General features: G+C 35.7%; 19 protein-coding genes, 3 long non-coding RNA genes and 1 other non-coding gene across 39 annotated transcripts; 10 read left to right on the top strand and 13 right to left on the bottom strand.

The window, feature by feature from the left end:
- The first annotated feature begins 7,563 nt into the window (after positions 1-7,563).
- Positions 7,564-261,953, top strand: LOC110384389 (kinesin-like protein CG14535). Of its 4 annotated transcripts, none has more exons than XM_049840490.2 (10): positions 7,564-7,633; positions 30,998-31,113; positions 52,101-52,173; positions 87,249-87,634; positions 209,613-209,784; positions 248,501-248,704; positions 254,960-255,053; positions 257,396-257,593; positions 257,795-258,010; positions 258,345-261,953. In XM_049840490.2, the coding sequence occupies exons 2-10, from the start codon at positions 31,034-31,036 to the stop codon at positions 261,020-261,022; spliced, it is 4,101 nt and encodes a 1,366-aa protein (XP_049696447.2). In that variant the 5' UTR covers positions 7,564-7,633; positions 30,998-31,033; the 3' UTR covers positions 261,023-261,953. The 4 variants fall into 4 exon arrangements, with proteins under 4 accessions (XP_049696447.2, XP_021201339.3, XP_063893644.1 ...); XM_021345664.3 differs by having other exon boundaries at positions 7,571-7,746; XM_064037574.1 differs by lacking the exons at positions 7,564-7,633; positions 30,998-31,113; positions 52,101-52,173; positions 87,249-87,634 and adding exons at positions 170,355-170,487; positions 177,944-178,093.
- Positions 26,162-27,336, top strand: LOC135117733 (uncharacterized). The gene is made up of 3 exons (XR_010277094.1): positions 26,162-26,247; positions 26,625-26,717; positions 27,141-27,336. It is a non-coding gene; the product is annotated as an uncharacterized LOC135117733 (long non-coding RNA).
- On the bottom strand, positions 37,659-37,742 carry Trnal-cag (transfer RNA leucine (anticodon CAG)). The gene has a single exon. It is a non-coding gene; the product is annotated as a tRNA-Leu (tRNA).
- A 43,810-nt stretch (positions 261,954-305,763) lies between the features above and the next one.
- On the top strand, positions 305,764-314,323 carry LOC110384435 (nidogen). The gene is made up of 7 exons (XM_021345718.3): positions 305,764-305,985; positions 308,573-309,066; positions 309,152-311,202; positions 311,286-312,281; positions 312,365-312,539; positions 312,640-312,924; positions 313,090-314,323. The coding sequence occupies exons 1-7, from the start codon at positions 305,803-305,805 to the stop codon at positions 313,316-313,318; spliced, it is 4,413 nt and encodes a 1,470-aa protein (XP_021201393.3). The 5' UTR covers positions 305,764-305,802; the 3' UTR covers positions 313,319-314,323.
- On the bottom strand, positions 314,247-316,834 carry LOC110384437 (transmembrane protein 50A). The gene is made up of 4 exons (XM_049840502.2): positions 316,612-316,834; positions 316,078-316,209; positions 315,211-315,346; positions 314,247-314,962 (listed from the first exon to the last, which is right to left on the bottom strand). Exons 1-4 carry the CDS (start codon positions 316,705-316,707, stop codon positions 314,853-314,855), a joined length of 474 nt encoding a protein of 157 aa, XP_049696459.1. The 5' UTR covers positions 316,708-316,834; the 3' UTR covers positions 314,247-314,852.
- A 1,630-nt stretch (positions 316,835-318,464) lies between these two features.
- Positions 318,465-343,070, bottom strand: LOC110384340 (chitooligosaccharidolytic beta-N-acetylglucosaminidase). 2 transcript variants are annotated; one of them, XM_049840493.2, is made up of 16 exons: positions 342,933-343,070; positions 337,833-337,894; positions 333,962-334,095; positions 330,918-331,048; positions 330,172-330,277; positions 328,273-328,436; positions 325,530-325,638; positions 324,370-324,491; positions 323,424-323,558; positions 322,188-322,293; positions 321,527-321,702; positions 321,119-321,217; positions 320,591-320,711; positions 320,302-320,394; positions 319,685-319,832; positions 318,465-319,168 (listed from the first exon to the last, which is right to left on the bottom strand). In XM_049840493.2, exons 2-16 carry the CDS (start codon positions 337,886-337,888, stop codon positions 319,084-319,086), a joined length of 1,785 nt encoding a protein of 594 aa, XP_049696450.2. In that variant the 5' UTR covers positions 337,889-337,894; positions 342,933-343,070; the 3' UTR covers positions 318,465-319,083. The 2 variants fall into 2 exon arrangements, with proteins under 2 accessions (XP_049696450.2, XP_049696449.2); XM_049840492.2 differs by lacking the exon at positions 342,933-343,070 and adding an exon at positions 342,387-342,516.
- On the top strand, positions 342,892-349,460 carry LOC110384341 (general transcription factor IIE subunit 2). Its single transcript, XM_064037582.1, has 6 exons — positions 342,892-343,033; positions 343,388-343,492; positions 343,800-343,962; positions 344,247-344,356; positions 348,432-348,609; positions 349,185-349,460. The coding sequence occupies exons 1-6, from the start codon at positions 342,972-342,974 to the stop codon at positions 349,443-349,445; spliced, it is 879 nt and encodes a 292-aa protein (XP_063893652.1). The 5' UTR covers positions 342,892-342,971; the 3' UTR covers positions 349,446-349,460.
- Positions 349,461-350,029: 569 nt separating this feature from the next.
- Positions 350,030-353,206, top strand: LOC110384388 (protein abrupt). Its single transcript, XM_064037581.1, has 7 exons — positions 350,030-350,279; positions 350,512-350,652; positions 350,787-350,918; positions 351,496-351,638; positions 352,016-352,209; positions 352,546-352,735; positions 353,035-353,206. The coding sequence occupies exons 1-7, from the start codon at positions 350,199-350,201 to the stop codon at positions 353,186-353,188; spliced, it is 1,035 nt and encodes a 344-aa protein (XP_063893651.1). The 5' UTR covers positions 350,030-350,198; the 3' UTR covers positions 353,189-353,206.
- A 436-nt stretch (positions 353,207-353,642) lies between these two features.
- On the bottom strand, positions 353,643-381,508 carry LOC110384385 (phospholipid-transporting ATPase IF). Of its 3 annotated transcripts, XM_064037580.1 has the most exons (19): positions 381,369-381,508; positions 381,203-381,293; positions 380,950-381,030; positions 372,267-372,471; positions 369,069-369,194; positions 365,383-365,604; positions 364,390-364,569; positions 363,835-364,140; positions 363,292-363,539; positions 361,858-362,283; positions 361,368-361,539; positions 360,549-360,739; positions 358,950-359,231; positions 358,289-358,425; positions 357,781-357,916; positions 357,391-357,536; positions 356,465-356,632; positions 355,895-356,050; positions 353,643-355,548 (listed from the first exon to the last, which is right to left on the bottom strand). In XM_064037580.1, the coding sequence occupies exons 4-19, from the start codon at positions 372,352-372,354 to the stop codon at positions 355,356-355,358; spliced, it is 3,177 nt and encodes a 1,058-aa protein (XP_063893650.1). In that variant the 5' UTR covers positions 372,355-372,471; positions 380,950-381,030; positions 381,203-381,293; positions 381,369-381,508; the 3' UTR covers positions 353,643-355,355. The 3 variants fall into 3 exon arrangements, with proteins under 3 accessions (XP_063893650.1, XP_021201331.2, XP_021201335.2); XM_021345656.3 differs by lacking the exons at positions 380,950-381,030; positions 381,203-381,293; positions 381,369-381,508 and adding an exon at positions 379,935-380,119; XM_021345660.3 differs by lacking the exons at positions 365,383-365,604; positions 380,950-381,030; positions 381,203-381,293; positions 381,369-381,508 and adding an exon at positions 379,935-380,119.
- Positions 381,509-381,551: 43 nt separating this feature from the next.
- On the bottom strand, positions 381,552-382,252 carry LOC110384386 (ubiquitin-like-conjugating enzyme ATG10). The gene is made up of 2 exons (XM_064037546.1): positions 381,951-382,252; positions 381,552-381,753 (listed from the first exon to the last, which is right to left on the bottom strand). The coding sequence occupies exons 1-2, from the start codon at positions 382,250-382,252 to the stop codon at positions 381,552-381,554; spliced, it is 504 nt and encodes a 167-aa protein (XP_063893616.1).
- Positions 382,253-384,478: 2,226 nt separating this feature from the next.
- Positions 384,479-387,797, top strand: LOC110384371 (spermidine synthase). Its single transcript, XM_021345634.3, has 4 exons — positions 384,479-384,984; positions 385,246-385,469; positions 385,692-385,817; positions 387,083-387,797. The coding sequence occupies exons 2-4, from the start codon at positions 385,266-385,268 to the stop codon at positions 387,614-387,616; spliced, it is 864 nt and encodes a 287-aa protein (XP_021201309.3). The 5' UTR covers positions 384,479-384,984; positions 385,246-385,265; the 3' UTR covers positions 387,617-387,797.
- A 744-nt stretch (positions 387,798-388,541) lies between these two features.
- Positions 388,542-392,086, bottom strand: LOC110384370 (UDP-glucosyltransferase 2). The gene is made up of 4 exons (XM_021345632.3): positions 391,180-392,086; positions 390,635-390,857; positions 389,231-389,447; positions 388,542-388,941 (listed from the first exon to the last, which is right to left on the bottom strand). Exons 1-4 carry the CDS (start codon positions 392,011-392,013, stop codon positions 388,674-388,676), a joined length of 1,542 nt encoding a protein of 513 aa, XP_021201307.3. The 5' UTR covers positions 392,014-392,086; the 3' UTR covers positions 388,542-388,673.
- A 607-nt stretch (positions 392,087-392,693) lies between these two features.
- LOC110384377 (protein abrupt) lies at positions 392,694-396,402 on the bottom strand. Its single transcript, XM_021345643.3, has 7 exons — positions 396,210-396,402; positions 395,992-396,132; positions 395,624-395,755; positions 395,375-395,541; positions 394,767-394,912; positions 393,274-393,457; positions 392,694-392,848 (listed from the first exon to the last, which is right to left on the bottom strand). The coding sequence occupies exons 1-7, from the start codon at positions 396,285-396,287 to the stop codon at positions 392,713-392,715; spliced, it is 984 nt and encodes a 327-aa protein (XP_021201318.3). The 5' UTR covers positions 396,288-396,402; the 3' UTR covers positions 392,694-392,712.
- Positions 396,403-397,546: 1,144 nt separating this feature from the next.
- Positions 397,547-399,076, top strand: LOC110384387 (uncharacterized). Its single transcript, XM_021345662.3, has 4 exons — positions 397,547-397,822; positions 398,019-398,190; positions 398,386-398,517; positions 398,773-399,076. The coding sequence occupies exons 1-4, from the start codon at positions 397,710-397,712 to the stop codon at positions 399,001-399,003; spliced, it is 648 nt and encodes a 215-aa protein (XP_021201337.2). The 5' UTR covers positions 397,547-397,709; the 3' UTR covers positions 399,004-399,076.
- Positions 399,077-399,265: 189 nt separating this feature from the next.
- On the bottom strand, positions 399,266-406,343 carry LOC110384352 (uncharacterized protein CG5902). Its single transcript, XM_021345605.3, has 4 exons — positions 406,010-406,343; positions 405,395-405,480; positions 404,238-404,468; positions 399,266-403,345 (listed from the first exon to the last, which is right to left on the bottom strand). Exons 1-4 carry the CDS (start codon positions 406,201-406,203, stop codon positions 403,191-403,193), a joined length of 666 nt encoding a protein of 221 aa, XP_021201280.1. The 5' UTR covers positions 406,204-406,343; the 3' UTR covers positions 399,266-403,190.
- A 5,735-nt stretch (positions 406,344-412,078) lies between these two features.
- On the top strand, positions 412,079-439,942 carry LOC110384395 (remodeling and spacing factor 1). Of its 4 annotated transcripts, none has more exons than XM_064037524.1 (25): positions 412,079-412,451; positions 412,520-412,707; positions 413,132-413,328; positions 413,612-413,738; positions 414,035-415,596; positions 415,708-415,781; positions 416,020-416,273; positions 416,811-416,979; positions 417,290-417,388; positions 417,492-417,655; positions 423,475-423,652; positions 424,270-424,400; positions 424,946-425,065; positions 425,306-425,424; positions 427,084-427,205; positions 428,179-428,290; positions 428,685-428,907; positions 434,326-434,578; positions 435,012-435,081; positions 435,406-435,497; positions 437,334-437,371; positions 437,451-437,756; positions 438,060-438,135; positions 438,425-438,509; positions 438,667-439,942. In XM_064037524.1, the coding sequence occupies exons 1-25, from the start codon at positions 412,307-412,309 to the stop codon at positions 439,802-439,804; spliced, it is 6,042 nt and encodes a 2,013-aa protein (XP_063893594.1). In that variant the 5' UTR covers positions 412,079-412,306; the 3' UTR covers positions 439,805-439,942. The 4 variants fall into 4 exon arrangements, with proteins under 4 accessions (XP_063893594.1, XP_063893593.1, XP_063893592.1 ...); XM_064037523.1 differs by having other exon boundaries at positions 438,422-438,509; XM_064037522.1 differs by having other exon boundaries at positions 412,080-412,451; positions 435,418-435,497; positions 438,410-438,509.
- Positions 439,943-440,828: 886 nt separating this feature from the next.
- Positions 440,829-447,605, bottom strand: LOC110384407 (uncharacterized). Of its 3 annotated transcripts, XM_064037525.1 has the most exons (7): positions 446,579-447,605; positions 446,218-446,358; positions 445,717-445,921; positions 444,741-444,935; positions 443,822-443,884; positions 441,196-441,413; positions 440,829-441,061 (listed from the first exon to the last, which is right to left on the bottom strand). In XM_064037525.1, the coding sequence occupies exons 4-7, from the start codon at positions 444,871-444,873 to the stop codon at positions 440,945-440,947; spliced, it is 531 nt and encodes a 176-aa protein (XP_063893595.1). In that variant the 5' UTR covers positions 444,874-444,935; positions 445,717-445,921; positions 446,218-446,358; positions 446,579-447,605; the 3' UTR covers positions 440,829-440,944. The 3 variants fall into 3 exon arrangements, with proteins under 3 accessions (XP_063893595.1, XP_049696588.2, XP_049696589.2); XM_049840631.2 differs by lacking the exon at positions 445,717-445,921; XM_049840632.2 differs by lacking the exons at positions 443,822-443,884; positions 445,717-445,921.
- Positions 447,606-447,736: 131 nt separating this feature from the next.
- LOC110384432 (retinoblastoma-binding protein 5 homolog) lies at positions 447,737-453,226 on the bottom strand. Its single transcript, XM_021345714.3, has 11 exons — positions 453,050-453,226; positions 452,923-452,948; positions 452,457-452,651; positions 451,970-452,176; positions 451,409-451,590; positions 450,924-451,043; positions 450,371-450,564; positions 449,697-449,872; positions 449,160-449,273; positions 448,539-448,659; positions 447,737-447,828 (listed from the first exon to the last, which is right to left on the bottom strand). The coding sequence occupies exons 1-11, from the start codon at positions 453,066-453,068 to the stop codon at positions 447,752-447,754; spliced, it is 1,431 nt and encodes a 476-aa protein (XP_021201389.1). The 5' UTR covers positions 453,069-453,226; the 3' UTR covers positions 447,737-447,751.
- Positions 453,227-453,387: 161 nt separating this feature from the next.
- Positions 453,388-460,426, top strand: LOC110384430 (poly(ADP-ribose) glycohydrolase). The gene is made up of 12 exons (XM_064037430.1): positions 453,388-453,544; positions 453,623-453,909; positions 454,163-454,324; positions 454,569-454,678; positions 455,121-455,264; positions 455,484-455,572; positions 456,002-456,158; positions 456,437-456,567; positions 456,994-457,181; positions 457,883-458,126; positions 458,647-458,780; positions 459,218-460,426. The coding sequence occupies exons 1-12, from the start codon at positions 453,496-453,498 to the stop codon at positions 459,638-459,640; spliced, it is 2,118 nt and encodes a 705-aa protein (XP_063893500.1). The 5' UTR covers positions 453,388-453,495; the 3' UTR covers positions 459,641-460,426.
- Positions 460,419-1,019,705, bottom strand: Bru3 (bruno 3). 6 transcript variants are annotated; one of them, XM_049840306.2, is made up of 14 exons: positions 1,003,667-1,004,212; positions 1,000,480-1,000,536; positions 958,809-958,891; positions 609,640-609,688; positions 586,382-586,507; positions 499,604-499,683; positions 472,117-472,275; positions 470,832-470,946; positions 470,280-470,456; positions 469,235-469,327; positions 468,185-468,262; positions 467,244-467,420; positions 466,784-466,950; positions 460,419-466,566 (listed from the first exon to the last, which is right to left on the bottom strand). In XM_049840306.2, the coding sequence occupies exons 1-13, from the start codon at positions 1,003,683-1,003,685 to the stop codon at positions 466,823-466,825; spliced, it is 1,341 nt and encodes a 446-aa protein (XP_049696263.1). In that variant the 5' UTR covers positions 1,003,686-1,004,212; the 3' UTR covers positions 460,419-466,566; positions 466,784-466,822. The 6 variants fall into 6 exon arrangements, with proteins under 6 accessions (XP_049696263.1, XP_049696260.1, XP_049696259.1 ...); XM_049840303.2 differs by lacking the exons at positions 1,000,480-1,000,536; positions 1,003,667-1,004,212 and adding an exon at positions 1,018,244-1,019,705 and having other exon boundaries at positions 467,244-467,402; XM_049840302.2 differs by lacking the exons at positions 1,000,480-1,000,536; positions 1,003,667-1,004,212 and adding an exon at positions 1,018,244-1,019,702.
- On the bottom strand, positions 538,506-539,434 carry LOC135117726 (uncharacterized). Its single transcript, XR_010277089.1, has 2 exons — positions 539,241-539,434; positions 538,506-538,978 (listed from the first exon to the last, which is right to left on the bottom strand). It is a non-coding gene; the product is annotated as an uncharacterized LOC135117726 (long non-coding RNA).
- On the bottom strand, positions 693,502-697,823 carry LOC135117722 (uncharacterized). Its single transcript, XR_010277078.1, has 2 exons — positions 697,405-697,823; positions 693,502-694,280 (listed from the first exon to the last, which is right to left on the bottom strand). It is a non-coding gene; the product is annotated as an uncharacterized LOC135117722 (long non-coding RNA).
- Positions 808,606-816,197, top strand: LOC110384397 (parkin coregulated gene protein homolog). The gene is made up of 5 exons (XM_021345675.3): positions 808,606-809,124; positions 809,609-809,763; positions 811,287-811,458; positions 812,522-812,671; positions 815,353-816,197. Exons 1-5 carry the CDS (start codon positions 808,989-808,991, stop codon positions 815,511-815,513), a joined length of 774 nt encoding a protein of 257 aa, XP_021201350.1. The 5' UTR covers positions 808,606-808,988; the 3' UTR covers positions 815,514-816,197.
- Positions 1,019,706-1,121,475: the final 101,770 nt, after the last annotated feature.

Genomic DNA, 1,121,475 nt, shown 5'->3' with positions numbered 1-1,121,475 from the left:
AAGCCCTAGCCCTGTAAGGAGGGTTTATTTATTCGTAACTTTTTAAAGGATATTATTTATAAGAGTGTTATTATAACAATGCATAATGATAACCAGTCAGCATTAAAGTTGTGTAAAACCTCCCTTTTTCATGCAAGGACTAAACATATTGATGTTAGACATCATTTCATAAGACAATGTGTCAATGATAAGATTGTAATGTTAAAATATTTGTGTACAAGTGATATGCTTGCTGACATTCTAACTAAACCTTTATGTAGAGTGAAACATAATAACTTTGTATCTCAGTTATTGTTAACTAAATAAGTTTAAGTTTGCTATATAAGCTAATGTTCTGAATTAAGAGCGTGTACGCTCGGCGCGCGATGTCAACTTTAGGTAATTCAACGCAAAAAACCGCGCAGACTAGCGTCGCGGCTGTGTGCGTGCCTATCATACTTCACGTATAGTCACACAAACCATTTTGATCCTTTCGAGTGAAATTGGTAGAACAAAAAATATATTATTTAGTAAATAGTTAATAGCGGGAAAATAGTGTAAGTCTATGGATGTCTAAAATATAAAAGCATGAAAATAAGTCGTTAATACTTACACTCTTTTGCAAAAAAATCGGGCACCTATGAAAACCTTGGTTTTGAGGACTTTCTGTATATTACATACAATTTTCAACAGTACCAAATAGTCATCTGATGATTAATGACAATGTTAAGAGTTTCTGTATTTTAACCGATTTCAAAAAAAGAAAGGAGGAAGTTTCAATTAGATTGTTTTGTGATTGTTCTCAATTTGATTGTTCCCGATTTCTCAAAGACGCCTGGACCGATTTGAAAAATTGATTGTTTATATGAATGGTCCAGTCCATCCAGACCGAAAAATTGTGGTCAAATAACAACAATTGCCGGAAAGCCAAATATTGGTGAAGAGCTTGGGTTTACCATTGCAAATAAAGTTTTAAGTTAACTATCCTATATGCTTCAAAAGTTATTCGAGATCAAAAGTCAAAATTTGGGTACATCCAAAATGAAAAAAAAAAAATTATAGCTCGATTGGTAACAGACATCTGCAATAAGTGATTTCTGGCCTAAGGAATCCGCCATATTGGATTTAGACTCGCGACACATTTTTTTCGAGTTATTCATAGCAAGCCCTTTCATTTGATACCCATATCGTAGGAATGCATTAAAAACATTTTTCTCCATCTTGGGTATACCGCCATATTGGATATAGAATCATACATTGTCATTAAAACTGAACATTCAAACAAAATTTCAACTCAATCGATAAAAAAAATATGCTTCAAAATTGAGCTTTAAATAAAATAGTATCTAATGTATCAAGATTTGTTGGTCGCGCTTGAAATGTACTCTATTCTCGGTATCCACGGCAGAGGTTATTCACCCTACGCGATGTGACGGAGCGACACGTCCTCTCTCTGTGAAGCCTTGCGGCGGTCTGGTTTGAGTTGACTCGCGTGCAGCGTTTTATAGTAGTTTTAAATAATTTATAAAAAATAAAACGAGAGATTAAATTATAATATAAAGTTTATGTTTTAAAGAAAGAGTTATATTACTATAGTAAATAATTGTTATATTAAATTAAGTAAGATAGATAGGTAAAAAAAGCATTTGAAATTCACAATTTTTCACATTGTTAAAATATTTTTTTCTGAAAGATAGAGACCTAAATCAAAAAATGTTTTCAATTAACTATAGGCATGGGGATTTCGTCTATGAGTAAAAAAATAAATATGATTAGATTTGCCACTGTTTTCACATGAATTTAAGCTTCGAAATAGACGCTGAACGGGAATTTTATAAAACATCTGTTACGTTACAGGGGTTTTAAGTATTTAAACTACACAAATTGAAATTTATGTTCAATTAACTATATAGACAGTGAAATTACCTTGCGTTATTAAAAAATAACATAGTTATAGGATAAGTAGTTACTGAGAAACAGTGGTTTGAAAAGTACCATTTTAGGCCAAATGGCGCGCGGTTGACGTACACGCTCTTAATGTTTTGTTTTTTGGATTTCATGAACTGAGTTATTTTTTTTTTTGTGTTTAGACTCACAAAGCTTTCTTTTAACATAGTAGTTATTGTTAATTAGGAAAGTAAATAATACTTGTTTTGTTTTTAAAGAAAGTTTATTTCTTTGTAATGTTACAATTTTTTTTGTCACAATGATACTTGTGAAACTGTTTGCATTGCTGGTATGCTTATTTGTTTATATGCTTATTGTAATGTATGTTCATATAGACAGTTTTAGTTATTATTTTTATTGGTTTAAGGGCCAGTGTTAGAAAGGTGTCTTTATAAACGCAATAAAAACTAACTTTGTAAACACTCCTAACGTGTTGACACTTTATGTGAAACGTCACTCGTCCCTGTTCGTTCTGGTTCTTGGTGATTATGTACACGGTTCTAAATTTCTCCTCATTAAAATCAGTTGTAATCCTCATTATTAGTTTTCTTTTAAGCCCTAAACCCATCAAAAAGGAGTTTTGTCTAGTTATCTTCTTATTGCATACGTGATCCTTTACTTATAAAATTAGGTATAATGAGATAAGTCGACTTGTGCCTAAATTCATATTCGTCGTTCCGCGTTAGTTGCATTTCGCGCGCGAAGTTGACGTCTTTTTACTAGTGCAACGGTGCAAAAAATCCTAAAATTATGGTTTACGTGGGTAATTTGAGTGTTGAAACCTACAGAAATGAATAGGATTAACAAGTTCGATTTAACGTAAGTATGATGAATTTAAAACCTTTAAATTATGAGCTGATTCGGATCTGGAGGACAACCAGTATGGTTTCCGTAAAGGGCGTTCAACAGTTGACGCTATACTGCTTCCTCCACGCATACGCGTGAGGGTCCTGGCGGTCCTGGCGGAGGAAGCAGTCGACCGGGGCGAGGTGGTTTCGGCGGTGTCGCATGACATCGCTAACGCGTTCAACACCCTGCCCTGGAATATCATAAAGGAGGCGCTCCGTTATCATGGAGTGCCAGGGTACCTCCGTCGCATAATCGGGGCCTATTTATCCGAAAGAGCTGTCGTGTACCTGGATCGAGAAGGATGGGTTCGTCAGAACATCTCTTCCTCAGGGGTCGGTTCTTGGCCCTCTCCTGTGGAACATTGGCTACGATTGGGTCCTGCGCGATGCGCTTCTCCACGGCGTCAGCGTGATATGCTACGCTGACGACACGCTAGTCACAGCACATGGGTAGACGTACCGGCAGGCGGCCATTCGGGCCACAGCCAGTGTCGCGCAGGTCGTGGGTAGGTCTTGGCCTCGAAGTGGCCTTGCACAAATCCGAGGCCCTTTGCTTCCATGGGCCAAGGAAGAAGCCACCTCCGGGGTCCAGTATCGTGGTGGGAGGGGTTACCATCGCTGTGGAGCCGACAATGAAATACCTGGGACTCGTTCTCGAAAGTCGTTGGGACTTCGGGCCACACTTCCAGCGGCTCGCTCCTCGGTTGTTGGTCGCAGCTTTAGCGCTCTCACGCTTGTTGCCCAACCTCAGGTGACCCAATACCTCCTGCCGGAGGCTCTATATGGGGGTCGTGCGGGCGATGGCCCTTTACGCCGCGCCAGTGTGGGCGAGCACCCTGACGGCCCGCAACCTTCCAGTGCTGCGAAGACCACAGCGAGCGATGGCCATCAGGGTTATAAGAGGATACCGCACGATCTCCTTCGAAGCTGCATGCCTCCTAGCCGGATCGAGACCGACAGCCCTCGCGTCACTCTATACATGGCGCGAGGAAGCGGTGGGGCGGGCCGAGCGCCTCGTGCCTCGGCAAGTTGAGTTGCGCAGTTCAGAGCTCCGCCAAGACCTCATTGCGGAATGGGAGCAGCGACTTGCGCGACCCACGGCATGGCACGCCGCTCTCGCGGCGGTAAGGTCCATACTGAAGGAGTGGCTGGAGGGACGCCACGGCGCCCTCAGCTTCCGGCTGACACAGGTCCTTACCGGACATGGGTGTTTCGGAAAGTTCCTGTGTCGCATCGGTCGGGAGCCCACGCCCGAATGCCACCACTGTGGCATCTGGGGCAACGCAGCGCCGTGACCTAGCGGCAGCAGTAGACGCTGCGGGAAGTCTTTCGCTGCCGGCTGTCGTGTCCTGCATGGTCGGCAGCGAAGATGGATGGAACGCCGTCGCATCCTTTTGTGAGGATGTGATGGTTTGAAAGGAGGCGGCGGAAAGGGAGAGAGAAGCTGCTTCCTCTCTCCCCGCCCGCAGCAGACGTGGAGGACGTCGCAGAATGACTAATCTCCGGCCACCATAGGGCGCGGCCTGCGGGCGACAGACTAGGGGCGTCTGTCGTCCGATCAGAAACAGGCCTCGAGACGGTGGCGTTGTGTTGCGCGCGCATCTCTTAGTGGAGTTTGCTGTGGCCGCTGGGTGACGGCCACAGAGGTTGACGGGGCCCGCCTTTGAACATCTGGGGGGCCAATACCTGTCGGGGGTGCGGAAGAATGCTTTGGCGTTACCCGTGCCCTCGACAATAGGTAATTGAAGGCAACACTGGGTGGGTTTTTAGCCGGTAAGAGTTTGGCACACCCCTCACCGACCCCAGGTGGAGGGAAGTCCATGAGGATTTCCCCCCTGCCAAAAAAAAAGGTATATACGTAAATAATAATAGCAAATAAAGAGACGAGTCGTTCTAGGATTTTTTTTTAATTTTTACCGTGTTACGGAAAAAGGAGATATGTCAATTATTTTAATAATTAAGAAATAAAAATATTTTTCGGGTACATATAAAAGACGACTAAATTAATAAATGAAAATTAAAACAGAGTTGTGTTAATTATTTCTATACACTTTTGATTAAACTGCATTTTTATTACAAAACAAACACGCGTTTTTTTGATTAGCCCCTGGTGAAAAGTTGTGTTTTTTGACTCATCCCCTTTTGCCTTAACACCACAGAATTTATTCTTATTCTTTGTATGCGAAGCCCTAAAGGCCAACAATGTTTACGGAAGCTTCCGTAAAGGCTTCTTTTAAAATTCTGAGTTAATATTATTAACTCGGATATCATCATCTTCCTGCCCTGTTCCCAAGTCATTTGGGGTCGGCGCAACATGTCTTTTTCTTCCATTCCTCTCTGTCAGGCATCATACTTACACTCCCTTCTGCTTCATGTCCTCTTTCAGGCAATCAATCCATCTTTTCCTCGGTCTACTATTAACTTAGATACTTAGTTGTAAATCACACAGTTTGGTCGAGTTTTGAACGAACATGAATTTACAAATATAAGCATGCCCTACCAATATTACATACAACTACTACGGATAGCTAAGTATTACACTGTATATCTATAGAAGTCGAAAAAAATCTGTCGTATCAAAACTCGTTCAACCATCACCAACAGCCAAATATTTCCTCTCAATTAGCATATCAGCTTTAAATACCGAACTCATAACTTGAGAGGCTGATAGTTCTTACACAACAGCATAACAGGGCCAGAGTGCCATGCCCTCCATACAACAACGAAGCGTGGGTGACCCGCTATCAAACTGACAGATTAATATTTATTGTGGCTTGAGTGACCGTGGAGAAAAAAATGATGAGCGGAGATGTCATAACGGACGATCTTCTAAGAAAGTAGCATCGCTAAAATTTGGAGGATGAAGAACGTTGCTGGCTCCGCCCTCGTGTGTCTTCTTTAGAAATCCGCCCATTTTTTATAAAACCAAAAATCTTTGATTCATGTGCCAAGTAACCCGAACGCTTTGTTAATTCACTCATACATGACTGATCGTTTTGGGTCACGCTCACCGTATGTAACTATTTTAACTAGAATCTGAAGAAGGCGCCTGAACTGTCTCGTCGTCATCATCGTTTCAGCAGAAAAATGTCCACTACTGGAAAAAGAACTTCGCCAATTTTTGCCACTTTGCTTGATTTTCAGCAACCTGCATCCACTACTTCTCAGCAACCTTAGCCAGATCGTCCATTTAGGGGCGGAATTGTGGCATCTCCGCTAATCTTTCCTTCCTCCATGAGCCTGACAGTGACATGTGACGTCATAGAAATATGACGGCAACAGGATATTTCGCTCTGATTGGTTCGAAGATGGAAGGTTAATGGATATGGGAAAGGAAACAGATGTAAGGAAAGGTATTGTAGATAACGGTTGTGATAACATAATTAATGATAAGTAGTATGAGGTAGAAATTGAGATAATTAATGTTATTTGATTTGTGGACGCAGAGAAAATTAATCAGAATGACATGGAGCGAGTAAGATATACAAAAACAACACTAAGTAGTAGATAATGATATTGCATATTTAAATTGCAAAGAAGCTCTGTATTCGTCTAGTCAACTATTGTCATTTGTTAAAACTTTCAACTTAATTTATTTAATTGAAAGTTGCAGCGTTTAAATAGTGTAGATAGTGTATTCGAGAAATCATGAAATAGAGAAAAATATAAAAACGGTAATAATATAAGGAGATTTGAATTGTCTGCTATTCAAAATAGAAACGAACCAAATCATCATAATATAATACAGCAGTTCTAGTTTTTGTAATTGATCTCATTATGGAAATTCAAAGGTTGGATGATTACGGTGATATTATGGACAAAAATCATACAGAACTTACATTTTCGGCGTTTGGTAACAGCGCCATCTATTGGCGAACTTATCAAGCGCCAAGCGCAGCGCTTAGATGTTACTACAGCCTCATGAAGTTCCAACCGAGCTTGAGAGATGTCATTTCTGTAAGTTTGAAACTAGAGCTTTTTTAATTTTGCTGATTATTTTGACTTCGATATCAATATTTTTTAACTCGAGCAAGTTGTTTGTTATTTATGAATTTTTGTTTTGTGTATCATACCTTCTTCTAAGTGTACTCAGGAGCGTTTAAATATTAAGTACTTACAACTTTTCAAAATTCTTTTTCGTTAGCCCAAAATTCTTTTATGTCTATGTAAGCGTTCATGTAGTTATACTTACTCGATAGCCTCTCGAGTTACCTATAATTTCTGTCTTAAAAAGGGAACTGAGTTCCTTTTACATTTATAACAATTAGGTACCTATTAGATAGGGGTGGAACTTTATCAGCTTTTCCTTATTGTTTTGTTGTGCACATTTGTATGAATTTAAATATCAAATAATATATTATCAGGCATAGGAAATACTATTGTTATAAACGAACCATAACTAATTGCGGTAATTATACTCCTGTAGTACCTACTTTCCTACTTAATTCTATTACCACTACCGCATAATAATCCAGTAAAAACGTTCACAGTTGCACTTGTAAAAAGTGCAATTTATTGCAACTACAATATTACACAAGAATAAAATTGTTTCTAACTTACCTTCAATCACAAACATAAACAACGTTTAAAAAAGAACGTTATTATTCATACCATTCATACACCGCCTCCAACGTCCAGTGACAACACAACTTTTTAATCTGCATAAAATGGCATCGCTATCGGAATTAAAAAAAATAAGAAAGAAAAAAGGTCAAAGGCATAATGCCTGTGCCTATACTTTTTTCCCGCTTTCCCCGACCGTTCCTGTCTGTTATCCCGCCAGAGTTCGTGTGGTGTCCGACGGGAGCGCGCGTCCCCTTGCCGCGTGATCGATTGGCGCGTAACAAACTTACATCGAGGTTCGAAATTCGAATTTTGAATCGTTCGGTTCGAATAGTTCTTTTTAAATTTTGTTTCGTTTGTGCTTGTGATGTTTTGTGTTCTTTTTTATTTGTTGGACGTAAAGATTTAGGTAAGTTTTTTGCAAACTAATTTATAAGTACCTTATAGGTAACTAAACAGAATCCATTGAGCTTTTAAAAGCTCTCGTTCTTACTGATAATGACTTAAGCATGAAATACCGACCCTTACGTCACCCTTATCAGTAAGAATTCCAATACAATCAGTCTGATAGTTTTCTGACCTTGAGAAGAACTTCAAACAATGTAAACTTTATTATAACAAACAAATGACAGTTCATCAAGCTCAAACATACTTTGATAATGATGACTTCATATAAAAATGCTACAATGTTGAAGATATAAAAATGTCATACCCTGTATGACAGGAAAAATGAATCCCAAACAAAAATAACGTAATAAAATGAAGTCTTAAAACCTTCTTTATTATGAAAAGTAATATTATTTACGGCAATAAGCTGGAAGTCCTTCCATTATTTAATTATGTCTGAAGGTAAAAAGTTAATGAATTTTTCGAAGCGCTTTCATTACCATAGATTAAAATCTTGTACGCTGTCGATTCTTGAACGCATTTTACGATGCAAATTATGTCAATTTAGTTATAAAAGTAATGTTTCGCAGTTTTATAAGTACCGTAGTGGACGTTTGACAGACTTGTGATTACTTTTTTTGTTTATTAGAAGTTACAGGACTGCCTTTCACCTTAAAAAAAAACTTTTTTACCCTGACAGCATAGCAAAGAATTGAAACCAAGACTTATGTGGAGACTAAGAACATTACAAGTACATAGTAACAGATGATGTTAACACTTAAAGCTCATACAAAAAGACACACCATAATGAAATATGTACAATTTCAAATACCAGCGGGTACAAATAATAATCTGGCAAGGTCAGCTGCTTCGCCAATAATTTGGCGGGAGACTGAGACCCCGTCAGTCTCCCCCATGTCTCATGTGCAAGTTCACCCCTATAGAGTGCAATATAAACAATATTAGCGCTCTCTCTTATTGTATTGAAGTTTCGCCAATAGAATATTGTTTAGGGAAGTTAGATTACTATAGGTATTAGAGTCGGGAAAAAGCTGTTATAATTTAGTCTTATATAGGATATTCATTTACATAGATATTAACATATTTACAATACCTATAAAAAAACTATCCTAGTAAAACAAACAAACACTACCTATAACAAAAATATTCGTCCCCATCGCTGTCAACTGGGAGCGTGCCCATGAGGCTGGGAGCATTACCTCGTTGGATCGTCATGCTGATTCTTTGGATAACATATAAAAAAATTCTTTGATCTGAGTACCTATATAGATAAATAAACTTTGAGTCTCTAAAATTCTGAGCGAGATTCAACAACTTTGAAGCGAGTTTCATGAAAGTGAAAATGAAAAAAAAAGTTTCTTCTGCTTGATTAATAGCTTTTGTTATACCTACAGAGAAGTTAGAAAATTAAAAGACACTTATTATATACTGGTGCTACATCCCTATACAAGTTACTATTCTCTATTATATTTTTTTCAACAAAAAATATAATTCTTTAGGTTTTTTAATCATCAAGCTTATCGACATCGCCAGTTTTGCTTACTACGCCAACGTGGGTACAGATCTCACCCCCAAACTAGCCCCAAGGCTTTATACGCACTGCACCCCATCCGAGTGCAAGATAAACAATAATTTAGCAGCTCATGTATGTCAATGTTCTTATTCGAAGTTACTTTAATGTAAAGCTGGTTCATTTATTTTGCTTATCCAAATACCTTATGATGAAATAAGACGAACATAATAAAACGTAATAAGAGTTTGGAGGGACTTGTAGGTAAATAGTTCTGTGGACCTCGTACGAGCAAAAACTTGTACAGATTTTGATGAAACTGCGGCAATGCGTAGGTAACTCAATGATTTAAGGTTCAGCGTATTTTTTTTCCATACTGCTTTGACCAGCATCATTTAATACATGATCATCATCATTATAATCTTTCCAGCCATTCTTATCAACCAAAAGAATACTAAAACTATGATATATGTTTTAATGCCCATTAATTCTTCACTAAATGGACATTCCTTCTCACTAAGCTTCCTTAATGTCGTATTATGTTCCTCATCAGTATCACTAAACAGTTACTAATTACCGATGTATGTTCTTCTGCTTTTTCGTATTCATTCATTGTCTTTGGCCGTCATGTCATTATCATGGCTATCAGTGTCTGCACTACTCAATTAGTCACTGATTTCCATTTTCTTTAATTAACAGACACGCATTGATAATCAAATAGACGTTGCGTTAAGAAAGACGGAACTCTTTTTTGGACCTATACATTGCGCAAATAGAGATACCAATGAAATATAATATTTCAAAACTTTTTTGACGAATTTCTTTGACGAAAATGTCATAGGAGGCCTACAGTTTATATTCTCCCAATTATACAATTGAACTTAAATAAAGCACATTTTTCATTGCAAATGTTTTAGCCGACTGGGAAGAAGGCTTAAAGTTTCGCGCGTACCTAAATAGTTTTGGAGTCCTTTATACCACTCCGTAGATTCTGAAGGACAAAGAAATTAATGTCGATAAGTCCCTGAAAAATTCGAACTGGTCTTAAGGAGACATGCACCCTAAAATTCTTTAGTAAGATTCGGTCTTTAACCAAATCCGCCTTAGAAAATAATACCCACCCATTAAAATGTATCTCCCCAAGGTCATCTGCACTTAAGTGGGAAGTGTGGAGTTCTCTCCCCTCACGTTTGTGGTCGTCAGACGGACCCCGCAGAGCATAATGTAAACAATTTTGTGGTGCACTGTAAAAATATCGATAGGTAAGCACTAATTTATTTTTGTATTTATTATATTTATATTTCGAACATTAATATTGCTGTGGAGTGTGGTGGAGAGAGCCAGATGAGTTTGTGGAAAACCTTTTGAGTTAGAAATCATTATATTATTATGGTTAGATCCATTTATTTAGGAGATGTCAAATATGGCACACAGAGGTCATAAAAAACGAAATTTTTAACCAACGTCCAAAAACGAGGAGGTTCTCTGTTCTTCTCTTCTATTAAGTTGTTTTATTAAGTTTTATATTATGTAGGTCTCTCTTAAGAGTTGAAGTTGACTATACATGTTATGTTAAGCACTAAGTGATTGTAATGGGCAAATAGGTAGACCGGTTAACCCTTTAAGACCTGTTATTGACATCTTTGAGTAGTGGATCATGTCTTTGCATATCTTTGATGTTATCAGCACCCTATTTTTAACAGCAAAGATAGATATCGGAACTTGTATTATGGAGCTCCAAGGAAAATATATAATGTATTACTAATTTATAATGTAATAAGTATCAAAATTGTAAAGTATAAAAGTACCATAACGAAGACAGAAGAAGTCAAAATCACTTACGTACCTTCAAAAATAACTTCCAATAGTTGAATTACCTTACAGAATTCTGTGTATCAAAAATGAATATACCTGTAACACAAGCCATTTAAATAAATGCATATAGAAAGCAATTTGTCTTCACAAGTTGCTTGGTCCGGCAATAATCCGGCAGAATTGAATCTCCCCTCGTCTTTGTGGTACGCCCTACCTACGTATAGACAATTTAGGACTTACGGGTAACATTCATATTGATTATATGTTTAACGATGAGCTAGGAAATGAATTAGATTGTGCATTATTTATTTATTAATCAGATTTAGTTTGGGGTTTGACTTAACATAATATTTGGTTCGGACAGACCATGGCTCCTGTCGTTATCGAGTTCTATCTATTATTTCGTATATCTTGATTGTGTTAAATGGCGATTGCAGGGTTTTTTTCGGGATGAAATATAACGCGAATAAAACAGTTAGGAAAGAGGAAATCCTTAGCGTTTTAAATCCTGGGATCCTTCTACTGATAATCCCGTAATCCTCGCAGTAATTAGCAGCAATTAGTCTGATGCCAATGTTGTTAGGGATAAAATACTACTAAAACTTGATAGACACGGGATAATACCTACTACCTCTACAATAAAGGCACTTTTCTTTTTAATTTTATGTCGTGTAGGTAGGATAAAAATCTCAGAAATATATTTTTGCTAAATTTCTAAGAAGATCACGTCGTAAAGCACCTTTTATAATCACAAGGTTTTCATTCTGTGGTATCCATTTTTTTCATTCTGTGGACAACCAAGTTTGAATCAGATACTTTTAATCAACAACACACCCTCTACATTAGTGGCAAAACTCCCCACATTCACAAAATAAAGCTTAAAACACACGAACGGAAACCTAGTACGTACTACACACAATTTACAGATTAACGTCAGTATAGATGCGCTGGTACCAGTCAAACGCTGTAATAATAGCGTATTGCACCCCACCCGCGAGCCTCACCGTCCGTCATGTGCACTCGCCCTTACATAATCTAAAACAATTTAGTGCTGCGTATTAAACGGAATTCTATACTGTAATTTGCTTTGAGGATTTATGCGAAGGATAAGGGGTGGAAAAAATGAATTTTTAATTCGGAAGTTTTATTTGAAGGTGGGAGATGAGGTTAGATGGTTTCTCCGTAACAATCTGAAACTATTCTGTCATCTCTAAGAATCTATTGCAATGGTCAATACTCACTTCTTAATCATAGTTTTCAAGTCGATTTCAATTTGTATTCTATCTATTAGAAGCCACATCTTATTAGAAGTCCGTTCTTACGTATGCAACCCAATTCCAATATACTACAAAATTCTCTAATTGTTCATTGTTCCCAATATTTCATAATAATCCATCAAGCACACACGACCATTGAAACGTTGAAAATAACATTTTCCATAACAAACTTGCCCGCCGTGCTAACCGATATTCCACAGATTTATGACTTCCTTAGAAAGCAGAACTGTGGGGCATTCTTTGATTTCCATTCATTTCCGAAATACACTATGTTACCGATTTAATATACGGTTCCTAGACTTTTAAGGATATTCTGTGAAATAGCATAAGGAAATTTATATGCCGAATATTGAATATGAACGACTAGCTTTTACCCTTGGTGTCCTCGTAACATTACAATTGATACTTTTAAAATTAAGTATGCCAGGAATTATTTAAATGGAGTCAATTTGTATGTCTGATTTCAGATGTCTGTTACTCAATACTATAAACAGCTAAATTGATTTCATCGATATTTAGCACACAAAGAGCAATTACCTTAGATTAATACATAGAATACCTTTTAAACATAACATAACTTCAAATAAAATAGCACTGACAGCTAACCCTAGCAATACCAAACCACCCAGTCACAAACACATCACAGATCTACCAATACTAGATGGTGCATAATTTTCGCAGCCTGCACATGACGGCAGAGAGCGCAGTCGGTCTAACTGCCGCTAGCATTATTGCGACCACTCGACCTTGATGAGATAATAATTATGGTTGACTATGTGCCGTAGTGTAGACACTCCAGAATACTCATAAGTCTGTGTAATTTTTTTTTTTATGTAGCAACTGAGAAGCCGAAAATCGATCTCAGTGGCGTGCACTTGGAGAGGCCTATGTCCAGCAGTGGACTGCGATAGGCTGATGATGATGATGATGATGATGTAGCAACAACTATTAAGAGGATAGCTTACATCTTACAAGTTAACTGTTTTTTTGACTTTTATTAAAAGATTGCTTCAAGTGAACATACTGATTTATTTGCGATATCTGTCATTCTATGTTGACGCAACTTTCTTCTAATTAAGGTCATTGGGAGTGAGTGATTTTAATTGTTATGCTGTCTTAATGTATGAGCAGCTTATTGATTTTCTTTACCATAGTTGGAAACCAGGTTACATACGTTGAAGAAATTGCTGTTGAATCAATTAAATCGTCATTAAAATAACGATGGGAGTATTTATGATAAGTTTAGTTATATTTTTTTTCCATTTTACTACTTTTCACTCTTTATTGAATTAGGATTTTAAGCATGACTGGTTTATCTATTTCAGTAAGCTTCTGTCAAAGCGCACATCCGCTTTACGACTACCTACTTTTGTCATATATTTCTCAGGAGCAATTGAAATTTCGCCTGCTTAACACTCTTGAATTCTTAAAATAACAAGTTCCACCCCTACTTACCAACTTTGAAATTCTTTGTTCTGTTTTAGCCAACATCTCCAATGAGACAGTCATCAATGGTGCGTCATTTGCACAAAATGCACAATAATTAATGACGAATCTGTCTCATTAATTGTTTCATACATCTGAGTAAAGAAACTAAAGTTGGGATCGTTAGCAGAACCAGCTACAACAGTTAAAAAAATAAATATTTGGCGCCTATACGCAATTAAAATCCACGAAACTTGTAACGGGAGATTGAATACGTCACGGCAACACTAATTAAACAATTTGTAACGTCTGGATACCCAATTTGTGAAATGTATGAAGTTTATTTTTTTCACGTTTACTTGGTTCGTTAGTTATAATGTTTTGTACTTAATGATGGTGTTGTGTTGGACCTAATAATATCCTTAAAATTCAATTGAGGAAGAGATTCGGGCTATGCGGATCAGTATGTTAGTATGTTCCGAAATATTGTGTGGATGAAAATTCTAAGAATAAGGAATGCTTCATATTTAATTACCTTATGAGATACTTACGTAAACAAAGAATAGATACAACAAAAAAATCAGAGAACCCCAAAAATAATGGAAAAACAGAAGAGGTTTTCTATTGTAGGGAATATCAGTTCACTTTGTAAATAATTTACCAAAGTAAACGAATAAAGGTAACAAAGCAAACAAACAAAGTAGAAAACATTTACCGGAAAATATGACAATAGTTTGTGAAAAAGTTTTTAAGGAGAACTTCTAAATTGTCCTGTATGTGAACTGAAGCGTTTGCTTTCGTAACTAGTGTATGTACGCTACACACACTAGTTACCTACAGAAGTTAGTTGTTCAAGTGAATAATGGATATTTTTTGGTTTTGAAAAAAATACCATTGAAATTAAAAGAAAGTAGCTGAAACATCTTAAGTCTCGAATATTGATCATCATCATGCTATTTTTTTGTCAAAGTTACCGAATGGCATAATTTTTTTTTTTAATAAACCGCTCTTTAAAAAATAACAATAGGTTGGTACTTATAATGAATCTGTTATAAAAATACCTGCGTATTTTACATGCTTTTACATTTAACACAAAAAGTATAGCAAGTAGGTAAGTACATAAGTACTCGGACGTTATAGGTTCACTTCTCGTTTTGTGTCAGTCGGTAATGCTTGGAGGAGGGTTCCGTAGCAAAACAAATAATACAAACTGGAGGGAAATATCAGAATGAATTGGCGGTACAAAGAGTGATAAAAAGATAATAAAGCTTCTGCCGTGTTATGTAGTATATGAATATGCTTACTTCATTACTTATAAAGGGTTGATTTAATTAGCTATTATTTTTTACTTCTTTTTATTGACTGAGATACAGGTTTAATCACTTAACAAGCCCTAGGGTAAGAGTTTTCTCAAATCTGTCTGATAGCCTCTGATGTGGTATTGTAACAACGACTGCTTCTGAAAAACATTCGGTAAAGTCAGCTTTACTTTATGTGACCACCCAAGCACGTCGATGTAGCATGGCCAACTTCAAGACTTCATGCTGCTTTATGAAAGTTTCTAGAATCCACAAAGCGATTTCGGCCTGACCCACAAATTCATCCCCTGCATGGAAGTCGCAGTAAGAAACTGTTCGAAAGAGTCACCGTAACTCTAGAACACGAAGGGCTCCATAAGGAGCATCCTACTACAAAATTGTCACCACTACAAAATCCTCTTACAATACACAGTGTGACCGGTTACAAAATGTGTCCAGCCGAATATAGAACAAACCCATTACCAGACCTAACCCTAGGTGTGGCGAATTCCCACCACGGAACGAATCATTTTTACAACCTTCAGGCGACGGGAATACACGGTATTTCCTTGTGGATACTAAAATTTCATTTCACGCTACCTAGTAAATTCTCTCTAACGTAGTTTTAGGTACCAGTATGAAGGTTTTAGTGCCTACAATATATCTTTTGTACCTAAAGTTTTTGCAAACTTTGTATGTAAATTGCGAGTTTAAGATGCTAGAGAGGAACGTGTTATCAGTAGTTTATTGCTGAGGAAAATTTAATGAATGAGTACACCGGTGTTGGTACACAATATTTTGAATGTTACTTGTGGAATATTTTAAGGTATTTCAGCATCAGTTGCTGAGATTCAATCTCGATGTCTCTTTATTACAATATTTACAATTCAATCAATCTTCGAAACTTATATTTGGACCGATGAAATTTTTATGTAAATAAGGTCATGATACCCTCATAATGTTATTCTCATAATCTTTCTAACACGTACAAAGTGTCTTTAGACACTAATAAATAATTTAATCGCTTCATATTTCACTTCTGACAGTAAAGTCACTAAAACTTCAGACAAAACTGCGCTGTTGAATGTTTTCCTTTGAAACTTACAAAGCATGTAATTTATAAATTATGCGTTCCTACAAATTGGTAAGAGTTCGTTGGAAAGCAACCTCTGGCAGTCAGCCAGGATACCGTAAGATAGACTAACTTGATTGTAACAACTATTCGAAGACTTTACATTATGTTAACATAGCACATAACATTTAAAATGTATCCTCTTTAAAAATATCCAAATACATTATTTAAAGGCATAAAGCATTTACATAGAAAAAGTCTCTTATTATCTACGTGTATTTCAATTTCTGAAAATATAAATAGAAAAGGCATCCCACCTAAGGGTGTTGGTATATGGGTCATAACCCCATAACTTCACTCAAGTTGCATTAAGGAACTAAGTCACAAAAACTCAGGATTAATAGTTGTCCATTAAGTAGCAAAGACGCCACTACAAACTTAGAGACATTTTCCCCTCGAACATAGGGCTAGGAACAAATTGCCGGCACACAATAGTTTCGACCAGCACGCACCATTACTGCCTACCCCACAATGCTGCGTCGGCTTCCACAATGGAACTATTGAAAAGTCAGAACAATAGTTAGGCAGTGTTTACATTCGGATTTTTCGACAGCGACAGCTTGCGATCGAGAGAATCGCGTGTATGTACTGACTTTATCATGTCATGCCTGCACCGAAAATCTAAAAGAGAAAAAAATCTTGTAACTATTTATTAAGTCCATAGTAATATTTCAGTAAAAAAATTACAACAAATTGCTTCATTAAATAGCCTTTGGCACAATAAAACTTTTCAGAAAAGATCAGAATTTTACCAATAAAAATGTATGTAAGCCAAAAAAAAGCCGACACTCGAAACTTTTCCAAGAATAAACAATATCGGAAAACCGTTCGGAAACCAGAAATCTGAATAATGAAAAAGGCAACGTATTGTTGGAATCAATAAAAGGTGCAATTTTATCAAAAGCAATACTTTTCTTTTATATTTTTTACAATTTTGCATTGAACTCTGAAATATAAATATTACGCTTTTATGTGAGGGGATTTTTTGCTAGCATTACTTTTAACGAACACGCCATAAGTATTAAATACTTTTTCTCGTAGATACTTTGGTTTTAACTAGGTACTCTACTAGTGAATAGTGGCACTTTACGGGTGCAAATATAGACATTTAGCAACGCCCTAAAAGCTTGCATGTCTCAAAAAAGATTCGGGCGTTTGACAAGGCTTGAGAAATGTTGAGAGTACTCTATCGCGCGCCCTCTTATAGGCTAGCATTGACAACTAGGCACTTTCCTACACTGGTGCAGTAAAATTCTTTTACCAGGTATGTTCAGAAAAATAAAAAGAAACTTTCAGTAATAACTTTGAAGAATAAAAATAAAATGGGATGTAAAATATATCAAACATTTTTTGAAATTTATTTATACAAATGTAACTTTGTTTACAATATTTGAATAAACATATTTCAATAAAACAGTCGACAATTTATACCAAAAAAATAACACACTTTTTTCCCAACATGTAAGCCAAAACTAATTTACGCACGCGACCAAGTTAACACGTCAATCATCGAGTGGGGTGCATAGTACCCCACCTCGGGCTTTTGGTAAAAACTCTTCTACCCTCACATTGCAAACAAAGAAACTTAAATTGGATCCCACTTATTGTTGTACAAAATCGAACTTTGAATTTTTTATTAGTTCCACTGTACATTATACAAACTGTGAAGGGCTTAAGTGGATTATTGAATATTACTTCTTTTATACGCCTAAATACGAGTCCCGAATTTGTATAGTCAACAAAGGGCTTCATTAATTTCAATTTGAATTTATATTGGATTTATTTAATAAAAATGTTACACACTAGTTATTAGCTCTAAATATAAAAACGTCGATAAAAAGTTTACATGCTCCAGACTTAAAACTTTTTATTTAATTTAAAAATTTAAACGAAAAATAGAAACAGAATGTGGCCTTAAAATGCGGTTCCCTGCGGCCCTAGTTAACGAGTCGGAGCACCGCGTTCCACAGCACTTGCCAAAAAGCTGCCGAGTGACAGGGAGGGCAATACAATTTCTTACATAAATACACGCCACCGTCTCACTTACACGGTGGCATAGGAATTAAGTTGCCCAGCATTCCCGCTGGAGGTAACAGCTACATTCGCTCGTTAGGCCACAGTTGCTCGCACAGCCGTATTTTATGTTTTTTTCTCTGCTACTGAATTTCAGAACATACATATTTAAATACAACGTGATTCTTGTACAGAGTACATTTTTATTTGGACCAGTGGCATGTTCATTAGTATCCGGCGTGTGTGCCTCTATAATAGTTATTTGTGGGTTTTAATCCTCAAAGTGCCTCATCCTTTCTTGTGTCGAGCACATTTTGGACATGTGAGCCTTTGGAATGTGAAAAATAATGTTATTCTTTATATTTTATATAACTGTGTATAATGTTTTCATTCCCCAAATTCTTTATGTGATTTCACTGTGATTTGTTACATACATTGCTTTGTTTTGCGATGAAAGCCTTTTGAATCCCATAACTTACTAGCTCAGTTAAAATATTGTGCTAAAGTTATAATTGCTTTTAATACTAAAGTTGAATGCTGCACTGGTACTACAAACCATACCTATAAATTCAACAAATGATGCTACGTAACGATATTACTTCTGCATATTTCCCGATGTCCAGCAGAATTCCACATTATGCTGAACGAGGAAATTTTATTCTTTTATTTTCCTACACGTTGAAGCTAAATTCAAAAATTTGCTGCCCTCGCATACCGGCTGTCGCATGCATGCAATTTTAAATAGCCATTGTCAGAACTATGTTTTATCGAATCCTATTTGATAGAGGACTTTATTTTATTTCCTTTGATGCACAAAAAATGCTTTATTATCCTGCCTGAAAGTTTTTCCAATGTAATATTAAAGTACCTTCACAGGTTCCACGAATACGGTAGCACGTCTGGAATTTTTTCATTTAAATATGGATGTAAACTTTGAAATAAAAATAGTTTTCTTTTGAGCGAAATTCCGTTAGAACCATGGCTAGTTAAACCCTCAACAAACACGTTTTGATGCTAAATTAAACCTTAAGATGACGTGTTACAGTTCAGATTTGTTTATCAGAACAAACATGCGTGTTTCACCGTCGGCTGTCAAGTTGTTTTGAAAATAATTCACGCAGAAAATTCCTAAAAACGCCATCCCTTGAGAAATAAGAGTGTATCATCTAGGAAGCGCATAGTTAGCAATAGGTTCCTCATTTTTTTATGTGTGGACGGAAAGTGAGGTTTTTCAGTTTCAGTTCACTTACTGAGATTACTTACTTAACTTATTAGTTTCTTGGAGCATCAGCGTTGATGTTGTTACATTGATGAAATGACATTATAATCATGTTGCTGAACAGATCTTAAGAGATTAGAAGTAATCGGCATGATGATGTTCTTGCAACGGGAGATGTGTGTATATTGTCACTGACAATATGTCGAAGACTTTGAAATATTTTCATTTGACCGTTCGGGCTCTTCCCTAGGAAAGCTGAACTTATCAAAATACCATGAGTAGGCACAAAATAAGTGATAACATGACAATAATATGAAGATCGACAATAATATATTTTATCCAACAATAATTTGGTTTGATCTTGCTATTTTACAGATAACACACAATAACTTTACCAAGAAATCCAATACCTATATTCTGAATACGGTTCTGTTTTTCCTCATTTGTTACATCAGACGTTACAACCATTCATTCGTTCCAAACGTAAAGTTTTCGATACGGACATCTAACGCTAGTCCATTTCAACTGTGGATCAATCGGCACAAGACTTTGCGTCGGCGCAGCTTGTAAACAAACAGACAAACGGATCGACCGTGTTTATATAGTCGATCTCTATCAAGGTGTAACAATAACATTTGAGTCAATGAACCTCAGGTTACTTTGTAAATGCCGCTTCTTGTAAACTAAAAGTAAAAACAGTGCGTGTTTATTATATTTAGACTTTTTAAAACTATTTTTTCTGGTAGGTAGCCCTTTGAAAGGGTTTGGTTACGTCAGTTTTGTTTTTGGAATTAGGATGTGGTTGTTAAGACCCCTATTGATCAGAATTTATTCGAACAATTCCAATGAAATGTAATCCAAAGTTTTATTTATGTGGTATTTCGCTATTAAAATAATTATCTCTCTAAAACTTGAAAGATTCTGTAAACGACTAAAGTACATTTAAGTTTACAGTTTCAGATAAAAAAACCATTATCAAACCAAACTGATCACCGAAAGCTCAAAATATTACAGTTAAAATAGCTAAAAATCAAACACTAATATTAGGCCACAGGAGCAAACAAACAATTGGACATCGCCAACAAATATTGTTCTAAAAACAATATAAAAGTGAACAAACACACGTATTTGCGAACACACATAGAAATTCCTCTTTACGCTGATTTTTGAACAAACATGGAAGAAAATGGCCGCTTATTGACGTGCCTAAGCAAATAGAGGGGGTGCTATTTGCTGGCAATAATATTAATATGTACTAACTGCTTTATGTTAGGAATAGGGTACATTATTAGGTACTGCACTGTTTGCAATTGATTGCGTTCAGATACAAGTGTGAAGAGTTTTTGTTCATATCGGTAAATATCATTTATAAGTTAATCTACAACTGTGAATTTATTTGTCTGAAACGTTAACTTGAGATATATCATAATATATCTACTTACCTACAGAGCTAGTATAACCTACCATATGGCATATCTTTTTTTATGGGAAATCATCAAATGACTCCTCCTGCTGTGATCTCTTTCTGACTAAACCCGCCATGTTCCTTCTTAAGCCCTCTACGTGCCAGAGCCGCGGTAACTCTTGCGAACAATCCCGCAGCCCCGAAAATGTTGCATATCTATGACAACGCTTGGAATGAAACTGAAAGTAACAAATTAAAGCTGAATAGGTTCTTAGGCAATAAAGTCGTGATTGTCGCTGTGACTTACTGCGAATGTCGTGATCTTTGACCACAGCATATACTTAAGCGGTACCTAACTGTTAAAGCAATTAGTTGCTTTCGCAATTCCTTGAAGTATTTGTCCCGTTGGAAAAACTAATCAGGCAGGGTACTGGCAATTGATTAAAAAATAATATAGCTCCTTACCTAATCACGCAGAAAATGTATTAAATTAACATGTAGGTACCTAATTTAATATAAAATTTTATATCATTTAATTCCGAATTTTTTACCAAATGATGTAGCCAATGCACAGAAACCTCGTGAAAAACCTGTACATATTAGGTTTAAGTTATCAAAGACACCAAGTTTAACACTCCGGTAAAGTCGATATACTTACCTCATGTTAAGCGGAAAGATATGTATTGAGTCCTTACCGTGGTAGGTAACCCTCCAACGGCTACGAATCAACCGCGACACAGATACTTCAAATACCAACAGTTCCGTCAATCAATGCGTGACATTTACCTAAGTTGTTTTTATTTACTGAGGAATTCCTTGGCTGGGTGCCACCGTACCTACTTGATTAAACATCAAGCTGTAGGTCAATAAGCTAGCGAGTTTATTGCACACCTTTTGTCGGCACTTTTGTTCACTTGGTTTAAGACCTATTTGTCACATTATTCACGATTTGTCATCAATAAAATGCCTTTGTTATTTTAGGGTTAAGTTACTGGTTGAAATGAAGCTTGTATTTGTTGGATGAGAATTTTCGATGTAAAATACGCAATCAGTAAATTATTTAAAAGTATTTTTTTAACATGTATAGTTTTGATAAGTATGTGAGTATCAGTGCTTATGGAGAAGTGGCAGATAAACAATAGCAGATGTTCGATAACCATCAGAGTCTAAGTGGATTGACTAATTAATATGGGCCGTAAAATGCTGTATCGAGCACAATCGATCAATTAATCGCGTCAGCTTATCACTCACTGTCTAGGACATAAAACTCCATAGCGTCCTTCCTAGGCAGAAATATACAGATTAATTTGTCATTCACAGCTATGCGTCGGTAGAAAAATAATGACAAAGGGAAATCTTATTACGAGGAAAAAAATATTTTCTTCCCGCAGTGATGCATGCAATGATTGAAAAAAATCGACTAATTAGGATATTTTATTAAAAAAAAGTGTAACTGACTTCAAATCGTCTTTATTTGCCTATCCGCGCTTTCTATTCCTACTTCAAGTATAAACGCGCTAATCTCTAGAAGCACTGGTTTGGTTTGAAAAACTATTTGAGTTTTATTTATTTGTTTTATCAGAAAAGGTTATAGTATACTTTCCATTCGGGTGCGAGAAGTAGTTCTTGTAGGTAGTGGGTGAAACAACTGACGTAATGGATAATGAACTTTCACTGAAATAACAATTTTCCGATTCAGGTCGCGCGTTGAGATAAACAAACTCTTCAGCTTTAAAACCTTTGTATCTGATATAGAGGTACGATAGACGAATGATATGATAAGTAGAGATATCTGAATATAAATCTATGTGTATGCCTGTTCGACATAACAAAATTACGGATGTTTATTTAACGAAAATGTAAATACAGGGTTCTATGAAACGCAACATTGTTCGTTTTCCTGCGTTTTAGATGCACTAATCATTTTACTGTGACTTCGGTGCATACAAGCCGCACTTTGTTCCCGAAGGAAGTAAACGATAGTAAGTACAATTTAGAACGGGCTCAAGTCTGTTAGTGGTGGCTCATGCGTGTTAGTTCATGGTTAAGTTAGGATACTATAATTAATTGATTGTTAGTAGGTACATGGGTGAAAAATAAGATTTTGGGTACGTATGTGTGCCAAATTCTGGAGTTTAATTATGTTAAATGAATTACTTAAGCTGCAATGATTAATCAGAGCTACAGTGTAACATTACGCTCTTTTTAACTGGAAGACTGAGTAGATGATAAAAAAAAAATACTAAATTCCATATTTAACTTAACCTACATCCTATACCTAAAAAATATAAACGAGACAGGTTGTATGGATGTTTGTTCCTATTTGATGTAAAATCCACTATTAAAATTAAGCACTAATAGGTATACCTTATGTATCAGAATAACATTAATATACTATTTTTTTATGCAGATAGGGGAAGTACTTCATTCGGGAAGCGGGTGAAAAAACTGAAGGAACCATTTTGTCTTGGGCACCTAACAAGCAGATAGACTAAGTAACTTTCGCATTAACTAATATTAGCTAAACCCTCTATCACAGATAGATTAGACTTGCTAAGGAAATGCACGCATCACATTGCAATATATGAATACCGGCCAAGCGCAAGTCTCGCACGATTAATGTTCTGCATGATCTATTATTCATTTACAGTGCTGGAATGCTATGTTAATATACCTGCTAATTTTAATGTAATTTGTTACTATGAACATATATTTGAGAAGAAAAAAATAATGACACTTTTTATAAGTAATTAAACATTAAAATAATAATCAAAATCAAAAGTAATTTATTCAAAGTAGGCTGAAAATCAGCACTTTTTGAACGTCAAATAAATGTGAATTCTGAAATTTTAAACATTTTGTACAGACAACATGTCAACTTTCTTATCACGTTTTGATAATTTTGTACTACAGTTTTTAATTTCATACCTCAATTGAAAAGTGCCAAAGGAAACGCGACTGACAGCCAGTCACCACCGATAGCGTTCGCGCAACATTTTATCAATTACAGAGCAGAAAATTGAAAAATATCTCAAACACCAAACCCAGACACTTTTCAATATGGCCACTTAAAAACCAATTTTCTTCGCATTCAATCAGTGCATAAAATACTGAGACAAAAGCTTTTAATATGAGAAAAAGACCTAATCAATGTCTAGGATAAAGCTCTTTGCCTATAAAATTTCAATATCCCCGTTTAACAGACTAGACTTGGAAAGCGGTATTCTCATTTCTAGTCAATGAAATTGCGTATAATTCCCTCGCAATCGGCCGTCTCTTTTGTGTGGGGAATGGGTAAAAAGGACGGGTAATGAGCTCGATATTCAAAGGTAATGACAGCAGGAGATGAATAGGACCAATAATATGAAACAGGCGATGTATGTATGTTTGGGTGTTAGATTGCAGAACTGTAAATTGGTTTCGTTGTTATATTGATTTTCGAAATGCGAATGCGAGTTGGTGATGCTAAACAAATCTTGAGACTTGCGTGTATACCACATTTTAAAGTTGAAGGTGGTCTTGAGATAAGTCTGCTTTTGAAGTTTTACTTTGTTTTAATATCATAATTTTTAGTACAGTCGTTAATTATTAAATGTTTTGTGTAAAATAACTGTAAGACAACAAAAACAGTATAAAATAAGCTAAAGTATGGAGACGATCTTTCAAGTGTTCGCTAGTTTTAAACTCGTAACATTATTTTAGACAAATTACAGTTTAGTTGACACGAGGTTCTTGGTGTTTTAAAAAAGTTTAAAAGTTCATGTAACTCTTCTCCAAGAGGTGCTCCTGGTCCTGTTCTAATAATATGTTAACATCTATGCTAATGTATATTAATAGCGTTACATAATATGTATTACTTATAAAGTTTGTTTAATTATCTCAGAAAATACGTACTGATTGTAGGTATAAAATTATTATAATTACAGTGTCAGATAGCCCATTTTTCGAGGAACTCTTTTTTCCATCCACAAAACTTGTTTTCGTATACCTAATGATAAATACAATAAAAATGGTAATTATAACAATATGGTTTTCAATAAAATGCGTAAATCATTATGTACCTGTTCTATGTTTTAAATATCTATTAATAGCCGCGTACCCACCTAGCGCACAGGCTCGCGCGGCAGCCTCGCGAGCCAAATGCCTCGGCTGGTGCGGACGTGGACGGCCTGCCTCGGGCGCGCGTTTGCTCGACCGAGCACGGCTCGGCCCCGAGCCATCTGTTGTCGGTAAACTTGACGCGCTCAAAGGTGCCTCAGTGAGCGCTGTGCGTTAGGTGGGGACGGATGTGTTTTGGCTCGCGCGCGAAGCTGCTTCAAGTTTTGTCTCTTGCCGTGTTTGTCTTCTGTTATTTTGATATCATGGGCAGTCAGGAGGAGTCCATTCGCTTAATACAACTGTACAGCACGTACAATGCGCTTTGGGACCCCAAAGATCCAAAATATTTAAACAAAAATCAGCGTTTTATCAGACAACAATGAGCACAAATTTTCGAACTCTCGTACGGACATTCGTGTAAAATTATGTACAGTCTGATCATATACTAAATCTCCAAGTAATCTATTTCCACATTGGTGGCGACGCTCATAAATTTTTCTAATCCAGAAGCGTCTAGGTTTTTTCTTGATACGTGACTGTTTTCGTTTCTTTAAACAATAAGCAGCTAGGAAAATAGCTGCAGCTGAAAATACACGACTGTCCATTACGAATACTCTCGGACTTATGATGGCTCAGGCTGCCTCGCGAGGCGGCCTCGTGTAAATTGAACAAAACTACTGAGGCTGCCGAGGGAGCCATCGCTCGCGATCCGGACACCGAGGCTGCCGCGCGAGCCTGTGCGCTAGGTGGGTACGCGGCTAATAACCCATAAGTACCGAATAAATGCGTGAAAATCAAAATGAGTTGGGCACAGAGGAAGGAAAGGTAGCAGAGATGCCATAAGCAAGCTAGCACAGGCGCCTTCTTGTAGGTCAAGTAACGTACGGTTCGCGGGATCGTTTACTAGAACTAACGAGGCGTTTGAGTTCCTTGTCAAATCAAAAGCAATCTCTCAAGATCTTGAGTAATTTGTGATTTTATTTTGTAAAGAATGAGCACGTCCTAAGGAAGGCGTACGAGGGCGGAGCTAGTAACGTTCCTCATCCCCCGAATGCTAAGGAGATTTTGCGTTATGACATCTCCGCTAGTCATTTGTTCTCCATGGTTTTGAGACTTTGTTTTGACCGTTTCTAAGATTTTGACCTTGTAGAGGGCCGAACAATCTATTAATAACAATGACTTATTTAAATTGGATACAGAACTTGAATTTAGAATAATTTAAATAGAATATAAATATTTAAGTACCAGAAATACGTTTGAATGATTATCATAATAGTTGTGACTTCTTTGACGATAACACCACACCACTGGTGAGTAACCAATACAAAACAAGAATTAAAAAAAGGTTTAATTTTAACTTTTCAAGTTACATAACATACTAATATTATAAAGCTGAAGATTGTAGCTAAAGAGTAAGTTTGTTGGAACCCATTTATTTAGCCAAGATAAAAAAGTATAAACTATTTATCAAGGAGGGCTTACTTATGATACTTTCTATCCTGTAGTTAAATAAAATAGAATGCAATAATTTTGTACACTTAAGGGAACTAAAAGTTTCAATATTTTTTTTTTGAGATTATTGTCATTGCCTACCTATATACATTTTAAAACAAAACTACATTTTGTGCAAGAACTTTGATTTAATTTACGTCTGTGATTTATTAATTCTAAAATTATGAATTTCCAGAAAAACAAAATGGTGCGGTTTACATTGATACTGAGTATTTTTCTTATTGGCAGCCTCGTTGTTTTAGCCAAGCCTACAGAAAAGAGTTTTGAGGTAAATGCTTCTTAATTTTTCCTTGCAATCAAATATCAGATCTACCTATATTACTTACCAATATTGTTTGGGTTTATTGATACTATCCCAGACAGACCCATTCGCTTGGCCCCTGTTATGCCGCTTAATGACGATGGAGCGAATAGAGAGTTCTGCTGTGTCTGCGCAAATGCTTGTGTATGACCTATATGACCTACGTAATTGGCTAATCTTCATAGAAAAAAGTCGCCGAAAATCAGCCGTAAAAACCATGATGATTCTTTAATAACAAGTTAAAACGGCACAATTGCAATTTTTAAAATTATTTTTTCTCCAAGTAGCAAAATTACCCTTTTTCAAAATTTTCTTTTTCTCCTAGTGACCTGGACAGCCAAGTGTGTGTGAGTGACCTTTATAATATATATAAAATCTTTATTTTTTTAGGAACAAGTTAAAGAATGTGAAACTTACGGGGGCAGGGTTATTTACGATTCAAGTGTAAAATGTCCCACATACCAATGTATTCTGGATGAAGGATCCGAATGGCCAGACTTAAACCCAACTAAAAAATGTGAATCCTAAACGCGTATAGTATTAATAATATGCTTTTTTTGTTTCAATAAAATATTAAGTAGTAAAATGTTTCCTTTATTTATAGACCCACATTGTTTTGTCTCATCTTGCCCTGTTCCGAATTTTATTAATTGTTACCTTCATAAATGTTATTATGCTAACTAAAATTCGCTCCCTTCCACTCACAGAGGACTTCATGCCGTATATCAAACAATCCATTCATCTTTCTTTGGTTCATTTCTTTTTCTCTATTCAACCTTCTTTAGCAACTAATCCGACAATCTGTCTGATCATTTATAATAAACTATATCACTTAAAGATTTAGACAGAACTGTAGCAAGACAAGACAGTTCAAAGGTTCAAGGGTCACCCCACCCCCACTTCTAAAGTGCCAAACGCTTAGCTTCATACCTTAATAACAACATAATAATTAAGATTCAGGTCATGAACCGTTTCTATTACGAATTCACCGAGGAACCCTATTCATTATTTAAATGATAATATCTAATTAAGTCTAAACTGCAAAATAGGCACATCTATGCCTAGTCACGTCCACCGAGGTGTCATTTTAACAGTGATTAAAGTAACTGTTAAAAGCAAAAGTGCTATATTATGACGTAACAAGTATTTGGTTTTAATGAACACTAGGGAATTTATAATATTATGCTGCTGAGGACAGGCTTTTAGCATCTCATTTGTTTTTTGCATTTCTCTTACAAGTTGAGGTTCTATTTGTTCAGGGATATTTTTTGAGCGATGCTGTGGAAATGTTGCCTTTTGTCTATGTTTGTAATTGTACTTTTCTATCTGGAGAACGTAGAATGACGTTAGTATAGCATACTAAGCAATACGAAAAATAGTACCTACTTGTTAGCATATTTCGCCCCTATATATCTCCAAGAGCGTCGATATATCTCTCTACATCTCAGTATCCTTTTCTTGTAGTCTAAAAACAATCTCAGTTCATTTTCTCATCCTTTGGAAAGCAGTGATTAGGTTCAAAAATTCTGATTTGAAAAAAGCACTTCTTTATTTGAGCCTTTCTGAAATGAATATTTGCAACCATTTTTACCCATACTACTTACTAACGAAACATTTGACATTTTGCTCAAAACATTTTTCACGTTTTTTCCTCCATGACTTTTCTATGTTTAAACTGACGTTAAGAAGTCGGTCAGTCAGCCAGAGCTTCATTTAGATGTCCCTGATAACATCTGCAGTTTCACATCTTTTCATAGTCGCTGAATGAGCACTGAATCAAGACTCTCTTGTTTAAGTACCGTGGTTTTCAAATCAGAAAAATCTAGACGTCTTCTTGTATGAAATAGCTGGAGTATGAATATTTTTAAATAGCTGTTTGGGGCCAAGCTCAGTATTACGCACGAGGCGCTTTTGTAGGATATATGTAAAAGGAAGAACATAAAAAGAGTGGGTACATAAGAGACTATTAAGGGAGTAGGTATATAAGGGAGAACATAGGGAGTGTATAAGAGAGTACCTAAAAAGAAGTAATAAGTATCGCAACGTATCTAAACTAGGGTTCTTGGCAAAGGACAATGGGCAGATTGGTATACCCCACCAATAGCAATGTCATATATATCATTGGATAGGCCTTTTTATGTAGAACAACATTTACTATGACAGCTTTGCTGAAATGTTTGTCCGTTCTGAGATATAGATCAAAAACTGTGCAAAAGTTAGAACTAAGTAATCTATTGATAACTCAAGTTTTTAAAGGAAAATCTAAGTACTACCAAGTGTAAGTCTTGTAAGTGCTACCTGCTGTGCCCGTTAGGGTCCATAATTGTTACTATTATGTAGCATTTCAACCTTTTATTGTATCAACTGGATTTTGGGCGTAATGAGAAACCGCACCAATAGCAAAGTCATATATATCGTTGGATAGGTCTTTTTAATTGGAACAATATTTACTATGACAGCTTTGTTCTATTGTTTGTCCGTTATAAAAGGTTGAAATGCTACATACCTAATAGTAACAATTATGGACCCTAACGGGTACAGCAGGTAGCACTTACAAGACTTACACTTGGTAGTACTTAGATTTTCCTTTAAAAACTTGAATTATCAATAGATTACTTAGTTCTAACTTTTGCACAGTTTTTGATCTATATCTCAGAACGGACAAACATTTCAACAAAGCTGTCATAGTAAATATTGTTCTACATAAAAAGACCTATCCAATAGTATATTTGACATTCCTATTGGTGGGGTATACCAGGTCCCATATATTTGTGCCCATTGTCCTTTACAGTGCCTACAGCGACCTGCCCTTGGAAATTGGAAACAGTTGGTACTCAAATAAGTTGAATATAAAACTCTAGTTTTATTAGGTAGGTAGGTACTAAAACATAGTAACTGCATCAAAGTATCTGCCCGTATAACCGCTGGCGGGTAATTAACATCATTACCGCAATCGCTTGATAGTTTACTTTGTGCTAACTTCATTTAGGAAATTAATAGCCTAATTCAAAATGTCATTGCCTATGGCTGTTGCTGAATTATTCTACTGTAATTACATTATAGTATTATTAAATTAAGGCTTTAGTACAACTGCAATGAGTCATTCAGATCCTTCTTTAAAACTAAGATATTTTTCCTTCCTTTTGTGTATGTTCAGTTTCCATTCTTAATTAAATTGCGGATAATCCTAATGTACTTACATACAAATAAAGCACAACAATATTATGAGTTTGCCACTTGTCTGATTCTGACCTTTGTCAACATTGTAATTTAACATTGTAAACTTAAAGTACGATGACTTAAAAAAACAACGACTTAAAATCTCCTCAAAAATATCACAAAAATAAGCTCGAACTTCCATTTCCATCGTCACAATAGCAAAGCCATCATCCGCATCCCATAGAAAAAACTAAACCAGAGGCAACAAAAACGTTGCCTATCACCGTAGAATCTAGGTTCCATACTTGTTATACCGGGACAAACCTCACGACTCCAATGGCGGCTTTGAGAGCCGTCACAATGCTCGTTCCAGCCAGGCTTTGACGGATGCATCCTAGGACATTGCAAAAATACAAGCAAAAATCCCCAAACGAATTTCAACCTTCGGTACTCGCAATAAGGACGCTGTAACATTCCTTTTCAGTATTCATCTCGTGCTCGACAATTAGACGGGCGATAGTGGAAGATATGAAAATAGGCGTTATTGTACTAATATTAGGTCTGTATTGATGTAGAACGCTTTGTCTGCGCGTATGTATTTCGGTACGTGAGTGAAATTCGAGAACTTATCAATGGATTTAGACTACAATGGACGCTTAGTGAGATACATGATTTATTAATGGAACTGTATCGAATTACTAGGAGTTGCGCTTCGATAGATAAGACTGGGGTATCTTTTGTTTTCGGAGTGGTATCACTATGTATAATGGATGTTCATCAAAATAATCCTTTAAAGTTTCCGAATTAATTGATTAATAAACACTCAGTGCTATACATTATCTTTGATTCGTCATTATACGACAATCCAGTCCCCTTTTCGGCAAACGACACAACAAAGGCTATTTCAGCTCCCGTCCACGGCTCTCTCATTACAGCATATTTAATTGACAAAATAAAATCAAAAAAATACAAAAGCCGCTTGATGATAAAGGAAACACAACTAAAACGTGTTTCGCGACAGGATTTCAATACCGCCCCTTGTCTCATTCGTTAGAGTGTCCTAAAGAATTACGTTTTTTTTTTCGCAGTTCCGCCTAAGGACAATCGGGGCTTCGTAGGCCAAGATGAGTGGCAGTGGGATGAAGGGAGGCCGGAGGATCCCCACTCCGATGCCTCCGCCCAAGGAAACTATACATCAGCCCAGGTAAAGTAATACTCGTGAATCCTGCAAGGGTAAAACGTGTTAGTGCGAAAGCGAAATTTATAATAGCACAATGTGTGAACTGTGAAATTATTGCGAGGAGGGAATTGTTTCGTTGTAGGTAATTGATTTTGCTGGTGTAAGCTAAAGTTGGTGTGAGATTAACAAAATGTCTAGCGTAATTTCTATTATGTTTTAGAAAGTTGAACTGAGATAACACAGTTGGATAACGCTAGATTCAATTTACAGGAAAATGAAAAAGTTATTAAACTTTAAGCAGTCATTATATTGCTAATTTATAAAACAAAATAGAAAATGAATTGCGCCTTTATCAATAGTGCCTGTTAAAGGTTGGAAGTTGGCAGCTTTAGAGTTATTTTATTTCATTGATAAACACAAAACAATGAAGCCAGCAATAAAAACAAAATAGACGAACTCTTTTACGATACAAAAATAAAATCTTAATGAGAGATAGCCTCCAAAATTCTAATGCCCTTTATAATCCAAATTGAAAACAACAGTTGATAACAAAGGTTTCTTTGAAGGTACTCCTTGAACCATTCCTCCTCGTTGAAACACGTTAATGACACTTACCAAGGAACAACCGGAGATTGGGAGGTCCCTCCTATAAGCTGTGAACTTTGGCCCTCATTCCATGTAAATTGAGACCCTGTAATAAGGCCTTAATTTGAATATTTTATTTATTTCGTGTTTCGAAAATCTAATCTACATTAGGTGTTGCCGGATTTCGTTTGTTGATTATTGAATAAGTTCATTTGTTTATTTGGGTTCGGGAAATGGAATTTTCGAGTAAAAATTTTCATTACCGACCTTTGCGAATTGAGGGTTTTGTTTTAAATTCTGCCTATACAATTGGGTGATTTAAATAACTCTCTTGAAGTTCATTACGACATCATGATTGGAAATTGGTACCACCAGAATAATCAGAATCTTTATTTTTTTATATTTTATATTTTTACATCACATCTCACTCAACATAAATGATGTTATTAACTTTTTTTTCACCGATATTAGAAAAAAAAACACTTTTATTTCTGTTTTGAACTCGTAACGAGGATAACGTTTGAAAATTCCCAGTTGTAAAACAGAATGGGAGTTGGCACATTCAAATGTTTGGGTATTAATTTCGCTGACCCTACTAGAATTTGCATAACGACCCGGGCGTGGCCTCAAAATCATAGTAATGACTACCGCGGTAGTGAGGTGTTAAAAGCCATTTATAATAGTTAAGTTGTCAGATGCGACATTGCTCTGTAAGCGATATGCTTGTGTTCCAAGACAACGGAATATCGTGTGACTGTGAACCCACTTCTCAACGTAGCGTGTAGGCTGAAAAGACAGACTGTCACATCTGCGTGACCTTCTTTATTTGATCTATGAACTGTTTAGGGTGTTTTTTGTGTTGTGACTTTCTGACAAGAATAGTAAAAATATAGTTTTTGGTGTTGTTCGCCCACCAGTTGTCCTGTTTCTTGATATAAGTGGCCTTTATCAGATCGATGCGAAAATAGTACGCAAAGAATTATCAGTAAGATCATAATGCTTCAAGTTCACGTAAATTAACATTGATTATTTAATAGTATTGTGCAGCTTCTGCTTTTTATCTCCAAATCTATTTTCCAGATGAAGTGAAAAAATTATGTTTAGCTACCTTATTTTGTGTGTCATTTGTTTTATATGTAGGTAAGAGAGAAATATACAAAAAATATTTGCTGAAAACAAAAGGTCGTATGATAATGCTATTGCCTGAAAGAACCTTGGAATTTGATAGGAAGCAAAAATATGCAACCCTTTTTATCCCAAAACCAACAAAATGTTAAGATGTTAACATGGGTTAGCTGAATATAAATAGAAAGTTTTTACAAAGTCTACATTGTTAGTTTTTTTTTTTGGGAAACATATTTTTACTCATTCTTGCATATTTCACCTCTTATTTTAAAACCACTGTGATGATGGCTAGATACGTACGAACGTAACGTGTGAGCAGGATGGGTCTTAACCCGACCGTGTTCTTTCTGAATCCCTTCTCGGTCAAGGGCTTCTTGCAGCCAAACAATCCGACAGCCTCTTGTAGCAAACACTACTAGCAATACTACTGCATGTACTACTACGTGAATTATTAGCATATTTCAGATTCAGTATCGTGAATTCACGACACACTATCGAAGATATTGCAAAATAAGCATCATCCTCCGAGCCTTTTCCCAACTATGTTGGGGTCGGCTTCCAGTCTAACCGGATTCAGCTGAGTACCAGTGCTTTACAAGAAGCGACTGCCTATCTGACCTCCTCAACCCAGTTACCCGGGCAACCCGATACCCCATGGTTAGACTGGTGTCAGACTTACTGGCTTCTGACTACCCGTAACGACTGCCAAGGATGTTCAATGGCAGCCGGGACCTACAGTTTAACGTGCCATCCAAATAAGCATTGATATTGCAAAATAAGCGACCTCCTAAAAATAGATAGACAAATAACAGGTGAAAACATTGTAACCTTTATTTTCCTCACATATCGTTATTTCATGACATAGCTCGAGTAAACGTGTAACTGTATCCAAGAAAGTTATTAACTGCACTCGTATAAGTGCTCAGCTTATATTTCAAAGAATTCGGTGGAGCAGACAATACGTTTCTTGTAAGTGAAATAAAGAATACCTAGTGGGATTAGGTTAAGTTTATGTTGCTGTTAAAAGGGAACAAATGGGGATTAAGCTAAGTGAGTGAGGATTTGAGTTTTAGTCCTTTATTTGCGTTGAAATCAAATGAGTGGATGCTCATTCTATACATCCTCTTATCAAATTATTTTAAAGAGAATAAAGAAGCATTTCATATAGAATGCTAAAGTGCTGCAAAAGAGTACTTGTCTAGCTCTTTTTCTTATTACATTTGGTCCAACGAACTACAAAACCACAATAATTACGAGCAAGATCATGACATGATCGAAACAAATCAATATACAAAAATAAAATATTAAGATAAACCACTCCACAGCTAATAAAGCAACAACCCTTACTCAAAACATAAATATAGCAAACAAATGCTTCACAGATGCTGTTTAATTAAATAAATAAAAAAGTCTATTGGTTGTTAAAACTGTTGATTCACCCTCATCATTATAGCTTCCTGATGCTACCCCTCGACCAAACAGACAGTATCTAGTGAAATAAGTATACTTACAAAATAAAACTATAGTTTAGGTAGACTTCTTAATTACTTTTGTTTCTTGAGGTTTAATAGCATTTTTTCTGCTTTCCAGTCCAGTTCAAATCACCTCTTATTTAAATGGGGGTTTAAGCATGGCTTGAAACGTCGTAAGTCCGGTCATACATTGCTCTAATGCCACTTCAAATATATTTCGTTTACCACTAATTATGTATTAAGTATTAGCCTAGTTTGAGAGGTTAACAAGTGTATCCATCCAGCATTGCCAGCAAAATTTTGCAAAAAAAATACACTCTCAGTCAAATATACCCTACGTCGATAGGCATTTGTCTTTACAGTAACTACATAAAACCCTATAAGCTTTGAATACTGTACCCTTTTACACCAGATGTGCATACAACAACCCTTTTAGGTAGCTCTTTTAAAATAAATATTTTAACTCTGACCGCGGTAATGCGTTTAAAAAATTAATGGCCACATGAGCCGTGAAGTAGGTGTATTCCGTGCATTTTCGATGACAGCTACACACAAACATGTGCACGTGTGTTGGGAGTCTGCTGTGGTGCAAGGTGGTAGCGATAAACGAGAATAGTTTCAATAACTTTATTACGCTATAACAGTCTGATGACGTAGCGTGAACCTTGAGACATGAATTCAATGTCTAGGTAACATTTACAGTGTTCAAGACTTTTTCGTGTGCTTTAAAATTATGTAAATAGATGCTTACTATACAGACCTACTCGTATTTCAATAGATGTAAACTTAATCTTTATGCTTATATTAGGAAAGTTGAAATATGTGATGAAATATCATCATGAACAAAAACTGAAGAATTAGAAATGGTGCTGCACTACAAACGTGACATGATATTTGAAGCTTATTACACAAATTAAATGTAAAACCAACCAAACGCTTTCTCTCATCCCTTGTACCAACACAGACTGCAACCGTCAGTCTATTAATGTTTACTGTGTCGTCCGCGTTAACCGTAAATAAATCTCATAAACAAGGTATTCATATTTCGACGCGTTTCATCGCGTCACGCAATCAAAGGCGTACTTTTTCAACTGTACCGCAGTTTTTGCTCTTTCACCTTTGAAAACCTAATGAAATGAATATGTTTGAAAAGACGCATGACTCACGTGGTGTCAAAGGACTGACACATGTGCTTCAGTTAGTTTAGTGATACATGGTGAAAAGGGGATTTGCAAAAAAGTTCGTGTGGTCTGAATATCCCACTTTTACCTAGGTGTGAAATTGAGAGGGTTATGAGTTTTTCTCTATTTACTTTCTGCCTAGCTGGACCGATTGAATAAAAAAACATCTGTGTAGTCTAACACGACTGAGTTAGCTTTCAGTATCACTATGTAAGTACTCCTCTGAATACGAATTATGTGTAATGTTAGCCAATCTTTTCTCTACATACAAAATACTAAGAATAAATAAACAAAAGGCTTAAAAGAATTAATTAGAAGCAGTAATGAGCACACACAAGTTCACTCAAAACAAATTCACTCAAAAATCCGTCCATACCTACGTCCAGCCAATCCCCTTATTAACTTCCCTCAATTCCGATAGCAAAGATGATTCTGAACACAGTAGCTGAGGCGAAGGATGTTGAAGTGGCATCGTGGCATTGTTAGTCGGTTTGTAGTAAAAAATGCACGCCCGCTCCAGGGCAGCTTTCAAGTGCCATCAGCAGAGTCACGCGGTCTCCTCACTGAGGGTGCAGAGTTATGGGTGCTAGATGTGGTCCTGGCTGGGTCCTATTTTTGTGGGATTTACGAAAAATGGGTTATATATCTTGTATCATTATATATCTTGTATCAAGTGATGGTTCTTTTTTCAATTTGATATTTGGTAAATAGAGGGCTAAGATTTGGTAGGTTAGGTAGGTAATTTGGAAGGTACTTACTCATATTGCCCACATTCTACTAGACACAAATAGCACCCTACAACGTTGTATAGACGATACTGACGTAGATGACGTCGTACCTACGTAGATGACGATGACGACGCCCCGAATGCGGATGTAGCCACGGGGGAGTAGCTTGCTTAGCTTTGCGTACTGATCCAAAAAAACCTGTTTCCATCGTCATCAGAAGCCACATAATCTCGCCCCACCCTAAATACAACATATTTAAACAATCTGAAATATTCTTTATTCCTAATCGCAAAATCATAAGGTAAATCCCATACCTAGTAGGTAAACTACGTTGCAAGAGTTAGGTTATCTTATCACCTGCCTAATACCCAATGATTTAAAATAGGTTCGCGCCCTGCGCCAAATACCTAATAAATAAGTCAATGCCACATCTAGTCATAATACCCTACATCGTACTTTACCTAGCATTAACCATTGAAGCGGTCATTACGCGGCATTCTTCGGACAATGCCGGCTATTAATGGCTGGCTCGGTTTGAGCTCAATACTATCAATATCATATTGACATCTCTAGACAATAGCTATGTTATGTTTGTGTGTATGTCTGTATGTGTGCTTGGAGTTAATATGTAGGGATGGAGATGTAAGGGTATGTATGTATAAGTAAAATACTGGGTAATTAACTCTTAATAATTAATAATTAATTTTGTACCCATATTTGCAAAATAAATATATCTTTATCTTTATCTTCATCTTCCATACTGTTAAAGTAGTACCTATACACATAGAGTTAATTACAAAGAAATACCTTCTTGTATGTGGTTGATTCCGTGATTAATATCTCTATTGCTTTTTTGTTGATAGTATGATAAAATTGCTTCTTATGTTTTTAGATCTTTGTAGCTTAGTGAATAGGTACCGCGAAAGATCTTAAATACCTATATTTAAACAGAAATAAATATGTAAAAAGGTGTGTTCAAGCGTCACAAAATTCCTCCTCATCGCTGTAAGTAAAATCTAATAAATATTCAAATATTCATTCACAACATACATTCAATTAAGTACCTGTCTACACTTAGACATGAAAACAATAAACGGGCCTTGGTTAACTTAATTTAAGTACTTATAACTAACTATATATTATTATTTATTGCGTAGGCGTTGATAAGTAAAAACATGAATAATTCCAAGACTTATTTAAATAATTATGTTAATTACGAATTATGACCTGCTCCATATAAAATACAAACGTGGTCAAAGATAAAGTTTATTTAAACTAACTGCACAAATGCATCATTGAAAGTTGAATAAAAAGAACCATTCATGGCAGCAGATAAGAAATACGTACAAAGAACATTTTATCTTAACGTATGATAAAATAAATGCACTGTTATGTAAGAAATAACATTAAACATAAAATAAAAATGATTTACTAATAAATAATATTATTTTCGGTAACATAAAAAGTCAAAAGTTTCTTGTCAGAAGTGGGATTCGAACCCACGCCCACAGAAGTGGACTGCGACCTGAACGCAGCGCCTTAGACCGCTCGGCCATCCTGACGATGGAAGAAGAGTCGAAATAGTGGTATCAATTCAGCATTACTTAATATTACGTTATTTTTATGAAAAACAAATTCATAAACATTTTTTTAGGGAATTACTGTTTTTTTTTATAAATTCATTTACATACAAAAAGTGGTCGACAGAAGCGCCACCTATCGGAATCCACTGTAGTTGTGATTTATTATCAAGGTGACCTCATTGACCAAGATGGTAGAATAGTATCCTCACTAAATAATTATTACAAAGATTGAAATACTTTTTTTTTTTTCAATAACCCTTAGGTACATAATAAGGTCTACCTACTCTAAAACATTTTCAATCACGTGTCCCAAACCACGTTTTCAGAAACCCTAAACAAACACACAAAACAATAAGAAAATGTTTCGTAAGGATGTGGTAAAGTTTAAGGGAGAACTTTAGGTTACTCAACAAAAATACAGACAGCTGATGTTGCAATCAATAATGTAAATTTAAAGTTTTTCCAAACCAGTCAATTTTGAATGATAAAAATATTTTTTGAACTAACTTTAAATTTATTGATTTTACTCCTGAGTAAGATATACCTACCTATGTAACTTCCTGCAAACCGCATGGAAATAAATGTATGCCTACCTTAGTTTATCTCAAAGAGAAGAATTTACGACGATAACAATAAAGTCGCTTCATGTCTGTCTGTCTGTTACTGTACTGTTATGCTACGCAAACGATTTTGAAGCGGGTTTTTTGTAAAAATGAATTCAAAAGGCACGTTTATGTAACTATACCTAGGTAGGCATTTGTTGCTAGCTCTAGGTTTGCACGGGACAACTGTCGAAAAGCCAAGAATGGTATATAAGAAAGAAAATGACATCTACAGGTCAACCACAGCCAGGATAACTTCATCCTTTTCATATTTATAAACGCAATGTTATCTATAAAGGTACGATAACTTTTTTTTACACGATGTTTCGTCCGAATCCGAATTGCACCGATCGTGGCCACGGGTGGGACTATCCACATAATTTTACATTTAAGTCCCGATTATTTATAAATAGTTACCTATGCAAAGTTACTATCGTTCCACCTTTCTACTAAGCCACAAGCCATCCAAAAACTCCTCATCTAAAACTGCATACAAGTGCAAATACGCTACTTGTTAACAAGGCAGCACATTAAGCAGACAATATGGCGGCGCATCCGGTGTTCCGTTTGATCTCGCCATGTGGTTCCGGTTACGGCGCGAAAAGCGACGCGCGCGCAACACGTGCGATTGTGCTCTTGTTTTAATGAAATCTGTGTGTTGAGATTGCTTTTTTTAGTTTTTTTTTTTTTGTATGTGTCTCTTTTCTACATAATTATTTCAATTAAGTATTACACATTAAGTTTCTCGAGGATACCTAAGCTACTCAAATACCTAATAAAAGGTAAAGCATGTTTTTTTTATTCATATAAACGCAGCAGTAGGTGACTTTCCGTGTTATTTTGAAGCAGGATTTTTTCTGATAAACAGATCTATCTTTACAATTTGTAATAAATAAGGTACATCTACACAAAGGATTCTTTATCGAAATTTTTTGAAAAATCTAAATAAATTATAAATAGAAGAAACATTAACTTAAGAGGAGGTAGGGGAAAATTGCTACCTGTGCACTATTTTCTAATAACTTCGAACTTATAGTGTAAAATAAGCGCGGTCAACACACAACAGTTAATTTGAACTAGCTTCCAGCTTGCTACCAATATTACTTGTTGTTTTATACTGCAGCTGTTACTAAACTTGTCTTAGAGAAGAATTTTTAGTTAATACAGAGAGACAATCAAAAAAGTTTCAGTGAAATTAAAATTATATTTTTATGTGCAATAATCATAGGTATTTAAGTTTATCACAAACAATATGGCATAATTCTATATCTATTCAATGACCATTTCTTTATTTACACCACAATTTATACTACAATTTATCAGCCACGCGTCCTTACAAGTTATTTTTAAACTTCAAGAACTGAACTATAGATAAGGCAGCTTAGCTTTAGAAAACGAATGCAACTTAAACGACTGAACCATTACCCAGTTAAACGAAGATAAGATTGCTTACTTAATCTAGTTACTTTTAAGCAAGTCGCATAGTTGCTTAAAAGTAGAGATATTTACTAAAGCGACTCGCTACTCTAGACAATCTCGTATACTGAGCTACTGACTCAAATTCTTTATTCAGAGCCAACTCAGCAATGCTTTGCACCATTAAGATTTGAGCTAATTAACTACCAAAGAGCTCTAATTAAAGCAATTCTAGTTGACGTTTGCAACTTTACTTTAAAGAAGTTTTATTTCTCTCTCGTCCACTATTTTATATGGATTCATTCAGTTTTCTTTCTTCTATTTATAAACTTGTTTGAGACTCCTTCAGAATTTTATGATGATTTAAAACTATTAGTGTTTCATCGGACCGCTATCTTCGTGTTATTTTTAATATTTTTATAAGCGCTGTAAAACATAATGTGGAGTTTTTTTTTTGCTTGCGATATTTATAGACTGCGACGACATGAAAATTTGAAAGAGAAGGAAGAAGGTAATCTTTCAGTTCCGTTATGCCTTACGTAGGTACCTATGTAACTAAATTAGCAAATAAACTTGTATCCTTTTCTATCAGATAAATTGCACTGTCTTCAAGGAACACCTATACCTATGCGTAAATTATAATCGAGTTTTGCTGCTTAAGATCAATCACCCACTTAATGAGCTCAAACATCTTCAGCACACCAAACATCCTTTTCCTGTCAATCATAAAAATCCGAACATAATATCCAAAAAGTACCTACTTACACTCGTTTTGTTGTAATCTCCGAATCCTGCTAAAATCAAAGCTGATCTAATAAAAGCGATCATAACTTTCGGCACCTGTTTCCTCTTGATATCTCGCAGGATTCGAGAGTTGGAGATCAAAGTCACCGGACGCTGACTGCGAACAATTGTTACTGTGAATCATGCTTCAATGGTTATTGGTGTTTGTTCCTTTTTGTTCCATCGACTGGCACGTGCATTTATTATGTACATGCAAATGTGTGGGATAAATTAGCGGTGATTTCGCTGAGAGGTTTGTTAACCTGTACGGGACTTGCTAGAGCTATGCGAGACTGTTTGGTAATATTTTTGCAATTAAGTTTGTAGCTATAAAATTATGGTTTTCAGTTTATATTCATATATCTAGCCATAAAATAATACCTACAGATTTTGCCAAAAATCTACGAATGTATACAATCGGACAGCATGACAGGCCACAGTATCAAAAAAACATCCAGGACACTAGAACACAAAAGCCACACTAAAACAATGGGAGCGAAAATACTCGGAAATCTAGAGCAAACCAAACCAGAGGACAAGCAAAAAGTATTTAGTAACACTGCACGCGGTCACACCGTCGCAGCGATCATTGGGTACAATGAGACCACGGAAGAAGGAAAGATGAGTGGAGATGCTATAAGGCAGGCGCTTTCTTGTAGGTCAGAGTAGCATTCAGTAGGCGAGACCATAAAGTTACTAGAAATAATGAGGCGTTCGGGTTCCTTGTCTAATCCCCATCCCAAGGCCCATCAATTGTCAAAGATTGGTCTTGTTCTCCGTGGTCTTGTTTGATTTATTAATAACTAGCTTTTGCCCGCGACTTCGTTCGCGTGGAATAGTGGCATCCGGCAGATTTTTGGTTTGAACAATAGATGGCGCTCGCTGTATGTCCGGAATAAATTGTATTTTTTATTTTTTGTAATAAAAACTATCCTATGTCCTTCTCCTGGCTCTAAACTACCTCCCTGCCAGTTTCAGCTAAATTGGTTCAGCCGTTCTTGAGTTATAAGTGGAGTAACTAACACGACTTTCTTTTATGTATATAGATTGTAAAAATAATAAGCGGGTTCTAGAGAATGCGTATGAGGGCAGAGCCGGTAGCAATCCTTGTACCCCGAACACTCGCAATTTGGCTCGCTACTTTCTTCAGAGATTTTGCGTTTTGGCATCTCCGCTAGTGATTCTAGTCTCCATGAATGAGACGCAAATAGAGAATGGGAGGCGACACCGAGGGTGCGAATGTATGTCTAATTGCCTGCGGACGTGTCTCAACTCGGTTTTACGTACAAGTGCATCTATGCAGGGCTGCTGCGAAGATTTTTTAGGGATGTTAGGAGAAAAAATAAAGCGGATATTAATTTAGAGTACGCTGTGCCTTAATACCTAATCTAATTGAATTCTAATCGTTTGATCAAAAATAACCATGATGAAAGATGAAGAAGAGCACCAAACCACCACACAAAATAATTGAGTATGTAGGTAATTGATGAATCTCACCGGACGACTTATAATTTAGTAGGAATATCTTACAATAGGACCTATTTACAGTATTATTAACTGAAATACAATTATACTAAAACATACAACAAAACAACCACTCTGCCTGGAGCAATTATAGAAAAACCTCTAACATAAATCTATATTAATATTATAAAGCTGAAGAGTTTGTTTGTTTGTTTGAACGCGCTAATCTCAAGAACTACTGGACCGATTTGAAAAATTCTTTCAGTGTTAGATAGCCCATTTATCGAGGAAGGCTATAGGCTACTTTATATCCGGGTTCGTGCCGTGGTTCCTACGGGATGCGGGTGAACCCGCTGACAGAAGCTAGTCTCGTAAATAAAATTCTTTAAAAATAAATGCAAAAAAAAACATATTTCTTCATCAACCCTAGCTACCTGTGGCGTCATAAAGGCTACTGCATTGGGGTGCAAGCTCAAACACGCACTCACACACAAACATCTCTCGTATCGCGTGCGTGCACATAGTAAGCCGAGCCGATTACTGCGACTTTAAAAACCAAAAGATAAGTACCGGCGCGTAGGGTGAAGATATGAGAAGGTAAAGTGCAGCGTTTATGCGTTTGAAGTCAAAGGGATTGCAGGAATTCGCTTGACATTGCATTTTCGTCGAGATACCTAATGCTTATTTATCACTTTTGTAACGAAATCCATTTAGTCAACACGTTCCTACACTACATTTCTAAATATCCTAACATTACAAAAAAAAAAAAAAAATTATCATCATTTAAAATATAAAAATAGTGTCCTGACGGCATCGGGAACATAATTAGGTATACTGAAAAGCCTACTTTCCCCTAATGTATGCCAAGAAACATTTAATTTGGTTGGATAGGTAGTTCTAAAGTAACAAAGAGATAGAAACTTTAACCTCTTTATATATAGATAGGCATTATGTATTTTGACGATGATTAACTAAATTCGATTTTTTCACAAAATATGAAATTATTTTTACTACCTATGTAATTAAAATTACACCTACCCTTGAATTTTTCATACTTAAATCCAACGAATGACAATTATGAACTAGGATTATATCAGCGCCATCTATCGACTTGACTTATCCCTTGGTACAGTCAGTAGTACACATACGGTCCAATAGATGGCGCTTTTACAAACCGTGCATCGTTCCCGACTATCCCTACTGAGCGCCACCTAGCGGTCAATATTAGAAACGTGGACTCCAAATTTTTTGAAGACGGTATAAACATTTTCTGGTAGATTGCACCATCGTCACTTCGAAAACATTTCACAAAAAGTAGTGACTAAATAATGTGAAAATAGTTGATGTGTTTTCGTAAGTAAATAAAGTGTTTTACGAACTTCACCAGTGAGACTCATTGAAAGTTTATAAGAGTTTTAATAATCATTTGAAAAGGTACACATTACCAAAATAAGTGGGGAATAGCACTTATTGATTGCCTTATCAGCTAGAATGAACCGATCTAATCAAAAAATAAAATGCAAAACAGACTCCACCTAAGCAGAGTGTACACTAACCGCAATATAAACTATCTGTCGCGCGTAGTCACAACCTCATCAGTTACAAGATGCTTAGCTGCAGTGAATACTCTACTTTATTGTCGCATATATTTACCTTGAAAGCTAGTAAACTCAGGACCATTTCTCTGGCTTAGATACTGAGAAACTGTGCAACAAAAGACACCGGACAAATAACTGGAGATGCAAATTATTTCAATACCTTCTAACTGTGAAGTAAACAAAAATGCTCACTGTTTTTTTTTTTTGATATCGTACTTTATTGCACAAAGTAAGAAGTCGGTAGAGGTACTATTTAATGACTTTCAGAAATATGCGCTTTAGGAATGATCCACCAAATGAACCCTTACCTACTATTGCGCTTAAGAGACATTTCATGTTATTTATTTGACAATTAGACATATCTTACAGCAGACACATTAATAACTTTGTGGCTAGTTGTGACTGTAAAACTATGGCATATTTTTTCCAAACAAAATATACTTAAAGGATATTACGTAATGAAATCAACCTACTTACTGGCAAAAAATCTAACCGCCAAGTCCAATACTATCCAACCAAACTCCAATCTATCCAGACTTCCTCAAAAACTATCCGTTAGTAACACTCGGTATAGCTAACTACCGCCATTACCCAGACGCCGATAAGAGCTCGTTGTAACGTACCAATGACGATGCTTCATCATACGCGGCCTATCTGCCGATCGGGGATACCATCGACGCTGTGGAGGTTAACATTGTACTGTCAGGGTTAGGAATATAACAGGACGAAATAAATAAGGCTTTTAGTACAGATGGTGCTGTGTAAAATGATAATGATTGGGATAGTTTGTTATTTTGGACTGCAAGCGGTTTGGACGTCGGGGCGAATCACTCGAGTACTACCTATTTCTGAGTGGGACCATTTATACCGCAATAGTTCACTATTCATATACTGCAAAAAAACTGATAGCTACAAATCTGCACCTCTTCACCTCTGGTTCTGAATAGCTTCAATCTCTTATCTGGATATGATAAAAAAGAAGAATCAATGTAAACAAGTTCCCAATGGTAAATGGTAAAACTTACAAAATAATATCGTGACGGTAATAATTTTAAGGATAAAATCGAGAATGTTTAAGTAATTGAAAATGCTAATTTAATTAACTTAACAGCTCAAAATCACTTCAGTAGAAACACCAGATTCTGCCATGAATTATTGAAGAGCTGCACAAAAGAACTGAAAATCACAGAACTAAAATGTTAGTCTAGACTTTGGCTAAAGTCACAATTCATATGAGGTACTTGCCATTAAAATCGCCAATAACCATTAAGTCAATGGAAACAAGCCAAGTACTACCGAATGCAATACAATAGCCAGTATTAAATCTAACCAATAAATTATTCAAAGACATTTCAACCGCAGAACTGTTGGAGTGATCCCAAATTACATTTACAACGAGGACAAATCTCACCAGCCTTATAGTGGTGTTAATAGAGTTGAAGTTCCTGTAGAATTAAATTTGGGGATGGCAAAGTTAAGTTGGTAGTTTGTAGTGTAAAGGAGTACCTATAATTCAACGCCCAACGGTGACCGAGTGTACGTCAAGATGTGTGAATGTCTATATTAGATGCTATTTTATCGACTCGTATGAGGAGAATGGATTATTAAGCATGGTGTGAAGGAAGTTGTCGGTACAATAAGCTTTAATAATTTGATTGATTCTGGACAGTGTAGTCCTGCATTGCTTGCAACTTAGTTCACATTGTTGGCAACTTCGAAACAAAAACGGTTATCTAAGTTTTGTGTGATGTTAGTTATGTCAGTGAATTTGACAGTAGCGTTTTCGTTATGTGAAAAATGCTTGATGAAACTATTTATATGTCATTTTTAAAACTATTACTTTAAATACAAATAACCCTTTATACCACAGTTAAATGCAAGCCAAACACATCAAGCTACGATTTCATTCATAAAGTTAAGTCATCATAATGAATCCAAGTAACCCAGATATAAAATAAGGGCAAGAAAAGTAATAGAATTCAACACTTTACCCGAACAATAACTTAGCAACGGCAATAAGAGACGACAATTTGTAATAAAACCGTATATCATAATAAAAATAAAATAAGAATACACACTTTCGCGAGAAAAAAAAACGATTACTCGAGCTACGATAAAGGAGTATATTAAGACGATAAAGCCGTCCTCATAAGACGACCGGGGACATAATATGTGTAATAACATATAAAATATATCTGGGAAATGCTTTTCGGCCGTATTGCCAGGGTCATGGGTTCGCCATATTGTTGCAAAGAAACTGTTGAGAGAAATCACTTTCTCTACAATATTTTCTGCTGATTTAGATGCGTTATGTATGGGGGTCTTGAAATCAGGTTGGCCTTTGTAAGTTTTTTGTTACCATTCTCTGCATCTGGAACTCCCAAAAGGTAGGTAAGAAATCAGAAAAAAAATACTATCACAACGTATTGCAATTCTTGTTGTCTGTTGAACAACTTTCGAGCTTGATATAAATAACGTTATGTTGTGTCATAATGGTAAATAGCTAGAGCAAGTTCAGAAAATTTATCAGAGCAACCTTTTGCAAATCAACTTTAAAAGATGTTTTTCAAACTAGGTACTTTTAGTTGGAAAAGCATCTTATATGACACACGTGTGTAAAATTGCAACACAATCTTATTCTATTTGAATGGTCCCATTTCTAAAATAACACATATAGGACACTTGGATAGGACCACGAATGACCCACTAAACACTTACCATAACACGCGAAGATTCCATCCATCCGAACCCTTCAAACGATTTGTTAAGACATCCAAAAACGTATTTAACCCTCAGAACTGTCATGGGATGGTTTGCGGGACTAAAGGACCTTTGGAAACTGATCCATAGCACAATGGGGTTGCTATAAAAATAAACTGAAACCCTTAGGAAGTTGATGCTAATGTGAAACCGATATATCTATGTTTTCCCGATATAGATGCTTTGTTAGTGTTTGTTAATGTAAGACTTCGACAGATGGTGGATTAGGGTGCAGTTGAAAATCAGTGCTAAGTCATCACCTGTCCTTTCGTCGTATAATTGTATCAGTCATTTTGAAATGTTTATCAAAGGAAGAGACAAGGTGCCGCTGTCCGATGTAGGTATATAATGTTATACATACATACATAGTTCTTTTTGTTTTAAAAGTTTTACTTTTTGAGGTTACAACTTGAAAAATAATGGTGATTGTATTGGGGTAAGAACTACTTATAGCCTTCATACTGACTAGCTAGAGTTAGGTGGGTATAATTATCACAGAGGCGGATCTATCTACCGTAACAGGCACTGTAGCCACCCTTTTTGTCATTTTTGACAAACAATAATGAGTACAATTTATTTGACATCTGTAGGTGCCCTTTTCTCGTTGTTTATGAGTTTTAATTTGACGCGTTGTTGGTCAACCTCAGTTTGTGGTTTCGGGTCCTCAGTTGTAAGTAAGCCGGAAGATTTTATGAAGGCTGTTCTTGACGTGATAAGACTATTATATTTATATTTGCTTGACAGTTTTGAGACCTTCATGTGAATTTGTTATAAACAAAGTCTCCATACTTAAAGATTTTTTTTGTAAAATAAATATTCCAGGGTAACTGTGGGTTTATAAAAAATCGCAGTCCAAATTATAAGATCTATCCAATGCCATCATGACAAGCCAACGGAAGGGGTTGGTAAACCTGAGATGAAGAAAAGGTAGACAAACAACTACCGTTACACATAAAAAAAAACAACCGAGTGCTGATTAAGTATACCATTCACCTCAAAATAACCACTTCAAGCTTCTACAATACCCCGCAAAAAACGCCCAGCTGTTCCCTCCACATTAGTTACAATATTCTGCAGTAATTCATTACAAGCGACAAACAGAGGCGATGTTTTGACAGATGTTCATCTGAAATTGTTATTTTTGTCGCCCGGGGCGTTAATTTGCGTTGCCTGTTTAAACGCCAGTCCCGCCTCAATTAAGGGATTACTAAACGTAATTTGCATGTAATAACTTGAGGTGATGTTGAGGTGAATTTTGTCATCTGTTTTTGGTGGTGGGGGCTTTAAGTAGGTTTGAGCCATATGTTGAAAGCATATGTTGTTAGTTGTACCCATGCATATGTTATGGTCGAAAGCTGACATTGATTGGCACAATAATTTGGCCAAATCACAAGGGAACCAAAGAGCATGATAGTGTAGGCAATCATAGTACTCTTTTACGGTGGATTTCAATAACCTATCCGTAGATTTTCTGAGTAGAAATACTACGTTACGTGTATGACACTGACACTTATTTTGAAATTCTCCAGTAAACAAATCAAGGGATAAATTATGGAATAAGATGGGTGATAATGATTCAAATTATTTTATTTACAAAGTCTCAAGCAGCTTGCCTTCAGCCAAATATTTTAACATAATTGGAAACAGGATATACCATGCAGTTTGTATATTCCGTCTTCCATGTGTCAGCAAAGCATACACAAATACTATCGTAGCCGGCGTGTCGCAAGCGATTATTAGTCGGATGTTAGTCGTGACGGCTCGGTGAGACAGAACAAATACTGCGATTGTCGCGGTGACTGTGTGGTTTTCAATAACGGGGACATACATAAACTGTATGGGCTTTTGTTTTCTGTTGTGTAAGGTTTTAGGAATATCTTTTGGTGGTGGATATATAAATAGACTGAAATGGTTAAGAAAACCTGCCATGCATTTTGACGATAGAGATGTTTATACTATTTTGTATGTAGATTTATGTTCATCCATCAATAAGAAAGGGTTATAGGTATTGTTGTTTTCTTGGTATAAGATGATACATCGTGCCAAGGTACTTGTCCACATACATACAAAATGATGTATTAGGTAGACTCATGCTCATCAAAAAGAAAGGGTTATTATTGCAAACCTGAATCAATCATATTATTGCGTCTTACATTATCCTGAGATATCATAGTCACCCTACCAAACACGTGTGCTCATTTACTTATGAAAATATTTCGCTGCACTAATTTTACGTGTCTTCCAATCATTTGCCACTTCATTCTGAACTTTAGCTCCTTCATCATAAGGTTCTATAATACCTTTTTAAGCCAGTCCATAGGGTTATGGATCAGTGTTGTAAGCACGATCGGTTGGCCCGTTCATTGTTTTCGTTGACAGCGAGCTGTGTTGCAATGTTCAAATGTCGAACGATGAATACAGTTTGACCCTAGTACTTCAAAGGTCATTGTATAAGCAGGTAAAAGTACCAGTTAGAAAGGGCTCGAAGAAAGCATAAAAAACATGGCATGGGCATAGCGATATCTAGTAGGTACCGGAAAAAGTCAGTACCAGTCTTTTTATGCAAAGAATCGCATGTAAATATGCTTACAAACTTTTTGCTGGTCGAATTGAAAAGTTTTACTTGTACAGATTTTACTCCTTGAAAATGATTCATTATTATCAATTTTGTTGAAGTTAACATTAGTTTAGATATTCTGTTCGTACTGGTCGTATAACGTGATAATTATCTATTTAACACCTCGCTAGCCTGACCGGCTAACTGGCAAAGGTTATAGCATCTCTGCCTACATCGTCAGAATATTAACAAGAAGTGTAGACAGCCTGGGGGCTAGTAGACATCTTGAGCGTTATGTGCGCCTGGTACTCTTACTATTTGTTCGATCATACATGATACATGTGTGCAATGTTGATAAAAGATGAAGCTCCTTATTGGTTCTGGGCGCCTGGTACATTTCAAGAAAAATATTTGAAGATATTTAATTGCAAATATCTGTCAGAAAATAGTGAAAGGGAGAAAAGGTAGTGTTATTGCACCGCTTTTCACAATTTAGCTTTTACCAAAGTTCGCTTTTAGAAAAATATCTACGTAAAGCAATATTCACCTAAGCATACAATGTATCATCATATCTAAGCATACAATGTATGCGAATAGCGTAAGATAAATAGAGGTCAGTCGTTCTTTGATTTTCAATAAAACAATTCATACATTCTGCATAGGAAACATTATGAACTTTCCTTATATTCTAAACAGAAGCAAATCCGTACGAGTTTAAAATGCACTCATGGTACCGTATGCGAGTCCAAAAGTATCAGAATTCAACTAGCGGCTCTTTCGTCGCGACTAATGCATTTAGGCGCCTACCTGCAGGCACTTTTCACTTTCGGCTGGATCTAGACGGGAGCATGTTGCAATATATAGATTTAAAGCGCTTTACTTTTGTTTCGAAGTTTATATGGTAGTGTAGGAATAAATGTGTTCTTTATTTAAAATCCAAGTTGAGCATAGAATTTTGTTTTTAATTCGTTGTTTGTCGCAGCGTAATACGCGAGACATATTTGATTTTCTATTGTTTTCTAATTAGCGACATACAAAGGTGCCAAATGTGTTATTATCGTCTCTGATTGAATGATGAAAGTAAGTAACAGAAAGTAGCTGGATCGAAACGATTGTATTTTGATGACCTTTCGATAAAACTAAACAATTTTATTGATAAGTAAAAGCTGTCTGACCTTTCTTTGTTTCAAAGAAAATCTGTTCAAAGTTTTTTTATTGTGAATACTATTATGAAGTTTTCATATTCCTTAGATTTTAAATAGAACTAAAGTTTTTCAATTTTGAACTTTACTGAAGTGACTCAAACATAAGTACTATAAGTTTGCTAAGGTTTTATGCTTTTTGGTCTATTAAATAGAAGTCTTGAAGTTTGCATGTGAATTTGATAAGTAATAAAAATAAAGACGATTTTATTGGGGTACGTAAATCTTTTTATGTGGTCTACATGCAAAGCATGTGAATAAGGTCTTTCAAATGAGTTTTCTTTTCCACAAAAGAATTTATAAAAATTACCTACCTATATTATTAAAAAAATCATTGATTGGCACAAATACCTAATTGATAAAATCTGAGGCAAGGATTCCGACAAATCCTTTCGGCGTAAAAGCAAATCGCTGGACGATCTGTCAGAGGAGGCGAACGGCTAAAAAGTTGAATTTCTTACGGCATAAGCGTCATAAATAAAAGGAGACGGCCAACTTTCTGCCGTTACCGGTGCGAGGTGGGTGAAGACTTATTCTGGGGCTTGAATGGTGGGTCTGGATTTGTGGATATGAATTGCTGTAAAAGATAAATATATTTTATGCACATAGTACCTGTTTTGATTTGGATGTTGGAATTAAGATGGTGCAGAAACTAATGTTGCTTTAATTATTGGCGAAACTACTTGCTTTATATTCATAGTTTCTATAGTCTATATAGATTGCTATAGTCACTACGATACAACTCTAGGGTTTGTTCAAATGAAGGATATTTAATTACAGATCATTGGTGCAATTTTTGCATACCCCGAGAATTTTTGCATTTAGAAAACTGAATTATTTTATCAGAAAAACAACCTTTTTTATAGATTGGTAATCAAAATTAGTCTAACTTGCCATTTTCATTAGTCTTGAGTCTTGAAGTGGAGAACATTTACTTTGTTTCTAAATATAGACAAGAAGAAAAATATCCTCCAATACGTATCTACAAACAAATAGAAAACATCCAGAATAAGGTTATGTGGGCACAATTTGTCGGCGCGGACGTTCGGCGCGCTCTCCGCAGGAAATGAGCGTATTTGTCTTACCTGTATGGGGTGGGGTTTGAAAGTTAGCGTTTTAGTAATATAATAAGTGTTACTTTATCTTCTGGTAGCTGGGCTATTTTAAGCTTTAGTATTTTTAAAGTTAAGGAAAATCAAGGAATTGTTGCCTGTTTCAAAACCATTCTGTTTTTTAAATTTTACACGAAACAGATAGACACTAATTTACACGCTATGGAAGTCGCTAAGCGTGAATGTGGGTGGATATAGTACAGAGGAAGAGGACGACCACAATAGAAGGATGGAGTGTGTAAGAGATGATATGGCTGCAAAGAGTGCTTCTTGTTAGAAGACGTCAGGTAGAAAGGTGTGGCAAAAAGACATGCTGCGCCAACTCTAAATGATAAATTGAGATAAAGGCAGGAGATGATAATGTATCGAATATTAGTCCTGTGGTACTCCCGCTGCCATTAGCACCTTACTCAGCCTAAAGCTAGAGCCACACATTCATAAATTCACTTACCAACATTTATGAATGTTAATAATTAAAGTCAGTATAGCTGTGTGCGATTTATTTGCCGCTTCAACTGCTTATGCACCGTTTGGCTGCGAGTCTTGAAGTCATGCGACGTCACAATGTGGTGAGATGCATGCGGAATGAATGGTTTCGAAGATTGGTATGAAGGAAGTAAGGTAGTTGAGGTAATTTTGAAGAGGTTGCTACTGTGTGTCTTGGTATTTAAGGGTGGTAAATAATGAAGAAGACTTTAGTTGTTCAACTTCTTTCTGGCAGAAATAAAAAAAATAATATCATAAATATCAATGTTGACAGTGTACTAATATTGTATAAAATTGTCTATATTTTGAACAGACTTTTGTAATTGAATAAATGTTCAAATTGACTTCTCTTTGCAGGTCAACACCAAGATTGGTGGGCTCCGATGCATCATACAAACTCAGCTCGTATGAAAAGGAAGCTTTGAATGCGGTGAGTGACATAATTATCATTTCTCTTTTTACTTTACAAAATAATTTTTATTTGTTGTTTTGTTTTTTTTTTATTCGATAAAAAGGACCTCTAACTTTTTATTCGATTGTCAAATGACAATTGCGAAAAACAAACGACTGTTTACTCGTAAGCAGATGTATTTACCATATTCATAAGTTCGCAATACCCATCGCCGCTAAACCGTAGATATCAGTGGATTAACTATGCAAAGTAAACACAGTTATCTCGGAGTTATTGCTTACTAGACAAATAATAACATAATAATACACCACGCATGTGCCCTTGCAGATTAGAATTGGCACAATCAAAGAGATTAAGCGAGGTTCTCATTCGTTTGTGAAAACAAATAAGTTAAGGAATTGTGTCAGTAACTTTTACTTTCAAACACTGACCAAAAAGCTCGCCGTTCTGCATAATCTATCTGTATTCTTTATGTAGTAATATTCAGCATACAAGTATTTCTGTGTGCAATAAAGAATAAAGCAAAATACTTAAAGTAAAATAGTAAAGTGTTTAGTTTTCATCGAAATTTGTCCCGGTCTTACGCAGCCTGCATCCATCCACCGTCAGCCCAATTTCTTTTTATTTTAAAGTTTTCGGTCCACCTTGTAGTAGACTGGACAATGTAATAGATACGCTTGATGAAATACAAAGTCAAAGAATACTGTATCAATGTTTAGCTACTCTTAAGTTCATAAACGTCGCTCACGCGACCGCTCTTGCCACACACCTCATTTCCGTACGTTCAAATAATTTATGGATCAATTACGTATTCTATTAATAGGAACCGAATGGCTATTCGTCTATAGCAAATTGTAGATAACATCTGAATAATATTGAAACTACGCTTGCTGCAAATAATTTCTCCCAACGATGGTCAGGCAATTTATTGATTTTCTCTTATCAATATTTAAATATCGTAAGTGCGTAATTTTTCTCCATAAAATAATTTTCTCTTTGAGGAGTTATTTCTGTGTCTCTATTTTCTAACTGGAAACTTGTATTTTATTGGAGCCATTTGCAATAAACAAAGTCTTGAACATAGCTAAGTACTTATTTTACAGAAGACTTTCTTACCTAATCAGTGCAAAGGTTAAAGAGTGTACGAATTTACATAGATAATACTCTTCCTGTTTTTAATGGAATATATCTTGGAGAAATATCCGTGCTCTCGGCAGTCGGGTAAAAATAGTAATCATCAAACTTTGCTCTACCAATTAACACTAATATAATGTCAATAAGTATAACTATTTTAGTAGTGGGTACATAATTCACAAAGAGACATGTAATATCCAGAATTCGGTAAATAACGAGAAGTAAGGACTCCGCTGCGTCCCATTTGTTAAACAAGCTATATTTGTTTAATGGTATAAGTTTATTAGTGAAACATTATTTGTATTGTATATTGTGTGTATGAACGAGAATCTATAAATGAGAATGAAGGGCTTTGGCTGGTAATTATAATGTGTGTTTACTAAAATTATAAATGAAGTTACTGTCAGTGTGTAATGCAATGATATCGTAACGGACAATTTAAATGAAATTTTGAACAGAGGCTGCTTTAACTAATATAATAAAATCAGTTCTATGTATGTACAATCGCCGGTCGGTCATACATTTCTTTTGTTTACGTAAGTGTAGCTTACATAATTAACTTTGTAAGTTGCTTATAGTAATTTCCTGAAACTTCTTACAAGTTTAAGTTACTTACATAATTTTTGCAACTTACCAATGTAAAGTCGAGGTTATATAATCTTTTTTGTCTAACAAATGAGTGATCGCCAGTTTTTCAAAATGCCATAGTTCAAAATTTATCACACACAAATTACCCCGCAGTTCTCTCCTTATTATTCGTAATACGCAGCTTTATATAAGAAACATTTGAGCTAGTCACCGAGTCGTATAAGAGAAAAGCGGCCAAGTTAAGAACTAAGTTAGTTGACCTGTTGTAAGGGTCGATTAACACGGATACGGCGGCTGGCGCCAGTTTAGCTCACAGGGTTACCACGAGCTGAACATAGGCTTTTTTCTTACAATATTTGAACACAAACTACTATGTTCGTATTCAATCGATCCATATTTTTTGGTTGTAAAATATAGTACAGGGGAAAGTTCTTCAATATAATATAGCCATGTGTTTACAAATTATTGTTCATTTTGAGTCTGAGAGGAAATTTATTGCATAGAACTTTTGGAAAACTTTTTTTGAGTTCTCTAAAAAGCTGCCTTGTTCACTCTGTTACAGATATTAAGAAGGCAATGGCGACATAGTTTTCAAATTACATAAAAAGACTATTTATTTATTAAATGCGCAAAAACAAATCAAATTGAAACTTATCAAATAAAAAATAATGTTGTTATGTACAAATACTATACAGTATTCTCATATTTACATTGCGACAACCCTACGTATCCAGTTAGTGCACTTTTTCACGCCATTCTAGTGCATAAAATTAGTTTCGCACAATCCCAAAGTTCTGTAGCTCACCTTTTACAGTTGGGTATTGTTACGTTTAAGTATATAGCCTACAGTGGTACCTATTCAGAGAGGCGCCGATCCTTACTCGTAACGTCTTTTGTATTTTATTTAGACATAGTGCAGGTTAATTCAGTGGGTTTTTTAAGAAGTCGGATAGAGCTTAGCTTATTATAACGTAACCACAAAGAAGTTATTGTGAATACCAATTTTTTTTTGTCGTCAGAAATAATCAAAATGATACTAATTTTCGTCAATTTTAAACTTTCATAATTTGTTAACTTCTTGATAGATCACATCTATCATAGATGTACCTACTTTGAAGACGTGTTTTGGTCGGTTTCCTCCATTTGTATTAGTTTATAAGTTTTCTAAGTGCTTGCACTTTCAAATATTATTTTTAGGTGACATTTTATGAAATTGACAAAATTAGGAATTCCGACTATCGCTTGAATTCTTTGACGGAGTCAAGTTGGTTTACTGGTTTATACTTTTTCTGTGTCATTACATGTAATTAAGGTTTATTTTAAGTAAAAAAGGATTCAGTTACAGATGTCCTTTGTACTGTTCCTGACCATTTGGGAATGAAAAGGGTATCTGGCCTTATTTAAGATAAGTTTATTTTATGTAAACTTTTCGAGCAATGTATTATTGTATTAGCTCCCGAAAGGAATAACCTGCGTCCGGTAGGAACTACACCACTGACGCGCTTAAAAAGTACTCGTTAGCATTAAAATTTCTCGATAAATTGGGTGAATGTGGGTAATGATAGTTTATTTTGTTATAGAATTTCGTGCTAATTGCGCATTCAAATAAAAAAACTCTGTAGCTTTAGAATTTAGAATGCATAGATTTCGAAGAACCACGTTAGTTTGTTACATCATATCAACATATGACCATCTACTGTTGCTTACTTCGTAAAATTCACAATGTTTTCCAAAAATGTTGTTTTGTACCATGAGCGCTATACACTCCCAAAAAAGTTTTCAATTTCCTACCCCATGTGGGTGTGCAAATACAAAATTCTGTGAGAGCCAGACAAAGGTAAAACAAGCCGAATAGTAAGGGATACTATACCTACGAATTTTACAAAATTACTAGCAATACCCTCGGCTTTGCATGTGTAAAATGACCTTCAAAATCCTGTATAAAAATATAAAACTTATGTATGTACATACTTATACCTTGTATAAGTAGGTTCAATGATTTTGAGTTTGTCACGAGACAGACAAGGGTCCTTAATTTTTAATCAACTTCTCAAAAAGGAGGAGGTTATAAATTCGGATATTTGCAATTTTTATGTCTTATAACTCTTGTGAACCTTATAAGAATAACATTTTTGAAATATTCGTATGTTGGTGTATCCTATTTATCATAGTTTGATGCTAAACAAAACATGTATATTCTGTGGTACAGTCGCACACAAAAGTCTGCTGACAATTTGTGCGGTCGCGGGCTTCCATTAGCTCATCAAGACGCTTTTGTAGGCAGACGTGGCGGAAACAGAAGGGATTTGATGTATAATCTGTGAGGACACCCTAGCATTACTATAGAAAGTCGATTCAAAAATTTTCAAAATTTATTTCGACATGTTCAAAATACTTTATAAATGATTTTTTTTTAATCGGAACACCTGGACATAAAAACTACTTTCATTTACCTAATATTACTTATATGTCCAGGTCATAGACAATCGCTCCTTTTATGTCAATCAAGAATTCATGTAGGTAATGTAACGAAAAGGGTTAACGTTTCTGACGCTTCAAGCTATCATATTTAGGCACATGTTCACAATTCGTAAATTGCATAATCTGATTAATTTATAGTTTAATCAAGGTTACAATCAATACGAGATACAATGACATATCAAAACTGAAAATGTACGGTCCTTAGTAAGGGCCATAGCGTCAAAAGATACGTTTGAATAACTTGCAGCAATAATCGTTGATTGTGTCGTAACCAAGTTCGTTGTTACACCGGGACGAGTCTTTTGTGGTTTAATTGTACGTAGACCTGTAGTTAATGTTTAGCCTTTAACGGAAATATTTCAGCCGTGTTGGGGAGGAAGAGTAAAAAAAAGTTGTAATGGTACTACATCACCATACACATACCTAGATAAATTTAAATATTGAAGTAGCGGTTGGTCGATGTTTCAATTATATTGTCAGAAGTCATTTTTCAAGACAAAGAAGTTGGTTGTTTACTCATCCTTACATTTAGTAAATAGTTTAAAGTTTTACCCATGATGAAGAAGACAAACTGAACTGAGAATTGCAACTTCTTACAGATATCAAAAGCCATCAAAAATAGAAGACAAGAACAAATAAAACATATCAATACTAATACAAATCCACAAACACATACGAATATGAAACACGACCCCTCAGATACATTTCACTCAAACCAAATCATTGTTATGCCAACAACCGCGAAACGATAATAGCGATTAGTATAATGAAATGAAAACATTAGCACCAAATAAAGACAGTCACGGGGTAGCCAGATAAATAAATTTACACTCTATTAAGCCACAGTGATTCAGCTAAGAGGGATAGGAGAGGGACAGGGGTGATGGCGCCGTGAGTCGCACATATTATGACGAAGAAGGGAATGTTATAATCTTAGACGATCTACCATATAGTGATAGAGATCACCGTTTTGGGATTGTGTTGAAAACAGCTCATGATGATAAGGTTTTATGTTGTGGTAATATTTGTAGTTTGATGGACTGACTTGATGAAGATATGGAAGAGGTTTAAAAACAATGTAATTCAACCAGAAGAAAATGAATCTGAGTTTTGCCAAATACACTAGGTACTGTTTAACTAACTGTAAAGTGGCTATGTAATGTATTTACTAGGAATGTTACCAACGAGACCAGTTTTTATGAGTCTAAATGAGATAATCCTTATTGTTAATCTGTTCTCATTTCCTTAAAACTCGGTCAGAGGCTAGAATGTGGATTATAAGACAATCACTCAATGTCTTTTCTTTATTCGTTTTTACGCCAATTGTAAAAAGACGATAAAGATCTACATAAAATGTCATCGGTTCATGTTTCATATTGAGTGTTGAAATGTTAATTTGCTTTAATTTCCTGCTGTATTGAGTTTAATGTCAGGCGTCTTTTTGTTACTTCTTTTATCCAGTTTTACTGGTCGTATATTTGTTCTGAGGTTCTTTTTTTGTCCTGAGGAAACGTTTTTGGGTTTTATCTGTCAGCTGCTTCAATATCCTGAGATTGTTTAGCGACAAGGTGAATGTCACCTTTTTTTAATAGTGCCAGATATACCTTAATTTAAAAATTTTATACCAGAAGCATACTTGATTCTTTTTCTTCCGATGTGAAGTTTATGATGTTGTAATTAAGTTGATGATCTAAACCAACCGACAAAAATGTTTCACTAGTCGTTATTAAAGTAATGCGTGTAACTAATTCTAGTTTCAAAACTCCCTTCTAAAAAAACAGAACACAAAAAAAAAATACTGTCAACCGCATATTACGCCCAGGTCTATTAAGCCTTTATAGTCATTTTACTCACATTTACCTTGACGTAAAAAATATATTTCAAACGGGTAACGTTAATGCATCGCGTTGGCAATCTCAAAATCGAGGGGTGCATAATTTATCATACAGAGCCACTGCCTCATATGTGAAGTTATTTTTGGGTTGCGCAGCTGGAAAATTGTGAAATGAGAACGCTTTAAAAGGTCCTTTCTGAAAGGTGTGAATGTCTAATGTAATGATCGCTGTTTTGAGGTGCTTGTTGATAACACATGTGAGAAGGTTTTTGCGGGTAAATATAGAAACACAAGAACATCAAGTGTGATGGTTAATTTCTAAGAAAGTTACATTGTACTTAACTTATAAATTAAAGTTGAGTTTTAATCAAAACAATTTAATTTTTGAGGATTTTAAACTAACCTTACTCGCCATTCCTATATACAGGCATTACTTTGGGTCTTTACTCATCAGTGTGAAAGTAAACGCAAGCAGTAAAATGATTTAGTGCTTAAATTATAACTTGAATGAGTGTTTTGTTCCAAAATTATTATTATTTTTATTTTACTTTTAATCAGCCTATGATGTGGTACCCCGTAGCCTTCCAATGTTGAAAAATGATGATAAAATGTTCTAAATGTACGGAATTACACGAACGAAATCGCAACACGCTTGTCACATTTTTTTATTACATCACACGTTTCTGTGAAGAATGAATTTCAAATGGTGTCGGAAGTTTGTGTTGGGGGAATAAATCCTAGTTCCCTACTACGAGAAACAATTAGGTGATGTCTGGGTGTGAAACTCGTGAATCCTTGTGAGATTATATTTAGTTACTCGGATTAGAAACTGAATTCAAAAATACATATATAAAAATATACACAAGAACATAACACACTACTGACTCGAATCAGTTGAAAATTATTGTGTTGAGTAGATTCTTACAGAGACTTCGTTTCATCCGTGAGCGTACACTACTTCTAGGATATATGGCTAAATAGATCCAAAAAAAAACGGATTGTAATAAAATGCAGATTTCTAGGGATTGCGACGTTCTCAATCAATTTTAATTCTAAAGAACATTAGCTTGTTCATAATTTAAATTAAAATAAATAGACTCACATAACTGTATCATAGTCTAAGTTGAAGCCAACTCACGAGTTCGATGAATCATCGAGTTGAAACCCATAGTAGGATCCACAAGGTGTTTTAGGGTGTTAGAAACTTGAAAGAAATATAAGCCTTGAATCGGCCTGAAGTGATGTATGATGTACCATTATGATATCAAAGACGACTCTTATATTGAATTACACAGTTGTGTTGGATCGTTGCATTTCGTGCACTGATCTATTGAAATTTTTATACATGAGCTAGAATAGCTCCTGTTGAATATTTTATTATAAGTTTTTGCAGATAGTTACAGAGAAACTTGTAGCTTTAGGCTATATTATGTTAGAACGCTGTGCTCTGTGTTTAACAATGGACGAATTTAAACTTGTTTTTGAGGAATTTATACTATTTCACTTAACATTGTAGAGATCTGATGTTAATCCAATGAAACCATCAAAATAACTGTCTACACTTTGCACAGTTACTGACTTTTACAACTATATTTTGTCCATAATCAGATAAACTTCGCATCAATCTAATTTCAACCTTTTCTCACCAACATAAGGTTGCATTTTCAATAGCAGATTTACACACACAAAACGACAACCGGCGACATTTTTTTTTTATCAATCCCCAACCGCGGTTTGAACATCTATCAATATCGTAAATTTGACTATAACAACGTATTTCTGGTTTACCGGTGGCGTATGTCTGTGCGTGCCGAAGTACTAGGGGAGCAGAAATTAATAAGAGGAAACGCGATTTTAACGACTTCCAGACAAATTGATGCGGAACGATCATTTGTTATGTTCGAAGTTCGCAGCTTTATTCTGGTAGGTTAAGGTATGGATACTATGTATTTGGATGGATAGGAACAATAAATGTAATTTTTAATTTAGGTAAAACTTTCCATAAGTGCCTTAAGTAATATGTCAATTAAGATTTCAAAACTTATTTTTTGTGTTCGAACAACAGTAAGTAGGTATCAAACTAAAAACTCCTGTTCCTATAACTAGGCAATTTTAATAATTTTAATCATTTTGCAAACAAAAAAGTAACCAAACTCACAACACATACACTAGAATCTGAATCGATACACATATGTAAATACTTTCAATTTTCAAAATTATATTCGACTTTCACTAGCTACCTATGTAACAGAATACGCCCATATTTGTCAGCTGGCCCTCCCCAACTATTGTAAACTTGATTTGACGTCCAAAACAATATGGCTTCCATCTGGCAGCTGACAAGAAAACAATTTAGCTGCTAACTATTAGTAAGTCCCTTAGGAACAAGTCGTTGGAAGTCGCAAGAAAGCAAAAACAAAAATAGTTACACGGAAGATATTTTCACGCTACACGCTAATTTAGAAATGTAGGAAAAGAAAATTAGGCGTCTTGTATCAGAGCGTCATATTTCTTAGGACACAGAAATTCTTTAGGTATGTTAAACATGTCCCAAAAGTTGATTCTGCGCTATTAAAAACTTCACTATTTTATAATCCTTTGTAGACTATTAAATATTTACCATCTCATTAACTGATGACAAAAAATTAAATAAAAACTAAAAACTCATAAAATACAAACCTTTTAATCAGTCTTTTCTTTAAATGTTTACCTGTAAACAACGTACTGTACTCAAAAGAGCTAGTACAGTGAGAAACAGATGAAAATGATGCAAAAAAAAAATAGTAAATAAACAGATGCAAGTTATTTACATACAGCAAAATCTCATCGACGATGCGGGCAGCCTCGTAACACGAAGGAGGTACTATAAGTTCTCATACGTACTGAAACGCGAAAAATAATCGTAAAGCTTTTTATGTCAATATGAATACTACGATTTTCGAAGTACTTACCCGTTATGAATGAGTCAAGATCAAATTCGGTGTATTAAAAAATAAACTACAAATAAACACATTTGAAAAGTATAACTTTTGTTTCACCAAGTCATAATTACTTAATCGTAAATTACAAGCTAACAACTATGACTTTTACAAATAACAGTTAAAGCACTAACCGCTTGTTTTGCTACGGCATATATTTTTACAGTTATTTACTGCACACAATCACGCCACAGTAATCATACACGCATTCTTAAAATCACATTCAGCGTGCTCGTTTGAACAGAAACAAAAACCGATCACAGATTACACTCAGAATTGCCAGGGCTGTGGGATTGTTCGAAAGAGTTACCGCGGCCCTGGTACATAAAAGGCCTTCGACGGAACACGACGGTTTTTAGTCAGTAAGAGTCTGTACACTCCCTCACCGCTGCTAACCCACAGCGGGACGTCATTTGATGATTTTTGACGTCGTTAAAAAAATACCTACACTCACAAGCAACTCGAAAGCGAGATTAAGTTTGTTCGAAATTTTAATGTGAACAGTTAGTAACGCCACCCAGCTCTGTCATAAATGATACAGAATCAACTCAGAATTTGCATGTGGACGGGACATGTTTGCAAATCATATGTTGCGATTTACCAAGACTAGGTACATATGTGCTTAGTACGTTTGCTTTCCCCCGAGCTGCTCTGCTATTCGTGCTTAATATCGGGAATCTACACCTTGTTTTAGTTATTGTTTGAACTGTTGCTATCAGTTTTGGTGGAGTAATCAGTTTCTTTGCTTGTTTGGGTTTTGTGTGAGTCTGTTTAGTGTTCGTCTGGAGGTTAAAATGCTCGCTTAGACTTGGGTTTAAGTTCAATACCTAAGCACTGGGTAATTTTCAAGTTCATTTTGATTTTGTAATTCTTGATGGCTGGTAAAGTGAAAGAAAGGTACGATTGTAATTGATTAATGTTGAAGATTTTAAGCCTTTTACAGAGACTTTGGAAAAGTGTGTATCCTAGACAATAACCGTCTTACCACAAAAACTTTTAAACGTCAGTTTATGCCTTGTCTAAAAAAATGACAAATTATGACGTTGACATATGGTTCATTTTGCAGCCAAAATTTTATTAGACAAGTGTAAAACAGGGTTTAAAGTTTTTGTAGTAAGGCCATAAGTGTGTTTAATTAGAAGTAGGTATCGTCTAATTTTGCGGCAGTGAAAATTGTTCTAATCCTACAGAAATATGGTTGGGACAGAAATGTGGAATTTCATGGCCTTTAATACTTCTAATAAATTTTGTCCCTTTTGAAACTGTAATTAGGGCTCGTAGAAACTAGAATTAGGAACTAACATTGTGTTGAATAAAGGTTTCATGTAGGTTGTATACTTTTTATAGTTCATATGATAACGACGTTGACCAGATGAGGGTTTTAAATGATAGATCTATTCTAAATTTCTGTTTGGCTCACTTGGTTTCGTAAAATAAAACATAGGTTATTAATAGGTGCGCGAATTTCTGAAGTATATAGCCTTTTCTAACTGCTTATCGAATAGTCTTTTCCTTCTCGTTTCAATACATGCTAAGGTTGTCTGGAAGACATTGATCGCCCGTTACGACACCGTTATTTTAGTTCTAACATATTTTTTTTTTAAATTGGTTTGCCTAATAAAGTATAGGTATCTATTTATTTATCTATTCGACGCATAAACCATTCCAGATCATTATTGATACAAACTCCTGCCTTTAACACCTTCAAGAATCTTCAATAATATACACAGCTAATATAAACAGTGTTCAATCATACGAACCATTGCTGGGAACACTTGAACCGACAGACAGTCGTCTAAACAGAAATGGCGTTGGATATACACATGGACGGCTGTTACCAGTCGGTAGTTGACTAATGAACTGATGATATTATACAGGTACTCTGCTTGTATAATGTGTCCTTATTTGGTTGCCAAATTAATTAGGATTTTTGTTTTCTAAGTGGATTTTCTTGCTATAATTTGACTCGTGAATGCCGTTCATATTTTCATCAATGGTTTTTGGGACTGTTGTCAAAACATCAACAAAGTTGAATGACGATTCGTCAAATAATTCTCTACTTTTTTCTGCCAGGATCTGCAGGCAAGACTAATCTATCAAGCTTGTTCATTACAAAGATTAGAGAAAATTTTGACAAAACATACATAGACTGTTTCCTTTTCTGCATTCATTAGGTGTCAGTGATAACTCTTTGTAATGTTCTACTGTCTGGAAAATGTAGTATTTTATCAATCTTTTAATTAAATCATCTCAAATGCTAAGGACATGGGGTCATCCGGATCAAAGGACCAAATAGTATGTAAATCCTAAATTCCAGTCCATAGATATACTATAATAATTGAGATATAGGTGTGTGTTCAGCAAGTTGCAGAGCCCTCTTTGTGCAGTAATGATGACGTGGTGTCGCCACCGCACTTATTAGTATAGATATATCCAGGGTTTAGAGGTTGCTGGATGTGATAAGAAGTGATACAATGGTGACTGGCAAGTTATGTGAAGTCCAAAGTTGAGATAAGATGAATGAATCTTATTTAAAGGGCAAAATGCTTTCTACCTCATTTGAGGACTACTCAAAAGATGGCATGTTTCATAACTCATAAAATACTCGTGTTATCGCTTAATTGAAACGCTTCAATATTAAATCAGCGTCATTATTTACTCATTGCATCAGAATTGCAGTATTACAGAGCAAAAACGTATATCTCAGTTAACGTAGTCTAAAATAGAGGTAGGTACTCAAATTGACGAAACTGTCATTTGTTACATTTACTACTTTTACTCAAATAAGGACCTAAGCTCTGTAACAAGATGTCTTCTTTATATTATGAGCGATCTCATTATTCTTTTTCTCATTATAGACTTTTAAAAACTACACAAAGTGACCACATCCAGCATTTTCAACATCTACCACAGAATCACCTAGACAAATTCACCCTCCGACATTGTCGCTTTGATCTGGTACTGATGTTTTGGTTTCCACTCGGCTCCCATGCATCGAGGGGACACGCTACCTAGCTATCGATGTCGCCTACAATTTGAGACCTCTTCGTCGGTGATTAATTCCTGGTACCTTTGTTTGGGTGTCGAAGTATTTGTGGGCCTGTTTTGTTTATTTGTGTCTTTGTGAATTTGTAATCAGTTCTTTGGTGTTTGAATATTGTCATTATTAAGCTTTAATATTCACTGAACGCAGTTCCAGCTATGTACAGATGATTTTAGATCCAAAATTTTCAAAACCATTGACTAGTTTTTAAATCGAAATATTCACTTATAATACCACAAGAGCTTCAAAATGCCAGATAATTATAAAGCTCGTGTGGTATTCGGGAGATTATTTTTCCGTCCCAAATGTCGGCCACAACCTGTCAGTTTGACGTAGCAACGACCAGAGAAAATATTCAAAAAATTTTCAGTATAATACCATGTAGGTTGTACCACGTGACGTCGAATGGTGCAATTCTATTGGTCGATATTTGGGTCGGAAAAATAATCTTAATAATTTCTTTCAGTCATTTCCTGACAAAAATCGGGCACTTCTCGTAGCATCAAAAACAATTTTTTACTTTTATTTTTATCAAACTTTTCATTTTGAGACACCTCATATTTTAAAAATTGTGTTCTTCCATACATGCAGGTCACATTTATTACGTCCAGGTCATGTTGAAAGCCTCTTAAAGACGTTAACGACTGAAATTCACTCTGTTTCGTACCGCAGCTCCTGGGACGTTAAGTCTTAATAAACTGTAATAGGAAACTGTGGAAAATTATATTGTTTTAAAATATAAGGTAGGAGATAGTTTTATGGCTGTGAAGAAAACGTATATTGTGTATGAGTCAACAACTATTAAGAAACTATGTTGGTCTGAATTATCAATAATTACGTTCATCTGTAGGGTATCGTCCCATTGCTGGGCAAAGCTATGTTATATGAGTAACTTGAGCAGAAAACCTTAAGACTAAAGAAACGCCTTAAAGGCAAATAAGTAGACATATCTACATTCCCAATTCATCAAGCAACTTTTACGAAAAAATCCAACGACTTACACAAAATATGCACAGAACATTTCATAAATAAAAATATTAATCCGACTACCCCGCGGATAGGGGATGAAGCCCACAAAAACTAGATAGAGATCGCTCGCCAAGTGACGCGTGGCAGTCGACTGAGCGCGAAGCCGACGAGGAAATTATCATGAGGGAACTTGATGGTACAAATGTGGTACAGCTATATGTTATGAGGGAATTTGATGGTACATCAACTGTGGTACGGTATGGTACAGTCGTTATTGACGATGTTTATAATATACGGTACTGGATTGTGGGGGTCGTCACCATCGTTATGGAAAACAATTGAGAGCAGTCACTGTCATTTGTTTATGATAATGTGCAGTAGACTAGTGTTCTGATAAAGACTGTTTCTCTATATAATGAAGAAAGTTCCTAGGTGCAAATCTTGTGGGCTACTAATAATTTGTAACTATGGTTATGTACCTACCTATAAACATTCACAAAACATTTTTATATAGCAAGCTATCAAACTGTGACTCGTTACTCGTGTAAAGTTCATCCACCGAAAGTTGGCTATCAATAACACTTAAACTAGAATTTATCATTAAAGCATCCTCCACCACAAAAGCATGACATTGAAAAATTAACACCCAAACGAAACGAGACGAAACAGATTTCTCGAATTCCATTACGAGACCAACATTCCATTTCCCATTATCACTCCCACATAATGAATAAGGAAACATTCACTAGTAACCATGGAAATACATCATAACAGCCACATAGGGTAGGCGCGTGTTTTTTATTTGATTTCGCATCCAATTTGCTCTCTCAGGCGCCAGGAGCGGTTGGCCACGTGATGTGCTATTACTTGTCGGTGTGGTAGTGTTTTTCGGAACTATTTGATGGTTAAAGTATGAAGTTTTGGGATTGGTAAACTGGTGTTTGAAAAACAAGACCTATAAATGATGTATGTTGTCAGGTATTTTAAAAGTAAACCTCCATAGCCAACCTTGCTAACAATGAAATCATCTACATATTACAAAGGAAAAATCATAGTACTTTATAATATGGAGGAAGAAGAGATAAAAGTATAGATCTAAAATAAAGTCAGACGTTATTATATAAGAGCTGAGTTTAAAATCTAGAGTTGCGTAAAAAGACAAGATTAGAAAATTTTACCCTTTAGAAAAATTGGACACAAATATGGACACGAATATTATAAAACGAGCGAGGATATCTTTATCAAATCCACTATTGGTAGAACCAAACATTTCCACTGATAAAATTATTGGAAGCGAAGATAATCGCGGAAAACTTTTGGCCTATAAGATAAGCCGTATTAAGTCGGCTTACAATCTGAGTATTCACCCTTCATACCTTCTTCAGATGTATTACAAATATTTACAAAACATACCAAATTCAGAGGCACATGTTTGAGTTAAAATGTGCTAAAAGTTCAAATAGGATGTAAGTAACAGGGACCAATCAATTCTGTCTCAGTGCAAAGCTAACATCAACTTTTAGACAACATTTTACATATTTTGCCTACTTCAAAGTTGGTTACAATAATCTCTCCTAGAATTGACAAGACGAACCACTGTCATGTATAAAATCCACATTCTCAAAACATTTCACAATTCTACAGGGGGATCTATAATGAGCGTAATGACGCCCATTCAATATGCTTCTCAGACGCAAATCCTCAAAGAATGTGGTACATGTGCAGCGATACTTAATTGGGTCTCAGGTGCGTTCGCGGAAGCAATAACTGGCGAGAATTACATGCTCGCCACATTTGTACGCACGCGTGTAGAAGCCCTTAGTTATGAAGCGGGACATTCATTATGCGACTGAATTGCGATTAATGAAATATATATTTTTTTGAGAATCAAAATATAAGCCTAAAAATAGGTGCATATTTAAATGAGGGATAGACTCCGTTTTATTCATTTTTTTTCGGTAGGTATTCACCTGTTACTGTTAGGGTAATTTTAATTTCTCCCTAACAGTGTCAACAGTTTCGTTGCTAATGGTTTCGATGTAGTTGTTGGGCTCTTTAAACATAACTATTTAAAATAAGTAGACACAACAAATAAAGCGATTCGTAAAAAGAAAGAAAAATTACTTTCGTTTTCTGTCAAAAGTCATTATGTCAGTTTTCGAGTTCTAAACTGCGCGTCAAAGTCGAAGCTTGTATGGGCAACTTTATATTCATACGTAGTCGCGTAGTCGCGGAGCCAGGGATTAAAATATTACGATTCAACACAGGATCATCATTAAGGGGATTGTGATATCTGTAAAATATTTTTATTTTTACTGCTGTTCCCTTACTACGATTTACCATTGACTATTTTGTCACAAACATGTACATAAAGTAGCAGGATAATGATCAATTTAATAATTATGATAAGAAGGTTGGTACTTTTATGTAAGAAAAAATTTAAAAAATACTTCATCCTATTTTGACAGTATAACTGGACAATATTAATGAATTGATCAATCAAACTATATCACTCGAGATATCTTTACCGAAAAGGGACTCATTACGCAAAATAAAGTTAATGCATTGTTAATATTGGTCAAAATTATAATTTGAGTGAAAGTGCGCAATGGGCTTGTAATAACTTGATTGATTGGGACTGATAGCGGCCCCGCTTTTAGGGTTGCCAGTCGACATGGAAATATTAATATGCCAGCTTAATTTTTTTGTTGCGAGTTAATTTCGAAAATTATTAAATAATTTATTAAGGCTTAATTATAATTTATTCTGTACTTAATTTTAGAATGATAATGAAGAATGAACAGATGGTTGTTAATGTGGGTCGTATTATTCAGTTTTTATACTGATTATGATAACTTCATAACAGAAATCCGGGAGATTATAACATTTATAGTAATCATCCACTATTTTACATATGATATTATTTTTGTTAATTCACCACTGCAGTGTTTCATCACTAGTCAGAAAACAAAAATTACTAAAAGAAAAAAAACAACATTAATATCCCCCTAATAAAAACATGTTTAAACCTACCAGCCCTACAACCCAACTCCGTCCAATAAATTACATCGATAATATCGCGAAAAATCACATCAGAAAAAAATACGTACATGGGAGCGTGATAATTGCGCCGATACATAATTACAGTAGCAGGAATTATTGTCGACCGCCGATGTGTGGACGGCACCTCCCCACGGCCTCATTTCCAGCTTCGGATGCATTTCATCATTAAAATCATATGTTATTTCCATAATTTACACTATGATTGGTCGGTAGTGTATTTTTTTTTGGTACGACACCTGGAAACATTTGCCTCGCCTTTTTCCCAACTATGTTGGTGTCGGCTTCCAGTCTTACCTGATGTAGCTGAGTCTTATCAGTGTTTTACATTGAGCGACTGCCCTATCTGATGTCCTCAACAAAGTCCCCAAGTTACCCTCGCAACCCAATACCCCTAGATAAAACTGCTTGCCAGTCTTACTCGCTTCTGACTACCTCTAATGACTGCCAAGTGCCACGGATGTCTAAATTGCAGCCAAGACCTGCAGTTTATAGTGCCCTCCCTAATACGGTCATTGATATCCAAAATAAACCTACTTAGAAAGTTGGTACATATAAACATAGAAACCTTGCATCGGTACTTGCCTGACCTGGAATGGGACCTACACTGAGAGTTTAGTTCTTTACCCAGTAGATCACAACGACTCTTACAACAATTATTAATAATCAGATTCATATTAAAACAGCTAACTGAAAAATTACCTGTGGATTAACCTAAAAGAGCAACCACTAGGCACAGGGGTATCATAACGTAAAACTTTTGATCAAAAACATTTTATATTTTTTCACAACTCAAATAATATCGCTTTCACGGTGTATAAACACCCCACTTAATGCTCTATTACTCTATTTACATAATCAAGGGCGGTAAGTGAGACGTTCATTTTATAAGATGTTTCTTTAAGCCTTTTTATCTTTTAATAGCTCTTCTGCGTAAAGTTTCTATTTGGTTTAAAATGTGAGGGTGCTTATTTGAATTATTATTATTTGCTTAGTGAATTAATTTACTTTAATATTGTAGGGTGCATTAAGTTCATATGGTATCGCTGAATCTCTGTAGGTTCTCATTGGATTTAGTTAAACTTTCATCTAATCCTTCTCGTGTTATGCTTCACACAGTCTGAGACTCTACGCAAATGTGCTGTGATTGTGTCTCATGTTTCCGTTTACCATCAGGCGAGACAAAAGTCTGGTTAAATAACAAACCTAAAGGAAAAATATTTTCACCTATTCATTTAATTGGTTTATCCGGCTCTTTATTGACGGAAATGAAAAATTACCTATCTATCTATACCCTATAAACTTTTAGGGTTAAGAACTTATTTTATGAATTTTGCTTCACATTGACATAACCTTAGACAAACCATAAACATCTAGTTACATCTTTACAAGGTCAAACTGCACTAATATTGCCAACACTATAAAGAACTTACCACAAAACTGATCTCCAGCTTCAAAACGTCAGTTCCCTGCCAAACATCACAGGTAAACCCGATAGCTGCTCTCAAAAGCCTCAAAGCCACTCGCAGCTTACTGATGGCAGCATGCGTTAGGGTGCAAGAAGGGGGATTATGGCCAAATTGAAAACGTGTCTCAAGCGTTATTTTGGAAAGGCCAATTAATACGAAACCAGTCTTTGACAGGTGATGATGGGTGTTCGATTTTTAGGTGCGAATGCGTTTTTTAATCTGTGTTTGCTTTTATGGTTCGCTGCATTTTTGGTTACATAGCTTTAGTTTTGGATAGCTAGAATATTTTTAATATTTCAATAAAACCGTTTTTGTACAATTTTATGACATTTCTACTTTAGAAAAGTAGCACCGGGTAACGTCGAGCAGATGCGGAATTGTGTAATACCTATTCAAAATTAGTTACAAAATACAAGCAAAACAGTGTGTTAACGCATTATAACATTTCTTTTCATATTAAAAATAAAAAAAAATGTCAGTAATATTTTCGAACTACAAAAAATAACATTCACTTACCAAGCCAGGGGCCTGAAAAATGACCAAATAAAAAACTACACCATATTTATTATAACATCCACATGTCATGAAGTACTGGACAGTGATGTAACGAGTGCAACTCGCGCCGTGGCAGGTGCGACCGATTATATCAGCCAGGGGAGAATTTACCATGAATACGGGAACACGGTACTGTGTTAAGTTTAGCGGTGCGGGTTTATGGGGGAATATTTTGTCAAGTTTTGGGTGATGACTCGCCAAATTGAAAAAAAAAATCTTTGAACCTTGTCTTGAAGTTGCATATCTAGTCATTATTCATCTTTCTCTGGCGGGCTTTGTGAAAATTTCTGAAAACACAGTGATTTTGGTCCAACCCCAGGAATCGAACTCGGGACATGTAGCAGAGTCACTCTAGCTTCTACTAACACAACAGAGAACACGTCATTAACTTACTGGATCAGAAATCAAACTTCATATGCGCTAAACGAAAACAAGATGGGTAACGGATCATCTCACAATCAACCATAACAAAACACACTCATGCAAAAAAGCGCAACAATAAAAATGCCATTTAAAATAATAAAGAGAAAAAAATAAAACATTATTTTCATTACAGTTGGTTCGTCACGTCAGCTTTCACGTCAATAACGTGAACATCTGACGTCACTGATGTGCGTAACGTGACAACGGTCAATTACGAATTTATATGATTTTTTTTTGCAGTTTTCATTGCGAATTTTAATGTATGGTAAGTAAAGTTTTTTGGGAAGTAAAATTGAGTTTTATTTTAAAGTGAAACGGTTTGCAGTTCCAGCTCATTTTGATAAGGGTATAAAAATATCATTTCCATAAAAAAGTTTAAAAGTACTTACAGGATGTAACTATTTGCCGACACAAATATTTTCATATAGGTTTCATAACACGGTACAGGTTCCGCATAAAAAATAAACAAAAAAACTACAAAGTAAACGAAAATATTGCACTGCACTTGAAAAAGCAGCGTGTCACAATGTTGACCTTTCATTACCTCGCGAATGAAAATATTTTGACAGTTTTTTCACCGAAAATTGAACCTCGCGTGACGTCATATGACGTCATGACGCTTCGTAGTCGACACGGTCAATTTAATTGATAAATTAATTGAAACCCAACGTCATTTGCGGAACCCTATTCTCTATGTTTTGGGGTGATTTTTTGTGCACTTATACCAAATCACTGAACATTTATAAACGTCCGACGAAATTTTAGTAATATGTCACTTCAATATGTATACGCGTATTTCAGGACATGCAACATTAGGCTGGGGAATTGAATTAATAGAGCCATTTTTTACGGGTTTATGCGGTGATCAAATAAAACAATACATGGTGAATTTTACGTACGACCTATGTGGTAAAGTAATTCTATTAGTGTGTTTTTTTTTAATAAAACCCACCATTCCATTGACCCAATTACGTATATAATTTTTATGGATCTGATATTGGTCACTTTTAGATTTAAAACCACCTCAAATCTATGAACCTATTTATAAACTAGGCTATCGTCTACAGATACCGTAACAGGCCACTGGCAGCATATTTTTCTAAACAACCAAATTCAAATTTCGACCACATTAACGGCCAGTTTCTTCATCAAAAGTTAAAGTTAAAGTTATGGCTAAAGTAAAAGTAACGGTCAAATTCGTTTTTCAAGGCTAAAGTGACAGCAAAACTAATAGAAAAATTGAATTTGACCGTTACTTTTACTTTAGACATTACTTTAGCCATAACTTTAACTTTTGATGAAGAAACTGGCCGTTAAACACACAAAACTAAACAACAATAGAATAACCACAACACATTTGCAGTTCAATTACATAATGTTATTGCTAAAGCAATGAATAAACGATCGCGCCCGTCACCGGGTCCAATTATTCGCATAATCCCGGGCCTCTTTAAAAGCAATTAATATTCCATTGATCCGAGGGATGGTCAGTCGGGGTGACACCTCAGGTGTTTCTGTCGTCAGAGTATGTGGTGGTGGACTTCTTTGTACCTATGTATTGTTTATTTTTATGCGTCAATTGACAAGGCTGTTGAATAAAGTGGTGGTTGTTTATTAAAAAGTTGTTACATATATAGAAGAAGAGACGTATCCTTTTTTGACGGATAACTAAATGGTGCCATAATGAAGAATATATGGGCTCTAAGGAGTAGCCCTAAGGTGGCTTTGATTGGTCTCAAACATTATGCAATCGTCTGATTTTTCGTCCAGAAAAAAGAAGAATACATTGATGTAATATCATAGATGCATAGAAGAATTTACTATCCGATTACAGGACCCTCTAAATATAGGTATATAAATGGCATATCAGCTATGTAATCCCCAACAAAAAAAGTAAACAAACACTTTAATTTCCACGACATTTACTACAGCCATAAACTGTAAAGCAAACAAAAATCCTATAATATTCTTAACGGCCATCTGTCCCATTGTTATCTGATATCGATATGATCGTTCAAATGTCCGCTGTCCGATATTGTCCGTGGGGTTCCGGACAAGTGCAGTGTCCACAAGCATGCTTGCACCTAAATCCACACTAGGGAACTTCGCCCCTACTAAGGTTTAGTGTAAATTCGACCCAGGTGGTGTATTCGATGAAAATATTCGATAAGTGGGGGGTTAATGTTACGTATTGTCAAATAGTTGTTGAGCTTCGTCGACAGTTGTTATTCTGTTGAGTGGTTGGGGATTAGCGTGTTGATTGTTTTTTGTTTTTCGATGTTTACTAAGCATTTTGTGTTCTAAGTTTGAATGGTTTACGGGGATTATCGTATTGATCGTTTTTTGTTTTATCCTAGTTACTAGGCATATTTGATTTTAAGTTTGAATGTAGCTTTTTGCTGAGTAATTAAGCATTTGCATTCCTGTATGGAAATGATGTACGTATAGTTTTCGGTACGTAACGAATGTTTGTTCAGTTTTGCATCAGGTACTGTTAATATGCAGACTAATGAGTTTAGTTTTGGGAGGGAATACAGAATGTTTCGCGAGCTCTTACTTCGCAAATAGCAATCCAGTGAACTATTTTAGCAGATGTCTATATTATGCTGTAACAAACCCAATCATAGATCTAAACTTCCCTTAAATCTATCATAGCCTTCTATTATAAACATTTGTATAAAAGCATGTATTTTTTCCTCATTCATAATTTATCAATCTTCCCTTGTTCTGCAAAAAAAGATAATAGTTTTTGCCACCATTCATCAAACAGCTTCATTTAACCGCCACTACACACAATTACCTTCAAAAAGAAATACTTACGCATAAAATTCTTATTTATGAGCATCTCATGCAAATCCCCTTAAAACACTAAGTGCAGTTCCGTAGTAGGGTGTTCAAAGAGCCGGAATTTATTTGCTAGGTAACGAGTAGGGATGTAATTCGAGACCCCGGCGGTTTGTTGGCATTAGTTCATGCACCTATTGGTCCTGGCTGTTAACTACATCGTGGACACCTTGTTTGATAGCCCATTGATACGGTGAAGATGCTGCAATCTATTAGGGATGTGATGATGTGAATCTGATGGAGTAGGGAGTTGAGTTTGATTGGAAGTTCTGTATTACGTCATTACATATCAGCTGTTTTCCTCAGCTATTTATTTATTTATTTATTTATTTATCAAAAACACAGCTAATTTAATCTTCACAGGCACTTAGCCTAATACGACAAAATTAGTTACATTATCTAAATTTCAAATTTACATTATACATACGAAAACTAAACATAATATCACAAAAATAATACCACTACTAAAATTTTAAATACTGACAATACTATAGGTGGCTCTTGTGAACTCATTCAGCGAACAAGTAAACAAATCGACCCTACTCGACACTGCGTTGAGCGTGCGCAAGGCGCGCGTCAGTGGCGCTCGCTGCAGCAGGTTGGTGCGCGCGCTCGGCACCGCCAGCAGCTGCGGCCGCCGCCGCCTACTCACATACCCATCCGGCACGCACATGCGTAGCTCCATAAGAATTGTGGAGTTAAATAATTTACCTCGCAATATTTTAAATAAATAAATAGCCAGTGCCACTTCCCGCCTAGTCTCCAGTTTGAAGTATCCCACCATACCCAACACAAATAATGTTGGGTATAGTAGAGGATAGCCGGGGTATACCTTGTATATTTTTAAATACAAAAATCGGGTGAATTTATTTTGTATCCTCTCAACCATGAATTTGTAATTGGCTTCACTTGGTCCCCATATCACTGCACAGTATCTCGCTAATAGTAGACAGTTATAAAGTAGCACGTACAGAGAAAGTCGATTCAAGACAGAACAAGAACTTAGAGTTGGGTGATGCACTACAGCACTATTGGTATGTTTGCCCAATAAGCATGGTAACAAAGGAACTTATCTCACTCGTATAAATAAAACAAAGCACCAATCAAAACTAACAAGACAAAGAGACCCAATACAGATGCGCCTTTCCCAAACTCTGCAACTACAATCACAGCGATCGTAACTACCAATGAAAAATCTTACACCCCATGGCTTTCCCAATTTGTCTCGTCAGCTTAGTATTTATAGCTATACATATAACGCGATAAACATCTGAGATCATGCACGATTCTCGGAAGGGCGGCTGAGGGTGCCCTAACTCGATAATCCACCCCCAGCGCGGGGAGATTTATTAATCAATCTGCAAAACGTTTTAACTGGGCAAATTGAAAAATTATGTGTCGACGTTGCGACCCCTGCTTTCCATAGTATGGGAATGTTAGTTTAGTTGGTGAAGAGATTTTTGAAATATGTGATGCTTTTTGTCTTTGGGAAGCTTCTGTGTTTGCGGGGTTTATATCGCGTGGAATCAGTCATGTTGTCTCTTAGTTTAGAAACTTCCCTGTTCTTATTAGGACCTCAGCTGTCCTTATTGTAAGCAAAGTCAATTTGACTGTGATTTGGTGAAAGCGTTTTGCCAACCTTCGCGTATTTTTTTCTGCACATCTTTAACATTCTCTCTAAATATTTAGAGAGATACTACACCACTATCAAAATCCTTATCAAACGGATAAGTTACCCTAAAAACATCCTGCACCAAAACACATGCCGTCAAAAATATCTCCTATCTCTCACGGCTAATTACCCTCGGAACATTATCAGTGACCCCAGCAAACTTTGACAAAGCGTTTCAGTCATACAGCTACTATCACCCGCATTTGGGACCCCCACTTTATTCTTCGTAGGATGTTTAATTTGCGACAATGTTTAATTAATCAGCGTTTGTCTTGTTGATTGCCTTCCCAATTATAAGTTCCGCCGTGTGTGGATGACGTTGATTTGTGAGTTGTGACGTGTCTTTGGGATTCTTATTTCGAATCTTGGGGATGAAAGGGATGTATCTACACTTTTCGTTATTTAAATTAATTTTGAACATAATCTAATCATACGAATCAGATGTTTTCTATACGAATCTAAATGTTAACATTGTACTCTTGTCAATGTATCATTAACTTACGTAATTAGACGAATACAAACAATAAATAAATGAAGATGAACCTAAACTCACACTTTTCTTCTAAAACCTACATAGCATGAGGTAAATATATATATGCTGACAGAGCTTATTTTCTGGAGTCTAAGCGGAGTTACACAATAATATTTTTCCTATACCCGAAGAAATTAGGCAGAGCAAATATGAGGGGTGCGCGAAGAAACTCGAAGAACTTGTTAATACATAACTTAGAATAAACAATAATAGGTGCAGATGCGACGCTTGTTATTATTACCTATACTTGGGTACAGTTTTCGAGTCTTCTTCTACGTTTGACAGTCATCTGTGTTAATTTTAATGGAAGGCTTATTGAAAAAGTATATTTAACGTAAGCCATTCTAATAGAACCATTAGATACTACAACTTTTTAGTGTATATTAGTCTGTGATATACATAGGTTAAAATTAACAACATGACACAATAACATAAAAAAATACTTGCATGCTTACCCTGACTACCATGTACAGTTCACGTATGCATAAAATCATGTTAGAAAATGCATAATTTTCTCAGTTCCAACATGTACATTGATTGAAACACATGCTTACATGGCTTCCAACTTGTTTTAAAAAAACCTGTACTACATTACTGGAATTGTTACCGTTCCTTGTTATAAAAGAACCCACACAATAAGCACAGATCACGAAAGCCGCTGAGCTATACTTGTGTATGTCAATGTACATGCATATTGACTTAGTACGCGTATGCTTAGGAGCTCTCAGTAGCGCTCAGTAGTGGCCAAGTCATCGAGTCATAGTATCTTTGTATGCTTATAAGAATGGCTCAGCTACTTTTGCTTTAGATAAAACATCCAAACCTAGTCAAATAAACATCACCCTTTTCTCATTAGGCGATTACTACTGCTGAAAAAATTACACACAACAAGAGTTTCGCTACAAAACCTAACTTAATAGCTTTGTAGGTTAAGTTATCAAAAGTTAGTCCCATCTGCCATATTTCTTTTACTCTCAGTCTTCCCACACCTTGTGCTGAACAAAAACTGTTCCCTAATTGATTGACGAGCTCGGAATTAGTTGGCGTTCCTACAGAAATACGTTGCATTCGAACTTCTAACTAATGTGTAAGTTTGTGTGTCCCACGTTATTGATATAGTTCTTATGTTTTGAGGGTGGATTGCTGGAGCTTTCGTTTCTTATTGATTCGGCATCATCAAAATATCAGTGCCCAGACATGTTTTTCTTCGGGCATTGCATTTTTTAAATTGTACAAAATAAATGACAAGGCTATAAATTAACATAACAGAAAATACTCAAGACATTTGGTTCTAATTTATTTTAACTAAATTTATTTATGGTTATAGATATAATTTAAATATATTTATAGATTTAACTAGTCAAAAGTTATTACCGTCGGCAATACTTTCCTAAGAGCAAGGTCTTTCTATATGAGAAGAGGCCAGCAGTTGAAATTCAAAAGGTTCATGGTGATGATGATGACAGAACCAACTTAAAGGTAAATTAAAGCCCCAGTAATAAGCTTTGTTTACAACTCATTATGAAACAACAAACCAAGTTCAAACATCACATAACATTCAAGTACAAGCTTTATGAGCTTTGCAATTTCAGTCACATTGTTTGTTGCAAGTAAATTTAATTAATTACACCAGCTCTGAGAGCAAAGGGAAATTATTTGGCGGTTATTCTCATTCTAATATCTCATTATCTACCTTCTATCTTACAGCATGTAAAAGAAAGGGAAAACGCTATGTTGGTTTGGCAACGATGATATATGCAATTTATGCTTTCGTAAATCAATATTTGAAAGCGACTGGTGGTTGATCATCCGCGAAAAAACAAAACACTGTCAGTGGTAGGCACATAGTAAGCATGACTTGCATTTGTTTGATTATGCTATGCTTCAGTAGATGAGAATAGAACAAAGAAGTCTGAACATTTTGATAACCGTGAAATATTGTCAAGGCAGGTAGTCAGGACAACATCTCATGTAGCACAGAGAGTTTCATTCTATAAAATCTGTTTTCAAGTATTTGACCGTCTCTTTGAGCTCACCATCTTCAGAGATCATAATTCTCGACATAATTTCTTGATCCTTCCTCGCGCTTTGGCAGTCTAATGATGCATCATAAGCTGTTCTCAAGGCCACGCATACCATAACGAGAGCCGCCACGCGTGATACCGCGGTTCCGTATAAAAAAGTTGTTAAGTAAATATGAGAGAGGATTGAGCGAAGCAAAGCCGCGAGCGTATGCTTGTATGTGTCGTAAAAAGAGGGTGATACCTACTCGAATGTTCGTTGCCGGGAATTTTATTTTTGTGTCCCAGGGTTCGAAAATCAAATATTATAGGAGTAACATAGACAAAAATAAGAGTTCAGTCATCGTGTTCTTCATTCAGAATTTATGACCTCTCAAGTAAACGTTTAATATTTATTCAGAATATTTTACCCTTATCATTTACAGGATGTATGAGTTATGACAACGGGATACGTAGGTCAAAATAAATTCTCCTATCTTTGCCACACTTTCTTTATGAAAGAAACACTTTTACTAACAGTTGAGCATTCGCTTCTAACAAAAATTTTTATCGCTTTGATTCTTTTTAACAGCTTTTATTTCTCTATTACGCCTCTTTCATGTAAATCGATTAAACCTAGTCTCAGCTCTTAGCTTTGACTATCAAATGCATTAACGTTATAATACCCATTTTATGACATCATAAACTCGGCTCGTAAACCACCACTTTTCAGTGGATATAGATTTTTCTAACGTTTTTGTGTCCGTGCTCGGTAATAAAGAGAATCACTTATAAAATGCACTTTCGGAGGGACCGTTGAGGGCTGAATCCTTACATTGTTGTGACATACAGGCAGAGAGGTAATAAAACTTGGCACTAAAAAGGCGACTCATTTTTTTCGTTGCTTTATATGACAAGGTTCTGCCAGCGTTATACATAGTCTATTATATGTACAGAGCAGATCATATGGGGCGCCCAAAAGGATAAAAAGTTACCAAATTTATTCAGCAAATTATATCGGCACTGAAGCTCAAAAGTTATAGTAACTGGTATTGTCTTTTAGTATCAAAATTTTCTTCACATTTTGCACATGGTCACCTTAGCAAACATTTCAAAGTTGGCACTCCAATTCATCCGTATACCACCCAAAGGAAACAATCGTATAAAGAACAGGGGGTCGGAAGGAAATCTGGATGCAAACTCTATGGGGTGCCGGCCGAGTCGCAGGTTGTCTCAATAGAAGATTAATACTGCCCCGCCTTTGTTAATCCGTAATAAACAGGCTGCATGACGTTGATGCATTGATCTTGAGGATTTTTCAAGTATTTTTTGAAGTAATTTTGATTTTGGTGGTTTGGTGCACGTGCCACAATTCGTTAATGTGAATGGATATTGAACAACAGGACGACTAAAGAAACGATGGACGGATTGTGTGAAGCGCGATATGAAAAGAATGTTACCTACTCATAAGATGTCGTAAGGTATGGAAGAAGGAAACATGCGAAGTCTTCTCGAGTTTGCAAAATGAGGAAGATCATAGGGGAATCATTAAATGTTGACTCAATTTATTTTCGTCGTAGTTCCACTGTGTCTCTACATAGGAACAGCAATGAAGACAAGAACCTTTTGTCTTTACCCTTGCATGTAGCAAAGCAACCATGACGACTTTGCATAATTTCGCTATGATGGACGACCAACGTATGGCCACAAAATTGTATTGTCACGCCGTGTGCTGTAAGAAATATGCCTTAAGAACCTCCTTCTTACTTAAGATGACGATTAACACAGACAGAGTTCTTCTCAAATGATAAGAAGTGTACCAATATTCTATAACTTTTGACTGCTCAGTTGATACGTTAGGGACAAATGAACACCCTTCATGTGTTCATATCACTTTTCTTCCACTTCTTCTCCCTCTTTATTAAGAAGGACCATTAGTAGCTTCACAGCACACTATAAGATCCTTAATAGTATTTTGCGTCCTATACTTAAGAACGCGTCTCCTACATAGTCGACATGAGCGCAAATTGAAAATTAACGCAAACCGCCACAGTTAATAAGTCACTTGGCACATTAGAGCCACTTAGCCGTCATTTTCCGCGACTTAAGTGACTTGCGTTACTTACATCGAATTGAATAAGCCGCATTCATTATATCATGTTATGTATGTCCTTACTTACATGTCTTTGTACGGAATTACACTTATAATGGCAAGAGTTTTAGGACATTTGACCTTTTTTGGGAAATTCATTCAAACCCACCTTCGTTTCTTCTGGAGACCTTCAAGTAGTTAGCTTTACATTTAGTTACTCTTTCGAATTATCCCGCATCAATCATAATGATTCAAGATATTGAAACTTGCATGTCAAGAAGTTAGAGAACATATCATGGCGACTGTTGAGTCTTTTAACGTAAAGCATGTTCCTATTAATATCTCGATATTCAGTATATTCCCCTTTGTAAAAGTACCTACGTATGGCTACAAAAGAAAAGTTCACAAAACTCCAAACTTCACTCCTAAAGCTCTCCTAACGCAGATAATATTGCATTTGAAGAAAAACAAACTTGTGAATATTTTCGCCTCTTTTTTCCTAATAAACGAACATCAAAGGCCATTAAGGAATTTAACGAGTAGTAAGCCGTTCATAATTCGGTAGGTACGGGCCGTTTCAAAGCTCGTCATAAACAAAGACTTCTGTAATTGGACTTGTTAGGATTTTTTTCTGTATTGTTATAAATATGAGAGGAGATGGAAATACTATAAGTACTGTAGGTATAAATTGATTAAGCACTGCAATGCTTTCTATTTCAAAATCGTGGCTACTCAAAAGGGAGAATAACTGGAGTTATGAGATTGTTCGAAGGGGCTACAGCCCTAAGAACTGGTGGTTTCGAACAAATAAAAATTGTACCTCGCGCTCCACCAACTCCAGACGCTCCAGACAATAATATCGTTTCATGATCCAAATTCCTGATTAGTTGTTAAAAATAGATTCTACCACTACGACAGGGAACTCAAACAATTGACTAAATATAGAAGTCCAATTGTCAAAACTCGGCACAAACCCTCAGGCTGGATGTAGGTAGTATTATGTTTTGTTATATAAAGATTAACTACCTATTCGTACACGTGTAAGAGGAAAATTATTTATTTCCTGACTTTCGATGTGTTAAGAAGCCAGGAATAGATTTACACCTACTCACAGGTTTTCTGATAGGTCAAGGCGATTGAGTGACAGTCTTGGAAGTTGCTATTTTTGTTAAGCTGAACACATACTTGCTTGGTAAGAAAAATGTTTACTTAAGTTAACACTGTTTTTTCTCTGTTGCACTACTGACAAAATGTAAAAAAACAAGAGATAAAACCCTACCTCAACCAAGGAAAGTGCAGTCAGTCTCATAACAACGCTGAAATAACGGGGCCTTTAACATGTTGTAGCATTATTTATAGAAGAGAATATTATTTCTCACCTAATTTTCTTTCTAGCTTACATAGATTTTCCAGCTACCCAATTACAAATCACGTAATCCAACATTTACGCTAATGCACAAAAAAGGTCCGTAACTTTAACACTGTTGGTGCAATTTAAGCACATTTATTAACAAGGCTTTAAAGACCTGGTGCAGTGAGTAGGTACAGTCGGGTACACAAGTTGCAAATCACTCTCGCAACGCATTAGAGCCGTCGCTCTTCCCTCATAGCCGCGAGACGCACGCAAGAAATGCATTAACATACATGAACATGGAGTAGTGAGGTTACAGAGTGCCTTGTGATTGTGGTATCAACGAATCGGGATAATATGTAGTTTTTTGCAGTAAGACAGGACGTGATAATACTCGGTAGAACCTAACAAACTAGCAAATGATTTAAGATTATAATTTATGTAGTTGGTTTTTAAGACCGTGGAAGTCGAATAAATAAATGAAATAAATAAAAATATTTTTAGGTACCGGACACTCATTTACTACGCAATAGGAAAATCATCCATAATCTTAAACTGACAAATGCTTAGTTATTATTAACTTGATACTTTATATTCCCTATTTCGTATGATGTGTTTTTAGCTGCACATGTATATGATATTCGGAATATGTCATGCAAATTGTCATTGAACAATAATTTGAGTTCGGAAAAGGAGCTACAAAATAGCTTCGAGCCTTCTTCAAAGTGTGCTTTTAACTGCTATCGAGTAGTCTTTCCCACCAATAGTGTCCAACTGCGTCATCCATTCACTACATAATCCGTGCCATCACACGGTGTACACAGGAAGTGCATTCACTTGTCACTAATTAATGGATCACGAACACTTGAATGTGATTATTGTGGAGGCTTTTGTTCTCAATCGTTTTTCTCCCTTATGAGGTTAAGTGATGAAGAGCTCGTCAGCTAATGAGTTACTCGATACAGGGAATCATCGTATCGATTTTGAATGAAGATGCTGTCATGTAATTTGTGCGATAAGGAATGTGATATTTTTTATGCATGAAAATATAATTTGGGTTGGAATTTACTTTGATGGGTACCTATATATTATTTGAAAAACACTTACAGAGCTAACAACAAACTGACAGAGCTTTCCTTCAATTTCAATTCATATTTATCACCGCTGTACCTTTTTGTAATACTCCTTATTGTTATAAATGGTCCATATTATCATGATCTAGAAGACTTCTCCATATACAAAACAAATCTTAGGCTAGAGAAAGATATAATGCTTTTGCTGCAGCTTTTCTTAAATACCTAGTCATAATCGCTACTAAAAACTGTATCAATTCTATTTTATTTGTCAATTCACCGTCCATTTCATTTTCATTCCCATTTCTTACACACCATTAAAACCAAAACCCGCATTAATATCTCATATCATTTGCACTTCAAACTCGCAAACCACAACACTAGTATCAAAGGAGGATGCATGCCAATTACGAGTCGAAGGATCTTTGTCCCTACCTTCGTCTCTTCGAAATGTTTGTGCGGTACTGCGGCAAATATTGACGTGTTCCCGAATGAAGGATTGGTTCAGTCTACGCTGAAATTATTTGCAATTTGCTTTTGGATTGGAAGATGTTTTGTTAATGTTATTTTGTGCACCTAATATGCTTTTTTTGTGAGTGTTCGCTAGAAAAATTACGATATCATCAAAGGGTTTGTGCATAAAATGTCTGCTTTGTAACCAGGCCTTTTTATGACTTCATCTAAAGTTTTTGTGGTATGACATACTGTAAGGTTACAAGCAATAGTAACTTCTATATTTCATAGATTGTTACTGTAGTTTCCTATTATTTATTGTCAGAAAAGAAGCTACCAACTTAATATTTTCGTCCATATAATTTGTTTCCAAACTATAGCCAAGTCCTGTCTCCTGAGCACTTACTTCTCAAGTCCTTGTATGCTGTGGTATTCGCCGAGCTCTTGTAAACAGACTTTTGTGTTCAGAGTGCCTAGTGCGAATTGAACAAAATTTTGCGAATGACTTCACTGTCGAGTTTAGCGAGCCAACTTCAAACGAACCGAATGCAATATTTAAGCGAGTGCGAGTTGCCATCTCGCAAATTACTCGCATCACGTTTCCTCACGGCGAATAGCGATGATCATTTTTGTTAGGTTGGTGTTCCGTTCGCTTGGTGGCATAAACCTACCAAATTTAGAAAGACGTCATTTTAGCATGTAATCGTATGGGACGACTGTCTTTCAAAATTTTTGGGGTTATTTTTTGGATGTTTTGTTTATGTTTGACGCGACGCCCGAAAAAAGTTTTTAGTTGTTTTAAATTAATTAATTTAAAATGAAGACAAGTTCTTGTCTAGCACCTGGAGTGCTAGGGAAGCTTATATATTTCTATGAGTCAGAACCTCGGTTACTTGTTCTAAATACATACTGCACATTTTTTGGGATACGTGCTTTGCTTCTCTAATTGGCCTTTGATAGGATCCAGTGGCAAAAAAGAATAAAGCGGTAAGCACCTACAAATAAAAGAAGGAGAAAGTTTCTTCAATCATATACATACATACCTAGTTTTGTTTTGGAAATTGATATTGTAACTTACATGAATTGATAAATAGGTACCTTATGTTCCAAGGAAACACGAAGAGTGGATTTTAGATTTGTGCTTTGTCTCAGTTAACTGCACAAGAACTTAAAAATCTTCTTGGACAATCTATATCTTAACTAAATTGCGTCTCCGTGAGGTGAACTAACGAATTAAAAAATGCGCAAGCCCTTGCCCCAATTCTGGCGCTTTTGTTGCGTTCATCTTGGGCCTTTGCGGCCGCAAACATCCTCCGAGCAAAGAAAAAGCGTCCTGCAATATTTTTTGTATTATTTTCACTAAATAAAAACTTATTTGTTGATATACGAATATCTCCTCACTTCACTTTCACAACAAAAATCTTCGTGAGAACTTTTTGGTTAAATTCGATCGCGTTTGTATTTATTTACTATTCGATCTGTCAAAATCTGAATCTCGCACTCGCATCACGGCAGAAATAAACCAATCCCGTGCCTGTCACGTTCACTTGAGAGTCCGAGCGATTCGATTTCGAAAATTTGTAAACTGGCACTCGCTACTTTAGGTTCCAATTTTTGACACTAGGCGGAGCTGTTTTTGTTCCATACAAATCTTAGTATACGCGCTCTCATGTGAGTCCGTAAATAAATTCACGAAAACTCGCACTAAGCACTCAGATTGCAACGTGTTTGCTGCCCCCAAGCGCAGTTGTTTAAATTAAACTCAATTTGTTACCAAGTATTTATTGTGTGGCTTCAATGATCTCGGGCTTGTATTTAATCTACGGCAATGTATTGTTCGGGAGTTGTGTAATATCAGTTTGAGTAGCGTTCATTATAAAATTTGAAATTATTCATACTAGTATGGTAGGTATAGAACATAAATTAGGGCATAATCCATTTTCGGTAAGGACGAAATTATAGACATTATGATTTTTGGGACTGCTTTAAAGTCTAAATGAAAACTTTCCCAAAACAAAACGTTGTTGTAACAAAGAACTAACCCGAAATGTCAACAAAGTACTTAAGAACATTTTAAAACTATTGCTAAACTTCTAACCATAAAACTACAGAGCAAAGCTCCAAAAACACCACCTAATTAAAACAACGCAAAGCTTTGTTAAACACTAAATAAAGACAGACGGCAATCTAAATCGCACAGAAAAATACCTGGAGGCCAGCAGGCCGGTATCAAAGTGGGGATCCGTTGTAAGGGCACAGATGTCGTAGATAGTGCTTTGCCAGTATTCAGGGTCCAGTTAGCATTCAGAAAGACGCCGCGGGCGTAGGCGCGATAACATCTCTTCAGTGAGCTGTGACAGATGGGTATGTATGGGTAGTGCGAATGGCGAGCGTTTGTAGGACAGCAATGTACGCTTTTATTTTGTGTGCCTAGTTTTTAAAGCTGCATACATGGGGTTTACATTTCAATTGTTTTTGTGTAAAGCCTTGATATCTACGTAATTGATTTTAAAAGGTTTTTTTTTATTTTAAAAGCAGTGATTTAAATAGAACCTAAGATACGATAAATCAAAGCACGTACAAAAGTTACCAAGTTACTTACAACATTAATAAATTGACCTATTTTCTATGTTTCTTACGTAGTTCCGTAGAAGTTAACGTTTTATTGCGTCACTTTCGCTTGTTATTCTCATCGCCCGTATGTCGTCCCACTATCGCTATTCAACCAACATCCTACAAAGGTGAATTGGCGGCAAAAGCGTGTCAGATTCATTGCACTCCTAGCTGCAGCGATGTAAAGATCGCCACGATACGTGCCAGCAATGGACAGGGTGCAAATGATTTCATGGAATTTATCCACTACGCGCCGCTTTTGCGTATCAGGTATTGTTGGCAAGACTTCAATGCTTATCTGAAGATTGGCAGTATCACGTATTGCACTTTAAGATCTTTTAAATGTATTCTATTTTGCCATTTTTTGCGCACTTTTTTTAAGAGAGCTACTTGAGCAGTCCTGTTTATAAAGTGCTGAATCATTCTGCAACTTTTACTATTATACTCTTTCTCAACCTGGTACAAGGTTTTGGGTTTGATTCTCAAATTAATTCCTATCTGTGAAATAGCAATAACTTTATCACCCTTGATAAGGGATGGCGCTTCAAAGCTAACTTCTAAGTATCTAACTTTATATGAAACCGGATATTCATACAAAAACATAATTTACTACAGTCTCTTTCCGACCTTGTTCGTCTCTTCCCTACTTTGTTCCATAATACTTCAAAAGTAATTCTAGATTATCCAAATTCTTGTTATTATTATGACTACACAACTACACAAGGTTATAGTAATGATTTCGGAGAAACCAGAGTTATTTTCCTAAACATGTCGTTATGACTAGTTAGGCATTGCGTGGGTGAGGATCGAGAATGTGTATCAAGAATGTTTTGGTTAGTCTAGCCTAAATATGACATAAATATTTTCAGTAGCTAGGAATTCGGTTGGAACGGCCTACTCTACTATGTAGGCTGGATGGCAAGGCAAAACTTTTTGGCCAGGGATGTCTGGTGATACAAAATAAATATCAGGTTTGAATTTGGAATTATTTGAATGTAGAACAAAAATATGTAACAGACAATTGAGTTCATAGAGGTGCATTGAGAGAAAACTTTGAAAAAAGAATATAATGGTCGTCTTAAAAGTAAATAATAAGACGGTAGCCAGCGTAATGTTATTACATTTCTTACCTACTCAAAACTATTTAAAAACGGTAACAATATTCGTATCAGTATTGTTTTAATTTAAATCCTATTGTGTCCAAAATTCATCCTAATACCTAAAACAAAATTACACGGTATCTCTTTTGCATAAATCATTCGCTTCAAATCGATCGACTCGATACAAGCTATCGCAAAAAGCGAATTCGTTTTACACCTTCAAAAGTCCGATAATAGCGCTATTGTTTTGACGGCAGCCGGAACCGGACCGGACACAGAGATATGCAAACGTAACTATCGACTCGTGATGAGATTCACTGAAAAAATATTTACAAACGCATCGAAATGACTGAAATAGCAGTTTCCTGGTGAATTGGATTTTTTTTATAAACTGTTTGGTGTAGTTTTTGGCGTTTGTTTTTGTTTTATTTTGAAGATTCCATGACCTGTTGTTTGGTGAAAAACTGCTACGGAATCAGAAGTTTCGTTTCGTTTTCGTAAATATTCAGTGGGATATTTAAAAAGCCTACATTTTTTGGCCGTAGTTCCCATCAGTTCCTATCTCCTGACCAGCCCTCTAGCTGGATATACATAGGTACATAACATAACTTTGTGATATCCCCCTAATACGATTTCGCTTTATTCAAAGACGACTCCTTCATCCATAGGTAGAAACTGCATTGAGCATACGGCTTTTAGGAAGCGAAGCTCCAAACCTTTCAAAGTTTAACTTTCTCGTAAATAAATGTCGAAATTGTCTGCCCAACGAGCATAAACACCCAAAAAACAACCCTCAAAACACGTACTAATTTGACTAAAAACTCCACAGGTTAAAGCAACAGCACCGAAAATGGACCGCAACGGGTACTTTTTCTACGTGACATCCACTGCAAAGAAAAAGAAGATCAACTTGATGCAACCAAAGCCGCCTCGAGTGGCGTTCGTTGAGGAAAAGCGTCGGCCAGGGGTGGCAGAGAGAATTCACTCAAGCTACGCCAGTGTGGCACCGACTGCCACTGAGAACGGTCGCGGGGACTCCATGACGCAGCGAGGCCCGTCGCCCGCGCCACGCGCGCGGTTGTATACGCAACTTGAGAGTTATCAGCCGCGGTACCATACGATTCGTGATAACAGTGATAAGAGAGTGGAGAGTGAGTGTAGGAGGAGGAAGGAGAAGAGGATTGTTGGATACCCGCAGCCACAGCCGGTTGTCAGGTGAGTTTTTTGTTTTTTTATTGGTCAATGTAGATACCAAAGAAAATCTTTCTTTTTTCATTTTTGATAGTCAAAATTTTAAAATGTACCCATATTTTCCTGTACTACAATTTATTATTAGGCGAGCAAAGTTTCATAGTGTAAATTGTAGCTTACCTAAGTCATAGGTCCCTGGTGTAATAAAATAGACATAAAAGTTTACTATTCTGAAATTCGAAATAACATTTTTGGAGGCATGTTTCAAACTGAAAAACCAGGAACTGGTAGGCAGTTCTTTGACGTATATTTTACCGTACTGAAAATAGGTGAAAAGGCTGAAAAATTGGAGTGCATTACATAGTCCTGTTTCAGTTTAGAAATACTATTTTCTTGTTGAATTAAAATAAATATTTCATTGAATTGAAATAATAAATAAAAATAATCAGAGTGGCAGATCTAATATTAGACTGAACTTGCTTAACAATCATCATCATCATCATCAGTCTATCGCAGTCCACCGCTGGACATAGGCCTCTCCAAGTGCACGCCACTGAGATCTATTTTCGGCTTCTCGCATCCAGCTCCTGCCAGCTGTGCTTAACAATACTGTGATAATTTCTTCTTGAAAAATAATTTCAACCAACCAACCAAAAAGTATTTAATTAATAATGTAAACGATTAAAAATTAAACAAATACCTACCTTCACGCAGGCTTAACTCAGTCTTTCCCTTCCTATAAAATATTGATAACATTAGAAGGTAGCACAGTCTAGCTTTGAGCTGAACCCTTTCAGATGAATTACATAGAGCTGTGATAGTGATGAACATACAAACAAGATATGACAGGTTATCTTATTATCCTACCGTTGTTATTCTATCGGGACCTGTATGTAGTGAGGCTGAAATAATATGTGTTAGGGCCATTTACAATGTATAAGTAGCGGTGTAATTGGTTAGATAAACGCGTGTAATGATCAATTATCTAGACACACGGCAGTGTGTCCGCCAAGTTCGAGCAAAAAAAGCGACACACCGGCCGTGGGTTATATTACACGAACCATTTCGGGCCAAATTCGACCCCCCTGTAACTCAAAATCTATTTTATTTACGCATATCAAATTTCTAGTATCTGTTGAGACCCCCTCACTTATCTAAAATACAAAATTTCATTAATATACCTATTGTAGGTCTTGAGATATTGACGTCAGAAAATCGCTATTTTTACTATACACTTATTCACTTATTCACTGACTCACTCATCAAAAACCTAGACCACTTCCAATGGTCGTATTGACTTGAAATTTGGCATGGAGGTAGGTCTTTATGTCAAGGTAAAGGGAAAAATCTGAAAATGGCCAAGTGTGAGTCGGTTTCAAAACAATGAAGGTGTTTTATATCCGGTGTAAATTTATACCCCTAAGGAACTAAAACGAACTAAATTTATCTATATTTATATAATATATATCTTCGAATGGTACAAAGGTTTGTATTTAGTCAAAGTAAAGTAAAAATCTGAAAACGGCCAAGTGTGAATCACTTTCGAAAATAACGAATGTGTAACTTTGATCCACGAACATAATATATGATAACACGTCATGTCAGTCAGTTGGTAAATCTAGTCCATTTAGTTAATCTAGTTAATTTCTTTGTAAGAAACATAGTGCATATTAAAAAATCTAAAAAATAGTACAAATGAGACTTTTCTTTAACTAACTTCATCATAAGAAAAAAATAAAATAAACAACCTTACAAAAATAAATGAAATCCCACCCAAAACAAAAATGTGAAAGACTGCCAAGTTCGATAATATGGGAATGCTTCGCCTATAAAAGAAGTGAGATCTGAATAAGTACCAAGTTCCATACACATACCTCAGTTAAAAATAGTTACTTTTTAATGATGATTACTTGGCAAGTTTTAATAGAAAATTAAATACTTGATTCATTGCGTTTAGTAGGTTTATAACAAGGTGTATGAAAACTTGCCAAGTAACATCATTAAAAAGTAACTATTTTTAACTGAGGTATGTGTATGGAACTTGGTACTTATTCAGATCTCACTTCTTTTATAGGCGAAGCATTCCCATATTATCGAACTTGGCAGTCTTTCACATTTTTGTTTTGGGTGGGTTGGTCTTACAAAAAATTTCAGTAGTATTTTAATTGGTTAGATAGATGTGTGTATTCATGAATTGATGTTAAAATATTGAAATTATTGAGTATTTCTGTGGTTGTAGTCAACGTCACAGTCAATTGTTATTCTTTCAAATATGCCTTTGCAGACTCTTATGAAAAGTTACACTAGTTGCATGGTTTAAAAAAGTTGGTCTCATGGAGAAGAGAATGAATGAAATACGTTTTTTTTGAAAGGTCGGTAGAGTTATAAACATATTTTTATTTGATCATGATCTAATCTAAATCTGTAAATAAGTCAAAAGTATAAACATGCTTCTTCGATTTTGTTTCTTATAAGGCAATTTTTATTCTGCTAGTCTTTTCATCGACGAAAAAGGTTGTATTGTCCGCAACCTGCGTTTCAGTTCAAGTTAAAACTTTTACAACTCTTTAAACCTTTAGAAATCTTTTGTTAGTAACTTTGAAGCAAAAATTATTATCTGCAAATTACATACAGATCGTCGACTTAAGTTTGGAAGCAAAACAGTTTACAGGAAAGTTCAAAAAACTTTCACAAAAGATTTTTATCGACCCCTCCTTTGTTAAAGTTGGTAAAAGTTGGTAACTTTTTAACGTTTTTACAAGTTACCAACTCCTTTCATAGTTTTTTTCTTGTTATTGCTTTCTTATTCTGTAGTGTTTCAACTTTTTGTTTTAGATTCTATATTTAAATCGTGATTCTTGACTTATTTTCGTAATTTAGAGTTTCGCGGACTTATTTATTATTTTTACGTTAGAAGATAATTACTTTTTTTTTTCAAGGGAACTAGATAGTGACTGAAAGAAAAACCTAGTAACGCTGTACTGAAGTAAGTCGGAATCCAGGTTCCCATATTAAATCTCAAGTACGAACGATCTATTAGGTAAAGCAACACGGCAATTCATGTCACAGAGCTTCTAAATCCTCAAAAATAAATAAAACGACGGCAAAAGACGACGCTTTAAGTTTTCTTAGAAGAAATTAATCTTCTTCCATTGAATGTGTCAAGGAAAATATAATGATATCCAAGAAAATAAGTCGTGAATACCTGCTTAGAGAGAAGTGTCCCACAAGTGTGGGAAATTGATAAAAACGTGGAATCTATTACCGGCGTGTTCTCTCGCATGAATTCGAAGTAAAGACTCATTATGCGTTGTTTTTTAGCGGCTTTTACGGTATATGTAATTTTGAAAATATTCTGCTGTTTTGCACGGAAAACTATATACAGACTTATGTTGAGTAGTACATACCGAATATTTTTTAAATATACTCAGCCATTGTGCTGAGGAAGAGTATAAATATAATCATAATTTGTTTGGTTGCAAGCGGAGTCTTCACCAAGCAGATGCTTAAATAACCAAGTTCTTAAGACTTTCGTTGGCTGTATAACTACTTACTGGTGTCTTAAGAGTTGGGCTCTGTTTAAGTAACCAAAAACATCTAACAAATGGTAACCAAGACGGGGTTTTAATGTCTCGTAGAAGCTAAGTTGTTAGTGTGAAATGGATGGCTATAGTAAGTCTGCTGATGCTGCAAGAGTTGCCTTATCATGATCGATGGAACCTGGAAGTTGTTAAAAGTTGTAGAGATGTTTTAGTGTTTAAAAAGTTTACATAAAAAACATTCAGAATAGTATCAGTCCTTGTGGAATTGCCTACATTACATTGCTATATTAGGCTAAGTGCCTGTAAAGATTAAATTAGCTGTGTTTTTGATAAATAAATAAATACATTTTTATGGAAATCAGTGCACAACATTGAATTATTTCATATCTTTGTGTACTTGAGTTGGTTAACTTATCATGTTAGTGGAAAATACACAAGACGTATTACATGTCAACTTCACCAAAATATCGCGTGCAATCACACACAAATAAAATACAAAAACTTCCCCATTTTCGTGTTCTCAATTTAAATTCTTTAGCCATTAATTTATAGTGCATAAACTAACCTTAGTTTCTAGGTGTTAAATATCGTTGTTAATTAGTATGAAAGGTAGAAAAACCTGACATCTCTTTACACCCGAGGTTTGTGGTCACGAACGGTGTTACTGGCCATAAAATTAATGCATTTTGTGTAAAAACAAAAGCTATATAGTTCTAGTACAAGGGTTCATGGCCGATTCTTTTAGTTTGAATTTGGAATTAGGTATTTTGTTTTTAGTTTGCTGTGATAATGGTCGTTTTATATGCAAAAAGGTTTGTATTGGTATATACCTATGCATTTGTTTGTGATATCACAAACAACATTCTTACAAAAAAATTCTTGCCCTCTTTCTGTAGAAAATAGATTTTGGAATAAATTCATAGATTTATTCAATATTTGACAAATTGCCCATACGTGTATAAGTTAGCCACATGCACCCCACAAACCACTGTCAGCCTCCTATATTATAACAATATAATCTGTCAAACAGACTCACACCATTAATTCCCTCACATTCCTTCACCATTCATCTTTTGATCGACCGTTACATAACTGTCGATTAACTAGTAACAGATCGTTAGTAATTGCAACCGACTCGTTTAGCCATGGTTCTATAGAAGGCCTGCTTTATTGTAAGCCTCTTTGCCTTTTGGGGACCGATTGATATTTCGACCATTTTAGGCGTCTATATGTAGGTATGTATGTGTGTAACTGGTGTATCAATTTGGACGTACCTAGTTTCGAGAGGTACGTTATAGGTACGGTTGTTGAATATCTATTGCATATACGAGTAGTTAGATAGATAATTGGTTTTCGTGACCTTTGACCTTCGACCTTCAATATCTTGGGACGCGCTTGTTGAGCTTTAATTTAAAGGTTAAACTGAGCTTATAAAATATTCAATTCCATTTATTTTTACTATCCTTCCTTTTTGGAGGTATCCAATAAAAGTAATACATACCTATAAATACTGTTTAGGTAAGTACTTCTTTGTGATCAACTCTAAATGACCTTGAACTTGACCTTTGAACACAACAAAACATTAGCGTTTTTCCAGAATATTTTCTTAACATTACATACAATACCAGCTTCTATTTACTTGGAAACTGTATTTTGATAGAAATACTTATTATTCTGCTGAATAAGAGGTAAACAACATGTTTTTCTTATGTACGGTTAGGTAGTTACTAGTTTATGGACATAACTTTATGTAGTTTTAGACTAGTTAATTTAATGGTACCTAAGTATTCCCAATCAGCGTAACTTTGCGTAGCGTAAGTTTATAGGGCATTAAGTAGGTACGAAAAAATGTAAGTAAGATGTATGTAGGTACGGTCGAACACGGGCTTCTGAGATATTGTACAGTATGTAATTCATCATCCATAAATTACTGTATCATTCACAATAATTACGAATATGACATCATAATTACATTCCCGCATTAGATCATAATTCCATACTTGACCCGCTTTACAAATGCAGCCGCTTTAGCGCTACAAATGAGTTCTTAAAGCGCTTTGATAACTTCACCAAAGAGATTATTGTTTGTGACGTGAACGCTAGAACACGATTTACACAAAACACTTGAACTGTCGAGCATCTATTCTGTAACTGAAACAGAGAAACAAACTTTTGGGGACCTTTAAAACGATAAAGGACTCTAAAAGTGAAGGCATAAGGTTGTAATTTGCGTGGGTTATGAAAGAAAAATATATGCGGGCTGTCAGGAAAATTGAATGAAAACATTGGGAGTGATTGACGAAATGCTGGAGACGAATGTTTTGATGGATTTTTTTCGGGTTACGCAGCACCCAAATTGAATGTTTTTTTTTTCGGCCATTGATGGGCGAATTCGTCTCTTTGGGTTGACGTCTAGTGGATTTATGAATGAATTAGCGTTTGGGGGATTTAAATGTATAAATAGGCATTTGGTCCCTTTTACGATTTCGTTGTCAGTTATGTTTTATTTTCGAATTTTGTTCAGATACTAGTATTTTTGGTTTTATCGTAGCGGTCTAGTAATTAAAGGTACGAGAAAAAAAGCAGTACCATCTCAGAATATATTTAAAGTCATAATTTATTGGCATTTGTTTGGGATATTCACAATCCTTTATACATAACGAGCGCGCGCCAGCGGCTTCGCCCGCGTGGTGTTTTGATAAAAAGTAGCCTATGTGTTAATCCGGGCTATCACCTATCCACATACCAAATTTCAATCAAATCGGTCCAGCCGTTTTTGCGTGATTGAATAACAAACATACATCCATACATTCTCACAAACTTTCACATTTATATTATAATTATATTATAATAATAGGTAGGATATGAGTAGGATTACCCATCATTGTCACAGCAAACTAAAAACAAAATACCTAATTCCAAATTCAAACACTAAGAATCAGCCATATAACCCTCTTACTAGAACTTTTTAGCTTTTGTTTTTCACAAAATGCATTAATTTTATGGCCAGCAACACCGTTCGTGACCACAAACCTCGGGTGTAAAGAGATGTCAGGTTTTTCTACCTTTCATACTAATTAACAACGATATTTAACACCTAGAAACTAAGGTTACTTTATGCACTATAAATTAATGGCTAAAGAATTTAAATTGAGAACACGAAAATGGGAAAGTTTTTGTATTTTATTTGTATGTGATTGCACGCGATATTTTGGTAAAGTTGACATGTAATACGTCTTGTGTATTTTCCACTTACATGATAAGTCAACCAAGTCAAGTACACAAGTCTGTGGATTAATTCAATGTTGTGGACTAATTTCCATAAAAATTTTGGCAATTCCACAAGGACTGATACTATTCTGAATGCTTTTTTATGTAAACTTTTTAAACACTAAAACATCTCTAGAACTTGTAACAACCTCCAGGTTCCATCGATCATGATAAGGCAACTCTTGCAACATCAGCAGACTTACTATAGCCATCCATTTCACACTAAGGCATCTTAGCTTCTACGAGACATTAAAACCCCGTCTAGGTTGCCATTTGTTAGATCTTTCACGTTAGTCAGAACCCTGATAATCAAAAAGTACCTGTGCCAAATGATAAGAAGATAATCTTATTTTTTGTTCTGTTACTGTTACTGCCTTTTTCGTACCACTGCTGGGCACAGGCCTTTTCCTTCACCTCAGCCATTGTTGTCTACTACTTACTTAAATAAGTATATCTTAGACACCAATTCTTCTGTGAGTGAACGAAAATCAAAAATAAAAGTTAAGTATTTAACATATTTTTTTATCTGTTACAAATGTCCAACATGTTTAAACAGATAGCTAGCGGGCCTGTAGACGTTCCAATTTCACACTCAATTTGTATCGTACGAAAATCGGCAAATTCAGCCTGTGACTACGCATGCTTGATTTTCGTGCGAGAATTTTCGTCACTACTACAAAAGAAATCTCCATTTTTTATCTATTCATGTATATTAAAATATTAATGACTATGAAATGAACATTTAAGTGTGAAAATATTAATTAATTTTATTTGGAAGCTACATCATTATCATCTGCGACCAAAAAGCTTAGCCTTTTCCAAACTATATTGGGGTTGGCTTCCATTTAACCCAATGCAGCTGATTACCAGCCTTTTACAAGGAATGACTGCCCATCTGACCTCCTCAACCCAGTTAACCAGGCGACCTAACTAATACCTTAAAGTATCTACCAGTTCAACCTAGTTATCAGACTACAACCTACTCATATGAATTGATCCATAGTCATGCCACATGGACATTCTATCCTCGATGTGGGACTAGTCGCCAAATTGCTCAGTTTATACGAAAAATAGACAACAATTGGTCCTTTTATATGCCAATAACCATTGATAACTGTGCCAATTGGCGAACAAAGCCTCTAAGATTACCTTTTGCGTCTATGTACGAATAAAAAATATAGGAAAATACAGTACTTACCTAAGAACCTAAAAAAGTTTTCAAATATCACTTCAAGGACAAGAGTCTTTAATGGTATCGTTAAAGGTCTCCAGGGATATAAAATGCCGATTGAAATTGGCCCTTTTAAGCAGTTTTTGTATAACGATAAAAAGAGATTTTTAAAAAAGAACGGCAATTTTGCTCGCTGTTTTCTGAATAAGAAACGATTTTAGACAATGAATGCTTAAACGTATATACTATATAAGACATGTATTTTATTTTTAGTCTTCTAGAAATTACCCCTTAAACATTTACGCATATTACTATCACAAAAGAAAGCCTAAACCCCCAACGATTAAGTTCTAGCACCCGACACAACAATCTCACAATAGTCCCACCTCTTCAGAAACTATACCTCATTCCGCTCGAACAAGAAACATTAGCCATAAAATTACCAGCTATAATATTCCTCACAAAGACGCGGAACTAACTAGATACCTCTTATATAATATTCCATTATTCTGAAGACGTTTTAGTGAACAATAACCGATAGAAAAGTATCTGAAAGGAGCGCCTTTAATGAGGCTAGGTGGGAGGGCCACAGGCTTCGATAAAACGGACAAAGGTCCGCTAACTTTAGCGTAAATGATTTTTTGTCCAGTTATTGTGGTTTGTAAAAAAAATATTAAAATATATTGTTTTTGAGCAAAAAACATCCACGAGATAAGTCCTAATAATCTTAGGTAAAGAAGGGTCTTAGAATCTTGACCTTAAATAATCCGGATGAAGGCATTAATATGTACTTAACTAGGAAAGTTCTCTTCTGGAAAATAGATAGGAAGCACTGGTTCAAAGAGCGGTTGTTAAGTTTATCAAATAGACCATGTTATTGTCAGTTTGATGACGAACCCAAATAAAATTGTGATAAGGGCAGGAGAATGATGACTGTCGATGTTAATGAAACCTGAAAATCTTAATAAAGTAAGTTTTTTAGACTGATCCAAATACGTTGTATTAGTCCGAAATTACTCCAATATTAAAAAGCGCCCCAACTTCATCTTTTAAACACATAATATTTTTTGCTCAAAGTCTTTCACTTTCACCCCAACATGTTTACCGCCAAAGAAGATTCAAACTCCATTGTGCCCCACCCTTACGTGCCTGTATCATAATGGCCCACATTCCACCTCCTTTCAAAGGTTTTCCATCGAAATTAAGAAAGTTTAATGAATTGTGACGTCATTTTTTTTTATTTTTTAAAGATTCCCTGTATGTATTAGAATATTTTAATGGAAGGTAGTCTTGTGGTTGAATATATTTTTTTTTAACTTAAAGTAAGTTCATACCTACTTATGTTAAAAATTCGTTGTATCATTTTGATTCGTCTCCTCGGGGACGGTAAAATTTTAGACCACTTTTAAAGAATTGAGTGGGACGTATAAGTACCTAGCGACTTTGATTTTTAAGCCTTGAGTTTGAAAGAAATAAAACCATTTCTGAAATTCTAGACTCCAGGGAACCTTTTGGACCTGAACAAATTTTTAAATAACTTCGGTATAAAATTGCGAAACTTATTTTTACTATCAAGATTCCAAACTGACGGACCTCTATCAAAACAATAGGTTACAACCGTAGGTAACTAGTTGAGCCTACCACTACTTGCGCCTACCAACCAAACCAGTTAAAAACCAATAAATAATGCACGCGTCAAATCATCGGCTAATGTGTTAGATTTATACGTATTTATTGGACATAAACGGCAATTTATTACAGATAAAGTGTGGTTCACTTATAATATCGTAAATCGTTCATAATCATGCCGCGAGTGTCGATTTATGAAGTCGCCTGCAGAGGTCGCTTTACGTAATTCTTGTTTTTGGAAACATACGTGAAGATTTTTTACGTACGAGTCCGCTTGTTGTAAAGTCATGGTTGATTTTTATTATTTTGAAATAAGTCTTTTGAAGATACTATAACATATTAAAAACGTAATCATTTAAGTTCGTCAGCTAATATTTTCGGTCTTTGCTTTTATATTGCTTAAATACGGCAATGTACTCCATACCCTCAACAAAAGTATTCACTGTTTAAAATCCATTGGTAAGTTGAGTTTAAATTTTAGCTTTATAAATAGTCTTATACATTAAAAACAGATGCGTGCCTGGAACACACTTATAATGCAATAAATGTCATACTTAACAATAATAAAATATACTATAATTACAATACTAATGAATTATGGATTGCGACAGACATTCCCATTCACAATTCACTACAGGCAACCAATCACTGATTGACATGACATTTACTGCGAAATTCAACGTCCGGTCGTCTGGTGATGAGGAACAAAATACTTGTATTAATCACGTGGTGTGAATAGCATTGGTGATTTGAAGTCTGTTGCTGATTAGTAGTGTTGAAGGGTGTGAAGGTTTATAGATACAGATTAATTAATCGGTGTTCATAAATGGGAAGAGACCCTTTGCGATATGAGTAGAAATAGTGGGAGTATAAATTCTTCCTATTTAGCTTGTTCTATTTGTTAAATAAACTACGTGACTGATAACTAAGGTATAGTTAGAAGGAATACAATATAATTAATGATATAAATAAAAAATATATTTTAAATTCTAATATATCGTATTTAAATACCGAGTAAAATTATGATTACAAAACGTATGAAGTAAAATAGTAAATACCATACAATACACGACACCAGATAGATACTTTTCAAGATACTATAGATACGATAAAAGAATAATATTATAAATTATTTTTTTCACGGAAGTACAAAAAATCTGTTGCGTGCTCGTGCCAAATAAAAGGTCGTATGTTTTCCCGCTAAAGGTTTCATGAGAAGACAATTTCGCCTTCTCGCGTCGGGTCGTCGTTGTAAATTTCCCGTAATAATATGTCCAAGTGACTTTCGGCTACCTTTCCCAAAGATCCGTGATTTCTTTGTAAAGCCTTACAAAATTTATGAAAGTGACTGTCAAATTATACACTTTGGAACGTTAATAAAGTACAAAAGGGGCTTATGGTTATGTGTCATTTTTTTTAAATAGTCCCGTAAGGTTGTATTATGGCCTCCTTGGATAATAATGGATTGGATATCAATAACGGTGTTTGTGAACTTTTTGTATTGACTGGGGATATTAATGGATCTATGGATTTCTTTTGATTTATTTGTAATATTTTATACCTACTTGTTTTCATTTTGAAATATTTTAGTTAACAATGTGGCGTGCCATCATAATTTTGTGTATTACTTTAATTGATTATGACAACTGTCAATAAAAAGATTTACGGTGACGCTCTGCAGGCCGTTAGTTGCATTGCTTATGCTAATCTTTCCACTACTAAGATAATAAAATATCGATGGTTTATTACGTCTTCCGTTTACGATTATCTTTAATAGACGCGGTTGTTTATTTGTATGTATTTATTTTTATTGATTTATTTCTATTTATTTTAGCAGTTCAAACACAAAAAAAAAAAGATTCCGTCGTATTGAAAACCTCCTCTTTTTTTAAGTCGGTTAGAAAGAGCTTTTACTAGCTTTTTCATATTTCAAAGTTTAGCTTTTAAAATGAATTTCACCACCAAACTCTGAAACTTAAAGCCAACGTTTAGCCTTCAGGCTAATCAGAGCCACAAAATTTGTTAGCCGTAATAAAATAGATAATCCGGCTAAGGTTCGTAAAGTAATTAAAAAAGTTTAATTGCATGTTATAAGACGGGCTCCGTTCAGTGAATTTCGTTTTAACTAAATTGCTGTATCATTGAGGGTTTTTATATACATATGTATGTATTGGTTACTGAATCAGTGTTTAATTTTAGTTGGGTTGAATTTTAGTATTATGTCGATGAAGTTAATACTGGATTTTTCAGTTCTTAAGCTTTTAAGATGTTTTGGTTTTAGCAAGTAAATGTAATCTCATATTTTTACTGATATGAAAATATGTATATTTTGGGGGTTTGTACAGATTAAATAAGTATACCTACAAACTTTTTTAAATTTTTGATTCGCAATAAATTTTATTCAAAACTTTAAAAATTTTGGGGTAGGGTACTAATTTTAATATTTTATTACCTTTAGCCAGCGGTTTCACCCCGTCCGTTGAATTCACTTTGCATATCCGGATAAAAAAGTAGCATATTGTAGGTAACCTTCGTCGATAAATCCAACAAAGAAATATTTTTTCAAATTGGCTGCTGAGATTAGTGCATTCAAGCAAACAAACAAACTCTTCAACATTATAATATTAATACAGACACAAACTGGATAGGTGATGCATGATTCATGTTTCACGGGTACTTATAGGCGCATAACATGCCACTTGACGATAACGAGGTAGGCAGAGTGGCAGCTGGTGGTCAGACACTCGAAACTTCTAGTTACAGGAGTCTAGATATCAAATTATATTGTATGGGTGGGATATCTGTGATTATACTGGTAAATGTCCTATGTTAAAGTCCGTATTGTGTTTCTATTAAATAATCTTATTAGTTAAGTCAGTGAATTAATGCAAGGGATTCAGTCTTTTCTGCTTACACTAAAATTAAAATAAATAATCAATAATGGTTAATTTCCGAACATGAGTGTAATAAAAAATTGCTGGAAATTATCTGCACCATAACTGCTTACACTTAAACCCTGTAGGTATATGTAGCCATCGAAAGTTTCACAAACCATTCTGAAAAACCTTATTTTCTTCAAAACACTTCAAACTTAAACGACATTTCCCCTTAACTGACCAAGTGTCCACAATCATCTTCACATAATCGTACACCATATTACCCAATAGAATCACTAATGTAAATAATATCGAATGAAGCATCAATTAATTAGCAGCTCTATTCACGTCCACTGATTGACGTGACAACGTCCGAGAGAGACACCTGATAGGACTCGATATATGCCGGCAGTAATCGATTCGAACGGACATACTCGCTTCCTGCGATTCCTCAAAGGATTGGGATCTGTGTGGTTGAGTATAACGATTATTGGTAACTCGGTATTCGATTTATTAGGAATCTATGGATAGATTTTAATCGTGTAGCGTTTCGATTTGGTACATAAGATTTTTTTTCTATTGTTTAAAGAGATAAGCTACAAAAATAAATGGTTAATGGACTCCTTAAAAATATTGATCAGTAGGAAAGTTAACGTTTTCCATTGCTGGTCGATGATTTTATACCGCTTTAGGTAAGTCCACTTAATGGAATTGAATTTAATATTCAACACAAAACATATTCTGTTTTATTTATCGGTTGTAAAAGCCGCAAAGCTTTTTATTTTATTTTTGTGCCAATTAATAGCAGCTATCCCACATTTATTTCTATAGCTCATTCATTTTTCTCGCTCAAATATTAACTTTTCACAAGGGAAAAACCATGATTGTAATCATCTCCTCAGAAATAAAAGTACAATAAATAAGAGCTTAACTAAAGTAAAGAAATAAAATACACTAATTAAGTAGGTACCTACAGACTGCGACTTTAGCATAGGTAGGTAATTCCTGCTGAAATGTCACAAGACATCCACATGACATACATATACCAAAACCAAACAAAATAGCACTCCGAATAATATATTCTCGACATAACTCAAAAATAACACCATCTAAGAAATACCGAGGAAATTCACCATTCTCTTCGCTAAAACAAACATCGCCTGTGTTTATTCACCCGATGCCTAAGATTACGAAGTAAGGCCAACTTTTATAGGGACCTACAAGTTCAACTGAGTTTCTTAAAGAACCCGCAACCTGCACACTGAAGTCTGAACAGTCAGCCAACAGTTGCCAGATGGTTGTTTTTTTTTTTCAAGAAAATCCTGAATTAATCAAAGTATACAGTCGGACTGATACCAGCCAAATACCTGATCGCTGTTATCTGCGTAGTATAATCATCGGCAGCGGCACGAATCTTGAGCGCTGACCTTCACTGACCTGGTCCCTTTTGTGGTATGAAGTGAGGTGCGGGGGCGGCCTAAAGCGGCGGTTCTTTGCTAATAAATCACTTCTGCACCAGTGAAGGTCAGTGCTCAAGATTCGTGCCGATGATTATACCTACCATTAATTTCAATACTGATCTACGAGCCCGAACAAACTATCGGCGGACTAAAAGTTTGTAGTATGTTTGTTGTGTTCAGTTCAACCCACTTTAGGTACATACCCAATGACATAGAAACGAAAAGCCATACATTTTTAATAAGGTTCGATGGAACATATTTAATGGAAAAAATATACAAAGGGAATTGGCAAGTAGGATTATGATCCTCTATGCAGTATTTTGGGGAGAATATGATAATCTTTGGGAGATTAGAAATTAATTTATAAGTAGTCATTTTTAAGTTAGGTAAGGCGATAAAATAAGTAGAGTGGGTTGTTAATAAATATAAATTAATTTTAAGCAAAAGTCCGTAACCACGTATTTTAAATCTTCAGCGTAAAAACAAGAAAAGCTTTAAAAACTTCAGTTTCCAAGACGCTTAGCATTCCAAATTAGGAACGTTACTCATTAGACCGTCCGACCGGCTGTTAGGCTTAAAATTAATACCAAGTAATCATTCATTTAACAGCCTTCAAAAGGCGAAAGTAATTAGCGAACTAAAATCCAGGACTGTGAGTGATTTCTAAAAGAAACATTTCATTGCAAAGTTACTGTGACAAGGACCTAACGATAAATCAACGGAACAAAGTGTGGACAAGAAAAAGCCAACTAATGGCTTTTCTCTGATTGAGGTTCAACCTATTTTTAATTTAAGCGATATTAGTCCCTACCTGTTTTCCTGTAGGTATATATTCGTAATGCTTTTGGTAGAGGTCGTGTAACGTGGACTATTTGTTTTTTTATGCCTGATATAATTAGATTTGTGAACCTTCAGCATGGTGACTAACATGCTAACTACTTGATAGATTGATTAGCTCCTGGTAAATGAAAACACCAACAGATTCCTACTAAATAAATTCACCAACACGATTAAAAACACTTCGAACCTCAAAAAAAACAAGCAACACCCCGAATTTTTAACCAAACCAATCTACGCATACCACAGAGATGAAACGCGATCATCGACGCCAGAGGGCTAAAGTATATCGAAGTACATGTATTCTACCTATATACAGGTATATGTATGTAGGTATAAATATAATGCTGCCATCAGACTTCAAAGGTTCTGCACTCGTTTGTAATGAGAGCACTCTGTGGGTTGGCGGTAAATTAAAAATATTTTCAAATTGCAACCCAGTGTTTGGTACCTTGACGTTTTAAATTTTTATTATGGTTTGTTTTGGAGATAGGTGGGGAGAAGATTCTCTTTTGTGGTAGTAACTAGTGACTGATTTATCAATGTTTAGAAAACTTTGATTTTGCATTTCTTGCTCACGCGTTTCAAGCTTATAACCTCTCAAAAAACCTTTTAAGTGCTTGCTTCAAGCATTGACATTCTTTATATTTTTCACTTCAAAGAAACCTGGTAATCGAGGATCATGTTTTGGTTCAAAGCAATCCGCAGTTCCTTCGTGGACGAACTCTTGCTTAGTCGATAACATTATGTAAGGTGTAAGTTGCTGTATCTACAGATAAGTTACACTGTCCAGTAGATTCTTCGTATATTATACTTGTGTTCAATCCCGTTCCATTATTTTTAAGCTCGCTTTAGCATTATAGAATACTGACTGCCAGTCCTACATCCTCATTTCAGCGGCTAACATTGTTTTCAGCGCTTTAGGCGCACTACGACAATTTTAATACGCGCTCGACCGTGTTACGAGTGTGTTTATACTAACGTAACATGAGTGTGTTTGTCGTAACCGTTTGTACGGAATTTTCTCGATTTTTATTTTAGCAAAGGCGGTATGTAAGCCGCATTTAATTGCGAAAGTTGATTTTTTATTTTAATTCCAGATTTTTTCGGCAAAACCGTATTTTTATTACGCGGACGGTTTTAATGACTGCATTTTAAGGCGCGGGTTGATACTTTTGTTAAATAATTTTGGTTTGTAATTCAAAATGTTAAGTAATATTTTGATTAGAGAATTAATAATTGAATAGCCAAAGTTTTCAATTGGAATTAAGTTTGTAAATTCACCTTTCAAATTAGAATATTAAATCGAGATTGTATATAAATCTGAATCTGAAGTTCTCAAACTCGAACTTGAACTCAAACATATAGGCTGAAGCTTTAAAATTTGTCTTTAGCGTTTATTTACCTTAACCGAAACGGGCATTATTATGGAAGTTTTTCTTTGAAAACCAAAGAGTCTCGTTAAAACAAGTCGAAATAACAAATGGTGGGGTTAGATCCTCGGCACGTGCTGTCGTGGGACTCGCTTCTATCGGTTTTCCCAATAAAACTTGGCTAATACACTTTTGTAAGAACGGCAAGGTTGGGAACACACGAATGGTTTTGTGCTGTTGTCAACTTGATTCGAGTTGATACTACAGATATTGTTTGGAACGTTATATCATTTTCTCATAATTAAATAAGTCAATTGGCCGTTGCAATTGTTTTGTTTTCTTTAAATTAATGAATCTTTTTTTGACCCTGGATTAGGATACTTCGGCTATTATCGTTCATGTTATATCTCGAATCGTAGAGGATCTATACCTACAACAACGTATTTTTTTAATAAAAGATACTATTAATTTGTTTCTAATTTATTTTATGAAGTATCAAAGTTATTTTTACGATTTTTTTTCTCGTTATTTGTATTTAATTTTATCTTCGAAAATACCTTTATGACCAACAGGACCTCAGATGTATGGAGTATGTATGTATACTTGCGTAATCTAATTTACAGATCATGTGCATTATACAAATTAGGTAATAAGACACGTAAGGACAATAATCGAGTCATTGGACAATTAATATAATTAGCTAATCAAACCCGTGTTTGTAAAGAGAGATAATAATTATATGTAGAAGACAAGTAATGTTCTAATATCTAAATGTTGTTTCTGGATATTACATAACTTTGCCTGTCGCTGACTTCAGAGCGGTATTTTTGTGTGCACTGGCTTCTTCTCGCGGTTTCACCCGCGTCCCGGATGATGACAATAACTATGCCCTTCTCCCTGGTCTAAGCTATCTCCCCTCTAATTTTCAGCATAAACGGTTAAGCCATTCTTGAGTTATAAAATGTGTAACACGACTTTCTCTTATTGAGAAAAAGCTTACGTTATTGATAAAAAAAAATTACACCTACAAAAGAAAATTTGGTTCATATTAGCAAAACAATATTTTAATTATGATATATTGTAGGTACTCACATACCTAACTAGGTAGGTATTACATAAGCTACATTTTTGATACCTACGACAGTCAAAGTCAAAATAGTTTTCACTTTTAATCTTAATGATATATTAAAACGTTATAAAATAAAAACAACAATGGAAATACTTCACAATTTCCCAGCTATTTAATCCAGGCAGGTCGGCAGTAAAACTAGATATTCTGAAACAATGTAGTTAGCGATAGAATTTCAGCTACGTTGATGAATTTCGTAATAAATGCTGAATGCTCCGCTACTGGAATAGCTTAGATTTTTGTTTGTTTACGAAGGAAGGTAAATAAGTGCTTTATTCTGATCTCGGCTAATTTATAAAAATTACGTTGTTTTGTTGTCCTGTGCAAAAATGTGTGACTTATTTTTATAGATGTCTACAAACACAGTAAATTGTATTTTCCATACTTACCTATGGTTACACATACCTATAGTTTTTGCTTCTGCTAAAAAGGATATTTTTAATTTCTGTTAAAATATTTTTAGTTAATTATTATTCAAACAATTAAAATCTTGAACTTAGCAAGACTAAATTAATCTAAGAACTTACTCATAGTATGTAATTTTATGACTGTTTCCTAATACATTTACGTAATAATACCTAAGTAAATTAAGCAACTTTATTCCTTGGCCCAGTAAAATATTCACATACGTACTTCGCGAAACTTGTTCGCAAATTCGATCGTACTTAGTAACGACTTAGAAGTAACTTTTGTATTATACAAGTATTAAGAACAAAAGCTTTGAATTCGCATACTTTTCCAATTATTTTACTTTGTATCGGATTGGATTTTGTGGAGGTAAAAATACAGAAAATGCTTTGTATTTTTATCCCACATTCGTATATGCAGCATATGTTTATTCTTAGGACAATGTCCTTGGCTACTTAAAATTACTATTACCTAACCACAAACTAATTAAGCTTTTAAGATTTTCTTACAGTGCTTCCTTTTTTTTGGTTAAAGTTTGGGTAGTTATACTAAAGTATATGAAAGTTATTCTTTGGTATTTTTTTCTCATATTGCAAATTTTTATCCAAATCTGTTTCCCGATGTATCGAGTGTGTAAAATAAGTAGGTGTTAACAGGTTATTATATGTAATCAATTACCATATCTCTTTTAAAAGTTCAATGGTCTTGTCGTATTATTGAAATATTTATCTCTCTGACTGTACATGGATGTTTTGACCTACTCAACGTTCGAGAGTTATCGATAAACTTTTCAGACTAAAGTTAAGTGTTGTGTTACATTATTCCCGTCGCTAGGGATTTATTTATTCCATTTGGTGTAGACTGTATAAGTAGTTTATATTGTTCGTTTTAATTCATTTTTATTTTTGCATACCTAAACTAGTTATTTCCCACGGTTTCAGCGGCATCCAGAATGAAACACCTCCAGAAAAAGGGGGTAAAAAGTAGCTAATAATAGTAGTCAGAAGCCAGTAACTCTGACACCAGTCTAACCAAGGTATATTGGGTTGCCTGGGTAGCTGGGTTGAGGAGGTCAGATAGGCAGTCGCTTCTTGTAAAATACTGGTACTCAGCTATATCCGGTTAGACTGGAAGCCGACCCCAACATAGTTGGGAAAAGGCTCGAAGGATGATGAATGTGAGTGTGATAATCAGTTATCAGTACCTACATTACAAACTCTACTTAGTTTGGGGCTTGATGACGTTTGTGTCAAATCGCAACAGACAGATACAGTTACTTTCGCATTTATGATATTAGCAAGAATAAACAGTTCTGCTTAGAGATAGAATACCTTTAGGAGACTGCATTATAATGTAGCGTCTGTGTAAACCTTTAGACTCCTGGGAATACAAAGCATAATTGGCTTAATTAATCACATATTAACGTGCATTGTACCTGAATGTAGATAAACACTAATGTATAATAGTTACGAGCATATTGCGTGTTAGTTATGAGATGACGTGTGACTGAGAAGTAAGAAGATATGAAATAAATCTTGTAAAGAGATGTCATAATTTAAAACATAGGCAAATCTACTAAAGCCAGCGACAACATAAACGTCACTTTTCATTAAACTGCTTTTTACTATAATTTTCACTTTCACTTTTCAAAGTAAACATTTTTTACGAACGCTTATGTAAAATGAGGATTAACCAACCGATTACAATTATTCCTAACACTCAAATGTTCTCAGACAACAACCCAAAAAGCTCTAAAAAAAAAACTCCACAGCTTATCACAATTTAAATTCCTATCAAAAATCCCAAACTTCACAACATAACAAGCAATTACAAGTGATCGCAGACATATTAATCAGCGACCGTCATAAACGAAATATGCGTCATGAAATATCGTCCGACGAACAAAAAACCTATGGAGCGGCCCGCCAATTTGTTGATTTATTGTCGCTAAACTCCAGAACAGCTGTCGTCGGAAAAAGTTGTGTTACTGCCTGTTAATTGTACCGTAGTCGTGGTTAAGTTTTCTACAAAGATTTACAAGTTTCCGCTGTGTTTTATGTTCGTTTTTTTTTGTTTGTGTGCGGAGAGAAAATAGGCCACTGTGTATGTTATTGGTTGTTGCGGAAATAGAGCAAAGTATTAGAATGTTATTAGAGAATTAATTATTTGTATAGTCTATTTATTCTAGAGAATTTGTTTATGAAAAAAGTTCTTGTTTATTAAGAGTAAAATGTATCCCCTAATTAATACCTACTCGGAAACCCGAAAAGTTTTAAAGAAACTAAAAAGGATACAAATACCTCTTTTCTTTTCTTTTTAATTCGAGCAGTAACTACCGCAAAAAGGGCCGCACATTTACTTAGAGCCAAAGACGATAACCACAAACAAATGACAGCAGCTTCGAACTTCAAACTTCAAACCAGTTTGACAGAATGCAAAACAATAATACTCATACAAGTTCACAATGTTAAGATTTCACACTCAATAAACTGGAGCTGTGGAGTCAAAAATTCCGCACTTCCATACCGGGACGCATAATAAAACTTGCGGAACAGGAAAACTTGACAATAAATCAGAGAAAGGTCGAATATGGCCCCACTTGGGGATTCGGGGAAATGCTTTTTTTTTCATTTTTGATAGAGAAATGGTAATTTTGTGTGCTGTATAGCGTGGTGAGTGATATTTTTTTTCAAAATATTTCCCTTTCCCCTTTTCGTTACTCATAATCTTTTGCCACCTTTAGCTAGTAAAATCATCGTTTTCTTTCGTGCAGGCTATTTATGTCATAGACTTAATTTTTTTCGCAATTATAATCGGTTTATTATAATATCTCCAGCATAGAATACCTAATTTCACCGTCAGAATCATTTTCCGAAAGACAAAAGATTTCGCTTTCAAATATTGAAAGCTTTGCTTTTTTTAAGCTTTTATTTAAATTGCAACGATTTTTATGGTGGATTCTTTGAACTCAATTATGAAGTATATATCTTCAACCGATTGCGCTTTTTTTCAAAGAATACTCAACGCAATACTCAAAATACGCATCATAAAAGTCCAACTAAACAAAATGCACATACATGGAACTCGTATATTATTCTTACTAAACCTATAAAACCAACAGCCACAAAACGAACGATATTAGTTTAAACCAATAGACGATAGTAAGACATAGGTATTCGGCATTTGTCATACGGAGTTCAGGTGGTAGGTATAAGACAGGCAATTTATAACACCTACTTTACCACGACATTGTTTGAAGACCTACCATATTCGCAGCTGATGTTACCACTTGATATATCTACTGGAATTACCTTTATTGTACGTCTAGGAGGGGTCTTTGTAATGAAAATTAAGAGTATATTTTTTGTAATTCTTCTACTGTTTCATATTTTTATCAATTACAAGTTATTTTTTATGATCGTTTTTTGCGAATAGGAGCGCTTTTCAGACTAACAGATTGTTACCTTAATACGCGCGGCAAAAATCTGTCGCGCGTGTTCAAGTGTCATCACTCAATCTAGTAGATAGTTATCACACTTTTTTAGGCTCGTGGAAAGTCGCAGACAATATGCGCCGAGAAACAGAAAGGAAATTCACTAGTTCCAAACCACACTTATGAAGCAACGCCATATGTTCATAACAATGAGCATTTGAAATACCGAAACGATTTAAATTGCAAACTGGTAAAATGTTGTCCATGAAAAAAATATCTTAATAGCTTCCACTTCTAAAATAAATGACGAGCAAGACAGAAAAAATCTCAAGAATTATAAAACCTATTGCCCCGGCCGCCAGGTTTGCTATTAGAAAATTAGGCCTTAATTATAACTGAAGTAATAATTTGCTTCACCTCTCTGGAAATTAACTTCAAACGTGTGACTCGTAAAATGCGACTTGTAAGAGCTCTAGTCGTAATTCACCCACTAAAAACTAGTTTAGTCTTAGGGTGCGTTTAAGTTAAACGGCCAAATACTCATTTTGACCTCGTGTCGTGTTTGACGTGTCGAATCTTTTAGAGAGGGCAACCAAACTATGCTTTACGCCTGTTTAGATTAAAATTATTTGTTAGGTAGACATTGGTAAAATTATCATCATCAGCATTTTTATACCCTACTAGCTGGTGCCCGCGACTTCGTCTACGCAGGTTTAGTATTTCGAACAATATGTTTACAAATTGTAGCCTATGTGTTATTCTGATGTATAAGCTATATTATTGTAAAGTTTCATTAAAATCCATTCAGTAGTTTTTGCGTGAAAGAGTAACAAACATCCATACATCCATACATACAAACTTTTGCGTTTATAATATTAGTAGGATCTCACTGAGAGGCAAAATCCTTTTCTATGTTATGAGAGAGGATTTGCGATTTTTTCTGAGAAGGAATTAGCGTTCCCACGGAACTAATTAAAAGTAGGTAAAATGCTGTGAAATAATGCTCTTATTCTAACTCTAGCTCTTTATTATAGTCTAAACGCATCCTTAGTAATAATCTAGTTCAATAATTTACTTAGAAAAAACTACCAGTTAAGTCAATTTATAAAACCAGCAAACTACAAGTAATTTCAAATCAACTCGTTCATAAGTAAATACTTTAAATTCAATGTTCATACACCGGTCGAGTGCTCCGTAAAGGTTTTAATCAAAATAGTTTTAAATTTTAATTAAATTACTGAAGTGGCTATCTTTGGGCCGCAATTAGTCAGTAGTGTTTTTAAATGAAATATTTATTTTTGCCTTGAGTGATTTTGTGGATGTTATATCAATATGTGCTATTATTTATTTTGAATAATATGAATAGGAGTGTTTGAATATTATTTTAATTAAAATTGTATTGATACAAACTTTGTTTGTTTGGCTTTATTTTTGCTATTCGATGTGTGTTTCAGGATCAAAATTATGTTTGATTAACTGAGGTGGACAAGGGTTTCTTACATTTCCCAAAGTCATTTTTTTCAGATCTGTTCGTTTATCTCTTTTACTATTGTTTTCGCTGGGCTAGAAGTCTTCAATTTTAAGAAATCAATTACCACGATGTTACTTTTCAAATAGTACGTAAATTGTTATCGTATCTAGGAGTTCATGCTCACATTCTGGATGTAGCCATTAAACCAGCATTCATAACCAGTACCACAGAAAATTATGTAGTAAACAGATTCATTGATTTTCAAATTGAGCCAAATGATAGGTAGGTACTTATATTTTAGCAAACACAATTAACTTTTACACTCGACTTTATTTCCACAGTAATAATCCATCCCAATTCATTGTCAGTACTCAAATTAATATTCCCGAACCCGGCCCAAAGGTCGCTAGCCTGAATAAATACTATCCCAAACGTTACATAAAACGGCGAATATAAAGCCAATTAAATATTTATTTATCTAGAACGGTTATACCTTCGGGGCGTAATGAATAAAAGGTTATATTTTATTCATCGAAGGCAGGTCAAGTTCGAAGCGCGTTTAGTTCAGACGCTGCAATATTTCAGACGGGACGTCTCCTATATATTATTCTATGAGAGTAATTTGTCTGAGAACAATGAAAGATTTTTCGCTTGGAGCCAAGGGCAATGTCGGTAAATAGTTGTAAGTCGGCCCTTGGACTATACTGGTGCTTGGTACAAAGGAGAAGAACTCGGTGGTTACAGTAAATAATAAATTGTGTTATTTCGCATAAACTTATTCGTGAACGGCATATTTGTTCATCACTGTCGTCAACCACATTAATAGATTTTTTTTCTTAATAGTTTTGCTCATTTTATTTCACTCAACAATTTTGGTTTCAACAAGGGCTAATATCGTACATGGTCACCCATTTGAATAATATAAAATTGCCAGACTGACTTGGATATAATAACTCGCTCCGCTCATCGCTGCTCTTAAGACTTACACCACATCTCTAGTGAAGAGCTTACACGGTCATGCTCAGATAGCATCGAGGTATCGCTCCTAATCGTCCATTGTGAGAGGATAACGATCGCTCCTCCTGCTCAAGCCACAATAGAGTCTGCCTTTCCCACGTGGTGCTCCATCACTCATGTGTGCTTTCTAATGATTGTCGAGCTAAAATCGCTTTGTCTCTCGCTGGATGCGATTTTATTGTGATCGCTGTGATCGTGGCTGTCGTGCGACTGGTTCTTCATTTGTTTCCCAGACTATTTGTAACTGAATTAGTTCTAATGGCATTGTGGGAATTTATAATCGGGTGCAACTAACCGAATAGTATTTTTCTCAAATTGGTCTGATCTAGTAGGGTAATTTGAAAGCAGATTAGCTTCCCTGAAAGTAGTGACGTTCTCGCTATCATCATCAACATAGCATCCATGCACTCTGAGAAAGTTCTGAGAAGTTTTTCACACCGATCAGGACATAAATGCTAGCTCCTTACCACACTACATCACAAGAAGTACCCCCAACATCTTCACGACAGACGATATAACTTCCAGCACTCCAGAACATACGAGGGAACAGTAAAAATGTGAAGGAAACCGTACTATCGTAAAGAAGCTCGCGTTTTACTCATAAATTTGAAACGTGTGGAAGTGTCCGGCGAAAGGCATTTGTCATGGCTATGTACTGGTGCAGATACATGTCCCAAACATTCCACACTGAGAATAGAAAATTCTGCCAGTTGCATTATTCATGCAGGTATTGGTTCCAGCTGCAAATAGCCAGTTGCTGTCCCGTTGTATGGTAACGCTGCTTCTGATGCGAAGGTATAAGCGTCAATGTTCAAGCGTCAAAGCTGCGAATTGGTTATTGCGTTTTGTTAAGGTATTGTGTTTCTTTGTTTGAAGATTAGGAAGTACAATACAATTCGGATTTGGCTTCTTTTGTTTAGGATGGAAAATCATCAGGTGATGATACGGTATAGGATGTCTTGCTTCAGCAATTAAATTGTCTTTCGATTAATAATCTACTAGCTGCACAAACTAAAACCTCCTATCATATACCATTAGGACTTGCACTGAGACTTATGTCTAATACCTAGATAATATTTCTCCAACAAAAAATACCGAGGGAAAATATATTTCAAAAACCTACCTACTTCTAATCTAACTTATAAACCTTTACCAAAATTAACTTCGATAAACACAAAACCGTTAATCCAATTACGACACGAAGAGGAACGAGAGTACCTACCAGAATTAGCTAAACAGTAAGGATGAACAGTAATGAAGTATCGAAGCTTAGGGTCGAGGGCTCAGCTAAGTAAACATTCGGTAATTACAGATTAGTACAAATTAACCTTGGCCTTCTCCTACTGTGATCAGGGTATAAGAGGGGAATTTATTTTAGTCTTGATTAGTGTGTCTTCCTGGTATTTTCGTCGAAATTCATCGTGGGTGTAAGCCCTATTTTATGAACTTGTGAAAGACAGATACAGTATGTGTTTGTGTATGTAAGTGTGAAAAAGAGACTTCATCACACTCATCTCCAGACACAATATTATTAGTAAGTATTTTAAAATAGGTTAGCTCTGTAAAGCATTGAGAAAACAATTAACTTCCAAGCCACAGGTGATCCTATAAGAGCGTCTAATATCCTTTGCAATATCCCAATCTTGTCAGAATTTCATTCAGCAAAATACCAAAGAGGTCAATAAACCTGATTGCAACAACGATAAAACTCATTGTGAACTCATAAACCAACACAATCCCCAGACATTCCCACAAAATTAAAAACAAAGAACACAATACAAGCTAACAGCACTACATTATTAGCATCGACCGACACAATAGCGAGATTGGAACAGAAATTAAATTACTATATAAATTATTGAAGCGCCTACATAAGGCTTGTTTCAGCGACTGAATTATGTAGTGGTTCCCTGTTCATATAAGCTCGTATGTTGCAGTACCGCGAACCAGAATATTGCACCTGTTACTCCAAGAGTATATTTTTATCGGCGTTTCTACTCCTTAAGGCTTTCGTGGCCTGATTAGCTTTAGGCTGTGTTGTTCAACGTTGAATAAGGAATTTTCTGGAGAGGTATTTTACTGAGCGGTAAAGGAAATATCGAGCGCGTGTGGTAACTCGTTGCTTTCAAAGAATAAATTGTGTATTAGTTACAGCGTGTTGTATATACACGATTTCATATGTACAAGTCAAATAATATAAAACTGTGCTATGCTTGTAAAACGTGGTTCCTTCAAAAACCAATATCTTCAAGTTATAATACTTTTGCTCCAATGGAACAATACATTTCTAATACCTAAAACACGATGCAGCGATTTCTCCAAATGCACCGGAAAATTTTAGAAGCCAGGTAAATTATGACACCTGTGGGGTACCTAAGTTAGCAATATACAACAGCTTTTATTCTGGTGCAATTTTCAAAGTTCTCATACATATTTCACTGAACTACGTGCTAGACTCAAATATAGTACCCTATTATAAAAGGCGTTATGAGAAACTGAAGTCAGAATCAAGAGACTGCAAAATTACTATTGCATCGCAGAAATAAAGGCGAACTGCAAAAATATGTAAGATAAATTAAGCAAAAACAACAATATAAATTCAAACTCCTCTACTAATGCCACTTGAGTCCAATTCATTCCGCTGCTAATTTACCTCAGTGGTGCATTGCAATTACAAGAGGGCCTGTTTCGCGAGGCCTCACGAGGCCGGGCCTCGGTCCTCGCCGAGCTAATCTCGGTGTCACCGCGGGGCACGCTCCAGTCTGTTTAGGTATTAATACTGCTAGCCATCTGAATGGAACACTTGAATTTCCCGAGGACTTGAATTAAAATGGCCTAGAATTTTTCTGGAGTTTCTGGCTCTTGCAATTTGTGCTGCTGCATTGGAACTGAATTTTACATGTTAGTGTTGATTTTGTTTCTATTGTAAATGGAATTGTTTATTAGGTTCTCCTGGGTGGAAGAATTTTGTAAGACTCCGTTGTGGTTTTTGAAAATTTAACACATTCAGTGTTATAAGGAATTCTCTAAGATTGTAGTAGAATTCGTACAGAGCAATGGCTTAGCTAGCTAGATGGGATATCTGTTTTGCCTTAGACAGAATTTCATTACGCCAAAACCTTGGAACCAAATTAAAATTAATACTCTTCCTCAATCTAGTTACTCCAAATAGTTCGGAGTCTCATCAACAAAATTATTCCACACTCAAGCCTTCTCATTCATCTTCAATCAAATCAGCATCCTCCCTTTGCTCATTACTGCTAACATCACAACGAGGAACTTATACGTCTCAGTTTTACATTGCGCCGAGTATTTGTGTGAGTATATTTGAGTATTTGACTAAATTACGAGCTTTGCCGTCTCGGAGGCTAACTGGGACTAAAGATCTGTAGAGCTCCTCTATTTATGAGATGCCTCCTAGATAGTTTATCCTCGCAGTACGTAAACACGCCAGCTTAATTCGGAATACGGCTTTCTAGGAAATTCTCAGGGGTGGTGGATTTTATTCTGTATGGTTTTGTGGCTGCATGTGTAATGAAGTGAGATGAATGTAAGCAGGGTTCTGCAATGTTCAGTTTATTCGTGAAAGTGAAATATGTTTTTCTTTTGTTTTAGGTAAGGCTGGAGGTTTTCTTGGATAAGGAAATTGTGCACTAAAGGTAAAATGAATCTGGTTTTGATTAACTGTTCTTATATAATTAAACGTGCTTGGACAGCCTTATTATATTAATTAGTCGTAATTTACTGTTTATCACTGTGGAAGTTAAATGAAATGATTATTTCCTGGTGCTTTGTAATGGTTCATCTCCCAAAAACGATGTCCATTGACACAAAGACTGCTCTAACTAAGAGATTACATTTTGGTTTCTAAGAGAAGGTATTTTTTTTGTATTCAGAGAACAAGGAAATACAAATAGAAAGTCCTTACTTTTTATACCTTTAATATTTAATGGCCTGAGAATGGCAACGAAGTAATTTAGAAAATGACTTCTTTCCTTTTTTGTGAACAAAACATACATAATGCAAATGGTAAGGTCTTAGAACCTTTTCTTAAGAAGAAAGAAAAATTTTGATCAAATTAATATTTTATTCACAAAAGAATATAATCCAGCAAAAATCGTATATTTTTGCCACCTCTTTTTTCAAGTCAGTTTTGAATAAACATTTTTTGCCCCTATGTTGGTGGAATTATTTACAGAATTTACCACAATATCAAACAGTTATTAGTGTTTAGCTACATGGAGGTTGTTTCCTACATTGAGGTTGATAATAATAAAAAAATGATGTTATTCATCCTTAAGAATGTACTTACTTCTCCTTGTATTCAGTCGTGATTTTCGTGCAAAAAATCCAGAAGATGCTTTAGATTGTTCCAACTAGGGACGAAGCTGCAGTCGTATCTTTTAAATAAATTAAATCGGTTGCTCTTTTGTTTTTTAATCAAAGAGAGAATTGCAGTGTTTGTGACTATAGAACGAGTAAACTATGTTCTTTAAAGCTTAAAAGAAACAGCAAATAAAGGATTTCTTAAATCACTGCTTCAGAACTAACGCTTCTTATACTGACCATATTGGTCAGATTCATTAAGTTTCATAAGGCGCTTTGCACATCTAGCAAGTACAACTAGCTTTTTACATACTAACAAATAGGATTGCGTATTTATAGCAACTTAACTTTACAGAAACCTTTTAAAAAGTTGATAGTAAGTTGCCCACACAAAAGTTGCTTTGTATGCGCCTATTTTAGTAGTGAGAAAGAAAAACGTTCTAGATGTCTACGTTCCAATATCATTTGTATATAATAATTATTCCAAGGCCTTATGCAATCAACCTATATTCAGTTTTACTTACAACTTGGCTTTCAGAATATACAGAATGGCTTCTAATCAAGCTATATTTTAAGGAGTATAGTGCTGCAGAGTATTGCGTGGGTCCCATGAGCAGAATAATTGCTTGTGCATATTGTACGGTGCTTTCGCACTTGATTTGCTAGTCCGTCTCTGTGTTTGTGGGTGTTACGTCTACTTTTGGGAATTGCTTTATGATTGAAGTCACTAGATGTGTAAATTGGTAGTATTGGTAGATGAACATGAGAGTGATTAGATTGACATAAACAGAGAGTGCATGATTATAGTCTGCAGTTTAGGAATCGGATGTTTGTTTTATAAACTTCAGAGCCCATAACTGCTATATAGGATCTACTATTTTATAAACATTCATCCTCATCCTCATCCTCCGAGCCTTTTCCCAATCACGTTGGGGTCGGCTTCCAGTCTAACCGGATTCAGCTGAGTACCAGTGCTTTACAAGAAGCGACTGCCTATCTGACCTCCTCAACCCAGTAACCCGGGCAACCCGATACCCCTTGGTTAGACTGGTGTCAGACTTTCTGGCTTCTGACTACCCGTAACGACTGCCAAGGATGTTCACTGACAGCCGGGACCTACAGTTTAACGTGCCATCCGAAACACAGTCAATGGTGTCTAAGATATACTTAGAAAGTACATACAAACTTAGAAAAGTTGCATTGGTACTTGCCTGACCTGGGATCGACCCCGCGCCCTCATACTTGAGGTTGGTCCTTTACCCACTAGGCCACCACGACTTTTTTTCAAAATTATAGAATCATTTTTTTAAAATTATTCATCATTCATTAATCATCATTTATTAATCATTTTTTTTTTTTTAATTATAGAATCATTTTTGCTACCGATAAAATCCAAATAGACTCCGAACTGTAGAATTTCTCAAAACGATCTACAGAACTCACCAGAAACTAATATTTCCCTATTATAGATTAATATTGTATATAAATGTTAGCATATAATCTGTATTCTTCATATAAACCAAAATAAATAGTACAATAAGTTTCAAATATGTGACCAGAAACTTGGAAAACTTGTACAACTACAAAACATCATTACGGCAAATCCTTTTGACCCGAAATTTCGAAAACGTGCCTGTATAGATTAACAAAATGTCTTTCTCGGCCGATGCGATGGATCAAGTTTTTTGAACTAGAACTTTTTGAATGTACTAAGTTTTAACTTTTATTACTCAAGAGTTATCTGGGACGGTCGACCCCATTCTGATTTGCGCATAAACGATCACTTTTGTACCTGTAAGTTTTGTTGCTGGACAGCCAGCTTTTGTTCCGAAACTCCTTTCTCGAGATGGAATATTATTTATTTAAAGTTATGAATAATTTTGGTTTGATTAATCTGGTTCACATCTATACTAATTAAAGAGAATAGAAATATTTTTGTTTGTTTGTAATGAATAAACTTAAAAACTACTGGTCCGATTTTAACTCTTTCAATGTTGGAAAGCTACACTCTTCCCCAGTAACATTAGCTATACCCTTTTTTATGACAGGGGCAGTAGCTCCCATGGGACACGGGTGAAACCGTGGGAAGACGACTAGTAGTCCATAAAATTATTTAGCAGGTAACTATACCTATAAGAATTACAAGGCAATCAATTCATGATTTTGGTTTATGTCCAACTTGGATTTCTCTCTTCAATTGGTTGATGTGAGTGTATCACAAAGTAGATACCTTCCTAGTTAACTTTTCAAGGAGAAAATGGTGTTATGTTGTTAAGTAATTCAGCACGTTTAAACATTTTATGTGTTACCCAACAGGGTTATAACCCTTGGAATGTTTTACAACTAGGCAAAACATAAAACATTCCAGACTAATACGCATACCTACGAAAATTCTAAAATTGTACATTATAACTTTAACAATAGCCATATAATCGCTAATATCATCATTTAACAAAGGCGGTGAAATACAAAGCGAACGTCATATTTATCCGTAATCATAGACTTTGCTACAGTCGTTTAGTTAGTCGTTTTACTACTCAAACGTTCGGCCGTAATGCGGAACGTTAACTGTGTACGTAAAACGGAATGAATCGACGGTTAAAGGTCTTTTAGTGATGGCGACTCACGACTTTGAATCGTGCCACGAAATTGGACGAGGATTTTGATCATAATATGATCTTAATACGGATTTGTCTAAATAGAAAATCTGAATCTGATCTATAGTGAATGATTATCGATAAAAATAAATATGGAAATATTGAAACTTCTACATATAGAAAATATTGACGCTAAAGTATACACACTAACTGTGATAAATTCAAAATATTGACTGACTGAATTTGTTGATGCTACAAGAGAATAATAACAGGCGGAAATACTTCTTCATTAAAGAGTAGATACCATTTTATGCAAGCCTGTAAAATGACTAAACGGCCTGACTACTGTTATTTCCATTAACTACAGCACCTATAATTATCAGCAATCCGACTAAACGCTTGATCGTATCGTAAGCTATAAAAGAACATAATACGCCATCCGACAATCAAGTAACGTTACGACTTCGTAATAACTATATAAAATACGTTACGTTATCGCTGAAAGACTAATTACATTCTTTACTGTATAACGACTGTTAAAGTTTATTGTTTACAACTGTCTTGGAGCTTAATCGGAGATTAAGTTAACTGTGAATGAGAAATAATTGGATAAATTGAATAAAATTATATAAATTGATAAAATGCTACCCAAAAGTTATAAACGTTCTCAAATTATAGGTACGGAAGCAGATATCCGCAAACACATAGATGACAATGGGTCAGATATCACGCATACACAGAAATTTTTGAACTCATTCATAACTCCAGGTTTTACGATACGCCAAAGAAAGTTGCAATACTCAAAGCTACTCCAATACAATATAAACGCAACATATTCAAAACCCATTCAAAAACGAACCAACAAAAATATGACGTCTAACAGAAACACCCGGATCAAACGATTATGTAAATGCAAGTAACTTGTTCCTGCAAGCGTAAAGTCTTCGCAACGTACCCTGGACCGTATGTGGAATAGAACCGGTTAAAATATTACACTTACCTGAATACGGGTAGTCGGAGTTATTCAGACTCACGGAGAATTAGTCAAATAGGACGGATGAACTTTGGCTGTGTAGCCGGTACTATGGGTCTTAGTCGAATTGTAGGGTGATGTTTAAAAGAAGCCGGTAACTTCGAGTAGCCTTCTCGAATTGTAAAAGGTTATCGAAAAAAAAAATAGTTGAAATGTTTAAAGCGTAGTGAGAAAATAATAATGTAAGAGCTGATATGGGAATAGGAGATGAAAACTTGAGAAGAAAAGTCCAATGAATTGGACAGGAAGGGGAAGACTTCTATGACCGTAACGACAAAAATGAAAGATAGTAAATCAAGATGATTGTAATTCTGACGCTATTACTGAAAGAACATTTGTTAAGTTTCTGCCAAGGATTTTCAAAACGCAAATTCTTCACAACACCGAAAGTATGAACAAAAAGGTTACCCTAGTACGGGGCTCATTCGTATCAGTCAAACATTGTCCGGCAGTTTGTCACGGAGTTAGTAGTTCCATACCGAGATGAGTCTAGTTGAGTGAATTAATCTTAGTTTATGTTGCCAACTTGACAGATCCTGTATTAAACTGTTTTTATAGCTTTGGGAGCTAAGTTCTAGATTGGACCCCAGCTGTCTGCAGCAAAAAAGGTATTCGTCAGCCCTACAAATTGTTTTCAGTAAAGTTTTATTGTTTTGGGTCTAACATTAAAGGGATGGAAATTTCTGGAGAATTTGAAAATTATTTCGCTTCCCTAATTAAGACAGTTGTTGGTTTAAATTAGATTGGTTACCGCTAGTTAAAAATAAAATTGGAAGATAGTAATTTACACAAAAGTACCACCGTAGGTTTGATGAATTGGATCTTGCAAAACTTAGCACAACTTAGCACACACACCATATCTGTTTACATTTATCTCCCATACATCATTAATCAAATAAACATAAAAAGTCTAGAAAAGTCCCCCTACGTCACCCTAACTCCTTCAGACTTCAGTGCTTGCAGAAAATCATTTTCTTTTTTCCATTCATATTACTCAACGGGCAGGGAATAGGCTTATTTATACCACATTACATAGCCAAGCATATAATATGCAAACTATTCAAGGTTTCCAACTTATTCTCCATCAAAAGTTCCACATCTTATTCAGAAACGCAAATTATACTCGAGTCAAGTGTCGCCTCCGAATGGCGTACTTTTTCTATTATTTTATAATTAAATAAACTTCAGGGAGTCGCCTTATTAACATTCAAAAGACATCCCTCATGTTTTTTTTCTCTTTTATTTGAAAAATTTTGCAAAATGCGTAGTGTAGTGTAGGAAAAGTTGAATGAGATTTTTTAGTACTGGTGAATATGCTTAGTCTATACTAAGTTAATATTATAAAAAGGTAGCTTGTGTAGCTGTTACGGAAAGGGGAAATACATCTCTGGATATAATCGAGATACTCAACGTAATTTTTTTTTGGGATACAATGAATTGACGGGAAACAACAACTATTCTTAAATAAATCTTAGAAAGACTTTTTAAAATGTTTCCATTCAGTAATTTTTCGATTAGTAATACTCAAAGGTACATTTAAAGATCCAAGAATCATTATTTAATCGTTAAGAGTGGAAATGCCACTTGCAGTCAACTTGACTATTAAACTTACCTGTCGTTAATTTGTGTCGTCGTGAACTGAACTTCGATTAGTCTGAGACTGATTAATCGAACGTTGAAGGTAACGTATTAAAGTTCTAGTTTTATGGCTGGCTGGATATTAAGAAAAATATATTTTCTTAGACATTTTTAAAAGAATTTTACCGCAACTTTGAAATTACTTCTCTCTGCAGGGTAAAAAGTGTTCTTCTGCGGGGTACAGTTATCGGCATGGATATTGAGCTCTCGGCGGAAGAGTGGGGATCGCTTTGCGCATTGTACACATAAGGCAATAAAGCAATAAATCGCTTCTACGCACGTGAAGGTCAGGGATCAATATCCGTGCCGATAACTATATCTATCCTTTTGCTAAATAACCTATCTTTTTTCTAAAGACCCAATCGGTTCACCTACAAATATATACTGTGGCTGTGGTGGCTATACCTAAAGGTAAAAAATATATTTTGATGATGAATCTGGAAAAACACAGGGGTTAATTCTAAGACACATTTTATTACTCCTTCCCAATTTCTAATAACTAAAACTGTAATAAACTTGAAAAGATTAGTGTAACATTAGTTAGCAAATAATGGAGTTCAGTTTGGCTTAGCTAAGTTCTACCTGGGCGGTAACTAACGACAGCTCGCAAACTCATTGAGGAAGCTAAGTAGTGCTAGTTAGTTTCTACTGGTTTAGAGGACTTTGGGGGTAAAATGTGGCGTAGAAAATTGGTTATGATATCTTAATTAATGAGTATTGGAATAGGGGTAGAGTAATGATGAATATAATAGGTACTTTAGATGATAAACATGAGTTAGGTTTTCTTGTTTTTTGGACGTTAAAGATCAATGTGGCATGTTAAATATTTAGATATCATGGTGCTTCCTTAATCCTTACTAATGTTAGAAAGAATATAATTTATAAGGGGCACGCCGGGCCGAAAAAATTTTTGTATCAATAATGAATTTTCAACATTCATGTAACAGAAATCAAGTTAAAGTATGGAATAGTACACGACTCATATACCCGAAAAATAAAGGACGACCAGTACCTACATCAAAAGAAAAAGGCCGAACTACTAAAATATTAAAATCAATTAGGCCATGCTCTCATATTACCACTATTAAAATTTTCCCTTTTTAATCTGATCTGAAAGATTATGGCATTTTCAAAGGGCTCGTGAAGAACAATTAGCTAACTACTGAGTTTGTTTGTGTTAAATAAATCTTTATATTAATGTGTAGGATACCAAGCCATGTAATAAAAAATAATATAACAGGACCATGTTTTCTTACACAGTTTTTTATTTCAAATTATTATTAATAATTTATGTATTTTTTCGGAGTCATCATTGAATGTGTTTTTCGTACACAAGTTTATTCGTGCTAAAAATTTTCTTTGATTCATTGGGAGAATCATTTATGCAAAACAAAATAATAAAATTCCTTAACATAAAATTCTAAACACAAATTCATATACCACCGAGTAACTTTCATAACAAGAATGGTATGTCAACTATCCTACCGTACCTCCCAGTTTATTTAGGCGTCTATCTACCAATTCTTTGTCAGCCTCTTACCTTACTGAATAAAATATTCGGGATATCTTCAGTAGAACACCCTTGCTATATGGGCTATATTAAAGGCCTTTGGTGGCAAGTTATTGATAAAGCCAACGTAAAAGGGAACGTTATCGGCTATCGGTTCACTTATTAATGTTATATGTTGGGTGCTTTTTATTAATATTTTTTGAAGGAAGTGCCTTTTTATCGTTTTTCTGCACCTATGGCCTTTCTCAATATTCTATGTATACGTTAATTTACTTCCTAAAGATTAACAGCCTTACTTATAAACGCGAATTAAATAATAAGTAATACTTAAGGTCTGTTTAAGAAAAAATCTTATTTATATGTATAAGTTGCTTTCGCATGTCTTAACTAATGAACCCAATAATCAGTACTTAAGGCTCTAAGTAGTTAAAATTATGCTTAGAAGATGATTTTTATAAGTAAGAGTGTAAAACTACTTTGACGTGAATGGGGCTAATGTCAAAATTCTTTCTCTTATAACCAAGTTAATTGGTAGATAGAATATTTTGAACGGTAGTGGTGTCCGTAAAATTTTCTAGCTTTTACGATCTAGAAAATTGGGAGGACTAACATCAGTTTTCTGTTATTCTAGCATCAAATTTTATGACTACGATTATCGAAAAGCACTTGGTCCACACTCTCAGACTAAGCATTAGTTTTTATCATGAGCTTTTAACTTTGGCGAAAGTAAAAGTAATTTATACCATTACCAAACTTGTTACCCTTGCTTTACTTCTAAACTGAAGGAACAACCCCTTTATGTTTTGATTAACATTTTGATACCTAAAGTATTTCATATAAATCCCTCCACTTTTGCAATAAAATCATAATAAATAAAACAGAGGCACTTGCACTTATATTTATTATGCGAGTATCGATAATAACCTGCTCTTAGCTTTCAGCCCTTACCTCCAAAAATATCGATGTCGATTACAGTTCATACGGCCAACACTTTGGCCTTATATTGTGGCCTCAAGTGCGCGTATCAAGGCCTTGTAGTGTTGTAGTAATGGCCTCTCAACCTCTCTATATCGATATCTGCTTCGAATAATCGAACATTTCTGCTGTCCAACCGATTGGAATGTAATAAAATTAATGAGGTAGAAAGAAAAATTGCTTGTACATGAGCAGTAGTACAGATCAAGGTTAGGCTTGTATTTCTCTTACTGGGTATCTGTTACAAATATTCCCGTGTGCAGCTACCTACTATTCTAAATCATGACAAACGTAAACAATGAGTGTATGCTTATGTTTGTCTTTTTCGGTAAAATAACTCAATCAAATACGGTGGTTGACTGCTCTCATCTCGGCACCCATATTTAGGAGTCCATTGTAATCGAGGGTTCAAAATTAGGTTTCACGAGACGCCCCAGTAAGTGGCAAAAACAACTAAGTAGTTTACCTAAATGCCATTCATTTTCCATTTGCCAAAACTTTTCAATGTAAACAGAATGTAAAAGTTTTGGTGTTTGTTAATCAATCACGACTGAAAGGCTCAAAAGATTGGGAGCACCGACGATGACCTAAATTAGAGCTAGGATTTTCCCATTTTTTATCCGGATACACGAAATAGTACGAATAAAACTGTTGCCAAAAATAGTAGGCAGATACAAATATTTTATTTTTTTTATTGGAAGGAAATTGAAATGTAACCTACTTTCCTGTGAATAAATAGGAAGCACGTCGCTATATTTAAAGAGATAAAAAATATTTACCCCAAGCATTCATGGGGAAACCATGAGGGAATTCCTATCAATTTCTTTTGATCAGGATTCAGTTTCGTCATACAAAAAGAATGTTATATTCATTGTTATGATTTCGTATTCATGGTATGGTCTACACGTGTGTACCTTGAGGCTACATCGAGGTATGGGATATCAAACCTTCATTTGGAAGAGGTATGGAACTCCTTTCTTATGTGAGTGCTAGTCCACTATAAGACAGTAGATCAGCAAATAGGCTCCGATAATAAAGACTGTTGCAAAGTTAGTCCATTATTTGGTCCCGACCGTTTTTGATAGAGTTGATCAAAGATATTTTTTCTTTTATTCTTTTCTATTAGAAATTCAAAAACCTGAATACCAGATCTATGACCAGATAGTTTGAATATAACTTGCAAAATAAATGTGTTTCCTGCACTGCTGCTAAACTCACTGTTATATAAGCACCCTGGTATCAAAATACTTTAAACTGTAAAAGTGGAAATACATTTTCGAAATACACCGTACTTTATCGTTCGTTAACTATTCATTAGGAATAGTAATTTCACTAAAGTTAACCATGATTTATATCCCAAAAACCTTTGGAGGCTTTAAAAGGGTGAATAATAATGAACATACAATTCATCCTTGGAATGTCTTTTATTTTTATTTTTCTATACATTGCGTGTTTTTCCTTATCAGCATATCTGAAGTGTTGGCATTTTGATAAACAATGTTATTAATCGCTTTAAGTAATTCTGGGTCGGATTAGTGCGTGATACTGTGGAAGAAAGTTTTGTTCATGTTTTTGTTTTTTAATTGTATTTAATTAATGTTGTTATGGTTAACTCCATTTAGAATAAAAGTATATAGAAAGCTGAGTATTAATCTTTGAACGTTAAAGTGTTGTAATGATATTCTTTCATTCATATACTACAGAATGTATTTTCATAATTTTGCCAAACCCACGTAAGGACTACATTAAAATTAAAAACAATCGCACCCTTTTCAAACATATCTATAATAAGCAGCAGGACTTAATATTTCGTCCACATTTCATCCCTAAACACACCAGGTAAATAAAACGATTTATTAAAGAATCCAAAGAAATCGTATTGTGTGAACTTTAATTACAAATGGAGCATGCCACATTAAAGCCTTAGTATTGAGTCAGTTCCGCGGAACTGGTAATAATTCTTAACTCTTGGAATTGCAAGCCAAAGGTGAGGGCAGAAATTAAATCGTTATTAAAGTTCTTAGTAATTTAATTCCCATTTTGATTAAACCCATTTGGAGTTAGAATGCCTGTGGAAAGAATGAAGAATTGAAATCAAAATTGAGTTACTCAGAATGCTAATCAGGTCAGAATTAAATATGAAAACCAACAGTCGCATGTCCCATAAATTTACCCGCCGACTTATCAGGACGAACAAGCCATTGTGGGCTATAAAACCACCATAACTGTGACATCGTAAACCATGGGGACTGTTACGTCATAACGGCCCTCATTAACAATAATCCTTATCGCTTCATACAAGTTTTAATGATACTTTAAAAGGGGCGTGTGCTTGAATCGGTTTTGTACGAGAAGTAACAAAATTGCTTGAAGTCTTGTGAAAGGCATCTTAAGAGAATAATGGTTCTGGTGATATATTTATATTCAATAAGTTCTCAATTATTCACGTTCAAAGAGTGTCGTATCATACATTAAATTAATATCAGTATAATGTCAATATAGACTTCAATTTGCCAATGTTACCGATGAAATTTTAAATGTATCGATCTTATCATAATGTCCTATAAATCACTTGTTCCATAGGTATACTTATTATGACACCTGACTAACATATTACATGACAAAATAAACTACAAAAATAATTTGAAGTACCCATAAAAAGTTCATCAAACTACCATCGGTGGTTCAGTGGCGTCCATATATCAAAGGTGAGACTTAATGAACGTGGACACGCGAAAAGTTGGTGATTAAAATTAATAAAATTAGTTCGTGGACTGACTGTAAATGTTTAGAGGTAAATAGGACATGTTTATATGGTGTTTATAGTTAGACTGATGGAGGTAGACAGTTGACATTCCAGTGGTGACAAAACGGAATTTATTGTTCGGGTTTTTGGAAGTTAGAAGTGGAGTTGAATATTTGAACTTGGACCGTGTCTAGTTAGAAGTGGAGTAATATTTAAACTTGGAACTTTGGTGTTTACAAATAATATTGGATGCATATAATTTTTTCATACAGATAATTTTCAAAGTATTGAAGTGGGTTTAATTTTAATAACTCTTCCACCAGTACGTAGGTACAATATTTACCAAAGAACCAGCCATTTAAAGTGAATTCTGCAAATACGATTCCAATTGTAGGTATGTAGGTAACACCGCTTTGCAAATACAATTCCAATGTTATACAACCGCTTTATAAAAGGGTTATACCTCAAAGAATAACAATGAAAATATTAATTATATTTTACAATATACTTTTCATAATTCAAAATTTCACATGTATGTATAATCCAGGCAAAATCCGTTCGCATAAAATGACCAACGTACCAACCTATACTTTTCGGTAGATCCTCAGATTATGTAGATTATATTGTACGTTTCATTTCAATTAGGTTTTCATACACGACAATAGGGCTGGTCCTCTTTGTCCCGGGTGGAAGCCCGGAATTCTCCGGTATCAGACTAATAATTATTTCTATTGTCTTATTTGGCTCGGCTTCGGTGGGACAATTAAGGTTGAGGCGTCAGCATTGTCGGTTCAGCGAGGAATGTTGTGCTGACCGCTGAAGCTAGGGTTCGAAGTTAGGGTTCTATAGTGGTGTTTAAATGGTGTGGTATGGTAGGTTCGTTTACCATGCTTTAACTAAATTGGTAGAGAATATATAATTATCAGCGTATGGTATTGGTTCCATTTCTAATATTAACGCTAGAGGCAAGAAATCCCATGTTTTTATTTTAAAAGATATTTAATACACAATCGAACTTAGTAATCGATTATTCGAACACTGCAATAAAATTATTCTAAACTAGCTTTTGCCCGCGACTTCGTTCGCATGGAATAGTGACTTCCGGCATATTTTTGGTTTGACCAATAGATGGCGCTATATGTCCGGAATTTTTATTTTTTTATTTTTATATATTTTTTTTCAAATAAAAACTATCCTATGTCCTTTCTCAAGTTCCAAACTATGTCTGTACCAAATTTCACACAAATCGGTTCAGTAGTTTAGGCGTGAAGAAAAGACAGACAGACAGACAGACAGACAGACAGACAGACAGACAGACAGAGTTACTTTCACATTTATAATATTAGTTAGGATAAAGCACAAATAAATTTGTTATATAATCTCTCAATCCATGAAGGATTTAGATGAGTAGGTACATCCAACTCAGCTAGCGTTAAATCCAGTGAAAATCTTCGCTCTGAGGCGACAAAAGAAAATTATTTTAATATAAACAACAATGCAGCCTCTGAATAAGAGTTATTTCAATATTTTCGCCGACTTTGACGAAGCAAAGGGAATTCCTAAATGCAGCGAAATAATTAGTTGCGAAGCTTGCACGTAGTTCCGAGACATACGGACAGAGAGAAACGAAAGCAAACCAGGAACAAACAGTAGCCAGCTTAACTATTAAATTAATAAATATAAACTAGATAGGTAAAAGGGCTGTGTCTAATCATTCAGTAGGCAAATAAAAAAGTTAAGGTAAAGAGTTTCTTGCTGGCTCTTCTCCATGAGACAAACTTTTTGAGAACCGCGCAGCTATTGTGACGTTTCATAGGAGCCAACAAAGAATGAAACAATTTGAAATAACATTTGACTTTGTCTTTGAAATGGATAGTACAGAATCAAGCATTCAATCGTCCTGTAAAATTCACATGTTAATTCATCAAATCATTATTTTATTTTATTATGTAAAAAATCATATAAAATAACTGTGCGTTGTTATGACAATTTCAACATCAATAATACAAAAACTACTTGCACTTCTTGACTTTATTTGCCGTTCTCATCACCCGTGCGTCTCCTGTAAGGGATGCATTAATAATGCAGTGACGCGACGCGAGACGGGGGACGGCAGCCATGGCTGGTGGAAGGCAAGGTAGATGGCAGGGATGGTAGGATGGTGGCCGCGCCAATCACATTAAAATAACCCCACTACGGCTTAACTCGCACCTTATTGTTGGCTATAGCAGTTCTTATATTTTTGTCTAGTCTGGAAGCTTTACGGTGTTTTTTGTAACATTCTAATAGCAGCATGGGATCGTATATAGTTTCTGTGTTTGAATACACAGCATGTTTTGCCACCATTTTGAAAAAATCGCATTGGTTCCTGAAAAACGTGACATTAAATCAATCAGTATACCAATACCAACAAATCACGAGGAAGTAACCACAAAGAGACCGCTTAAAACACCATAAAGATTAAAAATCTAATCATGGTACAACAGTCTGTCATTTCTAAGAATCACCGAATTTACCGCGACCGGCCACACGCAGGGCTACCATTGGTATTCGAGTCGCGATCTTGTCTCGTGCTAGCTGGTGAGTCCCACTGCACGTGGCGTCCGCAGCCTTTGACACCGCCGTTACTGTCACGATGCGTGATGACGTGAATTTTAAACAGAACTCGTGGTAGGCCGCCATGATAATCAGCGTGAATTAAGCTGTGTTTTGAAGCTTCTTCGTGAGTTGGTCTGATATTTTGTGACGTAGATTAAGAAATCGGGAAAACGTGTGTGATAAAATGATGATACTCGTAAATGTAGTAACTGGTGATTCTGTAAAAAAAAAATAACTTTCTGTCTTATGTCTTTTGTTATCAAAAGAAAAAGTAACTTGCAAATCAGACATATGTCACACTTCTAGGCTGGTTTCTATATAAACTTACTAAGTACTTAGGCTCCCAAGACAGACTTTTTGACCAGTTTCCTCCTAAGTATTATAGTATTACTTCAATATTATTAGAGACAGACTTTAAGAAACTTCGATATAATTTACCTGAATTCAAATAAGCAGAATTAATTACTAAATTAATCCCATTACAAATCGATCTCTCCATACTTTTTGTCACTCATAACGAAGTCAGAAGTTATTAAGTATTCTTTTATCGTTTACTCCCGATTTGAAAACTTGATTAGCCCTGATAAATTTGACAAAGGGAATTACCTGATCAAAGGAGACTGATCCTAATAATTTTGATAAAGGTCCTGTCGTTTGATTTCGGCCTGTTTCCTCAATGAATTTGCAAATTGGTGTTCTACAGGATTGTACTAGGAATAGACTCGAAATTTACTTTATTATTGACACTAGAAATCGGAATAGTTTATGATGGTTAAGAAATAAATATTTAAGAAAATGGGCATGTCCGTTTGTAAACTTAAAATAAAATCGAATTTGATAAAAATGGGACAATTAAATACTCAATTCATAAACATGGATGAATACATCTGTAAGAGGTCCCTTATTTGCTCTGAACACCAAACCTGGCCATGTTTAGAAGTTAAGATGTCACCACATCAAACAAGAAAAAAAATAATATGTATGTCCTGTTTATTTTCATGATTAATACAGCCAACCATCACATTCTTACGACAGCCGTAAAAATAAGTACCGTATTAACAAAATATAAAAAAATAATCCATTTGTGAAAAGTGGGTCAAATCTTTTGTAAGAACAGGGTGCTGTGACGAAGTTAAAGCTCCTATTAATCCAAGGGATTTGCTGTATCTTGGCTCAGACGAGATTGTTCCGAGAAAAATGTAATGCTTGACATTAAAATTATAAGTATCTAGGTCCAGATTAGGTTTTCTAGGTCAAACTCAAACAATATAGCAAGTATCAAGAGAGTGACTCAATATTGTTATAAAGTACTTACCATTTATTTCATCATTTCCAAATCTATAAATTTTAAGTAACTAGCTTATCAACTTCAAGTTAATGCCTTGAATGATTTATGGAAAATAAGTACCTACGTTAAAAGTGAAAAAAAAAAAACTATTGATATTTAATTTTGAAATAACTTACATCTACGAACCAAGTAGGTACTTGACTCTTCATAATAAACTCAATAGAACAGTTTGCTTTCCTATTTTCTTACAAATGTACAGGTGGTGCTATCTAGCGGGAGGATTAGAAAACACTGAGTTCCCACGGGAGCGAAGAAGGATAGGAGAGGTAGAGTTCCTGCTTTGAAACATAGATGGCGTTGGAATAAAACTTAGCAATATTGTTTTCTTATTCGTTTTTTATATAAAAGTGAGACGGATACGAAGATATTTTTTATTTGGTTGCTAAACATGTAAAAGCAAACATTGGTTCCAGTTCAATAAGAATTTTCTCTAAAAGGTCATTTACTTACTTAATTAAATTCTTTCAATTAATTTTTGATTGCATCAATTTCAAGATTAAGAAGCTCACGGTATTAAATTATTACATGGCAGAAATAATTGATTTTCTTCCCTTTGTAGCAGATGACAAGTTGACACCTACCCATAGGGTAAATTTGAGAGCAATCTCACACGACAGACAGACAGACGGAATGACTTGTTTATATTAAACTTGTGCACGATATGCATGACATCGCTTTCTGCCATTTTGTTTGCAAAGTTTATATATCTTATTATTCGAAAGCTGGTTTATCTGTATAGCAGTTGGTAAGAAGATTAAAAAAATAAACAAAGGTAGGTCGGTCAATATACAGGTAGGTATTGAAAATCAGAGATATGCAGATAGGTAAATATATGAAAAATAAAGCAAATTTCTGTAGAAGAAGTACGAAAATGTCTGTGAAGAGGGATATTTATAGCTAGTTGATTTGTTTAGTTTTAGGTCTCGGAAAACTGTGAAAATATGCCTATAAGTAATATTATCTTTTTATGTAAGTAATTACTTTTTCACTATAATTCTAATAAACAAAACTAAACATTAATTTTTATTTAGACAGAAAAATGTATTTTTTTTCGTAAAAGTAATCTTAACGTGTAAGCTAACTTTAATAAGGAAAAGTAGCATTGCTCGCTTTTTTGAGAACGTGTTAATTTAACTGTCGCTTATTTACCTACGTACAAAAAACAGCCGGTAAAAAGTCGTCACACGTGCCTAAGCACGTGTCGTAATGTCGTTATTAACTTCGGGTGTCGTTTGGCTTTCCCACAAGATTTTATTCTTATTCTTATTCTTTATTGCACACTTAACAATACATAATAAAAATAATAAAGACAGTTTATGTACAATGGCGAGCTTAACCCAGAATTGGGTTCTCTTACAGCCAACCTTAAAGCCATGGAGAGATTTGATAGTGGTAGGGTAGATTAAAAAGTGCACAACAAACATTGAAAACTAAGCAAAAATATCAAATAACAATATACTAAACATATTTATTAAACATATATTTATGAGTATTTTATGAGTATTCTTTGCTTTGTATTGTGTTATTATTTGGTTCAGTAAGTCATTTTTAACAATCATGGTTACGTATTTAACGGTTAACTGAAAGATTTAGACCGATACTTAAGTTTAGGAAGAAACGCCAAAAATAACGTCGTGGTCAATTGTTTACTCATAATACCTACTCATATTTTTACTCATAAAGAGACCCTATCTCTATCATGTACGTAAAAAGAACTATTAACATTCTCCCACCAACTCATTTCGATAACGTATATCCTATTTACCTACGACACCATTTCAAAACATACTTATCCTTATTTAACTTCTCAACCGATTCAAAGCATATCCCTTTAACAACTCAAGTTTAAGCAGAAAACTCCAAGAACTTCAAGCGTCTAACACTAGAACGTCTAACAACAAGTAACGCAGACGGTCTTCAGGGGGAGGGCCGTAGCTTCGATGCCGTGCCGTGACATTTAGTCTAACCTGCGATGCTCTGGGGGGACACGGGAAAGGTTAAATGCTATGAGTAACGGCTATGTTTTATATTGGTGAATATCGGGTTAAATTGTAGTGTGATGTTAGTTTTAAAGGAAGGTTTAATTTTAAGACAGTACCTAAGTGTGTCATAAGTATGTAGTAGTAATACACAGGAAGTTATTGTCCACCAGTCTCATTTGTTCATGAATAACAAAACTTGTTGATGAGCATCTCAAATTATCAGAGTCAGACAACAAGAGAGGATCATTCAAGACCCTTATGGAGACTATTTTAGAACCTCAAATTGTTGAATCACGATTCGTGTGATGTGGTGAATTATAATGAGTAGGTAATTTAAGCGAAAGCCTTTTGCAAAGAAATCGAAGAAACTGTTTCTTAAAACCAATCGTAAACTTCCCGCCTAACCTTTGTGAGGAGCACCTAAGACCGTTTTCTCAGTAACGCAAAACCACACATGGTGTTCAATAGTTACTTAATCCAAAGTCCGCCAGTTAAGTGGGTGGCTGTTAAACTAGTTAATTAAGTATCGTACAAAGGAGAGTTAAGTGTTCGCCGCTAACCGCACGCCACTTGAAAATTTACCATAGTTACTGGGTACGTCGATGTAGTGCAACTTGCAAGGACAATGTTATTGGGATATTGGGACAGTATTGAAATATTGTCTGGACACCGCAAACCAGGTTGTTTTGGGAAATCTCTGCACTGCGTACTGAAGGTATAAGGAAATAAGAAGGACATAGGAAGAATAAATAAAGTTGATTGACTAATGGGTGATGTATTAGTCCAGCTATTACTGATATAGTAGACGCTTTATATAAATATGAAACAATGAAAGCAGGACATATGCTATTGTCGACCATAAAATACGCAGGAGACTTCAACAAATCAATTTCAAGGAAACTAAGTCTTAACGCGAGTGATTTATTTCAAACTTTCCAAGCTACATTGAGCATTAAAATAAATAATGAGCGAGCCCAAAAATAACTTTTATAAAAAACAGGTTCGACCACCAAAACACAGATCGGCCCCGACATGAGGGTAATTTGTAAATTATTTCTGGCGTACGCTACGCCTATTAGGACATCTTGATAGCTGTCTGTCGACTTCTTTCAACGTCTATTTAAAAGCTACTGTAAAACAAACATTACTTACAGCTAGTATTATAAAACGCAACCGAATTTAAACCTTAATTCAAACTTATAGGTACCTTTCCAAATTTATCGAAGAGCAGATGAAAAATTGTCGATGCTTCAACGAGTATTTATGGCACCAAAACACCAATTTGCATTGACCTCCCGCGTCGCCTTCATCTGTTTTAAAAGCCAGGTTTTTAAAGGAACATGTTGGAGTTTCGGGGGTCAACTTTCACTAGCTATGGGCTCGTTCAAAACCATTTTGTTATGATGGCGGCATCAAAAGCGCAGGATAAACGCTAACTTATTTTTAAGTGGTAGATATGCAAGTTATTTATGGCGGATCGGAAGCAAAATGCCATGTTAAATCTATAAGTGATTTATTGGAGAGAAATTATCGTTTCGAATTTTGAATATTATTTCTGTAGAAGGAAGTAGATATTTTTGGGTGTGTGTAGGCGTTTGGGCAATTTGTACTGAGCGCTTAAGTATAAAATCTGATATAATTTGAAGAGGAAAAAGCACTCAATCATAAGAAGACTGCCCGCGAGTGGTAGGTACTTTTAATTTTTGTCAAAGAAAAGTAAATCGAGTCGTCGTGTCAAACATCGTTAGGAAATTCTAACAAAGACCTAATACCAAAGGTACCTTAGGTCAGGTTCCTTATTGGAGAATATTAATTACTCAAAGTTTTAGACATCCATAAATTCTCAGAGACTTACAAAACATCTTCTCGAAACATAAATACAGTACCGATATCGATGTTGAAGGGAAAATCGATACATTTGCTGTGTCTTTGTGCGGTCGACAGTGCAATTATCATCCTTTGATATATTACTATAGCTTCGAGATTATATCTAATGGTTAATTCTCTATTAACGATAACATCTGTTTGGTCGTCAACGTGTCGTAGTGTAATAAGTTAATACTGTTTTTGTGCGTGATTTATTATTTTCTGGTAAAGTTGTGCTGTTGATGAAAAATAAATTAAATATGCTTATAGGTTGTGTCAATGAGATATTTTTGTTGTTTTAGCCTTGTTTTGTTCTGATATTTTACAGCAATGAAACTTGAGTAGGAGTTTATCCGATGAAGGAATAACGTTTACGCTATTTATAATTCAACTATAGCGGTATTTAGTCACATAGATACGAAATAAAGAGCAAGGCTTACTTAAAGTCAAAGTCAAAGTCAAATCATTTATTTCATTTAGGCCTTTACAAGCACTTATGAACGTCAAAATTATAACTAAGTTTGATTCTAGATGCCCATTCCAAAAGTAGCTTCCTATGGAGAAGAACGGGCAAGAAACTCCATGGTTACTCTTTTTAAAAATAATATAGTATTACAGTTTGTATGTATTGATACATACAGTAAAAGCATGCGAAGATCATGTAGAATCGCAAAGACAAATAAATAAGTGACAATTAAAATGCTACATGGTGTTCACATTTACAAATTGGTTTATATTTTGGTACAAAGTTACAAACAAATAATCAAAAGATGAATACAATTTTATTTGCTGGTGTAGTTTTAATTTGTTAATTAATTAGATATTGTCAGTATGTCCTATGGAGCAGGACCAGCATGTTTCCAAGCATTTTTATCTTGAATGTAATCTTCTAATTTATAATATGCTTGCTTACAAAGTGTGGCTTTTATATGAGTTTTAAACCGCAAGTCATTCAATTCCAGAATGTTGTCTGGTATTTTATTATAACATTTGACACAATATCCCATGAAAGATGTATGTACTTTAGATAATCTAAACTGCGGGATAGCTAACTTATTTTTATTTCTAGTGTTATAATTATGTCTATCACATATTTTATCAAACAAATGTAAGTTTTTCCTAACATACATGATATTTTCATAAATAAATTGGCAAGGTACGGTCATGATATTAATTTTTTTAAACAGTTCCCTAAGAGATTCACGACCACGTAAGTTGTACATAGCTCTGACCGCTCGCTTTTGTAAGATAAATATGCATTCAATGTCAGCAGCTCGTCCCCACAGCAGAATGCCGTACGACATGATGCTGTGGAAGTAACTAAAATATACCAGTCTAGCTGTTTCTACGTCCGCTAGCTGCCTCATCTTTCTAATAGCATAGGCGGCCGAGCTAAGACGACCCGCAAGAGATGTTATGTGGGGTCCCCATTGTAGTTTTTTGTCAAGAGTGATTCCCAGGAAAACTGTCTGATTTATAAATTCTAGTTTTGACTATTGAGTATTATGTCACATTCACTACTTTTACATTTGGCAATGAAAATCGAATGCATTTTGTTTTTTTTTCATTAAGAGCCAAGTTATTTGCGTTGAACCAATTTTGAACCTGGATAATGGAATTGTTTACGTCGTCTAGGTTCCGTCTACGTCGATCAATATTAAAAATAAGAGAGGTATCATCGGCAAACAACACCATCCTAGGTTGATTATCAAATAGATAGGGCAAATCATTAATATAAACTAAAAAGAGGAACGGACCTAATATGGAACCTTGTGGTACGCCCATTGCCATCATTGAGCCCAGTGAATTTACGCCGTTTACTTGAACTTTAAGTTGCCGATCGTTTAGATACGATTTTAATAACTGGAGGGATGTATCATTGATTCCGTAATGCTCTAGCTTCTGCAAAAGCGTTTCGTGATTTACGCAGTCAAACGCTTTTGAGAGATCGCAGAAAATTCCAATCGAGTCTTCAGCTTCCTCCCAAGCCTTAAAGATGTGCTTGATCAAAGTTACACCAGCATCGGTTGTACAGCGACCTTTGGTGAAACCGTATTGTTCGTTATGAAAAATGAAGTTTTATTGAAATGGCGCAACATTTGTGCAAGCATCAACTTTTCGAATACCTTGCTGAGAACCGGTAAAACAGAAACGGGTCTATAGTTGTTTGATTCTTTGCTATTTCCCGATTTAAATAAAGGTACTACTTTACTGTGTTTCATTAGATCAGGAAACACGCCTTGGTCTACGCTAGCATTAAAGATGTAAGCTAAATAGGGTGCAATAGTTTCAATAATTGACCTACACACCTTGACAGACATACCCCAAAGATCTTCTGTTGATTTTATTTTAAGATCTTTAAAGGCCTTAACAACAGCCTCGGGGCTGGTATGTTGAAATTTAAATACTGAACAGCATGGCTTTACATTTGTTTTGAGTAAATCGATAGATACGGCGGTTGAAGAATTTAATGATTTTGTAGTTTCGAAAGGTATTTTGGTGAAGAATGCTTCAAACTCTTGAGCTACTTCAAGGTTACCGTTGATGAGGCCTTTATGAGTTTCTAGGCTAAAATCAGTTTTGCGAACTTTTCGCCTACCTGTTTCGTTATTAATTACTGTCCAAGTTGTTTTTATTTTAGAATTTTTTATTTTATTTCTAATATGAATAGATTTAGCCTGTTTACAAACGTTTTTAAATATTTTCGAATATTTTGAGACGTGGTCACGGAAACTTGGATCGGTGCTATAAGGCTTTAAACCATAAAGTTCAAACAGCTTTTGTCTACTTTTACGAATACCAGGAGTTGCCCAGTCACTAAATAAGAACTTGGACTTAATCATTTTAGTTTTAACTGGAAAAGCTAAGTTGAATTGTTTGTTTAATATAGAGAAAAAATCGGCGTAAATATCACTTGAATTTTTAAGATTTAAGCTATGTGCACACAGTTTATCACCTAAAGTTTGATTGAATTTATCGATTTTTTTAAAAGTATATTCCCTAAATTTTATTTGTGTTTTCTCTGGTGGAGAGTTAGTGCGAAAAGTGACAACTTGTCCGCTGTGATCAGAGGGCAAGTAATTCACTATTTCCTTATGTAGGTACTCACAGCTGCAAAAAACATTATCTATACAAGTAGCAGTAGTTGGTGTTATCCTAGTAGGTTCTTCGAAAACGTTACGCATATTAAATGAATTTTATATTATTATTTTTTTATGTACCAAAAATAAATAATTAATCATCAGAAATATTTCTCATTTGGGCATAATACAGCAACGCACAACAAAATTCAACTCCAGAACACTGAAGACGCAAAACTCCGTTTGTTTTTTGTCTGTCCCAGTTTAGCCCAAAAAGGCAAAACATAAGCACATAAATTATCACGTATTGTAACTAAGTTCAAAGGGCTGATAGCGAACAAATGTGCGTTAAACGCGATAAATCAAACAGCTGTAGGTATGAGAAGAGACGGACGGTGGCGGGCGAAAGTTTTATTTCGTTCAAGTGCACTTTGCTTCAAACATTGGGAATTACTAATGGTGCTCGTTCATTTGTTTTTGTGTCTTTTTTCTGGATGTCTTTGGAGGTTTATTTGCAGCCATGATCGTTGAACTGAAATAAATAATCAGTGAAATTAACTAATGTATCAACTGCACTGAATTAATAATTTCTCCTAATTTAAAACATATAAGTAATAACTTCAGAATGTTGGTAGCTAAAATCAAAATGAACTTATTTTGGGCATTAGGTAGATAGTACATCCAAAACTTATTTGTTGTAATTTATTCATATATTCAAAAATTACTCTACCCATTTTCCCATAACTACTCTACCCTCTTTAAAACAATACTTTTTCGAAAACCCATAGTACTAAGTTCCACAGTCCGGTGCAAACATTACCGGGTACTCCGGGCCATGTGGCACACAGCATTAACCCGGACTGCGTCATAGATTGTTTTTAACACCCCTACAACACCCGCATACTGCAAACTTTTAGTCGCCCGACAGTTTGTTCTATATCCGGGGTCCTATATCAGCATGAACATGAATGCTAGTAAGTAGTACGCACATTACAACGATCAGGTATGGGACCGACTAAATACTTTGATTAAAATTAAGGGTTTCTTAAAAAAAATGCTGATCATCAAGTCAACTGTCGGCCGACTATTTAGTCTACAGTGAAGGTACTCTAAATGGTGTACAACAAACTTTATCCCTTCGCGCGACAAAAGAACGCTTTCAAAGACATCCACAACTTTTCTTTCTGAACTTTAGATTTTCACTCTCGGAGTTTGATGCACGAAAAAGTTTTCGCTAATTTTATTTTTCCGTTTGTGATACTAAAACGTTGCTTTTAACAAGTTTTGATGGAACTTGCAAATGTTTTGAACCGTTTTTGAGTTTAGGTCAGGAGAATAAAGAGGTATTACCCTGAGGGCTGGTTTTAGGATTACAAGAGAATTTTACAGCTTCAGAACATTTTAAAACTGCAATTCAATATTTTTTGTGTGAATGCCAAAATTATTGCTTACCTTTTCACGAGTATTAAAGCTGAACTCATATTTATAATCTCTGGAACAAGCCATCAAATATTCAACTGTTTATTGAATTGTAAAAACAAACGCAGTTCAGTTTTGGATTTATATTGCTATGCAAATTGACTCTCCGCCAACCTGAATTGATAATTGGGACTAAATAAATACTACATCAAAGTCTGTCATGCAAATATGACATACGGACAGTATTTTCAGCAAGCAATAATTATATACTAATGTATTAAATTATTTTCAAATTAATAAAATAATAAAAACAAAAATCCAAAGGAATAGCATTATTAAATCAGGTTGAAATTGACGTGTCTCTTTCTTGTAGTTCGTTCTAAAACAAAGGTATTAAAAGTCATTTTGTGGCAAAGTTGAAGTGAAATTCAGGGGGAAATCTAAAAAATAAAAAAAGTAATTCTTAGTCACATTTGCAATATCGTTGCTTCTAGGAAAAAAATCTTTTGGAAATAATGTATTTTGAACATTTGGAAAATCCATTACAAAAGCAAAATCTAAATGCTCCCAAAACAAATCTTCCCGTACATCACGACCATTGCGATTCCCGTCACATTTGCATGTGAAAGCCATAACTTGGCGACATGGAAAATTTAATATTTTTCGTAATTAAATGAGGACCCCGCGTCACGCTGACCTAATTAGATGGGAACATAACCGTTTTAAATGTTGTTTTTTATTGCAGGTACGTGGCTTTGAGGGCAGTTCGTGAGTACATATAAATATAATTATATCAAGTAAGTACGTGTTGTAAGAGAAAAAATAAACAGGCGATTTTGGGTTCGAATATAAAACCAGTACTTACAAATTATCTTAATAATGAAAGCAGAGGATAATGCTGATGACATCTGTCCTAAGAACATCATCGTCTAAGTGAATGTATATGTAGCAATAAATGTAAATTGTCATAAAAATAATAGCATTCATCATTAATATTCGTGAACAATGACTAACACAGGGGCATCTAAAATAAGTGACATTTAAAGTCCATCATCAGAATAGCTCGGAGTGAATCACGCGACTTATACTCACACACTTTCTTCTTGTTATAATTTCATTGAACTATCAATTCGCGTGCTGTCACTTTTTCTATCATCAGCCTCGTTTCAAACGGACATCAAAGTCCACATTGTAAAGCAATGCGGTGTTCAGAAAACTATGCAACCATGTACTAGGAAAGCATTTTACCGAGAAGCGCTAAGAAGCTTGCCACCATCTTCGCAGAGACATAAAGCTTGCTGCAAGGACAGCTATGCACTCAGGACTCGTCTCCTACTACCAGGATAACATAAACAACCAGGAAGCCCACAAACATATTGACAGCGACCTTATTTCATAGACACATAGAATCACTTTTCATTGACATAATTTTTCCCACGAGTAAACTTTTCAGTGTCGCATTGTCATCCGCGCTGAGATAATTTTACTGGCTCTAAATACGATTTTCACCTTTATTTTCTTGGAAATAAAGCTTATAACTAATAGTTGGGCTACCTAATGGTATAGGTCGTTATAGTTTATGGCATATTAAAATCCTAGTACTACTTATTTGTTCTATCTTGAGATCTGATGGTCGGGAAAAATTGCACCGTCAACGGTTTGATGGGCAGTTAAATTCTTTATTTTTACCATAATTAAAAGACGTGGTTTGCGAGAGTCTTCAGTGCTGCTCGTAAATGTCTGCTGCTAAGACAGACATACTCTCACACCTCGTTTGTAATAAGGATAGACGGGATCCTTGTGTGAGATCTCATCTGGACTTTAATTTATCTAGAGTAGCTTGCTAGGAAACTGTGCTGTTTTATTTTATTTTTATCGCACACACTAAACAAAGACTGCAAAGAACCCATTTTAAAATCCCCATTAGACACTAACGTATCAAAAACGACCAAATAACAAAAGAAAGATGGCGTACTCAGTCTATAAATTGAGTCCGCGTTCAGATGTTCCTAATCGCGGCCTTTTATTTTACTGGGAGGCTAGGCTTTGTTCTGTTGCTGTTATCGGATTTCTTCTATTTTTCCATTGGCTGAGGATCAGTGGAGCAGAAACAATGGCAATGAACATTAGTAAGGGGATCGCGCCGTCTCGAGGAGCTCTCGACCATCGACTTCTTCGATAAGTAGTGTAAGTCAAAGAGTTGTGACGGTAACGGATTGCAATTTGTAGAGTGCTCAACATTATTTATAATACTGTTTAGAATTATCTTTTGACATGACAATTTAACAATTCATTACTCTTAGGCAGGCAGAATCAGTTCCCTACTCTTTCAAACCATTTTCATTCTTTTTCTTTAAATAAGCCGAAACTCATTTCAGACCACTTTAATTTCATTTTGATCGACAGTTTGCATCGCAATATGTTTCAATTTCCCGAATACTCTTAAAAAAATACCAGGAGTGATGTTTTATTTAATTTGAGTAAGTTTTACACGTCATTTAATCATTTGAGCATTTGTTAGAGTTTTTAACAAATAATTAAAATGCCAGTGGCAATGCGATTGAATATTGGACTCTTTCAATTCTTTAGATTGTATTGGCAATGCTCCTAGCATTGCAGTTGTTAAAGCGAAGATCTTCACTTTACTGCAGTATCGGTAACTTTTAGATAGTGTGGTAGGTTTTAATCATACCATACGTTGTAAATCTACTGTTTCTATAGTAACAGGGTGTTGATGTGAGATTCAATTTTAATAAATGGGTTTGAGTAATTAAAAAAATATTGACTATATTTGGTATAGACTACATAACACATACCAAAAGTTGGCCTAGTAATATGGCATTAAAATTATAATTTCAACTTCATTTACGAAATATAAACATTGAAAATACCTATTCTTTCTGTACCTGCACGTATTTGTATCAACTCGTCAAAATAGGCAGACTTTTTTACAATCCATTATCACATACTTAACAAAATTATCCCGATTTTCCTGTTTCAAACAAAATTATGAGCCGCGAAAATAAAAACATGAGAATTTTCGAGAGTTTGGCCTTAACTTATCGTTCATACTTAAAAGATCTCGGGGGAGCGTCGTGCCAATGATTAAAGTTCTACCCCCATTTAACTTAACATCCTGCCTGAAATAACTTTATTGAATGTTTCAGATTCAATCATACTTTTATTGTGGTACTTGTATTTTGTTTATGATTTTTACCGCTGTAGGCTTGTGTCCGTATCAGACGTTTACTGTACATTTTCGTCTTTTTACAGAATACTTAATTAAATGATTGGAGGGCGTCAGTCGAGAAACATAAGATAATCCGTACATTGAATTTAAAATAAACTAAATCCACATTTACAAATTTTAATATTAAATCTATATCAACTGATTGGTGAAATGAATGGTTTTATATTGATCGCCAGTCTCCTCTAAATTCTGCAGTTGTTGAAATATTTTTTTGTTGATGACGCAAATACTATTTTCTTATCACTAGGCGCCATTAGAATTATCACCATTTTTCCAAGAAACCATTTACTACTCAAATTCATAACGCGACCCAAAAAACGATTATCAGCCATTACATAATATTTAAAAAAATGAAATAAAAAAACAAAATTGATAACATAACGAGTGTTAATAGGTTGTTACATTAAAATATAATTTCCCTAACAATTACGTTACATCTTGTCTAAATGGTCAGAGCAATTTTCAGTGAAGTGTTACGATAATGTAAGTAGCCGTGCTAAATGATAACTGTTACAGCTTATAGCTTGTGTTATTGTTATTATGGGCTGTTATATAATATTGGGATGCTTGATATTGTTGTAGAATTATGGCTCTTGCTTTAATTTTGCTGAAATTATGAAAGACAGAGGGGTACGCGTTTCAGGAGTTACGTTTAATACTTGTTATTTTTTGTCATTTTTTGTAGAAGCTTTTAATATAAGTAGGGGATAAATAAACGGACCTGTTAACTGCAAAGCAGGCCAAATGATTTCATTTGTCTTGGTTACAATTTTTCAAAATGATCTTGAAGATTACCTACTGATCGGAACATAGTTACGTATTTGCTTTGTAAAGGCAAACAAAATCATTACTATACTTAACTGAAACTGTGCTTCTAGTATACATATGTTTTGCACCATTGCATTCAAATTAAAATGACGTGCATGTAGGTATTTACTTCCGAATTTCATTCCCGCACTCGCTGATAAAGGAATTTATTTACACTTTTTACAATCGCTTGGGATCCAAACAATACTGCTGGACAATAAAACCTCCTTCATTTAATTGCTACAAAAAACCACGTGTCAATGTAGCAACGGTCACCGACAACCCTCGAGGACTTCGGTCACAGAGTAACTAATGTACAGAAGAATGACAAAACCGCTGCAACACATTTAAAATTAAGTACCTTTTCCTTTAAGATTTAAGTATGTTAGGTTCATAATAATGTAAAATAATGTAGGCATCTTAGCTGAAGTACACATATCACATGATCTTGCGTTGAATATTTATAGATACCTACGTCGATTCATAACAAGTCAATATCGATCCATAGCTCTGGTTCATTTCTTAAATACCACAATAGGAATTATACTTACTTATCTAAAAATGTACCTATATATGTATGGCAGACTGCCGCAGACTCTTAATTAAGCATCCTCTACAGCCCTGGTATTTTTCAAAAACCAGGGCTATAGAGGATGCTTCATTTAGAGTAATTTCTTCGGCAAGTACCAGCACCGCATGCTCTCACAATCACATTCTCACCGTAACTTCTGCCACTATCTACTCCATGTCCGGACAGTATCAACAGCTAAATTAATTAAACGGGCACGTGCGTGTCGCAACCGGACACGTGTCGTGTCCGTCACGGGCATGTGCTATAAATCAATCAAGAGGACCACCGCTTCATTTGTGCGGTTATCCTGCGGTATTTTAATAATGTGCACCAAAGACCAGCTTCGATCCAATTCGTGCTTTTTTGGTCCAATTTTTGTGATGAGTAAAACACTGGTATAATTGAAGAGTTTTCAGTGGGGAGTAAAATTATTGAAGTGTATTTTTAGATTAATTTGCGCAGTCTCGACGGGTTTACGTTGCTTTTAAATGAGTATGAAATTGTGAATGGAATTGTTAATTGATTGGAGCTGTTGAGAGAAATACTTTCTCCTCATGCAAAAAGCTTATAGTGAATCGTCATTGTATTTTAAAATACTTTGACGTATAACATCTCTATGTAACTAATAATAGAGAAAGATAAAACATAACAAAAGATACAACAGCAATATCTAAAAATATGTTCAAACTCTATCCGATGATTCAACATATTACGCGGCATTAATCTTCAAAAATGCTCTGGACTCAGACAATATAACTACATAACAACGGAACGTCCAATTTTATGGCTTATTTCGTAAAAATGTGCGATAGATCATTGCCCCTACCACCGTCGTTCGATCGTCGAGTCGAAGTCACGCGAAGTCGAGACGCGACGCAAAAAAAGTGACATTTGGTGACAGCAACAGTGTGTTTTATGCAAGTAAAGGAATGAAGTTTGAATTTCGAAATGTTTTTCCGTTATATTATTTGCTCGTTTTTGGTGGTACTAAAAGGTTTTAATGCTGTTGTTTTAGTCGCTGTTTAGTAGACAAGGGTGGGTTGTTATAGTTATAGCTACTTGAAAATGTCAGTGCTTTGTCCTTTATGCCAGTCCTTCGTTTGTCAGGTTATTTGCATACATGCAACAATTTGTTTTCTATTGAACGTAATAGCATAAAATAACATAGTATACGTTAGCTAGGTGGGCTATAACATGAAATAATCATCAAACTTCATGTTCCACAAGTTACTTTTTTACATCCTGGCATCAAAAATAAAAGTAATTTCTAAGAAAACTCCTAAAAACAATGACAATAATTCCACGTGACGTTAAAGTAAACCTTCACGTGAGATAGCAATCACGTTAGTAGGGGTCATCGCAAGTTTTTTTTTAACTGGACCTTTATTTATGCACCATTTCCGCAGAGGGGACTTTGACAAATGCCCGCAATTTTTGCTTCCGCTACTTTTCTACCTTTACTTGCCCGTAGGCAGACGCAACTACATGTAATTGCTTATCTATCACATTTTTCTTTTCTATGTAATGTACCTATTATTAGAAATTCTCAGCTTCTGCTTGAAATACGAAATGTGCTATTTATATAGAAACTGAGATTCAAAATATACAGTCTAATTTTACTTAACCGATCACCAGTAAATCCAATTAATTTCAAAACGCTTACAAAATACCGCTGTCACTTTGACAAACACGAAATTAATTACCAACATTATTTAAACCTAATACAAAATTAAACGCTTAAATTATTTAGAACAAACAATAATTAAACATTATCTCTGATTGTTATTAATTATAAAGTTTATAAGGCCGACATCTGGGAGTTTCTGTGCGAATGAAATTAAAGCTGGGACAATGAATCTGAACTTTAATTAAAGTGTGGAAAGTGTCGCCGGCGCCTGCCTCGGCCGCGGGATAAGCTTGTATTGTCCGACCACTTTATTGCGTCAAAGAACCTATTTATTTTATAAAATCAAATATTATTTTTGTGAGGAAGTTTTATTTTAAGAAATAAAATAGGAATTAAAAAAAAAATTATGAGGAATTTTTGTTTTTGTTGTGCTTGGTTAGGTCGTGATTTTATTTTTAGTGTCATTTTACTATAAGGTGATCAATCGTCATCCTGCTGAACTTATTCTAATTCTGATCCGTCTATGTCTCCTTCCAAACATCCTTGATACAGTACTAACGTGGTCTTTACTTGTTCTTTGAATTGCTTATATTACTGTAACCTTTCTATACAGCAAAATGTGTGAACTTAAATAATTCCTTGAAAGAAAGGCCTTGTAATCTTATATCTAATAATAACTTAGCTTACCTTTATAGCATCCACTACTTTGTTGCAACGGAACCTAACCTTTTCCAACCAGGTTGAGGTCAGCTTCCAGTCTAAATAGATGTAGCTAAATATAAATATTTTAAAGCTGACCTGACCTCGAAGACCCACTACAAAGTAAGTTATTTTTTGAGCTTCTGACTATAGGTAGGTAAGCATGAGTCATATAAATGTCTGCTATTAGATAACCTACAGTTTGACTTTATTTAGTCCACTTGAATTTATTATGCGTCACGATAAATCATATTAACAAAATAAAAGCGTCATTCATAGTTGACTTTGTAACATTTTTTTCCTTGTAAAACAAAGACCAACTTTGTACCAATCCCAAAAAAAATTGACGATCACATAAATCAAACCGTAAATCGTTCGAATGGAATTATTACTTTTTAATTTGAAACAGACGGAAAAAGTGAGTAATAAAATGTGGCACAAAAATGTTCCCTTATTCAATTAGCTTCGATCACCGATGTTATTTTGAGTTTCTTTACGACTGTACCGCGGAGTAAGGAACGATGAGCGGAGATGCAATAATGCAGGTAGGTCAGGTGCCTTCTTCTAGGTAAAAAAAGCTAAGATGGGCACGACCAAAACGATCAGTTACGAGTGAAATAACGAGGCGTTCGGATTATTTAAGATACCTATCAGTGACTTTTGGTATTACGATAAATTTTTGGGTCTCAAGAAGGCATATAAGGGCGAAGACAGCATCGTTTCTCGTCCCGAACACCCGCATTTTGGCACGCTACTTTCTTGAGAGATTTTCCGTTATGGCACCTCCGCTTGTTATTTTGTTCTCCATGGGCTGTACCTACACGTTTTTAATCGTAAAGATGGATATTTTACGAGCGAAGACGTATCGCTTACTTAGTGTGTGGAACGTTTTAATTCTGTTTTTATGGGTTCACTTATTATTCCTGGATTAAGAGAGTAAAGACTTCATGTATTTATCTGCCGTCTATAATTTGCAATTAGCTTTTTATCCGTATTAAATTATGTACGTATGTTTTAACGTTTCACTTTCCATTGTCTTAATTATGTTTTTTTTTTTGCGACTAATTTTAAACCAAAACATTCATTCCAATGTCAGTTACAAGAAGTTTAAGAAGCCCATTTTTGATAGGTTGTTGTATGTATGTTATAAAAGCAAAAGTTTGCGTGATTACTTTTTCACGGTTAAAGGATTTTGTTAAAAAAACTTAGCAATAATATAAGTTGTCTTATACAATTGCAAATAATTTCTATCAGGGAGACTAAAATTACTCCTTGATATCAACACATTTTTTGAACCCAGCATAAAAAAAACACTACCACATAACGTGCTTCATACCCATTATTGCTAAAACACTTCAAGAGACATAAAAAAGTAAAAAAGCGCGAATATCGCCAAACACATTGTGTACCTACAATATTTGAAGTCACATCGTAAAACAAAACATAATCGCAAGTAAAAAAGCTGTAAAACAAGTGAAACAAGTGAGTAAACAATTTGTAATGAACAAAGTTAGGTTGTAAGCATCGTGTAAGACGGAAGGTAAATAAAATTTAACTAATATGAAAAGATGAAGTGTTTTTCTGTTTGTCTACCTAAATGTATTATCACGATAAACTTCGAAACTTCTAGTCAGATTTGAAAAAAATATTTTGAATTTAATAGCAGCATTTTAAGTTGTACATTTTGACTGCGACTCCATCCGTATCCTGTGGAAGCTATGATTCGCATTCGGATAAAAATAAAAAACTTCGTCTCCCGTTGCCCTATATCTATACTTCAAATTATATAATATCAATCGGTTCAGCCGTTTAAGCGTAACAAACAAACTTACTTTCGCATTTATAATATAAGTAAGGTAGTAAGGATATACCATCACCCAATGACCCTTAGAAATCGAGCAAAAAATACCAAACTTCAACGAACGGCTTCGAAAGCCACGGACGAGTGAAACCGCGGTACAAAACCAGTATATTATAATGATGCGGTAGGTTCTTGTTCCAAGCTCACAATGGTGGTTTGACATGGGACCCGATTCAACGTTTTTTGTCCGCCTTTCATACCTTTTAAACAACAAACTGTTACACGTAAAAAGTATGTATTTTCAGCATTAATTGGGCGACATAGGTACTGCGTTTGTTTTGTTAATTATTTACGCTTGAGAGGCTTAAAATGTAGCTATCAAGATCGGAGATTGGATAAATAATGTTTTCCGTATAAAGTTTGAGAACCTAATTGGGTACATAAATATGATTAGATTTTTATAAAAGTTTTATTAATTGTGTTTTCGGATAAAATCTATATTTAAACATGTAGGCAGCCATTTTATTTGTTTTAACAAAAAGTTCTTAATCTAGATTTGAAAATGGAATTCCAAATCTTTCGAAAGAGGTTTCATGTAGCTTTAAAAAAAAAAAGAAACAAAACGTAATCGATTCAGCTCGTAATATTCCATCACGGTACTTCCAATTTTAAAATCGAAAAACAATAAAGCGATCCGTACAATATTAATGAAGTTGCCGAAATACGTACGTTTTCGGCTGTGGATTTCCGACGGATGGCTGCGGGCGTAAGGGCATGAGCACTTTAAAATTTATCGAGTTTTCATGTTTCGCGCTGCCGTCGCGCCGACCCCCTCTCGTTGTGACACTGTCATACAAAGTTCAACGAATGTGCCCAAAATTGTTTCTGTTAATGTCATTTTGGATGTGGATTTTAGTGTTTTTGTATTTTTGCATTGGTTGATAGAGAAAGTGTTTGTCTAGACTCTTGACTATTTATAGCCTAATACCTACATTATGACGTGAACTAATGAAGATGTTTTCAGTAGTCTATCCTCTGTGGTAGGTAATGCAATCTCTTTATATATTTGGTCATTTTTTCCGCGTATATCTAAACTTCAGACATAAAATACTTTACGTAGGGACTCATTTCAAAAACAATTCTATTAAAAGGCACATACTACGTATAAACATAAAAGAAACCACATTAGAATGAGGGATCTTTACTTAGTAGTCTATGACGGTCGCATTTGCACGGTCGCCAGTTTGCCGCAACGCCCCCGGCTATTTCAGAACGACTGTTCTAAATTCAAACTTATATTTTTATACTTTTTCAGCAAATGCGGTTTTAGTGGTTTTTGGTATGTGTCTTTTGGCACGTGCTGGCATTAAATAGAATGAAATGAGGTAGGTTATTTTTAGGACTTTTTGGTTTATTTTTCACTGAGTTTTAAAGGTTTTAAAGTAACAGTATCATAAATTATCTGATGTGTCCAAAACAATTGCCAAAATAAAGTGACTTGTCAGAATTTCCATAAAAATGCTGGTCGACAAAATAACTGGAAAAATTCCAACTCCCATACAGGATCCCATGTTGTTAATGAGTGCTGAGTTGCCAGTGTTGGTAAAAAGCCGGGGTTGCCAGACAAATAAAGATTTATACAGGACAATGTCTCTTAATTGCGCTGTGTCAGGTGGCCCGAATCATAGCGATTGTGGGCATGTGGAAGTTCAATGTCGAACCCTATGTGATCAGGATTTGGATAATACTAAAAGGTTAACCTTAGTCTGAAACAATATTAGTTCCATACAAAAGAATTGTATTCAATTGACCAATTCAATGGGTTAAAACAAAAATCTCAATAAATTTTATACATACCGTTTTCGAAGATGAGTCAATAGTAATGAAGTGCCAATAATGGACAACACAATAGTCATATTCATCCAAGGTATTCATCTAATACTCGAATAATAGCCAAACTGAGCTACAACAGACTTCTAACAACAAATCTGTCAATTCCAAGATCTATTGAAAACTTATACTATCACCGCTTGCAAAGTGCCAAACTTTGACAATATCTCATTCATCATTAACGTTGCTACCATTCAAATCTATACCTTATAGTGGTACATTAAGATTGAAATCTATTCAGAAGGTTGTCAGTCTTTGCACAAATGTTAGGACACGTCTAACTCGCTCTCGTTAGGTAATCAAATTTGTTTGCAGTGCGCTAACGAGGCTGCAACGGTCAGAATATAGTCGCCGGTGTACTCCGTGATTTGCCTGTTAATGTACTGTACCTGGAGAAATCGATATTGTTTGATAGGAGTCTGCTTAGTCATTGTTCTTGATAGATTGTCTTTGTTTTTGTTGGGTATAGTTCGATTTTCAATAGGAAAAAATAATGGATTTCAAGTTTTATGGAGATGAAACTAAATTGAGTTTAACAAGCAGAAGTTTATGGTTCCAGAAGAAATTATGACTTATCTTTATATCAGCTTCCACATAATGATTTATGAGAATACTTTGTGGTATATCACTATACTTCCTGCTAATTCAAAACTGCTTGCATCGTATTGTTCAATTAGTCCCCCTACGGGATCCATTCTTTTACCAAAACAATTGCGCCTAAAAATAAAATCACAGCAGCAAAAATACAGTGAATTTTAACCAACACAATCCATATGCAACGCCAATTGTATTCTTTGAACGCATCCGCTTCCACACACGGAAATTAATAAAAGACAAATTAACGGGAAAACAAAAAATAGTGTTCCAAAGTCAATGACACAATGACAGCCATTGTAGACCACTTGTGCCTCATTAGGAAGAAAAAAAACAATTAAGCTGCCTCCACCTGGCCAGGGTTATCATGCGGTGCATCGGAACAAATTTCGTCTTTATTACCACAAATTAGAGGTTTTATTTGTGTGATAATTTCTTTATCATCAGCAGGTTGGTGTGGTACCCCTTCATCGTCATACATACGTCAGTCGCAAAGTACTGGGGCCATTCCTTTATGAGCATTGTGAACTTTAATCCGGTCGTGAATGGCATTGTTTTAAATCACCTACGGCCCAAAGGATCGTGGATTCTCATTGTACTGTCGAGTATTGTGCGATGGGTACTTTGATATGGGCGTTTAGGGAGCCAACGGTACGTATGGGGCTAATGGACTTGTCATTTCTCTGCCGAATATGTGATGGGCCATTTAAGTCAGGATTCTGTGTTGATGACCTCCCAAACATCTTCATCTTGCATGTATAATTAATGCATTTTTGTGATGCAGCCCGATGCATTTTACATGAAATTCTTTCGCGTGAATTAAAAGTATCGCAATCCTTAAACATTCGATATTGGATAAAGTTGAATACCGTTTAGCCTTCATGGAAATTATTTCATTAATTTTTAATATAGAAATTCCGAACTACCTCATAGGTAAAAAATTTAATCAAACTTTCCATTCGTCTGCTATGGAAAAGCTTTGAAATTGAAACCCTATATACGGTTATAATATTAAATTACCGCTAACTTTCTTTACTTAATTACGCCAGCCTTTTAATATAAACATCGATTTCATTTATCTCGGTTCTCCATCGAAACGACTCTCGCAACTTGAAGGTAACATGTTAATTTACCGGGATCGAGTGATTTGTTAATCTCACAATCGATTTGATCGCTCGGTTCGCAATTAATTCGGTCTGGTTAACATCGATTTGCGATTCGAAATTCGATAAGCGTGGGACAGATTGTCTTGAAGAAAATAAGGGGTAACTTTCTTGTTTTATTTTTAGACACGGTACCTATGTATATGTATACCTTCAAATATATCCTATATGTTATTGTTGTCCAAAATACGACAGTTACTTATATACGCAAAACCATAGATCTTTTGAAATCATTCAGCGTTCCCGAAACGAAACATTAACAAAATAGGCCGGTACCAAGAAAGGGCGACCAAATATCCAGGGTCGTAAATTGCGTCGGTACATTTTTCAACACGAGAATAGTTTAAGAAATCTCACTTAACTTAGTTATATGCTCCTTAGAAACGCTCATAAATATAGGGGCGCCCTGAAAAAGGTTTTTTTCCTTGAATTTAAAAGATCGCTGTGTACTCCTCGTAAATTTTAGTAATAGTCACTTGTATTTTTGGAGTGAATTTGAAAGCAAATGCTGCTTCAGTGAGTGCTACTGAAGGAGGACTGATATATACAAATTTTGATAAGAACATATTACTTTAATAGCTAATAAGTAGTTTAGACGTAGCTCCAGGTGCATTAATAAAATATCAAAAAAATCTATATTCATCCGAAACAAACCAGTTCATTCATAGAAATAACCGATCAAACTACAGAATCACACCCTCAGGTTTATAATTCTCACCTGCATCCTACCCTTAACAATGATCGGGAAAGTCATGCGAAATCCGACGACATATTTTCCATGACCCTCGACCCGTCTATAACTGTCACAATTCATTAACAGGACAGCTCGCAAGCTGTATAAAATTCATGCTAATTGTGAGAGGGGGGCATCAATGGTGTCACTCGGTAATGGCTTTTAAGAAATGTAATAAATTATTCCACCCGACGCACATAGGGGTATTTTGCATTTTTAGCCGGGCGAAACTATTAGTACGGGTTTTTCTGCTGTAAAGTAGATAGGTCTTACTAATATTTACAGAAAACCATTGAGACGGCCTTAATTCAAAAGTGAGTATTATGGGCTGATACGATGATAAAATAAAGGAATATTCATGATTTGGAGAAGGTTTTATTGACTAACTAATTAGATAAAAATCATATTGAACAGGTATTCTCTACTTAAATGTTTATAGTTAGAGCTCCCTGGTATGCCTAAAACAATAAATAAGCGTATTAAAAAGAAAACATTCAATAATTTGCTTGAAAATAATGGTTAATTGTTTTTAGTTTACACCAGCAGTAACATCTAAGTTCTGTCAAAAGTAGCAAAAAGTAGCACCTAATGTGTGTAATATCTATCATCTGATAGTGTTTGTAATACGTTACAACAGAAATCATTAGCCGGAAGCACTCGGAAGATAACTATATTCACTGTGGAAAGTACAATTCATTAAAAAACGGTTCAAACATTTTGAACTTTAAGAATTGATTTTGAACCTTAAAAAATACACGTAAACATTATTAAATCCTAACAAATAAAACTGTTCTTATCTGTATTATAATAATCCATAGTCGTTTTGGTTAAATAGCTGACAATAAAAAAGTTCTGAGGTTTCAAACACGGTACGTTTTTAATGTAGCCAGAACTGACGCGAGTGCATGTCACAATGATCAAGTTCCGAGAGGTTTGTGGCTGGATGGCGAGGGAGTAGGAGCCTGAAAATGGTCGGATTTTGTTCAGTAGTTACCTGGCTTTCTAACAAGCATAAAATTTTTATTTTCTATTGAAGTTTGTTTTTCTAGTTTCGCCCGGCTAGAAATGCAAAATACCCCTATGTGCGACGTTGCCAGGTGACGCGCGCCGATGTGTTAGGTTGGTACAAGTTATAGGGGAGCAGAAACGCCTGTGAAAGGATTTCTAGGTATTTCTAATAGAAGCAGAACGAGAAGACCACATGACTTCTGGAAATAAATGGTGCAAGTAATATACTTTAGTTGCATAGCCAAAGAAACGAATATGAAGCATTTAGCTATAAAAACTATTGTTTCTATAGATTCAATAGCAAACTGTGTAAGATATGGCCTTTTAAACTTAAAATTGCTGAACTTGTTGCTGTCATTATTAAAATGATTGTCAATATGACAATAATCTTATAGTTCACTCAATTCGCAACAAATTCTTCGTAGATTAAGCATTTTCTATTTGTTGGACCGAATATCGTCCCTTACGCCACACTTTCTTTTCAGACGAACGTCGTACTCTTATCGTTCCCGGAATTCGTCTTTTACTAAGTAATTTAAAAAAAAGATATGTCTTTTAGGGGCGACATTGTTTGCTTTAATCATTGTGAGCGATTTACTGTGTACATAGATATTTATGTGTGCGTTCAGATAAGGTATACGCTACTTAGTAGCAATGGCTTCGGTGGGTTTTAATTTAGAGATCATGGTTTGATCTAAATTGGTGGGGCATTTTATGTGTTTACTTCACACACTTTATTTAGTTTTTAAAGTGATAAAGCGTTGGGTCTTTTAGTGAATTTACTGGCCCATTCACTATGAGATGGATTTTGTCATCTATAATATCATTTGTCGTATAAAGAAGAATGCGAAGTACCAGTAACGGAGGTACAATCTTAAAAGACTTCTGGGTGTGAGTCACATAGGATAACATTTAACAATACCAGTATACCGATTTTACGGAAATAAGGTCCTCAAGTTAAAAACGACTGATGTAAAAGAGCATATAGGAATTGATAAAAAGCTTTAAAGGAAACCACAAACTTGACACTGTAAAAATAAACACAACATATACGTTACGGCATTAGCTTTCCCTTCCGAGATTATAAGCTCATGTTCACACTCAATTACCACCATTCTATCAAACTCCCTCAGCCAGCTACCGTACAAATGTTTTGCAGCAAAATAAAGACCTACTCACACGCGTACCTGTGGGACGCATCAATTCTATTTAATAATTAAGCCTGTCAGGTTGTGTGTATCTCAACGAGGGAAGAGATCCGTGGGCCTAGACCTTTGTCACGCAGCTAATTACCACCAACTTGGAGATGGATCCATTTTATATGAGTTTAGAGGTAGTTGTTGCAAAGTTTTGGAGTTTCTGATTCGGATGCTTTACTTGTAAAGGACGAATATAATTGTTACTGAACATTATGCTGCCTCTTTTACGTTTTACAGCTTTATATTGTCAAAGTAATATAACATCAAAGGGAAAGCTCAGTCTCAAATGCCACAACAACACTCGAAAAATCCCCTAAAAAACATTTAAAACGAAATGCAATAGTTCAATGTCTCCCCCAGTTCCATTTGACCAAGCATTGAGTTTCACGATGGTAAATCATCACCCTTCTGCTTACCTCCATTTGCGAAACAGCCGTCCGCCTATTAAATGTCGATTTTTCAAGTAAAGACCGAAGTCCCTTTACCCTGACGTGCTACCCTCCCTTGCCTTGAAGGGAAACAGTTGATATTTGAAGGCGCATTTTAGGGTTGAATTTTCTTTCGAAAGTTTCTTAGAATGTTAATGTATTGAGATTTTAAATATTTCTTCGGACCCTCTTTGGGAGAGCTTGAAATGACCTTGTAGATGTTTTTCCTTTTTACTTTCTTTTGAACTTCCTAGAACCAACATATATGAAGCAGTAAATAGATGTAAGTACAATACTCGTTTGCATCATAACTCAATAGACTAACATTCCTCTAAACCCATCTCAACTACAATAATTTTCAAGCACCGAGCAAAAAAAACAAAACAATACCGAATTCCGATGAAGGAAGCACAGATTTCCATACATGATTCATTTGGGCTGTGCTCAGTAGAACTGGCGTGCAAAGTCACAACGTCACGGGGAGGCCTGTGACGTGTCAGGAAGTGGCACGCAGGAAGTCAAGGGAAACATTCAGAGCTTGGATGTGGTGTAGGGGAGAGAAGATAGCGTGGACGTTTTAGGTTTTAGCGGTTTTTGAATGAATTCGAAAATTTTAGAGCGTCCTCAAACAAGCAGATTTTTCTGTCTGTTTTTCCCGTTGATCCTGCAGAGGTTCTTGTATGTCATTGTAAACTGACAATCACTTGGTTCAAAAGATGACTCTTGGACATACTGCGCCCAGCATTGTTACTTGTCGTCATCGATACCAACTAAAACATAGTTGGCCAAATGAGTGCTACTTCGAATTGGCGATTTTTGTGAATTCGAATGAACCAGACGCATTTTCTTCTATTTCCACTAACAACAAGTTACCAGACGCCATACCCCCATAACTCAAAAGTAAAAAACCAGAAGTATTAAGTTCGCCGCCATTTTGAGATTACCAGGACTGGCGCGACTTAATTTATTGCCCACCAAAGTGTTTGAATTGTTAATACTACTTCTACTTACAATGTCGGAAGTGCACCTTTAGTGTATTTATTTATATATTTACTTAACGTTTTATATTGCTGTGATTTAGGTGTAGGATATCGTTTTTTATTGTCAGCTTATTGGGAGAAAGGAAATGTGGTGATTTATGAGGTGTCTGTAAGTCCATAAGGCTAGTGAATTTTTGAATAGCAGACATTGTGAATGCTTGTTCTAAAATTGAACTTTCAATTGACTCTTGATACTGTAATGTATCCAGGAATCCATATGTTCCTTGCAAATTTTTACTATCCCGGTACTGACATAAAATAAGTCCCACTCCCAACAAAGTTCTCAAAAATTTATGAACTTAATGCCTAAGCCTAAACTTTACTTTCAAAATATTCATAAGTCCCAAACATCTTACAAACTTAGGGGTCACATCAAACGTCAAATTTGAGTCAAAACTAACGTCACTATGATCAAGTCATGACGGAGCTAGGACTATGTTTTTAATTTCTTAATGGTCTCCTCCGGGATTGCCCTCGGAATACAATAGTAGTATACTAGGGACGCCGCGGGGTTTCGCTCCTTTTATATTATTATTTTGATTTGTGATTGAAGATTTTATGTCCATTTGTACATTACATACAGAAGTGAGTCTCTTACATTCTTAAATGATAAAAGAGGTGCTAAATTAGTCAGTTGTGAAGGGTAAAAAAATTTGCATTGACGTCTAAAATGTTTTGTTGATTTCAATGTAGTTCCTTTGTGATTGTTTTAAATGTTATTTTCATGGAGTCAAAAGTCTATTAGATTCGATATCAAAATTAATATTATTATGAAGCTCCATATTTTGTCTGTTGATGACATACGCCCCAGCAGATAGATTTATTAAACAGACAGATACATAGGTTTTTATTTACCTTTAAGCGTTTTTTTTGTAAGATTTCCTAGTCATTAATTCGAAGGTAGTATAAGTAAGTAATATCAAATCCATAAAACAAAAATATTACAAAGAAACTACACGAACAGTCCTACATAAAATTAATTTTCTATATATCTCAATTTGAGTGAAGTACAGACGTGGCTCGCCTGAGGGACTTCAATAAAAAACCACTTTATTCCTGTTCCTTTTATGTAATAGGTATTTCATTATACTGATAATTTCCTTAATATGATTTACTTTACTTATGTAGATAGGTCAAAGTAATTGGGTCGCTGTAAATGGCTTGAGATTTACCTACGTAATAAAATTTTTTAAAGAAATCGTCGAGTATTGCTAGTATCTAGATTTTTTATCTTGAATGTGTATATAATTGTAATATTCTATTGCAAATTGCCGTGCTAATATTATAAATGCTCTATCTGCCGGGCTTCGATGACCAAACCACTGAAGCAACACAGGTAGTCTAAAGCCTGAGAAAAGACGTGTAAAATACTTTAGACCAATTTGAGAATTGGTTCTCCCGGGACGTGGGTGAACTTACGAGGAAAAGCTAATTTTCCTAAATACTAATTTAGTCATGTATCTTTGATTTTCATTCTCTAGGAAACTATAGTCTTTTCTGCAAGAGCTCTAAAAACCTAAAATAACTATAAATTGAAGATTCGACGCTGTCACTTAATAACATCAGTTACATAGAAAATTAATTGTAATTTGTTGTATCAAGAAGCCATTTTGGGCGTCCCTAATTATTATCTATAGGCTTCTGTAACGAGAATATGTGATACACACGGAGATATTAGTAGGGCAACAATAAAGTCCTTCAAATAGAAAAACTGTTGATCGAGTTCACAACATATGTATACATAACTGTCATTCCAAAATCTATTCATGAAAAGTACATATTTGCAGTCCTAAAGTATTTGGTGAATATCAACGAAGAGTGATTGAGTGAAAATATTGAGCATTTAGATAATAGGTAATTAGGTCTTTAGAACGAGCTTTAACAAAACACATTTTTCTCAACAGCTCATAACAACAAATCAGGTGCACAGCCCAACAATCGTCCGGCCCTTATGTCCTCAACGAAAGGTAATTGGGCCATCGAAAATTGATCGCGTTCTCATCGAGATGCGGGCATTCGCCTGCCTGTTGATATCACGGGACATTACTCTTTATTAACTTGTCGCTTTTTCTCGCCATTGACAAATACCAGCCGTTTGATGTGATCATTGATTTATTTATACGGATTCGTCAAAGCAAGTGTGTTATTTTCGTTACTTATACGAGCATTGCAGAACAATGAGTCATGTACAAGAAAATGGCTTCGCATTAATATGAGAGAAAGCTTTTGCCGTACCGATAAGAGTACTCACAATAAGGAAAATGTCAACCCATTTCAGAAATACTTTAGACAAAGAACTAGGTCGTTTACTGTTCACCCCGCTAGGGACTCACCGTGATAAACGTCCTTATGCAAATGTAGCCATTAAATAAAGCATCGAATGACCCCTAATGTTTTACTTTAAAAAAACGTAAACAACTTGAATTGGGTGTTTTATAATCACGCTATATTACAATTAACGTTGTTCACGGCAATACTGAATTAATACGGGAAATGGGAACACCCTACTGTTAGTATTAGGGACATACCCACCGCTTGAGGGACTTTTGTGATTATTAAGGCCTTATCTGAAATTGACGATTAAATTCCGGTACGGACGATTGTTGAAACATTTACCTCTTTATTTAGATACAAGATTTTGAGTTTAAAGGGTCGTTTAGATAGTGAAATTAATTTTATGTTCTAGTCTATTATGTTCGTTAGGTACACATTATTTTGAATATCTAAACAGAATATTGTTTTAAGCGTGATAGTTAGACTATCTACTACGCCTTTAGACTCCCGTGAACATTAATAAGAGGCAGGTCATACCTATAATATTATTTAATTCATAGTAATAGTTAATTAGTAAAATATTTACCTCCACTACAACATGAGAATGGTCAATAAATTGTAAAGATAATCACTTATCAAAAATTTCAGTGCACTAACGACCCATCCCTCGTATTTCATACACAACGTAAAATACCTTTTAAGTTTTATTACTACGATGATAACACCACATAATGACTGTTTTATTAATCATAAATTTTACACCTTTACGACTTAATGTTTGGACGTCGCCACTGTAAATATTTTCCGTGACTATCAACGAATTTATGAACATTAAAAAAATATTTCTTTAACAATCAACAGGATGGTAACGGTTGACTTAGGAATATACTTTATGGTGTAATAAATGCTGCTGTGATGTATTAAGATTCTATTGGCTGTGGGTTTATATACAATTTATATTATATGTACAAAATGTAAAGAAATAATTTTTATGATGATTACTCATAATTTCCAACAAAGCCAAATTCAGTTACATACTCACGGACAAAATCAGCATGCATTTTGTACTTGTAATTATCTGTACTGATTATTGTAATGTCTCCTCAATAACAATGAGATTTCGAGGGCTAGTTCTATGTAATAAATGCATAAATAAGTGGACGCTGTTCTGAAATCCGTAGTTTGGGTTAAGAATGATCTTTATCACAAGCTTTTTTTCAGTGCAGGCGATTACCTACCGTTGCAGGGCAGTGTAATCCCTATTATTGGACCAAATATTTTAATTTCTATGAAGTCCTTCCGAAAAACAGCGAGATTAGATTACGTTACGTATATTTAATAAACATAAAAGTTCAACGACTTATTTACTCGACTACATCCACGTGCGATATTGAGGCTATAAATACTCAGCTGTCAAACTAGAATTTAATATTTAATTCGATGTAGGAGTAGCGAAACGTCATTGCGTCGACTCGGCACGTCTCGAAGCCGACTTGAATAATGAATTAGATCTATAATGGATGGGAATTACTTTGTTATGTCACTTGTATATAGATGTGATAGAGTAGGAAATGTATTACATTTGAAATGAAGTTCCTGTAATATGGGTAATTGAGTTTGGAGTCTGAGATTGATATGGTTTGAATGTGTGTTGTTGTGTGGCTGTTGAGAAATTGATTCTCGTGTTCAATGTGTACAAGTAGGTTCTTATCACATATTTAAATGGTCTTCTCTTGATCTCTTTCACTTCAATGCTAGCTTTTCTCGTATTATGTGCGTGAATAAACATGGCTGTTCTTCATATTGTTTATCGTCGACGGTCTCCTGTTTATGAAATTAACTAAATTGTCTATACCAATATTGAGGTTGTCTAGAAGAGATCGCTCTTAGCGATAAGACCGCCCATTATGTCACCTACTTTAACTAGTTTAAGATCAAAAGTGTGAAATTGGTGTACCTAATAAAGAATATCTATCTATCTACTACCTATCTATCAATATTGAATGAATTCAAGATCTCTTTATAAGCACTGTCCACTATTAGAAAAGGTCTCTCGTCCACCACAACAGTAGCACACACATTTTTCAGTAGTCTTAACAGTAGTTCAAAACAGTAAAGATATTTCCTAATACACGTCGTAGTTTTACTGCCTTCAAAGCAGTGAACCAACTGTTATCTGCTCAAAGGCACTTTGCATGACAGTCTAAACAAACATACAACGCTTACATTTTTATATAAACACGCTTATTAATGGATGTGGGCCAGTACTGCTTCAGTGATCACTGAGAACAAGACATTCAGGAATTTCATAAATACCAGAAAAAAATGATAATGATCTATATTATTTAATTTTAAGGGTGTGTTGCATTATTATGCATAAAGATAACCAAACCATAGCTACATTCACCGTCCATTGGTCGAATTAGCGATTTAACAATTTTAAATGGTTCGGTTATCAATATAGTTAGATCGTGCACAGTAGGATTTAGCCAAAATGAAACTTGCGTTGATATCTACGCATACCACAAGTTCTTCAAAACTTTCAAAAGATACATACCGTATACCAAAAGTGGTCTCCCTTGCAGCCGTCTATAACATAAGAAACCCATCTCCCATGAAGTGTAATGTCTATATAATTGTAGGTACAGTCGCGCACTAAAGTTCAACTTAAGTAGCGCCGAGGGGCGTCAATATGTCGGCGTGGTGCGGAACCGTTTCGGATCACCGCGCCGAAAAATGACGCGTTCCTAGCTGGTATTCAAGTTTATTTTTGGTGTAATTTTGGAAAGTTCTAGAAACTAAAGCATCGAATATTTCTGCTTAAAATTGTGTTTTTCCGTGTGGGGATTACAAGTAGGTACCGTTAGGTAGGTACAGTTAAGTTAAGAGCAATAGTAGTATGAAAGTTTTCTCGATTTCTTTGGATACTGCAGCTTTGTTTAGGAGCACCAGGAAAATAGAAACAGTTATGCAGGAATATGATAAGAGGTCCTAATTACTATACTTAGGCAATTTCTCACAAAAACTTTTATCAGAAATCAAGAAGATAGATAAGATAGAATAGATACACAGCCTTATCGCATTTACATTAAAAGTTAGTTCTGTACACATAATTCTAAGTATAACGTTAATTATAGGAACAATATATTATCTACCGTATATCCTCATAAAACAGAAATAAAATCGTGCTCTGTCACGAATCAGTGAAGTTTCCGCCCTTGTCATATAAACTCATTAAGTTGTTTAATCAGATGTAACGAGTATATTATTTTAACGTAAGGACATCCTGTTTTGTATGAATGCGCTTTATTGTACTTTTATTATGATTATTGTTCACTGCTTCCCTTTAATGGAATATTAACTTCTACAATCCTTACTACCTTTAAATATGAAATATATACTCTGTTTTGACAAGATCAATTAATATATCTACCTAATATTGGATATGGAAATGGACATGATATACTTTTTTGAAAATACAGTGGCAATCGTTGGAAAGTAGAGCAGTGGTAGAGGAATTTGGGTAGTTAAAAATCGTGTAACGTAATAGTTACTTAGACGCATTCATCTTTTTCACAGACGTGTGAAAGTCAGGCGCTGCGTCATTCATCATTAGACCCTAAACAAAGCAGAAGCTAGCTTGAAACGGCGAATGCTACCCTTTGGACAGAATAGACCCCCACTTTGCTAATCAACCCCCAAGAGTAAACTAGCTCTCAAAGAATAAAAATTTTAAGAGAAAAATATTCTTAACAACATAAATAGGATGCGATGCTTATCAATTTCTTTCAAGACACAAAATATGACACAAGTATTAAAATAAGAATATTCAATTTAAATGCAAATAGAAAACAAGTGAAAAGCTAAAATTCCAAACAAAATTCTGCAGCAGCGAACTAATTTCAAATAGTTTGAAACTCGTAAAATAGCCCCGTAGCCATTTTATAGACAAAAGAAGGCACTAAAAGCGAATGTAACGTTCACAGCACACATCTAATTTAGATAAAGAGTTTGAGATAAACGGTACAAATCACTGTACACAAAAACTACTTTGCATAGGTCTTTTCAGATGCAAATAGCTGTATTAAATTTGCAATTTAGACCCCGACAACGCACTGGGTTGTGGTACAAGTTGTAAGAGTAGACTTTCATTAAAAAACTATGTAGGTAAATCTTGGCTCTGAGAAGCGTTTTTTAGTAATGCCCTTATACCAATACGCTTTGAACAAAACCCGTTGTAACTATTGCGAATCGAAAATAAGTTAACATCTCATATCTCTATCAAAGAACACAGCTAATTATGTAGCCGACGGGTGCTGGTTTTGCTATTTCCCAAGAACTTTTATTTTAACTGGCATATCTTTTTACCCATCCTTTTCTGCATTCTTCACTACATAAAAGTCATCAACAATATCGATTTAACAAGAAAAATTCGCTTCCTCCTTTGCCTTATACCATAAGATCTGCTGGCAACGCGTCGAGCCGCCCGGTACCTTCAGACAATGAAGACATCCCATTGTGATGCTATACGTTTTATGCCTCCCTAGTACCCGCTGACAGGACTGACCGTAAAATTGATCGTGCTTTATCATAGCTGTATGTTGATTTCCAGACAGACAGGCCTTTAACATAAAGCAATCTTTGATTGCGGCCGAAGTGTGGGTACGTCTATACGGTCTTTACGCTGTTATGTTTTCCTGGTACTCGTTGCCGTTTTTGAATGTGTTGAGGTTTTAAAAAGTGAGAACCAATATTAGTTAATATCAATATTTAAATATCTAGACTTAAAGATGAAAATAATAGAAGAGAGTCAATAATTCTTAGTCATATTTGTATAACATCAATTTGGTAACTTAAGAGGTAATTGTAGAGAACCAAGCATTTGTCATCAACCAAACATTTTAAGTGATAACATAAATTACACTCCCCTTACATGGAAACAAAAATACTTCTGAAAACTCCCATTATCTGAGAAAAATAGCAATTCAGTTAGGCATCGGAAATGGAGAAGAGAAATGTTACCATAAGGATAATCTACGTAAGATAATTTCCACTCAAGTGGCTGAATGTCTTCGGCCGGAGGTCAGCGAGTGACGCCACGGGGCGCGCTAACTGATGGGGACTTAGCAGGAATCTCTTAATTTATAGCCTCGTTGAGATTTGCGGGCCAAAGTTAGAGTTGACGCGGGGAATTAGACGAATCTCTGGGACTTTGATATTGTGCAATTATATTTTCATTGCAACGGATTCAATAGAACTAGTTATCAAAACAGAAACCTCTTCATCAAATAAATAATTATGATTTAAGATATTATTAATTCTGCGGCTTAAGACAGAGCTTCAGACATTTTTTTTGGGATGTGAATTTAACTTCATGTGGTCATTAGAAGTGTGTAATTTTTATTAGACATACTGCTTCAGAACCACAGGTACCATCATTATTCCCATTTGTTTGTAAATATACCATTCCCAACAGAAAAAAAATACTCTGTGCGAGAAATACCATTTCTCTCTACACTTGGGCCGTAACACACTGTTATCTACAGACTCATAGTGGGTGAAATAATCTGATTTGTCCATTTGCTGGTCACAGGCACGTAACAAACGGCCCTATGTTCGATTAACACGATTCCTTTTTGTACTTAATTGACGATACATTTATAATATTAGGATTTAGGAGTATTTTTATCTCATACGCCTAACACTTGTTTGCTATTTTTGGTGTAAAAGTTACTCGTATTAAGAAGGTAATTATAGCTTATGTCAAAATGTAGTCACATAATTGTAGCTATAAGTTTGTTAATCAGTAGTATGCTTTCATTTTGAAAAATATGAAATTGTAGTCTTATCTTTAAAGAACTTGTAGTTATTATAGTTATAGGTACTTGAGTAGCATATAACAAAAACTATCTCAAAACAATACACAACAAAGATGAATTTAACAAGTCGCTAACATTACATTGTCATAACATCTGCGCACGAACTGTTTACGAGCACAATAATCTCGTCCCAAAATTCATTGAATTATACATCATCAGAGGGCCTTTTTTACGCGTCTGTAAGAGCGCTCTGAAAAAACATGACAAAGATTCTTTGACATCTAATTCCTTTGTCTTGTCCTTCAGCATAATAAGGCAGGCGCACACGATACGACTATAAATCTATAGCACGTTATCGCGTCATCCCCCTGTGTGTCGCAAATCCGGGAGCATTTGTTACAGACCCGCGGATTATCGGTTCGCCCCGGGCAAAAACAAGAACCCGGACGAAGTAGTACCCGTGGACATAAATTCGCGACAATGATTCATGATAGCGGCATTCGAAAGTTTTTGCACGAGCGATTAATCGCAGCGACTTTTAGGGAAATCGCTGCAACGCTTAATGTGGGTGCGTATTATTTTAATGACAGTGCTCCGAGCATAAAAGGTGTTTGTGATAAAAACTGTTCACTGATTTAAAGGTTTATCCTTTTAACTTGAGGTATTATGTTCTTACGAAATCAAATATCAGACTCGTCGTTTTTGGGGATGTCGTTGTTTTTATCTTTTGCAAAATTCGTTGTTTAAAAATACGGATAGGACGATACACATAGACTGCGACGTATTAATGACATGTATTATCTTATATTACCTTTTGACTTATCAAGCCAATGTAGTGTTTAGAGTTCATCAATTATTATTTGTCACTTCTTGTTTATCAAACAATACTCCGTTTCTTTCTCTAGGTCTCTGTATATCTTTCTAGCCTACATCGCTATCCAAATGATTCTAAAATATACTCTAAACGGACTCCAGAAAGGCAAGCAAATCTTCCTAATGGCAACAATTGTCAATCCCAACAACTTCATCACCCAACTAATCGAATTACATCCATCCTGCACTCCATAAAACATACAAAAAAATAAGGCACGTTCCACGCTTTCGACACATGTTTATTGCATTCGTACTCGCGACCGCACTCGCAAGTCTCAAACCCATCCATTTGCCGCGACAGATCAATCACGACTCAACATCAAGACCAGAATAATGATCCCTTCAACACTTTATGTACACACAGAAATAGAATTTCAACCTTATGTTATAAGTGTTAAGGTTGGAGTTTTCTTAGCATGTTGTTGAGTGAAGTAAAGAGGCAATGTGCGTTGTTCCTTTGAGCTATTTAAGCTCGCGCTAAATGATCGACGCGTCATGTTTCTGTAGAACTAGAGAAAATATACAAGTCCAAATAAGATCTGTCGTTAGTGAATAATGGGGAAAATATGTCTGTTGTGTTCCTTATAGGTCGTTTACATTGCGTGAAAGCTCGGCTTACACGATTACGTTTACTTTGACTAAGATGGGTAAGTAGAACGAAAGGAAAATGGTTTATAGACGAGAGGTTTTTGTAAGAGCATTGCTCAGATTTAGGTAAATTAATATGACAAACTTCCTCCTTTTTGGAAGTCGGATACATTCAAAAATAATAACAATAATGGCAGCCAAGGCTGATTTTGGCCACGGCGGCTGTTTTCATGTAAAAAGTCCAGCCAGGTGCGCAGTAAAATTAAAGTGCACAAGCATTTTGCAAAAATAAATGGTCACTCAACAATATTTATAATAACTTTCAGAAAAGTTTCTGAAACATTTTTATAAACCATCTTATCTGCTTATACAACTATCTTGAAAGTAGAAGTAGTGCTCCAACGTAGAAATAAGAGACTGTTAAGACGAACAAATTGTAAGAGGAAACTATAATTCGTAGCCCGATCAAGTTAACGCAATAACGTTTCTGAGGTCAATTCGATCTGAACTGTGGGAAATGATATCTTTCCTTTCCTCTCAGATAATCTCGTCTAACTTGAGTAATTGTAGGATTAAGTGGTATTGAGAAGGTATTATTTAAAACTGTTTCGGTGTTGGGACTGATTTGAATTATGAGTAAAAGTGAACATGCTTTAAGGCGAGGAATTGGTCAACAATAATTCCATAACCGGCACGTGCATCTAAGGCGCCAAAAGGGGTCGGAGCGTCTGAGCGGGGCGAGGATAACAATACGCGCGCTAGCTTATAACTAAAAGTCGTAAGCGACAAAATGGTTTTGTAATTTTAATATTTAGAAATGATAATTTAATAAAAATTCCTACTACAATTTTAAAGAGTATGTATATACTCAACTACTAAAAAAGTTAAGAGGCTTAAATCGGTCCCGTTTGCCCATAATATGTGAATCTCTTTTTAAAAAGAGGTATGTTTGATATATTTTTCTCTGTTATAAAAGTTACCTAATCATGTTTCTACAACTAACAAAATAAGGCTTATATCATGAACTTTCAGGTAACCAAGTTGTATTTTGATCCGTTTTGTATTTACTGAGAAAAATTGACATCCTTGGCTCCAAAAATTCCAATTCGTCCTCTTAAGGCAGCTTTGGTGCATGTGTGCTATGCACTGTGCTAAGATACTCCGCTTCCTTAACGTAACGTAATACATACTATACTTATGAACATTTTATTTGCCAAAGCCAAAGGGTGTCGTAAAGCCAACCAGATAAATAAATCAGTTCTCATTCAGAAATGTATTATTTCCATACAAGTTCAGTTTTATACCCTACGATAGAAATAGGGAAGAGTGTAATGGTTCCGCAGAAACCAACTAACCTGACCCGAATTGGACCTTTTTTCTTCAAAATATCAAGTTGACAAAGAATAACTCTTGGTAGGCGCCTCGCGGTCGTATTTATCCAGCGGTTTGCATAGCATTTATCCTCGCACGGCTGAATAGTGGCTCGAGGCGCCTCGGCGAGGCACGCACGCGCCTCGGACGCCTTTTGTCCTCGCCTCAAGTGCAAATAGCCTGGCGTTCTAATTTCAAAATGCCCGCCCTTGAATAGAATGAGCTTATTTTAGATTTTGAATTCAGATTGTCGTGTTGATGTCGATGATTTTTTTTTCGTAATTATCCGCCTTTATGACTGGCTGGTATCGATTAAATCCTCTTTAAAAGTTAATTTAACTGAATTTAATGTATACTTACCACCCATATAACCGAAATATTAATTAATATAATTGCCATCGCAAACCATAATTTTCGGTACATTTATTTTTAATTTGGAACAGTCAATCAAAACCTCAATATGTTATTAATCAACATAAGGATATTAATTATTGATCAAACGATGCTCCAAAGGGATCATTACAATCGCTCAGTTAAATAATTACCTACGTATTCAATAAATATTAAACATTTATGATTGGTGTACATTTTAATCAAGTATCACAAGTAGCAGTGATTTATCAATTGATAATGGCAATTAATTAAAAACATTAATATCATATTTTAAAATGTACTTACATAAAAAATGCAAAATAAAACTGTAGCCAACAAATAATCTCTTCAATTTGACTGTTTATTTTATTAAAAAGTTTTTGAGACTTATGTACTAATAAGGCTTCTTATTTTGTTTCAGGTACTTTGTAACAGCACTCATTTAAGAAACTTCTGTCTCAACTGATTTACCAGGTATCTATGGTCGTGAAATTATAAGCAGAAAGCTTCAAGAAGCTTGTACAGAATTGAATACTACCAAACTTACATAAAATATGAGTTAAGTACCAAAATCGATCTTTACCTTTGCATAATTACATCTAAATCTAATTCCATAGTCTATTTTAATCAGTAGTTCCACACCTAGGAATAACTGGCATGCTTGAACACACCCTCATCATTACCCCTGTTAGTACAACTATAAATAGTTATACTGTGACTTTAACCTTATTTTAATAAAGTCACTTTGTAACAACTACTTTCATATCCCCAAAGATAATTTATTTCTGAAAAAACAACTTCAGACATGACTTTCGTACGATTAAAAGCTCCCGTCGCCTATAAAGCGTTCAACTTTAATCTATTCGTCTTTATTCATTATATAAACCGCCCATAAATCTTGCATTCCCACGAGTTAAACTGTATCAAATTACTAGGGAAGGGAGCATCCTAGTCAAAGTATGTTCACCCCTCATATTAAATACCAAGAATTCTTCTACCGTCACTTTTAATACCAGCAAGCGAATTTCAACCTTATTGCGTAGGTGGTAAGTTGAAGAAAGATTTTGGGGGTGGTAAAGTTAAAGTGGTGGTTATAAAAATCAGTTTCAAGAGTGTTTGAAATGACGTGCTGTTGCATTACAGGGGAGGTCACGTTTTGCCCCGAGGGTCAAAATTAAACGGGTCAGTGGTCAGGTAAATATAATGGAGTAAACAAATTAAACTCACTTTGATGCACCATTGATATTTATATTATTTCTAGGGGAAGTTGCAGTGGGGTTTTTTGAGAGTTTTATTTCTATTATCGTGGGTGGTTGATTTTTGGTTGGTGTGTGTAATTTGAAATTTATCCCCTTATTTATTCTTTCAATGCTTTCGAATTTTGTTTTTTCTTTATTTTTAAGTTTTTTTAAGAACGTCAGCCACTTAAACCATTCAGAAACAGTTAATCTACGATGTTAAAGAATATTTCATTGCAGCGATGAATCTACTTAATTCTAAGCAAATTAAGCCAATATTACGTTTCCAATAAGCGCACGCGATCCATTTATATTCCACCAACAGTACACTGTCAATTTAATAATTCTAATAGTCCAAACAATCGCTTGCAATAATCTGACATCTACCAACAAATGACAGTCGGACAATAAAATCATTTGGTCCGATTGTCCAAGCGCCCAAATATGGTACAAAATCTTCGTTTCACATCACTATTGGTACAAAACGCTCAAAAACACTTTGTACATTTCACTGGTTATTGTTAAAGCCAATTAGGATGGCGATACACGGTCCAGGAGCTTTGTGACGTCACTTACCTGCCAACTTCTTGGGCCACAAATGGAATACTAATAGAAACTTTGTGGTACACTATCGTGAAATTAGTTTGGTTTGTCGGCTGCGTCGAATACTGATTGTACCTAGTGTAATGGTTTTATTTGGTGATGCCGGAAAAGGTACTTTCCAGAAAGTAATAAATTGCATTGAAGACGACAAAAAGTATTAGGTACTTGCTTATGCTTAGGTTTATGTACAGTACTTTATATAATTGTGTAATTTTCCTTATTCATCACTCTATTTACTTATTGGTGAAAAGTGCATGAAAATTAGTGCAATAGTTTCTTAAAAGGCCCAAAGATCGAGCAGAGGTCTTTGTCATATCATAATGGCTAACCCCTACAAAACGAAAAAAAAATAGAAATTCAAATCAATATTTAACCCTATTCAATTAACTTTAGCGCATCCAAGACCGTTTTTACATAGAAAAGGAGTATAAAGGATTGCAAATGAGTCTCTCCCCCGAGCCTCTTTAATTATAAAGAAGATTGTTTGTCCAAATTCCGAGGGCCACCTCTTTGCTCTAATTACTCGGCAGAAATCTTCCTTTAAACTGTGCAATTAGATTTTTTTATACTAGTGCATACTGTCAACTTTTAGTCGGCTGATAGTTTGTTTGGGTTCATAAATCAGTATGAATATTAATGATAGTAGAAACATTACAAAGATCAGACATTAATTCGGCATCAGATCGCAGAGTTACCTCGGCCCTGGTACATGAAGGGCTTAAGAAGGAACATAATGAGTTTTAGTCAGTAACTCACCTCACGCTGTTAACTCACAACGGTAGGGGTCATTTGAAGACTGGCAATAGTCGGCTGACTATTTAATCTACAGTTTGCTGGTACGTTTAAACTGTACAATTACATTTTTTGTACCATTACAGTGAGTTGTTCCAGCCTTGATTTCGGGTTTCAGATTTCGTTTGAAATCAGTTTGACCTTCTTAGGTTTTTTGGTTTAATTAGACGGTAATTAGGAACTTTTTACGATGTTCCTTTTTTGTGTTTGAAATTGGTCCAAGTGCCAATTTGGTGATGTAACAGATTGTAAGTTCGAGTTCGTAATACTTATGTTATTCGTTGAAGTTAATCATCTGAATTTTATGCACCTAACGTAAAAGCTGTACAGATATTAGTAAGGAGTTGAGCTTGAATGTACTTCATATAAGAAAAAACTGTATAAAACTACTTATAAAAGTCTGAACACGTAGAAAACAAGTCTGAGCGAAACCAAAAGTTATATCGCATTTGCCCCATTTCCCTTCCATTGGATAAAAATATTCATAGTGTATGTAACCCAAAAATTTCTTCATAAGCCCCAAAGTTGAGCATTACACAATAAAACTAAAACTTTTCCTTTCCTAACTAAATATTCAATACAAAAAGTAAGCCGACTGATTTTTTGCAAGTTTGGCAATTTCTAAGTCCTTGAGGGCAGATTTTGAGCAAACGGAGAGCACTTAACCAACTTTGATTTTAGTACCAAGAAAAACATTCCAAGTTTAACGTAATGGACGTTCGGAAACAAGGTCCCCGTGATAAAAGTTTCAGAATTGGCTCGGATAGTTCCTTATAAGTGCTGGATAAATAAGTAATCAGTTTCCGAACTGTACTTTAATATTAAAGGTATATTGACTTTGGGAGTTGCGATATTTTTGTATCGTTCACCTTATATAAGATTAAGTAAAAGTGATTTATACTTTACTGAGTGTTCTGAAATAAGCAATGATTTTCAGATTCTGAATGTTTTTAGCTCTTATATTACTGTTGGAAAATGCATACTAAAAATTTCCATTAACTATAATTTGGTTAATTAATAATTAAGTAATATTCAAAGCTGTAATGTACATGTCAAATCATTAACAAAAATCTAATTTGATTTTGGTTCAATGTTTTTTTATTAAAAATAATTTTCAATCACTAAAACGATTAGAACGATCCATTTGAAGAAATAACTTTTTTAGCGAAAATACGTAGTTTCCCGGAAAATCGGTTTTTTCAACGAAAAACGCGAGCCTGGTACTAGGCGCCCATCGTAGCGAGGAGGTATCGTAGCGAGATGCAGTAGATAATACGCTATGAAACTGAACTTCAGTAGCGCGTCGGCGTTCGACGGTGACGCACGTGCTGCGTTCTTCTCGCATCGCTGTTGTCGTGTTTATTTCGTGTTGTGTAGTGTCACGGATTATTTTTTTAATTAAAGTGAGTTTGATCATGTTTTCTGAAAGGTTTGTAGAAGTTTCATTTAAAATTAATTTTAAAATATTTCCAAAAAAGAAATTGCTACTACAATTAAACATATTTTTTACTATAATTACTACTTCTATATTAAAGTATATCTAACTTAATATTTTTGTCACAAAATGAGCAGATAAATGGGTATCAATATTAGGAGTTCAGAACCACATGGAGCAAGCATGTCTACTCGTATAATTATGTCAATTTCTCTCCCATAGGGTTGAATTCTCCGCGCCCAAGAAATATCACATCCCGATGAGATAAATTAGATTTATTGAAATATTCTAGTGACATAAACTATGACATGAATGGTCTTATTGATTGCATTCGCTTCCTATAAGTGCACCTTATCTGAAAGCGTGTGAATGGAGACTGAAGTTTCTAAGGCTATCAATGAAATTATTGTGACACTGTTTAATATGTTGGTCTTAGGAATGTGTCATGTTAATTTGTGGAGATGAAAATATTTTAAGTTGCATTTAAGTATTGATCAAATTTTCATAAATCTACCTACCATCTATCCATGCCTACGGACAGCTCAACTACTGATTTTGATGCAATATAAGTGTTGTGTAACTTGAGCTTTTGACTATGTATATGCGTAATGTGTTATGTTCAAAACAAGATGACAGCAATAAGCGTTTTTTTACTTAATGTCTTTCTAAATATTGATTAAATTACTTCCAATAGCACTAGTACCATTATTAGTAGATACTACTAGTACTACACACATACATATTTACTTAAAACATAGTTCGTACAGTCGGACTTACTCCAGGGTTCTATTATTTGGCATGGAACTTAAATATCATGGCTTAGTGTTTGAATACTCCTTCGTAGTTTGAATTTGCGGAACCTTAGTTAACTTGAACAATATCGTATGTTCATTGACCCTTTTAGTTCATACAGTACCTACATTAATGCTGAGGCAATCTGCACGATTCAAAGCAATGTTTATTTCCACAACTCTATACTTTTAATAAGTTTACATACTGAAAATGAATATGTAGTATGTAAAATGAGTAGTCATGAAAATAAAATGCACTAAAATAATTTATCTTCGAAATCCTAAATCAGGCCAATTGAAACTAAACATTGAAGCTTTTAATCAAACTAAAACGCTTTTCAGCACTAAATAAAACAAACATGTAAAACGGAACGCGGATCAATCATTCGAATGAATTCCCTCATAACGTTTACACATTGCATTCCGTTTTACGCAGAGTAATCCCTTATTTTTATTTGATGGCAACAATTATCGTAAGTGCTGTAGTAGGTAGTAGAAAAACGTGGAGACTATAAAATAAGTATTATGTTAAAGGAAATTAATATGTTAACAGCATGGGGTTCCTTTTGTTAGAAATACGTAACGTATGTTAGGTGTATGGAGTTTTTCTGGCAAAATAGTAATGAAATACAGAAGAATGTGTAAATAGTAACTCAACGCTACCTTTGGCTTATGTTTACAATTCATACGCTTACTATGAATTACTAAAAAGGTAAGTAAACTCGTAATTAAATAAAAGGGTGTAATTTATTTAACTAATACCTATTTCAGATTAGGCGTTCATATGTTCGCGTTTTCGGTTACGCGTACACAGGAATAATAGTTCAGTACCTATAGTCTGCGTATATAATACCCCCGTGCAATATACAAAATGTGTGTTGTATACATACACGTACGTCTATGATACAATTTAATTAAAAAAACCGATATCAATAGAATTTGAAGTATTAAAGTAAATAAGTAGATCATACGCACATATTATGCAGTAAACAAACCTATCTTCCATGCACATATAACTGCATTTTTCAATAATGTCCCCGCTATTTGCAGGTGCCCATTCATTAGGCAGGTGCAATGTCACCTGCTAGATAACGCCCATTATGTATAAACCCACAAGCTGCGTATATCTGCGATATGCCAAGATTAAATAAATTAATGTTAATGTATGTATCGTGAACTAGAAATATTTGAATGCAGTTTGATATAGAATTTTCATATGAAGTGCAAGAATATTTTTATAGTTTTTATTTAAAGAAAATCCTATTGCTAAAAATGAATACGTTTTAATTTAAAAACCAGGTTTCATGTTTGATTTAGTATTTTGGTTATTAATTTCACACAGTATAAAAAAACACAATGTTTGCATATAATGAAATACTAAAACTATCTGTGGTTACTTAAATAACCATTAATATCAAGCTAGTTTGCCACGCCATGAATACAAAATAAACCTTAAACTCTAATAACCGAATCAAGCACGAAAATAAGTCACGAATTCATTTAAATTCACTTTATCTTTACCTTAGCATACTAAAAAGATTTTAATACAATTTCACGGCTTGGCCACCATTAGTAAGTATACGGTTATATTTTTATTTTTTCACACTTTCAACAACCGTTAGCTAATAAAAAAAGTAATTTCATGGAGGCATTAAAACTGTTTATAGTTTCAGATATTAGGGCTTACACGCAAACATACAAATGTATACTAAGCCAGATAGGAAGCACAGGATGAAATTGTAATGTATGTTGTACCAACCCTGTACTTTAGGGTAATACTTAATGCAGATTTAAAAAGATTAAGTTTTTTTGCACTTGTTAAAAAGTTCCGGCTTTTCCGGTACCGTGTAATGAGGATAGTTTTTAATCAGCAAGACAGATTATACGAGTTTTCGGAGGAATTATTATTTTTTAATTTTACTTGTGGAAATGAAATGTGTAGACTTCCCTAAGTTTAATTAAGACAGCATTTTGACAAGTTACTTTAAAAAACAACTACCGATAAAATAAATTTAAAGAAATACGTACATCGACTTAAAGTTAGTGCTACTTTTTATTGCCTTTCCAATAAAACAAACGGGCGTAAATCCGTCTTTTTTACGCCTTCCCCATCATGATTTATTTGTACCAACAAAAACGCCGAACCAATACAATCTAGTACGTTTTACGGCATAATTTGAAACAAAGAGAACATCTGAACTGATTAATTAATGTAGCAACTGGTTTACTATGTAAATAGTGGTCGTAAACCACCCAGTGTGCATTAGAGGCTTACGTTGAGACATACTACTGGATTGTTCGGTGAACTAAGCTGAATAAGTATTGACAGCAACATCGATACATACGAAAAATATTGACAAGGCTGTTGTAATGTTATTCATATTTTTTGACTTAAGCTTAATTAAAATCATGCAATATTGCATTAACAATATTTTGATATATTTAAGGACACTTGAAATAAAAAATGTGCCACTAAAAATGCCTGCACTTACCACGCCGATTACAAACGACTAGAAACGCCCATTGCCAAAACAGCAAACATTTACGCGAACAAGTCAGGTACAGTGTGTAACAAAAGTAATAAACGCGATCGTCCGACAACATACGCTAATGAAATTTATAATCCATAAAAGCGGTCCCGTTGTTTTATAAAGTGTAATAATCATAAAGGCACGTCTCTATCGCATGGGCTTATTTAATAATGTGAACGACTGTACTAAGCTTATTGCCCTTCAGAGAGTTACGAATTGGATGATGCGTGCAACGTTGTTTTTGGGTTTTGGGATACGTAAATATTGGGCGGGCTATTTCTGGGTTTTATTGAACGGGATTAAAGTAAAACGTTTGTACTCTTGTGTTGAGCGAAGCTAAATATGCAAGCATTTAGAATACATACATGTAGAATCCATTTATTTTATGCGCACATTGTTTATCGTGAAGTCTTTGTTAAACTGAATTACATTGTACTGGGTTATGCGTATCAGCTATCATTTGAACATTTTTGGCAGTCGTTACGGGTAGTCAGAAGTCAGAAAGTCTGACAACCATTCTTGCTATTGGGTTGCCTGGTTAACTGGGTTGAGGATTTAAAATAAGCAGTCGCATCTTGTTAAAAATTGGTAGCCAGCTGCATTAGGTTAGATTTTAAGCCAACCCCAACATAGTTGGGTAATGGCTGAGCTAGATGATGATTTTGTCACCGCTTTTACAACTATTAACTTCAACACCGTGCCATACCATGTAGGTAACATACCTACCTTTCTCAGCATACCTAGATACTTTACACGTTTACAGGAAGGCACTAAACAATCTCCCACGATATTACACAGAGTATTAGTACTGCTTACGTCTCCCCTGCGGCTCCCAACTAAGTTATCATAAGGTATTACAAACGTTTCAGACTATATGTGGAGTTCCTAGCTCAGTCTATTGTAAATTGTTCGAGAACTTCTCTAAGATTATAAGGTTCGTTATTGTAATTAGAGGAATTATGTAATGCGGTCCATAATTTAGGTAGGTAGGTACCAGATTTAAGTACTTGAAGGGAAGCTAAATAGTGCAGAAAATGAAAGTATAAAGGAAATTTTCACGATTATGTAAAAGGGTTTATGTCATTCACATAATTTTTAATAACTCTTTGCTACTCTTAAAACTATGATGCGTTTATAAATGATCGAATCCTACAAACGTATTGTAAAAAATCCACAGCATAGGCATAGTAACTTCTAGATACGTTTTACCTTCTATATAAAATACTACACTCATAATGTGGTCCTACATTTTTCTAGTTGCTTAGTAATAAAGAGTTCTCATTTTACTTTATTACTTTTTTTGCTCGTACGGCATTCCTCATAAACACCACTTAATTAAAAAGCATTTCTCTCCCAGCAAGAAACATGTGTAAGTCATAACAGATTTTTGTCATTAACGACTATATTAGAACATTCATCCTCACTAAATGCACTTAAGCATTGTATAAATAAATCTTCTTTTTTCTGACTGTGACTATCAACTTATAATTTGAGTTTTGTGATGTCCATGTATGTACAGAACATACACACACACAAAGTATATCGAACTTCGCGTGCATTTCTCTCTCTCTCTTCGTGCATTAGGAATCTCAAAGTCCAAATAACTCAATTAGCAGCCAGCACCTAATTAATAGTTTTAGCACAAACTTTCGTACGACAACCAACTAAAAAAACAACCTCAGCTCAACTTGATCAAAACTACCAAAACTAAACAAGAAGCCACGATGAATCGGAACCCACCTTTAAATCCAACTGAAAATTTGATAGGGACCGGCTTTAATTTATAAATTAATTAAAGTTCGTAGCTTTGGAAGACAAAGTTGGCTGTCATTGCGAATGATAAGCAGGATTCATTTGGATTCACCGGGTAGGGGCGAGTGACCCGGGCTAACGAGTCGGTCACTACAGATTTGTCTCCGTAATACCCGGGTATATTTGTGTTTATTTAGTCCTGTCAGGTTGTTAGTGGTTTTTGTAGGCTAGATAAACTGTAAGTGTGCTGAGTCTAGTTTTTGTGGGTATTTTGTGCTAATGATGACAGATGCAGTAGTTTGGAATAAACTTTTTGGCACCAAATCTTCCTTTGTTTTATGAACTTAGCATTAGATACTCACTTATAACGTAGTCAATAAAATTACTACGAAATGTCACGAAGAAAAATAACATACAGAGTCATCAGACAGTCTCTACTACTTAAAGATTTTAAGTCCCAAAATGAAATCCTCTTCAAAATTTCCCGGCGCTAATACTCAAAGGAGTTTTTAATTTATTCAGTATAGCAAGACATAGTTTAATTATTACGTTGGGCTACAGTGTGACGCTCGACAATAAAAGCACAAAGCGAAAAGGCTATAAATTTTTAACGTCTTCACGAAACAGAGTTCATTTAGTCCCTTTGAGACTACGTTAACAGTTGCCTGCAAAGCTATTGTGCATTGTCTATCAAAAATCTTGTTGAAGCTCCCGAGAATGCTAAACTTCTGATACTTTTGAAGACGATAAATTAAGGATAAGTAGAAGAATATTTTGATGATGAAAAAAGGAACATGTAGGGTATGAAAAATACACAAAGATTTGGATCTCTATTAGTACTAAGTACCACAGATGTTGATTTTCAATGGCGAAAGACTAATAAATAAACCACTTAATTTAGTTCACATTACAAATCAATAACTTTAATCCACTTTAATTACAAACAGCAACTTAATCTGAATCAATCGTAAACCTTTAAAGTATTTACAGTTTGCTCAGTAAATCACGAATAAAGACTTCGACTTTGATTGCTCAATCCGACGTCAATTTACCATTACTTGTCAAATAAATTCGCAGGCTATCGCTCGCTTTAACGACTTCTACGCTAACATTTTATAGCTTTCAAATTGTAGCAAGCCAAGTTCACGGTGTGATCCTGCCTTTATTAATAAGTATAATATGCACTGTATGACTTAATATGAACTTTAATTGTTATGGAATTAATGACTTAATATGGACTTTAATTGTAATGGAATATTAATGTCGTTAAACTGGAGCTGTTTTATGGTGACCATAAAATTTTCCTTGATTAAGGGTTACGGTAATTTTGTGCTATATTAGCTACACTTGCAGTGCGTAGGTTATGCAAATAATTCATAACTACATAGCACAGATATTACTTCATCTCTGAAACTATTGGTGCTTTGCCTTTCAAAATGTTGTTTGATCCAAGGATTTTTTTTCGGTTCATTCGTGACAATCCTAATACAGTGATATTAATGGCAAGATTCAAACGTAGTCAATTAACTAGAAAAATGTATGCTTTTACAAAGCTTAAATTGAAAAATTATCTAACAGAAACGTCCAAAAATAATAAGAAAGTGACTAATAATGTAAAACTTCTTACAAATACCAATTTCAATCACTCCAAATACAGTGAAAGTGTTATTAAAGACGTAACTAAGTTAGCACAAACTAAGCGCCATTTGCATTGTTACCAACTAATTAGAAAATGGCTTCCTAGACCCTCAGTGACTGGTTAAACTAGTTATTTAATAACTTAGACAACTCACAGACTTTACGACGCAGCTGGGTCGTTTCTTAGTTTAAAAGTGAAGGGTTCTTTCTAATGGCCCGGTTGAAGTAACTTGCGTTTTGTATGAAAACAAGTGAATGTCGTCAGATTGCCGGACGACAAACATACCGTTGCCGCACCGCTGCCGGACCTACACGAAACAATCTTTTTGAAAAAACCATAAATACTTACGTTGATACAAGGTATTCCTACTAGATGCAGTGTCTAATTTTATGTTAAGTTCAATATGAATAAAACCGCATAATATAAATCAAGTAGCGAAAACAAATATTATGTATGATGAAATTCGTCATCTATTAACTGACAATAAGACATTATACCTACAAACTTTTACAACCTGAGTGTTCGAGATTGATGATTATACAGGAGTCATTAATTTTAACACGAATGCTGCTCCAATACAAGTATGATTGCCGAATTTATGTTGAAATAACTAAAATAATTACTTTAGTTACTTACACTCCTAATATCGATACCCATTCTACTCACTCCAAACCAGAAAACACAAAAATAACCGTCCCTTATCTTCCACAGATGTTCCTAATAACAATTCCTATAGTGTCGGTGCAGTAACTGTGAACTTATCAATGTTTAGTTATAATGAGTGCGGAAACTGTTGAGTGAAGACATGGCGTCGTATAATCATCAGGAGACACAGTCCAGTCCGGCTAAGGAGGTGCCACGGTAAGATTATAGTATTATTTGATGACTTGGAATTAGTGTGTTTGTTTCGGTGTTTCTTCTCAAGGTCAGATAGGGAATACCGACTTTATCTCGATTTTAATGAAAATTTGACGTATAATAGTGTTTTCGACCTATTTGCAAAATCAATATCATTTATCACTCTTCAAATAAGCTACCGCATAATTCTCCAACTTTAAGCTGCGTCCGATGGAATGCTTATTAAGAATTCAGTTTAAGTTTAAGTTAATTTAATATACCCAACTTAAACGTGCTGATCTCATATACCTTATACTAAATCGATTTAAAGAAATCTTACAGTACTGGATGTTCTATTCAGCGAGAGAAAGACCATAGGATACTTTTGTCCAGCTACGCTGAGAATTTCCTATGCGAAGCGGGAGAAACTACCTCAGCTAGTGCTGTTATAATTATCATGAAGTTTCATGTGTCTGTAAACTCTATGTGTTGATTATGTGTATTTATATACTGGCAACAATCACACACAAACAATCAAAAATTACACCAATGAACTTACAAATGGAATTTACATTACAACAACAAAAATAAAGCGCATTTAAATGTCGATAGCCTGGCAATGGTATCAAATGACTTTATCACAAACTGTTGGCTCTATAATATCTGTTGTACTGATAAATTCGTTCAACTCATGTTACTATTTGACATGTGATTGACTATTGTAATTAGATAACGATGACCTTTTTTATTGGTGTTCATTTGTTTTTTTGTTGTGAATTTGGGTGGTCTGGGGGAATTGATTGATAATAATGGTGATAAGTGCTTTGACAATTTATTTTCAATCAATATACAGCTGTGACAGACTGTATGATTCAAATAAAACGACACCAAAGTTTTTTCACACTAACGGTATTTTAGCTCGGCTTTTCCAAGCAACGTCGCACGGTTTGTATGAGCGGTAGTAACCAATTGACAACTACCAGTGCAAAAGGTTTTTATTAAACTTGACGGAATTTCAACGGGTATACTCAGAATAGTCTATTATTGCAATGGAACATTTTCTTTTCGTCAATCTCCCTATGACATCTCCCACAAAATCAACCACCATTTAAATTTTACCACAATTTAAAAAAGAACACACATTTTTTATCCATCCCCACGACCACCATTCTGCTTCTTTCATATAAAACCCAACAAAATCATGAGAGTACAAAACAAAGCGAGCGTGCGAGCTGTAGTGTGAATGTTGCAATTCGTCCGTATATACTAGTTCTTCTAATGTTGAATCAACCCCTTTAGCTATATCTAAGGAAAAACATCGAATGACACAGAGAAGGATTTTTGTATGTAAATGCCAGTTTTGTTGCCTGATTCTTGAGCTTGGAAGACGACCTATTCAAACTTAAATAAGTTGGTTTTGTGTGCATTATTATTTAGAATAATTGTATGTTTCTTATATTCTTTCTTAAATTCGGCCCATATTTATACTTGATCTTTCAAGTTAAAAGGATGCAGTTAGCGAAGGAGCATCATTGATATTTAAAGAGTAACAGAAATACAAATAAATTAGTCATGAGTCAGATCCAGATTGCCTATATCCTTGTGATCCAAAAACATTACGAAATATTCATTCGAATTATAATCGCAATAGCATCGAGTTACAATAGTGAGGGACGCCCATTTTAGTTCGGAGCCGGATGTAAAATCGATACAATGAACACACAGAAAGATCGCAGACATTTGGTGTACGGACCGATGAAAAAACGTTTATTATTTTAACGTTCCTTTTCACACAGCACGTTTGTTTTTTAACAAAAGTGATTATTTATTGGAATCGTATGCCTTTGTGTTCGAACAACTGTTAACTTTTTTTTAATTGTAACGAAATTGAATTCCGGCTTTATGTAGGTTTTTATTGCAGCTAATTGAGTTTTTTATACATATGGCATTGTTAAAAAACTATTTTGATTGGTAATCACGTTGAATGTAGAATTTCTTTTCATATTTACATTGGCATGTATACAAACTGCTCAAAATTGTTTCAATATAGGTATACTTAATTTTAATACGCCTGAAAGTTTATTACAAACCATTGAAATTACACGAATCAATAAATTCAAGCAAACCTCATTTAGAAGACCTACCAATTACCCATAATGTAATAAAACAACGTAATGCTTGATTAACTAGCAACAGATTCATCAACAGTTAATCATGTAACAATGGCCGATAGTGAATACCCAAAATAATCATCCCAAATATTTTATGTAAACTTCTGTCGGTATGAAATGACAGATTAAATTCCACACATGGTTTAATTATCCATGACCGATTATGTTACATGTATCACTATGATTTTGGTGTCAACATTCACTCGTACTATTTTCACGTTGGAGACACCAATTTGGAAACGTAGGTGAAAAACTACAAATTGTCAGACTTTTTTTCAATACTTACATACATAGAACTATTATTTATAGAACTGAATTGAAAAAACCGGTCTCTAGAAAAAAAATCCGATCGTCTTTTATTTAGGCCAACATGTTACTAGCAATAATTCTAAGTCCCAGTTGCGTTCGTAAACCACGTTCTCGCCCTTTCCATTGACACAAACTCCAACGTTTATTTAAAAGTAAATCTAAACAATATAAATGAAAATATTCGTTCAAACTTCGCACAGACGTATCCCTTTGGGACAGTACTGTATAATACGTTTTGTTGCAATGTCGCGTCGGTCCCTCAGCGATGTCGTTACGTCGCCGTCTCGTGCTATCTAAATGTATGCAGAATGATACTTTTAAATTGATCAATTTGAGTCTAGAAGTAACTCTTTGGTAGTCCTGTTTATTCTCAAATAACTTCAAAGGAAATGGGAGCCGTGGAAGTGGTTGCTTCTAGTGGAAAACTGTTACGGTTTTCCAATATTTTATTAAGAAAACCATATTAAGTTACTTTCGCTGTACTTTATGGAATTGAAGATGTTTTGCTATACGCTTCAAAGAATGAGTAGTACACAAACAAACTCCTTAATTTTATAATGTAAGTAGTTATAGGTGAGTGGGTATAAAACAAACAGACACATCACCAACCACTCTTTGAAGTTCTAGTAGTTTAAAAACGATAAATCTCAACTATTACTCACACTCCTTTATCTAACACCAACATACAAAAAAACACTCAAAAACAACGAACCGAACGCTCATAATTTCCATTTTTCCATTCTATTTCCCAAAGGAGCACGCCATTAACTCCAAATTGCTGAGAACATCTCAATTACCATAAAAACTTTGGGTGAACTAAAAAATCGGCAAACAAAAGGGGTTTTAAATCAAACACAATAAAGTTTCCCGTCTAACTACCGGCGTGCCATAACTCTTCCCGTCGATAATCACACCATAACTTATATAGCTCGTACCGCGTACCCGCCCGCTAATATTAAAATGGTGTAATGTCCCCGTGATCAGTTTTAAAATGTAAATTTATAGCGCGACGAGACGTGTGCCCAGGATTTATTTCCCCTTCAATATCGTTGTTATGATGGAATTTTATTACTTGTATGTACATATGTAGTTTTCGGGGAAGTCGATAATGACGCGTAATCGGGTTGTCATGGTGATTAGGATGAAATTGGTACTTAGTGGCGATATTTGGAGCGTCGCTTGTCGTTTATGTTTACATACGAAATTGTCTTTTGTTAACAGACATAGTGGTTTTTCCAGAAAATCAGGAAGGACGACATGTCTTTTTTGGAGAAATGCAATGGATAAGTTAAATATGAAAAATAAAAAATTAAATTTAAATATCAAAATCCATTTACAAAACTCGATTTAGAGCCATATTATTTCTGAAAATGAAACAGTAAAACAACGTTAGCACTGATTATCTAAACCTGCATTGTAAACTACGGAAATACACCACCATTTGAATATTCCACGTAATATTATTATCACTAAAACTATCCGGGATCGAGTTAAGTTTAAAATTGAACTATCGTTTCGTTATCCATCGATAGATTTTGGTCACGCAAAATGTAAATTTTGGAAAAGCGAATCGGATACGAACCGGAATGTAGCAAACGATAAAATATTTCACAAAACAGATTGACTTATAAATCTCGTGCTTTGCTGTTCACTGTAATAAATGGATTTTAAACTTTTGAAATTTTGACTGTATTCTGCTGCTGTTATTATGTCATATTTTTTGTTTTATTTTGGTTCAATACAAAATGTATCCTTTTTTAAATACTTTTGTTTAATAATTCCTTTTTTGGTCGGTTTTGTATTAAGTAATTTGTACACAGACTAGAAATGTTATGAACTTCCAGCCTTAGTTCACAATTTCAAACTGGGATATTTTAGTCAAAATTATATCCACCATTTTCTCCAAAGTCTAATTAGCAATAATTACAACGTGTAAAAATGTATTAATTGTTATTACTTTTACTCACGAACTTTCGATATTTTTAGCCAAATTATATATCCACGTACTTACCCTTTTAGCTTGAAATATATTGCTACATGGGTATCATTATGGTCTTGTAAGTTATACGAATGTTCCAGAAACATGCCAAGTTCGCTATTATTGGGCTGATTAACCGTGTTTTTAGCCTTGGTCAATTAATTATTCGGGTATTTGTGTTTATAAAAAAGAAAAAAATATTGCGAAGACCATTATTTAGGTTTTAAATGTGGCAATTTGGCTTGTTAGGCATTTTTCCTATTATAAATTGCCCAATTTGAAATGTTTTTTAAGTACAATGGACGACTTACAACTTTTAATTTTGGACATGCCTTATTTAGTAGAATATTATTGTGTTGGTCTACTTTCTTTTTCTACGGGACTTGTTTTGCCAGTAGCCTGTACTTGTTCTTTCTATTTAATCCCATTATCATCAATTAACCACGTTAACAAAACAACACATTTATGGATCAAGTATTTTATATTTATCAGTATTTCATCATCTATTTAGAGAAATCATTCGTCCTCACGTCAACACGTTCTCCTGATCCTAAAACTTTCTATCACAACTAATATTCACAGTTTCAACCCAAATCCTGGACGTCAAACATACGTAAGTCTTCACCGCATAAATCTTGAGTGTTCAGAAACTTCCACTTAATTCTGATTCAGACCACGGCGTTACTTCAGACGTGTCAAATATGGGCGACATTTTTGGTAAGTTTGAAGCAAAAATTCTGACATTATGATTTGCATCACGTCATCTACATGTGTGTAATATTTCCCCTTTGTGATAAGATTTGAAGCTATGGGCTTATAAATTCTTCTTGATTTGGGATTTTTCGGTGTTACCTACAGCGATTTTTTTGCTGTAGATAATGTTACTTAATATTCAGGTGTGAATCCTTCAATTTAGCTATCGAAATTGTTACTGATGAACAGTGAAATTTAAGACAGCAGAGCTCTCTTTTTTCGATGTTTGGTATCAAACGAAAATACTTATGAAAAATCCTATAGTTATGGTATTACCTATGTATCATTGCGAAAACTTTCAATGGAAACATACCAATATTTACTTACTGATTACTGAACATTCAAGATCATGTTTCATCTGACATAATTAATGTAGGTACTATATTAATTACAATGTACACGTGTGGTATTTACCCTTTAGTTTCGAACAACTATTAAACGAAAATAACTAATTGGTTATATGTCACACTGGTTAATGACGTAGGGTGATATTTTCGGGACTATAAAAACGTTACCCTTAAACAGTAATTATGATGAACGATATTGGTTTCATTGATCCGTGAACACATTTCGTTACGGCTTGAACATTATTATTAATTTATTTTAATGGAAGTTTATTTGTATATTAATTGAATATAAATTACATTTTATTTGCGTAACCAATTGAAGTGACGACAAAATACCTACTCAACGAGGTTGTAAGAATACAATTATTCAATAAATATTGATGAAAACGAATCGTGCCAATAAGTGTTGCCATGTCATCGCTAAGCAATCTCTGAAAAGCAATAAAAAAATCGAAATCCAAAACATCCGCACATCGGATAAACGGCCCAAATTACCGAATCACCGTTCGTATCTAATAGCCGTAGGTCCAAATAAGAAGGTACACGCTTCGCTGGCCGCCCCAGGCAATATTCGCATTTCGTATTCCTGTTCCGAAACCTTTCCGCTTTTCCGGATCTTTACGGAATTGGCGCGGATACGCGGATCTGCGGATATGCGGATACCGACGTCCAACACTGGGCTTATTGTTGTCGGATGATGTGACGTCATGTGTAGTGTTGTAATAAAGAGTGTTTGGAGTGTTGTGCTCATGTGGACTTAATCTAACGTCTACTATATTGTTTCGGTTCCTATAGTTTTGGTATTAGCATATTTTTGTATCATGACCATGTATCTGGACAGTATCCTTAAGTAAAAGTCTTGTTTAAAGAATTTTCTTTCCTTCAAAATATTTGATTCGTCGAAGGCATTTAGTAATTATTTCCGGGATGGGTCCACTTAAAATGATTGGTCAAAGTGAAAAACAAAAGCCAATAGATCAAAGCCTCAGAAAAGAGACAGTACTAAAATAAATTGATTACCTCCTTTTTAAGTGAAAGTGAGGGACGGTTCCAGTCAGTCATAAACTCTCCCCATAGTATTGTTTACTCGTAAAATAAAACATGGTACCAACAAGGAGGAAGAAACGATAGCGGAGATGCCACAAGGCAGGTAGATCTGGCGCCTTAAAGTCAATGTAGCTCACGGTAGCAAGTATCAGTAACCAGAACTAACGAGGCGATTGATTGGTAATTTTATTTTGAAAGTAATGTGTGGACTCTAAAGAAGGCATGTAAGGGCGTTGCTAGTAAAGTTCCTTGTCCCCCGAACGCCCGTATTTTGGCGCGCTACTTTCTTAGGAGATTTTGCGTTATGACATCTCCGCTAGGCATATTATTCTCCATGGTACCATCTCATTGCACGTATTTAGGTCAACTCGAGGATTCGCATCACGTTCCTCCATTTGTTCCGATGTATTGCCCAGTTGATGCGCGAAACACCTGGCTAGTTTGGACAGTGCCATTAGTTCGCCGATTTCATGGGATTTGTTTTCATATTGAATTTGAACAGTGATTTCGAGTTTTGTGGAAAATATTTTTATTGGTTCGACAGTTTTATTAGTTTTTGTAAGTCTGTGTTTGATTGGTTTTGTTAGTTTGTTGTTTTAACCGTTTTATTTTATAGGAAGATGCATTTAACTTATTGCGCTTCAATAACCATACACAAGGAGATCCTGATACTTTCTTAATCATATCAAGATATCAATTTTCAATCTACGTCCATCTTTGTCATGTGACGTAAGTCTTAAACAGCCTCAATCATCTTAATTTTATACCACCACATAGGCGCATGTTAATTTTCATCAATACCTCATACTCAAGTAACATCCAATCCGCCTTATAAATGAGATAGCATAACAATATTTTCACGCTTATATTCACGGAACCGATTTCCATGCGAGGCTGGGACCCTTGGTGGAGCAGACGTGATCCAATCTCGGCAGATGATTGATATGTCGAGCTCCGTCGGACATTCTGCAGATACAATTTTTTATCTCGAGTTTTTGACAGTCCAACTGTATTCCGTGCGAAATAATTTATGGGGTTTTTCGGCGAGGTTCGTCCTATTTTTGTTTTCGTTTCGCGTAGTGGCGGATTGTTTTTGGAGTAGGAAGTGGGCTTTTTAGTGAAATGGATGATAAGAATAACTCTAGAGACACTAATTTCGCTGAGATTTTTTTGTGCGTGACACAAATCAACATAATAATCCTTCTCTACAATCTCATTTCATGACAAACAAGTTCCTCTCAAAACAAGCAACAATTTAGTTCAAAAATACTCTCTCGAATCCCAAAAAAGTTAAGGAGCTCATAAATTGAGGCATCAAATCCCTTTCTAACAAAAAGCGGCAGTTTCTTTATCTCCGATCGCTTAACGACAAACCCTACATCGTCTGGGATTAAGTCGCGTTGTCGCTCCTCAGAATTAACATTCATGAGTGGCAACCAATCCAACGCCAGACGACTTTCAGGCCACCTAGATGCTCAAGTTGTTTTCGGAAGCAAATTGAACAAGTCTGCAGATTTTGTACGTGATTTCAATGAAGCTTCAGTCTTAGTGGGAGACTTCGGAATTTATTAGTTTAATTTCGAGTTTTGAACAAATCCAATTGATAGTTTCTTCTGTCGCCTGTGCTGATGCTAGAAGTATCTCGTCTTGCCTACCGTCAGGGTGGTTTTATCTACTACCATCAATGGCACAAGTATTGAAACAAGGCTCCTAATTTTTTACCCGATCAGATAAACCCATATCAATTCCAACATTTTCAGCCATTCCAGAACTCTGGTAACCCTACTTCTCGTACACGGGTTCGTTAATATGCGCCCCGGGCGAGCCGCGTCGACTTATTTCCCTGTTCCCGGCACTTTTTTAACAAATTTCTCCAACTTGGGATGGAAAATGAATGTTGATTTCTTGAGACTTTTGGATTAAAATTTCGGGTTATGAGAATTGTTATATCTATACTTTCGTACGGATGTAAGTGAAGCAGGAATGTTAAATTAGAAATGGTAATACGTTCTGATGGAAAGGCCTGGGAAAATGTTACGTCTTACGCTCTTGCCTTTATTACGTGAAGATTAAGTTCGTGAAATTAAAGGTATGAAACCTTTTCTGATTGAAATGAAGATTTTTTCCCTCTATAAATTATTGGAAAATAGGCACTCGTAGAGCGTAGTATGATTTTGCGGTCACAAATCTGCATCTTATTATAAACTTTAGACCCGCGAGTACTGAACTTGGCAGAATTTGAAAGGACATCATCTCAGCCTTTTGGCGAAGAAAGTAAAAAGGAAAAAAATACCAGTATTTGTGATGCAATTGAATAGATTAATACATGGTAAACACATGTACTCTAGGAATGTATCAGGCCGGTTATTACCACTCATATTTTTAGATTAAAAGCGTATCATTCTTTCCAAAACCATGTGTTGACTTACAATGGTCTGCGTTTAAAACTTCCATTTGGGAGCCTTAAATACGTTGGCAGGGGTCCAAGTTTTACAACTTACACCCGAGTATTGTGTACGATGTGTAATGTGGAAAATTAAATTAGTTCGCTTTTATAAATTGATAAAGTTTAGATGAAACGTGAATGACTTTAAGCCGCTTGGAACCTCATGATTGATTTTCTTTACCTCCGGATCTTCTCGTATCTACCTATGTATTTACGGTTACCAGTCTTACTAACCACATCACGCATAATCATTCGAAATCAAATTTCATACACCTTAACTCTTAACATGACTGTCCTCTAGAGCACTAACATTACCAGAATTCTCAGTGAAACCACCACACCTCAAAACTTGACAAAATCTGAATTCCTGCAATCCATCGTTCCGATAAAATTATATAACTTTGAAACGATATACCATGGCTAGACCGAAGAGACAGCTATAAAACAAAATCGATCTGAACGTTAAACGGAACGAAGGTTAGCGCTTGTCAACCTCAGCTGTGCGATTGCATTTAAAAAAAAAAGAATTTAACTAGAACCATTCTTCTTAACGGTAATCTTCAATTGTCCCAATACGAGGGCGTCGAAATGCCCTTGCTGAGATCTGTTTGAGGAAACATTCGTGGTGAGTTGGTGATGTAATCATAATGGAAATGGCTGATGTAAATGTGTCAGAATTTAATTGGGTGACCTTCGCGTATGTATTTTAATGTGGACATAAGGGCCAACCAATCAAACCTTATGTTATCAGGTTTCGTATCAGCTAAAACCAAAACGTATAACGTGCAGGAGTAGACGGCTGGCTTCCATTTGTTGTTCACTTGGCAGAAACTTGAACTATAGCATTCCCGACTAACGTACAGAAAATATGGCAGAAATAAATGTCAAAACACCGAACCACATCCATTCTTTCAACATCTGGGTAATATAAATGACAAGGAAGCGAGGGTACGTTGCAATTTACATAATGTAATCAGCCAACGGCGGATCCGATGACTCGCACCGACTCGAAATCGCGAAAATTTTAATTTATTTAAGTCGAACATCTTTGGGGACCTCCCGATCAGTCCTTTGAGGCCGTTGATTGATGCCAAATGTTTATTATTGGAAAATGGACGGAAAAATCGTTCTGCTTAGATAAATGGGAATTTTGGAAATGAGTCGCTAAATCAGCGGAGATTGGAGATCAAGTTGGTTGGGTAGTCGTGTGATGGGAAATGGTGCCATTTTGATGCCGGACCCGATAATGGCCGCTAATTTGGGGAAAAGGCTCATATTATTTTCATGACTTGGAGGTACTTTGTTGACACACATTTCACGCAAAAATAATTTATTTTTAAAACACCGCAACGCATTAAAAAACCCAGTAATAAAACGCTGTTAACCCAGTACCTAGCTAGTTTATTCATCTAAAAACGGTAAAATGTTAACACATAAAATGTTCCTTGTTTTTCCAACGTTGGCATAAGCTTTTTCCGACAACACAGTTTTCGAAGGTAACAGGGGAATTCGCTAGCGACATCCGTATGCCGATCGCGATAAGACATTGCATAAACTTAAAGATCTTTAACCAGATCCTCTTTGTATTCATGGGATGAAGGAAAACTTTCTCAGGTGCGTTGCGGAACCCCCCACAACCTCAGCCCACTTCTTCCAGTCCTTTTGAAAAATTTCGAGCATTTTTAAATTACTGCCCGCCTTTCAGATGTGGCCATGAAGTTTGTTGTTTTCTTTTTTTGTTTATTTATTTTCTTTATATTCTTCACAATTTTCATGGATTTATTTTACAATGTATACTTACTTATATTATACTTACTTACTTATATTATTATGTTTACTTACTTATCCCGAATTGATTCTAAGGTTAAGCAAATATAAAACAAAACTACAATGTGGTTTCAATGTACCTATATTGTTTATTTAATGTCTATGTAATTTTTAAAAGAAAGTCAATGCCATTGGCATCTTTGTTAACTTTGGTATTGTATAGTTTGTCAATATCTATGATTGTTAAAAATAAAACACTTAAACGTATTTTTTTTCCTCTCCACTTCACACCTTAATTACATATTTTAGCAATGCATTTCTCATAGCCCGTTCCTGTTCATTTTATCTGCAGTTGTACTTGTACCTAGGGAAGGTTTAACGTCTACATCTTGTGTCCCTCGTTATTAATCTCTGAAAGAGTGGGACAATAAGACACTGGGATTTCAACGTTACGCCTCTACGCTTCATGGGTATTTTAATTAAGATTTTTTAACGCACCATTTGGATTTAGGATCGTGTTTTGTTTTATTTGGACATTTCATTTATTTATCGTTTGGTATTCAACTCGATCTCTGTTCTTTATAAAAATAAATAGGTACTTGAATTAGTATAAATAAGAAAAGTATGGTTTGGCTAAATCAATCGTAATTTTTAGTGTCTTCAAACTGCTGAGTTCAGTTTGAGTACAATTTCATTAAAATTATTCTACTCCATATCTACATTTAAATATCATATTTTACATAATTGCATACACAATATATTCAACAAAATTATGAAATCATCTGAATTACTGCATACCTACAGGTCTATAATGGGTTAATCCAGAATCACTATCAATACCTATTAACATAATATGCAACTAATATAGGTAATAACTTCAATAAATATAAACTGTAATCCCAACCCGCAAACTAACGTTAATTACAATATTAACATCGAAACATTTTGAACTAAACTACCCCCTGGCGGGTATTGTCCTGAATTCGATAATAATAAACTAACAAATAGACATAAGTCACTAATTTTCACAATCAAAGTCGCCTTTTGGTGGTTGTTTCAGTTTTGTACTTGCAGGCAGTGTAATGTTGAGGCCAAAAGTGATGTGGAAAAATATTGAAGGTATAATACATTACTATTAAGGCTCTATAATACATTACTATTAAGAAAACTTTTTACATGAAATCTTAAAATAACCAGCTATGCTCTAACATTGTGGAATTTCAGCCCAGTAATCTAGTCGTATTGTCTGTTTACAAACGTTGATAGGCTTAAAGAACAAAATTGTACCTAAGTATATCTAATCCAAAATACCCATGTGATTAAATTATATTGAAACAGTAGATACCTACAAAGTCCAAAGAACTTTCAAATCGATTTTCCATAAGATACAAAATGCAGTGAGCCGGATCCCCCGAAAGCATAACGACTAAAGTTGGCTTTAAAGATTACAATTGCAGATTGTTACCCCATCGCACAGCTTACGAGAAAAACTTATGTCTCTGTTATTTCAACCAAATGGGAGAAGCGATAAACGCAGTAAGTATAGGATATAGATACTGTTGATTATTTTGATAGTACTTATTACACTAAAAAACATATACCTATCCTAATTAAGAACCTCATCCTTGTTGGGAAGCAGGTTAAAAATGCTATAAAATCATTATCAAAATGTGAAGACAAGTGTAAGATACAAGGATCATAGATTGATTAGATCGCAAAATTAAGGAACTACAAAAATTAATAAAAGGACCTTATACACACAATATATAATAATAATTAATGGTTATGATTACATTATTTACAAAACCCAATATGATACAATTCTATATACCCGAAAGAATAAAATAAATAAAAAAGGAAGCCAAAAATACCACGAAATCCAAACAAAATAATTACCTCAAAACTTTTCCACTCCACAGTACCTCAAGTTGTCACAAACTTATAACTCTTAGAAAATATACGGCTTGTACCCATCGCATGTGTAATGATGTAAAATAGTGTCTACGATATTAATTACACCATAACACGACATTAATGTAAGGGATTCTCTAGGGGAGGATTACATTGTGCAGACGACTCGCAGTAATCCAAGTTTTAAGTAATGTCGCGGGTTGAGTTGAAAGTTTGGTCGTGAGAGTACGTAGTGGTAGAAAGTAAGGGTTGAAATCAGTCAGGTGTGTTAGAACTATTTGGTTAATGGCTAATAAGAGATAAGATACGTGAATGCCACTTTAGGTAAAATATTTAGCTTTTGCTGGCTTTGTTGGAAATATGCTATTTAAAAATTTGAGAAAATTCTGACTCTGGGGATTGTTAGGTGACTAAAACTTCACTTTTTTATTTCTTTTCCCTTCACATAATTATAAGCCTTATCTACCTCTTTTCTCTATTACGATGCGGCAATGAAAAGGGAGCTGACATAGTAATATTTCGTAAACGTTGCCACGCTACCTATTTTAGTTATCCCATTATTTAATTATGTAGATACCTTTATTACACTGTATTCACATTTCTACGCTCAATTTCATATCCTCTTATCTTTTAATCCCCCACATACATCAACTGAAGACAAATTACGTACAAAAATCTTGCCCAAATTCTTACGTGCCACTGTAAACAGAACTAGGTCGACAAGTTGCCGGTAATAGGATGAAGAGATTAACTTTGTTTGCCCAAATGTATAGCTGAATTAGCAAAATGAACGCTGGTAACTGGATATAATCGTCACTTTGTCTTGACTACGCTCAAATGATGGAGATTTTGTCTTAAGTTCCGCTGTGAGTGGCGGTAATTCGTAGGATTTTTTGGGATTACATTTTTTTTGCTTTTGCTAAGATTTGTATTTAGGATAGAAGTGACACAAGTCTACGTAATCAGATGTATGTGTTTGCTTATTACATTATTTTCTCTTTCAAAGACAACTCATTGTTAAAAACGAGATTCATAAGAAAATCACATTTTGTTACTCTTAAATGAAGGTACAATAGGTATCCCAAAGCTTTGCAGTAAGTTTCATTTCTGATGTCATGGCGTGATTTAACACAAACAAAAAAACAAAAGCATTCCTAATTCAAACATTCTACCATTGACAAAGACTAAGCACCTCAAAGACTCGTCACGTCGAAAGCCATTCCATCAAATCCCCTGGTTGGTTAACCGCAAACGTAATGTAGCAGAGAAGACGAATTTAATGTATTTTACCGAGATAGATACGGCAATGTGACGTCATGTTAATGTTCCGTGCATACCACAGATCTAAAAGGATGGATACGGCTGAGTGGGAAAGGAAGTTCAAGTTGACTGTTGAAAGATGAAAAAAGATACGTACGGAAATAGTTTGTATGTTTATTTTGTGTGAACTGTTTTCAAAATATTTATCTACTGATTCATTGAACTCGACCATGTATACTAGATTTTTTTGAAAAATTGCTAGCTGTTGTCACACTTACATAAACAATTCACCAGAGTTCTCACTGCATAAAATGCCTAAGTATCTTGTCACATCTTGTCTCAGACCTTTGTCCACAAACCCAGACGTTGAGAAAAACGCTCTAATGACTGTAAAGCAAAGAAAAGGTTTTAATGCGCGTCCCCTCTACCAAACAGACGAGTGTCTCTTCTGCTTCGGAGGACACGGACACAGAGTAGAAAATTACTCTTTTTATTTTATTAATACTGACCAGTGTGAAAAGATATGCTGGAGACATATGCCTGGTAGGAAAGCAAAATCCTTTAGAATTACCATTTTAGATTGAGCTCTCTTGAGTAGAAAGTATGTGGCGATACAAACCTCTTTAGATTGGTTGTTGAAAAGGTTTATCTAGTCTTTAAATGTCTGTTTTTTGTTTAAGTTGGATAAAGATATTGCTTACTTGTTGTAGTCGTGTTTTAAATGTCTCTTTATTTAGTTTATAGCTTAATGATCGCCATTTCAATACAAATCATTGGTGTTATTTTGTGCTTTGTAGATTGAACCTCGAAACGATTAATATACGACGATAAAAACGTAATAGTTGAAGTGATTGTAATATTAATATTCATTCGGTAAAAATGGAAAGTAGTTTTTGCGTGAGAGTGTGACAGACAGACGGAGTTACTTTTGTATTTTATTTTATTTTAATCAAAAAAGGAACAACAAACAGCTACACTATGTGATATTACAAAAATTATTATAGTATTCATAATATTAGTAAGAAGCTCTCCAGGAACTTCTCTCCGATATTTTAAAACCGCCCAGATACTTACAGCTTGAACAACACAACTTACTAAACAACCTCATTTCATAGAAAAACAATTTCTTCCAATACAAAACAAAATAAATACTTTTCTAAAAATACAAGTACGTATAACAATTGGAGCAGACATTTTGTATCCGCCGCCATCTCGATCATTAAACGCGTGTAATGAAACACCCGCCCGCCCCGGGCAAAGTGCGTAAAGCCGGTAGCTTCGGATAATAACCGGGTAATGTATGATATATATTATCATGGCTTGGTTATCTTAACGGATGTAATTTAGTGGGAAGTGACCGTGATGTGGGGTACCTAGTGTTTTTGGGTCACCTGTATATTTATAATTTTCGAGGACTTTTCGGCTCGTTAGAGCGGTTAACCCCCTAGAAGCTTAGTTCAATGATAAGTTCTATATTTCTCGGCAGCAGAGCTTTCGGCTTTACATAATATACATAAGTTATTTAGTTTTCCTTCATTTTGTAGCTTCTGTTTGCAGTATTGCAAGCTTTGTCTGTGAATTAAATATCCGGCACATTACTGTCGGACTTACTGATTTCGGGGAAGCAAAGGGATGTGACTTTCTTGGTTTTACCAAAATCAATTCAAGAATTCTCATGACTATTTATAACATTCATGTTAGCAATCATATTTATTCAATAACGAATGTTAAAAGTAAAGAGATTGAAATATATTTTTTCTCAGAAATTCTTAGAAATGAACAAGAGCACCGTTTGAGAAGTAAAGCACACTCAGATGCACTAGACGTTTAATAAGGCATTTGCAATAGCAGTCAACGTTTCGAGCCGATTGGAGACAAATTAAAGTCTTCTTTCAAGATGCTGTGTGCCACAAGTTCTAAAAGGGGTATTTTTTTAGGAGAAATATATGAGTATGTCACATTTTCATATTTCTTGTCAATTACCTTGGTTGTAAAAACATGCTATTGCTAATGCTTGTCATGTCATAGAATGACCTCCATTGTTATGAAAAGGAATTCTCATCCTTTTCTGAAGTTTACTATCTTTTTTGTTAAAATTATACTGAATTTGAAATTCCACTGAAATGACGAATTATAATATAATTATTAGACCAAAAGCAATCCACACAATATTACCGTACCTTTGTACTTACAGACAGTAATATACAAATAAAAAGTCAATTCAACACACACATAAAAGACTTCTAATTAAATTCCAACAAAGCACTTCCTACAACATCGACTTGATAACACAAACTGGTTATTAATTCCTTATAAAAGCTGGAGCAAATATTTTCCTGTATCGCTATCTTCTGAAGTAAATATTTTCTTACAAGTGACCCGCTCCGGTGTCACACGGGATAACAGTATGTCCCCACTATTTAATGGAAGTTATTATACATTTAAACCTTCCTCTTTAATTACTCTATCTATTAAAAAAAACGCATGAAAATCGGTTGCGTAGTTTTGAAGATTTAAGCGTACAGGGGGACATAGGGACAGCATAAGCGATTTTATAGCTTTGTTTTCATACTATGTAGTGATATCCTGTTTTCGCTGTTCTGTTTTAGCTTGTACCACAGTCTAAAGTGTAACAAGGCAGGAGAGAAATGAGCTTCAAGGCAGAGACTGTCTCATAATGCTGGTGTTTACAGCAAGGATTTTAATATGAACATCGCTTCGTGCACTTACCAACGTGTAGAATGTTCGCGTTTCGACACGCGGTCTTAGGCTGTTGGTGTTTGAGTGATCGCTTTTAACATTGGTTATTGTTTTCGTTCTATATTTAGGTACCTATATGTTTTTATTTATATTCACTTGTATTTTGGACGATAGTTCGGCTTTGTTCAGCAGTGGATGTTTTTAGGATGGTTACCCAGTTACCTCTATCCTAGACGTACCTACCGAATTTGATTATAATTATGCTATACTTTAAACCTAAAATCTTAAATCCTGCTTAGGCATCAGATTTTTTTCCTATCTCGGCTGGACCTCATAATCATAACTAATAAATACACTAATTTTTGCTCCATTCAAGTAAAGCTATGCCATATCCATATAATTTTTTTAACATTCTAATAATTTACGCATGCAATTTTCTACACATCCTCAACTCTCATCTCCCATCAGCGACGATCAAAATTTTCCACAGACGTGCGTTCCCTCCGACAGGCTCGCAAGTAGTGAGCTGCCGGCAATATTTCAAGCAACAACAATACCTGTCAGGGCCACACAACTCAATTACGTTCGATCTACCGTCACTAATGCCAATGAAAAAATTGTATTGCCGTTTTTAAAACGTTCCATTCGATGGGTTTTTGTTTTCCTTTTTTGTTGTTGTTGATGTTGTTTTTTTTTTGTATGTGCTTACACAGGTATGTGTATGTCATGTATCCTCCTTTAGGAGATAGTAGACGTACTTAAGGAAAATACAATGGGTGTCCCTATGTATGTGTGTACCATATAAAGCTTCCATGATTAGAACCTATGTAGTTTATATTCGAAAACGGCAAAAATTGGATAAGAAACAGGTCAGGAATAATAGGAAGTTGATTTCAAACTAAAACTGGTAAAAATATTCCTAACACCACATTCAATATTCTATGCATTCTAACGAACTGTTTTGATTCATTTATCGAATGATCTGTATGTGCACAATGTCTTCGCTTAAATTGTATCCAGAGCTAGTTCTCGTACGAGGAATCGATCCTGGGATCCTCTGTTTGGCTTGTTGAACATTGCGACAACCAGGTTATAAGGCGTACGAGATTATTACCATCAAAACATAGCTAAGAACACCATGTAAATAACCAATATTCCCACAATTTCCTATATATCCCTGGGAACCAACACCTTCCCTAAACCGAACATACAAATCCATTTTTGCGTTCTATCTGCGTAATAGATAACGGCCAACAACAAACCTAAAGCCGGTGGCACACTATCGGCTGTTCGCAAACAACAGCTCGCAATAAACGTAGCATTTGCATTTCCCATTACGGTTGTGTTTGCGTACTAGTCGGTGAGTACCGGTATTTGTGCTCCCGATAACAGATTATGTATGGCCAGTAAAATCACTTTTTATGGTAGTCCTGTGTTCGCGTGTTGTGTGCACCGGGCTTTAGTTGGATTAGTTTTAATTGAGATTTGGTGAATTGTAATTTGGGTTTTGGATGCGAGCGGTTATGAGAGTGTTGTCATTTTTGGTGTGTGGCTGTTCTCAATGAAGGTGACAATAATTTCAGGGCACTGAATGTAACGAGTACGTAGCATAACAGCTTAGAACATTCAAATACTTAATTATCTGTGACTCTCCTCTTAGCCTTTGTCTAGTTAGTTATTTACAACTGAGAATACAGTCTCGGGTTTTTCAAAATGTTGACATGCTAGTTGTTTTACTTATGAAAGACCCTTTTCTCACAGCATTTCTCTTTCGACGGAAACATTTATTAGGTAATTGGAGCCACAAAAACTTCTGTTTGAAAAATACTCTGATACGGAAAGTAAATTTTTATATACTGCTCAGGAAACCGTAAATTGAATTTAGCTTTTATCGTAAAAAGTAGCTATCTTTGACAAAAATGCAAGTACCCCTCGAATCAATTCCAAGTAGTCCCACCATATACTCTTACATATCACCTGCAGAAGAGCCACACATACACTCAAGTGCAAGTATAGTGACCGCACGCAACAAAGAGACATCGCATTTGCATGCCCATTAGTGCCCCGATGCCGCGGCGATGTGTTGACAAATGCAGTTCGACACTACATGCATATTTGGACGACATATTCGAAGGTTCGATGTGTCGATGCTTAGGTTTTGGGGCTGTTTAGAACGTGAAATATCGGAGTTTGTAGTTTGAAGTGGTAGCAAATATCACGCGATAAGTACTTCCAGTAATTTTGCATTTGAGGTTAACACATATTGTTTTTGAATTAAAGCTTAAGACTTACGGTCTTAGTAAAAAAAGTTATACAGGCGTTTGTCACGTGTTAAAGAAAATATTCACTTATACGTGACGAAAGCCTATTTAACTTTATTGTAGTAAGACCATTTAAGTATATAAAATGATAATGGCATTATTTATCCTACATTAAATTCTTACTTAAAGGTGCTATTATGTTAATGTAGACTCTTGTTACAGCTAAAAGTTTACATTTGCTCAAGTGCAGGAAAAAATACCTAGACAGATCTATTTCTGCATTACGGTTACCAGGAAAGCTCGTATTAAACATGCAACATGCACTTTGTATCAATGTCAGTACTCGCTAAACATCCGTTTGCACACACTCCATTAGACTCAAAGAAAGTTAAATTACATCGCAAGGGAGAAAACTCGTAAAAATATCTCGCTGTGAAATGTGGATGTTTGTCAAAAAGTCCATTTCTACAAAATGCTTGCACATGTCGGACCGTCCTTGATGAAAGCCTCATACGTAGAAATAAAGAGATCTCATTACACTCGAGTCCCAAAAAAACTACACATCTTTAAATTTTCACAAAATAAATACATTTTTGTTGAAACAGAACTAAAAGTTGTAAAAGCTCTGGACTTGTTGGTAAACTGCAGTAGTTGTTTATCGGAAACAATTAGTACACTGGAGCTCGTTAGAGTAGCCTAAATTACATGCTTTAAATAGTACAAAAGTGCGCCATACATTTTTGCAAACCTTAATTAAAAGCATTATTTCCTTTGACTATTCTTATTTTCTTTTGTACACAAAAAGCAAATGTATTCTTTGTATTACCTGACCAAGAAAAACGAACACAAAACAAAAAATAGAGATAATTTAGGGAACAAACAAAGCTTACAACAGTGCCAAGCTCGATTTGTTGCGATTATCTAGCTAGTTAATCAAGATTAACTGGGCCCACGCTCAGAACTGACGTTTAAATAAATTAATATCATTACGTAACAAATAAACCACTTTATGCGGCCAATTTCGTTTCGAATACCCCTAAATTTGACATGCGATCCAGTTGATAAATGATACAACAAAGAAAGAAAATGTTCAAAGACATTTAAAAATACTGGAAACCGCAATAGTACAATAAAATATTTTTATGGTGTTTTTAAAATAATAAATGTGTCCGTATTAAAACACACATAACAGTAATTTCTATTCATAAATAAATATCAATAATTTACGACTTCCAACGTTTATTTATTTAGCAATGCAAATTGCGACAACATTATAAAAATATTTACATGGTGCGCTAGTAATATTGTCCGGACGTGTATTTATCGCGTCATTGCACCATTCCCTCCTTTTTAATCACTGCAGCGTAAAAAAACAGTTTTTACAGTTGGTTTCAGCAATATTGCTTTATGTAGTCGACGACATGTGTATCTGTTTGTAATAAATGTATCCGTAGGTATGGTAAATATTTTGCTCCGTGATTTATAAATGGAATTTATTTTTAGTACGATTTTGGTATGGATGGATTTGGGCCCATTTTTTTTGATAAGCAGATTAAACCTTTTTGGTGATTCCGTTTTTCAATAAAGTAGGTATCAGGTACAATACATCACAGCATTTTTAAAAGAGTATTATGATTCATAAAATGTAGTCTATATTTTTGGTGCAATTTTTGTCAAAATCCGCTTTTTTATTACAGAGATGAATGACTATTTACATTATAGAATAACGTTCTCACCTAACTTCTGAATAACGATGAACACCAACAATTTCAACAAAATCTATTGACTCCAATACTTAAATATTTACCCTCGCTATAAATTATACAACTCATTGAACGAGTTATTAATACTGTACAAAATTGCTCAGTGTCCCGCGAAATGTTTTGGCAGTAATGAAATAATATTTTTGATGGCCAAATTGCTTATTATTCGCGCTATCACTGGGCCGGAATTCACGCGTCGGAATTCCGGATCGCGGAGTAATTTCATATTGATATTTTGCGGATTTAACGACGGTAATATTAGGATGATATCTTTTTAGTGTAAGTAGTTTTCTGGTGATTAGTTATTATTGTCTGCTACTGATTTTTTTGAGATAAACAAAGTTACTGAAAATATCTAAAAATCATCGTACATTCTATTATTTTATTATTGAAACATCACATAAACTCACTGCTAAGATAGCTTCCGCCCGCGGAAGTCAGTCACATCACATCCCAAGTGAAAAAGTAATAGTAGCATATGACTTACCTTTGTATAAGCTATGTTGCTGCATGCATAGTTCTATCAATATCAGTTTTGTAGTTTTTCCATACATCCATTCATTTAAGTATGTCTAAAAAAACTATTAAGTTTTGCTTAACTTTTCTTTACATTCTCGTGAAGTTTCCCCTAAATCTACTTAAAATAAACGTACAAAAATTGCCAACAATAAAACGGAGTTTCACAAAGAAAAATACAAAGGCAACATCAGCAATTTCCACCACCTTAGGGTCGCAACATATGTGATTTATGTCCAATACTTATTCAATACAGCATTCGTAGTCGCGTACTCGCGCGACTTGACGCGATAAATCTGAGGCAGGCGCGCGACAAAAATATCATTATTTGAATTTACATAGAAATAACGCTTGTGCGTCGCGTCGTATGTGGTGATTTTATGCGCGCGTTTTATTGATGCTTTCAGTAGGGCTGGCAGAGGAAGAAAACCAGAGGATTTTCTTTAGTGAAATATTATGAAATAAGTTTCTCATTTACTACATAGTTAGAATTTTATCTGAAAATAGCGTATTTATCTAAATTCGATCAGTCGCAAAGTAAAATCTACAGCAACACTTCCGTTAATCTTATCCCGGCTCTCGTCACGGTAAAGTTCACACGAACATTAAAACCAACAAAGCATATCGCGATCCTTTGAAAATCAACAGATCTAGACAATACCGCTTAACAAACAAGACTTAAATGCACTCCATCCAGCCAAAACTCCAACATCTTTAATCCTTTGTCCCAACTTGCTATGTGACAGACAGACAGACACGTAATAAGCTCAAATGCTATTGTTTAAATCGCGGTTACTACACTGCGTAGTACAGAAACGGCTTGATTACGTAACTCTATGGAAATTGTGTTGCTATTGTTTATGCTTGTCTAATTTGTAGAGCATGTTCTTGGGTGTCTCTGGTAGTATTGTTATGGTAGAAATATGATTTTGAGTGACGTGTTGGATACAAAGTTAGTATATTATCTCCGCTTATAAACGCATGTTATTAAACCAGTGACGTAAAATACCAATATAGCTACCAAACCAAGATTTATTATTTGCTGTCAGGTTTATACCAATAAGTCCACATATCTTTCAAATCTTTCAGACTAAGTATTTTGACTAAGACTACTATTATTTTATGGAAAAAAAGCTCATGGAAAACACGTATTCTCATGCCATCTATCGAAAGTCTTTTCAATTACCAGAAAGTAAAATCAACGCAAACTCTTTCGTGCCCATTCCAAATTCAAAACGACACGTAGTACAGTCGCGACACAAAACAGAGGCACGACCGCTCCAGTTAATCCTGGTACAGTCGCCGCCACAATCTGACAGGCGACCACATCGCTTCTGCCTGCACTGTGGGGCTAAGATCCAGTGCTACCGTTTAAGGCTGAATGTTGAATGATTGAATTGAATTGTAGGACTTGAGATGACGCTTGCAAAATGAGTTATATTGAAGGGTATGTTAGATACAAGAAGCTTTAATATTTTTATTTATAACTCTTTAAAAGAAACCTGTTTCATAGCTTAACACTTCCTATCCATAGGTACTGCACAGGTTTCTTAAGTCTTTGCGAAATTCTATGTATTTAAAATAATGGCGTTATAGAGTCATCGGATCAAAGAGACCACAGACTGATGCCTGCTGACAAAAGATATTTGTTTCAGTTAAAAGTATATGATAAAAATAAGCAAACTCATAAACATGGTAAGTATTGCGAAAATATCCCATTCTCACAGTATACGGTACACATACAGACTGTTTAAAATATAAGGCTGGTTGCATATTTGGCACCAGATGTATGCACGTCGAGCCGATAAATATTCAACGGAACATACGTGTCTATTGTAAAATATTTAGTGACACGGAAATGCAGTCGATGCCAGCATTATTTTCATACCGTTAGGTGCCTAATGTTATACCTTGTAAATATGTATTGTTGTTGAAAGTACTACTCGAAGTATTTACCTATACTTACCGTTACCTCCTCTCACACGGAGAAGGATTGGACATTAATCACCACGCTTGCTCAATGCGGGTTGGTGATTTTACCCATACTTATCCGGAATTTAAACATCAACTAAATTGTCGTATCTATTTACTACAACAATCATTTAAGTAATAATATAAATTCAGGCAGGAAAGTTAAAATGATTTCTCACTAAAAACTTGGGATGGATATAGCTTGAACTCCAAGTGACGACACAGCACCTATCTAGATGTAATAATTACTTTCTTTAAAATGCCGTGAAGTAGGAGGAATTGTGCAGTTCTTGTACACAACTGGACAAGACTTTTGCTGAACGATCCGTGAAACGCGACCAGTAAATCATTCAAAAGAACAAATACCATAACAGAAAACCCATCGAACTTTCACATCTCAGTACCTTTATACATACAACACTATTCGTCATTACATAATTCAATATACGTTTTTCATTACTGGCAGTGTATCAACGCTCAACCCTACCGCCGCGAATTGGGGTTCTACTGGAATATGGTATTTCTCATTTCCGCACACTGCCGGAATTCCTCTTGTACATTTATTTTTATTCGTATTTGTATTCGTTTCCTGTAACGCAGTATATTTTTGCACGACGGTTCTATTTGTGCGATCGGGAGGGTGCGTTTGGTGTCACGCCTTGCTTGGTGATGTAGGGTTAATTAGTTGGTATGCGAAAAATTATACATTATTCCATTGCAACATATTGATCTATTTGAACACCTGAAGTTATATATTGCCTAATAAGTAATCAAGACCACAAAACTTTGTGTGTAAATTACAACAAAAACAAACAAACATGGTATTTAAAGAATACTTACTTTATTCTCTTTGGTAACTTATCTTTCAAATTGATTCACGCTATTCTGTGGACAATGGCGTATGTCGATGTCAAATATTTTTAGGTATTAAAAAAGTAGCCTTTTCATGCAAAATTCACAACCACTTATCCTCCGCATACGTTAACACTTCCTTCTCCCTAATAAATCAAAGTTTTATTTAATATAAAACACCGATATATTATACTTATAAAGAGCACGTGTAAATCAAACGCACGTGTCGACTACTAAATCTGTCGTGAATAAAAAAGGCGCACGGGACTTGTCGTAAACCATGAGAAAACTCCACTTTATGGTGGCATGAGGCCAAAGGGGGCACCATTGCTGTACGCATTTTATAAACGTCAAAGGTAAGGAAGAATTGTGGCTAGTGGAAGGGTTAGCGGATTTAGTTTTCTGTGTTCCTTTTTTGAGCAAGTAACTAAGATCATTACTTATTACAACGAGTTAACATCGTTCTTTTCTCCGAAAGATTTGTATGATATGGTATTGGAAACAAAATATCAATTGGGGCCAAACCCATACTCGCAAAAATAATTTACATAATAAGCTGCCTTATACATAGATCCTGATATCTTTTTCTTAGTAATAGCGCTTCTAACAACGAGTTACGATTACCCGTCAATTTTAACAGCTTCTGTTGGTTACCTAAAACGGAATCAGACTCATCTTTGCTCCTCCGGACAAAAAGAAACACCATCTACGTTAATTATTCCATCACCCAACTAATAGCCAAAACTATAAACAATACCATCCTTATTATGTTCCCTTCACAATAAAAGACGATAACTTCCTCAAGCATGCAAGCCATTAAGCCTAAGCGCACTAATCACCAATGAAAAGCACTTTTGTCTCTCGTAATACAAAAATCAGAACCCCTTGGCCAAACTTTACCGTTGGCCAGACAATACAAACATGCGTAGACGCGTTTAGGGGCAGAACTCCTCAACCGTAAATAGCTCGTATGTTATAAGCTTATTGCTTGTCTGATAGAACTGTTGACTGTGTTATTTGAGCGGCGAACGTATGTTGGCTGTTTGGTTTTACAGTACAATCAAAATAATGGAGATATTCTTTAAAGAAAATCGAGTTTAGTTACTGTTAGTATGTTCATAAAACCACAAAGATCCGTCGTTTGGTGATATGAGATATCTTTTCATCACATTTAAATTAATGGGTAAGCTGGGTGGTGGGAAGAAAGTTCTTAACACATTTAGATCTCTATACAACCTACACCAATATATCGACAAAAACAACAAAGCGAACAAAAAGTACCCTTAAAAAATATTATAATAAAACAAAAAATAAACCCGAAAACTTTTCTAAAACACCAACAGACCCCTTCAACTTAAGCCAAGCCCTGAAAGTTGGGAAAAAAGGTCCGATTCTCAACAAAAGGAGCATCCACCGTACGCAACAATGCTGTGATCTCTCTAATGAAGAGTTTTGTACACAAAGGGAACGGCCCAACTCTTTTATTAATACCTCATGTTATGAGCCAACCGTTTGCCTAACATATGGACTTTATTGCTGGTGAATAAGGTGTATTTTTAGCTAAGTTATATTATTGTTTGCGCAGATATACATGTAACAACTATCATTACACTGAAACTAGACATTACTCTTCAAAACTACATGTTTTTATTTTCCATTTAAACAAAACACGCTCAATATGAATCTTTACTACATTGAACAGTGTCTAAAGTACAAAATATGTCCTTAAAAATGACTGATGCTTTTAAAGGTTAAAATAGAAGTTAGAGCCTAAAGAGATTCAAACACTGTCCTATGAAGATAGTAATACGACTTAAAATATCACTTTTAAACGTAGGCCTCCCCAAAACGCCAACATTTCTTGGACAGCTCGCATCTATCCACGGCTCGCCACGTTAAACATGTTTTTTTTTGCTAATGCTATTTTTGGGAAAATAAACCGCCCCTTATCAAAAACGTGATGAAGTATTATGCTAGTATAGGTACCTTCTCGAAATCAAAATCCACACGGTCATCTCAAACAGCTGTTTTATTTTCCCATCTACATGTATATTTATCAACCGATCCGCCACTCATAACGTGGGTAAACAAACATTCTTTTGAAGTACATACGTTGAAAGCATTACGGCGGCGTTTGCAATTTTTCACATAAAATATTCACATACGGATGTTGCGTGAGGGAATGCATCAGTACTACGGTCGACGGTGGTTCACGCACCCTGTTTTATGGGGTAAGTAGGACTCCAGCTGGTATATGTGATACTTGACATATAAACCGCGTAAGTACATCGGTGATGGCAGCAAATGGGTTAAACAGATTTAAAAAAAAAAACAGTCCTGTATTTATCTCTATCTTTACAGATACACACTCTATCTTTAAAGATACTCTATCTTTGTGGTCAACGTTCAGGCTTAACCAAATTGCTAAAGATGGAAGAGAAAATTGCTCCAATTGATTTTACAAATATAAAAGGATATTGTTCAGAAATTTCGATGTAAGCAAAGGAAATGTAAAGCTCACCTCCTGTGCATCCAACGGTAAATTCAACCATAACCCCTCCCATCATAGTCAGTTAAAAAGCACGCTTGAACGCGATTTGATAGTTCTAAAGGCCTTCCTTTATATTTATTGCCATCAATTTACCAAACAATACTAGTCTCGCAAACTTAATTCTACAACCAACCAATACAAAACTGACTTTAATACAACTCAATAGAGTATATAATTGTATGCAAGTGAAGCAAAAAAGTTTGTTCATGTTTGGCTGGTTGCCACTACTGGCTAGCTAAAAAATCGCCAACGAATGAAGGTGTAAGCTGAAATGTTTCGAATTCGGTTAGTTTTAACGAAAAATAATGGACTGTGCATTAATATTTTTGGCACTATTAAATGTATCATAATGTTCCTTTCAAAATGCATTGTGCATCGAAATAATCGATGATTGTCATTAAAAATTTAGGTGCCGAAGCTCCAAAGTTATAAAGCTATATTTCTAACACGCAAAGTATGTATTTTTTATTGCACTAAAACATTTAATCTAGTAAAATTGCAATATAAGTAACTTTTTCGTTTCACAGATTATTTTCAAAATGGTACAATAAACGAAGCGAACGAACGAACTACTTTCGAAATTGAATAGGTACAATACCTTCTTCAGGTAGGAATCTTAAAATAACAAATCGTCCGTCGTTCCAAAGATACTGAAAATGTTTGTTTATTATTTTTGCTTCAACTGCACTTCAGTTAAGTGTTTCCAACACTTTCATTTTGTAATAATTTTATTTGCCACTACATTCTAGCCACTAGTTTCTTATAGAAAGCTTAAAATTTCTAGAGTACGTCCAGTAGTTCCAAACAATTATCACATAGAAATCAATTAAATAAAGTTAGTTGAAAATATTTGTATTTAGTCAACTACATTTTTGCTAGAAGTAATTAAACCATATTTTTTATTATTTACATAGTTATATTTACATAGATATTTACAACACAAAAAACATAAAAACATAAAAATCAAAACATAAAAATCTTCGAAGTAGGTCTTTATGAAGCACTCAGATAATAAAGTCTGTTTAAGACGACACGAATGTTACTCATGACACTTTTGCATCTTAGCACTTAGTAGTAAGGTAAGGAGTACCATAAGCTGGAAGTTATGGTGTTAGTATCTCAGGTAGAGGAATATATATGGTGCTTTCTAGCAGCAATCGCCGAGTTTATGGCAACCCGGTAGATATTAATGTTACTGTTCATAGTGACAGATTACCAGAAATAATAATCTACATATAAAACATTTTATCAAACGCCCAAAATTTCAAATAACTTCACATGCCCAAATCTTGCTTCTTTAAAAAAAAAACAGTAATTTCATGTTAACCCTCAAACGCATCAATCTAATTTCATACTTATCCAAAGCACAATCTTATCTTTCGTAAAATATACTGTCCTTGCAACGAATATATGACCCGGGGAGCACGGGGTCACCCCATGCAATACCCCATACGATTTCCTCGATTCAAATCACGAAAACAAAGCTGTTTTTACCGCCATTCAACTGTTATGACGTAATGAATTAAAAACGTTACAACACTGAATGCTTTACGAGTATTAATTGTGAGTGATTCGAGTGACCTGGACACGCGATGCCTGTTCGCAGTACTGTTGAAGGTGAAAGAATGTCTTTTTACGCATGTTTGCCAGTTTTGTGATACCGTAAAGTTGGTATTAAGAATGTTATTGCTGATCATGATGTGCTGGGACATGAAAATGGTGATGGTGATTAAATGGATGACATACAGTAAAAGCTGAGTAATTATGTCTAAATTACACGTGTATAAGCAGATCAATTGATTAGATGGTCTTTTCAATACACTGAAGCACAGGACAAGAAAATCTTTTCAATCCTAAGGCACAAATACTCCAACAAGATTTCGCCATCAAATTTCAATTTTTCAATCCAAACAATACGGAAACAGTTTCAAACACGAACATAAATCTGTGAAATACAAAAATAAAATGCGAACAACAATACAAAATTGAAAAGAATCAAGAAAAATGCTTTCATAAAATTCGGTTGGAAAATAATAAAGCGACATGACAAGCTAAGTCTAAACCCATAGGCTTATTCATGCTCCGAAGGGCATTCTATCAAATGTCAACCGTCGACCTTTTCGGGATTGTTTCCAACGTGGCCGTCGTGCCGTGAAATCAACGGTATCTTTACAATATAAACATCCTTTGGAAGATCTGTCTCCTGTGTATCGCATTTGCTATCCTTTGTTCCGAAGTGAACAGCCTTCGTATCGGACTGGACGGCGTATGTAGTGTATTAGATGACGTGACGTTTTGTAGCTCTTTGGTATTCTGTGCGGTCTGGTCTAGTTACTGGTAGCGACCTATGGTATAACTTATACATGTTCGTTTTTTGAAGAAAACCTTGGTTCTTCGTTCCTATATTTAAAACCTAACCATACCTTTTACTATAGAAAAGCTATCACTCCATAGGAAAACGTCTACGCGCATTTGCACGATAGCTTTAAAGTTTAGGTTTTCATAGTTTATCAATAGCAGTAAAAGTTTCCTATATTTTGCTTCCTAAGCTAAAGAACACTCCTAGAAAACATCCAGATTTCCAACGGCATTATTTACTCTATTTACTCCATTAAAAGCCTGACTTTAACCATGAATGGTCAATAACCATTCCGCTTTGCTAAAGTATCAATTAGAATAAGTTTCGTCCCTCTATTCGGTGAAATCTCTTGGGAAAAGGAAATCGTTTGGGAAACTTGGCCAGTTTGACGATCGTTTTGTGAAATACAAACGTAAGCGACCGAGTTACCAAATATCCTATAGAAACTCAACTGTACCAAAACTTCTAATTTTGAAGATATGCCAACTTACTGGTAAATAGACTTTGAAATTGTTTGGTTGGAGACAATTGTTCTAATTTAATTGACTGAACTCAAATGGCCTGTTTTCCAGTTCTGGGTCTGAATTAACTATATCAACTGATTTGTAACAGCTTCGCACAAACTTTCAAGGATCAGAAGTTGGTGTGTAGCATTTGGTAAAATCATTCATATCTTAGCCCATCATTACTATTACGAAAAACTTTTCAACCTTATCCTTAATTCACTTCAAATTGTGAATAAAAAAACATTGAAACTTTTGATATACATATATCAAAGTAACAGTCTAATTCTGTAACATTGTAGATTATCATGGCAAATTATCTCCAAAAGAATTAGACACAGTAGCTAACAAAACCATTAACCTAATAACGAGTCCAATGAAGCCAAAACATCACTTACCAACTTACTTGACGTGCACTCTATCAAGTGAAGTACTAGGCGCCCATAAGCCACAGGAGGCAAACGCAAGAGTTATCTAAACAATCCCATAGAAGAATGTTAATAGTTCGGAACAATAAAGTATTGGCGGTCACGCGACCGCATCACGCTACGGCCAGGTATGCGGGGGCACGGTATTACGTACACTTTTTCTGGGAACCTGGTATTAACATGATTGGACTAACTGCATTGGTTTTATGCGTCTTCAGGAATTTGTTTGGTCTGTTAAATTGTTTGTGGAAATTAGAAAATTCTTGCAGTTGCATTCTGATGTTCGAACACGCATTTTCTTCTTGAATGAGTCTTGGAACTAATGTCAATGTTCTTCAAAATAAAATAGTTTTACGTAGTCAACATCACGAGCCAATACGTGACCTAAATGTTTTACCATCTCATACCGGAGAAAATATATTCATTTTTCCGATACCTAAACATGGAGAATTTTCAATTTTAAGCCTCTGTGAGACGGGTGTTACGCCGATGGCATTAAAATAAAATACGAGCGGTGTCGTCCGTCGACACGTAAGCGCCATCCATCACTAGACCGTGTGCAACCCTCTTTACAATACAACGTAGACGGGCTGCAAAAACTCAAGGAATTTGAGCTGTTATTTTTTATTTTAAATTAGGAACACATCTGTCAAGAGATGACAGCGAATTATTTTGTTTTAAAAAAGTTGAATATCGAATTTCGGAAAGTAGAAGAAGGTTGAATTTAAAAGTAAAACTGGCCCTTGTAAATGGCCATCCTTTTTTGTCATTACTGGTCATAATGCTTTTGGATTTGCTTTTTTCAAGGAATAATGAAAATAAAACTATAGAGGTAGGTACTATATGTCGTTGGTTGTTTTATATTGATTGCAACTCCTACACAGTACCACTTTACTCACAAATCAATTAACATTCCATAACCGAGTCCCTTTCACACTTTTCCTATTTGTTTACTTTCAAATAAGTATTCACAAAGTCGTCTGTCTGCCCCCTATGCATCACAGCACTCCGCCATTGACGGCAGAGCGAATTTTTGAAAAATGTAAAAAGGTCACTTGGGCCGTCACGTAAAAGGCATTTATTTCGACACCGACTCTGACTTCGGGTTTGGCTCCGACTTCTTCGACGGCTTTAACACGAAACGGACGTTATAAATGGTTTTTGCTTATTTTTCAATTATTCCATCGGAATGTATGAAATATGATCGGAGGTACGATTGGACCGGAAGATGGGTCTTTCAACATTAATTTTTCTGTCGGAAATGGAATCGGAAGTGAATTCGATTGAATAATGTACTGTTTTGTTGTTTTGTTTGGCGATAGTAAGTAGGTACATATTTGTAAAGGTTTTTTTTACAGATAGTAGTTAAAAAAAATTCTTGCTGTTTTATGTTTAAGCGGACTATTTGTAAATTTTGTAAGAAACAATTTACCTTTAAATATGTTTAAGAAATAAATTAGCAATAGCAGCTTAGCAGCAATTCACGATAACCTCGATTGTAACAAATATTTATTTTACCATATATGTACACACTAACTACACATGAGAACTTGGTGTTGCTTATTTCTACGTTATTCTGCGTTACTCCAACAATAATTTCTTCGAATCTCCAAAATTACCATTTTCAAACCTCTTTTCTCTTGTCAACAGGACATCAACAACAAAATGCTCGGGCGGTTCCCCGCACCGCGAGCGACGGCGACGCGACGACGACGCGGCGACGGCCAGCGGGTTCAGTGCGGCGCTACACCGCAACCCGCCGCCGCCGCCGCCTGCGTTACTGAGGAGGCTGGGAGTGAAGGAGCCTACTGGTGTTGGGAAGGTCAGTTTATTTGTATGAAAGAATTTGGTTGGTTGACCAGGCATTTTGTCACTACGTAACAGGCGTCTTATCACGTACGGTGCTGATAACTTCTTGGAATGAAAATTCAGAGACTTTGTTCCTGAATTGCGACAATGACAGTATGACAAGTGACAGTATTCCGTGTAAAAGAAGTATTGTGGCATCTTTAGCTAACAATGATAGGAATCAGAAATACATTCTTCGAATAATAACATTTTCTTGAAACAGTTTTCGCTAGCTTTCAAACTTTTTAGGCGAGTTCTTTCAGCATTTCCAGTTTATCATCAACTCAAGATAAGTTCATAAGATTTTTTGCAGTCTTTACTTATAATCCATCCTAAAAAAAAAAAACACTCAAAAACGTTAAAGCAAAATATCACAGACAAGTAATTATACTGAAAACCCAAAAACTCAAAGTTTAACTTAACATTAACTCCATCAACCACTAAAAATATTTACCAAAGTACTGAACAACGGTACCAACTTACCGAGTCACGGTGCAATGATTTAAGAGCGGTTTAAGCAACACTTTAATTGGTTGAACCTAATGAGACAACTGATGATCTCGCTAATGAGCTCCTTGACGATGCCAAGGGGATATCGCTTTGTTCTGATCGAGAAGTACCTACGGGAGATTTATTTCTTAAGCTACGTATAAGATAGGAGGTTTAAGAGCTTTTTTAGTAGATAAATTGAGTTCTTTATAGTCCTTATAGTATTAATATAATACAATATTAACGTTATAGCTATATACACTTATTTACACAAATACATTCTTATAACAAATTAAATCACCACATTTCCAAAGGCTATAAAAACTATGTAGGTATCACAAAATTGATTCACATCGCTGTCAGCGAGGATCGTGCCCGACTGCATTGTCACTGCGTGTTTATAGTTCTAGATGTTAGTTCTTAATATTGTGACATACTTAGTGTAATTTTCATTTGTTTAGAGACTTCGCTTTGTAGCTCTAGGAAAATTGGTCACTGTTTTCTATACTTTATTATTTTCTTCTTAATCTACACCAGCAAAAAGTACATTAAAAATCTTCGCTCACAATTTCGGAACACCAGCCGCTATATTACGAACTTATCGACAAAAGACATCGTTACCCATCCCTTAAGAGATAACACGAAACGGGATTTATGTCACATTAATGCGTGTCTTAAATGGCTGCACAGCTACGTATCAGAGCCGGGAATTAACCTTCACAATGCCGGTAATGGTCTTTACGACCGTCTGGTGAACGCACATAAAATGCTCGCTAGAAGACGGGTTAATTAGATTCGAGTGCAGTTTAGTCTTTTGCTTATTCGTTATTGCTTTAGTCGTTGTTAACGTCTTGCAATTTTCTAGACAAAACTTTATAGTTGTCGTTATTCTAATAAATACACGTTAATTCAAGAAAAAAAAAAAATTGTATTTTTCCGTCAACATGACAAATTTTTGTCATTTTATATTAAATCTGGCTTCAAGTCCTGCTAACATTGAGATTATAGAAATTAAAATGCACAAAACTTCCACTGATCTTATTACAAGTCACAACTACGCATACACAACAGTAAAATTTTCCGATCACTTCCAATAAACACTTTAACACAAAAACACTAGACAAACAACTCTTTATTTAGTTAACCGTCGAATGCTAGCTCGGTCTAAAAGACCAATGGCCGATTGGAACGCGAAACGTGCCCGTCGGACAGACCGCTAATGTCATAAGACAGCGGACTAACGAGGCGCACTGCGGGAATCGCAACTGGAATCCCGGGCATATAGCAGACTACACGTGCAGTGTAGGTTTAGGTATTCGACTGATCATCTGTCTGAGCAACTTTGAATGTTGAATGAACGTCAACGTCTGTTTGAGCTGCTGTTTACGGTGCCTGAGTGTGTCGTGATTAGTTTTAGATGTATAAGCTTAGGTGATTTTAGTCAACAGATCTAAAGTACGATTGAAAATGTATAAACTATTACAATTTCGTGACGAACTGCTTGTTTTGTATGGCTTCATCTCAACGGCTCTATTATCAACGGTTACTTGTTGAGCCTGAAAAGTCTGACGCACCAAGTCACCAAGCGTAGAAAACTCACTTAAGATTACTTTCTCAAGAAACTATGGGAACACGATGCAAATTCTTTCTATAGGTAATTATTTCAGCAGCACCACCATTCGTTCTTATCTTTTCTTAAACACCAAAAACTGCAAGCCTCCCAACTACTTCAGTACATTCACGTACTTACTACCACCACCATATACACTCAGTTGTAATATTCCGCAAAGGCGTGCACCGTCGCGCCAGTTTATTTAGTTATTTGCGCGCCGCCAATTACCGCGGCGTCGGCAGGGTTAATGTGATAAGTGACGCGCTAACAAGATGCAGGTGCTGGGATATCGCGTCAAAGGGTTTTATGGCGAAGAAAGAAACGTTTAAATATAATTTGATCTTAAAAGAGTTTTTTGAAGAAACAGAGAAGAATTTTTGAAGTTTCGAAGTTATTGTTACAACTTCTTTGAAACTACTGATTACTATAAGGCTTAATATTTTTTTAGTTTAAACGTTCCAACCTCAGAAAGTACGCCAATCATTTAAATAGTTCTTTCAGTTTTCTATAGCCCAAATTATCTAGGAAGGCTACTTTAAATAAGCATCTATCCTTTTGTTGCTATTGTTTGAGATTCTGAAGATGTTTTTGGTAAAACAGTAGTAAGTGAGTTCCATTGCAGTAGCTTAATGTTAAACATAATACGATAAGTATTAGTAATACCCCTTAAAATGTAACTACATTTTCATAAATACGTAAACTATTGTCGGACGCAAACAAACATGGAACAATAAACAACAATTCAGTAACAACGCAACAATACGATCTATTCAAAACAACAACATATTAACTACATTCCAAAGCCTGAAATAACGATAATTGCTTCGTAAATTAACAAAATAACTAACATTATTGTAAAATATAATTAAGTTTAACAACACAAATAAACCCACAGATACTGTGTAGTTATTTTGCTTTGAACATAAACATTTGAATAACTGTAGTAATAACCGTATCATTAAATGTACATGATACATTCATTTTGTGGTCTAATTTATAGATGATAGCCTGTAAATTAGTAAAATTTCCGTTTTCAGCGGGATTTTGGGTAGAATAATGATCACCATACTAAAAGCATTTTCCAAATAAAATAATTCGTTTGAAAAAGCAGTTTCTAAACTAATGTTCATCTTACATAGATTCTATCATAATCTTTTATAATATTAGTGTAGCTAAAAATAAAGCCAACATGATTTTCTTAAGACCACCAACACGGAAGCAACAGTTAATCCTATTTATGATTATTCTATTACTAGCTTCTGCCAGCGACTTCGTCCGCGTTAGAGTCGGACTTCGTGCAAAGAGAGGAAGAAATAATAAACACCAGCCCCTCCAATTATCTAAATCTATGCGTACCTACTTTAAGAAATAAAATGTAAACTATTAATAATTTGTAATTTGAACGAATATTTAAACACTACCAAAATAACTAATAGGTACTAACCTATTGTATAAAATAACAACAAAAGAAAGTTAAAAATACATTATTTAAAACCTAAAAGTCGCGCAATAAGGTTGAACACTCTGAACGTCTATTCGCATCAATCGCACCAAGAGCCAAATATTGTATGAAGCTCGCGCAGCCGCCGCGTCGCGAGCCACGTCGAGCGCGGCGACAGTTGCACAAAAATGATCCTTATATTATATATATATATACGAGAGTTTTACGTGTCATTGTGAGTCAACCATAAAAGATAGATATATGCTGTCATGGGATATTTTTTACATAATTTTATGAAGAATATTTCCGTCATACGTGGTTTCCATGTAGCTGTAACCATTAGGGCTGCACACGCGACGGAAGCTTAAAAAATGGAGTAACTTCTCCCGTTTTCCCAACATTTACCTTCACTGCTCTGCTCCTATTGATCGTAGCGTGATAAAAAGTATCCTATAACCTGCTCAGGAGTATGAAGAATCATTTTTCAAGTTTCATTGAAATCCGTCAAGTAGTTTTTGTTTCCATAACGAACATACAGACAGACAGACAGACAGACAGACAAAAAAAAAATCTGATTGCAGTTTTGGCATCAGTATCGATCACTAATCACCCACTAATAGTTATTTTGGAAATATATTCAATGTACAGAATTGACCTCTCTACAGATTTATTATAAGTATGTATAGATAAGCTTAATCTGTGAGGAAATAAGTAGGCTAATAAATTGCTAATCATGAATATTGTTAAATTGAGTGTGGAAGAACAGTCAATTTATTAGTTTGGATAGCGCATCTTATAAACTTCGATAAAATTAATTGCATTCTTCATTATTATACGTAAATATTTTGTACAGCTCTATTTTGATACATCATATATTTATATCTGTAGGTATACAAAATTCCAAAGTGAAAAAAGTCGACCACCACATCATATCGATCAAACACATATTTAAACGATTATATAAAATATCGATGCTTTTTAAACTGAAACTGCTGATTTCCCTGAAAAATTCTCATTACAATTTGCGCCCTAAATAAGTGTAAAAAGAAAGTACCTCCTTGTCAATTTACCAGGGATTTCTCGTTCCTATTAATAAATAAGAAATCCTTTAGCTACATTCAGCAAAGACGTATGTACCTACTAAGTGGGAATCTTGATCTTCCCGACAGCTAGTGACGTGTGACTATTGACGCGCATCTGCGGCTTCCAGCTAATACTTTATTCATAGGACTACGCTTATACGTGATGCTAACCTTACTCATGGAGCATGTCGATGTAAATAGGAATTACCTCTGTAGCTAGTGGGTTATATAAGAGTATATGGGCCACTAGCTATTTACAGCGGTTTCACTCATGCCCTCGGAGAACCGCTTTCCGCAACCGGCTAAAACATTCCCTATGTCATGTCTTAGGCTCTGGACTATCTCAGTTTGTCTCACTATTGGCGTGAAAGCCTGATAGCCAGAATGACAGAATGACAGTTTTTTTTTGTATGCAGACTGTTAAGACATTTTTAAAACTGCAAAGTTATTTAACGTGAGCTATTAACAGTCTACGAGTGAGAAGTTATCGTAAATAAATTAACAAATCTCCTACAGGTAATCACTCGTAGTAAGGATAGTCAGATATACTTGACGGTTCCGTAGCAATATAACAGAATAGTTTTAAGAGAAGCAAGGGTAGCAATTTGACTCATAGCGGTCTAAAGTTTTAAGTGTATGTTACTCGGAATAGTTTAAGTTGAAACTCCTAGTTCTCGCCCGAACGTTATGGCCAGTTTTATTATCTCCGTATAAGCAATGCACTAAACTTATCTTCATCACATAAATGCGAATTAACTCCTAAACATTAATTCAAAAATTATTCCTACTTAAAATTATACATACACTCCTGAATGTCGTCTTCAATTGTTGCGAAAATTTCATAAAAATTATGCATGATATTTTTTATGCCTACAAAAAAACTAACATTCATAATTATTTTTTAATCAAAGCCATTTTCATACGGTACTCTAAAACTACGTACAAAGGTGTTCCATCCCGAATTGTACGTACGACATAAAAAACAGTTCGTGTTGGTACAAGTCGAGTGAAATTTGCAATTCAAGGAGCTACGTAAGCTGGATGGAGTGGAATGTGGGGGAAGGGGGGAGAAACAAAAAGTGTCCTCACGGTTTACCCAACTACCGATAAGACGCGCTACTTTTGACATTTAGTGAGGCGGGTAACGCCATTGTTTTTAAGGGAAAATAGGCTTTTTGCTCTGTGTCTATTTTATTCAGTGTGAATTTCACTTTTTTGTGGGTTTTGTGGAAATTGGACACGTTTTTTATGTTTTCTTGGTGGTGGTTCTCGTGTTTTGTTGGTAACAGCTTTAGTGTGCGTTAACTGGCGCTTTTATTATTGTTACAGCTTTATGAACTTCTTACATTTCGATTACAAGTTAAGGCGAGTGATGAACTCTATAACTCCTTCGGTCTTCTTAACTGTTATTTAGATATAGACTCTTTCAATATTACTAACAGCATTTTGGCAAGTAAAAAAATGGAGCATGCACAAATGCCGCCTCAACATCGACCTAATAAAAAACAGCTTTAATTTTAGAACTTACGAAAACAATAGAAAACAAACGTCAAGCTGTCAATCCAAATAAAACCTTCGAAACTAGGTTACCTTCACGTGTGTAAACAGACAAACAAACGTGTCTGTATGAATGTGTCAAAACAATCTTGCGCATTACTGGCCCGTAATAATATTGCTTGGCCCTCGTGGGACCTGTGCGGTAGACGGACCCATGCAGGTTTTACTAGAAGAGCCCTTTTTCCTCTTTGATACTAAAATTACATAGTTGAAGAGTTTGTTTCGTTAAGCGTAGGAACTAGAGATCTGATTTTAAAAATCTTTCAGGTTTAGATGGCCCATTTTTCGAAGAAGCTTGTAAGCTACTCTTTCCGATGTCTAGGTTATCTTCAGGTAGGTAAGTGTATTATTTTCATAAATAAATTATGATTATTTAGGAATCAATTTACGTCTGGTTAAAGTATATTACCTACGTGTAGGTGTACATAAAAAGAAATTGATCTATGGGTAGGTAATTGTATTTTGTTTCTTCGTAAGTAGTTCTTCGCATCTTATATAAGTCATATCTAGAACTTATAAAAACTATCAATGTACACTTCGTTTCCCCCACTACTTGTCCGTCTGTCAATTTGTTCGACCAATGAGATCGGCGGCCGCTGCCCGCGGGATTAAGCTCCTTATTGATTATATCGCTCCCTTTTTATATAAACGAATATACACAAGGTACAGATAAGTATGATATATTGGACATAATGAGTCGGTACACGCAAGTCTTTGAGTAATGTGCTGTTAATTTTATCGCAAATTGCTTATTGTTTCCCGGTGGGATTTCGTCTGTTCTTGACTGTGAATGAAAATTAATTTAATTACTTTGATTTAACTTAGGCAAAGTTTTCTAACAGCTGGTAAACAATACTTAGTTTAATTTTGTGATTTCATTATATTTTGATAAATGAGTAAGGTTGAATAAGATCATAACTCTTGCAAACAGTTGGGAACTATTCTTTCAATTTTATTTAGGACCTGCTTCCTCCAACGGCTTCACCCGCTTCCTGAGGAAACTACTTCCCGAACTCGGATAAAAAGTATATGAATAAACCACATGGTTATATAAAAAAACACAAGTTTCATAAAAAAATTGACACAATAACAAACATGACACACAAGCTTTAACCTTCGTAATATTAATGTGGAAATACATACATACGAAAAATCGCTACAACTCACACTTTACCCCACATTCCCAAATCATCCCAAACTATAGATGATTTATACAGCCAAGGGTCCGTTATTGGTACCACTACAGACCCAGTTTCCCCTTTGATGTTCGCGTGATGAGACCCAAACATATCAATTTGGGATTTGTTGCGACCAAAAACGGGGAATGAAAATGTAGGACGAATTGTACGAACCCAAAGTTGATTACCTGGTCCGAATTGGAGTTTGTTTTGTGTTTTGAAATGGGTTAAACTGTATATTAATATTGGGTGTATATGGAATTTCAATTAGGATAATCTTTGGAGAGTTATTGTGCATCAATCTGATTGATTGAGATTAGGTACTTGATGTATTTTTTGTTTTACCGGATCTTATTTTTGTAAATTATTAACTTCGTATTGAAACTTTAAGCATCTCAATAAATGTAACACTACCGATTTTCAACTGACCCTCAATTTCATTTCTACCCCGTTTTTAATACATCTGAACGAAATATGCGATGCACTAGCCCTGCGTACCTTACCTTATCCTACTTTGAATTAAAAATGCTCATAAAGTATCATACTTCTTCACACATAACAAAACATACATACATAACAAGAATAAAAGCTTGCAATAAAAACAATATGGGTCGCGTCTCCTCTAATATAAGAGAAAATATTTGTCTCTCTCATTGTGCGGATGAAAATTCCGTTTTGGACCCAAGGGATGGCGATTCACTAAATTCTAGGGCACTTGTTTATATGAATGTCACACTAGAATAAAATAAGTTGTATGAAATACAAAAACCGGGTGTTAAAAAGACTTATCATAATAGTTTTATGTCAAAATATAATGACTACTTCACAATATAATAAGCCACATAATATCATAAATTCCTATTTCAAAAATTGTTGCAGTTATTTCAGGTTACATGATAAATATAAACGCATACTATGCTATACTATCTATTGTATGTAAATATAGGCTGTATAAGTGTATACGTTTTGATAAGGTCATCGATATTGATGTACTTGTAATACCTGACTAGCTGCTGCCTGCCTTAGCCTTTCTCGATAAATGAACTATTTAACAATGAAAGTTTTTTTTTCAACTGGACAAATTTAAGATTAGCGTGTTCAAGCAAAAACAAAGTCTTCAGCTCTATAATATCAGTATACATTAAACTAAAACTTCCAAAACCAAATAACCAATATTCCCAATCCCCAAAAACAAAAACAGCATACAGAATCCTACACTGAAATGAAATGGAATATTCACACGATCTACAATTAGCACACTACACATCTGACTACTTCACAAGTTGCGCAGTACAAAGCATTCGTAATCTGGTTAAAACTGGAAAGCGCGAGAGCTTAGGTAAGCCACGTATTTATCGAATTAGTGCAAAATACGTGAGCGAATTTTGGGCGGGCTCGCCAGTTTTATAAATACAGGATAGTGTCATTGGCTTTGGGTTGAGCTATATGGCTACAATGCATTTTTTTAATGTGAAATATTGTTATTAATAAAATTGTCATCGCAAGTTATACTATTGGCACACGTTTGGAATTAACTTCTACAATACGAAATTTAAACACACGTATGTACCACTTTAACTACATTCATGCGTTGTGCAGACTTACTTACTTCTAGACTCATGCCATTTTATTTTTGCTTCTGTACTGTAAACATTATCAAAATTGCAGTGTTTAATTAAAAAAACTGCCAGCATTTTATAAACTACCTAATAATTTGCTAATTTTGTGCCTGAACTCGCACAAAATTGCGGGCATTACCAACTAATTATGACAACAGCGTGCCGGGTGACAAAATTGTCCCCTATGTTTTCAACACACGCGAGTGGAGTTAACTAACTTGCATTTTTATCCAATTACCCACGCCTTTGTGAGGCTGTGTTCTGGCAAAATAAACCGCTATATAATAATTAGAGCAATGAGAATAATTTCATAAGTGCCTCTCCCGTTTGCTTTTGTTGATAGTACAAAAAATATAGGGTATTATGAATATCGTATTTAGCTTACGATTAGGAATGAACTTCTGCACTAAAGATTCTATTAGTCTTATGCTATTTAAGAATACAAGAGTGTTACTAATACTTATATTTTAGCTTTTCAACTTGGAACAAATTAGGAATGTTACGTATATATTATACGTAATTTGTTATTTTGAGTCGTGTTTTTGACTGCAACTTCGCAATTTGTGAAAAACTAGCTTCGAAACCTCGGCTATAAACCACCGTTTTAGCAATAAACTCACCTATTCTGATCCACTACTGCTAACAATACATTTTACTACTAAAACAAGCCAGCCTAATCATAAAACATACCTAATATGAACCAGCTAATAGAGTGAGCTAGCCTGTCCACAGCGCGTTTTTATCAAATTATCAGCAGCTTGGCAACTTGCCACGCTCGTGCATTGTGCGTACTACCCACACTGTTAAATACTGTTTTGTTTATGTAGGAGAGAAACTGTATTATTTGTATTTAGGTGTACTATAAATCTAGACGTGTAATCATCACGTCATAATATGTTCACATTGTTGCAAGCCTCTCCTCTTGTAGAGAATTCATTGATGCTATGTAGCTCAGGGCAAGCTGATGATAACAGGATTTTTTACAATTTTCCTTCAAGTTCAAGGGTGTTCGAGATACCTACATATTATTTCAGAGACTCACGTTGGTACAGTTAAATAACTTTGCGCCTGAGAAACGACGTCTCACGCATGCGTCGTAGTATTTTATTAATTTAGGATAGTCAAAATGACACACTGCATCGTGAAAATAGCCAACTTCGGAGCGCCTAAATGATTTGGCACTAAGTTCAAAGGCACCAAAATTCCAAATAAAAATACAGCGACGATTTAAATAGCAGCCCCAAACTTAGTTTCCTCGCAAAAGGTGGTTTTGTAGTACCTATGTGTATCAAACTTCCCAATTTACAAAATAACAATAATGTTTAGTTTGAAACTAAGATTTTTTAAATAAAATAATCCCACAGCTTGGCACGCTGCCACGAGTACATACTATCGGCAGTATTAAATACATGGCGCTTTTTTATGTGAATATTACCGTTATGAATAACGTTTCTATTATGTTGGTAGAAGGTGCATTGTGCACTCTGCTTTATGTATAGAAATAGTTGGTTGAAATATTGACCGTGAGTGGGTGAATACTTGGCTTAGAGATTCCAGGAAAATATTATCTGATCGATATTGATAAATCTAAATTTAATACATACCTACGCCAGCGGTTTCGGTCGTTACTGAAGGAATTATGAGCCTTATCCGGATGAAATTTAGCCCAGGTATATCTTGTTCTGATGTGTCAGTTGCCAAGTTTCATAAAAAAACCTGTCCAGCCGTTTGATTGTGAAGTAGTAACAACCATACACACATGAGCAGGTATGGAGATAGATAAAAAAATGACAGAACGATTAAAATCATAGTTAAAATTATTCTACAATTGTGTATGGCTGAAATAATAAAAAGGTTTATTTCTATGCTCAAAACAACGCAGTTACGCCTAAACAACATGCTCCAGGGCTACGTCAACGTATTGCCATTTTGAAGCTCGAACAAACCAAATATTTGCTGTCTGGGGATTGCATCCTATCTAGGTGTTGTAAGATGGGTATGTGAACATTCCTTCTTTATTTTACCGCATAAATCGACATTAATACAAGAAAGAGGAAACATTTTTTTGTTTAACTTTTCACTTTTGAAAAGTTAAACTTTTTCCGATTAACATAGGCTATTCCAATACGGGTAGTAGTTCCCACGGGACGCAGGTGAAACCTCGAAGAAACGGCTAGTCTATACTAATATTATATCTATACTAATATTATATCTGTACTAATATTATAAAGAGGATAACTTTGTTTGTTTGGTTGTAATGGATAAACTCAAAAACTACTGGACCGATTTTAAATATTCTTTCACCATTAGATAGCTGTATTATCTGCGAGTAACGTAGGCTATATTTGATCCCGATACGGGCAATAGTTCACACGGGACGCAAGTGAAACCGCGGGAAAACGACTGGTATCGAATAATAGCATATTTTATAACACTGCATTCCCATAGGATTCTATATAACATAAATTAAACAAACAAACAAACAAATCGATTAGTACAGTCACCAACAAAAATAAAAACTCTAAAGCGAATAAACAGAAGTAAAGCACAACATAATCAGAGTTTCAACGCGATAATTATTTAGTTAGCGACTGTACGGTCCGGCTAACTAATGTACGCCATTACACCGCTCGTACGCTCGCTTTAACTGTATGTAAGGGTCATGTCATAGTGGTGAATGAGCGGAATTAAGGGGAATGATCTAGAAGTGTTATAGCTATAAGTTGTTCTATTAGTAAAAATGTGATTTGTTAGAAAAATATTAGGTACATTTAGCAGCATTTTTATTTTTGTAATTAGCAAACCGACCGAAAATTGAAAATATTTTAGTTTTTTTATACAAACTAGCTGGTAGATATAGGTATGAAGGTTAATGTAGACAGACGAAAATCTTCGGCTATTCCTCATATAACCTATCGTGCAGACATTTTTTTCTTTCCGTATTATTTTCAACAAATATTTCTTTTTTTCTATCAAAATGCAACAAATCAAAAATTTCAGAATATTCATAGATAAGTACCTACAACGGAATAACACACCGTTGTAGCACACTCTTCTATACTCCTACAAGTACACACATACTCACGAGAACGTAGTCAACCGAGCCCAAATAAACAGACCCGCACCCGCTCTCAGTAGCACCCAGCCCACATACAAACGTATTCCCGCGACCCCGCCCGGGGTAGTTTGTCACTGGTATTTCAAAAGCTATACTTTTTAACCTTCAATATTGTTGTATGCAAAGCAAAACTTTTGTGGTACCTCGTTCCTGGTAGCTGTCTTAGGTTAAGATTTATGCGCTCGAGTGCACCTAAATTCTTTGTATTTTTAGATAGTTCAGGAGTTTTGCGTTAGTTTTTTTTTATTATTTACTACCTCACTTTGTTGTGTATGGCTGGTTTTTTAATTCTCCTGTTAAAAGTTATACGAATGTAGAAGAATGTAGCGAATAACTGTATATACATTTTAAGTAGGAGCTGAATGTAGATACATATATAGAAGAGTAGGTGCTAGTTACCTATACTAATTAAATAAACGTCCCTCGATTAGTATTTCTGGAAATATTGTGTAGGTCTAAGTACATAATATTTATGTCAATAGATATACCAATGCTTGTAGATAAGTACGTCACCATGCGAGTGAAAATCACGTCTTAAAGAGTAGAAAGAATAAATGTTGAACAGATTAATTGTTGAAACGTACAAACTACGAGAATGTTCCATAGCATCGATTCGACAAACCATTTGGATGGAAACCTCAAACCGTGTACACTGAACAGTGCATTGTGTTCTGCATCAAGAATCCATTTAACATTAACGAACACACACTCTGTTGCAGGGTTGACACCATAGGCATCAAAATCTTTTGATCTCTAAAAAACAAATACCTGAACTGGATTTTAGACCAGTGTATAATCTTACCCAAATACCTGCTTCAATCTTGAAATATGTTTAATAGGAAAATAAACAAATAAAACAGTTCTATTCAAATATCTTTGCCGTTCAGAAGTTACCAACTATATTGTCTCTAGTTTGTTTAATAGAGAGCGCACTCTTCAAAATGAACGAGAAAAAATACTCTTGGCTAAATCTAGCGACAAACTTACTTGATGACGACTGTACAGAGTAAGAAGTATTATAAACATAACATATGTATAACTAAACAACTACACTACAATTGTACACTAACCAAATAAACAGTAAACAAAACAAAAGCAAGAACCAACCAACCCTAGCATAATGTCAATATTTGTACATTTCCCTTTGTAAAACACAATATGTGGATTTAATTACTAGAGCTTACCTGCGGCACTGCGCGGTATACGCGCGACATAGCGACGCTCAATGACGTCATTTCTAATACGTCATTAGTAATTACTGGTTGGTACACCTAATTAATGTTGGTTGAATTTATGTAGGTATGTTATAAGTTGTGTTTTGATTTGCAAATGTGGGACTAACTTTATGACCATACAAAAGCATGGTGCTGCCATGTTGAAAGGTGCGATTTTCTCCTGCGATTTTTTAAATATGATACGCTAGGTTAGGCGTAGGCAAAGTTTCTGGCTTCCAATCCGTCCATAAAATGAGAAGGTATTTACAAATAAACCCCAGTCTATTTCTGGTATCTCAGCAAAACAGGCAGTACAAATATAATGGTATCAAAATTCGATAAGAATCTTGGTGTCAAGAAAATTCTACTTTAACATTTCAACATCTAAAATTAACAAAGAATTTATCCAAGTATTTAACCAGCAATTCAAGCACATTCTAAAGAGGTTACGTCCCTAAAAGACTATCACCTAAATAGTATATTCACTTAACAAAAGGGTAATTTCAACAAAATTAGCTCAAAGGGAATTACTTCATAATATTTAAGCTAGATGTACGTCTCAACGACTTATCTTACATAATGGAAGCGGCATGTAGAACAAAATGACTAGCGGAGGTGCCATAACGGAAAATCTCTTAAGAAAGTAGCGCGCCAAAATGCGAATGTTCGGGGCACGAGGAACGTAGGTAATAATCTCGGCGTTTTTTGGATCCCGCCCATTTTTTTATACCAGATATCGTGGACAGATGTCTTAAGGAACCCGAATACCTTGTTCGTTCAATCGCCACTGATCGTTTTGATCATGCCTACTGTACGTATTTGACCTAGAACAAAGGCTTCTGACCTACCTGCGTTATGGTATCTCCGCTCATCTTTACTTGCTCCGAGGGAAGCGGCTAATGCGCTCCTGAGACGCATTTAAAGTAATGATATCTTCTACTTTAATAATATCCTAGTTTCAGTGGCATTTTACGGTGTTTCTCGTGAAAGATATGATTGAGTGTGTTTGAAGAAAATCGTGCTGAAAGTTTCAGTAGATTTGGCATGAATTTTAGTAGTTAATATTGTCATTTTGGTGTAGTGTTTGCTTGTTAAATTATTGTTATTATAGATTGTAAATAGACGGCAATAGCTTACGAGAACCTTATAAATTAACTAGTAGCTACTAAATTAACTATGGTTAAAATAATTTAGTCTATCATGTCTCGAGTTATTTTATCACCAACTTTATAATTGATACAATTTAGTAATAGCTTTCTTACATACTACTAGTTTGTAGAATACCTTGGTAATTTCTCAAGAACAATCACCTATCTCTGTCTTCTTCCTCATATCTCGCTATACCGAAATGACCTACTCTCCCAGTCCATTAAGCACTTAGAACAATCAAATATGAACGTCCCAGTAGTAAGCAAGACGCTTATGACCAATCAGCGGCTTGACAGTGCTTTGAAGAGCTTGGCCTATATCAGTCACATATCACATATAGAATGAAGATGAGACATAATCTAGCGAATGATTGAGTCGCTCAAATGGCATAAATATTTGAATCGTGTTTTTAAACTGTGGTAGTAAATAAATAGTAGGTATTTTGGTACCACTATTTTATGACGGCATTTACAGCGTGTAAATTATCATTGTCTCATGTATTTAGAACAATCAAATATGAACGTCCCAGTAGTAAGCAAGACGCTTATGAGCAATCAGCGGCTTGACAGCGCTTTGAAGCGCTTGGCCTATATCAGTCACATGTGGAATGTAGATGAGACATAGTCTAGCGAATGACTGGGTCGCTCAAATGGCATAGCGTATTGATGGCTTAGGTGACTCGTGTTGGTAGACTGTGAAAGTAAATGCAGTATTTCGGTGCCATCTTTAAATAGTTAAATACAACCAGCAGTTAATAAAACTGCTACGTATTTTTAACTGTGAGGTAGTTTTGCAAGAACAATCATCAACAATATAAACATTTTAGAAAATATTCGTGTGTACTAAAACTTTTATATTGTGTAAATTGTATATGAATTAATATTGTGGTATACAATTTTAATCTATGACATATAAAGCCTGGTAAGTTCATTTCATAGTGTTCAAAAACTTGACATTAATTGTACTTTCTTCACGCACCAATCAAAATTTTAACTTACATTAACAGGCCTCTACAAAAATCGTATTATTATTTTCCAATCTTTCAATTAGAAACACAATTAAACCACATTTGTACACTCACAACCGTACAACTCACAAAACGTAACCACAAAATCATTCACTTAACAAAAGAGCCAACTGTACAAGAATGAATAAGAATAAAGGCAAGCAAGGTCGCGGCGCGAGCTACTGTGACCGACTCGTTTATCAATTAGCCGCTTGTTTCCACTCAAATTAACGCTACCGAAGCTTTTACTAGCCTTAAAAATGGCGATCTGGTAGCCATTTATTTGTATTGATAAGTAATAATAATTCATTTGTTCGGAATTGATGGACATTTAAAAAATTGTGTAATAACTTGTAAATCAATTTTAGCATGAATATTGCTGTACCTTTACATACATATAATTCTGTAACAAAGATTTGGAAAAAAAAATATTAAGAATTCATGTTTAAAAAACACGCTTGTGCAAAATTTGACCCTAATCGAAGACCGGGAAGTGGGTCAAATAAAGATTCCAAGATTATCTTACATACATACGTTAGTTACAAGTGAAGTTAATATATGTAGGCATGTTGAAAAATAATCTCTCTATTTATTTATTTGTTTACTTGTGAATGTATATATGTACTTCTTAATAAAAGAAGTACATTTTATATTATATAAAGTATACAATGTACATGTGTAATTTGCTCATGCATAGTACTTTATATGCTTTCTAATATAAAAAATACACGTGATTAATATCCACGATTTTCATTTACCAATAATTGAAATCATTGAACAAATCCCCGCGTTTTTCCTAGCCCCAGACACCAATGTTCCGGATCATATAACCCTTCACTGGTCACCCTTCCTCCTTCGTTTGCTTTTATTCTAATCAACTGTTGATTGATTCTTTCGTTAAACAAATCAGTCGTTTAACATTCTTTGCTTGTTTTTGAAAAAGCCTTTATAGCTTGATTTTGTATAAATGTAATTGACGGTATAATTGTATTTTGTATTCTAAATTAATTTAGTGTACAGTCTATTTACTAAATCTTTTGTAATGTTATTCGATTAAAGTAATAAAGCTTTAGTCTGTCTCTGTACCTATTAAAATAAAGTCTACACTAATAGGGCTTCAACAATGCCCACAAATTCAGCACTAAATTCTATTGATAATAAATTAGATAAACACAAACAAACGGTGTTTAACAACCAAACTCAACATTTACCCAATCAGAACAGTCCTCAACATTCAATAAAGCGTTTAGTCCACAAAAGACTTTAAAAGCCGGCCATTAACGTACAAATTAAAGGACTTTATTCATTCGAAAATTGCTTTCATACTTGCGCACATTAAATCGAACGGAGTCCATTGTCCGAATCAACGTTTGATAAGCTTATTACCACCGCAAATGTCCACGAAATTAATTAGTCTCGGGTCACGGCGACCCGCAGTGGCCCATTGACGGTTAATGTTGTGGAACAACTTCGGAGCGAGCGCGATTTATCACGTGCCGAAGAAGGGTTGTGCTAACCTCATTTGTTGCTGTCACATTTGATTTTGGAATCGTATGTGTTTTGTTTTTACCGGTGTTGATTGGTAGAATTTCTTTTTCTAATTGTATGTTACTTTTACTGACGTTCATTCTTTATTTGTATTAGAAGAGGGTTGAACTCAGCAGTGGATCAAAATATGGTGATGGTGGTCTAACTTTAAACTGATTTCATATTATTCCTTATTTATCCAAGGAAGACAGATGAATCTCTCAATATGAAGAACTTTGCTCTCTATATTTTTCAAGATTATGGTAGCAATAAGTTTAAGTTCGCTATCACCCATACCTTGTCACCCACCAATCAGATATAACCCACAGCTAGTACGTGAAATTTGTGCTTCGTTATTCAGCTTTTAAATCAATGTGTAGTTGATAAAAAGCCAGTGGCACTCACTAACGACCTATCGACACGACAACGTAACTGGGGTTGTTCGAAGAAACCAACTTGTGAAAAACTAGCTGTTTCTTTCTGTTTCACCCGCTTTTCGGGGAGATTTTTTCCCGTACTCGGATAAAATATAGTCTATGTCACTTGGGGATAGTGTAGCTTTCGATCAATGTAAGAATTTTTCAAATCGGTTCAGTAGTTTTGATACCAATTCAATACAAACATACAGACAATTATTTCCCCTTTATAATATTACTTCAAAAAACACTAACGCGACCTCTTTTCTTGTTACGTACGTTAAGTAATAAAGTGTGGTTTTTTATTAATTATTTACGTGCAGGCTTGTGTCGAAGGAAACTATTAGTGATTTTATAACTTAGTGTAAGTTTAAGTGCCGTGACTTATGTTACGAGTGAATTTACTTTGTTGATTAGATTTCGCAACAATGGAATACGAGTACGAGAATTGTTTTTGAATGCAAATTAGAAAAACTGGTTCCTTTTCTTTAATATACCTAGGTTCATGGAAGACTTTTTATGGGATGTTGAGTTTTATGTGTAGGCAGGTTATGTGTGATGTCTCAACAAAAATGGTACTACACAACTTTCTTCTGAACTGATTTCAAAGTGAGTTAAAACTTTTGACTTGTAACTTACATATATGTACCTATGACTACAGCTGTCTACTTAATCATTATCACCCTTACATATCTATCCCGATTTATTTGGGTCCAGTACAGGATAACATAACCAATACAAAATCTATAAAACATGTAGATAATATGACATTTACACCTATTAGAGTTACCCATTAGATCATCAGCCAGTCTATTTACCCGGTAGCACTTAACCTGTCACCCGCTACACAGCCACTTTACATCCAATCATAACCTATTATAAAGTATCATCATTGTCTTGACTTTAACTTCGACATCATCATCATTGTCAACCAGCTTTAATCAGTTTCTTTTTCATTTGCAATCAGCGCAGCATGTTTTCTTCTATATTTCTGTACCTGTCCATACAGAACCTACTAAACATAGATCATATATTATTAAACTATTTACTTTAACACCTATGAGAGTCACAAAACCCTTAGATCATTAGCTACTCTATTAACTCGCAGCACTTAACCTGTCACCCGCTGCATTGCACAGGCACTTTACATCCAATATTAACCCTGCAATAATTTGGCCAGCCGACAATAATTGCGCTCTCCACACTTTATTATTCAACACTTTTTCATTAACCCTTGCGATGCGGCCACTGTATTTATTATTACGCATAATCTGGGTATATGGAGCCTTTTTTGGATGGTAATAAAATTGTTGGGGGTTAAAATTATTGTTGTAGTGCTGTTGTGAATTTAAAATTATAGGCCATTTCTGGCTTCTTGCAAGGAGTGTAACTACTACTATTATACAACAATGTCACAAAAGTTAATTTTCGTATGTCTAAAAAAAATATTAATAAGAAAAGTGATAAAGTAGCTCATTTTAACATTCAACTTGATGGAACAAATGGAACAAACAAACATTGTAGTATAAAATCAACCCCCACCATTTAAATAGAAAAAAAACATTAAAATCTTTTAACTCGACTATTACAAAAACAATAACCCACGTGTTTAACCTCTGACCCCATGAATCAAAAACATGAACCCTTACGTACGTAATTAAAATAAAATTCCTATTAGTCCATTATCTAAATAAGGCGAAGGATCATTAAGTGGGCAGTGACGACAAAACAGCTATATCTGACCATAACGCCCATGGTTCAGACACCGTGTTTATACCCCATCAGATGTGGGACTGGCTATGGGGACTGGCTATGTAGAAAGTGGAGCGGATTATATAGCGTTTATTGTACAACTTTGAGTTTTATAAGATTTTACAATTTGGTCCAATTGTTCCTGAGATTGACGCGTTCAAACCATCAAAATAAGATCTCAGCTTTATATTAGAATAGACTAGAGTATAGACACTAGATGGACATTTTCCTCTCAAGTCGTGGTGGCCTAGTGGGCAAAGAACCAACCTCTCGAGTATGAGGGCGTGGGTTCGATTCCAGATCAGGCAAGTACCAATGCAACTTTTCTAAGTTTGTATGTACTTTCTAAGTATATCTTAGACACCAAAGACTGTGTTTCGGATGGCACGTTAAACTGTAGGTCCCGGCTGTCATTGAACATCCTTGGCAGTCGTTACGGGTAGTCAGAAGCCAGTAAGTCTGACACCAGTCTAACCAAGGGGTATTGGGTTGCCCGGGTAACTGGGTTGAGGAGGTCAGGCAGGGCAGTCGCTCCTTGTAAAGCACTGGTACTCAGCTACATCCGGTTAGACTGGAAGCCGACCCCAACATAGTTTGGGAAAAAGGCTCGGAGGATGATGATGGACATTTTCCTCTCGATAATTTTGTTCTTACAATTATAACAGTAGTTCAACTACCGCACTTCAAAGAAGCACCTTTTATAAGAGTAAAGATCGAGACCCTACCCATATGGGTACAACTTCTTTCTTAGAAATGACTTGAAGAGTATATTTTTGTGCACATATTTTGCTAATTCTTATTAGAACTCTTAACACAACTACACTTTTACTGATTGACTGAAATAATACTAGCCACTGACACCCTTAACTTACTCGCTAACAACACAACCGATCCCAAAGGGCCCAGTTCGTGACTCCCCACTATTAATTCAATTAGTACAATAAATACTTTGAATTCACCCACTCCGTAAGAAGCATTATAATAATCGTATATTATGTGATATACAATATTTTTTAACGCGAAACAGTCGTAGCTCAACGCAGCTAAAGTGTGGGATGACACGCTTCTGAAATTTTTATAGTATTTATGTACGAAAGGCGGAGTTTGTGAAAATATGGCAGTATTGATACAATCTATTGTGGTGTAAAAGTCGAGTATGGACGTATTTTTCCCTGGAAGCGGTTAATAAAAATATTTTGTCCTGTTATTAAGTCTGTTGGAAATGTGGCTTAATATTTATATACTTACTAGCCGTTGCCCGCGACTTCGTCTGCGTGGGCAATTTAGAATTTCCAATTTCGTTTATTTAATCGTTCATTGCTAAATCCCCGTAGGTGATAGCGTGATAATATATAGCCTATGTGTTGAACCGGCTCTCATGTAATAGTCATGCAAAATTTGATTTAAATCCATGCAGTACTTTTTGAGTTTATCCGGGACAAACATACAGACAAACAGACATACAGACAAAAATTCTAAAAAGCACATATTTGGGTTCAGAATCGATTATGGACCACGCCCCAAGTATTCTTAAAAAAAAATATTCAATGTACAGTTTTCACTTTCCTATCATTTTATTATATGTATAGATATAGATTGCAATATTGTTCTTACAATAATCAGACTCAGCAATATTATTACTAAATGTTTGTGAATAGACTTCTTAGAAACGTCACCCTTGAACAGAACCTCATTAGAAATTCAACTACAAGAAAACATTGTACAAAACACACAACAAATAAATTCTCATTCCGCTACCAAAATAAACTCCTATAACAAGAAATCTTCAGAAGCAATACACAAAAATATAACTAGCATGATAAAAAAACGTTAAGCGCTATTCTCATTACTTACATAGCGTTACCCGCCGATGTCGCTACGAGGCTACGCGGCTACGAAGCTACGACGCTACGAGCTACGATCGCGCCTGACCTGCTTTTGTGAAAAACTAAATAAAAAGTCTGTGGACGTACAATAGGAGTTAAACCGTTTAAGTTTTGAATGAACCGTTTTTTCTTTTTTTTGTATTTTTTGGTGAAGGCTTCTGTTTGTTTTTAATAATGGGTAGTCAGATGATGGCAGTTTTGTTCAATGGCTGAGTGTTTTAGTGGGCCAGTGTATTTTTATGTTCAAGTATTTTTTTAGCCATCATATTTTTTTTATTAATGAGCTTTAAAAATATTTTAATAGGGCAATGCAATTACGACAGCACATTTTGCACATTCTCACATATCCTTCACATATTTGACAAAAGCTCCAAAAAATATTAATGTATGAAAAAACAATAACTTCATAGGTACTCGAAAATTTCACTAACGTTAATTACCAACATTAGAAACTTTACAGTCATATTCCTAATTCACAGAATCCCAGCTCAAAGGAAGGAAATCGTTACTAAAACTATACTGCAAAGTTTCAGGCTTCAGTACCTAAGGTGGTTACAAGTTTTCAATGATATGCGGATTATATTCTGTAGGAAACTGTGCTTACTAACCCATGTGAATTCTGAAGGCTTTTACAAAAGCGTTACACTGGCTGGTTTGTATTTGAATGCCCAAGAAGATTGTAACAATAATGTTAGTGACCTTTTTGTTATCAAACTTCATTTGTCTATGACTCAGGTTGCTATCTTTGGAATTTGAACTCAGTGGAGAGCGTAATTATTATATCACGAATAAAAATTGCCACTCAGAATTTTTTGAGTCCTACAGATAATTTACTCTTTTCATTTCGACTTCAACAAGAGAAACGTGTATTCCTAGGCAAAAAACTTTAACTTAATCATATCTCTTCTTCTTTAACTTAATCTCTCTCTTAATCAGAACTCGACGTTTTGCCTCAATTAACCAATCATTCAATAGAACCCAAATGAACCTAACCTCAGAATTGAAACCCACTACATAAAAACATAAATTCCCCACACACACACAACCGCACACAGATACACACACACACACACACACACACACACACACACACAAACACACATTCCCAGACAATCTGACTGTCGTCCCACCACAAAGCCGTGCCTATAAGGCCAGGCCGCGGTTTTCATGGCCCCGCCCGGCGACAGTCGGAGGCGGCTATCGATTGCGAACCCCACGTAATTGCCTGCCCTTTCTTCTTATTGACAGCCAGCCTTCCAGAATCATGCAGTGCACCCGTTTTAAAATGAGAACTGCCTTTTTGTTTGAGATTTTTTTTTTTGTGTGGAGGTAATTTTTTTTTTTGTTTATTTGTTGGTAGTTGAGATGGTTATTGAGGTTTGGTTGAATTTGTGACTAGGCTGTATTTAAGTATATGGCCAGGAAAGACACTTTCTTGATATATTTTAAAAGTAATTAAAATCATCTACTTCTTGTTAATAATACTAATGATACTCACTTCATTGATGCATACAGAATCTTACTTACCAATCTACACTTTATCTAGAAATCGATATACATACCTACGTACACTAAGACCACTATATCCCGACCATCCATTAGCAAATACCGAACGAAAAAAACCCCAAACCCAAAAGCACATTTCAACACGAAAAAACTCACACTCACACGAATAGTTGCGCAAAATTCCAATATTTCCCCCACCCCGTCATAAATAAACGCAGAACAATGACAGTACGAGAAAACAACAACAAAACCGTTTACACCACGTGCCACGAAAAAGTGCACACAAAGAAAACAAAATCGCCCGTACAAGTTGCCAGTTGCACATTATTAGTTTCGCAGAAGTGTGAACTCCGACCGCAGAGCAGCACACTCCAGGGAGCGGAATAACCGGGGTTTATTAAACTGTGGAACAATAAATTTAAATAAAGGATAGTTATGCGGTTTCCGTGTCCGCCAGTGTAATGTAACTAATAGCCCCGTGACATCGTACGTAATGCTATTTTAAAGTTGGCTAGCCAAGTTTTTAAGAAGATTAAAGTGTCTGTGTTAATAAATTTCGCGGTTTATTAGTGAAATTACAGAGGCTCTTTTTAACTTCATAATTATTATACTTCACACATTGCTTTACTGAAAATTAAAACCATCCTATACATTTTAAGTTGTGCTTTTATTCCCATCGCCCTGCGATAACATCGTGGTCCCCAGAATGAAATGTAGATAAGCAAAAATATTGCGTTTCGCAGCAATAATACACTGGCATATGGTAGCGTGTAAATGCTGTAATTTATTAGCCAATGTGTAACTTTTATAGTCTATTGTTTATCTACGCCCATCGATATATTTTAGGCAACCAAAATAACATTCGGTTCAAAGCATTGCATTCGTTAAATAGCATTTTAAGGAAAACAATATTGAGCGATAAATGTATAAAGTAGCGTACGGAAACAGGCGTACTATGGAAACTATGCTTCGCACCCGGATAAATATCACACTGAATCAAATTTTAAAATCGATTGAGTAGAACAAAAACCCTTCAGCTTTAGTATTACTTGACAAAACGTGTAGATAGAGTACACTCATTGGCATATTTTCTGAGAAGAGTAGATAATTTTACTTTCATGTTAGATGATCACCATAACACTAAAAAGTTAAAGAATCCTTAACCCCTTAAATGTCACCTTAACAATTTCCTCCATCTCTTAGAATTCTCAAATTTCACATATAAATTACACCAAATTAAGGTCCGGCACCATAGTAAAAACTTATCGTAATGTAAGAACTTTAGCAGTATCTTGTCGCGTAACTCCGGCTGTCGAGTGGTCAAACTGATGTTAATATCGTGAGCAGCGCTGGTAAACGGCTGTCCCTTCGCATAAACCACTGGGCTGCTGTCATTCCGTGGGTTTGTATAGTCGAGGACATCGGTGGTAACAGATTAACTTAAATGAATATTGTTGTTCTCAGGAACTGTCAAAAGGTTTATGAAAACTTATTTTGTCCAGGTGATTTTCTTTTTAACAAAAAAAAATCGTCTCGTTCTGTAACACCAAGTAAAAGTACATATTTTGACGATATTTGTGTGTAAAATTTTACATTTATATGCCAGAAACCTTCATACATTACGTCGAACAGGTAATAAACTAGGATACTTATTTTAATTACATACTATAAACTCATAATTACTCAACTTTGAAGTTGAAGATTATAATAAATTTCCGTGATTATTCTTCATCAACTTAATACTGGAAGTAAACACCTCAGTACTTGACTGTACACAGTGCCATAACAAGTTACGCGTCAACGTAACAGCAAATTGTTGCGGCGACATATTGTCGAAGTGAACTACTTTTTACTGACGCTGTAAATCCAGAACATGTGCTGAAAATGGCGACAGTAAGTGTAGTTCAGTGGGTATGGATGGCTTTTGTTAAGTAATTGGTGTTTATTGTAAGGCAGAATTACTTCGAGGATATTCTCAATATTACACGTTTTACTTTGAAATAACAATACGCCACATAATCTTTAGCGTAAAAAAATCGTAACCTGCAGCATATAAAAAGTTTGAGAAACACAACAGGTTATTTAATGTAAATAAATAAAATATAATTAACTGATTTTCACGTCATTGTCTTAAGTCTGAAAGTATTGTGGTTATTCTCCAACTATCTGAGTTACCTTTAGTCCAGACACTTAAAATTATTATGCGAGATGTTCTCACACGTCATGTTGATTAAAAACCTCAAACACTAAATACCAAACCTCACCTCTAACAAAACAACAATGACTACTCCAAAAAGCTGAAACAACACAGCATCACTTGAGAAGCCAGCGACAACCACTCGACGCCACTAGAACAAACAGTCAACTAATAATTAACTTTGAACACTGACTTCAAATCGCGAACTTGTTTAATTTGCGCTGAAGAAGTGTCCCCCTAACGCTTAGTCACGTAATCGCAGAACTGCTTTCGGGGATGGGGGGTTCTTTGAAGTTTTCGGGTTTGTTTTATGGTGTTTTGTTTTGATTTTTAAGTATTAGTCATTTTGGGTAGTTTTTTTTAGAAAAATTATACGTAGTAACGCAGCAGGTGAATTCCACAAGTCTAACTTAAATTAAGCTTAAATCTGTCTGTTCAAATTATATAGAAAAGAAGTATAATCCTACTAATATTATAAACGCGAAAGTTTGTATGTATGGATGTATGGATGTTTGTTACTCTTTCACGCAAAAACTACCGAATATATTTTAATGAAACTTTACAATAATATAGCTTATACATCAGAATAACACATAGGCTACAATTTGTAAACATATTGTTCGAAATACTAAACCTGCGCAGACGAAGTCGCGGGCACCAGCTAGTGTTATATAAAATAATACCTTGTACGCTTTATACATAACCCTTGTTTTTCTAAATAAACGAAACACCATGATCGACCTACTTCAAAACAACTTGACTGATTAAAAACATCCCGAAAACAGAAGACAAGATAACTCTAGAAACCTTTTAATACATCCCCCAGAGACAGTAAAATAACATGAAGGAATCCGTAAATCTGTAGCGAAGTACAACAGTCCCAGGTGGGTTTAACGTTCTGTTAAGTACGAACATTTCTTTAACGATCCGTCGTCCGTCGACGTGCAGCGATTGTCTGCCCACCTGTTCGTGATTCTCAAAGTTTTGAACCCCTGAACCCCCTGAACCCTGTGGAGTACTTTTGACGCGTAATGAGCACTTCGCGCCCCACTCTTAAATGTTTGCACTTTTCCAAATTTTTTAATTCCATTTTTGTATCTGATGCAGTCTGCCTTCCTTAAGTGCTTCCAATTTAGTTGACGTTAATTGCAGCTTTGAGTTTGTTGGTGCTAATTGTTTAAGAAACATGAAGTCGCTTTAGTAACTCTTTCACTTTGTAGATTTTAATAAAAGCCGTTAAAAACAATTTTAACACAGTTTTACCACTATTTACTTAACCTAATTTTGCAAAGTAACGTTAACATTTCAATCTATTCATTAAAAGCTTGCCTGAACTTTATGTACTGGGATTCACAAAATAAGTTTTCCTCAACATCAAAAGATAACTACGTGTGAAAACATTTACTTAAATCTCCCTCTATTTACACTCGAAGTAAATTCTCACAAACTTGAGTTATAAAGTTTTCGCAGTTTGATAAACTAGATTGGATGCTAAGTAAGGATCTCTGAGCCAAGTCTAAACTTTGTCCGTACCGAATGACCTAGATAAAATAGAAATTTCACTCGACTGATATAAGTTTTATGGACGCAATTATTTAAGAAACTATTCCTCGAGTATTCCATATGAATCTTTCAGGCTTCGCAACAATTTGGTAAAGTTACAGTGTAGCAAATCCAGCACGTCAAACTAGCCAATACGGCCACAGTATACAGCCCTGCAGTAATCCAATTTGCAGTAAGTTTCAGTAAAGTTGGCCCAACTTGGTAGACTTAGTGATTTAAATTTACAACTTCGTCCATCCTAGCACACTTGCAATTTTAACGATCAGCCGACCAACTTTAAATCAGATTTTGCTTTTAAGATGTAGGTAATAGTGTGTAGTTTACCTTTGTGAATGGTAAGTCGAAAGTCGGACGACTTTTACTGTTATACACTTCGTTGGGTGGAACTGTTACAGTAATATTAGGTAATGTTACTTGTATTGTTTTTAGTTCAGTTTCGGGATGATGCTAGCGTTGGGAAAACATATATATAATTTTAGTACTTTGAGATTAGTTTTGGGTTTTATTAATACCTTCTTTGTATTATTCAGCCTCTTTTGTAATAAAACTGCTAGCCAATCGGAAAAGAAATAGGTAGGTACTCGATTCTACATAAAAAAAAAAATCTAATATTCATTCGATCTGGGCATCACTTAACAACTCAGTCTTAAAATAAAAAGCTTCTTAGACGCACTATTAAAGAACGCTCACACTCAAGTCATAAAACACGCTGTTACATCAGAAACTCCGAGTAAAAATTACAAGTTTATCGGCCGTAAAAACTGTGTGAATTAACGAACGAAGAAAGTCTTTAAAGTACATCCCTATTTCAAGTGTCACCATATAATTTAGCGACGGTTTTTATTTCAGTTCAGTTTATGAGGCCGTTTGTGGAAACCTCCCTTTAAATTTACTAGCTGGGTAAAAAGAAGTATATCACTTTGATTCACAACAATTACTCTTAAGAATACCTATTTAAAGTAAGCATTCTTGGGTAAATGTTAATTAAGTCGCGATGGAGTTTGGGGCACATTTTTTGGTTTGTATTTTATATTGGCAGTGGAGGGTTAGTCGCAATTCCGATTCTGGAATTAGCATACCATTCTAGGGAGTTTCTATTGGATATATAATATACCAGTGAACATTATTTTGTCTCAAATACATAAGTATTTAGTAGCAATAATGCTTCTCATGAACATTTTAAAAACTATACGACATATAAATAAACTCTATACGCTTTCCTATCTAAATCTACTAAACCGTCTTATAAAATACCTTGCCTACTTACTTACATCTTCCATTCCCTTATCACCAAAAACAGAATACAAATACAAGCCACCAAAACTCGAAACATATATCTCCGAAAAATATAACCGTCGCATGTAATAAGAAAACAGGGAAACACCAATTCTGTGTACATTCGCGTACAACAGTGTACTTGGAACATTGTGCAGATGGGGTAACCAATGTTTGGTTTAAATCTGAGGGCCCCTTTTCTGATAATTTTCACCTGCAACCGAACGGCGCTGTCCTGGGGCGCCCCTGCCAATTTATGAGCGAGATATCATCCGTATAAGAACGGTGAACTGTTTAAATAAGGAGCTAAGTTTAATGGAAGGTGCTATCTTCAGGTTTTTGTCTGGAAGTTTGTTACCACTTTGAAATGAATAAAGAATTAGGTATATGAGTAGATACTAATAGACGAAAGGCGTTTTTCAGGGTAGACGTTGCTTTTCATGTAAGTAAACTTGAAAGTTGGCAAGGTAAGCGAATCATTTTAAATGCCTAATAGTAGAAAATGTTAAATAAACATTCCATTTATAGAACATAGATAGATAGTATGTGTGTAACAAATATTCACCCATGTTCCTAACATAGACCATCTGAAAAACACGCATGTAGATGTAATCCCATGTAATCTTACGAAAATGTAAGTCCATATTACATAAAATACCTTCAAAATTATTCATAGCACATCCAGGCTCCTATATCCCGCAAGAGGGTGAAGTGTCGCTTACAATATTACGATGTTAACCACAGCGGACGATTTACATAATTCATTCAGCCGTGATCCGAACCCGGTACCTTGGGCTCGCACCCCTGAGCTCGCTGGGCTGTTAATTGCCCTTGTAAGATAAAGGTGTTATGAATATGGATGTGTGATGGTGTTTTATGTTATTTAATTATGTTTTTGTAAAAGAACTGCAGGTCTTGAAAGAAGTACTTTACTGAAAGTGGGTAAATGTTTGTGTAGGTACTCGAAGTTTTAACACTTGCAGTAGCCATTAGTTTCCAATAGTATTACCCTGAAAATAATAAATGTTACCCAAAACAAAAGAGGTAAAACTTATTTCCGACATTTCATTCAGAAAATATCCGCTTACAGGATTAAATTAAGTATATGCAAGCACATCTTAATTATTCGCAACTCTCAGACTTAACCCTACACTCACTCATGCTAGCTTTACGCGAACTATCCTAGCTTAATTTACCTAAAAACTATCAAACTAACCTCGTGAACTCCCAGCTTCTTAAGTTAAAACAAGTCTAACTATTTTCTCCTCACTCAGGACTCACTTAGAGACTTCTTGACACATCCAAGCATACATTATTCATGTTCTTGCGTGCTTAGTTTTCACCCACTGATGTCATGGTGCACATAAAAATATGACGGGATGTAACAAGCTTTTGTATCCCAGTGGGATTTTTGAATTCGGGCCTTCCCGTGCGATAATTTGTCTTTGTGTTTTTTTGTTTGTGTGATCATTAATCAAATTATGATAAGCAATGTGAGTTAGCGGCGGCCATATTGGATTTTGTGGGAAGGATGTCGTTAATTTGTCTGTTGTGTTTGTTTTGGTTATAATAAGATGAGTATTGCCTTTACAAATGTGAATTTTCTTCATTTTGTGGTTGCTATACATTGTTAATGTCAAAACAATTGCTTTAAGGAAATATATCTGTCACAAAAATCGTAGGGACACATCGATATATTCATAGCTTCTAAACAACAATATTTGCCCAGGTGACACCGGTTATATTTTTCAAAAACATAAACCGATTTTATGCGAGTCTAGGGATATTTCATCGGAAATTTACGACGCAAACAGCATCGGTGCAGGCTGTCGATCGGCTGCGTTGTGTCGATAAAATGTCATTTTGGCGACAAATTCCTCAGTGTTGTGCTGACGGGTCCCGTGTTTTCCGGGACTAGCGATGTCGTGTTGGAAGTTCGTTAAATTTAGTGTGTGTCTACGTTTGTGGACACAGCAGTTTACTGGTGTCGAACATTTTTCGGATTTCGAATTTGGAAAGTGAATCGTTTCTCAATTCGAAATAAATGTTTGGGAAGAGATTTATGTACGTGCGCAACAAGGATTAGATTTTTATCGATTTAATCTTGCTGTTTGAACATGCAACGTTTCAATATAAAAGCATATTATATAGTAGTATATATAGATAGTTTAAATATCCTTATCTACAACCACATTATCACATAAATAGGCATAAATAATAACTTCCAAGTCGAGATATTCTCGTACAGTGTGATTGCTCTAACAGCAATTATTGGATTTTAAACTCAATACCGCACCGCGCCAGTGCGTAAGTAATGACAGTTTGCATTGATTTCCGCGGATTTCATCACGGATTTAGCTAACAAGATGTGGATCGTCGGCAAGCTTGTATGATTAGTAATACTAACGAAGTCTTACAAAGTAAGGCGAAAACATAACTTCGATAATGTTTATATATTATCGTATACTGATTCACCCATGTCCAACTGGCCAACCAATTTGGAACTGATCTATTTATCGTCTATTATTTTATGGCGCTATAGCTACTATTTTATAAGCTGTAGGTCATTGATTAATTACCTGATCTAAGAACTAAAACAACTTCAGTTTGATCATGCAATTTCTCATCTATCACTTTCAATTGTAAGAGAAATCATTTGTAAGTATCTAATTAACCTGACCCCATGAACCGTCATTACTTCACTATTTACGACAAACACCAAACAAAAGAGCATCGATAATGTCGGCCATTCCCGGGATCACGTGGCAATTTATCGTGTCGCATCACTAGTGATATTTGCGGCATATTTTACGGCGGCGTCGCGACGCTCGTTGATTGATTGGTTCGCGTCGTAAACGCGTTGGGCGTGATTTATCTATGGCTAGCTAGTCGTTACGTGTTATGATATGGCTAAAAATTCTAGATGGGCTATTTGATTAGCGAAGTTAAATAAGCCTGTTTTAATAACTTCGGATTTATGTATGTCTCTTCATAAATAGATATCGATAACATCTACCTAGAAAAGATTTCAATCTGTGGCTGCAAATAACATACGCCAGTCCATTACACCAAATAATCTTACTATGAAAATGAACGAAATTCTCATTTAACGACTTCATTCCTTTCATCCCCCAAAAGACTAACATCCCAATTTTTATCAAAATCATTCCCGAAAGAGAAAGTTATGGCGCAAATTTCTCAGCTTAACACATCGAAGGCGCGGAAATACTCGACGGCTCATTATCCAAGTTTAATTTTATGCATGGACGCCCGCGCATCGTCACGATCGACGCGCCCGCCTCGGAAACCATTCGAAATTTAAATTCTTCACGAATATTGCCGAAAATATACGACCGGTGTCGACAGAGTTGCGGGGTCGTAAGATTTGCGCTGTTCTTCTTTTAAATGTAATTTGGAACTTTTTTGTTCTTCTTTTGTTTATGGCCTGGCAAGTAGATATGAAGTAGGTTCATTAGTAGCCATAGAGTACAATATGTATAATCGTGTGGGAAGAGAAAAAATATAAATTAGATCAAAAGCACATTTTATATATATTTAGATAAATTAAGATAAAGTAAAGTAGTAACTTAAGACTCATCTTTGTCAACCCCACATACAAACCGTACCATTCATAATAATGATAATTGAAATAAAACCCTTAAGTTACTCATAAGTTTTCACAGGTCCTCCTCAGAGACACTTCTCATAGTGTTTGTGAACAACAGTTGTGAAGTTGCAGCACATTTGCAACTTAACACTATTAAGTCTACTATAAACACTGCGAGTCTTACAAAACTGTTGAACAAAGTTAGTAAGGAGAAAAATGTTATGAACTTCATTCGAAGATTAAATTCTTTTTATATCTTATCTCGTTGGAAGTTGAAAGAGTTATGTTCCAGTTACGAATTAGTAACATTTTATACTAGATCAGCTATTTCAAAAATATAGGCTCTACTATCTATGCCTTTAAGTTAAGTTTCTCGAACCTTCCTTGTCCAAAAAATCGTCTAGCAGATACCATTTTTGACATTATCCTTCCTTATTTAAATATAGAACACAAAAGCCATTAACTTAAAATAAAACTATTAAATCAACAAGCCTGTATTTGTGGTAACAATTTCTTACTCTTCACTGGTACACCAATATCACATGAAGGGTCCCAAAGTCACATTGCTTGGGGCTCCACAAACATATAATATATGCCTATATAACAATTATATATATTTATAGGTGACTTCAAAACAAGGGAAACTTTATTTCCCCTATCTAAGATATACGCAATATGCAAGATATAAAGTTATATTGTCAAGTAGCGTATATTATATCGTGTAAGTTTTACATACATTACCTGTAGACGGAGGGAGTTGGGCCGTTAACGTAAGTTACGGTGTGGTTACATATGGTAGTACCTATTATTTATGTTGGCCCAGAAATTAAAGGACGAAAATTGAAGTAATTTTACTAATCAAACACTTTTGCAAGGCAAAAATTTTATCGTAAAAAATACAGTGGTGAAGAAGATAACAGAAACTGCTAACAACATTACGTGAAAACTCTTTTTTTTTATAAATGTCATTCCCGAAAAGTGTACTGTATACAATTCATCATTTTGCCAAAAACGTCAACACACAAAAGCCAAACAAGAAAAAGAATAATACCAGAAAAATAAAATCCTAATTACAAAGGTATACAAACAGGATATTTGCATAAATTATCCCTCCGTAATTGAAATCCTTATCATAAGCAAATGAGTCTGGGTTTACACAGGCTGGAAGAAAAAAACGGCCAAGTATGAGTCGGACTTGCACGAGAAGATTCAGCACCATTTATCTATGGACATTTTTTTATTGTAGTTTCGTTATTTTTAATTATAGCGGCAAATGTAATAAGTAAATTTATCTATGAGAGCCCTGTAAAATATTTATTTAATTCTAGTTTTCAGTTGTTGTTGTTGTTATAGCGGCAAAAATAATGCGTCATCTATTAAAATTTCAACTGTCTAGCTACGACGGTTCTTGACAGACGTACAGCAAATTCGTCGTAATAGGGTCCCGTTTTTCCCTTTGAGAACGGAACTCTAAAAAACAAATGACATCTCCTGCCAACGCTTATTTTGCCAAGATTTTGTTTTCGCCTTACAATCTCAGGCTGTTTGTCATTTCGTCCCGCTGAATAATATTTCATCTACATATTATTATTTTTTCGGCATTCGACCTTTTTTTGGGAAATCATGAATTTCTGTGTTATCATTCTTATGCATGGTTTTGGCTAGTTGTTTTGATAAAACCGTATGTTTATTATGAACATGTAAAGGTTCGATATTATCATTGTTATTGGAATCCTTGATAGTTCAGATTGTAATAACAAAAATGTTGGCGTATTTTTCTTCTTTTAATGATGATATTTATGTTTGAATTATTTCGTATCAATAACATCAAAGGAAAAAACAACTTATTATGTAACTCAAGACTACACAAAATACATATTTACCAGTATTTTTCTGTGTCCTATGAAAATAACGACGTAGAAATTGCTTCTAGGCTTTTCCACAACGAAGTTTCGAGATTTGAAAATGGTCTGGAAAAAAAGCTTCGAAATCTGATTAGCACGGTTTCCCTTTTTTATTTGTCTCGAAAAAGTATAACAAGCATAATTTAAAAATATATTTTGTGTACTGTACTTTCTCGTTCTAATTGCTTATCGCATTTGAAAACAGTACAGACCACCGCTATCATAAAGCTAAGTGCACACTACAGAACGCGCGTTGTGCAGCCGCGCGATATCGCTCGAATAGGGTCGCGCGTCACTCAGGATTTTAGGATTTAGCCGTCAGCGTCACCCGCCCGATCTGATACGATTAGCTCGAGCAATTGCTATGACTTTCAATTAAATAAGTTATCATCATCCTCCGAGCCTTTTTCCCAATCATGTTGGGGTCGGCTTCCAGTCTAACCGGATTCAGCTCGAGCTCGATTAAATAAGTTACTGTAAACAAATTACTATTTGGCTGAAACCGGTTCAATTTTTGTTTTAAAATATTCTATTCTGTATTGAGGAACTGAAATATATTTTTATACGCAATGTAAAGGGGTTAGACTTAGTTGCAAATAATTTTTATCCTTATTATTCCAAATAATACAATCGGAATATCATGCACAACAAACAAATACAATACACAAACACGAATTCCAAATTAATAATAAATCAACTAATTTTAATCTGAGACGAAAGCGAAACAGACAAGTAAATAACAATTAATATTTAATATTGACAATTTACATAACAGTCCTTGCACATCAATATTAATTTGTAGCTGTGTAAGGGCCGTGCGCACAGTGGCGACGGCGCGGTATCGGGCCGGGTCCGTACGTCAGTCAGCTTAGAGGGATTTAGTCGGTCTGATGCAGGCTCGAATCAAACGCTCCATTGACTCCAAATCCTTACTCTAATTGAAATTTAAAAGCGTTTTTGACAGTTCTCTGTGTTGCCATTTGCAAATAATAAAAGGGATGTAGCGATCGTGTGGGGATATTGAAGTGGAGTTTTTAAAAGGAATTGCTTTTTAGGGTTCCGTAGCCAAAATGGCAAAAACGGAACCCTTATAGTTTCGTCATGTCCGTCTGTCCGTCTGTCCGTCTGTCCGTCTGTCCGTCTGTCCGTCTGTCACAGCCGATTTACTCGGAAACTATAAGTACTACAGTGATGAAATTTGATGGGAATATGTGTTGTATGAACCGCTACAAAAATATGACACTAAATAGTAAAAAAAAGAATTGGGGGTGGGGCCCCCCATACATGTAACTGAGGGATGAAATTTTTTTTTTCGATGTACATACCCGTGTGGGGTATCAATGGAAAGGTCTTTTAAAATGATATAAAGTTTTCTAAAAAACATTTTTCTTAAAGTGAACGGTTTTTGAGATATCAGCTCTCAAAGTCGTAAAAAGTATGTCCCCCCCCCTCTATTTTTATAACTACGGGGTATAAAATTCTAAAAAAAATAGAGGTGATGCATGCTAATTAACTCTTTCAACGATTTTTGGTTTGATCAAAGTATCTCTTATAGTTTTTGAGATAGGTTGATTTAACTGTAATTTACGGAACCCTTCGTGCACGAGTCCGACTCGCACTTGGCCGGTTTTTTTATTTTGTTTTAGTTTGGGATTCGGTTTTATTTAATAGTGTTGCCATGTTTGTGAAATAAAATGTCTACACAAGTCAGTTTTTAAAGAGTGTTAGTAAATTGAAATAAGAAAAAATATCCTTGTTTTGGTCACTGGCTAGTAAGACAAAGTAAAAATTATCAAAAACATCTCTAATTTCAAGTCTCAAAGTCTTTGTTGTCCATTATGAATATGCAGAAACATCATGAAAAGAGCATTGTGCTCTACATAGCTTTTAGACCCCACTGCTATCCCAACAGAATTTTATATCAAAGTACCTACTCCATGTTTAATCCATTATTCGAATTGTTAATCCTGGTTGGAAAATAACATATTCCAATTTTCAATGTAGTACCTATATTTGGTTGGTAACTAATCCATGCATAATTCTATTGCTGCGATTTCATCCGCGTCTATTTATGATTTAAAATCTAGTATTTCCTGCCAAGTTTCATAAAAAATATTTTTAACTCCAAGTTTCATCAAAATCAATTGAATTCTTTTTGCATTAAGATCTTAAAAACACACTGAACTTTTCGCCTTCATAGCATCAGGTGACGTTGCGGTCAAAACTCGTTCAATGCCAACACATTTATTCATTTACTAGCTTCCGCCAGCGGCTTCGCCCTACCTATCTTCATACAAAATTTCAACCAAATCGGTTCCGCCGTTTTTGCGTGAAAGAATAACAAACACACATATTAAGTAAATCCTACTTCCTGGATTTAAACATGCACACTATCAGTACAGCTTAAACAATACGATAGTGGTGTCCACATTTAGTAACGAACCTTCTAATATAAATAAGATAATTCCAAGATAATCTACACCTAATCTTACTAATGATCCATTGTAACGTACAGGGTGATGTAAACTACAATCAGTGAGCTAATTCAGATGAAGTTGCCGTCAATAATTCAGGCAATGGCCCGCGCGGCGAATTAGCGGCAATTCACTTGTATTAGCGGTCAGGGTTGCGATAAGCGGTTTGGAGAATCGCTGATCAGAATCAATGACGATTAGATTAAGCTAGAGATTAAATGAGGTTTTGATTTCGAGGTCACACAAGTCATGTAAGGGCTGACGTTCTGGATGTTTCTTGAGTTGGGAAATCATCGGCTGACTTCTTACACTTTTAAACGCGCCCTTGTTCCTTCTAGAGCCATTTGTGTTAGTACCAGGGCTGCGGTAACTCTTTTTAATAATCCCGCAGCCCTGCCAGACACACAGTGATGGCCTGGTAACTAAAACTGCTTATTCCTAACCTGACAGGTTTGTTCGGTAATTAATGTAATTCTCATAATTTTATCTAATACGTCATTACTAGGGCATCAGCTTAACAAATCTCTCTGTTGCCTGTAATTTTAATAGGAAAGCATTTTCAAGGAAAGTATCGCACAATCGTACCCCATACCTAGTGACACGCATCTAGAAAGTTATATAAATTAAATAAATAGTTTGCCAAACTCCTCTATCAAATACACAAGTAAACTAACATACAGACAGGTATCATTTCCTATCAGTGAGAATAAATTAAACAACATCTAACATCGAGGAAGCAGTAGATTTTGTGACTTATTGATTGACTGACAACGTATCCGAGCTATTGCACTGTGATATCTAAGGATGTAAAAAAATATTGACGCGGAACATGTTCATAACGGAGTTGTAAATACTATATTAACAAGCGAGTTGATTATTAAATATCATCAAGAAACTATTCGTTTTACGTACGGAAGGCAGCTTTTGATCAGAAACCGTATAGAATTAACATGATAAAAACTTCTTCTTCAACCATGAACAAAACAGCTGTCTCTGTAGAAATCGGACATAAGTAGCTACATCACTTTTCAATAATATTATATGCAAAACAAACCAAACATACCTGTGTACACGGAAATTGGATGACATCGAGCAACCCTGTCACATAGTCACTCAACTAATCACGTAATGGAATCCGCGGATCGTTAATTAAGGACCCACGCAGATACATTGTCACTGTGACTCGCATGTTAAGTGAAAGCGATTAAAGTGTTTTTTTTTTAAGTTAAGTAAAGGAAAGTAGGCTTTAGAAATTGTGTCGTAAAGTAAAGAAGAACAGCCAGTAGAAAAATCTACAAGACACGTTTTTAAGCGACAAACATACGTACGGGCTACAAAACTTTACTGAAATATGTTGTAGGTATTCTTATAAATAATTTTCAGGATACCTATATGTTTCAGACCATCATAATTTTGTCTAATAAGATTCTGTGACACCTTTTAACGTTGAATAAATTCTACAACACACATACATCTGTGATATTACTTCCGAATTCCCATAAAACGATACTCCAAACTTCCCAGCTACACCTGCAAATATATCACCGAAATTACCACTTACACAACTTAAAATAAACAAGAAACTATCGTTTAATTTAAACCATCCCCCAAATCAGCGAATCAACGACGTTAGACAACGCAGGTGTAATTAATTCTAAACTAATTATATCTCATGATACGCGAGACGAACTTACCAACAACTAATAGTAAGTAGTAGGTATAACTATTCGTAACTAGTTCGAGGACGAAGAAATACAATTTAGTATTCGGGACGCGTGGAGTTGTTTCTAAGAGACTTATGTTGGTTTATGGGTTTAGAGATGTTCCTAATTTTGTTGCAGCTATTTTCTTAGGAAGTTGTTAGCTTAATATAATGAGCTACTTATAAATAAAAATCTGTTGTATGTGAGAAAATTATCGTGTAAGAAGGAGCTTTGAAAATTTTTCCCTTTTCAATTAATTTGTGAAAGTATTGTTAAACTGAGTGGGATTTTTTTGGATGTTATTATTGTATGTTGGTCTACCAAAATGTTACTTATTTACAGATGCTGAAAATCAAGCTTTTCTTCAACAATGTTAACTTCATAACACTTCAAATTAGTTACGCTACATGTATACCGCACACTATAAAACGCAAGCCGTGTTCTACAAGTTGTTAAGTCCTGATTGGTTAAACTTTCATATTGTCATTAAAACGGAGTTTGGATCGAAAACTTGTGTCATATAAGCACTATTTTTGTTCACCTTTACCTATTTTGTACTTTGTACACTCATAATAAAATAAGGCTTATTTAATCTGTGAAAGATATTGTCAAATTACTGATAATATATTTCTTTATAATAAATGATTTATGGTTTTTGAAGTGAAAATACTTTATAATGTAGTAGCAAAGTAAATTAGTGATTTCTATCATTAAAATACTCAAATGTAACAATCCCAATTCTTGACCCAAAAGTCGGAACATTTTCAATATCTGCACCAAACAACACACTATCGTTTAACACACCGACTATTTCGCGTTGCTCGTCATCCATCGCTCGCTCCCTCGGCTTTGACTCAAAGCTGTTGTCTGTCCACGGTTCGTTAGACACAGATTTAGTGCATGCTCTCGCTAGTCGTGGTTAGTTTGTGAAACTTTACATCTAACAGAATGGACTTTTGACAGAGAATATTCGGATGTTACAAAAAGAGAAGGCCAGACAAAGGGATATCAGATTTGTTTGGAAAGCCATTTTTTCGTTAGTTATTGCATTTCGTTTTGATTAGTTTTAGGTCTAGGTTTTTTAATGGTTTTTGATGTGCGCCTGTTATTTCGACTGGTAATTAAATTGATGTCACCAATTACGAACTTTAATGCAACTTTTTTTAATAGTTATGCTATCGACATCGGCTACTTCAAACAAATAATTATTTCTCGATAAGTTACATTTAGTTCGATAAATTAAACATATGAAAACCACCCGCCAACCTCATTATTGCAACATTTGTTTAAAGGAGCAATAGTAATTACTTAACAAAACATTACCAATGAGTGATCAGAAGCCCAAATCTCTACCAGTTGATTACATTTCCACCCAAAAAATACTACCCCTATCTAACATCAACCTTCTTCCACAGGTGAAAGTGATGCTCCGGGTAGGTGCATCAGGCGAGGGTCCCTTCACGAGTGGCACCCAGACGTTCTCGATGGACAAGCGCAAGAAGCAAGTGAGCCTGTGTGAGACAGCCCCGGCGGCTACGGCACCTGAAGATAGGAAGGTCGGCGTGGCTGCACCTAAAATGTTCGCCTTCGATGCCATATTTTCACAAGATGATGCTCAGGTTAGTTTTATAAATATTAATTGTTTTATTTATCTTACTGCAATAAGTTAGCTAAATGGCCTTTAAGTTTTCATGAAAATAATGTAGTTTTCACAGTCAACTACGATGATTTTTTTTTTATTTTGATTCATTTCCTGATTTAAAAACAAAATCAAGGTTGCCGTAATTACAAAACTTACAAAACGCTTATTTCGTCAGCCTAGACAGATTTTTGGTATCTAAATTACGCTTCCACACTTAACGTAATACTTATAGATACAATACTGCTTTCAAAAGGCAAATTATCTCATCAGCCACCTTACAAAAGTAAAATCGCGTGTAAACCCAGCATAATTGCCGACAATGACAGATAGCATCGTGAACGGAACGATCGCCATCATTAGCGAGCCACTAACACAGCCATCAGAGAAGACCTTTGAGATTAACAGGACAAAAGATCAGATTAGAGTCATTATCCCGACCAATTATTGCAACAAAGACAAGAGAGGTCAATTGTTTTGTCTAAATACTTTTATTTTGAAGGGTACAATTTAATTTGTTACATTTTCAAAGATTGTTAAGTGTTAAGAAACTATTACATAGCTAAAATACATGAATAAACTCTATATTTTCGGTCATATGAACTTAAATAGACCATCTTACATTGAAATATTTATTTAAACCGAACCAATAGTTCCTGAGATTCCGTGCATTTAAACTTAATAACAAATTCTACAGCTATATAGTATTAGAGTAGCTAAACCATACCGTACTGCAAATAAAACAAATGAAAACCTAAGCATTCTAAAACTGCATTCAAAATAGTGACGTGAGCCTCTTGAAGAAATTTCCCGGAAATATTTAAAGATTATTCAAGGTATTACCATTATAAGGCAGCATATTCTTAAGGCACTACTAACGTCTCATGTCGCATGCCTCGAGGCGGTCCCGAGGTAAAAATAAGGGAATACTTACATACTATTACATAAAACTTTGCTCTTAAACTAATGACCCAAGTTATGAGCGGGTAGCGGGTTTGAGATAATATTTGGTTGGTAGACATCTTATGTATATTTGAAGTCAGATTCTTAGACACACTTCCTACTTATACTATAAACGTGAAAGTTTGTGAGAATGTATGGATGTATGTTTGTTATTCAATCACGCAAAAACGGCTGGACCGATTTGATTGAAATTTGGTATGTAGATAGGTGACCCTGGATTAACACATAGGCTACTTTTTATCAACACACCACGCGGGCGAAGCCGCTAGCGGAAGCTAGTATGTTATATTTTATTTCTGCAGTCGGAAAACTGGCCTACAATAAAATTGCCTATATTTATCAAATTATCCAGGAACGTTTCAAAGACAGAAAATCTAACTTGTATTACCATCTGTTTTATACGAATGACGAAAGATTGGATTCTCTGGAAAAGACACAACAGGCAAAATACAACTTATCAATACCCGATATAAATCAAAACACGACATCATCCAAACCGCTACCTCCCATACCTTGTAACACTTGCACACGGTGTTCCATACCCCCTGAATTTCATGCACCAAAAATGTCGTCGGCGAAGCGAGTCGCGACTCCTCGTGTTTAAATTGTTAAACGGCGAGCAGTGCGCGACTAACGCTAACTTTCTCGTTCCCCTTTCGAATTTTCACATTTTTGCTCCGAAATTGTTAGCGGTTTTAACGAGATTTTAGAGCTTATGAGAAGTCACTTTAGTGTTATGCTCAAGGAAGTGTTGCTTCAGTTGTTTTGCTTAGAGGCTCTCGTTACGGTAAGTTTTGAGATGTAATCTAGTGTGGTATTAGCGAAATGTGTTTAAGAAAATGTGAACTTATGCAAGTAAGTTCAGGATGGGCTATTTTCTAGTGATGGTATCAGTTTTTTAGCTAAGCATTTCTGAAGCTACATGCTCCTTTATAAAATAAAATTTCCTAGAACTACTTTTCAGACATTAGAAATTATCTTACAAATGTAAAAGCTTAATAAGCCAAGATTTTTTCCAACTTAGTATATCCTGTATCTTCCAAACATAATCGACGTAAGCATCATGCTATAGCGTGCGCGAACTAGAGCAGATCAAACATGTCTTCAAACGTAGTACTGTAAAGGCAGGTAAATAGCCTCAATACAGTTTTATTACGTGTCTATACAAATAAATACTTGGCGAAGCTTCGTAACTTAAAAATTTATCTAAATCTATAGCTACACAAATCACAGCCACCGATTAGTACAATGTACAGTTGACAATGACAGTGAACAATTCACACAACAACTGCACCAATGCATTTGAATGCCATTATGTCGGTGTAATCGCCGTGTCTATGTGAAGTCAGTTAGGAGGCTCCAATTGTGTGCATAGAGCACTATGCTGTCATCACAACCGCAGTCTTGTTCAGAACCAAAATCTATCAGGAAAACACGATATTATAAGTCTCGCAATTTTGAGGGAACTTCTTCCCACTCCCGGAAAAGAAGAGAGAGGGAAGAAGGCTAGACTATCTGTGTACCAAACAATTCAGTGGGTGTAGAAGTTTGGTGTACAAAAACGCAAGACAGACAGATTAATGGATAGACATATAAGGACACCACACGTTATTCCAAACCATTTTAGCAGAAGCGCAGTAAGCATAAACGAACAATCAGATCCTCTTTACCAGAACCGCAACAATATTTGAAGTAGAATTCGAGAGTTTACTTTCAAATTATATCAATTACAATCCAACTTAGACAATAATTCTCAGCTACGCACAGCCTAATCTTAGCCACACATCATTCGCGCTAAGACCTGAAATCCCGATCAGAAGTCACAGGTCCATAAACGCAGTAATATATCACTTAAGCGCGTAACGCGTTCTGATGTATTTAGCAAACGCATGTGTAAACTTGCACTGTGGCCGAAGATAGGAAAGTGAGTCTTAGGGTGCTAGGGTGAGGGTTGATATTTGTTTGGCTAGTATTAGGAGTATGTTTGTGGCACGCGAAGTATACAGTTTAACATGTCTTCTTCTGCTTCTTATAGTATCAGTAATAATAATAAAGTAAAATAGCATAAGTGCTATTTAACTTGTAATACCTAAATAGATAATTTTGGTGGTGTCGACTCTCGTGGTCACCATCTTTGAGCAGATTGTCTGGCCATATTGCTACTTAGGTTTTGACGTTTATTTTTCCTGAAATTGCGTAAATAATGTTTATTTTATTTAATTGATATAATGAAAAATGCAATTCATAGCCCTTCACTTCACTCCAAACAAACGGATAAATCAAAAGCGCCTAATCCCGATAGAAATAATTAATAGACCCATTGCGTTACAATATGAACCTTACACGGATGTAGTTATACAAGCGTTGATATAAGTTATCCGTGCAATAACTCACCGGACGCTGCCGGACAGAGGCCGGACAGCGGCCGGACGGCGGCTTACGCAGGCTTAGCGTCCGACGTCGGGACCCGCCCGGATTGTCCGTAATTATGTTAGTAATCTACCTTTATGACTTGTTTGTGTTACTATCTAAACGGGTTTATTCTTTTTAATATACTGTGGATGTAAGCTGACGACATCGGTGAATCGCAACGTGAGATTTACAAGCCTGCCAGTGATTTTTTGTAGAAGTATAAACCATTATGAATTTGAACTTGCTGAATAAGTAAGTTGTACATGAGATAAACAGTGTTTTGGATAGACCAAAAAAAATGAGCAAAGCGAGCGTAATGCCTGTCTTTTGAGTTGTCTCCTGGTAGAACTAGTAAGCTTCGAACTATTTAGTCTATTCTTTCTACTCTTAGACTGATCCTCTTATCTCTAGGTAGGATGAAGCGTTCACTTTAGCTACATACAACATAAAATGTATGAATGTACATGAATGTATGAGAATCTACATATTTATATGTATTTTGTTCCATAATCAAACAGATACAAACAAATGAAAGCCTACGGGTTTGTAACTGATTGAAAACTACTTTGATCAAAATTAATTTTAAAGTTACAATAGAATGGATCAAATTGTAACTATTCGCTATTATTAACTCTGAAAGTTTTACTCACTCGGTCAATAAGGTTTAGGGTAAGCATATAAGGAAGTTATAATTTAAATTACTCATATTTTAACGGAATAGACCTCTGGTATTATCAATGTAGTCCTTCTTAGTTTTACTATCGACGTGGCATCTCACGGCAATTTTTGAAAAGCTGCCTACTAAAATCATTGCCCTTACTTTTTCAGAAAATAGTTAGGTACTCTTTGCAAAAACGCCTCTTTAAACACTTCCACAAAAATATCATAAATGAAGCATCAAATAGAATAACTGAATTAATTAATTAATTAAAATAAAATAGCAATTAATAGCAAAAATTGTAATTGACTAACGGTACCTCCATCTCGTACTAAGCGCTCTCAATTAGCGAAGCAAGGCGTGGTCATTAAAATTTTCATTCAAAACAATTTCAGTATTTCCCAGTCGATGGGAACCCTTGCTATGTGATCGTGACACCATCAAGTTAGGAGAAAAAATCATCTGTAGCAAAAAAATATCTCTGACTAGCTAAGTGATTCATTAACTCGTGATGTTCGTTTGTTTGGTTGAACGCGCTCATCTTAAGAACTACTAGTCCGATTATCTTAAGCTCCACCCTTTCTCATTAAATTACATTTAGCTAAATAATTTCACGTCCGATACCGGACTGAGACTGCTTATATTTGGGTCAAAACATTGATCACATAGTGGTTACAGTCATATGATTAAAAGTAAAGAGTATATAGGTAATACATGATATAGATGCATACTTATGCACTTCAGTAGATGAACAGGAACGTAAGATAGTTTACTAAGCATATAGCTATTTTATGAGCCTACGTTAACAACTCCAATAAACACTGAAAACTACGTTAAAACACTGAAAACTAGAACAATCACTGATGGAAGAGATAACCTTTACTCTCATTACAGCTAAACTTTTCATAAAAAATATCTCAAGAAAAACACAAAAGAGGGTCACCCTACCGGCCTGTAATCTCGCGGCTCTCACCTTAAGTCCTTTTAATTATCTGCCGAGCGACTGAGAACAAAAACACAAGGGTCAAAGACAACACTAAATTGTTTAGATAATTATGAAAATGTTAAATAATATTCAGAAGAGGTTTTAATATTTTTAGTTTAAATAAAAATATAAGGCTCAAGGCCACTTTGAGTTTCTTTATTGAGAAATCTTTTTTTATCTATTGGTGAGAGTTTAATTTTTAAGTCTTACGAAAGAAAAGATTTTAGTGTTTTAAAAATCTTGAAAAAACTCGAGGATTTTTAATAACAGCTTTATTAAATAATTAATAACATACGGCAAACCCCTCCAAAGTATAACTTCAACCTATAATTCCTATTATTTAAACCCCATCAAATACTTACTAACACTACTTTATAGAATCAACCACATCATTACATCTATTTGCCATAAGCTGGTACTCCCAACCCCCTAATCCGCGTGCTACCTTAAGTCCGCATAATTATCTCCGATCAGGGTGCAAAAGAAAACACCTTAGTTTCAGACATAGACAACAAAATAACAAGCGGCGGTGCCATAACGGAAAATCTCATAAGAAAGTAGCGCGCCAAAATGCGGGGGACGAGGAACGTTACTGTCTTCGCCATTATACGCCTTCTTTAGACACGATAATTTATTGTAACACCAAAAATCGTTGACAGATGTCTCAAAGAACCCGAACGCCTCGTTAGTTCACTCGTAACTGATCGTTTTGGTCATGCCTACCGTACGTATTTGACCTAGAAGAAGGAACCTGAGCTACCTGTGCCATGGCATCTCCGCTCATCTTTCCTTACTTCGTGGTTTCAGAGCACGGGGCCAAACACCCTGAGTGCCAAATTTGAGTAAATTATTCAAGGTATTAAAGACACTTTTGTTTTAAAGGGTTTCAGAGTTGGGTACTGAATAGAGATTTTATCGTGTTTAGTAGGAGATGAGTTTGAATGTGTGGTGCTCGTTATATGGTTAAATATTGGCATGTTGCTAGGTGATAAATAATAGAGATAGGTAACACGTTAGGGTAAAATATAACGGCTTACTGAATGACGTGGATGAAGATAAATTCTTCTCAAGTTGCCTAATAGCGTTTTTTACGGAAGTCTTTTAAAAGAAACTTAAATAATACGTTCTTAAAAAAGATGCGTGTAATTAGACAAATAGTTATTAGTGATTGTCAGTGGTGTTTGCTAAGTGTTAAACAGTTTATCTTTTTGTCGCAGACGGAGATATGTTCGAGCGCGCTGACTGACGTCATCCACGCCGTCATCAACGGCACGGACGGCTGCCTCTTCTGCTTTGGACACGCAGGACTTGGTAAGTAACAATTAGTACCAATTTACAACACAAATCCTCAGGATTGACTGTACGGCCACTGTGCTGCAAGAGGGGCGCGTGGGAAGAATACCTACTAATAATATTTATTGTAATCGCAAGGCCATAGTTATAAAAGGGTTGCTGCAGAACATATGTATATCTAAACTGAATAGGTTAATGACTATAATTTAATAATCATAAAGATAATAGATAGATAATCTAGGCTCTCCCAACTCTGTGGTTCTTAATTGGTTCACAGAAAAAGGCATTCATTACAAAAATAAGTGGTTCACTTAACAGTACAGTGCAAAAAAAAATAACCACCAAAAAGAAAAATTGACGTACAAAAGTGTATCTCAAGTTACATGTTTACCATACAGTGAAGTTGTGAGATAATAATCAAGTTCTCACGTTGAATCCACAAGCGTTGATTAAAAACGACGAAAGCTACCCAAATAGGGCTGGCAACCTTAATTTAAATAGTATATGTTTTAGGAATCTCTTTCTAGAATATAGCTAAAGAAAACAGTTAAGTTTAGACAATTATATCTAGGAAAATTAAATTGCATTGAGACTCGTTCACTGTCTGAAAAATATATTTAAAATCTGTATATAAAAATTATACAAACTGGATATTAAGCAACTGGAGAACTATTCATAACTGCCGCAGGAAAAAGTAATTGCAAGTGTCAAACTTTCACCACACTTTCAATACGGGAACACAACTCATCGCGAAGGTGGTAGCCCTAATTATGCACTATAAAGTATGAAACTTCTCACTCGGCGCGGCGGCAGATTTGCATCTAAATGGCAAAGAGTCGAGAGAGCTCTTAATTGAAAGTTTGATAAATACGACCTACCCATGGAGGAAGGAAAGGTAACGGAGATGACATAATGCAGGTAGGCCAGTCGCCTTCTTCTAGGTCAAACTCGTACCGTGGGTATGACCAAAACGATCGGTTACTAGTGAACTAACGAAGTTCGGATTCTTTGAGATCTGTCCACGATTTTTGTACTTATTACAATAAATAGTCGAATCCAAAGGATACGTTTAAAGATGGAAACAGTAACATTCCTCGATCCATGCATGCCTGCATTTTCGTGCGCGAATTTCTTTGGAGATTTTCCGTTATGGGACCTCCGCTAGTCATTCTGTTCTCCATGGATAACTACGAGCTACCTCTGTCCTTCCCGCATACTCGTCATGGCAAAACTTTGATATTAAAACTGAGATTCAAGTTAACACTATGAATGTTAGGCTCTATAGTTCCGACTCCGGTTTAAATAATTTATGGATAACATCCAACTTTTGTTCGAGGGAAATAAGATTTAAAAGTTTTTCTTGTAATTTTCATGATCCTTATGAGGAATTTTATTTCAAGTTTTGTTGTTTTTACATGCCGACTAACTACTAGCTTTGTACCAGGACCCAAAATTTGAAATAACTACCGCCAATGTTCTCAAAATAAGGGAGACAATTCGATGCAATTAAATTAAAATGGAGCAATTCGTAAACAAATACGATTCTAAAACAACAAGGCTTTATAACTCGAAAACAAGACAAAGCCAACGTTAACAGTATTACAAACCTATTAATAAGTTCCAAGACACGAAATCAATTTAGCAAGTAGCGCCGGATTATCCGAACGATGCGATCAAGATAATACCACAGACAAACAATTGCGAAATGGGCTTATGCTTTCATTAACACAAAACAACGACTAAAAACGAAAGAGGTAATTTATCCCAACCTCCCCTCATAGATTAAGGTTTCAGATGCAAATTGAATGGCTCGCGGAATGAAAGTTTTGGGGAAGCGCGGCAATGTTGGCACTAAAGCTGAGCTTACTCCTACATCCCGCTTATTCGGGATCGTAGATCCAACTGAGTGAATAATTCGAACCTCGTTTTAATTATTGAAGGATTTCGGAAGCCACGTGGAGCTAAGTGAACTTACCAGGTATTAAAAGTGATTTCTTGTGTTCATTATGGTTTTGTTGGGAATTTATTCGGCGGCTTGCGGTATTTGAGGAGTTGCTCGTACGGACTTATCATTTATTTATGTTCTACGGAGCTGACTTTCAGACGGGGGCTGGTTGAATTTCGGTTTAAGCGAGAATGGCTCGGTTGTTCAGTTTTAGAATGATAGAAGGATCTGCATAGCATTTTACAGAGAAGGTTCTCGGATTTAGATTTGAATATTTGACCGTGTGTATTTGTGTAGTAGATTTGTAACGTATTTTTCCCAGGCAAGAAACTTAAGGGATGTACTTCTACTTTAAGAATATTTAATGTGTGATCATTTATTTACTTTTGAAAATCTATTTACTTTTGTCCACCAGGTAAATCCTACACAATGTTGGGGCGACCGGACTCACCAGCCGCGCTGGGTGCGATCCCATGCGCCATCACGTGGCTATTCCGAGGCATCGCGGAACAGCGACACAAATGTGGCACGCGGTTCTCCGTCCGCGTCTCCGCGGTCGAACTGTGCACGAACACCAACCAGATCCGGGACTTGTTGGCACCTTATCAAAACGGTGAGGGAATTTTGGTCACATAAGTTATCTTTATTAAATCAGTCAGCTGGTGACTGTGAATTAATCTACATAAAACAAATATAATTTGGTCATTCTTAAAACCTTAGATCAAAGATTAGTAACGCAACCGTTTGACAGTTTACATTTAATTCATTCATAAGTCTGTTATATTTTTACTGATGTTATATTCTCATCACACAGACACGGAGCAATCTCCAGGCGTATATCTTCGAGACGACCCCCTCTTCGGAACTCATCTACAGAACCAGTCCGAGCTTCGAGTACACAGTGCTGAGAAGGCAGCCTTCTACCTCGATGCTGCGTTAGCTACCAGAGGCGGCAGGGAAGAGGGGAAGGATAGCCATCTGCTATACACGCTACATGTTTACCAATACAGTGTTGGAGGCAAAGGCGCAGGTAAAGGCTCTCTAAATATTTGAAGCCCAAAAAATAAGCAAGCAACGTTCATTAGATTCTTATTGAGATAACTGTCGTCGTATAAAAATAAATTCTTCATAAAGAAAATTACTGACATAAAAACGCTTTGTGATGTCCCAACTAACAATGGAATTTATTAAAAGAAAATTAATGAAGATGTACGCCTACATAAAGTGGAGCTATTTCTGGAATGTTCATTGAAGACGGTCTTAGGAAATGTTTTAAATAAAAGTTTCACTATCCGCCTCTACTCTAAACGGGTCACAAAACAACAAAGTTCTTGAATTAAAAACATTTCTCTCTTTGTTCACAGTTGCCGGAGGACGCAGCCGCCTGCATTTAATCGACCTAGGAAACTCAGAGAGAGGAAAAACAAACGGCGGGATTCCACTATCTGGTTTAGGAAATATATTACTAGCAATTTTCAACGGACAAAGGCATTTACCGTACAGAGACCATAATCTCACACATGTTTTAAAGGAGTGTCTAGGATCTCTAACATGTCATACAGCTATGATAGTCCATGTTTCACCAAATTCACAAAATTACTCGGATACTTTAACAACACTACAGTTAGCTTCTCGAATACATAGGCTTCGAAGGAGAAAGGTTAAATATTCATCAAATAATAATGCAGGATCTGGAGGGAGCTCCGGTGAAGACGCCTCAAAACCTAGCAGTAGTGAACCAGATCCTTCGAGTAGTGACCTCTCAGCTGACACCGTTATATACGTAGGTCCTATGGACGATGCAACAGATGGGGAACACCCACCAGTTTATATACCTCATATAAATTCAGGTGACAACAGATGCGTACTAAGTAAAGCATTACGAGGTTCGGCAGCAGAGCAAAAACACAAGTCATCTTTATCCAGGGTCGTTGAGGAAAAAAGCCCAGTACACAGATTACATGGATCACCCAAATCATCTCCATTAAAAATTGCACAACCCAGTCATACTCCTAAAGCTTCCCCGGTACACTCAGCTACATCGAAATCAACTCCACTCAAAAAAGCAGGTTCAAAACATGCAGAAGAAGGAAAAAGTACTAGCGATGAACAATGGATCGACGGACCGAGAATATCTAAATCAAAGTTAGTTGAAGCTAGACATATAATCAAAGAAACACAAGGCAAAAAACGTGAGACTTGGATTGACGGTCCGATGCAAGAACCAAAAGTACCGATACAATTTGAATCTGTGCCAATTCAACCTGGTAATCCAATACCACTACAACTTGGTATTCTTGGCGCTCTTGGTAGCGAGAATCTAGGTTACGGATATATGGATAATCACAAGAAAAATATGATAAGAAAATGGGTTGAAAATCAAACTTCACAAATACATAAGTCTAGGCACAACTCACCAAGTCACAAAGCAACGGTTCTACACAAAGAACCTGCAGGGAGAGTTCCCGATGAACCCGAAACTGCTCATAAAATGGAGCCGGTCACAAAAGATTCAGTCAAACGAATACACGTTGAAGAATCAACTATACGAACCGGATTAAAAGCTGGTTCGAAGGGAATGGCAATAGAAGAAGAAAATATTGGACCTCCAATAGCAGACCAGAATTCAGCGGGTAAGAAATGCTCTTCAAAACAAAGTAAACATGATATAGATGATGATGACGATAGTGAAGAATTAGCTGAAATACCACCCGCATTACCAATAATGCAACCCAGCAGTCTTAGTAGTAGAGAAGTTTCAATGGAAAGTTTAGATAGTAAATATAAAGAGCGATTAAGAATGGATGACGAATTAGTATCTAATCATAGTAGGGACATTGATTCTCATGGTATGAGTAGAGGCATGAATGATGATGAAGACGAAATTTTAGAAATAATCGAAGTTGAAGAACCCTTAGAACCTGTTCCAATGATGGACTCCTGCCTACAAGTAACTGAAGAAGATATAGCATTTTGTATGGGATTCTCAGAAAATCCGTTGCCAGAAGTAGATCAAGAAGACGATGATCATCCGCTTAGGATTTTGAGTCAAGAAAATTTGACAGTGGCTTCTACTTTCACAGATACATTGTCTTTGTACAGTGAAGTCGAACGCCAAATTAGAAATGAAGCTTACTTGAGACAAACAATAGGATTTTATGCGGAGAAGTATAGCGGTGACCGCGGATTTGATATCAATCCCCTTGAGAGTTTACCTTCATCTCGATCAAGAATCGACGACATAATGAGTTTGACTGAGCTTTACGGGTCTCGACGTATGCTAGATACGAACGATATGCCAATCACGAGGATAGCACCACAGTTTCAGTCACTGTCCTTATCTAACGTTCGAGATACAGAAGAATTCGGAGGTGATGGCTCTGTATACAGTGAACCCGCTTACAGACCTAGTGACAAAATATGTAATAGTTGCAAGCGATCTATGTCCAGACCCGGAAGTGCGGTAGGAGAATGTGATGCATATCATGATTTAGAAACCCATGACTGTTATGGCCCCTTTGAAAGGTATCGAGGCAATGATATAACAGACGCACGTATAGCATCTCTTAGGCATCCTGATGGGGCATCAGACCCGAACCTAAGAGAAGAGAAACGAATACCTGGTAGTGGAGCTCCTTCATTTAAGGAACTGAAATCAAACTTACACCTAGAGGTGTCACCCCCTGTAGTAACAACTGAACCGCGAACAGAGAAAAGTGACAAAGGAATAGCGAGAGTAGTTGCCAGTTCTAAGCCTGATGGTTATGATAGTGGCCATGAGTCTACACCTCGGACAGGCAAACACAGTCCAGCAACGACATCAAGACGTGCTGAGTCTGGATACGATTCAGTTCCACGTGATTCGGATGCGTCTTCTCTAGATTCGTATCCAACGCGTCGCGCGGCTGTCGCTCGAGCGCACGCGAAAAAGCACACCACAGCAAAATACAAACAACATAGCGACCGTTCCTTCTGTTCGTGGCTACGAAACCCCTTCACTTGCAAGTACGCCGACACAGACCCAGAAATCAGCGATTTTTAAAGCAAACTGTATTTAAATTGTAAAATTCTAAATAGATATCGTTAAGCTACGTTACCGAATTTAATCTGGAGACTGCTTTTGTACTCTAGTACTCGTATTTATAAAATAAATGCTTCGACACTGTCAGGTTACCACTGTATTTTTCTAGACTTACGACAGCTTTTAGCTCCGCGCTCTGAATATGATAATTTAGATAACATTATAACTATTGTAAATACAGATGTTACGCGAGGATTGCTATGACTTGTTAGCGTTTATCTTCTGCTCATTTTTGTACTTTTATACTGTCATCGTGAGAAAACTATTCCCAATCTATTGTGAAATAATTTTCAAGAGTTGGAGTAGCTTTTGTACTGAACCCACTTGTAAATTGTTCAAAGCAAGATGTCTTCCTCTGTCTTCCCCTGTCTGTGACAATTTCATATCGAGGAAATTATTTTCTATATCTGCACTGGCACTGACCTCATTGTCGTAATGTTATGACACGCCTTTATTCCGATCACTGCTGGCGTACTAGTTTCCTAATCCTCCATTTTGTATTATAAATCCAAAGAAAGTTTGTTGCGCTGTTATAACTTTGTATGAAGAAGACTTGTATGAATAGATAGAAGCCGAGTGATTGGAATAAATTGCGTATAATTTATATCAATGTAACTAAAAATCTCGTTTCTAGGATCTAAGACTGTTGTCATTTAATTGGCCATGTTTTATATAGCTTTAACATTTTGATATATTGTAACAATGTAATGAGAGTTTGACGAGCGCGAGGACTCGCGGGATCTCGTCGATTGTCAACTGCATCGAATGTTGGAGAACTAAGTTAACGCTTTACTGTCAATGTTTTGTTATTGTACTATTAATATTACAAATATATATATCCTAAATTCTACTATGCGTTCGTATTAGTTTACAATAAATTGTTCGATTTCGATTAATCTTCGTTTTATTTTGACTGCCTTGGAAAACAGCAATATGATCCATCCAATTTATTTTGGGATTTTTTTCCACCTGAACAATGTCGATAACGACACTCTAGCAGAACTGTAGTTTTAATCAAAATAATCAAAATAAGTACACCCGATGCTCAGATTATTCGCATCCTTAATCGCTTATGCTGTAGTAAAGATATCAGCAAAATAGAAACGACTATACTCCAGCACTTAAAACAAAAAAACCATGAATAAATAATGTGATACGGAGCACTCTGGCGCCCCAGGGCTGGGAATTTCAAAATCTTTTGGGGATATAAACTTTTTTCCCTCGTCAAAAGTAGCACAAGTTTCCCCTGTTAAGATGCAGCCCTATTATCTTTCATTTCGCCAGTAATTTAACATTCTCGGAGCGCCCCGCGAAAATCAAGCAATCAAATAAGACGTCTACCCTTGGTGGGGTGACAACTTTTTTCTTGGAAATCTCCCAATAATTTGTTAAAGTGGCAGATGGTTAGCCCATAACGCTTATCGGGTTCTAAAAAGATTTTAGCGTTTTTACATTGGATGGGGTAACTTATATTTTCATCGGTAAAGGCAATAAATTCTACTTTTTATCGTTGATTTTTCGAATTCGTTGGAAATTGCCAGGAGTGGGGAGCTCGTACTTTTTAATGGTGGAAAGTGTGATCGACTGAAATTGGGGAAGATGAAACTATTGAGATGGAAGCGAACAATGGGGTGGCAACCACTCTAAAGTAAATTGCATTTTGCTCACAATGTAATCCAGGAAAATCTTATACATTGGCACAGTATGTATTATAATAAGGACAGCTTCTTATACGTTTGTCAAGCGTTTTTTCTAGGAACCTAATCATAACCTTATGGTAATCCATCAGTCTTGAATTCAGGCTAAACACAAGAGCCAAAATATATGATAATGACCAGGAATAAAATAGCTACCACTCTGTTATTAGAAAACATAATTTGACATACAGATTCAAATTTTCTTCTAACAAAATTGCTTAGTTTCTGTTAAATAGTAGATTATTACCTACCATTATTTATGGTACATTGTTTTCAATCACTAGATACGATTCAAAGAAAATGTAACGCTTAGTTACAGATATTTGCGATACAATATTATTCTATTTATTCTAGAGTCTGTACCTAAGTGCCAGTGTATCTAACGACCGTCTGGCAAACTCCTTATAATATTCAGCAAGTATTTCATTGAGAGCCCCTCAACGTTCTGCCAACAGCCTTAACTAAACGAACAGCCGATTATTTAATAACGCAAACGCTGTCACATAATACGGCACCAATAAGTACAAAATGCGGATAAAAATAATAGCTTCGAAGAAGGCACACGCGTCGACCGGCGAGTCGAATGGCACGTGACAAGCACACAGATCGCGAAAACATACCAACTTTATTTCACACAATTATAAACACTACACACCAAGTTATAAAGCCTATTATTCCGTGATGGAATTTCCTATACGGCCTCTGAAACATTGGGACGCGATACATACTGAAATAATAACAAAACGGATAGGTATCAGGGGTAGGTATAATGGCGTATCAATCCTGACTCATACGAGGAAACACCGAAGGTATTACATTTGTCAAGGAACGTCAGCTTCCTGTGGTTGGGGACCAGCATACAAATGAGGATTGTTAACTTAAAGGACATGGAAAAGCCCTAAACTAGCTTAACATTATTTTCTCGTGCATTTGGACGATGAAGGAATTTTCATATTTCTAAACTGAAGTATACTAATGCTTTGAGAGGTGAAGTATGTATACTTAAAGTATATCGTCACATACTGAAGCTTGCTGCTGGGATGATCAATTTTCCGAACGAGCAAATTCTCATAGAAACCTTTTTCATGGCTACACGTTGAGAGGTATTCATACCTCATTTAAGTTATTTTGACTTACCTGATCTGAAATCGTGAAGTAGAATATACAGGCAACCTTTTCAGGTACCACCAAACGACAAAAGGTTTACGGATTAAGCAGTTCTAAATTCAATACAAGACTAAATTGAATTCTCAACGAAATCGACTCTCGACTCCAGCGAACAAAAAATGCCCAACTTCTGTCGAATGTAAATGGGCATTTTGACCAGCCCGCGTTGTATGTGGAGCAATGTGGGACAACTTGTATTGTATAGCAAGTTTTGTTTCTTCAAAAAGCCCATCCGAGGAACATTTGGGCGACGAGAACGTGTCTCGAATGAAAACACGCAGTTTACTGAACAACGCACTATATGCCTTTTGCAGGCGAAGAATAAATTCTCCGCGACCCTTTGAATAGATATTCTTTGTTTATCCACCATTATTCAGAGCTTAGGTCTAGGAGTTATGTTAGGACCCCTTTTTGGGACTGGAAGATTGTAAAGTATGACCGTACAGGGGTTACAGCTTCAGTGATGTTATAATCGTAGCTCTCCGAAAACAATTTCATCGATCTCCGTTTAGTAGCTCGTTGGTCCGAATACGAATTGTCATATTATCTAAAACCAAGATTTAACAGTATTGACTGCCGTAGACAGTAGATTGCAATAATATAGCCCCCTTTTTATACTCGCATCAACTTAATTGACGTAAACATAGCTCATAGATGACCAGGTAATATGTTGAGTGGTTGCGGATCCAACACCGTATGTTTGCCGCATCATGACAAAATTACCATTTAGAAAGATTTTACTACGTATGCTCATAAAAATATGAAAAATGTTACTACCCATAATACATAGGCAAATATCTTCAAAGGACAGAAATCCAACTTCAAAACCGATCTCCCGAAACGTCCCATCGTATGGCAGACTGCAAAGTGCAAAGGTTTCAACAGTCTGAACCGTTCTGCCAATAAGAGTTCAACAGAGTAGAAAAATAGCAGCGCACCAAGGCAGCTGCAATCTCTGCGCTGAATCTGGTATATTTTTCAAGGCGTCAAATCTGTGCGTTACACCGCACTGTCGCAAATCGAATTTGTCTCCTCCGAGTTGAGCCGAATCAATCTGCATTATCCCTCTGACATTCCGCTGCAAAAAGTAAGAGACAGCGAAACTGCTTTTAAACACCTCTTTAGTTAGAATGAAGAGAAAAAAAACATGATGCAGTTTTTATTTATAAAATAGGATATCTACGACAGTCCAATAATGCCCGCATTCGTTTATTTCGACTGGGGAAAATATCGAGGTGACAAAATTGGCTATATTTCAGATTTAGGTATTTTTTATGATAATGTATCGAAATAAAATCTAAAGGAAAAAAGGTGGCAATAGGTTCACCTAGTGTATCTTCAAGAGTTATTAATTTCACACAAGAAACTGAAGAAAATGATGAAAACGTGCAGCCCATACAGGATTCATCAGAAGCTGTTTACAAAAACACACCACCCGACCCGCTGTTTTTCCCAACTTGTACCAATTCCGAAGACGTGTCGAGAGACGGCCGAAGCCGCAGCGATTTCTCAGGATTTGAGAGCGCACTCCAACTTAAAGCACACGCACTTTAACCATGTTTACACTTCACCCGCAGCCATCTTCGACGAGATAGGATATAGCCAGCCGTATGGCTTGGCAAAGATGCTACGTAAAATTTTGTATTAAGAAAATATGGGAGAAATGAATATCAAACATATTTTATGAAAATTCCTATGCTATAAACCTTGCTCTGAAGATCAAAGTTCAGAGGCTTGTCATGACATGGCCTATACGAACTGTAATGGATTTGCAATGGACTGGCATGGGTTCACGATGACGACTAACTTTTTTTAGAAAACAAAAAGGGCCATTCTCATGCTTTATTTCGCATTTCAACTCAATCTTGCTCATAGCGTTTATTATAAAATTGGCCCTACTGAAATATCTGTAAATTATTTGGATAGAAAAAGTCAAGTAACGAAAACAGAGGAATTTGAGCCAAGCATACAAAAACACAGTATTGTGCCAACTAAGATCGCTGACTTGACAAGGTGTACACTTGGCTAGCTCCAGCTTTTGCCTGTCTTCGTTAAGGTAAGTAGGTAACATAAATTGGGAATCTTTAAAAAAATATCCCTAGGTCTAACGTCAAAGCCATGTGTTATATAATGCTATGTATGTGGCAAAAAGGGCTAGATTTATGACCGGTACATGATATTTTAGGAAATCTGGTACCTTCAAAATTTATTTACGCTTTTCAGGATGTTAGGCATGAAACCCGAGAAGCATAAGACTGAGAGTTGCAAGTTCCAAAAAATCCTGATTGTATGACTGATTTCATCATAAGTTAAGCTTTATTTTGCTTTTACTTAGATTCCAAAGCCTTATACAATACCCACTAATGAAAGTAAATAAGACTATCGACACTTATTATCGGCTTACATAAATTCTAGTGATTATCCCTGAAATAACGCAGATCTTTATGTCGTTTGATTGTATGTAGGTATTTGTTATAAAGTATTTGTAATCTGAATAAAGTAATTATTGTTATAACGATAAAGGATTTTACGTGAGTGTAAATGAAATGAATAATTTCATTTTCAATTTTGTGGAATTATTGAAGAACATAAATGTTGGTAGCATCATTACTCGTAATCTTAACACATGTATTTTTTTACGATGATATTAATCGTACAAGCATAGGCACCTACATCTACATTATATAAACAATGTTAATTTCTAAATGAAGAAACATACCATAAAATCTCAGGTAATTCTTATCGACGAGGCCACGTTCTCAGCTAATTTACCATCCGACTCTTGATCCGAACAAATTGGCTTCTCAGTACATCTCCTACTGTGACACGTTCCTGTGACTTTGCTATAATTATTTGCGTAGGCGCTAAGTAATTTTTTACCTCCCGTGTTGTGACTCGTGAGCTTTTGTACGCTTTATTGTACAAAATTAATCTTTCTGAAGTATTTTGTAGAAGAAGCCTCGAGTTGATTGATGTTATATGATGTGATGGTTTAATTTCATGAGGAAGGTCACCTTTACACGCGCAAAACGTGTACATAAGTAATTTAGCTGGAGTTTTATGAACGAACTGTATATAAGCTTATTTGGCTTCCTTTCAAGTTTTGAACAACATCGGATTTTCAAAACTAAAGCTACAGTTGCAGGACCTGATAAAATGATATGGATAAAAAACCTTTCTTTCTTCCGTCTCTAAATAAATTAGCTAACACATATTACGAAAGTTAATCCAAGCTTCCCCTAAATCTAAAACCAGTATCTCAGCGTATCAAAGCTAACCTTTGAGCTAGGACCGAACTGAACGGACTGAGCCGAGTTCAAACGCAGCACAGGAGCATTTCGGGCCATTAACCGTGTCTGAAACGGGACATATCGATTGGTGGCGCATAAAATATGTCCCTCCGACCACGTAAATAAGCCCAGCCGATATAAAGTATGCGCTGTTAGAGAATGCATTGCGAAATTGCATGAGCGTTGCAATTTTGTGTGTGTACATGACTTGTAGGGTTGTTGCTGGTGAAGGCACTAAATGCTCAAGCTATGGAAAACCTCTTTAGAAAAATAGTAGGTATGTACTTTTATATCTTCTAAACGAAAGAAAGAAAGAAGGAAGTTTTTTAGCATCCCTTCGAAACTGAGTTTTCCTGAGTAAGACTATTCTTGGAAATCCACAAACGATGAAGAGTATCATATTCATGACACATTTACGAGCTAATATTCTTGAATTATAAAATACCTATAAAGCCGTTCTTATAACACAGATGCTACCCTCTCATTTTATTAAGCTCTTATTGTCTTCAATAAAAATCTGGCAGATGTAGTATAAAGAGAGTTATAAGTCAGCGAAAAAATGATAAAGCCAGTAAATCAGGAGCGACTCGGTCGAAGGAAGTGTTTATAAGAATTTATGCGTATTTAAACGACGACTTTCAACGTCTGGTTGTATTAAGTACGCCATTATGCGTTGTATTTTACGTAAAGGACGTGATTCTATGTGACGCCTGCGCTTTTTATCTTAGCAAGACGCTGGTGAGTTACGCGAATGTGGAAATACATCGGGAGAAAAACTTTACATTCCTACTTTGTGTATTGCACTCAAGGAAATGAACTAACTAGTTTCAAGAATTGCAAACAATTAGTACCAGGAATTTTCTGATCAAACAATTCGTAGATGCATACTACGGCACTTAATTTAATTGGCTCGTAAAAACTAAGCTATTCTCTTTGGTTATACTGAAAATGATAAAGTAACACAACTTGCATATAGAACCTATCATAATAAACACACACCCTAAAATTCATTTCAGCACATGCATAACAAACAAAAACACATAAAAAGCATATTGCTATGCAAATGACAACCACAGGTGTATCATCTCCCAATCTCGCATACGTCATAAACTATACCTTCTCCCACACATAAGACTGTTCTATATATTCTTGTGTCTCTATAAAAAGTGACAGTTGGCAATTTAAATAATATATACCGTTCCGTTTATGTTTCAAATCCGAGCTTACGGTTTTGTAGTGCTGAGAATACGCACAGAGCGGCGATAAAATTTATTGTCACCCGTACGACATCTGGTGCCTTCCCCCTTGTTGTGGCTTAAGAGTAAGCGGCAGCGATTTGATAGAACTGCATTAGTACATACATAGCTAGCACAATGATACAGCTAGCATCTATAATTCTAAGAAACCTCAGTTCTGAAATAGGTTTTATTGAATAAAGGAAAAGCTAACATTATGCGTAAACATAACACCACACTTTGTTTTCAGTGAAAGAAATTGCAGGTTTTTGTCTGACTTCTTGGTTATTGTTTTCTGATTGTAAATTATTTTCTTTACTTTTTCATGTGTATTAAAAGTACTTACTTTTATATAAGAGCTTCCTATATTACCAGATATTTCAAATAACTTACGTACCTACTACGCTTCAGAGAACACCGTACGTTTGCTAACTCGCTACCGCTTATGCCTCAACCCACACAAGGGGAAGACGAACGCAAACTGTTTCCTGAACGTACTCAACATTCTGAAGAATAAAACCTTCACAATCTCGTTGTGTACAAGTAAATTCAGTTAAAAAGTTACCCTCTATATGTATCCTTGGCTCTGAGTAGGCTTTTCGGGAAATGGCTTTAAACTTCTTTATAAGCCAGTTTTGGTTTTTATCTCAGTATTAGGCTTAGACTGCATTCATGGGTTATAAATATTTACAAAATATTGTCTATGTTCTACACACTTTCTTCTTGAGCAGAAGGGACGTTATCGTTACTATAGAGCATGAGGATCCGGTTTCGATTCCCATAGACATGGACTAAGAGACTTTTTAGTCCGTTCGGAGGTAGACAGTTTAGTCTACCTCTATATTTGCATGTGTTTAGGAGTATCAATGAGATGAGTTCATAAAATAACAAAAAAGTATAGGTTCTCTTTCTTCAAAAAACCTCATCAAATAGACAATAAAGTCGTCTTTGCATCTAAAATCTTAAAGAAACAAAGTCTCTTTCAAAACGTTGGAATTAAAAATTTTATGTTTGAATACCGTAAGCCTTGCTGTAAGGAGATAAGGAAAAAATATTATTTATTTCAATACGCTTTGCATTTTAATTGAATTTGTTTTTAGTGACAGTAAAGGGGCAAATATTCAAACGCTGCAAATGCAAATAAAAATATAAATGGATAAAGTTGAATAATTAAAGAATATTTTGTTCATAACGAATACATGTTTGTTTCGTTTTATCATTTTTTTAAAATGTTTTTATTTTAATCAAGTTCGGAGATTCACGAAAATTAGTGTACCTACGTAAACATTATTTAACATAATGTAACATTTATTTTTATTGTAATAAAAATCTCTAAACTCAAAATTCATTTGTCCAAACTGCAGCGCCCCTTCACTTAAAATTAAAGCTAATTAACTTTTTAACTTTGCCACCCCTGGTGGCCGCTGGCGTATAATTAAAACGAAACAAAAGTCAACTTTATACCACCCTAAGGAGTTGCCTACTGCCTACGTAGGAGTAGGAAGCTAGGAGTTTTTTCGCGTTCCCCGAGAACTGGGCCGCGTAATTAATTAGAGAAATTAGCGTTAACGTAACGTTGTAATGAAAGGGACAGCGGTTAGGAATGTTGAAATGATTGTGTTTGACAGTTTAGAAATGTTTCTGGCAAAAAAAATTACGGAAAATATTTTTGACCCTGGTTACATGAGCTATACTTACAATAACTAATCTTTCCTCTCTTAACCATGATAAAAATATAATTTCTTTTTCTTACAATTAAATAAGCATGCACCTTCTAGGATCTGAGCATCATTTTCCATCAATGAAAATACTCCACATTTTCTATTTTAATCTAACGTACCGTTAAGTGAAAAAACAAACAAAATCAAAATAATACAACAAAAACAAAACAATACACACTATAATCCATAATCGAATACTACCATCTGCTACCAAACTGAAATCCGCGGTACTTACATCTAAGGGCATCTAGGGGTTTCCCTTTAAAATTGGCCTCGGCACGTGACAAGAAAGCAAGATCTCGATGTCCATTATTTTAATAGTTTCCCTTGCTTTGTCTTACCCCTGCTATAAAATTAAGGAGCGGAAAACTCCTGTATCGGTTCTTTGGTCGTAAGTCTTGATTCGGTTTACGTGCTTCTGATTTTCGCGAGATCTTTAATGAATGTCTGTGACAGTCGTGCGTGGAAAAAAAAATAAACCTACAAATAGAGGATTCATATAAGAAGCTTATTTTGAGAGTCCCCATATATTGCGAATGTTTTATCAGTGGATAGTTTTAAGATAACGATCAGAATTCTGGTCGCTATCAGACCTACCTACTAAGAAGCTTAATTCACGATAAAACCTTCAATTTCTCAACAAGGTTTCATTGGCAAGAAATAACTTCATAAAACCCAGGCATGAAAAATATGCATTTCTACTTTTAGTGTGATTCTACTCTTACCAAAATAAATGTACTTTGATCTCGATTACATTATTTACCTACACGAAAATACATGCTCTATTTTATATGAAACTCTGTCCAATTTACATAGTATGCTACTGAAATTACTAAATATCCTGCCTCGAAAATATAATATTTACATTTATTTGTACTACACAGAGCACGTTCATTCATATTTGCAATTTACAGTATAAAACAAATAAAACGTTATGTATTCAGACCAAATATTATTATGTATCTACAATAATTAATGTTTCGAATTTAATTTGATTATTTATCTTTCAGTGCTTGTTATTCTAATCGAGGTTTTGTTTAGTTTAAATCAGACTGCTAGCCTGTGTAGCTATTTTTTTATGATTGTATGAGATATGTAAAACGAAATACATATGTGTTCCTGGAAGTCTTGTTTATTTCTTTTCTCTCTACTATTTTCATGACGTGGAGCACAGGTGCCCGTTAAAGTAAAATATATGGAAATAATAGTGCTCATATATCATATCATATAAACATTTCACCTATTATTTAGGTATTATTGATTAAACCTAGTCTTCAATGTACTGCCTACAGCAGCCCAATATTTACACGCCGGTACAGTCACTGGCAGCAATAATCGAACCGCTCGCAGTTTAGATAAGGAGCTCGACTGAAGCACTTGAGCACTTCATTGTACACAGTGCATTAGCTTTGAGCGTATTAGCATAGTAGATAAGCTCGGCTAGATTGTACTTACAGCGTGTCGACTGTTGCTACGGATAACGTGGTGCCAATGTATAATTACTAGGTTTGAAATGGTAGGTAGTTGATTTTGAATCGTATGTCAATTAAATTAAAGCTTTTAGTAGCAAATCCGCGCAAAAAATGGACAGTTTAGTTTCCACTTAGGTATATTTAACCACCCTCAAAATTGTGCCTATTGTCCTGTTATTCTGTAGTACACAGAATCCCCGATCATAAAATTTCACGGAACAGGTGCTTTATCCGAAAAAAACATTTATTTTCCTTATTACGAAAACCAATTTATCAGGGCATTACCATTTCAAATGACTCGTTTAATATTTTTCTCCAAAATAATCCTTTCAGCTCCGAGGCAAAGGAGAAAAAAAGATAAATCCACGTCGCAGGAACGGGGCAAAATCGATATACGCAAATCAGTGATAACAGGGGTCTCTAAACTTTTACCGTTTATTTCCCGAGTCGGGTCTCCCCGCGTCTTATCGCCTCCGATCTACAAATCCAATTTCCTAAAATAGGGATCGATCCGACAAATCATCTGGCCAACTCTATTATCCCCCATTCAGGAGGGATATCGCACGATGACTTGCTTAGTCGAAAACGTTAGTGGACACTAACGCGGAAAAAATATCGAGTTACGATTCGATACTATCGGGACGTAATCTATAAGTGAATATCCTCGCAAATTGGACTTTGCACGTAATTTTATCTGGCCATTTTACGGGTGTAACGGGTCACATTTACCCTATTATAAACTCGGATGAAAACGTATCTTATTAATTTTTATTAATGCTCGCCCGTATACGCTGTGACGCATGAGACGTACAATTTATATTCATAACAATACCCCTGCAATCCGTAGTAATTATAAACATCATTACAGTTAGAATAACAGCCGAGTGACGAGTGGGAGCGGCAGGCAGAGGTCATAAAGTGCCTCCGAGAGCGTCCCACCACTGGGAATCTATGGGAGCGGGCTAAGGTATGAGGGTGAAGCGGAACGTAAGGATTTTGCGGGATGGCCACCTTATGGCAGAAAATAGAGCCCAGATTTGTTTGCTTGCTAAATTAGCTGTCGATGCTGGCCTCTGATAGATACCTGGAATGCAAAGAAAATTAATCACCTTTTAAAGTCCTACTTAGCGGTAGCACTTTTGCTCGCTATGATTGGTTTTATGTCAAAACGCGACCATCACTACTACGCTACGAGTAACTTTTACATCCAGACTTTTTTTTAATTTCTTTTCCACTTCATCGCCTATTGAAATCGCTCCACAGTTCATTTGCACCACACAACAATATTTGCATGTCGTACCTACAATAGCGACCCTTCTGAACCGGTTGAACCTTAGCCAAATGGCACCGTACCTGGATTTGGTACACAACCAGAATAGCAAGACCCTTACCCATATGCCACTGTTCACTATATAGTTTAAAGTCATTGACTCCGTGTATGTAAGGAGAGGTCAAGTTAAGCTGGTTAGTAGGACATACATCATAATCTCTGTAGATTCTGGTCGCAATGCTGATGTTAGGGTCGCATAAGAAAGTGTAAGCGATTTTTGGTGTCGTTTAGTTACAATTTTAATGGTGTACCGTCCTGCTGGGATAGAAAGGATTTATTTCCATTAGAATCAACAGTTTTGGGACTAGGTGTAATAATAATTGTTGAAAACTTTTAGCTCACACTCTCAACTGTAAATTAAAAAGTTCAGAAACTGTTTTGCTGATATATTAATTTATTACTTCTGATAAAATCAAAACAAATCTAGAAATGAGGTTGTTAATACCATAGCAAACATTTATTCTATATGCAATGGTTAGTATTATTCATGAATACTACTACATCACTAACCTAGAACAAACAAATGTACAAAGTTTTATCACTACAAACTATCACAAAACTGGAGTCCTGCAGAAAATCTCATCTAAAACAGAAAAATCTAACAATTCCAGTGTATAAAACTAAAAATAACGTAACATATCGCTTCTATTTGTAACTGCTGCGAGCCAAATGATAAATATAGAACAGGACCATCACTATTGATCCAGAGGATTCCCGGAGTAATAATAGAGAACATTATGCCCCATCCCTATTCTGTGCTGGACTACGAATATTTCATTTCAGTTGAATAAAGTATAAAAGGTAAAAGTTGGTCTGTATAGTAACTATACCATTACCATCACAGTTGAACAGAAGTCAATCATTGATGAAAAGTTTGGTGTGAATTCAAAGTTACAAAATAAGAATAATAATTTTTATCTGGACACATGAAGAAGTTAAGAACGCGAATAAAACTTGAGATAAGTTCTTTTATATAAAATCAAGTTCAGTTTGCGCCACCTGTTTCGACCTCACGTGCTCCTTTGCTTAGTCCACGTTACTTCATAATCCTGATCTTTTTTCATGACTGTGTTTGGAATTTGGTTATAATATCGCTTTTTTACAGTAGCGTTTTTAATCATACGTAGGAACAACAACGCTCCGTAACACTTTTTATCTAAATGAAAGACAACGCTAAAGTAAGACACTTCAATCCTGTTTTTTTTCTTAAAAGATCTGTACCAAATATAAAGGTCCTTATTCATCATAGAACTGCATCAAGTATCATAGCAACCAGAATACACCATTGGAAACGCCGCGACAGTTATCCGGATGTCAATTAACAACACTTAGCGCAACGCCGGTGTTAATGCACCTTTATATTATACGGATTTGTTACTGCTGTCTCTATAACATGGATTATCATCAGGTTATTGGTTATTTACCATTGGAGTTACCTGGTATTGGTTAATTGAGAATCTAAACTAGAGAGAGACTGGCGGACTACGTTTTTTTTTCTGAGGTGGGAAATCATCAGATGACCCAAACCAGGGAAACGCACTTTTAGATACTAGAGAGAGTGTGAAAATCTAACCAAATGACAGTTTTGGGCACTATTCGGCTACTTTTTGTGCTACGGCTAAGACTGGGTATCTACTATTGGTTGGTCTCTTCTCAATGAAAGGTGTGAGCATTAATCACCTATCCACGCAAGTTGACACACCATAACCAAATTGAAAAAAAAAACCATCAAAAATCCAGCAACCATTAATTCAAATTAATAAACCACTTTAAAAAATCATTAATACTCTTCAGTTGTCACAACATGAAAAAGCACGCAACGGCCAACCCTTCGCGCGCTCGGGCCGTACAACCGTGCGAGTGTGCGACCAGCGACCGTGCGAGTGCGAGTATCGATTGAGCGCGAGTGAATAATACACGGGCCGTTCGTCCGCCGTCGACCGCCCGTCGACGTCCGTCCGACGGTCAATTAGTCGTTACTGCACTCACTGTTGCTGTATTGTTTTTGATGCAAGCTTTATCTTGCTGAAGTGGGTTGTTAACTTTGTGACTTCGGTTTTATAGTATACTTTATAACTTTAGGTTATGTCCCCAGAGATCAGTAGCAGTTTATAAACTCGGTTAGTTATTTATGGAGACGAATATTTTACGACGATACTTATATGTACTCACTTAGCCATGAGCCACTCTCTTGACTAGACACAAGTAAAGTATTAGTAAGACTAGATTATGCTAACAAATCAATCATCGAAGTTTTCTTTACGTTAAGGTCTAACACAATTTTGTTAAATATAATGTCACAGCCAATCCTTATCCTTACTTATAAATAATAAGGAAGTAGCTATGTTTATCTGTCGGTCGCTATCATGTCAAAACTACTGAGCCAATTGAAATGAGAAGTTTGATCAGTAGGAACATTTAAACCATTCAAATTGTAGTTACAACTGCAACAGTGCTATTAAAGATAGATGACAGCTTCTGCCACATATTGAGCAAGTCATTGATTGCGGCAGTGCGTCAATATTCCCGACCGTATACATGCTTGTCATGTCCTAACCAATGAGAATAGACTTCTATAGTGTTGTAATACTGTAATAACCACCCACTTGGTCTTTATGGCACATTGACTATTTTGCAACTTAAAAAAACCAGTTTGATCTTAAAATTTTGAGCGATCTATTGCTTAAACCTCTTACTAACTCATACCACATAAAAGGCCCGTTCATCCGAGAAGTGCTTTACTACTAGAACTGAAGAACTACAACATCCAACCTTATTTTCTCTATCCACAAATAACGCTATATAAAACATAAACAACATTCTATAAATAAGATCACTCTACCAATATAACTCCATCACACTTGACTAAGTTAACCAACTTGCTTCCACTTGCCCACGCAACTGCAGTTCTGCAGCTCACGCGTCATTGAGCACGTCGTGACGTCACTGCACCCGTCGGTCACGTGCATTGAATGTGAGAACGCAGCGTGACACGGTATTAACGTGAGATCAAAATACTAGCGGTACTGATAAGACTTTTGTTAGTCCGTGACCGTATTTTGGTCCGTGGTGGAGCAAGTTTTGATTAATCCTTTCATATTTTGGCAATTTGAAGATAAGTTCATATATATTTATTTATTTATTTATTTATTTATTTGCATCAGGCATCTAAGGCCCATAGAAAATACAATACCATACTTAAATATAATAACATTAAATTATAATACACTAATACATAATATATAAACAACTTAAAAACTAATGTACACGAAGCGTCGGCGTCGTGTTACGCTGCGAGGTGTCGCCCCTATATATATATCCTTATATATATATCCTTATGTCATTAGTTTTGGAAAATTAGACTATCATCATGCTCCAAGCCTTTTCCCAAAGTCATCAGTCTGACCCCTTGGTGTAGTGTCATAATTACTGGCTTCCGACTACCCGTACCGACTGCCAAGGATGTCAGCCGGGACCTAACAGTTTAACGTGCCATCCGAAACACAGTCATTGGTGTCTAAGGTACTTAGAAAATTAGACTAAAGATTGTTAAAAGAGAACATGAAGATTAAGCTCTTTAAATTAGCCACATTATTTATTTACACATTTATAGCTTTATAGGGATCAGTTTTAGTCATTACGTTACGAACCATCACACATTTATGTCACCCCATCTCTAATGATATATCCCTGTTCTACCCAAAACAGAATATCTGCTTGTGAATTTATAAACAGTTATATAGGATTATTGAATAAACGAGGCTTCCACGCCGAGGCGGGATTGATAAGGCTTGCTAATTAATTTTTCATCTCGGCCATGTGGTATTGTCCCTAAGCCCCTATTTAGTCATTCTGTATGTACAAAATTGCGCGTGGCAGCCGGGTGGGTATGCCACTGTTCAGGCGTAACATCAATAATAAATGTTTGGCTTATTTTGTGGTTTTTTAATTAAATAAACATTGTAAAATATTCCAATAGTGCGGTATTTGTGGTAATTTTACTACAGGTATAGCCAGATTTTTTTATAGAGGTAACTTTATCGGGCTACAACCAATATATCGAGCAGCATGTCTACAATTTCGCAATTTATTCAGGAAACAGTAGCTTTTTACCTGAAATAACAGAATAAAACAAAAAAGCGTACAAAAAAGAAATATTTGCCTACCTTAAATTGAATTAACAAGTTTTTCGAATATCGAATTTTAAAAACTATTTACCGAAAAATTCGTTAAGGAATTCACGGTAGCCTCGATGGGCGGTAATCAAGAGTAGGTGCCTACATGAAAAATGCGAAGTGTATCGTATGGGAGGTAGACAAGGTGCTTCAAAAATGCTCTATCAAAAAGTTGGACGTGTCAATGGTTGTGCAAATTAGATTTGTTAGTGGACGCTTCGACTGTTTCGTGTCACGTCACCCACGAAAAATCGAGAGGGTTAGCTAAACGCGTTTTGGGCGTTCACAGGTATGCCCGTGGAGGGTTCAAGTTGTGTAGACTGTATAAAGTGACGAAGGTATAGGTCTAGTCTTCTGTCCTCCGTGGTATAGGTATTGTGAGTTACAGTTTAGCTGATTAGATTATACACGGAAAATGGTACAGGTCGCGAAAGAGAATTGACATTCATGAAAATCTTTTGAACACGATTTCATGCTTTTTGAATTGAAATATTCTTTTATATATTTTTTTCCGCCTTGAATCAATTAACTAACTTTCGATCACTGGTCACATTCTATTTAGCTTTACTGAATGCATAGACGAAACAAAATCATTGATTTTATAGTAGAAAAACTTTCAGTTTGGCCCCTTGCCTAATAACCAGGCTTATTGCTAATTACTGGCCATCCAGACAATGCATAGGACTATATACTATATACTATATACTATATAGGTGCATACTGAACATATTGTGCAGGGGATTCCGTTAATGAGGGTTATAATCTTTAGCTCACCAGATGTCGCTAGTCTAGACCTGGTTTATCGTCAAGATGGTATTATCCTCTTAGATGAACAGAAAGGCATAAAATAAGGTTAGTTGATTATTGACCTTTTTGGAACCAATCTGTCTGATATCTTAAACATACTTTAAGATACGTACACCTTTCTCAATATTATTTTTAACCATGTCTTTCAAAGTCATCTGATTAATCAGCTCCAGCAAACTCTGAAGCTTTCATATAAAAAAAACTTCATATTAAAAAAAAGTTTTAAATCAACATGAACGCTAGTCCTTCGAACTTAGCTTGATTAAATCTAGTCCTTCCGTAGTCTGCGTCGTAAAAATTGTAATAAGTTTTTAATAAATAATATTAAAGCAAGCAACGTCAGAATATTTAATAAGATTCTCAAAGTTGATAGCCTTTTGCTTGAAGCAGTAAAAGTTTTATATATTTTTTTATTAATGTACGCTGTTTCCTATAAAGTATGTTGTGTTTACGATATCATTACCGCACCTGTGTGCATATCATATTGCTGAAGGGGAATGAAAATTAAATGGTAACTTTAAATACCTACTCAGGAAAGTGAGAGGGAGATCTCTTGAAAATGTGTCTTAAAATCTATCCGAGGTTTTTGATGCAGCTTGATTAGAAAAAACTTATCAAAAATACTCATCGAAGATTAATAAGGATGCACCTCAGATGCACCATATTTTTTTTCATGTCATAATTTGCATAAGTCAGCTCCTCAGAACATTTTTTATAAAAATCCTTCAAAATATTAATAAAAGTCCTAAACATTAGGGTCGTGACAGACCCATGAAACAGGCGTTGGTCATCATGAAAATCTTTCACTTCCACCGTTTCGATATCATCAAAACATGCTTATCAGACGAACTATCCTTTAAAAACATAACCTTAAACCACTAGGTTCATATGTGTGCGTGAACAAAGCGGGTCCACACAAGAGCCACTCAGTCTGACTGACGTTTTAATGGAGCCCCATGTATTTATTCAGAAGGCCGTCGCTTCGGACCGCGGCTGAGGAATGACGGAATTCACGCGGCCTGTGTCTAATGTGGAGTGACGGTACTTTTTAAGGTTTCTTTTTTCATTTGTTTTCTTTTTTTTGTGTTGGTTGTAAAGGGATGAAGTTTGGGTAGTGTAAAGTATATTTTTGAAGAAATTGCACTATTTTAGAGGTAACACGCTTATGTGTGAATGCTACACGTATGTATGTAGTTTACTATAAGAAAAAAAAGATGTTGAGGTACTTACATAACAATTAGAAAAAGGTGAATGGTGGTTTTGAAGGAAATTAAATAATTTATCTAATGTTTTCCTACGAGAAAAGAAAAACTTTAACCACAGACAATTTCCTCCCAATCACAACTCTGTTTTTTTTTGTCTATGACTCACCACCTGGCCACAAAGATTCGCGACCACAAAAACCTTATTCAAATGAAACTCTTTTGAAACATTTCAATTCTTTGCAGCAGCATGCAGATTGTAAGTTCGTCGAGGGTTCAATCTCTAGAAGGGCCGTTATCTAAATCAAATGCCCTCGACACAGCTTGTTCGGGGAGATTTTTAAAGGGATTTCAGTTAAATGGGTAAAAAAAGGGTGGACTTGTACTGTAGCTAGGTGTATTGTTTATATGAATATCAGTTCGATCCTTTTTGGATTTTTCCTTATTATGTTTCGTAGTTTTGTTAGAGATTTTTTTGTTCTGTTTGGTGGTTCGCTATAAGTTTCTGATCGATTTCAAAATTGAAGTCATTGTGTAAATATGTAGGCCTGAAAATTGTATATATGTATTTTGAGTTACTACTTTGTTCTTACCCGATTGCAAAGAAAAGTTGATTTAACTTATATAGTGGGGATTCTCAAATCTCCATTTCCTTTTTTCTGATACTGTCTCTTATATTCAGAAAAACTCGCATTCTATAAACTGCACCTACCATAAACTTGCAGTAATACGCAACTGCTTAGAATAAAAATATCCCGCAGCGCAACTTTTAAAGGATTTGCCCAAATCTCTTATTGAATTGTCGGCATCTTAAGTGGCGGTAGTTGCACCTAAGTTGGTATTGGCTGAAGTTTTTCTATCCCCACCCCTGCTTGTTTTATTATGTAAATAGCACCGCATTGAGTGTGTGCCACCATTCTATCTTGGAGGCCTATTACGGTAACTGCCAAGGTTAGGAGGTTTCAAATGTGGAATTTAAAAATGGGACTTTACGTTAAAGGTAATCTAAAGTTTGAAGACTGATGACTTATTTATCTCCGAATAATCCAAATATTTTATGACTTATCCACAGGATATTAAAACTTTTGTATATTATCTATAGGCAGATCTGTATTAACTAATCGTGCCTTTATCGGCATTCCACACATCTAAACTGAAAATTACGAGCTTCATACGTCGTAAAATATGATCTACTTTCATAATGATACTAGAGCTCCAGAACAAATAGGTAGGTAGGCGATCCAGCACCAAAACATTCCAATAAAATCGATACAATCGCAACAGAATCGACATTTGGAAATCGGAATCGGTCTACACTAGCTCCATAGACAAGCGCTTCGGGAGGAGATTTCCTCAACCACATAATGCACTTAGGTCAGGATAAACGTGGTAATGTGAACGGAGGAGGTCTATATATCGTGTCGCCGGGGAACTTGCGAATACGACCAAATGGGGAAAGGAGGTGTAAATGGTACTATGCTACTTTTGAAGTTGGGGCAAACTGTTTCGTCGGTTTTATATTTGGAATGGGTTGTTTTGTTTTTAGAACGATATACAATGTTCTGGATGTTATTAGACCCTTCTTTTGTTACCATTATTTTTTCTTTAAATTAAACACATTTTTAAGGAACTTCACCTTGAAAAGTAGATAACACTTATTCACAAAATGATGTCATAACTAACACGCATATTTAGTAGTATTATATAGTTCCTATTCAAATACAAACATTTGGCAGTATAGGAGCAAGCATATACTCTTCATCCTCTCAAAAGAAAAACCTAAATCTGAACAACGAAACGAATTTGTTCACAAAAATCCTTTACGGCCAGCAATAACGAGTCCTAAAGCTTTTACCAATAACTCGGATTCGGAATATTTTATTCAAGAACCGAACAAGAATAGAAGTCGTTTTTAGCATTCACTCGTCTCCTACCAAATACACTGAAACAAGCTCTAAATTCTAAGGGACAATTGTACCAACAGTCGGTTGTATAATCGCCCATTTTAAAAAAAAACTTAATCATGTTTAATATGGTATATTTTCTTGTAAGATTTTAGACTTCTTGGTCAACCTAAGTTTGTCAATCAATTGTTTAAGAATAAAAAAAATTAATTGAAAAACTTGAGCCGCAAATGCTGGATGTTCGATTGAACATCTGTTTCCTTAATCGGTATGTTATCTTTTTGGTAGAACTGAGCCTAAATCGTAAGCTGCGCTCGAGCGAGTTAGGTCGTTTACGTAATAAATGGATTTCTATAAATGACTGCGACATGCTGGGCTAGGGCTGTCGTTTTTGTCAAAAGTATCGAGATGTCTCGCGTTTGTACCTACGTTAGATAGTAATTGTCTGTGTTGTTTGTGTGTGTGATAGTTGATAGATGTTTAGAAGAGATAGGTTGTCTGTCTGGAATGCTGATCAATGCCGTTAATTTAATTAAAGTAATGGATTTCTTTTTGTTTAAAAACTAATGCATTTTATTTGCACCGAAATAAATAATGTTAAGGATGGATATACCTAATTAAAATTGTATTTAAAGAAATTACTTCAGCGCGCGATTTTCCGACCGTACCTACATTTCTTTATCCTGTTTTACGATATTTGTATTGGAGCATAACACCGAACCTCGGGGTGAAAAAAAGCGTACGGGACCTATTGCATAAGAGGCAGTACTCTTAATTCTAGTAATTACAATATGCCTACATAAAAACGAACATCTAGCCTACACGACTAACCCATTCGCCTAACTCAAGTCCGAACAACATCATCTTAAGAAACAGCCCATAAATCACTACTACCCAATAACTTGGAACTCCAAGACATCAATTATTAAAGCCCTGCCAGCCTCACAAACTTTGACAGTTCTCGATATTATAACATCGCCAGCCCTACCATGTATCGCATTGGTAGTTCGCACCGATGTCACGTGTGGTACCCCCCTAAGAGATCGGATTTCGGCGGCCATTACGTGCTTATAGTGCCTACACGAGAGATAGTTGAAATCGTTTAGGTTTTATACATGTCTACTTTACTTGAATCGTCATACGATGCGTTTTGGGAAACGTGATCTGGGTCCAAAGTCTCTGTATATTTTTTTATTGTAATATAAATGCATATGTGTTGCAGTGGGCGGTTATTGGTTTGTTATACGGCTGAAATTGCTGCAATTTTCCATTTTGAAATGACTCATAAAGTATGTCGTCCACGTAGACGATCTCTATTGTGACCACAATCAAGTCTCAAAAGAGTAAGAAGGTTTTACGTTTGAAATTAATTGAATTCTTTCAATTAATAATTTGTATCATGTCTCTGTAGGTTTTATAAAAGGTGCTCCCAAATTGGATACAGATCTCAAGGGCAATTCCAATACGTGCCCAATAGAAATTACTAATAGGCCCAATGGACCAGCCTAATTGATTTTATTCTATTAAAACCAATCGCTTATGTATACATATTTTCAAAGCAATTACATAATATTAATTAACTAATTAGAATTACAAGGAGAATCCAATAGCTACAGTTGTTTATAAATATATGTAGTTAAGATTACCTACACGTAACTTGGAGGAGGCTTTTTACCAGCCGTGAAGTTCTTCCGCTGTAACGACGATGAATACGTAAGCATTATAATAGCCAAAAATTTCCATGGCAGACAACATTTTCATCTTAGAGTTTCCACACAAAATGTATTTGACCCTGAAAATATCCTCTAATTTATAAAGTATCTTATAACCGTTAGTTCCGTGTGACTCGCCAGCTGTGAGCCCTCAAGCCGTTTCAGATACTTTTCTATGAAATGTTTTATTTTAGTGCCGCCGGCTAAAATAGACCGGTGACGGTACACGGTTCAAGTAAGAATTATAAAGGATATCTTTTGAGGACTTAGACTTTCTTTTGTTTTGTGTTGCTTGTTCTTTACTTGGTCTTTTTATTTTGGCTGTTTATTAGACAGAGGACAAGCACCTTTAGTCTTGCAATTTTTGCTTGATATTGTGATTTTGCATCTAGTCAAAGTCACAGGTACATTTTCACAAAGAATTAACTGCTTTGCTGTCTATACCTAATCAAAAGTGTTTACATCCATAGCTAAACTTTTTAAGGTATGGAAAATTCCTATTAATACTTTATTTAATTTTTTAGTTTCTTCTGCATTCCTATTATGTTGTGAAATATCTGTTTAGTGCTGTTATCTACCTAAAAAAAAAACCAACACAATCAGCACAAATACTCGTAATACGCAACAAAGAAAAGTCAGCTTATTATTTCCTTGCATTAGGAGCGCGGAATATTGCTCGGGCAATTTACGAGCGACATTCCGACCGCCTTATCTCTGATATTAAAGATTTCATTAAATCATAGAAGGCAATAAAACAGTTTGATACCGCATTCATGCTGCTACCGCGTCGGGTGACCAACTTAATGACGTGTAGGCTTTGACCCTTAGCGGGTGGCCTAAGGGTTGGGAGGTGGGAAAAGCAAAGCGGTAAAAATAGCTATTTGAAAAATTATCAATTAGATAAAAAATATTTTGAATAGAAAGCCGTGAAAACGTTGATTAAGAACCACTTTTGCGTAGCGTGGCCATATACATATTGATTTACATTTCGAATGTAAGTTAGTGGAGGTATATTTTGATAAATTATTCCATTGAAACCGGCCTATTTAAGCTGTATTACCGCTATTATATAAAGATAGACAACCATGAAAACATAATCTTCTACTGCATGGAAAATCGAGGAAAACCACAAATCGCCTAATCCGTTCAAAATTATAATTGTGTCTATTTCCGTCTCGCTAAAAGCTTGTAACTTACACTCGCCAATAAAATAGTTACAACTTGAGATATTCAAGTAGGATTTGCGATTCGTGCGTGACGCCCTACGACCTTGGACATAAGGCTCAAAATACATTATAATTTAGTTTTCGCAGGATCATATTTAATTTATTGCTGAAATAGTTGGCTAGTACTAAAATCACGATCACGTTTCAAGTGGCCGTTACTAGATAGGGCTAAAGATACGCAGTTTTAGATGTACCATAAATTCTTAGAAGTTTTTAGGAGTTTGGACGGTGTCCCTAAACTAAACAGTAGGGAACGTAATTTTAATGATCCAATAAGATCATGTTATTATCATTTGGGTTTATGTTATGCTTGCCTGCTTTTAAGCAGTTTTTTTTTCTAGGGATAAATAAGTAGGTACTTACCTGAAACTCGATTTTGTTCTGTTGAGTTTTGTAACAAATGCTTTATAGCTAGCTTTGTGTTGAAAAGTTTCAAATATGCACAATTGTTTCAAATGTCCGTTTTTAATAGCACTTCAAAAGTTGCTCAATATACAAAATGCAATTTCCTCCATCATGAATAATATTTTTCTTACATTTTGTTTACTCACAAAATTAGGTTAAATAAAATTCTCTTTTTAATACACTTCGGAAAATTAAGGAAATTCTTGCTATCAGAGAGTGGCTGGAATGTAATATTATGACGAAGGAAGACATATTTATTTTGAAAAAGATAAAATTTGGGTAAAGGTGCTTACCCTCTCTTAAAATGGATAAGTAATGAAATTTCACCTCGGAGGGGCACGACCGCAAAAATATCTATTTATTTTCCTCTAAATATTATGATGTCGCGGAAAATTGTTGTTATAGGCAATATTCGTGAAAATGTATTATTTGTCAAAATGAAAAGTTTTTTCTCATTTGAAAGCAATTGACACGATTATAATAAAATGTAAAGTGAGAATGTAAACTGAAATAGATTTTCCTGTAATCAGCCTTTCTATATTTCTTTCAAATGAGGAGTTTTTTTTTTTATCACACCACTTTCGTTATTCTCTCTTCTTATGTTAATTCATTACTTAAATATATAGTACTTAAAAAATAAATTAAAGTAAATAACGCTTAAAATAACTATGTACTTAAAAATGCGTGTAAATGTAAAAACAAATGAATGTAACATCACAATAGCCGGTTAAAGCGTTGAGCACTAAGTGCAGTTACAATAAGAGAGCTCCCACAAACACGCGGTAATGTGCCTACAGAATGCCCGGATTATGTGCGAAATGCCCGATATAACGTCCCACCTTTATTCCCACCAAATTAAATCGCAAACTATAGAGTCCGGTGCGCTGTAAAATGCAAATAGAATACCTTTTTCGTGAGGAAGGGCAACTATGTGGTTACGGGGTGTATTGCCTATTATTTGTTAGATTATTTTGTGAGTAGAATAATGTTTATACGGGACAAATAAACACCTACGCATGTACAATTTATACAAAGTGTGAGACAAAAAAATATATTCGGGATGGGTGAATCAAAAGTTGTTAGTATGTTGCGTATGTGTAGTTTGAGTGCCTAGCTATTACGAGTTTTTTATGAAAGTCTTTTCACACCAAGAAAAACTGGCTGCAAACAACCTTGTAAGAAAGTAGGGACTTTCGAAAGAACACTTTGACTATGATTACATACGATTTTGAAGATAACACCTTATATGTAGTTCGTCGTACGTACCTTTGCGCATTTTAAACATAACATCACGAATACTTTCCGTGCTAGGCCGAGCCGTCCACCAGCCTACTCCAGCAACCCTACAAAGGGCAGGGGTACGGTACCCCGAGGGTACATTGATAATTATTACACGGTAGCTGTTCAACCTTCTTCGGCTAACAGTCCCGTGGGGAGTAGAGGATTATGCCCGTATTAATTAACGAGGAGCAGCTCCAACGTGACTCTCTTACTTATTTGTTTTGATGTTCAAGTTATGACGTATGCTGGCGATGTTGAGATAGTTTTTGAAGGGGGATTTCCTTGTGTGGCGTTGTTTCTGCCTTCTTTTTAATTTACCAAGTATACCTGGATGGAAGATATTACAGTGAACTATGTAAATCCAACTAGATTTTTGATTTTGATCGCATTTTGATTGAAACAGGACGACATTGCGGCATTTTTAGCTTTAATATTAAAAGAATGTCAACACTATGTCCAATCACAGGATTACTATACTCCAATTTATGTTTTGATGAATTTTAATAAAACATACCTGTTAAAATATTGCTTTTAGTTCTATGTTGTCCAGTTAGGAGCCCATACAATTTTATCGAGTAAGTTTGCTTGTTCGAAATTGTCTAATTACGATGTCAAAATAAACAAACAAAATACTAACGAGCTTCCAAACAGCTAACCTTGGAGAGGTACTTATTTGACGGGAACTGCACCAATTCGTTTGACGCTTCCAATAAAACCTAACCTAAAATACTAATAGGACCGTTAACCCATCTACAACACAACAAAACTCAAATCCAGTTGATCCCCAAGGAGAGAAAGTGGTGAATAATGAATAATGTGAAGTAAAACTAACTCGCACATAGTTGGGTAGGTATGTAGGTGGGTAGTACACTCACTTCCCAAGTCACCACAATCTGTGTAAGCCTTTTCGTTTTCCCTTACATTTTTACCGAGTGAATATTTTACGAGCCGAGATTCTTTTTTTTTTGTGGGGAAACTGTATTTCAAACTTGTTGGGTATGTACAGGGTGTGAATATGTAGGTGTAACTAAATGAGTCCCGGGTTTTGGGTATTATTTAAGTTGAAGTTTGTATGAAGACTCTCGAGTTTCGCTTCAATTAGGAGAAGAGACCAAATACGTAAATTTCTTTAGAATAAATCTCCATGTCTGGAAGTCGCTAAGTTAGGTTAACCACCCAAAACAAAAATGTGAAAGACTGCCAAGTTCGATAATATGGGAATGCTTCGCCTATAAAAGAAGTGAGATCTGAATAAGTACCAAGTTCCATACACATACCTCAGTTAAAAATAGTTACTTTTTAATGATGTTACTTGGCAAGTTTTCATACACCTTGTTATAAACCTACTAAATGCAATGAATCAAGTATTTAATTTTCTATTAAAACTTGCCAAGTAATCATCATTAAAAAGTAACTATTTTTAACTGAGGTATGTGTATGGAACTTGGTACTTATTCAGATCTCACTTCTTTTATAGGCGAAGCATTCCCATATTATCGAACTTGGCAGTCTTTCACATTTTGTTTTGGGTGGGATTTCATTTATTTTTGTAAGGTTGTTTATTTTATTTTTTTCTTATGATGAAGTTAGTTAAAGAAATGTCTCATTTATACTATTTTTTAGATTTTTTAATATGCACTATGTTTCTTACAAAGAAATGAACTAGATTAACTAAATGGACTAGATTTACCAACTGACTGACATGACATGTTATCATATATTATGTTCGTGGATCAAAGTTACACATTCGTTATTTTCGAAAGTGATTCACACTTGGCCGTTTTCAGATTTTTACTTTACTTTGACTAAATACAAACCTTTGTACCATTCGAAGATATATTATATAAATATAAATAAATTTAGTTCGTTTTAGTTCCTTAGGGGTATAAATTTACACCGGGTATAAAACACCTTCATTATTTTGAAACCGACTCACACTTGGCCATTTTCAGATTTTTCCCTTTACCTTGACATAAAGACCTACCTCCATGCCAAATTTCAAGTCAATATGACCATTAGTTCCTTAGGGGTATAAATTTACACCGGGTATAAAACACCTTCATTATTTTGAAACCGACTCACACTTGGCCATTTTCAGATTTTTCTCTTTACCTTGACATAAAGACCTACCTCCATGCCAAATTTCAAGTCAATACGACCATTGGAAGTGGTCTAGGTTTTTGATGAGTGAGTCAGTCAGTCAGTCAGTCAGTCAGTGAGTGTATAGTAAAAATATCGATTTTCTGACGTCAATATCTCAAGACCTACAATAGGTATATTAATGAAATTTTGTATTTTAGATAAGTGAGGGGGTCTCAACAGATACTAGAAATTTGATATGCGTAAATAAAATAGATTTTGAGTTACAGGGGGGTCGAATTTGGCCCGAAATGGTTCGTGTAATATAACCCACGGCCGGTGTGTCGCTTTTTTTGCTCGAACTTGGCGGACACACTGCCGTGTGTCTAGATTATGTGAGTTTATACATTGATCTGCACATCTTAGCTTAGATTTTTTAAACTTAGAACTGTAAACTTCGTGTACTGTAAGCATCAGATATCGATACAATATTTTGTTGTAACACATCCTGTAGTGGTTCAGTAAGTCGTCGGTATCGCCGAGGCTTACTGGGTTAGCGGTCCCGAAGGTGTTAACACAATATAGGTTAACGCAGATTGTGCCCGTTACATACATAACTGTCCTGGAAAAAATACTTGTAGAATTGGTTGTGTCTTGTTATCCTATTTGTGACATACTTTAAATAAGTCTAAGCAGATATTAATGCTCTTTAAAACACAAATTTATCCAAAGTTTAACTGCGTAGCGTTATCTTTGTTCAATGAAATTCAATGCGGTCTAACTTTCAGTTGAAAGTTCCCAGTCACATTCAGCTTATAATGAATGGCCACATTGTTAAAACGTTTAAAGCCCAATAATTTGTAGGTATAATAACGAAACTTGAAATTTTTCAATACAAAATTCCAATTAACCGTACAATACAGGAGCTGAGAGAATCTGATTAAATTCATACAAAAGGCAAGTTAAATACACAGTGCGATCCGCACGGCGAAACCTCGGGCGCGCCACTCAATGTGAAGGTATTTCCAATTACTCTCGAATCCTTCCATTTTCCAGTCGCAAGGAATTTTATTAACGCTATCCCTTTCTGTTTTCCCTTTCATAATGAGGTGGGAGAGGGACGGCACACCGAGGATTTGAGCCATCTCATGAGGCTGGGTTAATTTCCATTCGCCCGAAGCGACGTCTCGGGTTCACCTTTCATACGTAAATTGAAAAGATAAGTTCAACTATTTGTTTAGTATTTGGCTGCAGTTGACTGTGTACGCGTAATTGTAGTTTCCGCTTCTGCAGTGGCTGCAACAGTTGCTCCTTTTGGAAATAAAGTGGCAATTTACTCGGCGGTAATCTCAGACTGGCGGTAGTTGCTGCTTATAAACAATAGTCTCTTCATATATTTTACTAACAGCTGAACACATTGAGATGGTTTTGAAATTGAAATTTGAATGACCAAAGTCTAGAGATGGACATGAGAAACATTTAATTCCGTAAAAGTAAAACCGAAGGAAACCCAAGTAAAACATAAACACACATTATCAATTTGGGACCCCTTCGATCCCATAATGTGCGTAAGGCCACCGAAAATGCAAAGTAAGATAAGGCCCGCTAATAAGTGGACAGGCCTAATGCCGACCCGCGTCAGGCCCCCGTCAGGCCATGCTGAGGAGTGATGCTCGCGTGATCAGCTGTTAATTACTGGGGTCAGATTGACCCGAGGTGGACGAACTATGGGCTATATATATGCCCGACATATGCTTAAGCACAGTTATACATAGAATTTTTTGGGAGTAAATGCAATACATTCATATATTTAATTTGCACAAAAGCCGAGCATAATAATATTCGTATCAAAACCTGGAAGCAATAATTATTCTCACAGAAAACAAACACATTACCTATTCAATTCTTGAACATTTTCTCGCCTGAATTGGTTCTATTCGTTTTATTGATATATATCTAAGTAAACATAAAAGGAACGAGCAAAGAAAGAGTCGTATCGAGACTCATATCACTAATTACGGTACCTGTTAATTATGGTGAAAGAGTTATTAATTAATTAGGATCTGAGCAAATATTTTGCCAGTCGCCACGTTTTCACAGGGACTAATTATAGGGAAAAGATGAAAGGGAAAAATTCTTGATTCATTTACAACGTATGTGTATAGGTATGATTTCGTTTACATAAACGCTTCTCTGTAACACATTATAATTTTGTTTTGATGTTGCTTGTAATTACTATGGGTATTGCATACCTGTATGTAGGTATGTATACAAGCTGTTGATTTGCATCCGTGTCATATTCAAGGACGTAATTATGCTAATGATTCTCGGTCCAAATCAACAAAAAAATTAGTACGTAATTATTTTTTTTTCGGAATTCCGTCAATGTCATCTAGTCGTATTTCAACTTGTGTTGCTGGCTTTAAAACCGTACTGCGCCCTCGATTGCATACGCAACGATCATTCAAAAAATTGGATTACTTCTGAAATACTACGACATTACAATGACACAAAAACCGTAATTCCCCAACAATGTAAAAACAACCCTTAATATCATTAGTGAAAACTGAAGTGCCCACGACTAGTTCAGCTACATGCTACACAGAAGTACCTCTTAACGTCACACGCATTACGTCATCACTGTTCACTGTAGGACTCCTTCAGTTCAAGTACAGCTGTGTTAGAAGAAGCTGTTGACTTTCGAGGTCATGGAGTCTTGGAGACATGTATTAGGTGCATAGTTATTTTCTTAATCAGTGAAACTGATTTTGGATCCATATCAAGCTAATAGTGGTAAATGGGCAAACATAATCTTTATTTTTGTATATGTATAGTACGTAATCGACTTATCTACCTACCAAATACCTATGCATTCGTGCATCTACACATGCACTTCATGTCTCGTCGGTATAGAAGGAATGGAGGATCACTCACAGGGATCACTGAATATCTACCAGCTGCTAACTAGTCTCAAAAATGCGCTTTAGGTACCTACTTCCGTGCTACACGATTTTCGTTTCATGATTATCACAAACTCTTTACTTTGAAGTACTTAAAGCGAAAGAAAATTCAATAAAATTCTTCCAAATATTTTTTTCAGACCACCAATTAGCCAAAAATCCGGCGGCTTTAAAGCAAAACAAACCATAGCCGTCAGTCAGAGGTCACTGACATTATCATTAAGACTGCTACCCACGGTCCCTCGGCAGAAGTACTGACCGGCAATAAAACCTAATGTTACTGGTTCAAACTGGCACAAACTGGTACAGATGAACCTTTTCAATTAACTTCGTCTTAGGATTTTAATCCGCGTCAGACGTCTTGGATGGAAATGAGGGTTGTGATAAGTTAAGACCTGATCGTTAGTATTTCTTCTTGGCCCCTAATCCTGGGTTTGGAGGGTCCGAATGAAGGTACTGGTATTAAAGTATGTTGTGTACCTGTGAACAGTCTTGTTCGATTTTGGACTCCTCCTAAGAGCGCTCATCATAATCCTCATGACGAATAGCCATATTTTTTTATTACTTACTAGCTTCTGCCAGCGGTTTCACCCGCATCCCGTAGGAACCTCTGTGTGAACCCGGATAAAAAGCCTATAGCCTTCCTCGATAAATGGGCTATCTAACACTGAAATAATTTTTCAAATTGGACCAGTAGTTTCGGAGATTAGCGCGTCCAAACAAACAAACAAACTCTTCAGCTTTATAATATTAGTATAGATTCTTTTTTACACTAACTGATTTGATAAAAAATAGATAGCACAATTAACGCAAGATTATCAAGAAAACAGAATACAACCATTCACGACAGTATTCCAAATCTGTTGTCTACCTGCATCATATCCCCAATAATCAAGCTACAAATAACCTAGCAACTACGACCATGGGAACCAAACCACCTGAGTCTATTTACTAAAATCCTACACTGTAACAGGTCCCTCTAAAGATAAGCGCACATAGCCAATTTAATTCAGAACCACTCTGTTCACTATATTATATTGAGTCGGCGATATTTGTCCGGGAAACGCCTACGGCCCTGATGAACTTTAGTCCTAAACAAATATAAACAGCAAAACCTGCCAAGTGACCGTCGCGCGACGTGCGGGGTTCCGCTGACATTATTCGACAGCTACCTAATTGGAGGATTTGAATTTGATTTTCCATTTTATTGGTCAATGTGGCTACTCTGGTCCTTGTTAATGCTACACAAATTTCAGATGCCTGACGATTTTAGTCTGGTGATCAATGCAGTACAAATTCATGGAGTTTCGTTCACAGGTACGCTTTGAAGGAATTTTGTTTTATTTGTATGTCAGTTATCGTTTAATAGAGTTACATACATATTTTTGTCCTGAAACGGTCATACACCGCATACGTACACACAATTCGAGAAAGGATAAGTTGTTTAATTCTAAATATCGTTCGTCAGCAGATCCACTGCTTGAACACTGTTAAATTATCGAAGACTGAAGATTTTGTCTATTTCTTATTGGCAAAAACATATTCATATTTCACGAATCCCATCTACCTACATATTGTAAAAGTGCATTAAAATCAAATTTTTATTTTCCGAAAAAGGTCAAGAATTTTATTACGATTGCTGAACCCTAAAAAACTCTGCGCATTTCAAAGCTGAGAACAAAAGTTTACCTGACCCAGTATTAAGCCTTCGTACGTATTTGCCAACATAAAGTATTTCTCGTCTGTTTTCGCATTAAACATGAGCTAAATCAAATTCTTCGTTTGTATACCGTTCAGTGAATTAACATTCGAAATCATGAAACGATTGTAATTATTGACATAATTTAAATATCGCTGCGAGCAGTTGATTCGCCCAAATTATTTGCTTTTACCGCAACTGTTTATTTTAGCTTACAGTATATAACAGGTGAGTAAGTACCTATGTATCAGTAGATTATATTAAGTTTTTTGGCGTGATATTCCTCATTAAGGAGATTCGTAAATAATGCTTAGGTATTTCACATTTCACACAGATTGTAAATATGAATTGACTAAATCCTCATTTAAATAAAACTTCACTGAGTATATGGTGCACCGGCCAGCGCTTTTACTTTTGCCGTAGTCGAGAAAAAATAAAAAAAGTTCAAGGTTCAAGGTTTTCACGACTCAAAGACGTCTTTATTTTTGAAAAACTTCGGCGAGAGGACATCATTTCCCTTAATCCCAAGTCTTTATACATTCCGGGAAAGTAATCATAGTTTTCAACTGTTTTTCTTGGAGTTCTTCAAAGAGCTTTTCATTCATTTCCTCGCTCAAATCACTCTACATTTGCCGGAAAATTACTCGACCTGTGGACAGTTTTTATTAATAAAGTTGGCTTTCATATTTTCGTTTCATTTCAAGTTCAGGCAGTTAGACTTACCTATTTCACATACTTCATCACACCCATTTTTTTCATTTCATGCTTTGTCTAATGCCATCATTTGAGTCCACAAATAATCCTCAAACTGAAAGTACCTACTCAATTTATTGTGAACTTTGGTTACTTTCACTTTGCATCACAACACAAACGCCAAATCCCCCACTAAATCTCATCATCACTAACCACTGCAGCCCAACATTACATCGGCCCAAAAATCTCGACCAACATACCTTACCGTACGTCGTGTAAGCGACTATAAACTGGTTTACGAGCCTTCAGGAACGCCAGCCGAGCACAGATTACTAGCACATCAAGCGTCCCCCTAAATTATTATCTCAACACATTTTCGGCCACATTCACTAGGTTTATGTGTGATTTAAGAAACTATAGTGTATGTTGTAAATCTGTTGGGGCTGTTGTTTTGTTGTCATCATCATTACGATGTTCTGTTGTGAGTTACTTCTATAGGTACCTACTATGGTACAATATTTTATTTGTTTTGTCGACTATGATTTTAAACGATGCATGATTTTAAAGGACTGGGGCTGTAGCCTACAGCCTGTAGGTAATACTGAAGGAACGATTTATTGACACTGATTAATTGGTTACCAGATACTATTTTTAATATTAAACTCACTATTTTGTAAGTAGAAGGTTTAATTTTGAGTACAAAAAAATACGAAAGAAGCATGGGAACTTCTAGCGTCGTTCTCCCAAAATATCATTGCCAATCAAAATAAGGAAAATATCATCGTACTTATACAAAATCTTCTTTAAAAAAAAACAGTAAGAAACGTTAACGTCACATAATATCTTGAAGATAAACCGAGTTGCCACTATCGTAGCCTGACCTTGTCTATTATTGTAACGATATCGCTACAATTTCGCGGGTTCGACACCCGACCTTACTTATCTTGTTTGGGCGTTCATGAACTCGAAAATCTGACGTTTAGAGCTAGCCTAAGCATTATTAGATCGGCTAGAATAAAAGTTAAGTAGGTCCTACATTTTGGAATATCGTATCAGTAAAGAGAAAATATACACTTACTTGGTTAATACTTTCGTTGAGTTTCTTTGGTTTCAGTTTTATCTTAGTCTAATATTTATCTAACGAGCTGAAGAGGTTAGTATCGTTTATTCATAAAGCCTGCAATTCTCTATATTTCTTACTTAAAATACCAAGTATTGATCTTCTAGCTTCGACTCCTGACGACATGAACTAATTAAAAATAAAATGCAGTTGATTCACAAAGTTTCATTAACACAAATTGTAATTTGCAGACTGTTTAACATTAAGAACAATAGTTTATTTCACTTTCAAATATTTCAAAAGTAACTATTTGACCAAATTCCTGTTATAGGTAGGTACTTCTTACAACTGTGTAAGTAGGAACAACGCATATGTGTAATGAGGAACATATCTACATACATACTTAGCGTAGTACATACCTAATGTTCCATATGTAGACTTATTGACAACTAGCTGTTGCCCGCGACTTCGTCTGCGTGAGCAATATAGAATTTTCAATTTCGTTTATTTAATCATTCATTGCTCAACCCCCGTAGGTGATAGCGTGATAATTTATAGCCCATGTGTTGAACCGGCCCCCAGGTAATACTCATGCAAAATTTGATTTAAATCCATGCAGTACTTTTTGAGTTTATCCGGGACAAACATACAGACAAACAGACATACAGACAAAAATTCTAAAAACTACATATTTGAGTTCAGAATCGATTATGGATCACACCCCAAGTATTCTTTAAAAAAAATATTCAATGTACAGTTTTGACTTTCCTATCATTTTATTATATGTATAGATTTACATATGAAACTACACCAAAATACAGAGTTTTTGGACAAAAAGTACTAAAACATTTATCTTTTAATGGGCACCGCAGGACGTAAAAAATTTCATAGTGGCGAGATTGTTCCAAATTTTTCAGAGCTAGCGTTGTATACCGTCGAGCGTTGCGGAATAATGACGAATAAAATAAATGCATGATTTTAATCTCCACCAGCGGCACACTGTCGTAAACTGTTTACGAGCGACCACTTAGCTGCAGATGCGAGTGAAGAGAGATGGCGAGTAAAGAAAATAAAATAGAATTGTCTAACTAAAAACTATTCCATAGAATGGCACATAAAAATACGCAAGTTGTAGTTGCATTCTAGCGCTCCATTTTTAGGAGTTAGCAGTGGTCGACTAAAAATTACCGTAGGTGGGTACGTGGGTACCTACTTTCGGATCCGGGGCTACAAGATTGGGGCTGCGGGATTGTTCGAAAGTTACCGCAGCCCTGATACACAAAGCGCTCCAGAAGGGGAAAAAGTAATAACTTAAGCAGGATGGTAATATCAGTCCCAGTAACACCGACACCATTTGAGATAAATTCAAATCTCCAACATAATGGAATCAAAAGGACTCCAGAAACGTAGGTCCATGGCTGTGATTAATTGAATTGCACCCATGTTCCTGTGTGAGAGTGAATTTGACTAGAGTCCTTTCGCCCCAACAACGCAAATTCTTCCGAAATCTAAAGTTCCACTACATCGCCAATTTCCTATAACTTGCACCGCACACCGCGATACCGCAACAACGCGCCATCAAACGGCCTGCTTCGTCCAACCCTTTGCTAATGTGATTCCTGTTTTATGAGTTACGTAACGCCGCCGAATGTAGCCCGTTGATTAGAGCATCTTGTAAAACGCACAAAACTTTACACTGTTCACTCTTGAGTATTTTGATGAATGACATTCATTTGTTTTCGTGATGGTGATTTGGTATTCGGTAGGATGAAGTTCTGTGAAGAATGACAATTTTCCTCTGGGCGTTTGAATTTAGAAGATGCTACATTTCACTGTTTCTGCTAATACCTACCCTTACAGATTGTCCAAGTCCCTAAAAACATGAGCAATAAGTTTACTCTTTTTCACAACGGTAACAATACAAACAAGTACTAATAGAGATGACAAATTTTCTTAGAACATATGTAGAAACATAATAAAATATGTTAACAGTGGTTACCAATAGTTAATCGGCCGAGCCTTATGTTCCAGGAATGCTAACCACATATTCATGTTTAACGTATTCAATATAATTACAATAATAATAAACCATTTGTTTTCAATGAAATCCTGTAACTATTTATTTTTACCTTGTTTTCCGTTTTATTAATTAATGCCCAGTTGAATATAATACAAATACTTATTTGCTTGATTCTAGGCACTGGTTGTTAATGAAAAGCATGTTTAATTTGCTTAAAATCTGCCATTTTACAATAATTGTAAGTAACCTAAATGTTTAAGTACCGGGAACGAAGAATGAAAAAAAGTTTGCGATAGTAAGCAGGCCCGAAGTTTATCCAACTAACTGATAATTAGAATATTCAGGGTAGCAACCTGACTGAAAACTGTTACACTTATACATACATGCATATTCATGAAAAGTCGACTCATACCTACTTCCATACATAATATATGAACAAGTATATAATGTGTGACCACCGGACATTTGACAACCGCATGACAAACAGGGAATTTAATTTGTGATAAAAATTATAATAATAATTTGTAATCTCTTTGTATTCCTTTGTTAAAAATGCAGTAATGCATTTTTTTATCAACGTGAATATACGAACCAACCTACCTACAAAAGGATTCATACGAATTTGCCATTAAACTTCCAGTGTAACGTCATGATTCAAGTTCATAATTGTTCAAACTGTACCTACCCAACTTTGGCTCTCTTTTGGAAGAATCCTGATCAGTGGCATGCTATTAGCGAAACTAAAATTTGTAATTTCATCGTCTATACAGATGATTATAGGGTCATTTCGCCTGTTGGCGACCATTTAGTGCAGTTGGCAAGTTTGACGGCGATAATAAAAATGCTCCAGCACTCATTTCCATGTCAAATTTGTGTAATGTATTCCTTATATACTCTATTTTAAGATTAACTTTCAGTTGTATTAGAAATATCTTACGTTTTCTATTTAAATCGATAAACCTCAAAATTAGGCGTTTTACCCAGTTTGCGTCCACAAAATCCAATTCGCGTCCACCCATGGTCCAGTTCGCGTCCAGTAGCTTAGAAAAGGAATATAGGGGTGATTTTTTTAAGAATTAATAAAGAAAGATTGTATTAGATCAATTTCTTTATTTAACAATAAACTTAATTATTAAAAGTCAACATTATCATCATTTAAAATTCACTTTAAAAAATAAAAATAATTCTTCTCAACATTGGTTTAAGTAACTTAAAATAAGATTAAACAGTAATTTTTTTTATTAAGATATATACGTGGTTATAATTAAATTATAATTATAATTTAAATATTTAATTATAATTTAATTATAACCACGTATATATATATATATATCTTAATAAAAAAATAGAAAAATTATAATTTAATTAGAACCACGTATATATCTTCATAAATAAAATATAATTTAATTATAACCACGTATATATCTTAATAAAAAAAATGTACTGTTTAATCTTAATATATTAAGTAATTTCATTTAAGATAAGTTCTTCGGATACAGGAAAAAAGAAGGAAAAGACAACATTCACAGAAGAAGACTTAAAGAAAGCATTAAATGATATTCGAGAGAAGAATAAATCGATAAAAAAAATATTCAAAGAATATGCCTTGTCTGATAATTTATTGACTCAACAATTCTTTTAGTTGTATGTTTAGACAAAATTGTTATATTGTTTTGTTAATTTAATATGGCCAAAAACTTACTATAATCAACGCGGGTCTTTCCCTGTGATTTTAGGGTAAAATTAACAGAACTGATTACTGTTTATTTTTCAAGTTGCAAAATTAATTGCCTAATTTTAAGTTACTTAAACCAATGTTGAGAAAAATTATTTTTATTTTTTTAAAGTGAATTTTAAATGATGATAATGTTGATTTTTAATTTAAAATAACAAAAAAAAATTAAAAAATTTACTGTTTAATCTTAATATATTAAACAGTACCCATGTTTTAATTATTTTTTATAAGCAAGTACTTAACGAAAACAGTGGACGCAATTTGGTTTATTAGTATAGAGGATAGTTTTAGTTCGCGTCCATTGTGGACGCAAAGTGGAAGTTTTGTAAAATTCGATGTAGTAATTCGCGTCCACCTTATTTTATTCGTTAAATATAAAAAACATTACCAAATTCATAAAAAACATTATACCTTTATTCATCATTAAACTGTAGAAATAGCTATCTATCCTAAAATTCACATAAAACAATATAAAACTTACCATCAAACACGCCGCTGCACACTAATTTTTATCTAAAATTCAACGTGTTTGCGCTTTCTTGATGAAGAGCCTAGACTAATTATTTTTTCTAAAAGGATTGGTTGGACGCACAGAACTTTTGTCTATCTGTGCGTGCCTCTTATACATTAACGTATTAGCGGTAATGATCTTTCGTTTGATTGGTGTGTTAATTATCTTGTTTTCGAAGTTTTTTTAAAGGAGATCGGCAAAATGGACGCGAACTGGGCGATGGTCGCGAACAGGCGAAATGACCCTACCTTCATTTGATACGGTCATTCTTGTTCCATCTCTCCCGTTTTGAGCTAATCATAAACACACTACTATGAGACATTTCATACATTACTATGTACGATGTCTTATTTATAAAATCCCATTTCCTACAGACTAAATCTTAAAATAAAATCCTAATTATCTTTTCAAGTGGGACATCTCTTACACAGAATCAGTTCAGCGCACTATATCTGCAAGGAGTTAGTACATATTTCAGCGCGCTACATACACGTAGCTACATGCACGCGATAATTTACGGGCCACGTAGGGCTGTCGCAAGTTTATATTAATTAAGTGACGCCTAGACGCGGTCACGAGCGGCACAAAGTAGATTATTTGCGGACACCCCTGGAACTCTTCATTATTGTCGACTTTCCTTATTGTTTTGTGCATTTTGGGATAATATATGAGCTGGTTATGACTGGCGAGGTGAGGGGTAGCGCAAAATGTGTTTTCGAAATCCAGATTGGTTTGCAGGTAGGTATAGTTGTTTTTGCTAGATGTGGAGGTAGCTATCTATGTCTATATGTGAATACAATTTTAACCGTGTTTATGATTAAAACCGCATTTCAGGAAATGTCCATTATAAAACGAATGAAGAACCAGAGCTCTTATACATTATGTCATTTCATAAAATGCTAAATTACTCGCACAAACACTACCATTTTCACGTTAGTAAAGCCACCCCATTTAAAACAAAGAGCATCACGGTAGCTCACGCGACATCCTTGTCTCTAGGCATTCGGTCACTCAAGGCTATTTATTACTCCGTCTGCATTTCCCAGCGTCTAGACTTTCTTAAAATGTTACCTTACGACTGTCACTTACGCAGTTTAAACCCATCAACGAGGCAACGACTCACAGAACAAAAAAATAAACTAGACTATAAAAAACTGCACTTTAAAGTGCTATAACATCATAAATTGCAGAACTATCAAACAACCTATCAGGGTAGCTCCCCTTATACTAATTCCTGGAATAATATTTCCCTGAAAATAATTATAACACGTATTAAATTAATATCAGGTTTCAAAACAGGATCCCAGAAAATCATTAAGTAAGACAAAACCATTTCATATTCCCCACAGCACGCGAAGAGAAAAATGGCATCAAAAGGCAGCAATACACAGCGGTAACTTCGTCATCTTCTTATAGACACCATAAATAAGGGTGCCACCACAAAGGTGGGTCGCACAAAGCGTATCGTTAGCAATACCACGTCCACCGCCACGGGACGGAAACGGCCCGGAAGCGGGAAATCATTCGCCGACCGGATCCGCCGAGACGCCGAGCCGAAACTACCCGCAACCCTCCACCATTCAATTAATCTCGACAAAAAGCGATAAATAAATTTTCGAGCGGTCTTTGTTTTTAAGAAAATGCCAGTCTTTGAGAATTGAGATAATTTCGGGAGTTGCCCTCGGCGGTCGAGTCATTACCTTTAGTCTCAGGAAGGTTTGTATACAGCTTTGAAGATAATAGTGTTCTAAGGACCGGCGTCGCTTTTTAACTAACAGACGAACCTGCAATAACTCATTTTGAGAGATATTAAAGACCATTATCGCATCGAGCTTTAAAGAACCGCTCCAACTTCTATATTTTAGACAGCATTATGTTGAACGTTGAAGCTTCTATTGTTAGCACCAAGTTGCAAGCATCTCAGATACGTTACACGTTCATATTTCAGGATACTGCTGCAACATACTTCCCCTCGTACATAACATAAACTAATCTTATCTACACAATACCTAAAAGTAAATAGAGCAATACTTCAAAACTATAGTTATCTTCAACATCACTATTTTCGTCCTATCGTTAAAAACCAGTATGCACTCCAATGTACTTAGCTTCTTTCCCAGATTTTAAAAGGCTGTCCGGTCTTGCAGGGCTCAGTCCGGTCGTCCGGCGTCCGCCAGTGTCCGTCTACTAGTACTGCCGTCAGATTTAGATCTCGTCCGGCTGGATGCTGAGCTGAGTCACGGCAGCATTAATTTCTTGGGCAAAACCACTACCATTTGTGCCTTAAATTAAGACGTCGACAACGCAACGCAATTACGTCTATTAACATATGATTGTACGGTTTTCAAAACTTAAAGGGCATAGCAGGCTGTAAAGAAAATTCCAATTTTATTATTTTATTTAACATATGGACTGTGTTAGAAGCCATAAGAACATAAAATTTTTGACAGAACATGAAACAAAGTTCTTTCTATCCTTCTAATTACAAGTTCCTTTAATCTTATCATGGTCGTGAACTGAAAATCAAAACTATTGACTGAAACGCCAACTGGAAAATCGATTTGTTTATTTAGGTATCAAAACACTCATAAAAGTAATAAGACAGGCCTATGGTAGTGGTCCCCGACTCGGAAGTGAACATTTTTCATCATTTACTCGGCAATAAGCGGTTTAGTTTTTACCTCGTCTGCCGCCAACAATATATTTCTGTTAATAGCTTACTAGACACTAGACTTAATAGTGCCACGAAATAGATTTTTTGATGATATATTTTTTTTCATTATAATTATAGGTAATTATCATCTTAGATTTTTTTTGCAACGTTGTCACGTCGTAGCCGTAGCCTACACCATAATAACACTTGACGGCACTAAAATAATCTAAACTACCATGTATTCAATAAATTATAAAGCTAATTATAATTTACAAATCGTCAATTAAAAATGTCAGCAGCTGCTTATAAAATCTCCGAGACATTCCAATGATCACTCACTGCAATATTGCAGGTGATGATACTTGGCTAGACTTGATGATTACCTCCGACCCTTCCCTTGTCTCTTCACATGCCCAATATCCTGCTCCTTGTTTTTCCCACCATGACTTGATTCATTTATCCTATCTCCTAAAGCCTCCAAAACCTACTCCTAAGGTTCTGCACATGCGTTGTTTTGCAAAAATGAATGTGGATAGGTTACGCGAGGACGCTTCGAGACTTGAGTGGGAAGCTGAAGTAGACAACGCCTCCTCTGTCGATGATAAAGTAGCGACGCTGAACCGGTTATTGCAAAATCTCTATGACATTCATGCACCAGTTAAGTCGGTGAGAGTTAAGCGTCCGCCAGCTCCATGGATGTCGAGAGGAGTACGAATGGCGATGAGACGGAGAAATCGGGCCTTTCGCAGGTTTAAAAAGGATCGGTCAGAGGAGAATTGGGTTCTGTTCAAATCAGCAAGAAATCGTTGTAACCAGATGATACGTAATGCTAAACGCCGCCACATTCTCGATAATATTACGTCTAGCTCCGCAGCCGATATCTGGAAGTTCCTTGGTTCACTAGGTATCGGTAAGTCACGTCAATCAGAGTTGCCTAATACGATTGGTTTAGATGAGATCAATTGCCATTTCTCTACCACTTTTAGTTTGGATCGTCAAACCACTCGTCAGAAGGTAAACTTTATTGCCAGCCTTCCACATCCTTGCACTGATATCTTTGATTTTTCTCCGGTGTCTGCGGGTGATATCAAAAAGATCATCCTTTCGATAAAGTCCAAGGCCGTGGGCTATGACGATATCAGTCGTAGTATGGTCATCCCGATCCTTGAGTATATACTCCCATCCATCACTGATATAATTAACTACTCCTTATACTCGGGTCAATTCCCTTCCTTGTGGCGTTATGCTTACGTCCGTCCCCTTCCCAAAATTGCAAACCCATCCCTCCCCACCCATTTTAGACCAATTTCAATCCTTCCTTTCCTTTCTAAGCTTCGGCACTTCTCAAAGTGACTGGTGACATTAGGGAAGGGATCCAAGACACCAAAGTTACAGCTTTGGTCCTTATTGATTTCTCTAATGCCTTTAATGCCGTCAGTCATGATATCCTAGAATCTATCCTTTCCCATCTTATGATTTCACCCAAGGCTCTGGAATGGTTCTCATCTTATCTTCGTGGGCGCCAGCAAGCTGTTCGAGTTGACGAGACATTGTCTAATTGGCGTGATCTAGTGGCTGGTGTCCCACAAGGCGGTATTCTTTCTCCATTATTATTTTCTATTTTTATTAACTTCATTACTCCTAACCTTCAGTGTGCGTATCATTTGTATGCCGACGATCTTCAGCTTTACACTCAGGCTCGGCCTGAGGATCTGCATATAGCCATTGACAAACTGAATGTAGATCTGTCGGTTATTAATCGATGGTCTAACCAATTCGGGGTGTCAGTAAATCCTTCTAAGTGTCAAGCCATAGTCGTGGGTAGTCCTCGTATGGTAAGTAAGGTGGATATTACGAACTGTCGTCCGATTATCCTAAACGATGTTGTTGTTCCGCTTAGCCTCAATGTTAAGAACCTGGGTCTTTATATGGACAGTACGCTTAGTTGGCAAACTCAGGTCGCTAGTGTGAGTAAGCGTGTAATTGGAACCTTACGTCATCTAAATCGGTTAAGAAACTTTTTGCCGCCGAAAACCAAAGCAATGCTTGTGCAGTCCCTAATATTTCCTATTATCGACTATGGTGACGTGTGTTACTTCGACCTCAATGCGGACTTGCTCAACAAACTTGATCGGCTCATCAACAACTGCATAAGATTCGTCTTCAACCTGCGGAAGTACGATCATGTTTCTGAGTATAGGAAGCAATTGAAATGGATGTCCATTCGTCAGAGAAGATCGATGCGTGCCTTGACGACCCTTTACTCTTTACTTAACTCTCCTACTCCCCCCTCGTATCTAATTCCTCATTTTCAATACCGTTGCTCCGGTCATTCCAAAAATCTTCGCTCTTCTCACAATCTTCTTCTTCACTGTCCTTCTCATACTTCTGACACTATCCACTCTTCTTTTCACATTCAAGCTATTCTTCTGTGGAATGCGCTGCCCTCAGAAACCAGGAAGTCACCCAGCAAACAATCTTTCAAGAGTGCTGTGCGGAAGTACTTGCTTAAGAAATCGTTGGCAGAATCATCTTCATAATATTTATTGGAATATTATATGTATATATGTATGTATGTATGTATTTATTGTTATTTGTATTAATATTGTTGTATTCAATTAGTATTAGCCTTTTATTCATGATTAAGTTTTCATTTTATTTACTAATGCACCTACCATGTTTTTCTCTGCATCACCCTAAGGTTGACTGGAAAGAATGCCTATGGCATTAAGTCCGCCTATGTAATATTTTTGTTGCATAAAGTTTAAATAAATAAATAAATAAATAAATAAATAGAGCTCCAGAGTTCCCTGCACTTAAACAACACAAAAATAGCTCTCTAAATGCAAACTCAAAATAATACGACATATTCACGTTATTTACGGCAATCTCTCAAAAACAAACGCATGACACCCGTCCCGTTCCACTTCGTGCATCCAATTGGCCGCAAAGTACGTAAACTGTTTCTATCTTTTAGCAAGAAACTTAATTATAACCCAGTTTATCTGAGCATCAGAGGCAACTTGCCAGGAGTTTCGTGCATTTGTTCGGGGTCACCGACCTGGGAATTGTGAATTATATTTTGGTTTGCGAATTATCTAAAGTTAGGTCAATGCTCACTGATAATCGTTGCGCGCATTGTATGAAGCGAATTGCGACAGTATTGTGTGAATGGTTCAATGGGATGAGGAGTATTGAGTGTCTATGTGGAGTATGGGTTCTGGATTGTTGCTTGAAGCAATGCAAGCTAGCGTTTAGCATATCTAAACATGTTATCTTCACCTGGTCGCAAATTTGTTCTGCCTCATGAACCTAAATGGCAATAGTTCTTTGGTCATCAAAAGCCCTTAGGCTGGCCCTAAACTTTTAAATTATAAATGACCTGAGAAACGAACTCATCACTTATGAACTGAAAATTATTTGTTATGTATGACGTCCAAAAATACCACTTGAATCCCCCTTAAATCATAACGTTCACACAAAAATATTGCATGCAGTCTCCCATTGACCCATTAAACTTTAAGAAGAAAACATTAACGAAATCGTCTTTGAAATTGGTCGTCTGTCCCCTGGGAACTCGTGCCAATATGATGTTCTCAGAAGTAAGAAAAGTTATCATGTCCTTTTAAATTAATGGCTTGGGTGATAAAAACTACGATAATCGTTGGATCGTGACGATACTAATTTGACCGACCAACGAGTTTTAACTTTTTGATTACTTAAAGCTACTGAAATAGGGATGGTTAACATTATCTACAAGCATATTGTGGGAGCTTTGAACGTGCGAGTCATTCATTTGATATCTAAATTGCTTGCAATAGGTAAGCCTACTTTGTAGGACTGTTATTTCTTCCAGTGGCATCCGCAAGCTTTAACCAGAGATGTGTTTATACCCGTGGAATGCAGCTGCCTATTGCAATCATAATAAAAGGAATATCTATAGCTATGTGCCTAATTATACACGCATATAAACTTTCACATTGATGAACTTTTTCGGTAAAATACAATATTATTTACATGATACCCAAAACGTGAATACAGCCAATCATTATCTTCTAAACATCTAATACCCAATTCTCAAAACATCATTACTTAATATTAGCGGTAGGTAATGAATGGAGTAGTAATCGCATGGTTTACGAGATAATGCGCTCATTAATGGGGACAAACAAACAAACGTTTCTAACTTTGAGGAAGATAAGGACATTCCCGCACTGTGTTCTTACTTAATTAGCCTAATTCATTAAACATTATTGTTTGTTGTTTTGAATTAAGAATATTTGTTACCCAAAGACTTCATGGAAATTAAAATAATGCACGCCTAGACTGCTAAATCATGCAAATTGTAAATGAAAGAAAAGCTTTCATTGGGCATGAAAAGGAAATGTTATAGATAAAAGCTGAAGAAAGTAATCTGGAACTTCTTTACCAGTCCACGTCTAGCGCCTAATGATACTTTCTGTGGATCTGTAACTAAGTATCTTACCGAAATTACAAAAAGGTCATTACTAAATGACGAAAACAAGATCATCCTTAATCTGCACCAATTACGAAAATCTTCATCGACCCAAAAACTGAGGAGCAGATTCCCTGCACCTTACGAAACAAAGCAAAGGTTTATTTCCGTATAGTGGTACTTGTGCGACAAAATGTGCGTCCCATTAACGCGCATTCCAGCGATTCCAGTGTTGTGTGGATCGTGGAGAGATGTGGACGTGCGCGGGAGTCCTCGCGCTGATCGCGTGCGCGAGCGCAGTGACGCGCGACCAATTCTACCCGCACGGGCTCGGGATCGACCAGAATTTGCCCCGCGGCGCCGAAGTCGCATCCCCTGAAATAACTCTCAAAGTACCCGTCAAGTTTTATGGAGAAACTTACGATACTATATTTGTGAGTAGATTTTTTTATAGCTTGATGTGTGGCGTGGTCTTTAGTATAAGGGTTTGTTCAGATGATACTCGTAGGTTTGAGATTTTGTGTATCAAGGAATGGTGGTTCCTGACGCGATTTTTAGGACAGTTTTAATTATTCGTGTATCAAGAAGTTTTAGTTTAATAATAATTGTAGAATAATTTGGCTTTTAAATTTTCGTTTGCTCTCGTGAAACGTTTAAATATGAGGCGAAGGCACTGAAATTAGTTCTAAGATATAATGAAACCAAACGCGAAAACCATGTAATATTATTTGCGTGCGTGCATTTTACTCCCGACCTAATTCCATTGCACTGGCAAGCGGTTGAGTAGTTCTTTCATTCATTAAAAGGTATTAAAGGCCTATGGCTTCTTTCCGCTTCGGCTAATACCTGTAAACGGCCGCCCGGTTAGATAGCAGTTAACGATAGGTATGTCTGTGCTTAACAGGATTGCAGGATTGGACCTTAACGGGATAGCTTAGAAAACTATTAATATAGGAATATTTAAAGTAGGGACGTAAATGCTACGACTTCTTCCACGTCGAATTTATACAACTGCTTCCTCGGATCATCAATGTATCTAGAGATAACTACTACACATTTCGCGAATCACGAGCCATCATGGATAGATCACTTGCTTGCACATAACTCAGGATTTCATGTCTAGGACTTGAGGCCTAGAAACGTACATTCTAAACAATTTAAGTTGATTTCAATGAAGTTTTAAGGATAGCAATCAGGATTCATGAAATATTCATCAGTCAGATCAAACAGTTAATAACTTGAAAAGAATAGTATTAGGTATGCCTACTAAAGTCCTAGAATAAAATTGTAATGAAAACATACCAACAACTTAAAATGTAATATTGTGTACTTTGTCTGGGGTCTCATTGCGTAGACCAGACACAATTGGTACAGCTCACGCGATCTTAATGACCACTACTTTAAACTCTAATTCCTGCTTGCATGAATTTTGATAGTACCTATACATTCCTACTACGGAAAATGCAGTTGGCGAACTATGTAGTAGTGTACAGCACATTGTTAAAATAAATGCCCACGTTGTCCAAATAAGTTAACAGATTCACGATTGAACTATACCTTTAATCAGATCAAAATTCCATATATTTTTACAATGTGCTGTAACTAGTTCGTCAACTGCATCTTAATCAACTTAGGTTATAGTGACTAATGCATTTAGCATTATAAATAGAAGCTAGGTGTAGTTTGAGTGTCTAAACTATTTAAATGTCATGTCAATAAATCTTCTGAAAAGTAGGAACTCTTGCTTCCACCAGAGGTATCAACCAACTTTAGTATCAACTGTACTTGATCTGCTGATCCCGGCAGCACTAATTCCACGATCTAAGATATCCAAACCATTCATACAGCTCAATGACCCCAACCAATCACACCTTCAACAATGACAATTAACTACTAATATTGAGTCACAATTACTTTGTTCACTTACCTATTGAATTAATAGCACCAGTTCAAAATGTCACATTTGGTTATGCACATAATTATTTGATTTGTGATTTGGGGCCACGGAAATACTGAATGAAACTCGTTAATCAACCTACTCGAAATAAAGTAGATCAGAATCGTCAATTTTGGCAGCAAAAATAAATCCTTCGCTATGCCTTTCTTGAACTGCGAATAATTTCGCGTTTTCTGATCTTCTAATTACCTTAGGTCTCACCCAATAACATTGTATAAACTGAAAAATCTGGGTCTTTCAGTGTATACAATGTACAACTTAAGCTAAGCTATAGAAAGGTGAATCCTATTTACAATATCCAAATCTTTCATACCTTTCAGTGCAGCTAAGTTTCGAGATATTTTCTCTGAAAATCGTATCTATTTCCATCTAGAAAAGGCATCCAAAGGTTGACCCAAATATAGCTATTGGAAATAAATATACGTGACAGTTGCAGAAATGTTTGCAAAAAATGTATGACATTCTTCGATAGTGCATTTTGTGCATTTATAGAGGGTGTTCGGTCGAGCGAACGGAAACGCACGTGGGTGGGTAGCGATAGCAACGGTCACTGAACGGAGCTTTTGTTTTTTTTAATCCTCGTACCTATACCTAATTTTTTTGATAATATTATTAAAAAAGAGGTTTTTACCTGAAAGAAACCTTTAAATAATCAAGTTTATTGAAACACAATTTGCACAATTGCCAAATTCTTAACTTGTTTTTCTTGTACGGTACAGCGTTAAACAAAACGTGTACCTAATTATCTAATCAGCATTTTATAGTTTCATTGTTATTTTAAAGAATTGAAGTTATAATTTTAATATAATAACTTGTCATTTCGTTAGAAATTATAACAATCAACACATTATCGTTGGAGTTAAGCAAGTGTCGAGACCTTTACGTAGAATTTACCTAAATAAGTACGTGATACCGCACTATCGCCCACCGGGTCACCGCCGTGTTTATATAATATGCCTAATCGTAATAAATAGCCGCTGACTATGTATTACAATGATGTACAATACTTATAGAAAATTGTTCCATGTTATTCTGTAAGTTCAACGACACCTTTGTATTCGCAGGTAAATAACTATGGAGTGCTGACCTTCAGGGCCGACATCCCATCGTTCCTGAACATTGAGTTTCCGCTGCCGTACCCCTCCATCGCTGCCTTCTACACGAACATCGACACGACAGACGCGGGGGCCGTCTACTACAGAGAATCCGACGAACCGCACGTGCTCTCCAAAGCCGAAGAGAGCGTGCAGAACAACTACCATGACTACTACGACTTCAAGCCAACCAGCGTGTTTATCGCCACTTGGGAAGATGTCACTTATTCCTCAAACGGAGTGCCAAACGACCGCAGAAACCGCTTCCAAGCAGCCATCATCAGCAATGGCACAGAAAGTTTCGTAGAATTCCTATATCCCGAGAGAGATATCCAATGGATTCAGAAGGAAACACAAGTATTAAGCTTGCCCGATGCAAAGGCTCAAGCTGGCTTTGTGTCCGAAGACGGACGCATTTATACCCTTCGTGGATCAGGCAGTCATCAAATCAGAAATATCGTTTCGTAAGTAGTATTCAAAACACAAAACATTTAAAAATGATTTACCTAATATATTTTTTTCTAATCAATATGTATATCTATATTTCAGATGGTCAAACGTCCACGAGCCTGGAAGATACGTTTTTCGTATCGGCGATATACCATCGGAAGGTAACGTAGTTGTCCCCGACCAGTACAACCAAAATGAAGTGGAAATCGAAGAGGAGACCAAAACGTGTGCCCAGAGCGGCCCCAGCGTGTGCCACATTCAAGCCAGGTGCGTCGACTACCAAGCCGGAATATGCTGCGAGTGCGGGGAAGGATTCTACGGAAATGGAAAATCTTGTATCAAGGACGATGTCCCACTACGTGTTCACGGAAAAATAAATGGTGTTATAAATAACGTAAATCTGAACGATGTAGACATTCAGGCGTATGTGGTTGTAGCTGACGGCAGAGCGTACACAGCCCTTTCTCTAGTGCCAGGCGGCCTCGGAAGCAGTCTGCAGTTGTTACACGTACTCGGAGGTGTGGTCGGTTGGCTTTTCGCCAAACCCTCAGGATCGGCCAAAAACGGATACCAACTGACAGGCTCGTGGTTTAACCACACCGCAGATGTATGGTTCCCAGCTTCTGGTGACAGAGTTACGATCAATCAGGAATATCTCGGTCATGATGTGTTTGACCAGATCACTGTAGAGACAGATGTCAGAGGCTCCTTGCCAGTCATACTTGCAGGCACAAAACTTGAAATTACTGACTATGAAGAACAGTACACTCTTGTAGAACCAGGACATATACGCTCCGAGTCCACTCGAACGTTTACAAATAAGATCACGGGAGAAAAGTACGAACAAAGAGTTTCTCAATCCTTTTTCTTTAACACTTGTCGATTTGCTCCCCCATCGCCTGAATTCAATACGCCATCAACCTTGAAAATAAGCAAAAACTACTTAGGTTATGAAACTAGGGAGAATATAGTGAGATACGGAATGAGCAACAAGATATTCCCTCTAGGCGAGGAGAACCCATGTAACAAAGGACGCGATAACTGCGGCCCTCACAGCACATGCGTGGTTCAAGGAAATAACTTCGCTTGTGTATGTGAAACTGGTTTCACGAACATTTACCAAAACGATGCTCTCATTTGTGTTGACGTAGACGAGTGTGCAGCTGGTACACACAACTGTGACAATAATGCAGAATGTCACAACCATGATGGCGGCTTTCAATGTAGATGCCGTCCAGGATTTTTAGGCAATGGCATAACTTGCAAGCCACTTCCGACTTGCCAAACCAAAAAATGTGATGTCAACGCCAGATGTATAGATAACCCTGGTGAAGAGCCGATTTGCACGTGCAATCCCGGGTACAATGGGGACGGACAGTTCTGCTATCCAACCTACGACGAGTCGCCTTGTGGTAGGCCTTGTGGCTCGCCATACGCCTCTTGCGTCTTCGTTGACGGCAGTTACACATGCCAATGTAATTCAGGTTACTCCGGTGACGGTGAGACTTGCACAGAAAACTCACACTCTTATAACATCGAGGCTGATTACAATGAGACATTTGTTCTCCCCAACTGTGATGCATTCAGCTGCACGTGTCCACCTGGTTACACGGACTACAGAGATGAGCTTAACAACCAGCTATGTCGACTTGACTACGAACCACAACCACCCGAACCCCCGCAAAATAACTATCAGTCACCTACTTATCCTTATTATAATCCTTCTGATCCATTTTCACAAGCACAAACAGACACTTCGTCTACAGCAACACAACCCACGTACCCACCACAACCCACTTACCCACCAGCTACCGAGTCCAGCCAAGGGTTCCCAGACTCCAGCTACTCGAGAACCCCTGATAATGAGTATCAATCTCCCACTGGAAATGAATACCCGCCATCCTCTGAAAATAACTATGAAGATACATCAGTGAACCAGTATTCACCATCACCCGATAACAACAATAATCAGCAACCAGACCACAACTACCAGCAAACCTTAGACGAGAACTATCCATCACCTCCACCGAATCAATATCAACCGCCTACGAACAGCTATTCAGACCCAAATAACAACCAACAAACTTCCGAATACCGCCCGAGCTCTTCCGAGTATCCGCCACAAACAACGGACAACAACGACCCTCTGAGTAAGTTCCCTTTCATTAACGCTAGAGATCTTTTTATTTGCAAGTTTAATTGAAAGAAATAACACAAAGTATTATATTTTCAGTCAGATGTGAGGAGGATGCAGACTGTCCGCCCAACGCCGTCTGCTCCTACACATCAGCAGACGCTTCAGGAGATTGGGAAGGCAAGCACTGCGTTTGCCCAGAAGGCTACGAAGGCGATGCGTTTGAGTGCATCGAGCGAACCAGCAGCAGCTGCGCATGCGGCCCCAATGCACACTGCATCACTACACGTACCGAGGAACTGATCTGCGTCTGTGACCTCGGATACCACGGCGATGGTTACTCCTGCCGTCCGAACTTCAGTTGCAAAAACAATTCCGACTGTGAATACAACGCCGAATGTCGTCCAGACGCAAACAGCAACGAGTACATCTGTCAGTGCGTCCAAGGATACATGAAGGATCAGAACGACGCATGCATTCCTGACGCACAACTATGTAACGGTGCGTCGTGTACTGAGCACTCCTCCTGTCTCTACGACGCTGAACTGGACCTGAACTACTGCCATTGTGACGAAGGCTACACTGGTGATGGTATCTCTCAGTGTGTACCAGAGGGACACACGTGCGACGTTGCCAACGACTGCAACATCAATGCCATTTGCACATTTGTGGACATTACGTATCAGTGTGTCTGTAGAGACGGCTTCAACGGTGACGGTTACACTTGCATCCCTGAAGCGACTTGTAGAAACGATCCTAACATGTGCGATTTGCACGCGTCTTGCTTGAAGAGGCATGATGTTTACTCCTGTGAATGTAACTCTGGCTACAACGGTAACGGAAGCCACTGCGAGTTGAACCCGAGGAAGGCTGGAAACTTCTTGGTAGCTAGTGATGGCGCGTCCGTATACAGGGTTCCCTTCCAAGTGACGCCGAGAGATTTTGCAACACCGTTCAACAGTGCCATATCGCAGATCGCTGTAGGCGTTGACGTGGATTGTGAAGTCGGCAAGATATATTGGGGCGATGTTGTTAGTTTCGCCATCAAAACCGCTGCATATGACGGCAGTGACTCCGGCTTCTTCTTATCGGAAGGTTAGTTGCTTTCAGTTGTCTCAATTATTAAATTGTCGCTATTAATATTTGCTGACTACTTATTTTATTTTTTTAATTTTTAGGTATAAAGTCACCTGAAGGTATAGCCGTGGACTGGTCTTCAAGGAATATTTTCTGGACTGACTCTAGGAAGTTAACTATTGAAGTAGCAAACTTGGACACCAAAGCAAGGAAGGTGTTGTTTGCAGTCGACAATATATCCAACCCCAGAGGCATCGCCGTACATCCACGAAGAGGGTAAATAAATTATTTTTGAATTAACTTCAATGCTAAAGAATTTACATGAGTTTTCGAAAAGATAGAATAAAAATGTACTTACCATTTCCTTTTCTCTTAGAAAAATCTTCTGGTCAGACTGGAAGCGCACAAACCCAAAAATTGAATGGGCAAACATGGACGGGTCTCAACGAGGCATCTTCTTGGACAAGACTGATGTAGCACTACCCAACTCCTTGGCCATTGACTGGTTGAGGGACCGTCTTTGCTACGCCGACGCTGGGCTGGCCAGCATCATCTGCGTTTCCATCGACACACAGGAGAAGGAAACCATTGCTGCTAACTGCTCTTATCCCTTCGGGCTTGCCATCAACGGCAACAAGTTCTACTGGACCGATTGGAAAACGTGAGTATCGTAAACTGCAAAAAAAATCAATATGCCCCGTGATTCTCGATTTAAAAAGTACATTTTTTGCTTCAGCTTTCAGTTGATACAGGTATCTTTTCAGTCATTATGCCGTCTCTTTACGGGCCTGGCCCGAGTCTCATAGCCACAAAAATCTTCTTTCAGATTGAAGATCGAATCCTACGACCTTGACAATCAAATCCGCAGCCAGGTTCCCATAGCAACGGCTTCAAGGAGACTGTATGGAGTAGCCGTAGCCCCCGATCAGTGTCCACAGGAACAAAGCATTTGCGCGTATAGAAACGGCGGCTGTGGCGTCGACCAATTGTGTCTGCCAGATGGCAACAGTGGCAGAACTTGCGCAGACGCAGATAAGACTCTAAGCAGGCGTTAATTAGGTTAGGTCAACGGCATCAGCTATGATAGATAAGCGACTTTTGCACAATAAAAGATGTGTTAGAACGCCACTTTTACGAATACATAGTTATGTCTGTGTTAAAGATGTTTTCAATATTATTTTCGATAGCACAATGTCACTAATTAAGTTTTTGGCGACCAATTATTATGACATCAAATATACTAGAATGCAGCGCATAACAGATGAAGAATTTAATTATGTTGAAATTAAAGGAGTAAAGTCAATTAGATTCATCACAACTTTAACGTAAATTGAGCTAAGTCGCTCACAAGTAGTGGTGTCGTTGAGTTAGTTATAAGAAGGTTTTGATTATGACCAAAAAGTACATAATTTAACTCTTAGAGAGTTGGCATGTAACCCAAGTGTGTGCAATATTTTCTTGTATTTTGTTTTAAAATATAAACGATAATATTTTAATACAATAGAAATGGTTGCTGGTAATTTTGGTCCAAAGAAGCATGAAGATAAAAATATGTTTTAAAGAAATCTATGATTGCATTACTACGAACGGTGTGTGCACTTTCAAAACTACTTACTACGAAATTATGAAACAAGAAATTATTATTTTGTATCATATTATTACCACATAAATACTGAACAAGAACTAAGTTACAATTGATCAAGATTATTAATAATTTCGTAGTAAACCTACTTCCTAAAACCCCTAGTTTAATGTTACCAATTAAAAATTTTTAACCAGTTTGACTAACCACTAAATAATATACCTCCCGCCTAATTTTAACCAAGATTTATGAATAAATAGTTACGCGGATTTTTCAGTATTTTGTAGATTTTGCATTAAACAATTATTGTACTACATTTATAAATATTGAAAATATGAAGTTTGTACCCAAATGATATTGTTCCTTCTCATAACCAAAGTGTAGAATAAAATAATAATAAATACTCTTATTAAGATCTTTAATGTACTTCAATCAATGTAATTTATTAATGCCAAATCAATAAAGTTATTTATTTATACAGACATTTTTGACTGGTTCCTTCCCACAATATTAGCAATACAAATATAACATAATATTAAAAATAATTATTGGAATCTAATGTGTTCTTAACAGAGATTAATAATTATGTAAAATACACTAAAAAGTTTACCTATAATTTTAAAATATTTATAATTTAACCTAGATTATATAAATCCTTTTTGCATGCCTAGTTATAGTATTGTTTTTGATGGAATACAACAAAAGCATAAAATAATAAAGACCTCGCCCGCATTATAAAAAGCATTTCAAGCGCTCTCATATAAGAATATCATCACCAATTTGGTATTAACTTCATAAAATATTGATAACCAATAACTATACGCACATCCTTATTTTCATATTAATAATCATGGGTCAAAGTTACACAGAGATATTCATAAGTTTAAACTTGGACTAACTTTACTCCATGAATATAAATAGGAGGCTATAAGACTGTTCGGTTTATCGTCACTTGGCACAATCATAACTAGGCATGACAAACACGGACCGTACAAGATTATATAGATTTACCCCCACAAGTCCTCTGTGCGGCCAAACTTAAATACTAACGAGCCGGCAAAGATGAATGCGTTCTGCATGAACAAACTTACACCTGGCCATGTTGCCTTGGAACTACCTGAAAAGAAAAGTCATACATATTTAGTAATTTTCTTGAAAATTGCAAGAACAGTTGTGAGAAAAAGTATAAGAAGTTTTGTTCATATCAACTTGGCATAGCTTAGGTAAAATATAAATTGCTTAGGTTATCTAGACTCTATAGATAGGAGTTTGTAAAAACATAACATTCAGTTCATTTTATGAAGTCAAATAAGGACAAGTGGTTTATAAAATTTTACACATGTTTTAAAATAGAAATATACATACCAGCATTAACATAGTTGGCGAACAGAATCCAGCAGGCTGCAATAAGTGAAGCAAATCCGACAACAAAGCCTAAGAACAGCCACAGCCGTGCACCGCGGGGACCCATGCAGCCTCCTGTGTATGTCTCACCTCGAACCTGGAAGTTTTGGGAATAGAGTTTGTTATTCAAGGATAAAGAAATAAAATATTTGGTAGATTTTAGGTATTTCTGTCTTCTTTCTTTATAATGTGTGTGTACTAAAATTTGTAAATAAATAAATATTTGGGTAGATGAGTGTGCATTAAAAATGTAGGATGTTCGGTTGTTGAGTACGAAATTTAATTTAATCATTAACAAAGTTAAAGTCAAATCATTTATTGAACAAGCCCTAAGAAAGTCAAAACAATTTGATAAATTTTGAATTTAGTTGCCCAGTATAGTGTATGGAGATGAATGGTAAAGAAACTCCATGGTAGAAATAACCAAATAAATAGTGGATTTCTTTTTTCTTTACATGCTCTTTCTTTTACAAGTTCATTATTGATTCTGAAGCTACACATAACAATAATAAAATTCTGTCTACACTGCTTATTTCCCAAAACAATGACTTTCTTATGAAAAACAATTCTCAATAAAGAAATCAGATCATTTATTAAATCATATGATTGACAATATTTTCACACAATAGATAACATTACCTGTAAACTCAAAACAATAGATATCTATATGCTTTGTTTTGAATCTGATAAGGTGCCTACTTAACATATATTTGAAGTAAAAAATTATACAAAAGGCTTTGTGGCAACCACCATCATAATTAATGAATCACATGCCCTACAATATACAGTCGCAGCAAAGATACTTTATCTACCAAGAAGGTCACTAACCTGTGCGTTTGATACAGAGTTGACCATGATGAGGGATAGTGTGGCCATCACGCCGCACACATGAGCAGCATTGGGCAGGTTCCCTGGGTACACTGTCGCTGCATCGATGATAAACCACCAGCCTGTGAAGAACTGCAGAAAAAAGAGAGTAAAATATCTTGCACAGATGTTCTTTGTAATATAGGTACCTACTTTTCTTAACTACATTTAGAATATAGGTTCTTAAATTTATATGAATTCTGCATCAATATTTGACTGCTACTGCTACTGCTTGTGAAATATGTCGAAACGGTATCAAAATCATATTTTATCAGTAAATAAACAAACTGAACTTTTATTTGGTAGCTCGAAAAACATATCCGAAGTACAATCGCCAGTCATTCGTTTCACAATAGCGCAGAAACTTGTGATCAGATATACGCAATATAAGCTTCATACAACCTTAAATGCTCATGATTATGATTTTAAAGAACTTATTGTTTGTACCTCAATATGTAATGAATAGAATTAGTGCATGATTCATCAAATACAAACCAGGAGTCCTGATGATATGGAAGCAAGAATGTTCCTCTTCTCTCCACTTTCGAACCACACACAACTCGGCATTGTTAGATTTTCAAAACAGCTCATGTCGAAATTGATTTTTACAAGATTTTACGTCAGTTATTGGTAATTTTTCTACTGAAAAACAAATCGTCGAGATGGTAAATAAAATGTGACAGCTAGCCAGCCCACAAAAGTGTTGCCTAATATCAGTGACGTTGCGTTCCAATCAGTTCCAATGTTGCGCAAGATGGATTTTTAGCATCGGTTAATAATTATCACAACTGGCAATGCGATCTGGAATCGGCAAACGATAAGTTTTGATAAATTACACCTGATTTAGCAATACGAACACATTGGTAATCGGAAGGTATAAATTGACAGAGGATTTTTATTTATTAAAAGTGAAAAACTTATGTTTAGTAAATAGAAACAATTATTATTCTTCTTTAGGACTATCTTTTTTATGACTTATCCATTCTTGGCTAACCCATGACCTAGGTCTCATACTCGGCACGTTTTTTTGAACGTGCCGTGACACCTTATTCATGACACGTTTTTCATAGTGACCCATACAACTCTGACCGCCATGTCTACCTACATACGGTGAACTCACAGTAGATTTTCACAGCAAAAACGTATCTTTTACAAAGAGCATAAGTATGGTATTGCTCCTCCTGTAGCCCAGCCTACTTAAACAGATAATACGTTAAAGTTTACGTTTTAAACGGTCGTACCCAAGCCTGTCTAAGAAATAGGTTTTGCAATTTTAATTCATGTAATAAATAATTTCATCGTGACATTATGCAATTCTGTTGCAGTCATTGATAAGCCTACTTGCTATAAAACACTAAGTTTTGATACTCATTAAACATAGTTATTTTAAATAGTAGCAACGTTTGACGACACGATGTTGGTTAAAAGCATCCTCTGTATTTGCATTCAAGCGCTGCTTTATAAAGTAAGTACTTACTGTAACAATCCTTAACTGTTCCTAATAAAATCAAATTCAAATGTTTGTATCTCAAAACCTTCTCTCCTTTACACGGCCTACATTACCTATATGGATATTAACCATGTCCGTAGATTCATGTCTTTCATTGTTGTAACCGAATCAATATTTTTTCAGGCAGTCGTCACTCAGTGCATTCCGCCATGTGCAATTCCCCGAGAACCGTTATGTGAGAGCAACTATCCAGCATTCGAAGGGCAGAACATTGCCGGCCTTGTGACGCCAATGTACGGCCGTATAATCGGAGCCAACCTTATGGTAGACACATCAGCTCCATACGCACCTATTGGCCCAGCCGGCGTCTCAATATTCTCCGACGATTTAATTATTGAGGGAACAGTTTTTGTAACTGGCAAGCTTCCATTTTTGGGGACCGTTGGTTTGGAGGGAATACTGCCAACTACGGGTACTGGTTCGGTAAATTATGAATGTGGTGCCGGAGATATCGGTATTGTGAATGACGGTATTACCGGTTCGGTAACTGAAGTATTCTTCCCGGTTGATGGTGCGGGTTTGTCAAGAGGTAATGCTGGGTGCAACACCGTTGGGTTCGTTGCGAAGTGAACATCTAGTCTTGTCGACAAATGGTTGTGAATAAAATGTTGTTCATGAGATCTGTATTTTTATTTATTGATACCCTATTTATCTATGAGCTGGTTTCCAGAGTGTGTAGCACAGCCAGTAGTCAAGATGGACAGCAGATGGACCGTCTATCATTTTACCTATGAGGCTGGTAGGTACATATGTACCCACCTATGTCGCTAGCTACTGCTTAAAAATATATATTTAATATTTTGACAAGGCTGTGTATTTGGCACAAAATAAAAAAATCTTGCTCATTTTAAAATTTTATTATAAAAAGGTTGTATAATACTTAAAAATAAAATTTTATCGTAATTATTACTGATATAATTAGCACATCCGCGTTCAAAATATTGCGGTATGTGTTACAATATAAAACTACGTGTAAATGAGTCGATCACAGTGATTCAAGTTGCCTTGTTACGATGACAGAGATAAGCCATGTCTTACTAGGCGATAAAATGTTGGGCAATCGGTCACTTGGCCAATAAACAAACCTTGGCTAATTTACTAGGAATTTGTCTGCCAACATGGTGACAATGTTGGTCCCAACGTTGGTTTATAACACGGAGTAAACAATTAATGGAGTGTTAAGATGTAATGAGGGTGAGAGTGATAATCCTTAATCTCAGTATTACCAATAATGACTATGATAATGAAGCCCTCCATTTATTAGATACTCCATGTATATATCATAAGTGCTTTCATAAGTGTGTTTCACCTTCATAAAACAAATTAAAGGCCCAAATAAGGCGTAAATAATTTCAAAATTAATGTCCTATTATCGCCTAGTAAAGCCGGTTACTTGTCGATACGTGACCAGATCTATTATTATGACGTTACTGTAGTGTTGTGACGTGTCTCAGTTCTCATCGGTAACAGTATCCTTCGTTCTGGTAACACCACTCCGGCTCTATGGATTCTGCCTGAATGCCCATGCGTACGAGACGTTCTCTGTGGGAATAAATTAAATGTGTTATAAAGATATTTTAAATGTGGTATAAAATAATTTATATAAAAGATTGAAAAATAATTGGTAGTCAGTGCCCAGGTACCTAGGTTGGAGGTCAGATAGGCAGTCGTTCCATGTAAAATAATGGTAGTCAGCTGCATCCAGTTACACTGGAAGCAGACCTTAATGTAGTCGGGAAAAGGATAGGCAGATGAGTTAGTTCCTACCTAAAAGTCAGACTTTTTTATCTTCCCACTTAAAGACCTTGTTTTATATGGAACCACCTAGCCGCATGAATCGAACAGGCGAGCAATATAATGTGTACCTAACACACAAGCCTATCTTTCCTACAAGTATGCGTTCATGATTTTCCTATCAAACTGTTCCATTAGACGAACCCATAAAACATAAAAGTAACATAAAAACCACCTTGTCCTTCAAAATGTGCTGATTTTCATCCAACTTTGAAAACATGACTTTTTCTCTTTGATAAAAACCCAATAAAGCTGAATACCCACCGTATATGCAGCATGCGATGTTCAGCGTCGTTCCACTTGTGCTGCGGCTCGGCCCACAGCCGCTCCGCCAGCGCGGCGGCGCGCGGCCACAGCCGGTTGTCTAACGTTGATGAGTCCGACTGTTCTGACCATAAGGCTGCTTCTCCACCTGGGCGAAGAATAGTGATATTTATTGGCAATTTTTCTGACTTGATATAGTAGCAAGTTGGACTGATATTCTAAACATCCCAATACATGAATAGTATGGTATCAATCACCATAAAAATAAAAATTGGGAAAACACATCATTTTGCCTATGTAAGGTAAAGCCTAATAACGGTGATAAAAATTCACAATTTTGATTTGAAATGAATCATTAAGCGATAATAAATACCCTATATCTTAATGAGATACTTCACTATATCAACAATTCTCAAAAGTACCTCCTCAAACAGCCAAAAAACACATTAATTAAAATCAGTAAGTATAGGTACCTACTCCATTTGTTCATAATCCCTGTCACAGATTTTAAGCATCAATCAAAATACACTTAAGAAAGTAGGTTAAGTTTATTTTAATGAAGTGTTCTCATTACAATAATTAATGTAGGTAGGTAGGTGGTAGGTGTCGCCACTTACCAAGAATCAGGTCCTTATGATCGCCTGCGATTTCAGCGGGACTGTTGTCGTATACTTTCTGCCAACCGATGTAGGGGGAACACCAGTTGTTACCTGCGTATTTAAGATAAAAATAAAAAAATAAAAATAAAGAATAGTTATTTACTTTAGGCTGAAAAATGAGCACCTTCGAACGTGGACATAAGAAGGTGAAAAGTGATACTCTTCACCACTTTGCATAGAAAAAAGGCGTTTTTTTTTTTAACTGCCTATTTTTTTTGGTAAGGAAGATGCTTTTTGGTTTACATACCTTCACCAACCCAGGCACCGAACCCGCAGTCGAAGTACAATGCGTCGTAGTTAGACATGATGAGCCGGTAGCCCTTCTCTAGAAGACCGCGGACCTGAGGGTCTGATCCTGTCGTCCATACCTGAGAAATTATGACACATAAAAATATTTTTTTGATATGGTAAGAAAGAATGTTACTTGTGAGATGACGGCAGATAGAAGAATACGGAAGAAGAAAACATGCTGCGCCGACCCCAAATGAAATTGGGATAAGGGCAGGAGGATGATGATGATGAAAAATATTTTTTTGATGAACCTTTTGGGCACTTGGTCATTAGCTTATTTCCTTAAAACTTCTGAAGGTTTCAGTACCTACAGCCTGTTTTCTAGGATACAAGTAAATATGCATTAATTTACAACTCACGACTCCAATATCTTACCCAGCATACGTTTGGGTTCATGTCTTGCAGAGGAACTAATTTGACTTTCCAAAAGATTTAAATTATTTTTTAAACATTCAGAACTAAAGGAATTATAAGTATAACAAACCTGGATAATGTAGTCGTCTTTGTCCAAGAAGTGGTCAATGTGTGTGTGGTCTGTCAGTGTGCTCGTCCACAGAATCAGAGGCAGTCTTTTGCCAAACGCCTGCAAACAAAAAATAATTAAATTTTAATAAGGAGCATAAAGCGTAGACGAGCCATGAAAAGTTAATAACTTTATTATTGCAACTGGATATTTTCATCTCAGATTTTATTCGAAAGAAGTTTAAACGTTTAAAGTCTACTTTCCTATATCGATGGAGAATAAGGCCGAAATTATACCAGCATCCTGTATAAAACGAACAAAAATTCCCCTGATCTGGTCCCTGGTGAGAGATGATTTGTAACTATGTACTTCCAACTTTCACTAAAATCCCATTAACATTATCGCAAAACTCCCTTAAAACTAAATTACCTTATAAGCCTTATCCTGAGCCTTAGTCTGGAAGTAGTTCCAGAGCTTCAAGAAGCTAGCCTTGTCCAGATCCCAGCGGTTTTGCAGCATAAAGTTCTGAATTTCCTCCGAGGAGTTCCAGCAACGTTCCGACACTTCGTCTCCTCCCATGTGGAATATATCCGTGTTGAATACGCCTGGAAATGTTTAGGGAGAATTATTGGATGGTAAACTTTAAAGATACAAAAAGTATGGTGGAGTAGTAGTAGTAGTAGAAGACCGAAAGACGTTTCTTGAAGACTCAGACTCAGAAATTTGTATCGTCTCGTAATAAATTAGTACTTTTTATGGCTCTGGCGCTATTGCTTATGTTAAAATATAACAAAAATGAGCAGTCGAAAAAATTAATTTTTATAGAAGGCCACAACGCTGGGGAGACGCAGAACAATCATCCTAAACATCTTATCTCAACCTCCCGAGCCTTTTCCCAACTATGTTGCTCCTTGTAAAACATTACCAGTGTTTATAAGACATGACCAGTGTTTAAAAGGAGCGACTGCCTATCTGACCTCCCCAACCCAGTTACCCAATGCCCCCATGATTAGACTGGTGTCAGACTTACTGGCTTTGGAATATATTCCCTAAACTGCTGCTTTATTTCATAAGGGAGATAGTCACTCACCAGCCATTTCCTTGTAGATATCCTCGAGGTACTCGTACAGCTCCTCCCGCGTCGGGTTAAGCTGACCACACGGTGGCTCCACGCAGTATCTTGCCCATGGTTCCGCCTAGTTACCAAAACAAGGACTGATTTTACTAACAGTTAGTTACGTAATCGCTCGACTAAACGAAAAAACTATATTTTTTTTAACAAGATACGAAATCAACATTGAAAATTGAAATCTGAAAAGGGGGTGCCTTCTTCGGTCCAACTTTGCTTTAGTGCCAAATGTAGTGACCAGTGATAAGTGTTAGGCCCTGACTCCACTAAAGTGAAACAGACTGGAGAAGTTTTGAAAAATCCAATAGAATTTCTCCTCTAACTGCGCTGACTGACATAGTCGATCAGAGGCTATCTAGGAAAATTTAATAAACGAATAAATAAGGATTATCAACCACCAACAATGACTCGTTTTCTATGTTAAAACTGCTTTTTTTATCAACGCAGTCTGATCAGAAACTGGTAATAATAGTGGCTAACAGGCTTAGTGACTTTTACCGAAATAACCATTTAAAATGTCACAAAGAGCAGTAAATTGTAATTCGCATAAATAAACCAGTCACAGACCTCGTTTTAGCAACGGAACTTTGTAACTGTATTTAAATAACAACATATAGTATTATATAGCAAAAATAACTGTTTTTTTTATTTTGGAATTGACGCAAAATAAGAACTTAACTGTTTTTATGAGGTATAGGTACTGGAATTGTCAAATATATCGTATTTAATTAACTGATATCTTCATCGCGTGTAATGCGTTAACTGCCATAAAATTATTAACTACCTTATTCTCTGAACTATGTAAATGCTTATTCACTCAGTTCTACGAAATTGGTAGACGTTTTTATAGACGGAAAATCATATTTTTCACATTCCCCCTGTCCATATTTTTCTTAAAACTCTACTTTGGGCATTACCTAAACGTAAAATTCTTGGACAATCATTTTAAGAAAACTGACGCCTAGACCTGTGAAATAGAAGAAAGAAGAAGCATCCGGCTGCGAGATCGTTCGAAAGAGTTACCGCGGCCCTGGTACTGGTACATAAAAGGCCTACAAAGGAACATGACAGATTTTTGTCGGTAAGAGTCTGACACTTCGTCACGCTGCTAACCTACAGCGGGAGGAGTCATTTGATGATTTCCCCTAAAAAAAAAACCTTTATAGTTTGTTTCAATCAATTCTGCAATTTTCTTACCTTGAAGCAAACAGTGAGTCCAGTGTCCTGCCAGCCTTCGCCCACGTGCGCGGGCGCGTCGAACTCCGGTAGCACTCGCACACCGCGAACCAAACCATATTCTACCACTTCTTGGATAGCTTGCTTTGTGTATACCTAGAAAAAAATATATAAAAATAGTTTTAATACTTTCAGAAACAAAAACTGATACATAGCTTAAAGTAACAAAAAGGACCAAAAGGGGGAACGGGATCTTCTTTTCACAAAGGACACCAGAAAAGTGATTTTTGGAAGCAAAAGTCTGACGGCCAATCCCAATAAACAATAAGGACCAAAATGGAACCATGTGAACCATAAGAAAAGTAAACATCATTAGCTTGAGAGTTAATTCGAAGATAAACCAACTTAAGACCAACAGTTCTGCCCGAAAGACTGGTAAAGTGACTTCTCGGGTTCTTTGGTTCGGATGTCAAGTTTATATTCATATTCAAGTTCGACCAGGTAAACGCTCTTAGCAGTAAATCTCTTATTAATATTGAGGTCTCGTCCTCTCTGTTTACTATGTAGTTGAAGAGTTTATTTTCCTTATCGACGCTCGGGATCAAAAATTATAGATCCTCTTGGCATGTACAACATTTATTATGTGGGTGTTTACACAATGCAAGGTTTCTGACCTCACCAGGTTTTTTTTACAACTTATTTTGCCAGGGGTCTTTCTTGCTAAACAAGCTAAATTCCGTCAGTACCTACCTACTCTCCTACTCCCGACACTCTCAATACCTTAAATTAGTTTCTGCAGCGGCTTTCTCAAACTTCAGTGACGACTAAAAGTTTGTCGAGAACTATATCGGATTGCGAAGGTCTAAAGTAAACAAATAATTCCTGCAAAAAGCTTAGGTTACGTCCAATAATATTGAAAAATAAACAAAAGATTGTAAAGATTAGCCTTTACAAATAAAATTCTTACCTTGGCAGGAGAATAAGCACCGATCTTAGCCAACTGCGGCCTCTTGGCGACCTCGAATGGGAAGCTCTGACTGTCAGTAATGTGCCAATGGAATGTGTTTAACTTCACAGCCGCCATTGCATCTGTGAGAAATATGTTCCATTGTATTGTTTGGAAAGGCTGGTCATTAATTAAGGTAGATTTATGTAAGTTGCAACATTTTTGTCATATAATTGATGTTGTAACTATGTTTTGTCTTGGTATTTATTGCATATAAATACTGTTTGACATGGCATTTGAAGGTTTTCTCAGTCCTCTGAAAAAGATCTTATGGAAATAGTTAACCAAGTTCTGACTGTTCCATTCTAGTTTTATGGAAATCATATATATTTTATTACATACGATGAAATTATTAAAACATGTGGTACATAGCAAACTCACCTTATTATTTAGCCTTATTACAACATAAGTTATCCAATCTTATTCTGAACTTATGACTTCAGATACCTGAGATCACAATAAGCATACAACCTAAATCATGCATTTAAATTGTTAATTTGCATTTTAATGTCTCTGAGGACGTTCATACATTCGACTATATTGCAGTGCGTTTTCTGAGCTGCATATTAAAACCAAAGTGATCGATTTGCACAGAAAACATTGCAAAGAATGTTTTAAGCTCAAACAAAGTGTTTCCTTGACAGTGACGAGCATTAACCGCAGACAAATAAGGCTAAGACAACTTTGTAATTTCCACGAACCCTTCGCCAAAACCATTCAATTTTGAATTCTTATTATCGTATGAACTAAGTAGATTTAATCACCTAACAAGCCCTAGTATCAGACTTTTCTCAAATCCACCTGGAGCTCTCTGAGTGGAACCTACTCCATGTGCCCTCCCAAATACAGGGGTTTAACACTGCCAAATCCCAAACTCCGGGCTGCTTTGTGAAAGTTTCTAAAACACCTAAGGGCTGCATGGCTAGTAGAGAACGCCTTAGGCGTTAAGTCCATCGTTGTACAGTGTGCAAAAAGTATTAACACTTAAATAAAATACAGGACTCAAATTTGCTGACTGCCAAGTTTTGCGAAAACTGTTCCCTTATTGAATTTACTACAAATCCATTCAAGAAGGATCATTAATTATCTCTTTTCTTTGGACAGGAAAGTGATATATTTACCGATGGTAGCCTTGATGGAGTCGATAGAGTAGAAGTTGCGCGCGGTGTCAAGGAGAACGCCTCGGTACGGGTACACTGGCTTGTCGCTGATGGACACATCACGTACGATCTATAAGGAAAACATATGGTCAGGTTCGATCATTTTTGAGGCAGTACGACTGATTATTGATCTGGTACTGACTGATTTGGAGTCAAGAAATGAAGAAAATGGAGGAAGACGGAGGTACCTACTAAATACCAATCTAAAATTTTCTTAAGTGATATGAGTAGGTACTTGGCTTGAAAGGAGAAGATAGAAATGTGTACCAATTTGGATATCGTATGTAGTTCAACTAAATGAATCACTTTACATAAATACTCTGCCACATAAAAAAAACTATAAAACGAACTATGAAAAACAATGTACGACAATCACAAAATATGTTTTACATGTATAGTGTGTACATTGTAGAAATAAATTTATTGTTTTACATAATAACACATAATCACGTGTAAGTGTTTAACAAACTGTTTATTGCATACATTTGCGTAACATAGCATGCGTGTCATTAATATTGCTATGTACAGTTCAGAACTATTGAACCGATTGAAAGTGTCACTTTACTAGGTAGCGATTCCACTTTCACCGGGAAGACTGTATTGAATAAATTAGAATATAATGAGTAATAAGTACTAATTTTAACAAGGTATTGTGAGGAGCTCATGTGTGTAAAATGCATGAAAAAAGAGTTCCTCCGTGTTTCAGAAATCATGTTAAATCGTGGGTCCCGCGACCGTCATTTTAACATATTTGGGAGTCCTTATGCGAAATCAGAAGCTAGAAAGATCAAATAAAAGATCCGAGGTAAGATAAGCAGTCCTATCATGTGCGGGTATTAACCCAACTAGGTACATCCAATTGGATTGAAAGACGTCCCAAATATCGTCAGGAAAAGGCTAGTAAGATAATGAATGAGTAATAAGTATTCATGCTATGTTTATCATTAACAGAGGCAGTTGACGACCTAAATAGCGCAGCAGTGAGGCTTCTGCGTTCTCACTAAGTAGGTATTACTGTATTAGACCGATTAATATACGCGCCCGTTTACAGAAAGCCTTATAAAAATCTGATCCGATTTAAAAATATTTTTCTTTTCTTTTGTATGACTAATAAGGAGCTAAAATACGATTTCCTTTTACCTAATACCAACATTCTATTTGCCAAAAGCACATGGCAATAAAATTTTTAGAAGCCTTTAAAAATTATCTCATTTCGTTACGAAAATAAATAGCAAACAAAAAAATATAATTCTTATGCCTAGAAAAAATATTCATTAATCTAACCTACATCCGAATCACATATTAGCATTTAAATTAAAAAACCATTTAGTCTAACTGTACCAAATACCACATTAAAATAAAATATCTTAAACTCGTCAGCGTTCAATAACCTCAGTGCGGTGATTAGCAATAAATGCAAACACTACCTTGAATCTTGAATAATCTTGATCCTGAATTCTTTATGCAAATGTGAAGTAGTGACAAATAATATTATTGAGGCGGACGCAACCGGTCGGTTTAAATATATCTCGACTTGGGACTTGGCACTAAATTGTTGGTTGATGCCCTTAGATGGCAAAGGGACCAGTATTACCTATGTTGCACTAAAGATATAAGGACCAACGGGTACGGAAATTTCTCGAAGGGTCTAAATTACTTGTTGGATAAGATTTTATTGCTGGCTTGTGTCGTAAATTAAAGGCTGAAGTGGAAGTGATTAGGACCATAAAAATACTCGACTGTGTATTTGTAAATATGTAAGGAAATGTAACAATTCCAACGGAATGTTCATAAATGGCAAAAATATTGATAAACTTTACTGCTTAAGTATTTTGTTTTTTTAAATTGATATTTTTGGGTCTTACCTAATTCGGGTCTTTTCTTGGTACCTATTGTTATCTAGAAGTGTGAACAACAGAACAATTTTTTTCTTTGTACTGTTTTGAAATGTGTAAAAAATATTTTTTCCTAGTAATGCACAAAATAATAACATCTACAATTCTCCAAACAGAAAAAAAACACAAATTACCGATAATAATAAAATCTAGACATCCGTGTCGCACATTGTAAAAACACGAGAGGATCGTGATCAAGAACGACCCACAACGTCACTAGTAAGTTAGTATGTATGACTAACCAACACCCGCGATGCATTTTTCATATGTATCGTATTCATACGACACATATTTATTTATTAGTGAAGGACATGCATCAATATCAATGGAGACCTACTTCCTCGATACGAGACAACAATGACGTAAAAATTTATGTGAAAATAAGCGGTGTCAAGGTTTGCTCGTTGCTTGAATAATTTGTTTATTCGCAGAAACTGTCCACATTCATCTTTAAGTTAACTTCAAAGAAAAAACAGTACAAACAGTAAAAGTTCCAATGAAATATGAAAGAAAATAAAAATTGTATCGAAAGATAACAACAACAAACTCACTTCTCTTAATTATTTATCAACAATTTGAATCGCGAATCAGTCGCAGTTTCTATCTGTACTTTTAGAAATGATTATAAATCCACAAAGTACAGTAAATTATAAGTTAGACTTCCTGGAACATTTTTACCTTAGCTCTCGAAAACTGCGGCTACTCCTGCAATATTTTCTATCAGCCTATGGGCTAACTTAGTATTATTAGTAGCTATGGGCAACTCAAAAAATGTTACAGATAAAAGAAACTTCAATATAAAATCTTACCAGCATATGGTTCCTGATGTCATCATACACGATGAGTTGAGAGAGGGTTTCAAGGCCGTGCCTCAGGCCGAAGAAACTGCCACCCTTGATAGTAGCGTTGATCCTGTCACTCGAAGCAGCTTGCACTCGGATGAAGTAGCTCTCGTCCATGTCCAGGGAGAATTCTGTACGAAAATATTCATCACATGTATTGATTTTTAGTTATTATGGTCCATTGATATGGATAAGTCAAGAAAGTTGGAGTGACGATCTTCAAAAGATTGCAGGAAGAATTTGGAAGTCTGAAGCTGATTGGACGCATAATAAAACGTTAGGTGAGGTAAGGAAATGTTCAACTAGTCTATCTTTGTAAGTACATTGAACAGGCTATAGGTAATAATGGAGTTAAAATAACGTGACGAATAATTCTACCTACGTGACTGCCGAGATATTAAAATTCCTACCGTTAATTCAAGTATCAAGCATATTCTGTCTTTATTGTCGAAAAAAACTTCTTCCACAAAAATAAATCATGCATCCAACAGATTCAAGACAATCACACATTTGAATGGAGATTCCTTCAGTCGAGTTACTGGCCATTGTCGCCTACCATTGTCATGGTAATCATAAATCCTACGCGTGTTTTTTCTCCATTCTGTTTTCATACACCATTAGACGCGGTCATTGTGTTTGTTATACCGGTTTTATATGTTATATATAAACATTATGTCACCTTCAAGGATATTGACCTCACTAGCGGTACTTACATGTCGTTTAGTATTTATATAATACCGGCTATGTTTACAAGGCGTGTAGTAAATAGGTTCGTTCTTCGGCGTGGAGGTAATATTTCCGGAAAATGCTACTTCGACTAATATTTTATTGTCGTGAACTTAATTGCTGCGTGTGAAGTCTCAAGTTCGATTCCTAACACACGCAAACTATTTTTTACTAGTTGTGTATGCCCATAGGCTCGATAGAATGGTATGGAAATAATTTTCGATACAAGGCTAGGTATTCAAAAAGTAGACACGTACATGAGAGAAACAAAAACTCTCAAAATAATGTAGGTGCAAGATCTGTTTCTATAACACCTACTCATCGAAACCTAGGGTGCTGTGAGAAAAAAATAGAACAACGTGACGTGTGATATCTATACAATAACTTTGATATCCGTCGCTTACGGCAGTGACGAACATTCCCACATATGCAAGGGCATATGTCGTAAGGATGTATTGCTAAGATATCATCTTTGGCATAAGTCCAAAACTGCACATATGATGATGCCATTAAGTTTATTGTTTGGGAGATATCCGTACTTCCATTGGTAGGCAATAGAGATCGTTAATTGAATAAACCGCTTCAAAAATAAATCAAGTTAATTAATAAGAAATTCAAGAAGTAGTCAGCTACACCTCTAAGATAAATGTACCTAAAACCAAACTTAATAGCTGTTTACAAACACAGGATCTACTTAAACCGTGTGACAAATTATATATTTCGCAAATGTCGCTCGTCATGCTTGCGCGCGGTTTCCTTTAGAAAGTCAACAAAACTTGGAACGAGTTTCAAGAGGAGGTTGCTCAGGATAAACATTAAAACTTCGCAGTGTAACGCAAACATTTAAAGGGGCTTAAGATGAAATTATTGATAAGAAAATTTAAGATGGATTTCATGAACATTAACAAAGGAGATTTTGTACACGAAAATGGCACGACATGTTCTTTGTTTTAATTCACCCTTCTACTCAGATTATGCTTATCAACCATATCATCATCACGAACATATTATCCATTGCACTCAAACACATGACCTAAGGATGGATCATAGGACCATTTTTCCACATTCACACTACAGCCAAACAATTCTTGAAAATATAAATATTTTAGTTTGAAGATTGATTCCAATAAACCAACTCACCTCTGACATCAGGGTTTTCATTGACCAGGAGTACAGTCACCGCCTTCCCGGTAGACTTCGGGGAGACACCACGGGGGATCGCCATTGACACCAAATTCTTGAACCTCTGTGAGGAACGTTGCCATTAGTCATCATACATAGGTATGTTGTCTAGTAAACTTGGATCCTAGGATCAAAGGTTAAGTAAGATAATACAGTAAACAAGATTGATAATAGGATTTTCCATAGAGATCACGACCACAAAGTTTCGATAGTCACTAATTATTAGTGTGACCTAGACAAAACATGTAGTGGCATTCTTGGTAGTTATAAAGAGAGACTGGATGTCGTTGTAAAAAACAAAACTATTATTGAAGACTAGACCAAACACTGTTCTAAAATTGACCTTCATTGTGCCATTGGCAAAAACAACGGGAATAGGAATAGCTGTATATGTCAACTGATGTCGCTAAGTATCTTTCCCGTACCCTTGGAACTAAGTATGCAGGATTTTCTAAATCGGTACGATGACGAACAGATAGATCTCCGGATGCTATTGTCGGTTCAAACGAAGTTTATTCCTCAATCCAATGAGGTCAATTGAAAAGCGACACTAGATCATAATATTAATTTAGATAACAATTATTATGCTTGTTATAATTATATTTACTTGTTATGATTGTATGTATCCAATCTTAACACTGATGGACATATGGTCTGTAACAGTAGCTATAGAAAAATCTATTTTTTCGACATTGAATACTCACGTTACCAGCGTCTTTCATAAGATCAGCGGACCGTCCTTCATTCGCCAGCTTGATGTCAATGTTGTTGATGTTGATCTTGGATAAGAAGTTGCCAAGATCTGTCTCTCCAGTTGGCTTCGGCCATAGTAGACCTGCAGAAGAACATGCAAGTGGTTAAAAACTTAAGCGAAAAATAGTGATGAGGGTTCTCTTGATACCAGATATCACTAGGCCCTGGGACACATCTTTGGAAAGGCTGCATTTAAAGGATGTAGGATCCATGTTGTAAAATTTTCGGCATGATGTAAAAATACGCAAACCAGTTCTTGTTTACCCAAACTCAAAAATATTGACATCCTGCAGTGTCAACATTTAAGGAATTCAATATTTAATGTTTAAAATAAACCCTAAATAAACACCTGCATTAAAAACCTGTAAATTCTCAAAAAATAAGACCCAAAAATAAGGTGACAGGAATTTAATTGCTTATTGGCGCTTCCCGGACCCAAAGACCATAAAAATACCACTCTTATTTTCTTTATTGCAAAATTTGCATAACCGAAACTCCCGATTCAGGTTCAAAAGGGTCAAAGCACTGTGATATTTTTGCGACTTTTGGGATCCCAATTTAGAAATGGTCATATCTTTCCTTAATATATCAGATAACATTGAGGCCCATTATCATTAAACCTGACACCAGAAATTTTAATCCTCAAAAATTTTAAATGTGCAAATAAATGGCTCTTAAAATGGTTATGGTTCTTAAAATACCATCATGTAGTAATGTATTTCAAAGGTCCTAAATCCTTGCTGACATCTGCCTTAAAACACAACGGTGTTAAATCTCACACGCAGCAAGAGCAGACAAGTACTGTTCACATAAATGTAATTAATAATTAATAAATTGTAATTATAATGCTAAGTACCTAAAACAAATGCATCAGCTGCTTATCTCCTAGCACAATCAAAGGAGGGAAGCGGGTCATTATGGCGTTCCCGATAGGCAATCGGTGCACTATGCAACACTGCATGTCCATAACTGCGTACAATAAATCATTCAAAACAGGGACAAGCTTGGTAAGACTTGCTTCTTAGAAGAAAAGTTAATTCATAGAATACTGGCTAGCTGTAAAAGATACCATATTCGAATACTGGTAAAGAAGAATTAGGTATTTTTAAACTAATGAAAACAACCTCACAGCTTTGGGCCAGTGTGAAAAATAAATGGCCCAATAATTCAGTCTACCTTGCCATGTTACGTGCCAGCGAGTAAGTACCTTATAATATGCTACCGTCGTTTGATCAAGAAAGCGTAAACCTTTATCGTAGCAAAACGATCGAAGATGATTGATAGACTGTAGTAGGTACTCAGTACCTATCGGCCAATGAACCTAATCAAAATCCCGAAGTAAACAAAACAGTCAACAAAGAACTGCATGCTGAATGTTGATAGCTTTTAGCAAAAATAAACACTTAAATTAATACATGTTTTGCGGATAACAGGTTTATGTCAGGTATTCCAAAACACCTGCCTAACTATGTATAAGTGTGTAAGGAGCTTCAGGTGCAGTCCTATCCTCTTTATTGGGGAAATTGACAAATTATCCTTTGAGGCAGAAAGGAGGTGTCAAACTGAAACCGACCCATGTTCTTTTTGAAGCCCTTCGTGTTCCAGAGCCGAAGTAACTCTTTCGAACCCTCCCGTAACTACAGATTACAATTCGATAGGTATTCACATACAACAATCGTTTTAATTTCACGTCACATAATCGATTAGATTGACTGACAGACATTTTTTTGTCGTCAATAAGGTATTGAACTCGAACCTTTAGATGCATAATGGAAAAACTATGAGTTCATATTTATGTATCATAAGGCCGTAATCATTTTATCGATACTTTTTATCTGTTTACCTTAGCCTGTCCTGTATTGTTTTCAAAACAAACAAGGTGTATAATATCGATACAGATATTCAATATAGGTACTTTAATCATTCGCAATACCTCAGGATTGAGATAAGATTAGCAGATAGCAGATAAACCTAGGTCTAGCTATTGGAGATTTGTTTAATAAATCAGCCTTGGTAACTGTTATTATTTACACTGGAGAATAATAAAAGTGAAAAAGTCTGCTGGTTCGATTTTACAATGCATATTAGTCATCACTAGCCTTGACACTCCCTCTCAAACCGTTTGTGCTGAATGTCAAATAAAACTGCAAAGCTGCAGAATTATGCGGTCTTCCCCTCTTTTTTGTGTCGTTTGGGTTCAGAACAAAATATTTTATACTTAGTTAAAAGACGAAGACATTTTGCAGATCTTACAAAATGCTATTCAATGCGAGATGGTGACAGGATAAAAAGGCAAAATGTGTCGCCCATCGGGTCAAGGGCAAAATATAATAAAAGTCATGCAATTTAGGAATAAAAAAAAATTCAAGCAATTGTTCCAAACATTCTTGAAATTGTGCATTTTCCAATCACAACAGACGAGGATGTAAACACATTTTCTCGTGAAACCAGGACAAACATTGCGTCTCTTACGCTTGCTGAGAATTGCCAATGGGAGTTTTTTCAGCAAATTAAATAAACCTCCTAAATATTATGTATGACTAAAATACGTCCAATAACTTTATAATTGTTAAAAAAACTGTACATAACCCATGAAAAACGGAGCAATATCATAAATCTGTAACTTGTCCTGTAATTGGCCGATAAAATGACGTATTTCACTTTCGGTGTATATGTGTTCAGCACAATTTATCGCGATTTATTTGAATGCTTATGTGAAATGCGAATCACTTCTTATTTTTAGGGTTGCGTACCCAAAAGGTAAAATGATACAACAAACGAGATTTTATTGTCCGTTTTATAAATAATGGTACGGAACCCTTCGTGCGCGAGTCCGACTCGCACTTGGCCGGTTTTTTTCATATGCGGTTAAAAGTGGAAGATTTATACCCACCCGCAAGTAGCCTTCGCGTGAGGTTAATATTTTGGTGATAAGGACAATTATATATTTACACGAAAAAAATATTCTCGTTACAATATAGGTAAGGAAACTGACCATATTCAGTGCAAAACATCTTGCAAGCCTCCAAGCTGAGAACAGGGTCCTTATTCTGAGGGTCATTCCGGGTCTTCACACATTTTCTGTCTTCGCAGGACCACCTCCACGGAGAAGGGTCTTCGGCGGTAACACTATAATAAAAACAACAGTTTAAATATGAAAAGAAAACTATGACATCACGAATGACAATGTTTATTGTGTCTTCACTCAAAAACTAAAGAACGGATATTGATGAAAATATAACTTAAACATCAAAAAAAGATTTAAATTTCTTTTTATTCGGATAGGGAAAGTATTTCCCCAGGGGATACAGGTGAAACCGCAGGAAAAAGGTAGTAAAGTAAGTTGTATAATAAATACAAGGTCGGGAAGTCGGGACATAATTATCATCGATTCGTTTATGATAAGTATCTCCAAAGTTAGATAAACCTAAATGCTAGACTCCAGTATAGGAAATGTCAGTTTTTTTCTGATTCACAAAATCTGTACTATTATAAAGCTGAAGTGTTTCTCTGCATGTTTCTTTTAATCTCAGAACCTATTGAATAGAGCGATTTGGAAAATTATTTCAGTGTTATCAGTTGCCCATTTATCGCAGAAGGGTACATTTTTTTTATCCGGGTGCACTTAATAGTTCTCACGAGATGTACCTAGGTGAAACGCTAGCGGAAGCTAGTATGTATGTGTCATACGTAATAGGTATACTTTGCAGTAACCACTATCAGTGAATCGATTATCCATTTGCGTTCAATTTAAGACTTAAAGACGCGTCATTATAATCGAATAATACCTAATGCTAGATCATAGACCAATTTTAATAGATAGACCTTCTTAGCTACCTAACAAGGCATCCTGCCGATAAATCCGCCCACTTCTGACATTGAAACGGGTCACATTATATAATTGAATAAGTTGTGGGTTGATAATTGTATGCAGACGTCTATGGCGCTTTCCCACCGTTTTTAAGTGCCATAAATAAGCCCGAGTCAGGATATCCCGGGATCGTTAAACTGTTTTGTGACCCGTAGGGACACTAACGGATGTAGGATACTTTCAAAACTGGTGGAGTGAAACGTATCACCTTGGCATTGAAGTTTGTGAATGTTGGGTATTAACTGGTGAACCCGACCAAGGGCGGATCCAGCTTCGGCGCCAGGGGGGGGTCACACGGTCGTAGTCGTAGCGAGCGCGAAAATTTTTGTTCAGGTCGAGGACTAAGGTTAAAAAAGTGTTTTTGTGTAGAAAATGGTCCGAGCTGAGCGAACGCGATTTCTTGGACATAATCACAGCAGCGAAATTGAAAGAAGCGCGAGCGAAGCGAGCGCGAAAATTTTTTTTTCAGTTCGAGGACTAAACGTAGATGAAAACGCTTTCTTGCCGTATAACAAATATACACAAATACAAGAAAGCGCGAGAATTTTTTCAGGTTGAAGACTAAACGTTTGAAAAGTATTGTGTACGCAGAAAAGGGCGCGTACGTTTTTTATTGCAGCAATAGTAAAACATTTTCTGTGAAAACTTCAACTGTCTTACTATTGGTAAGGGTTCATGAGATCAGGGCCGTCTCTAGCTCATTTAACGCCTGGGTGCAATCGTCACCCAAGTAGGTAGGTAAAGGACTTAAAAAATGTTTCCAAATCATTGTAGGCTCAAACTGTTGGCCAGATTTAAGTTATGAAAGTCGAGACAGGACAACGTAATTGTAAAAATTTGCGCGAGCAAAGCGAGCGCGCAAATTTTTTAATTTTGGGACACAAAAAGTTCATAAGTTTTAAAGCGCTGTAAAGTAACAACCCGGAAGCGCAAACTGTTTTGTTTTTGAGGACTCCATTAATATTTTTTTCTCCTATATTTGACTTATGAAGTTATCAAGGCAAGGCAGATATAATATTGTGCGAGCGAAGCGAGTGCGAATTTTTTTGAGCCTACGACACAAAAGCACCTGATTAAGTACATTGTAAAGCAACAAGTAGAAGCGAGCGCAGCGAGCGCGAACTTTTTTAAATTATTCGTTTGAAGACTCACAAATCAGACTGGAAATAACGTACAAATAAAAGGGAACCGTGAATAGAGCGAGTGACATTTGTGTTAGTTGTTTCGGTGCGTCAATAACAATAATAAACAATCAGAAATACAGTACAGACATAGTCATTTTCTCGCGAGCGTAGCGAGCTAGAATTTTTTCACTTAGTTGGAGGATGTTAAAAGTTAAAAATAATCAAAATGATCAATCCAATAAAGCGAAGGCGACTTTTTTGTCAGTATCATGATACAATGTGAAACTTCCTTATCGAACGGGTGTAATTTCTTCGAAATTTCGTAGTGGTGGGGCGTCCCGCGGCGCCCCTGATATCGAGGCGCCCAGGTTATTCGCACACCCTGCACCATAGGTTAAGACGACCCTGCATGAGATGCTGATGTCTGATGTAATGTAGACAACCCGGACAGCGGATTCTTAGTAACAGGGTCCCGTTTCCTCCTTTTGGGTACGGATAAAGAGTAAATAAAGAATAGAGAGCGAGCGTTGCGAGCACGAAGTCTTCAGCAAAACTACTCTACCTGTAACTATGTAGGTATCTACATACCTATTCACTCGGAATAAAAATTATCTTATACTTATAACAAAAACATAAAACATCGTGTTTAATCATTTCAATTATTGGTCCTCTTAAGTCCTGAACCTGGCCCAGGGGGGGGTCATGACCTTGTGACCTACCCCCTGGATCCGCCGTTGAACCCGACAGCATGCTACTACATAGTTTATTTTTTACTACTTTTTTGGGAATATTTTTGCTCCACTTTAGTTTTCACTTTTCAAGCAAGTAAGTAACTAATACTTATTTGATATAATTAACACGAATTAACATTGCATTTGCTGTGTGTTACCCATAAAGTCTATCAGATCATAATAAAAGGACGCCAAGCCAAATGCTACCACACTAGTACCTACTACAGTATTTCAAAATCCTAACTGAATTTCAGAAACACAGTTGTATAAATACATTTCTACGTTCGCTTTCATAAGTTTTTAGTAACAATGCGTTACGCGCTAGATCTATTTTAGTTGTGAACTTTCGCAACTAACTAAGCCAGTGTCATTGACTGTAAGTATTACGTTTATTTATATCAAACGAACACAGATTTAAACTAGGTCCATATAGCGTGTTGTGTTGAATCGAAACTGCAAAATTTTTATTGGACCTCCCAAAAAATGAGGTTCTCAATTCGACTTCAATTCATGTAAATATTTTTTGCTTATATGTACCTACAGCAGTATCTACAGCTGAAGAATTTGTTTGTTTTGTTGGTTGAACGCGTGAACCTCGGGAACTACTACTGGCCCGGTTTGAAAAGTGTTTTAATGTTAATAATAATCCATTTATCGAGATAAGCTTTAAGGAGTGTTTAGATCAGAGTCCTATAAGGAATTCCCAAACCACAAACCGTGTGAAAGCTTGTACCATCTAGTAGGTTCTAAAAAATAAATTATTTGTAGTGAGAAAATATTATCACCAACCGGTATTACATGATTACTGATACCCTGTTACATATAGAAAACTAGAATAACTGGTAACGAGTGGAGAAAAGTCATTCACTGCGACGATCGATTACAAATACAAAGTAAATTATGTAGCTATAAGGAAAAGTATTTTCTTTCATATTAACTAAGAAAGTTAATAGCGAATTTTTTTATAATTATCGAATGTTTGTCTGTTCACGAAAAATTGGGCTTACTTAATTTTGTGTGAAACAACCAATAATACATACACAATAATACATAAAAATCTAGAGAGCATATCTATCATAGAGTTAAAGCAAGTGCAAGTGCAAGTCATAAATTGTCTTCTTGTATTAAAAAAACACTTACCATAGTGAAACCAGAGCTAAGCACACCGTGTATATGCAGAAATTTTGAAGCCACATCTTTATCTGCAAAGAAGAAAAATAAAGTTTAAAACTTAAGTACCATTAATTAACTAAGTAGATAAATACTGTTTTTGATTTCGTTTGTCCCATTCATCCCTGTCTTCGTCCCCTACGAACGAGAATTTTCAATAATACTAAGTTAATCATTTCCGAAGACAACAATTTCCTGAGATTCATACCATCCTAGGCTGTACAAACTTCACCCGGAAAAGTTCAAATTCCGGTTTGTTCCCACTAGTTCTACCGTAGAACTAATGGGAACTTTTTTTCCCACTAGTTCTACTATATGAGATGTAACAAAATAGTAGAACTAGTGGGAATTATGGTTTTTATTGGTATTCCCACTAGTTCCACTGAACATTGACAGTAGAACTAATGGGACATTTTGTTCTACTAGACAGAAGAAGTACAGTCGACGGCCTGGGTGACATCTCGCCGTGTCCGGTAATCTGTAGTTGTGATTTTTTTCAGAGCTCAAAATCGATAGCAGTCAGAAAAACTTAGATTTTTTTCATAACTTTCAGCAAAAGTCAAATGTTTTTCTTTATAAAAGTACTAGGGCAGCAGAAATAATCCTTTTGTTCATCTGATTTTATAACACCTCTGTGGTGTTGTTTAAAAATCAGATATTGATATTCATTTTCAATACTACATTAAATTATACAAAATTAATGTAGTATTGAAATTATTTAAAAATACTTGTTGATTGACTGTTTGAATTGCAGCCCTATGATTAAGACAAATAAAAACAAATAAAAATAATAGCTTGAAAACACGCTTTAAAAAAATACAAAAAAAAATTAAACACTTGTCAATTTTTTTTACAAATTATGACGTTGAACTAAAGTCCATTTTGTAACCACACTTTACTTAGACAAATGTTCAACAGATGTTTAACTTTTTGTAAAAGACTTAGTTTCCAACACAACACTCACATTAAACTAACTTTTTAAAGCGTGTTTTTTTTTATCAATGTCTGATTATTAAACACCACCACAGAGGTGTTATAAAATTAGATGAACAAAAAAGATTATCTACTCCTCTCTAGCTCCTCTTCATTTCTGCTGTCCTAGCACTTTTCTAAAGAAAAACATTTGATTTTTGTTGAAATTCATGAAAAAAATCTAAGTTATTCTGACTGCTATCGATATTGAGCTCTGAAAAAAATCACAACTATCGGCCGTCGACTGTACTTCTTCTGTCTAGTAGAACAAAATTATGTCCCATTAGTTCTACTGTCAATGTTCAGTGGAACTAGTGGAAATACCAATAAAAACCACTAGTTCTACTATTTTGTTACATCTCATATAGTAGAACTAGTGGGAAAAAAAGTTCCCATTAGTTTTACGGTAGAACTAAGCAGTAGAACTAGCGGGAGCAAACCCAAATTCCTACCGCTTGCAACCACAATACGTAATACAATTTGCAGTTGACAGAATTGGGCAATGCGGAGGTATCTTTCAACTGCTACAATAGGTTTCGAAGGATCTAGGTGCTTACCAGGATAAAAAGTAGCCTATGTCTCAGGTCTCAGGTACATATAGGTATACCCATTTAAATTAGGTCAGTATTTCAGCAATCATAATATTAAATTAAGAATTGTAACTAGCGCTCACGTTTAATTTACATTAAATTTTAAATTTTGATTTAAGTGAACCTAAATGAGCCAAAAGCAGCTCAAATCTCAATGATGACAACCGACCGAAAAGAATGAAATATGCAGACATTTCCTATGCTGATTACATTAAACAGCCATTAACGACATTGGCTTTGAAAGATTAATTAAAAACGTAAGTATAATCGATTTACTATCCTAAATCAATTAGCTAGAGCATACTAGCACACTGCAGACTAAACAGTCAGCCAACAGTTGGCCCAATGGTTGTTTTTTTTTAGTTTTTAGTCGATTTGATACCGGTCAAATACATCATCGTTGTTATGTGTGCTCTCTCATACATCTCCGTACTTATCAAGCGCCCGACTATACTGTCGGCCGACTAAAAAGTTTGCAGTGTGCCGGTACCTACTTTAATGTGCTACTTGGATACTAACACTTTTCACTGTTTTTAAACAATGTAATGTCGTCAATGATGTAGTAGGTACATCAGTGTGATACAGAAAAATTACGCGAAATATGAAATTCACGGTATTGGTATTATTAATAATTTTATATTTAATAGTTAGTTTATGCATGAATAAATAACAGTAAAACAATGTTATGATTATATTATGATAACGATGATATTTAATAAATGCACATAAATAATTATATTGATATTAAAAAATATAGGTAGGACCCGAATTAATCTACGAATCTAAAGAAAACACGTTCTACCGTTATCAATGTAGCTAATATGACCAATTAAAATAGTATTTTAAAAATATAGGTAGGTACCTATTCCGTTATTTTCCGCTTCAACAGCTTTTTTTTTTATTTCCATAAAACGATATAAATATAAGCATCGGAATTTACTTCTATTAAACTACTCGTACAACGATCACCTACTAATCATCTCAAAAGATTAATCAAAGGAAATAATATATCAAAGGATTAATTGAACTAATTGAGAAAGATACTCCGTGTGAATAGAGCGGGCCTTATCTATTAAATAGAATCTGAAGGTGGGCACGAATCGTATACATTTGATCCTTGGAACCTTCACAACTACTCGTGTTACGGTGGATTTCTATAACCTATCCACTGATTTGCTAACAGAGATCAATTTTTACAAGTTATTTTAAGATCTCTCTGGAATCGAATCCTTCTGTGGATATGAGAAATTTTAGGGCTCGAATGACGAACATTAATGGTGCACTTTTATCGGCTAGCAAGTCCAATTTGACAAATTCTTTCAGTCATTATTATATTAGGTAGCCTATTCCGAGTGTACCTACACAACAATTCTCACGGAACGAGGGTCGAGCAACTTTTAACTGGTTTATTTCAAACCCAAAAAAGTTTTGCGTCTAGAAGACAAAATATCGTGGACTTCGATTTTTTTAGGATTTGAGTTCTAGGTTCAAAGTTAAAGCCTATTATTATGAAATGTGTTTCACGATAGTCTTGGCTATTCAACTGACATAAACAATAGACATGAGGTAAACCTAATTGCGTTAGTTATGTCATTCTTAAAATATTTTTTTTAACATTTGAACACCCTATGCCGCCCCCAACATCGGGTGTACCTAAATATTTAGTAGTTTTTGAGATTTTTGTTTGCGATCCACGGACTGAGTGCAAACTGACTTAGTGCTTAGTTTCAGTAGGGATATCTTTTTTAACGCGGTTTCCAAATTTTTTCCTAATATATAGGTATCAAATGCGAAAGTTCGTAACAATGTATGTATGTTTGTTACTATTTCATGCCAAAAATACTGAATGGATCAGAATATCATATACTTAAGCTACTTTTTAGTCATTTGCGGAAAGTAATTCTTGCGGAACGTGAGTAAAACTGCAGGCGGAAGCAAGTACTTATGTAAGTACCTATATCTTCTCTTTAGTGCAATCTAAGTATTTATAGCAGCTACATTTAAGATAAAATGTATTATCGTTTTAACTGTTTTTAACGCAGAACAAAGTTACACGTGTCTCCATGCGCATTTAAATATTAGGACATTGTTTCGAATCGTGTATTGACTGTAGCACCGTTTAAAAACTCAATCATAGATAAGAATAACGACCTTATGAGTGTCGTGAGCAAAAGTAAAAGTAACAGGAATCTAGGGCGTCTAATGTATACTTGTGAACTTACAAAAAAATCGCGGCACGAATATATTGCATAGTATTGCTATGACAGGGCTATGAAATATGTAGGTAACAACTTCATTGAAATGGACATTTTTAAGGCTTAATAAAATTTAAGCAATTAAAAATATTTAAGTTGTTCTCTTTGCACAATGTTTAACTCAACTTATAAAATAGGTAACTTCATGGAATACTGCAATTTGGGTTTTTTCTTATCAAACGTAGTGACGCCAAGAAACACTTAATTATTTTTTTTTATGTTTAGTTAACATAATGTTTCCCGCCAGTTTTATCTTTAACAGTAAACACGAAAAAGTGAAAAAAAAACCTGCGTACCAAATAGATAATAAATAATTATGACGAATTCCGACTATTTTATTTTATCTCAATTTTAGCAAAAACAAAATTTATTCACAAAAAAAATCCACTTCTTTGTTTGTGCCAGATAAAAATAAATAATTATCTTATGGCATAATGTATAAATGCTACTTTTCTTTAATAAAACCTATAAATAAATAAAATCAACGAATACCTATAAACACCATTAACACTTAAGTAAATACTAAAATATATAAATACTTATGCAAATAATTAAGTATTTTAATTTTCCCGCAAAGATAATGAGTGCAGGGGTATTAAAGACCGCCCCTTACTTTTACAATCTTTCAAAAACATAATTTAAGAAATTAAGGTAACTTTAATTTATAAAATAACTTCGTAAACATAGCAATATATTCGAATACGCACCAATTGAGCGGCAACGTCCACACTGCTCCGATACAGCTGGAACAGTGGCTGAAGGAGAAACGATTTACCGCTCATGCAAACCGTCAACAAAACTTGTTTGTTGCTTCTTGTTTTTGTCGAGCAACCAATTGCAGCCTTTGCTTCCTTAACTTATGGCTTACGGGTTATTCATATAATAAATCATATGTTTATGAGGTCAACAAACTTTCAAAAATAATATGTTTGTACTCTAAAAATGTTTCAGAAAAAAACAAGATTATACTACAGAGTACAGCTTGTACGTTTTGCTTTTCAGGGAATAAATCACCACAAAAAATCGAGCTTTGTAGTTGAGTTACCGAAAATTCCCATATATTATAAGCGTGCCTCGATGCTTCGAGCCAAAAGATGAGTTTTCACGCAACTAAATTTAAAAAAACACTTACTTCAGTTTGACAGACGTCAAACAAAATTGACAATACATTGATTAAAATCGAAACAAAAGTGAAAGATACGAAGTTATTAAACTTTATTTTAGTGTGTAAACATGACAAGTGACATACTTACGTTTTATTAAAATAGAAGGAAGCTTTTGCTGAAGCTACAATGGATCCTGCTTTGCTTCGGGAACGTGAAGCTTTTAAGAAAAAGGCCCTTGCTACGCCGAGGTACGCTGCATCCTTGTGTTGAACACGGTTAGCTCACGGGTACTACTCGCACCGCGCCGTCACTCGCGTACTTTCTCTCGCTCCCACACGCGAACACCAACAAACCCAATCATCAATTTACTTCATAATAACTTTGGAAAAACTATTGAGAATGATTGTAAACTTTTATGTGACCAGTTATTGCTCAGCATCTTGATGCAAATGTGACGTGGTTCGTTTACCCTCTGTAGCAGCGTTGTTTACTAATGTCAATATCAATTTTGAGTTTTCTTAATTTTTTAATTTCATTTTCATTATTTGTCTTATTTAAATTCCATTTTCATTATTTGTCTTATAATCTATTATTAATTTCAGTATCGAAAAGAAGAAGAGAGATGACTCCCAATTTAAAGATGACAGCAAGAAGAAATCTAAGTCATCAAGCTCGGTCAGCACTGGCCCGAAGCTTGATGCCTCTAAGTAAGTACTAATATGTTCTACACACAATTAATATAGCATATGTTCAGCACTAATATTTACTCATGTCTTAGTTGTGATTGAAACATAAAAGAGATTTGTAACATGTGTTGTTTATAAAATAGATTATTTCTTTAAACTAATTGCAATTGGCAACTGTGAAAGCCAACCTGCTTGTTATTCTTTTGTTTTGTTAATTTATACACAGAAGCTGTTGGTGTTCTTTTGCTAATAAATAGATAAATAAATAAACTATGCTGTACAACACTATAGCCAATTACCCATATGAATACTTATCTTTAATTTCCAGTTACAAAACGATGTCCGGGAGCTCCTCCTATCGGTTTGGAGTGCTCGCCCGCATAGTCAGACACATGAGAGCAAGACATCAAGAGGGAGATGATCATCCACTGACTCTCGATGAAGTCCTTGATGAAACTAACCAGCTGGATGTTGGCAATAAAGTCAAACAGGTTTGTAATCCTTTATCTATATATATAAAAATGAAACCCGCTTTCCGTTGTCAAGACATAACATGAAAACGGCTTGACCGATTTGGCTGAAAATTAGAGGGGAGGTAACGTAGACCCAGGAGAAGGTTTTAGAATAGTTTTTGTCACCATCCGGCTACAGGACGCGGGTGAAACCGCGGGCGAAAGCTAGTTGTCTATATATTCTCTTACTTAATAGCACACTGCAAGTCACTGTGACATTTTTATCATTGACCATCCATACAACTCAATTATTTTATTTTCAGTGGCTACAAACAGAAGCACTCCAAAACAACCCTAAAATAGAATGTACTCCTGACGGAAAATATAATTTTAAGCCTGTTTATAAAATTAAGGATAAAAAGTCTTTATTAAGGTAACTTAATTTATTTATTTATTTATTTATTGACACACCAACGACTTATTCACTAACACATTACATTAGGTATTAAGTTATATTGAATGGCGTTGCGGTGAATTCGTCACTTATAGGCGTGCACAGCACTTCTATAATCATGAATGAGGAAAAAATAAAAAATGGAATTACATGATGAAAAAAAAATTAAAACAATAACAGATACAGTAGGACATCACATTAATAGCAACAATTAAAATTTAGAGGATAAGATTGAAATTGGTAACAAAAAATATACATTATAAATTACAAAAAAAAAAATAATAATAATCAGTTGTACAATATAAAATGCATTAAATAAGGTCACACAAATTACCCTTTTGTGAAAGAAATGAACAATTAAATCGATTAACAACTGAGGATGTTACGTATGAATTCATTCAGACTGTTTGAAAATATGTCTAAATTGTTAGTACGCGTGATTAGCTTGTTGTAGCTAGACAAAAACCGGTATAAGGGAGCTGAACGACCAAGATTAGTTCTTTTTTTTTTTTTTAGGCATTTTAAATGTTTCTGTTTTAAAATTGGATCTAAATGAGGTACGGCGGGGCACAATTAGACTGATCTCCGATAACAACTCCGGTACATTCACCAAATTGTGGAGGGTCTTATAAAGGAAAACTAAATCTGAGCACCTTCTTCGTTGCTCCAAGGAGCTCATCCCAAAATGGCGGAGCCTTTGAGGATAATCAGCTTCATGATCACAAGTCTGTGATCTGAAGCGGAGGTATCTCGTAAACTTTTTTTGGATGCGTTCTATTCTGTCAATGTGGACACGATACGCGGGATTCCATACAGGAGATGCATATTCCAGTATACTCCTCACCAGAGAGTTATAGAGAACCTTGAGTGTGCCACATGAGCGGAATTCCTTGCAAGTTCTCTTTACAAACCCCGACATTTTATTTGCTTTGGCGACAATAGTGTCGAAGTGATATATAAAGGATAGTTTGCTATCAAGTTGGACTCCCAAATCACGAATGGTATCGACTTTTTGAAGGATTTTGTCGTTTAAGTGATATGCTGAAGGATGTATCAACTTTTTTCGTGTAAAAGTAATATGATAACACTTCTTAACGTTGAGAGTCATCATGTTACTTTGACACCACTCGCGAATTGCGTCCAAGTCCTCCTGTAGCAAAGCAACGTCAGTACCTGATTCAATTTCCTTGTATAGTTTTAAATCATCCGCAAACATTAAGCATTTTGAGTTTTTAATGGAGTGTATGATGTCGTTCACAAAAACAAGGAAAAGAATAGGACCGAGATGCGATCCTTGTGGCACCCCAGATGTTGAGGGATAAAGTGGCGACTGATAACCCTTTATAACAACTCTCTGTTGACGTTGTGAAAGATATGATTCGAACCAGTACAGCAAATGACCATGCACTCCGTATTTTTCGAGTTTTTGAAGTAGAAGCACGTGATTTACTTTATCGAACGCACTACTAAAGTCCGTGTAAATTGCGTCCACTTGCACACCGTAGTCTACGGCTCTGCTGATATCATTAATGTATTGGATTAGGTTGGTGGCAGTGGACTTATTGTTACGGAAACCATGCTGTTGCGTAGCCAATTGAGTTTGAATGAGTGAAGTTAATACAGGACAGACTAATGATTCGAACACTTTCGAGAAAATTGAAAGAAGTGATATGGGCCGATAGTTCCCAACATCATTAGGCTCCCCTTTTTTAAATATAGGAACTACGTGTGCGATTTTCCACTGCTCGGGGAACTTAGAAGACATAAGGGATCTATTAAAAATAAGTTTGAGCGGTAATGCTAAATGTTTGGCACACTGCCTTATGAAATTCGGTGGTATACCGTCCGGCCCTGGACCCTTGCAGATATTCAGTTTTTTAAAACTTTTGAGAACGTCTCGCTCTGTGAAATAATGGCTTCCTAGCGCAAGCTGAGGGTACTCTTTGGACATTGTTTGTGTCGCAGCTGTACCGGTTGGAGATGCAAAGGTGGCAGAAAAATGTGAGGCAAACAGTTTACTTACTTCTTCTCCAGAAGTTGCCATTTTCCCGTTCCAATACATCTCAGATGGGATGCCATTAGATTTGGCTCTCTTCGCCTTAACGAATGACCAAAATGCCTTCGGATTCAATCTGATATTATCTTCAGTGTTAGTGACATACGTTCTGTAACAACTTTTGATCATGATTCTAGAACGTTCCTCCAATATACGGTACTCGTATTTGTCCCTGGGATTTTTGTATTTTTTAAAACGAAGTCTTAATTTTTCCTTTTCGTTGAGGAGTCTAATCAAACATTTCGAGAACCATACAGGAAATTTGTTATTTTGCCTATTATGTTTAGGAACACATTCATCCACTATTCGATTCAATTGTTCGTAAAATACGTCTACCATTAAGTCCACATCTGCCAGACCCGAAAACAAACGTGCCCAATCGATGCTCCTCAACCTTTCATTTGCAAGTACATAATTGGCCTTCCAGAAGTTGTATTTGACAGAACACTTACTTTTTAGTATTGCAGGCGAAATATTTTTAATGGTGATATCGAGAGGAGGGTGATGAACATCGACCAGCGACATTGGATTCTTACATTCACTGACAGATCCACCCTGGAAGTTACATAAGATAAGGTCTAAAGTTCTATTGTAACAGTTCTTAACAGTATTTATTTGCGTAATGCTGTTTGACGACATAAAATCAACCAGTGTGTAGCCTAATCTGTTCGCAAAGTTTCTAGCAATTGTACACGGTGAGTTGCAGAGTGTGTTATCCGTGCTCCAGTCGATGAAACCGAGGTTGAAGTCCCCAGCGATTATTACATCTCCTCGCGCTGATTCCATCACTGCCTCCACGTTGTTCAGGATCGAATCAAGAAGGCCAAGCTGCACAGGTGGTGGCAGATAGGCTGCACAGATGTATAGATCGCCAGTTCCACTGCGGGTTTTGAGCTTGACCCACAGATCTTCAGCATCTGATTCCCATTTTGCCACCCGTGATGAGTCTATCGCCTTAGAAACAGCGATCAGTACACCCCCTCCTTTTTTACTACCAAGAGGAGTAGAAGCTCTGTCTCTACGATAAATAATGTATCGGGAGTCAAATAATTCGCCATCATTCACGGTGTCATCAAGCCATGTCTCTGTTCCAATAATCACATCATAGTTATTAAGTAGTGCGGCTAGCTGGAGATTCTTTAATTTAGTCTTGAGACCTCTGAAGTTCTGATAATAGATGGTGAATTCTGACAGCAAGATCACGGGTTATGTGCGATTTTCGTCCCTTTATAGTAAAGAGACAGCCTCTAGGCTTTTTATTTGCTTAGCTTGTTGTCCGTCGTCCTTCCGTATCAAGATCTTGCCATCTCGAACCCATACATATTTGTATCCTTTTTCTTTCGCGACTTTTCTGGCAGCCGCATGAATTTTTTTGTTTAGGGGTGACAGGTGTTCGGATACGAAGACAGGCTTAATTGAGTTGGCGTACCCAAGGTGTTGCGAGTTAAGTTTTTTGTCGGGGTGCGCTTTGTTGTAGTTCATCACTGAGGTTAGAAGAGTATCCCTCAGGAGCATGCTGCGCAACTTGACGACTACAGCTCTAGGATTACTGCTTTCTGGATCCAGCTTCCTTACCCGTACTACCGACAGGATGTCATCGTCTTTGATGGAACAAGAGATGACATTGCCAATTTGCTGAACAGTTTTAACAAGATTTTCTGCTTTGCTTTCTGGTATGCCATTGATTTCTAAGTTCTGTTGGCGTGCGTGCTGTTCAATCAAGTTCATTCTTGATGACAGTTCAGAGATAGTATGTCTGAGAGAATCGTTCTCCTTGTGAAGAATTTTATTGCCGTTTCTACAGGTTTCGAGTTCGGCTTTCATTCTATCGAACTCTTCACTCATGAAGTCGACTGACTGCTTAAGGTCATTGAACAGTGACTTGATATCACCTAGTTCAATAGTGATACTTTAACTTAACAAACAATATTAGCGCTTTGTTATTCTACATTAATGTTTTGTTAAATTTAAGTTTTCTTCTGCGCCCTTTCCTTACAGATTATTAAAACAACATGATCTCAAAGGTCTTGGAGGCATATTACTGGAAGATGTTCAAGAGTCCTTGCCTCATTGTGAGAGGGCCCTGAAAAGCTTAGCTCAAGAAATTCTCTACATAACTCGACCTACGGATAAAAAGAAAATATTGTTTTACAATGACAAAACTGCAACATTAGATGTAAGTTGGTCTTCAACTTTATTTGCAAAATTAAGTACAAAGCCTGCAAATTGTACCTAAGGCACTTGTCTCACCGGCAACGATTAACGAGTAACGAGTAGAGCTAGAACTAGAAACGAGTTAGTGAGACGCGGGGAGCGAGTGCGTAGTTCCGATATTTGTGTAGCTCGGCTATAAGCGAGTGTGCGAGTGAGGCGGGCGATTACTCCCATCACTCGCTCGCTAGATACGCACTGTAGAGACATGACCACTGGTTGCTCTCTCGGCGTGAGTTCTAAACGCTTGGCGAGTGTCGCCGAGCGAGTGTTATCTTTCATAGCTTTTGTCGCTCAGCGACAAACTAGTGAAGCGAGTGCTCGCCGGCAGTGTGAACAGTCAGCGATCAACTATTTGTATATGCATCTCTTTTGTTCACTTGGAAAGTATATCTATTGTACGTTTCTTGAGCGAGGAAATAGCCGATAGTTAGTCGTTTTCTCGTCGTTGGTGGGACAACTGCCTTATTGTGCCTTTACTTAGTTGTTTTCTCTGAGTAAATAATTCCCCAAAAGTGATCCTAATTACTTGGATTACAGGTTGATGAGGAATTTGTTAAATTATGGCGTGCAACTGCAGTTGACGCGATGGATGACGCGAAAATTGAAGAATATTTGGAGAAACAAGGCATCAAATCGATGCAGGATCATGGCCCTCGAAAACCAGTGGTACCCAAGCGTAAGAAAACTGCTCAAAAGAGGAGGCAGTTCAAGAAACCAAGAGATAATGAGCATTTGGCTGATGTGCTCGAAACCTATGAAGACAATACTTTGACTCAAAAAGGTGTTACTATCAAATAAAAAATATAAGACATATTTTATTTATTACTTGATTAGCCTTTGGGTTTACCAACGTTATTCCGAACTATAACAAACCAGCTGTTTCCCTCAGTGTCGACGTCCCTATACCTACTTCCCGCGCTTGATTGAACGCAGCCAAATGATTTGAATGTTGTTATTCCCGCTCGGTTATGTATGTGGTTTCGCGTAATCCCCGTTCGGTAATACCTTTCGTTATTGTCGGCAACACTATTGACGATCGGGAGAAAAAACTCGTTCGTTCGCAGTGTCCATGAATGCTGGTTTTTATTTGATTGGTTAAAAAAATGTTTTAATGGATTATGTTAGATCTTTTAAAACACAATTAGCTAGAAAATAAAAAAAATGGCCTTATCATGTTCATAATAGCCATTTTAGACTTTAAAAATCCATGACATGTTTTATTTTTATTTCTATATTTTAAAAATACAGCGATATGTATGCTGCTGTATTTAGTATGAAAGGTAACAAAACTTTTTCGAAGGATTCTTTGTGTGCGTTCCATGTATAATTTATCTCAAAAGGATATTTTTAGCATGAAACTAATGATTTTTAGGCATGGCAATTTTTATTCAGTAATGTCACTGTCAAGTAAGATGTTATATCCGTCAAATAGATAAACACATAGAGTAACTTATATATACGGTAAGATAAACATAACAAATCGGTTTGTTTGTTTGGTGCTCTCCTAAAATTTATTATAGATTCTTAGACAAAGTACAAATAAAGTTAATTATGGCTCAAAAAGAACAACTGTCTTTATCATGGTGTGGTCACCAGAAGAACATTTGCAGTGGATTGAGCGTTTTGCAGCAAGTAAGTGCTTTATAGTTTTCTCGCCAATTTACCAGCATCCTGTGGCGAAATAATACAAATAATCGCACATTCGCATACATAATATTAATAGAAAATAGAATAGAATCTTTGGCCCTATTTAAATAACACCAAATTTGAGTTTTTAAATAAAAAACAGTACTAATACCTGTTTCATCCCTATTGTATTCAAACTCAAAATAATTTTTATAATTGTTTTTTAATGGTGTTCCAGCGAGGAGAGTTTGTAGATATGACACTGGCAGCTGATGGATACCATGTGAAGGTCCATCAAATGGTTATGTCACTAGTAAGCCCATATATCAAGGAACTAATATCTACAGCGCAGTGTCCACATCCAATCATATTTCTTAATGTTCGTAACATTTTTTGTATTGACTACTTTATCTATTAAATACATAGTAACAAAAATAAATATATTTTTGAACTATTCATTATACCAATTAGCAATGTATTTGAATGAAAAGGCCTAAATATTTATTATTTCAGAACATTTCATACACAACGCTGCGTTCTATATTGGAGTATGTGTATACGGGAGAGGTGCTTGTGCCTAAAGACAGACTGGATGATCTATTAGCTGCAGGAAAAGCATTGCACATCAAAGGCCTCAGGGAAATGGTTAGTTTTACCTTTACGCGGTGTCCTGCGTGAGCGACGAACGCGACGCGACGCGACGCTGCGAACGCGACGAACGCGATCAACTCAAAGGAATTCCCTACATGCGGCCTATGTGACAGTCTGCGGCGAGACGCGACGTAACGCGTACTTGTTTTGAGGGCGACCAGACGCGACACCGCGAACTATTCAGAAGCGTTGATTGTTGTGGGACAAAAAAAACATAAATATTAAAGAAATCGTTTATTAGTACAAACAAGTTGGAAGATTGTTGCTGTCTGTACTTTAAATATGAACTTTCAAGCAAAATTGTAACACAACTTCTCCATGATTTGAGAAGTAATGACCAAAATCACGTAGGACATCTGTCGCGTATAGCATCGCGTCGCGTCGCGTTCGTCGCTCACGCAGGACACCGCGTTAGTCATTGTAAATTAAAGACTGACAGATATAGATCCAACTTACTTTATACATTAAATTGACAGTTATGGATTCCTTTTAATTCTTATTATTTTATAAATTTTATTTTTGTTCTTCACATAAAACCTTCCAACAGTAAGATTTTTTTATATTTGTCTAGAACAATGACCAGCCTCAAGAACCACCAGAAACTCGCATAAGTCCACAGAAACCGCAAAATATGTCTGAAAATTTGAAAGCTTACAGAGATAAGAAAAATGCAAAATCTGTTGAAAATATTGAAGCTCCACAACCTGTACATGAGTACGTATGCAACCAGAAAAAAATATTTTGCGAGTAATTTTATAATAGACAGACGCTTTGCTTTGGTAAAAAAAATATTCTTAACGAATAGATGATACCCCACCTCATAAAATAAAGGGATATTAAAGCTATCAGCTCCTGCATTTTATTATTGCTTTCGCACTTGTTGATTTTCCACTATACCCACTAGGTATAAATAACGCGCGGCACATTCCGTTCAGAAAAAATCATTCGTCGGCGTCATTTTCATTCGTATTTGGAACTGCGGTTTTTTTCCGAGCTGATTGGACGGACGAAATGTGTCGCTCGTAAAAAAACCGCCTCTTGTTTAGAAGTGCTGTTATTCAGTCTTAACTCCTACTCCTACAATTCTACAGAATATTCCTCAATGAAGATGAAGAAAATGGTACAGAACAAGATAGTATGACTATGGAAACACAGGATAATTCAACTGATGTATGTGATTTTACTATGGATGCTGATATCAGTGAGACTGAAAATAAACCAGACTCTGATAATAGGAAAGAAATTATCGTTGCTGAACCACCAGACACGGCACGGAAGGCGTTAAGTAAGTTAAATATAACACATTCATAGGAAATATGTAATTGCTGTGGTTCAGCTATTTACAACTAAAAATAAAAAAATAACAGTGCACAGTGGTATTTTGGACCAACTTCAAATCTTTTATTCTTAAATTGAGAATTACGAGAACAACATAAGCAAAGCAAACAATTTAATGTAGAAAAATAAAAACCTGAAAAAATGTGGGAAAGTTATTTTGATAATAAATAGCTGTACATAATTCCCAATCACAAAAAAGCTCTTTCCTAACATTTGCTGCTTTTACCGCAAAGGACATTGAACCTTGCGCGACGTTGCTAAAGTACAAATTAAATTGTTACAGTGAGCCAGAAGTTGCAGTACTCATTCTCAAACCAGGGAGGTCTGCAAGTCATTCACAATAGGTTTATATACCATTTGAGATATCTTCGCAAAACGACCCGACATAAATTCTGGCGTTGTGTTGACTATCAAACAATGAATAAATGTCCGGCAAATATCACCACTGATGACAATAATCAAGTCTCGAAAAGGTATATATATTATTATAGCATATTGGTTTTTTACAGCTACAACTACCTACATGTCCTTCGCTCTTTTACTTGACTTCTATGAGGTCTCAATACATTTTATGGAAAGATTAAAAAACATTTTCTCGGATGAAATTGGTGGTTCTTAGACAATGTAAACTTCATCGGCGCAGCCGTTTTGATAATAAATCTTTTTACAGATTATTTACAGATTATTGTTACTTTGAAAAATTATCTTTATTTCAACGATAGCATGTTCTATTTAATCTTCATTGCCCGATGTATATTGTCTGTTCTCTCAGGTCCTTCACACACAACCATCCATTCCACGACAATAAAATTATAAAGAAAATTCGAAACGGTACCATTTATGCTGTATATCAAGAAGCTGAAAATAACGCCGAGAATAAAAAGAAACAGCGCAATGTACCAATTCATATATCCGAATCTGAATAATAAAGGTTTCTATGGTAAGCAATTTTTTTTATTTCTTAATTCTTACCTGTGAATTCGCCTGTCATCTGTAAATAGTGGGTTATAAGGATCTATGCAGTGGTGGATCTGGGGGGTGGCGAAGGGCAGGAATAACTTAAAAAGGTTATATGAACATTGAAACTTCATCGTCGAGATTCACTTCCTACCCTTGAGTAAAGTTGGGGACAAATTAAAATGCGTCCATAAAAAAACAGTCGACTTTAACAATCAACTTTAGAGCTAGTTTGTTTTTTAAAGTATTTTATTTATATTCAAAAAAAGCTTGCTAAGCTCGGGCATTTAGTTCCCCCCCCCCCTCCCATAGTTTTTTTTTTGTTATTGAAGATCGTGGTCACAGCGTTCGCTCATTTTGAAAACTATGAAGCGACTCTGTGTGTAAAAACCAAAATATAATTATGCAAATAAAACACAAAACTATTAAAAAATAAATTCATTTAATTTAAAATTATTGGTCAAATAATATAATAAGTATTCTTTAAATAATATTTACAACTAACTATTACGTAACTTTAGCGAGGATAATCTTAATTTAATTTATTGCTACGAAAGTTAAGTGTTTTGTCATAAGAGAAAAATAAAGTGCATATACTTATATCTATTTTTAATGTAGGTATTAGGTATTGTTTCTGAACAATCTCTCATAATAAATGCACTGCTTATTAATAATTCTTAAGAGTAGCACTTATACTAGCTAATGCTAATAAATATCGACACAGAAAGATAAATAAATCTATATAATTTATACCAAATAGAACATATATCTATCTTCATAACCTCAATTTTTACAGTATAGAATTTACTTAAGTTTGTATAATGTTGTTTGGCAGCAAAATAAATAGCTATCACCAGTAGCATTTTATAGTATACTGACTTCGTGTATACTCTTACTTATACCAAATCACATTAGTATTTGATAAATAATAAGAAACTCAAAAGACTATATTATATGACTAGTCAACTACTTTATTTTAAGAGCACCAATTTTCAAATTATTTCCCCCTAACATATTTATTAGGAAATAATTAATCAAGGCTGTGCCTATACATACAAAGTAAATTACTAATTACACTTATTAATTTGCTATCTAAAGTAGATTTAATTCAAATACACTGAATAGGACTATATAATATTTAAATACAGGATTCACTACAACCCCCAGTTTGTCGGCGAAACAATTTGCTTAAAGCTGCTCACCTTAATTTGCTCACCCGACTCAAAGGGCTAAATTAATTGTATTTAATCTGTTACATATAGAAGAAAATTTTATAACAAATCAAATTCTTACTTAATCCATTTTATAGTAAACATGAATATTTAAGTACCCTTAGGTATGACGTTGCAGCCATCGTATTACGGTATTTTTTCTATTACGTATTTTTTCTATATAATATATAGTACTAGTGTATATTATATATACCTACGAAACTACACCCTGTATTTATCACAAGAGTTCCTCAAACCATATTGTACTAATTTTGTAATATTTACTTAGAAACATATATTTTCTTTTAATTCCAATACGTAAATTATATTAATTACTACCTACTTGTCCATGTAGTATTTCAAATATTTATCGTGATATGTTAATTCTATTATTTACTAGCTTTTGCCCGCGGCTTCGCTCCCGTCAACTGACTTCTCTACTTTACCCTATTTTTTTTTCATAAGAACCTTCTCCTGACAATAACAAACACAACAAAAAAGAATTAGCCAAATTGGTCCAGGCGTTGTTGAGTTATGCGCTTACCAACATATTTTGCGATTCATTTTTATATTATAGATTATGACTTTATCGTTATTAAATTCACTATTAGTTAACAGCAATTTTATTCATCTACAAAATTGGATAACAAATTACAAGGACTTTGTCTTAGGAATCCGCGCTGCTTTCGATCCAAAACAATATATTTTATCTATCTAAAACTAGGTTAAACCCACAATTACACCCACGTCCTGAGGGATCTGCCGGATAGGGATAAAAATGCTTTTTACTTATCCCGGGTTTAAGCTACCTCTCTTCACCAATTTTCAGCCGTTCTTGAGTCATAATAAGTATTTTTGACCGACTTCCCAAGAAGAAGTTTTCAATTCCTCTATTTTTTAAATGTGTTTGCTTATAAACAACTTATCATAGCCTGGTAGTAAATACAGATGGTCTAGTGGGAGTTCGCTGCACGGTTTTGAATCCCCACCGATCCGATAAGATTCTAACTACGAAGTCAGGTATAAGACAGGCTAGTATCGCCAAAAGATTCAGGAACCAAAATGTTGGAGCTGCAAGCAGCCGTATGTATGTTCCAAGCACGTCGCCGTCTATTGGACTGGAATTAAACAAACACAATTTTGTAAAGATGTATATTTTTTTAATATGGTGCTGTAGGACTGTATTCCGCGAGTTACCGCGGCCCTGGTACGTAAAAGGCTTAAGAAAAAACATGGTGGATTTTAGTCAGTAAGAGTCTGATACTTCCCAATGCACCCACAGCGGGAGAAGTTATTTGATGATTATTCAATAAAAAAGTTTGGGTTGAACAGCTTCACTCTAGTAGTGGCAGCAAAATGAATAAATTTAATTGCAAAAAATTATTAATCGAAAAATTAATAATCTAGCACTAATGTCATAAATCAAAGTTAATCTTATAGAAATGAATGAAAAAATATACTTACAAGTATACAACAGAGTAGACGACATTGAAGCCCATGTATAGCAGTATGGAGACTAAGATGGACGCCACGAAGATGAGTGTGTGGTACCGCGTCTGAAGCCACAGCTTCAAGTTCACTACTATCGTCATCATGTGGAATATTATCGCACCGAAACACCTGCAAAAATGTACTATCGCTGTTATTTTATCAAATTTTCATATTATTTATTTGCATTCCACAATGTACTGAGTCAATACTGAGGAGTTCGTGGCGACAAGTAACTGCCGCAAGGGTTGACCGGTTGATATGGGTGACCATCTTGACAGGACAAGTTCCTCCGTGTTTCAGAAGACATGTTAAATTGGTGCATACTCGTGGCATTCAACGACAACCGGGCCATTTAATATATCTATCAATCGTTACGGATAGAAGCCCGAAAGTCCCACAAGCAATCTTAAAAAGGACTATCGGGTTGCCCGGGTAATTGAGTTGTGGAGGCAAAATAGGCAGCCGCTCCATGTAAAACACTGGCACTCAGCTGCATATTTTAGGAGCCCCAAAAAAGCTATGAAAATACTACCAGATACTCACCACAGATCGACGGGGCGGCCATCGATGCTGATGACGGAGTACTGTATGACGGCGAAGGCGAACCAGTACACCACCAGCGAGTGGTAGGTGGCCGACAGGCACCACGCCACGAAGTACTGCCACGACATCAGACGGTTGCGGCTGATGTCGCGGTACAGGATTGGGTTGCTGGAATTATAAAATGAAATCAATATTTATCATTTTTTGCAAAACTAGTATATCTTAGACACCAATGACTGTGTTTCGGATGGCACGTTAAACTGTAGGTCCCGGCTGTCATTGAACATCCTTGGCAGTCGTCACGGGTAGTCAGACGCCAGTAAATCTGACCAAGGAGTATTGGGTTACCCGGGGAACTGGGTTGCGGAGGTCAGATAGGCAGTCGCTCCTTGTAAAGCGCTGGTACTCAGCTGCATCCGGGTAGACTGGAAGCCGACCCCAACATAGTTGGGAAAAGGCTCGAGAGATGATGATTTTGCAAAACTAGTGGTTGAGCAGCAGGAACAACTTGAACAACGTAGGTTGCGTGTGGTCAGAGAACTCCCAACAGAAAGGGCCCGAATCCTCTTTTCCTTCAGATACGTCGACCAAGTGACTGATTGACTGAATTAATTATTTGATTCAATCATGAATGCACTGTGGCTGTTTGATGTGTCGCATTGACCAAAGTCAGCACACGAGTATTAGATGCCACACAACAGTACTAGAAGTTTGTCCGATGTACCGCAAAATGACCTGATGCAACAACTAGATTTTGGAAACTAAAATAAAAATTGTTAAGGCTTTGGTCTGGGTGTTTATCTGTTGAGTTAGCATCTATCGTTCTATCGTTAAAAAAAAGTGATCTATATTGTCCTTGGCGAGCGTGTATGAGAGTGTACCATTACCATAATTATTATTATTTAATGCCAGCTTGAGATACAAACCTGGCCAATAAGCTAGCAGGCCACCGTTGCTCGGTGACAGAGAGAACGAGCACAGGTACGGATGTGAACACTAAGTTGTAGAACGTCAGGTACATCGAGTCGAAGATCGACTGCGTTGAAAATACTGTGTGGATTTGAAATAGGAACTGTGGAACAAAAATCATTATAACACATTTTTTGACAATATTAACATCCAAATGGAAAACCTCATTGGCTGTGGGAAGTGGGTTGTAAAGCAGCACAGGTATAATTTAATGGCAGTCGGGTAAAAATATACATAACAAATATGGATTTTTTTCTTATATACCACAGTTCATGTGACCCAAGAATAATTTTAAATCCAGCCAATTTATCCAATTACAAAACTTAAAAAAAAGGAAATAAACTCACCATAATATTCCCTAAGACTAGATTCTTATAGAAAAAATACTGTATAAGTGTGGCCAGCCTCTGATAGTACCAGTGCCCCATCACTAATAACATTTTCTTTATCATAGAAAACTTTGTGATGGCAAAATCAGCGGATCTGAAAACCAAACAGGAATTTAATTATAACAGAAAGATTGTCAGGGATAAAAGTACTTACATAAATTAAAATTGCTATTACACAGCTTTGTATCTGAAATTTCAACCGAATAAAAGAAACTAAAAACATTATCTTATTACAATCTATCCCCTCGCTTCTTCACACACACTCTGTGGACTTTCTCTCACACATAGTTTCTCTCTATCTTCTCTGACTCAATCGCGTATACTCATTTTTCTCTTTCTCCATCTTTGTTCCATCATAGTTATCTAGTGCAGGTTTCACAAAAGTCATTGTTAGTCCTGAACTTAAAAACACCTTCGTCAAAATGTTTTCTTTGATGACAAAAAGTTTGGCGACAGGTATATTTACCTTCCGGCCTGATGTCCCTCTCTCCCGAGGATGCCGAAGCCGACGTGAGCTTCTTGTATCATCGATATATCATTCGCGCCGTCTCCGATAGCTGCTGTTATCGGCCTACTTGGACTGTTCTTTATTAATTTTACTATCTGAAATTATAACAATTTGATGTATTTTTTTTAATTTTCACCTTATTGAAAAAGGGACAAACAAGTTCTCAATTAAATTTTAAAAAATCTGATTGAAAGTGCTTTCATATTTGATCATACCTAAAGTAATAAAATAGATAGGATTATGTATTTTTTTATCAAAAATATCGTACGAAACCCGATAAAGGTCTATAAATAAAGACTGAATCCAAAATGAAAACGAAAATGAATCTATACATATCGGTAGAATATATCATCATTATGAAATAAAAGTAAATATTTATTGTTCCATTGTTAAGAGTAGGTCTCTTCTCATAAAAGTAGCATTTATCACTCATATGTCATTCATTCACAACCGCTTGTATGCCGCTAATTACAGAACAATATGTACAAAATATCTGTTGATATCAAAGGGGGAGGCCTATGTTCAGCAGTGGACCTATGGCTGAGATGATGATGATGATGATGATGTACAAAATACATCGCGTACACAACGGGTTAATGTATTTAATGTTAAATCTTACCTTAGCCTTCTGTATCGGCGACAACCTACAGCACAACACGGCATGACAATTGACAGCTATTTCCGCGAAAGCAGGGGCATAAGGGGTGTCCAACACCAAACACATACTAGAGCCATCGACAACTAAAGTCAAGTCTCTGTAACTAGGTTCGCTAATAATTCGTCTACATTCTTCAAAATGGGCCTGTAAAGCTATATTGTCGGCTACACCTATCATAAACATTCTTCGGTCGTTTTCTGATATGTGGGCGCAGGATTGGGCGACGTTGATCGCTGTTTCTACCTGAAAATTGAGAAATGGGATATGTTAATATTTGATCTTAGACACCATTGACTGTGTTTCGGATGGCACGTTAAACTGTAGGTCCCGGCTGTCATTGAACATCCTTGGCAGTCGTTACGGGTCGTCAGAAGCCAGTAAGTCTGACGCCAGTCTAACCAAAGGATATCGGGTTGCCCCGGTAATTGGGTTGAGGAGGTCAGATAGGCAGTCGCTTCTTGTAAAGCACTGGTACTCAGCTGAATCCGGTTAGACCGGAAGCCGACCCCAACATGGTTGGGAAAAAAGCTCGGAGGATGATGATGATATTGTAGTTATTGATCAAAGGCATAAAATGAGATAATAAGGACTTGAGGTTGGTATGATGGGAGACAGAGAAATCCAAATGAAATTGGCTAAAATACTGTGACAACCGCAAATTGACAAAAAGCAAGAAAACACTGATGACAGCAGCTTTGTGTTATATCTACACAGTTAAGGGTGGTCAATATTTGTAGATTTCACAACGGTTAGTTTCTTTTGAAATCATTACAATTAATTACATCCTATTACGTAGGCACTTATGAATCTAATAAAAGGTAAAATGATCCTTATCAATTCATTGCGTTGATATTAAGTAATAGCTAGTATTGTCACAATGAATATTGATATCGCGTGTTTTCGCCTATCCGGACATCAGATATAGGGGCTGTACTTTGATTAGAAATTCATATATTTGCGACGTCAATAGGAAATTAGATAAGCCTTTTAATATCAATATTTAACAGTCAATATTAGTTTTATCAGCGAATAAATCTGTTTTGTTAGTTGGTTCTTTGGTACGAAATATTTTGCTAGAGGCCGTGTAATGTTGGCGCACATAAATTTTGCAATTCAAAATTTTCTTTTTTTTTTTAATTTTGTCTAGCTGACTGCCTGCAAGCAAAGTTCAAGCCAATATCTGTACGTACAAATGCCACAAGGAGTCAAATTACCAACTTCAGAGATGACTTCGCAAAGTTATGTGGCTTGAAAAGTATAGATACTATATTGATATGGTCTGTTTTTGCAATCTTCCTGTTGTTTTGTTTGACAATCTTTTCAATAAATACTTGCAAGATTTTCTTGATTAATTTTCCCTAAGCTTTTATTTATATACTAGCTTTCCGCCCGCGGTTTCACCCGCGTCCCGAGATAACTGCTTCCCGTAGCCGGATGGTGACAAAACTTCTATGTCCTTCTCCTGGCTCTAAACTACCTCCCTGCCAATTTTCAGTTAAACTAACACGACTTTATTTTATATATATAGATTTGGATTCAAAGAAACTTCTAATAATTTACCTTATCCCCGGTAAGCACCCAAGTCTTGATCCCCGCTCGTCTGAGCGACGCGAGCGTGTCAGCCACATCGTCTTGCAAACAGTCTTCAACGCCAGTAGCTCCTAACAACGTGAGGTTTTTCTCTAACACCCTGTATTGTTGTGTGACTAGTTGTAGCGCGTCTGCGCTTTTACCGTCTAAACTTTTTATTGCTGGAAGGGAAAAAAGAAAAACTATGTCAAAAAAGACTGAATTATTTTTGACAAGAAACTAAAAAAAATATCTGAAATATTTTTATTTTTAAACCCAACCCTGACTATCAACAAGGTTGCACCATATTACAAATTTTGCGTAATTGACAATTAATATTGAAGATTATGCAATCATTTTTAGCGGAAAGAAATAGTATTGCATAAGATTTTTTATTGTACTGTTGTGCAATTGAATTGATCGTCTAGGTGTTCCCGGAAGTAAAAGGAATCATTCAGAAAAAGCGTAAATGCTGATTTACATTGAGTCAGTAACTGACGTCAGTGTAGGCGCCGAAAACTGACGCGAGCTATTTACACGAAGTCAGTGTAGTGTCAGTGTCTCGTCAGTAGTACTGTACTGACTTCAAATCAATTTACACGATGGCAGTGCCGGGTCAGCACTGACTTGTCAGTGGACTGACGTCAGTTACTGACTCAATGTAAATCAGCCTTAATTCACATTCAAAGATTCCTTTCGATCCTTATAAGTATTTTAAAATAGCGAGAATAAGCTCAATTTAAAATTTTTCAAAATATCACAGTACGTTATCCAAACTAGAAAAAAGTGGCTTCACACAGTTTTACTCACCTTCATTAACTCTCTCATATTCATCTTCAGGAATCTCTCGGTACGCAATAGCTAAAGTCCTGAGACCTTTGTTAGCGAATGTGTTAATATCTTTATCCGTTTCCTCGACTAATGTACTATTGGTACACAGAGGAAATACTGAACTTTCTGCTCCTTTGCAGAACAGCCAAATCTGGACAAAAAAAAAAACAATTAATTTTAATCAATCATCATTTGAAACATTGATTAAGAGGGATTTCGAGCTATTTTTGTCGCGGTCATTGCATGGTAGAATGGCTATAATCTAATCAGTATTCGGAAATATTAAGTAGATTAAATCAAATTGATAGCGAAATGTTAATAACCGTGCCAATTGTTAAGGTAACTTGAACTTTCATTTAAATTGATTTTAATCTACATTTAGGCAAAAACTAGCTGTATTAGTGTAATAAATATCCTTCCTCAAGTTAACGTCAAGTTTTATATTTCCTACTAACTATGTCCAGCTTACCTTTCCATCCTTATCCCTCAATATAACCGACATCCTCTTCCTCTCCGAAGAAAACTCAATCACTTGCAGTCGCTCATACATCTCCGTTAATTCCCCCACTTTTATCACCAAGTCATTCCCCTCCTCCCCTAAAAACGTAACCCCCACTCTTTCGGCTACTTCGACAAGAGCCTTTTCATCCGGACTACTTGCTTGATAATCCATTTTATTACCATTCTCATTTATTATACTGTTCCAAGTAACATTGTCTATGACGTTAGTGGAAGGAGCGTTAGTCCTTGCTTTGATTTTTTTTCTTCTGAAGAAGTTTAGTAGTTGCAAGTTGCCAGTCCCTGAGAGACGAGCGCTCAGTTTCTTCATGTCTTCGTTCGAAACTTGAACTGAGTGGCAGAGAGCGAGGATTTTGAAGAAGAATTTGATGTCTGTCTGAAGTAGAAAGGGATTTGTGTTATATGATTGCACCTGTACATACATAATACATGGTCCTGCGCCTGATCTCTCTCCGGTCGTGTCGGATTGCCGTCCCATCGGGCTATGAGAGTAAAGGAATAGTGAGTGCACCTGTGTCTGCGCAAATGCTCGTGCACTATAATAAGTCCTACGCAGCTGGCTGATCTCTGTATATGAGATCAGCCGCCGCGGCCGAAATCGGCCGTGAATGCCATTCCATAAATTAAAATTCAAATAGCGGAGAGACTATGTTTTTTTAATCGGACCACTAGTTCCTGTCCATGCAAAAAAACGCTTCAGCTAAGCTTCAGATTATATTAGTGTGATCGATTTATTTTTCTAATAAAAAGATAAGAATACATTTATCAATTTAATTAATCTTATCAAAGCATCTTTGTATATTGTTAACTAATTCATAGTTTTACTAATTACATTAACTAGGAGATTAAAATTCGTGTGGTCTGATGTGGCTGACTGATGAAATTACTTACAAAGGAATTTTAGTTATAAATAGTTTACCTTATCTAATGATAATTATCAAGGAGTGGTTGACACTTAACTTCGAAGTTAAACCAATATTTACTTTTAAGAAATCCCATAAAACAATTGTTGCTGAATCATCATCTAACACTGCGTTGTGCAATAATTATTTGAAGACAAATACCTAATATAATAATTATAAACTAGTGTGTATGTCTTCAAATTGAAAAAAAAAAACTATTGTTAACCCAGGCAAAACCAATCGTTTAACCACATACCGCTTTGGAACCATATTAAAAGATACGAGGCATTATCAAAATAATGACAGCAGCTACTCAATAAAATAATTAAGCTTTAAATAGATTAGTAGTATTATTATGTTTAATGGAGGACGTCATTTAAATAATTTAATCTTTATACCGAGTCTTTTTACCTCAAATGACCGAAACATTCCATCAACATTTACAGGCCTTCAAAAAATTCAGGAAATGACAAAAAACTGACCTGACCAATATCCACAGGTTCGTCCAACCTTTCGACATCATAAAGTCTGGAACTCCTTTCTTCATACATTCTCCCCTTTATGGAGCATGATTTGAACACCATAAGGTTTTTAGTAAGAGTGCCCGTTTTGTCGGAGAATAGCACTTCCACTTGCCCTAACTCCTCGTTCAAATCTGACGTGTTCGCTACCGCGGGTTTGCCTGTTTCCTCACACCGGAGGTCTTCATCCCAGGCGATGAATAATGACCCTGTGATAGAGAAATGGATGTGAAGGCTGTTTTTGCAAATTTTAACCACGGAGGAAATGAAAAGTTAGTTAGTTGACTTTACGTCGACACTTTTTCTTGAAGTGAGATACTATTTATCCACATTTCAAGCTATGCGTGATTCGAATCTCATTAAAAGTTTTTGAAGGGTTTTTACGTCTACTACATAATGTGTATTATTAGGAGGTAGCTAATAGGATATGCCGTTATCACAATAATCTGATCACGTATTTGCCAATCCTTTGTGTATAGAAACGTCATAAAACAAACGACTTACCAATAAATTTATACAGCTCAATAGTGACGTATAACGACATTGGTATAATGTAGTAATACAGCAGAAGAAAGGAGAATAGATCTTGCAGAATATAGCTTAGAGGGGCCGGGTATGGAGTGCCCGGGCCCAAGTATTTGTCTCTCTCGGGGTGCCGACGTTCAATAAACAGTTTAGCACCCAAAGAGATTACAATTTCAACTATTAGGAGAATTATAAAGTATAGGAGGGACTCGTTGATCGCCAGCTCGCTCGATGAGAATTTGTTTCCTGAGTATTTTGAGTTGAGTGCCAGTTTTGTTTCTTCGCCTGTAAGGAAATTGCATTTGAGAGATTCGATTTTATATTCAATGGAATGTTCTGGAATTTCAAGGTTGTAGAATAGTAGGTAAGGTCAATTCTACAAACTTGTCAGACTACAAACTTTTGGAAAAAATTGAATTATAATTTTAAATTGATATACTTTTGGACCTCTAATTACTTGAATGGACCGTTATTGGAAATGATTTTTCACTACTTCTAACCTTCTATCGTCTAAAAAAATATTACAAAACTTACCAGTATAAATAGCACATCCTATCGCCCACTCAGTATTCTTGACCCTGGACCCCCTCAGCATAAGATGGTCGGTCGTTAGCACCAAGCTGTCCTGGTTAGGGATCTCCAACCGCCCAAAAAACGTGTAGAGATCTGGCACATTGTGCGGTACTTCTATTCGCATGCCTTGAGGCAGAATATCTAAAGGAAGATGAGCATAAAATGAAAATATTCGAACTATGAACATAGAGACTGATGTCTTAAGTTCAATGGCTCCTTTTCTTTTACTAAGCTAGGAACATTGTTGTTCTGTGACTCTAAAGAGTCTGAGAGCATAAGCGGGTACCTATAAGATGGTATTGAAGTTATGTAATATTCCAATTTATATGATATTTTGGCATTGATACTACCTCAGATAAAACCAAAAGATTTATCTGCCTATCTATTTGTATCTTTGAGCAGAATTACTCATTCTACCAACAGATGTACTACATATATCATCGTCATTTACCTTATGTCAGCAGAACTAAATCTAGTCAGGATGACAATGAAATTTGAGATTGCTACGTTCGCGCAAATAAAAGCACATGTTATGGACCAAATACCTTTATTACCACAATGACAGGCAGAGACATGTATAAAACACACACAAATGGATGGCTTTTAATTACAAAACATTTTATCTTAGACACAATAATTATGAATGGCGATATATATGAAATTATTTTTATTCCGATGGAATTGACTTGCAAGGTAGAAAATTCTAACAAACTTGAGACAAGACCCGTTTTCTTTAAAGACACCTTGATTTCGTAGGTATAATTAAAATCTACAATCACAATTCACATTAGGACAAGAAGAATACATAAAATAATAGATTTTTTTTTTAAGAACTGGTCCTTCGAAACAATGTTAACACATCACAAACACAGTTAACACAAATGAGAACACAAGCTATGTAGAGGTATATGGTCAATGAGTAACACACACAAACACAAAATATTCCTTAAATACCTGGCGTGAAGGCCACTAACGGAGGAGGTACCCTCAGAGTCTTCAAATTCGTTTCCCCATCAAGATTAGCTGTAGTGACGTAACACTTTCCCTTTTCGCCAGCTGAGCAGAGAAGGACCAGGTCAGCTGGGACCTCTTTGCCTCTCTTCACGCGAACGAGGGTGCCGGGCGCGATCGAGGAGTTCCGGACTTCTTTAATCACGCCTTTGTGGACTATTTCCACTGTTGAAAGGTAGGTTTGTGTTAGGTATATTTTTAGAACTATTGGTTTTTGTGTTTTGTGGTTAAATGAAAGAATATGCTTTTGGTATAGCATCTTTAAACATTTTCTATTCTGGTTAGATTTGAGAGTACACACATTTATCAAAGTTTTATTTTTTTCGAAAAAGCAAGTAGAATTGATTATAGTTTATTGGCGTGTAAGAATCAAGGTAGTGACTAGTGGCTGTAGTTACCTATTATAACATGCAATAACTTTTCCTTGAAGGAAAAATGCTCAAGAATACACGAATTTTTCTTTAATTTCGTCATGGTTTCAAAGAAGTTTGAAAGAAGATAAGATATATACAATACAAAGGTGGCATGGTATAAGCAATTTTTTTGTAAACTTGATAAAATTCAGTGTCGCAGCTTCTATCTATGGAAATATAAATATTGTAGTTTTCTGCACAGATCACTATGGCCTAGAGGCCATGAGAACTCGATACTGAAGATAAATTATAGATAATCGATATTATCTATAACATGTCGGATTTCATCTGATCAAGCGTTTTATCTGGTTATCAATATTATGAAGTTCACTAGATTAGTTAGGAAATCAATAGCTTTATTTTTATAAGGATTATATTGTTTTACTGAAGCCGACGTTAATTAGAAAGGTTGCGAGAGCTTTATTTCACCGCACAGCTAATAAATACAAGTGTTATAGGTTCTATTACTTATCTAGCTATGCTAATATGTACATATTTATTTCTAGCTTCCGCCCGCGGCCTCGCCCGCGCAGAGTTCAGTTATATCGCGTTTCCAAGAGAAATTCTTCAAAAGTCCGGGATAAAAACTATCCTGTGTTCTTTCTCAAGGTCAACTCTATCTCTGTACCAAATTATTAAAATCAGTCCAGTGGTTTAGACGTGAAAACGTAACAGACTGACAGAGTTACTTTCGTATTTATAATATTAGTAGGAATAAACGGGAAAAAAAATTGTTTGTACCTTCCCTAAAGGCTTCAAAACTACTGAACTGATGTCATAAATGATTTCACCATTGGGAAGCTAAAACTCATAATATGTAACTTAACATAATATGATTCAAAGTTCAAGCAATTTCGCAGTCGCAATATTATTTGAGAATGTTTTTTCCTCAACTGATAATATAATCAATAGATAGTAGGTAGGATAGCATGCTGATTAGCAAGTGGCAATACTTGTAAAACATAACCTCTGCATTAACTATGGGTGGTTGGTCACCAACAGCTGTTACTATTACCTACCCATAGATAGATATAAGTGTTATCCATATAATTATAGTTACCACTTAATTCTACTGAAATAGCTTCTAGAATTTTCTTTCACTCAGTCAGGTAATATCAGAGTACCCCTGTGTTTACCATAGGTTCTTTAACAATCAGAAGCTCCATTCGGTCAAGGCATATCTACTCAATATTTTAAGAAGATTAACGTCGTTTAGAGTTTTACTACATTCAGTTCTATTATATGTAGTAGCAGTATTCAAAACTCAGGATGAAAAAAAAACGCAGAAGAAGTCAGAGATTTTCGTTAAGTTAGTCTGATAATAGGATAGATACATCTAGGTATTGGTTATTATCAATAATAAAAATGTTATCGTATTCAGATAGATACGTGGGGCTAACATTTTTCAGGGCTCATAATTCCAAGCTCATTGACCGTAAACTTTAGGTACCTAAGACATGCTGATTTTAATAAAGATTACGTGCAATCAATATCAGGCGATAATCCTTATTCTGTACAGTTTTAATTCTATAATTTGTTTATTTATTTATTTTTAGTTTGCCTGGATACTTCTCTTTTCATTAGACGTCGGTTCATGTGCCTTAAATAAATTTCGCAAACGGTGTCAGACTTGTAGAGAAAGCCATAGGGACCAACTTTGAGTTTTCCCTTGGTATCAAGATAATTTTAAATAATGAGAAATATTTAAACTTCTCAAAGATTTATGAAGAAAAAACTTGTTGGGAAAAACGGTTTTTTATGTATCTAAACCTATGTAGGTAATATTATAGAATGATAAAGATATTTATTATGAGGAAAAGAAAGCAAAAAGTACTTAAAACCTACAGTTTAATGTCATAAAGTTAATAAAATTGTATGTACATTATCCAAACTAATATTATAAATGCGAAAGTAACTCTGTCTGTCTGTCTGTCTGTCTTTCTGTCTGTCTGTCTGTCTTTTCTTCACGCCTAAACTACTGAACCGATTTGTGTGAAATTTGGTACAGACATAGTTTGAAACTTGAGAAAGGACATAGGATAGTTTTTATTACAAAAAAAATAAAAATAAAATTATTCCGGACATATAGCGCCATCTATTGGTCAAATCAAAAATCTGCTGGTAGTCACTATTCCACGCGAACGAAGTTGCGGGCAAAAGCTAGTTCAAAATAAACACGCTGATAGATTTTATTGATAACAATTTATAATATTATTCGAATCCGATTGGATCCGGTATTAATGGTATTATCAACTGATAGCAAATTCATAAGAAGGAACAATTTTATAAGTACATATCTGACGTATAAGTAGGAGGTAAATAACTACCTGCTTAACGTTGAACGCTATCATTAAAAAACTCTCACAACCTTTATAAAATTGCTTTGACGTTTCACTTTTTAAATTATTCAAGGATCGCTCGTAGTTGAATTTAAAAAAATATATATTTAATTTAGTAGTAGTTAAACGAAGAAATTGTCAGTTACCTATCTATTCTCATAAATTACATAATTCAGTACTAAAGTACTATTTCATGACATTGAAAAGAAATGATTCACATCTGACTAAACCCTTATTGGCAGAAAACCCACCTTTATTTATATACCTATTGACTTTCCGGAAATCCCTAACGTATATGGTACTTACTGATTAAATGGATCGCGAAATGATAAAAGATATCAACTATCGCACGTATACTATACAAGGTTCATGTACAATTGTACATGTATGGAAATAAGCATTTATTGAATATTTTGCCTGTACATTTGCCGTGTAATAAGTGTCAGAGATATAATGTCTGGCCGCTAGAATTAGTTTGATTTGTCCTGCATTCATTGTACAAAAATGCAGGACATGTTCAGCTTACTGATTGATACTACATGCATAATTCCTAATTAACACGCTTATATTCTCTAAATAATATTATACATGACAATTACTCTGCATAGTGAACCTTTTATTTGTATTAAAACACACGGTATTTAATTTTCATCCAGGCCTATATTTTAGGCTTCTTTTTTCCGTGAAAGGAAGCTAATCTATTTATAGAAATCTGTCTATCACGAGCTTTAAGCAAGCGCTGCAAATAACCTCCAAAACAATTGAATCTCGCCTATCTCTGCCCAAATAATCCCTGTAAACCAATACCAAAATACGAGAGATATTTCTCCCAATGGTGTTATGGTGCGTTATCTGCCATTATCTGCGGTTATCTTACCTATCTGATTGTTGACCTTGTTGTCGGCCTTGTGTCTCAGCCAGTCTTCATAGCCTTGCTTTATGGCAGTCACGAGCACCACGAAGCTTAGGGGAGCTATGCTTGTTAGTGGTGATACCGGACTGTCTGCAAAGAAAATGAGGAATAATTACGGAGACATCAACCGGTTGAAACTGAAAAATGTGCTGTGACAGTCGGGATGTGGTAAGAGCCATAAAATCAACCGAAGCTTTATGTCTTTACTGTGGAGTAAAATAGCGCTAATTAGTAGAAGTTAAAGCCCTGGAGCTATACTGAACTTATATAACTCCTGTATGAAAAGCCCCCGTCCCCCTCCCCATATGGAAATTGCACAAAAAATACCCACCATAGTTATCAAACCTTAACGGAAAGGCATGGGTAATAACTTGGAATATTATTACCCATGCCTTTCCGTTTATGTTAATTTATGTAAATAGCGACACAAAGTTTGTAAGTCTGATTTCTAGAAATGTCCACACGTGGGGGACATGAATCCATTTAATATTAGCCTTATTCATTTGATTAATTGAAATTAATAATTACCTACACGAGTTACCTATGGGTTTATTACAGCTGCCAGCTATTCGACTATCCGTTATGTTAATGATAGGTGAAATTGAATGTTCAGCCTATAGGTGACTGTAATTTTCAATTTGACCACCTTATTAATTTCGTTGGCTGTAGCGATCAGCTAACTATTAGCATACATTAATTAATTTAGGACACCTACGTATGAATTCTTGTTTCCTACACTTAGGTTAAGTTTTTTAGGTTCCTCAACAAAATATTCCGGTATTGAGACATGAAAAGCGATTATGATTAAAAAGAAAATATGGCTTTGAGATAATTCAAAAAATACATGACCAGATAGCACACCTGTGTTTCAGTAGCATGTTGATAGGCGATAAAATGACCCTAAAAGCAAATGGCCCTAAAATGACACATTCGAAGCAAAACTACCTATATCGGACACTGTTACAATTCTCATGATAAGATAAATAAAAGTAAATACAGTACGTAACTAAGTATCCATACCTATAATGATTGAAACAAATATTCCCCGTGTTTTTGTATGGCTAAGAAAGTATTTGGATTCTACGATATCAATATCCAAGTCTCAAAATTAATAACTTCCCTATCCAATGAGTCATTATGTGATACATACCTATTGTTTTACTATTGTGACTTCATCGTGGTCATTGAAGTGGTTAAACTAACGAAATCAAGATAAGAATTACAATTTCGTCTTCATCTCGATTTTGACGAAATTCAACGTTCAAGGATTAGGTGATAAGCTAAAGGTATAAAGATTAGGTGCTAATAAAAATAAAAACAGATGGAGAGGACAAAGACTGGGTGTTAATTCACATTTATATTAGGTATGTAGACTATAAGACGATTCTCTGTCCATTTTTAACGGAGCACTAGTTTGACCTGTTTCTAAGAACACCCATTGAAAAAAATCTATGAAATTATCCTAACTCGTGACCCGTTTTCATGTACTTCAAAGAGTTGTGGCTTTTTACCGTGAACCTATTTAAAAAGGAATCAATGTTAACATCGACTCACGCGATCTCGATACGAGTCAGTTAATTAATTGTATCTTAAATCATTTAGATGGACATACAAATACAATAAATGATAAGATACACAAACATGCTAAGTTAATGGGCCGAATAGCCTAACTACATGTAGGCAGGGGTAATATAAACTAAATGAAATGATGTTAATACAGTATCCCATTTTACGAAGATACTAGTCCAAAGAATTCGGTTAAAAGGGGGGTCATTGGTGCTCTATGGGCTATGTTAAAGAGCATATTGTAATGTTCTACCCAAGAGAGGGGTCTCTTGGTACATCCTTTGGCCGATAATATTGTATGGAATAGAAAATAAGTACCTACCTATTATACATGCAATATATAACATTCTTTTTGCCATTTTCTATAGGTATACCTCCTACTTACTGCCTACCCCGATTATATAATTGAGCAAAGAAAAGCCAAGCTGCCTTCTAATTAATGTTCAATACAAATTGCAGTGTTCTTTGATCGGGACTGGAAAGAATTCCAGGTATTGCGATCGATTGCCTGCGAGCTACTGCGAAAACGCTTTATTATGTTGCTTTGATGTAGGAAATAAACCAATTTTGTATTCTGTCCGTTATAGATTTCATAAAATCGTATTACAACCCCAAAATTGTTCCTTCCCCAAAAGTTTTCCATAAGACCCGCGTCTCGGACTGTGCAATTTTTGACATAAAACCTTATTTGTACCTGATAAATGCAAAATAACGATCTAGTTTTGATCACGAAATAATTTGGTAATCTTGTTATTTAATTAAGAACGCAAAATTTTCTTCAATGACGCCCCGATAGGCACACAAATCTCGTCATACTCAGGACTTTCAATCAATGAATATATTCATTGCTTTATGTTTTTGTGAGCATGTGTGATTTTTATCCTCACACATTTCGACTTGAAGTTAAGATCACTTATTATTTATTTTGCTATATAGATTCAAGCCCCTTTAGGCACATCTTATATCATGAACTTCGCAAAAAGTTAAGATATCCAACACATATGAACTTGGTATTCTCGCTATGGTCACGACAACAGCAAGAATGACGGTCATGCCATCATAACATCAGTTTAATAAAGAATTAAATATTCACTTATTCAACTTAACATGTGTCACAACAAAATACAGGTCCACGAAGGTGCATACATTCCCACGTTTTTTCCCCCGACCTTTAAATATCAATTATTCAGAGCACACTTAACAACTGTAACATCTAATTTAGCCGACTATTATAATTTAGCTTTTATTGTCTTTATAAGCAAATAAATTGAATATTGGAATGGGGAAATGCTTTATTGGGAACTGAATATCGAGAACTTATATTGCATTCTGCTAAATGGGTTTCATATAGCCTATAAATACCTACAGTGAAAAACTTGAAACCCGTATGTGTAATTTTTTTTTTAACTACGACGAGTAATTAGAGATGTCTCAAACAGAAGTTGAATCAGTCGGAGCTGGATATTTAACTTCCTATAAAATCCAATCCAAAGACCGTTCTGATAAATTCAATTTGACTGGAATGACTTGTGCCCTTTGATACTTTTATCTACCTTCAGAAGTGTACAGCGATAATTCCTTTACTACTCAACTCACCTATAATGACAGCTATAATGGTGACGATCAAGAAGTAGAAGTTCACCACTCTTCGGAACTGTTCCATCAGGTTCTTAGGCAAGAACATGAGCACAGTGTACTTGGAGGTCTTGATCTTATTGTGTTTCTTCTTCTTGCCGTCTTCCTCGGGGGACCCCACATCGATCTGCCGAGTTTCTTCTCTTGTTGACGATACTCTGTTGCCCTGTAAGGAAAAGCCACATTGAGTAAATAACACGAACCCTAGCTTTCTTTGTTATTTATATTATAACTGTATGCTTGCTGCGATCTAGATGAAACGGCACTAAAGTAGATGGTATCCTGCTGACGGAGTATGTTTTTATCTACTACTAGCTTCCCCAGCAGTTTCACCCACTTTCCGAGATAACTGCTGAGATAACTGATGGTGACAAATGATCCTTCTCCCGGTCTTAACTATCTCCTCTCAAATTTTCAGCTTAAACAGTTCAGTCATTCTTGAGTTATTAGTAGTGTAAGTACTTAACACAACTTTCTGTTATATAGTTAGATTCGTCTTTAAATATGTTGGTATGGATGTTAGTGATCTCACATCGTTATCAATATTTGCATTATCAGAACTCGAACTAGATACCTATTTGATCTGGATCTGAGTAAAATAAGTTTTATTGTATACGTGAATATGAAAACTGATAAAACGAATATAGAATACTTTTGCAGTATTGGTTATAACCGCTTTTATCTTTTTGTGTTCTGTTAGTACCGATAGCCTTTGGAAAAACCAATCTCGAAATTGGTTTGGCCTTTTTTGCTGCGCCTGACGTTATTTCAGAGAGAGAGACTATAGTTCTAAGTTTTGGTCAGAAGTACATTTTTAACTCCCGACGCAAAAACGACGGGGTGTTAAGTATAAGTTTGACGTGTCTGTGCGGACCCCCGACACGACAAAATTTTGGCTAGTCTGAAATGCTTTAGTTGGTACTTACGTAATGTTAAAAGATATTTTTTGCTTTTAAGAGCGTGTACGCTCGGCGCGCGATGTCAACTTTAGGTAATTCAACGCAAAAAACCGCGCAGACTAGCGTCGCGGCTGTGTGCGTGCCTATCATACTTCACGTATAGTCACACAAACCATTTTGATCCTTTCGAGTGAAATTGGTAGAACAAAAAATATATTATTTAGTAAATAGTTAATAGCGGGAAAATAGTGTAAGTCTATGGATGTCTAAAACATAAAAGCATGAAAATAAGTCGTTAATACTTACACTCTTTTGCAAAAAAAATCGGGCACCTATGAAAACCTTGGTTTTGAGGACTTTCTGTATATTACATACAATTTTCAACAGTACTAAATAGTCGACTGATGATTAATGACAATGTTAAGAGTTTCTGTATTTTAACCGATTTCAAAAAAAGAAAGGAGGAGGTTTCAATTAGATTGTTTTGTGATTGTTCTCAATTTGATTGTTCTCGATTTCTCAAAGACGCCTAGACCGATTTGAAAAATTGATTGTTTAAATGAATGGTCCAGTCCATCCAGACCGAAAAATTGTGGTCAAATAACAACAATTGCCGGAAAGCCAAATATTGGTGAAGAGCTTGGGTTTACCATTGCAAATAAAGTTTTAAGTTATCTATCCTATATGCTTCAAAAGTTATTCGAGATCAAAAGTCAAAATTTGGGTACATCCTCGAAAAAAATTATAGCTCAAATTATAGCTCGATTGGTAATAGACATCTGCAATAAGTGATTTTTAGCCTAAGGAGTCCGCCATATTAGATTTAGACTCGCGACACATTTTTTTTCGAGTTATTCATAGCAAGCCCTCTCATTTGATACCCATATCGTAGGAATGCATAAAAAATATTTTTTTCTCTATCTTGGGTATACCGCCATATTGGATATAGAATCATACATTGTCATTAAAACTGAACATTCAAACAAAATTTCAACTCAATCGATAAAAAAAATCATCATCCTCCTCATCATGCTTCAAAATTGAGCTTTAAATAAAATAGTAATGTATCAAGATTTGTTGGTCGCGCTTGAAATGTACTCTATTATCAGTATCCACGGCAGAGGTTATTCACCCTACGCGATGTGACGGAGCGACACGTCCTCTCGCTGTGAAGCCTTGCGGCGGTCTGGTTTGAGTTGACTCGCGTGCAGCGTTTTATAGTAGTTTTTAAATAATTTATAAAAAAATAAAAACGAGAGATTAAATTATAATATAAAGTTTATGTTTTAAAGAAAGAGTTATATTACTATAGTAAATAATTGTTATGTTAAATTAAGTAAGATAGATAGGTAAAAAAAGCATTTAAAATTCACAATTTTTCACATTGTTAAAATATTTTTTTCTGAAAGATAGAGACCTAAATCAAAAAATGTTTTCAACTAACTATAGGCATGGGGATTTCGTCTATGAGTAAAAAAATAAATATGATTAGATTTGCCACTGTTTTCACATGAATTTAAGCTTCGAAATAGACGCTGAACGGGAATTTTATAAAACATCTGTTACGTTATAGGGGTTTTAAGTATTTAAACTACACAAATTGAAATTTATGTTCAATTAACTATATAGACAGTGAAATTACCTTGCGTTATTAAAAAATAACATAGTTATAGGATAAGTAGTTACTGAGAAACAGTGGTTTGAAAAGTACCATTTTAGGCCAAATGGCGCGCGGTTGACGTACACGCTCTTAAGGATTTAGCGTTTTTAACCTTTTGTTATAATAATGACGTACTTTTTTGGGTCAGGGGTTTTTTAAATTTATAATTTATTTTTTTAATTCTTGAAATTTTTTACAACACCTATCATGTAATTCTTCGTTTAAAACAAATGAATTATAAATTACCACCCCTATGCCTGATACCAATACTTAGAAGTTGTAATACAGCAATTACCTTCGGTTGACAACCCCTTCTTAAGTTGTCGAAGAAAAAAAATACAAGGCATGTGTTTAAATATGCATAGTGCTATCAGCACCGTGGGACATTACGCAAAATGGAGTGTGAATCCAAGGTCTACATTTTTCTATGGGTCACCAATCGATAAATAGGAGCTCTAGCTTCAATAAACTGGTGTTCCGTAGGCCCTGACTTTATTGAGAAGGATGTCTTAAGATAATAGCCAGACTTATATCTAAAAGATTTGTCAGACGTGTGTACTGCGGGCAGCAAGAAAACAGATGTTCACCATACACTAGCAGTTTTGCCAAATAGGCACGCTTTTCAGGCCAGTGCCCTAAAGTTTTAACATTGAAGATCGCAGTTTTAAAATTAGTGACGATCGCGTCGTTGTAGACGCAGCGTAGCAGTCTGAATTAGAAGTTAAGAGCTAATAAGCAGTCGTGTTATTGCTGTTAAATAAATTGCTGACGAAATGTTTGATTGAGCGGATATTATTGGGTGAACAACTTAGGTTTATCGAGTTTCCTTTAATTATATTTACTGTTTCCACCAGACCGTAAAGAATTATTTTGATATTGAAACTTTATCGTGCAACGTGCTGACACGTATAATTTAGGGCTTTATCTACGTGATCAAATAATGAAACATAGGTATATTTTTTATCTTTATCATATATTTGCTGAACTAATATTTGAATGAATTCATTTAATAGGTAAGTACCTACAGCATGAATGAAGTAGTCATACCTAGTAGTAAAAGTGTATGTATAAAGTGGACACAAATGCGAAATGGAAAGTCATGTCTTAGTCATGTGGCCACACACGCTTAGCGTATCTATTTAAATCACTATAATCGCACTCACACATTTATTAAACATTTTGGAAATAAATAGGAAGAGAGAAAGAAAAGGTCACATATAAAATTTCCTTCAAGTCAGTCATCCTACATCACAAAACGCATTAGGGAAATTCCTCCAAAAAGCATGATTTACTAATCCCGCAAATGGTCTTTATAGCGTAATCTAAGAAGATGAATGAGATAACCCAATCTTGAGACAGCCGTCTAATCCAATCGACCAAGTTTACAAGTATCTTAGGTAGAATTTTGTCTACGGCATGAATCATCCATCTATCATGTGCATAGGTTTAGCTCATATTTACTTCAAAAATATATTTTATGGGGACACAGACCGTGAAACATATGTGCATAATATGAAATGAGGGTGTACTTTAAACAATTGTGGAAGACATTTTAGGGATTAGAAATCATTAAATGACTTGTACCGCTGTGGTCCGAGCCGAAGACAGAATCGAAACCCATTCAAATCTTTCTCCATTCTTATGTTTCAGGGTAACTTTTTCTTAATATCCCGTAGGTCAAACACAAGGGGCCAAATAGTTTAAAACACTTTCCAAGTAGTTATATGAACATGATTAAACAAATCAGTAGAAAGATTGAATAAATTACCTTCATTTGTCCATCGGATTGTAGTGAACGTACAACTATAGAAACTTTTTAATGGATGCCATTAGGTGGGCGCCTCATATTGCCGGCCTGCCGGGCCACTGTTAGCGTGCCATTGGACAGACGTCCAATGTCAGGATCGGCCGCCACCAGCGCACTGCTGCAGCTAATCGTGAGAAGGCTAGCATCTGACTATAAATTAGCGCTTCCCTTGGCATTGAATGAAGATTACCGGGGTCGATATTTTCAATATGTTGTTGGTATAAAAACTTTTTTCAACGGTTTAGTTTAAACTCCTTGCAGAGTTGGAATCTATGGTCTAGCTACATCTTTTGTATATGCTTATTAAGAACCCTATTTCATATTTTGAACCCCTTCTTTTAATTTGTATGATCCTCATGTTACTTAGGGTCAGTGCATACTACGCAACTGGCATATGCAACAATCAGCCGTGGTCGCTAATGGCCGCGTCAAGTCTCAATTCTTCATTCATAACCTACCTACAATTTACACGCACACGTTTTATAGTAGATCCAGTTAAGATTCGAGACGTCACCACAACACAATCTATTTATTGATTAAATCATTTAGAAATCCCTTTATCAAAATCTATTTCGTTTTTTGAGGCTCCATAAATTACAAGTGGAGTTATAACTGATAGGGTGCAGGATATGCTTCTAAATCATGATATCGACATGACCTACAACAATATGGACAATCTCTGCCGGACGATCATAAACGCTAATGACATAGGTTCCATCGATGCATGCATCTATACCTAATCTAGATCTATTCGTTACTTTGTATTGCATCAATATTTGCTCACTTTGTTGATCAATTACAGTTTACGGCCAGTGTTGTTTTTACCCGATTGTGCAAATTTTTTTGCCGATTTTTGCAAAAATACATGGTGGATCTGGCGTATTGATGCAAATCTGTAGTATACAAGTTCAAAAGTGATGAGATATTGAACGAGAAGTCAAGGGATTTTCATTTTTCCTCAAGTTACCCAACATACCTATGTTTGTGATTACCAATTAATTTTAAAATGTTCCTTTAACTCTTCCGTCTTTTAAGTGGACATTTGAATTAAAACGCCAAAACTACTATAAATCATACAGATAACATTAATTACAGATTAAACAACTATGCCCGCGAAAACTTTATCACATGTATCGACAATCGTTACACGATCAAATCATATTATTTTTGATTGTGATATAAGTAACTAATGGACTTGTCCATTACCTTATTTTATATTTATGAGACGTTCTATTGTGACGTAAACATCAACAAATCTGTTTTTCCCCGAAGCCGTAGGGGATTTTTTAATTTATTTATATCTAAATTACAAGTTATATCTAACAATAATCTAGCTCACTGCGCTAACTCCGCAGCCGTCCTACTTATTACTTAAATATTAGGTACACTATCTTTTCAAATTTTGGGAGCAATACGTAGGTATTCAAAGACGTGAAAATCGCTCTCGAAATTCGAAAAATTTACATTCTTTGCAAACAGTTGCTTAGTGTGTAACGGCCATATAACAACCTTTTTGTAAAACTACTACGTCTTTAGGTAATCAAATACTATTATGTATTATGGATTGACAGGTCTAAGGTGGGGTGGAGCTTTTTACTGCGAATTTACAACTACACGTGTTCAGGATTTTAACCCTGGACAAACCCGGAAAAAAAGCATAATGATAGCTTCTGAACGGGTTAAAATTCAAGGGAAATATCAAAAAAATCTTCTTCATTAGGATCGCTGAACAATTTCACACAATTATTTTACTTGTAATGTTCCAATGGAAAATGCCATTCATATTTCCAAGTCGTTAATTATTACATGGTTTCGATTTTGTATGTAAAGTTATGTTCTAGGTGTCCAAGTGTATTTATCGAAAGGAAATTGTTTCCGAGAATTTACACGCGGTGGGAAATGTTTCATAAGGTGATGTAATTAGTCATTTCACTTTAAAAGCTAGACGCGTTTTGAAACTTTAATTAATCTTATCATTTTAACCAATATTATAAAGCTATAAAGAGTTTGTCTGGTTAAACGACTGGAAGCCGACCCCCACATAGTTGGGAAAAGGCTCGGAAGATGAAGATGATGCTGGTTAAACGAGTCAGGAACTCAGGTCTAATTTAAAAATCTTTTCAGCGTTGCCTCAATAGTTTATTTATTGAGAAGGACTACATATCTACCAGGAAGGCATTATCTCCTTAATACTTAGAAATAATTAAGGTACTGGTCCAGCAGCTAAATAAAGACTATCTATGTTAATCAGACTATCATAGCCTGATTAATTTTCCTAAATACGCAATATTTTATTAATGCAGTCGCAGCTGTTAATAACAAATGAATACCTATGTACGTAGATTGGTTTGATTTGGGATTCCCTGGCCACCAAGTAGGTGACGTATTATGTGCTATAAATATGTACTAAAATAATAACATCATATTATTTTTTAAATTACAGGGCATGATCAAATATAATATATAATAACTATGGAGACACTATGTGGACATACATAGCTTCTCCATAGTTATCGGTAAAACTTTGAAGTGGAGTTTCAGGAGCTTTAAGTATCGAGAATATAATTCAAATTAAAATAAGGCTTTTGCCTATGGGTCTGTTCTTTTAGATTCTAAATGATCGTGACGTTCTAAAATTTAGAACGTCACGATCATTGGATATTAATAACCAGAACTGTGTTTTTTAATAGGCTTCATTATTTGTATTCATCCATAATACTGAGAAAATACCTACTGAGATAATCATTACTCAGTATTTTGCTTATTGCCTCTGACCAGACAAACACATAAAGTATACAATACGACTTATTTATTTGACCGTTTATCAATCGCGACATAACATCACATAAACATGGTAACATAATTATACTGCTTTAATCTACGTGTCGTCATTATCTGATAAAATATTATTTTTGTGTATATTCTCGACTTTTATGGTAGTGACAAGTGCATATTTTGCTGTACAAGACAGTCGCTATGATCTTGCAGAAATTAGAATCCTGAATGTAAACGAAACTTTGAAGGTGTTTTAGTACGCGTACTGAATCATGCGTAAACATTTCTTACAATTTACAATTCTATCAAAAATACGTAGAGATCACGAGGGAGGAGGAACATCCAAATATCTGCACAGCAGGCAAGTGCTCGTGCACTATAATTTGCGTATCAATGTACCAATATGCCGTATCCTGATTGGTTGAACGTCCGATTAGTTCAATCACGGCCTCACACATGACCAATACGGTAGCAGTAATTTTACTTACATTGTAAAAACAGAATATCCACGCTACCCACGAAAGTATACACACGATCACTCGCTGTATATAATTGTATATCGCTGAACCACACTGTCTCATTTTATATACACTTGACGCACATTTTTATTCAAACACATACGCGTATGACCGTGTTAGTGAAACTCAAATACAACAATGGATGTAAAACGGCTAAGCTGATAGCGAAAACTATCTTATCGTGTTCAATACGATATCAATAAAAGTTTGACGACATGACACCGGGTGACGTAGGGCCTAGACCTTCCAAGTTACATTTAGATTCTCGGACACCTGTTATCGACGATTCCGAAAAGTTTATAAAAAAATATAGAGGACAATAAACCTATATGTACAGGTGGTAACATGAGACGACATTGAAAACTAACTAGGTTCGTAGTAGGTTAATATTAATTAGAAAAGGCATTAATATCTGACAGCTGTGATTAGTATAATTACTCACGTGTAGACAGGGTACCTTCTGTGTTTACATGTCCAACTGAGGAGTATGGACTACTTTGTCAGGTGATAAAGTGATTTACTACAATGGGTCCTCTGAAGGTTGGGTTTAAAGCATGCCAATATTGTTTTTTGATATAGATACCATATATACTATCCTAATGTCCTATCCTGATATTATTTAAGATCTGTGCAGCATGTCTTCTTTTTCGATACCTACTTCTCTATTTATCTCAGTCATTTGGGGTGAGGACAGGAGGATGATAGATATAGATACTTTGGTTCTCTTACTCGAAGGAAATTCTGCTGTCTTGACTTGAGCCTTATTTTTAGCAACAATAATGTCGGCGCGACAATTAAATAAATTCTCGAGTTCCTTTTCGAGTGAAGGCTGACGTCACACAGGTACAATTTTACGAAAAAACTTTTAGGGATCCTTATCCTTCCAACATTACTGGCGTTATTGGGAGCTATGTGTGCAAATATTTGTAACTTCTCGAGGAAAATTGCGCAAAAATCTACTTAGTAATTTTAAAAAGTTATATACCTTTCAAGTGAATGATTCTTGAAGCTAAGACGAGGGTGACCCAGGGTTTCGCAATGCCGCGGCGTAGTTCATATTTGTGGCCTAGAAAAACATACATAATTATAAAAAGGAAATACTTTATTAGTACACTGAAAAATGAAAAAAAAATTCTGCTTCTTTGTCAGAAGGTGATGAAAATAAAGTACATAACACAGAATACAGTGTCTTGTTTCTTTATTATAGTTTTGGATATTTATATATTCTTGGTACTTACATACAACTTACAGTACGCTTTCCATCCGCAATGAATTCTCTGTGCACACACAGCGTACCCAGCAGCAGCATTGGTGCAGCATATTGTGCACCTGTAACATATTGTGAATTCAGATAACACTATAGACATTGATTAAACCATGTATTAAAGTTACTGTAGATCTTACCAGTCACAATTTATTAGTGATATACTGTTCTTCTAAGTAAGTAGATACAGTTTCTTTTTTTTATATCATCCTAGTTCTCTTTGGTCATCCAGCAACTAATTATAATTACATGCTAACTTAACAATAATTGCATTCTTCTATAGTACACTTCTATTAAGCTATTGATAAAAAAAAGTTTTTACATCATAACCCATACTCCAAAGGCATATTCAGCCTTATCAGTGGTGTAATAAGGCTCAAAAAGGTTACAATAATGTTCTTGGATTTGTTCCTGAATTCTGCCAGCAATGTCTCAGTGTGACACGGGTGTACAATGAAGTATGGTCGCTGGAATATTGGGTGTTCTTGCTGAGTTATTACTGAGTAGAAATCTTTTTCATTTATCCTGAAAATAGATAAAAAATATTTAAAAAATAATAATTGTGGTGTGCAGTTGCAAGAATATAAACTGTAAGTAAATGTACTATTGTCACTTGTCAGTGAGGATATTGGATATATTATGAAATAAGTGTCTTTTAGAAGTTTATATTGGGTTTAAAATATGTCTATCAAAACTAATTATAGCATAAATTGGGTACTTACTCTATAAAAGACATTTTCCTAACATCTTCTAAAGAGATTAACATGCCTGAAGAGTTCCATACGTTGAAACTGAACGAAGGAACTCCATAACTCAAATTGTAGAATATCACAAATTCTACTCTCAACAACTTTCCGATATTTTCGTCCTGGCACTTAATAAATGTCTTCTTCTCTATGTAAGTCTTGAGAACTTCCTTTTTGTTTTCTTTCATCGTCCACCCATCACTAAGTTTCTCAGATTTTCTTACGAACTCTTTTCCCGCCTCAAGGAATTCTTCAAACGTTATTGTTGTCGTATCCATTGTAGCGTTTTGTGGAACCAGTTATTCTTACTCAGCGTGTCATGTATTAAGTCTATTTTACAGTTTTAGTTATGTCTTTAATTATATTTATAATTTTCTGAACAGAAAGAAACTGGTGTTTGTTTACAAAATGCATTGACATTTTACGTCAAAAGTCAGTTGACAAAAGTTTTTATCAGATTGCCATTTTTATTATTGTATAAAGATACTAAATACAAAATCATGCATTACAAAACATTTAAAAAATGACTATTTAGATATTTAAGTTATTGCCGTCACGTTTCAACGGGGCAAAGGCTTGAAGTTTGAGATTAAATTGAGGTTCGAGAACAAACGGGTTTCAGAAAGGAAAATCAACTACATTGGCAGCATACTCATTAGTTAGATCTATTACTGAGAATATAGATAATAAACGAACAGTCACTGTAGTTTTCCTAGACATGAGCAAAGCGTTTGATCTTGTAAACCATGAGAAACTGCTGACAAAATGTGAACAATATGGAATTCGGGGTCCAGCTCTGGAATGGCTTCGAAGTTACCTAAATAATAGAAAGCAGTGCGTAGAAATTATAAATATGAATAAAAATTTCGTCTTGACCACTTACAAATCTAAATTCAAGGTAAATATAGCAGGAGTTCCCCAAGGTAGCATTTTAAGGCCTCTCCTGTTTCTGTTGTATATTAACGATATACCTAATGTTACCCAACATAAATGCGTACTGTTTGCAGACGACATTTCAATTGTTATACCAGATGATGGGAAAGATAATCACACTGAAACAGTACTTACTACTTTACATAAGATCTTTGATTGGCTAAATGCTAATAATTTACAAATAAATCTGTCAAAAACGAATTTCATACAATTTTCTAATTATAAGCAAGTGACACAAAAAATCAATTTAGAGTTCAATGGTGATCAGTTAACAAAAAAATGCAGTGCTAAATTTTTAGGATTAATTCTGGACCAAAACTGTAATTGGAAATTGCATATTGATACTGTCTGTAAAAAACTTAATAGATTTGTATATGCCCTGAAGAAACTAAGACAATGCGCTGATTCTCACACTGCCCTTACCGCATATTATGGATATGTTCAATCTATTCTAAGGTATGGTTTGGTTCTCTGGGGTAATTCTACAGACATAAACAAAGTTTTTGTTGTACAAAAAAAGTGTATTCGTGCTATTTGCGGTGTTGGCCCACTCGAATCTTGTAGACCTCTTTTCAAAAAACTACGTGTAATGACTCTAATATCCTTATATATAGCTGAGATAGGTATGTTTGTTAGAAACCATCCTCACCTTTATCCCAAAGTTAGTGATGATTGTAAATTTAGGCAGAGAGATCCTACTAAATTAAGAATGGAAAGATGTAGAAGTACCTTACATAAGAAAAATAGTCGAATGATGGTAATTAACATATATAATAAAATTCCTAGAGAAATTAGAGAGCTACCTAAAGTAAAATTTAAAAAGAAGTTAAAAGCTTGGCTTATTGAAGGGTGCTTCTACACAATAGAAGAATACATTAATTATAGAAATTAGCTTTTATATATAAGCGTTATAGTTTTAAGCATGATTTATGTTATAATTTTCGCATGCCTACTGAAGGCGAGATATGTTGTGACTTTTTTTGTTTTTACCACCTTTTGTGTAAACCATATCTCGGCGAATAAATATTTTCATTTTCATTTTCATTTTCAATCAACAAAGTCACTGCAGCCAAAAATTCCGAAACGTATTCTCCCATGTCATCCATCTGTCATTTATTTGTCAGTGAAATTATTGCCATCATCGCCAACTTGTCACTTTGACGTTTAGCCAAAGAGTAAAGTAATATATAGGGAAAAGAGAGCCCTCTTGCGTGATAATCATGCAAACCTATTTGTCAATGCGCCATCTCTCTCTAAATTGGCCCCGAACTACCTACATAGCTATAGCTATAAAAATATATATGCATTATATTCATAACATTTTCTATTAGGATAAATAGCACCATGTAACTATAACATTGGTTATCGTTATAGTTATATTATGCTACTTACCCTAATAGAAAATGTCATCGTTAATAGAGTAAAAGGTCGAAGGAAAACAAATAATTATTATGTATTATTACTTTTTATACGCGTGTACGCAGAATGCAAAAACCGCCATATTGATATTTTGTTTGTTATGATCGATGATCGGTTTTGTTAAGTTACTTGGAATACTGACACCAGGTCTTTTTAGATTAAAATTGATATTTGTGCTTTTTCAAACCGTATTTAATTTATTCGCCTATTTTATCTTTTTTTTAAGTGTCTAATATTTTCCTCATACTTTTCTCTAATTAATATTGCATAAATAATTTTATATTGACAAACAAAAACGATTATAGTGTAGTGCCATCTGTTGGTAATTTAAAGTATCTTTTAGATAGTAAATAGTTTCCGGGCCAAATAAAAGGTGGCGACTCTTCATTCACTTAGCTGTCAAAATGTACGGAGTGTCTCCCCCCTGCGTTTAGCTCAATCCAGCAGAGCACAGTGAATACATTGTTTCCCTTTTAAAAGTAATAAGAAATCGAAGAATTAACAAATCTTATCAGTAAAGTGATAAAAAATATTAAACAACTCATTTGGAGCTGTTAGCGATACGACCGCAGCTTGTTTTATTCAGTCTCTCTCATACTTGTGACGACTCGTGACTTGTTGGGCCAGTTCGAGAAATTAGGGATAATTTATTACCTTTGTAAGTACAACAGGACCCTAAACGGAACTGTGACGAAATACCAACCTGCTCGATGTGTTGTCTTACAGTTGACAAATAAACGTACTTGTGCGAGAAAAAAATGTTTTGCATAGTAATTACTTAAATGCTTCTACAATCTCGATAAATTTTATTCGTTAAATAAAATAAGAAGTAATAAATCGTGAAAAATGCCAATGACAAAAAAGAAAAATTAAGGAAGCTTACCTTATTCTTAATTTGAAAATATATATTTTTTTCCAGATTAAAAACAGCAACAAACCATGGACAAACTGAAGAACAACTGGTTCACAGAAACATGTGAGATGTGGCCTGGTGGCACATTCTCCATTGAAGTCAAGGAGGTTTTACACTCAGAAAAGTCTCAATACCAAGACATACATGTATTTGACACTACTAGCTTTGGCAAAGTTTTAGTCCTTGATGGTATTATTCAGTGCACTGAGAAGGATGAATTTTCTTATCAGGTATGAACCCAGCACTTGTAAAATAATAGTAATACTTTTTGTTAGTGTAATGGCCAGTATCTAAGATACCATTTATTCATTTTAAAAGTTATCATAGAGATCTAATCCAGAAGCAGTGTAATTGGCCCTAAATAATAATAGTGAATTCTTTGCCTACCAAGTCTTATTTTGTCATCTTAGCAATAAAGTTCAAAAAAGTTTCAACAATAATGTTTCTTTCAGGAAATGATCTCTTTCCTGCCCCTGTGTTGTCACAAAAACCCTGAAAAAGTGCTGATTGTCGGGGGAGGTGATGGTGGAGTGGCTCGTGAAGTAGCCAAACATCCCAAAGTTAAAGAAATTGTACAGGTAAGCTTCTTTATGTGTCTATTTATTATTTACCGACTATTGAGGATAGGTCTCTTCTCACCATAAGGTAGTAGCATAGATTAATTTACAACACTTCCTCACAAAGAAAGAAAAATCATTATCAACACAAGACCACACAACAAGTTATTGTAATGTTAGTCAGTCATATCTGAGGTCAGTTACAAAAAGTTGTAAAATGCAATTAGGCTTATCAGGTTTCCAAACTTAATGCTCGCCCATAAAGAGCCTCTCTGGACCACCACTAAGGAGATAGTATTTAAAATATTTTATTTACTATTTTGTACAGTAGCTTAGCAGTATTTGAGTCTAGAGTTATTCTCATACAGTTGCAGTGTTTATAACTGCAATAATAATGTAACAATAGTTGAATGACTTTGTTCAGGTTGTTATTATTAGCTAAAGCAGGTAGTAGTTACCTGTATTCAGGTAGTTATAGCCTACGAATAATAATTATAATAGTAGGATAGCCAACATTATGATGAGATATTTTGAAATGCATAAACTGTAGGATAATTAATTTATGTGTGACAAATAATACTGATATTTTAAGGGTTATGTTAGAAATCATCTGTCGTTATGATTTTGACATATTTTTCATGGCACAGTTCTAATTAACAAAACATGGTTAGCCATGTGATGGTTAACAAAGTAACCATCATTAAACACACCAGTAATTATTTCAAACAGTCTTTAAAACACACTAAACATTAGTTACGGCGTCGAGACAATACGGAATTGATAAGGAAACAAACTATAACCTTCTTATCAGCACCCATGCCCATATAATATTATCTACAGTTATTTAATATACTTATGTGATAAGAACTTATCGGGTCCAATGCAAAGGGTAGTTGTGTAACAGGGTCTGTATGTAATAATAATAATATTTAGTAGCTAACGTCTATTTCAAAAGCATTCATTCGAAATCAGCGCTTTATGAAGGACTTAAAGTACATAAGACATGACACCAAAACGCCACGCCTTTTACAACCTTCTCCCGTGTTTTTGCTGGAAATAAGAATTGATGTAACAAAGTCCAAGGCAGGATTTTGGTACAAAAAATATTGAATGATCTCTAAAATGTCTGAAGACACGTTCAATGTGGTGACGACAGGCGACAATTTAAGTCTTATTACAGACCTCTTATCGCTCTTACTAATGATAACATTTGAACTAAGCCTTCCTGCCCCTTTGAGAGGATTAAATCGCAATATAACCCTAAAGTGTTCTGTTTCGCATTCTAGGTGGAAATCGACGAGAAAGTCATCGAAGTATCGAAAAAGTACCTTCCATTTATGGCAGTTGGTTTCGAAAGCCCTAAGCTGACACTCCACGTTGGTGACGGGTTTGAGTTCATGAAGAACCACAGCAAGGAGTTTGACGTCATCATCACGGACAGTAGCGACCCCGTCGGACCAGCCATCAGCCTGTTCCAAGAAAACTACTTCGCGCTTATGAAGAGCGCGCTCAAACCTCACGGTATTGTATGCTCTCAAGCCGGCACCGTATGGAATGATCTAGAACTAGTCTCGAATACATTGAACATTTGTAGGAATCAGTTCTCTAGCGCCGCGTACGCGTACGCCTCAGTACCTACGTACCCATCCGGACAGATAGGATTCGTCATCGGATCTTTAGACAAAGATGTCGCCTTCGATAAGCCCCAATTCGTCTTTTCTGAAGAAGACGTAAAAGCTATGAAGTTAAGATACTACAGTACTGATGTTCATAAAGCCGCATTTGTACTCCCAACGTTCGTAAAACAACATTTAGGTTGATATATTTTTTTATGAATTGTACTTAAATGTGCATTTATGTTAGTTTGTAAGCGACTTATCGATAAGTGGGCAGGGGGCGTATCGAATCAATAAATCGTCCGTTAGTTAAATTTTAAATTGGTAGCTGGTATTTAACTCCTGACATATTGTTGGTTTGTTGATGGTTGTTTTAAATCTAATTTTGAAAAATATGCAAAACTTAGCATTATTTATCTCCACTAAATTATAATATCGATAATTAGAAATAAATTCCACTTATAAAGATTTCGTTATTGTATGTCTCACGATATGTACCTAATTTTATACTGACAGGACTGTAATTTAAAACCACCTGAACATAGATTAGCTATTGTCTCGTTTGTCAAGTCTGCAATTTTTTAAACTCGAATTACCTTTTACGTCGATATTAAAATCGCTATTAAGCATAATGTACTAATAACACAAATATCTGACTCAGCGGCCTTAATGAATATGATATTTTTACTACTGTTACTGCATTGAAAATTATATTAGTATTTAAGTGTTATTTGTCTATAAATATAGATTATTTACATGTAATACTCGGCTCGAACTGAAACTATCATTCCGTTACATTCCTTATGAATAAAGAAGTATTTATTTATAACATTTTCTAGTCCTAGTATTGTATGAGGTAACTTATACTTGTATACATTGGCTAGACTTGGACCATGTTAGTGTTGGCATAAGAATTTGTCTGTTTTAAAAATAAGTTTTGGGCTCAACTTATGACCAATGACTGTTGAATGAAAAATCCGATGTCGACGGGATGTGTGCATGATATTTATCAATGAATAATTTCAATAACCTACATTTCACTGAATGTACTCATTTATCATAGCATTCCATACAAACTTGCTCATATAGCAATGTGATACTGATAATTAAATAAAGAAATCGTCATAAATATTTTTGTACAATGTTTTTGTATATTTTTTATAAATGTTAAATCAGGGACAATAAAATGTATTTTTTATAAAAATATAATCTTTTGTTCTATGTACCTCCTTCCTAACAAAAATTTTCTAACCAGCTACACCTAATTCTGTTTAACTTTGACTTTAGTTGTTCTCGAACAACAACAACAGTTTACCAAAATAAAAATAATGAAAACAATTCCTATTACAACTATATACTCTATGGAATAAAAGAACAGGAGTTCTGGCTTGGACAAGAGGCGGCTTTGTGAAGACATGTTGAGTTGTCCGTAGCGAGCCGCGCGTTCTATGTAGTGGATGGCTTCGTCCATCGGTGACACAGGCCGCTCGCGCCATAGCTGGCTGAAGGCTTTAGCACGAGCCCGCGTTCTTAAACAAAGCAATGTAAAAGATAGAAAAAAAATACATTGGTGCAATATCTTCTAATCCAGATAGTACTAAGTACCATACTATTTTTAAAAAGAGTAACCATGGAGTTTCTTGCCCGTTCTTCTCAATAGGAAGTTACTTTTGGAATGGGCAACTAGAATCAAACTTAGTTATATTTTTGATATTCATAAGTGCTTGTAAAGGTAACAGATCCTTTCACATAGATGGTCTTCAACGAACTATAGACCATTTAAGATACATCACTTATGCTAATAATGCTCATACTTACTCAGGCGTCAAAACCTTAACGAGGGCCTCATACAACCTCTCTTCTTCGAGATCATGAATGGCCAGGGCCTCAGCTATTCCCGCCCGTTTAGCGTATGCTGCGTTCCCAGGCTGATCTCCCAGAACTGGTATCACGACTAATGGTACTCCTGCTTCCACTGCCTCTGTCAGGCTCAGAAGGCCCCCATGTGTTATGAAGGCCACGCAGTTCGGGTGATCTGGAAACGGCAATGAGCATTTTCTTTTTTAATTATTTTCGTAGCGGATGTCTAGATGGCGCTACTAAACTTGGTACGTGACTGCAAGGAACGGAGCGTCATATCTTTTCAACGTTATATAATTTTCAGGTCGTATAACGGAGCGTAGATAGATAGATAAAACATTTATTCAGACAAACAAAAAGACACCACAAAGATACACAATAAGAAAAATAAAACAAAACAAGAAGTGGGTAGAAAGAGAAACATGAAATATGAAATACAATCAGAGATTAACGGCGCGCTGCAGTGTCTTACGTTTGCACCGAATGGGAGCAAACGTACGTTTTATTTTTCAAAATCTCTCTGGACATTCAGATAATAATTTGACCTCCTATTCTGGGTCAGGTTTTTGAAGCTAGGTTATTTGGGTGGTGGTAGGTACTCATGTACCTACATGGCCCACCCGTTATTCTGATAACAGACAGCGAGTCCTTTGACCCTAGCATTCATCATTCATTATATCTACCTACTTATGAATAACCTATGGTTCTAATTAGATACTTAGCTACGTAGATTGGTTACGATTGCGTCAAAGATAAGATTCAAAGGTACTTAATGCAGGAATTCAAGTCAGTTACACGTTGTTGAACCCGTGTCCGTTCTATTTATTAAGTAGAAGTTGCTAAAATATAATTATGAACCAAGAGCAGACTCGAAGACTTCGGAATATAATCCCGCTCTACCGTAGCTAAGGCCTAACCTACGGAACGTAGGTTTTTGGGCCACTAACGACTGCAACCAGCCAAGAACAGCTTTTGTAGCTTTCTAACCATATAAATGCCACATTATTTGGTACTTTGTTAGCAGGGTAGGTTACCTACTAACAAAATGAGCACGCACTAATTGATTTTATTTATGACACAATTTACCCAGTTACTTCAATTCACGGTCACTTCGCAATCTTGGATGCACAGTAAAATAAGCGTGCATTGGATGGCTTTAAAACAATGTCTGTACCTACCTAGTCTGTATTATAATTGAAAATTTTAATAGTACCTACCTAAGTAGTTTTTGTAGTAGGTATTTACCTGACTACCTATTAGGGACAACTCGCTACGCCCCATGTAGGTATACCTGTAATAGGTATCTACATTGAGACGATAATGGGAATAGGTAAGTACCAAGATAAAATTATAGGTACTTACGAAGTAAATCATATTGTGGCAACCATCTAAGTACGAGAACGTTTTCTGGCAACCCTTGGATGTCTTCCGTTTCCCATTTCCAAATGACGCGTTGCGGTAAGCGCGCGAAAACTTTCAACAAGGCGTCCAAACGTTTTGCCGGCAACGATGAGCTCCGGATTAGAGATCCAAAGCTGAAGAGAATAACTCCGTGCTTCGATTCAGAAACCCATCGTTCGATATCCTGGAAACCATATTAATTTATTCGTTCGCTGCCACGGCTGTCTTATCTTAAAAATAAGTACCTAGATCAATTCAGGAGGAAAATACAAATAGATATATGCCATTCTTTGCTACCCGTGTCTTCTATGATTTCCCTCAAGAAGTGGGGATAAGTAGGTACATAGGTACCTAATACCTAATTTACTTTGTAATAAGTAAGTATTTGAAATAACTTTGTTTCTGTTAATGGGGCGGTAACAAAGGCACAAAGCAGCTCTATAATTAGGTACCTAACAATAATAGGAAGGTACAGTAAATGTTACCTACACATAAAGTTTCTTTACCTCGGGTAATGGTTGCACAGTTTTGTTGTGAAGATGAATGCCTCCTACTTCGACCACGGACGGCGATAGCACCCTGACTCCATTCAAACTATAATGAGTGTTCACAAGCATAACACTAAAGTTCTTCGCTATTTCTTCCAGCGGAGGCAACTTACGACCGAGTCTTGCTTCTACAACACTCTGCTCATTCCGATTCATATATTTTTGCCATAATGTGTAGAAATGCAGATTGAAAGCGTTCTCGAGTTTCTCGAGGAACGTCATTTCGTCAGTAAAAGGCAGCATTATGGAGGGAAAAATTGCAGGGTTGCCGTCAGCACCGACCCTCGCCGGCGTCCAAGGTACGAGGGCACACGACATCAAACCAACCGAAGGTGCTCCATAATTGTGAACTATACCCATCATACAGTCCGTTTGGAAATGTTCCGCCAACACCACATCATAAGCACCTTCAGCATCAATGAATTCTTTAAAAACGTTCGAATACAGCACCTTCTCACAAAGTTGAAGATTAAAGTCCATAAGATTTGTCATTAGATGGTACTGAGTGGAAAATTTTCTCGCGAAAAAAGAGGGGTCGTCAAGGTATTGTAAATCCACTACCTCTACGTTTAATGGAGCTAGTCCCACTAAGCTGACATCGCGGCGATTCTTAATAGGCTTCGCTGATGGGAAGAAGGAAACCACAGTCACCTCATGACCACGATTGGCTAACTCGTTCAATACTGGTTCAAACACCATGTGATGACTCTTTCCAGGATACGGAAGCAGTGCCAATATTTTATACCCTTGAGAAACACCCGCGAATAACATAAACACTATAGGAAGTAACATCGTGTGTTATTTTCGTACACGTCCATGCATAAAGATAGCGGGTGGACAACTGCAGTTAGCCAATACATAGGTTTGCACTTATACCTATGCAATTGTGTATCTCTACACATCTATTATTGGATAGCCAAGAGTGGAACGACAAAAGATAATAAACACTACGATCGTAACTACTTGCTTCTGAAGGATGTCTGTCGGTCTGTACGTCATATCGCAGTTTAAGTGATTGGAATTAGACCGTTATTAATTAATGTTTCATGTTTGCTGACAATTTTAGAGCTGCCTTCATAATCCTAGGGCATACATAGAACCTCTTTCTATTCCCAATGCACAAAGTTTCTACTAAGTAAATATTATTAAGGTAAGTCGTGAATGCTAGCAGCCAACCACACATGCCGCGACTGCATCTCAGACAGTCTCTGACTCGCAGCTGCCGAGGTACGCCAAACGGTGGACGCATTCCACCGCCTCCGTGCCGATGACCGGCGGGAACGAACTCTATGCCCTGCACCACATTTCCTGTGCTGGGTCAAGAAAAGTGGCGCTTTCGATCAGTTACCAAATATGCAATCTAAGCTTGTCAATGCCTTATATGCCTCAGCTGTCAAACTGGATTCAATTACTTACGAACATAAATTACGGTTAATTAAAAAAAAAAACGCTACGGTAATAAAAGACAAATATATAAAATAACAATTTAATTCAATCACTATTGGCGTTTTCTTCTCTCTTGTTCTTCCGTTGTTGTTCGGCCTCGTGTATAGCTGAGAATACGGCGCCCGCTTTTACTTTCTTCAATATTCTTTTGTCGTGGAAAGGATGTACATGAGCCGATATCCTGAAAAGAAATTAAAATTAGAATTTATTGATTGTTAGGCACAACTTTAATGTTAGGCTTAAAAATAATAGCACATGTACTGAATCTGCACAGCTTAAACCTTCGCCTAAGGTAAGTTATCGACGACATAATAGGTGTTTCCCTCGATTTTAATCTGTCGAAGAATACTTTGAAAATGTACTGTCATCATCATCCTTTCTACTCTCTATTTGCAGAGCACAGCGATGAGTCTAATAATAATCAGTATGCTTGCTCAAGTGAAACAGGATAAGATTACGGGGTCTTTTGCACCCCAGTCTACCAGAGGCTGGTTTTAGCCTTTTTAACATGAGATAATCGCGTGCATACATATAACACAAATTGAGAGATATTTTATTGGAGTCTTTTAAAAACTGATATCTTCCATATTTTTTTGTAAACCTCACCTTTGTACAACAACATCATCTTTGGTGAAGACATGCGCGGGACATTTAACGCTGTTGAGATAGTCGACGCACCGCCATTGTCGCGTATTGTTCCTATTCGTATGCTTCAGATAGTACACGTAGCGGTTCAGAATCATCTGGAGCGAGCCCTGGTTCGATACCGTAAACTGCATTACGCTGAGATCTGGAAATATTAAGACATCACATACTGCAAAGGAGATAATGATATTTTGTGAATGGCAGAAGCAATTTTAATATATCAGCAGGCCAGCAGGGGCTTTTTTTTGTAACAGGGGGAAAATCCTCATGGACTACCCTCCACCTGGGGTCGGTGGAGGGGGTGTGCCGGACTCTTACCGGCTAAAAACCCACCCAGTGTTGCCACCAATTACCTTGTGTCGAGGGCACGGGTATCGCCTAAGCATTCTTCCGCACCCCCGACAGGTATTGGCCCGCCAGATGTTTGAAGGCGGGCCCCGTCACCGTAAGTGGCCATCAGCCAGCGGCCACAGTGAACTCAACTAGGAGAGGCGCGCGCAACACTACGCCACCGTCTCGAGGCCTGTTTCTGTTCGGACGACAGACGCCCCTAGTCTGTCGCCCGCAGGCCGCGCCCTATGGTGGCCGGAGATCGGCCACCCTGCGACGCCCACTACGTCTACTGCGGGCGGGGAGAGTGGTACTAGTTTCCCTCTCCCTTTCCGCCGTCTCCTTTGCGACCATCACATCCTCGCAAAAGGAGGCGACGGCGTTCCACCCTTCTTCGCTGCCGACCATGCAGGACACGACAGCCGGCAGCGAAAGACTACCCGCAGCATCTACTGCTGCTGCCAGGTCACGGCGCTGCGTTGCCCATGCTGGGCACTCCACCAACGTGTGCAGCGAGGAGTCTTCGCTGCAGATGCCACAGTGGTGGCATTCGGGCGTAGGCTCCCGGCCTATGCGACACAGGAACTTTCCGAAACACCCGTGTCCGGTAAGAACCTGCGTCAGCCGGAAGCTGAGGGAGGCCAGCAGGGGCTGAATTAAGTCCACTGAGGATTTACTTTGTTACAGCTGCTAACTACTTAAAACTACATATACTTTTGACTTAAAAAGGGCTTTTGAAAATAGTATTGGTACTCTCTTACACTAAGAAAAAACATTTTTTTTTTTTATAACTTTTCTAAGTTTTTATGTACTTTCTAAGTATATCTTAGACACCATTGACTGTGTTCGGATGGCACGTTAAACTGTAGGTCCCGGCTGTCAGTGAACATCCTTGGCAGTTGTTACGGGTAGTCAGAAGCCAGAAAGTCTGACACCAATCTAACCAAGGGGTAGCGGGTTGCCCGGGTTACTGGGTTGAGGAGGTCAGATAGGCAGTCGCTTCTTGTAAAGCACTGGTACTTAGCTTAATCCGGTTAGACTGGAAGCCGACCCCAACATGATATTATATGGGATACAAATGTAAAACTGCAGAGAACAGAAAGGAGTAATAAAACATTACTTACTAGATGGTTCGGTACCGTTTTTACTGTCAATCTTGTCCGTCAACCCTTTGATTTCATGTGATCTGTGTTCCTCTTCATCTTGCTCATCTTCATATTGTTCCTCATTTATTGACGTTGTACTTAATATGTTTGGACCTTCAACCTCACTGAAATAGCAAGAAAATTGAATTAATTTAAAAATAATTAACTTGTGTTATTTTATTTTTAAGTGTGTGCTGTTCATTAAAATTCCATCCATTGGCTGTATAGTTATATTGGTTGAGTGAAGATCAGATAGGCAGTCACTCCATGTAAAACAATGGTATGCTGTTGCATCAGGTTACACTAGAAGCTGCCCTCAACAAAGTTGGGAAAAGACTAGACTAGATGAGGATAGCTATATAGATAAGATGCAGCTATCGGTAGCATTGGTATACAATCAAAATTAGCCTAAAATGGGGATAAACCTGCTAACACCTCATCCAATATTTTTGTGCTTACAAAAGTCCAAATATGAGACCAAAACCAATGGGATTATATGTCTATGGGATGGAATTATTTCCATAAAAAGACCTTTCGTCCTTAGACATCTGTTCTCTTGTTGAATTCAGCTAAAAATGACTACTTACACAATAATATTATCATTAATGGTGTATTTAGGATCATCAACGTCATTGTCTTTGGCACTGGTCACTTCAAAATAACTGATCTCTTCGTCAAGACTCTCCATGTTGCAGTCCATTTCAGTCTCGTTGTATGTTACTTGCTGGTTTGTACTCATTGATTCACTTATTTTCTGAAAAATATTAAATGATCCATGAGTATATTTATAATTTATTGTGCCTTATGTGAAAACTTTTCTATTTAGTTATACATACCATATCTTCAAGGCCTTTTATATGGAGTTCTTTACCAGCTTCTAAAAGTTCATTCAAATTCTCTATGGAGACTAATACTTCACCAGTGTAAACATATTCCAATAGGGCACATAATGTTGTGTAGGATATTTTCTAAAACAAAAGAAAGGATTTAAGTTACCACCTATAAAACAAAGGATAATTCAATGATCATTCTTGAAATGCCATATTTATCAATTTATTGTTTGAAAATAAAAATATTTTATATGGCACGAAACTTTTTTAATTATAAGCAGTTCTCTTGTAATGTTAATACTTCTTTGTAACTTGTAAGTTGAAGCGGCCCAGGAATAAAAACCAATTATTTGATTTATTACTTAACTGCTTACATTCAAGAATATCACAGGATGAGGACATTGAGCCGAAGAGATCAGTTCTTTAATATACGGGCTAGCCAGCGCGATGATCACTTGGTGCACCTTCACTAGATGACCGTCTGCAGCGATGGTCATGTCCACAAACTCACCATTCTGCAAGAAATGCGAATAAATCAGTAAAATAACAGTTAACAGTGATCGCCTTCTGTTTATTTTGCGCAAATTGTAACCTGTTGCAAAGAGCTTAGTCCATGACATATATTCTTCTTGTGCGCATTCCATAATAGAGAAAATTGTGATTGAGCCATCACAATTTGGATTCCTGCGCCAGTTGTAATAAAATGTATTTATTTACGAAGTTCTGTTTTGACGACAACGACGCTTTTCTTCTTTCCTTCGTCTCAGTTGACGTTTTGGAGTGAATTTTGTTTTGACATTCGGATTTTTAAACGCCAAAGGGGGATAGCTTTATATTAAAAAGAGTATGACTGAAAGAGATGGCGCAACTACAAAGTGGTTAAGATCCTAAAAACGATTATCTGGAACGTTTCATCTCCCTGTGTTGTAAGATGAGAAAATTAATTGATCAATCAAAAAAGTATTTTACATACAAGTAATGATAATAAAGAAAATCGACAGATTAAAAGATTTTATTTTAAGTTGAAATAGTTTTTTTGTATTTACTAACCCATATCAAAATGAACTTTAGGTCGATTCTCGATTGATCAACTTCTTTCATATATTCTATGTATTTATTCACAAAATATTTACATTAATTGAAAATAAAATAAACTTATATATATATACACAGCTTAAAACTAATACAGGGCATCAAAAAATTGCTCCTCATCGCCGTCACTGGGTAATGTACCCAAAAGACTGGCAGCATTGCCACGTTGGATGGCAATGCTCAACCTCTGTGCGAAATAAAAGCCAGCCTTTGGGTCCCGGGAAGTGTCAACCAGGCGCTGGGAAATATCCCTGGCAAGAAGGTGGGCGCTCGGACCCCACGGCCCTAGAGTTTCAACCCCAAACGGCTCAAACATGTAATTGCCTATAAGGTTACTATATTTGCGCCGCTTGAGGTTCTCTGCTTGTGCAGCGGCGGAGCCAGCACGACATGCAGTTCCGGGAAGGTGAGATGGCGCAAGAGTGTCGACGCATGTCGCGTCCCACACTAAAGTCCTACCCACCTTCCACGGAAATAGCGACATGCCGTCTGGTCTCTTGCCATCGTCGCGTGCCAAGCCATTTGGTTCGAGTACGGCTGGCACGCCGACGGCAACAAGAGCGCGACGGATCACGTCGTTTATGTTGGCATGTCGTGGTATGCGGCCCGCACTCCGGCTGCACGACAGGCCGTGGTGACCGAGGCTGTTGACAGCTTCCCCGCAGTGGCAGCGATGAGGAGAGCAGCATGGAGCACCTAGTCGGAGGCAAACGGCGAGTCTGAAGGTGGTGTCATCAAACATGGTGCCTGTGTTTGAGGACGGAAGTGCAAGAAGCATATCAATAAAAAATATCAACTTCTTGATTTAGAAAAAAAATTATCTATTTTTGGTTGGCAGCACTATTCACGGGCCAGCTGTTTTTGACATTAAGTTAAATATAAAATTATAGGTTATCCGACCCATAAAAACAAAACAAAAAAAAGAAACTTTGGGGTGTTATTACAATATCGGCAAATCTGTTCGTTATTTTAAAGCGTCTTTATTAGCAAAAACTCTGTCATGGCGTTGATGAAAGCCAAAGATATCCCAGAGGGTGGGGTGGCTTTAGACGAACTCGAAGCTACTGAGTATGTTTGGAATCTGGTGTTTGATTGGGAATCTACATCTGATACGTAAGTTACTAACTTAAAAGATAGAAATTGGAGGCTGTTATCTTCAGTCTATCTCATATCCTGTATGATGAGTCTTTCTTTTGGCGAAATAATTTTCAAAATCAGTCCAGTAGATTCAGAGGTTATTTACTCACTAATCTTCTTCAAAATAAATAGACCTGAAGTAATTAAACCTAATTTAATTTATAAATTTCAGCTGGGCCTTAAAATATGCACCTATGATCCTTGGAGGTGTGAACGCAATGTGTGGTGTTCTGATAAACAGGCACTACAGAAATAGGCTAAAGTTAGGCAGCTATGGCTACTTCGCTTCTGTTGTTCCTATCACTGTGATGCCTGCGGTTTTAACTGCCTTGTTTCATAGACAAGTGAGTATTTCATTATGTACTACACAATGTAAGGAAAAAATAACAATATGCACTGTGTCCAAGTGCTGTCATTTAGAAATTCTATTACCAGTACCTAAGTACGAAAGCAGCAGATTAATTTTTATATTGACCCAGAATATTCTAGACACAGTAAAAATATTAACCATCTTATAAAATTCTTGTTGGAATTTTCAGTTAATATCAACAGATTTGTTATTAATGAAGAATCAGGGATGTCCTCTATGTTACGAGGTGAGGTCAGCAGCTGTCCAATGTAGTTTGGGAACTCTGTACCCAATGTTATTGGCCCCCACCTCTGCATTGATGGTAATTTTTTTGTTTATTCTGTTTTTTTTTTTAGTACATTGCAAACTTGGACATATTTTGGCTAAACACCATGAATGATCTGTTTTCAAGTGTTGTGATGTGATATCAACATGGCTGCTACCATTTCTTACCAAATACCACAATTTAAAAATCTAGCCATAAGTTACATTTAAATTATCTCAGCTAGATCTATCTTGGAAACCTAAGTAAACAACTTTGTCCTTTTTTTACTGAAAAAATATATTTTTCTTTCAGTTTGCAAATCGCTACTCAACATACAGAGTTCCGAATTTGAATGAGGGTGCTAAGGTAATGTTTCAATTCTTAAGGAAAGTGACAAGACCCTACAATAGCACCCTGACACTTATGGTTGTTGCCCAAGTACTAGCCTCGTCTATATTCACATACTACGAAATGGTGAACAATTTAACTTTAAGAGCAAAGATAATGGAGATTGAAGCTAACATGGAGAAAGAACAGCAGTGAACATTGCTTCAATGCTAATGTAGATGCATTTTGTACATAGGCTATTTTATTATTAAATTGTTATGTTTAGTCATGTGGCTCTTTTCTTATTATGTAATTGCTCCTTATTATATGCTTTGTAAGATTAAGCTAGTAAGAATGACCATCAGAGTCTTTAAAAAGCTAAATATATCAAACCTCTTCTCCAAAAATTGAGATTATAAAATACAAAGTCACAACTTAGTTCTTCAAGCAGTTAAGAATTTAAATAAAAATCACGAAATCTCTTCAAAGTTACCTATATTATTAGTTTAATCATGTTTAAGAAATACAAAAACGAACAACAAACTATGCACACAACTGTTGCCAGATATAGTACAATTTCTATGTATGAACACATGCAAAACTGTTCTTTGAGACTGTACCGACCATTCAGTGACTGTACAGACCATAAGTGAATACATGCGTAAGTTAGTTATTAAAACTATTCCTTACTGTACATACTTGATTATGGATATGCTTCATACACACTAACCTACCGTCTTTCTAACTAAAGAGTCAGTGAGATAGTCATATTCTTTTGCAGTATCTCGCTCACTCGCTGTGTTCCGAATGGCGCAAGTTTCGTACAAAACCGTTGCTTAATGCTAGATTTCAAACCTATTTGTGGCTGCTATAGTTACATCACGATTATATGACTTTTGGCTAGCTTCAGAATATTTAAAGCACTAGTAATTTGACGGCGTAAGTCCTATTCTTGTCCTATGTGTTCATTAACAAAGTCTTTTCGAATAGCATCCCATCACGCGTATTTATAAGTAACTCGATTAACTTTCGTCAGTCACAAGTTGAGTAAATGCAAGGTAAAACAATAATACACTGTAAAACGTAGCAAACGGACACATTATTCACTCAAAAACAACATAGTAATAAAGAGTATTTATTCCAAGAAGTTGAGGTGCAAGCGTTAGTCAATTAAACCATAGGGCTGAAGGGAGCCAGAAGTCGGAAACAATTGAGTTTACAAAATAAAACATAATGTATAATTCTAATAAAATAATAATATATCTGCTTAAAATTATGATACATATTGATTTTCTATATAAAGTCACTCATATTGCTGAAAGTACATGTATTTGTTTTTCTAAGCACATACAATGAAATAGCTGTGTAAAAAATTAAACGATACTTTATTTACCCACTCCCGTATTTAGCTTTTAAGGAAAAACAGTTTAACATTAAGGGGAACTTTAGAGCGCCGAATGTTTCAACGAGCTTATAATAAAAAGTGCAACACCACTAAGTTAGCCTGTATGTGCTTAGTTCGTCATAATGTTAGTGCCGTTCTTACAACAATCGTACAATAATCTGCCACGAGTCAGTGAACTACGGTATTAATATTAACTTCTAGCTGTTCACTATAAAGGATAACAATTTTGTACGGACTACGATCAGAAGATGTGCTGACCACATGAAAAAGACCCTTAATTTGTGACGTTATAAATGTTTAGTTGGCAAAAAAAAGAGTAATGCTTACTCAAGCAGCTCAAGACGAGATGAGATTCATGATCAAATATTTTCTGTATACCTATCTGCTGTTGGAGTTCTATAGGTGTAGGTAAATCTTTCTTTTACCGACTGTACAATGAGAATAAAATCTGAGCGAGTGGGCGCCGAAATAGTAGGACGGTGACGTACCTCACTCAAGTGGGATTTTGATAATCCTGTACAAACCAGTTTAGTATGCATTTTGCTATATTTTTAGTAAGTGACCATACTGCAACAAATATTACATTCGTAAAGTTATACAAGTAAAGGATTCTGTATACCTCATTGACATAGCAATGTCACAATTATAATCGCGTGTAATAACTTCTGTTAATGAATCAATTGTTGACACAATCTGAAGTCGCATTGTTAAATGCTACACAAAACATTAAATTGCAAGTCATGTTCCGTCATTTATTCGTCGTACCATGCAGTTTAACACATCTTCTCATCGGATCCGTACATACGATGAATAAGCAGAGAAGCGATACATTTCTCAGAACATTACACTGCCACAACGCATCGATCTCTCTGCACCAAACCATTATGGTTTACATTATTGAGACGTGTAAACAACTCGTTTATATTTACATTATTCATGATACATTTCCAACAATTCGTGTGTCATTTGTTACCTTGGTATATTTTACTTGGGTACACAACATCAGAACTTATACCAACAATCCATAGGGTTCAAATCTGTCTATACTATCAGAGCAGTTTCCTAAGAATATCTTGTTGTGCCCATATTAAATGTAAATAATGTTAATTCATTACCAAGATAACGAAATGAACACCATTCCCCCATGCCCCATCAACAAACATGATACCAATATTCTACCGATTCAACAACTTTGAATCACATAACAATTTGCATGATTACAAAATTAATAAAAGTAAGACACACTTACATTCTACAACAAACGAATTCTTAAAGTAATTACTTTATTAAACCTTTTTTTGTTCACTTTAATTCTTATATATTTTTTTTAGAATTTTTCTTTAAAATATTTTGTTTTTTTTTTCGAGAACAGTCGATCTACATAAAAAGTTCTTACATGATAGGTATAGGGGAGTGCTTACCCAAGCGTAGCGCGATTTCGCATGTAAGTACTTTTGTTTGGTAAATTAAAAAATCTAATTATTTGTCGTAAGATATTACATTGAGATCCTGATTACATATCATGTTCGATGTGTATGTGTTACAATTTCACATAAGGAGCGATTTAAGAGTGTTGATGTGACCCAGACACGAGTGACAACTCGTTAAAGGGACAGCCATATCGGAGTTTTTAAATCCATTTTGGGCCCTCCATATCAGGTCCAAGTCGTAGTGTTAATAGGCCTTTTTTTTAAGATCGATAAAACAACCATTTCGATCCAATAGAGTTTGGCGTTTGGCGTTGAAGAGTCAATAAAACTTGGCACATCAAAGTTCAATTAAGCGCAAAATGACCTGATTCGATTGTTTTTACTGCCTAGGAGTGAAATGACCCCTTTGAATACACAGTGATTTATTCGTAATAGAAAGTAGGGTAAGGTTAACGAACACAAGTCATGCGACAAGTAGCCTTGTGAACAGACAATACTTTTACAATTTATGTAATCGCAGACTCGTGTAGAGTATTATAATGCATCGAGCTACTCGACTAGGCTTCGCATTCGCACGAGTGCACAATCTAATAATGCGGATCTTATATAGCATAATCGCATTTGTAATTCCCGAGAATCTGGTAAATACTTAGAATACACATATGACTTGAGAATTCAGTCTAGACAGGACCTCTGGGTCAACAGCATAATGAAACAGTTTGATAATATCATAATATCATTGCTGTAGATAGCATATTGACTTGTCACGTTAAGCGATTCGTGTCGAATTACCGACAGCCAAAATTGGTCTGGACGACATTATCAACATGTGAAATTGTAACCATACCACTAAATATTAAGATTCACTCAGTAATACAAGATTCATCAAGTATGGAAGCATGGGCAACCCTTAACTAGCCAACCATGAGTCAAATTACAAATTATTCACTAACCAATGTTTTTTTTTTTTTTTAGTTTTTAGACCCACGGTAACATATTCCTACAACAACGAAATAACCAAAATACAAATCGTGCTTAGTCAAAATTTGATCAAAGTGTATTGCCGATACGAAACGAAAAATTAAAATCTTAATTTTAAATTAGCTCTATTTTTATTTGTTGCAAATAAGTATACAAATGTGTAACACTATGAATAAATAGTATACTCGTGATCAAGTCGATATTAATATAATTCATAAGCTTTACTGATTAGATGGCACTTGATGTTCTCCTCAGAGGAATGTCGTTGGCAGTGATGTATCTTAACGTTAAATGATTTGAATCAAACAGGACCGTTCGCTGGGCTCGCTCGCCAATTCACTTTGAGCATAATCCTGACCGGCCGCGGTCGCAGGAGCCTCCACGTCACATTGCCTCCTCGCTAACTGATTCTGGACACTAGACGTACACTTACAACCTACATTATTACTAACACAATATTTGTAACCACTGTGCCCGCTCCAACTCCGATATATTTGCTTATTATTATGTGTGTATGGTATAGTTTGATACACAAGTCTCGTGTTTTTATTAAGTTGGGACCCGTGAGCGGGTTCGTTTACTATTTGCTAGCAGCGCTGGCTGATGTATTCGTTGTAGGACGCTGAGATCTCCTCGGACTGGTAGCGAGTGAGCTTGATGCTCCGTCTCATCTCACCGGTAATAGCGGCCTTGTACCCGCCCTTTCTCAGCAGAGAGTCTATGGTCTGAATTTGGTCCCAACCTGAAATCACCCCGTATGTTTCGTAAGTATTTGAATAGGAATTTTCAGTCAGAGGATGTACGTACCTATACCCTATTTTTTGCGATTTGTTTAAACAAGACTAGTAGATTACAAAGCGTATAAATAGCTTTGAAGACTGCAGTGGTCGGTTGCTATATTGAAAGATGCAACGAAAAGCCAAAGAAATCCTTCAAATTCTTCGTAAATTGAAAAAAAAATAGTGTATTGGTACAATCGCCTGTTATGGAATACATACCAATAACGGTCAGTACCCTCATGTCGTGAGACATGGGGCCTTTCGTTCTTGGCCTCTAACCGCGGATGCTGTTAGAGACAATTCAAACACTGGCTGCTGCAAAGACAGCTGTACAGCGTACTAACTTTCAGGCTGCTTTCAACAGAAAATACACACTTCAGCATTGGTTCGAGCATAACTATGGCATAATAATCCATAGAACATCTATGCACGCCAACTGTTTAGGTTTTTTTTTATGGAACAAAGTTCCTTAGTGCTGCTTGTTGTAAAATTATGATGTAAGGAAAAGGCCTTATGTCCTTTCGATGCCTTTTTCTCTTATCCATCTTCTCTTAGATATGAGAGTGTGTGTGCGTAAGGAACTTCGTTCCCCTGGGATACACGTTCACCAGTACCTACTGTCACTCTGTGTCAGCTTCAGTCGCATTTATGCCCGATAACTATAGTACCATATGACATTTTAGAGCTGGTCAGAAGTTGATGTCTTGTATGTATGGTACACATAATACCAAAGTGCACATTCCCATGAATATAAACATCCATCGGCTATATATCAACCAGTTTTTCATTTAAAAGACCTGAATAATTATTTAAAAAATCGAGAAGCGCATATCGATTTACAGTAACAAGACCCACCTTGCTCAGTAGCAACTTGAGGTAAGTAAGTAGCGGTGCGCTTGGAGCCTCGTTCACTGATGAACTCGATGCGGATGCCGTGCTTGCCCAGCTTCCAGTCCAGGTAATGTTCGGCTTCCTCGAAGTGCTGCAGGATGGAGACTGATACAGTCAGCCGAGGCACCTCTTCGCGGGTGATTGGCGCGAAACGGGAGTCCTTCAGCGCGCTAGTTATCGCGTATTCGCGAAGACCTAGGACAAGAGGTCGTTCAATTTATACACGTAAAGACGAAAGTTTTAATTATGTAAAGCATAATTCTTAGCCAATCTTAGATCTTACTGGTGAATGTATGTTTTTATGGGTAATTTTGTGTTTATAAAGAAATCTTAAATTGAACTAGTATCAGTCTTATAAGAAGGAAGAAAAGAGGCACTGTTTTTATGAATTTTGCTGTTAGGTAAGTGCAAGTAACTTGCTAGCAAGGTTGGAAGAACAGTTATTTAGCTTTTGAATCACGTTGATATTATGTTTTTATAACTTCCACACAATGTCAGGAGTTTCTTTGTTTAAACTTATTGTTTGTATTAAAAGTCAAACAAATTATTTCTCAAAGTCAACATAGGACACTGTGTAAATTGTTATTTCTGTTCTTATCTTGTGTATTAAGAATGAAACCATTTTGTGCATTTCATTTAAAACGTTGGCTTAATTGCTTAATAATGACTCATTCAGCCTGATAATGTAGCTCGAATTTTAGTTCTATTAGCCTAAAGATTCGAGTTATGGAAAAAAATCAGTGGAATTATAATTATTATGTATTCAATTTTTATATTAACACAATAATTGAAATGTACTATTCAATTGACCAAATAATTGACCCTTGTTTTGACTGAGCCAAGTTATAGGTAACAACACAGTAGGATTTTCTTAGGCAGGAATAACAGGGCAATTCAAATAAGATGTATTTCATTTATATTCAACAACTTTGTTGGAATGTTTTAGTACATAGTAACAAAGTATTACTAAGTTAAATACACAATTGTTCTGGCAGATGATCGCTAATAAGTGAACAAGGTCAGAACATAGATATAGGTATTCTTCTACACTCAAGAGATTAAATATTTAATCTTAGTAAAACAAACATGGCCAGTAAGTAGGCATCTTTTGTTGTTCATACCTGAGTGTAAATGCATTGCATTGAATGTGCCGATGCACCCTCGCAGGCGATGCTCCTTACCAATCTTCCAGGTCACAAATAAAGGACTGAAAAAAAAACACAAGCAACTTAACACAATGAGAAAAATAAATCATTCCATAAAAGTTCAAACATTAGTTAAAGTCTAGCTTTATTGCACATTAGACATTCTGTAACAGTAGTTAACACAGCAACACAATAGCAAAACAGTACACAAACTGTTTACTGCATTTTCAACTTTATGCACTTTCACATAAAGAATGTATTAGCATGCACATTTTCGGAAGGTGATGGGAGTGGAGGTGTATTGACCGCGAATAAAAAACAAAATTGCCTTTGTGTGGGTGTCAAATTATGAGCAAATAAATCATTTATGTTTACTTTCATACACAATGTAAATTGAGTGAAAGTGGAAATGTGCAGCTATTTGTGGCTGATTCAAGAGTTCCATACAAAAATCGTAAAAGGTTTTTAATTCATTAGACTGACCTCATTCGAAACAAAAGATGTGGAGGTAGCTCAACAAAGCATGTCCAACAGGATAGGCAGTAATATAATGATAAGCTATACTTGTACTTACGAGGGTGAACCACTTACTAGGCATCGTTAGTAAAGTTTGGCGTCTGAGGAGGGTCCATACTGTGCAGCTGACAATACAAAACATCGAAACAAAAGTAACACATATCAGGAATAGCCACAGACTCTTGGTAACCATTCAAAGGTCGATCTATATTGTTACTGTAAGAGTTGTTTAGTTTCTGTTTTTTTGTACCACAACATACTGAAGACATCTTGGCTGCTAATACCAGTTAATTATCCTAAGACTATGAAACAAAGCAGTCACACAAATCTCAGAAGTAAACGAAACCAAACACTCGTTTCACTCAATGGGGTTTTGTAACCACAGGTTATAAAACACCAATGAGCCTGTGGAACTTCATTTGACAGCCAAAATGACAGATAGTGATGGCCGTATGTACGGTGCACTTGGAATTAGTAATATCAAGAAAGTTTTTTATAATCGCTTGTTGTGTTGTTTGTTATTGTTAAGATTAGCTAGTTATTAAAACAGTAGGCGACTAAAACGATAACTGATACACAAATGAAGAATGTATAGAAGAATGAAGACGGTTGCACGATACGCATGCATTTTAATGCCACCGCCCGCCGCGACGGTATTGAACTTACTAAAGTTTACATAAACATTGCATTTTGCTAGAAAATGGCTTTGTGTATGGATGATTACAATTGTCTCATGTGTCATCGTATTATTGTCAGAGGTATCTAATGGATTGCGTTTTTGGGTTCCGTGCCCGAAGGGTAGAACCTATTGTAGGTATTCAAACTTCTGGTCTTCTTGAATATCTTTATTAATAGTTAAAGAAATACACTCACATTTTGTTAGGAATTATAACATTGTTCTCACTGGTTTTTACATCATGACAATTCACACCACAGTCATTCTTTTTCATAGACTAACAACCCTACATTTTTTAAATGTCATAGACTATAAATTCCTAACACCTTCTCCTATTTTTAATATATGAACATAAATTAAAAATACCTTATAATTACTTCAGAGACACCATCAGTTTTCAAAACATTAACTTAAACAAGTATTCAAAACATTAACTTAAACACTTCTAATCATAACACTCAATAATTCACACAACAACTTTATCGCAATGAAATTTAAATTTTTCTTTATATAGTGGTTTCGTCAACATATCCGCTATCTGATAATTTGTAGGACAATATATAATATCTAAATATCCTTTCTTATAATTTTCGTGTATAAAATAAAATCTCACATCTATATGTTTAGATCTCTTGCTGAATGAACCTGTTTTTATCAATTGGATAGCACTCTGGTTATCAATATTCAAACTAATCTTAATACTGCTACCAATTAATTCACTTATAAAAGTCTTTAAGTATAAACACTCTTTAACGCAATCTGCTGCTGCTATATATTCAGCTTCAGTTGACGATAGACTTACTATCGGCTGTCTTTTGGAGCACCAAGCTATAGGTCCACCTGCCAACATTATTATGAACCCTGTTGTACTTCGTCTGGTCTCTGTACAACCTGCATAATCTGAGTCACAATATGCATGCAATCTTGTAATATCTTTCCCAGCATTATACAAAATCCCTTTATCTCTCGTTCCATTCAAGTACTTCAACACCTTCTTTACTGCTAATATGTCTTGCCTTGATGGATTTTCTACCTTTTACTTGCTTCATTCACAGCTTGACTGATATCTGGTCTTGACCTGGTTGACAAGTACAATAATCCACCAACTAGTTCTCTGTATGGAAAATTTGACGTAGCCATCTTAGATTCATTTTCCTTTCCCACAATGCATGGAGTATCTGCAGCTTTGGAATCATACATATTATATTTTCTAAGTAATTTTTCTGTATAATTCTGCTGATGCAACAAAATGCCTTGTTCTGATCTTTTATTTCAAAACCTATATAGTTTTGAGGTTGTTCATATGTTTTAAGATAAATTCTTTTTCCAATTGATGCAAGATCTGTAATAACTTTTCCTTGTCTTTTGATATGGCCAAACCGTCATCAACATATATAGCCAATATTATAGTTTTGTCTTCGTTAAAAAACACACACTGATCTGACTTTGTAGCTCTCAGTCCAAGTTTCCTTAAAGTTTCTGTAAATCTTTTATTCCATGTCATTGGTGCCTGTTTTAGCCCATATAGTCCTTTCTTTAAACGACAAATTTTATTAGGCTGTCTTTCATATCCTTCAGGAATATACATAAATATGTCTTCCTTTAACTCGCCATACAAAATGCTGTTTTCACATCAAAGTTATCATTTCATATTCCTTTGAAGCAGCAATTGCTATTAATGATTTTATTGCTGATTGACTTACTACTGGACTATATATTTCTTGATAGTCAATGCTTTGCTGTTCGAAGCCTCTCGCTACAAGTCTTGCTTTGTAAGTACCATTTTCTTTTATACAAAATACCCATTTACTTGACAATATCTTGTGTCCTTTTGCTCTTCCTATATCAACTATTTCCCATGTATTGTTACTTTCCAATGATTCCTTCTCCGAATTTATGGCCTTCTCCCAATTATTCTTTTCAGCAGACTTCATGACTTCATCATACGTAAGTAATACATAATCTTGCAGGTAAGCTGGTTTTTTCCGTTGTCGTTTTGTATTTATAGTTTCTATAGTTTCTATCTCTGCAGTATTACTTTCTTTATTTTCATCATTTTCTACTTCATCAATAATATCTGGGATGTTGTCTTCTATTACATTCCTTTGTTGTTCTAACTCTTCTATTTCATAATAACTGTCATCACTTTCTTCTTCTTGATTTATTTCTTCTTCATTATTACCTGGTATTATTTCTGTTATCACCGAACTTCCTGTTTCTTCATACTTTTCTCCAATTTTCTTATTATTATTAATTATAACAATATCCCTTGCTATTTCAATTCTTCTTTCTTCTTTATTCCACAATCTATATCCATTATTAGTATATCCAATCATGATTAACTTTTTGCTTCTTGGATCTAGTTTCTTAATATTTGAATGTAATTGTTTAGCATATACTATTGAACCAAACTTGCATATATTAGATATATTAGGCCTTTTACCATGCCACATCTCATAAGGTGTCTTATTCTTCAAAGATTCACTTGGTAATCTATTTATAATATAAGTAGAACAGTATACAGCTTCACCCCACATTTCTTTATCTAACCCTGAATCAAATAGTAATGCTCTGGTTTTATCTAATAAGGTTCGATTTAGTCTTTCTGCTTTACCATTTAGTTGTGGTGAATATGGTACTGTATAATCTAGTTTTATTCCCTTTTCAGTACACCATTTTTAAAATCATTGCTTGTGTATTCACCTCCATTATCGCATCTTATGGTAGATACCTTTTCTGTTCTCTCTCTTTCTGTTTCTTCTATATAATGTTTTAAATTTTCTTTAACTTCATTTTTATATTTAAGCAAGTATATTTTTGTAAAATGAGTATAATCATCCATGACGGTTAAAACATAACTATAGCCATCATAAGTTTTGTTTTCGAACGGTCCACATACATCAGTATGTAATAATTGAAGTGGTCTACTGGCTCTGTTTCTTACTGTGTTAAATGGGAGTCTTGTTTGTTTAGCTTGTGTACAGATTTCACATTCGTCTATTTGCCTTAATCCATTTATTTTTATTCCATCTGCCACATCTGGTAATATATCTAGTATTTTCTTTCCTGGATGTCCAAGTCTTTGATGCCATTCTAAGGCAGTGCCATTTTCTTTCATTAACAGTGTTTTTTCTTGCATATTATTATCATCCAAATTAATTTTATATAAACCGTTTTCTTTTTCCTGTTAATATTAATTCTGACTCCTTATATATTTTACATTATCTTTGGTAAATATAACCACTCCTTGATTGTTTGTAACTGCATTAACCGATAATAAATTTTGTGATAAGTCAGGAACAAGCAGGGTATTATTAAGAGTACATTTATTGCCAATGACTTTACCAGTCCCTTTCACCTCTATTGTTTCTTCATTTGCAGTCAAAACAGATGATGGTTTACATTCAAAAAATTTTAGTATGTCTAAATTTTTGGTCATGTGTGCAGTACACCCAGAATCTACAACAAATTCTTTCAGTTTTGGTTCTTGAATTTCACCGTTTGTAAAAAATGCCTTTTCTATTCTTTTGTTACTTTTTTCTTCATTCTCATTCTTATTCTTATTTTTGAAAAACAATTTTCTTCTCTGTGATTAATTTTTTACAGATTGAGCACTGTTTATTTTAAACTTACAGTCTTTATCTTCATGGTTGTCCCTTTTGCAGATACTACAGGCTCTACAGTCTTTCTTCATGTGCCCTGTTTTGTTACATTTGAAACATTTTATTGTATTAAACTTTTTCTTAGATGTAGATGAAGATGTAGCTTGAAATGCTAGCTGCTTGTCACTGTCTTTTGCTTTCAACATTCGATTTTCTTCAGCCAGAAGTCTGTTTGTTAAATTTTGAAGGGTTTTTTTATCGTCTGCCATGCATTCCCAAGAAGTTATAAAATAGTTTAAATTATTTGGTAAACAGCTTAATATTTTGGATATGACCATTTCATCATCTATTTTTGTTCCTAGCTGATTTATACGAAATTGTAAATTTTCTATTTCGCTTATTAATTGGGAAAGCGATTGACTGTCCTGTTTCTTATATGTGAAAACTCTTGTAATAGGGCATCTTTGTTTCTTTGCTCAAAACCTTCGAATATTTCACATAATTTTACGTACATTTCACGTGCACTGTTGCAATTAATTATGTGACCTTTTAGTTTCTTATCAATACTGCTTATGATAATTCTTTGCACCTGAGCATCTTTGATACTGAAGTCACTTTTCTTGTCATCTTCTTTTATTTGTGCAATTGTTTTTGCAAGATTTGCCGCTTTTAAGTGTATATTGAATTCAAATTTCCACAATAAAAATGTTTCCGCATCTTTTAATTTTTCTATCTGTATTATCTCAGGTTTTTCCATTTTTTAGTTTTTCACCGTTTTTTATTTTCTTCCTTGTTATTACTGTTTTTTAGTTTTTTTCACTTGTTTTTCATGTTGGGTTTTTCATTACCCAATCCCGGTTTTTAATTTTTTCTTCTCGGGCGTTCTGGGCCCATAACCTATTGTAGGTATTCAAACTTCTGGTCTTCTTGAATATCTTTATTAATAGTTAAAGAAATACACTCACATTTTGTTAGGAATTATAACATTGTTCTCACTGGTTTTTACATCATGACAATTCACACCACAGTCATTCTTTTTCATAGACTAACAACCCTACATTTTTTAAATGTCATAGACTATAAATTCCTAACAGAACCGAACCCAATTACTAAGACGTGCGTCGCGTCGATTACCATCTGTCCGTCTAATGGAGAACAAAATGAATTTGGAGATATCATAACTGAAAATCTTCTAAGGAAGCTAAGACGACTCATTGACCGTAGTAGCCTCGTCAAAAAGCGGAGTGCAAACTCCTCGCTAAGCAACGCGTGGTGCTCCAGTATCTCCCAACGATGATGGCGCCATTACCGCCACCAAAGCGAAATAACAAAAAATAGTAACAACTAGAGTAGAATAAAATATTTTTTGTAGATCCCGAAACCATAATTTTTTTGACCGTTTTAAGTCTGACTTGACCTTAAAAGTTTTATGAGTTCCAATAAGTTGGAACAATGAAGTATTCGGATAGTAAGTAAAATTAGGTTATTACCTAGATAATCTTATAAGCCAAGTTTAATTATTACAAGTCCGTCGAAATATGGCTGATGTAGTGAGCATGAAAGAAATTCTCGACAGTTAAGAGCATAATTAATAATTATTCAACTGATACATTTTTGTTTTAATAAAAATCTATACAACATGTAACGTTAAATGCGCAAAACCTCAGACACCCCAAATATGAATAAAAAAAATGTTTTATGAGATAATCGAATATTGCGCGATTATACTGACCGCCAAGGGGAGCGCCGATAAATCCCGATATCAATAAATCTCCTCACATTTGTTCACTATTTACATTTACAAAATCGGCTTTCTTGTTTTATTGTCTTTGGATTAAATAATTTTACTATCTGTCACTATTTCTATGTTTATAGAAAAAATAAATTTGTTGTTTATGGAGCGATGGCTGTCATCGAGTTTTATTTTACTATCGTAGAAAATAAGAAAGAAGCTTTCAGTGCACATAAATGAAGATATTTTCGTGAATCATGTACATGTTTTACAACTTCCCTTTAGGTCTAAGTGAAATTATGATATATCTGTATTTAGAACCATTAGTGATGTTTAGTGAAAAAGCTTGTTAAGTTCCGACGATGGCGTCCGATGGTGAAATTTCGTGTGCGAATGATCCTAATTTCGCTGTTATTTACTCATTTCTAAAAACATTCGGTAAATTGTACGGCTTAGATGTTCCTACGCTAACTAAATTACAAGAACTTATAGAGAATACACAAGAAGGTGAGATATGTTCGTAGATTCGTCATTTGAAATCATAAACAAACATCTTATAAGTTTTTTGTTGTTAGTGTTGGATCCATTAAAGGAGTTACACTTGAGACTTCTACGCCGTGCTCATAAGACGGTAGCGAGCAACAGATGGGAGAGGTTCATGATAAAGTTTTGTCATCAACAAGGTCACCATCAGGAAGCCTGGGAGATCGAGAGGTTCTCTTACAAGAAAGCTAGCACTCAGGTTAAATTGAAAGTATTGAAGGTAATTACGCCTACACGGTTTTTTTCTAAGATGATGTGCAACTAATCTCATTGATAGCTGGCATCAGTCACTTTCACAAATGATTCATACTTGCTAAAGTGTTCTGCTGTCAGTTTACTACTTGTAATGGATATGAAGGATGTCTGTGTTTACTTATCAATAGCATAGAATCTCTTTTGGCATCTTTTACTGTGACATGTGCTTGAACAGAAATATTTTAACCATTGAATCTTTCTCTACATATTTGTGATTGTATTTATTTAAAAAATCTGTGGCTAGCTGCCAAATGTTTCGGATACCTTCATGTTTCTGTGTCAATTGTTTTGGTCTACATACATTATTCTTAATTTTAAAAATATTTCACTTTCTCATTTTCATATTATAATTTTAGCAATAATATTTAAATTATTTTGCACTTTAACAGCTTTTACTAGAGTACCAATTTACTTGCCATCCAAAGTTCAAGAACGCTGTCAATGCAATATCATGTAAGGAGTTGAGGTTGGATCCTATTGGCCGAGACAAGAATGGTTGTGTGTACTGGTTGCAAGTAGATCATGAAGCTAACCTCTGTTTGTATAAAGAAGACCAAGATGAGGAGACATGGCAGCTTGTAGCTAGGTAACTACTAACTAAACTATATTCAAATTAATGAAGATAACGTTGAAATTGTATACAAGACCGAATACCTAATGCCCTATTTTGCATACAATATAATGAGTTTTTATGATAAAGATAGTCTTATTTGCATTTAGAGTTAATTTAAACAATGTGAATTCATGAATGAAATACTCTTTTATGTGCTCATTAGCTTAAAATTTCCATAAAACTAATAACTTTATCATTTTCTACTTTTAAGTTATGTGGTCAGATTTGAATGAATTTGTTTTTCTTTAATGTGCAGAACTCGAGAAGAACTAGTGAAAGTAATATCTCAATTGAAAAGTGGTGAGGAGGTGTGTCCATTATTTGCAACAAATACCAATGTTAATGAGGATTCTAATAGTGCTGAGATTCCACCGCAGCTGGAGGTAATTATTGCATGAAGTTACAACTATTGTTTGTCAAGTTTTGGATTGTTCTTCAAGTTAGAGATTAATTTTGAACTGGTCCTCATATCCTGGTATGACTAAAATGAGCTTAGATTTATATATACAAAGTCAGCATTTATAAAAAGTTTTGTGAGTGTAAAATATTTGGGCTCATTAAACATGCTGTTTCAACATTTTTTCACTGTATATACCTAGCTTATTTTGACAAATATTATTTGTAATCAATTTTTTCATAACTGTAAATGTGACTTACAAAGTACAAAACATTTTTACAGTCCAATAAATCAGAAGTAGAAGAAGAAAACGAAGAAGAGTTCCTAAGTCCAGAATCTGAATCAGAACATGAACCTGATGAACAAAAGAATGAAGAAGAACCACCACTTGATAAAGAAGAGAGTAAACCAGAAGGTCCATCTGGTGATACAACAGAGAAAGTGGAAGAAGAAGTGGAAAGGAAAGAAGTTGCTGAGAACAGTGAACCTGTCTCAGAAACACCAGATGAACAAGAAACTGTTGATACAACAGAAAAAGAGGACATAGCTGAACAGCCAAACAGTCCTCAGAAAGAGGAGCCTTTAGAATCCACTGACGAAGTAGAAAAGGAACCAGTTACAAGTGTAGATAAGGAAAGTACAGATGAACAAAAGCCAGAAGAAGATAAAGAGGAAGCAAGTAAAGAACAACCTGATGAGGAAGTTGGTGAAGCAATAGAAGAACCTCTAATGCTTGTCACTGGTGAGGGAAATGGTGCAGATTGCGATAGTTCCTATATCATTGGTGAAGAAATTTCAGAACCAGTCATGTTCTTCTATGGAGAAGGATGGGGCTATGACAATGACACAGGTAATCCTGACACTATAGAACAAGCACAAAGTCCAGAAGAAAATTCCACAGAGGAAAATGGCGGTGAAGAGTGTATAAATGGGGAACATCCCCATGAATTGTCTAATTCAAGCAATAAAAATAATGTAGTTAAAAATGTAAAATTAAAAAGTAGTTTACCTTCTGTAACTAAACGATCTTTGAAAAATCAGTCTAATGATGCCACAGAGGTGTTAAATACTGACTCTAAAAAACATTGTGTGCGCGATGTAGATCAATCTGATGGTTCTAATTCCACTAAACACACTGAAAATGAACTTAAAAGAGAAGCTAGTGTTAATGACAAGAGCACTACAGATAGTGAAAGTCCGCAAAAGAATAATGCGAAAAAGGGCCGAGGTAAAGTTAAAAAGAAAAGTAATTTAGCCAGAAACATAAAACTAAACACAAGTACAGAAGTAGTTAACTCAGAGACTGATAACTGTCACGATAGTAAAACAAGTATTATAGAAAAACGAAAAAGTAGTGTTTCCTCTGTAGATCAAGATGATACTGTTAATACAGAAAATGAGAAAGAAAAGAGTCCTGACAAAGAACTCAAAGTAGAAGACCCTTTACCTCCTAAGAAGCTACGTTTAGAAACTACTCCCGAAAGTGACGTAAACACACATTCCAATGAAACAGGAGATAGTGTAGAGAACAGTGAAACTAAGAAAGACAGCTTGAATAACGTTGAAAGCAATCCTATAGAGCAGCGGAAGAAGATAAAAGCTAATAAAGGAAAGTTTAAAAGAAAAAAGATAGTTAAGAAAGATGACGAAAATGTAGATAATAGTGACAAGGAAGCTAATGACAATGGTAAGAAAGAGTGTAAATCATTAAAAAGGTCTCTATTAGACGCTACGATGAGCGATAAGAATAAATCTGAATCTCAAAGCGAAAGTGAGGATGACGAGCCGATCACAAGCGGCAAACGCCTCAAAATTAAACCTAAGAAAATCAGCACATCTACCAGGTATATCCATTTTTTACGGCCTTCTAGAATTAAGACTGCTTCCATATTACGCGCTCATAATATGAGTAGATATTTGTAAGCTTTTGTTTTATGAAGAACATTTTCTTTCAGGAAAAAAGTAGAAGCCAAACTTTTAGAGAAACATTCAAGTGATGAATCTGAGGAAGAGACTCTCTATAGTATAGGTATGACATACTTTATGGTTTGGTACTTGGGAATAAGCTTTTTATATTAAATAGTCATTTTGCTTTCTTTCAAGCATTGTAAACATATTTTTTTTTCCAATTGTCCAGATGTCCTTCCAACAAAGTCCGACATGATCAGAAAGAAATTAGTTTTCTAGTTCAGTGTTGGCTTTCAACTTATGCAATGATATTCCGTCCTTTATAAGAATTTATTAGTAAATAATCGCCTTACTTTCAGCCGGCAAAAAATCGACAAAAAAACTAGTGAAAAAGAAAATCAAAGTGAAAGATAAGGGTAAATCAAACGACAAAGGCAAGTCGCACGACAAAGGGAAGTCGAGCAAAGACCGGGGGCGGGCGTCGGACGACTCGGACGTAGCGCCCGTGCGACAGTCGCGACGGATCGCGCAGATGAAGATCAAGGAAGAGGCTGATAGACGGCATTTAGAAGAAGTTGCATTGAGAGAATTGAAGAAAATACATAAGAAAAAGGTATGGATGAATAAATATACTTGGTTTACCTTATTTCCTAGAGTTACAGCGGTTTGTTGTAATCATTTGCGTGCTTGTGAAAGTAGTAACGCAATCGAAGCTATAATAGACGCTTACTTCACATATCAATATGCATGCAAAGTAATAAATTAATCTGTCTTTATTTTAATAATTTTGTTTCTGTTCGGTTTATTCTATTGGTACTTGGTTTCACTCTTTGGCTGAGTCTTCCTTAATTTTAACATGCGTAGTAGTTACAATCATGTTTGCTATAAAATCTCATTATCTTTTGGGATCACCAAATAACGCAAAAGTCCCCACTGGCACTTAATCGTGTAGTACGACACAATTAAATATATTCAAATTGTGAGATGTCCACAAGGGGTTTTCGTGGCGTGTAATGTGTTCCTCTGTCCCAGGAACGCTAGCCAAGTAAACATGTCAAGACCAAAGCGTCTCATGCATTTTGCAAGCTATGTCTCGATCTGAGCATAAATCCGCCTTTAAATTTAATATTTCGGCTTTCAACCACCTCAGAATAAAGAAGAAGAAGCAGAAGAAGAAGAATGGAGAGCCAGTGGTGCCAGCAGCTCAGAGGGCGAGAGACGTCGGCGGCGCAGCTCGTGGCGCTCCGACCACTCGACGGGGCCGGAGCCCGACTCCGACTCCGACGAGCCGCTGTTCGACATGCCTGATGAGCCGCAACGTATGTGTTACTGCCTCATTTCTTTAGTTTTGGCTGCAAATATTGCAATTTACCGAATGTCACAGTTTACTTTGGCGGCCGCTCTTCTGTAAGCTTGTGTAATCAAGAATAATTGTAAATTCTTTCTTTCCTGTCGTATTTCTATATTGTGTGTGTACAAAAATTTGAAAATAAATATTGACATTCGTTTTTGAACAGCATAATAATATATTTCCTATTGACGAATTTCTCCACAACCCTTTTTTACTTAAATTATGTTTTGTGTTATTTTCAGAAAAAGTAACATTTGTATTTTTCTATACTTTTATAGTGGTTTTCGACAAATCTGATCACGAGTTTTCACCGGAATCTGACTTGGAGAGTGGCGAACCCGTCGAGCCACTCAAAAGAGCACGTACTTTACAAGAAGGTAAGGTTCATTTTCCTGTTCTCTTAAAATGAAATAAAATCTTCATTTCTGTTGCAGAGATATTTTGCTATATAAGATGATAAAATTATCCCACTAAAACCAGGTAAAGAAGACGCCGATGGGTTTTGCAAGCGTTGCGGCAGCGGGGAACAGCCGGAATGGATCCTGCTGTGTGACAAGTGTGACGCCGGCTACCACGCGAGCTGCCTGAAGCCCGTGCTGTTCGTGGTGCCCGAGGGCGACTGGTTCTGTCCGCCCTGCAACCACGTGAGTGACAGTTCACCTGTACTATATGTGCCATACTGCTGTGTGACAAGTGTGACGCCGGCTGCCTTGACAAAAACCGGCACACACACTTTAGGATTCCTTGGTTTGTGAAGTATTTTCAAAATAAAAAAAAAGATTTTTTTATTTAAGGAGTCGAAATTCGAATTTTGCACATGCCACTGTACGCAGTTTCCGAATTATACAATAGCATTTACACATTTAGCTGCTCAAATATGCCAAATAAAAAATACCAAATATACTAATAAATTATAATATAAATAAATAAATTTAATAAAATATATATATATAATAATAAGACAAACACAAACTCACACAAGACCCATACACACCATATTACAAATATTCACCAAAATCGGTTTTAGAGAATGAACGATATAAGATGTATTATTTGTGTATTCGATCGCTTACGCGTCGCGAGACTAAGCGGACGTGTGTTCTGTTTGAGTAAAATGAAATAAACAATTACAACAAATAAATATATTTTTGCTCCGCCAGCATAAAATCTGTGTCGCGTGTGATTTGTAACCGATATATGAACTTTAACAACATGTACTAAATAGATCTATCGATATCTATAAATAGTGTTTTTCGGTAGTATGTCTACTTCCGAAGCGAGCCCGTTTGGTCGTAGCCAATTACTCCAGAGAAGTCCTCCACCGACACCTACCCAACCGCCACCCCCTAGCGCCTCAAACCCACCAGCACCTACGGAGAATGAACAGCCAACTAAAGTCATCAGTACCTCGGAGATACAGAGTTGGTTAGTATCTATAGATACTATCCTGAATGAAGTCTGCACCATTGTCGAAGGCAAAATGAACTCTGAACAGAAGCTTCGTGTCTCCACTCTTTGCCGTAAGGTCCAAAATGGGACATCTCAGATGGCGGTCTTATACCAATCATTGAAGGCAAAAACTATCCAGGCCCATACTACAATCCAGCACCTCCAGGATCAGCAGAATGTTGGGAACTCACTCCAGCAGTTCAGAGAGCTTGTAGAAGCAAAACTTAACCCGCCAGAAAATACTTCTTATGCTGGCATGGTTAAAAAGGGTAGCGACATCGTCCGTCCTGCGAACTTGAAATCAGTCGCCATCTATCCCAGCGATAAAACCCAGACAAGTGACGACACCAAGTCTCTTGTTCAAAAGATCATCTCCCCAGAACAACTGAAGCTGCAAGTTCGTGGCATAAAAAAAGTGAAAAATGGGGGCGTTTTGATTAGCACCGAAAACATAGGCGATATTGAGAAACTTAAAAGTTCGGATAAAATAGTTTCATCTGGCCTTAAAATAGAAGAACCCTCCAAACGCCGTCCCAGGATTGCTGTTATTGGTGTCCCCGTCGCTCTTACTGAAAAAGAGGTCTTTGAATGTATTTACGAGCAGAATCTATCAGATAAGTTGCCAAACTTAACTCGCGAGTCCTTCTTAGAGTGCATCAAATTAAGCCATAAATCGGGTAAGAGAGACCTTTCTACTTGTAACTACATCCTGGAACTACCGGCTAGCATAAGAAAGGTTATCATTGACCAAAGCCGAATTTTCATCAATTGGACATCATGCCCGGTGAGAGATTTCACTATCGTCACCAGGTGCTTCAATTGCCAACAATTTGGACACGCAGCCAAGTTCTGCCGGGAAACCAATCCTACCTGCAGCCACTGTGGAGATAGCGGACACTCCTCCAAGGAATGCAGTAACAAACCTTCCACCCCTCTATGCGCATCGTGTAAACGCTTCAAGAGGAAATGTGACCATCCAACTGGTGATGTAAGTTGCCCTGCCCGTAAACATGCAGAAATGAATTATATTAACTCGATAGACTATGAAGGCGCCTAAGAGCGTCACCGAACACTTTAGTTAATTAGCAGATAAATAGGTAGTTTATATTTTAGTTTATTTTTCTTTTGTAAGTGTCATGACAACTCAGCTAATTTGCGATCTAGATAGTTTTTCTGTGTCAGAGTCTAAAGTATGTAATGTTGAGGATTGTAAACAACTTCTTCCTTCTGATGACAAAGCACTAACCTTACTAACACAGAATATTCGCAGCATAACTCGAAATATGAACGGTTTTGAAGTGTTGTTACAGGATCTCGACGTAAGCTGCGATATTATTGTCTTAACAGAGTGTTGGCTGTCAAAACAGAAGGATAACTTACCATCTCTTGACGGTTATTACTACTACAGAAGTGACATAAACATAAACCAGAACGATGGTTTAGTAGTATACATCAAGAATAATTTAAGAACTGTAAAAGAAGAACCAGTTACTCTGGATAGTAATTGTTTAATAATTAAAATCATTCCCGACACGGTAGTCATAGCCATTTACAGGCCTCCTTCTCAAAACATAGATAGATTCTTAGAGTCACTCGACACAAATTTGAAAAGTTTAACATCCTTCAAAAACATAATACTTTTGGGCGATATTAACATTAACATTGCTTCCGGGAAAATAGATGGTAATATTCATAATTATCTGAATATTTGCGCATTTCATGGACTTCTTCCAGCTCACTACCATCCCACGCATCAGAGTGGCTCATGTTTGGACCACATCTTTATTAAGTCAAAAAATCCATCCAAAACACTAGTTACTAATTCTACGCTTACCGACCATCACGCTGTTTTACTAACATTACAAATAAGTTCACCTAGAAAAAACTGCATGCGTAGCTACACTAGAATTAATATGACTAATCTTGAGAATGACATTCGCGGTTTTGATCTCGACCCAGTTTATAATTCAGACGATGCAAATAGTTCTTGAAATTACTTCGTAAATTTATTACAATCTGCGATAAAGAAAAATACGTTTGCTAAGACAATGCCTAGAAAGTACAGTTGCATTAAACCTTGGATCACCCCTGGTCTCGTTCGATGTATAAGGAATAGAGACAGACTCCGCCAAAAATTGAAACTAGATCCTGATGACAAAGCACTTTCAATAACTTATAAAAGGTATCGGAACTTTTGTAATAATCTTTTGAAAAAATTAAAAAATCAGTACGACAAAAATGAATTACAGAAAGCTGGAAAAAATAATAAACTTCTGTGGAAGTTTGTAAAATCTCATACATTTCGATCAAAAAAATCCGAACCTCCGTTTGACATATTATTGGCAGATATCAACCCAAATGAAGCAATAAATAAAGCAAACGACTTCTTTATTAACGTTGGTAAAAACTTGGCTGAAAAAACACTTTACCCAAGTACCATTTCTCAACCCAACTCGACCGCGACGCCTTCCAAACTAAATTCTTTTGTTTTATTTGATACCGACGTTAATGAAGTAGTCAGAATTATAAGCGGGCTTAAGAATGCGTGTGCCACTGGGTGGGATGACATACCTAATAATGTTCTTAAAACATTTAAATACCTGCTTGCCCCTCCTCTAACCCACATCTTCCAACTTTGCTTATCAAAAGGTATATTTCCAAAACAACTTAAAAAAGCAGTGATCACACCTGTATTTAAATCTGGAGATAAAACAAGTGTAAATAACTACAGACCCATCTCAGTGTTAACAGGCCTCTCAAAAATTCTAGAAAAAATTATTAACACTAGATTGATTAAATATTTAGAAGATAACAGACTATTATCAGATAGTCAGTTTGGTTTTAGGGCTAAAAAATCAACCAGCCAAGCAGTCCATAATTTGACTAACTATATCACTACTAACCTAGATAATGGTATGCACACAATAGGGATCTTTCTAGACCTTGCCAAGGCCTTCGACACTATTTCTTGTTCATTACTTTTGCACAAGCTTGAATCACTTGGGATAAGAGGTAAACAACTCTTACTATTTTCTGACTATCTCAGCGATCGTTATCAATGTGTAAAAATAGGTCAGTATATCAGTTCTGAGCTTAAAAATAGCTGTTTTGGCATTCCACAGGGTAGCATTTTGGGGCCCACATTATTTTTGATCTACATAAATGAGCTATGCAGCCTTTCGCTCCAAAATGGAGTTATAATGTCATATGCGGATGACACTGCTCTATTGTTTTCAGGCAAGTCAAGAGCTGAGGTGTATGATATTGCTCAAAATGGTTTTGACGTTGTGACTAAGTGTCTCCAGAATCACCTCCTAACATTAAACGCAGATAAAACCAATTACGTTTTATTTACAATTAGAAACAATAACATACCACTTAGTAACCTAAACATTCACGCACATATTAACTGCACGTATGCTGACAATGCATGCTCTTGCCCCACTTTAGCCAAAGCTGACCAAGTAAAATATCTAGGTGTTACGATTGACTCAAATCTAAATTTCCGTAAACATATCGAGTTACTATGTACGAGAGTACGCAAATTAATATATGTATTTAAAAATTTACGTAATATTGCCGACTACAAAGTAATAAAACAGGTTTATTTAGCTTTGTGTCAATCTATTCTTACATATTGCATAACTTCTTGGGGCGGGGCAGCTAAAACAATTTTACTCCCATTAGAACGTGCTCAAAGAGCAATTCTTAAGGTCGCTACCTTCCGCCCTTTTCGATTTCCTACGCACCAACTCTACACAGCATGCGATGTGCTTACAGTGCGGCAATTATTTATTTTAAACATAGTGCTACACCAGCATACTGCACTTCCTTTTGACCCTCTGCCTTCGGACAAGAGAAGGAAGGACTTAGTTTGCATAAAGCCTCAAATCAGACATGCCTTTACTAAGCGTTTTACGTGTTTTAGGACCTCTTCTATATAATAGGCTTAACAAAGTACTGAGTTTCTATAGTTTAAGGTATAAAAAATGTAGTAAGATGTTGTCAGAATACTTAGTGACACTGAATTACACAGACACAGAACAACTTCTAGAAATTTTGTCATAATATTTAGTCTGTTCTACTTGTTAATGTTTATTTTTGTATTATTCCATAGATATAGTTATATTATGTGTACTATTGTATGCTAAGCTTAGTTGTGTAGTTATTTATTGTAATAGAATATATTCTCGTTTTAACTAAAACTTTCTGCCATAATGAAACTGGATTGTAAGTGATGACCTGAAACACAGGTTTAAATTAAACCTAGTTCGGGCGGTCCACTATCAAATAATGCATTTTCCGAATCTATCGTTATTCATATTCTAGTTCTAGTATATTTGTAAGCACATTAATTGTATCATCCTTGTAACAGGAAAACTTGTTTCTGTTGGATTAGTGTTCTTTTTTGTAAACATTATTTTTTTAATAAATTTTATTTATTATTTTATTTATTTATTACGACCGCACTATCATCACAGATCACACCATATACAATAATAGACCCAATATAACACTAACAGACAAACAAAACAAACACACATACATAATAGATATAGCAGTACCAAATACAAATAACATACAAAAAACTATCACAGAGAAGATCAGAAAATACACAGAACTACAAGAAGAAATCACTAGAGTCTGGAAAATGAACCGCGTAACAATAGTCCCAATAGTTATTTCAACTACAGGCGTCATCCCAAAACAAATTTTTAATAGTCTGAATGCCCTAAATCTATCAAAATACACTTACCTAACATTGCAAAAAGCCGCTATATTAAATACATGTCGCATAGTCAGAAAATTTCTACAGCTAGATCTTGACAATATTTTCTCACTTTGGCCTACGCCCGTAAGATACTACAAATACCAGGTTTCAATAAACCTGAGAAAAATAAATTTGAAAACCAAAATAATAATATATAATACTTTAATAAATTATAAATATATAATATACATATTTATGTATGTATTAAATCCGATGACTAATCGTAAGCTTTGTCTCTTCTAGGACATGTTAATAGCATCACTAGAAGCCGAACTGGTGAAGTATGACGAGTTACTGGTCACCGTCGAAGCGGAGAGAGAACGCAAGAAGTTGGAACAACCCGAGCCTAAGAGCGAGAAGGAGTCTGAAGACGAGAAGGAGGAACGGCAAGGAGATGATGATGATGATGATAAGTCTAGTGGTGAGATGTGCAAATATTCATTTTATATCTGTTAATTTCTATCTGAAGAACAATAATTATTTCTACACAATATTAGTTAATTATTTCTTAATATTATTTATTTGCTGTTTGGATATACAAGCTGAAATGAATTAATATAGGGATGAGATTTAAAAATATATCGACAAATATTTTCCTGCCTGATTCAATTTTCTGGGCCAATGCCGCCAGTCTCTTACACTCCCGGTGGGCAGCGATGAGGACATGCGTTGGTTTCATTTAGTTATAGAACGTAGATTCTAAGTAAATCTTGCGACATTGGAGAGATTTTTTTTGTGTATTCCTGTTGCCGCTATGGCAACAAATACTGAAAATTAGAATACAATATATATTTTGGGGAGCTCCCATACAACAAACGTGATTTTGTTGCTCGATATCGATAACGGCAACAGGTAGATGGCCGAGGCGCTCGCGTCGCCTCGCGTTCGCTCGCATGCCTCTCGCTCAAGTACCTGTTTTGGCGATGTTGCTACCCGAGCCTGCTGGCACGGCGAAGCCCGAACACGTTTCATAGGAGCCTACAAAAGCTTATTCAAAATAAAAAACTTTTCATTTTAATGTTATGCAACTCCCCGCAGACGGCAGCGCGAGCAGCGAGTGGTCGTCGGACGCGTCGTCGGGCGGCGTGTACCGGCTCCGCGCGCGGCGCCAGCTGCCCGTCAGCTACCGAGCCCAGGAGTACGACCGACTCATCAGCTCCGCCATCAAGGTACATCATCATCCTCCGAGCCTTTTGCCAACTATGTTGGGGTCGGCTTCCAGTCTAACCGGATTCAGCTGAGTACCAGTGCTTTACAAGAAACTACTGCCTATCTGACCTCCTCAACCCAGTTACCCGGACAACCCGATACCCCTTGGTTAGACTGGCCATCAAGGTACATACACCCACTATTATATTCTCTTCTTCACTAATATAGGTAGCTAGATTATCCCCGAGTAACATGGGCTATATTTTCCGGATACGGGAAGTTGTTCCCCCGGGACGAATGCAAATCCGCAAGAAATAGCTAGCTAATAACTCTGACTTGTATGGTATCGCGAAAAAAATTATGTGCAGTAGTAACTTACTATTACCAATCTTTGCCCTCTACTCCATCTACATTGTAAATACTTGTGAATAATGTCGTCGTCATTTTACTGAGCAAACGGATGTCTCGTGATTGATAAGAACCATTAAATTATTTTTCTTGTGTAGGGCCCCTCACCGTGAAAACATTACTAGCTAATTGTTACTTATATTATTTGTTTAAACAGGAGGAATACGTGGAAGCGACAACGAGTGCAGGTAATCAAGGCCGCGGCAAGGACATATCAACCATCATCGAGGCAGCTGAGGAAGAGAAGATGAAGGCAGAACGAGAGGCTCTTGAACAGGTGAGATACGACAACGTATAATTATTATACTGATCTAAATGTAGACCGCAAAAGTTTTGCTCAATGTATAATAATGTAAATGTTGAGTTTGTTTTCTGTGCGCGCTAATCACAAGAAATTCTGATAATAAAATATTTTTTTTAGTTTTGTTATATTTAAGTGAACTGAAGTCTGTGCCATTTCATGTAGTGTTGTAAGTATTTAGTAGTTCTTTCAATATCATTTGATCTTTGTTTGCAGGGTAAACCAATAGAAAGGAAAACTAAGAAGAAGCAGCGACGGAAGCCGCGGAAACTGAACTCGCTGGAAGTGCCCTCGGAAGACGATGACGAAACTGATGAGGACTTCAAAGATACTGGGTACGTATTTTGAAAAATATATCGTCACTAATAAATTGTAAATTTTTTGATTACTAGAAAGGTTTATTTTATTTTTTAATGCCTGATATTTAGTACACAAAAAATCCTTACTATTAATATTATAAATTGGAAAGTGAGTTTGTTTGTTTGTTTGTTTGTTTGTTTGTTCCGCTTTCACGCCGTAACTACTGAACCGATTGCTTTGAAATTTTGCAGACGTAAAGTTAGAAGTCCGGATTAAATAATAGGGTACTTTTTATGACGAAAAAAATAGATATTCCCGAGGGAAAACAAAAATATTGTTTGCTTGATGGATGGATTGTAGATGGCGCTGTGTGTCGTTTAAAACAAGGTAATATATTGCAAACGAATATAAACATGCAAATTTAGAAGCTAAATGATACGATAATGAATCCCCGAAAATGAGGAATTCCCGAGGGATGATGTACAATTTGTTTAATCGTCTAAACTGTTTTTTTTACATCTACTTATATATTGCAAACGAATATGAACATATAAATTTAGAAGCTAAATGATAAAATAATGAATCCTCGAAAATGAGGAATTCCCGAGGGATGACGTACAATTTGTTTTATCGTCTTAACTGTTTTTTTACATCTACTTATCCTGAAATAACTATAATTCAACGAATTACTAATTGGTATAAGTATTAGTTAAGTTATTTACTTCTTGAGGTATGCGATAGATGGCGCTGGGTGTTTTTAAAACGTGGTAACGATGTGTTTTTAAAATACGTAAGAAGTGGAATGATAGCTTTTTAAAACGTGGTGACGTTGTTTTTTTTTAAGATACGTAAGAAGTGCAATGATATCTCGTGCCTACGCGTACCTACGTACCTGTAGCTCATTGTTCAATCGCGAGCTTCCCGATAGCTCGATAGATGGCGTTGTGCTTTTCTGTATCGCGGTGTTAAGGTTCGCCGCGAATTTGTCTTAAGGTGTTTTGAAGTCAGCGGGGCCCAGTAGGGCCAGGGCCAGCCGGGGCTGCGGGTTGTTCGAAAGAGATACCGCGGCCCTGGTATATAAAAGGCCTAGGACGGAACACGACGATTTTAGTCAGTAAGAGTCTGACACTCCCTCACCGCAGCTAACCCACAGCGGGAGGGGTCATTTGATGATTTTACACTACAATAAAGCACAAGGCCAAACTCTAAGGGTTGCTGGAGAACACTTAGGAAAACATTGTTTTTCGCATGGTCAGCTCTATGTAGCGTGTTCCCGGGTTTCCAGTGCCCAAAATCTGCATGTTTTTGCTCCACAAGGGAAAACGTATAATATAGTGTACCATTCAGTTTTGGTTTAACAACTAATCGTATCCAGCGTTACATATTATCGCGCTTCTTAGATTTTTCCGTGGGAATGAGAAGTTTTCTTATAGTTGTGATTTATACCGCAATATAACCGAATTCCACGCGGGCGAAGCCGCGGGCGGAAAGCTAGTACATAAAATAAATTACACTATTTATTCAGAAAGTTTTAAATTAGTGCCGGTTTCCGGCACGTCGATTATTTAAATAATTTTTGCCGACCAAATCACATAAAGAATCAAGATACTTATGATTTGATCAGTGCAATTATTCTGCTGATCAAATTACATATAGAAATTTATTTTTTTATTATTAATTATTCCATTTGTCAGTGCTTTAAGTATGGACTCGTCATCGGAGGACATATCGTCATCAGCGGACGGCGGCAGTTCCAGCGACTCTCGGTCCTCAGACTCGTTACCCATACGACGCACTTGTCGGACTGATAAGAAAGGTAACCCAACATACTTGATACTAGAAGATTCATACTATAAGACATTTGTGATTTGCAGTAGTTTCTCTAATACCCTGATTGGATAAATTCATGCGTTTGGAAGATCATTTTCGTGGATTTCATTATATGTCATCCATTAGCAAATCATCAAATCCACAGCACCATTTTCGGTGAAATTGAGGAAGACAATAATTAAGCTTTATTTCATATTCTTTGTATAGTGTCCGTACTAAACCTGTTATGGTAGATTATACCTGGCGCGGCGAATGATGATCCCTATGACAGTCCGTTAGCGTTCAACATTGTAGTGACGTCCTGTCACAACAAATCATTTACGGGCCCATTAAAAATTCGAAAAAATCATAATTGTGTACATTTTTAAATTATAAAAATGAATATTAAGAAATTATTACGTAATGTTCGGAAATAATGGAAAAAAACTCAATGCAAATGTACATCGTACGTGCTGCAAAAGTTACGTCGCCAAGCTGTTATCGAAAAAAAGGGACACATCGATAAACAAAATATCGATAATTTGTAGGAATTAATTTACAAATGCTTTGAGTAAAGAAAAACACAGTATATTTGTATTTTATTTCATCAATCTGAATCTGACATGACTGAATTAAAAAAATACGGTAGGTCTGTGGCCTCTTTTTAAATATTTTTCCCTTAAGCTGGAAATTATGAATTCTTTAAAATTGAATTCAAAAAGAATTCTAAACTCTTTAAATTAAGCAATTTTAATAAAAAATAATGTACAGTAAAATAAAATATAATAAAACCGTTGAATGACCTGGCTGAATGACATGACCTTTGCCTAACAGAATTTTATCGAAGTTTCGCAACACTATTACTACTGTCAGTTGAAACGTCATACGGATCATGATTCGCCGCGCGGGGTATAGAGGTGTAAATAAATAAATGACATTGTTTTGGTACATGATAATAATACATGTATTTTGATAAACAGAACGGCCGAAACTGGCGGAATCGTCACCGGAAGTAAAGAAGAAGAAGAAAGGTGTCTTAGAAGATAGCTCCAGCGAATCTGCGGGCGCCAAAGAGTGGTCCTCTAAATCTAAGTAAGTTTGTTTATGTACAAGCAGTTAACTATGTATTTCATAAGTGTATATGAAAATTGATGAAATATTCGCTGTCATAACAGTTTTGTTCTCATTCCGGGTTCTTCTGAGGCATTAAGGCCCAGATTTTCAAACTGTCGTGTGGACCCCGGTGGTCGAAAGATTTGTAAAGTTTCACTGTACTGCTCTGCTCTTGTAAAGTGTAGGCCTGACTTTCATATTTATGTTAGAAACTCAAACTCAATTTTTTTTATTTCAAATAGGCCTATGAAAGCTCTTTCGAAACGTCAAAGTTAGGTACACGGTTCCAGAGAGTTGGCCTCATGGAGAATAACCGGCAAAAAACTCCATGGACACTCTTTTTAAAACCAACTCTTACTCAATTGATTCACAGGTCGAAAAAATCCCGACCGCCCAAAACGAAACGCCGCGACAAATCTAAAAAGAGTCGCAAACGCAGCGCCCTCACACAATACGACGCACAAGGGAATGTTATACGAGCTCGCGTCACGTACGGCGGGCTCAGCGGGGACGATGATAACGACTGGTCGCCCAAGCACAGGACAAGGCAGAAGAAGATTAACTATACTGAGATGCCTAATACTGAGTCGGAGGATGTGAGTATTGCTGTAGAATATAGCTTTTATAACTTTCATGAACATAGTCCCAATGGCTTTATGTATTGCTGGGGAGTTTGTTGCGCCACTTTTGCTTCCCATCAGAAGCATATAGGAAGTGGTGAAAAGTGGGCGTTTTGGGGGCTGTCTTTTGTACATTGTTTTGTTCAAAAAAATATTTTGCAGCCGACTTTGAATAAATGATTTTTTATTTGATTTGTAGGATAACAGGCTACAAGGCATGCTTCAAAATCCTTCTAAATATCTTATTATTTATACGTAAAAATGTACTGTAGTCTGTGTAGCATATTTAATATTAGTGAAGTTGAGGGTGTCTCGAAATAAATCAGTCTGTGTCAAGCTATCTTGTTGTTTTACTACATGGTGACAGCGGTGCGTGAAATAAATTAAATAATCGTGTAATTGGTGGTTAAAAGTTGTTAATATTGATTGTATTTGCTGTATAAACATATTAATCATCGAGTACAATGGAACATGCGCGACCACCAGCGGAATTGAGCCTGGAAGGAGGGCCCGCCAACCGGGCCGACGCATGGCGTAAATGGTTACGTCAATTTCAAGTGTTTTTGAAAGCGTCAGGTGTTCATAAGGAGCCGTCGGATGTTCAAGCCAGTTTATTGATAAATTTGATCGGACCGGAGGGATACGACATCTTTACAACGTTTAAATTTGCAGCGGACGAAGACAAAGACAAACTAGAAAAAATTGTTGAACAATTTAATGCCCATTTCGGTACAAAATCTAATACTACCATGGTGAGATTTAAATTCTTCACAAGATGTCAAGAAATTGGTGAGAGCATAGATGAATATGTCACTGCTTTGAAGCTGTTAAGTCAGCGTTGTGAATTTGAACAACTGGAGGATAGCTTATTGCGCGATCGGATTGTGTGTGGGGTCAAGGACACGAGTGTACGCGATAGATTGCTGCGGACAGACGAATTGACTTTAGAGAAGGCGGTAAAAATATGTCAAGCAAATGAAATATCCAACGACGGTGAAAAGCAGATTGAAGGTATTAAAACGGAGGCCTTAAAAAGTGCATCGGTGGACACTATTTGGAAAGGTGGACGGCGAGACGGCCGCCGTAGTGTCAGAGGCGCAAGTTTGAGTGTGGAATCACGGCGTGGGCGCGGAGCTGTCGGCGGCGGCCGGGGCAGCGGCAGCGCGGGCGCCGGCTTGCGTGGCGGCGGCGACGGTGGCGGCGCGTTTGCTGACATGCGCAGCGCTGCAAGCGGGCCAGGCGAGGCGGCCGGGCCCAGCGCGCGCCCTGCGGCCTGCGCTTCGGTACACTGTGATAGCGGTGAACGTTGTGCGGCGCGTAAAGTGAAGTGTTTTAATTGTGGTGGCAAGGGCCATTTCAAGGTAATGTGTCCAGTGCGTAAGTCAAGAAAGGTTTATGAACTGTACGAAGATTACGATGAAGATGATAAGAAAGACTTGTACTACATATCATCATTGGAATATGTGGATACGATTGTGCAAGCAGAAGCCTCGAAGTGGTATGAAACTCTTTATTTATCCTATACAGGCATCGAACATCGTTTCAAATTAGACACAGGTTCGGATCTTAATGTTTTATCAAAAAATGATTATATAAAATTAGGTTTATCTATGTCGAATGTTATTAAAGACCATACTCGTGCAAAATCTTTTTGCGGCAATTTCTTGTCAATTATTGGGTCTTGTATAATCAAATGGATGTATAAGAATGTTACTTATAATTTGAAGTTTATTATATCGGAACAAAACTGTCAGAGCATATTAGGTAAAGATGCCCTTGAACAAATAGGCCTTGTAAAAAGAGTGTTTTCATTGAACTTGGACAATTATAAAAATTTATTTCGGGGTCTAGGAAATTACCCGGTACTTACACTATTCCTATTGAGAGTAATGCGAGCCCTTGCATATGTCCGGTCAGAAAAATCCCATTGGGTGTGAGAGACCAACTTAAAGAGGAATTGACTCGCATGGAAAGGTTAGGGTGATACGAAAGGTTCATCATCCTACATCCTGGGTTAATGGTATTGTTATGGCAGGAAAAAAAGATGGTAGCTTTCGAATATGTCTAGATCCGCGGCCACTAAATCGAGTAATACGACGTCAACATTATCCTTTGCCTACATTGACTGAAATAGCGACCAAGTTGAAAGGTGCGCGGTATTTTAGTAAACTAGATGCAAAATCTGGCTTTGGATGATACAGCTGGATGACAAGAGTGCTGACTTGTGTACATTTGGGACGCCATTCGGCCGGTACCAATATTTACGTTTGCCATACGGCATAAATTCGGCTTCTGAGGTGTTTCATGCTCGAGTTAGGCAGTTGTTAGAAGACCTGGAAGGCGTCGACTCATTCGTTGATGACGTCATCGTCTGGGGTTCTACTAAGGAGGAGCATGATGAGCGCCTTCGAAGCCTTCTGGAGAGAGCCAATGAGGTAGGTATAAAATTCAATCCAGAAAAGTGTGAGTTCGGTGTGAATGAGGTTACTTATTTGGGCCATAGATTTAGTATTGATGGTATGAAAATAGACCAAACTAAATTAAAGGCGATTACTAATATGCCGAGTCCAACAGATCGTTCATCACTCGAACGCTTCCTCGGTATGGTTAATTATGTTAGTAAATTTATTCCTCATTATTCGGAAAAGGTTGCACCGTTGCGTAATTTGTTGAAAAAAGATAGTGAGTGGTGTTGGGGTGAGTGCGAGGAGGTCGTGGTAAGCGAGTTGAAGCGTGCGTTGTGTGCGGCGCCCGTGCTGGCGCTGTTCGAGCCGCGCGAACCCGCCGTGCTGTCGGTGGACGCGAGCGCGCGCGCTCGGCGCGGTGCTGCTGCAGGCCGGCCGACCTGTCGAATTCGCTTCAATGACGCTCACGGACACACAGCAAAGATACGCTCAAATTGAAAAGGAGATGCTGGCAATAGTTTTCGCTTTGGAAAGGTTTCATCAATACATCTTTGGAAAAAATGATGTAATCGTTGAAACCGATCACAAACCTTGGAGGCTTTGTTCAAAAGTCACTTGACTCTGTGCCGGCTAGACTTCAGCGAATGATGCTTCGCGTGCAGCGTTATGACTTTCAGGTAAAGTATACGCCGGGAAAATATATGTTTGTTGCCGACACTTTATCTAGGGCCCCGCTTCCTGATTTATTAATAATAAGGTATCGGAGGAACTCGAAGAACAGACATGTTTCTTAATACAAAACCTAAGATTTAGTGGTGGTCGGCTTGAAACTGTAAGGGTGCATACTGAACGAGATGAGGAATGTCAAACTTTAATTAATTATGTATTGAACGGCTGGCCCATTAACAAGTACAATGTGAAAGAAATAGCTCGCCCGCATTGGAGCTACAGAGAGTGTTTGGAATATGTTGATGGAACGTTGTTAATGAATAACTTGGTATTTATTCCTAAAACACTCAGGTCGGAGATGATAGAACGCGTGCACGAGGGACATCTCGGTATAGACAGGTGCAAGAGGCGTGCGCGTGACGTCATGTTTTGGCCAGGGATGTCACGCGACGTGGAGCGCGCTGTGCGTGCGTGTCGAGTGTGCTCGCTGCATGCACCCCTGCCGCAGCGCGAGCCGATCATAGCACACCACATACCTGGGTTACCATGGGCAAAGATAGGCTCGGATATTTTGAAGTCAATAAGAAATATTTCTTGATACTAGTCGATTATTTTTCAAATTTCGTGGAAGTTTCGCCGTTAACAAGTATTTCTTCAAAGCAGGTGATATTAGCCATGAGGGATCAATTTGCCAGGCATGGCATACCCCAGGAATTGATATCTGACAATGGACCTGCCTATTCCTCTAAGGAGTTTAGAAATTTTGTTGAGAACTGGGGATTTAAGCACTCGACATCGTCACCTAATTATCCGCAGTCAAACGGACGTAGTGAGCGTGCAGTGCGAACAATAAAAGGCTTGATATCCAAGTCAGTACATTCGAATGAAGATTTCTATTTAAGCTTGCTTAATTACAGAGCAACGCCACGAGATGGCATAGCGAGTCCTGCCCAATTGCTGATGGGCCGAAGGTTAAATACTCGTCTTCCGTGTCACCATAATAAACTGTTGCCAGAAAGGGACAATACAGCTGATTATAACAACTTGATACGAAATCAAATTAGAAGCAAATCGTGGTACGACTCTCGTGCCCGGCCGCTTCCTGAATTAAAAGTAGGCGACAACGTTGTGGCGCTGGAGGGGCCGCGCCGGGAGTATGCGCGAGTGCTGCGGCGCGCGGCCCAGCCTCGCTCGTACTTCGTGCTCGATGGTGCGGGCAGGGTGCTGCGTAGGAATCGTAGGCACCTAGTGAGGGTTAGTTCTCCTGATCCTGAGCCGTCTCCCGCGACATCGTCGCAACAGACGACTTGTGAGGACGATGTCACCCAGGAAGATACTGGATTAAACCATTCTTCTAGCGAGTCGGAATGTTACGATTCCTGTCCTGAACTATATGATAATATATCTCCAAAATCATCAGTTGGCCAAATACAAAATAAGCGAACTGAAAGGGCAGCTGCAAGGGTAGCTAAAGAAAAGTTAAAATTTATGAATTAATTACCTAAACCCCCATATTTACCTACTTATTATTATAATATTAATTCATTGAATAATGTCTTGATCAGGTTGATGAGTAGGTATTAATATGTTCATTTTGCATGTTTGCTTATAATTGAAACCAATTTACTTTGTGGAAAGAAAAATATATCTATTATTGTTGTATCGTACTTCTATTATTCTATTAATATTTTAGAATGTGTGTAATTAATTATTATGTAGATATTGTTACACTCTTATTTTGTTTTAAGATGGTTGTAAACAATATGAGGGATATGATAATTATATGTAACGTGTATTACTGATTCCCATTTTGAGTGTAAAAGCGATAAGGTAGGTAATTAGGTATATATGTATAAATAACTTGCAGTATTAAGTTTAAATTAAAATTGTATTGCAACTAAATATAGCTCCTATTCCTTGGGTCACATCATTGTTACTGTACTTACTTATGTTTTTATTTTGTTGCAACTTGTATGGTTACTATTTAAGTATGCTAAGCTCAACCTACATTAAAATGTTATTGTTTAAGGAGGGAGATGTAGCATATTTAATATTAGTGAAGTTGAGGGTGTCTCGAAATAAATCAGTCTGTGTCAAGCTATCTTGTTATATCTTGTTGTTTTACTACAGTCTGTACATAGTGTACATAACTACACAACATTTCTAATGTTATGAATATGACAAATAAGGAAAAGCCTCTATTACAAAGACCGTTTGAGTTCTTTTGCCATAACATGCCTATATTTCTAGCCTTTAACAAGTTAAACAGTCCTCAGAACTCCACAAATAATTGAAATTATGAACATCCCTATTTTCACAGGAAATGCACAAATCCAGCGGCAAACACATGCCAGATAGTTCTGACGAATACAAGATCGATACGGACGCCTCAACCGACTCGGACGACGAGCGAGCCAAACGGAAGAAACCAGAGGATGAAGACTCGGAACAGACTTCCGAAGAGAAACGGAAAGCCCTCAGCGATCTGATCCGGAAGACCGCTGTCGTACCACTAGAGAAGTTACCAGAAGATGTTACGAAAGCCAAAACTGAGGAGTTGCAAGCTCATCTCAGTAAGTACCTGAAATATTGTTTTTTTTTTTGTTGTCGTCACAGTCTGGAATAGTCCAACGCTGGACTGCTGCCTCCCCAAAGTTTTGGGGAATTACCCACAATCACCGCGCTTGCCAAGTGTGTTGGTGAGGTGAGGTATTTTTTTCTATAGATTTTTTTTATTTACAGTTAGCAGTTGTAAATCGATCCAGATTTAAAGGTAGAGGCTACGTCAGACATTTTAGCGAATAAGCGTAACAAACAAAACACTCGCTTTTTTGTAAGGATCTGTTGTTGTTTGTTCTTAAAGTCAGTTATATGTATGTTCGGACTTCGGAATTGAAATTGTGTTGGCATACCTCAACAAGGCTATACCCCTTTGCAAAGACTGGCTACCTACCAGTCGACCTATCTTCTGACTTCCCGGTTATTAATTCTGTTTTTTTACTCTAGACGCTCAGGCGGCGGCGATGAACGCTCGTCCGTCTCGCGGCAGAGGCAGTAGAGGCGGCCGCGGTAGCAGGTAACATTCCTTACATCCTTCCACGCACGCTGACAGGCAGAGTACAGTGACTTCAATATTTTAAACTCTTGCCTCTGTAAAAAATATTTTTGTAACAAATAAATGTTAAAATAATTAATCCTATTCTCCACTAGAGTGGGCTAATAGTAAAGTAGCTGTTTATATAAATTTTAATTACGCTCAAATCTAATTTCTTAAAAGCTTTTTGTATTTATCGTATACAAACAAAAAAAACTTATTTTACTTTTCCCATTTTGTGCATGCCAGCTATTTATTTGCTTCGTTAGTGCAGTATATAAGAGTAAAGCCGTGGTATGCATATAGTGCGGATTGCAGGACGCCGCGCGGACGCGGCCGCGGCGCAGACCCGACCTCCGACGACGCTCTCGCCAAGCTTATTGGAGTCAAGATTAAAGGTAACATAGTTATTTTGTTACTAGCTGACCCAACAAATGTCGTATCGCTTAAACCTTCCCTGGACCTCTACAAACATTTGAAAACCAAAAGAAGCCAAATCGGTCCAGCCATTCTCCAGTTTTAGTCAGACTATCGAACAACAATTCATTTTTAAATTACATTATGATTATTCATCTTTATAACACCTAAATACATTACGACATAAGGAAAACAGGCAATTTATGGACAACTGCGAATTTAACCCAATGTTGGCTTCTGTTGTAGCCAACTTTAGAATGATTGTGATTCGATGGGCTAGTGTAAATCATTATTAAAAGCTTTAGATTGGATTTGGACATTTTTACTTTAATTTAGCATTTGGTATTTTATTCTTATAGCTTTATCTTTTATCCTGATCGAAAAATATAATTTCTGTCACGAAATGATTGATCATCGATTTGAGGACTTAAAACTATCATAGTTATTACCACGATTTCTGCCTTAGGGTCAGTTCACACCGAGACGCGACGCGACGCGACGATACTCAAAGAGGCCAATGATTTCGCGCTGTGCCGCGCTGCGCCGCGCGGCGTTGCGAGACGCATCGCAACGCCGCGAGGCGCATCTTTCAAAATCGTAGCAGGACGACGCCTCGCTGCGCAGCGAGGCGCCGCGAGGCGCAGCGGAACGCATCTACAAGCCGCGGGCTTCGTTATTTTTGTACACTTCATCCTCTTCCTCTTCTGCAAGAAGTCCGATTATAACAAGATCCCAGTCTATCATTATATTTTCAATTGAGCACTCGACCGAACTGCATCAATTCTAAATGAATTCTGGACGGAAATAGTAGAGAAGTCGCCACAGCGGCCTCAGGCTGCACCTCGCGACGCCGCGCTGCGCCGCGCGAGGCGCAGCACCGCTCTTGCACGTCGCTCGTCCGGCGATGCACAGCTACGTCACGATACGTCGCGCTACGCCGCGAGGCGCCGCGCGGCGCCGCGCGGCGCCGCGAGGCGCAGCGCTGCGTGGTGCAACGTAATCTGAATTCTCACAATGTAATGTGTATCTTTTCGTGTAGTGAATAAAGGTAGAATTCCGTGGATAGCGGCTACGACAGCCGCGCGCGGCTTACGACAGTCGTCGGCCGCGCGCGACAATAGTCAACCTATGAAAATGTATGGCACCGCTGCCGAGGCTCGCGACAGTCGCGCGCGGCCGACGAATTTCGTAAGCCGCGCGCGGCCGTATGCATCTCAACATGGTCTAGCGCTTAGTAACATCTATATAATTTTAGTAAAACCAGAATTGAATTGTTTTTTATTTAGTCGGCAAAACTTCCTTTTGTTTTCATTACAATACAAATGCTTTTGAATCAGTATTGGGTAGTATCCTTCATCATTTCCACTTTTTAAAAATAGGGTCGATTGGTAATCTATTTTCATAATACAGCCACAACAATACGTCATCCTCTTCTTCTTTAAGGATATCAATTAGCACTTCGACTAGAGGGAACGGACGAACAAAATCTACTAATTTCAACACAATGCCGCGCGCGGCTTACGAAATTCGTCGGCCGCGCGCGACTGTCGCGGACCTCGGCAGCGGCGCCATACATTTTCATAGGTTGACTATTGTCGCGCGCGGCCGACGACTGTCGTAAGCCGCGCGCGGCTGCGTAAGCCGCGACCCACGGAATTCTACCTTAAAGTATATTCTGAGTCGCTCTGTGAAAAATGTGCGCGCAGCGTCGCGCCGCGTCGCGTCTCGGTGTGAACTGACCCTTAGCCACTGACTCCAATAGCGTCTAACCATTATTGAAAGTATGAATCGTTATAGTTATATTTATGTTCATACAGATCTGAGAACGGACGGCTCACCAATGAAACCTAATCAAGTAAGTTGTAAGACCATAGCAAAAGAGAACAAATATATTCAAAATCACGAGTATTACTTACGGGTATATAAATTCACAGGTGGAAAGGGAAAAGAAGAGACAAGAACGCGAAGCCAAACGAGCGGAACGCGAGGCTAAGAAAGTCGAAAGGCTGCAGAAGAAAGAAGAAAAAGAAAAGATGAAGGAACAGAAAGCTAAGGAGAGAGAAGAGAAGAGATTGGCTCGGTTAGCCATGCAAGAGACGAAGAGGATTAAGAAAGAGAAGATGGAGTTCCCAGTTGGACAAGTTCCGTATGGCAGTCCGCCACCGCATGGCTATGCTGGGCCTAGGATGCCCAATGATTTCCATGAACAACCTCGGTTTCCTGCTACGCCTAGGCTGCAGGTAACACTTTACTATAGCCTCAGAAATACTAAGAAGCCTTTTTATAAGTTATTGCGCAATTAGAATGTTTTATTTCTTCGTGTAAAAAGTTTTTTAGAAAAGCCTCTTAAGACACGCTTCCTTTTGTTGAAGGTGGTCTATTTCTGATTGAGTGATTTCATATGCCGTTATTCTTCACCTATATTTATTTATTCAATTTTAGCGGTTCCGGTATTACTGCCTTAACTGGAGGACCCGATCATGCCGAATGTTTTATTTATTTATTTATCTGGGTTTTTATTAAAAAAATGTATATTTGTGTAGGTCCGCGCGGAGCTGCGCGGCGTGCTGTCGGCGGACGAGCGAGCGCGGCCCGACCACGCCGCCGCGCTGCGGGAAGGTAAATATGTGACCTTACACGACAAAAGGACTGCCGGAGATCTCATAACGCAAAATTTCCTAAGCATCTCTCCTTCCTCCGTGATCATACCTTACTCTCTTGCAAGACAAGTATCAGTATTTTTTTGACTTTCTAAAATTAAATCTTAGATCATTGTTAAAAATAAAATTAAGAAATCTGCACCTTTTTTATGTAATGTAAATAAATACTTCTCTTCAACTTTTAGTTGTGTCTACTAATTGGGGTGACTCACAACTCATGTCATAATGTCCAGGTACGCTTTCAGTAGCCGGCTCGCCGCAGCCCTTCAAGCCGATCACAGAGGAGCCCAGCATCATCACGCGGATGCCGCACATGATCAACCAGCAGTACAGGTCAATATCAACAACATTCCAATGATTAGTATTATCCAATAAGTAACAAACAAATTCAAACTTCTACGTTTATAATATTGGTGTGGTGGAGATGTCATATCGTTCTTTTTGTTTAACTCTGCTTGTGCAGAAGTGGTAAATATAGTGTTTGTTTCAGGGGTCCGATGATGTACCCAGGCGGAGGGTCGTATGGTCCTCGCGCCGCCAACATGTCCATGTACCCCCTGCACCCCGCGCTCGGGCCCTCGCGGCAGTACCCGCCCTACTACCCGCACCACCCCGCCCATCCCGCACACCCCGCCTACTCGCGCCCGCCCTACTCCGCCCCCGCGCGACACCCCATGCCGCCCGGACACGGGCCTCCGGGACACGGGCCTCCTGGACACGGACCCCCAGGACACGGGCCCCCGGGTCATGGCCCGCCCGGACATGCGCCGCCTGGACACGGACCTCCGGGGCACGGCCCTCCAGGTCATGGCCCGCCCGGACATGGACCGCCTCCATCCGGACACGGTTCTATGCCCCCGGGACATGGGCCGCCCGTCAGCAGCCATGGACCACCGGGCCATGTACCCTCACCTCCAGGACACGGGCCGCCGCCGCATGGCCCTCCGCACCCTGGACATGGGCCCCTCGGCCTGCACCGGCCCCACGCGCCCGGTCCCCCCGGAGCCATGCCGCCCGCCTCCAGCCCGCACGGCATGCCCAGTCCCGCCCCGCTGGGCATGTCCCGCCCCCCCGCGCCCCGCGCCGCCCCCTCCCCCGCCGCGCGCCGCACTCCCCCCGCAGAGCTGGACCCCGCCGTGCGCATCAAGGCAGAAGTCAAGACCGAGCAGCCCGAGTACCACTCCCCCGCCGCCTCCCCGGCGCGGGATCCCTCCCCCACGCCGCCGCGAGACGAACCACCCAGACATCCCAAGATCAAAGTCACGGAAAACAAGGACAGACGGCCGCGGTACCCGCTGGGGCCGTACGCGCCGCAGTACGGACCCTACGGGCCCTACGCGCCGCCGCCGCCCGCCCCCGCCGAGCGCGGCGCGGCGGCCGGCCCGCGCGGCCCGCCCCTGCAGCACCCCGCGCAGCCCCGCGGCGCTGGAGGCGGGCGCGGGCTACCTGCCGCCGCACCTGCGCGCCATGCCGCGGCCGGCGTACGTGCCGGCGCCCAGCGGCCGCGGCAGTCCGGCCGGGCCGCCGCCATTCGCGCCGCACTACCCAGATGTGTCCCGCACGTCGCCGGCCGGACCGTTACCTCCCGCCGGCTCTATGCCTCCCGGTGGGCCTCTGCCCTCAGGTAGTCATCTACCCCCCGGCGGCCCCATGCCTCCCATCGGGTCGATGCCCACCGGCGGCCCGATGCCCCCAGGTGGCTCGATGGCTCCAGGTGGCTCGATGCCTCCCGGTGGATCGATGGCACCTGGTGGGTCAATGCCTCCTGGTGGATCAGTGCCCCCTAGCGGACCATTGCCTCCTGGCGGGCCGTTGCCTCCAGGCAGTCATCTACCTCCAGGTGGGCCTCTACCCCCTGGCCATATACCTTCTGGTGGGCCGTTGCCTCTTAGTATGCGTGAGGCGACAGCAGGCTTGCGGCCCGACCGGCTGACGTCACCAGCGCGGCTTGAACCACTAGGCGTGGTGAAGCAAGAAGTGCTGGGCATAGTGAAGTCGGAGTCGCCGGGGCCGCCGCCGGGCCCCGCGCCGGGCCCCGCGCTGGCCCCGGCGGAGGGTTCGGTGTTCGGCGGGCTGGTGAGCTACTTCTCGAGCCAGCACGAGGACGACATGGACGCGTGACTACGTGTACATACCGCGCGATAGATAATTATATTTATGCTCCGCCCGCGCGGCCCACCCTGTACGATATTATGTGTTAGCGTAGGAGATTTAGTTTAGCGATAGGGACTAAATATATATATTATGAGTCTTTTTGGTCTCGAATAGGCGAATGTATTATTATTTTGGTTATGTTTAAGTGAGATTTATTTATATACGACCGATAGGTACTTACAGTATACTCTGAATACGAATTTTATTAAAGAGATCGATGACATTTTTTTTGAAAAAATAAATGTTTTCTCCTACAAAAAATTGTATTATTTAAAAATCCTTTCATAAAAATAGTAATTCATCACCATCTCAATTTTTCAATGCGTAGTCTTAAACTGCATGGTGTAGTAGATACAATATTACACCATATTTAATTCCGCTATGCGCTTTTATTGCATTGCTATTGTGATCGTTGACACCGATCACGTCTTTGGGTCGAAATAACTTAGCGCTCATTCAGCCTCTAAAATACAGATATTGTAAATAATTGGCGAATAATAAAAACTACACGATTCTTTATTGAAAGAAAAGCATATTATATCTTCATAGTAAAAATAGAGTTTTAAAGATCTAAGTAATCTGTTACTAACATATTAGATATTTTTTTTTGCATTCTATGGTCTTAACTCTCCAATGACTACTGCGTATGGCGAGTCCTGATTGCTTATTGCTGGTTGATGCACCGTTCTCACTAGATCCAGTTCTGCATAAAACACATGTTTTGTCGTGGTCTGGAATACAAAATGGATAAGTAATTATAAATTCTGTTATTCACAAACTTTCGACATGTTCCGAAAAGTAGATCAAAAATCTCTTGTTTCTCTTGGCAGATAATAAAGGAAAATAAAAAATAGTAGATACTCACATCTAACTGATGGAAGTTCCGACGAAGATATTTTTTTACTGCTATCGCAATCACCAGTATTATTATGCAGGCCACTATAACAGATGGTATGACGTATAACAGAACTGGGTTTTGTGTTGAGCCCTTAGACAGTTTACCAGCCTTTCTGACTTGCACTTTATTCTTATAAGGTTTTGTGGTGGTCAAAACTGAGTGCCTTTTCATATTTGAAATATTCTCTGTAACACAATCAATATGTAAAAAATTAAGTAGTTTCATTGAATATCATAACTGGGGCCAAGGGAGGATCCAGCTTCGGCGCCAGGGGGGGGTCACACAGTCGTGGTCAAGTCACAAAAAATAATATATTGCGTATTATACAGCGTATACTTCTTTTAATATTAAAAGTAGTAGTATAAATACAATAAGCGCGATCGTAGCGAGCTCGAAATTTTTACGAATGCTAATAAAGTGTTTTCATGTAGAAAATGGCCTGAGCAGAGTGAGCGCAATTTCTCGTATTAATACTACACACACGTGCCAAACAAAAGCGAGCGCGAAAATTGTTGTTCAGGTCGAGGCCAAAGGTTAAAAAAGTGTTTTAATGTGAAAAATGGTCCGAGCTGTGCGATAGCGATTTCTTGGACATAATCACAGATGCGAAATTGAAAAATGCGCGAGCGAAGCGAGCGCGAAAATTTTTATTCAGTTCGAGGACTAAAAGTAGATGAAAACGCTTTCTTGCTGTATAACAAATATACAGCACAAATACAAGAAAGCGCGAGATTTTTTTCAGGTTGAAGACTAAACGTTTGAAAAATATTGTGTACGCAGAAAAGGGCGCGTACGTTTTTTATTGCAGCAACAGTAAAACATTTTCTCTGAAAACTTCAATTGTCTTACTATTGGTAAGGGTTCATGAGATCAGGGCCGTCTCTAGCTCATGTAGCGCCTGGGTGCAATCATCACCCAAGCGCCACCTATGTATCTATTGAAAGATGTTGAGTAGTACATACATATTGATCGAAGTACCTACTTTACAAGGAAATATAACAACAACGTTCGAACGAAAGTCACTTTTTTGGTAGGTAAACACTTAAAAAAATGTTTCCAAATCATTGTAGGCTCAAACTGTTGGCAGAACAACGTAAAAGTAAAACTTTGCGCGAGCGAAGCGAGCGCGCAAATTAATTTTGGGACACAAAAAGTTCACAAGTATTAAAAGGCACTGTAAAGTAACAAGCAGTCGGAAGCGCAAACTGTTTTGTTTTTGAGGACTCCATAAATAAATTTTTGCTTTATTTGACTTATGAAGTTATCAAGGCAAGGCATATATGATATAGCGCGAGCGAAGCGAGCGCGAAATTTTTTGAGCCTACGACACAAAATCACCTGATTAAGTACATTGTAAAGCAACAAGTAGCCGCGAGCGCAGCGAGCGCGAACTTTTTTAAATTATTTGTTTGAAGACTCACAAATTAGACTGGGAATTACGTACAAATAAAAAGGATCCGTGATGAGCGAGTAACATTTGTGTACGCTGATTCGGTGCCTCAATAAAAATAATAAACAATCAGAAATACAGTACAGACATAGTCATTTACTTGCGAGCGCAGTGAGCTAGAATTTTTTCACTTAGTTGGAGGATGTTAAAAGTTAAAAATAATCAAAATGATCAATCCACCAAAGCGAAGGCGACTTTTTTGTCAGTATCATGATACAATGTGGAACTTCCTTATCGAACGGGTGTAATTTCTTCGAAATTCGCGACGCCCCTGATAACGAGGCGCCCGGGTTATTCGCACACCCTGCACCATAAGTTAAGACGGCCCTGCATGAGATACAGCATGTAATGTAGACAACCCGGATAGCGGATTCTTAGTAACAGGGACCCGTTCCCTTCTTTTGGGTACGGATAAAGAGTAAATAAAGAATAGAGAGCGAGCGTTGCGAGCACGAATTCTTCAGCAAAACTACTCTATCTGTGACTATGTAGGTATCTACCTATTCACTCGGAATAAAAATAATCTCTTAGGTCCTGAACCTGGCCCAGGGGGGGGTCATGACCTTGTGACCTACCCCCTGGATCCGCCGTTGACTGGGGCCCGATTCTCCTAATTTTACTTAAGCGACATACTATTCACGTTCGACTCGGTTCGACTGAGATTCAATCCCGACTCGATTACGATTGAAGCGTAGGTATGTGGCATTCCGCTATTTTTTCTTTGAAATAAACGTTTTTATCCTTTTCTGTCATTCAATAATGAATCATTTTGTCTGCAAATGATTTACGATTGCAAAATGATTGTACAGCAAACTACCGTATAGACCAAAATCACCAAAATAGCTGACCAATCGAATGTCATTGGAATACGACTGGTCTTATATTAGTAGCAGTATGCCCGATAAGGTTAAAACTGCTATTGCGATCATAATGCGATTCAATTTCTATTCGATTTTGACAATATTAACTTAGGAGAATCGGGCCCCCTGTACTTGCTTTATCTATGTAGTGTCGTAATCCGTCAGGGCCGGATTTAGGGCGTCGCCGGCTCTGCAACCTGCTCTCTGATTTCCCGACAGCTCTTTATCTTATTTTTAAATAAGAAGCTAGCTAGTGAATATCTGTGGCATTATAGGTACCTACCTGAAGTTACGTTTTGCAAATCCACCACAATGTAACATGAACAATTATTTTGCGAACAAAAATCTGAAAGACAATAGAATCATATAGCTTTTTAACCAAAGAAAAATCGGAAGGCACAATTTTATATGAGGTTTTAGAATCTCAGATGTTGATGTGATGTGATCTCAGGCCAGACAAGTGTGCCTGCAAGGACTATGTAGGTATGTACCTATCGTCAATGAACTGGGTGACAGGAACCTTTTTATTTTATTTTTTAACGACGTAAAAAATCATCAAATGACCCCTCCCGCTGTGGGTTAGCAGCGGTGAGGGAGTGTCAGACTCTTACTGACTAAAAGCCGTCGTGTTCCGTCGTAGGCCTTTTTATGTGCTAGGGCCGCGGTACCTCTTTCGAACAACCCGCAGCCCCGGCAGGCCTTGGCCCTGCTGGGCCCCGCTGGGGTTGCTGACATCTCTTTGAGGAGCGCGTGGAACAACGCGCGCCGCCGACACGGGTCTGTTGTCTAAAAACAGACTTGAGCGATGAGCCACCCGAACTCACCGCCCACAGACCCACGCCTACGGTGGCCGGGAGTCGTCTCGCGACACCCGGCGCCCGTGGTGTCTACCTGGTCCAGCGCGGCGGCCGGGATGAGAGGTGCGAACCCTCTGACGTTCCGCCGCCTCCTTCTCGAGCATGACTGCTTCGCAGGAGGAGGCGACGGCATCCCATTCCCTCTCTCCCCGGACCATGGCCTGAACCAGGGCCGGACGCGAGAGGTCGCCGCCGCCTAAAGCCTCGACGAGGACCCGGCGGTGCCCTTCCCACGCAGGGCACTCCTGGACTGTGTGGTCCACCGTGTCCTCGGGGCTATCCGCACAGTGGTGGGTGACAGGAACCTATCGTAGATCTAAATCGTGCTATGGTACTTTTACCTACCGGTTGCGCTGTTCACTACACTTGGCGGTTTTCCTTCAGCAATCATCTTTTTGGCACAAAGTCCTGTTAGTTCTGAACACAATTTTACATAAATTGATGAAACTGTTTCTGTGTAACCACTGATCGTAAACATTTTTTGATCACTCGTTCGGAGTTTATGTTCATATTGTTCCAATTTTGAATTATTGTGTTGTTCTAAAACACAAAATGTTAATTCATTAATTTGTGAAAAAAATGGTTCCTTAAAATACTTTATTATATTATATTTATATCCAATAGTGTCAAGCATTCAATGAGGCGCTAAAGGAATGCAAACTAAGAAACGGTCTACAGACCATTCACCACAATTCAGCTAACCTGACCAGTTAACAAATACCATAACCACATCCACATACGCACATTAGAGGAAGTGAAGCATATTTGGAATACCAGTTTGTTTTTTGAAAATAAATTGAAGGAGAAACGGGATAGCTCAATAAAAAATACATTAAATTATTGTCAAAATATTAAACTTTAATAATGAGAACAATCAAATATAAAAAATACCAGATATATTATCAAAATGCCTATTAAACTAAAAATACTCCAAAAACGTGATTTGACTTAGGGTGCAGATAATTTGGAATATAGTATTCCAAATTATATTCATTTTTTTTTCTTTGAAAATTGCTAACACTTTTTCTTAGAAACTAATAGAATTCTAATATTTTTATAGTCATTGGCTCTTTACAAAAAAAGAAACTTTTACAAATAAATAAAACCGACTCCCAAAAAAACTGAAAAGCAAAAAAAACACGGTATTCCAAATTAACAACACATCAACCTAACTTAAAATTGCATGTCAAATTTTTTATTCTAGAAATATTCACAAAGTCATAGTAATATCTTAAACTAACAAGGTCACTCCGCAATTGAAATAATTACAATAAAGATTTAGAGTATTACAGCAAATGATTACCACTTATTGCATTCTTACCGAAAAAGTTTTCAAATCAGGCGTTTCGTTCGCTGGGGGCTGGTAGCCGAAATGTCAAGATGGCGTCCTGTTTTTAATGCTGTATGGCTTTGTTTATCGTTTGACGTTATGTTTACGGCATAAAAACTCAGATGTCGTTTATATATATTTAGATAGCGAAGTATTCCAAGTTACCTGCAGTATTCCAAATATGCTGCAGTTCCCCCTTAAATCAAACCTTTGTTTTAAACTAAATAACTGTCATTTAACACCCTTGGCAGTGGATCGGGTAGTCAGAAGCCAGTAAATCTGACGCCAGTCTAACCAAGGGGTATGGGGTTGCCCGGGTAACTGGGTTGAGGAGGCAGTCGCTCCTTGTAAAACACTCAGCTGCATCCGGTTAGACTGGAAGCCGACCCCAACATAGTTGGGAAAAGGCTCGGAGGATGATGATATATACGTATATATTTATATTATGGTTATTTTAATTTAATAGTAGATGGATACAGATATTATAGGTACCTGAGTGATTCCAGGACGTCGAAGAATTTTTGAGGTCTGTGCGCACATTCGGTTGTATATTCATTATACATACAAATAAGTCCAGATAATTATTCCGGCCATAAAAAAAGGAACACTTGCTCACATGTTCAATTGGTTTATCTGCAGGACAAAATCCGAAAAAGAAAATGCTTTAGGGTACAAAAAAAATGTTTCCTCTTGCTTATATTAATAAGTATTACCTATAGATAAGATGGCATAAAAGAATCTAACCCATAAATGGGATGGAAATACAAATGGAACTAAAATATGATAAATAAGTTGGTACCATTATTTATTAAGTTTAGATTCAGATAGCGAACAAATAAAAATATAAACTTACTAGTATTGTAATCGTTAGGAGTTTTATATACTGTTACTTTCACTGCCGCACAAAGATGAAGCAACAAAACAAAATAATTTAAAATCATATTTCCCATAACTGCAAGTGTTAACGTTATAATTCAATCTGTATATAATTTGCGTATGATGGTTAATGACTAAAATACATATTTACATAAATTATTAATTTGAAAGTTTTCCTGTACCTATTTTGTATCTACGTAAAATTTCCTCATAGAACAGATTGCTAATGCTATTAAACTCTTTTGCAAAAAAAACGGGCATCTGTGTTTTTAATGACTGTAATGTATTACTACCATCGGCGTTAGCCAAGCATTCGTAAGAGCGTATTTAATTTCTAAGAAAGTGGTTAATCCTTGACTTATTCTTTATTATCTGGACTTATTCCTGGGTAGAAAGTTACTTGGCATTTTGAAAAGTATTTCATGTAATTTTCAGGAAACTGATTCTGAACTCGGATTTTGCATCGGTGCCGGTTTTTTTGCAAAGGAGTGTATAAAAAAACTGTACAGACAATATTGGTTTTATGAATGTGCTAGATTTTAAGAGCTCTGAGGCCCTATAAAACAAACGCTTATATCCTTCTCTATCTATGGTACCTGCTACTCCATGCTAATTTCATCACAGTTGGTTCAGCTGATTGCGCATGAAAGCGTCATAAACAACAAACTTACTTTCGCATTTATAATACTTAATAAGTTCAAAGACCGACAGATATTCTGGAGTTATTATCGTTATAGGTAAGCAGTTGCACCCACCGTAGCAGAATGCCCGACATGGTTAAAACTGCTATTGCGATCATATTGCGATTCGATTTAATTTTCTATTCAATTTTGACATTATTAACTTAGGAGAATCGGGCCCCTGCAAAAATCTAAATTGCAAAAGTTGTGCCATTCCCATGTTTGGTACGACAAGCAATATAGTCACAAAAGGTATCGACTGGAATATTATGCATATCAATGATCAAATGCGTTATTAAAACCATTTCCATTGCTTGAGGAAAGACTAATTGGTTTGCTACAAGCATCCAACATACCTATATTTTAGCTTATTAATTAAATAAGTGTCGACATCCGTTTGAATTATAGTTATAAGAATGGGATTTAAAGGAAATGCAGTTAATAAAAACTATAAATTATAATAAAATACTTTATTTACGAGGTCTACCGGCGACTTTTTTACTTCCCGCTGCTTGTTTATTTTTGCCGCCAAATGATAAAGGTTGTTCTGAAAAGGAAACAGGAAAAATTTGTTAAAATAAACCCTTTCTGGGAAGATTGCTAAAATTACCGTTTATGGGACTGTTGGCAACACCGCTGACAGAATGTACCGGCCGCAATGACGCAAGCATTGTACTTATTATGCCTACTATTTTCTAAATGATCAATGTATTTCACAATGTATTTAGGTTTACACGATTTATATTGGCGATCTGCCTCTTTGGTGTAATAATGGCGTCCACGGCCGTCGGCCGATTTCGGACACGGCGGCTGTTCACATTTAAGGAGATCAGCCAGCTGCGCAGGACATATTATAGTGCACGAGCATTTACGCAGACACAGGCGCACTCCCTATTCCTTCACTCTCATAACCCGATGGGACGGCAATCCGACACCACCGGAAAGAGATCCGGCGCACGACCGACATTTACGTGCTCTCAATAGAACATATCTCTATAGCAGCCCGTAGTCTGGAAGTTGGTGATTGATTCACCCGTGCATCGGAGAGCACGTAAATGTCAGTTCTGCGCCTGATCTCTCCCCGGAGAGTGAAGGAACAGTGAGTGCACCTGTGTCCAAGCAAACGCACACACACTATTATATCCTCTGCGCAGCTGGCTGATCTCTCTACATAAGAAGAGCCGCCATAGCTGACAATCGGCTAGGACTTTATTGTGTAGATCAACAATATGGAAAATAGAAAGTATTTCAACTTGCCAGGTGGTGCGATCTTGAGTGATATATCATAGGTTTTACTCTTAGGTCTTTTAGCTGCAGGCTCCAACTTCTCAGGTGTTTCCGTAGGAGTTACTGTCTCTTGAGTGGCTGCCCAGCCGTCCTAGAAATTGATTACATGATATTGTTAAAGTTATTCATTATAAGGGGCGTTAATTTACCAAAAAGTAAAACCGACTTCCATTATACACATAAGTCTGACAAGTACTATGCTCGAAAGAGCATCAAAACGGTCCTCCGAAACGTGAGATAAATAATATAAATATACATACATACAGGTCAAATACAAATCCTAATTTTTTTTAAGTCGGTTAAAAATACCCAAACAAAAAATGTCGGGTCTATTCTAATTTTATGAATTTGCATAACTTTTGTGTTGCGATACTTTTATTGGTCCCAAATCCCTTTGAGTTTTTCACGTAGTGCAATACGACACCGTATACTCGTGTCAACATGTAAGCAGACTATTAATTTTTGTTTTTTATTTTTATATGTAGATCATAAGTTTTGTAATGTTGCCTGACGCAAAGTATTAAAAAGTAGTAAATAAACAAAGTAAGTAAGGAAGTATATAAATAAATAAGCAGAAACTTCGTTTCTTACCTCTGGGTCTTCAATCTCGGGTGCGATGGGCAGGAAGGATAGCATATGTTCGTCTTCGCCCTCTTCATCAGAACTGCAGAATGCGGCGACCGGCTCGCAAGTCGTTACGTCCACCTGTTTCAAATGGTACCCCTGACTCTAAATAATTTAGTTTTTTCATTACGAAAGGGGTCATAGGCTGTCATTTGAGCATGTTTGGTAGTTGTTACGGATGTCAGCGACAGACTTACTAGTCTGACAACCCATCTTCTTAGGGGTGTCGGGGTGTAACTAGGTTGTCGCGCCAACACAGTCGAAAGAGAAAAAGCTGGGCGCTTGATATTTGTAAATGGTATATTATGTAATGTCGTAAGGTAAACCTCGAAATACTCAAACGTTAACATTGGCTCAACAATGTTATATGTAATGGAGATAGAATGTAAAAAACGCTTGAGATCTTTAAAATTTTGTGGGGCTTCAGAAATATCAGTATCAGTATTTGTAGTAGACTGTTAGTTTTCTTAGTATTGTATCCTACATTTGATGTATCATACATACCTCAACTTCTTCATCATCATGACTCTCCCCGGTCTGGTCTACCGACCTGTCTTCATCTTCCACATCGAACTCACTCTCTCGTTCCTCATACTCCACGTTTTCATCCAACTCCTTGAAATCAGGGGCGAAGGCCGACCAGTTCTCCACTTGGTTCTGAGCCCATATTGATACAACTCCTGTTAATTTAAAGGTGTTTTAATTTGAGCCTTAAAGTCATGGTTGTAAAGTGTGTTTTCGCAATGGTATATGAGAATATGATAGATTTTAAAATTAAGTATAATAATAATGTGGGGTCACAGTCAATCGGATCGCTATTGTATACTGTGGCCATATTGATTCTACATCAGCAAATGAAGTGTTTTAATTTGAGACTTATATTATGGTAATAGTGTGTTTTACAAATGGTTGCTGTAAATGCAACAAGTTTGATACTAGACCCTAAACATACAAATTGACAACTGTGCACCTATAAATGGGTACATTATTTCGATTTGAAAAGGTTACCATACTCGATAAAAAGAAGCTCACAATCTACAGCAAATAGATTCTTATGAATTAACAATCACAAATAATACGAAGGGAAGGCCTTTGGCTCAGGAGCCAGGATCACAGGTGATATCAGTATCATTTTTAAAGATCAATATTTACTTTAAATTAATGTTCTCACACATTACCTGCACTAATACTAGCAATGATAGGCCTGATGGGATGCCAGACGACGTCCAACAGCAGTTCTCCCTTGGTCCCGTGCAGTATCTTTACGAGGTTCCCGATGGATTTCTCCCAGATGTACAGAGCATGTTGCCGAGCTGACCCAGCACAGATGTACTCCCCGTCGCCGGAGAAACAGCATTTCTTCCATGTTGTTCTGGGAATATGTGGTGAATAAAGAATACCGGAAAAATTGGCGTAGGTAATATACCTATTTTCTTGCTGATACTTTTTTGATATGCAATTATTTGGCTATGATATAACAATTAAAACATCATCAATTCAAGCTTGTTGGTAAACTATGTGACATCAACATCAAGATTCTGAATAGAATCTGTAGATAGAATTCGATGTATCCAGAAAAAAAAAACACAATAAAAAGTTTGTATTAAAATATAATAATCAACATAGATAGAAAGCTACAAGGGTATTTATTTAGGCTGTGTTATTTGGGTGTTTAGGGTGTCCCGCGAAATATCGCGATTAATCACTAAAAAGCATAGTAAACTAACTTACTTATTGACAAGATCCTGTAATTTCTGTATAGGTTCAGGTTCGCCGTTTACTCCACATTTGAGAACTGTGTTAGTGTCATACACTCGTATGACTCGATCCGACGTGTTTACGAGAAAACAGCTGGAAATAAATACATGAAACTGAGTACAATAAACTTTGACTCACTAATACAGTCCAGGAACAAACTGTAAATTTGTACAAATTCATCTCTTTTATGGCAGAAGTACAAAACATTATTACAAAACTAGTGACCCGCCCCGGCTTCGCACGGGACAATAGTATTTCCCCACTATTTAATGTATGTTATTATACATATAAACATTCCTCTTTAATCACTCTATCAATTGAAAAAAACCGCACCTAAATCCGTTGCGTAGTTTTGAAGATTTAAGCGTACAAAGGGACATAGGGACAGAAAAAGCGACTTTGTTTTATACTATGTAGTGATAAATAATAGTTAGTATTGACATATTATGTTCACTTACTCTCCTCTTCTTGCAAATTCTATACTTTTGATACTAGTAGTACTGGACGTGCCAACAGTTATTTTGAAACTAGCCTTAATTGCTAAGCTTTGCGTGTCTAATATTAATATCTTTCCTTTTGCATTTCCTGTGTAAACATGGTCTCCTCTTCGATCAAATGATGCTATTACATTTATGTCACCCTGAAATTCAAGAAAAACATTTTATTTCAAATAGGCAGTTTGTAATGTTTGAGTTGTTCTAAATAAATTGGTTATCTAATAATGAATTCATTATTGAAATCTGTCTGGTAGTTCCTGAGATTGGCACATTCAAGTAAACAAACAGATTCTTCTGCTTTATAATGTAGGTATAGTTATCGGCACGGATATTGAGCCATGACCTTCACCTTAGAAGCGATTTATTGGTTTATTGCCTTATGTGTACAGTGCGCAAAGCGATCCCCACTCTTCCGCCGAGAGCTCAATATCTGTGCCGGTAACTATAGGTATAGAAATTATGTTTTTTAGCCTACATGAATATTTTATACTTTTTTGTATTTTTTTTGTATGTCTAACTTACATCGTCATCAATAGGTAATATTTTATGTTCTCCATCCGTATCTACCAGCAACGCAGCATGTCTCATAGGACACACTAGGAATCTCTTGTCATTTCTTGGGTCAAATTGTACCCTTAGTATTGGAGTGGGAAACCTGTACCGTTGTTCACACTCTCCAGAGAGAACATCCCATATACATACATTGTGGTCTGTTGATGCTGAAAGGAGCTGAAAAGGAATAAGGTATTATTACAGTTGATAAATAAAATAGCATTAAAAAGTTTTTCACATCTTGCTACCATTAAGATCTTGAAAATTAATTAAATTAGTAGCTTCCATCAGGCCTTACATGAGTAAAATTTTAAATATAATTTCAAATTCGAAATTTTGTTAGTTACAACAAGTATCTTACATTCTGATGTTACACTAACATAAACAAGAAACAGAAAACAAATAAGATTTAGTTTTACTTAATTATAAAAAAAATAAACTAATTAAAGAAGCATACCTTTTTACAGTTTCTCGACCAGCTAAGACTACAAACAGGATAGACATGAGCAGATATTGATTTAGCTATCCCCCTCGTAAGGAAGTCCCATATGAATATCCTGCCATCATTGCAGCCCACGGCTAAAAGAGTTCCTCTTCTGTTGAAGGCGCATGTAGCTGCCAGTGATATTGAGTCTAGCGTACCGTCGAATTCCTGAGCAGGAGCAAATAGGTTTTAGTTGTGAATTGAGGTTGGTTTATTTTTAATAGGAAGTTGGGTTAAAAACTACGTTGATACTTTTGTTGAATCAGAGAGAGAAAGATAAACTAGAAATACATGTGCATAAGAGCTGTGTTTATAGAAATGCTTCTCTCTGTTTACTTCAATATAAGATTGTTGGAAAGTCAAAGCTAAGTAGTATACAAACTAATTCAATTTTATCTTTTAAATGTATAATTATCTATAAAGAAAAAGAAGTACTTGCCTCAGGATAGTTTTGACCAAATGATTCTGAAAGGGAGACACAGAATTTGTTTAGAAAACATTGTAAACAATAACAAGATCGAGAAACGTCTGGTAAAAGTGCCGCAAATGAATTTACATTAACTCACCCAGTAATTCCAAATTCATGATTGAATAATTATACTTAGTTTATACTCCTTTAAATAGATTACTTAATAATACAGTTAGATACTACAAAATACAATTTAATTTAAAAATAAAACTTTTTAGCGTTACCAAACCAACGCAACCCGAATGATTTCAGTTACGTTCCGGGTTCACAAATAATGTACAATTTTCGGCACTCTTTTCTCCTATTGAAAATGTTCGCATTCCCTCAGTACTTCTATTTCTTCATGCTAAACTGCGACGTGTTAAGCCCTGAAGCGCCGGTTTCCCTGCCAGCCAAGTGCCATCCGTCACTTGTGTTCTTAATGTCACTGTCAGTTTAGTTGACGATTTATCTGACAGTCAGTTTCAAACGGGGGAAATTATTTTAATTCAGTACTTTTTTGGATTATAATAATTATATTGTGCATGAAACAAATTTTAATTAATGTTATTTAATGCAACATCACAATTGAAATCTTTCATAAAGTTATTAAGTGCGTATCCATCGATAAAACGACACGAAAGCCGTTATCAAAGCATTGTGTTATTATGCAGTTTATTATTATTTACAGCAAAAGGTTACAAAATTCGGCCGTACACAATGGCTATGGACACAGACAGTGATAACAGTTGGCGAGGTGTTCCTTTAACGGAGTTATATGGCTCACAATCGCCGTGGGGAGCTCCGGAATTCCCGCTAGTTTCGCCGTCATACAACCATGCAGTTTTGTATCATGTGCCTAGTAGTGGATGTGTTGCGGCTGATAGGCCTCCAAAGCCGCAGATCGGACAGGACAAATGGGATTCTGAGCATGTGAGGATGCCCTTCTCGAGCCACAGTTTATATCCTGTGGAAAATGTGAGTATGGATTGCATTTGTAAATCATTGGAAGTGAATTAAGTATAGGCTTGTTATGTGCTTATCACAAGACGTTCAGTGGGTTATCTTAGAGGCGGATTTATGACAAGTATATTCTTTATTTACTTGATTGGAATTTTATGTTAATTTTCATGCAAAGAAGCGAGACATTATTTGTTTTCTTTTCTTTAATAGAAATAGCAACAAATATAAATTATAAGCAATCTTTTATCCATTTATTATTGATTTCCAGGAGAATGGTGAGACACGATTGAAGAAGCGTTGGGAAATAATAGAGAATGCTCTATCTAAGCCAATAAGGAACAGTCAGGACCTTGCCAATGCTATACTGAGCTATAACACTAAGTTCAGGAATAGTTGGAAGTTCAGAGGCTTGCATAAGCTCTTTAATGAGGTAAGGTTTAATATTTATTTCAGAATTGATGGCCATTTGTAATGATTAAATACTTTTAAAGATTCTAGATAATTGATGATAAGTTCCTGACCAATGCCAAGGAGTCTTTGCTTTAGACTTAATTTTATGACAATCTTTCTAAGGACCTCCATCTAATCTTCAATCTAGCTAATGGGGGTCATTAAAAAATAAAATTACTATGCATCATTTGTATTAAACTGAATTCCTTTTGTTATTGTTTTAGTATGTGGAAGAAGAAGAAGCGCAGTATTTCTTTGATGTAACTCTGCCAGAAATTGCTAAACTTGCTTTAGCTCTACCTAAACTAGTTCAAGCACCTATACCATTGTTGAAGTAAGTTCACCTTTTTGTTGTATAATGAATTATTAAGTTTATTGTTCATTAACTGCTTTAAAACTTAAATCAAACTCATCATTATTGTATTACTTTTTGCTACCTACAAGAACTTTTGGATTCGGGTAGTGACAACTATGCTTGTCACTGAAAAGTAAAAAAATACACCTTCATAAAATAATAAAAAGCTACAATAAAACTGTTAGGTGCATCAATGATGTATAAATGATTATAATATCCTGTTTAACTTCGCATGTGCAATTGCAGGAAAATGTACTCCATTTTATTTATCTACATGCTATCATTACAGGATATGCTACATGCATGCTCAATGCAGTAGCAGTAACTTAAAAATACCTTGATTAAAATACATATAACATAAACATATTCTATTAATTGTTTTTATTGATTCCTGATCTTTATTGTGTATCATATATTGCAGGCAACACAAGAACCGTTCGGTATCTCTGTCACAGCAACAGATAGCGAGTCTTCTGGCCAATGCGTTCTTTTGCACGTTTCCCAGAAGAAATTCGACTAAGAAAACGTCAGAATATGCCTCATATCCTTTCATTAATTTTAACACGTAAGTACATATTTTTGTATTTGTATTTTATGGACTGCCTGAAGTGATATTATAAATACAGTCTGAGTTACTGCCACCAAGAATATCTTAAATCAAGTTTCTGTTTTTGTGGTAATGATTGTATATGAATTGAAATGTATGTGCAATTCTACACCAAGGAAAATAACTTGACCTTATCATACAATTATTCAATTGTCATTGTAATGTATTTCTTCACAGATACAGATTTTACGAGATTACAGATTCAGACTCGAACATGGAGAAACTGAAATGTATCTGCCATTACTTCAGGAGGGTGGTAACTAAAGGTGACATTCTTTTAAATATTTTTACATAAAACTTTATCAGGCAGGGAAATTATAAAATGTCAAAATTCGAAACTAAGTGGTAACAATGAGGTACCTACCATGGGGGTAAAACCAGGAATAATCCTCTTAGAAACATTTTTCTCCAGTTCTGATTCATTTTAATGTTAAGGTGAATGCTTTGAGTGATATGGCAAAGAAATTGAATTTCCCTCTCCCAGTCGAAGCATTCACTTTAAGACAGGGTTGATATCCTCCAAATTGAACCTTAGTGTAATTAGAGCTCACGTAAACTTGTTTCAAAACTGAAAGACAACTTATTTGCCAACTGGCTTATTCGACTGGATAGTGACACTAGTAATTTTGCAATCGGTCAAAAAACTAGTTTTTCTTAACCCTTGTGGGTACAAGTAGTGTGTGGTTGCAGTACAGTACCTGTCGGGACGATGACGTTCACGCGCCGCTCGGTGCGGGAGCTGCCCGTCTGGCACACCAGCGACCGCCTGCTGGGGTCCTTGCCTCTACATGTAGACCCCAAGCATACCATTGAGGATGCCGAGTCTTTGATACAAGTGGATTTTGCTAATAAGTGAGTTGAAGTTTCCTCAAATAGTACTTAGTTTTTATTTAATTTGTAATTTTCTTTTTTCTTAAAAAAAAATTACTGTGAAAATTAATAGTAAACAGCTGATGGTAACAACGGCGACGGTTATGATGTTAGTGAACAAGTGCTTTAATATCAGTAAAGCTAGCTACGAGACATGCCCCAATACCTATTTGTTCCCTATTCACCTTTCACATAAAAACAGTAAATTTCGTTGAAACAATATTATTTCAAAGGTATTTATTCAAACATTATTAACGTAGGTATCTAGGCGGTGGCGTCCTAGGTCACGGATGTGTACAAGAGGAGATCCGCTTCGTCATATGTCCTGAGCTGATGATATCTATGCTGTTCACTGAAGTTCTCAGGCCCAATGAAGCTCTTATGATGATTGGTATGTCGCCTTTTTGTAATGTTACTGTTAGTTTTGAATTTGTATTAGGGTTTCAGTACATTTTGTCAATTACATTTTCTTGGATATGTAATATTAATTTTACAGTCTTGGAAGTATTTACTGCTACAGTGTCTTTCTTAAAAGAGTGATAAACAGTCGCATGTTTTTTGAGGGTAGGGGATTTATTCCTTACCAGAAAAAGTGAAACAAAAAAGTTGCCATTTAGTTCTCATCGCAGATGGTTTCGACTGAATAAGACTTCCGCTTCCTGCACCATGCGATGTGAAGTCGGGGACAAGTAGCTCTGCTTGTTCGATGTTGGCCACTGTGACTTCACGATAGTCAAATGTATGAACGAAACTTTACTGCGCGTGCACAAGTCAGTACATTGATGACGATGAACTATATAAACACTTTCTCCACCAGGTTGCGAGCGCTACAGCCGCTACACAGGCTACGGACACACGTTCCAGTTCGCGGGCGACGCCACTGACGTGACTCCGCGCGACTCGTCCGCGCGGCGCCGCTGTGCCGTGCTCGCCATAGACGCCGTGCCTTACGCTGCGAGGCTGCATGAGTTCCGCAGGGATGCGGTCACTAGGGAGCTTAATAAGGTTCGTTATGTACCCGGTAGAGATAGAATAGAGGGATAGTGGGAGTAAATAAGGGAGTACATAAGGCGGCACATAGAGGTGGTAGTACATCAGGGGACACAAAGCGGGAGTATATAGGGAGGGAGGTAGTATATAAGGGAATACATAAGTGAGTATCGAGAGAAGGGCAGCATAGGAGAATACATAAGGACTACATATAGAGCGACTACATAGGGTTAGCATCTACATAACGGAAGTATACATAAAGGAATATCTATATTAATATTATAAAGAGGAAAACTTTGTTTGTTTGTTTGGTTGTAATGGATAAACTCAAAAACTACTGGACCGATTTTAAATATTCTTTCACCATTACAAAGCTGTGTTATCTGCGAGTAACATAGGCTATATTTTATCCCGGTAAGGGCAGTAGCTCCCACGGGATTCGGGTGAAACCGCGGGAAAACGGCTAGTATGGTATATGGTAATTAGAATGGGAAATTACATATAGGACACGAATCGAGTAATGTCCTTAAACAAACACCTAATTTTTTTCTTGGCATGTAAACTATATTAAAAACTGCTCCTACCACTGCTATTTTCCCACCACGCAAACATAGACTGGGAGAAAACTCTTAAGGCTTTAAGTCCGCCATTGTACTGTTTGTGCAAAAAGTATTATAAATAAATAAATAAAATAAATGGCGACTTTTCACCAACAGGCATGGGTAGGCTTCTCATTCGACACGGACCCCACTTCAGAGGGCCTCCAATACCCCGGCGTGGCGACGGGGAACTGGGGCTGCGGGGCCTTCGGCGGCACCCCGCACCTCAAGAGCCTGCTGCAGCTCATGGCGTGTGCTCAGGCGAGGAGGCCTATGGCGTACTTCACGTTCGGAGATACGCAGTTACGAGATGATATCGTGAATGTCTATAATTTGTTAGCGAGGTTCAATGTTACTGTTGGTGAGTGTTCTTATTTACTAATCTAGTTTAGAGTCTACTCTAGTTGTTAAAACTAGAGAGAGAGTCATCGTTGTATAAAACCTTTTTAAGAATGTGGAACAATTTTTTTTAACGTAATGTTCTAATAATATAATTAAACCTGTTTTATCAGTAGACACTTTTTGTATAGACAAGTCATCCATGTTCATTTAATAGGCTCCAGTATTTTTTCTGATTCTATGGATCCAGTAGAAAATAAAAAATGAAATATTATTTTGACGTCACATGTTAGTGTTGGCCATCGCTGAAAACCAGCGCCGCGACTCTGTCTCGCATAGGGTCGCTGCATATGCTGAGCGGGGGCCATTTCGCGTGATTGTGACGCATATTTTCCTGTTTCCATTCTCTTTTTTTTCGTTCTCATTCCTGTTTTGTTTTGTTTTATTTTTGTGAGCGTTTTATATATATTCGTTTTTGTTTGTGCATCACGAACGCGAATAAACGTTTTGATTTGATTTGATTTGATTTTCCTATAATTCAGGTCAGCTATACAAGTACATAGTGAAGTTCGCCCAAGAGAAGAATGTTCTGACGTCTCTGCATCAGTACTTGGAGCACGTCGTTAAGGATGCGAAGGAACCCTCGCCGCGTGTCAACAATGATGTTATGGAGACAGTAAGTTATAAATATCTTTATAGACTTTTAAGAACTGAATAGAAATGTCAGTCATATTCTGTAATCTTTTACAGTTAATTTAATGATATTGGTGTGGGATCTAGGTCAGTTGAATGGGAGTATTCTGAATGGAATCACCTTGTTGTTTAATTAATTGTGAGAGCCAAGAACTTTATGAGTTATGAAGAGTTATTGTGCAATCTCTTGTATGAATTTTCAGGGATATTTTTTGATTTATTATAGTAATCTTTAGATCTAATTTCAGATTTATAAATAAAAAACTTAATTTTTTTGTATCGAAATCATTGTCAGCCGTTATTGAACTGCTTTTGGCAGAACATTATTTTTAAAATATGAAGTACCTACCTATACCACCATTTTATGATTAGATGGATTATGCCTAGTCTTTTTATTTATTAGACCATCCTCTATTTCAGAGCATATCAGAGTCCGCACCGGTAACATCAACGGCTTTAGAAAGCGAGCTCTCGAATAACTCCCCCGACCTATTCTCACAAGACGAGATGGACCAATCCTTGATAGAAGTCACCATGCACTCGGAACAGACAGCCAAACAGACAGACATACAAACATTACCTGACACAAACAAACAAATGCCAGACGCAAAGAAAGAAGTGGCAGAGACAAAGAAAATTGAACCTAATCCCCAGCCCAGAAAGTCGTTATTCGATGCAATGTCAGAAATGGAAAATGGTGATTTAAAGAAGGTCCAAGGTAATGTTAGAAGGAATTCATTGTTAAGTGATAGTAACTCTTCAATGGATCATCAAACTTCTGAGCCACTTTCGGAAAAGAAAAAGAAGACTAAGAAAATCACGGATTTTTTCAGTAAGAAATAATTTTACTTTTTTTCTTTTGTAGTAATCCAAATTGTAAGTTGTAACGCGATAGTGGTAATGCTATGGTATTTTCACAGTGTAATGTGTAGTTTTATTCCTATTTTTATTTATTTATGAACTAACCAGATGACAAAATATAGGCACTAATATTTTACGTGTTCACTATTTCATGTAATTTGCATTTACATATTTATTTATGTTAATATCGGTAAAACCAATGTTACCCGTTTTTGCAGGACATTAAGGGTTCCGTAGACTTTATGTAATATATCTTTCTAGGTACACTTTTAATATGTATTTTTATGTAGTTGTATAGATATGTGTAATTCTGTAAATGTGTATAGATATGTGTTAAATTGTTATTGAAATTCTAGAATTTTGCATAATTTAGTAAAAAATAATCCTAATGCAACTCACATTGAGTCAAAACTTAGTTGGCAACTTAACTTACCAAGTATTGTAATCGATACTTGATACATCACTATTATTTAGACATGTGCCTAATTGCAGCTTTAGTTTAAAACTCTAGTGATTTTTGAAAAAACGATTTTTTTTAATGATGTCATAATATTAATTTTTGTATAGTAGCAAAGTTATTTACTTATACTGTAACAACACTACACAATATACGCAACCGATTGTATTATTATTTATTACATATTTATATTTAAAAATATTCTGAGCGTTATGAACTATATCAATGTATTTTTTCTAAAACATTGTACCTGATATTTTCACTGTTAATGTCTTAGGAAAACGATAAATAAAACACGTACCATAATATAATTAAAATTATTTATTATCCTTCATCATATTTCTAGCATACTAAACGTAATAAGTGTATAATAATAAATAATTGAATAGTAATTTAGTTTTAAAATATTTCAGCAATATACATATTAATAACTCGATAATAGGTTTAAAAGTTCATTAACTAAATTAGACATGCAAAGTAGGCGAATTATTATTGTATTAGTTCCATAATAACGTGTATCTAAGAACATATTCCACAATTTGCTAATAGTCTGTCTGTTAACTCTACACTAATAATAAAGTTCATAAATATAAAAATTAAAAATGAACGATTAACTAGCGACGTTTCAAAAGTGATCATAACACTCTTTATTTATTTATTTTTTTTACAAATCTTTGGCGAACTATAACAATATATGAGAATAAACATTTCAATGGCTAGCTATCAAACGCACTGGAGTTTATACTCTGTTCACAGTGTTGGGAACATAAGGTTACATCACTAATATTAAACGTGATAAGATGCAGCCCGCCCAGTCGCAGTCACCAAATAATAACTCCAACCTATTCACTGAATATTATATAAAAGTTAAATAGTCGACGACTTTAACAAGCCTATTAAAACTTTCATTAAATTGAACGTGTTTATTTGAGTGTACGTACAACTGGGCAGACTGGTCCAATGATCGCATTAAACGACAATCATTAAACAATATTTGTCTAACGTATTAAGTTAACTAAATTGTTATAATACAACAAGTTGGGGCTGAGTGTTAGCGATGCCACGAGGCTGCTTCGCGGCAGCCGCTGTACAAACGTTACATATCGCGAACATCCGGTGTTGTCGATAATTAGCCTACTATCGATAGATAGCCTGAAACTCTATCGACCTCGATAGATCAGTTGACAGCTGACAGATATCTCTAAGCCTTATTCTATATGTATATTCGAGACAGTTATATAAAGTAAACCATCGTTGCGCTGCGAGAGAGAGATAGAGACACAATATCGATATCGCCTTCTCTGTCTTCAAGCGGAACAACGATGTTTTATTATCTTAAATTTTGTGCTCAGTAACCCTTGTGTTTTCAACTAGTCTACCGACGTCAATAGTAAATGTCTTAATACTAATAATAAAATTAATTCGAGTTAGTTTAATAAAATGATATAATTTATGGTATGAATATTGTACAAATTGGTAACGCGGTACGACTTAAGGACAGCAACATAAAGCCCAGAGTCTAGTGTCGTATAGAATACATAGTGTAGGTTGATTGGACGATCATTACAAGCGTATATCACAGGCACCGTGTGGTGTCCCTTCGTAAGCTATATATATATTTAAACAGACGGACGGCGTCTCCAGGATCATTCGGGGAAATATAAACACATATTCTGGAGGCATTCTCATATATTTTTGTTGAAGTGGCTGAAACAAGACTACTTTAATTTATACATAAGATTTAGATGGTCTTTTACATAGCGTTAGGTATATTTTTATTTAATGGCATATAATTTATTCTTCACATAATATTATACAGTTTATGAATGTACAATGGTGGATGGCATCGACTTTTTAATCGATGGTTAATTAATATATGATCATCAACAGCTTAAGACCTTAATCGTAGTTTACAAGTGTCAGGTCCCGAACAATCCTGAACACAAACCGTGCATGTTTACTCTTAAACTATTCCAATATAAGTTATCCAGAACAATGTGAGGGACATAGTTTACGAGTATTTAATTGGTTCACCATTTTTATACATTTTGGGCTTTTATCAGGCGACTGCAACTAGTGGAAAGTATTTGAGAAGTTAACACTATACAATGAGAATTTGGCTAAAACCTATCTTAAACTCGATATTTACGTAGGCTGTATTTAATCTACAGTTAATGGTTGATTCAGTCCAGTCGCCTGTATAATTCACCCTTACACTTTAGTAGCGTGTAACCATTCTAAAAAACGGTTAATGATTATGATTTCCACTTAGCATTAACACAGCGACACCCTGTCACCCGCCCGGGCGGTCCCGGGGCAAAAGGCTAGTAAGCTCCTAAAGATATGACGTCATATGTATGTACAAATCGAGTTACTGTCCAACTAATATGCACACGTTCCACCGCGAGCCGCCGGCGTCTGCCAAGAGGACTTTCTAGAACAACTAGTTTGCACTAAGCAGTGTTACGATGGCAGTTCAGTTCAATAGTCTACACTACAGTATGCGTTCAGAAGTCACATCTAGCAGGCTCCAGGGCTCGAGGTGGACTCAATAATTGAGAAACAAACCTGTGACGTCTGGCCAGAGTCGATAACCACTAATATATCCAGTAGGTAGAAGCGAAACTATTCAGAGAGTCGTATCGGTTACATATAGTGAGATGTTTACGGACGGCGCGATATAGTCCCATGCTGACTGTACTCCACTCGGACGTACAGTCAACATACTACTTACTATCTTTAGCAGAACTATGAGAGTTATATCTTCTCTACCTATATCATACTCCTTTAACTTGTCCTAAGGTAACTTTTTAAACCTCTAACTTAACCAAACGGTTATACCATTCATAACTCGTGCTCTACCTTTCTATACCGATAAAATTATCTCAATTAACCTTAACTAATCTAAAGGTAATGGATGCTGCGTAACAGTATTCTGGATAACTTATCAAAAAATTAAAATTAGTAGTATATTTTCATCTCATATAACATAGTAGGTTTATGTGAAAATATTGATCTAATGAAGTTAGTTAGGAAGTTAGACATAGTAAGTAATAGTGACTGCTCTATGGAACAACTGGTTCTATTACACCTCAGGAACGTAACAGTAACGGATAGACGCTCTAAGTACACAAATAAGATACGTGACAATACGTAAATAAGTACGAACGTGTGCTTGAAGCTAAACTATGCTAAGCGATAGAAAAAATAAATAACAGAAAGGAGATATGACTAGATCGTTTGTTTCATTACTAGAACCTACTATTCATAAAAGCACTATGCGCCTCTCTCCATATTTTATTATATAAATAGATATAATATGATTAATAATTCCCAATTCTAAGGTTTGTTTTTTTTTTCTGATTAAAATATTGGCATTCATCTTATGTACTAACTAGCGCCGGACGGTGGCCGGCAGTCTGTTGTGCACTGGCGAGTGACGTCACTCCCGCACCGTCCGACGGACTAACTAACTATATCGCCTTACAACGAGCCGCCTTCGATTCGCATACCGCATACCAACGATTCTAACGTCCTTGAGTGCATCGATCATGTTCACGTCTGCGCGAGCGACGTATTGGAGTATGCGAACGATTTATAAATATTTTATAAAATGTCAGGAGTTAATAGTTTTAGAAATTCGATTTCGTAATACTAAGAATGTAGTGTTTGATGTGTCGCGAGTGTGGTCGTGACGAGTGAGAGGATACGCGAGAGCTGCCGAACGGAACGCAAGCGGACAGCGATGAGATGACTCGGTACGTGCGTACCACAGAGTATAAAATGCGACAGACTAGTGGACCCGAGAGCGATGCGGGCACTGCGCCACTCTACGGCAGGCAGTCGGCAACATCTGCCTACGTGACAAATTATTTAGATACATTTAAATAATTGCAAAGCATACCCTGTATCCTAGAATCACTTTTATGGGCGATTGTTTTATACATTCTGAGAGGACTCATTAATCTATTACAAATGTTCGCGTTTCCGCAATATATTTTTAGGGAATTTTTAATTTTAATCAGTATAAAGATATAAGTACACAATATTATTAATCGTCCCGGGCGGTGCCCGGGCGTATTACGCCTACATTACCCACGAGGTGATATTATCGATAATCGATTTACTAAGTATACGTGTTCCGGTTTGGCATCGATTTGTGTAACCTGTAACCTAAGTCGGTCGCGACAACCTCACGCGGCCGCCGGCCGGCGAGCAGCCGCGACCGCGCACTACAACTAGACCCGACGCACGCGCGCGTTGAGGTCGGCTCGCAGTCGGTTTACGAAACGAGACCACGTCGACGAATTATCTACAACGGTAACATAAGAAACATTCATATTTAAGAAACAAATAAATACTTAATGCATTAAATAAAAACGATGCTAAAACAATTTCAAAAAGCGTAACAACGTATTGCACAATGGTGAGACAAGATTTAAGAGAAAAGAACTAGAGACACTTAAAACGATAGACTTGCATTTTTTTTACGAATATCGCCTTAACACACTGCTTACTTGTAAATCATAAACGCCTAAAACTAGAATACTATATCAATATAATATAATTATTTGTGTAAATATAAAATTCTATGTGTTGCGGTGAGTGTAATATTTGACTAGAGGCGGGCGCTGTGCACGCACACTGCGCGACTCGCCGCGCGCACACAATATATCTAAGGTATCTCAGTATTATTTTATATTTATATTGGTACTTTTCTTGATTATGAATCTATTTTTTTCAGTAGAAATTACACTAGTTTTGTATTCTGGTAGTTCGCGCACCACTCACTGTTGACTCCCCGGACGCATTTAGTCACAGTCATTGTATTTAACACCTTAACACGAATAGTTTTTATATATGTATAATGTACAGACACACACACGAATGCTTGAAATAAAGTAGGGGAAGCGCGCTCCTGGAGAATTGACATCGCGACTTCGCGAGCAGCCGCCGCCTGACACGCGACCTCCGCCTTGCCGACAATTGTACTATCTACAGGGCTTAGCCATTTAATAACATCTGGGTACGACGGCGCGTACGAACAATCTGTAGCTTGGCGAGCGAATATTGTCATGTTGAAAAGACATTTTCTGAAATTTCCTGCGGTATGTACAAAAATAAATAGTGATTTTTTCTTTTTAGGAAATCTCTGAAAGTGTCTCTTTTCATGATTAATTGGTTTAGATAACTGGCACTCGCTTACTATGATAGTTGTAGAACAATGTATAGAAAAGTAATGTCCTGTTGATAACAGTGTAGTGCAAGCCAGCAGGCTGGAATGTAACGCGATGGAGATCAGACTCGACGGGCGGGAGTCGCGCGGCACGCGGGCGGCGCGGGAGCGGTACACACATATGCAATACAGAGACGAACGGCCTGTACAGTCCATTATGTTGATATTATATTTTTTATATCACAGCCCATATTGGAATTTACAACACATAATAACACGATCTTTCGAAACGAAGGCCTAAGTATTCGGTCTTATGTTGGAAGTGCACTTTCATTTGTACACAGCGTTAAATACAAACATTTAATTTTGTCAACAACATCGTCACTAACATGTAGGTTTGTGAGTGCTGGCCGTACCATGAACAGACCGACGCGTCTACAACGCGATACTGAATATATTACATGGTCCTACTTACAAGTTATATTTTTACAAATCGCCGTTGAACAGACGGAGTACGTAGTCGTCTCGTGGGGAGCCTTCGTGTACAATGTGCTCTTTCTATATTACAATTTGTGATTGCCCGCCGATTGCGTCGAAACGAATGTCGTGTGGTACGAGCCAGCGACATAGCTTACAGACACACACACATTAAAATGTAACAAAATATAGGACATTATATAAATACTCCAATAGTGATGCATGCGAGCACTTATATGATGCGATCAGTTCGGCGGTGGGAGACAACAGTGCCGCGCGGACTGCGCGAGCGCATGCATCGCCGAGGCGCTGCAACTCCTTGCAATATACAATCATTAAAATACATTTTTTTTCTTACATTTTCAACTTACTTAATAAATTCAGTTTGGCTTAGTTCAAGCAAATAACTAGTATAATAAATTTATGTTAAAAGTTTCAGTTAAACGTTAAGTACTTAGAAGTAGAAGTATGATTACGAATGACAAAATTTTTATAACGTGTCATTTTTTATAATAATAATAATAATTTAATCAAAGTTAATAAATTGTATATATAATAATATAATAGAGTAATTTAATGATTAATCGATAATGATAAGAATGAAGCATTCCTACGCGCTGATTTAATAAATTACTTTTAACTAATTTAGTATACTCGCCGAGTGGGCTTGCATAATTCTTTAGGTAAGTATGTAGGTAATGATATTTGCTATACAATAAATGTGTAGTAAATTCCATAGAATTGTTGATAATTCGCGAACAGGCGCGCCTCTGGCCTGCCGTACGACCCGGCCGCCACCTGCAACAAACATTCACGTTACTGTAGCTGAACACCAAAACTCAGACCCATCCACCATTATCATTTGCACATTGAAAAGGCCTCTTCTCATACTGACAGTACAAACATCTACCCTTCACCACTTCGCTTTGAGGAAGTGGCGCAATAGACTCCCCAGCAACAAATGTCTGTCTGTAGAGAAAATGCCTATTCTAAATGTTCATGATGTTCTACGTACCACGGGCACGCGATGAGCGCGCAGGGACGGCGTCTAGGGTTAGTAAGGCCTATTGGCATCCTTGGGCCGCTTCAGTTGGACCTTCAGCCGCTTCATGCCGATCTGGAAGCCGTTCATCGCTTGGATCGCAGCCTGCGCCGACGTCGGGTTGTCGAACGATACGAAACCTGGAAGAAAAGACGTGTTATATAAGTTATCTGTTGTACAAGCAATTAGAAGTAAGCTTTTCAATTAGAAGTAAGTTGCAGGACGTCTTAAACATTCAAAGACCCCTCCATCGTTTTTCAAAGGACTGGTTGAAAGCAGCCTGTACCTCATGATAGGTAAATTAGGGATTATATATTTTTTCATCCCTTGTTCCCAATAACTATTGAGTCTAGAAAATATCAACATGTTTCCTGGATTGTCATTCATTGAAATGACCACACAGTCAATGTAACAAAGAAAAAGCCAAACTAACCAAAACATTTGCTCTGATTAGTGGCACGGTCGATAAACACTTTGCTGCTGATGACGTTGCCGAAGGGCAGGAACATTTGCATCAGCTCCGCGTCTCCGAACTCCTGGGGCAGGTGGTAGATGAACAGGTTGCAGCCCTCGGGGCCCGAGATCGAGCAGCCTGGGAACATAAGAAAATCTTTAAAGAACTCACAAATCTGCCTCTGAACACCATCACGAAAGGGTTTTGTTAAAGAGGGGAAGGTTCGCTAAGGGACACATTTTGGAACCAATGCAATTGATTCCAAAACGTCTTGCATTCATTTAGAAAGGAAGATAGTATGAAAGGTTGATGTTAATGATTTTTTGAGTTCTAAATGATAAAGAAGTTAGTTAAGCTGATGTAGATAGTTGTTAAAATTAAGTTAAATACACTTGGCAAACAGAGATACGCACCCATCCTGCCTTATTTCGCTAGGAGTTACCTTTCTCTGTTAACCAAGTGTAATTATCGAACACAGAAGTACAGCACAACACACATAGATGCACATGACAGAAGTTTACAGCGACAGACGAGGTACAGTACAGCACAAAAGCGTTAGGAGTTGGAGTGGAGCTGATCGTAAGCCATCTGTGTGTCACTGTACACTTGAAAGAACAACGACTAGCACGATAATGCACAAGTGAACATACAAACATGAAATTAAAGGTTGCTATCCATTCAAAAACGAATGAGGAATCTTAGAAATATTAATATGATAGAAAGGACCCTTCGCCTTGACTAATAAGATCTATTTTTGAATGAATAGCAAATGGAAATCCACATAAACCAATCAAACTGAATCCAAAGGTTCTTCAGTTTAACTGATCATCAATGATCGCTGGAAAGTAGTTAATGGCGGTGTATGATATCATCTGCTGAAGGACGGGGTTATCGTGGCTGTTCCTCGGGGCTCCACTTACCTTCTCGTTGCGCGGGCGCAATCGTCGACATCGGCGGGGGGATCGGCTGCGGAAACTGCCCATAAACCGCTGGGTAAGCTGTCGAACATTAATTTGCACATTTTCACAATGAACACCTATTGTCGCGTACATACATGCATGTAACAACAATATTATTTAACAGTTATGAAGCTAAAATCATATCCATTGATAATATAATAAATTTACCTAATTGCCAATTTGTCTTAAAAAAAGTTTTTTTTTCCATGAAAATTTTGTGGTGGTCAATAAAATAATATTTAGACGTATAACACTGAACACAAACTACTGTTGAGTACTAAATAACCATAATATCGAGTAGCGTGATTTCAACAGCGCACGGTACCTTATAGGGGTACAGACAACAAACTCATATCATTTACTTGCCATTGATCGATTTGCTAAGCAAATTCACCCCAAAAAATAACGATATCTTTTTGTAGAATTACAGGTATTTTTGTAAGTAGCAAGTCCATCAATGGTGGATAAAATATATGGTAATAATATAAACATTTTACAAAACATCCGTTCTCCTTGCACATCGACATTGTAACAATATGTACCATCCATTCAAAATACATAGACTTAAGTAATTACCCAATACTCATTCTATACATTACTTTTAAATAGCTTATTTGTTGCTGAAAGAAATACATTCCATGTCACAGATATTTTAGTCTTGTATGTAGTAAAATTAGTATGTCGGTAGGTACATGTACTTTCTTTTGGCAACAAATTGCCAACATTATTTAACTTGACCAATAGTTCCAAGTTCCAACCATGATTTTTAATATTAACTTTTCCCCCACGATAATGTATTTTCCTTTTCTATTTCAGACGGTTTTTTCCAAACCAGATTTTTTTGAAAATTTTCTGGACACATTTTGCAAAAAAAATGTGTCAAAGACATCATACTTTTCGATCATGATTTTCCCATTTATTTTCCCCTATATTCCACAATTACGTAAATTCTCATGTGATCTATTGGTCAAGCGTGAAGCGTGTGTAAAGCGTTGTGTGTGTGCCACTCACCGACTCCCGGGAAGGGTTGCATGCCGGGATAGGCTGCGTGCTGCAACGCTGCCGCCTCGCCGTTCGGCAGGCCTTGTGCTGTTACTGGTACCGCTGGAAGTGCACCTTTATCTTTTAATAGAGAACTAGGTTTCGGAGTAAAATTAGTGTAGCTTATCAACATCATGTCAGCCTGTTGCCGTCCACTGGTGAAAGTCCAACCATTCCGGTTTTGGGAAGGCCGCATTTAATATTCTTATATTCTAATATAAAATAGTCAGCCAGTCAGCAAAATAGTCAATAAAAAGTAGTTTTGAAAACGGTCAGCTAGTTTTTGAGTGAATCAATGATGCAGATAGATTATTTGAAGGGTGGGAGATTTTGGGGCTATTTTAAGTAATCCTTACGTTCGAAAAGTGCTGTTTTCCGCCTTCTTTGAATAAACGATTTTTTTTTCTTCTTTTCAATACTAGTGCAGTTTGCTAAAGAAATATAATTTCCTTTTACGACCCAAGAAAAACCTCTACGTAGCGCCCATTCGCAGAATGTTAAGCCAATTATATATCTTGCCTTTCCTATTGGCCTGTATTGTATAACGCCTCCCGCTGTGGGTGGAGCGGAAACGAATCTCAGATATTATATTGGACCAAGAAATTTAGAGCAGTGGACTAAATTCATACCTACATCGAGTATATAACTAAGATTTTTCTTCATCATATCGGCCTACTAGACACCAGAATGTAGGCCTCTAATGAACGTCAACTCTCCCGATCATGGGCAGCCTACATCCAAGATTATTTTTGTCATTTATCTGTCCATCATGATATCATCAAACCTAAACCTACTCTTAGATCATTTGAAAATACTAAACAATATAAATAAGTACCTGTCAGCTTCATACTTTTACTAGCGAGCCGCTTCGGCTTCGCACGAGGAAACAGTATTTTCCCACTATTTTAGTAGTTGCAGTTTTTAAGATTTAATCGTACAAAGGGACAGAAAAGCGACTTTATTTTACTCTTTGTTTTACTCTATTACGGCACAATAACTCCAAAATTATACTCACGTCCAGTAAACGTCTGATGTATGCCATTAGTATAGACGGCGTCCTGCGGCGGCGGCTGTCCGTTAGCGGTCTGAGCGGCCATGTTGAAGCCAGGCATGGTCGGCGAGGGCAGCGACGGGAGCGCGCCGTTCAGAGGCTGTCCCCCGCCCGTGCCTATCGCCAGACCTGAGAAGTTATCTGAAAAACGGAGAAGGGAGTGTGTTATAAATCATTAAAAGAAACAGGGGTTTACATAGACAAGGTTAGGTCTTGGAAAAGTTTAAAGGGAAATCTTGAAAGAAATATAATCTTAGCAAAGGTACGACCTCTTTTAAAATTTTGGCCAGTAGTATCATGCAAATCGTAGCTGTGCATAATGGTTTGTTTAAGTCGCTTTAAATGAAGGTGCAAAAATATAATACTGATTTATGAGGTGTTAAACAAAATGGCGAATAGAAATAAAGTTGAAAGGCTCCATTTAGAAACTATTAAGCGGGAATTAGGAAGCTCCGTTTTTTATCTCACGGACTTTAAGATTTTGTGTAACGTTAGTAATCAGGTATATTTAGTTACCCGAAGAGGGCGGTACGACGGAGTTAGCCATGCCGTTGAGTGCGTGCGAGGCGAGCGCCGTCATTGGACTGATGTAGCCCTGCGCCGTCGCAGCAACCATCAGCGCGGCTTGTTGCTGTAACATACATACAAACATCACAATAAATTAATTAGAAGAATATAGACTACGCCGTAGCGCTACGAATCCCCGTAGCACTTGCTACGATACGTAACCATACCATTGTTTAATATTACAATCAGCGTACATACGCAGTTCTAGGTTTCTTAGAACTACATTTATACAGCTTCACAGAAGCGTTACAAGGCTATTGAGATTAAACAGGATCGAGTTAATGTCCGCTTTGTAGTATGTACGTAGCAGCGTAGCACATTGTCTACGAAGCGTAGTAGTTGCTACGCCGCGCGATTATTGTTATATTGCCGACATAATCGTGAACTACATAATTATATTACGGTATTGTGTGGCAAATCTCACATGAATAGGTATATGTTTCAACAGGTAGGTATGGTGACAGTTGTATTGTTTATACATTACAGCTTAATTACCCTTCTGAATTGGTGTTGGCACCTACAAGGCTAATTATTGCAAATACTAGGTACGCTATTATAAAAAAGAAAACTGATTCTGAAATTCGATTTTCGTCTCCAAACTATTTGAGGTGAACGCAAAACTTTTTCTTCAATATAAAACATGTTACGAAGGCATTTCTGAAAAAGTCTAGACACATAACGTGGGGTATTTATGAAGTTGGCTGTACAAAGTTTTGTAACTGAGGTTGCAATATTGCATGCTGTACGCCTATCAATTTTCATCAGCCCAATGGTATTAAAACTTTCAGTTTATGAACCAACGTTGAGGTGAAATTGTTTTTGAATATCTTTAGGTAATGTATTTTGTATCGGTGTATCTGAATTATGAAATCTGTCTGAAACTAAGGAGCCATAACTTAATTTTCTCAGTTCTTATTTTTTTGCAAGGTCGCGGTTCGGCGCATTTGTTTGCGGTGGTCTTTATCTAATGGATTGATAATCTAATTTTTGCCAACGAAATCTTTTCGTGGCAAGTCTTTCACTGGTATTGCAATACAAATATGTGGATACTAAGTTACGCGAGTGGTTTCGCGTTCCGTGGGAACAAATTCGATCACCCTGATGAAGAGGAGCCAAGTATAAGAGAACCTTTTTTGATAAATATAGGCTTATTAACACTGAAATACTGCTTCAAATCAGACTAGTTGAGATAAGCGTTTTGAAGCAAATATTAATATTGTTGTCTCCAACTGACCTGTTCCGTGATGACTTGCGCGTAAGTGCTGTAGGCTCCGAACTGGTTGAACACGAAGGGGTTGAGCAGGCTCATGTTGCCTGCCATCTGTTGCATGCGCCGTAACTGCCGCTCCTTCTCAGTGTCCGCGAACTTCACCACCAGGCTCGATGATGCGCCCTGGGGGAGATCAGACACGTGTGTTATTGGGTGGACACAGATTAACGTGTGGAGACAAGTGTATGGGACCATGTGGGAGTGGTTTTGGGTGATTTATATGGGTATTTTAATGGATAGGGTGCGTGCAATTTTTTTGGGATTCTAGACACGGTTTTGCAGTTTTTAACGCAAGGATTAAGAGCGAATGGTGTATAAATTCCCCATAAATTACGACTCTAAAAAGCTTAAATCAACCAATTTATGTCTCCAAAAATACCCCTAACAGAGAGAAAAATTAATCCCGACGCCGCCGGGACGCACATACGGCGCTGACCTCTTTAAAAATGCAGCAACAAAGCCCTCGTGAATATTAAAACTGCAATAGCAGACGCGTAAAGTGCTCCCCGGACTATAACAACGGCAATCCCACAAACTAGGGTACAACAAAACGGTCGGCACAATACCGCCAGCGAAACGTTCAGCGTTCGCATTCATTATGTATTTGCAGTCGGAGTACAGGCAAAAATGGGTGGGAGTCGGTAGGCCCGGCACGAGCGCAACAGGTTTCCTCCCCATAGTTGCAACAAGTTATTTGGGCTCACATCCAAAAATGCATCGGCCGAGACGTTCCGCGAACTTGGTCGGGAGGCTCTCAGGCGGAAAACTGGCTTCCTTCCTCCCGGGCAGTATCTGCGCCGGCCGCGCCCGCCGCGCCCGCCCCGGCCGGTGCTAAGTACGCGTTAATTGTTGGCGCGTGTTTGTAAAAGTATTTCACAGCAGAGCGAGCGTGGCCGCGCATAACGCTCACTATTCAATTATTCCATCACGCTCGTATTTTGGGTCCGATTCCATTGTTTGATATTTTCGATTTCCGGCTTATGTAAACGTCGCGGTGCTTAAAAGCTTTTAGCCTGTTGTGTTTTATTTTATTTTCACAATAAAAATGTAAGTGTTTGTAAGCACCATTCTATCAAAATGATTGTTGCGATATAAAAGTAGGATAAGATACTTTGGCAATTAGTTAGCTAAACAGCGCGCGACGTTTACGAGTAAGCAAGTTTGTAATTTAATGGAGTTGGTTAAGTCATTAAATTATTATTAACGTAAAAGATTAATGGTAGTATTAAGGCTGTGCGAAATTTGCTTTAAGTAACGCTTGATTAATGTTTACTTTGTGAATAAATATTTGAAAAAGTTTTGTCATGAAGTACTTAAATGCCCTAATCAATATTACAAACAAATAACAATAAAGTTGATTTCATCCGAAACTATGAAAAAACTTGCCTCAGTAAAGTTAAGAAAACGAACCAAACTGCAAAACCGAATACCTATCTATCAATTTCTCTATCACTAAACCCTTCCAATGATTATAAATTATAACAAATGACAATCACGTCACATCAAATTAAGAACAATGACACACACAGTATATACAGGCTGCGTGATTTAAATCAGTGTTCGTTCTGGCGACAAATGGCGTCGGCGCGAAGTCGCGTGACGCGTGGGCGAAGAAGGTGACGGGAACAAATGTGGTGACATTACGCAAGCCATGTGAGAGCATTGAGAAACTCCTACACGCTGTATATACGACACGCAACGATATTATCGAAGACATTTTTAGAAGGCTATTGTTGTATAAAGCTAATTTTAGCAAAAAGTTGTTTTAAAATAATGACAGTTAGCTTTTAAAAGAAACTCGTAATCTAAATTGAAACATTAGTACCTAATACTTTATTAGTAATTAAAACATTAGTACTCACTGCTTTATTACATTTAAACCAAAGAAAAATAATTTCAAAGAAATATCTTCAATCATCGTAAGCTCCAACTGCATTACTCTTGTATAACAGACAAACTCAGTTCAAAATTATTCCAGAAATCTAAGCATCAAACGATTGCTTAGGCTTTTCCTTAAGTATGGATCCGCATCCAGTCTGGTCTGATGTAGCGTGTCAGTACATACCATCCGCGAGAGTGCTTCATATAGCGCCTGGCCTCCTCAAACCAGTTACTCGAACAAAACTCGAGTAAATAGTTACTTATTATGAAAACGATGGCATTAAAGACTCATTTACAACCTATTCAGTACAAATTGAAATCCAATATAAGTAAAACTACTCCTAAATTGCTAATCTTCATCTAGTAATTAAAGTTCTTTTCACCTACAATCTCTGATCTAAAACTAGAACGTCATTGGTGGTCTCAAAGCGTTTCCCAGATATCTTTGACGGGATTGCAACAGTTGAACTCAGCAGGATCCAGGCCAACCGTTCCTTTACACGCAGCCTCTGAAGTCTTACAGCAAAAGTAAGCTTAGTAATAGCAATTGATTTCTATTAATAGACTTAAACGTTCTATTTGATTGGAGTCCCATTTTATTTGAATGTAGGTCAAAAGGTTTTGCGTTTTTAAGACTTGTGATTGGAATTTTGATTCGTGGTTAAAAGAAAAAGAACCAACTTTCTTTGATATTTAAAACTCGATAGCTGGATGGAATGACGAGTGGATTAAGGTTCTAAAATAACTAGCCTTGCATTTTACCACGAAATAAATAGAAAAGAAAAGCCTTAAAAAGTCTTTCTTTTAAAAAAATATGCTGGAATAAAAAAATACAAGAAATTACGCATTATTTACCACTACACAATTGACCTTGACACCTTGAAACCATGCAAACTACTTTACCATAAATTAAATAGATCTTATTTCTTATAACTGCTCTATCTGTTCGAGTTTCACACGCATCCAAACATCTCTATAACATCAGCAAGCATACATTATCATCTTCATGTAAGCTAAACTTTATTGCGTATTTTATTAGGCAATCGCGTCGCCTCGCGTCGCTTCCTCACCAGGGACACGGGGCACACTCGCTACGTCTTCCGTGCAATTAACGGAACATTATTAAAGTCTTAATTGCTCTTGTGTAAGTTCAACTCTCGCTCCTATAATTTATATGTTTATGCTATACACTATTTGTTGCTGAAAACGTGTAGTTTCGCAAAATTTACTGGAGCATTCATAATTTAGTGTTTTAACTTATTAATAGGTTATGTAAGTTTAAGTGATGAAAGTGTCTCGAAGGTCACAACTGTCACAAGAGTTTTCAGTTACCAACTCGTGTACGATGAAAACTACAACCGGAATAATATTAACAGCGCTTTCACACTAGCACATATTTGTCGCGCGTAGGTATATATGCTTGGTTGTACGTGCGGCAAAAACCTGTCATCGTCATCAATCTACAAACAATTGGTAACTACTGGTTAGCACAAGGCATACAACAAGGTTACCGGTAGTTGTCAAATTGTTTGTTGTCACTCGAATATGTGAACTGGAAAATCTATGAACTAAATTCAATCTACTTAACTTTTAAGAATCATTCATTAATACTCAATTAGCCCGTTAAGAAACGCTCCCATTCCATAACAATATTTTTTACGTACTGCAATAGATACTAATCAATAAAATATCCACTACTTACGGCAATAAAATTTTAGTGAGTGCCGAAGTGCTGGCAGTATATAAATATTGTGTGAGTAAACACGCCTCGGCGGCCGGTGTAAACAACACACCTACTGCGATTTAGTACTTAAGTCTAGCTGTAAATATTCCCGACTAACTCACTGTCTCACATAGCTCTTATAAATGACTGCTGTTTGAGGAAACTTATCTGTAAAGTTACTGTCATTATGTTATCTTTGGATAAGGCTTTTAGTAGATATTTATGAATAAGTCCAAGACCTACTTAATTATGATCTCAGTATCATAAAGTTCTTATTCAGGTAAGTGAGTCTCACATGTTTGTCATTAAAGAATGATTTTAGCCGACCACTCACATGACGTTACAGCCTATAGCAGGGGTATCCGCTTCTGCTAAGAAGAAGAAGAACGCAGCTAATTGAACTACAAGTCCTTATGGCAAGTAAATGCAAAGTTGTAAAGACAGTCTTAGAATGATTATCAAGTTTTTAACCTCCTTAAACACCAATTTCAAAGGCATATAACAAAGCGACACCAAAATTAGGTACTCAGTATGATATAAAGTCAGTTACCACTGGCACCTAAACAAACAAACACCAGCTACGTAGATGCCGGCGTTCAGATCGAGATCAACAGTAAATAACCGCCAGAGACATAGGGCTTCCTGCCCAACTGACACTTAATGTGAGCGCCACAGGGACGGACTCGGGCCTGTAACTCGGACCCCGGAAATATCTCATAATACGGGGCATTACGGAGACAGTGTGCGCTGAAATACTGCCAGAGTAATGGTTATACCTAATCGTTGCTGGGGAATTTGGTTTTTAAGTTATGACTGTTTTGGTGGGTGAAAGGAAGTAGGCAGTTAGCTAATTCGCCTTGTTCCAGGGAAGCGATGACTAAATTATTATTGTTTTGTTATTCCGTGTGAAACTATAATACTGAATATATAATTAGCTAGGAAGTTTTATTTAAAATCAGTCAATTATGAAAACGTATAATTATTCATGTATGTAAGTTTCTCGTCGTAGGTTAAACTCCGCAGCTTTTGAATGAACGTGACATCATTTTATGCAGCCGTCTAGACCAAAATTTTGACAATACCTATGTGTCAATTCTTGATAAGTTTTCTCCAACATATTATATAATACCCCAGTAATTACATTACAAATGTAGTATTTCCGCCCTAGTGCGGTCCTATTCGGAAGCGCGCGGCCGGCGAGGACGGATGCGCACAATGCCGCGTTCCTACTGCCAACACTGTGCCTGAGTTCTGCCCTAATGTCCTATTAGTACTACATTGTTGGGAAATAGGTATTATTGTGGCATTATGAAGCCGGATTCATAGTTAGATACAGAATTTTTAATACCAATCTCAAGACGCTGTAAAAGATAAAATATTTTAAATAGGCTATAACTTGGCCGTCAATTCGATTCTAATGTCACAAGCATGTAACCCCAGTAATCACTATACTCGTACAAATGAAATATTCACGCTCTAGTACGTTACATTACAAATATATAGTAGCTACCTATTTACTCCCTAGTGCGGGCCTGTTCGGAAGCGCGCGGCCGGCGAGGACGGAAGCGCACAATGCCGCGTTCCCACTGCCAACACTGTGCCTGAGCTCTGCCCTAATGTCCTATTAGTACTACATTGTAGGGAAATGGGTATTATTGTGGAAATTATTAAGCTGGATTCGTAGATAGATATTTAATTTTCTTTTTCTTTTTCATTTTCGATAATTTTGTACACATGGGAAAGACATCTCAAGTTGGCTATAAGTTGGCTGTAATTCAGGTACATACGGAATACGAAAGAATCTTGGTAAAATAGATTAATGGCCAATACGTATAATTCATTCATATTTCTGCTACAATTGGCATTAAAGGAAATTAACCTTAGATTTACCTACAAAATACCAAAATGCTTACAGTTTAGTCGGGTAAAAAACCTCCAGTCAAAAAACCATCCAGCTCTAACACTTCTCAACGTCCGTTTTCCAACAGCAAACACAGACACACACACACAAACACGCTACCATACAATAATCAGCACTGATATAACACAGTGTCGGTCTGTGTCAACCGGCAGTCCGGTCTCATGATACGGTAGATAAATTTACCTCTCAGATTATCAGATATTACCAAATAACTTTAAATCTCACTACAAAACTGCTTTAAAGAACAACCAGGCAAAAAAAAACCTCTAACTCTTAACACTTCTCAACGTCCGTTTTCCAATAACAAACACAGACACACACACACACAAACACGCTAGCATACAATATCAGCACAGATATAACACAGTGTCGGTCTGTGTCAGCCGGCAGTCCAGCCTTACGATACGGCAGAAAGATTGCCTCTCAGATAGAATATTGCCAAATAACTTTAGATCTCACTACAAAACTGCTTTAAAGAACAGCTTAGTAAAAAAAGCACCTAACTCCTAACACTTCTCAATGTCCGTATTTCAACAACAAACACAGACACACATATACAAACACGCTAGCATACAATATCAGCACAGATATAACACAGTGTCGGTCTGTGTCAGCCGGCAGTCCGGTCTCATGATACGGCAGATAGATTGCCTCTGAGATAGGCGCTCACATCTGCGCGCCGTGTCTCCGCTGCCCAGCTATTGAAATATAGGCGCGCTAATTAACTGGCTGATATTACTTAGTTGTTTTGGAGCCAACAATTGGTAGTACTTGTTTGATTTTGGATCTAAAGTTCTCGTTTTCTCGTGAGAAAAGAGAAGTTGATCAATGTCAAATCCCATTCTTTCGGTAAGGTGTTCTTGATATAGAAATGTTCAGCGTATTCAGCAGTGATTTTAAATGTAAAAAATGAATTACAAAAGACACATTAACTACCTACACAGTTTTGTAATCGAAAAATTATGTAAAAAGAAAAGCCAAAAGTCTTTAAACCATTTTTGAGATACTCCGTCCGAACCCATTTTTAATCTCCCTCCACCAATTTAATTAATTAAAAGTTATTCAAACTCAAAACGAGTTACACAATCGCGAACAAACGCGAATTTCGAAGTAAATAGGGTTAAGTTAATTTAAAACTAAATTCGCCCACTATAATGGTGTAATATTGGATCATTTATATCTGTTTGTGAAGCAGATGTACCGAACATAGGTACTTGTAGATATTACTTGTATTAATCATCGCAAAACCACAGAATTCGGTCTGGCTTAATTGAAACACAAATAGCTAGGTGTGATTGGAGCGATGGCGAGATTAAACTAGTTCAAACCGGTTTAAGGCCCGACAAAGGGTGCGAATGCTAAAAGGTCGAGCGGACCTTAGGGCGTTTTTATATAAAGTTTAGATGTTCAAAGTAATTAATGAATAATTTATATATTTGAATTGTGTTAGATAACCAGTTTTGTTCAAAGGAGCAGATGGTTATATCTAGACAATGTATTACACAAACTTATGAACATTAAATAAAAATTAACATTAAACGGTAAATATTGTAAACTTGATAACAGAAACAATCAAAAAAAATATTTGAACAAAAAGGCACTAAACGTAACCAAAACTAGGGTCAAACAAAACCAGTGTGGTCCAAACAAAAATGATCTGAACCACTCAAAATTAACGAGTAATCCTTCCACAAACGGCCTCCACTAAAACCTTTCTTGGGACTATAAAACTAGCTCAATATATACGTGGCTTTACCCTCGTTTTATTAGAGTATAGAGCGGCATAGATGGCCCGCCGTAATTCCTCCATACAGCCCGACGGTGTCGAACGCACCGCGGCGTGCTTTGTTCCCTAAGAGGGTGGAATGGGTTAAAAGCCTCACTCTATACGCCTCCAACTTAATTGGAATCTTTTAAAGTTTACTCGGGCAATAAAGGAGGCTGAATTACTTAACGACGTTCCGTACGACGCTGGATTTACCTTGGATCTACTCGCAACTTGTAACAGATGTATGTCTGTTTTATGTGGAAAGGAACGTTGTAATATAGCTTGTGCGATAGTTAGCGGATTATTGTTAATGATTTAATATTGCGGTGTTGCCTACTTTGTGAGTTTCATCGCTGTTTGAATTTAGTTACAAAGAGAAAAAATTAAGTTACGTTACGGCTTGTTTGCGCTGTTTATCTTTAATGAGCATTTAGTGAGGTAGCATAATTTATTAACGTACCGTTAAAAGTAATATTGTTTTTATCACAGAATGTCATTTTAAAAGTTGTTTCTATCATAAATAGTGAGAGAATTTCATGCATTATATTTAATTAGGATACCTAAAAAATATACTAATCTCTCAGTAATTCCATATTGATGACGTAATAAGCTTACAGTCTCACCGCACAATACACAGAGTTTACTGAAAGGTTCTTATTTTCGAGTTTGGGCCATGCAATAACTGGCTATTGTATTATTCATCGGCCAATTATTGTAAAAGCAGTTTTCTGTTTCTTGGGTACAGTCGCCGAGAGCAGGTGGAGTGTGCTTGTTTAGCTCAACAATTGGCTTCGGCCCTCTCAATGCCGTATTTTCATTATTGAATATTAGATCAAATGTCGTCGAGAAAATCTCGTTGTTTAGACCGAACCGTTGAACGGGAATGAATACCTTGTATTTATTATTTACGTACCGAATCGAGTCCGTTCGGGTATTATTTTGCTTTTTATTAATAGAGTGGGACGGGGATCTTTATTGCTTCTGCGGATATTTCCTTTTTCATTTTTTGGGAAATGTTTAAGAGGCATCTTGGAAATAAGTAGCTTTTTAATATTTGTTTTTTTACGACGATATTTTTTTATAAGTACATCCAATGTATTTGTTGTATAATACAGCTTAGAACGGTAGCATCGAGGGTTTTATTATGAAAGAAAATACGCACAACACAAACTCATTCGCACAAAATAAATATAAAATAACATTCCCAGACTAATGTTAACACGATTACCCAAACGGAACACACAAGTAAAATAAATCGTAATGTAGAAAGTTTGAAATTTTGTGCTCATCGAGATTTTGGAAGGGTCGCTGATTACACTGGCGGCCACGATGCCGGGCAGTCCCCGGGGCGAACAGTAAGGGTTCGTTAATACGAGCACATCTCTATTATATGAGTGTGTCTGTCAGTGTATGTGTGACAGCCTCTTCTGTACTATGTTGGGAAGGCTTGAGTTATGTTCAGTGAAGTTGAAATGATATGAGGATGCTAGCCAATTTATGTGGGTATCTACAGAAGAGAGAAAAGTTGTCATATAATAGATACTTGATTCTTTACGGGTGTTTGTTTTTAACCCTACTATATTTAAACTAACAAAGCACATTTGTTACTGATACTCGAGTATAGTGTGAAGATCTGTAACTTACATATGCCCACAATAAAGATACTTTGACTTTGTTAAGGTGATAGTGTTTTTTTTTATTTAGTATTAAAGTCTGAGAAATGCACGTAAATTCATCATTGTGACTCTTTTAAATTATGCTCGCCCGTTCTTAAGGAAATACCTTCCTATCAATAAAAACACAAAAAATATAATAAGATAAATTGCATCAGATCACAAACTTTCTAAACAAACTCCAAATAAAATTGTATCCCATTCACCTGTCACAAAAAGTGACTAACAAACAAAATTGATTACTCCCGGTCATTAGGACTCAATCTAAAAGTAAACCCATTAATCAAAAACTGTCACTCATTACAATATTCTAATAATAAACGAAAGACCGCAAAGAGAAAAGGGGAAAAAAGGAATAAGGCTGGCTACAGACTACAGGCTCGTTTAATTTGTGTAGCCTGTCGATATTGCATCCCGCACCCCGCGCCGGGATTAGAGCAGGCCTTATTTTATCTTTTTTTCCACGAGACCATGTAATAAGCCGAATTAATCCACGCAGTGTTGGGACACGACAATAGGTTGGCGGTAATACTCGGTAATCCCCGCTCTATTACGTAAAGTTTCGCTAATTTATAGTGTTCATTAGAGCGCGCGTATTTTTTGCTAATTCGAGTTTAGTGTAGTTTAAAATAGAGTTAAAATTATGGTTTCTTTTTATTAAGTTGCTGTTAAATTGCGTGTGAGAATTTAAGTGGTGTGTTGAAACATGATACTTGGTAAGAAATGTACAGTAATTTATAGGTACTCTATTTTAGTTCATTGTACGTAATTCAAGAATGTGTTTGTATCAACGTCATTTGCTAGGGCTGCCTACAGTTCCTGCAATGACTCTAATTTTCTAACTTATGTCAGTGTACAATTCTTCCACATCAGTGTCGTAAATATCCAGACAGATTCTCCTACTCATAATATTAGTCACAACATCTCCCCAACAGTATCCCACCCCTTAATCTTAAAGCGATAAATACGAAATCCAGGTGTAGCAGGTGACCGCTTCGCAAACTTCTTGCAGCTAATCCTTACTAAAACAACTCGCCATGATAAATGATACCAAGACTTAACAAGCTCCGTAAATTTAGGTTTCAACTTTTATTTATTAATTAAGAAAAAACGCCACTTAACCCCGCTCGAAGGCGCTCCCATATTTTACTTGGATCAACTTATTTTTTACGATATCGGCCGCGTTTGGGATTAAAATCGGTTAAGATTTTATGAATAATTTATTTTGTAGGTGTGTTTTTTTTAAAGATTTTAAGGTACTTTTTGCATATTCGATGACATGACATATTTCTAGTATCCTGTTATTTTCCTCTGTCCTTTTCTATGAAGGGAAAACATACATAATTTTCCCTGCTTTGTACTCCTCCTGTCACACATTCTTTTGACGTCTGTCAGGCTAATTTGACGCATTCACGGTCTATTGTTAAACTTGAATCGTTTCCTCACTCAAAGTATCAACAATTGAGCTTATCAAAGGATTGATAAAAACAAAGTCTGGTTATTTATCTGGGCTATACATCAAGTGATTGGGGGGCAAGCAAACAACGCAATCAGTTCCGCGTGGTGGGGTAAGCGGAGGGGGTATAAATCATTCACAGATCAAATATACGCTGCTTTGTTTATGTGGTCAAGGGACAACACTAGTTGGAGTGTGGCTAGTGATGTACTATGTTGGCTGAGTACGACTAGAATCTTAGGTAATCTGCAAAAACAGAAAGAAGGTGATGATCGGATTGATAGAATATCCAATAATACTTCATGACATCCTAAACAACCCTTACTGTTTTAAGTACAATACGTTCATCAAAAGAATCGCTAAGGATTACAAATAATGATAAAGTATTAACCTACATTTCCTTATTTACCAACCAAAAAAAATGAGGCCAACAAAGTTATTACACCAAAAATAGACAAAAGAAACATAGAGAAAATCTATCATTGATCAATTGAACACGCGTCATGCGTTTACGGTCACAAGCAGACATGTGTCACTGCTCAGATGTACACAAATTACATTACCGATAATATTGTTGATGCGTACTCGAATAGAAAAGGCCGGTAATATTAGATACCGACTCGCGATCCGTGAAAGTCACGGCGGAATAGTGATGTCACTATATCGATATAAAATCGAAGACGTTATTTGGTTACCTGCTTTTCTCCTGTTTTTTTTTTGTACCAGGATAGTAAGTTTATTATTTTCTGTTACACAAGTAACGATCAATTTCCTTCTTCTTAATAAATAATTTGGGAGCGCAGATGTGTCGGACATTTTGTTGAATGCCTATAAGATGAATAGCCATGTACAGAACCCAAGCTTGACACTTTCTTATTTACAAGTAAATAGGCTCAAACATACATCTCATAACCGTAACATATCACTTTAGTAAAATACATACATTACAAAATTAAAATCGATTCAAAAATATCGAGTACTCGGATCAAAATCGATAGCCTGATAACTTGCATCGTATGATGAATAGGCTCGGTATCGTGACAGATCGCCGACGTCCCAACACTCGGGTTGCTATCACTGACCCCCCCCCACTCCCTAGAGTACGCACAATGATGTCCTTGTGTTTGTATGGCTTGCACACTGACCCCTATTTGACTGTTTCGGGATCTTAGTGGGTCAGACTGAGATGTATTAAATAGAGTATTGTTGTTAATTGTTTTGAAGAACAATAGTTTTGGTGTGAGCAAAATACGTATTATGTAAAATTCTGTTGTGTTTGAAAATATTTGCATACATATATAAAACAGATTACAGGTATACGTAGGTGTGAATGTAATAAATCTCTCTAACTATTAGCACTATAAAGCGTCTGAGTCAGACCACTGACTCTGGCTCCACGCTGCGCTGGCTACATTTTAGTAGCCTCATCTTTTGTCTGTGCCCGCAAATTGGATTCATTCGCCCAATCAATACAGAGCGCCCACACTTTTCTAAGAAAATTTTACCTGCGCGACGGAACCCGCCCAAGAAAATCGAGTTCCCTCTTCATTAGCTTGTACAACTTGCTAGACGGGATTTTAAAAAACTTTTTCATAAGGCATTTAGGCCCGAGTCAAGTTTTCCATCAACAAAATTAAGGTACGCTCTTAATATCAAAACTTTGTCTTAATGGATTTGGAATTTTATATTTATTAGGCCTGCGTTCGCTGAGTGCACATTAAGTTATCAATTTGTGCTAAATGAAAGACTTGGCTTGTTTCATTGTAAATCGGGATGTAATGACTTTGGTTTCGAACTAAGTTTGTCCTACAAACTCACTGTTGCGAAATTAAGTATTTGCATTTTAAAAGCTTAGCCATTTTGCATACATATTAAATAAGATTACGCATTTTTTTTCAAGCAGGATACATTTCATTTGTACCATGATATATTAAATGATTGTTTCCCGGTAGTAACGAGTGTCGTCACTTATCACCGCTGACTTTTATTGAGTACATGTCGATTTATTTTAACAGCAAATTGAACGCACGCCGCTCCCGATGGGAAAGAGCGTCTCAGTTTAAATACCACTCATTTAACACTGAAATTATCCGGCGGCGACAAACGACCTGGCGGCCATTAATTCAGCGGAGCAGCTCGCTGCACTTTACTACAAAAAACTTAAAAGAATCAAACAGCATTAACCGCTTAAGTTTCGCCCGCGGGCGTCGCATCGCAAAACTCACTTTTAGCTCATTAATTTTCATCTTTTCGCGTACAACCTAACATAATTCACCCTTGAATGCTCCCATACTACGTGATAAGGGTACTTTTATACTGGGCAACAGAGGAGCGCTCCGTTTTTATTAAATCTCGCGTCAAGTCGCTCGAGTGTCGACTACTGATAGCGACGCGCTGTTTATTTATAAAACAACGCTTTTTCCGCTCAAAGTGTTTCAGTTTTTTTTTCATCCGTGTCGGTGGAGTCCGTAATACGTATTGTTTTCTCCTTTTGAAATGTAGGGACGCGTTAAAAACGTCTCTGGCTACACAAAGGGTAGGGCACGTAATGTTGACGGCGCGCCGAACGGTCGCAGGAAGCCGCGCCGCATTAACAGCGGACACAGAAAATGACTGGACATCATAAATCCCGGAGTCTTTCATTCACCAGTGATTTATATGCGCCCCTTAATTGTACGTATTAATGTTACGTTTTTGTTTTAAAAGTTTAAACCGTCTGTGACGAAGGAGGAATTACGTGGAGTTGTACTCGTATTTAGAGATGTAGCCATGCGTGCGAGACTACTCGGAACTGTGAATGTATTACGTTCTCACAGCTCGGTACAATCCGACTCGCTGAACATACTGTCATCCAATAGCTCATGTACTCGTATCACGAGCATATGTATGGAAAAATATGCCGACAAGCAGACGCCCGAATACATTCCCGTTGTTTTTACGGCAATAATAATGTATCAATCAATCAATCGGCAGTCTGCTACTCGCTCGTGTACCTGCGCCCTCGTATTCTTGTTACGGTCACTGAGTTCGCTACAAGTTTTTTAATCATACTTTTGGTGCGGTCTCGCAAGTTTGCGCGGACTGAGCCGTAATTTTCACAACACTACGAACAGACATGATGTTTTCATTTATGTTACAGTAACTTGATAGTAAATAAAATAGTGTTAACTATTTGTTTTTAGAGTTTGGTTAAAGTTTGTCGAGAATTTTCTTTTTAATCTCGTATTTTAGTTTGTATTTTTAAGTTGCAGCTCTTTATTGGACTGTGCAATGTTTTTCACACTCAACTCGTAATGTAAACTGTATAAAAATACACAACAAAGAAATATCCCGCAATACGAAACGAACATGGAAATACAAAGCGAACTAATTTCGTTATTTAAATTCTCCAAAAGTTAAAAAAGCAGTGCTTATAAAGGTAATATCATTGCAAAGTTAGGTAGATTATCGGCCACTACAGTTACCTACCAATGATTGGGTCCAAATATCAGGGGCTGAGATTTTGTGGCGAAGTGCTCTTTATTCGGAGCGCCGCAAGCTTTCTCTTGTTATTCTATGCAAATTACAGGCCCCCGCCGAATGTAGACTAAACGGGCATTTCGGAGATTCGAGTTTTTATGCAAACAGACCTAAGTTATTCAAGTGCGCGCCTTTGCATGAAACTTGCATACAAAACTGGTTGAATGCGCTAACGTTCATGCGCTTACCGGCGGCGGCTTGTTTCTGTATTTTCTAGGAATTCTGTTCTCTGAGGCTGTATTTCTAACTAAGTGTCGCGGTTTACCTTGATTTACTTATCAATTTAGTTAAACAGCTTTTAAGATTTTAATCTGGATTTTATAATACTCAAATCTTTTTAATCGAGAATAACAGATCTTATTGCCAACGGGTTGTTGTTTTAAAAGATATTCAAAAAGAATCTTCACGATTCGAGAGCCGCTTGTTACAGCTAAATGAAAAGTAAATATTATTACATCTCTCGAAAGTTTTTTAAAAGGCAAAAGAATTGAATAATGTCTGCATACATTTGAAAATGAATTTGGAATTAATCACGTAGTTTAGATTGTATCATAATGATGCTTTAAATTATGTATATTCTGAGCGTAAAACTTAAGTAAGTTATATCAATAAAACTCCTCAGGGACATCGGGAGAATGGAAAAGATTTCTAAGTCGCTAATCTGGCACGTCTAGACCATTATAAACAAGTAGATACGGATCTAAGATCACCAACATCTATAAGATACGGTCGGTAGAACAGCGGAGGAATTAGAGTCACACACACACGTACGGACCTCACGCACACACGCACATGTCGTGAGTTACCGTATATTTTTGTAGTCGTCTTAACGTGTTAGTTGGCGCGTTGCCAACACGATATGCCGTATCTTACCTAGTACCTTGATTAAATCAGATAGGTCCCGGAGTGGAAACAAACAAACGGTAAGGATATAAAACTCCTTGATGATTCGCAAATACACTGTGTTTTATTGGGCCGGGAAATAAATCCGAGTTGACGGATAACGATGTCGACTTCATTACACGCAGAACTGACAGATATACATATTTCTTGGTTTGTAGGTATATAAATAAACGGAAACATTAATCATTCCAAGTATAGTAAATGTCATAATAAACCTCTTTACTTTTAATTTACAGGTACAAATATTGCCCACAGTCCATGTCTATCTTTTTGTGATTACTGCAGAAGCACATTTATTTCACAAGCTCGTCCAAAACTGTAAGACATTTATTATAATGAAAAGCTTTGAATAGCCAGTACATAGCCTCAGAAAGTAAGTGTCTCACTAAAAAAAGTCTGCCTTGACTTTCACAGAGCATAATTGGCTTAATAGCCTCTTATGCCCACGTACACACGTTCTATTCTTAGCCACAAGAATGGTCGGAAAAGTTCTAATTTAGTATGAGAGACCCTCTCACCAGCGTGTTTATTTTAGAGTTGAATAGCCTTTGTCTTATAATAGCACCTTAACTGACGAATATCATCATCAACAAAGTAGCTTCGTAAATTAGCAATGTTATATCCTTTAAAATTACATCTAAAAATATCTCGAAACAGTGATATTATTCACTGTTTTCTCCCCTCTATTAGGTAGAATATTCTCCCACCTGATCATTTAAGCACCCGCAAACCAATATAATATATAACTTATTCAAAATAATTCTCATTTTAAAGCGAGAGCGTCTATGCCTTAGATTGGCGCACTAACGACTGAATAATTACACAATGATCCCTATTACAAATGCAAAAATGAGGATCCCTGATGCATACATAATGTTCCCTTTTTCTGTGGTCCGAGTTATGAGCATACCTTTCCTTGCGATTTTTTACGTTCCTTTGTTTTGGGTTTATGAACCTTGTGAAATATCGTGGGGATGCTATGTTGATTTCTGACCATGTTCATATTTGGTATGAATTGAGAAGTTCTGTTTCATGGTGGTTTCTGATGTATAACAACGATTATCACAGTTCTAAATTGCTATCAGTATATGTAAAACAATCTAAATTATCTTCAACACGCGTATTATAAAACTAAGTTCGATACCACGACGATAACAACCACACCACTATCCCAATATCAATTAAACCACATCGCCATCCATATAGGTTAAGTAATCAAAAGAATTCCATTAAAAAATCTAGAGTACGCAAACAGAGTCCTTTAATTTCCGCTCGTCTATTTACAAGTAAGTTGCACCAAGCGGGCTCCGGCAAACATCCCGCCGGTAATGACTGGACAAACAGAGATCTGCATACGGTGGCCTCCGCCTCAGAAATGCCCTTCAACCCTCCCAACCATGCACCCACTGAATTTATTACCTTATTTTACCCACTCCTTATTTTTACGAAGATTTTTTAGCATTTTAGGCAAACGTTTCTACCAAAGTGCTGTTAGTTTCACAGACCTTTATGGAAGTGGCGTTGAGTTCGGCGGATTTTATTGAAAGAGCTCTTGTCCTATATTTTTGTGTTCGACGTGCTTTTGTGTCAGTTTTTTTTTGGATGTTGATAAAGATTGTAACTAGGATTAGATATTTTGGGTCATCGACATAGCCCACCGAATCAGCAAGCTGAAGTGGCAGTGGGCTGGCCATATTAGCCGAAGAACCGATAACCGTTGGGGTAAACGAGTTCTAGAGTGGAGACCACGCCTCGGCAAGCGTAGTGTAGGACGTCCTCAGGCACGGTGGAGTGATGACTTGCGCAAGACGGCTGGCAGGAGCTGGATGCGAGTAGCCGAAAATCGATCTCAGTGGCGTGCACTTGGAGAGGCCTATGTCCAGCAGTGGACTGCGATAGGCTGATGATGATGATGATGATGATAAAGATTGTAACTAGGATTAGATATTTTGTTCTTTTGTTGTTTTATTTGAACTTTTTGAGTGTTAAGTCTGGTTTATTTTACAGACGACAAAATCCCACACTCTTAATAATCTTTTTTAATGAATGTATGATAAGGTTATCAACTCAACAGTTAAGTCTGTTTATTCACATTGCTTGCCTAAAATTAAATACCGTAAAAGCCAATATAATCTTTCACAAACTTCGACATAATCCCTGCACCTTATTTTAAAGTTCACCCCATGTTCAATTTTCGTGACGGAAATTTTTCGCAGCCCGTATTACCATATTGAAACAAAGTTGTCTATTCCCTTTATTTTGGCGCGCGTGATGATATTTCGCCTTGTTGAAGCGTGCCGTGTCCGGGCCGTGGAGAGCCGGAACTCTAATCAAGGCTCCGTCACGGCGGACAGGCAGCGCCGGTCCGGTGTCTGCGGCCGGATAGCCAGCTAACCTGAAATGACTGGCGAAATTTGTTTCTTCGGCCGACTGTGTGATTTGTGCTGCGAGCTGTGCGTTTGACGATTGCTTTTGGACGCAGAGCGTAAAGTGCACGTCGTAGCCTATATTTTGGATAGCCATAAATCTGTGGTGCTAATAACATTCATAAATAACCAGTTATTCAGACATAACCTGACTGAATAACGTTAATATTAAAAGTTATAGCTGTATCATCGCACAGTGCGCAGAAATAAATTCGTATCATCGAATAATTCAGTGAACGAGGTGTCACCTCTAAAATCTGCTCAATAACATTGAGCAAGTGTAATAACAAAACTTGTTATAAAAGCCTTATAATATATGTGGCATATGCCACAAGATATTCAAATGAACAAGCACCATCTGAGCAAACATCTCAATGAATGAATGCTACCAATCTTGACTCCACCAAAAACTTCTATCTCAAAACCTATATTCAAATAAGCTCATAGCGAACTTCTCGCACGCTCAATAAACTATGCATTTATGTATTCGCTTAATTAGCAACAGAGCGCGTTCGGGGGTAGGCAGAGAGGTCGGCAGTAATGGTATGCGTGAGCCCCCGGATAATTAGCCTTTGTTACTCTATGTTAATAAAGTTATACTGTATTTCCATATCGATCTGCGGGGACTAAGAAAAACAGTGAATCAGCTGCTCCGAGATGCTCGCGTGGGTGCCTTATCTCTCGCTATTCGACTTGCTACTGTTGAAGGCTATGGTAAACGTGAATATCTCAAGTCATATAAATTAATTCGAGTTTTCCCCATATTCACTTTTCCCTACTTTATGAAGATTTTATACATTTTAATAAAATATTTTCCGAAGGTAAATTCCACAAATAAGGTATGATACCTTGCGAAAATGCTGACGAAAGCGGAGATAAAATAAAAACCAAATTGCCATCAAATTCAAACGCTCACAAAGTCGAGAGCGTCAATTTCATGTTATTATCGCGTCTCATACTCGTAACAAGTTGAAATACAAAAACCGGATCCAAGCGAACAGCTTACACGACAGTCAATCTGTTCTCGACATCCCGCTTCCGAACCATCGGGGAGCCATTACGATGATTCCATAGTCTCGATAAAGCGTTCTCGAATATTCGACAGAGTCGATCGAAAATATTCTATCATTACCTTAAGCTGCGTAGTAAATCGTCGATTTCATCGCTAACTTTGATAATATTGGAGCGTTCTCGTTTACAATATGCGAGGGCGAAGCACGTTCGTCCCGGTGATACCTACATACATATGTAAATGTTTTCAATAAGGGTGCTCGGCGAGAGGGCTTCGCGCGTATACAGATGATAATTCAGACCGTCATGGACTGCCATGTAGCCACCCACGCTTTGCGATATTTTCGCATCAGTTTCTAGGTTACCTATGAATGCGATGCGGTATTCTTTAATGTGGTTTGGATGGCATTGTAGTCTTTAATGTCAACAGCAGTTTATGTCTGGATTTTACTTAGATACATTTTTGCCTAGCTAAAACGTATTTGTTTAAGAGAGTTTGCTTTCTAGCACGCGTAGTCTTTTGGCAAAAAAATACAAGTACAAGTTATTAAAACCACCGATTACACATCCACACCAAAGAAAAAAGGATCAGATAAAATTTCGAGCAAAAAAAACGGGCCAGTAAAATAAAACGAATCCGTGGAGCAAATAAATATGGCGGCACACGGTAGGTCCTGTGACAATAAAGTGTAGGCGTTATACCGAGCGCAATAATCTGCACCGGCCCTATCTGACTGCACTGTTACACGTACTATCAGGTTACGGGAACAGATTCATGTAATTCGGGTAAATATACCCATACGAAAATATTATTGGAGGCGAGAAAAGAGATCCTAAGATGTTGTGAATGTTTTCAATATTAAAATAGTCCAACTTTTATCCAGCGATAACACTTTGTAAATTCCGAATAATTGATGTCCAAGAAGCCCAAATATTGTGTCTATTTTAAATTCTTTTTATTGAATTACTTTAAATATTTTTTAAACTTCTTAATAACAAGACTTTTGACAGTAAATTATGGACCATGATATTATTGTGTACATTTGATACTAATGAGGCTTATGTTTTTTTATTTGAGAATGTTCCTTGCTATATGGCTTGCAGTGTAAATTTGTGCACAGGTCTGCGTCGCTACGATAGTAACGCGTTACAAATGTCAGCGATCGTTGTTCTAACTTACATTTACGATTTCTCTACAAAAAAGAAAAATACTATCTAAATTCAAATTCATACAGATTTATTTTTTTATCCTATCTGAAGCACCAATTCAAAAAGCATTTAGTTTATTCATTAGTCTAACATAAAACCTTTTTTTTTATAGTTAAGTTTGTAATCAACGCGATTTCGTAAAAGTTAATTTAACATTCAAGTCAATGTAAGCTAAGCTCTTTTTATTTTATTTGGCAACGATGCTATAAGCATCGTAATTAAAATCAAAATTTAGAATTAAAGTAATAACTGAGATTTAACATTTTATTTTTGAAAAATAATAACGAATTTAAACTACATTTAAATATATTTAAAAAAGCGTTTAAAGACTAGTCAAAACACTGTTTATATATAAAATTATTTACAGGTATTAATATAAGTTCCAACTGGTAATACATGGTTATATTGGCAAAGCTATTAATAGCGTAGTAATATGTAATGTTCAAATCTAATTAAGTGTATTAGTGTATCATCATATCCTGTTCAATATTATAAATATAAATATGGGTTTTGTTGTTTGTTAACACATATATTTATAGACATTTTATCTTTAATTTACTTGTCTCAAAATATGTATTGAGTAAAGAGCCTCAATAAAAATTCCGCAGTCACTATGCTGTCGATATTAAAATTCTAATTAAAATAATTGAATAAATCCAACGTTAAAGAGCTCAGAATTAAGCAAAGTAATATTACTCAGCCGCGAGACAGATACCTAAAGTCTAATTACTGTGCTACGAAAGTGAAGTAACTTCGTAGCGTTTCGTAGCAGCGTAGTCACCGTAGCGAGCGTAGCATTTGTCTCTAATACATTTTGTGATGAGTTATGACTTAATTTTTAAGCAAGGAGTTCCCTTGTTATTAGAATTTTTGTGCGTCATTTTAAAAATATGTTAATAAGACGAGTTTAAAATGTGATGGTTTAAAATATTTTAATATTCATTCAGGTATTTTTATAACAAAGAACTTTTTAGTTTCAACGTGGTTTAATCAAATTTCAAACAACATAAAGTAGCCTAGCAATTGCCAACAATATTCTGTATTAATAGCCCTGCTTTTAAACGAAGAGGGTATAATCTCGGCCATTGTAATCATAAAGCCATATAAATATTAGGTGCTTTAGTAGAAAGCCACAATTAACAATATAAAAGAATCTCGTTAACATTGTAACATGTTAGAGTATTTATTAAAGGAGGGAGGAATAAAAGTCAGTTTTTGGATTCACGTTTTAATCATGGTTGGAAACACGATCTGTGTCGGCCATTTTTGTGGCTTCGCCGAAAATATAGTATTTTTGAACATGAAAAACGTGGCCTTAATTAATTTTCGTGAGTTATTTACTTCGAATATCATGTTTTATGTATTTAACGAGGTGATTGGGTATCAGGTGGTTTAGGTCTCTGATATATTAGACTAAATATGTTATGAGCAAAAGGTCTACTTAATTTAATTGGAGCAGACTCAAAAATACATCATAATAATGACGTGGAGTAGAATGACTTTTACTATTGTTACTACATAATTTTATTTTATTTTTTTATCTAATAATGCCAATCCCAAAAACAATAGTCACAACGTAAACTAAAGAAGGTACAAACGATTAGTCTCAACACACGATCAAACACCAAGCAAGTGCAGACGCGACACCTCTCAAGTCTCAGATCTTACCTACACGATATGTCCATAAAACAATAATAACAACATGTTTACCCCAGGTCGGAGGTGCGACATAGATTAAGCGACAAACACGCTGAGACAACAGACTCGACACTTAATTGAATGACGCGTTACTGCGAAATTATTTCGTCACACAGTGCGGTTAGACTGTCGACACTATACTTAGTGTTGTAATTATGTCGGCTATGAAGGAATACTGTTTGTACTGAGATAGTGAGGGGTCGGTTTCTTGGAACGTGAGTGTAAAATGCTATGTGTATGTATGGTGAAGGTCATTGGTATCGTGTCTGGTTAATTATTTGAATATGGGATCATTGGGATGATATCAGTAAACTTCTAAAAAGATGAAGATGAAAAAGTTATTCTAAATATAGCCAAGAAACATTTACGTCAACCTTATCTTATTTCCCAACAAAATAATAACGATAAGTTTAAAAAGTAAATAACATTTCCCAAGTTAGCACAGTCGTCACTTCTTGTTGTCACTTTGTACCAGATTTCGCTTCGGCTCACATTTAAAACTGCTAACAACGTTTAATTCAAGAGTTTCATGTTTTACTTGTATCCACGTTGCATAACGTTTTAGTTAGGTTTTGCATTGTACTTAAAAATAACAAAGTTAATTAATATTCGCTTTTCTAAGGCAACAGTTTTACGTAGTTCACAGAAACCATGTGAAGCTCTCCACTTTCCAAAATGCGCGTACTAATACAATCAAAACAAACGCTTTGGAACGTTCACGTAAAAACATAATTAAGGTTCTGTTGACTCGCATATTAATATTGCGCGCACTCACTTTTAATATAGTAAGGTCGATGCCTAAACAAATACCGCGTCATCGTCGCGTCTTCATTTTAAAATACACGGGATGCTTTTAATAAGGGTCGTTTCACACTGTTTGTACTGGGGCGGGAAAATCTCTTAATTTTGCGCCCGCTTCGCCCATAAGCTGAGTAAATAGTTGGTGGCGCCCTCTGCCGGCGGTTATCGCGGGCCCCGAGTTCGGAGCTACCGGCTAATGTGCCTTTTGATATTACTCTCCAAGAAAAATATAGTGGAGCCACTTATCTAACCAGTTGACTTAAATGTTACGTTATTTTAGTTTTTCGAGATTAATTTTGTTACTTCGAAAGTCAAATTGCTGAGAAGTTTTTAGTTCACTAGAAATTAAAGTCTTAAAACTCAAGTAGCGAAGAAATTAATTTAATATTTTTTGTGCAAAATTGAAGGTGAGGCCACTTGTTTTCTTTAGATGAGTAAGTACTTTTGTGGTACAAGTAATTAAGATTCTACTTTTATATAATTTCGGTAACTTAATGAAGATGAGCTACTTCATTTTTTGAAGAGTTTTTATGCCGATAACTTTTGAGACAGATGATGACATCATATTCTATAAATCTATTAGGTATACAAACGTTTTCTGCTGGTATCATGAGTTGCTTGCAGTGTTACCAACATTATTCAAATGCCTCTAAAGTTACGCAGTAGTTAACAGCAGCAACAGTATACATTATTATCCGTGTAATATCTCCATATTACTCAGGGCTATGTCCTGTTGAGTCTGCCCTTGTGACGTCATTACATCATGCAAGTATATGGAAGGGATACCTGGGGGTTAGAACTATAAGATGATGATTACCTTGAGAAACATGTACAAAACCAGGGGCTTTTCAGTATTTTGTCGACGCATTGATAAAGTTAATTTCCATATCAACTTGAATGTCAATTTGTTATGGTTTTAATCCTTAGTTTTAAAAAACATGCATTTACGTCATAATAAACACATTGGATAATCTCGAAATTTGTGTACAATGATACAATGACATTAAGTACAAAGAGTCAGTTTCGCTAACAGCGAACCTTATATCAATAGAGTAGAGAGTTTCATGTATTCATGAGAACATATTTTTATTAAAAGTAAGATAAACAACTTGAGATTTATTCAACATACTGTCAAAGAAGATCCTCAAGCATAAAATATAGTGAACTACAATGCAAAGCCTTCTTCAGGTAAATTTCAAATCCAATATCCACACTATAGTAAGAAGCCCTTGAAAATCTCAAAGCGAAAGAATATGACAATATATTATTACTATGCTGGTGCTCATATAATAAGGCCGGTTCTTCTACTAGGAGCGTGCTTGAAGCACTTGGAATTTTCTCTTAATAAGCCGAAAGCTGAGGCCAATTATTAAAAACAACAATGTTACCTGACCGTCGAAGTTCAGTGTTTTGTTTATTTTGAACCTTCTTTTGTGAGTGTGGGATTTTTTATGGAAAGTTCTGGTTTTTGATATGCATATATTCTTTATGCAAGCGTATAGGTACATTTAAGTTCTATTTGAAAGTTCAAAATCGATTTATTGTTCCAGAATCTCCAAGAGAAATCTTTGCTCTCGTCAGTATTAAAGAATGTGTGCCTTTAAATAACATTCACTCCTAATAAAATATGCTAACTTAATATTAAATTAAGTTAAAAAAAGACTGTTTAAATTACCCACGTTCACCTTTACCTAAGCACATTTTTCGCTTTTTAACATAAAAATTATCTACTTCATCTACATACGCAACAAAACAAATAAGGTCAAAGTAGGACCCCTGTATCACAAATGAGGTTGCGACCAAAAAGATAAAAGGCATAATGCATGCGACCTTCGACAAGATTATCTCTACCCGCAGACAGATTTCAATGATTTTTTTACGTTACTGCGATGAATAGGCTTTGCTGAAGGGGTATTTTATTTATCCGGATTATTTGGCATTAGGCTCGCCCGATGGAGTAGAAATTAATTTACCTTAAAGGTCTTTTAGTAAACGTAATGTTGACAACAGTTTAATAATGTTTCAACTACATAAAACGTCTCAGACAAAATAACTTTCATTTTCACATGCTGATGTCATAGTTTCTTCTAACAAACTTATCTGTGCCTCGACGCTTTCAATTACTACACTAAATTAAACAATTATTATAAACTCAAACAAAGTTATCGAACAAATTATTTTCGCAACGAATTTTAAAATGAATCAGTCAAACATTTCACGACGGTCAAATAATAGACAAACTAAATAGAACAACTAAAAATAAGGGCTACGAAATTTGTACAACGAAATACGTTTTCAAACGAAACGCCATACAAGTCAATCAATATTTGTACGGAATACAAGACTAGAGGTAGAGAGGGCCAGACAAAAACGTCATTAGGAGGAGTTGAGAGCAAATCCGGGGGGCGGGAGTGAGCGAGCTTTTGTGTCGTCGCTCGGCAAAAGGAATTATCGGGCTCGCCGAGTGCCCGCCGAATTTCTATTCTGACTCCAACAAAACCTCACTCGAGCTGACTGTGTTCGGCTTGTCAACGCTCCAATGCTAGTTTGCACTTGATTACAGGACACCATTTTTACTATATTCACGATTATACAGAGGAAACTTTCACGTCATTAATTTGGTAAACATACATATTTATTTTACTTACGATTATCGTAATTGATATAAGTGTTAAGGATCAATTAATCTAGACGTGTAACTAATTCAACGTAACGACAGATGCATAACCGTCCACAAGTGGATGACGTCACGCACAGCGATGATGAATGTATATCAGATTCCTATTAATCAAAGTGCACTGTTTCAATGTAACAAAATACATTCGCAACCAAATTGTGACTGATTACGAATTGATTGAAAATTGATATGTTTATTATACACTGGCGATTTATTTTGTGATCAATGTTCCAATTAAATTTACTGCTATTCAATGGTCAGCGAATAAAGTCGGAGCCAGATAATGGGCGGTACATTTTGGCCGTGTAATAAGCGTAGGACGGCTTCTTTCATTTATTGGGACGCTTTTACCCCAAGTTACCTTTCGTAACAATTAATATAAGTGGATTCCTGTCGAGGGTAAGCGGGGGTAAGTTGTAAGGCTCCTAATTACAATTTACTGAAACACGTGTAGTAGGATTATGAGCCGTAGACTACAGCTTTTTATGGGTCATACTCTAATGAAATTTATAGAATGTAGCTGTACTGTATTATAAGTGAAATGGTTACCATTTCCTAGTGTAGAATTATACTTCAACTAGTGTAGAATAATCAAGAGTCTCTTTCTTACTTCCACAAGAAAACTTTAGACTAGTCCTTAAGCAAATTAGCATCAAAGCAATTGAACTGCGGAACATCAATTAAGGACATTAACTTAAAGATTAGCAAAACGAGTCGATTATTCGAATTAATGCGTATCGATGTTTTATTCTCGCTCGTAGGCCCCGGGCGTCCACGGCCACTAATTAAAAAGTTAAACTGCTGGTTCGGACAGTCAATTTTACTACTTTTTGCCGAAAACCGAACTTCACAACCTATTTACAAATGCTGTACTTGTATGTGTTTTGTTGTGTACTTCGTTTTGTATTGTCGGATTGCTACGTGAATTTGAAGTTTTAAAATTGGAGCTCATAAATTGGGTGAGTATTTCGGTTATAAATTAAAGCTTGTAGAATGTTTGGAAGACATACACATTGTATAGATAAAAACAGTAATGAGTAATTGACAATTGCCTATAGATTCTAAGATGATTTAGTTTCTACCCTTTCAGACCGAGATGTCAAATAATAAAAAGTAAGCGAAATTAAATTGTCCATATGATCGTATGCTTGTCTGACCATATGATATTTTGACAATATGCTGTCTATTTATTTATTTATTTACTTTACTCCTTTGTAAAGTCTAGATCTATTCTTAAGTTTCAAAAACACCAATAACCCTTCGTATTACAACACTCTTGACCTACGTATCAACTACACGACCTTTGCGCGACTAAATCAATTTCATCTCAGAGACATCTTTTTACAATTATATGAAGGTATGAAAAGGTCAAAACCCTTTCTTAGGACTAAATATAAACTCTTTAATACCACCCACGTTTTATTGTGATGTCGCTAACGTTGAATTAAAAGGATATTAAGTTACAATTAGTTTAGTTTTTGGTGACTTACAAATCGCTACTATTTCAAGAAGGTACATAAATATTTTTGGCATTATCGAAATCAAACTTGTACGTAAAATTATTTTCTGAAAAAATATTTCAAAAATTCTCGCTTATTTTCTTCTTCTGAAAGAATATAATTCAAACTACGTCCATCAAGGCCCATTGGAATGGCTCGTCAATGTGAAATCAGCTCCATCTTTATAGTAGCAGTAGGGTTGCGTGAAGCCAGGGCTCACTCTGTTTGCGTTAGTTCACTAACTATTCTATCAGCGTACGTACGTAGGCGAATAACTCAATGCTTTGTCGACGTGTTACGTGTCTTAAGTGAGAGCGGCAGCGGGAGACCGTTTATACGTCATGAATCGACAAAATAATGGGTACCTATGAAGTCGGTATTATAGACTTAATAATAGTGTACAAAAATATCGTATTCCATCTTGAAAAGTACGAGATAGAGGCGGACCTCACCTAAAATCTGTAATCACCAAACCGCATTGATCAGGGGTGGTGATTAACTCTCAATCCTCCTCTGTGTGAGAGCAAGCCTGTGTCTAGCAGTGTGACAATAAAAAACAGGCTGATGATGAGAGGATGTAAACCAGGGAAAATTCCTATCATGTTAACTAGGACCAATCATCTCCGATTTGATCCGCAACCTCCCTTAACCTTGTAAATGAACAAATATGTAGTTCCTACCAATTTGCTCCTGAAACGGGAGCGGAAAAATGAAGGAAGTTAAATAAAAGTGTGACGTAGAAATCTGACGGAGCCTCGGAAAGTAGTTTATTGAAAGCGAATAAGTTATTTCCGTTGAAAAATGTTTGTAAATAGTTTGACGTTGGAGATGAGGACGGAAGTCGGAGAGACTCGCTTAGGACCAAAAGACCAAAATTGTTGACGGAAAAGCAAGAACGATTTATTTATTTAGAAATACGTATATGCTTTCGTTTTGAAAATGTAAGCTACATATATGGAGTAGAATAAATTCAAGTATTTGTCAAACACTTAATAGTGATACTAATAAAGCGAATATAGAGGATTTTTTAAAAAAGAACGCCCTTAACGAGCGTCTAAAATAATTTTGACATCCAACATATAAATACCAAACACATAAAAACCAGCCCCAATCTTTACACTAAACGTAAATAAAATTCAGTTCCTTATGTACGGGACTTACAACCAGCGTTTGGTCTTGTACTTAGTCTATAAATAATTAGGTGTGAGACCGCGGTCTCTCGTATCTTGTCATGCGACACCGCGATTTCTCGTGTCTTGTCGCGCGACATGCGGTTGCGTGCTTACCGGCATAGTTTGACTTCCGTGCAGGCTCGTGATCGCTGCTTGCGCCTCTTGGTGCGAGCTGAACTTTACGAACGCGCACCCTGCAACAATACATCGAAAGTTATTATGGAGATGAAGGTTGTTGATTAAGGCTAATAGTGTACGGAGATAATTATAGACAATCTTGTTCTTAAAATAAAAGTTTAAAAAATTCTTGAAAAAGTTCCTATAGGTAATCCACACCAATGTACTCAGTTGTTTATTTCAGTTCAGCTGTTTACACTTTATGAGTTACAGCGACATAGAGTGTAACCAATAGAACATTTTGAAATTAATTAAGCAACTAAAAAGATTTTGGTAAAAAAAAAATATAGCAACATTTCACAAAAACAGGTTTAGAAATTGGTCCTTCAATCAACGTAATCCTCGCCCAAAGGAGCAAAGAGCAGACCATCACACAGATCCAATCACTTTCCACAAACAAAGATTACCGAAATAATGCGATGGAAATTATTAAAAATGTGTTGCGGGAAAAAGGAAATCTTAAACAAGGCCTGGTCGCACCGGGATTATCGCTCAATTTTTCAATAACAAGCTGTCAGAGGCTTTGGCCGTGGTCGTATCAATCTTGCGCCCCTCAGGTACAAGGGACGGGCCGGGGGTAATCGCGGAGGTGTGTAATCAAATAACCATTGTGTGCCACCAGAATATTTTTTTGGGAGGTATCGATTATTTTGGGTACCTATCGATTTTGTGACGAATGGTGATGTTTTGAGGGAAATTTTGAAGAAATGTAAAAGTAAGGTTCATTTAAATATTCATTCTAAAATATGAAGGAACTGAACCATACAATATAGGTCAGAGTTTGTAACAAACAAATACTATAAATTCAATACATAATTACTTTTGTCTGCCTTGAAATAGTATTTATTTCTATTTATTGAAAGTACCTAATTTATTTTCGTCAGACAAAATATAGACCGTGCCTATTACGTGAAGAATCAATCATTGTTACCTGAAGGCGAAAACAATACATTAGTATATATTTTTGGATTAATCTGTGTAGATGTTAAAATATCGACGAGGAGTCTGTTCGACGTACATCGATCACTGCGGCGGGTCGCGAGCGGCGCCTATCAGCGTCATGTCGGCCTAATGACGACTGATGGAGACCTTTATGAGGTTACCACCACCCCGACCCGCCAACTTGCTTCACCAACTAAATCAGTTACGCGGTTACGGGTTGATCTCTCAGATATATTGAGAGTGGCAGGTGCCATTCTCTCCCCAGTAATATCCCAAATAAATCATTATAATGCTCCCATAAACTTGACCAATTCCAAGTTGAACGTTTTAAATAGCAAACTGTCGGACGCCTCGGAATACACAATTTGTTTATTCAACGAAACTGGTAGGTAAGACATCGCGCCGAGTCCCACATTGATTATGCAGATAGCTCCGTTATTATCATCTGAGATGTTTTAAGAAGCGAGCTCACAAAAGCACCGTCGAAATTGGTCCACTGGTTTGGAGATAATCGAATATAAACAATCAACAAACTCGCCCCCTTTGTTACATCAAAACGAATATTATACATTCCTCTCTCCAGTTGAAACATAAAAACTGTACACACGAGTGTTATACTCGCTAAGTACGCTCGTAACTTCTTATTGAATCAGCTTTGAATCCCGCAAAAAAACCGCGCCACCGAAGGTAAAAACTGTACCGGGAAAATTGTGGTGACTATTTTATCTTTCGCAGAGCTCTCCACGAGAAAAGTACGATTATGCTCGACTGGCTTTTATTCGTATTATCCTTTGTTCAACTGGATAAAGGACCATAGCTGAAACGTTTTCCGAAAAGGCGCCTCAAATAAATTAGGACGCACTTTTAAGCCCCTCACCATGTTTACATCCCCGCCTCCTGCAAAAATAGAGACAACGCAGAATAAGCGCCGATATAGACGACAGAAAAAAACAATTTGTACGTCGCGATCGACGCGGGACTCGCATAAAAGAATAATAACGTGGATTGTACGAGGAACACAATTTAAATGGCGACAATTGGTGGAGCAAATTGAGGAGCGACTCCGACGGACCGCGCGGCGAGGTGGCGCCGCGGGCGGCCGACTCCCGCGCGTTACAATGAAACGCCCGCTCCTACCTCCGGAAAAGCCATTATGAGAACGTCAGTTGGCGAGTGAGAAAGAAGTCAAAACTTCGCCGGCAAACATGGAACTATTTACTGCTTCCACATTCGGCGACGTGTGCTTGGAAGTTGGATGCAATTTGTTAACCCTTTATCGCGAGTGCAGACTCGACTGGTGTGCAGATAGCGCACGCAGGGGGTGCGTGGCGCGACGCGAGGCGGCACCAGGTAACCTGGCGGCTCGCCAAAGATCTGTTTTCCTGTTGTTGGCGGACAAACTCACAGATCAGTTTTTATCGCGCGAAAGGCCTTTATAGCCGACCGATAGGGGGCGCCTCGGAGCAAAATGTTTTCACGTCGCCGTCGAACACAAATATTATTGGATGGTTTTATGTATCGGAAGCATTACACGCTAAAAACTTTGGCACTCGACGTCGGATATGGCGACACTTAAAATCTGACGATAATGTAAAGTGTAGCGGTACACTCGGCTACTTGATTTTGCGATACGTCTTTATTTCTTGTCGAACTGACAATTCAAAAAGTAGCAATTCCAGCGACTCAATAAGAGTGGGAGCGTTCGTTCGCGGAATATTTTTTACTCGACAACTTAACAGGATAATTTGTCAAAGGTTCTTTGACGACGACATTTTTTGTGTGAAGACGCACCTTTCATACATTTGACAGACGTCATGTAATGTAAACAGGAGCGTCGCACACGTCGACATGTGGGCTCTTCAAAAGAACATCTTTGTGCGTCCTCTGTGTGTTTTTCGTTAAGTTATTTTTTTATTATGATTTGAAAAATAATGTTGTCAAAACATGTCTTTATTCCTCAAGTATTACTTGAGAGGAGGTTGTCGAAATATTTGGTGTGCCAACATAAGTGGAATGAATGATCCCCATAAAGTTAATATTTATTGAGTATAAGTTTTGCCACGTGTGTCGGCGGGAAAGTTGCGCCCGGGTGTAAACATAGCAATAAATTAGCTTTGCTAGCTCATCGGTTGTACCGTCATAGTGGGCCATTTCCTACATGTGAATGCACCTCATGCTGAGAAAAAAGCTTTGTATTTATACGGAAGAGATGCGAACAAATATTTTATACAATGTGTCGACGTAATCTTTGTTTTTATGGAACTCTGGAGCACAGAAGCAGCTTACTGAATATATTTTTATTCTTTGAAGGAACATGTTTTTAAAAACATACATTATTAAATTATGTTTTTGCTATTTTCATAATTAGAAACTACAAAAAACACAGAGATCTAATGTAAAAGTAAATACGTATATATATATACGTATAATAAATTCTCTTATTGGAATAACACATGAAACATGTGAAGATACCGAAGTTTCTAGACCTAGTACATAAGTTACTGTTGTGTATCGAAGTTCATAATCAATATCGATACAGGTATGAGTTTATTTACCTGTGTTGTCTATTGACAGTAATGTTATGTGAGTCACTGAAATGTTCTACTAATATGTTGTGATATCATGTATGTATGTGAAAGTTTTCAAGGTAATACACATGTTTGGGACCGTGTCAATAATATTGAATATATTTAGGTGGAACATGGTTTCATATTGAACGGACACGCAGGTTACTTTGACAAACATTATTCTGCATTTATTTAGGGACCTATTTATTTAGGGATTTAATTGATACCTAAATACCAACAACACAGTAGGCAACAAAAGCAAGCTAAATAAGAAACGTTTCAATATTCAAGAACGTCCAAGTCAGTCACAGGCGCGATAGGTCCGAGATTGTCTCGCTAAGTGACTTATTGTTAGCCTAGCCCACTAGAGTGACCCATTTCCACCTTACCCATTAATGATTACACGTCAACGCGAAGAATAGAACTGTCTGTGACAACCCTAACTTGATGACGTCATCAGAAAAGGCGCGAAGCATAGATGTAATATACTAAATATTACGTCTATGGCGCGAAGTAACTAACTTTACTTTTTTTGCGCGCGTTCGCAATGAAAGTAATGCTTACAGCCTGTTAACGTTCGTGTAAACTGGATTATGCCTTATTTTATGAGTACTTAGCCACAATTTTGTGGGTCTGCTATATAGTTTCCTGGTGTATTTGTGGAAATTATGTGAACGTAAATATTGGTTACATCCAGGAAAGTTCTCTTACTTATACATAGCTGGGAAGTGGTGTGGTTTCAGTTTTTTTTAATGTGCGAAGAAAAACATGAAAATAAAAAAACCGTTTGTGGTATAAAAATTGATTGTTACTTCTGTCTTTGTAAAGAAAAGTTTAGTGGATCATAACAATAAAAAATTCTAATGCAGAAACCAACTTTATTCACCATACAATATTCTAGTAAATAAATAGGTACTGTGAAAGAACTACCTAACATTGCTCTACAATTCTAAAAATAAAATACAGATGTCTTCAATATCTTCGCTGCTATAATATGTAATATTAATCACACATAACTACATCTAAAACCCATCGCGGTGTACGTGGTTGAGAATTCAATATTACAGGGCGCACTTCGAATCTTTCATTTAAAAGTTGTCCGCATGAAGTTCACCGCTCCCGTTGCCAGCGGAGAATACCGGGGAATAGTGAAGAACAATGGAGAATGCTGGGTAAACAACGTTCGATCTATTATAACCACATTAGCGCGAGTGCTGGCTGTAATTTTGTGTTATGTAGCGTGAAAGTGTGAGTTGAGAGGTCGCTAGAGATTTTGTTTAAATTGTTTAATGAGTTTAGTTGTTGTTAATACACGGAGTATTATTGTTTTATGAGTACTAAACTTGGAACTGCAAGTTACTGTAACAGATTTCTTATTCTTGAAACTGGTTGTGTCAGTAAATAAGCCACATTCCTCATTCCATTATACATGACAATCATACTGATTTTCACTTTGTTCTTTTTCATAAATGACATCGAATACGGCGCACTGTTCTTGTTTCTTCGTACCCAAAAATACCTACACGTCTAAAATATTACGCGGATATTGGAAGTAGGCGGTGCCGACCTAAAAAGGGGTTCGTGTATTTTTACGTATGTCCCAAGGGTCTGATGTTTCGACGAGCAATACCTAGCCGCATGCACACTTTTAGCTTCTACGACTTTTTTCCAATGTGGCTTTACATTGAGTTCACCGAAGGTTCACGTTGGCATTCGCTTCAAAACAACGGTTCAATGAAGTTGGTGCAATTTTTCATTCGATTTAGTGATCGCGACGTGCGCCGTTGACCCGTCGCCCGGAGTGCCCCGAGTGCCCGCAACTGATAACAACTCCAGTGAAACACACCCTAACTTTTGTGACGTTCTTATCGCCACAATTTGTTCCCGCCTTTGAAATATCGTTGAAATTTTTGACATTCCGAATGAAAACATCACATAGTTGTGGGGAAAATTTTTGTGAGCCTTCGATTAGGTACCGAAAAATGTTTTATGCAATCAAATTGAATATTGATTTTTGTACGGTTGAGATTGCTGTTATTGGATTGCGTAAGCAATTTTTTATTCGGAGAAATCGTATTTATATGAAATCGTGAATTATTTTCTGTATCAGCCTGTTTCTGTGGCGTGAGTGCTGAAAGATTTTTAATTAAAATCTGGTACGAATTCAGTCAGTTTGTAAATTGGGAATTTATTTCGTGTGAATATTACATACACTTCGATGATAGCCTTCTAGTCTAGTGGATTAAAGCTATTTACTTTTAGAGAAGTTAAATGTAAAATAAGTCTTTTGAAAAGTGATACCTAAGTGATGACATGGCTACACTATTATTATTTAAATGGATACTAAATTAACAATTGTGAATTTATAAGCTCCTAATATAAAAACTTAAATGATATCAAAACACGAATTACACGGCCCTAATGCTCAGTGGCCATATTTGAGATCGACAAGCTATATCACAGAAATAGGACCGCAGAACTATGTGAATTGAACCATGAATTTATAAACGATTGAATGAGCTTTATTCCATGTCTTATGAACTACAAGCCGTTTAAGATCCCCCCACTTTTTCCTCCACTTGGGCAGAGAAATAATAGTCACTGCAATAAACATCAGACGATTTCCCGAAGGCATTGAATGAAAAGCATTAGTAATGATTATTATGACAGACGTTTTTGTAGTTTATTTTGTCGGTTACTTCTTGTGAATTGTTTTTGACAAGTGTTTATAACATTTATTTAAACCTGAACTTTATATAACTCATATAACACATGAGTATAGAACACAGTATCTTCTGTAAAGACGTAACTTTGCTCATGCGCTTAATTTTACTTACGCATTTGATTAATACTCATTAATAATGCCACGAAGATGCTCAATATCTTCGATAAGAAGGCACATTAGCAGTTGCCAGTGTTTTATTCCCAAAACACATGACGAGCTAAACTACACTTATTATTAAAAGGCATCGCGCAGTTTCGTTTAATATTTAACATGGCCTCCGCGCCGGCGTATCACTTAAAATAATAAGGATTTCTCGTTGGAGATTACGCAGCAACCCTCCAGAGGATAATTAATGTTATACCGTGAATATTAGCTTTTCAATTAGCCGTCTTTTAGTACCTCAAAATGGGTCTCGTGTTTCAGAGCGCGGAGAGGGTTATTTCTTTCGCTTGTTACACCTGTAAGACGTAAGGCGATAGTTAATTAAAATCTGCTCCCGTGGGATTTGTTGCGGCCCGCTGCAGCCTACGGGTTAACCCTGCTTTGTGCTCGTTTGTTTTCTCGGCCGCTACTACTGCGCTCGCGGCGGTTTTATGTACAATCTTAGCTAAAGTTTAGTGATTTTAGTGCTGTGCTGCAACTTTGTTTAGGTTTTCTTCGTCTTTGTATTTGTTCATGTTTTCATTTCGTTATAGTCTAAGCACAAAGAAAGACTGCGTACAATCAAATTAAAAAATATATAAAATTCTATCTGCACTCGGATAAAAAACTAGCATAATATTCTTTCTCAAGGTGCGTAGCAAACATTTAAATTGCTTGAGTAGTTATAGCTTAAAAGCCGATCATACTGAGAGAGAATTTCTCATTTTTAATATCTGAAAGTATTAGAAAAATACCTAATCGTTTTTCTAATATTTCACTTCAAACATACGGCTACGAACAAAACGTCTTTCTCAAACGGTTTTTAAAGTGAATACGAATCGGCTTCTTCCAGACAAAAGACTGTCGCTGCCAAAGTTTATTAGGGAGTTTAGCGAGGCGTCTTTTGTTTTACAATCAAGTTACATTAGAACAACGGGCCCATCGCAAAGTCTTCGACAATGCCTTGTTCGAGTCGTTTTGTACGGTCTCGGGGTGAGTTTGCGTGTTAAAATGGTGAAACGGTACTTATGGTTGGTTATCGTAAACTGTTGCAGATGAGTGATTTACATGTGTGTCATTACTGTCGCGAAAAAGCATGAACATTGGCGATTTTAGCCCAAGACTAAGGTCTTAATTGCGATAGGAGACAAAGATCGCCGTACTTCATTTTTACAATCGTTACACATATAATTAACATTGCTTGGTTGAAAGTTTCAGAAGATTTGTTACAAAACGTAAACAGCTGTACTACACATAGCGAATTATGGCGATCTCCTCATAAATAGCGTCAGAAGCGCAAATGTCAAAATACCATAAAATGCAGCTTTGTTTTTGGTACGATCTTTTTCTTTCCTAAAAACAAGTGGTGTGCACAACACATTTGAGCATCACGACTTTGAAGAAATTTCATAGGGCATGGAATTCAAACCGTATATTTGCATTTCAGGTACAGACACCACCAAGACAATTTGAACCATCGGGGGACGGTTTACATGCGTGCGGGTAATACCGTAACTTATCGACATTTTTACGGTTAAGGTTTTTGAGCTCGTCTCTAGAGAAACCTTTTGTTTTCGTTCGTACAGTTTTCGGGATCACGGACGTAAGCATTCTTATTTGGTTTGTTGAACAATTTCAGAGACTTGTGAAATAATTTGAAACGAAAAATGATTTCAAAAATTTACATTATACTATTACGAAGTCAAATTATAATAATGTAAAATGAGTGAAATGAATTAATTAAAAAAATCTGTTTCAATCAATGTAGTTTCAAAGTGATCAAAACACAGTATGGCCACAAAGTTGTCAGACCACAAAATTTCTATTAAAATCAATTAAATTACTTTGTTACATAATTTCCCGTTGCGCTAGAGCGTTTTATATTAAATTACATAACTAAAATTGTATACATTTTGTATTCAAAATAGATTTTAATTTGCTATCAATATTAAATAGTTTATTGATTGTATTGAACTATGTTACAAAATTGTGTTACACTTCGCAACTAAAGTTAATAATTATATTAACTTTGATGTATTGAGTTAGTATCCAATTACATTAGTTTTGAATGATTAGAAATTGAGCCGTTGCTGGTTACAATACAGATGTTTTCGAAGTTTCGATCGACAAAATTTTCATAAAGATTATAACTTTGATAACGAAACTTTTTAAGTAATAAACACTTAAATTATTAAAGTGCACGAGACAGCTCTAAAATGATTACCAATTTACTTGAAAAAGTACAAAGTACCTGAATATGTAACACTCTTTTGGTTTTGAAACTAAATTAACTCCAAAAATTAACTGACTTAGCTAACTTAAAAAAAAAATAGATAGCTATCAAAACATTCGAACATTCACGCACAAACTTTTTACGGCCATCCAATTTTTAATTTAATTAAAGTCCGATAAAAATCGCGCGTCCACAGGTTTTTACTTCGTTTCAGATAGAGGCGTCACTTCGATAGTAAGCACGCGATCGCGGCGAGTGGCGCCACGCTATCAGGCTAATGTCTTGATCGGTCCGTAATCCTACTTTATTTGTATGGTAATCTTGGAGAAAAGGCACCGTTTAGTGCAACTTGCAATGTTTATTGTTTACTGTTTACTTACTTTGTTTTTGGTTGAATGTGGTATGTGTTTTGTTTCTAGCAGGGATGACGAAATACTTAGTTGTATTTTTTTATAAGTACGACTAGATGTGTCTAGTGACTAGAAGCGGTTTGTGCCAAGTCAGTTCAAAGGAATGAAAATTCAATTTATTAATTCTGCAGATTATAAGATAACCTGATTAGCTAAGAAATGCCTATTCTGTCGATGAATAAGTCTATGTTAGATTTAAATATTAAAAAATTGTGTCAAAAAAAATATATGTTATTAAATTGTTGTTTTAATATTTCTAAAACTTTAACTATTTAATATCGTCTAAATATTCAATGAACTCTTTAAAATGGATTAGAAGCTTTTAGAAGTACTCATATAGAAGTTTTAGTACCACACAAGTTGTCTAAGTACCTTTAAATAATTAATTAATGGTTTCAACTTGATAATAAGTTAAGCAATAAATAGTACACTAATTAAGATCAAGCACTTATACATGAATTAATTAAAGTTTGGGTTGTGTTAAGTTTTGTAATATTTTTGGTTTGCATTAAATAAGATTTAAAGTTATAATTGAAAATAAATTACTTATAGTAAATATTGCTGAAATAAGTCTCATATTATTCGTTTATAAAATATAACTACAAAGTTTTAAATTATTATGAAATCAGAGCAGGTTGCGTTTCTCCAATGCGTGGTCTCAGGGGCCGGATATTTAGTCCCAGGACCAACGAAGCATCAAAACTGCGTACCTTAGAAATCGTAAAAGACATAAAAGCACTTAATACGAAATAAACAAACAAGAAACGCCCCGAAAATCGATCCAATAACCTTAATCGCGTCGAGCCGCAATATTAAACGAGGCATAAAAAGATAAAGGGCGCGCCACACGTATACTGTAAGTGTGTTCGCGTCGAGCGGCCCGTGCTGCCTTTACTAGCAGTTTATAACTACTTTGCAAGCTCACTGGCGCACGCCAGCCCTTACGGAGGCAGTCAAAAGATATAGCGCCGACTTACGGCGCGCCTACTGAATACGAATATCGTGTGAATGGTGCGTACCGATGGACAGAGTTATAGCGAATCGTTTGCTTTTTAATATTGAGTGTTTTTATGATAATACGAGTGGGGTTTTATCGATATCGGATGTGGCTTTGTGTGCAAACGTTGAACACCTCTGCGTGTGACTAGTCTGCTGAATGCCCTTTTCTTTTTATATGTTCCGATAATTCGATGGTCGTACAGTATTTCGGTTTCATAAAAGTGTGGGTGTAGGTTACCGACTCAATAAAGGACTTAGGAGTTTCTAAAATGGAACGACCCGACTTAGGTATTATAGTTCGTGTTATTGGTAAACAAAAGCTTGATGTATAAAAAATAACGCGTATTCGATAGTTACTGGAGTACCTAGAATACTTCAATTTATCTCCTAAAATAAAATCGAAAAATTCACAAAACCTTTATTCCCAACAAAAAAATAAAGCAACTTTTCCCATTCAACAACTAAAAGATTAGCATAGAAAAAAAAACCCGAGAAATACAGAAAAATCGATATAAACCGTGGCTCAACCGGCGACAGGCCGGTATCTATTCCGCACAATTAACCGTAGAACCGGCCACGTCTTATCTGCTCCGGCAGGCCTTCTTAGCGCGAACTTAGCCACAAAATAGGTCAGTGCAGACCCTTATTAACGCCTATTGTGGGGAAACTGGCCTGTTATTGATTATTATTGATGGGAAAAAAGTTTGGGGATTGGGAATTTCGGAGAGTTTGTATGGTGGTTGCTTTAATTGGTTTTGGTGGGGTGATTGTTGTTATGGTAAGTTGTATATTTGAGAGGCAAATCTTTGGTATTATTATTTTCTATAATATAAGGAATAGAGGTCCTATAATATTGAAGTATGACGTATAGTGTAACTTCACTATAACAACTGTAGGTTTCATGAGCGTATAAAAACTTTAAGAAATAATAATAAGAAACTTTCAGGTTTATGTGTGTTGCAGGTATAAATTAAATAAAAACTGAACTATCTAGGTTTTTTCTTTATAGCGTTTTTCTTATATTTGTAGTAATATCTACGGTTATCGTTAAACCGTATAAGGAAATCAGAAAGCGATTTCCCAATCAACATTTACAGCTTACAAAGTAAAGCAGATCTGATCGAAAAAAAAACATATCCAGTGGTAATTTCGGGGCACTAGTTGCAAGACCCAACTAACAGAACTAGGTTACTTTTACGTTACAAAGTGCACCGTATTTAGCTAATACAACTAGCGAAGTTACTCTCACGAACTTTTGCAACCGAGCTAAAATATACGACCATAGCCCGCTGCCGAACTGAGGAAAAACTAAGTATATTTAGTCAAATAGTTTTTCTTTGGCACTAGTAAATAATTAGTCTAGATTGTACGTAATTAAACTGTTTTACACAAAAACAAAACAGTTATTATATGAGTGAAAAAACACACCATTTGTTGAAGAAGCATTCCAAATCTTGCTATAGACAAGTTATTTCTGCCTAGAAAAGACTTCTCTATATTACCTGTAGACTTTCACTCGCAGAGCAAAAGTAAGTATATTTAGTGAAATAGTTTTTCTTTAGCTCTAGTAATTAATTAGTGTAGGTAATAGATTGAAAGTTCCATTGCAAAGTGGAGCATCATTTAGATAGTGTTGGACGGTGATAGCGGATTGCCTGCTCTTAATAGCTCGCGATAAATACTGCCAGTTATTAATTGTGGGCCGTAAGGTAGAAGAATTAGCGGATCGAGTTGGGAATTATATTTCAATTAATATGATATTTTATAGTTTTGTAACCGTGTCACCTGGTTTATATTTTGGGACCATAACATATTATAGATAAAATAAAATATAGACAAGTTTTAGGAATCGTCTTGAATGCACATTTTAAGCAATTAATTGTTACATAAAATGCAATTATAAGTAAATTTATTAACTTACCTATTTACTGTTTTGTGATTAATTTATTTGTTTACTGTTTTATAGAAATTTGTAAAATAGTACATGGAAGTAGCGAAACAGTCTATATTTATCCACTTGCACCACAGACAAAGGCCGGCTCGTCGCACGCAATACAACGATTTTTTTGCCTCTCACCGTTTACAATCGGCTGCCTTAAATTTTGATAACAGAATTAAAACAATGCAAAACCCCTAAAGGGCTCGCACCCAAATTACTATCGACACGAACTTTAAATATATATTTAAAGTTCAGACACTTAATTTAAATAACAATATGTTCAGAAGATTTATAGTAAAATTAATAGCAAGTAATTTATTTGTGCCTCGTTACAGATTTAAATATTGCTGTAATGTTTAAATGTTAATATTATGTTTAAAGTTGTGGCCGTCTAGTTTTATAAGTAAACCGAAACAGATTTTAATATTTATTTAGTAGTCTGTGTTGCAATAAAGTAATAATTTCACATAAATGTGTACGAATAATAAAATTTGTATTTGAGAATACTTTTTCCAATGTTATTACGTTTTGCATAATTATTTTCCATCCATTTATTCTTAAGTGAGAAATCCAATTCCATGTTTATGTCATTCAATTAGTGTGAATTGTCTTTTGTTTTTCGCACACTATTTTTTCAATTTATTTTCTCTTACATAAAAGATAATAACAGCTCATCGTATCTAATTATGTAGATATTTTTATCTAAACTTTTTAATAAACCTCGACCAATCCACATCTTTCAACTGCAAACTAATTTCACATACCCGAAATTCAATTGAAACCGCAGATACAGGCGTCCATCTTTAATTCTGTATAATCCGCCGAAGCCCAGAGGTTATTAATTGCTCCAATAATATGCAAATACGTACAGCCGTTACGAAGTTACGCGTCTGTTATTGTCGAACATTTTTCTTAATTTTTATTTTGGCGTTACATTTATTGAGGCTGTTATTGGACTTTGGGGAAATGGGGCGATGGCTGGTTGTATTTTTTTGTTAATTGTGGGCTGTTTTGGGGTTAAATATGTGTTAATATGATGATCATTTTGTATATTTTCCGCTGTAATTATTAAATGCATAATTTTGTCTAAGCTGTGGCTTGTTTCTTTATACGAATGTAGCCCTGAAATGTGCACAAGTTTCTTACGCTTGTGGTCATAATCTACATTGCAAGCACGTCATGTATGTATGTATGAATGTGCACTAATGTTCCAAGCCATTAAATATTTACATTTCTATTCATTTCTCAGAAACTTATATCAACGTTTAAAGTAATGAATACCTTTAAAAACTAAGTTACTTTCCATAACAAATCACTTGGAAACTATAGTGTAGTATGCACTTATGTATTTGTTTTAACAGATTTTTAAGAAATAGGAAGTACTCAATTTGACTACGTATTTCTTATAGGTATGCGAGGGATATTTTTCAGATAATAACAATTGTTAAACTAACTGACTGACATGCTTCTCTACTGTACGTGGAAAGGTAAATAAACATTGCTCATTTTCTTTAGGCTAAATATAAATAGGTAGGAAGATAAGCTGTCATTGAAATATATTTTTTTTAAGCATTCGGATATAATAAATTACCCATGAAAATTTCTACAAACGTTTTGGTAAGGTAAATCTTAATTTTTGACACCCTCAAATTGACCACATTGAAAACCAAATATTCTACAAAACATAACCCAAATAAAATAACAATTTCCCATTAAAAAAGCCGAAAAAGATTAACATGCCTTTCCACCATAATCCACATTTATAGCGAGACGCCAAGATTAATCTACGAAAGCCGCATAAAGCCGCGTTCACACAGCAGATCGCGATGAGTGGTGGTCGGCGACCGTAAAAATAATGGGCGGCAAGCAATCGCGCGTGTGTGCTAGCCCTGTTTAAATCGTACGAATATATGCTGTTGTTTGGTAAGCATTGCTGGTTTACGAAGGAAGTGTTTTAGATTGGTGTTAGGTTTGAGCGTGAAGGATAATATGGGAGTGAAACTTCCCTCATCTGTGTAGCCTCTTCCCATGTATGCTAGAGTCGCCAGTTTTGTTGGATGTAGTTGAGTGCAGTTGTTTACATGGAGTGACTGCCTGTCTGACCTTAACAACTCACTTACCTGGGTAAGTAGGTACTACCTGGTAAGACTGGTTGTCAGACGAAAGCCAAAGATGTTCATAACTTGACATGCAAGGTGGAATAGAAACTTCATTGTCGCATCAAAATAGTGCAAGCTTCATAGCAAAGGGTTTAGTGAATCATTTGATTTTAATTAGATAAATGTTTCGTATTTTTGTCCAAGAATAGCAAAGGGTTAAGTTCAGTGATATTTAGTCAAGGTCAAACCGCCTACAGTGTACTATCAACTTCGTCTAAGAATAACTTGTAATTCATCTTACAGAATAAGATTCATTATATAATTTGTTTTAAAACTTAAAAGGCCCTTACAGCACCCAGTTTTCTCCAGACTACATTAAACAGTGATTCAAATATTATCCTAGTGAACTAAAGGACAATGCCAGGGTGTGGGCTCAAAGTTTGCCCAGCAGTGGGAGTAGTTCCAGCTGGTTCCATAGTGCACTCTGAACACGAAATCCAAATATTTTTGAAATCGGTCCCAAAGGTCCCGAGAAAAACCGGTTCAAATGTTCTCCATAGATAGTCACTTAACAAAGCCTGAGCCATTTGCCCAGTAGTGAAAGTGGTCGAAATAGGTTCTTTACTGCACTGTTAACACAAAATCCAAATATTTTGGAAATCGGTCCCAGAGCTCCCGAGAAAAACCGGTTTTAATGTCAAACTTGAACAGTCACTTTATAAAGCCCAAGCCATTTGCCCAGTAGTGGGAATGGTTAAAATAGGTTCTTTACTGCACTGTTAACACGAAATCCAAATATTTTGGAAATCGGTCCCAGAGGTCCCGAGAAAAACCGGTTCAAATGTTAAACTTGAACAGTCACTTTATAAAGCCCAAGCCACTTGCCCAGTAGTGGGAATGGTTAAAATAGGTTCTTAACTTCACTGTCAAGACGGAATCCAAATATTTTTGAAATCGGTCCCAGAGGCCCCGAGAAAAACCGGTTATAATGTTAGCCAGCCATTGTTAGCGAGCCATTTTAAGCAGCCACAAACCTAACAACCTCTTTTCTTAAATAACATTCAGATAGTTAGTGGTTTCACTGTTAACAGGATAAAAAAAAACAGAAATAGACGTTTAAAGGTAATTGCTGTTTCTCTTGCTTTTCAGTCTCTATCTACCACAATCAGTCCTAAGTTCGAGTAGCGTCATGCAATTAATATACGTAATGGCAATGAAAAAATCTTATCAAGACGAATAAAATAAGCTCAAACACGAGGTAGTAAATAGATACCGTTGAGGAGTTCCCTCGTCTCACTGTCGTCTCCATCGTCAGGTCAGGTCTTAACCTCCACAGTTTTGTGGTGTCGGAGACATATACCCGAATGACAAGTTTTTATTCGATATGTGCTTATAATTTCCGAGAGTTCCCTATTGTTTTAAGGTTTCTATCACCAGACCCTGGACTCTGGAACTATTTGGAAAGTAAATCCTTTTAAACAATAAAATGATTGTTTAAATCGGTTGGTAAACGACGGAGTTATGCACGTACTTACGTAAAAAGAATACAAACGAACTGAGAAACTCCTCCATTTTTTGAAGTCGGTAAAAAAAATTCTCGTTCAATACCTCGTATTTGTCGATTAATATTATAATGCATTTCAATTAAGGTAATAAAAGTGCAATAGTTAAGAGTTCGTAAGCATATTTTTCGTAATATTGAACAAGAGTCAAACCAGTTTTTCTCAGGACTCCTGGGATAGATTTCGAAATATTTCGGTCTGGGACCAATTTATAAGCCTATGGAACATAATACACTATGCAGTTACTGTGGGCCACTCTTGAGCCCAACTTCCATACAAAGATTAGCATTGTCCGGATTTAATTTAACATGTTAGGCAATAATTGCCATAGATAAATAAACAAGTCTATATAGATATTTCAGTCTAGGCCACATTTTAGAACTTATTCATGTAGAAAATCAAACATTTCACAAATAATGACACTGTGTATTAACGTCAACAAAAATTTTAAGACATTCTATAAACACGTATTTTTATTTTGATATGTCACAGCTAAGCCCTGCAATACATAATACAGTTCAGTTATACATACATAATATAATTCCATCCGTATATCTTTTATCTTTTGCTCGTAAGGTTCTCGAGGTCTCGTCAATATCTGTAGGTAATGTCATTACGTTGATGGAATAATTTATTACTCCCCATTAAGCCGTTTATACTTATACTATATATTATGGGAATCAAAGGAAAATATCGAAACTTATCTTAAGTCCATAGTTTGTAGTAAAACTTGGAGAATAAGTCAGCAATTTTGTTGACTTACATTCCATAAATAGTGTAGATGAGATAGGGTGAATGTGATGTATAAATCTGATAGTTTATATATCAGGATTTACCCTTCCCATCGATAAGGATAGAACTTTGAGTATTTTGATGAGTCTCTGATTTTCTTTATATCAAAATTACACATTTTTCGTTTCAAGTAGGATAAATAAGATCCCAATATACCTACAGGGTCAAACTAGACCTCTCTTTTAACATCCAAACTCTTTGACAAAGTGCAAAAACTTTCAAAGAATTGGAGCACTGAAATTTAACGATACGAAGACTGTATTTTAAATTAAGTACAGTACAAGGAAGTATTTCTTCTACTTTATGTACAAGTAGAGTGAGTAACTCGGTAATGGATATTGTGCATGGGGCTATTATCGCTAGCGAACATCAGAAATTGAATTTGTGTTAGCTAATTTAGTTGTAACATGTTCTTTATTTTTGCATGCTTGCCTGACGTTATTTTGCTATTACCTGTTTTGCTACGGTTAGCTATATTTCTGTAGAACGAAACAATTGTAAAAAAATGATCATGTTTTGATTGCACATCCCTTTATACGAAGCAGGTTTCATTACTAGATCCCATAAATGAAACGAACGATAGCAAACATGAAATTATGTCAAATATTAAAGAAAATGTTGTTTCAAAGAAATATAAAAGCAATATATTTATATAATACATGCTTTATACACACTTATCAAAAGGAAAAACATTTTGGCGTGACGCAATAAAGGCATAAAACCCCTCTGTTTAAATAAGCCAACATCAAAGGTGCCTCAAAATATTGCCTTCTATTGAACTCAATGAAACAACTTTATATATTCACCGTTTTCTCTGTTTTTATATTACTTACACAGCCGGTCTCTCAAACATAGGTTTCAGCGATAAAATTATGAAAGGTTTCGAGAACCTCGTATAGATAGAGTTTATATCATATTAACGATTGTTTCTGCAAGTATACAGCCTGTTTATATTCCTAACCTATTAATCAATTTCAATTACGAAGAAAAACAAACTCCGCCATCGCAACACAACTTGCCTAATAATGAGATTCGAAAAGTTCCAAACTAAAGTACGAATAATAAACAACGCGTAATAATATTCCAAACATGATTACGCTATTAAATCGAGTGCTATAAGCAAATCGATTCGAGTAATCGAGTCAGTCGAGTAAACAGAATCGATACGACTCATCGCATTCGGATCACAAAGTGGATTTCAGTTTTTAAACGTCGCCAATTTCGGGGATCCGGCAGGTGATCGGCCGGCGCAAAGTGATAGGTGCTTCATCGAATCTTCGGAGCGGCAGCTCAATCTTGTCTTCAATCGAATCTCGTTGATTGCGTCAAGCGCCGATATATAGGGAAATTTCATCCGTGCGCCTAATAACATTGACACGACGCCGATATCTGGCCGAAGGAAAAAGCCTTTCTTTTAAAACAATGAAAGCAAACATGAGACTTCACTTTATTACTCCGTTTGCAGCAGACTTTAATTAATTAGTGTAAGTGCCGGTGAGTCTCGGGAGATTGGTCATTAATTAAATGGGTCTTTGGCTATCGATCTACTGGCAAACAATACACTTTATTACTTTTATTACCCATTTCATTCGCTGTCTACCCGGGCCGTGCTGAGCTGCGGTTGCTTTTTACTATTAATGAGTGGCCGGCCACTGGCCAAGGAGTAATGGGAAATGTATAGTTTTCTTTACTTTCTCCGTACATTGTGGCACAAAGTTATGTTGGCTGGCAATTTAGTTGGAAGGTTGTTCCGTCAGCGTCGCTAACACAATCAGGCTTGTAGACTATGGATTTAAGTGAATTATAACAACATGGTAGGCATGTTGGGCCTGTCGAAGTAATTATACAAAACAGGGTTTGCTCACAGTAATTATGTGGGTTTTAGTAATGATGTTGTTCATGAATCTATTAACATTATTGAGTTGCGTAATATAAAACTAACGTCGCTAATGAAATATCTATATCTAATGATTAAAAACACAATGATATAAAATCTACATAAAATGACGAGAATAAATTACAGCTGAATATTATTCATAATCGGCGATAATGTTACCTTAACGATTGGGTTATCGTGAAAACCAATAAATGTGGAGGATATCCGTTGAATTAATTTTATAACATTTAAATTTCATGGCGTTCACTTTTAAATATTCATTTGGCCATTAAAAGTGTCCATTAGGGCAAATCGCGGGCAGCGGGCGTTATTAAAAATCGCCGGGGAGCGCTAATAATGTGGCGCTTGATCGTGACAGCTCTCGTTATGGGGATATTGTTCTTGTTATACGTAGGGCACGGCTGGACGGATCAATGGGGGAATAGAAAGGAGGTTTTGCTGCACTCGAACTCGAAAGGTATGAAACGGGTCAGTTCTTATTTCTTATCAATGTAAAAACTCAACAATTTGGTAAAATATCGTGTAGTGGTTATGATATGGACATAAATCAATCAGGTATTTTTTTATAACTAATCTGAATACATTGATTCTTGTATAGGTATCTGTCGTAACTTATCGAATCGTATATATATCGTAATCAAAAAGCCTTACATCCAAATTCTAAATTCCACACCTATGTAATAACTTAATGAATGAAAAACTGAGAGCAAAACCCTACTCAGAAACTTATCACCAAGTAACATCGCATATGCACTTGCAGTTAACACTTCTCGCTTTCCCATTCAACTTATGTTACAAATAATTCTACACCCGCTAACAGGCACTTTAATCCGATCTTATTACAGTTTTAGAATGCCAATTAGCTACAATATTTCTCCATTAGCAGTCGACGGAAATGTTGGGAGGTTGGCAGAATGCCTGCCTTTAAAGTGCTCAGTATTTCGGGTCAATTGTAAGAAGATACAATTGTTTTTAGGTAGTAATTATACTGTAATTAGGATTGATAGGTGAAAAGTAAGTAAGACATTAAAAACAGTTTTTTTCAAGGTACAGAATCTTATAGACTTGTAAATGTTACTTGTTATGGAAGCAGAAAACATGATGGGCTGACAATAAATAAAATTAGACCAAGGGCAGGAGGATGATGATGATAATAGAATACTGAAGTGATATAAATAAGCTATGTAGAAGAAGATATGCCATAAAGACAGCTTAGGATGTACATAGTTCTAGATTTTTATTTTTCATAGAAATAAAGGTCCCTAAGTTGTTGGAAACGCATTTTTTCTAATGCAATATAGATGAAGCTGTGGCTAGAAATATTTTAAATGAACAGTCGCGAATACACGACAACGTCACAGTAACTGTTTGACCTCATTTGAATAAAGTGTGAAGTTCCCCTATTACTGTCTTTCTAAGAAATAAAATATCAAGTCTTCCATTCGTTGTTTTGTCTTGTTCCCTTTTTTGTGGGGAAACAGTTATTTAAATATAACAAAGTTGTTGTTTTGTGGCCTAAAGTTAAGAGAGCTATAAGAAAGTAATTTAATTGTCTCTTCTTGGATTAAGAAGATATTTTTCTCCTGCAATCAATAGCCAATTAAATTAGTTACTAAATCACTAAGGACGTCTATAATTCAAATAAAATGAGGTCTTTACTGATAAGTGAGTCTTCTAACTTCAGTTCTTTATCATGAACTGAAACCTTAAATCATAACCAAACTCCTTAGAATACTCGCAAACATTTCTGTGCGACAAAGAAATACTTTTTGTGGGTAATTTCTGAGGGAGGGACCTATTGTGGTAACTGGCCGTTGAGAAGGGTTACCGAGTTTGTTCCGGGTTCACTTCCATTGCAAGGCTTTTGGCTTCAACCGTTTTATAACCTGGCGAATGTTTTTTAAAGTGATGCTACGTTTTGAGTTTTTAAAGAATAAAAAATTGAGAATTGTGGGTAATTTACATCTCGTTTTAACAGTTATTATGGGGGATTTAGGTACTAACCTAAATCCGTAGTACTCTATAGTTCATTGACTTCCAAACTGAGATATCTGACATCCGTAAAACATTTAGAAATTCCATATAACTTCATAGAACGCTCAAGTTTCTGTAGATACGATTCCATGTTGAAGTAAAAGGTCACATTGAGAACTAATATTGCTTAACCTTCTCAGGTTAAGTGCTTGCATCGTCTGATAGATCCGTGATAAGTCACGTTTAAGTTGTCTATGAGAAAAATTGCCGTAGGTTATCTTTATGACGAGAATTTAATTCTTATGTAGGTACGTAAAATTGCGTGCGTTTTATATTATAAAATACTTGCACACTTCAGGTGTACTTGTAAATTACAGCTTTATCTTTAGGTATATTGTGCTGACATAAGATCGAAATTAAAGCTACCAACTTGAATTTAGGATTTTCCTTGCCAATCAGCCAGATCATAAAAGGAAACTTCCATAAATTAAAATTATTGTTCTCCCAAAATAAATCCTCGAAAACAAAACAAAAGCCTGACTTTGACCAATATCCATTAGTGACTAATTAAAAAATCACCTTTATAATTTTCTTTGAACGCCTTCGGGGGCGCTTATCCTCCTTTTGCTTGGCTTTTGAAGGTCCTTGATTACAAGAAGTCGTGTTTGGTCGCGTTTGGGCCCCAAGCGAGTGCTTCCGCGCCCTTTTCAAAAAGCCTGGCATAAGTGCGGTTCAAATGCCAGTTAAAGAGATTACGGCTCAAGAGTTCTTTCTCTTTTGTTTGTGCTGCATGGATATTTTCCTTCTTAATTTCTTTTGGTTTTGAGTGTTTGGATTTGGATGTTGTTTAATGGGCGAATCGATTTTTTGCTTGTTGGCTTAAGTGGCGGATTGAGTGTTTATTTTTAACTTCAATGTTTATGTTATGTGTGATGGGATGATTTTAAAGGTAAGTTAAAAATAACGACATTATGTTGTGGGAGTTATGTATGTTATGTACTAGACGAAGCAATACAGTTAAGTCGGTAGCTAGCTAATATTCTTTTCTATCAGAGAAGTAATTCATAATGCAAGACTCATAAATAATAAATGACGTCTTAACAAAAACAATAAATAATCCTGCATCTTACAAAATATTCGTCTTGGCAAACCAATCAAAAGCCTACTTATAGTACTTATACGTATGCGTATAATAAAGGAGTCTTATAGGGAATAGTTGGAGGTCGCCGCCGGTGGTCTAATCTTGGCGGATAATCCGTTATCAATGAGACGTGAGACCCCGGTTATACCCGGCCCACGCGCCCATCGATCCCGCAGACGTATGTAATTAATATTTCGTGCCTTTATATTATACGTATTGAGGGAATATTTATTGACTATGATAAAATTGAGATCTGCCGAATCATAAGAGGATTAGTTCATTCTCAGTGGACGTTGCATTTGTTTTGATCATATTGTGTTTTTTTTTTGACAAATGAATGTTCAGGGTGTTTGCTTCTGTTTTTTTGTCAGATAATGTACGAGTTCAGATTACATTCACGACTTGACAAATAAACGACGTTTTTAACCCTTAATTAATCTACGGAAGTCCGGAAAACATGGCAACCTGCCGCAATATCAAGGCGATTAATTGCCGCTTTTAAAAATACTCATTTGGCAAAAAAATCGCATAAATTGCTCATAACACCCCCACCGCGCTGAAAACATTTGGGACGAGATTTTAATTACAGAAATATTATTAAGTCAGTCGTCGAATAAAAGCAATTTAGGAGTAAAAATACGAGCGACCACCGGCGGGACAAAGGCAGAGATTTCCATATATAAAAAGCATAAATAATTTCGATTGTGGCCACCGAACACATAAATATAGTACGTTTTGGCGCCCTCACACACGTGCGCAAACAGCCGGGGGCCGAGCAAATAATGCGAGTGTCACGTGCGGGGGACGATACTCCAGGACTTGGGACACGAGGCTGCGGCGGCGCGAGGGGGGGATGCTCGGACGAAAAATAAATAGGTACACAATCTCTGGCGCACAAATACACACATTTCAACGGTGTAATGTGTTTGCGGTGCTACAGAAAATTTTATTTTCTTGTGACAAAAACGCGTGTTGCGCGCAGCGATACTCGAATTATGTGACGTTTGTTGTGACAAGAAATCGGAGGGATATTGTCGGCTGCGGTACGAAAATATTGTGAGAATCGGGATAACATAATCTGGGATACTCGGGCGACATGAAAAACGAGACAGTTATTTTCTGGTGTATTTCGTACCATATTGACTGAAGCATTGATACACATTAAATACATCTTCAGTGTAGTACACAATTTGTGTTCAAAGTAAATCAGAGACGTCTTAGAGCAAAACATATTAAACAATCTCTTACATTTACACAGACGTCAAAGTCCGTCCGTCGTGTGTACGTCTGAGGGAAGGCACACATCTCATAAGATCCTCTCACGTTAGTATATCGTCCTCTCAGGTCGTCACCGGCCGGCCGCGTCATTTACATAGGGGCCACTCTCAAATCCGCCTGTTTGTTTTGGCCGGCAAGGCACGACCGAATCGTAAGTAATTAACTTTACACTTTAAGCTGAGTGTACTTAACTTAATCGTGTTGTGGAATGTTAGGAAGTTGAAGAGTTCCCAATTCCAAAAGAATGTTTTTAATCAAAACCAATTAATTAATTGTTTATTATTCGATTTTGATTTACTTGGAAGTGGGTCTTCTCTTTAATTAATTTCTCTGCCTACTCCCTTGGCGAGTTAAAATAGAGAAGCTCGATCCCACATTTATTTACAGAATGTTAACTTAAACCGAAATAGCTTTGGATAATGTCAGATAGGTAATCCTATGACCTTTTAATTGTAATTGTAGGTACAGACAATAGTTTTGGCTGCTAATTAGTAAATAGCTTTTGAATGTAGGTACGCCGACACAAAATACACACAATTACATAGACACGCGATCATGTACAAAAATTGAATATACATCGACATGAGCATGATAGATCGATCACATTCACAAGGCAAGGCTTTTTCATTGCCACACGAAACCAAACCCACACAACACTGGCCTTTATAATTACGCGGCTAAAATAAAAACGCTTTTATAGACCAATATCTCATTGCTAAGGTGGGCATATGCGAGCAGACAAGCGACTTTACGACCAACATAAAGCGTCGCAGAAAGGCGTGTATAACCCTATAATGCGGAGGTATAAGGCTGTTACTTAACACCGTAACTTCTGTTTAGAGCCGCGCCTCCGCCTACATTGTCGGTAAATTCATGGGTGTCAGTTTAGTTCTATGGACGTCTCATTCCACAGTCTCCCTGGGGCATCAGTATATTAAGCTATTGTGGTACTGGCCTACTTGGTTGATCTATGTAATTTGGGTTAAATGAACCCTGTAATGCGGCGGAGTAAAAATGTTTGTGCCTTGAATATGATATGTGGATGTTATTAAGTTGCCTTGTTTGATGTGGGTGTTTGTTGTTTAAATTAAGACAAATTACGTATTGCCGAAAGCTCTGTTAACTTAAAAATAACCCAGGAAAAGTTATTTGGATGAACATGAAATATTGTTGTCATAAAATATAAGACACATCATATCAGATTTCTTTGTGTAAATCTTTGACACAAGATAACAAAGACATCCCAAAAAACTGCTGTAAGTTTTGGCTCATCTCCAAAATCTTGCCATAAAAATTTTGAATGTTTACAATAGATTGTACTTTCGATTTCTTCAGCCACGGAATCTTGGCTCGAGCCCCCTTGCTTCGTTCGTGTACAAACAAATTTGGTAGGCCAATGTCTTCTAAACTTTCACTGTTTGGCGGGCCGCCAACACCACAGTTCCACAGAATGGTGACTTTCGAATAAACCGAATAAAGATAATTTATTCGTATGATTTTGGCCGCGACGCAATCGCTTTCGAATTATTCCCCTTTCCAGGTTTCGTACGCCGCATTGAATTTTAGAGGGTTATTTAGAATGTGCCGTTTTTACTTTTTTGAAATAAGATTATGCGATTTTATTTGGCAGTTCATATTTTTCTGTCGTCCGCTTACTCTCAGCTTTTATGATAAATAATGGATATTTACGTGTGTAAGCGAGAGGAACAGGTCACTGAATATTTATATGAGTAAGTGAGCCATACGTTTGGGTCTCCCGAGGCTCTTCATCTTGAAGGATATGCTTGACACGGCCAGAGGTTGAAATAAAGACCACTTTTAATTTTAGCAGTATAATTACACAATACACGAACTGTAGGTACATTTAGATCGTGTATCCAAGAACGTGATTCCGCCAAACTCCCAGCGGTTACTGGGGTCGGAGTTGAAACTAATTCGAAGACAAACTAAGAACAATCTTAACAGTAGGAACGCTTCATCAACCGCCACGTGGCCTTCTGCCTTTATAAATTTCACGTTTACCCACTATGTATCTTTATCTGGCACTTGAAACTGTTTTATGGTGTCTAAAGTTACCCAGTTTAGCTTAGTGGGGTTAGGCCTACATACGGATTTGGAAGGCGGTTAGCTAAAATTGATTGCTTGACCGACCGTTTGTGGAAAATATAGGCTTAAGAGTTTGATTATTTACCTTATTCTGTGATTTAGAAATTGCAACTATTTGAGGCAATTTTTTTTTCTTTGAATGTTTTTGTTTGGCAATGTAAGCGCCCTGTGTAAAAGGTTGTGTAGGTTTATTTATTAACTTGCATTTTCATTTTCTAATAATTTATTTAGGTTTTTAGTTAAGCATTAAAAAGTCATCCTTTATAACAAAAATAAAACCTTCAAATTATTATGGATTTTCTACTTTTTAATACTAATTAATTTTTCTATCAATGATCAGCTCTCATTCCTTGTTATCCGTATGTCACAAGAACTTACAGGCATTATTAGCTACGTGATACTAGAAGCTCCACCGAGCTGTTATCGCGGGCTATTTGCCTCTAACGTGATATTAAGGATTACATCGTAATCAGATACGCTCGCTTAACGCGACGCCCGTGTTTAGCCGGTTTCTTAACAGTTCAGCTCATACTGATAACTCGGATTCAAGTATGGAGTTTGTAATCGTTAAGCATTAAGCAAGTAGGTTATATGATGTGAAATGATAATTATTTCTTGTATTATAAAGTCCATTTAAAATGAACGACAAATAAAAGACATGGAGGATGGTGATTTGTAAACGTAAAGAGAGAAATAAACTGTTTGTTTTTTTTAATAAAAATACAAAGTAAAAACATGTACTGTCAACGTGAAAATAAATTGTCGTTTGAATGCGACTGTGGTCGTAATTTTTTATTACTACACAAGTAATATCCTCTCACTTGTACTATTACAAGGACGTCGTAACTGCTTCGGTCCATTGTGAGTCTCTTTGTGTTAAATGTACTTAATATAGGACAATATTCCATTCTATATGAATGGAGTTCTGTCGTTACTTTTTTCATGAGTCGTAATTGAAGTTGTAACTGGTTATCTCGCGGAGGAATAATAAGACCTGCTATATAAAGAGATATAAACATTTCGACTGATACATAACGGACTAAAATTTAACAACTGAACAATGCATGGACGAATAGCAGTTGTAAAATTTTGACTGAGCTGTCTTTTACTGGTAGAATTTTAGTGCTTTTATCGAGTAATATAGTTTAGGAATACTGTGGAGATAAAAAAGAAATATATTTTTTTTTGGTCAAACGAACCATAAAAAGATTTTGAGACGATATGATTTAGTAAAACGATATATATTATACTATATTATATACTATTGCTATACAGTCGTAGGGACTAATTGGTGGCTGACAATCATAGTAAACACTTAACACACACTTAATTTACTACTATCCACCATACAATATCCGAAATTGAACTTACATAACAGCATACGACCGACTTATTATAAACTAGCTTGACGATAAAACGCACGCGTTCGCATTATGTTTATTATCTCACCTGGCGTATCTCTGCGTAACACAGTACGCGCTATGGGACACGGCGTATTAACAATACGCACAAAATAATGGTTCACACGTTTGCGTATGACACGACTCTAAGCTTTGTTTGTTTTTGAAGGCACGTTCCTATGAATTAGTGCGGTTTACGGAATAGTTTTCTTGGGATATTAACTTATGGGGGTTGGTTTAGAGTTTTAGAGGATTATGTCGCTTTGTTTTGATCCTTCTTAGTTTAGTTTTATTGCGATAGTACAGCCTGAGATTTACAGTTGCTAGTGTAGTTTAAAGAATAATATAGTAGTGTTTAGTGACTTGATAAAAAACGTATTTGCAATAGGTACATTACACGAAGCAGTAAATACGAAGTCAAAACGGCTTTATAAAGGACGAAACGGGAAGAGGAACACAGTGAATGACAGAATTACTTGCCGAAAGAGACAGACGAGCTACCAACAGTAAACTTAAAAATATAAATGTTGTGTTTACTTACAAGTGAACGCGATTCGTCGTTTACGACATCGCCCTCATTCCGGGCATTGCGCGAAATTACCGTGCCCCATTGTTCGGAGCCGTATAAAGACATAAAACGCAAAAATAACTCGACACCAATAGAGATATTGGTCCTTCGGTACATAAAATTTTGTTTACAAACCTTTCTGTAATCATTTTGCTTGGTAATGTGGATGTAAAGGTTTGGTAGTCATTAAACATTTTATAGACTTGCTGCGTGTGAAAAGGAATTTAATGGATTGTAAATTGTATCAATGTACCTGTGTAGAACTCAGGTTTCTGATTCTGTTTAAAAATATCTAGGAAAAATATAAAAGTAATTATTTCATTTTCAGTGTCAGTTTTTGAAGAGCATCGGAAAACGAGACCACCGGCTATCGTATTTATTCAATACCGAACATAGAAAAACAATAAACAAAAGCATGTGTTCTATATTTAAACCGCCATTATTAGAAAAGACAGATGATATCTAATATCTATCTACTCATTATACGAACTAAAATGGCCGACACGCCGCGGACCGCGCTTTCGATCAAATTATACAGCGTACATGATGAATGTAGGGGGAAATTACATGAGAGATGGCATCACTCATTATAAGGACGCTTGTTCACTGTCACAACGCGGTAAACGACATTAAGAATTTTACGAGTGCTTTGTACTAGGTGATGCTTGATGACTATAACGTGGTATGGTGCTGTAATTTTTATGGTCATCACGAAGGCGGTTGGCGTAGAGCTGTAATTTTTTATGTTCATTATAATAAGTCTATGGTGGTAGGTTATTATTTGTGTAATTATAATTTTCGGTAAACACATTTAATGACTGTTATATTACGTTTCTGAGAGAAGTTTTTAATTACCTTCTATCTACCTACTTAATCCACACTGCAAAACGAGTGTACCTACTGTAATTCAAATTCATACATAATACTCCTGTTAATAGCATTAAAACATTCCAGAAACAGTAGCGTCCTATTCAGAAATAACTTAATTGAGACGGGACAAAGTCGGAACTAAAAACTGCAGCACCCGAATAAAGTTCAAAATCCTGGGGCTTATTGAGCAAACGCTAAGAGCGAAAGGGACGTACGAAATTCGTTTTCGACAGAATGTTAAGTGAGTTAAATCTCCAAATAAAAGGTGGGTTGCCTACTCAGCTGGCTGTAGTTGCTGACGCCGACTTGCTATGGTAATGAAGTTGTGTCCCTCCCTCCTCGTCCCCCGGTAGTGGGACAAAACAGTCGTTATCTGAAGCGATGATCTAAATGTAAGGGTTCTGTTGGTCGTGATTGTGGGCGCCTCAGGACATACGATTGTTTCTGATAACAAGGCACAGTTGTAAACTGGGTTATTGGTTGCGCTGACTGATGTTTAGAAAAATGTTTGCGGGTGAAGGGTGTTGTTGCGTGTTACGGAATTTTTCCGTTGGCAGTTGTTTTTTTTTTCGTGTTTTCGGAGATGTTATTTTTTGGTGTGGGCTTTTGTGTGTTAGTGAGTTTTTACAGGAATAGATTCGGCTAAAAATAGCCCGTAAAAATACCAAAAACATAACTTTGTTTCATTGAAAAATCTCTGATATATGTATGTGAGCACTACTCAAAAGTACCCTTAAGATTGTTTAAAAAACTTCCTCCTACCTTCGAAAGCCTAAATGATTTTTGAGATAAAGCACTTTTATACGCGTACTAACCATTAGCTTTTATAGGGAGGCTTCGTAATGAAAAGTGTTCATATTTTGTAAAGTTTGGGGAAGTTCATAAATTCCGTGTAACTGTTCTGAGGCCCTAGTTCGTGAAGATGGAATCTTTATTGACGATACGATATTCAGATAATGTTACTTACAGCCTTTAGTAATTATTACAATGGCCGGTGATCATTTTTTGTTGGCGTTTCCTTGAGGAAGTTGGCTTAGAAAGGGTTTGATTTTCGTATTAGAGGAAAAAGGTAGTGTTATTATTTCCTGGATTAGTTTGGGCTGGTAAAGCTTGTTTGTGTCGATTGCTGATCCTACTATTTATTTTTTGAGCTTTTTTGTTCTATAAAATATCAACACACAAATATGTTTGACTTTATGTTTCGATTTTATGACTGATGAATTTTCAAATAACCCTAACCAATTTATATATTGTCACACTATACGATTAATCAGCTACTATTCTTTAATTAAGCTTCAGCTATATCAGCCACTCCAAAAATAGGTTAACACCCCAGTCTATTCCTATCTTGATATACAAATAGTCGAAGTAACCGTACGGTGATAAAAATGTCACGCGTAGTGACCGCCGCTGACTTGTTTGTGACCGCTCAGTCACCGATAGTCACGATAAGGAGAATTAGCATAAACGTCTGAACTTACGGAATCAATGGGTAGGTACGTGACTAGTGCGAGTAAATTAGTAGCTTTCGTTTGTTTTTTAGACACATGGCGGTTAAGGTGGCATGTTTATAGGTTAGTTTTGTTTTTAGAACATGTTTGTCTTTTTAAGTAGGTAGTAAACTTGGAAACTGTATATCTAGATAGCCTTTTTTGCTACGGTTAATTTAAGGGCACTTGAAGTTAATTATGTTTACTATTCGATGAGAAAAGTTAAGTTTTTGGTATCTTTTTGTTTGTTTCTTTGTTAAAACATAAGCATTGAGATACTCGAGAAATAACTAGATTTTTAAAACTGAATATGGTTTGGTTATGTCGAAAAGCAAAAACTAGCCGTAGCGTGGTTTAAATTGCCCCAAAAAACGTCAACCACGACCCACCAGCATCCAGCCTCTCACCACGACAAAAAGAGGTTCAAAACTCACATCTACATCCAAAAAAGAAAAAAAAATGCGGACAACTTGACGTGTTTATGATACAACCAGAGAGAGATTCGTCGAGTTCACATTCCTCTAACCAAATTTCTATCGAAGCATGATTGCGAGCCGAGCCTCGAAACAAATGAATAAACAAAAAAAACCTGATGAAATATTATGTTTTGGAGTGTAGACAAATTACTGTTCCCCGCACTCCCGTCAAATATAAAACGGATTCCAGTCTCCCGTTTATACGTTTTCGTTGAAACTTTGTTCAGTGGTTAAATAAACCTTTATTATTTTGTTTGAAGCTCATTTTCTTAACCGGAGGGGAAGACGTGTAGGCTCAAGGCTTGCTGAAGCTTGTCTTAGAATATTTTTTTTTGAAAGTTGTAAGAGCAGTCATTTGTAAAAAAAAATATGCATCCAAAAGGGTCAATTTAATTGACAAAGACCGTCGTAACATTGAACTACTTACCAACTTTTTGTACAGGTTTTAACCTTATTTTTACCAGTTCAACAAATTTTCAGCTCATACTATGCACTTTTATAATTATTCCTGTCTCTGTTTTTAATTGTCTCCCTTTATTAACTACTACTACATAATTACTTCAACACGCATCCATCTCGTTGTTTCCAGCTCATATAATAATTTTCTGTACGTTTCTCTCTACGCATTACACACTCAGACATTATTAGGTTTGTTTTATTAGCTCCTCTGAAATTGGCAGCCTAACGATACGTTAGAACTAATTTTCATTTATCAAACTTAGCTGGAGTTTGTGTTCGCTCTAGACTTTCAATTTATGTACGCTATTTGATAAACATGTTTCGAAATGCTGACTTCATGTTTATTGAATTAATTTTACTTATCTGGTGGTTATTTGTTTTGTATTCAGTGGATTTATTTTCTGTGTTTTGTCTGTTAGAATTTCACTAAATGCGTTTCTATTTACTGTTTTTTAGCGACGTTGAAAAAATTCACATAAATACGCACAAAGGCAAAAGCGTTTCTAGAACACCATTTTCAACCAAATCTAAATTCAGCATTCTACAAACGTGTCTATCTACCAAACCCGTAAACCCAACACGACATTTTTACCAACTTAACACCCAAGCCATAGAAATAAACGTCTTAATATGACACGTCGGAACCCATAATTAGGACCAAACACAGCAGGGTTACCCGAATTAGAACTTTAATAACAGGGGCATATGACCTAAAATAGAAGTTAATGTGGCGATAAAAACTTTCATATGGTGGATATAACGTTGGCGGAATGTAATCTGGGCTAGGAGTCGTAAAGGAGACGGTCAGTAACATCGAGGATTATGGCAGCAATTTGGTTGCGCGATTGTCCGGGTATGTGAATGCAGTCTGGCTTGTTGCTGTTCCTACGCTTGATGGGGGATCAGATTATCTTGGCGTATTAGGGAAGTTTCGGTTTTTGAATGGATTGTGGATGTCTTGACAAGGATGTGCATGGTCAATGCAGAATATAATGGTCGAGTTTGAATGCTATTTTCTATTCGGGCGATTTTGACTGTAGTGGTATATTTTAGTATGGGGTGGAAAAAGGTTCAAGATAAAAAAGTCTAACTACAAACTTTTAAACGACGCATAAGCGGCCATTTTCAAGAATCGCCCTTCCACAACACTTCTATATACTCAACAATCTATTCTTAATTCAGCCGGGTCATGCACGTGCTGTTTATGCGTTAGACGCAGACGGTCATCGTTCGCAGTAGCACGGCAATTGTGACGTCACAACGTATCCATTTGTGTCAGAACACATCAGAAACATACGTGCCCGAGGAGATTCTAATATGGCCGCCGTGATTACTTTGAAGAGCGTGATTTTGACTCTAGTGGAGCCATTCCCTTTTATACGCCAAAGATGTTGCTTATTTCTGAATAACTACACTTTATGTACGCGAAGAAAGCTAATATAGCGAGCGGTACATAAAAAGGTACGCATTAACGTAACAAAGAGTTCATATGAGAAAAAGTTTGTCTAAAAATCAAAAGAATTGTATTATTCTTTTATGCACAATTTCACTGATCGACTAACTTCGTTCAAAGAAAAGAAATAAAGTAAAGAGTTAAGAAAATTCAGTCAGTTTGAAGAAACTTTATATGTAGATACGTAACTATTGCAAAATTGATGAAATTCTTGAGCTTTAATAAAAACTTTTCTTACAAACAATTTTCACCCAAAGTTGCAAAAAAAAAAACGCATTCAACAAAAAGGTTTATTACTAAATAGTTTTCAAATATGTTTAACATTTAGTTTTTTCTCTCAATTTGAAAATAGAATAAAGTTTTTCATTTGTTTTGTCTGCAGTTTATGTTGTCAGTTACTGTTATTGTAAACGTAATTCTTTCGTTAAGTTAACAATTTATTTCAAAATTGACATTTCGAGAAAAATATGTAGATATGTATTTATTATGTGGTTCATCACATCATGAATTTTAAAGCAGACTAAGACTGCTATTTGCCCATGAATATACCAGGTATTTTAAAATCCGTGAATAACCAGCTGAATCCAAGCTAATTGATATAAATTGTTTGCATAAAATTTATAAAATATTTATGTTATTTAACATCAATTTGCCGCTTCGTCGCACACCAATTGTTTCATATTTGCAAATGATTATAGTTTGGATATTTTTGCTCGTGATCGCATTTGTTTACATTTTAAATTATTCATACATTATAAAATGTAAATAACACTTTGGAATTATGATCGTGGTTTATTTGTATTCATTATGCCGAAGTTTTTAGTTAGTGCTGATGTATTCATAATGGCGAGCAGCTTGATAATTTTATGCATTGCATTAATTTTGAAGTCTCGTGTCCATTATTGGTTTGGGATAGGTTTAGTTTCATAGATTTGATAGTAAATTGTAAATAGTAATTTTAATAAAATCAGCCATGAAATAAATCAACATTATATTTGTTTTTATTCTACCTAAGTTGTTCAAGTAATTACCCATTGAAAATTAAGCTTCGTAAATTATAAACACTAAAGTAACTGTAAGTAAAAACGTCTGTTTGTGTGTTTAACGGACTCTTTCACAATATAAGACGAAGGTTCAATAAAGCGGACCATGACTCTAAAACCAGTTAAACGGAGCGACTTATCCATTACAAAGATCCTACAGTACTACGCAATAGAGTGGTATACACTTGTTTATCCTAGTTCAAGAATCGTCATAGTTTCTTTTCTTTTCAAATTTTAAACACATTTTCGAACACGATCGGCTAGCCTCAAAGTAAGCTAATTATATTCTACTTCTCTACGTTCTAACACAACTGATAAACTCCAAACTTTAAAGCAACTATAAACAAAACATTGCTCATCAAATGATTGTTGACCATACCGGGAATAATTCCGAGACTTTCAGTTCGGCAGTCTAGAACTTGGTGACCATTGCAACAACTGGGTCGTCTATTGTCCACAATAATATTGCTTGCAGTCATTTTGATTTAAATGTCATTAATGATAAACCCTTGGTATTCCAAAATATTGATCAACTTGCCAAGAGACCAAAATTGAACCAAGACATCTGACATATCCTACCTTTACACTACAGAGTCTAGATGCAATAGGTACATGTCGCAGTCGATGCATCGCATGTACAAGTCCAGGCACGCCGATGCGCTTTGAGGACACAATCACCATTAAGTTAAAGGCTAATTAAACCCCTGAGAAACTTACTGGTGTCCCGCGGTAGCGCTAACTTCGTGAGGTGTGGGGTAAGGCATATGCGGTAGCGTTTTGGATGTCTGTGGCTTCGTGTTTTATGAAGCTTTGGTTAGTTATGTATTTTTATGAAGTTTAATCCAGGTGGATCGATTTACCTACGTTGCTTATTTCTCATGGTAATCTGGCCACGCATATTTGGCCGAGTTTTCTCAATTTTTATTATTCTGTGCCTCGGCTCAGAGGCTAGTTTCTATGTAACCCGATGAATCTTGGCTAGGATTAAAAGTTATAGCTTCGAACGTTTCGCTGTCTTTATTGCTTTGAATTATTTAAGTGTCATTTTAATGTATAAAATCACTAAAACATCAACACTATTTCCTTATGACATATCAGCTACAAGGAAAAATTAAACAGTCGCTTGCAGTGTCAAGTTTGCGCCAAACCAATACGGCTTCAATGTTCTTGCAGGCAAATTGTTTCCGTTCGCGTCAATTTACTAAATGTCTGACGTCAGAATCATTCGTAGTACGACTTGTTGCTGCTACATTTTTAATTACTATTTTACTAACTAGCCTTGCTCTGAAGATGTTGAAGAGTATGGGAATATCTTACCACGCTTTCGAGATCTTCTTCGTCTAGGATTTTGGGTGTACATACCTGTGAACAAATAAGGGTAATTTTTAATGTTTGTTATAAAATAGTGTTATTTAAATCATCACTAAAACTCCCCAATGATTCATCTAAAGTCATCTATCGTTAGTAAATCAGAACCACTGATATGAGATTCCAGGTAATTTTTTGCGCAAAAAATCGAGTCGATAATATAAATAAGTAACCTTTAAAAAACCATTACTACCAGATACAGTAAACACAACATAACGTATATCAAGCCTATACCCAAGAACCCGAGCAGTTAGTAAACGTCTTTTGATTTACTTTGCCAGCCAATCATCTCCACATGACGCAAAGGATTGACTTTCACAACTTCGGTGAGCATCTAACGGCACAGTTTTACATACTTATAAAGAAAATCTTTTAGGATGAAAGGCAGTATCAAGCGGAGCCTCTTATTATGAGCTATGGTACATCTTGCTATCTTATTTCAATTTGTACGCTCCATTGATTGCAGATGCCTCGAGCGGTCTTCGTTTGCAGTTACTGCGAGTGAAAGGAACGCAGCGATAGAGAACCGTATACACAAGAAAAGGATACTACATATTTTTCTATGGGGAGACGAAAAATATCGAAAAAAGTTATCGCATCAAAGTCTCGGCGCCCGTAAAGGTCTCATTAAAACTGTTCTGTGAAAGAATTCCGTCCAATTTATATGACAGTCGGCAGTAGATTGGTCGGAAAGTAAATAACGACATTTTTTCGTCTATTGTTTTAAATGATGTTTAAGCGGGTTTGCTTATTTGGGTTCTTTAATGAACGTTATTTTGTTTTAAAGTTTATCTAACAACGTTTTACTGGGGTTGGAATGAAATATTAACAACTACTAAAGTGATACTTGAGAGGAAAGAGTTGTGCCTAGTACAATAATGTGTAGATATATTTTGTGGAAATGTTATGAAATGTGGCAAGAATAAAGATACAATAAAGATAAATGGAAGAAGATATGAGATTGCCGTTATCTTATTCAATTATATGCTCGAGCTTTTCACGTTTAATACAAAAGTTTGTGATCTTATCTCAGCTCATACATTATATGTACAGAAACAGGATATCTGAATGTAAACGTATTAAACAACGTTTGATGCTCCTACATCAATATCCTGTCGAGAATTTTCGAAAGGAAAACACGTGAACGCGGCATATCAAACATTTCCAGAAACGTTTACAGATGAAAATATTTGTCCAACAAATCTCGAGCACACGTGGAAATATTGACAAAAAATTCATTTCCTTACAACGAGTGCGTGCCGAAGGGAAGTTTTCTCCATCATCTGTCAATACCGCACATCCAGGATTTACTTTTAAAATATGTCATTATATTTTTTATATTACGTCGTGTGGGCAAAAATGTACTTATTTCGCGCTCCGTTGGACTGAAAATGTGACATCAGCGCGAGTGTGAAGGAGTGTGTCGTGGTAGAAGGAAATTTACGAGGTGACTGTAACCTCCATATCACGGCCTCTTCGGTTTACGGTCACTGGTTTTTATTCGGCGCGGAATAAAACAACGCGGTGGTACAATGCGTGGCTATTGCGCGGACCGAGCGCTGAGGTACGGTCAAAGAGCAAAAGGTATTGTACGCACAGATAAAAGTGTTCGTCCGTTTGAGTTACACAGCAATATAGCATTTGTTGTGTATGCTCTGTGTTGCTGTGAAAGAAATGTAGGTCGCACTGCAAGTTATTAGACTGGCGCTTCTTTATACACACGTGCGCGGAACTTCTAACGATTTGTGCACTGATCCGGGTGTGTGATACGAAGTGTAAGTAGTATGTTCGGGATAGGAATTTTGTCGACGTGAAGAGAGTATGTATCTGGATGTAACATGAAAGATATGGTTCTCTTTAGAACTTGTATTCTTTGAATATTGTATCTTTATTGCAAGCATTGTATCACGTCTTTAGAATTACTTGAGTTTCAAATATTGCCAATGACTAATCGAGCCATTCTATCCCCTAAAAGTTACATTCGCATTTGTAACACCAGCAAGACTTCACGAATGAAGCTTAGAACACACGCACAACTATGAATAATAAGGCCTATTCTATTCAACACAGTTGCGTGCGTCAAGTGTGAATCGAGCGAGTCGCGGCATTCGCGTGCGAATCGGTTGTCATTCATAGCCACACTCGCACAGTCTATTCCGTCTATATGTCTGTTTTTAAACGACACTTTGATGTTTGCAAATTGAACATGATACTTTATGTTCGGCTGTGTAATATAGTGGGTTGGATCTTTTTTCAAATGGCTCGGTATGGGATTGAATGGTTTTGTGGGAACTGGGTTATACATTTTGGTAGTTTAGATTACAGCGCGTAAGTTCTTTATTTTTGATGCAGACTAGTAATTTAGACTTACAAGTCACCTCGTACATAGTTATCTTTTGTAGCATACTTTCTCAATTTTTCAAAACATTCCTTCAGTATCTAAAGCAATTATCATGCTTTATCGCCTTTAAAAAAATACACAAAAAAATCGCAACATAATTAAATAAATCACCTTTAAAAAGACAACCCAACCGCAAAAACCCGAACGCAAACTTCAACCTGTCATTACCGAACCTTAGTCGGTGTTAATACAAAATATCGCGCGAATAATGACGTAAGCACGCGCTCCGGTGTCAAAGGACCTTAATGACTCGTCAACCGCGCTGTAACTAGAGACAAAACATTGGCCCGGTAGAGGTGCTACGGTGCCACGGTGCCACCTATTTGTTACCGAAATGAGGTCTTGTTGATTTTCCTTTTTTGGTAGATTTTAAAGGTGTTAGGTGGGTTGCACCTTTAAATCAGAACTAGCCATGAAATTGCGGTCAATTCAGTGATTTGACGGCTGGTTATGGTTTGGTTTACGTTGTAGTTAAATGGTGCAACTCACCCTTAGAGTTTTCATTCTTTGAAAATATATTGGCAAACTCTTTTTGGGGTTATTGAGTTTGATATTTTAATGGTATGTGTGGTTGTATTCACTCCTAAATTATAATTCGACTGTGTTTGGTACATAACGTAGATACGTAATAAACCAATCTGACCACATTAACAAGCCAATTATACAAGGAAACATTTCGTGTGACATCATTACTACATCAAAATATGTCGTAATGACATAACGCATCAAGTATCAAAGGACCAGTAATGACTCGCGCCGACCACAGCGTAACGCAAGACGTTTGACAAAGACTTTGTTATTGTTGTATTAATTATAATTAGGTTACGCTTGTTGCTTCTGTTGGTGATAATAGAGCAGGTTTATGAATAAACAGTATATTTACTTGTTTTATCTTTTTGGTGCACTTACAACACATCTATATAATTACCTTTAAAATATCAGTACCACTTTGTTATGGACCTTCTTGCCATTACAATATTCAACCCAAAACAATTTCACCCACATCCAAACCAAAACCATTCAATCAAGATCACACAACTTGAAACGCATCCCATCAGAACGTACCCCAGCTTCCCTTTGACATCAAAAGTCTATTCGACTAAACGTATTGTCAATCACTATAGGTCCAGCCATCACCTGAGTTTCGCGACTATATTTAATCCCCCCGTACCCCTTTTATCCGAGCTTGTTGGGTCTCAAGCCGAGCGTGAAAAGGTCCTCCGAACACATTATGAGCGACGCGATGCGACACAGCCCTAAAAATAGATTTCGATAACGCATAGACTTTCATCTGACAAGATGTAGTGTGCTTGCACGAGTGACTGGACGGACGGACGAACGTTTGTGAATGGATTTGGATTTCTCGTGTTGTGGTTGATTTGATAGTATGTGGATGTTAAAGAAAGTGAATTGTCTGTCTTTTGGACTTTTTGTTGACGAGTTTTGGGCGGTTCGTATTTTTGTAGATTTTTTGGGATGAGTGTTTGAGAGATTTTTAGTATTTCAAGTTTGTTTGTTTTAGAGTTTCAACGGGGTTATACCGTTATTGATAAAAATAAATACTGTTTACATTCTGGTAAATGAAGCGGCAAGAGGGTTGCATGAAAATTTTGAACGTACAACGTAGTAAATGTTGTCTTTTTAGATGGCAAAAAATATCACGTGACACTTTAAAATTCTTTCAAAAACCAACCACATCTCCCAAAACGCAATTTCAAAAAAGCTCTCCACTCTCCAAAGAATTTGCTACAAACCTCTTTCTCCTCACAATGTCTCATAAAACACAATACTCTATTCGTTCGTCACATAATCTGGAGTGCACGGAGGCCCCCTGAGCCAATTTGCATCGCGGCGGGAGAGCCGACCTTAGGGACCCTCTCAATATTTTACGTGGAGAATGCAGGTGTGAATGGGGACATACAGGAGACTTGGATCAAATATGTAGGGTTACTTATGTTCTCCTGCCTCAAAACTAGATTGCTTAGGCAAAGTTATCAGCTTTGTGAGCTAGGGTTAATCATAAGCCGCTTTATTAGAGGCCTAAGTGCGACGCTTTATTGCGGCCCTGGCTTATATTGCAGTCCGAGATAAGGACCAGTTCTGTTCTGGTTTAATATAAATTATTCTTATCTCAAGAAGTAACGTTAGTTTAAACTTGTTGACTGTATTTTCTATTAAGAAACTATCAAGCCGATTGTGTGAACAGCCCGACCTTTCAATAATGAGGTTTTGGTCAAACTCAAAACTCAAACTCAAAATCGTTTATTCAAATTATCTCTTCACCACTTCCTATGTGTTTTTGCTGGGAAGAAGAAGTGGCGCAACAAACTCCCCAGCAACACATGTCTGTCTGTAAGGTTTGAAGAACCAGAATGTATACAAAACAAGTCAAATAAAAATATCATTATCACATGATAACCATTATATAAAATTAGGAAAGAAAAAACAAATACAAACTTAACACAAGTAGGCTAGCACACAGATTTACACCCATAAAGACTAAGTAGGTAGGGTAGACTGGGTACAGTTGTGCCAATTTTCGTTTGATCACCAATAATTTTGATATTTGACTAATTAGCTCGCAGAAAAGGAACTTGTATCGCAATTTGTACATTTGTGTACGTAAAAACACTCATATATTGTTCCTTAATACAATGTATTACTCATAAGATCAATTTAAAAAAAATGGGAAAGTGTCACAACCGGCCACATACCAAGGGCGGTTGTGACATGCATAAACATATATCAAAATGGTCTATAATATCTTTTATTGTAGAAATGTTTAACATAATAAGCTTACAAACATAGTTTTAACAACCAACAAAACAACATTTGCTCTGTTCAAACTTGTAGCTGTAGAAAGGCTTGTAGCTTGAGCTACACGTACGAAATCCCTTGTTTCACTTCTTCATCGGCATCTTTTTATTTTTTGATATCACACTGCGCTCTTTCGGTCTTCCGCAAACGTATCCTGGACATCTTAAAGCAAAAAACAATAATATGAGATTTATTATATGTAAAGATATTCGTCACAACCGTACCCAAAAAAATTGACACAACCGTACCCAACGCATCATTTTGAAAACAAAAAATCGCCATGATTTTGCCAAATACTTTACGTAAAAAGAAATCACTTGTAATTAAATATTAATATTCAACTTTTAAAGAAAAAAATAACAAAATAATCTATCTGTATAAAAATAACAGTAATTAGGAAACGAAATCGAACAAAAATACTTACTTTTGATTGTTGAAAAGCAATGTGGGCTCCTGCTTACGTCAACGTCGTGCGCCGGCTAACGCAATACTGGGGAACGTGTTTAGGCTTGTGAGCCACGTCTTTCTCCCTCACAACCTCCCCCGTTTTACGTATAGTTTCGTTACAACTGCGACTGTCACTACCGTACCCTGGCACAACCGTACCCAGTTTACCCTACTCAAGCATTACTTATAGTCTATTAAGTGTATCTAAAGCCTCCTGTTAATAAAATAGAAATGTATTTTTAATATAAGCATAAAATCGGCGTGCCCACCCACATGCGCAGATGATTATGTTGTAGCAACACAAACAAGGTGTACCTGCTAGGACTACAGTATTATTATTTTCTCCAAAAAAAAGCTAATAGAAAATCATACTATTATGAATAGTGTCAATAGCCACCAACACGACCTGGTACCGCCAGCAGCACCCGTTCACGAGTATAACGCGAGGATCAGCCATCGCCCCCTTCGCACATTTTTGAGGGAAGGGGACAACCCGACCCCCAACGCTACCGCTGGCCATACCGTCTAAGGGAGCATGACGTGCTTGCAGCTATTCAAGAAAAGTAGAATATGTAAGAAGTACTGCAGTACTAGCAAGCCATAAAGGTCCTTCAAACCATGACAAACAGTGTATACCGAAACACAAATACATGAGTAGACTTAACGAAGTTTATTGTTCAATGAGGTCAATGGTCTAGACATAAATAAAGTCGTATCTCAACAAAGATACACTTGGGTCTTATCTTTGGAGTAACTTTAAGAGTACAAATAACTTTAGAAGTTGTAAAAAAGACATATGACTGGTTAGAATGTCCTTGCCTTTCAATTCGCAAGTCGACCCACCAAACGACTAAAAATATTCAAGGGCTTTAACCCTTCAATAATCGAATAAAACCGTGTAACATTACTAGTCAAGCAATAAATCAACGAACGTAAGGTACGAAGGTAATAATGGTAACAGCAAAATTTCGCGAACCAGAAATAAAATCTATTCCTTAAGCTAAAGTAAGATTGATCGTGTTACTTCGATAAACTTGCTATGAGTTCTGTACTACTCGTTTACTAGTTTAGTGGAAGGTACACAATATTTCTTACTCGTGTTGCGAATAATGTCTGAGTGAAGTTATTTAATTCGCGATGCGAGCGTCTTTGACGGGGATGTGAGTGTGTCTATTTTTTCTTGGGTCTGTGATAGTGAAATGTATATAGTAATAATTTGAATGAAACTTATGCGATGTATTATTTATTATGCTTCTCATAGTATATTAGAAATTAAATTGTAAATCTATTTGCTGTTACTATTCACTGATTTGATGCGGCTTGAAGAGTAGACTTTGCACCATTTATTGCATTAGCTGAATAACGAATGATTTTGCAATATTTTTTCTAATCAAAATTATATTATTCAACATAGATCTATAATCTATGCATATTAAAAGTTCAGCCAATCTTTAAAATACTTTCATTAAAAGCCTCCAACATACCTACTGCCATCCAAAAATCCAAATTTCACGGTACCGTCTCTGGGACACGTTATAAGTTTTTCTCATCGTTCAATATTCAGCGAAGCGGACGGAATGTATCCCCAATCATATCCGCATAGGGGATCGAACCCGCAGATTGATATTTGATCCTCAAACTCGAGTTGGGATCCATGAGCCTCGCTGCGACTTGCTTCGCTCCTTTGCCTCACAATAAATACGAAGTATGCTGTTTTACTTTTATTATTATTCTTTAGGTCATACCAGTTTTAAGGTTGTGTTTTTGAGATTTTGAAGGGATGGCCTGGTTTTTTCAATTGTTTTATTAAAAATATTGATGACTTTTGGAATATTTAAGTTCAAAATACAAGTTTCATTTTTAGAGACTTGTATTAAGATTTTTTGTTCCCTAATGACCTAATCTACTATCAATTCAGCATTTGCGTATAAAGAAAAATTCGCGCGAAAGTAGACCTACAGAATTTTCCTCGTTAGGGCAAGGACAGGATCATTGGACCATTTCTTTCAGATCAAATGAAAGTTTGGCATGCGGGCCTAAGGTAAGCAATGCCTAATCAAAACCTACAATCGCAAAGTATAAGGATAAGAGAATTTTAGGAATTTCTTTTGTAGAAGGGACCTACGGTCGAATACCTTCGTCAGATGAATTCTGACAGTTTGTACAAGTTCTTCACTTGTTATAACGCCTGAAAGAAAATGTGGGCTGATAGATAGAATGTAGGATTTCAGATTGATTTTTACATATCGATACTAGCTTCTTGAGATTTGAACCGAATATGAAATTGTTAATACAAAAGAACCAGCACTCCAAAACTGATCAATACGTTACAAATCGCCAAACCTAACATTACAAATTGCCACAACAACGATAGGATCGTCCAAAAAACAACAATAACGCATTTAATCACGCAATAACGTACACAAACAGACGTATCGATGTCCAGCGCGAATTGAACGACTAAATATACTCCTTAAATTATTGGGGTCGGACAAACAGGGCGTGTTGGGCAAATATTGCCCGTCCAGCGAACACGTACGTTCGCTATTCATTAACTTATCCGGGGACTGTACAAAAACACGGCTTTAATTCGCGATCAGGAGTGAATGGGTGTTAGTATGCTGGATGCGTCGGCCTATGATGGATGTTCATATCGTTTTTGGTCCTAAGATACGGGCAGGTGTCGCTATCACCAATAGTATTTATACAAAAAAGTTTAACAAGAGTGTCTTTCTTCTATGCAGAAACAATTGAACAACAACAGCTAATGTCGGTACTTAAGTTTTCAAAACAAGTGACTATCAATTCCAAAACGACCACATCCCAGATCGAATGAAAGCAGACATACCTAAAATACCCAGCCTAATCACCTCGTCCCATAGCAAAGCTCGCAGCACAAAGTACGTGAAACACAGACCCCGGTCGGCTGGCCATACAAACACTTACCCCCAATGATTCGGAACAACTCCAATGTTTGCGCCTGTTGTTTCAAAAGAGTTTCATCAAACGCGTTAAGCGTAAATGTAAATATCGCTTAATTGGACTGTTTTAATGAATCTTTGGTAACTGGGATTTATTATTTTCAGTTTGTATTGTTTTGTTTGGTGTTTAAATGTTGTTTTTAGGTGGGAAAGTTGTGTTCTGATTGTGAGAGGAGTTTTTGGTTTATTCATTTGTTGCATTATGTGGATGATTCGTCTCTATGTCAGAGAAAGTTAAAATGGGAAAGATTTTACTATGAATGTCATTTGCTTAATCTTTAATAGACACTACTGGTTATTCTGTAGTACCTTCTATGAGCAGTCCTCGTAAGTATCTACCATTTCTCTTCAACTAATACTTACATAGTTACATAAAATAAACACTATTTTCCTACACCCATAAGTAGACTATCATCGCAATATTCATAAGCTTATACACCCTGTATCATATACAGCATGTATATTATTATATTTGTATATTTACTCGGCATACAAAACATAACGTAATGAATATAAATTGGTGATCATCATAATTTATTACGCTTTGCTACGGAAACCTGTTGCTTTGCCAATGCAATTGTTAGGAGGTTTGTATATGTTATGAAATAAGTTGTAGGGGAGACTTATGCCCGTTTTCACCAACAATCTCTTAACGTTTCCCTTACTAAGTATCACTTAGAATAAGGGCTTACCCAATAATAAAGGTTATAAGGGACACTTAAATTTTGGTAGAACGAAATTCGTATTAAGTGTTCACTAAATGGTCTTAGGGGATCCCTAAATTTAGGTATTTGTTGCTTTGGGCATTAGTATCCTTTCTCTCATGCTCTCTTTGATAATTCTTCAGTACTTTAGTAGCTGGTCTAACTTTTGGTATCAAAATAAATTTATGTCACTACTAAGAGGACATCAAACAATTTAAGACTATTAAAATTTGATATAGCTTTAACAGAATTTAATACAGTGTCTAATGTTAAACATAATACTCTAATATGCCATCGTTCCCCCATTTCACTCCCTAAACATAACCTTAATATTCCAAACATGCCCTTTCTCTGATGAAGCTACCAAATAAAAATTAATATAAGAGCAAATATTTGAGGAGCCCCGGGGAGCCGAGATAATATCGCCGGAGATGACCAACTTATAATTACTTTTTATTTTCCCTTCGTTGCACAAAATTAAGTAACTGCGGAGCTTCTAGTAAAATTGGTTTGTTGCTTATTGACAATGTTAAGTTCTGTTGCTTAAAGATTTGAAGGTGTGTTTAACATTATTGCTTTACTCAATTCTTTATTAGCATTCCATATGTTTAACAGGTTCCATATGTTTAAAACATACGTTACTGGGGTTGGGTACATGTAGTTTTGAAGATTTTAATGGCTGGGTTTTTATATAATATGAACTATTAAGGTACTAAAATAAAATAATAAGTATCTAGTGAAAGAAATTAAGTGGTACAGAATGGATTATTTTTGGCAAGGATTGTGTTGGCAAAAAAATGGAATAGGTCATTTCATGCGAACCTTAGCTATTCTCCGTAGAAACCATAGAATTAATAAAAATAAGTCCATAATCTTAACAATTTGTCAAGATTATTACTTACCATTTATAAATACAAACTTCCTGATTTATCGTCAAAAATATACGTAGGTATAACAGAAAAACGACGTGAGGGGTGATCAGTTCCAACACTCATTAAATTGTGTTTGTCCTGTCCACCCCAGCTATATTACAGAACGAATGGTGTTTTACTAGACTGGTATGTGTTAAGCCTTTTTTTTTAATAATATTGCCCCCACTTATGGGGATATTGACCTTTGAAGATTATTTGAAAAGGGTTTTATTAATTGTTTGAAAAGTTTTTAAGTTATTTAGTGCTAATCGTATTAGAGTTTGGTGGTGAAATGACATGGACTTACATTAAATGGGCTTAAAAATAGTCTTGAATCACCTTAGCTAATGTTAAATGCAGTACCTGAGTTTAGGATGTTTATTATTAAAAAAAAATATTGAAATAGTAAAAAAAAAACTAAAATTGTGTACGACCTAAAGATTATTTTCCACTTTTACCCTTTGCTAGCCAAAATATTGACGGGCAGAATATGAAGCACATTTCACAAAATAAACATGTTTCCACGGCGGCCAGTGTTGTGCTATCGATGTTACGAAGTGTTGTATCACAACAGTATTAATAGTGCTGGCCTTATGTCGATAAGTTGCTATACATGTTTTTGTGAAGGCGGTTTACAGTTCTTGAAATATTTTTTTTTGTATTTTAGTCTACTAGGGCCTTAAATGATTAAATTATGTTAGTAAAATACTGTGTCATGCGTCTGTTAGGGCCAATCTTTTGTTATGATTTTGCAATTTGATTCCTATTAGAAAGACTTTCTAGCTTTTGTTTTAAGCAACTGAGATTATATTTAATGCAAATAATAATTCGAGTACCCTTAATAATTTTAGTTTTAGGCTTAAACGGTCCAAAACAAACAAAACATTAAAATAAAACATAAGCACATACGCTAGAAATCGGGCTATATCGTGCAGCGGGTTCGGCCACAAAGCGCGCGTGCATTGCCGGCAATTATCGTAATTGGCGTTTTAATACTAACGGGACAGCATACAACCGCGTACTTTCACATGTATTACATTAGAAGCCACTCGAATATTTATTTTAATTAACTTTTTGTTGGCGTGCCGTGTCCATGTTAAGTATAACGTAGTATGTTCACGTTATGTCTAACGTGCTTTTTGAATAGTGCTGTCACTCATTTTAATGATATATTTATAGGTCCGCTGGTGGTTTTAATTTTATGGCTAAGTGCACTGCTGGTTTTGTTGTTTTTGAAATAATATTGTGTTTTTTACGTTTTTAAGTAATTACTTAGGTGGTGGTTGAGGTTATTAGTAAATGACCCAAACGTAAATATAATTATGGGAATGGTTATTTTCTTTTGAACTGTTAGACATGTTTGTATATAGACAAATAGACATAATGTCTACGTGTATTTTTTGACGAATTTTGACGAAGCATACATTTTGATAATTTATCATGATACCTACCTAATACAGATAGACAATTTTTGATAAGGTAAAAATATAGCCCTATAGGTAACAGTACTTTTTACTAAATATCCTAAACACATTGAAACCCTCGTTAACCCTTACATACACTAGAAACTAATTAAACGTATTCGTGGCGTGTTTCAGTGACGTCATCGAATAACCTGACACAGGTTTTTATGTCCAGCCATTAGGCGCTAAGTGACTAATAAATGTAGTCTAGGAATAGTTAGTGCTGTGCTAACTGATTGTGACGGATGGTGGGCTTTGGATAGTTCATTGGACTTAAAGGTTTTTTAGATCGCTTTTCGTAGTATATAGTTATCGGCACGAATCTCGAGCTGTGACCTACATCTGTGCAGAAGTGATTTATTAGCAAAGAACCAATTCTGAGTGACGGCTATGACGCGATGCACTGCGGACCAATCACCGCTTTAGCCCGCCCCCGCCCTCACTTCATACTACAAAAGGGACCCAATAAATTACTTCTGCGCAGGTGAAGGTCAGAGCTCAAGCTTCGTGCCGATAACTATATAGTTATCGGCAAGGGCAAGGGTAACATTTTTCGTGTTTCACCACAGATTGACTGGTGAGACACTGATCGACCAACATCGTAAGTGGAACTGGATCGACCACATGTTCCGAAGGGAGCCCGATCATATTCCGAGGCAAGCCTTAGATTATAATCCCCATGTATAGCGAAAACTTAGTCACCCTAAACAGTACTGGCGACGGACGATCATCGCAGAGGCAGTAACTATAGGCAGGACGCAGAGTGAGGTCAAGCGCGAAGCTCAAGACTGGACGCGATGGCTCTGCACTGTGGATGCTTTCTGAACTAACTAGGGGACGTAGGACTATAAGTCAAAGGTAACATTTTAATTGAGAAGGTGTAAAACGTATGCTACAATGTGTTGAGTATGAATATGGATAGATGGAAAAGCAGACGTAGACCAAGAAAAATCAAAACATCTGAAAGAGGCTCATAGATTAGATTAGATATGGCTTTAAAAAAAATATGAATGGATTAAATTCTTCTCGCTACTTTTTATTGTATGTTATTATATTATAAGAATAGTTATAGAACGTCGACAGAAAATGTTTATAAAATACGAACACGGAACAAAATCCATGTTCGTACCATACTACTCTAAAACTACGACAATAATTACCGGACAACGGTTTATGTCAAGCCATTACTAGTTAAGTGACTCATAAATGTTTTGTGTGAACGTAAAAATGTATGAATACTTCAAGTTTTAATCATATGCCTGGCCGTCCAGTGTACGCGGCAGTTAGAGGCGGGTTCTATTGCCGGAAATATTACGTTTGTTACTGCCGAGTAAAATGTTACTTATACATAAGTAATTTTGTGGAGACTGTACCTCGGTAATGACGTTCTAATTTTTGTGACAGTAAAATAAAATGTTTTTAAGAAATCAATACAAGTTGGTGTCAATAATAAGTTTTAATCATATGCCTGGCCGTCCAGTGTACGCGGCAGTTAGAGGCGGGTTCTATTGCCGGATATATTACGTTTGTTACTGCCGAGTAAAATGTTACTTATACATAAGTAATTTTGTGGAGACTGTACATCGTTAATGTCGTTCTAATTTGAAACTAAAAAGAATAATTAATATGACAGTAAAGGAAAATGTTTTTGAGAAGCGAAAGAAGTAAGTGTCAATAATAAATCTATTCTAATCTTGTAAAGCTAAAGAGTTCAGGCTTCCACTGGACGTGGGTGAAACCATTTTTGGAAGCTAATGTGCAATAGGTTCGGTTGATCATGAAATGTAAGCTTCAGCGAAATAAACTAATGCCGTAGCTTACTTTTTTCATTTAAAAAACTATGTCCTCAAAGACAAATTCTTAATTCCCAATTCCACAGACAAAAAATATATCAACAGAAACGCAAAAGTAGATGCTTCATATTACGTCATTATTGAACAGACCATATTAATTAATAAACAGAACACGAAGCAAAATAAAAGCCATACAAAACCGCGGAAATGGGACACCCGCGGTAATTTCAACTAGCCGAGATAAAAGCGTTGGTTTCAATACTCGAATATCGTATACCATTCTTTTTGACGAATAAAAAAATGTGCTTCATTCGTCAATATATTCTGTGGAGTTATTACATTACGGGGCTGTGGTCTCAAGGGGTGTACTTGCATACGTTCAGTTTAGAAGCTCAGTGAACGACGACGACCTAAATTTGTTCTAGTGGTTATAAGGTTTAGTTCGTGATGGTACTTGAGGGAGTAAGTTCTTTAGTGTTGATTTGCTTTCATACCTGAACTTTCAAGTTGTCATTGCAATAGTGTGATATTTTTTAAATCAACGTTTTGCTTACTTTGTTCCATTGTTAGCGTCTTGGTAGTGAACACAAATAGATGTGATACAATTATTTCTAAAAAAAAGTATAATAATCATACAATTCAGTCAACCTTTTCTTTCAAAACAAACGCCAGCATACATCAAAGAGTCCCAAACCTTTCAATCCCTTTTTAATCCACGTGGCACATAAAAACTATACTCCGGGGGCACAGCATTCATTCCCACGATCTCCAACCTACTCGTATATTCTAAGGTGCAAACCACACACTCAGTCTTTCACGTTACACCTCGTAAACTGTAAAGGGATCCCGAAATTTATCTTCCACATCGTTAGAGCGAATAATGTTGCCAGACTATTTTATTTAGAGATGAGACTAGCGTGTTCGCGACGTGAGATTTCGCGCTTTGAAGTAAGGAGGCGTGGTTTAATAACGTAATCACGAATGATACTCGAAGGGTTTGTTTACAGTTTGTCGATTTCAATTATGAATCATATTTTTTTTTACTCATGGGGATTTGAAGTCATGATGGTTTCGATATTTTCCTCTTTGGTGTATGTTGTGTAAGTAATCGGTTATGTTATTGATCAAGATATATAAGGATGTCTATCAGGAATTCATACAGCCTCAAACAAAATTATTTTGTCACGTTACCCTTGTAGGTAAGGCTTTGTAACATTGTAAGCTACCCTTAAAACTGTAAAAAGTATAAAAAACCCCGACAATAAACCAGCACAGTCAAGTATTATGTGCACCGATACCAATAAATATCAACGGAAAGGTCACACCGAAAACTTTTCACGGATACTTATCACCGGTTAATGCGGGACCGATAAACATGGCAACACATTACTCCGAATTAAATGAACTGGCAACACTGTTCTACGCGTAAAATAAGACCCAGTTTTGAGGGTAAAAATGGAACGTAAAATACCTACGTGAGTGATTGAATAGATGTTTGATAAGATTTTTTTGTTAGAACATAACCTACGTGTTTATTTTTCTTAGTTTCAATAAAAAAGTACCTAGAGTAAACAAAATCAAAAAACCAGTAATTTTTATGGAGTATTTTCGCAGAAAAAAACTTTTTTAGCATAAAATATTAAATATATTATAATTGACATTCATAAATCTTAATTTAAGTTTACAAAACGCACTCAAATAATGAAGTTTTGAGACCTCTTCACAACATAGCAGCCTGGTCCCTCGACTCAAATATTAATCAGTCATAGCCGAACAAGTTCAATTTGAGGGGATCGTAAAATCTCGCCGAAACCGAGCGATGTGTCATACGAATTAGGTGTTTGACAAGCCGAGTACTAGGGTAACAGGGAATGGGGGAACATCATTTTTATGATTGCAGGTGAGAAGAACTTGTGGTTTCGATTGATTTTGGGGCTTATTTGTGATAATATGGCTGTAATATAGGCTGTATTGCTGTTATTACGCTGTTATTTTGTTAATAGTTTTGATAGAACCATGTATTCTACGTGACCGTACTGAGGAGGCCTAGGGGGTAGGGTTCATTACCAGTATTGCAATATAAATATCTTTGGCAAAATATTCAAATACACCTGAATTAATCTATGCACGAAATCTTTTAATTTCAAGAAGAAGATTTTATTCAATCATGATTTCGAAGAACTTTCAAAAACAAAACTTTATATCATACTAAGCAAATAACTTAACTCATGCGTTGGTCTAAAATAAAACCATCTAACATACACCATCTTCAACTTAACAAATCCAGTAAAGGCTAAACTCGCTCATTATAATTACGTGTGAACGGTAATGAGTTTGTTTGAGACGCATCGCTCGCTTTGTGGCCCCGCGCCGGCGCCTGCAAGATCTCATTTATAACTAAATTAGTTCTCGAAACGTACGCGATTATAAAGTGGCGCTGCTTTAACGAGTGAGCCATTTAAATAGTGCTACTGGAAATGGTATTTTTTGTTGCGTATTTTTTTGCGTGCGTTTGTGTTTGCTGCGTATTTTCTGCATGGAAAATGTTAGTTTATACTGAGCTTTCTTCTAAGAGAATGTTAAGTATAACAACTAAGAATTGTTGTTTATTTCTTTGTGTAAAGTAATTAAAGTTAAAACTTTGTCTTCGAGAAAAATAATAATCTAAAAAACTGGAAGTGAATAGTTCCTAAGCCATCAATATCTTTAAAACTATTTCTCCTTCATTCCTTCAACAAAAAAACCTATCAAATCAAACTTCCGAATCACAAGAAAATCAAACTCAACAACCGAAACTCGATCCCGAAGTATTAAAAATTAAAACCTAGCCAAAAGTTACGGGTAAACTTTCCGATATAATATCGTATATAAATAAAGGATATTTTTCTGAAGTTTTCTGTGAGCTCGATAGCTGGGGCTGAGAGGGGGTGAGGTAGCTTTGTTAGAGGGGCAGGGGGGGAAACAAAACGGATCAGCTTGTATCTAGCTCTCACAGAGGCGGGAGCTCAGATGGACCAAGATGCAGATTACCTAGATACGCCAGGTGAATTTTATTTTGAGCGTATAGGAGTTGGGTATTGATAAAAATTGGGTTGCAGAATGGACAATATTTTAAATGATTTTAAGTTTGAATTGAAATTCCTTTTTTATTTAGGAAAGTATTTCTATTACTTTTGTTTCAAGAGTTTGCATTCCGAGCGGCAATAAAAACTACGTGTGGGAATTTTCAATTTTCAATTTTGTGGGAATTTTCAATTTTTTTATAACAAAAAAACAACACTACACGCCTAACTTTAACTCCTTAGACAACCTATCAAAGAATATATTTAAATTACTTTCCATAAACAAAAACAACCACGCTACTAAAAACACTTTTTTCAAAAAAAAGTACATCTCAATCCCACAATAGTATCTATATTTCCACGTTGAAGTCGGCTGAGCCGGGCACGGACGGTATGAGCACCTTATTTTTCGCGCATTACACTTTGAAATTGTTTGAAATATGTTATAGCCGTCATCGCGTTCACAAACTTGTTTAAACACTAACACGACTGCTGTTTTCTTTATCTAACATGCTTGCAAGTTTTGTGCTACGAAAACGTGGTTGAATTTTTAAAGAGTTTAAAAAATATGTGTGTGTTACATTTTTTTGCATCTTAGTGTAAAAAGAAAATTTAGCATAGTAAAAAGCTGAACAATAGTTAGATTGTGAAGAATACTTAGTGTCTAATGTGTTAACATAATTTGTGTAAAGGTACCTTTGTATAAAGCTGTGTTTCTAAAAGTCCAACAAATGAACTTATTTTGTAGCATCTGTACGTATAAATGTATCCGTAGAGTGAATGATAATGTGAAGCGCTAACCCAATAATTATCTATTCAAAGCCATTTCATAAAAGACCTCAAATTATAAATCAATTTAGTTCTCCAATTAAAATTAATACAACGTCCCACCGCATAACTGAGTTAGTTAAAAAGTCGTTTGCTTCATACAGCGTCAACGTGAATTTAGTTCACTCTAATTTGAGTGCATTTCAAACGGAGGGACGCGGAGCCCGCTCTATAGTGATTAGTTTCAATACGTTTTATTGAAATTATATTGTGTGGCGCTATGGAATTACGGGGAATGCATTCGAGGCTTACATTCGAACGTTAAGAGGATTGAATGGTTTAATTTCATGTCCGTACATGTTTAATTGATGTGTTGAAACTGTTTTAGATATTAATTTCAAACGCTTGCATTTGACTCGGGGAAATGAGCTTGGAAATAAAGCCTGAAATTAAATTTTAAACTCGCGAGACTCGCTACAAGAATGCACGTAAAAGGGCAATTTCACTGCAGTGCATTATAAACCCGATGTAACCTTACATAATGTTAAACTGCTCAGTTTATCTTCAATAATGCACCGCCAACGAGCACATTAAAAATGTATTTACTGCAAGACAACGGTCTACGTAATTTCGTAGCACGCTACGAAAGTGCTACGATACATCTACGTCGTTGATCGCGCACGAAGCTTACCTAGGAAATAATTGAATGAATTGAAACAACATGTAAGGCGGACGTAAAAGTTTTATCATTTTCCTTGATAAAAATACAAGGAAAAGGAAAAACAGTGACAAAGCGATGGGCTAATAAACAAACACATAAAAGAGTTAACACGGAATTTCGATGAATTCTCAATAAAGTTGAAAAAAACCGGCCAAGTGCGAGTCGGACTCGTGCACGAAGGGTTCCGTAAATTACAGTTAAATCAACCTATCTCAAAAACTATAAGAGATACTTTGATCAAACCAAAAATCGTTGAAAGAGTTAATTAGCATGCATCACCTCTATTTTTTTTAGAATTTTATACCCCGTAGTTATAAAAATAGAGGGGGGGGGACATACTTTTTACGACTTTGAGAGCTGATATCTCAAAAACCGTTCACTTTAAGAAAAATGTTTTTTAGAAAACTTTATATCATTTTAAAAGACCTTTCCATTGATACCCCACACGGGTATGTACATCGAAAAAAAAAATTTCATCCCTCAGTTACATGTATGGGGGGCCCCACCCCCAATTCTTTTTTTTACTATTTAGTGTCATATTTTTGTAGCGGTTCATACAACACATATTCCCATCAAATTTCATCACTGTAGTACTTATAGTTTCCGAGTAAATCGGCTGTGACAGACGGACAGACGGACAGACGGACAGACGGACATGACGAAACTATAAGGGTTCCGTTTTTGCCATTTTGGCTACGGAACCCTAAAAACCATATACTCAGCGGATGTTCGGGTAACAAAGATCTGGGGGATCACAAGACAGACTCGGCGGCACATGTTAACGGTTTATATGTGATCCAAGTGTTGAGAGCTAGCGGAGATAAGATAAAAGTATAAGATATGGTGGCTGGCATTACGTAATTATAAAGCCGCTGTAGTAGTAAATGACTTATGATTACATAGTTATTAAGATTTTTAACCGGCTTCCCAAAGAAGGAAGGTGTACTCAATTCAAAAGTTAGTCGTGATATATAGCAAAACAAATCATCGTTTTGAAATCGTTGTCAATTTATACCCCGCTAGCACTCAACCCTTACACCGCCCAAAGTTTTAAGAGTGTCATTTTATTAAGTCTTCGCACAGATCGAGATCGGATCGAGAGGCTGACATGTGTCGCCAGTGTCGGAGTGTCGGGAAATTCCTCTCACGACACCCTCTAACGTCCCTCTTTTAAAGAACAATGGTGAGAGCTCTTTATACTTATCTGAGGTTGAGTGGATTGGTTCAAGTGTAATTATTGTTTTTTTTTTCGTGTTTACGTAAATATTTTGGGTTTGAGATCGTTGATGGGGGTATTTTGTTTGACGGTATTTTTGTGGAACTTTTGTTTAATATATAAAGTACTGGTATAGTAATATAATTTGTAATGGTAGTGACTCTTTTCTTTGTAACCAGTATGTGTCGAATGATTAGTTTATCGTTATAATTAGCAATACATATAATCCACTTTCTTTCTTTCTTCTTGTTACCTTATCTCAAAGAAAAACACAACCAACATAACTCCCAACAAAAAGAGCACCTTTAAAATTTTATTTAAAAAAATCAATGTTCACGTGAGGCGTTTATCGGTACTCGCATGCACCCGGCAGATTGAGGGTTAAGATTCGCTCGTTTGTATTCAGTTCGCGAGTCCGCCCGTGCCGTCCCGCCGGTGAAACTTTCAGTGAGGACGGCTCCTAAATACCGGGAGATTCTATTAGCGTATCGATGTTTTACGGCCGAATGGGGCTGCTGATATTCGATGGCGACGGTAAATTATAATTTATGGGTTAAATGGGATTTTTTTTAAGGTTTTATAATGTCCTTCCTGGGGTGTTGTAGGGTTTTTGCAAAACTTGATATTTTAAATCTCTTATACTACTAAACTACTAAAGTATTTATTTAATTAAATGTGTACGCTTGTATCTTAGACTGGAGTTATATAAAAATATGCAGAGCACTAAAAGCCACGAGAAAAAGCATCCAAACAAAAGCGACAACAACAAAAACACCTAAACTCTCCATTTAAAATTTAGAGAAAACGCTCACGAAATCCACGAAAATTATGTTAAAGAAATCATTACACTTTCATACGTACAGCGCGTACAGCACACCATCCAAGTTTGTTCTCAACACGGCAAATAAAAAGAACTTTTTACATCAAAACTTTATTTCGCGTCCCTAGCGCTGATTCGTACGTGAGACCGACTATATTTTGCGCTGATTACTGTGTCTTAGAAGTGTATGAACTTTTTGCCTCCGACTGTATTTTTTCTTCTCTTCGCCTTGACTCGACTCGGTTGCATTTCTTCGCGAAGTCATTTTAAAAAGCGGTTTACGATTTTTCTTGTCCCCTTTTTGTTGTTGACATTTGTATGCTTATTTTCAGCGGAATTTCTGTGTGTTATCATTTTATTTTTAGCTGTGGCAATGGAAGGTATAAACATTTGTTTTCTTTTAACAAAAATTGTAGATTGAGAGAAGAATTTTCTTCAAGATCAGATAGATAGATTGAAATCTTTATAAATGTACAATAGAATAGTGTTTTTGTTTGATAGCTACGCGTTGCCTTTAAAGTGGCTAAAGCGATTGGGATGGAATTTAGCATAGGGACAGGGGGTATCATAGAAACGAGATAGGTTACTCTATACCCAAGTTGGCACACAGTTTCCTCAAAATGTGGACGGAGCCACTGGCTTAGTCATCTAGCAAAATTATTGATTGATGCGTGTTTTACTACCAAAACTGTCTATCTAACTATCTTACCTATGAATATCGATTCAAAAACAGAAACCTACGATCACACTCACTATAAACAAAACATCTTAAACCCGATCTTCGAGTGCAAAGCGAAAGTTTTTCCCTCCGTATGCATTCAGTAATGAGGTGCAAGAAACCCGATGCCGACGTCTAATGCCATAGACTTGTTTATACTGAACGTGCAACCTATTTGTATACCAAGGAGTTTATGTGCTAGGAGTATAATGAATTTTAAAGATTTGTTTTTCTTTTTTTTTGAAAATGGAATGATTGGTTTTGGTGGTCTTTCCTTTGGTAATGCAGGCTGATAATAATACTAATTCTTAATTTGAATTTTAAATGTTTGGAATGATTTCGTAATTTTTATATCTTTGAATTTTCAATTCTTTATTTGAATGAATATTATTTGAATGGCATTTGTTTTGCGATACAAAAAGATTTTTTCATAATTCCTTTTTAGGCAATAGTTAAAATATTGTATTAAATATGTCAGATTTTTTCATTACTTCAGACACAGGCTATAAAATATGGCCACAGACAGTATTATATTGATAACTAATGAATTTAAATTAATCTCTAAGTTCTCAAATAAATATGCTATAAATATAAACCAAAATCTGGAGCTTTATATTAATTTCGAGGCCACAAAAGGCGTTTTGTCTAAAACTTAATTAGTCTTTGAAGGCCTAGCGTCATATTGTGGTGATATTAAAAGTTGACAGCGATTTTACCTTTATACATATTCTGTGGGCCCTAAAAATATATTAGGTTTTTATTGATAAGTTCAGAATTCTTTTTTAAAGGTTGAGGTTTTGCCTTGAATTCATTTATATGGAATTGGACCATCAATAACTTGTACTTAATAGGAAGAAAATCTGATTAAAATGTAAAATTTTACAGATTAAATCAATATTCTTTGATGTTAATTGTTAAGTCTTGGTAGGATTTGCTTATACACTTTGTTTAGAAAGTTTGTGATGTAATTAATATATAACGACATTAAAGTTTTAGAGAGCAATAAATAGAAAACTATTCTGTCATTTACAGGCTATAAAATCCACAATTATCTGCATACTTGCTAGTCTCTCGTTGAAACCCACCTCCGTCATCAGATACCCCCCATTTACCTCATAGGCAAACTACACCAGTTGACATTACCGATGCACTAACAAAGCGTTTTCGGGTTTCGCCCGGCATCACTGGCCATTGTGTAAAAGTCGTGTTGCTAATGGATTAGCGGTGACCAGCCAGCACAATAGATATAGTGCATCTGGATGGAGCGTGCGCGGAAATTGGACAAAATTGATGTTCTGTGGTCCGATCCAGTTTTGCATTGTTCGATGTGTCACACGGATTGATGGATTTTTTATGTTTCTATGTATGTGTGTCGGTGAATAGTTTTGGGATGATGTGTGGGGTTGAAGAAGTCATAATTAGATATGTAATGCTTTGGTTGGATCTGACATTATTATATTTACGAGTATAAATGTCAAAAAATATTTGTGTACATGAAAAAAATACCCACTTCAAAGTAAGTAATAGCAATATTCAAGGCATCAAAATCCGCACAACCAGTAGGTTACTTTTTATATTTTTGTTTCATACTTGTACAATTTTATCTACCTAACCATACAACAAAACAACAAAGAGAAACACGTGTACTTTTCCGCAGATGACTACTATTAAAATAACAATAATTGTAACACTCATTTAATTGTACGCCTCAAAGGGGCGCTTCCAGTTTATTCGGTGACATCCGTGTAATCATTATACACGTATCCTACATCATTAGTGAAAAGCACTTCGGCATTGTCGTGTCGTCCGACCGATACGGCTTAATAGCTCCCGTTTTATTTTTGCCTTTTAATGAGCACTTACACAGAAAGGTTTTAAAATAGGCAATGTTTTACGTTCGGCCTTTACTGTTATTGATGATGATGGCCAGTAAATATGAGGTGCACCGCGCCACCGTGTAAATTTATCTGTAATTTACAAACGCGGACAATGATTGTTATTCGCTGATTGTGTATGGTTGATGCAGGTCTGCGGTTTGCACTCAAAATATATTACCACGTAATTTCTGTGGTGTTATAGGAGATGGTTCCGTAATTAGGTTTTGGTGACCTGATGACATATAGTCATTATGACTATGGCTCATTCAGCCGAGTCTATAAATGTATTCGAATAATTTAAAGCAAAGCCTGATCGTTTGACGCGTGTTTCAAGGAAAGAAGGACCAAACATATTACAAAGCGAGAAATAAAGGTTGACTCTTTGCCTGCATACCTCTCGCCTGTCTTCATACCAGCTGCTTATTGTTCCACTGACATGTTCTGGTAACATATTGTGTCCCAAATAAACCAGGAAGTAACATGTCAAGTTGAAAGTTACGAACGAAGACGCAATCCCTTTGGAGCGAAAGTTAAAATTACATTAATTGAATTTCAGTGTTCCTGCGATGCTGTTTCATTACTCAGTGATTTATGACAGCTGTCTCAACTTTACTAATTAAAGCAATTCATATTTTAGTTTTTCACAATACAAATCGAGAATTTTAATGTTATTGCGTGGGCGGCGTTTATTGAGTTAGGAAGTTGGAGTAAACAAAAGTAGTCTTGTCAAAATATTTTTGTTTTTTGTACATTTTATTTGTTACGGGGTCCGATTTAGGACCTTTGTTCTATTTAGAGGAGACCAACTATACTGGTAAGTAGGCTACGGCTACCTAGTGTGAACATACTGAACATGTATGTCAAATAGTATACGAATTACGAAAAATAGTCGCAGTCTTAGGTGACTGCCAAGCAAGCTAAGGTCCTTCTTGAAAATCGTAAATCTCATTTGATGTGTACTTTTGCTTAAATTCAACATTTATCACGAAAAATATTATTTTAAAATATAACAAGGTTTAATTTGTTTTCGTCTGCGCCCGGAGGTCGAAACTTAAGTAGGTACTTAGCTGCCGTAAGGCCAGGTCACATTGTAGACTGTTCTATTGAAATAACTAACTCTAGGTAAAGATAACGACGTGTCTGAGAGTCTACTTGGAAAAAGAAATTGTGTATTTTTCGTCACTTATCTCGAGGCTCAGCTTATTCCCCGAAGCTCTATTATAAAATTGTTTCTTAAAAACTAAGGCTTCATAAAAAGTGACTTGAAGAATATTTACTAAGTGAACAGTGTCTTACGTACATATAGTATGCTAATACACATTTTATATGCAAGCGACCGTACCTCAGAATGTTATTTCTAAAACTGGGTTCCGCAACTCTGTGTACTTTATGTTACTTGAAGTTTCACTTCCTAATATGAAAGTGAACACAGAAATACGTTACAAACGCAAAAGAGATAATGTGTAGGCAGCCAAAATTTGTCTTATATATACGTCACAATTAGTTGACGAACAAAAGTTCTGAGAAGTTGCGCTGTGCCAGCCTCTTAATTGGCAAAAGTTTCTTGTCGACGAAAAACTGGGGGAGCGCCTCTGAATGAACGGATGAACGAGTGAACGATCACAGGAGCGGGAGACGCCGAGAGGTGTAATTAGTCAAAAATTCCCGCGAGGTATCCCGGCGCTGTCGGTGCACGAATACTACTTAATGTGTTTCTTTAATAAGGAAATTGCGTTTCCTCACAATTATTAAACTGGTCTATAAAATGACACAAACGTACAGTGTAGCTGACATTTTGAAAATCCAAAAACTAACCTCGATAAAACCATCCTATAAGGTTCCTTTGTAGGCACACTACACATACTGGAAATTGACAAGGGAAAAAGCAATTGAGAAAATGTAAAGAATGAAGGGCGCTCGGGTACCTATATAAATTCACCTGATCAAACACAACGAGCTCGCTGAAAGTAGATCCGACAACTGTTTACTATTTATTGGCAAGGCTTTGAAGGAGGCAGTTATAATCAAACTTCAAAGTGACTATTACATTCAATCGTTAGATTCAGTAATGGAAAAAATATTCAGGTCAACACACCAGTAAATTATGAAGTACTCCAAGTCAAAGGAGAAGTTTGTACATAACGTCGTAATATGTAGCACAAAAACAAATATTAGTACACTCCCTCATGGTTACGATCAAAAAGTTAATGAGTTTTTTTATAGCTACACAAGTATAAAAACTCGCGAACATTATGACGAGCAGTCGTCACGTAATAAAAGCGAAACGGTACAAAATATGCTCAGAAAAATGAGCGTCACAGCGGGACAGAAAGACGTACAGTTGCTCTCATTAGCCTCTAATTACGGGGTCCGAGTCGAGCGCCGCCGACCGCCGGCGGAAATTCAAATTTAAATTTCGTACGTTCTACTCTCGCAAATTGCGATTTTTCACCAATAAAAAAAGGCAATACCGAATCGAAATTTTAAACGGTTATTGTTTCCTTTTTATGTTAATGACTCGTATTGAAATTTTGTAACGGATGTTCGGGAATCGGCATCGGTCGTTTAACTCCGGTAACGGTCGGGCAAGATTGAGTTCCCAACGTTTTTATTGTTGTTACTCGCTTTGTTCGCGTAACGGCCCTTAATTGTTTCTCTTTTTCGAGAACACTTCCCTATAAAAGTGAAGGCTCCATCGAAGAGATAGTACAATATAAATTTTCTCATCAACTCGCAGGCTCTTTTAATAAAAATATCATAATCTCTCTCTACGGAACACTTCATTAAGGCGCTCAAAGAGGCTCGGCGGCGATTATCAGTCCCGATAGCGTTTAGCGTGGCAGCACCATATTATATTAAAATATTTTTTTACTGGCAAACATCTTTGACCGCGCGCTGGGTGAGCCCTCCCCTACTTTTCATAATTATCACTCCCCCCTGTCATCGCACCGGTTGAAATCGCGTATCTTTAATTTCGCCCGTCGCGTAGCCCCGAAAATTCCTTGCATTCGTAAGAATTAAAGCCGGCGATAAAGGGAGCGCTGTTACTTCTTATTAGCGCCGACACTAATAACAGTTCTCGCTGTCCTCGCGTGACAGTTTTATACTACACAAATTAGAAAGCAAAAACGTCCGAGTGGTTTTCTGCGGCAATCCGTAACAAAAGAGAGCGGGAATGCGCGAGGACGACTTCGGATAAAGCGGGCTATTCGTGAGCCGTTTGAAAGGAGTTAGGCGTCGCGCATAGACGCTTACCGGGGCATGAGCGGGCGCCGGGCGCTCGCCGAGCTCGGGAACATTAAAACGTTCCACGCGCTCGCCCGCGCCGCCATGCGTGATGCGACGCACCGGACCATCATTTTAAAACTGAGTTTTGTTTATAAACGTCACCATGTCTCATCTCTTTTTATTCCGTGCTTTTTTGTTTTTATTTGGGCGAATGTACCGCGTATTATTACACCCGCCGCGTGTCATTTACGTAAATCAGACGAGCCGTTAAAAATAATAGCGCGAAATGTAATGGATGTAAAATTTCAGCGTTATGTTGGTATTGGGGGTGTTCATTGCGTATTATGTATTAAACTGGCATGTGTTTACGACGCGCAATTATTGTTAACTTTCAATTATTGTCAGTTCGATTGTTTGACAGTTGTTTCGTGACTGTGTCATGTTGTTGAGGGTTTATTTGTGGGTTTGTAAAATGGCTGTGAATGGGACGGGTATCGAATTCAATATTGTAAACTTAATTTTGCTGCCATTACGACATGAATATTAAATAGGTACGTTACTGGTCACGCATGATGGGATATTCAAAATCTGTATTTTGTGTGAAAGTTACATGAACTTAAAGCAGATTTTGAATGAAGATGGGTATTTATTTGTCTAGTTAGATGAAGATAAGAAAAAAAAGGACTGCAGTTGTTTTACCTAAAACCACTAAATTAAAAATCACTCCCTTCATCCTAAACACTATTCAATAAACGACAAATCAAAGTAACGTAAACAAAAAATACAAAACAGAGCGATCCTCAACTGTCAGTGTTCTTCATTGCCAATAACTTATCCCGTTCAGTTTGAGGGATAAGCAGATAAGCAGCTTTGTGCGATTTTCTTGTAGTTCTCTACGTTACATGTCGTGGTTTCAATCGGCGTTTTACATATCTGACAAAAGAACTATTGAAAGTGGTAAAAGATAGTTTGAAATATTTTCTTTTTTTGAATTGAGAATTCATACAAGTGTTGTTTGTATAATTTTTTAGGTTTGTTATGTTGCTTGAATTTAATAATAAAGTTCAGTGAGACCTAAATAATAGCTCTTTTCACAATAATTTACGGTGAATAAAAACTGCAGCTACGATTATTATAAACGGTGAATAGAAAATTCTAATTATACTAACCGATCAAAACTCTAAATACAAAAACCAACAATATTTTACTATCTCATTTTCCATCATAACTTGGTCCAAAACAACATATTTTCATAATAATTATCGTCTAATATATATGTAAAGAGGTCCTCATTTAGCGGAATGACTGTCCGGTATAGTGAATTCTGGGCATGATTTCAGAAGCGGCCCTGGGGAGCGAATTAGTGAACCAACGTGACTCTACTGAAGATTTTTTGTCGCCATGAAATATTGTGCTGCGTTCTAGTGGGACAGTTTTAAGAGATTTTTTATGAATGTAAAGGAAGCATTAATTTTATACCTCAGTATTTTAGAAACAAACCTAAAAAGTATTAGCATAATAAAGATAATGCCCTAGTGTCAAGTCAGTAAAATGACGGGACGATCAAAAATAAATAGAATAACGTACTTTTAACAAAGTTAAAACAATGCCTCAATAATTTACATAGTTTCATTAGAAACAACTCACCGGTCTATTCCACGAAGATTAAAATTTAATTCCAGCGAATAATTTCACCTTAAGCGAGTTACTACTCTAAAAGTAACAATTTAAAGGAAGCACAATGGCACTGGGTTCGTGTAACCCCAGCTTTATTTACTTTCTCAAGAGGCTTGTTTTTACAATGGGCCAAGTTGAATGTTATCGACTTTTTGACTTTTAACGACTATTTTATACAACAATATGATAATTAAGGAAGCTTTGTTGCTTTTAAATGTTCTGTGACGAGATATTCTAGAGGTAATGTCGACTTTCGAATTATGAAGTGGCGTTTCTGTTTTTACTTGAACTTTGGTGTATTTGGATGTTATTTTAATGTGGTATTTAGGATTAGGTTAAACGGATTTCTTTACTAGCTTTACCTAGCTGAAAGTGAGTTCTCACACCGGGATAAACAAGTAGGTACCTAGTTTATGTTTCTCAGGTTTTAGACTATTTGGGTACCCAAATATTAGTTTTAATGTGAAAGAGCGACATAAAGACACAGGTCATTGCATTTATAATATAAGTAAGGACATGCGATATTTACAATATAACATGATACACGAAATGCGTCATACTATGTAGCTACAGTTACAATGCAACGACGATGACACATCGGACGACGGACGCGTCATACGACTCCAGTCTGTTACAGATCATTAGTCTAGCTGTTTAGTCATCCTGTGTATTAATATATTTAGATAGTAGATATTGTTATTGTATCATATAGTATGGAAAGGCTGGATGCATATGCTACTACGTCACTACGACCTAAGATTTCACTGAACAAGGAGTTCCGAAGAAACTCAAAATGAATAAACAAAATATAGTTCGTTCTTTACACTATTATCTAGAAAGTGTTTTTTCCGCTGTTTAAAAGTACAGCAACACTTGGTTAATAATCATAATTTATTTGATGCTCTCACTCCCTGAATATTTGTTTAATTTTCAGTCAATTGTAAATATGAGATATTTTGTAATTAATGTTTTCTACTGACGCAATTAAAGTTTAATTTTTACTATGACGTACTAGATACGTCAAGTAGTAGCGGACTATATATTCCGTATCAACCACCAACTTATCATACTTCAACTTGCAAGAAATACCTTCCTAGTACGTCGCCAGTCATTAGTTAGGTATCGTTATTAATAACTGCTGCACACATCAACTGGTATCGGACGGAACAGAGCGTTTTAACTTATGAAGACCATTAGTTCAGGATTGCCGACACATGATTGAGAGGGTGAAGATGATATTTTGTTGAAGACGTTAGAACTAAGAGTATGTATTGGTTAGCTATCTGAACAAACCTCATCTATCTATATAAACTGTTCAGCTTTACGACATTTTCATGAAGCGGAAGAGATTATTTGCTTGAACGTACTAATCTCACACACCACATACTGATCCATATCGAAAAAAAATGAGTATTAGATAACCCATTTATTGAGGATGGTTATGAGTTTTTAATCCGGGTGACTGAAGTAGTTCCCACGGGATGTGGGGGAAACCACTGGCGCAAGCTGGTAAATGGTAACTCATCATCTGCTTACATTTTTCAAAACTTTATTGGGGTTTGCAAGGTTTAACAAGGTTTAACTGCTGAATGTACAAAAACGCACTTTCCATTTTAAAAACTGGAAAAACAAAAGAGTATTTATTGCAAAGAGACTGTAAACAGTCCGTAGTGTGTCACCGCCATATTAATTAGTTTTGTACGTGACATCAGCGGACATCACTAGTGATGCAGCGGTTTTTATTAAACAGCGCTTCACGGCTCAATTACATACAAATTGAGATGATCGAGTGATCGGGGGCTTGTATTTTTCTTTGTGAAAAATTAACATATAGGAAGTCATTATTTAAGGTAAACATTTTTTTTTTAATTTTCTCTGTACATACTTCTTATATGCTTAATTAAGTGTGCACGTGAAATTTTAAACGCATTTAAATTACACATTTTCCTTGGAAGAAATCTCACTGAGCTTAATAATTATCATTACTGAAAATAAGCTACTTGGAAGTTTTAAGAAATCAACAGCTATTATTAAAATCGAGAAAAAGTAATTATTATAGGTATAATCAATTTCTTTATGCTCTTTATTATCCAGAACTCAAAATTGGATCATCATAATTACTTACACTAATTTCTACAAGTAGATACATAATATAATCTTCTACAGTACGTGTATAAAACACTGGTACTCAGCTACATCCGGTCAGACTGGAAGCCAAACCCAACATAGATGGGAAAAGGCTCGGAAGATGAGTACCTACGTGTATAAGTAAACAAAACAAATCCTCTATACATATAAACATACTACGTATAAAAGTGCGTAAAAAAAGCAACACCTATTGCAATTTTATCAAAGGGCCACACGCGTCCCACACAATGGGAAGGCTACACAAACCCGCTATAGTTAATCAGTAGCCATTGAAAACAATAACATAGCCTCGACGCTAATAATAGACGACCCAATTAAAATCGTCTCACTCACTGCATTCTTTGAGGTGAATACTCATTTATTATATTGGTCTTTGTTTTGGGTCAAGAGGTATACCTACATATATAATATTGGTAAAAGATATTAAATACATTTACCCCAATATACCTAAAATGCGTTAAAGTGCTAACTGCTTAACCCAACTATGTGGGGGTCAGCTTGAAACCTGGATACAACTGAGTACCCAGTGTTGCGGCTGTCTATCTTTTGGTAAGACTATTGATAACTAGTAGTAGCTTCAAGCCATATACATACAACGCCTGTACAACTTGAGGAAAGTAAATAAATGATATGAATAAATTGCTTATTGCCTACTTTATAGTATAATAACCTAAGATATAAAAAAACGAATGAAGTGATAGTAAGTCTAGACACATATTTTACACACAACTATGCAAAACTTCTGATGTGTTAGTAAATCTAGACACACCTATATTAAATCAGACTATGCAAGTCAACCTTCCAAAAAATGCACGCCAAAAATAGCCTACAAACAAAGTTTAATTACGGAACAAGGACTAAAAGATAACAACGTCTACGGACATAAGCCGGACAGACGTCCATCTCGTCACGGAGGGACCCCGCCATCAATGTTTACGTGACCCTGCCTTATTAAAATTCCTTCCTCCAATCTGGTTCTTCCGATTTTTAGGGGTCCGTACCCAACGGGAAGGGAAGAACGGAACTGTACGGAACCGTCTGACAGTCACCAGGCTGTATTTCGTGAACCGAGGTGGTTAGACAGTTGACATTTTCATAGAAGATTTCAAAGATGTATCATTGTTGACGCTATAAAAATAAATACTGCAAACTAGCATAAAACTAATATTTATAGGCTCCTCTAAAACAAAAGTTATTATGGCCGTTTTACTGTCAACAGTACGGAACTCTCCGTGCATGAGTCTGACTCGAACTTGGCCGATTTTTCTTTATTCGACACAGCTATAGGGACTTAATTAATTTCCACTACGCTTCACTGGGGTTCATTCAATATTCTTAGTCAAACAAGTGTACCGAATTTACTTTTTGAGGGTATATTTCTTAACCTCCGCTTATGTCTCCGTTTTGGTTAAGATTCTTGGTCTTATTTTAACTTGTTACGATCTTTATATTTGGGTTTGGTTAATATCCATTGAATAGAATTAAGTAATGTTTGGTTTGTATTTGGGGTCAATGAAAATCCATGTGGGTTAGTAATTCTTGCTTATACAATATAACCACAGTTGCTGGGGTAAAATGAAAGGGGTTTTTCATAAAGTCATGTCAGGAACCTTATTATTATATCTTTTTTTCTGATATTACTCAGTTTGTTCTATCTGGACTTGAATAATGCCAATAACCTTTGATAAAGATAAAATAGATTCAAGGTTACAATACGTGGTTCCATTTCCTGGTAGAGTTTATTAACACATCGATAATAAAACATTTAAAATCACTTTCAAACATTATCAATGTTTTACTTAACCCTCTCACTGCAGCAGTAACAGTAACTCCCATTACGATTACTCCCCACCATTACGAGAACGCATGTACTCCTGTAAAACATCGCTAAATGGCTTTCAATAATTAACGCGACAGAACGCGCAAATTGTTCGCGACACGTCATGACGCCGTGTCGTCGTCGACTTAATGAGCAGTGCTGTATTGCGAGGCGAATGTAGGGTTGAGATTTGACGGAATAATCATTTGGAAAATTGTTGGACTGATGCATTTAGAATTTTATTTAAAGAGTCAACAAATAGAAAACATTAATTTTCAAAAAAAAATGTTTACATAGGTAATAGATGCAGGAAAAACATATTGTGTCTCAATATTAGATCACATTTAGATGTGTTTTCTTTCTGGTTAATATGTAGGAATAATTTTATTTTGAAATACTAAGCGTGAAAAGATACAAACAAATAAAATCAAATCATTCGGTCTGGAAGGCTGTGTAGTGCTTAATCGGACTCTTCTCCTTATATCGATTTATAGCAAAAAAATCGCCAGTACATAATACCATATACTTACGGCTAAATTAAGCACTCAAGAGCAGTCACGGTTTCAACTTTTAAAAACAAATTAGAGCGATTATTATTCCTAAGAAAACCATACATTAAATTATGTAAAGAAAATCAAACTAATGAATAGTGTCAACCCTACCCAGGTGCGTAATAAGGCGGCAAACAGCGAGGCGATCAAGTGAACGAGCCCCACTACATTGCTGACTGCGACCCTACGTTTTTAAACGATCCCGATCTGGAACGATTATCGGCATAATAATATTTTCTGCAGTCGTAATAAGGAATGTTTGGTTTTTAAATAATGATCTTTCCCAAATTAATAGGTAATTTGTATGTAAACATCATCATTTTCACGCTGAAACTGATGAACCGATTGAGACGTTGACGTGAGAATAGGTTGTACCGTGTAAGATATTAGAATACTTTACCGAGTTTAGGATGTAGTTTTTTAAGAATCTACTATTATACACAACATAAAATAATAAGCATTTTTTTATTAGGTTTATTTCTGAGAGTAATATAATCAATGGCAATCAAAATCAGTGTTATAATTTCCGAAATTAAAAGAACAACACCTTTGCAACAAGATGTAACTCTGTCGTATTTTTTATGTCCCTCTGAATAGCTACCGCATCTATTACAAGCTAGCTTCTAAATACTTGTATCCAGGATAATGATAGTGACGCCGATAGACTAATAGTTTGGAGTTTATCAGTTGCAAGATTTTCAATCGAGCCGGCAGCCGATGAGTTAAGTTAGTCGGCGGAGTTGCTACATTGTGAACCGAGTTCAAAATTGTTACTGTATTCGATAGATATTGAGTAACTAAGTTTCTGTGTCACTTGTTTAGACAATAGCGTACAATATGGATTATTTTTTTACATGTTTCCCTGTTTTTATTCTGTATGTTAAAACAAGTCTCTAATGTTATCATATTATCTTTCGAGAATGAGTCCATTCACGTTAGTGTATATTTTTGCAAGCTAAGCGATATGTATTATTGTGAAAACTTCAATATAAATCGCCAGCTACTTGTAACAAAGCTTAACTGTAAACTCAGTTCACGCACACATTTAACGAAAAATCTTACGTTGTAATAAACACATTCATTAAATTTTAAGCGTCGTCGGGCGAAATAATTATAATACATGAGTCTCGACGATATACGACGTCTTGAGGGCGCGTCACTTACGTTCAATTTATTTATTGCAAGTTTGTTCGTGAATTATTATTATTCTTTGTTTTTATAAGCGAGTAATCTGATCCTACCAGGAATTTACGTAAGAGTAAAATGATATTTTTACCGGATATTATATGAATTTGTAATTGCTCACTGTGATTCTACGAAATTGGTAGATACCCGACCCTGTTTGCCTAAGGCTAATCAAAATATTATTAAACAAATTACCTTCCATTAAATCTGAAAATGTTTGAAACAAATTTTCCTTGTTCGAAATAAGCTTATAACATATGAAACGCCAACAAAATTATGGAAAGATCATCAATAAATAATAATAATTCAATAACACCAATGTAACGGTATTTTGCGTCCATCAATTCAAATAGGCAGTGACTTGCTTGTAAGGTGACGTTTATAGCCGTCATCGTGACAGTGCGAATTCGGGCGCGTTCGGGCGACTTCGGCCGTTTACGCCGAACACGCGCTGACGTAAATTAATCGGCAGACGTTTTTCGCGTGAAAGAGGCTTAAGGACCGGCAGTCGCGTTGTTTTGTGTTTTAAAGAGGGTACGATAAATGTGAATCATTTCTTTTGACGCGCTCTTTGTTGGCGTTTCTTTTTAAATGAAGTGTATAATTGTGTTCGAGTGTACTCAAGACATTGGGGAGGCAATTGGATGTTGATTGAGAATGTACATCAAGTGTATTCGTTTGGGAATAAAGACGTTGCAGTTTATGACGGAATAAGGAAAACATTTTTATTTTTGTTTGTGGTCAGTTTAAATTGGCGACACAATTTGAAACAGGGACAAATCATTCGGTACTTTTGTTGTTTTACAAATCAGGGGAAGTTGATTTATTTACACTCTTCATACTTTGTTCAATATGTTTACGCGATCTTGTTGAATATTTTTGGAAAATGAATTTATAGAATAACCTTTTTTGAATCTAACTCTTATTAAAAATAATCTATCGAAAGACGGAAAGGCTACTCTATTCCCACATTACCTCATTACCGTCGACCATATAAGTCTATTACGTGGTCGCAGCTTACGGGGTCAATATTACCGCGATATAGCTGGTAATGACAGATAATATATCGCTTCTTCCCTTCTAGTGGGACACTGGGTTAAATCGAATAACAAGTTCAATAGTATATAATGACCTTTCACATTATCATACCTATGTTCTAATTTTTTTCTCTTTTTTTTTCAAAATTGAAAAAATCTTGTTGCTTAAAAAAATAATGGGTAAAATATTTTATTTAATAATACAAATCTTAAAGTTAAGAGCGTGTACGCTCGGCGCGCGATGTCAACTTTAGGTAATTCAACGCAAAAAACCGCGCAGACTAGCGTCGCGGCTGTGTGCGTGCCTATCATACTTCACGTATAGTCACACAAACCATTTTGATCCTTTCGAGTGAAATTGGTAGAACAAAAAATATATTATTTAATAAATAGTTAATAGCGGGAAAATAGTGTAAGTCTATGGATGTCTAAAATATAAAAGCATGAAAATAAGTCGTTAATACTTACACTCTTTTGCAAAAAAATCGGGCACCTATGAAAACCTTGGTTTTGAGGACTTTCTGTATATTACATACAATTTTCAACAGTACTAAATAGTCGACTGATGATTAATGACAATGTTAAGAGTTTCTGTATTTTAACCGATTTCAAAAAAAGAAAGGAGGAGGTTTCAATTAGATTGTTTTGTGATTGTTCTCAATTTGATTGTTCTCGATTTCTCAAAGACGCCTGGACCGATTTGAAAAATTGATTGTTTATATGAATGGTCCAGTCCAACCAGACCGAAAAATTGTGGTCAAATAACAACAATTGCCGGAAAGCCAAATATTGGTGAAGAGCTTGGGTTTACCATTGCAAATAAAGTTTTAAGTTATCTATCCTATACGCTTCAAAAGTTATTCGAGATCAAAAGTCAAAATTTGGGTACATCGAAAATGAAAAAAAAAAATTATAGCTCGATTGGTAACAGACATCTGCAATAAGTGATTTCTAGCCTAAGGAGTCCGCCATATTGGATTTAGACTCGCGACACATTTTTTTTCGAGTTATTCATAGCAAGCCCTTTCATTTGATACCCATACTCAATACTCAATACTCAATAACTTTATTGCATATCGTAGGAATGCATTTAAAACATTTTTTTCTCCATCTTGGGTATACCGCCATATTGGATATAGAATCATACATTGTCATTAAAACTGAACATTCAAACAAAATTTCAACTCAATCGATAAAAAAAATATGCTTCAAAATTGAGCTTTAAATAAAATAGTAATGTATCAAGATTTGTTGGTCGCGCTTGAAATGTACTCTATTCTCGGTATCCACGGCAGAGGTTATTCACCCTACGCGATGTGACGGAGCGACACGTCCTCTCTCTGTAAAGCCTTGCGGCGGTCTGGTTTGAGTTGACTCGCGTGCAGCGTTTTATACTAGTTTTTAAATAATTTATAAAAAAATAAAAACGAGAGATTAAATTATAATATAAAGTTTATATCTTAAAGAAAGAGTTATATTACTATAGTAAATAATTGTTATATTAAATTAAGTAAGATATTAAAGCATTTGAAATTCACAATTTTTCACATTGTTAAAATATTTTTTTCTGAAAGATAGAGACCTAAATCAAAAAATGTTTTCAACTAACTATAGGCATGGGGATTTCGTCTATGAGTAAAAAAATAAATATGATTAGATTTGCCACTGTTTTCACATGAATTTAAGCTTCGAAATAGACGCTGAACGGGAATTTTATAAAACATCTGTTACGTTATAGGGGTTTTAAGTATTTAAACTACACAAATTGAAATTTATGTTCAATTAACTATATAGACAGTGAAATTACCTTGCGTTATTAAAAAATAACATAGTTATAGGATAAGTAGCTACTGAGAAACAGTGGTTTGAAAAGTACCATTTTAGGCCAAATGGCGCGCGGTTGACGTACACGCTCTTAAGTCCCACCTACACGATGTTACAAAAATATTGGCCTCGTTTTAATAGGCTCAGCTTATCGATCACTAATTAAGATTTCAACGTATCTCCGAGCATCTAGAAACATCTTTAGCCAAAATCTCTTGTAAATAGATCACTTTCGTAACTATTTACATTTAGTACTCAAAAGGGTACTTAGTCTAATTAATTCTGAAAACTAAGCTTTACTTGAACGGTACAATTAGAGGGAGTCGGTGATATCATTCCGGTCCATTCGCCCGGCCTATTGTTCTAACGAAGGCTTTTTCTATTAAGTGGCTAATTAAGCCATTTATCATAGACTGTAAGACAAGCGGGGTAAGGTCCTAAGTCCCGCTTTTGTTTTGTTTTGGCCCCATTTTTGTACTTGATAATTTTGTGCGATGTTACAATTATTCAGAGCTGTTTATGAAAGGAATAAAGGACAGGAGTTATGAAGGACACTAAAACCTTTTCTCAATTATTTTGTATCTATTTTTATAGTCGAGTTTCTCACTGGACCATTAAAAACCAGCAAGCCAGCAAAATACTTCCCCGAATTCCCCTGGTAGCCCTTTGCTAATTTTATCATTCAATTTCGTAGCCCTACAATATAAAAGCTTAATTAAATACGTATTTCATATCTAAGGATCTGGTAGGACAAAGCACAAAAATCTTTTTTCCACATAGTTGAGTATTTCCCCTGCCTCAGGCTAAATGTTTCATGTAACAAGCGGAGCCGAGATACCCATAGCAAATACGAAGGGAATGATATGGGCTCACGGAAATTTAATAATTCCTTCCCAACTTTTATATGTAATTGATATTATTCAAACATTTTCGTTATTAATATTTTCCAAGGAGATTGCGAAATTACGTAACTGAAATATTGATTGATAGTCCATATTATCGGCGTTTTCGCAAACCTAATGGAGGGGAAGATTTACCTAAGAACGAAGCTTACAGAATGGACCTGAGATGAGATGCTCATGAAGATAGATAGCAGGCGATATTTTAGGGTCTCGGTCTGTGTCAGGGAAAAGCTTTATCTGAACAGAGATTGATAAAAAATATCGTAAAGATTGCTGTAAAACTTAATTTAGCTTTACAATCTCGAAAGGTCTTGCAATAATTTACGTCCAAAACACAATATCGTCAACAAAGCTGAACATTTCCATCATGAAATTATATTAACAGAAACCATGACCCATTTCTCATAATGAAGGTCCGCCCGCAGAAAGACGTCAAAGCGCTCATTAGTTGCAGGACGCAATTCCGTCGCTGTCACGTGACGCGGCCGCAACACGTGCTCGTCACGCCGCGTGACGTTTGCGTTGCGGCCGCCGACCGCACATCGACCGCGGCGAAATAACATGCGCCGCGACTACTCAACCTTTCCACCCTTATTTAAAAACAGAATACGCCCGCCAAACGTCAAAAAGAACACTTATTCCAAATTTGAAATACGAACTCTTTTTTATTATTTTTAGACTTTTTGTGTGCAAACTCTTTTCGTAATTCGTCTGATAGCTACGCGTAAACATTTTACGCTCAAAGTTTTGATAGTATGCTGTAGACTTTTTATAGATTCTAGAAATTGGCATTAAATATTTATGATTAAACTGACAGTAAATATTTACGAGTGAGGAGAATAGATTTGTTTGATATGTTGCAAAGTGTTGCTTTTATTTAATAAACACTCAGCTCCATTTAATGAAATAATCTTCCATTTCTTCAGAATTCTGGGAAAATATATTTCTGATATTATATCTAAAAGAGAATATACATTTCAGTGGCTATTCCCCTCAGAAGTAATAGGAAACGATTGGGGGAAATGCTTTATTATGGGGTCCATGGATGAATGTGTCTTGCCATGGTCAGCACATTTACAGTATGACATCACAATGTTATGGGTCCGATTACATCATAAGAGGAAGATGAAACGCATACCTCCGTCAAACATAAATATAGGAAAACTTCTCCTGAGTACCTACATAGTTTTTATGGTGTAACTAAGTATCCTTAACATTGAGTAATTAAGAACTAAACAAATCAAACATTACGATGTAATAAAAACAAAATCTTTGCTTCCCTGGCAACACTTAACCCGTCACTGCTAGGGTTGTCGAAAATCACGACTCGGACTTAAAATATGGACTCGTAAAACAAGATAAGGTATACCAGTAATAAATACTGTTACTTGTGTCGTAATACAGACCTTTGTCCGATGAGATTTCAATTCTTTTAGTCCTTTTGCCTTTTCGGATTTGCATGACATGGAGTTTTCTCGAAGCATGTTAGGGTTGTGTGAATACTGAGTCACATCACATTACGATTTGAATATCTCTTTTAGAAGTCACGTTAGTAATGTAATACACAGACTTATTTCGTGTAATGTTATAAGGATTTTTAGAGACCTCTCTCTTTCCTGCTATGTATCCCACATGGTGGTGGGGTCAGCTTTCCTTATTTTTCTTTTCCACTTCGCTCTATCCATGACGTCGCTCTCGGACACCTGGCACTCTTTCATGTCTTTCGACACTACGTCCCGCCATCTGGTCTTGGGGCGCCCTCTCGATCTTCGACCGGGGATGGAAAGTTGCAGAGCCAAATTTCCATCCAATTCCAAAGGATTTTTAGAGACCGAGAATGTTTTAAATGTAAAGTTTTGACCGTATAATATACGATACACTTACAGCAACAAATACAATTACGGCTGATTTAATCATAGTGTTATTATATTCAATCAAATCCAAATACATGGAATCTTCTCATACTAATCAACAGTCTTAAGTTATTAGCTCATTTACATAATTTTCTTTCACACATACTCAAAAAATCCTTGAACACAATCTCAACACACGACGCGACATTTTCCATATAACATTTTCCGCGCGGAATATTTTGAAACGCTCATATTTCACTTTGGATATAAACTAGATGAGTCTGGTGCCCCACTACAGTGTTTTGCACTAAGCGAAGCCCTCTTGCGCGCGATAAAAAATAGCTGTGCCTACGCTAACGCTGTGACACTCTTACGCATATTTTATATCATACAGCCATTAGATGGAGAACCTTTTTGGTAGTTTTCGAGTAATTTATTTTGCAATTTTTTGATCGTGCGTTCGTTTTAGTTAGATTTTTGGTGTGGTGTAAAATAATGAACTGGTTGTCGAAAAAGACCGTATTCAACTTGATTTTTATATTTTAGCCAAAGATTTTTTGTTGGTGATTATGCTATGATAACATGTGTCTTACAAATTATAATTCATCAATCATTGATCAAGTATGTAGATAATATTGATCCAAAAGAGTTGAATAGGAGCCCTAATCCAATAAATATACCTGTCTATTTATATAAGGTTTTGCGGAAAATTTATTTGATAAGTAAATTCCGACAAGCTGATCATGAGTAGCAGTACCTAAGGGAAGGAACGAGGAAAAGATAAGGTAAACTTTGCACTTATCGACAATAACTTCCCAATTCAAGGAAGATTTTAGTTTCTCCAATTTTCTTCGAGGTTTTTAACCTTGAAGTAATTTTACCTAGAATATCTTAAAATATGGTAGGAATATTGTCTAACTGTAGATTTCTGTAACCAACCTATCTGTTATTTTGTGATTAGAGATTGATATTTTACATAACCTTTATGGTACTTAATATGTCAAAATTAAATCTGTAATCACAAACCATAGATAAGTTATTGAAGTCCATAATAGTTTGTTATCTATTTGTTATTACATAGTAGGAAAAACTCTTATTTGTAATTCTGTACAAGTAAAGACTTTGTTACTCTACATAAGAATCTGGCGACGTGTAGCAACTTCTAATTCCATACTAGGCCTAGGTAAGTACCGAAACATTTTATTGGATTGTACATTAGCTGGCAATTTTATTAGCTAAGGTCTAAGGTTCACCGGTAGCAAATTATTTTGTAGATAGGCACTAGTTGATGCTTGTAGTTCTACCTCTACTCTAAGAAAAGTAGAAGTACCCTTGCCGTCTACTGCTTTCAGGATATTAGCTATGCTATTCCGTGAAAAAAATCATCAGACCTGTAAGTTTTACCTTAGGAGCGTAATAGACCAACAATCTTACTATCGTCTTTTGTTATTAGTGAACTTTTTGGATCAAATCGGGGCCTTTCGATGGCAGAGAAGGATTACTTGCTTTTGAAAATAAAAATGCTACAAAGTAAGCCCTTAGAGGCGTAGATTGTAAAATGTTTTGTGAATAGTAAAGTTTGTTTTTGTGTAGGAGATTGATTGGTAGAAAGGTGACGTTGAACAAGGAAGTAGGGCAATCTTTGATAGGTATAATATGGGAAATTTTGAAAAGTTTTATTAGGTACGTAGAGGTACTGTAAAAGCCTTTTATATTGCCAAATTGTGTTGACGTGTTTGTCATCATCAGCCTATCGCAGTCCACTGCTGGACATAGGCCTCTCCAAGTGCACGCCACTGAGATCGATTTTCGGCTTCTCGCATCCAGCTCCTGCCAGCCGTCTTGCGCAAGTCATCACTCCACCGTGCCTGAGGACGTCCTACACTACGTTTGCCGAGGCGCGGTCTCCACTCTAGAACTCGTTTACCCCAACGGTTATCGGTTCTTCGGCTAATATGGCCAGCCCACTGCCACTTCAGCTTGCTGATTCGGTGGGCTATGTCGATGACCTTGGTTCTCTGACGGATTACCTCATTTCTGATGCGATCCCTCAGAGAAATGCCGAGCATAGCCCTTTCCATAGCCCGCTGAGCGACTTTAAACTTGTGGACCAGCCGTACCGTCAGTGTCCACGTTTCGGCTCCGTAAGTCATGACAGGTAGGACGCACTGATTGAAGACTTTTGTCTTTAGGCACTGTGGGATCGACGATGTTAGGACTCGACGCAGCTTCCCAAATGCAGCCCAACCCAACTGAATTCTCCTATTCACCTCGTCCTCAAAGTTGTTTCTACCTAACTGCAATGTCTGCCCGAGGTATACATATTTCCGAACAACTTCGAGAACGGCGCCGTGTATCGCAATCGGTTCCGGTAGAACATGTTCATTGAACATGACCTTGGTTTTGTCCAAGTTCATCCGTAGCCCGATGCGTAGAGAAGATTCAGCCAGGTCGTTCAGCATCTGTTGTAGGTCCTGCAGCGTTTCCGCCATGATGACGATATCGTCAGCAAATCGCAAGTGAGAGATGTGTTCGCCATTGATGTTGATGCCTCGTCCTTTCCAGTTCAGCGTCTTGAACATATCCTCCATTGCATTAGTGAACAGTTTCGGGGAAATAACATCCCCTTGTCTCACTCCTCGATGCAACGGTATGGGCCTTGTTTGCTGATTCTGTACTTGGACGGACATTGTAGCGGCTTCGTAGAGACATCTCATCACTTGGATGTATCGCCAATCTACTTGACAACGCTGCAGGGACTCCAGAACAGACCAGATTTCAACCGAGTCAAAGGCCTTCTCATAGTCCACAAATGCTAGACACAGGGGCTGATTATACTCTTCGGTCTTCTGTATAATCTGCCGCACTGTGTGGATGTGGTCTATGGTGCCGTATCCGCTCCGAAACCCAGCCTGCTCCGGTGGTTGGAATTCGTCGAGTCTTCGCGCAAGTCGGTTCGTGATCACTCTTGAGAACAGCTTATAGACGTGGCTTAGGAGGGAAATGGGTCGATAGTTCTTCAGCTGGGTTTTGTCTCCCTTTTTGAAGAACAGGACGACAACACTCCTACTCCACGCCTCTGGAGTTCTCCCTTCAAACAGGACGGCATTAAAAAGCTTCTGGAGCTCCCCCAGTACGGGCTTTCCTCCTGCTTTTAAAAGCTCTGTTGTAATGCCATCCTCGCCAGGGGCTTTTCCATTTTTGAGCTGTCTCAGAGCGATCTCGATTTCGCCACTGCTGACTTCTGGCAGGTCTTCGGTGAAATGGCGTGTTAATGTGGCTCTAGAATCCTCATTTCCGGGATCAGGTCGAGATGCATGCGATGCGTATAACCGGCCATAGAAATTTTCCACTTCCGAAAGGACTGCCGGCACCGAAGAAACGACTTCTCCACTTGTTGTGGTCAACTTCGTCAAGTGGCTTCTTCCAAGAGATTGTACGAACACCTTTGACCCCCGATTTAGCTCAATTGCTCTTTCAATGTCAAGAGTATTGGAGCACCGGAGGTCGCGTCGTACGTGCTTGTTGATCTCTTGGTTTAGAGCCCGCTTAGCTGACGAAGTGACAGGCGGGTTTTCACGTCGTTTCTTCATAAGCCCTAATGTCTCTTCCGAAAGCTTTGATTTCTTGCCCTTACGCTGCATGTTACAGAATCTCGAACCTTCCTCCTGAGGATCCGAACCACATATTCGTGGTTCTGGTTAACGTCTGTTGTGGTTTCCACGGCGGCAAATCGGTTCTCCAAATTTGACTGGAACGTTTCAGATCCTGTCATGGTTTGGAGCAGTGTTGGTCGGAGCCTGGCCTTCATCAGACGGAAACGTTCGGCCTTGAAGTTGATATTCAGAGAGCCTCGGACAAGTCGGTGATCGCTACCGGTATTAAACCTATTGATCACGGAGACATCTCTGAATATGTGCTTCTTGTTCGTCATGATGAAGTCAATCTCATTTTTAGTCATAGTGTCGGGGCTTTGCCACGTCCACTTCCTTTGGGGCTGCTTTTGAAAAAGAGTTCATCAAAAAGAGCCCCTCGCGTTCGAGGAAGTTGACGAGCATTTGCCCCCTATGATTCCTGCTTCCAAATCCATGGGATCCTACTGCCGATTCGCCGCAAATCTGTACTCCCACTTTAGCGTTAAAGTCCCCCATGACAACGGTGTAATGGGTCTTTGTAGTGAAGTGGAGGGCCCTTGATATATCATCAAACATATCCTCCACTTCATCGTCTGAATGTGTCGAGGTCGGTGCGTACACTTGCACTACCTTGAGGCTATACCTGTCGGTGAGCTTTAAGATAAGGTACGCTACCCTGTTCGACACACTAGACACCTCCACAACGTTATCAGCTAGGGACTTATTAACCAGAAACCCGACGCCACCTTGGGATTGTTGGTCTCCCTCTCGGAAGTACATTAGGTGACCTGATTCGAGGGTTATGGTGTCCTCCCCCTCTCTTCGAACTTCACATAACCCTAATATGTGCCACCTAATCTTCCCAAGTTCCACCTCGAGTTGCGCCAGATGCGAGTCAAGCCGTAGCGTGCGGCCGTTGTACGTCGCAAGAGTCAGATTAGTTTGGTGGCCTCCCGTAACCCGGAGATTCTTCGCACCCCCTGTCCCACCGTAACCACGGTCGCCACCGTGACCGGGAATAGCGGGACTGCCGGGAACTAGGGGCCGTGGCTTTTTCGTTCTGCACATGAGGAATTTAGCCTACTGCTATCACGCTGGCCAGACGGGTTGATAGAGGGTTTTTTTCGAGTTTTCCTTCTCTCGCACTGGTGTTCGGTGCATTTTTTTTTTCCATTAGTCGCCTTCTACGACACCCACTGGAAGAAGGGGTAGCGACACATGTATTCTTAAGCCGTCGCTACACGGCACGACGTGTTTGTGCTAATTTCGAAAGATATTTTTTTATATGTAAACTTGATTCTTAAAGTTTATTAAATAAAGTTCCATCAGTACACTCCATCGCATATTTTCTTATTTCATTACCCAAACCGACGCTTACTCGCTTGCGTTATAAAATGATCCAACTAAACCCACAACATTGCTTCAAACACCAGACCAACCACCAAAAATATAAAAAATACACCAAAAATTATGCAGACTTCATACGAAAATTTCCTTTAACACATACATATTGATCTCTTGGTAGCAGTGTCGGGTTATTTGACTCATATGAGCTCGTAACGTGGTCGTTCCCAATGACGGGAATAGCCGGCTTTTTCTTACGGAACCGAATTTTTATTATGTTTTTACAGTTTAGGCGCAAATTTTTCGCGTAATGCGTCTGCGACCTCTATAAGCCGAGGAATATTAGGGAAATCGTTCGATCTACATTTGAATAGTTACATTTGTTTCGTTATAGACTTGTCTGGGGATAAAATCGAATGGGTTTCTTCGTGTTTCGGGATTTTGTTCGCGTTTATATGTTGTGTGTTAACTGTAGGTAATACTTATACAATTTGGATGTAGCATAAGATTTAATACAGGTAAGTTAACTTAGAGATTAGACGTAGATTTAATAGAGGTGACTTCAATATGACTTTCATCGACATATTGAATAATAATAGATAGTTTAGTGTTTGTAACTTATAAGTAGAATCTTATGCAAATAATTCAAAAGCAATGTTTAGAAAATGATGTTAAGAATAACAAGTGGCTGGGCGCCATTTTTTATTTCATACGCGCGGACGGCTCATTCATTTCATATTCCTATGTTATAATGTAATAGACTTCTATTCTGGGAAGCGCAGCATACTTTTAGGTTAGCGTAGTTTGTAAGTACATACAAGTTTATTTACATAGTTGAATTTATAAGGAAGTTCACAATTTAATATTTACAATACATATTTACAATAAAAATCAAAAACTATCCTAGTAAAACAGAACAACTAAAAAGCGTCAAAAAATTCGTCCCCATCGCTGTCAACTGGGAGCGTGCCCAAGAGGCTGGCAGCATTACCTCGTTGGATCGCCATGCTGATTCTTTGTCCGAGGTAATAGCCAGCCTTCTGGTCACGAGAAGCGTCAACCAGCCGCCTAGAAAGATCTTTAAATAGAATGTGGGCATTCGGACCCCACGACCCGAGGGTTTCAACCCCAAACGGTTCGAAAATATAGTTTCCGACAAGGCCACTATATTTCCGCCGCTTGAGGTTCTCCGCAGCCGCAGCGGCAGCAGCAGCACAGCACGCAGAACTTGGAAGGTGTGATGGCGCAAGAGTATCGACACAGGTTGCGTCCCATACTAAAGGCCTACCCATCTTCCAAGGGAATAACGACATGCCGTCTGGTCTCTTACCGTCGTCGCGTGCCAGGCCGTTTGGTTCTAATACAGCTGGTACCCCGACGGCAACAAGAGCTCGACGGATAATGTCATTTATGTTTGCATGCCGCGCAATACGGCCCGCACTGCGGCTGCACGACAGGCCGTGGTGTCCGAGGCTGGTGACAGCCTCACCACAGTGGCAGCGATGAGGGAGCAGCACGGTGCTCCTATACGTAAACAAGTAGCGAGGCGGAAAGTTGTATCGTCAAACATGGTGCCAATGTTTGACGACGGTAGTGCCTGAAGCCAAAGCCCGACTCCCATCTACCCACAGCCAGTAGGCGCGCTCGCTCAGCAGGAGTAATTGCCGTTTCTATCAAACTATTCCGGGTTACTCTGCAGAGCGGCTCATCCCACTGTCTTTGGGAAGACGGGTTGCTGGGTAAATTTTCGTTCGGGCAAGTAATTTTCCATGCATCCATAGCCTCGGCTAAATACGGCACCTCGAAATCAGCCAGTGTTGGAGTAAGAATATTCCTGGTTAATTTCTCGGTGCCGTGAACCGAGGATATGAATGCCGGTAAACTAATACTGGTAATTTTGCGGACGCCGAGACCTCCCATCCGGATGGGCAATGTGGCTTGTTGCCAGGCTCGGTCGTCCAGGGCCACATTGAGAATGGAGCTGAGGGTATGGCGGATAATTTTATCAATTGGGTCTAAAAGGTGGCTATGTTTAAAGAGATGAGAAGAACGGAGGTAATGTGTAAATTTAGGACCAAAACAGCAGTGTCGAATAATTGTGATGGCCGAATGCATTGATATTTTCTGTAGGCGTTCCGAAATATCGTTGAAATTATCAATTTTTTCCGAAATAAATGTAGAAAAAGATTGGTCTAGGATGGGAGCCCCAAGGAGGCGGAGAGACTGTTTATCTATAATTCTAATCTGTGGTGCTAATGATTGAAATTTGGATATTGTCATTTGTCTGTCAGTCGTGTCAGTAATAAATAATTCACATTTTGTACAATTTAGTTCTAAACCAATGGAATGAAATTTATGTTTTAAATGAATGAAATCCTGAAATACGGTCTCTACATCGCCTCCCAGGGTCCCATCATCTAGATACCAAACGTTGAATTTGGAATTTAGCTCTCGAATGATCGGGTGAATGGCTAGGCTGAAAATTACTGGCCCGAGGGGATCACCTTGTTGGCATCCGACTGCAGATTCTAATAGGTTGTCCTTATAAAGTAATTTTGATGGGTGCCTGTAACACTGATAAAGAAAACTATAAATTTTTGGTACATTTTTTTGTGCTTCAGCCAACAGGGTGTCCCGGTTTACTGAATTGAAAGCATTTTTGATGTCAACCTTCAGGATGACCTCTCCTTTGCCACAATTTAGGTAGGCCGACAAAGCGTGTACGGCAGCCTCGCAGCCCCCTTTGGAACCGTATCCCAACTGTAGGGGCTGGAATTTTTCCGAAAGTTCCTCACTGTAAAATTTGCAACCGATTTTGGCTGCTATACGACGATATGTTGTTCCCACGGCAATGGGACGAATACCGCCGTCCTTTTTCTTAAGGGCGCACAGATTAGCGCCATACAAGACGTCGAGGACAGCATCGTGCACACTGCCGGAGAGCATCACATTGGTTAGGGCTGTAAGCTCCTTAAGAAGCTCCGCACCGGCGTCCCCGGCGCCCGAGCTCGTTAAATCTTTAAGATGTTGCGGAGTCAGGCCGTCGAGGCCACCGGCGGTTCCGCTTCGAAAAGAATTTACAGCCTCAACCACTTGTCGACCTGTAACTGTGAGGGTGTTTGTATCAGGAAGGGGAGGGTCGGGAAAGGAAAGACCATCAGCGGGGGCCGGGTGTTTGCTCTCCAGGGCTGTAAGAGTATCCGGAGAGCATGGCGCCACAACATCACTGCTGAAGAGTATTCTGGCTGCACCTCTGATATCACCTTCGCCTAGCTTTGTTTCAATTAAATTGCTTATACACCTTGGGGATGTAAAACATTGTGCTGGTAATTTAGAGTCAAAATTTTGAGTCGAAATATTACAATTTTCTTTTACTTTTGATGTCAAAGATTTTTTGCTAGCTAAATTTTTTTGGATGTGGAGAATTCTGTAGGGGAAGGTGAGTAACAGTTCCCAGGCACGTGGCGAGTTCTCTCGTACTGCGAGGCGCATGCACTGCGCTAAGGATTGCGCTACTAATGGCCTCGCACCACGGGGAACCCGCTTTAAAATAGGAACAGAGTTTTTTAATTTCGAAAGCTTTTGCCAAATGGGAACATCATTGGGTACTGTGTGTGGGCCAGGTTGGGGGGTGTTGACATTTGGAGGTACTGAAAAACTTTGGGGTCTGTGTATTTTTCCAATGTGGATATTCAGACCCCGCTTACCTTTAAAGTACCGTGCCTGGGTACAGTGCGGGCATCGTTCCGGAATACCTAGCGATGCAGAAGGTTGACTTGCACTTCTCGCCGCATCGCTACTGTTCATTTCACTTACAACTAACAATACAAATATAAATACAAAAAATAAATATATACACAACACAACACAGTCTAAACACTGAGTGACAGACGTCACTGGGGTGGCACTCAGAAGCGCAGCGCCGCGCGCCGCCGCCGTCACCGCAGCGCCCTGTCAGCGCAGCCTCCGGCCATGGCAACCGTTGCCGGAGAGACCGCTGCAGGGCGTCGCGTCACGTCACCACGTCACCAAATTGCTTCAATCGTAAATGAGTCGGAATTGGATCTCAGTCGAAGTAAAATTAGGAGAGTCGGGCCCTTGTTGCGTCCGAGTTAACTTCTGTGTTGCCCCAGAGTCTAGAAGAATTTTTTTTGCGTTTATTTTATTTACTCAGTTTTGCTGATATTATTTTTAGAATTCCAGATTTCATTTCATTTCATTTCCATTTCAGAAAATCATCCTTTTTATTTAAATTTAAAATTTAAATTTTATTTAAAATATCGTGATGACATGTCATGTCATATTCTTCATTCTTTAAAATCAAGTTGATTTTTGATATAAAACCAGTGCTTTTCTAAAGCCATTTTGGTATTGTTTTACTGTTATTTGAGTGATATAAGTAGAAATTATCATTCTACTGGTTCAAATATGAAGTCAGATACTTCCATTTATCACTCACATTCGAAAGGTTTTTGTGACACATACATACTATTTGCACAAATACAAAACAGAAAACTTTCTTAAATGGTGAAAATATTATCTGATGAAGACCATACGATGAATATTCAAATACCCTAGTTATGTGCCAGAATTTAAACCTCCAACAATGTAACCTTTCCCAAAAAATCTCAGTACATTTTACAACCCCTTTAACGTTCAAAAACAAAAATCCTACATCTCCTGTGTTTCTAAGTGAGGAGTAAATTGGTGATATTTTACGGCACAGTCATTGCCGGGACAGTAAAGAGTCGGGTTGTTCCCGGTTTACGATGGCGTTCCCGTGACCCCACGACCCTATTACAGAGGCTAAACGATACAGAGTAACGAGACTCGCCAGTTATGACGAATATCTGAGCTGAGCCAGGTGACCGAGTGATGGAGATTTAAATGTGGTGATGTGGTATTATTATTAGTTTGTTGTAAAGAAAAAGGGGTGCAAGACTTTGAAAGAAGGAGACTAAGAGAAACAGACTTAGATAAATATAAAGATTAGTTTACTGACAATTTATTTTGTCTTAACAAAGCCATTAAGAAATGATGTAGAATCTTGCTTTAGAGGTTTAAACGTCCACAAAAAGATGCACTAAAAATATTCCACACCCAAGCATCACAAAAATTTACCCCAACGATGTTCAGTAGTAACATAAAATCGGCCACTAAAAATTCTCCTACGTCCCAATACGCGATCGTAAGCGGTCGCTAACATTCGACATCGACTGCCGATAGAGATACGTAATACACCCCCGGTGCCGCTTGACGTGAGCGCCGAAGATAACGCCAATTGCAAATTAAAACGACATTTATTGACCGTTACAACATTTTGTTGCTTTCAAGACTTATTTGATTCCATATTGAACACGAAAATTGTGTTTTTTGTTCGCAAAATTAGATTTTTAGTTGTGTTTTTCGCGCAAACGCTTTATGTCACTTAAGGGAGGGGAAATTTCATAAACGAGGTACGCAGCGCCTTTATTAGGCTCAGATTGTTTCTTTGGTGCGTTGAATGAGGAATGAGAGTTAAAAAGTTTAGGCAGTTAATATTAAGTTTTGTTTTCTTTGATACAGATGAGTCTGGGCTTGGAGTGGCCTTAATTTTGTATCTTGGCGTTATGGCATGAATCTTTCATTTGCTTGTCATATACCTACTCGTTACACAAAGTTTTTTGTAGAGATTTCGTTTTCTGGATCAAAAAATTATTTTATTACATAGAAAATAAAGTTACTGAAGTTAAAAAAACCGTAAATTTTATTAATTTTTATTAAAGGTTTTTTATGTTATATTAAATAAAATACATTTATTGCATTTTTTCATCTTGTTTAGCAGTATATCGCATAATACTCTAGCAACACAAGCGGTATTTTCCCCGGCCTTGCTCCACTTAATTACTGTATACAAAAACGAAGGCAAGTAATTAAGTCTCGTAATTAGCCAGGATGTAGGCTCTTTATAGTCTTAGCAGACAAGCTGTGTCTATATATATTTGTGGATTAAGTACTAAAACTTGTTTATAGTGCCTAGTTTTATATGGAAGTTTTAATGGTCTAGTGTCTGTTGATGTAATTAAATATTTAATTAAATTATTAGTTTTTTTCAAAGCTTTTGGTATATGTCTTTGAAAATATCCAAAGTTTAAACGTGAATTGATTCTGAAAAAAAGGCACCTGATCATTTTATGTAACTAATTGTGTATTTTTCAATTAGGTAGGTATGTTAGGGATTTTGCTATTATTGTTTTTGTTGATTTATTTAAAAAGCTGACTACTGTTTTGATTTGAGATAGATACCTTTTTATCCGGGTGCTTGAAGTCGTTCCCACGGGACGTGAAAACCAGTTAGTATATATCCATTACCCTGTCTACCCATTTCTATTTAAGGTTTAAGTAAACTAAACTGAATTGAGAATGAAATGTAATACTAGTTCCAGGAATCCTAGAGAGCGACTAATTAGTCATACAAATAGTAAGACGATATTACTAGCCCTAGTGTTTCATAGAATTTCTATCAACAAAGGCTAGAAATTGTATACTTTTGCTTAACACTAGCTTTTTATCCGGTTATACCTGGCATTTCAGGCACCTGAATAAACCGTCCGTAAAGTCCTCACAGGTATATTTTCACTAGCAGCTGAATCTACGCCTAACTTGATAAATAGTCCATCTATTAATGAAAGATTTTTTCAAATAGGATTGTAGTTCCTAAGATTTGCACATCCCAACCAACAAACAAATTCTACAGCATTATAACATTAAGTATAGATATTAAAAATCTGACTTCAGTCTCCCCTTTAAGAGTATAACAATACAAACAAATCAGCATTTAAAAATAACTCTAATAAGGATAAAACAGTAACTTTTACCTAATATTCTTACAAAGATGAAGTCCAAAATTATACTTCTAAATATAGGGAAGCGCGAGTAAGAGAGGTAATAAATAACATTTTTATCGCCCTCCTTGCGTAATGGTATCTTGATTCATTAATAGAATAGCATTATAGCTTCGCGCATGTGGCTGGAACACGCGAATATATCGTCCTTTATATGAGAGAAGGAGTAGGCACAGTCAGGATATAATACATGCTTTGAAATAAACAAAAGAAGGTGTTGCACGTTCCTATATATGTATGTGACGCTGTGCTTATAGTATTTTTAATTTGCTTGACTGCGGTAATCTCACAGTTAAAGTTCACGGTAAAAAAAAATACAGAAAATGCAAACTTTACCCAAATTAAAAATACATACATAAGCTGCTAAAAAGCCCAGTCTCCTTTAAACATAAAAATAAACGGCACTTAAACTGAAAACCTGCCGATCAACGACTATTCCATTACTCTTAAAACTCAGTAATCTAACAGGATTGAGGTCGAAACACCACTTAATTTATAACGGCAAAACATTAACGATAATGTTCGGACGATGCTCGTAAAAAATTACTTTATCGCTTCTTCGGGAGGTTCGTTATTAACTCGAATTAACAATTTGCAGCGCTATTCCGTACATCTGTACTCAACACTTAATAACTTTATGGTTCAATAATAACGTTCTTTGGGAGGAAAAACCCTTAAGCCCAAGTCCACCGACAAGATAAACGTCCTTTAAAAAAAAAAAAACACTGTTTACTTTGAAAATAGAACGTTAGAATTCATAGTGGACAGTGGTTTTAAGAAAAATTTCGTTTATGTTGTGGGTGCACTTGGGCCCTATCATCATCCTCCGAGCCTTTTCCCAACTATGTTGGGGTCGGCTTCTAGTCCAGTTCCAGTGAACTTGGGCCCTAATGTGTATTAAAATAGGCTGTTCTGGTGATTAACAAACCGCGTACACAAGTTTGGAGTCGATTGAAATTTGGCAATTTTGTTGGTGACGATGAAATTAAATCGGAGTGATATCGGACCGGCTTGGCGGCCAATATGACGTATTAGAGTGTAGGCGGGTTATACAGATTTCAATGTTCAGGGCAAATACTTTTGTGTATATTGCTTCTGAGTTTGTTGGTTTTGTGGAATTCGATTTTCGGGTCCTTGAAGGGGTTCAAAATGACCGATGTTGAGGACCGGTTTCATTGAAAAAGTAGGATCTGGTTTGACACTTATCTGTGGTTACAGCCAATGTCGTGGTCCAAGAAATTAGGTACTATTTTAGAAGAAGTTAATTATGCATTTCTTGTACAAGAATAAAGACCCCGATACACGAAAGATAATGAAAAAACTTTCTCGTATGTTAATACTTAATGCAGAACAAAAGTCACCAATCACTAATTCATCGAACATGCAACAACTGGTCTTAACAAACCTTAATTCAATTCACAACAAATAACAAATGAGAGACAAAAACAAAAAACAAGAGTAATTCATCAAAAAGGAGTGCTTCTGTAGTTCAGTAGTCCTTAGTAGTTCCATGGGGCTATTTATAGGGGTAGTTTCTTAAGGGTGGAAATGTAGGTACAGCGTAAATAATTCATTGAGTACCCGCATTTGTTATGATGATAGTGAATGTATATCGGTGAAGGTAAACTTAATATTGGGGTATTTTTGGCCTGTTTTTGTTAGTATTTATTTTGGTTGTGAATAGGATTGTTTTGTTTTTTGGAGGATCAATGTCAATGGATAAAGTTTGTTTGAAATATTTTGTTATCGGTTCTTGAAAGGCACCTACGTATTAATAAGTGTTGTTTTGTAAGAAATTTTATTTAAAAAATGTTCCAATGCTGATTCTAATTTGCCGTTTGAAGATGTTTTATGATATTTTCTTGCAGTACCTACATAACTACTTCTTATTTCATCACATAGCCTAACAAATAAAAATCCCACCTACATTATTTTAGTGAACCGCAATGTCCCTACGCTCAGCACCTACAGGCCTACAAACATAACATAGTACTGACCTTTACTCGCGCCGTCAGGCCCCCGCAGTATGGAGCACTCTTCTATTGTGCCGAACGGTGTGAACAGCTGACGCACATCCTCCTCCGTCTGCTGTTTGCTGAGCATGCCCACGAACAACTTCCGATCTGTGATGAGAAAACTACGGTTAGTATGTACTAAGGGATTTTTTGTGGCGTTCCATTGCTAGTTTGTTCAATTTTGTTTTGTGGTTCATTTGATTTTGAGCGTATTTTTGGAACAAATGTTCATTATTTCAATAAACAGCATCAATAAAGTCGTATTAACATAGTAAATTTTGAGAAATATTGAAATCATTGCATTAACCTACTACGCAGGCCTACGCAGTGCTACGCGGCTACGCCAAGCTACGACAGGCCTACGCCTCAAACTAACGCTCAAACTCAAACAGTTACCTCAAATTAGACTTTAGAACTTAGTGGTTGGAACTAGCAATAGAACGCAGTAAAACAAAGAGGCACACCACAGGAAGCCTAGCGGTGGTTCGTGGAGAGGCGGGCTTAGACTGGACTTCGGTGCCAATGGACCAGGTTTGAGTAGCGACCGGGCGAGTGCAGACTCCCTGAACAGGGCGCTGAAGCGCGTAATTCGCGTAAACGTGCGCGTACACAACGCCACACTTAGTGGCACCGCAGTCGCGCGACAGTTTTCCGCTAGCACCACGGTACCTATTAATTTTGTGTGGAAAAACAGCTTATTAATTTTGATTAGTATTGTGTTTGCACAAAGTTTGAATAAGTTGTTTTTCGGTTGATTACAATGGTTTAAAATCAATGAGTATGGGACGTAAATGCGCATACTTTGATTGATGTTCAAAAAGAAAAAAATATTTCCTAGTATTTTTTTGTATTTTCTTAGATAGCTTTTGTTATTTATATGAACATGTTACAAATGTATGCACATTAACGTGGCTGGTTGTAGCGCTGTGTGCGCGCGCACTAAGTTGCTACTGTTGTCAATGTTAAGTCAAGGAAGAGACAGCCTAGAGAGAGATTGAAATTTTGCGGTGCATCGAGAAATTTATTGAAATTATAGAAAAAATATTTAGGAATTGTATCCTAATTTTTATCTTAGCCAACACAACACTTTTTTCTTATTGGAGTTTTACGATATACAACATGTAAACAAGTACTACAGAAAGAGGCACAGAGAAGTTACATTTAACCAAATGAAATTAAATAAATAAAAATTCAAGACATGAGTGATTTGTGGCGTCATTTGAAAGTGCTCTTAGCACACACACCAATTTTTAATAATGTCATCAAAAAGGGCTCTATAATTAATTTCTGGATGCACATAATAAAGGTTGTATCACAATTCCTTCCAAATCAGCGCCCTATCACAGGGTGATGAGTGAGCCGCCGCCACTACACGCGCCCGCTCCCATCACCTTCATCACCATATCACATGTGACGTCATCAACATATCACCGTATCCTATCACATGTGATGGAACAACAACAGCTCTATGATAACACATAACACACAGTTTTAGTTAATGAAATACAACGAACAAAATTCAAATTCAGGTCAACACAAAAATTAGCACATTACACTAAAACGTTGCAATGGTGAATCGACGAGGGTCCCGTAGATTATTAGGGGTCACACATCGATTAGGGGCTACGGAACCCTCTGGGGGCCTTGTTACTTTAAGACTTCTGTGTGAGCTTAGAAGTTCGCGTCACCCAATTCAGTTCTTCTTTTTTTGATCAAAGAGCGGCATCAATTTTGGGCGTCATTGGCTCTTTACAGAAATCGGCGTTCAATATAAAGAACTTGTTTTTAATAAAAATTAATGACATAATAACATAAATCCACACTAATTACGCATCGAAATGAATACGAAAAAAAAAACAGAAAAAAAAACAAAATAAAAAATAGTTTTTACAGCACGACGATAACTAATGGTGCAGAGTGAGTGTTTGCGTTCCACGTCTAACCTTTTTGCTGTCGAGTTTGCCTTGAGAAGTCCGAAAAAAAAGTAATTTACTACATTTGAACTCGTAATTTGAAAAGAGAACACTGGGTACATGGAGTAACGAAGAGAGAAAATGGAGCGGATAAGGCAAGGCGTACTCGGCAAGGTTAGACGTGGACATTCGCTCACTGCGCGCGCTATTTGACAGACAGTGACAACAGTACAGCCTAGGGCACGCACAACAAACGCTACCTGAGTCCGCCTATGCGCGCCGCCTCCCCTCGCCCCCTGGAACACAAGAACATGCTACACACGCTTACTCCACCGCTCCACATTATAGCTCATTGTAGTGAGGACTGTTTGATCTGAGGGTCGGTTGAGTCATCTTTCACATCATCAATGATACACTTAATTATAAATGGTGACAAATGATATTATGATTACTTGGGTGGCGACTTCATTCCTAATAAGTATCTGGAAACATCCATTTCTTTCCTAATGACCTAAAATACATACCAAGACATACCTACACGAGTCGTACATATTTATAACAAAGCCGAACAAAATGATACAGTAAACTTCTTTAAAACTTAATAATTTCATATAAAAATCACAATTAAGAACTTATTTCCAGTATTTTCTACACTAAAATCAAAACATAACAAAACGTACGACTGCAACAGAACAGCACAACAATTAGCCGTCTTCCCAACCAGGTACAAAACTAAAGGGCAAGAGTTCACAAACAATGCACAGCTACACGTACAAACGTACAACAGAACCGTCTGTCCCTAAACATTGTTCCGAATATTAGAACCGGGTGGGTGGGTCATTAAATTCAGATTTATAAGCGAACACCCGGATATCTCTCCCGTGCGACTGTGCTAATGACCACGTAAATTGAGATAATTTCACAGCGGACTTGATAATAAGGCTGCGGACATACGCACCAAGTTTGGTGTGTTGCAGTTAAGTGGGATTAGGATTATGTATGTGCTGCAAGATATAGTTTTTTGGGAGGAAATTGTGATCTAGTTTTTACAGTATGTTAAGTATTATCTGAAGTAAGACTTTGGGACGCTGTTAGTTTTTGGGTATATTACATAATGTACATAAACATTACATATTTAAAAATATAAGTTTATTTTTATTATTTGACTACGTTGTAAAACTATTAGTAAAATATTTCCCTTTTTTCTATATTCTATGCTTTCTGTCTCTCTATCAATTAATATTCTTTAGTTTACGCACTTTTAGTTTTCAACGTACATTTTAAAATGTCTAATAGCTTATAACACCTGTACATTGATAACCCTTAATATATTCCCACAACCATACATTTCTACTTAAAGACTTAACAGACTAGGAATGACCCTCAAAATAAATCTCTCGAGTATAATCCCCGTATTAATTTGGAAACATATTCATATGTCTCTGAGGATTAAGTTAGCCGAGATTCTTAAGCACAGGTCAAAAGTATTTTAGATATTCCCTTACCTGCCCTCCCTCGAATAAATTACTTCGAAAAGGGTCAGGATGAAAATTTGTATAACATTTTGTTTTTATTAAAATTTTCAACTATTAATTTTCAAGAAATATTAACACGGAGATAAATCGCTCATATTGTTGTAACTGAAGAAAAATATTTGAAATTCAATCTATATTATCGAGGTATCAAGCCAATATTTTAACAAAAACAAGTAAAATATCAAACAAAATACACTTGAAGTATAAAATCCGCTATAATAGCCAAATAGCCGGCTAATTGCACATCAGCTTCAAGTGGCTACAAAATAATTCTGTTTCACTTTCGTAACAAGTACTTGTATGCCCAATAATAACGTTCGGTTTTCATTTAAATCACCTGAAACGCTTCGGTACTTGACTGAGCTAATTAGACAGTGAATACTGAAAATCTGTTTCAAGTGGCTTTTGTGAGCTTCGGACCGAAACTTCCATGGTAATATTGTAAGCCTGTGACTATACAAAAAAATAGGCGATGGTAGCATTATTTTATTTGTAGTGTGTGTGTTTTTGAAGTTTTTTATTGTATTTTTTACAGTTATGGGTAACGTCATGCACCTCATATTAGGCTTATTGAATTGATATGACAGATAAGAACTTTGTTAGAATTCTTTACATACCTAATCATAATGTTTGTTAGCAGGTACATTTACGCTAGGTACATTTAAACAAAAAACTTACACTGTTCAAAAATCTTTAGCCTAGCATAGCTTAGTCTGGAAGACTTGCCATTTTCATTTATAAAGCTACTTTAATCCGTTGGCTCATCGTGTTAGCCGCATAGCCGTGTCCGTCCCGATCCCGTGGCATCCCCGTGCAGTTGCCGTACCGTTCTCATGCCGCAACGCTCCTCATTAAGCACTAATGCAGCACTATAGCTGTAGCCCTTAACGCCGCGATAAATAAACTAATTATACGCTCAATGGCCACCAATTTGTACTGTAGATTGATTGGTTATTATTATATACCTATGCGGTTAGTTATGTAAGTTCACGCTGTTTTCACTTGGTTTGTCTAAATGCGGTTTGAACTGGTATTATGTAAAACCACAGATATTAGCTTCACACTATTTGGTCCTAAAATATATAAATACGAACTAACCAAATTATGCTGCATCAAAATAAGTAAGCAAGAATAAAGCACTTTTCCTTCACTTTTTTTGTAAAAAGTAATATAAAATTGGTAAAGTATCATTTAATAAATAATCAAAAACATGTTCATTTGAAAGGCGTAATTACCAATTCTGGATGAAATACTTCTCTCATATAGATAAGTCTTTAATTAAAGGTCCCACTAATATGAAGTCCAATAAACTAGGTTTATCAATACAAGTTTCAAGTGCTTAAACTTATTGGACCTAAACATTGCTATAATTTACTAAGTTCATGAATCTGACTTAAGATTCCACTGGGAGAGCGTGATTCAAATACATATTTGATCTTATCAATAAGTGATATAGGATTAAGATGATATTTGAAGCTATCGTGCCTCTTTTCCTGAAGAGTTTTGGCACATGTGTTACATTATTAATTGTAATATTAATAATATAGCTTATTGTAGCTTATTGGAATAGTTTAGTTAATTTTCTGGAAAATACTTATTTACGCCTTGTCTTTATCTCTATTAGCTGTGCCCCGCGTTGCCACTCGAGTTCTACAGAACGTAGAAAAAAAAATCACGCACTTGGACATAAAGTAGCCTTTATTTTTTGTCTTATAAGCTACATGTGTACGAATTTCATGTAAATCCGTTCAGTCATTATACAGTCTCTATAAAGGCCTCAAACTTCCACTATCACGACACTAGGAATAGAATACACTACAGACCACGAAAAACTGCACACTACAACTACACACAGAAAAACTTTTCCTCACCTTGTACATAGAAGTCCCTAATCAATCATTACAACATATTGTTTGCTTGCAAGGGATAACGTTGCGATCTAACGTGAATTTATGAGGGGTACCAATATTATTGATAGGTTTCATGCAACATTACCGGCTTGATTGGTAGCTGCTCCCGTTTTATTTTTCCCGAAATGGAAATTGATCGGCCCTGCATAAAATGAGAGGAAGCCGGAATTTTCAGGTGGTTTTTTGTGGCTTTTAGTGTAAGGCTTACTGTAGTGTTTTGTTTGGTTCATCTTTGCGATGGTCTTGTCTATAAAATAGATGGTAAGTTCAGGCTAATTCATTAGTGTGTCGATTCTTTATATGGTAAATGTTGAAAAGGAATCTAAAACTAAAGGTTTTAATGATAATGTTCAATACAACTCATGAGTGATGTAAGTAAACCTATCAAAGATTGAAATATACTTGGGAATACTATTTTCCCATTCCATTATTATCTGAAAAAGTTTGAAAGCTTCTGAATTAAAACTACAGGTGACGGAGCAAACCACTCAGTTTTTACGACCATCAAAATTTTTATGTGTCGTAAAAGTATTTTATTAACTCCACCCATTGAAGACTTACCAAAAGGTTCCACTATTTCATCATTTTATATAAAAAAAAAACCTTCTTCGTTCGCCTCTGTCTATTTGTATTTGATAAACTATTGAACAGATCGTTATGAAGTTTTCAACAATGTTTATAGTTACTGATTTTATCTTTAAAACATCCTGTCTGTTGCGCTAGTTTAGTTTTAAGTACGAGAATGGACCCTTCTTCTATAAAACGGTGTCAACAGGCCTCCAAAACTCAGTTTCTCCATAACTTCATTATAAAATTCTGTAGGCAGCTTAAGGCCGTTGGAGCGAAAATTTCAATGTTCAGTTGATTCCATTAATTAGGCATGCTATGCGCCATCGAGCTATGTTGAATAGCCAATTACATTGATAATTGGAGGTCGCGCAGGTGTCTTCGGGACAAAGACGGTGGTACTGTGGTGCAAGTCACAAGAGAAAGGGTTGTGGAGATGCTTTGGTAGGGGGAATTTCAAAGTGAGTTCAAAAACGTTTTATTTTTCTAAGTTTGTTTGTGGGAAAATTGGAATTTTGTGTCGTGTATATGGATGTTTAGGCTAGTGTCAGATGAGTAATTTATTTCTTTTACAATTAAAAATTATGCCTTTGTTCAAAACGCAAATTTGGCAACTAAGTATTGCTTCTTGTGGTGCATAAAAGTAAAGGTACACGCGGTAAAACTACTAGTGTAATCCTAATGTCTAAAACGTCTTTTTTTTCACTGATGAAAAGTATTTTGATTTAGATACTTTGTAGTTGACCTGAAATAAGGCAGATAAAAATTCAAACAAACAGTCCAAGGCTGCCAAAAGCTTAAAACTTAACACAAACATTTTACAGTGACGGATTCCCAGACTTTGATTCTATTTAGTTCACGTTGAAGTTATAGAGCTTGTTTACGGCTAGAGGGCGCCACTGAACTATAATAGTTATTACGTGCTAAAACACTACACTTGAGACTATCTAGGTTAGCACAGTCTTTCTCAAAACAAGTAGACCATCACGCTAGTTAAATTTGTACTACTTGAAACTTCAAGTTGTGCAGTCATTTTGTTATAAGTATGTAGTAAACATTAGGTAGTTTCGGAGTTTGAGTGTTGGTGTTAATATTTATTTTAAAGCTTTGGTTTTAGTTTGGTGGTTTATGAAATATGGATGACCTTGTGTTTCATAGGATTATAACAATCTGAGGTAGCTTCATTACGCAGTTACAACTTCGTCTAGTGTTTATTTATGTATCTCCAAATTCATGCAAGTGTGTATAATTAGAACATTACAATTCCTTATAAAACGACAAATTTAACTAATTCAGATGCAGTGCCAATAAAATGCGACCCATAAAATACACTACCCAGCAAAAAATGCACCACTTATTACACAGCCCATTTAAACTTGAACAAAACACAACACAAATACACTGAGTGGCAGTATTAATCGGAACAAGCCGGTTCTTGCCGACAGGTGCACCGCAGGCGTGTCATTGCCAGGCAGTGTACGACACAGTGTTATACCCATGCGATACAAACGAGGACACGGTGTAAGTAAAGATTGTTAAGAGTACTGGAAGTGATTGGCTTCTGAGTGTAGTGGATTCGATTCCCGTTTGATACAAGTTAGTTGGTTATATCGATCGTCATATCAACTATTGTAAGAAGATTTTCTGTTGTTTATGTACCATACATACACTGAGTGGCAGTATTAATCGGAATAGACCGGTTCTTGCCGACAGGTGCACCGCGGGCGTGTCATTGCCAGGCAGTGTACGACACAGTGTCATACCCATGCGATACAAACGAGGACACGGTGTAAGTAAAGATTGTTAAGGATACTGTGATTGGCTTCTGAGTGTGATGGGTTCGATTCCAGTTTTGATAATCGACGACTTGATTGTTTATCACCTTATTGTTATGCCTATATTCTTTGTAAATAAATATTTTCATTTCTATCATTTTTTGTCTACTGATAGCTGGCTAGATTCCTCTTTGTCTCGCTTAGTCTTCGGTCAATTTGATTATTATGGTAGAGAAGTGCGCTATAGTTATAAACCTACAACCTAAAAACAATGTATCAGCTACAAGTGCATGAACAGCAAATTCAATGTATACCTACCTACAAAACTACACATCATTTGCCTGTGTGTTACTCATGGAGAACAAAACGGTGTTACTAATCTCGTAAGGGGATGATGAAAATCTTTTTATAATAACTACAAAAATGTCCCACATTAAAGGTATTAACTTCATGCGCGGCCGCGTTAAGTTTCCTGTTTACACCTCAGTTTTGGTTACCTGTTTGTAAGTGTAATAAGAGGTAGCGATTTAATATTTTAATAGTAGAGTATTTTATGCTGGCTTTTAATTTGATTGATTTGAAGACGTAACTTGCTTCGATGTCTGGGAAGGCAAAATCTTGAAGTAGACATTTTAAGGTACAAAACATAATTTCATTGTAATGGGACAAATCAATAGTACTTTGCCTCAACAATCAATTCAATCATACATAAACACACGTAGATTACTTCACATTAGGGCCACGCATAATTAGAAACACAGACAAGCGCAACATTGAAGCCAAATCAATAATTTCTAACCCATAACCCACCACATTTTTAGTCCCAACCACAAGTACATACTAGGCCCATAGTAAAAGCGTACCATTTAGCGTGAAATTAATTGCATTGCTTCAATTTGGCTCGACCAGATCAAACCGGTGGAAACCGGCGGGAAGCGGACACCACCAATTATGACTATTAAACTTAACCACTGTATGTCTGTTTCCGACATTTGACGGCCTGCCATGTTAATAAATTGCGTCGATGTAGAGTAATGTCGGGTTTAGAGGGACTTTAAAATTTTGGGCTCAATTCACTGTGTCATCATGGAATAAATATAGTATGAAATTATCTTCTTCAAACTTTGCTAGACAAAAGAAAGTCAAGACTCAAGACTGATGTAAGATGTATCAGATACAGCATTCGAACATGTTCTAAAAAATCATTTACGTATGTCAAACTCGGTATATACATATTTTAAATGGACATAAGTAGGGGTATTAAGTTTTCTTTGTAGCATAGTTGTTCAGCTCTGAGCTTCGATACACTTTCACGCCTCAAAATAGTACTAATGTTTTTAAAGAACCCAATTATCGGCCGCAACAATATTCTGAGTCACTGGTCTCATTCACTTCAATGGATTGAGTAATATCCTTTGAAGAACTAATAGTACAAGTTCGAGACACTGAACTGAGATGCAAGGACGGACAAACGTAACGTTTCTCCATTCGGATGATAAAAGGCTGAGCCACTGACTCATTAGTTCAAGATGTTCCCAAACTATCGGGCCGCAACTTGAAAGTCAACAAGAATGTCTGCCAAAGCCAGGGGCGGGGCTTGTGTAGGATATACTTAGAGTTAAGTTTTGTCATTAAATTGAAGGTCTCGGGAAATCCCGGAAGTATACCCGAGAGTTTTGGAGTTGAACAAAGTGGAATTTTTAATGTTTTATGTGACTTTCATGTTCTTTAACGTTCCTTTTTTTGTTGAAAGTACATGTTGTTGTTTTTATTTGGGGTAGATAATACAAAATTACTTTCAAGTTTTTTACAAATCTATTTTTGGAGCACAAAAATATTTGCCCTATATTTTATGTCTGAACACTCATCCCAATTCCTCCGGCAGAACGAAACACAAACACCAAACAGACCTCATCACATCAGCATTGATAAATATCTCGACAAAATCACGAACAAACCGCTCATTAACTTATCACCCACTTTTAACCACTCCACTTAATGCGCGAAGCTTAAACAGATATTTTCTGCGGCGCGGTGATTAACTGTCATCGTTCCGTTTCGGAGCAATTTTCATTAAGCCATCATTAGGCAAGAAAGTTTGGAGTGTGCCTCTTATCCCATTGGTTGGGTTCAGCCCTTGTTGATTAGTTGGCTCGCTGTTATGGATAGCTGGTTATGAAATGGTTCTAATGTTTAAAGGGCGAGTTATATCATGGATTGTATGGAGCTTTGCGTTAGTGACGTAATGGCACCTGGTAAGTAGTGTGGTAGACATTAGAGCATTGCGCATTCAATGATGTTGAAAATAATGATAAACATGTTTGAAATGCTTTCACATAATTTATATTTTTTAGATAATTTATGTAGTTCAAGAGAATTACCCCTATTAAAATTATAGTATTAAGTATTTATTTTGAGTAGTATGCTATATGTATTTAAATACATTGTGATTAAGTTTTGGAAATAAATAATTTTATTTAATTCATCTCCATTCTTAATTTTATTCAGTACCAATCTTGACTATTCAAAGACCTAGTCTCAGTGGTACTCAAACGAACGTTTACGTAGCCACGTGACGGGGCGTAGCGCCGTCCGTCAATGTTGTGCTCTGTTTGTGAACGAGTAATTTATAGTTTGTTTTGATACAACCCTAAAAGGAAACTGGTTGTATTTGTGTATAAACAGACGCTGGCTGGATTAGTTTTGGTATGGATGTAAGAAAGTTTTGAAAATACTTACCTGTCGTCTAATTTTAGCAGAGAAAAAATATAAGTCTGACCTTTGAGTGTTCTTTATGATTGAACTACAAAATGAATGTTGAGGTTCAGAAGTGTTGTAAAGAATATAAGTATTTCGTTTTAGCGTGGGGTGCTGAATATAGAACATATTGCATCATCGTTTTATTTATATGTAATTGACTTTTTCCGATCATATTGTCTTGGCTATCCATAAGTTATTAAGAAAATAATGAAGACCTACTAGGATATATAACTATTTTACTCGATGACCTCTTTTTAGAACTCTGACACTAAATAGCCGAAAAACGTACTGAATATAGACATTCCTTTAAGGTCAATCGTGTAACACGGTGTTATTAAACCATTAGGGATGACCCTACGTTCTCTCGTCAGTCGGAACTTTTATCACTAATTCAAAAGGAAGATCGATAAGTAATGGGCGGCGCTCCTCAATAATAGATCGTCTTGTATGACCTTTATCAAAGTTGGACGGCTAAGTGGCCGGAATGTGAACTATAAATAACTTTGAAAGATGGTTGCATTGAAACTTTCAACTGATTTGTTGAAATGTGGATCATGGAAGGTAACCGTTGGGTCTATCAAGTACTTACGCAAGTTTTTGTTATAATAATACAACATGTAAATGTCCGAGTTACAATAAAATATAGTTAATATTTTTTGTGTGGTTATTCCAACCTTTCAATTTCCTCTCCTAACGTGTTTCTTTAAACAATTTTCCTTTAATCACAACACAAACATACCGCGTGGCTAAAACCTAATCCCGGTACAAATGAACGTACCCACAGTCACAAATGAAGCAATTATAAAGCTAAGAACAGGAGATAGAAGCGTATCGAACCGTTAAACAATCAATGGTCGTATTAAACGCGGGTTCCGACCGGGGTTGGTCATTATCGCCCGATGCTTGCGGCGACTTTGCTATCGAGTTTGTTAGAGTTTCATATTGAGTAGGTATAAGTTTATATGTTTTTTTTTTAATTTAAAAATTATTCACGACGTGCTGAAAAATGATCATTTTTTAAATCTTATTGCAATTTTTAAAATTTATGTAAAAGATCGTCAAAAATGTAGCTATACAAATTTTGATCGAAAAATAATTGTAACATTTATGCAAAGCCTCCACTTATTTGTCCTCAGTCTTACAGTGTCAAACAAGGAAATTCGTAAATAGGTCAAAGGATGTAAAACACAAAAATTGTCGGTCAACAAGGTAAATTGTTTCAAATTATTAAGGCTAAGTACTTATATACTTAATTCACGAGGAAATTACACTTCCTTTTAAAAGTTTAGCAGTTGGTGGGGACATCTAATTATAGATCTTTTGACATATTTTTATGTAATTTTGAGTTTGGGGCATCTTTAATATATTATTTTCTTGAATATATCTTATGTACATATATTTTAGTAACAGTAGATTGAAGTAGTATTAATCGTGTATGAATTGTAAATTATGATTTAAGTCAGCTAAAGGAGTTTTAAGTAGCAGTTCTAGTCTAGTTGCGTTGGACACCCAGCTGAGTTTAAAACCTCAAAAAAGCTGATGAAAAATATTATGTACTATATATCCCTGCTAACTCTTTGAAGAGCACAGCTTTAAAGCTATGGTAGATTTAATACCTATGTTATAATTACAACTGTCACATCGCATAGAAATTGATATGTCGTCAGCAAGTTAATGACAGAGATGTGTATGTTTTCATAATTATCACTCTATTCATACAACTTTATTATATTTAACGTTGTAAACAAATTAATTATAAGGTTCTTGACATTTAATACTTGAGCAAATATGAATAGCGGTCACGTAATATAAAATAATGGATTGTATATTATTTTTTTCAGTCGATTCAGCTTCAATTGGTTTTAAACAAAACCTAACTTTCTTTTTAATTTAACGTCAATAATTTTAATTTAACAAACTTCATTAAATAGATATGAATACCTTCGGTTAAAGTTTTCAACTTAATTGTTGAAAACTGTTCAAACTTATACAAAATTAAATGGTTTTGTGTAATCAAAATCAATTGTGACAACTTCAAACTTTTTACTTGATTAGGCATGTTAGGTATTGAAAAAAAGAATTTATTTTGTGATTTGTTTACATTATATTAAAAAGAAAATGTAAATATTCACAAGTTAAATATAAGTAATAATGCAGAGGTGGTGAAAAAAGTTAAGTAAGATTAATAAAGAATTGAACAATATTCATAGTATAAATAATCCACCATAAATCATATTAAAATTGATAGGTATTCGAAACTTAACGGCATATGATAAATACCAATAATAATGTTACAGATACCTACGCAACCTAAAATTCCTTCGCAAATTGAATTATTTATCAAAACGGGCTGATATTAAAACGATTTTATAGTCTATAAAGTTGGAAATTATTATTTTAATGTTAATAGCATCAATAAATCCCGTTCATAATGGGTGTGGACGTAACTATGTTGTGAACAAGTGATCGCTTTTCAACACGTTATGTTAAGTTTATGTAAACGCATGAAATCGCTCTGTAACAAATGAAGATATAGTAAAATGTGAATAACGCGAACATTAAATATAAAGCTGCTGTTTTAGAAGTAATGGGATATTAAGATTTTAGATTCATATTTTAATTAAAGTAGTCTTTGTATACGACCAATCCTTTAAGAAGCTTTTATGTACTCTTTTTAATTTACCAAATTATTTAATAATCCTTACATGAATGATACATTGTACAAAACCTAGGTACGCCATAAAATAAAAGCAATGCGATCAAAACGACTGCTATCCATCACGCGGCCCGTTCAATGCATTTTATGAATTTAATAGTCATTACGTCATGTAATAATGCTTTATTCAAACTACGAGCTTAGATCGATCTCATGAGAAGCATAAAATAACGCAATAAACCAAAAGCTTACGAACGAAGAGTCCGATATTGAAAGGACGCTGAAACTAGAAGTTATTATTCTAGAAATGAAAACCGAGCAACAATAACCCCGTTTTACAAAATTGGTCCTTCACGCTAAAGAGATTGCAAAAACGGGTGAAGCCATTTCTAAGAAACTCCTTCGTCAAACTGCGACGGAGAAAAACCCGGTACACAATGATGGAAACTTGCAAAAACTGTTGCCCTCTTAAGCGGCGTGTCGTGAGTTGCACGTATAACTCACGAATTAGACCCGAGAGCCGTACTCGAACCAAGCTTACCGATCCGAAAACTAATCGCCGAATAATCGAATACAACACTCGCAACGAAACGATTTTTCATTCGAACAAAATTTAATTGTACTGAAACTATGCAGAGTGGACTGTTATTAATACAGTCATAATTGGAGCTATGAAAATTAACACTAATTGGGTGGAAATTGAAGTTCGAAAGAATAAAGCTGTCTATTGGGTTGGAAATTTTACATTCTGTTAATTAAATTATTTGTATACGAAATGAAATATTTCGCAATATTTTTGAAAATATTCGTGCATTGGATTCAGTCGTATATGAAATTCCTTTGCAAGGTTTGATGATTAACAAATATTTCAAATGAAAAGCTCATAATCCATTGAGTTTCAAAATGATATATAATTCAATACGATGAAAATATATCGTTTGATAAATATCTTAATGATGAAAAGAATAATATCGATATGCTCTCATCACTAGTGTCGACAGCTTGCTCGTTTCGTGAGATGTTACCATCAGAGGGAGATTCCCACTTATAATTTATTAACAGGTCATAAGTGCTAAAATGTGTACATTCATAAGTCCAGAGGCACGTGGTGGCTCCTCGAATAAATAATTCAACGTATCTGGGTGTTCATGTCGACACCCATTCGGTGCTTCGTCTTTCACTTTTCCTTTCTTTTCCGTATGAGGAAAATAATTGGAGAAAACTGTTTGGTGTGTTCGGCAAATTGTGCGAATGTTATTTTTTTAGAGCTCTACCTGTTGAAGCCTATTATTGTTATTAGATAGTCAAGGAATGTTCTGTAAATCGATATTAAAATATTAATGTTTTAAGTCCAAACTACCAGGCATAAAATCAAATTATGGTTGTTAAATGTAATAACGTGCACGTAAATTCATTTAACAAGGATGGGGTCAAGCCCTTAATTAAACTAACATGATTACATATCGTTTATACATAATGCAGTGGTGACACACGCACGAACCACTCTAATAAAAGTTTCAGGCTTACGTCCCAAAAACGTTGAACTAAAAAGCATTAAGAACCCGACCAAATTGAATTGGTACGGAACCTTTCCTTGCTAAGCTATTTATGAGTGGATAACAAGCGGTCGGGTAGCCTGCCCCTCCCGGACAAAATTATAATTGGGATATAATATGCGGAATATGGGACCCAGAGGATTTTGGACACGAAGGCTATATATTTTTCCGGGTCAATCATTTTGTCCTACCAAAGACGTATAAATACGATACAAACTAACCTCGATAGATGTAAATATAGATAGTCTTGTTTATATCGAACTATCGACTGATATTATCCGGAAGACCCAAATATTTGCTCGATAAATTGGCATTTTTGGTCAGAGAGCAAGGCTTTGATGTTAAAATTAATCTTAAGGAAATATTACCCTTTTTAGCTTAACATACTTGAATATATTCTAAGAGCAAGTTAGCATTCAATCACTGATAAGCTATATCAGCTGCGCGCAGCATAACAAAAGGGGAGCGAATTCTCAGCCGCCCCTGGGGACGGACTCGAGATGCATTTGAAAACAAACAACACATTCGGAAAGTTTCAGTCGCAAACTTTTATATTTCAAGTTCGGCAGTCTCTCAGTTTCGACAGGGTTATTTTGTCGATGGCCACCTCCAAAGTTTCCCGCAAAAGCGTCAACATTTGGTGTCACTTTTCCCTCGGAAGTTACTTTAAAATATTTACGACTCGAACTTGGCGGTACAAGAAAAATTCGCCGAGTCGTATGGCGAATTTATAGTTTGTCGATGGAGTGCGGAAGTTTCGCATTAGAGTATAATCTATCTTGGCTCTCTTATTTTTATCGTTGTAGATTTATTTGTGTTTAAAAGTGCAATGATGTAAGATTTCTGGAAGTGAATGAACTTGCTTTGTTTTATGGAGATCCGATACTAAGATGTTGAGTTTGTTCCAAACTTGTAAATTCTTCGTAGGTTATGTATGTTAACTTAAATATACAGAATTTTCTATCAACAACTCCTTTGAAGAATATATTTAGTAACTATATTACAACAATCAATAATGTATCTATATACTAGCGGCTAGACAACAATGGCTAATTAGAAAATAGCATGATCAGGATATTATCAGCAGGGTCCAAGTTACAAGAGTTGCCACAATGATTACAGGATATAGGATTGACCGGATGGCTTTTAGCAAATAGAAGTGTAACCAATTTTTATAAAATTTTCGTATATCGTTACTGTTACAGCCTTTTTATCGTCCCACTGCTGGGCACAGGCCTCCTCTCACACGGAGAAGGATTGAGCATTAATCACCACGCTTGCTCAATGCGGGTTGGCGATTTCAGACTTTATAGTCCAGGTTTCCTCAAGATGTTTTCCTTCACCTTTTTATCAGCCATTGGTGTCTAAGTATACTTAGAAAGTACATACAAACTTAGAAAAGTTGCATTGGTACTTGCCTGACCCTGGAATCGAACCCACACCCTCATACTCGAAAGGTTGGTTCTTTACCCACTAGGCCACCACGTCTATATCGTAATATCGAAAAATGCTGAAAGTACTAAAAAAGATAAGACAATATAAAAAAATATACTTAAGAAGTTAAAAATTGCCATCAAAAGCGAAGGCAAAATATATAGCCCATAAAAAAAGAATGGTGTACCTCGACGACGTAATGATCTCCCGCAGGTGCAAAAGGTGTTGTAATGAAAATCACAAGGAAAACCAATCGCTATTAAAACCGTTGGAATCTCATTACTTCCGGCGGTGCGCAGTCGATTTATCTACGTCATGGCGACAGTCACTCCGGCTGACAGTCAACACGGCTCGTAGATAATAAAACACGCCACGAACATCACTATCTATCACAGACTTATTTACCAAAGTCCTTTAAAATATTGTCGAGGTAAGAATTTTGATTATTTTTAGGTAATTTATGGTTTAGCTAATTTTGAGTTGTAATATTTTATGTCCAGTCAATTTTACATTAGCTTTCAATACTGATATAAATATCGATTTAAAATAATGGAATGGTGGAATGAAGTGGATTGCATCTACTTATTTTAGTGTCTTAAGTGATTGGCTTGTCAATCACTTTAAATATATGGTTTTAAGTAATTTTCTTGCTCGTTCACCTGTATTATCATTATCATATAATGAATTTTGAGTTACCAAGGCATTGTTATTTAGTTTTCATATATGTAATGGTATCATGAATAATAAAATATAAATTACGTGTAAAAAAGACATTTTATTAGAAATAAATGTCAGAAAATTTACAGACAAGACGTATGACCCTCAAAGGCAAAAAGACATTAGCGAAGATAGATCTGTGACACCTGAGTTTATACCTAGACCTCGGCAAGGCGGCGCAATACTCGTATATATAGATTACCTAAGACTTCATAAACTATAAAGGTAATAAAAACGCAGGCATAACTCAAGTCCTCCCCACCTTTGCTATCATTTACATTACAAGACTTACAGGGGCCATATTTTTTTTACTTAAAACGCGCCTTCGTACCATAGCTGAGATTCATAAAGTGGCATTTAACGAGGACGAACACGCGAACAGACAAATAGTTGTCATTATTACACGGTTTGTTATGAACGCACTTCATATATTATTCAAGAACAGTTCCACGATAAGTTTTAATAAAGTAGGGGTGAAGTTACAACGTTTTTGTGGGGTCTTACGGCCCTTAATGATTGCATTCTTTAATATTTAATGATGACGTAATTTTCTTCCAAGTTGTCTGTCAGTTGTTGTGTTCCATTTACGATAAGTGGGATTGTATTATAGGGAACATACTTGATGTTTGAGTTAGGTGGATTCCACAAGCAAACAACATAGGACTATAAAAGTATATTTACTTCTAAGTTAGCTTACTGGAGACCAACTTCAACCTAGTTAAGAAACGGCTAGCCAGATGGACTTCTAAACAATTATTTTCAACGTCAAAGATAAAACTCGAAAACTGCATTATCATTGATCCACTGAAAAAAAATGTATGGCACACGTTTTCATAAATTAATCAACCCGAAAAAGCTCCATCGAGTTCACCTAAAAAAATCAAATTTAGATCAAAACCCGTCTAACCTAACAAATATTCCCGAAGTGGAATTAAATCAAATCATTCACAAAATGATTGATCACACAACACACAATTTTGTGTGCGCCCACTTCGGTGGCTCGCTTCAAACTGAATTTTGATTGATTACGTGTTACATTTTTAATGGTTACTTCAAAAATCGGAAACCTACGTTCGACCCTTGCTTCAATAATTATCTTCAATTATTTAGTGTGCACCTGGAAAACAGAATTTGGTTAACGACCAAATGAAAAAATACCTAAGTAGCAATTGAAAGTTCAAAGACCTTTTTGCAAGCGAAACACGAAGATTTTTTAACCTGATCAAATTAAAAACTTCTAAACCCCCAGCTACATTCAAAGTAAAATTCAAACGAATTAGCCAATAAAAATAATCCAATATCCTGGTACCAGCGTAGAATTTTAAACAAGAAAAATCTGCGACCGCTTCCGTCGGATATACAAAATCACTTGGCGCCAATCCGGCACAAACTATTATCATTAAGACTGTACAGAGTTGAATTTAAATAACTATTTAACGGGGCAATAATGGCGAGGGCACGTACGTGCAGCAGATGTTAATTGCTTGCAGCATTTAATAGGCACGCTCAGTTGAATACTGCTCTGGCGCCGGCACGCTTAGGTCACGACCACACTGACGTAATGGCTGCGATTTTACGACTAAACGTCTAGTCGACATTGATTTTGTGACTTTGCATAAGAGCATCGTTGAACCAGTTTCTTGCATGTGTTCGGTAGGTCAGTGTGCTATGTAGATTTTAGCATCGGGTATTAGCTTACCTTCGTATTTTATGATTTAAACTTTTACAGCGAGATATCTTTTACGACAGTTGTATTTCGAGACAAACAATTAAAACATAACGATCTACAAAACTTTCAATATAAATAACTCATACCAGCACTAACTTATTCAAGAATGTTTGATATATGTTGGAGTATTAAAATATTCTCAGAAACATAATTTCCTGAAATTCCCTAATCCACGTAACTTGTAGGTACATAGAACTGTAGGAAACCACTTAGTGTGGAGAGCACTTAGCATACTGCTCAGTCAGTTTGTCCGGTTTGAAAGTAGCGTTACTATTGAATCTGCAAATATGAAATACCTAGAAAAACAAAGGCTTTTATACATAGGTAGACGAGAATTTATAAGAAAAAGACGCACGATTTAAGCCATCCAATCGGCGTTGACCTTAATTTTAAGGCCTCCTCAACCGCACCAGCCTTCCGAATGGAAACCGCACAGATTCCATACCGTGGCCATATACATCCGTCTCTCTCTCGTACGTAATATTCATATAGCTCTGTCTACCTCCCTCTCGGTGCATTCATACGAAATATATTTTGGTTTGTTTGCAATGTGCGAGTGTCGGTTTTACAAAGATCCGAGTCTCAAATTAATCATGTTTCGCTTTGTGTAACGCTAAATGAATATGAGAGAAAGTTTTTCGAGTGTAAAACGAAACGGTGAATGGGAAAGATGATTTTCTCAGTAAGTTGAAGGGAACTTTGCACTTTCTACGACTTCGCAATCTGATAGTGAAGATGTCTGAAGATCTTGTTTGCAGCGTTTTGCAAACATAAATCTTTTAGGTTTTATTTTGTTAAAGGTGTTTGTGCATTACATTGTGAAGAAGTTGTATGAAACTCTTATAATGTTCTTGAACATTGTGTGAAACTTAAAGCTTCTTAAAATCAATCCATGCTTCGTAAGAAAATGATATAAAGCTCTTTTTTATAGAAATGTATCTTAAACAAAACTGAGCAACAAAAACAAAACACACACAACACAAAACACCGAAAAATTCGTCGACAAAAATATTTGAGCAGTTCATTGAAACCGCGTAGTCGCGTGTTCTACATTAACAACATAATTCTAATGAGTGGCGACATCAATTAGTTATATTTGTCGTCAGCAATTCTCGTACTGCTCACGTTAAAACGATGTTAGGTAAATTAAATTTCGTAGATACCAATCGGAAAATGTTACGTGGTGTTCACGTAATTGTTTTTACTTTTACTTTAGTGGATTATGTCATTTAGTGGCATAAAGCGCGTTAAGGCTGTTAATTTATTAGTATTATGTAGGTGGTGAGAGTGGAAACTTTGTTAATGGAATTTCTTAGGGTATATTTATGAATAGTTGTAACGATGTGAGGTGAGCTAAAATCGGCGTGGTTAAAAAAGAATAGTCGTGACTTTTTTTTCCTATCGCTCATTCAAAATAGCAGTCTAAGGCTGGACTTCGGGAGAAAATTTGTCATACATACAATAAATAATTATGGAGCATCTAGGCCCTACCAGTAATGTTAAAGTCTCATGTATGAACATTTTGCCAGTAATAGGAGGCGAGCCAATTACTGGGCCAGCTATTAACGGAGCACAAATCCAGCTTAATAAACACCCGCCTTACAGTTCGGAGAAAATAAGCCTTATATGTGTATGGTAATTTCTTATATAGAAATAATAATTATTATTATGAGAATGGCAATGAGATAACCAATAGATTGTAATAATGAGTAAGTCGTATTTGTAGAAGAAGTCACTATTGGTTCAAAGGAGTTCATTTTGAGTTCGTGGTATGGCTAGGCGAGCTTTGTATTATATGTATAAGGTTCAACTTGGAAAAGACTGGCGACAATAGCTGTATGCTTCAAGTTAAAGGTCGTATGTATATGTTTAAAAGGGCTTTACCCAAGGATATACAACAATAATAGTACCTGAAGATCGAAATTAAGCGATCTCTGGAAATCAAAAAGAGATTTAAATCGAAACATCTTCAAAATGAGGTTTGAACCTAGAAGTCGTAAAATCAGACACATCTGGGTTTTGTGAACAAGTAGCGATGAACCGTAGTACTTAAACTAGAGTACCTAGATTTCTTTATTCTATTATTTGGGACATAACACTTGGAAGTGATGTATGTAAGCCGTTTGGGGCTGTTTGTGCCCCAAATAATATTTGACTTTGGTAGAAGGTGTTGAACTGAATTCTGGATAGCTAGAGTACGATATTTGTTATGCCTATTGAATGTTGATATTATTGGTCTTAAGCGGTCAACCTTGGAGGAAATTAATAATGGAAAACCGAGGGGATTGTCAACCTTTAGTGATTAACTTAAAATATCTGTTATGGTGATAAAGTAATGATATACCTCTAAGTTTCAGTTATTGGGAGAGGTATCAAAGCATAACAAAACCTAAATTAAGGGTTCTTCAAAATGTATGAATCTGTCATTTTAGTTCACTGTACAATATACGCATAGATATGGAGCTAAACCAGCCAATTTAAAAACAGAAATGCAATTAATAACACATATCAAGTTACTAACAAGCAACTGCTCATTTTGCCCCCAGCAACCTAATCAACTAATCAACATACCAACCCCTAAATTTCTGTCTCACAACCATTAACAAGTAATTAGTCCCTACAGAAGCAGTTAACACATAATTATAAACACATAACAGTTTCGGAAATGTCCGCACATCCTATCTTCGTATCTCAATCGATAAGTTTGAATCGCTCAGCCCAACACTAACTCATTCTCTGTTTAAGTTTCAATAATTTCCTAAGGGATTTTGGAATGTATTTGACGATGGCTACCAACTGTGAATTATTAACCTTACCCCGACCTCTGCGGGTCATTTAGACCTCAGAATTAAATTACAACGTTTGTAATTTGGAAATGGAGTTGCTTGTGATTATTTTGATACTCGATTTTGTTATTGTTATCGTGTATTGAGAAAATAGTTGAGTTAAGGTTTATTAATAGGTACTGCTATTTAAGCTGAATGTTACATGATAATGCCCTTATTCTAAAATCATTTGGGTATCTAGTCTTTTATTATTTCATTCTACATTATTACTTTTATTTTACAACAATAAGCACTAATAAACAACAATCAACTTAAGCGCCACCCTATTCCAAAAAACGCGACTTAAACAGAAATAAATATAGCTCACTAATGCCTATAACTTCGCCTCGGAAAATCGTGAATTCCAAAAAAGGAAAAATTCGTAATTCGGCGCATTTCGTAAAGGAGCCGTCAATTTGCTCCCTAATTGTCCTTGGGAAAGGTGAAAGCATTACTTTCATACATTTTTAAAGCCGACGACCGCCCGTCATCAATGTACGCCGTCATTCATTCTGACACGTCAAATAATAATTTCATGACGCAATATGGCCCCTTGTTTATGTGATTTGAATTTGGAATGTATTCCGAAATTGATTTTGACGTTTGGATTATTAATATCGGAAGAATTGGTTTGAGATATCTTGAGATATTGTTTGATGTTTATGTAATGTTCTGTTTTTATTTATGAAATATTCTAATCTTACTCTTGTTTGTTTCAAATAACGCCGTGATAACAATATTGGCACCGAATAATACTTAAAAGTAGGTACCTACTTGAGTATGTGCAGACATTAATGTATGCTTCTGTTAATTTAAAATATATCACTCTTTAATTCAACGCGAATTAACCGCAGTCAGCTTTCCAGCAAAAAGCCGAGTATCTGTTAACCACGTGAGGGCAAAAAGGCACAATTATTTTAAACAGTGTTTTCGCAGCAGATAATAACTGGCGTTCTTCATTAAAAGGCAAACAACACACCATTTAAAACAGAAAGCGGATTACCCAGCTCGATAATGGCGGAGTCGCGATCAAAAAGCTTTACTTCATAAATTATTAGTTCGTATTTCATAAAGTTAATCGCTTGAAACGGATCCCGTCGCGTAGTCGGATCGTGGACCAATCGTACGGTGTTTTAGTTTCAATTACTTGGTACAAGTTTTTTTAAAAGATCTGTTGTATAGCTTGAGATTATTTACAGGTCTTCATTTTACAAAATAATGAAGTCAACATCCTTTTTAGCCAATTTTGAAAAAAAACCTTTGAGTTCTAGTGTAATGCAGGTAAATGTTTGAAATGCACTGTTTCTTAGGACCAACTGACTATACAGTTATACATACATTTCCACAACCCAGTTACAGTGTAACACGATACCCCTTTGTAGTTAGTAGTGAGACGTTCGGGCTTCTGACTACTAATAACCAAAAGTGAAATGTACTGTATTTTATGCTCTCTCAAGGAATTTCTATACTGTGTGTTCCTAACCAAAATTCACAGTATTATTGATATTATATTTATTAGTACCTATTTGTGATTGTAGGTATATCTTGGTATGCGTACTAAATTAAAATGTTGATTCTGCATTTTACAGTGCACTTAATTAGTTTTGTTTGACCCTTGCCTAGCACTTACTGATGTGTACATTATTTTGTGAGCGATGGTGATTTATGACACAAAAATATTGTTTATATACTTATACCTAAATGAACTAATTTAATTATAAGCGTAAAAAGAAAGTACACATCTCATGGTGGTACTTATGAAAAATTACACCTTCATTTCAAATAATCTGCAATAGAATTAAATACAGTGTGTCGTAAGGGGTATAATATAAAATAATGGTATTCGCTGAAATTTACAATTACCTCCTCTATTTTCGCTGTCCGCCGGTTTCACCTGTATTGCCCGGTTCATCTGAAACAAGAAGATAGAATATTATTATTTTGTTTAGTAAAAATAGTCTTTTGAAAATAAGAAGACCGAATTTCTTATAACAGATATATGTATGTAGTACCTACCTAAATATACTTTACGAATTAGTGTATCTTATAGTGAAACCGGCAAAAAATCGTTTTTGAATTTATGGCAATTAGATAGACTAATGTCGCGACTAACTACGATACTTGGGAACTTGAAATAAACTTAAGTTTTATTTAGGAAAATCGAAATATTTTTTGGTATTCTAATATTCGACTGTACCCTAAAATATTCATTTACAAAACAGAAATTCAAATGCAATTCGTCAGCCAATCATCAGCTAAGCACACAGCATTAGACACAGCGCACAATAGTCGTAGTTAGCGATAATTCCATCACCATTACCGCGCGTGCATTGTGTTTTATACCAATAAATGTTAATTTTGCGTTAATGTATTCTAAAATAAACGCCACCGTTGACGGGCTCGCATAATTAACTGGATAGTGCTTACGGCCAGCCTACTCTTAATTGCATAGGATTAATGCACGGGAATTTGATGCGGTTTTTTTATATTTTTTTTAGCTGTTGCAGTTTGTGAATGAAGCTAATTATATTTTATTTGTTACAGGCTACGTTCTAGTTTCTACAGGCTCCGTGAAAATTACTCTGCGCTCACCAGAATAAACACCCTTTGCCGATAAATGGACTAATGGATAGTCACTGATTTTTTTTTATATCTCTCAGAGCTCAGAAGTTTCTGAGATTGGTGCGGTCAATTAAACAAATTCTTCAGTTTCATAATATTAGCATAGATATAATAAAACAGTTCTCAATATTTTTATATTAAAACGTCAAAATGTTAGTTACATATAATTATGAAATTGTTTACACTGCCGTGCATATAAACTTCAGTAGCATACACTGTGTGACATAAAATAATACCCATACCCATTAAATATTCGGCATTTTTTTATTTATTTGGAAGTGGAAAAGCATGATGTATACGTTCTAAGTATTTATGACCGTGTTGTTTTATGACCTATATACCTATATATATTTTCTTTAGTGTTGTTTTACTGGTTGATAGTAGTGCAATTTGGGTCAGCTAATTGGCCTTTAGTGTAATCGTGCTTTGGATATTGTGGTGATGGATTTAAGTTTAGGTTCATATATTTAATTTAATTAAAATATGTACTTGTATCGGTGGACAACATGTACCTACTAATTTATGAAAATAATGTGAAATGGCTGTGATTAAAAGTATAAATCAACCAAATAATGTATTGAGCTAAAAAATAGTGTTCACAGATAACGCACTGTCTACTAAAGCTATTTTTAATTTCCGATAAAAACATGATTTAATCCTGTCTGAAGGGCATAGAGTACTAATTAGTTTACACGAAAATAGCTTTCAATTTGAGATATTTTTAGTATTTTATTTTTGTCTAAGTAGTATAGACAATGTAAAAATAACAATTATCGAAATCTAGGTAATTATTTTTCCATTTAGACTTTGAAACAGTACCTACATTAATATCAATAGCTACATAGGTATTTATAAAAATAAGTTAAATACTTTATTTGTATACATGATGATCAAATATCGAGCGTAAAACCTAAAACTTACAAAAACATAAAAAAACAGGACCACTAGCTCACGAAATTTGTACCCATGGATAAAAAAATCAAGCCATTTGTAGAGAAAAAACACAATTTTAATTCGCAATACAAAACGCAGTACCCATTTATTTGCACTGCCATGTCATTCAAACTGTTTTAACGGCCACTTACGTTATAACACTTGGGGGATCCTGTTTTGAATCTATAAGGAACTGGAGCACCTCTTGACATAATACGAAGGTATTACTTCCTCCTTTGTGACGTTTTTTTTTGTTCAAAGAGATTAATTATATATTTTTTTAGGAGGATTTTGCAGCCATTTTTTGTTGTGTAGTGCCTAATTTTTTTTGCAAGCGGGTGCATGTTTGTCTCTAGGCAAACTAGATTATCTATCAACTGTAAATATAACTAGACTAAGTGCTGATTTTATAGACTTTTCTATAGAGTATTTGACCCAGGAATCGAACCTAGTAGGTAACACAAAAATAACTTTAAGAATCAATGGCACTATTTTTATCTCAGTCTTAAGTCAGGTTGACTAAAACTAGTTATACTATCTTATTGACTGTACAGCTCCTTTAAAACAGGAAACCCAGACAGTAGCAATAATTACTAGATCATGACTCTACAAGTTTTGAAGTAGCTACGTCTGACAAACTGAACATTCTGAATAACTTCTGTATTACACAATATTATACCAGACACACCTCCCAAAGAGAGATGGGACGACCTATTTTTAGATTCCATACATTTTTAATCACCCACCTAAATATACTCGGAGACTGACCTAATCCCAATTTCAAAACGACTGAATAACCCATTACTAAGAACCGTAACTTACTTATGCCATTCCTATATAGGATCTATCTTTTCGTAACTAGAGATAGGATGTAGATATTTTTTTTAACGTCGTCAAAAATCATCAAATGACTTCTCCCGCTGTGGGTTAGCAGCGGTTAGGGAGTGTCAGACTCTTACTGACAAAGAACTATCGTGATCCGTCATAGGCCTTTTATGTACCAGGGCTGCGGTAACTCTTTCGAGGCCCAGTAGGCTAGGATTGAGACATCAGCCTCATAGAAGAAATGTCGAATTCCTATCTCTAGTAACCAAAAGAATGGATAGACAGAATATTGGGATCGTTACAGTCAATTCCAAGATGGGTCGTTGAAAACGTATTACTCAATAAGATTTTAAAGGACATTGTTCCGGCTCCATACATGTTCTGCCTAAGAACCGTTCGAATGGAAAGTGACTTCTATAAACTCTTAAAATTATATGGAATCCCATGAAATAAGTTTTCACGAACGGACACTTCAGGAAATAAAAATAATTACGAAAAAAGTTAATATTTTGAGGTTATAAATAAAAAATAACCAAGCTTGCGTGAAATATCAGAGTAGTATTATCAAACTACACGTTACAAAATGTCAATAGTATTGTTCTCTTCTAGATCTAGGAAAAGACTACTCTACTAGATAATAGGAAAAGAGATAGTACCTAGTCAAGTTTAAGATAATTCTTTAACAATTATCATTTTATAAAGTTGAATTATCTTTCTGTCCCTATGAATGCTTAGACCTTTAAAACTACGCAATGGATTTGGGTGTGATTAGAGAGTAGGTCAAGAGGAAGGTTTACACCAAGGTTTTACATTGCCACCGTGCGAAGACGGGGCGTGTGGCTAGTTTTCATAAATGCTTAGATTTTTTATGAAAAGCAACTACCTAAACGCTTTTGCTTTCAACGTTACGTTTCTTAATATATAGTGAATCCACTTTGGATTTGTGATAAAACGCATAAGTATCCAAAATGGAAGAGTTCCATTCACCACAATTCATAAAATATCGATATTATTACAATAGAGAATTATTTATTTAAATGATTGTTACTACTTTTATATTAGACAGTTACCTAGCTATCTACATGCCATAAGGCGGGAATCGAACCCGCGGTCTATTACCAAGAAGGCACAGACCATACTAAAATGTCATTACTACACAAAATAATTTAACAGTTAAAGTAAGGTTTACCAATAACAATGAAAGAGGTTTTCGAGGATGTGCAATAAAAACAATATTTATATTCAATTAAAGGTTTTTAATCATCAATATTTCTCAATAGTATATTATCTAAGAACTGAGCAGGGGGTTTAATTGAATTTTGGTATCTCGCCCAGCTTAAGTACCAGATAATAGTCATTATGTGGGCACAACAGCCTGATGGTAGGAGCTTCTTACAAAGTACACAATTGCGTCCAACAGTGCATTGCATCTTATTATGCTCGACTGCTTCAGACCAACACGTCGTACATATAAGGTCATGAGCTTCAACCTGTAATAAATAAATACAATAAAACATTAGTAAATGTCAAGTTACTTGCAATTGTGCCAATTGATTTGAAAACCGAGAAATTGTGTGCTTATGAAAACATAAGTAGGTAGTACATTCTTATCAAAATTAGAAAAACACTTTCGTAGACCACTTACCATACGGGGAACAGTCCATTGTTGTATGCAACGAAGTATATATTCGTTTTCTAATACCAAACAACCTCCAGCAGATCCACAATTTACACAATATAAACTATATTCTGCATCCATTGTTGTAATTATAATACAACTAAATTCGATCACAGACAGAGCAATATCCGAAAATTCCAGGAAAATCCAGTCCTTTACACACAGCCGAGTCTACCAAGTACGCAATCTAATCGGAGTCCGTAATCAAGCCAAAGTTGTTAGAATAAAACCATGAAACGCATAGAAAATCACAAAAGAAACGATAGTCGCGAAGCAATCAAACTGACTTCTAGCAAACTGACTGAAGTACACCAATGTTGCCAATTACGAAAACTATAATACTCGAATGTCAAGCATATGCCAAGCTAGAAATTCGCGATTTCGCTTAAAAAATATAGAATACTAGTTTTTTTCTAGCTAGTCAGTTTAGGTATTTAAATGAATAAAATAATGTTACCAACTAATTTTAATAACCGACTTCAAAGGAGGTTGTCAATTCGATCCGTATTTACCGAAATCGCAAAAACTTCCGAAACTGGCAGCACTGGCTGACGGAAACATTTTATAAGGCATCAATAATTGTGACCCAACTTTTTATTTGGAATTTATTTATTTGAAGTGTCCGTGGAAAACTAAAATATGTTTCAAACAATATAAAAATAAATGAAAATTATAGTATAATTTATATTCACATCGGTTCTTAGGCCAAAATTGAACAATGTCCTTTTAAATGTAGTGTATGTAAAACTATTCTAATGGCCTTTAGGTATATTAAAGTGGACGTTTATGCTGGGAATTAGCAAGTGAACGTTTGTGGGAGAGAGACGAAATTATATGCGCTATGCAGTGGGCGGGGCTATGTGTCCAACGCCTCTATAGCTGTAGGTATGGTTCAAACCAGGCTTTTTCATAATTTCAGATATTTTTTTTTCGAGGATTTCTAATGTGGGTAAATTTGGGATTTTGAAAAAAGATTTAGAAAAAAGTTAATTAAGCATTTGACTACTATAGTAAAATTGTATTTTCATAAAAGGTTCAGCACGTTGAAATACTAAGGTCAATTAAAAATTATAAAACGTATAAAATTAAGTGAGATAAAAAAAGTATCAACAGTATATAACATTTGGTAATTGAAATAGAAAGAAACAAATTGCGGCCTACATATGAGTAGTATGAGCAATAACACAACATACTTTAATTAATTTACATCAAACCGCGCAATATAATAATTAAATGACACCAACAAACTTAATCTTGATCCCATCACTATAATTAACTAAAAAACGGCCAACACTAATCAAGGGACAGTTCTAAAGTTTACGATGTCTATTGTCTGTTCGTCCATCAAGGTCTATAATTTAGGGTGCTCTATGGTAATAACTCTGTGGATAACATCTATATTATTCGAGGACAATGGGAGAAGTAATAGTCTGTGTGTCGAGGCTTAAAAGTATGGACGTTATTATGTCAGCTAGTGATGTTTGATGACGATTGATGATGTATCGATGTTTTTGGAAAAGGAATTTGAGTTACAATTTCTACGAAACGTCACTGGTAACTGCAATAAAGGTGTGCATAGAAGTTGAAACTTGTAATACATAACTGTACGTAGTTTATTTCTATATTTACATTCAGCCAACTAAAAGGGATTTTTTTGCCGATTTTCTAATAGGACTGCTTCAACCGTGACTATTTCTAGAGAATAACCGTTCAAACAACTTCTATAGGCATTCTCATTAAATATCGACATAAGTCAGCCTACTCACTTGATACACTTTCTCAGCAAACTTCATAAGAACTACACTTAGATCAAAACTTACTTCCTTACTACCTCTATAATTGATCTATTTGGTCATCATAGCGTGTCCATTCACAGTTACCTACGTAGGACAGGCTCGTCACACGCGAGCTACAATTAGTCGTCAGTCAGTAGTGCAGTGTGTAGATGCCTATCTGTTCACGAATAATTTGCCACCGTACAATAGGGTGGTAATGTGACGATTTTAGTTCGTTTTGTTCATACAAAACTGTTGTATTTTGAAGGTTTAAAAATTTAAGGGAGTCCAGGAAATATAACAGGGATGGAAAATCTGTGTGACATTTTAATTGAGATCCGCGCAATAATTCAATCGAAGCAAATATTTATTGCAACGGCAATAAATCAGAAACTAAATAAACACTTCGCGCCTCGAAAAATGATTAAATTAAACAAACAACCACTGACGTACCAATAATAATTTATCAACGAAAACCAACTCGCACAAAAAATACAACTCGAATTCTCAAATACGTTCTGAGGAAAACATTTTCATTGTCACCCAGTGTCGGCTTGAATAAATTCCGCGGTCACGTGGCCGGTCAGCTGTCAATGTACACACTGACATATTGTCATGATGACACCTCGTTGCCTAGCAACGTACCAACAACAAACGCAAATGTATCGTGAGATTATTTTCGACTATCTAATGGATGCGACCATTAAGTGACAGTAAAATAAAAGTCGTCTTTTATAAATGACGGCTCGTTAATAAAAGTGCGTAATAATGTTTGGGCCTTTCGAATTATTTTGGTCAATATTGATCGGTCATTACTTAAAAACTATGTTTGTTATGGTGGGCGGCAGTAAAGCTGTCAAGATCGCTACCTAATTGACAGAAACCATAAAAGGCAATAACTTATTTCTTGATCATAAAAACGCAGCTATTTCAAAATGCGTTTTTTAATATCATTTGTGTTCAATTATTCCGTATCTAATTAAAGGTGAGAATACATTCCCAAGCAATATAAAATGTTTTTCCTAAATCCATATTTACACCCATTATAATTTCCAAGTGAACGGAATACAAACAACTCCAACGCATTATATTAAATTATGAAAGTTTCATAGATGTGGCGAGAAATTTTCAGAAGGGTATTATTAGCTTTCGCGGTGGTACTGTTAAACCGATCGTAAATTAACATTCACCAGTTATCCAATCTGAGAACTTAAACAGAATTTGTTAAGTAGGTAATTTAATAAAATATCTGGGTTTTGGGTCGAAGGTACTTCATTTTAGAGGTGCGCCAAAGGCACCTTCTGGGCCAACGAGGAGCAATTTTCATTTCGTGTAATCTTTTTTGGTGTAGGGTTGCGAAATTAAAATCCTCCGTATTATAATTTCTGTTGAATGTTTGCTGATTAAAATTGACCTTTGGTCTGACCCGGAGCAATTGTTGGGATAAATCTACAAAACATAGTTTGTCCATCTCCCCGATGAAATCTGTGAGGTACCTACTTTATGACGCCCTCGGCAATAGTGCTGAAGTTTTCAACTCGAAGCAAATCAGTTCTGCGCCTCTACTTACATTATTAATGTTGAGCCATTACATTCATGATTTATTTAAAAGTGTATTCACTTCTAAGCTCGTTTTATGTTTAAAGTGGTATTTGATGTGCCTTTCGTTGAAGATACGACATTTTCCTCAGAGCGTTTAGAGTTCCAAGAAAGGAGTTTTTAGTCTCTCAATGGCAATGTATTATGCATTTACTGCTGTATCTGTAACAAAATCTGGGTGTCTTATATTCTAAAATCGCACATTTTCATTCCTTATACTTTAACAAAATTGTCTTCTTAATAGATGTTAAGCAGCTTTAATAGCTTATCATGATCAATCTCATCTCGAATAATGACCGCTGGACAAATCGTTAACCCGAAACTTGCGCAAAAAATGAGGCTTGCCCAACATAACGGAGTGAGGTAATGGCGCGTAGAAAGGATGTAAGTATCTATATCTTTTACAAGTTTCGGTTGGCTAGTGCGGGCCCTGATAAAAGTTTTTATGTTCTGCTTATGTGATATCGCGGAGTTTGGATCCATAACGCAGTATGAGAATATATGGAGTGTAGAGTTAAGTGGAGTTATGGGCTGTGGCGCGTTTGTTTCCTCGTGTTTTTGTTTGGGAACACTGTTTTTGTTGGACGCTACTTCAAAGTTTGGGTTTAGGTTATCGATACTATCTTTAGAACATTTTGGAGATAAGGAGTTTTGGTTTTGTTTTTTTTTACTGATAATACACAGCACTCCATAACTGTAGAAGTGTGTTTGAATAGAAGAATCAAATCTGAATATTATGCACTGAAACACTCTTTAGAAACTCGCCGTCGGCCAGATTAGAAAAATCTATTTTGAAAGGCATTTCCAAATCACTTTTTAAAAAAAAAATCAAGATGAATCAACTAAAGAGATCTTAAAAGCACTTTATATTATTTTGAACTTGCTTAATCTTTCTGTCTTTGTAACCCTAGTTTTCCAAAAATTTCACAAATCACAAATCTCTTTCAGTTTTTAATACAACAAAGTGGAATCTACACGCATCACTTCACAAAAACAAAACACTATCTACTGCCAAACTGCCACTATACTGAAATGAATATAATCCCCACTGACAAACGCACAGAGATGAAAGCCGCATTAGATGCGCATTTCCTTCAGCGTCACGTCCCACTACATTTGTTTCACAATACAAAATTAAGGGCATGGTCAACACACGAAGCCTCATACAGCCTTATAGAGCCAGCGAGAACATGGACGGAATATTAATAAGTTTCGTATGCAAGAACAGTGTAAAATTGCATTAATTTGTCCCTGTTTACATTGCGTATATGGACACGTACGGACACATATTTCTTTTTTTTTAGAAAGGGCAAAAGTTGTGTCGTGCGATTAAAATGTAAAAAACAACTCGGTTTTAAAAAATAAGTTGGATTTTGTTTTTTGTGGATGTAGTCACTGAATATTTTTGCACTGTGATTGGTTTTCTGATTTTGGGTTCACAAAAATTACACTTTTAACTAATATTTTTCTACAAGCACTTTAAAATAAATTGAAAGATAGATTAGATAAAATATACATTTAACACTGCAATAAATAGAAATGAAAGCATTCATTAAAGTAATAAGAGACACGGCAACTCAATATAAAATGCATTTCGAAGCCGAAAATGGGAACATTATAAAATTTTAACTCGAACTGTAACTCTTTTTAATAATTAAACAGTTTTTCTTATTGTCAAATACAATATAATTTACATATTTTTCGAATGTAGATGCAAAATAGAGTCAGTTTTAAAATATTTTTCAAATTAAGTTATCGTCGCTGGGCCAATTAAAATAGTTCATTACTCTTCCATCACCTACACGTTCTTTTTTATTTTCTTTTTTAAGTAACATCATCAGAAAACAACCTATTTATTTTTCTAGCCTTTTATCTATTTTACATGCACCATATTAAATTCTCATTTTAAATCGTTTTCACAATAAAAGTGAAGTATCCTATTCTATCAGGTTGGTAATGACGGGGCGTCTTAGCGTTATCACTTCGATCTGAGAAGTAATAAAGATGCGAGCAGTGATAACGCGAGACGCAATTGTTTTTGCTCTCACTTGCCAGTTTATGGATTTGGAAGATGAGTTCTGGAAGAAAATATGTGTTTTATGGTACTGTGCATTTTTGAGGTTTAAAACCTGTAAAGTGTTAGTGATTTGTAAAAATAAAATAAGGAAAAAATAAATTGTAAAAACATTTATTAAAAAATAATTTATAATAAAAAATATATTTTTTTTTAATAAAAAATAAATTACCAAATTAAAATTAAATAATTATTTTAAGGCTAAGTACCTATTACTTAAATAAGTTTTTTCTTTAACTTAGTGTTAGTAAATATTTTTGTTTATAGGGTTAGTTTACAAAGTAGGAGATTTGCCATAAACAAAACAAACAACAATCATATGACTGTTTTCCAAATATCACATTTTAAGTTACAAAACTAGACTTGTCAAAGACCGGAAATAACGCCGCAGAACCTTAATCTGCAAAGAAAACAAAAACAAAAAATAAATAAACGAAAACAAACAAAAAATTAACACTTTGTAAAAATATTGTTATAATGCAAATTTGATGTTTACTCACAATAACAGGCGGCGGATATTCAACTTTCGCTGAACGAAATATATCTACGAGATGAACCATATGGACAGATGAATTAGTCCCAGTTGAAAATAAACTTGTGTACGTTATTGACGGGAGGGAGCGGATGGACGCGCGGTCGCGACTTTCGTACGTCACTTGCAACGCGGCGCGGCACGACTGACTCGCACGGAGTTCGGAAGAAGACTGAACACGGGCGGGCGAAGGCATACGCACGCGGGGAGGTACGCACTCACGCAGGCTTGACAGCCAATCGCGTGCGTGCGCCGCGCGCACCCCCGCGCCCCTGTGCCCGCCCCGCGCCCGCCCGTCACCTCACAATCGATGCCCTATATTGCATTAATTATTTAGGAAACACGCAATAAGATAACGCTAGGTGGCAGATAAGAGATCTCCGCGTTGCTTTAAATAAATCATCGTGTCTTCGTCCGTATCGGCCGCTTCGACGCGTGTGTTCCTGCCGTGTTACTGATAACGCATTATTTACCTTGTCACGCCGGACCTTTTGTTTTTATCTCGCTGTTATTTATAGAGTTCCTCAAGAAATATAATAACAAGCAAACTTGATTCATTCTTAGCATTTTTTATTTATATGATTCAACCCCTGTCGTACCTGGGTAACGCAGGTTCTGTTTGCGTTTGCTTCAACTTTGCTACGAAAACAAACGACATATATATTTTTTGGAAGGTTGTCAACTTGTCGTTTGCCAATATTAATATATACGGGGATAACGGGGTTCTTACCGGGGGCTTTATTTTATGTTATGCAAAGGTTTTGGAAATTATCAGGAAAGTTGTACGAATAAAATTGGGGAAAAATCTAGGATTTCAGTAAATATTTTGATCTGTGTTTTTGAATGGATTTATCAGATTTTTCAGCGATAGTAAGTAGTATTCTAGGTAAATCCATTTGAGGATTTTTCCAGTTTACGAATGCTCGATTTTATGTATGATAAAAAATTGCATTTTGATATAGGGAATCAACTTTTTCTACGGAACAAACAATTTTAACCATTCATAAAATTATGAAAAATTTAGATTTTTACGTAAGCATAAAAACACTTTTACATACTCCATGAAACAATTTCCTAAAGAAAAAATACAGTAAATACCATACTAATTTTCAGTAAAAACTACAATAGGTATACAAAAGACAAAAAGGCAATAAGAATTGCATTTCATAGTGATTTGCGAAGAGGAAAACATACTCATAAAGAGTGTCAGTTATGATCTTGCAAGGAGAACGAACGTGGAAATAGGTTACCGTGTTCCGCCTTATAGCAGTGGGTAACGAGAATATGCATGGCGATATTACATCTAGTTACATTACGTAATGTTATAGACGAGGAAAAAGGGTTGCACTTTTGAAGTTTTTATAAGATTTTATGAAATTTTGAATGTTTTGAAAGTTTAAGATTTAGGATGTCTTTAGTTGTAGATGTTTTTTTGAAAATCTTTTATATAAAGCCAAAAATTGATTTCAGCCTATTTAAAATAAGAGGGTTTTAACTGTTTGTTTGTTTAAATCTCTTCATAAAAATTTAGCTATTTCCAAAAAATCATTTCAATAAAATTACAAAAAAATATATAGATTCCGATTTAATGCAACTTACTACGTTACAATTCACAGCAGTCACAGTCGCACAGCAGTCAAAACCAAAAATTCTAAATAAGAACATTCCACAAGACACGTTCAGAAGCCAGTATTTCTGTAAACATGTCTTCAGATCATCAATCATGCTGCATGCAGAACTAAGCTCATTGCCATGCGGCCAGCGTCTAACAGGTGGCCACAGATGTTGGTCACCCAGACCTGAATGCCTGATGGAGACGCTTGCAACACTATAATTCTATTTCTCTAGTATTAGTGGAGTACTGTTTGGATTGTAATGTAGGAGTCTGTATGCTTGGAGTAGGTTTGTGAACGCATGCGTTCTGTCATTGGCGGAGTGGCCTTGTAGAGGTTTTCAAATAAGAACGTTTTTAAAATCAGATCAATTAGATTGGTCCATATTTTGTTACTGTTTTTCTTTTGTTTATCGATAGCGATGAGGGGTTGCTCCTGAGCTTGCTTGCAATAATAATTAACTGTATGAAAAAGTTTTTTTTGTGAAATATTTGATCTTGTTATTATGCCAGTTTGATGCAAAACTTTTGTGTTGCAGACAAAAAATCCAAAGGCAAATGTTATGCCAATAGGTATGAAGTAAATAATGGTGATCCTTACCTGTCACTAAACTTCCCTATCACTACAAAAACACCATTCCTTCTTCCCCTTACAAATCCTACCCCCACAAGCGATAAGCAGCCAACACTACAGAATTATGTTTATAAATTTTAATAAAACACATCCCCTTATAAAGAAGAAAGGCCTGGCAGAGTAATGGCCCACATTATTCAGTCCTCGGCTTTATAAGAAACAGCATCCCCTCTTTAATATTGGTAAGGAAAAGAACTCAGATCTAATTTAAGGTAGCTTTAATTGACCCTTAGACCGACATTTGTATTGTAGGTATTAGGGTCGAATGTAAGGGATCCTAGTGGATTGTAGGTCGTTGATTGGGGAATATAAGAAAGGTAGGCTTGGAGTAGTAAAGTGGGGTATGTATAAGATATTAGTAGTTGTACTATTGCTAGGTTTTATTGTTGTTTAGGAGTCAGTGATGTCAAAGAAATGTCGTATCGTCTACTACTGTCCTAATTGCTCTATTCAAACGAATGACAAAATGCACCTATTAAATTATTTTATCGAGGTTTTTTTTAAAAAAACGACAAAAAAAAAATGTTAATCGATACAAGAAAATACATAGTGCCTATTTGCCTACATATTCTCTACCAGAAAAACATAAAAGATCTTCAATACATACGCCTAAAACTGGCAAAATACACAATATATTTCCTCCAAAAAAAAAACTTATCGTTACAAGCACACCTTTATATTTACAAATAAACATTTTAACATTTCTTTGATCGCGTTTGCCTATCTGATGGCCATTAAAACTTTCAGATAGACTAGGGGTAACTTTTAACAAGCTCCGATGATCGACAGTATAGATCTTTTTTCGCTTATCTGGGCACTGGGAACTGGGAAGTTTTGTGCCTTGATGTAGGCCAATCAGATGAACGGGTTGTTTTCTTTGAGATGTGGACGTTTTTTGTAGGTTTGATAGATAGATAGATATGTAGATTGCTAGGTTAGTGATGATTTAATTTGGGGATCGTGTATGTAAAATGCGTAATCTCGACAGTTGACCATTTTAATTTGATATCTGAAGTATAGTATCTGAAGAATATTCAGTTAAATTATTTAAACAGCGATAAAGCCTAATTTTTGCATTCATAATGAATGTGAAGTAAGTCCAAGTTAGATCGATATTAAAACAGTTAAAAAAAGATCCATTAAATACATTAGCATCACCTTTTAGTTCTTATCTTTATACATAAAAAGTGGCATGTTACAAAGTACACCCTCAAAATTATATCAAAATAAAGTAAACCTAAACGGTTTGTAACTAGAAACAAACCCGCAACTTACCTTCGTAAAATTCTAACGCGAGCGTGACAAAATATTGTTAAAGTTATTACTTAATCAGCTGTTAAGTTGAGAACACTAATTGAATCATTATGCTACACTATAAGAATGGTGAAACTACGAGCTTAATGACATACTTTAACATCATGTTAACTTGAGTGACTGTTTATTAGTAAGGGTGGAAATTACGAGATTGGAGCAAAAATGCGATAATTTCATAGCTAGTTTATTTTGTAAAATGTAAAGCCATGTCGAAGTAATCTACGCTGATATATGTTAATAAATTTATTTTTTTCCGGCGGTTTACCTCGGAAGAAACTACTTCGTGGGGTGAAAATAGCTTGTAATAGGCGTAAGGAATTCTATTTCTTCTACTACAGAAATCTATCAATATCTTTTTCACATTAATAGCTCTATTGGGTATAATGAAAACAGCATAAATACCCATCCAGATGTTTTTTGAGTTTATCACATAGGTACAGAAAAATTGATTGACTCAAAATCGTAGCAGAGTAGCATTTTTATATAGGTCTACTTAAAATTACGTAAGACATTTTATACTAAAACAAGTGATGTCCCTTTAAATAACAAAAAGCGATCACATTACATCGTGTTGTCGCGATTTTTCCAAGCAAGCGTCGCGTTGGCGTAATTATATTTTATAGTTGGTCTCTGGGCCATTCTTCCGCTTTTCATTGCTTTACTGGGCCGTTAAAATGTTTAATGTTTTGTGTATCTACCTGTACTGAAGTTACTGAGTACAGCGTTGTGCTTATCGATGTGTAGCTAAAGGTATTATGAGAGGGAGTTTGTATTTAAATTGGGGAAAGTATAGTACGTATTTATTTTTAATGGTCGGTTTGATTATTAAATGGCTGATTTATGATCATCCCTTACTTATATATCTGAGTTAACAGCAATTATCATTTTCAATGTCGCATTCTCACCAATGCAAGTTTAAATATGCATGGATAACCCTATTCTATTTGAAGATAATTCAGATCTCAAAAAATGACAGTCAGAATGTTGGAAACAAAGCTCTTCACACAGCATCATACTCAAAATAATAAACGAACAGTAATTTAATTTAACCGAGAATTTAAACAGCCAAACCGCCTATTCTTCAAGTATTAAATACAACTTAGTCATCGCTTACGACGTAACCAAAACTCGAGGCAAGACACTGTCGCCATATTTTACAACTGAAAAAGCAATTTCGCATTGAAGTCAGCAGAGAGCACACATGCTGAATGAGCGCTATATTAAAATAAAGATAAATTAATATGTCCGCGAACGTGCGCGTGTGTCTACGCCTTTACGCCGCCCAACTTTAGTGATTTCATTAAAACTATTTAATTGACGAAATGGGCCGTTGTGTAGTATTTTAGTGATGGTGGGAACTCGTAAATAATTTGTTACGAAACCGTGTTCTCGTACTAGTAGATGGTGTTCATTCATGATTTTGATAAGTTGAACAACACTTCTGGGTTTAGGCTTGGGATCTATTTTTGCAGAGGTTTGGGATACAAATATTTGTATGTTCATGATTGATATAGTAATTATTTTGAAGGGATGGGTTAACCCACAATACTCAATGAATTTAACTAAGTTACTATTTGGTTTATAGATTTGATCTCAAGCTATTTTTTTTTTGGGAAATAAAGTATATTACTGTAATACACTTTTGAGCAGAATTATGCAACCGACTGTTAAAATACTGTGGGCTACTTAGTATTGAGGCCATATTCATCCTGGCCTCTTATACAACTAGGTTGGGGTCGGCTTTCAGTCGAGCTGGAAGCAGCTGAATATCAATATTTTGTAAGAACGGATTGCCTTCTGACCTATGACTTAACTCAGTAGTTACTTAACTAGTGGTCAAATTCTGATAAACATTTGTCAGAATTTGTGCTTTTACTTAAATCATTTGGAATCATTTATTCATTTGGAAGGTTCGATATAAATTGAAGATCATTGCAATATTTTATTGAGTGATTAAATGAAAGAAGTCTACATTGATAAGGACCAGTGGTGTGACCACCTACAGATAAACTACTAATATTTGCATCCAATAAGTTGGTATTGGCATACATCAACTTCAGCAATAATAAAGCCCCGAAACAGCTATGTTGTACCTACTTACCCACTTCGCAATTCTAACATTTTCACAAAAAGCTCAACTATTACTTAATTGACACTGAGTATTCTTTTTCTAGTATTTCAGTCACTCAGATTTTAGTGAACTCACTCGACTATCAGACCGTAAAAATTTAACTATGTACCTACTTAGCAGAGTAGTTTTTTATTGAAATAGTTACATTTTATGCTCGACAATAAGAGCTGGGAAAGATGTATTTTTTTATTTTTCTCATAGTTATTTTGGTGGCACCCAAATGGGGCCGCGGCACTTTTATTTCGCATTCACTTTATGCCTTCGTCCATTGTTTGTCTTTTCTCTTATGTGCAGCCAACTTTTGGATATGAAAATCAGCATGGGTAAAAAATATTAACAAGTTTGTTAAGATGAAGTAGTAAACACACTTTTTTCCACATTTGTTGACATCGCGACACTGCAATCATTACCAAAAAGTCAGGATTCATTATCTTCTTATTTAAGAACAAAGTACTATGTAACTAAAGATTTTTAAAGGTTTTTAAGGTACCCACGACCTCTAAAAATAGCTCATTAAAACTATTCCCCAAAACCTCAAACACAAATCCTCTATTTTCGTCCAATTTTAATACCTTACATCTAAATCCTACTCTAGTTCACGTTCGCTAATCCGCTACCACCCTTCATTCACACCACAATACCTCTAATTGGCTTAGGACTGAGTTTTGCAGATCAGGCCCCATAGTGCAAGATAGTTAGCAAAGAGCGCTTAAGCCAATCATTCGACCGCGCTTAATATTACCCGCTATATGGAGCTTTTCGGCTGCTGTTGATTTCTGTAATAACTGGCTTTGATTCCCCATCGAAGGTTCTAGACGGTAAGATGGTGAGATGAAGAGGTTTGTTATTGTCTTGAGCAAGTTCGTGTGTTGCCTGGTACCTCACAGTCTACATGCACTTGCCAAGCTGGATGCTTTCGCGCTGGTTTGGCTATTCTAGATTTGAACTGCATAAAAACCTAAAATAATGTAATGAAGCTGTCTGTATGGATATAAAGGTAAAGCAATTATTAAAATTCGCGGACTTTAAAGTGAAATGTTTTCTTGTTAAGTAATTTCTATGGTAAGTCACTAATGAAATCATTGGAGAATATTGTATTCTCTCTCTAAGAAACGAAGTGTGCATTTTATCATCACCAATATTTTCAGCCAAACCAATATTCCAAACATATTAAACTCCAATCAATATATCTCACAGCCCAGTTCGTTATCAGAGATAAGACACTTACCACATCTATGTAATCATCTCGCTTGCTCGCATAGTCACTGGCAGAGGCGCTAATTAAGCCTCCACGCTCATAGAAAGGATTATTTCGGTTTACCGGGCGCCTGGGCGGTTGCCATGGTAACGCGTCAATGCGATTTGTGTAATTTTACCTGGTAATTGTGTTGGTGCATTTGATTATGGCTGTCATTAAGATGTAAATAAGGTAAGAAATTGTTTTTAGTCACTGCGTGCTTTTGAATCAAAGTTAAACTTAACAACAAAATAATAAAGATACAAATAAAATATGTTTTTAAGTGAAATAAATTGTTGCTGATTAGTTTCTATCATGAATCATTCAGTTTGAAATTACAAAATACCGTTCATAATGACGATATCTGGATAAGCCAGAAAAACGAGTTTGATCCATCATTATTTCTACGAAAAACTGAGAACCAATCAATTTCCAAATCCGGTACATTTTAATTACACCCGCAAAGGCAATAGAATAAAAGTGACCGTTCGCTTCCCACAATTTTTAAAAGTAGAAATGCTGGAGTTGGAAGACCTTTAAAATGCAGTAAGTGAAGGGAAGCCAAAGAAAATTAGCTCAATAGTACCCCTGAAATGTAGCAGTCTTATGCAGTGCCGGACTTTCGGACTTCAAAATGCTTTTCTCCACTAAAAATGTCGAGAAAACTTGCAATTTTGTTAAAGTGGAAGTCTCCTATAGATGGAAGAGACGTTGTTTACGAACTAAAATGATTGCTTTGCATCAATAAGCTTAATTGAAATACGGGACAAGATTCTAACTGAAGAATGTCTTTGAGATACGAATGCGATGCGCGTTTGTCTTTTATCATGTTTAATTAAAAGACCCGTCTATCTAGAACGTATAATGGAAACTTACTTAAGTAACCGAGAACACACCTTCAAGACACTCCATTGTTATCTAGACTTTCTTTCCCTCGTCATAGTTTGATTGACAGCCAAGCCCAGCCATTATAAGAGAGTGGCCTTTCATAAAAGCTAGTAACGAACGCAACAAGGTGACCCAAGAGTTCATAAATCAACTTGCAATAGCGCCATCTAGGTTCTATAAAAGGCCAAATTTCCACTGAAAATGATTTGACGTGTTGTCAGAACGTACTATGATTGATATTGACGCGAAAGGATTCATTTCAAATGAACGGTTTCTGTTTTAATGATTTCATTTGAACTCCTTTGAAATGTTAAGCTTCAAAGACATTGTTTGAGTTCAATGCATTTTGATGAAAGAAGACGATTACAAGAGTATTAGATGCGTGCTCTGATTGGTCGGATAGCTGCAATTTGATTGGCGATTGGCTTTGGAAGCCTTATGAGTGAAATTAATGGGAAACTGTTGAAAGCGGTAAGCCGTAATGAATTAGAATTTATTTTACATAATTTAATATACAAGATGATTTTATTTAAGCTCGGTCTATTACTGCTTTACAATTTATACAATTTAAACGTACTTGTAATATGTTTTTAAACTTAATTTTCTATGAACTTTCCATGAAATTTGATATGGTTCCATCAATTTAGAACAATTAGTCTATCAATTAAACCCACCATTTAACCCCCAAAAGTCCGATAAAAAATCATAACACGCGTCATATAAGGCCGATTCATTTCACCCGGAATCATTAGCTCAGCCTAAATGACCCTTATTACAACCACATAAGGTTCATATTAATGTTTAGTGGTTCTTGCCGTGTTAGAAGTCGGAAGTCCACCGTGCTACTGGACTGGACCTGTTCACTCGAAAATGAAACCAATTAAGACTGTGGTCCAAGTTTGGTGAGTCAGCGGTTGTTATCGTAACTTGGTTTTGAGTAAGCATATGTAAGTAGTATGGGGTAGGTAAGAGATGTGATAATTATAAGGCAGTACTTTAAAGATGAAGTTCTTAGAATGATAGTCTATTATATTATTCGTTTAACTGTGTCTGGAAATGTGAAAAAGTTGACTACCAGTAATTAAAAAAAATATATTCAGTTCGTATCGTAATGGCAGTAGTAGTAGTACCTACCTATAAAGATTAAAAAAATATTCAAGCTATCTACTTTGGCCTAATGGACATGATGATTTTCTAACCAACTTACTAAGCGTAGAACAGATATGGAGTACAAGACAAAGGCAAGACAGCTCATTCACAAAAACGCCGTAAGTTTATAACCTAATGATCACTCTTTACCACTTACTTAAAGTCCTCGACGTCTGCTGTCGATTTCAGTATTGACCTCTTAGAAATTACACTTTGGAAATTGGAAACATTTTAGGCAATAACAAAAATTAAATCGTTACACGTACTGTTTCTATTTTGTAGTTCGAATGGTTAAAGTTTCGAGTTTCAAAGAATTTTGTTTTAAGTTCAAGAGTTGATTACTATTGTGTTTCGGGATATTTGGTTTGCTATTTAAAATAGTACGATATTATATTTTAATTGAAAAGTTTCGGTTTGATATACAGGCCTAGATAAATATTATAATTAGTAACGTATATGAGTAAAGGCGAGTCATATTATCAAAATAAAAATATCTTATTTTTTACGTAACAGAATAAATGTAGGTACCAAAACACAGCGAACCTTTTATTAAATTCAGCTAGAAACGTACAAGCTAGACATGTACCTGCTCTCGAATCCACAAAGATTAACTTAGGAGAACCACTTCAGATAACTTAAAAGATACGTCCAACGTTAAGTTGAATCAAACATTAAAGAGACAAGTCCTCGAACAATCATTCTTTTCTTACATTCAAAGCTAAGAACTTGAGCAAGAATGAATAGTAATTCATTTGTTTTAATCAAGTTCCCTCCAAGGAGTCCACGTAAAGTTTTTTTTATTGTCAGTTAGAGGCACCATAAAACTTGAATTCAATTAACCTTCCTTCTAAAACACAGGACAAGCAGAATGCCTATAAAATGCCAAGATACGAGCAATTCGTTTAGACTCAGTGGCCGAGAATAGACGATAGTGCCTACGCAATAAAGTCCATTATTATTATGTGAATTTGGGAGATTTTTTCGAGGTTTATGCCTGGCCTTAGGATGTATGGAACTATAAAAAGATTATTGCCGGGATGAGCCATACGTCATACGTCTAAATAATATACGGTCTAAGTGGCGCTTTGTTTTCTTTTGGCTACAATTTTTCTATATTATGCCTAAGATATAAAAAATATATGTCTATTACAAAAAAAGTATTATTTAATCTTTAATGTAATCTAGATTGTTACAATTCCTAAAGAAAGCTCATTATTTTCAAGGACGCGTGGCTACAAGGAAGTTCATAGTTATGCAGCCGTTTGTTTGTGTACGGAAATGTAAACAAGATAAACTAATATAAACAATGTAACAAACAACAATCATAATATATTTTTTGTGGGTAAACATCTTAAATGCATATAAAACGCCACAATGTACTTTGCTGACTTTATCTACACACATTTGAGTCAAGGGTATATTTTGGTACATTATTAGATAACTTGTAAATAATAGTAGACAGAAATCCAAGATAATTACTTGTGGTTTCGACAAATTTTTCATACAAACTTATGTATATCTACGCCTTAACTTATTCCGTTTTTTTAGCTATGCTAGCCTTATGCAATTTTCAAGGCTACATCATAGCGATCAGTTACAATAACCAAGAAACAGTCATGAAAACCGTAACAAACCAGCCAAAACACACCAATAAAATGTTTCTTTGAAACGCAGTCATTAGTACATTACCGATGTCCTCTTCAAATAAAGACAGAACCAAATAAAGATAAAAAAGATATGTACTCACAAAAGCCGAACTCCCTATGGACAGTCCCCAACAAAGTCTATTAAAAAATATTTTAGATTCTCCTTTTATGTCTACTGTACTGTTTTTTGAAAAATAACGTTCTACGTGGATAGGATTTGTTGGAGTATAACACATTATGTTTTGTGTTTCGAAAGGCTTTTGCAAGACAATGAGAAAGAGTGCAAGTTAATCCTTTTATTAAATGAATAATGTTAATTAATTAAGTAGGATTTAATCCGGCTACTTCATCGCAGTTTTTAAATTAAAATTATTTTGTTACTATGTTGGTAAGTTTTTGCATGTTAAAACCTCTACGCTGCATGAAGCATAAAAAACAATCATTCATGTACATCTTCAAATAACTTTTTATCTTCTTCGAATACGTTTCTCTAAACCAAATCAAATTTCCCGAACAGACATCGTAGCTTCAAAAAAATGGTTAATAAAAAATTGGGGCTTTGAGAAAGCCAACGATACGGTAACCAGAGTCCATAGCGCAAACAACATCCCTCGTACGGCAAAAAGCGATGCTCCAGAACTATGAATTCGTATAAAAGCCTATGGGTACTCAGAAATATTCGGCGGTATCGCTGCAGTATTCCAATAGGGATTTTCATTCACATCTGAAAACAGACTCGTCGATGTAAAAACGAAAACCAATACGCCGTGGTGATGACGAAGTTATTTCACTTATTTATCTTTATATTATTCTCCAAATTAATACTGGCCTTTCAGATTTTTTCCTTTAGTTCAATATGTTCTGAATATTGATAGGATTCTTTGTTTATATTTCGTAAGCGTCGTTTACTTTGTGAATAAGTAAAGTCTGGAATATCAAGTAAACATATCATTTTTAATAGTATTTTTTATCGTTTTACTGAAAGAACTCTTAAGAACATAATTATATCTTAAGATCAATTTGTGCGTTGATTTATCTTTTTTGATTGCTGATGAAGTCATTAAAACTTTCAAGTTGCATGTTGTTAAAACTTTTGCACTTATAACTTATTAAACTAACATTATATATTTCAGAAACTATATCAGAACTTTCTGCACCAGTCAATCTCGAAATATGGGTATTTTGTTCCAAGGTTGAAATATTCATTTTGGATATTTAAAGGCAGTCAGTGTTACAGATTCTAATATCGGCCTCCAACAAAAAATATAGTTGACAAACTGTAAACATTGGACATTCTGACTGACATGCGAAATATTGGTTCTCTGTCGCTTTCCAAATATCAACAGACTTGCTATTTATTTATGAGTTTCCAACTCATGTTAAATATTACTTTTTCATTTGACAAACGCTGAGTTCTCGTGTGTGCTTAAACTTTTGTTTTATTGTGAACTGTTTGCAATTTGTATTTTTTTTTCAGGTGAAATAGTTTTAGGCAGAGGAATAAAATTTCATATTTTGAAATACATAAAAAATAATATGAAATACGCCCTTAAATATTATGACTAAACGCAAAATACATAATCACTTTCAGGTAAAATATTACGTTTGTGTTGCGAGAAATAGAGTTCCAAGTTTAGTGTAGTAAAAAAATACAAAAAGTGCCAACATCAAAAACTACATTAAATCAATATAAACACAAATGAAATAATCAAATAAACAGGCGTATCGTGCTACTATCAATTAATAAATTATGCAAATTCGACAGACCACCGGTATAATCTGATTCACTTACGGCGTGCCTATTCGTGACACACACGTGTTGAGTCGTAAACTTGATAACTTACTACCTGGGGATGCTGAAATATAGCCTGAGAGCTCACTGATTTTATAACATTACGTTTTTTCTAAATAAATACGTTAATTTTTCGTTTGCTTTTTCTATGCAAAGTCGTAAACTGCGCTAATAACTTTAGGTTAGGACTAGCTAGTACAAAATATAAAGTGTATAATATATTTTAGATTTGGATATTGAAAATTAGATTGCAATCCGACCCCAACATAGTTGGGAAAAAAGCTCGGAAGATGGACTGTAAATTATGGATAGCAAAAATAAACAATATTTTAGTTCTTTTTAATTGAAAGACAGCTGGTATTTTGGAAGATAATTGGTATAATAAAATGTAGATGTAAACATAAACATAGCCAAATTGCTGTTTTAACCAAACATTATACATACATGCACCAAATAACTCAATCCCAACTTCCTAAGTCAATATAATAATGTCAGATCATAGACGTGGGTAGTAATTAGGCAATTATGCAAATTGTACGGTTGACCGGCATATAATTTGGCTGCTAGAGGGCGCCACACACGTGCGTTTGACGCGGTCGGATCATGAGTTCAGTAGCATGCGGTGTATTGGGGCCTTAGAAATCGCGAGTAGGTAGTGAAAGTCAAGAATGACAATTTTGAGTTTTTTCTTTATCATAAGACAAGTGTACTATTTTCAAGGCAATACTTAATACAACTTATCTTGAATGAAGGTACATTACTTATGATTCATATTTCCTCGTCAAAATTGTTGGAAGTGGCTAATTTTCTAGATTAAAATGTGTGTACCATTTGCTCATTGACATGACTATTCTATTCTATCAACCGAATATATTTATGACTACTTTCGGTTGAAAATCATGTTAATATAAAATATCTTAATTATTTATTAGATTCAGACAATCTAGTTCCAAAGGTATACATTTCAAAACACTTCTATTTCCCGTGTATTTTCTTTTAATTGACATGGATAAAACAGTTTATCTAATTAATAAACTGTTTCTCAATAAATATTTGCACTCACTCAAACTACTAACCCACCAAACACCAAATAGTTCAACCAAACAGTGGGCATTTAATCGCAGTTTCCGCGGCCTCAACATAAGACCATGCAACATTGTTTCCCTAACGTGACTGCCGAGAGCCGATGCGGATTAAGCGCCAAGCGCTGTATTGTGCCTCAATTCTGCACGCAGGCGACGTTGCGTGAAATTCTTCTACGTTCGAACAATGCAATCAATATATTATGATGCGTCATCGTCCGATCATTGGTAGGGTTATTTCTGTATTGAGGAGTTTAAAGGATTATTCGCTATTTTTGGGTGCTGGTGGGCGATGTTTGCTTGGTTGGGACAGGTATTTTTAGACGAAACAGGAATTTTGTACCATCGTTTGACTTTGTTATTCTTTAAGGCTTCAAAAAGTTCTGGCTATTTTGTACATTAATCCCCATGTGGTATTACTAGTTATATCTTTTTATATTCCTGTAGTGTATCCTACTTTTGACTACCTTAAATTCAAAATACCAGGAACATTTGACTCAATATCCATTGCTGCCTGCCTACCTAATACTATCGACCCACATTTCCTAGAACAAGTTCGACGATTGTATCCAAATGGAGATTCAGTACGTCCATATGCACCATTAGTGCTCCCAGTGGCCAAGGGATTATGATCTCGCATGTAAGTGATGGTTCATAACTTTAAGCTTGCGTTGCTCTTGCTAATGGGTCTGAGTGCAAACCTCTCATCTTTAGGAATGCTAGTCCAGTTGGTATGTACATAGTTGAATTTGGATCTGGAAACTATGGCTTTTATTTAAGTTAAATTAATCAGCTCGGGAACAACGTCTTCCAAAGTGTATTCGTATGTAGGTTGTTCGTAATTAGGTAGGTAGGCCTACTCATAATCAAAGGGCTAAATTATTTGGATCGCCATACTCTTCATGTTGACCATAAAAATTAAAACCTATGCAACAACACTGCTGATTCGTTCCTCGACGACTAGTGCAAGGGTGAAACTAGAGGTTTAATAATTGAGCTGCTGAGCTCTTTCATTTTTGATCGACAATAAGGTCGTAAATAAACTAAAAGAGCATTACAGTCATGGAAATTCCAAAACTAGTAAACATTCGATACCACCCACACAGTCAAACAAAAAAAACTAGGGTATGCAAATCCAGCAATTCTTTGAGACAGGCCAAAGCAATGCTTGTAAAACGGTAGTGTGTAGGTGCGGCGAGCAATCAATTAGCGGGCACACCCTGGTTACTCTATATGTTTGCTGTGGCTCATTACTTACTGGCCGAGGTGCTCCTTCGCTATTCGTGCCAAGGTTTCTTATTGACACGGGTATGGGACGCGCTTTTGATAATAACTTGAGGTTGTATGTGACTTATAGGGCTTTATGAGTGGTTGTTGGTATACCTGTTTTATGTGGCTATCTACTTAAAAGTGAAAGGTATACTTAAGTTTAATAATACAATGTCATCGATCTACTATTCTGAATACTATCCAGAATAGGATTTTTTTTACTAAGTATTTGTTCCTTGCAATTTCGCCTACGTTTCAGGAGAACAACTTCTACAACCAAGTGATAAGTAGACTATGTCCCAAATTATATTTAAATCGGTTTAATTCAGCCCGATAAACAGAGTTACTGAGGCATTTATAATATTAAGAACAGTTAAAGAGTTTAAATGTATTGTGTAATGTACATGTACCTAAATATTGTCACATGGTCATGTTCCAAGACAAATACCAAGATATGCACATTTATTCAACTAAACTTATTTTCCCATGAAACCACAAAAGCACAACAGCTTATTCTAACAAATTCCCAAAGCAAATAGCCTACAAGTAAAGCACATAGCACGGTGCATTACACACAGTCTCGGTCTACGACTGCAATGAATAAATTTCTAAGATTAAGACATTAATTTCATTATTTCATACGCTGGCTTCCGACGCGTATGCATTTCTCAGCCCGATCTATGGAAATTATGCTGTGAAATTGGAATTTGGGTTTTAAGTATAAGGCTTAAAAATATAGTGAAGGTAGTATTTGAATGTCATTTCGTTGGTTCCTGGTATTTTTTTGGCTAATTATTATGTGATTGAAAAACTTTTAACTTGAATATTTATTTGTTTTTTTTTTTTCTGCCGAACCTTAGTGGTTCTTGATTACGACACACATTATTGTACAATGTGTATAATTTTGATAGCTTGTTTAGTTAATAAATAAAGCCAAAATGACCAAGCTACAAGCTCCAAAGATAATTCGAACATCAACCAAACTCGGCACTACCAACTTGTTTCACCCAGTTTCCGCGCCCTTGGCTCTTTAATTACAAACCAGAATGCAAATAACTTGCTTATAAAATAAATAAAAAAAATAACTCGCCAGAATTTTAAATACACAATTCTTTACTTTTCATCAAAGCAACAAAAAAACTGTTTTGCTCTAAGTTGAAAGGCGTTTGTTATCTAAGTTCCGTGATTAAGAGTTTTCTCGGCCTCTAGCGAATGAAGCTGAAAAAATGTTAACTTGCCCAACCTAACTTGCTAACGTAATTGTTTGAATAATTAGTACCTCATTCGTACAATTAGAAAGTTTTTTTTTTCATCTTCACTGGCACAACTTTTAATGAATAAATTTTGTAAATCGGTTTGTTGTCATTTTTTTCGATATGAAAATGTTAATTAGAGCGACTGTATTGACTTGTTACGTAGGTCTTCAAAGTATGTAAAATCGTTCGACATATTACGAATGTTTAATACTGTCTATGCTGCTAGACTTCATTTTGAAGTGCTTTACACAAAACCATCATATCCCATGTTAAATACTGCTTAATTCAATTCAAGTAACAGATTAACAAACCACCCATAAGTTAAGATCACCACAATGCATTAACCCCACAAAGCGCGGTTATCTCAAAATATTTCACCATTTGCATCGGCACAATTGAATGGAATATCAAAATGGCCGGTGGAGGGTATTGCGCATAATAGCCGGGTATACCCGGCTTAGACACGGAATATAATCTCGCAGAAGACTCACTGGTTTGACAGCTACTTTGAAGAACAAAGCAGCAACGTTGATGAAGTAAACTAACTACCGACATTGTGTGGTTGTAATGACCGAAAGATGAGTCTATGCTTCTAGTGAGTGTGAGGGGGGTTGACTTGCGTTGAGATGAGCGAGTTCTTATTGTAGTGCTTTTGTACAAAATACTCCAAATAATAGAGGAAAGCTATGAAGGTATCTGAGAGTGTGTGGGAGACCTAAAAGATGTAGTTAAACTATTAGTATGTAGAATATAAGGACTTCAGACAGCTAAATGGATGAAGAAGACATCCTGCGGTGACTGCAAATACAATATATGTATGTGTTAACAGAAAGGAATGCTCACAACAATGACGAACCATGTAGTAAGTTACACTGCAAAATTAGATTGACCTATAATGAAACGTCTGATTAACGCTCTTCTTTCTCTATGTAAACAGATACCTATGTACAGAACTTGTAAGAACTAAACATACTGTACAGATCTGTCCAATGGTCGCACGGCCACGCTAGAGGGGCACTCAAACGATGCCAGCGTCGCGTCATGCAAATCTTCTTAGAACTTAGTGTTCAGTAAGTTTGCAGCTCTAGTGCATGTGTGCTTAATATTTACTAAACGTCATTATTAAGTGGTGTTTATGCTATATTTAGTGAGCGGTTTTGAAGCGAGTTAGTTTGCTTGTTGAGTGGGTGAATAGATTTTAGTGTCTGGTTTTGGAATGAGTAGATTCTATAGTAAGATTTCACTGAATACACGTATATTTTGATATTTATTCATACTACAAAAGCTTCTGCTTCTTATGATTTAATGTTTTCAGAAAATAATACGAACTGAATTTCAAGAAAAAAAAATTATCAACGTATACACAGGAATAATAGCTAAGGACACATATAAGTCATGCTTTCTGTAAGTATAGCCCAGATATACTTATAAATAATTAAAAACCATCTAAAAAGTTAATAATAACTAATTAACAACACCCAGAAACACCAAATTAGAAAAACAAAACAATTTAATTAAAATTCCTTGAACAACTCGAAGAATCAACTGCAAAAACTCTAAAAACTCACCCATACATACAGACATCAGAATTCTTGTTCACTTTCGGCCGTGTCTAAGTCAATAAATTCATCTTATTTAATCAGGCGAAAGCACTTCCAATAAAATAGGCGGAAATTTTACAAGTATCCTAATAAAACTTGGTTTGGAGTTAGGAGCTAGCAAAGTTGGTCGGAACGAGCCGAAATATTCAACAAATTCGATACCTAAGCACACAATAGACACGCCTCTTACAACGCAATTTCGGTAAAGTCGGTTCTGAGAAAAAATCTGGATTCTGTATTGAGTGAGGTGATAAGGTGACTTTAGTTCCCTCATTATTCATTCACATTTACTTTCTAATATTGCTAAGAATAGATAAAATTATTTGTACATTGAAACAACCTTCAAATTATCAATTTCTTCTCTCTTGTTGTCAATTCATACCACGGCTTGTCAACTCGCCCTTTCTGATACATTATTTTATTACTTAAGTTTCGAAGAAAGAGCTAGGCACCTAGGTAACCTTAAAATCATCGGGATTTACTTTTTATATAAAGAACGGTTTCAAGCCAGTTTGCACCAGACGTCACGCTTAACCAGACGCACAAAGCCTAACCATAATTACAAAACAGTTACATCTCAAATTAATACCACACTGTGTAAATTGACCGTTCCAAGTTAATTTAGTTTCGATGACCAATACGAACCACCGGAGGCTATAATATAATGTGACAAATCAGACCCTAACCCTCCAATACTCACTTTGATGTAATACATCTTTAGGCAAACAGTGCTACGTGTATATAGAAGTATATGCTTTGCAATAATGCAGTAATCCTTTGCGGGTTAACGGGTTTACAGTCAATATGGAAGCTTGAAATCACATTAGGGTCAGAAGCTGATTAAATGATGGGACAGACATACATAAATTGTACTAGGTCAGCTGCTACCTATAATACCTATAGTGAAATTATCTGTTCTTCTATAAAATTGTAAGGAACGTGCATATTTTGGGAATTTAAAATATTAATTAATGATTAATGCTCAATCCTTCTCCGTGTGAGAGGAGGCCTGTGTCCAGCAGTGGGACGATAAAAAGGCTGTAACAGATTTATTTTTGAATCGCGTTCTAAAGTCTTTAATGTTTATTGTTTTTTTTCATATTAAGACTTTTTTCCTGTTTAAAAATGGAAGACTCCATATTATCGACCTTTCAACCAGCCAGCGTGTTTTCAAGCTTTCCGACCAGCGTGAACACAAAGACCAAAATATCATATCACGTGCTTTTTATTCTCAAGCTGTAAAACTGAATGGATAGTTGAAGAGAATTGGTTATTATGGTTAGACGTGCCTCTCACCAGACATTGGCAGTTATCATGCAAATAGTCATATATTTTAATCTAACGCGATGCTATTACTTTTGAAAACGGAATAAGAGGAGAATTTCTGGTTTGACTTTATAAAATTACATCGTATTGTTAAAAAGAATATTCTAAGTATTTGTATAGCCTAACTAGAAGCTGGAAAAATTATCGGACTTCAATTTTTGTTGACGTAAATTTATATTGTGTTTCTAGCAAATTTATTTATTCCCCCAAAATAAAGATATCCCCAAAAACCATCTGCTATCAGCTATCAAATGCAATGTTTACCGTCATGTATTAGGGCCGGCGCACACATATCGAGAAACACTCGATGCCGTGTCGCGCGTGTTTGCTAAGCCCTCGTGCACACGACACGTCTCAGCGCCGTGAAATATCGCACAATACGCGCTACGATGCGACATTTTCACACTTTTATGTATTCCGATTTGATTCATGTATAATTTAATGTCGTCTGAATATAAATAAGTTGATTACACGGTGAAATTATTTTGACGTTGTTCGAGTATTCGGTTTTGGGTGTTATTGATGGAATTTTAGATTTCTAGGTGAAATGGCGTTCAGTTTTGATCGAGATTCATACGTGACGGTATCTTATTTTAAAACTATGCTGACACCTTATGACTTCGATGTAAAAAACTGTCAAAGAGACTGTCGGAATGTAAAACAATACCAAATAACAAACAACAGTTACAAAACCCGCAAAAGAATTTAATAACTCACTTCTAATCCGGCGTTTACTGTTGATATTTTCCACTCAGTTTTCCGACATTAATCATCGCTTGTATCACAAAGCCCTTAAAAAAGGGATGACATAGACCTATCTGGCGTCGGCCTATTGTGGCCATTGTGAACCTGTCACCTCGAAGGTGCGGGACATAATTTATTTAACGGTAAATAAATTATCATAATCTCTTGTTGATATTAAGTAAACTGCTGTAAAGGCGGCCATGATGATTAGGACAATTCTAAATTCAAATTCCTTTCACAATAAGCTCACAACACCAATTTGATAGACACATTCTCTTTTCAAATTCAAATGTACAATGAATTCTTGTAGTAACAAATTGAAAAGAAAATCTATATTGGCTTTGCAAATTCGAATTTTGAAATACTTTAAAGAAGATTCTACGAATATAATTTAATAAAATACAAAAAAAGGCCAAAGGCAATTTTGTAATTTAAAAATCTGAAGCTACCAAAAGAATATTACGCAACAAAATGTTGAAGCAACAAGATTAAAACAACTTTGAAAGTCAACAAATTGGAAAGTATCAAATGCAAAGTAAAAATATATATTTTGTATAATATTCTCATGACTTGTAAACAAGTTTGAGGCACAGTCGGCCGAAAATAATCCAGTCTAATTACTGAAAGACTGTACTCATAGCCAAGTTTGCTAATAAAGTGGATGGTTAAGTTCCGTACAGGCTCAACGTTTGACGGTAAGGCCGGGGCTACACTGTTACTGAGGTCCCTTAAATAACTATACATTGAGAAAAACTTGATTACGTATTATATACTTTTTCACTATCTAAGTCTTTTTTTAAGATAAAAATTTAATTTCAATAATATTATTTGTAAACCGTATTTCTTTGACACGAAAAATAAAATTAAGTAACCTAAAGGTAATATTGAATTAATTTAAAATCTTTAAAGCTAGCCGAAATAATTCAAACAAACAAACTCAGCTTTGAGATATTAAACAGAAATCTGAATTAAGGTCTTATTTGATAGCAAATAATGTATGCAAATGAAACCTACTTTATATAAAACATTTTATAGAAGAAAAAAAGGTTTTCCAATAGAAGTTCAATGAAACTTATTTAATTCGATTTATTTCATTGAATTTATCCGAATGAGATTTAGAAGCATTGTGTAATAATTACGTTAGGCCTGTATTGGTTCGGTTTGTAAATAAGTCTTTGGAGACAGAGTTTAAATGTCGTCTGGACAAACTAACAAATAGAAGAATGAGTACAATGACATGTGTGTCCTAAGTTTTAATTTGTAAGTCAGTATTGAGTATTGATAGGGTCACATTTTAAATCATTGTATTCAATATACAAAAAATTAAACTAGTGGCTATTACGGAGATTTACTCATAAAGATGTGTTATTTCACGAAAACGGGCGAGTCATACTTGTGTGTGTGAGAATGTACATGCACGTTGTCTATGTATGAGACGGCAGCTCAGCCAATACTGAGCGCTCCCGAGCTTACGCATACAAAGACAATGTGCATGTACACAAGTGAAACTTAGCCGCGTTTGTGAAATAAAACATATTTTGTGTGTATTCTCTTTAAGTTTTTTTCTCAAATAATATTATTAAGAAGCTATATGTCTAGACATTAAGGATCGGATTGTGGTGGCTATGATAACTCTTACACGTGTCAATTTCCAAGTCATGTTATTTCAGGATGGTGTTTATTTTTAACATAGTTAATGAATGGATAATGGGGTGATTAAATTATTTTTCATCATATGAATATTGAACACTTTCCGTTTTTTCTTATTATAAAAAGTTAATCTTAGCTAGTCAATTTTATCATGGATTTTTTTTACATGCGTCAAACGTCTGTTTGACTTTTTTGTTATAACACCATCAAAGCTTTCATTCATTTTTATAACTTATAATAATCTATATTTAAATACAATCCCTTTCCACTTAAATATAACCAGCCTATCTACAAAATTCAAATACCAATAAAATAAAACATCACAGCCCACTTCATCCGTAATTCGGAACAATTCCGTCAGTGTACACACGGCCCACGAAAGTAAAGATCGAAGTAAAACTTTGGAAATTGATCCAAAGTGTACCGAGAGTTCGTTTCGTCTCTCGAGTACATATCTACTTATAACACGGAGGAAGGAAACATAGCGGAGATGCCATAGGGAAGGTAGGTCAGGCATCTTCTTGTAGGTCAAGTAACGTACGGCAGGCGTGAACAAAACAACCAGTTACTAGAAATAATGAGACGTTTGGGTTCCTTATCAAATCAAGACTAATCTCTTGAATGACTGGTGATTTTATTTTGAAAACAAAAGCCGATTTCCATAAAGCTAGTAACGTTCCTCGTCCCCCGAAGACTCGTCGTAGGCGCGCTACTACATATTTTAGCTTAGGAGATTTTGCGTTATGACATCTCCGCTAGTAATTTCGTTCTCCATGACATTATAATAATATCTTATATACATAGGCATGTACGTATAACTGCAAGCCGTGATCTTAAGGTGGAAGAGTGGGGGCGTTTGATGACAGATATGCGGATGTCTTTACTTTGTTCGTACTTTTTTATGAGGTAAATATTTATATGTAGGCGTGTGTGGACTTTTTCATCAAAAGTATCTGCGTTGTGCTGTAATACTTTTCTGATAAACAGATAGCTATAGTACAGTAACAAGGCTTCTTAAAAGATCGGTTAAATTATTCGCAAATGACTTGATTTCAAAAAAGTTGTTCTATACGTACTCAAACACCTACATCACTAGAACATGTTCATAACAAATAATGAAATGGTAGATTATATTACGTTTTGTTAAGTAAAATCCAATTTTAAGTAAACTAAAAATATCAAGATTACTCTCAAGTTTTTGCCACTCAAATACACGTTTACTAACAATGCCAGTAACGAAACATGTTCCACTTCTACAACGATTTGCTCCTTTTTATCGACAAATTGGAACAGACCATACAAACGACAAAAGTACGGAAACAGCATTAAAAATTGTGCCCAACTCCTCGCATTTCGTGAAAATTCGGAATTATTCGTGAAAACTCGGCTTTAGAACAGTACAGGTAGTCGGAAAAGTGTTACATAGTGAATGGTTATAATTGAAAAACGTCATGCGCACTGGGCCGCCCTGCGGAGCCGCTTGGATTAGGGTCCGCTGTCAAAACACCATCTCACCGAGTGAAGCGGTCCAAGTTATAATGGCTAGCGGGTTGTTAAAAAGTTTGGACTTCTAATTGGTTGTAGCAATTGCTTTTTTTTGTTAAAAGAACAAAAGAAAGGTGTTTTTTTGTTGATGTCAGTCAGTATTTTAATGTGAATGAACTCATAAGAATCAATACACATTATTAACTCTATATGCTCTTGAAAATATACACGGTTGATTTATTATTGTAAAAATTAGTTAGTTACAAGTGGAGCTACTAAATGCGTGTTAAACAGATGCCTTATTATTTATAAGCTTCAAATCTCCAAAACACTAACGAATAAAAATAACACTTAAACATATCTCTATTTAAATCTATTTTCTCTACTACCAACTACGCCACAATCGCTCCCGCTACATCACACAACTTGAACCAACCCACAAATAGGAAATTATTAGGCCGAGCTCGCCTCTTGCAACCTTTGCCAGCACTACTGATGGCAGACTTATTTTTAATCATAAACGTCGTTTGCACAAAGTACCTTTAGCGAACCATAATGATATTGTCAAGGACATAATACCTACTTTATTATTGTACTTAATAATCTTTGAGTTAATTTTTAAAACGATACGCTGTTAGTATTTTTGAAGGGTACTTAATGGCGATTGGCTCGTCAAAGGGTCTGTTGTTTTGTAATAGATTGTTGGATTTGACGTTTAATGTTTTAGAATTAACTATTAAAATGACAAGTCCAGGTTTTGCTCAAGAAAGTCTCATGGAAAAGCTCGATGCACGCAATTATTTACACATTCTTAAAAAAAAAACATTTGCTGTAAAATAACAGTAACGTTGTGTGTGCTTATCTTGTTTCTTATAATAGGATAATTTTCCTATTTACATACAAATCTGACCGTAATATTTACGGGGGAGCAGAATCCACAAATCTATCCAAAGTAAAAATATCAAAATATTTTCTCGTCATTCATTGAACATACGTCAAAAACTTTATCCTATAAAAACAAGGTCATTCCAAACAATACTCAAACACCAGAACCCTTCTAAATGTAAGAACTCCCGAACATTCAATTTTAATACCTTGCGAAAAACAATCGCCTTTTATATGGTAGTAATAAAGCGATCGAGACGCTCCCGATAGTGAGGGAACAATTTCTTTATTATTTCCCTTAGCTCGAGAGACTCTTTAACAAGCAATAATTGTTTCTCTCTTTATGAGGGGCGTTCTCCGTAATGATTTAGTATCGCTTTCCAACGTTCGCAGCACAATTCATCTGACTACGGACTTCTTACATGCTGTTATTGTTTTGCCTAACACATTTTATTCAACAACAATTTTCATGTCAAAATTGTTGTCCAATACTTCCACCAATCCAAATTGTTTATCGCGGCTACTCGAAAATACTTCGGCGGAAATATCCGAAGCTTACCTGAAACAAACAAAACATTTTGTTAATGAAGTCACCAGAATTCCCGTCAACAACAACGGGGGTGCATTAAAACAACGTAAACAACGGGTCAATGCAAATTAAAAATCGCACTGGTAAAAAAGCCGTGAACTTTGGTCTTTAATTGAACAGTGGTGTGGAACAACAGGGGCTGTAGTGTGTACATTGTCGGTGACGCGGGTGGGTGCGACGATGCACGCCTGCACGCCGCCGCAACGCACTCGAACGCAACGGCGCGGAACACGCATTCGTTAATGAAAGTCATTTTGTGACGTGGAAAAGGTGGGTGCTAATGATTTTGGAATGAATTGGAATTCTATTTTGGGCGTCGATATTTATTGTTTTTTGGTTTCACGTTTTAGTGTGCCAGAGTGTTATTTTAATTAAGAGAAAACGACGTCGGTTTCATTATGCTAGAGTTTAGTTTCCATAGTCAGTCCCACTTCGTTAATTGCAATAGAAGGTTCTCAAGTCTCTTGAGTAATAGCAAATAATTATCTTACGATTCCCTTTCAACATTCAAGACAATGCTAAACAATTCCACTACAAGCATAGTTTACTATCACCAAAGTTTTTGAAAACAAAGTTATCTCCGACAATTAGCCAATCAAACGGCAGCATCCGGATCGTTTCAGCACCGACAGATTTAATTGGACGATCCCCTTTGTTGAACTTAACAGAGTCAATCAACATTACCGATAGTCGAGCGTTAGTTTATCTTGTTCAATATTTGAATAAAACTGTGCCTGTACGTTTGAAACTAATGCTCAATTTCGCTGGCATAATAACGAGATGTAGGTCAGTCTATAGACGCTGTAGTGGTGTAGGAAATAGTAATTAGAGCTCATTATTTGTAGGACGCTCGGTCGATGCATGTAAGCCGTCTGCTTCGAGCTGAGAATATAAGCGCCGTACCAGATTGAACGTTATGTAGTTCACACATCGTCATTGAAACGCGATTTGGAGTTTGTTAGAGCAGAAATGTACTTCCATACCAATTTGCCCTAAACCAAGTAACTTTCAAAGGTCACCGCACTCTCTTCAGTAAACTAGCAAGACATACTCATTACATGGAAGCTTCCATGTATGACACACATCGACACATCCATCTGATATCAAACGAATATTACACAAACCTGTGCCACGTAATTAAGCTCCGAAGTCGGCATTCCGGGTCCACTTTCATCCTGTTCAGTGGACCCAAATAGTTGTCCCCCGACCACACGGAGCCACGATATTGCTGATCAAAAAAGGGTTGAAAAGGGCACCAAACGCACTTCACGCATCGCTTAATTGGCACAAGCATTTAGCCTGTGAAAGTCGAAACAGGCAAATTGGATTTGTGTCCATACCGGGCCTCTTTGACGCAGAGCTGATTCACAATTTGACATTACAGCGCCAAAGTAACTAGATTACGCGTCAATTTTATACTATCTTTCGTTCTTTAAAAGCATGTGTAGGCGCGAGCGAAATTTTAGCGTGTTTTTCGGCCATGATCGATATTGTTGTCGAGTGGACCTAGCGGATAGTGCTGGAATTTTTAATGGACGCCTGATTGAGTTTATTAATTGGTTTAACCTACATTTTTAAGTTTTTTGTAAGGACTCTAACTTATGTCAAATATTGAAATACAGCCTTTCATTATAGTCTGACGCAAAGAAGAACCTGAGGCGGCATCGTCTTAGCAAGAAGTCAAACATTAAGAGATGAATCAAATAATAATCACCCTTGTACCGGCCAGCATTACACAACACACAATTCCAACTGAAACTTTCCAGTGTTACCTTAAATTAAAATTGACTGAACAAACTCGCCGACGAAGCGTGCACTAAAGAAATAATACCAAGTATTCGTCAAACAGATCCGGGAGACGTTAATGAAATCATTTTGTTCTGAAGTAAAACAAAATGGGAAACAATTATTAAATGTTAATAGGTTCGGTACAGCGCAGTAGGCACTTCATTAAACCATGCCTTTTATTACATTTTAAGTGGCATTTTATTTACAATAAAATCAGTTTTCGGGTTGGCTGGATTGCCATGTAAATACGGTGTACTCGTGCATCCGTAATTTACGTTCGGCGGGTTAAAAGAAAATCAAAGAGGGTCGTTTCATTAAAATTTTAAGGTTCAATTTAAGGAGAATAAATAGGTTCGCCAACTTATTTGTTCAGCCTTTGATTTTTAAATTGATACGTTGTGTATGTTTGTTTGTCAATATTCGGCGGGATGTAAATATTATTTCTTGATTGCAATATTTTTAAAGAAATCTGTTACAGAAATACTGAGAACCACCCAATTACAACAGTTTGAAATGCCTTAAAGAAAATTGGATTCTTTATTTCAGTGTGCCTGGTTAATTGGTAGATATATTATTATTTTAACGGTTTAATGAATATTCTATTTAAACAAAGTAAAAAAAATCTCATCTTCCCTTTAAGGCCATTTCAAAGGTCCATTACGAGATCACGTCAGTAATTACCAATGATGTTTACTCCAGGGAGGGTAATCGTCAATTTAAAGTTAAGGGGGATTAACCGTCGGCTAGTGGCGCCCTCTGGAGAGCGACAAATGACATGCCCGTATCTAATGGACGAATGAAGCCTGAAGATTGGATGCTGTGCGTTAATGTATGGAGTTAGAGGGATGGTTGAAGTGATTTTGTAGTGTGTTTGAGTTACTTTGGTTTAGTTATTGAAATTTTTACCTGTTTTTTGTTCAAATCTAAGACATGAAGTTTAAATTTTGCGGATTAATACTGTTGATTGATATGTGATTCTTTATTTACCGTCGTAAATTGTGAGCGGAAAAAAGAAAATTTACATAAGCCGAAGTTAAATTAAAGGCACCTCACGTAAACAAAAACAGCAAAACATCTTTAAGATTCATTCTTTTAACATTGTCAGAGAATTGACTTCAGGACACAACAAACCCTACCAAAAAATTTCAAGACAAAAAGTAATCAAGCAATTAAAACAATTACTTCTAACAGCCAACCAAAACAACCACCAAATCAACTAAACTAAACCCTAAGCCAGCGTCCATCAATTTATTATTTTCGTTACTATAACGAGTTACACAAATAAAATTGGAAATAAAAAGGTGTCGGCCTGTCATCGGCGAACTACTTGCTAACAATGTGATGGCAAACAACAAAGCGTTGACGAAGGGCCGAGGGGAGGGGAGGAGACGAGGTTAGGGGGGAGGGGAACGCCAAATAATGTACCAGGTATGTTGTACATGTTGTTCTATCGACGACAATTACTGGACTTAAGTGATAGAGGGAAATATGGACGTATTGTTCAAGTGGTGGGTAGTTGTTTATTTATTGAATGTTTAGTACCTATAATTTTAACTGTCAAAATGGCAGTCTTGTGCTCAATCAATGTTATGCAAAACTTTTTAGTTGAACCTATTTAAACGTAACTAAAAAGTTAAAAAAAAATATATTTAAGGAGCATTACCACTACCTGAGGAGTATTTTGGTTGGCTTTAATAATCTCAATATTTTGCCAGAAAGTTTGTGGGCAGCCTTTTACAAACTATCCTTACGTGTTTAAAAGACTAAAAACGTTATTTTCATAAACAGGTAAAAAATAAGGACTTGTTCAAATATAAACAAAGCTATCAACTAATAGCCACCCCAATCTATGATGCTACTCAATTCACCGCCATCATAGAACTAGGTGACGGTTTATTTACGTTCAATTTGATAGAAAAGGTCGACCGCATTAAAAATGTATGGTGCTCTTTTATAATTCTACCTCATACACTTTGAATAGCATTCTGACGCACACCCACGTTACACCGCCTAAGTTGGTCAAATAACCTTGATATCTATCAATATAGGTGATATTGTCCTCTGTCACCCTCGTAATGTTCCCTTCAAATGACTATAAAACTTGAAGTTTTAATATATCGGCGTCAAGCAAGCGTCTTGGGATTAAGCGCAGTTGTTGGGGGAGGCTTAACGCATATCTTTGAAAGAAACGAGCGCGTGATGTTTGCGCTCTCCCATATAGGCTGAGCTTAGTTGAAAGTTGGCTAAATCCCCGCTACGTGACGTAATTAAGATCGAGCCTCACAGGCATAGCGGCCTTCATACCCCTGCACCGCTTCAAGCGACCCCGTAAACAACTTCACAGCGCTAACTAATTTATTAGGACTCGCTGAATAGCTGCCTCAAGCGCTTTTGTTGCTTGTAAGATATTATTTTAAAATGAGCTGCGATGTAATCGAAATGCGCTGTATCTATTGAGGGATATATTTTAGGCTCCTTTAGTTAAGTAGAGACTTATACAGTGTTTTTGTAACTTGCTTACGCTTACAATCTTCTTATGTATATTTATTGTTTTTTGATGGAGTTAGGCTAGATCTGTTTCAATAATAGGTAATTTGACATTAGATCTAGACACACGGCAGTGTGTCCGCCAAGTTCGAGCAAAAAAAGCGACACACCGGCCGTGGGTTATATTACACGAACCATTTCGGGCCAAATTCGACCCCCCTATAACTCAAAATCTATTTTGTTTACGCATATCAAATTTCTAGTATCTGTTGAGACCCCCTCACTTATCTAAAATACAAAATTTCATTAATATACCTATTGTAGGTCTTGAGATATTGACGTCAGAAAATCGCTATTTTTACTATACACTCACTGACTGACTGACTCACTCATCAAAAACCTAGACCACTTCCAATGGTCGTATTGACTTGAAATTTGGCATGGAGGTAGGTCTTTATGTCAAAGTAAAGGGAAAAATCTGAAAATGGCCAAGTGTGAGTCGGTTTCAAAATAATGAAGGTGTAAATTTATATCCCTAAGGAACTAAAACGAACTAAATTTATCTATATTTATATATCTTCGAATGGTCCTACCGATCTGAAATTCGTTACAAAGGTTTGTATTTAGTCAAAGTAAAGTAAAAATCTGAAAACGGCCAAGTGTGAGTCATTTTCGAAAATAACGAATGTATAACTTTGATCCACGAACATAATATATGACAACATGTCATGTCAGTCAGTTGGTAAATCTAGTCCATTTAGTTATTCTAGATCATTTCTTTGTAAGAAGCATAGTGCATATTCAAAAATCTGAAAGATAGTATAAATGAGACATTTCCTTAACTAACTTAATCATAAGAAAAAAATAAAATAAACAACCTTACAAAAATAAATGAAATCCCACCCAAAACAAAAATGTGAAAGACTGCCAAGTTCGATAATATGGGAATGCTTCGCCTATAAAAGAAGTGAGATCTGAATAGTTACCAAGTTCCATACACATACCTCAGCTAAAAATAGTTACTTTTTAATGATGTTACTTGGCAAGTTTTAATAGAAAATTAAATACTTGATTCCTTGCGTTTAGTAGGTTTTTTAACAAGGTGTGTGAAAACTTGCCAAGTAACATCATTAAAAAGTAACTATTTTTAGCTGAGGTATGTGTATGGAACTTGGTAACTATTCAGATCTCACTTCTTTTATAGGCGAAGCATTCCCATATTATCGAACTTGGCAGTCTTTCACATTTTTGTTTTGGGTGGGTACCAATTACGCTAACCATCATTACATGTATGAAACTCGGGAAACATAGCGTTAAAGAGAAGATTATTATTATTTATCTGATAACATTCAAAATGTAAACAAAATGAATGTATTTGATAAAGCTTTAAAAATATACAGCTAACAGATAAGCTTTGACAAAAAGAACAGTAAAACACAAATCCCTCTCAACACCCACCAGGCACTCCAAACAATATTAAAAAACGCACCAACAATTTCATTTAATCAAATCTAAGACAGTACTCGCAACAAACAACGCAGGAACACAGGAACTACAGGAAAATAGTAGAAAACAAATATCTAATCAGGCGAGAGCTTTGCACCGCAGAATATTACATGCAATGTGTCGGCAGCCTTGTAAATTGTTCCTAGCACTACGAAGTTGCAAATTATTTCTATTTAGACGAGTATTTGTGCAGCTAAAAGGTTGGTGTTGCTACTTTCTTTGGATTGTTACGGGTTTATGTTATGATTATGGAAGTATGGAAGTACACTCGTTGCAATTGAATTTGTTGTGGTGCTTTGTTTCATGTTTTTTGTACGTACGTAGCGTACACATAAAGATAAACTTAAATAATAAAGCAGAAAAATGTCAAATGAAAACTAATGGACTATAATCTCTAAAGCCTTTCGGTGAATATTACCACTACATTATGACCATACGACATCTATTTGGTGTTTACCAGCAAGTTACTGCGATGACTCGTGATTTCAATGTATTAACAAAAGAGAATCCACTTAACAAAAAAGTAGGAACACACTGCAAAATGCAAATGTAGCCAGTGTTAATCCATTCACTTCTACACGGAAACCATCTCAACGCACATCACATCAGTCCAGATCCAACTAAGTCATCACGGATCTATTTAAGAAATACATCCAATTAGTCGCTCTCCTGATCTGAAAGGGAACCTGGATCTCGCATCACGTTAAGTCCAGCCGGATTTAGTTTATTGGCTTATTCAGTTTGTAATGGTCCCAGTGTCCAGCTTCGTAATGGACAGCCTAATAGCGTCCGACAACCGTCCCTCACTATTTATATGCTGGATTAAAAACTCATGGCTTTACGATTCTTAATGGACTCGTGAAATGTGAGGTCGTTAATATTACTGGGAACTGTATTGATTATAAGATGATGTTAATGGTCAGCATACCTCATAACAATACATCTTTAAAATTGCCAGAAAGAAAAGTTTTACAAAATCTTTGCATCACACGCAAATATAACTGATCATAATCCATTTCTTCACGAGTACCAGGAACTCATAACATACAAGCAACTGCGTTTCCCACAAAGCATTTCACAAACAAACAAAGGAGCGAGCATTTAGAAAGTAATTCGGCTCCTAAGCGTATCGTTTTATACCTTCAAAAAAATCATTAGGGAACGTTCCTCATGGCACTCGAAGCGGTTTGAATAAAATATAGGGGTGGAATAAAGCGAGCCTTTTTATCTATTAAACGCATTTGCTGTTACAAATCTTCGCTCTCTCCGGCGGCGAGCGTGCATAAGTGCGTGGAAACAGTGTGACGAGCGGAGCGGGAGATGTAGCGGACGCGAAAGCGGAATGACGATTTAAGTTCCTTCTAGGATGAGCAGATATAACCCAAGATCTATTCTATCTACTTGTTAAGCTCGACTACGATACGATTAAAAATAGTTTACAATAGATAGGTACATTAAGTACGGTAAGATAAGTTTCAGCAGCTTACAAAAACATGTTCATGAAAGAACATGTTCTCAATAGGTCTATCTCTTATTGGATATGATCATCTGCGTAATTTTTCCCTACTAAGTTGGGATAGCCTTTCAGTCTGACCAGATATAAATGGACTTTATATCAAGCCTCAATGAAGACCTGCACTAGTAACCAGACCAAACTCACCAAGAAATAGCATCAAAGATTTTAAAGAAAGAAAACTACCAACCAAACACCTCTTAAAACAGAAACTCCACTACTTAGCCTATGTATCACAAACTCGCTACCAGCACTACAAACACGAGTTAAAGGAAATGGCTGGCCCCGTCTACCGGCTTGCATTTACGACATTACCCCGCAAGCTTTATTTTGCACTCCTACTGGTCTTGTGAGCCTCACAATAGCTGTCACAGGCCATGATTGTTACCCAGACTTTGTTCTGTTAGACGGTAGAAACGATTTTGCGTCAGTTTGAATGTACGGTGTATCATGAGCGTTTTGTGGGTTAAGAGTTTTATGTGTCCTGGGTTTTGAGTATTAATACATTTATAAGAAGAGGAACATAAATAAATAAATAAACATAAGGGAAAAAAAAAACTCGGAAATCTATTATGTCTATCATCACCTTGCCATGGTGATGGCAGAAAACAGAATATGGTTTTATTCTATTTTATTTCTTCAAGAAATAAACATTACCAAAATCGCTTAAAAGAACGTTATTGAAAATAAGCATATTTTATGCGGTTTGATTAAAAGTAGTAAATAATAATTTACTACTTTTAATCAAACCTCTAACATTTAGGCAAGTGCCAAGCTATCCCATAGCGAAAATCTTCAACAACTTACCACCGCATACAAACAGTCTCACTATCCGACCAAAGATTTTTGTATCCCTCCCCGTATTACCAACTTCGTAGGCGTTTCGTTTAAGTATGTCGCTTTCCGGTGCCGGAGCTGTGCTTTGTAAGAATACACAAGATTTATACAAACTAGATGTGGTATGAATAGAGTGCACAAGCCGGGTAAACAGATCAAGAACACTTTTTGAACTTGGTATGATACCTGAGTGTTTTTGGGCGACTTATGTTCTTTTCAATTTATGGTCAGGTAATGCAAATAAATGATTCGTTATCGATTTAGACCTGGACTGGTCAATTAATCAGTAATCATTAATAAACAGCCAATCATTTTCTTCCAAATAAGAAACTCAAAATATTGTTGTCTTAAATTAAAGACATCGTAAATAAATAAACAGCATAGCACTTCCAGATACCACGAGATCTTGGGCACAGGTAAAAAGACTCATTCTTTTGACAAACGCCACGGGAACGAGAAGCATAGAGGATACAATTTGCGCAGAAGCAGGCGCCTTCAACTTAGTGCGCATTTCTGATGCAAATCACCAAATAAATATCCGCAGAAAGTCTACTTTAAACGATACAGATATAGTCAGTAAAACTAATGGAACCGTGAACTTTTTGTGAGTTGGGAAGCTTGATTCAAATGATCATACTATAGTTCACACACATAATAGTAGAGAATGTTGTGACATTTAAAATATTACTTTCAACTTTTTAAATTTATTAGATAGCATGATAAATGTAGGTTCACTTCAAAGAAAGATAGTCCAAATCAAAGTAGAATTTATGTAAGTACATAATTATAATCACAATAGAGTTTGTTCGTAAATAACCAATGAGAGTGTCATTCGCAATAATTAATATGTTTACCTTTTATAAACCTTTTTTCGAGAAGTTTTTCTACAACATTTCTAAGTGGTTTAGCAAACATGAGTCTTCTGTGGTCTCCTACATAGTGAGGTAACACGGATACGTGGTTCATTATGTACTGATTTCAGAGCGTTTAGTGTTTGCGCCACGGATCTCGGCGACGTTATTTCTTTGAGCTTTGAGATGGAATTATAAATGTGTTTGTGTGTTTGTTGCTGCCTTTGTCGCTTCTGAGAGGGTGGTGACTTGAAGACTCTTCGCAGTTCCACGTGAATTTAAATCATGTTTAACCTTAGAATACGTCACTATGGAGTTTTTAATCTTATGGCTTCCATAAAAGTATCTTTAAAATGAAAATTGTATTTATGCGCAATGCAATCATCAGGAATCTAATTAATTAATATCAGTCCATAAGCTTCAAAGGAACTCAGCCGAAGAAATGCAAAATACAAAATGAAGAAATAAAAATACCCCGAGAAAGACTAGCTGGCAGCAAATAAGAGCAAAAGCATTGCCTTTGCTTCATCACTTTAAAAAAATAACTGATAAAAAAGAATCTAATCTGTCTTCTGTAAACGCAAATCAAAAGTGGCAATCGTAAGTACACGAGAGATGAATTAAACTCACTATAGTCTGTGGTCTGCATTTTAATTAATTAAGAGCGTGGGCTTCGGAGGGGAGGGGGAAGGCCGGTACAGGGCTGCCTTCTTTTCAGTAGTTGGTAATCTTGAGGTCTTATAAAATGGAAGTGACAAATAAGTTATTCAAGTGATATGATATTTTGGTCAAAACACATAAAATAATCGTATGAGTTAGAAACATGCCATTTAAGAATATTGCTGCTATATGATTAACGATTTTTTATTTTAAGTTTCTTCGGAATCTATGGACACAAAAGGAAAGTTGAGTGAAACTGAACTTGGCTGTATCTAGTTATTTCTGTTCTAAATGACATTGAACCACAGCCTATATGAATTCGTTTTGGTTATAGGTGAAAGTTTCAACGTAGTTTTGAGATATATAAACGTGACGTCTTTGACTTATCTAAAGCAATCGGGTATTAAAGAAACCTACACTTCATCTTCGACTATCTGCTAACCCTACAATAGTGGAGCAACAGTGTTTACGCGCGGCGACACTTCGTGACTTTCCGCCGGCATTCGTTTTCTGTCGCCGCGCTCACCGGGAGCCTTACTCCATTAAGGAAATTAATGTTTTGACTTACCCACCGGCCATCTTGCGGTGGAAATGTATAGAGAAACAATTGCCTTTTACTCTAGGGTAGGTACTTTATATTGATGTTTCATAAAATATAGCTAGTAAATATAGCTAGTATATAAAATACAAAAGCGACGAATGAAAGACAATTGCATGCGGCAGAGATGAGAATGTTAAGAGGTATGTGTGGAGTTACGCGAACGGATAGAGTGAGGAATGAGTATATAAGAGGAAGTTTGAAAGTAGCGCCGGTATCAGAAAAACTGCGTGGAAACCGGCTGTCGTGGTATGGGCATGTGATGCGGAGGAATGAGAGTCATGTTGTGAGGAAGGTGATGAGTATGAACGTGGACGGATATAGTGGAAGAGGAAGACCAAAGAAACGATGGATGGATTGTGTGAAAGTAGATATGGTAAGAAAGAATGTTACTTGTGAGATGACGGCAGATAGAAGAGTATGGAAGAAGAAAACATGCTGCGCCGACCCCAAATAAAATTGGGATAAGGGCAGGAAGATGATGATAAAATATAGCTAGTCTCACTGTTTACTTATATAGTCTCTGATAGCTTACCAGGGCCTTATGAAATAATAACTTGTGTCTGGCAGAAATTATAAGCAGCCTTTATCTGGTAGATAGCATTAACTATCAGAAGACTAACTGATACTTTGTCGGCAACCAGTGAAACCGGGCCTGAAGGTAGGTAGGTATATGTAGGTAGGTAACAATCAGGTTTTATAAAGTTGGTGTAATCTATGTGGGTCGATGGTATTGGTAGGTTAACACGTGTTTCAATGTGGTGCATGACTAAGTTCATCAGTAATGTATTGATCATTTTACATTAAATTTATTATAGGTGAGCATGCGACAGTTTTGGTGATTAGAGAAATGGGACAGTGTTTTTTTTCAAAATAGCTGGTCAAAAAATTATTGTTACTTCGTATTGATATACTCGTAAGTCATAGTCTCTATTTGTGTCTATATATTCGCGATGAACTCAAAAACTGCCGTATGGATTTTCTTGTGGTTTTCATGAAAAAAAAAGTGATTTATGAAGAAGGTCGGACTCGGCACACCGTTAGTCAAAAAATAAAATATAGACGACTTTTCACCCCTTTTTACGCAAGATAAATCATCAATAAAATAAATCAATACACCCAACACTTAACCTTCAAAATCCCGCGACATTATAACAAAACATTTTTGCGCATCACCACTGCAGACTCCGACAGCCGGCATTCGTTCGCGGATTCATTTCCTTTCTGTGATGGATGGCTTGTATCTTCAATGAGATTTATAATGGTCTGTCACATACAACGTGATGTGAGTCCGAATGGATTGATGGTAAATTCTAGTTGTTTAGTTTGCTTTGGGAGTTGTAGAAGGGTTACGTGAGGATGTGAAGTAGTGACTTTTGGTAGGAAATTTGGTCAAATGTGGCATCTGTGTAGTGTTAGACATCTTCATAAAACTTTTTTTTTTAAGAATTAAAATACGTGAGTTTCAATCATGATATATTCTTATTTTATAAAAGTAGATATCCCCTAGCTTTTTAATCCCATTTTCTGATAGTGTGTTTACTGTATAACGATGAAAAATATGACTTTTATTCAACATTTCGTAGATCAGGTGGTAAGTCGCTCCATGTGGCGACTAATACTGTGAGGCTTAAAGCCAAACCCAACATAGTTGGAAAAAGCCTAGACAGATGTTGATGATGTTTTAAATTGAATTACTCAGTTCTATTTAGTGATTTTTTGTAATATTTTACTGCCCATCTCCTACATTTTAAACTACTTTAAACTTACTATAACTCAACTACCACACGGGACCAAAAGCTTGTAGGAATACAGATTGATGTGAAATTCCGGGTGCATAGCGAAACTTTAGTGAGTTACTAAAAGGATTAGTTTGTGGTCCTACGGTGTTAGTTATGCACAACTGTCGTGGATACCTGACGGAGGTGTCATGGGGAACCCAAGCCGTTTTACACCATTGAATTATTAAGTGTATGAAAGCCTATAGGGTCCTATTTCTCGGGATGATGATGTTCCAATCAAACAAAATGAATGACAATGCAAAAATGTATTTTTACACTATTACGTGAAACCGTTTTAAAGACAAGAAAAAACATCTTATACGGCCAACTTTATCGGCAAAAACGTCCTTGTCCAAAACAAACCCACCAAAGTACCTATTATTTTATTTTCTCTATCCATCCAAAATGAAATCCAATCAGAAACTTTATCCATAACTGACGCGTCCACAAACGGGACATAATTACGAAACTTGCAGAAAAAACTAGAATATTCCGTAAGAGACCGGCCGATCTATCATAATGTAATTGAACCACAAGAAGAAAGCATTTATGGTCGAAGGGCCTTCGGCTAAGGGAAAATTTACTTAAAAGCCTGTCCTTAAGGTCTAGTTTACATTGACGTGAAGACGACTCACTTGTAGAAAGGTGAGCAAAATGTATTAGACGTTTTTGTTTTTGAATTGCCTTGTAGGTCTATCGGTAAGTGTAGTCAGACTTTCATGTTATAGAGATGATTTTTTCTTTTTATATATTCTAAAGGTTAGCCCTAGTTGGTTGAAGACTGGATTTGTGGTTGGCGGACAGGAATAGACATGAACTATGTTACCAGGAGTAAAACATACATAAAGTTGTGTTTACTACTCTCCTTCCCTAGATAAAATCGGAAGTAATAATTGAAATTATTAAATCTTTGCAAATTAAATCCACATCTCTAAAATCACAAACTCCGACAAAACGATGATTCACAAGAGATTAGGTCAACTATTTGTTTTAGTAAAACAAACTGTTGTAGTAAACACAAACTGTCATGGCGCCTGCTTTCACAGAGGAAGTGTAACTTCCTTGGTTACAGTAACGAACTCAATTAGAAGAAAAATAATAGGTGCACGAATAGCAACTTCCTTTGCTTCTAATAGGGAAATTGGAAATTTATAAAGCTAAGAGCTTTGGTAGTAAAGTGATTAAAATGTCGATACGTCACTGTGTTTTACCTTGTAAAAGGAAAAAAGCAAATAGCTGAACTGATACTCACAATATTTTTTAAATTATTCAAGTAGAAAAATATTGGAACTTTATTTCCTAACTAGCTTCTGCCCGCGACTTCGTACGCGGATCCTGTCCCTTATGCCAGCGACTACGGGGTCAGCAAAATCAAAGATATTTGAATCGTCTGATGTTGAATTTTAAGGGCCCGTTGATGGGAAAACGGAATACGCAAAATCATTCGAAACGTTCCACATATTTAACTTTTGTACGTCAACGATAAGAACTTAAGCGCAATAGGCGTGACCATAGGGATAAAAGTAGTGATTCTAATTAGTCCGCATTTTCTTAGTTCGACCTCTTTCTAGCCATGGTAATAGTTTCATTGTGAAGAAGATACCTGATCAATTAAAATCTAGCTGACTGCCCCCTCGCCCCCGCGTTACTGAGTAAGCTACCCTGTCACGAAGATAAATGGAAAATAATACAACACTCAAATAGCATTAAAACTCGAACATTCATTCTATAAAGTTTTGTAGTAAAAGGGTAAAATTGACGATGATATACCATCACCATTGAAAGTCTATCCTAAACTATTACCGCCTTCACCGCTTGGAGGTACTTCCAGCTTATTTATGATAGCTTCTGCCCGCGACTTCGTACGCGGATCCTGTCCCTTATGCCAGCGACTACGGGGTCAGCAAAATCAAAGATCTGTATCGTCTGATATTGAATTTTAAGGGCCCGTTGACTTGAAAACAACGGAATAGGTACGCATAGCCATTACAACAGAAACGTACCATAAATTTAATTTTTGTACTTCAACGGCAAAAGCTCAGCAGACTACCTAAACGAAACGCTGAGAACTGAACAGCAATAGACGTGACCATAGGGATAAGAGTAGTGATTCTAATTAGTCCGCATTTAAGATGTGTGTGGCAAAAATATTACACGTATTATTATGTAAAAAACATTAAATGTTACTGAGATGACAAAGTCGTGATGACTTAGTGGAAGTCGTGGTGGTTTAGTGGGTAGAGAACCAATCTCTCAAGTATGAGCGTGCGTCTTTGATTCCAGATCTGGCAAATACCTGCTAATGCAACTTTTCTAAGTTCGTATTTTCTTTCTACGTATATTTTGGATACCAATGACCGTTATTTAGAGGGGATGTTAAACTGTAGGTTCCGGCTGTCATTGAACAGTCTTGGCAGTCGTTATGGGTAGTCAGAAGCCAGTAAGTCTGATCAGTTTTACCAAGGGGTGTTGGGTTGAGCGGGTAACCGGGTTGTGGAGGTTAGATGGGCAGTCGCTCCTTGTAAAACACTGGTACTCAGTTGCATCGTGACTGGAAGTCGACCCTAACATATGTAATTGGGATAAAGGCTCTTGAGATAATAACGGCAATAATAATGAGATATAAGCACCGCAGGACATCTGACGTCATCAGACAGAAAGTAGCGACCCCGCGGGGCTATATATACTGAGTCCTCCAAGGAGAGTATACTGTCCCCAATCTCCGGCTGGTCGGAGTGAACCATGACGGTAGTAGGTCTCACGCCTCTGGCTTGGCTTGGCCGTCCAGAGTGGAGTCGCTGGAGCAGGGTTAGTAGCCCTGCTCGGAGGATAGGTGCCTCGTGGTAAGTGACCCACAGGGAGCGCGTAATCTGCGTTTAAAATCCGCCGAGGTATCCTCACACTTCAGTCGTTCATGATGTCCCTGTTGCCCTCTTGTTGCTATTCAGTTACTGATTCCCGGGGGTCTGAGTCTAAGTCTCCACCTGCCATTTTTTACATGTATCTAATACATTGTCATCGGCAGGTATCCATAGTTCGCGTAGTTTCCCCATTCCTAGTCCATTAGCATCTCAATCACAATAGCCCAAGTAGTTTTCATCCATAGGTAGCAACAGTTTAGCACTGAAACGGGGATAGTCCTTGAGTACATTTCTATAGTGTATAAAGGGATAATCGTCGGTTTTGTGTCACCATTTCATTAAAGTTGTCTCAAAAGGGCTTCAGCGTGTTGGCTTCGGCCCCACGTTTTCCTGCCGAAAATTCGGAACTCTGTAGTCCCGAGGTCTGGAAGAGACATACAAAATAATAATAACATATAACGCAACAAATTCGGAGAGTGGGGCTCGTGACGCCACGTCTGGGTATGTAAAATTTGTACTAAGCAGTGACTTAACACAATATTCAAGCGTGTTATATCTTCGTTATTATTTGTTTGTGAGAAGAAGAAAAGAAAAAATACGTGTCCATTATTTTAGGGTTATCTAAAAGACGGACTAATTACTTTTTTTAATTCACCATTCCTATTTCATAACATTCATTTCTATACATTTTAAGACAGTGTAGTATTGCTCTTGAAGTTCCACATCAGGTGTTTTACATCTTCAATTTTTATAAGTCAACAGAGAGTGCTTATCAGATTGAACAACTTTTGCTGAAACGTCATACCTCTATATGCTATAGTCTAGCTGGGACCCTGGAGTTCCACATCAGGTGTTTTAGATCTTCAATTTGTATAAGGCAATAGAAAGTGCTTATCAAATTGAACAACTTTTGCTGAAACGTCATACCTGTATATGGTACAGAGAAGCTGGGCTCTTGGGGTTCTACATAAGGTGTTCCAGATCTTCAAATTTATTATCTCAGCTGAAAATGCTCATCACATGAAACAATTTTTGCCATGGCACCATTTTTGTATCTCTTATAGTTTTGTTGGTCTGTTGGTGTTCTGCATCAGGTCTTCAAGTTTCGAAGATAAATTATAGCCTATATGTTGACCAGGCTTAATACTGATACAACAAAGAAAAAATCATTGAAATCCGTTGAGTAGTTCCGAAGATTAGCGTGTACAAACAAACAGACATACAGACATACAGACATACAGACAAAATTTTTTTTTTGGATTTGTGCTCCATTACTGTTTCTAAACCCCACCCAATTATTATTTTTTTAATATATTCAATGTACAGACACACTTTTTTTACAGATTTATTATATGTATAGAAGAAAGATTTTCCGTAATTTCCAACTTATTCTTCCAATTTATATCGTACTTTTAATAACATATTTATTAACTAATTTTGTACCAATACCAGCTGGTTCCCAATTAAATAGTCACCAAACTTTAAGTACAGAATCACAGTTTTTACTTTCATTTATTTTGACCGGGGCAATAAAAAAAAAAAACAATTTAAAAGCCCAATACATTAAACTCTGTAAATCCACCATTACCCGCTGAATATTCATGACAGTGCACTCGTAGGTAGCTCAACTGTCCCAGTGTACGGAGGCCTAAGCGCGCACGCCACCATTACTTATGCATTAACCCTAGCCGACCAGTGTTGCCAACGACACGTCTTTTTTCCCTAGGTCTATGTCTACCTACAATCACAGAGAAACTTCGTCATTTCTTCAGAAGTTCAAGTTAAAATGTTTTATTTCAAATAGACCTATAATAGCTCTTTTGAAGCGTCAAACTAGTTGCACTTAGTACTTAATGATATACGCAATAAAACTATAGTTAATTTTTTATACCAAGAAGATTTATATCTTTTTAAAATCACATTTACTATTAAAATCATAAACTATTTAAGTAAAAACCTGAAACTAAAACGTCAAAACATAGCATTTTGTATGTCAATATACTTGTTTTCTATCTTAAGTAAAAAAAACATACGCGTAGATCTATAAACTTATGAATATGCAATTTTAAAATATTCTACGTAATTTTCTCATCTGGTCTAGGCAGTTTCCAAAATCCGAGTTGGCAACACTGGCGACCAGTAAGCGGTCCCACCGGCCCCGAGGAGTGATCGCATGATTTTATTCTACCACTCGTCTCTTGGAAGAGTTTCTACCAGTTTTGACAATTAATCTGTTACGTGAGAGTTAGAAGTAATTGTATTTTTATTTTTGGGTTTATGTTGTTATTTAAAGAATAGAAATAAAGACTTAACTAAATATTTTGGTTCATGATTTTGTTCCATGTGTAAATAAATTGATTGGCTTTCATCAGAAATCACCAAATTGTGATATATCTACCTATATTTTTTTACATGAAAAAGCTAGAATATAAACTGTATTTATACCGTTTATAACAGTTATTCTAAACCCGTGAAATTGCCAGCCTTCATACAGAAATGAAACTGACATTTGCAAATCCACCACAAAAAATATTGTTACAGTTCCAATCTAAAATCCAATCCGGTTCACTTTGATGGAAATAACAGACAAAAAACATGCTCAAACCAGCCAATTACCTAACCAATCCATCTCAAAGAATATTTGAAAATTACAAAACAGAAGTGAAGTTAAATTATAACAAATCGAACGCAAAGTATCTTGTGCTTGAAAAGATGATTTCCTGTATGTCAAAGAAATCTGCGAGCTAGTTTCCGCCGTGGATTGGATATCAACTGCATCTGAAATGAAACGCTCTACACCGTATATTTTAAAGGTAAACCCGTTTTATTATGTCACATGTTGCCGAACGAAATGTATTTTTAAAGATATTGGCTGAGTTTTCGTTTTTTTTTTGCTGAATCAGTAGTATACTTTTCAGTAAAATGTAATGAGTAAAGCGAAGGGTCAAGGTCTCTTTAGGATATCCATAGTTACGGTTAAAAAACAATCAAATTACAAACATTGGTATCACAAAACGAAAGTTTTTAATCAAGTAGCTACAACTACATCTAGTTATGCTACGCCGTAGCATGCTACGAAACGTCGTAGCCGTAGCAACGAAGAAAATCATAAGACATTTTGAAGGATTCTGTAAATGCGAAAATAAAAAGAAAAATATATCTTGAGTGGCGGACATCTGAATGTTTTCTTCCGGTGGAACAAATTGAAAAGCTGGTTCTTTACAAGGGAGGAAAGGTAGACACTGAATTACGAAGAACTGGGCCGATCATTGCGGTCGACCCAGCTGCTGTGTAATTCTTGCTGGGAACTGTAATTTTATGTAATGGTATGGTTTGAGTAATGTGAAGTTATTTAAGAGCTTATTGGTATACCTATACAGTTTCATGAAACACTTGGAAAATATACCTAACATATTATCAATAGGAACTTCATTTTCGTGTTTTTACTGTGATTATATGTGTGTTATATGTGTGTATTGTGACTTTGAGACTCTTTGGGTATTTTTGTGTTCTATTCTATTAATCAGATTTTATAATAGTATTCTACAAAACAAAGAAGCAATCATTACATACAGAACTGAAACCTTATATCTTCAACAAAAATGCAACTGCAAAATAAAAGTCCAAGCTATCAATAGCGACATATTTCAACCGGCCAGGAAACGCAATATATAAGTACTTCCCATGGAGCCTTCACGGGAAAGAAGAAAAAAACTACTGCCTTCCGGCGACTCTGATTGTGTTACTGAATATCACGACGTTTGTGTGGATTCAAGTTACTTTGTGTTTGTGTGTGTGAATGTGTTTGTGTGTGAGTTTGAAAAAGGATGTTGTAATTATATGAAGACTAGCTGGTGCCCGCGACTTCGTCTGCGCAGGTTTAGTATTTCGAACAATATGTTTACAAATTGTAGCCTATGTGTTATGATGTATAAGCTATATTATTGTAAAGTTTCACTAAAATCCATTCAGTAGTTTTTGCGTGAAAGAGTAACAAACATCCATACATACAAACTTTCGCGTTTATAATATTAGTAGGATATGGTTTGGTTTCTAGGTGTTTTATCCAAAGTAGTTCAATATTTATAATTTTATTGATGTTTGGAAGGTTATCGTTGGATTTAGATTAGGCTGCAGCATTTGTAAGATTTTCAGACAGCTCAGCGTTTTTGAAGTCAGTTTTCAAATGCAACATACTGTTAAATTTAGGACTACAATATGTTTTATATATGGTTTGGAAAGACATTCGACACCATAAAAAAGTGTTTTATATAATCAAATACTATTCTTGCATCCCTCTATTTTATTGCACCAAAACATCACCTAAAAGAATGATTTGCACGTTGTCTAACTCCAAGGCTATTAACCCTGAGACTGGGGGCCATTTGCACGGTGTCCTGCGGCGGATTGCATATCACTGTCGCGCGGCTTATTATACCAATTATGAAGACTGTTTCTGAAGGATTGGCGTTTTGCTCTTTGAAGTTGGTGAAATGGTTATATTATTGTTGGGATGTGAAAGGGTTTTAGGTACATGTATTTAATGTAAAAAGCTAGCTCATACATTGTATATTTAGCTTACAAATGAGACACAAGGACGGGTAGAAAACAAAAATATTATTTCTTGTGTTTGATCGAATTATTTATATTTGGGAATGACAGAAAACTATTTCTGATGAATAGGTAAGTTTGTTTCAGATATTGCTTATACATACGTTTATGTTTAAGCTACTTACCTCAACTTTTAAATTCGATTCAAAATGAAATCTTTTCAATAACCCTGAATAAAACATCAACAAGAGGAAATATGTTTATTTTGAATGTAATTAATGTTTTGTAATAAAACTTTTTCCAACGAAAACCAACAAGCTAGAAAATCAAGAAGCGCCACTTGGAAACTTGTATCATTGTTGCTCGCACAAGTTTGCGAAACATTTTGCAGCTAACTTAATTAGGAGTTAAAAACTTGTTTTAATTTTTTTCTTGATAGTACTTGAAAGTTTGTATTGCAAAACGACTTTTTGTTGCGGTTTTTTAACGTTTACGCTTTTTTTACGAACGATAGCTCGTTTGAAAATTGTGAAATAAATGCTTTGAAAAGTTGTTTCGTTAGCTCAGGCTTCAGCGTTATCTATTAAAGTACAATTTATTCGCATGCCCAAAACAAAATGTCTAACTTTATTTGCTATTCCACAAAACAAATGAATACCGAATTACTTGTGTGCTACAACTCGTCCCAAAAAAGTAGAAATAAAACTTTTTTTGGTGTGTCGCATTTATATGACATCGCATATCAACTTCATTTTTATTTGACGCATATATCCGCCGGCGGCATTTGTGGGGTTAACCAATTCACCTTTCGTCGTACCTTTTCGTATAGACGTATACTCATATACCCTGCCTACTTCTACTTTATAGTTCAGGATAGTGTAATAAAAGGATGGAGCCTACATTTATGTGAAGGAAAAGTTGGGTAGTTTTCCTGAGGGTACTTTTGAGTTAATGCAATTACATTGGTTAATGATTCGGGAAGTAAACGGGTTACGTCAATACCGATAATTTTCATACAGTTGCGATCAATATTGAAATTGGGAATGTCAAATAAGAAATTTTCAAATCAAAGATACCAATGTTGAAATAAAAGTGTTAAAATTTCTTATTTGATCGCAACTGTATGAATCATCAAAGAGATGTCGTGGTGGCCTAGTGGGCAAAGAACCAACCTCTCGAGTATGAGGGCGCGGGTTCGATTCCAGGTCAGGCAACTTTGCAACCAATGCAACTTTTCTTTGTATGTACTTTTTAAGTGTATCTTAGACACCAATGACTGTGTTTCGGATGGCACGTTAAACTGTAGGTCCCGGCTGTCATTGAACATCCTTGGCAGTCGTTACGGGTAGTCAGAAGCCAGTAAGTCTGACACCAGTCTAAACAAGGGGTATCGGGTTGCCCGGATAACTGGGTTGAGGAGGTCAGATAGGCAGTCGCTTCTTGTAAAGCACTGGTACTCAGCTGAATCCGGTTAGACTGGAAGCCAACCCCAACATAGTTTGGGAAAAAGGCTCGAAGGATGATTGGTATCATCAAAGAAGTACCCATTTTATTCAACTAAATAATTCTATGTCCGTATTATTCTTTGTAAAACCAACATGACCATGTAAACAAGCCATCTAATTCGAGTGTGAAGTAAAATATTGTTAACGCACTCCATCGCGTAGCGAGTTCCGTGGTCACGCGCCGGCTCGCCGAGCACCCCCACCCCGCACGTCACTCGCCGGCAACAACGGACGAGTCCACTTCGTTCATTTTTTCATTTACCATTTTAATTGTAATTTCGGCACATTTTCAGCAGATTAAACAGTTTATTGATTCACTACAGTTCTTTAATTGAAGAAGCATATTCAACGACTCAACATTGGTCCATCTTCACCGCATAACCAGCGCAATATTGGATTATAACCTATCAAGCATTACAACGAGACATCGCGCGGCACACGTGGAGCTCGAAAGGATTACGGATTACGGATTGGTATCGAAGTGTATTAACACCGTTTTATATTATTAACAGTGATCGTGAGTGCATTCTTGGTGATACTTGCAGGTAAGTACTCTCTTTGTCTTGCCGGGCCGTCAAAATGGGGTTAGATTTGGATTTACGTGATCTCACTAAGAAAAGAGGTAGTCTGCGATGCAGAATCACAAATTTCGGCAAATATGTGAATTCCCTAGACAAAACGTCATTAAACGATGAACAAGTCGTGGAGCTTCAATTACGCGTGTCTAGTGCAGAGCAGATCTTCGCCGAGTTCCAGGAAATTCAATCCCAAATCGAGGAGCTCTCCGACGAGGCAGAGTTGTCACCTCAGTTGGAGACCAGAGATTCAATTGAATCACAATATTATTCAATTATGTCAGTAGCCAAATGCATGTATAACAAACCAGAAGTTGCATCAAATAACTCGCAAAACTGTAAGAATAATAATAATGTACCTATTAAATTACCGACGATTTCGTTGCCATCCTTTGACGGTTCATTTGAAAATTGGCTAGAATATCGTGACACATTTGTTTCCTTAATCCATAACGCAACCGAAATTAGTACGATTCAAAAATATCATTATTTACGGTCTTCATTGAAAAGTAGTGCCTTACAGGTCATAAAATCGTTAGAATTCAGTACAGATAATTATCAGGTAGCCTGGGAGTTGTTGACCAACAGGTATGATAACAATAGGTTATTAATTAATAATCACGTCAAATCGCTCTTTACTTTACAAACCATTACTAAAGAATCACCTGTTCATTTACGAAAATTAATAGATTCAGTATTAAAAAACCTCAGATCGTTAAAAATTATGGGTGAACCCACGGAGCATTGGGACACTCTAATTATTTATTTGATTGTTAGCAAGTTAGATTCTATTACGTGTAAAGAGTGGGAGAACAAAAAAGGTTCATTTGGCAAAGACGCTAAAGTAACATTAGACGACCTATTACAGTTTTTAAAAGACCGTTCGGATGTTTTAGATATGGTACAAGCTCAAGGTCACAAACAGCCTATTGAATCGTCAAAAAAGCCACTTAGTACATCTCAATCTACACAACAAATTCGTAGCTTCATTTCACGTAAACAACCGCCGCGTGCAAGTACATCTGCAGCAAAATCATTGCGCGCCATCAAGTGCGTTATGTGTGACGGCAGTCATCCACTATACATGTGCATTGATTTTCTTAATTTATCTGTACAAGATAGGCATACATTCGTTTCAAACAAAAAGAACTTAATCTGCCCAAATTGCTTACGAACTGGGCATTCAATAGATGAATGTCTGTTCGGGTCATGTAAACAGTGTTCACAAAAACACAACAGTCTCATTCATTTAAATAATACGAGTTCAAGTTGTAACTCAATTCGTTTTATACCTACAGTTACGCACACTGACGCGACCGCCGACGCCTTGACGCCGGCCGGCGCGGACACACAAGCGAATACTCTTTCCTTACATACTCATTCTTATCATTCAAAGCAAACCGTGCAGTCTATCACATTAGAACAGGTTCTGCTTTCAACTGCACTTGTTGAAGTCTGTGACATCAATAACACATATATTGTTGTGCGTGCCCTGCTCGATAGCGGCAGTCAACGATGTTTCATTACAGACTCACTTTGCAAACATTTACGTTTAGATACCATACAGTCCACTCATAACATTACTGGTATAGGTAATAGTGTTCAGCGATCAGAACAGTCTTGTGAACTCTTCATGCGCTCAAGGATTAATAACTTTAGCACACGTTTAAAATGCTGCGTTTTACCTAACATTACATATTGTTTACCAAATACTCACATTGAATGTACGTCATTACAATTACCGCAAAACATAGAACTCGCGGATCCGAGGTACTATGTACCTTCGGAGATCGACATTCTTATCGGAGCCGACGTGTTTTGGGGTTTGCTACGGGACGGCTTAATACGCTTACCTAGCGGGCCTTATTTGCAAAACACCCAATTGGGTTGGATAATTTCGGGCGCATTAGCCAATAATAAACATGTCGAAAATACAACAAATAACATGATAAGTTGTTCATTGTCAAGTTCATATTCATTGTTAGATATTGATCATCAATTAAAGCGTTTTTGGGAATTAGAAGAGGTTGACAGTGGCCAATCAAAAAATAATATTTTCACAGAAGACGAAAGGGCGTGTGAGGAACTTTTTACCTCCACCACCACTCGCGATTCCGACGGTAGGTTCGCGGTTCGAATTCCGCTACGTGAATCAGCTGATTCGCTCGGCGATTCATACGAGTTAGCGAAGAATAGGTTATTATCTTTAGAACGAAGGTTAGATCGTTCCCCCGAATTAAAATGTATGTATTCCGATTTTCTTAAGGAATATTTAGCGTTAGGGCACATGACCCGCATCGACACATTTTCATCACCGTATTATTTTTTACCACACCATTGCGTACAACGAGAAAGTACCACTACTAAACTGCGCGTCGTGTTCGACGCCGGTGCGAAAACAACTTCGGGCAAATCATTAAACGATTTACAGTATATTGGCCCTCCGCTGTTAAATGATTTAGTGACTATTCTTCTGCGGTTTAGACAATTCGCGTACGTAGCATGTGCCGATGTGGAGAAATTATTTAGACAGGTCAATGTACAATCTGATCAACGTCAACTGCAGTTAATTATGTGGCGAGATAATAAACAAGACCCTATAGGTATATATCGACTAAATACCGTGACGTACGGTACCGCGTCTGCGCCGTACTTAGCGATGAGATGTTTACGACAGTTAGCATTCGATTGTACTGATGAGCAAGTTTCAGATAAAATTTTAAATTCATTTTATTGTGACGATTTTATTTATTCGCATAATAATAAGCAAGAGCTATTAAGGCTATGCAAAAATATTACTGAAGTTTTAAAGGCAGGTTGCTTCCCGTTACGTAAATGGTCTTTTAATTTCGATGTTAGTTCATCAGATAGTTTTACAAAATCACTATCACTCGATAAAACTACACAATGCAAAACACTCGGTTTACGTTGGTGTAACAGCAGTGATGAATTAAATTTTAAAACTAATTTAAATATTAACATTGATGCCACTCAACTTACTAAACGTAAAGTACTTTCCATTATATCACAGGTCTATGACCCACTGGGGTTACTAGCGCCAAATATTATTATTACTAAAATTCTTATTCAACAACTGTGGCTACGTAAAATCGGCTGGGATGAGCCTGTACCATCCGATTTAGCATGTTCCTTTATTAAATTAATTACTTCTCTTCAACATTTATCAGAAATACACGTTCCGCGACATGTAACTACACAGCATGCACAACAATTGGAACTACACATATTCACAGACGCTTCGCAAGACGCTTATGGCGCTTGTGCATATATACGTAGCACTTGTGAACAAACGAATAAAGTTGTTGTTAGATTGTTATGCGCGAAAAGTAAGGTCGCACCATTAAAGGTGGTTAGCGTACCACGTCTAGAACTGTGCGGTGCGTTAGTTGGTGCGCGCCTTTATAAAAAGATTGCCACTTCTATGGATTTAACGTTTGGAAGGGTATATTTTTGGAGCGACTCGACAATTGTTTTGGGTTGGTTGCGGACTCATCCTACCTTATTAAAAACATTTGTCCAAAACAGAGTATGTGAAATTAATGATTTGACTACCGGCTGCGTTTGGTCATACGTGCAGGGCGTGTATAACCCAGCTGACCTGTTAACGCGTGGTATCCATCTAACGGAACTTATTCATAACGACTTGTGGTGGGTCGGTCCAGGGTTCGTTTTCGATGGCGATTATGGTGTATCTAGTACCGATATACCTTTGACCGATTTACCTGAAACTAAACCTAATAAAGTTGTTGGGTTATACTCGTCATGTAACGTGTTTCCTTTCGAAAAATTTTCATCTTTCACTCGTATGATACGAGCGGCTGCATATATTTTGCGATTTATACATAACGCTCGTTATAAACACGAACGTAAACAGGGTTCATTAACCGTTGATGAATTACGTAACTCAACTATTTTACTTGCGCGATTATCTCAAAACGATTCATTTTCTCAAGAATACAATTCATTGTTAAATAATTCATCAAATACAAAATTTTCCCGTAATTTGTCCGGACTTAACTTGTTTCTTGATAAAGATTTAGTAATCAGGGTAGGAGGTAGATTGAATAATTCTACTGAGTTCACCTACGATAAAAAGCATCCTGTATTGCTTTGTAGCAAGCACAAATTCACTTCGCTTCTATTTGAATATAAACATAAATACTTATGTCACGCTGGCCCACAGCTACTACTCTCGACCATTCGCGAAGAATGGTGGCCACTTGGTGGCAGAAATCTAGCTCGTTCAACTATTCACAAATGCGTTCGTTGCGTTAGGATGAATGGAAAAACATTGAGCCCTATAATGGGTAACTTACCATCTAACAGATTGGTACCGGGCTTTCCGTTCATGCATACTGGTACTGATTATTGTGGTCCAGTATATATTTTAAACCGCCAAGGGAGAGGTTCTCGATTAATAAAATGTTATATATGCATCTTTGTGTGTTTTGCTACTCGCGCTTTACATTTTGAACTGGTGACAACTCTGTCTACTGAGGGATATCTTCTCTGTCTCAAGCGATTCATATCACGCAGAGGCAAACCCGCTGTCATATATTCGGACAATGGGAAGAATTATGTAGGCGCAGCTAAGGAGCTAGGTGAATTTCTGTCTACTCACTCAAATGCATTAATCGAAGGGGCCGCTTTGGACGGTATTTCGTTTAAATTTATTCCACCCTACTCACCTCATTTTGGTGGCCTGTGGGAGGCAGGGGTGAAATCCTGCAAGTATCATCTTAGACGCGTCTTAGGCAATTCACACCTCACGTTTGAGGAATTTTATACGGTGTTAGTGCAGGTCGAGGCCGTCCTTAACTCCCGTCCGTTAACTCCACTATCATCTGATGCCAACGATCTGCAAGCTTTAACGCCTGGACACTTCTTAATTGGGCGCCCGCTTACCGCACCTTTATGCGACGATATCACTGACGCAGTCACCACTCGCTTGCCACGTTTTGATCGAATCGAACAAATGCGCCAACACTTCTGGCGGAGATGGTCAAAGGAGTTTGTCAGCGAATTGCAAACGCGCACAAAATGGAAGGCCAACAAGAGCGAAGTCACGGACAACACACTTGTTCTCATCAAGGACGACAACTTGCCTCCTTTGAAGTGGCGTCTAGGACGAGTAGTGGAAGTCCATACCGGTAAAGACGGAGTCTCCCGAGTAGCGAAGATCCGTACAGCCTCTGGAGAAGTACAACGCGCCTTTAGTAAGATCTGCCCGCTACCAGTACAGATGTCCGATACTGCTGGAAGCCAGGACATTCCAGGGGCCGGAGGATGTTAACGCACTCCATCGCGTAGCGAGTTCCGTGGTCACGCGCCGGCTCGCCGAGCACCCCCACCCCGCACGTCACTCGCCGGCAACAACGGACGAGTCCACTTCGTTCATTTTTTCATTTACCATTTTAATTGTAATTTCGGCACATTTTCAGCAGATTAAACAGTTTATTGATTCACTACAGTTCTTTAATTGAAGAAGCATATTCAACGACTCAACAAATATGAATGTGCAAACATTGCACCTGGGTGCATCGTTGCATTCGGTCCCCTGTGGCGCATTAGTGCAATTATGAGGACATAACCTTCGGACCGTGTTGGACAAACACATGTAAAAAATAGAAAGAGGTGTTATTTCATGCGATGAAATTAATATGTGGGCAATCAAATATGTTTGTGGAAGGTGGGAAGTAAATATAAATAGTTTATTATTTGGTTTAGAAAACTGGAATAATATTATAAAATATTTTTCAGGTTATTTAGCTTGCAATAAGCCGTGGCACCGTTTGCTGTTAAGTATTTAAATGTTGTAATTTGAGCTCTGTTAGATCTTCAAAGATGAATATACAAACCAATGAAAATGATCAACAATTTTAATATCAAACAGCCATAAACACAAACTAAATAAAATCGAATACGGTAATTAAACTCAAAACATACATTTGCCAATCACATCCAACAAACAAACAGACAAACAAAAAAAATCAAACAAAAACAAAAAAAATCAAACAAAAACAAAAAAAAATATCGCCACTTCATTATTCCGCCTCAAATCGTAGGTGTAACCGCGCGGAATTTTATCATGGCCGACTATGTCGAACGTATTCGTGCCTCCCATGGCTACAGAAAGATTTAATTGCTGAGCGGACGTGACGCACGGACGATACGTGGCCATCGGAAAAACTCCCGGTCCCTTTAGTTGGGCGCACTGTATTGTATTGTTTATAAGTTTATTGAATTCCGTATTCGATTTTTGAGTGGGAATTGCTTTTAAAAGTTGCGTTGTTATGTTCGAGTTGTTACGTGGATGATATACGGTTTTGGTTTTTCATAAGGTGTAGAAACATAGTGATAGAATTCAGTAGTTTCAACGTCTCTTTAAAATTGGCAATTAATGGGCTATAATGTGTGTTTCCTAAGTTCTTAACTTTATTTACCGAGAAAACCTTTAAATACGCTATGGTCTAGTAATTACCCAAAAAGCAAGATTCACATTTATCCTTGTTTTTATATTTATTTCCAAGAAATTAACTAAGTGTTGACCCCCGAGAGTGTCTGAGGGTGAGAAGAAAAAACTTATGTCTTCATAAATTTGATTTAAGGGCAGAAATATAACGTGGGTCTTGAGTAATTCTTTATCTTGGCCTTCAGATACACGAATGAGAGTGAATTCTTACTACACTACTATTTATCTACATTACGGTATTATTTTTTTATAGAGTTAGTGTGTTCATGTGTTTAGTCTTTGTCAGAAGATGGTAGGTGTCAGAATCATGTCAAAATGTTCAGTCGTGTTTTGTTTTTGTTTGGTTTAGAATACATTAAACAAGACTTAATACAAAATGTAATTCAAAATAAGGCTTTGATTTTGGATTGCGTATTGCAATGGGCATTATACCTATCTGTTGAGATAAAAATATATACAGATGGGCTATCCTCACAGCCGGAGGGGTCACTTGATGATTTCCCTACCAAAAAGACGATCTTCTAAATTAATATTATTGTTACAAAAATACAACAGAATGAAAGACTTCCACTATCCAGAGATAACAGAATAATTGTGATTGATGGTACCCGAGAGTAAAATGCAGGATTGTTCTAAACATAACGATGACACATCTGACTGATCCATCAATTTCCATGAAGTTTTTTGGCGAATCAATAACGCGGATTCCATTTAGAAATATACACGTATAAATAAACCAGTGTGTGCAGGTTTTGATTGAATGTTTACGTATTGCGAAATGGATATTACAGGTAAATAGAAAAAGCCTGAAATTGGAACTAGCTTCTGACTAATCATTAAAACTTCCAATTAATTCCACTTTCTTCACTAATATTGATAAATAACTTTTTAGAATATGTGGATTTATTTCAACATATTTTTATGATGCTCACAATATCATATTACAGTGTCAAGTGACTTCAACTTCGAAAAACTTTACTTATTCCAAGTGATACAACTACCATTATTTCTTCTCCAACAGGCTCCGAGATTACAGACAAGTAAAGGTCATCCAGCTAATTCAACTCAGATCAATCGTAATTTTTCTCAAGCCACAAAGCCTAGTAACGCAATATAAACTAAAATAAATGCCGTTTAGGGACGTGCAAAACGCTCCAAGTAGTGCTCAACGGAATTTACGAGTGCGCGCATGTTACTTTGTCCGGTTTAATTAAACCTTCCCTAGTACATTAATATCAATTATGGTAATCCACCCAGAGTGGATTCAACTGCCGACCTTATTCGGAGATTCCGGTTCTTGGATTGTGGTACAAGATTTCAATATAGCGGGCTGTTTAAGGACCGTATTGTAAATTTTTAATAAGGGGTTTAGATATCTCTCGCTTACGTCAGCGATTTCGACTGCATCCAAGTTATGTAGTAACTATTTAGTCTGTTTACTTAAACAGAATATAAAACTTACTTATCATAAAAAAATTATATTCATACCGGGCATTTTTTATTTTATTTTTTGCAAACTAAACTTATCTTTTATTGACAATCCTTTTCGTCACTCCTTTGGCATATCTCGATGTAAAAAAATATTGCTCAACACAATTAAGTGCGCTATTTAATATACTTGTGTATACTATTTTGTTTTACATGAGTAACTTATATATGTTTCTTATCAAGTTTAAAACTAAGTTCGGACCTCAAAGCCAGGGGAAGCCAGAGAACCTTTCTTAGTCGTAGTCCTGCTCCACTTTAGAGAGGCCTTATAACTTACATGTACTACGCTGTTATATTGTTAGAAAACAGGAAATAATAAGTTATACATACTAATGTTACACAGCTAAAGAAAGTTTCACAGAATAGATCGTACACAAATATGGGAAGTAATTAAACTTCTATTACTTTCCATATTTATATGGGTATAAATAAAGTCGGTTATCTTGTTGTTAGTATTTCTTTGAATGACTCTTCAATCAATCTTAATAGCATCTGCTGTTAATTCGTCTGAGTACCGCAAAAATTCACTATTTTTTCTTTCAAAAAACAATACTTCTTTACAAAACTAAAAAATACTTCTTAAGTTTCAAATAACAATTAGATGAAACTAATCACTTTCAAACCATTCCAAGCCCAACTACAGTCAAAATCTGTGCCTACAAAGGTAGAATCGTTTCGAAAATTCTCACCCAAAGAAGCGTTACCTTAGGGCTCCAGGGCTTTATGTAGCAATCTCAGGCGTTCGACAAACTTTACGTTCCTTTTGAATACGTACAATTACGGCCAATAACTCGTTGTGAAATTGATTTTCAGTAGTGCTGGTGGTGTATCGATTTTGTTTCATATCGATTTAGGTTGAGGTAAAATAATTATATTTCTTTTATTTTAAGAAGCTATCTATATTTATAGTTTTGTTGTACTGGCAAAAAGTATGTTATTCATGCCAAAGGGTGACATAAGAAACAGGATGGTGACATACATTGTTCACTGTACTTTACAGCTTAGATACTGTTGTATACGATAAGCTTTTAAGAATTATTTATTTAATATTATTGCTATCAGCCGTGTAGCGACGGCTTAAGAATACACATGTCGCTACCCCTTCTTCCAGTGGGTGTCGTAGAAGTCGACTAATGGAGTAAAAAATGCACCGAACACCAGTGCGAGAGAAGGAAAACTCGGAAAAAAACCCTCTATCAACCCGTCTGGCCAGCGTGATAGCAGTAGGCTAAATACCTCCATGAGCAGCACAAAAAAGCCACGGCCCCTAGTTCCCGGCAGTCCCGCTATTCCCGGTCACGGTGGCGACCGTGGTTACGGTGGGACAGGGGGTGCGAAGAATCTCCGGGTTACGGGAGGCCACCAAAATAAACTGACTCTTGCGACGTACAACGGCCGCACGCTACGGCTTGACTCGCATCTGGCGCAACTCGAGGTGGAACTTGGGAAGATTAGGTGGCACATATTAGGGTTATGTGAAGTTCGAAGAGAGGGGGAGGACACCATAACCCTCGAATCAGGTCACCTAATGTACTTCCGAGAGGGAGACCAACAATCCCAAGGTGGCGTTGGGTTTCTGGTTAATAAGTCCCTAGCTGATAACGTTGTGGAGGTGTCTAGTGTGTCGAACAGGGTAGCGTACCTTATCATAAAGCTCACCGACAGGTATAGCCTCAAGGTAGTGCAAGTGTACGCACCGACCTCGACACATTCAGACGATGAAGTGGAGGATATGTTTGATGATATATCAAGGGCCCTCCACTTCACTACAAAGACCCACTACACCGTTGTCATGGGGGACTTTAACGCTAAAGTGGGAGTACAGATTTGCGGCGAATCGGCAGTAGGATCCCATGGATTTGGAAGCAGGAATCATAGGGGGCAAATGCTCGTCAACTTCCTCGAACGCGAGGGGCTCTTTTTGATGAACTCCTTTTTCAAAAAGCAGCCCCAAAGGAAGTGGACGTGGCAAAGCCCCGACACTATGACTAAAAATGAGATTGACTTCATCATGACGAACAAGAAGCATATATTCAGAGACGTCTCTGTGATCAATAGGTTTAATACCGGGAGCGATCACCGACTTGTCCGAGGCTCTCTGAATATCAACTTCAAGGCCGAACGTTTCCGTCTGATGAAGGCCAGGCTCCGACCAACACTGCTCCAAACCATGACAGGATCTGAAACGTTCCAGTTAAATTTGGAGAACCGATTTGCCGCCGTGGAAACCACAACAGACGTTAACCAGAACCACGAATATGTGGTTCGGATCCTCAGGGAGGAAGGTTCGAGATTCTGTAACATGCAGCGTAAGGGCAAGAAATCAAAGCTTTCGGAAGAGACATTAGGGCTTATGAAGAAACGACGTGAAAACCCGCCTGTCACTTCGTCAGCTAAGCGGGCTCTAAACCAAGAGATCAACAAGCACGTACGACGCGACCTCCGGTGCTCCAATACTCTTGCCATTGAAAGAGCAATTGAGCTGAATCGGGGTCAAAGGTGTTCGTACAATCTCTTGGAAGAAGCCACTTGACGAAGCTGACCACAACAAGTGGAGAAGTCGTTTCTTCGGTGCCGGCAGTCCTTTCGGAAGTGGAAAATTTCTATAGCCGGTTATACGCATCGCATGCATCTCGACCTGATCCCGGAAATGAGGATTCTAGAGCCACATTAACACGCCATTTCACCGAAGACCTGCCAGAAGTCAGCAGTGGCGAAATCGAGATCGCTCTGAGACAGCTCAAAAATGGAAAAGCCCCTGGCGAGGATGGCATTACAACAGAGCTATTAAAAGCAGGAGGAAACCCCTTACTGGTGGAGCTCCAGAAGCTTTTTAATGCCGTCCTGTTTGAAGGAGAACTCCAGAGGCGTGGAGTAGGAGTGTTGTCGTCCTGTTCTTCAAAAAGGGAGACAAAACCCAGCTGAAGAACTATCGACCCATTTCCCTCCTAAGCCACGTCTATAAGCTGTTCTCAAGAGTGATCACGAACCGACTTGCGCAAAGACTCGACGAATTCCAACCACCGGAGCAGGCTGGATTTCGGAGCGGATACGGCACCATAGACCACATCCACACAGTGCGGCAGATTATACAGAAGACCGAAGAGTATAATCAGCCCCTGTGTCTAGCATTTGTGGACTATGAGAAGGCCTTTGACTCGGTTGAAATCTGGTCTGTTCTGGAGTCCCTGCAGCGTTGTCAAGTAGATTGGCGATACATCCAAGTGATGAGATGTCTCTACGAAGCCGCTACAATGTCCGTCCAAGTACAGAATCAGCAAACAAGGCCCATACCGTTGCATCGAGGAGTGAGACAAGGGGATGTTATTTCCCCGAAACTGTTCACTAATGCAATGGAGGATATGTTCAAGACGCTGAACTGGAAAGGACGCGGCATCAACATCAATGGTGAACACATCTCTCACTTGCGATTTGCTGACGATATCGTCATCATGGCGGAAACGCTGCAGGACCTACAACAGATGCTGAACGACCTGGCTGAATCTTCTCTACGCATTGGCCTACGGATGAACTTGGACAAAACCAAGGTCATGTTCAATGAACATGTTCTACCGGAACCGATTGCGATACACGGCGCCGTTCTCGAAGTTGTTCGGAAATATGTATACCTTGGGCAGACATTGCAGTTAGGTAGAAACAACTTTGAGGACGAGGTGAATAGGAGAATTCAGTTGGGTTGGGCTGCATTTGGGAAGCTACGTCGAGTCCTAACATCGTCGATCCCACAGTGCCTAAAGACAAAAGTCTTCAATCAGTGCGTCCTACCTGTCATGACTTACGGAGCCGAAACGTGGACACTGTCGGTACGGCTGGTTCACAAGTTTAAAGTCGCTCAGCGGGCTATGGAAAGGGCTATGCTCGGCATTTCTCTGAGGGATCGCATCAGAAATGAGGTAATCCGTCAGAGAACCAAGGTCATCGACATAGCCCACCGAATCAGCAAGCTGAAGTGGCAGTGGGCTGGCCATATTAGCCGAAGAACCGATAACCGTTGGGGTAAACGCGTTCTAGAGTGGAGACCACGCCTCGGCAAACGTAGTGTAGGACGTCCTCAGGCACGGTGGAGTGATGACTTGCGCAAGGCGGCTGGCAGGAGCTGGATGCGAGAAGCCGAAAATCGATCTCAGTGGCGTGCACTTGGAGAGGCCTATGTCCAGCAGTGGACTGCTATAGGCTGATGATGATTGCTATCAGACGTCACTTATTATAAATCTTTCAGCAATACATGAAATATAAATACAACAATAAAAATGTAAATCATTTTAAACAATCATATCTTATCGATAAAATAATTTCCCTAACCGGACATCACTAGTCATAGTCACTTCGCGGCTATAGGCGTTAGTATTACAGTACCTACGCATTTTACGTAAAGACTTTTATGAAGGCAATGAAACGCCGCAGGATTTTACCGTTATGGCTATTTTCTGCTACGGGAGATGAAGCCAAGGTATGTAGTCAGCAGTTCTTCAATGAAGATGATAATTTAAGGGCTGTGCTCATTTTGTTACTTGGATACTTGGGTACTTCCCTTTTTATAGAGGTGGGCCGAGGAAATCAGTGTTTTATGTTGCTTGAGGTTTTATTTTGATAATTTGTTATTACTGGCCGGTTTATTTGTCAATGGCAAGGTTTTTTTTTTATTAGAGTTGATAAAATATTTCTTACAAATGCGATTATTTTTTGCATATTTTGTAGTTATTTAAACCTAAAATTGGTCCAGCTGTTTTTGCGTGAAAGAATAACAAACATACATCCAAACATTCTCACAAACTTTCACATTTATAATATTTACGGCCAGTTCATCAAAAGTTAAAGTTAAAGTAATGTCTAAAGTTAAAGTAACGGTCAAATTCGTTTTTTCAAGGCTAAAGTGACAGCAAAATTCATAGAAAAATTGAATTTAACCGTTACTTTTACTTTAGACATTACTTTGTCTTTTACTTTGGCTGTTTGTAGTTATTTAAAACTAAAAGATTTATCAATAAACGTAAAAAAAAGCTTAACAAAGAAAAGTTGAATGAAAGCCCAAGCAATTGAAAATCACTGCAAAACGTATTCAAGTGAAGAAGACTGTCAAGTCAAACTGCAATCTCGTGTAAGTACTGCAAAGTTGAGCAAGTTTAAAAGTACCATTAGATAATCTGCTTTGCGAGTAGGCTTTACAACTTCAGCAGTGCATGGGGAACACGGAATTCTTACAGTCGGTTTGGTTTGAGAGTATGTTTTTTTTTTTCAATGTTTATCGAATAAAGTATGTATGATTGCTGTAGAATTAGGTGACTAATTTGTGAATTAAAAATATTTTAAGTAAGCAGTTTAAGTTTTAAGTAAGTAAGTATGAAGATCAAGTTAACTCTATTTTTACCTCTAGTGCCTTTAATTACCTAAACGAAGGCAGAAAACTCATTTAGTGATAGGTATTTCATGTTGTATTTTTTTGCAATATACTGTTAAAGTTTAATTTTATCTATTTAAAGAGTTTATATAAATGTATGTGAAACTTATTACTTTTTAGAATACAAATTTAACACCCTTAGTAAAACTACATTCAGAATGTAAATCTGTGAACAGAGTAAATATGATAACAAACTAAAGAACCCTGTACAACAAATCATCATCCTCATTTCCCAATAAACAGCAAAACTTGGTACTCAGGAAAGTTGCGAGTTGCGAGCCGTTTCGCTAAGCAATTACGATCCTCAGTTAATTGAGGGCGACATCGACTCGTAATGCTATCGATGTCTACTCGCTTCCTGTTCACTCGATATCCTTATGATGAGGTTTTGTGTTGCGAGGAATTGGGGGGTGTGGCTTAGTCTTGGAAGTAAGGGATGTAGGTGATGGTAGTGGGCTGGTATCGTCACCTTTGTGATTAAAATAATGTATTACCCCAGAGTACTTAGTCGGCTTCTTCTGAACATACTTCGAAATATAGGTGTAGGATTGCCGGGATAAAAAAAATATTCGGTCAATTTTTGACACTAATGTTTATTTGAATTAAAAAAGATTCTAAAACAATTGAAAGCCTCTTCAAACTTTTCAAAACATCATCTAAACGTCACATAATTACTACAACCTTCGAGCAAGCATCTTTATTAACCCTAAAATGTTTACGCGAAAAATTATTTTACGCCTGCGAGGTGTGTTTAAAAATAAAAAGAATATAGGTAGGTAGCAAAAAACGCCTCGGGACGGATAGCCGGAAATAAAAAGGTCGTCACTGTAAAGCTACGGATGTCTACTAATAAAGGAAGCGGGAATCAGTCTGTTGCAGAAAGGTTTTATTATCATGTCGCTAATGTTGAAGGTATATTACATTTTTTCGGCGCGAGTAAAGGCGGGTTATTGTTTTCGTCATCACTTTTGTTACGATGTGTAAGTGCTGGTTTATGGGTTACATGGCGTTTTTTGAAAGATTTTTGTTTTAGGGGTTTTTGGTTAATCTTTATTGGTGTTAGTAATGTAGGGTTAAGTGAAAATTTTCAACCTAGACTCTTGAGTGATGAAAACTACATAGGTTTATCACAACATAACACTACCTACATCTGATTAGGAAGTACACGTTTATCAGACATTACAGTACATTAAAATTGAAGAATACAAAAAAACGGGAAACTAAAGTCCGTAATTACCTGCAAAATATTTCATATTTCTACTAAAAGTCCCCCAAAGTCTAACGCGTACACAAAATCCCCAAAACTTAGTGACCTCAAAACATAGCCTTACAAAATGGCACAGACATTCCAACCAACGTCACCTAGTTTTCTATCAAATTATGAATACTGACGTCACGCCAAAATATATGTCGTTAATCCACTAAACTAAAATGTGAAGCTGCGGATTTCAGCTCGAGAATTCACGAATTTCAGTCCCCCCTGAAAATTTGCTTAGCGGGCCTTATAATGGAATCATGGTCGATCTTACAGCGTCCAGAACAAAATTGTTTTGACCTGCCGTGTATCTGGGTGGATTTTGCGAAAATATATTTGAGGGGGATTTTTAGTTTTGTGTATAAACCTAGGTTTTGTTGCTACTGTTTGAATTTTGTTTATTTTTATAGGAATGAAGTATTTCTTTCCGTGTTAAAATGGTGGAAGTGGCAGATTTTATTTTAATAAGTACTCGAATAAAATTACCCATAGTTTAATTTTGTTCTTCAATTAGATTGGGTTCTTTGTGGACAAAAATCTAAGTGATATTTAGAATTATTTGATGGATTTTATTTATTTTATATTTATTTACTAGGTCTTTTTTATATGCGTTAAAGTAGTGGTTGCGGTATTTTATAGTTTAGTAGCAATAATAAATACGAAGACCTGTTAATAAAATCGCACTCGATAACTATTCTTATATCGTAAAATGCAAATGTTTAGTGACCCATTTAGCTTTTATGAACAGTTCAATAACAGTTTCCACAATTGTCCTTAGAACTTATTTAATCAACGAACAACTTTTCTTGCTTATGCGCTTTAAAAAAGGAACTTATTTATATTTTCTAAACTCCTGAAATATTGCTAAAAGAATACTCAACCAATAAAGGTACCTAAAATTCTTCCACTTAATGCATTCTTCGAAACTAAGGTAGTCGCAGTAACCCGATAAAGTTAAAACGCTCGAGTGAGCGAACCAAATTGATCCCGCACGGGAGTCCGCGATCCGGTCGGATATATTGTGTTAAATCACATGTAGTAAGAGTTCAGTTAGATGTAAATAAAGCGGGCGTACTGGATTTTTAAGTACACAATATTGTATGCAATGCTGTCTTATTTGTTTATTGGAAATGTTTCCATTCGGATATTGTATTCGGTTTGTTATTGACTCGGGTAGAGGGAAGAATTGTGGGTCGGTTTTTTTGTAAGTTAGTGTATTTGTATATGGTAGTTTTCTACTAAGCTGTTCAGAAAGTAAATCGTACTGCGTCTATTTGCATCTTTCGTGACATAATAATATGGTTATGTAGAAGATAGAAACTCATTTGACTTTACATTCAACAGCACATTCGATTATAAATAAATCAAAATACAGTGACTTAAATTCAATTCATAGATAGCCTGTTGTATTTTTATTTTATCTGCACCATTTTACATCAATAAATCAGCACGAGTATGCACGTAAATAATTTAATAAAGAGTTCTCCAATACTACAAAGCTTTTTAAACGGCTTTATTTAAAATTGACGAATTCATTACAATTGTAAATGTAAAATACACGATTTATTTTATCGAAAAAAGATTTCAAAGTGCAATTATTTTGGAGTACACTGCTTTCAATCCGTAACACTAGTAAAAAAATCTTTTTTGAGTAAAAAATAATCTGAGATAACAATGTACCTATGAAAAGAGGTCCCAAAGTATCTCATTAATGATAAGCTCTAAGACGATACTTAAAAAGGGTTCAAAAATGGAACATCATATTGAACGGAACAAAATCTTGACGTACACTGTAGTGCAGTATAAACTGGACAGCAGAGCGTATCATCTGGCGTATCGGTCGGTGCGAAGATGCAATTGTTCCGGCTGGCGTGCCCACTAACTAGGTTGGCCTTCATTACTACATGCCATGTTAACGTGCACCTATGTGTATCAGTTGTGACGTGTGTTTATTGACGTTCACTGTAATTATTATGCGGTGTGTTTTATTGCAATCGAGTGTAATGTACAATTAAGTGGGAATATGTGCCCATTTAATTGTTTATATTTAAGCGTGCGCTTGAATACGGTGCGTTTATTAAATTCCGTGGTTGTATTGTTATTGGTGTGTTTTGTCGAGTATTTGATGAGTATTTATGTGGCTTTTAGTATTGACGTGTTTTGAATACATTTATTTGGAAAACAATATAAATAAATCCCATGTTTTATATTCGGAAAAAATAAACTCGGTTAAGAGAACGTATAGTTTGTAAAAATGTCGATTTTAAAACATATCAGTACTATAACTTCGCTCAAGTCAAACTTTCTTATTTTCTCAGACACTGAAGTATCTTTCGTTGAAACATTTCAATATAACTCGTGCTCAGTGCTAAACAGAACCATAGTTACTTCCCAAAAGCAGCACTTATTTGCTAAAACAAACAGTTATATCCTACACCAGATCCCAGGTCCTCGTTTCGGCACCACGTTTCTGAAACCACGGAACGCGATTAAGTCCACTCCAACACAACGCTATTACAACAAACTATAGAACCGACGCGAACCGGCTTCGTCCGGACTAAACCGGTTAAGACCGCCCCAGACCGGTTGCGTCCGGAAATGTTCTTTACTACTTGTTAATGTAATCGGGCGCCACAAATTCAATCGGCTCTCGTAGGAGAGATTTTTTTAATTAGATTTTTATGTCGCGCTAGATTTTTAATGATGTTAATGGTGATCGGGGTAATGATAATATCCGAGGGATTTTATGGCGGAAAATTTACTGAAAATTTCCTGCAAAAGTATGATGGTTAATGTCATTTAGTTTATCTACCATAAAACGTTGAAGGTTGCTGTATAACTTTATTGATGTTTTGATATTCAACCTACAGGCAAAATTAGCATTGTTGTATTTGGATTTACCTATTTTGTGCAATGACAGTTAAAATCCATATTAGAAATTACAAAGAGTTTGCATGTTTCTTGTTTGAAAGCGCTAATCTCAGGAAGTACTGGACCGATTTGAGAAAAGTACAACGTTAAGTTGCTAACTTATTCAACCCCCCCCCCCCCCATGGGGGTGAAACCACTAGCAGAAGATATTAAATAATATTTCGAATTTCCAACGAAATCTATAATAATTTTCAATCTTGAACTACAATAGCTACATAAAAACTAAACGCTAAAACGCACCAAAACGTCTACAGTCTAACAATTCTACTAACAAAAGCCTCCGTAATTCCGTAAGTTTCCACGTTTTTCCTCGATGTCCGTCAAAAAGGTCAAATCATTAGTCACGTCACTATTTCTCTATCCGATTTCTGAGCCTTTTTAACCGACCGTACATAATTATGTTTTTTGTTCTTACCTGTACTTAAGTGTGTTTGGCTGTATATCTTTATTACTTTGATTGGTTTTTTAGACACTATTTATAGGGTTTTTTTGGTGGTTGGTCTTTATTGTCAGTTGCGAAAAGATCCATTAAAGTTATAGCTTCTTTTAATCTATTGCTGACTCTTTCTTTGCAACAAGATAAAAAGTGTCAGCAGTATATTTAATGAAGCTTTCATTTTAATGTACTTTTCTGCAACTGACGGTTAGTTACATAAAATATCGATTGGTTTCTTTTTATTCTATTATTGTTTACGCTTTGATGTTTTGCTAAATATTAATAAATACTTCATTGTGTAATGTTTGCCACGCCAGACGTAACAGAGCACTGAAGACGAACCTCACCGTTTAGAGGTATCATGTTTATTATACGAAGAATTTATAGAATAAAGAAAAAGGTATTAATAGTGCTCAAAACTGTCTTAACTTTGCATAATATCTCCGCTTTCTATGAAAACGGAAAGAAACTTCTCTAAATAAGTCTAGTTAAACATATTTTAATCAACTCTTTTCTCTTTAAATCAAAATTCTTTTACAAAGCCGGCCTCAGAAATCCAAAGATTTAAACTTGACAGTATTATTCTGGTAAAATTAAAAGTTAACGCCGTCTGGCGTCCAATGACTTAATGGTATTTCACTGTTTGCGTTTCGTTTCCGTTTTCACTTTTAATCTGAGCCCGGCCTCGGATTGAGTCATTTTACACTCAATGCTGGAGTTCATTTCTTTTTGTGTAAAATGAGGCTTTAATAATTTTGAAAGCTCAGATCACAGGGGGGATCTAAGGGAGTTTGATAAGTACTCGTATTGTGTAGGTTTGGACTCTTTAAGTGCGTAAGGCGACGGTGTCTAGAAGACTCGTGTTTGGAGAGGTGATACCGGAATTCGCAATCTAATTTTTATTGGCAATCTACATCTTCTTTGACGACGCATTCCAACAACAATTGATATGATACCTAAAATCTTCATGGCCTTGGTGGATAAACCCTCGTACTATCTATTCAATTTCATTAGCTCAGCACATGTAATCTGCATCCCAAATAGTGCCCAAAGCAATACCAATTTAGATATTGATACCTGAAGCACAGGGATTAAAAATAGCAATACGCAGTTCCCGCGGCAAAGCAAAGTGTCAATCAAATTAAAAGGGTTACAATTCACGAATGAAAAAAAGCAATTTATTTCGTATGCCGAACCATCAAAGCGAACAGAATTAAAAAAGAAAAGACAGAATTTTATCCAGACGCGTTTTTTTTTTTCAATTCAATTAGTGTATTACAAGTGACTTTGGATGGAGGTTAGCAATCCCTTTGTTTTTACTCAATTTTATTGGAGTGGTTGGATTTTCATTGTTTTTTTTTATGTATTAGTATACATATTTTAGGTGTTACACGACGTGTTTCGGATATTTGGTAAATACGGTTTAACGATGGAGTCAAATATTTTAAATGGGCATTGATTTGGTTTTCCTCCGGGACTAGATTTTGGCTTTCGGATGCTCTTGTATCTAAATGAGAGTACAAAGGCAGTTGCAGCTACTTAATATCAATCTTAACAGTAGAAGTCTTTAGACATCTCAAAAAGAAGGAATTTGTTGTGATGTTCTGCAATAGCTAGAAATGAAGGAACCATTTAACCTATTTTTCCTTTTGACCCAATCCCTAAAAATTATCTAAAAATATCTGTCCTACTTGATCTCAGTCGGTCAAGCTACGTCTTCTACTCTGCATTATTCTCTGCTTACCATCTGAAACAAAATTATCTCGAATTGTTAAGAATATTTTTGAAAACTCAAGCATGCAGAACTTTAATGTCTAAATCTAAATATAGGTCTACAACAAAATATATAATATGAAGCTTGTTGTACATCCTTCGAATGTCGATCCAAAGCAATAATAATTTTAATACCAAATTAAAACAACAAAAATATATTTTATCCGTCCATTATTTTTTCGTCAATACCACCTATGTACATGGTTCCGTACGATAAATACATACATAAGTACGAAAGCTTTAGCAGCTTCAGACGCAACCCTCACACGCGCCCATCGAAAATAATGAAAACGTAATTATATTTCATCGTAATAGTGATTAATTAATTGATAACTTGATACGCGTGTAATTTTATGGCTTGATTACTTAATTAGGTTCTTGAGTATGTAATTGTAATTTCAAGTAGGAATACGGAGAAACATGGAGGAATAGATGAGTGTATCCTATTTAATCTGCGGTGTTCGTAATTAATAAGTGCTTGATGACAGAACTCAACGATTATAAATATGTGTAGAAAATGAAACACGTAATTACCAAATGTAAAAATAGAAGGAAAAATCGGGACCCTAAAACAAAAGAATACTGAAGAATCACGCCTAATTGCTGATAAAGTCATCACGCTCCCGCAAAAAGGCATCACCTCTTACAAACCCCACTTCTCACACACACTAAGAAAGAAAAAAATCACAATCATAATAGGAACACACTTCCTCCATTCAGGTCCAATATATCCGCGTGACGTAAGCCAAATCTGCGGCATATGGTCGAAGTCACCCACACATACATAGCTGTTCTTTGTTCAAATATAATAATAGAATGACTCGCAACATTCGCGAATAAGATGTGTAGTAGAAATCTCATTCGTAATAGTGCCCTTCGCTGTGTAGTGTTGTGATTTTATCGATATAGATATCTGATGAGTATTATGGTGCTGTTTGTTTTTACGAAGGCTGTGTGGCTTGGGGCAGAAAAGTGGGACTGAACTGAAAAATGAGGAGGTATGGTTAACCATGTATTTTACACTATGCAATTTTCAAAACTCATTATTCTCTACCAAGAGGTTTGAAAAACTTGATATATACTCGATATAAAATTGAAGTGTAAAATCGTCCAACTCATTAATCAGTATGCAATGACACCTCCTCGCCAATAAATTAGAATAACACTCTCAATCAATAAATCTCACTAATTGCAAAATTCGCATTCTTAAAAGGACCCCAAAAATTGCTTGCAAATCAGGGGCTCGATGGCTCGACCAATCAAACTTAACGATTCAATTAAAACGAGAGGTAACAGATAGAGGGTAGGCCAATAAAATCCTTATATCAGAGCCAAACGTGAGACATAAATAACGGGAATATTTGTAACTAGGTTTTGAAGGCGGGTTCGCTCGCGTGAATTTCTCGATTCGAAAAATATGATGAATGGCGCTGAATTTGTGGCGATGTTTTCTTGTTCTTATTGTTTGTTTGAGGACATGTGCGCTTATGATACGTAAATGTTTTTTATATGTTGATATTCCTTTTATAATTGATACATGCCAAACATTGACTGACGATATATTTAGTAGATAACTGGATTAACACTTAGGGAACTATATAAAATGTTCAAAATCAAAACATAGTTTTTACTGAATCCTAAGTATTTTATAAGAACGTTACGGCAGCGTTTGCAGTAAATCAAAATAGTATGGCATAGTATTGTATTATTATATAAAACTAATTAATTTATCCAACCCTTCCTTACCAATCACCACCCAATCGATATCGATCTCAATCACTCGTGGCCCTCTCTAAAAATTGGTCTTACGCCTCTACTCAAGTGATACATTACTGGCGGATAAAAATATTTTCTAACGTACCAACCTGTTGCGTACGAACCAGGCTTAGGAGTCGTGTTTTCGTTGGCCAAACCGCTTAGCTATCTTGCCACGATCAATTTCGTTCACTTCACTCGTGTATGAGTGGACAAATTTTTTGGGGGACCGACGAGGGCCCTTGGGCGATTTCATGGTGACTTGTGCTTTCGAAATTATGAATTTTGATGGATTTTTACGTGCTATGGTGAGACGTGATGACTTACCTGAAACAATAAAAATGAGAATTAGTTTTTGAAGGAGCAAACTCAGAGATAAATAAAAGTTTTGTATAAACGCTAAAGTACTAAACTGTTAGTCTAGCTTTACAGTCCCTTCAGCAATCAAAAGTAAACGCAGACGTTATTCAGAATGAAAACGCTTCGCTCTCACAGCCTCGAAACAACGAAATGTACTTACTAAGAGAAAGCGCTTTTAGTCCTACCAATTTTAAGGAGCAATTTAAAAGGTATGCCAGCCTAGTAGCTTTTTAAAGGTAGTGTTTATAACATGAAATAAATTAACATCCAGCGCGAAGGTATTTCAATGAGCGAAGTTGTTCTCATACATCACCCGGCGAGTCACAACATTGCCCGGAGACTCCGCAAATTGCCGCTTCCACCGCTCCCGTCTCGTTTCCGTTGCGATGCACTTCCTCTTTGCATTGCAAGGAGTATTCGCTGGCTCCCTCACTCCCGCGGTTAAGCCGTGTGATGGAACGGAATACTTTGATGAGCGTAATAAAGAATAATAATTTTGTTCCGCTGAAATATTGAATTGGATTTGCTTTGTGTTGTGCTGGCTTTTATGATGTGTATGCCAGTTGAGATTGATATACCTACATTAATATTAAGACTATCTTGTTTCGGTCTGGTAGTTGTATACGATAATGTTAAAATAAGTTATGATAGAACAAAGTGGCATGGCATCCGATTTTAAGAAGGGCTTCTATATTTCAAAATGGTCGTATCACCAAATCCTATACAGAGTTTTTTTATAAAAAGTAATATCAACCAGAAGTCTGGTTACAAATTACCCCTAGATCAAACAGTAAAATCTGCGAAATTCACGTGGAATTTCTCAAAAATTACCAATTGCTACGTTATTTTCGACAATCGATTTGTGTCAAACGAGTGTGGCAGGTAAAAATCGGTATGGTCGTGTCGCTAGGGGCGAGCGTGCCGTCGGTAATCCTATCGCGCCCGGTGCCTCGCCATCCACCGCAAACATTAAAAAAAGGGCGAAAATGACATTTCCAATTTTCTACTGTTGCTTCGGGGCAAATTCATTTTATTTGTAGGCTCGGATTTTGCCCGTCATGCGCGCGGATTGGTCTCCACCTCCTAGTTGGCAATATTTCATTCGCATCAAAGGAATCTCACCCCCAAACGCCTAGTACCGAGACTTTATTAACGAATAATTCCAACTTCCTCCAAAAAGGAATTTCTTAAGAAAATTAAAGAATTTACCCTGCTTTTTGATTCCACTCCTTTTTCTAGGCAAAATAAAATATAAATGAGTCGAGTAGGTTTTCTTTTGAATTTTTTAATATTTCGCTCGGAATGCGAATGTTCCCTATAAAGTTTATTAAGAATTTATTTGGAACGCAGACTCTAAAAATATCCGTAGACAGTAATTTGATAAAAATGGTCAGAGTAATTTGATTCGGCTCGTTAATTTTTAATTAGTGAGCAAACTTTTTGTAACTGCCGAATTTCTTGACGCCTTTGTTTAGAACTAAGAAGTTTTAAATTAAGTGAGGCGAAATAAAACGCAGTGTTCGCACCGCAAAGAAAGTTTATAACTTTGTTCTAATTATCTTTTTTATTAATTCGTATTAAACGATTTATTAAGATGAATGAATAACCACTCTAAAGATTCTTGCATCTTTTGTTTATTATCCATACGACTGCAATTTTTAAAGTTCCTTTATAAAAACTGCTGGAATTTGAATGAGCTCCAAAGAAAGAATGAGTAATGTTGAATACTGGAAAATGCTTAAGTATCAGCATAAATCATCTGTAACAAAGAAATCGAGTTGCAAGAAAAACTAAGAGGATCGTGTGAAATGGAATGCATAAGGTATTTACGGGTGTAAGAAAGATACCGGCATTACTCTTAAATTATACTGGTTTCAGAAAGAGATTTTTGTTATGAGAAATGTTTTGCAGACACACTCTTCAGACAGAAAAGTAGAAATCAATAATAAGTTGAGTGCCATAACAACCTATGTCCTTTTCCGTATGATAATCTTACAGTTATATTATATTTGTGGGAATACATATTTGTTTTACTCGGGTAAACCGCGGGGAACAAGGACTTATGTTTTACATTAAGAAAAAAGTTCAAGATTTTACACGAACACTGCTGAATAAATCCTCAGCACACACATAACAGCAAAGCTCCATCGTAAATATGTTTGTCTCAGCTAAACAATCGGCTCGCAAACAACATTTACCGTCTCACAAAATGAATGACGAACCTTGTCACACAGATAGATTCATGTAAAATTCATGTCAATGCTGTGTTCGCCCGCCGCGGTTCCAGCGCGAATTTGCTATAAAATTACTCAGAATCTAATCATGTTGACGCCTCGTTGGATTAGTGGCTTCGAAGTCTCGGCTCCCATTCATCGGAAGGAACATGCCGAGATTTTCTTGCTGATAAATCTAAAGGAAGATAGTGCTTGATTGTTGATGCAGTTGCGGATTGGTGGTTTTCTTCTTTTTTCTTTGGTGGTAGTTAAGTTGGGGGAAGGGTGATTGTAATGTTGGATGCTTTTAGTTTGTGTAGACTGTTTATGATTAATGCAACTGTCGGACTCTCACCTAATGAGGCAATTTGAATGCTTGAAACACAAATAACCTCGAACACCATTTTTTTTATATTCGGGTGCGGGTCTATTTCTCTCAGAAAGCGAGTGGAACCGCGTTGTACCAGCAGTACATAAAATAAAATTAACCCACTCTTTCAAAACTTAATACGATTTGCGCCGTCCAGTTCCATTCATATTCCAAACAAAGAATTTCAATGAATACTTTTATCGGAAGCTTACGTTATAAGTACAAAATACACGCATACACACAAACAATTGAAAAAGACTTAAAACAAGACAAACTGGACACGCCGTCCGTTCTCACGTTGGAACAATGTGCTCGATAACAAACATCAACACATTGTCACGAAACCCAACGAACTGTGCCCGCTTATGTTCACCAAGTTTTTAATGCTCTACAGAATAATTCTATTCACATTTCCATCTCAGTTGTTTGCATGAATACGGAGTCGTATTAAAAACATACTTTGAGTTTACGAAACAAGTCGTGATGGGAGAACGAACTGGGACAAACTCGCAGAATAGTTGTATGAGATCCCAAAATTAAGTTCCAGTTACCGCTCACTGAGACTGTACCAAAGGTATATTCGCTTTTCAACAGTAATGAGTAAACAATTTCATGAAAAAGGGACACTATTGGACAGCCCAACATTTTGAACAATGACGAGTGCTGGATTATTTTCGAAACCAATTTCGAGGTGCGTACTGAATGGAGTTTGTTCCTTTTATGTAGAATCGAATTCGGTATAATAATGTTTAATATTTCCATACACGAACGTACAGTGAAATTCTGTGAACCGATGGACAATAGTCGGATACAAAAATATTACATTGGAATCCGATATAACATTGTATCTGTAAAACAATAGCAGGCTCAGACAATAATATTTTTGATGTACACGTCATAATATTGGGGAATATTGAACATTTTGTGAAGCTGTGCTGATTATTTTGTATAGCATATCCCTTTGATTTAATCCTCATATAATTACGTGCATCCAGGCAATGTCGGCCTTTGAGTATTGCACTATTATGTTCTCTTGCGTTATTGTTATTGTCCATATTGTCATTATGACGCCACGCTGAGTACATCAAGCAGCTATTTGTTATGATGTAACCAATTAACCATATTCAAACAATGGAATGAATCAAGTTATTCGTACTGATTACCGAATTCGTAATAACAATTATAATTCAGAGATTAACAAAATGAATCGTAGATAAAATCGAGATGATCGAGATTCAGATGACAACGTGCCATTCTTTTCCCTAAACCCCGATTTTTCTAAGCAGGCAACCCTAAAACAATATTGTTACAATTCCAAGGAAGATCCAACGGTTGATTGGATCCGGTAGGGTTGTCTAAATTAACCACCCGCCAGAGGTGTCTTGCACCTCGCCAGTTGAGAAATTGGATTTGCATTCACGGAGTTACAATTAACTGACGGAATACTGGCCACCGAAGACATCCTATATATAATTCAGATAGTAAAGTGATTGGTTCTCAAAACGTTGTTTAGAGGGCTGCCAGATCAGGCTCGGTTTCTAAATTATGAGTTCGGAATATCAGATTATTGTTTAAGGGTTGGAAGTGAAAGGTGTTCGTGAATTGTTTAGGAATGTTGATGTTCATACCTGATTATGCCTTTAGGGAATGATTAGGGTCCGTCGGGAATTTTGAAATGTAGACAGATTGCATTATTTACTACAACATTGATAGCCTTGTGAATTTGATATTGGAGTTTATCCTTAACTCCAATAGTATCTACAAAATCATTTCTGTTATCTAAAATCACGATGAGGTAAATTGAGAAATTCACTCTCTCAAAATCTTCCTTGTCAATGAAAGTTTTATCTCGACACAAATTAATACAAGTAGGTATGTAACAATCGGTTGCCGGATGCCCTTGTCTAACATTATACGCTAATTAATTGGTAATCCACATACAAAGCAAATCAATTAAGGCCCAATAATTACAATCTACAGTATTGAAGGCTCCTATGTACACTATGTATGTGTTTACAGAGGTATTAGCAGCAGGGGTGCTTTACACTGTTTGAACTATTTTACTATCAGTAAGACTTGTAACTACGAGTGGTGTTTTAACTTAAATATATTTAGCACTTTACTTTTCATGAGCTGAGATTCGGACAAAAAAATTTGAACGTTTCAAAAATACACAAAGTATATAAACCTTAATTCTTAGCCTAACAGTAACGATCCTCAAAAGGAATCACTAAAGAACCTTTTCATTTCTTAATTCAAATACAAATTAACCAGAAAAAGAGGGTGCGTACTCAAAAATTGACCTGGTGACCTCGTTGGCTCACCATCGTTCGCACTTCTTGCAAAGGTCAGTGGTAATTGGCCATTAATTAGAAGTCATCGTGTCCTATGCGTAGTGTTTCGTAGTTTGTAATAATGAAGCAGTCATCCCCGTGGTAATTGATGTAGTTAGCGCTTGCAGCATTTAATTACATGTCAGTTGGATTACGTAATTATTGTGTAGACTGTAGACTTTCTCGCATGTAGCTTGTTGAGTGTGGGGAGTTTTGTAGGTAGTGGAGTTAAGTTGTTTGATATCATTAGAATGATCGGCATATTGTTACATAAGTATTCGTTCTGGATGTTAACGTTTCTTAGAGCATTGCCAAACTAGTGTGGCTAGTGGGAATTAGGAGTAATTACTTGCACGTGGAAAACATGTTATTTTTACAAACAATCTTGTTCTACCATTTCCCAAACTACCGACTCTATTTTTCGGAAGTTGTATTATATTCATACTTTCTCACCACCAATCCTAAAATAAACATCTGCACACATTTCCTACAAAAATCTAAAATGTAGCCAAAATTCGGTTCGTCAGCTAGTTCAGTCGCATCTCGAAACGGGTTCTTGTACTAAATTTATGTACATACACTAAGGGCCCCTACGCACTGTGCGGTTAGCCGGAGTGCGGTCAGCCGTCCGGATAACCGTAGGAAGCGGTTGCGCTTGCGGTTAGCCGGGTGGCGGATAGCCGCAACTCCAACCGGAAAGTGCGTTTAGAAACCGTAGTAGTTTGCGGTTGGATCGGCTCATTTCCAAGATGGACGTCGAAGATGTCGCAGCTATTTATTATATTTACTCGCGTTATAAAAAGAAACAGAAAAAAAGGTACTGGGTGCATCCTTATTTGCAAACTCGAGATGAAAGCAAGCATTTTGAATTGTTTTTCGAAGAGCTCAAAAAGTATGGAGACAAGTTTTTTGGATATACTAGAATGAGTCTGAAATCGTTTGAAGAACTTTTGAACATATTAAAAACCAATATAACAAAGCAAAATACACAGTTTCGAAATTGCATTAAGCCGGAATTAAAGTTAACATTAGTGCTAAGGTAAGAAAAATAAATTACACTTTGTATGTGGTTAATTTATTATTATTTATGGTTCAAAAGAAAGTGGGTTCACATTTTAATCATTGTCATTATCATTTAAAGAATTAAAAAGTTCCAAGTAAGACGAGTGTTCACTATTTTGAGACTCTTGGCCCGTTGATAATGGTGATTGTACATCCAAGTTTTGCGACGGACTCGCTGCGGACGCTTGAGAATGTGGTCGTCCGAATTCCGACGGATACATAGGCTGACTGTTGGGATTATTTCTCGAATACTGCGTCGTTTGGTATCCACGATAGGAATTGGGCCTTGAAGAACTCCACTGTGTGTTTGCATAGTAATCAGAAAAATGTTGTGCGTCATTAATTACTCTTAAAATATCTAACTTGGTTTGCATTCGTAGGTGATCGGGTATTTTCTTAAAATCCTTTACCAATGACAAGAAAAAAAGGCGATCGTTGTCATCATCCAAATTTTTTTTTTCTAAATTTTTACTTAAAACTCCGACTAACTGTGCACCAATGTGGTCTTCATTATTTCTCTTTCTTTTCTTTGATGCCAATACAGTATTTGATGAAGGATTGTCTTCATCCCGTGTAGTTGTCCCAATATCTTCATTTACTGTAGCATTACCGTCTGTGCGATTAACAGTTACTGTATCTCTTATAAATAAAAGATTATCATAAAATATATAAGATTCCTTTTTTTTCGCTGCAGACCCACTCGGACTTATCCTTGCTTTATGGGTCTTTACAAAAGCGTCGCGAATGTTCCGCCACTTTTTTTGAATATTGAGACCTGCAATAAAGAAAATTTGTTTTAGATATTTGGCAACGGGGTGCTCATTCGCTGAATTGCATTACATATTTAGGATTGGAGTTAGCACAGTCGCCGAAATAGTACGAGAAGTATGTGCCGCGATATGGTTTTGCTTAAAAGAAATATGCCTACCAGAACCAACGGAAGAAAAGTGGCTTCAAATTGCAAATGATTTCTCTAACCGAGCACATTTCCCTCACTGCATTGGGGCTTGTGATGGGAAACATATAAGAATTATAGCACCTAACAATAGTGGATCAATGTGCTTTAATTATAAGAGCTTTCATTCTCTGGTTTTGATGGCAATTTGTGACAGCAGCTTCAAATTTATTTTAATTGATGTTGGAGCATATGGCAGATTCGGTGATTCAGCAATATTTCAAAATTCGAGCTTTTATAAAAAAATGCAGGAGAATCGCTTGAACATCCCTGAACCTGCACCGATTTCAGAATCTAATAGCACTAGTTTTCCCTACGTCTTTGTAGGAGATGAGGCATTTGCCTTAAGTAAAACTATGATGCGCCCATATCCAAGACGCGATTTAAATGTTACAAGAAGAACGTTTAACTATAGGCTTTGCAGAGCTAGACGTTATATTGAATGTACTTTTGGGATACTTGCGAATAAATGGCGGATTTTCCATAGACCCATTAATGTTAATACCGATTTAATTAATGATATTATTAAGTCTGCGTGTATTTTACACAACTTCGTGAGAGACAAAGATGGGTATTCTTTTGAAGACTCATTAAATAATCCACTGACTGAATCAATTGCTCGGGATAGTGTGCAGAAACAATACAACTGCTTTGAGATATCGAGAATTATTTGCAGATTATTTCATGAACGAAGGGAGGGTAATCTGGCAAGATAATTTCATTTAAATATGCTGAGACCTCAGATCAAAGAAATATAGGCAGATAGAACGTGCGCGAACAACAAAGTGACGCCAGATTTTATGTATGTGCGCGGCAGCTATATATTTTGTTCAGTTAAATTGTTCTCAAATATTGTAGTTAAACACAGTAAATTAATAAGCTATTTAATTAATAGGTTTTTAATTTTAAAATATAAACAATTTATTATAACAATCAACATAGGTATTTATTAAAATAACTAGCTTCCGCCCGTGGCTTCGCCCGCGTCGAGTTCGGTTATATCGCGTTTCCAAGAGAACTCTTCAAAAGTCCGGGATAAAAACTATCCTATGTTCTTTCTCAAGGTCAACTCTATCTCTGTACCAAATTTTATAAAAATCAGTTCAGTGGTTTAGACGTGAAAGCGTAACAGACAGACAGATAGTTACTTTCGCATTTATAATATTAGTAGGGATTCAACCCCTATTTCACCCCACACTGGTAAAAAAACTTTCAAAATGAACAAACGATTTTTGTTTCTTATGACGTGATATTTGACGAACTTGTATACTAACTTTCAACCCTTATTTCACCCCTAGCTGGTCGAAATTTCAAAATGCTAGAACAAATGTTTAATGATTTCTTATCAAGTGCTTAAATATAAAATTTCATGGTTTTATCTTTTGAAATTAAGAAAGCCCATACTAACTTTCACCCTCTATTTCAACCCCTTCATCCCTTTTTTTCGAAATAAAAAGTAGCCTATGTTCTGTCTCGGGGTCTAAAGATTGTCTGTACCAAATTTCATCAAAATCGGTTGCGAGGTTTAAGCGGGAAAGCGTAACAGACAGACAGACAGACAGACAGAGTTACTTTCGCATTTATAATATTAGTTTGGATTATTATTTAGTTTAGTCTTAGGAAATTACGAGTAGGTATCTCGCTTTAATTTTAAACTTTAACAGCCTTTGTTTTGCACCAATTTCTTATAATATTGTTGTTTAGCGTCATCATCAGATCCTGACCTGATGACTATGAGATCAACTGGCAACTATGCCGCGTCGAACAAAAAAAGAATCACGTAAATCGGTCTATAAACCTCGGCGTAATCGATGTACATACACAAAAAAAAAACATACCGGCCGACAACCTCCTCATTTTTGGGAAGTCGGTTAAAAATATTCGTCATGAATTTAAATGCAACATCGATGTTTCTTATACACAATACACATTCCCCTAATTCAGGGTAATTTTCCCGTCATAGCTACTGGTATCACAAACGATTTACTGTCAAGGTTTTGTGTTCAAGTGAGCCGAAAATATTTTACGGAAAATAAATACGAAAACAATAATAATAACAAGAGTTATCTGTGGACAGATATCCCATCTTGTTTTCTTAGTTTTGTGAACAACTTTGCAGTGTTTAAACCACAAATTACTAAATAGTTACTACCTACGTAACAGATAAATCACTCCATACAAAAGTCCATACCTACTGTTATAAGCACCTACAAGTTCCCCAACTACCTAAAATTCCTAGCTGCGTTATAAAATGAACCTTAAAAGCTCGAGCGCTTGATTATTAATATTATTATTCCATACTGTCTATATGGTATATTCGAGCACAAGTGCCATACCCCCTGTTACAACTTCGCCGAGTGCTGATACATACCTAAAATTGGTTTCTGCGTAGCGACACGCGTAATGTTCCGAGTCGTCATTACTGATACATACCTAACGATCTCTGATGTTAAAATCATAAAGTAGATAAGTATTAATTTATAAAAAATAGAATTACTAAATAAGTTCATACATATAACATGTTTCTAAATACCCATAATTTTTTCTTACAATAGTCGCATATAAACCAACACAAGTCAAACTAATCCATCAGTTTGTTAGGTAGCTTAAAACCTAATAAAACCAACAGCACAACAGGCCACGAAATAAAAATAATCAATATTGGAGCGCGCGCCGCGTGTGACTGTTGAAAGCCCTGAGCCGCGTGGGGCGACCGGCGGCCCAGCGAGCGGTAGGCATTTATCGCGCGCAAGTACGTCGAGTGACAGAGCGGTACTGTCGCGAGTTTGTATTCGCTTTTGATTTTGTACCTATTTGCTTTGGTGGACACACGCGTGTTCTGAGCGCTCTATCTGCCTATTTCTTTGATCTGAGGCTGAGACAATAAAGAAGATGGATCATCATCACTAAAACAATATTTTCAAATAAACTGATTGGCACTTACCAAGTTCTTTTTTTTTATCCTGTGATAAATCAGCTCCATAAATCTCCACCAACTCTTCCCAAGCTTTTGAACGTAAGTTTTTATCGGAATATTCTGCGGATTTAGTATTCCAGATTGCTGGCCTATTTTGTATCTCGACTATAAATTTTTCGGTATCGAAATCCATTATCAGAATGCGCGAATGTTGGTGAACACGTGTACCGTCAATGGCGGGCAACCGCAAACTAGCTTATCCGCGTAGTGTGTATAGCGACCGTCCGGCTGGCCGCCGGTCGGGCCGCAGCGCTCAGAACGACCGGAGCGGTCGGGCGGCAGCCGCGTCGTAGTGCGAATGAAAACTACATTCTCATACAAACCTTTTGTTGCGGTCAGCCGCACGGCTGACCGCATTCCGGCTAACCGCACAATGCGTAGGGGCCCTAAGATACCGAATAAAATTGTAGGTCAAGACACGCAAATAAATACGGAGAGTGGATGTAAGAAGGATTTGTATAATGTTGAGCAAGGGTCAGAAGACAAGCTGAATCGGGTCACAGGCTTTGCCTTGAGAGGCCACGATGAAAGGTTTTACATACATTAAAACTCTGTAAAGTAAATGTCAATTTGTTTGGAGTTACTCGTGTTTGTTTTGGCGGTTTATGAATTAGGGTTTTTGAGGTGAATGATTATTGGGTACTTGTGGCATTTAGGGTGAGTATATTTTAACCATATTATGTTTTTTACTTATGTTATAATTTGTGATTCAGAAGCTACTCGTTCCCTTTTTACATCACCAAATTTGAGATTGTAAACCAACGACAAATTAACATATGCATCTGAGGATTAACTTTGAAATCTCTCTCACAAACAAAAGAAATTCAGAAATGATTTTTTGTCTCACAGATTATAACGATGCTTTGTTTTGATGTATTCAGTGGCCTTACTCAAAAAATATTACGGATGCAACAAATAAATAATGATGTAAACGACAAAAAGCCTTCGTAAAGACGAAAAAAACTGTATACGACTGTACACGATGGGAACAAAAACACGCTAATGTACGCCGTATTATCATGAATAATAAAAAAAGTACAGTCGAGTATCATAAAGTGATGGTATAGAAGTAATGGGGGGAAAAGCGCCCCCAGAGGCGTAGGGTGAGCTCCCGAAGATTCTGTTGCCAGAATTTTATCTAGATGTACCGAGTTCACAATCTTGACAATGTCGGGAATTGCGATACGACGTACTAACAATTTAATTATGGTGTGTTTGTGTGAATTTGTCGTCGTGCAAAAAAAAAAGAAAACAAAAAGAAGCAGGTTACATATTTTTAAGTAGCTTTTTAGTTTCATATTAGGTATGAATTGACACGATATCAATTACATCATTTATAGACAACGTATTTCAAAATTCAAGTAAGTATAGCGTATCCAGTAATTCTTAACCGTACTCTCTAGGGTCGTAAGTAAATTCAATCTGTGGGCTACACTCCCAAATCGCCTGAACACTCCGAAGCTCGTATTAGGCTCCCGTATAAATCTAATTTGGATATATTTTCTTACATTTCAAAAGTTTTCACGTTGGAAATGAAAAGATGGAGTGTGTCAACGTGGTGTCATCGGGAAAACTTTGGAGTATCTGAGAAACAAATGGGTTTGCTTTTGTTTTTGATGTTAGAAAGTTTTTTTTTTATGTGACTGTACTCTTATAGTTTATTTTTCATTGTTAAGGTGTGTTAGTAGCTTGCAGCTTGCTTCTAATAGGATTAAAAACATATACAGTTTTTATTTGGTTTCAGAGATGAGTACAACTTTTCTTTGCTTATTTTTTTTTGTTGTGTTGTGTAATTTTTACTTCATCTGGAAGTCGGTTAAGCAATAATTAACCTCAAATTGCTTTTCAGTCAAAATTATTGTTTCAAATGTACTCGTATGTCTACCCAACATCTAGGTAGCTGTTAATTAGTATAGACACAACAATTGCTAATTATGTACAAAGCTAATCATTACAAGTAATTATTGTAGCGTGATATGAGGTGGCGCGAGAGACCAAGAACGGTGCAAACGCAATTAATATAATTAGGCCTGTTTGGTCTGCAAGGAAACCTTAAACCTAGACAATATTATGTATTGTGTGTTCCCGGTATTATGGCGTTTAGTGTACTAATTGGCTCTGTGGTGGTTAAGCTCTATGCCTGAATCTGTCTTTTGTTGGATTATTGGCTAGTTAGTAGATTGTCCGTTATTATGGACAATTGTATCTAATTTAGAACCTGCTATTGATCTTTGACAAAGACTTATAAGTGAATAGGCATAGTCGCTTTTATTCATACTTTGAGTAAGGATAGTTGCATGATTACTGAACTTTAAAACAACACTGAAGGGTATGGTTTATTTTTATATCAAGTTATTTATAAGCATAAAATATAATGTTACAAAATGACTGTGTAACAAATTAATAACCCTCTCACCAACAATCACAGACAGTTGCCCCCAAAATTCACAAGAATCCATAGCATCCATTAAGCATCGATTTTCCCCGGAAGGCAGGCATAATGTGGTGCTCATATGTAGCTACAATACATCTTGCTTTGTCCCATTCAATGTGTAGACGACCAAACGACGCTAGCATACTGATGTGTTACTTTTAAAATTTATTGCTGCAACTCCTTGCTGGGGGGATGTCGATAGTTTTCTTGGTTATGTCATCGATATTAATTTTTGAAAAATAATTGAGATATTAATATAATGCAAGTGTATATAAAAGATTAGGTCCAGATGAACTTATTTTGTTTTATGTGAAACAAAGTAGCATTTTCAATATATTTTCAGAATCTGAGGGCACGGCAGTGCCCCAGCCAAGACTCGAGCAAAGCGGGCACGGCCGTACTATCTTTTCTCGAAGCGTTTCGCGGCTTTTTCAGCCCCCTGTAACTTCCATATGATCAAAGCTATGAGTTTAGGTTTTCGATGACCAAGAGTAAGTATTAGAACAAGCTCAGTCTCAAAATTACAAGACATTTGAATAAATAGTTTACGAGTTATGAGCGATCAAAGTTACACCATTTTGTCACTGACTCACTCACTGACCGATCATCAAAAGTCTAAGGTACTTCTAGCAAACTTAGAACCTTCAAATTTGGCACCAAGATAGGTTACTAGCTACATATAAAGGGAAAATTATAAAAACCTTGAAACTTAATAAAAAAATAGGAAACAAATTTATATTTGCAGTTTTTCAAGAACATTGTGTATGAATTTTGACTGCATTGATAACTTTGTTATTTATTTATGTACAAAATGGTACTATTTGTTTTATTGTTACGTAGTGTGGTATATTGTTATTATGTATTAAATATACATACATATGAATAAAAAAGCTATAATAGGTTAAAATGAAATGAACAATGATAAAATCTTTCATATTAATGCAGTGCGATACATACTGCATGCTCGCTCGATAGATGGCGTTGTCCTGGTCTAAATCGCGCTATGGTTTCGTTACATAGCTTAGTATAAGTAGTACTTAAAAAAATAATCAAATAATTACATGTGATAGCGCCATCTACCTCTGAAATAAATCTCTTTTGTTCTAAAAGATATTTGATTCAAAAATTCGACAATTTCGAAAATTATTAGTTTATTTTAAAAAAATGTTGTTTACGTGCTAACTAGGTGTACATATTTAGTTTGTTATATATTTAGTTAGTTGCATGTAAGTTAATTTAATTTGTTATATATTAGAGAAGAAAGAGATACTTAGAGAAGAAAGAGACCTACAAAAAATAAATTAGATCCAATCAAAAACATTAAATGTAAAAAAAGCCAATCCTCTACGCAGTTCCTCCACCGTAAAAAGTTTTGAGATCGCATAGAAGCCAAGTCCTGTTCAACTTTAATTGTAATAATAAATCAACATTTTGTGACTATATCAATTAAATAGTTTTGTTCATTTTAAAATAATATTGTCTTGGCCATGAGCACAAGTTAAAAGTCGCTCCTTGTAATAATGTGTAAATACCATTGAATTGATAAATTCTATATGGACATGATTTTACGATTGGACTGATTGATTATGCACTGAAGAACTTAGACAAGGACTTAAAAGACTTAGAATTTGAGATCACCATGGACTAAACATCCGCCATAGTACATGTGCAGTTCAGTGATGGATGATACTGACTGTCATTTAGTAACGATTGAATAAACTAAATGTATTTAATTCTGTGATATTAAACTCCATGTTTGACTTTCACCTCTCCAAGATATGCCGTATTATATTTGTAGTTTATTGTGCTCATGGCCAAGTCAATATTATTGTAATGTGAACAAAACTATTTAATTGATATAGTCACAAAATGTTGATTTATTATTACAATTAAAGTTGAACAGGACTTGGCTTCTATGCGATCTCAAAACTTTTTACGGTGGAGGAACTGCGTAGAGGATTGGCTTTTTTTACATTTAATGTTTTTGATTGGATAAACTATATTTGAACTATATTGTAATACTTAAAAAAACTTTTAAGTTTTAACATGAAAATATCTACCTTTTATGCACGGGTATGCTCTGTTACATATAGTATTGTAACACAAGTGTTGGGTATTTCAATTGAACAAAAATAATGTATTTATCATTCTCCAAATCGCAATCACAATGGCACCCATTTTTCATCGACTATCGACAAAGATATCGCATCAATACAAACACTATCCGACTCGACGGTGAATAAGAAGTAATGAGTTTTCTTTTACATCGCACCTGACTTCTGGCATCGCAGACGCCTCGTAGACTACGCTAAACAGGATTAAAACCTTTTTTATTTCTTTATTTCCACTATTGCTTTAACTCTATTCAGTGTTGTAGGTTTGGAGTTCGAATGGTTCTTTTTTCTTTTGATTAACGTAAAATAAAAATATAAAAAAGGAATTTTCACTGATAGTAAACGAGGCATGGCAATCATTCTATATTCAAAAATTTAAGTCTCCATTTTTGTCAGCTGTTAATATTTTTTATTATTTCCTAGTTCCTTTTTTAAATCGTAAAGATTTAAAAACAAAAGATATTCATGTTCTCACTTGTCGATAGTAAATTGTTTAAGTTGAATAGCGTTCCATTTTCAAATATCTTAATTCCACAGCCCTATGCGAACTCATAGACAACTTTATAGTAGTCTATGCGTCAGAAGAGTTGCAGTCACGAGCTGGTTCAATACTCCCATACGTTACCTACTTAGTGTTGATAATTTAAAAATTCTCCGAGTTATCTCGACTAAACGCGAGCAACGCCTTCGTGAGCTGTCCTCAGGGACTTAAATTATGAGAGCCTAGCGATTAACACAGCTGTTTTACAATGGTATTACTAACTAAATGTAATTTATCTTTGTCATTTATGTGCAAGATGGTATACCGTTAAAATTCTTTCATTCTATTTAGTTGAAAAATTTGAAAGCTGTTGATAAACTTCATTTCAATGAGAGAGATGAAGTGTTGCATTATCATTGAAGAATGAACTACTTTATTGACTAAAGCTGAAATAAAATTAAGCCAACTATAACATCAAGAAAGAACAAATTAAATTACAAAGAAACAAATCAGAATTCACACAGTACACTACAATGAAACTTTATAGAGGGGTTAATCCTAGCCATATCGTTTGTAACTTGCAGTCGATGTCGCAGCCGCGCCGCGGCGACACCGCACGACAACATGCCATTTGTAAACTATTTGTATGCGGGCGAGTGTGCCGCCCTCACTTTTCTTACTTCCCAGTGACGAGCGACCGGCAACGCTACTATCTTACCACGCTTTCCAACTACAACAACTCACAAATTTAACACCAACTTCTAAAACACAGTGTCTTCATACAAACCCAAGCTACGAACACTGTGTCTCTTAACTCCGCTGTTGGAAAAGCTTAGTTTATTCAGTCACATTGGTATTTATGTGCCGTTCGGATATCGCGTGCATGCTCGCTGAATTAAATTTTGTTCGTGCGATGTTCTCGCTCGTTCGCCTCATACGTTGATTGAAAGGTATTTACGTACGTGAGCGCTCCTTTGCAATGATCTATTTGTCTGCTGCTACTGAAATTTCGCTTGAAATTGATTTGTTTGAAATTCCATGGAAATAAATAATATTGGTATTGCGAGCTGCATCGGGATTGATATTTGAATTTCTGGAATATATCCCGGATGGAACGTTGTGTGAGTCATTGTGTTAGTCCATGCAAACAATGTTTAACAACTCGGATAACAGGCCATATTATCTAACTGAAAATTCGGTATTTAAGAGCGTGTACGTCAACCGCGCGCCATTTGGCCTAAAATGGTACTTTTCAAACCACTGTTTCTCAGTAACTACTTATCCTATAACTATGTTATTTTTTAATAACGCAAGGTAATTTCACTGTCTATATAGTTAATTGAACATAAATTTCAATTTGTGTAGTTTAAATACTTAAAATATATCTCAGTGGCGTGCACTTGGAGAGGCCTATGTCCAGCAGTGGACTGCGATAGGCTGATGATGATGATGATGAAATACTTAAAACCCCTATAACGTAACGGATGTTTTATAAAATTCCCTTTCAGCGTCTATTTCGAAGCTTAAATTCATGTGAAAACAGTGGCAAATCTAATCATATTTATTTTTTTACTCATAGACGAAATCCCCATGCCTATAGTTAGTTGAAAACATTTTTTGATTTAGGTCTCTATCTTTCAGAAAAAAATATTTTAACAATGTGAAAAATTGTGAATTTCAAATGCTTTTTTTACCTATCTATCTTACTTAATTATATATAACAATTATTTACTATAGTAATATAACTCTTTCTTTAAAACATAAACTTTATATTATAATTTAATCTCTCGTTTTTATTTTTTTATAAATTATTTAAAAACTACTATAAAACGCTGCACGCGAGTCAACTCAAACCAGACCGCCGCAAGGCTTCACAGAGAGAGGACGTGTCGCTCCGTCACATCGCGTAGGGTGAATAACCTCTGCCGTGGATACCGAGAATACAGTACATTTCAAGCGCGACCAACAAATCTTGATACATTACTATTTTATTTAAAGCTCAATTTTGAAGCATATTTTTTTTATCGATTGAGTTGAAATTTTGTTTGAATGTTCAGTTTTAATGACAATGTATGATTCTATATCCAATATGGCGGTATACCCAAGATGGAGAAAAAAATGATTTTAATGCATTCCTACGATATGGGTATCAAATGAAAGGGCTTGCTATGAATAACTCGAAAAAAAATGTGTCGCGAGTCTAAATCCAATATGGCGGACTCCTTAGGCTAGAAATCACTTATTGCAGATGTCTGTTACCAATCGAGCTATATTTTTTTTTTTCATTTTGGATGTACCCAAATTTTGACTTTTGATCTCGAATAACTTTTGAAGCATATAGGATAGATAACTTAAAACTTTATTTGCAATGGTAAACCCAAGCTCTTCACCAATGTTTGGCTTTCCGGCAATTGTTGTTATTTGACCACAATTTTTCGGTCTGGATGGACTGGACCATTCATATAAAAAATCAATTTTTCAAATCGGTCCAGGCGTCTTTGAGAAATCGAGAACAATCAAATTGAGAACAATCACAAAACAATCTAATTGAAACCTCCTCCTTTCTTTTTTTGAAATCGGTTAAAATACAGAAACTCTTAACATTGTCATTAATCATCAGTCGACTATTTAGTACTGTTGAAAATTGTATGTAATATACAGAAAGTCCTCAAAACCAAGGTTTTCATAGGTGCCCGATTTTTTTGCAAAAGAGTGTAAGTATTAACGACTTATTTTCATGCTTTTATATTTTAGACATCCATAGACTTACACTATTTTCCCGCTATTAACTATTTACTAAATAATATATTTTTTGTTCTACCTATTTCACTCGAAAGGATCAAAATGGTTTGTGTGACTATACGTGAAGTATGATAGGCACGCACACAGCCGCGACGCTAGTCTGCGCGGTTTTTTGCGTTGAATTACCTAAAGTTGACATCGCGCGCCGAGCGTACACGCTCTTAACAGCACTATATATTATGATGACTCCCGACGAACATTGTTACATATAAATAGAACAACAGAACACAATACAATAAATAGAACACAATACAATTCCTGCAGCAAAGATTATTGAACTATGATTTTTTTTTTCGAAACCTAGTGCGCGTGCTATATAATAATTTAATTCTGACGAATTTGAATTAAAATCTTATATTTTCTAAACTCCTTATATTCTACTAAACGAGCAATAACCAAGCTATCACCGCTAAGAAATTGGCAACAATCCGTCAGAGCAGCAATACAGACCGCAACATCGATGCATTTTTATTGCTTAAGCAATAAACCGGAGCGGGTGAGACGAAAACGACAATAGTGCACTTAAGTCTCTCATAAACGGTATATCATATCCACGGAACAATGTTATTTATACTGTGGTATTGCTTAACATATCCTGATTTGAATAGATACGGTTGCAACCCGTGAGGCGGTTTGTATTTTGGATTCAATTTTCTGCAATGGTATTAGTTATGTTATTGAAAATGTTTTTGGAAAGAAATGTGGAGAGCATACTTGATAACAATGACTACGGTTGGTTGCCGAGTCATAGCAGGCAAGAATGATAGGTTGATTGTTATTGTGATAAATTTCATCGTTTTCTAAGCGGTATGTTAGGTAAAATTACAAAAGAAACATACATTTGATTTACCATCAATCCCTATGTATTTTAAATCAAAATTGAACTTTATTTTTCATTGAAAATAAGCTTGTTAAAATACACAGGTATATTTTTGCAAATGTAAGAAAATGTAACAATATGATAGAAAGAAATACAAGAACTAAAAGTATTTTAATATTCTAATGAATGAACTATGCATTTTTTAAGATCAGACAATTTTACCTTTGCATGATTTAAATATTTTCATTTCAACTTTCAAACCCGGAATATTTTTGGGTCACGGCGAACAAACATGGAATCCCGTAGTTTCTATATCATATTTTTTATTGATACAAATAAAATTTTACTATCCTGTTTGTCATGTTGCTAGTGTTGGTTTTGCGCAGTTTTACATACTTTAACGAGTGTACCGAATAGGTCTTGGCATCGGAACTGAAGGATCTATGGTGAACAATGATTAATGGTGTTTTGTTTATGGACTAAAGTTGAGCTGTACCTTTTTAACGTGAAAAAAACTTCCGGGCTTGTTTATAAATAGGAGATATACTTATGGAAACAGACTGTCACATATAGTTTAAAGATGAGCCATGGTATTTGTAACATATACAAGTTTACGCACAATATTGGAACTGTAAAACTGTAAGGTATAGATACGTAGTCCTCACAATATGATAGGCCATATTTCCACCATGAAAGACAGAAGAAAAATATCCGTTTCGGTTGAAGCTCTATTGCATGTACTAAGTGTACCTACATATGTACATGCAGTAATGTAATATGTATTGTACATTTTGTGCACTACTTCAAAACATACACATGCTTACACAATATGAAATACCACTTAACAGAATACCTCCCTCCTACTATCATAACAAAATACTTTAAATATGATTACAGAATTGAATATCGCATTATGGAACCTCATTTCAATTAAGTTCAATTACGATAGAATTCGAATCATTTTTAGTTGGAGGGCTGGAAAATTTAACGTGGTTCTGATCAATGTTTATATTGGGGCTGGCGGAATTCCAGCTGACATTATTACGTTATAATATGGTATATAGTTGGTAGTGGTTATCCATCATAATTAAAAGCCTATTTAAAGTTTGAGTGTATTGTTGTTGTGCGATGAGGTATGCGTGAAAGGATTGTTTGATAATTTTGAGAGGTTGTTCAGTTATGTGTTTTGTAGCTAAAATTGGTAAGTAGATAGGTACGTTTATAGCATAGTTGCTATTTAAGTTTTAGGATGTATCTAGTGATGGATAATAGATCGATAAATCCTTCAAAATGTGATGGCAGTGGTCAACAAAGTAAGGGTGAATACTTGTGTAAATATTCTTTTTCATTTATTTTACAAAATTCACATTTTGATTAACACAAAAGTACGTAATAATAAATATTAAACACAGAATTTAAGAGATCAAAACGATTATTTTAAATCCGTAAAATGTATCGATATTATAATTCCGATTTGAACGCAGCTTCAGGGCTCTCGATAATATGTCATGATGTTATGCGGCCTAAGTAGTAGGTTAATACGGGATTAGCTGGTTAAACCTATTAATTCTCTTAATTAGCTATAGTTTTCAAATATCTAATCGCTTTGTGTCAACACTAATATTATGATGATTACTGGAATAATGGAATTGCATTATTATTGTATTGTGAAATAGATACGTTCATGTTTAGGTAACTATTTGGAAATGTAATAAAGGTCTAGTAACATCTAAACTAACTGTGTATGTGGGGAAATGCATACAAAAGTGATTCCATCTTTGTATGACTGAGCAAGAAATTAAATAGACTTGATGATAATGTAGGTAGTTAAATATCATAATCGTATTCACCTCAAGATCGAAGGAGAGCAGTTCTTGTGACAACACACAATTACTTAGAAATTAAATGTGTCCGTCGGCTTCACAGCTAAGACCAATATTTTACTACTACAAAAACATTGAATTAAGAATGCTTATAAAATGTGTTTTAAAAACGCTTTTCACTCAAAACTTAACCCACGCACCATCATAAGTGATTGCCGATATGTAGAATTGTAGAATATTTTTCGTTGGCAACTTATCCTGATACAAAACGGTTGAAATATATTTTAATAGTCGGATAAACTGTCGCTGTTGTGAACGTTTGCAGATATCATGATTTTGTTCGCTCATGTTTTATTTATTGTGCTTTATTGATTTTTGAGGATGAAAGAGAAAGAGGTTTCTGTGGAAAATGTGTCTGTGTGGATTGAGTTTAGTGTAGTCGGTTTAAGAGGGGACTGCAAGACGGATGAAGGATTTAAAACATAAGGAGGGTATTTTGTTGAGCTTATCAATAAGTTTAACTTATGAATTAATGAATTGATCTAACAAGAACTTTGAAGTTAATAATATGCTAAACTTTTTTCACCTTAGCAAGTGGTCTCACTTCCTTATTCTTTAGATTTTTGTACTTTTTTACTTTCCTTATAAATTATGAGGTTGTTTGCTAATGTTAGATTTATTTAAACCCGTACAAGCTATTCTAAAGTCATTGTTTCTAAGCCAAATATAAAAATGCATATGCGTCTTTATACGCTTCTTACGCATGAAAACACAAGTACCAAGCTATATATTTATTATACCCATGAGATATATGGATATATGTCTTCGTCTAGGCTAAAAGTGCGTCTACCCACGCCAGAGTCTCGCACTATGGTTCTCTACGATTTTATTAGGTACTAACCTCCTTGGAGTCCATAGGAATTCTTTCTGCTCAACCGCGTTTTACGACCAGCAATAAATATACGTACTTGATGCACTACGTTTTTCTTTTAATAGAATTTAATGGGCTTTGGATTTTTTATATGAAATTTCTGTCTCAAAAAAAGGTTATTGGAAAGAGTCTTTTCTTATGGACTTACCTTTTAAGAGAGTATTATATTGTGAAACTATGATAAGAAGACCAAAGCCACATATCCTATATGATGATGAAAATATTAGGTTTACTTATGCATCACTTATAAAAAAAAAATGCTTTTTAGAGTAACAAAATATAATAAATAGGTATAAATCGATACTACACAGATATTTCTATAAATTCTTAGAACTTAGACGTTCTAAGCTAATAATTGAATTGTACTTAGGAATCGGGGTCTAACCATCATATAATAGTCCGGGACAGTTGATTCCAGGGGACGCAGCGAAGTGCACTTGCAGTAACTTGCGCAAATGTTTGCCTAGCTGTAGGGCGCGCAGCTCTGTAGATGGAGATGGGATATTTTCGAATTTTGTTATAGTTTTTGCTGTTGATCTTTTGGCATGCTGTAGAAGGAAATTTTTGGTATGTAGATTATGGTTTCACAACATTTTGATTTCTCAATATTTATCTGATATACACTATTGTCCATCAAGAATAAGACCATCATTCATTAAAAGGAACAATTACAAGTCCCTTACAGATAGTTCCACAGTACCAGGAAGCACAAAACACATAGCTGTTTTAAATAAATATAAAGGAGCCAAGACAATAGTCCAGTGCTTCCCGACATTACAGTACATAGACCAGTACTACAATTTATCGAAGTCATGGCCCCACTAGCACATCAAATGCTTAGAAAGTTGGAGCGCTCGGTGGTCTTACGGTAATCAAACGGAGAGACAGAGCATACAGACTGTGGTCTCTAGCTTGTCTGTATGTCTCTGTGTCTGTATGTTTGTCTGTAGGTTAGTTTGTTTTGTACGCGGCCATTTTAGTGTAGTGTTTGTTGTCTTTTGTTTTAATTTTTAATGTGGTGTTGATTAATATTAATATCTATCATTGAAAAGTAAACAAGTCTGAGAAAGCGTTCCTATTAACATGCATATATTTTTTGTATGCGGCCTGTGTTCATGAACAATAAACAAGCTTATATAATGAAATGCAAAAATACATTTAATTTGTCTCCATGCTATATTACCCTCAAAAGTCCTTCAAAAGAGTTATCTCTCATTTTAATAAAAAATACAGAAAAACAAACACCTAAAATTTTTAAATAAAACCGCACTCAGCATACCACAAAAAAAAACAAAGCAACATACCAAACATCAAAACCGAAAAACAAGACAAAACGCAACTAAACATTATTCGAAATATTTTCCATTCGAAATCACAAACTAAATTCCCAGGTTTTGCATACAGTGAATATCTGGAATGGTGCGGCCGTTTATTGAACGGAATCGAACCGGCGTACCGATGAATCGACAGTAAATTAATAATCATATTACTTTTTCAGTGGGATGCAAATATTTGATGATTGCGCGGTGGCGAGTGGCGAATGTCGATACTGGGGAGCAAGGATCGTGAAATTCGCTGGATATGATTTTTTTTTTGTTTGGCGCAAACTTTTTGGATGTGATTGGGCGTAGTTTTTATTTTTTTTTATTTTCATTTATGGATTATTTTTGTTGTATTTTGATATGCTGCCTTTAGAGGTTTTTGATGAACTATTTGTACATTATTTTTATGATCAATTATGTTCATCGAATTATGATTGAGACTATAAAGACGCTTTGGAATTAACTTAAGATTACTTAAACTATATGCGACATAAAATATGAACAAATGCGGATTAAAAGCCACATGCGTTCTTTTCAGTCAAGTTAATTTAAATTATTCATCAATTGTCATATTTAGGATAAATCTTGTAACTTTTAATGTTTATGACTACGTGTAACATCCAGCAGTATTTCCGTTTACCACTCTTCGTCGTACATTCCGTATTTGTGCAGTATTGTGAGGCATCCGCGATCGGTTTCTGTCGCGGCAACATTTAGTTTGTACAACAGTTGCATATCGTGTAAGAGGATTATTTTATGTTATTTCAGTATTCCTTTCAGTATGTTGTTTCATGAAGAAATGTAGCTAATGTTTTTAATTTGCAATGGTGGCTGAAAACTGTACACAATATCTAAGAATGCACCGAATATTTAATTGATAGTGTAGCTGAAAAAATAATAAAAAATATCTATTCAAAAAATTATCACATATTGTAATTATTGAGCTGAGAAAAAAAATCTAGGTTTCAATTCAAGAATGTGATGGCTCATGGTATGTAGGTACATAAAAATAGTGTTCGTTTTGGTTACTTAAATCGAATAATTTTGTTTCAATGGATCACAGTATAACCGATGCTGGTGCAAACTGTCACAGCCAAAGACAAGAAAACTCACCAACTTTTCAACTACTACTATTACAACAAAACAAATAATCTAACCTAACCATAATTCAAGCTCACGTATCCGGGGTCGGTTAAAAAGATCGCTACCACCGAGGTGTTGGGCCGTGCGAATTGCACTAAATTATTCCCCCGGGCCACGCGGCGAGTTAATGAATTTATAATCAAATTACAACAGTACTCCGGCCGTAAGAAATTTCACAGATAAATCTTTACGGCGTTATCGTTTTATTTGTGGTGGAAGAATGGGTCTGTGGGTTTGCTACTAAGTGCGACTTCTTGAAAGAATAAGATTTGAAAATAGAATTGACATTAGTTTTAAAATTGGCTGAACATTCACACTTGTTTCACAAGCATTTTTTTCATGTATAAAACACTTTTGAACAATGTTTTTAAGGAAAAGGTAGTGCACTCTTTGAGACTTTCAAAATGACCCCAAAGATAGGGAACATTCTAATATTTATTTAGCATATTTATTTTTCAATGTCGAAGAAGCAGACCATTAATATTTTTTTATTTGACGAAGGTGAATTTGAAGAGTGCCTATTCTAAATGCAGCATAACAAAACATAAAATGCAATAACACCCACAAATTTTCATATGCGTGCTCCCAAGTAGTTGTACGCACAACCCAACATCCCGAATTCTCCCCACACAATACATAGAACTCACTAAATCTTGAACTGGAAGTGGCCAAGACGTATAAACGGCACATTATTTATTAATTATCTACTAGGCGAGGAGTGAGCCCTTTCGCGAAAATATTAAGTAAATACACCGCGCTCGGGTTAGGGCCAGAAGAACTGCGATAACGATGTATATCCTTGTTTTTATTGTTCATAGTGAGGGGTTGCGTTAATGTCGATGATATGAGTTTTATGTTAAGGTTTTTTTGCCATAGTAAATGTAAATTATTGGTTCATGTAAGACTTCAGTTACACGGTACACCTAGTTAGACTCATCAGACTGTAAACCAGGTGAGGAGGCTAACTTAGTGAAATTGTGCAATTTTTTTTTTATTAAGTGCAATAAAATAGGAAGCCAGCTCTTATTAACCCTTCCAATTATGTATACCCTATTCAATATTATCGATATTCGGGATTGTTCGATATCGAGAACTGTTAATTTCTATTTTAAATTAAGGAAACAATAGAACACTTCCTATCTATATTTATAAACCCTTTCAGTCGCTGCCTGCGAGGCCACAACAAAGCAAACTGCTGGCTAAAACAAACCATCAGATTGAAATGTTTCGACAAACACTAAACGTGTAATGAGACTGTTCAAGACATCGAACGAACATTTTGTTCCTATCATCTTTTGATGGATTTCGATAGATATCGGTATAAAGTATCGATGTAGTGAAGTGGGCGATAAATTGGTTTGTAGTCGCAAATTGTGTTTAAGTGTTTTATTTAACAGTAAAACATAGAAGCCAGTGGAGTAGACGTACAGTACAAACGCAACGAACGAAATATATAAAAATTAAATGTTGAATTTGGGATATCGAAAATACCAAAACTGCCAACAATATGATAAAGTTTCTTTATGGTACAAAAATCTAAATCTTCACACCAAAACAACGCGACACTAATTTCCAACTATCACATAGTCTCATTCAAAAACTGCTCATCCATAATAAGCTCTCAAACTCAACAAAATAAATCCAAATTTATAATTAATTTCCCAAACTTTATTGCTCAAAGTAAGCCTGTAAGCCGAAAATATTGAAAAAAAAAAAACGAACCGATCACATTTTTACGACATCGTAAGCGGGTCCATTATAAGGGTCACTGGATATGGGATTTCAATGCGAAACTCGTCATTGCACGGATAATATTTTGGGCCGTAACACTAAAATAAAAATGGTTGTAAAACTCTATGGACAAAATCATGATGTGAAAGGTTGTAAAGGGATACTGTAGTTATGTCTAATCAAAGTTTGGGAGTGAAAACTTTTTGGTCGGGATATGGTGCTTGAAGTGCTGGCCGGTGACAAACGAATGTTCGGTTTTTGAATGGAATGCTGAGTGTATGGAATGACGGTGGTTGCGTGCCTATCTACTCCATATAATATTGTTTGTGGTGGCTCTATGAATTGGCGCTTTTGGAAATCACGGGCGCATTTCCATATTTAAATTCCTCTCATTTTCGCGTTGCAATGAATTTATTTCGGTGTTTTGTTTTTTGGAACCAACTACGGAATGTTGTAAAATTCACAATTTAAAACATTTTGTTGAAATAGTCGATATTTAAAGTAAATTAATTTAAAATTACATCTGAAATCTATGATTAAGATTGATTGACCTATAAAATAAGCCAGCCAAATATTTACCCCAAATAATATACAGATTACAATAACTAAACTTTTCGCTTACAAAACCCGAATCTTGCACCTTCCATGTTAAAATTACTCCAAGTTTTCGGCTAACCAAATTAAAGTTTATTTAGTTTGAAAACAACATTCTAATATAACAGCAGTGACGGATAACTAGAAATTTAAACTACAAGTATTACCAGGACAAAGTTTTGTATAGGTGAGGAAGTTTGTACCATATACGAGTTATTACATAGTTGATAATTACTGATTTTGCCTTAGAGTCGGGAAATACGCGGTGAACTGGCTTGTGTGGTTAAACTGATGTCATGTTCATTATTTTAGTTTTATGTGCCGTTAGGTTTGTGAAAGAAGTTGAAGGTTAAGTGGTATTTTTGAAAACAATTGTTTAGCCTCATTTGTTGACTTTCTGTCAGTGAATAAGAGCATTATTTGCGTATAGTGTTGTGAGTGTGATGTGCTACATAATCCAAATACTCAACTTAATCATTAACCAATGATTAAGTTGTAACCACACTGTGCCATTATTAGGATGACTTATGCTGCTTATTATTTATCATGTCGTCAGCATAGTATTTTAGATTTGTATTATATCTGTATCCTCCACGTAGTGTCCCAGTGTCCTTCATAGGTGAAAGGTAGTACCTATTTACCTCAGCTTGGAATTACTGGCTTGGTATTGTTGTTTACAAAGTGCGTACGAAAAATTCTACGAAAATCAAAAATCTGTTCCAAAACATTTTATTAAAGTGGACAGGCAAAGTACCCCGTGTAAACAAAAACCTTTTAAATTTTTAGAATGTCCAAAAAAACTTACGGGGATTGAAAAATGTTTTTCCCTTCAAAATTTAACAAGCTGGTAGTTTAAAAAAAGAAGGGAGTATCAAACCGAACATCTAACAAAAAACCGTTAACGTAAAAGTGTGTGCCCCATAAAATACTGTTCGTCACATAGGGTTGTCACGACCCTAGTATATATGTAAAGGTTCACCTTTTTTTAGTAATAAGTTTAAACCACCCTACTTCCTAAACGATTTTCTAATTCATTAAGAATAGAATAAGAAACGTTGAAATACCTAACAGACTAAGTTAATAATGTGAATAAGTATATTTTCAGAGGACGCAAAAACGGTAAATTGAAGATCTTTGGCTTTTATTTAGCATAGTACTTAAATCTCCACAATTGTTTCTTAACTCCTAATTTCTCCATAACTCCTACACTGTTTCACACCATGAAAATCTGTCCAGTACAAATCCGTGTTTGCGCCAACCCTACAAAGATCACACCCGCGCGCGATACGCAACGGCGCGTGATCTTGCATGAAACGAACGGATTTCAGACCGCCTGAAACGTTCCAATCCTAACGCAAACGTTTGCCCAAGTTTTGCACTCAAAAGAATATGCTATATTGGTGTTTGAGCGCGATATGGGCGTTTTTCCAATGTACAGCTACTGTTAATATCTTCAGGTTGCGTTGTTTTTGCTGGGAAGTTTTTATTTGGTTTTGGTTTTTGGGGAATTGAAGTGTAGTACTGTGTTGCGATTATTTGATTACTCTTTGCTGGGAAAAAGGCTCCGGATATGATGGCCATGATGATGTTCTCGCCCGTTAAAGATGTCTAAAGCCACGACGTATTCTTTCAAAATACTTACAAAAGAGTTAGGTACCTAAATTTTACCTCCTACGTTACCATATACAAAACACAATAATTATCCTCAACGCCATCCAGAGGTACAGCGACGGAAATAGAATTTACTTTGATACATCAAAGCGGGGTGTTCAACATTCGGTTGACTCGAACATTTCTCAATGTTACATATCATATGGAATTCCGAGTTTACTCCGTACTGAGTATTGATTTCGTGGTCTCATATTTGGGAACGTCTTTCAGTTTTGAATAAATTAATTTCGGTGGTGGTATTTAAAATACTGTTTTGAACCATAATAGTAAGTAATTTCTACATTTAGTTTTTCATTCCATTAACAAGCCATTATAACTTTAAGTATTTTGCGTTCACTAGCCTACACTGTCCGCAATTTTTGGTATTCCTACCTACATAATTATGTTTAGCCATGATGTGATTTTTTTTCCATTTAAAACAGGTACTTCAACCACTAGATCTACTGCGATACCATCCAAAACTATTAACGTTTATAAAATAAAAGGTAGTTGTAAGTTAAAGGGCGTCCCCTGTCAGATGGGTCATTAATCATAGGACCTATAAGAATTCTCCGCACGTCTGAGAAACAACCGCCCTAGTCCAGGTAAAAGTGTTTAACTTTATAGTTGTCTGTTTTACTATATTATTTTATGATTTATTACGATCCTTTTGTGGAGCGAAACTTCTTCTGGTTTCTAAAAATACAAGTGGATACACGTGGAAGGATTTTTCCAAGTGAAATGGCGAGCAAAACCAGTCCAGTATACGTCCGATAATGTTCAGTAGGTACATAAAAATATTTCTTGAAAAATAAAAAAATGGAGAACAATCGTTCGACGGCTCCTAATTATACTGAGTCAACTAACAAATTTTGCGAATTGCACTTTTTTGTGTATTTATAATATTGTTATTTGTGTTAATACACAAAAAAGTGCAATTCGCAAAATTTGTTAGTTGACTCAGTATACTTAGGAGCCGTCGCGCTATCCGTTCATCGTCACACCATGCAATTTCTTCTAGCCAAGCTAAGCAACAAATAATCTATTTAGGTGTAAATTGTATTTTCCTCAATTTCCACAGTTTTTTTCCGAATTTTCAAGCAAACCTAACCCTCCCACTCCGATCCAGTTATAAATAAATTGATCTATATGTTAAAAGCGACACGTAACAGAATGTTGACACAGGGCCCATTGCGCCGATAGGTCGCCGGTCCTCGGCTGCAAGCGATATTAAATGTTTACATTCGAACGAGCCCTAGGTAAACTCAAACAATGCTATGTACGTACAAACGCGGATTTTGGACCAATATCTCCTAATCTGTAGGTATTTTGTTGGATATTCACGTCCTGTGACATCAAAGGTTCATTCGAATGAGTTTTACGTTCCAGTGTGTTTGATTGGAATGAGTTTCTGTTGGGTTTGGACAACAGTCCAATGGGTTTGTTTCTTATGGTCTTAATAAAGAGACTTTGTTAGATTTAGAATTGTTGAATTTAAGCATGCTCATAAAAGCTGCACGGTATTATTTCTATGTCAATTAAGGTATCTCGAATGTAATTTAATAATACGAGCATGTTCAAATAAGGTACATTTTGTTTCTTCTATAATTTTTACTTACTATCAAAAACCTTTTATATCCAATCACCACACACTTTTCAAACTCTGGAAAAATACAACACTCAGCTCAATTATTCTTAATCTCATTCCTTAAACAAAAATATTCCATCTGAGAAGTAAAATGCCAGCCATTGTCAAAAGGCCTAAATTCTCTTTCATCATATTACGAAATTATTTCAAGAGGTACAAAATCAAAATATTCCATGTCTCGTAACATTGTTCTAACTAATATGATTTGGGATAAAGCTCTTTAGTGTAACGTGTCCTTTACAAACAAACTAATGGGTTTTACGTCAGCTATCAGTGTGTTGGTACCTTTAATTGGTTGGAGCAGCTTATTATGTTTATTTATAACGTCTTCTATTTTGATATTGAAAGGTAATCCGGTCTATTTATGGGAAAGATAGATGGAGCTAAAATGTTATTATTAGAAAGTATGTATTTATGGAGATATGCTGTTTTTAATTAAACAAAGAACTTTCTTTGCCTGCTGTATGTCATGTATTATTTGCAGTTTTCCTTATCATAACTTTCTTATCACTAAACCCATATTGATGCTACATTTGAATAAATCCAGTACAGTTCATTTTAAATACTTTTGATAGAAGTCTCTCCACACGTTTGCTCAAACATGCAGATATTATTAAAGTTTCACTTAACTGTTATAGTTCAATAAGGTAAATGTAATGTGTTGTGATGAACACGCGATTTAATATAGCGAACAAATAACCTTATTATGTTCATGTATGCAATATTACGACTTCAACGTCAAATTATTTGTTCAAAGATGAATATATGTACTGCTGCATACTATGTATTATGTAACTATATAAGTGACGTAAAATGGATTTTAAATAGATATAACCAACATATTAAACCTAGTTGTAAAACTACCTTATGCCGACTGTTTTAAAACAATTTGGAATTTGAAATCTGCACTTATAAAATCCAAAGTAATTCGTGAACAAAACACAATCGATATATGAAACTTCACTGGACATTGTCTATGCTTTGAGAACAATGTTCAGCCTCAGACTTACAAATCGCGATGTTAATCTGTTGTTCAACAATCCTTATCGATAGAGACCGCGATTTTAAGCATCAATAAACATTGATAATTGACGGATCCTCTATTAATATTGACTAACCACGAGTACGGGATGCCTCGTCTTACAAAACGTCGGTTTGCATAAACGTTACCGTCAAACTTTGTATAATTTCTACCCTGTTCAATTAACCCGGGGCTTAGCTATAACGTGAGCGAATGTTAACATGAAAGTTACTTTTGTACAGTTAAATTGTGTGTGATTTAGACCGAGCTCACACTACGCCTGTGAATGTGGGTAACTATAAAATTTTGGGTAATTTTCAGTAAGCAAAGGTGTGAATTTTTTGTTTAGATTTCCAATACGAATTGGTTTTGTGATAAATCTGTTACCAGGATTTGTTATTTGTCTTTGAAGACGCATGGTCAGCGGCTTTCTTCACTATCATTTTGGTAGGGTTAAAGGATGGGTCTGTAATTCTACTTTTTGAAAGAAAACACCTACGCTCTTTGCTCTTGATTGGATTATTGGATTAAAGTTAATCGATAGAGATAATAACAACTTTAATAAACAAGCTTTTCCTCGTATTGATGTATTCCAAGAATATTTAAATTACACAGTTTAATACTTTACACAGAGAAGATTATTTGCTTCTGAAAAATAAACTTTCCTATAGTCCTCATTTTAACGCTGTGTAAAAATAAATATTTATGAAAAACACAGATGTATAATGAAGTTATAGTTGTTACTTTGCCCAGCAGTGGGACAATAAAGACTAAGGAAAAAAAAGTAGTTAGGTAGAACAAAATGGAGCCCTGAACAAAAGTCACCAATTATTTCCAAACAAAAGCACATCCAGAGAAACTCAATAACAAACATCATTGGAACTCCTTCATGTAATAAAGTAATAATGCTTCCATACAACGGGTTCCTTTTAAAAATGTCTCTCTAATCCTGGCTGCAGTCGTTAATCGTAACTGTTATGGAGGAAAACAAAGCTGCAGTTTGCCCAGGGAGTCGTTGCACCCATTGACCTCAAGATGCTCTGCAGTTGCACAATCGTCTTTGAATTGTATGTTGCAAGATATAAGAGAGGGCGGGAAGATTGAAAATTATTACTTTTACTTCTTTCAATTCTTTTAGTTTAATTGTTTCTTTCATTGATACCATAAGATTATGTATGTTGTTAGGGAGCTTGGAATAAGTGTTTATAAATAGTTAACTGGATGATTAACGATCTATGAAAAGGCTGATGACGATGAAGTAACTGGATTGGTGAATGCGATGCATTATACAATGTACATACTTAGTGGGAAATATGTCCTTGTACACGATAATGAGAATACGTAGGAGCTATTATCTGACACGAGTAAATATAGTTTTAATGTATGTGTTTGTAAGTTACAAATATGCAGGAGGAGGAGGATACAAGAAAAAATGCAGGTCTTGTTTCACTCACTCGTGAAATCGGGAGGTCTTTAGAAGGAGACAAATGCAATATTTTCTTCCTTCAATTTTTTCAAGCGACCAAACATTTTATTTATCAATTAATCACCCACTTTCTCTCATAACTCAATCCACAAAACCAGCGACAATGTAATACTGTGTGTCGAAATTCGCCGGCTCCACTACACTACAGAAAGCTATCCTAGTCTAACGGAAACCTTTGAACTTGAAGCATTTAACTAATCGAATACCTACTTGTCTCGGAAATTTCTAATAAGCGATCGCCGCCCATACTTTCTTGCGTGGAGTTTGGAAGGCATTCGCTGAAATATTGAAGCGTGTCTAGTGTAGGCGGGTGTATGTAGGTTTGTGATAGACTGTTTATTATTGAGTTTGGTGGGGAAGTGGGGATGGAACACGTGCCAGATAATTTTGTCTGGTTTTTGAAAACTGCAGTGATAGGAACTGTAATGTTAAGTTTTGTATTGTTTTGTTTTGTATTACTATGACATACCTACTTATTATATCATCCTCCTTCTTCTGATTCAGAAAAGACAAGTCACTTCTAAAACAGAAAAGGAAATGATGATACACGTACGTTGTAGGGGCTAAAGTGGCTTGACTAAGTAAAATTAATTTTCACCAGGACAAATATTTTTAATATGCTTTCTTCCTAAAAAGGTAATTTGTAAATCTACACAATAAACAATAAACACAAAACGTGTTAATACTTCCTAAAACAAAACAGGATCGTAAAGACCAGCTCACATTAAAATGGAAACATAAAAAATCGTGTCGAACAAACAACTGTTATATTTTAATTTTCACAGTGGAAAAGATAAATAAAGGGAAAAACTACAAAAACACGAAACGGTGTCAACTTCAATTAAAGCTATAAAAAACGGTGTTATAACTAATAACGAATTCGTGTTGAAGGCTTAATGCCGACCCTACGATGTATGGGCACGGATAGTGGGATAACTGCCAAACAAAAAACAACTGTAGCTGTTAAGAATTATGGTTTAATTTTGTGTGTAGTTCGGTTGACGAATGTAATATCTGAAAGAGTACGTTTTGTAATTATTTATTCTGATATGGGTTTATTTGAAGTGCTTTTTACGACTGCTTTTATTGGGAATATTAATTTTTAAGAATCATTGAGTTGATGTCAGATTTTTTAAGAGAATTGTAATTTTATGAGGCTTAGTACCGATTGTTTTATTTATTAAAAATCTCACATTAGGTTACTACTTTCATTGAAATGGAAAATAATAAAATGATCAGATATTTCTTTTTTGGGACTTCAAATAATTTGTCTCTTTTAAATAATTTTTAATCGTTTTCTAAGCTCCATATTTTTCTTTCAAAAATGTCAAAAGATATAATTATTCGTATGCATGCAAAGGTTTCATTAAATAAAATTAATAACATAGGAAATTATGTTTACATTGAAACGCAATTTCCATGGCTTAATTAAAATTTTCTCTAATAACGATGTTAACGCACTGGCTTTTTGTATACAGCCTGTATATGATACAGGGTGTATACTGTATATAGGGTGGGACATTTTGTTTGTTGCGTTGTCGCTCCCAGCCATTCAGCCTTGTTTGTTCCGGCTTGACCGGCAGAGTGTCAGATTCACGTGTTTTTAACCGAAAAAATAATACAATACTTTTTACATTATTATTTTTTGCCCCAACTTCCAGTTTTTCTATAATTACTTATGAAAGTTAACCTGACAGATTTTGAAAGTTGTTATTCTTTTGTTAAAAGTATGATTTAATTTTTGACATAATATTATTTAAAATTCGAGATTCCTATCATCCACCGTCCAAAAATCGTTCTGTAATGTCAAGCGTTTCTTAACACAGTTTTGTAAGAACATTTCATTGAGCATTTACTGATACAAATATTTGTCTGTAATACATACATAGAGGATAATCTGTATAAATTACTACTTTGTTCATACTGTGTATGAAGATACCATCCCAAAGCACTTCGATCAAAGGCTGCACCAAAACTTTAACTCTGCCTATCTTTTTAAACGGGCACTAAATCACCAATACCCAAAACCGATCACCACGAAAATCCTAATCACCCATTAGAGACAAAAATTATATCAGTCTAGTGCGTAACTTAATAACTGTGTCGATACCGCTTTTTGCACGTTCCGTTTGTGTCCCAAACGCCAGCGGGCTCCGAGCTACAACCTATTTCCAATTTACGCCTATCAATCAAGACCAATCTCACTGAGTGGATTACGCCCAAATGAAATTTGCATAGAAACCCGCTGTGTAGTGCGTTTGTATCTGATATTTACTGGCCTTTACTGTTTGATTTGGCACGCTTGTTTATTAAAATTAAGCGTCATTGGCTCTGTTTTTGTGTGTGCTAGCTGTTTCTATTGTAGAGTTCGATTTTTTTATATTCAATTATTTGAGTGTCTTTCCAGTGTTAACAAGGGCTGACGGATACATTAAGTTGGGTGAGGAGGTCAGATAGGCAGCCAGTTGTGTAAAAAACTGGGAGCCGATCACAAAAAAGTTGGTAAAAGTCTAGATGTTCAATTGAGTATAAACTGAAAATGAATATTGCATCATCAGCAATATTAATTTACCTACATTCGCAATCATAAAGTTAAACTTGTTTATCTAAATCTATTTACCAAAATCAAAATAACTAAATCAAAATGGAAGCTCCATTTCATCACAGCTGATCTATTTAACGAGTCTATTTTCAGTTTAATGTACCCGATATCAAATTAAACGAATACCTTTTAACTCTATTATGTACCGTTTCAAACTAAAACTATAAACTAAACTAATTTTCTTTCAACTTTATCAAACAAACAATTGCCAAAAATTATTTTATGAGATTTGAGATTTTCATCAAAATTCAACAGAACTTATGGAAGATACACACAAAATACTGAGATAATATTTAGGTAAGATTTAATAATGAAGAGTAAAACTTTGGCTAGAGTAAGCAAAAACAGTTCAGTTAGTGATATCAAAGATTATTTGTACAGGTTTGTAAGGCGTTTACGCGTTTCTGCCGAGTTTAATGGAAACTGGCTGCGGGTAAATTACAACAAGCTGTATATTTGAATACAAATAAGTTGGATCTCGATTCCAACAACTAAGAAAGGTTAGTTAGTTTTATTTGTTAAAGGTCTATTTTCGGCATCGTTAAGTTTTTTATATTTAAAAGGTTATTATGTATAGCTTTAGGTATAAAAGAGATTAATCATCGGTAAAAAAAATCTTGGATCACACAAAAATAATCATGTAGCACATACATCCAAAATTGGGCGAATAGGCTAGCTACTAGTAACGATTAGTTACTTTTATTAGCACTACCATAAAAATGAACATCGTCTTACTTTACGCAATAAATCAGATTAACACCCACTAAGACATACTCAACTACAATAAAACAAGCAATAATTAAAGTTACAATAATTACTCAGTCGTTACTAGTTGTACCAATGAAGTCTCAGCATAATGCTGTTCTGTTTAATATTGTTCCTAACCTAATTATTATTCCGTTCGCTAACTAGGTGAAATCGCTTGCTGAAGTTTAAGCCTGACAACTAAGCAGCCTGTGACAACTTAGCCTTGGGCTAAACCTTCGTACCTACTGACGGAATCATCTGCCGTGACTTTCTTTGGTGCTCTGAGATTTGCTTCCTGTGTTTGTAGATTGGTTTGACCTTTGACCTTGACCTTCAGGTAAATTATTTCTACATTTTATTTCAAATTTCTTATAATTTAAAATTATCTCATTAATAGTCAGTCGTTATAATCTATATACCACCAAATCTGGGTATAAATCAAAGTTCCATTTCTATAAGTTTTAACAAAGGTAAGATTTACAAAAATAATTTTAAAGTATCCTTGAAATTTAGGATTTTCCTTTTGCATTGGAAACTACATTGAAAATTCTAGAATTATTTTGTTCCTAAAGACTTCCTTGCTTCGTAGCGTTAGCTAAACATCTAGCTACCGTACCACCAACCAATAGCGCGTTCAATAAATTAAACTTCAAGAATACAAGTGTCATTTCACTTTACAGCTCCGGGCCGACCCTCGCAGCGCCAAAATACTCAATTACGTTTTTAATTGAGCGGTGCCGTGCATCTGACACGAATGTCCGACCGGCCCGCTTTACCCGTAATCGCAATTTTAATTGTACACCGATTTTTATTTGGACGAAATTGGTGGAAATTCCTCTAAGATTAGACCGTTTCAAGGTCATTTTAATATTGGACGTTCGCAGAATTTTGTGTTGGGTATCGGTAATTTGGTACAGTATTCCTTGGAAATGGGGAGTCGTTATTAAACGGAATTGGATTGGAAACGTATGCATATATGTAGCCAAATGTATCCTTACAATAGATTCCGAGAACTCTCTGATATGACCTTTATACTATCGAGAAGTTATTACACTTTTTTGCTGAACTGATGGTAAAGGTAGGCTAGATCATGAAGACCAAACATCAAAGATCCAAATTCAATCCATTTTCAAACTTAGAACACCAAAAGAAACTCCAACAATAAAACTCCTTGCAGTCCACTAAAGGTCCAGATAACAATAAAAATAAAACGGCGAACATTCTGGAACATTTCGATTCGGGGATATACAAATCGTTTGTATGGACGCTTCTTGTTACGGCTCGCTGGTTCCGTACAAGCCTGACACCTGTTCCTGTCACTATTGAATTGGGGAAGACGTATGGATATGCTCTGCATGTTGAGACAAGTTTCTTAGGTGGGGCGAATTGCTTGCGACTGTGTTTTGTTTCTGTTTTGTAATTATTTGTGGGTGTTTTTGTTGTTTTCGTGTTTGTTTGTATTGTTGTAGCTGGAAAAGTTTTTAGTAAGATTGATAGACATTTTTGTTAGATTTGTATAATTATTTTAAAAAGACCGCGAGGATATTACGAGAGTCTTTGTAAATATCGAAACCATGAAAAAACATTTGTCTCAATATCAACTTACTCATGTATGTTGAAAACAAGACATTATAATTGTATTATAAAATGTTTATTTGATATGTAGATAGTTCCTTCATAACCTTTTCTTGGGCATAACAATCTCTGAATTTCGTCCTAACTCAACATAAAGTACCTAACAAGAAAAAAAACAAAATTCCCGAACGACAAAAAAGTAATCTCATTATAAACCAAATCAAAGTACAAGAACATCAAAGAGCAAACATTTTTAATCATCACCTGTTCGACAAGCTAGTTGACGAAATGGCGATCCTCCGATTCAATAGAAAAACGAATTCTGATAGAAATTTAAAAGCAATCATTCGTACCGCTAAATGAGAAGGTTTGAAATGTGATAAGTCGCTCACTGTTAAATTGGACCCACTATGAACGGCTTTGATAATTTTCATGTCAAAAGAGGGATTGCTACGTTTTCGTTATTGAATTTCGAGTTATCATTAAAGATTTATATTATTTTAATAAAGTAAATTATAATTTGTATACGGTTCGTTTTAAATAGACTGATCATTTTATGATAAGATTGGAAATACGAAATCTAAATACTAAATCATTGCTTTACCTCATTAAAATAAACTAATCTAACAAAGGTAAAGAAACCAAAAGTATAAACATGAATAAATTACACTAAAAACGTAAATCCTGAAATAGGAATAAAATATAAATAAAAAACAAAAGAAAGCTCGCGCGAACCGACCATAAAAACCAATAACAATATAGATGCCACAGAATGAATTAATATCGAGTGTTGCAGAATATTTTCCGCAGAAGGCTCACAGACATCTGGCGAATGTTTTGTTTTTGTGATCGCGCTACTGAATGGTACAGACCATCAATTGCAAGAGCAGACTTCTTTGTCTGCTGATAAAGAGTGCTTGCAAAGGTCCATTTCGAATGCTTGTCACTCCTTTGTTGTACCCCGGGTTTTTAATTTTGAAAAGAATTTTGTTCGTATATGTGCGAAATGCTTGCGAATTTGCTGTTAGGACGAGTCGATTTTTGCTGATGTATTTTCGAAGATCGAATTGGAAATGATTTGTTGTCTAGACTGTACTTACAGCTCAGCAGTTCTTAGATATGGTGTGGCAACTTACCTGAAAACAAAAAGGAAAAATGTTAGTCAAGTTTAAATGCAAATTCACTACAAATCAATTACAATCTTGCAAAGCAGCCGAGCAAAATCTTCCTTCAAAAACTTTATCATGTTAGAGCAAAAAAATATCTCGTTCCCAAGGCATTACGCAGACGCTCCACCATCCAACTTTTCACAAATTCCCAAAACTTGTAAGACAAACCTGTTCCTCTAACATTCGCACAATTACCTGTTACAACTTGGTGAATGCAAATTTCCGCCATATTTATTTTCGCCCTTCTGTTCGGAACTTTCTAAAATAACTTAATCAGGGTCAATCCATCAAGTTGTCACTACGCAAATACTTCTCACCACCGTCATTCAATAACAGATTTTCTCAAAACAAAAGAAGTTTTACGAATGGGTCTCTAGTTTACTATTAAGCCAAAGCCAAAAACAAGGCACGACCCTGCTTACATGTAACATACAGTGTTTAGAACAAAAATGTACAAAGTTACCTACGTAGGTATATTGGAAAGTTTCCAGTATAATTTTGTACGATATTGGGAGCGGAGTTAGGTAAATCCTAGAAAGTATGTAATATGTTTCTAATATCTCCTAATAGCTTTGCGTACTAAGATAACATTGTTATTGAAGGGAAAACTGTTTACTACATAGTTGTGTGTTTTGTATAACATTTTTGGATTTAGAGTTTTCATAACTGAATTTTTATATAAATATACTGTGAATTTCTATTTTTAAGGCACACATAATTTAATATCGCACTGGAAAAACTAAAGTTAAGAGCCCCGTATAAATTCATGAACGTTTCTAATATACATGAACATATTGAACATTCTAAAATTATTATCTGTTAGAATAAAGCTATAATACGGTTTAAAAGGATTCATAAGTTTTGTAGTACACATAAAACCAGTATCCAAGCACATAAAGCAAAATACTCCACCTAACAGCTGAACGCACAAAAATGTTGCGTCGGCAAAAATCCAGATAAACATGTTTGGACTTCGGGTCACTATGCTTAGGCTGCGATCACGAACGATTCCACGGGATACCTTTAAGAATATTCCTTCAACAACGATAAGCTACCTACAAATTCAAATACTTCAACGATAAAAGCATTTTTGATCTCGATTCTGTTGAGATCTATAAAATTTCATATTTCTGAGTTACGTTGGCGGGTAAGATTGTGGATTTACTTGATTCAATCAAACCTCCGAGGCTGTAAGGGTTCCGAACTAACAACTGCTCTTAATCCACTCTATCTCAGTTCCAATGCCGCCCAAACGGATTGGATTACCTTTACGTACTTTATCGGACTTTTTCTCTTCAATTTTAGGTATAAGCTTCGAAGATTCAACACCCTTTTTAACCCCCGACGCAAAAACGACGGGGTGTTATAAGTTTGACGTGTCTGTGTGTGTGTGTGTGTGTGTATGTGGCATCGTAGCTCCCAAACGCATGATCCGATTGTAATGCGGTTTTTTTTGTTTAAAAGGTATGTCAGTCGGGAGTGTTCTTAGCTATGTTTGGTGGAAATCGGTTCAGGTCTTCAAGGTCATCAGCTCGTTTGCTAGATGTGATGGGAATGTTACACGCTCAGTTTACTTGCAAGTATATGTGGGATCTGAAATTTGAAACACTAATGTCTTTTGGAACCACTGAGCTGGTCTGCTGTTAGGGCACGAAGGTAGGAGACGTAACCCTGAACTGCCTTTTAGTAAACCCATCGAGTTTGGGCTCGTTGAATTTGTCTTGACGAGTTCTCTTCATGTTTCTGATTGACGAGAACCTGATGCTGGAAATGGGATGTGGCGGATGAAACCCTGGAATGCCGGAATGAAACGGATAAACCGATTTATATTTTTGCTGAAAATCTAGAATGTCTAAAGGTTAATCTTTATTGTTTCTCGAAATCTCGACATCTCATATACCTAGCGACCCCATCTTAAGATAAAATAAATTAAATGAAAGAAGGAAAAATTAAGGAGCTCCTTTAAAAAGCATGAAATAAAATTAAATTATAAATTTAAAAAAACCCCCGACCCAAAAAAAGTACGCAATAATTATGACAAAAGGTTAAAAACGCTAAACCCTATAAAAAGCAAAAAATAACTTTTATCACTACTTAAACTAAATTTTGACGTGTCGGGGGACCGCTTTTTACCTTCATAAATACTTACATAAATCAAATGATACCTACCTAATTACAACATTCGTTTAAAAAAAACACGTATCTAAAGTAATGAATTAGAGCGGTCCCCCGACACGACAAAATTTAGTTTAAGTAGTGATAAAAGTTATTTTTTGCTTTTTATAGGGTTTAGCGTTTTTAACCTTTTGTCATAATTATTGCGTACTTTTTTTGGGTCGGGGGTTTTTTTAAATTTATAATTTAATTTTTTGTTTTGTTCCCTTCATCGTTTTTATGTGGTCGACGTTTTTAACGTTGTTTGATTCATTCAATATGTTATAACAATACACATGTTTATTTTTCTATACATGATCAACTTGTAGCTGTAGCAACATATGTTAAAGGAGAATCTCATTTAATTTTCTTTGAACTCCTTGCAAGTCACAGTCCGATACAAAGGACAACAAATTTATAAGATCACGTGCTCCTACCCAATCTAAGAACAAAACGTTTAAAGAGACTAGTTTAGTTGCAACAACGGATATTGTGAGAAGCACCAGCGCCCTTTATGCCTTTTATATCCTCCCCGTCACAAACATTTAACACTGACTTCCAGACAGTAATATTGAGACTTGGAAAGATAAAATCTTGTGAGTTTGAAAGAGTTTCCTTTATTTGCGAGGGCAAATGGACAATTGCATGAGAAGGTATAGGTGCAGCGATGAGGTTCTGTTCAAGAAGTTTTCGATCTAGATTTGTTCGTAATGAAGGTGGGGTTTCTTTTGTAGATTTTGTGGAAATTGGTGCAGTCGGAGATAGTTTTATAATTTTTGTTTTGAATTTGCTTTTTCGTTTCTATTGTGATTTTTGTTGTAAATTAGATTCAATATCATCGTACGTTTGCAAAATTATTTCGACAGTTTTCCTTACTAGTATACAACCTTATTTATGACCTTCCCCACTCATAGTTACCATAATTAATAATTTTCCTCAGTCCTTAGTCTCTATAAACAACCAGCCACGTAACCAAAACCTGTCTCAAGGACAGACGGATGAGTCTATCAACATCGCCAGTGACTACCGTCCTTCACCACAAATAGCCCTCAAACCCTTATTCAGTTAGCATCCTCCCGCAGTCGGCACAAGACAGGCGTCATTCGACGTAATGTAGATAATCACGTTTAACTGCGAGACACACGGAAGCCTCCTGCATACGTAACTCACTTTGCACTATTTAAAAGCACTCGTTCGTAACAGTTTTGTGGCAATCTTTTTTGTGCTTTTGGATTTTTTTGTGTAGGAAATTAGGTTTTATTATGACGTGTTTTTTTATTTTATTATGGTTGATTTTTTTTTGGAGTTCAGCTTTTATTTTTGTTACGTGACTTGTCTTACTATGAGTACTTGACTTATTATGAGATACTTCGATAGTTTATTAGATGAATAACCAGAAAAGTGAATTGGGACATTGTTGTTTAATTGTACGATGTAAGTAGGCATTTCTTTAATTTCAAATTTATTATTCACACCTTAATTAAATTACAAGTTAAAACTTTTGTAAAACAAAAAATACATAATTGCCAACTGTACCATCAGCATTCCACATCACGGCGCAACAATTGCGTCTCGTTCATTTGAACTGCCTTCCACAAAAGAAATTACTTCATTCTTTCTAAATTTCAACTCTCCAAGTTGTAGGGGCGCCTAACGGGCGAGAGTTATTTATCTTCGCTCGCAGTATAATAGAATTTAATTAAGTTAGGTGCGACATGTTTCACGCCGAAGGAATTTTGCGAAGTTGCGCCAACTCGATACACGGCCGCTGTTGGCGTGCGAAAACAGCGGTTATGTTTATAAATAAATATTTCATATGAGTTTTTCATGAGAAATAAAGAAGGAAATATTTTTGCAAAGTAGGTACATAGAGCTCAGATTAGTAGAACAGACCTCACCCTCGTATGCTTATAAGTATTGGTAAGACGACGTTCATATACTTCTCCTGAGTCTACGACCTTTTATACAGTTATCTTATACTTGTGTCTTCACGCTAGACAAAATACTTCTGTACGTATACGAAACATCATACGAGTATTATGGTTGACTTCAAAGCAGCAAAGGCTGTCGTATTTGAGAATTATATTTATGGCAGAAAGACTGGTAAGTCCAATTAATCCTTTATTATTTGCAGCAGGTACGAAACAATAAAAAAGAAATTCAGTTCCAGAATTATCAGACTACGAAAAGTTCTTATTTCGAATCGGAATGGTTAAAAGAAATAAACAAAGCTGGACTGTTCGAGAGACATTGCAAAAAGGTAGAACCTACGTATCGCAAAAACAAAGATGCAAACTCTATGGTCGTGTATTGAACATTTTTGACACAATTTACCTGTTTCCAGGCTGGCGTTACAAAAAGGAAGTATGGAGTACTTTCGGAAAACAGTGGGAATTACTGATGTATTTCCAAATGTAAGTGCTTGAATGATTTAAAAGATTGGATGTGTTTTGAGACATATTTTTAAGCAAATTGATTTAGAGGCAATCTGGCAAGTCATTGAAGATTTGAAAACGTTTGAATTTCCTTTTTTAGTTGTTGGTGTTTTATGATACTTGAACTTGTGTTTTCTTTGACTACTTCAATATGTGTTAGCAGACTAGAGCTGAACACGTTACCAAGCAGCACATTATGCATGTTTACATTTCACAAAAACAGCTGAAAGTAGAGTATATGATTAGTTTTCAAATGTTTCTTCTTAACTTTAAATTATCTAAGAACTGATACCCTAAGGCATCCTATTTGGTCCTATTTTACAAGTAATAACTTCCACTGTTGCATAATTGAATTTATAGGTCATATAATTAGAGTACTAATATATTGTATACGTTTATCTGACTCCATTCACACCACTGGGATTGCGAAGTTGGAATTATATCCAAAACTATATTACGAGGCGACATAGTAGATTACATCGGGAACATTTGATTCTAGTTATAGTATTAGAACCTCTCAATTAAATGTTTTAAAGGTGGTAGGCGTTTGCAGAAAGAGTTTCCAAGTTCTACTTAGAAATTACTGTTTACTGCTCTGTCTGTTTATATGTCGAGGTTTCACGCTTACACTACTCTACCGGTATACATTTACATCCTATTTTAAGACCATTTTATTTTATTTAATGAAGATAAGTGGCGCAATTATTTTATTTCATTTGTTTTTTCTTGTCACTTTCTCAGTATAAAAATATATAACTGAACCGAGTTAAAATTCTAAGAAAAACTTGCTAAAATATTTACCTACCTTTACCCGTAATTTTCTTAGCTTTTTATTTTTCCACATAAAATTCCCCTATTAATTTTATAATGTAAAAATCCTTACTGTATACTCAAGCTAGAACAAAAAGTATCCTAACAAAATCTCTCACTTTAATCACAGCTTGATCGAATTTCCTCCCGCAAAGTTTCAACGGGGAAGCGGAAACTATTACGCTTTACATGGCTGTTTACATAGGGTACTTTACACTTAGAGGACAGTGTTAGCTATGTGCAGCCAGCAATGTATATAGCCTTTTGATAGACTACGCTTTTAATTAGTACATGCGGATATTATTACGTACTCGTCAAGAAATTGTAACAATGGTGTCTGTTGTTCGGGTCTGAAGTTGCGGGAAGTGTTTGATGGCTTTGTTAGTGTAGTAAACCTGTTTGTATACAAGGAATATTATATTTTGATGTTAGTTTTTAAAAAGGAAAGTTAAGTGAATTGATATTTTTTGTGATTAAATTTTTTAACATAACTTTTGTGTATCAAAACTGATAAAAATGCCGAGAAACTTCATGTTCATCATCAACAGTTTCCTAAACACATTTCGCGAAATACATTTCCTTCTTCCAACAAACAGCAGCGACCTAAATAACCAATCGCAACCTAATTTAAATCCCGATTACAAGAGCATTCGCACAATCAAACGAACGAATGAGTGAGTAATTATCTGCTAACACCTTCACATCTGAACTGAAATGCAAGTCAAGCGTTGTATGTGCGACGACGTAAACACGCGTATGTACTAACCCGATTAGACCTCCCCTCCCCCCAACCCTGGGTTCCTCCCCCCACCTCCCGGACATGAAACCGCGCTAATAAGGAACACACCATCACGTGTAATTTTCCATTTGTTCCTATTTACAACTTGTGAAGTGTTCCCGGATTATATTTTTTATGGATTATTTTGAGGCACGAAAGGGTTGTTTTCGGAATTTGTTGGCGGATTTATAGGGGTTAATTTTAAGGGAATTATGTGTGTGAACTGTTAAACTTTTGAGTGTTTGTTGCTTGCGTGAGTGAATTTATTTGGGGAACAGGTAAAGGGGAAACTATATTGTTTTATTGGTATTTTAATACAGCTCATTCCTGGACACCCTTATTATTTCCACTATTATGCATGTAAATAGCTAAACATGGCTCCTCCACTAGATATACCGAACTAACGCCACCAAAAAAAACTAAAAATAAAATAAAATAAAGGTCCAAACACACATTTAAAAAAATCCCAACAAAAAAAAGTTCAAACGACAACCAACCATCATAAACAAAAGACAGCTTGAAACACTAAACCGTTTTGGCAGTAAACGGCAGACTTTGAAAGAGGTTCCGACTAAACCCAGTTCTTTAAACGCTCCATACGGAACCCCGTCACGTATACCGGTAACGTAAGTAACGTCTCGGTAACGTCGGTAACGTCGGTAACGTGGCGTCGATAAATGATTATTGCTATGCTGAAGGCCGGTTTGAAAACCACTGAAACCTTACGGACCTATTCAGTGGACGCGGACTGGGTTGTAAAGGTACTGATGTACTATAGTTTTGGGTCTTATTAAACTTTTTTTTAGAAACTTTCTTATAAAGGTTTCTGTCTTTTAAAATAGTATCTAGTTACTATCCATGGATGGATGGAGTGTATTAACAATTACCCTTTTGCCTATATCCTCTGGGAAAAGAGGTGTAATGTATATCATAATATCGTTCTGAGTGAAACATTCTTAAGCATGTAGGTATTTAGGTACTTTAGTTCCAAAAACCATGTATGTGTTACTGGAATAAAGCATGTGATTGTTTTATATAGTTACTTTTGAACTAATACGATATTTTTAAAATTTAAGTCCACAAAAAATACTTCCAAAAAAAGTAGCCATACAAATAGTATTTCCCTCCAAAAAACGGGTCGAAATAAAGCCGCTTCCGTTCACAGTATCAAAGGCTGGCAACACAGTCCAATGTAAGGACAAAACAATCATCACGTACCACGCACCTTTATGTAAATAAGCTTCAGTGTATGACCGAACAGATATATTGGACATTTTACTACTTTGCTGTAAATAAAAACAGTGGTGAAAAAGCTTGAATTAATTGAAAAAATAGAAGGAAAAGCTGAATGTAAGGTGTAAAAGTCTTTGTTAAAAAATTGAAAAAAAAAAAACAGATGTAGTGTTTTTCACACTGAGTTGTTTCTTTGGATAAAATAAATACGTTTCAAATGCCAAAGATGATGAATGCTAACTAAAAAAAGAACTGATCAAAATAGCGTAACATCTGTGTTATACCTTTCAACTAATATCAAAAACTTTCAAATGCAAATCTTTACCATCTAAAACTGCGAAATAAATTAAACTCGACCTAAAAAAATAAATAGAAGCGCACAACAAATAAAACACTTATTACAGTGGCAAAGCTTCGGCGTACTCAAGTTTTATCAGCTGTGAATTTCTCTCATAAATATTCGATTGGACGCCGTGCCTCGGGCTTGGGACCTCCCCCTTTGTAATATTGAGATTCATAATTTGACCCGCAACTAACTTAGCGATCCACTGAATTCCTGAAACACTAATAAGCTGATAGTGGTGGGTGGACTCACGGACTTATAGCTGTAGCTTTAGGAATAATTGTTGGTCACCAAAAAGTATGTTTTGGTCTATATTTAATAATATAACCCATTTTAATCCAAATATGTCTTTTCTCGAATGTAAACTTCAAATGAAAAATATTCATGAAACCAAAATGTAGACCGAGCTCTTGTCATGTAGTTTGATTTTGGTTAGCGGCGCGGTGACCGGAACCCGTTTTTATGCAGAACCCTCGTTATTCATAAACTACGTTCCGGCGACTCCCTTACTTTTGATTCCTTTTGCTCTCACATCACAGCCTTTTATTTCATCCTCAGCTTTTAACTTTATTTCATTTACTACCTACTTTCTAGAACCTTAAAGATTTTTTCGTTCATCCTCGAGAATAAGGCAATTTTTGTCGTTTGATTGGATGTCAAAGGAATCAATCCGTTTTTTGAATTCGTAAAATTAGAGATTCAAGATTTCTTTTGTTCGATGCGAAATAAAAGAATCATAACAATTGACTTTTATGGTTTTGTTTTCGAGTTTTCGACTTTGAGGAATAAAACTGTAAATCTAGAACATATTTTGCTGTAGATGAAGGACGTTTTTAATTTCTGTAAATACTTTGAATGTATGCATATACCTTCGTATTTATATCGATTTTATCGCCATTTATATCCCTTAAAGAAGTGCGAACACCAAAATCAGTTCCCCTAATCCTCACCACACGAAAAAAAATATCGGTAGACATATCCATAATGAGATGCCATAACTCACCTGCCGTTCCCTGAACTCAATAAAAGTCTGTCGTAAAATTGTACAGAGAAATGACGTATTCGTAATGCATGAGCCCCGTCGCCTCATGTACCGTCACTCACTGCTGTCAGTCTAAGACTTGAAGGCTTTCTGTAATTAAATGTTGGATGAGTGCGCCAGTAAATTGGCTCAGCAGTAATGAGAAGATTAAAATGAACAAACAATGTAATGAATACATTTTTTATGAGCAGGATTTTTGCTTTGATTTAGTAATGAAAGATAATAGCTTCAAAGTGGCAGCTGCATTTCAAAGCTTTGTTATTAAAAGATTTTAATGGGAGTAGGTATTTGCTTATTAAATGAGCGTTTAAACTAAAGTAATAAGAGATTTTTACAAAAAGTTGAGGGTGAAACGAAAGCTGTCAGTTAGAAAATTTGCAGCTTTTGAATTAAAATAAAATATTTTTCTTACAATTGGATAGTAGAAAATAAAACTACGATACTCATAGAGACGAGATACATTTCACAAATATCAAAAGAGCTATAAAACCACAACATTCCTATTAAAACTTTATTCGACATGAGTTCAATGTTTTACGAAATTGCTGTCCCGAAATTGCCTCTCCGGTGGATCGTAATAGGCGACATTCTGGTACCTGACAATCGGCAGAGGTACTTAACAAATAGTTTCGTGACTCAAAAGCTTGTTGGGTGATGAACTCATACCTGCTCAAAACTGGCTTAGCTTAAGCGATGAGTGCTCAACGAGCGGAGTTCAACTTGTTAGTTGAGATTTAAACGAATTTACGCTGATGGTGGAATGTTCAAGTACTTTATGTGGAGCGAGTAAAACGTTTTCGACTGTTAATGAAAGTTGGAGCTTCGTATTGTCAGTTTTCAAATATCTGTGCTTATTACTCATTTTGGATGTTTGGGACATTTGGACGTTTGGTTATTTGACGAGTCCTTGAAGTAACCTACACTTTGATTTGTGACTTTGTATTATTTTAATAAATATAAATAAATGTATTAAATAAATAGCAAATACGAGTGACAGATGAAAAGCACACAAGTAATATCATAAAAGTACCCCACATCATTCGAATGGGCGCCCACAAAAGTGCTAAAACTACACCAATTTACCAAACGTACCCACACAACTCTAAAACGCATAATCATTACTCAAAACTCACACAATAAAGCATAACCACAATAGGCATTTGTCAAGCAATAAAAACAAAAAGTAAGCCATCGAGAGTGGTTCAGAAGGACCACCTCAGAGGCGTGACCGGCCAATTTTGTGGAGGGGTCTCGAGAGTCCAAGAGTAATGCCTCTGACGTCCACATAAGCACCATGAAATTTATCGACCTTACGTGCCGGACGACCAAAATAAAAACAAACTCGCCAAATGTCAAAGTTCGTTTTGCAGCTTCCAGTGGTTTTTATATTCAATTACTGGGCGTTGGGAAATTTTTGGGCAGTGTACGGATTCGTGCATTTGGATAATAACTTTACATTTTGTATTTACGTACGGAATTTTATAGTTGTTTTTTTGAGTTGGGATTTTTTTGCAAACGTGATTTAACATTGTGTTGCATATTTAACAATGCTTGAAAAAAGTTTATTTACGCATACCTTTTTGACTAAAATAGAACTTAAAACTACTGGCACGTCGATTTTTAATGCTGAATAAAAAGATGGAAGGCATGTACTCTAAAATAAGACAATTAATAGGCTGAAGTTCAAATAAAAATACATTAAATGCTAGTTCTCACAAAACATCACGAAAAACTGAACCATGACAAATAGGTCATCCATTTTCTATAGATGACATTTATGATGTCAGCATCTGATAAATTCGTGTTTTTATGTCGTCTTCAGTCAACAGAGGTATAACTTCTCTTACGGTATATAAATTCATTGATAGGTGCTTACTTTTCATCTGAATCTGCAGTTTTGGTTCGACTAAATGCTGTCTCTTGTAGAGCTCGTGCACATTACAAACTTTTAGTCGACTGATAGCTAATTTGTGCTCTTAAATCAGTATCAAGATGAATGGAAATACACACGTAACAACGATCAGGTATTTTTCGTGTCAAACCGACAAAAAATTTGATCGAATTCATGATTTTCAAAAAATCCTACCCACTTCCCGACAGACGGCCAACTAAAAGATTGTTGTGTGCGAGCGCTCTTACTTCTTTATCATATTTTATATTGGTAGTGAATGAGTGTGTTTTAAAGTGCGACTGAGATGCACAGATTTGATTCCTGATGCTATAGCAAAGGGGAAGTTTGGTCAGGTCATCAATTTGAAACATACTGTTATAGTTAAGAGGAGTTTCAGCTAGTCACCTGAAACATTATTGATTACAAATCCTGGCGTAATAGACAGTGCGGTTTGCTGCTTATTAAGAACAATAACTAGATTTATTTTGGCAAACAAATACAGGTATTTAAAAACACAGAAAAAACTGTGTTACATTTAGGTTAAACGAACCCAAAACAGCACAATTCCTAATAACATCTACATTCCAAACAAACGAGAATAGTTGAATAAGATAATCTTAAGTAAAACCGCCACCGAATGAGAATATAAGAATAGCAATAGCATTTGAAAATATTCATTCATACATGCAAACTCATAAGCATAATGACTCCCAATTTCCATGTCGAATGTACCTACATATAAAGTAATCCGGAATAATTCAAGTAATAAAAGTTCCATTAACACTCTCTTATCGAACCCTAAAATTTTTATATGTACGCCTACCATTGCGTATTATTTACTATTCTGCATCACAGGTCTCTTTTTATACCAGCAATGTATAGTAAATGGCGTATTGTTACGGCTTATGAAAGTTTTCATATCGACTTTTATCGTGACATAGTCGTACAATTTTATATTGCAGCCACTTATATTACGTTAGAAGGTTAAAGTTTATTTTATTGTTTTTAGAATTTCTTTTATAAGATGTAAATCTAGAATATTTGTCTAAAGATATTCATGCAATTGGAGGTCGGAATCTTAGAAAACCTAATTCAACGTAGATGTTACATAACACAATATCCTTCCTTAATGTGCAGATATTCTCACTGTCATTATCCATAAGCTTTATCTCGTCACAACGTGATAACAAAGACTCCAACTTAAAAACAAAATAAACTAATCACAAACAGCGCATAAAACGAACAAAAAAATACAGCAGCAAACTTGAAATAATATCTTTTGACGAGAGTAAAATCGGGAAAATTCAAGTTCACGAGGCACGTCGTCATCTCGGACGGCTCGCCCCTTGCCCGACTTGAGACATAGCTAGTGTTGGACGGACATATGCCGCGGGATTTACATGTCTTACGGGATTGAAAATCTTGAGCATGACGTGTGTTTGTATTACGTTCTAAGACTTTCAACGAGCTTGAAATTGTAGCTTGCATTTGAATTAGGTATGAAATGGCAAAAAAATATATGGAGAAATGCTTGGTAATTTCGTATGGATAATTATCTCTGGTATTACTGAATGATTGTGGATTGAAGTAAGGTGTTGGAGAGTGTCATTCAACATAAAGAATGAGGTGGAGTATAAACAATCTTTGAATTAAAAAAGTCAATTACGTATACAAAATAGCAACAGCATCTTAACCAGATTATAAAAATCATCCAAATAAGTGAACTAGCAAAAATATTATATTAATACTTGTATCTAAAGCCCGGCATTGCCCGGGGCAGTCCGGGAACTTGGCATCACTACCGTCCGCCCCGCACTTTTATCGTCGGATAATTGAATTTCCGCACTCCGCTACAAACAGGAAGTTCCGCTGGTTTACGCTCTGCGCTGAATATTGCATCCATCCCTGATGGAGTTATTATTTTCAATATGACGATTAACCCTCTTCGTTGGTAGTTCAGATAATTGAACTGTGAACTTTCGTCGATAAGGTTTTCGGAGTTAGGTACATTGTTTTAGAATGTCGTCAACATAAAATCGTTGATTGGTATTTGATAGTAAGCGTTCAGCAAGTCGATGGTTTCTTATGGAACAACCTCTCGATAATGAATTAGCGACGAATTTACATTATTTTCATCGGATATAAAATTCTATGTTTTGTTGCTGCCAGCACTGCAATAGCTTTAGTAGCAAAGTCCCGAATATTCAGAAAGCGGAACTTTCCAAATAACCCACTCTCCCTTATTGCTCTTTCTGGATACAGTTCCTACAAATGCATGCTACTTTAAATATTGGATTCTTGAATACGTTGTATTTCCTAAGAATATTTTTCTATGTGATTTGATAGATATCTTTTGCCATCACAGGAGCTGTGCGCCAATTGCCTCCGAAGCCTCTTTAAATAGTTTTTGAAGGCTTTATTCTCGGGGCTCTCTGCTCGCGACTGCACCCTCCCCCGACCTCCTCCAGCCTCCTCGGGCCTCCTAAGGCTTCCGCTCTTATTTACACAAGGCGAACCTTCAAAGTCCCAAGTTGTTTGGTACTTTCTGTGAAGCTCGTCTTTTCAATTTCAGAAGCGAGTAACGGAAAAATTTGAGTTTTTTTTCTGTAAGGTAAAGGTAGTTTAACCTTCTCATTTCTGAATTGAGTTTTTTGCCATGCTGTTTTATATAGTGTCTCAAAGTAGTTGATTTTTAACAAAAAAGCTGTGGCTCTGACAGATATTAACATTCAAAATTCACTTATTCGATTTTATCATCATACATTTGTTAGAATTATACACGTTTCTTTTAATAATTTTCTTCACTTCAAACAAAAAACAATATATGCTAAAACTCAAAATTGAATTCAAAAAGCAAATCGCACTTTGCTACAACTTTTTCTTTTCAGATTCATTCATTCACATTAGTGGCTGAACTTTCATACAAACTTGGTATAGTTTGTTCGTCGGTAAGACAGCACCTACCCGTGTTCGCTGCGTTCCGTTCCTCCTGGGAGGCTCTTCCAACTATTTGTGAAAAACAGCAAATAAAGCTTTGTCAGCGATAGGCGAACTCGAGTGTTCGTGCTTGACAATACGCTCCTATTCATTTCCGCTAAAACCCACTTTGAGGGTAGTTCAGGTTTGTTAGAACAAACCGACTTTTAAAACGGTGTTCGGCTTTGTTTAAATCTTACACTTTTCTTGGTTCTAATCTTCTCTATAAGAACGGTTTTTGTTATTTTGTCACTATCGAACTTTTGTTTACTTTTAATTCGGAATAAACTCACACTCTTTTTTACAATCTTTCTACTCGATTGTACTCGTAAACAAAGTCGTATATAAACAGCAAGCTATTTTTCGATTTGCTCAATCATTCATGAGATGATAATCCTATTATGTACCAAAAACGTATTCCACATGATTGAAATGCGACCCATTTCCCACATTAATATAATTACGTCATATATGTAATTAGATTTATATATTTAGACGACAAAGCTGAGCTGTATCAAAGGGGCCCTTTGACTATTCAGTTGTGCCCTCCCGAATGAGAGGTATGTACAATAATCTGACCGATGTCTGACTGCATTTACCGGCGGACCTATCAAAAAGTTCCAGTCGTGGCATTATTCGACTTTGACCAATGTCGCGTGCGAGGCTGGGTGGGCTACCCCACCCCCCCTCCTCTCCTCGACGATACGTACAGATGGACAGTAAGTGAACTGAAAATTGTAGCAATACTTCGTTTATCTGGGCGACTTGGTACTTTCAAGGCGTGATGAACTGAAGAATGTTTTGTTTATTCTTGTGTAAAATTTGTTTGTGCTACTTTCAGATGTGTTTATAGAAACTGGTCTTCAGTATTTCTAGGGATAGGAAAACTGTATTCTGCGAACTGAATGTGACAATCATGCGTAATTGAATTACCTACTGGAAGCTTCATTTTCATTTCACTGTGAAAATTATCGTGTAACCTCGTTAATTAATTACTGGGTATCCTAAAAAAATCATATTGTGGGTCTTTTTGTGAAAATAGTTTTTCTTTCTTGTATTCTTATATTTATCAAAAAATACAAATGAAGTTTTATTTACTGCTGAAAAATGATCATTTCTCCTCACAGCTTTAAAAAAATAGTAGCTATCACAAAGTGAAGTGGAATTACCGCGTATGTTGCTGCGTGGTCCAGTAATGCGACTCTTCGGTGGAATTAATCAATTTCACTCATAACTAACGATGTCATATATTAACTTCTCGCTATTGAAGGAGGAATTAATATTGTTGCTTTATATCGCTCTGCATTGAAGTGTCTTTGAGCAGATTATTATTAGTACCGGTTACAATTCCCTAGATATATTGATAATTGATAATAGTAAGTGTTCAGCTTTGTTTATTTTACAGGCTTTAATTACAGTTGAATGTAGTGTTTTTTTTTATAAATGCTCAAAATTTTACGGAGAGATCTATTCCATCTCTTGGTAGTCAGTGCACTGTATTGGTCAATAGAACTTCTTAGCGTGACATTGAAATAACATAACATTAAGTAAAATTCGCATAAAACTCGGACACATAAAATTACAGACCCACAAAGATATTCTAAAACCCATCCATAGAAATCGTTTCAATACTAACACGATGAGCTCAAAGTTTCCTGTTTACCAATTAAAATTTCGACTTTCAACCTCCCCACACACCTGAAGGGTTAAAGCCGGGTTTTCCAACTAGTAGACACGGCAGTTAATAATTCCCTTTATAGTGGAGTAACTTGCTTACAGCTTCTGCGGTGTCTAAGTAACTTCGGCTCCGCACACATTACGTGGTCTCTTTAAATATTTGCTCGCTGGATTGAAATTATTTTAGCGCTACGATGAGGAATTTGCTGCTAAAATTAGTTTTGATTATGTTTGTTGGGTAGTTTTGGTGTATCGTTTTTGATGGTAGATTTTTTGTCTATTTTTTGTAACACGGTTTTGTTGAGAGAAACTACAGATCAAAGACATAGTTAATGTAATATAAGAAAATCTTTGCATTTTAAATTACGCAAGTAAGCACTGCAAGATTAATTAAACAGCACAATGATGTAGTACAAACTAATCAAACATCCCTCATCAACCCAAATTGCATATCCAACAAAAACTTTTACACAACAAAACAACGAAACGAAAAATCAAACAACCATAATAAAAACTTCTTACACAATGCAGGACAAATGGAAACATGAGCGAGGGTAATCCACAATTACACAGAGACATCGGTGAGAGATTCTGTATAAAACACATAATCCTCGGTGCGGGATGGTAAAGCCGACCGCTCACTGCAACCGCCATAAATAAATAAAAGACCTTTTAAGGTCCTATTGTGTTATGCGTGTTAGTGATTGTCCCGTTTAAAGTAAAGGGAATTAATGAAGGTGTGCTATTAAAAACAATAGATAAGATTGGCGATCTATTAAGGGTCAGATCTTTGTCGCTGTTGCAACAATTAATGTTCTCTATGGTAGGACAAAGGATGCAAATAAGTGTCCTTGGCCTTGTGGTTCAGGTTTCATGAGTCATTTACGATTATTGGTATTTCTATATATAGCTTTGGTTAATCATGTACCGCGAAAATGCGAGATGACTATTGCCTTATTAGCTTAAACGACTTTTAAAGTTAATATCTGCATTTTTAATGCACTAGTTAGTGGAGATCCATCGTTATTGGTGCCGTCAGACCAAGCCGTTTGTCGAAACTCGAGAGAAGACTCGCGGGAATTCGGCCGACTTCGGATTTACTCCCGACGTCGCGGACCCTCGAAAGTACTGTCATGGACATCACGTATTGGGTATATTTATAAATGGCACAAAAATATGGACGCCGATTAATAGGTTACAATTAAACTACGTCTCGTCAGTAAATATTGGACACATTAGAAAACAGTTTGAAAAGTTTCAGTCAACTACTACAGAATTATTTCGCGATGACCCAACAAATTTTCTATTACTCAACAACAAACAATACAGTTCTCTTCAACAGAATTTTCATTTCACAAAGCTATTAAACGCATCGATACACATATCGACAACCTATTACAGCAACGGAAACTTTCTCGAATCACACGTCACTATCCAGGGAACGAGTTGAGCAATAATATAAATTTTTATACGGACCGTAACGCTTCCGTGCGCGACTGTCCGACGACATTGTTACTGGCGACTCGTAGAACTAAAGGTCCACTTCTATTTTCCGATAGGGCGGGCATAGTATCATTCAACTTTTTTATTATCTCAGAACAGGTCAGCGGACGGTACATTCTGTTTTTATCGATTTGTTCAGTCAAATAATAAGGGTGTATCTGGTGAGACAGTTTTACTGTTGTTGGCTAAATAGTTTGGTATTGAGTTAGTGTTTGTGTTGCTAAATGTAACCTTAAAACAAAACTGCATGACGACACCGTAGAATTTTAGAAAGTTATAAATTATTCCAAGTTTATCTCCAATTGTATAGGGCACAACAATGCAAACCAAACACCATACGTATTTCCGTCTTTCACATAGTAGAAGTAACGTCACAGTCCAACAGCAAAGTCCTCGTGTAGGAACCACTATTTACCGAAACCTCATCGAACAGTAAGCCAATTACGGACCCCAGAGCCTTTGACGCGAGCGAATCAAATTCAATTTGTCAACATTTCACCACAGTTAATCTGAATAATGAATCCAGCTAATCTTAATCCTGTCCATTGGAAAGCTGCCGAACAAAATCTTCGAACATAAAATCGGATTTTTTGTAATGAAAATCCAATTTAAGGGATGTTAGTTGGACGTCTAATTTTCGTCTGAAGCTGGGATATTGACAGTTTAGTTAGTGTAGGAAGCTTAGGGCTTATGTAAAAAATGTTTCTAATTATTTTTGTAAGAATAATTAACGGACGTTTTATGTCTTTAGGTTAACTAAATCGAATTTATTAAATAACCTCGTTTTTCAACATAGTTGTTCCTGAAAAGAAGCCGAAGCGAATGTAAGGTGAAGTTAATTTATTGTGCACACTGTTGTATTTCAATAGTTTGCTAATACTAAATTCAAATAACATAACATCGGAATTTCCACTATTGCAATCTGAACTTGAAACTACACATAGTCCACATACCTTTCATTTGGCATTACAATTTAACCTGTACTTGACGAATCGGTGCCTCGTTTGATCGGACTTGATTAACATTTGCCCTGTTTGACTAGTAACACAATTGCTATGACGGACATCAGTCTTTGATCTGCCGTACATGTCATGATCACGGTCAAGTAAGCGTGCCAAAGCAGATTTCAAGTTCCCAAGTGCAAGGTTCGTTCAAATCCAAAATGGCGGATCTGCCAGTTTTGAAATGCGGATCAAAGGTATTCTAGCGGCTATTGTACGTCCAAATTTTGAAGCAAATATGTGAAGTGAACATTATTAAATTGTAGTGCGGTCTGCTTGTATTATTTGTGATGTTGATTTTGACGTTAAATCAGTTGAATTATTTCGAATGCATTGCATACCTTTGATATTAACGTGTACTGTCAAAGGCAGATGGGATAATGATGATGCTGACATATTTCATGAAATTAAATATACAAATGTTGGCCAAACAACCACGTTTTTCCATCGAAAAAAAAATTGCCAAGTTACCTCAAGATTTACCAAGGTCTTTGATAAAAAATATCAACAAAAAAGAGATAGTGATGTGCATATTCGAGATCAAATTAAAAAGCCGTTCGGCCATAGCTGGCGGCTATATACGGAGTCTTCGTATCCTCTAATTAGAGGGAAGGTCGCATTGCTGGACGCTCTTTGCTGTTTGGTACGAGTAACGAGAGTTAGAGTTATGATGTAGATATTAATATGGTAATATGCATTTGGATGGATTGAGTTTGGAGTTGTTAGAATTTGGAATGAATGTGGTGGAACTCTCAGAAAATCTTCTTTAGGTGACGTTTTATGGGCATCAATCATTTCTGTGGTTGAAAAATCATACAATCCTACATGAGTAACCTTCATCTGTAACCTTGTTCGCTTTTGTAGTCATAACTTCCTGTTATCTATTTATTTTATAGTAAGTTAAAATTAAACCTAATTCTCTTGCATTTTCATGATCTTTAAAACTTAACTTTCAAGCTTAGCTAAAAATGTGTCTCTTAAAAAAATACTTCAAACAAAATCCAAGCATGGTCTGGCATAATCTCTATGCTAGAACATCCCGCCGCAGCCAGTTCGCCTACACCACACGCCTACCCTCCGGCTTGACTGCCTTCTACTAGCGCAGCAAAAGGATTACCGAAGTAAACAAAAGCAGTATAAAGTTAATCCCAAGGTAGCCCACAGTTTATTATTTAACAAATCAGCGATACTCTAGCTTGTTGCGGTAAGTAAGGATGAATATAAAACTTGCTAAATGCTTTTCTGGGGTTTGGTTATGTTGCAGTAAACATGTTGTAATCAATCCTTACAAAGAATAAAAAGAATAGTTCTGTTAATTACGTCTTATGTAATTTGGACTGATTGATTGGCTCTCTCTTTTGTAGTAAGCAGGCACCTTTTGTGAAGTTCTGTTAGAAAACTGGTGCGAGAATGCGAGTAGGTAAGTATGAGACGTTATTATAGCACAGAGTTAGGTATTGTCCGTCAAATATTTACCCTTCTATCGAGGATTTACAATGAGTACTAACAGTAATTTTTCCTGCTACCCTTAACCAACATAATTTCCCCCAAAAATATTACCCATCTGATCAATATTTTGTTATTCGCCGCAACTAAAACGCACAACTATTGACCCTCGGTTACATTATACAGCGGCGCTGGGCTATAATATTGTTTTCCCATCAATTTGGTACATAAACACGTCAGTCCATCAATATTCATGGGCATCCACTAGTCATTACTTGCCAATGTTCGCGTAATAACGATGCGATTATTTCGATGTTGTTAATTTATAGATTTGATATTAAGAATTGGAATAATATTTGTGGATATGAATTTAAAGGTATTATCTCTAAACACATAACAGGGTATCATATGTGGAGTGATGATATTTGTAAGGTATATTGGCAGCTGAAGATTGACCTTAACTGTGTGTTTTCGGAGTGGCCTATATCTAGTCGAGGGTAATGCTAATGAAAATATTGGCTCATTTTGTGGCCTACTGCCTTAACTTGTAGTTATTCAAAAGCTGAAGAGATTGTTTGTTTAGTTGAATTCTCTAATAATCAGGAGAATTTCTCGTCTTATTTTTAGATAGCTCATTTATCAAGGGAGAATATTTGCTACATCTTATCAAAGTGCAAGAGGCAGTTTCCAAACTATCACTTATTTAAAAAAAAACTTGAAAATCTCATTCTAAATACCGAAACCTACACTTTCATTAACCAGTGGTCCATTTCTAAAAACGTAAATCCCAACTAACACCGTGCTGAACGCAATGAAAACCGTTTTAATTCAGTTAAACAGAGCTCTGGTTCTTTTCCACGTTTAATTAGATCGGCTATTGGTGGCACCTGGGGCTGGTCTTTGTTCGTACGATGCTCCCCGCGAATTGTGTCTTCTTTACTTAATGGGGGAACCTATTACACCGTACTGTAATTTGCTGGTGGTAAAAATAGGTGGCTTGTTTTTTTTTTTTGTTTTTTAGTGCTTTTTTGTATTGTTCATTACTTAATCACTCATTTTGAATAGATATATGAATAGTAATGGAATCAGTCATACAAAATAGTTCGAATGAACCGCACAGAAAACTTTGTCAATTATGAAAATTGTGTTTATAGAAAGTGACAACATTATTAGCTTTGTCTGAGATAGTTTCTATTTGCAAAAGTTTCTGTTATTGAAAGAAATGTCTTGTTTCTTTCAAAAGAAATAAAATTGATAATTCAAATAAGTAAACCTGAATGAATTATTCAGAACAGAATTAAGAATCAATTTCGGAATATTAACGAAATTGATTGCTGTTTTAATTTGGGTGATCGATTGAAACGCTTTCTTTAATTACAGTTAAAAATATTCCACTGGCATCGAACACTTTTTTGTTTCTTATCCTGACGATATACAACAAACAAATAAACTAGAAGCATGCTAACCCATCATTAACATAACTTTCATATACGAATCTCAAGATTTCCAAAAGAAACTTTAACAATCAATATAGATTCTAATATAACAAACACAACCAAAAGCAATATTCAAACACATTAAAATTTTATACGTCAGACCGTGACCCCATTTTTCTAATCTTCTCCAAGCTCATCACAATCGCCATAAAATTCAAACACCTTTCCCTATATCTCGTATAATATAATCGCTATTCGCAAGTAACAATAAATCGATACCTAAAATCAGAAGCATTACGGCACTGTGTGACGTCCCACCATTTTCACGGTTAATGGAAGTGCAGGGAGACTATTGCGGGCCGATGTTCCGCGCAATGCACTCGATGAAAGGAGACTTCTCGAATTACCCAACATAACTCGATGTTTAGTCGAGCGAGCGACGCTCGGTGTACGGTGTAATTGGCGCCTTAGTGGCAATTTGCTGAAGACAAGTAACATATTGCATGCTGATGTGTATGTAATAGAATTTATTGGTTCGGTGTGTACCTGCTTTTGGTATAATTTGGTAGACTGCTGTTTTTATTTGGGTGTGTTATTAATTTCACGATTGTTAGTAACAACATCTGTGATGAGTTTCTAATTTGCTCTTTTGACTTAAAAATAATACCAAAGTTGTAAATTATGCTAGGAAGCATTTTACTCTACATTTTTTGAATGACCAGTATTTATAAGACACATTATCAGCAATGTGGTAATATTTTAACTGTAATTTTAGCTTTTAGAATTCAACAAAAGTAGGTATTCGATTTCTTTCCTGTCAAGCGGGACTCGCGCTAACATTTCTTAAAGTTACACACTTGGCCTTCGGGATTGCGATGACCGTCTGTCAACTCACGTCCACCCCCTCTTTATCTTTAGTCCACTGGGAGCTTACATTTTCACGTGGAAAACTGCAAAAGTCGAACAATATACAGCACTTTGATGTTCATTGTTATACCATCACTCATCATTACTATTCAAATTGTTTTGATTTTTCCTCAAGAACGCTGGTTCAATGACATTTTGTCTCCAGACATTAAGAAGAAAACGCCCACGTTTCCTTATAAACGTCACAGCGAATCGATATATCAACCGTCAATTAAAAACAAGGCAGTGCTGAACATAATCGAGATCGGAGCTAGTCGAGTGGACGGTTCACGTAAACAACTCGATCGCATTAACGATGCCATCAGCCGAAGCCTATTTAAATCTCAAGAGTAAAATGCACCGACTATTGTATGGGACAATGGCACGTACTAATGCTGCGAAACGAATTGAGAACGGGACTAGTTCATTGTGACTCGAACATAAATAAGCATTTGCTTGAAGCCTTACGCTTCGGTGTGAGGCACGGCCGGGAGCGTGTGACGTAATTATTCAATTAGTAGATTAGTTTCTTTTTTACTTACGTGGTTTGAAATGGATATTGCAGACTGCAAATGTTTTGTTTGAGAGTATGGTAATGAGTTGATAGACTTACCTGAAACAATAGGAATAAAACAATTAGTCACCAAAATTTAAATATTTAGTATTTTGTTAAACTCCTATTAGGCATATAATCTTAGTTGGACAAAGGACATGAATCATATCTTAAAATGGCAAATAAACACATTTATCAGTATTTAACTTTAATCATTTAAAACACATACCCACTCTTCGATGCATTGGGCAACTTTTTGACCCATGATGCTTAATGCTTATACAGAAAATGAAATATTTTTTAATTATCTTAGTTACCTATACACCTGTCTTTTACAACTCCCTATTATTTAATCCATTGTTTTAAAACAGGACTAAAAAATAAATTCGCTACACATTTCTCCTTGCACCAACCATACAGGACACAGGAGGGCGTCGCAAGAATTAAGATCGCTGCGCCCGTGATATATTGAAAGTGGTGAATGCGCAATAAATCATAAGCAATTATAAACAATACAGTTCGGTGTAATGAGCGGCCGACGGGGGAAATTGTTTAAGTTACATTGCGAGGACTTTAATTGTAATGTATTATGTGTAAGATGATGATATTGTGTTTGTTTCACGTCGTTATGAAGGCGATAATTTTGAGTCCAATTCTAATAAATTTTAATGAATTTAAATTAAGAAAACAGTGTTAAAAATTTCAATGAATATAAATTAATAATAGTGTGAATACGAAAAAAAAATATATGAAAAAAAAGCGTGGGGTGCATGGTGTCAATAGTTATAAATATTTTATATGAGTACAGTGATTTTCATTTCGATAATATCTTAAAAAGCACCCCACGCTTTTTTTAAATATATTTTTTTTTCGTATTCACACTATTATTAATTTATATTCATTGAAATTTTTAACACTGTTTTCTTAATTTAAATTCATTAAAATTTATTTTCTATTTTTTAGTTCGTTTTTCTATGAAAAGCGTGTTTTTTAGTTTTTTTAAACTATTATTTATTTTCTACTTTTTAGTTTGTTTTAAAACTATTATTTGTTTTGTAGAATTAAAATTCTCTTTGGTATACAAAAATTTGTCAATATTAGAGAAAACGGCTAAAGATAATTATTGGAAATAAAAATTAACATCGGGTCCTGCCTTATCGACTGTAGAGAAAAATATTAGAAAATTTTAATTAATTTTCTTACCTTATCGACTATAGATGAAAATTATATTATAAATTAACAAAAATCATATTTTGCAATTGAAAAGCCTAGAAGTCGGTGTCTAATGGATGTTACTAAGTTAATTTTGCCACCGACTTCTAGGCCGATGCACCTAAAATTAGTTTTTTTTTGCTTTTTAGTGTTTTGGGAAGTCGGTTTAGTTTTTTTGTAAAAAGGTTATTTATTTAAAGCTTTTCAGTGATACGAATAGTTGTCACTATCCATACAAGTGGGAAGTTCTCATCAATACAAAGAATATAAGTCCAAACGAGGTATTTTACATATTCAGTTGACGAGTTCCCTCGATTTTCTCTGGTCTCCATCAGCAGGTCAGCTCCAAACCTTCACCGTTGCAAAGGTCTTGTCAATACAAATAATTTAAGCCCAAACACGAGGTAGTTTACATATTCAGTTGTCGAGTTCCCTCGACCCTCTCTGGTCTCCATCATCAGGTCAGCTCCAAATCTTCACAGTTGAATAGTGCTTTTAGGCGTACACCTGAGTGTCAAGTTTTTACCCTATGTATGCCTACAACTTTTGAAGGTTGCCCTCGATTTCTCAGGGTTCCCATGATCAGATCCTGACCTGATGACTATGGGACCAACTGGCAGCTATTCCGAGTCGAACAAAAAAAGAATCACGTAAATCGGTCTATAAACCTCGGAGTAATCGATATGTATATGTAACCTCCTCCTTTTTGGGAAGTCGGTTAAAAATGGAATAATTTTATCAAATTAGTGTATTGTCATCGGTCCTCAATGAATCTACAAAGTTTGAACGAAATCTGGCCGTTTAAAGTGGGTCAAAATCGCGCCCAAAGAAGTCGGTTACAAACAAACATACAGGTGAAGCTAATAAAAAGCGTGTAAATAATAAAAAGCGTGTAAAAAGAGAGAATTCTTTCTCAAAATAGCAATTTTGTAATGTTGAAATTATGATCCGATAGCATGATGATATCTTTGAATTTGTCATGAAAAACATCATGCTTGTTTGTTGTCAAATTATCTCATCTCAATTTTGAGACTGCGTATAAAAAGAAATAAGTACAAAATTAAAAATCTCATATTCTAGCAAAACTTTAGTTTCTTTACGAGTAAACTTTTCTAACAATTTTCAAACTAAAATGATATTCAAATAGTCTCTGGAACAGAGTAATAGATATTTTTGTAGTATAACTTTGTTTTATCACGTTTTAGCAAGTTAAATTTATTGAACGATGCAAATTAAAACTTGGAAAGAATGAACTCTTCTACGTGTATGATTCTTGCGTAATAGAAAAAATAACTTAAAAATATCAGAAGATGAAGTTCGATTTTCGAAAATACGTATATGGAAATATTCGAGTTTTACAGTCCATTACAATGCCCCAAAGCAAATGTCCGACACCAAACAGACATACAGGCATATCATCACTCAAATCCCGATCCCCACACAAAACACACGTATCAAAAAATCTGAACCACTTCCATCAAAAGCTCTGTTTTCCATACAATCAAATAAAAAGTGCAACAGTTTTAATACCACTCCACCGTTCGGAAAAGCCTAAAACAGTAACATGCCCAAAAACGTAATACCAATATACCGTATGAATTTACAGATCTCCCGTGAGTGTACAATAAATACATATTTCATGAAGTGGTATTGAATAACAATTGTTCGAAAGCCGAGGCCGAGGGCCGAAAGCCGAGGCGCAGGCCAAGAACACCGTTGTGACACATATTAAAATGGACTGCTGGCTTTAAGTGTATTAGATTTTTACGCGGCAATGCGTGAATGCGTTGTCCCTTTTTTGTTTTAAAATGTTGGCAAGTATTGAGTAGGGGTGGATTTCCTTCTTAGAAAATGTATATAAGGCAGATATTTAGTAAAAAAAAAAAACTGTTTAAGGTCACATATTTTCTTCATCTTACCAAACTTCATGAAAGTATTGGGGATGTAAAATAAGTCAAAACGTCAAAAGACGAAACATAAAAACTAAATCAGTAACAACAGTCAACAATAAAAACAATCTTTCTGGAACATTCGACGTCGCATTAACCTGAACAATCCTTAAATCCAGAAGGATCGATAAAAATGAATGTTGATACCTTTGACTTTTGCAAATGCGATACAATACCGCATTAGGCGCAAAAAGTTTGTCACTTAAAGAAAAACAGCGGGAGGCTGTTTTCATAAATACCCTGTGTTGATTTTTTGGGTACAGGTGTCAGGTATTGAGAGGTATTTTGTACTCAAGATGTTGAGTAAAATGTTTGGTGAAAACTAGAAAATTATAGATTTTTCTGATGAAAAATACTGTCAACGTTTACAATGACTCTCAGTCAGTATATAGTTAATCATACGGAGTTGTTCTTTTATGATCACCATCATTCAATCTTGTATTACAATTATTTGAGCTGCATAAAGCTAATTGATCAGAAAGCATATCTTGTCTTTTCTTTGCTCTTAGGTTCAAATAAAGGAACGAAACCCAAAAAATATGTATCTTAATAGACAAAACAAAACATTAACCAGCCTCTATTAAAGTCCTTAAATTCCCACCATTTGCGTTCGACAATAATTCAGCTCTCAGCATTATGCTAGCGGACCGCTGGCCAGTTCTTCTAGATATATTTCGATTACCTTCCCATAAACAGAAGTTATCGGCGGTGTATCATTGCTATATTGTCAGTTATTGTACTCTATGCTTTGCTCTGTTTTGTGCTGGTTTATGCTCATTTTGTGTATAGCTTTTATGTACTATTGCAAATAATTTTCGAGGAAACGTTTGCTGTCTATATTATTTTTGATTCCATCAGCCGAGGGGAGCCTAAGTATAGTAACACAAGGAGTTATATTGTGTACAAACTTTAGTTTAAATCTAACATAGAACAGTATATTCAACATCAACGTATTCTCTAACAAATTAAAAAGTAGCAAACCATCAACATCCAATTACCGGGCCATCAGAAACAACGTTGGGTACATATAAAAATTCAATTAAGCCAAAATCAAAATATAAATAATAAATAAAAAAAATGTGGAAACGATTTAAAATGGCAACACCACAACTAATCAAGATGCTGGCCGCGTGATTTATTTCGCGTCAAAGTTGAAAATTAATTCACAACACCGCCGGCGGGTGAGTGTGGGGGTTACAGAGATGGCGGAAAGGTGTGTGGTTATTGCTACTCGTGGCCTGGCTTTGGCCTAGGTTATTGGGCATTCAAGGGTAGGCTTTGTGGCCGTGAAATGTGTGTAGGTAGTATATTGTATGGTGGATAGAACTTTAGTAGATACATACTAATTTAATAATAAGTTAAGTTATAAACCTAACGTCTTAAAGAAGCTTATAGAGTCTTAACATTCAATGGTCTTGAATCTTTTGGAACTCACTTTATAATAAACTATACCTTAAAATATTCTTCAAATCAACTCATTACAATACAAATCATAGAATCTCCAATTTTATGTTATATGTTAAGCGCCATCAAGCAAATTCAAATTCCAAGATTGTTTTTTTTTTTTTTATAAAATGATATCCATTAGAAAATATTTATTTAAGTACTAATCTATTTCCTCAACAACTCGCCGATTTCATAACCCAACAGTCTACTGTGGTGACAGAAACTCCGTTCTTACCAGTCAGAGGCAACGAGCGACGGCGTCGGGCAAAACAAAGACCGAACCACAAACCGCATTCAGGTAATACAAATTCAAAAACATTCATTCGTTTAAACATGACGTATTTTGTTAAGAAATTAGATGATGCAACGATTGTAATGGCTTTAATTATGCTTCTGTCTTTTGTTTTTTGGTTTAAGATTGTGAGTAATAAGGTTGTATGTGGTCGTGGTTATAATGAGGAGGGAATCCTACTTTTGTTGTTATCTGGAATAAAACCAGCCAAATGCGAGTCGGACTTGCGCAAGAAGGGTTCCATACCATTATTTATAAAACGGACAAAAAATTACGTTTGTTGTACGGGAGCCCCCCAAAATATTTATTTAATACAAGTTTTCAGTATTTGTTATTATAGCGGCAAAAATATATCAGGGACGAACGGACGGACGGACAGAAGAGCGAAAACAATAGGGTCCCGTTTTATCCTTTGGCTACGGAACCCTAAAAAACTTGCTCAATATTGACTTACACTACTAAAATGATGTTTAATTCCCTATTTAGTACTTTTCATCATTTACACTCCTTTCAAAGATTATAGAAGATCATAACATAACCTCCTTCCTCAATTTTGTTTACATTTGACAAACATGTCGAGTGACATTGTCGTCACGTCGACCGTGACGCAATGCCGTGACGTGTGACGTGGCAAGCGTCAATTGTGGATTAGGTTATGAAGCTATGCTGATGTGGATTCCATACAATTTAATGCGGATTATATTATAAAGTGACGATGTGGTTTTTGTACAGATTTATTGATCGTGATGTGGATTTGAAACAATTTGTGATGTAATTTTTTTTCTTTGGTTAAAAAGCTGAAGATAACAGATAACATAGTATCTCTTTTTAAAGGTGACAATGATTTGGATTATAAAAGTATTTTCCAAAAATAAAATAGAACATATATGTATTCCCAAAACTATTTCTATTATCAAAATTTTAATTAAAATAAAACTCATCATCAAGATCAACATTCAAAGCCACAAAAACGGATGAATTTTCAAATTCAAATAGTAATAAATAGCATATCCGACCTGTACGGTTCCGTTGACCGGCAAACGGGCAACTTTCCCTATTAAATATACATCAACTATCCGGGAAAATAAATAACAAGTTAGATTGAAATGAGCCCTCCCAGGCCTGGCTTCTGTTCTACAAAATATGTTATACGTTGTTATAACGCGTTTCTATGTTTGAACAGTAAATGGGAATTTTCGAAATAGTACTTTTAAAAATAGTTTTTGGTCGTACCTATTTTTGTTTATCAAAAATCGACATGATTGAGCGGCATTATAAATAAATAACCAAACAACTTTTCGTTTCTATAGCCCCTAACATTTCTACTATATTTTGAAAATTACCAGTATTTATTTTTCATTATTTCCGTTGATCATTGAAACTGTAATTTTTCTTTATGCACGAATTGCAAATAGCACAAGGTTTAGTACTTTTCTATAGTCAGCAACATTCCCACTATATTTCGCGAATAACAAATCATCTTTTAGCTTTTTTTAAATGTAAAAGCCGTGCAATTGTTCGGGCCATAAATAAAAATTGTTGCGAAAACACCTCAGCAGTTTTAATATTTTAATCCCCGTTGGGAGGGAACATAAATTTTGTTTGACTATTTGATCGCGAGCGGTATTGTAGGAAACTGCGGCCGTGCCGATTCTGTTAAAGAATTTTATCCAGATATTGTAACGTTGTGTGAGATACGTAATCTTGTCACAGATAGGTATCGATTACATCTTATTCCTTGTTGGAAATCTAGATAAGAAGATCCATTTTGTTGAGGAAAATGTACATGGTATGTGTCCTTTATTTGTTTGAGTACATGCGATACTATAATCGTAATGAAGTCATCATTACATCACATCCATATCCCAAACTAAATAATAAATTATATAATAAATTTAAACATGTGGAAGCTTGTCATTAGCAATTATTTTATATACTTTGTTAAATAATTGGTGTAATTAGTCTGTAAGCTTTCTTTAAAACTAAATAAATAAATAAACTACATAAAAAATTGCCAGAACAAAATCAGAAATTTTCCGCTAACACAAAAAATATACTCATAAAAAATTAAATTCAGCTATGACATCCGAAACAATTGGACCTAATGGCAATAGAGTTCAACAATGCTTTGTTACCGTATCGCGCGAGTTTTCAGCTCTCGCTCGCGCTGGCGGCAAAATGCGGCGGTTTTATCCGGACTGCCGATTTCACTGCTACTAATAAATCAGACCACTTTTGTCAGGTGTTACAATTTGTATCGCCTGTGCTTCGCTTCCAGAAGATTTTCATTTTTTCCCCTGCCCTGCCCTGTTCACAAATCATCAGAATTGTGGCTAAGTAATTGTTTTTGGTATAGGATTGAGAGATTAATGTCGTTGTGACATGATCTTTTGATTTCTAGTTGCAGTTAGAAAATATAACCACTATTTTATATAAAGCAACAAAAAAAAATCACACACAGACCAACACATCGATAGTGACCGGTATCTGAGCACCTTTATCGATGGTAAATATTCCTTAAAAATCAAGAAACCACATACTATTCTTAACACAAACTGTATACAACCTACTCAGGACCTAGCAAACAGCATTTCTCATTAATAAAAATCAAGTAAACGAGAGCATCCCAGCTGACAGACCCAGACTCAAAGAGTAGACTAACGCATTTATTTGAATAGTGGCACGCGACGACAAATATTTAAACTTACATAGAAAACGTGTGCTATCTCTCCTGCAGACATTCCTATGCAAATACGCTTAATGTGATCAAGGATATACAGCAGATTCAATTATGTAGCTTGTGTAGTAGGGTGTCCCAAAAAAATCAAAATCATTTTTTTTTAACGCATACCCTCCTATTTTTTTCCTTTTGGTCCAAAACTATTATAAATAAAATTTTATGATGGTAGGACCACGGTAACCCGTGCCGACTTACATTTGAATGTATGTCATACTTGCTCTCTAAGACTAACGCGATCTAACTTGTCGATGTGCTTGTGATTTCTTGTTATTTAGTGATCGAATCATTGTTTTCAAACAGCCAACATGTCACTAGACTTACGCAGTTATAAAAAGGGTATATTTTCAATTAGGGGACCTAAAGCATCAAATGACGGGCTCAAAACTTCCGTCTAATGGACAAGTTCTGGCAGTTTCATTGTACAACTAGCGACCCGCTCCGGCTTCGCACGGAATAACAGTATTTCGCCGTTATTTAATGTTTGTTATTATACATATAAACCTTCCTCTTTAATCACTCTATCTATTAGAGAAAACCGCATGAAAATCGGTTGCGTAGTTTTGAAGAATTAGGTAAGCTTACAACGGGACACGGGGACAGAAAAAGCGACTTTGTTGTATACTATGTACTTAGTGCTATTCGGGAAATTGTAAATCTTACTATTCGCGAATGCATTATCTACTGGGAAAAGGCGCGTATTCCAACAAAATCTTTGCCTAATTGTGTGACGAAACTCGTCACCTTGTATCAAGTTTGGAGGGACAAAAGACACAAGACGTTTTTAAGCAACGCCATCACGACTTTTTCAGCAACTTACATATGTAATTTGTTTGATTTTGATTAATAAGAATAAATCATCATGTCCCGAGCCTTTTCCCACTATGTTGGGGTCGGCTTCCAGTCTTGCCGGATTCAGTGGAGTACTAGAGTTTTACAAGGAGCGACTGCCTATCTGACTTCTCAACCCAGTTACCCAGCAACCCAATACCCTTTGATAAGACTAGTGTCAGACTTATTGGCTTCTCACTACCCGAAACGACTGTCCAAAATGTTAAATGACAGCCAGGAGAGCAGCCGGCCTACAGTTAGCGCGAGTTACAGAAAGCACGCGCCTCAGCGGAGCAAAGAGGAAATAACTCTTGAAAAATCGTATCGTTTTTCAGGGGTTATTTTGTCTTTTTTTATTTTTTTTTTCAAAAGAAGATCTTAACGGTACGTTGTATGACAAAATCACCTCTAACTTCATTTCAGTAAAAAACGAGTTCTTTGATCGATCGCCTTAAAATTAATGACAGTTTTCTACATGAATGTGTCCTACCTTCTAGTCAAATAATGCTTCGTATCAAGAAGCCAAAGTTTCAGCACTGAGAGTTAGTGAACGATGTGGCCGAAAGATCGGTGAAGTTCATGCAAGACTTTTATTGATTAATCACAGTAGATGAGGAACAAAAACAATTATTGTTAGGTACCGTCCTAGAACATCGGAAAATTTATCCTGACTGTAAAAAAAAACTACTTTAAAATGAAAATTTTAACAATGAAATTATTTTTCAATGTATATGAGAAGATAAAACCTTATTTGGATGTATTCGAGGTTTATTTTTAGTAATAATAATTAAGATCTAAATTTCTCCATAGTAAGTCAGTACAAATTTTCATGTGAAAACTTTGGCATTAAGTCGGCACGGGTTACCACTGTCTGATCGAGATAATATTTATTATAGGAGATAATGAGGTCAAAACGAAAAAAATTAGAGGGTATGCGTACTTTAATTCGAGAAAAAAAAATTCCCCCTTATGTCTTGGGACACCCTATTGTGTAGTTATTTTTAACTATTGAATTTTGTTTGGAGAATGGCGATAGAGTACTTAGATAAAAGTTTGGTATGAGGCATAAATAACTAATATAGCTAACCATCAACCATTAAAGCTAGTAGGTATAGTTTCAGTTACAATACGCAGTTGTTTGTTTACAGATAACAAATAAATCTACAATTTTTGTAAGGTTTAAGTACCCTTGTACACTTATATGATTGTAATACTCATTCAAAGGTAAAGTAACATGCATATCGAATAAAACAAATGAAACACCATTCTCCTTCTAAAATTGAAACGCACAAAGAATAATCCCCTTAAAAGAAAAAGAAAATCAACCGAACCGTCCACTAACCCTGCACTGCATACAGCAAACCCTCTAATATTTGTCACAGGCCTCCCCTATAGGACATGCGGTAAGGCCCATTGATTCGAGGCCCTCCATATTAGGCCCGTGCCTTTTGTAAATAGAGCTCGTATTTAATATTAAACTTGGATCTTTGACTGTTACGTTCCGTTATGATCAAGTATTTTAGGGTTGGTTTTATTAAAAGGAAGTTGCGTTTGTGTAGTATGTTTAAGAATTTAGTTGCTTTGATAAGCATTGTATAAGTACGTCTTGGAATGATGGTTCTATTATTATTGACTTTTGGACGTAGTAAGTTTTTGCTTACGCATCATTAATAAAGCAAAAAAAAACTGGTTTACACTCAAACACTTTTATCAGTCCCAAAATTAATAAATGAAATATGACCATACATTAATCAACCCAAAATTATTTGCAAAAGTATGACTTTACGTCCGTCATAGCCAGTCTACACCAGCAAATATCTCAACAAAAACAAAGTTATTCTAAAAGTAAAATAACGTACGCACCTTCTAAAAACTCCAAGTATTTGAAACATCCCTGGGCAAGTCCAATAGCCGTCGTTGGATCTCTGGAATTCATTATGATGACAGAAATTTGTTTGCGATATGAAATTCCTAAGACTCTCCGGCTATTTTCGAACAATTCACGTCATACCAATGACCAGGTTTTGTGTATGAACAATTTTATTTGAATTTTATCGTATGTTATTATATTTTGTTGAAGAATTTGTCAGTACACATTATAAATTAAATCAGTATTTGAGGCTTTACATAAAAATAAATCATCATCATCATCAGCCTATCGCAGTCCACTGCTGGACATAGGCCTCTCCTAAAAATAAATGCGAGTCATTTACTCTTTTAAGACTCTATTCAATTGTTTGTTTACGTTCAACTTTACAAACAATTTTCAGGAAAAATTGTTCAGTAAAAATCACTCTCAAAGGACAATAAATTTCAATTAATTTGGAAGGATCCAGTCCAATTGCCCAGTCGTACCATTTTAAATTCCTACCTCCAATTGTTGCTTCGTAAATTTAAATATTTTACACTTGAAAAGAGCTATCGAACGTTTCTACATTTTAATGGGCGACGCCTCGCTAAGCAATGCCTGAAATGTGTCGATGTTTTTTTACGCAATTTATCGATGGAAAATTGGTGTAAACATTTTTACGTACAATCAATATAACGTGCAAATAAGAGATTTATAAAAATATTTATGTACATGCTACATACAGGAAAAGGGTTTTTATGTTTTTGACTGAAGCCAATATCATCATCTGTTTATTTAATAGTCCGAGAACAGACGGTTAAGAGTTTTTATTGTTCAAAACTAATTAAAAATGTGTTTTTAGAACCCATAAAAGAACAGCCTACCCAAAATTGCCATCGATATCTCCAAACGCCTATACCACATCACTTGATCTTCAATTAGATGATATCTGACGTTTATAGTTCTTTATGCATCCAAGGAGTCTGATTATGCTTTCCAGCCGTGAGATAATGCCATTTGAACGTAAGTCCGATCATTATTCCGTCGGTAGGCGTAATGAAAATTTTCTAAAGGTTTTACGATCGCCCTGAAGTGGTTTAATGAGCTATCTTTGAAGGTTTAGCTTTTTTGAGGGCTATAAATTTTGTTGTTAGTATTTGATGGGAGTTGTAGGGATTTTAATTTGTATTGAATTGGCATTATTCTCAGAACATTGATGACCTCTTTACAGGTAGGTATCAGTTATTCAATGTTTTGTTTGATTTACAGGTATTTACAGATTTTACGTGGGTCGTAAGTCATGAATTTACCTTTAACGCCATTCTTCCCTCATCCACATCAAAACACAGATTTCCTCCACTAAAACTTTTATGCTAATGAATTCGTCAACATTTATCAATCAATCTTAAATTACCGAATATCGCGAGTCTGCTGTAAATAATGCTTTAAGTCGAAGGCATAAGACAGAAAGTCGTGTGCAGGGAAGACCTTATAAATTGCAAATACACTATTCCACAGATCGTAAACGTCGTAACTCGTCCGTCACATAAACAATACTATCGGGGGATGTTGGTACAAGATGTAGTATCTAAGAGGTTTTTTGAACACCAACTTAGATGATTTTAAGACTTTGAAGACCTGATGGTCTTGCGATAAAACCATTAAAATTATTCAATCCATAATCCTACGAACAATTACTATTCGGTCAGGTGTTTTTTGAAATGAATGATTTCGATCATTTGTCAAAAAACTACCGGCCGTCAGCCAGGTGCACCATTTTTTTGCTTAAGAAAACCAGACATTCATGAACCTACCATGGATTCTACCATACAAATTCTCAGTCGTTTAGAAAATTAAAAGAAATACCATCCCTCAGAAAGATACAAAGGCTTTCAATGTAAAGGCAGTTAGTTTTTATTTTTTGTGGCTTCGGAATGCAATAGGCTAGTTTCCTAAAAAATAATAATTAGTCCGTCTTGTAGATTGTCCAAAATTAAGCGATACGTATTTTTTCTTTTTTAAATTGGATCAGAACTTGTTAAGATATAGCGTGTTAAAGTTGAGTGTGACGTCACAAGTTGCTACAATTTTCAGGACACTGTGACGTAAAAGGCCCCCACTCCTAATTTTTGAAGTGTATTATCTTTGTCATTTTATGTTTAATTAAAAAAAGAAAAAATACGTATCCAATATTTTTTGATTATCTAAAAAGCGGACTAAATATTATTTCGACCCTGGACACTACCCTATTGCCTAAATAACTTATACAACCCGCTTAAACTTCACATCTTAGACCATCACCTCGTGAATCAATCAAGTATCCACTATCCCCTATCATTTACTTATTCAGATTTTATGTGTCGACGGCACCGGACCGAAACTTTATGTACCATCAGCTGAGCGTTTATAGAACATCAACTGAAATGTGACCCGTTTTGTAGACAAAAACTACGTCTTTGGGTGATATAAAAAGTATACCACTGCTTGGTGAATCTGCTTGCTTAGTTGTTCTTTAAGTTGATATTATAGTATAAACTGGTGCATAATGTACTAAATAATGCTACGTGCAAATACATAGTGCTACAGTTCGTTTTCAATATTCATGAAATACCTCTAAATGGAATAAATAAAGCAAACAGATTTCCTTATTCCGAACGTAAATTCAAACATACGATGCACCGTACAATAGACACCAAAAATGAGCAGCGGCGTCAAAGGGCGTGAGCATGCCCTATTTATGATTAGGTGGCGAGCGCGCGCTGCATACCAATGCCGGCACGTCACTCGTCATCCGTCAAACGTGTTCCGACAATCATCGGGAATCAACGCCTAATATGTTTGAAGAACGCGACACGTTCCTCCCTTCCCTGTTTGTTACGAAATTCCCAAAATAAAATTAATAAACGTTTGTGTACCTTTAAAACTTTTCAAGCACAAGTTAGCTGACATGAAGCGTCAACTTCGTAAACTAAGGAATTAAATTAATAAAACGTCCCATTATGAGAATCATAATTAATTTGAAAATTCCAGCAATTTTCATAAACGCTGAAATATTTTACAGCGTTCGAGAATTCGCGTCGTAAAAACCATGGGACACTTCAGGGGGCGTTTAGTGTTTTATATGCCAAAGGGATTTATGTTATTACCGTCCATATTTCTGCGGACTGAAGCCGCTGAGAGGTCACGAAATCTTGCCGAAAGGTGGCGCCGTGTCTGTCGTATGGTGGCGTCCCGGTCGCACCTCGGTGTTGCTTTAAAGCGATGAATATGAGAAGTTGTATTCGGATCACGTAGCGGGCGCGGCGTGCGCGGCGCTCATGAACTGCGATGCCAAACCTCGCCAGATATAACGTTAACAATGAAAAAATTCTCTCCCCCCGACCAAGGTGGAAGAGTTGCGATGACAAGTCCCAACAAACTTGGTAATCAGTTGTAACAAATTTATGTGTCGTGCGTGAGAGAGTAGAGTTTCGCTTTCTCGCACAAATGTTATTTTGTTGAGAGATGCCGCGGACGTTAATTGTCAGTTGGATGTTCTTGTTTTATCATAATTATGTATTAAAACTTTTATTGGGACAAATCTTTTGAGATTAAAAAGGATTCAAGTTAAGAACTAAGGCCTGTTCAGGTGCGATTAGACGGTGCTTTACTTTTATTCGTGTTGCGAAAAATAACGCCTGTAACATTATTTTAGAGACTAATAAACGTTTTACGATGCCTGAAGTTTTAGTAGAAAAGTAAATAAATATAGTCAGTATTTTGCTCCCTTCATTTTGTCCATATTTTACGTAATAATATACGTTCCTGAAAAATTCGAAAATCGAACTTTCAATTTTTAATTGAGTCTTATATAAATGTTGCAATAATCGAGCCTTTCAATCTAATTCTGGGTGCTAACACATTTTTAACGGCTGCTAAAAATGCAAATGGTAGGAAAGCATAAAACATTTTTATCGTCGTATGCAAGTTGAAGTTGTTAGAGCAAGTTAAGGGAAAACGAGTAGCTTAATAAGACATTTACTGGCCCATTGCAGTCCGTAAGTTTTTTGTAGACAATGGCCTAGCAATTTGTCACGTCTTCAACTTTATCATGATTTTTGAACTCAATGAAATTTTCGCTGAATAAAACGGGTTCTTTATTTAATAATGGATGGAAATGAATTGCAATTTAAAAGGCCTTAGATTAAGATGAGATAAATGTTGGTGTAAAATTAAAATAAAAATGCATAGTTCACTAGTACGTATATCATTATATATTTTTGATTTGAACCTATAACAAGCAAATTATCTACCAAATTTTCACGAAAATATACAAATAATATTTTCTAGAGCAACATTGTTTTCCTTACATCCGATAGACAGAAACTACAAACAAGTTAAATACTTTAATGCATTCAAGTCGCGAAAAGATTTTAAAACCGGCAAACGGGTAAACTCATGCAAAACAAAGTTGTGATGCAGAACTCTTTAGAATGCCATTCTGCTTAGTTTTCGTATTTCTTAATACAACCTAATGCTTTGAATTCGGCTACGAGAGGTGGCGGGAAACAAAGACGAAAAAGTGTCTAAATTGTGCTTGTAAAGAGCAATATACAAGTCATTGTGGCTAAGAACACGGCTAAAAATATGTAAAATGTATTATTTATAAAGTTCTTAATTGGATATCTCAACAGAATACTTACTTAGTTTGGGCAGTCCATTACTAACTGACCAAAGGTCTCATGTATCATTGATATACTTATAAAAGTAGTTCTTAGTCCTACCTGTCACTACATGTACCTATTTACCACAACTTTGCTTACCAGGGCAATAAGTAACATACCAATTAGTAAAGCTTAAAATGCAAAACGCACTCAACATTACCTCGCAACACAATTCAATTACCACTGTCACAATACAACGCTGACCTTGAATTAAGAAGGTCATAAGTCCCCAAACTTTACCCGCGAACGCTTGCGTCTCCCACCACAACAAAAGCTGAGCTCGGATGAAAGAAACTGCACCTAAAGCGAATACGTGGAGTCAATTTGCGAATAAAGTTTCTCAGTTGGTTTGGCATTGCGATACCAGCTAGACTACTTTACTAGATTTAACATTGTGCTTAATGTGTGTACGTGAACTAAGACAGCTTACCCGCTATCTCTTACAATGCAGTTTCGTTGTAAACGATTTTTGGATTTGCATGCTGTCTGTTTAAGTTTTTGGTTTGCTCACTTTGTGTTGTGTCATCGTCTTTTGGTAGTGTGGTTAAAAGATTATGATTGTGTAGTACTTTATCTATTAAACAGTGTGCTTGATGGATTACTGGTATATATACATAGTAGATAGTTTAAAACGCCTAGAAAGAATATGTGCCAACGGTTTTAAAACCAAAATAACATAGCATTAGAAAGTTTACTTATAAAAATACGTTGTTTTTCTTGTAAACAAACTCCATCATCAAAATCTCGGCTGAAACAAATCCCATACAAAATTGTTTCCCTAACCCAGTTAAGAGCATCACCGCGATACAGTAACGATGATGGATAAGTAAAATTATCCCAAGTCTCATTACATTTAGGTGTGTTGCTTCTTTGTGTTTTGAATATTATCATTTTGTGGAATTTGTGTTTGGAGGAAATCATGTCATCTATATAGATATTTTTTCCTGTCACATGTCAATTGCTCATTATTTTAAGAGTTCCTTTTAAAACTAAAAATTAAATAAATTTTATATTGAGTAATGAGTCTGTACTAATTCAGTTATTTATTACTTAAAAGCACATACTTGTTTTTTTAGATATCATGCACGACAATGTCTATTTGCTAAAAACTATTTCGTAAATCCACTCTTTTCAATTATCAAATACTTTCACAAAATTCCCTTCGATATCACGAAACAAATGCTCAAAATAGTCCTAAATCCCGTGAAATCAGTCGCAGTGCTGTGACGAACAGACACGTCGCCCGGTAATACAGTCATGAATATTAATGAACGTCACTTTATTTGCTTATTTATTAGCTACTACGCCGATAATAACTCTGGGAGAACGTGATGTGTTTTGTGCATGACAAAGGTTAGTTCGGGCGACATTTGATGAAAACGAGAGGTTTGGCCTGAAGGTTATAACGTCAATTGTAGGCGACGGGATATTTATTGTGGCACGTGTGGGGGAAAATTGAAATTCAACTTTTTTCTTAAAGTGAATTTAGATGCTGTATAACATGTTTATTTAAATATAATTACACTTCATAAGCTTTGAATGAAATAATATACAACATCTCAAAAATAAATACATAGTAAAAAACAACCATAAATAAATCATATTATTTATCAAATCCCCTTGCTAGAGCTTGCGAAAAAAATGTAGGCACATTTTAATAATATGTCACATAAAATCAGATAAAAACAACGTTGAAACTCCATACCCGTGACAAGATTAGTTTCAGTTGTCAAGGCAAACATATGAAGTTCACAGCCAAGTTTATCTATTTCGGAAAGTTGACGAAAAAATATTACAAAGTATTTTGGAGCCCCGTGAGATTCTCAAGGTGTATTATAAAGATGTACAGATGCAAGAAAAGCTTCTTACATATTCTGGTTTACATAAAATTATTTAATTTTGTTTCTTAAGCAGAGTAGTAAATAAGTGGTTATTTTTTTCATTATGTTTGAATATTACAACTATTTCTCTATATGAATAATCTAAATAGATGAAAAATATGTGTACATTTATAGAAAAGCTGATTAATTTTCATCGTTACAGGAAAAAGCCTTGATCAATAGAAAAGTAGCCCTAGAAATTCTCCAATCTCCAAATCCATTCAAGTAGAACATTTCACAAAGCCCTCACATTTTTTAAATCCGTGTCGTAAATGATTGCCACTAAATTGAAACTGTTCCCTCTTAACTAAAGCCTAACTAATGCCAGCCGAGTTCATATCCCATCTCCCTTTCACGAGGGGATTACAAGGCCTCATTATAAATCACAGACTATTCACTTAACTACATAAACTTACTATTTGCTCTAGACTTTGGCCTCTCGAGGCCGAGTCTATCTTCAAAATGATTGTCATAGTGCTGTCTGATTTATTATTCCGTTAATCTGGGACCTATTTTATCTGGAAAATAGGGATCGCCTGTATTGTTTTGCAAAGCCGTTTTATTTACTTGGACTTTACGTTCATTAGACGAGAAAATAATAATATTGAAGGAATTTATTTAGCTTATGTCTGTTTGTTTAGGTAATTTGTTATTTCAATTGAAGTGTATTTTAGTTGGATTAGATTTGGAGTGTTTTGAAAGATATTTTGAGAACTATACAATGTTTGGCGTAAGTAACATGCCTCAGAACATTTTTCTCTGTCCATTAGCGAAGTACCTAGTCATAAACTTAAAAACATTCACGTGTAGGTGACCTAAAGTTTTTCTAAACCCCTTTTGGTCATCAGTAAGTATGCCTTATATTAAGTGTTGACTCGTCGGTTCTCAAACATATGTTATCATAAAAGTGTAACAGGATCTAAGCATAATTTTCTCAAGAGGAAAATCTTTTACGCAGGTCGACTTTGTAATTTTTCAATACAATACTTTTAAATGTAAGCTGCTTGGATATTGGAAAAAAGTTTTTTCTAAATATGGAAATTTAATTGCAATTATAAGCCAAAAGAAGATAGAGTCATTAAAAATGTATACCCTAAACAGTTCAGGGCGCTCTACGCCGAAAACAACAATCTTCAAGTTAGAAGACGCTATCAAACTGAATCGAACAAGCACAACGCACAAACAACATCGGCGAACTGAAATGAAGTCCACGGAATCAACTTTAAATACATACCGAAAAACAAACTGGCGGGGAGGGGGAGGGGGAGAGTTCAAACAGCGAACAACAAACGTAACAGTAAATTACACAGCGATCCGGTTCAAACCGGAACACGCCAGTTATTTGTTCAGATGCAATCTCTTCCCATTCCGAGTATATGATTAAAACAGTGCAGGACACCATTCCTATGGGAAATCATCGGGGCGAACGCATTGCATAATTAGCAGTCGCAAAGGCGGTGCTACAGACGACGAGTATTTTAGTGTCGCACGCTTTTAGTGGACCAGTCTGTACTAAAATTGCTTAAGCATCTGCAATTTTTCAGAAGTCAAATCTTATCGTTTTTATTTCATGTACATTTTGAAACATACATAGAAGTTAATTAAGTTACAGGATACTACCAAAATTCAACTTAAGTATTTTCAAAGTCAAAATCTGTAACTTTTTGCAAGTCTGCATTCATTCTCCCAAACTTAAACCACTAAAAATATTGCCTTCAAACCCTACGTTTCAAACCATAAAAAACAACCAAAACATTAAAAACAAAACACACATACAACCTCTTTTTAATATCCAGTGAAAAGATATCGAAGGCTTTGCTAATACCGGTCAGCCGGCGGGCGTGCAGAAGCGTTTGTGCAAATGTACCGAGTGGACATTCCGCACAAATAAGTTCACTTGCGAAAGGAAACTGAAATAAAACTTTACATATTCCTTGTATGCGCAGTCTACTTCAATTATAGGAGCGAGTGTTCACTATGAAATTCTTTTCATATTAATTTTTAAATGCGAGCTCTCTGTTTGAATTTAGTTCGTCGACGACTTTGTCAGGTATTGTTTGAGAATGAAGTTCTTTGCTTTGTAGTCAAATATTCGATGCAATGGCTTTTTTGTTTCATTAAATTCTTTCGTTTGCGTTATAGTTGGAATTTGTAAATGAACTTTCGCATACATTGACAGAAACAAAAATTACTCAATATTTGGACCCGTAGAAAACGGAGTCAGAAACAGAAGCTATTGACTTTGTAAATCATGACTTAATTGTAAGAGAAACCATTATAATGTGTCCCAGTACAATGCTAATGCTTTGAGCTCTTACAGCTTCCTACAAAGCATTTAGCAAACAATACAAACCAACACTATTATAAATAATAGGTATAATATCTGTAAGCACCTGAAAGGCTTCATTAATACAAATCCTGGAACTCATCCAGGAATAATAGGAATTGATGTGTCGGGTCCACGCCCAGTCGTGAACGATGAAAGGGAACCAAATTATCCTGTTGTCAACGCAGATGATTAAAAACCTGAAGATTATCACAATAACAATGCTATTAGTGGCAGCTGTTTGGATGAAGACAAAGATGTAATGTTGGAGATACGTAGATATATAGTTGTTTTAATACAGTCAAGCTTATCTCATTAAGGATTTGTTTTTAAATATAATGAAGTCAAAACCTTTTCCAACTATGGGTAATCTCTAATTCTCATCCATCCTCCTATATTTGAAACCTGGGGTCATGAATGAATGTGGAACGTACGTGAATTTGTTAATCTTCTTGCTACCTCATTATCTAGTTTATGTAGTAAAAACAAAACCTAAACTAACAACTCAATTTTAATCACGCAAGATACAACAATAATGGACGCTCCACACGTGTCGTCCCGCTAATTATAAAAACGCAAACTACCCGTCGCCAGTTCCTATGATTGATGGAACTCACCGGCAATATTTTCCATTCATCATTGTTAATTTTATTGAAGTGTCGTATGTGATGAATTAGTCTAACCTGACTACCTGGCTGGCCAAGCTTGGCTTGCTAATGAATACACGCGGTCGTCCGAACTAATGGACTTAATTTGTTAGCTGCATTTTATTTTCTTGTCATGTCGTCGGTTGTAAATGGCAAACGTGATCAGGTGTTATTTTGTGGGTGTGTGTTAAAAGAAATAGCTTTGGGTGTGAACTGGTGTTTAGTTGAGTGATTAGTTTATTTGTTTTGTTATTCTTTTTAGATAGATTCATTAATCAAATGGAAAGTAGTGTTAACGATGCTTTTGTTATTGTATCATCACCTCTTTGTGGAGTTATTAATTTAAAAACATCACGACAATTTTCTAGACGAACTGTTGAGCTATATTGCTGATTGGTGTTTCAATATAACTTAAAAACTAAAGCTTGTTGACTAGAGTATCTTACTAGTAGGTTTGGTACAAATTACTGATCGTTTATGATAAAACCGGACTAGCCCTAGTAAAATACGTTATAGTTGCTACACCTACGCTTACAAAAAATTTAATTTCTCATTAGGAAATCAAAACAACCCCACATAACAGGGCGCTGAATAAAATATCAGGCCTTTGTAAACAAAGCACTTTTAAAGCAGATACCTACATAATTTATTAAGGCTAGCATGACAGTAGAAGCTATACGAGTACATTCTACCATGTTTATAGTAAAGCGCTATTTGTAAGAGTCAATTAAGGGGAGGTGATGTAACGATGGTCGCGTGCGCCGGCTAACAACGTGTCAGTATGTACAACATCGCAAATATTTGTTATTGCTTCGCTTTAAGTGGAATTTCATACTAGAGATAGTAAATTGGAGAGTCTTTACTGTGCTGTGGTTATGGGTTCAGTGGGATGTTTAAGGTACCCAAGTTAAAGAATTAAGTACACTAGGGTGTAATGAATTCGTGGCAAAGAAATCTTAATGTCTTTGATATTGTTAAGGTTAATAAGGTTACTTTCAGAGCATAGTTTGTTAACTCCATCTTATTTCTGTAAGTTTCAATTTTTTCATTTAATTTTCCATCACATTTCATTTAATTTGTGTGAAATCTTGACTGAATCCTAGTCTTTTTTTCAGTTCGCATGAATTCTGGTTACTTTTTTTTGTGCTGACAAAATATTATTAATTTAATAAAACAGCGAAACGATCTAACAAAAGTTGTTATTAGAGTTACATTTTACGTTAGGACTATAATTAAAGTGTCATCAGTGAATACAGTTATTAAAGTTGTTACTTGAAAATCCATTAGACTTTCAATAACAATATAACTAGAAGCCTACATTATTATTACAAGTATTTACATTAGAATACTTAAAATGTTGACGTTTGAATGTAGAATTAATATAAGTTGAGCTACACTTTCTGATATAAAAAACACCATCAACTAATTCCAAAATGTTATTTTTTGCCATATAAGACTTGACCTCAAAATCCAAAATTCTTAATCCGTATTGATCACTAAATCACCAAACACATGACTGCAACAGTGACATAGTGTAAACAATTTGCATATTCCCGGAGCAACACAAGCAAACAGCTTCATTAAATCTGATCAAAGCATGGACGAGCTAATCTGCTTACTTAGGGGTACTGAGGTCATGAAGGTCCTTAAAATTTTCAGTTTTGGGGCTAGTTGTTGAATGTAGTAAAGATTTTTTGACCTTGCAGTTTCGGCTTGGAATTCAAAAAATTTCGTAGTATACAGGTATTTATTTATTAGTCTTCAATGGATTGGCTAGGTTATGAGAAATGACAAGGCACAGAGGCCTTTGGATATAAAAAAAGTTTCTAGTCTAATTTTTGACCGGAGATTGAAACAGGTTTTGACTGATTTTAATAAATAACAATGTGATAGCAAACTATTGCTTATATAAAAAAAAACAATTTGGTTGCTCTTGAGACATCTACAATCTGCAACCTTACGAAATGCAATACGCTTCTCAGTGCATACAAAGTCGGCATCATGGTTGGCCTCACATCCGTATTGCGAGTGCATACGTCACGAATAAATCAGGCAAGGTTTAGATAGATGCACCTTAAATCCGGCACTGATCCGGCATTAAACGGCAATTTCTGTACGTGAGAACTCCGGACTGTTGGAGAATTGCATTGTGTCAAGTCACTACAATGTTTTACAGAGTTTAGTGGTACATGTACTAAACTTCTGACAAGGAGAAATGTATGGTGAATAAATAGATTAATTTCTGAATAGAATTGACATCGCTGTGGTTAAAGAACATTATAGTGGGGCCGGAGAAAATATTGGTCCGTATTTAATTATTAATTTTAAGATCTTTTTATTGAAAATCTCTCGTTGTCATATTACAGCACCAGACAGTTAAATAGACTACTTGAGACATTGTAATACTCAGACATTTTATTCACACGAAATCAAAATCACACTCAAAACCCCATTCACCAAACAATTCATTCAATTCTCAGCAACAAAGTCACAGACTAAAAATATATCAAAGCAGATAGGACACTTCAAACCACTCGTCGTTCGATACGGTAACAGCCCCACTGAATAGCAGGCCCACAATAAGTAACATCTCAACATATAACCTGAACGTCTTTGTTGAACAAAATTACGCGAAATTCGTAACACATGTGCGCATCTTTTCAAAAGCCAAGCTTCTGAGGCGCAAGTAAGAAAGATTCCCTAATGAAGACGGGGTGGAGCGTTCAACACCCTTTTGTTTTCAACTAAGCCTGTGTTTTAGAGCTCATTAAATTAAAGGATGAGATTTACACTGGTTAGGGTGGCGACGACGGTCGTGTTTTTGTTACACTGAATGTACGCTTAGAGCTTTTTCTGGCAGAAGTTTTGTTAAAGAAAAATGTGTGGTGAACATTTTTGCAAATGAAAATTTTTCGTGTATACGTTTTTTGTTGGTTTGTATGCGTGTGTTTTGTTTTTGTGTAGTGTGCATGCAGGTTTGGTTAACGTGAATTTTGTTAATGATGTCGCTTAGTAATGTGATAATTTCTATTTTTTTGGCGTAGCGTTATAATTACAACTCATTATTAGTACACTCATTTCTGTTATTGTGTTTGTTCATACAAGCCTTCTCATTATGATAAGTACGACTACCTTAAAAATTTAAATAACTTACATACTGACAGCAACTATGCCGTGCCGATGTTGAAACCAACTTACCTGAAAAGAAACAAACAATCATAAGCATTTACATATTTTTTACACTTCAATTGTACAAAAAAATACCCACAAAAAAGTAGAAAAGATACGTGTTAACATATTAATATATAGGACCAATATTGAAAACAGGATTTTCTAACGTTTTATTGAATTATTAATGTACACACTATACATATATACAAACTTAAGCTACTTATCTTTATACAAAACTAAAAATAAAATACTATATACAAAATGTATATAAACATAAAACATAATATAAAAGAGCATCGATCAGGCGTCGAAGTATTCCTCCGCATCACTGTCCTCCGGAAACGTGCCCAGAAGACTGGCTGCATTGCCACGTTGAATGGCAATGCTAATTCTTTGTCCAAAGAATAAGCCAGCCCTCTGGTCACGCGAAGCGTCGACAAGCCTTTTCGCGATGTCCTTGTAAAGTAACCGCGAACTCGGGCCCCACGGTCCGAGCGTTTCGACCCCAAACGGCTCAAAACTATAATTTCCAATAAGGTTATTATATTTGCGCCGCTTGGTGGTCTCTGCAGAAGCTGCAGCCGCCCCAGCACAGACTGCCGTGCTAGGAAGATGTGATGGCGCCAGGGTGTCGACGCATGTTGCGTCCCACACCAAGGGCCTACCCATCTTCCATGGCAACAACGTCATACCATCTGGCCTCTTTCCATCGTCACGTACCAGTCCATTAGGCTCTAAAACAGCTGGTACGCCGGCGGTGGAAAGAGCACGACGGATAATGTCGTTAATGCTGGCATGCCGTGCAATACGACCAGCACTTCTGCAGCACGACAGACCATGGTGCCCGAGGCTGTCGACAGCTTCACCGCAATGGCAGCGATGCGGAGCAACACAGGAGCGCCTAATCGAAGGCATGTAGCTATCCGGAAGGTGTTGTCATCCAGCATAGTGCCTATGCTGGTTGACGGAATAACCTGCAACCATAGTCCAGATTCCCATACTCCCACAGCCAGCAGGCGAGCACGCTCGGCAGCACCATTACACGTATTAAGAAGATCATTCCGTGTGATGCTGCAGAGCGGCCCATCCCACTGTCTCTGAGAGGAGGGTCACTGGGCATAACCGTATTTGGGCAAGTCATTTTCCAAGTATTCAACGCATCGGCCAAACACGGCACCCCAAAGTCCACCAGTGAGGAAGATAGAATTTTCCTAGTGAGACTTGCGGTGCTGTGGACCGAGGAGAGGAATGCCGGTAAACTAAGACTGGAAATTTTGCGGACGCCGAGGCCTCCCAAGCGAATAGGCAGTGAGGCCTGTTGCCAGGCTCGGTCGTCCAGGGCCACATTTAATATTAGAGAAAGGGTGTTCCTGATAATTTTGTCAACTTTATCTAATAGGATCGGATGTTTCCACAAATGAGAAGAGCGAAGAATATAAGTAAATTTTGGTCCGAAACAACAATATCGAATAAGGGTATATGCCGAATGTACATTAATTTTAAGTAACCTGTCCGAAATGTCATTGAAGTTTTGAATTTTTTCCTCTATAAAAGAGGAAAAAGAGTCGTCATAGATCGGAGACCCTAGTAGGCGAAGAGAGGCTTTCTCAATGATTTTTAGTTGCGGAGCTATGGTATGAAATTTTGAAATAATCGTTTGCCTATGAATGTTGGTGTCAGGAATGAAAATTTCGCATTTCGAAAAGTTGAGTGTGAGACCGATTGATTTGAATTTTTCTTTTAATAGTGTAAGATCATTGAGAACAGTCTCTACATCGCCTCCTAGGGTGCCATCATCTAAATACCAGACGTTAAATTTTGAATTTAGCTGACGAATAATTGGATTTATAGCTAAACTAAAAATGACTGGCCCAAGAGGGTCACCCTGTTGACATCCAGCAGCAGATTCGAGAAGATGGTCTTTATATAATAATTTGGAAGGGTATCTATAACATTGCCAAAGGAATTTAAAAACTTTAGGAATTTCTTTTTTTGCTTCTGTCAACAGAATGTCCCTGTTTACGGAGTTGAAGGCATTCATGACGTCAACCTTTAAAATGACCTCCCCTTCATTACTATGGAGGAAAGTCGTTAATGCGTGTACCGCAGCCTCACAGCCCCCTTTAGAACCGAAACCTAACTGTAGGGGCTGGAACTTGCTGGCCAAAGATTCGCTGTAATAGGCACAGCTTATTTTGGCTACGATACGTCGGTAGGTGCTACCTACGGCAATGGGACGAATGCCGCCATCCTTCTTGCGTAGGGCGCATAAGTTAGCCCCATACAAGACATCGATGACGGCATCGTGCACATTGCCGGCGAGCATTAAATTTATAAGAGCTGTCAGCTCCCTCAAAAGCGACTCACCAGCCTCCCCGGCGCTTGCACTCGTTAAGTCTTTTAAATGTTGCGGCGTCAAGCCATCGAGGCCCCCGGCGGAGCCGCTCCTGAAGGAGTTGACAGCCGAGCGCAATTGGATAGCTGTAATGTACAATGGATCTGTATCATTGGGGTCGGGGAAGGAGAGGTCATTTGCTGCGGCCGGGTGTTTACTCTCCAGGGCTGTAAAAGTCTCTGAAGAGTATGGCGCGACCACATCGCTGCTAAAAAGCACCCTAGCAGCCCCACTTATGTCACCTTCCCCTAATTTGGATTCCACATGATGTAGAAGCCCTTTGTGGGGTAGACGTGCCGGTAATTTAGGGTCAAAAGAAGAAATAGTACTCATACAGTTTTCTTTAATTTGGGCTGTTAAAGTTTTTTTAGATGCCAAACTTTTTTGAACATGTAGAACCCTATAAGGGAAGGTTAATAACTGTTCCCAGGCACGTTCAGAGTTCTCTCGGGCAGCAAGGGATATGCATCGTGCTAAACTTTTTGCAACCGACGGTCTTGCGCCACGAGGAACTCTCTTCAGAATGGGCACTGAATGTTTTAATTTGGAAAGTTGTTGCCAAAGTGGGGTAAGTGTTGTAGCTGTCGATGTGGTAGGTACAGTTTGAGAGGCTGAGGGTACACCGCGGGCTTTATGTACTTTGCCATAGTGCACCCTCAAGCCTCGTTCACCTTTAAAAAAACGTGCCTGTGAACAGTGGGGACATCTCACTGAGGTATCCAACGATGTGGTAGGTTGACTGTCTTCCGCATCACTACAGCCGTTTATGCTGTTCATATAAAAATATAGGTACTTACGAATTTAATATATTTACACTTATTTATTACTTAAAAATAAAACAACACAAAAACTTCACAAAAAAAAATCCACTAAAATCAAACTGACGTATGTCAGCGAACCAGACAGATCAGATCGGCGCAGTCGCGCAGGGCCGCGACAGGAGGCGCCGCTCGGCAGGGCATCGCGCTGCGTCGCGGCGCGCCGCATCCTGGCTGCAGCCCTCTGTGATTTTTATTTACAGCCAAAACTCAAGGTGCAAAGATGGAGAGGCGTGTGGTCGCCAAAGCGGAGCGAAGTGGTCCAAAACGATTTACTTCAAAACCTTTTGATACTTAAATACGTAGGTCATATATCATATTTGTGTATTTGAACGGTTAAATAATTAATTATTTAAATATATTTTGGGAGCACACCCTTGACAGTTGCCATAGCGATCAAAAGTTCAATTCAAATATTGAAAACCCATTTCCCACTATCCCAAACCCCGAAACCTACATAAAACAACATATTTAGCAAGCATATGATGTCGCTCACAGTTTATATCTCACAATACATTATTTAGAGAGCCCATTAATGCTCTTAACGCCCAAGTGCTGTAATAGTGCCACAGACGTCCCAACTTGTAATGCGATTATTTCATATTTTCACACGTATTGTGAGAGGTCCTGAGGTACCAAGCGTAATAATGTTGGGTACGAAATGTAGTAACGTACTTGTAGGAGGGTTTCTAAATCTTGCATATGTTTCTAGACTTGTTTGAGCTATAGTATATTTGTATAAAAAGCTTTCTTTTAAATATATGCACAATGCAAACTTTTAGTCAGCCGATAGCTTGTTTGGGCTCATAAATCAGTATGAAAATGAATGGTAGCATATACATTACAAAGACCACGTATTTAGCCGGTATCATAACGACTGAAAATTTTGATTAGATTCAAGACTAGAAAAAGAATTGCCAACTATCGTATCTCAACTATCGGCTGACTCTTCAGTCTGTAGTGTATTCTAGAAGGTTCAATGAAGGTATAGTACATGATGAGTAACAACAAACAATGATGCAGTATTGTATGCAAACCGCATCGAAATAATAATTTTAGAACAGCGTCAGAGACGTAGCATTGCTACGAACATGCTACGGCAGTCGTAACCGCACTACGCCGTAGCACATTCGTAGGCGATTAGTTTGTTCATGATAATGGTTATATTGCATTTTGAATATTTCAATTCGTATTGAACGTCTTAAATATGTAATAATGATAAGTATCTCAGGTTCTTTAACGACTCAGACGTCTTTTGATGTGCCTACTTCAAATGTTATGAAAAGGTTTAAAATCCATTTGCTTGTCTATTTACATAAAATGTCTCTTTGCTTTTCAGATACATTAGTATTTTGATTCTTATTTCAATACCACATTATTATAACAGATTTTTAATACATTGCACCGTATTGAAAAATGTAAATGAAACACGCGTCATAAGAGCTTATAGAGAATTATAATAATGTTTTGATAGCATTTTATTTTTGGTCTCAAATTCTCAGTAAAAATGTTAACAGCGCAAACAATGCAACTATTTTCAGATTACACAAAAATGTTTATTAACTATTCTAGAAACCCGTTTCACAAATACAATGATTTCACTACAACAATGCAGGTCACTCCAATCAATAAGTCTCCTCTGACCAACATTTTATCCCGACCGTTACATGTGACATCTTGAAAGGACAAACTGCGAGGCGTTCGTTTCTCGCCGACCAAAGCTGTGCTAGGTCGTCGTTATTCAATTTACATGCAAATGGGGGAGAGAGGGGGGAGGGTGCGACCGTGCCAATAGTACGCTGATGTATCGCATCAGAACGTGTCCTGTGGAAACTTGGTGTGTGGTGCAAGGTTCGGGAAAGTTCGTGAACACTCGGGTGTCCTCGGATTTGGAATTCGGTTTGAGTTTGAATTTGTATGGCTGGTGATTGCGATGGCTGGTATTTAGTTGGTTGCACGTACAGTTGTAAATGAAGCAAGTCAGTTGCTGAATGGTGTGAAAATATTTTTGCTGATAAACGAATTTATAGAAGGAACTCCCACTATACTGTGGCAAGATTATTTAGAAGAAGAAATACTCTTGATTAAGAAAGTATAAGTAGCACAGAATAATAAAGTGTCTTCTTAAATAAAATTGTTGATACTTGATAATATGAAGAGGTCTCTCCAAGCTTGGTGCGAACCCTCTCATCTCCTATAACTTGCACGTACATTGTAACGCGTGCGAAATATGACGCTACGGTAGGTGTCTCGATATTGATAGGTCACATCGGACAGGTCAGCGGCTGCGACGGTTTTTAATAATGTCTCAACTACCAACTTGATTTATTGTCACAAGGACGTATCACAACTGGAGATTAAAAAAAGGGATTTATTTTGAAACTCAGCGTGATAAGATGTACTTCTTAATATGAAATAATTGATTTTAGAGGACGAGCTATTAAAAAGTTTTAAAAAGAACGTATATGAAAGCAAATAATTTGACTATGAGGAGCATGAAACCCAAAATGATTTAGAATATGCCCAAAATGTACTGTAAACAACTAACACACACCCAAATCCCGAACCACCAATCGAACACAACGATAAAGATATTCATACGCAACGGATGCTGTACCAACATCTACATGTGTATAACAAACCAATTCCATATATTATCGCCATCCAATCTCAAGCTGGGATCTCAGGCAGGATATTTCCATATAGGTAGGAATACATTCAATAAGCTGGCGGTATCCGTCGTAACCAGAACATCATTAAGGACAAATTACGGGATAAAACAGTTGTGGTTGACCGTAAGCCTGTGGTTGACGAAGGATTGTGTGCGGTTGTCACGGAAATGGCGAGTGGTTGACGCACCATCAAACGGTTGGTTGTTGTGGTTGCCGTCAATGATTTGTTGTGAATGGAACTGAAATTGAATATTGTTTTGAAGTCTATTTCAGTTTTAATTAACTTGAACTTGTGGTCAACGAAACGCCCCAACTCAAAGGATCAAAGACCTTACTTGTAACTCCGTGCACATTTGGATATCATGGGAAAGTCTCTAGAAAAGAAATCCTCCCATATCCCTTCTGATATTTTTCCAAAAGTATATTGCAAATGTTATATCCGGTTTCTAATCCTAAAGTATTAAGCTATCACTTCCATTTTTAGATTCCATTCCATTTTTAGTATCAGAACCCAATTAACAAAAAAGCAAATCCAATACAACGTATTAGTCTCCTATTCAATAAACAGATCCCATCACCCGTCACTCCCTCATCCCTTCAGAGCAAACACTGTCCCCGATTTTAATTAGGGACCTCGTACCAAGGTCGCATAGGTAAAAGTACAAACAATAGACTGTGTTACGGCACATTTAACGTGCGCAATGTACATTGGTTTAACGGCAAATGTCTTCATTTCGGGCGCAGATGTTGAACGCGACTTGGATATAAAATTTAAGGATTATGACCACTGCAGTGTAATGCTTTGTTGATCTGATTTTTTTCGTTTTTGAAGAAATGTTTTTGAGGATTGTCAAATGGCATCGGAAGGGTAGGTAGTTTCTTATTAACCTATTCACATAAAGTAGTCTTATCTACCAAGCAAACCCTTAAAATAGCTTGTCTATATAATTATTATTCAGTAGCTGTATCGTAAATAATAAAATTAATTTACAGAATTCATTATACTCATGCATTCACTTTACTTCGTATCACACCTTAATCATAGCTGATTAATTATTATTGTTTACTGTATTAACTTCACCATGAGCCCCATAACAAAGGTAACTAGATACCTTTAAGGAAACCCCAAGCTAATATGACCCAGTTTTCTCAATATATGTTTGGACGCAAGGATCAATTTTGTCTGAAGTTGCAAACAAAGAAAGGTTTTTGCTAATGGTGTGTGAAGTGATTTAATCTAATTTATGTCCGTCTTTGCTCCGTTTGTCTTTATGGCTGCGGCTTTTGCGGAAATAGATACTTTTAAGTTGTTTAAGACCATTCTTAATATTTCAGGTTGGTTGTTCGGTAAATTTAACTTACCCATACTTTCGACCTTTGTGCCCCTGTGATCGGAAATTACAGCTACCAACTTTTCTGTATGTCAAGTTTTGCAACAAAGTATTTCAGAAAATGCTCTGTAGGAAATTATCAACCCATATATTTTATATATTATTTGGCAAACAAATTCACGTTTCCCTTTATAAATTCGAATACTGAACGTTCCATATTTTATTTAAAGCTCAACATTTAAGACTCTGTCTATGAGTCGCAAAATTCCGGTCGGCTATTAGCCGCCGAGCGCCCCGTTATAATTGCGTTTCGCAACAAATTACAAGTTAGAATGAGGTAGAAACACGGGCCAAGTGGTTCGCAAGTCTGTACACCATACACGTTAAGTATCTTCACGATTATTTTCGCATAAAAGCACTTGAATTATATTCTAGGAATGTTTTGATGATAAAGTAGGTTTCTATTTAGAACGGTCCTACACTAGAACCCTGCGGTAGACCTACATTTTAGAATTAAATTTGCGAGCTGCCTTCGCTGAAATTTGCATAGTATAACTTATTCTATTATCTATTCTAACATTGGCGGTTGGATAGCATCAATCTGCGATACTTGGATTTAATGTGTTTGCTAAAGAAACAGTAAGAGTGTATCAAATGCTCATCAGCAGCTTTCAAAAGAGTATTCCAAATAAATAAAATATTCATAATGTATGCGGCAAATCTGTTTGTATTTTGTCCCCTATCCATCTTACAACGTCTGTTGGGCGACGTGCAGCATAAACTTGTTTGTTTGCTAGATGAAAAATCAACAGGACATATACACGTATACCTAGTTAAATTATATGAGGTTTGGCTGCATACATCATGCACAGCTTACTTTGTTACATGAGCGGTATCAGCGTTTTATTTAGGAAAATGTTTTTAGAAAAATATTTTAAAATGATGAGAGCAGCTAGTTTTATTTTCAGTTTTCTTGTTTTGTTACACTTTGTTATTTTGTTGGATGTTATGTGTTGAGGTAGTTTGGCACGTATGAACCATACATTATAGCGGTGGCTAGCTCAGACGATATTAAGTAAACAATTTAATATTTTTGAGGGCGGTTTTCTATGTAGTTATTGATATCAGATGACAATCCCGATCACAACATTTCTTTGTTCTATTTGTTTTAGTTGCATGCAAGAGATCGTCACGTAGATTTGTGAATGCTTTGTCAAAGAGATTGATAGGTTAGTTTAAATTTCGTGCAATTATCAGAATGTTTAAAAAAGAATCATCTACACATTCAAAAATATATAATGGAAGTTAAAGGTAGTTTAAAAAACACTAGAGCCAATGAAACATTTGAAACCAAATCCAAATACCTGGACAGTGTAAAGCAACTTATAACACGGGTCTTGTTCACAGATGTCAACAGAAATACATATTTCAGCAAGTCGCCAGTGCGGGCGGCTACATTTCATACACATGTCAGTTAATCCGGGACCAGAGAGTGTATCGCTACAGGTAAAGCTAATATAAGGTGTTTCTGAAACTCTCAATGAACTCTTGGTATGGGATTTTTTAAAGTTTTATTTGTTTGAGGTTGTGGTTTATTGATGAAGAATAATCCAACGTTTCTTTTGTCAATTTGATGACTCTTGCTTGTACAACAGTCTGTTCATGTTTGTCAATACTTATTGGAATTGTATCAGTTATTTTAATTATACTTGTGTCAAGAACTCTGAAAGACCTGTTATTTGCTTGGTAATCATCTTAACCTATTAGACTAAGTGCCTTCTTGCATATCACGTCAAAAAAGTTCGGTTATTTTTCTTTTACCTAAGCTTCTGCAAATCCCCCAATATCTTAATCCACTAATACCACAACGTAATAATACCAAAATTATATTTTATTTCTCAGTCACGCAGCCAGTACATCGGACAGACCCGGTAACATATTACAGGTCACCCGGGCCCCACTTGATCACTGCCCGCTATATATCACCGGGTTCTTAGCGGGTACTTACTACAAGCCGATACTTAATACCTGCGGTTTTACTATTGATGTATTTGATAAATCTCGGTGTGGCAAAGGGGTGGTCTGGATTTTAGATGATTTGTTGTGATTTTGGGGTTAAGTTTCTGAAACTAGTTTAGGAACAAATTACAAGTAGTGACTTTGATTTAGGTTTTCATTTTTTTTTGTATTATATTTTTCTAATCGTATATTTTTTTCGGTCAGATAGTCTAATTTGGGAATAAAAAATTCGAATAAATCTACTAGCTATTCAAGCTATTTTGATTATAGTTTTCTCCACTGACAGATCAAACCCAGAACATTCGCCGCAAGTCAACAAACAAAACACCAAAGGGCTTGTAAGCTTCCTGCCTCCAACAAAGGTATACCCACCGCATCCTTAATTTAAAAATGGCCAGTTCATTTTAGAGGGCGTCCTAATTAATTGATCTGGAGATCCGCGGAAATTGCGCCTTCTCCCCCCCTTCGCCCCCCCACCCCGCCAGTGTATCTTTGGCTTTAATTTAGAATTGTTAGCGCGAAGGGAATGCAATTTACGTAAAATAATTGTTTGATTTCAAATATTCGAGCGAACCCTTCCACTGTAATTTGGTTTATGAAAAAGGTCTTGTGATCAGTTGCGGAGCAGGGTTGCTAATGTAATGAGCGTTTAGACATTTGTAACGTACGACTTTGAATTAATGTATCTTTTGGATTCAACCTTAAAAAGTCTGCATGTAAAGAGGTATTTTTCTCGAAAAGAAAAATGACTACTTGTTGTACCTATAAAACATTGTTTTTACGGCAACAACATTATAATGAGCTATGTTCAATATCTTAAGTCATTAGCTATTCATTCAACGCAATTTCAAAAATACCTACGGTACACATGACGTATGTGTCAGACTCCCAAAATCTATTTCACCAACCCTCAGCAAAACAAGTAGCTACAAATTGTTGTGTTTAATACATTCAAACATATATCTGGAAGTCACGTTGGCACTCGCGTCAGAACACCTGAGATGATAATGTATGTAAATTAGCGCTAACTCGGCGCAGACTCGAGAGCTGTATCAAACTTGTTATTTGTGTGTTTTAACTTGGTACGATGATTTACGTGCGCCGGATTAACATGGGGTGTATTGGTGAAAAAGATGGTGAACTTGTTGGGTCTGTTGTAAAAATAATCCATAATTTGTCAAAAATATCAGTTATTGGTAAATCGCAACTACTTTTCGAAAACAAAATCCAAGTAAACTTAACTTCAATAAAAAGTTAAGTGCAGAAAAATATTTTAATGACACCTTTAAAAGCTGTTCTAAAACTTTAAACTCTACGATTATCTTGTGTCCCTGGAATCTATGATTTACTCCATACTTTCATTACAGTATTATCCTAGCCATAGAGAGCATAATTTTCCAATTAATCAACAATGCCTTTAAGAAGAAGTTTCAAAAGTAGTTCAGTTTTTAAAATTGTTGTCGTATTTAAAAAAATACTATTTATCAATCAACAATCGTCAGGTATTCAAAGTCACCCAACAATTCCACCCACCATCAAAGCTCTCCAAACTAGTCATCAGTATATCACACGCGTTACAGAAGCAATGTTACTGTAATTGGTTCTGACTGTAGCAGGTGTTGGGCCGTGACTTACGACGTTCCGTGCGGTGAGCGAGTCGCGCAACTTGTTGTAACACTATTATGTCGCGACTAGTTTTATATTATGTGTTTATATTTATGTAAGGCGTTCGTACTTATAAGTACGTGATTATATGATGAAGTGATATTAGGCAGTTAAGAGTTTTATATAGTTTTGTAAATTGTCAGTTTTCGAATGTAATGAAAACTATTTGCTTGGCTTAACTTGATTAATGTAAATAAATGTATTACGTTTGTTCGTCAATAGATAGCAAAATTATGGAATTAGCTTATGAAAGTTAATATTTGAATTTGGATCCCAAAATCAAATTGATGTCTTTAAATAGAGAAACTAATAATAGTGTTCTACTAATATGCGTATAAAGCTTACGAAACTAAAATAATCCAAATCCAATAAAACCATTTTGTACAAACAGATTTATTTTCAGATTTATAACTAACTAACCCAAGTAAGTATTTGAGAATGTAAATAGAAAATATTCAATTTTGTTCAAAAGAGATATTATCTAGAATGATGTAATAACAGAAAATGGACCGCTTTTCTATATAGTTGTTCAAACACGGCCAGTGGATGAAAAGGGAGATTATAATCTACTGTCAAAGACGCACCTTTAAAGAAAAACATTCTAAGGATTAAGGAGTATTTGTACCGAGAGAGTTACTATTTCTCTCTCTTCATAGACTTAGTATTTTCTATAGAAACATTTCCAAAGAAGCAAAATGAAGAAATAAATAGAAAATAAAATATATTTTTGCGACGGTGACCTAGTTTGGGCTATGTACAAGCCGTAGAATTTAAGTAACAAGTCTTAAAATTAGTTTTAAAAATAATGAGATAAAAAAAAATAACTTAAAATTTAAAGTATTATTTCGAAAAATTATGTTCGTTGTAAATAAGAAACGTCACTAAAACAATGGAATGTCTAACAACGTCGTCAGCATTTTTTGAGCCATGTCACCCTCTTTTCCAACTATCCTGTTTAAAAAAACGGTTCATTTCATAATGGAGTAATTTTTATTAAGTTACTTTTTTTAAGTTATAATATAGTATTCATAGTGGTACTGCATAAAATACTAAAATACTGCTTGACATTACCAATCTCAACTTCCAAACATATTACTCCAATTAAGGACAAAGTTTCAAAAACAACATTGTTTTTCTTGCAATCCGTCAAATTCTTGGCAATCCAGTGTAAACAGGTACAGTACGAGATTCTAAACACGAGTCTTGTTTCAAAACACCTTGTACAATTTCAACTTAATTAAATTTTGTTTATTCAGGCTAAGAAAACAAAACGAAGCAAATCTAAATTTATTTTTTGTTTCTTGTTTATTATTCGGAGTAAAAACAATAATATTTAATTTTGTTAAGTCGTGATTATTGAAATGAATGGACGTAGATTACTTTTATTTGGAACTTATTAAATGAAGTTGACAAAATTAAATTTAGTTTCTTTATTTAAACTAATAAACCCATGGAAACCATATTGACTTTGAATACTAGTCCTTTTATAAATTGTTAATTTGTTATCTACCGACCTTAGATTTCAGAAATCCCATCATCATCTCACGTTGTATAAAATGCAAACAGCAGTTCAATATGATGTGATTATTTACAAAAAAAAAGACAACTTTTCAAACAATCGATAATAAATCGGTAATAACAAAACAACGAACCAACGAAATCGCTCACAAAATTAATAACTATCCACATTCTACAGATAATTATGATAGGGTAACTCTGACCACACTATAGTCCATTCTAGCTGTTCACGTCACTGTCAGCAGCCCGTGTCGAATTTAATGAATGCTTAGCCATTAATAATAGACTTCGTTACATGAATTAATCAGATTTCGGATGGTCATTGTGACACTGATTGCTACGTTACAAGCTCCTGTTGTGAACCAAATAACTTTGGACCCCCATTTATTTGTGAGAAGTGTTGTTTATGCTCTCCTGTTTGTTTTTGGTGTGTCAATAAGTCTACTTACTCCAGTTCCCAGAAAATTATGCTCAAATTAGTCTTACGTAGGACCCAAATAAACGCCATATTTTATTCATAATTCCTTACGTTTTTCTTCAAGAAACTTTCTCTTCATCCTCACTCAGTAAGTTGGTCAAGTATTTTCGAAAACTTATTTCAAATTACCATTGAAATAGTCCTTAAGATATTCAAAATGTTATTTTTTTGGCCGAGATTCGTACGGAAGCGAATTTCGCAGTTGCCTAACAAGAGCACCGCGATTTTTGCAACTGTTCCTTACGAAAATTTTAGCTTACATAACGTTATTATCCCGAGTAAAGGGCGCTCCGCTTTGAGCGGCGTACAATGCCCGTTTCGCTATACTACCGGGTTATACGTAGAGTACGAAGCCTGCAATGCACTACATCCAACCGTCTGGAGTACGCTCCCCTTGACCAGTCTAACTTAATAATAAAACCTCTTCGGTAGCTGTGACGTCTCGTTTCTAGAGTTCAGTTTTGATTTCATGAAACGATTTTTATTTGTTAATAGGACCGAAAATAAATAATAATAAAATATACTGCTCTAAAATTTTGTTTGTTTGAATTGCTAATTCTAGTACCTATTGATTGTTCATTTGATAATATTTGATTATAAAGAGCTCATTAAATTACTTCTCAAAGAAACGTTTTCAGCAACGAAAAACTTAAAAGCACACTTCCACAAACTGGAATAACGAAATTTAATTCCCGAAAACCTAGAAAAACATCCAAAACTACAGAACCACTCCATTACGAAGAAAACATTCAGGCATTTTTTCCGTACCCTCGAGTTGCGCGTCTCTCGGAACGGAAAATGTTCCTTCCTTCCTTATTTGTCTAAAAGTGACGTGGCCTGGAGAGGGAGCTATCGCAGTAACTTTATTTAGTTTTCTATTCCAATGTGTACCTACATCGTGTAAATGAAAAAGGGACGAAACCGGTGCATTTGTCATGTGTACTGATATTTCTTTTTTGTGGTAGATTTATAGTCCCGCTGTGTGAATAGGTTATTCTCCCATCAATAATGGTTGTCTAAGATTTATGTTGTGAAAGTGAATACTTCCTGGATATTTGTGGAGGCTTTTGAAAGATGGGGTGCGTCACAGGTTTTGTATGGAGCTACTGAAATTATAGTAAGTTTTATGTCGATGATTGAATGTCAGTACAAAAGGCTTATTGAAAAAATCGTTTCTCTTGAAAGTTTTTACACTAGATGACATATAAAATTCAGAACAAAAAAAATACCAAACCGAAATGTAAACGACATAAAAATTTACTCACATTCATTTTACCATTGAATATACCAATAAACGGAATAATTAAAAGCACATCGGTATCCATTACGCTCGGGGCGTGTTTTTGTCAGTTACTGTGAAACTACCGTTGTATACGGAAAAACTGTCAGTCCATCTCATTGTTTCATACAACGCAAAGTCAGAAATGTAACGGATATTTTCATATTTGTTGTTGTTGTTATTTTAACAAACACTGTTTACTTTAGTTACTTTATGGAATTAATGTAGCATTAATTTACGACTTATAATATAAGTACTACATTGTTTACAAAATATTTTTTCATAGCGAAGTGCTAATATTAATTTTAATACCACACTAATAATTTTGTACGTATTCTACCATGATTTTGATTCTACCTTTTTAATTATCCACATTGACTACAATGTTCAGTACATCCTCATACCTCTAACATTCATCACAGCGGCTTAAACAAAATAATTTTACAATATTGTTTAACATCTCTAATTGAGTTTCGGACTCATCCTGAGCGAAATTCAAATATTGTTGAAAAGTAAACTACCCGAATCTGTTGGCCACGTAAGTAAAGTCAGGGAATCCAGCTAGTTATACAAATACAGCCAGTATAATTAAATGCCCGTTTTAACTTAGATCTGTAACGTTGATTAAAATTTCACGTGGAGTTTCCCGCGATTCGAGCAAAGCTTTTGACTGGTTTCGATTACAATTTTTGAACAGGTTTCCTTCGAGTTTTATTTCATTTTTGTTTGAAAATCTAATATTTTTGGTTACCTGGAAACCTTCATAAATGTTTGTTTGAGTTAAATATGATACAGAAAGTTAATTATCGCACATATTTTTACTGGAAGAAATATTGCTCAAAAATCTGTCCTTGATGATAGGTACTTAGAAGTATTCTTTATATGTATAAAATAAAAATACTTAGCAAGAAATTGTAAACGGCTTAAATAAAAGCCGACGGTGACAACACCAGATATCTTTCAAACAAAACGTCAGATTTTGTGGTAGGGCCCAGGACGGAGCCTTGCGGGAACCCAAACGTTTCTGCTACATCTGTCGCAGTCGACGCGTAATGCACATTTAATCTCCCAACCACTTCAAAATCTGCCAAAATGCTTTATTGCTCTTGAACAAGTTCTCAAGCTGGTTCTCGGCGCTCAAGATAAAACTTTACAGGCATAATGAATCTTAATCGCGCCGCCAATTCCCAAAATTGTTCGAGAGTTTTGTTTTAAAATAAAACTTGAATTTATCTCGTTTGCTTGGAATTAATTTTGCCTTTTGTTGTTGCCTAATCGGTTACCTGTGACGGGTGTGCCTTTTTCAAATTCATTTGTCTTGAAACTTTAATTTATTATTCAACTGTTTATTCTTTGATGGTTGCTTTAGTGTACTTATTTAAAATAATGTGTAATAAATACGTATCTCAAAGCTAATTATTTTGCTAACATAAAACTGCAAATAAAGATGAAATCATCGACATAAAATCCGATGTTTGAGACAGAACAATAAAACCGAAATTCCTTCAAATTCTTAGATCCCTAGATTTGGTTCGTCCGACTCTCGCCCAGCAAACCGGCTGTCTCAATGGATTAGGGCTAGAAAACTTTTAATCCTTAATATCCTTTCCTAGGAAATGAAGTTTAAACTCCGTACATCCGTACCGTTGTGAATGAAATCGGTTTTAAAAACCTTTGGAGACAGAGTGTTTTTGTGCCAAAACTGAAAGTTTTGTGCTTGACAGGCAGTTTCTTGTTTTGCTTTGTGCTTCTAACCTTTGTGCTTTGGGATGGAATTAATGTTAAAATGGATAGGCAAATAAACTTTTTCATTATTCAAATATTATTAAAAATTAAGGTGGCTATTAAATATACTATTTTTATAATGATTTTCGTTTCCTTTCGACAAAAATTACAATAGGCCTCAGCTATTTTCACGTGACCAAAAATTATTCAAGTTCAACCAACTTCGAAAGCATATTACCATTAAAAATAATCACCATAATGAAATCCTTACACAACAATTTTGCAACTACCTTCCACTAGTGAGGGGTCTCGAAATTGTGCAAGTTTCGGGTCTCGGGTCCGTCAATAAGGCTCTAACAGGGATTAGGGCAGAACTCATCTCATTAGTTTGATTGCAGAATCTGCAGCCGTGTTGCCATCGTGTCATAGTTGTGGCCTAAATTGATTTCCTTCGAAAGCCTCGGGTAAGTCAGTGGTCCCACAAATCAAATAGGTCGAATTCCATTAGTTCTAATGCGTAACTAAGTAGAATGTAAGTCTATAATACTAAATATGTAATAAGGAGAAAACAAAACACTGCTAGCATTCAACAAAGTTAATGCAACTTATTTATACAAAATTAACTTTGATGGATAGCATTATTACCAAATCAAACCGTAGTGTGGAAAAAATAACAACACGCATACATTAAACAGTTATTATCAAACAAAAACAGAACGAACCTATTAAACAAATCCGTAATACCCTTCATAACATTCGCTCCCAAAAATTTCAAATGACGCTTATAAATAAAAACTTTTTGATACCGACGCGACGAACAATATACTAAAGCGCGCACAATACGTTTAAAAAAGTTTTAAAAGTACACAATAACATCCCATTTTGAGCACCGCTTTAAAGCAATAAGTCAGACGGTATTTCACACCTAACATTTGCGTGGTATAGAACCTCTAAACTGAGAATAAACAAGCCAACTTTTGCCATTCCACAATGTGAGGATAGGACTCGCTTTATTCACACTCAAATTAAACTTGCCAGATTACATGACTGCACCAATGCTGCTTCTTAACTATCCTGCTGAGGAGTTTCGACAAGTGCGGCGGTTCCAAGGAAGTCAGGAGTTATTGCAAGGAAATGGAATGTCAAAATTGGCGTGGACTCTGAATAGATGAAATGAGATATGCCAAACCATACTTTGAATGTTTTATTCCATGTAAAAATATACAAGGAATGAAACAGTTGGTTTGCTCCCTAATTATAACTTACGAAGTCAAAATATTTTAAATGATTGTAGTTAAACTGTTCAAATCACACAAAATCATTATAACATCAAATTTTCAATCTCAGAAACAAATACTAAGAACGAATAAAAGCTAAATAATCCAGCAATATAATACTCTGAACAAATTCTGTTATATTAATGTCTACCTCAACAAGTTTTAGTAAATCGATACAATTTGTATTGTACTCCGTTACAGTCCCATTCAGATTTTAATTAATTGTCAGAAACTGCGGACCGTTTGATTGAAACACTTCGAAGAACTTGTTTGACATTGTTTAGACAGGTTTCTGGAACAATCCGTGTCTATTCGGATTACAGGCTTCTTATAAGTATTTTGGATTTATCAGAATACGATTTGTCATAAAAGTTAGGGTTGTCTACTGCTAAGGGAGGTGCATTAATTTCGTCGGGAGTGTAATCAAATTCGCCACTAGTGAAGCTCTTTGTTGGTGATATATTGAATTACCTTACATTTCTTTTGTGTTCTTTGTCATCTTAGACTGTTTCTGGCGTGTTGCCAGGTTTTACTCAGTCTTGGGAGCTGATTTTCAGTTCATTAATATTATTAGTATGAAAATATTACTTTTGAATTTGTTTCTTTTCTTCACTTTTTTAACACAATAGTGGGATCAATCTTTTACTTATACTTTAGCTCATGTATTAGTCACTAGCTGTTGCCCGCGACTTCGTCTGCGTGGGCAATTTGGAATTGTCAAAATACTACTTATGCCAGATTCAGATTCAGATTTATTTATTTGTAGCGTAAAGTGCTTTTATTTATTTGTAGCGTGCCGTAGCGTAGGTGTATTCTTTTACATAACAATATAATTAGGATTACCACTTAGCAGCAGCACGAGTTGATCAATCAAGGTGGTGTCGACGATGTGTGACTATTTATCTAAACAAAAGAAGTAAAGTTTGTGACGTTGAGGAAATCTCTGGATCTAGTCAACCGATTTAGAAAATTATTACGTAATTCTCACATAAAACAAAGGTCTGACAAAGTTGTCATTTGTACATTTTCTGCAGCAGCTGCGACAAATCAGGAGCCAGAAAGTCTGTCAAACAGTTTTACTTACCATGGATAACGCGGTGTCTAGTTCACTGGGTTGAAGAGATCAGATAGGCACTCCAAGTAAACATTGGTACTCAAAAAGATTCGGTTTGACTGGAAGCCAACACCCACACAATTGAGGAATAGCTGGGTGGATGATGACTGAGTCATCAGGCAAGCGCATAGTTTCACTACTTGTATTTCGGGGATTTTCTGTGCACTCACTCACTATGTTATGTTGGAATTCCACCGAAATGTTTGCGTTAGTTCACGATCAGGTAAAGTATACGTCCGAGAGAGTAAGTCCAATTCGTGTGTTGGCACTTGAAGCCTGCAGTTCTTCCAAGATTTTCAAAATGTACGCTCGCAATTTGTCATTTCTTGGTGGAGCCAGCAGATCAGAAGAAACATAAGTGCTGTGTATACTGTGCGTCACTACTGCACAACGGTAAAATTTCGTCTTTATAAATAGCACAAACGTTCGCTCTCTTGCGGAGGACGTTTAAATACCATATTATGTGTCACACGTAGGTAAACAGGACAACAGTATATTATCATCGAACCGCTTTCAAAGATCTGATGAGCGAACAGACCAGAACTGACTTGATCGCCTCGAGAAAATCAGAGCTCTATGAAGCGATCATTCGCTTTGGTTCCTACTATTATTGTGGTTTCTGAAAATGTATTCAATTAACCAACGATGAATATAATTCTTAGCCGGCCGACTCTTTTAACTTCTCGAAAATCATAACGTTGGTTTTTGTGCAATGCACAAACGGAAATTCGATATATTACACATTCGATATTCACACTTCTACAGAATTGATATTAAAAGGTTTGACAATGGGCTATAGTAGCGTAGTTAAACTAACTGAAACAATTTTAGTGATCCTTCAATAAAGTTAGAGAAGCGGGTGTGCATGATGAACATTAAGAGTTGGTAAATACGTGATGATGATGACCTAATTCATTACTATTCTAATTTGTTCATGTACCACAAAACTCAAGTTAAGGTGGAGAAAAGGATTACCAAGCTCCCAAAGGCCTGGGCATTTGCAACACGTTACATGGCATCCTGGAAAGTTACGTAATTCTCAGCCAGTGTGGGAGGAGGTCCCCTCACAGGGGTTTGCTGAATCTCCTTGAGGGGCGCGTGAAATAACGGGTCTCCCAGAAGCCGGAAGGTCGATGACCCACTCAAAACAAATCGCTCACGCCTACGGTGGCCGGGAGTCGTCTTTCGACATTCGGCTTTCGTGGTGTCTTACCGCAGTGGCTGGGATGAGAGTTGGGAATTTTCAGTCGCTCCACCGCCTCATTCTTTGTCATCCCATTTCTTCTCGCTCCAGATCATGGTTTAAACCGGGGCCGGGTGCGATAGGTCGCACAGTCCGCACAGTGCTGACACCCGGGCGCCACCTCCATGAGATCAGAGTTGGGAATGTATGTTTGCAAAAACTAATAGAACATTTAGCGAAAACACGTTTGATAGTAATTCTGTCTTTGTAACTGAATAATATAAATGATATAAACGTAGCTATATAAAAGGTGTTTTTTTAGACTCAGTCCGTGGGTCTGACTGTGACTGTTCGTAATTGTGAACGGTGTATTTGTATAATTCTTAGCTCGATGATTTGTGATCAGAAGTTGAAAGCAAGTATGTCTCTGGCCTGCCACGCGTAATTTGTACGTTTTCAGAACGAACGAACTCTTGTCTTCTGTTGACATCTTGTTGACGTATTGTGACAGGTAGTTATTCCCATTGATGTTAATTTTAGAAGTGACACAATGTTTTCGGTCGTATTTTGCCTACATTCTTCATTACTCAAAAAGTATATTAATAAGGACCTTATATTTATATGTAAGTGAATTCAAAGTAATGTAATATATTAAAACCAGGAACTTATTTTTAAGGATGTTTGAATATTCATTACAATGTTTTTTTTTTTATAATAATAAAATTTCAGTGTGATGCATGTTAGTTATTGGATGAAATGAATGGATATTCATGTTTATGAGAGGTATAGCTTATATTATATCAGAACAACATATGTAGACTTTTTAAGAATATGGGGAAGTTCATAATTTCTTCGGGACGTGGGTGCCGCTTCCCATGGGAACTGCTGCCCGCACCGGGATAAAATATACCCTATGTTACTCGCAGATAATGTAGCTTTCTAATGGTGAAAGAATTATAAAAATGTCCCTGATGATGCGCTGATATTTCTTGTAGTGTTTTTATAGTAGCGAAATACACCCGTTGTCATATAATTTTTTCTTGAAAGTAAGAACATACCATGACAAAGTGAAGTCTGTTTTCATTGATATTTTACCTACTACCAGTTTTATGGCACATCTGTTTCTGCATGATTTTCTTCATCTATAATTTTAAGATATCATTTCTTTAAATTCAGTTTTTTGCTCAAATTACTTATAAAAGCGTTATTTTCTATGTAAAGATTGATAATAGGCCGATAAACTTACAAAGTTCAACATTCAAATATGTGTCATTATTGCACCCGCTGCTGCAGAAACGTTAACAGAAATTATCGTTCATTGCTCATCCCCCGTAGGTGATAGCGTGATAATATATATTCTATATGTTGAACCGGCCCCCAGGTAATATTCATGCAAAATTTGATTTAAATCTATGCAGTACTTTTCGAGTTCAGTGAGACCAAACATACAGACAAACAGACAAACAGACAAAAATTCTAAAAACTATATATTTGGGTTCAGAATCGATAATAGATCACCCCCCCAGTATTCTTTAAAAAAAATATTCAATGTACAGTTTTGACTTTCCTATCATTTTATTATATGTATAGATTGGTAAAAAGCTATACATATATAGCATAAATATGCATCTTCAAACGTTACCAAAAAGGATACCAAACCCAACACCCAACACAAAATCATCAAAAGACACCCTCCAGCAGTTATTTTGGTAGTAAATTACAAAAGGATTATAATACATGTAACAGCGGCAAGTTCCAACGCACTGCGAGAGGCGATTTATATGTGTCCGCAAACAATCTAATTTGCATGTACAAGGCAGACGAATGGTGTAATTTTCTCAGTCTCATATTGTAAGGAGCTTATTCTGTCGTTATTAGGCGCAACTTGATCGCCTTGAGGCGCTGCCTCTACATGCCTCGGGAACTGTAGTGCGCATGTTTTGTTGCTGTTTTCGGTTATAGCGTTATCATGGTGAGTATTATTATCTATATTAGTTACAGCTATGTATACGTTATTTTGTAAGCACGTTTTTTTTATTAATTTGTATACAAGTTATGAAGCTACGTATTTAGTTATTGTGGTTGTATCTACAAGTTATCACATGATAGTTATTGTTGTTCGTATTATGTTTCTTTGTGTGTATTCCTACTATGTTCTGATTGTAATAAAAATATGTACTTTAATGATGGTCATTAAACCTAACCCGAACAGCAACGAATCAATATTCTGCATTTTACAATAAAAATCTTCTCATTAACACTTTAAAACGTTTCTCTACGTAGTTTATTTCCTATTTAAAACTTATTTCATACAAAATAGAAGAAAACTGATGAAAATAACAGCGGGACTCAATAACACTCGTAGTGCGAGACTACTAGCGCCTCATCGTAGCAGTTTTCGGAACTAGACTTTCTAGTACTGATTCTTACGTTTGTTGTGGAAAAGTACACATTAGACGCACGTGGTTGTTATCGTGTTAACTGAATTAATTCTGTATTGATATGAAATTAATATGATTATAATAATGCTGGTTGAGTACTTTTGTTCTGGCCGGGAATATTTGAAATTGTGTTTTGTACATCCATTAGATCAAAACAAAACGGATTTGTCTTGCCATGATATTATAAAACAAATGAATACAATTACGAAGAAAACAACGTTTTCTTTTTTGGAAAACATCAATCTGATCAGGGAAAAATCCTGCTACATTTAGACGTAAAAATACAAATGTATAGGGACGACATTTAACAAATCTCGTTACGCATCCCCTATTTCGTCGGGATTTTCATTTCAACATAATGTCATTTAGATACCTGATTTCGCAAGCCTTCATGAACGCGCGAGCGAGACGCAGGCACGCTGGCACGTGAGAAGGAACGGGACAGACTGCTAAACTTCACGTACAAGTTTTAAAGTTCAACTGTAATAGCACATTAAGAATTGACTCGATTATTATTAAACCATAATTTTGTCATGGAACTTTGGGCCTTATTGACGTTGGTTTTAGTGTTTACCGGATTGATATTGTTTTGGATGTGGGTCCATGAATGCTGAAAGGTAACTGGCGTCCGGCAGATGCGGCAAGCAACAGGCTGTAAGAGGGGCGGAGCCTCGTGGTGGCGCGACTGCGCATAACAGCGGCCGTTGCTATGACGACGCCTCTTTCAATGTTTGTGATTGCGCGAAACTCTAGCGGAGGTTTTCGAAGGAAACTTTCGCTTGTGATTGACGCGTAATGTTCGTAATTGTGTTCGCCTGTTGGCGGCGTTTTAGGGCTTTATCGATGTACGGCTTCGGCTATGATTTGCTCCGGTTAAACAGTTCGATATTGTTTGAAATATGATTCTGTAGCGTACTGTTTAACATTATAATAAAGACCCATAAAAATACCGTTCTTCAAGACATATTTCTGTCTTAACCTTCAGTAAACAAAATATAGTCTGCATATAAAAAAATATAAGAACAGTCTATTGTATAAAATACCTAAACCAGTTACCTATCAGATGTAACAAAAAAAAATTCCAAACTGAAAAAAATATTTTGTACCTCTTCACAGGTGTACCTTTCAGACAGTTCATCCATCCACCATGTTGTACCACTAGCAGCCAGGTCAATGTCACGTTTAGCTCACCACTATAGTACCTACAGCATCCACTAGTTCTGCTAAGAGCATCTAGCTATAAACTTTACCTCACTTCGACTGAGAGCCTCAGAGCGTTCAACTTTGCACGACTTCGTAATGATCGGGATGGTGTATTGTTGTCTGTTTTTTTAGTTGCTTTTGTTTTTGATACTTTTCTTTTTGAAGTTGGGAAATCGAAGATACCTAAGCTTTCCTGCTGTGAGTGCAACTGGAGGTAGTGTCAGATTTTTACTGACTAGAACCCACCTCTTGACTTTCTGAATCTTTTTTGATACCCCGATAATTTTATTTTTGATTTTCAATTTACTTCAAATAACTTTATGTAAACTATTTGACGCCTTGCGCAGTAGCAGCTATATTATGTTCATAGACAAAAAACAGATAAAGAGTCTAAACCGACTGTAGCTAAGTATGTAGCCGTGTTTTACGTGTAGCGACTACCTATCTGACCTCCCTAACCCAGTTATCCAATTAGTTACACCCTTTTTATCGTCCCACTGCTGGGCACAGGCTTCCTCGCACATGGAGAAGGATTGAGCATTAATACTCAAGTAACTGGATAATTTATAGTAATGCTAGCTGTCAGACTAACTGCCCAATGATGGACCAAAACTTAAACTGAAGATACCTACACAAAACAAAACAAATTTGATCCTTCCAATTAAAGAACACTTCACCTTGACGAGAGAATAGCAATTAATAAATTACCGTTCTTCTGAATCTGATAGCGGTATGATAGCATTTAATTAAATACGGTAATCCGTACTCTGGTTACAAAAACAATGGCGGTGGTACTGAGCCTGTTTTTTCTTCTAATTAAAGTCAGTGTCGTGTCGTCAAGGAGATCTTAAGTCTTAAGATACAAAGGAATGGAATTGTAAAAATATTAATTGTTTAACGTTTTTGGTTTGCTTGTGTGCTTCTGAGTTTTGTTTGTGTTGTGTTGATGTTTTGTGGATCAGACTTTTTTTATTTTAATTTGTGAAAATATTATTTAAATAAAATTTAAAGAATGTTTAAATAAACCACTTAGGCTAAGTGACATTAATAACTATTTATTTTATTATTACTAGAAGTAACTTTAGATCCTTACATATTTTTATGCTGCGTAGAAGACGTCATGATTCGAGATATGATCAAACATATTTTTTTTTAATTTGGTCCAGTTCCTGAGATAATTTGTTCAAACAAACAAAGGCTGCTTTACAATATTAATAATAGATACCAAATCATATGTAATTACTAGTCCTCTTTACCTTTGAAGCCTCATATTCATAGCTTACTCTCATATGACAAAGATAAATTCAAAACAAAACAAGAATCTTCAAATAACAACGTAGAGATACAAAAACACATTACTGTGAGTTGAATTCCATAACGTGCTTGAATCTTTTATTGTTTAAGTGATATTGCGGGGAATACGCAATGGATTATAAAATGAAATCTACATCTTTTTGGAGGGATTATAAACATGTTTATTGTGAGTGTAGTAGTAGCTTACTTTTGACTTTGAATTAGTTCATGATGAAGGTATATATGAATATAATAATATATATAAGTAAATATATAAGTTGTGCCTAAATATATAACATTAACTAAATAGTTTGTAAGTAATTGTATATTAAAATTGCTGCGCCCTAACAGGGTATCATGTATGTACCTCTACATTTTATAACACCTTGTAACACTCATGATTGCAATAAAGATTTGAAGTTTGAAAAAAAAAAAAAAAAGCTATGGGTAAAATTGAAAATGAATTTGTCAGAGGTAAAATAAGGTGAAGAGTCAGTTTAAAAGTTATTTAAGAACATTTAAATAATAGGCAGCTTAACAGACACGACCAGGAGACATTCCACATAGATTGCACAATATAAACATACAGCATCAAATGTTTAAAGTGTTTATGACGATGTTTGAATAGTAATTTGTGCATTCCTCTTTATGTCCTACCTAAGCATCGAGATATATTCACGTAAAGTGAACAAAGCAATCACTCTTGTATCACCCATAGTATTTATGTTATTAGATTATCACAAATCAGGTGTACTCTCTAATTGTATGTACATATATTAACAACAATGAATGTTTATTCCGTTATCCTTACTTCAACATTACCCAATATTGTAAACGAAATACAACAGCTACGTGACTGCAGCCCATACAAACTCTCTCTCATCCCTCAGAGACACATTTACCCTGATGTTCTTAAACACGCAACACAAAAATAAACAAACAAAATCCCCAGAGACTTAGCTAAAAAATCTTAACTATAACTTGTTCTAAGTTGTTTTTAAGACGGTGTCATTAAACCGGTAACCCGAGGTCCACGTAAGATTGCAGAGGAACCGTGGAAGTTTCTTCATAGGCGATAAATTACGGAGTCACTTTTACAGCTCAAGTGAACATACGGCGAAACTTTCACATGTGCTGTCCAAGTTATAACAAGATAGCGTTTCTGCACGTGTTAAAGAATTTGAATGGCTAAATTCTTTAGGAATTTGTGAAGTTCTGAGTGCTGTTACGTTAAGTGTTCGAGATATTGAGAGGATCAAGTTTGGGTGGTTGTGTAAGCGGATTATGGCGTGTACATGGGATTAAATAGTGTAATTATCTTTCTGGTGAATGAGAAAACCTCCCCTGTTTAATTGAGGTACAAAGTTTATTTTTAATTACTTGAACATAACAGGTATCTGTGGAGATCTAAGGGGGAGGCCTATGTTCAGCAGTGGACGTCCTTATGGTGGTCCTGAGATGATGATGATGAACATAACAATCAAATAGATCATTTCTACGTTACTTATTACAAAAAGCTGTAGAACTAAAAATGCACCGAAAATAATGCCTTTCATGAGAGATGGGAAATAATCCAAAAACTTTTTGTTATGTATTTCCACAACGTCTTAACCTTGTATTTTATTTATATCTACTGTGCCTATTATACTTAATAGCAAAAATATCCCAGAGTTACTTCATACAACTTCAAAATATAGTAACATACGACACCACATATCGCTCGGTCTCACAACTTGTACCAGAACATAAGCCCCAGTTGCATTAAGTGGATAATCCGTGAGTTCATACTTTCATCTGTTTAATGGATGCACTGAAACCATCTATTGCCGTTAGGCGCTTTTTATGCGCGGGTCTAGATCGCAATTGAGGTGGAATTATAAGTGCTTTGTTATGCCAATCGGTTTTAGGATTAGCTGTTGGTTTTAGAACAAAGGGGTAATAATGATAAGTGTATGGTGTTTTGTTTGTGGTTCATTTGTGGGGGTATTATGATATCGGAAAAAAAGTTCAAGTTGGTTTCATAATTAGGAGTTATCAAACTATTTAGTTCATCTGAAATAATTGCAATCAAATAATTGTAGAAGATGTTAGTGCATTCATAACTTTAGGTTCTTTTAAGGTTCTATTAACAGAAGTAACAGTATGTTTGACGATGCCTTGTACCTCTATATGTATGTATTTGAAACGGTACCTGAGAATGGCGCCCTAAGCCATCTTTATCATCATGCTAGTTTGCTATATACCAAAGAGAAGTATTTATGCTACCAATTTATGTAAATCCTAAGCCCGCATGAATTCTTTTTTTAATAATAATATCAATCAATTTAGTAATATCATATCCACATTATTATCTACTGTTATGAACTCTTTCGTAACTTCATATTAGTCTAGCGCGGTGTGCTCGGTGTTAATTTATCAACCTTCAGTCTAGACCGAGTTATGTTAAACTGTGCGAACTAAAAATGAGATTGTTCATAGTTCGTAGTCATAATGAGATCAAAGTGTTGACGTTCCTCTATATGTTTATTCTTTAGATGAAAAAAAATATTTCGATACTCTATTAAGAAAGCCAATGTGGTTCTCGCTAATCATGCAAAAGCAACATATCTCTGTAACAAAAAATAAATTAAAAATATGCCAGAAATCTACTTTTACTATTCATTATTTTTTATTTCATTTTCCTTTTTTATTCCATGGACGATTTATATCTTTAGATCCGCTCCATTATAATTCTTGCAAGGTAACATATTCCGATCTATAGCAAAGATTTGCGAACTACCGGCTTGCACTGCAGCCACAATATAGTTGCCGAAATGCACAGAAAACACATTTGCCACAATCCATCATGGCGGATTTGTGGATTCCGTACGTCATACAAACGCCGGTAGCGTCCTTGCTAATGCTGATGGCTGTACTGCCTTAGATGCGGAACCCTAAATATTAATCTACATAGTTTTGATTAATTAAAGTTTTTGGTAGGTTTATGGTACGATGTTTTGCTCTGGTCAATTCTTTGACTAACTGGATCTGTTAATCCATAATTCCATATTGTGATAATTTGTCACCAGTGCACGATACAGATACATTTCTAAATAAATAGTTGAAGTATAGTAAAACAAGAAGTAAATTGGTAGTACAAGTTGACCTGTGATCAAACGCTTTTTTACCACTTATAACATTGTATTTAATATATCGTATTGTATTTAATTTATGTTTGTATGTAAAAGAGCCGGTAGCTCACTAAGAGCTCACTGCCGGTATAAAAAAATCTAGTATTAATAAAAGACTCTTAAAAATATTAGTAACAAAAACAAAAGATCCTACATTAACAAATTATTACAAAAAATACGAAAAAATACTGAAGAAAACTGTAACTACAGCTAAAAAACTACACTACAAAAATAAAATGACAAAATCGAATAATAAAGTAAAAACAATGTGGGGAATCATAAATGAACGCTCAAACAAAAAACGTAAAAGTGAGAAACATAACATATCACTACAAGTCGAGAATAAGTTAACGGCGAAACCGCAAGAAGTAGCCAATATTTTTAACAATTTCTTTGCCTCCATTGGTGGGAAAGCTACCACATCTACCGGCAGTACACCTAAAGGACTACCGACAGCCTTAACTACACAAAATACACTATATCTTAACCCAGTTGATCCGTATGAAGTAAATATAATTATCAAAAACTTAAAGAACAAGAACAGCCACGGAATCGACGAACTTCCACCCAGTCTGATAAAACAGTGCGCTGATGAACTAACCTTGCCATTTTATATACTCCTAAATCAATCCTTTGAAGAAGGTGTCTTTCCTGACTTACTCAAAAAGGCACTCATTAAACCCATTTTCAAAAAAAACGATAAAACTGACCCGAACAATTACCGTCCAATTGCACTACTACCAACAGCATCAAAAATATTTGAAAAAGTTATGTGTAACCGTGTTTATGCCTTTTGCGAAAAATATAGTATATTCAACGACAGCCAAAATGGATTTCGCAAGAACCGATCCACAGTTTTGGCTGTCTACAAGTATATCCAAGAAGCACTTAAAATTATTGACAACAAAAAATACGCTATTGGACTACTATTAGACATGACCAAAGCTTATGATAAAGTACAATTTGATATATTATTAAATAAACTCTACAACATAGGTATCCGTGGAAAAAGTTATGACTGGTTTACATCATATTTAAAAAACAGAGAACAAGTCGTTGAAATCGAACACTACAATACACAAACACAACACATTGAACTAATTAGATCACAAAACATACCTGTAAACGCCTCCATACCGCAGGGAAGTGTTATAGGCTGCCTACTGTTCTTAATCTACATTAACGATCTCCCTAACTACATAAACGAAACAAGCGTATTATTTGCCGACGACATCTCTATTTTAACATCATGCAACAATAACCAAAACTTAAACCAAACCCTAACATCTATACTTGACACTACAACATATTGGATGAGCGAACACAACCTTGAAATTAACTTTAATAAAACAAAATTAATTGCTTTCCACCCGCGACAAAAAACCCCCATAAATATTAATTTTGAATACAAAGGATCGAAATTAGAAATAGTCAATAAATTCACCCTTTTAGGCCTAGACATAGATACACACATAGACTGGAAAACACACATACAGAAAATAAAAACTAAGCTATCTAAATTTACATATGCCCTCAGAGAAATAAAGAAAACAACAGACCTCAAAACAGCAATAGTAACATACTATGCGTACGCATTCGCTTGGCTTAAATATGGATTAATATTGTGGGGTAACAGTACAGACGCACCTTCACTATTTACAATACAGAAGAAACTTATAAGAATATTAACCAACATTGAAGACACCGACTCATGTAAACCACATTTCAAAAAACTAAACATCTTAACACTACCCTGCCTCTATATATTTGAAATTTGCAAATTTGTAAGGAAGCACCCACAATTCTACAGTAAAAGAGCAGACATCCAAACAAAACACAAACTTAGACATGGAAATAGACTCAATCTACCAACCTCACGATTAAATATGCATTCCTCTAGTGCGTTTGTTACGTCCATTAAAATCTACAATAAATTACCAGAATACATAAAAAACACTGAATCAAATAATATATTTACCAATAAACTAAAACGATTTCTCTTAGATAAAAGCTACTACACAATTGACGAATATTTCAAAGATAAATACCAACTAGGGAAACTAGGATAACTGGAATAAACAAGCAGTACTTAATATATCAATTTATTTACCTTACTTACCGTGCAATACCTTTAATTAGATTCTATAAATAAATATAAATAAATAAAATAATTAATAACGATTAATACATAATATAGAATATGTATAATATAAATTAATAATATATAAATAAACGAATATAAATTTAATAAATAATATTAAGTAAAATGTAAATAAATCTACACAGAAATAATACCTACTCAAATATCTAAATATAATAAGATTTTCTACATTTAATTCAATATTAATATGTTTAAAAAAGCGCTCTTCGTCCTCTCCTCTAAAAACTAACTTTGCTGTGCCCGACAGGGTCCATAATTGTTTCTTTTAATTTTACCCACCAGCCTGTACACATTATGGAATGCAATAAAGTTATTGAGTATTGAGTATTGAGTATTGAGCCTGATGTTAAGTGAAATCGCCTTCCATTTCATATTTTTACGAATAATCTTTAAAGCTCAATTTCTTCGTAAATGTAATACCCGCATCCGTTTTTCAATTATTTTCATACAGTCTACTAAGTAGTTCAGTGAAAAATCTACGTATATTACGTAGTTATAATTCACAGAAATGCAAGCTCCACTTATGTGTTTTTTACTCTTCGCCATTTTGGACTCATCCAGCTTTACCCAGTGCAATGTTTTTGTATATTTTTACAAGATTTCATAGCAAACTTACGAGCCATTGTTGGCGTGGCATCTTGCTTCAAATTCCACGAACTTACCTGCGAACAACAAGAAAAAAAATATAAGTACTTAAGCCTTCTTAATTGTTGCGCGAAAATAAGATGTTGTTTTTTTTTTCATAAATCTCTTGTTGTTTTTTTAACTTTCCTTTTTTGTTTCGAACCGTGAAAGGTTTTGTGATCAAAATTGAATTTCGCTTTTATTTAATTTGTCGTGAAAACGTCGATGCAAATGGAAAATATAGGTTTATTAATGTAACGGGAAAAAGAAAATTATGTTTGGTACTATGAGTAATTTATTTGAAAATAAACAGAGAATTCTTTTTGTATTTTATAATTTTGATTCAGAATGAAAAACCTTAATAACCTGAATGATATGTTTTTATATTTTTATTGACACAATAAACGAGTGATATAATATTAAATTTAAGAAAAATACATATACATAATTATGCTCACAATAAGAACCTACTTATTTTATTTTTAGAAAACAGTGTCTATCAACAAATATTCACAAAAGAAAACAATCCCAGAGTGATCTTAATTATTTTCACAACCTCAACCTAGCAATATTCGTACAAGCTAAATAAACAATAATTATTCATGTAGCTCGTACAGTAATAATTACAATTATAACTGATGGCAACACTGAATATTTTGCTACACTCTAGTCATTTGTTACGGGCTTATTAGCGCGCTCGGGGAGAGCGCTCAAGATACCTCGTCTAGGGAAACTGGATAATAAGTGTAGTTTGTACTGGATGTGGCTTGGATTTTGGGAAAATATAAGCTACCTATATAAAAATATTTGAGGAATAGTTAGTTTGTTAAATTGGTATCGCTAACTTTTGTTTTATTTCAGACTCACTTTACACTGGAATTATTTACCTTGCAAAAAAAAAACAGTTAAACCAGGAATATCTGAAGAACCTTTGGATTAAGTATTACATTACGTAGGATTTTTTTTTTTGTAAATTGAGCTCCATAGTGAGGCCTTTTGTATAGATATGAGAAAATAAATAATGTTATTGTTAACCTGCACGAGACATACTATTTGGTATTATTCGGACGAAAGAGAGATGAGTATGAGAGATGAGATTTTCAGTCAATTCCAGCATAAAATAATCTTTGTAAAGATTTTTAATTACTCTCGGCGTGATTGTGAGGAGTTCGCATATCGTTGTAATTGGTCGAGACGGATGCTCGGCGAGAGGGCGAATTGGTCGGATTGGGATGTATGTACCTATTGCGTTCTATGAAATATTTTGGACATCTTGTAATTCACGTTTCCGTTAATAGCAACAAACTTAATATCTATCCATGTGGATGGACCAACAATGATGAAAAAGCTTATTAGAAAAAACGTCTCAGAAACGACCAACATATCCTAATCTACAAATCAAAATTAGAAGAACAGGTGTTACGGTTAGTCAGAAAGTCTGACCACCAGTCTTATCGGGAAGTATAAGGTTTCCCAAGTAAGCTGAATTCGGCTAGACTAGAAGACCGCAACATAGGATAAAACTAGGCAGATGGTGAAGTTAAAAGAAAAGTTATGGAGTCAGTGTTAAAAACATTTTGTAAAACCACCGTTAAGTATAACTATCAAAAAATATTTTTATCTCGATTTTAAAATAAATAAATTGACCACTCTACTCCAATAACCGAGACCACAGGAAAATTATAGTTGATTAAAAGTTAATTGCATCTCAATACCTCATTAAGTGCATCAGCAGGTTGTCACGCAAGTTGGAACAATCAATTAATGCTGAAAATAGGTCATACTACCCACAACCATTAAAATATCAGAATTTTGTACAGTACATTTTGTATATTCAATTTATTTTGTGCAAGATTTATAAGAGCTGGTGTATTTTTTATATAGGTCAGAGAGAGTATATTTTTTTATGAAAATACTTGGTTTGCATTTTGTAGTGATTTTTTCACAATCGTTATTGTAATACGTAAAAGGTCCATTGATTACTACTCTCGGAAAATTGAACGCCAATTTATAAGAAACAGGAATATTTACTACCCCATTTCGCATATGTGTGAGCTTATAATTTAAAGACACTAAAATAAAATTACTACACACGTCAATCGATTTTCTTTTTCTTAAAACCGATTACAATTAGCCCGGTATTGCATACATAAATCCGAATTAACAGAACTACCAAATTTTCCTTCTATTCACAAATCCACAAAGATCCAAGATTCTATAACACCTTCCAAGAAAGTCATAAATAATAAGAATATCTATAAAATATGTATTATTTGTTAGTGGCACATATATCGTTATTGCTGGTAGCTCCAATTTTGTTTGGCACCGATTCCAATGATATACACAAGTTATGTATTCGGTATTTGTATGTCTTGTATTTGCTTGTATCTTGTCGCAGTGACGTTGAGAATTTGTGTTTGGGACACACGGACACTTCGTTTGGCAAACTTAGCGCCTATTTAAGCCCATCGTTTCATGATAAACTAAGTTTGACACTATATTTACCACTTGAAACCGTTGATGTTGAAGTGCTTAGTAAAGTTAAAATATTATAATTTTATGTTAACCAATCAGATTTTTGCCAAAACATTTTCTGATAAACTTATTATTTTTTATTTAAAACCTACCAAGTCTAGATCATCTTTGTTCACTATTTGCTTGTCTAATATTCCGTCCGTATGTCTCAACCCCGAACAGTAATAACTCGAACATCGTTAGTGCGCTTTGACTCGTCACTTATTATGTTAACCACGGATAACAACGTTCATTAGACTGAACCGCGGACCCCTGGGCAGGTTGTGATTGCTTTACCTTACCATTTTTAGGGATCCGTTCACGAAGGCGAGCAAGGAAACCCGTTTACTTTATGCCAGGCGCCTCCGTTTATGGTACGTCAAGGACAAGGTATCTATCCAAATATTAAAAAGCTAACAATTTTGTTTGTTTGCGCTAATCTCAAAAACTACCGTTCGAATACAAAAAGCTGTTAGAGAACCCATTTACTGAAAGGCTATAAGCTACTTAGCGTTTACAAAAATAAGTGTGTTAATAAAAGCACAATTTTATTACGCTATGTATACGGTTAATGTTGTGTATTAGGTATGCAAACCTGACTCGCACTTGACAGTTTTGTGAATATATCAATCTGAATCTAAATTCACATGAAGACGCAGTATGTGGTGCTTGATGAGTTGAACATTAAGAAAATGAATGAAAATTATTGAAATTGATATCATTAGAATTAGTGAAGGATCTTAGAAAATCTTTACTGATTTATGTCTGAAATTGAAGATATAAGAAGAGTTAGTTTAAGTATTTTCCTATATTTGTTAATTGATTGGGCAATATCAATACTCTTTACACATATTTCCTCTACAAAAATGTTCTCAGTCCATTCAACATAAAGCAATACATCCAACCCGAAAATTAATTGCAACAACATAAAACCTAAATCTCCCACAAATAGCTATATTTAACTTCCCAAAATTAAGCCGAATGACTTGCACTAAAAATCTAAGCCACTAATGTAGAGATTCGAGTATTCAAGTAGAGAGTTCTCTTTGGTCTATAGAAGCATTGCGGCGTTGACTTCAAATGTTTTATAGTAAGAACGTGAGACCGAGGCTAACTTAGCCAGTCGTAAATCTAGCCAGACGATACACCTAGTTTATGTAGACTTTGTTATTTATATACGGGGATTAATGGTGTGCTTTTATGGGGTAAATGGTAGGTACCGATTTTATGGGGCTCGCAATTAGAATGGGTTTTTATGTTTGTTTATTTTAATTAATGCTTGAAATTGTTTTTTTTTTCTAAATTGATGACGGTATAAACTAGCCAGCTAATTCATAACACCAAAAATTACATTAATTCAGTACAATAATAATTCTCAAATGCTTTAAACCACGAACTTTGTTCAATGCACTAACAAAATTCTGAATCAGGTATATTATTATCATCCAAATTCTATCCAAAATTAGTTCTGTATTATATCAATGAAATACCTGAATACAGATATCAGCCCAATGTAATCAGGTTTCAAGTTATGTTTAAGTAATTAATACCAGGAATAGCTTTATGTGACGTGACGCCACTTAATTAATATTATTTGATATCTTTGATGACACATAATCATGACCTACTAATATAATATCGTAACTCTCTGTCTATCTTTCGGACTAAAGGGACTGAATCATACATTACATTTGACAACATTAATGCTATTTTTTATCTGGCTGCGGCGAGTTGTTCCCTAGAGACGGTGGTAAAACCATGAGGATCAGCTTGTATTTATACATACATTTACTTCATGAAACAAGTCGTTGAAGTCGTTCTGATACAAATTTTTTATACATAAATACCCAATGTGTCCTATGTCAATTCTAAAGTAGATGTTCGTAATGTTGTAGTTTTTTTTACAATTTGGTTGCATTGAAATAACCGACCAAAAATATCTGTGATATCTTTCGCTCGTAGCTTATCAGAATTTCCGTTCTCTTTTTTTTTATTGTAAACATGAAAAATCTGAATACCGGGAAAAATCACTTATTTACTCAGGTACTAAAATTACTTCCATCACTTTTACAATTTCACATTCCAAAAACTCACCGAGAGCGTACCAAATAAAATCTCCACCGAACGAGCGTTCCAATAATGTTAACAAAAATAAATTGACCTCTGTGAATCGTTTTTAAAATTGCCAGATTCTGCCTACCCAGCACCAGTCGCGGTGTGAAACGAAAAAATCGCCGCCAAAGCCGAAAGCCGACGGCTTCGATTTTATTCACCTTTTTGGACGTCGAATCGACTGGAGCGGTTATTATTGTGTTTTGTAGAGGAAAAGTAATAATGGTTGATGCGATGACTGGGCGGTTTTTGTTCGAGTGTATTTTGTACCTTTTTTTCTTGAATGCTAAAGTTACTTGCGAAAAATGTCCCAGGTATGACGTTGTAATCGTAGGATGATTTGACGTGAATTTTATAGTTCAAAATGAATTGAAGTTTTAGTAACTCGCAAAACTTACATTTACAGTTACATAGGTCAGTGGATACAGAACGTAGTTTTAGGTGAGGACGAAATCTAGGCGTTAATATCACCTATCTCTGTTTTTGTCATACACCTTACTTTAGAGCAAAATCACGTCAAAAAGGAGCCTTTTTTATCATCTCCCAAGTATATCCCAAAAGAGGGTCTCCTGAAGTTTGTATAAACTGAGATGTGATGAATAGGACAATCTCTTTAGTGTCCCTTTTTCTTACTTCCTTATAGGATGTGTTTTGGTGAACTGTTGTAAAGTAACCGGGGGTGACCGCTTGTTTTGATTACTAAGTTCTTATGAGTTTTTGTTGTTTCTGGAAAATGTGGTCGTGTTAACAGTGTTTCTTTTAAAACAATTTTGTAGCTCATAGCGATATTAATCAAATGTCTAGGAACACTTATTTTTCTGAAAACCAAAAACCGGGAAATCCTCAATTTTTTGTTAATTTTATTGTTGAATCTTTATTGGTGAATTTATCTAAATTATGTGAAAGTTTAAATCCGTCCGGAAGAGCTCGTGGCTAAGTCAAAGCCGCGCGGATCGATCGATCATAAGGTTAAGCAACGCTTGGCGCGGTCGGTCCGTGGATGGGTGACCATCTTGTCATACTGAGTTCTTCCGTGTTTCGGATGGCACGATAAACTGTAGGTCCCGGCTGCCATTTAAACATCTTTGGTAGTCGTTACGGGTAGTCAGAAGCCAGAAAGTCTGACAACCAGTCTTACCAAGGGGTATCGGGTTGCCCAGGTAACTGGGTTGAGGAGGTCAGATAGGCAGTCGCTCCTTGTAAAACCCTGGTACACAGCTGCATCCGGTTAGACTGGAAGCCGACCCCAACATAGTTGGGAAAAAGGCTAGGCAGATGATGTGAAAGTTTAAATCCTACTAGATTTAGCATAATATTTATCGGTAAACATCTCCCTTCACTTCAAAGACAAGTATTATCGAAAGGAAATCTAACGATTTGAAGTGGGTGATTGTAACAAGCTTATTTCTACTGAATTGACTAGACTAGCCTAACATCCTTTGTAGATCAACACAACTGTGCTTACAACATGTAAGTACCTAAGATCTTCTGGCTAAGCTGCTTTGTATATCGTCTTCAAAGGTACCTTACGTCTATCGGAGACAAATAAATTGAACGTTTCGAGATCATAAGGTGGAATAGGATCTGAAAATCTCAATAGAGCCTTTGCATTACCTTGAAATAGATTTAGAGTTTTTGAAATTGTGTATCTTTGAACAGTACCTATACTTTTCTTTTCAATTCAGTCAGTAGTCTGTAGTTGTGTCTTTTTTAGCCCGCTGAAGTCAATCAAATTACTATCCATCATTAAGGTCTCTTTAACTTGTAACAAATGATCAACAAAGCTAAAGGTGTTCATAACCAAAAAACAGTAAAACCTCAACCTCCAAACTCAAACTCCGACCATAAAGGTTCATTGTAAACTCTACGGTATAAAAATTTTCATAATGCTGCTGGCAGCTGATGCAATATTAAATTTTAAATATCGAACGCTTGTGTCGCCCGACATTCAATTTGCCGCGAAATCTCTGTTCGAAGCCGTTGAACACACGACACTAAAAATAACGTTTTTGATGGCGGTTGCAGGCGGGCGATTTAAAAGATCGTAATGTAGTTAATGGCGTTATAAGGTTTTACTATTGTCTTGCGTGGCGGTTATTTGATCCAGATATAGGATACGTGCTTTATTTCTTCAGCGATATTGTTTTTAAGGATGGTTCTGTTAAATTAATTTGTTATGGATTCATGTGTGCGCTTTATAACGATATAAAGCAATCATGATTACAATTTATAGGGGTGTAAAATAAACATAGTATTCAAATTGTAATCTTCTTAATTATTTTGAACACACTACACGGAAAGTAAAAATAAATTGCAGAAAAAAAACTAAAGTTAATTTAAAATTATTATTAACTTTAAAATAGCTTCCAAAATTTTCAAGAATTGATTTATTCAATCGCTCGATTTGTTGAGAATCCCTTTAAGTTTCACAATACGTAAATATAAAATCAAAAAGCATTTTTCTCGTAGCCCACATAAAAGAGAGCACTGATCAAAATTCAAAAGAATTTTCCTCCAATACAGATATTGTGGAAATACCTCATATTAAAATGTAATAAAATTCTCCGTCGCTAATATAATTCTGTGGCGTGGACTGGGCCTAACGTTGTCAGCACATACGCTTGTCAATTCGTGTTCAATTCCAATATTTATTTACATATTTAACTGAAAAGCGATTATTGGTCTGACAATTTGTTGATAGTTTGACGAATATCTTGTTACGGTGAATTTTTGTCCATGTTTTTAAACTTAGTAAAATTACGGCAATGTACGAGAAAAAATATAAAATAAAATTAGAAACAATTTGATAAATGTACATCATAAAAATCCCGGTCACACACCCTCAAACTTGTGCCAATATTGACGAACCGGCAATAACATCGATTAATATCTCCACCTTATTTTTAAAACACCATCATATAGCCCGAGTGCCCTCACTATTTATGTCAACAAATTAAACAGGGTCGCCGGGCACGTACGCAATAAAGCTCCCTATGTACACACACAACTCTCACAATCCCCGCTGGCGGCGCCACCGTCGACCAATCGATAGCCACCGGTTACCTAGCAACGATCATGTTGCAAAATAAACAATCAGATTCGAGCCCCCGTCTAGAACAAATTTACTTAGTTATTTTATTACTTGTGTCAACATTTTAGATCGATATTATAAGATTATTTACTCACGGGTGAACGTAGCATGTTTTTTTGATATATTTTTTATGAGAAAGTGAGTAAAAATGGTGCTATTACCGCCGTGCGCTCCCGAACAGTGCGGGAAGGATTTCCGACATTCTCTGAAGAAGCCAAGTCCCAACTATCCTTATGGCCACAAGACAAAGAAACCGAGGGTGGTCCCCGCCTTCACCATACAAGGTACCTACTCAACTTTATTATTTTAACAATCATCATCTTATCACTTCCCTTGAGGAAATTCCTTAAGACTGATCGATTAGAAGAATATGAAACAAATAGCCAAACCTTACAACTGTGTGTTCAAAAATATAAAGAAAAACATTGAAGCAACAACTTGCCAATCAATCACCTTCAATAATCTGTTGCTGAGCCATCCTTTCAGTTAGGAATTTAATAAAAAGGCAAATAGAATTGTATACATATATGTTCACTATGAATCTATTTAGGTCAATAGGTTAATGACAGTGATAGATTTCTTACGATGTTGTGTTTATTGTTTATATTGTAATTCAAAAATTAACCATTTATTTTGGTAAATTGTTAAAAGTTAGTTAGCCTTGCTATATTCCTTTATGTCTTTCTACATCGGTCGAACTATCTATCCTACTATAAGTCGGATGAGGGTGTTCAGCCTAATAACCGATTATCACTTTCACCTCCACAGCTATGCAAAAGAACACAAAAGTGCTTCCACCACCAAAATGTGGAGTATTCGATCCCCTACCCCCTCGGCCCACCATGTTCAGGAAGTGTTACCAGCGAGGAGAGTTTCCTGTCTGTATCGAGTTCACTAACTTCGGCAAACGACTGGCTTGGAAGGTGATTAAGTTGTACTATCATTTACAAGTTATATTAACATTTTGAGTGTATGAATAAAAGTATTTGTGATAGTTTCCCAGCTTTGGAGAAGAGATCTGTCTGCTATGGAACACTAAAAGACATATTGTTATTTATGTAGTTTGCTAGCATCTGGTAGTCAATATACCTCAAAGTTCGGTAGTCATAGTTTGTCAAACTTGTATGTGACACGATAAAAATACCCTTTACTACCGCTAAAAGTGACGTAGGCCCGCACTACGGCCTACGAATTGACGATCTAAAAGCTAGGTCCTACTTATATTTGACGTATGACGTTTTATCAAGAAGTATATCCAGGTCACTACCTTAGCAATGCCAATCAAAGGTATGATATCTGAGTGTTCCGGTACTCATGATAATTGCGCGTAGGTGGTCGCCTCCGCAAGTCACGTCATAATCTATTTTTATAGGTTGACACAGAAAAACAAGCTTCTCATACTTAGGTACTGAATTTTAATATACAAAGTTAGCAAAGTTTTTTTTTGTAGATTATATTGAACTCAATTATACTGTTAATAAACTACTATAGACAAAAAATACAAAATAAATTAGTTTGGAACTGTTTAGGTACTTAAATTCAACTTAATTTCACAGAACTAAACTTTCATCTGTAAACTTCAATCACGATATTTCAGAACTAGTCATTGAATTTCATTTTTATCCAGCATTTAATAAGAAATCTCCTTGAGCCTTTAATTTCTGATTCTCGAAAATATACTCCTATCCCTGAAAACGGAATATTTTCTAGTCTAGGGAATATGGAATTTAATCAATTTTACGCTCTATTTATATGAGCGAATGGGAAAATGAAGTAAATCTTAGATTTATTGGATGATAGGTAATATATTCAGCTTGGTACAGAATGGCCTCGAATATCCAGTTATATGTAGGTAACCCTGTGGAAGTAATAAAATTAAGTGCCAGGTAATATTGAGTACTAGAAGTTAGTTAAATTACGTTGCTTTGTGAACAATGAAAAATATTTTAATGCATATCATAAAGTCAAATATTCAAATTGCAGTTCTGTTTCCCTTAGATACTTGAAGCTTTTAGGCAAAATAATGATTATACCGATGGGTCGAATAGGCTAGTTTCCTAAAAAATAATAATTAGTCCGTCTTGTAGATTGTCCAAAATTAAGCGATACGTATTTTTTCTTTTTTAAATTGGATCAGAACTTGTTAAGATATAGCGTGTTAAAGTTGAGTGTGACGTCACAAGTTGCTACAATTTTCAGGAGTCTGTGACGTAAAAGGCCCCCACTCCTAATTTTTGAAGTGTATTATCTTTGTCATTTTATGTTCAATTAAAAAAAGAAAAAATACGTATCCAATATTTTTTGATTATCTAAAAAGCAGACTAAATATTATTTCATTATTTCGACCCTGGACACTACCCTATTCCTTGTAAATTTACCAAACTAACCTACTACTAAAATTAGTAATAAATTATTACGATTCTAAAACATCCGTTTTCTTCTTTAGGTACCGATAGAAAAACTGGACTTCCATCACTATTTACCCATGTTCTTCGACGGGCTGGCTGAAGGGTCTTACCCATACAACTTCATTGTGGAGAGAGGAATCCATGACCTGATCACCAAGGGGTCTTACAAGGTCCTGCCGGTGGTACCTCAACTCATCATACCGATTAAAAGTAAGTTGTCTTATAATATTTGAAGTAATACTGGATAAAGTGATGATTAGTCCTGTGTTTAAATGGTTTACGAATGTTACTTATTAAAAGAAGGTAGATAGAAGAGTACAGGACTTAAATATATGGTTCGCCGACCCCAAGTAAAATTAAGGATCAGGGCGGGACTGATGATGATGTTTTAACTGTCAACATCTTGTAAATTAAAGACGAAGTTTCTGATTCACCACTTGCTAAAATAATGCCAATTAAAAAGGAAGATAAAATTTCTAACACAACTTTGTACATGGGAATATTGCAAAAAAAAAACATGGCAAAAATAAACTCTATTTACATAATCATAAAGCTCATATACCAACACTAAGAACTATCCTTTCTCGCCTAGAACCCAGATAATAACTTACAAGCATTTTCAACATGGAAAACCGTCTGAGAGTAATTTTCAGTACCTCTATACTTCAGTACCTCTATACGAAACTCCTAGCACACGACATTACATTTTTCATACTAGAAAATGTTCTAGTCTACATTAAAACCTAATATCTTTTAAGCTTGATCAAGTTCACTTTAATGGCTTTAGTTTTCTTTGAGCAATCTTTTTGATGTCAGGATATTAGATGTTCAAAAGGGTTTTGCATCTTGATTATGTAATAAGATTATAATGTAAGTTCAGTGCAGTGAAGGAAGAATCTTGGAGGCTTCAATTGATGTGAAAAGATGTTTAATAAATTAATAAATGATGAGAGACTTTTGGCTTGTTTGCGGAGTAATTGAAGGTCACTACTTATGTACGATGTAAGAATAAAAATGTCCTAGAGAACTCTCTCTAGGACATTACTCTTTTTAACTCTTCATACTCATGAAGAGTAAAAAAGAGTGTTTACGGAGTTGCCTGTTTTTTCATATACGACTCACTTCTTCGAATCATGCCTCTTATCCTTCGGTGTTTATTTTTACCGATTCAGAAATTATTTACTTTAAATATATTATTGGTATTCAGAATGGACCCAATATAAATAAAGTGTCTTATAAATTGTTTATACTCATGTTATTCTGAAATTCACAGACGCTCTAGCAACGAAGCGTCCTACAGTGTTGTGCCACGCGCTCAAATGTATCCAGATGCTGGTCACCGGCTGCGAGAGAGTCGGAGAAGCCCTGGTGCCATACTACCGACAGATTCTACCCACGCTTAACCTGTTCAAGGATAAAAACCGTAAGTAAAGCTGACAATAAGACCCCCGAAAACCTTTCACCACTTCCTAGTGGCTGGGATGCAAACCTAAACGAATAAAACCTAACCTGCATAAAAATACCTAATTAAAAATCCGTAACACAACGCCATGACAAGAACTCAGACAAACCACAATTTGAGACTTAAATAAAGCTCATATATTTGCTAAAACCCGTGGGACAATGTTAATGACGAACAATTTGCAAAACATTAGCTTCAGGTAGGACGCAAAAACGACGCGTCGCAACTATGTCGTGGCGGTTAATAATGGGACTAGTTTTGCATACTTGCGACTGTTTTGTCACAATGTAGTTTTTTTTTCATTAATATTATAAATTCTTTTATAAGCCTTTTTCCAAACTATATTGGAGTCAGCTTTCGGTCTAATTGGTACTGTTTAGTACCAGTATTTTACATGGAGAGACTGCCTATCTCACTTCGTCAACCCGGTTACTTGGTAACGCGATATCCCTTGCAGAACGGTTGTCGGACTTTCTATTTACGTTCTTGAAGTATCAAACGCAGTAGCACATGTGAATTTTTCATAAGTCAGCATAACTGGAGGCTTATTCAAATATTATCAAACCATAACAAACAGCCTTTTAAATAACAAGACACCTCACCATCAAAATGACAAATACAAACAAAACCAGGAGACGTGGCACGGTAACAATGCCGCGTTGTCACCGGGTGAGAGGGCAACGCCACAAACGCCGAATGCCCGAAACACCCCGAACGCTGAAAACGCCCGAAACGCCCCGAATTTCACAGCCACATGTAATTAATCTACCCCGGATGCCCCGACAAGTCTATTAGGCTGAAAACAATATCTTCTCGGCTCTCCACGTGTCAATTATGAGGTGAAAATGATTGATGACGTCATTGACGCAAATCGGGCGTAGTGACGTAATTAGGTTTTGAAATTGGATGCTTGAGGGAAAAAATGAGGTGTGAGATACAAAATAATGTGGTTAAAAACATTAAAGCAATGTTTTTGTGTTTAGAGAATATTTGGCGGAAAATAAGTTTTTTTTTGTCTTGCATAAGGCAGGGTAGAGTTTCGTGTTGAATGGGTAGTTTCGTTTGGTTGATTGAGAAGATCAGATAAGCTGTCACGACATGTAAAACACCGGTACTCAGCTACATCTAGTCAGACTGGAAACCGATCACAACAAAGCTCGGAAAATGTTTCATGTTAACTAAACCTCTTTTATAAATATGAAAGAGAGTTTTGCAGATTTTACGTCAGTTTAAATAAAACCATTGAACATTATGGTATCAAATATTCGCGCAAAGGACAGGAAATATTCATTATAGAATACCAACCAGAGGCTATTAGAAATTGCACATCAAACCGAATTGATATTGCTATACCAATATTTACTCGAATAGGTTTGTATTGCAACCTATTTGAATATTGACCTTGATATAAACTTGCACGTAATATGCATCCAATCAAATTAGAAGGGTCAGCCACAAAATTATTTGATGCAGGAAATTATATTAGTGAATTAAATTTAAATTTGCAGAGTGTAGCGTCCTTTTCCCATAGGTTTCACATAATTATGTTTGTAACTGCGTTTTATAAAATGAAAATCAAGTTATGTAATATCCTATGGAAATAAAAATAAAAGTACTCAAATACATATTATTAATATTACTTTAATATCTAGAATACACAGAGCAAATCCAATTATATTCAAAAAATATATTTGACAACGTGAAAACCCATTTTGATACGCAGATTATTCCAGATTCAGATTTCAATAAACTGCAAATGTTTTTAGTATAATAAATTAAATTCACGCGTCAATAGCAAACTGAAAAGCGTCCAAAAATACAGAAAACATTTTGCGGTAAGTTTCGCATGTCGGAACTTTTTTCCGATATTTTAATTATAACTAGTGAACTGTCAGTGAGTTGCGCTGGTTAAATTAATATAGTGAAACCTCTTTTCAAAACTGTTTTAAAATAGTGATTTTTGTATGAATTGATCAGTTAGCAATTACTTGTTTGAGATTCATGATATACTCATCGACAAACAATTAATTTGATAAACAAGTTTGCCGTCGAATTAAAAGCACAAATGTCAGAATCTTCACCCCCCAAAGAGAACTCTAGTTGCATAAAACTTACCTGTATTTGTTATTCCGTTTGATGAGAAACGTAAACAACCTATGTAACCAATTTGGCTTAAGCCGTTTTACTTGTTGACGTCACAACTCAATCAAAACGTTGTACGCAAGGCCTATAGATCCTTCTGGAACATAAAGACCGTCACAGGTCATTCTACATAGAATGGACCAGTGCAAGGGAGGTCAATGGAAACTCATTCGGTACCTACAGAGAGATTGGCAGTTTATTAAGATGGTGAATGCAGGTTGCAATTCGGATGTACGAGATGGTTTCTCTTTGTGTTTGATGTCTCCGTAGGTAATTGAATGGAAACTAAAGGTGGGACCATAGGTACAAGTACAGAGCCATATCCCTAAAAGCTGTCACTATTACAATCTATCATCTCTGCCAGGCAGCATTGGAACCAACATTATTATCATTGTTTTTATTATTCTTCAAAATGGTTCTTCAATGCTAATGAATTCAGCCTTCATGGACTGCCACATAAGTAGAATGTACCTAACAGTTATATTCACTGTTGTTCTCAGGTAACATCGGTTCCGCTATAGACCACACTACAACCCGGGGAGAAAATGTGGCAGATCTCATAGAGAGCACACTTCAGTTGCTAGAACGATACGGAGGGCCTGATGCATTCATCAACATCAAGTACATGATACCGACATACGAATCAAGTGTCCTCAATTGATTTATTAAAACTAGCTTGCACTTATTAGCCTTTTTCAAAAAAGTACAACAATATTTTTTTAATATCTGAAAGACGAAAAATATCGTTGGACTTTTTCTCGAATCTGATTGTTTATTATGCCACTACGAGTTTTAAAACTCCATTTTTGTGACGCACTGATTTTTATGTAGACTCTAAATGATAATTAAGTACTTATTACTAATTATTATAAAGTTTTGATATAGTTGTTTTTTAATGTTTACGAAATATTAATTTAAATTGTGTGTGATAATAATTATGATTAGGTTATACAGTTTGCAGTTTATTGACTGGAGAACTTATTTCATTTTGGCAAGGAGGTTGGTGTTTATTTGTTTATGTTTGGTTTAAAGATTAAGAAGCGGTTTACCGCGACCAAATGTTAATATGCCACCCCCATTTCAATTAATGTTGAACATTATTTCGACAACAGCATATAACCATTTTTCAATCGTGTACGTGTTTGTAGCTTAGAATGAATGTTTAATAAAATTAAGTGTTAAAAATATACTCGCTTATTATAATATTCAGTGAATTCTATTGGATTGTTATGTTTTGCATAATTATTTATTGCAGATTTAGCAGTAGTTAGTTTTTGTTGAAGTTTATATTATGTAATGACATTTTTTTCGTTTTTCTTTTAATAAATTATTCGTGATTGATAGTAATACTTGTTATATCATTATACATACTTAAATCCGATGATGCTCTCTATTTTTTTTACAAACCATAGTATAACATCTCTTGACGACTTTTAACTTTGTTTTCCTTTTGACGAGAGCCACACTATCAACGTGAATACAAAATCATCTAATATCAAAATATACCTACAAACCAAAATCCTTGTTTACCAAACACGAGCTCTGAAATATTTTACCAATAATTACACATCGATGAAGTTATACCCTTTGGGAGGTCACAGTCAATATTTAGATCAGCCGGGCAAAGCAATTTACAATTTGCAAACCCGAATCCAGGGGTACTATGTATGCATGCAATTTGCATGCACTGCTTCTGTTTGGGATAAACCGTTCGCATCGTATGCATGTAAGTGATGTCGGATCATATGGTATGGCTTGATTTGAATTTGATGGAACCTTGATGTTCGGGTGAAAGGTGAAAGGGCGTGTGTGTTAAGATGCTGTCGCGGCAGTCGATGGCATCGGTGTGATTATAACGGGAAAGTTTTAGTGTAATATGATGTTGTTTTAAGTAAAATAAATAAAACTGAAAGGACTTGGCGATTATGCTTTGGAAACTAAACAGAAAAAAATTAAACAATACTTCTTCCTCATCCTTTTAAGTTCTGAAATGTTTCAGTACTTCATATGAAAACTATAACCCTTAACTTTAATAAACTGGCTGAAAAATAAATACTCGAGGAAGTAACCGCTCGTTTCACAATATCGGGTAAGGCCATATGAGATACGTGACGTCAAAGCGTGGTGCTCACTATTGGCGCTCTCACCCCACTTGTAGTGATATGACGAAAACTGCTGCTTTTACCTTATGCTGTAGAAAATGCTTTGAGTTTTACAACATTATGAGAGTCTCCGTATGTTGGAGATGGTTTTATATTAATATTGGCTTTGATACATTTTTTATATGTCTGCGACAGAGAATAGTGCTGTTTTTAACCCCCGACGCAAAAACGACGGGGTGTTATAAGTTTGACGTGTCTGTGTGTGTGTGTGTGTATGTGTGTGTGTGTGTGTGTGTGTGTATGTGGCATCGTAGCTCCCAAACGGATGATCCGATTGTAATGCGGTTTTTTTTATTTAAAAGGTATGTCAGTCGGGAGTGTTCTTAGCTATGTTTGGTGGAAATCGGTTCAGGTCTTCAAGGTCATCAGCTCGTTTGCTAGATGTGATAGGAATGTTACACGCTCAGTTTACTTGCAAGTATATGTGGGATCTGAAATTTGAAACACTAATGTCTTTTGGAACCACTGAGCTGGTCTGCTGTTAGGGCACGAAGGTAGGAGACGTAACCCTGAACTGCCTTTTAGTAAACCCATCGAGTTTGGGCTCGTTGAATTTGTCTTGACGAGTTCTCTTCATGTTTCTGATTGACGAGAACCTGATGCTGGAAATGGGATGTGGCGAATGAAACCCTGGAATGCCGGAATGAAACGGATAAACCGATTTATATTTTTGCTGAAAATCTAGAATGTCCAAAGGTTAATCTTTATTGTTTCTCAATCTGTGCAATTCTCCCAGAGCCAGTTTGTCATGAGGATTGTTAAACAGCTTCCTTTGGCCGAGATCGCATATAGCGACCCCATCTTAAGATAAAATAAATTAAATGAAAGAAGGAAAAATTAAGGAGCTCCTTTAAAAAGCATGAAATAAAATTAAATTATAAATTTAAAAAACCCCCGACCCAAAAAAAGTACGCAATAATTATGACAAAAGGTTAAAAACGCTAAACCCTATAAAAAGCAAAAAATAACTTATAACACTACGTAAACTAAATTTTGACGTGTCGGGGGACCGCTTTTTACCTTCATAAATACTTACATAAATCAAATGATACTTACCTAATTACAACATTCGTTTAAAAAAAAACACGTATCTAAAGTAATGAATTAGAGCGGTCCCCCGACACGACAAAATTTAGTTTACGTAGTGTTATAAGTTATTTTTTGCTTTTTATAGGGTTTAGCGTTTTTAACCTTTTGTCATAATTATTGCGTACTTTTTTTGGGTCGGGGGTTTTTTTTGATATAGTGCTTACATATGCGAAACAAAAAATTCTGGTGTTAAAAATTCAATACAATTTAATACGAATGAAAGAAAGTTTATTAATTAAAGATTTCCTTATTGTTTGAATTCAATGTAGGAAATAATTTTCATATCACAAAATTGTAATAAAACACGCCTTTCACTCAAACAGCCCTTTATTAACAAATAACATCAAAATAATCCATTAATTTACATTAATTCTCCCAATCTTCACACATTTCAAACTTCAAAACAATTTCGAAATTATATTTTGAAAACAAAACACCGTGGATTATGAGTAACAACTTCCATCACTTGGTATAAGATATAAGAATACGTATATTAATATAAATTGGGTAAGGGCCGACGTCTTAGGAGTATATTTATCAGTTCACTGCAGACGCGGTCTGGATTCAAGGCGACACCTTTTTAGCCCCTCAACATTTATAACAGGGGGACAGAGATGTGGGCTTACTGGATGTGACACTTACCTGGGATAAATAAAGTTTTTTTTAACACCATGTCACTGTTCAGGAAATTGGTAAATGGTAATTTTACATGTGTTGTAAATTGTTAGCCTTATATCGGGTGTGTCGTTCATAATCACATTAAATGAAATGCGTTAATATACTGCTTATTATATGTCGATTAACACAAAGGAAAAAGAAAAATACGTAAAAATAAAAAAATGAATTTTTCAAACAAAGTAAATAGAATAAAAATGTGCGAAAATTAGAACACCATATAAAAGTCAGTCATTACAAACAACTGAAACTCTCCCTTGAAAACTGACAGCTGTCAACTGATCAGAACATTCGATACTCCTAACTTTATCTCCGCTTTACACATGATGTTGTAAATCAGAAAAACGAGAAATGACTCCTGTGGCTAAACCACTGAATGGATTAGGATATTTTTTTTACAATTCGCCATAGAATATCATAAAGTATATGTGATAAGATTTAATGTGATAAGATTTAATGTGATAAGATTTAATGTGATTGTGAACGACACACCCGATATAGCAACAATAAGCCTACATCTAAATAAGTTAAAAATAATACCTTTCGATTTATAGTTCGGCATTCATGTGATAATTTGGTAGGTTTTTTTAGGGTTCCGTAGCCAAAATGGCAAAAACGGAACCCTTATAGTTTCGTCATGTCCGTCTGTCCGTCTGTCCGTCTGTCCGTCTGTCCGTCTGTCACAGCCGATTTACTCGGAAACTATAAGTACTACAGTGATGAAATTTGATGGGAATATGTGTTGTATGAACCGCTACAAAAATATGACACTAAATAGTAAAAAAAAGAATTGGGGGTGGGGCCCCCCATACATGTAACTGAGGGATGAAATTTTTTTTTTCGATGTACATACCCGTGTGGGGTATCAATGGAAAGGTCTTTTAAAATGATATAAAGTTTTCTAAAAAACATTTTTCTTAAAGTGAACGGTTTTTGAGATATCAGCTCTCAAAGTCGTAAAAAGTATGTCCCCCCCCCTCTATTTTTATAACTACGGGGTATAAAATTCTAAAAAAAATAGAGGTGATGCATGCTAATTAACTCTTTCAACGATTTTTGGTTTGATCAAAGTATCTCTTATAGTTTTTGAGATAGGTTGATTTAACTGTAATTTTTCTTATTTTCTTAAGAATACACCCTAACCAAAAGTAGTCTGTAGCATTAGAATTATGCATTTACTAGCGTATAAGTTGAACAGTAAATAAACTTACTGAGTAACCTACAATTTGAAAAACCCTACAAGAATTTGTAGGTGTGTCGTACAAAATGTCGGACCATGGTGACTCATCCAGTATTCTTATACATCTACGGGAAGAGCGTCTTCAGACACGAATAATTTATCTTGGCAGCAATCAAGGGGGTAATTTTCGTGAAGACTGTGCTCCGAAACTATTTCACTAGTTTTCACTGTTTCATTATTGTAAGGGAAATGAGCTTTTTATGTCGTTTATATTCTTTTAATCTTTATGCATTTAATTACTGTGTTTATGAATCATAAGATCGTCCTTTTGATCCCTAGGTAGTCCACTGCTCAATATAGGCGCATAGATTTCCAAAATCCTGTAGGACTGGTCGGTAATGGTACCTATCCGCGACCTTATTAGATGATCATTATAAGTATCAGACTATTTTAAGGTTAAATAACTTAATAACTTATTAACTTATAAAATGGCAAGAACACTCTGCATTAATTAATGACTACAAAAGTTTCTATGTACACTGTATAGTCTGAATTGACTGCAAACCATACATATTCAAGATTTAATAAAAACTTTCAGAAACTAAGATGCTTGCTGATTAGATATGCAAATTCTTGATGTAATTTCAAAGCAAATTATTGAAAGTTGTGGTGAGTAGAGTGCAATGTTGAGCATATGCAGAAAGGTTAGGTACCCGTATTTCTTCGTTTACGAGTGCATCCAAGTGTACGTGTGAGAATTTGCCATGCTTTTAATATTAGAAGGGGTAATCCATGTATCTACTTATCCTACTTTACAAATTATTTTATCAATAAAAAGCCACGTGATTAGAATCATAGACTATATTTCGCTCGGGGATGGCGAACAGTTCCCCAAGACGTGATTCAAACTACATTATATTAAGGTCTCTAATTTACCTGTGTAATGTAAACAACTTCGTATTGAAACTAAGATAAACACTTCCTTCACTCAATATAACATCAAAAATTATTCAAACAAACACATAAAAAAACATAACGTCCAATTCAACACAAAACAGATTGAATACACAACTAGACAGCCAGACAGTATTATCTTCCTTTTTTCGTGATCCGATTTCCTGACGCTGGCTCCTTTAATGAGAACATAATGATGAAAAATATGAAGCTGCAGTCTCCCCTCTGATATTAATCGGTGCGATTTTTCTAAAGGCGACTTATATCGTACCATCTTACAGCTTTTTACTTGGAGCCTTGGAGCCTTGGAGCTTGGAGCTTGGAGCTCTGTGCTAAGTTCTGATTGTGTTATGGGAATGCTTGTGAATATGTTTTTTTATTTGGGTGTTATTTTGCTTTGTAATGGGACTTTTTCACTGTGCTATCAGTTTTTTTGTTAAAAATAGAGGTAGGATGTTTTTTGCCATGAATAGTTTTATTTATTGCAAAGTTATATATTTACTATATATTTTTTTATAATTACGATACATTAATGCCTCGCTTTTTGGATAGGAATAAAAAATCCAATACTTTTACTCAAAAATCAATGATTACATTCCCAAATTTTAGCAAATAAATTGATTCCAAGATTCAAATGTAACAAAATACATAGCGGGAATCGAAAATAAAAACGCGAATAAAGCGAGCCAGGGTATTCATACCAAAAATATTACATCGACTTTGATTGCGAGCTATCCCATCAGAACTAAAATTCAGGCAAAAATTCCAATAGGAATTAGCTTCTAAAAATAAAACAGGAATCGACCCCAACACTACGCAATCAAATTATGATACTCGAATTTCAACGTTTCATTTCATTCAATTGGACGTGTTGTCGACGGCATAAACAATGGACAAGTATTTTGTGTTTGTTTTTAAGCGTTATGTTGTGAATGTATATCGATTTATATAGCTAGGGCGTAGAAATATAAAAATATATTTCGAATCTATTACCTATTACGATATTTTCTAAAACCTTTTATCAACAAATAACAGCATACCATTTCAGAATCAATTTTTTTTACAAAACTTTCTTTTCATCCACAAAATGTATTAAAAACCATCTTCATTCATGTGAAATCTAATTTGTAAACTCAAGTTATATAGACTACTTTTTAATTATGCAATCTTCATAATCATTACTGCAATGCGAACGAAGTTAACTGGGCTTGCTAATTAAAGTGCAATGGGAATGCATATTTTTTGATAATAATCAATCTTAGAAGCGTGAGAAATAAGAATTTGTTTCTAGTCGGGGAAAGGCGCGGTTACAATTTATAGCATTCATTTTTCGAAACAGGAAAATTATTAGGAAGTGCCTATTAGTGAATTTCGTATTTTGAAACAAGTTTGGTAATAACTAGCAAGTAAAAAAAAACACGAATTTAAAAAGGGAAAACTAATAGGTATTTCATAAATTCTTATACCGCATTTTTGTACCATGGCTTCATTTATGTACAACAGATATCCCTCCTTTAAAAAGTCAGACACAAAACCTCTATCGAGATCCTCATTAGTTAAAAATAAAAATAACTACAAATAAAACAGTGAGACGTTTTAACAAGCACAGCAATAAAGGCCCGCTGCAGCCCGACACGAATAAATCGCGGGACAGCCCGTAGGTATCCGCCATTTAAAATGACCGCATTTACAATGTAGTGTAAGGTGAGCACTTTGCAGTAATGAGAATGTTTTAGGTAAATGGTTTTGAGTGTAATAAAAAGTTTCGTGGCTTATTGTAGCGTGTTGAGGTGACTTGCAACTTTGTTGTGTTGGGTTGTTAAGAATTATTTAATTCTTTTAACAAGAAATAGTAGCAGTAGTTATATACCTACTTCTGATACCGGAACTAGATGATAAAAAATATCTTCATCGATCACATTCATGGGATATTATATTTTTTTATTAATCCTTCGTCTTTTTGAAATAAAAAAAAACATTGTATAATACTAAGACACAGGTTGCCATGTTCTAGGAACCTTATAGCTTGTCTGACTCCTTTGTTTTAATATCTGTGAATGACTAATATCAGAAAACCAATGTAAAATTACCGCTTTAATTCGGTTAATTTACCTATTACACCACGGTGCAACACACCGTCACTTTTAGACTATTTTACAGCATCGCCTAGACAAATTTTGCAGCGAGATAAGAAAGAAACAGGACAAAGGGGGCATTACCTCGGCTTGTGGCTCTTAATGTGGATTATGGGAGAACGAATGACGGGTCGAAGCCAACCCGCTTAGTTTTACGCCACGATAATCGAGATTAAACGAATTCTGTGGTTACGGTACGGTGTGATTGCAATTTTAGAATTTTAGTGTTTTTAGTGGGCAAGTTTTGAGGGTTTTGTATATTGTGGCCGTGTAAGAAACACCTATGTTTTTTATTATTGATTAAAGCTTTAGTTAGTGTCTCTTAGGTTACAGAAGCTTACAACTATTTATTGTTCTCGTTGTACATAGGTAAATGATTCTGAGTCCTTGTTTTTGGGGCGGTAATGTTGACAGTGCAAAATACATATTCCAAAATGTATAACATGCTTTTGTAATGAAATAATATATAAATTTCTATGAATTTCTTAAGTTTTTTTCTTAGAAAGTAATACATTATCAATTCAAAGCTTAAGTATATTTAGTCACTTAATTCAGAAGAATTTTATCTGAGCAAAGTCCGCCTACGGTCAGGTGGGCATTAAAAAAATAACATTTAATACAACTTACCTCAAAAAAACAAAAACATACTCAAAGAAAAAGGCCAAGCAGGTGGGATAACGTCAGGCCGATGTTTTCCACTCGATATGAATAGTGGGTATTCGGCCGTCGGCCTCGTCTGTCGGCCTCGGCTCGGCCTGTCTTGCGCCTCGGCCCAGCGGCGCGGAAACCTAGCTGGGACATGTGTAAGAATTCCCATTCAGATGGGAATAAACAACGTGGAAATGAGAGACGTATTTTATTGAATTTTGATTTTTTTTTTATTTTGGTGGTTTCTTTTGAGATAGATGCTGCTGTTAGAAATTTATTTCAATTTCTGCCGTTTCTTGATGGTTTAATTTAACCAGGAAAAGTAAAATGTAGCTCATCACATCTGCCATCAAATGGCCGCCCGGCCGTCCAAAAGTCGATCGACATAAAGATGCGTATGTTCAACGAACACAAGATTACTACTTAGGCATAACAAACGTTACAAATTATTACTGTCTCGAAATCCTCCTTACACAATTTCCACAAGTAAGCATAACTCCAAACAGACCGCCATCTCAACAGCCATCAATAATCAACAACCAAACTACAAACACAAACGAACAAACACATAATTATACCTACCACTGCAATTATTAGAGGATTACAATGACACGTGCACAAAGCACCGAAACAATTAATATCGACAGGGTTACACGTTGCGGTGTAACCTGGGTTACAGCCACAGAGTAAGGGGAGAGTGGAGATGCCATAATGCAGGTAGGCCACGCCTTCATCTAGGTCAAATACGCATGATGGGCATGACTGAAACGATCAGTTACGAGTGAATGAACTAGGAGTTTTGCTTCTTTGAAACATTTGTCAACGATATTTGGTGTTACAATAAACGGGCGGGTCCAAAGAAGGAATATAAGGGCGGAGACAGTAACGTTCTTCATCCCCCGCACTTTGGCGCGCTACTTTCTTAGGAGACTTTCAGTTATGGCATCTCCGCTAATTATTTTGTTCTCCATGGTTACAGCAAACTGATCATGTAGGTGACAGAAAATCAATAGGCAACTCATGATGATGCGAACTGCACGTTAATTAAACGCGGACGGTAACTGGACTTGCCTTACAGCGGACGTTTTTAATTATGCCTTTCATATTCGATGGCCGAAATAAATAAATTGATGGTGCTCTGTAATGGGATGTTTTGTTCGCGGAAATTGTTTTTTCTTTTTCGTGTTAACTTCATAAGTTGTTTGGGAAAAGTAATATAATAACTATGGCATACTATTTCTATTTTTAATATGAAAAGCATTGCCTTAAAAAAAACTAAAATTCATTTAAAATGGATACTCTGGAAATTCAATAAATTAATCTAAAAGTTACCTTAAAAACAGAGAGAAGCAAGTTCAAGGCCAAATAAAACATTCATTAAAATCTCTAACATTCAATAACAAAATGCACAGTCGAATAAATTCTATCGCTCCGCTGACAAAACATCGTCTAACAAGCAAAAGTGAACAGTTAACAAGTTTATATATTTTACAATCGTTAGCATCTGATGCAAAAAGTGATATTTTCTTGAAGAATCGGAATTTTCCTCAGTAACTGAGATGCATCGCTCACTGGGTCGAAGTCAGTAATGAAACGGTGAATCTTACTAATGGTTTGTGATTGGAAATCTGGGACAGTATCAAGTCAAAACTCGAATATGATATGCTGTTGAAAATATAGTAATTCAAACAATAATGCACACTAGCATTGTTTAAACAAGGAAATCAGTGTGTCTTTTGACATAAGATAAGATGGAAACAGATGAAAATAATGAGATCATTAACTTTTTAACCTTTAGCATCTTTCACAATACAAAACATACATAATCCTCGAAAATTCACCTCCTAAGAAAAAATCGATTTTCAAACAGACATTTGAGAACCCCTAAGACCTTTACAAACTCGCTCAATTCTCACCGGCACCCATAGTATGGTACACAGATAACAAGTCGAGTTTCATATGAATGCACTCACTAACTATGTCTAAACGCTCCGCTTGTCGTATATCAAGGTAGCGTCGTTTATAAGTTCCAGGAAAGCTGTCGTGTGCTGCAATATACGTGATCAAAGGGAGATGAGTTCACGTTATTGCTGCTGAAAAGTACGTAAATAATAAGTAAAAGTTTACTTTGTAAATGTACATATTTTTTTTTATTTAAGATTGACATGTCTCTGAGTACTTTTTCTGCTTGTAAGTGATCAAAAGAGCATGCTTGCTCTAGGCAGTAACCTTTTCAATCATGACTTGAAGACTCCTAGGTTGTAAATAGCAAGAAACAGACTCCGGGAAAAAAATCGACTCGTTAGCTATTGCAGCAAAGAATGTGTATTTTATCAGTATTTTTTATTTGATCTCTACTTCGGTCTTTCTTTGTTATTATATGTTTCTTTATCACACCACATTTGCAATCACTCAATGCAAGTTTTTTCTTCCCTTTGCCAGTGTTCATTATAAGTAGGTACCTAGATAGTTAATACCATCTAAGATTGTTTACGCTTAAGGCCTGATATTCACAGTACCATGAAAGAATACATTTCATTCATATTCTAATTTCTAACCAATCTTCTCTAACAAAGACATCATACCACTTACAAGTCTGGCTTCCTAAACAGCACGGTGCATCTTAAGGTGCCGACAATACGACACAAAGATAATTGCTGCCAGATTCCAATTAGGACTCGATCGATACACAGACTAATTCTATACACAGCTACCCGTTTGTCATACTGAAGATATTTACGTGTTCTTGTATGAATTGTTTCGGTACTGTGACTGAAGTTTAAAGAACTTTGTTGGTAAAATTAGAGAATATCTTTTCTTGCGACTTTTTAATCCCCATTGCCCATTAGTATGTTTTCATGAGTGTATTAAAGTTTGTTATCTGAAAAAGTCCTTCAAACACATCATACTTATCTACATCAGGAGAATGTGGTTGTAGTAGTGGTCTAATATGATAAAGAGGACACATTTTTTGGTTTTACCCTAAAGGCTCCGAAACTACAGAACCGATTCGAAAAATTATTTCATTGTTAGGAAGCTTAACTATTCCCAAGTAACACCACATGTTATATTTTATTCGGAAACAGTCATAAGTTTCCACAGGATGGGTTGAACCCGCAGGATAACCGCTTGTCATAAATAAAAAAATAACCCCTAAAACAAAAGACAATAAAAAAATCTGCATTCCAAATACAAATAGGTTCGAAACCTAAAATGATAACACGCGTACTAACAGCAACTGATAACAGTTGCTATCTCTCTCAGGTCAGACAGGAATTGGGTCAGTAGGCCAGTGGTGGGACAAGGATTACCGGGCTTTCAACGTTCATACAATACTGTAGGTGCCGATGCATAATCGATTCGGAGATGAAGGGATCGCCTTTGGAAGTGCATTGGGTTTATAGGTTTGTCGGATTGGTTGGATAGTTTTAGTTTCAAGGTAAATGGAGATAGATATGGGTAAGTTTTGTAATAGGAAATACCTACGTCTATTGTTGTAAAAGTTTCGAGCTAAGTGGGAACTACTCAAGGCAAAAAGTCCTGTAGTTCCAGTGATTAACGCGAAAGAAACAGACAAGCTTCATATACTAAGCTGCTCTGTTTACGGATGCGTTATATTACACAAAACCTAGATTTTCATTGTAAGAGAGAATTTTTGAGCTAATTAAATAAAAAGGCTAAATAGACATTTTTCTAAAATAATGTTTGTTAATAAAAGTTTATCTAAAGTTTTTAGTAGCAATAGTTCAATATTATATGCATACAAACATATGGTGCGGCCGACGGATGCCGACGGCTTTCAGTTCAAGCGGTAGCGCGTGCTGATCTTATCAAACTGAATAGTTTGAAACAATATGATGCGGATAGAAAAGTAATATCTGGATTGTTGATATATTATGCACCCTTTAAAGATCACGAAAAAATATAATCTAGTCTTACAGAACTTAAATGAAGAATTTTTAATGTAAATGACATCCGTATAGGTGTGATTTAGTTACACTTTTGACAAGCAGTCTAACCACACCTGATGGTATTCTACCTGGCATCGTCATTTGATTAGGCTCATTAAAGAACCGCGTGGTTTGCAGCCCTAATTAGTGGTAAGAAAAATGGCGTGATTAAAACAGCTAAAACAAACAAAATGCCACCAAGCATACATAACATAGTTTTCACCTCTGCTGACCCACGGAACGTCGCAAACAATTTTTCAAACCTCCCGCCGCCCGGTGACCTAATTCCGCACAGGTGACCTGCATGTATCAACCAATAGCAACCAAGTGCTTGTCAATTGGTTAACTATATTAACCAATGGTGAGTACTAGGCGTGGCGTGGCAGGATGCCAGCCATCTCGATGCATCTTTACGCCTACAGCCCACGGTATAAGAAAGGTAAGAAGGCCTACTCCTTTTAAAAGCGCTAACAAACGCACACACGGAAATCTCTTACGCAATTGGTCAAAAGGAACCGTGTCCCACTCACACATGAACGCTTTTATTTGAACTGTCGTTCCGCGTGCTATGTATGTGTGTGTAAGTATATAATATCGTGTTATGTTCCGCGATACTTCTGGAAGTTTTATTTGACCTACACTTGTTGATATTGCGGAAAATTTTCACTTGCCGACGGTTGGGCGGGCACAGGCGTTGCTTGGCATGTATTGTCTTATATTCTTAGGCTGCGAATGGTAGATTTTAACGTCTTATTAACACGATTATAGAATAGTGAAGCGGAATGGCTATTGGTTGTTGCTGAAATATTCTATTTTCAGCGCGCGCACGAAATTAGTATAAAAAATGTATTTTAGAAGATACTAGTGGGCTAATCGTTAACAGATCTCCAGTTTTAGGACTGGGTAAAGAATTCTTATGATTATGTGTAGATATATCTCTTATACCTCATCACAATGTCCAATAATATCTCCTCTATCAATTTATGTTTATGGATATGTATAACATAACCAACTCATTAAAGTAATCGACTCTAAACCCAACTAAGTATTGAACTCCCAAAGTATTAAATTCCTTCTGAACTTATTCACCAATAAGCACAGCGAAGATCAGAGAAAACAAAAACTAATTCAGAACAGACAAAGCAAGCCAAACAGAATCGCATTACAAACATAACACAACTATGTTTAATTTCAAAAGTAAAGGTGAGGTTCCACTAGTGTGTAGCACTGCTCAACACTGTGCTGCATAGAGTGTAACACACAAACATTACTTCTAGTTTACTTTCTATAGCAAACGATAACATAATAATGTGAGAACATTTCTGCGTAATTGCAATTTTTTTGTGTTAGGACATGTTAATAGTGTGACATGTAAACTCGCGCCGACGCAAATCTATATGTATTTAAGTGATGCAGCTAAACAATTTTGATATAACTTTTTACACAGATAAATAGAAAACAAATGAACTAGTGCTTAAAATAATGATTCAATTGATTAAGTAATTGTTATTACTACATTGAATTTCGCCCACATTTGATGTTAAAACTGAGTTTTTAAATGAAAAGTTATAGTATTAAGACCGTTTCTCTTTTGTTAAATGCCTCCTCAAATCGAGCACACATTTCTGGTCGCCAACAATTTCGGTGGAATCCCGCCTTTACAAGAACACGATGCCTCTGAAACTCTCGTTGGAGCTAAATTAAAACTCAACTTATACCCACTCAAGTTTTGTTCAGCACGAATTTATATGATATCTCTTCACTCTGTTATGTGATACCGTTTATGTATTGCTAGATATTTGATTTTATTTTAAATGCGATTAAATTGGATTGAAGGTTTTCTTTCTTTGGGAAAATTGAGATTTTAATTTTGTTTGGAAACTTATGAAGAAGAGTTTTGCATTTTTTGTTTGCTTTGGATTACTGTATGTAAAATATGGTTTTCTAGCAGTAAACCTACATATTGTTTGTAAACATAAATATGGCAGCGTGAAAGTGGTAAGGAACTACCACTTGGAAACTTGAAAGACATTTTATGGGTCCGTAAGCATAAAAGTGATTTAATGAACTTTCCATAGAATGACAATAAAAGATAATTTAGCCCAAAAAAAATCCCTTTTCAGTCATCACCTTTTCCCAAATCGTGATACTCACACATACCTACACATATATTTTTATAAGTAATCCTATCACCAACCAAAACAGCAGACACACAAAAAAACACCAATAAAAAGGCTATAGCATTAAACAATCTTGCTAAGGAGCGAAATGAAGACACATAACGAACGTGGTTTGGCGCTCTGCCTGGATACTATGACACAAGAAGTGCAATCTACCGCGACATTCTTTTACATAAACGTTGCATGGTTGCCGCAAGTTATGAGAGACAGCGATTTGTGAAAATATTGGTCTGTTTATTTTTGTAGTGTGTATGTAACTATTATTGGAAGATGAACACAAACCTTGAGTACTAAGCAGAGGTTATGCATGAAGTTCTTGTAATTGTTTATATGCAAATTCCTGAATAAAGATTCAATGCATTGATTGCGTGAAAGGCAATGACCAAAAAGGATAAGGTTCTACTAGTGAAATGAAGTCCGACTGAGAAGCATAGAGGAAGACAGGTTGTGTTAATGTCAAATAAAAATTGTAATACGATAAGAAAGATGATGACGATATTAATACAATAAATGATCAAAAAATTTACGTATGTACATAGTAATCTAGGACCAATATTTTGAATTTGAACAAAGACAAATAAACCTATTAGAGAATGAGGTTCACAATTTTTTTTAAAGAAATCAATAAATAAGCTAGCTATAGGCATACGTAGGTATTCTTTAGTATTTCCAATAATAAGAAGCAATCACTAAAAATATTTTAAAATCGTATTAATCGCTTATGCCTTGCACCACACAAAGAGATCACATGCAAGCCATTTGTTGGGGAAAAGCTATGGGGTTGCAGTTTTTATTATAAAGCTTGAGTTTCGCCTGCAACGTTCTAACAGATGCTTTTTTCTTATTTAATACCACGCCTCGGTGCATTCGCTATATACGAGATGAGTACTTTACAAATATTATGCACAATTAGTGTTTAGATTTAGGGGCGTGCGATATCGGTGGCTTGTAGCGTGAAACTGAAGGTAACTTTAGAAATTGTTTTTGAAACGAAATAGGTAAACCTAAAGGTATTCGCCCAGAAAATCACATAATTGAAAAATATTTTGTCTCCAGTAGCATCAAATATGAGTATGACATCTTTGCATATAGAAGGAACTATGATATTAATAGTAATAAAGAATCATAATGGTAAATTGAATTAAGTCCAGATGAAACTATAAAAAAACAAGCATTCATAACGTTAACTGGAGAGTCATCAAGTCATCCAACCAAAATGGCGTAGGTACGAAGTATGATCAAAATTCGAAGGCACCTAAATCAGTCTTGAAACTCAAAGTGCTATATTGATTGGTTCGCAACAAGGCTTCGCGAGCTTCCCAAGATATGTTTGATGAAGCAGACGACCAATATACCTGAGGATAGGATCTCAGGAAGTAGTGTCTGGTCCCTACTATTGTTTCAGGTTATTGGGTCGGCAAACTGCAATGTTACAAGCCGTGTTCTGCTTGTGTTCGGTGTAGCATCGCAATTTGTAACTGGAATATTGGAAGCTTGAGATGTGCTTGCTTTTGTCAATTAGTGTAGGTATTTCATACTGTAAATAAGTTAAGATTTTAAGTGATTTTTATTATGTCTAATTTGTTTAAAAAGTAGTCCAAAATCATTTCGATCAGCACCTCCAAGAATAAAGCTAAATATTTCCCAAAATAAGAACAGTAACCAAAAGCACCCTTGTCACTCCGAATAAAATCCGCTTTAACGCTTTTTATATCTCCGACAAAGCCTCAAACGATAGAATATCCTGACCTATTTGCTCAGAATTACTGTACAACAAATCAACCACCAATTTGTCAATTCAGTGCACACAAATTCAATCATGCTACATACATTTTATTTCCGAGCGATTTGCTTCGTAAGTTGATTTGTGAAATATTCAATCGAACCGTCTCAAGTGCGCGTTATTGTAAAATATTTCGAATAATACGGACTATTATTGGGCACTAGACATCCCACGGGGTATCACGTGGATATTAAATGTTATCCGAATACTTTGAGGTACTAGAGCGAAGGCTGTACCGGAATGTGTTTGTAGTATGGCGGATATCATTATTTTTTATAGTTATGTCTTTGGAATTTTGTTTAAAATCTTGTGTCTTATGTGTATGAAAAAAGAGTTTGTCTCATGTAAAAACACTTCATTTTGTTTTCATAGCTGTGGCTGTGACCATACTTTATGATTCTTTTCATATCGTTATACTAATCGATGTAAATACTGAAACTGAAACAGACTCTACAAAAAACTTAAAAAAATAATATTCAATACCAAAATAATTAATTTATTAAGCTAGTGTATTTATTACTATTCAGTAGCAATTGGTAGTCAAATCAATTAAATCGCGACTAAACAACATTGTTTAGGCACAATATTTCGCTGGCAATATTCGTTTTAATTAACTATAGACTCGACTGGGCGCACAAAAGACAGTCGGATGTCCGCGTGGGGTGGCGAAGGACTTTTAGTTATTACGACTGCGAGACTACATACGATGTTATTGATTGTTAAGATGAAAAACAATAAATTATTCTACATTAATTATAATGTTGGATCGCATCATTTACAATATTATTGACATGCTTGCATTTTCTGGAATATGCAGTACGGGACATAAGGCCAACTTTGTGATAAAATTTTGGTTTTGAGAGATCGGGACTAAGCCTTTGATCTTTGCCTAACTAAAGGAACCAATTAAGTCCACTTTGGAATAGGAAATATATATATCCACTATTTTGATTGATTATACTTTGCTTTACTTCTATATAAAAAAACCACAAAAATACCACTGAAAGTCTACTTCATTATCTCACAGACCTACAACATTTCAGTGAACCTAATATTTCTAGAACATCGCACAATATAAAGAGCTTTCGGGTTAAATAATTCGGGATGGTAGCAGGGCGTCAGCACCATTGACAAAGGTCATTCATATTGTACTTCACGCTTGGCCGGCCACACTAATTCCGATTATGTCTACTTGTGTCTATAGTCTACTGCCTATAGTCCACTGGCTGTGTCCTGACTATAGATACGGATAGTTAGACTTGTATAGACTTCGTATTGGAGGTTTATGGACATGAAATTGTTTCTGATTTAGTATATTTGTGTCTATAGTCTACTAGTAAACTGGCTATGTGTCCTGACAATAGATACAGCTAGTTAGTTTTGAAGGTATATGGACATAAAAATGCGTTGAAGTAAAATGAATTGGAATATTGTTTCTGATTACGTCTATTTGTGTCTATAGTCTACTAGCTATATCCTGACTATAGATACGGCTAGTTAGACTTGTAAAGACATTTTGTAACTAGTGTTTCAATTGCAGAATATAGGAGCATAGTGCAATAGTTTTTTTCTGTAAAATGTAATTCTTATATAACTGAATATAGTCTACCAGTAGTCCAGTTGCTATGCATTGTAAAGATACATAGGTACGGCTTGATGTAGTACAAAACCTTATATTACAAAAAAGTAACTTAATCCATATTAGAAGATCTCCCTTTTGATATTATCAATCTATCTACGTAAAGTGCTGCTTATTTTAAAACCTCCGCTCTATTTCAAAACGTAAACAACTAAAGTATACACGAACCAATTTAATATTCGCATCAGGCTCACCTAATCGCAATAGCCAAACCGAACCACGTCAACGTAATTAACAAAATATTTGACATGAATAAATCAAAGACATATTCATGTCGTATTACGTCACGCTAATCGTATTACCTGACACTAGAACAGGGATGGTGAACCTTTATTGACTTATGTGACAAATTAAATAAAAACAATAATAATCCCTACTTATTTTATAAATGCGAAAGTAACTCTGTCTGTCTGTTACGCTTTCATGTCTTAACCACTGAACCGATTTTAATAAAATTTGGTACAGAGATAGAGTTGACCTTGAGAAAGAACAGCCCGAACTTTTGAAGAGTTCTCTTGGAAATGCGATATAACTGAACACGACGCGGGCGAAGCCGCGGGCGGAAGCTTGTTATATCGTATATATTTCCTTTATATTATATTGTATTTATATTTCCTTCATTTGCTTTATGTCTTACGTATATAATCCACGAGAAACATTTAATAGTATGTGGGTTTGGTACATAATTTCGATTGAAAATTGCAAAAGAATAGCGTGCCCAAATTATTTAGCTTCATGTCACCACGGTGTCCTTAGTTCGCCATCCCTGACACTAGTATGTAGCTGTGTGTGTGAGTATGCATGTGTGGGTGTGATGACGTTGATGACAGAGCATTGTGGTGGCTTAATCATATCAAGGGCTCATTAATTATTCTCCGGGGGTGTTGCTGTTTCAATGCTGATGTATGGCAGTTGTTTATGCGTTTGTTTCTTGATATTAGTGGGTATTGTTTTTCTTGTCTTTTGGACCTTTTCTTTGAAATTTGGATCTTAAAATTAGTGGTGTAGTGTCGAATTTTCAATAATACTTTTTAAAGTTCTTGTAAATTACTTATCCTAATTTCTTATACTCCAGTAATTGACAGCAAATATCAACCAACATACCTGTAACAAAGAAATAAACAATGATTAGAAAAGCAAGTCAGTTATCTAACTTGTTATATAACTTAGCAAAAATATTTCTTCCCTTAAAATACATATGAAAATCGAGACATACTCATACTCATATGTTATTAAGTTCGCTCGTGTGACACCTATTAACACAGACCAGTAATATCAAAGAGATGGTAACCAAAGAGCTACTAATTAGAGGAGTAGGTATCAACGTTGTAACCGCAATAACACTCGACTTGTAATTAGTATCGTCTCCTATTACGTTCGTAGCTCCGTGACGTGTGAGAGTTGGGTTTCTTGAGTCAAAGAGTTTCATTTTTGGAGTGGAAATTATGATTAAGTTTGAGGTTATTTTAAAAGTAATATGGCATACATTTTAATTGAAGTGTGCTATAATTATTTTGTGTAAATGCAGCCGAAATTAACTACACTTTATAAAAGTTTACACTACACTTTATAAAAGTTTACACTACACTTAATAAATTAGGCTCTCATACAGAATCATCCCCATCTTTGTCATTTTGATTTAGACCGTGATATGACAAACACTGGCTCAATGTTGCGTGTTAATTAATTTTACCCTCTTTTCCGTTCAAAAATCCAGACGTTTTGGACAGTTTTTTTTTTGTATATTATGCTACTTACGTACTCTAATCTATATTTATTAGTCTTACAATATTTAGTAACCACCCACATACTTATTTTCTCTCCATCAACCTTACACCTTACCTGTAGGTACATAGGTATATCAACTCACTGTTTTGACGTCAACAACAAAAATAGTCCATTGATACGCTCCATTATCGAGGGGAAAAACATACTGTCATTAAGACCTGCCATGTATTGAACACTGCTAATTAGGAAAACAACACCCTGTGTGGTTGGTGTGATGTTGGTACTTGGAGATTGTGATAATGTTGGTGATATTTAGATATTTTTATACCTAATATGGCTATTTTAGATTTTGATGTAGTACCTTCTTAATAATCTGTAGTTATTATTGAAGTCTCATAGTGAGTTTACTGAACTCCTCAAACGTAGTCGCTCCGAAGTCAGCCATTTTAATATATGAACAACTATATTCAGGCTCTATTCATAAATTTTGATTTCTTTATAGATCACATCAAAGAATATTAGGTATAGCCAAAAAAAAATAAGCTTCATAATATTAATCGGATCAATTCTAAATTACTGCCATATTTTTCGAAAAACTCTTCATAAATAATCTATTTTAGAACACTATCCGATTATAATGAGCTCTAAAAGATTATTCTAATTAAGTATGTTTATAAAATAATTTCTTGAGTAAACAACTAGAACCCACTCACTCGTTAAAAACCACCCTACGCCGAAAATAATCGCTTAACCTTATTTCTACCTGGTCCTTTGAAAAAAATACAGAAACACCACTCCAAAACATTGACTTATTTTTGTGTGCATCTACCTTGAGAAATTATTTTTGTGTAGTTAGTAATGTGACAGAAAAAAGCTCTTTACTTAACTTTGTAATACTTAAATAAAAATATAATTTTAATTTAATCGGGCATATAATAGAGCACAGGGACTATCTATCTATATTGCCATTCTCTTCGTTGAAATGAAATCTAAAATTAATCAACAAAAGTGATATGAAGAGCATTGAAGCAACTACTATTTAAATGTAGCACTATTTGAATGGACATAACCATAAAATAGTAAACCTTTTGTATGAACCTTTTGTAACTCATCTTCTTAGCAATATTTGTACCAGTTTCTTGTATATCTTGTACAAACATGTCAATACACGCCTATTTCTGTGCCTGAAATAGGCCATTGTTCATAATACATAGTTTGTTATACAAAACGCATCTTGAAATATTTCATTTCACTATTCTATATTCGTCATTGATGTTGTGTAAACATTCAAATTAGCTGCAAGTCACTGAAGTATTAAACAACAAAGTAATTCAATATTATAAATTCTGTAATACTTTTCTTGGGAACTCATAAAAGGGAATACTATTTTCATTCGTGAAATGAGTCAGTTATATAAAAATATTGCAACAATCTATCAGCAACATCATTATTATTTTTCATCGTTACAAAAACTGAAACATCTCCATCAAACTAAAACAACTCAATAAAAACTCAGTTTCCTAACAAAGAAACTAAAAATCAGATATTATTTTCATTTTGCACAATGAAATAGAACTGAGTACGGGGTGAAACGACGCATTTGACTTTAACAAATGATATTATAGCAAAAATGCAATGTCTGAAAGTTACACAAATCGCCCAGAGAAAATATAGCGCAGACTCGCCGCAGAAACCTTTTTGGTGATAAATTACATTACTATTTTCTTTAAGTTCAATAGCTTTAAGAAATGGTTTTAAAATCTTTGGTCAATTTTTTGGAGCTGGGAATTCGTGAGTGGATTAAAGTTGGCTCATTTTAAACATATTGGGTAGTTAGACTCACGACTTAAAATATATTTATTCCCATAGACTGCATTTTCATGCCACGATGACAATAATTAATCAACACACCACCAAAAACCAAAATGACTCCGTCTAAGCCAGCTCCAATGACAGAAGTACGTAAGACCAGGTAGGGGTTGAGTGGGGGGTAATAGAGTGTCATCTTGGCATTATAAATGATCACTCTCGACCCCACTGTAGGTAGCTCCGTCTACACTGTTTTTACATTTACCACATTGGATTAGGTTACCCCTTTTCAAACCACCGTAATAAGAATGGAATGGTTAAACCTGGTTGCGGTCCATTTATTTTGTTGTTTGTGCGGATTTTTAGGATAGGTGCGGAAATTTTGAATATAGAGGTGTGGAGCTAAAAACGTGACCCTTCTTTGCAGTCGGGTAAAAAGAAGGTGATGATAATATTAAAATTATACATTGAATATGCACTTGTGATCAAACTTAAAGAGTAATAAGAACTTAACATTTAAATAGTTATTATTAATTCCCAGAGCAGTTTTATCAGCAGTTAACAGTAAAATATACTCGCGCCTATGTGTTTTTTCTTTAAGGTCAATGGAATTTCTTGATGAAAGGACAATGGGCGATTCCGGTCCAAATGTCCACCACGAACGAGACCTATATGGCTAGATAGCCCGTTAAATATAGATCATTTTTTGTTATGGAAGTAAAAAAAAATATAATACCAGAAAAAAGTTATAGCAAAATCAAATAAAACATTTTATAGATTTTTTCGATTTCAATTTTTCAATTACTTTTCGTGATGTTCGATTTTCGTACTTTCTGCAACTTCTGACAAAATAGAATTGTTCATTATTAGAGAGAAGACACCACCAGTTACATCGAACTTTCTTAGATCCGGGCACCGCTGAGTATCTATATTCAAGCACTTCTGGCGCCTCAATTGGTTATGCACCAAAAATATGGGCTGTTTATATGCAAATGTGTCTTACTCATCTTAGTTTTAGATAAAGTGCGGAAATTGAAGTAGAATAAAATAAAAAATAATTATGATAACGTACAAAAACTACCGATTTTAAGAATATATTTTTGGCTATAACTTTTTTTTGGCATTGTTTTTTTTTTACTTTCTTAGTAAAAGTTACTCTAAATTAAGTGAACTTTTTAATTATATAGGTGTTGTTCGTGGTGGACATTTGGACCAAACTTCATACATTCTTGCCCAATCTCCTTTAAAACTCCATAAACCACAAAGTTCTAAAAATAAGATTTAATAACACAACCTTCAAATCCAACCAACAATTTAAAATCAAACACCAAAAGCAATAACTTCTTCACAAACGAAGGCCCAAAATAATTGTACCCCCACGAACCCCAACAAAATTCGAGACACATCACAAACATACAGTGAAATGTTAAATTCTCGAGATATTCGCACAAAAGGATAGAGGAAGCGATGTACAAAGCGCAGGAAATTGCCTATCAGGAGTTGGTGGTAATCAGACCTGCGCCAATCTAAGTTCACAGCGGTACATTCTACTTAATGAGATATTTCCATACTGTTTATTAGTGAGGTTTATTTACTGGTCAGTTTAGAATAGAATTGAGTTATTAATTTGTATACATGAGTAGGTAAGTAACATATGTACACAGGCATCTTACAATAATGCATACAACTAGCAATCAATTTCGGGAATGTTACAATGGTTAGTAAGTAGAGGTACATTAATGATTTTATGTTTTGATATGATATAGTTTGCCTGTTGTAAATAGTTCGTTGTATTAGGCAAAATGGCCATGGACCATAGTGTAAAAAAGATGAGTATTTTGGGCATTTATTAAAGCAAATACGAATCACGTATAATACGCTCAAAGTTAAAAAGTAAATAGTGAGTAAGAGACTATAGTTGATCTATCAGGAATTAAATGTTGTAGAATTACTAGTTTAAGCTTAGTATAAGCTTTATGTTGCACAAAATAGAGTTCATTATCGCGTATCAGAGGCACACTAATAAGACCTGTACTTCTAATCTAACTTTGGTTCGGACGGTATTCAGTTTAATGATATATTTTCAGAAAAGACATAGCGTAGAATAGAAGGATTTAAAAGAGTCATACTAGAAGTGGTCAATTTTTAGTCCGAAATCATAGTTAAAGATTTAAAGAAAAATGTTTAAGTCATATATCTATAGTTTTGATCCTGGAATATAGTTAGTAATAGTCATAATAGATAGTTTATAATAGTCGGTAATATGTTACCTATACATAATTAATTTTAGTTCAAGTGGCTTGTGTTACAAAACAGTTGCCTGAAGCTTCATGACAATAGACTCCTACGCGGTATCAAAACCTAAAACAAAATCTTACAAGTACACTTGAAGATCCACGACAACAGAGCAGTATTTATTTTCCAAAATACACAGTACAATCTTATCCAGTATCATCGCTTTAAATCGATGTCTCCCTTCAAATATTGACAAACTTTCCAAAGCGAAGCGGTGATCGTCACCAAGTTTTAAGTGTCTCAGATAAATTAAGATTTTGGTTTAGTGTGTTTTATAATACTTCACCGGTCGATAGGCGATTGCTTGTTTAGGATTTTTGATTTAAAGGGATATCGGTTTGTAAAGGTTGGAGAATTGTAGGAAAATGGACCTTGAATATTGAAGAAAGAAGTCATTGTTTTTAGCTGAAACATGAAAGTAATGGTGGGTTGTACCATTTTACTACATATAACGATAACCGAACCATTTTCAGTTGTCAAATCACAAATTTTCCGATTTATATCCAGCTTGGTATATGCGGCTGGTTATGGTTTGGTTATCATTATAGTTAAATGATGCAACTTCTGAAACAAGCCACTACAGACATACTCTAAAAATAATTGATTTACACATTTTATTGTTGCTCAATAAAAACTAACCAATTCCTCAAACCCCAAACATCACGACAGCAAATACCAACACAGCTTTTTGCATTTTCAAAAAATATATCAAAATAGTTTCGGCGAATATTACCGGTCGCATAATAGTGAAGAATGCTTTTGTCCCCATGGTTGGGGGCTCGATGACATATTGGGTAACATATAGCTGGATCATGGGTACTTTATATAGAGTAGTCGGGTAATACCATTGTCTTTGGTTAGTTTATTGAATCGGTTTTGACCTGGGTGAAATTTTGGGAGAAGGGATTGAAGTTATGTTGATATTTTTATAATAGTGTTAGAATTTTTGACACAGTCTATAAGCACATCAATTGCTTTAAATATCCTGAAAATACGAATAATACCTATTTAATGTCTTATTCACTTAATCAAGAAAAAAATGTGTATTATACTTAAAAAACACTTTAATTGGACATGCCATTTGGATTTGTAAAGTAGACATAAGACTCGTGACATTTTAAATCAGTTTTTTTTGTACTTACTACAAAAATGTTTTACCTTCAAAACCTGACATTCTTAAATCCAATTGTTTTCCATCGACTTACAATCGAGAAAGCTTAGTAGTACCCAGGTCGGAATATTCAAATACTTTGCCATATCCGATAATACCTCTCTCATGCAAAATGCATACAATATCATTCTTTACTTCATACACGAATGCTTTCCCAACGTAATTCATGTAAAACTGGCTTTATTTGAATTTTATGCGACCAAATTTCTGGTTTATTTTTGCTCCTTTATGATATAGATCAGGTTTATGTCCTTCCTTTATTCAATGATAGGGTATTAGTTTCAATTGTGGCTTGGGAAAGTCTGAGTCAGATCTTATAAAATCGAAATCATGAATTAATTTTTAAGTATCATAATAAATTATTTCATAACTAAGAACCTCATTCACAACTTTTTGCAATTGCTTACGTACACCTTCTAAAATTATTCATTACCTAATATTTTAAGCGGTAACTTTTCAAAAGGCCAAAAAGAAATCCAAAAATAAATACCCCTTAAACAACAAAATTAGAATCACAAAACACGCCATGAAAAAGTAATAACACAAAGTTAGGCAACCAATCCTAAAATATCATACAGCCCCAAAATAATAACGACAAAATAATATTTACAACTCAATTATGAAAAGTTTGGCTTGTAAAGGGTTCGTTGTTTCATTTACAATTTTATTACGGGGCCCTAAACTACATGGGATTACTTAAATGGGTGCTTAATGGGTGTTTCTAAATGCCTTCGCCTCGGGCAAAGCACTTCGATTGCAAGTGTAGGATTTGCCGAATTGTATCGTGTAGCCAAACAGTTATTTGTTTGTTTGTAGTATTTAGGGAGTGGATTAAGCTGGTTTGGTATTGGAGGTTGGTGATTTTGAGACATCGACATAGGATGGAATTTCAGATCATTCTAAAATAATAAGTACTTTACGTTTCACCAGAAAAAAAGCTAGTCTATTTTCAATAAACGTATTGATTCTCTTCTAAATTATGACTTATGAATTCACGAAAACAGCCTGATTAAGTTCTATGCAAATACAGAAGTTCGAAAAACAATCACGGCACAAATGATCCAGAATAAACCGGTTCACTACACTTTGCAAAAACAACTGCATCGACAACCAAAACAATAGGCTAACCTACAAAACTCGTAACTCATTGAACCTCCAAACTTCACAATTAAAACAAGCCACTACAGCTTCACAGTTCAATAGTTACTCTCAAATTCACTGCATACTTGCTTCGGCCTGTTATTAAATTTATTCCTTGCTTACTGTACCTCGTGGCTTCGTCTGCGTTTGCAAGTTTACAATTTCCCTTGTTAGCTAGTGAAAATCACTACATAGTCACTTTTTCTGTCCCTATATCCCTATGTCCCTTCGTACACTTTATTTTTTTAAACTACGCCACCGATTTTCACACGTTTTTTCATTACTCGAAACACAATGACAGACACAACATAGCAAAAAATATATTTTCATAAATCTAGGTACCCTTTTGATTAACCTGGGCACAGATACGGTGAACATACTAAAATTGATACAAAATGACAAACAGACACTACAATTTTATTTATTCGTACAGAAATACGGCCGTGAGGTTCATAAAGACTTGAAGTGGGGGGGAGGTAACCATAGATACTGGGGGGAGGTCTGTTGCCATTGGTGATGCCAGTTGCCTTGGCACCGCCGAGGTAAGGGGATGTGGTCCAAGTCGCTGAGGTAAAACCTTTTTGTGCCAATTTTATTGTGAAAATTATTTGGAGGAAAAATGAGGGATGTTTTTTTGTTGTTTTGAATTTGGAACAGGTAAATATGGATAAATGTGGGACAGAATATTTTGGACCACAATGTGCTTGCTGGTTAGGAGCAGTTTTATGTCATTTCGTTTTTAATAATATTTTCTACTACAACGCACACTATATTTTGTCTCATCTATCAATTTTCCAATTGCTGTAAGTATTCTTAGCTAGACCTAACATTTTTGTATTTTGAATAGATCCCCAGAACAGTCACTAAAAACACTATTACTTTTTTTTCTGAAAACGTAATAATCATCATACACTTAACACGACGCTTAGGTAATTCTACGTTCTCCCAATAACTACCAAAATTTCAAGCACCAACAAACACATCTCAAATTAATCTAGAATTTTCTTCAAATTTCCTAGAATCACCTTTAATCCTTGTACCACGCCCTTCGCTCTCAAGTCCTCATTACGAGTTGAACAACAAATAAACATTGCTATCGCTGTTTATTGGACATTATTTATCGACATCTCTTTGCTGTGGGATCCAGTTTCGTTTTATAACGGCTGCCATGATATAGTAGCGTCTTTTGTCGTACTTTAGTGTTTGATTTTGGATTTAGTAGAGGTAGTTGAAAGGAGTATGTTTTAGGTTTCAAATCTGTGAAGTGAAGAAAATCATAGGAGCACTATTCCTTGTTGGTCTGTCTATCTAGTCTCACAAGAGCTTTTTTTCTCTGGAATGCACAATCAAAATATATGACCGTTATATCGTAATTCCCATAAAATATCGTACTAGTTTTTTGTTATATCCTTAGTAGTTTTAATTTGAGTTGAAGCAATTTAAAGAAGAAGTATGGAAATGTGATGTAGACAAATTTTAATTAGTTGCGTATTTTATCATTTTATCCATGTATTAAACAGAGATTTCTTAAAAAGTCTTCAACAGTGTGATCAATAACACCATAACTATTACGTAGGTACTACAACGTAATGCAAGAACTAAAAGTCACATTATTTTCTCGTAAATTTAACTACAACAAAAATATGTACTGAGTTATTTACAAGTTTATAAAAAAAATACATAAAAACTCGTGATATTTGAAGTCTCATTTTTGTTCAATGTTATTTTTTTTAACATACTACACATATTATTTTAGGTGAAGAAGAAAAACTGATAAATAAACAATTAATTAAAATGTTTGTTCCTTTCGGCAGCCAATCATCATATGAATTAATGTAGATAACAGCAAATTGAATAATCAAAAAGTAAAATCTTTTACTAAAAAACACTAAAATGATTAGAAAAACATAAAGAAAACATCTTTCCAAATAAACAAATAAAATCCAGCAACGCCATCTATCGGCAGTACAGCGTACTACCAACGATGGGTAGCTCACGCTAGGCGGGCGGGCTCCGTAGTTCCCGAAACATCGGTAGATGTCACTCGCATCGGGGGAAACTTTTAGCTAACTTGGTTCATCCCCGTAGACAGAAACTTCGAAGAGATGGCGCCGTGATAGGGAACAAAAAAGGGGGTGGTTTTGGAATTTTGGTAGAAGTTTTCGGAGTCTGTTTTAATACTTCTAGTGTGAATAAAGTATGACAGGAATTATTTGGGAGGCTAATTCCAAATTTTTCCATTTATTGGGTTCGACAAAAAAGATACTCTGCCAGAATAAAAGTAAAACAATTTTTTATTTATTTATAACGGGTTGCCTTTTGTGTGTAGGTATATTATGGAGGAGGTTCCCTTAATGGGGCATTTTAATTTTTTTTCGGTTAGTAATCTTCATTTATACCGCGTAACACACGACAAAACTGAATTTAGGAGAATCCTTTTAATTCCCACATGTTCTACCAAGCCTTATCATTTTAAGTTGAAAAATGTAGAGAAAAAGCAATATCACATTCATTTATTTTAACTAAATCATAGTCCTGTGTAGGTACTTTAATCTCAGTTACATAAAAATAATAAAAGAAATAATATTTACATTTGTGATGTCAGAATTTTCAGAAAAAATAAGACCTACGTGTATTTTTTACCAAAAATAATTTCATATTTTATTCATATTTAAGTGAACATTTCCCTTTTTCATGTCAAAAAAGATGCGTAGGACCTCATTATATAAGTACAAGGCTTCAAAAGAGGACATTATTTTACCCGCTTTTGAAATACATTCCCGAACGCTATTTTTCCTTGAAAAAAAAAAAGGCCTTAACGAGTTTCCTTTCTAAGGTTTTCTTTTTCGAGACGTAGATAATATTACAAAGTAAAATCTGAATACATTATGCTCGTTATACTGTTCTCTTGAGCATGATATTTATATTGTCTCGTAATTATAATTATGAAAAATGTTGTTCTTTTTCTCAATCGCTGGGGAGGAAAACGGTTTTTATTTTCTTAATGTCGAAAATGTGATTAGAGTTAGTTTTTTACTGCCCTTGAATATGGAACATTAGGTTTGGGTAGGAGTCGTTGTAATCTTAATAATGGTCTAGAATGTCTTACAAGTTATTCACAAATTAGACTCGAAAGAAAAACTACTTTGCCTGAAAATTCGAAGTTTCTTGTGAGCATTTATTGGCAACTATCTACAAAGAGTTTCAAGAACAATCTCCAATACAAAATTAATATCCCACACATTCCCAACATACACAAAACACCCGAATAAATTACACTAGGCACGTGCCGCGGGGTTGCTTGCAATTTGTGCAGGTGTCCCGTCTACGGTGTCAGACACTATCAGTGTCGGGACACGGTTGCCGAGAGCGGTCCCAGAGGCAGCTACGATTTCACAGTCCGCGAACGGTGTCCAACACTATTTGCGACACTTTACTGTTGTTTATTTTGCTGTGTGTTATTGGGTTTCGAATTTTCGTGTCGTGTTGAATGTAAATTTGTACGAGTTTCACGTACTGCGGCTACCTTTGTGAAAATAAAAGGTTTTGAATTTTAAAAGGCTGCAGCCGGGTTAGGATCAGATATAGACGTTGATTTTGATTTCAGTTTTGTTGTTGTGTATTAATGAAACTTTTGTACTGAACAGAATAAATTATGTAGGTAGAAGAAACTTAATATAGGCATGACAAAACTTTATTAATTTTAAAAAGTAACACTCAAATAAAACCTAATTGTATTAAAGTACCCACGGTTTTTTCAACTTCATTTTATACCGTCATGTTAAGGTTGAAAACAAAAAAAAACTGCAAGATTTATTGCTATTATAAAAACTACAAATTGACTGCGGATAGACTTCACGCCACGACAAATTTCACCTCCACAATAACTTAGGTCAAAGCTCGAAAATATCGGATTTCTGATTACGGATTCCGATTGCATGAACAAACAATGTAATGTTTGAAAAAGTAGAAATTCTATGAAGGAGGGTTACTAACATTTTCTATGAAACGCAAGGGTTTGCGCTTAGAGAACGAAACCAACTGGAGACGCCAGTGCTAAGTAACACTCATTCTCGACATGCCCGATCAACAATCAGCCGAAGTAGGTATAACAAAACTACGGTGATAGTCATAAAGTAAAATGTGAAAAGAATGAAATTTACCATTATACGAAAAGCGGACCACGAAACGGGACTAACCCTAGGAGAAGGAAGAAGGAGAAGTCAGTGCATGCTCATGATTAAGCTTGTGTTTCATAATTTTGTCATATTCTTTGTCATATTTTGGTTGCATAAAGATGTGATCAAAAATGTATAAGCTATCACTATTAGTTGCATTGCCTCCAGGCCTCGTTCCTCTTGCGTAAATAGGCAGACTTTTTCACATACAGATTTCTACATATGGCGGTTCCGGATTTTTAAATATTCTAAGGGTTTGAGACACTGTTTGAATAAAGGCGCCGAATTGATGTCTAGTCCAGATTACTTGAAACTTAGGGTACCTAATGTAAAACCGATTTTCTCGAAGCGTTTTTAAAACTGGAATGCAATTTTGCGGGATATCCGGTTATCTGGTTTTTTATAACTTAGAGAATGGTGCATGAAAATGGGGTATTTAGAAGCGAAGGTTATTTTCTCTTCTACTAACTACGTTCGAAAAGAAGGTTATACTAAGAAGCTATCACATAATCTCTAAGATATCATTTTTTTTATCAGGTATAGAGAAAATTTTAGTTATGTATATTCATTTTTATTTTTGTGATGGTGGTTTTCGTAAAGTAGGTACATATAGTATAGCACTCGATGCGTTACGATCAAGGGGCCTGAGCGATTTTTTATTATTATTTCTGGACATGGATTAAAATGAATTTACCTATCTAGGCAGGTTCACCATTTCATTGAACTTAGCCACAAAGATAACCTCAAAATATATTATTTCACCAGCCACTTTCGAAAAACACATCGTATATAATAAAATTCAATCCCCCCTGACACTAACCCATAAACAGTGCCAAAAAACCTTATGCAAAATAGTGTCGGGTTCCGTACTTATCGCTGGACGTTTTTCGTCCCTGTCCGTTTTGCCCAAATTCCAAGCGTGTTTCGTCGACATAAATCTGAGGTCGTATGCGGTGGTCCGAGGCATTAGTGTTGTTTCGCCGATTCGTTTTTTCATGTGTCCAAGTCGTGGCTTAATTTTTCGGCCTTTGATTGTTGGGTGATTGGGGTACAGGTGATTTGAGGGTGGTTGTGTTAAAAGACTTCAGCACGCTAAAGAATTTGCTGCGGGATTTTGCGAAAGAGTTACCACGGCCCTGGTAAACCAATGCCTCCAATAGGATCTGAGGCGATTTTAGGCACTAAAAATCTAAGACTCCTTTCATTTTCTAATGAAAGAAGGCTAAACAACTATGTTTTTTGCATACCAATAAATATCTATTTAAATAAATATACATCCATTATTTTCAAAATGCTAGGTATTTAATGTCCTGAGTGAACTATCCGCCAAAAAAATCTCGATCAATAATATTACAACCAAAAATTAAAACACCCAAAGCGAAAACTATTCAAAATAGCACCAGTTCCAGCCAACACCTCCAATGTGAACCGATGCAAGACAAAGGCCGAGTCATTGGTAATTAACACTTGGCATTTACAGCTTATTGTCGCCGCCCTATTTAAACAAAGTTCATTATTAACATCACTGCCATTTCAACATCGAATGTTGGTTTAAAGGTGTAAGGGCCTGGGGATATAGGCATCGATGAGGTACTGTGTTTTGGTATAATCGGGACAGTACTGTTAAGTACTGTAGCAAATGAGGATATATGTTTTGTCGTAGCTGTAATCGTTTAATATAGTTTGAATGTGTCTTTAACATGTATGCGTTAATGTGAGAAAAAGTACATTTATTTCTAAATCGCACTATGATACATGAGATCTGAGCTAAACATCAGTAAACTAATATTAAAATAACCAATGTACACAAAAGAAAATTAATAATAATTTACCAAAGCCTAAGTAATTCCGAGGCCTAATAAGTTCCCAAACTCAGGGCAACCTGACAGCCCACGCAATGAGTTAAAAATAACAGTCTTAATTAAAACTTAAACTGCGTCAATATAAAACAACAAATTATCCCCGCTACCCTAAACTTTGTAATACCTGTGTACCCAAAATAGACAACCTTTTTGTATGTAAGAATTTAACCTATATACTTATTAACCCATATATCATACATAATTGATATTTTGCATTGAAAATTTCCATAAGAAATTCCTTGGGGGAATATCTACGCAATATGGGGTGCCATTGTACCCCGAATTCTGTGTGAACGGGGTATTTGAAGGCTGGCAGTTGAGAGGGCTTTGGAGGCAGTGAACCAATTCGCTATGTCGACCTTGTGATGATTACTTTTTGTTTTAGAACGACTGAATGAGTTTCGGACGAGTTTTTTATTCATTTCACCCCTTTTTTTCTTCATCTCTATATTTTGAATTGTCGAATTGCCTTTTGAATGTGACGCTTGGCATTTTTTACTCATTATTTTACCAGAGTAAAGACTGTCAAACATTCAAAATATGATCAAAGTCGCTGTAATCGTTTTCGTAATATTTTTCAAAACACTACAATTTTATCTAACCTAATAACAAAATACCAAACTACTTGAACATGCACCAATCGTAGGGAAATGCCAAAAGCCAGTTAGAAAATGCCAAACGCAGACACAGGGGGCAACATTTGTTTGTTCCCATACCTCTTTGTCGGCCATTGTCGAAGGTGGCAAGCCTGACTTGGCAATTTTCTTTATTCAATCAGGCACCTCGTACAATGGGCGCTTAGAATAGTTTGCGTTGCGTAAATCGTGTTTTCTTAGTAATTGGGTTGGGTTTGCGTCGGTTTGCCTGATTTGGGCGGCGAATGCTTATTATGTTGTTAGTTTGAGGAAAAGGCTTCAATCTAATGGTTTGTATAAGGGCAATTTTTGGACAGTAATTTATGAAAAAATAGAAATTTCTTAACATTTTTTTTCTTGTGATGTTAAATATATTTTTGTTTCTGCTTGTGTGATTTTGTTGTATAATTTATTTAGTCGCTTATAACCGACTAACAACTTTTTATCTATGACTAGTAGAGATTTCCTAATGAACCCATTTACATCACCAAGGTCAAACAAAACCCTTATCAGAGAAGTCAACCTATCAAACGTATAACTAAATGGCTTATTTAAGCGCCAAAACATAGTTTTATGAGTATTTTACGATCCTTTTTACTTACAAATCGGAACAGTTTATGGTTTATAAAACGGAACGCGTCAAGTACTGTTTTAAGAGGGTTAGTGTCTTTGATAGTAAAAGGGTTGCTATAAGGAATTTTAATGTATAAAAGGTAGGTATATTTTTAACGCTTAGAAGTTTGTTTTTTATGTCAATGAGCCTAAAATTATAACTCACTTTAGTTACATCATTCAATTTCAAATTATTCAAATTAATGACGATAGTATATTTCAAAATTGGCACAAATATAACCTATGGAAGTGCCCATATTTCAGTCATACAATTCTTCAAATTTAATACCAACCATGCAATTAAATTAATGCATCTCTAATTACTAAATTGATTCATGAATGCAATAGATATTGACATCGCCATAATTTATACTGACGTTCTTGATGAATGATTACTTGGAAATGATTTATGCTGGCAACCCCCACTCTCGGAACGTCCAATTAATTTCAAATTGAGAACACGGCATACATTGCCAATTTTCGCGACAAACTGCAAAATTGGCAACCAAAAATAACATAATTATAGAGTAAAGTAGTAAACAGTTGGCTGATTGTCGACCCTATGATAGGCAATTTTTTCTGTCTGATACTGGCTAAATACCTGCTCTTCGTGATAAGCGTACTACCATTAATCTCCATACTGATTTCTGAGCTAACTATCGGCCGACTAAAAGTTTGCCGTCTTAATATTCTCATTACAACATTATTACAGAAATAACTAACCATATTTCGTAAATAACTAGTTGGAAAAAAATCAAAAAGAAAAACTACACCGGGCACAAAATGCCAAAGGCAAGGTGGAGAGGCAAAAGAGCTTTTATGGAGCAACTTCGGCGTACTGTGTCGTTGTAAGAGCGTTTACTGGGTATATTTGGGGTACGGAATCAGTGGCAGCGACTACAGGGTTGAATGGGTTTTTTAGGGTTGAATTAGACTTTGGGACACGAAACGAGTATTAGCTGGGAGTTTGTAGTAATTTTGGGGGTATGTTGAAATTTTTGGTGGACGAAATGTTGATCAGTCTGTTTTCTAAATCAAGTTTGAATGGTAATTAACATTGGCTCAAATTATTACCGTAATTGTAACTTTGACGACACTTAATCTTTATTTTAAGAAAGCTTCATGATAACAGATGAAAAGTGGTCCATCAGCTAAAAACTCAAATAATTATAGATGCTAACTTTCCATTACAGACAAAAACTACATAGAAACATTAAATATTCTTCATCCTCACTGCAATTTCCTCCACCACAAAACTCAATCACACTTCTTGATGAAGCAATCGCATGATGCGGAATGATTTTGTCACTTTATGCGTGGCTGGTGGCTGCGTAGACAACCCTCATTATAATTCCCTTCCCGACACACCCTCGGAGGGGATGCGACATAGGAAACTAGTATTAGCATCATAGATTCTCTTGTTAAGGGGGAAAGAGGGGTCCCAATTTGTGGTTGGTTTTAGCAAGAATTCCCGTTTTTATTTAGTTACATAGTTTGGCTAAGGGTAGCTGGGTTTTTGGCATTATATGCTGATGCATCGTGTATAATTATGTAGGTATTTATTACATAAAGATTTATCGTCACACTGTAATTCGTTGCACGCAATTGAGTAACTCAAACTCCGAAAAAGCACAAAAACTTCTCATCAACTATCAAACTAACATTAATAAAAACACCAAACCACAACCCGCGAAAACTGCAACCGCATAACCAAAAAAACGCGAAAAAACCCGCCGCAGCAAAACATCGTACGACAAACACCGTCTTCTAGAAACGATCTCCGCAGATATGCAAAACACGGGCCTTTGTAACATGATCTTATTGTGTTCACGAATCCGCGTCGCCATACTGAATACGAAACGACTTATGTCGATTTAGAAATTTATTAGAATACCACGGGGTTTTGTCATGCGAAACGCGAGTCGGCGACGTGCACCAACGACTTATTGTTGCATTATGGGCTGCATTCTGATCTATTGTGGGCAACTTTGCTGCAAGCTGATGGATATGAATTGCTTGAGAGGGTGCTTAGATTGCTTCGAATGACAAAATTGCTTTTGGTTTTGGTGTGAGTGTGATTCACACCTATGTATTTATTTTCGTTAGATGTTGTGAATTTTGCAGAAGTTATGATGCAATATACGAAAGACATGCTGGGCCTTGTGTAATAAATATCTCTCAAATAAAGTATATGAAGGAAATAATTAGGTATAAAGATCGAAGTCAAAAAAATCTCATATTTAACGATATTTTTTGGTATTTGTTGAAGTATCTTCAATGGACTTAAACATGCAAATTACCTGTTTTGCTGACATTATTTTTTCAAACTGATATAGGTACCTACTTAAAACCTGTAATACAAACTGTTGAAGCATAAATAAGCTACGTTCAGTATAGGACAGCGATTGGCATGACAATAGCCACGCATTACAGGCTCCTCACATTTTATATTCATGAGGTGTCAAGCTAACAATATAAAATCAATAGCAGTTACTGGCAGTTACATTACAGCTTAGGCTTTGCTTTCTAACAGGAGACTAGAAATAGAACATAAACCTCATGAAAAACTAGCTGTTTTCATAATAATAAAACATAGTCTATGTTACTCGTGAAGAGTACACTCTTCAAAGCTACAGCTTTCCAACAGTGAAAGAATTTTTCAAATCAGTTTTATAGTTTCGGAGAAAACAAAGAAAAAAATCTTCCTCTTTATGATATTAGTATAGATTAGTAATACTTATGCAATCCAAAGGGCTCCTTATTACCTATACAGATAAGTTAACAAAGAATTGATCATGTATAAGATAAATTATTTCAGTTTTCATTTTATATGTAGCGCACACAGCAAAATAAACCTTGCATTTTGGAAATACGATCCGTTTGAGCTAAGCTTAACTATAAGCTGTGGGATTGTATTTGAATTTATTCATTGACTTTCGCACGTGATACTATTTTTGTACGGATAACAAAAAGAGGTTAGTATGTTACTCATAGCTTAAGTATGTAATGTTTGTGTGTTTGTTTATAACTTCAAAGACCATCCTCAAGGATAATGTTTCATGAAAAACCAAAACGATCCCTACGAATGGGATTGCTATGAACTTTAGGATGCAAATCCCCGGGGCATGCCGAAATAGATCGGAGTAATTTACCTACTAATGTTCATACAGATTTTAGGAATATAACAACATTTCTAAAATCTTTAAACATGTCAATTTTTTTCCTACATTTAGGAAAGATATAGGTGGTAGGTACCCAGACAGTAGTACAGGACAAACCAGACAGCGATCCCGTTGTCAATCCCGCGGACCTCAGCGTGACAATGACAAGTGGAAGATTGCAACGTTTGCAAATCCCCGGGGCATGCAGAAATTGATCGGAGTAATTTGCTAACGTTCGGACTACCTCGGCGAGACGATCCGTCTTGGTTTGAGTTAAGATTGAAGGGTACCGTGTCTTTGATGAAGCCGATTTTAGAATTGGGTGGTTCATTTTAATGATGGGGGGGTTGGCAATTGGCTTTTGTGGTGTTGCTAAAATTATATAAAAGTATTCTGGTGATGTAAATTTCAGATGTCTCTAAAAGTGATGACTCTATGTGATTTTGGCATGTTATTGCGTGACTAAGAGCAGTGTTAAATTTGTTATATATCACAAGCATATCCACACCTCATAAATTATTGAAACTAGACTACTAGGCTGTAAACTGGATTTTACCTGTCGATGTTATCCCGCCAATGTAAATCTTAGACTTCAAGAAATTCAGCTCGAAAAACTAAATGCCCAGACCTTCCCTAGATTTATTTGCCTTCAATTTCAACCCTGATGAAACCAGACCAAGAAAAACTTCACAAAATAAATTGGGTCCTGTAATGTAATCAAATCCATTCCCTCATTCCGCCAAAAAGATTAAAAAATATAGAAGACCCACGAAAACCCATTAACAGTTTTAACGAAATTCAAAAACTAAAAACCCGCCTACGGCACCACCCTTTATAAAAGCAAGGGGTGGATTTTTTAAATTTTCTATTAAGTGACGTAGGTATACGAGGCTAGGAGACTGAGACTTGAAACGTCAATTTTACGGAAGATTTCGCATAATACAGCCGCTGTGCCGCTTCATACAAGTTTGATATGCGGGTTCGCTTGCCATCGTCATATTGGAATTGCATAGTGAGATGAGCGATTTTGAAGTGACAGTAGTAAAATGTTAGAAGTTAGACAGAATCACCTAAGCAAAGATTCAGGTTGAGTCGAATAGAACTTATGAAACACAGACTTTGATATTATTCAAATTCACCGACTGAATTTCTACAAGATCAGACATTTTTTGAGTCATACATACTGCGTGTTCCAGAGCTCTACTTCAAAATAAAATCGTCTCAAGTTCAAGCTTAGATTAATGCTTATAAGATTATCGATATTTAATACAGAATGGTAGACAGACAGACACGACCATCATGTAGTTATCATAGCATATTCGTAAAAGCGCTTCCTCGCTGGCGTTTAAATGCTAAAAGATTTTATATCTAGCGCGAAAAATTGGAGTAAATTGCCGCCACTGGATAAGATAGGATGTTTTTTTATTCTAGACTACCGTATGGCTGTATAAGAGTGTCTGGGGAATTTTAGAAAAGAGGACTAAGTTTTTTCTTGTCTTTTTTGTTGTGTCCAGGTATGCAAATTTTGGGGCGGAGGTTCGGACAAGGCTGTACGGTTTTAGAGATTATTTAAATAGGAGAGTGAGAGTAGCTGCTTTTGGAACTGAATATGTTATTTATTTATGTTATGTTCTTATTTTGAGTGCGTTATTTAGGCTGCGACAATTTTGGAACATAATTTTTGTCCAAACCCTTTCAGTTTTAGGAATAGCATGAAGTTACATTTTTAAATACACTTTACTGCGCCAAAAACTTTCACATTCAATAAAATTAAAACCTTCCTATCGTTATTTTTCACTGAAAATTCATTCGTATTCCGTAGAAAATATTCGAAATGACGGCAAATAGTGGTTTGGCTGCGTCGCCGACTAACCCAATATTACCTCTATCCGTCTTGTGGAGACGCTCTGATTGGTCGGAAAGATAGGCATTTTATAGAGTGCCCCTCCAATTCATGTGGCACCCACATTCTTTACGTTGTCTCTAGGACGTACCCTACATATTAAATCTTTTATAATGTAGTCTATCTTGTGATAAAGGTAGATTTGTTACTAGATTTGAGGGACCCTAAATTGTGACTAGAGGTTGATCTAAATCTTGATAGGTGGAAATAGTCTCATAAGCGATAGCGATAGGTTCATGTAAATCGTAGATGCCCAACGATGTCAGATAAATTCAGGATAACAGGGTGATCTGTTTCGTTTAAGAACGTATGTAGAGAGGTGTAGCCCAAAAACGGTTGGTGATCCAGGAACTGAAGGCTGACGAAACAAAATAGTAAACATACCTTCAATTCATAAAAAAAATACTACTTAAAATTTTGATTGCTGAGTTTAATTTTTCCACTAAGTACCTACACTTACTCCGTTACAGAGATGTACGCCGATAAATATTTTTCCTTTCAAATAGCGTTAATCCCACAAACGCTACAACATGAGCGCTCGTAAATAAAAGAAAACACTGTGAGCAAGATTAATTAATGTTATAGGCGAGTTATTAGGGTGCGTCTGGCCGCAATTTTATCATAAAAGATATAAGCTTGGGCTGTAATCCCTCTCAGCGCTCATAGATAGCGATACTACGCGATATGTAGGTACAATGATGCGGGGTAAATGGAAGAGTTTCAGTAATGATGCAAACATGTATTAATAACTAGGAGAATCAAAATAAAAAACTGTATAATTAGAAGTACAACTAATTATTATCTAAGCCAAAGTTAGTTCTTTACTGTAATAATAATATTTTATACTGTCAGCCTGAAAGTTTTACTCCCTACAGAGTATCTAAACATCGGTCACAGAATGCAGCAATGAAAACCACATTTACTTTAACACACATTTCTTCGCACCAAACGTCTGAGTCACGTCTGTCCCACTCACAAACAATACCACGCCTCCCCACACGTTCTGCAGACACATCTAGCAAACAGCATTTAAATCCAGGCGGGCCCCTATCAAACGCTCGTTTGCACAAAGTATATACTTCGAGTATATCTGGAACGGTCGCGAACACCGTAGCGAACGGTTTTCGGAACACTTTTTCCCTATTTCCACCGAATAAAAAGGAGTCAAAGAGAACTTCATGACTTTTGTTATACCGTATAGCTTTTTACATTGGGAACTGGCGAGGCAAATTTTCTAAAACCTTTTGTTGGCAATCGTCCTTTGTAAGTGTTGTATTGACTCTGTAATCAATGTTTTGGGACATTTTTGGGTGTTTAAATGTGGTCAGCGGATGGACAGTGTTAAGCTGGGTTGAAAAAAAAAATGGGAACCTACTGCATTTGGACTGTAGGTATATTGATTGGCATGTTACACAGAAACTACTGAACTAATGTAAATAAAACTTAAACCTAGACGTTGCAAGCTTATGTTACATTTTATTTGATAACAAGTCCTGTCTCCGTAATTTTCCTACTGTTTCTTTAACATAACATTTTCACCCTCATAAAAGTAGAAAGGAGTTTGATACTACTAATATCGATACATCGTTACAACGAGCGAGAATCGATTGTCTTAAGTATAAGCAATAATATAGATTTCAGAGACGTACCTACTAATCCCTACTTAGTGCAGTGGCGTGTTAATACAATCGTTCGTATTGAGACCATTTACGGTTAGATATAGAAATAGCGGTTAGAGTAAGGAAGATTGTGTTATTATATTGATAGGGATATTATTTTTAGGGGATGATGTGTGGTTAATTTTCTGTCAGTTTTTCATGGGATAAGTTTTGTTAGATTTGAGTTTTTTTAAGCACTTTTCTTACAATTAAAATATGATGGAGTGTACCGTCTATCACTACAATTACCTAATAGTTATAATTGTTAATCTAAAAGCAGTGCATAGTCTTACAAAAATTGTAGGTATTAAGTGTTCGTAGGTACATATATTTGGATGGATGGATATTACTGAAAATCTAGATGGTATTTTGCCATTAGCAGTGTTTTAAATTTAAACGAAAATAGGTGTCACCTTCTCACATAATACTCTGATTTGGTATTGAATGTAAATTAAAATTGTAAATATCATCTTTTATCCTACACAAAATTTTTTGGACTTCACAAATGATAACTTCTTCACTACGACGTATTATTTAAGTTATAACAATATAATGCGTAAATACCCCAGCTCCCAAAAGAACAATATCAGTTAAAATACAGCTGTCTCGTGCAGAGTACTTAGTAAAGGATTACCTTTCTTCGCGAGGGAGGACTGACCTTGAGGGTGCCCTTCGACGCAATGCAGGTTCTACTTGTGTTGACTTAGTGAGCTTGGTCGTCAAAAAATGTTAGGTGTAGTGTGACCTGGTTAAGGAGATTTTGTTGTGAAACTGTCAATAGATATTGTTTTCTTTAACCGACTTCCCAAAAAGGAGGGGGCTGTCAATGAGATGTTTTTATTTTTATTCGATTTTATCGCTTGGTCGTTCATATCTTAGTCGTTTACGAACTGGTTTGAGAAGTAGATTTTAAGAGTTAGCATTATATTTTGCACATTAAAAGATTTATTAATATGTGTGACTAATAAAAAATAACATCTGCCATAACATAAAAATGCCGTATAATCAAAAGTCATATTGTAAAGTAATATTTGACTGTTACAGTTTAGGCCGTTTAGTTGAACACACTGGAAGAAGCTTTCATTACAAACATTTTAAAGCTTTTTAACCTCACATAAAAACGATCAACTTCAGACTAACGCAAAATAAAGGCAAACAAGACTTCCAGATCTTTTCTCGCTTAGAATTTGATTAGCCACTTACGTCCAGCTAGATTTACAAGCAAGGTTGAACCTTACACAGTAGGTCGGTAATCTAGTCCGGGGAATCAAATTATAGACGTACAAGTTAGATTACAGTCCGACAGACATGTTGTATAAGAAATTATAGTACTTGGGAAAGTTTGTCTAACGAGCGAAGGTTAGGTCATATGTTGACCTTGGGTGGTAGATAATTTGGTGTTTGGGTTTTGTGAGTTTTGAGGTCGATTAAAATATTTTTTTGACCTTGAAAATCTTAAGTAAAGCTTAAAGGAGTAACGTAGCTTGCAGTGAAGATGTAACCTGATCACGATTAAATGTACTTTTCTATATGATATTGTCTATTACACCGTATTTACTCAAAATTCTCACATTCTGCCTAATATCAATAGAGACGAAAAGATAAAGACAGAAAAAACCCGCCAAGTGCGAGTCGAACTCGCGCACGAAGGGTTGCGTACCGATTTATAAAACGGACAAAAAAATCACGTTTGTTGTATGGGAGCCCCTCCAAATATTTATTTAATTCCAGTGGTATTTGTTGTTATAGCGGCAACAATCATCTGTGAAAATTTCAGCTCTCTAACTATCACGGTTCATGAGATATAGCCTGGTGACAGACGGACGGACGGAGAAGCGAAAACAATAGGATCCCGTTTTACCCTTTGGGTACGGAACCCTAAAAAAAGGAACAAAGTCTTGTGTGTGTATTGTAATCTATTAGATATTATAAAATTCCTCCTTTAAAACTAAACCGCGATCAATCTCTATCATAATATCATAATGTACTTGGTTATAAAACCTAATTTATGCAAAACATCGCGCGCCTGGAAATCTGGCAAGCGATTAAGTCTTTAATCAAGCGCCTGATGAGACCATTACTCCGATATCATATCTTGAGGGATTAGTGCTACGTAACCCCATTTTCTGATGTTTCTATAGTACAATAATTTTAGTAGAATCTTTCTGTACTATAAATAATAAAGAACTGTTTAAAATGTTACTATTTTAACCACATACAGCAAAGTTATTTCCTCAATCAGGCTTTAAAAGAAGAACAGATTTGGAATGGAAATTGACTGTAATATACCTAATAGGCCACCTTTTATCCTGTTGTGGGAAGTATGTCTCCCAGGACGCAGGTTAAAAATGCGCGCAAAAGTTAATCATGAAATATAAATGAGGACTTTGCTAAAAAATACTGTCTACCAATCTAATTACCTTCGAATACGTAAATTAAGTCACTAGCTTTAATTAAAACAACTAACTATGCAAACCGAGCATCTCAAAACCCATTATCGGTTTCACCTGACGAGATAATTTAGTTACCATCGATCGCCTGCAAGGGATTAGCCGACGACAAATTGTCCAATCAGAGGACAGGTAATTGATTTCAAGCACCTAATATCGGACGTTAAGCTTTTGTTAAGGTAACTTTAAACTTAGATTAAAATGTTAGCCTTTTAAAATAGCGAGGTGAAACGTGGTGACATCGTATAAACTGTAAGAGGGTTTATCTTTAAAGGTAAGCTGAGATTTAGTGGATGTAGTGTGATGAAAATTTACTACTTTCATGTAAAGGTACGTTCATATGGTATATGGTGTATGTTGGTGTTAAAATTAGATACGTGTAGTAAACGAGTTGAGTATTTTGCGATGTTTAAATTTGAACTCTTTAAATTACTGGTATCTTTCATTCTTGTTGTGATTTAACTGTTTTATTTTTATCAGGATTATTTTTTACTTGCTTAGGTTTTATAATTTGCTGTAGCCTATTCAATACTGTATTAACCGTAATCAGCATTTGTAATTTCAAATCATCTCATAAAGATTTGAGTTAATAACACCGATTTCTTTCTTAATCCAAATCGCTTTCTTAATCTTTTCTCCTTAACCTGTCCTATCCCATATCATACCATAATCATAACAAAACATGTCAAATGTAAGTTCAATAATAAGGTCGCCATTCACAACCTTTTTAACCTCGGTGACCCTAAAGGTGACCTCTCACTCGACGATAAAATCTCTTTAGAACTTAACATCGGTTCAAATATTATGACGTACTTCGTTCTTCACTTTGATTACGAATTTAAACGTTTGAGCAATTAATTTAATTGGTACTCCGATTTGGGTTCACGTGAATTTGTATTATTCGAGACTTTGTGCTGAAGAATCGACTGATTTTTGTTGGAAAACTGCGTGCTCTTAATTTTGGGATTCGAGGAATATCTGTGAAATATATTTTGTGTCTATTTTAGTAACATTACACCACAGTGTCTGAAATAAAGCCTGATATCGAAATAATGTGACTTAAGACAAGAATTCATATGCATAAATGTGCAACGATTGTTGCATCATAAGAAAAAATCTTACAACAAATAATATTCCTAACTCAAAATGTGCTACAATCCCAAGATTTAAATTAATCCATCTCTCCACCTAACCTACAATATCCATAAATCACAAAACCACTCTTCTGACCCAAAAATAAATCGATACCTACATGATAGATACATCGATACATCGGTACTCGATACAAATCAATCAGAACACTTTATGTTCAGCTATAAATATTTAAACTTTTCGATTGATATGAACTAGGCTTATGTAACCCGTCGAATAGACGGCTATGATACATTTTTCAGGTACCAAGACAGTTTGCGACTGAATTTGGCGGTGAATTTTCAAAGTTTTCTTTAACATGAGTTAGACTTAATATGTTTTTCTCACATTTTTTAAATGTCATATAAAACTATTTAGTTTTAAAAATATTTTCTCCATATGCGTACATAACACAAAATGAAAAGTATTGCCAATAAACTGTTTCCAATAAAAATACGTAAACCCAGTTGCCTATCTAACAAATTATGCAGGAAAACGTCTTAATAAATCAATATTCAGAGCGTAATAACGCAAATAAAAGCACACTTAAGAATATAAAATATAGCATATTTGGAGCCATCAATTTTATAGGCCTATAAAAAAGTAAATTTGTTTTGACCGTGGAAAATCCTGAAGGTAGCTTGGGACCCTTATAAAACCCAAATAATCTACTAGCAGTGGATTTTCGTCGGCATACTGAAATCGCCTAAGTAAACTCGAGGGATGAAACAATTTGTGCACCCTAATCAAATAAGCGTAAAAGGAAAATTTAAAATTCCCACCCCGAATTTACATAATGACCGACGCGTTGAAATAACGGCTCAATCTGGAGGCACGGGTATTATTGTACTTGTTTTATGAGCGTACACTCACAAGCAAAAGTGAAAACATATAACGAACTTCAATTTGAACGGTGAGAGAACTCGAAACTCCTAAAGTCGTCGAGGTTCAATTAGAACATTTTCATGGGTGCATAATTCCCCGAGATTAGTCGGTGTTATCACTTGTGCACGTGACTGTAAGTCGAAATGAAATTTCAGGTGAATAATAAGTAGCATTCAGTCATACGAGCGAAGTGGGGTAATAAAGTTGTTAATGCCACATTACTAGTCGGAACCGTGTCTAGATGAAGTCACTGTTTTACCGACTTCGTGCAGTAATTTCGAGATAATTTCGCATTGTGATGCTAAACAGAGTCTAAGATTTCAGGTATCCTGTTGGTATGCAGATTTGTATAGCATGAAGCAAGCACTAAGCTTTTCATGTAGTAAATGCCAAAGAAATAGGTTTATATTAAGTTGACAGAGCAATAGTATAAATAGCAATAAAGTACAGCTTAATCAAGTAGTATTAATATTAGAACTAACTACATATATTATTTCAATTGATACCCAATTTCTTCTTTGTACTGAAATTTGAGTCTGTACCATTTTTGAGAGAATTTGCAAAACTAATACAAAAAGATGACGTACAACACAAAATCAATCTATAACCCACCACGGCATCTACAAAATTATTATCACAAAACCTTCCGCCCCGTCAACGCTCAACAATAATTATTATAAAAATGTAAATTTCGTTTATTAACTCGCAAAGTGTCCAATGAACCGTACTTTTTATTCGGTTATGAGTTATTTACGGATGCGTAACATAAATTTGAATGGAAATCAATTCCCGGAGGCGCACAGCTGACTGGGCAAATGATGGAAATTATAAATCAATTTGACGGTAATACATTGGTGGTCGCGGGTACCCCGGCGCGGGTAGTGGCGGGTTGAATGTAGTGATGTACGCCTACAGTCAAGTGTCATGTAATTATATCGATATTGGAAGTGGTTAAAGATAGTTAATAATTTTTCAAAATTATAATCTAATTTGTCAACACTATCCATTAAACGTGACGAAATGAATTCTTAATGTAATTACGCTGAAATGGTAAAAAATGGTCTCACAAATAGTAAGGGGCGAGGCGACCTAAATTTTAAAGGGATCTTTAAAAACTTATCTTAAAAAGAAGCGCTGAGGAAAGCTTTCAAATTCAGCCACCTTGATAAAAATTGAAGTTTGAATATTCACAGAAAATTATTTCAAAAACGTTGAGTGAGATGTTCTTAGTCCATAAATTAAAATAAAACTGCTCTGAATTAAATTGTTTCAATTTAAACCCAAATTAAGCTTTTGGACCGAAAACACTTCAACGTTGCAAAGAATTTTTGTATTAGGACTTTTGCTTTAAAGCATTAAAAATGTACTAACTAATAATAACGGACTACAAACTTAAATAAAACATTTTCATTCTGAAAAAGAAAACTCAAATCCCTGAAACATTCAAGTACATTTTGAAACAACTTTGTACATGTTTCCCCATCTTCGTAAAAGCAAAGAAAATATGCAGAGTACTTTTAACAGAAAACTTATTTTATTCCCCTTTTAATCTAGACTTTCCAACCCTTTGCTTATGAAAATTTAAATAAATCCTAAAATATATTTTTGAACCCTCTTATTTATTTAACGCACTCTGTTTTAGGGACATAAAGTAGACGAGTCAGGTAAAATTTACAAATTTATTGTCCCCACAGAATTTTAACCCAAGGACTGGGAGGTCGTAAAGGAAAGTTGTACAGTAAGAGTTGCTTAGATGTGGGTCCCGTAACAACATTGCCAAATTAAAAGATTTTTCGTTAACTTTGAATTAGTAAGTGAGTTTCGACTTGAAAGTTACTATGAGTCATCTGGATTGGGATCGACTTTAGATGTTAAAAACAGAAGTGAGATTCTTGTGAGTTTAGATCAAGTAATTTCAATTAATATTTACATTTATATATATCCAACTCAATGATCAATAACTATAAAATATTCTGTGGTAGCTACCATAACTTATTCAGTAAAATAAAATATGTACATAAAAGCATATTTATTTGCGTACGTACGCGTACCTATCTATTTGATATTCAATAAAATAAATGTAGGTACATAAATATTTTGTTTATTGCTCATTAACCACAGTCATCATTACAGCAAACATCATAAATAATTATTGTTGTGTATTAAAATAGTTATTTATATTTTTGGGTTGTTTTGTGAATACTGAAATTATTCATTCATCATTTTACTTCAAAATTGTGAAACTATATGTTGCTACTGAAACGCAAAATCGAAAGGAATGTACGCAGTTTAAAGTATCTCCCGACATTAATACTATTCATCTATTGTATCAGTGACAACTGCGAGTCGATATCACTATCTCACTTCGATTTGCACAGATGATAAACTTGTGACTTTTTCCAATAGTAGTTGACAAACACTCGGCGGAGTTATTACCGCTCGCAAAGTTTGCTTCGGTTTTAAGTTTAAATAATTTTGTAGACCACTTTAAGTAAATACACTCCGCGGTACAGACCGGCCCAGGCCCACCTATATAACTTTGGGAATTATGAGGCCCACCATATTTTTGTTTATGAGAAAAGGGACAAAATATTATTACGAGTATATTAGTGGAAGGTTTACGACCAGAGAGAGTGGTAGCCAAAGTTTCTTTTATTCATACTTACGGAATATGTTTATAGAAGTGTGGTTTAATTAAGTGGCGTGTAGATGGCGCAAAGCAGTTACTTACCTGAAAATAAAGGAAATATGAGATAAGTATTGTTTATTTGTTACATCAGCAAGCATCAGTCTATCTATAGAATCTGTAATGGAATATCTGTCTTTCAGCCACACATTGCATGCACACTCTAATTTTACTTGTAACTTATACAGTAGATAAGCACTTACATCGCTAAATACCATTCCTTCCATATACATATACACATACACATCCACATAGAAAGATACACTCATAGCTCTCTCCGCAGTTAGATAAATAAAACCGTAAAACTTGCAACTGCATTAAGAAATAAACTACAGCAATTACATCAAATAGAGTTAATGGTAGGAAACTGTCAGCGAATGTCATTCCACCACTATTTCAATATGAAAAAAAAACCTGTAATGTTCAGTGTAATTGTTGTAAATTGCTCAGGACTCAGGACATATTATTTCGTACTGTCACGCTACTTTTTTTCAAGAGTTGAGGTAGTATGCTGGAAGCGTTGGTTATGCTGTGGCTGTCTCAAGTGTTTTGGTGAAGTTTTTCTTAAGTTTTTACTCTGTGGTTTAATATTAGGATAGTTTCGTCGGATTGTGTTTTGCGTGCGATTGTTTTTATTACATTTTAAGTCTCGGTTCATATTCAATATTATATTGATGACTAAAATATATAATTTTATTGTACCCAGTTATGAAGTTGAAAGTTGACATAAATATGTTGTTTTCACGCCTATACATAGATATAGCTTTTGATAAATTTGATAAAAATATAAGAAAAAAGGTATAAAAAGAAATATGCTCACGTAGTTTTTTTAAATAACATAAAATTACGTTACAATACCCAAAATGGCACCATTGTTAGACCGATGCTACCGCCAGACTAACCGCCTATTACACAGTGAAAAACAAATGGAATTTTCGTTCGACGTACTAAATTGCCGGGTACCGACGTTATTACGGCTTTAGCCACAATTACACTGTAATTGAAAACGGAGTGGTCGTTACAGTTCGGTGTGACGGGCGGTTATGCAACCGTGTGGAATAAAATTGTATTTTTTTTTTGGATTTAGATGTTTTTTTTTTCAATGTTTACAAAAGGTTGCATATAAACTGTAGGTAAAACCTATAACTGGCCTATGAATATTATATATGTTACTTGAAATATAATTTTTCCAGTATTGTATATTCTTGATTCTTACATACTAAATTTTATTATGTGTAACTTTCAGTGATGACTTTGATCAAAATCATACCAAAAATAGTCCTTAAGTATATATTTTTTTCATTTCTTATGAGTATATTCATAATTTCATATTCTATGTTTTATTTAACCTCTTCTTTCATGATGTGGTTCATGCAAGTACAGTAACCACATGAAAGGCTAAGTATGTAGTGACAAGTTGATTACAAATCACTCTGCTATCGTAATAACCCTACTTAGTTCACTTGCGTGTCATAATTTTGTATTAAAATATAAGGTTGAGTTGTTTTAAGGTTTCATTCAGCTGCTGGAGTAGATTTTGAATAGTAGGAAAATTGAGTGGGATTATGATGAAAGGTCGAATAGTAGAACAATGTCATTTTGTATTAGTGTTAAAGTAAATACCTGATTCTATTAAAAACCTTGAGAGTTTATATTTTCTGTTACATTATTTTTGGATATTCGGCAAAAAGTTCAATTTGGTAATCATGATTTAAAGAAATATTATTATTTTCCCAGAGCATAGCTAATAATAGTATCTACTGCATCCATCTAATAGAGAAAAATGTTGTTATGGTACCAAAACTTTTATTTAAAAAATAAGTTTCCTAAATTCGTGCATCCGTATGTAAGGGTGAGACGTCAGCTGAACTCATGAGCGCTCAGCACTGACTCGAGAGGTAAGAGAAGCCGTATTTAGCGAATGTTCATCGCGGCCGCTTCTAGTCTCTGTCATGGCCTGATTCAGAAGCTTTTTATAAGAAAACCCCAAAAATATGATTCATCTATAATTTGAGCCTAAAAAAAAGACATATTAGTTATTTGTTGGTTTCTCCACATGTTTTAGGGCTTGCCTCAAGTTACTAAAACCCTTCAGATTAAGCTTAAATGATTTGAATCGAGGTATTCGTCAGCTTTTAATGAGCTTTACAGCTCATTACCCGGTGACAAGGTAAACGATAGGAACTCTTTAATAAGACGAATATACATTCTGAAAGTAGACTTTTTAAAAATAATAAACTAACTTCCAGAACTCGTATCTATCTTGAGTAGTCTTATTTTTAGATTCTCTCGGACGCAAGCAAGATACATCAAAATTTATTAAAATATGGATAAAAAAGGAGCTAAACTCCCACTACTTTACCAAGACGTGGCAAGGCATAATGTAGATTTATCAAGTGCCAAGCACTCGCCACAAATTGGCACTGGCTCAGAATTTTTACAAGCATAGACACTTCGACGATCCTCATTTTTTTTCTGATGGCACCTACTACCAAATGAATAATAAATTCAAAAAATTCGGAAAAATAATGATCACGCTGCTCTTCTTGGCTCGGAAATAAACCTACCGTAATTTTATTATTTTAATTTGTAAAATGTACAAAATATTTTTATATTCCATTTCACATTTTGCAGTACTGTTCCATATTTATTTTATTTACTTTTTATATAAAAATTGAAAAATTATTTTAGAAATCCTTTGGAATATTTTGCCGATACATCAATACCGCTATCGCCTATTACTCAGATCCCCCACTTTAGATACAAAGGAGACGGATGCCGCTGTTCCCCCACAAACTTTCCCTGGAACAAGCGAAGGGTTTAATTGTTTTCCTGCACCACGAGAAGCTGAGAAAACGCGACTAAAACGCGTTTCAAACGTGGAGAGAGCTCGTTCCACTTTCCCCAAGCCCCTTTGTTTAAAGTACTCTAATTTTTAATTGAATGTACAGGTCGGGAATTGCTTAAAAACTACGGGCTCTGGGGAACCGTGAGTGGATTACGTTGGAGGTGCGGTTCTGGCCGCGAAATAGGTGTGTATTCCAATTGTATTGTGAGTTGTGAATGTTAAAGTTTGATGGCATTAACGCCTGATTTTGAGCATTGATGAAGAGGTGCCAAAAACTAAATGACTGGAATGAATAAAAATATGTGACATCTACATATACGCTGCCCTTACTAATATTAGCTCCCGACCTAATATGAGACATAAGTACACAGCTTCTTATAGCTACTGATGTTGGAAAACAATCCACCACAAGACAGCAAACTCATGACAGTGCAAGTCTAAACCGCTAACTAGTACAGGCTGCCCTATAAATGCAGAACTGCAATCAATACATGCATCTTATACCGTCACGCTTTTAATAGAACAGCCGATGTAATACCCTACGCCGACACGCGAGCATGCAAGCCTAAGATTGCACTAATCCATTAACAGAATATTTTGTTAGCAGAGTGCACTAAACGTAAATAATAATTATGCATGAGTTTGTTGAGAGTTCCAAATTGTTTCGTTGTTCCAAACATCTTGACTAAGCTGCCAAGTTGTGTAGAATTGACTTCATGAAGCACTATTAACACGATAAGGTTTTCCATTGGCTAGATAAAAATTCATTACTTTAACGTCTAAATGATTTGGCTTGGTATGTATAAAGCTCAATAAATAAAACATACGTTAAAGTTAGTAGCACTTCAGTCTACCCTCCCAAAAAGCATTATAAAATAAATACAACATCCATCTTTCATTAAAGTTTTGGCACCAACTTTCGGGTCCCCCATCGAATTTATTATTAATAATAGAGAAAAAATCCCAAGTTCCACCCCGGGATTCTTGTAAAAAGTGAGTGACTCTTTGCGACAGCGCCATAAATTGTAGGAGGCGACGTATCTTGAAATTGTGTTGGCGAAAGTGACTTTTAACGGGCAACGAACCCTGGCTAGTGTGTCGGTAGCGTTGACGCGCGCTAAGCCCCTTTTTGTTGCTAGATTAATGCTGCTCCCTCAGATATTTCTGGGACCTACTATATTAAGCTAAATTAGAAACGCCTTTAATATACCTAGCATTAATTAACACTAGCCATTTCTGGTATATAACATAGGGCGTATAAAACATTTAATGCTTTCTGAAAACGTCATCTGAAAGAATGAGCTCACATTTGAGTATCATAGTAAGTATTGCACATATCTTGAATTGCAATGAATACACGTACAGGTTAAACCAAGGAAAACGATGTAAATGTAAACTATAAATCGTATATTTATCGAGACAACAGCAGAAACAATAGCGGTATTGTAATAGTAGATGCTAGGAATTGCAATATTTCTAGACTAACACAATTTATATGTAACTGTTACATATGATTCTGATGCAGGGAAAAGAGTGCAGCGTTCTATTTTAAAGGTAAGATACGTCAAACATAATCGAAATTGGAAAATACGAGTACCAATGCTGTATAAATATATTTGAAAAGAGAGTCGAAAATTAGAAGTCATAAAATATACATTCTTTTGTTTTTAAGGCAGTATTTTTACTATGATGAATTTGAATTTCATTCTAGAACACCAACGATTTCTCATATAAATTCCAATCTATATTGTCCATTGCACCTATTGACGTATATAAACAAAACGAGCATTTACAATACACGTATCAGTAGTGGTACTCCAACTTCTTAGCTTTGCGTACTGTTTGAAGAACGCTATTGAAATAGCTCTCGGCTCCACTCGCCTCTGTATCAATACCGCATAGAGCCCTTAAGGAAAAGATTGAGCAATATGTCTATCTTTAGAGGGTATTTCAAGTCTGCGTTTAAGAGGTAAGCTGCAGTTGAATGCATATTTTGTGTTCATTAAAACTCGTTTACAGTAGGTATAGTATTTTGTTGAAAAATAGCAAACACTTTCAAAAGTTTTTTGAATATACTGCACAAAATGCTGAAAAAAATATCAAATCGTAAGTCAATAAAGTACCTATACAATGGCACAGCAAAAATATGAATTCGAATATAATGAAAATCCATCACAAAATAAAATAGAACATATTTCACCTCCAGCAATTCCATTAAATACATCGCAAGATGAACTAACAAGCGGAACAGATTATAATTAATAAAGTTCAACAATAAATCATGTTGAGAGCACCGCAGTAACATGAACTGTTCTAAGAGTAATTTACTTAGTAAAGATCTTATCTATGTATGGGTTAATTCAATTCAGGCTACATGCTTTTGTGTATCGAGAACGTCCCAAATGTATGAATATTTAATCAAATTCTTCAGTGTAAAGAGAATTACTTGTAGCGTAGGTATATCAGGTTTCATTATTTTCTACAAGGTCACGAACATTTTCAGCTTAATTATTATCGAACTTGAAAGACTTGTAATTGAATTGGGCTCTAATGATCCATCATGTTCTATCAAGTCCAAAACAAAAAACAATAACACTGACATTGTAAAAGCTGGAGCAAAAAGTATTTTATGAAATAATCCAGAAACAGTTTGTGATTTAAGTGGTGATTAAATTGAAATGTCTGGTGGAGAGCCATCGATCAACGTAGACGATGCTCGCAGTCCTGAGGACACGATGCCGGTCATCAATTTAGCTGTTGCTAATAAAACTACAAAGACGGACAAAAACTATTTTGTACAAATACACGTGATGAATCGTGTACGCGGATGTTGTGATGCTGGATGTGAAAGTTTATAATTGAATGTTATGACGGTCAGGTTTCAAGGTTGTATTTTGGTTACATGTTGTTGAAGATTTTTTACATTCTTGTTAAACGATTAAGTTCTTGTTAACAGCTAACGACATGGCTATGAGTGTACATATTTTGATTTCACAAAAATATGTCTATTTGTCATTTTTCAACATTATCATAGACTACGAGTTGCGATAGCAATTTCAAATTATACAGTCACGTAAAGTTGTACTTAATTTCTTAAGAATTCATGTTATCTGTCTCAAAATGTTAATAAAACTTTTGTCGTATTCTCGAGACAAAAGCTAGAGCGTACGTCTTCTAGAAAGCGAGACAGCTGAAGTGGCGCATCTGTCAACTCTACATCTTTATCATAGGACACACAAAGCGTTGTACTCCTGTGTGCCCGTGCCAACAAATGAAATTTTCGATCGAGATGTATGACTGTACATTACTCTTTTTGTATGCTTCAACAACAATGCCGCTTTCAGCAACGAGCATTGTATTCAGAAAAAATGGACGTATTGAAGTGCGTTCGATTATTTTCTTAATCATAATTGGATAGCTCTAACTTCACATTAATTTGAATTATATTTTAATTAATCTCCACAATAAAGAGTTAAGCTGAGTTCGTAGTAAAAAATACATTATTTAAATTGTGGTCTTACCTTAAAACAATGAAAACAAAGATTCGCGACTTTTTACATTTCGCTGCGTTCGCTTCCATGCTGTTATCGAAATTAAAAATGGAAACGTCAAGTAAATATTTTTTTGCATTGATATTAAAAATCTGTGAATAGAAATGGATCAATACGTTGCTTCCTATTGGATGTTGAAATACAAATTGCAGTCTTTACAAATGTTGATGTTTAGAGATGGTTCTCAAATATCAGACCTTTATAGGCTAAAGGAATAAAAAACGGGATTTTAATTAAAAATATTGATGATTCAAGCGGAAGATACTCTAGATAAAACAAAATCCACAGAGTAAATATTTCTGAGCAAGTTAACAGCAAAAACGGACACATTTTACTTATCAACGAAGAATTTCATTAAAGTTTCACACAGGGACTTACACTCTACGCGAAGAATTCTAAGATAAGCTTAGTTTTTTAGACGTCTTTTAGTTTTTCGTCCTTATTTACTCCTTGAAAAATATAAAGAGTACGAGCTTCATTCTCGTGTTATTTAAGAGCTACAAGTTGGGTTGTTTTCATAAAATATTTACAATTTCGTCTCAAGTGCTAATCTGCCGCAGTACGTCACACAATTTTCATCTTTGCCAAGTGGCATTAAAACGAACTATACTTTTTCTACTGTTCGTTTCAAGTGTAGATACTTCTACATAATAATATTTCATTTCATTAGTCTTTGTATTTTTTAAATATTATACATATTTAACTACCAAATTCTAAAGGTGCTATTCAAAGTAAACAAAAACCTCTATCAATTCCCACACCATCAGAATAAAATACCTACCCACCGAATATATTATAACAAAAAAATATGTGGAAACTAACAACGGTGTCCTATTAGCATAGAGATGGAATCTCCTAGACGGATGAAATTTCACAGACATCGGATTGACTCGCGAATATTTTCCGACTGAATTGATTTAGGTGGGGTGCCGGCAAATCTACGGGCTGTGAATACGGCCTGTCATTTGCAGGGTACGCAGAATAAGAAAATATTTTAGCACATGCGTAGACGTACAATTTTATGTGGGGAATTCACTGATGTTTTATTTTGATGAATAAACTATTTTTGTGAATATTATATTTAAAAATTAATGCCACTTTTGGTTGTAATTTTATAACTCAAGACCCTATCCAAACCAAATATTTTGTTTTTTCGGATTTAGTAGATGGTTTATGTGAAGTTTGCACAAAATCGGTTGAGTGGTTCTTCATTAATCAAAATTTTTGTAACAAAATGGTGGACTTTATAGGTTGCCAGCCATGTACCGCGGTCCACTAGTGAGCCATATTTCCAAATACCATTTTGGGTACCTACTTACTGATGAGACTCCAATAATCAATACAAAGACATGATAATGACACAGAGACTGTAACGTATAGTCCAGTTTACTTATTTCTTTCATGAAAATTATTTAAAAAACATTTCAAACAGAACAATATTCTAGTTAGTATAATTACAATACAAGGTTGGAAGTGGTTAAACAAAAAACTGTTGATGTCGTTCACAGGTTAATTGCTTCTAATGACCTTAGCGCTGCAATGCTTCACCTTTACACGTATTGACGTACTGGAAAATATGACAAATGGTTCTGCTAAATACATTAGTATTTTAGTATTTAAATGTGGGGGTTTTAATTGGCTTTTAAGTTAACTAGATTGCGTTTTTTTTATTTTAGTTTTTATTTTTTAATTGTAGCACCAGAGTAATGTTCAGATGTTACTTATCAGTGATAACTCTGTTTATTAGGAACAACGTTTCCAAATATGTACCTATAAAACCTGAGCAAATGACCCCACACAAAAACTTTGCTTTCTCATTTTCTAATTAAGAAATTTTACTCCGCAGATTATACCAAACTTACGTTCAAAAACTGTCTTTTTGAACTTATAAGTCGTCGTAAATTGTATCCCACCCAAAACAATAATGTGAAAGACTGCCAAGTTCGATAATATGGGAATGCTTCGCCTATAAAAGAAGTGAGATCTGAATAAGTACCAAGTTCCATAGTTACATATACCTCAGTTCAAAATAGTTACTTTTTAATGATGCTACTTGGCAAGTTTTCACACACCTTGTTATAAACCTACTAAACGCAATGAATCAAGTATTTAATTTTCTATTAAAACTTGCCAAGTAACATCATTAAAAAGTAACTATTTTGAACTGATGTATATGTAACTATGGAACTTGGTACTTATTCAGATCTCACTTCTTTTATAGGCGAAGCATTCCCATATTATCGAACTTGGCAGTCTTTCACATTATTGTTTTGGGTGGGATTTCATTTATTTTTGTAAGGTTGATTATTTTATTTTTTTCTTATGATTAAATTAGTTAAGGAAATGTCTCATTTATACTATCTTTCCGATTTATGCTTCTTACAAAGAAATGAACTAGATTAACTAAATGGACTAGATTTACCAACTGACTGACATGACATGTTATCATATATTATGTTCGTGGATCAAAGTTACACATTCGTTATTTTCGAAACTGACGCACACTTGGTCGTTTTCAGATCAGATTTTTACTTTACTTTGATTTAATACAAACCTTTGTAACGAATTTCAGATCGGTACGACCATTCGAACATATATTATATAAATATAGATAAATTTATTTCGTTTTAGTTCCTTAGGGGTATAAATTTACACCGGGTATAAAACACCTTCATTATTTTGAAACCGACTCACACTTGGCCATTTTCAGATTTTTCCCTTTACCTTGACATAAAGACCTACCTCCATGCCAAATTTCAAGTCAATACGACCATTGGAAGTGGTCTAGGTTTTTGATGAGTGAGTCAGTCAGTCAGTCAGTCAGTGAGTGTATAGTAAAAATAGCGATTTTCTGACGTCAATATCTCAAGACCTACAATAGGTATATTAATGAAATTTTGTATTTTAGATAAGTGAGAGGGTCTCAACAGATACTAGAAATTTGGTATGCGTAAATAAAATAGATTTTGAGTTATAGGGGGGTCGAATTTGGCCCGAAATGGTTCGTGTAATATAACCCACGGCCGGTGTGTCGCTTTTTTTGCTCGAACTTGGCGGACACACTGCCGTGTGTCTAGATGTTAATTTACTCAGGCAAGACTGTAAGATATTCAGAAGGGACAGTGTTGTCTGAATATTCTCGGTCCGTAGCGACATCTTGGACGTACAACTCGCAAACTTGATTATTAAGGGGGGTCAAAGGGGTAGGGAGGGTTAGATGAAATGCATCGACTTTTATTATATACCGGATTAAGTTTGTACATAACGCTCTTTGATGGTTTTAATAAAGAAGTTTTGATTTTAGGGACAGTTTGTTTTACTGTAGGTTTACATTTAGAGTCTGGTTATTAAAATGTTGTAAGAAAAGTTACTGGAATTGTTACCCACGGGTTGAAAATAGACAATATTCAAAGACGTAATGCTATACGTGACGTGCCGTGGGTGTATAGAGTGAAGAAAATGGAAGTCCCACGTGTAAGATTCCACGAATTTGAATATAAAATAGGAATATTATTCCAATTTGTGAAAGTAAACTAAAACGACGCAAGAAGATAAAATAAAAGCACCACTATAGTTTCAATAACATAAAACTAAAACATTCTCAAACAACTTCAACCATTAATAATATTCTTTGACTTACACGAGAAAGGGTTTGATGTTTCCACGCTAATTAGCATGCAGCATTAAAAATACAAACCAGAGCGGTATAGTAAAATACGTTAATACAAAAACACAACTTTATCTAACTCCGCATTTCTGCGACATGAGTTAATGTAAAACTTTTACAAAGAGAAAAAACCCTGCGCATTAATATTACGAGGGGTTTTTTAAAAGAAAAAAAAAACCCAGTTGACATTTTGTCCACGGCCGTCGCCCGGGCACTTCACTAATGAATGCAAATTTCATCAAGCCGTAACACACGCTTCTCATAATAAAAAGTTTAATTTAAAAAATATATAGCGGCTAAAGAACAACGCAACATTATTAAATCACTGGGTTATGCTTATTAAATCAGGAGTTTATGAAAGTATTATGGTATTTGAGGTATAAAAGAAAGGCGGGATTAACCCCGTCGGCGAATGAAGCGCCTTATTACCGCGTCAGTTTTCATTATAAGCTATTGCTTTAGTAGCAACAATGAACACTGATACTCTTCACAATGTATCTAATCTCTTCATAATGCATCGTCATTTCAATTATAAACATTTTTCAACTTCAAAAACTTTATTAATAAAGAAATAAACAATAACCCCAACAATAGCGTGACTATCTAAATGTAAAATATTCAACTACACCTTCTCAGCACTTAAAACTTTAGTGGAACATTCCCCGTGAACGTGCCATAACCGCTATTACTCCAAAACGCGAGAAAATATACATTAGCGCGACATAATTCTGAAAGCTCTAGCACTACTAATTATTTTAAGTAACAATTTGATACAAAACTAGAACTAAGTGCAATATGGGGTAGGGTTAAAGTGGAATGCAGGCAACTCGGCGCAGGTGGTGACGTGACAGCGAGTCTGTTAATTAGGAGAAGTTTATCTGCTCTGAGCTGATGATGGAGTCACGGATTAGAAGGGGCATACTGGCTAGGGGTTTGGGTGGCTTGCTTGTTAGAAACAAGTATAACAATTGTATTATTGTGAATGGAAACTGTGGTTTACTCCTCGTTGATGGAATTAACTCAAAATCTCTGCCCATGAGCCATTTATACACGTGAGCAAGGTAATATCTGATATACCTAAACATTTTTATAATGTAAAAAAAAAACGAAATTTACCTAAAGATTAAGAAAAATATAAATTTTAATACATTCTGTGCGTTTGGCATTTTGAGGACAGTTTTTGTTTTCGATATGAAAGAAAGAAAAAAAAATGAGACTAAACAATTTTTAAATAATAATGAGCATACCTTTCAACCGCCCAACAAAATTACTTTACATCCAAACCAACAGTGTATCACAAGACTTAGCGACACCATCCGAGCTAAACCCTCGCAAGAAGAGGAAAGCTGATTCGGATTAAACTTTGAATATGTACGACAGACTTTAGCTAAGCTACATTGTCGTGTGTCGTAGTCAGAAACTGTCGGCCATCGAATGTGTCGACTGATTCCAATTGTTCCCGGTTTATATTCGATGAGAGATAAACTGCGTTCAATATTTACGTGCCGTCAATTTTTGATGGCGTTCTCGTTCCGTCTTTTGTTTTCGATCGTGTGTTGTCTCGTATCAGATTATTTTGATCGTTAACATCTAAATTCTCTTGTTCATCTGTTTTCGTAATCCTCTTTGAGTTGTTGCATGTTTTCTAACATCATCTCATAAAACTTGTACATTTATAATTGTCTCTTCATCCAACTTCACCCACCTCACCTTAGCCGGCGCAATAACTCAAACTCTTAACAATTCCTTCACATCCTCACACAGTGTCACCGTATATATCAGTTGGAAAGCGTCCGTGTTACCCCGCGGCTACCGACGTGTACTGTCGCAGCCGAATAATGCCTTTTGTAAAACTTTCAACTTGTGTAATACTCGGTATATTAAAGTGTCTCACTTCTATGTCCTCGGCATGGCAGACAGTTGTATTTAATATTATATACTGTTACGTGGATGTGTTTCAAGTTTGTGGGGCTTTTGTAGCTCTTAGTGGCTTTAAAATTAGTGTTTTGCATGTGAACTTCAGATGTGTCTTGTAGACGACCAGGTGACTTGCATACAAAGAAAGTTTTTATCCGAAAGCGTACCATAATAATGTTTTCTGAGATGATTTATTTTTGCAGACAGGTGCAAGTCATACCTGACAACAATACAAGTAATCTACACCTTACATGTTTTAAATGGTAATTTAGATTTATACAAGACATAAAATAAAATATATTTAACGATGTATGAACTAATTTTATAGGCAACATCAGTTTTATTTTACTCGCTTCTTTGATGAAGAACAAAAATTCGAATTCCATTTAACACACATGTTTAACGCAACAGCCGTAAAGAATGAGAAGTGTGAAGATTGAAACTCGAAAACAAAATGAAAATTCGAACACTTTTGCCGAGTATTTACTGGCGTTTTACGTCGGTCCAGCTTGGAACGAAAATATGGAGTTGAAAGTTGAAAACAGGTGCTTATCTTGCTAGCTGAAATCAATTGGCCATTCGGATACGACACTAAATAAATGAACTAAGTTAATAATTGCACTGATTTTATAAAAAAAAATATTATGTACTTATGTATCACAGAAGTAAGTTAAGGAGAGATTGATTTTCAATTTTTTTGCAGGAGTATCTTGCCGTGCAAAACGATAGTTTGTTCTTGTAACTACATTATTATTAAGCGTCTTTTTCTAGGACATTCTTTTGAATGCCCATAGTGTGGATTTTCTTGGTCCCTTTGTTTGCTTACGCATTTCGAAAAAAACTACAGTCGATTGGAGCAAATAGGTCATAGAATTTACACTACTGAAGCTTACTGTTTATGCATTATTGCAAACTTTACACGCAAAGTTATACCGTTGTGTATACTACTGATTTATTACGTACAAAGGAAATGGATTCTGTCAGCGAATGTGACAGAATTATTGAATGCAAAATATGATCGCAGCGCACTGACATCGGATTTAAACGAAATTTGTGAAAGTGCTGTTATTTATTTAAATTTTAATTTTGTTGAGTAGCCTTACAATGCCTTCTCTTTTGTTGCCTGTGAATAACAATTATTTGTATTTTTCTTCCCTTACATAAAACAGCAATGTTAAGTGAAATGTAATTTAATTTATCATTATTTTATGCATTATATTTATTCAAAATGAACTGTCGGATTAATCAACTGAATAAACAATTCTGCTTGTGTAATAACTCAAAATTCTTCTAACAATTTATCTAGCTCATAAATAGATACCATTAAGGATAACTCGTATTAAATTCTTCCCAAAACCCTCAATGGCTTCCAAAAATTTCAAGCAAAGGTTAAGCCGTCAGGTTAAAATAAACGTGTCTTAGAACTACGAGTTACATAAGTTCCGTGAACCGAGCTAGAAATTCATACACCTTTTCACATTCGGAATTCTGAACATTTTTATAGCACGAAGATATGCTGCAGTTTGTTGAACCCATTTGTCAAGTGACGTCATCATATCTCTGCACTGCTTGTGACCTTGCTGATATAAATATAGTTGTAAGTATATGCAAGTATGCATACTTATAAAAAAGCTTGTATCAACATTTCGTAAGAGATACCGCGGCTCTCGTACACAAAGAAGGAACATGGTGAGTTTTAGTCAGTAAGAGTGACACTTCCCTCACGCTGCACCCTTAGCGTGACGGGTTATGTGATGATTTCCCACCAAAAAAAGGCCTGCATCAACATTCAATTGATTTTACGATATTTGTGAAAATAATTCACACAAATGATCATCTCGAATAATTAGTGGCCTTTAAAGTCTGATGTACAATTTATGTCAAAAGCAAATAGCTCACCAGTATCGTTCAAGGTCAGAAATATTTAATTAATAGTTCATTCATTATAACTACATCGTTATACCGAGCGCTTCTAAAGGTCAACAGGGGTGAATTAGTCACTTTGTTTTGCTGCATTTCTCGTCGGCGATAGAATCTGACCTGACACTAATGTAATATTCATGGGTAATAGCCATTTGATTCTAATTTGGCTCGAAGCTCGTCGAGTGGGCTCGAGGTTCATCCTAATTAGACGGCCCACTCATATTGAGTGGGCCGTCATTTTGTAATTTATATAAATCTGGTTAAATATTAGAATCTGTGCTAAATAATTAAACTAAATGACGTATCTTTAGCTTTTTATCTGCTGAAACAAATTCAATTTTAAATTATGGAATTTTTCAGTTCACTTCATAAACTAAAATTATTGATCAACGTATTGCCTAAGTAGTTTTCGTTTTTTACTTACAGCAATACAAATGTACCAAACATTTATCACTTCTAAATCGTAACTCCTTTGCTAATACTAGCATACCCTTTATACACTATTGTACCATCTGCGTCCCGAACATTGAAAGTGTATCGCGCTAGCCCCATAAATAATTCCAACGCATTTTGTACCCCCATAATGACTGGCAACTTGGCAAATTTCCTGTGGGGACTATCAGCCATCTTTAAAATTAATTGAAACGTTTTGCCTGTAATCTGTTGTAATAATTCCATCGTAAAGGGCCCGTCTTGAAGATTAACTCATATAAATAAATAATAACTTCTTAATGGCTTTGGCAGTTGTTAAATAAGGAATTTGGTTGAATAGTTAATGGTCATTATTTGAGGTGTAGCGTGTTCTAAGGATTCAGGTGAATATAAAGCAAAAAGGTATTTTGCCTCATCATTCGATTGTGAAGTATATAAAGCAGACGTTTTAAACATTACAATTTTACAAATTAAAAAATACCTACCCAGTTACTAATTTCAAAATGAAAGCTCACAAACTTACTTGTTTTAATTAGTAAAACTCCAAATGTCACAAGCATTAATATGTCAGAAATGGCAAAGTTTCTGGCTTCACACCAAAAACATACGGAATCGGCAAAGAAAATGCGGGCTGTTACACGAAAGCCATTTTCACGGCATTTAGCTAGCAATTCTATTACGTCATTACATATTCACGCAGTCATGCTGCCATGGAATGTAGGGTGGTATTACATCAAAGAGAGTATTCGATCAACGCGGCTTGTGTATTTTTTTTTTGGTTCATTTACCACGATCCATACGCTCGCTTCGCCTTGTTATTTTGATGGCTCAAAGAATGGGGATTAGCGGTTTGTTAGAGCAAATATGTTGATCCATTTACCAACATATTTGATCCACATGAGTTCATTTATTACATCAGTATTTAAGGGTAAGTATACTCATAATGTATTTTGATCATCTAGAAATATTTTACTTTGCCATCAAAGTGAATCTTTTTAGCTTAGCACACAAAAGTCGTCTCAATATATTAAGTAAAAAATACCAAAATTCGTGTTTTAAACTTCAAAGTAAAAAGGCATCTCTAATGCCCCTGAATTTATATAGCACTTATCTTTTGAGAGACATTTTATTGGCAATTTGATTGCACATTTACAGAAGTTGCGTCGTCATTGTAATTTGATGGAACGCCGGAGATCAATCCAGCCCGCTTCCGCGTTCATCTCAAGGCACTCCGCTAATGTTCGCTTTATGTAAATATTATGAGACTTTAACTATTCACTTATTCACTTAGCGTCAGCTCTCTTGGGCTGTCTTTTTGTATCGGAATACCCTCCCCTTTTCCTTTCTTCGGAGTTAAAATTGTTTTTTGTCGTGCCATCCAACTTTTCTAAGTCGATTTAAAATGTACTTAAAACGATTAATTTGAATGGAGTTAGGAGTTTCGTGTGACACTGACAGTCGAATTTATTCCAGAGTGGATATTTTTGTTTCTTAATTTTCTTGGAAACGCTGTTTGTCTTTCATATCTTTTTGTTTGTTGCGAAATAATAAAGGTAGGGAATGGAGAATAAAGGAAACAGGCTGTGAGTTGAAAGTTACTTTTAAATCAGATGAAGTTTTTGTATTACATTTTCAACGAAATTTGAATAAAAATTTTCGTCATAATCTAACAATGGAACAAAAGTTGGATTATAAAAAATAACTGCTTAGAAGTTGTTTTTTATTCTGTTCAAAACAAGCAATAAAAAATTAAACATTTATGTAATACTTATTATTCACAAATGAAATTCAAAAACATTAATTTTGCCATTTCGCACTCTTTGTCATGCAAATTAGATTACTGAAACAAATTATCTAACTAAAACATTAATTAGCATAATTCAAAAACTTTATCGTGTTACGCAAACTTCATTATTTATTTGCTTAAGAAGGCACATACATAAAGTAGATATTCTCCTTATGTTAGTGAAACAAAGTCGTTACGTTGGAACGTATTCTACAATCCAGTTAGCAAACAACGTGTTAAGGACGAAGACTAGACTAGGTAGAACGAATTAAGTTTGACTAAATTCGCGGCCATTAAAACAGCTAAACAAAAGAGTGAAAGCGTTTCAGCAAATTAGATTGTATTAAGTTAACTGAAGTGCTGAAAGGGATTTCGTGTTCATTTAGCAGACTTACAAAAATGTTCTGAATTTAATCTGATTTTACGTATCAGGAATGGTAACTTTTTTCGTGGTAAAATGCTATTATTACTACAAACGTAAAAGACTTTAATATTGATGAATGGTATTTGGACTGACGCAATCAAAATTGCAGACAGAAGCCAGTGCTTAACAAATTCGTATTTCTGTGGCTATGACATAACACGCACCAGTTTCCCTGCTAAGCCAACCATATAAGTTTCCACAGAAATGTCCCCAAACGCAGCACTCGGACCGTCAACCATCCCAATTTGAACAAAGCCCGCTGCAGCGCTTCAAAGCGCTTACTTTCTGCCCTCATCTCGCTAAAATTCAACACACGTCCGTCCACATAGTGTGTCCACCTTGCGACGCCTGCTTTCTTACCCGGATTAACTCGAATTAAGATCGTACGTATCTTTGTGTTTGCCAGACGTTGCAACTGATCTTGTAAGGAAACGCTGGAAGAATTTCAATTGGAGTGAAATCATGGTGCATCGGAATTAAATGGAATAGGTCGATGCTGTTTTTTTATTGAAGAGGATTCTGTATGTAGGTTGGAGATGAAACCATTTATATACAGGAATGATTTTCTTGTAGTAGTCACTAAATCAAATTTTGCGTATTTCGCATTCCAGGTATAAAATAAATTGTGTTTTCTACAAATTAATTAGGTGCAAAACCTTTGTTAACTCAAAATACAAACTAATTAACGTCTAGAGTATCTCTCAAAACTATTTTCCTCGTACATTCTTATACGTACGATGCAACGAGTTCTTACTCTGACGGAACTCGGAACAGTAGCTCGTACAAGAACCACATTGAAAAAGAATACTTTTTGCCAGCACATATTGAGTCTAAAGATTGCAATAGTGCCTGCAGTGACAGGTAATTTGTTAGAGAAAAACCAAGGAAAAAAGTTAATTGTGGTATTTTCAGTACGTTGACTATGAGCGCCACAATAACCCTACTTCTTTTGTTTAACTTTAGATTGCTTGGGATTATAAACGTCTCATGCAGTGTTTGAGCTTCAGTCTTATAAAGGTTTTTATTTTTATTTCTTTTTTAAGCCTAATATTACAACTTCTGGTTAAGGAATTGCTCAGTATACAGACCTGTAGATATACGTTTACTGAGCGAGATACTTTAATGTCTTTTTAGTATATCTCATCATACCTAATTTCTACAATCACTTGATCGACAGACATCCAAACCAAAAACACGACAATTCACCACAACTTTTTTCATCCCCCTGAACAATAACGTCAATCATTTTTCATTCTCATCGCCGGTTATTGGCTGTCATATCGGTTTCCACAACATATATCTGGGAATAAAACAATACGTATTTAAAGTGATCATTACAGTTGCGACTGACGCGTCTCGCTACATAATTCAGTTGGCTGTCAGCTGCAGGCCGCCTCGCACGAACACCATGCGTAGTGTTGCTACATCGAGGCTAGTAAATTAAAGAGGAAATATTGGGGGCTGACTGAAACTTTGGATGGGATTTGGGAGAGTATTATTTGGGTGTAGGACTGTAGGTGTACGTATTTGAAAATGATATAATGATGCTCTTAAGATGACAATCCTATTGATGAAACCGTGATCCTGTATCACGATTTGTAAGAAATGAAGATCTACTAAATTAATTCTTCTTTGGAAAACATTATTTTTATGAAAATGCCAGATTAGTTTAACCAGTACTTTTCCCGAAGTGGTCATAAAAACTTACTATAAAACGTCTTCTCATGCATTCACTCCTCGGGTAACTCTTAAACCTTCTCTTTCATTTTACTATTCCACAAATTCCCGTAGAAGGAGGTCTTACATAGTTGAGAAATTAATGCCTTTGCTTCCAGTAATCTATCAAAGGAGGACAACGTCCAAGTATGGCGAGGTTTAGAGCACGCCTGCCTGAAGATCCCTATTCACTATATTGCCAATTAAGCTCAATATCTTCAATGCCAATATGCCTTTAACGTGAAGTTGCTACTAGTTACGTCGCTTCCAAGATCTTCAAATTTAGTTTATAGTGTAACTTAGTCAATTTCGTGTTTCCTAGATTTCTCTGTTATCTACGTTAAAAGTTTCACTCGTATTAAAGGCAGTTTCATTTACTGTACCTACGTAAAAATATCAGAGAGCACAACGGCTGGTGGTTCCTCTTAAACTAACACGTTTACCTATGGAAAAAGACAGTCAGAAGGGATGTTGTAAATTTTTCAGTCTCCATCATCAATTCCTTATATAAATGACCCAAAAAATTACAACCCTCTTTAGTAAACTCTAAACTAGAACCCGCCGACAACACTAGCCGCTTCAATAATTCGCCAGCAAACATTTTGCGTGATGGTCCAGCACTGTTTGTACTGATAATGTATTCCCACTGCTGATTATGATGATTATATTGTTGGAACGCTTACCGAGTCCCTGTGTTCAATGAAGTGTATGTAAATTTGATTTGAATGGACTTCTAGTGTTTTGTGATTGAGTAGGTAGTCATAGATTTTGTGGAGCTGAATTTGGTCCTAATTGATTTTGGTGGCGACTGTAGTGTGCTTGATGTAATTATGTGTGTTGAATATAATTAGGAACCAGCAAAATAATTGTCTCTACAATGCACACAAGTTGGGGTTAGAAGGCTGACTATTGTGTATTCCAGTTCTCCAAGTGATATTTGCAAAAGAAAAGTTAAAGAGGTAAATATGAAACATTTAGATTCAGAAATGCGTTGGATTGCCATTCAACCACAAACGAGTTCTCCATCCAATAAAACAGTAAACTAGACACTACGAAAAATTCCAAAAATCAAAACCAAATAACACTTGTCATAACGAGATCATTACTAAACTCCGCGCATCCGAAAGCTGTATTCGGCGGGAAAACCTCGAAAAAAATTGTACTAAAAACAGGGCGTTGCTTTGAGAAATGCGGTTGGTCGGTGGTGGTAAAAAAAAGGAGAAATCGCGTTGAGAACACCTGTAGGTATGTGGTGAAATTCCCACGATATTTTCTTGCAAGCTGCAGACGAGTTTTCGTAGCAGCCTGTATATAGCTGTGTAGGAACATGCTCTTAGTGTCTGGATGTGTGAAGTTTATGTAAGACTCGTGGCTATTTTATATGAAATTGTTTAAGTGTTATTTGAAGTGTTGCTTTGTTAAAATTCTCGAGTACTCCTAAGATAAATTCATATTTTTTAATTTTTTTAATTTCAATAGTGGAGTCGTGGTGGCCTAGTGGGCAAAGAACCAACCTCTCGAGTATGAGGGCGCGGGTTCGATTCCAGGTCAGGCAAGTACCAATGCAACTTTTCTAAGTTTGTATGTACTTTCTAAGTATATCGTAGACACCAATGACTGTGTTTCGGATGGCACGTTAAACTGTAGGTCCCGGCTGTCATTGAACATCCTTGGCAGTCGTTACGGGTAGTCAGAAGCCAGTAAGTCTGACACCGGTCTAACCAAGGGGTATCGGGTTGCCCGGGTAACTGGGTTGAGGAGGTCAGATAGGCAGTCGCTTCTTGTAAAGCACTGGTACTCAGCTGAATCCGGTTAGACTGGAAGCCGACCCCAACATAGTTGGGAAAAGGCTCGGAGGATGGATGATGTTGGGTTTCCTTTGATCATAATTGTATCCTATTTTCGCAAAATCCACTATGTCTACAAAATACGCCCACCCAATCCAAAATCATCCCTAACCAAACCCACAAACTACACCATCCCGCCTAATTACCAATAAACACCCACACACACAAGTTTTAATTCGTCCAATAAATGTCGTCATAAATCCCTGGCGTCAACTTGAGACGTGTCCACCGCAAGCGCGGCAGACGGCGATAAATCTGCCGCTCGTACGGCGCATAAGTGACTGGTGGTTGTCACACCGATGTGTAACTGTGTGCGTGGTTGCAGACGAACGGGTTCTGAATTGGTCGAAGCTTGAAGGTATAGTGATATGAAGAAGGAAGAAGTAAAAAATACACATTCAGAAAATAAATAAGAAAGAAAATGAAGAAACAAGAGAAGAAAGATTTAGGTTCCTCTTGTTTGCCTTAAGAAGAGGAGTTGGATCATTGTTGAACCAAATGAATATTTGATAGATGAGTTACAAAATGCACCTAAGTATAGCAAAATGGTAAGACATTTCAAGATTCATATTCATCATTCACTAAAGTTAATACACAAACGCTTAATTGACTAAAGAATGGTTATAACAAAATGGTAAATACAAATCAGCCTGCATTAAATATTAACGGTTATGTCATGTAAATACCTACAATATTGTAATATCATTCTACCCTGTAGTTGTCACACCAATATACTAGCAATACAGATCTGTATTCGATATGCCCTTGGGCGGAGTAATCGAGTGTTGAGCAAAGCTCAATATACCACACGTTATATGGCTTGCGATCCGTCCCCTCTAATTGGTTCAAATAATTGTTCTAGGTACTGCTGCAGTTAGTAAACTAAACTATTAGGTATATTATTGTACTCAGCACTGAGGCAGAGAGGTCAGTTCTATATATCCCTAATATAGTCAAGACATTTGCATAGAATACCCATACTATAGTTGCCTTTTGAGTTTGCCCAATCGTGTCTGGAAAGAGATCAGGCTCAAGACGGACAGCTTTACATGCTGTCTTAGATACAAGAGGTTTGGCTATGTTAAGGAAATGGTCCCTTATTCATGAGCTGACTGCAGTAAATGGTACTTGAACTTACTGATCAATGCCTATTTACATGTAACTCAAACTAAAGCTTATAGGTTTTTTCAACAACACCTCCCAATCAGACTTAAGGGATGGTGAAACACACGAAAACTAAAGCAGACAATTAAAACTTAGTAAAACTAGATACAAAACAAAATGCAGCCACAATTTTATTTAACGATTAATACACGAACAGTTCCCAACAATATATTTTAACGCGATACAGTATCAGCTGGTGTATTAGCAACTTTCTCTTACAAGAGTTGAGACATAGCCACGGCAGCCGCTATAAATCTTACGAGCCACGTGCAGTGGTACGTCACGGGAGAATGTAACGCGATATTATTAAGGGTGCATCATGTAAAGTTAATTTATCGTTGGAGTTTTTAGTTTGTTATAATGTGTGTTGTGGATAATTAGTATGGCGTTGTTTGTGGATAAAACCTGATGTTGTTTAAATAAATGCTAGTCTCATAAGTCTAAGTACTCTACTGCCACAGGCAATACAACACAGGTTTTGTCTTTTATATTATGTTTCATCTCTAGCGGTAAATTGGTTGTCAGGTTTCAGAGACACAAAAGTCGCGATTCAAATTACCTACCACTTAAAGTAAAGGCACGCAAACCACCTACTCTTCCAGTTTCATTGGTTTATGGATTGTCTTCACTAAAGATGACATTGTTAGTAGCTACTAAGAACTCACGTCTCAACTTAAAATAATGCAAAATAATTTTGAAACATGTTTGTGAACATCATCATCCTTCGAGTCTTTTCCCAACTATGTTGATGTCGGTTTGTGAACATATTTGTTAAATATAAATCTAGCATGGTGTTATTTACTTTCTAACTTTCAGATTATATTTCCTCCTCAAATACAAGTGTCTCAAATCATTTTGGTAAGGCTATTGAAGACACGTCGGTGTGACATCCATCCAGGCCGTAGATGGTGTTCGCTGAAGGCGTCTATTGTGACATGACAAACGACTCAATGCGTGCATGGACTCAAGTAGCCTCTTGCCATGAAATATTGCTTGCCGCTACTGCCTCTGACAGCTGCAGTCGGATTTGTGTTACTGTCGTGTATGCTTTGAATACGTGATTAATATTCAATTTTGTGGGTTAGGGTAATTAGGGGGTTAATTGTGGGCGATTGATGATAATAGTAATTTATTAATCTGAATTATATCTTAAAGATCCCCGTAATCAGAGGTTCTCTTACACTCAATTGCTCCTTAACTCATTAAAAATCATTATCCTTTTCCTGTATGACTTACTTGGTTTTCTCAACACTAGAAAATGTTAGTGTATAAATTAATGTGTTTAGCATTTACTAATGGTACGACGAGTCTTAAATTACACTGGACTATATGTACGTTAATTAAAGACACGAGGCATTTTAGCTTTGTGTCTAGGGTGGCAAAGTGAATATAGTGTACAAAATACTGAACTGACCAGTGACCACTATTGGCAACTTATTATTTGTAAAATGAAGGATCTGTTTTCATTACTTCTTATTTTTTGTCAAATTCGTGACTTCTATATTGATTTAGCTTGTTATTACAAAAGGCAAATGTACGTACGAACTCCAGATTGTTATATAGAACACTTTCATTAATCCAGAACTAATTGGTCAACAAATGAATATGTATTCCACCACTACCATTTAACGACAGAACATCCCAAAGGGCATTCGACCCATACTTTCCCACTTTTACATCCAAATTAACATGAAAATGAATCCGAAACTTAATCACAGCTTGTCTATATCCATTTCCTCTGCGTTTCCAATTTATTTCCTGGCAGTAAACAAAGGAATTACACTCAAGAAAAGCCCATAAATGTTAGTGGGCACTTAACTAGCATCCTGTCTTAGTAGCAGCCATCTATATTCAGGGTTATGCAGTGTTTCATTAGCATATAGAAGCATGCATGTGTATGTACTTGTGAAGCTTGCATGTGCATGTGTATGTGCTTACGTTTGAGCATGAGATGTATGGAGACATGAATAAGTGCACGCATGAGGTTAAATTGCTTTGAAGGGGGTTGTGGTTGGCTTGTAATTTCGTTGTTGTTATTACTGTGTTTTGTGATCTTGATTATATTACGAGTTATTTTTGGAATAAGTTAGAACAGATATTTCAGTTCAAAACATGCATGCTTTTTAAGTACCTGTGACTACTTACAATATTAGCAGTCCCTCTAATGTGTGGATGGCCATGAAAAATTGGTCCACCCATTTTGAAGATTGATTGAAATGCATTAGGCATGTTTTAGCATCAACAACATAAACTCAATATAATCAATTTCTACGTATAGTAATAGTATATTAGTAGGTACCATGTCCAAAGTTAATTTACCTACACATATACCTAACAAGTTACCTGTAAGCGACGGGGCGTGGCCAATTACATCTCCAACCAGGCAACTGATTGAAATTATATAATGCTTGATTGATAAGCCGATGAGGTATCAATTGCTCGTTCGGTTAACTGCGACTGTGTCACATAGTTACGGCCAAAGGATTATAGTAATTGATTTGATGTGTTATTCGCAGGTCTTGGTAGGTAGGTATGTATATGGGTTCTTGGAATATTCGTGTTGTCTACTAGACAGTTTTATCTAGTTTCAAGTGAATGCGTAACACAGAACTGTATAATACTAAGAACTTATCAGCAAAAATAAAATATAAGTTAAGTATACAAGTAATGTAGTTAAGTTAGTACCTAATTTCTAATCTCTGGCTAATGCGTACTTAGGGTCAAAAAAGTAGAGACTAGATGAGATCTCGCTAAAACCACCAAAAAGAAACCTAGACAATTGACTAAGACAAATCCAACTAAAAACATTGAAGACCTATTCTCCGGATTTTACTAAAAAGACTTTCAAGAACCCTTGAAGCCGTCATTCGGAAACAAAAACGACACGCTGATAAAGCAAAAGGTGGCTAATGCGAAATCGATGGTAGCCCAAATGGGGACGCGAGTGCCCGGCCGTGACGAGGCCGTGATGGGCACGTGACGAGAACAGTCGACAGGCTGTGATGAATACGAGTGGTCCGTAAATATGGCTGCTTTCAATTGTTGTTATGAGTGCTGCGTTGTTTAATATTGATAGTTTTGTGAAAAATCAAATATTATGAATGAGTAGAAAGTATGAAGGAACTAACAACCTTCGACGGCTTTCGACTGAGCCTTGCTTTTTTAACTGTATGTTTACTTCAGTCAATAGGTGAGTCGAAAATATATACCTACTCAAAAAAATATTTTTACGTATTATGACTTGGGACTTACCAGACATTTTGAGTTCGTAGATTCAACTTTTACAAAATCATCATTACCGACAACCATTGAAGTAGAAATTTAGGCACTAAAGAGGCTACTTAATGCTCTGGTACTGAACGAAAAAGCTCACTTCACCGTGATTCCCCCACATTATGATTCCGTGTGTGTTTAGCGCTAAACATAGGCACAGATACAGTCAGACTGTGTCCAATGCAAATGTTACCTGTGTAACAACGCGAGGCTGATTATGCATCATAACAACGAACGAATGGCTGGATGCTCGAGTTACCAACGTCCTGGTTACTGAGGTTAACGTTCATTCGAGTTTTGGTTAGGTATATGATATTTTTTATTATCAAGTAAAATTATCAAAAGAAATTAAAATAAAAAATGAGCGTATGTTACTAACACTTTGCGATATGATTAGATCTTCATTTGGTTTATTCACGTTACATAGGTTAAGTGATTGAAATTCTACAATAGTTCTGTCTACTCTAACATCATGAGACTGATGCCTAATTTCTTGTATGTACGATCTAGATTCTGCCAGAGATTTTAGCTGCTGCCTGCGGTAATTGCTTCCCGGACCTTGATGAACAGAAGCCTGTATGTTACTCTGTTTTATTTTAATTTCGTCAGAACCCTGCCATTGAAGTTTTTGCCTGAAAGAGTAACAAACATACATCCATCCAGTTATAGTATTAGTAGGATTACAAACCTAACACTGGCGAAATTCTTCCAAACTTTACTATGAGCACGAACAATCCACAAGCTGTCAACGTGTAACTGGAAATCAATAGCCGCGTGACAAATGACGCGGCCGCCATTTGTGACGTGACGCGCTCGGCACGTGACGGATACGACACGAGATTACCAGCCCAATGGATTCCTAGTTACAGCGCAATGTTGTGGTAGAAGTAGTAGTGTCGTGCTTATGTTTAGATAAATTATGTTGTTTTTATATCTTTGTGTGTAAGAATTGTATCATTCATATTGGTAGGCACACGACTATATATCATAGCAGGTTACACCGTAGATACTAGATGCCAACGAAAACGTAAAGTGATATAAACGAAAGAGAGCTACTCAAACCATAGAATGTAAGTGCCTAGTAGACTATAGATCTTAAGTTGTTTTAGTTAGTTCAGTATGCCCTTTTAATACACAATAATTAAAACGCTATAAAAAAATTCACTCTAGTATATTTCCGTACCACAAAACATTACACCGATGCATGACAGACAAACCACTCAATAAAGTTGCGACCATTCCCAGGATCGGAGCTCTGGCGTGAAATAGAGACAAACGCTTCCTGAAACCAGGGTTATGCTTTATTGTCTTGTTAGTCAACTTTGTGGCGGCGACGTCATTTCAGAACTACGGGCCTTTAGAAACGCGGGTGAAGGGACACGGTTGAAAGGATGAACTTCTGTGGCGTGTGTTAAACGTTAGCACGTGACCTGTTGATACTGTTTTTTTTCTGATTGTGTTACCTAACTGTTAGTAGGTAAGTAAAGAATAGGTCTGGGTGTGCTTTTTTATGCTAGACAATTGTCAGTGAGATACAAGACAGCAGATCCACGTTCTCAACTGGCAGTTACTTTTTTTCAAACTCAAAATATTTGTCACAATAAAATGTAATTTGGAATGCATATTTACTCAAACAATTTTGTTTGTGCACTATACTATTCTAGTACGTACTTGTAATGCAAAAAGAAACTAATTTTTAACCCCCGACGCAAAAACGACGGGGTGTTATAAGTTTGACGTGTCTGTGTGTGTGTGTGTGTGTGTATGTGGCATCGTAGCTCCCAAACGGATGATCCGATTGTAATGCGGTTTTTTTTGTTTAAAAGGTATGTCAGTCGGGAGTGTTCTTAGCTATGTTTGGTGGAAATCGGTTCAGGTCTTCAAGGTCATCAGCTCGTTTGCTAGATGTGATAGGAATGTTACACGCTCAGTTTACTTGCAAGTATATGTGGGATCTGAAATTGGAAACACTAATGTCTTTTGGAACCACTGAGCTGGTCTGCTGTTAGGGCACGAAGATAGGAGACGTAACCCTGAACTGCCTTTTAGTAAACCCATCGAGTTTGGGCTCGTTGAATTTGTCTTGACGAGTTCTCTTCATGTTTCTGATTGACGAGAACCTGATGCTGGAAATGGGATGTGACGGATGAAACCCTGGAATGCCGGAATGAAACGGATAAACCGATTTATATTTTTGCTGAAAATCTAGAATGTCCAAAGGTTAATCTTTATTGTTTCTCAATCTGTGCAATTCTCCCAGAGCCAGTTTGTCATGAGGATTGTTAAACAGCTTCCTTTGGCCGAGATCGCATATAACTACCCCATCTTAAGATAAAATAAATTAAATGAAAGAAGGAAAAATTAAGGAGCTCCTTTAAAAAGCATGAAATAAAATTAAATTATAAATTTAAAAAAACCCCCGACTCAAAAAAAAGTACGCAATAATTATGACAAAAGGTTAAAAACGCTAAACCCTATAAAAAGCAAAAAATAACTTTTAACACTAGGTAAACTAAATTTTGACGTGTCGGGGGACCGCTTTCTACCTTCATAAATACTTACATAAATCAAATGATACCTACCTAATTACAACATTCGTTTAAAAAAAAAAACACGTATCTAAAGTAATTAATTAGAGCGGTCCCCCGACACGACAAAATGTAGTTAACCTAGTGTTAAAAGTTATTTTTTGCTTTTTATAGGGTTTAGCGTTTTTAACCTTTTGTCATAATTATTGCGTACTTTTTTTTGAGTCGGGGGTTTTTTTAAATTTATAATAACCACCGAAAATGTTCCAAAAATCGCAGTTTTAACCGCCCCAACCGTACAGTTTCCAGTGGACGAGCAAGCGGCTCTCTATACATCTCTCGAGCCTTGTATAGGAGATTGTTATAACTCAACTTTTTGATATGCTTCCGACTCCCGTATTAGTTCTGTTTTGAGGCCGCACGTTGTTGCAACGGCCGTATTTCGTGGTCCAGTCTAGTTGTTGTGATTTTGAATTTTGTGCTGTAATATTGAAAATTGCGACTACTATTTCTAATGCTGTGATTTTTGAGTTCTTTCCAAGTGTAGACTATTATAAAAACCAAATGAGAAAATCTTAACAAAAATTAAAACTTAAAAAGTCATTACGTCTAATCTTCAAGGTTATCTTTGACAAAAAGAGCTGACTACAGAAGTAAACCTCTGCTTAACATCAAACGTGATAAACAATTCTCACGCCTTTTCTCAGTACCTATAAAAATAGATCTTACGCCTTTTATGATACAAAAATCCAACTCGATTATTTACCTAATATCGATGCACAATAAACAGCACCATCTATTCGATACCTAGATATATGATTCGCGACTCGATAGTCGGTTGTCAACAGCGCTTATTCCGTAGTCCCTGTTAAACCGGCGGAATTTGGTCAGCTGCTCTATTTAAAGCTGAACCGTGAAACAGATAGGTTAACTAGTTGACCTAATAGGTTTATAGAACTATGTTTGGCCCGAGTATTGAAACTGAAGTTTGTTTTGTAAATAGACTCTTGGAGTAGTTGGAATAGTGCAATTATTCGATCCACTGCAGTGGTACTGTGATTGAAAATATTATTTTCCTTAAAACTTAGAAAATACAGCTTTTATTTAGTTGGGGCCATTTATTAACAACACCAAAGACACAAACACTAAAGATTCTTTATTCGGAATTTGAATAAAGATAAACTATTTCTATTTCAAATATCAATAATTCAGATTCATGATGATAGATGTTTCATTCAGAAGATATGTTCTAAATACCACCGACTATTGTCGCCGATATGATACAAATACCTAGTCGACCAACTAAAATCGCTCGTCTGTATTTGGCTTTATGTAACACAGAACGGTACGCTGCTGTTGTCTAGTTACACAACTTCATGTTGATTCTAAAATCGATACGGATTTGGATTCAGAAAAACTAGCTTTGATGAACGCCTCGAAAAATATCTGCAAAATCGCAGCTTTCTACCGTGACTAAAGGCTTTAGGTACGAAAATAGGCTTAGGTTTTAGAAAATGTCGTCGATATTTTTAGGCTTACTTAATGTTCTTGAGAAATTAACTCAACTTAGGGCTAATATTTGCATAACTCACATTACAAAGTTAGTATTAGAAATCGTGAAAGTTCTAGAAAATTACTGATTGTGTCACAGATTAGCACAATGTTTTCATTGAATCCATTTCAGACGCAAAAGTACAAAGAAAAATGAATGCTATAAAACTAGTGGCAAGACCCATTTTGAGGTGAAGAATTCACAGAAAACTTAAGGAACAAGCTTGCGATTATAATATTATGGCATTATACAAGTTCCTGTCACACTGTGTTCAAAATTATTGCGGGCATCATTACCATAACACCACCGGTTTATTCCAGTTACCTAGAGGTCCTTATTACACAAAACCACATTCAAAACAGTCGTGTTTATGAGTAGACTTTTTGAACTGTCATTTCGTATTGTTTTTCGGCCGTATATTATGTGTAAGTGTTCCTGTGACGAGCAGTGCGAGGTTTTTGCCCACTGTGCAGGATGGCCGTTTTATCATAATGTTGTTGGAAAAAATCCTGGAAATATTTTGTTGGAGTTAAGAGTTGTGTGGTTTGTTTTAATGCGCAGTTTTGTTTTTGACTGCGTAATGAGATGGTATGTGTCGCGATGCACACGAGTTATGTTGCTCGTGGTAAATAAACGAGTTTTATGAAAGTTGTTACGATAAATTTTGTAGGAATAAGAAGCTTTTAAAAATGTTTATAGGTAACGTTACAAGTCTTTTTCATGTAATTTGTGTTTATGAATTGTTAAATGACTACATTTTATTTATTTTGGTAAGTATAACTTTTAAGTCCAAGGGCCATTATGTACGTATGAGTAAGACTACAGCTTTGAGACTAATTTCGAGATACCTATTCACGATCTACTGCATATATATCCACAAGCTAGTATGTTACTAACGCGGATCTCTCAACTAATCCGATTAATAATCCAATTAATGCCATGATCTCTCTGATTAATTAATACTTAACCAGTTGGCTGGTAATTATCCTATGGAGGTAGCTCATCGGTGTCTTTGATAAGCAGAGATTACATTATAAAGTGAAAATTAAGCCGTTTGATCAGTAGCTTGTCACTTAGATAAGTTAGAGTTAAGCCGTCATTACTCAATTACTTGATAAATTTATGTATATTTGTAACAACAATCGAGACTTTAACACGATATATTACTATGAAGGTATCGTACCTTTCTTTACCCGATTGCTTATTTTGTTGTAATTTCATTTTTATCTCTGCTATTTAAAAAATAATGTTATTTCTTTGGCGAGTGCGAATATTGAATTAAAAAAGCAAAAATATCCGATAAGAGAACGATGCAATGGTAACTTAAATACAAATCGTATAGGGGAAGCCCGGGCAATAAGCATAGCGCGGGTAAGAAGAATAATTGTTTTTTCCATAAATCTATAACAGAGGGAGCTTTGACAAATTTTCTAGTCGTGTCGCGTGCGACCAGCGACGCCATGACAGTTCAACCAAAACAATACGCGAGTGCATTTGTTGTAGAAAAAAAAAAGAAGAAATTTCGCTGTTTTCTTACGATTTTTGTGAAGGTTTGTACATGTTTTTTTTTTTTATAAATCATTAGTTATCTATAAAATGTTTTATTTAACCATTTGCACGTTTATTTAAGTATTATTTGTGAATGTTACTTTTTGTTTACCTACTAAAATTATTTCGAGCCTTGACTTGTTTCGAATATGAGCGCGTTGGGCAAAATGGATATGGGTAAAACGGATACCTATCCAGCAAGGCAAATAATAAGGCATAAGGCAAATAATAAAAAGACCAAGATTTCAGGGTTAGCAGACCCCAGCAAGACTAAAACTAAAAGACCCTCAGTCAAACAACAGAACAAAATCCCGAAACCAGATTTTTACTGTTTAGTGTGCGCTGAGAAATACACTGAACCACCAGCCGAAGATTGGATTCAGTGTAATCAATGCAGAAGCTGGGCTCATGAAGACTGCACTTCTTATGTAGGAGTTGGCAGCTACTTCTGTGATGAATGTGAAGACTGATCTTAATTAATTCAACATTATTCTATTTGCCCTTGGGGCGTATCCGTTTTGCCCGACCCCGACGGGCAAAACGAATAATTGATACTTTTTGTTAATGCTCATTATTCATATAGAAATCATTAAAGTTTTTAAGTTTATGTGATTGTTTTCCAAAGATTATTAAACATAGTACAAATTAAAAGTACAAAGAGGTCTATCGATTAACATATTGTGGTTTTATTAATATTATTCCTTAACATATGCGTTTTGCCCGGGCTTCCCCTAATATCTGAAAACAAATTGAGAAGGCGAGGGAAAAAGAAAACTAACGGCTTGAAAGGAACCATTACACATTATCCATAAAATCCACGAATCTCAAAATAAGAACAAAGAAAATTCACCGAAAAAATCGAAAAATCAAATCTTCATTATCTTAATCCAATTCTTGTTCTACAAAAAATAATAAAGTTCTCCATTTAAAATGGCCGTTAAGAAAAGTAAGTCGGCCATAATGCGTAATGAGTTCGTGTTACCCGTTTAGCGGTAGTAGTTTCTTTTAACGGTATTACCGAACAGTATTACCGTTAACGGTAATACCGTTAAAGCTATACCGGTAAGCAAGTGTATGAAGTTCTGCACTAATATGGCTCGGTGCTGGTGGTAATGTTGAAACAATGGCCATTCGATTTTTGCTTAAAAGCCTTGTTTTTTATGTAAGTGAGTTAGTTTGAAGTTACAATGTTCTTCTGCGATAGGAGTTTTTTGAACTAAGATGTTGGTGGTAATTTTATATTTTTGGCTGCGGTATTGTTCGAAAGAGGTACCGCGGTCCTGGTACATAAAAGGCCTACGAAGGAACACAATGGATTTTTAGTCACCACCCACTTGATTTTAGCCATCGGAAAAGAAAGATGTTGGTGGCATATTTGTAGCTTGTCAAAATATTACCTACTGGGATTTAATTAAGTAGTCTTCATTAGACTTTTGACAAACTTGAAAAAAAACTAAACTTGATAAAATCAGAATAGAGACCACTATTTAGTTTTATTATGATTTTAAGTATTCCTAAAACCAAAATCTACTACGGTCATTCTACCGCCTGCAATAATCGTTAGAGTAACGTGTTAAAAATCCACCAAGACTTTTCGTCGGTTAGTTCGAGACCATTTAATTAGTCGCTAATTAGTTTTGTCTTAATTTCATTTACTCTAAGTAGAAGTTGAACGTTTAAAGCGTGAAATTGTCCGCTTATGACAAGGTTTTTAAAAGACTTCCTCCATTTTATGCGAGTTTTAAAAATCATTTTGATTTTGTGATGAAAGAAAATTCAGAGAGGCAGGCGTTGAAAAGACATTGAGAGAAATAAAACTTTGCAAAATTTCGACTTATTATAACAAAGAAGAGTGTAAGGTGACCTAAAATAAAGCACCATATAGTCACGATGTAATCAAAAACAAAGTGGACAAAGGCATACACACCATTCGAAATCCATATTACAATTTCATCCACACCAAAAAGTCCGAACCATATTAAAAACAAAATAAGCAGCGACAACGAATAAAAATCGCGCCTCCAAGGACCAATTTTTCATCCATTCCAATCCCATACAGGCGATCTTCACAAACAAAGGAAAAATATAACTCATATCGATACCTATCTACATTGTATTGCACATAAATTCTCGGCAAGTGCAAAATCGATGAATTTCATACAACTTTAGTACTTCGAGTTAATGACGTGTAAACTTCGCAAACTGACATTAATATTGGAGAACGGAGTAAGAAAAGATGAGTAGAGATGCCATTACGCCGGTAGGTCCGGTACCTTCTTGTATGTCAAATTCGTACGGAGGCCATAACCAAAACGATCAGTGCCGATTGAATCGACGAGGCGTTTGGGTTCTTTGAGACATCTGTCAAAGATTTTTGGTAAGTATGACAAAGAATGGTCGGGTTCAAACTAGACGCATAAGGGTGAAAACAGTTAAGTTCGTAGTCCCCTGCTCACCCGCATTTTAGCGCGCTACGTTCTTAGGCGATTTTCCGTTATGGCACCTCCACTAGTAATTTAGTACTCCATGTATTGGACGTTCACATTGGTTTGTTCATGTAGTACTTGTATATAGGTGCTAAGCGATTAGCACTATGTTCTGGTTATGTGTTTGAAGGTATTAATTTGTATTGGGAATATTGCCTGTGATATTGCTTTGAGTTAGATTGTATTTTGGTCTTTTGAAACAAGATTATGAAGTTGTGTGTTTAAATGTCAATATTATCATTAGAATGGAATAATTGAGTAAGACTTGTTTATTATAATTAGATCTTTCTTCAACACCACCAAACTACCGGAAGCTGTATGATATACAGATTTTTTATATGTTTGAGAGCAAGAATCTGAATTAAAGTCCCCATTTTCAGCATGAGCTAAATTAAATTTTTAGCATCTTTATACCGCTCAAACCACATAACAAAAGTTATATGTACAATTCATAGTTCTCCCACAATAAGGCTATCGCGAAAACCCATCCAAAATTATTCCCTCATGTCTTATTTAACCCTTATCACACCTCACCATCAAACCCTTTCCTATCTGAATAGTCTAAGACCGGCGTGGTGAATAGAGGGGGCGATCTTGCCCCATAAAAGTCAATCTATAGTCGTCCAAGACTATGGTCAATCCCGTTTTGATCCCGTATAGAACGACTCAGATAGAGACACTCTGCTGTATTTTTTTCTGTTTGTTTGTTTGTACCCAAAAAGACTCCAAAACGACTGAACCGATTTGGAAAATTCTCTCATTCTCTCTGTTAAAGCTTCACTCTTCGTGAGAGTAACATAGGATATGCCTTACCCCGATACGGGCAGTAGTTACCACGAAACGCGGGTGAATCGACTTGTGAATAATAATTAGTTCTTTTTTTTTTCAAATATTAATATCCGTGATGTATTTTTTTATAATTTCCTTATTTAAGCACTCCAATAATGTCAATGTATTAGTAATCTATTTGGTACGAAATGCAAGAACTTCTTTTCTAACCCTCCAATACCACGGTCGATTCCATTTTGATCCCGTATAGTAGAAGTCAGATTGAAACGTTATCTGTCTCGTATTAACTTTTGAAGCTTCCTGACCGACGTGGACGTGATGAGGGTTAAGGTATAAGATTGGCTTCAGAAGGAATTAATTTTGCTAACAGTTTGACTTTGTGAATGTAATTTTGAGATGATAATGACGTTTGATGTACGCTATACATTATAGAATTAATGTAATGTAATGTTAAAGTTAAGCATTTTAATATTTTACATTTCTAGTCTAAACTTCAAATATAAATCATGAAGACGAAAAATCTCTGATTAAGGCAATAATATTATTTTTAAACTTCATCACTGAAAAAAATAGTCTTCTAAAATATAACTTTGAAAAGGCTTTTTTTCTTAACCTGTAGTATCCCACTGCTGGGCAAAGGCCTCCACGTTTCGGCTCCATATTTCCCTAGTTATAGAATGATTCAACCATGTAGTCCCTCCAATAGGCTATTATTACGGCCAATCTTCCGAACCCCAACCCAAATACACAAACATTTACAGCTTCAATTCATCAGTCATAGTTTTACGACAGATACAGTCATACCAAGTTATCTGAACTTCAATAATAACCGGCGTTTGCCGATGCATGGCGAGCGCAGATAAGGACCGGCCGACCCCGCCAATAAAAGTAGCCAATCGCACTCGTAAAACTTTATACATATACCATGTTTAATCAGTATAAACGCAGATATTGAGACGTTGGATAGTGGACCTTTGGTATGAGGAGGCTTGTTGTTTGTTTTTAGAAAAGGTCTATAGGTAACTGCGGGATTGTACGAAAGAGTTATCGTGGCCCTGGTACATTAAGGGCTCAAGAAGGAACATGATGAGGTTTAGACGGTAAGAGTTTGACACTCACGTTTTGATACCACAGATGTTTTCTCACCCAAAAAGCGGTCCACAGGGATGCGTAAACTAAGCACCTTCAGGTAGTAAAAAAAAAGAATTCCGTCACCAGTGATAGCAGGTTGATAATATTGTTAACATTCTCATCTATTTATTTCCATTAGACCCTCCAACGATTGCTTCAACCCTTCACCTATACAATCTTCAATCGCATTATCGGAAATTACAAAACCTTCAAAATAAACACAAAACCTTGAACCCTCAAATCCTACAACAGTGATTAATATATAAAGGATAAAGTTAACTGAATCGAAGTGGGCCACTCGACTCTATTCATTACCGTCTATGGAGTCCGCAACTAAATCCGCTCGGATATCGGGTTTGATTCCCCGTTTAAAGTCGAATAGGCCGGAAATCGATTGCTTTGGAAGCTTTACGTTCGAATTGTAGGCGAAAATTGCGAGGATACTAGCTCACTGGATACGGTTTGTTACTGAATTTGTGTTGGGGGACGTGTTTTGGATGATAATTGTTGTAGTACAATGTTAAGGAATTCTTAGTGCTGGCAATGGTAAAATAATGATGGAGAACTACATAAATTGAATCATATTTAGAAACTAATTTTAATTGAAAGTCCAGGTACCTGGTACACTCGTTTTATCTAAACTTTATGTTGAAACTCACAGGAGATACATGATTTACTTAATGTGATACTGTGATTAACCAGTATTATATGCCCGACCGTAAGTAGGCTTGACATGCTTACAAAAAACCTCACTACATTTATAATTACTAAAAACTCTAAAATTCCAAAATCGAACGTCCAACACCCCACCAAAAACGCCAACAAAACAAGCACACTTTCACACTACACCCAATAATGACACATCCAGTAGCCTACATCCTCGGCCGGACTGTGCGAACGGAAATAACGCGCTTAATAGATTCGCTCGAGCTCACAAGTGCGCTGACAACTGTATAATCTATTTATGAGGAAAACTGGACGATTGCCTCTGTTTTAACAGGATATGTACGACAGTTTACGTTTTATAAATTGTGTATGGGCAAACGACTGTTTTGGGTGGGCTGACAGCTTTTAAGCGCTTTAATCTGCTTTAATCTTGGAGGTGCCTTTTATTGTCATCTAGCTGTTTTCTTGCGGCTTTATCGGTGTCTTTTTGGACCTACTGCTCGAACCGTGATAAAATATACCCTAAGTTACTCGGAAGGAGTGTAGCCTTCCAACAGTGAAAAGTCAATAGTATAAAGTCAGTATAAACAATGTAACATTCGTGAGAACATAAAACTTAAAATTACCTTAATCAATTAAATATCAATAAGTACACATATTATTTGATCTTTACACAGACATAACACAAACATTTAAACAAAAGCATACCAATTTTACGCTTTACACTATTAATATTACCATAAAATTCATAAACGAGTACACTTAACCGCATCGCATTAAAGCTAGTTCTAATAGTCATAATAACCGCATATTACCCATAATACCTGCTTATATTAGCCTAACAGTGGACGTTACCAATGCCACATTTAGGCCTCGGCCTCGAATTTTGCGGGCAGCGGGGCGGCAGCGGCGGCGGCGCGGGAGCGGCAGGATCTTACGCGTATATTCATATGGACCGGCCCTCGAATACAGCGGCGCGGGAGCGGGCAACGAGCGGTGCACTCGGTGACCGCCCGCGCCGCCGCCGCTGCCGCCCCGCTGCCCGCTAAATTCGAGGCCGAGGCCTAACGGTTAAAATTATCGATAGTTCTAATATTATTTATGTATGCCAGTAACGACGGCCATTGATATTGAATGCGTTTAGTCCGATAATAGGGTTAGTTGTTCAAATTTCGGAATTCAGTTGATTTATTAGAGATCATTATTTATTTATTTATTTATTTATTTATTAGGAGTTTTGTTTGATTAATTTTGGATCGTGTTTGGAATGCGATAATTTAATTATGCGAATCGAAAATGGTTGACATTCTAATATACAGTGAAATCAGGTATTATGCAATTGCAAAAATATAAGGTTTTAATAATAAATATAATTGTCTATTATGTCATTTATACATACAAAGATATTATATATTTGCATCATTCATTTATACATTTGCATCTTGCACCATAATCTCTTACATACCCCGCAATTCATTCACCATACATTCAATGACTCACTACAATAAAAACCTTTTCCAAAATAAACGAACAAACAACTTACAGTTACAGCACTTCATCACGTAGATTAATAAAACGCGCGATACTCCAAACGTACAGGCGAAAGCACTTACCTGCAAAAAAAAGAGACGCAAATTAAAAACTCAATCATCAATCAAGTAATGGTGTGTCGGCATTACACAGCCTGTATTATGATGATTTATACCAGTAATGGGTTCATTTGGGCGTTTCGGCGCAACGTTTTCCAACTACAAACACTGTGCCACAATTTCACTAGTAATTTTTTGGTCCTGAACACCGAAATGCAGTACTGTGTGCCGTGTCGAGTTCTGTGTGGGTCGTTTTTTTGTTCCATCAGTGTAATTTATGGAAGTGACACTATTCGAGTTGTAGCTGTGTTGGTCTGTTTATTTAGTGAGAGTTAATGTAATAAGTTGCAAATGAAAATACTCGTTGTAATACCGGTTTTAATTACAAATTTTACGAGTATTACGAATCGTATTACTTTGGGAAATTGGCTAAAACTTTTCTGTGTTTCGATTTTACTAATTGCTTTGGTTGATTCCGGTCCATTTCATTTCCCAGTAACAAATAACGTTATATTTTAATTTAAAATTAATACCAAAACACGAATAATTACGAGAATTTTGTTTAAAACACTGAATTTTAACTCCATCCCAAATGGAACTTTGAATTTCATCAGAAATCAGTGAAATTACATATTTCAATATTATTTTGTTCATTCATCAGTTGTATATTTACTTCAAACATTTATATGGAAAAGTACCTATAATTCTACTCCAGTTCAGTATAAAAAAAGTATCAAAAGACCGAAACAGAGTAACGTCCTTCTGTACGCCAAAATAAGCAACACCTCAAAATTTCTAAACTTGAAAACAATTGAAATTCACTAAAAGTCTTTCCATAACTCGTACCCACCAATCAAACGTTCTAAACAATGCGAACACTACAAATTCGTAATGAAAGCCGACGAGCAAAGAATTGCGTGCGAGCGCTGATTGAGCCGAATTATGTTTTGAGGAATGTTACTGCATTAGTTAATGCACAGCGAGGTATGAAAAACATGACCGTTGATGTTGAGGGAATGGATGAGGTTTCAGGTTTGTGGATTTTATTGTTAACTAACTCCTGCTCTCGGTTTTACCTCAATCCCGAGGGAATGAATTCCCGCACATGGATAAAACTTTTGAGCCTTTTATGCGTGCAGATTTAACAAATATAAATACACTTGCACACTCACTTTTTCCTTTACCATATTAGTATGATGAGCCAAAATCTTTAAACGAGTTTCTGCGCATTTAAGAAGGTACGTGAAACTTGTGGGTCCCGGTTGTAATCTGATCATCTTTGGCAATTGTTATTGGTAGTCAAAAGCTCATAAGTCAGACAACTGGTCTTGCATTTGGCATATCATTTAGTCTCAATCACGGCAAAAATACTGACTTTAAAACACAATTCCTTCTAGAAACATCTAGATCGTTGTTCCGCGCATTAGCCGCTCGCTGAATAATGTTCAGTTTGGTCGAAAATTTTCAGATTCCGTGTAATTGTGATTTAGTGCCGCGTTAGAGTTTGATATGCGATAAACTTGCTAGCCCCGAAATACTAGCTTCAGACGTACGATAATATCAAGCTTCAGAAATCATACAATTTAACTGCTCAATTCATGTCTTTGAAATTTTCAGAAAGTGTATAATTTCGGCTACAAGCTTTGTGTGTTGCATTCACGTATAAATAAAAATCAAATAACTATATAAAATTCTTACTGTTATTTTATATTGTGGAATAATGAATACTTTAAAGTTTTTGCTAGGCACATAATATATTCAAAATAACAGTGATAACACTATATTTTATTTTATATTTATTCAAAAATCTTATTGGTGTCAGCCCATAGATACGATTCAATGTTTTAATGCCAATTTTGTTAGCTGCCAACAACGCACGGAAAAAGGCATAATTTTATAACTATAACTTTGCTATAACTAATCTGCAGCTTTAAGAGTAACTAATGTTTTCTTATACAAGTCTAAAACTTCAAAACTATCACTTGAAATAAAATGAAACACCGTAACGTAGGTATCCTATATACATTATTGGACCGTTAAACAGGAATCGGACACAGTGCGAAGTACTCACCGCAGCTCTCAATTAACTATCTAGTGCACTAAAGTAGGTAAAGTAGTACTTCATTCTACTGTACATTAAGTACTCAAATATTGCATGACCTACTGACTATGACTGGCTTTAAAAAGTGTGTGAAATAAGAAGTGATGGGTAACTATAGAAATCTTCGTAGTGACTTTTCATCTTTGGCAGTCGGTTTGATAGTTCGATTATTTTAACGTCAAACTGATCGCATGATGGTAATCAGTGATGACGGCTGCTGTCGTTATAACCCAGCTGGTAGGATAATTATCTAAGCACAAAGTGGAGAACTGGACAGACAGGATAAAGGCTTACATAGAGGCTAAGTTGGTAAAGAGTAGAGAGATGAAATAGAGTTGAGTTATTTACTAATCAAAACTGTTCATAACAAAGAAGGATTAAGTAATCATTTGAGGTCGTTATTTTGGAATAGTATTTTTGTAATAAAAAAAAACATAATTAATGACGTTAATGATATTCTATTCTTCGATAACACATTAATTTAAACACAAATGAAAAAAAACGAGCAAAGAAAGCCTCGCGTGGACTCATATCTCATTACTACTAAAACATACAATAAATCATATTTAATGCGTCAGGCGTCGACTGAACACCATATTAACTAACGCTTATCATTAAACTGTGGAAAAGTAATTACATTATAATTTTTACACGATATCATGAGAATGGCCTCTATTACTCTACGTGCTAATTTGAGGGAATTAACGAACTTTTCTAATAGTACCTAAGTTCTTATGTGAGTGTATTTTAGAGGACAAATTGGTCACTAGAAACCGTCTGAGGAATTTAAAACAAAATGGTAGAAGGACGAAAGATTCTTTTGTTTTTCATTGAACACAAATGTAAGAGAGTAAAAATAAATTTTATCGTTGGCAAAAAGTTTGTATTGATAGCAAACAAAAATCCAGTCTGTTATTTCCATGTAAAACTCATTATTAAAATTATTGAATAAAAGATAACAGACACAACATTTTTAATTTGAAACACAAAATAAAAGCTTAACAATATTATTCCTTACTTCGAAAGCAGGATCGAACGCTCTTTAATTTTAATTTGCTTAAAGCCGACAAAAACATGGCCCGTAAATATAATATTAACCGTTTAAATGTTCTGTAATTGCATTCACAAACAAAACGGTCAGCCTGTGTATTATAGTGGCCCCAGAAAATGTATATTTAATGACAATTATGTGGAGAATTAAAATAATAAAGACCGGCTATCCGGAATACACGAAAAATCCCGCGTGAACCGAACAAAATGGCCAAGTTTATTTCGCAATATGGCGATAAAACTGTAACTGAAATTGTTACTTAATGTTTTCAATTTGGTTAATTTATGTACTGGGGATTAAGCTTCTTATGTACTTATGGGGTCAAACCGAAAACAGTAGGTAGTAGTTAATTAAAACTGGTGTACAAAAATACACACATGCGCTTTATACACATCTGTACCTAATTTATTATTAATTGCTTCTATGCGTGTCATCTTATAAAATTATTATCTCTATGTTATGACATACAAAGCAATAAAAAAGGCAACAGACTGTCAAAAATTCTTTTAGAATACTAACACTATTGAGATACTATAACTAAACTAATTTCAAATTAATACACGGAACTTCCCGTATTGAATGTTGCAAACCCGATACTCGGCTCAATGAACGCAAATAAATTCTATTTATAAAAACAGAACGAAATGTAAGTAAAGAAAAATGAGATCACGACCGCATTTCGTCGGTCAGTCAAACTTTTATGATATCTCGTGTTTCCATTGAGAAACGATAAATTATTTTGTGATCAAAATGTTTGCTGTCTTTTATTAAAATTATACTTTTTGTGGTTGGAGATGATTCATACGCATATTGAGTTTCATCTTTAATATTAAATTAAATTATTTTCTGTCTACTTTTATAACAGATTTGTAAGTACATACTTATATCCTAATGTGACTTTTTTGATCTTTGATATTTGTAACGAATCTTCAGGCGCAAAGTTAAGATTTTTTATGTGACATGTTAAACGCATTTTACTCTGTGTTTTATAGTCTTTCGATGGCGAAATATTGTAAGATTGAGACCTTTAAATATAAACATAGTTTAACCCTATCCCTGACATTTGTCCAACACTGCAAGACAACCAACTAACATACAATTTTAACGTAACATTGCAGCATACAGCTCAAAACAACCCTTAAACTGCCTTCGATCATAACAAACTCATATTAAATGATATAACGTCACATCGGACGTTACAGGCCGTCTCGTCATCTTATATTGCAGTAAAAATGTTAAATATTCAGAAGGGGTCATCTTGAAGGGTTACGACGAGGACATGAGACTGTTTTGCAAGTAATTGCTTGATGTAATATGGACCGACGGCATTGCGACGGTATTAAAAGTATGATAGTTATGACGCTTTTATTGAGGCTGAATATTTTGTGGGCGGTTTTAGTGTTTGAGCTTTTGAAGGATGGGTAGTCTGGATGGTTCGTTTTAATGAAACAGGCAAATCCAATAGTATTCTGTAAAAAAAATACTGAGCAACGTCTTTATTCTGAATCTACCTTAACTTCTGAACTTCAACGAAATTTACTATCAGCAAACAGACCAACTTTTACATTTACAATATTAGAAACTTCAATTCCAAATGCCACAATCTCCGAACTACCACTGCATGTCCGCAGAAACTAATGGGAACAAGCTAACATCCAAACATTTTGCTACAGCCAGCCTACACTACATGCAACGTAATTACGCCTCCCTGTTGACCCAAACTAACGAAGGATTACGGTACACAAGTCCTAACTTGAGACATTTGCAACATAAATGAGATAGGAAGCTCTTCTTTGAAAGCCGAACGACGGAGGCTAAGATGAAGTTGAATCCTCTTGAGTCACGAATAGAAATAACGTGTTAAAGAGACGGGGGGCGCAAGTAGTGGTAGGTGTGGCGCGCTCGGAAATGCACCACGTGTATCTTTGACGCGCGTTTTAATTATAATTTAATTTGGAGTTGGATGTTAATGAAGATCAGGTTTTAAGGTGAAGATTTTAAACTATCCTGTAAAATATATTTATCACAGCTTGACTTTTTGGTGATAAATATTGATATAATTTTGTTACTTACTTTATTTTTAAGTAGGTTCTTAGTGATAATCGGACTTCTGACTCCTAGAAAATTGGACCATAAAAGCTTCTATACAAGTGTACCTACATTGCAAAAATGTTACGAACACCAACAAAAATATTTCATAACACTAGTTATTCATTGTATCAACATACAAATGCACTACACAATCAAGTCAACTAAGAAAACTGCCACTAAAAGCATGAAACTAAACTATAAATATATTCGTTCTTTTAAAACCCATTTCTCTAAGTTCTAAGCTCTTAAAACTCACAACAATAACTGTCGGTATCCAAGTAGAGCCGTAATGTTTGTGATTCCCAATGGATTGTTGCACTCCGAAACAGAAATGTGCTATTTTCTTCACTTTAAAGTTATATATTTTTTCAACAATATTATAAGAAAATCCCAAAAATACTGGACTGCACTGGCTGGGACTGCAAAAGCGATATTTTGGAAGCAGTTTGCAAATGTCGTAAAAACATTTTTATTAAATGACCTACTTTTATATGAAGTGGCATAACATTAATTAGTCAATTGTAATACAGAGTTTAATAGTAAAAAAATTATAATCTGATAAACTAACAAAAATAATACAAACAAAAAATCCCACTCGTCACCATTAAAGTTCCAATTTGTCCATACGTAATCCCAACAGCATTTTTATCGAGTGAAAAAGAATTCATTTTACAAAAATAATGCGTCTATATTTCAAACAATGTATTTCATTTTAAATCTGTAAACGTGCTCGTATTTACGGCATTCGTGCGAACACCAGATGGATGTTATAAATGTACCAATAATTTTTATTCGTACGAAAAATGAGCGGGAATGTGCCGAATGGATAACTATCGAAATCGGTTTGATTTGTCGTAAATATTTTTAGTGGGGCGTTTTCTTTAGAGGGGTTATGACTCAGTTCTTGTAAAGGTCGACTGACTAAGGGCCAAGGTGACCTATTGTTTCTTTGTTTATTAGGGACAACTTTATTATTTCAATATTTACGACATCATTCATAAAATCACAACTATAAAGTTAGGATCCGACTTATAGTTTCAATATATACGCAATTTTAAAAAGATAACATTTTCAAAGTCCTTTATGCATTGAGGCTACCACTAAAATATACGGTTGAATAACAGCGTCCAAAGGAACTAAGTTAACCCATCGCTTTGCATTTAAATGACAATTGCATCGTCAAACAGTTTACTCGATTACTGACGTCCACTCACTGTTCTAATTTCCATTTCCCATTTATAAATGGATCCCACACCTCGGACTTACAAAATAGACGTTTAGCAAATTGATTTTCAGCGAAACTAGCTAGTTAGATAGACTAGCTATTGGTCAATAGTTTCTTACGTCTATAGAAGGTTTAACTGCTCTAGGTGGCTGCTAAAGGTCATTAGATTTGTCACAAAGTCTTACCATCTCTTTTTCTTATCTCAAAGAAAAACAAAATAAACTGCTTGTTTCAGCTGTCATTCATTCACACCAAAATACTGCTACATTTAGGAATATCGTACCCAGGTTATAGACGTCAGATAGTCAGTCGCTTTTTGTGAATCGTATAGCTGAAATAAGAGGTAGTACAAATAGTATTATATTAACGTCTAATTTATAAGTACTTCTTAGCTTTTGATGTTAGTTACTTACAATAATAAACAAACCAGGAAAGAAAACCTCAAGATAGCAATCACCAATCTGTGACCAACTGATGATGAATACCCACACAATTTCCAGCACCCAGCAGAACTGCACTCGCATAAAGTATGACGTCACACAATGATATATGCGATCGAAAAACGCAGTATTCATTATATCTTGCTTACGGAAACAATTATAGGGAGCAGCTGGTCTTCCAATAACTCATAGGATTTAAACCGCTTGCGACTTGCACGAGATTCTTTTTGTGTCTGGCTTTTAAGTGGATATTTGCATCTAAAATAGTCGTTTAAACTTTATGTGTGTGATTTACATTGTTTGTATTATTTATTGTTTAAGTTTTTGTTGTGTAAGTTTGTAGTTACCTGTGTAATAATGTAGTTACCTCAACTTAATATGTTGAAGCCTACTTGAGATTTTTGAATAATTTCATAAGCAAACTCACAAAAGTTCTACATTTACCTACATCAAAAACAACCGTTAAAATAGTCCCATTTTCACTCAGCCATTCCCGCTTAGTAACAATTACGTAAACGTATACCTATTCGTACATGGTTAAACGGGTACTTATGTACTGATCCCTCAGTGGAAAGTTCTAAGGGATTCCCAACTTCATTATTAATTTATATTCACTCAATAGCTCTTACTTTCGGGACTGAGCTGTACTTTGTCAATCCCGAAATGTTTTGGAACAAGGGGAGTTAGTTGGGTGAGTGTTTTAAAAGTATTTGATAGTGTATGTATACTTATGTTTGTATTTTAGAAAATAAGTACATGTTTACTTGTTCAGATAGATAAATCCGTTGTGCGCTTATGTATGTATGTAAAACAAATACCTTTGCGTTGGTAATGTTTAAGTCGCATTTTTTAACCCAGAACCACATGCTAATCACTTGTGCTTTCGAACTTTGCTACAAACTCCGTACATATCATAAATTATTGTACTTTAGTAGTGAAAAACAATACCCGCGTTCTAAGCTGCTGAAACAATACATCTTGTAACACAAATCCAATAATATTCCGATCTCCTTACTAGAAGGCGAACTTGGGCCAATCCGAAAAAAAAACAAAATGTCTTAAATTACAAATGATATTATACAAAGACTCTCAGAAAAAAATATATAAAATATCCTTAATTCCTTTACGTCTGAATTACGCAAAAAATCGCCCCAAACAATTTAACAGTAATAACGTATTTTCTTAAAGTATTCTTATTATTTGCTTTTGATGTAAATTTTGCAAGTGCTGTACTTTTTTCTGTATCTCCTCAGTTCCTTTGAGATGTTCATAAACCGAAAAATTAAAGGAAAAAATGGCTGTTTGTATTTTGTTTCTCTTTGATTCAGATATAGCCCGGAGGCATATTCTTTCAATTACTTTCTTGAGTATAATTACAGATGCGGGCTTTGGGTATTATGAAAGATTAATTCGGTATTTTACCGTGCTCGTAATTGTGTTGAAATATTATGTAGCTTAATTAAGTATGCCTTTAGTTTGAGTATTAAAACTGGTAGGTAAACAAAAAATTAGTTCATGTTTCAGATAGTAAGAATGATTGAAAATCTACATCAATTATGTAAAACTGTGCCACAAAGTCTTCTATCGTTGTCAACCCTTCAACGGCCGCGTCACGCAAAAAACTTGCAAGTCTAAAATTTCCAAAAAGTTTTTTCCTCAAATTAATAATTTCGTAAGCAAATCAAACCGGTGCCTTCGAATGGCCGCCCAAAGTTTCTGAATAAATACGCTTCCTTCCTTCCTTTTGAAAACATTGCTTTATTGCTATTTATAATAATTATTAAACAAAAAAATATTGATTGTTACAAAAAATATATACCAACAAATAATTATGTAGTTTTGTATTCCTCTCCACGACAACTATTCCCCGCAATTAAGTAACAATTCAACATTAATGTTTAATCGTTGAATGGTATGCAGATTACACAAACGGACCGCAATAAAACGATTAAAAACAGTATTAAACAATTATAAATATACATTCGTGGGATCACGCATAGCCTTTTTTCAAAATGACATAACCTAGCGTTCTTTAATAGTTGTAATACATGCACAAATGTCTGAAATCAGAATAAAAGTCTATTTTAAAAATTACTACCAAGTTATTACCCACATGATTTTAATGTATGCAAAGTCACAGTTTCGGTTACAGTTATAAAAATGACGTTTGCAATGCCTCCTAAGATAACTTACACCTTCTTATAACCAATTTATCACACCAATTTATAGAAACAAATAGGTAACTGAACCCTTCATTTGGTTGTCCATATTTCGCACCAGCCTATCACGGTGGTTAGCCAAGCGGCCTATTTCTAACACTAAATTATTCATAGCTTTGAAGGCCTCGCTAAGTACCAACTGTCCCGTCGGCGGTTCAGGGTTGGATCTCACCTTGTTGGGAAAAGTTTTATTTTTATTATTATCAGCAAAGTATGGATATTAACTCATTTAATTCACGTTTACTGTAAATTAATAAAAGATTTTACTGATTATGATGTCAAAGATTAAACTATTTATGATATAGGCTGTCTTGTATCATATCATAAGATACAAGTTTTAGGGTATACTCGAAAAAATAAGGTTAATTCTATAGTATACACACAAATATAATGAGTAAGAAGAGGAAAAGGGTCCCCTGTGAATTTTCTCATCACCATTCCATCTGATGCGGCTGATGAGATATTTTAAAATTGTGTAAAGATTACATCCCCGTCAGATATACTGGATAAACATATTTTACAGCTAGAACGTGGTGAAAAAACAACAGCCTTCGTACTAGTAATTTCGCAACATGACTTCCAATTTCAAAGTTAAAACTTTATCCACTTATAAGGCATCTGTCTAGACGTACAGCCGAGACCTAACGTGTTAGGTTTACAACCACAGAGGCTAAATTCAACAACTGAGGCCAAGCATTTTGAGGTTGGTGGTTGGTGATGCTCGCAAACATTCCAATCGCAAACATTGGTGATAATCTGGCAAACATTGGTATGGACACGTTCGCTCCGTGCACTGTTCAAATTGTTCTTGGTTTTGTTTAGAGGGGAATTTCCCAATTTCTGTGGAACTGTATTGCTGGCACAAACGTTTGAGGGTTAAACCATAAATCCTGTAGTTGGGTGTTGCGACCGCAGTAACCTGTAGGGGTGTGATATGATGACGTAACTATGTGACATTGTAATCTCTCAGGTGGTTATATCTTGAGAGGGACTGGATTATGGCTTTCTATGAAATACGAATGAAATATTACGTGTTGTGAATATTTCTATTTTGTAGGGAGAATCAGGCTTTTGTGTGCTCTAAGAAGTAGACAGAAGTCTTTTTAACGTTGCCAATTGTCGTTGCCGTTTGCATGAAGTCCTAATTATATGTTTTGAACCATCACTTACATATTTATCCGTCACCATTCTTTCAATTAAGTATAAAATTCTGGAAATGTATCTAACAAAATATCAGTAAGTATCAAGTAATACGATGATTTAAAATAATTCGCGTTTGTCCAACATGTGTGCTAAATGTATGGAAATTGCTTTCGAAACCCATTCTAGATTAGGAGGTTTGAGCTGAATACATAGTTAATTATTAAAAGGTAAATTTTTATGTTATCTATTAGATAATCGAATAAACCTAGTTTTTACAAACACAGAATAACATGTAAAAATACCTGAAATAAATATTTTAATCATGCACCAACGTGTTGTTTCCACTCAAAATGGGTGCTTCGCTCATAAAGGGTGCCAGATACCGCGTACGAACGTACTTAAGCCTATTTAACATAAATAAATAATACTGGAGGCAGTTACGCCTGATTTATGGGACCCGCAGTAATTTTTGTAGGACCTTAATTGAATAAAGAAGTTGGTACTGAAGCGGTGCCTACAAGCACGTACGTACTACGGTTTGCAAACGTGTATTTTTTTCAGTACCTGGGAATATTTATAGCAATTAATAAATCTTAGCTGACAAAACGTGGTTAAAAATATATGTTGTATTTTTAACAATGACGAGACATAAAATATGATGCAAGATATTCACTTCCATTACGCAGATGCTATTAGCAAATAATACCAAAAATAATTAATTAAACAAAGGCTTTGCCTAGTTCAACTACAGGGGCTTAAAATCCATTTATATGTATACGGCAAAGAGAATTCAACATTATGATATTTCAGGCTCATGTGCAATTTGCTCCAAATACTTAATTACAACATCTGGTCTTTTCATTATTAGTAGCACTATAAGCATGTCTTATCTTTAAATTGAACAATTTAAACATTTTTCAATCAAAGGTCCCTATTCCGAATCAGTCTTACTAAGGAGTATCGGGTTGCTATGGTAACTAGGTTGAGGAAGACCGATAAGAAGTCACCCCATATAAAATACTGATGCACTCAGCTACATCTGGTTGGACTGGAAGCCAACCCCCACATAATTGGGAAAAAGCTAAGCAGATGATGCCGATTCCAAACATAGAACTTATTTTTTTTCTCCTATATTTTCTTCTCTTTAAAATGTATCACAATGCACTTCCCTCCCTAGAATTGGACCACGCCATCAATTCCCCTTGGCGTCATAAAGGCAGTGTCCACTCAGACACTCATAACACAGCGATTAGTATGCAACTATGCACGCAACGTCTGTGACTCGAATTGATTACACTGTAGTGTACAGGCAGATTTCAATAATTGCTAAGAAGACTTTGAATGCAATAAAGATATTTATTTTTGCAGAAGAAAATGATATTGACATAAAATAATATTAATCTGTAAAGCAAATTGGAAAAAAATCTGAAAGGCAGTTTTCAGAGATTATTTGCTTTATTAGATTTATCAATTTCCGGGGTTCAAAGAAACTTGATTCTGTTTCTACTTTGAGATTTATGAAATTACATTCTTTAAGCAACATCTAATGATACACAAATATTGACACTGTCTTTTTAGCTACTTATTCGTCTATTCTGAATACCACTCAAGACTTCACTCCACAACTTTTATTTACAAAACCCATGAAATACCCAAAGAATGACCATAAGTTGACCATATAACGTCACAGCCGCCGACAAGCCCCCGCCGTGGCTAATGGACTACGCTACTTTAAACTTTTAACGATCTTTACTCAGAGCTATGCTTTACAAAATGTACAGCAAATGGTTCGTACGTTCAACTTCTAGCAAAAACAGTATTAGACTTTTAAAAAATAGACTTGGTTACATGATGTGGAATGCATTAAGGATGTCTAGGCTATCGTTTAACTTATGTTATGTAAAGATTATGTTGTAAGTGTCTAGACTAAATATGGAATTTTGCGTCAAGTTTTATAAACATCTTTTGTTCGGGTAATTTTTCACTTCATTGTTACATTGAGAAACACAAACAATTGAGATAGCTGATAATCGGATGACTTAGCTTTGGTTGTTTTTGTGTAGGTACATTGTATTAAAAATACACTCAATGTAGCCACATTAAGTTCTACTACGTCGTATGTTTGAGTAATATTCATTTTGTTACGAATATTATACAAATCGCTAAAACATTTACAAAATTCTTAACAAATCAAACTCACATACCCTCAAAGTTAACCCTCCACCAAAAAATGCAAAACACTTTCATAAACCCCAAAAAAGCGAACAACTCAATTCGTCGAACTCTAAAAATAAGTCGGAATTTTTTAAACCTGCCAACAATTTGGAAGTATGTCGCCAGTCACGTGTTCTCAAGTAATTCAGTAGGCGCAGGATACTTCGGAAACTTTCCTGTCTCTTTAGATAGGCAAACTTCGATTAGAAACTAAGCCTGTGCTTCGGAGTTTGACAAGTGGAGTCCAACTCCATGTTGTAAAGAGTAATTGCATGTGACTTTTTTATAGTTTGGAAGTTGAGGCGCTTGCCAAACTCGAGGTATACTTTTGGGAATTTGATAGATGCGGTTATTGGGAAAACTTTGTGAAGAGGTGAGTCGGACTTTGCTGTCTATTTTTAGGCGCTTTTAACATTTGAAAGGGTCTTCAACTTTTTTGTATATTTTAACGTTTTGGTTGGACCTCATTTTGCACGTTCTGGGACGAAAACTTTCAATGTAATAAATGTTTAAGGGTATTTAAAGTATTTAAATCCTTTTTGTAAATGTGTACAGTAACATCTAAACTATTCAATATATCCTCAGAATTCAAACGTCATTTCAATACATTTCGTGCTACCATTACTTCTATTCAAGTCATCCAATAACAGAAGACGAAGCTATACATTCATAAATACTGTAACACAAGCATATTGAATCCATTTCAAAGTACTAACTTTACCAGTTTATGCTAGCAAAATGCAGAATCCAGTACAAAGTGATAGGTATTCCTGTAATAAATTACATTAGAATATACAAGCTTCTCGTAGACTGAAACCAAACAGTCCAGCTGATTAATTACCCAGCTCGCCTTGCGCTAAAATAAAAAGATGTATAAACAAATTCAACGTGGTACTATCGATCTCCATCCTTTTATTTGTTCTAGAATGTTCGTTTTAATTTTATTCTATACCTGTTTGTGAGGGAAATGTGTACTCTTTTATATTGCACTTATCGTTGATACATAAACATTTGTACATCATACAAAATTTTGGTTTAACCTTATTCCACAATTTCATAAAGGCTTGTGCATTTGCTAATGAGCGCACACAGTTTCTTCAAGCAAACAGACCACACTATGACGCAAAGATCCGGAGCCTACAAAGGCGAAGATGATCAAAGTAATCTTTTGAACCAACACGCGGCTCCAGATAATATACCTACAGCTATTGAACATTACAAGACCACAATTCCAGTAATAAACACCTTCAGAGATTAAATCTATAAAGTTATATATGTTCCAAATCTTCCACGTTACCGCGAATAATTTATTCTAACAACGGTATAACGAAATGGTAATCGAATGCCACATAGATTTCGTATAAATAAATTCGGTACGTCGTAAATCTCAATAAAGTCTTTTGGGCGGTTTTTCACGCCAGAACATTAGTTCGGGCACAACAGTCTCTGGGTTTAGCCTTGAACTGAGAATCGATTTCTTGCGACAATAGACCGCGGATGAGAAATTAGATTGCTTAATTATAAAAACTTAGATCTAAATTACATCGTCTGGAACCTATAATATTTGAGTAGTAAAAAAATAGTTTGTAACTTTTGGGTTTTGAAATTGTTGTTATTATTGACTTAATAAATAAATTGAAGACGGGGCGTCATAGGTAATACCAAGTTATAACATGAAATAAAAACATGAAAGACATGCAAAAATAATATTATAGTTTTCTTCAAGCCATTATTCGTCAAATCCTCTTCAAAAGGAGAGACGATCCAGGATCTAGCAAATACAATAGAGCTTTGTCATCCGATATCTTTACGACTTTAGTCACCTTTCGATTCAAAGTTCATTCACATTCATGCACCAGCGTGTATTATGAGGTCATCAATGTAGAACATTGAACCACCCGATGGTATGTACTTGAGATAAAATTAAAAATAGAGGTTTCAGCGTTTCATAATCGGTACATCTTGAGACTCGTTCGGGTGGAATTTATAATGACACTTGGCATAAATTGAGGGCACCACTCGAACCCCGGCTGTTTATGTGAGATATAGGCATCTGACAGTATCCGAGACCCGAAGCGGTATGGGGGATATTGAATATTTTGGGATGCATCCCTATGCCATTGCTTGGGGATTGGGCGATCAGAAAGCAAAGAGCTAGTAAACCGTTACAATTTATGGACGTAAATAGTATTATGTCTTATTTATATGTTAAGCTTATATGTGCTTTGTGCCAAGGGCTGCATGTGAATTGGAGATTGTTGAACGTGGCCGTTGCTTTTATTATCCTCGCATGAAACCGAAGTATATATGGTTATTGTCTATTTTCAATATCAAATATGCACTACACTGAAACTTACACAAACAAATATCCTATTCAATGAGTCAACATTAGCTCAAAGTGTGTTATCATTTAATAAATTCAATAATGTCATCGGGACGTTACGCATTCATAATAATGACACTTAATTAATGACCATTATTCACCCGTGAAACATTAGCATAATCATTCACCATTTCATCCAAGTTATTAACCCGTAAACCGCCGACTACAAAAAAGCCGATGGCATCCGAAATTCGGCGAACGTGTAAACACAGACGATGCCAACAAAACACAAACAGAGACGGGCCAATTTTACTTAGTAGTTAATCTGTAATTCGTGATTCAAATCCCCGGCGCGGTCGATGCGACACCGCGCCTATCCGTTTAAATGGACAGAAAAAAGACGAGGTGCGGCCGATTCGAGCGTCGGGAGGCGGTTATGTAGTGAGCGGTCAGCGTTGCCTCAATAAGTAATGGTTGACTTGCTTGCGGAGGGTAAAGACGTAGTGCTGTGTAGCATTTTCGCTGTAAGCGATAGCAGCGAAACTGTGATACATAAATGATCTCCCTTTACTGAATTGGTGTAACCGTCTAAATACTACTAGTGCTCGAATTCTTATACCTAGGTACTTTTATATTTTGAAGGTTTATATTTTTTGAAAAAGAAAATAACTTACATACAATTCAGATAAAGATTTTTAGTTACACTTTCTCCACCTTACTGTCACATTTTAAAAAAGTAAGAGGCTTCATTTAGTATTCCCGTATAATATATGCCTCACTGAGCAAAGTACTCCTAGACATTGCAATGCTTTACCCAAATCACAGAGGAGCATAATTGTCTACCGTAAACTGTGACAATATTCATCACTTGTCCGCACTCCCATTTGATCGACACCACACAAAAGCCGCAACAATTTGTCGCTACATATCACACCAGGCCTTTACATGTACATTCAGACTGCACTTTGCGGCGCTAGAAGGACAGAACACGCCATTGGGGATCCGCAAAGCTAAATTGGACTTGGGGACCGGTCACTTGGACCGTTCCAACCGACTTGTTTCTTTAACGCTAAGCAGCAAAATGTTTTAGATATGCCAATAAAGAGATAACGAAGTAAAATAAGGCAATTCTGCAAATGTTATTTCTTTAGTATCATCGCGAACATTTGTTTCGGCGATTACTTTGGATGTGTTTATGGAAATGAGGGTATTTGTTATGGCAATGTTCCTGCAAGTATTGGATGTTTCTAAATTGAAATTCTGCGTGTGTAATTGAAAATTCTCAACGTTATTGCCGTTTACGTCATTGTGAGAGGATGTTAGTTTTATTACTGCGTATACGATAATTAAATTTCTGAATTTATCTTTGTTTTATGGTAATGTTACATTTTTGCTGTAATGGGGTAATTGTTTGAATACATTACTAAGTGCTTCTAATGTTGATTCATGTCTCTTGAGGAAAAGAAACATCATCCAAAATAATCCAGAATGTAAACTACTCAAGATAAATGCATAAAATAGATTTATCAATCTCAAAAGACCCATACAAAACATTCCAAAATGGAAACTGCACTAGAATTTCTTTTTCATAATTGAAAACGGAACTGTTGGACAAGTTTTCAATACAATTCTAAGGAACACGTGCTATTCAGACATACTCTGGGGGTTCGACACCGTTGCTCCATACTTCGGAACCAGCAGATACAAATGTTGCAATGGCACCTTTACAATACACTTTTCCTGTTACACTATCCTAGTGTCCGATTCTCGATCTCTGTCTTCACTGGAAATCTTATTTCTATTTGCTTGTGTTTTATATTGTTTCGTATTGTTTGCCTTTTTTGCATTTGAGTTTATGGCTTTATTTTAATTTTCGTACCTACTCTTATTTTCAGTTTCTAACCTCGAGTAAGCTGCTTTGTCATTCTTTTTGGAAACAAAAGGCCTATTTTCAGTCCAATAAAAAACCAAGTCAAAAGCAATTAAATAAAATACTTGCAATTTTAACCTAGAGACACAAAATAAATAGGTACAGAAGTCAATCTACATACAAAGCGCGTTCGAGTCACGCAGACATAGGTGTCTATGTGTGCGTATCACAGACGCGCTGTCTCAAAACAACTCAAAACACTGCGAGCGCGGCTGCCGTTTTCTTGAGATACGCGCGTCACACACAAGGTAGATAAATGTGCACGCGTTGTGATACCTAACTGTAATTTGACTGTAATATTCTTAATTTTAATAACAAAAGAAAAAGTAATAATGGAGCAACAAAAAAAGTAGTATTATAATTGTTCAGTGGACGGTTGTTTTAATACAACAATAAACAGTGAACTGTCGTTTTTTAGCCTGCCGGTTGAATCAGAGAGGTAAGTACCTATAGTATGTAATGTACCTACTTATTTTCTTATATTTCGATGGTTCGTTTAATAAACGCAGTAGGTGCAATTAGGTGGGTAGGTAAGCGCCCCGATAGGCTGATGATGATGATGATGATGAGTGTCGACCCAGGCGAACCTGCCTACCCTCAAAGATTATTACTAGGTAGTAGGAGTTGATACATTTTTGTGATGATGGCGAGAGTATGTTGTAAGGTAGACGAAATAAAACCGGTCAAGTGTGAGTCGGACTCGCACATCAAGGTTTCTGTAGGTAGAAGCAAGCTTAGATCAGGGACTTTACCAACCAATTTCTTTTTGTATGTATAGGTACAAAAAAAAAATCGCAAGAGGTACTTTGTTTTACATGGTGTTTTATGGTATATATGTATGAATAACAAAAAAAATCGGTAAAAAAAACTTTTAAGTTAAACGGTTTTATCTTATGTGCACTGAAAACTAGAAAATAAAAAAAACTGTTACTTACCTATAAACCTACATAGGTGGTCCCGGTCATATTCCACTAAAATAAAAACGTGGGGCCCTTTGCCTAACTATTGCTGTAATACTTTCTTCTAGAGGTATAATAGGTGTGGATTTCTACTTACTATAATCGTAACTGGAGATTTTGACAATCAATAATCAGCCGTAGCGGCTTCACCAGCGAACGCCGAGCTCACGATCTACCAAAGTATAAAGATATGCTTTGCCATAGGTAGGATTTCAGAGGGCCCCACGTTTTTATTTTAGTCTAATATGACCGGGACCACCTATGTAGGTTTATAGGTAAGTAACAGTTTTTTTTATTTTCTAGTTTTCAGTGCACATAAGATAAAACCGTTTAACTTAAAAGTTTTTTTTACCGATTTTTTATTTTCTAGTTTTTAGTATTTAATGAAAATGCCTACCGAATATTCCTCATTCTATATATGGTTCAGCAGCGGTGAGGGAGTGCCAGACTCTTACTGACTAAAAACCGTTGTGTTTCGTCGTAGGCCTTTTATGTACCAGGACAATCCCGCAGCCCAAGCAGGCCTTGGCCCTGTTGGGCCCCGATGGGGTTGCTGACAGTATTCTACTTGAGTAGCCCTTTCATTTGATACCCATATTGAGGGTGTTGTGGAAAAAATATGTAATCCGCCATTTTGTACCGGCGGCCATCTTGGATTTACAATGTTATCGATATTAGTATATTGTATTGTCATCGGAATTAAAGGTGTGTACCAAATTTCAGATCAATCTGACAATAACAAGGTACTTAAATTTGAATGACTAAATTTGACCCAAGAATAAATAATAAAACAAACAGGGTAAGCTAAATAAAACCGTTTAATTATTGTTTCTGAAAAAGTTCGGTGTGTCGTTCAAACTAATTTCCGTTGAAAGTGTTTAACCTCTTGTATGCCACATCAAATATTTTATTATTATTGGTTTATATTTCATTTTTCCTGTTTTATTTTCAACAATAAATAAATAATTAGATACGAGTAGGTACCACTACCACGTTAGTTTTATGCGCATAAAAAAGTTGACAACCCTAGCGCGACCGCCGAGTTTAGGCATGAAAAGTGAAGTACATACAATGATTGACTTCTGTACCTATGTATTTTGTGCTAGAGATTACCTAGTAGTTACTTTGTAACAGTACTCTGTCCATTAATTGTGTTTATTTTTTATTCATGCAACTCAAACAAGAGTTTATGCCGCGTGTGAATAATATCGCGTTACAATCAAATTGACATCGGTCGCTGCATATGCAAATTTTGTATCAGCTACTAGTTTGACTTTTTTCAAACCATTTGACTCGTGTAACTGCGTAAAATAAAGTATTTTTGTACTTGGTTTTCATTTGTAAAATACCTTGGGTCTGGTCAAATTTTGGGTTTTAAATTACGTTACATCACTTGGTTCTCAGCGGGACACATCGAACTATTGCTTACAGCCTTTCACAGATCGGCCGTCTTGCCGAAGGGCGTCTCATGCAAAATTTGCTCTGTCAAGGTCCCTACTGAAGAATCTGCTTACCCCAAAAGCCCTCGGGTCTCCGTCTAAATGGGAGGCAAGCAAACAGATAATCAAATAAAACCACCAACTTTCAAGATAAGCAGTTTCCAAACAAACAAAAACTAAAGAATATTCAAGTACAATCCGCGATAGATAAGTTGGAAGAAAAAATGATGGGTCTTGTAAGACGGTCCTTCTATCCGTAGTTTGCTAACATCTGGGACTCGGCGGTAAATTGCACCCGAGGGATGTGTCGATTCAGTTATACTACATTTGTTGCTCACCCAGTTGCGGCACCGAGATAAATAGGAAATGGCTTTTTACCCGGCTTTCACGGTATATCTATTGTGATATAAAAGTATCGGATGGTATAAATTGGCGCATTTTTCTTCAGACTCCAGCTTTGTTGGTCTTAAAATTCTTACGTATTGGTCGTTATTATTTATGAGTTTGTTTCGGATTTGGATAGTAAAATTGTTTTATATCATCGGGGTATTTAAGAAAACCAGATAAATGCATTTGTTTGGATTTACGGAACACTAAATCTTACTTTATTTTATTAGCGTTGTTAATTAATATCTTGGCTCGGTTTCGCCGTATAAAGATATCTGCGTGTGATATTATAGGTACTTACTCCATTCATTAATATTAACCATGACACCAATAAACATATGGAAAAATTAACTCTAATAAAAAAAACCCAAATATAATCCAACACCAACATATAAATAGATACATATAAGCCAATAATTCCTCTATTAAAGTCATAAAGATAGCACCACAATATTTTATGGCATTTTTACGTTCATCCCCGCAGTTATAATATTTACATTTCATTTTATGGTATCGTCCAAGTTCGTGGTATAGGCGACCGTGTTTTTATATTTCCCCTTAAACACAAGTTTTATATATTTGGACAGACGGACGGAACGACGGGACACGATTGGTCTTAAGTTTAGTGAATGTTAGACAATGATAGTAACCATCCTACAAGCTTAGACTAAATTCTCAAGGCTCAAAGTATTACATTAGTTAAAATTATAATTTTACCTAGAATGGCTGTGATAAAAGCGGTTGCAATTTCGGTGATTGCTGCAAAAATTTCTGCAACTATTTTGGGCATGCAATGAAGTACAAAATGCTTCCAGTTTCCGAGAAAAGAGAATTGGCCTCCAGAAAATAGTATTTTTTTACAAATATATCTGCAGTTATTACATACTACAGAATTTAACCACCGTTACCAAAACCCATACGAGACACTGCAAGTTTTAACACGTCTATAAAACGCCATGGCCCATTTCACGCGATACCAACCTTGATGGAATCGTAAACATTAGACCGAAATAAGCGAGCCAATATCAATCAGTAGAACGAAAGGTGCGCCCTGTTTCTGATATTGAAAATGTACGGGAATTTTCTAGAATATAGGCTGGGGTTTTTGTTTTTGGGGGGTGGGATTTGGTTAGAATATTTAGATGTTAACATAATTGCAGAGTTAATGTGACGGTAAGATGACGATGGTATTTTTTACAGATGGTCTCGTTTCATTGTTTAATTGGTCAGCAATCCTTTTTTATACCTGTAAATACAAATATTGTTTTATTTGAATTTAGCTCAAATCATTGAAATAGTGTACCGATAATATTTTTCTATAATCTAAATGAAACCACTAGCCAAACCTAACTTACATTTTGACTATTCGAATGTTCACCCACGTGCAAGTCTGACGAAGATGAAGTATACTCCATAGCTTACATTTTTAATATACCAACCTCAAACACCTTTCAATCAGTTGAAAGGCTGCTTGGGATTCCACTCGGCTGCCCCACAAACAACTTAATCGCCAACATAGAATTTTGGTCTAACATCTAAACCTATTTGTCCGGTCAAGCAATCTATACCTACAGAATATATGTGGGTAACTACTAAATTGATATACAAATTGATTCTAGATGCCCCTCTTGGCAATGTTCCGTTGGACGTTGGTTCCGTATATTTACATAAACTGAACTACATACGGTGCGCATGCGATCAACGTTTATCCTTGGCTATTACCTATCCTGTAATTGATAACGGTCAGTGTAATTTAGTTAGCCAAATTGTATGGGTGCTACAGAGTAGGGTACTATTGAATATGGAAGTTAGGTCTTTTGAAGGAGAAGGAGGAATTAAATTAACTTTTAGGCGGTTAGGTTTTATGTAACGGTCTATTATTTTCTTTCACAATTACCATATTTAAGTCCCTTTATTTTTGTTTCATAAAATGTTCTTATCTTAAAGGGCTTAGCAATGTATTCACAAATAAGTAAGTAGTATTTGAGTCCCATATACTTATTGAGAACAATTTAAGCCATCATTTGTAACTACTATTCACTAAATCAAACAAAAACCAGTCACCCCATAAAATACATTCTTCAAAACAATTGCAACAAACCATCAAAGAAAAACAATAAACCGACTTCAACGAAACGAAACAACACAAACATCTTGTTTACTCCAACAACAAGCAAGTAAAAGCTAGCTCAAAAATAATATGAAATAACTCAAGCGCACCCTTCGTTAAGATAGGGGCTCATTTTCTCGAAAACCAATAGCATTGCAATATCAATAATCAATTGGTGCATTCTTGGCAAGAATTCAAGTCTATTACGGAGGCGATATAAGCGAGCACACGCAAATGTATTGGGATCCTTTGTGAGTCTTGCATCTGGTCTGTATTCTGCCTTATATTTTATGCTAGTATTGAATTGTTTGGGTATAAATTGTAACGATAGGATGTTGCCGAAGTGTTTTGGATTTGGTCAGTTTCGGATTAGTTTTGCTGCTTGTGTTTTGTTTTGTGTCAAGGTTGGTAATATGTTTTGATGTTTTATGAAAGCGTTGCTGAATCTGTTTTGTGCTATCGAGTTAATATTGGCGTTAGGAGTAGAGAAACTATATACATACTTGCTGTAAGAGCATTTTTACGCTAGCGCATTTTGTCACGCGTATTCGTTCTTAACTTTTCTAATGGTCTTTCTTAGGCATTGTTAGTACCTGTACTTGTCAATTGTTCTTAGTAGCCCGTATAAACGCGGCAACAAACATTTTTCCCAAGACCGAAATCCAAATATTTCCCTATCAATATAACACCATGCCAATTTGTTCCTATCAGTCAAAATGTCAACATTACTTGGAACATTCTTGTACTGAAGTTTAGTCAATTTCATGTAAAATAATGGACAGTTCACGACCTCCCGTGTTAGTCACGGTGACTCGTGGAATTCGCCATAACTCCACCATGCAAATTGTGAGTTTAGTACCCTTTCTTGTGTTAATGATGGAGACAACTTAATGTATTTGTTTGTTCTTGCTTGAGGTGTTCATTAATGTTGGTGTTAGCGTAAGTACCATGCTTATTGCTATATTATTTTTGTTACGTGTGATAAGGCTTTTTGCACTTCTTTTAAAAATTACATGCAGTGAAAAAATAAATCATAGTAGGCAACAATATACCTATCATGTTTTACGTATCCTACAAAAAATATGTCACTCACCTAATGCTAAAAGGGCGATTCCACTCCCTATTTTTGAATTTACAAAAAATATCGTGAACATTATTTGAAGAAAATAACGATATTTTAACCGCAATATTCCCTAAGGCTATGACTTAATAATTTAGGTGTGTGATCACTAATATCAAAATGGATACGTGCGTGCGCGCCCTTCAGGGAATAGCCCTATTAAGAATCGAAATAGCTATCGTGACACACAACCACAAAGGTTGATAAACAGTTATCGTTAATTCCCAAACCTAGTTTCTCCAATATTAATATAAATTTCAGTTTTATTCAGCCTATCTCAGCAAAGTCAAACAGTAATAAAATCGAAAAGTAAATGAGAAAATACGTGCGTTTTTATTTGTAAAAGAAAATTTCGTTCAAATAAAATGGAATGAAATATCATCACACGACTGACATGACAATAACAGTTTATCGTCAAGTGAAATATGAACGAGAATTTAAAGCCAAATATAAATATTATAAAGCTTGTCAATTCGCCAATGATGGCATAGAATCCCATGCGAACTAGTGATCGGGCACAATTCCAATTTCGACTCGTACCTGGAAATTTTCGTAAAAAGAAAATCCAATCATAGTTTTTGGCTAACCTGTGTAACTAAGTAAAGATTTGTGGATCTGCAACCACGACTATGCTGATTAGACTACGCTTTTGCGTCAATATTTAGGCCAGTAGGTATCTGTATAGTAAAGGAAAATTACTGTTAGCCTAAGTAACGGCTATTGTTTTGACTGGAAGATGTTTGAGAGTATTATTTGACTCGATAACCTTGTCTTTAACTAAGAACTGAGTTTTAGTATTTCAGTTATTTAAAATATAGATACCTACCGTCATTTTTTAATAGGTATAAGCTAAACTGTAGTAAGATAAAAATAACTCCTCTTTAGTAAGTTGGCAAATACATATTATTTGGGTTCCCTAATCTAACACTAAACACAGTTGTCTAAACATTTAAACAGCATTACTGGCAATTGTCGACCGTCAGTGTTAACGTGACGGGAGACGATTGGTGGTGACGTAGCCGACGTAATCGCCTCTAATAAGTCACGAAACCTATACTATTTTAACATATTCTTAATAGAAGTTTACTTGTAAATAATTGTAGACTATATAGCTATATAAGTACTTATATTTTTATTCATATGTGGGAAGTAATTCCCCCGGTACGCGGGTAAAAATACGGGTGGAGGTTGCATAAAAATGGAAACTTTCAGCAAAGAAACGTGAGGCTAATAATTATCTTTTATTAGTCAACAAATGGTATGAAGTAATTCTTTTAAGTGCATAATTTGGGGTTGAAATATGAATTTCCCTGTACATTCGAGTACAAACTAGAGTCATTATAGGCGGGGAAAAGTGTAATAACTTCGGGACTAAATACGTAGGAGAAATAAAAAGGAAATGAGTTTTTTTACTAACACGGAGGTGTGATAACGACCTGTTATTTATGACGATTAATTTTTATGGGATGAATTAAAAATAGGAGAACATTATTTTGTATTAAACATTATTATAATTGATACTAAAGACAGTGATTTTACTTGTCTATAAGTGAACAATTTATGTATGTAATGAACTGGAGTTTAATTTACAAAGTAATCCAGAAGCGAGTGCATAATTTGTACGAAATTAATAACTAGAGTTTTGTTAAGAATTCAATGCTGCTCGGTCACAGTATCAAATAATTTGCTACAAAATAAACTCCCTAAACCCAATTCAACTTAACAGACAACAAGCGTTTGTCCGTACATCTCCCCCGTTGATCACAAACAGACTCAATACCGCACTAAGGATACATATAATTATAATATTACTGCACGCTATCTTCGTCACCGAGTCCCGGATTGTTCCCGGATCTCCGCGGACTTTTGTTCGCAGCAAGGTCCTTTGTCGATGGTTCACAATAAAATTTTATCCCGGAAACCTATTCGCAGTTACCTTTTATTATAATGTTGCAGTATCCGGGGTACTTTTCAGTCGGGGCTATTGTGTCCGCATAATGGGTCCAACCTTTTTATTCCGCTACAGATTTTGAATGTACCAGTATTAACGCTTGTGTGAGACGCGATCGATTGGGCGTCTGAAGTGGTTCTTTATTCCGTAGTTTGGAACTGACTTCTTTGTTTGTTGTAATGGGTTTCTGTTTGTGATTGTTTTGAAGTTTGACGTGTGCAGTTATTGGGAGTTGCAAGTTGAAGTGGTTTAATTAGTTAATTGCAATATCTCTACAGTGAAAACACATATTATGTAGATTGAAAGTTCGGTGTTAATTTTATGGGCGACAATCTTTGACGAGCTTTTTTGGAAAGATAGCTACAGGTTTATCGTAAACTTTATTTTAGTGGATAATTATTTAATTTAAAGTATTTAAGGGCATTACTATTGTTTGACTTTCTTAAACATTCCTGCTTGATATTTTTACAGTACAAACAAAACTTGCTCAACTAAAAACTTACTATCACGAGCTGAAAAAAGGTTTGCATGCATAAGTTATACGCGTATCAGTTCGGGCTTGAAAAACTGGAGGATAAAACGGAACAAGGAACAAAGTATAGTAAATACCCACTACTTATAAGGTTTTAGAAGACCCTGATTCTTTGTTTATCATCGTCTGTCTAGCATTTTCCCAAACTATATTGGAGTTGGTTTCCAATATATCGGATGCAACTGAGTATCAATCTTTCTTATGGAGACACCTACCAAGTCAACCCACTTACCCGGGTAAGCCCTTTGGTAAGACTGATTGTCAGACCTGCTGGCTTCTGACTATCCGTAACGACTGCCAATGACGTTAAAATAACTCCCGAGACCCACCAATTTAACGTGCCTTCTGAAACACGGAGGAACCCGTCACGTCAAGATAGTCACCCACCCAAAGATCAACCACACCAAGCGTTGCTTAACCTTATTATACATCTTCCCTTGCTATTATATGTCAGCCCACAAGCTCAGACCCAGTATTGTCGTATATAAATAATGTCTGGTGATGAAATATTGACGGAGTGCATCGTACACGCCTTAGGCAATGAGTCTCTCGCACATATTGTATGAGGGCACGGGAGATGTCACGAACATCGTAGTGCCCGATTATTTGGAAACAAAGCACAAAATGTTTTGAGAATACCAAAATGGGTGCTTTGCTTTGGGAGATTTTAGGTTACGGTGATTTATTCAAAAAATATTATCTATTCATAATTGATTTATCTAGCGAGTTATTTTGTTTTTACCAACTTGCGAGAAAGGTTATGGTTTTACTTATTTACTTTACTTATTTATTGTTTTACCACAGTTTTAAAGCATTTTTTTTTGCTGTGGGTGTTACTCGTCTGACTATTAGGTATCGTTTTTTTCTCTTTCGCAATATTGATACGTATGGAAACAGAAAGCGATCCACATGATGAAATACTTAACAAACATTACGTAGAAACTAATTAACGTAATGGAACGAATAATTAGCATCGTTCCCGAAGATATTCGACAGCGCGGCGCAATGGCCTAAATATGTGATTTTACTGTTCACACGTCGAGTTGATGATGGTATTTAGAATTCATTAGGTCGATGAAGGTGAATTTTGTATGGTGTAAATAAAAGGCAGATAGAAATAGAGTTCTAGAAAGTTGGTGCAGGTTAGCACTACTAAGATGCACTTAAAACTGGCAAACGTGTTCAAAAATATAAAAATGAAAAAAAATTCAATGCCTAATAAGAGAATGTAAGCGAGATGATTGATTTTGTATAACATGGTTGTTTTTCGAGTTCCTATTTATTTACTTTAGCAAAATATAGAGAAAATAAAAACTCTTGACGTCGATAGTCAAGAGTTCTTAATTTTTAATAAACTTTCCAACAAAAAAACCGTATCACAAAATGAAGTTCCCTATCTGAAATTAACCCTATCATGCTAACCCTCAAGCAGGTCAGACGTCAGAAGAAGAAACAAACACAGGCCCATGGGAGTCGTACGGCACCCGTCTCTTGTTCGCATGACGTCATCAATGGACTGGACACCAAGTTAAGGGATAATGGACTTATTTTGTTAGCTGCGAATGTATGACGCAGATTAATTAATTTCACACAATATACTTATTTCTCCTAGTTCCTATTTAAACACTGTAGCACACTATAAATAAATTAAAAACTCAAGATTATGGAATTAATTTCGAAACTTAAAAAAACCGTAGAAAAATATAGTTAGTAGGGTCAGACGTCAGAAGAAGAAACAAACACAGGCCCATGGGAGTCGTACGGCACCCGTTGCATTTTGTTCGCATGACGTCATCAATGGACTGGACACCATTGTAATGATAATGCCTTTATTTAGTTAGCTGCAAATGTATGGGATGGACGTGGAAAGGAATTATAGGGCTGTTGAAGGTTTTGAGAGAAGAATATAAATTCGTAGGTTTTTATCAAACTGGTCTTTTCAAAAATCTTTTAAATATATTTCACACTTAAAAGTGTAATAACTGATGAGTAAAAAATGAAAAAATAAATAAAAATGAATAAATGAAAAGGTCAAAAGATATTAAATGACACATTATTCAATAGAACTCGTTTTTAATCATGAAAGTCGAACCTTTCCTATCTGCAGTTTTTACACCAAATATTTCCAAATAAGTAAAGCCTAAACCGCGACAAAACCAGCAAAGATTTCCAGCCACTCCTACCCACATTTACAGCAAATGCAGCTAGTTCTAGCCACATTCAGGCTATCTCCAAGCCTTACGAAAGCGCGGCTTCCCCTTGACATCGCACCATCTTGTCGAACAAAATTTTAAAAGCTATCGCGAACACCGCCTCTGTGAGCCGAAATAGCAAAATATAATACAGTCGAAAGTTCTCAAACTTTCCTCTCCTGCACTTATGGGAGAATCGAATTTTTGAGCATTTTTACACTATCTTCGAGGCTAAGATTTGAAGGTAAAATTTGCCTAGCGGGATTTTCCCCATTTTGAAGGCAACAGAAAACAACAAATGAACGAATGCTGATTGTTAGAACAGCAAAATCAAATCATGGCGTCCCATTCTCGTACGACTTTCTAATTACAAAAACCTTTCAGCTAGCTCTATTGACAAAAACTTTCAAGCAAACCACATCGATCAATTAATAACTAAAAGCTTGGTTTAAACAAAAAATCCAATTTCCCGAGTTGGTGTTGATCAAGTGTGGATCTAAACAAAACATCGGGGCAACCCGTTGGACGTATCAATCAATTACAAAGGCCGACGCCTCGGGCGATATACGCTGTAGATAGGCGGGCGGCACCCGTACCAACTGTGCTTGTGCGGTACAAATTATGAATAGCAGCGAGGTTTGTGTGTGGATTATCGTTTGTGACTGGCCTTAGTGTATGTGAAGGGTTTGAACCAGTCTTCTTTACCTGGAGATGATCAAGTACCTACAGCCAAAAAACTCTGATAGGTTGACACATTAGACTATGTAATACATTCGAAAATTTTTTGAATAATTATTTTTTGTACAATTATTGTACTCTTTTATAAATGACACTCCTTTTTGTGATCGATTGGTTTAAATTATAAAATTCTAATATTAATTTTCTATTTTACTATACGTAAAAAACTATTCACAATTAAGATTTTTAGGCAGCTTGAATAATGCCTTTCATAGCGAACCAGTCAGCATTGATTCTCAAAAAAGCCTCCAAAAGAGTATAAGTAAAAAAATATATATATAACGCTTTAACTTTTCCCTTGTACTACAATAAGATCTATTGCTCACAACCCTAATCAATATCCACGCGTTATTTGCCAACATGACGTTTTTATTAAATAAACGAACAAACACACTACACGACTGTATGTTGACATGAAGAAAACCCCATGATCGAATGTTATGTTATGTCTTGTCGTTTTAATATGGATGGGGATTTGATCAATTGTTTTGTTAGAAAGAATGGAAGACAAATAATTCTCATATTTTTTTAGTTATCTTTATCTTTCCTTGTGTTTGCAGTGGAGATGATAAAACAAGCTTCTATTAATAGTTAATGTACATTAACTACTCCGTACATTTGGATAAAAACTCACAACCTTCGGGGTTATATGAATGCTCTAGCTCTGATATAATTTTTCTAATCGATCGAGTAGTTCCTGTGGTAAGCGCATGTAACCAACCAAACAGATTCGTTAGGATACATGGACCTTCAGAATGCCGTACACTTATCTATAAAAGTATATATGAGGCTAAACAAAAACAAGCAACGGACGCTAATCTCGAAAACTTGAACAATTCAGCAAATTCGATGGATTTGGTTACTCATCTCGTATGAGCTGTGAGGAATTTTCCTGGAATATCCTATGACTCACCATCCAGGGGGTTTTGAGATAAGTTATTGACCTTGGATAACCTTTTTGCGTAGAACTGACAAATATTATTCCAAATTCTCAGAATGGGTAATATTTTTCGTGTTGCAATATGATGATTTTGTTACAATTTGAAAGTAGGTACGTCTAAAATCAATCGCATTGATTTGAAGCTTCAGTGAAAGAGATGGAGCGATATTAAATAAAAATAGATTTCACATAAATGTGCGGTAAAATTTTCTGAAACATCTGTTCAACGATTGATACAATGAAAAATTCTTTAACACCTGAGCCAACAACCTCCATTTTATTTCTATCTTCTTTGTTCTTTTGCTTCCAACTTGAACTTAATATGTATAATCGATGGACACAACCTTTTATTACTTAGCCATAAGCTCCTTGATACAAAACAATGAACCTATAATAAAATTCAAACAAGTGTAATTTTTTTATCAACATCAATCTACATAAATGTTTTACTCTACATCACTTCACTAGTATATAAAGATATAAAGCAATATTAATAAAGCTTCTATCGCGCTGGAAATGTAAAGAATGGGAGCGCATGCCTCCATCACGCCCTATAAGCCGTCATATTAATAATATTTCTCGATGTCTTGGAATTATTGTCGTAATGCAATTATGAAGGAATATTGGAATTTTTTCAAGTGTTAGATGATGTCAGAGCTTTATATTGGATTATTTCCATCTCTTATACTGTGTTGAAGATGGTATCACAGTTTTAACATTGGATAATATAATTTTCTTGTTTTTAATTCGAAATAACTGATTCATGATTTTTTCTATCAAAAATTTGAATATTAATACCAGATATACATCCTTGTCATTATCCAAATTCTGTCCATAACTATCCATTTTATCCAAAAAAAAATATCTGAATCGAAATTTTCATTTTATCGAAAATTTTATCAACAAAGTAAACTAGTTTTATATAATCAACCAGCTATATATAATGTTTTGTTTTTATGAATACCAGCTTTACATTAAATATTCACCCCACAAAAATAATAATACAATTGAATAACTCTCAAATAAAAACGTGTGCAGCCACCACGTTTGGGCTAACCATTTTATTTTGAGCAGCGCACAGCCTACCGAAATTGCAATTAAAGTCAAAGGGGCGAGTCTTAGAGGGGCAATGTAGCGTGATCTGGGCCATGTAAACGTATTATCAAGTTGTTTGTGATAGGCGATGGCGGGTATAAATTAATATTTATTCAGCAAACTAGTTTGTGCCAGCGGTTTTGGCCGCATGCCGTGGGGACCTTTGCACGAACCTGGATAAAAAGTAGCCTATACCTAATCTTCCACGATAAATGGGCTATTTTTCAAAACGGACCGGTATCGGTAGTTCATGAGATTAGCGCGTTCAAGAAAACAAACAAACTCTTCAGCTTTATAACATTTGTATAAAAAATAGATAATATGTATTCAAAACTTTTTTAAGACTTTTTGGACAAGATTATGGTTGATATGTAGGTGTGCAAGGCCTTTATATGTATATTTGCTTCATTTTACATTTCATTGTGCTTTTATATATTTGTTTTATTGGGAAAAAAGGCTAGGAGGATGATATACATGGCAACCAATCAAGCAATTTTTGCAACAAATAAAGTTATTTAACTTTCATAACATAACAAAGAAAACTAAACAATTTTGAATGACGTTCAATGGCAGTATTCAGAACTACGTGGTAGAAACAAAACAATGCGAGGATTTTAATCAAAGAATTAACAATTTAATGCGGTGCATTCACGTTATACGACTAGGTATAACAAAATTTCAGTCTGTTAATTAAACCATCCTGATACCCCAAAAATAGCCAGTTGAAATTGCATTAAATAGTAAGTACCTATTACTCCTAATAATGTAAACATAAAAGCTGTTAAATACTCGTTCCGTGTTACAAATTTAACTAAAACAATAACATTGCTGATGACTGTATCAAATTAAGTGGAAACCATTTTTGTTCCATTTTATCAACAAAACTGGGTGGTTATTTTGCGGCGTTCACTTCAAAATGGCCGTTAAAAAGTTGAAAAGTTTCATAAAACCCGCTTAATTTACTGAAACGTAATAGGTTAGCCATAATTATGTTTAACAGTTCACTGTAAGAGTACTGCAATTAAGTCAATTGCATTTTATTGCATTGATAACTGCATGCAATACAGAACTGTTTAATATAATTATTGTTTTTATACGAGAAAGGGTGATTTCGTGATAAATGTAAGTTGATATTATCGAACTGTCGTGAAACGCTAACGTAATTATGTGTTATTTTGATTTTCATAATAACCGATTTAAGTTAAAAGCGCATTTGTTTTGTTGAACTTGAACTTGGTGAACTTTATTGTGTGATATAGTAGCACGTTACAGAAAATAATACATTTCATTATTAACAAAATTACATAGTTATTTTCACTTCATTTGTGGTAATGTTTAACATTTGTGTGATAATGTTATTAATATTTTCGTGACTAAATTATATTATACGATTAACCAACAAAAACATTTTCAAATCAACAGCATTTAAAATCAAATATGTATGTACTTACTTACCATAGAAAGGTAAAGCCTTAGATTAAAAAAAAAAAAGACATTACTTGAAGCCGAGTTTATTTAAGACATAGATAGGTTGTCTAAACGATTTTAAGTATTAAGTAAGCCATATTATTCTCATTCGCTGTTGCTTTTAACTTGCCCTACACAGCAAAATAGCAAGGTTATAATAATAGCTAAATACCTCATAGTATGTACATTGCTCGGATCCTGAGGGTATTGTGGGCCTAACATCTTCGCTTACAGGGAAGAGAGCTGAACTGGAGATGACGAGGTGAATTGCAAAGAGTGTGATGACATCATTTAATTATGTTGTGAGTAGTGTACACTACTGAAAGTGTAGATGGATACAATAAAGTAGGTATAGGACATTAATGTGCATTTAGTTGCCAAAACCAAATAGTTAAGGTGTTTAGTCAACCCTCTTGCCTGTTATCATTAATTTGAGGTTATCATTAATATTATATTATGTTTTTTGAGGTCACTAGTAAATGCTTTCTAATCCTACAACGGCAACGCCACATACCATCCCAAAAAGCAAATAAATACAGCGTTTTTTTTCGCCATGTTTTCTCAACCCCCAAAACCAGCTAACCCGCTTTTATACCCCAAAGTTTGTAGTCAAAAACTTAAGGGTTGTTCCCCAAATAAATAGGAATGACTGCAGATAGTCCTCACTAGTCCCCCGTCCTCCGTCCCCCAACCCTTGCAGTAACGCCTACGTAGATTGGCCACTGGGGGAATTTAGTTCCTTCACGCCACCTAACTTTGGTCACTAATGGATAGTGGGCCTGTTTACTTTACATTCTTATTTTTGTGGTTGTTTTCTCGGGTTTTCTGGAAATCCTCTAAAATTCTTGTAGGTATTTCCCAGTTTTTGTTTTTCACAAAAAATATTTTTGATGGAAATTATTCTATTGACTTATTTTATTTAGGTTCATAATTAAACACAATAGGTAAGCGTAACTTTAAACGTGCTTTATTGTTTTCTTAAAAACCTACCAGACCAAAAAATATTGCTTAAACCAAACTCTGTTATATTTTCTTTTAATTTTCCACCCACTATTGCAACATCGTATATTTCTGTAGGATAACACAGCTTCAACAGGCACCAGTAATGCATTTATCAGTGCTAATGCACCACTAAGTGCATGACCGCTGCAACGGCGTTGTGTAACGCACGTGGCCAGTCAGCCATTTTGATATTACGATGACCTAAAATAATGTTACATTGAAACGTATGGGAAGATGAAAATATTTGGTCAAAAATACTCGTAAAATCAAGTATAAAGCTGAAGAGTTCGATTGACTGTTCGCTTCAAAGTGCTAATCTCAAAAACAACTGATCGATGAAAAAATCTTGCCAGGTTATGTATACTTTTCATTGAGGAAGAAAACCGCTTGCTAGTAAGAAATCAATATTTTAATTGCTAATTACAGACATGTGTGTATGTATGTATATATAAAACTGTACACAAGCAGAAATATAACCAGTGTTTGATTTTGAAAATTGTCGATTTTTGGGTTACAAAAATATAATTTTTAAAACAACCCTTCGTGAAACTCAGCTAAAAATATATATAAAAAAAAATAATATCATCTTTACTTAAAAACGCAACTAATATAAAGTTTAAAAGTCGCAACGCGATCGTTGACTACGACTTTATTTCCACGGGAGTTTTTCAATTGAACTTAATTAAAAGAAAACAAACGTACGTGGTCTAGCCCCGAGATAGCGAGAGCAGATACGTGCAATTTAATTGGAAGGCGAAAGCGATTTTTGTATTCGAAAAAATATTCGATATTGTCAAGAGGGGTCGGATAGAATCGATTGTTTCAATTTCGAGTGAATTCGTGAATTGATCACATAGAATAGCAAACTGGTGACGAAGATTGAAGTTTTGTGTGACGAAATTGTTAGTTATTTCATTGGAAAAATTGGGCATTGTCCACATTTTTTCTCGTATTTCAATTTAGGTATCCCTGAATTTAAGTGTATTTTGTATTGCCGTCCCAAATGGATTCATGTCAATTTTTACGTTTCAATTTCATTGCTCTAACTTATTTCAGAAGCAATGCAATTAAAAAATAATACTAGATGTAATCAATATTGGCTTACAAACTCTTTTCTCTTATAACTTGAGCACTATTTATCTGATCTTCATGTGTTTTTCAAACTACATTATTTAGTTTCATCTTACACTGGTCCCGGATTAAAATGTTTGTTTGCTCAGCGTAATGGGAAAAAGAGTTTTTTTTTTGTACCAGGCGGATATTATCGTGTTTACCATGAAGGGATTTATGATAATTGCTATGGTGGGCTATTTTAGAATGGGAGTAATGGTTTCTATTAAACATTTGTTGGATGTCGATGACCTGTTTTTCAAGCTAGCTGTATGGTACCGATGGTGCTTTCAGTTCACACAATTATCTAAAAGTAACCACAAAAATGAATGATATAGCAATCCCACTGCTTATAATATAATTCAGCATACAAGAGACTTCATGAATTATTCATGCTGTCAACACAACTTAATTGTTAAAGATTGAGTAAAATCAACGGGTTTTTTTTTCTGAAAATCAATGTCATCAAAATGAAACTGCCAATAAAATAAAATATTCAAATTCACACTCAAAACACCGGAACAACAACGCATAAAGCATAGACCAACAAATACCGAATTCCTCAACATTTCGCGGCAGCATTCTTGCATTCAACCAAACGCACATTAAGTTATTTTTAGCGTTAAACTAACAACGGTGCACGTTCGATTCTGCTGGATTATTTACGAGTTACTCTATGAGCCGTGATTAAAATAGAAATAGTGGGCATCGGCAGCTTTGCGAGTATTACTCGGCGATCCGGCGGTATTACCGACCGTGGATGTACTACATGCGTTGTTGCATGCACGGCCATGAGTGACGTCATCGTTGCTAAGTTAGGATTGGATGATGGTTATCATAGTGGTGAATTAGTGTTGGTGGATTCATTGGTTGAGGTTCAAACTTGTACAAAGTAAACGTTGAGCATTGATTTAAAAATCTATACAAGAAAAAAAGTTTTGAAAACTTCAAGTGTTATTGCAGTACTTTTTTATATAATTCATATGACATTGTACTTTCGAAACTGAAGATTGACGTGATTTTCGAGTTAAGATTAAATAGAAAATACATATAAAAGCAGTTTTTTATATTTCAAGAAATATCTCATCTACTGCCAAAACAAAAAAAAATACGCAGAACCAGCATAACCAGCATTGGCAACCAAATAACTACAGCAATAAAACCATACAGTGTACAATCTGCTTATCTTCCAACGTTGGTCATAAAAGTCTGTAGGAAATGGCGTCTAATGGACTTCTTAGGTCGTCGTTCGTTAGTAACCCATTTCTGGTTGTATTTATAAATGGTTTACGAGCCTGCAACCTATCACTACTTACAACATTAATATCTATTGGAATTATTGCTGTTGATTTATGAGTAACTGTTTTCGTATGTTGCAAAAGCAAAGCGAAGCGATGGTTTCAGGAAAAGCTATATAATTAGAACTCTGCATTTTAAAATGAAGAATGTCAGTACATTTCAATGTCTAGGAAGCTATGATCTTCGAGAAGATTTACAGTGGCCCTGGTATATACAGGCTTGAGTAAGTAAAAGCGTGAAAACTTACACTGCTGCTACCAAAGCAGGAAGGTTGGCTTGTTTGCTCTAATCTCAGGAACTACTGCTCTGATTTAGAAAAATAATTTAATTGTTAGATATCCCATTTGTTCAGAAAGGCTATATGCTGCTTTTATCTATGCGCGTGAGGTAGTTTCCACGGAGAAAGAGTAAGAATGTAGTCTCTTTATAAAAAAAAAAAAAACTAAATGTTCTCCAAAATATATCCTCATTTAGCATACCTACCTCACTAGTTAGTCTACCGTTCCAGAACCTTCCATTTCTCAGATGCGTAAATGAGTAAATAAACAGTGTACGTACATAGTAGGTACATCATTAGTCTGCAAGCGTTTTCACACTTATTGGCTGTAACGAGGTCACGGCACCACTCTCTGAATGTACGTAAATTCGTATTAATGATTCGGTACAAGGTCTTAACAAGTGTAGTTGCTGCTTGGGAGATGCAGTTTTTGAGGAAAGAATATTCTGGAAGATATTACCTTACTGCCGTATAAATAAGACACGTTTAAAAGTTTTTGAGGTTTAAAACATTTTACCTACTTTTTGTTTTTCTTGACCAATACCGCTCAGAATTCAGCCATGTCACGCTTTGCGCTTGAGCAGGAGTGCTTTTGCGTAAATTTTGACTAGCTTGAAATCTCTAATAGCGATCATTGGCGCGGTAAAGCTTTTTGATGAGAACTGTATACATAGTACATTTTTTTTTTTGTCAAAAGATAATTCATAATCTCGTCATAAGTATGAAAGATAATATTATAAAAGAAAGATAAGCTAAATTTCGGAATCCAATGCGACAATCCGATAGACTCAAAATCCTTACACAATTTTTCCCCAAAATCAAACCATAATTAATAAATTATTACAAGTAACATAAAGTAGGTACCTATACATACATACATTATTTAAAACCCTGTCCTCACACTGAACCCGCCATTCAACACCAATTACCAGGTTGATGGGTCCTTCTTCCCATAATAAACTCATTTTAATTTCCACAAACATAATACAGCGATAACCAGATTTGTGTGAAGATAATACGATACTGGCCGATAATTGGACGAACAGTTTGTTTTTAATTAAAATTTATAATTTATTGTTGATGGGTTTACTAGTTGAAGCGGGAGATATCAGTTGTCTGTTTGAGTTCTTGAATTAAATTAGAAATTTTGAAATTCAGTTTGTTTTGCTTTGTCCTTTTATTGATGTTTTAGTTATTAGATTTGTGTTATTTTAAAGTTTAATTGGTTGCCCAGTGAGTATTTAAAATTAAAGCTTTTGTGTGTCAATATCTTTTACAAGTTTTATATCTAGACTAAAGTTAAGTCATATCCCACCCAAAACAATAATGTGAAAGACTGCCAAGTTCGATAATATGGGAATGCTTCGCCTATAAAAGAAGTGAGATCTGAATAAGTACCAAGTTCCATAGTTACATATACCTCAGTTCAAAATAGTTACTTTTTAATGATGCTACTTGGCAAGTTTTCACACACCTTGTTATAAACCTACTAAACGCAATGAATCAAGTATTTAATTTTCTATTAAAACTTGCCAAGTAACATCATTAAAAAGTAACTATTTTGAACTGAGGTATATGTAACTATGGAACTTGGTACTTATTCAGATCTCACTTCTTTTATAGGCGAAGCATTCCCATATTATCGAACTTGGCAGTCTTTCACATTATTGTTTTGGGTGGGATTTCATTTATTTTTGTAAGGTTAATTATTTTATTTTTTTCTTATGATTAAGTTACTTAAGGAAATGTCTCATTTATACTATCTTTCAGATTTATGCTTCGTACAAAGAAATGAACTAGATTAACTAAATGGACTAGATTTACCAACTGACTGACATGACATGTATCATATATTATGTTCGTGGATCAAAGCTACACATTCGTTATTTTCGAAACTGACGCACACTTGGTCGTTTTCAGATCAGATTTTTACTTTACTTTGACTTAATACAAACCTTTGTAACGAATTTCAGATAGGTACGACCATCCGAAGATATATTATATAAATATAGATAAATTTATTTCGTTTTAGTTCCTTAGGGGTATAAATTTACACCGGGTATAAAACACCTTCATTATTTTGAAACCGACTCACACTTGGCCATTTTCAGATTTTTTCCCTTTACCTTGACATAAAGACCTACCTCCATGCCAAATTTCAAGTCAATACGACCATTGGAAGTGGTCCAGGTTTTTGATGAGTGAGTCAGTCAGTCAGTGAGTGTATAGTTAAAATAGCGATTTTCTGACGTCAATATCTCAAGACCTACAATAGGTATATTAATGAAATTTTGTATTTTAGATAAGTGAGGGGGTCTCAACAGATACTAAAAATTTGGTATGCGTAAATAAAATAGATTTTGAGTTATGGGGGGGTCGAATTTGGCCCGAAATGGTTCGTGTAATATAACCCACGGCCGGTGTGTCGCTTTTTTTGCTCGAACTTGGCGGACACACTGCCGTGTGTTTAGATTTTACAAAAAGATAAAGAACACGCCTCATTTAACACTCTAAACAAATCTTGTAAAATAAATATTGTCCCAAAAGAATAGAACCCAACCCTTTCAAATCTTATCGACACACTAGTTCATACAACTACGCTTCTAATATAAAACACAGAATCAAAACCGATAATTCTATAAAAAGAACAATAATAGCCGAGCCACGTGGCATCACTTTACTTTAGTACGCGACTGTACCTTCCCTCTCAGACAACACCGCGGTGCGCGAGTATACGCTACTAATTAAAGAATAACGAACGTTCAACTTAATGTGTAAATAGTTGCGTCACTGTTTTCGGGTTAACTTTCTGTTTCAAAATGGTGTTTGTATGGTCTGTGCGTTGGGTGTTTAATTAGGTGACTTTTTTGAGTATTCAAAAATAAAATTTGTTATTTTTCAAACAAAAAACTATGTTTTTCGATTCTCTGAAAAGTTGAATTTTAAGTTGGATACAGTATATTTTTATGGAATCCTTATCATTTAGCACTATTTGTCAGGTTACTTTCATGTGAATTATTCAAACGAGCTCTTCTTTCTTTTATTTTGGCAATATACGTTGACAAAGCATACTCAGTAATTAATCCCTTATTATTAACAAATAATAAAAGAGAATACAAGTCATATGCAACTCAGTGTATCCATAAGTGCGAGTCTATGAGTAACCACCTGTACATTGATAAGTACAGTTTATATTTAACATAACGCTGGCCGACGAAAGAGCACAAGCACGAATCTAGCACAGACGTAAGAAGTGAAGAACTCATGTTGTATTGCATTATGGCTGAATATTGAAATTGGGATACCGGAAATTAGTAACTAGTTTATTATAAGATATCATTACACAAGACTAAAAAGAAACCATTAGTTAAATCGAGTAACCCCCTCTCTTCACATATTCATTTCTCTCACTCAAATATTAAACAATTGAAAGAATATACATAGGTACACAATCTGACCCACGGAGGACAAAATATTAGATGTGACCACACTAAACTCCAGCCCTAACTCAATTCAAAATATCTAAAACATTGACACGCCATTACAAAATACAAATGTCAAATATTGTGACACTAACATACCGAACAGTTAGAAACAGATTTGTTCAGTCAAAGTGAGCCATGATAGCTGTGAGCGCACACTTTGTAATAGTCACGGCGTCAACCAAGGAAATGGTATAATTAATGGACTCAGCGTATGAAACGTCACTAACCTGTCAATGCTAGTTAAATGGTTAAGTGTGATCTTTGTGTGGGCTATTTGTATGTGTTTGTAGTTTGTATGTTTGACATAATATTCAGGGCTTTGCTGAAGGGATAAACTGTAAAGAAGATATCGTATTTGGTTGGACAATAAAAATATATCAGCCTTATTTTTGCTGGGTTTGTCTAGTACGGTACTGTATATAATAGAGTTTACAACGAAATCTTTTGAAACGCAATATGAAGTTTAACAAGAAACATGATTGCAACATCAACCACATGTCTTGTACAAGTTTTCACAATTCACCTCCAAATATTGGTGAGCTTCATTGATCTTAAAAACAGACTGTTTGAGGTTGCAAGGAGGTACGCAGAATTGTAATAGTTTCTAAACAAATTAAAATTGTGTGTAAACTTACCATCAGTTTCAAATGTCATTGCTTTATCGTATTGGGAAAGAACTTAATATGTATTTACTTAGATTACGATCCGACATTTAAGAGGAAAATTGTAACACGCGATTCAGATGTACGAGTAGTTTTTTACACAGTGTAAACCTTTTTGACATTCTCAAAAATAGCTGCATATAACAAAACGTAAGCAGCCTTTCACAAAGCTATAATTAGCACACAATTACTCCACCGTGAGTTGATCAGGTTCAATAACAATTAGAGAGCGCCCGTGGAGGCACAGAAACAAATGACTCACCGCGGTAAACAATGCGCCTCTGTAGCTTAGGAAGTCTGTAGTCTGCAGTTCGTGTTATAGATTTTAGTTTTAGATTGATTAGGTTCTCTTTGTTGACTATTATATTGGTGAAAATTATTTTGAGAAATAACATAAATAGGGAAGTGAGTTTTGCCTTTATTTTTTCACTCAAAACGGCTGGAATGTTTGCTATAGTAATACCAGCTTTGTAATATTTATACTATTTTGTATCTCTGTCTTGGAGACGGTGAAATAAAAAAAAGGAATATTTTGTCTATTTTTTATTCCATCTACCTACTTGCCTATCAAATATTTTCAACAATATAAGCCACTTTTTAATGCTATGCTATATTGCAGACCCACAGATTTATCTCAGTATTTGTAATATCACTAAGTAGTTGTGTAAATTTTGTCTAGGACATCTAAAAATATTTCATCCGCCTACCTTTTCTGAAATAGGATGGGGCCGGCACCCACTCTTTCTTGATAAGTCTAAATATTAATACTTTATTATGACGGTAATCTAAGTTGGTATTAAAGTACAATAAAGTGATTTTATAAGGGTTCCTTTAGCGTTCTAACCCTAAAAAGAAGAGACGAAAATATATCCATATTTTAGGGGACTATGTGAAGAAAATTAAAAATACCGTTATTTCCCTTGAACTATAACAAAAATGCTACATTTTAGCCTTAAACATAAAACCATATCTATGTGCATGCGTCATCTAAATCCCAAATAAGACGCATTACCTTCAAGCTTGTTATGAAAAGTATTACGAACTAAGAGCTGTAAGCGATAAAATCATTGAGTGTATGACTGTATTGGCAATGGTTTGAATGCACGTGGTTATTGTGTAGTGCAGGAATTACGTTGATATAATATTTATTCCTGAAATGTATAGGTATATGAATGGAGAATTCGTGATAATGACTATGTATCAAAGATGTCAGAGCTACCGAAACACCTTAAGTAGTGACGCTCCATCAAACAAGTTGTGGTTGAAACAGTTATAAAGGAAATTATGAATTTTGTCATTCACAATTTCACCTGAGAGTAAATGATGATGTAGTCGAAGATGGAATGTCCATAATCCCTCTTTCCCTCTATCTGAATCTCTCACTCATTTGTTCCTGTTATGTTATAAAGATTCAAAAGCCCATTTCAATCTGCTCGAAACTTCAAAATGCAAACATCATTTTACATATTCCCAAACCTATTTACATCGCACGTAACAAATTGCCAAACAAACTCAACTCCGTGTACTAGGAAACCAGAAGATTGAAGATATTATAAACAGGCAGACGGTTCTTTGCTTCCAATATCGCTAACCTAAATGTATTTAGCACAATGTTCTCGAAACTGGGCTATTATAACATCAACGTTTCTAAAATTACTAAGCAAAATTCGATCCTCGTTTCCCGAATGGATACATGTTTTCGTTTGGTTTTATTCAATTTTGGTACGAGATCAATGAGTTTGGGGAATATTGGGTTTTGGATATATCGTCATACGTGAACTAGTGATGTTTCATTTGTGGTGCCATCGAATACATAAAGCCGAAGTGGAAAACAAGGGAAATATAGTGTTATGCAAAACTATAGCATGTATTGAAATAATATTATGAAGTCCAATCCTTACTTAATATTCGAATTTAATTCTGTCTGTCTATCTGACGCGCTTTCACTTTCATAGTCTAAAAAGATGAAAAGGATATAGGTAAAACCACGAGGAATAGCTATTGTGAAATAAAGAAGTTCAGAATTAAACGCATAACCTTGAATTCAATTCAGAATGTTGCACTGAGTAATTTTCATGTGTCATTATTTCCAGTTACGAGTGTTAGCAGCTGTCCTTCAAAATACAGTAATATTTTAAGATTACTATTTCACGGTAGAATAACAGGAACTGCGGTTTTACTCATCCTATGTATTATAAGCGCGAATGTTTATACGTACGGATACATGGACGTTTGTTCCTCTCCCACGAAAAAACTACTGAATTCAGTTTATTGAAACTTGACAGCAATAAAGCTTATATTTTAGAAAAATATATACGATAATTTTTATCCACGACCGGAAAGTAGATCCCCAAGAACTCGGGTAAAAGCGCGGGCGAATTTCGGTCTAGAAATATATCCTTATAAATGTTTAACTGATTCATTGCAATTATTATGGTTTGTGTCTAGCCGTGTTTAGCCTGATAATGTAAACTTACATGCAATTATTCAATAGATTATTGATATCATTAGCGAATTTTGAGTTCTAATTCGACCTCGATAAAATTAATGTTGAGAGCTACATATCACAAAAATAGTTATGACTACCCAAGACTAAGAATGTTTTGACTATCATTTTGTTTATGAATAATTAATTCTGCTGTTTATTTTATTTATAATATTTAAAATAATGGAGTCGAATTCCAGAGGTTGACAACCTAAATTCTTAACCTAAAGGTCACGTGACATTCATTCAAGGAGAGAAAATGAGTGACGTCGGGAAGAAATACAATACGAAAACATTCATCTTGTGCAATGCAGAAAAAATATAATTATTTATTTATCAGTAAGAATTAAGTGGTAAGTTAAAACCTGACAAGGGACTCACTATTTTGATATTTCTCCGAAGAAAGCTTTTGAAGTATAATTTTAAACATGTTAATGTTTACACTAATTTCTTTGAAAGCTTTTCCTTGTAAATATGATTTATAGCTTACACAAATATTATGTTTCAGAAAATTCCATTTTTTTTTTTTTGTATAAATATTATTTCCTTTGTACAGACTACCCAAAGTTGAAGACACAGATAGGGCCTTATTATAGGACAGTTTCCCTTTAATTCTAAACTCACCAATTCATCGTAGTAATTCGCAATATGCGAATATATCAGCGAGTCGTAATCCATTGTCGCCTCCACACTGACACTGTCACTTTAACGACAAACAAAACACTCAATGAATGAGCACAGCACCAAGTATTCACTGGTTTTTAAGTAAAGGCTTTTCTAATATAAGTGATGGAAGACTAACGTATGTTTTCCGTGCGTTCCGTCGATATAAGACGCATTGACCGCCTCAACTGACGTACAAACGCCTGTAAAGCTAAATTAAGACCAAATTTTAAACACAAATCTTTGATGTTGGAGCGTCTGTATAGAGCTGTTGTTACCACGTAGGTACGACTTGAGCTTCAGCGTATTGTTCGACTGCGATTGGATAATGAATTGGAGATAAAAATAAAATTGTGTTGTAAGAACGTGAGTTTATGTTTCTATCCTGATATACGGAAATGTTGTTTTTTATGATGTTGTGACGCTCGTTTTGAACAGTTGGTCGTGTTTACGTTTGGCATCGTAAAACATTTTTGTTTATTCAGTGCCAGAATGTGATTTGCTACGGGTTCCAATTTTAGGGTTTTTAATTAACTAGTACAACTAAAATTAAATACAAGATCGCAATATTTTACAAAACATATGTATATTATTAGTCATAGTTCATTCCCTCTACAAGAACTCTCAAAGAATTCTTAACTCACAAAACACACCAAAACGTTCAATTGTCACACTCAACCAGCTCTATTAAATCCCACTCGAAGAGGAAGCGAGTTATAGCGTGTGCCCGACTCATGAGTTACTTCAAACATGTTGGTCTGTTTTATAATTTGTACGGAAATTTTTATTCCGATCCGTATTGTTAGAACTCAAGTACTACCCGCTTTACCCGAGCTCCTAACGGCTTTATTATATTTTTAAATTTACGTAAGTACGGCGAAGTTGCACTGCGATTTATTCAGAAATAAAACGGAAATAGAAAATGTCTTTTTTGTAAAACAAACGGTTTGTTTTGATTTGAAATGTTTTGTTATGAATGAGGAAAGAGTTAATGGAATGAGTGATTGGTATTTTTATTTTTGATGTTTTTGAAGCGGTGATTCGTTTCTACGTGAGTTGTTGACTTGTATGTTTTTCTTAATGTACGGAGAGAATTTGTTGTTTGTGATTCTAGTTGACATTTAGATCAACGCATTCTTAACCTTACCGTTTAGTAATATTTTTACCAACCGATAAAATAAATATCAAAGCATACTTAGTGCGAATAGCTTTTATAAATTTCCCTTAAACCCTACCACAAACGAACCTGCCTACAATTTTATATACGAGTATGGTATTCAGTACTTTTTCTCGTTATCTGTAATTACCTGTCCAGATTTATGGTATGTTTCAGTACAAACGTAAACAGAGAGACTATGAAAAAACTGTGTAACGCAGAAACCGCGTGTGCAATAAAAATAAATAGCTTTAGTTCGCGTTGAATGCTGGTATTTTACAGATAACATCTAAACAACACAGTTTTGAATTTACGCTTCGAGTTATTTTTTTGCTGTTTTGTATCAAATATTTTGTGTTTTGATGTTGGAACTGATAGATAAACGTCAAAAGCATTATTAAAACGAATCAACTGTAGCTTTCTTTTATTTTAAAGGCTCTTTCACCTTTTCATTGCTGTTTTTTTGGGACTTTTAAGTGTGCTTATTTCTTACAATGGATAACCCAAAAAAAAACTAGAGAAAGACGATAAACAGCTACTAACTTATTGGAAACGAAGTGGTCGGAATGTCTCTATTTGAATAGGGAGTCCTAATTACCTAAATTAACAGTTTAAGATTTAAGAAAGGTTGGCTTATCATTCGCCACCATCTTATCTCATCCTAACATGAGCTTTACCCAGTAACATCAACGTTAGTCTACATCTTATATACTGGTGACAGCAGTGACCTGACTGGCAGATGTCAGGATTCAGGATGTCGTCTGAAGCCAGTCAGCCGCGTTTGTAACAGCTGCCCGTGTTAGCCAAGCGAGGGATTTTGGAAGCTGTTATAATTAGTGCTGGTAGCTAACTTGAATCTTGCATTAATATAGTACGTAGTTAGGAATTCAGATTGCAATTATATAATTTCCTTTTTGATCAATGTTTGTAATTCAAATTCAAATTCAAATTTATTTATTTTGCGAATATGGGTACATACATGTAGATCTTATTTTATTTTACAAAAGGAGCGTTGACCATATCCTACCAATATAAGGCTTGCAAAATTAAACTATTAAACAAAACAAAAAACAGAAAAAAAGGGAAATCATATAGTTCTAATTATTATTCTAATTCTATAATTTATGTTCTAAAAATTCTCTTACACTATAATACGCCTTTGACAATCTTTCTTTCTTTCTTTTCTTTATTCTTTATTGCACACATAAATACAGAGAGACACACTGAATACAGAGAGATAATGTACAATGGCGAGCTTAACCCAGTGTTGGGTTCTCTTCCAGCCAACCTTAGAGTGAAAGAGTGATTAGTGACAATAACAATGTTTTAACTTTCCTCTTAAACATTCAGGACAAAGTCATATTACTTTATCATTTGAAAGTGCCTCGTCATATATCACACATTTTTTTAAAGTAAGTGTGTAAAATTGTCTGCGAGAAAATAAAGCCGAATTCAATAATATAGTAAACATTCTCCTAAGTCTGACAAATACCATACTGAAAACCGCATCAAAATCGGTTCAGCTAAAAGTGAGATAATTACGTACAATCATACATTCATGGATGCAAAAAAAAGCTTTTTTTAACCGACTTCAAAATGCATTTAGCAATCACAGATATGAACTTCTTTCTCACCCTTAAAAAGATTAGGCCATCTACACACTTAACTACACACCCCTATGCAACAAGCAAGACATTCGCAATATAAAACGTCCCGCTAAGCCGCCGGTACATACCGCACGAAGCAATTTATTGCGCCGTGATCACTGTATGCGGTCTGGCAACGCATCGCACGCGGCGGCTTAGGAAATGGTGGATGTGCGATTTTATAATCGCTGCGTTTAATTGCGAGCGTGTAATGCTCTTCATAGGATGCGGTTTGGTTAAGCGTTTGAGGAAGGTTGTGGATGGAAAATATTTTGGTATTTTGATTTCTAGTCGCAATTAAAAGTTATTGGTGTTAAAGTACCTACATAGTTAATGTCGAAAGTATAAAGCACGAAAGTATTAAATAAATTGTATCTGGGATAAAATAAAGACCACAAAATGTTTCGAAAAATATTTTGTAACGCAATTTATGTGTTTTTGGAGGCTTAAATAAACTTTTGCTAAAGAAGTTTAATCGTATCTAAAGTTTATCTCCAGTTATATTTAGATTACAAAAAAAACTATAAGTTAATTCTCAAATAACCAAAACTTAGAGAGAATTTAAAAGCTTAAAAAATATATTTCCAAGATAGTGCGAAGATCCCATAGCTTGTAAACTCGGATGCTATCTATTAAACACGCGTGAATCCAACGCGACACATCCGTCGCGTGGCCATTACACTTAGAGCATTCTACCAACTGGAGCAGCCGGGAGTATAAATCTCTAGGCGAAAAAATTTGTTCACTTACTCGGCGTGAGCGCGGTAACAAATAGATATGTACCTTAATTTTCGATGATAATCGTTACTTAGGCAAACACCATCATTGTCTACGAAGCATCCTGGATAGATGATTGTGACAGTGTTTGTTAAAATTTGTGGGGTTGAAAATGCCCCAAGCCTTTTCTTTTTGTGGTTAAATATGCCAATAGCTGCACGAAATTTTGACAGCTGTTTTGTAAAACACAAAGGCATAAACTTGACGCACACATATAAATGGATGAATTCGGCTCCGGACATTTACCTTTGACATAGGGGAGATCACGGCAAAAGGCGTCTCCAGTTGGTTTCATGCTCTAAGCCATTTCACTACAAGTATTTATTCACTCATTAAGGAAATGTTACGTGACGATATTGTAACTGTTCCACGACAACCCCAGGCTGTAAAAATTTTCGTTTTTCCTAAATTATAACTACAATCGGCTTCCCTGAGGGGGAAGGGGTTGCGCCCCTCCTGTTCCGCGCAACCCTGTAGAGCTCGTCTCCTTACTGGTCACTCTTCCACCGATATTGTATGTGGAAATGTATCAGTGCTATCCCGACTTGTACAAGCTAGGGGATAGGACTGGAAAGGAAGACAATGAAAGAGAGCAGCGTACAAACACTGGGTAGTGACAAGGTATGTTTGTAAAGCAAATAGTGCTAATGGAGGATTAAGGAATGGAAAGGACCTACATTATGTATCAATCACACATAGGAGTACAACGCCGTTTCTGATAATCCAGTTGAAATATAAGTAATTCTTAATGGAAGGACATTTCCAATAAGACAGTATATAAAATAAGTATGGTACTGTAATATCGCCTCTTGTGAATCTATTAATCAAACATCCGTAACTCACAAAATGTCTTGCATGTGCTCCTGAAGGACGCGAGGTCAACATTCCAGGATTCCCTAGCCATCCCAAGTCGTGACGCTGCGGCTTTCGTGCTTTCACTACCGAGCGACCGTCCTTGTCTGACAACGGCGTGGCCTACGGCTCGCATAACGTCTGCTCCGTGATATTTGAGTCACGGTCCCTAGCAGTCTATAGGACTGGATATCGTGACGCTACGGCGCGGCTTGCCGGCACGAGTCGTCTTCATCATACTCCCGTCGAGTCATGGTCCCTAATAGTATTGGTATGATATAGTGAGCCCCCCATCACTGGATGTGCACATCGCGTTCAACAAGTACAACTGCAAGGCATATGCTCGTGACGATCAGTCCGAGAAGTCAAAGATAAAGATACGCCTAGGCGTAATTTGATATAGTTTCGTTGGCGTTGTTGTACTTATTCGAGGCATGAGTGATAGAGGCATATACTTCGGTAAATCCGAGATGACAATTGTGAGTGTAGGCCGAAGCCCAGTACATTGTACCATTATTTAATGTTAAAGCTGTTGAGTGTGTGAGGGCAGATTGGAACATAGAATGCAAGGTATATAATTGATTCGATCAGCTCGATCACATCGTAGTAGAAGTACGCCTAAGCGTCGGTAAGTATTATACCTGCATTGAGAAGGTTATCATAGATACAATGGGTTATAATATCAGCCTGAGGTAACATTCATAAACACTCACCCGCACTATCAGCAACACTCACCCAGTCATGCACCACCACTTACTCTTAGATTCACTCGGCTTGCATGACTCACTATTACTTCACAACCTAGCTCTAGCCTCCATGAGGCGTCTCTAATTTCGGTCAGAGTACTAGCCTACTGCGCGACCTAGGACTAACTGTCTCTGCTTCAGTTCCCTGAAAACCCTTGTGGCCTGCTATCCCTTCCTACATCCTCGCAAGTCCCACCTTCAGCGCTGACTCCACCCTATTCTTAAGGTCCTGTTTCGCGTATTCGTCTATTTGTTATAAGATAGATTTATTAGTCTTTTTGTACATATTCTCAATTGTTCTAAGTATCGCTGTCGGGGTCCGTTTGGGATTTGGCACATGTGCACTTCTATTCAATATTGGGTCCTTTGTCTCAAGGTCCTAATTGCCTTAACGGTTGGCAACGGCTTGTAAGTCCTGCTTAGCAGATGTTTGATTGCTTTGCTGTGAGAAAGACCCTTAAAATATTTTGTTAAGTATTTATTGCACTCCACGTCAGCCGTCAAATATCCCCATCCATAAAATAGAAAGTTAATGTGTTCTTAAGAGGCCCGTCATCGTGGCGCCTTGTAAAATAAATTAATATTATTTGATAATATTTAGGGCTAGGTGACGACAGTCACATTCCCCCCTCTGAAAATCAGACGCGTGACGCAGTACAGCGTATGAGATTTCACAATAGGCCGGAGAGCTCCTAGCATCAGTAAGTTAAAACATAAGGCAGACAGGTATCTTTCTAACGGAATATCTCCACCAATAAGATCCTTACTAGACGAAACAACGTTTTGATGAAATCACTTTGGTTCCGGCCTAGTAGAAAAACCCGCGCATGCTTATAAGTTGATTATACATACCAGAGTTTCTTCTACTAGAGTATTTCATTATGGAGTCGCGTTACCTCCCCTTATCAACTCAGCCTACTACAGCTGCTGAACTTAGGCCTCTCCATCGCCGCGAATCAAATCGTGTTATGTCGGTAACTATCGCAGCATTTTTACCCTGGAATAGTTCGCACACTAATTAGAATTTGATTCTAACTGGAAGTTAATCCAAATATTGCCATACAATTCATTTATAAGAATGGAAAAGTTCGTTCCAACTGGGTGTACCCCCCTCCGATTCTAAGAGGATAGAGCAGGTTGTAAATCAGCCAATAAGACAGAACATTGAACTAGCATTAATTTAGTGCACATTTTTTTTTCAACCGATTTAAATGCAAATGCCAATATACATATTTATGTGAGTAAAAGATACACTGTGCTATACACACAGTTGTGATAGCTCACGTGCACATAGATCCAATTTCCACTTGCTGGAATATGATTTAGTAGGATCGATTAACTTAAATAATTTCAAAACTTAGCTTCGCAACTGCATCCACACTAGGGCTGCTAGTACGTAGGTACATCAGCCGACGTACGCGCACGACGATTTTGATGAAACTTTGAACCCAAGCGACGCAGAAAAATGATGTCGAAACTGTGTAGGCTCGTACATGAAGTCTGTTAGTGTCCTGGAATTTAAAACAAAAAAACCAGCCAAGTATCTATTTACTGAAGACAGAGACTTTACAAATATCCACACACTATATTGTTTCCTATGTGTGAAGAAATTTCAAAGATGAATATTTAAATCACACGTAAATACAACCTAGAGGAAGTTGTCGGTTCGTCAGTAAAACTAAAAGTAATTATAATTATATTTTTATGAATTCGTGTAAAAATATAGATTAGTGTATTAACCACACAGACCGAAGCAAAGTGCTAAGGTTGTGACAAAATGATATCGCAATGATTTATCAATGCGGTTCTGCCTTCCAGATGTGTATTTTATAAGCGCATGCCCCTAGTCCACGGCAAAGTTGTGGGTGTGTAACTGTATTATTACCTACTCCAGTGTTATTTCTAGAAGGCCTTCTCCGCAATGTAATCGGGAAAATATACGTCGTTATATACTTATATAGAAGCGGGGTTTACAGCCATGACGTTTATTTTCTTCAAAGTACGCTCAGTATTCTTACACTAATTCTATCCTTACGCTTATGCAAATACGCTTATTGCCATTATACAGTTTTACGCTTATAGCAAAATTTCAGAACCAACATCCTACCTCTAGCCATCTGCCCATTTCTTCTATCTTAGTATTTCACATATTCATTTCTTTCATACTAAAAACCACATACATAAATACCTCTAGGCTGCACACTTTTGTTAGGGACTCGAACCCATACCTGTATTTCCAACTGTATTAATCCATCCATAAGGATATGCAGTTCACGCCCTTGGTAATATATGGGAATCGAACCCATTACCGTAAATCATAACCGTAGTTAACTCTTAATTCTTGCATCATCTTTCACCTCTAGCCAGAGTCTAGGTCTTCGTTAGGGAATCGAACCCATAACTAAAATTCATCGTTATTATGACTCGTTTTATACAACACTTCTGTTAGGGAGTCGAACCCGTAACCGTAATCATCGCCATATGAAATCATCACAGATCATCACATTGTACAAAAAATCACAGGGAATCGAACCCAATGCTGTTTTATTGCCGTAATGCCTCGTCTAGGACCATAAGTATGAAATCAAATCTACGTTGTGTTTTTGTGTAGTAACCGATTTGATGAAATTTAGTTCTTTTATTCTCGTTGCACTGAAGTAAATCAGTACATTTAATGACGAGAATCCTGGTCACGCAGCGCCAAATGTAACTGTTCCACGACAACCCCAGGCTGTAAAAATTTTCGTTTTTCCTAAATTATAACTACAATCGGCTTCCCTGAGGGGGAAGGGGTTGCGCCCCTCCTGTTCCGCGCAACCCTGTAGAGCTCGTCTCCTTACTGGTCACTCTTCCACCGATATTGTATGTGGAAATGTATCAGTGCTATCCCGACTTGTACAAGCTAGGGGATAGGACTGGAAAGGAAGACAATGAAAGAGAGCAGCGTACAAACACTGGGTAGTGACAAGGTATGTTTGTAAAGCAAATAGTGCTAATGGAGGATTAAGGAATGGAAAGGACCTACATTATGTATCAATCACACATAGGAGTACAACGCCGTTTCTGATAATCCAGTTGAAATATAAGTAATTCTTAATGGAAGGACATTTCCAATAAGACAGTATATAAAATAAGTATGGTACTGTAATATCGCCTCTTGTGAATCTATTAATCAAACATCCGTAACTCACAAAATGTCTTGCATGTGCTCCTGAAGGACGCGAGGTCAACATTCCAGGATTCCCTAGCCATCCCAAGTCGTGACGCTGCGGCTTTCGTGCTTTCACTACCGAGCGACCGTCCTTGTCTGACAACGGCGTGGCCTACGGCTCGCATAACGTCTGCTCCGTGATATTTGAGTCACGGTCCCTAGCAGTCTATAGGACTGGATATCGTGACGCTACGGCGCGGCTTGCCGGCACGAGTCGTCTTCATCATACTCCCGTCGAGTCATGGTCCCTAATAGTATTGGTATGATATAGTGAGCCCCCCATCACTGGATGTGCACATCGCGTTCAACAAGTACAACTGCAAGGCATATGCTCGTGACGATCAGTCCGAGAAGTCAAAGATAAAGATACGCCTAGGCGTAATTTGATATAGTTTCGTTGGCGTTGTTGTACTTATTCGAGGCATGAGTGATAGAGGCATATACTTCGGTAAATCCGAGATGACAATTGTGAGTGTAGGCCGAAGCCCAGTACATTGTACCATTATTTAATGTTAAAGCTGTTGAGTGTGTGAGGGCAGATTGGAACATAGAATGCAAGGTATATAATTGATTCGATCAGCTCGATCACATCGTAGTAGAAGTACGCCTAAGCGTCGGTAAGTATTATACCTGCATTGAGAAGGTTATCATAGATACAATGGGTTATAATATCAGCCTGAGGTAACATTCATAAACACTCACCCGCACTATCAGCAACACTCACCCAGTCATGCACCACCACTTACTCTTAGATTCACTCGGCTTGCATGACTCACTATTACTTCACAACCTAGCTCTAGCCTCCATGAGGCGTCTCCTAATTTCGGTCAGAGTACTAGCCTACTGCGCGACCTAGGACTAACTGTCTCTGCTTCAGTTCCCTGAAAACCCTTGTGGCCTGCTATCCCTTCCTACATCCTCGCAAGTCCCACCTTCAGCGCTGACTCCACCCTATTCTTAAGGTCCTGTTTCGCGTATTCGTCTATTTGTTATAAGATAGATTTATTAGTCTTTTTGTACATATTCTCAATTGTTCTAAGTATCGCTGTCGGGGTCCGTTTGGGATTTGGCACATGTGCACTTCTATTCAATATTGGGTCCTTTGTCTCAAGGTCCTAATTGCCTTAACGGTTGGCAACGGCTTGTAAGTCCTGCTTAGCAGATGTTTGATTGCTTTGCTGTGAGAAAGACCCTTAAAATATTTTGTTAAGTATTTATTGCACTCCACGTCAGCCGTCAAATATCCCCATCCATAAAATAGAAAGTTAATGTGTTCTTAAGAGGCCCGTCATCGTGGCGCCTTGTAAAATAAATTAATATTATTTGATAATATTTAGGGCTAGGTGACGACAGTCACAATATCTTGTGCTTTAACCGTTTAATTTTACTACGACTGCTATTTGGTGTATCCGTTTTGGAGTTTGTAGTGAATGACGGAGTTGTTTTGGTAGTTTTGCTAATCATTTTATGTGGTAACCAGCTGCTGCCCAAGATTTGTCTACGGGTGCGATATACAACTGCTAAAATACTATACTTACATCGCTATATGAGTATTCTTTCACATTACAGTATAATGAATATGCAAGCGACTGAGAAGCTGGTACCTATTATGTGATGACAATATTTTAGGGTATTTAAGTTGAAGTTTTGAATGTATTCAAATAATGCTACTTATGTTTAGGAGGCCTGAAGTTTATAGTAGTTTCTTAATTGTAAATTAATTTGATACCTGTTCAAATGGCTTAAATCAATATGACTGCTTTTAATACCGCCTTCACAGATTCCTAAATCCGCACACACGCATGACCTGTTGCCGTTACAACTGGATCCATTCCAGTGTTTAAGTGAAATATAGTCAAATAAAACCATTGTAGTTATCATTTACATTTTTCAATTCACAGCCACTCGGTGCCAAGTGTGCGTGGCAACGGGATTGTGTTCTTAAAGCGGTTTTTAAACAACAAATATTACGTGTTTGTGTGTTGTTGTGGTGAGTAGGAGTTCCGATTTGTGGGGGACTTTGTTTTTGATTTAAGGATTTTTGGGGAAATGGTTTTTGACATTTTGAATTAATACGATTAAAAAAATATCGCAGAATCTACATATTCATTAAAAGTGTTTATCTAAGCATTGCATTCCAGTTCTTTACAAGCTGAAGTATTTGTAAAATTCCGAGGACTTCATAAAGTTTCGAATGTCTCAACCACCATCCCAGATAAAATTGAATAGTTCTAGAAAATCTAAAGCAGTACACACAAAAGTATCGTTCACAAGTTAGTGGTACAAATCGCGTGAGAAGAATCACTGAAAACTTCATACCTATTACAAGGATTGAATTCAACAACATTTTTAAACAGCAGTAATTCATACAGCCTTTGCGGTGTGAAAATTGTTGCCTTTTTTATTCCTCGGTTTACGAGTGAAGTAAGCACGAATATTAAGGCTTTGTAAGTGAAAATTTTATTGTTAGCTCGTGTCGTTATTTCGAGGAATTCTGTGATGGCCATTTGTGGTTTTTATGCTGTGTTGTGTAAAGGATGGGGGAACGAAATAATCAAGAAGCTCGCTTTAATAAATTTCTAAGAATTAGATGAAATGAATAAGATATAAATAAGACTCTTCGCATCAAACTAAAATAAGTATCACGTGTGTTTTTATTTCAAAATATTTTTTTTAACACAATTTTACTATTACTAATTAGGGGATCATGAGTTTAAAATTGTTTTTTTTACTAACAAAGTTTTACCAACACACTAGATATTATCATATTATTTATGTAAATACGTGTGTATTTTATTTTTCTTTGAACAAATCATGCCACATGATCAAATGAGCCGCATTCCTTTGAATTCAATTTCGATGACGAACGGTGTTGAATGAATACAAAAGAAATGTTTCATGACTAAAATAGAAGACGATATTTATGGTTTACCACAGATTGTTTGATAAAAATGTGAAGAGTGATATAGTTTTTTCTAGTTTTATATTTGATATCTACTGAAAATAGTACTACTGAAAAAAGTGAAAAAATAAAGACGAGATATATTGAAGAAGATTTTTAATTTCACAACAGCTGTACTCATTATTCCCCAGCCATTTTCCCTATTAGGTACTTACTTATTTTTGGTCGGTGCAGCATATCTTCTACTTCCACATCTATCTAACATCATCTCTTAAGTAACACTCTTTGCAACTATGTTTTCTGACGCGAGCTATACTGTTAATCTCCTCCTGCATACTGTTAATTTAGGAAGTTAATTAGGTAACTTACACTTTTTAAGAAAGTACATTTTTAATATCCATCAAATCCCTCCACAATCCGCAAAACATAACATTATAAAACAATCCACGTATATGTATGTTCGTATGATTTTACAAACTTCACGTACGCAAATAGCATATGTATGTGTTACTATCTTCGCGAGCCAATCCCCCGGAGGCTTGATACCGACTCAAATTTACCTATGAAAATATTATACTGCATTTTCTATGAGCTAGTCAAATAGGTTTTTGTGGTTACGAGTGATAGACGTAGTGAGATGGAAGAAAAATGTGAGATGAAATTCTGCAGCGTTCTGAAAAAATATAGGTACAAAAAAAATGGATTCTTTGTTTAAATAAATAAAAACTGTTAATTAGGGTATCACGTTGCCAGAGTCACAGGATTAAAGTAAGCAGATAGGCAATCGCTCCAATATAAAACACTGACTTTATAATTTTAATTTGTAATTACTGTTCTCTGACTATTTTTCATAATTTTTATAATCCTAGTTTTTGTTTGTCAATGAAATGAATACAACGAATTTTACTCGCAGGTTTTTTAATCCTCAGATTATTTTTTAGTATAGTTATTGCTTCTGTTTCATACATTAAATAACTGTGTTAAACAACATTTAACAGCTTTCAAACACTCAATATTTTTGTATCAAATAGTGCATTTCACAAGATGCTTTTCGTTATAATATTAAAAACAACTATAGACATAATGGTATATTTAGCCCGACTGTCCCCAATAGAGCTAATGAGAGCTAGTAACTATAAATTGTAGGTTATTTTTAGATTATACCGAAGAAAATATAAATGACGTCCAGTATGAACGAGTGGTGGAGTTTCTAATTTTAGGGTCGTGATCCGTGGATCGATTCCTATATAAAGATGATTTTAAAGAAAATGTTTTGACATCAAACTTTAACAAATATGGTACGCATAATTAAAACATTTTATTTAAGTATCTACTTCATTGTCACGACCTTGTCTTTATCGTCCCACTGTTGGGCAAACAATCATACATGAGAGGTTGGTGTTTTACCCACTAGGCCACTACGTCGTGTTAGAACGTCGTAGTGGCCGTCTTGAAGGAACGTCGTACTTAAACATAAAAAAATAAACAAAGAACGAAATACGTACGACATAAATAAAACATAATCGCTATTTTTCTTTCTCCGCAATAAATCAAGAACCCTTCTTATCTACCAAATATATAAAAACTCTGCCTAACGAATACGGAACTTACATACACAATTTTGTAAACCATACACTGTCGGCCATATTATAAACATACAAGAAATGTTAAACAAAAAACGTTCATCCCGAAATTTTCTCCATAAATCATTGAGTGCGGTAAAATTTTATCTCAACGATTTATTTTATTTTACCTACTTTTGGGTAAAGGGAATTTTCACGGGGCAAGAGAGTATCATACACAATAATAAGGAAATGTAGGACTTTCCTGTTATCTGTAAAATTGGGGAAAAATCCTAGGTACGTTTTCCGATTTTGATTCTTAACTCATAAGAAAGAATAACAATATTTCCTTGATGTTTATCTTGTATCTGTTCAAAACTTATGACATACTTTTCAAGGAACAAAATGTCATATACGGGTACAGTGAAACTACAACTGTAAACATCTCTAATTCTTTGTCTGATTCCTATTTCTGAAGCATTTATTTTATAGCCTATTTCCCACTATAACCACTGATTTAAATCCCCACAATTTCTCGCAGTTAAAAAATCTATTCATGATTTTCGCTAAACATTTTTTAACTCTAAAGAAAATGTAATGTGGATGCAATCGTGTGGAGCCAGTAATTACACCACATGTTGGAAAGGAGTGCCAAAATTGTACCGCGCAATAAGCACGCCTTAGCTTAGCCGGCCATATTTTCTACAATCATGCGGCATGATTGTACAAAATACGGCCGGCGGGTTGGGCCGCCGGGCTGTGCCGCCGGCATCAGCGGCTTTGGTGTGTAGACACCTTATCACACACGTATTTACACACTGATTAGTACAGGCAAATTGCGAGAGAGGGTAGTAGAATAGTTGAGAGGGGGTAGTCACTTAACAACAAAAATAGACCTTGATTCTATTCACTCGCACTAATCAATAAGTACTAATCGCACGTATCACTTAACACTAATCACTTTACGCTTCCGTTCACACCTTGATTACTAAACACCTGCACTAATCACCTGCAGTGTTAACTTAACAAAGTGTAAACCGGGCATAATATTCTGTACCACAAAGAAATGTGGGTCTAATTTTCTTGTTTCATCTTAGTGAAATTCTTGCATAATTTTAGTAACAATTAGGGTAGTACAGAGGATAATTTGGCATGAATAATTGTAGACCAATATTTGACACACGTTGACCATGTGAAATATAGCCCGATGTATGTCTTGAGGCACGTCCAAGTTCTGTCTAAAGTCTTTCCCTGGTATTTCAAAAAAGCTGTAGCTTCTTTAGGCCAAACCACCGTACCTATAAGCAATCCCCATTAACTTTATCAAATACAGAGCATTTTTCCCAATAATTTTGTCTCTCAAATCCGCAAGCGTAGTCAGGCGCCCCGACATACTTACACTACGCGGCGTAATGCGAAAACGGCCGCACGCGCCCGATGTGTTAACCTCATTATTTATGAATGCTGTTATGGGCTCAAAATTTCTTACGCTTGAATTATTTAATCTGCTTTTCCATTACGGTTTCGCTAAAATGACACAATTTATATTCAGAGCGGACGCTCAGAACTCAGGAGTATGACTTTATGGAAAGATTAGGGATGAGATCAAAAATTAAAATACGTTACGTTCCCGTATCGTTTGCGCTGCGTCGGTTTTACGAGGATCGTTAGCGCGCGTGAATAGTGACGTGTGCTAAGCATAAAATAATTTCATGTGGAATTATGTTACGTTACATTTGATTCCTGGCTTTCTTTGGGATTAAAATGCCTACTTACGGCGGAAAACGTACTCATTTATACAGCAATCAAAATATCCAAAAACCATTCAAAAACAGCTATTGAAAGCCAGTCCCGTAGCCCAGACAACGGGCCACTTTACGCGTTCGCATTTGGTATCAAAACAGCTGAGATATTACGTCACAACATGCCACAGAGCGTCAGTAGCGCATTGTTGGTTAAAGCACAAAAGGTATTTTGTACAATAGAATTTGCTGTTAATTAGCATTTTCGACAAAACACCACAAATATTCAGAATTAACTTGGTAAGTGGTAAAAAGCTGATGTTCCGTAGGTGGGGTAGATAGGAGCGAACTTTACTTGTACAATTAGTTTCTTTGTTTAATATGAAGTAGTATCTTAACCCTTTAACCTCGGATGAAAAACGCTGTAAAATATTAATTGACTTTATAATTGTAGCAATTTGATTTGCTGTACCACACTATCAAGGACAGTGTAAAAGTGTTTTTTTTTTGTCATGCTTTCACGCCAAAATAAAAAAAACTGATTCGGTCTTATGTTGGAGACACAGATAGGCTACTTTACACATATGTAGATGTTGGACGTTTCCTCGGGACACAAACAAAGTCGCAGTTGAAGTCAAGGTTGTTTATGAAGTTTCAATAATAAAAACTGAATTGCACTTTAACCAATACGCATCGCTAGTTCACAATATTTTTAAGCCATTAACATGACAACCTGTCAAAATCGTGCATGAAAGTTTTTGTTGGAGTGAGGGTAGGCGCGATATTAACATGCTTGCCGCGGCACGGGCACATGTGTACCTTGCCTTACACCTTTTTATAGGCGCGCATATTTTAGGGTTAAGGAAATAGGGGATCTATCGGCTGTGAATATGATTGAGGGCCCTATTTGGTTTAGGTTGTTAAAGTTTTTAGTGTAGGAGTAAAAAAAAAGATTTTCTTGCTGCCGTATATTTTTCCGAAAATAATGACCGTGGGACCATTATAATACTAGACAAAAGTTTGTTTCATATTTTTGCTTGAAAGCACTAAAAGGTGGTCGATCCGTCTTAAGACGTTCACCCCCCAATCTTTAAAAAATAATAATTTGTTCTAATCTTTATCACTTGTAATTGCTACAATGTAACTCAAAGTACCTAATTTCAACCTAATTCACGTGTTCATAAAACTCATTATACATTTACAAATTGTTTCCTTAAATAAAATGAACTTATTCGGACGAATCTTGAATACTGAGTAGTGGGTTAATTTAACATTTCGGCTTTAAGTACAACACGGAACAATAGCTTTATTCATCAATTTGAATGTTAAAGCTTTGTTATTTTACATAATAAATACTATAAACCTTTAAATATAATGTTCTTCCCGCGGCTTTTCTCCTTTTGTACCAATGCAGTGGTGTATATTCGGAGGAGCTTCTTAATAATCGCAATAGGTCTTAAGGGCCAAAGCCTGATGTGGCAAATGGATTGTTCGTAAGAGTGACTTCGGCGTTCTAAGCTAAAAGTCTTCCGAAGGATCACGAGTAGGTCTTAGTGAGATAGGATTCGATAGTTTCTTGTACTCTACTTTCAGATGAAAGTCTCACTCATGCTTTCCCCCGCTTAAAAAAAAAATATATTTCTTTTTATATATTTTTTTGCACACTTTACAATAGCACCTTAAGCAACCTACGAGCCAAGCGCAGTATTATTCTAAGTTCTTAGTCCACGAAACTAATTTTAAAACCATCTACCTAGTGTTTAGGTTCAATTTAGCTAAAGAATGAGAATGTGAGAGCCTTTTCTCTTCATATTCAAACCGAATAATAAATTAGGCTCCACAAAGGAGACTTAATTACGTAACGCAGGTTCTTCAGGCAATATATTTACTACACTTAAGACTATATAAGACTCCCATATATTGTAGTTATAATATTACAATCATTTTTTACAATATTGTTCTTTTTGGCTCTGAACAACGCGCGAGTTGGTACGCAGACACCATATTTAGGACACGATTAGCTTCAGAAGTTAGCTGCGAACCGCCACTAAGTTTGGCAACAGTTATTTTTCGCTGTGTATTAACAATAATGAGAGAAATGTGTGTATTTATTTTGTAATGATTATTGTATAGTCTTGTGTTATTATTATTTATTTATTTATATACTAGTACTTACCCCTGGTAGTGTCCGTTTCTCATGAAGAGCCGATTGAGCGCTGGATGCGCTCTCCGGATTGAAGTATGTTAAAAATGCACACCCTGTAACAAATAGAGACAAGTGTTATCAAATGGAAACATATTTTCTTGATTAAAAGTTAAATATGTAATTTGTACAACAAACACATAATTTAAGTGTAGACAATTAATGATATCATATTTTACTTTCAGCCAGATGAACTGACAACTATTCACTTTTCATGTTTTTATTGAGTGAGTTTATTTGACAGCTTTTTGTGGGAAAACAGCTTAACCGATTAAGACGAAATTTTGTATTTATTTAGTTTATAATATAAGCTACTATTATTTAATTAATATTTTTTTCCAGACAACGAGAAGAACCACTGAAAACAGCTGGTTACAATGATAAATTGACTAATTAATCTCCCAAGATTACAAACAAAAGCCATAGCCAACAATACAACAATTACTTAGTCCATAGATACGGTAACATTATCTGTCAACGTAAACTGATACATGTACGTAATCAAGGCGACATCATCATCGAATTAGCAATAATTCAGTATCAAGCAGTTAATTATAATTGCTTCTGTTCGTAAGTGTTGACACACCGGGTTAGTACGTAAGGGTGGTGATACACTTAGCTAATATCTTTGTCTTGTGTACATTTTGAGATTTGCTCAAATGTCTGGTAATGAGATTGACATTTATCTGAAAGTGGATGCAACATGCTTAGAAACATTAACGAAGGAAAGTTGGAATAATATAATTGACACCACCGGCCTACCGTCGGAACTTCTTCGCACACGTGGATTAAAAGTAATGTATAGTATTTCTTTATAAATGAACGAATTAACACTTAAATATTTTTTCTAATTGATTGACTAGTTCCTGAGATACAGCAACAAATAAACAGCTTTATAATATTGATATATGTTAAAGAAGTGTAATACCAGCCTAAGATGGTACACATACTAGGTAGTTATAGGTATGCAGTTGAGTAATCGGAAACCGTGTAAAACAATAGCTCATGAAATAGTCTCAAATTGGTTCAGTAGTTTTGGAGACTTTACCTTACAATAAATACTAGTTCAGATATTAGGACGTATATTTCTGCGACGATTATTGCATTATTTCACAAAAACCCACAAGAAATCAAACCACTATCAAGCACTTATACCACATTATACCAATAACAAAACAGATAAAAAAATTAAAATTCCGTTGCAGTATGTCGTCGAATCGCATCTGATATGTTCAGATTACAGTCGAAGCTTTATTTGTTGGGAGGATGGCGGCCGAATAGGAATGAACCGTGTTATGACGTTCCGTTACACGTAAGTGCGGAGTCTGAGTGGTAGTGATGATGGAATTGTGGGATGTTTTAATGTGTTGGTGTGTAGTTGTTTGTTGTGATAGGAATGTCTTATTGGATTTCGGATTAACATTCTGTCTGTGAGTTTGTCCGTGAAAAAGTATCAAAATAAACCCTTTTTCTCATTTTGGTACCTACCTAAAAAATATATGGATTATTTACAATCACGAAGATAAGATAGTGTCTGTAATGTCTAGGCCAAAAAATATTAACAGTAATTAATTAAACAATATTAACCAAAAAATATTATTATCTCCTGTACTATCAAACTTTCAAAAAAAGTCGCTTAAGACTTTGTTGCAGGAATATTAGGAGGCAGGTTTTAAACATCATTTCTATATTTTTCACACGAAGGCCTGGTCGATACGTGCATTATATGCAATTTTACCGATTTGAAATTAGAATATGATAAAAAAAAAACATTTTATTTTCATCACTACCCCTCCAGATTTTTCCCAACAAAACAAAACAAAAGCACAGTGATAACACAAACATCACTTAATAATTTCGCGGCGGCGCCGTGGGACCTGGGAGATCGCCCTGTCATGTACCATGTCTCAGCCATTTGTCTGTGTCACATTTTAAAAGGGCACTACAGTACATTGTGTTGTGTGCATTTGTATGGAGGTTTTAGATATATTTTCGAGGGATAGATTATATGGCTAGCAGTATTTTTGTTTAATTTCTAGTGATTGTAATGTGTATTGCTATTGATCATTCTAATCCTTTGAAGTCAGCTTTTTAAAGCGATTCTATAAAGGACTTGAAACTTGTTTATCTTTTGATGTTATTTTGTAGAACCAATAAGACATTGTGGTCTTTTTCTATCTGCAATTTTAACAAACAAAGTCATACAATTAAAATCCCAATCCGGCCCAAAAGACCCCATTCGAAACCAATTTTCATTGAACGGACAAACGCCACAAAATTAACACCTAATAAGGACCCCAAACAGCTTCATTACACAAATAATCTCGACGTCACGGCTTCTTTACTCAAATAATCCCACCCAACCCTAACATTAACAAATAAACACAATTCAAGCCTACAATTAATACCCACAATAATTAACTTTCCGTCCCAAAACGGGACATTTCTTTACGAGAATAAACGAAAGCCTTACTTGGAGCTTTAAAAATTATGACTTGGCAACATCGAATGGACCGGAAATGTATAGGCGCAGGAAATGAACCCGTTAGCACAATCCAAGATGGCTGCCAGGAAACTGGCCAGCCGATTTATTCGTGTTGCTGGACCATAGCAGATGAAATGCTCCATTATGACGTATGGTAATGCGTTGCGATGCTTTTAAAGGGTTAACTGTGATTTATAATATCTGCCGATATAGATTTACTGAGGTTTCGGATTAGAAGTGCGGTGTGGGCTGGTTTAGTGGCCAATAGTGTCATTGTTCTTGATTCAGCGCAAATGTTTTTGTGTGATTTATGTTTGTGAATCATAGTTTATGTTCACACTATTGTTGTGTTTAAATTTTCGGAGTTAGCTTACTTTTATAGGACTGCTACAGTAGAAACTGAGCGATTGAAAATTTTGAAATACAATTATTGCAGGTCAAATACAAAAGGCATACTAAAAACCATTTTTCACAGAACCATTTCATGCGAAACATCTTTGTATATATTTGCTTGGTCTCATAAATATGACAGGAATTGCAAAACAAAAAATTGACTCAAACAATTTTTCAAAAAATTAACACACTCACCTAACTAAACTCAAACCTGTCAACACATACGTAACATGACTAACGCAGTGCAGTATTTAGACCACGTTGTTAGCAACGAAATGCGATTGACAGCTCCCGTGTGACATGCAACTGTTGCTAACAACAAAACCTGTCAATCACTCCCATCTGAGTTCTGGATCAAGTTACCGAAAACAGTTTTTCGTAGTTTTCGAGTTCGAAATAGGTTTTACTTTTCGAATGTTGCATTGTTTGCATAGCATTGAAATGGCTTCCCAAAAAGGTAAAGGTTCTCAATTTATCTGAATATTTTTAATTTATTTAATTGACAAAGCTGAAAATTCTGTGTTTGTGTGTGTGTGTGTGTTTTATTTACATCCCAAAAAAAGAGGTTCTCAAAGTCTGAATAATTAATATTTGTAATTGATTTAATTGACAAAGCTGAAAATTCTGTAATTGATAATTCATGAATACCAAACCAATTAGTTGAAAAAATATATTCTCTTTATACATTCCGAAACATTTTACTAAACCCAAAACTCTGCAATGAATCTAAAAATTAATTTCATACGTTCCAAAAATGAATTCCACATCGTTTCTGCAGTGGAGTCCTGACACGATTTTGAATATAATTTCATTAGCTCAGCTGCGAACAAAATGAGTCTGTTTTGTTTGATCAAGCACAAAGCTAGGAATACCTACTACTATTCTTGTTTTAATACTAAAATTGCACGTGCTTTCATTTTATTAGATAATTTTCAAAGGATTGTCGCGGATCGTCAGTGTTGCGGTTGCATGATGAATTTAAATTTATTGGATTACTGGTTGCTTATGCAATATTTTAGTCGTGTTAATAGGATATGTTTAATGTGTTTCTTTATAAAGTGATATGTAGTTTGTTTTGTACTCTTCAAATATGCCATGAAATTTTTGATTGAATTACTCAGACATTTTTAGGTCTACTATATTCAAATGGTCAACAGTGTTGTATAGACCGTTATTAAGGCCTGCTGTAGGCGGTGGGCGGCGTGAAGTGCTGCCAAAATTTTTACGTAACCAAGCCTAAAAGCCGTGTAATTTCTCTTTTAGGCTAAACAGTTTAAATTCAGCGCATTTTATCAACAAAATAAATTCAAGCGAAACTCATTCGCGAACAACCTGCACATCTACGATAACACGATTTTGTATAAACCGATTGTAGCGTATCAAATAAGCGCAAAAGCACGCGATTAGCCCACCACGTTAATTTACGCTGGCCGGTCGAATTTGCATCGACGCCGGCCGCAACGAGCCCTGCCCGCTAATTAGTAGTTAGCCGCTTTTATTTCCGACCCAGCGTTATCTAAGCCACTGTAATCTGCTACTGTTACGCCCAGCCGTGCCTATGCGCCTTTAACATTCGGTTTTTCGGTGTTTAAAAAATAAGATGCCATTCTTTTTCGGTATTTGCAAGTCTGCGGTCTGGTTGCGGTAATTCGGACGATGTATTGGGGGCGTTGAAGCCGAAGGATAGACCAAGTTTGTGTGCTGAAGCTACTGTTTTTCTGCTCCACCAAAGTACGGTTGATTAAAGTAAATGTATTCTTGCAGAGAAAGACATGTTATTTTCTAAAATTTACCAACTGTTAGTAACCTACTTTCTTATGACTACGAAAACAAGAGACCGAAATAAAAGTTTCATACTCTTAAAATATAAAGTTTTCTCTTTCAAATAAACCTTGTGAAACAGGTAAACTACTGTTCTAATTAGTTTTCTTTGTGTACTCCATCTCCACAATATTCAAAACTACGAGCACACTGTACAACCAACAGAAGTATCGTGAATTTAAACTTATGACTACAATAGTTCTAGAATTATTCAAATTAAATGAGTTTTATTACCTTACGAAATATCTACGCTTGAAGATAAGTTATAAGAACCCTACCGTAATTATGTCTACTAGACAAAAGAACGCAAACAAAGTTTATTTTAGTGAGAATATCCCTAACTTATGAATTTGAATCGTTAATGAGAAAAAAATCCGTAAAAACCCGAAGTCTACACTCGGGAAAAGTTTCCTTCCTTCAGAAACGAGTGAAAAGATGCAATGCTGCAGGTTCGGTACAAAAATATTCAATAAAAAATACGTTCTAACTTTCTTTCGCTGACATTGAAAAAGCTAGCTTAAGGGTTGGATGTTAAGACTGATTTTGGATCGTGGAGTGGTTGGAGTAAGGTTGTTTTTTGTTGGGAGTGGAAAAGTTCGCTTTTAAGTTTACATTGTTGGGTGAAATTAGTTCCAGTTGAATGTCAGAAGAGATATAAAGTGTATTCTATCTAGTTGGTGGGTTGCGTGCCGGCCGGCTGCCGGTCTATTTGCATTGAAATGATCGGTCAGGAAGCCGATAAGATTGTCTTGAGCACGTCATCATTTGTTTACTTCGCCAATATTGGATTTTTTATAGGGTTTGCTCACGATTTTTAGGGTTGTTTAGTGTGTCAATATACAAGTATTTTTATGTAAACGGTTTGACAAGCGCTACTTGAAGGTTCCTAGTAGATAATAACACGCTATTATGTTTTGAAGGAGATTCACAAAAGTTACCTCTCCTTCTTCGCTAGCGTAAATCTAATTCGAGTTATTGTAATATGTTTCTTATCTTTCACTCACCATTTGACCATACTCTCACATAACCTCTTATGCACTCGACATTTCTTTAAGTCTACTAACAAAATGATCATAAAATAACTTATTCATATTCCGAATAAAAACCTCTTTAAAAATCGCTCCACTAAAAAGATAAAAGCGCACAATCATAAACGGCTTTACATTTTCCCATTTAAAGCGATGATAGCAAAAAATAGCGAAATTAAAAGTTCATAATACAGTTTTCTTTTGAAAGTAATTCGATCTATTCCGAGGCGACGCTGTCTTGAGGCGCCTTAACTAAAGGCAGCGATGGGTGCCTCGGCAGAATTGCATTATCACGGTGTTTTAATTAGCTTCTCGCTAGAAATATGTACTTATACTTTGGCGTATGTTTGTTAACAAATATGGTTTTTGTTGGAGAGTCTTTTTTGTTTGTGTGTGTGAGTAGTGTTTTGTTTCGCTGTTTTGTTTTTCTTGAGTTGTAAATCTGAGGGCACGGCAGTGCCCCAGCCAAGACTCGAGCAAAGCGGGCACGGCCGTACCATCTTTTCTCGAAGCGTTTCGCGGCTATTTCAGCCCCCTGTATCTTCCATGTGAACAAAGCTAGGAGTTTAGGTTTTCGATGACCAAGAGTAAGTATTAGAACAAGCTCAGTCCCAAAATTACAAGAAATTTGAATAAATAGTTTACGAGTTATGAGCGATCAAAGTTACACCATTTTGTCACTGACTCACTCACTGACCGATCATCAAAAGTCTAAGGTACTTCTAGCAAACTTAGAACCTTCAAATTTGGCACCAAGATAGGTTATTGGCTACATATAAAGGGAAAATTATAAAAACCTTAAAACTTAATAAAAAAATAGGAAACAAATTTATATTTGCGGTTTTTCAAGAACATTGTGTATGAATTTTGACTGCATTGATAACTTTGTTATTTATTTATGTACAAAATGTTACTATTTGTTTTATTGTTACGTAGTGTGGTATATTGTTATTATGTATTAAATATACATACATATGAATAAAAAAGCTAGGTTAAAATAAAATGAATAATGATAAAATCTTTCATATTAATGCAGTGCGATAAATACTGCATGCTTGCTCGATAGATGGCGTTGTCCTGGTCTAAATCGCGCTACGGTTTTTAGTTAAAAAAAAAACAAATAATTTCATGTGATAGCGCCATCTACCTCTGAAATAAATCTCTTTTATTCTAAAAGATATTCGATTAAAAAAATTCGAAATTGTTTAATTTATTTAAAAAAAATGTTGTTTACGTGCTAGTTTAGGTCTACATATTTAGTTTGTTATATATTTAGTTAGTTACATGTAAGTTAATTTAATTTGTTATATACTTAGAGAAGAAGGAGGCCTACAAAAAATAAATTAGATCCCACCAAAACATTAAATGTAAAAAAGCCAATCCTCTACGCAATTCCTCCACCGTAAAAAGTTTTGAGATCGCATAGAAGCCAAGTCATGTTCAACTTTATTTGTAATAATAAATCAATATTTTGTGACTATATCAATAGTTTTGTTCACATTACAATAATATTGTCTTGGCCATGAGCACAAGTTAATAGTCGCTCCTTGAAATCATGTGTAAATGCCATTGAATTGATACATTCTATATGGACATGATTTTACGATTGGACTGATTGGAATTTGAGATCACCATGGACCAATCATGCGCCATAGTAAATGTGCAGTTCATGATTTTGGATGATACTGACTGTCGGTCATTTAGTAACAATTGAAAAAACTAAAAGTATTTAATTCTGTGATATTAAACTTCATGATTGACTTTCACCTCTCCAAGATATGCTGTATTATATTTGTAGTTTATTGTGCTCATGGCCAAGTCAATATTATTGTAAAGTGAACGAAACTATTGATATGGTCACAAAATATTGATTTATTATTACAAATAAAGTTGAACATGACTTGGCTTCTATGCGATCTCAAAACTTTTTACGGTGGAGGAATTGCGTAGAGGATTGGCTTTTTTACATTTAATGTTTTGGTGGGATTAGGTTTGTCTATCAGAGACAGCGATAAGGTCCCTTTAATAATAATAATGTGGTAAACTTGTCAAAAATTGCAATTGTATCCCCCGACGCAAAAACGACGGGGTGTTAGAAGTTTCTCGTGGCTGTGTGTGTAATAGATAAATACAATGCAGTGCAATTTATAACAATCACTTAATCTAATCCTAAACTTAACCTAACTATCACTACTACAACATCACTAATAAACAATAAATCGCGTTACTAAAACTAATTCTCTAAACACAATACGCTTACTAAAAACACTAAGTATTAAAGCTACACTCGCCGCCACACAAAAGGAACTAGATTATCTAAGAATTCATTTCGCAACATTTTCTCACACTCCATAAATTTTCGTTCTAACCTCGTTTGTCACTTTATACTCCATAGATCCTCATTCCAAATATAAAATGTTGCTTCTACCGTAAGGGACTTTGTAAATACATAAAAATGAGGATGAACGTAGGGAATCGTACAACATATACTTACCTAATAAAAAAGTGTGAACACAATTTCTTAATGACTATGTAAACTTTGAAAAAAAAAGTTGGCACTTTTATCCTATCTAATTCAGTGACAAAAGACGATGTCACGACAGAACTCTTGATATATTTTTGGGTACACTCAATAAAAAAGTCGTTGCCAATCAATTACTAAGAAATAGAAAAAAAATGTTATGTTAAACGTTATATAAAGCTAAACTAGCTGGCTTTCTGTCTATCAAATTAAGACACGCAAAAACACACCTCAAGTTGACCATCTTTTCAGTACTAATAGACAAGCTTCAGTCTTCATCAAGTCAAATTACTTAGCTAGTTCCTAAAAGTCCAACTACAAACTCCTTTCTAATAAAGCAACTGCAGCAACCTTTAGAGGATATTAAAACTAAAGTTGCCAGTAATAATCCAAAAGACACGGCATTAAGACACTTTGCCATTAGCACGTTAATTAATAGAGAATTCGTCGCGAAATTTATTGCAGTCCCCGGGCAGTGGACAAATGAGTAACAAAAACTATTTAGGATAATCTTGTTGAAGTTTATAGTGTTGAATGAGTTTGTACATTATTAAGTAGTGTTATAGCTTAAGGCTGTTCTTTATTGGATGGAAATTTAAATGCTTAGGGCTTTATGTTTCAAAGTATTAGCTATGTTTCAGTCTCACTTGACCTAATGGGGGATTCATTTTGATGTTTACATGATTCTGAAAAAGTATAACGAATTTAAATTTAAAAATTACCTACTCAATTTATTGTCTTGCTAACATCCATAAAATTCAAAAGACAATCAAATGCTGTCTTCCAAAAGTCAGTCCTAACAAAGCCGCTTCAATAAACTAAGAGAATTTATATCCCCGAAACTACACACGTTCGTGACACAACATTGTAAGCCCGTATTCTCATTTTTAATGTAAAAACAAAATTCGTGGCCAGTAAAATATAATCCACAATCTTGTTGATCGTCCGCGGGTCGTACGTTCATTTGTTTATTGCCCTGCATCGCCCAACGGCCTAAACTTTTTGCCGGTCGTTCCAAGCTAAATTCTTTCTTGGCAATTTGCACATACCTAGCTACCTTGCTGTTTGCGTTTCCTTTCGGCGGCAGATTTGTTGGCTTTTTTACAACAGTGGCCAACGTTTTTCTTGTTTAATTACGTAATAATACAGTGGATTCCAGAGCTCGGTGTTTTTGTGGCCTTTCTTTCGGTTTTTTGTACACCTTTTTCCAGATTGAAGTTTCGGACGTCAAGGTTTTTTGTTTTTGCTTTCGCTTTGCTACATTGTTTGTAGTAATTTTGAGCCTTTGATCTTGTTTGAGGATAAATAAATAACGAGTGGAATAGTTTTGTCTATCTCTGTCATTCGATTAGAACATTGGAATTTATTAATTTGCTACTCAAACACCCGAAGATAAAACACACAATTTTATACAGTAATTTACAAAACCAATCTCAAAAACCGCCATAATTTCCACATCACATACTGCAGAACTAAAGCAGGAACGCCAAAAAAGGCCGAAAAGACCGACCCGAAAATAGGAAACAAAAAACGGTCGGTACAGCGTAAAACACTAGGTCTCGTTCACACAGTGGGCTACAGTTTCGGGCCCGGGTTAATCCGCAGCTAGCCGCTCCGGGAATTAGTATTCTTCTAGCGTCCCCACGCGGAAAAAGTTGGACTTAAAAATTTGAAGTTGCATATTTTCGCGGAGGTAACACTGTGTGTTTGGATGGAGATATCGTGGGTTTGTAAATAGTGTGGGGGAAATTATTTATGTCGGATTTGTGGTTTTTGAGTGTTACACAAAGTAAGATTAGCACAATTTTTTCGTACGTTCGTTCTAATGTAAACATTTGTCTTTCGTTAAGCTTGAATTACTCATGTACTAATTTATTTTATAATTAAAATATAAAATGCTTCTTTTTCATTTTACTCCATTTATTCATCTTTTTCCAATCCACTAATACGATAGTATACTATGAAATCGTAACCTTTTCATTTCCTTAGCATGTCTCTGAGCTCTTTCTCAAATAAAATGGCAGAGTAACACTGATTTAAATATCTCACTACTGACTTCATGACAGTAACCAATTAAATCTCTCACCGCATTCTCCTTCAGAACCAAGGTCAAACTGTACAAAATTACCCAATAACATCAAACAACTAAAACTAAATTTAAACGACCGATTTATTCACAATGTAGTTTCTCATCAACAAACTAGCGAAATACTTCATAATTCTGAATATAATTCCATATAATATGTAGTTACATTGTTTTTATTTAATAAAGTGGAAATCCCACAAGTTTACGGCTTCATCGCAGTTCTGAAGTTACTTAGCCAAATGGCTAGAGTTTGTTCGCTCAACAATTTACATTCGTTTCATGATACGAAACAACTTTCCACTACTATTGTTCGCTAAAATGGACACGCTTTATATTTGCGATATAAAGAGGTTTTAATTTCATTTGTTGTTTCATTCATTGAGATGTCATTATAATGTCATAATTAAGTAAAACTTGCTTATTTACCTATAGTTCTCATCCTTAAATAATATCATAGACAAGTTGGGCTAATTTAGATCATCAAAAGGTTTGGCAATAGGTCTGATCACGATACTTCAATATGAGTTTACACAGGTTTATGTGATGTACTGTAAGACATTTTTACGTAATATAACAAAGGAGTATATATTCTAAATAATAAATCATTTGAGTAAAATCAGAACAGAACACCCTTAACTGAACCCACATTAAGTTCTATCTTCCACAGTTGCATTATCTCAACATAGTAAGCACTAAGTATATCTGATTCCTCTCAACGCCATGACGGAAGAATAAAATGCCATATTATGGCTGGCGGAACAGATCATATTCCTGCTTATAAACGCAAGATTTTGGCACCAGTCCAGCTCAAAACTGGATTGAATAAGAAAACTAAATAGCTTCATAACTACTAGGGCTTGCATCAAACAATACAATAATTTTTACCGCTAATTACATTCACGTAATTTTCTTTGTAAGTAATGTGACTATTAAAAACCGGCCAAGTGCGAGTCGGACTCGCGCACGGAGGGTTCCGTACTGACTTATAAAACGGACAAAAAAATCACGTTTGCTGTATGGGAGCCCACCAAAATATTTATTTTATTCTAGTTTTCAGTATTTGTTGTTATAGGGGCAACAATATTACATCATCTGTGAAAATTTCAACTCTCTATCACGGTTCATGAGATACAGCCTGGTGACAGACGGAGAGACGGACGGACAAAGGAGCGAAAACAATAGGATCCCGTTTTACCCTTTGGGTACGGAACCCTAAAAAGCATTTTTTACAGTGGTAACACACGCACAATTTTTTTGCAGTGGCAATCAATAACGGTGCGATATGGTCACTGGCAACTGAATTGCATTTGCGTCGCGATGCAGGGAAAAAGAAATGGGAGTGCGTGAGCCTTATCGCGTGCGTGAGACGTTTCTACTCCCCGGTAGTGCTACTTACAATTAGTATAAACAGTTGATTTTTTTCCACTTAAGTTAATGCAGGAAGTTAGGCTGTACAGTTTTTTTACACATGGTAGTTTTAATGTAGGGTGTAGAATGTGACTTTTGTAGGCACAATAGGTTTTTACAGTACGAGAATAAGAGGGAGTTTTTTTTCTTTAATTAACTAAAAATATTTGGTGTTCAGTGGACGCTAAATGAGAACCTACAAATGACACACGTAGATACTATTCTTTTACTATCATAGAGAAGTAATTATATAATGGAGTACACAGTCACAGTCCTGATGATATAGTGTTTAGCATTTCCGATTACACTCACAAATAAAAGATATAAAAATACGCAAACCACTATCACCAATAATCTACAGCCCAGACAAAATAAGCGACACCCTTCAACCTAAAAACAATAGGCATTTACTTCGAAAAGTACTACCAACCTTGAACCCACAGATTTATTGTCAACGTACAGCGTTCGCGCTCCGAAACATTATTATTGGTAATATAAATAAAAATAACAAATGATATGCCGTGACTGTACCAATTTGTTCTGATAATATTCGGCGTTCGGCCCGGCCGTGATACAATCAGCGTTTGGGCAACTAAAGAGTTGGTGGCAGTGATCGCGAGGAGTTTTGGTGATAATTAAAATTAAGGAGAGCTATTTAATGTGTCAAATTAAGAATGAATGCGATTCGCCAATGTGTGACAACATTTATTGGTGATATAGTTTTTCGTTAATAGTGATATAATGAATAATATGGTAGTATAAAAATCAGTTTAGCATGGCGCTTACAAAAATAATATTTTTAAAATACTTAGTAAATAGTAGACCATTACAATAAAACCAATTCAAGAAAATTCATCATGCAGTTATGTTTAAGTTCTAAATTCGACAAGACTCCACAAAGATCAATGTACCTACCCCAAATACACGAACCAGACAACGAGTCTCAATGAACTCTTTCACCAAGAACAATTATATCCCTATCCTGTACTCCCAACACACACAGAAAACAAAGCTACCCAACTGCCCCCATACAATAGTCTCTCAATACTCATTCCCGCTCGCAATAATCGCTGTCACTGGGACCGAGCTCATTGTCAAAATTTTGCCAACTCTAATCGCTAATCGCACTGCTTATCGTACAACTTCTTGCTGTTTATGTGTTATGCATTTTCTAATATTAAATTGGAAACGGGACCGTTTTCATACTAAACGAGGGTCATTTGAAATTATTTGGAGTCCCGTTGAGAGCCTTTATGAAGATTACTTTTGTTCGGTTGTCTTTTGTTTTTGGATTTTTATGTTTAGTGTTCTGTCAAATGTATTTAAGTAATTTAAAATAAAAAATATATAGCTTAAGTGCTTCGTTTGTGCTTGACTCTGATGTGGATGCCTGGGGGATGTCGACGTATTTTATTCGTTCGTAATGTAAATATTATAATATTCCCATCTCTTTGAAATGAAAGCCACTGTTAATTCAGTTTTAAGTAATAACTCAGTTAATTCATGTATTGAATTACATTTTATTTTTATTTTATCTTCTAGGAGAGTAGCTAGAGACCGTATGTTTTTATCATTAATGAGAATGACATTGCCGAGCTGTTTTAAAACACTCTGAATAAGATTATAGGTACTCTTACCAAAGTCTATGAATCATTTTAGAATCAGCTAGATTTCTACGAAAGCATTTTTTATCTTCCTAAAAAAACTAAATGATTCTTCAAAAACACGCGAAAATAATTAAAACACATTCCTCTTAACGTAATGTGAAATGTGTCAACGAGGAAACTCAACGTCTTGTAAACGACTCAGTCCAATTATCATGGCGTGCCATGTCGTATGGGAAGTGAAACACCGCTACTTAGAACTGATTTATTTTTAATATGCCAACATTATTTAAAACTGTGGGAAATTGTATATAGTTTTGTTAATATCGGTAACGGTTATAGTTAAGTAGGCCTCTTTAACCAACGAGGCAGTTTGGCTTAATCTGAATTAGATAATATAATAAAATGTTGTGAAATATTTTTATTTGTTTGTATTCTAGAGGTGCAGAAACTACTGAACCGATTTTGAAAATTCTTTCACTCTTCGTAAGTTAGACTATTGCCCAGTAACATAGGCTATATTTTGTCCGGATACGGGAAGAAGTTCATCGGGACGCAGGTGACACCGCGGGAAAGAAGAATTAGAAGATATATTAAGATGTTTTATGTCACGAAAGCGTACTTGTCTACATGTAGGTACATTGTACATATTTGTATGGGTAAGCTCGGGAGCGCTCAGTACTGGTCGAGTCGCCAAATCATGTAAAGACAATGTGCATGTATGCATACATTTGCACACACAAGTATCACCCGCTTTCTTGAGATCCACTGGTTTGATTTTCCGTCTGGACTTGGATTATGAAGTTGAAGCAATACTAGGGTCCTGAATTTAGCCTGCTTAACTGCTTGCATGCCTCTAATGATAAAACAATAGAAAATCAATTGTGTGTCGCGTATATCTGCGGCCCGACAGATAACGGGTTGGTAATTTTTTTCTTTCACTATATACGAAAATTTATGTATACCTACATTCCATAGGTAACCTTTTGGGTAGAATTTTCAGCAGATTTTTTAGAAGCTGTCGAAAGCACATTTCTTATTTAATGAACATAAGATTGACCCTTGGCTTAGTACAAAAAGGCTATTAGCCTAGAAACCAGGATACTTAGATCTGGATCATTACGCAGAAAGTTAATAAAAAAGAAACATCGCCTTTTTCCTCCGTACATTTTAGAGGTCATTTTCCTTCATTCTGTCATAAAATGGATTGACCTTCAAGTGCTTTTTAACAATACGATTTTTTTAATAGAGTTGTAAAAGGAATGTCTTTGTTATTTTATTTTTTTTATAAAATTAGGCGAACTAAGCAAGACATGCCCTATAATATTACCCGCTAATAAATATTGTGAAGTTGTTAAAATAAACTATTGAATGAAAATGACTTTATTTCTCAAAATTGAATTTTCAATATCCTATTTGTCTCAAATTCCCAAAATAATTCCCGGAACATTACCGGGTTCCCTCGTAATGGCCGGTTGCTGGCTGATTAATGCCAGCACAATCTAATCTATAATTTAATTCAAATTATCGAAACCCCGAAATCCCGGGGTTCAAAAGTGCGAATCCCGCATATTTATGCCCTCAATTACGACCGCCAACTTTGGAGGCATTCCTCGGACAACAATTATACAGGGATTAAGTCCGGGACTCATAACAGTCCCGGGGTATCCCGTTAAATAGGTATAATGTGCACTGGCCGGATTAAGCATGGCGGATCATATTATCCTTAATTGTACTTTTAAGTACAAGTTTATGGCTGAGATTATACCTTAATATGGTGTTTGGTGTTGCTAATTTGATTTTGGGTGTAAGTAAGGCATTAATAACCTAATTATGGCCACACTCACACACCTACACTTAATTAGGTAGAACCCAGACATTATGGAACATGTAGTAAATAAAAGCTCAAGTGAAATAAGTAGAGCTAACAAGAGCGAAAACTCCAAAAACACCTAAATACTCCCACCGTCATCAAGACTCAGCAAAAAACTAACTCGAGCTCCATAAACTGCCATTACGAGATGTAACGACAAAAAGCATAGGTAGCAACGTCAGCAAAGGAGAACAGTTAAAACAAAAAGTGGGCAGACAATAAAACCACCCCCGCTGAGTAACATATATGATCACTATCTACTAACTTCCCCGTCTCGCTGAATTCGCAGTGTACAACCGGCCTAATGGTGCCACGTGAATCAATAACTGCTGACCGGCTCATTACTGACCCTGCTTTCAATCAACACCATGCACCCAATACCAAACTTTACCCTTACAAGATAAAGTTCAAATTCCTTTGTGCTCCTCTCGGAAGGCTTTTAATATCGATAGATCTAATAAAAGTGTCAAACTGCGATGTCCGCGCGAAGGAATACAGTGAACGTTTTTATTGACTATTACTAATAAAATAAAGGAAAATGGAAGTTTCCGTGATGATATCGCAATGATACTTAGAGGTCGTTGCTGGAAGACATTAAGGAGTAACAAATTATTGAAGTTGTCTCTGGCGGGTGGGGAATGGGTGAATGTGAACTGTGCTTATCATTTGTTAGAAGTTGAAAGGGTTTTAGTTATTTGAGATATGTAGCATTGCTTGCGGATTTTTAATCTTAGTAACTACTGACTCAATAATATCAGATCTTAGTCGAAGAGACAAAGAAATGCCCGACATTTTAGTTAAGAATAAACACAACAACATGTTAAGAATAAACGAAATGACACCAATTTTACTCTGAGTGCTATGTAGACAATAAATACCTACAGACATTAAATTACATTCACACTTTACTAAAATCGAAGTAATTATCACTCCATGCAAAAAATAACCATGTTAACCATGTTTTAGGTTTCATGTCCATCAGAGTCCCTGTTAATTCAGTAAAAGGCTTATAAATTCACTAAATTGTAATCTGACCAATGACCATCTCAAAGTGACTCAGCAATGTTAGCCCAATTTATTTGCACTGAAAACACGTGTAATTTCTTGGCACTGCTTGAAATTCATTTTATACGAAGCGAAACTAAATCAATCTTCACGCCAAATCTCTTTTAGATTAAGCAGAAATAGATGTAACTTAACTCCGCAACTTGGCGGCGACTCTTAAGTTAGTAATAACTTTATAAGTTATATTTTAATTAAAATAACACTAAACAATGAAGTTGTTGGCTTAAGCTGGCTTTAGTGTAGGATCCTGTTAGTTGTTTAGTACATAGAGCACTTTAAACATAATGTTTAGTGAGCAGAAACGAGTGGATTATTCTTCTCGGTACAAGTCTAAGTAATATCCAAAAACTATGCCATAAAAAGTTATGACATAATATAGAAAAATTACTAGCGTTTCAAATCAGATCTATAATACCAATATCCAGTTAAAATCTGCCTGAAAATAGTTCCAATTCTTTTCATTCCAATTTCCTTGCGTATTGATAAAAATAATGTATTTCCCATAGTCATTGCAATAACTAAAACCGATCACGTGATATCTCAACATAAAAATCAGCAATAATTACAAAATTTATATTTGCCATTTCTACTTAAATGGTTACTTTGTGTGCCAAATTGATAGAATTTATTATTGTGTTAATGAAACGTGGCCCAATTGCGGACTTCCGATATCCGTAGACGGTGATTTAATACGGTAAATTGGAGCCAATAAACTTTTCTTCTCGAATACTTTTATTTCATGCGCTCCGTTACGTAGTTATATTTTGATGCGAAATTTACGATCACTTAAAACTATGCTCTATAAAAATTACTTCAAAAGTGTCCATTAATATTAAAATTGAATACTTAAAAATCTTAAACAATCATACGTAATTGTGATTTTTCAATACGTGATTATGAAATATATTTTAAAACCACAACATCTGTTAACCATCCAGTCCTTAATTATATCGAAAAAGGTTTTCAACCCATTCAGAGTAATTAAAACAAAAAAATAGCTAAGGCCGTGTAAATTTAAAATTTCCCTCGTTTCATTAATCATCTTGAGGCCGAAAGCCTGGGCCGGTGCCGACAACGTATAACAAACGGGACGGTTTGAGAGTCTGTTGTCCCTCTCTAACTCGAGCCGAAGAAAGGAGCCAGCATCTCATATTTCAACGTCGATGCTCATGTAAAGGACACGAGCCGTATTTTCTAAACAAAAGTTTTGGGTGTTGGCTTGAGTATTGCCAAAATTTTTGGTGCGGCGTGAAATTTTTTTGAACATAGTTTGTGTTTCGTAATGTTTGGTTTTTGATTTCATCGTTGATCGTGTTAAATCGTTGCTTCTACTGTCTAATCGAGAGTTCGTAACTATGTATTTAATGAACTATAAATTCTCCATGACTCAAAACTAAGACCGTTTTCCTTCCAGCACAGATCATAAGAATGAAACGTAAACCTTGAACGAGTAAATTATAAAGCACTTAAGTCGTCTCTTTGCTTGCTCACGAGCTGAAATGAGCAACGGTGGTACACTCATTAATAATTTTAAAAGGAAAAGCGGCTATGAAATAAAATAACAATATTATTAAAAGGTCCGTCAGTCTGTGTTTTATGAATGGCCGTTTCCGTTACAGACTTGCAGATTTTTGTTTTTATATGAAATTTTAATGGAAAACTGTATACCTACTGACATGGATAGTGCGCGTCAATTTATTTCCATATTGGTATGGATTTAAAAAGGAAATAGCGTATTGGTGCAATTTATATTATCAATGCCGATTGATTAAATACTTCCATTGAGCTCGTTCAATGAAGCTGGCTACAGAAATGTGTACATTTAAGCGAAGGCATGGCTAAAAAGCTGAATGATCAATTCAGCGGAATACTCGTAGCCAAAAATATATTTTAAAAACTAAATAATTAAATCTAGAACAGTTTTCTGCACGCCATTTTCAATCAACATTTCATTTCCTGCTCATAATGGCAAAAGCGCTTGATGACGAATCGGCAAATATAAACTCAACAAACTGGAAAGAACCAATCACCGTCTTACAAAATAAGAATACACAAGCTTCTATGTAAAGCTTCATTGAAACAGTACGAAAAATATAGTTTTTGAATGGAAGTCAGCAGATTTCCCATGCGGGGAGACGCGAGACAAAATCTGGCGTAAGTTTTATTCTCCTTGACAGAAACTTGCCAGTGGAGCCTTTTTAGTTGAACGACGAAACAGAATTCAGTGCGCAAAGCGGAATTTCTAGTAATATCTTCAAAAGTTAACGCTTCGCTCGCGGCCTGAGGTACTGGCCTGAACTCAGACGAATAGTTTGTGCAGAAAAAAATGCTTGACGTAGAAAAATTAAAATAAGAATGAGATTTGTAAAGCGGATAAAACAGCCACTATATTTTTATCGTTTGCTGCGAGACCAGTTAAAGAAGTTTATTTTTATTAAACTGAAATAATTCCAAACGAAGTAATCGTTGACATTTAGGACTTACTTTGGCTTCTCCTTTCATAAAATAATGTTCTTAAGTAAAGCTGAACTGAGTCTTGACTCTAGAATAACCGTACTTAAGTCCTAAAAGGAAAAATAAAGATAAAAATCTGCGATCAAGAAACATACTCAGATATTCTTAAAAACTCAAGTGAGGAAAATGGTTTATTTAATGGTGCACTCAGGCGATGGACTACTAAGTAGCCTGCTTACTGGCCCACTTAAGCCCAACGCTTATGCTTAAGTACTTCAAGCCTTAGGAGCATTTGCAAAAATGCGCAAGTCCCCTGTGTCCTCATGGATCTTGTAATCACAAGAAACTTCTTCATCATAAATTTGTTTGAGCGAACTTAAAAAAGAAGGACGTTTTGAGCATTGCAGTTATTCAATTGAGATGAAACTTAATAATGAACTTGGTAATTTATGAATAATCAAAATAACCATCAAGTCATTGCATAAAGTATCCCAAATGATGGTACACCTATATCACATTAGCAGTTGAAGGCTCTATAGTAAGTTATGCTTATAACACAGTTAAATAAAAAAATACAGCTCGAAATACCGCCTCACGTTTCATAACAATCTGAGTGGCTGGCAGCGTTTCCTATACACGGCAGCTAAAGTTCTCTATTAAAAGAACACTAGACAGTTTTAATTATGCAAAATCATCGATGTACGCTCACCTATTCGGGTCAGCCGGTGCGGAGGCTGGCAGTTTTAAAAATGAAACAATGGACGGGAAATGAAGACCGGCCATGGTACGTATGTTGGAATGAAATAGTATTGTTAAGGGCGCTTCAGACGGAAGTGTACGGCGGCCGCGTGTTGCACTTTTGTATCGGTTTAGAAAAGCGTTCGAATCGTGCGATGCATGGAAATGGGTTTTATATTTCGAAATGGATTTACTGAAATGTATTCAGAATTGTGTATTGAGTATTTTATGCTATAATGAACAGTCAATTCCAATAGCCGAGTGGGAGCTTGGTGGACGTTTTTTATTACTTTTATGGTTACTAGTGCGTTATAACGAATTGACATATCTTTTAATTGAGTTTTCGCTCGTTGTAGAAAGAGTTACTAGGTGAATATCACATTTATTACTTTTTCTGAACAAAAGTCCTAAAGGTTTTTTTCAGGGTTTTTATGGAAAATTAAAATAAATTACAAAGTAGATAACTCTGGCCAAATGAAACCAATAAAAGCTTATCTGTCCTATAACATTAAACCTATCGATACCCCGGATCAACCGCGCGGTTTCCACTAAATCGCTATCGGTTCATCTGTGGTCACCCTTATAGGCTCGTTCTACGTTTATTACTCACGTTTTCGCTGACCTGACCACCTTGATGAGAGACGAGCAGTCCTTTCCACTTGGACGCTGACTAATAAAACTTTATAGACATGAGTCTCAAAGTTTATGTAGATTGTTCTATTGTTTTCTTGAATATTGTGGTATGTACAATAAACCGGCCAAGTGCGAGTCGGACTCGCGCACCGAGGGTTCCGTACAAATCCTGTATAGATAAAAAGTGAGTCTCGCGCCAACCGTTCACTTTAGAACAATCATAATTATGATTATTTTGTGAGACCAAAATATTTAATATTTTTTATTTTATAATATAACTAAATATTGTAGGCACGCATCGAGTCAAAACCAGACATGTGAGTGTATTTTTGAGGGTACTGGTAAACAGTGAAGGTTTTTAGCTGATTTGATAATGGAGACTACAGAGAGTCGAGGGAACTCCTGAACGGTATGTTGCAACTACCACGTGTTTGGGCTTATTTTATTCGTATTGGCGAAGACTTTCCACATAGATAAGTTTGACTGCCATTGTGGGATCAGATATAGCAAATATCAGATATAGTTATGGGAACTCCTTTACAATTTATAACGTAACCTTGTGTTGGAGCTGGTGGTGAGAATTCAGTACTAATGGGATCTTTTAATTTGAGGGATTAATCACCTAACGAGCCCCAGTTTCAGGTTTTTTTCGAAACTGCCTGACGACTTGTAACTGTCGAATTGTAACAACGACTGCTAGAGTGTAGGATTCGGGGCTGCTGGCTTTACGTTTCTAGAGCCTTGACAAAAGTGGAATTCTGTCCTTTTCTTTGTTTTATAAAGTCGGCTTTATTTTATTTTGTAGCATTTTACAAACAAATCCAACTTCAAACATATAAAAAAGCAACAAGAAAACAAAAGCAAGAAAGAAATTAAAAAGATGATAGGTGCATCGGTCTAGAAGTCGGTGTCTAGAGAATGCATCTATATTTATTTAACCACCGAGATCTAGACCGATGCATATAAACAGTTTTCTTGTTGTTTTTAGAAGTTGTTTATTTTTAACTTTTGTGAAAAGTTCTCGTCAATACGAATAATATAAGCCCAAACTAGACGTTACTAAAACATACCGTTGAGGAGTTCTCTCGACTTTCTCACGTCTCCATCATCAGGTAAGCTCTAAACCTTCACTGTTTGTTAGTATCACCTGACATACATCTGAGAATCAAGTTTTAATCCTATGCATGCCTACAATTTCTGATAGTTGCCCTCGATTTCTCAGGATTTCCATCATCAGATCCTGACCTGATGACAATGGAAATAAACGGCGAGTATACTCTTTTACTACAAAGCAATGTTTTCTCAAATCCGTCAAACTTGGTCGTTTAAATTCCCCATTGAAATGAGGAAAATATTTGATTACATTTGATAATATTTTAATATTTTATGTAACTTCAAATTTATTAATTTCGCAATTTTTCCTTTATCTGTACTATATAACGGTGCTTCTTGCCGAATTTCAAGATTCTGAGTTCACGGGAAGTACCTTGTAGGTTTTGATTCCCTAGCGTGTGACGGAAATTCGTCTAAGGTCCGACACCTTAGACGTGAACTACTGTATCTTTTGATCGCGTTAACTTAGAAGTTTGATTTTTTCACTGCCTAAAGGGACAATAGACCTAGGTATTTGGTATAAATTTCAATTTGATACCTTTATTCGTTTGTGAGAAATAAGGTAGTAAGTTTCATTTTATTAAAATATTTTTTTTACATTATATAACTAAAAAAATGAGATTTTCGTAATTTTTCCTATATTTGCATTATATGACAATGCTTCATGCCAAATTTCAAGACTCTGAGTTTACGGGAAGTATCCTGTAGGTTTTGATTCCTTTGCGAGTGTCGAAAATTTGTTGAAAATATCGACATAATCGGATGTATCTTTTGATTGGCTTGGCTTAGAAGTTTGATATTTTCACAGCTTAAAGGGACAATAGACCTGAGTATTTCATGTGAATTTCAGCTTGACACGTCCACGCGTTCTTGAGATAAAGGGTCTTGACAGACAGACAGACAGACAGACAGACAGACAGACAGACAGACAGACAGACGGACAACAAAGTGATCCTATAAGGGTTCCGTTTTTTCCTTTTGAGGTACGGAACCCTAAAAATGATCACAATATCATCTACATATGTATGTATTCTTGAAATTGGTTATCTTGACCAAGTATTTTATTTGGGTTTTTAATAGGTTTGAATTGATCAATTATTTTGTTTTCCTAGAGTGACAATGACATGTGAACAAATACATAGAATGACCAACTCTTAGCGAGAATAAAAATACCTAAATATCCTATTTTACCAACTTGACCTTAAAAATTATCATAACCTTAAAAAAAATACATGATGGGTACCTCATTCTTAATTCTATAACATCATACATACACATCTATAGCACATGTAAAACCTACATACCCAGTTAGATTGGAAATTCTTTACGCGGCCTCCCGTTTGATGCGTGCCTTTGGAAACCAATTGAATTTGTTTCAGTTTCTAAGTCTTGTTTTGTACTCTGGTATTTTTGGCCGCTAGTGGTTTCGATTTACACCGTGTAAGGGAACTTTTTGATGTATTTTTCAAAAGGTTGATTCGAGTTCATGGTAGCGTAGTTTCAATATAGGCCGAACTGTTTTCGTTTTTTTTTTGTGACGTAGGAATTTTGTTTGACTGAAGATTTTAGTCACTTTGCGCTACACTTGTGTCAAAAATATGAATCTAAAAGACTATTGCTTTCTAATAACAAAAAAATATATATTACGCTAAAAAGAATATTGATAAATTAATTCTTCTAGCAAACAGTGTAAGTACATTTCCCACTCAATTGAGTCTGCTGGCCTAAAATGGAGAACATTTTGTGAATACTGAAATAACCACTTATTTTGGCCCAGAGGTATTAGTACTAAGACAATAATAAACATTTTAATGGAATGCAAATTAGATAAGCGCAGTAAATCCGTCGGCTACTAATTTAGACGACATAAATATAAGTGGATGCTTTACATTAGGTGGTACCGACTTGTATATTTCTCGTTTATTTTATTACTCTGCTCTAGAGTTTTATATTTTCTAAAATTTACATCATTTAACGTAGTGTTGACTTAGAACACAGATTTACCTTAACTGAACTTGAAGCATTTATGAAAATAAAAAAGGATTCTTACTAAATAAAAAGGTGTAACTGAAAAAATACTTAAAGCCCACAGTATTTTTTTTATGTTAATAAATAAACACTTATTTAGATTAAAAAATCAATCACAATCTAAAAATATAAAATAATTAATCCAAACCAAAACAAAAAGCCCTCACAATTTTTCTATCAAACCCAAAACTAATTAAATTAACCGACACAGCATCCCAAGAAAAAAACCAAGCCAACTCCAAAAAGACTGCCTTAAAAGGCGTGTATTAAAACGGCACCAGAACGTACCCAGATAAGATCCCGTACGTACTACGAAGTTAATCATGAACCTCGGAGCCTATTTACATAATGTTTCCTTTATCCGCCAAGTTGTTCCCGGGATCGAAAAGTTTCACGACGCACCGCCGACGCTTTGTATGAAAATCTACGATACAAGTTACCAGGACGAATTAAAATATTGTACCCCGTTAATGAGGTTAGATGTTTTGAAATTCTGAGGCTTTCGGAACATTGCACGAGTTTGTTGTGAAGTCTTGTCTTCTTTGTTTTTGATGTTGTCTGTTTGTGGAAGGGTTTTTGGTATATGGTTTAGGTATTTCATTAGGCGACTTCCAAAAAAAATGTTTATATTTTTATTAAGATAGATAGAATTCCAAGAAAAAATAAAGAAGAAGATGTTTGGGTCATTGTATCGCATTATCGGTCTTCCAAACATGTCTATGGTAACGAAAAATTAGTTATTAAATTCCTATCACAGCAAAAGCCATTTTATCACACAATTCAAAGTAAATCAACGCCAATATTAACTCATTCAAAATCCACAGATTGCAACACTATCGACAGACGAACCTACCTACAATGATAGACTGAAAATCCCCCCATCGAGTGCTCAGAGATGCCAGCGATTGCGTGAATTTGAACCGCAAACACAAAGAGATGTTAGTCAGTTGCCACACAATACTCACGTGTTTATCTCAGTTAACTTTTACTACAGCGGAATTATGAGCGAAGTGAAAAATGTGGGTTACACACTGTTTGTTGTTTGAAGCGTGTTGGCGGATGTGTTTTTCTGTTGCTGATTTAAGGTCTGTGTATGTTTGCAAACAGTCAATTTAAAGTATGGATCCAATAATAAGGTATATAGTTAGATCCCTAAGACTTGTAACTAATAGTATATGTATTTTATGCTAGATCAATTACTTGACTATACTACTAAATTAGTTAGCAAAAACAAATTCCTGGTCACCTACGAATGATTTCTCTCCATCACTCAGAGGTAGACTGGTAGAGAATGCCTCAGACCTTAAATCTGTCATTGTAGTTTGTGTGCAAGAAGTATTAAATAATTAAAAACCTTTAACTTAGTTTAATTCAAAACTAGCCACCAGATCTAATTTATAACAATGTTATCTTTAAACTTTACCAAAGCAAACTCCTCTCAATTAACAGCAACAAAAACGAAACGGAAAACAAAAACTGTTCAATAAACGCTTACGTCACTATCCACGACTGCTAGCACATATTCGTATTGAATATGACAAGCGACGCTATCTGTGAAGTACTACAAAAAAACAAACTAAAATAAAACACAGCCTGTCAATTCGACAATACCTAAAGCGAATATTTTCGAATAAAGCACTATTTTTCAACACAAAATGTAATCCTGTTGCTTTGACCCACGTACCGAAGTTTCGATGTTTTAGAAAGCTCTTTTAGAATTTATTTATTTTGTGAGGGAGAATTTTCTTCGTATGCACTATGTCATATTTTAGTGTAACTATGTTGATTTACTGAAGTATTACCTAAATGTATCTTTCTTCAAACGTTAATTGGACAAGAAATAATACAACCCAGTGATCAATACTCACAAAGCCTATGCCTTATTTACTCTCAAAATAATGACGCACAAAATTGAACATTTAATTTTTCTACCCTATACACATTGTTTCTTCGAATCGCTCTCTTATCAGGCAAGTAAATAAACAAAAGTAGCGCTTCAGGCAGAAACCCACAAAGAAACGTAAAATTAAATAACGAGTCAACCTTAGCGCACCAATATCCCTAAAATTATTTGAACACCGATCCCTTAGCAATTTCTTCTAACCCGAAGCAGTGTAGTAAAAATAGTATGAGCTCACAAAATCGTTTAGTAAACAAGAGGTCTCCCATTGAGCACGATAGGAGGGAACACGTGAAATGAGTTGTCTCATAACACTGGAATACGAGGCAGTACGTGCGGGGAGGCGTGCCCTTTGCTGTCAGTGGGTTGGATACGAGTCTCAAAAAGTGACATTTTCCAGAATGATCAGTACTGGAATGATTGACCAAATTCCAATCATTATAAAATAAAAAAATCAAGAAATAGTATTATGCTGGAATTTTTTTGTATTGTAGTGCACTTGTTATAATAAAGTCTCACTCTAGGAATCTCTCTCAGCCTCTTTTCAGTATTACAAAGAGGATAGTAGTTGCCATATTTTTAACACGCATTTTCAATTTAGGTATAGACTAGTAACTAATAGTATTACTATAGTTTGTGTTATGTATTTGTTTATTTATTTAGATATCTCATAACACTTGAGTTCTAGTTCGTTCATGTGGGTGGTGACGTTCTTGTGATGTCACCGCATTAGATGCTACTGTCACATTTTGAAGGACTTTATATTTGTGTGTTGTTTTCATTGTATATCGGGTGTGTCGTTCACAATCACATTAAATCATATCGCATATACTTTATGATATTCTATGGCGAATTGGAAAAAAAATAACCTAATCCATTCAGTGGTTTCACCACAGGAGTCATTTTTCGTTTTTATAATTTACAACATCATGTGTAAAGCAGAGATAAAGTTAGGAGTATCGTATGTTTTGATCAGTTGACAGCTGTCAGTTTTCAAGGGAGAATTTCGGTTGTTTGTAATGACTGACTTTTATATGGTGTTCTAATTTTTGCACATTTTTATTTCATTTACTTTGTTTGAAAAAATCATTTTTTTATTTTTACGTATTTTTCTTTTATCTTTGTGTTAATCGACATATATTAACCAGTATATTAACGCATTTCATTTAATGTGATTATGAACGACACACCCGATATAAAATAAGAGTGAAATATAACGTACCATTAATCAGTACACTTTATTTTATCTTAATATCCGATAACATTTATTACACATCTGCATTCAAAAAAACATGAATTGATTCATAACACAAAACAGCCTCCAGCCCTACACTTCCAACACACACACACACACAAAAACAACCATACACACACACACTCACGATTCTAATTATATTTCCACGCTTGTTTGGGCCGAATGCGACAACCATACCGGGCAGTCGACCCTTGGTGGGACACTCTGCGCTTGACAGATATTAAATTCGCATCCCGATGCCAACCGGCCACAATATATGGGTTATATACATTTATGTATTGTGACAATGTCATTGCGAATACATTATGTTCGTTGATGTTAGATTATGAGTGACGTCACTATTGTTTTTGATGTGTTTTTGTTTTGTGTTGGATTTGTGGGGAGTGGAATTGTTGTTGATTGATTGGGTATTCGTTGGTTGTTATTTTATCCAACTTTTTTGTTGTGGAATATAAAAAAAACCGGCCAAGTGCGAGTCGGACTCGTGCACGAAGGGTTCCGTAAATTACAGTTAAATCAACCTATCTCAAAAACTATAAGAGATACTTTGATCAAACCAAAAATCGTTGAAAGAGTTAATTAGCATGCATCACCTCTATTTTTTTTAGAATTTTATACCCCGTAGTTATAAAAATAGAGGGGGGGGGACATACTTTTTACGACTTTGAGAGCTGATATCTCAAAAACCGTTCACTTTAAGAAAAATGTTTTTTAGAAAACTTTATATCATTTTAAAAGACCTTTCCATTGATACCCCACACGGGTATGTACATCGAAAAAAAAAAATTCATCCCTCAGTTACATGTATGGGGGGCCCCACCCCCAATTCTTTTTTTTACTATTTAGTGTCATATTTTTGTAGCGGTTCATACAACACATATTCCCATCAAATTTCATCACTGTAGTACTTATAGTTTCCGAGTAAATCGGCTGTGACAGACGGACAGACGGACAGACGGACAGACGGACATGACGAAACTATAAGGGTTCCGTTTTTGCCATTTTGGCTACGGAACCCTAAAAATGGGACATTGTTATCAATATTCTTTCGAAATGGAAAGCATATCTGATGTGGTCAACTAACTATGAAATCGGCTTAATAAACGTGTGTGAAAGCCTATGCTTCACTTTACCACACAGTTTTAGACATAAATTTTTACAAGAGACTCTTTTTATCCGTATACAAGAGATTGACCTTTCAAACACACCAAAATCAATAAAACAAAGACAGAATCTAATCCTATCGTCCTTGAAATAACCGTGCAGATACAATATTTAACAATAGCCCAGTATTGTTGGCGACAAGAATCAGAAATTATACGTTTCATCTGATACTGTAAATAGTGGCTACTGCCGGTCGGAGTTAAACGCTACCCTGACGTGAGGGAGACACCGAATGTAAGAGATTGGAGATTGTGACGAAGTTTAGAAGATCAATAGTCAAACATATAGACTATTTATGTTGTGCTATTATTGGTATTTAAAAAAATGCTTCATCAAAGCTTAAAAGTTATGTAAGTCGATAAAAATTCCGGGTAGGTACCGGAGTCATTTAATTATTTTGCTGTAAATCGAAGTTCGAGTAATTAAGTAGTTTTGTGATGTTTTGCATCTAGGAAATCAAAGAGTCTTAGTTATAAAAGTAGACTCTGTCCACTGGCAAGTACCTACCAGTGTATCCTTTTTAAGTAGTATCTATAATAAATATAAATAAATATAAGATATCTATTTAAGCCAGTTAATCATTCGTCACTACTTTCTTGTGCAGTGGAATTGCATAAGCCAACGTTGATGTTTCACACTTAAAAAAATCTGACACTGGTTTAACTTTGTTAGTTGATTGAGCAGCTCACTCGCTAAGAAGAAGATGTTACACAAAGCCACACCAAAAAAACAAAACAGCATCACAAAATCGCCCCCACTCGTACCTCGTACCACTTAACTCGCTCTAAGTAATTCCCCCACCCGCGGAGGGGCGATTACCCCTTCATGACTCCCCGGCGCGAGCCCTAATGCATGGCACTATTACGCGCAGCGCCAACTAATGTCCACGTCCTTTTATAAACATATTATTGTAGCTTCTATGTTGCATTCGATTGGTAAGAGAAATTGGAGTGTTTGTGAGTGAAGGAAAAGTTAGCCTTTTATCAGTCAGTATCCTCTTAAATAGATGCTGATTTTTCAATACTTTCACATGTTATCATAAGTGCGTAATAGACATATTTAAAAAATAAAGTTTTTTTACATATTTAGATTTTAAATTTAGTTTCCAAGCGCCGCTATTTTCTAAAAAAGAAGAAGGTCAAGATCGTGTTTCAAAACGTGATTTTGACAATGAAAATCATCCATTTTTAAAATAATGCTAATCTCGTAGGCTCATGTACAGACAGTCACACACGGATACACAATTACATTAAACTCTCATATACACATTCAAACCCCGCCATCGTCAAATGTGATACAACAAAGTTGAATAAATCTTCCATCTTAAGTCAGCAGAACAGTTATCATAGCAAATATCCTCAGGAATCTGAGACGGCAGTCTTGGTTCAGGTCAGGTGTCATCCAACAATGAACCCGGTCCGAGTGGGTCGCCAGAATTTAAGGCATCCCGGAATTCCACGAGAGTTACAGATGTATGCAGTAGTGGAAGTGCCTTGCAGTTTATTAAATGTCAGTGGAAGTGGGTATTGTTTTTGGAGGCGATTATTGTCGTAAAGATTTGATTATTTTGAAATAAATGCAAGAATGTATTACAGAAAATTGATAAAGAGATTGGCAGAAGAGTAACTGGCCCTTATCATGACAAAACTATGTATAATACTTATACAAACAATTAAAATTTCAATACAGTAAAGGATTTCTAAAATCGATCTAGTTGTTTCAAAGGTAGGTAATCCAATATCAAGTCACTTCGAGCACAACTAACCAGGTTTCGTTCATGCCTAAAACTAGCAAACAAACAAAAACGCATCACCGTAGCAAGATCCTGAAAGGCTAATATTATTCTTGTATCAACCTAACACAAAGTAAATCCAATGTACAATTTACTTTCAACACAACTTCAAACCGGCTCTTCCAGTACATTCTATCCTTAATCCACTTGGCAGAACAAATACTATCTGAGACGATGATAAGTGGATTGGACCCCGCTCATATTGTACCAGTTACCTCTCTCATATTGTACCAGTTACCTCCCTCATATTGTACCACAGTCTCAAATTTAAACAGTGTGACTGGAATCCGAAGTCTCCTTGTATTTACTTTAATTCACTGATATTTTTCTGTAACTTTTATATTTTGTACAGACTTCACCGATTGGGCTTGTGATGGGAATTTTAAAATGGAAGGCTCGGATTGAAATATAAAATCTGGTTTGAGTGTGAATAAAATCAAGGATTTTTAATAATGTTGAGTGTGGACATTGCTAAAATTTTTAAGCAGACAATGGTATCAAGAAGCGCTAAACTTTAAACATTTTAGGCTCAATTAATTGGAAGGGCAAAACCATCTAACACTAACACAATTTTTAAAACAGGATATGTGATTCCCGAGATCAACGTGTTCAAGTAAACAAACTCTAAAGATTTATAATTTTAGCATAGATATCTGATAAACATTGAAGGTAATTCAAACAATGTTATCAACCACAAAAGATCAAAACATCGCAACAAGACTTTCATCAAATTCCTCTTGGTTTCACATCTAATCTCAGAAACTTGATGCGTTCACATGGAAAACGCAAATTAACTGCTCAAAAGCAACACGCTATAGCGAAACTTTTAATAGTGTAGTCAAACTTAATAATAAACAAACAAACAAACAAAGCTGTTTGTTCGCATTAGTATTCACAGAATGCTGTTCATTTTGTAAGTGTATTCGGATATGTCTGTTTTTTCGGTTTGAAAGTTTTGTGTGTAGAATTTTGGGGTGTTTTAAGTTATTTATGAATGGGTGGTTGATACAAATAGGCTATTTTTTATTAAATAGCTTTTTTTTTCGAAAAAAAGTCTACTACAGTAACTAAAGGTAGGTACATCACGTAGACATTTTAAAATTTTTCTATACAAATGCCTTGACCAATAGATATTATTTATGCTCCATCTTAACCGTTTATTTCAATTATTTTTCTTCATCCCAATATTAAATTCTCAAAAAGAGCACATAACATTCAACGTCCAACCTTACATACGGAATATTATTTCCCAGACAATGTGGGCTACACAAAGGCCCTCCATAAATACCATAGCATATACAAAATAACGAGGAAAGGAAAAAAGGTTATATTCACACGTCACTGCATCCTATTGTTACCGGAGCCACTCCCAATAAGACCCTAGCAGTTGAATCGCTCTTGAGTCCCTACCATGGAGGGTAGAGGTGGGTAAGGGGAAACCCCTACTGTGTTAAAGGGTATGTTGAAATGCTTCAAATTGGCTGCAAGAGGTAAAAATGAAGGTAAGAGGTTAAACATGGACAATACTCAAAATTGATAAAGTGTGTAAACTACACTAATTACCAGTAAAATTCTATATACTAATTAATATCTACGTTTAAGGGCGCAATTTAAATGGTATTTTGATTAGTGAGTTATTGTTTGCTCTATTCAAAAAAAAACAAGTTTGCTGCATATTTGACATAACTGTATTGTCTTTACCGCTAAGTACTGGATGTTATAAGTACATTGTACTGAATAAAACACCCATAGTACCACAGCAATTTCCACATTTCACATAAGACGCGTGTTGCTTCCCTCTACCCTCCATCCCATGTCTAAGAGCCATCGAGGTCCCTAATTGTGGCGCGGCCGAGAATACCTGAGCCACCCTGAGCCACTTGACGTCGATAAGTGACGGGGTGACTCTGACGTCATTAATAGCTGACAATTAGCCACCGTTTATTGGAGGCAATTAATATTTTTATAGGGTTAGCTTGGAAATCGAAGTTGTGTTCTGATGGTGAAGGAAATTGGAAAGTAAGTTATGGAGAATAAAGAATTTTATGAGAGGTGAAATTTAATGCTTACTTTAGTATTATAGTTAGTCAATTTCATTAAAATACAGATTCCATTCTTTTCTGTATAAAGGATTGTTTTACTTTCTTTAAACTTCTTAATACAATTCCAATGAAAATTTTTCATATATTTTTGGTGAATTCCCGCAAAAATAGCACCAAAAACGTAATAATACAACATCACCAGGTAAAATTACCTACAAAAAATCACCACCAATTACAGTCTTACTTAGGTCAAAAATACCCCAAGCCACCCAATCTATAGGTAACTAACTATACCAACGCTACGTATGTATGTATGTACGTTTGTTCGTAACTTCGCAGTAATTATTGGCGAACAATTAACGAGTGATTGCATCTTTAATTAAGTTTCAACAAGGATTTGCGTTGAACGCTGATTATATTATGGGTGAGCGGTTTTTTTATTTTTTTCGCCATTAATTTTGAGTGGCCATTAACTAGTCATGCTTTTTAAATACTGCATTGTTTACCTTTTGTTTTATATGCTATTGAATACTCTTCTAAAGTTTTAATCATTTTTATTTGACAAGATATTGTTGATTGTTTTTAACATGATTAATTAAAATGTATGAATATTTATTTAAGTTATTAGATAAGCCTCTGAAAATATGATGAACTGTTTTACGTGGGGGCTTTCAATGAAATAAAATAATAGTAGTCGCTTGCAAACAGTATAAAATGATAAATATTTTATGTATTCGTCCCACACGAAAATTCTAGGTACGTATCCATCACAATAAATTCTGGAATATCTTCAATAAAAGAGATCAGTCAAACCTACATAGTAATATTATATTTCTGGACGAACAATTCGACATTTCTCCCGAATCCATCACGGAGATCTATCGATACCAAAGTTGGAATAGCCGAACTTACAATGCAGTAACATTTACGATTGTAATAGACTTTTGTTCCCTTACAAGAATTCCGGCCTTAAAGGCACACTGCAGACGGAATTGTCGGCCGACAGTTGACCCAACATTTTTTTAAACAAAATCTTGACTTTTTTTTAACGACGTCATAAACATCAAATGATGCATCCCGCTGTGGGTTAGCAGCGGCGAGGCAGTGTCAGTCTCTTACTGACTAAAAACCGTCGTGTTCCGTCGTAGGCCTTTTATGTGCCAGGGCCGCGGTATCTCTTTCGAACAACCCGCGGCCCCGCAGATCTTGGCCCTACTGGGCCCCGCTGCGGTTGCTGACATCTCTTTGAGATCTTCACTTCAAAGTTTCAGTCGGTCTAATACCGCTAAATACCTAATCTTTGTAATGTGCGCACCATCCATATTTATAGACATTATGAGCCCAAACTATCGGCCGACTAAAAGTTTGCCGCGTGTCGGTACCCTTACATTTACGATTGTAATAGACTTTTGTTTCCTTACAAGGCTCGCGCCTTAAAGTGTTATAAAAAAACTAAAAGTACTTTCAAGTTTGGAGTTTTTACGCGACAAAGTTTTCATTGTATTTCGAAGCGTTTTGAGTATTGTGTCTTTTATTTTTGGGCTGTTTATTTGATCTTATTGATATTGGAAAACTACGATATTTGCCATTTTGACTAACGTAGCTTGAAAATGTTAAGTTTGTCATGTGTTACAATAAGGAAACTTGGAAATATTGTCCTAAATAGTTATTACTTTTATACCTAATCATGTGTCTAGAAACTGTTGTTTTTAATTCACATATATTGCAGAAATTTAAATAATTTCAGCCTAATCAACTAACTTATTACTTAATCTAAATAGAAATACCTCCAACGAGAAACATACAACTTATTAAGAACTCTTCGTAGCTAATAAAACGAAAATTTAATATGGAATGAAATAATTTCACGAATGAAATGTCGTGTCCCATTTAATCAAGTTTCTGATACTTGATATAAAGGAGTAACATCTGTGTCACACGTAAAAGGATATTCATTTGCGAACTCGTGTCTTTCTGTCAAGAATATACGAGATACATTTTATTTAAGAGTGTTTTTATAAAGTTTTTGTACTGTGTATAGATGTGGAAATATTATTACGTAGGTACCTACTATTATTTAATAAATTAATTTAATGCTTATTAAACACTTTTCTAAACAGTAAAAAAGTACTTTATTTTAATTTTATTCTCAAGTTAAATTTTATATATGATTAAAAAAATTGTAATACTTGTCACAACTTAAAGTTTTCCTTCTGCCTGAAGTGACCTTGAAAATCGTTTCTTTATCACTCTCAAAATAAACCAGAAATTCTGCGGAAAAACCAACAATTCCCTCTAGGCCGACTTTCTGGATACTGCGTACTTTTGAATAAAAGGATAACATAAGCTCTAAATCCCAAAAGTGAAGATATGATAATATGGTTTTGTTATATAAGAAAATTGAAATTTTAATATATTTACTTTACGGAAACTAATATTATGAATACGAATATTTTGTCTGTTTGTATAACAGCTGAAACGAATAAAGCTAAATCAAATAAAGAAATGATTAGATGCACATGTGTGATTAATACATAATTAGAGACATTTTTTTTTACATAAAAACATGCAATATTTTTAGAATTTCTTGATTCTCAATCAGTCGATGAAGAATAATTAAAAAAAAATTACATAACATACCTTTGAACCAAAAAAAAAACAACCATTAGCAGAGTATGCTTTCCACTTTTGTCACTCACTGTACAACCCTACCATGCCTTAAACCGATTGTCTATTACACAATCGCGGCGCTCAAGCGTGCTCTGTTCCAAACCTACACCTATTCTATTCCCATACCCATACCTAACACGTACCTAGGTACATTCTATAGGTCGGTCTCAGACTTTCAAGGTCATTTCACAAGAACTAAACTTAGTTTTCTTTGGAAATTCTGTGCCTTTGGGCTTCGAATAAGTCTTTGCATGTCATTGGAAAGTATTGTATGATTAATAGGAATGTACACTTTTGAAGGACACTTTTCTTATTAGGTACTAAAGGTACAAAAATAAATTTAATAATTTAAAGATTGAAAATAATGTAGGTATAGAATTTTTCAAGACTTTATAAATTTCAGTGGTATGTACCGTGGACACAGTCCAATCCAGCCTAGAAAGATAGTATCTTTGTATAAAAATGCACAGACATTGCCAAACAGAGCAAGTAGGTACCTACTGTATATTGATCCGAGCGTTTTAAAAAAAAAAATAGATTTAAATTGGTTCATCCATATCTAAAGTACAAGATCAAACAAAGACTCATATTTATAAATCCCCTAGTTTACGAAGACCAGTATCGACAGTCCAGTAGCCTAGCCCTACCTAAAGCTTATTTCACACTGTAAAAGTAGATACGTATAAATTCAAGGTCATCCCCCTCCGCCCACTATCCCCGCCCCAAAAATCTGTAGTTTCCTCAAGCTTGCATGGTCATTTGTTTGCACTCCAGTGTTTGTAATTACTGAGGCAATTACGTCTTTTGTAACGGCGGTGAACGGGACTTTAATTATTGAATGACGCTGTTGAATGGCCCCAGTTTGTCCGACACGGCTCTCAAATTACTTGTGTTTGGTAAGAAAATTTTGGCGTTTATGTGACGTGGATTTTATGTATTTTTTTAACGGTGTGATTTTTATTATTTAAAATATTGTAAGCGGTTTATTGAGCAGGTGAAATGCTGTTATTTTGGTTAGGTACATGGTTTTGGTACATTCTTCGTATAAAGTGAGTATACTATTAACACGTAAAATATACTTCAGGATCTCCATACTTGAAGTGGCATCTTTTTCAGATATTATTCAGGCAACTAAATAATATCACTTTTTTTTCTTATTCAGCATTGTAAGTATATTCTCTACTAAAACTATAGTTACTGAACCATTCAAAAACCGATTCATAAATCCAATAATTAAACAAAAATACAACTCCAGGATTAACGTTTAATAACACACAAACGTTTTATCGCAGTACAAATAAAACGTATCCAAACGGGCCCATTCACCTTTATGCCGCAATAGTATCAAATTGATTGTATTGACTCCAGTTTGATGGAAATGAAAGGAAAACAATGCGTTGGACCATCATCCCGTATTGTTATAGTCAAATGAGAGTAACTGATACATCTATATGTGCATACTTATGTCTGTACGTTTGTGCAGCCGGTGGATTGCCATAGTTTAGTTATGACTCGCTAATGAAGTTGCGATCTGTCATTACAGTGTGCTCCAAATGCGAAATTCAGTAGCAATAGCGAATCGTTGATGATGCTTGGAATAGCATTATTGTCATTAGACAACAATGTGCGTGATAAACAGTCTAATGAATGGATTTAGTCCCAGTTTTTCGAATGAGATTGAAATCAGAACAACGACCTGATCTCAGAAAAGAACTCAGGGATGAGATTCTCAAAGGTACTTACCAGATGATAGAAAAATTATGATAGTGATTATGACATCAAACTCAACAGTAATGCTAGCGATAAAACACCGAACCCCAAACAAACAGTTTCCATTCAATTCCCCGAAAACATAAACGGCTATCAATCAACGACCCCCGTCTGATATAACGCTCCAAGTTGTACCCTAAATAATGGGCTGATCTCACCATGTAACTGAAGACTGATTCCACGATAAACACAGATCCCATAACGTGTATTCGAATAAATCTTGATACGAACGTTCGACGACAGCCAATAAATACGGAACGCGAATTGCCCTCAGTTGGAAAATAAATAAGACACGCTGTGTCTGCGGTTACCGATCCAATGTGGAGTTATTTTAATGACTGCCCGTTAAGGAGTTGAGGAAAACTTGGCTTCATTTTTTCCTACCGAGCTGAAATCAAAATTTTTACGTAAACTTTTTATCACCATGATCACTACATTTTGTCGTCACATTGATGTTCATTGACTGACATAAATTCTACAAATGCCAATTTACCAATTTTACCGGTATTTCCAAGGACGCCCCTTTGAAAATTCATTTAGCAAAACTATGCTAAGGTATTCTACTTCCATTTCACTAAATACGGTCTTTCATGGGCCAGTTGAACCTAAACTAATAATTCGTCTACCCGAAAATTTACATTCACCTAAAGCGGCAAGGTACGCATACTGAAAATCCTCAAATCAAAATTGTTGCCGTACCTCCACATAAATCTCTTCCATTCACAATCGAGAACATTCCGTTAGCCTTCCAAAAATCCTACTAATTTGCAATAACAACCGCAGAAAAACATTTATCTCCATCCATCTCGTAACTTTTTGCGTACCATTGGGGCTAAAGAAAATTTTCAATTATCGCACAGCCCACCCCAGGTCGGGAAGTCACACAGGATTTTATTCCCATCTGAATTAAAGCACAAATGGAATCCCATTTTATAATTTTCTCCGATTTGCAGATAGTCCTTTTCGCTTTTATTGCTTCTGTGACTTATGTCTGAGTTTGACGTTGAATTAGATCTGATTCTCAGTTGTTTATTATCGCGTTTGAATAAAGATTGAGTTTTGAATAAGGCATTGAATTGTAATGACAGAAAACTAACGCAAAATAATTTTGCTATCTCTCTATTTTTAAGTTTTTAGTTTCATCCACTAAAAGATCCGCATCAAAGCAATCTCTTACATTTCCACTTTAGTCTCTCCAGAAAAAGTTTCTTGGAGAATTATTCCCAAAATTTATGTTTCGGCCATTTTAACTCTTTGCTTAAAATCTTCATTTGGAGCGGCTGCTGCAAGGCGCTATCTCAGTTCGATCAGACCTTCTGCCAGTGTAAATAGAACCTTCTTTTATGTAAAAAAAGTCGTTATTACCGTCTGTGTAAATATTTTGGGACTCGTTCCGTGATGAACCTTTGTAATTTTAGGCCCTCTCTTTGTTTATACTTTATGAATTGGCTTGCTACTGTTTTATGTCTCATCATGTTTTTGAGACAATTTCTTAAGTTCTTTTTCTTATGTTTATTATTTTATTTTCATCAAAATTAAATTAAGCAATTTATCATTTTCACATCTAAGTTTTTCAATAGCTAAAATAATTTACTTGATTCTGGTGCCAACTTTACCCAGTTTCATACATCGAAAAACGAACAAAACCTCCTAACAGCACTTAATATTTCAAAACTTTCCCCGATCACATAAATACATTTAAAATCATTCGACAGTTTTGATCTATTAGCTGGGAGTGCAGAACGTTTGTCATAACAGACCGAGGTTCATAGTAAGCTATAGTTAATGGTTGAACTTTTGTGTATCTACGATGTTCAAATTTGCCGATTTTTGCTCCGGATAACCTCTATTATTTATAGCTTCATCTTGCGAGTGCTAATATTTAATGTGTCTTGGATGCAATATTCGTTTTCCGTTTAAAAGTTTTTGAACGACTCCTATTTTATGGACTGTGAATGTAAAGAAAGCGTTTTAAAGCGCAGTTTACAAGAATTATAACTGTTGGTTTTCAAGACAAAGTATTCTTGTGATCTCGAAGTACAAAATGGAAAAGTTTTGTTTTTTGGCTTACTTTTGTCAATAAATAAGGAATACAAAACTCAATCTTTCATAGCTATCGATTAGGTAACAAAAAAAAATGCTGCGTAGTAAACACACTTCACGACCAAAAACAAAATACTTTTTTCATATCCTCAGCGATATTCAGTCGTAATCTTGCGCGACCTATTTCTTTTTTCAAATTATTTCCGTAATCGACTGTCACCGAAAGAGTGACCCAAGGCGTGGGTTGCCAGTAACGACCTCTCATGTTACCCTGAAGCCTTCAATTGACTCGGAATAATATACAGAACTTCATATTGAAAGAACTCTTTTCTGGGAACGACTTTGACGTTTAATCTGGGTATGTGATCGAAAAAGTGGGTAATTTATGTATGCCGCAGGGTAGTGCAAGATGGCCGACTGCTGCAAAGTTAAGTAAAGGTTACAATGTGATTGTCGTGTGGAGATCGAGATCGGGTTTGTTTAAAATAATAAGCTACTCTTTTCGATGCCAAGTTAGAAGTCTTATGACCTCTAAAGATGCCGTTTCTTTTTGTCCTATATTATTATGAGATCTATATTTTTCAGTCTATCAATGAAAGTAAACTGTCACATTGATAAACCCCACCTACATTATTGTAAAATAACTTCATCTTGTTTCATTGTTCACTTCTAGTACTGATCCCTAATTATCAAACCAATCTCACACCTGCACAAAAAAAAATCTACTCAAAATTTTACCAAAAATAAATGTTAATATAATTCATTGTGGAGGTTTGCAAATAGCTTCCAACTCATAAGGTAGCTTGGCACGGATGTATAACCTACGATTTATATGAAGGTGACAGGTGCCACTGATTATGGCAATTCTACCAACTGATTGTTAACGTACGGATTTACTGAGGATATTTTCCTCTTTGATAAAATGTTGCGTTGTTCGAGCCTTATTATTGTGTGGTAGTGATCTTGATAGAGGTCATTATGATATGTGGATCGGTATATTATATCCAGTTGAACAAGATCTACGCTTTTCGTATCTGTAACATGTGAGATAGAGTATCAGTTAGCCTGAGTATTCTAAATTACCCGGCTGTATCACACAATGTGACTACTTTTACTATTTCTTTGAATTAAGGCAAGGCCAATCCTATATACTATTACACGTATGTGCAAACGTTACTCACAAATGATCAGGAATTTATCGGCCAAAACGTTTCCATCAACAAAATTGTTTTCCGGTTTTGTTAAGACCATTTGAAAGTTACTGGTTCTACAAACCCGTTACAAGCCAGTACATAAACATCAACTCAAACGATACACTAAGAACCATCGCAATTAAATAATGACTCCGTTCCATAAATCAAACATTTTTCCAACATCACCACAGCCCAATAAATACTCAGTTGGAACGTGTCATAAAATGTGCACTGCTATGAATGGAGTCAATTTGTGGTGGTCGCACACCAACCACAATCATTACCAAAGTACTTCAGTCGCCGTCATCACGTTTAAAATTGATGGTTCCGTGTGTATACAGTGAGGGGCAAATTATTTGAGGCGGTCATCAAAATTATGAAATGCTTAAAATCTGTCAATAACAAATTATCACTGAATAGCTGCTCTGGCTAAGCAGTCTGTTAATGTCAAATTATAAGAGATATTTTGAAATCACCACCGTAATATACAAGTAGAAAATTTATGCCTACCGGCAGCAAGAATACTCATCAACAGAACGGTGGTCAATACCGACCTTCGGGCCGCAAGCGTTACTATCAGTACTATATGCAGCCTTTACATTGGTTAGATAATTAAAAATTAGTAAGATATGTACATATATTAAAATAACTAACATTAAAATCTTCATTACATTTCATTATCTCATCACCCAAAATGAAACAACAAAATTAATTCCAACTATCCCAAATTATTAGCACTGAAGTTTACAAGTTTACAATATGGATTTTTGGTTCGATTCGCCCTTAATTACTTGGCCTGTTTGAAAAACTACTTAGTGAGCGCAGGAGCGAACTTTGTGCCGCATCTGGCGAGACTGAAAACAGACTCCGCTGTACAAAAGAAAAGTCTGGTCTGAGTGACTAAAAGGGATCAAATTTTAAGCAAAGTGGTAATTTTCGTGTCTGGGATTAAGTGCATGCATGAATATTGAAGGATATTTTTATGGTGATTTGGATTTAAGTAACTAAAATAGCGTTATAAATTTCAGAGTTGAATATATACAAGCTACATATATACAAAATACAGGTAAAAGTCGACACTTGTATGTTGTGTGGCAAAAGCATATACATTTTAAATAATAAAAAATATAGTTTGTCAATTTACGCATCAACGCTTCAACCATTTTTTTTAATAAAAAACTATTTTCCAACATAGGACCAAACAAAAAAAAAAGTCCCCAAAAAAACTAACGCGACAAAATATCGAAAAAAAGATGGCCACGATATGGTAAAATTTAAAAATTTCACGTCGGACCAGTTTAGGCATTTTTGTAATAAATTGAAAGGCTTTGATTGATGACTTGCGCGGACGGTGTGTTTACTGTATACAGAATAAAGCCAATAAAATGTATACAAACTATGTATATGTATACATTGCACATTGTGTGATTGACATTTACATATTGGCCGAAGATATTTTAGTATACGTTTACCGTGGTTTCTGAGATAGTGGTGATTTATTGGTTTCTGAGGCTTTCATGCGGAGAGGAAACTGATTTTCTTTGTACAGCAATAAATATGCTGTTTAGTTTATGGAAATTGTGAATAATATGATCTGGGGTTGGATTTTCTTTGTAATGGTTTAAGTGAAAATAAATAAATGTATTGTGATTTTAAATGTCTTTTGCTAATTTTAGGCCTGCTTTGACTGAATGGCTTTTACGAGTATTATGTTTTCAACTTAAAAATTAGAAGAGTTTTTTAATGTAATTCCTTTTCAGCTGATTTGGAAGGGCTAGTTTAGTATTCTGGTATATTTTATAGATTGAAAACTGAGGAAGAACACAGAATATTACCTAATACTAAATAATAGTTTTAAAAATATACACATGTTTATTTTGCCTACAAACAATGTTCCTATAAAAACAGTAGCGTCGCATAAGCCAGCGCTATATCAAGTCACTTTTTAATTAAAAGATAATATCCTAGAAAGATTTAGCTATTAAGTTTCAACTATATTTTAATGAGGACTTAAAAAAACTAATTTATTCTTTATTGTATTCAAGTTACGCTGTCTGGGTTTACGTGACGTCAATATGTCCGTAAAACTAGACATTTTGTAGATTGACTGACTTGGGAGGTATTGTGAAGGTTTTAGGTAACTGTAATGAATTGTAATTTTAAGGTTTTTGTGTGAGTGATGTAATTTTTTTGAATGAAATGGTTCCAACTGTTTTGTTTATTGAATGAGACAAAGTAATCCGATGATAAAAATATTTTTCTTGTCAAATAATGTAAGCTAAAAATCAGGGCAAAATAATATAAGCCAAGTTTTAAATATCCCGATTAAGTTACCAAACCAAAAAATATGTATAGTAGTTAAAATACATATTTGAAAACTGAGTTATTGCACTATGATTATCAATAAATAGACATTCAACTCCCAAAAATTAATCGTTTCATAAACCACACATACACACATCAATATCATTATCATGTAACACTATAACTATACGATTAGGAACATCAAAACTTATGTTATCAAAACTTTAATATATTTAGGTAGGTTGACGATACACTATCATACCTGATAAGGGGGATTTGTAAAGGCTCAATATCGGCTCTGACATCAGACCGCTCGGCTCTGAAAAGCAATTGTTTATTATGTTTTATATTGAAAACTGTATTTTTTTGCTGAAAAACCGACTACGGTGGAATGTTTGCAGAAGATTTTTGTGTTTGGTTAAGATCACTCTTTATATTTTTAAGACGAAAATATCAAATGAATCAAGTAAGAAATTTCGATTGTCACATAAAACAGAGCTAAAATTTATACCTAAGAAGATAAACTAAAACAATTAAATGAATTTCCCTGACAAAACAAGACTTTCAAAACCAAAATAATTATCATCAAACCACAGCTTTAACATCTTATTTCTCTTAAACAAACAAAGGCTGTATTAGAAACTTAGAAGTCTAGCTTTGTCGTCGAAGGAAACTTAAAGCAGTTCAGCCCTACAGATGTAAAGGATTAAACGAGCGTAGAGGCGCGTGGTCTACGCCGTAGCCGCTACGGCGTAGCAAGGTTAGTGTACGTCTACGAATCTACGTGCCTCAATGCCGTAGAGGTGTATTTAATACATTTATTGGGTATTTGTTACATGATATCTTGCTTGCTTACTTGTAGCAAAGTTCTCGACATAGTAACCAAAATTCCTCTAATATTCAAGGAAACAAAATATTTTCAAGGACAACCTACTATCAGCATTTTTTTTCAGATTTTATTGAGTGTTTCCATTGCTGTAAATCATGTTCATTTTGCAGTAAAAAAAATTTCAAAATTAAAAATAAAAAAAAAAACATTTTCAAAATAAAACTCAAAATTCCAAAGCACAGTGGACACGTTCCACTATTTTAACAAAAAAAAAGTTTCCACATAAAAATATTTACCAAACACAATCCTGAAATTACAGACATTCTTTCACCGTAGTCGGTTAAGCACACAATATCGGCTTTTGCCATGAATTTTTTACACGTTAGCACTTATTGCGTTATCGTCGTACAAAATGTTCGATTCTTATCTCACGAGAGGTTTTGTATGAATATGAACATGATATTATCATATCAGTATTTATAACGTAGTACTTATAAAAACGCTGTTTCATACACGAATGGGTTTTAGTATGTTTTTTTGATGATAAGAGCTGCAACATTGTTGGCTTACTGTTTTAATTCTACAACGAAACCCCAATGTTTTTGATCGAGGTGGCAAATTGTGGATTGACGATTCAAATTAGTTCTTCTAGATTACTGGTTATTTACCACAAACATTTAGAATTTAAACAAACTTCAATTTACTGAACAAGAATTTACTTAAAAAATACATTATGATGTCACAACTTCAAAGTCACTTTATTTATACCACTTCAATCACTCTCGTCAATAATGTCACCCATACATGTTTGATAAATCCTCATCTACTATTCGTATTAAAAAGCCTACCTGCAAGATTGAACTCTATTCGGTAATCTATTTGACCCTCTAAATAAGTTTTCGTAAAGACGGGTCCCAGCTAGATCGCTTTGTCGAGCCAAATACGGTACATTTCTTCGATTCTATCAAGGTCCCTAGAGTCCTTATTTAAAGGAAATTCCTCGTATAAGGAATAATATATTATAGATCACTTGTACATATTAATGGTGATTTTAATTTGCAGATTTTTTTTGTTTTGATATATTTTTTATTGCGTAGTTTATTTTATGAGTCAGTACTTGGTATCAAATTTTGATTTCAATAAAAATTTAGAATTCACTTATTATTAATCTTAAACGCAAATTAAATCATCCACAAATAATGTTAAAAAATTGTCACTGATACCTAACTCACACACAAAATTAACACACTAAAACACAATATCAAACAAAACACAAAAAAGTCAGTCACACCAATATTGAGTCTATAATCAATCTCAATTTACACCACAAACCAAATGATTCACTGTTCAGCCAATAAAACACTTTTTCCACCAAACCACTGTGCGATAACGAAATAAAACTTCAAAAATATTTTTCCATCGTTTGGCTGCAATAATAACACTTATTCTAGCCCCTGACTTGGTCTAGTCTGCCAAGAAACTCGGCACAAATTATTACATGATGCATCCGTAACATTTAAATATCTTTATCTTAATAGAAATCTTATTATAAAAGTGTTCGAAAACATTCACTTGGGCGATAACGTTTGTTTTGTTATTAAGTTTTCATTATTGCACAGTGGTTTTATTGAGCTATTTTTCTGATAGAACGTCGTCGTATTAAGGTTAATGTTTTATGAGTATGATTTGAGAGTTTGTTTTTGCACTTGTTTATTTTGTTGTTTGTTTTCTTCTTTACTTTCATAAACATTCACTCTACTCACACTGATATTCAATTAATAAATTCACACATACCGAATCATTTTTGGAATTCATAGTTACTCAAAACAAAATGGTCACTTTTACCGACATTACCAGCTTTAACCGTCTTATTCTTCAGTTATAGTTAATTCACAAAAATAATAACTCCATTTATAAACAGTTTCGCAGCGATAGTAAGTAAAGTCCCTAATTAATTTTCAGGTCAAATATAGTTAGTACAGTCATAAATCTGGAAGCAACTTTGAAGTCGGTAGGCTAAACTGAGATAGAGAGAGGTTCGTCATGGAATTTATTTTCTTACAAAATATCTTTGTGGTTTCTGTAGTTTTTGAAGACTTCAGTACATTTTCAAAAGCTTCTATACTATTGCAAAATGAAATAATAATAATTTGTGTTCTACTAGGACCAAATTTTGACATCCATCTTTCTACATAGTACTATTTTTTTTTAATAATAATAAAGACCAAATGGAATAAAAAATGCAGTCTTCTAGCAAAAGAAATGACCGCCAAGTCTAAAATCTCAACACGCTAGTCTTATTTTTAATATTTCCCTAACGTCTCAGCTTACTCTAAAAAGCTTTTAAGCCTTTCAGCACATTTCCCTTTCACTTAAACTATATTTCGTTATTTTCAGTTACTTTCAGCTCATCAGCGTTTCAGTGTTTTGTTTTATAATTATGTTTGTTTAAACTGTCAGTCAACGACCCACAGTGCGACGTAATTTGTTTGTGTTTCATGTTATGAGTCACGAGCCAGACAATGTCACAGCTTTTATCATTGTTCATACATACAACCGGATTTTTTCAGCCAACGTGTAAATAATTCTGTGCCTATCTCCACCTATCCCCGAAACTTACCTCCACAGATTAGAGACATCGAGGTAATTATGATTGATATATTTATAAAATCGACTAATTTAACTTCGACTATGTCTTTACTAACTAGCGCGTCTAACTCGAAAGCTTGGCTATTTTAAGAGATTTTTAAATTCTATATTTAGAGGCGTGAAGGCAATGAAATATTAAACTTTGTACTGGCGATAAGTATCGTTAGCGCTACTACTATTATATCACTTTTTAGAATTAAAAATGGCACTAAAAAGACACGATTTATAATCGATTTTGTTACACAGCAATAACCGCCGCTGAACGTCAACACACAAAACACAACTTTTCTTTATTTATTTTTAAATAATTTTTTAAAATTTTATTTTATTAATATTGAAACATCAACGTGGAAATGAATACATCAAAATGCGAACTAAATACACCAAACGGGTTTAGCTTGTCTTGGGTATTATCATAAGTGTGCGTTCATATTGGCTTGTTATTATTGTTGTTTACGCGCGTGGCTTCTGCGAGCCTGAGCGGCGGGCGTGTGCGCGGCCGTGGCTGGCTCTGGACTGACTCCACGACCAACCGTGACGTCACGGAGACGAGCGACACCACAGCGCATGCGCCCAACGCACACATACACACAGTCACGCACGTGTCTCACTGACTGCATGTGCCGATCACGCACACATCACTACAAACTTCAAACTTTATATATTTTGAAAGAGTTATTTATTTTCTAAGTATATTTTAGAGACCAATGACTGTGTTTCGGATGGCACGTTAAACTGTAGGTCCCGGCTGTCATTGAACATCCTCGGCAGTCGTTACGGGTAGTCAGAAGCCAGTAAGTCTGATACCAGTCTAACCAAGTGGTATCGGGTTGCCCGGGTTACTGGGTTGAGGAGGTCAGATAGGCAGTCGCTTCTTGTAAAGCACTGGTACTCAGATGAATCTGGTTGGACTGGAAGCCGACCCCTACATAGTTAGGAAAAAGGCGCAGAGGATGATTTATTTTGAAAGAGATTCATTGATAAGGGATTTTGATATAAATGTTTTCGATCTAGGGCTTTTCACTATCAAAGTCAAAGTCAAAGTCAAAGTCAAATCATTTATTTCACTTAGGCTTTCACAAGCACTTATGAACGTCAAAAAAATATAAATAAAGTTGATTCTAGTTGCCCATTCCAAAAGTAGCTTCCTATGGAGAAGAACGGGCAAGAAACTCCATGGTTACTCTTTTTTTAAAATAATAGGTATTACAGTTTGTATGTATTGATACATACTATAATAACATGCGAAGATCATGTAGAATCACAATAGACAAAGAATATGAGAATAAATAATAATAAAAAAAGGTTAAAATGCTACATGGTGTTCACATTTACAAATCAGTTTATATTTTTGTACAAAGTTACAAACAAACAATCAAAAAAATAACACAATCTTACTAGCGGGTGTAATTTTATTGATACTGTCAGTGCGTCCTATGGAGCAGGACCAGCATGTTTCCAAGCATTTTTATCTTGAATATAATCTTCTAATTTATAATAAGCGTTTTTACAAAGTGTGGCTTTTATATGAGTTTTAAACCGCATGTCATTTAGTTCCAGAATGTTGTCTGGTATTTTATTATAACATTTGACACAATATCCCATGAAAGATGTATGTACTTTAGATAGTCTAAACTGCGGGATGGCTATTTTATTTTTATTTCGAGTGTTATAATTATGTCTATCACATATTTTATCAAACAAATGTAGGTTTTTCCTAACATACATGATATTTTCATATATAAATTGGCAAGGCACGGTCATAATATTAATGTTTTTAAACAGTTCCCTAAGAGATTCACGACCACGTAAGTTGTACATTACATGTTGTTGTCTTAGCGAATCCTAAATTAAAATTTGCAAAAAGAGTGTGGTATCATTATACCCACCCAAAACAAAAATGTGAAAGGCTGCCAAGTTCGATAATACTTGGCAAGTTTTAATAGAAAATTAAATACTTGATTCATTGCGTTTAGTAGGTTTATAACAAGGTGTGTGAAAACTTGCCAAGTAACATTATTAAAAAGTAACTATTTTTAACTGAGGTATATGTATGGAACTTGGTACTTATTCAGATCTCACTTCTTTTATAGGCGAAGGATTTCCATATTATCGAACTTGGCAGCCTTTCACATTTTTTTTTTGGGTGGGATTTCATTTATTTTTGTAAGGTTGTTTATTTTATTTTTTTCTTATGATTAAGTTAGTTAAGGAAATGTCTCATTTATACTATCTTTCAGATTTTTGAATATGCACTATGCTTCTTACAAAGAAATGAACTAGATTAACTAAATGGACTAGATTTACCAACTGACTGACATGACATGTTATCATATATTATGTTCGTGGATCAAAGTTACACATTCGTTATTTTCGAAAGTGATTCACACTTAGCCGTTTTCAGATTTTTACTTTGACTAAATACAAACCTTTGTAACGAATTTCAGATCGGTACGACCATTCGAAGATATATTATATAAATATAGATAAATTTAGTTCGTTTTAGTTCCTTAGGGGTATAAATTTACACTGAGTATTTTACACCTTCATTATTTTGAAACCGACTCACACTTGGCCATTTTCAGATTTTTTCCTTTACCTTGACATAAAGACCTACCTCCATGCCAAATTTCAAGTCAATACGACCATTGGAAGTGGTCTAGGTTTTTGATGAGTGAGTGAGTCAGTGAGTGTATAGTAAAAATCGCGATTTTCTGACGTCAATATCTCAAAACCTACAATAGGTATGTTAATGAAATTTTGTATTTTAGTTAAGTGGAGGGGTCTCAACAGATACTAGAAATTTGATTTGCGTAAATAAAATAGATTTTATAGGGGGGTCGAATTTGGCCCGAAATGGTTCATGTAATATAACCCACGGCCGGTGTGTCGCTTTTTTTGCTCGAACTTGGCGGACACACTGCCGTGTGTCTAGATTTATACTATACACACAGTCACGTGTCTCACTGATGGTGCGTTCTTACGTAAACTTAGTTATATGCAAGTTTGGTTGAAGTTAGACTTATATAGCGTGTAGACAAAAGCCGAAAGTTATGTTTATTAGTTTAATTAACTTATTTTATTAGTGTTTATGTGACTGACGGGATGAAGTGAAGAGCGTTGCGATAGAATTTTGTGGGTTTAATTTTTTCTGACTCACTTCAACTAGAGTGTGGGTCACCAATTTTTTTGACACAATTTGAACTGTTTATGACAACTCTTTTGGGAACTATTGCAATCCAAAAAATAATAATACTCTTCGTATTCTATTTACATACACTTCAACATACAAATATGTGAGTAAATTAAATGAACTGACCTGTCTATTCTGTTACATTCTAAGATAGTCACATTTCCTATACTAACAATATTATCCAAAACACTATCCGTCCTAAAACTAATCTCTCAAAAAGGCCACTTTAGCCGAAAAAAAGGAAAATTCGCGTAGAGACACATCCTTCCCAGACCTTGACCCTTGGAAATAGAGCCTCTCACGTAGAGTCGTTACAAAGGGCATTATTAACTACCCGAGTAACACATCTCTGTGTAGTAGAGTCGGCTCTATGTAGAGACCAATAAAGTGGTGTGTTTTGTTTTGGGATTTAGTGTTTGGTTAACTGATAGAAAGTTGTTAGTATTGTTAATGTTATAAAATTGATAAACCTGTTATTGCTACTACAACTTTTTTAACCGTCTTACCAAAACAGGGATGTCAATTTAATTTTTTGTATTTTTTTTATTCAGTTACGTTACCAAATGAAATAGGCAAGAATTTTTTTTTTCTCAATAAGTACCCTAGTCAAATAGAAAAACATTTACTTGTCAAATCATCAAATATTTCATTCATTTTCATATTATTCTCTTTTCCAGAAAAATTGCTAGCAAACAAAAATAAATAATTTCAGTTCATTCACTCACAATAAATAATTTATATACCAATAAACGACACAAAACCAATAACACTTCGCATCTTTTAAAAGATACAAAAATATAAAAATAAAAATATCAAACACGTAGTTGTCTGTCTAACAAAACGGTTCATAAAATGTCTACAGCTGCTACGCTGCTACGAAGCTACGCGGCTACGAAGCTACGCCGCTACAAACGCGTAGCACGTTGCTACGATACAGTTGAATGAACTCTTCTCTGCTGTAAATTATTATTGATGGTTTAAAAAGCCTTTTTATTGTTTTTGTCGGTAGCTGTTTGTGATATGTTTAACTATTATTTTGTTGTCTGTGTCTTGAATTGTTTGTTACTTGAACGGAATTGCCAAATCAATAATAAAATTTTGATTATAAGAAAAACATGGAAATTGTGTGTGAAAAGCTGATACATAGGGCAGGATAAACGAATCCTTTCAATTACTTTAAAATCATAATAAATATAGCTATGATGGTATATCGGGTAGACCAAAGTTGTAATGAATAAGAAATATCCTCAAGATGCTTTTTATTATTAAACTTTAAAACAGTATCTTTATTATTTCAATAATACATATTGTAAAATACAAAATAGTTTGACGAACCTTTATATAAATAGACTAGTTATATTTTTCGATACAAATAAATTAGCCAGTCATTGCGGAAGAAACATGACTGACCTTGAACCTCATAACTACTTTTTAAGTATACCACCACTCATTGAGTCTATTTTTATACAATCTATTTTTAATTCCTTAAATATTACTCCATTTTTCATAATAATTTCTTTTTTCAAAAATGACTTTAAAAAATTAACCTTATAACACATCAAATTAAAACAATTTGTCTGTAAAATAGATTTATATAGTTCATTTAAAAATAGCAACTACATTTTACGGAAATAAAATTAAATTTGTCTGTCATAAATAATCCAGTATTCAAGTAAAAGAAAATAGTTCACTGTAACAAAATAATCTTAGACCAATACCAATACTTTACTAACTCAAACATATGTAGACCTACATAAAAAAAAAACCTAGGCAGATAATATTGACTATCCTTGTACACCGTTATCAAATTACTTTTGCGGCATGTAGTCCATCCTTCGCGCTTCCAGTAAGAACACACTGCAAACTTTTAGTCGGCCAATAGTTTGTATTCTCATAAATCAGTGTGAAGATTAATGGTAATACCACATCACAAAGATCAAGTATTTAGACTGTCATTGAACATCTTTAGCAGTCGATATGTGTAATCAGAAGCCAGTAAGTCAGACACCAGTCTTACCGAGAGGTATTGGGTTGCCCGGGTAATAGGTTGAAGAGTTGAGATAGGCATTCCCTCCTTGTAAAATACTGGTACTCAGCTGTAACTGGTAAGACTGGAAGCCGAACCCAACACAGTTGGAAAGGCTCGGGAGATGAGGTATTTATATAGCCTCCATCAGACCGACTGAAAACTTTTATTGGAAGCAAGATTGATATGAACAAATAGTTTAAAAAACACGCTTTTTTTAATGACGTTTCTTAGCTAGTCATGTATTGTCATCAGAACTCAGAGCGTCAGCAAAATTTCGTTCTAATCGAAGACCGGGAAGTGGATCAAATGAAGATTGCAAGAGTTTGTTACAAGTGAAACTAATATAAGCGTGTTAAAAAACTATATACTATGAGGCAACTGTCGGCCCACATTTTAGTCGGCAGTTTGCGCGTATTCTAAGACTAGATCAATTGAAGGCCATTTGATGTAATTTAGCTTGTACACTCGTTGCGAACAATGAAGGAAAAGGATTTCTTACGTCCTGACCTAAATTGAAATCTAACCGAGCCTTTTGTTGGTTGCGTTATCAATAGCTAGTGCGGTAGATTGTTGTTTTTTGTGTGTAGAAATATCATATTATATCTACACAGTAAGGTCTAAGTAGCTTAGAAGTAAAGTAAATGTCAGATTAGCCAATCAAAATCAGCCAAAACAAATGACAAGCTTAATAATTAATTATGACAAAACTTGATTTTAAATATGAAACCCACTAGCTGTTTTGCCACAGTTTCACTGACGACCCAGGAGAGCTTATTTCAATATCCAGATAAAATATTTTTTTACTTTCCAACAGGGAAAAAACCGGATTAATAATTTTCGAGCATTTAGGGTGCAAACAAACATACATAATAGCATGGATATGCTTTACACATGTATGTGGTAGACTCAATAGATTACTTTTATACTCATTATGAAATAGCCCTAATCACCCCTTTCACTACAGTGATAGTGAAAGTTCCCAAGATATTGAATTTCTCATACCACTTGAACCTACCACAGATTTACAGTTTACCATGTCCTATCCTATTTACCAAGTCCTAGCTACACAGCTAAACATCAGCCAAGCCAGAGGGGTGAGCAAAGATCATAGCAGGTCGCAGATCGGGTCGGCGCAATCAAGCGACCGTCAATCAACCAGCCTTACTTAATTACCGCATCACGTGTGGGCAGTCGTACTTATACCAATGTGCACGTGTGTATCACCCCTTACACTACATCTCATGTATTTATAGGGTAAACTTACATCTGTGTGCGTGGAACGCTTGCTTACATTTGAAACACAACTAGGCGTTATTCCAATGTGTGTGTTGAACATTTTCCTTGTGCATAAATGTGTGGGTGAGAATGACAAATGTGTGGGTGAGTCAATTACGAGATTTTGTAGATGTGTGCGTGATACAGATACAGAAAGTCAGGGATAGTAGGCAGAGATTGTCAATTTGTTTATGTATGAGTGTGTTGACAGTGTTTTGATTAATTTCAAGGCCTTCTGGTTTGATTGATCAAATCATTTGGAGGATTGGAGTGATAAGAAACTTGATGATGTTTGAGTTGTGGATGCTGGTTGATTGGAGATACACTGTTTGTGTTTACTTGTGGCTATGTCACAATATATAATCATGATTGTTTTAGGTGATATTGAATCGTGTATCTATTTAAACTTACAGATCCGTGTCTCAGATAGCATATCTCACAACACCTATTTTGTATCTATACCTGATGAAATTTTATATAAAATGAACTATATTTGATTCCATCAATAATAACCTATTTCATCAATAAATAGCTATTTAATTTTCATATTTTAGGGGCATCTCATATATTCAAAACTTCAGTTTTACCCAAAATACATTTCTCAGCACCATCATCTACCCCGGTAAACAAACTCTTGTTTCTGATTATATTGTTTGAGGGTGACAATGACGTCACAATGTCGTCATAACTGTTACGAAGGTCGATGGTATTTGTGGAGGTGACAGAGGAACGAAAGATGAGCGGAGATGCCATATGGTTAATCAAATCAAGGATCATGTTTTTGAAGTAGGCTGAAAACAGCACTTTTCAAACGTTAGAATAACGCCTACACTTCACCACTTCCTATGTATGTGTTATTACTGGAAAGAAGAAGTGAGGCAACAAACTCCTCAGAAGGCAGGTTAGGCGCGTACTAGGTAGAAGTAAGTAGAAGTACGGTGATCATCACCACAACGATTAGATATGAGTGAACCAACGAGGCGTGCGTTTGGGTTCTTTAAGATATCTGTCAAAGAAAGTTTTTGTGAAGTGTTTGATCTGTCTGTGTGTGTAAGTTAGAAAAATGGGCGGGTTCCAAAGAAGGCGTATAAGGACGGAGACAGTAACGTTCTTCGTCCACCGAACACCTGAATTTTGTCAACGCTACTTTCTTAGGAGATTTTCCGTTGTGACATCTCCGCTAGTCATTTAGTTCTCCATGGTTGAGGTAAAGGGTATTTGTTTAATGAGGTCGGATTAACGAAGAAATTTTGTAATTTTGTTCAAATATTTGTCGATTACACGAGGTTATTGTAGTGTTATTAAATCGGTGTTGTTTTGGGTGATTTTGATTGTTTAATTTTTGTGTTCAAATATTTTGTTGATGGTTTAATTTTAGGTGTTAAGTAAATATTGTAAGTACACTCAAATTAATAGTATGATTAATAATGGATGATTAAATTTATGTTGTTTTGTAACGACGATGGAATATACATTTTTTCAAATTGACGCATAAAATTGCATTTTATAATTCTGAAGAGGCTCTTATTGTAAACATTTTCAGGTATTGCTATAAGTATCTATACTAATATTATAAAGCTGAAGAGTTTGTTTGTTTGTTTGAACGCGCTAATCTCAGGAATTACAGGTCCGATTTGAACAATTAATAATAATTTATTTAGATAGCCCATTTATCGAAGAAGGTTATAGGCTACTTTTTATCCGGGTTCGTGCAGAGGTTCCCACGGGATGCGGGTGAAACCGCTGACAGAAGCTAGTAATATTCTAAAAATAGTTCACCCAAAACAGTGACATAATACATTCTAAGCACTTCTGGTAAATATTAACCTTTTCCAATATACTCAGTGTACCGAGAGCTGTCTCGTAAATTACACCCAATCAGCAAATAGATTATATTGCCGACGGGCCGATAGTAAAGAGTCACAGACTCAAGTACTAAACATCGGTCCCGAGATGAGATGTAAAACTGAGACATACGTAGGCACTTTAAGAAATTGGCTCCTGATATTCTCTCACACATTATGACGTTATGTTTCGTCCAAAATGTGAATAAATGGTTTAAACCACTCAAATTTCCTAAAGAACTCTGTACACTACATAAAATAATATGATCTTAGAAATACGTAAGCAATTGACCCATTTCATACCTGTGGAACTGTAGCAGCGTAGCAGCGTAGCATCGTAGCTGCACTACGAACCGTAGGTGGCTACGACGTAGCATTACAAGTGTACAGGATGTTATTTTAATCTAAATGAGCTTGCAATATAGAATTTAAATATTTTATGGTGTATAAAGATAGTTTAAAATCTCACTGACAGTAGAAAAGATAGAGAAGAGAGATTAGCTGGCATTTATCAAATGTAGATTTTTTAAAGTATCATACGAACTTATTGAAAATATTGTATTTTTAACTTTTTGACCAACTATATTAAAATATAATTGTTTAAATTATTCCACTGCTTTACACATACTTTACACACCATGTATACAAAAATATGAATTCCCACTTTTTAAAAGTGGAAAATCTCGAATTTCTATTTTAAAAAGTTTCAACAGTCTCTTAAAATATATTCAGAGACATTATAGTATTTTGGATATTAGCCAGATTTGGTTGTGACGTTAATTTTCATTTGTCTGACCTGATCGACCTCTGTTCGTATTATTTTTTGGCAAAAAAACTTACTATTAAGATGTTTACGCCAGACTTGACACTTATATTAAGAGTCATGTTTCAAGGATTCTGCTGTATTTAGTTAAGGATATTAAGTAATAAAGAAAAAAAGTATTCTGTACGTATTTTATTTGCTGGCAACAAAGTAAAGCTTTTTTGTAGAATCGCCATCAATATAATTCCTACAATATTTTTTTCGTATGCCCAAAACTGATTGGTTTTTGTCCCAATTTTTGTCGAAATTAACCTGAGTCAAAGGAATGCCAATTATCAATTGGTATTCGTCTACATTCGTCCAACGTTTTTCCTACACGTAACGTAAATTGTATTTGTGGTAAATTGGCATTGAAAAAAGAAGAAAATCTTGTGTACCCAAAGAAGGACTCACATTTATCCTAGACTCCCAAAAATTTTTTAAGTAGGCGGCATGTTCGCCGTTTACAACTGGACTAAAATCATTCACGGGTTTATTTTTTTCTAGCTTTTACCTAATTTCAAGATATTTTAACAAGTACAAAGCATCATAACTACCTTCCACCCCTCACATGACTGCTGCAATTTTTCCTATCAGCCAACAGCCGAAGTAACCCCCCATATCAGCCGTATGCGAGTCAGCCGTCACCAATTATGCGTTGCAATATTTCAACCGTTATTGTCATGCTCGGTTTCTAGTTATACCGGCTTAGATTTCAAGACGAAGACCACCCCTAAAAACTGCCAAAGATGTTCAAATGACTCCTACCAATTATACCTAAAATAAAATGTGTAGGTATCTGTCTGTCTCAAAACATCATTAAAACATACTTCTAGCTCTTCAGCCTCATATCAAAATCTTTTCATATCTACGTAGTATTATCAGCGTAATTACCCAGAACCCTCACATGCAATTTTCTGTATCAGCCACATATCAGCCGTATGCGAGTCAGCCGTCACCAATTATGCGTTGCAATATTTCAACTGTTATTGCCATGCGTGGCTTCTAGCTATGCCGGCTTAGATCTCGATTAGACTAACCTACTTTCAGCCGGTTGCATAATTACTCCCGATAATAACTGCTTCAATCGTATATTGTGATTTAATATCAGTTATTGTTGTTTAGGTTTGCAAGTTAAATAAGTTTTGATACAGAAGAAAAATAAAATGTTGAAAATCATGTTTGTTTATTTATACTTTTTTGCTGTTCATTTGTAATAGAGAATTTCTCAGAAGGCTATATCCTATTTATATATTTCTTGTAGATTTCAGTTTCTGGAATAAAAAAAATATATTCTTCGCCTACGATACGTCCCACGTATTGAACAAAAACCTATATGCTGATGTTTTTTGATCAAACAATTTTTTTTATAATTCAAAAAAATATTTTTTACTACACCAAAATATGTCAAGACCAAACCCCCTTAGGCAAGTAAAAACGAAAGTATAAAATAATTACTTACTTAACCTATTTTACAAAAGCGGTTTCACACACCCACTGGGCACCAGTTTTCGTCCAATCGAGCAGAAAACGCGCCTTCATTTTTTTAACTTTTATTTCTCTTTAAGCCCACTCTGGTTGTTCTTTGAACCGGCTTATTCGTTCGTTAACGTACCCGTCAATTTTGCAACCTCCTGTGTAACGGCTGTGAATTTCAAGGTTAAGGGAAAATGAGCTTTATGGTAAAGGAATAGAGGTTATGGTAAGTTGAGCGGTGGGACTCAAGCGTGGCGGATTTTTTGTAATATTTTTCTGGAAGATTTTGTTTTTTGCTGATATGATAGAACGCTGATAGTGTAATCTCAAGGTATAGTATCAGTAGTGCTATAATTATAAAGCTATTAATCTAAACCTTCATATATTTATTTATCTTCTCTATAAAAGTCCATGACCATAGATACTCTTTAAACTAGTTACATTCAAATAATTACCAAAAATACATTCAACAATTCTAACATTACCATTCATTGCCGAATAACATAACATACTTTACACCTAGCACGTGACTTACTCCTCAAATCACGCACCACCCCAATACCCAATACCAAAATAGGCTCCTCTTGGAAGCCTCAAGGCAACTTAAAAGCACCTGCAAGTTGAAGCTATAGCATCGAATAGCTGCTGGCTAAGTTTTGACTCTTATGTCATTTATGGTTAAGAACTTTGAACTAGCTGTTATAACTTGTGCGTTGTTCAACAATTTAATGCTTTTCGACTGCACGTGGGAAGCATCTTAGTAATACTGTATAGGATTCTAACAACCTAGTTATAATATAGACTAAACCACGTTTCTCATAATTCACCTTCAAGTTAAATTATCACATCTCTGATGTAAAAAAACAGTGATAAAAAAAAGGAAATAACGGCCATAACAAAATTTTCATCATTTACCATCTGTACACAAAAATCAATTACGTATTGAGTAATCGCAGAAACCAATTAATTTACCAAAAACATACCAATAAATCCTAAACAAACTTCGCGCGATCCAACCCTTCAATACCTGACCTTAATAAACTCATAATACATAAAACAAGCTCCTATTTAAAAACACATTAAATCAAAACCCCACGGGGTTCCCAATTTAATATAACCATAACAAAAGGGGTGAGAAATTTATAGTACAAAATTTTATACTTGAGGATACTGCCTTTTTCCTGCCATCCTTGATAAATATTACAAGTGTCCTTTCGTACGGAACCATAATTAAATTTTATGTGCCAGCCCTTCACAATACAACCACTTATTGTAATTGCGATGTTCAAATTATTAATGATGGTAGCCCTGTAATGTGTCACTTGTAATTATAAATTTTCGTTTTTGGTAATTATTTGAATGGGTGTAATTTTGTTTTATTGTAGAAGGATTATTCATTTGGAGTCTTTGAACTTTGGAGATAAAGGATCAAAAGTATTTATTTCATATAAAAAAATAATAGAATAAATTAAAAATAGGATTTTTTTTTCATAATATATAGATAAGATTTAAAAATATAGCATTCATTTTGCCAAGTGTATTCATAATTCCGGTATCCAACACGGCTTTTCATTAAACTACCAATAAATCTCTTATCAACCTCATACGACCGTCTAAAACAATTTACAACGACATCATACTAAAAATCTTTACACGAATACCTCTTGTAATGAGGGCAGTCAAAACCATACCGAGTACAGTCACAAACAACGGTGAAACACGAAACTGCAGCAAAACGAACAAAAGTGTGTCCGCGACAAATTTTTCACTTGGCGTCATAACACCGTTTGCGTGTGACTGTACAAATAAAAGTGTATGAAAGCCGAAACTTGAAAAGCGTTGCAACGGGCACGCGAGGAAAAAACGATAAAGCTATTTCTCTGGATTGTGTTACATTGATGTATGTATGTACTTGTGTTTTGTTATTTTTACGACCGTTTCTAACCGCAATAATTTTTATTCTGTATGGGAGTGAGGGAGATGGATTGAGTTTATCAGTTACTTGTCAGCGGCCATTGACTTACTCTCTCGCTCGTTCTAGTATTCCCGCGTAAGTATGTGTGAGTTTTATATCTGTGCAGTTGCGGTGTAATATTTTAGGATTCTGTTCATAAAAAAATTTTTTACTTAAAGTTTTTTTTATAAATGGCCTAACAATTAAATATAAGAAAAAGCATAACAAAACAATATACTAACTTCGAATAAAAAAGACGGGATATACTGACTACACAATAAAACACACATAAAAATCAAAGTTTAACAATAAATAAGGGGCAAGTCACGTCACCTTAGGATTACGGCGGGTCGCATACTGAGTAATAAAAAAAGCACGAATCACGCTGTCACACACGTGACAAGTGATGTGTTAAACTAGAGCTATTGTTAAGAAAGTAAGCTTTTGTCTCATCTTTAAGAAAAAACTTGTGCTTAAGTAGAGGATTTGCTGCTCTTTTCAACTTTTCTTTGGTAGTCCTAACTTTTGTTTGTAATTATTTTTTTTACTAGTTAAACTGGCATTGATCTAAATAAATGCTAAATAGAACCATTCAATAGATTACAAGGACTAACCCCTAGAGTGTATAAAATTGAACGGATATTATTTATCCGGTAACTTTTAAAAAGGAACATTATTTCATGAAAAAACAAGTGTTCCAAATTTTATATCCAGTAATAACAATCGTTTTAAAAACCTCTTCATTTTTGATTCCGTTAATAATTCTCAACTTCCGAGTGTTGCCTTTATCTTCAACCCTTAGTTGAATCGTACAACATTTTTGTATTAACCAAGTAGGTACATTGGACCCCTAGGCGAAGAATCACCCCATTTCACGGTGGGGTCACAGAGAACCCCAGTTTATCTCTTCGAAGGTGGCAAGAGAAATGTAAAAGGTGGATGGGGATCCATTACTTGCATACCCTAATATAATCTTTCAGCTTGCTCTAAATTGGCATTTCCCTTTATTTTCCCTCGTATTTTCCGTTAATTTAGTACGTGAACTGTTTTTGTGATCGAAAAGAAAATCGGAAATATTTTTTGATGAATAATGCATTGATCGAATACCTTTCTTCAAGGTCTAAACTATTATTTGATCCGTACACAAAAAATGCAATAACACAGAAATACTTTTATTAGACCACAACAAACACATCAGCAATAAATAACTCAAAAACCATCAGAAACAATTTCACAAATAAATTTTCACTTTCCAAGCCCCATTTAGCGCTGTCAATACCTAAACACCACGACAATATCGATACATCATTTGAGAAACAATAGTGGTGTGCTCACTAAACGATAGTGCGGCACACAGTTGGAACACCCCGGAACTGTGATAAGTAACTGTTCCTCTCGGCTGACTTTTACAACTTGAAGAGATACATGGGTGCACTCACTTACTTTCACCTTCGGATCGATAGGGGATGTTTGATTTTGTGTTTTATTAGTGTTGAAGGATGTCAAAGCAAAATGAAAGTAATTATTTTCTTAATTTAAATAAATGTTTAGACAGTTTGTACCTACAGCTAAATACAAACATTTAATAGCTCAAGATTCAAAATCAGAATAATTTATTATTTTGTCCTTTTTTTAGGATTTATTACTAAATCATTATATTTATAGATTAGTATTCATTAAGTCACTATCAGTTTTTGAAATTGGGCTTACAAAATAAACCCACTTTCCGCATTAACTGGACATTTCATAGCGACGCTAAACAATAAAAACTGTTTTGTCTACGTCTGTCAGTTGCGAAACAAAAACACGATCTTGGCTAGTCTCGAGCCAATTACAGTACTTGTCAAAGATTTTCCAAACAAAACGCCGTCGTTCCAATCCTTATCGTCCTTCAATATTCTGCTACAAAGATGCTGGAAAAGGAAGACGGTAAGTCTTCTTACACGTTTCTAATCGTCTATAAATCATTACCGACCTTTGTGCATGCCCGTGTGCTTATCCTTAAGCACGGTGAGCTCGTAAATCTTGCCGAACTCCTCGAACATGGGCCGGAGGTCGTCCTCCTCCAGATGTCGCGGTATCTGGCCTATGAACAGTTTGACGGCGTCCTTGCCGGCGCCCGGCGGCGCGCCCGTGCGCTCCGCCGGCGTCAGCGGCGACGCGCGCTTGTTCTCGCTCGCGCCGTGCACCGGCGTCGACGGCGCCGTGCCGATGCTCGACTCCCGGCTGTGAGGCACGCTCACCATGCTCACATTCTGCATATTGTAACCCAACAGCATCGGGTTCACACTACGCATATTCGCTCCCACAAGCATTGTTTATCACAGTTAACAGACTTTAATGAACACAAATTTTTAATCACAGTGCTTTGTACTTCAGTTGACTTAATCTATAAATTCGGTTTGCAAGTTTTTTTAAAGCTCACTCGTGTTTACTTTCGTTTTTCGCGGAGGGCGAGTGTTTAGGAGGTGGGGCTGGCTTGTGTGAGTGTGCGTCAGAGCTGCGTCTGTGTGCGTTACGTCTCTTCTCACAGTCACCCCGTAATGCGTAATATTATTGATCGGTATAGTAACAGTAGTAGGCAGTACAGCCGTCCCCCCGTTTTTCTCACTGACGCGGATTTATTTCTGTTTTTTATGAGTGATATTTTTTGTTCTATTTATTATTTTATAAATATTAATATTTAACAGTTATTTTACTAATATTGCACATTGATTTAATTAATAAATACACCTTAATATATAACATTTACTTATATTAATTAATGAATTAATAATTATAATTAACAATGAGAAAAATTTGGCACGATGCTAAATCTACACATTAATTTTTGAGCGATAATTATCCTAGCACAATTTTCCGAAAAGTTTTTAAATATTTCCTTTAATTTAGAATGTTATTACTGAGTTTTTCCACACGTGAAAAAAGTATATAATGTTAGTGTTTACGTAGCGAGAGCGCGTCACACGGGGCTCTGTTTACAAACAAACCGCGGTCCGACACACAGTATATTTTTTATATATTTTTATTTTATTTTATCCCGCCGTTTACCTCTGATTGTTCACACGCAATTTGTCACAGTACACACGAAAATGTCAACAAGAAAAACTGTTCATTTTTTACTGGTACACTTATCACTAAATTATTATCTAACTTAACTTAGCACTTGACGACGATTAACCATGACTTGACGCACAAACGAAAAGCACAAAACACGAACTAAATGAGACAACAAATTTGCCGTGTTCCCGTCTATATGCCTACATGTCCACTAACCTAAAATTCCCTCCGAGGTCCCCTCATAGCTGCCATGGGGAGTCTCGAGTCTTGATACAATCCTCCCTTTCACTCACCCTCAGATCGCGAGTAAATTCGCTTTGTGTGAATAGGTTGATTATTTGAAATTTCTTGTTTCGCTATTCCGGTGGTGTTTATGTGTACAGGTTTCTTGTTTTGTTATTTGTGGACAGTTTTTGTGAATTAAATTTTGTGATTTTTTTTTAATATTTAAAATTGTATATTTTATGGAATAAAATTCTAAGGTATCTACAAATGTTATTTATTTAAATGTGTATTTTTATTATTATAGTTATATATACCTACATTACAGTAACATTATAATTCGATTGCATATTTTTTTTTAACCTAAAATCGCTTTATAAAAATGTAAATAGAATATGTATTAAGTTTATTATTTTTGCGACTTTTTTGCGGTTTAATATAATTGTGATGCAAATAAATATTGTTTTCTTTCTATGATTTGAATTTTTATAATACTCGGCGTTTCAGGTGTGGTATGACTTGTATTTTATTGCGTTAATTTTATAATTCTGTAAAATTGAAAAAAAATGTTCCATAAATATCCAGATTTACCTCTAAAATTAAAAATAAATCACATTCCACGACAAAAATGGCCAACAAAGAGAGCAATGCATCATTATTAATAAACACAGCTTAAACCCACATCAGGAGTGTTCGAAAAAAAACCTTTTGCCCTGAATAATTTAGCCAACCGACGCTTAGTAGTAGGTCGTAAAACGCAATGGCAAATTCGGTAAAAGGTCTTCAATGTTTGGTCGAGCTATAATTCAAGCCCCAAAAATAGCGAAGGGGATAACCGCTCCCTCCCGCCGCCTCACCCCTCGCCCCTCCCGTCCCAGCCTCCGATGATCTTTGCACGCAACTCCTAATGGCTGTTTAGAAAAATACATAAAAAGGAAACCCTCCTTGAGTTATCTGGATTTTTTTTAATTTATGAACCGTGGAGTGAAATTTATATGGTAATATTGAGACTTAATTAAGGGGCTGTTGTGCTGTCTTTTGTTTTTGTGTGTACCTGTGTTGGTGGGGGGAGCGTGTAGATATATCTATACCCTTTTGTAATATTTCCTCTTATAACGAAGATGAACTCAATTGAACTGATTTATCTGCTTTTAGTTTGAGGGATATGTATTTTTATCATCTAGGTATCAATATTTTTAAGGTTACCTATAGCTGTAATTGCATTGTTTTGAGATAACATTTTTTTGTTTAAACACAATAATGGCAGGTGGTTTATTTCAGTTAAGTATAGTATTTAATTTTCAAATGAGTGCCCAGTGTTGTTGTAACAATTACTGCTAGCATAATAATTAGTTTTAAAACTATCCTGTCAGCGTTACACAAATAATGAGGTAACTAATCGGTACATAACTTTGTTCATATTAATTAAATGGCAAACCAATATGTGTGTAAATATATTTTAAGAGTGACAATCACTCTTTCTTCTTATTTTTATTTTTGAGTCACAGTTTATTTACACTTAAATAGTCTTTTAATTAGCTTATAAATTACAAAGAAATATCTTTCCCTCTGCAATTATAATTATGTAAAAACCTCATTATTTTTAGAATTAAAAAAAACATTGTAGAAGTTGGTTAAAAAACTGGTCCTTCCCTACATTTTTTAATACAATTTTTTTTCGACATTAGTAAACATAGAGTTAGAAAATAAAATTTTCAACATGTTTAAAATCCAAACACATACTTTATGCACGTAGCATGTTAGTACTTGCATCTCCGGTGCATCAATTAGGGGTTGTTTGGTGCGGTCTCATGCGCCCAAAACGTCAGTTGCACGCGAGCGCCGACCGAATTCTCTAAACCACAAACATTTGCTAACGTTAGATATTTTGATTTTACTAATGTTGTTTTAGTTACGTAGTTTTCAGTTGTTTTTTGGATTGAAAATGATGTTTTTTTTAATAAATTGATAGATTTAAGTATATTGTAGCTTTTATTTTGTATAAAACGTATATTTTCTGTTTAGTCGTATCCCAAATATTGTTTTATTACTCCAGTTTTCTTTTTTTTTTTATTTCAACATTGTAGTTGTTTTTTATATGAATGATATTCGTTAAGGCTACTAGGTTTTCAATTATATCATAGTTTTGTTTAATTTATGGCTGATTTACTAGTCAAACTTTTCATGAACATGGTGTATTTTTTCTGTAATAAAAATTAAGATGAAATATTACGTGTTTATATTATTTTTTAAATAAAATACCCTTTTCCTTACATATTCCTAAACTCGCTTACACTCTACTCACTTTAATATGTGACCCCTAATGACCCAAAACCCGACACATCTTAATATAGTCTGTGCCCGTCACGATCGGCACCGGTGCGGCAGAGAGTATTGCGGTCACATCGCCTTTATCCCGCATAAAGGTAATTATGAGCTATATCTTGTCATAAGCTGGTAATTATTATGTTATTTTAGGGCTACTGGTATTAAGAGTAGTGTGTATAGGGGCTAAAGTTGAATTTGGTTGAAGTTTGCGTATGAAAACATGGTTCAGAAAGCTATACTTGAATGTTACAAAGTATTAAGAGTTTCTGTATTGGTTTCAATGGGGTTATCTCGGGAACTACTGATCCAATATGAAAAATTATTTCAATTTTAGTTAGAGTATTTTCATGGAAGGCTGTGGACTATATTTTATCCGGCACAAAGTAGTTTTCATGGGAGGCTGGTAAAATTACTGGTACCTAATAAATATCACCTTGTGTGATGCTTAAGAGCTGGTATTCTTAGGAATAATGAATTAGATACGATTATTTTATCAAATTTTATTTTCCACGAAAAATATCTGTATAAACCTAGCCCTCGTTCACACAAACGCTGAACAAAGCCTTCTACTTTCCTCCAATAGTTCCCAGCACCCACAAACCAAACTCAAACTCTTTCAAAAGACAAACCAAACAAATATTTTCGTCATACCCGCAAAATTTGGATTCAGAACTTCGTTAACTAAACAAAAGGGGTTTCGACCTAGTTGTTAAATATTCTTGTATTGAATATTTGAGTATTCATGCTAACTACGGTTGGAACTGTCTTCGGATCTCGTTGAAGTTTCGCGCGTCGCTTTTGATCGAAGCGTGTGAGTGACGGGAACATAAAATGGAGCCAATTAGGGCTGATGTCAGATGTAAAGGATTTAGGTTAGGGTTAGAATTTGTTGCTGTGTGAAAATTGTGAAGGTGAAAGTTGGTGTTTTTAAAATGATGGTTAAGTTGTTTTTTTGGGTTTGGATATTTTTGATGGTAAGTAGGAAGAAGCTTATGGCTAAGTAACAACTGTGCGGATCGATCAATCATAGTGCAATTACATGACTAGTTTTCGTGTGTTTCGCAAGGTATGTTAAATTGATCGGTCCCTGCTTTCGTTTCAAAATCTTTGGCAGTCGTTATGGTTAGTCAGAAATCTGACAACCAGATACACTTTGGACTCCATTTACTACCACAAGCAATGCAACAAAATATTGTCACAAAATACAAAACACTGCTACCAGTACTATATAAATTTAAATACAACTCCGTACACCAGGGTAATCAAATAGGGCACAATAATTATCGGCCAGCAGTTTATAGTGAGCCGGCACGAAAGGGAGTGTTGGGGTGACAGACGACGGAACACAGTCGTAAAAATACCACAATTACATGGAATCCAGAAGATACACGTGTTGTTATTATCATAATGGCTTTTATTGTGTTTTTTGGAATTGTTTAGACGGGTTTTTGGGCGAATTAAGTTGTTGTAATGTTTGGTTGTTGTCAAAATGTATGAGATATCTGCCAGAAGAGAATGATTTAAGCCGAGACTGTTCCGATATTCGATAAATTGACAGTTTCAAAAATAAAGTTAGAAAATTTGTTATAACTAAGTATGTATATCTATGGCCTTTTAAACTTTTTACATAAAAAAATCATTATTGCTTAAATGTATAAGCTGCACGCACGTGTCTTGTTCATTTATTTTTTCAGCTGAGTATATTTTCGTAAGCATTACTTAAGATAAAAGCAACCTTTACTAACAGTGCATCTGTCTTCAACAATCTTCAGCAGTTTACCCAAACTTGCATGTATGCAATAGAGAAAAACTTTTCGTTAAAGTAATTCTGCTACATAATCGAGCCTGGCGGAGTTCTTATGCAAGCAAACAAAGGCTTAGATAAGAACAACTTTATGCACTTCATTGTGCTTGCCTTACGCGCAATCTTTTACAAACTTTGATTGTTCCCTTGAGAAAAATAAGCGAGTTGAGTATGTTTTTTATTGGGGTTTTATTGTTCCTATAAGAAAATATGAATTCATTGAATAATCTGCGAGGTATAACTCATCACTTACAAATTGATGGATGACCATTTTTTATTCCTGTTCTTAGTATATGAAAGCAAACTATTTTGAGAGCACGAATCATGGCTCTCATGTTTTTTTTTTTTTAACATGAAATAATTAAAAGTCACAAACTAGACGACTATTTTAACCTGTTTATTGCATGTAACCTGTAAGAGCAGAGTTTCCTACACCACACGAAAACATAAATTTAAGCCCCCATTAACTCCGTTTCCACACTCCACTAGACCAACAAAAGCATGACAAACTTGCAACCACAAATAAACATACAGGTTGGAGTCAAAACAACGTCAGGAAGGTGTCAACAACAAAGATATGTCAGCGCCGGTCAAAACCACACGCACAGCGGGTCGCAAAGGGAGTTTCACGCACCCTTTACGAAATACTCGTTGTCGACTGCAGGACAACGGTCGTGTGTTTGAAGAATTCCCAGTCGCGTGTAAAAATAAAACATGATGTACCTATATATGTTGGATGTTATGGGATTTATTTTGACAATATTTGTTCCTAATTTATTATTATTCTGAGCTGAATATTTCTTAGTTTTTAAATTGATAGTTGACACTATAATATGAGCAAGGAAGCTGGTAAAGTCTTTTAAGTCACTCTTAAAGGAACTATATCATTAAATTAATATTTGAAGCAAACTACATTATACAACATAAGCAAAAAATACATCAGCACGACAATAAAACCATTAGCCCAGCTCCACATTGTTTGACCAAAAAACCAATCAAAACTTTTCTCCCACATAAATAAGTGTCAACATAATCCCAACCGCAGCAAAAATAATTAATTTGGTCAACTAACGAGGTTGCTTTGCGAATTATTTAGCACAAAGCCTGCTACTGGACCGACAAAGCTTATGAACAAACAGTGAATTATTATTTTTTATTATTTATTTATCTTATTACACAAGGTAACCATCTTATGTGCTAAGCCCCACAAAACCGTTGTAATGGTTTGACTGTGGGGTCAATGAGTGTCTATAATAACAATTTAATTTACTTATAACTAAATATTATATAGATAATTTAACTTGCAATTACATATATAAAACTTAAATAATTTCTAAATAATATAATTTTAATTTACGCTTAAATCTTTTTGTATTCATTTCACTACTCACGTCTGCCGGCAGACTATTCAATAAATAAAGTGATAAATAAGGTATTCTCTTTTTTAATGTTCTATCACCAAAGTAGTTGGTGACTCTGGGCACATTAAATCTACCAGCAGCCATAGATCGTGTATTATGGACGACTTCGAAGTACAGACATTCGGTCGAAGTCGCCTTCTATTTCGAAGTCGCCTCCAAAACGTTGGAATACCTACTAACCCTTACGTGCTTACTATTCGGAACAAATGGGTCTTGTGGACCCTAAAACTTAGGGTTGCGAATGGACCTTGTTAAATCTGAGCGTCAGTTTTGGGGAAGCTGAGATCTTTAAAGTTTTTTTTTTCTTTTCAAGTTTTTTGAGGTCATGATTATAATGGAGACGTAAGTTTATTGTGTGATGATGCTCTGTAGAGTTTTTTGGTTTAACTTGATCTTTAGAAGCTTTTCTAGCAGGGTATTTTTATTTTGAAGACATGAGTTTTTACTTGACTTGAGTGAAAACGTAATTTTATATTAATAGTAAAAATGATTCGTAAAAAATACAAGCTTCTCAACTTAAAGACAAACTTATTAGTTGAAAGTTTAATATGTTACATCAGATACTCTATTAGGTATTTTTCACAATATTGTAAATAATCACAACGCTAAAAAAGGCCTAGAAGCCTAGCAAAAAGCCTTGAAACTACATCACTTTACTCCAAGCATCCATTACATAACTTCATACAGTCTAACGGGACTCGAACTCCTAAACACAACTATATATTTGGCCAACGTATTCACCAACATGGCCCCAAGTGGTCCCTAGTTATAATTTTAGTGAGGATGGCCAACTTATTGGCCCCAAGACATTGGTCAGAGTGTGTAACTTGATACAGTAAAAGGATAAGCCTTTGGTGTTAAGAGACGTAACTGGGTTGTGTGTTCGCGATAGGAGACCTTTTGGGATAAATGTTAGTACTTACTTTGAGTTGTATATTTTGTTTGAAGCATTTCGTTTGTCTTTATGAACGGTGAAAAATATGTGATAAAGAATAAAATAAAGGATGTAAAAAAAAAACGTTTTTATTAATTTTGTGCTTGCAAAATCGCTACAACAAGAACAGCTAATTTTCGGAAAAAAAAATACAAAATTAAAACACCAATCAAGTAAACGGCTAACTACTATCCCACTAAATTTGACGACAAAACAAATACCACTTAAAAACCGAAGCAAATTCACGTTCAGTTCGACACAATATAATAGTTACGTCTTACAAAAAGTTGCTCGCCCCTCACTTTCACCCCATTGTGACCAGATGCTCGCCTCAATAGGTTTCTGTCGAGTCACTTCTATTTTGCGTCCAACTGTCCAGTGACGAGTCATCTACCATAGAAAGTTGAACGGTATGAAATTGGTTTACTACACCACAATGGGTGTTTTTCGATTAATGGTGAATTGATATTGATGGATCGAATTTATTAGGTTATGTTAGTGGTCAAGGTTTTGATATCTTGATTTCGAAATAAGGATTTCGTTCACGTATGCAAAAATAAATTTAAAATATTCTTCTAATTTACATGTCTATAATAATAAAGCAATTTACCATCACCGGAGCATAACAATAAAACCATTGCGTGTCATTCAATACGCCATTTTTTATGTCACCGTATCAACATTGGACCCTCTTTTTAATCCGGTTGAAACCAGTTCGGACCAGTTTGAGCAGAATCTTGGCGCGTGGATGGTTCACCCCTAATTCACTACGATTTGAAGGTCATTGAACCATGGGGCCCATTGCACATAGGTAGGGGTGACTTTACCAGAGAAATAATCGATAGTTTTAGTTTTTTTTTGGCATAGGTACGCCTCTAGGGGTTGGGTGATCAGAAATGGTCGCGTGCTTTTAAGATATAAATTATGGGGCTTGAATTTTATTTTAGATTTTAAATTGGATTTTATTTTTCTTTTAAGATGCTATCATCAGTCTTTACGTTGAAATTACCTATTTTATTTTTTGTAACTTAGTATCAAAGTAGAATATATTCCTTTATCCATATACGAATATTATGATCACGTTCTTATTTAACCATAAACGATGGTTATGCTTACTTAAATGTGTCCGTGAAATAACGATAACTTTCACCATCTACAAATTAATACACAAAAAAGATCAAGCAAAACACATTTATAATATCAAGTATCACTAAATCGTTCGTCCCCTATTCAATCATGATAATGTAATGTTTTTACTACTAAAGCTATCTAATATTCTCTGATAACAACTATGATAAAAAATGTGACGTTATTTGGCATATCCGTAACATAATAATTGCAGTTGATTTCCTGGACTTTTTTTACCCATAAAAATAATGTTAAATCAGCCCTGACGAATTAAAATCTATGTTCCCTATGGAGTACTTTGTGGACCAGGGCCACGGTAACTGTTTTGTACTTTTAAGTTTGGGTTTCCTCATGATTTTTCCCTTTAACTTTACTCAGTCATTGCTATCCAAGATACACTGAGAAAAATTACATTGGTACTTGCTTAGACATCTATACTATAAAAACAAATCACATAAAACCTATACCAATAAATACTTAAAAACACCTCCTAAATCTGTCAAATACTATGCTGGAAACCTTACGAAAAACGCCACATCCAGACTTGAGATAATCTCGCACGAACATACGTACATACAAACAGGTCCATCTAAGAACTTCCTTTTTAGAAGTCGGCTAAAAAGTCAGCCATATCATTAATCTACCAGTCCAGAAAATGATCAAACAAGATGAAACAACGTAAACTCCACTTGTTCTCCCCCAAGCTAAGATAGCTATCGGTGACCAAATAGTTGGGCATTTTTCCTACAGTGTGCACTAAGGGCCTGTGATACAGAATTGTGTTAAGTACTTGTTAAAATTACATACATGGTACCTGTTTAACTTGAATCGAACGCGCACGCTTTTACTCGAATGACGGATGCTATAATCAATAGGCCACTATTCCATAGAAACTAAAAAAAAACGTCCGAACTGACAACCTCCTCCTTTCTTGAAGTCGGTTAAAAAGTCAGCCAAAACATTAATCTCCCACAGTCCAGAAAATGATCAAACAAGATGAAACAACGCAAAGTCCACTTGTACTCCCCCAAGCTAAGATAGCTATCGGTGACCAAATAGTTGGGCATTTTTCCTACAGTGTGCACTAAGGGCCTGAGAGGGGCGGGGGGAGCTATCGAATCGTCCCCGACGTATTTAAAGGCGAAGGAGACGGATGTGTGATGTGCGATATGGAGTGGGGTGGAGTAGTTGTTAGTACTATATTTTTTTGTTTTGTGTAGATGTAGTTAGTTTGGTTTGCGCTTGCGTTGTATGATTTAAGGAGTGTTTGTTTTGTGTTTGACTATGCTCGGGTCAAATTAAAGCTGACGAAACAAGACCAAATCGAAAGAATACCATCATGTTTTGGATATACTTGAATCAGAGAAATAAATGGGAATTCTAAACATTCTAACTAATAAAGGCTAAAGTGTATTTCTCTATGAGGCATCTGAAACAATTATGGTGAATGTCAAAGTTCTCTATTAGAGATCCCATAACCTGCGCTCATCAAATTGTCTAAAGACACGAGTAAAACTACGGTTGACAAATAGTTTTAACTATTTTTGGGTTATTAACAGCTATTCTACAGATTCTTATATCCCCGAAAACTGTGCGCTGAGAGAAGGGCTCGGACTCAGAACGTTATTGATTTCCATTATACCCGCACCGCCGCTCGTCATCTCGAAGACGTGTCGCCTTTCACACACTTTTGTATGCCATTGTACATACTAGTTGTGTGTCAGTACTGTGTAGTGAGATAAAAGATGATATAGGATATTTTTTCAAAGACATCCGAAATTGCTGAAAATAAGTAAGAGTGGAATATTTTGTATGGATTCTCGCGCATAACTTTGTGTAAAATCAGTTGTATTTTCTACTGCAGAGGTCATAGGGCACCTATGTATGGAAACCATGCCCATGGCGGACACAAACGATTTTGTTTGAAAATGAAATGTGGCAAAAAAATCACAACTCATTCTTACCCGTTATTACTAAAAGTTAAGTAGAATTCAAAATTGCATCTCAAAAATAGGTTTATTACCGATATTTATGAGGTGACAAAAAGACCGACGAAATAGAATGAAATATAAATGAACGAAGGCGACGCCGATGGTATCTGATGAACGGCAAAATCGAATGAATTCCTGTGGAGGTGAACGATTCGTTTTTTCTCGAGCAGAACAATGAAATGAGATAGATAAGATTGAAAACTGGAATATAATATTGAAGGCTGTTATGTAAGAAAGTAATTTAAATGAAGTTGCGTTGTTCAGTGAGCTGGTTTCGATGTAAGTCACATTTGAATTTCAATTACGAAACAAATGGCTTTTTGGAAACTCTTTTCGTGTTGTCAAGATGTTTCTAATTTTAGACGTCTTTATAATATGGGCCTTTCTACATATTAAGTTTGTTGAAAGAATATTTTAACTACGCGTGGTTGCTACGTAATGTTCTTTGAACTTGAACGGATCAGTGCAACCGCTGTCGTATGAAAATACGTCAATTTACATATTTTGGCTTATTGCATTGATGGGGTCATGGTTTTAAATGGTAGACTAACATGTATATTTATTTCCTCATTCTTAAAAAAAGCACTTCCTAATATAATTCCTAAATCGATTTATTATCAACTTTATTCAAACAAACAAAAATCTTAAGACAAAACCATCCAGCACTACTAAAGTAACTTATCTCAAAAACAGAGGGACGTAAGTACATAACTACATATCTGTCGGTCCTCCGCGGCCAATAAAGGGCGATAGTTGAAGGGATCGGTTATCGCCGTATCGCTGGAACTACGAATGTGGGTCGAGCTCCAACTGGGAGAATTTGTACAGGGTGGAATCAAAGTTGTTGGGTATATTTTGTTCATTTATATCGTCTTTTTATACTCTGGTCTTTTACAATATAATCAACTTAAAAATTAAATTTTCATCAGTATATAATATTTTACAGAATATCTTTTGTAACATTTTATGTCGTGGATTTGCGCAAAGTAACGCGTTATTATATTGTATATATTGCATAATTTGTCATAGGTATTTTGTATATATCTATTTTACGCTTTGTATATATTTATTTAGCTTCCGCAACGTTTATCTGAAATTACTGAACGGATTGTCATGAAACCCGGAAAGCTAGTAAACTATGCTTCTTATCGAAACCAAACCCCCAAACAATCCTTATAGACACCCGCCTGTATAATTCAGTGGGTACAATTAGTAAACCTTTAGCGTTGAAGATATGCACGTAGTGTGTGTATGTATAGGATTGATGGGTTAGCTAACTGAACGTGTTCCGGAAAAACAGTGAGAATTTGGCCTATTGAGTGGTGAGACGTGTTTTCTCTGCCTAGGTATTTTGAAGGTAGGTATATGCATTTACAATGTCTATGATTGAAAATAAAATAATAATAGTGAGTTTGAAAAAAAATAACAATACCTATAAATAATAATACCCATTCAATACAAAACACCTATATTTGTACTACATTCTGACAAATAAATTTTTCTTTCTTTCTATACCGACTCTAAATTCCATCTCCGTGTATTGTAGGTGCTACAAAATAAAAAGTTTTACTTTTTAATTACTACTACTGTTTTCATTTCCACAAAAATGTGATTAAAGCATTAGTTTTCATGATATTTGTACCACAATCATTGTACAATGCATAATAATATTATTTAAAAGTTCCTGACTACAAATAAAGACCTACTCCCCACAATATTGCTACCAGCCTCAACATAACCAGAACTGCACACAATTCTGCTGACCTCCCAAGGGCCCCAACTTCCATAACTGGTTAAGATTTAATTAAATGCTTCCACAACTGTAGCTAATATGCTAAGCCAATAAACTGCAGCCGACTATCTCTTATACAATATTCATCAGGTAGGTGCGCCTTCGTCAACACTTTGGTTATGCTGGGTAGATATGAGTTATATTCAAAATATGATGTTCTTAGAAAAAAAGGGTGAAAATATTTAAAACATAACAAATAATAATATGTTAAATCAAAGTCAAAGTCAAAAATCGTTCATTAAAATAGACTATTTTTATAATTAGATTTAACTTCAAAGTTACAAAAATGACAGCACCCCCAAAAAGTTTTTTACCACTTCCTGGTGTTATGGCTGGAAAGAAGAAATGGAAAGTATGATTAGCATGTAAGTTTTTTAGCAATTTCATTTCATGCTTTATTCTAGCCTAAAAACTAATAAAATGACTCACGACGTATCAAAAATCCGCTAAGAAAGAGCTTGATTTATCACTGACTTTCACTGAAGAAGCAATGAATGCATGTATACGTGGTAAGTACGTTCTGTATTTGAATATAGCTGTTTGGCTGTTTAGAAGAATATTATCAGCCTACAGGTTGTAGATGCCACCATAAAATTGACCGAACACAACTTTGCAAAACTAAAATTCAACTAAACAAAAAAACCAGATAATAACAACAAAACTACTGAAACTATCAAGTTAGTACTATGTAACATTACAATATAGACGCAAGTGTACCCTGATATAAGTTCTGTGGCCCGGGGCAAATAGGATGGACCTGGGACTCGGAGCTAAACTTCAAACAACCGGGAATAGTCTGGAGATATCTAGATATTATGGATGAAACTTGTGTACGGTATGTTATTGTATTGTTAGATAAGAGGAATAGATAGTTGCTACATAAAAACGTTTTTATTTTTGGAGGTCTCGTGGTTTGTTTTATAAAAACTTCTTACATACATATATACCTACGGTTCAGCGGAGATCTGATCGGACCTTCTTTAAATGTTAGCGATATCTTTGGAAATATGAGATAGCGTCCTAAAGAACCTTTTTCCCTTACCCGGATAGGCATAGAAAGGATCCTACGTATACTGGTTCTAAGCCATCTCTCCACTTAATGCCAGCCTAATCAGTTTAGCGGTTCTAGAGTTATAAAATTAAATGTTGTAACTAACGCTAAGTTTGATTTTTACCTATATGACAAAATATGTTTGATATTTAATATCGTACATGAAATGAAACACAATATAAAGCACTAATGGACAACCATATCAATTTTGTTTTTAATAATGAAAACAAGCTCTTCTAAATAAATAATTTGCTCAGTTGTTATTTGTTTTTATTCAAAGCTTGCATCAAACGGTACTACATGAATAAACTAAATTCTAAAATATAAACGGGAGTAAAAAAAAAACACTGAAACAAGTCGGACTATTAAATATTTGCAACAAACACACCACGATCCAACAGATTGTTGGAACAGGAAAAATATTCACTAGTTATCGATAAACAGTTATAAAGTTTTATTTAAATAAAATGAGATTGATGTAAAAAAAAATCTTTCATTTACGTATGATTTTATACAATAGCGCAAAACCTAATCAACATCTGATAAGTCTTTCCTGTACGTCGTAACTTGATGCAGCTGAGTACCGTTGTTTGCATTGAGCCTATGACCCCTTTAACCCAGAAGAAGGAATAGAAAGTACCCATAATTCTAATGCAAATTTATATAGGGACAGAGGAAAACTTGATAAAGGACATACATAGGATACATTTGAATGGGCGAATGCAATATTTCCCTCTGGTGGAAGCCCATATCTCTGAAGGCAACAGGAATGAAATATGAAAAAATTGAAGAGAATTTTCACACTTTTTACCAAATAATTAAACCAAACTATTAAAAAAATAAAAGCGTATATTTTAAGTCCCAGACTGTCGAGTACTGTAAACCCGCGCAGTCATCGCGTTCACATAAACACTTTTGTGAGGACTCATCGTGATCAAACGCTGGTAATAAAGATAGATTAATGGCATCCCTCCGAGCCGAGCGTTGCCGAACTTTGCCGAGCGGGCCCGAACTAACATGTGAACTGGGTACGAATTGCAGAATAAGTTTTATTAATGGCTTTTAGTTTTTTTTTTTGTAGGTTAAACAATGGATGGACCTCTGTAATGGAGTTTTAGTTGTTCCAATTATTTACTACCCAACATTATAGACACAAAATAATAGTTCCTAACTTGATATGTGTACTCGTGCATCATATGAAAATATTAAAATTATTTTTCTAATAAATCAAAGGTTATCTATTCATTCAGTATTCATAATATGAATCATTTAAAAACATGCAAATAAAAAACAAAAAAATATTTGTTAACAAAACCAGTAACATCAGCAAAAAAATCTAATTCTATACACTGCATTCACTGATACAATCGGAACCCATTCATCAGATTTTTTTGCCAACATTACCATCAATGCAATTTATCTGAACTCTGAAGAAAAGTCTTGATTTATTCTGTTACTGCTAAGTGTAGTTGCTTGACAGCCAAAAGATTTATTACCACATTTTTTCCGCTCCAAAGGTAGGGCCTATGTTTATCTAAACCAACTATCAGAATAAGGTGGTATATTAAGTTGTTTCTGCTCATTTTGATCGTATAAGCGAAATATATTTTCTGGGCAAAATCATCTGAGCTTTCTGTTTTTGCTGTATCAGGATTTTTTTTTATCTGACGTTCTGACTTTGTCTTAGGGTTACTCGGATTTATATGACTATGTGTGAAATTGCTGCTGCAAAATATTTTGCGTTAAAGCAATACAATCGTGTAGGACTGTGCACTATTTGATATCTATGGCTGAAAGTCTAGTTGGACCATTTAATACTACGGAAAATTCCTTTGTGGAACTTTCCCAAGTCGTTCTATCAAGTTCTCTAATATAATTTGTCTATTTCGAATAATTTCAAAAGTTTGTTTTCATGTTGAGTACGAATAAGAATAAAAATGCGATAAGGCAAAAAGTATTTTTGGCAGAATCGTCTTTTTTCTCTCGAAATAAAATTGTTCTTGAAAACTCTTCTCAGTACATTAACGAAATCGTCTCCACTAAAACAAACAGGCCCTTTTCAAACTTCAAAAACAAAGCAACGACAATAATATCATACCCAACTTTGTACTACAAAAGAAAATATCCTTTTCCCAATAATACTAACGACGAAAATTGACGCTCCACAAAAAGGATCCAAATTATTATTCCAGCTTTGTTTGTCGTCATCAAAAGAAGGAAGCCTTAAAGGTATCTTTAAAAATCCATTTCTGAGTTATCCGGTAAAAATGCCTCGGGTGATTTTTTTATATCCATATTCACCATTTCAGCCGGTGGGGTGAAGGTAGCTGGTGACACACGGTAACAAAGATTAATGATACAGATCTGAAAAGTTTTTTTAGTTTTTTCGGCGATTGATGAAGTGTGATTAATAGGTTTTGAGTAACGTAGAGAATTTTGAGTGCTTTTTTGTATGTTCATGCATCACTTGCAATTTTTTAAATAAAAATTGCTATTTTTATAAGAGGTTAAAAAGGCACAGTCTGATATGCCTTTTTTGAACTACCATTAAAATATTTGACCTTGGAGCATTTTGAACTGATTTGCCCTAAAATTTGAAAACCAAGAATACGTTTGTACATTTAGACCTTCCACAACAATAGTTGTACCGAAGATAGTTCCCTGAAGCACTCCACCGTGTGTCTCCCATAAAACTCAATAGGATGGTGGGTGTGACCGTTTTATTCTGCCGTCTCCTCGGCTTTGCAATTCGCTCGCCGTTCCGAGGGCTACAACGAAGGGGAAGTGCCCAGATGTCGCCCGAACAAATTATTTACTACCCTTCCTTTTGTCGTAGACCTGCATCTCCATATTTGTTATTGCGAAAACGGTGTCAACCGAATTTCGCAGCATACCTGGAATTGGATGGCGCTATTTATCTTGATTCTTTTTATGGACCAAATTGGGTTTGATAGAGTATGTAGGCCTGGTAACCATTTGTTAATGTCCACGGGTTTTGGCAACAGATAGAAAATGTTCGGGGTAATATTAAATTTTTGGAAGAAGGAAATGTTTGTATGTCATGCCAAGTTGTTGCTACTTTATCGTGTAGTTCTTTTACTGTACCATTATTTAGAAATCTGTATGACATTCTGTTTATTTTTTACTATCTGTGATTTACTTATCTTACACAGTAATTTTTCAAAAAAGATATACGACTGACTTCAACCGACTACATAAAACTGACAGATAAGTCTGCACTTCAACTCATTAGACTCATTTATCTCACAGAGACATTAAAGTTAATCCCAGTGATTTAGCCACCAAAACGTGCGATACCAACGCAAATACGAAGCTAAGTACATACAAAACTGCAACTGTAGTTCATGCAACATATGTGGACGACTCTTTTATTGGTCTGCGTTGGTGTTATTGGTCGAATCCATCCGGGGCTTTAATTCCATTGCATGTGTTTTTATATCGTGCGCTCTGTTGCCTTTTTTACGTGTTGGGGTTTAGAAGAGTTATGCTCTTAATTGAAATGTGTTTGCCTTTTAAGTTTTGTTTTTGGTTTTTATGGGTTTTTGAGAGTGAGATCTGTGAATATTCCAGGTTGGTTTGTTTGGAATATTTTTAGTTATTTAATTAAAAACTATATTTAAAACAATAAAATTGTGCATCCAAAAAATAGTAAATTAAAAATGCAATTTCCAGCCGTGAGTCAGCATCTTGGATGGTGTAATTTAATATCTCAAGTCGACAACGAGAAAAAAAAATAAAGTGAGCACAAAACAATACTTCCACAAAATAAACTCATATCTTAAACAAACCACAATTTCAGAACAACAAAATAATATTCCATTGCTCACTCAACGAATATCAAAATTGTTTCAAAGCTTGCTATTTCAGTTCATAATATTCTGAAGCTCCAACATCGTCCCACGACGCCATTTTATCTCATTCGCACAACATACCTAGTGAAGAAATTCCGAGCATCCAGTTCGCATCTGCCACATACATGCAAAATATCGTATAACCTCCCATATTTGTTTTCCATTAATCCAGTAGTTTGCGAAAACAAAGTAAACACGAATCCACTAACTGTTGTAACGAAACTTCACTTGGTATATACTCTGTCTTGCTCTTATGAGGGAAGTTGGATAGAGATGGTGGTACTGAGATGCTGTGTTGTGATAATGCAGTGTATCTCTTTCGAAGGATGAAGTAATCATCTTTGAATATGGTAAACAGTTGAAAATTATTTTGTTGTTACTTCAAGGTTTTGCTCGCTTATAATAACTTTGTGGCTTATTTACGAATGATGTCTCTTAGAATTTATTTTCGATATATTTTTCTGAAGAAATTTTATTTTGAATGCGTTGTTTTTCACTTGTATTGTTTAACTACCTTTCGAAAGTTACATAAGCCAGTCAAATACTTGTTTATGCTGCAGCAAAAAAATCCTCCTAATAAGTGGCCCCTTATAAACAGAAGCAGATTTAAATGAAGCATTCCAATTAATTATTTTTATAATAAGCGTTTGCTAACTACACTTAGCCTGGGGTGTTGCTTAGCAAAGATTTGCAAAAGACATCCCCTATGAAGTCATAGTACGGTATCACAGCAACTCCCTTTGATATTTACCCCAAGCAATTCCTATGATTAGACCTCTCAACGTTGGCGATTATGACTTTGAAGAGTGCCGATAAAATAAATAATCTGCTGGTACTTAAAGTAAATAAGTAGCAAGTAGGTACAATACATAAAATAATGAATAAGCGTTTGTGTCAGGATGACCGTTCTTGCACCACGTTATTATGTTTTTGGGAAATCATCATTTTTTTTTTTTAATTCTCACAAAATAAAAACAATAATAATGAGTGACAGCTTTAGCATGACATAGGCTGTCGCTCCATGTGGTACACCGATACTCAGTTGCATCCGACCAGACTGGAAGCCGACCCCAAAATAGTTGGGTAGAGGCTAGGCAGATGATAATGAATGGTAGAATCGTCAGTTTTTATGGTTTAACTTTTTCAAAAAAATATGTTTTTTGAAGACAACTGAGCTGACTAATCTGTACGTATAGATTCTTTTAGGTGTGCTATTACATATAAATATTTTTATACCTACTAACACTAACCACATAATCCGAATTACAATGATAAAGACAATATAATAGCTAACAAAATAAAGCGATTACCAAGGGAACAGTTTACTCCGGTGGGTCATCTCTTCACAAATTGTCGCGAGTGCGTTTTATTGTCGCCGCTCGTAAGGGCACATGCAAATATGCGTTCTGTTTCTGCTGTTTATGTAATTGCGCGGTAGATGCAAATTAGTTGGATGTTATGATTATTTTGTGTGTATTTTTTTTGCTGACGATGTTGAATATTTTACTTTTGATCAATACCAGTCACGATTCAAAAAATATGTAACAGTTTGTCAAAATTGTGTGCAAACTTTTCAAATATAACTTTTAGTAAATACAAATAAAAATAGAAAATCAACTAAACCGGGCACTTATAATAAAATGTTTTACAAGCAAAATACACTGTACAATTCAGCATTTTCACAACATCTTTAAATACCTTCCTAGCCTCCTCTTCTTTCTATCCCAGACAACAAAAAATAAACCACATTTTATAATACCTGGAGCAATGCAACCTCAGAAACTTGAACCATAACAATTTAACCGTATATATTCAAATTCGAAGACAGTAGATATGAATAGTTAACGCCTTCAGTTATGTTGCTTGGAACTACAATTGTACTCCTAACATAGATTAACTGAGTGCCAGGCACGCCGATGCGATAGCTGGCATTTGAATAAATACCTTCGTGTGTTATATATAAGGTATATATTTGTATGCATAGGTTGATTATGTTCGGTAGCATAATGATGTCTTATTGACATAGTGGAATTATGTAGCTAGATTATCCGTACTTATTGAAATAAGCTCTGAATCGATAGACATTCCATCGAAAACATAATCATGATAAGGTTTACCTAAAAGCTGTTAATACATAATCATATCTCATAAAGCCAATCTAGGCTTGGCCATTTCGCTATTTAAGTAACATCTGTGATGGTTAAATTTAAAAAAAATGTCTAGGTAAATCTATTGTTCTGTCTAACTCATTTGTAAAAACAGGCGCAAAGTTAAAAACGTTCCTTCTCACTTTCTTTAAAAAAATATAGACCAACCCAACAAAACATCATTACAAAAGCACATATTTTCTAATCCCCAGCATTATGTCTGCGCCTTACCCAGTTTTACCGCCCGTTACTTTATTCTGAGTAAAAAAAAGTAATTCCGGTATGATGCCTTTATCACCGGCCGTAGACGTATAGAGTTATGGCCCTTCTCATTTCGTTAGATAGTCCTTTGTTTAGAGGACGTGGCACGGAGTAAGAAAAGAGCAGAGATGCTGTAATGCAGGTAGGTCAAGCGATTCTTCGCTGTCAAATTCCTACGACGGGTATGACCAAAATGATAAGTTATGAGTGAACTAACGAGGCTTTCTTTTGGGATCTTAGAGACATCTGTCAACGATTTTTAGTATTACAAAAAAACTCGGGTCCAAAGAAGGGGAATAAGGGTGAAAGCAACGTTCCTCGTCCCCCGCACACTCGCATTTTGGCGCGGTACATTCTTAGGCGATTTTCCGTTATGGCATCTCTGCTCGGCATTTTGTTCTCCATGGGACGTATACTTTTTATATCGGTACTTGTCATCGTGTTTTTTTTGTGAAACTTTGCTGTTTATAGTCATTTGTTTTTCCGCTGATTCTGTAGGTTACTCGTACCTTACTTTATTAGGTTGGGTGTTATAGGCTCGGCTGTTTATGTTTGTAGTGGTAGTTTAAAGTTTATGTAAATGGAACTTTTTGTTATAGTGAGGTAAAATTTTTATGTAGGTATTTTTGTTCGTGATTGATCATGCCTTTTTTAAATGCGGTTGTTCGATTTTAGATAAGATAGTAATAATGATTTTGTTTAAAGCGAATGAAACTTAGAAATATTTTCTCTTCTTCTAACATTAGATCGAACTATTGAAAACCCAGTAAAACACTACCCCTTCACAGCAAAATCTAATACCTATAGACAAAACGGAACAAACATTGAAAACACCTTTATTGCGTACACAATAGAGTCGAAAATGGCTTAACAAGAGGATAGTTTGAAGTAGAAAGTTGACAATGGCGGAGTGCGCAGCGCCAAAATGTTTTGAACAAATATTCATTGAATGTAAATCCACCGAGGCCGCTTTGGATTAGAAGAGGTACTGTATACGGTAGCAATTTTAAAACGTAAAGCGAATTGTTATTGATTTGTTACGTCTGTGTGGGTTTTTGACAATGGATTTCTATGAGATAGAATTTTGTATTTTTGGTTTTTATTTACTTTAGGAGAATAAAATTCAAAAAGTATTTTTTTCATGGTTTGTCGTCCAATTTTGGGATGAAACAAAATGTTAACTGCTGGTCAAAAGGCCTTGTCTAACCTGGGACTCACAGCACTGGGCAAGTGTGATGTTGAGCATGGGGATCGAACTATTGAAAATTAGATCTCAAAATGAAAACTATAGATTAGACGCCTTTTCTATCACAAAATTGTCTTTATGATAAAAAACAATTTTATTTATTCCTAAAATACCATCAAAAACACGTCCCACCATAACTTCATATATAACCCAAATCCCCCCTCACCTACTTCCAAATGCTGAGCATGAACGTTATAACCTTGATCAAAGATGCCGCGAAGATAATGCCGTAATTACCACAACCCAGCTAGATTAGACTCCGTTGTATACACGGAGAACGAAATCACTAGCGGAGGTGCCATAACGTAAAATCTCCTAAGAAAATAGCGTGCCAAAATGCGAGACGAGGACCGTTACTGTCTCCGTCCTTATACGCCTTCCTTAGATCCGCCCATTTTTAATTAAAACAAAAATTGTCGATAGATGTCCCAAAGAACCAGAACTCGTTTTGGTCATGCCCATTGTACGTATTTGACTTAGATGAAGGCGCTTGGCCTACCTGCGTTATGGCATCTCCGCTCATTTTTCCTTACTCCGTGATTGTATCCCGTTACACATAATAAAATGGAGCCTTATAGCCGCCCTTTTGTGGAATCCCTTTATGTATACCTGAAGCTTTGGAGTTAGAATACTTTTCAACTTAGTAGGGTAATGCGTATTACTGAAAGTTTATATCGGTCTTTGTAACTAAATATAGCTTTTTGTTGATTTGTGGAAATTATTATTATACTAATCCAATGACATACACACGTCATAATACACGTTCATACATAAATATCATTATTTATTAAATTCCTCTAGAGCACATGTCCATCCACAGCCACAGTTATAAAGAATACTTTAGCGTACCTAACAAAAAATACAGACTGTCTTCTTCATCAAGAATCACGAGGTAAACGATCAATTATTGTAGGCTTTAATTATGCATTTTCAACGCAACATTTTTTTTAACCCTACAAAATCCAAACAAAATGCTTCGAGCTGTTCTATTTTACAACAGTAGGCGTTCCATATCGCTCGCATATGCAAGCCGAGCTTAGGGCAGAGCAATTAACATTTTTATATGACTCATTTGCATACCGCCTTGATAACTCTATGAATTTAAATTTATTAAAGGTTGCTCTAGTTGTAGTCATTTCAGTGGTCAAAGGGGTCGGTTTGTTGCGAACTTTCTGGAACTTTGCTTGGTTAGATTGTGGTAGGGGTTAGATACCTATTTGGTTTTTATTTCAAGTTTTTTATGGTTGGTTTTAAATAATACTAAAAAGCATACCATCGTACCACAAAGATTTTAAACGTCCGATGACACCTTGTGTAAAAAAATGACAGATTATGGCGTTGAAATAAGGTCCGTTTTGCAGCCACACTTTTTTAGACAAGTGTTCAACAGATGTTTAAGTTTTTGTAGTAAGGCTGATGTTTTGGCAGCTTCATAAATAATAAATTTATTTTCAACACATTAAAAGGTTTTTCATTATCTTTAAAAACATCTTTAATTTAACTTATATTTATCTTGAGGTGGTCATTATGAGCTACTTCAATTACCTTCCACTTTGAGCTGTCACTCTGTCAAGTCATGCTATCTCAAAAACTCATAAATAATGATCTTGCGGCCATTTTTTGCGTGTCAGCTGGGAGAGTAATGCGTCACGAGAAATGAGACGAAAATATCTTGGAAACACTTGAGTATTTTTTGGTGAATAAATCGTTTTATTGCGTCTTCACGTAGTTAAATATTATTATGTTATTGTAGTTAATAATTATTATATTTACGGCAGCATATACATGATTCTACATGTATGTATTTCAACTAATAAAACCAATTTCCAAATGTATGAAATATTCATAATTTGAGATAGACTTAGCGTATATAAATCTCTCTTTAAAATTGATCAAAAATCTTTGTTAATTTAATACTTTTATACTTGCATCACCCACACTTCAAAACATTACAGCTACAAAATGTAGCACAATGAACAGCCATAAATAAAGAATCATTTCATCAGTAAACGTCATCAGACGTCCGACTGTCAAGCCATCCGTAATTCGGGCCATTCATCATGCGACGGGCCCGAACTAATTTAGTGGCCACTATAAATCTTGACCAACAGAATTGTCGTACGACACGGTATGACGACACTGTTGTTATTTTGATTGATATATTTATAGGTATGGTTTAATGCAATCATGTCTGGTATACCTAATCTACCTAGTACCTCTAGGCACAGATTACTACAGATACTTCACTCAGTAGAAAACTTCCAATACCTATTACGATAATTGCCTACTCCTTCGCGTCAGCAACCACTGTATGCTAAAATGCGCCTAAATGCTCAAGCGTACAGCAGTGATTGCTTCGCACCGCGCGATTCCACAGTAATCGCAGGGCTGCCTCTTCGGTAAAATTAAATTAACATAACTTTTTACCTATGTTATTGAGAACTGTGAATATGTTCTGACTTTTATGTGGCAGTTAAAAATTTTATCATTTATAAAATATTTAACCAACTTAAAAAAAGGAGGTGATTAGACATAGGTACAGGCCAAAGTGAGAAGTTTGACTTGTATGGTTTGTAGGTATGTATGTTTGTGCGCGATAATCTCGCGTTTGGCTAAACCGATATCGATGCGATTTTCAGAAAAGGATTTGTTACATTTAGGAGAACGTTTTAAAATAAGTATAATACTTCTTAGTTTGATGATGATCTTCGGAGATGTTCATTAGAAATGAAAAAAAAAAGCCTTAAAAAAAGAGAACCGACTTCAAATAAGGCACAAAGCCGTAAGAAATAATTTGTTTTTTTTTTATGTTGGTGCTAACAGCTGGTAATTATGTTGGTGCTAACAGCTGGTAATTACGAATCGAAAAAGCACCGACATCAAAAAATAAATTATTTCTTACGGTTTAGTGTTTTGAAGTCGGTTCTCTTTTTTTAAAGTTTGTTTTATTATTTTTGTAAGTTTGTTTTGTTTTATATACCTATTGGTGCTGACTGTAGAAGAAACCTAGATAAAACATAATTATATACATCAGTGTGTAGGTAAAATAAAAAAATCTTTAAAGTTACAGCACATAAGGCACCACACGGCATCGTAATGCGCGTACGAACGAACAGCACTATTAGAAGTCGGTTAAAAATTGAACGGCGTGCGCTTGTGAAAACCGCAACTGAACTTGATCCGCCGGCGGACCGAGACCGCTCGGCTGGGCGGTAGGCACTTATAGCGCGCAAGTACATGGAGTGACGGAGGCCTGCTCTAGGTTGGATTCGACTCTGAGCTTATATACTTTCCTGCAATTTACTGCCCGGGTAACTGGGTTGAAGAAGTCAGATGGGGCAGTCGCTCTTCGTAAAGCACTGGTACTTAGCTGCATCCAGTTAGACTGGAAGCCGACCAAAACATAGTTGGGAAAATTCTCGGAAGATGAGATCATGAGATGAACAAAAAGCCTTGCGTCTATTCTTACCAGATAAGTAAAATGCCAGAGAGGTTTCCATAATTACTCATTAAGCATCACAAGACTTGAAACATAAGTCCCAAAATTGAATCATAAACACTACCAAACCTACACGATATTATCAAACAGAAAGCGCTCAAAACAAATCCCAAAGGTGCAACGAAAACTGAATCAATAAAATCGAATAGAAGCCGGCCGATGCGTTTCCAAACTCGGAGCACATACAAGCTTTACTACTAGTTTGATGTAACAACGGTTCAACACAGGCACCGGTCATTTGCAAATGTCAGCCGTACCCGATTTTTGTTCAACGAATTTTTGAATTTTTTGAAATTCGAGTTTTCGTTCTGTTGGTGAAACGGAGATGAAAGTTGATGGCCGATGAATAAGTGTTTTGTTTTTTTAATGTATGTTTGTCAAGTGTCATCATTGTGTAATTGCCTACATGTTGTAAAAAATACACACTATTCATGTTGATAGTGATTATTATATCTACTGAAAGCTCAGCGCTGTATACTGTAAATGAAGAAAAATTCATGAATTAATCAATGAAAATTATTGAATTTATTTTTCTAATATATCTACAACATTATTTATTATAGTCATCATTTTAAACACTACAGACACTCTAATTTCCATATCACAGCTTCAGTCGTAATTGTAAAAAAAGGTCTACAAATAAAAAAATAACACAAAAATACTACGTGAAGTTAATTAAATATGAGGAATCCGTGTAATCCAAGCGAGTTTTTGAGGGTTGGTGTGAAAACGTACGTGTCATTTCCCGGAACATTTTACGTGTACAAAATAAATTAAAAACAATACATAAAAGAGAGAATAATTAATAACACGTTCTGAATGAAACGAAAAAAAATGCATATTATTCAAAAACCTTAACAACTGACCATGTTAAATAAAAATAGACTTTGAAGTAATGATAATTAGGGTCAAATTTCTCAAGAATTGAGAAGCATTTTGTAACTTGAGTAGCAAAATGTTCGATTATATTATTACGGTCGCAGCCAATGGCACCATTTGCAAATGGCCCATTTCAGATGTTTGACATTTCACCGTAAACTTGTTACAAAATGTTCTAACTTGGTGACTGCTATAATATTAATTATGGTTTCGCTTTCCCAATTTCAAATTACAATGAAATTTTCATGGGTTTTTGGTATAATGATTGGATGCAAATATAGCGCGGTTGTGTTCTGGTTTGACCAATTACTGGACTGATTTACCGTTATGAAGTTGCTATTATTTTTTTGAAATCAAGATTGATAACTTTATTTTCAGTTTTATTGCCTGGGGAGTCAGTTTTCATGGTATTTGTATTTTATACGTGGCTCTCGCAAAACGTGAGCGAACGCTTATTTCTAATCATGAACAACTCAAAACAGTTTCATAATTTTATTAATGGAAGTTTATAATGTTATGTATTAATGGATACTTAACACACAAAAATAACAATGTTGATTACAAATAACCCAAAACAATTTCAATTCCAATTCATACCACCCCGTAATGGATACCATATATTTTAATTGATTCAACAGAATGCCACAGAATCAATGTTAACAAATTATACGCAGCATTGACCACAGAACATACCATATAAATAGATATATTACCGAATGTTTACCGTTCGTGGATGTGTGATAGTCGGCCAACGATTCCAGAGGGATCGCCCACAAAACTGTGAGCACAGGCGCCTCGGATTTTAACACGTATTTAAAACGGGATGCAGAAAAATATTTTATTTAAAGGCTGTAGGTAAATGAATATGTTTTTTTTTTGGCTGGGGGCATGTAAAATTGTTGGTGCGTTTTTGGTGGTAAAGTAAAGATTAGTGTGGTTAGCAAAGGGTACATCTAATCAGCAGTCAGGAAATGCAGTAAAACATGAGGTGATGTCCTTTTCATTTATCATTACTTTTTAACCATTTTTGACAACTAAAACGGAATGAAAACTGTAAAAAAAACAATTTATTCCCACAATTGAAATCTAAAATTTTCCCCTTTCCCTGAAATCAATGTCAGCACAAAACATAACCCGTTTTCCCATTACACAGTCGCGAGTCGGTCAACATTGCCCAGGGGAGTACAATTTTGGCGCTTCAGATTTTTGCGCCCGACTAACAGATAAATGAACGAACGCCAGCGAATGTCTCGTAAACCACACGCATTCAATTAAGGGTGGAAGGTTTTTTTTTTTTAATTTTGTTTTTTTTTGGGTGGTAGGATGAAAATTAATAGGTTTTGGTGAGGGGTTTTTGTAAAGAAAAATAGCGGTGAGGTGTAGTTTGGTTTTTAGACATGTTATGGTTGATTTCAGAAACCATAATTGACATACTGTAATCTACACTAATAAATAGGAAATATATTTATGTATGTTTGGTTGTACGTACCCAAAGGCTCCAAAACTACGGAACAGATTTGAAAAATTCTTTCATAGTTGAAGAGCTACCCTTAAGTTATATACTGCCAAGACTACATTTTATTCGTGAACGGCTGTTATTATTAGTTAGTGCAAAAACTAAATTAAAGCAAGTTCCAACAAAAAACAATATATGTGCACTCTTCATCTCATCTCAATTAACACCTCTACCAATTAAACATCATTTAATATTCCATATACCATTTCCTTATATCGTGTGACTGCCAAGATTCCATTGTGATGGAATTCACAGAAAATTGGTTCCCCATCGGAATAACGGAAAAGGTGAACGAATGAGAGAACTCAGGAATTTAATAAGTATCGTGTTGTCTTTTTCTATTGTTATGCTATCTCTGTCTAGTGGTTTCTGCTGTTGACGGTGGTTAAGGCTATTATTGCGTTTGTACTCTTAATTAATATTTATTGATTTTGTTGATATGTTTAAGGTATAGTAGTTTCTCATTTTTTATGTTGGGATACTGATTTTATTATTAACGCTATTTATTCCATGCATTAAATATGATTGATCTCATTGAAAGCGAAAGAAAAATTGGAAACTGAGTCATGAAAAACCTTTTCACTTGGATACTTAATTTACGTAGGCGTAATACCTTGCGACAAAGGATTTAAAAAGAAAAAAAAATTATATTTAAAATATCAAAATGTAAATAAAACTATCTACATGACCAACTTTTATAAATACAGTATTATTTTTTTTCAGACCCTGAATTTTGCTCATCGATTTATGACCCAAATTCTTGTCGAAATTGCCAATCCATCACAGGCCCGTCCCGCGTTCCTATTGGCGTTTATTGGTCGCCCTACTCGCCTCTGTCAAGGCTGACTGTGACAAATTCTATAACCTTGCCTAGTAAATTATTTGAAACATAAGACTCTAGATGTATTGGAAAGCAATATTTTTATGTGAGAAAAGGAACTCTTAAAAAAGAACTGGTAACATATGTAGGTTTGACTTTTCATGAGTTGTGTTTGGTAATTTTCTAACATCATTTCATTTTAACCGGAGGCATTTGAGTAACAATTCTTTACAGGCATCTGCTGCCTATTTGACTTCTACTACCCTAGTAACTGCGGAACCCGAGATAGATAATGACAGCCGGGATCCACCAGTTTAAAGTGCCTTCCCAAACACAGGATAATTTTCTAATATGTAACGATAAACTTCTCATGTATAATAATTCTCATGGATAAAAAAATTGAATCTTGGTTTTGCTTATGAAAACAAAATATAACCGTTACCAAGCAAAATAACAAAAATAACTTTAAAAACCAACAATCATACAGACAAATTATGGAAACTGGTTAGTGAGGGGAAAGCGATAAAATTCGAAAAGCAATACTCGTAGCGCTCAGAGCGAGCGGAGCGTCCGAGCCGCGAACGAATGAGCGTATCTCCTCAAATGGAAACAACATGGCGAAAAAACCGAGTCAAGATAGATACTGAATTGTTTTTAAGGCTCCGTAGGTGTGGATAAAGGAAAATTATTTACTTTTGGAACCTACTTAAAAAAAACTTTTCAGAAATATAATTCTGCTAGCCACTCAAAATAATTCTGTGACCGCCAATTTTAAAGGATTGAATGCCACTATGCCTACTTACCTTTAAAGTTTCCGACTGTCCAAAAAGGGTTGTTTTTATACACCTATTTACCGTCTAATATGCAATAGGACTTCACAAACAAATTGTGACGAAAAAAACTACAATTATCATTTCTGGTAGCATGTTTTCTTCTTCCAAACTCTTCTGTCTGCCGTCATCTCACAAGTAACATTCTTTTTAGTCATGTCGACACTCAATCCATTATTATAATTCAATCATCATTTACGATCAAAACCATTATCACAACATTTTGTTTGAGTACGTCTAGAAAAGTACAAAGTGCGTAAGGATCCCCAAATTCGCGGCGCTCGGTCGGTTGGTCGGAATTTTTACGCGCACTGTTATAGGCTTCCCTGCTAATCTCTTAACTTTTAACTGGGAAACAATAAAACGTCGCACCCACTGGCCAGTGGAAAAAAATATACATTTTGGTCAAAAATCTCGGATTACTGAGGATTTTTATTTGTTTAGGTGACTATGAAAACATGACGGCTTAAAAGATTTGTTAATGAATTATTTACGTTAAATAAAATATATTCATATATTTTATATCCAAAACCATTCTCTTTAAAAATATTTAACCTACACTCGTGAGGCTTTCTATGTCCTTTTTATTATCACTACAAAAAAAATAAAAAAAGCAAAAATCAACCCTAAATTGCATAACATTAAAGCACAATTTCGTAACGCAAACAAATGATGCAATATTCATCACGAGCCTGCACGCGGTATGACAGCGTATTCATAGGGACAAGTAAACGCGACTCGCCAGGGGACTGAGTTTACGACAAAACGCATAAATTCCACGTCGTTTATTTAGTTTTTACTGCGTCTAGGCTTGGACTAGAGGGTGCATCTACATGCATGGATTAAGTGCGGATGACTGGTTTAGATGTGAGGTTTGTTTTGTGTAGGGAATTTTGTTATGAATTTTTAAAATTGCTGTCGTAAAAAAATATGATGCGTTAAGCATTGTGAATAGAAGACAATGGAGAAATCCACAGTGCTGTATTTTTCATACATAAGCATATACATATTTGAAAGCGATAAGGCGTTTTTAGTAGAATACCCCATAGGTATGTTCACCAATTACCTACATTATATTTTTTTCACACTTTTACACCTACCTAAATACGTAGATTTTTTAAAGTGACCAAAAATGCAAAAACATACCCCCTACCTCTACTTATACAGTTTGAGACCTCTAAGGCCTGCCCACAGCCAGAAAGTTTGGGGTTCCAAAAAGTGCGGGCACCGGAACGAGACGCGACCTCACTTACAATTTCCTACGTTTCCGTAAAGGGCTGCCATGTTTAAAATTTAAATGAGATATTTTTATCTGAGACATTAAAATTATCACGCATTGTGATACTTCTTTATGACGGACCTTTTAATTGGGGTGCTCCCTGTAAAGTTATAAATCTTTTTATTAGAGAAAAGGTCATTTTAATTTTTTTTAAGCGTATTGTTTTGGTACTTATGAAAACATGATATCAACGTTCGTGATAGGGACGTTTTTATTTATTTTGACCATATTTTTACTACCAAATAAAATTATTAAATGTTACTTACAATATACAAGCAACAATGTAATATGTAATAGACGGAGTTGAATAGGTTTATCGAGCTAGAAATGTCAATCGTAGATAGTGTTGCAATAATATAAATGGTACTACTAGTTCTGAGGGGTAGGCCTCAATGCTCTAATTTCGCTTCCTTGGCAGCAGTACCTCAAACTTACAACAACAATTCCATTTTCAAATCCAACTCCACACCGCTTACTTTCCTTATCACCACATTTATGTGTTCTCAAGCAATAATTGTGCCCATCAAAGGGTAATTTAGCAGGCACAACGAAGTATGAAGCGTCTCGATCTTCGATAAGTTGCATAACAGTCGACTTGCATGCGGCGTTGCATGCACGTCTAATAGCAAGGTCTATTGCTTGTTCAGCTACACACGGGCTTGCGTTTTGCCGAACAATGTTAGGGACACGGAGGAAGGAAATGTAACGGAGATTCCATAAGGCAGGTAGGTCAGGCGCCTTCTGTCATGTAATGTACGATAGGCGTGATCAAAGCGATCAGTTCGAGCGAGTAACGAGGCGTTCGGGTTCCTTATCAAATCAAGAACGATCTGTGAAAGATTGGTTTTGATTGATTGCTCATATTCCAAAAAAGGCGTATGAGGGCGGAACTAGTACCGTTACCGTTCCTTAGGAGATTTTGCTACTTTCTTAGGAGATTTTGCGTTATGACATCTCCGCAAGTCATTTCCTTCTCCATGATATGGTAAGGAATGTATCGTGTTTGTTTTGCGTGTTTGAGAAAAACATGAGTGTCGCGCTTTGTCACGTTGAGTTATAGCCGGGTTCGTACAAACTGTCAGTTTGTCACTGTTTGTACATGTGCGCCGGTTGTTGTAATTATTTTACTGACGTTAATGGTGAAGCATGAATATTGCAGAGATTTAACGCGTTTTACGTTTAAAATTTTATTTTTATTTTTGTTATCTAAGATTGACGTTAATTAAGTTGGCAGTGAAGTGTTGATATAATAGCGGTGTTTAGCGCAATCGTGTTCGTGACTTTTAAAAGTTTGTTTATTTACTTTGTTATTTTTTTTTTAATGTAATAAAATTGTTTCAGTCTGGGTTTAACTTTATTGCTCGGGTATAAAACAGAAATAGTAAATATTATTACGACTGTCTGTAGGTCAAATATTTGTCCCATGTGGGACGAAAAACAGTCATCTGTAAATACAGATAGGCGACCAGACGGAGTTAATTTGTCACTAATATAATTAATAAGCAGTACCTAACTGTTCATATGGAACAGTCGGTGACAAAATAAATACAGCAGTAACCTTGAGACACAAACTTCTAGAGCAATGAAAAGCTTTTTATGTTTTTTTTAGAAGTCGGCTTCAATTTTTTGTGATCAGTTTTCAATTTAAATAACTTAAAAATTCGACTAAATAATATCCCGTATATTTCAAAGTTTCGAGCCAATGATGAGGCTTCCTGCCCCCATGTAGGTGTTCAATCGACTTATAATCAAACATTTGATACCATCGCCGTGTTGTAACAGCCTTTTTATCGTCCCACTGCTGGGCACAGGCCTCCTCTCACACAGAGAAGGATTGAGCAATAATCACCACGCTTGCTCAATGCGGGTTGGTGATTTCAGACTATATAGTCCAGGTTTCCTCAAGATGTTTTCCTTCACCTTTTTATCAGCCATTGGTGTCTAAGATATACTTAGAAAGTACATACAAACTTAGAAAAGTTGCATTGGTACTTGCCTGACCTGGAATCGAACCCACGCCCTCATACTCGAGAGGTTGGTTCTTTACCCACTAGGCCACCACGACTGACACCATCGCCGTGTACACATGTTAAATTACTGTGAAAATAATAGAGAAAACCCGTGTCGATTTCAAACTTCCATAGTTTCTACGAATGACTGTTTAATAGGTTTTTATAGTTAGAAATTCTAGGTTTCTAAAATCATGCTTTGAGAATTGAACCAACCAGAGAAACCTTTGTTTGCCTTACCTACTCTCTACTAAAGGCATGAGAACCCTACTCATACTTGAAATTACACGTGTGCGTCCAATCTATGCTTGTGTTTGACAATTTATTTGTCTGCGTGCGTAAACAGGTGTTCGAAAATTTGAAATGCTGTCACAATTTGCGTCGCCCACCGCGCATTATTCCTTTGTTTTTTTTTGTTGCTGAGTACTCAATGGCGGGTCCAGTACGTTAAATGCTCCAAGAAATAATGTGTTAAGCTTTCATTTCTCGAGTGAGTCATGCATGCGAAGGTTGATTTGAAGATGTTATCATTCACTACGTAATTGATTGTATAGATGTAGATAGACAGACAGAAATAGCGGTAATGGATACGTTTAACTGACTATCCGTGTAAGTAGTCGAATAGGCTGATTGCGTCATTGATGTTACGGGGATAGATAAGTGGTAGATTAAACTTTGAAGGGTTAATTTTATATTTATCAATGTATGTAGGTAAATGAATTTGTACATTATAGAAAGTATAGGTAACAGTTATAAGTGTATTTAGGTTTTATGTTATCCACTGTAAAGTCCCAACTGAATGCGATTTTATCCTATTTAAGAGATACGCATCTAGTTGGTTCAAATGACTCACTAAACTATGTAACTTTGTAAAGATAACATATAAGAATATTTATACAAATAAAAAGGGAGAAGCGATTTAACAGAATATGTGTAAGTTAGTGAAGCCACCGAAATCTCCTACAAAGAAACACTTAACCACACAACAAAATAAACACCAATGATCGCCTATAAAAACCGAAACACCTTCATAAACCGAATCAATGTAGCATGAGGCACGTGTGAATTAAGTTGTACGCGATACTATGAGCTGCGGACTCGTAAATCTGAACAACTATCTGCAATACACTAGATGTCTGGAGAGCACTTAGTACTGTCCTCGACTTGCGGGGGTGGTGTAAAGAAGAGAAGGTAGCGTTTTGAAGAAAGAGTTGCTAAAGGTTAGCGCTAGAACAGGAGTATTTCTTGGCAGTATTAAAGTATCCTTTCCCTGTCATATCGCTGGCATTCTAAAGTAAAATAAAAGCAAAACCGTCTTTAATGGATTTGTGAATGTGTGTCATATTGTTGATAGGACATTAATATGGTTTAAATGTACCTTAATAATAAGGTATAGACAAAGCTGAGAAAGTCTCTGTAGTTTTTTTACTGGTGAAATTTTGTAAACCTCTTTCAAAATATCAAGCTTCTAGCACAGTTCTAGGACGTGGGTCTCATGGAAAAGAAAAGGCAAGAAACTCCATAAACGCCTTAAAAATGGGTATCTAAACAGCTGTTTATTTACCTGATCTCTGTCACAAACAACCTCATTCCAGTAAGTTACTGTTAAATTAAATAAACCCGCTGTCTCTTAAATCTTACACCACATCTTCACAATCGGCTATACCGGTTTATGCTCTTTTTAGCGCCGTGCAAAGAGCTCACGACGTCTCGGGGGCAGCAGCTGTGCCCGGAGAGCCCTAGTGGGGGGCAGTTGTTAGTCTCACTCGCTGTTGTGTGTGGAAAACTTAACAATATTTACTTAAGAATTTTCTAGAAAATATGTCGCTTATGGACAAAACTGGTGGTCTTGATTGGGTGAAAATATTTATAGTAAAAATTGCTTTTTAGTGCCGTGCGAAGAAGCATTAGCTGTTCCCGGAGAGCCCTATCGGGGAGCAGTTGTTAGTCTCACTCGCGGTTGTGTGTGGAAAACAGAACAATATTTACTTAAGAATTTTCTAGAAAATACTTCAGTTATGTACTAAACTGTTGGTCTTAATTGGGTAATAATATTTATAGTAAAAATGGCTTTTTAGCGCCGTGCAAAGAGCTCACGACGTCTCGGGGGCAGCAGCTGTGCCCGGAGAGCCCTAGTGGGGGGCAGTTGTTAGTCTCACTCGCTGTTGTGTGTGGAAAACTTAACAATATTTACTTAAGAATTTTCTAGAATATACGTCGCTTATGAACAAAACTGTTGGTCTTAATTGGGTGAAAATATTTGTAATAAAAATAGCTTTTTAAAATATGTCGCTTAGGACTAGTAAAACTGTCGCTTAATTGGTTGAACTTTTTTTTAGCATTTATTTTTCAGAATTGTCTAAGAAATAATTATATGCCTGCCGATATTGTTACTCTGGTAAGTATCTGAACATTTTTGCAGTTACAAGTTTTTAATTTATATTTATCATCATAATTAGTTCATATTATGTTCTCTAATTTGTATGTTTGTAGATACTAAATCATACTATGTAAACTAAAACAACTACAAGTCCTCAGCAACAAAACGAACCATATCCTAGTTTTAACTTTCCACCAGTTCATACACTTTCCTCGGAAAGCCGTAGGAAAGATAAAAAACGAAACGAACACAGTTCGCGATAGTTTTTAATTCTAATTGATTTTTAAGCTTACGGACTAACTCGGCATGCTCGCGGCCGAAAGAGCTTAACTGTTCGAAAAGCCGCATCGAGCCCTACTGTTGCAAACCTATGGAGTCTGTTGGAATTATAAAATTAATTTGTGAAATTACATAGTTCCTACATACTGGTATTTTTTTCATTTATGGAAATATGCTTAGGCATTGAGAGAATAATCTGAACACTTGAATCCAAAACAGCTTATCACCTTTAATCGTCATATGGACTATCTAACAACGAACGTAACTGACCAATCAGCATAGCAGTCAGTTATAAATATAAATTATTTTTAAGCGAAGTTTGGACAAGAAATGGATATTACAAAAATTCTCACATCGCGGAAGAAAAATGTAATCGGTTAATGTCTGTAGGATAAATGCCATTAATAATATTTAATAATATACAAATCAACTCACGTGATGAATACCCCTCCCCAAGCATGAGCAGGGTGGGGGTGAACTCGTAGGCGCTCAGCGCTTCCATCTCCAGGAGATGCATCAGCTCCAATCTGCAAGAAAACATCAAAAATTTACTTACATTCTCATAGTATTGAAATAAATAAAAAGGTAATTAAACAACATAGATTGCTGAAGTATATGACATAGAATAGACATGAATTTTGCCCAAATTATGTTTTTACTTCACAGGATTGAAAGTTGAGTAGCAATAGTTAATTCTGTAGTTTTCATGAAAAAAGTGACAGCAAGACGCTAAATTTTTCCATTTGCTATACCTATTTAAAAGCTTTTTACAAAGTACGGTTGCGTTAGCGCAGAGCTACCAAACATTCCTTAAAACCTTAAAAATATCTTTCCCCAATATAAAAAAATACAATCATAAAGAATAAATCTCAAGTCCATTTGTAATGCGTTCGATTAAAATGTTAATATCTTAAATCTACATCAAGTTTATCCGACGCCTTCAAACTTATCGAGGTCCAACTAAACCGCCCATGAATAATACATGTGCTGCCATCTGTTATTTTAAACAGGCAACGTCTTCCCAGTTTTAATATTACATTACAGTTTTAATATAGAATAATTATGGTAATGTCTGACGTTGTGCGCAATGGATGTAACTGATTGGGTGTTTGAATTTGTTGGGCCAATTGTTTGGGGCAAGTTTTTGGACTTATTGGTAATGGTCATACTGTTTGTTTAGGTAGGATATTCATTCACCCTATTTTATTTTTCATTTCTCTATGTAGACTCTTCAATAACTACAATCACTTAACATGTTACCATAATTCATTAATTAACTGGACCATATCGCGATATCATTTAAAAAACAATTGCCATTAAATGATACCTCTTTTTTTTTTTTTGCGACGCCAACAACTTGTCAGTTTCAAAATTTCCCCTAAGCACCTACAACTACTACTTTTGATTACTTTAGTTTTTACTTCTAGTAGTTTTGTATTAATAAAAGAATCAAATAAGTACCAAAATCCTCAACGCAATTCGGTAGGCGGAGTCCCCGCGTGTATTCCGCGCGCGTCCCGCACAAACCCGATAACGTCACGCTGCAACTTGCAGACTCAATTCCACGAACACGATTACATAGCGATGGGAACTACAGTTGAATCTTAGAGTACCTGGCCGAGAGTTTTTGGGGATTTTCATAGGTGAAAACTTGGCCTAAATGGAGTAGTACCTAATGTGTTGTCATTTACTAATATTAAATACCTTGAACGACCGACTTCCCAAGAAGGAGGAGGTTCTTTACCCGACTGCCAAGAAGCGATGTCTTTTGAGTGCGTTTTGTATGTTTATTTCGTTGTAATCTATAATTTATTTTAAAATTGAAAAGTCATATTCTGTTACGTTTCTATGGTCTTAATTACTAATCAAAAGCTCTCCTACGAAATGACAATCAGAAGACAAAAAAATCACAACAAAAGTCAGTCACTACCATACCACATTCCACAATATGTCTCCATAGTAAATATTCACGCGTTATAAAAGTCAACTGAGCAAAACATCGGCCGTCCGTAACTCGCGGCCAGGCTGGGCCCTGTTTACGCACCATTGCAGACTTTAAAATCGTTCACCTTTTCATAGTTTTAACTGTACTTTTTGTAAGAGCTCTTATGTTCGACAAAACGAGTTTCTTTCTAAAGGAAAAATTGAAATAAATGTCATCGAAAAGTCAGTTATGTGTGACTGACACAATAAATGCTACGACGTAGCTGTCACTACGCCGTAGCGCTACGTGATCGTAGCAGATAAAATCGTATTCGCGTGTAGAATCTTTCTAGAATCGTTTAGTATTTTTACTCGACTGCCGAGAAGGGTTATGGTTCAGCACGTTATTTAAGATTTTTCTCGCATAACACTTTTAATAATAATACTCTTTTTTAAATATTTTTCTATCTAAATTCACCTAAACAATTATTCCACCAATAAAAACATACAAAATAACTTGAACTCCCCAATTCCACGAGTTCTCCAAAGCCCGTTTATTGCTGCTTTCAGATAAACACACTCACATACCTCCGAAAATCGAAAAGCGTTCCGACACCATCCAATATTAGCACAAGCATTTACCGCGGACCTTTTAAAATGAAATAACAAGAAAAAACATGCCAGTTATTTGCAGCGGTTGACAATAACGGTTTAGTGGAGCAAATACCGGTTTTTGCCCCCCTCCCCCCCTTTTACGAGCATCGGTATTATTGAATTTCGCGAATGTAACGCAAAAAGCCGATATCGCCGATATCATGTAATCGCCAAAGGGCTGAATTGTGATTTTGAGGGCACTTGCCGCAAATCCTTTTGGGAATTTTTATCTGTTTGTTTATTTTGGTGTTTCGGGTCTACTTTTACACGCAGTTAAGCCATGTTATGGGTTTTTGTCTCGAGATATTGGATAAGATGTTTTGTGTTGGCTCATTAAAAGTGTTTGTTGGTTTGTTGTATCTTAATAAAAGATATATTGCCCTTCATTTTGGAATATTTTAACGCAGTTTTTTTTTGGTAAAAGCTGTTTTATTTACTGACACCTTAATTGACAAATTTAACGTTACTGGAACTCAGATATCAACTATATTAAAGTCCGCACTTCGTCTAAACCAGCCAGTCTTGATACTTGTACTGTGTGGCACAAATCGTGCTTATTTACGCGGCGTCGGGCTTGCACCTGTCTCGCGTCCTATTGGTGATTCTCGTTATTGTGGCGCCGTTTGTTAGAGCTTGGGCTACATAAGGTAAGTCACACACTTCCTATTGAGCTGTCTATAAAGCTGCGTTGACCTTGAGTCCTGAGTATCCATAAAAATATTGTGCATACTAATTAACTCTTTAAAAAAAAGGTGTTTTTTTCTAAAAAAGGAATCAAATAATGGGCTTCTTAATATCCAGAAATTTAATTATTATTTTCACATATAAAAAAGGGTTTGCCATTTTAGACTTTGTAAGGTTACTGGCTTTAATACGATATGTTCTTACATTATTTAATCTATGGTATACAACATGCCCATAGATTCCAAAGATGTACATTCTTTCTCAAGATATTTCTAAATCTGGGCAAGTTTCAAAAACAAAATATGTTCTTAGTTAAAATACGCGATTGACACACCAGAGCTCACCGCGTGGTAGTGTGAGACCCACCCTAAAGACGAGAAGTGAACAAGATTTTTGCTGTTTCTCAGCTGGGGGTTGAATTTTGGAAATAATTGTTTGGGTAAATGAGGCGAGTTTTCCTCGTACAATGTATTAATGGGGAAAGCTAAAGTGAGGGAGAAAATTGCGTTGCTTTTGGTAGATTTTTCCTTGCATCATATTTCCTTAGCTTGCCAACGGTATACTTTTTATAATTTCATAGATTTTTGAACTAAATATTAGAGCATTTTTTTAGAGGACAACATAGTTTATCAATATTGTTTTCAGCTTCTGATAGCCTACTTTTGCTTTCATGTAAACGAAATAAAGAAATCGGCTGCCAAAAAGCTGAAAGGCCTCAAACACTTTCAAGGCAAATGGAAAGGACCAATATTTGATTTCACTTGAAGCCTGCGTACATTGAGTGAGTGAACGACATACATAGTAACATCATTTGCTTACTTCTTGAAAACCTATTACTGCCTATGCGAGATAGGTTACAGCTGCCTATTTTGTTACCTTTTGACTAATAGTTTAATAAATTCTTTGAGGAAAAAAACATGTCAAAATTATTTATTTACATATTATTTTTAAACATAGCAGGATATTCGGAAAATTGTTCCAACATTTCACATTTTATTCGCTACATTTATAAAAAATATATGCAAATTAATTTACTAACAAATTCCCTTTGACGAACGTCCGCGGCATAAATATTAAATAACTTTAGTTTCTTTTTTTCGCAAAGTAATTAAAAATACTAACTAAGCGAACTGTTTAGAATATTAAAAGCTGTTAATAAGTTTTGTGTTCAAGCTATGCATATTAAGCAGCGCCCTTTGAATGACGTCAGTGTTGCATTTATTAACGTTATGTCATCAATCTTTGTTATAATAACGGTGTAATAATGCTACATACATATGTAAGACAACCTATGGTGACATAATTAGTTAACAATTAAGTACATTATAGGGTATTGATCCGAGAGTCACCGGCATGACATATGCACCCTTTTGCGGTGGAAAACGACATATCATAATATGCATGCACCTTACGAAGAGCAAGTAAAACTAACAAACACATTTACCAATACACTTTAACAGATGTAAAAAATATAAAGAAACAAAATCCTCATTCATTTAAAAGGTAATAAAAGCCACTTCAAACAATAAACCGCAAACTATCTGCCAAACTAACATACATCCCCGCAGCCGTGCTTACACACTGTATTAAATCGCAGGCCATGCCAAGGCTTGAGTGAGCGTAACGATTTGTAATCTCACCATTAGCGGAATGTAGCTAGCTAGGCCTGCCAACAGATGCCATGTGCTGGACCAAATACCCGGAGCCTGCTTTGTGGGAAGCCAGATTGCATCTGTAATCTTTTTATTGAGGCTGTTTGCCCAAATGGGGGTGAGATTTGTGGGTTGGCGAATTTGTTTTGAAGTTAACTCTTGTCTTTTGTAAGATAAGAACACTTTTTTTTAAGCCACAGTTTATGATAAGGTACTTTTTTAACTGAAGAAATTTCGACCGCAATAAGGACTATAATTTTAAGTATGAACGAGAACAACATTGTGGCACAACACATCCAAATTTCAAGACACAGACCTTAAACAAGCACACCAAACCACGAGCCCAAACAATAGCCATGACACACCAAAGGCCCTTTTCACTGCAATCAAGGCATCAAATTCTGGTGCCGTAGGCCCACACAATGCGAAACAAGAGCGGTTAGGCCGGACATAGGCTGCATGTAGCATAACAAGGAATAAAGAAGGGACGCTTGGGACAATTAGGATCGCAATTAGAGGACAGTATGTTCGAGATTACGACCGCAGTCTCCACAGATTCACATTCCGGTGTCGGAATAACAAAGCTTGCCAACTATTAAGACGTTCTGAACTCGGGCCTCGGTTTATGGCCGCTCAAATTGCACTTGTATTTTTGTGCTAAAATTGCCCCGTCGTAATCTAGGATTTGTTGAGGTTTTGTGCAGCTAGTTTTTTTTTTTGTTGGTGGGTGTTTTTGATTGTGTTCGGTTTTTGAAGACTACGTAAATGTTTCATTTTAGAATATTTTTATCAATTACTATTTTCTATATTATCATAATACTTTGTACCTACTTCAATCAATCGGATATGATCATGATCATTGATTTACAAAATTCTCAGCAGTAAGCGGATCAATATCTAAAAATAATTGCAACTTTCAATATAAACCAAAATACATACTACAATTTCTGTTCATCTTATTGAAAAATGCAACTGCCAGTTTACCTAACGATCTCCAGGGTATTAGGTATCGAGGAATAGATGAACAATTTTAATATAGTGCAGTAGAAGCAGTATATGCAGTCGTCCATACGAAGCGAACTGGATGCTTCTGCAATATTTTTAAATTTGTTCCAACGGAGACGGACTTAGCATGAATATGCGAATTGAATTGTCGTGCGAGTATGCAAATCACAAGTTTTGTATTTCATTTTAAATAAAATGTATGTTTCAGAATTAGGTACGTTTCTCTGCTGTGTTTGTTTCTGTTTTTTGGTGAATTGCACATTGCACATACGAATACATAGTTGCGCATGTAATTGCTGGATTTTCTTTTTCATGAAGTCCTTTGTTCGACGTTAAATTGCAACGGATTTGGTTGTAAGTTTTTTGTGTAGTGAGTGGTTTTAAATTATAGGTTGTTTAATTATATGCTATTAATTGTTATAAATGACCGACTGCAGCCCTTGCAATGTAAATAGAGAGTACTTTTCTTTGCTTTCTAAATAATCTATTAGAAGAACCTGCTTGAGCCAAACTTCGCTATGCTGTACGATAGTATACTATGCAATACGATGTGCGATAGCTTATAAAACTTCAAATATTCAAGGTGGTTAATACCCCCTTTTGCTTACCCTACCTATTATACTTTTTGCTCAAAAGATTTTTTTCCATAATATTCGGTGGTACCAGTATCTAACACAATAAACGACAGTAACCTAACTCACTAAATGCAAGCTAAACATAATATTCTATTCCACCATTTTCGTATATATCCAGTCTTTTGTACGGAGCGCGCCGTCCGGTGGATCTGCTTTTTATGTAAAACCGAAAGGCTATTTGTCAAAGTAATTTGAATTTACTCGCACGCTCCGGCCCTTTGAAATGCATGCTTTATAAAATGTACTAGTTTTTACATTTTACACGGTCTGTTACAAACAAATGGAAATATACTAGCTTTTGGTAACGCGGCGAATATTTTTTGAGGATGATTTACTATTCATAGTATTTATGGTAATTTTTGTTTGTTTTACATCTCCGTGATGGAAATCATTGGCGATGTTTCAATATTGTGTTGATCTGACGCTGTTTTCATACGTTTCAATGGTTACGTTTTTGTTACTCTCTTTTTTGGTCAGCCACTCGGTAGTAAACGTTTGACAATGTGAAATACCAATTTTGAGAACGGAACTGGTCTATGAGTAGCATGTTTTTCCTTTAAATAAAGGACAGCTGAAATCAGAGTAAAAATATAGTTTCTTAATCCAGGGCATCGTCTACAAGATCAAAATTAAGTATGTAACTAGAATCTGTACAGAATCAACTTAACTTAAAACATCGGAACGCGATGAAAAACTCCCGAGCTCACTTGGGACCAGTCAAGCAAGATGAAAACATTAAAATTATTCCGCTATCCATATTTCCATGCTAATTAAGGCATAAAATATAAATAAAACATTTATCTTCCGTAGAGAATATTGCCTCATTTTGCTCATTATTTACGATGCAAAGAATACCCTATTTAATCATAATAAGACGTTTTAATTAGTTCCATGCCTTGCTTTACCCCTGAAGCAATATTGCTTACACAAAGCAACTATTAGTTGGGTGTTCATTTGAAAAATAAGGGACTCGCTAAAGGTTATTCTCTGTGGAATTCTGTAATGCTATTAGACAATAATAAAATAACAGAGACTCGGAGTTAATTATCTATTTTGCAATATATTAATTTTCTTTTTTTTTCAAAAAAAATTGCTGTGTTTGACGACTGCACAGATGATTTGTTTCCCATTATTTTGGGATCAATTCTAATCTAATAGACCAGTCACTTATCACTTTTAGCATATACAATTGAAGGGAATGAAATGGTTTTTAAACCATTGATTTTGATTTTTGATTTTGACTAATGAGAGCATGAAATGTGTTTTAATTTTCTTTCTTTACCTTTTTGTGTATACCGTTTACGATAACTCCAACATCAATTAATACGCAAAAAAGGTATGCAACACGACTTTTTAAATGAAAGATGGCTACTAGTGAAGCTCCAATACACCTGAAACTTTAATCACACGTCTGTCTGTTCGCGCGGACTCCAGCGAATGCGTCGCCTTTTATTTTGAATACATGCGGATTTCCGCGTCAATTCAAATCTGCTACGTTTAAAAGTGCCTCGCATTGTTGCGGAGAAGTGGTATTTTGTGATTTTTTGGATATGTATTTTTGTCTCTTGTTTGAGAGAAAGGCTAATTAAACGGGTTTCTAGATCGGTAAGTGATTGTACGTCGAAATGAACGATTACTACATTCAATATTGAAGTAATTGTTGGATAACATTTAGTACAATATTTTGGACGTTTACAATGCTACATGTTGGCAATAGGAAAACATTGCCATTTAACTTCAATATTTATTTTTAGCACGACCATAAACCGTTCAAATACAACGAAATTAATTGCGCCCAATAACACTTGCCGCCACCAAATGGCAACATTTGAGCTATTTTTCAAAAGTGGCAACATTTCAGAACGAACTTTTTTTGAACTTAGAAACGAGTTTCGTGTTGTAAAGTCGATGGGAAAGGTAACATGGAACTATCTGGAAGAACAAAAGTCATAAATTTTTGCCGCCAATAGCGAGACTTTTGTACCTAGTGTCAATTGTTTTGTTCGGGGAAATAGGGTCGACACTTTGTTATTGTGGAAATAAATCTCCATTTTAACAGCTTATAGCTCAGTGATGTCCGCATAGTTTCATAGACTACGTTTGTGTGTGTAGGTGACCAGTAATTTAAAACAAGACCATCTGATGACCCTCAGAACCACATGGTTTATCTGGGATGCAACCAGCATACATTATTCTTAGAATGCAACACATACTGTGGATATTCAAGAGAAGCTTTTCTTTAAAATACGAGTATACAAATCAAACTAGTACTCATTTACAGTACATTTACGTATTATGTAAGTCTTTTAATATTATTTCTTAGCTTTCCACTCCTATATAACTTGAAATGCAGTGCAATGTCACTTGAAAAACTCCAAACTTCTCATAAAAAATCTGCTATTCCCAACAGCTATTGGTCTATTGTGTCAGCCCTGCAAACCAGCGATTATTACCGAAGCGAAGCGTCGCGAAGTTTTGAGGTACGCTCTGTATTCAGAGGCGCTCTGTTTGCGCATTGTGACATCTACACCAACTCCTCGCTAGTTTATTGATTGGCCAATTTTGAGACTGTAATTTGAGGCATTTTATAAGTTGATAGGCTTGAAAGAAAAAGTAATAAATTGGTGAGGTTAAGCAGTGACTTCTATCTGAATTCTTTATTCCTTGAAAACAGCACGGATGGCTAATCACAAATATACGTGACAACAGAAGATATAAGATTGAATTACCATGTGAGACAACAAGAAACCGAATAGTCAGAAGCCAGAAAGTCTGACAATCTTACTAAGGATATCTTAGAGGTAACTGGGTTGAGGCAATGGTAGATTTGGTATACCTACAATCTTCTATGTAAAACACTCAGCTGCATTAGAAGGCGACTTTGGTATAGTTGGAAAAATCCTACGATAGACTAGTTAGATGAATCCAAAAATATGAATCCCTGTATATGTATATAATCAATGAATGGCAAAACAGTCTCTTAAGAAGCAAAACAATAGCTAGATTTTATGAAAAAGTACAAGTATCAACCCTACTACACCAAGAATAGGTTAACATGAATTTATATATGAATTACACGAAATCTCGCGAATAATGGCTGAATGCTGAGGATCGATTAAGAGCCACGTGAGAAGCACTTAATCCCTTGAGTGCGTACTCAGGTTGAGCAAGGGGACATACCGCAACAAGGCACTATGTAGGATTGTAGGTAATACGATTTGTGAGGTATCTCTTGTTAATACTTGCTCATACCTCGCTAGTTGTAGAATTTGTGAAAATAATTGTTTTGTTACTACCAAAGTATTACAGATACAGACAACATATAACTGTCCAAGATTCTGTAAGACCTATGATGCAAAACACAATAACATTATGTCTTTATAAGAAATAGCTATAACACGTCATACTCGGCAGGAACTTTGAATTTAAAACGTTATTATTCTTTTACACGGAAGTAATTTTTTGAAAACATATGTATTGACTCTAGATATACGTATTATATGTCTTATTATATTTCTATGATTTTAACAGTTCATTTAGAATAATCTAGATCATACATAGGTTTTATGCAGAAATAGCTCTTTAGCAATAAGATCGGCTTTTTCACTCTTGCAAATCCTATATTTTCTTTCCATGTTTATGTAAGAATCTTGCTAACAAGCCCAAAAAATCTACTTAACCAAAACAAACAAGCCAGCCTTTAAAGATTCATCAGGGCAGCCATATCTCGTGCATTTAGAACCGACTTGAGCACGAGACATTGAATTTGATGCACACGTCTCCGCTCGCTCTATAAAATTAACAATTCTTATCACTGTCGGCGCTCGTAAAGTCGCCGTATGACTCTGTCATGATGGGGTGGCTACTATTGGAGAATCACGAATAGCTGTCACTCCAAAATTGTCTTTGAATCTTAAAGTTTCGCAAATAATATACAGGATGTACCTTTCATAAACTGGCAGCGCACTAAACTTCTTCATTACTAATGATTACATATTCTGAGGTACAAACATTTTAGTATTGTAATAAGACAAAATGTCCTCTGAACTCTATTTTCCATTTCGTGGCATAGATAATTGTATGTATTCATTAAAATATGTTCCTATATCTCTCTGATAGTATTCATAGTGTTCAACAGAATCAACGAATTTTTCTGTTGGAAATTATAATATTGATGAGAAAATTTTTGTCTTCCTTAAAAATCAGCAATTCCAGAATCGAGAATCAGAAGTAACCACCAATATCATAAAAATCACACTATCACGTGACTCAAGAGGAGTCGTGAAAAAAAGCATTTGACAGCCACTAATATGAGCGGGTATATAGCTTCCTCTCTTTAGTATGACTACTACATAAAGCTGTGTATTACTGAACGATACTCAATCTTGGATCTACTTGGAGCTGGGGGATTGTTCAGAATGATTGTGAATGATTGAAGAATTATATGTGGAATTTGGTCAGGTTTGGTCAGATTCTAACTCTACTCTACTCGCTCAATAACAAATTGCGTTTCTAAATCAAGAATTTGCTATGCAAGGCATTAACACAAAGGTCGAACACTTTTTTTTTCATTATGTATATTTTCACGACCAATTTTGCCATGACATTTTCTCTCGCTCGCAGCGTACGTAGTCATTTTTATCATTGTTATCACAGAGATGTGATGATCGCTAAACACACCACATCACACCAAACACACCACATCTGATGAAGGATTTTAACTTAAATATACATAGGTTAGTATAAATTTGATAAGATATATAACTTTAGCAATAATCATAAAAATAATTGATTAATTTTCTATAATACGGTCTAAGTCTAGTCAATTTTACTAGCATTTAGTGCTTGAGGTGACGACGACAAAGTTTGGTCTTTGATCATCCTTTCAGAGATGTAATATCGAACAGATTTGGCAGCATCCCAATTTGATTCCTAAGATTAAGTATGCACCTGAATTCTATACTTATATCGATTGTAATAAAATCGACAGTCATGAGTTATATTGGCTTTTAAAATAGTTTTATTAGTGTTGGACTATCAATGTTGTTTTAATTTGGAGTTCGTGAAAAACTTACTGGTAACAATGTCGTGTAAGAAAAAAAATATATACGCGGTTGAGTTGAGACCCTACTTTTTTTGGGAGATCGGTACAAAATAAAAGTAAACTTTGAATTATTACTTGTTTTTTGCTTACTTTACTGTTATTTTTGGTGCGTTTTCTAGGCTTACAGGAATTTAGTTTTATCTGTCGTATAATATACCAAAGATAAACCTACTCAAAACCATGACAGTTGGTAAGTGTAAATAAAAGAGGCTTGCACGGCGCGGCCACGTAAACGGCGCATAAAGGTCTCCTGAGAGGCTCGCCGGTTTAATGGCCCCGCCAACCTATGACTGCAGAAAACTACAAGAAAGTTTTTGGTCTATTGCAACTTATTTTATAAATTTCAGCTTTGATAACTAAATAAACTGTATTTGAATCTTTATGTTATTGCTATAAACGAGTATATTCTGCATATGGTATTTCTTACACCCTTTTGTTTCCATCAGCTTCAACAATCTTGGTGATGAAATCGCTTTCAGCTGCCTTGGTAAGATGAAAATTGGTACTACTCATTAAGCGGATTCTTTTGATTACTTTACAGATTTTTTTCATTTATTCACCTGCATAATGAATGGGATAATGTAGAGTTTATAACTGAAGTTACAGCCGCTATTTCACGCGACTTAAAAGACTTAGAAAACCTGTAACTTTATAGACAAAGTTAACACACAAATGGCTGCCTACCTTGACTATGTATCAAAATATGTGGTCGTTAACTACGAGGTGCACTTAACGCAAAGGTTCAACTTTACTGCTGGGCGACCATAAAACTGCACTTTACGAGTGTGTCGCAAAACTGAGCTATCACTAAGATATGTAAAAATTTTACTTCTACAGATAAACAGTTGGTATAACCTGTGTGATGGTCTGGTTGTTTGCACGCAAGTGTAAAGATATGTTTACTGGATTTGAAGCACAATAGATCTTTGTAGGTACGTAATACAGCTTTAAACTTTACATTATTTTACAACACAGAAAATAACCTACAGATAAAACATTCCTAAATTCGTAAAAACTTTTTTGATTAACTATAGGATAATTCCTACACATAATCATCTACAAATTATAAACATTATATCTCAATAAATCGCAATAGTCCCAAAATTCATACTCGTATAACAAACCAACATTTCCCAACATAATCGCACTCCCCTCAACGTAACAAATATTTAATAAAGCGCTCCCATTAATCAAGTCTCAAAGGTATAACAAGTAATATAATAATTCGTTCCTTCATAAAACAAAACCACTTAGCAATAATAGCAGGAATCGCTTCGAAACAAAAGGTTTTAGTGAAAAACTTTGTAATTTCCAAGGCATCAGTAATCTGGCCACGTAACTGTGCGTATGAATAATTTACAAGAGCGCCTATATTTGGCCTACACTCGTGGTCTCCTGCAGGGAACAAAGTTTCGGGTACAACTGACACTTTCCTACTAATTGTTCTGGGAAATATCGTGTTCATTTCACTTTTAGCGAGTTGTAGATTTTCAAGAGCGAGTGTCGTTATAAATCGCCAACTTAGGTTTTAGGCTATAACTTGTTATTTTTTTTAAACGGATAGTAGTACAGGGGTTCTTATTATTATTTACCACAATAAGAAGAACATAAAGATTAACCTCAAAAAAACGTGAAGTTGGTAAAGTTATTTTGTATAAGTAAAAAAGTTTTCTGAAAACGACTCCTAATAAAACTGAAACCAAAAACATCTTCGATTTTACGTTTTTCGTGCAAAATCTCTCCTAATTATCACTCCCAAAATCAAATCACCGAGATTCAATAGTAGCACCAAGTGAAACCAACTCAAAGTTACTAAAAACGGAAACCTTCGCTCATTCGGCTAATGAGTTGCTCGACTTTTTGGACCACGGTTTAAAAAAACCAACTGGAGAATATTTTCCTAAAGTACCTTAGCTATGTACCTGCGGTGTGGGAACTTTTCCGTCGTTTTTTGTTTAGACTTTACCGTTTGAGAGCGGCGCCTGGGTTTGGCAGTCATTCAAAGATGCATTGTTCTATACTTTACTGACTGAGTGTGGAACGGTATATTAAAGAAGTAGAGAAATCTATGTATATGATGAGAATTTTGAAAGACGAATAAAGTGATTTTGTGACTAACTTACCTGAAATGTGTTTCTGTCATTTTGACTCCCTTTTCAGTACCTGTGAAACATACAAAATTAAATTTTATACTATGTTCAAATTGTAAACTTTATTTCATTTAGGCGTTTCGGTAAGTCTTTTGTGCTAGGATCTTGTCGTTGATAAAACCACAATCTTAATTTAGATAACTTAATTAAATTGTCTGTGGTCTATGCGGTGACATTTATCACTTGAAGAAAATATATTTAAACCAGCTGTTCCCCATGTCTCAAGGAAACTCCTTCCAGCAGCCGGATAAAGAAGCCTATGTACTTTCTCAATCTCTAAATTATCTGTGTAAAGTTGGCAATTTTTTAGAAATGTAGTAAAACAACCGTATAAAAGATAAAATTAACCACCAAAACAGAAATTAAATTCAAAAACAAAATAGGCGAAAGAAAAATGAATGGGCAACGCGTTTGCTATCGAATAAATTTGGCTGAATTCAATCCGCTTCAATAATAGTTCCGGGACCATCGGCAGATTTGACCAACTTCGCGCCGGCCAAATCCGGGCCCGGATCTACAATGAGTAGAAAGCAATAGATACGGTATGTCGATATCGTTTATGATTTTGGATAATTACGAAGGAAAACTATGAATTCCTTGGTGTGAATTTAAATTAGTAACTTTTTGTACATTTGAGCACCTAAATAGCTTTTAAATTACCCTTATAGAGCCGTGTAGTATTAAGATCAACATAAGAAATATGTTCATCAGTTCAAAACCTGAATTCTATAGATAGACAAGTGAAACGCACAAAATCCACTCGTTTTTGCGTTGGGTATTAACAGCATTTTCATAGTGGGAGATTTTCCACTCGGTTATTGACGGCATTTTTATACCGGTAGTTGTCAATGGTTTTTTTCGCAAATTCATAGGCGCCCCTACAAACCTGTTTTTGCGCATGGAAAATCCGCCATTGTGAAGAGGCTATAAAAACCAAACAGTAAAGACTTATAAAAAAAATAACTTAAGAAAAATATATTCTTGCAACTCTTCATACATCCATGTGCATCGGAGACAAATCTGCGTGGTGCTGGCCGGCGACTTTAATTACTTTTTATTGGAGCCTGAACCGTACACGATATTAGATCGGTAAACGTTTCGCTGGCTATTGCTAACCGATATATTTCGGTTTTTCCAATGGCACAGACAGCAGTTTGAGTTATTAGAAATCATAACTGTATGTGTTTGAAAATTCAGTGCATTTTTTGAGAAAACTATATTTTATCAGTTTCTGGTATTCGGGCAAAAGATGCCTGTCTCACGTATCTAAATAACTAAACTAAATTCTACCTCAACCAAGTAGTTTTAACATAAAAGTGAACAAACTTATTTACTTATTATCTTATAAATCGTACATCATACGCAACTGAAGTCACAATCAACCACAAACTATAAGCGGCAAAATCATCCTCTCATTTCCATCTCCATCATTATAAAATACAAATTAAACTAACACACAACACTAAGTAGCATCCATTTGTTAAACATCCAAAACATGTTCGCACAAACTTCTTTGATTACACTTTAAGCAACACTGCCTTCAGAACTTAACTACTTAGGATCTAACAGTATTCTAAAACTATTTCAACTTGTATACATCTCCAATTAACAATGACAACGTCAGCTTAAGGAATTTGTGTAAGTTTACGTAACTACATACAAAAAGTTTGCGAGTTCTTGTTTGTTGAGCTCGAGTAGGGGTAATGGAGAAATAAAATGCTGTATTTTAGAGTCTTCAGACTTGAAAAATGTTGGGAAAAGGATGGTATATGTAATATGGAATGAATTACGGAGTCCAGCCGGATGATCACAGCAGCTATCCTCTATATTTTAGTGCATAGGCATTTGCGTAAACACAGGTGATCTCTCTATTCACTCACTCTCATAGTCAAATGAAACAGCAATATGACACGACCGGAGAGAGATCAGGCACAGGACCTACATTTACTTTATTTCCGATGCATGAGTGTATAACCACCAAATTCAAGACTCCAGCGTGATTTAAGAAAGTAACTTAAAACCTAACATACCGATTTCGGCCCGACCACACCCCGTGCACAGTAAGTAGTCGTGAATCGCTAGACCAAGAACCTTAAAGTAAAATTCAATCATATTGATGTGTAAATAAACCTACCCCGTACATTCAGGAATCACAGGATATAACAATGACAGAAGTCGTACAACTAATTACGATTGTCTAGATCAGACGGAGTTACCGACTTATGAGAGTCCAATGTCCACATTATTAAACGGGGCTTAGTGTTGCGCGCGGCGCCGCCGGCGGTACCAGTCTTCTGTTCGCTGACATACTGACATCTAGGGTGGATAGCTTCTGATTTTGAAAAAGTATTGTAGGAAATCACGGACAATTCACGTAACATTGGCAAGCGTAACTCGGCAAGCTAGTGAGTGAGCGTGAGCCGCTAGTCAACGTTACTCAAATGTCTAGAACTAGATAGAATATTCTTTATTGTACACTAATAAAACAAACATAGAAGGATATAACAAACAAGTAGTAGGCGAGTACAATAGGCGGTATATTGCAATTAATTGTTAATTGTGCGAAACTTTCTGTCCAATAATAAAGCAAATTAAAGTAGCCCTTAATTTAAACAAATATATGGAAAATTTAAAATGCACAAACGTAATATTTAAAGAAGAATGCAAAAGTGAAAAACTAAAGGGGATTTTATTCATTGTTATCAAATATTTTCTCCTATATATTTCTATCTCCTAAATTTTTTTTGTCGTCCATAAAAAAAATGAATTATTAAGCATTTTTATCCTGCTGCCCATCCTCTGTGTCCGTATATCCCAGCATATAGCTCGGAAACTCGCTGACGGGCAACATGCCCCTTTGTGCTACATACTACACGAGTTATAAGTATAGCGCACTCTATTAAACTTCACCATGGCCCCGATATTTTTAGCTAAAAATATTACTTACGTGGAATTAGAGAGATCTCCAATAAACGAACAATGATAGTATCTTTAAATGGCTGTATTTAAGTATTGGAATAAACTCTAGAGTTCGAAATAAAACTTTTTCTTATTTTTTACGGAGCTCAAGTTTTGAAAATGTTATAGAAATATTGAATTAGTGTCTGACACATAAATTATTCACAGTTAGATCATTATGGATGAAATTACGTCTGCTGAGGTGAAAAAAAGGAGTAACTGATAGGCTACCGACCTACTTATCCAGATAGGTACCTACATATAAATAATGAAAATTATGTGGCACTAAAAATTATCCTTGCCTGTGTGAGAGGAGACCTGTGTCCAGCAGTAGGACGATGAAAAGCCGGGTGATGGTGATAAAATTCCTTTGTTGTGCAGTCAAATTTAGGTCTTTGGTCGTTTACAGTACATCCCACTCCCCCCTCTCATCCATAGAGGGCCAGGAATACTTCTAAAATATCCAACAATATAAATTATGGAATCAGGCATTACTTTAAGGAAATCTATGTCATAAAGTGTCTGTCTCATCAAATAAACCCAATAATGTTAAAATTCAACAAATTACATCCAATAATGTTAAAATTACCACAAAAACAAAGGTTCCAGAAAACAGAAAACTTCAAAAGTAGGCCGCGAAAATGTAACAGAGCTAAAAGCAGAAAGATTTGGTGGCACATACATTGATCGGAGCGACTCCGCGTAATCGAATATGAATAATTTATATATTTCCACAAAAGTATTGAGAACCGATTGAAAGAAAGGGGTTACTGTAATGTGGGACGTGACTTTTGTTATATTTCTGAATTGTTAAATGTTTTAAGTTTATTTTGAGGGACTGATTTTTGAACTTCTTTGTTCAAAATCATATTTCTATGTTTTAAATAAATACATATAGAGTTTTTAGCAAGGCTTTAGATTTTTCTTTGATCTTAATGACCTAGTATTCATTCTTGAAAATAAAAATAATTAAATTAGAAACCATCCCGATATTTAAAGCAACGATGACAAACATACGCACATGATGACAGGCATTTATTAACTAAGTTTTACTTCTTAATCTAATATTAATAAATAAAAAATTTACTACAAATATCTGTAGTATCCTCTTGAACTTGCATTGTAGTACAAACTTGTTAACAATTCAAGTAGAATCTAATTTCTTTCCACAGATTACGATGCTATTTTTTTACATCTTAAGAGAATAAACAAAATCTACTCGCCTCGTCCAATCCGTCGCGTTTTCTTTTACATAGCGTTGTGGCCATTACATTAGAGGAATATAGTGGTGCATTTAATTAAAGTATTTTAATAAATATATAAATACATGCATATCATTATGGAGTTGTTACTTAAAGAGAGATTTATGAGTAGGCTTTCTTAAGCCTTCAACATAACTATTATAGTAATCTGTGTTTCAACTATCTGTGCATCAAACATTTAAATCCGTTTTATATTTTTGGCATAAAATCCTGACGGACAGAATTATTTTCGCATCATTGATAAACTTACGCACATTTTTAAACATTTTAACAACGAACTTAACACAAGCACCTAGTCTTCATTCCCCAACTCCAGTTACTAAGTAGGTAAGTATAACCCTTTCAATCCATATTGTAATGCAAATCATCAATAAACTGGTACCCATAAATTTCCCTCCTAACGTTCATCATATTCTTAAATTTTTTAGCCCCTGACCGCTGACCAAAGAAACCGCTGTAAAAGACACAACAAAACCCAACCGCTGTCCTCATAGGCTGAGTTTAAAGCGATCTTTTCTCAGATGCCAGTCACTATCTCCGCTTTTGTACCGAGTCTATTCAACGTCGACGGCTGAAGCACGGAATTGGACAGCCAAACCCAATTACCGTGGAACGTCCATGCTCGAGTTTTTATTTATGCACTGGTCCTTTGAAAAACGTGCCCCTGGATAATACAATAGCTTCTAGTTTTGTAGTATTTCTTGTAGTGTTTTCTATGATGTTGTTGATCTGATGGCGGTTTTAAAAGAGGGTTTTTCTAAAAGGTCTTCAGTTTGAAAGTTGCCTACGTCATACACTTCATTTAAGCCAGTCTAGAGAAAAATAAAGTTGCGAGTTGGCATGACGTTCCTTAAAGTAAAATCTTTGTGTGAATATAATCTCAAAATTGAATTCTATGTACCAAAAACAATGTGCTTTCAAAAGTCAAAAGTTCGAATTCAAGAAGTTGACGGCATCAAGTCAATGCACTTTCATTAAAGACGTCTATTTAAAAGTGAACTTTCATTCAATATCAATTCACAATAAGACCTGACTTACAAATAAATCTAATAAGATCGCATGAAAAGGAATCAATAATGCAGAATTCTATACAAAAATAAAACCTTCGATTTTTATCTTTCCACTACTTAATAGCAGCATAGCTAAAGTGCCTGGATTCAATGCATTGAATATGACTGAACGAGGCCCGATTCATCCACGAACGAGTGAAATAAGAACTGAACTACACACGGTCACGTACCTTGTCGAGCCAGCGATGAGCTTGTAAAAGCGCTCGTGCGTCACAGATCATACAGATTGCTGGCAGCGTTCCATTTTCGAATATGATTCGTTTTTAAATTATCTGTGAACGTTTTGTCGTGACTTAGGAATTTTCTTGTTCAGTGAATCAGTAGAATGGCAAGCAACCGCCGTAATGGCGGAATCAAATGGCGATTACAATTTCATCTTCCTTGCAGTCTTGTGAGTCTTGTGCGCTTGTTGTCGGTTACATCTTTGTGTTTTTAATGTCTTTAAAGATTTTTTTAATGTATCTTGATGGAAGTGTGACCGCGTGTTGCAATTTATGTACCGATTTTGTATTGTATTCTTTTTGTGTACCTAATAATTAAAGTTATCTACCCTAGATATTATCTCTGAAAAATGTTGTTCCGGAATGATAGAATTTTACTTTGTTTTGGTAACCTAGCTATATCGACCTATCGCCTCCATGAATCTTACCGCCTTTTCCTAGATTCGGATTACATATCACTCGTGTTGGATGGATATTAAATATTGTTTAATTCTCTATTTAATTATGTATGTATTGATTTATTTTTCGCTTGATCGTATGGACCTACGTTATGAAATAGCAAATTATGGTAAGATTGTCTCGATATTTTTATTATACAATTTATGTCTTAAATCTAATACACCTTAAATAAGAGCCACATTGCCAGACATACCTAACATTACCATACCTCAGGTAAAGCCAGAGCCAAGCCAGTCAATAAAACACTCGATTTAAAACACAACATTTTTACGCAAACTTTTGCCAAGAAACTTTGTTTTTGGCAAGCAGACGTTACGAAGTTGGACGTTCGACGCAGCCGTGGATCACAGCCGGGCAAACTTCAAACCAACTGGTGCTTGATCCAGCCTCTCTTTTTTAATTAATACCACTTCGAACAGAGAACCGAAAGAATGCTTCAAGTCATTAAAAGTTTTAATAGCATTTGACTTGGAGTTGCAAGGATGGTAACAAATTTTAGTCGAAAACTTTTTGGTTTTTGAAACCGTAAGAAATAGTTTGCGCGGCTCGAGTTTTTTGCAATGGGAAAAGTGTTGAATAAAGGGTTAGACTTTTAGTTTTGGGAAATATGGTGATTGTGGATTTGAGTTATACCTCACGAAGTTTTAACTTTTGTGTAAATACCCCAAACAATTTTAACATTGTAAAAGTAACCTAGTCTTGTATTTTTTTTTCAGGTTTTTTATTACACATTATGCTATAAGTTACCTTTGCTCTCTATTTAAGCTCAAGCAAAATTACTGCCCTGCGACATGAAGTCCTTAGGATGCCGCAGTTTAACTTATTTTAATGAGCAAGACCACGATTCATTATCTCTCAGTCAGATGACCTTGTGTCTACAATAGTGTTAGCGAATAACAATAAAAACTTATCGCGAACCTTATTTGAACATTAGTTAAGCACAAGTAGTAAAAGAGTTCGACAATAGTCCGTTTATCTTTTTAATTTCAAGTTTAATTCAATAAAAATCTAAAACATACTAAAATCCAACCACCCAACCAAACACCTTACACCAAATCTCCAATACAAAATGGCAAGCACCTGTAAAAGCGTAATTCCGTAAGGCCTTACACAGCCTGCCTTTAAATCGAAAACCAATTACGGAAAAACTGTACATAAATACAGACAAGCATTGTCCGCGCATGTGTATGTATGTACGTACGCGTATACACACGGTAAACGCGACAACGTGGATGTAAGGAGGCTGGATGGGGTAGCCTTTGAGGAATCGTGTTTTAATTGGTGGTTAAAATTAAATTGAGCCAATGCTTTATTTTCTTTCATATAAATATGGGATTTTGTGAATGCTAATGCCAAAAATGGGTTTGTCGATTCTTTCACAAAACACCTCGGAGTCTTAAAGTTAGTGATTGATGCACATGCTTTAGACAGTACCTACATACATAAATGTCCATCCTGTTCCTCTTTCTCTCTGATCATATTGGATGGGCGTCCTATCTGACTATGAGAGTGAGAGTGAGGAAATACAGAGTGCACCTGTATTTGCCTAATTGCGTGAATAATATGTATAATAAAATATGCCCTGCGAAGCTGTCTTAACTCCTTGACAAAAACAGACGCTGAAGCCACTGTTAGCCATAGCTATCTTTTTCGGGCCAGTAACTCCTGAAATTAGCGCGTTCAAAGAAACGAACTAGCTAGCTTTATAATACTAACAATTCTAACATTGTACGAAGCCCACTACCCCATCCATAGAGTTATAAATCCACAGACAGCACGTTTAATTAACACGAGTGACAGCTCGCTGTGCCGACGCACCGATGGCACACATAGCAATAACAATACGCTATGTAGCACAGATTATAAATGGGTTTGATTTAAACCGGCTTGTAATGAAGAAACGATTCGTGTCATATTTGTTCGGGTAGTCATGTTTGTGAAGGGGGAAGAATGGTTAAGAGTTTGGGGTAATTTGGATGTAGGCACAAAAAAAGAAAAAGTTTCTTGTATCTGTAGCCGTAGCTAAATAAAGTGTCAGTTTATTCATTGCCAAAAATATACATGGTTCAATTTAGATAAGCTATATGTTATTTTCAGCTACGACTTAGGAGCCTGAAAATAAACTGACAAGCGGCAAAAAATATTGAGGAAGAAAATTTATGTGAGTTTACTTACAGAGTAAAAAAATTGGAAACATCACCGACGTTATATAATAGCTCACAGTTAATTCCACGGTTAATGCTACGTTAGCAATAAAGATCTTAAAATAGTTTATACAATACAGTGCAGCTATCATCCATTACGCAGTTAATGAAAGGGTGCTAGCTGTCCGCATGAAATTATCGTCAATTCAACATGTTTATGCGAACACGCCACAGCATTATTATAAAACTTTCTTATTTATATGCAGATGTAGTGCCCCACATAATGATTTACAAGCAAAGAACAACATTAATTCATTACGAAACAAATTGACATAAAACAACAAGAAAGGAAAAATACATAAAATATAGAATAATATAAAATACAGACGGCCATCCATATTCACTAACAAGCCGGCGTATATTACCATAATTTCCGACCTACCTATACAGATACAAATCCATTTAACCTGTTTTATATTCCGCAAAAGTGCCCAGAAAAGGCCAGAGGACTTAACGAGTGAATTAGAATTTTACATTGTAATGGTTGTTGCCCGCAGAAGGGTGAAATAGGGGTAAAAAGTGGGGGGGATGAAAAACGCGAGCGCGGAGTGGCATCTCACGACGCGGCGCACACTTCACAGCTTTGAACTAATTATCCGGTCCTGTGTACGTCGCAAGCGGCAATTTCACTAATTATTACATTCATTGAGAAACTGGGAAAATTAAACCGTATTTTTTGGTAGTGAGTAGTGATTTAAATGTTTTGTTACGAGTGTGAAACAGGAGCAAATTGGTTTTATACTTGTTTATTGCAGACTGTATGCGTTTTACTCTTTCACTTGTATGCCTGTGTTTATACCGACAACTCTGTTTCCACTTAAAGCTGTAGCTTAATGCTTTTTCTCACTGCTACTGCGGTAACAACATAATGGCTCAATGAGGTTTTAAATACTTGTAACTTTTATAAACCTATCATTAGTAACTTGTGGCTATAGATATCTGATTGTAAACATTAAGTTGAATTATGTTAAAGTGCTTATCTAACTACAAAATTATAACCAACTAGAGACACCTTTTTTCACGTAGTGTTTTCTACACAATCAAAACATAGAAAGAAAATCTTAATTTAGCTGACTTTCACATTGATTTTGAGCTTCATTTGGCTACCTATTCTAAACTAAAATCTAATGCTGCACTATGAAACTTCAAAAACTGGATCAATTAAACTTCAAAACTTATCCATATTAAAAGAATGACAGCTTACTCGAGCGCAATGAAATGAGTGAGTCGTGACAATGCACAAATGAAACTTTATTTGAATTTAAATAGTTTTGAGTCGTCAGCCGGTAAATGCGGGGTTCGAAGCCCGGGTGGGGACAGACTGACGTTTGAGAAGCAGCCAAGAAACTTAATACGTTTAAACTGTCCTCTTTATTATATTTTTTATGGATTTCTGTTGAATTGTGAATACAATTTTGGTGATAGAATGTGGTTATTTTAGTCAGCGGTTATAAATTATATTTTTATTTAGAGTTCGAGTTTTGTTAATAGTGAATAGTGGACATTTTTGGTAGTCGTTACGGGGTATCGGGTTGCCCAGGTAACTTGGTTCATGAGGCCAGATAGGCAGTCGCTCCTAGTAAAACAGAGGTACCTATAGGACACCTGCAAACGATTAGACTAATTGAAAGTGCAATTAAATATTTAATTAAAACAACTGCAGCTTTAAATTAAAAAAATTACCCCAAAATGAAAAAAAATAAAAATTCATTCAACAAAACGATCCCATTTAAGTCCAAAATTTCGTTTATAAATGAAAAATATTAATCCAAATTAAAACGCGGAATCGGAACACATCAGCCGTAACCGAGTTTACGGGCTCCCGATGAGTAATATAGCACGCTCGATGGCTTGCAGATTACCGACTATAAATTATTATGAAGCAATCAGTGTATGGTAAAAGTTTGGGCCTTGTTTTGAGAATGTGATACGGGGACGATACGATTTTCTTAAATTCTTGAGAAAATATATAAAAACAAACTATGGACGAAATTGTAACAGTTTGCAATACAAAATGCTAATCAAGCGACCTCGGGTTTCTTCGAGCCTAGTCAGAATCGGCTTTGCCTTAGGAATTTAGTTATCCTGCTATTGAAGTTTTTCCACCTAAATAAACTAATAATATACCTATTTTTAAAAGTCTGCCATGACCTGTAGAGTGATTTGAATAAGGGGTCGTTATTTTATTAGCAAGCATTTAAGGCGTAAAAAAATCTGTTAATTTATACAAATCTTCAAATAAAAATCTTGGTTAAGTGAGCACTAAAACACCTTCCGACACCGACACGACATCCACAAGATCGCAACACATAAAAGGTTTTGTTCAGCAACCGTGAGCCTCCGTAGATTTATTGGTAATATAATTTTGATTGATCGGAGCGATTCCAGCCACCAACTTGAGGTTTAAAGCGACGCACCGAGAGCTTAACCGTAATCAATCTTAAACGGCTGAACTAATAGCTTCAGGTGACATAATACTTGTAGGAGTTTACTGCAAGGTTGCTGGTTTGGTAGTTTTTGATAGATGGAACCTAATTCTGACCTGGTGGCATAGTTGTTTAACAAGTATGCCAGCTTCTCGAGTAGTGATGGTCGGTAAGAGTACCTACGGGTTTAATTCCAGATCAAACAAGTATCTTGGTAAATCATTTCATTGCTTTTAAAGGACCTAAGTTACATACTTACAGAATGCAAATGAGTGACAGATTCTGCACTTCGCTCTATCATCAACTTCGCTCTCGGATAACTGGCTTTCCTTCGTAAACTTCACCACTACATTCCTCCATATCTTTTATTCTAATTAAAATATGAAAAAGAACCTTCGCCTACCTAAGACATGATAAAGACTCCATTTAAATTATGCCCAAAACCAACTTTATAATAATTAAATTCTAATCCAATACATAACGTAACACGGTAACATCTGTGGATTATGATGAAGACATTCATTTTTCACTCTTAATGTACTAATATTGTAATAAAGGAGACAGGTAACACTGAATCCCTGTTCTATAAGCCCATGGTGGAAGGAAATTAGCTGCGAAATTGAAAGACTGCTTTATTACGTTAATTTCGGTACAAAAGTTATTAACGTGTTAAGTAATCCTAAAATTGTAATTTTGTTGGTATGGAAAATCTCCTTAAAATTGTACCCGATTTTTTGGCTTTATGTGTAGTTAGTAATTTAGCCTAAAGAGCTAGAATATAATTTGTATGCTTCATTTTTGTATTTTATTGGTATTCATTATAAGTTATCTAGCTTATAACAAATTAAAATTAAAATAAATAAAAATTAGAATCAAATAAGAATAGCAAAATAAAAAATAACACGGAGAACTTTTAAAATTGACAAATTCTCTATTCTGTCCACATACCATTTAAAAAAATACCGCACAAAAAGCAATATTTTTCACACTTTCAAATGCACGTTGCACAAAACAGCGTATCAACGCCAAAATGCCAGTTTTTAATTGCCAAACAGGCAGCCTAGTGCCATTTCATTCAATTACTGGCATGCCGCTCTGGCAACACCGACGAGTTTTGTTGATAATTCCATAATGTGTGTTGAAACTTTATTTTGCCAGTGGTAATGGATGAAGGTAGGTTTTCTGCAGCTGTGTCTGTATTATGCAAAAAGTATTAATTGAGTAGATTTGTTTATTTTACATTCAAAACGCTTTAACTGAACCTTCTAGAAGACTTCTTGTTCATCCTACTCTGTTCAGTAGTTATGTATGGTCGGCGTAATATGTATTTTTCTTTTAATCAGTTATCTTTTCAGCCATCATACTAACATCCACTCTCATCTTACTCATCTGTTAGGGAACCCATCTTTTTCTGGTCTACCTCTGAATCTAAAGGAAAATTTTGTCCCTAATATTGTTTTGCAATACCAAACTGGGCTTTATTTTCTTTTATATAATACAATCATGACACGTTACCTATTTACATCTCAAACATAACACACCAACACAACACATCCCCACACTCACTCATCTAGATTACTAAATCCTCCTCAGCAAAAGTCCCAATACCGCTACATACAAGTGCATCGCCCGTCGCCACTCGCCTACACGCTGCAGCCGCTGACTAGGCGTTTACATAACTTGCATTTTCGGACATAATTAAAATTTCCACGCTTGGGAATTCTATTATGGAATTTAACACATCTCGAGCGGAGGATTTCAGTTGAAATCATTGTATTTTCCGCCCAACGAATCGTATGAATTTTTGAGGGTGGAAATTGTGAAATATTTTTGTATTTTATGTATGAGAATTTCGTTAATATTTTGAAGATGTATTCATATTGAAAAAATGTAACACGCGATGAGATAGTGTTACAATATTTTTTTAAATCCTACATTTTTGTATGAAAAATATTTTTTGGACCATATGCTTGATATCAATGATAGCAGGTAAATAGTTAAGAAAACTAAAATGTTTTACTTCTTAAAACTTTAAATAATAAACTCTGGTGTCTCATAAATTAAAGAAGATTAATTCAATGACTAAACCTAATTGAATTAATCCATTAAAAAACAAAATAAACTTTCCTACCAACAAACAACGTTAAAACAGCGAGTACACTCAAGTTCACAAGTCCAAACAAAAGAAAACTTTCTATCGATTGCCAAGCTAAACAAGTGCTTCCGCAAACCAATTATGTATGAAAGTGTTGTTAACTAACTTATTCTGTTAGGAAAACTACGAAAATGCCTAGTTAATGTTGGCAAGTAAAAGAAATAAAAGGAATTAAGACGCTGTTACGTTCTGTCATTTTTTGTAAGACTTTTTTGATTGGTTGTACTAACAGACTCGTGATGAATAGCACTAGATATCACAAAGAAAAAATATTTAGAAAACGCAATCTATTATGTTAGATGGATCCTCGTAAGATAGATCTAAAAGAAACCTATTATGATAAAGGAAATGGTCTTGAAAAATAAGTGAGAAAATACTATAAAGTAAATATATCCATAGGATGTCCATCAAGCTCAATCAGAGAAGTAATCTTTTACTTTCGCCTTATTTCTCTAATTCATCTTTGGTAGAAGTAAAAACGTTTCATTTCAATTAATCATTCGTCCCCTCGAGACCATTCCCAAACGTCCGCCACTTCCAAACTTATTAGAGAGAATATAAAAGAACGAATAGAAACAATAAGTAGCGTCCAACGACTGAATATATGAATAAAATCTTTGTCAACTTTTGTAATCAATCTGAAGCGAGTTTCAACATCGCTAACGATCTCATTCATAACAAACTTGGGATAGAAGGCAAGCCTTAATTAAATCGCCGATTCATATTCCCCTGTCCCGATACCCAATCAAAGGCAGATGGGAATCGGAAAAAAGTCAAAATCGTTGAAGACTTTTGTAATTAGCCGACTGTGGGAGCGCGCAAAAAATATATTTCGCCCGTCCTATGAATATGCAGAGGTGTTTGTCGCGGCCTACGAGTCCGACCGCTGAATTATTAATGTTTACCTAAAGCAAACGAGTCTCACTCTACGTATAATGTGGGTAAGTAGGGATTACGTCGGCAGAAAGACGAAACGCCTCTGCTTTATTATAGTGAATCGTCGACGTCAAAGCTTAGAGGCTAAGTCGGGGCACAATGGAATTGTATAAGTTTCATATTATGATAAATTAGCTCAAATGGATAAACGACTTAGGAGTTTAAACCTGAATAGGGATTTGTGTTTAGAATTGGCCTTTGTTTTATTATAATCGCCAGATAGATGGGTAATTTAAATCTAGTGATTTTGTTGGGAGGAAGAAATTTCGATCATAATATTTCAAGCAAAATCTAAATTCGTCCTAAAAGCTTAAGTATGTTAATTACTACCTCACTTGTGTAAAGTGACAACCGTAAAACAACAAAGTGACTTCGATTCGCATTCTCACAAAAACTAAAATCGTTTATCTTCCTAGCACAATCAATCCCATAGACTTTGTGAACCAAATGTGATTAACTTGTTAGAGCGAGAAGGTGATTGCTTTCGTACGATATTTTCAACTTTATGAATGCTCTTACTATCTGTGTCTCCTAACAAAACTAGACTTTTCAGAACACAAATAATTTTGGTCGCTGAACTCATTCAACTTAAGATTTTTTGGTAAATGGATAATCTATACAGTTTCTTCTCTTTATTATATAGTAATAAAGAGAAAAAAAACTGTTTCTTTGTTTGTATCCTAAAAGCTCGGAAACTACTAATCCTATTTAGAAAATTCTTTCACTGTTGAAAAGCTGCACTCTTCCCGAGTAACATAAGCTATATTCGATCCCGGTACGTGCAGTAGTAACTACGGGACACGGGTTAAGCCGCGGGAAAACAGTTACTACGTCATAAAACACCTTCTAATCACTTAATTCAACGAGATTTTAGTAATACATACGTACTTGAGCACTATAACAATGGCACAATTAGACACACGCTCAGCTATTGGCTAACTCCCACATCTCACAAATGTTACAAACTTCAGTACTAGGTAAGTTGTTAGGCTAACTTGCTCGTGACGACGCTCTGTTTACTACGAGAAATATAACTAATCATTGAACAAGGTATTTTGTGACTTTTAGTTTAAAATAATCTTATTAAAGCTCACTGGCGCAGTTCAAAGTGAGGGGAAGCCTCTAACAGCAGTGGAAGGCAATTCAAAGGTCTCAAAAGGTCCGAGATGGTTTCACAATGGTTAGCGGACACCAGATGAATGGTTACTGGGCTGGACCGACATGGTCATCACTTTGTTGTTATTAAGAATTCAAAGATGGTAAAACAATTAGCTACATAGAAACTGATATACCTAAAGAAAAAAAAATATACTTTCAATTTTTGGCGCACTAAAGACCGAATGTTAAAACATACGAAGCAACTACAATTTCCAACTACAAATAAATACAAGCAAGAATTTAATACATATATTCCCCGAAATATTACGTAAAGCAAATATTCAGAGAGCAAGAATTTCACGCTACTGAAGATAAGACGCGTAAATACAAATATCAATATCAAGAGCAAATGGTAAAGTGTGCGGTTTTTGGTAGTCGCTACCATGTTGCGAATTTAACAGTATTAAATTATTTTCGATGGAATACAACGGGTAAGTTATTCGGCTTGCGGATACGAGTTTTACAATGAGTGATGTTGGTTTGTTTGTAAATATGTTTGATGTTTTCAAGATTGTTTCTTTGAAACTAAGTTGTGATGACATACAGGTCTTTTTCCATAGCTCTATAGCGAAAAACATTGCTTTATGATCAATCGACCCGTGTGGCTATTACTTAGCCATGAGCTCCTCCATTTTCCGTCTATAAGAACATAAAATGCTTGCATTGAGCGAAAATCTATTAGAAACTCAATTTTCCTAACTCATACTATGTTGCTTACACTGACATCTTTATTTAAAAAAACACATTAAAAGACCTACTGTTTACATTTTAAGTTAAAGCCACATAATATATCACCAACCTCTACCGTAAGGTCGAGACTCGTAAAATAGCCTTTTGGGATCATTCGCGGAATAAAAGTTAGCGTTCAAAGTTTGATAGAAAGTTAGCTCAGTTGGAATACCTAGGTCTTTCAGGAATACATTTTTATTTCAGTGCTTGTGTGAATATTTTAGAATATTCGAGATGGCACTTCCATATTGATCACCATACTTGTTCTCTGTGTTGGGATTCGATAGAATTTGGATGCATTTTTTTTAATGGAGTGCATCGGATTGCGATGATTTTTTTTTACTTCAATATTTCCAAAAAAAGCTTTAGAAAATAAAAACCTTACTTCTATAAATCTGTTGGATAGCCAATAATGAACTTATAAAGTATTTTAGACAGTAAAGACTAATTATTCGATAACTGTTAATTTTAATCGAATTCATTATAATCGTAAAAAATATGTTTACAATCTTCGTTTGTGCCAATTTCAAAATGCAGTTGACAAAATTCAAAAATACTTTTATGATTTCAATTTCACTTTTGCCATTCTATCCAAAAACTCTCAACTAACTTTCACCCCCAAAATGTTCGAACCCTAGAATGGAACCCTGATACAGTATACACAATACATTGACGGAGCAAGCCGACCCTCGTCACGGCAGATAACATCAGATCACGAGCGACGCAACTGGGGTACGTCACTAACTCGCAAATTACTCATTAATGGAAAATTTTTAGCGTTTTTATTTTGTTTTTAGAGACTATTTTAGATTTTTGAGGATATTTTTCTGGTGGAGGGAACGTGCTGCTAGAAGAGGAGCAAGAGAAAAGGTTTTGTGTGAAGGTGTAAACTTGCGTCTACTATTATCTAATACCTACCTACTAGCTAGAGGTTTCACCCACGTCCCGTGGAAACTACTCCGAGTACTAAGAGAAAACTTAGCGTATAGCCTTTCCAAATAAATAGGCTATCAAACACGGAAATATTTTTACATATCGGACATATACAATGTGTCCCGGGGATAAGTGACCGCCCGAAATTTTTTGAATATTTGTACAAAATTAGGGATAATTTCCTTTATATTTGGGACTTACCGCCTTTGGTTTTTTTTTAATGATTTTTAGTAAATACTGTGACGTGCTGCAGTTTTTTTAAGATATTTCCTAAGTTTTTACATCTTTTTAAATTCTTTTTTCTTTATTGACTAGCCGACATCATAGTTTATTAATTAAAATTATCAAACATAACAAAAATGTAATAAAACATTTATTAGAAAAAAAAGAAAATAAAAATTCAAAGAAAATAACGCCTTTTTTTTCAGTTTTTTCAAAATAAGTCCAATAAATGCCCCCTTAATATTACTTTCTTTTAATTTATTAATAAACTACATGATATTTCCTACAATAGTTCTCAGCAATGTTTGCTGCTATTTCAAACAAATGCAAAAATACAGTCAGTTGAAATTTGAAAAAAAAGAGCAAAGCCTGTTATTAACAGGCCTGACAATAAATTTTTTTTAATGATTTTTTTCAAAAATATAAATGAAATTATCCTTAATTTTGTACAAATATTCAAAAAATTTCGGGCGGTCACTTATCCCCGGGACACATTGTATAGTAATTAAGAGAGAGATTAGCTCGTTCAAGCAAACAATCTCTTCAGCTTCGTTATATCCTAATAAATTCAAGATTTTAATTAAACGTCTAAGCTATTTATTCAATTTTCTACGACTACGTTAGTCTTAAAACATACGCTATCCATCATCCTATAAGTTCAGCATCATTATAATATTAATATCTGTCGGTATACCACGAGGATGTGGTCCATTATCTTGGCTCAACAATTAGCCTCATTAGCTCTCTGCTCATTGGCTTCAAACTATATGTTCAGCGACCCACATCATTATACAGGTTTATCCAATTAAATAATTATTAAGATACTTATCCTCACTGCGTAAGGGTAATAAATTATAAAAAAAATACCTAAAAAGGTACAAGTTTCGTGAACTATCACTGTTTTATCTGACCAATTAATAAGTTGACAAATACCACATCATTTGTATGTGTTCTTAAACACAACCGACATAAAACTGTATAATAACTGAACCATTTAAGCGAAATTCACAGAAAACCCCCAATATAATAACAAAGAAATCAAGTGTTTACTAGCAAACGTACAGCGAATATCATTTTATATAAAAGCTCTTAGTTAAATCCTGAATCGAATTCCATTTGTAGTAACTTGTGTTAGGGTTACATTCGTTAGATTAAGCCTCGCCCGGTTCTCAGCGATAGGAGTCCACAGGGACTGCCAGGGAACGCTTGCGTCTACCAATGTGGGGTACGGCATAAGCGGTAGCGATTTTTTGTTGGAACGAGGCCCTTGGATCGAGTTGACTTATTAATTCGATTAAATTAAAGAAATCAACAGAATCTTCAGGCTTTATAAGCTTACTTATTTAAGAAAGAAACATTTAATTCTTGCGCTCAGATCACATAGTGCTTTGTGTTTCAATATTAAGCCGTTACAGCTATAAGCTTCCAATCTAATTCAATTAATAGCCCGATAACCTAAATAAGGTGCATTAAAATTGATTTACATATTCCTTTGAGATTAAGTACCGCGTTCAAAACTTATCATTTGAGTACCAAGACTTTATGACGTAGCAGGCCTCGATACCGCTCCCACTCATCACTTGTAACTTTCACCGAGACGAAATTGGACTCGAAATGATTGAATGCAGTTGTAAAAGCGAGTAGTTTGAAATATACGGAACCCTTTGTTTTAGATGTATTTATTACGGGGCTCGCCGTAATAATGTGTAACTTTCATTTATTGCTCTCATGCAATTTGTAGGGAATGTGCATTTTGTGTGCACAACTGCGCAGTATATTGTTGCCAGATGTGAAGATTCTGTGTTACGTAAATGTAAAGATTTTCTGGCTTTCCCCTTTAACGTGGGATGAGTGACTTGTGTGCTGTTGTTGTGTGAATATTTTGGCTGTCTGCGAATTGGGCACTCTTTGTGAATTACATTTTTGGGAACACTTTTGTGTCTTACTTGAGTCTCTTCGAATTGGAAAGTAAAAATTGTTTTAAAGTTTGTCAGGCAGGCTTTTATATACTTAGAACATAATACCTACATGTAGATGTATGACATACAATAAATACTTCGTCAATACTAGTACTCAATATTTAACTTACCTTATGCTAAACAAAACAATAGACCCTCAAAAGCTAGAACAAAAGACAGACAAATAAAAAAGCAGATATCTCCATTTCACATTTGGTAATCTGACTGAGGATAAAGGATATTTATGCCATATTTAATGCCTCGTGTACCTCGTCTGCTCATTGATTATTTTCATGGTTTTAAATAAACTCTTTGTGCCTTTGTTTCAGTTGTCTAAGCCACAGATTATTCTTGCTTCTTTATTAAAAGCTGGTATTTTTCCGTGGTCGCGTCTTGTCTTTGGATTTCGTTGTGAAAGAGGTTTTAGTTTTGTAACTGTTGTTGTTAATTTTTTTTTGTAGTTCGGCTTGAGTGTTTATTTATAATTGTTGGATGATGTACTAAACATTTTTACACAAGGTGCAAATGAAATCACTTTGCCATAGAGTAGAATTTTTGACAATAATAAATATCAATAAAAAGAGATATGTAAACTTTAAGAGGAGGCTTCTCCCAATCTGTGGAGATCTAAGGGGGAGGCCTATGTTCAGCAAAGGACGTCCTATGGCTGAGATGATGATGATGATGTAAAATTTTATTGCCAACAAAAATTAAAGTCTGAAAAATCAAAGGATGTAAATATTTGAATTTTGCTAGCATTTTGCTGTACACTATTAATAAAACATATATTTTCTGCATATTAAAGCCAGGCTCAAAACCCACACAGTCAATTCCAAAACAATACATCATTTGAATAGAGAAATACTGACAATATTATGTACTTTCAGATCACATTAAATTCATAGAATTCACTCATTACGAATCATACATATTCACCCATTACACAGTGGCACTAATTTCCAAAACTAATTGGTTTGGGAATCACTTTTCGCGTGTATTATTGGAATTATTATTCTATCACAATAGTGCGCTGTATATAGTGTATATCTAATTGCTGGAGTTAATGAAAAATACGCACGCTTCGGTATTCGACATCGATCCGTTGACGCGTTGGATGTTACGTGACTGAAGGGCTGACTGTCACACCGAAGTGTAATAAAGGTACGTATTAACGTAATTTTTTTATCTGTTTTCAAAAATAAATGTTATACTCCATGTTATACTTAGTGCTGAAAATAAATCATCTTTATTTCTTTGCCGACCCCGAATAAAATTGCGATAAGAGTAGGAGGTTGATGATATTTCGTTGTGTATTTTATTTTATAATAATGAACACCAACGGGCGGTCTTTGCGTATAATTATTTAATTCTTGAAGATGTAGTTCAAAAATTTTGAATTTCTGACAATAAATAAAGTACATGTCTAAGCAACCATCGCACTAGAAAAATACTGTCTTTTCTTCATTTTCCTTTCACAGGTTTTTTTCTATAGTTCGTATAAGTCTAACAGCCATCCTATTTAGCTTAACATGCCGTTGGCGTCGTGGAATATTGGAACAATTTATGAGAAGACCTTTGTAATTTAGAAGAGCTCAAATTGAAGGTATGGAGCCTGACACCTTGGCCTCTCTGCGGAATTTAGATGACTCATTTTGATACGCCCAGGACCTTTAAGCAACGTCACTTATTGTATGATCATCTTTTGTAGCTGTTAGTATTTTTATTGCGGTCGCTAGATTTTTTAACGAATGTAAATTTAATTTTGCTTCTCATTTGCTATGATTTTTTAAAGCTTTAAACAGATATTTTCGGTGTTCATAGTTTTTTTTTTGTTTTCTTGTTAAGAATCGTTGCTTGATATCGAAAATACAGTTGCAAATGGAGTCCCACAAACAATTTGTTAATATCTCACATGTTTTTTTTTTCATTCTATGCATTCTAATTTACGTAATACACTCCTCAATACTCATTTCTCTCCACTGACATACCCAAACAAGCCTTCATTCCTTCAAAGATCAAACTCATACAAAATTCCAGCCGATCCCTAGTGTTAATCCCAGCATCCCGAAACACCGTGATAACACCGCAACGACCAACAGACGGACAATAGCCTGAATTATCTATACAGATCCGACAGGCCAACAGTTCGGTTTGCCTCGATACAAGGCGCTATTAAGTATTGTACTGACTATGCGTATATAGGAACGAAGCGTAAAATTGAGCACATGTAACCTATGCGTAACCGACTATGCGTACTTTGGAACGCTCAGTCTGTTCACGGCTTTACGCGTTATATGGACATCATCTCATCTACCCAGCCTTTTCTCAAATGTTTGGGGATCAACTTCTCTGTAATATTCAAAATATTAATTGCACTGTTTCTATAAATAAATATATTTTCTATAAATATCAACAAAAGTTTCTATAAATATCAATTGCATTTTTTTGTTTTTCATACTATGGTATTTAGCATAAATTGTAGGTAACATTAAACCAGGAATATTTTTTATTCGAAAATACTCTATTTTCTAAACCGGAACACCTAACAGTTTTGGTAAATACATTCGCGCAAATATTTAACGAACATGTTTTCGCTGTACATAGTTGAAAAAATATAGACACCATTTTTTTGGTGACCGAAACTTTAGCTCTGGCTTCGTATTTTTTTTACTATGATTTTTCCACAAAATAAATAATTGATACGGAGCCTGGATATTGAAATAAATTGGATCGTAAAAAATATGTTTTGCATACAGAACACTAAAGTAATGAAAAGGCTTATTTCTACTTACTTTGTAACGACGAAATGTAAATATGTTGGGATAAATCCTGAAACTTTTTGAAAATGGAAAGCTTTAATGTTTTTTTCTCTTTTATTAAATTATTTCCTCTCAGTTAAAGTCAAGTTACTGCATTATGCTACTGCATCACTACCACGTCATCAGTCTGTCTGTTTCAAAACATTACAACTTTATTAAAATCCTTGCCAATTACCTTAAATTGGTCCCCAAATCTTAATTATAATTCCTTTCAAATGACGCAAGAGACAAAACTAGCCAAATTGCATCTATCCACCTCTTTCACTCCACTATCACTTTAAACCTCAGAAATGTTAATAAGCCCGCATTGTGGCGGACAAACAAAGTCGGGTAAATAATATAGTTTATATAACTGTTCCACTCCTTTCTCTTGCAAATCAACAGCCAGTCATTTAGCCTGAATTATTCATCGCTTTTCAGTCTTACTTTTCAAAGTCTTTTATTATTCAATATTCTCGATATTTAACTGATTTCCGAAAAGTTCTTTTTTGGGGAAAATTAAATTTCTGTCTCAGTTTGTTAAGGTAAAAGCACATATAAATATTATTTTTCACTTTCGAGTGCAAACAATATATTTGCTAACTGTATTATTTTATTTATGACATTACACTTAACTAAGCCATTTTTCAACACAGTAACACACTCAAGTAAAGTTCCAATACATCCAAATATACTACACACTTGTACCCACTTTCCCAAAAAACAATACATACCAAACAGCTCATTTTTCACTTCCCACCAATACCCATCAAGATATACGGCCCATCTCCAGATGAATTTCCCCCATAAAATACACGACACTTTGGGAATTTTTCACATGTGACCACATTTGCACCCAATACACCATAGGTTTACCATAAAACGCCATGGCAACCTCTCAGCTAAATTGAAACTATAAACAAGACCAGGTGAGGTGAAAAATCAATCGCGTTAATAGGAGTTTGGTGGGATGGAATATGTTGGTGTTCTAGATAATTTTGGGAAGGTTTTTTGGTAGGAAAATGTGTCAAAAATATTATGTTAAAAGAAAACTGAATTTAAATTGGATTTAGGTAAACGCACATTTGGAAGAAGACATACACTTTCAAAGGCGTATGCTGATAAACTTCTTCTAAATTCTTGCAAATCTTCGCTTAGAGAGAAAACAAAAATGCATATTTCGGTCACCAATTTACTAAATTGGTCTCCGGACTCGTTCATCATTAGAGTCCAAATTCTCTTTGTCTTCTCATTACACCCAACATCTACCAACTAACCTACTTACAGCCTAGATCATGACCAACACTGTCAATACCCGATTGAGAATCAATTAACAATCAGCTCCACAGCAAACGATATTAAACTTCAATCATTTCAATCACTACAGTTAATTGATTGACATTTTTCATTTCAATAATTGACATACAATGATCCTCTCGATAACCTCATTATTTTAATTTGTACCAACATTCATTAAAATTAACTTTCACAAAAACAATAAAGTGTAACATAAATGTCCCCGTAAGGACCCATCTGTGGTATATTTTGGTAAATTCCTAATTCTGAAATACATATTATCCGATTTAAATAACGTATTTGTTCAAGATAAGATTTATGCTAAAGATTGAATATTTAAATGCTTAAATCATCCGTAATTTTCTTACACTTTCCCAAATATATTGAACCTTTCAAAACCTACAAACTGACAACATTCCAAGCCCCTTAAAAGAACACACATAGACACACACTCACAAAAAATCATAAACGACCTCTAAAAATCGAAAGCGCAATTTCCCTCACCAATTAAGATCCCAGTCAACAGCCAATCACGGTCCCTAATTACAGCCGTACACGGTTATTCAAACAAGTAGTAGTATGTAACATCAAAGTCAGCTAATAGAGCCTGCAGATAGGGCATCGTGCAAAATTGAATACGTCCCAGGACAATCTCCGCGATAGATGTGGTGTGTGGTGCAAGTTATAACCGTTACGAGATTTAGGAAGGTAATTATGGAGGTAAGTGTTATATTTTTATCGTTTTGAGTGTTGTAGTAATATTAAAGTTTTTACTAACATGTTCTTCTGTTCTTAAAACATACTTAATCAATCATGACACATATTTAAAAAAGCATGCAATAAGTTTTTTTCTTTTAAATATACTATTATACTGAAGTGAGTGTTTGTTTGCACGTGTTAATCTCAGGAAATCGTCTGAACTGAAAAAATATTTCAGTGTTAAGTCAGGCGTTCCCACGGCACTTGGGATGAAAAAAGTAATTTAAAACCCTTAAAAGTCTTATTCTTAAAAGAAAGGACAAAAAATAAGAAATTCAGAGATGAATTGTTAATAAATTACCCCCGAGCACCCTCGACCTTTGTAAGTTAACTAGTTTATAAACTTTAACTTGAGTATGATTGAAAGGTTGAACCAAATTGGGACAGAACTTGGAAAGTTAGGCTATATTTTAACAAAAAGCTTTTACAATAAGCTGGACTTACAGAATGTCTGAACAGTAACCTTAATTATATAAAATGAAACTATTTAACCTTTTCTCAAAGTGCTACCGTTATAGTACTACCTACTAAGTAAAAAATTTGGCTGCGGCTACCGATCAAATCAATGCCCTTCTAATGAGTAAAAAAAAAGAATTCTTTCAGTCATAAATAGTCCATTTATCGACGAGGACTATAAGCTACTTTATATCTGGATGCGCGAAGTTGTTTCCACAGAACGTAAGCGAGCTTGGTAGAAGCTAGTTTACCAGTACCAGTATCAATATCAGTACCAGTAGCAGACAAATAGGTGCAAATGACTCGAAAAATACTACGGAAACTAATCCCTAATTCTAAATACACATATCGCTTATAACTCACAACCAAATCAGTGAATGTAAACTGTAATAGTGAGCCACGGATCGGTCCGATAATATGTATTTCTAACGGCTAAAATGTGTTTGCTTTTTACCGACGGCCCAGAATAATATTGAAAGAGTTACAACAATACCGTTTTCAACTTAAAATGTAAATTACAGAGGGTATTTTTATTCAGTTTGCAGACGCCTCGACCTTCTAATATTATTTTACAGTTGTTTTTAGAACAAGTTTTGTACTTTTCTGTGAGCTAATTTATAGTTAGAGCGGTAGGTATCAGAGTTCATATCAAGTGTTATTTCTCTAAGGAATTTGAAGTGTCATCATCATCAGCCTTTTTTCCTATCCCACTGCAGCGCTCAGACTTCTCTTACAGAGAAGGGACTTGAGAAGATATGCATGTAGCTAATACTCCTGTAAAAAGTTTCAAAACAAACAAAAAACAATAAAAAAAAGACAATGAAAACTCCTTAAACAAACAACAATCAATAGAAAAAAAATCGAATTCCTAATTTAAAAATTGCCTCCACTCCACCTATCTACGAGACATACTCGACATGAAGCATCATTGTACTGAAGCACACTGAGCGACTGCTCACGGGCGTAAACATTTTTACTCAGCCATTTTACACAGACCCCCCTCACCTTTCCTTCCTCACCACGTCAAGGTGTCATCGGGGAGGGCTTGAGACACTTCAGAGGTCAAGTTAACTGGTTACCGTTAATAGTATTGGCATGGAGGCGCCAGGGTTCTTTATGTTGGAGACGAACGTGCGTGCGGCGCCGATGACGTCATTTATAGTGTGACGTCACGGATGTAGTGCCCGTTAATTGTTTAACCCTCTAACGTTTTGTATGCAAATCTCGTGGTAATGGAGTCTTTGAAGATATTTTGTGGTTGAGCTGAAAATGTGGAGGTATTTCATTGTGTGTATGTGTTCTTCATGAAGGGTTCTCATATTTAGTTGTTAGAGGTATAGTCTGATAATATGACTTGGCAGTATTGACAAACTCCTGATAGTATTAAAAAAGTAGGAAAATACATCTGCCAAAAGTTTAAGTTAATGTTGAGTAAATAGTATGATTTTTATAAACATTTAAAGCTTTTAAAAAAGCAACTACACCCACGCCAAATTAAATGACACACTAATACAAGTGCCCATATCAACAAGTCCAAATAAACACGTACCTATTTTGACGCCAACACTACAGTTTGCCAACCAAAAAAAACTTCACATAGTTAACCGTACGAACCCAATTAAAGTTGTGAGCTGCAAAACGAGGTTGCCTCCATTAAACTTTAAAACAAAAATCAAAACTTCTACGAACACCTGCGAAATTATTATCGCGAGAGAAAGTGACTTAATTAAAAATTTCTTATCTCAACCGACTTTTTCACTTTTTGAAAAGATAATAAGTTTTAAATAACGTGGCTGAGATGGTGTGGCTTTTTAATTTTGTAAGATACTTGCTTCAAGCTGTGGGTCGCCTTTTATTCACATACAAATTTTGTATCTGCGCAAATGCTCGTGCGCTATAATATGTCATGCGCAGCTGGCTGATCTCCTTAGGTACATGAGAACAGCCGCCGTAGCCTATAATCGGCTAGGAGGACATCATCATCACATACAAATTATGGAGTAAATCACTGACAGTATCCTGATATAAAATTAGATCTATTTATAGAAATAAATATCTGTGTCTAAAAACAAATGCCCCAATGTACGTTACCTAAAAAAGAGTCTTCGAAAAATCCTACTTCCAAAAGATATCCCGTTCGCGAATAACTTCGCCGAATAAAGCCACGTTTTGAATAAAATTAAGGCACGCCACGATATTTCTTTTCATAGATTACCTCACAATAGTTTTCGTACCACAATACAACGTTTTGGCAGAACCGCGTAAGAATTCTGCCAAAAGCTGCATACTGTTTCAATGTATGACACGCGCCTAGAACAAGTTTAGCTAAGTTTTATACAAGTTCAAATATGGGCCCGGTAACTCGTTTTAAAGACTTTTCATATCATATGGATTATAATGTTTAAAACCCTCAATCATTTCATGATTGAAACACACACATAAGTTACATTGCAGAGGAGAAACGACTACTAATGTTAGTTTCTACAAAAGTTTTTCAAAAACAAATATTGACAAAGCCCCCGCAAACTAGGTACAGCCTGATGGCTAGCAATTTTGAAGGTAATTTTAAATCCAATCAAACTTTTTAGTCGGTCGGATAGTGGCGGCTGGATATCTACCTGATCGTTGTAATATGCGTATTACAAATTCATCTCCATACTGAATTATGAGCCCGATCAAACTATCGTCCAACGAAAAGTTTACGGCGTGTTCTCTAGGCTCCAAATTCTAGAAAACAAATAGTTCCATGGCCTTGATATTTCGCAATCACATCGAGACATGTCTACGTCTGAAACCATTTTAGGTCAAACGCGGCCTCGATTAAACTGTCTAGGTAGGAAACCTTTTATTTGTAGCCGAGCGGAATCTTTGCGACATTCAGACAATACATCTGAAATTGGTCCTACATATGGTACATATTACGAAGTATTAGACCGACACACAACGCAAACATTTGTTTTTAGTATACGTTTATTTTAAAAGATTAGAATAGGCTGATAGAGTAAACATAAAATTACAAAAAATTATGCAGACTCCATAAGGAACTAATTAAACTATTTACCAAATAAAAAGCAAAGATAATAATATTTAGGTACCTATATAACGCGCTAATTAGAAATCATCCAACGACTTATCGCAGTATTGTTGCTGCTCTAACTACTTAATTAAAGTGGAATATTATTTTGTAGAACGTGTCTAGTCGAATTACTTACTTCTATAAGTACTATCTGCCAAGCTTATAGCCACCTACAAACCTCTCTAAATTAGATACCCAGCTTATTTTAGTATTCTTTTCTATCAGGTTTGGAGCCGTGCCTATCTTAGTAACCAATGCTGTGACCTTTCAATGGCTGTACCTTTAGGCTGGGTCACTTTAAATCTGACCTTGAACTTTTACGTAATTCTTTAATATAAACAAGTGTATTAGGTAGTCAATAAGGCTAGTCTCCTTGAGACAAACATGGTCAAAAAAGCAATGTTTAGCTACTGAGAACTTTTTTTTCAAGAATGTCTAGAGACACTGAGGCCTTCCAAAAAATAGAATCAAGAGGGATATATCCCAAGACCAAAGTTAGTCCAAGAAATATAATTCCAAACGAAATAATTTCTTCAAAAAACTAACTCCATATATTTCAATAACTTGCCAACATACTTAAAAACGAACATAATTTTAGCACCGACAAAAAGTTGAATCGCAAAAATTGTAACCGGAGCCGTTGCCAAAAAACTAAGTCTTGAACACTTTTATATGGCTTTACAGAGTACAGTGGGCTAATACGTTCAGGTTGCGTCCCTGCCAGCAAGTTTCGTTATAAATCCTAGTAAGGAGTGTGGTCTCTAAGATAGCAGCCTGAATTTTGGCAGGCGGCCCCAGGGCCACTGGTAAGGCGGCCCGTACACTTGTGAAGCGTGGTCTTCTTCGTGGACAGTACAAACCCCAGTATATGACGGATGGACCTTGACGGATTCTCATAATTCAAGGAATTTTATGAACAACTTTTGTCAAGGGAAGCTGAGGAAGAGTCTTAACGTCACAGGTAACTAACTGACTATGGACACAGTATATTATATGGCTAACTGAGTAAGGCTTTATTTTTGTAAATACTTCAAACTGCAATGTAGGACCACAAAATCAGTCACTTTTATAAATTCTACAGAACATAAGTTTACTATCAATGTTACTTATTTAGCTCCATATTTACTGTGTAAGAACACTTGTTATATTTAGCCGACTACACTAAAAAAACAGTTATGTATTTCAGATAGAGCACTTGCTTATCTAAGAGATCCTGTGATTGTTCACTTTGTTTCTTACTTTGTTGGTTTTTGTAATTTCTTTTTTTTTGCGGTGTATAGGAAGCCTAAAAGACAATGCTTCGTACCGCGGTCTCGCCTTGTTGCAATGTTAACAGAGCTGTGTAAGTGAGCGAATTGAATTTTTGTTTTTATGCAAATTTTGGCAAGCAAACGAGTGTTAAACGGTCGTGTGAGGTTTCGCTAGCTTTTTGTTTTGTTCGCCAATTGCCTTATTCACGCTAATATTGTGAATGTTTTTTGAAAACTGTTGAATATTTTTTTGTAAATCTGTAGAACAAATTAATATTTATTTTCTAGGTAAAATTTAATAATGTTTGCGTTCCGAAATCATAAATCATATTTTGTTATTACGTTTGTTAAAGAGATTACTGCATCAATAATTTTAAACATTATTTCAAAGTTTTAGCACTCAAATTAAACTGTAAAATTAATTTGTAAAGTTACAAATGACCATTAAACTATAATAAATAATCTTTATTTGTACTGTAGAATTGATAAATTAGCATAGGATTACCTGTTGAATGGCAGCTAATTAATTATTTTCAATTGCCGTACTATTTATACAAATAAATACGAAATTATTAGTGAAACAAGCTTTTACCTGTTTTATTAACGTTTGTATGACACTAAAGGTGACTATGATGATATAACAGGACATTGAATGTGGTGGTTGATCATTTATTAAACAAACTTGTCAAAGCCGCTTGGATCTATGGATTATAAGGTTAAGCAACGTTTGGTTTGGTCGGTCCGTGGATGGGTGACCATCTTATGTACCGGGATAAAATATAGCCTTTGTTACTCACAGATAATAAAGCTTTCTAAAGGTGAAAGAATATTTAAAATCGGTCCTGTAGTTTTTGAGTGTATCCATTACAACCAAACAAACAAAGTTTTCCTCTTTATAATATTAGTATAGACTTACAAACTAAAAAACTTTACGTTATCGAGCGCATCTTCCATTATAATTTTAAAACGCTCGTCACTGGCGCATCTGCTACGAGAACGCTACGGTGGCTACGAGCTACGGCGCTACGCAATATGTGCTACGTCATTCACGCCTCATGCTTGAGAACATTGTTGAAATAATAGGACTTAGTTTCATTTGAAGTGAATTTGTTTTAGAGATTTGCTAATGTTCAAAAATAGGAAAAAAATAAATCAAATTCAAAATAGGTCAATTCGTTCGAAGGCTTCGATACCACAGACATGCATGTAAAACTTTCCTAAAGCAACGCATTTTTGTAGTTAAAAGGATTTGTACACTCTATAGAAATCCTCAACTAAGTCTTAAATATGCTCATCAGGGCCCTGCCCTCGTACAAAAAAAGAAACGATTAGTCTTCCAAGTACTCAGGGAGCTTACTACAAGAAATCTTAACCTCTTCACTGTCTACGATGCAGACACAATAGTTAACCAATCGGTGTGTATCACATATGACTCATGGGACAGGGAAGTTATTAATAACCCACAATATGAACGAACACATGGGTGTATTGTCACTAAAGGATCCATAATGCATAATGTAATCCAGTTTAAATAATTCCGAGGTCCAGTGATATGGAGTGTCAGATAGCGTTTAGGCCGAGATCTTGGCAACGAGCCCCCAATAACTGCTCTTGGACTCCATATTCTATAGATAGTCGCAAAGTAGGAACAGTGATTTTTATGACCAATCCTTGGTTATATTTTGGTCATATTTGATTTATTGAATCAGCACAGTTTACCTAGAGTAGGTAATCATAGATTATAATTGACATATTTTTTTGGAATGCTCGATAATGTTTATTGATCTTATCAATTTGGGTGTTTCGAGATATAAAAGTAAACCTAAACACTAGCCTAATTGCTTTTTAATCTACTCTTTTTTTTAACGTTTGATCTACCTTTTATAATGTTTATTATTCTACATTTTACCAACAATTGTGCAAAAAATTCACCTAAAACTGATCTCCGAAAATCCATTTTGGTACACAAACTATCTGCAAAGTCAATATCGAAGAACAAAAACGGGTCATAGATAAAACCCGATTCAAACTATCGAATTTTGTTGGCAACCTACAAATGATTTGTTCTCCGAAATCGGTTACCCGAATTGGTTTGCATTGTGGTCCCAAAATTGTGTTGTGGGCAAAAAAATTATATCATGAAATTTAGCTGCCGGCCATAGCATAAAGTTCGGGAGTTTGTTCACTGGATACATAACAAAAACGAACAAAAGGAGGTCAAGGCGAGTTGTACTAGTTTATGAGTTTGGGATGTGAGATGGTCATGAAATTAGGAGTGGGGTAGACTTACAGTTTGGTGAAAGATTAATGGGTAAAAAGGTATTTTTAAAAACAAAATGTACATGATCCTACGCTTCTATTTATCAGAATTATAATTCATTATTTAAACATAGTCTTGTCTGAACCACCTATCAGGCTCATATTTAATCACTGAAAGCTTCATCGATCTCATACACCAGTGCCTTCTTAGCTCAGAGCGATGGGCATGTATTCAAAACAAAATACAACCTAATATTACGTATCTACAACTAAAACTCAAACGGATTTTTTATATCAGAGAAGAGAAATTATAAATATCACAGTTTCAGAATTCCTTCACCAATCTGACGAGACAAGACACATGAACCTCCCAGAATAAGTCAACATAAACCACACACTACAGTACATAAACCCAAACATCCAGACAAGTCCTCCAAACTGAAAACTTGTGAAACTCAACAAAACTCATTTGGCAAGTTAAAGAAGTGTTCACGGATGATAGGCATATCAAATTATCCGTGTGTAGGGGTAATTAATTAAAACCGTGGAGCGTCTTAGCGAGGTCTTGAGATTCCCAAACTATCGGCTTACTCGACTTGCTGCGACCTGGAATGTTCGGGATATTAACCTCTTGTGTGTGGTGGAAGTAGTAAGCTGATGTTGCGATGTGATATTGTTTGTCTTATATTTTTGTTTTGTAATAATCTGTTTCCCGTTAGTCTGGCTAGACTTGTACTAGTGGTTGAAATTTTTTTACATGGTGTCTCGGGTTCAATTATCAGGTCAAGCGAGCGCAACTGGCTGATCTCCTTCAAGAAAAGCCACCGTTGCTGATATCATTCTGGGCGTTATTACGCCATTATTTGTTTGACTGCTTGATCACCATAAATTGTATAGGTACATACCTATTGGTGATCATAAGCTATAGAGCTAGAAATCAATATTCTGATCTTATATGACTTTGAACATTCACCAACATTGATCTATGTTTGGTTTGAAATAATATGTTATGCATTAGTTGAGGCAAAGGACATGTTTTTCAGAAAATATTCAAATCTTGTCGCTCTCCGCTTATGGTTTGTACCGAGACTTAATAATTCCATAACTAACGCTAGATGACTATGGTACTCTATTAAAACACGATAAATTGTTGATCACGGTGCCAAATTTTATAGCTATGGCGATTCCATTTAATTAAATGATAGGGTTATAATGGTTATATTTTCAAAACCGTATTGAGCTTATTTGATGTTCAATTCTAAGAAAACAAAGTAAAATGGAATTATAATTAAGATATGAATCCAAGATGATTGGCATCTGATTTGCACTCGTTTACCAATGAAGTTGCCTGACAATGTTAATAAGAATCATTTATCTACCTCTATAGGCACGAAAATGTACCTTACGCGTTTAGCTTTAAGGTAGAAATTCTTGCTATATTTCTTCGTATGAACACTGCACTGTACGCCATATAATTTGTGCATCCTTAAATAACCCATCACACCTCAAAAGGCTGTAAAAAGAAAAACATTAAAAAAAAAACAAAACACGCCCGATAAGTTATCGCAATAAAGTGAAAATTTTAATAATACGGAACGAAAGTTAAATACGGTACTTACTGTGCTTATAATTACCGTAAATGTACATACTGTAAAATTCTAAAGTATAAGGCGAATTAAATATGCTTTTATCACGAAAGTAGTGCATTTTTATTGCAATGACGTGTAGTGCCTTACTTTGATACATACTTAAATTGTAAACACAGACGTTTTTGTCTTGAACTATCATATTACTCAGTAACTCCTCCCTGCTCCTCCTCAGAAATAAAATGTTTTGGATTGCATAATTTACGTCATTAACATGCATATATTTTTGTTACGAAAAGACAGTGAATTATGATATCCTTTGACATATCTGATCAGATTCTGTGCTACTCATAAAGGTTTTAGGCTGAGAATTTTCCACTAAGGTTGGCTTTTAATTCTAGCCAGACCAGCAACTAAGTAAGTACCATATAGTTAAAAACATGTAGTGTAGATATTATTTGAAACTATGAATAGTTTATGTCCACACTTGAAAGCCATGACTATTGCACAGTCAAAGCTAGACATTACTGATCATAAAACTAATAAAAATATGCTCACTCCCACCAAAACATGTAAGAATATCGTTATAAAACCGGCGATTCGTCTTCGTAACACTAAATTATGTCTCATATTGCAGTCTGGCGACAATTGCTGGGAATATAAAACTGTCTGTCATTCTAGCTTTGTCTGGCTAGTTAATATTTTACAAGTATTCGTTTTGTGGTACGTTGAAATAACTATACCTGCTGAAAGTAAGGAGGTGTGTCTTGATTGGCTCGGTTTCCTAACTTTAGGTTTTATAGATAAACCGAGTTTCAAATTATATTATGGTTGGCAATTTTTTTTTATAGAAAATCTTGATTTCAATCAAAGTTTTCAGACCGACTGAAACTGGCTGAACACCTGATCTGTGTAATGTGCACACTACCTTAATCTTCATATTGAGTTATGAGCTAAAATAAACTATCGTCCGACAGTAAGTATAGGGTGGAAGCTGGTTAGTTATTCTTTGAATTATTGTATGTTCATTATTAACGCAATATCACTTAAAAAACGTTTACCCAGAAAGACTAAGAACTTATTCCTATACCAGTGCGACAAGTACCTAGTATCCTTGAAACGAGGTGAAAATGTGGGTAACACAGAAGGCTTTGAGATACAGCTACAGCCAATTTGCAAAATATAAAACAAATTTATATGTCCAGCATTTAGGCTGGAAACAGTGCTCGGCCGACGGTCAGCGCTGACCGTACGTCCCGACCGAACAACATACAAAATGACGCGCGTACCGTCAGCGTAGCTGTGTGCGCGTTCATAGACTTGCACAGATATAGCTATGTCGACCGGGTGACTGGGTTGAGGAGGTCAGATAGGCAGTCGCTTCTTGTAAAGCACTGGTACTCAGCTGAATCCGATTAGACTGGAAGCCGACCCCAACATAGTTGGGAAAAGGCTCGGAGGATGATAACCGTCGCGACGATCAGCGCTAACCGTCGGTCGAGCACTGTTTCCGGCCTTATTTATGAAAATCTTTCATCGTTTTCCCGAATGTTTCACAAGCTGCGAATGAAAGGCATCATACACACATGCTCTTTTATTAATACACCAATTAACTTAAAGAGATATTTAATTACGCTCGTTTACGACAAGCCTGAAACTACTTTCAATATTTAAACAGATATTATTTCAATTACGTTGTATGAGCGCAATGCAGTCGACTTTTGGTATGTTACTCGTTGACAGTAATGGTGAATACGTTTTAAAGTTTATTTGTTGCAAACAATTATTTGTATGTGTGTAAAATTTTAAAATCAGTGTTCAATTATATACTACTAGGGACTCGCCCCGTACAAACGAGTACCTAAATGCTGATACTAAATTTCTCCCCTTTTTAATGGATGTTATGATGTACATATAAATGTTCCTCTTCGATCACTCTATCTATTAAAAAAACATCAAAATCCATTGCGTAGTTTTAAAGTAAGCATGCGTAGGGATATAAGGACAGGGAAAGCGCTGTAATAATACCCACTTTATAAAAATTGTGATTGAGTTTTGCGTCTAGCCGAGGACGCGTGGCTGTCTTACTAAAAATAGCCTAAAAGATGAAATAATTGATTGTTAGCTACTCACTGGATACTGGAAACCAGAAGATCACCACAACATATTATCACTATTTATCGTATTTCACGGTATATTTTGTTTTTCATCGCGCGCGCATTTATCGATGGCGACCGGCCATCGCTTTCGTTCGAACTGAAGTTTCTGCTTGAGGTTGACAGTAGGTTGGTAATAAGGAAAATATACCAAAGCCTGTTCAAATACTATTTATAATCGCTCAAATCGAAGAATATTTTTGAACTTAGAACTGATGTTCTTTACTTTAACAACGACAAACATTCAATATATTGGTTGCATGTTTTTATTGTTTTGAATTTCGAACGCACTTCATCTGCGAACCTTTTTAAGAAACCAGGCACAAAACAAATTTAAATTTCGAATGCCGATCGTGATTATTATTTTTGCATTTCAAACATACATTTTGAATTTCGAACACTTTGTCTGTGTTCCATGCAGTCTTTAATTTTCTAAACATTAATCAAACATTTTGAATTTCGAACACTTCTTCGTATGTGTTCCATTCAGTCTTTACTGTTTTATACATTATTCCATAATTTTGAATTTCGAACACTTCTTTGTATGAGTTCTATGCAAATTATTTCACCTCAGATTATTCACCTTTTTAGATTTTAAGCCAACTATGGTGAAGTAGGTCGGCATGCTATCCAGCTAATATAATTCCCTAGCTGAGGACACTTAGTCGAAGAGATTGGGTGGCTTATTCTTAGCCGGAGCCTTGTGGTTCTCAGGCGAGCATAAGCCATACAATTTCTTCCTGTAAGTGCTTCGTCTGGGATAGTATTAATCAAGATGGTGTTGGGAGTTTGTTGCACTATTTTTTCTTCACAGCAAAAACACGTAAAAAGTGATGGGGGGCGTTTTGGGAAGTCTTTTGAAAAATTGACTTTCATAAGGAGCTGATTTTCAGCCTATTTTTTTTTTCTTTTACCTTATGCAATGAAAATTATTAGATTTAGGAATATAATTTTTTTCCATATTCTTGACACAGAAAAGAAAATAAACTCCAACTTTAATTAATTAAAAGTAAGGGATGGCATCATTGATAGAGGTCTCTAATGTATAAGCAATCTTCCATTTTTGTTTTCATTGACTAGAATCAACCATTCAATCAAATCAATTATTTATAATTTTTGACATTCATTAGTGCTCGTAAAGGCCTAAATGAAATAAATGATTTGACTTTGCCTTTATCAGAATTATTATTTTTAAATGGACAGTTTGCAACCTCAATACAGAGAAACTTACAATTTCGTCAAGTAATTTCAGTTAACAAAAACAGAATAGCCACCGAGGAAACGCCAAGACGTCCCAATGTGCCGCTAACATAACATTGAAGCGCATTTCAAGACAAAACTTACAACACATAAAACATGGCCGCCTCCATCACGCGCCAACCGCTACCGCATTTGCATTTTATTAAAATCACAATTTTATTTTCAACGCCTCAAAATCCAGACAAGCAGACAAGCAAGGATTTCGGATGTCTCTCTTAATTAATTCCTGGCTGTTTTGTATTTTAATCATGCGCCTTTTTGATTAGGTCTCGCAATAAAGACGGTGAATCTTGTTAGATGTACCAGGAGTCCATGAAATGGTGGAGTTCTGGTCGTTTCATTTGTAAGGATTTGTTTGGATTGTAGCTTTAATGATGTTATTGTAAGATTTTGGCGTTGATTTATTTGTTGCAGAGTACAAATTAGTTTAGGACTAAAATACCGTGACTTAATCCATTTGGACTGTTTTTCCAAGTACCAACTGACAGGTATTATGTGGATTGCAATGCTAGCCCGAAAATGAGGATAAATTGCCCCCATAAAAATTTCGGGACCTTTTAGCGTTACCAGAAAATAAAAGTTTTAGTAAGCACTTAATAAAAGTAGGCGCATAATGATGCCCCATTTGATGGCAAACTTTTTCGAAATAACAAACTAGCTGTGATACCAAATGACGCAACTAGGTACATAAAACTTTTACCTTACACAAATACAGCACATCAAATGACATCACAAAATGTTGTCAACATAAAAATTCAAAACTATAAAAATCCGTCACGAATTTTACGATTCGCTACGAGAAATTTTTAATGTGAAAACAGGGTCCATTAGTCAGTAAAGTTCTTTGAAGCGGCGACGTAGTTTCATAGCCAAAACAAACCGTGCATCACTGCCAAAATTCTCGTGATGGTAGCTGCATTACTTACCTATCTCTTCATACATTGTATAGTCTTGTAGACTCGGTGAAGAAAATCCTACTTACTTGGTATAATAGTGGAAGTGTATGTTTGTTGCTTAACGATCAGCTGATGTTGATGAAACTTATCAGTCACATACATAGCGTCGTCAAAGCCTGAAGTGTCCACTGCTGGCCAAAGGCCTCTCCGTTGGGTGAATTGGCCTATACTCACCGCGCTGGGCGTGCTTGTTGGTGAGCCCCAATCCCTACTAATATTATAAATTCGAAAGTAACTGTCTGTCTGTTACGCTTTCACGTATAAATCACTGAACCGATTGTAATAAAATTTGGTAAGTACAGAGATAGAGTTGACCTTGAGAAAGAACATAGAGGATAGTTTTTATCAAGGACTTTTGAAGAATTATCTTGGAAACGCGATATAACCGAACATAACGCGGGCGAAGCCGCGGGTGGAAGCTGGTATTTATATGTATAAGCTACCTTTTACACGGATATGGAAAGTATTCCCTTTAAGCAGCGTGAACCCGCGGGGGAAAGCCAGTACTCTTTATAGAAGAGTATAAAATAATGCTGATTTGAAGCTTTCGTTTTGCGTTCGCAATTTGTCTTCGTAATGTTTTAATTGATTTAGTTAGAGTTCTTTGTGAAGTTTTGTTGGAGAAAGAAATATTATCTTGCTACACAGATATCTAATTAAGGTAGATCAACAAAAAGTTTGTTCTCAGTCAACGTACTTCTTGCAGACTTCGTAGTTAAATAATGAGTAGGTCAAAATATAATAGTCAGCCTTAGTGACTATACTTAATACTCTTACCTAATTTTCTTCACCAACTTAATGTACAAGGTTTTGTTACACATGTTACCATGTCATCCCATCCTTACTCAACATTTTCTATCAAAAACATTTAAAAAGTCAATAAATAAAAAAATAATGCTAAAAACAAGACCGCATCCTTCAAATAATGAAAAAAAATGTGCCAGTGTCCCAAGCAATTTGTATTTGAAATATTGCTCTGTCCCGTCCTATTTTTGCGTTACTTATTTTTTATAAAAAGTAGCTCATCTTCCTTGAAACAGAGTTTTTAGTAAATATCTTGAATGAAACAAAATTCTTAAGACGAGACCAGGCATTGTCATTTGAACCGTTGAGTGGATTGGCAGACAGGTACAAAAATTCAAAAGATTTTACTTAATAGGCATTTTTTTATTTTATTATAGTGTCTACTATGAGGTTCTAACTATAAATGTAAGTTAATGTCTTCAACCCAATGGACGTACGTAAAATATAGCTTATATTACTCGGGAAGAGTGTTCAGTAGTTTCGGAGCCTTCAAACTCACATAACAAAAAATATTTTTCCTTATTAAAATATTAGCATAGAGTATAGATAAATCAAAGTCTAGTCTATCACAGATGCCCACAAACTGAATCATATCTATCTACCCTCCTTACAGACTAAACACATTGGTTTGGTTACGACTGTTTTATTTCGCAATCAACCACGAACTTAGCAGATGCAATGTGAAGTTATGTGGGCCAGTTCGTTGCACTATTCCAGTCTTTTGTATTGTTAGCACTTTGATAGTAAAATTTTCGTGGAATTTTATGAGTATTGAGGTCTTTGATTGTCATGTTTATCGAGTGTCTTTGTACCGTTGTCGTGTACCTGAAAGTATTTTATTTCGAAGTAAATTAAGTTAATATTATTTCACACTACCTATGATGACACGCATGCTTCAAAGGGTTTTTAAGCATACGGTGGATGGAGAGGGAGAGGAAGACCTAAGAAAAGATAGATTGATCGCCTAAAAGATGACATGACGTATAAGAAAGGACTGTCAGTATGACGAGTGAGACCTCAAATATAATTGAAAACAAGGCAGGAAGAAGAAATTTAAGTTGGTACATAAGATGTACTTATTTTTTAAACATTTTATGTAGGTGTATAAAAAGTATCACTACTCAAAAGACCCTATCTCAGAAATTGCGCAACCTTATATCACAGCCATAAAAATACTCATAACAACATACCATACATTCATATAAACAGGCCTTAACAAACCCGTCTCGATACATTTACGTACCATTTTAACGGTACCAATAATGTATTGTCACTTTATGTGACAGTGGTACAAAAATGTGTAAGATAATGTACCGATAAGTCGTACCAATGCCCAAATGGGGACGGATTTCGTAAGGTACCAGAATGTGCGAATAAATTTTGTGGTTTATGAATGATGTGATATTCTTGCTGTTATTTGTGAAATAGTTCGATTTTTTTATAACATGTTATGTAAGGGTATATAAAGCTACTATATGGTATACGTGTATCATACAATATACTTTATCAAATAGCGAAAATTTGTATGGGTGCTGCGTGTAATTCTTTTGCTTAAAATATGTATGGTATACTGTACCTATGTATCAGAATAAGTGATAGAATACCTTTTACCGTAATATACAGGATGCTGTCTAATTAAAAATATACCAAACAAAAAAAAACAACAACATTTATAAACAAAAAAACTGACCCAACACGTCCCAGGCACACTGAGCGCAAATTCAAGTAATCCAATTGTTTCAAACGACCAATCTATACTCGACGAGACATGGAAAAAAATGTAAATTCGTTAGAACTGGCAATCAGTCGGTCGCTAGTTTGTGGCAACAGATTTGCATACTGCATTATGCATCGGTGCATCGCTGCGTCGTGGATTGATGCTCGCACTTCTGTCACAGATTACTACAGATACTTCACTCAGTAGAAAAATTCCAATACCTATTACGATAATTGCCTACTCCTTCGCGTCAACAACCACTGTATGCTAAAATGCGCCTAAATGTTCAAGCGTACAGCAGTGATTGCTTCGCACCGCGCGATTCCACAGTAATCGCAGGGCTGCGTCTTCGGAAAATTAAATTAACATAACTTTTTATCTATGTTATTGAGAATTGTGTTTCATCGGGCGTAAGAAAAAGAACTCTCGCTACACATACTTAAAGCGCATTTTGATTCGTTTCGAGCGCGTCAAGGACTTGTAGGCACATTTTTTGAAGGTTACGTCCGTGCTTTGCAGTGTTTTATGAACATTACTGCAGTTGTTAGTTTAGCAGTTTATATTCGAATGTTTTCTTTCGAAGAGTGCATCTTCTGTACCTTGTAGGTACTATTAATTATTCTGTGGTATAACGTTTCTATGTAACAAAATTATGTAAATCTGTGTCTGAAAGGCAAGCTAACGCTTAGTATATACCTATTAAACTCAGTGGCGGATTTACCAATAGGCCAAGTAGGCCAGTGCCTAGAGCGGCAGATTTAGAGGGGCGGCAAATTTTGCAATTTTTTTTTTGACAGTTTTTTTCTTTATTATACGAGTACACAATCCATATATATATAAACGATTAATAAACACACTGATACTTATCCACTTAGGTACCTATTTATGTGATCATGATGAATTATTAATAGCGTTTCAATAAAAATAAAATGAAAAACTCGTAACACAGGAAGATCCTGCCACCCTTTTCTTTCTTGTTTATTTTTGATTACTTAATTTAATTCCTCAAAGTTATAAAAAAAATCCGCTCGCTTCGCTCGCGGTTTTTTCATAATTTCTGGTTTATTCTGCGCTCTTTGGGTCCTCAATGTAACAAAAAGTTAAAGCTGCGAAGTAGCAAGAACAACTGACGCTCTTCGCTGAAGATTTCTAAGCCGTTTAGGAGGACTTTTGTGTCCCTAAACAAAAAAAAAATCGCGCTCGCTGCGCTCGCAGCTTTTTCACTTCACACTGGTTTTTTTTTAAACTTGTTTGAGTATTTTTGTGTTCCAAGACCCAAAAATTTCGCGCTCGCTGCGCTCGCGCCTACCACTTGTCTTTCATCTAATTTCTTTAGGTATCATTGCGTCCCAAAAAACAAAAATTTCGTGCTCGCTAAGCTCCCGACTTCTTCTCTTTGCAGTGGTTTTTCACACTTGTTTGGGTACTTTTCTGTACCAAAACTAAACAATTTCGCGCTCGCTACGCTCGCGACTTTTACACTATGAGGCGGTTTTTTTTTATTCGTTTGGGTACTTTTTTGTCCCAAAACTAAAAAATTTGGCGCTCGCTACGCTCGCGACCTTTTCGCTATACAGCGCTTTTTTTTAACTCGTTTTGGTGCTTTACTGTTCCAAATTTAAAAAGTTTCGCGCTCGCTGCGCTCACATCTTTTTTATGACACTGGTTATTATAAAACTAACTAGCGCTTTATACTTTTTCTTTAGGTATATTATACCTAGCAAAAAGCATCATGAACGATTTCTATACGATTATAGTAAGTACTTCAATTACAAGTGATTATATTTTGTTGTTTTTTGGGGGGTGCTTAATAGGTAGTCCGCCCCGGGTGCCACCCGATGCTACACCGCCAGTCGCCACTGATCATAGCACCCGAACGAATGAAACGATTTCAATATAGTGTACTGTTTTTTTTTTTGTATTACAGGTGTTTTACGGGCGAGTGTTCTTAGACATGTTTGATGAAAATCGATTAAGCCGTTTAAAAGTTACAGAGGCTTTACGCTTTAAAGTCGCTGTAAATAAGCTTGTTTGGTCAACATTAAACTCTTCGTTACATAGCGGGTTGCAAAAATAATTTAGTAACTGACAGAAATATCGTTGAGTCCGCAATCATTAGGGGCGGCAAAAATTGAATGGCCTACTAGCGGCAGTTTTGTAAATCCGCCACTGGAATGTCAAATTCTAAGTGGATACCGGTGTCCGCACACCTACTGTCTTTTAATTAGGTCTCTAATGACGGTATGTGAATGAAAAAAAAAATAAACGACAAAAACTAGTAACGTTGTCAGGTAAATGGAAAAATGTTAGGTGTTTATCCCTTCTTTTGCTCGATTTACACCCATCTCCAGCACATAAGGCACCACACGGCATCGTAATACGCGTACGAACGAACAGCACTATTAGAAGTTGGTTAAAAATTGAACGGCGGCGTGCGCGCGCTTCGCTTGCGAAAACCGACCTGAACTTGATCCGCCGGCGGACCGAGACCGCTCGGCTGGGCGGTAGGCACTTATAGCGCGCAAGTACATGGAGTGACGGAGGCCTGCTTCTGTTCTCGTCGTGAATCGAGGGTTGTAGGTAGTTGTTTTGTCTTTGGGTTAGTAGAAGCTGGTTGGTGAAGATAGTTCTTTATTTGGTCATTGTGCTTTGTGTATTGAGTTTCTAATTGGGTAAAGAAATAGATTTTTTTTATTTCTTTAATTTAGTAGGTACTAAAAATAATTTTACATTGCCCTAGGATTATCTTTAATCAAGTAGATAATTCTAGCACTTATACATAATTTATTACTACATAACGTAAGCAGACTTATCTGTGTCCGCTTTGGCTAAAAAGCAACCCTTATGTAGTTGATAAAAGACGAGGCAGATGATTTGTACCAACCCTTTGCCAATCAATCAATGTTAGTCTTGCAATTAAAAGTCAAACATACACATTTTTAGTCATCGATATTTTTAGTTAATAATCTAACATATCAACACAATATAACATAGCAAAATAATCACACGTAATCGTACAGCACCGAACTCGCGCTCATCCAATTAGCCGCGGTAATCCTGACGGAATACAGCGCCACCTAGCGTCGGCGTCGCGCGTTATATTCACACATATTTGTGCAGCTGCCTACGTTGATTCATTGTAAACAAGCGTGTAGCTCTCGGTGTGCCTGTGTCTTTAGGCTGTGAGTTTTAGTTAGCTTAGTCTGTTGGTATCTTACATTTATTATAGAAATCCTTAAAATAAATGAGTCCGTTTTTAAGCTTTCACGGCCATATGTATACGCATAGAGCGATTGAGATGAAAGGTATGGAGATCGCTGAAATTATATATAAAACTAATCTTTTTCCCGCGGTTTCACTCCTTGCCGGGATAAAAGCCTGTGTTACGTGAGAAGAATGTAGCTTTCCAACTGTGACAGAATTTTTCAAATTGGTCTCGTAGTAGCGGGGCTTTTAGGATACAAACAAACAAATAAATGTTTCCTCCTTAATATATTAGTATAGATGACAATGTACAGCATAAAGCGTCGATTACTCAAAACAAATAAACCAACCTTATTCACACACTCAAATAATTCCTACCATAAATATTCCTTGAGTTAACACGAGAAAATAAAAAGCTCATTACTAATATGCCATACGAACTTAGTTCAGGCATTTAAGAAACGACTTAGGCTCAAGTTCACTGACAAAATAATCGTCCGTTTTTCTTAAAACTGTTTAGTTCGAAAATTGAATCGGCAATATTTATTTTTGAATCACAGGTGTATTACATAAGGGTCTTAAAATTATACTTAAATATAGCTTTTTCTGTCCTCGTGTCCCGTTGTACGCATAAATCTTCAAAACTACGCAACCGATTTTCATGCGGTTTTTTAATAGATAGAGTGATTAAGTAGGAAGTTTTATATTTTGTTATCAAAATGTGTTTGTGTTTTATCGTTTGGCAAATACTGTTTTCCTGTGCGAAGCCGGAGCGGGTCGCTAGTATTAAAATGAATTCTAATAAATCTTACAATAAGAAACTACTAACATTATAACGCAGATTGTAAACAGTGGTTTTAAGAAAACTGACGTTTACATTTTCAGTGAATTTAGGCCTTAGTGAACAAGTTGAGGTTAAGCCTAAAAACGGCTTGTTTGTGGCAAATAACTCAATTAGCGTGGACTTGTAGGTTTTATTGTGGAACATTATAGCTTGTTTTGTACGTTTTTTGAGGTAATTGAAGACGGGGATTTGGGTTAACTAGTTGTTTTGTTTGAAAGGCTTTCGGTTTTCGTGTTTTTAGTAGCTAGTTTTTTTGAATACGGAAAAGTACAGTTAAGGTATCCATTGCCCAACTGTGATCAACCATTCATAGATGGATGATTTTGGCCTTGTTATACCTAATAGGTAACTTGTGTGTGGTTTTTGAGATACGGAAAAGTCTCGGTATGGTATACATGCTCAAAAGTATTTTTAAAATCAGACCATTGGTTCCTGAGATAAGCACTTTCAAATAAACAAGCACTTCAGCTTTATAATTATATTAGTACCTATACATAGAGCAGGTATGAATAATTCTATCTCCGTAATAATCTTGCAAACTAACGGTCGAAACTTTGATTAGTTCTACAGATTACAGTTTATGTTTCAGATTGGTTATTGTTTCGAACCCTTTACGTGTTACTGCGCAATTGTAATATAAGTACCTTTGTTTAATATTAAAGCTACAAATTAATTTAATTGCAGGGAACGAGGTTCGTGAGATCCTTATATCTTGCTGACTCATAGATCACTAGATAGATAGCAGAGATATTCCGTCAAGATAATCAATAATTTAAAAATAACTGAGCCGATTGCGATGAAACATTATTAAGAATCATCTCTGGATCACTGCTAAAAAGATCACATCCATATCGGTTCATCCGTTTGAGAGATACCATTCCACAGGCAAACAGACACACACAGTGGTCAAACTTATAACACCCCTTATTTTGTGTCGACCTAAACAAAAAAACATACAGTCTCGAATCGGTTAATGAACTCGAATACCAATCGAGTTACGTCTAAAACAAAAACCTTTCTCATTTCACAGTTTCACTCTCTACGTAGTGGTTCCCTCTATCTTATTGAAGCGAAGTGGTACTTTATCTACAGATAAAGTAGGGTAGTCTAGCTATCTATAATTTGGTCTAACAAAAACACAGCATTGCTTCTAGGCAGACATTGTTAGACGTCCAGACGTACCATTTTTAAAAGTATACGACGGTAGTTCTACCTTTTATCAGGTACTTTGATGTTTGAGACGCTGAAAAGTCACGTGCGAATATTTTTAGCTATATCTATTTAATAATATAAGTATTGTGTGTCTATATTCACCAAAATAATGCTTGATGTATACTTCAGGATGTATGCTGATGTTTCTTTTACAATGAGAGCTTTGAATTCTTCTTCAAAATTAGATGTAAATGTTGCATAAATTATTCCAATGTTTTCTAATAAAACGATCGTATTTTGAAAACAAACTACAATTAATTCTACTTCCTCTTGTTGAAGCTAATATCTACGTATTGTTTTATGTACTTCTATTCTGTGTATTGATATATTAGGGTTTCTTTACTAGTCTTATTTAAAAAAAATGCATAAAGTAAACAAAGTAACACGCACACAACTATAATTGTGAGGACATCATAACCAAACATTCCAGACTCCATTAATTCACCGTCAAATTATTTGTCTTAAAAAAATAAACAAAAAAAAATTATATCATCATAAATACCAATAATTTTTATGCCAATTACATAACAAACCTCTTCAAAACATTACATTTACAACATTGTTTACAAAAACATAACCTCAAAGTTTCTTGACTCACCTTCCAAAACAAGCCACAGAAACAATATCCCGGTGTTGGCTACATGTGTTTGACGTGACCGCCACGCGTGGCGCGTGCGTGGCGGCTGGCAGCCACGCGGTACTGAGGTTGAGAGCGACGCCCTCTATCGGACTGTAGTGTGTAGTTGGCTTTACTGGTCCAAGGTTAAGGACTTGGAGATTGGTTATGTAAAACTGTTGATAGTGGCTTGGTCCTAGGTTTTATAGTGCTAAGAATACCTAAAAATTGTTGTAAAGCTGATAATAATGATACGGAAACTAGTCGGAGAGCTATAATGTATTATTGAGATTGATGTAAAAAGTAATGTGTGTAATGCGTAGTCAATGTACTTAAGTTAATTTGCATGAAGATCTGTGCTTCTTATGATGTTAGCTAGCATATAGTCTAGGGAAAAGTGACTTCATTGTTTGATTTAATTTTTCTTTACGTCAGCCCGTAGTCTGATGATGTGCTTATGAGTGGCAATGATAGATAGGCAAGTGTTTTTATTATGCAGATTTAATGTATATCCGCTTCTACGATGACGTCATGGTAATAAAATCTCTTGGATATTTCAAGGAAGCAAGTTTTTCCTAATGTAAAAGGCTTAAAATTATAGAAAACAGTAATATTTCTGTACTGTTTTAATAGACGTTATAAATTATGTTGCTACCAGCTTTACTTTGCCATCCAATCACCGACAACCCCTCAGTTTCACTGAACCCGAACGAATGAGATGCATTGAGTCTCAGGCGAGTTAATAACTTTGTACAATGGTTTATTTAACATGACAGTAAACAAGCCTGCACGCAGTAAGGTAAAATAAACACAAGATTGTATTTAAAAATATCAATTTTAATGAAATAAATCAATAGAATGTTGAATTTTGACGATGTCTTTTAACAGAGCGAAGCCAGTGCATTGATTTATGTCACACTGCCGATAATGTACCTAACGAGTTATTGACCTAATGTGTTTATAATGCTCCTTTTTGTGACACAGTTAAGAATAGACTTCTTAACTGTTCCTGAGCAATTCTGAAATCTTTCTGCAATTTCTTTTTTCTCAAACGTGAGCAAAAATATTTACATACGCAATCTTGTGCCCTAAAACTCTATACCATTAAAAACCCTTTTTAAAACACATTAGAAGAACACTATCAAAAACTTACACCATTACACTCGAGGCCATAAAACGCTCCCACAAAGTGTCCACATGAAATTTTGAAGTACAATTATAATTCTGTCTGAGCAGACTATTATGTCTAACTAAAGTGCCTAGTCACGTGGTCTCAATAAATTACAATAAAAATTACCCGCAAACCGTGAAGATAGTCGGAAACCGAAGTGGGGAGAAAATGTTGGGAAAATACTAGCTAGAGTTCCGTAGAGGCCGACGTTTTGGTACTTTTTAATTTGACATTATAAAGGTTGCTCTTTTGCATTAGAGCTCTGAAAAGCTGTATTAGTCTTTTTTAAGTAAATCATTACTTTTTTCCTTTATTATCCTTACTAAATAACCTTTAGTAAATAATTTAATACGGAAATTGATGGAGAGCGTTGAGTCAAGACATGAAACACAATTACGTTCAAAACTTTCACTGTTTTCAATACATAATATACCTACGTATAACTTATATGGTGTACAAAAATTCCTCCCAAAACAGGAACATAATACTTCCCCGAATCTCGCGGAACCCGAAAAATTAACAGGTGAACGGTACTGTAATGAGGAAAGTTCGAGAATGCCGAAGGATTGCCAATTTAGATATTCAAATCGTGTTCGGTTCATTTTGCGGATATTTTGTGTACGTTACGATGTTTTTTCTAAATAGATTGGATGTGGGAAATTGTCGAAGGAACTTGGTTCGTTTTTTTTTTCGGGGTTTGTAAGGAGTGAATTATCGGAGAGATTAATGCGGCCCTTTCAGGTGTCGGGGTTATCCTGATATTGAAAAGGAACGTAATTTATGTTTGTGGGTATGTTTTCGTGTTTTATGTTGAAGAGGAAAGTGCTTTTGCTTTTGCTGTGCGTAGGAAGATGTAATTTATACATGTTGAGGATTTTGTTTAGAATTACCTAATTGGTATTTTCATCTAAACCCGAGGCTTTGCACAACATGAATGTTTGTGAAATTATAACCTTTTTATAAAGAGTGTGACAGACTACGGAGTTCTTTGCCGGCTCTTCTCCATGAGACCAACTTTTTGGAACCGTGCAACGAGTGAGACATTTCATAGGAGCCTACAAAGGCCTATTTGAAACAAAAACATTGATTTTGACTTTGATCAACAAACGTTATGTTTTTGCATAACACAATAACGAATTTAATTCTATTACAATTAGGTACTACCTACAGCAAGCACGAACCTTCAAATGACACCTATAAAACACCTAAATAACCAATTAACCCTAAAATAAAAGCCCAAAAACACGAGACGCGTCTAATTTGATTCCCAACATGAATACGTAGAGAAACTCAATTTAACTGGTAGTAATGTCGCGAGGCGTCACTAGCGAACTGCGAAATTGCTGTAAACTCAAACATTTCGGGACAAAGTTAGCTTGTCACAAAAACTTAGACTCGCAACTTGAGATGAGCGGCGAAGCTAAAAGTGGGCTATTCTTAAAGTAGTAGATATTTTTTGTAGTGGTCGTTAATTTGAGAGTTAAAATATTTGAAGCTGAATAGGGATGGGGGCAAAGGTACCTGTTTATTGATGGCGAAGTATTAGTAAATTATAAAAACCTCCTCAGCTTTATTAATTTAGTGGTCTGAATGTTAAATCTCAAAAGGTTAAAATAAAGCGGAGGTAAATATAAATTTCAATGAAAAGAAATGACAAATAAACTCGCACAGTAAAGTTTGGCACTTTTACAGCCCTCTCCATTATTTATGAATGTACTCAAAACACGTTCAGTACCTCCAAAAATATACTCGTACATACATTTCTCTAAATGTTGGCAAATCTTGTAACTCAATTTTCACCTTTTTCCCTAGTCTCTGTACACATTTATGTAAGTAAAAATGGTACGTGATAAAAACATTGCTTATAAAAAATAAGTGAGTAGGTATCATATTCTTTTTTTGTTGCCATGAGGCTTAGAATATTATGTTGTGCTAGCTTAAAATGTTCAACATTTTCATTTATTTAAGGAAGTTCTACAACAATCATCAAAATCTTTTGCAAAATAATTTTGTGCGTATTCTATCTGCAAATTAAACTTTATTAAGGAATAAACGTAACATTTCGCAATTTATATTAAAATTAGTTGTAGCAAAAAAAAACAAATCTTTTGTTTAACTTTTTATTAGTTATTAATTTAGTTTAGTATTAGTATTTATTAGTTAAAATCACTCGTTATTTTACCCTATCGAGCGTTAACCAAATCGACCCCCTTCATACAAATCTAATGCAACAAACTACTCTCTTCGCGTTGACTATTAGTTGAATGGCTTTGACGTTAATTTTTATTAGTACACAAAAGTACACGCTTTTGAGCACACAGTTTCGTTCAGTGTGTACTGTCCCACGTTTTCAAAGAGGTCAGCGAAATGGTAGTTCAAATTCTAGTTTATTAATTCTGACATTGGCTAGAACTTCGGTTGGGTTGTGAAAATGTTAAGGAAAGGATTATGTTGCTTAAGTGATTATTTATTTTGACTTTTTATTTTATAGGTATGTTTTACGATCATCATTGGAGACAAAATTTGTTTTTTAGGGATATAGGTAATATTGTTCTGCACTAAGTACCTATCTACCTAATTGAGTAACAAAATAAGAGCTAAGACTTAACGCAAGTTACAACATACCTAGAAACCATCCATCACCTTCCAACAAAAATAAAAATAAACTTACAAATAAGTTTATCCATAAAAATGCGACATTAGCAACAGTCAGACAGACATGATATAACGTCGGAAACACTCTTTGGCAAGGCCTACCTCCATTATGCATGTTGCTAGCGATCTTGGCAAAATTGTGTCATTATGCCAAATACCATGTACTTTGAGAATTTAAAGTTGAGAATATTTCTAGTTGGCAACTACTGTGATATTGTTTTTAATTTCGTAACATATGGCGTGCAGTTCCTGGTGAAAAATTGGCAGACATTTTCTTTCCTGTTGATGTTCTTGAACATTTTTCGCCGTGGAATTCTTTATGCGGAAGGTGGGTGATGTATGTGTTCGACCTTATAGGGTTGTTGGGATATACTATTAACAGTGTTTCTGGGAATAACAGTTGATGCAAAGCTACAGTGGGGCTCGCATATATCCAGCCTCGCGGGAAGGCTTAGTTCTGCTGCCTACGCCGTCAGAAAAGTAAGACAATTCACTGACGTAGATACAGCTCGCCTAGTCTATTTTAGTTACTTTCATTGCGTTATGTCCTATGGTATTCTACTGTGGGGCAAAGCTGCAGATATCGAAAACATTTTCGTACTACAGAAACGAGCCGTTCGTGCAATATATCAGCTAGGTAGCAAGCATTCCTTAAGGGAGCTTTTCAAAGAAATAGGTATCCTTACTGTGGCATCTCAATTCATCCTTGCCAACATACTATATATTAGACAGAATATTCATCTGTACACTAAGAAAAGTGATGTCCACAGTATCAACACTAGGAACAAGCATAAACTGTGCGTACCCATTCACAGGCTTCACAAGGTGCATGGAACATTTAAGGGGCTAGGTATACGATTTTATAATAAACTTCCTCAGTCGTTATTAGAATTGCCATTTGATAAATTTAAAGTCCAAGTCAAATCTATTCTGTCGAAGAAAGCCTACTATACTGTTAATGATTACTTAAACGATAAGAGTAGTTGGTCCTCATGTTAAACACCGGACAGCTTCAAGAGTTATCATTGATAGTTGATGTGATTTATTTTAATTTTATGCGTGACATTTTCCATTTTGTATGTATTCTGACAGATTACCACCATCGTACTGTTTTCACGATGGGTTGTTTCGCAATTTTGTAAATGGTTTACTAGCGACTGTGAATCTATTAGTATTAACTGTTTTCTTGTTATGTGGTTGCAAGTCGTCATGCTCCCTTAGACGGTATTGCTTGCGGTAGCGTCGGTGGTCGGGTTGCCTCCCTCCCTCAAAAATGTGCGAGGGGGGCGATGGCTGATCCTCGCGTTATGCTCGTGAACGGGTGCTGCTTGTGGTACCAGGTCGTCTTGCTGACTACATATTTCTTGACCCGTAATATAATGTGTATGACTTTTGATTTGAACAGTAGTCCTAGTTCACCGTTTTCATTGTTTATGTTGTAAATTTGTTTAATTTTTTTTATATATATAAAAACACATCGTGTTTTACATGTCGGTAGGTACGCCCAAAAACTATACCTATTTTCACTGAATGGAGGCCTTATGTTCTCTCTTTTTTTGTTTTTTTTACACATTATATATATATTTTTTTTTTTGTAGCTGCTTGAGCAATAGGTATGGGTAAGGTGTGTACTAGCTAACATGATTACATGTTTACTTGCTTTTTTTATACAAATTTATGTGTATAATTTTGAGTGATATTTTTATTTATTTTTTTGTATACGGTTCTTCAAACCATACAGACAGAATTGTGTTGCTGGGGAGTTTGTTCCACCACTTCTTCTTCCCAGCAAAAACACATAGGAAGTGGTGAAGGGCGGGCGTTTTGGGGGCTGTCTTTTGTAGATTTGACGTTCAAAAAGTGCTGATTTTCAGCCTACTTTGAATAAATGACTTTTGATTTTGATTTGATTTTGATTGACCTAGATTCCATTTACTTTTGTCTATCTTCGAAGTCAGTAAGATATTTTGTGTCCCAAAGTTTTGGCGTGGAATACGGCGCGAGCCGTTGCTCAAAAACTATTCTTAGGTACCTATCAACATGTAGCGAATGTGCGCGTCGATGTGGGCCTAATTAATAGCAAAATATTTGCTAAATGGTCCTTGATACACATAAACGAGAAGTCAATAAATAATCCCCAATTTGGCCAAATCCCTAAATAAAGAAAAATCTCCGGACAAACAATAAAAAAGTCTTAGAATTTATTGCGTTACTTTACTTAACAACATAAGACAGCGGGTATTAAAATAATGATGATTAAGATGTTTTAATTAAAGTATATTTTTTGTCGGTTCATTAAGTTATAACGAAGCGGGGGTGAAACACGACACCTATTAAAATGGAGCGGTTTCGTACTATGAGTAAGTTTGTTATCAGCCGTTTGGGCTGAGATTAAAGTATACATATAAAATATTTATACTCGTTTCAAACGATATTTACTATGTAGATAATATTGGTAATTTGGGATTTTTATAATGGTGTAGGACTCTAAGTTATGCTTTTGTCTTTACAGATAGTCGAAAGTCTAGCTTAACAAGCAACAAAGCTATTTTAACTAGATTACAAGCAATTTAACGAATATAATTCGAAGATAATTTACTATTATATTCGAAAACAACAGAACAATTTAGTAACCTAAATAATTAGCTACCTATTCTTCACATCAGAGGCCGTCAGGTGGATTTGAGAAAACTTGGCACTAGGGCTTGTTAGGTGATTAAAACTGCAGCCTAACAAGAAGACCGTTTTTTTAACAGCGTTCTAAAACTTCACCATTTTAAAAACACCACCACACAATACACTGAAGTGCAAATAAATCACATTACTGTAAAGTGGGGGCAGTTATAACATAATCGCATCAGAGACGTCCTATAAACAACGGTACCTTGGCCGTGCGTAAATTTTCATTTGTTGTCCGCACAGCGCAACACTATATCATAATTCCACCATTGAAGTCTAAAATATTTCCAAAGCTCACGTGAATTACTGGGCGTTCTGTAAAAGTGCCGTATTTCATGGCATAACGTTATTTATCGATGAAGTTTCGTTGCAATATGTATGAAGCTTTTGTTTTGGGCCGATGATGGCTTGAAGTGTATTAAAATCTGTTTCGGTTTTTTGTTGGTGATGGATTTTTTTTGGACAGTGTGGATCTATATTTATTTTGTACATTTTTGTCGGAATAAAATGTGTTTTATTCTTAAAAGACTGAATCGCTGTATGTAGATTTGAAATGACAGATCAGATCATTCAAGTAGCCTTTGGAGTATTCAAATTTTATTTAGGTTAACGAGCAATTACGACATCTTTCCTAGGTACTTATTTAGTAAATACTATACGAGAGATAAATCACGGATATAGCTAAACACTTTTAAAATAACTAATTAATTTTATTTAAAAAATCATGAATTTCTATGAACTCTGACTCAAAACTTCCTCATCAAGGAGGATCAAGCTCATGTTTGCTTACATTTGATCTTCATGACACAAGACTCATAAATTCTTATCTGCCAGCAATACCAGCGCTGTAAGTAAGCGATTAAAGCGCTTTTATCGCTGGGTAATAAAAACGTGTGTGACGTCACTTTCGTGGCTTTCAAGCTCAACCAAAATGTATTTATGGTAGAAATTGTATATCAGGACTTTTTGCTATGAAGAGGCAGGTACAAATGTAGCAAGGTCAATTTACTGCAGATTTCAATAACCTATGTATCCATCTCTTTGGTTGGTGATCGTATCTTGTAGGTACATTTGCCCCACACAAATTATATAATAACATTGTTTCTTACTCCCCAACTACATTTTTGCCATACATCATCATCTTCAGCCTTTTATCGTCCCGCTGTTGAGCATAGGCCTCCTCTCACACAGAGAAGGATTGAGCGTACCTACAAAAAAATAAATAATTAACTAGAAGACCTATAAAATCATGTTTACTACCCAACAGACATAACATTCATGATCTACGTGCTAACATAAACTTTTTATTTCAGGTATAATTTTGATAGCACTTTCCCCTGTAATTCAGTACTGTGAATTGACCTCACCTAGCTCTGAATTACTTCAAGTGAACTCTCTTTGACATAAATTTGGTGATTCACAAACTGTATACGGGGGAACAAACAATTTTATTAGCTTAGATAGCACAAAGTGTGTGATAAGAGTGGATTAACAGAAGGTTCATTTCTGAAGCGGTTTAGAAGCATTTTTTCAAATGAGGTCGATGCCACATGACAAGGTGTGAGATGTTTTTTTCCTAGTTTAACATAAGATGTGAAGCTTGATCTTATCGTTGTCGATAATAATGTACCTCAAAGTAATTTTTGATGTATTATTTGTTTTATCCCAAAATTCTTTAAATTTAAGTATGGCCGTAATAAAGTTTCTTGTCTGTACCCTGAAGGCTCCGAAACTATTAAACCGATAAAAAAAAATACAGTTGGAAACTTCAGTTTTCCCGTGTAACATAGGCTATTTTATCCCGGTACGGGCAGTGGTTCTCATGGGATGCGGGTGAAACCGCGTTGAAATGGCTTTATTTTTACTTAGGATTTTTAACTCTGTGTAAACTAGGACTTTTCTTGTCAATCTTCCTATGACTGACATGTAAGTTAGGCGTTATAAAATAAGGGCCGTTGTCGGCTCGCAAGTAGGTTTTTACTGCCAATAACTGTGCTAATAACTTTGTCAGTAAAATGGGTTTACGTTATACGTTCTTACGTACCGATGGATTTCATGGGGGATGGCTAGGTATGTGTGTGCGTTTTTCTGTTTGTTATTGTAATTTAATGGGATGCTGTATAAATAGGTATTACTTGTAAGAAAGTTACTTTTGTCATTGAAATGAAACTCGTAAAACCTTCTTTGGATTTTCTTCAATGCTGAAACCTGTTTAAGAAATATAAATAATTGATATTTATCAATTATATTTAAACAAAAAACTTGTAAACAGATAATTTAAACCCGATATAGGTCTAACTAATTTAAAATTAATAACTGTAGCAAAAATTAAGTTTAAAATTAAATAACAGAGAAAATTAAACAATCATTATCTTCACAATACTCGAGGGAATATTATAAACTATAGTAGAAACTCCTCCGTGCACATGTGCATAATTTATATCCCTAACTAAGTCAATTAATAAGGGCAACTGAAACTACTAATTTCCCTTAGAAATGTGCTATGGTAAATTATGGGATGGCTTAATAAAAGGGATTCCCATAACTTCCCATGAGTGTCGTTATAAGTGGCTATGGACTTTGGACACCATGGATCCTAAATTATTGGTAGAGGTTATAATAAAATGACTTTCCGGTGACATGAATTGTGAATATCTTAAAGTTAATTAAACGTTTTTGCTGTGACAAGTTCTTTTTTTTTAATTGGAAGCCATTCATTTTTAGGCAAAAGAAAATCTACGAATCTACCAAAACAGCTTTAAAAAAAACTCTTTTCCAAGAAATTTCTCCGAAAAAATACCCATTTCAAAAACCAGCAATAGTAAGAACTGCCCCACACAGCGGCTCTCAATTCCCCCACAATTTAACACAAAAGTAGCTGAATCGATGCATTTAAGACCACAAAACTCTAAAAGGAAATAGCGTTCAAAACTTTGATCACTGGCCAAATGTAATCCGTACCTGAAAGGTCCCGAATACACGGATCTTGGCACGAATTCTTAAACTGTCCCATGCTATGTTAAAATGAATACCTAGCTGTGTAGGTTACTAATGAAACTCGATTGAAAGTCGCTTGTGAAGTCATGTGATTATCACGCAGCGATTTGAACAGCTAGATAGATATGTCGTAAAACAACGTTTTAATGTAGGATAATGTTGTGGGTTTAAAAATATTGCAGTGAGAATCATTCCCAGGACTATACTTGG

The sequence above is a fragment of the Helicoverpa armigera genome, chromosome 13 (genome assembly GCF_030705265.1).
Source record: "Helicoverpa armigera isolate CAAS_96S chromosome 13, ASM3070526v1, whole genome shotgun sequence".
NCBI lineage: Eukaryota > Metazoa > Arthropoda > Insecta > Lepidoptera > Noctuidae > Helicoverpa > Helicoverpa armigera.
This window is presented reverse-complemented; position numbering and strand designations above follow the sequence as displayed.

Coding starts and splice junctions, on each gene's coding strand:
- LOC110384389 (XM_049840490.2), top strand. CDS start 31,034: ATGAGTGGCAGTGGGATGAAGGGAGGCCGGAGGATCCCCACTCCGATG. Junction 31,114..52,100: donor GAAACTATACATCAGCCCAG/GTAAAGTAATAC, acceptor TTCTCTTTGCAG/GTCAACACCAAGATTGGTGG. Junction 209,785..248,500: donor AGCCTACTGGTGTTGGGAAG/GTCAGTTTATTT, acceptor CTTCTTCCACAG/GTGAAAGTGATGCTCCGGGT.
- LOC110384435 (XM_021345718.3), top strand. CDS start 305,803: ATGTGGACGTGCGCGGGAGTCCTCGCGCTGATCGCGTGCGCGAGCGCA. Junction 305,986..308,572: donor AAACTTACGATACTATATTT/GTGAGTAGATTT, acceptor TTGTATTCGCAG/GTAAATAACTATGGAGTGCT. Junction 311,203..311,285: donor GGACAACAACGACCCTCTGA/GTAAGTTCCCTT, acceptor TTATATTTTCAG/TCAGATGTGAGGAGGATGCA.
- LOC110384437 (XM_049840502.2), bottom strand. CDS start 316,707: ATGAGCTGTTTTGAAAATCTAACAATGCCGAGTTGTGTGTGGTTCGAA. Junction 316,210..316,611: donor CCATATCATCAGGACTCCTG/GTTTGTATTTGA, acceptor TTTTTTCTGCAG/TTCTTCACAGGCTGGTGGTT. Junction 314,963..315,210: donor CGCCAACTATGTTAATGCTG/GTATGTATATTT, acceptor TTTTCTTTTCAG/GTAGTTCCAAGGCAACATGG.
- LOC110384340 (XM_049840492.2), bottom strand. CDS start 342,461: ATGAGCGGTAAATCGTTTCTCCTTCAGCCACTGTTCCAGCTGTATCGG. Junction 337,895..342,386: donor TGGACGTTGCCGCTCAATTG/GTGCGTATTCGA, acceptor TCTTCTTTGCAG/ATAAAGATGTGGCTTCAAAA. Junction 331,049..333,961: donor GATGTTTTGCACTGAATATG/GTCAGTTTCCTT, acceptor GTTCTTCTGCAG/GTCTACTATGGCCGAAGCCA.
- LOC110384341 (XM_064037582.1), top strand. CDS start 342,972: ATGGATCCTGCTTTGCTTCGGGAACGTGAAGCTTTTAAGAAAAAGGCC. Junction 343,493..343,799: donor CCGAAGCTTGATGCCTCTAA/GTAAGTACTAAT, acceptor TTTAATTTCCAG/TTACAAAACGATGTCCGGGA. Junction 344,357..348,431: donor GATAAAAAGTCTTTATTAAG/GTAACTTAATTT, acceptor CTTTCCTTACAG/ATTATTAAAACAACATGATC.
- LOC110384388 (XM_064037581.1), top strand. CDS start 350,199: ATGGCTCAAAAAGAACAACTGTCTTTATCATGGTGTGGTCACCAGAAG. Junction 350,653..350,786: donor ATCCAATCATATTTCTTAAT/GTTCGTAACATT, acceptor TTATTATTTCAG/AACATTTCATACACAACGCT. Junction 350,919..351,495: donor TCAAAGGCCTCAGGGAAATG/GTTAGTTTTACC, acceptor ATATTTGTCTAG/AACAATGACCAGCCTCAAGA.
- LOC110384385 (XM_021345656.3), bottom strand. CDS start 380,027: ATGAGACAGTGTGGTTCAGCGATATACAATTATATACAGCGAGTGATC. Junction 372,472..379,934: donor GGATATTCTGTTTTTACAAT/GTAAGTAAAATT, acceptor TTTTCCTTACAG/GGCAACAGAGTATCGTCAAC. Junction 358,426..358,949: donor CGCCGATACAGAAGGCTAAG/GTAAGATTTAAC, acceptor TTATAATTTCAG/ATAGTAAAATTAATAAAGAA.
- LOC110384386 (XM_064037546.1), bottom strand. CDS start 382,252: ATGGATACGACAACAATAACGTTTGAAGAATTCCTTGAGGCGGGAAAA. Junction 381,754..381,950: donor AGGAAAATGTCTTTTATAGA/GTAAGTACCCAA, acceptor ATCTATTTTCAG/GATAAATGAAAAAGATTTCT.
- LOC110384371 (XM_021345634.3), top strand. CDS start 385,266: ATGGACAAACTGAAGAACAACTGGTTCACAGAAACATGTGAGATGTGG. Junction 385,470..385,691: donor AGGATGAATTTTCTTATCAG/GTATGAACCCAG, acceptor TGTTTCTTTCAG/GAAATGATCTCTTTCCTGCC. Junction 385,818..387,082: donor AAGTTAAAGAAATTGTACAG/GTAAGCTTCTTT, acceptor TTCGCATTCTAG/GTGGAAATCGACGAGAAAGT.
- LOC110384370 (XM_021345632.3), bottom strand. CDS start 392,013: ATGTTACTTCCTATAGTGTTTATGTTATTCGCGGGTGTTTCTCAAGGG. Junction 390,858..391,179: donor CTGTGCAACCATTACCCGAG/GTAAAGAAACTT, acceptor TATGGTTTCCAG/GATATCGAACGATGGGTTTC. Junction 389,448..390,634: donor GCCACAATATGATTTACTTC/GTAAGTACCTAT, acceptor TGCCGTTTCCAG/ATCACCCGAACTGCGTGGCC.
- LOC110384377 (XM_021345643.3), bottom strand. CDS start 396,287: ATGGCTCAATCACAATTTTCTCTATTATGGAATGCGCACAAGAAGAAT. Junction 395,756..395,991: donor ATCCTGTGATATTCTTGAAT/GTAAGCAGTTAA, acceptor CTTTTGTTTTAG/AAAATATCCTACACAACATT. Junction 392,849..393,273: donor GATGATGTTGTTGTACAAAG/GTGAGGTTTACA, acceptor ATTTCTTTTCAG/GATATCGGCTCATGTACATC.
- LOC110384387 (XM_021345662.3), top strand. CDS start 397,710: ATGGCGTTGATGAAAGCCAAAGATATCCCAGAGGGTGGGGTGGCTTTA. Junction 397,823..398,018: donor TGGGAATCTACATCTGATAC/GTAAGTTACTAA, acceptor TATAAATTTCAG/CTGGGCCTTAAAATATGCAC. Junction 398,518..398,772: donor CCCCCACCTCTGCATTGATG/GTAATTTTTTTG, acceptor TTTTTCTTTCAG/TTTGCAAATCGCTACTCAAC.
- LOC110384352 (XM_021345605.3), bottom strand. CDS start 406,203: ATGTCTTCAGTATGTTGTGGTACAAAAAAACAGAAACTAAACAACTCT. Junction 405,481..406,009: donor AACTTTACTAACGATGCCTA/GTAAGTGGTTCA, acceptor TTTTTTTTTCAG/TCCTTTATTTGTGACCTGGA. Junction 404,469..405,394: donor TGCAATGCATTTACACTCAG/GTATGAACAACA, acceptor CTCTTGTCCTAG/GTCTTCGCGAATACGCGATA.
- LOC110384395 (XM_064037521.1), top strand. CDS start 412,307: ATGGCGTCCGATGGTGAAATTTCGTGTGCGAATGATCCTAATTTCGCT. Junction 425,425..427,083: donor GAGGACTTCAAAGATACTGG/GTACGTATTTTG, acceptor TCCATTTGTCAG/TGCTTTAAGTATGGACTCGT. Junction 435,082..435,405: donor AGAGGCGGCCGCGGTAGCAG/GTAACATTCCTT, acceptor GTATGCATATAG/TGCGGATTGCAGGACGCCGC.
- LOC110384407 (XM_049840631.2), bottom strand. CDS start 446,675: ATGGGAAATATGATTTTAAATTATTTTGTTTTGTTGCTTCATCTTTGT. Junction 444,936..446,217: donor GACGTCCTGGAATCACTCAG/GTACCTATAATA, acceptor TTTGTGTTTTAG/AACAACACAATAATTCAAAA. Junction 441,062..441,195: donor GGAACTTCCATCAGTTAGAT/GTGAGTATCTAC, acceptor TTTGTATTCCAG/ACCACGACAAAACATGTGTT.
- LOC110384432 (XM_021345714.3), bottom strand. Junction 452,177..452,456: donor GGTCGAGAAACTGTAAAAAG/GTATGCTTCTTT, acceptor ATTCCTTTTCAG/CTCCTTTCAGCATCAACAGA. Junction 448,660..449,159: donor CCGAGATTGAAGACCCAGAG/GTAAGAAACGAA, acceptor ATCAATTTCTAG/GACGGCTGGGCAGCCACTCA.
- LOC110384430 (XM_064037430.1), top strand. CDS start 453,496: ATGTTATTTAATGCAACATCACAATTGAAATCTTTCATAAAGTTATTA. Junction 456,568..456,993: donor TGAAGCTCTTATGATGATTG/GTATGTCGCCTT, acceptor TTTCTCCACCAG/GTTGCGAGCGCTACAGCCGC. Junction 457,182..457,882: donor TCACTAGGGAGCTTAATAAG/GTTCGTTATGTA, acceptor TTTCACCAACAG/GCATGGGTAGGCTTCTCATT.
- LOC110384397 (XM_021345675.3), top strand. CDS start 808,989: ATGGTGCTATTACCGCCGTGCGCTCCCGAACAGTGCGGGAAGGATTTC. Junction 811,459..812,521: donor ACTCATCATACCGATTAAAA/GTAAGTTGTCTT, acceptor TGAAATTCACAG/ACGCTCTAGCAACGAAGCGT. Junction 812,672..815,352: donor CCTGTTCAAGGATAAAAACC/GTAAGTAAAGCT, acceptor TGTTGTTCTCAG/GTAACATCGGTTCCGCTATA.
- Bru3 (XM_049840302.2), bottom strand. CDS start 1,018,583: ATGCTTGTGGGAGCGAATATGCGTAGTGTGAACCCGATGCTGTTGGGT. Junction 958,892..1,018,243: donor GCACACGGGCATGCACAAAG/GTCGGTAATGAT, acceptor TATTTGTTACAG/GGTGTGCATTTTTAACATAC. Junction 469,328..470,279: donor ACATCAGACGTTTACTGGAC/GTGAGTATAATT, acceptor GTGCACTTCCAG/CGGTACCAGTAACAGCACAA.